The 1,153,433-nt window shown below is 44.5% G+C and overlaps 1 protein-coding gene across 1 annotated transcript; it reads right to left on the bottom strand.

Annotated features, from left to right (window-relative positions):
- Positions 1-241,055: 241,055 nt before the first annotated feature.
- On the bottom strand, positions 241,056-1,115,731 carry MYRFL (myelin regulatory factor like). The gene is made up of 25 exons (XM_078673905.1): positions 1,115,314-1,115,731; positions 1,005,967-1,006,057; positions 924,772-924,830; positions 879,500-879,731; positions 763,225-763,313; positions 686,335-686,482; positions 683,662-683,857; positions 640,187-640,263; positions 608,099-608,209; positions 605,813-605,903; positions 600,068-600,268; positions 563,873-563,981; positions 525,620-525,729; positions 516,088-516,246; positions 507,803-507,868; positions 448,506-448,585; positions 366,527-366,598; positions 366,372-366,433; positions 366,116-366,268; positions 287,092-287,154; positions 275,515-275,602; positions 268,748-268,822; positions 266,859-266,967; positions 243,885-243,959; positions 241,056-241,434 (listed from the first exon to the last, which is right to left on the bottom strand). Exons 1-25 carry the CDS (start codon positions 1,115,357-1,115,359, stop codon positions 241,348-241,350), a joined length of 2,649 nt encoding a protein of 882 aa, XP_078530031.1. The 5' UTR covers positions 1,115,360-1,115,731; the 3' UTR covers positions 241,056-241,347.
- Positions 1,115,732-1,153,433: the final 37,702 nt, after the last annotated feature.

Below are 1,153,433 nucleotides of genomic sequence, written 5' to 3'. Positions count from 1 at the left end.
CTCCAACAGAGGAGCACCCTGGACTCTCCTGGTCCACTCCAGTCGCCATTTTAAGTCCACCGCGTGGGCTTGCATTTGCCAAGACTTGTTGCCCCAATCCTGGGTCCAGCGACGTCGACAGCAGATATCTTCGTGGGACAGCTCGCACCTCCATCCTGGTCGCCGACAACGCCTCCTGGTCCGAGAGACAGCAGAGCCCAGCAGCGCCCACTCACCTGGCTGAGGTGACTTCGTCCGGTGCCACTCTGGTGCCCACCTAAATCACTGGCTAGTGATTCAGAACTTGGTCCCCTCTGCTTACAGGTCTTCCTCTTCCCGATCCAGGCTTGGATCCCCAAGAACTTCTTCACTGGTCGCCTGCCAGCAACTTCTTTCTTCAGGCTCCTGGTCCATCAACGACGACGACATTTGAACCCTATGCAGCCGCAGCCCCTGGGCTAGGTAAACCGAGTACTCCGGTGCTCCAGCGTAGACCAACTCTCTAAGTGTCTAGATCCACTTTCGTTTTTGACCTACCTAGTCGGGTTCGCCCAAAAACACTAACTTTGCTTTTACTAGCCTCCATAGACTTTTTCCCGCCTTACGCGTGAGAGTTCCCACTCTGCACACGACGTCCCTAGGCCTCCTGCTTGTAATCTAAAGGTTCAGTAGTCCAGTCCTAGCGATTCTAAAGCCTATGAGAATAGTTACTTACCTGCTAGTATTTCGCATTCCACTTGTATAGTATATGGTTTTTCGTGCCCCTCGGGCATTTGTATAAATTGTGCGACTTTAAGTATTTCTTTAAGAGTTTTGTTGTGTGCTTAGCTCCCTGTCTCATAAAGAGCCAGGGTAGTCTTGTTATAAATAAATATACTTTATTTTTCATAACAACTTGTGTGGTGTCCTTTCACTTGGTGTTCAAGGGGTATATGTGATGGTAAAACAGCTGGCTTAACACGCCCTCTAGAGTTTAGCCTAAAGACTGCACGTGTCCATGCTACTAGGATAGCTGGTCTATCAGGTTGACTTACAACCAAACATCAATAAGGGTTGTTTGGACTGATACATAGTGTTCACTAGAATAGTGAGCACTGCATATCAGGCCAACTTCTCACAGCGGTTTAATTCATGCACCCCAACTCAATGGCCTCACGACACTTGGGCTCGTGGTTGCGGGAGCATTTAAATGAGGAATAACTAAGTTTCTCACAAAAATCAAGAGGGTGAAGGGAACTATGGATGGTGCTCGGGTTGTGCTCAATCAGGGATTTTCGTGCCCTTCCTTTCCAACCCCCTCCCCTGTTGTCCCACTCACCGCGTCTGCCGCAACTCTCCAGAGTTGTGGCGGCCTTCCAGCGTCCTCCAGGGTCCTCCACCAGTCTTCGCACCAGCGGTCCCCGTCTTCTTCGCCTTGCACTCGGTCCTCGGTCCTCCTGCTTCCTGGAGACTCCCTTCGATACTCCGTCCTGTCCTCGTGGGTTTCGGCGTCTTCCGGGTTCCTCCTTCAGTCTCCATCTTCCTGTAGGACGGAGGGAGTTGGGGAAGTTAACTCTTTGCCTTCCACTCTCCCTCGACTGACGGGATCGGCGGAAAAAGGTAGGTTTAGTTCTTGCTCTCTATCTATTCCTTCACAACGAGCCTTAGAGTCATGACATAGATTGAATCCTTATGGCAGGTCATCTATAAGAATTGTACATAAACCTGAAGCAGGGCTACAATACAAGTTTCTGAAATAGCAGTGGAAAAATATTTGTCAGCTATAACAAATTCACCGTAGGATCTAACATTGATTTTATTAATAATGGGGATACTGAGTCCATAAATGTGGAGGGTGGTTAGCAGACACTCATTCATCACGTACAAGGTGCTGGTAATGAGTTTCAACCAATTTGAGTCTTTAACACATAGTGCTTTACTGTGGCAGTAATGCCAAGCTCTATAAAAGCAACATTTACAAGTCAAAAGACTGACAGGCTTTGATGACACAGATCTTAAGAATGATTAGGTGTACTGAAACAAATGCATGGCTTATTTTGTTCTTAACCATGTGCTGTGTTACGTAGATATTAAATCATACAGCGGTCACACACACTTGGTGCAATTGGAAATATCGGTACCAGCCTTTTGTCTGCAGGTAATATTTTTACATACAGTTCTATGTGGGAGTTTGGGCTTGAAACCTGGTAATAAATTAGCTGCCTTTTTAGGCGGCAGAGAGCCCGACTTCCAACGGTATATTTAGTCGCAAACACATTTTTATTCGTTTTTTTCACCTGCTGGTAACCCACAAAGAGATTCCTGGTTGGCGAAAAGCTTTTATGAGTGCAGACATCTCTGCTGTGAGTGGAGAGAAATAAAAAAATTCCACCCAATTTCTGAGAAGTAGGTGTTGCAAAGAGTGGTTTGCCTTGGAAGTTTGGGAACACCCACTAACACTGAGACAAACACAGTGGCACCAGAACACAGGGTTTAGGGGGCCTACTGCTCCCTAAATATGATTTTTTAATATTAACCAGTGGTTGGCGGCCCCCGTTAATTTTTTGCCTTTGTGAGTAAGATCTCCAGACTTATATAACGATTGACCCTCATCCATTTGAGGGTAGGTATGGGGTAATTCTAGTTCTGTATCTGGTTATTATCTTGCAAAACGAAAACAAGGACAAACTGAATCCACCCAATTTTAAAACTAGTACCCAAAATCAGCACGGGATCACAATGGAAACAGCTACTCTTTGATCAAGCTGCAAATCTTTGGGCTCACATTTGTAGATTTTCTCATCTTACAAATCAATATCCTTCTGTTCTTGAAACTTATTGTGATATTTTTGAGCGATAACAAGAGCTGATTATTTAATCTACCCTCCAACATACTGATGGCACCCACTGCGGCTGTCCGAGGCTCTTACTTGCTGATGCGCTGACTGATCGTTAAGTCACGCAAATTCATCCATCGGTCTCTGTTCTCCTCTTTTCTCAGCTCCTCTTGCTCCTTCCGGTGCTCTAATTCACTTTGTGTTCTTTCCCGAATTTCTTCTTCAAATCGAGCGAGCTGCATCAGAAACGGGACATAGGTTGAAACCAAGCTGAAAATTCGACTACATGTTTTGTAACATTAAAAAGAATGTAGAACCGGCGGTAGAGCAACATAATCTGAAAAAGTGGGAGAAAGAAGGCAAAACAGGGAACCCAAGCCAAGTCAAGGTAAAATGAGGGGTCAACCGCCACCAACCAAATTAATCAGAAGGAAGGATGAAGAGAGAGTGAGGCGACAAAGGGAGCAAGGACAGTAGCAAAGAACAGATGGAAAAGAAGGGTAGTATGTCAGAATATTGTTAGGGAAAATAGCAGGTGACCGAAATATTGTGCCCTAAATATCATTTAGAACAGCATCTTCACATTTGGTGTGAATTTATAATATGAACTCCTACAGAGTAATATTATTGTAAACAATATTTAGGACACACTACGTGATATTTTGGTTACAATATTCTGGACCCATACAAAATAAAAACTTCTAAAGAGATAACTTCATGACAGAGAGCAGCACAGGTGACAGTAGGATAACCAGAGTATAGAAGGCAAATGACTTGGTCATGGGATTCCTGGGCTACTTATATTATTTTAGTGTTTTCCTTCAGACATTAATTGCCAGGTAACAAAGGTTACAGCACCTGGCAGTGCAGTGCACATGTGGGTACACCTCTACAAGAGTGTCTATATTAAATGCCCTGAAAGCTCCCCACTAACCTCCAATAGAGGCCAGGATGAAATGTAAGGTTACTAGGACAGTTCTTATGGCCTGCTGTGACAAAGGCCCTGCCAATCCTTAAAGCCTAAACACTCAATATTACCCCTAAACAAAACCCATCCTGTACCCTAGAAACTCTTAGTGCCCATAAACACCACCTAACTCTGAACTCTAAAAACTCCTTACTGCCCCAATTGACTACTCATCACTGAAACCTAATAACTCATTACCACCCAGATACGCTACCCTTCACTGAACACTAAAAGTTCCTGACTACCCCAAAATGCTGCCCATACCTGAATCCTAACAAACCCTAAAATATTAAAATACTTATGAAGCGTAAACCAATAAACCCATATGTTAAAATATATTTTATAAAATATTAACATATATGCATATTTTACAAGCATTATGTTATTCCATTTTTACTGGTTTTGACAACTTTAGAACTGTAGTTAGGTTAAAAGTGTATTTTGTGTATTGAATTTGTCGTACTTTTTTGATGGTGTATGACTTGTGTTAGCATGTTGAATCCAAACCCCCCTTATATTTAAATAAATCCCTCTCATTTAGTAGTAAGTGTTCTCCATTTTCCATTTTTCCAGTTACTGCCCTTCCACATTTACTACAGAAAAATATACCTCGGTGTATAGAAATGTATTTATTTATTTATTTATTTTATGTTTTATAGAGCGCGAACCAGACCCATGAGGGTATCAGAGCGCTTTACAGTAGAATCAGGGGAATATATAACAAGGGGGAAGGGGAGTCCAGGGATAAAGGAACAAATAGAAACAGTATATGGTAAAATAAAACAATCATAATAATCAACTACTATAATGGATAGGAGCAAAAACGATGCAATAAACTAGAAAAGCAGTCTCATCACCCAGAGGGGTAGTTCAAAGTGCAGGGAGGGTAAAATAAAGAAGGCAGCCACAGTAAAGTGCAATGATGATAGGTAAAGTCAGGTTGATGGGGTGATTGTAGTGTGGGCTTTAGGAGAGGAATTTGCCCATTAGGAAAGATTTGGCTCTTTTTTGAAGTGGGCTACAGAAGGTATCCTTCTAATGGCGGGTGAGAGTGAGTTCCACATTCTTGGAGCGGCCCCAGAGAAAGCCCTAATGTATGTTCTTTTTTTCTTGAAGCGTGCGGGTTGGAGCAAAAGGGCACTGGCGGACCGGGCAGGTTCTGCTTCCTCCAGATAATACAAGTTTCTGTGCGAGAAAAGCAGGGGACTTGGAGTAGAGGGCCGTGTGGGTGATGCAAGTCAGTTTGAATTGGATTCTGGCCTCGAGAGGAAGCCAGTTTAGAGCTGTAAGGTGGGGCGAGATGTGGTCAAACTTCTAAGAGCCAGTTAGGAGTCTGGCAGCGGCGTTGAGGCAGGCTTTCAAGGGTGCAGAGAGGTTTTGGGTGGGCCTGCGAGAGTGGAGCAACCATATTCTAGTCGAGAGATGACTACGGCTTGGATAGGTGGGTTTCGAGTTTCGTAGGTAGTTTAGCTGAAATCTGGCGGTTTTGGCCATCGCGTTGATATGGCCCCGCATGTTAAGGTTGCCGTCTAAGGTAATTCCCAGGGATTTAGCAGAGTCAACGATGGTGGGAGAACAGTTTAGCGCTGTGATAGCCTTGGTCCAATCTTGAATGTCTGTATTGGCGTTAGGTGGCGAGATTAAGAGAAACTCTTTTTTTGGCGTTGAGTTTGAGCTGATTGGATGTGAGCCAGTGGACAGTTAGTTTTAGAGCCTCATTCAGGGAGCGGATATCCTCTGGAGAAGAGATATTGATGTAGAGCTGTGTGTCATCGACATACACGTGGTAGGATATATTGGCAGTGCACAGCACCTCGGAGAGCGGTTGGAGATACAGATTGAAAAGGGTAGGGGATAAGGTTGGTCCTTGGGGAACTCCAACTGTGATCGGAGATGGGGCGGATAGGTTGCCGTTGATCAGGATTCTCTGCGAGCGGTTCTGGAGGAAGGATTTTTATTTTTTTTATTTTTTTTATTTAGTGTCACTTGTAAAGCGCGCAGCTACCCCAACGGGGTGTCCCGGCACTAGGCCAGCACCGTGCCATCCAGACCCATCCTAAGATTGAGGCAATTTAGGACAATTTCGTGGTTAACCGTGTCAAAAGCCCAGGATAGGTCAAGGAGGATCAAGAGACAGGTTTTGCCGTGGTCAAGGGCTTGAAGGGCGTGATCGACAATGTGGAGGAGTGTGGTATCCCTGCTGTGCCCAGGTCTGAAACCAGATTGCGGGTCGTCTAGAAGGTGGAAGTTAGAGATGTGTTGGCTCAACTGTTGCTGAACACATTTTTCCAGCACTTTAGCTAGAAGAGGGATGTTAGAGATGGGTCTGTAATTGTCAGGAGAGGCAGGATCTAAAGTGGGTTTTTTAAGAATGGGGACCACCTAGCCGGCTTTGAGAGAGTCAGGAATAGATCCCTGTAGGAGAGAGGAGTTGATTATGGTCGTCCAGGATGGGATGATAGCCCGAGAGACAGAGGCAAGCCAATTTGAAGGGATGGGGCAGTTGAAGTGATTGTTGGGGCTTAGGGAGGAAAGAGTTTTAGAGATTGAGTGTTCATCATTGACTTTGAAGTTAGACCATGAGCTTGGTTTTTTGGGGAAGATTGCGGGGGCAGCACTGAGTGGGGATGTGGAACAGGCGGGGTTTGGGAATTGGTAGCAGATATGAGTTCCTTTCCTAGGGCAGAGATTTTATCACAGAAGAAGGAGGAGAATTGTTCGCATGAGATTGTAGAAATAGGGGTTTCTTTGGATGATTTAGCAAGTTTGTTTGATTGGTGTCTGACCAGCTTGAATAATTTGCGAGGTCTATTCTTAGCGTTATCCAGTTCAGCTCTGAAGAATTGTTTTTTAGAATTAATGACTTTTTTGTTGTACGCATTTTCTCCACATATGTAGTAGAGCTCTTCTCACAAACAATATGGAAGTGGTGGAGACAAAGGTTTGTGAAGTGCGTTTTGTAGTACTTTATGTAATGGATAAGGATAAGGAGTTTTCATAAAGTAGAACGTGTTAAACACACTATAGATAAAACATTAATTATAACACACCTACAATGAAATGGTGACACTTTGAATCCAACAAGCAGTGTAAAACACAGTTAAGAGAAAAAACACTACAACCTATATATTACTAGAATAAGACTGTCATTATACAATCCTGGTGTCAGTTGGGAGCTGCCTAGTTCTTTGAATGTGTTTAACTCTCCTCTCTGCAAACTCCATCGCACTTTTATGCCAGATTGATCAGTTCCTAACCCCCTGGAACTGTTGGGCATATGGAGAGCCTATCCGTGCTCCATGGTTTCCCCTCTTCCTGAACTACAATGCTCCCCTTGACCTTAGTTATTCTTAATGGTTTACCTTTGTGTGGAATGGGTAACTTAACTTCTACAAGGTCTCCTGTCACCCACTCTTGTTATTTCATTGCATGTTTCAGGTCATATCTCTTTTTATAATTTGATGAGGAATTACTCATTAATTCACTTTGTCTCTTTGTACTCAAATCGTTTCCTCTTCATTCAACTAACTGGGAGAGAGTTTTGTTCCTGGAGGTCTACCTTTGAGAGACATGAAAGGTAATGGTATACCATGCAGTGTGGTACGAGCATAAAATGCTCTGAAGTGATTTGTCCCCTGGTTCACCTGAAACACAAGAGAGTTGCATACATTCTTTGATCATCCTATTCACACGTTACGTTCCACAGCCCATTAGCTCTTCAAGAGTGCAATACTGTTCTCAAATGCTTTATTGACATCTTGTTTTGGAAATCTCTCCTCTCTTCAGAGGTGAATTGCCCTTTGTCAGTTACAGTAATACCTTCCACCATAAAGGTGTCAGTCAAAAATTATTTTAGGTCTTTAGTAGTGATGAGGTTTACTACTTTGGTCAGTATCCAATAACAGTGATAATCAACCAACTCTAGCTTATACTTGCCCACCCATTTAGAATGTCTGAATGGTCCTATTATATGCTTTGCAAATTTGTCCCATGGTTTACTAGGGACACTTATTGGAGACAGAGGGACTTTCCTTGTGGTTTTGGTTTCATCACTCAGAGAAAACGTCACACAATCTCTAACTCTGACCACCAGAATTGAATCCATACCGGGAGACCAATAATTTGTTCTTGCCCTACTCTTAGTGATGCTTCTGCCTAGGTGTCCCTCTTGAGCAAGATTAGCTATTCTACCCTACAATTCTTGGGTGACCCTAATTTTTGCCCCTCTCTTCATGAGATTGTCCTCAATAGTTCATGTCGCACATCCCAGACACCCGTAATCTCATCCCATAATTTACATGGTTTATCTGGCCAACTTTCAACTACTCACCCTTTCACAATTGCCAAAGTTTCATCATCTCATGTACATCTTTCCCATTCATCTTTAGTAATACCACCAATTGCAACAAATAGTATTTGTTCTTCAATATCACATTCTTCCTGCTTGTCACCTACAAAGGGCAATCTGGAATGGGATTCTGCCGCTATATTTCTCTAGCGTGGGAAATATTCGGCCCTATAATTGTATCCTTCCAGACTGAGTGCCTATCTGGGTTGTCATGCGGTCCATCCTTTTAGATGTAAAAATAAAAGTGAGTGGTTTGTGATCAATGTGTAATGTAAATGGTAATTCTCACAGGAAAAATGTAAAGTGATGTATGGACTAATAACAGGATCGAACTTCCCAATCTGTAACAGAATAGTTATGTTATGAATCTTTGAGAGCATGAGATGCAAATGCACTATTATCTTTCTGCCTTTACCATTTGCGAAAGTGTAGCCCCATTTCCTTTAGTGCTTGCATCAGTGGTCAGAAAGTTTTGCGGTGTGGGGGGCAGTCGGTGCAGATTGTTTAATTTTGTCAAATGTGTTTTGATTATGGTAATTCCAATGAAACTGAATACCTTTCTCCAAAAGGTCCCTCAATGGAAATTCTATATCAGCAAAATGTTTTAATGAATTTTGACATAGATTCAGCCAGGCCCAGGAAACATTTGAGTTCTTCCTTGGAAGTCAGCAGTGGAACCTCTTTTACTACCTCAGTCAAGTGAATCTTTAGTTTAACCCCATATTTGGATATGGTGTGGCCTAAAAAATCCACTGAACCCACCCAATTTAAAATGTTTCTAATTTGATAGTTTGATACTGTTTAAGTGTAGCGAAAACGTAACATAGAGTGTCATTGTGTTCTACCTCAGAGGTTCCATAGACTAGAGTGTGGTCCTGGAAACATTACACTTTGCTTAAATTTCCTATAATTTGCTGCATAATTCTTTGAAAGCGGAAGCGAGGCCAAAGGGCATCCTGCAAAACCTGTGAGCATCAAAAGGGATGATAAAAGATGTAAGGGACTTTGAATCTGGGTGGAGCTATACCTGGTGATAAGCAGACAATAGGTCAATAACACCAACATAATTAGCATCTCTGATAAGGCTCACCATTTTGAAAATCCTGTGCAACGGGAATCTGTCAACCCATATGTGTGCATTAAGAACTTTTAAGTCAACAAACAGATACATTCCTTATTTACCACCTTTTTTGCCACTCCTATGGGAGCAAGCCACTCTGAGCTCTCAATTGGTTTTATGACTCCCTGTGAAACCTATTGATTTCTTCCTTTAAAGCTTCTCTCATTAGATGGACAACAGGCCTGGCTTTATGCAGTACAGGTACAGCATTATTTTTCTATTTAATTTTCTGTTGAAATTAGACAAGGAGACTTAATCTGTCTTCAAATAACTCAGGGAATTCCTTACAAACTCCTTTACTTGTTATTGTCCTTTCTACCAGGAGAACTTGTTCTGTATTGTGGGGGTCCAATTTCATTCCAAGTTCCTTTTGGTGACTCAACCTCAGCAAATTGGGCCCATGCTCAGCAATGTATACTTTGTCTGCGATAGAACGACCCTTGAAGGAAATGTGCATAGGTAAAATGCCTGCCAGAAGAATAGGGTCTTTGTTATACCCCCTCAGGTTTACATTCACTTGCTGAGGAATGTACGCCCTTCACAGCAAACATTTCTAAGAATAGATTTTTATCCCTAAGGTTTAAAGGTGTACAAAAGGTGGTAAAGACTTTGAACACCACCTCATCAAGCATTAAGGGGCACATGCATCAACATAAGGAATTGCGATTCCTTAATAGCGATTTATTAGAAAACGCTATTTAGGAATCGCAATTCCTTATGCATGTAGGAATAGCAAAACAATTGTGATTCCTACATTTCCTTAATTGCGAATTGCAAATTGCGATTCGCAATTAAGGAATAGCTTCCCATTCATTCCTATGGGCCTACAGGCCTATAGGAATGAATTGGAATTGCATGCGCAATTTGCGAATACCAAATAGGTACTCGCAAATTGCACATGCAATTTCAAGGGTGCCAAAAGGACACTCTGATGCACCCTTGAAATTGCCATGTGACTACATGTTGTACACACACATGCCCCAAGGGCATGTGTGTGTGTAACATGGAACTTTGAAAAATGCACTTTAGTGCATTTTTCAAAGTTTTCGCAAATTACCATCAACTTTATATTGATGGTAATTTGCTATCCCTAATTGCGAAATCACAATTTAAAACTGCATCGTGCATTGCATTTTAGGGAATAGCAATTTGCGATTCCCTAAATGCATACGCAATTTAAGTAATCGCAAATTTTGCAATTACTTAAATTGCAAATTTGTATTTGGGTTGATGCATCCCAAATGCAAAAATACCGGTCACAAAGGGGCCGATTTGCAGAATCGTCCCGTTTGCGACTGGTATTTTCAATGATGCATGTGCCCCTCCTTCAACTGAATGCTGGTGTCAGATCCTTCCTTTAACTTCTCAATTGTTTTCGTCAACATTAAGAACAGTATGTACTTATTTGGGATCGACATTTTTGCAAACTTTAGCATAATGTCCTCTCTTTTTACATTTCCTGCATAAACTAGACTGGGCAGACCAGCTGGGGTTATTAGCCAAGTGGTTGCTATTCCTGCATCTGAAGTACTTGAATTTAGAATTGTCATATTTGCAATAGATTTGCCTTTTAGTTGTACTTTGTGAATTGCTGGATGTATCTTTCCAACTTTGCTGATGCTTCTTAGCTTGATGTACAACATCCGCTGACGTTGATTGTGTTATTTCTTTAATGCATTCAGTCTTTTGTTCAACACTCTAACAATCTCTATTGCCTTTCTGAGATCAGGATAACGGGCAAGAAGATTTCCTGAATCCTCAACTTTTTGTGCACCTTATAAGTTGGTCCCTGATTAACGAAAGACAAATTGTTCCAAATTTGCAAGTATTTGAAAGGCATCTTAAAACTATGATTTAACTGGTCACTTTTTCATTTTTTCCTTGCATCCTAATGAATTCTAGAACCACATTAATCTTTTGCCTGAAGTGCTCTTCCTATTCGTTATACGTAATCGGTGTGCGTTGACTTTTTCACTTTCGTATTCTATTGTAGGATCTATTAAGCTTTCAAAGACCTTCCTGCCCCATATGCCTAAATTATGCAACAGTATATGCTGTTTTCTAAGTGGAGAGCATTTGAGCCATATAGTAATCAGGTATGGCTCGAAGAGTTTTACCCATTCCTTCCATTGCAAAACAGGTCCCCCATGTCATTAAAAAATGGAGGGGGTTGAGTCATACTTAGTGCCGCCATGATGCCACAAGTGAATACACAGATTTGACTATAGTACTGTACCCTTTCTTAGATGCTTCACTCAGATAATAACTGGTTAATTGTAATTTTCACTTCTTACTCAAGGCCCTGCAATTTCAGACGTGGTTGCTGTGGTCCTCTTTTTATGTTCATTACGTTGTTTTTCATTTTTTATCCCTTGTTTTAGGATAGTCCTGTTTCAATGCCTCTTGATTCCTGTCAGGAGGAGGAGCTGTCAGGCAGTCACAAGGAGAGTGTGGAGTTAGAGGTGTTGTGTTGACCAAGTGCTGCAGGAAATTGTCGACCAATTGCTGTATGAAATCTTTAACCTCCCCTGACAAAAGCGCTTCTTATCTGGAGGCAGACTATAGATGCTGTGGCGAATCCTCACTAAACTCTTCTTGCCACGAGACCAACCCCCACTACGTGGAGGATCACAGCATACGCGCTCCTGAGAATTGCCTGCTGCAGCGCTGACGAGTGAGAATTCATGACGAGAGTAACCACCAATAATGCAGGATTCCCTCAATCTGTTCACCGCACAGAGCGGCTCTTGCACAGCAAGCATACAAAGAAGATCCTGGCAACTAGGCCACGGGTAAGGTGGCAGTAATGCTAACCAGAGACTCACATATTCAAGGGGATTTGGGATTTTCAAACAGAGTCCGAGCCGCCGACACTGCCGAACTCCACAGATTGTCTTGCACAACCCCTCAGCAGAGTGCTAACGATGTTGTCACACCACTCTAGAAACAATGTAGGATTAGGGATTTGCACTAGGAGTTTAGCCAGCTATGTCCTTTCCCACTCAGGAACATACAAAGTCACTTCACCAAATTGCAGCTCCATTCCTACGTTTCCCATGAACCATAGGGAAAAAAGTAGTCAAGAAACAATCATGATAACAACCAATCATAAACAGTATCAATGTCCAATCAGGGCCAGCCAGCCCAACATAGTCCTTTGCTAGTGTCCATTCTTCCTCTTTCTTCGCTGCTCCACAACAAGATAAGAACTCTCCAGTCTTTTGTGCTGTTTAGTGCTTAATGGTTTTATTGTCTACTCATTACTGTTTTCTCAATTCATGCTTAATGTATTATCACTGTGATGTTGATGCTGTTAACGCATATGTTTATGATTGACTTTAATGTTGTCAGCGCGTTTGCGCCTCTCTCGACAGCTTTGTGACGTGTCTTTCACCCGCTCTGTTAGGCTAAAATTCGCTTGCGGGTTTATTTCCCCCTAGGGGTTCGCGTTGACGGGCACCTACATGTGCATTTGTTTTCCTTTTCAGGGATGCCGCAGGGTTGAGGGTTTCCTCATCCCTACGCGGCGTGTGTGGCTGGCTTTGTCTCTGTGGACCTCCCGCCGCTAGAGGGCGCAGGAGGTCGTCGAAGGCGCGACGCGGTGTTTGATCTCTTCAGGGATTCAAACACCGCGTGTGTCTGTCACCAGAGACTCCGGTCTGAGGCAAACGCCCTTTTGGGTTGTAGCGGCCGAGGCAGATAAGAATTACAGCGTCTGCCGCATTGCTGTTTATTTACACTCCGCTGCCCCGCGATCTCTCACAGTAAGGGGTTGTGGAGTCGGTAGCTTTGTTGTACGCCTCGTGTGAGGTCCTGTATTTGCCTGTTCTAGGCTTTGAAGGGGACAAGGCCCAGACCGGTGAACGCCCCACTGGCACGGGGGTGTGATTTCTTGCATCATTTGATGCCAGCAGTTGTCCGCTGGGGCTTGAACCCCTACGATTGCAGTGCTGTTATACCGCCCATAAGCTCAGCTGTCACCCAGCCTATATATATTTACTTAAGGCCTTTCCACCGGCCTGTGTAGTTGCCATTCCTGCACCTTATAACCATATATTTTGGGTTCTTTTCTGTGAGGTCATGGAGTATTATTATGAGTATCCTGAGGAGGAGGGCCCCCTTGCAGATATGCCCTGGGGGGATGCCTTTTATGAGGCAGTAGATTCTTCTATTTATCAGGCCGTGGGCCAAGCTATATCCCCTCTGGAGGACAGACTTTCTCGCCAAATAAATGAGACATTCTCGCGATTGGAGCAGCGCATGGGGGCCCCCTCAACTTCTGTAGCCCTTCCAGATTCCGGCCCTGTTGGTTCCCTTCTGGCCAAGTGGCCCAGGGTTCGAGGGGTGGATTCAGATGCTTTTGAGTGTTTGAGGGCAGATGGCCACCGTCCTTCCTTGGAGGGAAAAGTAGACCTCACTCCAGATATTGACCGCAGAATGTATACTTTCCTCCAGAAATTTATCCGTGATCCAAAAAAAAGGATCGACAGCTCCTGGAGAGCTTGCCAGGACAAGCTCCTGGACACCCTCGGCCCAGCTACAAAGATTTTGGATATGGCCGAGGAGGCAAAGGAATCGGGCTCCATTATCTCTTCTGAAACCCTCTCCATCTGGGCTCAAAGGGTGGTAGTTTTCTTGGGTAATGCCAATTGTGCCCTCTCCACAGAGCGCCGCAGGTCACTCCTCATAAAGATCGACCCCAAGTTAGGTGACATGGCGGACTCTGAGGCTGGGGCAGTTGCTCATGGGGGTCTGTTTGGTGAGCCCTTCTTCAAGGAGCTCCGCAAATTTGTAAATACCCTCACATCCCTTGACAGGGCACAGTCTACAATCAGAAAAGTGTTTCCCATGTTTTTCGCGGGGCCGGCTGAGGCAGGGGCCACTCGGCCGGTCGAGGCCACCAGCAGGGTAGCCAGAGAGGCTCCGGTCAGTCTCAGGATCAGTTCCGCTTTGGGAACTTCTAACCCACGAGAGGACGCAGAGGCAAAGGAAGAGGATTCCGTGGAGGTGCCGCCAATGCAAACTCCGGTGAATGTTCACCTTTCTTCTCCATCAAGACTAGGGGGGAGGTTGGCAAGTTGTTACCAGGCTTGGTTGTCTCTCACGCACGATGCGTGGGTTCTCCAAACGGTGCAAGGGTTTCAAATAGAGTTCATTTGGTCCCCAGTGCAACGCACCCCTCCCCGTCCCATCCAGTTTTCTGTTTCGGATGCCGTCCTGGTGGACAAGGAGGTCGCCTCACTCCTTCACAAGGGCGCCATCTCCCTCACTGCTCGCCACCAAGGGGGGTTTGTGAGCAATATTTTCTTACTGGACAAAATAGACGGCGGCAAGAGGCCCGTCATAAATTTAAGCGAGTTCAACGAATGGCTAGTATACCGCCATTTCAAAATGGAAGGAATTCACCTCCTTCGGGATGTTTTGCGCCCCGGCGACTGGATGGTCCGCTTGGACCTAAAGTATGCCTATTTTGTGATTCAAATTTTTCCTCTACACAGGAGATTCCTGCAGTTCACATGGGGAGGCCGTGTTTACGAGTTTACTTCCCTCATATTCTGCCGCTCATCGGCACGTTGGTGCTTTACCAGGGTTCTCAAGCCAGTGGTAGAGTTTCTGAGGGCAAGAGGGGTCAGGATGATCGTTTATTTGGATGATCTCCTTTTGATGGCTTTGTGCCCGCTCCAACTGGAAGCTCAGCTTCAGATGGCGGTGGTCCTCCTTCAAGACCTCGTGATCAACAAGGACAAATCTCTCTTACAACCAACCCAGTCTCTTACCTTCTTGGGTTTCGTCATCGACTCGACGTCATCTACGCTCGGTCTTCCTGCCAAGAACATTTCCAAAATCCGACACGAGTTGCGTCGGGTTCTTGCCAAATAGCAGGTTTCCCTCCGCCAGCCGGCGTGGGTAGTGGGCCTCCTGTTGGCTTCCATTCAGGTCATCTTCCCAGGCCCTCCACATTACAGGGCTTTGCAACGCCTCAAAGCGTACTTCCTCCGGAAAAGGTTTCCTTACTCTCACAAGGTAGCCCTGACTCCCGAAGTGAGTGAGGAGATCCAATGGTGGTTTGACCAAATGGAGGCCTGTAATGGCCAAGCGATCTTCGGCTCTACTCCAGACCTGGTGATCGAGTCAGATGCCAGCAGACTCAGCTGGGGTGCGCATTGTGGGGATTTGTCCACAGGAGAATTGTGGTCTCCAGACAAACAGCAGTTACACATAAACTGTCTGGAGCTTTTGGCAGGTTTGTTTGCCGTACGGTGTTGGATGAAAGACTTATTGCAGTTGTGCGTCCTTCTGAAGATAGACAGCGTCTCGGCGGTCCGGTATGTAAATCACCTGGGAGGCACCAGGTCCAAAGCCCTCTCGGATCTGGCTGCAAGTTTTTGGCAATACTGCCTAGACAGCCAGATATCGGTCACAGCCGAGTACCTTCCGGGTCGGGACAATTTAGAGGCAGACTTCCAGACTCTCCACTTCTGGGATTCCAGCATGTGGATGCTGGACTGAGAAGTTTTTGCAGGTTTGAATGACCACTGGGGTCGTTCTCAATGGATCTATTTGCGTCCCGTTTGGACCATCAGACACCTCGGTTTTTCAGCTAGAGGCCGGACCCCTTGGTAGCGGCTAAGGATGCTTTTCTCTGGGATTGGAGCCTGGAACAGGGGTAAGCGTTTCCCCCATTTGCGATGATCACGCGCTCTTTGACTCAGATTCGCAAGCAGGGGGCAGATCTGGTGATGATCTCCCCCCTGTGGAGGTCGCAAGTTTGGTTTCCAGTTCTTCTGGAACTTTCTTGGGATTTTCCAATCCTACTCCCCTAGTATCCTTCTCTTCTCATGAATCCCGAAGGGAATCCTCACCCCCTTGTATTAGCGTTTCTCATGGCATGGCGCATTTCCGGGGCAGATGGGAAACCCTGGGTCTTTAGCGAGAGGCGGAGAACCTCATTTCCAAAGCTTGGGCGGACAGTATAGTCAAAAGATATAGGTCCGTGTGGGGCAGATGGTCCCGTTGGAGTCTGTGACGGAGTTACGATTCCTTGGTTGCCAACGTTTTTGCTGTGGTAAATTTTCTGGCACAGCTGGCTTCCAACGGGATTGCTTACCGGTCTATAAATACTTTTAGGTCAGCGATTTCGTCCGGTCATGTCCCGGTGAATGGAACCCCGGTAGGGGAGCATCCCCTTGTTTGCAAACTGCTGCGGGCGTGAGGCTTTCCCTGCCTCCAGAGCCTCGCTACTCCTCCCTTTGGCCGTCAATCAGATTCTTAACCTTTTTAGGTCGAGGACCATCGCACTGCATAGCAGTGGGCGGAGCCCAAGATTTAATGTTTCTTAGAGGGGGCTTGGGACCCGCCCCTCTTCTCCATTGACTGGCCTAGTAAATGCTGGCCAGCCATTGGAGGAGAGGGGCGTCCCTCCCTTTAAGCCCCGTCTTTTTTGGATTCGGGCGTGTTTTTTAGGTTCTTTCTATCTGTGACGTCACCCGTCACTCACCAAAAAAACACGCCCCGATTCCGAAAATTTCGGTGTTTTGCGGCAGCCATTTCTGCCCGACCACCTCTAAGCAGTGTGCCTGTTTGCTACCTTGTGCCTCGTCCTTTGGGGATTACTGCTAGACCACTCCTGTGTGTGCGGCTTCATCGGTAAGAACGGAGCGGTAAACGATGCATGAACCGGGGTCTCAGAGATAGCGCGCACGCTGAGCTGATGCTGCCCGCAGCTGGGTTCATAGCCCTGTGCTTACCTGGGGCAGTGGTTAGGTGTGATGGGGCTGCGGATGTCTTGGGTGAGACCTGGTACAGGGGGGGATGATACCCGAGCATCCAATGTCGTTCTGTGGCTTCTACGGCACCGGGTGAGACTTCCATTGCAGCTGCCTCGGATGCTGCTGCTTTTTGGACGGCCGTGGAGCTGGGGCTGTGGGCTTTGATTATTGCTACCTCAGACTAATATCGGCGCGAAGGGCTGAATGCATAGGTGAGATCTGCTTGTGTCTTGAGGTCAGACTTGGAGTGTGATGAGATCTGGCGCAGGCACTTTAGTTGCCCTTGGGTGAGACCTGGAGCGTGGACCGTAGGTGGCCTTGGTGAGACCTGCAGTTCGGCTGCGGGTGCCTCGTAGTGAGATCACGCCCTGCTGTTAGATCTGGATGATGCCTGGAGGATCGGCTTTTACTGTCCTGTAGAGAGACGAGGAGCACGGTCTGCTGCCCCCGGGGTCTGCCATGGAGGTGAACAGTGAAACAGGGCGGTGCTTGTTCCGACAGGGCATGTTCCTACCCTTCAAGACAGGAGCTACAGGCTGTGAATGCCCCCTATGTATGTGCCCCATCAGGAGTAGAACGCCTCCCACACGCAGCCCCATCCCTGCCTGTGCTCACAGCTCATTTCCTGAATATGCCCGGACCTCCTCCCGGGGTCGTCCGGGTGCTTCCTGCCCAAACCCCTCCCCCCCGCCCATCTCTCCTGGCTGGGGCGGGAGTGCGCACAAGACGTAAGAATTGCCTTTTGGGTCACCTCAGGGCTGTCGCGCAGCGAGGTTAGATACTCTTCAGTGGGAGGTAAACGGAACAATGAAACCAGTGCCAAAGTAAGAGGCCGTCTGGTGTAACGCTCGGCGCACAGGACAGTCTTTGTGAGGTGCGCCCCACTCTGGAGCAGGGACTGTGCTCTTCCTAGCCAAAGCCCCCTTTCACTGATGTGAAGCCAGACCTGGCGTCTTTTGGCTAATGCACCCACTGCAGGGGTCTGTTTTTTTTGTTCCTAGTTTGGAATCTCGTAGGGCACGTCCAGCTGGTCATCCTTCCGAAGTTAATAAAATGTATATTTGTATATGTGTTGGATTGTGCACTTTACAAAAGACACGTGTGGGTCACATATTCACATTTACAACCCCATAGTGCAGCGCACGTCCCTGCACCCGGAAGTTGAAGGGGGCCCGAGGACCGTGGCTGAAAGTCACTTAGGGCCAGATGTAGGTAATTCTAATTTACCGATTCTTAAATACCGAATTTTACCGATTTGGTATTTATGAATCGGTAAATTAGAAGGTGGGAGATGTAGGTAAATTTAAAAAATGATTTACCGAATCGGTAACAATCGGTATTTACCGATTCGGTAAATACCGAATCGGTATTGCCCATTGATTCCTATGGGCTGTGAAGCCCATAGGAATCAATGGGCAATACCGATTCGGTATTTACCGAATCGGTAAATACCGAATCCTGCAAGGGTGCAGGGGGTGTCACTTTGACACCCTCTAGCACCCCAAATACAGGCATGTGTGACATGTGGCACACAGACATGCCCTAAGGGCATGTCTGTGTGTCACATGGCACAGGTGTGCATGCACAGATGTGCATGCACACCTGAATTCGGTATTTTACCACCCAATAGGATTGGATGGTAAAATACCAACTCTTAAGGGCCTGTGGCACTCTTAGGAGTGTCACCTACATGTGGATTTACCGAATCGGTAAATTTACCGATTCGGTATTTTACAGAATCTGTAAATTTACCGATTCTGTAAAATGATGGCCCCTACATGCCGAATCCAATATACCGTTCGGTAACGGCCGAATTCGGCCGTTACCGACCGGTATTTGCTCTCCTACATCTGGCCCTTAGAGTCCAGCGAGGTCCCTCCCGTGTAAGTGGATTATAGCTTTCGCCTCACCCCTAGGAGCTGACTTTCATTAAGGTCTACTGGAGATACACCCCTTGCCTGCTTTTCTTGAAGCTGCCCTGGGGCTCTGTGTGTCTGCATTAATCCGCACAGCAGGCCCCGGCCCCCGTGAGGGCATCTGGCTTTAATAGGAAACATGGGCGGGGGCGCTTAACTCCCCGCATTCCAGCTCAGGGGCTTCTCGGCACCAAGCGGAGCATAAAAGTGCACGCTATTACCTCCCAGAATGTTCATTGTTTCAGTTTTAGTTGATGTAATCGTATATTGGTGGGGGTAGGGCCTGCAAAAGTCTCGAACCTTCCACCTGCATGCCTTAAGTCATTTCTTTATCCCCTTCTAGTGAAACCATGGTGCTTCATTAATTGTGATTTGTTTTTCGGTTCGGAAAGTTCCCACCGCTTTTAGTTTAACTTTTCATTAATTGCGCTGCGGGGGGGGCGCACTGTTACTCATTGTTTGCCTTTGTCCAGGAGATTAATTCTTGTATATTTAGCAGGTTAAAGTGTCTGGTGTTTGGGTGGCTCTGTGTGTGGGTGGCTGTGTGGGTGGCTCTGTGTGGGTGGCTCTGTGTGGGTGGCTCTGTGTGTGGGTGGCTCTGTGTGTGACGTGTGGGGGTGGCTGTGTGTGGGTGGCTGTGTGTGGGTGGCTCTGTGTGGGTGGCTCTGTGGGTGGCTCTGTATGTGTGTGTGGGTGGCTTTGTATGTGTGGCTCTGTGTGGGTGCAAATGCAATAGGTTTCGCATTCGCGAGCGATTAGGCTATTGGCATTGTAAATGACAATGCCATTTATTTATGTTTTAAAAACAAAAACATTAATAAAAATAATGTCATGTGCAATGCCAATACTTTATTACTCACTCTTTCACTCTTTAATACTCACTCTTTCACTTTTTACTACTCGCTCTCTAATACTCTCTTTACTAATCACTCTCTCCTACTCACTATCAACTACTCACTCTACTACTCTACTACTTTGTGTGTGGGTGCAAATGCAATAGGTCTCGCATTTGCGAGCGATTAAGCTATTGGCATTATAAATGACAATGCCATTTATTTATGATTTAAAAACAAAACAAAAAAATGTCTTAAGCAATGCCAATAGCTCTACCTTTAATAATATAAATGACAATGCCATTTTTTATGATTTAAAAACTAAAAAAATAAAAATGTCATGAGCAATGCCAATAGCTCTACCTTTAATAATGCCGAGACCATTGCATTGTAAATGCTTGTTCTTTCCTGGCAGCCTAACCGGTTTCTTTCGAGGAAGGAGCTTTCCGCAAAGTTGGCTATGCTCCTTTGCCTGATATCGTGTAGACGGGTCTCGGATGTCCGGGCTTTGGACATTTCCGGAAGGATGTTCTCTCCTGAGGGAGTAACCTTTACTCTTCTGCATCGCACTAAGTGCCATACTAGGGTTATTTCATACCCGGAATTTCCTGACTCGCCAAAGTTATGTGTTGTCAGACGTCTCAAGGCGTATGAAGAAATGACAGAGGAATTCCGTCCCCCTGGAGAGCGTCAACTTCTCATTTCGCTCCGGAAGCCCTTTAGAGCAGTTTCCTCACCCATGATCGCCAGATGGGTTCGCTGGGTGATGCAGGAGGCTGGCATAAGTCAGCGGGACTTCGGTGCACATGGAGCAATGGCCTCAAAGGCGTTTGGCTTGGGCGCACGCCTGGATGATATCCTTAATGCGGCAGATTGGTCTTCGGACTATACCTTTAAGAGATTCTACTTCAAACCAGATCTAAATATGGCTCAACTGGTTGTGGGCAAGATTTAAACAAGCATAATCCTCGCCTCCAGTCCTGACATAGAATGAAAAATTTCCTAGCTAACATAACGGAAAGTTTCAATTCTATTAAGGACTCGGAGGCGAGGATTATCCCGCCCGTTGCTCCAGGAGGAGACCCCTCCCCGTAAGTCAGTAAGTAGCTGTTTCTAGTTGCATTTGTCTATTGCCTGTATGATATAACTTGTTTGCTCTGTAGCAAGTTGGCTCTGTGTTCCCTGGGTAACGTGTCCCTGTCATTTACAGGTTCTGACGCCCAAAAACAGGATGTCTGAAGAGTGTGGAACAGCTGTTGTTGCGCTCAGAAAGAGGAAGAATGGACACTAGCAAAGGACTTTGTTGGGCTGGCTGGCCCTGATTGGACATTGATACTGTTTATGATTGGTTATTGTCATGATTGTTTCTTGACTACTTTTTTCCCTATGGTTCATGGGAAACGTAGTCTTCGTTTACCTTCGTGATGCAAATGGAAATAAAGTGAAGAAAGAAGGCATAATCCTCGCCTCCGAGTCCTTAATAGAATTGAAACTTTCCGTTACATTAGCTAGGACATTTTTCAATCATACATACACCTCAACAACCCGCGCAAACCTGCGCTGCATGTAAGTACTAATACATTCAACTTCCAGTGTGCAAGGTTTTAGACAGATCCACTGCATGTCTATCCCTATGTGCAACACATTGAATGTGTCTGACACACTGCCCTGATTTCAAGAGGGAGGAGCATTAGCAAGGGTAGAGGTGTCGCAAACTGTTCCCTTCAAAGCTGAGCAATCCCATCATCCTCGTCAGTGTTAAGATCAGTCTCGTCCCCATAAAATATGAAGTGTTTCTATATTCAGATTACATGTCACAAATGCGATCCTTCAACCTCACTCTCAGTCAGCATAATCCGATAACAAAGTTCTAACTGTCATTCCAGTGATTGAATGTACTAACTGAAGGATAACAGGAGCAAAGAGGGCGAAGGAGTTCACTAATAGGGAATGGAAAAGGTTTTCATAAAAGTAGAACATGTTGTTAAGCATATACCACAGATAAAAGATTAATTAGAACAACCATCAACAACTATCCATGAGTAAACGCTCTACTCCTATAACTACTTCTCATGAACTAGAGAAGTCAGGAAAATATAACTATGGACATATAAAAACACCTAGGCACTTTGTAAAGACACATTAGATAGTCACAGAGAAAACTGATACACATAAATACAACAGATTGGGCATCTCGAAGACCTGCTTTGTTGTTACAAAAATTCTTCCCCAAGCAGAAATTCAACTGCAAGAACAGAGTCTAGGAAAGGATGCATTATCGCTCTGATGTTCACTGAAAGGAGTTCGTTTTATGCTGGCTGCTTTTGTTGGTCTTAATATTCATGTCCTTTTTCAGCAACGAACACAGAATTTGAGTTACATCTGATGTGATCTAACACCTAGAAAGTAAGACTATAACTTATGGGTCGTACTGAATTCAAGTAATGATTTTCAGCCTGAGTTAAGTTAAAATATTGATTTGGCTTCTGCTTTAAATTTGAAACAAATGTTCTTGCTAGGCGAAATTTGCTTCACTTTTTATGTGAATCAAAAAACATTTAATGAGTCAAATCTAATACAACGTTCCAATGCGCCAATGTTTGTTCTTTGATTAGACCGTGTATCAGTATCGCCGTTGGCATTAGAAGGAACATTTATTTTGTATGATTAAGGGTATTTGATTGTTACTTAAATTATTTCATTCAAATGCCTATGCATACAACAGTTATACTTTTTTCAACACCAGATAAAGAATTGTTATTCCAGTCATGAGGGATTCCATAAGGTAGACAAAGTCATATTTTGGGGGCTCCTGTTTAGGGCAACTTTGAATTTAATTACCCATTTTCTGTTGATGCAAGCCTACATAATGCCAAAGAAACTTTCAGAAATGGGAACACAAAATTTAAATGTGTTTTTTTGAGGGACACAAAAATCCTAAAGATGACAATGGCCTAAGAGAGGCAGAGGTAGGCACAACGAGGTTGATATTAAGAAATAGACAAAGGCAAGAAAGGAGAAAGACAGATCACTTTCTAATGTGGCCCCTTTGAAGATGTGGGCCCTGCTCAATTGTTTCAAAATTAATATTAAAACTTAAAATAAAAACTATGTTCAAAGTGAATTTCACTTCTTATAATAAGTATGACTTTCAAGTCATAGAATTAGGTTCACTGAAAGGATCAGTTGTATGAAGAATGCAGGTACAGCTTAGGCTCAGTTAGGGATCACTCCAGACCTGCATGATTAATGTAAATCCATATTTAATCTTGCATTTCTACATTAACTATAGGCCAGTGAATGACCGATTCTGAATATGGCCGACCTCCTTCAAATCATAGATTTCACAGGCAACATAGGGGGATTAGGATCCTATTAATTTGCTATTACTCCCAAACACAAGCAGCAACATATTCTAGATCTTATCTTCTCACACAACGTAAACACAGTCCTGCTCCAAATTCACTCAAATCCAACAGAAAAGAAAGAAGGTGGACAGTGTGCTTGTTACAAACCAGTGATTAAAACCACTAACAAATGGCACAATCCTTAGTTGACCAGCATGGCCAACCTGAAAAGAAATACTTGTAATTTAGAATGTTCATTGAGTAAAACCATTCCAAGGAGGCTATTGACCTAAGCAAGATAGACCGGAAAAGATGCCATAAACCACACAGAGTGCAGAAATGGCACCATGACACTCTATCTTAATGAGGCAGTAGACTAATCAAACAATCTTTTCAAGATCAACTTTGAAATCTCCAACCTGGAGTAACAACCCTCTCTGCACCATATAACAGCATTGTATACCTTACTCTTATTTAATAAAATAGTAAGCAGGTTGAGAAGCTTGAAGTTGTTGGTAGAACCATATTTGAGATGAGGAACAACTTGTGAAATTGATCACAGCCTCTGATCTTCTAAGTTACTAAACCCTACACATGGAAAAATAAATGGAAGTACCTGAATCATCTTGAAATGGATCTAATACTTTTTCATGAGCAGGAGTCAAGAAAAAAGAAAATGGAGCCTTCCAAATGACTATGAAAAGGGTTCAAAGTGGTCAAACGGAGAGTTGCGGACATAACTCTACTTCTGTATGAAATGAAAGAAGGATAGGAATGGAGCTATAATAGAGGTATTGATGGTAGGCAGTGAAAACAAAAACACCCTACTCTTCACGTTGTTACTGCTCCTGGGAAAATTCTGGACCTTGTTATAAAAAGTACAAAAATACATTGACATCTTCAGTGATTTGAATCTATTCTTCTCCGCCCATATAGACCTTGTAGTCAAGTAAAAGAAAAAACCTTCCATATAACATATAAATGAAAGTAGTCCCAGAAGTCCATTTTAGTCATGTTGGACCAAGAGGTTCTGGTGATGCCATGCCTGAACAATTGCGAACTTAAAAACCCTGCACTCTACTAAACAGCAAGGATGCGCCTAAACCTCATATAACAGGAGCAGATGACGCGCACCTTAAATCATTTTGCTGAGACCTAGTGGAAGAAAGGATAAATCTCAAATATTGAGCAGCGTTTGGTACTTCCAGAAACTAGCATGTCACAGTGAAATCCCATATTAGCTACCCATCACTGAGCCTCTTCACAGGAAGAAGACACTACAGTGCTACGTCTCATACTGCATTGATTTCTTTTTTGCTTGATTTGTTTATTACGTTTTTTATGGCACAGTGCAATTGAATTGCCGGCACAATAAAAATACAAGAGTGATAATATCTGACTGAGTGTCAGGACATGAAACGACATGAAACATGTAGAAGAGCATGTTACAGCTGGTCTGGTACATGCATCCCTGCTGCTCCTGAAAATGCTGGTGTATACAGCACAACACAGAGACAAGAGGTGCCCCCCAAGGTAAATAGTCAGTGTGCGGTCATGGTGTCTGCGAGATTCCATGGCAATGATATCAAACATATTTAAACTACTGAACTGGGAGCAACCAGTGAGCTCGAAGAGAACATACATGAACATCTTGGGTAGGAGGGTGGGATAATGGGTTTGGGGACAAGGGGAGCAACCAGTTAGCTCGAAGAGAACAGACATGAACATCTTGGGTAGGAGGGTGGGATAATGGGTTTGGGGACAAGGGGAAAACAGGCAGGGTTCCCCAAGGGGAAAACAGGCAGCGTTCTCTGTCTCTCAATGCCGTTCCAAATTCGCCTTCGGCAAGTAACCATCTTCTCAATAAAAGTCCAGCATCATGTGGTACACATCTCATTATATATACAGTGGAATAGCATTGACAGTGTTATCATAGCCTGTGTGGATATATTTGTTCAGGAGTGATCTAAGTTACAGTGACTAAACCAACACCCTCCTCGGGACATAACGCAGTCTTGTGGCAGTCAGGATCGCCTCCCAGTTGGATGAGATGGGGTATTTGCGTATTCCTAGAGTGTCCTCTCTACAAAGATAAGCCCCTTCCACTGTAGCTCAGATGGAGTGTGACCAGGCCATTATAGATGGTGGTTCACTGGACTTCCAGTGCCTTGTAATGAGGCGCTTGGTTACTATAAAACCGAGGTCCAGAAGCGTGTCGTGGCGCTGTGCTTCTTATGTCCCTGGAGGATGCCCAGTATACAGCCCCCCCCCCCCAAGTACTGCCATAACAAAGGGCATGACCATAACATATGTAAAATATCTGTGTCAGGGTGACTGCAGCAGGGACAAGCCACATCTAGTCTATGAAAATAACGATTGATCATCTCGGGGGTAAGATACGCCCTATAATGTAGAATTGTATCAGCCAGAACCTGGCATTGTAAGGGACATATGTGGAACCTGCCAGAATCATGTTCCATTCCTCAGAGGTGCAAGGATGGGTCAGGTATGTCTCCCAGCGATGCCGCATTGAGGTCAATGTCGTGGCAGTTTACAGCCGAAGCGCGTCCGCCAGCCACCGGGTGAGATGCCGCCCCTCTCCCATGACGTGTAAATATTGAGGTGTGAGGTGAGCTGGTGGTTCCTCTGTAACATCCCCCCACTGGCGCTGTAGTGGGCCATACAAGAGGCAAGACTAATGAAATGTCCCGGGGGCAACCCCTCTTCCTGTGTTAGTGTCTCATGTGGTACGAGTATACCATCATGACACCTCTTACTGCTTTAATGCAGTGGTCTATTTCCCACTTGTGACCATCACAAGCCTCCTTCTAGCCTGAGCTCAGCCGCAGCTCTCCCTCTGCCCTGCTCCCCACCAGACTGACTCCTGCCAAGATACTGCAGTGCTGTCTTTCTCCAGAGGCCACACAAATGCATTTTTCTGACCCTCCATCAGCCAATTGCAATCTCTCGATTTCCCTGTTCATCTTATAGTCCTCTTTTGGCACAGCCTTTCCATGTTATTTTTTTCTTTTGCTCAATCCTCTTTTTTTCTTCCCTCTTCCCTTTCTCTGTAGATGTTAGAAGAAACTCTCCTCCCTTCTCTAACGGCACCCCCAGGATTCAGACGCATGCTCACGGTCAGCACCAGGCCACTCTCCTCTTACCGATCTCCGTGAGTGGGCAGTGGGCAGGAGGCTGTTGGCTGATGCCACCTGTCCCTCACGCCCAACTTACTGAAGGGATGATGTAAACCTCCCATTCTCATCATGCCGTGCCCTCTCCATGCCCAACACCATCCCGCCTCCCACTAGCTCCAAGATATCCCCATGTCCCAGCATGCTCGTCTTGACTGCATGCCTGGCCCAGCGTTGCTAGAGCAAATTCATTTTATTGAAATGGAGCTCTTAAGAGGGGAATCAGATTTTAATAGGATTACAATGATTCAAAATAAGAGACCAAAATCTCCCATTATAGAGAGTCTATGAAACAAAGCGATTGTCGGTCCTATGACAATGACTGAAGCCTCCTTCTAGAACACAGCCCAGTGGACGGAGCACAGATCAAGCAGACGAGGAGGCGGTTCAGGGGTGGAGCAGTGACACTGCTCATATTTATATAAATGTAAATGTGTGTATACTTGTAAAGCGCACTGCCGCCCCATCTCGGGGCATCCTGGCACTGTATACCACTGTGGAACCCATCCTGGCTTTCCCTGTGAGATGCCCCCTCCAGGGCACCCCCAAGGTGAAGCCAGGCATCCCAGCGCTGTTGGGGCCTTTATGGGGATTAAGCAAGCTATTGCCCAGAGCTGCAGAGTGGGACCCATGATTAGAGTAGGCACCGAGGCGAGAATTATCGAGTCCGCGGACATTGAGCCCAAGACCCTGCTGTGTCGGGAATTGAACCTGGTCCCGGGCCTGACCTCTGCTTCAAGGTCTGCTGCTTCTAACCAGTGAGCCACACTTCTTCACATCTCCATATCCGGTGACTGCTCACAGACCAGGAATAACTCCTTGGAAAGGAGCACGCAGTCACTTTTACATGTGTTTATAGCCTGAAAAAGTCCCTTTATCGGGAATTATTTCCACTAAATTACAAGCTGACATGTATGTTTACATGTGTGGAAGGTTCTTTTGACAGGATTTAACCATGAGAGAAATATGCTGATATACATGCATTTATATTTCGAGGGTGTTTTTCTTTCAGGAATTAATGGGACGGTGACACGGTGAGATGTTTATGCACGTTAATATCCAAGGAGCAGCCAAACTAATAAATGGCAGGGCATGCTTATTCTTTCACGTGTGCACATGCCCAAAAATTGACATTAATACAGAAACTATTATTAGGGGGATCCGTGCCCGGGCAAAAAGGAGAATAAGTGGTAGGCCACAACTTTATTTTTTCACTTATTTGTATGCTTGCCAAAAACTGCCTCTCGGCCTAGCAGAATGGCATAAACTGGTTACCGAGGACCTACCCGAACTTTCACACATTTCCTGAATACACTTCGGGCGTGACATGGGACAAGGAGGCAGAAGAGGGCTTTCCAGCACCAAGCACACTGTTAGCACAGCCACTGGAGGCGCGACCTACATCCCAGCAACAGACATGACCCTTTGGGCCTGATTACGAATCTGGTGGACTTTTTTTTTTTGTTTTTGACCTGTTCTTGTTGGCTACAATGTTCCAGTCGGGCACCCAGGTTTTAAAAGTCTTTATTTCGATATCAAAATCATAAAAGACAATATTTAAAACACATTTCATTATAATAACATTTTTCCTTTTAAAAATAGCGACACCATTATCATAAAAAGTTATTAAACATACAGAAATACAAAGACTAACCTGAACATAGCATGTTAAAAGTTATAAAACAAACAAAAGTATACAAGAAACATACCTCATACTATATACAATTTTTTTTTCCTGAATTTAGTTAGAAGAGGTATGGGCAAGCCTTTATGAGAGGATTAAGAGGCGCTGATGAAGGTTTTGTCTGCTTCTTGCCCTGATAGCCCAGGCCCACCCTAGGAATTTGGCTATACTCACCACAATCGTCTCTGAGGTATTGGTTTTTAAAACCTGAATAGCCTCCGAAGATCTTCTAAAAGGGAGGTGCTGGAACAAAGGTTTTAACCATTTTGTTCGAGGCACAGAGTAGATCGGGCAGGCAAACAGGAAATGACCCTCAGTTTCTTTATGACTTGTGCACCAACTGCAAAATTCAGTTACTCCATTAACCCATTTTTTTGTGAAGGAATTCAATGGCAGTGATCCTACCCGAAACTGATGGTAAAGTTTCTTGTCCAGCGGTTTGGTGATGATATCCCAGTAGGTCTCACGGGAGGGATCCAACTTAATGGTCAGAAACCTTCCCGTAAGACCAACAGAGCTGGAGGCCGTTATTAACAATGAACGGACCGAGGCCCAGTACAATGCCTTGAAGTCCTGTTTGGAAGGAAAAGCGTTGGTGCTTGGAGTTGTCCACAGATGTTCTAGTCCCATTTCAATCAGAATGGTTTTTTACACTTTTTAACCAAGAGATTCTCCCTGATCCCCCAATTGACCTAACTTCTGTCAATTCCTTAGCAAAAAGGGTAAGGACGGGGGATGTCCATATACGCCTCCAAAAGGCCACCAGTCTAAATCGTGCCATCTCATTGATTGGGTTGCATCCCATATCCAAACATAGGGGTATAGAAGGTGATGATTGGGGTAGCCCAATCAAGCTCCTTAAGAACTTACACTGAGTTCTGAATAGGCTGGAGAGGTCAGTGTATCCCCAGAGATCAGCCCCATATAAAATTGCGGTGTTGATCTTGGTGTCATAGATTTTTAGCGCTGGGGTAACCCGTTTAGTAATTGATCTCCTTTGCTCACTCAGAAGGCAACCAGTGAGTCGGGCAAGTTTAAGCTGTTGGGCACCAACCTGATCTTTCCATCCCAAGCGACGGTCCAAAGTGACCCCCAAGTACGTCATGGTTTCAACCTGTTCCAAGTTGACTCCACTCAAACTTACGGAGCTCCGGACAAGGTGCCTCCTATTGAGAACCATGAACTTGGTTTTACCAACGTTTACCTTAAGGTCGTTGATGGCACAGAACTCCTCAAAGCGGTCCAGCGCCCGCTGCAGACCACTGCGTGTTTTTGAGAGGAGTAGGGTGTCGTCAGCAAAGATAAGCATTGGAAACCTTGTCCCTGCCAACAAAGGGGCGTCAGTGGGGGTGTCTGCAAAGAATTTGACCACTTGATCAATGAATAGCAGGAAGAGTGTTGGGGCCAGGACACAACCCTGACGAACACCACGGGTCACGGGGAAGGATTTTGACACTTGTCCCTGACTTCCCCACCTCACCCTTGCGTAATTGTCCTCGTGCATTTTAACTATCAGATCAAGTAGTTCCCTAGGTAGACCTAAGTCCCTCAGGACGCACCACAATTTATCCCTCGGCACAAGATCGAAAGCAGACTTCAGATCAATAAATGCGGCAAAGATGGTACCACCGCCGAGCAGAACCACCTTCCAGTAGATCAGACAAAATCTGAACACCTGATCGATGGTGCTCGTTCCAGATCTGAAGCCTGCTTGCATGGGAGATAAAATATCCTCTTGTTCAATCCAGCCTTGAACTCTACTCAGAACCATGCGTGCAATACTTTTTTGGAGGGAGTCGATAAGGCTAATCGGGCGGTAGTTGCCCGGATTAGACCTATCGTCTTTTTTGTGGATTGGGAGTATCTCCGCACCCTTCCACGACCTAGGGATTCTTACCCCTTTAGCTATTGCATTAGCGATCTTTGTTATGTAGGGCACCCAAAGAGCGGGGTTGGCTTTAAACAGGTCAACAGGGATTAAGTTCATCCCTGGTGCTTTTCCCCGCTGGGTCAGGCCAAGTGCTAGCTCTACCTCAGTTTCCGAGAAGGTAAGTTTCTCCCCTCGGATGGATGGCAGAGGTACCTCGTCCAATTTGAAGGGGGGTTCAGATGTTTCAGCACTAAATTGAGCCGAATAATGGGTCACCCAAACTTCGGGAGATACATGGTTTGTAGGGGTACGTGAGTCAGGGTCCTTGCCCCATTTCACTAAATTCCAGAACTTGAGCTGGTTGTTTGAGGTGGAGGCGTCCAGAAGATCGGACCAATACATATCCTCCCACTCCTGTTTGGCTTCCCACTGAGCTTTCTTATATCGCACCCTTGCTGCCTTAACCACACTCATGTTCCGGGACTTAACCACATTAACAAGATGTCTGTGGGCCTCCCTGCACTTTTTGTTATACCATTTCTGACGGGTTGCATTCTGTTTAACAGTACCCTTCTGACCTGGTAGAGAGAGAAGGAGTTTGAGCTCATTAAAACAGCGCTCATGAAGGTCAATAACAATGTTTACAGAGCCCCCCCCCCCAGTAATTCCTCGCGCGTGATTTCGTTAAACATGTTAGAGACCACGATCTCAACGCTCTCCTGGAAGATCTCATCCCCCGCTAGCCTGGACCATTTTAACCTCCTGCGATCATTGGTCAGGAGAACGTCCCCTGTTCGGGGGGTATCAGGTTCTTTTAGTCTCTTCAAACCTGGTAACCTTAAATTAAGTGCCAGAGGGTTATGGTCGCTTTCTGGGCGAGGTACCACTTCCATATCTACCAGCAATGGCCAGTATTCCAGCTTTAACAAAAAGTAGTCAATCCGGATTTTCCTTAATCCGTTGTCAAAGGTGTAATTTGCACCCAAATCCGATCTTGACCGACCATTTATTGCCCTTAGCCCCTGGGTAAGACACAGAGCCATCCAGTTCAACGCGGCCTCAGTAGCTTTAACAGTTTTATTTAGCAACAAGTCAGGGATGTTCCAAGCTGCATCTTCTGCAGAGCCCCAGCTGTCTCCGGCTACATATAGCGGCTCAAAAGTGCAGTTTAAATCACCTGCCAGGAGGATAAGGTCTTCTCTGGCCTGTCCTATGAGAAGGTGGTCCAATACATCCAACACAACAGGGCAGCGACCCCCTGGGAGCCCTCGTGCATATACATTAATAACAATCAGGTCCCGATGGCCATCTTAGCTCAGTTTGATTACCAGGAGGTCCGGATTGTCTACAGGAATCTCAGATGGGTGGTATCCGGATGACTGCTTCACCCAAGTCAGCAGACCCCCTGAGGCTCGCCCTTTACCACCCCTTATAGCTGGTTTGAAAAAATTTACGAAACCTACTCTATGAACTGGGTCAGGTGCCCAAGTTTCCTGTAGCAGGATGATATCAAATGTGTCCACAAACTCCAACCAGTCTTCTGAATTCATGCTTCCCCTGACCCCTGCAACATTCCAGGACAGTATGTTAAATGTTTCCGATAAGGGAGTTGCTAGGGGGATTGTTAGTACTGGCACAACAGGGGGCGGTAATATACATCCCCTTAGCCCAGCTGTGTCACAGGAAACCACCTTGGGCGAATTCACTAAATCTCTAAAAGGTGTTACCTCTGATAAGCCTGCATCTTCAACCCTGGTCTCAATGAAGCCAATTACAGGTTTTGGGACAGATTGTGGGCCTTCTAAGGGTGTATCACTAACAACATATGTTTCAAGTGGATTAGAGACGGTGAGCCTAATTGCAGGACTTGGAACAGGACGTGCTCCTTCAATGGGAGCAACATTTTCTACACAAACTTCTAGAGGGGTAGAGGCAGAAAACACAGGGATAGGGATGGATTCAGGATTATAAGCTGGAACATTAGCCCTCCAGAGTCAATCGACCTCATCCAGACAACCAAACCTATTCGAAGTGGGAACCCCTTCCCACCAGCCATTTTGACCCTGCCAACCTTCCCTTCGTCCACCCTGCGTAGTATTATGGACTGTGGACCAGTTCCCTCCTGAGTTTATGTGTGGTCGTGGGGGGTAAAAGAAGGTAAGTGGTTTGACAATAATACCAGAGTTATCGCCACGTACATCCCATGAGCACAGATGGTGAGCTGTCCTTGGATCTGCAAAGGAAACAACAATGCAATCACCCGGGATAGACTTAGATGAAGGGCCTACCCAAGGTACCCTGCGGACCATTAAGATGTTACTTCTAAGGTGGTTCGGTAGTTGTCTATTTGCATTAAGCCAATAAATAACCTTGTTCTTTAGTGACCAATGATCCTCTTGAGACTGTGGCTCCAAAACAGGCACACCTGCCAACACTACAACATAAGGCCTGGCATCTGGTGGTAAGTCAATATAGCCCCCACGAAAGTTATGTCTGTTTCCATTTCTAGATCCCTGGGAGTATGTACGTGGGTTCCCACTCTTATTTGGTTGTTGGACAATAACCTGAGAACCCATTTTTATGGGTGCTTTAACTTGTGGAGGGCAGGGGATTGGGACAATAGATAGGGGCTTAATGACTAAAGGGTTACAATCCTTAGTGCGAGGTTTGGGTATAGGTTTAGGATTAGGCGGGGGCGGGGCCGATGTAAGTACAGCTGGAGCCTGTGGGATGCTCTCAACACCCTGTAGGGTATTTGCCTCCATCTGCTTTAGGCTAAGACTAGCTAGAGTGACAATTGTCTTATCCATTTCTAATAGATTATTTTCAATGCGTGAGAGTCGAAGTTCCAGGGGGGATAAAAGCCTCTTCAATGTGTCCCATACAATTTTGAGAAAATCTTCATCACCCCCCTGTAACTTACCAGACTCACCTAGCAATACCTCTGGGACTCCCTCAACAAGATTTGGGAGTGATTCCCCCGTTTTTGTATCTAAATCTATACTATCTATACTGATACCAATGTCCACACCAGTAAGGCGGGTATTGGCCAGCGGAACACTAGTACCTGCTCTATTTGAGGTCAGGAGACGACGATTATTGAAGAAATGTGCCCTCGCAATTTTGGCCTTTTTCCGGGCATAAGCTGATCTGGCAAGACGTTTTCTTATATGTGCAGCATCCCTTTTATTAACACTAGCTGGCTGCTTTAGCATGTCAAATTGTTTGGGGATGCCTAAGTTTGCGCCTTGGGTTTTAGACAACAAAATCTGGGTGGGCTTAGGAGATATCAACAGAGGAATAGATGATAACTCCGGTGGAGGGGTTGGTGAGGAATGATGGATATCCGCCTTTACTATCAAGGGCTGGGGGCCTGACAGGCGTTCAGGAGTTTTGGCCGAGGCAATGTTGCCTAAAGATGATTTTTTAGAAAATACTAAATCCTGAGATAGTCTTCGCGCTGCCTCTAACTCCAATGATACTCTATGTTGCATTTTAGAGATTTCATTGTCGATGGCCATATTAGTCTTGACAATGAAATCATCGAGTGTCCCATTAGGTTTTAGCCCTCCCTTAGCAGTCTTGCTACGAGTCCCCCGTGAGCACATGATAAATATCAGAATAAAATACAGTTAAAACCTGTACATGTGATAACAATTTAAACAAGGGGGGTGGCCCAGTCCAGTCCTCTCAGTCCTCGAACGGCCTCAAACGACCCACTCTTTGCCCGGTCTTCGCCCCGAGCTGCGTCCCGCGCTGCGGGAGGTTAGACCTGGGATATAGGGACCGTAGTGGGCGGGGTGCGGGACAACAGGGAGAGCGGACCGGAAGGTGTCACACGGTCACGCAGGGACTCCTGGGATATGGAGTCCCTGCAACGCTCGCAGCCCCGCTGTCAGCCTTAGCCCAGTGCCTGGACTACTTCCTCCCGGTCAAGCGTGAAGCCCCACTCGTTCCTGGCGCTGCGGCTCCCGCGAAGCGGGTGCGGCGAGGTTCAGGCTCCAAGGTCCGGTCTAAAAGCGGGCAGGTCCTCCACCATCCACAAAGCTCCTCACGGTAAGAGCTTCTTTAAAACAGTCCCACAGAAAGCAAGGGAGTAGGGGTTTAAAAGGTCTCCAGAGGGCGGGGGGCAGGACAACAGGGAGAGCGGACCGGAAGGTGTCACACGGTCACGCAGGGACTCCTGGGATTTGGAGTCCCTGCAACGCTCGCAGCCCCGCTGTCAGCATTAGCCCAGTGCCTGGACTACTTCCTCCCGGTCAAGCGTGAAGCCCCACTAGTTCCTGGCGCTGCGGCACCCGCGAAGCGGGTGCGGCGAGGTTCAGGCTCCAAGGTCCGGTCTAAAAGCGGGCAGGTCCTCCACCATCCACAAAGCTCCTCACGGTAAGAGCTTCTTTAAAACAGTCCCACAGAAAGCAAGGGAGTAGGGGTTTAAAAGGTCTCCAGAGGGCGGGGGGCGCGACAACAGGGAGAGCGGACCGGAAGGTGTCACACGGTCACGCAGGGACTCCTGGGATATGGAGTCCCTGCAACGCTCTCGCAGCCCCACTGTCAGCCTTAGCCCAGTGCCTGGACTACTTCCTCCCGGTCAAGCGTGAAGCCCCACTCGTTCCTGGCGCTGCGGCACCCGCGAAGCGGGTGCGGCGAGGTTCAGGCTCCAAGGTCCGGTCTAAAAGCGGGCAGGTCCTCCACCATCCACAAAGCTCCTCACGGTAAGAGCTTCTTTAAAACAGTCCCACAGAAAGCAAGGGAGTAGGGGTCTAAAAGGTCTCCAGAGGGCGGGGGGCGGCACAACAGGGAGAGCGGACCGGAAGGTGTCACACGGTCACGCAGGGACTCCTGGGATATGGAGTACCTGCAACGCTCGCAGCCCCGCTGTCAGCCTTAGCCCAGTGCCTGGACTACTTCCTCCCGGTCAAGCGTGAAGCCCCACTCGTTCCTGGCGCTGCGGAACCCACGAAGCGGGTGCGGCGAGGTTCAGGCTCCAAGGTCCGGTCTAAAAGCGGGCAGGTCCTCCACCATCCACAAAGCTCCTCACGGTAAGAGCTTCTTTAAAACAGTCCCACAGAAAGCAAGGGAGTAGGGGTTTAAAAGGTCTCCAGAGGGCGGGGGGTGGGACAACAGGGAGAGCGGACCGGAAGGTGTCACACGGTCACGCAGGGACTCCTGGGATATGGAGTCCCTGCAACGCTCGCAGCCCCGCTGTCAGCCTTAGCCCAGTGCCTGGACTACTTCCTCCCGGTCAAGCGTGAAGCCCCACTCGTTCCTGGCGCTGCGGCTCCCGCGAAGCGGGTGCGGCGAGGTTCAGGCTCCAAGGTCCGGTCTAAAAGCGGGCAGGTCCTCCACCATCCACAAAGCTCCTCACGGTAAGAGCTTCTTTAAAACAGTCCCACAGAAAGCAAGGGAGTAGGGGTTTAAAAGGTCTCCAGAGGGCGGGGGGCAGGACAACAGGGAGAGCGGACCGGAAGGTGTCACACGGTCACGCAGGGACTCCTGGGATTTGGAGTCCCTGAAACGCTCGCAGCCCCGCTGTCAGCATTAGCCCAGTGCCTGGACTACTTCCTCCCGGTCAAGCGTGAAGCCCCACTCGTTCCTGGCGCTGCGGCACCCGCGAAGCGGGTGCGGCGAGGTTCAGGCTCCAAGGTCCGGTCTAAAAGCGGGTAGGTCCTCCACCATCCACAAAGCTCCTCACGGTAAGAGCTTCTTTAAAACAGTCCCACAGAAAGCAAGGGAGTAGGGGTTTAAAAGGTCTCCAGAGGGCGGGGGGCGGGACAACAGGGAGAGCGGACCGGAAGGTGTCACACGGTCATGCAGGGACTCCTGGGATATGGAGTACCTGCAACGCTCGCAGCCCCGCTGTCAGCCTTAGCCCAGTGCCTGGACTACTTCCTCCCGGTCAAGCGTGAAGCCCCACTCGTTCCTGGCGCTGCGGAACCCACGAAGCGGGTGCGGCGAGGTTCAGGCTCCAAGGTCCGGTCTAAAAGCGGGCAGGTCCTCCACCATCCACAAAGCTCCTCACGGTAAGAGCTTCTTTAAAACAGTCCCACAGAAAGCAAGGGAGTAGGGGTTTAAAAGGTTTCCAGAGGGCGGGGGGGCGGGACAACAGGGAGAGCGGACCGGAAGGTGTCACACGGTCACGCAGGGACTCCTGGGATATGGAGTCCCTGCAACGCTTGCAGCCCCGCTGTCAGCCTTAGCCCAGTGCCTGGACTACTTCCTCCCGGTCAAGCGTGAAGCCCCACTCGTTCCTGGCGCTGCGGCACCCGCGAAGCGGGTGCCGCGAGGTTCAGGCTCCAAGGTCCGGTCTAAAAGCGGGCAGGTCCTCCACCATCCACAAAGCTCCTCACGGTAAGAGCTTCTTTAAAACAGTCGGGCACCCAACATGCAGTAGCTTTCTTCGAGAGGGGGATGGCTACGGAGTACCACGCCTCCGTGTAGCCTCCCGTGACTCGAGACCTGGGATCCCGCCCCTGGAAATGGCGGCGGTGAACGCTAGCCGCTAGCCGTCAGAACGCTGCTCAGGGCCGGATTCTGCTTCTACGGCGGACTTTATTTTTGCGGGCGTCTGCGGGGAGCCGTGGCCTGGCGTCTCGCGGATCGAGGGTGAAGCTGCGGGCACTTTAATTCTCCTCCAAAGCTGCTGCTGATTTTGAGAGACTCAGCTCCAGGGCTCCGGCGTCTCGTATTTTGAGACTTGACTCTGCTCCTGACGTCGGATTTCCGTGATTCGAATATGAAGCTGGGGGCATAAAGCTGCTGCTGATTTAAGAGACTCAGCTCAGCTCCCAGGACTTTATACAGCTTCTTCGAGGCTTGGTGCTCGCTGCCTCTGGCTTCTACGCTGTCCCTGAGGTCCCCCGAGGACACTGTATATGGGCTGGACCGCTTGAGGATGCGGTAGAAAACGCACAGAAGTTGCTGAAGCAGCCTGCTGTCTGAATTTTTGCCAAGGCCGGAGCCGAGGTGGGGGCTTGGTGATTCCTGCCGTAGTGGAGGGATAAGAAGTTCTGGAATTTTCCCACGCTGCATGTATCACTGTGAGTAACGGCTGGCAGAACTTTTTGTTTATAACATTAAGAAGTACCTATGGGAGGGTGTTCCCTGTCAGAGTTATACGCCATAATGGGCAAGCCTCAAAAGCAGGGAGAAGAGTCTATCAAGTCTAGCAAAGTCGAGCTGGCTGCCCACCAGAAAGTAAGGACTCGCTTAGCCTGGATGTATGACGTTACAACACATACTTTTACAACGCCTACCTTTACATCGCAAGTTTTACAACGCATACCATTACAACGCATAGTGCTTTTAGGCGCGGGATAGTGAATAGTTTAATTTACTATTCCAACTCCAGTCCCCGTGGATAGTAGGGAAGGTGTTGGATAGTACATTAAACCTATTCCCTATCCTAGAGCGCCCCCCAGCGCAATGCGTTGTAATGGTTTGCATTGTAAAAGTTGCGTCGTAAAGGCACTGCGTGGTAAAAGTTGCGTTGTAAAGGATGTTTACCGCTTAGCCTTAGCCAGAAAGGCCTTACGAAAAGTAGCCAAGGACAACGACAAAAATAAAGATAAAACTAGGGAAGAGAGCTCGGCTGAGGATACGATGCCCGAGTACTCAGAAGATGAATTACCTCTCGCTTCTACCTCTTTGCAAGTTACGGAGCCAAAGAAGGCAGTTATGGGTGGTCGAGGCATTTTTAATATAACAATGCAATCCGAAGTAGAATTAGAAGCAGAGGTGCCAACTTCTACCTTGGTACCAGCTTTGGAAACACCACCTCAGGCAGGAGAGGGTAAAAATAAAAGTGGTATTGGAGGAAAAGAGATAAAGGAGTATCCACTCTTTGTAAAGAAAACCACTCCAAAGACTCTCCCCGTACAATCTCCCACAACCTTAACTCTTGCTGCCTCACCAGCCTCACCAGCTAATATTGTACTTCCGGATGACTCTGGCCCGATAAAAATGTCAAAGACTCATTGCTATGACCAGGCACCTGAACCTCTCCTCCTACATATTCCGCAATCTCCCCGAATCTCTACAAAAGAGGTGATGAATGAGGGGGACTGTGTGCAAGACTCTTCTCCATTTCCAGACATACAAAGCGGAGAATCTGGGGCAGCACGAGCAGAGGGTGAAGAGGTACAGCCGGGCCTTAATGAGAGTAATACGAGTACTAACATAAATCTTTTGGCAGGAAAAGATAGCCTTCCAGGATCAGAGGTGAGATATCAGCTAGACACCCGCGAAATGCTGAATCTAATTCTGATGAGATCCGAGAAATAAAACACAACCAGCAAGTGGAGATAGCAGCCTTACATTTAAGAATGGACAAATTTGAGGAGTTAATCCTGGCGCTCCCGAATAGACTACCGGAGGCAGAGGCTAAGATCTCTGCCCTTGAAGATCAAATGAACCTGGTCTCGGGGGAAGCAAGGGAGGCAGCCAAGAAGAAAAACTTTCTTGAAAACAAGCTTGAGGAGCTTGAAAATCACTCCAGAAGATCAAATCTAAGGATTGTAGGGGTTCCGGAAGGAATAAAAGGCTCCAATACCATTCAGTGGGCCAATTATTTTATTCAGCATAACGTTCTACCTGAATTTGAGGGGGACTTGACTATAACAAGGGCCCATCGGGTCCCGGCTCAGCGCTTTCCAAATTCAACATTTCCAAGAATTATCCTATTGAATTTCGCTCATTACAGGATTAAGGAGAGGATTCTTTCTAGAGCCTTTCAACGTCAGTTTTCAGTATCAGAAACAACAAAATGTAGGATCTTTTCGGACATGACTGCAGTAGCTGCAAAAAGAAGAAAAGAATTTGTAAAAATTCTACATCTATTTAAAGCAAATGGCGCTCAAGCCTCGATTGCGCAGGAGTCAAAATTGAAGGTCCTGGTTAAGGGAAAATGTTACTTGTTTACTGACGTAGAAGAGGCACAATCTCTTCTTAAGGAGATCTATTCAGGAGCCAGATCCTGAAAAGGGGAAAATCTAACCTTTGGTTTTGTAATGTTCTACTTTTCCTGATTGTCTTCCTTCTTTCTTTCCACTTTGATTCTCCTTTGATTCTCCTTTTTGTCTAGCGTTGATCGTGAATAATAGTAGTATAGTATGGGGCGGTACCAGATCTACGGGTCACTTAGGGTGTAACAAAAGGACACCCAGAAGAGAAGAAGTGGGAGGAATGTGGCCAGCGTGGCAGGGAGGGGAGTTTCCACATTCCTGGGTAGGGTGGGGGAGGGGGGGGGTAAATGCAGTAAGAAGGAATAGGTGCAATAGGCATAGCATTTTCTCAATATTTATTGTTAGGTACTTAACAAGGAAAAGACCTTTTCTAGATGAAATTTAATACATGCAATATCGTGTCAATTTATGAAAATGGAATGTTAAATAAACAGAAGTATGGGGCTCTTGTGAAATGGGTAATATCTCTTAGATCCCAGGTGGTCTTTTTTCAGGAGACTCATTTGAAGTCTAATAGCCCAAAGCTGTTTATTCCGAGATACTTTTCTAATGGGTTTTTTTCATCAGCAGGGGTGGCCCAGAGAGGGGTTGCTATTTATTTCTCAAGGGATCTGGCCTGGGAGTTTTTACAGGTTCAAAGTGATGCCAAGGGTAAGTGGCTATGGGTGGTGGCAAAATTGCAAGATAAAATTATAAACTTTGTGAATTACTATGGCCCCATCCTTGATGATATTTCCGGGTTGACAGAAATTTATGAAGTTTTAAGGGGAGTCCCAGGACAGATAGTTCTAGGAGGAGATTTTAATTATATTCAAGGTTTGTTAAGAGATACTTCTAATAAAAAAAGAAACAGCTAAAACCTAAAACAAAATGTTTTTTGAAGCACTCTTACATGAGTATCAATTAAGGGATCCATGGCGTTGTAGGAATGTTGAAAAAGAATCTTTTACATGTTATTCCCACCGGTTTCAGACTGCATCCAGAATAGATTTCTTTTTAATATCTAGATATTTTCAGATCTTAAGAACTTTGATTGGATGCAATCCGTTCTCTGACCACGGCAGAATAGAACTAGAGCTAGCACTTGGAGGGGTGGATGGGGAGCGTCCCAGGTGGCAGCTGGATCGCACCCTGCTACAAAACCAGGATTGGGTTTCAGAATTCAGAGAATGGATTACACAATTCTTTGAAATGAATGATAATTAAGCTGAACCCTTCTCTGTTTGGGGCGGATTTAAAGCAGCAGCTCGTGCCCAGATCATCGCGTATACCAGTGCACAGGCGAATGAAAGAAAGCTAAAAATATCTAAGCTTCAGTCAGCCGTAGAGAGGGAATATGCTTTACAGCTCCAACAACATTCGAGCCAATTAGAGCAGGCTAAAGCTCTTCTACGGGATTTTTTATTGCGGAAGAGATAAATAGCTCGAAAGCCTTCCAACAAAAGGTCTACGAAGACAGCCAGTTGGTGGGAAAATTACTGGCTAACTCCACGAGAAAGAGGCAGGAGTTATCACTGATAGTGAAAATCCGAGACCCTCAGAGTGGACTGGAGGAGGTGGATAGCGATAAGATCTCTAGGATTTTCCTGGATCATTTTGAAAAAATCTACTCTACAGAATACCAGGTAGAGGAAGTAATAATCCAGGATTACTTTGCAAATATAGAAATCCCCAAAATCTCCGAAAATCGTGTTAATCATATTAGTCTTGAAATAAATACCTCTGAAATACAAGAATGTATAAAGGTAACTTCAGGGGCTAAGGCTTCCGGTCAGGACGGATACCCAATTGAATTTTATAAGTTTTTTTTTAAAGAACTAGTAGCTCCCTTGAAAAAGTTATATAATTATATTAGGTTAGGTGGGCACGTCCCTGTTGAATTTAAGGAATTTACAATCATATGTTTTGTTAAAAAAGACAAAAATCAAAACGACATCAATCCATAGAGGCCAATTAGCTTATTAAATTTGGATTATAAATTCTTCATGAAAATATGGGCGGAAAGATTTGTGCTCGCAGCCCAGGAGGTTATCCACCAAGATCAGACTGGGTTTATTGCAGGACGCTATATGGCAGCAAATACCTAGTTCTTAATTCAGGCATTGGACTATTTTAATATAAATTCGACTCCAGCCTGTATTTTAATGATGGACGCAGAAAAAGCATTTGACTTGGTCAACTGGGCAGCATTATTTTACTCTCTCGTTCAATTTGGATTCCCGACCTCAATTATTAAGATGCTACATAACATCTATGAGGGAGCATCGGCACAAATAATAATCAATGCAAAACAGGCTGGGAAGAATAAGGTAAATCGGGGTACAAGGCAGGGCTGCCCGTTGTCCCCGTTGCTCTTTACTTTCTTTATTGAGCCTTTAGTGGTAAAGATCAGGGACAATGAGGCCATTCAGCCCCCTATCATCGTTATGTCTAAATTAAAGTTGTTTGCCGATGACATTATACTTTATTTAATACCTAAAAAAGAAAACATCAAAAACCTAATGAGAGAGTTTAATAACTATGAAAAAATAGGGGGATATAAAGTAAATCCCATAAAAACTGAGGTCCTTGTTTTAAACACTGATCTACATTTTCTCCCTTTTTATTTGCAGGCCCAAGCTGCAAGAAGTGACCCAATTAGATACCTGGGCATTTTCGTGACTTGCGAATATGATAAGCTTTTTTCCATGAATTACACTAGAATGAAGAATAAAATTCGGAACCTTCTAGATCAATGGCTCCTGCTTCCATTATCAGTTATAGGCAGGGTATCATTGATTAAAATGTCAGTGCTGCCCTTGCTTATATTTTTGTTCAGCAACGTTCCCATTAAAATTAATTTAGGTTTCTTTAAAGAGCTGGAAACAATGCTGAGAGGTTTTATTTGGGGCAATAAAGCTTCAAGAGTTAAACTTCCAGTGTTACCAACATCCAGTTAATCAAGGAGGTTTAGCTTTACCCCATTTAAGGACCTACTATGAAGCTGCATTTTTTGATATATTGGCAGGATTATTGAGGATTAATCAGACAAGAGATAATTTTTTTCTTACTAAGATGTTACAAGAGGTAGGTTCTCAAATTCCAGTTTTTTTTAAAATTGCAAAGCTCCCAAAGAGGTCAAGATACAAGACGTTAAGAGAATATGCCGCAAGACTGTCGCTCCTTTTTAAAAAACATGGTACCGATAGCTCTCATTATTTAAGTTTAATTGAATGTACTCAAATAGGCCTCCCAGTAAGTTTGAATCATATTAAAAATTGGGAACTTTGCGGGCTCCGTGAGTTGAGACATCTGGTAGTCCAAAACAGGGTAATTAGTTGGCAGGAAGTAGTTGCTAGAACTAATAGTCCCTTGCGTCCGACCTTTTTTGAATATATGCAGATTGTCTACTTTATCAGAAATGAGATAAGTGGCCTGCTTAATTTTCCTAATGCTATACTAACAGCCCTGTATGGAGGAAAGAATAAAGGTATAGGATATTGGTACAAGATGCTTCATTGCTCTGGGCAAAATGTACTGGTAGACAGACATCTTGAGAAAATAAGTCTCTCAACTCAATGCAATTTTTCCTCGAAGGATTGGGAGGTCCTATGTCAGTTGGGAAATAAATCTTTACGTGCAGCCAATTATAAGAGGATGTCTTTTCTATCTCGCTGGTTAGCGTATTATACACCGGAGGCTCTGGAGAAGATGTATCCTGAAGTCGAGAATAAATGTTTCAGATGTATGGCTAGTGGCCAGGGAGGATGGCACCATATTTTCTTCGCCTGCCCGCAGTTAGAATCTTTCTGGAAGGGGATATTTGCTGATATCGAACAGGCCATTGGGAAATCTTTTCTGCCAGTAGCAGAAGTCGCCCTGTTCGGTATATGCAAGAACAGGAGTGGGCTTAATAAAGCTGAAGAAGTATTTATATTTATATCTTGCGCAGTTGCTCGTTCTTTAATACTTCAAAGCTGGAAATCCAGGGAGATCCCATCACACATAAAATGGTTTAATAAAATGAGGAGAACCTGTTTTTTCGAAAAGGCTTTTGCTGGCAGAGTGGGAGCCATTGGGAGATTTGAAAGGAATTGGAAATATTTTGGGAATCTAGAACAATTGAAGGGAGGATGATTCGTTTAGAAAATCGAGAGTAGACGATGTAAGTTTTTTCACTACTAACAGCCTTTTCATCTATGAATGTAATAGCTTTGTTTTTTTACGACATTTGCACTTTATTAGCACTTTTTTCTCACACTAGCTTGCACTAAGCAATTTTAAGATTGTACTTTCTTGTACTTTTTGCACTTTGCAGCAGCACTTTATTGCAGTTTTGCACTTCTTTGCAGACGCACTTTATAAATTGCAAATTTTGTACATAATGTCCTGAAAATTTTAATGATGTCTTTGGCTGTTCTTTCTATCTCGATGAATCTCGCTCCCTTTTATCTTTTTAGCTCTTGTCTGATATTTTAGAAATGTATTGGAAATGTATTGATATTGAAATTTAAAGTGAAACATGTTTTGTACCTTCGGTTACCTATTGCTCTATTCAATAAAAAAAAATAGAAAAAAAAAAGAGTCTGGCGGACTCGTTGGGGTGCACTAGTGGCGGTCTCCCCACCGCCCTATTATGAGTCGGGCGACTGACCACCACAGCCCTGATAGAGACACCAGGGAGTCGCCGTTCCCTGGCGGTGTTGGGGCTGTCAGGAGGTTGCCATATGCTTGTCCCCCCAAGCATACTGTATAAGGTATAACTAAGGAAAGACATAAATGCACACCTCTAATTTTTTCTGTATATCAGTAAACTTGGCCTAAAATATACATGTGTCAAGACTAACATACTCAATCATGTATACTGAGTGCTCGGTAGACGGAAACATGTTACCCAAGAGTCTCCACAGAGGGGCTTCCCCGGGCTTGGTAAGTTCCTGTTACGGACTTCAATTCAAATGCTTGCACCCCACAAAGAGTCTTAACTGTTTTAATTCCTATACAAGTTTAAACGCTTGCAGCTATCATAACTCGATTAAGTAAATCCTCAACTGTTAATAAAGTTTGAATCAAAAATCTTCGCACAAGCATGTATTCCTCCAAAATCCCCATACAGAAACAATGGTATACGTTTTCAGTGTTTTCTTTCTTGCAATGCCAACACGTTTCATCAATTGGGCCAGTTGTCCTATGAAATTCTCAGTGCCAGTAGTAGTATAATTGTGTTTCCCTCCTCTGTTAGATAGAATACAATAGTATGGTAGGCAGTTTTTACGTGGGATGTCATCATGGTTATTCCATTCATTGACAGTCCATGAAGACAGGTTGCTCTTGCACAAACAACCTCCTGATAAACACTAAATACTGAAAATGTTAACAGAGGAGGGAAAGCTACCAAAATTGAAGAAGGGCTCTCATAAAGTCCAAGTATAAATAAGAAAAAATCAAAAGCATAAAAAAACCAGAAGCTTGTCAAAATGGGTAGATCTTCAATCTGTTTTTAGAAATACGAGAGCTGTAAGGATGAGTCTTCAACAGATTTTATTCTTCAAGTACAAAACATCCTGCCCAGCCAACGCGTTCCGTCTTAGATAAGGACTTCTTCAGGGAAAAAAACGTGTTATTCCTGCCATCATTCTCAATGTACAACAATGTCTCAACAGGTATTATTTAGTTGACAATTATAAAGAATTATGCACATAACATGTTGCAAGGATGGGGGAGAAAAAGGCAAATGGAGACAAGAAACCAGGAAACAATGAATGCAAAAAAATATTTACCATATATTTGATCAAAAGGTAAGAGCAAAAGCACTACATTACATTAAAGGTCACAAAACTGTGCACAAGAGCTCGTGAAGAAAGTGAAAGGTTCAAGTGACAAGTGAAGAGATATATACCGGGGGAGACGGCGCAGAGAAAAACAATAATATATACAGTGCACTCTTATTGGTACCCATATATTAATACATTAATGAACAGAGATAGTTTTTTCTGAGGACCATGAGGATGGCCCTCAAATTACGCTACAAAGTTGACGCCGATTCGACCTTCAGATTTAAGGCCATCATCAGGACCAGGTTACTAAATTTACACAAATACTGTATAGAAAAAGGATATTTCAAATCAAGAGTAGATCGTGAAAATCAAGAAGATTAAATCTGAACAGGCCGAAACACCGTCGACTTTGCAATCATAGTGCTATTAGACCAGATGAAGTCCTAGAGCAACTGGCCTGAACATCATACTACTTTTAGCCCTGAAAAAGTTATTGGGCAACTGGACCATTGATGAAAGATGTTTGCCTGGCAAGAAGGAAACATACATGATTGTTTAGGACTTTAAATGAACACTCTCATTCTTCTGTGAAGATTTTGGTTTCAACACTTTATCAAGTAAATGATAATGGACCTATTTCAGATATGATAAGATTAATTGCTTGAAATCCTATAAGGAATGACATGGTTACTCTTCATGGTGTGCTAACTTACGGTTTAGAATGACAAATAGTTTATTGGTGAAATAAGTAATCAAAAGAATGTTTTATAACTTGAAGGTAATAACCCCTATTTTCAAAGACAAGTGCTTTTTCTGGCTTCCTATTCTTACATGCATTAATGGAGAAAGACACAGTGACCTGAACACATGAAATTTGCAGGAGTAAAAGCACAAAAATAGAAAGCAGGGCACGGATAAATGGAGGCTTTAGAACATGATGTAACTGAGCATTGTACCTCACAATGACCTGATTTTTATAATCTTGCAAAACATGTTCGTTCGAAAGAAGCTTTTCATTGCTGCTTTGTTGACTGTAATATCGGTGATTCTGTGGTCCACCTGACATTAGTTTACTAATAGCTTGTTGCTTTATCAAGCGGCACTGAATCTATTTCTTGATAGACAAAAACCTGTAGGCATTGTTTTATATTATACATTTTCCCTGGACAATAAGAGCCAATGCTTTTTGACGCATAGCACATGGTATCTCAACTAAATTTAGTCCAGATAGCAGTTTTGTTTCTGGTTTGTAATCACTCCAGGATGGTTTGCAATTGTATTTCACTTACTTTAGCTACTAATGTGTTCCTTTCCTTTAGCGTTAATTTTCCTTTTCATTGACTATGAAAAGACCTCATTTAGGGTATGGCAGAAGGAATTTTCCATCAAAATATGGTGGATATACTGGCTGCCATTTTAAAATTGCAATAGACTATTGCACTTGTAATACGGTTGTCCGGTATGGCGCTGGTAATACAGCGGCCGAGTTATCCACCATGTTTGTCTCGTATAATGCTGTCCACCAAATTCTAAATAAAGCCATAAGACTCATTATCCCGCTATAACCTTATATATTTAGAGGATTTGTCTTGTGGTCATACACCAGCAAGATGGCACTGTAACTTCCCTAAGACCATAGGCTGAGAAATGATAGAGGGTGTGGAAGATGGAGGTACAGGAGCCTGCACGATTACAGGTAATGTGATGTAAAAGGCATTTCTAAAGCGCAACTGCTACTCCGAAGCGTGTCCTGGCACTCTGCACTGTCAGTGGAAAAGCAGAGAGAAACCAGATCAATCGTTCAGGAGAAGCCAAGTTTTCAGCTTCTCCCAGAACTGGGAGGTGGAAGCGATGCATCTTACTTCCAGGGGAGCTTATTGCATAGAGAAGGTCCCAAAAAAAAAAAAGGACCTGCCCCCCATTCTGGACCTACAAATCACAGGAATTTTAGCCAAAAAGAGGTTGGCTGAGCGCAGACCTCTGGAGAGAGCATAAAAACAAATTTTCGCTCTCAGGTACCCTGCACCTGACTGATGTAAAGTTCTGTGGATTAACAACAAGGTCTTAAAGATAATCATCTTCCTGACAGCAAGCCAGTGCAGATCTCTCGGATATGTTGTCACTTGAATTCTCAGAGGCAAGCTGAGCATCGTTTAGACTGCTGTATTTTGTTGGACCACCTGCAGCCTACTGATGAAATGCTTAGGTAGGCCCAGGTATAGTGCATGACCATAGTCAAGTTTAGATGTTATCAGAGCTTGATCTAGCAGTTTCCTAGCCGAAAGAGACAGAAAATTGAGGAACTTCCTGAGCATTCGCAGCAGACCAACGCATGTCCCTACTACTTCATTGGCCTGTGCTACAAAGGCAAGCCCACCATCAAATTTGATGCCCAGATTTTTAACCAAGTTAGTGTGATTAAGAGGTGGGGGAACATCCTTCAGCCAAAAAGGACTGGCAGGGCTCTCCCGAGCCTAAACCGAAGAAAAGTAACTCTGTTTTGCCCGCATTACACTTGAGCTGATAATGAGATAGACATTGGAAAACTTCTGACAGAAAAGTTCAGATTTTTTCGTTGGGGAATGTTTCAACCCTGCCCCAGGAGAAAAGCAACTGGGTATCATCAGCATATGAGACTATTTTAGCACCCAGAGTCTTCGCCAAGCGTGCCAGGGGAGTGAGGTAGATATTGAAAATTATGGGGCTCAAAGTGAAGCCCTGCGTCACTCCCACCTGAAGATTCCAAGGCCCGGACGCAAATGGAGGACACCACACCTCTTGGCCTTTACCTTTAAGGAAAAAAGCTAGCCATTTCCAAGCCTTCCCCTGATCCCGAAAGACAGGAGGCGTGCCATGAGGGTGGAGTTGGGTATTGTACCGAATGCTGCTGACAAGTGCAACATGATCAGCATAGACCTGCTTCCAGCATTTAGGTTTCCCCTGATGTAATCAACCGACTCTACCAGCCTGGTGAACACAGATTGGTATTACATTTTTGGCGACAGTGTTCCAGAGAGCTTTTCACCCTAAAGTGCCACTGAACTCTATTCAAGCTGACTGAACTAGGCTTATGTTTGCATGAGAGGTCGAGGGCCTGTTCCAAAGTTGTGATTCTGATGCTTCACTTCTGATGGTTCATTTTTCATTTGTTCTTAAGTTAGTTTGGGCTGTGTACTTGGAAAGATAATTGATCCAAGTTTGAGGCTGTGAAAAGTGTGTGTTCTTTGGTGGGAAGCCACTGTAAAGATCTGAGGGCAAAATATATGTATTTGTTTGTTGCCATTTGAGGTTAGTGGTAGCAGCTGATTCTACAGATGGTTAATGGGTGACATAAGGAGACCATCATACAGATTGTTACAGTGGTACGGCCAGCCATGACAGCGAAGGTACCAGCAGTCATAATCTTTGTGTAGAAGCGGATGGGTAAGAATAGCTGAGGCAGCAACTCTGTTGACTTGAGTGCATAGGATTAGTTGCTCATGCTGTAAACAGGAAAGTGAATGTTTTGAGTTCTGCAAAGGGATTGGACAGAGATGTGTAATGTGACGTTGTACAGATGAAGTATTATCGTTTATTTGCATTGGGAGAAGATCATTATTTCTCCTCTAGCCATCGAGAGACCCCCATCACTAGTGTACTTAGACATAGTCAACATTCAATTGCCTTTTGAGTTGTAACCCCATGCTCAGAGAGACTAGGCTAGGTTTGAAGACCCCTGGGATGTGATAGACAGAAATAGAAGGAAAAACACCCCAGCTTTGCAGTAGACTGAAGAGTGCTGGTTGTCCCCTTCACTTCCGCTCGAATCCGAGCTGAGGCACCGACGGTTAGAGCGGGGCCTCAATTTCCCGAGCGGTTGCCGGTTAGGTGAGGTTCATTATCCACACAAAGCTGGGTTGAACATTTCTTTCCTGTCTGCAGAGGACACAGAGTTTCCAAGTCTGGGTGATACGTCTCCATTTATATAGTATTTTGATGCAACTTATGCTTCCTTATACTTGTACACCCTGTAGTCAATCTGGCAGTAGCGCACTTTATATAAGGTCCTGATGAAAGCTGGAGCACTACTCCTAACAGCTGAAACTAGTCGACCATTCTACACAGCGCCACAATGTAGCTTTACTCTCTCGCTACTAGGCGTGTTTTTAACTATGACACCTACACTTTTTGCAGTTAAGCTATCCCCGCAGTCTAGGTAGTCATTTTTAAGTATCACCTTTTTCACAGCACTGCTTTCCTTTATTACACACTTCATTTTGGGCACTACGTTGGCAGAATACGGTTGATTTCCCTGCCCGCACTGTTACATAGGCGGGTTATGGAATAACTGCCATCCCCAAATGATGATATACCGCCGAGAGGGTGGTCTGATGGGACTTTTTCAGCCCAGTGAAATCTAGCATATCCATCCACATGGCTGTCCGTGTGATTCCTACACACCTTATTGGACAGCACACCATACATTGACCTGGTCTTCTTTTTTCTGTGTTACATGTATGTTTGGGGCATAAGTTGACAGGTCATTAAATTATATCCCCTCTGACCCTCCTCATTGTTGTTTTTGTCCAAGTGATGGGCCATAGAAGTGAGTGCCAGAGGCTTTCTGAGCCTGCTCATGTTTTTAGTACTTCATTTTTACTCTCATACAAACAAATGCACTACACATACTATGCTCCTAGCTGCCCTATCCCACCCCTCTAACCGAAACTGTACTTTTTTCTAGACAGCAGTGCTCAACCCCTCAAAACCCAACCAACTCTTCACTCAACTAACACTACCGCCTACCAACAATGCTACCTATTCTAAGTATGTACATCTACTTACATTTGTGCACAGGGTGCCTTTTACGTCTCAGGGTGCTGGGCTTCAACGAAAGACAGGCTGCCATGTCAGACCTCCTAGAGGCCTACCAATAGAAAATTACTGTGAGAAGAGCAAGAGGGAAGAGGTTGAGTGAGAGAGTGTTTACTCATATTGCCATCCATTGGCAGGTGCTGTGTGTGGTTGCCAGGCATCAATCATTCAGTTCATTTTCTACAGTAGGGTCAGTTGACCATGCGTTTGTCTAGACATTTTCTGTGTGGACCGGTAGATCTGCCACTGCAACCTTCACTTTACTAGGGCTGTTTCAGGCCTCATCACCAGATCATGCTGTACTGCATGTCAATGTTTTTTTAACATAGTTTATTATTTTAAACATAGCTGATGGAGAACTTTTCTCAGTCATCATATACCACAATCCAGCCTGGTGGATTTTGCCTATCATTATAATCATTGTCATTACAAGTAGCAGTTATGTTGGCATATGATATGATACTTAGCATGCCTAATATTCATCAGGAAGTTCTGCTAATGCGTATGGGACACCCACAAAACAAACTTGCAAACTAATGATCAATACTTTGGTCAAGCTCACTCTAGGCAAGCTATATTCCTCTGTGGGGGTGGGTTATTCCATCCAGATGAAGGAAATCATTCCCAAGTCAATCCAAGGCAGGATGTTTGAGGAGATATTGTGGCAGGAGGCCGCAACCATCAACACTTTATTGGGGGTTTAATGTTTCTTTATTCATGCTATGGGGCAGTGTTAATTTGACTTTGTTACTGGCATTAAAACTATGTCCCATGCTCTGACCACGTCACTCTTAGCTGCCCTCTTAACATCTCTCTGCAGCATGGTATTTTTCACACTCTGCCCACTTAATAAACTCATCATACTACTTCAGTAACTAGGGCTTCTTTCCTCTTTCCAGGACATAGCAAATTGTTGTTTGTTGAGGACATAGGACAAGTCAGTGAATCTACTGGTCAGAATACTATGCTTCAGTTTTGGAACCAGTCCTAGGAGGCAAGTTTCAGGTATGTTGTCTATAGCTCTGTAGTTGCACAGCAGTCCTGCTCTAGGGGCATCCCCATACCGTCTGCTAAAAACTCATATATGTCCCAAGTACCTCCTTCTTATAAATCATTGACACTCTCCAGGCCAAGATCCACCCATTTAAAGGTGATGTGCCAAGTTCCTAAATGTGGAAGGGTCAATAGGCCGGCCAGGGGGAACTATGGGACATAAGAGGTTTGTGTGCATGTTCTCTGTAGTGTCCTTCCCCAGCTGTACCTCAATGCTCTCATGAACATATCAAACACATAATAGGTGATGGGAGGATTGCTTGTAATAAGTCTAACCTCCTGCAATCCTAGGGATAACATTCCAAGCCTTCACTCTTCTGACTAACATGCCACCTCATTTTAGAACCGGCCATATGCAAATTAGTCTTGACTCTGCTCCAAATCGAACAATCCAGCCCGAACTGCCAGACCATGCCCTCCCTGAACTGGAACACAAGTAACCCAGACTGGTTTTGCCCTGATTGAGGCTCTTCAGTTGGGTATAGCTTCGTTTCAGCGGCACAGTGAGCAAAGGGCCAGAACAGGGCATACCCTTGGCCAGTTGTGTGTATGCATCAAATACACCAAAGGTGATGGGAGTCATGATTGCAATAAGTCCAACCACTGGCAAATGCTTGATGCAGCATTACAGTCTATCATTCTTTTGCCCACCATACCTCCTCAGTTTGGACCCAAACATATGCAAATCAGTCTTGACTCTGCTTCATTAGGAACAGTACATCATGAACTACCATGTCAGGTCATACCTGAACCAGAACACAAGCAACCCAAGACTGTTTTCACCCTGATTGGGGCTTGTTAGTTGGTGTAGCTTGGTTCCAGTGGCAAAGGATTAGAGTATAATTCCCGCCACCCTTTTGCCCAACATGCCACTTTACATTGGATGCAGATATGTAAATCTGTCTTGATCCTTCTCCAATAGGAATGGCCCAAGCTGAACTACCAGGTCATATCCTACCTGAACTGGAATACAAGCCCCTCAGTCAGGTGTAGCCAGTGGCACAGTGAGCAAGGGACCCATGTTCGGGCATACGTTTGGACACTCAGGGCATATACATTAAACACACAAAAGCTGACGGGAGCAATGCTTGCAATAAGTCTAGCGACTAGCAATCTCTTGAGGTAGTATTCCAGCTCATCATTCTTATACCCACCATTCCACCTCATTGCGTACCCAGACATACGCGAATCAGTCTTGACCCTGCTCAAATTGGAATAGTCTAGCCCAAACTGCAGAGCTAAATATATATGTAAATCTGTCTTGTTTCTGCTCCAATAGGATCTGTACAAGCAGAACTGTCAGCCAATGTATCAAAGGGGTACCCCTGACAAGCTAATGTAGGTATAGAATCAGGGGAAAAGCCAAAATTCACACAAAAAACAATCTCTACCTATTTATTTCAATATGTACTATGTATCATATATTCAAATTATGACAATCTGACTGGACCATAGACAGAACAACTAAGATATCATGGAGAGTATATTCATTCTTTAATTGGTTATTTTATTTTCCATGTTTTTCTTAGACAAAACGAACAGTTTCTTAGGAACATGTACTAACAATTTATAGGTAGCAATACATTAAAATGGCAAAAAGTTCACTACAAATATAATCAAATCCAACAGATTAGATCCCATTACCGACCATTTATTCACAACACTCACTGAAACTCAAACCAATAACAGCACCACAGATACATAGGTCGCATTTATACCAGAGACAGACTAGATATGCATTGGGGCCCCATGCAGCCTGTAATCAATTTTCAGGGATCAGTTTGCAAATGCTCAAATTTATACATGATTATAGATATTCTGTTATAATTTCACAAATATATAATTCGAATAATGCAAAAAAGAAGGAGGGGGGCATCATTCGAAGCGCCGACGCGCTTTCCGATGAACAACCCCTCCATTAGGGTACCACCTTCTTCAGGGCGCAAGAAGAATATATCAACAGAAACTAAAGCAGAACTCTCAGGCCAGGTCCTTCCTGAACTAGAACACAAGCAACCCAGGACCGTTTTTGCCCTGTTTCAGACTCTTCAGTCAGGTGATTCCAGTGGCACAGTTAGCAAGGGATCCGTGTCTGGGCATAGGGCATACCTTTCACCACAAAAGGTGTGTACAGCAAACACACAAAGAATAATGGGAGGAATGCTTGCAATATGTCTGATCACTGGCAATTGTTTGGGTAGCATTCCGGCCCATCATTCTTTTGCCCTCCATGCCCCCTCAGTTTGGATATATGCAAATCTATCTTGACCCTGCTCCAGTAGGAACAGCCCAGCTTAACCTGCCAGGTCAGGTCCTCCCTGAACAAGAACACAGACAACAGAAGACTGGTTTCGCACCAATTGGGGCTATTTAGTTGGGTGTAGCTTTGTTCCAGTGGCACAGTGAGCATGGATCCAGCATCTCAGCATACACTTGGCCACTGAGGGAGTATATACCAAATACACAAAAGGTGATGTGAGGAATGCCTTCAATAACTCTAACCAGTGGCAATTGCTCGGGTAGAATTTCTGCCCATTATTCCTTTGCTGAACATTTCAACTCAGCTTGGATCCAGCCATATGCAAATCAGTCTTGACCTTGCTCCAATAGTAACAGTCCAACCCAAACTACCAGGCCAGGTACTCCCTGAACTGGCACACAAACAAGCCAGGACTAGTTTTGCCTTGATTGCCAGTGGCTGTGATTGATTCAAGCATTCCATTGATCCCTTTTATGTATACTTCACTGTGAAGCCCTAAGGTGGACAGGTATGCCCAGATGTGGATGCTGTGCACACTGTGCTACTGGAACCAAGGTATACCCGACTACCTTTCACACAGACACTATCACTAGCTTGACATTTCCATCCAGCAAGTATAACTCTGTTCTATAAGTGGAGACTCACAGGTATCTCTTGGTGGCCTTTCCCTTTCAGGTTTATGAATGACATGCAGGGTTACGGAATGCACTGGATTTTCTCCAGCTGAACATATGCCCCAACAATGCACCAAATTGCTCCAAGGCCTCTGTTGGACTTGTCCCTCTCTGCATGCTCCCCCCCAAACCTTTTGTCTTCACCCTTCCTATTTTTACAGAATTTGTTTTCGTTGGCCTCAGAGTGCAGTGCACTTTATCACATTTAACTAGTACTAACGTGCTTTTCTCTCTACTTTAAACATAGTAAAATTGGCTTAAACCCAGTTGGTTTATTTAATTTACTTGTAAGTCCCTGGTACCCTACTAAAGTGGTACTACATGTACCCAAGGCCTGTAAATTAATTGCTGCTAGTTGGTCTACACTACCTATTGTGCCACACACATAGTTTTAATCATGTCTCAGGCCTGCCACTGCAGCCTGTGCGTGCCGTATTAAACTGCCATTTCAACCTGCCAAAATAAACTTTTTTGCCAGGGCTAAACCTTCCACTTTATGACATATAAGACCCTTAGAGTACGCCCTAACAGCATTTAATACAGGGTGCAGTGTATTTAAAAAGTTGGACATGTCCTTTTAAGTTTTACATGTCCTAGTAGTGAAAAACTCCTAAATTTGTTTTTCAGTATTACAAGGCCTACCTCCCCCATATCATAACATTGAGTTACTTTTTTAACTAAATAAGTGATAACTTTTATTTGGGAGCAGGTAGGAAAGTTATGTTTGGTGTCTGAAGAATTATACATTTAAACCCCTCTTTTATGGTAAAGTTGGATTTTAAGTCACAATTCTGAAAATGTCACTTTTAGAAAGATAACATATAAGGGGGTTGGGCCCTTTTAGAAAGTTGGCATTTTCTTGTCCTAACCATTTAGTGACTGCAGCCTGTTCCTGGATCACATGACTAGGTATAGTTGACAGTTGGCCTTTGTGTATTCTTCCCTGACAGCAATACAATGGAGGGTCTGGGTGTTGGCAGTATGGGCCATCCTGGCTTAATGAGGGGTAGGGGGATGGAGCTATACCCTACCATACTTGCACTTAAAAAGCACTGGACCTGCTCACACACAAAGGCGTTAACATTGGCCTATTGTGCCCCCCATACAGACTGGAACCAGGGCAGGGAGGGAGGACATTTCAGACACCCCTGCAGGGAGAAATTACAAAAGCTTCTCCCAATTCAAAGAAGGCACCAAGTTTTAAAAGAGGACCCTCAGACCCACTCTTCAGTATACTCCTGGACCTATGGATACTAAAGAGGAAGGACGGCCTGCTTCGCTTCTGCTTTAGGCCTGGTCTGCTTGCTGAGAAGGAATATTGGGCCTTCACTCTACGGCCCAGGCTGAAGTGACTTCAAGGGTCAGTTGACTGGCCTCCTGTTAGGGTTACAAGTACATAACAAGCTCCAGAGGCCTCCCTGCATCTGCCCATCTGACTGCAGCAACTGGACCTGCCTGAGTCCTACTGGCCTCTACAAGAGAGAGTTCCTGATCCCTAAGATGTGCTCCTCTGGTCTTGGACCCTCAGTTGAACTCCTTGAAGAAAAGAAGAAATCCTGAAGTTTTGGGTTCCTTGCGACCGCATACGGACCTGTTCATGGCAAGACCTTGCCGCAAGTGCTGACCTCCACCGCGAAGATCGGGTGAGCCCGACTATTTGCCCTGCTGCGACCATCATCAATGACCAGTATCGGGAGATCTGAACTTCGTGCTACAGCATCAACAGCCTGCAGTGACTGCCAGCTACCAGAGCGCTAAGCACAAACTAGTTTAGTGACTTTTGTGCTTCACCCTGACAAGGATTGTGGCTGTTGCTTGAGAAGGGCTCATGCCCCCTCAAACAACAACCCAATTTCTCACAGCTTCCAAGGCACCTAACATGTCTGACTGATCTGCTGCATTTTGTCTGTATAGAGTGAAAAATTGTACATTATACCAACTGTCACGAGAACTTCCCCTACCATAAAGTTCTGGCTAGCTGCTCTATAAGTATAACAAACAGGATGGGGGGAAGTGGATAGCCCTGCTGTGTGCCTCTTTCTACATAGATTATCCTCCTTATTCTCATAATGTTGTTGCTGCTTCAAGATGTAGTGCAATGATGATCGAGCCTTCTGCCATTGAACTATGACTAAACCATGACTTTGAACCTCACTAAATCCCAGATGAAGAGTAGCAGGAATAGTTTTGGTGGATAAGCTGGTGGGTGTTGTGGTTGCAACACTAACAAGAACCGTAGTAGCTGAGGTGGTTGTAGCATTAGCAATGATGGGAATGGCCACTGTCACAGCTGTAGTGGGGGCAGTGGTGGCAGCAGGTGCAGGTATTTGTATCCTTGTGGTGGTGATAGTAAGCTGCACACGGTTCATTCATCTTGTCCGTGTCGGCAGTGGTGTATGGCAACTACATTTGTGCACGGGGACTGTGCACTGGGCAGTGTTCTCTGTACTAGTAGCAGGGGATAAGGTGAGTGATATAAGGTCAGGCATGTCACATGATTCTACTACTGGAATTACAAGTGACATTCTTCTTCTGTAGGACCCATGTAGAGAACAGTAGCTTGACAACATGTGTACAGGGCTCTCAAAGCGTTTCACTAAATGCCTCATTTTCCTCCCACAAATGCGAATGCCTTGTCCAGCACAATTAGCCTGGCAGGTGGAGTGCGTGCTGTATGGTACAATACATGATCACCCACATAAATGGGAATCTTTAGGAAAGGGGGTCATGCCAGCAGAATGCATACAATGCCCCTGTGTGGGACTCTGTGTGGACACGAGGACGTAGGCTGCACTAGACGTGTCAGTACCAATTCAGCAGTTCTGTACTCATTTCTGATGTATCCATCAGGGCCAGAATCATACGTTCATGCACTGCTCCGTGCAGCATCAGATACTTTAATATAGGTGACTTGGGGGCTTATACTGGTGATGAATTCTGGCAGCTCATCGTGAAGATCTGAGATGTAGATGCTGTAGTGATTTACCTGCTTCAAGTGGATGTCCAGTCACTACACTTCCAGCGATGCCTTTACTGCTGAAGAGTTTGATAATCTTATGCTCAGTCTCCCCCACAGCTGCTGGCTGAGCTCAGGCACAGAGCCAGCTCCTGTAGCTAACCTCTCCTTCTTGTGTTTAGACAGGAGCCCTTCCATCCATCTTTCTAAATTGTTAAATCGTTTTTTATTATCTGAGACGTTGTGTGGTGGGAGGAGATGCTGTTTACTATGGTGATCTCTTGTGAGAGGCATGAGGACACCTTAGTTGCCATCCATTAGTCTGCCCTCCTCTGCTTTTTCCACATACACAGCGGGCCCCAGTAGCTTTTGAGTAGAAAGGTTTTGCTTGTGCATTCTCTTGGCAACCACGGCGTGCAGATGTGGGGGTTCTGTACTCTTATGGCAGTCTGAAGCGCAATCATATGGATTGTTGAGGTGTTCTTTTCCAGGCTTCAGAATGCTCAAAATGGCTGCCCGTTGGAGTACTGTGAATCTTCTTTTTCAAGATGCTGTGTAATAGGGTAGTAAGTGGTGATTTGAGATACATTTCATGAGTATTGCGTATTTTTATGTCACAAGTTGCGTATGCACAGTAATATGGGATCGGCATTACTATAGTGGTCATACCACACTAGGTAATATTGCTTGCAGTAATACTGGGTGTAGATCCCTACCCGGAAATACTGATGCCTTCATGGCTTAACTCATAATCACATGACTCGGGCATGGGTTTCAGGCAGGTTATTTCCGTTTGTGGTATTACGGCATGCACTGGTAGAGAAACTCATGGGAACCTTAGAGACTAATCTAAAAATGTCAAGGCAAAGAGATGGATACCTTAAATTGTTTAAACACCTTATTGTTATATTGAATTTTTTATTATATGGGCATGCTTATAGACATGTGATAGACTTTTGATTTAGGCGATATTTTATATCGTATTTGGATGTTAAAACCGAGATTAAAACGACCTAGGCAAACTTCTATGAGTCCAAAATAAGTACCGCAGCGAATTCCCCTAAAGAGATCTTCCGAATAGCAAAGTCCCTTATCACCCCTCCACAAACTTCTTCCTCAAAGGAAGGGGCTCTTGAACGCTGTAATCAATTGGCGGTGTTCTTTAAAGAGAAAATACAATCTATATACACCGCTTTCCCTTCCAAGCAGGTTGACTTGGGGGACAATATCCCCACAGATCTAGCTCATGTATCAGTGCTCGATCAATTACATCTTCTGGATGCAGAGATGCTTGACACAATTGTCTGCAGAGTCACCTTGGGCTCTCCGCTGGACGTGACTCCGCCCCAACAGCTTAGGGCAGCTGTCAAGGCTGTTCCGTCCACCATTATAGAGGTCCTAAATCTCTCCATCTCCACGTGCACAGTCCCTCTTATGTGGAAATGCGCTATGGTTAAAGCATTAATAAAAAAACCTAGCTTAGATCCATCCATATTCTCGAACTACCGCCCAATTTCTCTCCTGCCATGGCTCAGTAAGCTGTTGGAGAAACACGTAAATAGTATTCTTGCCAACCACCTCGAATCCAACAAACTGCTGGACGACACTCAAACCGGTTTCCGTCCAAACCATGGAACAGAGACTGCTCTGTTGTTGGTAACCGAAGAGGCAAGGAGGCTGCTGGATGAGGGAGGAAGGGCTACCATCATTCTTCTAGATCTTAGTGCAGCATTCGACACGGTCAACCATTCCATCTTGATCAACCGACTCAAGAGTAACGGGGTGTCGGGCTCTGCACTGGATTGGCTCACCTCCTTCCTCAGCAACCGCCGTTTCCAAGTCTTCGAGGGAGATGTGGTCTCCTCCAGTCTGTCCTTGGAATGCGGAGTACCACAGTGCTCGGCCTTAAGTCCGACGCTCTTTAATGTATACATGAAGCCACTGGCAGCCGTCCTCCATCCATTTGGCATAAAGATCATCAGCTGTGCAGACGACACCCAGTTAGTGGTATCTCTGTGCCACGACAAGGGATCGTCTGGCATGCTGGCCCCCTGCCTTGAAGCAGTGGCCAGGTGGATGGAGGACTCCTATCTCCACCTCAATGGAGATAAGACGGAGATCATGTTACTGGGCAACTCTTCTCCCACACTCTCCATCCCCGCGTGGCCCTCATGCCTAGGCCCAGTGCCACCGCCTAAGCCACACATAAAAAGTTTGGGCATGTGGCTAGATGACACCCTTAACTTCGGTCACCAGGCTACAGTCCTATCATCAACCTGTTATGGGTTGCTGAGGATGTTACGCAAAGTCCTCCCTCTACTTCTATTCGATGCCCGCAGAATTATGGTCCAGGCCCTGATATTATCTCGGCTGGACTACGGAAATGTCCTGTACTTAGGAGCCCCACTGACCACAATAAACAAACTACAGGTGGTTCAGAATAGTGCAGCAAGACTGCTCCTACAGGTTCCTAGGAGACAATCTGCAAGGCCAGCGCTCTGTCAGCTGCACTGGCTACCTATGGCCGCCAGGATACAGTTCAAGGCGATGTGCATAGCCCATAAAGCTATGTGGAAATCTGGCCCAGCCATTCTTCACCCTATGCTGTCGCCCTATGTACCATCAAGATCTCTCCGCTCCAGTAACCATTTTCTGGCTACTACAAGGAAAATGAAGAAATCAAGATGGGTAGGTCGTTCTTTTTCATATACGGCGGCCAGATTATGGAACTAACTCCCTCAGTCAGTAAGAGAGATCCGTAGTCTGACGACTTTCCGCAAACTTTTGAAGACACATCTATTCGACGGGTAGTTTCGGTTGAGACTTTTGTCTGTGGCGTTATTGGTTCCTGAAGCGCTACGAGGCCTCCGGGTAGTGTCGGCGCTATATAAATATTTTTTAATAATATTTTTTTTAATAATGTTATAAAGTGTTCTACCACTTCAAGGCATCGTGATGCTAAATATAACAGACAACATTAAGAAGAGAGAGAGGAGTTTAGTTTATTATGATAAGCCAACTTTGTAAGGGCTTTAGGAAAGTGCTGTCAGCAAACTGTCCAATACCTGTGGGCAGATGCTACCGTTTTACAGCCACAGCCACTGAAAAGACTCACATTTTTCAACTTTTGTTTTAGGCATTCGCAGGCAACATTGGTGGGATGGTTTGAGGAAGCAGATAAGGTGGCAGCATCGAAATCGAAGCCAGATGTTCATGAAACATGACCTTATGGATAAGGCACACGGATTTCAACAAATGTCTCTGTTTAATGGGGAACCAGTATAGTGATGCTAATTCAGGTCTTATGTAGTTGTGGTTTGATAGTCCAAGGGACTTCTCTGCTGCATTCAACACCACCAGACTCCACAATGCCGGCATCTGCAGAAAGGCCCTCAATTGGATACATTCCATCCTCACCGTCAGAACTTAGTGGGTCAGACTCCCTCTCTGCCTCTCGGAACCAACAAAGACCAACTGTGGAGTGCCCCAGGTATACCTCCCTCAGCCCCACCCTCTTCGACATCTACATGGCCTCCCACGCAACCATCGTCAGGTAACCATGGGCTCAACATCGTCACTTACGCCAACGTCACCCAGCTGATCCTCTCCCTCACCAATGAACCCAACGCCACCAAACACAACTTCCAAGAAGGGATGATAGCTGTCGCCACCTGGGTGAAGAACAGCTGCCTGAAATTCAACTCAGAAAAGACAAAAATACTCATCCTTGGCTCCACCCCCTCCGAATAGAATGACTCATGGTGACCCTCCACCCTCAGAAATCCCCCCACTCCAATGGACCATACACGACACCTCAGGATAATACTAGACTCATTGCTCACAATGAACCGCCAGATCAACGCTGTATCCTCATCTTTCTTCAACACCCTCTGCATGCTCTGAAAGGCTTTCAGATGATCCCAACTGAATCCAGAAAAACCATCACACATGCACTCATCAGCAGCAGACTGGACTATGGCAACTCTCTCTATGCCGGAATCAATAAGAAACTCCCCCGCAAACTCGAGACTCTCCAGAATGCCACAATCAGACTGATACTCGACATGCCCCGCCGCAGTCACATCACCCAACACTTGCGCGATCTCCACTGGCTTCCAGTTAAAAGAAGAATATCCTTCAAACTCCTCACCCATGCATACAAGGCTCTTCACATCACCGGACCTGCATACCTGAACAGTCTCCTCTCCTTTCATGCACACAAAAGAAACCTCCGACCAGCCCAGATCTCTCTGGCCACCGTCTCTTATATCAACAAGACTAGAACAGGAGGAAAGTCCTTCTCCTACCTCTCAGCCAAAGCCTGAAACACCCTAGCCATCCGCCTCCAGCATTCTCCCACATTCCCCCTGTTCAGAAAGGACCTCATGACCTGGCTCTTTGGATGACCCCAGCACTCTACAGAGCCACCCCTCTTCGCCCCCCAGCGCCATGATACCCTCACAGGTCACTAGTGCGCTTCACCAACCTTGATAGATTGATTGATTGATTGATTGATTTTGGCTGCCGCATTCTGAATTAGATGGAATCCAAACCTACACGAAGATCCACATAAAGTGCATTACAGTAGTCAATGCACACTTAGACAATGGAAAGAGAAAAAGAAAAAAGATGAACATTTTTTCATAATGCACAAAGATGAAGAAAGAAAGCTCTGCAGTCACAGCTGCATTAATACAGGATCTAAGTTTGGTTTGACTCCCAGATTCTTCACTCAGGGGCCTGGTTTAGGAAATGTTCGTCTCTGGGGGTCAGAATGGATATTGCCAAAACGTTGTTGTAACAAAAGTAGTTAATATTTCGGTTTTATCCCCATATGGCTTTCCATGGTTACTGCTCATGCAGTAGAAGAACACTGGGAAAACATAAATGTGAAAGAGTATCATAGACAAATTCATCCCCTGGGGAAAACCATAAGTAATCTGCAATGACGTAGATATAAAAGGGGATGCAGCAACTTTATGAATATTAGATTTGAAACATTTCTAAACCCAAGCCACCACAGAGATCTGGGCATTGAGATCATTCGGCTGGGCAAGCAGAGTGTGGTCAAATGCTGCTGAGAGATCTAATAATATCAGACCTATAGCGCACCAGCATCTGACCTCAAGTGGAGTCCATCAAGTGCAGCTACCGCACCTGAGCTACATCCTGATCTAAGACTGGCCTGAAAAGGGTGGAAAAGAGAATTTGCCTCATATAATCCTGTTGCGAAATAGTTTTCTCTATAGGTTTTCATGTATATGGCACTTTGGATTGTTGTCGAGTACCGTAGTTTCTACCATGTTTTTTTTATACTAAGAGTACTAATTGGGGATTTAATTTCATTAGGCTCTTGCTCGATGTGTGATGACGCATTAGTCAACAATCATATATACTTATATATGTATAGACTTGTCCATTAATAAGAGTTCTTTATAAAACTTGGCCAGCAGTTCATCTTCTTGGAATCATGATGCTCTGCACGTACTAATTTTTGAAGCAGGATTTTCATTGTTAATTAAAGAGAACAGTGGTAAAAGGTGATATTTTCTCATCATATTTACTTCAGCGTTAAGTTACACTAAATATTATTGCTTTGTTCTCTTTTTTGATAATCACGTTTAATTAAACAGCTTTTTAAGCTGTTTTTTTCTGTAATGGTTGTTCTGATTTTTTTTTTTTGTATGGTTCTTTTTCCAGCATATCATTCAAGTTTGTTATGTTCTGTGGAAGGCTTCAAGTGTTAATCAACCTTCTTTGTTGGCTGTGTTTGGAGATTTAGGGATGGACCATCCCATTCTATATTCTGGCAGGGAACGAAGTCAGGGTTGAGTGATTCCAGAGGAAAGACTTAGCAAGAAGGCAAGGCAAGTTCATACCAGACTATTCAAACCATAACTGAGACCACTAAACAATGCAGGACAGGAGATAGACAAGAACAAAATATGATCAATTAGGGGGTGTACTGGTACATGAACATGAGATCTGTTTGCAGCCAAGATAAAGCCCTTTGGACTGTCACCAGCAGATTAATCATAACAACAGTCATACAGCAATATCATAGAGGGGCCTGCTGTATAGAGACTGCTGTACTCAGTACAAGGTGGACCAAGACAAACGATAACACAGAGACAGGTAAGACTCCAAATGAACAGAAGTCTTTCCTTACCTGATAAGAATGGAGACCAAGCCAGAGGTTACACTGTTAACGGATATGGTCTGCAAAAGACAGCAGACCGAATTTGGAGTGAAACAGAAAACCAGAGTGGACAGAATAACCAGAATACAGGACAGTAATGCCCCATTGGTTCAGGGAACTGGAACTAGGATTCAGAGCAAGGATCTGGAGGCTGTACCCAACAGGCGCAGAACAAGTAATGCCCTGCTCATACATGGAAACTGGAACTTGGATTCAGAACCAGGAATTCAAGAATATACTCAACAGGCACTGGAAAAAGTTATGCCGTGCTGGTACATGGTATAGACACAGAAATTCAGAACAAGGACAGAATAGTGGTTTTAAACAAGGAAATAAAGGGAACAGCTGCCAACTCAGCGAATATATGGTCAGAAGCCCAACATGAAAAATACAGAAATCAGGATATCAGGTTAGAAAGGAAGGTGAGACTGAGAAACAAGGGAAACACATAAGCACAATGATGCTCAGGGCAGCCACAGGAAAACTGGGCACTGCAAAACACACCAGGAGGAATCGGAAACTCCTTTCAAGGTTTCATGGCTTCAGCAGTGCATGCAACTGAAGAAGAAAGCAGGAGCTCCCAGCAACAGGAGTTGAAGCATGAGTTTTGAATGCAGAAGCCAGGCTTAAATCCCTCTTCCTAGCTCACAACCACACAGGGTGATTGGAATTTAGAACAGATGTGAGCAGACTGCAACACAGTGCAGGTGAGAGCAGCCAAAGTCCCTCCTCTAGCCCTACACCTGAAGGAGTGCACAGAGGTTCCATGAAGCAACCAGTAGGAAGAACAAAAATCCAGGTTGGAATATGGATTGAACCTAGTTTCGTAATGTGGCCAGAAGTTGTGCAATGGAACACATGGTCATGCTAGAAGAAGTAAGAAAAGTTCCAAGTATTAAATGATTCCCCAAAAGTCTCCTCTACAGCTCTCATGGTAAGGTAAGGCATACAAGTACCAGCATGCATTCCTGGTTGATAAATAAACCCTATAAAGGAATCTGGAGTGGGACTGATTTCCATGAGGGTTTGAATACTGGAGTTTAGCACAGGTTCCAAACTAGCATTCATGATGGCAGCAGACTTGCGGAAGGCCTTCGAGTAGCACCACCTTAAGGCAGGATAGCAGGATCCTGACATATTCTTTCTGATCCCCATGCTGTTAGTAATGGCTTCTTAGCTGTTGACCAGCCGCCCTCCATGCAGGTAACAGTGGTGGGGCCAGGTGGGGAGGATTTCGAGGGAAGATGCAGAGGGAACATTATTTAATTTTCCCTCTGCATCGTCCCTCGAAAGCTCCCCCACCCGGCCCCAGTGGACTGTACATAGGGTTTTTAAAAAATACCTCATTGTCGGATGGAGAGTCAGAGAGATTGCAGTATGGCAGTGGTTGAACTAGAACAAGGAGATCCCACTAGCATGTGGCAGATTAGTTTTAAATGTATTGCCCCAGGTGGTTTAAGGAAGATTACATTTATAGACTATTGCAGTAGTCTAGTTTGGATCCAAGAACCTCTGTAATTGCAAGATGCTTGCTTTGCAGCAATAGAAGAAGAAAAATGGTTCAGAGACGTTTCATACGAATAGTACAAAAAGAAATGACTGAGGCCACTGAGCAGTCCATTTGAGGTGTAGAATCCATTTTTAGACCTTAACTTTTAACATGTTGCAAGAGCCAACATTAGATGACTAAAAAGAAGATTACTAAGGCAACTAAACCAAGCCAGGTATAAAAATGTATGACTTGTCCGTATTCAATTTAAGGATTGAACTGCTCTAATGCAGTCCTGAAGAACAAGGGAATCTCTGGAAAGAGAACTCAGTTAAAATAATAATGGTGCATCATCTGCCTATGCACAAAGGTTCAAGACAAAAGATCTAATGAGGATTGTGTGAAATCTCATATAAATATTAAAAAGGTAAAAGGAAAGTGTCGTACCCTGAAGGACTCAGCAAGTGATACTGCTGATAGAAGAGAGGAAATGATTCATCATTACCAGTAGGCTCCTATCTGTAAGGAAGGAAATGAATCGATTCCATGCAGTACCATGGATTATTATATTCTGCAGCTGTCTTCTAAGAATTGCATGATCTACTATGTCCAACGCAGATGACAGATTAGGTAAAATTAGAGCGCTAGCACAGTTGCGTCAGCTGCTAGTCAGAAGTCATGGGAAACATCCTTTACAACGCAACTTTTACAACGCACTACCATTACGACGCAACTTTTACAATGCAAGTTATTACAATGAATTGCGCTGGGGGGCGCTCTAGGATAGGGATTAGTTTAATTACTATCCAACACCTTCCCTACAATCCACGGGGACTGGAGTTGGAATAGTAAATTAAACTATTCACTATCCAGCGCCCCCCAACACAAGTCGTTGTAACGACTTGCGTTGTAAAACCTGCATCATAATGGCATGCGTTGTAAAAGCATGCGTTGTAGTGACATACATCCGAAGTCATCAATCCTGGCCAAAGTGAGTTTGTGACTTTGATTATGATGCAAAACTACTTGTCGGTCATCCAGAATGTTGTTAAGTTCAAGAATACTTGGAAGTTGCAAGGCTGCAAGGGTTCCAGGATCTTGGTCACAGCAGGCAATACCATAGTTGGACTATAATTAGGAGGAGTAAGGGGGGCTGGGAGGTGGACTGAGCCACTGCATAAGGGAAAGCTAATAATGTCTAATAATGGCAGTAGTAGCAGAATAGTCTACTTTATGCAGAAAATCGAACAGGGATCAGTTTAGATGGGGAGGCAAATCGACATGGAGCGATAAGTAAAACAAATGTAGACCTGTCCAGTTAAAGTTAGATCAAGCTGTGGAAATATGAGGTCATAATCTATTATGCAGTGATCTCTAAGAATGTCCTTAGGGACAGAATCTTTAATTTTGTTGATTTTGATTCCAAACAAAATCCAGTAATTCCTTGCAAAAGAAAGAAGAATTAGTGTGTGAAACAAGAGGCAAGATATTAGGCATAAGGTCAGTGATGAGTCTAAAGACTTGTTTTTGCTTATTGGGCAACTTTAAGATTCTATCTGAGGAACAGGATGCGACGTTTTGATGGCAAGCTTGCATTTACAAAGGGAGGATATATAAGCATCCTTAAGAAAGGAATAATCTGTGCACTTCCATAATCATGCAGCCCAATTACTGGATTTCTTTAATGTCTGAAAATCATCATACAATGTTTCCTCTGGCTGCTGGGCTGAGGCAGCACCACAAGTCACACATTTGTGAAACTAAATCACTAAGTTCCTAAAAGAAATGACCATTTTGGTCCCTAGCCAGACAAAGCTCTCCTGAATGTCATTTTTGTGCTATCTATTCCACTCTGTTCCTTCTGTAAGAAACACTGGCAGGCAGCAATACCATCCTTCTAGGGGGAGATTGGTATATAATGCATTGACATCCACAGCAGCAAAGATTACTTGTAGTTGTTCTATTTCTTGTTGAAGTAAGTTATGGTTTTGGAAAAGCTTTTGTGTTTGTAAACTGTGATTTTAGAGCACTTTCTTCAAAGGCAGAATCAGTTCTATGAGAGTTTTATCAATTGGGGCAGCCTCCCAAGGATGATCATTTGATGACTTTTGCAGCAGTGGACATGTACTGAATTGTGATTGGCATAAGATATAGATGCTGGGGGATCTGAAATAGAATGTCTAGCATATGCATGGGTAACACATTCTCACTCGCCAGTTGTAACTACTAAGCACAACAAGGGGTCAGTGAGTCAGAAGCAGAGAAATGCAGCACAGACGAAGATAAGAGATCTAATCATGCCACCCTGACCTGTCTGATCACTCAGTCACCCCAAAAGAGGAGCACAAAAAATAGTTGGAACACTGGGAGCACATAGTCAACTATTTAGGATGTTAAGATAATGGGCCAGATGTATGACTGCTTTTTGCGGTTGCAAACGGGAAATTAGCCCTTTTGCGACTGCAAAAATGGTCTGCCCAAATTTGCAAGTCGTAACCTATTACCGACTCGCAAAATAGGGTTTGCGACTTGCTAATAGAAAGGGGTGTGCCAAGGGCATCCCTTCCTAATAGCGACTCACTTCAATTTATGATTGTTTTGCAACGACAATTGCAGTCGCTAAACACTTGCAGTTTACCACCTACTTCAAGTAGGTGGTAAGCCACTCGCAAATGGGAAAGGGTCCCCATGGGAACCCTTCGCCTTTGTGAATGGATGCAAAACAATTTTTTTAAGAGCAGGCAATTGTCCTGCATTTCGTTTTTCTGTTTTTTAAATGCAGCCCATTTTCTTTTAAGGAAACCGGGCTGCATTTAAGATAAATACCTGCTTTATTTAAATAGCAGTCACAGGCATGGTGGTCTGCTGACCCCAGCAGGTACCATCCCTGGGAGTGCTAGCCATTCCCAATGGGGTTGCAAATTGCACCTGCCTCATGAATATTAATGAAGCATGCAATCTGCAACCCCATTAGGAATCGCAAACACTGTCTGAGACACTTTTGTACATTACATGTTGCGAGTTGCAAAATGACGCATTTTGCGACTCACAAATTGTAGGGTCGTACATCTGGCCCAATGTGTGCTCTATGACAAACTTGCATTGAGTAGGAAGAAAGGTAGCAAAAATAGTACAATATATTTCTAGTTAAAACTCTCTTGACCAAGAGCTTATATTATTTTGTTATAAACTAATCTACCATTTACAGCTGAATTTGTGCTATACTACTACATAGTTTTATTCCCTTTACTAATGTGCACCTTTATTAAACTCCACCAGTATGATTTCAGAGTATAGTGCCCCTTCACCTTGTATTGTACTAAGTGTAATTTGAAAATAATTCATTGTGATAGCACCTCTTCCAGCAGCTTGAATTCTGTATCATGTCTTTCGCTCTCCACGTCCTTCAATACCAGCTCCTCCTCAGCCCTGTAAAAGATTAAATAATAGATCAATATACTTTTCATAAATGTATCTTTACTAAGCTGGCATTATTCAAATGCTCAAGTTAGCCTGGTAAGAACATTTATATTGTTCAGGATGTTGCCATTAATTATTATATACACAAGAGAATGTGTTTATGTCAATCGATGGGCATAGAGCATCATTATTGGTAAGTCCTCTACTCATGTGTAACATACATGCTGCTACTATCTTCTTCATCCACTTGCTGCTTAAATGGTGTCCACCCACAGAGCATGTACCAACCAGCATGCCAACCAAGCTGGGAAGAGAATCTAGGAAGGAATCAAGTGCCAATTGCCAGGCTCCCTTTCAATGTTAAAAAGGGACCGCTCATAGACAGTCTCCCTGTATGGTCATGCACCCCATATAGCAATTCTAAGTTCTTTGACACCACCTATTTGATGCCTGATTCTTTCTTAAAAAGCTATAATCGCCTTGTGATTTTATTGAATAGGACAGCATATCTCTTGTATTCTTTCTGCCTCAGTGTGCAACAGCCTTCCACATTCCCTCTGCAACAATTTTCATATTTTCAGAGATGTTTAAAAACATATTTTATCACCCAGTAATGCACAAGGTTCTCACAGAACCTTTTGTGTATATGGTGCCAAGGGAACGAGATTTTAGTGTCCAGGAAGTAGTGGCGGTCAGCTTATTCACGTAAATGTATGAAGGTAAATTACAGTGCGGTGCAACCTGGAAAGGGGAAACCCCAGTAACCCCTTGATTTGGACAGGGGGACCCTATCCCATGAAATATGAAGACAATCCCGAGCACACACACAAATTTGAAATTAGACAATGCAGTTAGTGGAAGGACAACAAAATTAGTGCAAATCCAATGATGGATTTGTGTTTTTCTTTTAATTGATAGTTCTACACAACGCAGCCAGTCGACACGTGTTTCATCAGAGAAACAATGATCTCTGAATCTTCAGGGCTGTGTGGCAAATTCCAAGCTCAGTGTAGTCCCACAGCCGGTGATAATTCCAACCCGGTGGGATATACGTGCATCAGAGGAACATATAATAAAACGTCATAGAATTGCCGTAAGCTGAATAGGGCCATTGATGGCCGGAAACGTGAAAACGGTGAAAGTTCACAACCGAATCACGGATGCTCACTTGTCTTGAAAGGTAAAGGCTACAGCAATCTAACGAGTATGCACATAAGTCAGTGTCCCGGCGGCTGCACCTCGATCCGTGGAGTCTCTGCGGATCGAGGTGGAGCCGTCGGGACACGATCGCCGCATACCTCAGACATTGATAGACACACTACCCGTGTCTCGCCCTGCAATTTTGCCGTACCATTTGGACGGAAACCCCAATATTAGAACCCATGTCATTTACGTGGACGTGTCATGCGGTTTGATCGTACTGGCATCACTGACTTATGTGCATCCTCGTTAGATTTCCGAAGCACGTATACCCCACCGGGTTGGAATTATCACTGGCTGTGGGACTACACTGAGCTTGGAATTTGACTTTTGTGTAGCTGGCACCAACAGACCATTCAAGTCAAGAATGGACATGATAGAACAATGAGAGCCAAATATGTGCCAGATGTTCAAGTTACAGACCGACTATGTCCACTAGTTCCGTTTAATTTCACTGCATTGTAGGGTATCTTATGTAACTGTCCTTACAGTCTAACAAAGATCCAGCCCTCCTGGACTTGTGTTGGAAATCTCTGAATTAAAGGGCAATGTAATCAGAGAAATCTTATTCTGTGATTCAGTGGAGTAAACTAACCTGACTAACTTTGTCTAATGCAAAGGAGGATATAGTAATTTTCAGCAACATGCTTCTAAACGTTATGTTGGGTACAATAATAAGAATAAACTGTAATCTAATGAATAGATAACTAATCATAGTAATCACTTGTATCTAATACAATATGTTCTGTATCCGATGCACAGTAAACTAAACAGCATAGTTAGTGTTACATATTTCCTCCTGTACAATAACACAACGTAACATAATTAGCTTGGTCTGCCAGTGTAATCCAATGTAAGGTTAACTAATGAGAGTCATTTTCTTCTTTAATGGAATATAAAATGATCGAAGTAATGACATTACGTGAGTTTAAAGGTGTTGGGGATTGCAAGCATATCAATGAAAGTAATCTCCCTCCTTAATCATGGATAGAGCAACGTTGTGAAAATATTCCCATTCTATGCAATGGTAAGTAAACAATGTTATCTGCAAATGCAATGTAAAGTAGTCAGAGTCATCTCATTGTTTAATCCAATACAGGGAAAAGGAATAAAGCAATCTGGTCCTGATATCTAACTGTAAGAAATTGGAGCATTAGTTGAAGGGGGTGAGACTAACTTCAAATAATAATCACAACCTTTGTCACGGTGAACCACTAAAAGTCACTAAATAAACCTGTGAGTGACCTAACTTGGCACAAAGCCGACAGGCTTATTTTGAGCAATGGGTAAAATGTTTATGTAGAATCCAAATGGTAATAACGGATGAACACAATACAAGAAAACAATTAAGAAAATATGCAATATTTTATTAAATAAAATTACAACAAAACAACAAAAAATCAATAAGTCTAACTAGAGGTAGGAATTTTTAAGTTTGACTTAGACAATAGGGCTAAAAAGCACAAAGCACTAACCACATTTATCTGATTGCAAAACTTAAGGCCAGCTGTGGTTGGATGCAGAGAACCAGGTCGTCTGGTGGAAAGTTTACCTGCAGACTTAGAAATGTTGGAGAACAAGTGGTAGTCGGCGACTCATCAACAGAACAAGCTGGATCTGACGTGGGGCTCGAAGACGGTGGGTTGCTGCAGAACTGTGTACTGTTGTAATCATCAACAAATGCTGGATCGATCCGAGCGGGTGAATTCCGAAGTCTTTGCCCACAAAGGCGTCAATTTTGACAGGTTGTTGCTCTGCATCAGTCTAGGACTTAGAACTTTCTGAAAGTTATATGTCCTTCAGCAGGGCAAACCAGCAAATTGAGACTGACTGGTGCATTTATGGCAATCCCGGTTCTCCAGGCAGAAAGTTGGCAAAGAGTTTCTAAGTCCCAACTTTTGCAGAGTGGACAGGAGGTGTACACTCAAGAACAAGTCAAGGGTCAAGGACCTGGGGTGCACTACATGGGGACTAGGTCTCACTCCAACAGATCTTAGAAGCAGTTGGAACTAGACATTTAGCAGTTGCAGGGAGAGAGGCTTCTGGAAGCTAGTTGTGTCGCTGTAGCTCAAACAGGAGGTTAGCCAACTGCTCCTTGAATTCACTTCTGGGGTCCTGCGTTCAAGGCAAGCAGTATTCCTTTAGCCGAAAGCACAATAATCACGTTTGGAATGGTAATGCAATGCAAATTAACCGAGTATTTCCTTTCTGAAACCTATTGGAGATTAAATAAATCTAAAACATTTTGTAATTCAGCAAAAAGATACAGTAACTAGAATAATCATATTATGTTATTCAATTAAGGTAATGCAAGGTACAGGAATAATCAGAGCAATCTGCCTCTTGAACTTACTAGACAGTAAAGTAATCAGAATAATCACCTCTGATCTAATGTAGGGCAAAGTGGTCAATGGAATGATATGTGATCTAATGTAGGGTAAAGTATAAGTAATCACAGTTATCTTCTTCTGTACTCCATGGCTGGGTATTGCAATTCGAAAAGGGTCCTTCTTTAATGTAATCCAGTTTAGAGTGACTTAAATCGCCTCCATCTGCAAGCTATATATTTGGGATTTTGGTACATCGCTATTAACTAACTTACACCAGCAGCATTGCATTCTGGAATAGGGATTAAATGCTAGAGGGTGGTGATTACAACAACGACAACCAGTTAATAGTTCTACTGAAGGACAGAATTTTCTGGTGGGAGCCCTCATATTAACAATAATGGACAGTAAAAAAATCAAAGTACTCTGCTTCTGAGCGCGATCTGTTTTATGTCTGAGAGAAGCTTGCACTGCAGCTTGCATGTTGTACCTCTTGTACCTCTTTTGTATTTTGATGGAAGATTGCACTATTGGCTGCTGCCTATGCTATGCCTATTCTGCAAGTCTCAGTGAAATTATGCAGAATCAAAACTTTCGACCATACAAATGTGTGTTCTATTTCAGCATTTGTTACACCTTAAAATCATCCTGTTTTCTGGAGAAGTTAAGCAAAGGAAATGGTGTTTTGAATACTTCTTTTTTCTACCTTCTAATATTGAATAAATAAATCATGGAGTATTACTATTACATAGGTGTTTTTGCACTGTTTACGTTTGAAATATTCACCGTATACATAATTTTCGAAGCAGTGCAGGGGATAATGCTATGAGGGCTTTATGGAAAGTGAACATAATTGTTGACAGATCGGTGAAGGGTCGAGCGTGGAGCTCCCAAAGTGACTGCTGTCTACCTGGAACTGACGATTTTTCATGGAAATATTGCACACTTCTCTGCAAAGTCTGCCTTGATTTTTCCGATCCGGGATTTGGCGTTTCCTGCGCAGTGCAGGGGATAATGCTATGAGGGCTTTATGGAAAGTGAACATAATTGTTGACAGATCGGTGAAGGGTCGAGCGTGGAGCTCCCAAAGTGACTGCTGTCTACCTGGAACTGACGATTTTTCATGGAAATATTGCACACTTCTCTGCAAAGTCTGCCTTGATTTTTCCGATCCGGGATTTGGCGTTTCCTGCGCGAGAGAACCCTGGAGAAGAATTGGAGAAAAGAACCTACCTCAGACAACATGACCTCCCTCAAGACAGCCACCCGCAAACACCACCAACTGATTCGATCCACCAAGAAATCAGCACTCAAGGACCGTCTCGACAACAATTCTCTTAACAGCAAGGAACTCTTCAATATCGTCAAAGAATTCACCAACCCTTCCGCAGCATCCAACGACATCACTAACTCCCAAGACCTCTGCGATGCGCTATCCTCCTTCTTCTACAACAAAATTGTCGACATCCACAACAGCCTCAATAATACTCCCAGTGACCAACCCGCCCCACCCCCCTCAGATCCCACCCCTCCAACTAACAACCTCAGCTCCTGGAACCCAATCACCATTGAAGACACCATTCGCCTAATGAACTCAATCCACTCTGGCTCGCCTTCTGACCCCTGTCCCCACTACATCTTCAACAAAGCTGACTCCATCATCGCTCCCCAACTCCGCGATGTCATCAACTGCTCTTTCAACTCTGCCACCTTTCCAGAAATCTGGAAACACGCCGAACTCAGCGCCCTTCTGAAAAAACCCACAGCAGACCCCTCAGAACTGAAAAACTACCGACCCATATCCCTCCTCCCTTTCCCGGCCAAAGTCATCGAGAAAGACGTCAACAGCCAACTCGCAGCCTTCCTTGAATCCAACAACTCCCTGGATCCCTCACAGAACGGCTTTCGAGCCAAACACAGCACCGAAACCGCCCTCATCGCAGCGCAGCGACCGACGACATCCGAGCACTCCTGGACAAAGGAGAAACAGTGGCCCTCATTCTACTAGACCTCTTCGCCGCCTTCGACACTGTCTGTCACAGCACCCTCATACAACGCCTCAACAACATCGGCATACAAGGAAAAGCCTTGGACTGGATCATCTCGTTCCTAGCTGGGAGAACCCAGAGAGTCCGACTCCCCCCATTCTACTCAGAGCCCACCGAAGTCATCTGCGGCGTACCTCAAGGTTCCTCACTCAGTCCCACCCTCTTCAACGTCTACATGAGTCCTCTCGCCTTCATCGCACGCCAACACAACCTCAACATCATCTCCTACGCCAACGACACCCAGCTAATCCTTTCCCTCACCAAAGACCCCAACACCGCCAAAACCAATCTTCACGAAGGTATGAAAGAAGTAGCCGAATGGATGAAACAGAGCCGCCTAAAACTCAACTCAGACAAAACGGAGGTGCTCATCCTAGGATCCTCCCCCTCAGCTTGGGACGACTCTTGGTGGCCTTCCGCTTTGGGATCAGCACCCACACCCACAGACCATGCACGTAACCTTGGCTTCATTCTAGACTCCTCTCTCTCAATGTCCAGACAAGTCAACGCCGTATCGTCCTCCTGCTTCAACGTCCTTCGCATTCTCAAAAAGATCTTCCGCTGGATCCCCCTCGAGACAAGAAAGACTGTCACCCATGCACTGGTCACGAGTCGACTGGACTATGGCAACACACTTTACGCCGGAATTACAACAAAATTGCAGAAAAAGCTCCAGCGCATCCAAAACGCCTCAGCGAGACTCATATTAGACATCCCGCGCCAAGAGCACATCTCCGGACACCTAAAAAACCTCCACTGGCTTCCCGTCAACAAAAGAATTACTTTCCGCCTTATTACCCACGCACACAAGGCCCTAGGTCCCGAATGCCTCAACACCCGACGGTCCTTCTACACTCCCACCCGCCAACTTAGATCATCCAATCAAGCCCTCGCCGCAGTCCCGCGCATCCGAAAAACCACCATGGGTGGCAGATCCTTCTCCTTCCTGGCTGCCAAGACCTGGAACTCACTCCCCACCCACCTCCGCCTTACTCAGAACCACATCTCCTTCAGAAAAGAACTGAAAACCTGGCTATTCGACAAACAGTGAACCCCTCCCTCTAGCGCCTTGAGACCCTCTGGGTGAGTAGTGCGCTATATAAATGACCGAACTTGAACTTGAACAGATGTAACTCTATTAATCACTTTTAATTTTGGACTTACTCAAATCAGAAATACACATGTGTTATACAGCAAATAAAACCAACAGAGCATAAAAATAGGCATCCCAGGTTGCTATATAGCAGAAACAACTCCTGAAACTTCGCATGCTGACCATTTCTCCAGCTTTTTGGAGCAGTCTAGAATGTTATAGACAGAATGCCGGGATCAAGTTAAACTGTTTTATGTCATAAAAGAGGCATCCCTCTCAACTATGGGCCTAATTACAATGTCGGTTGGAAAGCCTACAACTGTTGGTCAGAGGCTTTCTGACCGACATTGTAGATTTAAATCCAACCGTCGTATTATGATGATGGGGGATGGAGTTTGAACAGGCCGGGGAATCCGACGCGGTTCCGACGGGCTGAAGGAGCCCATCGGCGAGTCGGAAAGCCTTCATAATTCTTTGAGGATTGAGTTTCCGCTGTCAGGATTATGATGTTGGTTTCTGACAGCCAATTCATGTCAGCTTTTCCGACATGGATTGGCTGTCAGAAACTTACTTTAGGGGCCCCTGGCAGGGCCCTCTTCCCCCATGTCCCTCCACATTTGGCCCTGGGGGGCACCTATAGTGCGCCCATTAACATCCCTGCACCGTATGGCCTGCATCGAGAGGTGCCTGCCACACTGTACAGGGATGTTTACAAATTTCCATTTTTCAATGGGACCTTATGCATCAGGTGGTTTCAGCCAGCCACACAAGCGTCCATTGAAAAATGGAAGTTAGCGAGCGCACCATGTGGGCCTAAGTTGGGAGTGGTGTTTGAACAAAATATTGAATTAAAATATTGTGCTGCAAAAATATTGTGTAAAGAATATCGTGATGTCAAAAATATCATGGACTGTAATATCGAAGTTATGAATATTGTTTGGAGTGTTGTTTTGAATATCATTGTAGAAAATATTGTTGTCTTAAATATTGTTGTGAATATTATCATTTTATTGATCATTTTCTTAGTATTTAATTGGTGTTATATGTCAATTTGTGTGTTTATAATACATTTACAATTTGTTTTATGTAAATTATTATACATATTTATTAAAAAATGATTTAAATAAATGTATTATATTTTCTAGATTTTATTATTGTATAGGAGCGGAATGTTGGCCTTATATGAGTAAAGAGTGGGGAGATTTTTTTAAACCTTTGTATACATTTGCATACAAAGTTTGCTGCATAATATTAATATGATATGTTTTACATTTAAATGTATTTTTTTATTTTATGAACTGAGAATTTATTTATATTATGTGAATTTTTTGAAAACTTATTAGCTATATTAATTTGCTATTGAATTGTAATATTCAAATAATGGTCTTGATATTTTGGTAAATACGCTGTATCAAATATACAAGTAACATTTTGCTTATTTTTGTTGGAAGCATTTTAAATGTCTGTTTTGAATTAATATTGGTTAAAAATATTATATTAATCTTTATCAATTTTTACATTTATTTGGTCTAATTTTTAATATAAGTTTTAAAGTCAGAGAAAGTATTTTTAATTTATTTAATTTTCCATTTATACATGTTTTTCTAATATATTTTAATACAATTATGTTTGAAATATTATTTATTAAATAAAATAGTATACACTATATATATTTTAGGTGGATTGAATATAAAATATTTTATGTTATATTAATTTATAATTCATAGTATTTACATATTTTAAATGTGTTCATTTAATATTATTGAAATGTTATTATAAATATAATATTTTATATGTTTACTCGATTGATTTCATATCTAAGTATGTTGTAGGAAAATCCATTTTAAAAATGTGGCTATATTAGCGCACCCCCACTGTATTACCTGTGCTCGTATCCTCATCTAAGCGGGTAGACACCTCCGGGTATATACAGTGTTATACAAATTCTTCATTTCATTTCATTAATCAGGATCATCCTCATCCACAGTGACATCCCTTGCAGTCATTGCAAGGCGTGCAACAACAGCAGATTCCACAAACATGTGAGCCACAATGGAGTGAACAAAGAGATCACCCAACTTCTGACGTGCAGCTCCACATTTGTGATATATGCCATAAAATGCACTTGCAAACTATGGTAGTATATACTTCTTAGCCATGCAGGTCTTACTGACTATCAGTACGACCTGTGGCACGCCATTTTAGGGAAAAACATTTCTCTAACACCAGGAAGATGAGTTTCATCATTCTGGAACAAATAGACAAGAATCCCAGGGGTGGCAACAGGGTTCTTAGGCTCAGATACAAATTGATTTCCAGACAAAGACTAGGCGGAAGAACTGTCCGTACATTTGAAGATATAACTGCATACACTTACATCACTACTCCTGTCTGTCTTTTCATGACATATCGCTGTTCTTAGTCCTCTTTTAGCTCAGACATACATATTCCCTTCTTCAGTTATATTACTAGAGGATATTATGGATAGTTGATGCCTCTGTGTTAGTCCGTCTCTTCATCTTTACTCATCCCATAACCTAGAGTTGACTGTTAGACACCCTGAGAGTTGACACATCTCAGGACATGTGTTGATGTTATGTTACAAGATCCTGTGATCTTAATTTTAATCTTTGCTTTCTTTTTCTGTCTCTTTCTTACACAGGAAGGAAGGAAGGGGCCCATCTACCAGCATTCACCATCATGGGCTGCCTACCCTTTCTCTCTCTCCACGAGCACAGGAATTTTCTGGGTCACATCGGCAACCCTCAGTGGGATTTGGGCATTGTACAATTTGCTCGAATATCTTCTGTTGTCTCCTGTGCAGTAATCCGTACCGGATCACATTGCTTACCCACCACATTTGTTTTTGGCATCCACTACATGCTTCTGCATTCTGTGATGCATACCATGGCATGTCCGGTAAGAGATTTGGCACTTGCCAATACTGGTCTTGACAGCCTAGTTATTACGAGACACATGAGGGACTGTGGATGTCCGTTGTTTTCCCCTGCTTGCAGGACATTGATATCCAGCTTGGTTATCTCTATGAGAGACAACACACATTTTCACCACCATTATGGGGTATACACGGGGATAAAATAGGGTTACGGTCCTCACGGACAGCAACCCTACCGTCTCATATAAGAAACACAGGGGGTTAACTCGAGTTTGGCCGCACCGCACACTAATGCACACACGCAGCACCATTAATAACTTTGCAGCATGGGGGACTCCCTTGTAGGCGCACACCGAAGCTCGGAACACAGCGGGCTGGCATCTGGTTGGAAACTGCTTAGCATTGACATTCATGCTTGTTAGATCTGGGGGTCTCTAGTTGGCAATGGTTATCACCTTTGTCCAAATAGGGACCCTTACTTCTAAATCAGGACAAGGTGATTACTCTTGTTAATAACCCCTGCTCACCCCCTTGGTAGCTTGGCACGAGCAGACAGGCTTATCTCAGAGGCAGTGTGTTAAGCATTTGTGAATATACACAGTAATACAGTGATAGCACTACAGATGGACACAACACAGGTTTTATAAAAATAGGTATTCTTTATATAGACTTAAACACAAGACCTACAAACAACAGAAATCCACAATACTATACTAAAGGTTACTTAAAGGATGATAAAAGTCTCTTAGTTCAAGTTGTTGGTAAATGCGACAAAGTTCTCAACAAAGTTCTTGGATGCGGCACGCAAAATAAACAAAAGGCTCGCAGAAGGGGAGATGTGTCGGTTCCGTGACCTGGGGGAGCGGTTGCGTCCTTCCTCAATGCTTGCGCACAGTAGGGGACACGTCGTGAGCCTTACCGTGGCGGAGGTGTTGCGTAGATTCTCGACCTGTTGCGGTGCACAAGATGGCGCCTTGATGGGATGCCGATGCGATGATCCAGTTGCGATGCGAGAAGATGGCGCCCTTGTTGCGGCTGTGCGATGACGATGCGATGACGCCCTGGCAGCCTTGTGACGACTCTGTACTTTGGAGCCGCGACAGGCCCTGCGATGCACTTCTCCGGTGATGCGATGACAGCTCTCTCGATGCGTTGCGCTTCTCCGGCGATGCGACAGCAGGCCGCTTCGATGAACACACGCTTCCAGGGAGATGCGACGAACTCTTGCTTCTTCGGCCTTGCGATGATTTTGGCTGCGGCGGCGACACACTTCTTCTCGATGCACCGTGCTTGCAGCTCCCAGCGGCACGCAAGTGACTGGAGTCAGAATTCCCAGCAAGGAAATTCAGGAGGGAGCTGAGGGTGAAGTCTTTTGGCCCTGAGACTTCAGCGGGAGGCAAGCACAGTTCAAGCCCTTGGAGAATATTCTGTAGATGAAAGTCCTTACAAAGTTCCTTCTCCTTTCCCTTGGCAATGAAGTAACCACTGCATGCCAACCCAGCAAACAGCACACTGGCAGAGGGGCAGTCCAAACTCCTGCTGCTTCCTTGGTTCTTCTCCTTGGCAGAAAGGTTTCTTGTTCCAATATTTATACCCCAAAATCCTTTGTTCTCTGAAGGCAGAGAGGCCTCTGCCTAGTTCAAACCAGTTCCTGAGCACTGTGTTTACAAGACTCTTCTCTTCCTTTCACTGTGCAGGGCCGAAACATCAGACGCCCCACTGGAGGTGGAGCCAGCAAAGGGGAGGGAAGATGCAGCTCTGGAGCACTCTGTTGACAGGATTCCCCTTTTCCTTTCACTGTGCAGGGCAGAGATATCAGACAAGCCACAGGGGATGGAGCCAGCATTGTGGAGGGAAGGCCCAGCCCTATTCAGGTCCCAGGTGCACTCTCCCCCTCCCATCTGGAGGTAAATCTCCATATTCACCACTGGGCTGTCCCAGACTGTCTCCTGGAATTTCCCCAGCCCTGTCACACACAAAACCAGACAAGGAATACACAAGTCAGCAGAGGTGGGCTCAAATGGTTAGGCAAGCAAATACCTACTTTCTAAAAGTGGTATTTGCAAACACAGAATATTAAAATAAACTTTTATTATTCTGAGTTCAGGCATACTAAACTCACATTTCTACCATGTTCCCTGAGTCAGTTAGGATTGTAGGGATGTACAATCTTCACTGCCCATTCTAGTCTATGAGAACAGGTAGCCTTCAATAGTGAAAAACGAAAATGGCTGTAAATCACTACTAGAACATGCTACACACATCAGAGCATGTCCTACCTTATACTTACAATGCACCCTTCCCTTGGGCCTACCATATGGGTGTCTAATGTGAAGCAAAGTGAAGGTTTAGGGACTGGCAAGTGGGTGCACTTGGCCAAGTCGACATGGTAGTCACAGACTACACACAGGCCTTGCCATGGCAGGCCTGAGACGCACTTTACAAGCTACTTCTGTGGGTGGCACAACCAGTGCTGCAAGCCTACCAGCAGCATTTGCTCTGCAAGCCCTGGTCACACATGATGCACTGTACGAGGGGATGACAGTAGATCAAATAAGCCAATCATGGAATCCAATCAGTACATCAATTTAACATAGAGAGCACTTGCACTGTGGCACTGATTAGCAGTGGCACAGGGCCCAAAACATACAACCAGCAAAAATATGTCAAAACAGAGGAGGCAATCCGTCAAAAATGGAAGGGAGACTCACGCCAATGATGTCAGGTCTAACAATGCTTTATTACCTGTTATTGATATGGAGACAACTAGCGTGCGACAAATGAAATGAAGACCAACAGATATTCCGAGAGTGTGAAGCGCGCACGTAGTACCTGGATTTTCAGACATGTATGCCGTATTTTGTGTATCATGTTTATTTATGACTTTCTAGACATTTATGCAATACAGAGAATGTGTGCAGTATTTATGATATATGACTTCAACGTTTGTGATAACTTGTTTAACCATTGACCAGCATTTGAGCATTGACACGTGTTTACTACTATTCCAACATGTCAGCCAACTCGATACTTGTGAGTCCTCTTTCACTGTGCATTACCTCACCCACTATTTAGAATGCCGACATTGGTTGTACTTTTCACGTGAACAAGCCTTGTGTCAAGGCGAAACACGTTGTGAATAAACAACAGCAACCGCGACTGGCACTGTGTTTTCCTTCCTGAGAGTGCACTTCATGTGCAAGTGAAAGTTGGATATATAATCTCCCAAGTGCATTGGTACACACTCAGGAACATGGACGCTGTATATAGCTGATGCCAGATTGTATTTATTTTGCAGTGAATAAAAAACGGTGCTGTCTCAGACACATTTCGGACACTAGACGGTGCCCTTGATCATATATATTTATAATTATTTGTTAAATTATGTAATATATAAACCTATATATTATTTGTTCAATTATTATATAAATTAGTAACAATGTATGTTTTATTATTTAATTCATTTAATGATTTTATTTATGCACTATATATTATTATTTACTGATCATATGCAAAAACTTATTTTGAATTTATATGTAAAAGTTGTGTTGTTTTTAGAGTTAATTACATTGGCTTATATTGGAGTGGGAATAATAAGTATCCAACACGTTCCTCTGTATGATTTATATTGGAGTTAGATTCGTTATTGCCGTCTTTTTTTTGCCCAACACCATTGTTTAAATGTTATGTTATAACGTTTTCTAGAGCACACAGCTGCCCTGGGGAAGGGGCGTCCTGGTGCTAAGCAACAGAAATGAATGGCTGCTGAAAATTGGAAGACCTACGGGGAAGGAAAGAGATGGGTCTTGGTGGCCTTACAAAAAGCAAGGTAGTTGTTAATGCTGCGGATGGAAAGAGGCAGTGAATTCCAGAGTTTAGATGCCAGAACACGGAAGGAACGCCCACCAGTCTGCTCCCTCCTTACCCGGGGAACAACCACCAGATGGTGACCAGTCGAGCGGAGCTGGCGAGTGGGAAGATAAGATGACACCAGATTGGCCAAAATACCAGGGGACGAGAGATTCAGAATTTTAAAAGTGATGCTAAGGGCCTTGAACTCAACACGTCTAGCCACCGGCAACCAGTGTAGCCGACGGATAGCTTAGTGGTGGAAGAGATTCTAGGAAGGCCAAGAAGAATTCTGGCCGCTGCATTCTGGGCCCTCTGAAATTTCAGAATCCCAGATTTGTTAGTTCCCAGGTAGAGTGAGCTGGCATAATCCAGTCTTGATAGGACGTAGGCTTGAATGATGACCTGTATAATGGGCGGATCAAAAAAGCCTAACTGCGGTTTGAGACCCCGTAGTATGCCAAAGCATGCCCTTGCCACTTTTTTGGTCTGAACTTGAAAGCTTAGAGCCGGATCTACTCAGACTCTGAGTTTTATCACCACCTGTTTAGGGACAGGCGCACAACAAAGGGCAGCAGGTCACCAATGATCACTCCCCAGCTTGGGATTTTTTCCTACCAGCAAGACCTCGGACTTGCTTGCGTTGAGCTGGAGACAGTTGGCAGTCATCCACTCAGCGACGGTGGCGAGGCCACTTTGGAACTTTTGGGCATCCTGCACAGAGTCATCAGAGAGTGCCACTACCAGCTGTATATCATCTGCGTATGACACAACTATAAGCCCTCTGCTTCTGGACACTGCTGCCCGTGGTTGCACATAAAGATTAAAAAGTGTAGGGCTAACCTGTGGCACACCTCGATGGAATGGACTGTAGAGGTGAAAGGGTGGGCACTTACCTGGAAGGTCCTATCTGAAAGAAAGGTAGTAAACCAATCCAGTGCAGGGCCCACAATTCCTGCCTCCTCCAACCTTTGCAGCAGGATCTGGTGGGAAACTGTATCAAACGCGGCACTGAGATCCAGGAAGATCAGTGCTGAAGTTTTTCCCACATCCAATGCTGCCCTCAGATGTTCTGTCACAGCTAAAAGAGCAGACTCTGTGCTGGAAGCCATTCTGAGAAGGATCCAGTATATTATTCTCCTCTAAAAAACCTGTCGGGATGAAATTTATGTAGTCCTCAGAGATCTTAGAGGCCCAAGTCAAGAGAGAGATAGGTCAAAAGTTCTCAGGTTTAGCTGCGTTGAGGGTTGTTTTTTTAACAAACGAATAACCCTAGCTTGCTTTGAAGTCCTGGGAACGATAGCAGTAGACAGAGACATATTGATCAACTGACCCAGAGGTGTAAGAAGCGCGGGTAACAGTTTCATCAATTGTTCGGGCTCCATAGGGTCATCAGGAGAACACGATTTAACTTTGCTGCATAGAGCACGCAGCTCGTCCTGAGTGATCAGCGGGAACGTGGCCAGAGTGTGAGTAGATAGAGATCGACACGAGGGGGCAGGGCAGGTCGCGGCTTGAGGAAAGGTTTTTATAGATGTTTTCCACCTTGTTGACAAAAAAGGTGGTGTGAGCCTCACAGTGCTTATTCAACGTGATTGAGGGTGCTGCAGATACACCTGCTGATTTTAGATCTTTGGGTATAGAGAAAATACTCTTGGTGGTGTTCCTGCTGCTCCTAATCTGGTCAGAAAAGTAGCCTGCCCGTTCGGAATGAATAGCCCTGTGGTATTTTTTAATGGCTGCCTGATAGCAACCCTTCTGGATCGGATCGTAATCCTGCCTCCAATCCCGCTCCAGCCTCTTACATGCTTTACGCATGGTGGCAAGTTTGTCATTATACCAGGGACTGGATTTAGTGTTGCGACATTTAGACCATTTTGCAGGAATAAGTGCATCCAGTGAGCGAAGGAGTCAATCCAACAGTGTGTTATACGCAGTGTCTGGATCATCTGGCAGACTGGGCGTGCTCCTCATAAGGATGGCAAGAAGGTGATCGATGTCTAATTTATGCCAGGGTTTTAAAAAGAGAGGTTGTGGACCACCCTCCGTGGGGGTTCAACCCCGAGAATGTCATGGGGACCAAATAGTGGTCAGACCAGCTCATAGGGATGGGTGTAGCGACTGAGAGATGAGGAAGATTACAGAAGACCGGATCTAGCAAATGGCTGGCAGAGTGGGTAGGGCCATGAACCATTTGGAGCTGCTGACAAGTCACTAGATCAGTGGAAAAATTATTAGCTTCTGAATCGTGAAATTTCAAGGTGCAGGTTCAGGTCGCCAATAATGCTGAAATTGACAGATCTTATAGCTAGAGCACTTACTGTCTCAATTAATGCTGCCCTAAACTCCTTTGAGGGTCATGGTGGACGATAAACCAGGAGGCCGGACATGGTGAAGTTAGCGTTAAAAGAAATCCCAAAGCGCGCACATTTGCAGCCCATCAGTGATTCTTTAACCAAAGTGCAAGTGTAGTGGGATTTAAAAACAACTGCAATACCTCCCCCTCTAGCCGCTTTATTGAGAGTCACAATACTATAGCCTGGGGGGAGTGCCAGACCTGGCTCAGCCACCATGTCAGCTGACAACCATGTCTCAGTCAAAAAGAGTAAACAATAATGTATGCATGCACAACCTGTGTGATATCCAAGGTTTGTCGCGGTTATGTGTGCTCAATAGGGCGTGTACTCCGTGGTACACGTGTTACAAATAATTATAAGCGTGCCCCTGATTGCACCATTCTGGTATTTTCTTTGCTAGGGTGGTGGTAGTTTCAAAATATTCTACAAAAAGTAAAGCTTACCGCAACATCATAAAACGACATTGGTCAATATTAGCGCAGTAAAATGACTTTAACAACATCTTCAAAGAGGAACCAATCCTTGCATATCAGAGGGCCAGCAACTTGGGGGAAATTTTGAAATATCAAACCAATAAAACGGAAATAACACACAAAGGAACGGTACCATGCCATAATCGCAGTCATTGCAACAACGTCATGAAGGGATCCGTGATTACTCATCCACGGAAAGGGCATACCATAAAACTCAGAGTGACTGCCACATGTGACACCATAAATGTAGTCTGCTTACTTAAATGCCCCTGTGGCAAAGGGTATGTTGGGAAAACAGAACGGAAGATAAAAACCAGACTTAATGAGCACAAACCCAACATACGCAATAAACGACTTAAATCCACGGTAGCAAGTCACTTTATGGAGAAACAACATAACATCAGTCAACTCAAATTCACCATTTTGGAAATAGTTCCTAGAACAGAAGGAAAAGACAACAACAAGCAACTTTTGCAAAGAGAGAACTATTGGATCCATAGACTTGAAACTTTAAAACCGTTTGGCATGAATGATAGAGTGGAATACAGTTGTTACCTGTAATTTAGTACATTCGCATCTCTGATTTATCTCTTTAATATGAATAGGCGTTTATTATACTGTTTCTTACGAGGCATCATTTTCTTTCCCTTTTAGACTAATGTTGTCAGTTACCCCCTTCTCTTTTGTATTATGGAAATTTGACTGTGTTTAGTTGGCACGCTGAGCTCATTTGTGTTTACTTAAGACGTTAGTATTAATTGCATATTCCAACATGGCACCCGTGAATTTCTCATCACAGTCCTTCTACTATGTTTGTTAATCATGCCTGTATTTACTTCTGTAACCACACTGCTTACTTGCACCCTAGCCTCTAATCACGGCGATCAGTGAATGTACCACGGAGTAAACTCCAGTAAGTAATTCTTTAGCTTTATTTGTACCATTGAAGAAACACTGCTTCAGCCGCTTAGTGACTGCGCTCTGCAGCATTTTTCACCAAGTCCGTGCTAACCGCTTATTGCATGATACACACGAGGGCACCTTTAAACTTGTGGTAACCGCGATGATGCCGGTTAAGCGTTCTTTAGGCTTCAGCCACTAACTAGTTTAGTTTAGATTAGTTTTGAGCACTAGTTTTTTTCCACGTCACGATCCCCGGTGTATATTTGAGACCAGCCTGGTAACACCCTGCATGTTGGACTAAATCCACAGATCGGAATACATCACGGCGCACTTTGTTAACTACACACTGAGCACTAAGCACGCGGAAGTAAGAATCATCAAATCACAGCTCAGCAAGTAAACTGGATACCTCATTTCACCCTGCACATTAGGACATCATAACGGCTACTGTTTACAAAAAATCCATTTAGTTCCTCGTGTTTTAAAACTTGCTAATTTGCTCCTAGATTCATGTTCCCTGATGAAGGATATTCAAGCCGAAATGCATTGGACAGTAATTTAACATGTTTTTGGAGTGAAGAAAAACAATAATTGAACCGATAATAAATACTTTCATAAACTACTATAATGAAGTTGTGATCTTCCATTCGAACATTGAAGTTTAAGCAACAGTTAAACAAGATAAACCCCGGCTGGGGTCACCGTTGTGCCTAGGGGATGTTCCCCAATCAGGGGCACGCTTATAATTATCAATCAAAAAGAGAACATCGGGAGACGCATCCATTAACAAGTCGTAAACATGAGAAGAATGCTTGGCTAGGGAAGGACAGTTAAGTTTAAATAGTTTAATAGTCGGCCTAGCATAAGGAAGCAATATGGGAGGTGACGGAGTACTTGCGCAAGAGTTGAAACCACAGTTCCCGCAGCAGAACGGGCCATCCAGTGTGCTGCAAGGAGAGGAACTGCAGGGACTCACTGCCTCTTCAATGGCAAGAAGGTCATCACCAGAGTAGGCAAGTTTACCGCTATCCAATGCAGCAGCATGTCTGGCGTCCAGGTGCCCAGGCGCGGATGGGTGCAGACAGGCTTGCCTTAGGCGCGCCTTCAGCACGCCAGCAGCACGCCAGCAGCGTGCCCACTGTGCGCATCCACGTACCTGGCATGCCTAAATACAGAAGTGCCCTAGTGGCCTTCACACAAACGGCATATACAGCTGCGGTGGACCGGAGCGGTAAAGAAAGTAAGTGACAATGAGCAGTTTAAAAGAATAACAAAGTTTAAAGCAAAGTTAAAAGCAATTTCGTAGTGCCAGTAGAACATGTGCAGTGACACGCAGCCTCATCATCCATGTGCTGCGAGTCCGCATTCCCGGCATGCCTAAATGCAGGAGTGCCCAAGTGGTGCTGCCCCGACCGACCCCAAGAATTCGTCAGCCCAGCCCAGCCCAGCACTGAACAATCAAAGCAAATGACCGCCCTCCACACAAACAGCATATACAGCTTAGAATTGAGTGGACATGGTAATTTTGGTCTTTTTAGTGAAGAACATATAGACTAAAATGGTTTCATTAGAAGTGAGAGTATTCAATGCAATTGTTTTAGTGTATCAAATTTGCTTTGAAACATTTAAATTACAGAGTAAAAATTAGAAGTAAAAGTTTAAGTATTTAATGTTTTACATACACTATTAATATTGACCTTTTTTCTTTTTATATGGCACAGTTTAGGAAGTTTATCTATTTTTACATTTTAGTTAATGATATTTACATAAATCTGTGTTAGGCCTAGTTAGAGTTTGGTAGTAGTTTTGAGTTATTTAAGGTAATCTTATATTTTGTGTTTTTTATACTTGTAATGCAATGTTTGTTTTGTATTAGAAAGTAGTGTTTTTTTGTGGTTTGTCTTTCATATGTTTTATTTAAAAGGTATGCTATTGACGTGTGAATTTCGTGGTTTTTTTTTAAGGAAATTATTTTGTTTTCTAGCAAACTAATATTTTTATTTTTTATTTCCTTAGATTTTTTAGCTTTCCTAGAGTGTTTTTTGTTTTTTAATTTTCAGGTTTTATTTTTCCTTATGATGTTAGATTCCTTTATTGGATTTAATTTGGAACCATTTCCCTCTTCACATTTTTCTGGTCTTTTTTGGACTTAATGTTTCCGTTTTTGGTGGATTATATTTTGACAATATGGATATGGACAGAGATCTACAGCAACAGAACTATATGTTTTCCATAGATAATTGTCTTTATGTAAGAATGTTAAATGTTATCATGTATGTGTATTTGCTGTAATTGCAATGTCTTATTTTACTTTAAAGGGCCTATTACTATGTCAGGCAGACACCGCCTCAGAAACGGGACTGACCGACTTCCGATTGGTGGTCCCGACCACCCTTATTATGATGCGACTGATAACTGTTTGGCCGCATACTCCCATTCCTCTATGGGAGCTTGTGTTAGGGCCAAACACCAGCCGTAACACAAGTTTCCATAGAGGAATGGGAGGATGTGTTCAACCTTGCCCTGTGTGGCTGACACCTCAATGTGCCTTGCACGCGGTGCAGGGATGAACAGGGGGGTACCATAGGTGCACCCTTGGCCGCCATCCGGAGGCTGCAGAGGCAAGGGGGCCCCACTAGGGGCCCCCTTGCCTCACTCACCAGCAGGCTTTTTTTGTCGGAAAGCCCAACATAGAAAGCCTGTCAGAGACCGAGTAGTGTAATCCCAAGAGTGGAAGGACCACCCTTTGGGATTATGGGCCGGCCTCCGCCTGCCCGACGGGCACTTAAGCCCATCGGAAGCCAGCATGAATGACTGGTAAGTTTAATTTCTGACCATCAGCCTTGGCAGGCAGCGGTCAGAAATTAAACCAAGATGGGCCCGGAAAGGTTCCAATCTATGGTCGGAGCCTTTCCAGGCTGCATCGTAATCAGCCCCTAACTGTGTTGCATTTACTTGATTCAATTTGTATTTGTCACTCAATTGCACTCATATTCACGAGAGTCAACTTTCTCTTATTGCTGATATAAAATATTTCCTTATAAAAAGAAAAAAAGAGTAAAAACACTGATATCAAACTAACAACAAAGTGTTCTTGCTGTGTTCTATCATTTATTATTTAACATCGAGGATTAATTACTTGTTGAATTTGAAATTGATATATCTGTTGTACTGTAATAATTATCTAAAACTAAGCAATTGTGCCACTCAACAGAACCAACTGTAGATTATACTATCAAAACCCAGGTTCTGAGGGACACAGGGTTACCCCATTATCTTGAATGTCATTAAACTACAGCAAGCCCTTCCTGTGATTTTGAGTCTTCCTCAGAGGGAGGTTCTCCCTCCTCACCAGCTCATGTCGATCCAGATCCCCTGCACTTTCGCCTTCGACTCTTCCTGAGCTCTACAGTCTACACAACAATTTCTGCAATTGTGCCACCCACCCCGGAAGTGGCCTAACACACAGATGGCTTCCCACTTCAGTAGAACAGGAACAGGAGCCCATGAGCCGTCTCATGGAAACCAGGCCACACGGTGCGAAGAAGGTAGCGGTGTGTAGTTGCAGTAAATCGGGTGAGGCCATTTCCTGCCTTTTGTCCTCCACACTGTAAGTGGTCTGCTGTTTGTCCGCCCGACAGCATGAGGTAAGGGGATAACTGTGTGTGTCCATGAGCCAGGTAGGCACCCAAAGGGAGAAGGGGTGTGTGCCTGCGGGCATTGCAAGGCCAGGAGGATTCAATGTGCCTTGAGTGAGTGGTGGCAATTCCAGGTAAGGGGATTCCATATGGAGTGCAGGGACCACAAGGTGAGGTGGCACCTGCAGAAGCTGTGGGAGCCACAGCAGCAAACGGTAAGATGTGGGTGGATTCACGCAGCATGGTAATTAGTTGTTCCGTCCTTTCCATCTCAAGGCATGGTTTGCTTCCCAACCACCTCTTTCTTGAGCCACATTATTTGGCGTCAATGTTGTCATTGTGCATGCTGTCTGTCCGTGTAATTTTAATCTGATTCTGCTAGTATTAAATGCTCTCTGGTTGACCTACGGTGATTGAATGGCCATCTTTTATCTGACTAGACTCGCGCTGCCTCTTAGGGCATCATGCCTTGCCTTTATTAGCAGGTGGGTGGCAGGTAAAACTCTGCCACAAGGTGGAATCTGAGTTTTTTGCTGAACTTCGTGCTCCCAGTAAAACTCTGCAAACTCTGCTGGTGTAGCGGAGTTCACTGCCCACCGTTACTACTGGTTTGTTTGCTTATTTTAAGTTTAACTTGGGTTAGTGATTGCTCGAAGTTTGGTTGTTGGTTGCTTTGTTATTTTTGTAGGGCTTCTATGCATTTGTAAAATGTTGGTTGGATTTTCCCTAGTGTGGCTTGAAAAGGTTTGTGCTATCCTACTACCTTGTTGTTTGTTTTGGCTTCTTGAGCCAGGGTGCTGTCGTAGACATTCCACAGTATGTGGAGAATGGGTTGTGTCTGTGTCTGCAAAGGTGCAGTCTGCCAACCCAAGTGTCCACTAAGGGAGTTAATCAATCCATCAATCAATCATTTGTATAGCACAGTCCATGGATGTGTGGGGGCACCACATATGTGAGCCCCCTGGTCACTTAGCTGCGGCCCGCGGGACATGGTGGCCCTGCTTGGGGCCCCAAAGTCCATTTCCGTGAAAAGGCAGTCAAAAAAGGACATCCTAATCCCTATGCCAGCGCAGGCACTGCCTCAATTGTATGGATTAGAGTCCAACCACCGCCCCGAAGGGCTCGTTGAGCCTGTCAGAGACATCAATCTTCCCCCCGACATAATCGCTCTGACTGCCGGTATTGTAATCTGGTGGTCGGACCTATGGCCTGGATGTCGGGTGGACCACCACCGACGGCCTGTCACTGGCCATCCGTCCGACATCATAATGAGGGCTTTAGTGCAGTAGGTTAGAGCTGTCTCCAAATGCTTTGGTTAAAATGTAACAGTCCTGTATGGCTCTGTGTAGGTATAGTTTAAGTATTGTTAGTATCATGGCTTGTTTATTTTTATTATGTATGATGTATATCTGAGTGAATGGTTTAGGGCACATTTTTAATGTTCCATCCATCATCCATGTTTGATATTGGCATAGTCTTAATAAGTTATGTCTTGTAGAAAATATAATAATGTGTTTGTCATTATTAAGGTTATCATGTAGGAGGAAGAGTTCCTCATTATGTGTGGTGATTCAAGGGTTTCAATGCATTTGTTTCTTCTAGGGGCAGGTGGCATATCACTGGTGGCGTTTTTAGTTTGTGATATTGTTTCGAAGAGGGGATAGCTGATAACTAAACCTGTGATGTGTTCAGGTACTTTAGGGTGTATATCTTTTAGAATTTTAGTAGTGGGCTATTCTGGGAACTAGTGCTTGCCATGTTTAAATTTGTAGTACATGCCTTACTTTAGTTCAGGTGACATTTTGGGGATGGGTGTGTTCTATCACATTAAAAAACACATGTTTTTAGTAGCCCTCCCATAACAACTATTAGAATTTTATTTTGTACATTTCCATTTGAGATTTTCGGTAAGTGTAGCCCATGTGCACGAGTAACTGTTTTCCTTTCTGTGATGTGTGTATCTTGCTCTTTCTGTCATTATGTCTGAAAATATTTTAATAATATAACTAAATACCTAAAACTGCCAGATGATGTGGGAAATCTGGTTTATTTATTTGAAAAGTTTTATATAGCGCTGGCTACACCCAGATGTATCGGAGTGCTTTACATGAAGACAAGCACTTGTTTCAGATCATAGTTACCAGTTACATAGTTACAAGTTACACAGTTACAGAGCATAGTGACAAGTTTGTGGTGCATAGTTACAAGTGTTAAAAACATATACGTGAGGGAAAAAGCAGGCAAGGGGAGAGATTCAGGGGAACAGGCAAGGGATGAAAAGGGAGAGAGAGGTCGGGGGTGAAGAAAATGCAAGTGGGAGACGAGGAAAAACAGTGTCCAACGTCCGAAGTGCTGTGATCCCAGTGGAAATGGTGTCATTCCCATATCTTCACTGTGTGTTGCTCCCTTTACGCTGGTGACTCTCTCAGAGGGATCTCTGAGACTCCAGGGCAAAAATACTGGATCCTTCCCCAACAAGGGTAGAGGGAGTGTTTTGGCAAGGGCTGTCATTCAACACACCACCGTTGTGTGTGGCTCCCTTGACGCTGCGTACTCTCTTAGAGGGGTCTCTGAGACTCCAAGGAATAAATGCTGGAATCCCTCTCCAACAAGGGGAGAAAGGAGTGCTTTGGTAAAGGGCACACACCATGGTGTTAACTTTAGGGATAATGGTGAATTGCGTGGTAAAACAGTTTTAGACTGGAGGGGACAGTTCCAAAGTCTGCAGAATTGTGGGGAAACCCCTCGTTCCAGCCATTAGCCCTCTTGGCGGGAGTGAATCTGAAAAGGAGTCCATGGATAGTCGCCATCTTAAGGTCAGGCACGTCAGAAATAGTGTTTCCAAAAGATTGTCAGGACAAATCAAGCAGTTCATTCACAGAAAAATTTCACAAGTCGATTGATCATATGCAGTGTTTTATATACAGTTTTTAGAGGTAAAGGCTTCCTCTCTGGAGAGTGGCAAAAATGTGACAGCCAACACGTGTTTCGCCTCCTAAACGGCCATCCGGCCTGGGGCTTCCTCAGGGCTGTATATTTAGATGTGAAAAGGTATGAAATATTTACAGTGCAGTACGGTAAAGGAAACAAGTTGTGCAATTTGTACAAGGTTATGACATTTGTCATTGAAGGCATGCAATAACCATAAGAGAGAGTACAGCAACGTGCAGTTCAAAAGAGACATGCATATACATTGTAGTAGGACATACAATTTGAGAAAGGCGCATTATTAATGATCAAGTGGTGCATTAGACAGTAGGTCAAGAAGTATGGTTATGTGCATCCAACAAAAGGGGCGAGGGGGGCAGGCGTAAGTATCAGCTTGTACATGTACAAGGGAGAAAAATGTCAAGATAAAACAAACATAACATATGATCGATACTTATTTGGTAATTCACAGGGTATAGATTAACATTTTCCCTTTTCCCTGAATGAATCCAACCTATGGAATTCCCTGCCCTCTCCTCTCCTCTCCTCTGCGCTGCGAACCTAACATTCTGACTTTTCGCAGGCTCCTTAAGACTCACCTTTTCTGCATTCTCCCCTAAATCTCTCTGCCATCCTCATGCAATCCGCAAGCGCTACGATGCCTTAGGGTAGAATGCGCTGTACAAATACAATTTTCATTTAATTTCATTTCATGTGCCGAATGAACAGCAATAGGCCAGCAGAATGGTACATCAAAAAGTTGGCAATATGCATAAGAGCATGTGTATGAAAGGTGGAAATTGTTTATACATATATCCAAAAAGAATACAGGGTGAGGTATCATACACCATCAAGAATATGAAGGTATAAAGCATAGATACAATTTCCCGTTGTGGGTTGGATCCATCATTCAATATGTGATTGGGAAAAGTGAGGGGAAAAGAAAATAGAGATGAGAGAGGGTGTAGTATATCTGGGATAGGTGGTGGTGACAATAGGACTCCGCTATTAAGACTATATTGTAGCAAAAGTCATAGCCTGTAAGTCCCGTGGACTATGACATGGAGGGGCGTAAATTGAAAAATAGAGAAGGACGTCATCTTGAGTGTACACCAGAGCGCTAGGTGGTACTGAAGTTCTACAAATAATAATGTGAAGCGTTAGATAATCAGGGCTTGTGGCGTATATTGACGTGAGGGGAGGGGAAGCTCCGTGGTAGCGTGTAAGTCGGAGGCACGCTTACCATGAGTAATTGGGTTGGGTACACAATCTGTCCATTAAGGACGGTTCTTGGTCACGTCACCTGTGGGTAGGGAGAGTTAGGGTTAGTACGTATCGAGGTTGGGTTCTGAATGGTAGGCTGTAGGTGCCGCAAGTCGTTTCAGTAACGCTTACCTTGTAATAGATGGCAGAATGCCTCGTAGCACTAAATCTCAGCTGTCGGCGTACGCAGCCATGCCGGGGTGCTAGACCATCTGATATATTTGTCTAGGTTGAGTACTTCTGGATCAATGAGCAGAAGACAGATTCTAATCCGGTGCTATGGATCATGGTGGGCGCCATCTTGGAATGGAGTTCCTCCGTGACTATCATATGACCTGTTGGATGTGGGGATAGGCGTATAGGGTGCACGGAAGGGAAATACGAGGTGGTGTCCCATTCACCTTTTATATATTAATTGGTAGAAAGCAGTGTCCCATTGTGTGGAGTGGTGACTGACCGAAAGTATAGGGGGAGCATTATTAAAACCCAGAGGGGTATGGACTAGAAAGGTCATCAGTTGAAAAAGAGTACATGAGTTAGGAATCCGACATAAGTTTTAGAAGGGCAAAGGAGAAAGTTAGATGACACAATCATAAGTAAGATAACTGACAATCTGTCAGGCATGGTCAGGTAAAGCCTGGTGAGTTTTGTTAAGTTAAGCAATGTTTAATTGGAATGACTCGTTGACATCTCAGGTGCCAGTCACCCCACATTCAAGACGATGACCAGCAGGGCTGGCAGTTTGATGTAATCTGGTAGGGATTCCTTCAAGATCATTCATCGCCTAACCAGACATGCATTTCTGAGTCCTTGTTCAAGCCCAGTCTGACTGTGTTAAAATTAAGGATGAGTTCACTTTCCCTTCTCCTCAATTTAAGCTCACGGTTTCCCCCTAGTTTGGCTGGTCGAATCAGTTCTAGACCAAATAACAAAATGGAAATGTTCAGTCGGTGGATGGCATGTGTTGTACTTGTGGATGTTCCTCTAGTGTTCTTGGATGCGGGGTTGTAGTGGTCGGATGGTACTACCAATGGAAGGTCTATTGCAGGGACAAAAGATAACATATGAGACATATTTGCTGTTGCAGTCTATCCACTCTGTGATGGTGAAGTGTTTCCCTTGTGACATTGGTACATTAATGATTTTGTTTGTGCGAAGTTTGCATATACTGCAGTTACGGCAGATGAGGAAACCTGGTTGTCTGTCCAGAAATGTGGAGATTTGTGGTTTTTTTGTCGGTGAATTCAGAATGGCATAGCATTCTTTTCAGGTTAGGAGCTCTTCTTCTCATTTCTGGGTTGTCCTTGAGATGTTCATTTTTACTTGCAGTGTGTTGTAGGAGGTGCCAGTGACGTTTCAAAACTTTTCTTATGTGCTGATGTCAATTGTGGTAATTGGTAATGTCCCTATGTGTTCGTAGCAGTTTCCCTTTTGGGATGTTCCGCACATTGTGATAGGGATGGCAGCTGTTTGCTCTCAGGATTGAATTTGCAGTTGTTTCCTTCCAGTGAAGTTTGCTGTGTAGGGTATTTTCTTTTACGTACAGAGTGAGATACAAGACATTGATTTCCTTTTGTGAGCAATTTGAGGTGGTTCTGATTCCCCATGGGTTATTGTCAAGAGTTTTGAGAAATGTTTGTAGAAGTGGTATGTCTTTCTGCCAGATGCATAGAATTTTGTCTATGTATATTTGCCACGATATGATGTGGGTGGTGAAGTCTGAGAAAAGGGGATACAACAGCCAGTATCTCTCTACATGGCTCATCAGAATGCAGGCATACGGAGTAGTAAATTTAGCTCCCATCGCGGTTCTGCAAGTCTGTTTGTATAGTTGTCCATTGAAGCTTAAGACGTTGTTTTCCAGACAAATTGTTGGTCTCCAAGAAATGTGCTGGTTGTGTCCAGAGAGATTGTCGTGTTGCTCTTATACCGTCCAGGCGTTTGATCGAGGTGTATAAGCTGACAATGTCAATGTATACTAGTACAAAGTCAGGTTCCCATGTGATGCCCTGTAATTTAAGGAGAATATCCTTGGAATCCTGTATAAAAGATGGGATGTCTTTCATAATCACTTGCAATTGTTTATCAACAAATTCACCCAGTCTGGAACATGGTGAATTGATCCCTGCTATGATTGGTCTACCCGGGGAAAGTAGTGGATTAAGGCATTGGGTGTCTTTTTGGTGGCCATATTGAAGTCAGGCTGTTCCCCAGTAAAACTAATGAATCATAAGAAATAAGAAATTACCTGAAGGGTTCTGGAAAATCAACAACCCCCAGTGTGGTCAGGATTCACAAAAAAGTTACCTCCCCCACCTGGGACTTAGGTCTCACCGCTGCTGTAAGCGGAGTCTAGACAGCAGACAGCATGCAGTAGTCCAGTGCCTCGATAGCTGGGATGACTCTTCACTCTTCTCAGGCCACAAATGTCCACCGATCGTCAGGGTCTGTGCACAGCAGGGTCCCAACTTGTTGATCTGTCGCCGCTGGCGCACCTCCTGTGCTCACTGGACACCCTCAGGTCTTGGGCAGTGAAGGGCCGAACCATTGTCAGGGAGCCCGGGCCCGCTTTACCCCATCCATTATAAGGTCAGGCAAAGATTGCGTTATTCTTTAGGGGATCACTCCGAGCTGCCAAAATCCGTCACTCCCCCCTTCATTCGCCACCAGAAAAGTGTTATCCTTACTTGATTGCATGGTTCTGGGAACTCTTTGGGGATCAACTACAAGAAGGTCCCAGCCATCACGAGGACATCTGCCATTTTGAGGTCAGGCATCGATATGCCAGGCGCCCCAGGAGGAATATCACGTCCACCAGGTTATTTGGAGACTGAGGTGCTGCTAAACTCACGATTTACCCGCCCAGTCACTATTGACTCAGTCTGCCTTTTCCTCACTATCAGGTATGGGTTATGGCACTCAGGAGCCTCCGGGATCCCGTCAGCCACGGGGATCAAGGGTGTTAAAGCGCTGTTGTTCTGCACATTGGTCTGCTCTACAGGTTTTCCCGGGCAGTTGCAAGGGGGGGTTAGGAGCTCAAGGACATCTCAGCTCTTCCCAGTGAATTCTGGAGTCTGCATCTTCGCGACCCCGGTCTGTTCGGGGATGTCGCCATTTTGCAAGGCTCCAATGTCAATCCTCCGTGGCCTAAGACTGAGACTAAAACCTCAGCTTCTGAGAGGGGCTCAAGCGTGCCATCTCCGATTATAGGCCACTTAGTCTACATCAGGGAAATTCTGGAAAATTTTGGGCGATCTCTAAAGCTGGGATGAAAGTCCCTATCCAGGGAGCTCCTGTCAGGAGCTCCTCACATGTCAGCCATCTACGGCGTTGTTTTTGTGTTTGGTTAATTTATGTAATGTGTTAGATCATGCGAGGTGGTAAAGGCACCCGAAGAAGTAGTCTCTGTTAATGATGTCACATTTAAGGTCCCTGCTAATATAGTTCAGGAACGAGTGAAGCAGAAAAATGCTGCTATAAACTTCAAAATCTTTTCATGGAACATAGCAGGAATCCGTTCCAAACTGGGGAACGGGTATTGGTTAAGTGTCATCAAAAGCTTTTATCTTTTATGCGTACATGAAACCTGGTCTTTAGATTACATTTTTATTGATGGTTACCGCTTTTTCTCTGTTCCTGCAACTCCATCCCTATCAGGGAGAACTAATGGTGGTATTGTGGTGCCCAATGCGGTAAAATATAGACCTTTAGTAGCCAAATGTATAAGTGTATCACCTTGGTACCAATTGATAATGATCTTGGGTCTGGCTAAGGTTAAAATACTATCGGTAAATTGGTACCACAACATTTTTAACAAAGGAAACTGTCAAGTAATAGAGTCTCTGCAAATGGAAATTACCCAAGCCATTGTGAAGTGGTAACCACTATGTATTTTATGGGTTGGGGATTTTAATTGTACAGTCTGTAAGTTGCGCTCTCATCGGGTGTGCGGGCTGGAGGACAACGAGGGTCAGCTCCTGACTCATTTCATTCACTCTCCTCCTTTGAACTCTATTCTTGTGACAAACAATTTAAGTTTCTTAAACAATTATGATTGCAGTACCCAACATTTACTGGGGGTAGTAAGGCTAGCTCTATTGACTTCATGCCAATGACAAAGAATTTTACCACTCTTGTCCAGAATTTCAAGGTCAAACCAAATTGTGCAAGCAATCACTGCCACTTTTAACTTGAAACCAAAAATGGGGCATAGCGATGAATGCCCTATCTATTTTAACCCTAACAAGGGAATCAGACTGAATTGGGGACAGGTAAACCCGATAAAATTTTAGAAAAATATTATGATAAGCAACTATAACTTAATAGATGAATGTTTGAAGTCTGATTCCTGCTCAGTAGAACTGGTTTGTACATTCGAGCTTCAGTGTTGTGATGTAACCAAGAGGTTGACCAGGAAGGCTACCCAAAAGCAACCACCAGATGTGCAATGGTTCAATTTCAAATTCTCCAAAGTCTATAAGGAATTAAAAGGTGCTTTAAGGACTTCCCCGGTGATTCAGAGCTAATTAAAATCATGAAGAACAAATATAAAAAGGTGAATGAAGATAGAAAGAAGGATGTGAGGAGAAGGGCGTGGGAAGACATGGAAAAAGCAGGCTCTCTCAAAGATTCCCAAAAATTCTGGGAAATCATAAATCGCCCATTGTTTACTGCAAATGTGAGGCAGATGGACTCTTTTATCCTAGGTGAGATATGGGAAGGCCATGTTTCACGTATTTTTAATCCCTTACACAAGGTGCTAGAGGAGGAAACCGAGGTAATACCCTTTGATCTAACCTTAACCTCACAACTTAGTTTCAATCACAGTTGAGGAGATGTTATGTTAGCGGGTTCTTATATAGCGTGCGACTCACCTGGGGGCATCTCGGTGCTTATCTAGTAATAATAATAAGGCGTGCAGGATGGGAAGGTCATGTAGAGGAGAACGGATTAAAACAAAAAGGCCTTTAATTGTTTCCTGAAGACCAGATAAGAGGTGGATTTACGCAGGGCCTCTGGTAGCGAGTTCCAATACTTGGGGGCTACATAAGAGAAAGCTCTGCCTCCTGTACGTGTAAGACGAATGCGGGGGGTCTTCAGAAGAGCTAAGGAATTCGACCTTAGATTGCGGCCAGAGACCTGCTTACAAAGCTTCTTTTGCAGATAGGCAGGACCCGTTCCTTTCATTGCTCTAAAAGTAAGGCAGCAGATCTTGAAGAAAGATCTTTTTTCACTGGAAGTCAGTGAAGCTTTCTGAGCAGAGGAAGAGAGGGGGACCCAGGAGGGCGGTTTAATACCATCCTCGCTGCAGTGTTTTGAATTACTTGCAGCTTGGCTAGTAGGGTCTCACCTACTTCTGCCAGTAATGCATTCACGTAGTCGAGGCGACTCATAACCATCGCCTGGACCACCGTTCTGCGATGTTCTAGCGGCAGGTAGGGGAATATGCTGGGTAGGAGGCGAAGGCTGTAATAGCAAGAGCCTATAGTGTTTTTAATGTGGTCCTTCATTGTAAGCTTTTGATCCAATTGCAGACCAAGACTTTTTACTGACGAAGTAGGTCTGGGGGATTCTCCCAACTCCGATGGACACCAGTCAGCCGCCCAGATGTTAGAAGCTTTGCCCAAAAGCATGAGCTCAATTTTCCCGGGGTTAAGTTGGAGACAGCATTTTGTCATCCACTTTGAGATGGCAAGCATTCCCACAGAGAAAGGCAGTTTCTCATTTATAGGATTGGAACCAATTGGGGATAGTAGCTGAGTATCGTCAGCATACGATATTATCTCAAAACTGTATGGTTGAACAATCTTGGCCAGGGAAGCCATATACACGTTAAAAAGCGTGGGGCTAAGACATGAGCCCTGCGGTACTCCCTTGTCAACCAGGAATTTTTGGGACCTATAAGGACCCAGCGTTATGGTTTGCCATCTGTCTGACAGAAAGATGGAGGTGGCCTTAACACAGGGCATATGCCTGAAAGCCCCTGGCCCAAATGGGGTGCCTCTTGACCTTTTTAAAGGTAACCTTAAGATGTGGGCATCATTGCTAACAAATGTTTTTTAAGCAGCCATTATTGGCCCATTGCCAGCATCATGGAAGGAAGCAATTGTGGTCCCGGTCTTCAAAAAAGGCGATAGAAGTAACCCAGCATGCTATAGGCCCATCTCATTGATTGACACTACAGTAAAAGTTTTGAGTAAGGTCCTTCTATCACACCTGGAAGACTGGGCAACCACTAAGGGCATTATGTCAAATACACAATATGGTTTTAGGAGGGGGCAGGGTGCAACTGAACAGTGCCTTAACCTATCCTTAATCATTAATAAGCACATTAGGTCCATGAAGAGGTCTATTCATCTGGCCTTCATGGATCTATCTAGTGCCTTCAATACTGTCAACCGAGACAAACTATAGACTATGTTGGAAGGTATGGGTGCTGAAAAAGCCTTAGTAACCCTCCTCTGTAGGCTTCAATCGAGCACAACAGTGACCATAAGATTTGGTAGTAAAGGGGAGAAAACTCAACCAATCATTTCAAAGGAGGGAGTTAGGCAAGAATGAATTTTGGCCCCTTTTTTATTATTAATTTCACAAATAGGCTGGATGATTTCTTATTAAATAGGGTACTTGATTTCCTGAAAATAGGCAACACTACTGTTCCTCTTTCATCTTATGCAGTTGATACCGTTTTATTAGCAAAGACAGCCACGAGCTTGCAGAGATCTCTTGATGCTTTTGCAGATTTTATGATCTCTCTCCACTTAAAAGTTAATTTTATCAAATCGTACATAATGGTATGTGGTCCTAAAACCACTAAATCTAAAACTTTTAGTTTCCAGGGTAAGATAGACAAGGTGAGACAAGTAGGGCTGTAGATGCATCATTTTGTTTTTGTCCCAGCAAACTAGGGCACAAGCCTTTGAAAGAATTAATTACACTTTACAGAGCAAAATGTCTCCCTATTGCCACTTATGGGGTGGGGTGGGGGTTTGGGGCCATGATAAAAACCATCAACTTGTAGTAATTGAAAATAAATGTATTAAAAGATTATTGATTATACCCAAAAGTGGTCCTACCCTATTTTGCCATACGGAATTGGACTTAGAGTTCATTGAAGACCATATAGGCAGTGCCCCTTTGCTTTTATGGGTTAAGTTTTGGCTCTCAGATCATTTAGGGCCAGATGTAGGTCGCCAAATATCGGTCGATAACGGCCGATTTCGGCCGTTACCGACCGGTATTTGGCTTTTGAAATGTAGGTGGGTCTGAATTTACAGAATCTGTATATTTACCGATTCGGTAAATTTACCACTTTGGTATTTTACCGAATCGGTAAATATACCGATTCTGGAAATCCATATGTAGGTGACACTCCTAAGAGTGCCACAGGCCCTTAAGAGTCGGCATTTTACCACCCAATCCTATTGGGTGGTAAAATACCGAATTCAGGTGTGCATGCACATCTGTGCATGCACATATGTGCCATGTGACATACAGACATGCCCTTAGGGCATGTCTGTGTGCCACATGGCTCACATGCCTGTACTTGGGGTGCTAGAGGGTGTCAAAGTGACTACCCCTGCACCCTTGCAGGATTCAGTATTTACCGAATCTGTAAATACCGAATCGGTATTTCACATTGATTCCTATGGGCTTCAAGGCCCATAGGAATCAATGTGAAATACCGAATCAGTATTTACAGATTTGGTAAATACCGACTCTTACAGATTCGGTAATTTTTTACCTACATCTGCCTCCTTCCTATTTACCGACTCTTAAATACCGATTCGGTATGAGTCGGTATTTAGGAGTCGGTAAATAGGAATTACCTACATCTGGCCCTTAATGTTTTCAAGAGATGTCATCAAAGAATGCTTCAAATCAGATAATGTATTAATGATTCCCTGGTTACATTATCTGAGGAGAAAATATCAGGAGATAGGTTTTGCACTCTTTTTTGAAAACCCCGAAAGTTTTCCTCCGAATGCCAGGATCATTATTAAGGCGGCGGATAGCCCCAGGGGTAACATGCATAATTGTCAGGGGAATTTGGGAGAGCCTCGCCTGTTACCCACCCATCTACAATTTTATTTAACTTTTTCTATCAACTCTAAGTTTCGATTTTATTAACAAGGTTTCGTTTATGCACTGTGCACTTTCTGCTGGCATTTCCGTGTGATAATTTCTCAAGTCAAATTACTATGCACTTTGTATTATTTTGTACATTGTATAAATCGGTGAGAATTAGATTTTTATTGCCATTATTAGGGAACATTCGCCCTTATTTGTATATTGATGGTTTTCATTCATTACAGTCATAAGCAACCGCTGAAATATGCTCTGCAGTGCTTAGTTTTATAAGGGGTTCTATTGCGATTGTGACTATGACTAAAATTGTATGAAGACCATTAGGATAACAGTTTGCTCCTAAACTGACTTTTTATGAAAAGACTGACATGATATAGCTGTAATTTTATGATTAGTTTTAGATTTTATTGTGTTTTTTTGATGTATTGTATTTTTATCTTGTGAGGCTGTCAATCTTTTTAAGGTTCTTGCAACCGAAATAAAGTAATTTTGACTTGACAAACTAAATACCTTGTAATAATTATACATTAGATTCAACATGTACATAATACATTCTTGATGCTAATTGCAGTTCTGTTTTTCAGTTTTTATTTGAAGATGATTCAATGGAGATCATGATCCTTTTTTCTGTTGGGGTAAAAAGGTTGTTTTAGTTTTATTTTAAATGTTTGTTTGTTGGTAGCTTGTAGGGGTTGATCGCATTTATTTTTATTTTTTTAAGTTTAAGTTCTAGTTGATATTCAAAGTGCTTGAAATTTACTTACTTTTTATGTGCCTTTCTCCAGGTATTTGATTCCTGGATCTTATTGGTGGTTGTGTAGTATGTTGATGGTGCTGTAATTATTCTGTAGCTCCTAAACTTTGTTATATAATTGAAATAGAGGGATTTGTTAGTTATTTATGTATTTACTTTTCTAAATTAAGTTATTTTTAGGTATATTTCAATAAATGTTTTACTTACTTCTGTAAGCACTTGCATGTTATCTACCACTTTTGTTTTCTGGTTTTCTGTTGCCAGTCGAGCAGTCTTGTTGTTTTGCGGCTTTAGTCTTCTTCTTGTGGCAAGAATTTAAATTTAGAGCTTCTTTGATATTGCATTGTTAATTAATTGTATTCTTTTTAGTTAGTTTGCTTTACAGTTGTTTTTATTAGTTAGCATTCATTTTTTAACATTTTATTTAATAATGTATTGCCTTTTATGGTGGATGTAAATTAGTGCTTCTGTTTTAATGTTAAATAAATATTTATTTATTTTTAGTGTTATTTTGGGTGTAAGATTTATATTTTAATTTATTGTTGATTAATTTTTATATTACATTATGTAGAAAGTATTTTTAGTTTCTTATTTATTTGATGTGTTGAAGTGTATTTTATTTTTTGTGTTTAAAGTTTGTTTTAGTGTTAGAAATGTAATATAATGTTGTTAGATTATTTATTAATGTTTTTAGAGTTTAATTTTATTTTTTGTTTAAAGGTAAATAAAGATAATTTAATACTTTATAATATGTGGCTTAATTTGTTGCTATATTAATGTAGTTGATATTGTGTATTCAATATTTTTTACATATGATATATTTATTTAAAGGTAATGAGATTTTTTCCAACATTTATGTTATTGATATAAATAGAAATAGATATTTTAATGATGATATTTAGGTTATTGATATTTGTGTTTTTGTTAACTAAGTATAGGAAGCCGATATTTTTGTAAATTATATTTAATTTCCGATATTGTTGCAAATAGATATTATTTTCATGTATATGATGTCATTGATCCATCAGAAGTCTATTACCACTCTAAAGTCAGAGGAACAACAGAACAAAGGTAGTCAGTGATCATGAGTAGCACAACACAAAGAGAGCAGTCCCTCCAAGAACCAGCTCCATTAGTAATTAATGAAATCTGGAAGACATTGATATATTGTGAGAGCCAATAGTTTGGAAAAATTTGCCTTTTACTGTGTATTTCTTATTCTAATCAATGTTTCGGAGAACTTGTAGTTAGGTTTTCTGAGGACAATATCCCAGCCTCACGGGACAGCAATATCGCTTGTGAACAGTAGTAGGAGAGGAGGTATGGATCATCAATGAAGATATTCATCAGAAGTATTATGTCATAGGGGCAGATACTTTCTCTCACAGTTAAATTTAAAAGGTACTACTAAAGTCAGACAAGTTTACCAAATTGTGAACATTTTCTGGGTCAATAACATAGTTGGAGGTACTTTTTGGAGACCTATTGGCCGTTGATTAGAAAAAAGACCAATAGCACATGTTGATTAGGTGAATACGCAGTGCAGGGATGAATACAACCTCCCATTTCCCTATGGGAGCTTGTGCTATGGCCGGTTTATAGCTGTGTGGCAGGGTATGCTCAGACGTGAGTCCCTTGCTCACTTTGCCACTGGATTCAAGCAAGCTGGGCTGAAGACGGCTGTAATGCCAGAAACCGGTCCTCAGAAGCTTGTTTCCGGTCCAGGGAAGTCATGGCTTGGCAGTTCGGGCTGGACTGTTCCCATGAGGCACAGGGTCAGACTGATTTGCATATAGCCATGTCTGAACTGGGGTAACAGAGTGGGCTAAAGAACGGTGATGGATCAAACCCAAATCTTTTGATTGGGTGTGAGATTTTGATTGGTTATGATGCTTCGTCCATCACCACCCCCTTTTGTACCGCTTTGGCCGCCATAAGTGTGGCAGGGTATGTTCAGACATGAGTCCCTTGCGCACTTTGTCACTGGATTAAAGCAAGCCGGGCTGAAGACGGCTGTAATGCCAGAAACCGGTCCTCAGAAGCTTGTTTCCGGTCCAGGGAAGGCATGGCTTGGCAGTTCGGGCTGGACTGTTCCCATGAGGCACAGGATCAGACTGATTTGCATATAGCCATGTCTAAACTGGGGTGGCAGATGGGGCTAAAGAACGGTGATGGATCAAACCCAGATCTTTTGACTGGGTGTGAGTGATTGGTTCAGATGCTCCGTCCATCACCACCCCCTTTTGTATCATTTTATAGCTGTAGCATAAGCTCCAATAGGGTAATGTGAGTATGCATCTTAGACCAGAGGTCGGTCGGTCCCAATTTCGTGATGATGTCGGTCGGAGGCAACTCTGACCTGCATCATGATCGGTCCCTGAGTGTCTTCCATTTTAACTCCAAAAAGAAACTTTGCTGATATATGAAAAACGCCAAAACATAATTATGCCAAACTTCAATCCGGATGATTGCCTTTACTTGTTTTGGTGTAAATCAGTTCAGACATTTTTAAGATAGTAGCATTTAAGAAAGGCAGCAGGTTGCCATGAAGTGTTAGATTGCAGAACTATTATACCAGACTAGGAGGTGTGTATTGATTTACATATAATGTTTGCAATGTTTGATGAATTTGCACAAAATGTGGTAAACTCTTAGCATGTAGATTACTCGTATTATCTGTGATATCCTTTGGCAAATTCACATGAAATTTGCCAAACTTTGAGCATGTTTAATCTTCTGTAGGTATGGCAAGCTTCGCACAGTAACAGCAAGGGGTTCAGAATTAAAAGGGGGCAAAAAAAATTCACGGTAATAATTTTGGCACTGTTCATTAAATATACATGAACTTTGGGAAGCTTCTTTAACAATAGTTAAAAACACTTGACACCACATCTTTACATTTTAACAAACAGAGGTGATACTGCATTCATAGTTTTATTATTCATAATGGTAATGACAAATTAATACGTCATATCGCTAGTGACATCATTTATGTCATTTGTGAAGCTATGTGTTACATGAATTATGTGGTCTTGATTAATTTTGGTATGTGAGTTATGGTCTGCATGGAAGGTGTGTGAGCTATGGTTTGTAGAAGTAACCATAACTGGGAAATTTCAGTTTTTTGTGTGTTTGTTTTCATAAACATTACTGATCTTTACTGTGCATATATACATTTCTATATCCAAATATATATATAATAGAGATAAATACACGTGCATATACAAAGATATATATTCAGTGAAAAAAACTGTTAAACTTCAGTTATGTTTCTGATATGTTTTTACAGGCCCGTCTGTAAATACTCTCCAGTACATTCTCAGTGGTTCCTAAGCAAATACAGGTTGTAACCAATTTACCAGCTTGAAGGGGAGAACCGGACAGGCTGTACCTCACACATTTCCCATTAGTTTCCTGGAGATAATGCTTATTGGGTAACAATCAATCCTACCATAGACTGTCAGTAAAACATTGCAAGTAGATGTGGGTTACTGCAGTACCTTTTTCCCAGCTGCAGCCTGCACAGGTAAACACGGTGGGGCAGTGGGGCGGGGCAGAGGCGGGGCGGGGCGGGACAGAGGCGGGACAGGGTGGGAAGATGGTAAGTCGACAGGCAACAGAATAGGTATAATTAAATAAATAAATTACACCTACTCTGTCTGTCGTCTTCCCCCTGCAGCGCCCTGCCCCGCCACACCGCTCTTACCTGTGCTGTCCGCTGCTGCACACACACAAGAAATCCAGACTCTTATTTTAAAAGACTTTGTAAATCTGTTAAAAAACGGTTTTAGTGAAGAGGGTTTTAAAAGTGTAAATGCTGATATAAAAATCATGATAAGGAAAATAAAGACAAAATATGTAAATATATTGACAATTGCCAAAATAGTAGTGTAATAGAAGGCAATTTTTGGATGGAATCAACGATGGAATTCCTTCTTCTCTAGCCCTAACTAATGTTCCCAAGAGAACAAACATCTTATCAAAAGTAGGAGCTTCCTAATGAATCGCAGCATACACCTGCTCATATTTCAGTGTTTTCCAGTCTTCAGCCTGCTCAGAGAAGCAAGGCCATGCTTTATGTTATGTTGCTGCTCATCCTAGACGCAGATATCTTGTGCCAGAACACACCAGTGTACAACCTTGATGCAGACTGGTCGCTCGGACTTTATATGCTATTCCATAATATTATCATGAGAAAGATTTCCTTGAAGTTGGTGATGTGAGGTTAGAATAGAAACGTGTGAAATCCCTTGCACTTTTGCCTAAGACTTATGTATAACTCTCTAAACATCACAATATTTGGACTTTTGAATACACTAGTGACCATTAATAAAATATTGTTTTATTGCGAGCATGTTGTAAATGAAATAATAAACAAAACCATGCATTATAAAGTATACGTAAATGATAATAAGAACACACATAGACTTATGCTTTGAGGCAGCTCAAAAGAAGTAATGAGAAAAGGCACATGGCAGTTCAGCAAACACAAAACTAAAAATGTACCAGTTATAATCTGCAAAGGACAATGCATACCATAATGCATGCCCCCACTGTGTTTTGCTATTCGTGGAAATGTTTTTACATGCTTTCAGCTAATGGTTTTGCTAAATGTGACAGGAGACGTGTATTATGGTCTGCTTTGTGTGTTGCTTTCATACAGATACATTTCAGGGGTTTTGTTTTTGTTGAACCATAATTGATCTTTATTTGTTTTGTCCAGAATTCTGATGTACCTCACTCACCTGCCGTGTACCCATGCTGAGTTGAGACCACTTATAGACAAGTTCTATGCCCAACCCATTTTTGCTGAATGCAGTGGTGGTTGGTCGTAGGGCCTGTCTGCCCTTGCAGAGCTTGCTTTGCTATATGCCAGATGTCATGCAGATTCATCAAACAGCACCAACGTTATTTGCGAAGGAAACTTTAACTGCCCCCTATTTCTCTTTGGCCCCTTGATGGGCCTGCTCAAAATTTGCTATAGCAAAAAGTTAAACCTTATAAATGTTGTGTGGATTCATCAAACATTAGCACATTTATTAGCAAAGGAACAGTTCTTTGAACCTCCCTTAAAATATGAGCACCCACACACACACACCAAATATGCCTACATGAGAAAGCTAAGAGTAGGGGGTGCATGCTAAGTTACATTTCATGAAGATGCATCAAGCTGTGCCAAAAACAATATTATATCAAAAATGTTTTGGCCTTCCTTTTTTCTCCCCACATCCCTGTTGGATATGCACAAAACGTGAAATACCTGGACTGGGTGTAACTTGCTAACAACCTGCCACATTTAATACCGATTCATCAAAGAGCACCAAGGTTATAAGCAAATGGATATTTTATAGACCCCCCTTATATTTCACCCCTCCCTTGAGGGAATGGAACACAATTTGACATATCAATAGAAAACGAATTCTTTCAATCTTATTTCTAATTTTGTGCAGATTTATTACACAAAGCCAAACCTATTAGCTGATGAACATTTGTTTGCCCCCCCTTTTTTTAAGTGGGTCCCCCTTTATGGATCTGCACAAATTTGAAAATACCAACAGTAATGTCAACATTCCAAATGTTTTACAAATTTCATGCATATTCATCAAACCGTGTCATGGTTATAAGCAAATCAACCAATGGTTATTCAACTGACTAGGTATTGGAAAGTGTTAACCCTTTCAAGTCCCTGCAGCACCTTTTTTAAACGTTAATATTTCAAAAACAACTGCACGGAATGACACAAACATAAGCATACTTTCTGAGGAAAGTTACACACTCTTGTCAAGTTTGGTATACATCCATTTAGTGGTTTTGGCTGTAGGTGTGAGAAAATATTCTATGGCAAGTAAAATGGAACTGCACATCTTTTTTGACGCTCCTCTTAACTTTTTCCCAAACTGCACAATATTTGGCATGCTGGACCTTATCTGACCATGCTGAGTGAGTGACAAATATGCTCCAACTTCACTGGAGGGGGGCGAAAATTAGATGGAAATATTCCTTATTAGTCAAAAGTGCAGATAAACCATAATTACACAGTGGTGATTCCACACTGTAGTATATCACTATATATACATATATATGGCCTACCGTCAGGTTCCATGCTTAACCCCTCTGTAGGTGGCTAAATCTGGGGTGACCATGCAAAAAAGGCAGATTTCCTAAGCCAAATTTTCCAGAACATACACAGACTATCTATCCAGCTGTTGTTCACCTTTTTATCTATCAAACCCACCTGACACTTAGGGCTTCGTTATGATGTCAACACCATTGCAGTCTCTGGACTGACCTACCTCAGGTCAGCAGTTCAGACACCGCTATTACAATGCAAATACTCCCATTTCTCTATGGGAGCTTGTGCTGCGGCCATAAACCGGCCTCAGCACAAGCTCCCACAGAAAAATGGGAGTTTCTGTTAATCCCTGCATCGTGTGGCAGGCACCTCATGGAGGCCGCAGAGCGAAGGGGGCCCTGCTAGGGCCCCCCAAAGCCACTTTCTGACAGGCTTTCCACGTTGTAAAGCCCGACATCGAAAGCCTGTGGGAAACTGACATCGTAATCCTGACGGCTGAAACATTGTCTTTAAGGGATTATGTGGCAGTTCAGATCGGCCAACGGGCTCCTTGATCCTTGTGAAGCCAGCCAGAATGACCGGCCAGTTTAAATTCCGACCACTGTCAGTGTAATACGACGGTCGAAAGTGAAACCTATATCGCTGGACTGTCGGTCAGAAAGCCTCCGACCGACATCATAATAGAGCCCTTAATTGTAATGCTATTTTTTTAATGAAATTATTCCAACTCAAGCAAAGGCACTTCCTTGAGAAACGTTCTACATCCATGATGTAATTCTGTTATACCATTTTTTCTTTAGTAGAGAGGAAAGATTCCTCTGCAATTAAAAATTGGGAAAGCTGCTTTTTTTTACCCCTCCCTTTCTTTCACCCCTTAAGGATTTGCATGAAACCAACCATTCTGGACCCAAATCAGATAAATTGTTTTGGAAAGTTATGTAAACTGGTTCATTAAACTGCCGGTCCTATAGCGAATTATCATTATTATGTTATGTTATGTTATGTTATGTTAGGATCATTTATTACGCGCACAGATGCTCCAGCAAAGGAGCGTCCTGGCGCCTGACAAGGTAACAACACAACACGACTGTAAAGAATACAAAGAAGATTTAAGGGAACAGAAAAGTCTTGACAGCTCTACGGAAGGAGAACAAATCACCAAGGGCACGTATCTCTAGAGGAAGAGAATTCCACAGGACCGCGGCACGTACTTGAAATGAGTGGCCGCCAGCACGGCTACGCTTAAAACGGGGGATGACTGCAAGTTCAAGGTCCGATGATCTTAAAGAACGGACCGGGACATAAGGAGACAAGAGATTCGAAAGAATCAAAGCAGGAGAGCCCTTAAGAATCTTGTAGGCCACACAGAGTGCTTTGAACTGGATCCTTTGCGCAATCGGCAGCCAATGCAGAGAGCGCAGACTGTTAGTAGTAGAGCAGAATCTGGGTAAGCCCACAACTGCTCTAGCCGCTGCATTCTGTACGCGCTGAAGGTGGGTGATTTCGGCCCGATTCAGCCCTACCAAAAGGGAGCTGGCATAATCGAGTCGAGAGATCACCGTAGCCTGCACCACGAGTTGCCTGGTCATCTCATCAAAGAATTTTAGTACAGGACGAAGGCCACGCAGGATGCCAAAGCAGCAAGCCGCCGTACGCTTTGTATGGCAGACGAAGGTGAGAGTTGGGTCAAGCCACACCCCAAGATTTTTTAGCTCCGAAACCGGAGTTGGCATGGGACCCAGATCCGAAGGCCACCACCTGTCACCCCAGAGTTCCGTTTGCTTGCCAAAGATCATAATTTCCGTCTTTTTTGCGTTCAGCTGGAGGCAGTTGGAAGTCATCCAGCTGGCGACCGCCCGAAGTCCGTTCTGGAATCTAGGGGCATCCACGTCAGCGTCCCCGCTGAGCGTGACCGCTAACTGAGTGTCGTCAGCGTATGACACCATAGTCATACCCCAGCGCTTGACGACCTCAGCCAGCGGTCTCACGTAAAAGTTGAATAACGTGGGACTCAGCGAGGAACCCTGAGGGACTCCAAGATCCAGAGGATAGAATTTGGACTGATGAGGCGGAATGGCCACGCAAAAAGATCGGTTGGCAAGGAAAGAACGGAACCACTGGAGTGCGGGCCGGCAACGCCTGCTTCCTCCAGACGCTGCAGGAGGGTCTGGTGAGAGACGGTATCAAAGGCGGCGCTCAGATCTAATAACACCAGCGCCGCCGTTTGACCCGCATCAAGCACGGAGCGCAGATGTTCCACCATAAAGAGGAGGGCTGTCTCCGTGCTGTGTCCAGCTCGAAATCCATTCTGCGTGCTGTCTAAGATGTTTGCCCGTAAAAGATGGTCCGAGAGGGCTATATTGACATGCGCCTCCGCTACCTTAGCCAGCCACGGAAGGAGTGAAATTGGGCGATAGTTCTCAGGTTTGCTGGCGTCCAAAGTTGGTTTCTTTAGGATGGCCGTGACCACGCCTGTTTCCACTTAGCGGGGACCAGACCAGATGCTAATGAGGTATTAATCAAAGAGCAAACCGGCGAAAGACCATGGGATGCTAGGGGCCCCATTAGGATGTCGGGCGGATTGCCTTCGCCAGGGTGGCGGTGGCCACCGCCACCCTGGCAGAGGCAATCCGCCCGACAAGCACTCTCGTTTTCCCCTCCGCCAGATTAGGATGGCGGAGGGTACAGCGGCGGACGGAAAGACCGTCCGCCGCTTTAGCGCCGCGGTCGCAAGGCGACCGCGGCGGTAATGGATTAATATGGTGGCGGTGTCCAATAGACACCGCCAGCCATATTACAATGGCACAAAGTAGAGGCCTTTCCGCGGCGGCAATGCCGCCACGGAAAGGCAGGCGGGGATTGCTGCAGGGCCCCCAGGTTGACACCACTGTCAGGGGGCACATGGGGGGTACCTATGGTACCCCCCCACATTTGCATATGCAAAGCGGCAGGCACCGCGCGGTGCCTGCCGCTTTGCATATGCAAATGCAAAAAAGCATTTTTAGCATTGTGTCGGGCGGTGCAGAGTGCACCGCCCGCCACAATGCTAAAACTACAGGATGTGCCCGCCACTGTGGCGGGCACATCCTAATTCCCCCCACGGGACCCCCGCCCTTATGGCGGGCGGTCCCATTCCCCACTATGGTGACGGGCGGACAAAGTCCGCCCGTCATCATAATGACCCCCCTAGTCTTTAAACAAAGCTGGCCTTAGAGGGTCGGCCGGGGACCCAGTTTTGACCTGCTGAGCCAATTTCTCAAAGCTTTCCGGTGTTAAACTAGGAAAAGAATGTAGGACATCCTGCACTGGAAGCTTAGAAGGTCCACCAACAGGAGGTAAAACCGTAGGAAAGGCTCTGTAGATGACGCGGACTTTTTCCAAGAAAAAGGCCGCCAAGGTTTCACAGTGTGAAGTAGAACCGTATTCGTTCGCTAAAACCTTTTTTGCCACTAGATCTTTAGGAGCCTTAAAGATGGTTTTAGAGGGGTTGGTGCTATTGCGGAATTGAAGGGCGTAGAATGCCGCACAAGTTCTGCAGACAGCACGATGATAGGATTTTACAACGGCCAAATACAGAACTTTTTTGTTACTGTCATAAGTTTTACGCCATTCTCGCTCTGCACGTCTACAAGTGCTTTTAAGCGCCCGCAGAGGTTCATCATACCAGGGACTAGGGTCCTTTGACCCACGTTTGCACAAAGCTATCGGGATGAGGGAGTCAAGGGCCCTGGTAACCCATTCACAGAACCGATCGTAGCCCAAATCCACGGTTTCAGACAGACCCAACGGGTCGGCTGACAAAAGATGATAGAAGTCGTCAAGTTTGAGTTTAATCCAACACCGTCTAGGGATAGTACGAACCGTGGGTTTAAGGGGGGGCTCATTCATTGGGCACTGGATTCGCACCAAAAAATGATCCGTCCAGGCCAAGGGGGATGGAATAAAGGCACTAGCCTCCGCCAGAATTGTAAAAAAGGGGTCTAACATATGACCACCTACATGGGTGGGATGCGAGACCAACTGAACCAGCTGGAAAGCCTCATGGTCAGCCACAGAGCTATTCACCGCAGGTATGGTCAGGTTGTCATAATGAAGATTTAGATCCCCAAGAATGGAAAAGTTGGCACAGCCTACTGCCAGCGAGCTAATAGCGTCAGGGAGGGCCGCCCTGAAAGCCGCATCGCTACCAGGGGGGCGATAAATCAATAAGCCCGAGAAAGCAAAATGGGGCGTATTATTACTGTTATTATTATTATTATTATTATTATTTTTATTATTAATGTAATGTAATGGATGAAATGTTTGTCTAGGTGCATTTGGACTGTGGAGTCAGCAACATTTAAATGGAGTGAAATGTAACATTTGAAGGATGGTGTTGGACAATGTGTTTGGTTGGGGTCTACAGGCTAGCATATTACGTTAAATTAAAAACATCCTAAGTGAAATCTGTATATTAAAGCTTTGATTATATTCTACTGCAGGGAATATAGACTTTTTACATTCTGTTAACTTCAATATAATAGTGGGAAAAGTTGTCATGTTTATGGTGACAATAATGTAATAATGAATATACCCATCCTATTTTTTTAACAAGACTCTAAGGACTGATTACAAATTGCACTTTGTAGTACACACTACATTAGTGATACACACATACTACAAAATGCAATTAGCAAACCCACTCCCGCAGACCTCCCACTCTCCGATATTTTCAGTGTGGAGATCTCCGACATGGTGGCACACATCGTTTCACATTTTGGTGTATGTTCTAGAAGTAAATTGGAGAGGGAACAGGGGAGTAGTGGAAAATGGGAAATATTACTACTAAGGGGCCGATTCCGATGTCGGACGGACTAAGGTCTGTCTGACATCGGTCATGAGCCGTAACCGACCGACCTGCTGTCATCAGTTATGGCCCTGCAAGTACGATGCGACCGAACCCTGTTCGTCACATTCGTATGCTTCACAATGGAAGCATGCATTCCGAGCGGAACGCATGCCTGCATTGTGTAAAGCAGGGGTGCAGTTCATCTCTGGACCCTGTGGCCGGCACCTCAAGGTGCCTGCCACCGGGTGCAGAGATCAACAGAGGGGCACCATTTGGTGGCCTCGCACCCATGGGGGCCCTGCTGGGGGCCCCCGGGAGACAGTTTCCAACTGCCTTTTCGTGCCAGAAACACCGGCACAAAAAGGCAGTGAAAAACTGCCATCGATCTCCCTCGGTCGTAAAGGGGCAACCTGGGGAGTACTGAAGGATTTCCGGATGGCAGACGGGCTCTCCGAGCCCGTCGTAGGCCATCCGGAAATCTGAGTCGGATTTCATTCCGACCGAGCCCATCAGAGTGGCTCGGTCGCAAAGGAATCCGGCCAGCACATTCCAATGTGGTCAGAAGGGCTCCGAACATGTTCGGAGCCCTTCCAACCGGAATCGGAATCAGCCCCTTAATGGAAGAGATTTAGGGAAATTTGAGGAAGGGTTTAGAGATGGACAAGTGATTACAAACACACGCACACTAAAGATGAAAATCATTGCTATTCACAAACTACTTTCAAAAAGATAGTACAGCTCACACAGTGCCAAAACAAGTGTATATGTACTCCAGCTCAGCCTTTGGAGTAATTCAAGTACCGCACATGGCCAGCCACTGACAGTGCAACACACTCCCATAGAAATAAGGGAGTCAATGAAGTAAAATGACATCACAAATAGGAAATAATGTTAAAGAAAATAGTTTGATATTAAAATTGTATATATATATATATATATATATATATATATATGCATATATGTATATATATATATTTATATTTAAATCATTTACATATTTAATACAAATTAAAAGTTTAATTACATACCTATCATTCTCAATATACGTAAGTTTTAGAATTTAGAATTTTAGAATTTTAGAGTTTTAGAATTTAGAGTTTTAGAAGTTTTAGAAAAGGGGATGCCCTTGGGTCACCAGGCGCTTTAGAAATCGCTAAATAAATAAATAGAAGGCACATCTATTCCCTAAATAGAATCCCCCCTTAAATATCTCTCCCCTCGCCCTCCCCCTCATCAGGATCACAACCCTCACAGCGCGGGGATGCCCTTGGGTCACCAGGCGCTTTAGAAATCGCTAAATAATAAATAAATAAAAATTTATGTATTTTTTATTAATATGTATATATAACTACACATAAATTTTCATGTGTCTCTATACATTTATATATAGTTTAGTGATAACATAACCATATATAATTCTTGATTATTTTAGAATTTTAATGCATAATAACCCTAATTAAAAAATGCCATTAAAGTTTAATTATAAAACTATTTAAATGGATTTATAATTTATTACACATTTAAAATATTTGTGATTTTCTTTTTTCAAGGATAATAAACTGTAATAATTTCCCTTTTCTTTACCATACATTTCCTACTCCATGGTGGTGACCTGCACCAACAGGCAAACAGTTACTACTAGTAATTTTACACTCGTAAATACTGTTATGAGAAATTGAGATCTACATTTAGGTGTACATCTCCTCTCAGAAGTGGCCATAGCAAACAAGTAGATAATCACACCTAGATGTAGTAGTGGAAAAACACACGAGTTAATATACATTGGTGTATTTACCTTGGGGAATCGGTCACAGTGAACTTTCTTAATGATAGTGGGTGTCAAAGGTTTAGCTTCTTTTCTAAATATTCAATTACAGGAAACACCGCAAAGTCCCGAGACACAATCACATTGATATTGTTCTGTTTTGTACCTGGTTAATGTTGGCTGTTGAGTTCCCATCCCAGGATCTTCATTCATCTGATTCGGATGGTTTTCAGGTAATTCACGTTGATTCACATACGGAGATATCCTCTGACCCTTGTCACTCAGATTCTACAAAATATTTAATTTACTTCTTTAAAACTTTTTGAAAGAATATATTAAATGCAAGTAAAATGACATTAACGACACCCATACAAATGCAATATAAGTTCATCATGAAAGAGAACTCCACAGCTATACATTGCTTATCTTAGGAAAACCATAAATAAGAACAAAGGAACAAAGTTTCTGTGACCCTATAAACACATTATGCAAAGTATTGACACACTAGTTTCTTTTAGAAAATGGGGCTATCTTGTTTGCCATGCTGGGGTAAGAAGCAGTAAACAAAGAAGATGTGCTGTAACACAAAATATTGAAACACAAGTTCACCATTTATTTGGCATATAGTTATTTTTTTGTGGATGTTGGAATTGTCAGCCTTGGGTTGGTCCTCCCCTCCCCCCCTCCATTTTGCTAAACTTATTTTTGTTGGCCTTAGGACTATGTGCACTTTACCATTGCTAACCAGTGCGAAAGTACTTGTGCTCACTTCCCTAAAACATGATGAAATTGACTTATGCCCATTTGGCATTATTAATGTACCTGTAAGTCCCCAGCAGACTGGTATAGCATATACCCAGGGCCTTTAAATTAAATGGTACTAGTGGGCCTGCAGAACGTATTGTGCCACCCACCTAAAAATATGTCCCAGGCCTGCCATTTCAAACTGAGTGCTTTGTTAAACTGCCATGTTGACTTGGCATTTAAATCCCCTTGCCTAGCCTTAAACTTTGTTACATATAAGTCTGAAATCCCACTGCTGAAAGAGCCCCGGATGCAAATATCTTGAGCCCACGCATTGGCCACCAAGGAGGCAAGGGTTTATAGCCCCTGAACTGAGGGGTGGGGCAGCTTCACAACCCCCGGGTAGTGGAATTGCCTGAAACAGGAGAAAAATACCCGCTGTGGTGGCCGGCGAGCTGTAAAGCTGTTTGCGAGGCAGATGGCTCATCAGAACTCACAGGAGCCCTGAGCAGAGTGACTCGAGAGTGGGGCGACCACATGGCCTCCATGGCCCGGCTGAGCAGCAAAGTGCCTGACTGCAAGCGGAATCACCAGATGCGGCCGCACCGAGCGACATATCAAAATTGCAGTCAGAACAGGGATATTGCCAAGAGGAAGAAAAAGAGGGGAGAGGGCCTGTCCCACAATAAAACATCCTACTCCTCAAAACTCAGAATATTCGGGTGTCCCTACAAAGCCGGTGGACTACTTATGGGGGAGTGACAAGGCTCAGGAACTACTGGATACATTTTATTTGAAAATTACAAATTTAATCAAAAACCTTTTGGAGCCTATCGCTACTCGCCTTGGAATTATTGAGCAATTTACCAAAGGCAAAGGGGCTCGTTATGATGGCGGGACGATCGCTCCACCCACCCCCATATAAGGATGGCGGTGGGTATCGCGGCAGACGCAACGTCCAACCGCCGCTTTTCCACTGGTGGCAATCGTTACAATTGCCTACAGGGTGGAGCAGAGCCACTATTATGGTGGCAGTTCCTAGCAGGCACCATCCGCCATATTAGGATGTGGGAATAGACAGGCCCATCGCCGCCAAGGAAATGCAATTGGGGATTTGCTTTGGGGGCCTGTTGCGGGTCACCTCTGTGGGGGGAGTGGGGCGGGTGCACTGGGGGTACCAGTTACATGCCCCAAGTGGCAGGCACTACATGGTGCCTGCCAGGTGGTGCAGGGAAATACTGTGCATGCTCTTTTACCATTGAGGATGGCGCTGCAGGCATGACACAACAAATAGTTACTCTCAAGAAAACAGCAAGCCCTCACAAGTTGACACAAGTTCAAAAGGTTTCAAAGCTCTTAAACTTATCAGTTGTAACATTGCGGGTCTTGGAGCAAAAATTACTTGAATTGACTAAACTATGTGAAGCAGTATGGGGTGATTTGTCTGTAAGATATATGGGCCACCTCTAATTGCTTTATGGAGGGTTTCAAGTCATTCTTTACCCCTGCATGTGAATCAAGTTCAGGTGGGGCTAAGGGAGAATTGATTGTATTTGTGTGTCTTGCTATACAAAGTGATGTTGAGGTACTTCCTACAGGGGCTCCCACTTTACAAGCCTTATTACTTTCCTTTGTGGGTGCCCCAAAAATGTTGTTAACATTTTTACAATGATAACAAATCTCAACAAGACATGCATTGCCTATGCGATTTGGATAATTTCCTTAGCAAGCTGGATGGGACCAAATGGGAGGCACCACACATAATACTGGCAGGGGATTTTAATTGCTACTTTGCAAGACCTTCCCAACAAGCTTCAAAAATGTCTACTTCTGGATGGGTAACATATGGATCATACCACACAAGGGAACCTTCTAAACTCCATCCTAAATGAACATTATCTCACCTTCTCACTCAAAAAACTTGTCCACTCCAATTTGGGGGAGATCAATCTGACTTTTACAGGCATGGGGTTTGCCTCAATCAGAGATTTTGTTTTTGTTTCATCGCCCATCTAACTCAAGATTTCAGATGTTAAAATTGACTGCAGCCCTTTTACTGATCATAACCCCATTTGTATATCTTTCTGCTGAGGGTAGGTGGATAAGCTAAATATTCATAGGACCAGTAGTGCCTTGAACCAACCAGTCAGGTAAGAAGGCTCAAGTGGACTCAGGTATCTGCTGAGAGCCTCAAACAGAATTTGTTCACCAGTTGTCTGAATGAGCTCTCAACCTGCCTAGATAATCTTTCTAGACGCCAGGAGGTTTTGCGTGCTTTTTCAAATATTACCCGCACATTTCTAGAGTTTCTTAGTTGCCCTGTAGGTGCTAAACCCATAGCCAGTACTAAATGGTTCGATAGAGGGTGCTCACAAAAACGGGGCCTAAAAGCTAATGCTAGAGATCTCGCTAATAGGGTGGTATGTCATCGAAATTATAAGCTTGAAGTTAGCAGGCGAAAGAACACTATTAGTGGCATTGCCTGGGACAGCTTGCTTGACTCTAGTGGTTCAAAGAGCAGAGCTAAATTCTGGGGTATTATCAACCAACCATGCTTTGCACCAGACGATGCTCCCTCCTTACCGCTTCACACTGATGCTGAGTGCTGGGTTTCCCATTCCAAAGGGGTCTATAACAGTGGATCTGATATGGTAATCCCTAGGACTTGCCACCCCTGGTAGGGACTTTATTTCTGGTGTTCACCCTGGATGAAGTAAAGAAGGGAATACTAGGTCTTTCTAAAAACAAGGTCCCAGGCTGATAGGATCCCAGCTGATCTGTATCTGAGTGAAACTGACACTTGGGTTGCGGTTTTGAAGAACACACTAAATGCTGCATTTAGAGTGGGCCCCCTTGTCTTCTGGGTTACGTCCATCATCGTCCCAGTTTTTCAAAAAAAGGTGACAGGGATAACCCTCAGTGTTACAGACCAATCTCTCTGATCAACTTTGTCGTTAAGGTTGTAAGATGTGTCCTATTAGATATACGCCTTGGATTAGTTGTGCGCATTATAAATTGCCTATCATATCATATCATAATCATCCTGGGCTGCTGAACACAACTTGCCTTTATACAACTTACCTCGGCCTTTGATCGGTTAATCCATGACAAACTGTGATGGGTAGTTTTCGACATGGGGGTTGGCCGGTTTATAGTTTATTTCTTGAGAGATCTGCACTTTCACACTGTAGCAACCATAAGATACACAAATGAATCACACCGTGCACGTAGCTTCAAAACACGAACGGGAGTCAGACAGGGTTGCATCCTGGCCCCTTATATCAATAAGCTTGAACACGTTCTGGTGAATGCAGGGGCAGATTTCCTGCAGATAAGCGCTTGGCTGCTGCCAATCTTGCTTTACACTTATGATGCGTTGTTAATAGCAAAGACCGCCAGAATTCTCTAAGCCCTTCTTGTCTGTATGCTTTTGCAATCGTTTTGGAAGATCCAGATATAAGCATCAACATTGGCAAATCTCACATGACGGTGGTAGGACACAGCTCTACAAAAACGAAGATCTTTCGGGTGGGAACCAAGACCTTATCGAAGGGTTAAAGCTTTTTTGTACCTGAGTACCATGTTTAATGTCGAGCTGCGTTGGAGCCCCCTGCTAAATAGTAAAAAGTCTGATCTCATCAGGACCAATGCCACAGTTTGTAGGTGTGCTTTCAGACTGGGCAGGAGACCGATGAGGGCACTATTACAAGTCTATTTGGCAAAATGTATTTCAAAATCCCCCTACGGGAATGATATCTGGGGGTTCACTGATACAATATCGATAGTAAAAATATTGATAGTAAAAATATTGAAGTAAAAATATAAATAGTAGAAATATAGACTCCCTAGGCTGGGGTGGGTCGGGGCGGGGGAGATGGGGGAAGGTGGAGGGAGGGTTGGGGAAGAAAAGAAAAAAAATATTTTCAACCTGGTAGAAAAGCTTGATGAGAGTCTTTTGTTACTAAAATGTATTCTTTATTTTGAACTACATATAATAATGCTGAATATTGACAATATCCTCTTTATTAGAGATGCATAACATTAGATGCTTGGCTTGGAATGTTTCAGGGCTGAACAACAAACGCAAGAGACAGTTAGTGGCTGAAGAATTAAAGCTATATAATCCTCATTTAGTATTTCTGTCAGAAACTCACATCATAGACAAAGATAAGAAGCTGTTAAGTCAACTGGGTTTTGAGATGATAACTAGCTCTGCAGCCACGTCCTCTATTAGAGGGGTAGCAATTTTAAAAGACAAAAGGTTCAAGGCACAAATAACTAAAACACAGAGTGACAAATGGGGGAGATGGGCAATCGCCCAACTTTGCTTCGATAATTTGAAGTTAGTAGCGTGTGTTATATATGGACCGAACAAAGAAGATTCTAGAATATTTGAACAACTAAACATAGCGTTATTAGATTGGGAGGGAGAAGTAATAATTATGGGTGATTTTAATTGTATTCTGAACTGTCAGACGGATACTACACGCCCGGGCAATTATAAACGAATGCCTAAAAATAGAGCATCCATTTTAGATCTATGCAATCTACATAATGTTAAAGATGTATGGAGTTCGCTATACCCAAACTCTCCAGGCTATACATTTTATTCAGCTCCCCACAGGCTATGCTCACGCTTAGATATGGCCTTTATATCAGACACTCTGATGAGATCCACAAATATGGTAATATATCCACGTATTACATCCGACCATAATCCTATTATGATTGAATTTGTTCTGTCTCTGAAACATAAACCTCCAAGAGCCTTCACTTTTCCCAGGAACTTAGTATCAGATACGGACTTTATCTCACAATTAAAACAACACATCACAGAATTCTTGACTTTCAACAGAAATACAGCTTCATGTTTAACAGTGTGGGATACGTGTAAAGCCAGCATTCGAGGGTTTACACAAGCCTTTGTCTTAAAACAAAATTATGAAAGACGTAATCACAAATTAACCCTGACTTCCGATATTGTAGCTGAGGAGATAAAACTTGTAAAAGCTTTAAGAGACAATCTCCCAACCCTAGATATTAGTGCAAATCTCAGCCAGTTAAAATGTAAAACCAAAGAAACTCTTTTAAAAAAAAGAAGTGCACAAGTTCATAAATATAAATTTTCACAATATGAAGGCGGCGATAAAATTGGAAAAATCTTAGCGTTTAAAGTAGCAGAGGATAGAGCACAATCTATGATTTCCCAAATTATGGGGGTTGATAACAAGAGATATAATCAGCCAGATGATATAATTCAACAATTTGCCAAATACTATGAAATCTTATATACACCAGAGAATATACCTAACGATAAAATAATTGAAAACTATCTAAAAGAAAACTTAACAAATAAGTTAACAAGAAACGAAACAGAGGAACTGATCTTAGAAATAACTAATGAAGAATTAAAAGAGGCCATAAAATCAGTGCCATTAGGAGAATCTGCTGGTGAGGACACCATCCCGTTGGAAATCTACAAATTATGTTTGGACGAGCTAACACCTTTTCTTTTAGAAGTAATTAATTATATAGGAAGAACCGGGTCAGCTCCCCGCTCTTGGAACAAAGCAAAAATCATCTTTTTTCATAAAAAGGGTAAACCTAAAGAGGAGATGGGCTCATATAGGCCAATCTCCCTGATCAATGTTGATGCTAAGATTTTTGCAAAATGTTTGGCTAGAAGACTTGCACCACTAATGCCTAAAATTGTAAACACGCAACAACATGGGTTTATAACAGGGAGAGATACATCAGCCCATGTCAATACAGCAATAACTGCGTTTGATATAGCAGAAATAGAGGATACCCCCTTAGCTATGATAATGCTTGATGCCGAAAAGGCGTTTGATCGGGTGGGGTGGGACTATCTATGGCACGTAATGGGATCCATGGGGTTTGGTGGAAAATTTTTAAACGGGATTCGGGCACTCTACGACAATCCAATCGCATATACTAGCTATGGCGGTCTTACTTCACAATGCTTCTCAATCAAGAGGGGCACACGTCAAGGGTGTCCCTTATCACCTTTATTGTTTGCCCTTTCATTAGAACCGTTTCTAAAGGCTTTGGATGCTCAGGCAGGAATAATACCCTTCAAGACTGGCAGTCAAAACTTAAAAATTACTGCGTATGCGGACGACATCGCTATATACTCTATTGAAACAACTGAGTCTCTAAAAGCTATCAAATTTGAAGCATCAAAATTTGGCAATGTATCAGGTTATAAATTAAATGCTCATAAAACTCAAATAATAGCTAACTTTGCTCCCCCTCAACCAATACCTGAAATATGCAAGACCGCGACATATCTAGGAATTAAAATTACTTCAAACGTCAAAGAACTTAATAACATCAATTATAAAAACTTAATGAAATCTACCACTTCAAATTTAAAAAAATGGCATCGACTTCCATTAAATTTAATCGGTAGAATAAATCTGATAAAAATGAAAATAATACCAAAATACTTATATTTATTCAGATCAATTCCTTTGGCACAGAATAGACTTTTCTTCAAACAACTAGATAGGATCTTCTGTAATTTTATCTGGGGGTATAAGAAGGCTAGGAGATCGTTAAAAATGCTGAAAAATCAAATAGGATCTGGTGGGCTTAACTTTCCCGACGTGAGATTATACTTCTGGGCTTCTTTTATAAGACGTATTCGATCACTACTAAATGAAGAGGATCTATTTTTCTATCATTACTTATCATTAAAGGGAGATGCTGAACAATTTTTTCTCCGTATTACAGATCCAAACTTCTACAAAAGGGTTAAATTTAAGACCATACGAGATATAGTAAAGATATGGAAGGATATATCTATGTATTGTAAAACCACTATATTTCACTCACAATTAATCTTGTGGGATAATCCCGGACTGCCAAGTATATTTAGCGACGGGATATCCCGTGAATGGCAACGGAAAGGAATTATGGTTTTGGGCGATCTATATAACTCTCGAGGTATACTGAATTTTCTAACTTTAAAGCAATTATATGGCCTATCTGACACACATAGATTTAAATATATGCAAATATATGACTTTTTAATACGGAAGAACAGAATTAACACTTTGTCGAGTGGGGGTATATGGGACCTATTAAATTCTAAAAAAGAGAAATCAATAATCAGCTCGGCATATAAATTCTTTATAGGTCTAAGTCCCGACGATAATGATACGCTAGCAAATAAATGGAATTTAAAACTCTGAACTAATTTAACTGGAAAACAAATAAGCACATCTTACACTAACATTCATGACTATGTAAGATCATCCAGTTTACGTCTACAACAATATAGAACTATATATATGCTATATTATACCCCAGAAAGATTTTCCAAATGGTCCTCGAATAATATCACGAGAGAAAAAACTAAATGCCCGAAATGTGACGAGTACACGGCAGATCTTGTCCATATGCTGTTTTCATGTCCGAAGTTAGGGAAATTCTGGGAAGAAGTGGGAAAGATTCTAACCACAAAAAAAATTCTTAGTTCACCAATAACCGCATCTATGGTAATATTAGGCCCATATCTGATAAGTCAACCACATCATATACTACTATCAATTTTATTTTCCTGTGCCAAATTAACTTTAGCCAGGGCCTGGATCAACTCCAACCCACCCAACGCTTTGGAATGGTGGTACCTGGTTAATGAAATAACAATTATGTAATGCACATTGGCAGAACTCAGAGGTGTCGGATCGCTCCAAAAATTTGAGAAAATTTGGGGGTACCTAGAAATGAACTGATGTACTCAAGATAAGTATATTATATGCTCATTTATGTTTTTGATCTTATGTTAAGTTATTTTTGACAAAGTGAAAAGATTGATCAATCCATGTTTAATTTTGTATTTATCGGTTGAATGGCAACTCTGTCGAATGCTTTGTAATTTTATACCAGGTGAAAATAAAAATAAATAAATAAATAAATAAAAAAAAAAAAGAAATATAGACTCCCTATACTTAAACAGGTAAGGACAAAAATATTGGATCAAAAATATCGAAGTTAAAAATAAAGATGTAAAAAATATCGATGTAAAAATATAAATCAAAGAAAATAATATATATTAAAAATACAAAATGTTAATATTATCTTTAACAAAATTAATTATATTTTATATACATTTTAACTAAATATAAAAATAAACGTAATTTAAAAAAATAAAAACACACAAACATAATAATTTGTACATATACATATATTTACTTTAAAATATTGTATTAACTATTATCTTTATTTAATTTTTTACATTTTTAATTATATACATTTTACATTTTTAATTATATAAAAAGAATATATTTACATATATTAATAATTTAAAATTAAAAAAACATTGTATAATGAATTAATACTTTAAACTATTTTTTTTAAAAACGTATATTTCGCATAAAACAAAATACAACAGTAGGGAAATGTTGGATAGCGGCGGGTTAAAAATTACTATTCCCACTCCAGTGAGTGCAACAGTAAGGAAAGTGCTGGATAGTGAAGGGGTAAACATTACTATTCCCACTCCAGTGACTGCCACAGTAAGGAAAGTGCTGGATAGCGAAGGGGCAAACATTACTATTCCCACTCCAGTGAGTGAAACAGTAGGAAAAGCATTGAATAGCGGAGGAGTAAAAATTACTATTCCCACTCCAGTTAGTCCATCAGTAGGGAAAGTATTGGATAACAGAGGGGTAAAAATGGCTATTCCCACTCCAGTGAGTGCAACAGTAGGGAAAGTGCTGGATAGTGGAAGGGTGAAAACGACTATTCCCACTCCAGTGAGTGCAACAGTAGGGAAAGTGCTGGACAGCAGAAAGGTAAAAATTACTATTCCCACTTCAAAGAGTGCAACATTAGGGAATGTATTTGATAGCGGAGGGGTAAAACCTACCATTCCCACTCCAGTGAGTGCAACAGTAGGGATAAAATTGGATAGCGGAGGGGTAAAAACGTACTATTCCCACTCCAGTGAGTGAAACAGTAGGGAGAGTGCTGGATAGCGGAAGGGTAAAAAAAGTTATTCCGACTCCAGTGAGTGCAACAGTAGGGAAATTGCTGGATAGCGGAAGGGTAAAAATTACTATTCCCAATCCAGTGAGTGCAACAGTAGGGAAAGTATGGATAGCGGAGGGATACATATTACCATTCCCACTCCAGTGAGTGAAACAGTAGGGAAAGTGCTGGATAGCAGAGGGGTAAAAATTACTATTCCCACTCCTGTGAGTGCAACAGGAGTGAAAGTATTGCATTACAGAAAATCAAAAAATACTGATAACATTTCAAAAATTAAAAAAATATATATATATTCTTAAAAATAAATAAATAATATTTTAAAAATATACCATTGAACATATAAAAATAACACATATTATAATGTTAATTACAAATAATAAAAACCTACAAATATGATTTTTTAAAAATATCAATACATTCATAAACAAGATTTATTTAAAAGAAAAAATATTCAGAAACAAACAAATTATTTAAAAGTTAAATGTATTCATTTTATTACCTACCCTGTAACACCACACCAATAAAAAAAGACATCACTATTTTTTATTAAAATGTATTTCCATAATCAACATAATTGGTAATACATTTAAAATATATTATTATTAAAAAAAGATAATAAACATTCATTGATTGCACATTCTTTAACACTATAATATCCACAACACACCCCTAAAATAATTACACAATGACAATATTTAATTATTTAAATTAATTAACAACTAATTATCAAACAATTATTAATAAATTCATTTACACATTTGACACGCCAGTATTACAATTATACAAATATGAATGAATAACAATTATTCAATACATTTTATATAATTATATTACTTCCCACCTAATCCCCTATAAACCCACAACCCACTACAGATCTAAAAATACAATACAATTTTTGTATTAACTACTACAATTTTAAAACATATAACAAAAATACAAACAATTCTTATACAAAAAAACATCACACAAATATGAAATATATACTAAACAACATAACATTATTTTAAAAAATCGATATTTTTAACAACTACATTTTTACAAATGATATTTAACACTTCAACATTTTTTAAATCGATATTACTTACCTAAAATTGATATTCTTGACCACAATATTTTTTCTGTCGATATTTCTGACCCATGATATTTTTACCTCGATATTTGTGCAAATTGATATTTTTACATTGATATTTTGTCCCTGCACCATATCTGGGGATACACCAAGCATGATTCCTAGCAGGTGGTAGAAAACAGATTTTTAAGGTGTCTTCTTTGGGCCCCCCAATATATCAACTCCTGTATAATCCATGAAGAGCTAGGCGCTAACTATCTTACAGACACAATAGCCATTCGCCAACTTAAATGCTTAAATGTTGGGTTGATATCTGGACCAAAGGAGCTCAGCTACACAAAGAGGTCTTGCTTGATTGTCTTTCCCTTGTTCATGCACACTGCATCTTCTGGTTTAAATATATCAAGGTAACAGAGCAAACCCTAGGAATGGGTGACCTGTTTACTAATCCGAGGGGGATTGTTAAAGCCACCTGCAATTGGGCTAGTGATTTTTGTTTTAACAGAGACCATTAAAAAAAGAGAGCATGTGGCTCTTCAGAAGATGTGGGGACGAGGATATGTGTTGCTGAAATTTACATAATTCACAGAGCCTTTCCTCACCATCATAACCTCAAACTATGATCAATATCTGCGCACCAGGTTCAGGTTAAACCTATTGCTTCAGCTGCTAGCATCCCTACAGGGCTGGCAAGATGTATACTTTATTAGCACCCTGCGACCAGTTTTGTCCACAGGACACTATGGGGGTCATTAGGATGGCCTATCGTGAAATGGGATCGCCCGCCAAAAGGGCAGGGGTCCCGTGGGGGCCATTAGGATGCGTCCGCCACAGTGGCGGGCGCATCCTGCATTCCTGACATTGTGGTGGGCGGTGCTCTCAGCACCGCCCTCCACAATGCCAGGAAGGCATGGTGTGCACTTCCATGCACAACATGGCAGGCACCGCGCGGTGCCTGCCATGTTGTGCATGGAACTGCAGGCAGGGGGTACCATAGCTACCCCCCATGTGCACGCCCCACCCCCCAGAATGCCTGGGGCCCGCTACGGGCCCCCAATGGCAGAAACCACCTCGCCGCCATGGAAAGGCACATCCCCGCTTTCATTCTTATATGGATGGCGGTGTCTTCCAGACACCCCCACCATGTAAGCTGCTTTTCCGCCCGGTTGACTCTGCGACCGGGCGGAAAACCGGCGGATGGTCTTTACGTCCGACGGGGTCCCCCTGCCATGGTAATGTGGCGGGGGGAATTTGGGAGCAGGCGGTGGGTTTTAGCGGGCGGATCACCACCGCGGTACGGGCGGTGGCAATCCGCCCGCTATACAAATGAGCCCTTAAGCATTTTGTACTTTAGATACTATGAAATGCCCAAGAAAGCAAATTTTGTTCCCCTTTTGAAGACCTGTCAATTCAAACAAGCCTGACCTGCCTGTTTTATAAAAGCTGCTCTGAGATCAAAAGGTTCTAGGAAAACCAACATGGTTAAGAGATCATATTTTTTTAATCGCGGGTTTAATCATTTGTGTGTGTGTATGTATTTATTGAACCATTGTATATATTTTGATGCTTTTATGATAACTGACTAAATATATTATTGATTGATTGATTGACATATAATTCAGTCAATCAATACACCCCTAAAGTAGGCCATAGGTATCCCAGATGGCAGGGTGCTGTGTAATTAAAAGGTTGGAGATGTACTTTTAAGGCTTACATGTCCTGATAGTGAAAATCTTGTAAATTTGTTTTAGACTAATGTGAAGCCTACCCCTTCCATAGGATAACATTAGGGGTTCCTTATTATATTTATTACGCTGTAATTTCCAATTGGGAGGAGGTGGCTATATAATGATTGGTGTCTATGAAATTGTAAAGACAAACCCCCTGTAATGGTAAAGTCTGATGTTTTTATTACAATTTTTTAATTGCCACTTTCATAGTGTTGCCATTTTGCTGCCCCTAGCTCTTTTGAAACTGTACCCTGTCTTGAGTCACATGAGTGGGTGTCACTGACAGACATTGTGATTCCCTCCCAGACAGTCACACAATAGAGGGTTTGGTGTGGGAATGGGCCATCTGCTGGCAGGATGAGGAGGCGAAGCTGAACCCAGTCCCACTTGCAACTAAATAGGATGTGCTCTGCCTCCACACAATGGATCTAACAACTACACATTGTCACTGCAGCCAGCATGGGGCCAGGGGAGTCAGAAAATTCCAGGCACTTCAAGGCCACTGTCTAGAAGCTTCTCCCACCTTCTAGAACTAGGACACCCGGATATAAAAGTAGGAACTCAAACACCAACTCTACAGTTCACTACTGAACCTGTGGAAGGACTCTCAGTGGGCCGCCTGCTGCTGTTACCTGCTGTGCACTCTGCAAGACTGCTGCTGCGCCTGGAAGGACTACTTTGCTGTCTGGAGCCTGCCTTGAATCCTCAGAGGCATGCCCTGCTGTTGAGCTCTGCCTCTTCACTTGAACCCAGGACAACCAGAGAGACTACAAGTGCTAGTTTGATGGCCTTCTGTTTAGGGCCACATTGGTACAAAATGCTCCTGGTCCCAGCCTGAGTGAGTCTGAACCCACGAGATGCCCAGGTGGCCAAATCCCAAAACTAAGGACTTAGAAAAATGTTGGCCAAAAACTGCTCTGAGAACCAGGAGGAGGCCAATATCAACCTGCTTGCCTATCAGCCCAAGGTCCATCACCGGTAAGATTGACTTTGCTCCTGCTCCCACTGCGTTCTTCTCCACAACAACAAATCATTTTCAGCTGTCCTTCGCCAAAGGGGTATCTGGCCTTGTGGAACTTTCTTTGGCCACAACCCTCTGCCTCATCCCACTGAAGATTTTTATCTTCAATTTCAGAGACTAAGTCCAAATGTTGAAATCTTCAGCACGGCTTTAACACCGGCTATATGATGATGATGTTCCCTCTTCGGGCACCACCTGCAGCCATGCCCCACTGAACTTTACCCTCGCATACACTTTTTCTCAGAATTTCTTCTATGTCCGACAGTAAGCTCTGACCGGGCCCAATCCACCTCTTGTATCTGAACAGCGCTTCATCGGGGTCAGCCATAATTTTCGACTTTGACTCAGCCTCACATGAATAGATGCCTGCGGATGGTACTTTGAACTTCTAGGCACTAGTTTCCACTGGAAACTTCAAAAATTCAAAACTCTGGTTCAACTGATTGGATTTTTGTCATTTTGGTCTCAAATAATTTATTAAAATGTACGCTATTTTTCACAATTGGTTTGGATTTTTTTCTGTGTTGTGTTTTCACATTATTACTCTTTGTGTTCTGAGTAAATACTTCACACATTACCTCTAAGTTAAGCCTGGCTGATGTTTGTGCCAAGCTACCCAGGGTTAAGCACAGTTTAATTTAGTGACTTTCTGTGGTTCACCCTGCAAGGGATTGTGGCTGTTGCTTGACCAGGGCTCACACCCCAGTCAACCAACAACCTTGTTTCTCACATTGCCCATTAACCAAATATAGAAAACAGGCATATTTTTGATTTGTCTGTAATTGTTGCACTGACCCTATTGACCATCTGCTGAGATGTCATGTAATGGATACAGATGGTATCAGAAGAAAAGTGTATCAGAATGGAATAGGTGACATCTGAGGGCATAGACGTAACTAAGGAAATTCCCTACTGGAATACACATCACCGATGTGCAGAAGTCTTGGCAGGGTAACTTAGACGTAAATACTTTTGTATCTGCTTACACTATAGAGAAAAGATAGGCAGAATCAATAAATGAGACATTGGTGAGTAAAAATAGCCTGAGAAGCCAGACAATATATACTAAGTATATGTGCAAGTTTTGTAGGAATGCCAATCTACGAAGGGTCATCGTAAAAGAAGAATATTCCCTGAGTTTCTGCGAACTGGGCGGCAATAGATTGCAACTGACCGGCTGTGTCGAGGACACTTCTTATCAATGACCTACCACCAGGAGGCACACAAACCATCCTTCACTTTTCTGTTACAGAGACATTATACAGTTCTCCTTATCACATGTTCAGCTGGTCAGTCCAAACACTGGCCCTTGTCATCATGTTTTACTGGGGTAATTACTGGCGCCCTTATCAATGGCATGCCTGGGGTAGTTCATGGCACCCTATGGCCTATAATAGTGGCGTGCCAACCACAGAATAGGCTGACTCAGCCTGGAGCCTCCAACCCTGTCCCAAGCATTTGTCAGTCAGGGGAAAACACATGGGTGCGCAACTCCTCTCCACAACTCTTCCATTGCTTTTGAACATTCTCTAATTTGGCAGAATTAAGGCTCCCACCTTCATTCTTCCGTCCTGTCACCCTCATTCAACACAGACACACACTCTCACACTATCTCTAGCTCTCTCTCTGATCTCTCTCACACACACACCCAAAAGGAACCTCTGCTCAGCCGACCTCGCCCTAGCGGAAACACCACGCATCTGCAGAGCCAGAACGGGTGGAAGAGCCTTCTCCTACGTCACAGCAAGGACCTGAAATGAGCTCCCAGTCAACATCAGACGCTCCACCACTCTGCACACCTTCAGGAAGAGCCTCAAGACCTGGCTCTTCAACTGATCCAGAGCTGCACCTGCCCCACCCCAGTGCCTTGAGGCCCTCACAGGTGAGTAGCACGCTTTACAAACCCCTGATTGATTGATTGATTGAAACACACACTATCTCTCTCTCTCTGATCTCACACACAAACACGCACTATCTCTCTCTCTCTGATCTCACACACATACACTATCTATCTCTCTCTGATCTCTCTCTCACACACACACATGCACACACACACAAGCACACACAAACACACACTCTCTCTCTGATCACACACAAACACACACACACTATCAATCTCTCTGATAATACAGTACACCCAGGCAGTCACACCTGCTCCCTCCTAATGCTAGGGGATGCTTAATACACACCTTCTCCAACCTGGCAGTGCCATACTACCCTGAGACCTAGGGGGTTGACCAGAAGACAAACATATATGGCACAACTACCGTCGAGCCGACCTACACCTGTGGTTTCACACAGCTCGCCAGCCGCGGCTGGTAGTGGAAGTACCAGCCGGGCGTGATGTGGGGAGGGGGAGGGACAGGGTGGGTGTAGTAATGTATGGATTACGGACTTTAAAAGGTAAGTAAACATAAAAATAAATAAATCGAATTTCGTTGCGCGCACTGCATCGCATTTGGTGATGCAGTGTGTGCAAGGAAATTTGTTTTATTTTCTATTAAAGCAAAGCAATATGTCTCGATTGTGACTGACTGGAATTTGTGAGAATAAAACAAAGGATTTTAAAGTTGCCCACCACGAATGCATTCACACGCTCACACATACAGGCAGCCATTTAGACAAGGTAAAAAAAAATGAGGACGGCAACCCGCTAATAGCATTGCTGGTTGCTAAAAATTAGCATGAAGGCTGGTGAACAATAAGAGGCTGAGAGGGGGATCGGGCATGAGAAAAGGAAGGAAGGTTAAAAAATCGAAAGCGAGATAAAAGTAAGTGAAGAGGCAGCAGAGAGAGAGAGGGGGGAGTTAAAGCAGCTTTCCACGTGTACTGCAGGGTAGGTTTTGAAGTCAGAAGTGGGAAAATACATCAACCAAAACACTGTGACACCGAAATGCTCCAAGAATAGTCAAGATAGCCATTGAATCTGAAGCGGAGAAATGAGATTGACAATATCACCATCCAATCATGAGCAAGGAGCTGAACAAAGCTCACTCTATTGATATGTAATATACTGGAAACACTAGTAACCAAGAATTAAAATGAAAGGTTGCCCCCAAAATTAAGGTAAGTCTGAAAATATATTTATTAACAAAAGAAATAATATTAATACAACTAAAAAGAGCTGATGTATGAATTTAATAAATGAAACCATTTGCTATGGGTTTGGCATTAGCGCTAGGACGATAATAGTTCAAATTTAAATAATATGGATTGATGGTAAGGCATACTAAAGTGGTTACAGTAATTTGAAAACAAATTAAAACTAATTAAAATAAAAAGGGAAGGATTAAAGATAGAATAAAAGGAAAAAAGAATTAGCTTTAGGGTAAGTACAACATTAGGTATGAGGGTATTAAAAAAATACATTAGCAATAAAATGGTTACACTCAGAGTAAAGTAAGAAATAATTAACAAGGAAAGCTACGTGTGTCCCCCAAAGCACCCCCTTAATTCCCCTGTTCTGGGACCTTGGGAAAAGATCAGTCCAAGACCTGGCCATGCTGCGTCCATTATTGTATTGGCGCAGGCTGTGGACAACAGAGGAACTAGTTCACTATGCTCGGGGCTTTTTGGAAATCATTGAGAAAGATCGCTTTCACAAAAATATCTGGTTGAAAGCAATAAGATCTCTGCTAGGGAAATTGGGCTTGATTGCATTGTGGAACGACCCAAAAAACGCTGTATTCCCATCTAAGATGGAAATGAAGAAGCTATATTGGAATATGGTTAATGCAGAGAACTATTCAGTGAGTTCGTCTTCACATTTGACAGGGCGATTTTTTGAGTTTAAAACATATCCAGCGTTGGAACCCTACTGGGACGCAATCAAGAATCCACTGGACCGCAAACTTTATTTTCAATTTAGGGCAGGTACCCTCCCTATTAGATCTTTTACCGCAAGGTGGGCAGATAAGAATGATGACAAGTGCCCCAAATGTAGGGACAAAGAAGAATCGATAAGTCATTTTTTGTTCTTCTGTCCCTTATACAATGCTCCCCGGGCCAAATGGGTAAAACCAATATGCCGACTAATTGGCTCACGGAAATATGAAGAGACTTTGAGAATACTATGTACTGACCCCAGCATTCCTATTTCCATTGCTATGGCAAAATATTTAAAATGGGCATGGGTAATTCGCCTCAAACTGAATTGCTAACTTGAATGGGCAGACGTTAACAAATTGATGGTGGGATTGAGACTGAGTTTGTATTGAGTAAATGATAGGGCAAAAATATGATGCTAATATCCAGGTGGAGTAGTGTGGCTCACTGGTTAGAGGCGGCAGGCCTGAGAGCAGAAGTCAGCCCGGGACCAGGGTTCAATTCCCGACGGGTCGTGGACCTTGGTCAGCGGACTCGATAATTCTCGCTTCGGTGCTTACTATAATCAGGGGTTCCACTCGGCAACTCTGGGCATTAGCTTGCCTAATCTCCACAACGGCCCCACCAATTCCGGGGATGCCTGGCTCCACCTTGTGGACTCCCAGCAAGGGACCATCCCACAGGGAAAGCCATGACGGGTTCCCCAGAGTTATACAGCGCCGGGACGCCCCGTTGCTGGGGCAGCTGTGCGCTTTACAAGTATACTACATTTAAATGTATCTTATATTTCCTAATTTTAAATATTCGACATTAGTCTTGTCTAGTTTAATTAATTCTTAAGTTTTTTAAATATTTATTGTAATGATTTTTTTTAAAAAAAATGTTTTATTGCAAAACTATGTATTGTGATGCTTTTATGACTTAATTGTCGAATAAAGTTTTTGGAATGGAAATAATTAACATGATTAAAACAAAAGTTGAGGTAATTGTAGAGAGGAAGTGATGGAGGTTGAGGTATTAGTAATTTACAATACAAACTTGCTTAGTGATGCATGCCTCACATTGTAAAGTCCCACGATGTAGTGAAGTAATGTGTAGTAACAAACAGCTATACAAAAAGGTCTGTGAAGAGGAAGAAGGGGAGGAAGAGTCTGGGGGCTTAGGTACATGGTGAACTGGGGCGCAAAATCAATTTCCCTATCCTAATTGTGGGCGAAGAGGGTCATTTGAACACTGATGGGCCATACTCCATTCGCCCAGGACAGCGGAAGGATGTGCCTTGGTAGACTGCAGCCCTGCCTGGGGGACATCTCTTTGTCTTCAGAAGAGCACGTGTCATGGCGGCTCCTCTGACGGCACTGAAAGTTTGTTGAGTGCCTGCCATGTTTCATGATGTCACCCAGCAAACTGTTTTCTTTTACAAAAACAAACTCTCAAAGTGGGAGTTTGTTTTGGTGACGCACACATCTAGTGACACCTCTACCCTGTTAGTGGGGGTAACTCTTTATGTGTGTTTGGGACCTCCAAGATTTTCCTTGCTGTGTCAAACGAAAAAAAGTACATCAGAACGTCGGCTCTAAATAGGGTAGATAGTCTCAGGTCTCATGACTAACTCAAGTCCAATGGACTGTTGGGGGTACATTTTCGCTGGTGGAACTACCAGGAAGACTGCCGATGGAAACATGACAGTCTGCTTGACTATAAATAGAGTGGGTGGACTGTTTGTTTGGCGGACAAAGTACTCTGTCACTTTTGTGGTGGAGTAATCTGTCCGGCAAACTCTAAAGGAGGCCCTAAGTATCAATAATGATCATACTGTCATACCTGCCTTGTGTATATTGCCCATATCTGCTCCCCTCCCGTGCTTGCCAAACCCCACCCCAAGTAACCTTCCCAGTAGGATGCTAGGGATGAATGTGTAGCAGTTCTCACTCCAACACACAGCTATAGCTACACCTTAGAGGCATTCAAGTGACTACTTGGCAAATTGTAGTTTTTTTTCTAGCATCTATATACATCTTTTTCTAAAAACCTTGAGTGAGAGACTGCCATTGAAAACAAAAATGCTTGCGCCCATTCACAATTGAATCATCTAGCAGAAAGATGTATGCTTCGCAATAAAATGGCAAAACCTGTAAGTAATGAAAGTAATGGGATACAAATGTTTTAAATGAATATTATAGCAAACAAGGTACTCATGAAGAAATCCAATGAAGCCATTAATGAAATCGAATGGTGCACATAATCATTCTCCTTAAAATAGAAGTCACCCTCAACATTTGACCTTCTGAGGGCTCAGGGATATAATTTTGTTTACAGGGTGTCACTAAATCCAGCAAAAAGACTCTGGACAGGAGCGTTGGAGACAGCGTGCTGAGTAACCAAAAATAAAGGGGGCGACTGCATAGGGCCTGGGTACCAACAGCAGGGGGTAAATGGACAGAATGGGTTTCCTTCTGGCCTTTCTTCCACTCACTTTTTTGTTTCTCTATTTGATGCCTCATTGACGTACTGTGCACGAGACACAGAAGAAAACGAGACATTTCTCCTGTTCTCAAGCCTTACAGAGGTTTATATATTATATGCACCATCAAGCTACAGGACCAAGACACACCACATGTTAACTTAACACCGTAAAGGAGCATGGAACTAATAAGCGAGTCTCACCTCAGTGGAGATATTGGTGTAAATAACTTCAAGTCAAGGGACGGGACACGGGGTCAAGTTACAGCGCTGGCTCATCCAGAAAATAAGGTTAGATTTAATTACACCAGACAAAAGCTGCAAAGGCAATAGAGCCGCTGTTGGTGCTCTAAGTGCTAACTAGACCCGTGGTCCACTACATAAATAATGCATTTCACTGCTTACTGAGCAATAGGCAAATGTATACCTGAGCCCTGATCACCAGTGATTGGGAGCTGATTTTAAAATAAAAACATCCTAAATGTTTATATAGTTGTTAGGTTAACTCTGTACTGCTGAGGCAACGGGTTGGGGGTGGGGGGCATTTTCGCTGCCTGTGATACTCTTCGTGCCTCATGAGGAGCTTTTCTAACTAATACTAATACCAAAAGAAGAGACAGGGGCTTGGTAGGTCCAGCATACAGGCCACAGACAGCTATGAAAAAAGCAAGGGTATGCAGTTCCTAAGGGGAAGGGGAGAAGAGGGGGCAAGGGGGATTTATTGTTAATACCAGGTGTTTCTTAAGGAGAAGAAAAGGTGGAGATGGAATAGCTCCAATTAGGAGCAAAAGCCCTCACACACCCCGAAGGGTGTCATGCTTCATCATCGGACAGGTTCTTTTTGGGCCGGCGCTACAATGCCCAACGGACCCCGCAGGGTGGCTCTTTGCTAGAGGTCTTCTCTGTTTGCCGACGTGAAGCTAAAAAGTAGTGGTGGGGCCTATGTGTAGTTTGTGGAGATGGGAAAAGGTGAGTGTGGTTTAAAAATAGCTACCAGAATCACAGTGTTCTAATAAATGATGTCATTTGAAATGTCATGAGTATTGTTATGAATACTATGGGCCTCATTTGCGAGGCCCTAGGGACACTTTTGTGCTGCCGGATTGTCACTTTTTAAATACTCTGGTGGCGCAATGTTGCGCAGCATATTTACAAGGCTACACAAAGCCACTTTACGTGGCTTTTCATGGTCTTGCAAATATGTGCCCCTTTCACACAGAACACTGCTTGTGCTGACAAGTATCCAGCCTGTGCACTCTTTATGGCTTCCCTGTGCACTTACAATAACTCAGAATAGACTGAACCTTGTAGGGGCATATCTGGTCATGTGATATGCCGTCAGATAGGATATAGTGCACCCAGCCTTAGGGCTAATGGCCTGCAGTAGGGTTGACTTACCTATATCTTATGTAGTTTAGGGGGCACGGCACACACAGCTGTGTGTCATGTCGTCTCTTTGGATTTCTCTGCAACAAGACACACTGCCTGCGATGGCAGAGTGCATAGATTTGGTGAGGGGTCTCTGGGGTGGCACAATCAGTGTTGCAGTCCCAGAGGAGCTTCTTTATCACCCATGCCCTAGTTACCAGGGGTACCACTTACTAGAGTCTTACAGGGGTAACTGACGTTTTGCCACTCATGGTATAGTTTGTGGGAAAGAGATCTGGCATTGGGAGACTGGTTTACAGGGAATCCAGTGCAATTACAGTTTGAAATCACATCAGATATCTGGCAAAACGTGGGGTCTAAACATGTCAAAGGAGGCACTTTCCTACAGTTACTCACACATTGACTCACTCACCCATACAGTGACTCATGCACCACTTACTCACTCATACAACCACTCACACAGCCACTCAATCACCCCTACAGGTACTCATACACCCACTCACTCACCCAAAGAACCACTCATGTACCCACTCACACACCCTCAAAAAACACCAATTCACATATCCATAGAGGCACTCACACAACCACTCACTCACCCATAAAATATAAATCTTTATTGCTTGATTAATTAAAATAATTGCAATCAATCATCTTTATATTACACAATATCTAGAAACTGTACCACAAGTATCATTTAAAAATGACCAATACAATTATAACTATGTCACAAAACCAGACCAATTCGCCATACATTGTGCATTTAAAGATAGGATATAAAATCAATCAAACATGGGCTTAATTACATTGGTAGCACATATACAAAAATCAATAAATACTAATATTGCACATATTGTAGTTTAAAGTGCCAATGTGCAATAATTACTAAATACTAATTATAAAGACAGGGATAAAATGTGATAACAATATTTCATTAGTTACTATAACAAGATTTCGCTCACTATGAGGCATATTACGATGACGGGTGGACAAAGTCCGCCCGCCACCGTAACCGTGAACGGGACCCTCTGCCAGAGGTGCGGCAGTCCCGCTGTGGCCATCAGGAAGCCACCGCCACGGTGGCGGTGGCATCCCTCATCCACAACATTGTGCATTGGCATGCACAAAGTGACAGGCACTGCGCGGTGCCTGCCGCCTTGTCCATGCCAATGTCCCCCATGTGCACACCCCACACCCACAACACTCCGGGCACTCGCAACGGGCCCCCACGAGCAGACACCACATGTCTATCCATGGCAGCAACACCGCCATGGAAAGGCACATCTCCGCCTGCATGTTAATATGGATGGTGGTGTTTTGCCGCCATCATAATAGACCCCTATATGTACCAATGTCTCTTGTGCCAACCGCATAGTCTAAAAAATAAACAGTCAAACATGGTTGGGTGCGTAAAAATTGGTATGAGTTCATCACATACCATGCATAATTTTCCCCTACTAATGCATTATTATCCAATTTAAGGGATTCAGTTTTTATCAGTTTTTTTACATTAACTTATATAGTTGGACATTTTTAAGTGGTGTAGATCTACTTGCAGACCAATGTCCCTTAGGGAGGTTAAGATATGGGATCTACATTTGACAGCATAAGCAGACTTATCTATTTCTATCCAACAGTTGTTCCCTAAGGATGCAGGGCCTAATGAAAACATAGAGTACATACATTTAAAAAATGTGCCTTCTGATACCATGCACTGTCTCTGGAGTCCAAACTCTATTTTCATTCCTGCTTGGCCTACTGATCTGGGAATCCCAAAGGTTGCTTTGAATGCCTTAACTACCAATACATCTAGGACCTTTGCATCTTTCCCTCTGATAATGGGTGAGCCATATCGTAGGGTTGGCTGTAACTTGGCTTTCATGACTTTAAGAATATAGTCATATGATTGACAATCCTATGATTGTTTTAAGCATTTAAAAGCATGAATTAAAATCAAAGTTTTTGCCCTTAGGTCTTTAAAATGGCATTTAAAAAAAACTCTGTCATCAAACACCACCCCTAAATATGTATGAGTTTCAACAACTTCAATTGGGCCTGCTATGGCCCACCATATATTGAACTTCGGCTTTAAAGATCCAATTTTCATAATTTTAGTTTTTTTAACATTCAGTTCAAAGCCTTTTATTTGTGTGTAATCTTCAAAGGCATTTATACGTCTTTGGAGGCCAATTGGAGTACAGCTCAAGAGAAAAGTATCATCAGCATATTGAAGATAGCTGATTTGCAATCCTCCCAACCATGGGACATGAGCATTTAAAATCAAGATGTTGAGAAAGATCTGATCAAAATAAATTAAAAAGGCAAGGGGCAAAAACACAGCCTTGCTTTAGGCCATTATATGTTCTTATTTTCCTTGACAAGGAACTACCATCACTCAACCTGACTTGAACCCAGGTATCCGTATACAAACGGATGATATCCTCCAACAGTTACCCTGGGATGCATCAACCAAGCAATTTTTCCCATAGCAAATTTCGAGGCACGACTTATACATTCTAAATTTTCGTTCAAGTCAAGACTAGAATCACTAGGATTGGCTATGGTATTCATCCCATGGCACTCACCACTCTCCATATGGATGTATGACGTTACAACGCATGCTTTTACCACGCATGCTGTTACAACGCAGTTTTTACAACGCATACCATTACAACGCATAGCGCTTTGGGGTGCTGGATAGTGAATAGTTTAATTTGCTATTCCAACTCCAGTCCCCGTGGACACTAGGGAAGGTGTTGGATAGTAAATTAAATCTATTCCCTATCCTAGAGCGCCCCCCAGCGCAATGCGTTGTAATGGTTTTCGTTGTAATAGCACTGCGTGGTAAAAGTTGCATTGTAAAGGATGTTTCCCCTCCATATTAATAGTTGATATACTATTTTCCCCATAACCAAGGCACATAACTGGTTGATTTACAGCCTTATCCGCTGTACCATACCATTTGGTAATAAAACGTACCCAACTGGTTTCCGATATATTTACAAAAAATGCCCTGCAGCCTCCCCTTTCAAGCTTGTTGATTACTGCCCAGAATCTTTTTGCATTGTTTTGTTGGTAAGCAAATAATTAACTATTCCAAAGCCCTATTTGATAGTTAGATTTAGCCTTCCAGACTTCTTGTTTATAAACTTTTCTAAGTTCAATCAAATTTTCTTTATAAACAGAAAAGGACTGATGGAATCTATGAGTATACGCCTCACGAAAAGCTCTATTAAGTGATTTCTTTATCTTGAATAATTTTGAAGTAAACAATACGTTTGAAGATTTTAAAGGCTCACCCATACAGCCACTTATACAGATATTCACTCTCCAATACAGTCACACACCCACTCAGTTGACCACACCATCTCAAACAGCCACTCACTCACCCATACAGCAACTTACATAGCCACTAATTCACCCATACAGCCACTCACATACCCACTTATTCACCCATTCAGCCACTCACACACCCACTCACACACCTACTCATACACAGATACAGACAGTCACACAATCACTCATATGACAAATGTTATAAATAATATCAACAGTGGTACAGAAAGAATAGTAATTTAACTTATGCAGTAGCTTAGCATTTATTTCTCAGTCTCAGAAATGTTTACGAAACACTTACACTCACATCCACACAACCGTTCACATACCCATTCACACATCCATACAACCATTCACATGTCTACTCATTCACCCATATCGCCACTCAAACACCCCTCACTCACAAGAACAGCCACTCAAACACCTAGTCACTCACCCATACAGCTACAGATTCACACACTCACTCACCCATGCAGTTACTCAGACACCCACTCACTTACCTATACAACCACTCACGCAGCCACTCACTCACCATGCATACACTAACACACTCACTCACTCATTTACACGGTCTCTCACAGAGCCACTCACTCACCCATATCACCACTTATACACCCACTTGCTCACAACAGTCGCTCAGACACCTAGTCACACATGAATACACACAGTCGCACAGCCACTCACATGATATGTGTTAGAAATGGTATCACTGATTAATAGTACACTAGGGGGCATATTTACAAGCCCCTTGCACCACGTTTATGCCGCTGTTGCGTCACGCAAGGCAGCGTAAACGTGGCGCATCCCTGCGAGGCATTTACAACGTGACGCATCTATAGAGATGCGTCACGGTGTAAGGCCCTGCGCCACATGAAACCTGCGTCAGGTTTCATGTGGGCGTGTCCACACAGGGGGGGCGTTCCGTCGCAGGAACGCCCGTGAAAAGTGACTCGGTGAAATCTACAAGATTTCACTGAGTTACTTTCCCAACGCTGATGCGTCAAAACCCTGTGCCTGCTTGAAGCAGGCGTAAGGCTTGACGCACCACGTTAGAAATAGGGCAAGTTGGAACAGTGCTGGAGTTGCGTGATGCTCGCAACACAACTTCAGCACTGCGCCAACTTTACGCCTAAGATGCGACACGCATCTGTTTATTCCTGCGTCATGGTGAGCCGCATTGTAAATGCGGCGCATCATGGGTGGTGCAAGGATAAGCTTGCGTGTCGTATCTTTCCTGGCGCATCTCTGCTAATTTGCAGAGATGCGCCAGGCAACGTAAATATGCCCCAAAGTATCCAAATGTAATTTTTAAAGTACCTTAGAATATATGTTTAATGATTTTAAACTTTTAGAAAACACTCACAATCACTGGATGTTGTCATCAGTGATGCCATTTGAGATGTCATCAGTGATGTCACTGACCATGTCCTGAGTGAGGTAATATGTGAGGTCATAAGCAGTACATTACGGGGGCGTAAGTTATAATTATTTCAGTTAACTATAACTGCTGAAATTCACTGGTTTTGTACCAGTGAAATCTGAGCCTAACTATAAAGTCCCAGAAACCTTTGTTTTTTTACAGTGAAAATTTCTCGATATTTGATTTTCATTAATGTACTTTCTACTGCTATTTTTATTACTGTACTTTCTACTGCTATTTTAGCCACTCTGTCTCTGCTGCTTTTTAAAAAAAATATTAAGGCCATCTACCTTGTTGGAACTCCCTTGACTCTCTGGTCCACCGCTGGAATACCTCAGTTTGTGGGAGACAGCCAAGGGGAGGTTCCAGCCACCAGTGCCCACTCACTTCCGGTCCGGCCCCGATCTTGGAGGTTGGCGCTCCAGTCTTTCGAACTCAAAGCCAATAAATGACAAGGTGGGACCGGGGATGCAGCAGTTGCGCCGCTGCTGCACAAAAGGTGTGCTGAAGCCAAGCCCGTCTGCGCCCGTCCACGACAGTCCAGGGCCAGGGTCCAGAACCGCTGTCCATTTCAGGAACTATCAGTCCTTCAGGTATTTGGCAGAGCGCATAAAAGTATTGGAACCACCGCTCCCAAAATTATGCTACCACACTCTATCTACTGAGGCAGACACATTGCGGTGCACCCACTGCCTGTTTAAATCGACCGCACTGATGGTAAGTCCCAGGAAAGAGCATAAATTAAAGTTCCTACTCATTAACTGTAGGTCACTTAGTAAGCATAAGATTTAAATTCATGATTATATTGCACATAATCAACCTGATGCCATGTTCGTTACAGAAACATGGCTGAATGAGGCTTCCCCCACTGTGATACTACAGGCTCTTCCTATATTATGGTATCCTTAGAGAGGACCGCCCTATTAATGGCGGAGGAGGAATAGCCCTTATTTACCAACTATCCCTAAAATGTACTATGGAAAAAGCCAATATAGATAATAGTGAAGCGGTTTTCTTTACTATAACGTCGGCTAATGATCACGCGGTCAGTGGCTTTCTAATCTACCACCCCCAGGCCCAGCCACCAATTTTATTTCAAGCCTTGTGTAAACAGTGGTGCAACCGGCGCTACGTTATAACAATTTGATTGGTCTGGGCGATCTAAATTTACACTTTAACGATCACACTAATAGTGAAGCGCAATTCCTATGTCAAAAATGTTCTGCCCTTCAGTTAGAGCTTAAATCCACTCATTTGACACATCAATTGGGTCACGTAGTGGATCCTATCTACTCCAAGTGATTGGAGCTGGAGGCTGATGCCCTGATTGTAGTGCCTTGGTCTGATCGTCATCTTATGGCATTCTCTATTTCATTAGCCAAACCTCCACCGACAGCTAGAATAGGCTTAATTATTCCACCTACGAGATGGTCCAGATATAACGCTGAGAGTTTTATCCAAGCTTCTCAGCAGAGATGGCCACAATTGGGAGAATATATTAATGCTGCTAACTTAGAGTGAATAAGTGGATCACTAAAATATTGGATGTAGTTGCTCCATGGACCACCAATATCCCGCAGAGACGAACTAAATCATCAACATGGTTCAATGAGGATCTAAGGACAGCTAAAAAATCCTGCAAAGGCTTGGAGCGTCAATGGAGGAAAGATTTACTGATGGCAATGAGGCTGCTTATAAGTTAGGCCAACAAAAACTACCATTCCCTCATTAAGAAAACGTGCGCTGCTAATTATAATGACAGAATAGAGCAGGCAGACAATTGCTCTAGAGAACTATTTGCCATCCTGAAAAACGTATCCTCCCTCAAAAGAACGTTGGCTCCCACCATTAGCTCTCCTGAGTCGTGTAACAAGATTGACAGCTTTTCTGCTACAATGGTATCGAAAATATATGATTCCTTTCCTGAGGAGGCCCGTAATGAAAGTTTTTTGCAATCTGAGAGGATCCCTGTATTTGGGGCAACTTTCTCTTAGAGTTCTCGCCACCCTCGTTGGAAGAGCTAAATAGTATAGCTCTAAGTATCACATCAGACTCCCAATGGATCCAGACCCGCCCTATATTATGAGGGAAGGGCTAGATATAATATTACCTTATGTTCAGCAACTTTTGGAGCTATCCTTCCATTGTTGTGAGGTCCTGAGGAAGTGAAAGCAAGCAATAGTCCGCCCTTTAAAAAAAAAACATCAGATCTGGGTCTGTTAGATAACCTACGTCCTAATTCTCTTCTGCCTTACTTCTCTAAAATAGCAGAGAAGGTGGTAAACATTCAATTGGTTGCGCATATTAATCGGCACAACCTGCTTCATCCCATGCAATCAGGCTTCAGAGCCACCTACTCTACGGAGTCAGCGTTACTCCTTGCCACGGACACATTACGCAGGCGTGCGGATGATGGAAAGACTGTAGCCTTGGTCCTGCTAGACCTCCGTGCAGCCTTTGATATGGTATCCCACAAACTGCTTCTGCATCTACTCCGGTCAGGTGGACTAGAGGGAGTAGCTTTAAAGAGGTTAATTTACTTCCTTCAGGAACGCAGCTTTCAAGTTGCACAGTGTCCACATATGTCCAAAAGCATTCCACTCTCAAAAGGGGTCCTACAGGGCTCAAATTTGAGACCAACTCTTTTTAATCTTTACATTGGACCCCTGGTTGAGATCGTGGAAAAACACGATGTTACCATTGTGTCTTATGCAGATGACAAACAGCTTCTTGTCACTTTATCCCACAACTCAGAAGATGCAGCCATCCAGTTTTCCTCTTGTTTGAAGGACCTTGCCTCCTGGATGTCAAGCAACTGCCTTAAGCTGAATGGCAGTAAAACTGAGGTCTTGGTCGCACCCTGTGCATTTGCCAGAGGAGTATGCAGAGCAAAGGACCCAGTTATCATCATGATCTTCTAGTTCTCTATAAGCCATTGCGCCACCTGTGGCTTATTTGGTTAAAGTTCCAAAGTTCCAAAGAGCAAAAATGGGTGCACACTCATTTGGTTATTTGGCAGCCAAAAACTGGAATGCACTACCTCTTTTTCTTCGAGAACAGCCATCGGAGAATGTTTTCTGGAAAAGTTTGAAAACTTGGCTCTTCCAGCTCTGAGGGGCTTGTACTGCCCCTGTGCCTTCTTTCTTTTTCCCTCCCTCAGCCTTTATACATAGTGGCTCCTAGCGCGGGGACACACCAGTTGGTGTAACCAGGCCCTTTATAAATGGTTTTATTATTATTATTATTATTATTATTATTATTAATAGTACGGCACTACGTTTTCAATAATTTCTTTTGGAGTAGCATGGCACAGAGTGGTGTAGAGTGGCGTAGAGTGCAGTCGCATAGAGTAGAGTGGTGTGCAGAGCAGTGGTGGAGAATGCAGAGGCATACGGAGCAGTAGAGTGGTATAGAGTACAGTGGCGCAGAGTACAGTGACATAGAGTGTACTGGTGTAGAGGGCAGTGGCATAGAAGAGAGTGGCATCAAGAGAAGTGGGGTTGAATGAAGTGGCAAGGAGTGCAGTGGTATAGAGTGCAGATGTGTAGGGTAGAGGAGCGTAGAGTGCAGTGGCATGGAGAACAGGGTTGCACAGTAGAGCAGAGTGGCATTAGGGTGCAGTGGCATTGAGTACAGTGGTGTTGTGTGTTGTCACCTCGCTTGCCAGAGTAAATTAACTATAACTCACCCCTCTTCACTTCTGTTAGACGTGGCATCCTTGGAGTGTTTTTCCTCTAATTTATTGCCTTTAGACCTCCTGTTTTTGCTGACTTCGTTTTTGCAGGCCTTAGGACTCCGAACACTTTCCCACTTCTAACCAGTGCTAACGTGCTTGTGCTCTCTCCTTAAAACGTGTTAGATTGGCCGATACCCAATTGGTAATGTGGCACTACCTGTGCCCAGGATCTGTAAATTGAATGCTACTAGTGTGCCTGCCATTACATAGAAGGGTAAACCCAAAAGTACTGGGACCTGGGTATTCAATGTTACAGGGAAAGTGGTCCCAGTATACGCTTTTTTTAGAAAACAAACAATCCTTTGTACTTATTCAAAAGTTAAAACAATAACACAACTAATTGAAGAGGGATGTTATTTAATCACATTCTCATCAAAGCACTGTATGACAAAGAAACCTCTTGCAATAAATACCCTGTGTTTCAATCGCGGGTGAAGCTGCTGCCGCTGGAATGAATCACGCAATGTGGGGTGTGCCTATTCGAAATTGAGTTTCCAGACGACAGAGGATCGATTCTAACGTTTAAATAGTCATTACGAATACCTGACAACGAGGTGCTATCACATTCTCAGTTCTATTAGGAGCCAACCGGCCCACCTTCTCTCGCTGAATCTGCACCTCTAACCAGGTGGCTGTTTGGTGCCCTCACTCACCCACACCACCAATCCCAGTCCTGAGGAAGACCCCGTAGTAAGGTGGCAATCAACCTACATCTATTATGGGTAGAAGTATGAAAGATCGTATTGCAGAACACTTTCGAGCTTTTAAAAATATGGATCAGAGATACCCTATAGGATTACATGCAGCAAACTGCCCTAATAGAAGTTTCTCATTTCATGGAATAGAAAGTATTCCCCCGAGTGTGAGAGGAGGGAATAGAGAACTTAAAGTGAGACAAGCTGAAGTTCGCTGGATCATTAGATTACGGGCGGTAGAGCAGGGAATTAACATTGATGATGAGATGCAATACTTCCTTGGATGAAATGACATTTTACCTAACCTTATTAAAAATGTCCAGTGGATAACATGATAATATGTGTTTAAATTCCTTTTTCCATCTTCAGTATAGACACTCGTCATGTTATTGTACCAGGAATTTACAGGATTATGAAATCATTTGATTATTCCGACAATATCCTTTAATGATTAGAGGTGAAGTACACATAACTATAATATGATATTATGTGGGTTATCAGAGTCTTGCGAATAAGGAGAAATAACGGATTTTGATATTAGAATGTAACTAGTAAGAACTAGAGGTAATCAATGTCACAATACGTTTTTGGATAAATGGTAATTACTATAGGTAAACGCTAATACAATATGACATAATCTAACAGGCTGTTTGTTGGTGAAGGCAACAGGCACAATAAATAATTTACATGAAGGATCACCTTTCAAGATTTACTATGATTCAGTGTAGGTATATATGTCAGAATATTAAAGATTAAAAAGTTGATACAATTTCATATTATCTTAAAGATTAACAAATAGCTATATAAACATGCGTTAAGATGGCGCTTGCTCTCTCCTAAATAATTTATTTTAAACTCTACGAGAAAAATGCAATTGTAATAGGTTGGTAATTAAGACGCATTGTAGAAACTAAGACACGAATATAAATATAACATGAATGGTAGGATTTCTTCTGTAACCTTAGTCGGAAATTACTAGATATATATAAAGATTGTGAGTAATAAGAATATAGTCCCATTTCTATGTTTGAGTCTTCGTTAGTATAAATAACCCTAATCAAGATGGCGACGATGCTAGACGCCGCTACTTTAAAGACTCCCTTATGCCGAGGAATAACATCTTGCTACCGGTAAGAATCTTTAGTGGTATAACATAACTGTAATATAGGACATACGAGTAGACTGTGAACCTGAATATAATTTCTCTTTTTTAAATTGTTCTTTGGTTTTGTAGATATATGGATGAGCCGATATTGAGTTTTTAAGAAAACCTAGGGCCAGGAGGTACCGGCTTCGACGAAAATACATATAACGGAGGTACCTTAAGCTTTTTCAGATTTTTTAGATAGAGAATAGTTATAATTAATTTTCGAGCCTTATTAGTAATAATTTCCTTTTATTCACGTAAATGTGAGTTAGTTTGTCATATGTTTTGACAGGCACTAACGATCAACTCGAATATAAGTGATAGCTCTATTTAAGCTGAAATTTGAATCTATTGGAGGCCACTACCATAAAGACTTCTCCAAGTCAAGATACAATATCTTGCTACCGGTAAGAACTTCTCGAGGTATAAATGTAACTTAGAATTGCAATATACGATATAAGAGTAGCCCTTGGTTCTCAAATTTATCTTATAAGTTGCCATTGGTCGCTAATACCTCTGGTCAGTAGTGCACGTTTTCATATAAAAATATACTCAGTGAAGGTACCCTTTGCCTTTCCGATGATTCATACAGGGAACAGCTATTTAAAGAACGATATTAGGAAATTACCCTTTTTCATTCTTAAATATGAATACACGGAAGAGTTATTTTATAATTATTTTTTGAATTGACACTAGTGATTACCTTTAATAGAGCCGTATAGAGGGTTATTCAGTTGCATTTGGAGAATTAATGATATAATATGAGTTATAATCTGTCGTTTTAGAATATGAATATCACCACAAGAACTCTATTCTAACACCAGACGTTTTGAAAGACCCCACACTTGGAAGACTTAGGTAATGAGATATCACGTTTAGTTGTTTTTACTTATTTGATTTTCTTCTTTTAAATAGATCATACCCTGTAGGTTTTGGATGAGAGAACCGTATTTTTACCTTTAGGTAATTGCACTAAACATGAAAATAAATTAACCATATATAATCTGGTATAATTAAAAATAAACTGACATATATATCGTTTTAAAACCTCTAGACATCGATTGCCTTTTGGTTTCACCATTTCTCAGATATTAGATTCTCATTTAGTTTACTTTTAACGGTTAGACATACTATCCGATCCCACTAATGGACAGACAGAGAATATAAGCACTCAACTGTTTAGCCTTCCTCTAGCTTAATAAATAGTTGTCCTTTTTAAGAATGTATATTAGTTTACTCTTGTCAAATATGTCTCAGATCTTCCTAGCTTAATGAAGTTGAACACCATACATATATATTGTTCTATAGAATGTTTATATGATCTATGGAAATAGAAAGTATAGGAATGTTTAATCCTATATAGATTAACAATTTTGATCTTATGAAATGGTTTATTGTTATAAACTTCTTGGTGACTTACGATGTTATCAGTAACACTTATTAGACGAAATTGTTAAAGGTATGTATTGTGTTTTTTCGTATTAGATAAAGGCAAAGCAAAAGAATAAGAATAAATTATTATGAAAAACATAGAAGAAAGTACAGATTGACTGAAAGAAACAGATGAAATAAAGAAGACCCTTTGGGAATTTATGTATACTGTTTTTGACTGTTATTTGAATTGAAGTGTCTTTTTCTGATTGATTGATCTCTATACAACTCTCTAGTATTGCTCGGGAGGAGAAAGTATTTTTTATTATGGGTAGAAGTCGAAACGTCAACTATTACATCTTTACCTATCCATGAACAACAGACTATTTTTACTGTGTTTCAACATATGGCGTAGGTTCAACATTGTTTTCTTATGTGGCTTAGTAAATATGCCTTTGTGATGTCAATGATGTATCCTTTGACCTCACTGGATATTTAAAACCTTTCACGTAACCCCAATCCTCACCAAGAATCAGTTACCCACCCCACATCCATTTCTCTTCCTGGGCATATTGTATTTATTGCAAGAAGTTCCTTTGTCATACATTGCTTTGGTGAGGATGTGATTAAATAACATCCCTCTTCAACTAGTTGTGTTATTGTTTTTACTTTTGACTAAGTACAAAGGATTGTTTGTTTTCTAAAAAAATGTATACTCGGACCACTTTCCCTGTAACTAGTGTGCCTGCAGCTACTGATTGTGCCTCCCACTTTAATTAGCACTTTAAACTTGTCTCAAGCCTGCCACGGCAGTCTATCTGTGCAGTTTTAAATTTTGGCACAAGGAAATTGTTGGTAAAGTCTATGTAGCCAAGAGAGGTGTATATATAATCTTGAATGGTTATACCAGGGCACATTTTATTCAATACTTAGCCGTGGAACATAATTGATAAGAAATTGCCATAATTTGTGCAGAAAATATTGTGAGAAGGAATGCTCCTTGTCATAGTAATGAATCCTATTCTTAGAATGCACAGTGTTTATGATGTAGATATATAACACATTAAAGTGCAGAAGAAACACAGCAAAGTTTTTCCTAAATGTTAGGGAAAATCTGGGGGTGTATTGCAATCGAGAAAAAAGCGAGCCATGTTCCTGTGAAACACCAGTTAAGAAATGCACCTTTTTGTGTTTGAAGGAATCTCTTCATAATGCAGCAAGCCATGTATTTTGACAGAGCAATTGAACCCATAGAGTTGCTCCGTGGGTTTCACCACTAGTCATAGCAGAAACAAAGATAGTGAACTCTGTTTGTATAATTATGCTCAAGCCATCGAGGAAGCAATTTGGGTGGACAGCCATCCTTTATCCGGCATTGAAAACCTTGTTAATAAACAGACTTACACCCAAGTTTGAGCCAAATTAATTTTACTGCTTTCTTTATGCCTGATGGTTTTTTCACTTGTGCCATATGCCTTATTAGCATGCCTCTGCCACATCTGTTTACTAGTGCAGCTGAAGCATTCTGTTTAATGATCTTTACGGCATAAAAGTCTTTCAGGATGACTTCTATTGTAAAGGGCTGTGTTATAAATTGGGTTACTAATTGACTAGGGTATGAGCCCTAGTCAAGCAGCAACCACAATCCTAGGCAGGGTAAGAGGCAGACAACCCCTAATTTAACCTGCGCTCACCGTCTGGTAGCTTGGCACAGAACAGTCAGGGTAAACTTAGAGGTGGTGTGTAAACTATTTGTGCAACACTTCAAGCAGTAAAGACAGTGAAAACACCACACAAAAAGATTCCCACACCAGGTTAAAACAAGCATTGGTAAATGCATTAGGTTTCGCCTATGTGATCAATAATAAGTTGATTTTTGTTGTAAGTTGTAGCTTGTGCAATATAAGTTACTAAAAGTTTCTTTAAATGTTATGACTTTTTTTTTAGGAAAGGTAATATATTGTGTTGATATTGGTGTTATTTTAAAGTGGGAAGATTAGGTAAACGGGGTAGTATTATGATAACATTTTTTTACCTAAATGTAGGCTTGAAATTGGTGAAGCTGTAGAGAGGATAGGTAAAAGGTGGTTGAAAAACCAAACAAGGTCAGTGTAAGCACTTTTAAAATGAAACTGCGCACAGGACACCCATTTCCAAATAAAAATGAAATGGTCCAAGATAAAGCTAAAAGATACAACAAACAAACGCATAAAATAAATGCAGGGCATGACAATATTTCTAAAAATGCGCCTTCTAAACACGAAACAAATTCCAAAGACGTCAGAGCCAAAACTAAAAGAAAAAAAAAACATACAGCTGATATGCACAGTAGAAATGTCTGCTAACAGGATGCAATTATATTTATAAGTATGCTGTAAATGCATGTAGCCAGGCACTTTAAATGCAATTAAACCCGTGAAACAAAAGAGTAATCGGTAGCATAAGTAACACTGTAGAGGTTCTCTCAGCCTATAGTGATTTGGGGACACCCAATACCACACACGCACTCAGGGGCCTAGTACTGATATGCAAATGACAGACACTCAATGCTGGTCTGCTCGGCCGGAAGCCCCAAGCGACCTCGGCCCCTTTATTTATGCTCTCTGGCCACGCCTGGCCAGAGAGTGATACAACATGTGATAGTGCTTCCGGGGGTGGGCTATCCAAGGTGGGCGACTAGACCGCTACATCCCATCCCAACTTGGTTTATTAAACAGTCAATAAAAAACAAGTCTTTCAGCATACAAATTCAGCTAGGCTCTTGCTTGGTTGGGGATTCCTCCTGAGATTATAAGGATGCCATTTGGCCCCTTGTTCTTGTATGTATGTATGTATGTATTGCGACTTATATAGCGCACGTATCACCCGAAGGCATCAAGGCGCTTGCCTTGGGAACCCGTCCTGGCTTTTCCCTGTGAGATAACCCCTACTGGGTATCCCCAGGGTGAAAGCCAGGCATCCTGCAGCGGGTGGGCCGCCGTAGTGGAGATTAAGCAACTATTGCCCAGAGTTGCAGCGTGGGACCCCATGATTAGAATAGGCACCGAGGCGAGAATTATCGAGTCCGTGGACATTTTGGGCTCAGGACCCTGCGGCGTCGGGAATTGAACCCTGGTACCGGGCCAGACCTCTGCATCAGGGTCTGCCGCTCTAATCAGTGAGCCACACTCCTCCACCCCTCAGGCCTTGACCACTTACAGCGTCGTTGAAGCTCGAAGCTTCTGAAGATAATGACTCTGTCAAATTTTGAGGGAACTCTTCCTTAGAGTCGCTGTCAGCTATTGTTGGTTGTTCCTCAGTGGTTCTTGACAGATCTCCTCTCTGAGATGTGTTGACTGGAGGTGGTACTTCCTTGAACCATGAAATATTCCTTGTTATTGTTTCGCCCTCTCGCTCTACTGTGACGGCCGTTCCGTTGGTTGATTTAACTGTCCACAGTCCGGGCTCATAGGGAGTTTGGAATTTTCCTCCGCTCCACCGATTCCGTAGTAACACGGAGCACCCAGGCCTCATCACACGGATCCTTGCTCTTCGTCTATGACTTGCCTTGTCATTGTTTTTTTTCCTCTTGGCTTGGGCATTTGCCGGGTCATAAGGCGCTGGCATCCAGTTGTCGACCACGGGCAACCAGTCTCATCGAGTTCCTGTTAGCATGAGCGACCACGGAGAACGTTGCGTTGTGCAATGAGGAGTGCTGCGTTACTCTCTCAGGAACTGTTGCAGAGCGACTTCAGGATCCGTATTTTCGGCTACTGCTATGCGCAATATTTTGTTGGTGGTGCGCATGAACCGCTGGACCTCACCATTTGCTTGAGGCCACTGAGGGGTAATCCGGTGATGCTTGATTCCTAGGCGTGTCAGCCAGTCCTTGAATTCACTGCCTTGGAATGGAGGACCATTGTCGGTCTTGATGACATGTGGCAGGCCAAACAGGGCAAACGACTTCTCCAGGACAGGTTGCAGATTGGCGAATGCTGTGGACGGCAGAATTTCAACAATTGGATATTTGGTGTAACTGTCAATAAGAACAGCTGTGACTCTCCCGTCAGGGAAACTTCCAAAATCAAGGCTCAACCATGACCATGGCGATGGGGCGGGGTCTTCGGTAATCACGGATGCTGAGGCTTTGGCGTTGCTCGTGAGTTGACAGGCTGTGCAGTTGCGCACGACAGTGTCCACGCTGTCTTCAAGGTCTGGAAACCACACCTTCTCTCTCAGGATTGCATCCTCCCGATGCCTTGATGTCCCTCATGTGCAAGGGTCGTTGCTCGTTCTTGCAAGTTCTGCAGTATCACAATGCTTCTAGCCCGCAGTATAATTCCGTTTCCCACGGTGCTGAGTTCGTTTAGAATTTTCCCAAATTTTCTCAGGCGGGTCCAGTCGGGTTCATTCCATCCTTGGGTGTTTCTAAGGAACCCATTCCATGAGCCATTCTTCAGAGCGCCAACCACTCGTTGGAGGACTGTCTTTTCCCATGTGCTCCTTTATCTCTTCTATCGAGAGGGCCTGCGGGCACGACCACTGGGTGACCATGTTGACGAACTCCTCCGTTTTTGTCTCATGATCGCCGGCTTCGTCTATCGTCGGCGCTGGATGGCGAGACAAAAAGTCTGCCGGGTTCTTAGCGCCGGGCCGATATATCAGTTCCATCTGATAATGTTGTAATTGAATGGCCCACCTTTCAATCCTGGGAGGTGGATGAGGCGCCGTTCCTTTGAACAATGAAACAAGGGGTTGATGATCTGTTATTACCCGAAAAGGGTGTCCGCTGACATATAAGTGAAAGTGGTTGCATGCCCACTTGATCGCTTGTGCTTCCCGCTCTATTTGTGAGTAACGGGCCTCTGTAGCAGTTAGCGACTTGCTCGCAAACGCTAACGGGACCCAGGTTCCTGATTTAGTCTCTTGGGTCAGCAGAGCGCCAAGGCCCACCGGGCTGGCATCCACCAGCAACTCTGTGGTGCGCGTGGTATCAAAGTAGGCCATGGTCGTGCTGTTGAGCATAGCGGACTTTACTTGTTTGAAGGCTTTGTCTTCCTCCGGGGTCCACTTCCAGGGGACGTGTTTCTTGGTTAAGATTCCGTAGAGGTTCTGCGATAGTCGCTAGGCTTGGGATGAATCTCCCGCAATATGTCGCCATCCATAGAAAACTCCTTACTTCAGAAGCATTAGTTGGAGCTGGAGCGAGTTGAATGGCTTGGGATTTCCTGGGGTCTACCTTGACGCCTTCCGAACTGAATACATAGCCAAAGAAGTCAATTGTCTTGCGGAAGAATTGGCACTTCTCCTTGTGAAGAGTCACCCCATGTTCTGCTAGTCATTGGAGTGTGGCACGGAGTCGTCGATGGTGTTGCTCAAGGGTTTTGGAGTGAATAAGGATATCATCACTCATGTTTAGGACACCTTGGAGGCCTGACAGAACCTCTCTCACCGTGTTTTGAAAAATCTCTGCTGCTGAAGATATCCCAAAGTTTAATCTTTTGTATCGACGGAGCCCAAGGTGGGTTTAAAATGTGGTAATATACCTGCTCTCCTCCGCTGGCGTCAACTGGTGGTATCCAGCATTAAGATCTAATTTCGAAAAACATTACGAGCCATTGAGGTTGGATAGGATGTCGTCGACCCGTTGGTGTTAAGTGTCTCTCGCGTTTTATGGCCCGGTTGGGCATCCTCATGTAGATGCAGATTCGAATCTTCCCTGGCTGCCTCGGCTTCTTGGCAATTACCATGGGGGATACCCACGGAGTTGGCCCTTTTACCTTTTCAATTACTCCTTGTTGCTCCAGTTTCAGTAGTTCTTGTTCTACCAGTGACCGGAGGTGGAATGGGATCCGATGGTGTCTTAGCGCCACAGGTTGAACTGCTTGATCTATGTGTAGTTTTACTGGTGATCTCTTGATCTTCCCTAGCCCCTTGAATAGTTGTGGGAACATGGCCAGAATGTCATCGGTCTGGAGGAGCTACACTGCGTTTGCAAACGCAATCAGGTTGAGGACTCCGGCTGTGTGACTTCCAACAAGTATATCGACTTCTCTATCGACAACATGGAGTGTTGTTGTGACCTCTTGTGTCTCGGATTTCACTTGGACCTTCATTTTCCCTTTCAACGGAAATGGTGTCTGGCTTCCACACGTGAGGATTCTTATCTTGGAAGGGGTCAGCGTGGGCTTCGGGTTCAGCTGCTTATAGTGTTGCAACCCCATCACGTTACCAGTCGCCCCGGTGTCAATCAGGCCTGTTACTGGGGATGCATCAATTTCAATGTTGCATTTTGGTTGTGGATGCCGTCTCTTTTTGAGGTCACCTGCAAACGACACGAAATAGCACTCTTCATCGTCTTCTGTGGATGAGTCATCTAGGCGTGGGGCATGGCGAGACGAGGTTTTCGTTGACCGCGTGACGTTGTCGGTTCTTCTAGTGCTAGGTGCCTTACTGCTCCTGTCAGTGTCCTTCTCCCTGAGTTATTTCTGCCCCGCGAGCCTCCACGACATACACTCGCAAAGTGGTTGGGGATGCCACACTTGGAGCACGTCTTTCCCTTCGCCGGACAGCTCTCTGGAGGGTGTTCTTCTTTCCCACAGTAGCCACACTGTGACTGTCGCGGTGTTTGGGTGGGCCACCTTCCTCGCCCACCACGAGACGGTGTGCGTATTGCATCAGCTCGCTCTGTCTTGGCAGTCACTGATTGATCGGTTTGTTGGTTGAGCGCAGCTTCCATTGCGGTAGCTCTGATGTCTGAGAGTTCGTGTGAGCGAGCGAGGATTAGGATTTCTCCTAGAGTTATGCAGGGCTGCCGAAGTAAGAGTGTCCATAATGTCTTGTCGTGGCAGCCTTGGATGAGTTGTGCCGTTACCTCTTTTGTTTGATCGTACTCAGTGCAGGTACTTGCGAGTTCTCTGAGGCGCGCATGAAAAGTGTCCATTGATTCTCCTTCTCTTTGCCTGGCTTGTCTGAATTTGAACCGCTCGTAGTGAGGGTTGGGGGTCAAAGTGGGCGTCCAATGCCTGGACTACGGCGTCATAGTCAGTGGCTGCGCCGGTGTTTGGGAGGTGCGTAAACAGCTTGTATATTTTGTCACCTGCAAAGTGCAGTAACAGGGATCGTTTAACAGCTCCGTCGGTTTCCCTCGTGGCCACGAAGTAATTGTTGAGACGGCTGACCCACACTTTCCACGTCGGTGACGCAGTCGCCGGGTCAATCAGTTCACTGAACGGTGGAAGTGCGGTGATTTGGGTGTGCACGGGCTGTGGAGGCGCAGGTGGTGCTGCTTGCTGCTGAGCTGCTGGCGCTACAGGGTTTGACATAGTGCGCCCTCACTTGTCTGCCTCACGATGGTATTATCACGTGCCTGTCTCTCTTGCACCTTTGTGTCGTGCTCCGTTGTATTGGCCAGTGTCTGCTTCCTTTGATTTATCAGTTTGTGTTCCCCTTCTGTGAATTTATTTTTCCTTTTCTTTCTTAGGGATATCTTCTGTGTCCCCGCGTGATTTGGCCTCAGGCAGACTCTCCTTGGCACTGTTGCCTGTCCCTTTGTGGAACAACCTAGCGTTGCCTTTGCCAGTGCTTGTTTGTTGGGTTTCGTGTGGGGGGGTGCTCTGGCCTCACTCACGCGTGCTGGGCTGCTGGTGCGGTGCTTGATTTCACCCGCTAAACTTCCTGGTTCGTGCCTCTCCTGCGGCAGCCTTGCGTGTCCTTTTACACGCTGTTTGGGCCGTCGGCATCTTCTCTCCCGCCTCCACGCATGCGCGCAGCTGTTGGCAGGAGCGCTGGGGCTTCTGGTAGTGCTGCGGGCCGTCAGTACGCAGATGCAGTGTTTTCTGCAGTTGGGGGTGTTTAGGTGCCCCGGCTGGGCTCGTGTCCCGCTCACCTTGGTGTTTTCTGCCGACGACGGCACCCTCCGTCCACAGACGTCCTTGCAGCTGGGCTCGCACCAATTCAGCACTGCTCGTCGGCTCAGGTTTGTGTCACTCCTCTGGCGTGGGTGTCGGGAGCTTCCTCATCCCACCCTCATCGTCAGTGTAGGAGTTCTCTCAGCCTACAGAGATTTGGGGACACCCAATACCACACACCCACTCAGGGGCCTAGTACTGATATGCAAATGACAGACACTCAATGCTGGTCTGCTCGGCCGGAAGCCCCGACCGACCTCTGCCCCTTTATTTATGCTCTCTGGCCACGCCTGACAAGAGAGTGATACAACGCGTGATAGTGCTTTCGGGGGTGGGCTATCCAAGGTGGGTGACTAGACCGCTACAAACACCACACTAAACTAAACTAAAAGTGATTAGAGTAGACAAATGTCAAAATAAGAAACAGAAGCATTGAAAATAAAGCACAAATACTCTGCCAACGAATGCGTAAAATGCGTGCTGGTACGATAATATCTCTGAAAATGCGTTCTAAAAACAAGCCAATTAGTTCATAGCCCCCCAGAGGCAAAATATAAAAAAAGACTTACAGCTAACAACAACATTAAAAATAACATGCAATAGGACAAGAATTCATGTAAAAGCACGCTGTACCTCATTAGGAAAAGAAATTCTTTTTTTTTAGTGTCTGCTTTATAAACCATCAAGTGTGAGACACGAGAGCTTCCAAGCACACAGTACAAACTCATGTCTATTTTAAGCATAATATCATTAAAAAAAAAGCCACCAAAATGTAGAGTTGGCGCTCTAGCTGGAGCAAGCAGCGTGATGACGTGGCACACACGCGGCCATGTCTAGATGCGCGCGCAGACCTGCGAAAAGCGCGCGAGTGTCAGAGCCGGGTAGACCAGCGGCTCGGCGCTCTCTGATGCATGTACAGGAATAAACCACGTAAACATATAGCCACTCCTGTCATACTTGTGGGGATTAGCGACGACATTACAATGGCGACGAGGACGGGATCCGCAAGGAAATAAGAAAAAAAAAAGAAACAGCGGCTACACCGATCATTCAGTCCTGGGCAGGAACACTCAACGAACCCACCCACCAACCACAGAACAAGGACATCAGAGAGCGTGGCAGGGCCCACCCACGCACAAAGGAGCCACACCGCCCAAGGAAGGAGGTGAGAGTACACGGAAGGAGGGGGTAGACAACAAGGGACCCCACCAATCTCACACCACAAGGGCAGGAGAGCTGGCAGCCCAGGGGACAGGCGAAGGGGAAGACAATAAGAGCTCCCAGAGACAACCAAAGAAACAGGAGGAGGACGACTCACCAGGCAGCCCCAAGTACCACAGCGGGACGGGCACCCCAGAAAAGCGCGAAAGGATGTGTGCCCAAACATCCTCAGCCATGGCACCAGTACCATTCCTACCCAAACCAGGGGAACCCCTCATGCGGGGGGAAGATTGGAGAGAATATATAGACAACTTTATAGAAGTGCTAGAGGATGAGAATGAGGAGAAATTCACAAGCCAGAGGAAGAGACAAATATTACTACTTAACCTAGGCCCGGAGGGGCTCAGGTTCTTCAAGAACTTAGTCCCCAAGCAACGGGCAAGCACTGACGACGACGTCTAAGCCCACGCCATAGAGGAACTGAATGAACATTTTCGACCTGCGGTCTGCGTCTCAATCGACAGATACAATTTCCAACAAAGAAAACAAGAGATAGGAGAATCAGTTGAGGAATAAGTAGCGGCATTGAGGAAATTGGCCTTCACGTGCAGGTATGCTGCATTCCAAGATGAGTTCATCAAAGATCAGATCGTGATGCATACCACGAGCAAAGCTGTGCAGGAGAAGTTATGGGCGAGCGGAGACGCCACGCTGAAGGAAGTCATGGCGACAGTCAAGAAAGCGGAACTCGCGAAGCGGTGTGCCGAGGCAGCGAAAAAAGAGCCGGTGGCCAGACCAATGGTGAACAGGATAGAGGACAAGGGTCCCCGGAGAGAAGGCAAATACAAAGGCACTGCGCAGAAGACTCCGTACAGGGGACACAGCAATCCAGGACCCCCAGGAAGACAGGCGGGAAATAACAAGAGGTGTTGTTACAGATGCGGAAGCATGGCGCATGAGGCCCACGACAGGAAGTTTCCGGCGTTTCGCGCCAAATGCCTGTTCTGCGGGATCGTAGGTCACTATGAGAAGGTGTGCCGCAGGAAATCCGCCAGGACCATGGTGAAGTTCGTAGACCAGGAACAAGAAAACCAAGAGGAAGACAACTACGAAGAAGATGACACTGTGCTGTGCATCTACGACGAGATACTCTGTGTCGACACCAAGAGGTCAACCAAGCCAGTGTTGGATATGATGATAGGAGGAGTTCCAATAAGCATTGTAGCAGACACAGGCTCACCTTACACTATAGTCCAGAAGGCGGTATGGAACGAAACCTTCAAGCCGACACTGGGCCCGGAATTGGAGCGTCTGGACATTCGACCGGTCACATACAATGGAGACCGCATACCCATGGCGGGGTTCAGACCATTGAAGTTTGAATTCAGGGGACGTACCGCCATCTGCAAACTGTACGTCTCGGAGAAGGGACCCTCAGTCTTGGGTTGGCTAGACCAAGGGGACCTGGGCATCAAACTAGACCCGGGAGGAAAGGTCCAGATACTACTCACTGAACAAGACAGCTGGCCGGACTTGGACCAGTGGAAGAAGGAGTACCCTAAAGTGTTTGGAGGCAAGGTGGGAAAACTAGAGAAGTTTACACACAAGATCGTACTCAAGGAAGGAGCGGTACCTGTATCACACAAAGTGAGGAATGTACCGATGGCCCTAAGAGAGGCAGTGCAGGAAGAGCTACAAGACCTAGAGAACAAGGGCATAATCAAACCCATCACATGCGCGGAATGGTTGGCACCACTGGTGGTGGTAATGAAACCCAGTGGGAAGGTCAGGCTGTGTGTTGACCTCAGCGAGCTCAACAAAAACATTGTGGTGGAAAAGTTCCCCCTACCCCGCATCGAAGAGATGTTAGCAAAAACCAGGGGGATAAAGTGGTATTCCACGATAGACTTAACGTCTGCGTACCACCAGATTGCATTGCATCCTGAGAGCAAGAAATTGACATCCTTCATCACTCCCTTTGGGTGCTACCAGTTCTGCCGCATGCCGTTTGGACTGGCATCGGCTGCGGCGGTGTTTCAAAAATTGATGCACCAACTGTTCAAAAACATGGACGGCATCCAATACTTTCAGGATGATATCCTGGTGATGGGACGAGACAGAATAGACCACGATGCCAAGCTAACCAAGGTTCTGAGGGTGCTGGAGGAAAAGGGCCTGACGGCGGAATGGAAAAAGTGCCACCTGGGCATGGAGTCAGTAACCTACCTGGGGCACGAGATAGGGGTGCAAGGAATCAAACCAAAAATGGAGAATGTGAGAGCAATTTGCGATGCACCACCCCCCGCTAAGAGAGAGGACGTCAGATCCTTCCTAGGCATGGCGGAATACTATAGTAAATTCGTCCAACACTTTGCAACAAAGACCCACCACATGCGACAATTGCCAAGGGAGAAGACGCCATTCAGTTGGACGGAAGAGACACAGCAGGAATTTGAGAGTGTAAAGAAAGATGTGGTGAATGCAGTACCCCTGCAAGGGTACGATCCCCAAGGCCTAACAGTGCTCACGACAGACGCCAGCGACAAGGGACTTGGTGCAGTGTTAATGCAGGACAGAGGCCAAGGAGTGGTGGAGATGTTAAGTTTTGCATCACGCACACTGAGTGATACAGAGAAAAAATTCAGCGTCATAGAAAAAGAGATGCTAGTCGTAGTGTGGGCAATGGCAAGATTTCGACAATTTCTATGGGGCACACGGTTCCAGTTGAAAACAGATCACAAACCGTTAGTAAAAGTATTAACCTCAAGTGGACATGCCAGCGCCACGCCCAGGATAGCCAAGATGACGTTGAAGCTGCTGGAATACAGATACGACGTGGAGTATATCCCGGGCAGTCGAAATAAAGTTGCCGACTATTTGAGCAGAGCAGCAGCAATGGAGGCGGTAACGGAGGACGGAGAAGTCGGGGGAGAAATGGTGGCATTGACTGAGGACCAGGAAAGAGTCATCAGTAATCAAGAGTGGCATGAAGCCTATGGAAAAGATGGAGGGTTACTGAAGGTGAAGGAGTGCATAGTGAAGGGATGGCCGGAGAAAAAGCACATGGATGAAAACCTAAGGAAATATTACGAAATCAGGGAAGAACTGTTTGTTGGTGATAAGGGAGTGTTCGTATACAGAGGAGAGAAGGTCATCCCCCCAGCAGGAATCATCCCGAGGTTACTAGCGATACTCCATGAAGGGCATTTGGGGATCGGAAAGATGAAACTACGGACTAAGCAAGGATACTGGTGGCCGGGTTTGGATGTACAAGCCGAAAGGTACGTCAGGGAATGTGCACAGTGCCAAAAAGCGGACAAAACACTCAAGCCCTTAAGGCCAGCGCTGGGGAAGTTCGAGTCCCCAAGGAACCCGTGGGAAGAACTGTCCATTGACATTTTAGGCCCGATTTTGGATGGACAAGGTACCCAAAAGTACGTATGTGTCCTCATAGACAGGTACTCCAGGTGGCCAGAAATGAAGGTGGCGGAGGTGATGGACACAGAGACAGTTGTAAGATTCATGAATGACACATTTGTGAGAGAAGGTATACCCAAATCTATACTAAGTGATATTGGGCCTCAGTTTACCTCAGAGAAGTGGACTCATTTCATGACGAGAAATGGTATCCTGTCCAAACACACGTCGATTTACCACCCGGCCGGGAATGGCCTAGTAGAACGTTTCAACAGAGTGGGGATGGGGTCGGTGCAGGCGGCCATAACGAGCGGGAAAGACTGGGAGAAGGAAATATGGAAGATGATATGGGCCTACCGAATCACACCGACGGGGACAGGATATAGTCCCTTCCAGATATTGACGGGTCGCGACCCTTTCACGAGGGACAACAGGGTGTGGAAAGAAAAACTGTCACCAGCCAATGGTCCCCAGCTGTAGTCCATGCCAATCTGGAGAAAGCACAGGCAGCGTATGCCAAACACTACAATTTGCGCAGGAAGGTGAAAGACACTGGACTGGAAAAGGGCGAATGGGTGAGAGTCAAACTGGCGACATACAAAGGAAGGGGGACAGCAAGTACAGCAAACCACTCCAAGTTATGGAGGTGTACGACAGAGCGGCTTTATTGAGCGACGGGAATGTATGGTCCCAAGATAGGATGGCAAGGTGTAATAGAATAGTAAGATGGGACGCCGACGAACAGGAACAGAGAGAACCAGTGGAGTTTGAACAGGAACTTAAACTTTCCTGCTCGGGGGTGGACACTGATGCAGGAGGCAGGAGCGAGGAGCAAAGCAGCAGGGGTGACCACCACATGGAAGCAGAGAGGAGCATAAGGAGATCGACTGGTAGCCCAGCAACTGAGCCCTGGGGCAAGCAGTGGAGTGACTCAGGAGAGAGAGAACACTGCAACCCCGGTAAGACGCACCCGAGGGGGGAGAGCAGTGGTGAGACCATCCAGGTTCTAGGACTATGACATGGGTGATGAACAATAGTTCCTAGTTTTGTCATATGTGTAAAAAGGGGAGATATGTAGAGTTGGCGCTCTAGCTGGAGCAAGCAGCGTGATGACGTGGCACGCACGCGGCCATGTCTAGAAGCGCGCGCAGACCTGCGAAAAGCGCGCGAGTGTCGGAGCCGGGTAGACCAGCGGCTCGGCGCTCTCTGATGCATGTACAGGAATAAACCACGTAAACATATAGTGACTCCTGTCATACTTGTGGGGATTAGCGACGACATTACACAAAGCTGTGATTGCACTTGATTATTAACAAATGTTAACAATGCGGCGCTGCACGGTGATTATTCATATTGCATTAGTTGTTTTATATGTGTTTTTGTATGGTTAAAGGAAGCCAACGCTTTTGAGTATTCCTTTGCTGTATGCAACAACTATAGTATAAATATTTCACTATCCTAGAGAGATGTATACCTTTAAGTACACCCCACAAAATCAAGTTTTAAAACTTGTGATTTACATCCCAAACCTAAGCATCTAGGGAAGAAAGTTCCAGTCTCTGTAGAAAGCTTCACAGAGGGTGATCTTGGGAATTCGCGTCATGTTTGTGTGCCAACAACACACACATATTCTAAGTTTAACAGCAATAGTGATCTTAATAATGAGGCTAACAGCCTTTTATATAGCGTAGCTATCGCCTTTCTTAACCAAAATACCAACCATTGAATCTTCTTCCGGGACTGCAGACTCCTTGTCTCATCCTTTGTGTTTTGTAAAAAATGTAAGGTGTAAGGGGCATATTTACAAGTTCCTATCACCACAGGAAGGTCACTTTTAACGACATTCCTGTGCCGATAGGGGCTTCAACTTATTTACAAGGCGGCGTTAAGCCACTTAACGTGGCTTAATGCCACCTTGAAAATAAGGCACCCTTTCACGCTGCAACACCCATTTATTTTGGCACTGCCCCCTATTTACAAGGGTGGAATAAATAGGAGTAAGCGCCAAAATTAAGACAAGAGAAAACTTCGTCTTAACATGGAGAAACAAGGAGAAATGCTTTATTTCCCCTAATTTTTGCTCTTTCTATGTGTGCTGCACTAGGCTTGCCCCATGTGAAAGGGTTCATTGCTGGAGTTGCGTCACTTTTGTGGCGCACTCCAGCAATGCGCCACTTTTGAGCCATACAGATATGTCAGAAATACTGACGTATCTGTAACTCCTTCCACAATGATGCGTCATACTGTAAATATGACGCATCATTGGTGGTGCAAGGAGGGCGCAGTGAAAAGTGACGCATCGCTTTTTTCACTCAGCGATGCGTCACTTTTCATAAATGAAGCCCCATGAATCTAAAAGAAATGGCGATTTGCAACTTATATGTGTTATGTGTGCTGTGCAGCACGCATAGAAGGTTCACATCGCTTTTTGTGATTGTTTATGTGTACCTTGCCTGGTTCCTCTAAAAAGGTAAAACTTCTGTGAAAGTCTACCATTAATAAGAAGTTTAGCAGAAGAACTATAGTTGAGTGCTGAAATCATACGTATAAATAAGAAACCAAAATTGAATGCAAATAGGGAGTGAAAAAGGTATTGCCAATGAACATTATCAAAAAGCCTTTTCTGCATCTAATGCCAGAACTCCAGCAGGAAAAGGAAATAATTCTCCAGTTTCAATTGTGTGAAATAATTGTCTAATTATTTGATGAATGTCTCTTTTTCATAAAGCCAGACTGATCTATATGGCTAATAGAAGAAAGTATACAAGTTAACCTAGATGCAAGGATTTTAGCATACAGATTACAGTCTTGATTTATTTAAGATATAGGATGGTAGTTGGTAACCAATGAATGGTCTTTATCTGGTTACGGGAGGATAATAATCAGAGCTTCCACAAATGACCCGGACATAGACCCAGTATCGCTAAAGTATGAAAATAACGAAAGCAGATATGATGAGAGGAGAGATGAAAATTCTTTATAAAAATTTTCAGGAATACCATCCGGATCTGGAGATTTCTTTAACTTAAGTGATTTAATAGCCGAAAGTATTTCCTCAATTGTAATCGGGAGATCCAATTTAATTCTATCAGCTTGTGAAATTTTAGGTAACCCACAGCCTTCCCAAAAATTATCGATAAGAAACTCAGCCATCAGGATATCAAGACTCAGTTCCAAATGTGTGACCTCCTTGACCGTAGCCAGACTGGCAATGCCGGGCACCGGGCAATCCCCCGGTAGGCTGCCAGGGGTGGGGGCCGGTTTTATGGCCGGGGGCCGGTTTTGTTGCTGGGTGGGGTGGGGGCCGATTTTTTGCGCTGCACTCAGTACAGTAGTCACTTACTCACTACTGTACTGCTGCGTCTACTGATTCTCACTGTCTCCTCGCTCCTGGGGAAAAAAACACAATTGAATTAATCTCTGCTGGTCGGTGCTGGATAAATAATGCAGCAGCAGTAAGGGTCAATTCAGGAGTCGGTTCCGGTCGCGCGCATGCGTCGAGTCTGCACAGCCTGCTCAGTCTTCAGTTCACAGTTCGTTCACCCACCTTAGGGGGATGGGGCGGGCGCGGCTGTTGGTGGTGACACATGCGCATTGGGGCTCGCGCTATAAAAAGTGCGCGTGACCCCTGATTCCAGAACACAGAGACTGAGAGTGAGACCCAGACGACGAGAGGCCCTCTCACACGCCACCCCAGAATTTAATTATTTCTACCCGTAGTAGCCCCCCGTCCCATGCCCTGCCTGTCCCAGTGCAGTCCCACTGTCCCTGGCTGCGTCCGACAGTTTACCAGTGCCACCCGCCGCCAGGTGAGTGTTGTTTCCATTAATGCATTTACAATCAGATATTCTCGTATCTGCCCACTATGCATTATCTCAGATAATGCTATGTAAACAAACAAGGACCCCCTGATACGGATAATTATCCTGGGACAGGGTAAGCAATATGTATGAAATAACAATCCCAGGCATATAATAAAGCAACAACCAATAGATAGAGCAAACAAACTAGTGCAGTTTCAAAACATATACATTTTTAATTTGATAAAAAGGGATTAAATGTAAAACAGTGCATTGATCACAATTGATAAAAAGATCTAGAATGATACATTTGTATTCATAAAAAGTTTTTTTAGTTAAAAAAGAGGAGGTTAGGTGGCATCCGGTCGACGCGTTTCGGCATAAACTATGCCTTCATCGGGACTTTAACCATCCAATTTCGGAAGTTGTACCGTAGTACAAGGCCAGCGCTGTTCTCTAAAAATTTAGACTGCAGGACGGCTGTATTTAGACTGTATCCACAAATTTGGGGCAGGGAGCTTCAGTTAAAATATTCTTTTACTTATGATAGTCGTCGTTTGAAATTTCCTTCGCCTAAGTTTCTTGTTGGGATGTGGGCCTATCACACTATCCCTTGGAGGATTAATTTGTATCCTTTTACTTAGGTCTTTTTAACTCCTTATACGTTCTATTGCAAGGCCTCCGGTGCGTAGAAACAGGTCCAAAATATATATAGGTGATGTTGAAACGTGGCGCAAATTCAATAGCGTGTGTTGAGTGCGCAGCCTGTTAAAGGTACGAACATCCTGTGTTTTTGTGTGTTCTATTTAAAAAACGGTGCGGGCTCCTAAATTAGGGAGAGCCGCTAGATACTACGTCGTGCGTTATGCGTTGTTGCAGATTTAATTCAATCACGAGACTACAGCCGAAGCATCATGGTGTTCCGCTGCAAGAGGTATTAAAGTGCACGTGGCTCCTTAAGTATTGCACAGGGCGCCAACAATTTTGCAAATTTGTTTTAGAGAACAGCGCTGGCCTTGTACTACGGTACAACTTCCGAAATTGGATGGTTAAAGTCCCGATGAAGGCATAGTTTATGCCGAAACGCGTCGACCGGATGCCACCTAACCTCCTCTTTTTTAACTAAAAAAACTTTTTATGAATACAAATGTATCATTCTAGATCTTTTTATCAATTGTGATCAATGCACTGTTTTACATTTAATCCCTTTTTATCAAATTAAAAATGTATATGTTTTGAAACTGCACTAGTTTGTTTGCTCTATCTATTGGTTGTTGCTTTATTATATGCCTGGGATTGTTATTTCATACACTTATCTCAGATAATGCACAGTGCGCAGATACGAGATGTGATGTGAGATAATAAGAGGAGCACCTTACTGGGACACTTGGCGCACTGCTTCACAAGAAATGGAAACTGCTTGGTGAGGAATGCATATTGCGCAAAACAAAGTAAATTCGTCCAAGTGGCGCCTCGCTACTTTACCTTCCATGGGTGGAAACTGGCTGAGGCTCTTGCTTTCCGCAAATGTGCTTGTACTGAGGAGCACTTCTGCCAAGCTCTCGTTGGGTGTTGTGCTGGGACGTGGTGAACGTCGCTTCATCCTGCACGATTACCAATCAGGGGGCTGCTGAAAAATAGCCTCTTTTATGCCACCCATTGAAGGTGGAAACGAGTTCTACTTTCTGTACACAGCTGGTGTATAAATATTTAGCTACTTACCTAAAAAAAATACAAATTATACCATCATCGTAAAGACACTTTATTCGTCTCAAAATCGGGAGCAACTATCAACTGATGATTAGATAACCCTTCTATACAAGTGCCTGCCCCCCAGCCCCAACCTCCCCTTTCCGCACACCGAGTCATTGCACAGGCGCTAATGATATCTCTGAGATCAGCGCTACGCGCACCAGCTCCACTTACCTCGGCGATGGATGGGCTGGCCTTGATGGGCTCGTAGAACGGATGGCAGCCCTGGGTCTCCATAGCTGCCAAGCTTTCAGATCGCTATAAGTGACATTTTCATCATTTTTTCAGTGTAGTTATGAGTGCAGTGGTCGAAGTGGGCGGGATCTTTAATTTGATTGATTCTGTTCCCCAACTTTATTATTTTAAACACACGTCCCAAAGAAGGCAACGTCTCTTCTTTCCTCCTCAGAGAAGACAAGGTCAGTGTCGACCTCTGCTCTGCAGCTGATAGCTGTTCCTCTCTCTTTCTCACTCATCCTCCCTCTCCCTTTCTCACTCATCCTCCCTCTCTTTCTGTCTTGCTTTTCCTCACTTACTGGAAACCGTGACTTCAAGAAACGGGTTCTCACCCTCTCTATCCCACGTTCGTTTATTTGTGAAATGGTATTCAAAAACGAAAAACACTTTTGCTGGATATATCTTTTTGGACATTTTTCTATTCCAAAGTGCAGCTTTGGGACGTAGAAAAATAAATGGTTCAAAATGTGAAAAAATAACTAAACAAATATTGCTTTATTTGATAGGCGCTTCAAAGAGATCTTATAGACTCAGTTCACCTCTTGACGGAGTCGGGAGTTAAACAGGCCAGCTCCTTTCCACTTTCTCCTTGCACTATAGTTGCTACTCTCTGTTCAAGAGGTTCTCAGCGAGACCCTTAACATACACAGGTGAAACACTGGCTCAGTCAGAGATAAAAGTAAAAATAATAAGAATAGCAGCAAAAATTACAATAATGATTATGACTATAACAAAAAGGTCCAAGTGTGACCCTAAAGTGTGCTGATGAAATACATATGATTATTGTTGGGACGCTGCGAATGACGCTCTCTTCTCTGTGTGGCATATTACCTGATCTCCCAAACATGCATGCTTTCAGGATCGGAAGAAGATGGGGGAGTGGGTTCCACAGTGTGTCGGCACCACTTGAAGACAATGGCCATTACTTGTTGGCAGCCAGGAAATGTTTGTGAGAGATGGAACATAAATAAAAGGCATGTCACTCAGCCAAATATCATTCGGAACCCTACTCTCCGTATTAACATGCTTTCACACCCCTACCTACCTACACAGCCGCTTTACGCTTGAGTGACTCTCAACATCTCCGCCCTTACTCTGATTCCAGGGGCGATAATCGAGTTTACTCTGCAATTGCTAACCGTCTCCTCGTCCTCGAGCGCCAGCTGGAACTGCTTTTAAATTAGGTGTCGGTTATGTATTGGTAGGTGATGTCACCGTCGATAGGGGCCTGTGCTTTTCGCAATGCTTTTATCAGTGTGTCTCTGAAATCTGCAGGGTGTCAGAAGGGGCCAGTGTGCATTGGGAGGTCGTATGTTTTGCTGTTTGAGCATGATAAGCCTCTTATCTAGATCCGGGATTTAGGTGCGCAGGATGTTGACACCCCCATGGACCCTCACCCTCCTCGCCGCAGTTGGTGAATCTTAGGGTGGCACCGCAGGTATGCGTCAACCCTGGTATCAGTGCAAGACAGGAAAATACAGGAGGAATGCTTATGCTGGGAACGGTAGCCCTTTACTGCACACAGTTATGGCGGGAGTGGCTTAACTGCAGCATTCCATGGAGGTCTGTGTTGAGGAGGTGGGATTTACCTCATCAGTAATTTGGCGAGGACGAGGGCCTTAGAGGTAATGAATCAGACCCTTAAACTGTCACAACTCCCTCCAGTGATCACTCAACATGATGGATACATGCACCTGTGTATTCGCTCACATGACAGAACTTGCCACTTTACATCACACAGCTTTTTCCAATTGAACATCAAAGATGTAGTGAAAGCTTCAGCTTGTGATCCGGAAGCAGGGGTTTTAGGAGACAAGGGGCACCCCAAAGATGGCTGTATTTTTCTAACCACTTGGTGGCAGCTGGGGCCATTCTTTGCTTTCGGGCCCGGGAGCCTGAGGCCATTGCTACGCCGCTGCTTGTGGTACATCAAGGACTTGGACATTCTATTTTTAGCAGACTTTTTTGCCTAAACACTTAGGTGGGCGTGGGCTGGGAACAATGAAGGATTCACTTTCCTGTAACAAAAGACCGGATTAGTGACATGTGTGTTAACATCCCCCTTATGCTTTACAAGGCAAGATTATACATTCAGCATCAAGCATTATCTACGTCATAGGCTTTCAAAGAATGTTTAGAGCTTCCTTCCTTCACAAAAACAATAAGTGACCGCATTTACATTTGCTCTTTTCTTTTCATAATTGTCACACAGGAAGTGTATTCACTCGAAGTCGAAGGTTCGCCGTTTGCCCCATGTACCTGTTTCCATAATGCGTGCATGCCCACCTGTGAGTGTGGGACTCTCAATGCTGGGGACAGGAGTTGGGTGAGTGGAGCAGAGTGGTGCTCCAGATGTGTTTGGCGTCTCTGGTCGTTTCACTGGTTGAGAGACCTAGGACCGAGCTGGCCCCCGGATCTCTCATAATCTCGTTGGGCCTCTATGCACCATTATTGGGTGTGCTGCTGCGTGCAGGCGCATGTCAGGTGGTCAAGCTGCTCTGGGCTGCCCTCTAGTCTTTTATGCCTGTTGGAGCATTGCCCCGCATACCACAACTGCCCCCGGTTCAGACTCGGAGCACAGACGTGTGGATATCCCTGCACCTCACACGCACTACTTTGTATGGGCCTGGGCCCCTGTCTCGTGCCTCTGCAGCAAATCTTAGGCCTCGTCTAGCCCCGGCGTCCCATTCTGGCACCAACAATTGCCTTCAAAATCCTGGCACCCTCCACATCTGTACACGCTACAAGTAACTTGAGACCTTACCAGAGACTACTGCAAGGCCTTGCACACAAGCAGATTTACTCTGCTTATTGCACGGTATGACTTAATCCTCCCAGTGCCTCACATGTGCTCCACAGACTGTGGTACCAGCAATTAACTAGGGACGCCAGATGCTTGACTTCAACTGCTAAATCATTACAGCAGCCATTTAGCACCGTTGTGTAACGTTCTACCTGTCTGTTCCTCTTCAGAAGCCTGTAGGGTCCTTTTTACACCTATAGGTAAGATTCCAACATTGGCAAATGTATTTTTTTTTTTTTTGGGATCAAAAACTTTTATTGCATCTTACAATTACACTGCAGAATGCCTACAAACCGTTGGGCCGGCCGCTAACATTCAGTCATGGTGGTAGAGTTATGTTATACATTTTACAGAGAGACAGCCAACAAAATCAGTAGTTTGACAACCGTTACAGTCACAGGTCTTGGCATTTCGAGCGGTAAGCCAGTAAGTGATGGGCGTTGATTTCCCAGTTTTTTAACCAAACAAACAAACAAACAAATAACCTGTAGGAACAAGAGTGTGGTCAGGTTTAGTGCAACATTGATCATGTGGAAGTATCTCCCTGTGGTTTCCCATAACAGACCCTTCTAAGGTGGCAACCTATCCCGCAGTAGGGAAGCCTTCAGCTAATCCTGCGGGCCAGTAATGCATACGTCCATGTCCTCCCGGCCCTAGTTCTCTGTGGGGTGCTGGTACAGTTGTCTCCCCATCTAAATCCGTGCCTCTCAATCTCACACACCGCTTATCAATCTAATCCTCCTCCCCCTCGCCATCCGAGTCCTCAGGGTCATCCTCTGGCAAAGGGTCACAGATCTCCCCTCTATACGTATTCCACCTGGACCAGATTTTATTCCATTTCCCTGGGCAGGCGCGGCTAGAGTAGACTGCCCTTTCTGTCACCATTGTCTTGTCCATGTTCAGACACCATTGTGATTTGGACGGTGTTTCTGGAACCCCCCAGCGTTGCGCGACATCTCTCTTCGCTACTGCCAATCCCACCGTGACCCAGAGTCTACTGTGTCGTGTGAGGTCTGTAGGTTCCCATATATTGAGGAGGCACCTCCTCGGGTCGGGTAGTAGTGTCAATTCTAGTGTTTGCGAGATTGTCCGTAGTATCTGTCTCCAATATTCTTGAATTCGAGGGCAATCCCATATGGTGTGGAAGAATGAGCCCTCCTCCCCGCACCCACGAAGGCAGTAAGGGTGTTCTATCCTGTGAATATGATGTAGCATTGTTCTAGTGTAGTATACTCTATGTACTATCTTCAATTGCACTAATCGTAATCTCGATGAGATTCCGACCTCCTTAGGCGATGCCAGCGCCTCACTCCATTCATGCTCGTCCATCTCACCAATGTCCCCCTCCCACTTCGCCTTTAATTTTAGTGTCGGGTCCGGTGAATTATTAAGTAGTTTGCGGTAAACAAGGGACGTTGCGCGCTCCACCATGAATTCAGTAAGAAGACGGTCCTCTAGTGGGGCGGATTCTGGCAGTACGGTGTCTGCAGGCAGTATCGCCAGTAGTGCGTGTCTTATCTGGATGTACCTGTAGAGCTCCCTCTCACTGAGGTCATACAATTCCCTCAATCTACTGAAGGGCAGCACCCCGCCCGACTCCCAAAGATCTCCCACTGTGGAGATCCCTATCGTGTCCCAATGTGAAAACCCCTTACTGTTTCTCAAGTGACCGAGGACTCGGGAGTCCCACAGCGGGGTTAGGCAAATGTATTTTGTTGAACCGGATGCCACTACTTGTGATTCTTTTTCACACAACCTGTATCTCATAGCCTTCCAACTGAACAATGTTTTCTTCAAGTGTGTAAATCCTTAGCGCCTCGTCGATCTTCATAGGTAGCCCTCTGCTTTTAGTCTAGGGTGCCATATTGACTGTTTGTGTACCACCCCACTATTTAGGACCCTCTAAAAGAATGTCTATGGGTTCATATGACTGGGTGGATAACCTTGTGCTCTTTAAGGTCATCATCTACTATTTACTGTGCTTTGAAAGTTGATACAATTGAATATGTAATGAAAAATGTGCTGTAAAATTCACAATTTTGTTCTGTCGTTTTCCAAACCCCCCTAGTAGCAGTTGGGCTCGCTCTCTGCGCTCGCTACGTGCCGGACGGGGGCTGGTCTGCCAAAATTTGCCAGGGCTGCTTCCAGTTCCCAATCCGGCCCTGGCCGGTGGCAACGGTGGAGTACGTCAAGGAGATAGGAGTACTGCGGGCCTGTGTCGCAGAGGCGGTGATGGTCGGAGGAGGCTGCCAAGGTCACGGGTCTCGGGCTTGGGGCTTGCACCGGCACGTGGTGGGCCATCTTTGACACCCGCCGGTGTCGGCAGGTGAGCAGTGAGTCCTGGGTGTGCTGGGGCGGCCAAGATGGGTTCGGGAACCAGTGGCCCGGGTTGCAGCAGGTGCACAGGATCACAGGCAACACCGCTCTCGGCGTCGGTCTCGTGGCGGGGTGAGAGGCGCTGCCCTGGCAGACACGTTGGGCATTCCGAAAGAGAACCACACCCTGAGCTACGTGCATTTATTCACACCCCTACGCTGGCCTAGCGTACGCCGGGCAAGCCCACTCCGCTCACGCTTACAGGGGGGATGTAACAAGCTTCATTTCCGTGATCTGCCCCACTGGCTGGGGTGACATGGTTGCGTCCACTACACTCAAAACACCAGCAGTGTATGTCGACATGGATATGTCTGTGTGGTCTGCGTACTGCAGTCTGTCAAGCACATCCACACCACACTTGGCATTGTGTACATTCTCCTCTATGGGTCACTTGCCTCCATCGCACATACCTGGTTTCCACCGCTCCCCACATTCTGATATTGTGTGGCTGGGGTGCCATGCCGTTGTTGGCTCATGTACATGGCTAGCCCAGGTTACCACGTAATTTATGCTGTCGTATAAGGCGGTTGGGCATGTTGGTTGGCATGTTGTATGTGAGTTTGTAACGTCTACATTACCTGAGTTATAAGTTGCATGATTGTGGAGTTGGGGTGTCTGGTGTGTTCATTTGGTACTTACCAACAGGCAGAACATTTTCATAGGTGCCATCTTGGAAGCGCTGTTTGATGATGGGCTGTCAGAAGATGTAGGAATCATGCACACTGCCTGGGTAGTTGGAGACGACATTGGTGAAGAGTCCCCGGTGGTCCACTGTTGCCTGCACATTGATGGAATGTGTGTGCTTTCTGTAGTGGTAATTGCGTGCAGTGTTGGCAGGGTGCACAAGTAGGATATGTCTGCAGTCAATTGCCCCCAACAAGTGGGGGAAGCCAGCTATGGCGTAGAAGCCTTGCTTGGTCTCCAGCTGTTCCTGCACAGTGTGGGGCAAGGGAAGGTGCAGGGGTACCAAGCTGATGATGGCATCCAGAACAGTTGTGATGAACTTTGATAAGGCTGGCTGTGAGACACCTTCAACTCTGACAGTTGTTGGTTGGAAGGTACCAGAGGCCAACAGATGCAGCACAGCCAGCAGCTTTGTCTGCGGAGGGATGTTAGTTGTCTGCTGTGTGGGTACCGTCAACATGTGGGCACTGATGTTCAGGATGCGGAGGATGGTTGTACTTTTGAGCTGGTGTTGAGTCTGTGAGGCTGGTGCATTATCTGAAGGACCGCTGTCTTGGTCTGTGCTGCCTCTGTGGTAGTTCGGGGGTGGGGCTCAGGGGCGATCCAGAGGGGGTGGCGGCCCTGGGGGTTGTGGCGGTGGGTGTTGTTGCCCTCTTGGGGATCCGGGCTGCATGGTCAGTAGCTCCATGGCATCTGTTGTTCTTCAGGTGTGGCTCTGAGCTGGGCTCCCTTTGCTGGTGTAGGTTGTCGTCCGACTTTACACCAGGTCAGAGCAGGTGTTAAATTCCTGCTCCTAAGGCGCCTTATGGCCTGTTTTGTGATCTTATCGCCGATCTGGCAGATCGTTGAGAATGTTGTGGGATGCCTAAACTCCATCTCATTAGAGATAGTTGCAGGGGTCATCTGTGGCGATGTTTTTGGCGGCTGCTATCACAGGTAAACTGGTGATATCGGCTGTTAGCACCAGCCTGTGAATGGGGCGATAAATTTATCGCAACTTTGGCTGCGGTAAAGTGCCGATAACTCGGCGATAAATCCTTGAGAATATGCCCCATTGTCATTTACAATGCGAATAGCTCTAACTATCGCAAATGTGATACCTATTGCATTGCAAATGCTTGTTATTTTCCTCTCTTGTATGCAGTTTCATATAGCAAGAACAACCATGCATGAGCACAATAGTGATACGACATTGCATACAGTATGTAAATGATACTGCCAATCATTGCAGTTTATATTTTCACTAGCATTTACGGTGGCACTTACTCGAAAACATTGGTGCTACATATGAAGTAGCTCCAGCTTCAAAGCAAACAACATGGTTCTGATTGATGTGAGTGACCAATATGAATGAATTGTCATTAAGTGTATCTATTCATGTTCAATCTGTAGAAAATTGAACTCCTGTTTGTTGATGGCTAGGGCTTTGATCCAGATATTTGACTTGTACACACAAAGTCCAACAAGATGCTAATACTTTTATGTGAGGACTTTGAGACAATCAGGTAAAACTTGAAAACATCGATTTGATGAAGTTGAAATTTTTATGTTAGAATTTAAATTTGGTTTTGGGCATTGCCATTTGGGCAAATATGTGTCGACGGATCCCCCAGTACTTGTCATGCAACTCTCTATCACTCAATTGATTTATTTTAACCTTTGTAGCTTTTTGTGCGCTGTGTACTTGACATATTTTCTTTCTTTTAACATGTTGCACTTTTTTAAGTGACTTTCTGCTCCTCACACCCAACTGGGCGAATACATTAGTTTTGTTTTACACTGGCGTTGTCTATCTGCACCATTCTTAAGGCTAAATCTTGTTCGGTTGTTTTAAATTTCAAAATTATGACTTCTCTCTGTGCCTTTTTTAGGTCTCACCTACGCACGGGCATGCGTTGCATAGGAGAGAGATATCTTGAGATCGATGAAGCTTTCCAGGCAAAAACGTGCACGTGTTGCATTGCTTTCAATGCAGAGCGTGCACGTTTTGGCGATTTCCTCACGGGAGCCCGTAGCGCCATTCGGTTGCACGCGGCAGCAAGTGAAACACTGCCTGGTCTCGGCCGTACCCCCCCTCACGCGCCCCTGCGCGCAATCATTGTTTTTGTAAGCATTGGCCGAGCACGCACACAACTCCCGCTTCTCCCCCTCCTCGCGCACGGACAATGCTTGTTGAATTTGCACTGAACTACGTATTTACCGATGGTACACATTTTCCATAGTGTTGCAGAAAAGAGTTTATTTTCTTCACTTCTGTCACTTACCGCTATATGTATCAAGCTATTTAGCATTCGCAAAGGCCGAAATTCTGCGAATTTCGGCCTTTGCGAATGCTAATTAGACAAATGGAATGTATCAAACTAGTTTGATGCAAAATAAGGAATAGCAAAATTTGCTATTCCTTATTTTGCGATTGCACTTAAGGAATTGCAAATTTTGCGATTCCTTAAATGCAATGTATCAAACAAATAAAATGCAAAAAATGCCATTAAGGATTAGCAAATTACCACCAACTTCTAGTTGGTGGTAATTTGCGAATTCTTATCAAATATCTTTTTTGATAAAAACCAAAGGTGCCATATGACGCCCATACATGCCCTTAGGGCATGTATGTGCGCCATATGCCCCCAAATGTCTTTTTCAGGGGTGCAGCAGGGTGTTCTTGAGACACCCCTGCACCCTTGGAAACATCCCTAATTTGCGACAGCAAATTGCTAATTGCAAATTGCACTTTCATTCCTATGGGCCTCCTGGCCCATGGAAATGAAGGGGTAATTTGCGATTGACAATTTGCTAATCTCAAATTAAGGAATGCTAAGGAATCGCTATTGGAAAGCGATTTTGTACATACATACCGTTTTGCATTTCCTAAATAGCGATTCCTTAAAATTCGCTATTTAGGAAATGCAAAATGGTTTGTTGATACATATAGCGGTTAAAGATTTATTTTGCGAAAACGCCGTTCTGCCTTCATTTGTGATAGGGACTCTATGTTAAAACGGAAGCGTTCTATGGTAAGTGTTGTAGGGCCTTCCAACTGGTCATTGTGTCGCTTTAAAAAACAGCCCACGCTGTGTGTCCACCTTGGATTATGTAGTGGTTTTGACTTTCATATGTGGATGCCAAAATGAACCACTCAAAAGTCACGTCTTCCCTCCATATGCTGAATCCTGGCTACAATTCGAGGCGGAAAGGTCCATTGTGCTTCTGCGCTCTTTCCTGCACGCACATAGCACAACACAACAGCCGACGTGCCATGCTTCGTGTTTTGTTGTTAGGTGGAGCGTGCTCAGGGTGACAAAAAGGCACATTTATTTATGTTGTGTACATGCCGCCTACTAGTCAAGTAAGGAAACAACTGTAAAACACACACTAAACATTAATAAATATTGAATGTAGTCCTGCACATTAACATGTCAATTATTAAATGAAAAACTTTGTCTAATTGCTCCGTTCTGCACAGCTATACTTCTTTGCCTCTCCGTTCACACATGCTTAGTTCAACCACAAATATTTCTTTATGGCGCTTGTGCAGTTCAAACAAGCTTTGCACGGAATATATTTTTCTGATTACTATTTACGGTTCAATTAACTTGATGGAGACGCTAATTGAGAGTTATAATAATGAGAAAGAGAAATATCTTTCAATTCTTACTTTGCAAAAAATCTTATTTCTTCCGCCCACTCTAAGCTTTGGGACGCTGGTAAACAGTTGTCAGTGGTTTGCTGCCAGAGACTACCTTGTGCTCTTTACTATTCTAGAATATATCCCCGCTGGCAAACTGTCTTGCTCTCTTTTACTTTTGATTATTTTTGCATTGTTCCATTGTGTGCAAATTTATAGGAGTGGTTTCTCATTTGTTTTTTATTTGTCCTCTGTAGAACTTCAAAACTGTTTCTTTAATCAAATGCGGAGCATAATCATTGCTTCTGTTAATAAACTTTTCCCTATTTTTCCCTTTTAAGAATTTCTCTAGCTGTTTTGCCAGCTTCATGTTTAACCGCATGGGCGTTTTAAAAAAAGGCGCGTAACATGACGAGCTCAGCTCGTCATGAGCGTACGAGCGTCGTCGCTCATGACGAGCTGAGCTCGTCATGAGCGCGGAAGTGGTTAAAAAAATATATTAATAAATATATACATATATGATCAGTTGGTCAACACTCTTCATCCATTGGTCTGTTCAAATGTCATTCAGATTAGCTTTCCTCATCACACAAAGGGGTATTGGGTCAGCGCACTTCTACAGGTACACAACTGATTGAAAAAGAGTGCACTTCAGTGCCAGGGGCTGCGGTGTGACAAGTCACTTTTATATTTTAGTTTTTATGTTGCCAAGTTGATGTGCATATTGCACGTTTTTAAGAAAATGCACTCTTACCAAAACCAGACCTATTGGCTTTGCCAGTGCTGGTTCTATTATATCTAAAATTCCAAAGTGCACTCTTTGTCTAAAGAGTTTTAGTAGAGCTGCTCACATTGGGAAAACATACAAGGAGCTCTCAAGAATGCAAATGAAATTACGTTTTCCTTGTATTCAGATTGATTACTGACGAATGTATTACTGGAGTCTACTGGAGTCTACACTTCCCTGCCACTCACCCTTGACCCTCCTGGCACTAGCCCGATTCCCCCCCTCCCCCCCAAAAAAACAAGCATTGGCATAGCCAATAGGTCTCGCCTTTGGGACCTTATAAGTGTTTAGCCACGCATCAGTTGATGTTGTTGCACCAAGGATATTGTGCTCCATAACTAAATACTTAGAAGGTCCCAAAAGCGAGACCTATTGGCTATGCCAATGCTTGTTTCTCTGTCTATTTAATATGTTTCACCCTGCTGGATGGTGGTAACCATGAATGTTTTGATTAATGTTTCGACCATTATTTACACAACTGGGATAATACCGACATAGTTAAAGGTGAAGAAGGTGTGCACAGTGATGTCCTATTCCAAAAAACGGATGACATGAATCATTTGTGGTTTTGTCGCAGGTTTCCTACAGTCCCACCCGACGCACTCAACCTTACTGTCAACAATCTGCTCATCTAACCTCTAACTCAATGCACATTGAAGTGTGGGACAAGTGGCGCCTTCACGTGGCCTAGAAGTTCAGCAGTACAGAGGCGCCATCTCGTATCTTAAAGTCGATGTGAGGCCGGGTGGTCGCTGTGAGGCAGGGCGGTACACTGACTGCTAGTCTTGTTAGGGACAAAACTCAGCCATAAAACTAAGATAATGTGACCATGCTCCTACCCTGGATAAGCGACCTTTAAAAACACACACTGTGCTCATTTCCATTGACTCCCATGACCTCTACCATACACCGATTGCACGCTATATATGTAACAACTGTGTTCTTTGGTAATAATAATATATTTGAACTTGATTTCAAATGTAGGTTTATTTAGGAATCCGTTCCAGTAAACTTCCTAACTTTCAGTGTCCTTTTCGGCAGTACTACAGAAATCCAAGGACACCAGGGCATCTTAGTGCCTGCCTACTGTTCAGCTACAATATTCGCGGATAACTGTGAACAATATTTAATTTATACCTTGGAAACTTGGTGTCTGCGTGGTTCAACTTTACTGTCTTTAAAACGTTTTCATACAATACAATTATTGTGTGAGCAGTGAAAACAAAAGCAGGCATTCTTAAGTTTTATAGCAGTAACAGTTCTATTGTCATGAGGAAAAAGCAAGCCACAGAGTTCTTATAACAAACACAATATTCAACAATGCTTGATTAAAATTGCCCCTGCATGGTCAAGTGTTCTGCGGGTTCTTTAGGAGCAGACTGCCCGTGATGTAAGAGGTTATCACTCATAGAACACTTCTGCCAGGCAGCACAGCACTTACCTTATCCATCGCTGTTGCCTGCTCCTTCTCTACTCTTCGCAGTGTGATTTTCTTCCTCTGAGTCACAGACCTGCCTGTGCCTCCCTGCTGCTCCTCGTGTAACTCTTCACCTGCCTTTCTGCTGCTCTGGCCTCTTGCACGGCTCCATTGTTTCTGAATAATGCATTGGAGAGCAATCTACAGTTTCTACCGTCCCACCGGCTCTACAGGTGACCCACTTACTGGCCATTCTGTCACTGCCCTCATGAATTAGCATCCCACGGCTGAGCCCTCAGACAGCCGCCAGAACTGCTTTAAATTAGTCATGCCCGGAAGTGCACTGCTTATGTTTCCTCTTGAAATAAGCTGGGCAGTGCTCACTATTCAGAAAGATTGCTCCTGAACCACCAGGTAACCTCTGCTTAATCAACAATAATTTTTCCCTTTAAATTTATTGCTGCCCAATCATGACTGGTTAACGAAACAAAATACTATCATTGTTACTGTACCTGCAAGAAACAGTAAAACAACATAATAATCCTTCAGTGAATTGATGCCACAGAATGGTTGCATTGACGTGTGATACAACCTCTGTGGCAATATGTGTGTCGTTAGTTGATATTTCCAGAGCAAAGAAGACATAATCAACCCCTTTTCTTAAGGTTACAGTGTGGAAGGCCTCGGTATTGTGGCCTAGGCAGCGAGTACCTTTGCCACGTGCAGCTGATCAGCTTGCCAAGGCAAGTGGTGTGTCAGATAGCTTGGGCTCAAACTGTAGCACTGGAGAGTCATGTAGTCTGAAGTGATGAAAAATAGATGTCTTAGGGCAGCAGTTGGTGTAGAATAGGTATGCAAAGTCAGAAAGATGTGTTGGAACTTGGGCTCATTCAAACATTTATCTCCAGAAGTGTGAGCTTTCTAGCAGCATGAGAGGTAAAGGGAGAAAACTATCACTTTTAACATCTCAATGCAGTGCAACCAACCTGACCACACATTAATCCACTCAACATCTTAATCTGAGTTTAGTAGGATGTGCTTAACATTTTTTAAACAAATCAATGTAGACCAATCTCAATATAATCATTTAAAAGTACAGAAAGACCAAAATAAGTCCAAATCTCCGGAAGAGATTTACCCTATATAATAGAAAGCAGATGACTAACTCTAAGACGATGATGCAGACAATCAGGAAGAATAACTGAGCATTAAACTGCATCAGATAATTCTCCTTAATGAGCTTGAGCAAACTATCCTTCCCTACACTGCCTTAAAAGGGCCACCCTAATGCTAAGAAACACTTGTTCAGGATGAAATTAGAAAAGTGTCAACTGTCGGAGTCTTCAGTAGAAGGCAATCCAAACATGGATCAAGTAGCATAAAGCCGCAAAAAGCAGAAGCATAGGTCTGCTCTTGGTGAAAACCTAAGATTACTCTCCTGTCCCTCACTTTGTTCAGCATAAAATATCAATTACAGTCAGAGTAGATATTCCCACATTATCTTTGCCAGTGAATTTCCATAGCTGTGGCACAACTGGATACTTTCACCACCTTTCCCACATCGATAAGTTGCATCTTAGCTAGTCCTCTCCTCTCCCATGAGAACCCGCCTCCTTGCTCGTTACTGCACTTCTCCTTGTCAACTACGTCTTCTCATACCTTACTATTCTAGATAAACCAAACCCTCCTTTGCTAAATAATGAGGCTTTCTTTCTCTATAACTGCCGTGGAAACAAAATACAAGTATATACATTCTACATTGAACTGAAATGCAAATTACGTGTTACATTTTAAAGGTGAGCATGAAGCAAACTGTTTATCTCAGCCCTCCCTAGACAATTTTAGTAGTGCACAGGGTTACAGAATATTTGCACATTCCTACACACAATAAATGCAGCTTCTTAATACATGTATACATTGTATTGAATATCTATCAATTTTAATGCACCTGCATGAGAGGAATTCTTGTTACACGTATACAGGTTTAAAATGAATTGACACACATTCTAGTTTAATAACTTCACAGTGGGGTACATTTATGTTAACTTATCCTGTCACATTAATATGTAAATATTACATAAATCTTTATTAATCACATTATTTAACCAGGTATTTCATGTGGAATACTTTAAATATGCAATACTCCACTCTCTTTAGTAACGTTAATTATACAGAATGTACTCGAGTGCTGACTACCAATGAATATGATGCACTTCTACGATATCTCAGATCGGATCAAGATTACACTTCTACAGATGTCAATAATGCTTACCTTGAGAAGGATTTGCTTAATTATACTTGACGCGATTTTTTGTGGCATGAGTAGTACCGCCATTTCTAATGTCAAGTTGTGTGCTAAAGATGTATGCTTGGAAGAAATATTATACAATACTATTAGAGGTTGAATGACCATTCAAATAGGCGCTGTTTGCAATATTTTGAGTATGTGCCTCAAAGTAGTGGTGTAGTACAGAAGCATGCCCAGCAACAAGGAATGTACTATGGATATGCTCTGGACTCACAGTAGTCTGTGGGCATTTCCCGATCATATCCTTATATGTTGAGGAGAAGGCACAAAAGCAGGTGGATCAGTCAACACTGGCACAGGAAATTGATCTTTTTGCCATCTTTCTCCAAATTCAGTTTTTTTTTGCTGCCATCAACGAGGCCCTAATTGCGTTTTCCTTTTAACTCAAAAAGGCAACTATTTTGACTATTACATTATCAGAGAGATATTTTTTGAGGCAACCATATAGTGAGTTCAAATAGCGCACTTCACTTAAATAACAACTTTCAGCTGGGATCATGAGGCTAAAACATTTACGAATAGAGCAAGACCTTTCATATGGGCTGAGAAGCAGCCACGAGTTCTGTAGGCTAGGTCTCACTGTTGGAATCAAAACTGAAAATGTTTTTGTCATTGAAATAGTGAATTTGACATTGTGTCAGTTGGCTATCAGTATACCTTGCATAAAACAGTCATAGCTGTACAGAGCTTGAAATAAAAATGTAAGTTGTTGGACATTTATATTCAAAACAATATTAATTGAATTGGTATGTTACAAGTGTGGCTGAAGCTTACACATTGACAAACCTGCACATTTTCAAAAACCTATTTATTTTCAATATGGGACTGAAACGAGATAACAAAATATGTTCGCTGCACATAAGTAATTATGACTGAATGAAAAGGCATTTGTAAAGTGCATGCATACTCCAAGGAGTGTCCCGGTGCTTAATTGAAAGGTTGCCTGCCGAAGCTTTGTTGAACATCCTTTCAATCATATTGAAAGAGCCAGGTCTTTAACTTTTTCCTGAGGCCTGATAGCTTAGAGGTGGACTGAAGTTCTAAGGGAAGATTGTTCTATGCCATCGAGCCAAGGCAGGAATAGGATATGCCTCCAATTGTACTCCGGTGTATTTGGGGAAGTTTGGCTAAGGAGCCATAAGTTGACCGTAGGTTCCTGAGAGAATAAAAATCATTGATTAAAATGAACTTTGCTTGCATGTCACCAAAATGAATTTTATTATGCTGCTATTTTCTAAGGGTCAGATAAATCATGTAACTTATTTTCCTGTGAAATTTCACAAAGTACCCTAAAATGTTTTTGATTTGCTGATATAATGGGTGTGATTCTTTTCACACAAGCACACACTTTACATAAGTAAGTCTGATGAGATGCCCTGGAGACTGGTTCAAGCATAAGGTTTCTCTTTGTGAGATATTTTATGAACCAATGAATCTCGTGCATGCAGAAATGACCAATAATTGCATAGATTGTGAATGCAAAATTGGGAAATTGAGCAAATAATAAAAGGATCAATGACATTTATCGCAGACCTAATATTTTCCTGTCTCAATGAAAAGAGCTTAGCCTAGTGAGTAGAGCCTCCTGACCCTTGTTTAACCCCTGCAGTTCAATTGAAATGAGATTCTTTAATATCCACTTCCTTCTGGAAGAGGTGTATTTCAACCCTGCTGAATTTATGTTTTGCCAGTAAAAAAAAATCTTCCTACTCTTCAACCCCTGCTTTTTGGCAGCCATTTGTTGAAGGCTGTTTTCCTTTGATCAGTGCTCTGCTAAAAGAAAAGGGCAGGAATGACAAGATTTGCAGAGTGCATGGCTCCTCCAAGGAGCATTCCTGCGCTGAGGCCATATAGAAAAAGAACAGCTAACAATCCACTAAGTTAAAGTGTAAATAGGTGGGTTTTGAGGGCTTTACGAAAGGCTGATTCAGTGGAAATCTTGTCCAGTGCAAGTGCAGTCGATTCCAAGAAGCCCCGGCTGCTTGGAATCGACTGCCAGTATCTAGGGATATAGAGAAGAATAGCAGAAGTGGAGCAAAGATCTCTCACGGGCGCATAATGTTCAAATTGAGAGATGCAATATTTTGGGCCCTGATAGTGAAAAGCCCAACGAGGTGATTGTGAGGGCTTTGAAGAGAATCCTCTTCTTTAAAGCCAGTGAAATTTACAGAGATAATCAGAAATGTGATCTCTCCATGGAATGCCCAAGAACAAACGGGACGCAACGTTTTGTAAAACCTGTAATTATTTGATCAGCCTATCAGGTAGGCCAAGATGCAGTCCATTAGCGAAATCCAGTCTGGATGTAATTAGCGCATGTACTACAGTTTTTGGAGTGGATAGTGGTAAAAATATTGCGTCAAGATCTCAGGAGAGCAAAACAGGGTGATACTACTGAGAGGATTTGGGGAACAAAGGATAGCTTATCAATTTCACCCCAAAATCTCTTGCCAAAGAGGCAGGTTTCAGAGGAGGCAGTAGGCCCACAGGCCATACTTGAATACCCACTCCTCTTTTACATAACGAAACAAAAGGATCTCAGTTTTTCAGAATTGAAAAGCTGATGGTTAGTCGTCATTCAGTGCAAAGTGGCAGTGAAGCCCATTTTCAATTTCTCTTCAAAGAAAAAAAGTGAAGTGTCAACCAGTATCATCAGCATAAAAATAAGCGTAATAATAATAATGTTAAATAGCATGGGGTTGAGTGGGGAACCCTGGGGTACAGAATGCAGAGGAGAATTTGCAGGAATTCTGATTCACTTAGGGTTTTCAACGGATATATGATGTTAGCACGCATACTTTTAGCACGCAGACCATTACCACGCAATTTTTACAACGCATGACCCTTTACCACGAATACCTTTACAACGCAATACACTACAACGCAGGTACTATTACAACGCATACCATTACAACGTAAGTATAGGTAAGTAAATAATATGTTAAAATAATATAATTATTAGTAATATTTTTTTAATTAATACATTATTCTTTTAATATTAAATATTTTAATTAATTATATTACTTTTTATTTATTAATTTGTAAATATATATGTTAAAAATACCCCTGTACCCCAAAACCCAAACCCATCCCTAAAACCTAAAAATACCCCTGTACCCCAAAACCCAAACCCAGCCCTGAAACCTAAAAATACCCCTGTACCCCAAAACCCAAACCCAACCCTGAAACCTAAAAATACCCCTGTACCCCAAAACTCAAAACCAACCCTGAAACCTAAAAATACCCCTGTACCCCAAAACCCAAACCCAACCCTGAAACTTAAAAACACCCCTGTACCCCAAAACCCAAACCCAACCCTGAAACCTAAAAATACCCCTGTACCCCAAAACCCAAATCCAGCCCTGAAACCTAAAAATACCCCTGTATCCCAAAACCCAAACCCATCCCTGAAACCTAAAAATACCCCTGTACCCCAAAACCCAAACCCAACCCTGAAACCTAAAAATACCCCTGTACCCCAAAACTCTAACCCAGCCCTGAAACCTAAAAATACCCCTGTACCCCAAAACCCAAACCCAACCCTGAAACCTAAAAATACCCCTGTACCCCAAAACCCAAACCCAATACCCCTAATAAATGTTTTTAAAAAAAGAAAAACGTACCTATACTTACGTTGTAATGGTATGCGTTGTAATAGTAGCTGCGTTGTAGTGTAATGCGTTGTAAATACATGCGTTGTAAATACCCTGTTTCGTTGTAACAGTACTTCGTGGTAAAAGATGCGTGGTAACGGTTGTATACCGTTTTCAACCAATCCCTGGTGGCTTAACCTTATTTGAACCGCTACACAGTGCTGCTTCAAACCAAACATACACCGTAAAACTGCCTCCTTGAAAGAATATCTGTCTTCCAGGAGAAGAACTTAGAACTGTATGTCTCCTGCCTCCTCTTGCTATTTTGACTGAAAAGCTACTCTCAGAGTAAGGTAGAGTTGTTCTCATACAGACCCACAACAAGATGAACAGGATCTCTGGAAGATGACTTTTGTAGATCTACATTTCTGGGATTAGGTGTGTGGAATATCCAAGGAACAGACTCCATCACACGTACTGGAAGAAAAACAGCAAGATCAATTGCACCTGGACCATTCTCTACAGTCCTGATTGGAAGGTACAAATGTGTTTTCCCACTTGAACTGGATATCAGATGTCCAGGGAGTTCCTCCTGAAGGTTTATAAAAATGAGGAGCACCAGAAGAAAATTTATTGGAATGTTGCTACAAATCCTGAAGGTTTGGACATAGAAACCTTTTCACATCTGGAGGTCTGGGATATGATGCAAAGCTTCACCTATGACAAAGCAACCTCAATAGACACATGTTCCTGATTTGTCCAGATTCAATCTTTCTAGAGCAGATTCTAGTTTTTAGGAGGGCCTTGTGAACAAGGCATCCTACCCCATAGAGCCATACTCAGCTGCAATACTGAGCGATGTTGTCAGGATACATAATCTTTGCGATGTTACTGTGTAGGTCATCAGTAGACCCAGGGAAAGGGGAATGAGAGAAGAGAGAGAAACAGAGACACTGGGCATGGCACACTACCTGGTTGCATAGATGGTCTCAATCTGTACTGCAATAACATTGCTATCTGAAAATAAGAGAACACTTGTGCTATAGCTATAGTGTTGATATTGTATGGTAACCTCTTATATTGTGTATGAAATACCTCTTGACACTGAGTTTGCCACTCTCTATATGGAACTGAAGCTCACTATTTATTTTAAAGGTGTAATTAATCAATGAATCAATCAACGTGTATATGGTAACTGTAAGCAGATCTTTGAGTTACTATATATTGTCTGATTCAGGGCTACCTTCAATGTTATGTAAAGCATCTCTGGTGCTGCTTGTGTTCAATATAACAGATTGATGGATGTAATTTGAAAGGCATTCATCTGTGTTATATAGTTTTTCTATACAATTGGTAATTATATATTGCTATTATCAATGCCTTTATACCATTGTTGCCTAACAACAACAATTTGTGCCCACATAGTACTGCTCTACAAAAGAATTGTAGTAATTATCGTTTTTTAATCAAAATTGAAAACTTGTTGTAGAACTAAAATAGAGTGAAGCAGAGATTCTAATCCTTTTGGATGATATCTTGTGGAATGAACAACAGCGATAGGTTTGTAATCCTCATGAATGAGGCCTGCTGAAAATAAACAAGGTGGAAAGATAGAGGTTAAAATCTTAATGGATAACTGAGTGAAAGTCTATAACATTTGCAAGTATGGTGCCAGAATACGTCTCTGATTTAATAAGGTATTTATTTGATATCTCCAGAAAACAGGTCACAAAGATTATAACTCACAACAACAAGTTCTGACTGCACCAACCATGTATTATTATTTCCTGCAAGGATTCTATGGACCATGAGGAAGTGACGCTCAAGATGACCCCACCTTCAGCAAGTCTCCTGCGAGTCCTGTGGCTCCATGGGGTATGTAGTCCTTCGTGCCTTTACTCAGATTTTTAATGTAGAGCGTCTCTGTGAGACATCAAGGCCCTCATTTGCGGGGATTTGCTCTACACTAAAGTGAAACGGCAGGAATGCACTGTATCTATGTCCTTTCCACCTGTGCTGGTGCTGTTTAGGCAGCTTAGCACCAACGCCGGCACCCTTGCACCATGGTGCGAGTGTGCCTGTGCTGTGGGCAGGAATATTTTTGTGCAGGAAAGGACACATTCCTGCACAAAAACAATCCTAAGAGGAGTTTTCCTCTTTCTATGGGTGCTCAGAACAAACATTGGCAAATCCAATAGGTTTCGCCTCTTAAAAAGTTATTGGCTTTGCAAATGTCTTTTAGCCATGTTGTACAGCAGCTTTTGAATTGGAGTAGAGTAGAGTGAAATGGAGTGCCATGGTGATGAGCGGCTTAGAGTGGAGTGGAGTGGAGTCGAGTGGCCTGGAACGGCGTAGACTGAAGTGACATAAAGTGAAGTGGTGTAGAGTGGCGTGGCATTGAGTAGAGTGGCATAGAGTAGAATGGTGTAGAGCACTTTTTTCTGCGAGTAGCACGCTACTCGGACCCAAGATTAGTGGTTAGTGCAGTCTTTTATTCTTGTGCATTAGTTGTGTTAGGTTTGAGCTTTTGATTTCTTATGAGTTTGGAGCAGGGATAGAATGATAACAGCGTATTTTAAAAGGGAAGTTTGGATTAGGGATAGAATGGTGGGAATGGGTTTGAAATATATGCATTTTATGTGTTGAACCTTTAGTATGATGGGGTGGAATAAACATTTACAAGGAATGCTGATGCATGCTATGTAGATTGCTGGGTGGGTGGCTTTTACAATACAGCCAGGTAACCTTGCGCCTAGAACATGCAACAGAAGCGTGGCAGGCTGACCCCAGCCCAAGAGCCACAATGTTGACCACTTCTGTAGTGCAAGCCACACATACACACACGGCCCTCTCAGGACCTGATTTACGGGTGTTTCTTTCACAACTCAATGATGATTGCATAGGTGCCTATATATCGCTAACATGCCACATTCTGGCTTCTTGAGACATTCTGAGACACAGTCAGTAGACAGAAAGGCCAAACAAAGCTGTGTCCGCATAGGCGGGGTGAACAGAATGAGCATTGCCTATGCAAGGGTGTAAACTAAAGGATGGATCTCTCTCACTGGCGTAGGAAGTTCCTCTTGGTGCCCCTTGAAAGGCCCAATATTGCCAGCTTCTCTGCGTGACCTGTGTGGGACCAAGGGCACACTCGGTTGAGGGTAAGCCTCCGCCTGAGGGGCCTTTGAGTGCAGCAGACACCCTCTCCTGCAGTCTGCTCAGTGGAAGTTGAGGTGACTGTGGCCAACTATGGTGTGCGCTCATGTTCCCACTCCAATGTTTGAGGAATGTTCCCAGTACAAGTTTTTCCTTTGTATGCGGTACTAGTGGTACTGATTTGACAAAACAGGACTACAAATAACCTAATGTAAAGAAAGGGTGAGATACTCATCCACAGAATCAGGAAACTAGACAGTTTTGTCATCAGGGGTTTGATGGAGACTCATCTTCAGGACAACTTTCCTAAGATTTTTTAAACCAAGGCAATAAGGATTGTGATCTATTTGGATGGAGCTCTTGACTGGGTCCTTAGTGATACAATAAGGGATCCGCAGGGCTGGCCGCTGGATTTGGGTCAAGGCTGTGGTTAATGGCCTTCCTATCAACTTGGTAAATTGTTATGCCCTAGTGAGCGATGCCTCTGAACATTTGCAGCAGGAATATAAAATTGCATTGGGAGCAGTCAGGCTGATTTTAATTATTTTCAGGAGCCTGTTAATGACACCTCCAATAAAACAAAAAAAAATTAAAACCTCGAGCTAAAAAGGTAATTGCTATCCTGAAAAATGACTTTCATTTACTAGACCCAATTCAACTTTTTTTCAAACCGGTACCGTACTGTTTCTTGTATTGATTTCTTTTTACTCTCTCACACGATAACAAGGGCAGGGTGGATATTTGAGCCACTTCTTTCTGCGATCATTCCCTTACCTCAGTTACTATTGAGGTCGAGGTCATTCGGAACGATAGTCCCGGGTGACAGCTGGACCACTCGCTGTTAGCAGACGGTAGACCAACAATGGCTCAGTCATATGAGGGAATTCATTAAGGACATTTTTTAATCGAATCAGCCTACAGCTTCTGGGTTCTCCATATGGGAGGCATTCACAGCTACTGCCATGGGGTGGATTATTGCCTATAAGGCATATCAATATAGAGCACATCGACCAAAAAACAGCTCAGAGCAGGCATCACGAGTAAGTACACAATCATCTACTACGAAAAGGCCAAGCAGAATCTGAGGGACTTTTTGTGTTACAAGAAATTACTAGTTTAGAGCTTACCAACAGCATGACATGAAGAAAGTTAGCAGATCGGGAGCTATCTGCCCGTGCAAAACAAGAGTCTGCGTATGTCAGGAAACTGAAGAACCCTGCCTCGGGCGACCTGGTGGTAGATAAGGATCAAGTTTCTAAAGTCTTTTGTGAGCATTTTAAGTGCATATATGAAACCAGCTATTCTACTTCCCAGCTAGGTACAGCACAGTACTTTCAGGGTATTCGAATACAGACTATAGGGGACACCCAGGCTGACCAACTCATGTCTACAATTACACTTAAGGAATTGAAAGATGCTTTAGCCACAGTACCTAGCAGTAAGGCTGCGGGCAATGATGGCTTACAGCCGAATTTTATAGAACCTTTGCTGGCTAATGACTCCCTTTTTTGAAGGAATTAGTCATTTATTTTCCGGACAGGGGAGAAATGTAATCTTATTTCAGGGAAACAACTGAATTTAGGTGTTTTAAAAAAGGGCAAACAGGCTGAGGACGTTAATTCCTATGGGCACATTAGTCTGCTTAACGCTGACTATAAACTTTTTATTAAGTTATGGGCTATTTAGTCCGCCAGCCCAGGCTGTAATTCAAAGGAACCAAACAGGCTTTTGTCGCTGGATGGCTGCAAATACATGTTTCTCACTCCAGGCAATCGATGTCTTCCCAGTTAACCAGACGAAGGCTGTAGCTATTATGGTCAATGCAGAGAAGGCCTTCGATCTGGTTAACTGGGATGCGTTGTTTTTTGGCCTGGAAAGATGTGGGTTTCCTTCACAGTTTGTCAGTATGCTATCGAAAGTTTATCACTGGGCTAATTCTGACATTTGTGTTCATTCTCATCTGACATACACAGTTGCAAGAAAGAGGGGGACCCAACAAGGCTGTCAGATTTGGCCTATTTTATTTACATTCCTTATATAGCCTTTAGTTATTAGGATATCTGTATCTCAGGCTATAGAGGCGCCTTATCAGTTATTACCACGTTAAATGTGTTCGCAGGGGACATTATTCCTTATTTGAAACCAGAAATGGGTTATGTGCAGCAGATGCTAGACGAATTGAATCAGTTAAAGGATATTCGGGGTTATAAAATCAACCCAATAAAAACAGAAGTTCTGCTTTTTAACTCTCCTATTGAGGCCCTTCAGGTGCTTTTGCATTCTCAGAGTTGACAACAGACACCAATTCCTTATTTAGGAGCATATGCTACATAAGAATATTCTACGCTCTTTCAGCTAAACTATTTCCCAATGTTTTACAAGATAAAGGGGCTGCTCGATAATTGGACTTTGCTCCCCCTGACTTTGGTGGGCAGAATAGCTCTTGGTGTCTATTCTTCCCCTTTTATTGTTCCTCTTTGCGAATGTCCCCATTAAATTCAAGAATAGCTATTTTATAGATTTGGATGTGCTTCTTAGGCATTTAATTTGGAGAAACAAATCACCTAGGGTTAAATATTCTGCTCTTAAGTTGGACATCTTAGAGGGTGGCTTGGCTTTTCCCTATTATCATGGCAATTACAAAGCCACATTCTTGGATCTGTATGCTAGAGTTTTGGATGGCAGAGGTATAATGGACTCCTTCTTCCTGGATAGAATGATGCAGGGTTCTGGCACTCAAGTACCGGTTTTTTTTAAGGTTCCCAAATTTCCTCAAAAAACAGATACAGTGTTTTAGCTGATATAAGTGCTAGACTTCTGGGTATATATCGTTTCAATAAAGATTCTTCAGGCTGGGTGTTTCTTACCCTTCTGGAGATAATGCATCAGGCTTGATAATTGCTCCCGTCGCAGTTAGCTTTGGGGAACATGCCGGGTTCTGGGAGGTGGGTCACTTTCTTCTCCAGGGTAGATGGATGACTTTGGTCGAAATTTCTACCTAGAGTAGTGAACTAGGCTCACAGCTCTTTCTCAGCTATCATCAGATTTTATCTTTTTGCAAGGCCCAAAATTTCAATCTTAGTCGCAATAGCCATACTATATTTCAAGCCTAGTTCAGGTCAAGGATGGCCGGGAGAGGGAATTGGTGCCGGCTAATTTGTAATGCAGAGGTACATCCAAACGTTATTTAGAATATTTTAGATAAAATATGGTCGACAATATATTGCGATTTTTCAGTGAGATAGTGGAAGACTGTATTTCTCCTAGGCCATAAATCATTGAGAGCGGCAAATTTTAAAAGGGAAACCCAACGGTGTTAAATAAAATGTTTCAGGCACTTGACAATTGCAGTTTTTGTTGTAAACACCAGGGCGCTGTGGGGTGGCTACACAACTTTTATTCGTGCCCTAGGTTAAGCCCTTTTGGTTAAGTTAGCATCTGTCTTAAATTTGGCTATGGGGGTACCAGTCAATTTAGATCCAGCCCGGATACTCTTCGGTTTTCTACATAATGGGCAATCTTTAAGCATGCCAAAATCAGGACAGAGGTTGTTGGCAATTGTTTTTATTAGTGCTCGCTCTCTGATTTTGTTAATATGGGTTCCAGTTTATCAAGAATGGCTGAGTAAAGTTACTAGGATGAAGGAATTTGAGGAAGCCTATGCCAAAAGGGTTAGGTGTTTAAAGCAGTATTTGGACTTTATTATAAATCAGGGCTTCGGGGTCTAGCATAGTTCAGTCAGCTTTAGATCTTATTAGCTTTTTTGTTTTTGGGCCGGGGCTGCACTATTAATTACATTAGGAATCCCGAGGGAGTGTTCGTTAACATCATCATCGGTCCATTGTCCTGAAATATTTTCTATTTGGACCTGCTGAAGCACTTTACAATATTTGCAGATAATCATTGTAATGTAACTTATGTCATTTTCATGCACTTTATTATGATGCATGGCTAGTGTTGCATCGAAATTCCATCTTCTCAGTTTTTATTGATTTTGCACTGTATTGTAAGAAATGCTAGAAATGGAATGAATATGTTTCTACTTTGATTTATACTCACATTTTTACGGAATCTTAATAATGTATCCCGGGGTTTTAGTTATAACTAAAACTGCCCTATTTTGAATGTTAGTTAATTATGTATACCTATATAATCCACATTGTACATTCAAATGATTTTGATTCTTGATTGTAATATCTCGGATCTGCTCAAATAAAAAAAAAATGGGTAGTATTGGCACCTGTAAACTCAAATACAGAGGAATTGGTAAAACAATGGTATAAGCTCCACAAAAGTTATTATTTTCATTCATTATTATTACTGTTGGTAAATATTCTGCTGGGCACTGCAGAAAATTCAATTTTTGATTTATAAAGGGCTTTTGGTTCTTTCCATTTTGACATCTGAAGGAATACAGAAAACAGAGGTGATATGCTGGGTGTAAACACCGTCCGCTGTTCTTTGAAGCTTCTGTGGAAATTAGAAGCTAGACAACACAGCAACAGGGACCGATATGATGAACAGAAGGAGATTGAAATAGTATGGTCATCTTTTATTTTGAAAACAGACTCCCAAACATTGATTAAATTAGGAATTGACTGAAATAAAACAACAGTCAGCTTCTAGAACGTTCAAGGCTACGTGAAAGCAACCTGTGAAACATGGTTAGGATTCCTTGATGCCCAGGAGAACTTAAAACTGTTGCTGGGTAACGTAAAAGGAGGAGATTAAGGAGATTAGACGATGATGAGGAATAGTACTGTCTCAGTATCTCTTTCGCTCTCTCTCTCTCTCTCTCTCTCTCTCTCCAGTCGCAGTCAGCATGGCTCACAGGTGGGGGGGGCGGAGCAAGGGGGGGCGGAGGAGTCTTGCGGAGAGGGGAGGTCACACGGGGGGGGGGGTTTAATTTAATAATAATTAAAAAAAAGAAATTAAACTTCCCTTTCTGCTGGCTGGGTCCCGTGTCTTCTTTGCTCATGCTCACAGGAAGCAGAACCAGGCAGCCAGGCTCCCTTCCCTAAGCCAATCACAACAGCGTTGTCATTGATCGGGCGCTGCCCAGCCAGCGGCTTATGGGGAGGCCATGTTCTCCATGCAGGCTGCAATGCAGCCTGCATGGAGAAGGGCAGAGTGCACATTACTGGTTTGGGCGGTTCCAGGGGGCTGACCAAACAATCTTTCCGCACTCTGGTGTGGGCAGGCACACCACTCTTCCCCTGCCCTGCTCACAGAGCAGCCCCCTGCAACCAAACATAAAATGGTAATAACAGAAAGTTATTACAATTTTATGTTTCTGCTTCTCGCACTGTGAGAAAGCAGTGGGGCGACGCTTCTCTGCCCTAGTGGAGGAGCCGCCCCTAAATATATATATATATATATATATATATATATATATATATATATAAATCTTTCACACTTTCACGATAGAGGCAATCAAGTGCAGCTGTTCGTCCTTGCCTTAACACTGGTAGAACCCTGACCAGCCCTGGGTCCCATGCCCTCTCCTCATTGGCTGAACTTCCAAAAGACTCGGCCAGCAAGGTGAGGAGTCCATGACCACGGTGAGACAATGCACACGCATAAGTCATTGCTGTCTACACTGTCCAGACCCTTACTGATTGTTCCCCAGACAGCTACAAGTCAATCTCCTTGCTTCTGAATGCCAAGGCACTGGCACTTTGGCCTTCCCTCTGCAGCAGCTCATTGACTTGTTTTCTTTTCTTTCCCCAAAGGGCATGTAATGTACCTTGCTGACAAACTCATTCCCCGAGGCTCTTGGGTAAATCTCAGGGTCTCCCACCCACAAATTAAGCTAGCCTAACTGATGAGGGGTGTTACCTCAAAACAGGTCCCAGGAGAGGATCTGGCCTGGCATTTCGAGCTGGACTGTTCCCATGAAGGGCTGGGTCAAGACTTATCTGCATATGGCTTGGTAAACTGAATTGCATGGGGAGCAAAGAAAGATGGATTTAGGCCCAGATCTCTGACATGGGTGAATTTTTGACATTGTTCAACGTTCTGTCCGTTACTTGTTCTTTTTGTAGCTTGTTTTAGGTGCACCTTTTAAGTGTTCCTAAGGTGGGAAAGCCCTATTATTTGGATTACCTAGAATTGCTAACATCCTCACATTTACCAGTTTGTGGATGTTCCATGTATTTGCATAGCCACCATCTAATTTCCTTTGATAACCAAATGTACTAAATTAAAGTAAAACTCGTGTTCTTTCACAAAAATCATTAAAGTTCTCCTGTAATCTGCTAAAACTGTGTTTTCTTTTAGATTGAAAAGAAAGCCTGCATAGTTTGTAGTGCCACAAGGGACATTTAAGATCATAAGTCAAAGGAATCCTACATTCCTTAGCAGGTTATGCCTAGCCCAAGATAATGAGGGCTTCATTCATCAAGCTGTGCCCTTTGCTGCAAACACAAACGTTTGGACCAGAGCCTTGCAATAAATCAGCTGCTAATTAGGAAATCAAAAATGTGTGTTTAATTGGTAAGAAAATGTCTTTTGTTATACTAATATGTGAGCAAAAGGAAGGGCTGTGTCATTTAATATGACTTCAAAACGTTTTTAAGAACTGTGTTGTACCGTACCCTAGCCAAAGGTATTTCAAAGTTAATTATTGTTGTGGCAGTAGCAGTGATACATAATTATTTGAGACATAGAAGAGAGAATGTTGTTCCGATGAAAAGTGCTCTTTTTGCATATTCCTCTTTGAAGGTACACAGGCTTACCTGCAAGAGACAACACAGGGATGACTTGCACTCATTAATTCACTTAGAGGATACTCAGGACTGTTGGGCTCTCCTCCACACCAGGGGCCCGATTCACAGAATGAACTTAAGACTCAATCCTAAACTTACTACTATTTTGGTATTCACAGAATGCACTTACTACTTTTGGCATTCACAGAATGAACTTACTACTTTCAGTATTCACAGAATAGACTACTAACTTTACGTCCACACCCAGCCCGTAATTTCCGCCTCCGGGCCAGAATTAATGGCTCTGCGGCTGGATTTACGATTCCGGGCCGGAAATTCTGGCTCTACGTCAGAATTTCCGATTTTGGGCCGGAATTTCCGATTACGCGCCGGAAGATGCGAATTATGGCAGTTGATCATGTTAGCCAAGGGTAAACACCTGTCCAAGTGCCTACCATCCTCCACCATGGATCAGCTGACACACTGCAGCCAATCCTAGCCCTGCAGCATGTATAAATGCAGAGCAGACACAAACAATCCCTTTTAAGATGTCACTGAATGTGTTTGTAGCACAGCCCCTTGCCATGCGACAAAACTACTTGAGGAGGAGGAGTGCAGAGAGGATCTTCAGACAGAGGATCAACCTATTTGGAATGTCCAGCCAAGATGTAAGGGCCAGGTACTGTTTCCCTCCAGAAGTCATCTTGGATATGGTATGTGAGTGGGAGCAGGAACATGACTCTGTGACCTGCTGCTCACATGCAATACCAGCATATCTCAAGATTCTTTCTGCTCTCCATTTCTTTGCCACTGGGTCTTTCCAAAGGGTCTCTAATGCCCATGTGGGCATTTCCCAGGCGAGCCAGTCGTGGTGCCTGGACCAGGTACTGAGATGCATCACTGCTAGAGCCCCCAACCACATACAAATGCCACATACACTGGCCAGTAGACAAAGGGCAGCAAGAGATTTCTATCTCCTTGCACAATTCCCTCGTGTGCCATGTGGCCCTTCAGCCGCCACATTGCACACATATTCTGCAACAGACGGTATTCCATCAATGTGCAAGCTGTCTGTGATGCTAGTGGGAGGTTCATCAATGTGCATGCAGTGTTCCGAGGCAGTACCCATGACAGCTTCATATTCCGCATGTCACCTCTTGCCCGGCGGATGGCTGCTGGAGAATTTGGCAACATGTGACTACTGGGTAAGTACCAAGCACTAAAAATGAGTGATATTTGTCATTGAAATGCCCTCCAATATTAACCATTGTACAGTAAGAATCATGGCCCAACAGACACTGCATGTACTAATGTATAGATCATGTTCTGTGCAAGTCAAAGAGGAAAATGTAAACAACTGCCCTTTCTTCCCTCCTCAGGCGACACTGGGTATGCTCTATCCCCACATCTCCTCACCCCTTACAGGCGTGCAAACACTGTACCTCAGCGTAGATACAATAGGGCACACATACGGACTCGAGCCATCATAGAGCTCACTTTTGGTCTGTTGAAGCCGCGATTCAGATGTCTCGACCGTACAGGGGTGTGCTGCTGTACTCCCCAGAAGTCGTGTCAAAGATCATATTAGCCTGTTGTGTTTTGCACAACATTGCTTTAACGCATGGCTTACACATACCTCTAGAACCTCAGCTAGCTCTGAATCTGGGAAACCGGGCCATTGTACATAACCAACGTCAGGGCATGCAAGTCCGTGATCAGCTCGTTGTCACATTTTTCACGCGAGCAACCTGTAGTGTCATGGACAAAATGTGGTTTGCTGTCTGTCGTCAATGATGAAACTTGGATAGACACAACTGTATCAATAAATTCCACCCTGAGACGACTTTGCAAGCCACACTAACTGCATGTAAATCACAGCTGCTGACAGTAGTCAAAAGGTGGAGTGTGCCTCAGGTCATGTGCCCATGTCAGCAATCAGTGTAGTGGAAATCCCAAAAAACAACTATTCACGCTGATGAAAAACAATACATGTCCTGAGAGACATACCTGGACCTCATGAGGATGGGTCACTTAATCACAAAAGGCCATAACCCTTGCATACTCAGGCCTGTGACCTCAACAGATTTGACTCCCCTACAAATGATGGGTCCAGAATGTGAGTGATGATGTCATGGGTGAATCTGGCACCATGGGGCAGATTTACAATAACTGGTGCATCCCTGCATATCAGCAGGGAGGCGCCAGTTATTATGCATCACGGCAAACACCCCTTACACCATCATGGATGCACCGCATTTACAATACGGGGCACCATGGCGCAAGAATAATCAGATGCGTGACGCATCTGCTGCCATAAAGGTGACGCACTGCTGGAGTCGCTTCGTAAGCGCAACGCAGCTCAAGCAAGGCTCGGGGTGACCCTATGCCTAACATGCTGTGTCAATCCTTACGCCTGCCTCAAGCAGGCGCAGGGTTTTGACGGAGCATGGCCATAAAAGTGACTGAGTGAAATCTTGTAGATTTCACTCAGCCACGTTTAGGAGGCATTCCTGCGCCGGAATGCCCAACTGTGGCACAGGGATTTACAACGTGACACATCTCCCAGATGCGTCACGTTGAAAATACCCCGCAGCATGGTGCTTGCTTTGCGCTGCGCTGCGTCACAAAAGGGATGCAACCGTGGCGCAAATGTGGCATACAGGGCTTAAAATCTGCCCCATGTGTCTGCGATATATCCACACTGCTCCACCCCAATGTTACGTAACACATCACACAACTCTGATAATCAGCACTCAATATGGACTACATGTACCATAATGCAAAGTAGGAGAAAATGCAACTGGAGTTTGATGTTGTGTCAGCCCCCCGTCCGTGCAGAAATGTCATTAAATGGTCTGTTCGCCCTTTTGTTACATTCATGATTCTCACCTGCACTCTCATTTCAGTTTTTTCTACAACAGAACAGCAGGATGGCAGTGGATTTGATTACTGATTGTGGATGGATCAGGATGAATACAAAATGGCTGCCAACTACTTCCTGTGATGTATTTCCTGACTCCCACTTCCTGTATAACATTTCCTGTATGAAATGATGTGTTCGGGGTCATTTTCGGAGGTTACGGCCCAAAAACGTAATTTCCGGTTTTGCAGCGTAATGCGCGTGCGCGGAAACTACGTTTTCGGGCAGTAACATCCGAAAATAAACTGGAACACATCATTTCATACAGGCAATGTTATACAGGAAGTGGGAGACAGGAAATACATCAAAGGAAGTAGTTGGCAGCCATTTTGTGGTCATTCTGAGTCATCCTCTATCACTGATCGGATCCTCAGACATCCTGCTGCTCTCATCACACTTATTTCCCCCAAAATGGCTGAGGGGTATGAAGAGAGAGCACCCCCTTTCTCAGAAAGGGAATTGCACATCTTGGTAGATGGGGTGCTGGACAAATTTCCTTAGCTATATGTGGACCCTGAGTACCAGCTGAGCACTGCAGCCCGGGCCAGGCCATGGACCAACATCGGTGAGTGCTAGGGCATGCCGCAAGCGCTGGGAGGACCTAAAGCGCTGGTCCCGCCATAAGGCTACGGAGCAGGTGGGCCTGTCTTCCCAGCACTATGTGCATCATCTTCGCCTCTCCCCACTGTACAGGAGGGTCCTGCGAGCAGCTTGGCCGACCGTCCATGCTCAGCTGGAGAAGCATGAGCAGCAGGGACCTAGTAAATGCATCATATGCAATATGTGTCTGGGAGTATGATGTGAGTGACACAGTGCCGTACCATTGTGTGTCCCATGCCTCCATTCACCAATTCCGTGTCCATGCAGCAGTCACCAAGATTAAAAAGGCACACTGTGGCATATGGAATGTACAGGGCAGAGTGCATTTTGGGAGTTGTAGTTTCTTCATGACAACTGGGTAAATGCGCCACACTTGTGCATTCATATTGAATTCTGCTCTGCCAGCACCACTACCGTTGAACCAAGGAAAACATAACTGATGTGTGCATTGGATGAGCAATGGTACAGACACTTTCCAGTGTGTACATGGCAGGACACAGGGTATTGGATGCTGTGACTTGCAATGCATTTGTAGAGTTTGGGTTCCAATTGAGAGGGATCATCATGTGCCATGGAGTCGAGACAGACTTTGAGATCCTTGCATCACTCTTAAGTTTTCCTAAATGTGCAAGGTGTGTCCACTGACATACCTCTCACCCTGAGTGGCCTGTATGACATTTCACATGTACAGATAGCTGTCACAACCACCCACCACTGTTCACTGGTGTACTGCACTACCTTTTAAGTCAACAAAGCCAATATGTGGCACTGGATTGTCCGATGATGTGGGGGGATGGCAAAAGGCTAGACTCACAATGTAGCTAGAGAAGTAGCCCAGACCCTATGTAGATGTGTGACCAACATTCGGCATTCGTCTTGTCCCATACAATGCTACAAAGCAAATGACACTTGTCCAGACGTTAAATAGCTGCAACTACATATTTTTGGAACTGGCACATGTAGCAGATGACAAGAATGCCAAGGTTGAGGGTTAGCCAATACAGTTGCGTAAGCCACAATAATACGCATGAGATGTCCATGTCAGACTCAATGCAGTAAAGGACAGTCAACAGTAATGTAAGTTCATAAACACTGAGGGGCAGATTTACAAGGCCCTTGCGCCTCTTTTACACCGCCGTTGCATCACTTTTGTGATGCAGCGGCGGCGCAAACCAATCGCCATGCTGCGGGGTAATTACAACAAGACGCATCTCCCAGATGCATCACGTTGTACAGCCCTGCACCACATGTAGGCGTTCTGGCACTGGGTGGGACATTCTGGTGCAGGAATGCCTCCTAAAAGTGGCTGAGTAAAATCTACAAGATTTCACTCAGTCACTTTTAGGGCCATGCTGCGTCAAAACTCTGCGCCTGCTTGAAGCAGGCGTAAGGATTGACGCAGCATGTTAGAGATAGGGCACCCCCGAGCCTTGCTGGAGCGGCATCGTGCTTTCGACACAACTCCAGCAATGCGTCGCTTTTCCGCCGGGGATGCGTCACACATCTGCCCACCCAAGCGCCACGGTGTGCCGCATTGTAAATGCGGCGCATCAGTGGTGGCGCACGGGTGGGCAGATGCATCGCAGCTCTTCTGGCACATCACTGCTGATTAGCAGAGATGCGCCAGAAGTCGTAAATTGGCCCCTGACAAGTGTAGAGTGTGATCAGAGGAAAACAAATTCTGACGTTGGCTCATCTATGTATGTGTCTCGTCCTGCATGAAACAACCACCACATCAGGATTTTGTTTACATTTCAGCAGGCACAGCTGGTGAGACAGAAGAACTGCAGGAACAGGCCCGAGCAAGAGGACATCAGTTCGCCGGTGGCTACACCCTCTTTCCACCAGAGAGGAAGAAGAGGAGGAGGAGGGGACCTCAACATCAGGAGGCAAGGGGATTGTGCCCACCCAGGATGAGGAAGAACACGACTCTGGTGCTATGTTCCGGGTGGAGGCTGTGGACATTGAAGGTGGGGAGGAAGGACCCGACACCTCTGACCATGATATGGTAGGGAGCGACTCTCCCTCATGCTCTTCACAAGTGGGTCCTGAAGAGGTGTCCCCGGGGCAGGCCAACATTCAATCTGGGCCTGTCATCAGCCCCTCCCTACTTCTAGAGTCTCCCATGCCATCGGGGGCTCCAGCTCCATCCCCTGGAACCTGTCCCCCTCCTCGTAGCCGCCAAGCCGAACACATCTGCTCTGGAACTGAGGCACCACATCTCTCCTGTACCCCCAAACCACTCCAGGTGTTGTTCCTCCTGTGGCTGTGCCAGGGGACTTGAGTTGGATGGTTGAGGGTCAAACAGACATGTCCGCTCGCATCATGCTACAAGTGTGTCTAGAGATACGCACAATTTGAGCTGACATTGTCCAATCTCTGGACAACCTCGCCACCAACGTCCATTCCCTGACCACAGCCATGTCATCTGTTGTCTCCCAAATCCCTTCCCATACCACCGTCAATGTCTCCCCCTGTCCGTTGCCCCACACTGTTTCCCCCTGTACTCCTCATTTGTCACGATCCCATGTGGTGCCTGTTCCTGCACCAACCAGCCGTGTGCCTGCATTGGACACTGAGGGTCTGGACATTGTGGTCCTGGAGGATGACCAGAAGGACACTTGACTTTTTGACTAAGACGTTGTTGTGGACAAAGATTTCATTTTCCCCTTGTAAATAGACTGGTTTCCCTGACGCTCCCTGACGTATTATATTTTTTTGCCCCACCCCAATCCAAGTTCCCTTCTCCTTCTGCGCATTAAGATCATCATTTATTTTCCTTTCACCCTTCCAAACGGACGGTTATTTTTTGTTCCTACATAAATATCTTTGAGGAATTCTACTTAACTTGTTTGACTTCATTTTGAATGTCTGTTTCCAAATATGGGTTTAAACAATCAGATGACACCGTCACCTGACCCTACCCACACAGCTAATGGCAGTACTCCGTCTGCCTAAATTAAACCAACAGTTATCTGTGTTTACTCTTATCTCTTTTAATTTTCTCAATGTGTTATTTACAAGTTCACTTTTCATATATGTATATAAGAATTCATGTTTCACATAATTTTTAAAGCATTGTTGATAAAAATTCATCTTTTCCAATCCCGAAATGCATTGGGATTGGAAAAGATGAATTTCTATCAACAATGTTTTTTGTAAAATTGATGTTGTGTTTAGATAGAAAGTTATATGTCTAGTACAGGACACTTGAAAAAGTATGGTTGTTTTTGTTTAAAAATGATGTGAAACATGAATTCTTATATACATATATAAAATTTTTTACTTGTAAATAACACATTGAGAAAATTAAAAGAGATAAGAGTAAACACAGATAACTGTTGGTTTAATTTAAGCAGACGGAGTACTGCCATTAGCTGTGCGGGTAGGGTCAGGTGACGGTGTCATCTGATTGTTTAAATCTACTGTTGAATACGGAGGTTAGCATCCTCCTTCCCTCCAGCACGCCCCAAAAAAATCAGGTATTAATTTAAAAGTAGTGCAAATTGGTGTGCGCTGCACAACCCCTTCAATTTTTGTTTCCAAATATGGACTCATATTTTGTGAGTCATTTGCTATGCACATAATAATGTGTTGCAATGATGTGTTACACTTGTAACTGTGTCTCACTCACACACACACATGCTTACATCATTAGACAGGACAGGATACACAACATAATATTACTTTTGTAGATCTTTATTTTCACTATACACCTAAGGACCCCAAGACAGATTGACCACATGAATGTCACTGGCAATCGTGCTTGCGACTCCGCAATTTTGGGGGTGATGATCGCTGTGAGGGGTCAGGTTGAGCTTGTCGCCTACGTGTATATGGTACAGGGTGATCTACAAGTGCAGGTGCAGATGGTGTCTGCACATTTGGTGTCTGTGCCTAGACAAGGGCTGGTTGTGCAGGTGGTGGGAGTGACTGTACAGAGGTTGGTGGTGGTTGTGCAGAGGGTGGGAGTGACAGTACAGGAGTTAGTGGTGGTTGTGCAGGTGGTGGTGGTGGTGGGAGTGACACTACAGGGGTTGGTGGTGGTTGTGCAGGCGGTGGGGGTGGTGGGGGTGCCTGTTCAAGGTGCCAGTTTGTTTGTGTACCTTTGCTGTGGTGCTGTGCAGTTGGTGGTACAGGTGTTTGGATGTGCTGTCCTGCAGGCAGATATGATTGCTCCCCTCCCTGTGTTGGCCGTGAAGGCAGACTTTGGATCACCATGCCCTCCATCATCTTCATGGCCAAGGCATGGTGTCTTGCACTCTCTTCCCTTTGGATGGATATCAGGCCTGTCTATTCCTGGACATGTCCTGCCAAGTTCTATCCATCCTATCCAAAGCTTGGCTTACCCTGTCCACCACCTGAGGGCATTGGACCATGTCCTACAGGGACCCAGACATGTCTGACAGGGTATCCCCTATGGCACGAATGTCCTGCCTCACATCTGCCTGCTGTTGGAAGAAGTCCTGCTCCCACTGGCCACCATCGCCAAGTGCAGGCCCCTGTGCAGGTGTCTGCAGGGATGGGGTGAGCAGGTCCAACACCAGGGGGGGTGGCAGGTGGAAGACTGTGGGCAGGAGAATGGTGCCCAGGGGATACCTGCACCACAACTGGGCTGGTACTTCCCACAGATGGTAGAGAGAATGGCAGGGATTCACTGTGTAGGGAAGAGCGGGTAGGGGAACCACCATGTCGGTCCAGGACGTGAGGGCTATGAGGGAGTGACGTCTGTGATTGGATGTGTGGGAGTGGTGGCTGGCTTGATCTATGCTGAGGACATGGTATTGTTTATTTGGGAGGAGGCTGACAAACGTTGCTTGGCGGAGGATGTGATGCCGTGACATCAGAATCGTCATCCACGGAGTGAATAGATATGTGGTCATGATCATCCACAAAGTCAACGTCCTCATGATCTTCCTTCTCCTTCTATTGAGCATGACTTGCTGCCGACATTACTGCCTGGAGGATCAGGGGATTCTCCCCTCTGATTCCCCATTGGCCAGCACTGGTTGTAGGTCTGTCATCCTCTTCCTCAGCATCATCTGGAACACAGAGGTTGCAACCGTATTAGTGATTGACCTGGTATTACATGTAGTGCAACACCAGGGTTGTATTAACTGTACTTTATTTATTTATTTATTAACAGTTTTATATAGCGCGTACGTGACCCATGGGTATCAGAGCGCTTAACATCATGTGGTATAGATTACAAATGCAGTGTACAAAGAGCAGTAAAACATGCTGACTTAGTAATGTATCAGAGTGCTTAACATCATGTTGTATAGATTACAAATGCAGTGTACAAAGAGCAGTAAAACATGCTGACTTAGTAATGGCGATTTAGACATAGTAATTATAGGTCAATATCTTGATAAGCAACATGTAAGGTAGACCTGAGTTAATAAAGTTCTGAGGTAGTGTTTTTTTGAGGTTAAATCAGATCCTATGGTAATAAAATCCATGACAAGTCTTCGGTTTCGATTATCTTGTTTATGAGAGGAACTTGCTCATAAGAAAGTTCTTTATTTCTTTCTTGAATGTTGTCGTGTTTCTAATTTTTCTAATGTTTGCAGGGAGGGAGTTCCAAATCCTGGGAGCTACGCCTGAGAAAGTCATTTCATATGTTTTTTTCTTCTTAAAAATAGGAGGTTTCAGGAGCTGATAATTGGCATTCCTGACAAGTCTGTTTCTTCCTGTGATTTCTATTTTGTTGGCGAGATATTTAGGTGTGTTGTGATGAATCGCTTTATGGGTTATACAAGCCATTTTCATCTGTACTCTGGCTTCCTATGGTAACCAATTTAAGGCCTTCAAGTGAGGTTTTATGTGGTCAAATTTCCTCGACCCTGTAATAAGCCTTGCCGCTGCATTGAGGCAGGCTTTTAGGGGTGCAGTTGAAATTTTTGGTAGACCAGCCAGTGTAGTACAGCCGTATTCGATCCTGGAGATAACCAGCAAATGCACCGCTAGTTTCAGGTCTGTCTCCGTTAAAAAAGATTTCATCTTTCTCAGATAGTTCAAGTGGAAACAAGAGTATTTTGCCATTTCATATCCAGGTTTTCATCCAGAGTGATTCCGAGAGATTTCGCCGAGTCCACTAAGGTTGGGATGTAATTTAAAGCTGTAATCATTTTGGACCATTCTTTCACTAAGGATTGATTTTTATGTGGTGAGATGAGCAAGAATTCTGTTTTGTTAGCGTTAAGCTTGAGATGATTGTTCGTTAACCATTTCATCGATAGTTTGAGGGCATCGTTCATTGTGGTTATGTCTTCCAAGCTAGCAATCTTGATGTACAGTTGCGTGTCATCTGCATGCATGTGGTAGGATATTTTTTACTTCCGTAGAATTTCTGTAAGTGGTTCGATGTATAAATTAAACAGAGAAGGAGATATGGTGGATCCTTGCGGCACTCCGAGTGTGTTTGGGCATGAAGGCGATAGTGCTTGGTTTACTAGGAATCTCTGAGTTCTGTTCTTTAAAAATGATTCGAACCATTTCAGTACCGTGCCTGATATTCCCATCCTAACATGGAGTCTGTTCAATAATTTTTCGTGACTGACTGTGTCAAATGCTGCTGACAAGTCTAGGAGGATGAATAGACAAGATTGATTTCTATCTAGCGCTTGAAGTGCATCATCGACAATGTGAAGGATTGCTGTTTCCGTGCCGTGGTTAGCTCTGAATCCCGATTGGTAGTCATCTAGTAAGGAGTAGGTGTCGATATGTTTATTCAGCTGATTCTGTACACATTTCTCTATGAGTTTGGCGAGAAAAGGGATGTTGGTCACTGGGCGATAATTGTTTGGATCTGTTGGGACCACTGTGGGTTTTTTGATGATAGGGACTACTTGTCCCGTCTTCAGGCTTTCAGGCAGGCACCCCTGTGTGAGTGAGGCGTTTATGATGTCTGTCCATATTGGAATCATATTATAGCTAATTTCTTTCAGGCATTTCGATGGTAGTGGGTCGTTATAATGGTTGTTGGGTTTCGTGGTTGCAATTATTTTGGCAATTTCTTTCTGGTCTAATGGTTCGAAGGTGTTCCAGTGGGCATTGTTTTTAGTCGTCATGTTCTCAAAATTCGGAACAGAAGGTAATGCATTAGTGTTGTCTTTGATATTATCTGCGGCGGTCTTAAGCTCTTCTTCCAACTTATTGGCTTTGTTAATGAAGAAGGTAGAAAATTCATCGCAACATAGTTGTGTTTTAGTAACCTCATGGACAGATTTTGCCAGTTTGTTAGATTGTTGTTTTATGATTTCGAATAATTTACGTGGTCTATTTTTGGCGTTATCCAGTTCAGTTCTGATAAATTCCTTTTTAGTGTTAATAATCTTTTTGTTATATTCATTTCTGATTTTTCTGAGTGATTTTAGTGTAGAGGAGGAAGGGTGTTGTCTCTATATTCTTTCTGCTCGTCTCAAATTTCGTCTTTCTTCATTCAATAGTCCATTGAACCATGGATTTTTATTCTTTTCCGTTACTCTTTTTAATTTGAGTGGTATGGTGTCATTGACTATTTTTGTTACTGTGGAATTGTAATGGTTCGTTAGATCGTTCACATTTATCAAATTGTTGGGTGGGTACAAGTCTCTCTTGCAGCTTTCAGCTAGCAAATCCATATTAGCGTCTCTGGTATCTCGGATCCATTTTTTCATTTTGGTAGTTTGTGTCGTTTTTATTTTCTCCTGTGATGGTATTCGGAAGGTTATGACGTGGTGAACTGACCAGTCGCACTCGTCAATGGAGAGTATTGAGATGTCCTTGTTCTTCGAGATAATCCAGTCCAGTGTAGCTCCTTTTGAGTGCGTTGGTTGATGACAAGCTTGGTATAGTTTTAGGTCATTTAAAAATTCTTTAATGGCGTTGACCTGTTTGTCGTTGTTGTCGTTCCAATGAAGATTGAAATCACCTAAAAATATATTGTTGATGTCAGCGTTGTCGTTGGCAGTGATGATCTCCATCATTTGGTCAATGAAATTCATATTGTTTCCTGGTGGGTGGTATAGGGCGTGTAGGTTGCAGATATGTTTGTTAGCCGATCTTACGTTGAGCCCCAGGTATTCGCATGATTCTAGGAGATCTGATTGAAATTGGCCAACTTCAAAAGTCGATTTATGGATACATGCAATACCTCCCCCTGTCCTTATCTGCCTGTCTAGTCTTAATATGTTGTATTGCGGTGGTACCAGAAGGTCCATGACTGGGGATGAGGATTCAGATAACCAGGTTTCCGTCAGGATTGTTATGTCTATTTCTTGATTGATGAAAATGTCGGCTATTTCCGACGCATGTTTCGCCGCAGAACGACAGTTGAGCAGCAGACATTTTAGAGATTTCTCCGTTCTGTTTGTGGTCATGGTTAACGGATCTGTGGATATTTGGATTTGTTGTATGTTGTTGAAGTTTACTTTATTTTCCTACCTTGTAGATGTTCTGTTTATGTCTATCTATATGATTAGGTATCAAGGACCCCCTGAAGGAATGAATGAAACTAGTCCTAGGTCAGGGAAGAAATGAATGAAATAAAACAACCTAGGCATTAAGGAGTTGCATCTTGTCAAACCTAAAAACTAATAGAGAGGTTGGACTACACAGGAATCAGTTTCTGACATTTATTAGTCTTCACATTAAAAACAAACACAACATTATACAAAGTTACCTAGATTAAAACTTCAAAAAATGCATACCGGTACACAAGTTTTCAAACAAATGAATGAAAACTAAATCAATTAACAGTACATACAATATCAACAATACAAAAATAAAATACAAATTTAAAAAGTGGCACAAAATTGCTTCTCGACGCGCGTTTCGGCGACCAGCGCCTTCTTCTGGAGTAGCCACAGTTTATTTGAACAATCACTCGGATCAATGCCTTCAATTGATCAAAAATGAAATGGTTTTAGTGCAGAACTTTGTATTATAAAAGGTGATAATTGCCTGGTATAGTCACTGATAGTTCCGTTAAACATGTGAACCTCAGGGTAATAAGCGGAATGATAAATTCTTCGTGCCGTAAAATTACCAAATCCAACAGCGGTGACCAGGGCGTTTCGTTTAAATTCGAGAAGCAATTTTGTGCCACTTTTTAAATTTGTATTTTATTTTTGTATTGTTGATATTGTATGTACTGTTAATTGATTTAGTTTTCATTCATTTGTTTGAAAACTTGTGTACCGTTATGCATTTTTGGAAGTTTTAATCTAGGTAACTTTGTATAATGCTGTGTTTGTTTTTAATGTGAAGACTAATAAATGTCAGAAACTGATTCCTGTGTAGTCCAACCTCTCTATTAGTTTTAGGTCTGTTTATGTCTATCGCTACTCTTTTGATTTCCTGTGTAATCATGGGGTTTGATGATTCATATTCCTGGAGAAGTGATGTTATGTCTTCTTCGGTTAGATGATTTTGGTTCCTATCTGGTCTGTTTTTTCTGTCTGTCAGTGGAAGAGATCTCTTATTGTTTATCGCTCTGGAAGTATTTACTAGCTTTCCGATGAGTTCTACTTTATTCTGAGTCTTCTTTGTGATATCACATAGTTTTACAATCCCTTTCGTGGAGTTTTGTATATCTTGTGCTAAGTTGCTGGTTTGTGTTTGGATCTCGCGGATTTTTCTCATGACCTTGGGTGCCGTAGTGTGAATAATCCTCTGTAGGTTCCTATTTTCTTTATTTCTGTTCCTGATTTTTCGTTTAGAGTCGTGTATCATTGATTTCTTGCTCATTCCCTTCGGCCAATAGTTCTCTCTCTCCTTGATTTCTGGGTTAGCCGTTCTGTCAAGTATTGTTGTACCATTGCTATAATTGTTGTTCTGTGTATTTTGTCTTCTCTCTGAATTATTCTCGATTGATGAATTCCCAATTTTGTCTATGGCTCCAGGTTGAGGGCCTTGTTCCCGTGGGTTATTCGATGTGTTATTCTTTTGTACAGGTTCCTGTTGTTCTCTGGTTGGAGTAATATTTATCGTGTCGGATTCGGCTATGCTTATGTTGTCTGTTGGCGTGTCCTGTGGTTGTATTGGCCTGGTGCCTTCTCTTTGCCTAGCTTGATCCAGTTCTAGTCGGACTTTGGATGGGCCAGTATTTCTAGGGTTGTAGTCAGATGAGACTTGGTTGTCCGACGACAGCTTCTGGCATTGTGGTGGCCTAGTGGCTTTTATTTGTGTGGCTTGTTTCATTTCCTGGTGGTCTCTTACTGTAGAGCTACTAGTAGTGGAATTGTCTGGTGGCCTAGTGTCTTTTCTTTTTGTGGCTTGATTCAGTTCCTGGTGGTCTCTAGCTGTTGAGCTACCTGTAGTGGAATTGTCGGGTGGGCCGGGGTTGTCTTCTTCCGGGCTACTCTGGTGGGGGAATGGGCTCGATTACTCCACATTTCTTTTTAGGGTAGGGAAGATGTCGAATTTTTCCAGATCGTCGTTAGCGGCTTGGATCAACACTATTTCATTCTTAAAGATAGTTATGCAAATGTCCGCTCTGAGTTTAGAAGATGCTGTGGTCAAGAATTTTGTTCCATGTGGGATGTTGGTGGTGGCTTTAATATGCAACAGGTTTGTGAAGGTATTGTGCCATTTCGCCCTTCTTCTGGTGAAGAAAATCAAATCTTTCATGATGATCCCTTTATCCATACAAAAGGAAGTGTCAGAGATCAATGTGTCTGGGTTTCTCCTCATTATGTTATGCTTAAGTTTTTTGGCTGCATTTTTGGACAGATTTGTAGGATATTGTATATTGTAAACGTTCATTCCTATTCTTTCCAGGTAATTGTCTTCCATCTTGTGCTATGTGTTGGCATTGTAGACCGTGGATTCTTTCTTCAAGTGGAATTGTAATTCTCTTAACATCAATTACTGGCTAATAATTATCACAAATTATATCCAGTATTAAGATAATAGTATAATATAATTATATCAGGAGTTGTGAATAAATAGGATTATTTTAGTAATTGCGTTAATTGTTGTAATCCTTGGTATATTCTTGTTATAATTTCTTCTTCTCTGTAGTTTCTTCAGTATTCCACTAGCATGTGTTCTCACTATAAAGTTGAACAACTAGCTACATTTCAAGATGTCTGCCGTTTTGGTTATTTTTCTGTGATCTGCAACCTTTCTCTCTTTCTGCTTTTTGACTTTGTCCTCTTTTTCTTTTCATCAACTGTTGGGGTCAGGGGTTGTTTCCTTCCTTCCTACCCAGTAAATATGTTAGTCCTCTTTCACTTGCTCCTGCCTCTGTAATGGAGCCATTTTGAAGTGCTCTCTCTGTATGCAGTAGGGGCTATATTACCTTTCTTAAGGTGGATAGTCACTTCAAATTGTCCTAAGCGGCCGCCATTTTAAAGTCAGGCGCGCCGCTTCGAGAATTACCATCCAGATTCTTTCATGTAGTGTATTTATTTCAGACTCTGCCCGTGTTGCTTTCACGATCGTCGGGTCCCTTCAAATAACAAATGCCATTTGGTGAACTTACGTTCCGCTTCAGTTCCCGCCCGTAGTCTCGCCCTGGTGCCGCCTCTTAGCGTCTCCAGCGCTCACTTCGATCAACGACCCCCTTCCTCTTGATCAGCGCGCCTCTCCGCTCCCGCAGCAATACCTAATCCTGGACCCATGGACAGCGCGGAGGGCATCTCGTTGTCAGCGCGGCAGAATGTCAGTGACTGTAAATGAATGAACTCCTGGGGCATGCGGCATCAGCATCAGCAGATGAGGATCACGTGGCCTGGTTAGGGTACCACCACAAATGATCGCTCACACCATAGCACTGAGGTGTTACACGGAGATGTACATAATACTAGCAAACTCACCAGCTCCAGCCACACATTTCTGTCCCTTCGCGTTCCCCCTGGTGTATCCTGCTGAACCGGTCTCCTCATAGATGTTGTAGACATAGCTGTAGAGGGTAGAGACAACATTCTCAATGATCTGCATCACCAATTGACAGACAGGCACATGTGACACTCCTGATTTGTATTTCACTTTGTAAACAACAACTGTTGATTCCATGCAGAAGGGGATCTTGATCTCTGTCATGGCCTAGTAATCTAAGCAAGTGACACACCTCATGCCACATTTACTTGAAGGACAGGCCCGTGAGGGTTTCACTGCTGCAGGCAGGGTGTGATGCATCCCCCGGGACGTTGTCCACTGCAGTGGTTTCATCCTGTCAGCAGCTGTGATGAGACATACATGTACATATTTTAGTACAACAGATTGTAGCTATGAGCCAATATGTCATTCTCAATAACCATTTGCGGATAGTCCAAGACAATGTGCAGCATGTTTACCTCATGGACTTTACATGTGGGCACCTGCCTGCTCACATGCTGCATTTGCCAGCTGTTACCTCCATGCAGCACTGACATCAATAAAATGACACATCAAATGACAAACTTGTATGAGAAGCTTACTGATATAAGGGGATAAATGACCCGGACTCATCCGCATCACACTGATTTCACCTTTACCATTGAGACTAACATTTTTCATGAGTGTAATGTTGTCTAGTGACAAGTCAGAAAGGAGTTCATGTGTGAGATGTGCAGTAGTCAGGGACATGATGTTGCTGATTTGTGCTTCTCTACCCATGAGGTCACACAGCTAATTTTTGAATGAGAGAACACGGATTTCTTATGTTCATCCTTTGAGTGTCCTCTGTTCTCATACTCTATTTCCAACATCATGGTACTACTTAGCTGAAAACGGATGGTGTCTTGTGCAGCAGACATCCAAACGTCATATGTCAAACACTCACCTATACATTGTATTGTATTGTATTGTATTGTATTCGGTATTTGTAGAATGCGACTGTCGCTCCGGAAGGAGCATCCTGGCGCTGAAAAGGTGTGCAATACTTTTACAGATACTAAATTGCAGCCATTACATAGGCATCCGGCAGATTGAAGATCCAGGTCTTGAATTGCTTTCTGAAGACGCTATCTAGGTCCAGGAGGCTGAGATCTTTGGGCATGGCATTCCAAGCCTTAGAGGCCAAGACAGTCAGGGTCTTCCCCCCCTTTGTTTTGTAGTGGAATCTAGGGATGTTAATCAGGTTGCCATCAGATGACCTCAACTTTCTGAGAGGATTATAGTGAGTGTATCGCCTAGTGAGATACCTCGGACCTGTGTTGTTGTGAGCTCGAAAGGTAGTCACCAGGATTTTGAACAACATCCTCTTCAGCAAGGGTAGCCAATGCAGGTTTTTGAGGGCAACCGATGCAGAAGATTTCCTTGGTAGTTTCAATACCAATCTTGCAGCCGCGGGTTGTACATTCTGCAGTTTCTTTAACGTGGACTTTTTAGCCCCGGCCATCAGGCCGTTACAATAATCTAGACGGGAGAGTATAAGGGCCACTGCCACCGCCTTTCTTGAGTCAGTGGGGAGGAAGTCGAAACATTTCTTTAAAGATTTAAAAAAACTAAAACAGCTACCTGCCACATTCCTCATATGCTGGTCAAAGGAAAGCGCGCAGTCAAATACGACCCCCAGGTTTCTAGCTGATTTCACTGAATGGGGCGGAGCGGGAGAATCCTCTGGCCACCATTTACTCGGGCAAAAGTGGACATTTTCCCCCAAAGGCAAAATCTCCATCTTATTGCCGTTACATTTTAAATTGTTGTTTTCCATCCACAGGAAAACATCCGTCAGGCAGTTCTTTAAGTTCTGTTCTGCGTCAGTGGAGTTCCTGTCTAGAGGTACTATCAATTGGGTGTCATCAGCATACGATGTTACAAGTATGCAGTATGACTCTATTAAGGAAATGAGGGGAACCATGTAAATATTAAATAATAAAGGACTCAAAATAGAGCCCTGCGGAACTCCAGATAAAACCTTTTTTCCCTAGAAAGAAAGGAGCCCAGGGCGGTAGTTTGGGATCTGTCCGACAGGAAAGAATTTATCCAAGCCAGGGCCACATCTGTAATACCTATATCTCTCAGCCTGTTAATCAAAATTTTGTGGGAGATGGTGTCGAACGCCGCTGGTAGGTCCAACAAGATCAGAACGGCGTTTTTACCTTCATCCTGTAAAAATTTTATGGAGTCGGTAAGCTCAATGAGGGCCGTTTCCGTCGAGTGCCTTGAACGGAAGCCCGATTGCTGAGGATGAAGGATATTAGATGTTTCAACAAATTTTTTTAACTCTTGATGGACCATCTGTTCGGTTATCTTACCCAGAATTGGAAGGAGGGATATTGGTCGTAGATTGGAAAAGTCAGTAGTGGATTTATTAGGTTTTTTCATAAGTGGTTTGACTATTGCTTTTTTCCAGTCAGACGGGACCAGACCTGTGCTAAGTGAGGCGTTGACGATCCCGTTAATATTGGGATTGACTACGTCAATTGACTGGTGGAGTATCCGTGGGGGACAGGAATCAGAAGGAGCCCCGGATTTGCAAGCGAGGATAGCTTCACGAGTTTGAAGCAGAGAGACCGGTTTAAAGGCACTGAAAGTATGGGTCTTAGTCTCCAGCTTGTCAGGACGACCTGACGTGGGGGATGTAGGAGAGGCCGGAAAATCCCTCTGTAACAGTTTAATTTTCTCCTCGAAATGGTCCACGATTTGATTACAGAAGTCTAAAGACGGCGGAATTTCGGGTTGGAGGGCTTTGGGGTGTGTGAAAGCTTTAACAATGGAAAAAACAGTTTTTTTTTTTGCTGGGCTTCTTTAATGACTTTTATATAATAGTCCTTCTTAGCGATTTTAATGCTAGAGAGATATGATTTCCTTTGTTGAACCTAAAGGGTTTTGGCTGTGTGATCATATGTTTTTCGCCATTTACGTTCTCTTTTCCTACACAGTAGGTGTTTTTCGGCCAAAGCTTGTGAGAACCAGGGGGTATTTATCTTTCCTCTTGTCGCCTTTCCTGAGGGGCATTTGAGTGGGGCCCGTTCTTTAGTAACTTGATGCATCCAGGTACGAAAGAGTTTTGAATCATGTACCACTTCTCCGGACATGATGGGGACCTGTGACAGATGAATTAGTTTGAGCTTGATACTATCCTCCACCGCCCTCCAATTTATATTGATTGTGGGTTGTTGGCTAACCTTTACTGTTTTCGAGGCGCAGGGGACGTAGATATTAAAAGGGATAAGACTATGGTCTGTCCAAATTTGTGGGGTAGGTGCCTGGGTCACCAAAAAGGGAAAATTGGAACACACCCCATCAAGTGTGTGTCCGGCGCAATGAGTCGGCTGAGTCACATTTTGGTGTAGACCAAAAATCTCAAGTGTCTGATGGAAGTTAAGTGCTTGTGCGTCCTAAAGAGTCACACAGGGAGTCTAGAAACATGGTTGCGCTGCCTGGGGGGCGATTAACCAGGCCTCCCGAGAATAAGGAGGATGCGTTCAGCATGATGGAGAAGCCTATCCCTTCCGCACCTTTAAGGGAGCCTAAATTGAAAGTGTGACACTTCAGGGAGCTTCTGAGAACTACTGCCACCCCTCCTCCTCTTCCATTCGACCTGTCCTGCCTAAGGATGGTAAAACCGGAAGGGAGAGCGATCGCCAGATCTGGACTACTGGTGTCATTTAACCAAGTCTTGGTTATAAAAAGAAAGTCAAGATCAAGATCAAGGATTACATCCTTGATATCTTGGCTGTGGCGACACATAGAGTGCGCATTAATGAACCCCCCTTTGAAAATGGGATTTCCAGCAGGAATGGTGACTAAATGAGACGTCGGCTCAAGTAAGGACCATGGTGTGGTCCATTTACAAGCCCTGCATGAAAAGGGCCCCTTATCTGACCCGTGGAAATACCACAAGGACAGTTGTTTGAGTCATTAAGCCTAAGGAGATCACTTGCCTGATAGGTTTGTGTAGGGGGTGTGTTTCCAGTCTGGCCTGCGCCTGTCACGGCCTTGGCGCGGACCGGCGCAGGCGAGTTTGCCGTTGGCGCACCGGCGGACGGGAACAGGTGTTCATTTTATAATGGCGAAGGAGGGTGGGAGGCAGCCAACAGCTGGTGCGCTACCCTACTTTCCCACCTAAGATGGCGGCAAGCCCTGTCTCCAACCGCGTCAGAGCCTATTCGTCTGCGCGTGGAGCAGGGTTCGAGATGCGGCGAGGGACAAGAGTAAATAAAAATAAAAATCAGAAATAAGATTTTCCAATGTGCAAATTACATCACAAAGATTTTGTGAGTACGATAGAAGGGAGGCAAGCAGAAAACAACATTTGGTTATGATCACAAATTGCAGATGAGGTGAGAAGCTTTGAGACTTCCCGCCTGCACTGGATTATCGTGTTGCTCTTCAGGCAAGTTATTTTGCAGGTGTAACTGCATGAAGATTCACCTTAGCAGCCCCTACACCCATCTCAAAGGTACACAACTGGCATCAGTGTGTGCCTCAGCCATACCAATTTCATTTGATTTAACCAGTATATTTTGCTAGGGATTTATCCTATCATTGAATTGCAAGCCTATTGTGTTTTGGTCAGTTCATATGGCACATTGTTCTATTGTATGTCCATTCTGCACTCACTTGGCATACATTTTGTGTCAGCCTTTCATTTGCCACCAGGGTCTGATCTGCCATGTGTTCAAATGCCATATGTGAGCATATTGTGATGCAGGACAACAGTGTTGTACAACACATACAACATACGGTGGAGGTGAAAGGCCCAATTAATGAGCATTCAGCCAGATTTATTCTAGGGTTGACTTACCTTGGCCCAGCACCGGAGCAGGGTGTGGTCCCTGAACAGATGTCACGTCCAATCTTGTAGCAGAAGTCAGTGTGTGTCTTTGATTCTGGGAGTACCGCATTGTACCTACAATGATAAGTGTGTTTTGCAACTTTACATTTCTGCTGCCACATGTGATGCACTCAATTTCTGGCACAAAGGACGAGCACAAGCAGTTGTGGGCACCACCATTTCAGAAGTGTGTCATACATAATGTCATGAGTGATCCCACATATGACTTAGAATGGGGCCACTACCTAGATGCAACCTATATCACAATTACCTGCCTACAAATCCAGAGGTAAGGTCCACTATCGTGTTTTGTTGATGGCCAACAAATAATCCATCCAATGTAAGAAGTACATGACCAACTGTGTGGACTGTGCAATTTAATATATATTGGAAAGATTTGAAGTTGGACAGTGGTTGCATTGTCAATACTACTGAGACTGGTATCTCACTGCTTGTTCATCATCACCATATCTGTGTAAATAGAATTTCTTGGTTAGGTCTACAGACACTATTACAATATAGTGGGCACACCCTTTTGACTAGTTGTGGCACTCGATTACAGGATTAGATTCCCCGGTCTGGGACTGTTGGTGAAATACATGTTATGTACCACAATTACAAAGGTATGATGAGCCAATACATGTTATATTTTGTCTTTCGCTATTCACAAATGTCATATGGTAAAGGTAAATGTCCTTTGACAACTCCAATTGTAATGAAGCATTTTTTGCATCTCTGGTTGACTTTCATAGGTGGGCACTATTTGTCCCTCTGTCGTCTCCTGACAATGTTTGCATTTTGACCATCTCCTGGCCAGTTCGACTTACCAGTTATAGAGGCTGTAATGCCTTTCTCTGTACGTTGTCGATTCCTCCCAGTAGATGCCGTGTCCTCTGCTACTGCAGTTGTCTGTGCTCTGGCTGGATGTGTCAATGGGTGAGAAGAGAGAAAAGTAACCAAATAGGAAATGTGCTTTTGGAACTTTTCAGGGATTTCCCCATATCTTCTGCATGCCAACAGTGTTGTGAAGTACTGCCACAGATGGGGCAGGTAGGAGCAGTGGTGTGTTGGGGATGTAATGGCGTGGCAGAGTGGGAAATGAACAACAGAATATGTGTATGACATATTTGATCTGATGATTCTCTCACCTTCTGCTTTGTGATTTAGGCTGGCACAGGGTGATTTGCTTCTTGGATAATTTATGGCATGTTTACAAGCCCCTTGAAAAAGATTTACAATGCAGGTGTGTCACTTCTGTGACACAGTGGTGGCGTACAACAGACAGCACATTTTGAATTATTCGCAACGTGATGCATCTATGGTGAAGCGTCACGTTGTGAGGCCCTGCGCAACATTGAACCTGCATCAGCTTTGATGTAGGCAGGGTGGGCATTCCTTTGGGATATGCTGCGTAAAAGTGATGCAGTCAAATCTACAAGATTTCACAGAGACACTTTTCAGAGGCCGCTGCGACGCAAGCTTACGCCTGCTTGAAGCAGACGTAAGGAGTGGCGCAGCACGTTAGGTATGGGCGGTCCATGGACATTGTTGGAGTTGCATCGCACTTGCAACACGACTCCAGCAAAGCACCCCCCTAAACACCATCAGATGCAACACGCATCTGTCTATCCCTGCGCCACAGTGCACTGCAATGTAAATGCAATGCATTCGTGGTTGTGCAAGGGTTGAATTGCATGTCACATTGGTACTGGCGCTTCCCTGCTAATATTTGTCAATTGCTACTTAGCAGGGTTGTGTATGTACGGCAGCAGTACTGTGCCAATGCTTTAAGAAGGGGGGATTAGCCATTTCTAATGCAAAGGATTCTGGGACTTGTGGTGCTACATACAGAGGGTGACACATGAGTCTCTGACTGACTATATTTTTATACACACTTTGGACAAGTTCCTTACTCACATTGACAGTGTAACACAGACAATCTTTTCATGCACTTTTTCTTTTCATTCCATTTACCTGGTACCACGTAGCGGACGTCACTGACAGGCAGCCCATGGACCAAGTGGGGGGTGTATTGTGGTAAGGATATCCTCCTCCAGTGGGGTGAGACGGATGCAGGGTCCAGGGTAGGCAGCAAGGAGGATCCTGCTTAATTCGATCCTGGAGTACTTCTCCTTCACCCTCTGCCTTTCATCCTGCCACTTTTCTTGATGTCCTGTACTGTCTCCTCCCCCATTGCTGAGACAGCAGTGGCTAATTGCTGCCATAGTGCTGCCTTCTGTGTCCCACTGGTGCAGTAGGGTGGGAGTCCATATAGGCGTTTGTGGTGCCTGACTATGAACTCCACAAGCATGGTGGTCTCCTCTGCAGTGAAATTCCTCTTTCTCCTCATTAGTTCCATTTTTCTCTGGCAATGTCAGCGTTGTGTACACGAACTCTCTGTGGCCAAACCTGTTCCTTCAATGTGTGCTGCTTTTATGTGTTTTGTGGTGCTGGCCAATTAGTGTTAATTGGTTTCAACTGGAGCGTGGTGGGGGATGGTAGGCACTTGCAACATTCATCATGGCAAAATGGAGCTATTGGCTGCGGTTGGCTGCATTGTGCAGCAGATCATTGGTGGGGGATGGTAGGCACTTGGACAGGTGTTTACCCGTGGCTAACATGATCAACTGCCATAATTAATATCTTCCGGCCCGGAATCGGAAATTCTGGCCCAAAATCAGAAATTTCGACGTAGAGCCGTAAATTCCGGGCCGGATGCAGAAATTATGGCCCGGGTGCGGACGTAAAGTTAGGAGTCGTAAGTCTATTCTGCGAATACCAAAAGTAGTAAGTTCATTCTGTGAATACCGAAAGTAGTAAGTTCATTCTGTGAATGCCAAAAGTAGTAAGTGCATTCTGTGAATACCAAAATAGTAGTAAGTTTAGGATTGAGTCTTAAGTTCGTTCTCTGAATCGGGCCCCAGGTGCTTAACATGAGCATTTCTAGATATAACTTGTAAGTGGATAGTAGCTCGTCTATATCAAGTTTTGCTCGACGAGAGGGTTGTGGGAGGGTATCTTTAAAGTCAAATACCTACTAGAGAAGCATGACAAATCCAAAACGAACAAAACTTCACAAAACTGTGGCAAATATGTAAAAAAACACATAACAAAACCTTTATGATTAAGTGAGTTGAAATTCGGGAAACCATTAAGAATCTAAACTGTTTGCCCGAGTGACTGACATATGCTTTTGCCATAGACACGATAGCATGGGGAGCACCTGCCAACCAAAGGGTCAAAGTACTGTGGAATAGGGCAACCCAAAGCAAATCAATTTGGAATTTCATTAATAGTCCAGTGATCATGCTGTGCTAGCATGGTTATTGTTGAAAACCTGCATCATTAGTTCAAATTGTTGAAATTAGGTGAGTACTAAAACACCTACATTTGAACCACATCATCCACACATGCGGGTGTCACTCACCCATCTTTGCTGGAAGTAAGTGAAACGTGAGATGTGATGATAAATGTGTTCTAAAAATAACTTGCAGATCAGCAAGAATGTTAGTCCTCATTTAAACAACTGACGTTTGCTTGTCAGAAATTTCTAGCACTGTTGTGAACAATACTTTCACTGAAATTGTTATTGCTTGTGACAAATATAGCAAGCACTGGCAATGCCAATAGCTTTGAATGAATGAAAGTGCCTTTTATGTCCCTGTTGGGTTTAGACACTCAATAAGTCATTAAACATGTACTCTGTCTCTCACCTTTGCACTTTTGCATTAATTCTATCCACTGATTCATTCTTGTATTCACCCTCTAACACCACCGCAATAAAACACATACAAACGCAACAACATATGAATGATTAATTAAAAGAATACAAGTTGAAAAATGGAATTATTCTGCAGTCTGAATACGGTGGGCATAATCACACAACAAAATAAACTAAACATAGCAGCGGGTATTTGTCTTGCAGAGGTATTGTAAATAGTTGATTGTTGCTTAAAGGTTCCAGCATAGCTGCCACATTTAGAGCCAAGATGTTGGCCATCCTCTTGGAATGGTAAAACAATGATACACTATGCACAACAGTATTCTATAAAGGTCTCCTGGTTTAGAGGATGTAGCCATGTGGTATGCCGCACAATGCACATGAAATGAGAGGCAAGAAGGTGAACCATTAGCAATGCCTGGAGAGCTGGAGTACCATCTTAAGAAATATTAAAATTAAAATAGGAGAAGCAAAAAAAAAAAATGGAGCTATAAAAGTAGAAAAATTAAAACTAAAGGACTGGCCAACCAGCCCTTACACTGAAGCATACTCATTTTCAGGTGGATGTACACATGTGATCAGAAAATGCTGTAATTTACAGAACAAGACAGCCAACGATAGATGTGGACAGAAACATTACCCCATGCCGCCTGCTTTCATGGATGGAAGCAGATTGTAAATGATACTCAAACAGACCAATGGCAGAAGAAAGATGAACCAAAGACCCTCTATGTATCTATATGAATATACATTGATATATATATATATATATATATATATATATATGGGTAAATGTATTGTTTAATGATTTCTTTGTTTTAGCAAGAATTATTACAATGCACATCTTTTCCCACTATGGAAATATTTTCCTACATAGGTAATCTGTGACATTTTATTAGCACAATACCAATCTATACGCTTTAATACAGAGAAATACCAATCCACCCTTAAATACTATTGCCTTTAACATATGCTTTTGCAATCTATATGTCAGGCCTATTGCATTTATCATAACTTTTAATAGTAAACAGATCAGACCTATGCATTGGAAATATTTTTTCCTACTGATACAATCAGACCTCCAGCTGTTATCATTGGCTTGTGACCATAACCAACTCAGACCTACTATGTTGGAGATAAGACTTTCCACAAGGCAACCATCAGGTGTACCATAATAAAATTACACATTAGTACACAGTGCTGTTATGAAAACAATATAACATCCCTACTAATAGAGCATAATAAGGGTTGCTGCTTCAGGCCAGACTTGTTCCCCAGAGGACTGCCCTGCAGCTACCAGAAGAGTGCCCTGAAGCTTGAGGCTTGCCTTGTTCCCCATAGAACTGCCCTGCTGCTTGAGGGCTGCCTTGTTTGCCGGAGGGCTGCCCTACTGCTTGAGGTCTGATCTGCTCTCTGCGAAGGAAGACTAGACCTGCTCTCTTCATCAAAGGCTACCTGAGTGACTCTAAGAGTCAGTTGGCTGACTCCTGTTCTGAGCTACAGGGACACAACAAGCTCCAGAGGCCCTCCAGCAACTGCCCATCTAACCTGCTGTAACTGGTCCTGCAACTGGACCTGCCCGAAACCCTACTGGCCAATGCTGACATGAATTCCTAATTCCCTAAGAGGTGAATCCCCAGGTCCTGGACCCTTGGCTGGCATCAGTTGAGCTACTCCTGTGAAATCCTACATTTTTGTACTCTTTGCCCCGGACTCTTAGAAGGTGAATTTTTCAGCAGACCTAACCTGGTCTCTATATCAGGCTCGCTCTCCTTCGTGGCCGGCCTGAACTTGTGCTTTTAGACGCTATACTCACCTAAAATTTTGAATTTCAATATATCTGGTTCTTCTGATTGGATTTTTGTCATTCTGGTATAAAAAATATTTTTTTAATTTACTCCTTTTCGAAATTGGTGTGGCATTTTCTTGTATTTTCAGTTTATTACTGAATGTGTGCTGCATAAATTCTTGGCACATTGCCTCTAAATTAAGCCTTACTGATTTTGTTTTGAGGTTCACTCTTGACAAGGCTCTTGGTTGTCGCTTGTGAAAGGTTCTCACCCCCCTCAACTAATAAACCAATTTCTTACAGTTTGTGACTGCAAATAGTTTATTAAAATGTTAAAAGTGTAGTCATCATTTTTTTAAACTACAAACAGAAGTATACAGACATAGCTAGTGATCATAATTGTCAATATTGTTACATTATTACTTCCGGGAAATGTTGCTACTTTAGTTATTTGAATGATTTCTAGTATTTTATGCTTCACATATGTACATAATACATGTTTGGTGCTCAAAACCCCTATTGTACAGAAAACCATGATCTCTAGAACTTATTTCATAGTTCCATGTGATATATGGGTTTCCGTATCATAATGACAGCAATGAAACCACTCTGTAGAGCTTTACCATTGTCAGGGCTACTAGGATTAGGCAGCATGAAGGACCAAATTATGCAGCAAGGTTATCTGAATTATGTAGCAAAAGTGCAAATTATAGTGCACATTTTGTGACCGTGTTCTTTTTATCCATTTGACCTAGAAATGACAGTAGGAAATCTGTGAATTAGGTGGCAAATTTTGTGGAACGTTCAGTAAATCCACAATTATGCAGTAAATGCTGCAGCCATAGAATCGTAGTCTTCACCATTGCCCATTGTTTGTTTTATCATTTACTCATAAAATCAATCAATCAGAACATTTGTAAAGCGAGCTACTCACCCGTGGGGGTCTCAAGGCGTTGGGGCGGGGGGGATGCTGCTACTGCTCGAATAGCCAGGTCTTGAGTAGTCTTCCTAAGGTTAGCAGGACCTGGGTCTGCCGTAGGAGGATGGAGAGGGTGTTCCAGGTCTTGGCAGCGAGGTGGGAGAATGATCTGCTGCCGGAGGTCGCTCTTCGGATGCGGGGGACGGTGGCAAGGGAGAGGTCGGCGGAGCGGAGCTGGCGGTTGGGGGTGTAAAAGGTGAAACCTCTGTTGAGGTATGCTGATCCGGTGTCGTGGAGTGCCTTGTGTGCGTGGGCGAAGAGCTTGAAGGTGATCCTCTTGTTGACGGGGAACCAGTGCAGGTCTTTCAGGTGGGGTGCGATGTGGCTGCGGCTAGGGCTGTCGAGGACCAGGCGTGCAGAGGCATTCTGAATGCGTTGTTGTCGTTACAGGAGTTTGGCCAAGGCTCCTACGTGAACGGTGTCTCCGTAGTCCAACCTGCTGCTGATGAGGGCCTATGTGACGGTTCTTCTTGTCTCGGTGGGGATCCACCTGTAGATCTTGCGGAGCATGCGGAGGGTGTTGAAGCAGGAGGACGAGACTGCGTTGACCTGCTTTGTCATGGAGAGAGAAAAGTCAAGGATGAACCCCAGGTTGCGTGCGTGGTCGGTGGGTGTCGGTGCTGTTCCCGGTGTGGTTGCCACCAGGAGTTGTCCCAGGCCAAGGGGGTGTAGCCGAGGATGAGGACTTCTGTCTTGTCCTAGTTTAGCTTCAGGCAGCTGTTCTTCATCCACTCAGCAACGGCTTTCATTCCTTCGTGGAGGTTGGTTTTGGCAGTACACAGAACCATAATATTTTATTTGCAATTAGTGCCCATTGTTAGCTGCACTTTGAACAACTGTTTTTCAAGTTAACTAGCCCAAAATGAACATGTGCTATAAAAATACATAATGGGTAACATATAATATGGTCCTTATTACCATGTGTCCTGGTGACAGTTACAAAAAAACTCCTGCTTCAGCCTCTTGTTTAAGGATGTGACCAGAACCCCAAGATAGCTATATAGGACCATGTTACATATTCAAATATACAATACTTAATCAGACTGGGCATTCTATCTTTGTTGCAACTTCAATAACCTTTTCATATTGTATCTAGCAACAACCTACACAAGCTGTTCTTTGAGCAAGACATTGACTGGTCAAGTAAATTACCTGGAAAGTCCAGGAGATGTTTTGAGGCCAATTTCCACTTGAAGAACGAGTACCTAGTGTCCTGACTTGGAGGGAACCCTCTCAACCTCCTGTTTGATATTGCTAAGCATCAGGGGACTTGGGTAAAAGCCTCACACATGCATTACTGCACGGTTAGAGATGGTATGGAATGCCTTTCATTTATGTGTGCCTCGACTGCAAATTCTTTTTTTTTTTTTTTTTAACAAAACGATTTTGCTGAGTTAAAAAAAATCAGACAAGGCATTACATCAGCAATTATACCATCACATAATCCATGGTATCATTTATTCATGCTCTCTGTTCCTTTATTGCAGCACAATTCAGGTTCAGTTCCCCGGTGCTCCATTCATTCTCCTCAGACCATGGAGTGCTCATGTGGTCAGCCCAGGGTTCGGTATATCCGCATCGCTAATGACATGCATGGTCCGTCCCTTTCGCTACGACCTCTGTGACTGAAGGTGCGTCACTTCTCCATGCCATTGCAATATCATGCTTCTTCACTATAAACCTCAAGCTGAGCAGGGTCACTTTGCATCTATTTCTGTCTAGACCTCGGATGATTTGTATATGAATGAGCTTAGTGTCATACACAATTGCCAACTCATAATTCCTTAAAAAGGATTATATCCTGTCAGTACCCCTGGGTCTTGGTGCAATACCAGACTGTGTGCAGAAAGTTGCCCTCTGGCATCTGAGACAATTAGGGGAGTCCATCCTACTAAGTTGCTACAATTGCTGATGCATCATGTATATCAGGTGCAAAATCTTAACTTGGGATCAGTCCAAATTGTGTTGGTATAGCGACCACCATAAGTGCCATTTTGGCATCTTGCCATTCATTTTCAGGAATTCAATCCCTATCTCCCTCCTAGGACATTTTGTACTTTTCAAAGGTGTCTGATGTATTTAGCACTAAGGATTTATATAATTAAGATACGTTCTTCCCAGTTTAAATCCACTATCAGAAGTTTGGCTTCCAATGTGCTGTGGACCGGCAAATCTGTCGTATATTTTTCAAGGGAAGAGAGGGTGTGTCACACTGACTACAGATTTATAGGAGTTCTATATTACCATTGAAAATATTCTATTTAGTCTTGGACGGGATGTTCAGTTCAGACTGGGAGGAGATTCTAATCTGCCAGTCAGTTCTGTGGCTGACAGACAAGTGGTACCCACATTCAGGGTCTTGGACTTAAATGGGGCGATGGAAGATGTCTTCGGATATCTAGTTTTTGTTGACTCACATGCTTGTTTTTGCTAATGACCATTGCTTCTTGCTTTTTGTTCTGCGTGAAGTGCAAGATTACTTCTTTGAGATTGGAGGTTTCATTTAGCATTAGGTGGTCTCCAGTGTTTCAGAAAACGTTTCCATTTTACCTAAATTAGCCTAAATTCTTCACAATGCACAATTGACTAAGTGTAAACAGCACGATATAAGAGTGGACTCTGAGAAAACAGAGACTCTCGGTACTCAGAAGAGGACCTTGAGTGAAGTAACATAAATACACTGAGGGCAACTCACAAAGGCATTTAGGAGCATGTATTGTAGTTCTCCTGTAGTACTACTTCACATACTCATAAATACAATTCGTATAGGTACGGTATAGATCTAAGCCCATGCTATTTGTATCGTGTATGTGGGGAGTTCTTAGCCAAGAGTGCATCGAACGCCTCATATGTAGTCCTACATTTTAGGGCTAAATGGGGGAGTGGGAAGCAGGTGCTACTTGGAAAATGGTGGATATCTACTACAAGGTGGAGGAAGTAAGGGAAAATCAAGTAGGGGCACATGGAAATTAATGCATAGATGAATGAAATAGTGAATGAATGGATGAATGAATAAATCATTGAGCATAATTTGTAAAGCATTTAGCTGCTCGAAAAAGTGTCACAGCACTAAGTTCTGTGGGTACAACCCAAACAACAAGAAAAAGTAATCACAAGTCTACAGTTAAGCAACAGAGAAGAAACAAGTTTTCAGTCTTCTAACAAAGACAGCATCCGATGCCAGAGTCCGTAATTCCCGTGAAAGCTGATTCCATGCCCTAGTAGCCAGGAAAGTGAAGGAAAGCCTTCTTTCCTTATGTGCCGCCGGATTCGCTGCACTACCACCAAAGAGGCTGATGCAGAAAGCAGTGATATTACAGGACAATTAGGTAAAAATCCGTCACCGAGATAGCCAAAGGCGCTCTTTAATGACATGGGATTACTGTCCACGTCCTGCACTACCAGGGAGGATAATAAGGCTGAAAAAATGAGTCAGTTAAGCTGGAGCAAGACAAATAATGCATTTATGGGCGATGCACAGTGCTTTCAATTGGGGTCTCATTTTGATATGTAGTCTACGTAGAGATCTTGTAATCTGGGAGATGTGATCTTTACGTCTGAGATGCAGATTAGCTTTGCTGTTTGGTATTTAATTCTTTGAAGTTTGCTATTGGAGATGTAACTAACCTAGGACGTCTCCTTCCCCAATTTGACTTAATTTTCATGTTACTATCTAGCCATTTTCATCAAATCAGAATTATTTCCGTACACTCTTTATTTTTGTCCCCGACATTCAAATAATGTTTTTGTGGACTGTGTTACACGCTGGTACATATTTGTGATGCACAGAGGTACCGCAAATGGTATCTTTTAACTGAAATCACTAAAGAGCTGATTTGCTAAGAAGCTAGTGTTTGTGAGGTAGGCAGTCAGATATTGACTGTGTACTTTAACACAGGATCCCTTTTCAGTTTCAAAATTACATTCTCTAAATCCTACTTTTATATTCAGTTTTGAACATCTTTTTGACACTTGCCTTAGCCCTGACTTTGAATATGCATGGGAGTGTCCCATAATAACAGCTAAAAGTACCGTTTAATGGTGTACTTCTTGTTAATTTACATACTGCACATGTTTACCGTCTGTTAGTTGTCGCTTAGTAACAGTCTCAGCACTTGGTTGTAGGGTACACCCTGGTCCCCTGATGCGTACATAATGAACCATTTACATGAACTGGAGTGGCAGCCATGTTGATTCAATCCGAATCAAAAGAGCTTCCTTCACAGCTCACTCAGAAACCACACTCATACTATTAAGAAGCTATAAACAGGGGGCGTGGTTTGAGCTGCCACAATATGGCCACAACATCGTAGAGCTCTGCTTCGGCAGAGACCGTTTCCATGTCGGATCGGCTAAAAAGGGCTTTTGACCGCATGCCCTGAAGAATTATGAAGAGCTGACGCGGGTGCACAGGTAGTTGCTTCTACTTCAGTTTTCTGCTCCGTTTTTCACCTGTTTTCCCCCATATTGCGTTCCTGTCATGAACGCTGGTTCGATCCGCCATTTTCTTTGCAGCTGGAGTTGCTCGCTCCAGTCACCGGTATGTGGCAGCTTCTTCTTTGGCCATTTGTGATGCTTTGGCCTTGCACACACCTGCCTCCTTTCATTTTTTAGCACTCTCCTCCAGTTATCCCTGCTTTTCTGCGCAAGCTTGACTTCACATTCGTTTTTTATTTAGAGGTCCAGTTTTCTTTCGCTTGCCAGCATTTTCTGCACAGTAAGAGTTGCCGCTTCAGTCAGCGCTCCTATCTACATGTCCTCTTGCTCCTCAGCATACATTTGCCCTCTCTTATACTACATGGAGGTTTGAGTTTTGTGACTTTCTACAAGTTTGACTTGGCTGTACAAACCTTTGGCTCACCAACAATACCTGTGGTTTCGGGCAACGCAGCACCATTTTGTCTTGTTTTCTTGAAGGAATCTTTCCTTGTATCTTACCAAAGGGTATCGTTGCCACCATGGCTTCCCTTCGAAAGGACTCTCTTATTGCAGCCTCTAAGCGTCTCAAGAAAGACCCTAACTCACCTACAAGATCTCCTCTGCCCATCACGCTAGAGGACCTTATGGAGGAATTTAAGCTTATGAAGCCCTTTATTCTCGACACCAACGCCACTCTTCAGCGGCTTGATGAGAAATGGTCCAATCTAGAATTCAGAGTTTCTGTGGTGGAGCAGAGGATCAGTGACGGACAGGATGTCTTTCCAAGTAAACCCATCATTGTCAACAGTGCAAAATCCCTTGGTGTCATTCTAGACAAAAAACTCAATCTAACTCCCCACATCAATTCTATTGCAAAATCTGCTCGCTACCAACTGGGCCTTCTTTGGGGAATCCGTCGCTTCTTCCCGGAGCAGGACCTTATAACCCTGGTGCAATCGCTGGTCCTCTCTAGACTAGACTACTGCAATTCTCTTCTTACTGGCCTCCCCAAATCTCACCTGTCCCCACTTAAGTCTGTCTTCCATTCAGCAGCTCGTTTCAGTTATGGGGCCAAAAGAAGCGATCACATCACACCGATGTTATCCACCCTCCGCTGGCTTCCCTTCGAGGCTAGAGCTATCTGCAAGACTGCCTGCATTACCCACAAAGCCTTGCACTCCTCATCTCCCCGCTACCTAGCGAATAAACTGAAACTCTCTGGAGGCTCTAGACTTTCACGCAATGCGGAGAATCTACTGCTTGAACCTCCCACTTTCAAGAAGGAAAGAACAATGGCCCAATCCTTTTCAGGCAACGCAGTGAGAATCTGGAACTCCTTTCCACCTCAGCTCCGGACCACCGCCTCCTCCCAGGCCTTCAAAAGGGACCTCAAAGTTCTCCTCCTCCAGAGACACCTCCAAAAGTAATTCACGTCCTCTTGCTATTTGTGAGGAAGACTTCCCACTACTGATAATTTCTACTTTCCATGACCATGGAAGTGCCTTCCCAGTGTATGCCTGTGGTTGGAGGGTCTGCCTTTTTGCAGTATTTTCCATGTACTGGTGTTCGGTGCCCTTTTGTAACATGCACACACCACTCTGCCCTTGTAACACACGGTTGCTACCTCTCACATGTTTTTACCTTTGATACTTGCACAAGTGCCACCTTGCCCACGTAACGCTTGTTCTTGTGCCTGAGTGTCTAGCACTTATTGCAGTACTATACCTCAAATTATACTCTGTTTTCTCTTATAACTGCACACTTGTCACTTTCCTCTTGTGCACTTTTGACTACCTCATGTATTTTTGGTTGCTCACAATTTTTACTCAAGTATTTTGTTTGCTCACGATTGTCACTATTACCTTTACTACCTCATGTATTTTTGGTTGCTCACAGTTTTTACTACCTCATGTATTTTGTTTGCTCACAATTGTCACTATTACCTTATGTAAGTAACGTATGTTTTTGCAATCTGTTCTTTTGTAATGTTTCTCATTATGTTTCATTTCTGTTCCTAATGTGAAGCGCTCTGACGCCTTCGGGTAAAGTCCGCGCTATATAAAAATGCATAAATAAATAAATAAAAAGGGTTGAAGCTATGGCCAAGTAAATAGCACTCCTTAAACAGCAGATGGAGGACTTGGAAAACCGCAATTGATGCAATAATCTCAGGATTTATGGTATTGCTAAAGACGTGGAAGGCCCTGATATGCTCACCTTTCTCAAACTTCATTTACCTAAAATAGTTGGCCTCAAGGACGGTACCTCACTCAACCTGCAGAGAGTCCCAAGTTTGACGGATCTTCTTCCTCTGCATCGTCAACTATTCGTCCTAGAGGAATTATTGTCTTATTTGTGGAGTACACTGAGTTGCTAATGGTTCTGTCTGTGGCTAAGCGAAGGAAGCAGATGCTGTGGCCTGGCCCAAAAATCTTTCTCTCTCTCAGGATGTATCCCACGCCACTGCTGCTCGATGTAAAGAGTTCCTCCCATTTCGTCCTGGTCTCCGTTCTATGAACGCTCGATATGGCCTTGTTCATCCCTGTTTTTTTTAAAGTTACTCACAAAGAAAGGTCTTACTCTTTTGATCATCCTGGGGACAATTTATTCTTTGTCATAAGGGAGAAGAAATGGAACTTGGGAAAACATGACTTTCGACTGCTTCACCATGTGGTTCCTTTTGTTGTTCTATTCTATTTACTGTGTTTTAGCTCATTTTTGGTCTCCACTTTCTTATTTACTGGTCTTTAAAGACTTAAACCCCATTTTAGCTGTTAACTGTCTACCTGTAGTCCATCTGCTTTATATTAAATGTTTTCGTTGGTTAATGTTTGTCTTCTTAACTGAATGTTTGATGATAATGTCTGGTTTTCTTCTTTTACAGATATGTTTTGAATGATGCGGATATCCCTCCCTGCTGTTTTTTCACCTCACGGTGCCTTACCTCTCACTCCCATTGTTTATTATTCTTCCTATTTTGGTAAGTGTCTCCTTCTCTTTATTTGTCTGCGTAATTCTTATGTTGTTCACTTTGAGATTCCATGCTTCATGTTACTCTGTTATACCAAGCTGCTGTTCTTATGGTCGCTATATCTTTCTTCATTTGTGTTTTTTAGGTCTTTGCCGTTCCTCCTTGTCTTTGCCTTCTCTCGTCTGTCTTCCCTTCGCGGCTCCCTGCCTCTTCATGTTACTTATTTTATTTATTTATTTCATTTGTATAGCGCTACAGCTACCCAACAAAGGGTTTCCCGGCGCTGATGATCCAGTGCATTGAGTGATTCAGGCTCTAGATGTTAAACAGCCAGGTTTTTAAGGCCTTCCTGAATTTCATATGGTTGATTTCCTGCCTAAGTGTCAGCGGAAGAATATTCCAGAGTGAAGGTCCGAGATATGAAAAGGATTTGCCACCCATTCTCGCCAGTCTGATTTTAGGAATCACAAAGTGATTGGCTGTGGCTGAACGAAGAGTTCGGGATGGGCGGTAGGGATGTATTAGATTTTGTAAGTACTTGGGTGCCTTGTTGGTTGAGATCCTGTGCATAATACATAAAGATTTGAATTTCACCCGATTTTCGATTTTCAGCCAGTGCAATTCGCGGATGTACTTGGTGGTAGGTGTGGAGATGGGAATTTTCCACAGTAATCTTGCGGCGGCATTTTGCACTGTCTGTAATCGTCGGGTTGTGGCCTTATTGGCCCCCAAGTATAGCACGTTGGCATAGTCAAGCCTGGAAATTATTAGAGCGTTGATGACTGTTTTTTGGGTGTTTCTGGGCAGCATCCAACAGATTTTTTTTAACCACTTTAAAATCGCAAAGCATGTAGCTGACGTCTTCGCAGCTTGCTGATTGAGATTAAGCGATTCATCTATGATGACTCCAAGGTTGCGGGCTGATTTGACTGGAACCGGGGGGGTACCCATTACGTCTGGCCAGTGTTGAGGTCCCCAGAGCTCTTTGTTCTTACCCAGAACAAGTAGCTCTGTTTTCTCGCCATTGAGCTTGAGAAAGTTTTTTCTCATCCACTCTGCGATGTTGGTTAGACCGAGTTTTAATGACGAGATGTTGTTGGAGTCAGTGGATGATAGAGAGAAAATAAGCTGAGATGGGTAGTGATAAAATCAGTAAGGACTCTGTGAACGTGTTTTTCTAATATTTTCGCAAAGGTTGGTAACAGGGAGATAGGTCTAAAGTTGGATGGCAAATTGGGATCTGTTCCTGCTTTTTTCAGCAATGGATGAATCATCGCATGTTTCCACTCACTCGGTACAGTTTCTTCCTGTAAGGATTTATTAAGAAGATTGGTGATTGTTTCCAGGGCTCCGTTATTGAGTTTTTTCAGGACCGAGCATGGTAGTGGATCATTAGGTGAGCCTGATTTGATGGAATTTAATAGTTTGCGAACCAGGTCTAAGTCAAGCAGCGGCCAGTTGTTTAGAATAGCTGGAGGTGTTACAACATAGGGGGATGTGCAGGAGGACAAAGCAGTTTTCGTCGGAATAATGGGGGCTGCAGGATTAGTTTCAAAGCTAATGTCAGTAGAAGGCAGAGTCACCTTAGTCTTGGCTATGTCCTTTGTGATTTGTTCTATACCCTGATATATCTTATCCACTTTTTCTACAAAGAAGGCTGCAAGAGAGTCACATTGTGATTTATTTAGGTCTGGGGGAGATTGTAAGGTGAGGGAACCAGCTAGTTCTCTTACAGTTTTGAAAAGTGTTTTGGACTGGCATAGGGCTTCAGTGATTTTTGTACAGGCATGTTCAGCTTTGGCTTTGGCGCATAGTCGCTGGTAGTTTGAGAGTTTGTTTTTGTAGGCTATTTTGGCATCAGGGCAGTAGGTTTTCCTCCATTGACGTTCTGCAGTTTTGCAGGTGCTTTTTAACTGTTTCAAGGTCTCAGTGAACCAAGGGGCAGGGGGGCGATGGGAGTTTTGTTTTAATTTAGTTTTGGGCAGAACGGAATCAATAGCTTTTATAAGCCAAGTTTGGACTGATGTTGAGAAATCTTGTATTGTTGATTTTGTACAGGGGAGATGGCCTTCAAGAAAGGAATTGAGGTTATCTATATCAAGCTTTTTCCATTTCCTGACTAGTTGCGTAGGTACTGATGTTTTATCCCTGTTAGAGAATTTTACAAGAAGGGAAAATTTAATCAGGAAGTGGTCCGACCAGGGCACTGGAAGGGCCGTGTGTATAGCTATGTCATTTAAGTTGTCATTTAACTCTTTTTTTTCTGGCAATATGTTCTGTTTTTTTTGACTGAGGCTCTTTTACTTCTTGTCAACTTTCCTTCTTCTACCATTTCTCCTTTCTGGTCTCTTTTCTCCTCTCTCCTGCATTTCTTTTCTTCTTTCCTTTCCTTTTTCTGTCTCCTATTATTCTTCAGCACACCGTCTATGCCTAACTCTACCTCCTCTCTCTTTCTATCTTATCACTATTTTATTTTTCATTTTTCACTCTGGTTTCTACTACTCATTCTCTGGTTCACTGTATTGCACATTTTCATGTGTTTATTTTGTAGCTATATAACTTATAAATTGTTTAGGCTGTTGCTATGAGTTTTAACTTGCACATCTTGTTGATTAATGCTTTTTCTTCTCTCTTACCACGATATTGTTCCCATTGTTTAATGGAATGTTAATGGGCTATGCAATCCTGTCAAAAAACAGAGGGTTCTCACTCATTTGTCTAGGCTGCAATGTAAAATAGCAATGCTCCAGGAGGCTCATCTTAACGAGAGTGAGATTAATTCACTTAAAAAGCAATGGGTGGGCCATGTTTTTTGTTCCCCGTCTAATGATAGGAAAAAATTTGTGATTACTCTATTTCACAAATTTCTTTCTATTTATTTATTTTTATTTATTTTTAGTTTTATAGAGTGCAAACTTGACCCGTTAGGGTATAAGAGCGCTTTACAGGAATCGAAGCAGCATACAAAAGATGTGGAGGTGGGTGGGTGGGCTGGAACAAAGGGATAAAAAGGGACAAAGTACAATCACATTTACAGCTCCCGAGGAAACCAGGGTCCCAAAGTCAATGGTGGGAAGCCCATAGGTGCCAGGAGGATAGCGCCTGTGTACTCCCGGGGATGCATAGAAAGGAGATGGGGCAAGATCTCATCTCTGGGTGAAATAACAGGCAGAGTTTAGGCGAGGAATTTGCCCATTAGGAAGGGGTTGGCATTTTTTTTAAGCGAGCCATCGACGGGATTTTTCTAATGGTGGGTGGGAGTGAGTTCCATATTCTTGGTGCTGCCCCGGATAAGGCCTGATTGTAAGTTTTCTTTTTCCTAAAGCGTGCAGGTTGGAGCAGGAGGTCTTTGGAGGACCATGAGTTTCTGGTCCCTCCGGGTAACACGAGTTTCTGGGCAAGATATGCAGGGGAGTTTGTGTATAATGCTTTGTGTGTGATACATGCCATTTTGAATTCGATTCTGTCCTGTAGAGGAAGCCAGTTCAGTGCTTTCAGATGTGGTGAGATATGGTTGAACTTCCTTGAGCCAGTTAGAAGCCTGGCGACCGCATTCAAGCAGACTTTGAAAGGTGGCAGCGAGATCTTGGGTAAACCCGTGAGGGTAGAGCAGCCATACTCCAGTCTAGAGATGACTAGTGCCTGGACTGCCATTTTCAGGCCGGGAGTGCCGAGGAAGGGTTTCAGTTTCCTTAGATAGCTCAGGTGGAATCTAGCTGATTTAGCCATCGAGTTGATGTGGTCCCGCATGTTCAAGTTGATGTCTAGGGTTATTCTGAGGGATTTGGCCGAGTCCACGATGTTTGGTGGGTAGTTTAAGGCTGTTATGGCCTTGATCCATATCTGAGTCTCAGGGTTGGCTTTGGGTGGGGATATTAGAAGAAATTCTGTGTTCTTTGTGTTGAGTTTGAGTTGATTGGATGAGAGCCATTGGACAGTCAGTTTCAAGGCTTCATTCATGGAGAGAATTTCCTCGATGGAAGAGATCTTGATGTAGAGCTGGGTGTTGTCAGCATACATGTGGTACGAGATATTCGCGGTGTGTAGTACTTCAGCAAGCGGTTCTAGGTAAAAGTTGAAGACGGTGGGGGACAGGGTTGATCCTTGGGGGACTCCAACTGTGACCGGGAAAGGAGCAGACAAATTCCCGTTAATCAGGAATCTCTGCGATCGGTTATGGAGGAAGGACCACCCATTCCCATCCTGAGTTTGAGGCGTTCGAGAAGTTTCTCATGGCTGACCGTGTCGAAGGCCGAGGACAGATCTAGGAGGATTAGGAGACAGGTTTTGTCTTGGTCCAGGGCTTGGAGGGCATCATCCACAGTGTGGAGAATGGTGGTTTCCATGCTGTGCCCAGGCCTGAAACTGGATTGGTAGTCATCTAGTAGGTGGAAATTGGTGATGTGTTTGTTCAACTGCTGTTGCACACACTTCTCCAGAACTTTAGCTAAGAGTGGGATGTTAGAGATAGGTCTAAAGTTGTCGGGGGAGGCATGTCCAAGTGACGTTTTTTTTAAGATGGGGAGGACTTGGCCGGCTTTCAGCGAGTCGGGTATGGATCCCTGAAGAAGGGAGGCATTTATTATTGTAGTCCAGCTGAGAATGATGGACTGGACGGCTGCAGCTAGGCAATTAGCGGGGAGTGGGTCACTGAAGTGGTTGTTCGGGTTTAAGGTAGAAAGGATTTCCGAGACAGCATGTTTGTTATAGCTTTTGAAGTCGGTCCTCTGTGCTTGGTTCCTGTGTGAAGCCTGTGGAGGCTGCACGGAGGGGGGAGGCAGATCCGGAAGGGGTTGAGAGTAAGTGGCGGATCTAAGTTTGTTTCCTAAGGCTGTGATTTTGTCAGAAAAAAAGGAGGGGAATTCCTCAGAGGATATTAGTGACTTGGGGGTTTCTTTCAATGCTTATGGCCAGTTTGTTTAATTGGTGTTTGACCAGTTCGAATAGCTTGTGGGGTCTGTTCTTGGCATTCCCCAGTTCAGATCTGAAGAATTAATTTTTGAGTTGAAGATGTTTCTGTTGTAGGTATTTCTAGCCTGGCGGAGAAGTTTTAGATGTGCGGCAGAGGGGTGCTGTCTCCAGATTCTTTCTGACTGCCGGAGGGATCTCCTCCAGCTGTTGAGGGACCCATTGAACCAGGAGTTTCTGTCTTTGATTTGAGTTCTTTTTCATTTTAGCGGAGCAAGGTCATCAAGAATGTTAGTTATAGTTACCGAGTAATACTCATTAAGGTCACTGATCGATGTGATGTGGGAGGGGCAGGTCAGACTTGCATCGGCCAGTTCTTGGTGTCCCTAACCCAGCGTTTGGGGATCACCTGTTGTGGTGCTCTAGTTGTGCGGGCGCCAGGTAGTAGGAAGGAGATAGCGTGGTGGTCGGACCAGTCACAAGGGTCTATGGCAATAAGTTTGACTGTTGGTTCCTTAGCGGTGATCCAGTCTAAGGTGGGCCTTTCGAGTGTGTGAGGAGTGAGCAGACTTGGGTTAGGGCCTGTGCAGCTATGAAATCTTTCATAGTGTTGACATGCGGATCCTTGGGGTCAATCCAGTGCAGGTTGAAATCACCAAGGAAAATGTCTTTGGGGTTGGCGGAGACTTTGGCTGTGATGAGTTCCATGAGGTGGACGGTAAAGGCATTATTTGTGCCTGGGAGGTGGTAAAAGATGTTCAGATTGCACCATAACAAGGAGGTTAGAGCGATAAATGCATGCAGCGCCTCCCCCTTTTTTGCTAGATTGCCTATCCAGCCTTGCAATTTTGTAATTGGGAGGGACTAGGAGGTCCAGGCATGGAGATGAGGATTCGTTGAGCCACGATTTGGTCAGGATTGCTAAGTCCAGGTTTTGGCTCAGTATGAGATCTGCGATATCGGCGGCATGTTTAACTGCAGAGCGGCAGTTGATTAGGAGGCTAGACAGAGAGGGGTCAGAGAGAGTGATGTTCGATGGGGCAGACAGGAGTACAGGGGCAAGGTTGCTATCAACCAAAACTTCTGTTGCGGCGAGTAGCTGATCTGTTGGGGTTGATTGCGACCGTGCATATGGCTTGTTCGACCTCCATGACTAGTGGACATGGGGCTGCTGGGGCCGGGTTAGAGGAGAGAATTTCTACTTCAGTAAGGTCTGGCGGACTCGGGGTAGCAAGGGTGGAGTTGTAGGAGAAGAGGAGGGCTAGAGTATCCTTCTTGGAGAGGTGGCATGGTTGCTTGCGAGGGCGAAGGTGTCTTAAAGATAGCGTTAGAGGGTTAGTTGCGGGTTCTGTGGCAGGGAGGGGGTGGGGTTCCACGTAGGCTTGTGGTTAGTGAAGGCAAGTTCAGTGAGGTGAAGGAGGTTCTTTAGATCCAGAATGCGTTAATTTAGCTGCTCTGTAGTGCATGGTTTCGATATCCATATTGGTGGGAGGCGCTTGAAGGCCGAGGAACAGTCGTATGGTGGCAGTTCTATTTACATGCGTTGGTGGCAGGATAGAGGGGCTAGGTCGACTTGTGTCATAGGTCAATGGAGGAGTTTCAGACTCAAAGTCGGGGGGAGGAGCTGGCGGGGAGGAGACCAACAGTCTGGGGACGAGTCTGTTGCTAAGCCCCGGACAAACAGTGTTGAAGGCCAAAGGAAGAGATTCAGACTCAAAGTCGGAGGGAGGAGTTAGCGGGGAGGAGACAGAGGGTCTGGGAGCGATACTGTTGGTCGGCCCAGGTAGACTTGTTTCGTAGGTCAAAGGAAGAGTTTCAGACTCGAAGCCAGAGGAAGGGGCTGGCAGGGGGAGACTAAAGGTCTGGGAGCGGTTCTGGTTGTGAGCCCAGGTGGGGTGATAGAAAGGTTAGGTTGACCTGAGTTGTTGTAGGACAGAGGGTGAGTTTCAGACTCAAGGTCAGAGGGAGGAGCTGGCGGGGAGGAGACCAAGGGTATGGGAATGGTACTAGTTATGAGCCCAGGTGTGGCTGTAGAAGGGTTTGGTTGAGCTGAGTTGTCGTAGTCAGAGGGAGGAGCTGGCGGGGAGGAGACCAAGGGTCTGTTGGTAGGTGTCGATATGTGACAATATGTGTCGCAGGCCAATCGAAGGGTTTCAGACTCAAGGCCGGAGGGGGGAGCTGGCGGGGAGGAGGCTAAAGGTCTGGGAGCGGTTCTGGTTGTAGACCCAGGTGGGGTGATAGAGGGGTTAGGTTGAACTGAGTTGTGAGCACTTGGGGTGGTTTGTGGGTGGCTGGGCATGCTAGTCGGAGGAAGTGTTTGTTAACCTGCAAGTGTCGTGCACATGGTTTTTGAGAAGGGAGAAAAAGTCCACAAATTTATTGAGGTTTCTGGTAGTAGCTTGGATCAGGACAATGCCATTTTTGTAAAGGGTGATGATGAGGTTAGCTCGCAAGATTGCAGAGGGCACTATCGTGAGCTTGGTCCCGTACGGTATGGTCCTGGTACCATGTACATTGAGGAGATGTGCAATGGTTTTGCGCCAAGAGGCTGTTCTTCTGGAATAGAAGATGAGGTCATTTATGATTGTGCCCTTGTCAGCGCTGTATCGTTGATCCGAGATCAAGGTCTCTGGACGAGATTTCAGGGTGGAGTGCTTGAGAGATTTCACAGCAGTTTTGGAGAGGTTGGAAGGTACACAAGGGTATAATAATTTTCCCCAGTGGCAGTCAGGCTAGATCCTGCCATGCTGGCTAGGGTGGGGCATTATCGGGTCAAAGAAGGGTCAATAAGCGGCAGGAAGGTGACGCGGAATACCTCCAGAGAGGCACTCAACTCAACTGTCCACGCAGAGAATGTATCTCCGTTGTCGCTGGTATTGTCAAGACGGTCATCAAATTGGCTAAGCAACGAGTCTAGCAAAGTAGCTGCGTGCCACAGTTTCGGCTAAGGCACATAAGGAACCAGAGGATTGGACCTACGCTTAAGCACACAGTAGCTGCACGCAGGGGCCCCTCTGGCGGACTCAGAGACCAGCTGACTCGGGAGCGGTTGGGCAGTGGGCAGAGGATGACACTCACTGGGTACTGAGAGGTTGTATTCCACGAACGGCCGCTGCACCCCAGGCCAGTCTCAGGCAGCGCAGGACACCGGGAGAGGCTGTGTGGGGTGTCATGCTTGTAGGACCTCTACTGGTGTCAGGGGCTTTGAGACGCTCACAGCAGGTCGGCAGGCACTGGGTCATGATAGGCTCATATGAGGCAGCCGGCCTCCAGGCAGGTCGGGCCCTGCGGGCGAGAGCCTCAGGACACTCAGGGCAGCCGGTGCACCGGGTTGGGATAGGTCCCCAGTGTGCAACCTGCCTCTGGGCGGGGCGGGCACTGCAAGGGGAGAAACCTCAGAAAGGTGACGGATCTCAGTTGGCCGATTAGAAGGCGTTACCCTGCTGATCTTACAGCACACGCCAATCCTCCTGGAGCGGAGGGTGGGGGGCATGCCAGCCGAGTGCAGGCCTCTAGGCAGGTTCACCTGGCAGGGCGCTGCACCAAGAAGGGTCTCGGGACACTTAGTACAGGCCGGCAGGCACCAGATCAGTGGTTTCCCCTCAGCATAGGTCTGAAGGCTGCCAGGAGGAGAAACCCCAAAATGGCTACGGAGCCCAGATGGCTGCTGAGAACAAGCCACCCTGCTGGTCTTCAAGCGGGGCACCGATCCTCCCGGTGCGGAGGGGGAAGGACAGGCCAGCAAAGTGCAGGCCACAAGACGGGTCCTTGGACCGTCATCTCCTCGGCAGCCGGTCTCAATGTAGGTCTGGAGCTGCAAGGAGGAACAGCCACAAAATGGCTGCAGAGCCCAAATGGGCTCTGAGGAAGCCGACACCCAGCTGGTCTCAGAGCGAGACATCGATCCTCAGGGTGCGGAGGGGGAAGACCTTTTGGCCGAGTACAGGCCTCTAGATGGGTCCTCGGGACCAAGGATCATCATCAGACAAGCAGTACTCGTCGCGGGTCGTGTCAGCAAGCAAACAGAGAGACAACACAAAGGCGCCGGCAACCGAGGATTTCGTTCCTGGTAACAGGCGTGTACAATACGAGGAGAGTCCAGCAACAGACGGTTACATCGGCAGCTAGTAGCAGTGGATGTGCACCTTCTTACATCAGATTGGTTGGGGTGCGAGGGACCAGTGTGACGGTGCTAGATTTCGGGCAGTGATGGTATGGATCCATGTGGCTGCGGCGGTCGATCTAGCAGGTAAGTTGCCTGTTGCAGTCAGTCTCCGAAGTATTTCCCAAAGGGGTTGAACAATCTGGTCCTCGGGCAGGAGGGTTGAAAGCCGGTGTGGGCAGTTTTAACGGGGATAAACTACCCAAAGGTTATCCCCAAAAAGGAAGCTCTTCTAGAGGCTCCTACTCGGCGGCCAAATCTTGTTTTGGAGAAAGAAGAAAAAGATGTTGACGGAAGATGGCTTCTTCTACATCCTAATATAAATGGTTCCCCTATCTCCCTTCTCAACATCTATGGTCCTACTGGGGTTGATGCACAGTTCTGGAAGAATATGTCACACACTCTTCACTCATGTCCAGACATTAATTTATTGGTGGGCGGGGTTTGCAATCTAATGTAGTCAAAATTACTGATAACGGTGGTGTGGATCATTTTAAGGACGACTAAATATTAAATTGTTTTAAAGACTTTTATAAGACACTCTATACCCCAGAATCTTCTCCCTCCGACAAGGCATTGGATTCTTTTTTTCCAGCCCTCCCTCCATGCCCTTCTTCATCTCTTGACTGCTATTTATTAGATGATCTATCCCTTTCTGAACTTAAGTCCGCTCTAGCCCAACTACCAAAGGATAAGTCCCCTGGTCCAGACGGCTTCACTGCTGAGTTTTATTCTTGTTTCTCCCAGATTCTACTTCCACAATTTTTATCCTTATTCCAGCATTTCATGTCTCATAAAGAAGCTCGTGGCTCTTTTCTTAAAGCTATGATTTGTCTAATTCCTAAGAAGGGCAAGGATCCTTCTTCCTGCACTATCGCCCTATTTCTATAATTAATTTAGACTGTAAGATCTTTGCCAAAGCCCTTGCTCTTCGCATTGCCAAAGTGACCCCGATTTGGTTGGGTATGAGCAAACAGGATTTGTCAAGGGAAGGACGATTGCAGATAATTCCAGAACTTTAAAAAATAAATTACATCTTGCTTCCAAAAGCTCCTCCCCAGTTGCAGCCATCACCCTAGATGCGGAGAAAGCTTTTGACCGCATCCACTGGCTTTTTATGATGCGTGCTCTTAAGTGGCATGGCTTTGGTCCTGATATTTTATCTCTTATTAGTTTGTTGTATTCCTCCCTACCACTTCGGTCTTCATTAACGGTTTTCAATCCCCTTATTTTACTCTCCAACAATGCACCAGTCAAGGTTGCCCTTTGTCTCTGTTACTTTTTATTTTGTCTCTTGAACCTTTTCTTCACTCCCTTAGGAACTCTCCTGCTTTTCGGGGCTTTACTCATAAATCCATTGAAGTCAAATTCACTGCCTACGCGGATGATATTTTGTTATATATGTCTGATCCTTCTACCTCTTTACCCGCTTTTATCGACCTCTTGTCTTCTTATGCTGCCTTGTCAGGATACAAGTTAATTTTTTCAAATAAACACTGTCTTAGAAATGTGTTTGATGGGACGGACTTTAAATGGAATACTAATTGTATCACTTGTTTAGGGATAAAATATTCTTCTTCAATTGCCAAAACAGTTCAACGCAACTTGGATGATATTTTATTAAAGATTTCGGACATGTCTGAGAAGTGGTCTCCCTTATTTCTGTCTTGGTGGGGAAGGCTGGACACTTCTAAGATGATGATACTTCCAGTAATTAATTTCTACCTTTCCATGCTACCAGTACAACTTCCTTTAAAACTTTTTAAAGAATTTTAACAGTATCTTGAGTAAATTTCTTTGGAATAACCGAAAAGCTCGCATTTCTAAGTCGGCTTTGTCTGCCCCCAAAGATAGGGGATGGATCAATTTTCCCAATTTCCGTCAATACCACTCCTCCGTTTTAATTTGTCAAGCCCTGCCATATTTTTTTTTTCAGATGATCAGCCTATATCGGTATGGTATAAATTGGAGGACTCCGTTATTCACCCACTCCCTTTTTCCTCGTTAGCCAGCTTTTCTCACCCTCCTCATTCGTTCAAGTCCCCTACCATTCCACATCTTATATCGACCCTCCGTCCGATTCTTTCTAAATCACATTCACCTCTTCAGCTATTCCTGGATTTCTCTATTTGGCATAATAAGTCTATTAAAATTTCCAATCGAACCCTCTTCTGGAAAGATTGGATTGTTAAAGGGATAATACTGGTTAACACCTAATCCATAACAACCAGCTTTTATATTTCCAGGATCCCAATCCAAATTGGATGTACCTGTTACTGCCCTCTCTAAGTTTGACTCTTTGCGATTGATTTTAGATCAACAGCTTTCCCTTTTCTCTGAGACTTCCTCCTTTTCTTTCGATCCTCCTTCACAAGCATTACCTACTTCCTCTTCTATCCGGGCCTCTCACATATGCAAATTTCTCTATTTTTCTATCCCCATTCTTCCCAAAACAATAAATGAGCTTTTGTAGGAAACGGATTTACAACATACTCTCTCTATACATACATGGAATTCACTTTGAGCTCAGATACATCACACTTCATGCAATACCAGTACCACTCAAACTCTCTACAATTTTTATCAGAGATTATTTTTAACTTCATTAGCTGTCCCAAATTCAGTCCTGACTTATTTCCTAATTGTTGGTCCTGTAAGAACACTCCTGGCACATATATCCACTCCTTTTTTCTCTGCCCCAATATTTCTTTTTCTTGGACAAAAGTATGCAAGTCAACTACCTCTATTTGCTCCACAAATTTTCCCTTTGATCTTCACTTGATAATTTTAGGTAGTAATTCTATACGATGGTTGGGGTTCGTAAACTAGGCTCATTTGTAGATTCGTCCATTGCTATTGCTTTTCAGGTGATAACTTCTAATTGGAAAGATGCCTCCTAGGTGTCCTTTTCTGCCTGGTGGAACCTTTCATGTCATCATCACAGGCTTGATAGAGCTTCTATAACCCCCTCGCAGCAATTTATTCAAAAGGAATCCTTTTGGTCTCCTCTCACTAATTATATTTCTTCCTCTGCATCGCATGCCAAGGACAGTAACTATGGGGCATATTAGCAAGGGCAGTATCGCTGCTTTAGCGACACCGAGATCATCTGCGGCGTACCCCATGGCTCATCCCTCAGCCCAACCCTGTTTAACATCTACATGGCACCGCTCGCCCACGTCGACCGTCGGCACGACCTCAACATCCTCTCCTATGCCGATGACACCCAGCTGATACTCTCCCTCACCAAGGACCCCCACACCGACTGAAGCTGAACTCGGACAAGACGGAGGTCCTCATCCTCGGATCCAACTCTTCGGCTTGGGACGACTCCTGGTGGCCGACCGCACTGGGAACCGCTCCAACACCCACCGACCACGCACGCAACCTAGGGGTCATCCTCGACTCCACCCTTTCCATGACTAAACAGGTCAACGCCGTCTCCTCCTCCTGATTCTACACCCTGCGCATGCTCCGTAGGATCTACAAGTGGATCCCCACTGAAATGAGAAGGACAGTCACCCAGGCCCTTGTCAGCAGCAGGTTCGACTATGGAAATGCCCTCTATGCAGGAACCTCGGCCAAACTCCTGAGACGGCTCCAACGCATCCAGAACACCTCTGCACGCCTGATCCTCGACATCCCTCGCCGCAGCCACATCACACCCCACCTGAGAGACCTGCACTGGCTCCCGTTCAACAAGAGGATAACCTTTAAGCTCCTCACCCACGTACAAAAGGCACTCCACAACACCGGACCAACGTACCTCAACAGACGACTCAACTTCAACACCCCGACCCGCCAGCTCCGCTCCGCTGACCTCGCTACATTCCCCCGCTTCCGAAGAGCGAACTCAGTCAGCAGATTGTTCTCCCACCTCGCCGCCAAGAGCTGGAACACGCTCCCCATCCACCTACGGCAGACCCAAGACCTGCTGACCTTCAGAAAACTCCTCAAGACCTGGCTTTTCGAGCAGTAGCAGCATCCCCCACCCCAGCGCCTTGAGACCCTCACGGGTGAGTAGTGCGCTTTACAAATGATATGATTGATTGATTGATTGTTTTTTGCCACTAAAGCAGCGATATTTTTAATGCCCTATCAGCTAGCTGTCGCTAACAACTGTTAGCGACAGCTCTATGGCGAAAGCGACCCTTTTGGGTGCCGCTTTGCATGTCAGCTATATTTATCGCTAATGAAATGCAAAGGAGGCGTTCCCAACTTGAAAGCGACTGAAAGCAGTTGCAAATACACCTTCCGCCTATTACCAACACCAACAAAGCGATGAAAAAACACACGCTAATCGCATTTATCGCTGGATTTTAACACCTGCAACAATCCTGATTTAGCCATAGTGTTCTATGGGAGGTGGATTCTATGGCTGAATCCTCACCTGCCTATTAGCGACCTTTTCCTTAGTGATGGGAATTCATTGCTGGAATTCCTGCATTATTGCTGGAGAATCACTGCTGTCACTGGTTTATTATCGCCTTGGAGATAAACGTTGATAATAATGCATTATCTCTGCGATGTAAACCAGCGATAGCTGTCAATAAAAAATACAGCGCTAAGCGCCCTTTGTGATAATCATCGCAAGTCCTTGCTAATATGGCCCTATGTTTTTCAGCTGCTGTGAGTGCTGCGTTTATGCCTTTTTATACTGCTCAGGTTTTTAAAGATAGTTTATTGCAATTTTCGATTCTATATTATCTGTCATTGGAAGGTTGTATTGGTTTTATGATATGGTTGCTGATACCTTTTATATTTTATTTTCTTTCTTCCTTTCCTTTTTTCTTTTCTCCTCTTTTGTTCCCCTTCTCTTTTCTCTTTCTTTTTCCTTCTTTCTCCCCTTTTCTAATCTTCAAACCGCAAAATCAAAAAATGCTAATTTCTTATGGTACTCTTTGATTTTATTTCATTCTTGACATTGGTATTTGATCCTGACAATGTATGATGTATTCGATTTTTCATCCTTTTTTCCCATTGATATTCTTTTGCTACCCTCTGGATTTGTATTTTATGCTTTTTACTATATTTTTGTACCCTGTTTCTTTTACTTGTTTTAATAAAGCTTTCTAAACATGAAGAAGCTATAAACATCCCTTTTTATAAAATAACATGAAAGAATGATACAAGTGGGAGGGAGTCATAAAAAGGGTGCATATCTTGTGTCCATTCCATCACAGTCAATGTTTGCACCACCATGGATATTTCTGAAACATACCACAGTGGAATTCACTTAATTTAGTTACACAATTTACGTAAAGGACAAGAAATAGCTCCCTATTTTACAATTTATTTGAAATCGATGTCACAATTTTAATATTTACAATCGAAATGTTGGTTCTGTTTCAGAGAAAACTATCATTTTACAAGCATGACATATTCTATGCTTTGTCAAACAAACCAAGTTTGTTTATTTTTTTATATTTATATTAGACCCCAAGTCCTGGGACACTATAAAACAAGGAAAAACGCGTTGGGCCGTCAGTAAAGTTAAAATAAAGATAGCCGGTATCCGTGCTTGTCGAAATTCTACTTTCTGAGGAGTTCCATTGTTGGAAATATTTAATTGCATTGTCGATAAAAGTAGAAATAGTAATCTGTAAAAAATATCCCAGCGAAGTATGGATCTGTTGAGCAGTTTGCAAGGTCCTGTGGGCACATAATAAAACATATATTAATGGTAATCAGTCATTTGAAATAAAATAACCTGATATTCTCTGCACCTCAAATAGTAAGTCACTTCAATACTTATGCAAGTATCATGATTTAATATGGCAAGTCCATACCATTTACAGCGTTCTAAAGATCCCATGCAAGGGCATCCAAGTGCAGAAGAGCAATATGAATAATAATCATTTTTACTGTATTTTTTACACTTGCTAAGGTTGTCATAATTCTTTTCTCTGAGTAGTGTGCCAATTGTAGATAGTATAATTGTAGATAGTACATACTATTCTATAATTTACATACATTCACTGAGGCTTACTGCACTTAGGGGCTGATTAGGATGGTGCGGTAGCTGTCGTGGCGGTTTCCCCACCATACTAAGCAGCTTTCCCGCCTACTAGATTCTGATGGCGGGCAGTGTGCTGCGGGCGGAAAGGCCAACAGCCATGGATCTGACAATAGCAATCATTCCGATCGGACTGCTCCGCACCTCCAGATAACGATGTCCCTCCCCGCCAGCCGTTTCATGGTGGTTCACCCGCCATGAAAAGGCTGGCGGAAAGGGACATCGGGGGCCTGTAGTAGGCCTCCCTTCCGCCTCCCCCCCGACATGGATCTGGGGGGCACCTATGGTGTCCCTTACATATCGATGCACCACATGGTGCCTGTCATGTAGTGCAGGGATATGGAAAACATCCCTTTTTACCTTGCGGCGGGTGCTGCAGCTAGCAGCACCTGCCGCAATGTAAAACGTGGGCAATGCGACCGCTACAGTAGTGGTCGCATCCTAATTTGCCTTGTGGGACCGCTTACAGCATGTCGGGCGGTCCCCATCTCCGATAGGGGGCGTCTGCCCGCCATCCTAATCAGCCCCTTCGTTATCACCAAATAAATTTAAAAAAATAGTTAGCATCCAAATAAATCTTTTGTAAGTTATGTAGAAGGGTAAGTGAAGTGCCCAAGCCATACAAGTATGCCATATAATAGAAAAATGATATTTAATGATGAAATATATGTGGGATGTGAAAACATTTAAATTTGGTCTATGTTTGATTAATGTGTGAATAGAGAACACTGCACATTCTAAGTAGCAGGGCACTTGGAGTAAGTCAGCAGTGAACGTGGATAACATGTACTTGTTCATTATAGCTGATATCACTTGCATAATCATAACTGAGCAACACATTCTAATTTACACATGTGAGAAAAATAGTTCACATTATGCATTAGGCAAGTTACAATTTGTAACCTTAATTCTGTGAGTCAAGAACAGAATGTTTTTGCCTCTGAATAATGCACAACGGCATATTAATGTGAGGTAAACGAACATAGGGGGTCATTAGGATGGCGGGCGGACTTTGTCCGCCCGCCACCCTAACGGAGATCGGGAACGCCCGCCATAAGGGCGGGGGTCCCGTAGGGGGAATTAGGATGTGCCCGCCACAGTGGCGGGCACATCCTACATGTATATCATTGTGGCGGGAGGTGCACTCAGCACCGCCCGCCACAATGATAAACATATCAGCACGCATTTGCATATGCAAAGCGGCAGGCACCGTGCGGTGCCTGCCGCCTTACATATGCAAATGTGGGGGGTACCATAGGTACCCCCATATCCTCCTCCACCTCTGCCATCACCTCGGGGCGCCGCAGGGGGCTCCCCGCAGCAATCACCGCCTGCCTTTCCATGGCGGCATTGTCGGGGCGGAAAGGCCCCTACATTTTGCCATTGTAATATGGCTGGCGGTGTCCATTGGACAGCGCCACCATATTAATCTATCACCGCGGCGGTCGCAGGGCGACCGTGGCGGTAAAGCAGCGGACGGTCTTTCCGTCCGCCGCTGTCCCCTCCGCCATCCTAATCTGGCGGGGGGGAATCAGGACATGGACGTCGGGCGGATTGCCTCCGCCAGGGCGGCAGTGGCCACCGCCAGCCTGGCGGAGGCAATCCGCCCGACATCATAATGACCCCCATAGTTGTTTAGTTCTAAAAGAATTGTCCCATGTTCGTAAGAAATATATCCAGGAGCAGGCAAACTCTTCTGTCAGGTTGGTTCTGCAAATGTTTTTGAAGTGTGGAAATTAAAAATGAGCCCAAGTCATTTGACTAATCTAATTCTTTCCATGGTAAACAAATAAATGCAATTTTCATACAGCTATTGGAATTTTAAAATGAAGACACTAATTACAGCAAAAATACATACAAGTTAATTGCTTTAATTACAAGCAATAGCTTGTATTTTCTTTTTTATTTGTTGATTTTTGCTTGATTAGCACTTTTCTGTCTAATTATAAACATTCATACTATCTGTTTTCTAGCTTTTATTTTATCAGTATAAGATAATTTTGAATTACTATAAATGTGAAAGTAAATTAACTTTTGCAAAGTCATGTGCTGAAGTGGGTCTGGTTTGTATTTGAAAAGTACTTACTGGTGCTGCTACACGGAAATGGTATATACTCTCAGACAGCCAGGCGACTGGGAGAATCCAGTGATGCTGCAGCCCCTGGGCAAATACAAACATTACATGATGAGCTGCAAAAATATGGAGCTGACGTGCAGATTTTTCAATTAGATAGAAACTAGAGGTCTCATTTATGAAAAGTGCTGCATCGCTGGTTGAAAACAACACTTTTCAGTGCGCCCTCCTTGCAACACCATGGATGTGTCGTATTTACAGTATGGTGCTCCATGTCTCAAGGATTTACCAGATACTTCAGGAATCCTGACGTATCTGGTGGCGCAGTAATAACACACTGCTGGAGTGTGTCCCAAAACTGACGCAACTCCAACAATGTGTCATTACACATGGGCGAGTCCCATATGAAATGGCAGGCGTAAGGATTTAATGCGGTGAACTCGTAGAAGTAGCGCAGTGAAATCTCATAGATTTTACTGCGCCCCTTCTACGAGCTTTTTTTATAGGGGACCGCCCACCCTGAATACATTATACCTAACACAGGTATAATGTAGCGCAGGGGTTTACAAAGTTACACATCTGCCTAGAGGTGTCACTATGTAAATATTGCTCAGTGTGACGCAGAGCCACAAAAAAAATGATGCAATGGCGGCGTAGCGCCTCATAGATACGGCCCTAGCAAATGATGCTGGCATCGTATATATGAGCCAAGCAAAGGCCATTGGCAAGCCTTCCTTGCTAGATGGAGTCGGAAGGACATCAATGCTCGAAATATTGACGTATTGACTAATAGCATAATGGATGGAGATTTATACTTTGATCTCTCGAGAACAAGATCTTTCAGTTCTCTGTACACAGCCAAAAATATCTGACACATTTACTTCATGTGAATCAAACAGAGCACAAAAGGGGGCAAAGCAGTTACAATTTCGAACTGTTCTTAACTTATGATTTCCACGGGTCTGTCACTGCTATCGGCCCTTTTGGTTGAATTAAGTTAGTCACCCTGGTACATCTTCTTGTTTGAAATGACAATGTAGTAGACAGCCTTGTGTAGCACACATTAAATACTCCTCGAGAATCAATATTGAATGTTAGATTTGGTGAGGCAGAAGTAGCTGGGTGAACCTAGGAAGGGATAAGTGTATATTTTGCTAGTTCTGTTTTGAAGACAGCCAATGGTATTTAAATGAAGAAGGACCATGTTTACTTGCAGATGACTTGTGGGGGCTGTGTGATTATGACCTGGCTCCAGAATGAGCTCGGCAATCATCACTGAATGGGTTCATGTTTATCTACAGAGAATAACTAATACACAGATCTATCATAAGTAGCAAAAGTTCAGTTGTGCAACATTTGACATCTCATAATATCACGAAGTTGACCCATCTTCACAAGCGTAGCCCTTCAATAGACTCCCATTTGCTGCTGAGGTCCTAGATGGAGGTAAATCAGTGGAAACTGGAAAACAGGGAAAGGAATGTAAACATATTTCTTTACAGTCCTCTTTAGTTCCTCATCTTGCATCAATCTTCATGACCCACAGAGACGATGAGCCAGGACTGCCAAAGGGAAAGCCAAGAATAGTATGTGCTACACATCGTAACCTCTGTGGGCCCTATTACAAGTGGGGTCAGGAAGACCGCATTGGCATTCCAACTTTGCCCCCTGGGCAATGAAGAATTCATGCTGGGCTCGTGATTACTGTACCGACTACTATAGTTATTTAGCATTAGACGACCCATCAGTTTGGGAAGACTCAATGCAAAATAGAACTTCCGCTCACAAATGAATAGGGTGATCAATGAGAAGAAAGTATGAGATATTCATCAACACATCAATTAAATCACATGAAAGAATATCACACCATTTATGTACAATATTTCACAACACTAAACAGGCCAAACATAACAATGCCCGCGGTTTGCTACTAAACTCCGCCTCTTCCAGAGGATTCCCAATGGATGACCAGGAGCGACTCAACTACTGCCAATGAGGCCAACATATAAAGTACTGATTTATTTCTGATTTTCAGCAATTCTGTGATTCAAGTCGAAAAAGTACAGATGTGGCCCTTGATCCACAGTAGTCTTTCAAAAGCACCTCATGGGGAGTTTTGAAGCAAAGAGGGTGGGAGTAAAACTTGTACCTCAGAAGAGTGTTGAAGGTTAGTCTCTACTGGTAGCAAAGCTGGTGGTTCATTATTATTAGGCATTTGCCTGTTTCAAAGTCAGTGCTCCCTGAGAGCCATCTGCAGAGAGTGCCTTTCACAGGATTGTTTTCATCCCCACCTCGCTGTTGGAAGTTTTAACTTCTTGGGCCCTCATTCCAAGAGCCCTAGTAATTCCACTGGGACTGCAAACAGGCTCACATTAGAGATCTCATAAAAATATGTCACTGCACAAGGAACCTTACCAACCGACATTGATTTCACCCAAACACCGTACAGCCCCAAGTGCAAAGAGAGGTGATAAAGTGGGGTAGGAAGAAAAGAAGGGAGAGTGGCCAACATATAAATATGCAACAGCAGTTAGGGAAAAAAATAAAGGATAACTTAAAAAAAATTAGCACAACAAAGTCGATGTTTTGAAATCGATGTCTTCACATAAAGAACAAGCCCTGGAAAGCCAGTAAGTCTCTGCAGTGAAACATACACCAATGCTTTCTTTGGGAGAGATAGCCATCGCAGATAAAAGACAACCTATAGGACAATGTCTTATTTACTGCAGTGTGTGAAATTTCAAATGTTTTCTCTCATGAATTTACTACAATTAGTACCAATAGTTCGGGGACATTTCTACATGGGGATTTTCACTCTGAAAATTAGGACTGTCTCATTCCTTTTAATTTGTTTTTGAGTAATGAAAAAAATAAACAACATAAATGTAGATTCAAAGTCGTGTCGAAAACTGTTTAAAAGTTAAATCACAGGAAAACATACTTTCATTTTCAGTACCACTACTGTGACAAAATATTGCCAGTTTGCAGGGGAAAATCTATGCCAATGCCTAAATCTTTTCAAGCAGGAAATTATGCAAATAACACACAAGCCAATCTCTGGGAACTACATAAATTTAACTTGTAGTCTGTCTCTTTAATTACATTGCAGGTGACCGTACCGGGAAATGGGGGAAAGAAAGAATACAATTACTACCCCTGTCTGATCCCTCTTCCCTTCTTGCTTTGCAGTCCCTTTCAGTGCCTAAAACAAACCCCTAATCCTCAAGAAAATGTCATAATCTGTAGATTTTCAGCTCATACTTCAGTCTCTTATAATACTTGTGAACATGTTATTGTGGAATAGAGGTAAGTATTGGTCTACTGTTGCCTCAAATGGTCTAAGGTTAATTGACAGCTTAGATCCTATTTTTCCAAGAGAAATCATATCATGGGATTTAAACCTGTGAATTAAAGTTTGCACTAAATGTTTAGAGCAGGTCCTTAGTTCGATATCAGCTCGCGTCACTTCGCATACTTGTACCTGTTGTTTTTTCCCTTATTAAAAGAAAATCACAATTTTTTCAGCAGTCGACTTTTATGCCAGCAGGTCTGAGTAGCTGTTAGACATGGGGGTTTCTAGTTGGCAATGGTTTCACCTTTATCCAAATAGCGACCCTTCCTTCTAGTCAGGATAATGGAGATTCACAGATGAAATAACCCCTGCTCACTCCCTTGGTAATTTTGCAGGAGCAGTCAGGCTTATCTCAGAGGCAGTGTGTAAAGCATTTGCACATAATCAACAGTAATGCAGTGAAAGCATTACAAATGAACACCACACCAGTTTTAGAAAAATAACCAAAATGTATCTGTGCAGACAAGACCAGGAAGATAAAAGACCATCATACAGTAATCAAAAATATGCCCTTGGTAAGAACGACTTTAAAATGCAGTTCCTTGAAGCCTATAGCTCTGACTAGGGCTAATGCGGTGCTAAAACCAACAGAATCCAACAATTCCGGCCAACCGCATCGGTGCGGACTGGAGTTAGTGTCAAACAGTACCTTTGGTTCTGGCCGACCAGCTTGGTGCGGGCTGGTCGTGGCACCCATCGCAGTTGCAATGTAAAGCGGTGCCATCCAGTCGCGGTGCTGGCAACGGCTCGGTGACGGTCGTCCAGCAGCGTCGTTGAGACCAGGGCTGCGGTGCAGAGTGAGGCAGTGCTCGTGGCAGTGCTGACAGGTCACGGTGCAAGCAACAGTGCCAGTTGATGGGAGCTGGTATCGGTCAACCCGGAATGCAGTGTGGAACGGGGTGGTGCGTCGTGTGACTTACAAGCAGTGCCACTGAACCTCTGTGCAGTCACAGGTGTTGAGGTCAGCGCGCAGCGAAGCTGACGGTGAGACCAGGGCAGCACAGTGAAGCAAGGCAGTGCGCGGTGCGATGCCGACAGTTCCCGGTGCAAGCAGTGGCTCGGGGCGGCGGCGGTCATTAACAACTGCCGGTGAGACCAGGGTTGCAGTGCGAAGTGCAGCGGTACCTCTGCTGTGCCTTTAGGACACAGAGCCAGCAGCATTGGTGACTATTAGATCTGGGGGTCTTTAGTTGGCAATGGTTATCACCTTTGTCCAAATAGGGACCCATACTTCTAAGTCAGGATAGGGGATTACACTCCTTAATAACCCCTGCTCACCCCCTTGGTAGCTTGGCACGAGCAGACAGGCTTATCTCAGAGGCAGTGTGTTAAGCATTTGTGAATATACACAGTAATACAGTGATAACACTACAGATGGACACAACACAGGTTTTATAAAAATAAGTATTCTTTATATAGACTTAAACACAAGACCACATACGACAAAAATCCACAATACTACACTTAAGATTACTTAAAAGATGATTAAAGTCTTTTAGTTCCAGTTGATGGTAGATGCGACAAAGTTCTCAACAAAGTACCTGGATGCGTAACGCAAAGTAAATAAAAGGACGCGCAGAAGGGGAGATGCGTCGGTTCCGTGACCCTGGGGAACGGTTGCGTCCTTCCTCAATGCTTGCACAGAGTAGGGGACTCGTCGTGAGCCTTACCGGTGCGGAGGTGATGCGTAGATTTCTCGGCCTGCGGGCCCGTAGCGGCGCGCAAGATGGCGCCTAGATGCGATGACGATGCGATGATCCAGTTGCAATGCGAGAAGATGGCGCCCTTGATGCTGCGATGCGATGATGATGATGATGCGATGATGCCCTGGCAGGCTGCCTGCGGCGACTCTGTACTTTGGAGTCGCGACAGGCCCTGCGACGCGCTTCTCAGGCGATGCGATGGTGACTCTCTCGATGGCGTCATGCTTCTCCGGTGATGCGACAGCAGGCAGCTTCGATGAACCCAGGGAGATGCGAAGAAGGCTCGCTTCTCCGGTGTTGCGATGATTTCAGCTGCGGCGGCGACATGCTTCTTCTCGATGCGTCACGCTTCCAGCTCCCAGCGGCACGCAAGTGACTGGAGTCCGAATTCCCAGCAAGGAAATTCAGGAGGGAGCTGGAGGTGAAGTCTTTTGGCCCTGAGACTTCAGCAGGAGGCAAGCACAGTTCAAGCCCTTGGAGAATATTCTGTAGATGAAAGTCCTTACAAAGTTCCTTCTCCTTTCCCCTGGCAATGAAGCAACCACTGCAGGCCAACCCAGCAAACAGCACACTGGCAGAGGGGCAGTCCAAACTCCTGCAGCTTCCTTGGTTCTTCTCCTTGGCAGAAAGGTTTCTTGTTCCAGAAGTGATCTAAAGTCTGTGGGACAGGGTCCCAATATTTATACCCCAAAATCCTGTGTTCTCTGAAGGCAGAGAGGCCTCTGCCTAGTTCAAACTAGTTCCTGAGCACTTTGTTGACATGACTCTCCTCTTCCTTTCACTGTGCAGGGCAGAGACATCAGCCGCCCCACAGGAGGGGGAAGATACAGCTCTGGAGCACTCTGTTGACTAGATTCCTCTTCTCCTTTCACTGTGCAGGGCAGAGACATCAGACAAGCCACAGGGGGTGGAGCCAGCATTGTAGAGGGAAGGCCCAGCCCTATTCAGGTCCCAGGTGCACTCTCCCCCTCCCATCGGGATGTAAATCTCCCCATTCACCATGGGGCTGTCCCAGACTGTCTCCTGGAATTTCCCCAGCCCTGTCACACACAAACCCAGACAAGGAATACACAACTCAGCAGAGGCGGGCTCAAATGGTTAGGCAAGCAAATAACTACTTTCTAAAAGTGGTATTTGCAAACACAGAATATTAAAATAAACTTTACTGAAAGATGTATTTTATTATTCTGAGTTCAGGCATACTAAATTCGAATTTCTACCATGTTCCCTGAGTCAGTTAGGATTATAAGAATGTAATAATCTTCACTGCCCATTCTGGCCTATGAGAACAGGTAGCCTTCAATAGTGAAAAACGAAAATGGCTGTAATTCACTATTAGAACATGCTACACACATCAGAGCCTTATAGGTAAGGTAAGGTAAGAATACTTGTAAAGCGCACTGTTACTCCATCTCGGACTGTCCTGGCGCTGTATACCGCTGGGGAACCCGTCCTGGCTTTCCCTGTGAGATGGTCCCTCCTGGGCACCTCCAAGGTGAAGCCAGGCATCCCCGGCGTTGATGGGGCCGTAGTGGAGATTAAGCAAGCTATTGCCCAGAGTTGCAGAGTGGGACCCATGGTTAGCGTAGGCACCTCGGCGAGAATTACAATGCACCCTGCCCTTGGGCCTACCATAGGGGTGCCTAATATGAAGCAAAGGGAAGGTTTAGGGACTGGCAAGTGGGTGCACTTGGCCAAGTCGACATGGCAGTGCTAGACTGCACACAGGCCTTGCAATGGCAGGTCTGAGACACGCTTTACAGGCTGCTTCTGTGGGTGGCACAACCAGTGCTGCAAGCCCACCAGCAGCATTTGATCTACATGCCCTGGGCAAACATGGTGCACTGTACTAGAGGCTGACAGTAAATCAAATAACCCAATTGTGGAATAACCAATCAGTACATCAATTTTACATAGGGAGCACTTGCACTGTGGCACTGATTAGCAGTGGCACAGTGCCCAAAGCATAAATCCAGCAAAAACATATCAAAACAGAGGAGGCAATCCGTCAAAAATAGAAGGGAGACTAATGCCAATGATGTTAGGTCTAACAGTGACGATGTTGGCTGTTTTCCCCCTCTGTGGCAACTGAAACCCACGGTTCCAGAGGCGGTACCCAGAGGTAAGTGAAGTCTTTGCTGTGCGTGAGACTTCGTGAACAGGAGGCAAGCTATATTTGAAGCCCTTGGAGATACTCAAAAGCAAGTGAAGAAAGTTCAGTCCAGTCCATTCACTGCCCAAGGTAGAAGCCGCAACTGCAGGCCAGCCCTGAAAAGAAACAACACAGCAAAGGGGCAGTACTCCTTCTGGCGGTTCTTCCAGTTCTTCTTGGCAGGTTCCTTGATCGAAGTGAGTTCTAAAGTTCTGGGCCCCAATATTTATTCTAAGTTTCTCTTTGTTCTCTTGGGCAGAGAGTGTCTGTGCTCAGTCCAAGCCAGTTTGGTCCTCTCTGGCCCAGCTCCCCAGCAGGAGGCTTAGACAGCATTGTCCATGGCAGACCAGGCCCATTCAGGTTCAAGGAAATCTCCGCTCCCAACTCTAAATGCGGACCAGGTCTATTCAACCCAGACCTGACTCATGTAGGAAAGGCAGGACACATATCGACCCCCCCCAGTGGGTGTCTGAAGAAAATAAACATCCCCAGCCCCTGTCACTCCAAAGCCGACAGTCAATCCACAACCCAGCAGAGGTACACAGGATGGCTAAGCAAGAAAATACCTACTTCCTAAAATTGGTATTTTCAAACTCAAAACATAAAAATCATGTTTACTAAAAGATGCATTTCTATATTCTGAGTTCAGGCATACCAAACTCCATTACTCCATCTTGTCCCAATGGGAAGATATACTCGTAATATATTTACAAAGTATTCCTCATTCTATCCTATGGGACAGATAGCCTTTCAATAGTGAAAAACGAAATATACCTGCTTTACGATCGCAAACCAACACCTGGTCATCCATTCTTAGTCTCACAATTCGGGCTCGGTGATGGCAGTTCATCCCTTTATTGTGTTGCCTTTTTTTCCTAGCAGTTTGGAGGATCTGAGGCACATAGGAAGCAAAAAGGAAGAAACGGAACCACACAGCATGCAGTACGCACTATACACTTGTGACTGAGGGACTAACCAGTGGTGTTGTGGGGAGTCTGATGAGATTCTTTCTGTAACTAATACAATGCCCGAACCAAATGTTGGTGTTGTGCATAAGCAACGCCAATGGCTTTATGTTATGTTATGTTATATTTATTCTTATATAGCGCACGGCTACTCAAAAAGAGTGTCCCGGCGCTTTTGATAATGAGACCTACAGCAGAATAACACAACACAGTAATAAAACAGCTTAGTGGAGAGCAGAGCAGAAGAAAAGAACAGCCTAGAGGGCAAACAGCCAGGTTTTAAGGCCCTTCCTGAAGGCAAGTAAATTAGTAGCTCCGCGAAGTGTCAGCGGCAGAGTATTCCACAGCTGTGGCGCCAGCAATCCAAAGGAGCGGCCTCCAGTGCGGGCTCTCTTTACACGCGGCACAGCCGCCAGAAACAGAGATTCTGATCTGAGAGAGCGAGCCGGGTGGTAAAAGGCAAGTCTCTTTTGGAGATACTTAGCTCCCACAGCATGAAGAGCTTTATAGGCCAAAGTTAACGCCTTGAAGGCAATCCGTTTTCGGATAGGCAGCCAATGTAGGGTCTGCAAAAGGCCAGCAGCGCTGGCTCGCCTGTTTAGGCCGTAGATGGCTCTCGCGGCCGCATTCTGCACAACTTGAAGCCGCTGCAGCAGATACTCTGGCAGGCCCAAGTAGAGGACGTTGGAATAATCCAATCTTGAGCCGATCAGAGCCTGCACAGTCAACTTCCTATGTTCCTCAGACAGAAGAGGCAGAAACTTCCGGAGCATCTTGAGGAGGCCGAAACATGTACCCGTCACACCTAGGATCTGGGACCTTAGCGTTAGACCCTTATCCATCTTGACCCCCAAGTTCTTAGCTACATGGGATGCACAAGACGGAGGGAACATGTTGATGGGCCACCAAGCCTGCCAGTCCGGATCCGACGCACACCCGAAGAAGAGTACCTCAGACTTATCTGAGTTGCACTTGAGGCTGTTCAGCTGGAACCATTTAAAAACAGCCCCAAGGCAATCCCGGATACTCTTTAGAAAACAAACCATTCCGCCTCTCCATTTGCCTGTGGCTACCTTCACGTGATTCGCAAATATTTGATCCCCAATGACTGGAGATATTCACCCACTTCATGCCCATGATACAGGTGACCATTGTCTATACGTAGTTCTTGCATTAATCCATGGGATCCCAGGATTTTTTCCAACTTCGGGATGACGTCTTCAGATGCCGTACTCGAGATAATATCCACCTGTGGGTACTTTCAAAAACTGTCAGGTTTAGAAGCTGACTCTTGGAAGAGGGAAACAAGGGTTTTATTATCTGTATGGATGTGGAAGTGATGAGGAAAATGCTTACAGCCCCAGTGAACAGCCACAGCCTCTAGCTCAACCTGAAAATACTTCTGTTTTGGTGGCAGTGATGGCTCGACTGACATATTCAATCAAACCCACTCTCCATATGCATTCCATTGAGATAGCACCATCCCTAGACCCATGGGACTCGCATCCACCGCAATTTCAGTTTCCATAGTGGGGTCAAAATATACCAGTGTGGTGTTTGCAAACAAGTCATCTTTGGTATTTATCAATGCATCGTCCTGGGCTGCTCCACACAATATCACAAAGTTGAGGATTTAATCAGCTCTCACAAAGGGGCTGTGAGGCCATGCAAGTGTTTACCTACAGTACCTACAGTACCTACAGTAGTTCACCATCCCTAATAAACTCATCACTTCAGTAACAGAAAAAGGTGCACTGACAGCCGTTATATTCTTCACTGTTTGTGGATAGGGTAGCACACTCATCTGAGATGGGCAACACCTTGATCTGAGAACTGGAATCCTTAAAAGCTGAGAGCTCTTCTGAGGAAATCACATTTAGATCAGCAGAGGGTAAGGCCACTGCCCTGGCGCCTTTGCAACACTTTCTTAAACCTTGCATAATGCTCCTCCAGTAACGTGGCATATATCAAAATGTCATCACTCGTCCACATTCAGGCTGCCTTGTAGTCCGAACACTTCCCTGACCAAATTTTGGAAGACCTTTGCAGCGTGTGATATCCCAAAGTTTAGCCGGTTATAGTGGTGCATTCCCTGGTGAGTGGAGAAAGTGGTGATATATCTTATCTCTGGAACTAGCATGCTCTGATTAAATTCAGTCTTCGAAAACCATAGAGCCTCACGCAATTCAACCACAATATTTTTCATAGTGGGGATGATATGCCACTCCCTCTTGATTACAACATATTTGGGGCCACTTTCTGCCCCCTAACCACTGGCACAGCCAAAATTGCATTTGCAATGTATTTTTCTTCTCATATTCCTATTTTCCATTGTTCAAAACGTTGTCTCATTCCATTAGTGATCCATATTTTCTTTTTGAAATAATTTTAGTCTTCATGCAAGGAAAAGCCTTTTCCCAAGTTTCTTATGCTCCTGCTGGGCCACCCAAACCTCACTTCAAGAACACGACCAGGGCCGGCTCTAGGCTCACGGAGGCCCTGAGCAGGGAGTGTAGGTAGGGAGGCCCGAGGCCGCCAAATCCCTGCCAGGGGCCGCCACGCAAATATGTATCTAAGGATATATATTGGCGTGGCGGCCCCTGGGGTTTGGCGGCCCTGTGCAGGTGCACAGCTTGCACATGCCTTAGGCCGGCCCTGACACGACTAAAGTCACATTCGTCCGTAGCAGTTTATTAAAATCCAATACAATGCATTTCAGGCCTCTAGGGCCCTTCGTCAGGGAAAACTGAAAATAACAATTACACATGCTTTAATTTTCCATCACACAATATAAGCGAAACAAATGCAACAACATTCCGTGGTTGAAGTTGCCCTCTTTTCTTAGTCTCAGAAATTAATTCAGCTAAAATGCATTGTTTACATTCTCCCTAGTGTCTCTATCATATTTGAACTCCGCTTTTAGAAGTTAACATTAGCGGCTGCCTGTCAGTCGGTAGCTAATTACCATCCTTTAACCCCAACTTCTTTCGACCCCCATCTGCCCCTTCCCACATTCCTCATTTAAACGTGACCCTTCTAAGCCTCTCTTCTCTCCTTCCCACGTCATTATTCCCCTTTCACCCAACCTTCCAATGTAAACATCCTTTCCATATCTAAAACAGCATCTCTCATGTTTCCCTCCGTACTCATCTCCTACCTGCTAGGAAGCAATCATCCTCTTCACTCCATCCCGAATAAAGTTTCTCCTCTCCCTTTCACCCTCCTAACTTTAAACAACACTTTAGCCCCTCCTCGCAAGACGCCCTCCCCCTCATCTCCACGTCATTAGCACCTGTGTCACTCGAAAACTCCCGGGCTTCCCTGAGAGAAATACAATTCCCATAATGCATTACACACTGACAAATACTGAAATATTAAACATGTTAATGCAACTCCAAATGTTTTAAAACTTTGGCAATGTCTAATACTTATGTTTTGTCCCATGTTTAATTGCTGTAATGTTCGCATTCTTCTGACTCCAAAAATAAACTTGCTGCGTGAACTTCGATGTTCCACCTTGCATGAAGAAAGTAGCCTTGTTCCAAAAATGTGCTTTTTACGCTTTTCTTAGTGGGTGCAAACTCGGAAGGGCATTCTTGAATAAACATCATATTTGAACGAGTTGCACTCCTTGCTTTCGACAAATTTTTAAACTTCTACTTTTAACCGTTGCGTGCTCAGTGGCGTCGTGCCCAGCCCAAACAGCACTCCCTCTTGATTGCCATGTTCGGGAGCTGTTTATCAACACATATTTCTACATCCCCCAGCTGTTTGGGCTTCCAGGTGACCACAAGGGGAGAGACCTATGGGGTGAGTGCTACCATTATTCGATTATGTCGGCCTCTCCCAGTTTCTCTAGTTCTGGTTCTACTTTTGGGCATTCGTGAAAAGCCACAATCCAATGTTGTAAGGCTCCTGGCTGTACTGTAGAGTGTATGTGTAGCTGTAACTGTTTGCCTTTTAGTTACCTAATGCTCTGTAATAGGTTCTAACTGTCTTCTAACAAACCTTTAAGAATGGTTGTGTGACCTAAAATGCAAATGGGATGAACAGCATTTCTTGAGCTGTTTGGTAGCTCAGCAACATCCCTTGGTCTCCTTGAATGACATGCCGCCTGATTCATCAAGCTAAATTGCACTCGCAAAGGGCAAGATTCTCAGAATCTTGCCTTTTGCGAGTGCAATTTTTGCATTTGGGATTCATCATCCCAAATGCAAAATTCGCTATTTAAGAATTCGCACATTTGCAAAGAATTGAATTTAAGGAATATCTATTTGCGATTCCTTAAATGCAATTCATGAAGCATTTTAAAATTGCGAAAATGCAATTTTGGGCCGCTATTTACCCAGAGGTCAGACCTCTGGGTAAATAGCAAAAACTTAGAAAAATGCTTTTAAAAGCATTTTTCTAAGTTGCATGTTGCACACACACATGTCCTTTGGACATGTGTGTGCGCAACACCTGTTTCAATTTGCATTTAAGGGGTGCTACAGGGTGTCCTTTGGACACCCCTGGCACCCTTTAAATCGCTATCTTATTTGCGATTAGCTAATTGCTAATCGCAAATAAGGAATACTCCCCATTCATTCCTATGGGCCTTTTGGCCCATAGGAATGAATGGGGAGTTATTCCTTATTTGCGATTAGCAATTTGCTACTCGCAAATAAGGAATGTGTAGGAATCGCTATTTATTTAGCAATTCCTACATGAATCCCGTTTTGCGAGTCCTTAATCGCGATTCGCTATGAATCGCTATTAGGGGCTCGCAAAACGGCCCGTTGATGAATAAGGCTGATAGAGTTTTAGAGGTTCACGCTATTTTTTTGCGCCATGAATTCTTAATTTTCATCCCTAAATGTACAGGTGCTGGCCAGTTCTTTATAATGGGCATTCAATGAGTTTATAGACCCTCCTGGTCTTTCCTTGCTTGCTGCAATATGAAGCACTTGTAATCTGAATTTTCCATGGGTTCAAACTGCTTTTCGAACGTGGCTACAGTGGTGTCATACGTGTGAAGCAGAGCTGCCACAGGTAGCATATGTGACAGTTCATAAGTGTCTGAAAATGGCTAAATGGAGGAGTAGTGTGCAATTTCGGTCATCTTCAACAGCAGTTGCTGGAAAATACATGTTTAGGTGCTCCACTTAGAGTTCCCACTTATGCGCTTGTACCTTCAGGGGACCTGTGGTGATGAATGGTTCCAGGGCAAGGATGTTAGCCTTGGGTAGTCCTGAGCCAGGGGTTTTGGCTCTACTCCATTGCGTGTGTCTCTATGCAAGGCCCTGTACTCGGCCGCTGTCATTGGCATACTGCTCACCTTGGGCCCTGGAGTGATGGCATGTTTTCCTTTTTAAATTCACCATGCTCCTTATTTATTTTCTTCCTCCACTTTCTCACCCTTATCGCCTTCCTTTTTGTATTTCAGTAACTTTGGGCCAGGGGTGATGGCCTCTGCAGCACTTACGTTTACGCTGTGATTGGCAGATGCTTGCAGAAGGCCAATTCATGGTGCACTCACTGGGACACACAATGGTCTGTACCCTTTGGGGTCAGCTCTGTGCCATGCCGATGGCTTATGCACAGTTCTTCATCCTCTATTGGCCACTTTGGCCAGTTACTGACTGACACTACATAGTAGCTGTAGGGCTGCGCACCTATTGCACTGGGTGTGCCCCATCGCCGGCATCAGGCCGCCCATGCATCCCTCCTGGAGTAGGCCTTTGCAGGCCAGCTTCAGACGCTCCACCCAGGACTGTGGTGAACCCTTCTGATGGCATTGGCTGGCTGCAGTGCTTCCAAGGTAGGTGAGTCCCCTGTTATGCCCTTTCTGCAGGTTGAGGAGTGGGCATCTGTTCTTCGCCTCGTTGCCAATCTTTTAAGTAGGCAGCAAAGGAGTGCACATTGAATAACGACACTCACGACTACAGGGTCAGTGCTAACCTTGTTTTCTTTTTATTCACTTCGCCTCCACAGATCGCCATATGATTAACTAATCTGGCTTCGTGATCAAAATCAAACACCCATACCCCAAAATGTAGGGCCCCCTACAGCCCATATTTACCAAACCGTTCAACTCAACAACAAGCTGCTACCTCATGCTATTGAGATACTGGAGAGTTTTAACACAAAAGTACTTGAACAGTGACGGTTCGGAAATAGCCAATTATGAGGGCAGTACTCTCAAGTGGTCTAATAGCATGGGTGCTACTTGAAATAAATGTAGATGTTCGATATGAGCATCTTTTGGAACATTTGATGGGTACATTGTATATATATGCATAGACAAGAACATTTCGCTCTCTTTTTGCTCAGGATTAATTCCAATATATTAATAGCTGTCAAATAATTGATTTATTTTGAATAAGTCTAGGACCATTTTCATGTTTATCAGCAAGATGTGGAGCATGGATTCCCACCCAGAGAGAGGAGCAGGAAAGGCCAGGTAGCAGACGGTGGCATTCAGGTTGGGTCTCCTGCTTTCTCCTCTTCAGGATTCCTGAACTGCATGCCCTCTATTGCTCACAGGCATCTGTACACTGAACTGTAGTCAGGGCCAGACTGGGAACCAAAAGCTACCCTGGCATAGAAGCTCAAACTAGCCCACTCTCTTCGTTTCCAAATGAAATCTCTTTCCATCCATCCATTCTCTCTCCTTCTACCCTCCATCCTCTATGATCGCATTCTCTCAACTTTCACTTTCGCTCCATATCTTTCTCTCTCTGGAAGCCCCCCTGTGACTGCTACAGGTAACCTCGGGGAGCTGGAGAAAGTGTCAGAGGCACCGGGAGCGGCGCTGGGATTTCAAAACCAACTTGAAGGGCTCAGCCAGTGGGGAAATGCCCGGTGGAATAAAAGGCCTGTCCACATCTGCCTGTAGCACAGTTTCCTTGGCCCAGCAGAGCGTGGCTCCTGTGACAGCAAGTGCACAAGGTTCTAGCGCCCAGGACAAAGGGACCCAGGCAGAGGAACACCTGAACTGGATAGAAAAGGAAAATAAGGAAGAATAATAGAAAGAAATACTTACACACACACTGCCTCTAACCAGCTCAGTTAAAAGTGAAAGTGAAAACAAGGTATATGCAGTGCCAAAAAGAGAGCAAATAGCCAGCTTTTTTGTCACTATATCAACGAGAGCCTTATTAAGAAATATGCACATATTTTCCTATCACTCATTAAGGGGTATTTTCAATGCGACTTTCTGAAAAGCAGTGACTACAATACATTTTGCTCTTAGTTAAGACCATAATTTGGCCTAAAAGTTATGTGTGATTACACATACTAGAGCTTTACACAACTTTACAGCAGGATTCTGTAGCTATCATCCCTCAGAAATGCGACGCTGTCCAGCTTTCATGAGGGGGAAGCCTCATAGGATCTCTATGCCCCTCCCCCACCCTGACACTGCGACCGCCACCCGCAAACAGTGCTGGATATAATGTGAGCATGGTTTATTCTAGCTCCTGTGCATTCGTCATTCATGAATGTATACGTGTGCTGTGCCTCCTCATGTTAATGGTCACCTCGCCTGGAGGACACGAAAGCCACGCGAGGGACCCACAGTGAAGCAGCGCACACGTGTACCTCCACTGCATGCATCCTTACCCATTTCACATGGGCTGAAAGACATGCAAAGCATGGCAGGAATAAATCTTTTATGGTCCATTCCGAGGTTTCTAAACCCATATTGACAGACATTGAGGCCTGTTGCCTTAAGCCCGCAGGCCATCACCCGTGTACGTCGCAGTGCCGTGAAGCAGACATATTATACAGGGGCTGGCAAACATACTTGCCAGTATGCTCATTAGGGGCCAAGTTGTGCAATGATGAATAGCTGGTTCACTCACCCCTGACTTGTGCTTGAGAGACACAGTGTCTCATTTGTTTTGATGGGACTCTCTGGAGAGGGTATTTGTTCATGGAAGATTTGGTACAGACCATTGGACCAGGCGGATAACCCGTCCAAGAATGATCTGGAACTCTGATAAAATGTGTGTGGATACTCAGTTGTAAAACTTTAGGTAAGAGATTACAACTAGCAGCCCTAGCCACCAAAAGTAATCCTGTACTGAGTATCAGCTGCTACTAAGAGTTGGACTGAGCTCAGAGACTACACACACACATGTAGACTCCTAGCAATGAGATCCTGTCAAGAAGCCGTAAGGAAAAACTCCTGGACATTATGATTTTCCGATGAATGTCAGAAAAAGGAAAAAAGTGACACAATTTCATTGATGGAAAGTGTGTCAAACGATTGGTTCAAATGATCAGACGTGTATTCAAGTGATTTCTTAATACTATGTAACTTTCATAGAGGCTTCATGCTCGAAAGCAATATAGAACATTGAGTTCAAATTTTACTGTGGACAGCAACCTACCTAGAATTATTTCAGCTTCCATCAGTGGTGTACAGAGTTCTAGATCAGAATATCATGTATATAAATATTGGGCATTTCAACAGGAGGGGGTAGTGTTCCTAGAGACACAGAAAGAAAGCTATAGAAAACTAGGTTGGGGTCAGACAGCCTAAGAGAGATATAAAAAACTAGTTCTTGTTGTCCTCCCATGCCCCTAGGGATGTCATGCTTCAAGACTGGGCATTTGCTCCTTGTCAGGCTGGTACTGCAATGGCCAATGGGTCGCCCAAAGGGTCACTTTAGCAGATATCTTTTTGTGGCTTGACGCCTTATGATGAAGGGTGCACACAGGAGGGTCTCAGAAGTGTACGGTGATCATGAATATGAAAGTGAGTGAGTTAAAACTGTCTAGCAGATATCTTATCAACTTTTAATGTAACAATTATCCTGACAGGGTTAGAAATCATAACAGACAGTGGCTACCGTAGGGATATGATGTGCCATGGCAGCTCAGTATGTGTGAATAAAAAGTAATTGGTTGACATGTTTTGCGCCCTGTTGGTCTAATGACGATCCTTGGCACTTCTTCACGATCAGAAAAATAGGTAATGGGTCTAGCCCACACCTATTGTGAGATAAAGGTACTCCCTCTAAAAAGGAGTTTACCTACTTTCTAAATTTTTTTAAACGAATGATTGTCCAACCCCGTGAATCAATTGATTATGGTCTCATGGGTCGAGACTGAGTCTAGTGTTCAGCTGCTAGTTACCCTGTGTGCATCGATTGCAAACGGCCTAACTAATGCAGTATCTAGGTAAATATATGCTTATTATAATTTTTTTAATTCAGGCTCTATGGGGCTCATTTACAAGCCCCTTGCGCCAGTGGTGTGTCACTTTTCATTTAATAAAAATTGATGAACTGGCATCACAAGTGACTTGTAAATAAGCCCCTATATACCTATCTATACAGGGACTAGTTTCGTCCTGGAGGAAAGTTTACCTTCTGACTTAGAAACCTTTATGGAGAAAGGGTAGTTACTGAAAAGTGGTTGACAGGCCACGCGGCAAGATGGATCCAAAGCTGGGCTCGACAATGGTGGGTTGCTGAAGAGCTATGTCCTGGTATGGTCGACAAAAAGATGGAAAAGCTCAGTGTGAAGGAATACCTTGATGTCAAACTGATGCTGCTCAGTGTAAATCCTAGTGAAGCCCTCTACATTCGGACATAGAATCTTTTCTGGAATTGGCTCTCCTTCAGTGGAGAAAACCAGCGGGTTGCAGCTAGCCAGCGATTTGACGAGAACAGCCGTGGCTTTAGCACTGACCCAGGTCTCCATCGGTTCTCCAGGCAGAAAGTTGGCAAAAAGTTTCTAAGTCCCACTTTGTAAAGAAATTGGGTAATTAGTTGATAGGGGTGGAAGCCCAACTCAAATAATAAACACAATCCTTGTCAGGGTGAACCACAGAAGTCACTAAATAAATCTGTGCTTAACCCTCTGCTGGCTTGCCAAAAAAGTAGTCAGGCTTAACTTAGAGACAAAGTGGAAAGCATTTATGCAGTAGTCAAGAGTAACAATGTGAAAACACAAGAAGAATACCAAACCAATTTGGGAAAATAGAGTTAAATGTAATAAATAAATTGACACCAAACAACAAAATCCAGAAAGTAGAACCATAGTTATGAGTTTTTTTTAATTTTTAGGTGAAAACAGCGCCAAGAAGCACAAAGTACCACTCATGCCTATTTGGTCACGTTGGACTGGGGAAAAGTTACATGCTCAGGCCTACCATAATGAAGCGCAGGGCAGATACAGGGACATGGTTTGTTCTGCTGATGAGCTGAATTTCTCGAATCCAAGTCCACTCGAGCAGCTGCAGGTGAACGTTTGCATTGGTGGGAGCTGAGCGCACAAGGAGCAGGCCGAGGGTCGTGGACAGTTGTGGTGTATCAGTCCTCACCTGCATAGGGGCAAAGGGGAGCCCACGCTGAGTCTGTGTGGCCACCCCTGAGATCCCCGTGTGAAGCCCGAGTGCCAGACCCCATCAAAGCCATATCGGGTAAGGAAAGAGCATTTGGTTCCCAGGAGGTGTGCCTCCTGGAGGAGAAGTATATCAGGGGACTGACATTGGGCGCTTTTGAGGATAGCAGTGCATTTGATGCGGTCTCGTAACCCTTTAACGTTCCACAACAGGATGTGGAGGGGCCTACCTTGGACGGGCATCTAGGAAACGGATGACCAAGGGAGAAAAGAGCTGGAAAAGGCCCAGGCCTCGGGTGAGGTGGCATGTCTTGAATGCTAGAAAGGAATGAGGCTGTTGCTGGATGGCGTGACCCAGGTCGTTGAAGTGTGAATGTACGTGCATTGGGCTGTCTAAAAAACCAAAGAGTATCATTGCAAACAATATAAAAATTAAAAGATGCACAGCTGCATACGGTGACTCAAACGGAGCCGAAGGAAACAAAAGATGGAGGGCAACGCCCCCCCTCTAACCCCGCCCAACACCCCCCACCCTACACTTCCAAACCCGAAGCATCTGTCACCCCAAACGAAAACAAGAAGCTATCCTAAATCAGCTAGAAGGGCAGGTTGTGGCGACAGCAGTGGACCCCTCCATGCTAATCGGATAATGTGCTGTCAACATTTAAATAACATTGCCACAAGGCCCATGAGTTTCAAACCAACGTCGTTACCATAAGGCCCCAAATCAGAGTCCAGCATCATCTCCGGATTCCCGGAGCGCTTGGCTTTGAGAGTGATCTGAGTCAGAGAGAGCTGGGCACAGCGTCGAAGTGGGATCTTGGTCATGGGCTAGCCTCAACAGGGAACTGGCCCAGCTGCGATGTCCCAGGGCCGAAGGGACCTCAGTGAAGTTCAGCTGCTGTGATTCATTCCCAGGCAATCTAGAGTGGTCTCTGCACCATTCCACCTCCTGCATGAATGGTGGTGTCTTCGCTGTTGCTTGGGTGGAGAAGGAGGTGGCCGGGAAGGGCCTGACATGGGAGGCAGGATGGGCTCTCAAAGGCCGTTCTTCCATGAGCCATGTCCAGGCCACTTGGGGGGTATCAAAGAAGATTGCTTTGTCCTGGAAGACCACTCGGAGGCGGGCCGGGCAGAGGAGCCCATAACGCAGGCCCAGATTACGGAGTTTCTGCTTAACCTCTGTATAGGTACGACGTTGGGCCTGAACGTCCCTGGTGTAGTCTGGAAAGATCATTGTGGTATTGTTCTGAAATTTCAAGGGGCCATGGAGTTGAGCCTCTCTCAGGACAGCGTCCCTATCATGAAAATTAAGGATCCGGATGATAATAGGAGGGGGAGATGCCCCGGTGGGGGCTTTGGCCGCCAGAGATCGGTGTGCCCGCTCAATGGCAAAACGCGGCGAGAGGTCCTCTGCAGGTATCCAGGATTTAATCCAATTTTCGATGAAGGTGTCCGCATGTCCCTGCTCAACATTTTTAGGAAAGCCAATGAGGCGTAGGTTATTCCGCCTCAAGCGATTCTCTGCGTCCTCTGCTCGGCGGTACAGCTCCGAAGTCTGGGAGTGAAGGCGGGCCACGTGCATTTTGAACTGGTTCAAGTAACAACTTTTTCCATATGGTCTAGCAATGCCCAGATCTCGCCTCCTTCTGGGCGGGTGTAGAAACAGAACTCACATACACTTTGGGGTGGCAGGTCCCATATAATCCCATCCGGTGTTTTACGGCCTGGACGGTTCCAGAGCCGATAACTGTTTCTTGGGCACAGCATTAGCAGTGGCCAAACGAGACATAGTGGCGGCCTGGTTGTTGGTAGGGCCTCTCACTGTACGTAGGTGGTGCCGGGGAGAAGACTTGTGCGCGGCCCAAGAAGAACCTCTGTTTGAGGCCCGGGGCTGCCCTGAGAAGTTTGAGAAGGTATGGGGCAAATGGTTAAACATATTGGGTAGACCTCCATGTTGACTTACCACTTGCTTTGTTGTTTTATTCTTCATCCAGGAGGGCTATTACAAGGGCCTTGTATTTTGTATTTTTTATCCTATGATCTGCTGATGATGGATGCTGATGTATTGTGCAACGTCCCGCTTTCTTCTTGTTTTTGTTCTTATAAATGCTAATAAAATTGATTATCCCCAAAAATATATATTAATACCTGCATCCAAGCTATTGCTATAGCTATGGGGATCTTAAATATTCTGAATTGTCACCCTTATAGGAGTATTATGGTTTGTAGTTGTGCTTGTACTGTCATTGGCAGTGATGTCAGGAGCAATGGGTGGTGCAAGCTGCAGTGGCCTCCTGACGAGGGCCCTGGCACTTATATATATATTTTTAATTATGCACTGGCAACAGGACGCAGTTTTGATCATTTATAAATTAGCTGGTCACCCATAGATAATCTAGTGTAAATTTAGTTATTTTTTGATGGGCCTGTTTCAATGACATAGTAATGGAGTGCTGCCTGTTACCCTAGAGCGGCACAAACAAATGCGAGTGGTGAGATCGGTGTCGCCTCTAAGACTGACAAACAATTCGGCTAGTTAAGCTAGCCCAGAAGTAGCCACCTTTAAAAAAGTGGCATAATTTATGCACAAAAAGAAAATAAATTAAATATTGAATGTGTATGTTTATTTACAGTGATTATAATTGAAGCCTATAGAATGTGTATACCGTAGAAGTGGGGCTGTACCTCAGTATTAGATTTGAAAATAATTACCGTTCACTTCTTTTTTGTTTTATTCATCTTTGTCCTGCAAAGTTGGACTTCAGCATATGTCGACTCACTTTTCATTGTGTCAGTTGTACCTCTTGCTAATTCCTTTCCATTTCATTTTCTTTTATTTTAATGTATTTGCAAAGTCCTTAATCTCAAAGGATAGACAGAAATATAAAAGATATGTAGCAAATAACGAACTGGCAGTAGCTGGCATAATTAAGTCCAGTGAAGTTGCCTTAATCAGGAAAAAACTCCTCCTGCTAATTTAAATGCAAATCTTAAATAGAAGAGCTACTGCCAGCACCTCATATTTCGACCATACCTTTGTTCTCTCACAAGTCCTCCTGCACACAACCTTATCACTCAACAATGCACAGCCTTCTCTTTACCTTACCCCTCCTTCAACACGGCTGTGGTGACAGTGAAGTGGCCCAACACACCAGGCAGTGGGATGTAAAGATATTAGTGAGCTACACAGAGGCGTGAGTAGTAGGGATGCTTATCTGGGGGCCAAAGATGGTTGGGTTCTCACTGACAAGGCACTGGGAAGCCACAATAAATAGTGGGCATACCATCTGCGAATAGCCCCCTCGCCAATGAAGCTACCCCAACCCCATTTTCCCCTTCCTCAGGAAATACACCAAGCCTGTAGTTGGTCTTCACTGTGTACCTTTATTACTTCAGATACCGCAATTCTATTTTGTTGATTCACTGTCAACTCTTGACCAACTTTACTATTTTATTATAAACCAAGCACACACATTGCAAAACAGTAGGCTTATGAAATATACATTTTGAGCCATGGGTTGCATATTTGTATTTACATTCTTCGATCCCCAGAGGCACCATTGCCGCGTATTGTGCCAGCAGGCCACAACCAAATACCCTGCTCTCATTTGTGGTAACCGCAAAGTCGGCCACCAGAGCAGCAGGTATATTTCCAAACTGCTTACTACAAGCGCCGGCATCTCGGGTAGGGCCAGAGAGTCCAGGACCACCAGCAGGTTAGCCCCCTCTCCAGCCATCCCGGAGCCCCCAATTGACTGCCTGCCCTGTTCCAGGACCAAGCAGCCCCGCAAAAAAACGGTGTCCCTGCCATTTCTCTTGCCCAGGACCTCGCCATTTAGACCTCTACTTTTTAGGGATGGGAGGGTGGGTAACTTCGTGAAGCTCGGTCCGCCTTTCAGCCTGTGGTGAGACAACAAAAGAGGGTTTCCCCTTCCTGTTCCTGGCTTTTAAACCCCCCGTCACCTTGGTGATGCACTAAAGGGAATTCCGGCTATGCCCCCTCCCTCTCGCAGCACTGTAAGAGACCTTAACCTGGCTCCCGCCCAAAATGCCACTAAAGGTACAACACCCTTAGGTGTGGGTGGTGCCCATCAGGAACCAAAGTTAGGTCTAAGCCACGTCTGACCTTGCATGCTGGGGGGAAACAAAAGCTGGACTCTTGGCAGCATCAATTCGACCACCATGTGCATTCCCTTATTGTACATGAACATATCTATACAAAGTGGATTATACAGCCCTACATTATCTATGAAATCACAATAAAAGTATAATGCAACTTTGCATGATGTAAGAACCTATCCAGAAATGAGACAAGGGGAAATAAGGGAGTTATCGTAATATAGTTAGGTATTTAGGGCCAGGGGCACTTTGTCTCATTTTTGTACAGTAGCTGTGCATATTTTTAGAGAGGGCTATGCAAATATTTTCTTAGTGCCCGTGAATGATCCAAGTTAGTGACCTAGAGTAGGTTTTTACCTGTGTTGTCTCCATTGTAGCTTCCCTTTTCCGCCTGCTGTGTGTGCTGCGGTTACAGATGCTTCCCAGGGTGATCTCACATTGGTAGATAATTAATGGTTCAATTGTGCTTCAAAGAATAAAAAAGCAAGAGAGGCAGTCACTGACAGATCCGTTCATTACAACAGAAACGCACAGAAATCGGATCATCAGCGATGAAAATGTGAAAACAAAAAGCATCAATGAAAACACTATTTGTACTCTTCACCTTGAGCCAAAAAAACAGTTCAGCTGATTCCTGTTCTACCAAAACATTGGGACTGTTCCATGGCCCATATTCTGTGTCAGGTCCTATCAGCTGACAAGATGTGTTTTTTCTGTGTTGAGAGAACATCTGCCATTGGATACAGTGTGCCTAGTTCATGCAGTCTGATGGCGTGGCTGACATGTTGCGGATGGTGTAAATAAAAGAGGCGCTTGCAGACTATCGACAGGTTGCAAGGTAAGATCCACACTAACGTGAGTGGACAACATGGGGCAAAGAACATCCTCTCTCTAATCCAGCTGAAGCAGCACCAGATGAGACATTCAAGGCTATCGTTAACACGGCTGCAGGCGGCACCTCCCAGTGTACCGACCCAGGTATCATACCCAGGTGTGTACATTTATATCAGCTACATATTCGAAATCAAAATACTGTATGAAAGCTAACATGATCTCCTCTGGCCATTGAATCCACTCATACCTAGACCCATATATCGCTAAAGCTGGGATTTAATCCTGTTATTAGATACCAGGTTCAACACGTCTTGTAACTCGTTGACATCTGAGACGGCAGGCACACAGACTGCTGATCCTATTTGACTCAAATGAATAGCTGGCACTCATGTGGTTTTAAATCTGTCCTTTTAAAATTGTTTCAAATAAATGCTGTTTAGCCCTTTATATAGACAAGTGTGGAGCAATGATCCGGCAGGCATCTTACCTGTACGATAACAGCGTAAGTCCCCTGTAGGTCAGTTAATCATCAAACGGGGCACACTGCAAGCCTTAATTGAATACTGCCTCAAGAATAAATACATTGAAAGCTTCTCCATTCAACGAAGCCATGTGCCTGAGATTCTACATCAACCCCTGCTTCTGCTTCAAAAAGCAGGACATGACACAGAATTCCCAGGTAACTTTGTCTTAAATTAGCGTACCACGAAGGATCAAACCCAGCCTCCGAGATACACCTTCAGCTCCACAGGGAAAGCATTCATCCACTTGTAAATCGTCATTGGCAATGCTGTGCCAATGGCCCCCCACATACATCCTCCCCATCTGAAGGCTATCTATCCCCATTGCTGTTGCTCGTCCTATTCCAGGTCAATGCAAGTTCAATGATATCTACAAGCTCACACGAACCAGTGATTCACACTACCTGAAAAACATAATATTTGCCACCCACCCCAGTACCACACACGCATGAACTTGATGAAACTGGAGATCCTCAGGGCTATGAAGGAACATTAACAAGACCCAGACATCTTCATCACGTCCCCAGCCTCTCAAATGACCATCCACTTTATCTAAGACCATCCCTTGCTCTTAACCTTCAAGAAAGACCCCAAAACCCTCCTCTATCCCCTTCTCCTTCAGGGCATCTGCTGTGTCTGTTGCTTTTCTGTTGATCGTATTACTCCTGGGATCTCTTAAACACTCCTCTGTGCTTCTGTAACTCACACACACATTGAAACGTATCTCTTATTTCAGTAATGCTCTCCACTTCCTTACAGTGCTAAATCCACATTATATTATAGAACCCTGAGAAAAGGAATAAAAAACAGAACAGTCAGTGACGTCCTGAGACCCTGCAGCTGGTACTACAAGAGAAGGCATCAAAGCAAAAATAAACATTTTTAACATACTTGATTTCCAAAGTAATCTTCACGTTGGTGGGCGTGTATTTGTTAACTGGAATGCTATAGCTGTAATTTCCAGACCTAAAGGTTAAAAGCAGGAAATTAAACCAATTATGATCAATTGTGCATCTCGGGAACTATTTTGCTTTCCTAAAAAAAGCCAAGTAGACAAATGGACAAACGGACAGGAAGCCTGATAGCCTGATGAACGGATAAGCAGATACATAGAGGGACCCAATTATTAATACTGTATGTTACAAATATTTAGTCCAAACCCAGCTTAAACAAGAAACCTCAAAAACAACCTTCAATGAATGTTGACAATCATAACCATATATCAGTCCCTTGCTAATTGTCCTAAATTTGCGTGTGATTGGTTTGGCAAACGGCTGAAAGCAGGACTCGGAGATCCAACCCAACTTTCTGGAATGGGAGACAGGTACTCCCTGTCAATAGAAGTGAAGGTAATTGTTTCCTTTAGTTGCTTTACGTGTTGACTTACACTCGCAGCTCCATCCCAGGAGGGGATACTGCTCTCTGGGGCTCTGAGAGTGAGCTCCACCTGAGGATGCCAGGCAGCAGCGGCATAGAGATAGGTACTCACACTACCAGGTTCTCTATCACATGCTTTTCCCTCTAGGAGGCGATGATGCTCTCTACGGCTCCGAGAGTGAGCTTCGCCTGAGGATGCCAGGCAGCAGCGGCATAGGTATTCCCACCACCAGGTTCTCCATCACATGCTCTTGCCTCTAGGACACGATGCTGCTCTCTAGGGCTCCGAGAGTGAGCTTCACTTGAGGATGCGAGGCTGCAGCGGCATGGACATTGGTACTCACATTACCTGGTTCTCCAACACATGTTCTTGCCTCAAGTAGGCGATGATGCTTTCTAGGAAACTGAGAGTGAGCTTCACTTGAGGATGCCAGGTAGCAGCAGCATTGACATAGCTATTCACATCACCATGTTCTGCATCATATACTCTTGCCTCTAGAGGGCAAAGCAGCTCTCTAGGGTTCCGAGAGTTAACTTCACTTGAGGATGCCAGGCAGCATCGCCTTGGAGATTGGACTCACACCACTAGGTTCGCCATCACATGCTCTTGCCTCAAGTAAGCTATGATACTCTCTAGGAAATCGAGAGTGAACTTCACTTCAGTATGCCAAGCAGCAGCGACATGGACATAGGTATTGACATCACCAGGTTCCCCATCATATGCTCTTGCCTCTAGGAGGCGATACTGCTCTCTAGGGCAACGAGAGTGAGCTTCATCTGAGGATGCCAGGCAGCAGCGGCATAGGTATTCCCACCACCAGGTTCTCCATCACATGCTCTTGCCTCTAGGAGGCGATGCTGCTCTCTAGGGCAACGAGAGTGAGCTTCACTTGAGGATGCCAGACAGCAGCGGCATGGACATTGGTACTCACATCACCAGGTTCTTCATCACATGCTCCTCCCCGTAGGAGGTGATGCTGCTCTCTGGGGCTCTGAGAGTGAGCTTCACCTGAGGATGCCAGGCAGCAGCAGCATGGACATTGGTACTCACACCACCAGGTTCTCAATCACATGTTCTTGCCTCTAGTACTTGATGATGCCGGGTATGCGGGTTTAGGGAATCACTGCTGGTAGGGCTAGGCCAGAAGTGATGATCTTTAGTTTCTCTTAATAAATATTTACTGTTGCTGTGCTTTATGGTACTGCTATCTAATTGGTCAGTTCCTGCAGTGCACAGTGATTCCTTCTTATCCTGTACACCCCTTGCATTTTGTGTACGTGCTCTAGTTACATTCAACCCTGGGAAGCACACATGCCTGCGTGTTCATGAGTACGCCTAGTGGTGTCATTAACCCCCCCCCCCTACTTTAGCATCTTGGGGGAGGGGGTTTTCAAGGGGCAGATGGTCAAAATGAAATATTTATGTTGCTGTTTATGGCTCCTTTGACTCAGAATGGACACCCTGGTCTCCAAGAACATAGTAAATACGCCCTCTTGCAGTTGAAGGCTAAGAACAAGGGTTGGAAAGAAAGAGAGATGGTGAGAAGGACAGAGAATGACTGGACAGATTAATGCAGGGGTGGAAGGATGATGGCTGGATGGAAAGAAAGATGAATGGATGAAAGAAAAGAGGTTAAATGGGTGGAAGGAAGAAGAAAGGTAAAACGGATGAATGGCTGGTGAGAAAGATAGATGACAAGAAAGAAGGATGGGTGGTGAATGAATAGGCGAGGAAGAGAAAAAAGACAAATTAGACTGCAGAGAAGGAATTTTAAGAATTTCAGAATGCACTTAGGTGTGGCAATTTCCCAAACAACTGCTGGGTTTGCCTGCATCAACTGCTCGCTGATAGCTATTCGGGACATGGGGGTATTTTTTTCTGGCTACTCCCTTAAGTCTATCAATCAATCAATCAGGATTTATGAAGCGCAGCTAATCACTCGATAGGGTATGCAGGCGCTTGAAGCCCACTGAGGCTTATTCGAACAGCCAGGTCTTGAGGGCCATTGGGAAATCCGGAAATGGGGTTATGGCCCGGTGGTGCATGGGGAGGCTGATCCAGGTGTTTGCTGTGATGTGGGAGAAGGAGCTTCCTCCACTTCTGCTTTGTTAGATGTGAGGAGCATGGGCAAGTGAAAGGGAGGTGGATCGTAGGCTTCTCAATAGTGGTGGAAGCTCAGGCAGTGGTTAATGTAGGCGGGCCCTTAGTTGTGTAGAGCCTTGTGTGTGTGGGTCATCAGCCTGAATTGACATCTCTTCTGTATGGGGAGCCAGGGGAGTTTCCTGAGGGGTGTAAGGTGGGTCTGTCAGGAAGGCCAAGGTTGAGTCTGGCTGTGCCGTTCTGCATGGTCTGAAGTCTCTGAAGAAGGTGTGCAGCGATTCCTACCTGGAGGGCATTGCCGTAGTCCAGTCGGCTGATGATGAGGGCATGTGTCACGGTAGCCACTTGAAGATCTTACATAGCACGTGCAGAGAGAGGAAGCAGATGGCATTGATCTGTGATTTCATGGTGAGCTTGTTCTCAATGATGATTCCAAGGTTTCTGGAGTAGTTGTAGGGAGTGGGTGTGGGTCCTACGTCTTATAGCCACCAGGAGTCATTCCATGTGTTGCTGCTGTTGACAAAGTTAGTACTTCCGTCTTGTCTATGTTCAGCTGCAGGCAGTTCTTCATCCAGTCAGCAATGTTTGTCATCCATCCGTTGAAGTTGGTTCTGGTGGTAGTGGGTTTGTCATTAAGTGAGATGATGAGTTGGGTGTCCTTTGCATAGGAAAATATGTTGAGACCATGTGATCGGACGATGTTGGCCAGTAGGGTCATAAATGCGTTGAAGAGCGTGGGGCTAAAAAATTAGCCCTGGTGTACACCACAGGTTATCTCCTTGGGTTCAGTGGTGAAAGGTGGATCCTCTGCGTTCTTCCGGTGAGGAAGGACCTGATCCTTCTGAGCGCGTCCCCTTGGATGCCGATATGGTGGAGTTTTTCAATCAGTATGTGGTGAGATATGGTGCTGAAGTCTGCCGAGAGGTCATGGAGGATTAAAGCTGCTGTTTTTCCTCAGTCGAGGAGGGTTCGGATGTAGTCAGTGGATGCAATCAGGGCAGTTTTGGTGTTGTGATTGCTGCATAAGCTGGATTGGGAGGCTTGGAGTAGCTAGTTCTGCTCCAAGTCTGAATGTCAAAACTGGCCCGCTGAGTTCTCTGCTCGACGATGAGTGACTCTAACCTATTTATATTGCACTGTAACTGGTGTCTGAGAACCAGGGGCTTTATTCGTCAGTCTGGAACACAGGTACCTAAGGACCCTAGTGGACTAGCTCCTGCTATGTCATGCTCACTCACACGTTCAGTGTGCACAATAGGAATGATGTAAAGTTTGCAATTATCTGATTTATCAGAAAAATATAAAGTTAATGAGAACAGAGACTCTGCAAAGAGGGGGAAAGAATAGCAGACACATGCAGACTGTGTAACCTATGGAATGAAGTCTTGAAACATCTCATATGCTCCTGACCAGAACTGGCATGCTTGAACAAGATGTATCTGAAAACAAATCTTAAGTACAACAATTTGAAAACTTTTCAGGAGTCAAAGGAAACCCGTTTTCCAGGAGGAACTTGCTTAATTTCTGTAAAAGTGGTATGGTTGTTAGATTGTTTATCACATTTTAACTACTTTTAATTAAGGCTGTTAAATATTCGTTTTTTACTGTTGTGACTAATGTTCTACATTGGTATGGTCAGCATTTAAAAGTGTCATGTAGTGATGCCCTGTAGTCTTACCATTGCAACGAAGAGCATGAGAACTTTGTCTTGCAAGTGCCTCATGGAAAGGTATGTTGTAGCACTATGCCCCAGTGCAGGTGCCAAGATCATCATGCTCGACAAACAAGTATACAATTAACTGTTTTCATTTCAGGAAGATTTGGAACTGAGGGGCATTTCTAATAAAATCAAAGGTAATAGTAGGGAAAAGGTTAGGCCACCCAGAGAGAATGACTTGAGTTCAGGCCGCTTGCCCAGTGTGGGCGAAGCTTGCACCTCTTATGCTGTACATGGTCTGTGGGAGGAAAGCCTGTATTGCTGCTAAGCACAATGAACCGTGGTCCACTTCTCGGCCTTTGAGGGAAGCTTGCATTACTGCTCCTTGGTCTGCACCTATTTTGTGCATTTAATAAAGCCTACTTGCCAAGACTATTGGCATTGTTAATGTTTATTAAATACGATCATAGAACTCTGCTGTCTGTGGACCTCATTATATGTGCTCTGGAGTAGGCGTCGAGATACTGGGGACCTATATTCAGGGATTAAGAGTAATTTCACCCAGAATGAGGAATAACATGGAAACCCAAGCACACATGATCAGATTCTGCGTGTTTTTCAGCATTGGGGGAAATAATGGGTCTAAAGCTACATCCTTTCACCACCTGGAGGCAAGGGGCTATTTTGAGGGCCTTGTTGTGCCTGGCAAGTTGGGTTGTAGGCTGGCAGAAGAGTTTAGGAGTGAGTATGGGGTCCATGAGATAACGAAAACTGATGTCGGTCACCTGCAGACTGTGGTGAGAATGCCCTGAGACTCCCATATTTCAAAGATTTTCACAAAACTTAGACTGAACAGGGACCGCTGCAGAGTGGAGGCAGTGCTAAATTTGTAAAGGAATGAATGCAAGTGCCCAAAGCTCTGCTCAGCCTGCAGCTGGTGTTATTAAAGGTGTGTGTGTGGAATGCGTAGTCTTCAATCCACCTCATGCCTCCTTAATCCAGTATCACACGCACCCTGAATATCTCTCTCTTGCAGATTCCTGCTTTCTCCCTTTTTCACTGATTTACAGTCTTTCACTTCTTTCTTCTTCCTTCTTTGCCCTCTGTTTGTTTTTCTCTCTCTTGCTCTCAGTCATTGTCTGATGAGGAAAAATAAGTGCTGGTCCCCAAAAATAAGTGCCGGTGGGCCACACCGGCTCAAGTTAAGCACTGTGTCCAGGCCCCTGTGCACCAGTGGATGTAGGGACTTGCGTTACACAGCGCAATGCTCTAGGTCCACTATATTCAGGTCCAAATTACCAGGCCCCCAATTTGCGATACCGGTAATAATACCAGGCCCAGATAGATCAGGCAAGTTGGAATGGCCCCGCGTGGTATCCACGCCCGGCCACCTGCAACAGGAGCCTAAGTACATTTACTCCAGGGAACCATGCTAACAAACTGGAGACAAGCTGGGATAATCTCAGAAAACTCTGAGGTGGTTGGTCCTATTTTTAATGGATAAAAAGCAGACTCTGGGACCAGATACATTTATGTCGCTGACTGGCGCCCAGGTTCCAACTTTATAATGTATTTCTTCATTGTGGGGTTTTGTACATGAAACTTATGCTGAAATCTGCACACGGTAGCATTTAGAGAGGTAAAACCTGCAATAAACAGGTGTGCAAACTCTGTTACTACATATAATGTCCCCCTCCCCAACTCAGCGCCTTAAGACCCTCACATGTGAGATTACTGATTGATTGAGTCTGACCGCTCCAATTTAGATTTGGATGGTAATACCTAACCAGGGTAATACCTCACTCTGTGGCCTGTCTATTTCGCTTAGCATTTTTTGTGCACAAAATTATCGTGGTACTCGTAATGACGCTTTACCTTACCTGTTATTTATTTTTTAAATAATTCTTGGCGGCTGGCTCTTGGTAAACTGCAGATGACAGACAGATTAACTAATGCAAATCTGTGTATACTTAATACCGCATCTTCTGTCCATAAAATGTGCAAAGCTCAGACGTACCCGTGAGCTTTACATTTCGAACTCCATAGGCCCACCATGCAAGGCAGTGCCAGCTGCAAACAATGAAGTCCAGCACGAAACTGAAAGCCCTTCACACTGCTCGGCGGATGCGGCCTTGAGCAGCGCTGCTTCCGGTAACGGTATAAATAGACAGTGTTGCTAAAGAAGGCGACTCCCGTACTGCTCTGATCAAGAATGTTCCAGTCCCACCGGAGGGCAGATAGTGTGAAATGTTATCCAATCTAGGGTAGCTGTTTATAAAACATATCGAGGCAGCTATTTCTGCAAGTTTGTTTCTCTATCGTATGAATTCCAGTAAGAGGAATGTGTACAGAGAGACATAGTTTAGCTGTAAACAGAAAAGTTCACATGAGAATGCATGTTTTCAGTACGGTATTGCAATTGCAGTGCATGAATTAAGGAAGGCATGGGCACTGCTTGGAACACACTGCATGCACATGATACATGTAACAGTAAAAGCAATCTAAATGAACGAGTGAACTCACCCACACTGCATACTTCTGCTGCAGTAGCGACGGTCAATTCTTTGTTGATTTTCAAGTATCTGGATGGATCCAATCGATGTATCGATCCCTGTAAGGCCCAAAGGAGAGTCACTGAAACATGGGAAAGATGGGAAAGATCACAGCTTTTCAAAAGCACTGGATCTCCGTCTATCAGAGAAAAGACCAGGCAGAGAATGACTCTGAAGTAATTCAAGTTGTCTCTTTCTACGAGGGAGAAGTTGGAAAAGTGCTTAACAAACAAGCGATTGTCAAGGTTGGAACACATGAAGACTTGTTCTGCAAACAACAAACAGGACATGTGTTTGCGATCTTCGATCTCAAACAGCTCACGAAGCCACCATTAAAGTGAAGAAGCAACTTAGCAGACATGCAAAATCAGTGAAAGCGGAGGATGAAACTGCCAAACGCTCAGAATTCAAACAAGCAGATGCAAATGTAACCCCAGGCAAGCTTAATCGTGATAACGGGCGGCACACTGTGACTTATGACCTTGTAATAACCCAGGGCAAATACTTACTGGTAAATAAGTCTGACAAAACCTTGTGGGCAAATAGAAATCCCCTACAAGCCCCAAGGAAACTAAACACATGATAGGTTCAAAAGCTACCTGTGATAAGACAGCAGTTAGGCCAAAACCAGAAAGTAGAATGCAAACGCATCTTAAAAAAAAGGAGATTTCACCTTTATCGCCAAAACTATTAGCCAAGTGCTTTGGGCTACTCCAAACAATAACAGCGGGAGCAATAAAATATTGTTTTTACCCGAATTATATAAATCAAGAAGCAGATCTGAAATCCTTAAGAGGGGCAACATTGTAAAACGTCTGGCTGGACATCTGGAATTGAGTCACTTAAACTCTACACGTATCATTTTGATCCAATAGCATTCCCAGGTAGACACTCAGAGAAATGAGGTAACAGGGGTTACTTGATCAACCAAAGAAATTGCACAATACATATATGAACGAAGTAATTTATTTGAAAAGTTTAGTTTTTCAATGTCAATAATAATCCCAGAAAGCCAACCCTCATTGTTAGAGCATAGGAATGCACATAAGAGCTATGCACTTTTTATTCACCACACTTTTATTATGTGCATGTTAAAAATGAAACTTGCTCATAAAAACCTCTCTTACCTCAAAATAAGAAGTGCAGGTCAAAACTAATAACTGCAGTTGTTTCTGAGAAGAGTGCATAAAAATTAGATTTGGGCCTTGTACTAGTTCAGGAACATAAATAAGGTACAAATTGTGCTTAGCCTTACATATGCTTAGGAAAGACTGGGATTGGTGACCGCTGTGATCTCAATGAAAGCTTCTCAGTGAAAAGAAAGCTTCAGAATCTATGAGTCTGTCCACGTTGGGCAGAGGGGGGGCAGATTAGCGTCTTACAGGATTGAAGTGCTAACATTCTGGATTGAATCGGATGCCATGGGCCATTGATGAGTTCCTCAGCTGGGTAACGTACATTTAAGAACGCCAACAATGATCAGAGTTTGGCATGATTTGCTACCTATATTTCACCTTCTTGTGGTTTTGTCATTTAAAAATGGGAGGATGAACCATCATTTTTAGGTCGGGCTTCCATCAACCTGTTATATCTCTTCTGTGGGGTTTGGTAAACCCAGTTTGCCATTCGTTACTATCTGTGGCATTCAGAAATAATGTCTTGTTATTGGCGCATTTGTGTAAATGCCCTTCCTTTTCATGCTTAGTTCTGTCCCTGGTGATTTGCTTGGCCTTCACACTGTACAGTGTGTGATGGGCCCTCCTCCTTGTTTTTGGTTTTCTTTTCTTTGCTAGCTTCAGTTTGCTAGTGGCTCCAGACCGCTTTTGGTTTCACATCCGCTTGACTGTAACTTATTTTTCACTTACGTGAGTGACTGCCCCTCGTCTTACTTTGCATTCGATGTTGATTCTCTGAAGGATTGGCATTGCTGAAAACATGCTATATTTATTGCAGGAAGAGACATGCGCACAGTACAGTGGGCCGCCGATTAGCACCCCTGCCATGCCCGTCATTTCCTTCTGAACTAATATGGGAGTAAAAGTGGAAGTAACTGGGGTGACAAAGTAAGTGATTCCAGATGAAAAATAGACAGAGGAGGGATCGGATGCAGCCCGTCCTTAGTATGAATCTGGCAAACTGAGGAGTGTATTTAAACAGTTTATTTGTTGGCGTGAGCGGTGTGCAAGCCCCCTAGCTCTGCTTTTCCATATCGCTTCCCCCTCCCCCTCCGGTTCAGATGTGTGGCAGGCATGCAGCTCTGCACAGCCCGACAGCTGCGGGCTTGGCTGGGTGCTCGATGCCCACGACACTAGAACGCTGATTAGACGGTACTTGCAGAGCCCCCAGGAGTGAACATAGCTATGGAAACATTACATTTGTGGGCGGACCAAGCATGCTTAATGCAAAACATGCATATTTCAGAAAGGCAAAGCAAATTATGTTTAGGTATGTGGATTCAGATTTAGGAAACTAATGTTAGGCTGCTACCGGCTAAATCAAAGTGCCGAAGCACAAGGAATACCCGTATTAAGCGTGCCAGATAATTTTAAGGAGCGATTCCTCTCAATTTTGAGCTGTAAGTCAAGGAGCACGCAAGGGACTCATCTGAATGTTGAAGTGTTAGGTTTCTAAATGTACTACTTACAAATCTAACACTCGTGTCACCCCCTCATCTAGTCCAGACTAGCATTTCATGTTTGCATTGATTATGAAAGTATACACTTCTCGGATCTATTTGTCATGCATTCAGTATATCAATTTCACATGTATTCTTGCTCCCAGTCCTCCTCGACCATCACAGTCAGTGCACTTCTGCTTTCAGGGATGACTGCCTTTGTAACATCACCAGGGAATAACATGGAGCGGTGGTACCTTTGACTTTGACATGACCTGCCGCAGGTCCCGTTCTTCTCACCCAGGCTAGAGGGCAGCAGGCAGCAGGACAGCACAGGGGGGCAACAGTTCTTCAAAGCAGCAGTCCAGCAGAGTGACAGTCCTTTCAGCAGCACAGCAGTCCTTGTTCCTGGCAGAGTATCCACAGATCCACAAGTGTACTGAAGAGGTGGTGTCTGAGGTCCAATACTTATACCTGGTTCGCTTCCTCTGGAAGGTGGGAGAAGCTTCTAGGAAATTCCCTTTGAAGTCTACAGGCATCTTACCTTCCCTGTCCTGGTGCCAGACTAACTACAGGGGGTATGCAGCCCTTTGTGTGTAGCCAGGGTACCACCTAGTCTGCCTTCCTATCCAGCCAGTGATGGCCCATCCAGCACACCTAAGGTCTCTGTTGTGTGTGGCTGTCTAGGAGGCATACACAGAGTCCAACTGCCAATTCCACCCAGTCATGTGACCCAGAGACAGACAGCAGGCACCCAATGGCTAAGGCAGGAAAATGCCAGCCTTCTAAAAGTGCCATTTTGAAAATTGTAATATAAAATCCGACTTTACCATAAGAGAGGATTTTTCATTACAATTCCAAAGACACCAAACATGAACTGGTGACCAGCTCCCATTTGGAAATTACAGCTTATTAATATAATAAGGTAACACAATGTCATCCTATGGGAAGGTAGGCCTTGCAGTAGTGAAAATCAAATGTAAGAAATCTTTTCACAACCAGGACACGTAAAACCTAAAATTACATGGCCAACATTTTAAATACATTGCCTCCTGCACTGTGGGCTGTTTAGGGCTTACTGTAGGGGTGACTTATTTGTATTGAGAAGGAAGGTTTGGGCCTAGCAAAAGATTTATTTTGTCAGGCTGAAACAGCAGTTTAACTACTGTGCAAACAGGCTGTAATGGCAGGCATGAGACAGGTTTGAAAGGGCTACTTAAGTGCGTGGCACAACCAGTGCTGCAGGCCCACTAGTAGCATTTTAATTCACAGGCCCTGCGTACATGTAGTTTACTAGGTACTTATAAATGATATAAATATGCTGATTGGGTGTAAGACAATTCGACCAGCAGAATGATACTAATACCTCAGACCATACAGAACACCACAGCCATACTCATCCTCGCCCTTCCCAGATGAATCCACATCACACACCACATCAGGAAACTCCATTGGCTTCCGATAGAGATGAAATACCAATTTAAGCTGCTGACCCACACACACAAGTATCTACACATGCAAGGACAGGCCTACATTACATTAGTGGGTAAGACCATTGAGCACAATAGTCATAAAATGATAACTAAGAGTCTGAATAACTGCAGAAGTGCCAATGTTGTATATCTATTGTTATGCCCATGTGAATTGGGCTCTGTGGGTGAAACAAGTAGAGAATTAAGGTTGAGAATTCTTGAACATAGGTCAGCTATAAAAACTAATACATTAAATGTCCCACTTGTTGAACATTATGCCAGTTTAAAACATAAACATATGGACCTTCACTGGTTTATCAATGAGGAAATGACGGGGAACAAAAGAGGGGGGAACCTAGAACTAAAACGTAAAAACAGGGAAAAGTGGTATATTTCCAAATTTAACACTATCCAAAAGGGGTTAAACTCGAGAGAAGATTTGATGAAGCGAAGGTCTTAATGGTCCCTGGTACGCTTTCTGAAACTGTAACAATAACAGAGTGGGGTTAGATTATTCAAGGAAAGTGAAGTTGAAATTGCAAGAAATTCAGCACCACAATATGGATATATTTTTGTATTGATTAGTGTAAGTTCAAAAAAATTTTTTTAAATCCATTAGTTCGTTTTTCATCACACTCTGATTTCCTGATGATAGATACATCAGAACAGAGCTATTTGGGAAATTTGGTTTTAATTACAATAAGGAAATTGTGATCCAGTACACATTGACACCATTTAAATATGGCGCTCCCCATGAATTTTATAAACATGGGTTTTATGATGACATGAATCTCGTTGTGTACAAGATTACGTCACAAATTTAAGTAAGTCTTTAGTGGGATATTAAAAAAAAACAACAATATATTTTCTAGATAAAAGGCGATACTGCTAGATAGCTCGGTTAGCTCCTTTTATTAGTTAGTTTTCCATTATACTCTAAAGTTCTAATGAAAGATACTGCAGTACAGAGTTATTTGGGCAATTTAATTTTAATTACGATAAGTAATATGTGATTCATTTTCACATTGACACCATTTAAAAATGGCGCTCCCCACAAACATGGGTTTTACGGTGACATGAATCGCGCCATGGACGTGATTATGTTACTGTTAGAAATGGGGTTTCTGGTTGGCTAAGGTATGCACCCAAGCCAGGCAGAACCCACCACTCTAGTCAGGGCAAGGAAGTTACATGCTGAAGGTAACCCCTGCTCACCCCCTTGGTAGCTAGGCAGAGCAGTCAGGATAATGACATTACAGTTAGGATCGCCAGTACCTACAGGGAAGGTTGCACTTGGCACAACACACTATGTAAAACATAATCAGCCACAGGGCACCCTAATGATATCCAGCACCAACATCAGTCAGGCACCACAATCCACTTTCGCAGTGCACACATTTAGGCAAAAGCATTAGGGAAAGCAACCATAGCCACAGTGCACCATCCTAACTACTCAAGAGGTGAACACACTACTGCATGAGCATCACAATCAGTGTGACACCTGCGCTCTTCTTTAGGGTACCTGGTGTCCTTTGTATAGGCTTCTGGGTCACGTGCCCGCCTGCACCAGGAAATGCGGCAGTCCTAGTTCCAGGGGACCTCCATTGAGGTTTCATCCCATTCTCACTGGCACAGAATGTCCCCAGTGCCCAGTGCACCAAATCAGGGCGAGAAGGGGGGTGCAACACACACCCGATCTTTGCAGATTCCATCTCAGGGAACCATTAAAGCCATTCAAGGAAATGCCCCAGACATTCAGGAAAAGCGTAGCTGCCCCCAGCCATGTGGGGCAGCTGTATCAACATCGGGAATGCAGAGATCGTGTTGGGGCAGTGGAAGCACCACGGCGGGGTCTGCCAATGGTTCCTCGGGCCAGAAAACAACAGAGCGGCTCGCTCCCTGGAAAGGGCTCTCCTGAGACCTTGACTGGTCTCCTTCTGCCACGCCCCAGATAGCGCGGCTTGGGACAGAGGCACTCCAGTCCCAATGCACTCACCCGATTAGCACTCATGTGGGGAGCGGCCCGCCAACTAGCGGTGCCGTTCTTGAGCTCACCTCCTCCCTGCACTGAAGGACTCCGGTCGGGCCTCACCAGCCAATGGTTTCGCGCCTCTCCTGGCTTCTCTTTCTGGAATGCAGCCACGCCTACAACCAGGCTTGGCAAACACATGGGGCTCTCTTCTTCCTTACCGGAGCCACGCCCACAACCAGGCGTCCTCCGCCTGACTACCAAATCATGGCGCAGCTGCTCTCGCAGCGTTCACTGTAAGAACCCACTTCTCGGCTCAGAAAACAACTTATGAACTGCCCACAATGCGCTTCTGCTGCACTTTTCAGTATGCATAGAGGAAGCGCTCGCTACGCTTGACAAATGCGCACCTCCTCATGGGGGGGGGAGAAGAAGCACAGCGCTCACTCAGCACTACTTCAATCTCTTCCAAGGCCAGACACACAGCCTGGTAAATCACCAGAGACCTGTCTCAGGTAGGCAAGCACACCGGGTCTCCTCAGCATAGCAGCAGTCAGCGGGTCAGTCACCAGTGGCGGTTCCTCCTGGGACACTGCAGTCCATGCAGTGTGCACTCCTCAGTTCTCCCCGTTCCAGAAGTCCAAACAGTTAAACAGACATGTGGTCACAGCGCCATTACTTATAGTAGTAATGTCTTTGTTCTTCACCCTGGTACAGGGCTCCAAGCCCAGTCCAAACCAGTACTTGGCCCCAGACACACAACAAGGGAGCGGAGCATTGTGGAAGGTAGGCACAGCCCTATTAAGGTGCAGGTGCTACTCCTTCCACCACTACAAATGGAGACCAGGCCTATTCAACCTAGCGCTGAGTCACCCAGGCAGGGCAGGACACACCTCAGCCCCCCCCCCCTGGAACTGGCTGGAGGGAATGCATATCCCCTCTCCCCTTGTTAGTCAGACAGTCAATACATATCAGGCAGGCACGAAGACACATAGCACATAGAAATGCCTACTTCTAAAAGTGGCATTTCTAAAATTGTAATAATAAATCCACTATCATCATTATGAAACATTTATCACCACTATTCCGAACATACCAAACTTGATCACGCTACCCCTTTCATGTCAGGAATTACCACTGAGACGCTGAGACACTTAACTCGTTACCAGTGCCCCTCACCACCGGACTTATCCCGGTCCCTTGTCCTGGACTGCATCGATCGCGATCTACAGCTGGACCTCACTCCCATGAGCCTTCATACTTACACCTCAGAGCGCTGCCAAATCGTTTTCACGCCACAGTCCCCCGACACAAGAACCACTGTTAGCGAAAGCTCCCTGGAACCGGACGGCACTCTCCAGTGACGCCGCCTCACGTCTACCTACCAGCAAGCTCACGCTCTGGATACTTCCTCCCTCCCCTTATAGTCCCAACAGAGTACTTTTGAATCAAGTAACCATTCTCCTGATGATGACCTCAAGCTATAGAGGTTGAAACGCCGTCGACTCTACAGCGGCAATTGATGCAACCAAAGGGTCATTCACAAATAATGGAACTATGTTTGTGATTGTAAATACATCTGGTTGTTATGGTTACTGCATTTTAGTTGTATTCTGTGCTTCTATTTGCAAATAACAATACTTCCACCCCTCCTTGGTCTCCCTTGTCCCTTTCCTGTGCTGTATGATTAATACTTGGATTTATTTGTCCCCCTACATGATTGACCGGTTGAGACATTGTCGGTTTGTTGCTAGGAATTACCACTGAAGCACAAATCCGGGATTCCCCAATGCATCCCCATGAAAGGGCAGCCTCAAAGCAGTGAGAAACCAAATAGGATGTCTGTCACTACCAGGACATGCCACACAGTTAAGGCACATGTCCTAACTTTTACATACACTGCACCCTGCCCGTAGGGCTAGCTAGGGCCTTTCTTAGGGGTGACTGATATGTAGTAAAAGGGGAGTTGCAGACGTGGCATCCACTTTATGTGCCACGTCACAGCCGCAGTAAACTGTGTGCGCATTCCTTGCAGTGGCAGAGGTCTCAGGTTTGAAAGGATACTTTGGTGGGAGGCGCAAGCAGCACTGCAAACCCACCAGCAGCATTTAATTTACTGGCCCAGTGTATATAGGATACCACTGTACAAGGGACTGATAGGTAAATTAAATATGTCAAACAGGTATAGACCACTCTTACCAAGTTTACCATAGAGAGCATATGCACTTTAGCACTGAACAGCAGCGATAAAGTGCCCAGAGTCAGAAAACCACCAAAAACAGGTAAACAAAAATACAGGAGGAAGGCAAAAAGTTCTGGGATGACCCTGAAAAAAGAGCCAAGTCCAACACAACCCCGTTGCAGCCTAAAGCCAGGATAGACCAATCAATACCTTGATGGGCTTCTCTGCTTGGAGTGATAGAACATGGACGCAGGCCCGCAAATATTGAAGTAAGCCTTTATTAGCGAGACTCTCCCTTGACAATGGTTTACGCCACCATATTGGGCACCCGGTTAGATTTTAGAGGTCCCTCAATGATAAGCGAGATTCTATCCTGATGGTAAGATTTTCCAATTGAAACCGATGCGGTTAGAACTTTGTGCGAACAAGTTAGGATAAGTTCATAAAGTGTTTTGTTATCTATTCATTTTTTAGTCACAGGGATGGATGCAGGATTAGAATCCCCTGCTCAGCTCAAACGACAAAGGAAAGATATTTAACTCTCTTTACGGGGCTACATTCAAGGTCAACCAGTGCAGGTATTTTTATAATGAACAGTAGTAGCCAAATTACTGATAGATTTTAATTAACAAACAATGACTAATTCTGTTAAATAATGATAAACTCTTTTGTGAGTACAATCGTTAATTTTGTTAATTATGAGGATTCTTCTACGGATACTCTGCCCAGACACTTAGGTTGTTTTGGAGGAATGGTGGAGCATATCAAACCCACTTGTAAATTGAACTGAGTTACAGAAATAAATCTGTGAAATTAAAGCAACTTGATAGAAAAGGTTGACTACACAGAATAGGTATGTTCCTAACAAAAATAAATAGGGGATAATGTCACTATTCTGTGGGGACCATTGATAATGGATTTATGATTGTGTCCCACCTACCCTTCTATTTATTTGTTTATGTACAGTTCTCTGCCTTTACCACTGGCATTTATCCTAATAAAACGGCTTTCTAACAAAGTGCTCCTCACTGGTGAGTCATTCATACTTAGATGAATTGATCATTGTATGTTTTTTGAGTGAATACTATTAGTATGACTGATAGTGTTATGTTGTGAAACCCTTGTGTTGTGTCAGTCATATTGATATTCATAGTGATAGCTATTTGAATGTGGATGATAGGGTGATGCACAACAAAAAAACTCCAGTCTTGAGGGAAGTGTATTTGTTCGGTGATAGAGGAATACTTATCTTCATTATCTAAATCAATGTATGAATTATTGATATATGTATAAAAAAAATTGTATAATAATATGGATTATAAATGGCTTTTTCTTTTTTGTGTATTTATGTTTCACATTCAGGCTTTTGGGAAAGTGTAAGGAGAGGAATATATATGATCATGCCTGGAAGAAGGTGGATTTATTCATTTCAACCCACCAAAACATGTCAACGCTCTGTTGCTGTTAAATTTGTGTGACATTGATTCACATTTTGATAAGAAATTGTTTTCTGCAATGTGATGTCCTGATGTACTCTCACGAATTAACCTTTTTATGACAAATGCGATTGTCTTGGTGTTGTTTCTCCCATTTTTATATTGTACGTTTTTAAGATATTTCATGTACGGTTTTAAATATATTTCCTTATGAATTTATAAAGAATGTGCTGTATAACTGAATATATTTTTATTAAACTGCATTTATAAGTGTTTTGATACCCCGTAGAAATTCATAGCGCCGCTAAGACTGTGCTAGTGTATGTGTGTAGAGTACTTATGGAGTGGTTGATCTGAAAGATAAGAGAACCTAGAGGGAAATGATATACTTGACTATTAACTACATTAACCACCACCTGAACTTCCACCAACAATCGAGAACACTACACTCCACCTCTCTCCCATGCAAGTGGAGGACACTCCTGCTCCAAATTGCAGAAAACACCTGGAACAGCCTCCCCACGCACCTACGGACCATGAACTCACTTTCGGCCCTCAAGATCTGGCTGTTCAAATATGCCTCTTGGGGCTGCAAGCGCCTGGATAACCCTATTGGGTGATTAGCTGCTGACCAGATGACCGAGAGCTGCATTTTGTGCTCTTAGGTTACCTTAAATCTTTGAAATGGCATATCTCTGGTTCTACTGATTGTATATTTGTTGTGTTTGTGTATCTAATTCATTAAATGTTACTCTATTTTCCTAAATTGGTGTGGGATTTTTCTTGTGTTGTGTTTTCACTTTATTACTGTTTAAGTGCTGCATAAACACTTTATACATTGCCTCAAAGTTAAGCCCAACAGCTTTTATGTAAGCTACCAGGCGGTTAAGCACAGGTTAATTTAGTGGCTGTTGTGCTTCACCCCGATAAGGATTGTGGCTGTTATCTGTGAAGGGCTCACACCCCTCTCAAGCAACAACCCAATTCTCACCAATCCTCACCAACATTTATCTATGATTTCTTTAGTGTCTTCATTTTAAATTGGCTTTGAGGGTCAATAGTTGAGAGGACCTTTGGGTGGTAATGCAGATGTGGCATAATGGCTCCTCAACATAGTTTTGGGAACATACATCAGTTTCAAGAAGATTGGCTTTGGTATCAAAGAATATTTTGTGGATGAAACAGTATTGTATCTCTTGGTGGATTAGCTATGATGCAATGTACTTATCTTTGAATGTTTCCCTCTTTGCGAGGCCGTGGTAATCCGTATAATGGTGCAAACAGAGATTTACTTTTGATTTGGGATCAGAAGCTGTGCTGACACTTTGCAGAAACAGTTTTTTGTCTTTACCATTTCCAGGTAAACCTGGTAGAATTTGATCAGGGAAAAGCTTCATTATTTTGAGGTTTGTATCCCGGAATGAGGAAAAACATGCAGTATTACCACATTATCCTCCTTCCTTAGATGCGGTAAAAAACCTCGAGACACAGATAATTAATTCTGCGTCCAAAATGACCAAGTCATTTTACTGGAGTGCTCTGAACGAGCCCCTTCGCATGGGCCCATCAGTTCAGTTCTAGAATTACGCGTAAATATCACGAAATTATAATGAAAGATTTCGAGCCTACCTTTCCCATAACTGTTCGCGTTTTTCAAAAAAGAATAAAGTTGCAAGCATTTGTTGAATATCCATATGTTTTCAGAAAAGAAATGAATACATTCAGGTTTATTCTTTTGTCCTCAGAATACCTTCTTTAAATATAACGCAACACTCAGAATACAACTAGCATTCAAATTCAAGCAACAGGAATGATTAGGGCAAATTACACGCAATTGTTTTTGACAGGTGATTATTAAGAATGACTTCTACTCACAGTCAGTTCCATAGTCGGGTCTGTTCAGCCAGCTTCTTTTTGATACAACTTTGTTTATTTTTCCTGAAAGAAAAATGTTATTTGTTGAGATCCATTAAGTAGTTTAAACGGTATTTTCTTTTGGTTTTCTGGTCATGTTGCTTGCAGTAACGTATAAACAAGTGGGGGAAACGTGAATGTAAAGGAATCAAACAAGAGCTGAATGCTTACTGCAAAGGTATGTCTCTGTCACTTTGTATTTTTACCCTACAGAAAGTATGTGGTAAAAAAACAGTTGCAAAGAATGAAAAATTGTCATACATAGTCGTGGCCTTTCACTAGAGCAGAGATTATAGTACCGAGGGCTTGATTACGATGGTGGTCTTTTAGACCGCCATCATATCGGGCAGGTGACTGGTCCCACCTCCCCTATAACAACATGACTGCCAGCACAAGCCACAGTACAGAAAAGCACTATGTGCACATCCATGCACCGTGTGACAGGCACCATGTAGTGCCTGACACATAGTGCATGGAAGTGTGGGGGGCATTACATGTGCCCCCCTCGGCTACTCAGGAGTGGCTCACGATGGAAGGAAGCCCTGCTTGGGGAACCCAAAGTCCGTTTCAGTATGCCCTTTCATGGCAGTGGGACAGCCATTAAAAAAAGGCGGTCAGAAAGGGACATCCTAATCCACCCATCCCCCGACTGCCAACCCGACAGGATCCTTGAGCCTGTCTGTCGGAGGTAGCAGTCTTGCCCCACCCGACCTTTGCGCTCCGACTGCCCGTATTTTAATCTGGCGGTCAGACAGATGCCCTGGATGTCAGGCGGACTGCCACCAATGGCCTGTTGGTGGGGCTCCATCCGACATCGTAATGAGGGCCCTAGGCTGGTGTGCTCATACTGAAAAGGAAGAGCATGTAATAGGGCCTCTTGCAGCCCTCTTGACCTTTATGTATAGCCCCCTGGGCTGTTGTTTCATTGATTTAGCACTGACATTCAGCAAGCAGATGAATGGGCAAGTATTTATTTACAAATTACCACTTATCTTAAGAAACGCTTTCATTTTTAAAGATATTGTGCAGCAAACATGAGAATTTTTGATAAAGACTTTTCAAAATTGAAAAATATGTATTTTTCATTATAATGCAGAAGTGTTTCACGTTAGTGCATTAGATTATATCACTGCGTTGAAGGGCATTTATTAAAAACAATAGTTCTCAAACATGAACTTAGAAACATTGTGCCTTCTCGGTCCTGACAACAATGACATTATTGAACCAAGAGGCAAGTCAGTTGTCATGTATACCCTCGACATGGCCTAGGCTATTATTATACGTGGAACAACTTTATAGTTTGTGAAATCAAACACATGATTTTTTTTACAGCACACATCCTGAACTCATGTATTTCAAAATGTTCTTGTATGTGATAATGATGAAAAAGGAGGCAACATGAAATGAAACAATTTATTTATTTATTTATTTTATTCGATTTATATAGCGCATTATAACCCTGGGGTCTCTAAACAACTAGACAATTGCCTAGGATTATGCAATTTGATCAAGTGGGGAAGCCAGGATTGATCCCAGGTTTTTTGGTTTCACATTGTGAAATTCAGCCAGAAGATGGGTAGTTCTTTCACTCTCGTATTTTTACTTCAAAAGTTAATGCTATGTGTTGAATTCTTGGTGCATGAAGTTAGAATGTGGATGGCAGACAGAAGGCTACACATGTTGTAGGACTGAGGATCTAAGGGAACCGTGAGTGAACCAGACCCAGGAATCTGGCTTGAGCTTGGTTTGAGTCTTCAGTGGCTTTAGTGGCTCGCCCACCTATCTCACATAATGGCGGTAAAGGGGACAAAGGAATGTGAAGTATACAATTTGACCATCATTAAAAAACTTGGTGGAGCAGGAGTACCAATACCACAGTACAGAACTACTTGCTTCCAGACTCATAACGTTCTCACTACACCACATTTTAGGGAGTGGACTATAAAACTTGGCGTTCCCTCCCCCACAGATAAAATACTCTAATTATCCTGTTTTTTGTCACATTTGTACACCAAGTATTTTATTTGATTAACATTTTTCCTATCACTGTTAAAAAAAAACAAAAAATCAAAGTAGCAGAGAAATATGTTTCAAGTTCAAGTTCAAGTTCAGAGATTTGTATAGCGCACTATTCACCCAGAGGGTCTCAAGGCGCTTGAGGGAGGGGGGGGGGGAGAGCTTTACTTATCAAATATCCAAGTTTTTATTTGCTTTCTGAAGGAGATATGGTTCTGTGTAAGGCGGATGTGGGTGGGGAGAGAATTCCAGGTTTTGGCCGCTAAGTAGGAGAAGGATCTTCCCCCCATGGTGGATGTATGGATGCGCGGAATTGCGGCGAGGGCTTGATTGGACGATTGTAATTGGCGGGTGGGGGTGTAGAAGGACAGTCGCGTGTTGAGGCATTCGGGTCCTAGGTCGTAGAGGGCTTTGTGTGCGTGGGTGAGGAGACGGAACGTTATTCTCTTGTTGACGGGGAGCCAGTGGAGGTCTTTCAGGTGAGCGGAAATGTGAGCTTGACGGGGGATGTCCAGTATGAGTCTGGCTGAGGCGTTTTGGATGCGTTGGAGTTTTTTCTGTAATTTGGCTGTGGTTCCGGCGTAAAGGGTGTTTCCGTAATCCAGTCGGCTTGTGACCAGTGCGTGGGTGACTGTCTTTCTTGTTTCGGTGGGGATCTAACGGAAGATTTTTTTGAGCATGCGTAGGATGTTGAAGCATGATGATGAGACGGCGTTGACTTGTCTGGTCATCGAGAGGGAGGAGTCCAGGATGAAGCCCAGGTTACGTGCGTGATCCGTAGGTATGGGTGCGGTTCCCAGGGCCGGAGGCCACCATGAGTCGTCCCAGGCAGAGGGAGATGAACCTAAGATGAGGACTTCCGTTTTGTCCGAGTTTAGTTTTAAACGGCTGTTCTTCATCCACTCGGCTACTTATTTCATACCTTCGTGTAGGTTGGTTTTAGCGGTGTTTGGGTCTTTGGTGAGGGAGAGGATCAGCTGGGTGTCGTCTGCGTAGCAGATGATGTTGAGGTTGTGTTGGCGCGCGATGGCTGCGAGGGGACTCATGTATACGTTGAAGAGGGTGGGACTGAGTGACGATCCTTGAGGTACGCCGCAGATGACTTCGGAGGCTTCTGAACTAAAAGGGGGAAGGCGGACTCTCTGGGTTCTTCCGGCGAGGAACGAGATGATCCAGTCCAATGCTTTTCCTTGTATTCTGACGTTGCTGAGGCGTTGTATGAGGGTGCTATGACAGACTGTGTCGAAGGCTGCGGAGAGGTCAAGTAGGATGAGGGCGGTTGTTTCTTCGTTGTCCAGTAGTGTACGAATGTCGTCTGTTGCTGCGATGAGGGCGGTTTCGGTGCTGTGTTTGGCTCGGAATCCGGACTGGGAGGGGTCGAGGGATTTTTTGGATTCAAGGAAGGCGGCGAGCTGACTGTTGACGGCTTTCTCAATGACTTTGGCTGGGAATGGGAGGAGCGAGATGGGGCGGTAGTTCTTAAGTTCAGTGGGGTCTGCTATGGGCTTCTTCAGAAGGGCGCTGAGTTCGGCATGTTTCCAGCTTTCCGGGAAGGTGGCGGAGTTGAAGGAGCAGTTGATGACGTCGCGGAGATGGGGTGCAATTATGGAGTCTGCTTTGTTGAAGATCTGGTGGGGAAATGGGTCGGTTGGCGATCCTGAGTGGATGGAGTTCATCAGGTGGATGGTGTCTTCAGTGGTGATTGGGTTCCAGTCGCAAAGGTTGTTAGAGTGCGGTTTTGGTTCTGAGGTGGGAGGAGTGGACTGGTCTTCGGACTGGATTTTAAAGCTGTTATGTATGTCGCCGATTTTGTTGTGAAAGAAAGAGGACAGAGAGTCGCAGGTGGGGTTGGTAAATTCTTTGACGATGTTGAATAGTTCCTTGCTGTTTTGGGTGTTGTTGTCGAGGCGATCCTTGAATGCTGATTTCTTGGTGGAACGGATCAGTTGGTGGTGTTTGCGGATGGCGTTCTTGAAAGTTGTCAGGTTGTCAGTGGTTGGGTTTTTCTCCAGGCTTTCTCGAGGGTGCGACAGAACTTCTTGGATTTCTTAAGGTCATCGTTGAACCAGGGGGCTTTTTTGCTACCTTGCTTGATTAGATGGTTTTTCAAGGGTGCTAGTTCGTCGGCGCTGTGGGTGATCCATTGTGTGAGGTCGGTGGCTGCTTGGTTAGGGTCCGATGATTTAGCAGGAGGGTTCTGGTGAAGCGATGTGAAGAGCTGGTCGGTGGTAATTTTGTTCCAATTTCTTCGGGGAATTGGTAGTGGGTGGTTGTGGGTCGTAGTTTTTTTGTAGTTGAAGTGAACGCAGTTGTGGTCCGTCCAATGGAGAGCTGTGGTGTGATCGAAGGAGATGTGCTTGCTGGAGGTGAAGATTGGGTCGAGCGTGTGTCCGGCATAGTGGGTGGGGGTGTCAACAAGTTGTTCGAGTCCGAGGTTGGCCAGATTGTCCAGAAGGGTGGTGGTGTTGCTGTAGTTTTTCTTTTCCAGGTGGAAGTTGAGGTCTCCCAGTAGAATGTAGTCCTCGGAAGGGAGGGCGTGTGGGCTGATGAAGTCAGTGATGTCTTCGCTGAAATGTGTGCGGGGACTGGTGGCCTGTAGATGAGGGTGCCTCTGAGTGTGGTCTTGGGGTCGATGTGAATCTGGAAGTGAAGGTGTTCGGCGTTAGCGAGATTGTCGTCGGAACTGGTCGTGATGCAGATGGTGTTCTTGTGGACGATGGCGATGCCTCCTCCTGTTTGGTTGGTGCGGTCCTTTCGGATGATCTTGTAGGCGTCCGGAATGGCTATGGCGATGTCGGGCGCTGATGAAGCGTTCTTCCAGGTTTCTGTAAGGAAGGCGACGTCCGGCGATGTAGTGTCAAGTAGGTTCCAGAGTTCAATGGCGTGTCTGTGGACCGAGCGGGTGTTGAGTAGGATGCATTTTAGGTGGTTAGTGTCAGAGCTCAGGTCGGAGTTCGTGGGTTTGGTGTGGGGTCTGATGCAGTCGAACTTGCAGGAGAGGCATGTGAAGGGTCCATGGGTTTGTCCTGGGGCGGCTAGGTTACAGTTTTGGAGTCTGCCGGGATTAAATGCTGATAGGGTAGCGGCGTCGTATGTAATGCGGACGGAGTGGGGTTTGCGGGGGCCAGGGGGTCTGGTGCTGGGCGCGGTCCAGGCGCGGACGGGCGTAGACGGGCTTACCTTTGGCGCACCTTCGGTGCGCATGGGGCGCTTCTGCTGCGCGTGAACGCTGCGCGCAGAAGCAACTGTACATAAGTGGATGGTGGAGGGGGCGGGGGCGAGGGAGGATCAGCTGGGAGGCGGGGGCGTGGTGGATATCCTGCCAGGGGGACACAACAACAACAACAAAATGGCTGCAAGCCAAAACCGAAACAGGATTGGGGTACAGAACACAGTGGGCGCGATGCAAATGGCAGGCGCAATCAGTCACAAATGATTTCAACAGGCGGCACAACACAATTGAGAATATTGTTAAAGCGCTCTATGGCAATCTAGCGCTACGATATAAATCAGCTTGGCAAATATTAAACACACGGGTAGTCTAGGGCTGCAATATAACTCAGATTGGCAGATGTTAAACAAAACAGGCAATCTAGCGCTGCGATAAACTTCTAATGATCAGTCAGGCAATTGCAAGTCTGGCGGTGTAGCGCTACGATACCAGTCGGTAGGTAGAGCAGGGAGCAGCGTGAGGAGCGGCCGCTTCTGATGGTATCAGGGCGGTCACAGCTTCACACACGGGAGAGTGGCGCTTCCAATATCAGTGGGAGGGAGGATCAGCTGGGAGGCGGGGGCGTGGTGGATATCCGGCCAGGGGGACACAACAACAACAACAAAATGGCTGCAAGCCAAAACCGAAACAGGATTGGGGTACAGAACACAGTGGGTGCGATGCAAATGGCAGGCGCAATCAGTCACAAATGATTTCAACAGGCGGCACAACACAATTGAGAATATTGTTAAAGCGCTCTATGGCAATCTAGCGCTACGATATAAATCAGCTTGGCAAATATTAAACACACGGATAGTCTAGCGCTGCAATTTAACTCAGATTGGCAGATGTTAAACAAAACAGGCAATCTAGCGCTGCGATAAACTTCTAATGATCAGTCAGGCAATTGCAAGTCTGGCGGTGTAGCGCTACAATACCAGTCGGTAGGTAGAGCAGGGAGCAGCGTGAGGAGCGGCCGCTTGTGATTACCTAATATGCACAATCTGTCACAAAGGGAGGCAGAGATTAATAAAAAATATCCCTTCTGGTTTAGTAGTTTCTATCTTGCTCATTACACAAGCGCACAGGGTGAGCGATTCTGATTTTAGGGACTATTCTCACTAAAGATATGCCACTGTGCTATAGAACCTGCCCAGACTTTAAATACAAATTTCACATGCTGCATATTATGGTAAATCCAGGATTAAATGCCAAGCCTCATAGTGACATGGCTTAAACCTTCCCAGTGTCCTATATATAGTGATAGATGTTGGGTGTTTGGGTTTTCACAGTTCAATAAAAAACACCCGTTGAGGGGTCTTTGCCATGGAATTTTTACAGCACTTGCTACCTTAACAGAGCCTGTTTTCAGGACTTCTAATGTTCAAGAGTGACTAAAGGCATAAGGACATGGTTAGCTTCCCCTATGCCCTTATTACACCCGCCTCCCAAGCCCTCCACCCTGCAGGCATCATAGTGGCCCTCAGTCATAGCACAGACCATTCTTTTTGGCCCCTGGAAAATTACTTGTGAGTAGTCATGTAATAGGGGATTACCAGTCCCATTTGCAATGCAATAGGTCTCGCATTTCCGAGAGTTTGAACTATTGGCATTTTAAATGACAATGCCTTTTATTTATATGATTTTTAAAAGCAGATAAAGGGCAATGTCATTTACAATGCCAATAGCTTGAACTCACGCAAATGCGAGACCTTTTGCATTGCATATACGTTAGGAGAGAGCGGGTCCTGCCTTTTCCTGCCGGCAAGAGCAGTCAGGACAAAGCTCTTTGAGAAAATAGTGCTCGGAGGCTTTAATTAAAGCCTACTGAGCAACAACACAGGTAACAGGGAATTTCCTCATGGGAGGTTACAAAATGGGAAAAGGTGGTACTAAGGAGGGACTACTATGAATAGTGACTGAAGAAAAGCAACAGTTTACAATGCACAATGACACAAGCCAATAAAACCAGATCAAGTCTATTGCTGCTGAGGTTCGCCATCTTTAAACACTCTGCCTTTTCTGCCCCTTTTTTAACTCTCTTATAAATGCCATTAGGAAACAAATCGAACTGGCCTCGGCCCCCAGCAAGCTAAAGGCAGTTGTAAAAGACATGTCGGAGAATCAAACATCTGTACATTTAATAATTTTCTTTATCTTTCTTTGCATTTTGACTGATTTTAAAATTGAGCTGTGTTTTTATCTACAATGCATTCTGTAACGGGTTTAATTGACCATATACAATAAAGAATACTTAAGACTTGTGCACCAGTACATAAAGCATTATCATATAGAATGCTCTGAGTGAGAGAATTCATTAACACAGATAACCAACTAGTTGCAGAATGTGATAAGCCTCCCTGTTTTCCATTTGTACTTATTTTTATATATCAATACATTTCCTGCCTGCATTTATTTTTAGAAGTGGAAAAATACAGAAAATTGTGCCTCTTGTGAGGGACTCTGCATGCTATCCTTCATTAATTCTATTCCAACAGTTGAGCGGATAGATAGGATAGATTTCATGGAGAGTTAAAAAAAAACCTGCATTGAATTTCCTTTAACCCCGTGAGCGGAGCCGGAATTCCACGCTGGCGCAGATCGAACGGCTCCTGGCTGTCCGACGCACATGTCCACTGCGCCGCCAGACGGCCAGGGGCCGTCCGACGCATGCAAGGGGTTAATACAGGCATATGTTAACAAATATTTGTATACAATGCTAATATTTACCTGTGGGTGTAATGTTTTGTTATATTTGGCTGCTTAATTAGCTAAAGCGTGACAGGTACCATAGTATGACTGCATGTTTATCAGTTAAATAAATGAGGAAATATACCATTTTACATATTTATTGATGATCAAAAAACAAAATAAATATGGAAAATACAGAAATGTTAAAAAAATTAACATCCGAAAACCGGGAGCCCTAATCATAAGGCAAAGAAAATATGGGAATTGAAGAAATAGCAAAGCTAATTTAACAGTAGAGAAATAAATTAAATTTGCTTTAACGCAGAATACAACCAGCTTCAATCAGTGAGCAATGCAACTTGGATCACATAAATAATTAAACTCATACCCATATACAATATCCTAAACTGACCCTGGGCATAGTTCGCGTAGCACTACGAGTAGCTACGCAAGGGCACTTCGCACTACATGAGCTACGCGTAGCTACGTGAACTGCGTAGTGCACTGTGCAAATTTCTGTTCGCACTGATTGCACAGTGCCGGATGCTTGTCCTCACTGTGCAATCAGTGCAAACTACATCTTGCACAGTGCAAGCGGTCATTTTCTGCCGCTCGAATAGATTTCTACTCGAGCGGCAGCTTTCTCAACGTGGACTTGTAGTTTCTCATCGCGAGTATACGCGACCACTCGCAATTAGAAACCTGACCTCCCCGCGTTGAGAATCTCGCTGGGAGGTTTATTTTCCATGCTCGTGATCGGCAACTTGATGTTGCTGATTGCGAACGAGGAAAAGGTCTTGCCGGGATGTCATTTTGGTCACTCGTGGTCACCAACTTGCCGTTGAGGACCGCGAGTAAGGAAAAAATGACCGCGGCACTACGCTACACGTGTTTGCACTGTGCTACGTTCAATTCGCATAGTGCGAAGTAGTGCAAACTTCGCAAACTACGCAGGCGTGGCGTAGTGCTTCGCCCAGGGTCATCCTAAACACGAAACAAGGAGATATTACTACAGACATTTTTGCAAAAATCACAGACTTTCAAAACCTAATGAAAATTAAGTTGTGAATCCTAAAAGGTAAAAATTATGAAATGGCACTAAAAGCTAACGAAACTCTAGAAGTCTAGTCTAGTCTAGTCTAGTCTGGACACTTGTATTGCGCACATATCACGTCCAAGGGAGTCTCATGGCGCATGCAGACAGTCCTGAAAAAGGAGGTGGGCCAAGAATATATCTAACAAAAGAGCCAGGTTTTTAGTTTTTTTCGAAAGTTCATATGTTCTACAATTGTACGAAGGCTCAGAGGTAGTTTGTTCCAAAGGGATGGTGCCATAAAAGAAAAGGCACAACCACCATTTCTGGCAGTTTGAACTCTGAGAGGCGTAAGCAGTAACTTAGTGTTCGATCTTAGATGTCTGCCAGGCATATACCATGTAAGTTTTTGGGTCCAGTATTTTGGTCCCCGTCCGTACATGTATTTGTGAACCAGACAAAGGGTCTTGAAAATAGTTCTTTTTTTTACAGGGAGCCAATGTAGGATTTTCAGACACTGCAATGAGGGGGATCTTCTGGGTAGGCCTAAGATCAGACGAGCAGCCGTATTTTGTAAAACCTGCAGTTTCCTAATATGGCACTCGTTAATGGCAAGGAGAAGTGAATTGCCATAGTCTAGTCTATTTACAATTAGGCCCTGAACCAGAATTTTACGTGCTTCGGCCGGTATCCATTTAAAGACCCTGCGTAGACTCCGCATAATTCCGAAACAGGTGCCCACAGTATGGTTAACTTGGTCCCTCATGGATAGCTTGTTGTCCATGTGGAACCCTAAATTGTGGACTGATTCCTTTGGGACAGGACACTCCCCCAGCTCAGTAGGCCACCAGTCCTGGGTCCAGTACTCATTTGCTCTCCCAAATAACATGACCTCAGATTTAGTGCCATTAAGCTGAAGGTGGTTTTGGCCCATCCAGTTTTTTACCTCTACCATACAATTTCTGAAACGCCTTTTAGTCTCGTTAGCGTCAGGACCAAGTGTGACCAGTCAAAACCGCATGCCCTGATCACTTTGGCCAAGGGGGCCATGTAAAAATTAAAAAGCGAGGGGCTCAGAATAGAGCCCTGAGGCACACCTCTTGTAACGGGCCGGGTGCTGGCCAAGGTTTTATCTACTTGTACTGTAGTCGTCCGGTTCGTCAAATAACTGACAAACCATCTCAAAACCTGCCCTCTGACACCACACTCCCACAGCCTTCTAATCAAGATCTGGTGGGAGATGGTGTCAAAGGCGGCCGACAGATCTAAAAGGACAAGAATAGAAGATTGACGTTTGTCCAGGGCAAGCCTAATGTTGTCAGCAACCTCGATCAGTGCTGTTTCCGTGCTGTGGGCAGCGCGGAAACCTGATTGTGATGGATCGAGTAGGTCATTTGTCTCCAAGTAGTTAACCAGTTGTTCATTTAAGTTCAAGTAAGTGTTAAGCAACCATACACGCCAACAGCACTGATACATGGAAGAGACTCCCAATTTTTAAAGTTAAAAACTGACTGACTGACTATTTCAAAATGTTGGCATGAATGTACAACATATGTTATCTAAAATTCCAAGGAGAAAACACTTTCTACTACCAGACCACAGGAAGCATTACAATTATCGAGCTCACGAATAGCAGTTAGCTAAGTGCCCATCTCTGTAAAACCATTATAAAAGTCTGTACATAAAAACGTTTTAAACCAATTTGTGATGTGTTCAAAATCGTCAATAGTAATTCAGGGAATATATTTGCCAGATATTGGGATTACCACTATATTGTAATCATTGAAACATTGGCAAGACCTTTGTTTAGTGACCACACTGTCTGGTCAGCGCTAATTTTGAGCTCGAAAGCCACAGTAGATTTTCAGGAAGGCAATGTCATCCTCAAACTCCTAGACGCCAGTAACTCTGGCAACACAGCAGCTCGGCTGGGCATCACGTGATCTCATCGACCTGAGCTATGTAGGGCAGAGCACGTGCTCACTTGCTTGTGAGATGTGCGTGCTCCCGCTCAAGTTCAGCGAGAGCAGAGCGAGCGCTTCAACGAATCCCAGTGGGCGCAGGGAGCGAGCTTGGCTGTGACGCCACTTCCCTGGTGCGGCGGCGGTTAAGCAGAAGGTGCTCATTGTCCTGCAAAACGCCGCGAGCTGCGGGACAGTAGATGTGCACACGTACTGAGTGCACATCCCCTGTCCTTACGCGTGCACATCTCCTGTCCCTCTTCCCACGACAATAGGTCTCGACAAGGTGAGAACCGTGTGCGCTGCATCGCTAGGCGAGACCTAAAAAGGAGGATTCTATTGGTTAATAGATGGATTGCCTTTCTATGCATTGCCTATACAGCAGCTCATGGTCACTCAATCACCTGGAAGAGGTGCATTGGAAGGATGTAACCGACCTGAGGATAAACCTGTAATATTGGCAAATCTATGAATAAAGTGTGCCCACATACTCGTGATTGACTCAGTTAGATGCAAATCATGCACAGGGTACAAGGCAAGCACATCATTTGTATGTAGCTCATTTGCCTCAGTGTTGATTTTTAAATAATAGAGAATGGAGCAAACAGGATGTCTCCAATTTTAATATTTTGCATAAAAACGTGAAATAAATCAAACTGGGTTTCTATAATAAGAAATGGATAATGTATATGTTGTGCACTTTTCAAATAATGAAAACAGAACTTAAGCTGAGGTGAATGTATCTTTTTTGTTACATAAACAACAAAACAGTGAATAACAAGTACTGGCAAAGCCAACAGGTTTTGTCTTAGGCACAGAGGTGTTGGCTTTACCAATATTTGTTTTCTTTGCTATTTTTATAATTAGTTTATATTTCAAGGAAAGACGCCTGTGTATTATCTTGCAATGGTACACTGATGATAAAATACAAAAAACATTATAAGATGGCTGCCATGCAAAGCATATGCATCCAAATTAGCGCAGACGCATGAGAAGCCATTTTAGAATTCTTTTTGTTATGGTTTATGGCACAGGAAAAGGAACAAGCATGAGCAAAGCCAATAGCTCTCCAATCCAAGACAGGCCTGTTGACATTGCCGTGCTTGTTAAACTCTCATGTGAGCTGCAGATCTTGGCTTGTAACTTCAGTAATGCCAACTCATACATTTTTACCCGGAGGTCAACTGAGTGACGATCGTTAACCTGGGTAATAACCAACCCCATTAACATTCTTGGGAGCATTCGTTCTTTAAAAATAAAACAAAAGGAAGGGCTCAAAACCCCTCTAAGGAGACATTTACTGCAGTGTTTAATGTTTCGCTATCTCATTAGTTTTTGCGAAAATAAATTATAATATATATATATATATATATATATATATATATATATATATATATATATATATATATATATTACCTACTGGCGGTCGCCAGTAGGTATATATAGTTAGGATTTTTTCCCTATGGGATTTTTGAAAATTCTATGTCTAATAACTTTGGCGTTTGTGGACGGAATTGGCTGAAATTTTCAGGAAAATGGCACATTTTGTTTCTGAGCAGCCCTTGAAAATTTGGGGGGGGTTCGTCAAGGGGGGGCCGAGAAAAAAGGGGGTCCCAAAACGTGTTTTTAACATTGAGTTTTCCATAGGGCGGTTGGCCTCACTTTTAGCTCGAAGGGCTGAATGGATTTGCACGAAACTTGGCTAAATTGTAGGGACTGGTAGCCCGATGTGCCTTTTGTAGGTCTCAATATATGTGCTTCAGTGGATTTTTAGAAATTAACGTTCAAAAAAAGATATATATCTGTAACAGCGGACCGGGCAGCGCTCCAGTTCGCGTACTTTTCGCGCAATGGAGCTTTGTGAAGCGAAGCTGATTGGTTCTCCGGCGTCTGTAAACATTCCAAACAGTCCGTAGCGGCCGCCATCTTGTCTCTCGGTAGGATTGAGAGACAAGAGGAGGCCAAAGCGAAGGGGCAAATGACCATAAGGGGGCATAGTAGATTCTCGCTGACCCCCTAGGTTTGATGTGGAGGTTTTAAAAGGGCCCCGCGGGGCAAAAAAAATAAAAAAATAATAATAATCGAACGGCTGAATGGATTTGCACGAAACTTGGCAAAATTGTAGGGACTGGTAGCCCGATGTGCCTTTGCTTGGTCTCAATATATGTGCTCCAGTGGATTTTGAGAAATTAACGTTCAAAAAAAGATATATATCTGTAACAGCGCTCCGCTTCGCGTACTTTTCGCGTTACGGAGCTTTGCGAAGCTGATTGGTTCTTCGGCGTCTGTAAACATTCCAAACAGTCCGTAGCGGCCGCCATCTTGTCTCTCGGTAGGATCGAGAGACAAGAGGAGGCCAAAGCGAAGGGGCAAATGACCATAAGGGGGCATAGTAGATCCTCCCTGACCCCCTAGGTTTGATGTGGAGGCTTTAAAAGGGTCTCGCAGGGCAAAAAAAAAATATATCGTATTTTTAGTTTTTTTGCGTGGAGTGCGCCCGGTTCGCGAACCGGGAAGCGTTCTGGGGAGCGTACTTTCTTGAAAATTAGTGAAAAAAGTTAGAGTAAAATAATAATTGTGAGTGAATAGATGTAGGGTAGCTCTGAGAAGAGCTTTTGGGTTTATGGTACATTTAGGTACTTATAAGTAGGTACCAATGCACAGTCTTAAATTCAGAGTGAAAATTCTGTTGCCCTCATCTGAGAAGTGAACTCCATCTCCTCTGTAGATATCTTGCATGTAGTAACGCAAGTTATTGTTGTACAGGGAGCCCATTCCATGGTCTCTCATGTAAGCTGAAACAGATTTGTTTACATGCTTCCTCGATTTCTCAATTTGTGGACAAAATTGGTTCGACCACCTCCATTTTTGTCTTTGGCATATATTTGAATATACCAAGGCAGCCCGAGGAAAAAGTGCCATCAATTGCTCAAAGGTGTCCTTTAAAAGCATTTCCAGACCTACCCCAGTCAAAGTGCCCAAATCATTACCTCCACAGTGCACAATTAACAGGTCAGGTTTTGGCAAATGCATAAAGGTTTTCACCAATGGTATCAATTGGTGACATTTTAATCCTCTGTGGCCAAACCACTTAATTTCCACATCTTGTAAATTGAGGTTAGGTAAATTCCTGTTTTCAGCGTACCTCTGAGCCCAATAGATGTAACTATGTCCAACAATCCAGACAGAAAACATGGCGAGAGAAGGTTCTCCTGCAGTCAGATGAAGTGTGGCAATGAAATGGCAGTTGAAAAAATGAGAGTGTAAAATGAAAAAAACTGAGGAGTTTCTGTGTTAATGAAGCAGTAAGAGTGATTGGTGGATTTTGATTGCTGAAAACAGAAAGTTAGGGTGCATGGATGAGTTCGTTGAAAGATGTATTTTGAGTGGCGAAGAAAAAATCATTAAATGAAAGATTGCATTGGATATGCAGGTGCACTGAGAGTTCAGAGTTCAATTGCAACATTGTTGTGTGAACTTGGAAACACCAGAGGTCTTGCAAGAGGTGGTTGCTATGCAGAAAAAGCAGAGAGGGGGCAGAGGGGGGAAGGGTTTTGATTTGAAAAAAAGTGAGGGAAGAGTTTTGATTGGGTGACATGAGAGATATGTGTGAAGAATTACAGCATTTCTGTGCTTTTGATAGCTGCAGACTCTGGAGTGCATACCTTTTGCTCTGCTGAAGACAAATTGGTGTGTTTCTGAGACTGTTTTGAAACTCAAAGTATTTGCTAAGGTGAGAAAAGATTTCTTTAATTTAGATAGAAAATAGTGTGCTTTAAGGAGAAAATTATGAAGAAAGTTGTGTTTTTCAAATGTTGCTTTGTCTCAAGTGTTTTACAAATAGATTTTGTTTCTTTGAGAAATTGTAATTGGAGAAAATGTGAAGTATTAGTACTGACAGGGTTTTTATGTGCATAGGAGCTGTGGAGTGTTTTCAAATTATGACTTGTAAATCGTTTTTGAGAAAAAGCAATGGTTTTAATATTGATGACAAGGACATAATGGTGTCTGCTTCTTTATAAGGTAATTGAGAGTCTCTGATGTTATTTTTCCCATTTCAATGTAAGAAGTTTGTCTGTGGAGCAAATTGCTTGTAAATATGCTCCCACCTGTGCATGGCAAATTTAGATTTTGAATGTTTGCGTTACATAGGCATGTTAAAGGTGACTGAAACATGCTGCAAAGGCAATCAAAAAACGCTTTTATGTGTCTTAAGGACATTTTAAGTCATTTCCCCATGTGCAGTGTTTTCAAATTATGAGTTGAAAATCGTTTTTGAGGTAAAGGAATGTTTTCAAAATTTATGTGCGCCATATGCCCCCAAATTTCTTTTTCAGGGGTGCAGCAGGGTGTTCTTGAGACACCCCTGCACCCTCGGAAAAATTCGTAATTTGCGATGAGGTAATTGCTAATCGCAAATTGCACCTTCATTCCTATGGGCCTCCTGCTGCATGGAAATGAATGGGTAATTTGTAATTAGCAAATAGCTCATCGCAAACTAGGAATGGTAAAGAATCGCTATTTATTCCTTAAAGTTCGCTATTTAGGAAATGCAAAAAACTTTGATGATACATATGGCGGTTCATCTCTAACAAGATAAGAAGCATAGGGATAGATTTATGATGACTGGCGCATCACCAGGGATGTGTTAGTCATTCTGTGCCGCTGTTCCGTCACCTATGGTGTGCTGCATTTACAATGCGGCGCATCATGGGGCAAAAACAGCACAGATGCGTGACGTATCTGTGCCGTAAAGGTGGCGCATTGCTGGAGTTGTATCGCAAGTGTGATGAAGCTCCAGCAAGGCTCAGGGGTGCCCCTGTCGCAGGGTTTCTGTTCTCACACAGAACTGTGGACAGAGGATTGGAACCTCGGCGAATTAGGGTGCCCCAAAACTCACCTTAGTAATCAAAAACCCCTTAGCAAGCTAGGTACAGTGTCACATTGGATATAACAAACTCTCAATGTTTAGACAATCCAGAATATGAACTTATAGTACCTCAGGATACGTGGAACTCATGAAGAGTCGGTCGTTATATATTTCTTAGAAACCAGAACATGGAGTTAAGAAGAACACATGTGTATTTGAAATGTTTATTTACTAATGCCGTCTTCTCAGGCGTAGTATCTTAGATAATACAAGTACACATATTATCAGTAGCAAAATTACCAGCATAGTTACTAGTACATAAAAAGCGAATGGTGACAGTATGTTAACATGCTGTAAATGAATAAGAGTTAGCAACACTTATAAGCAGCCGCGGGCCGTGGAGGGAGTTACGGTGGGGCAGGGAGGCGGGGAGGGGGAGGGGCAGGGTGGAGAGGGCTCCACCCTGCCCCTCCCCCTCCCCGCCTCCCTGCCCCACCGTAACTCCCTCCACGGCCCGCGGCTGCTTATATCTGACCCTCCCTAATACACATATTATATTATTTGCTAAGAAGGTCTCTTTGTGTTGGTTTAGGGCGTGCCCATACTTTAGTGTCTTAGATTTGAAGGAATCACATCAGCATACACCAGCTCTCTCTTCATGTGAACCGCATCAAGTGTTGTGTATGTGTGTTCGGCAAAGCAATATAAAACCCGCCTTATGTCGTGGAGATCAGACCTCATAACAATTCTGTATCGTGTTGTTCTTGAAACTTCAGCAGTCGCTGTACAGATATAGTTTAACAAGCAAAGCAGATAGTAGAGCAATAACATATTATTCTCATGTAAACCACGATGAACTACTAGGTTGAAAGCTAAAGCAACAACTAAGTGTCGTGTGCAGAAGTTGCAAAAAAGGAAAAATGGCGTTTAAACCGGTAATGAGCCCATGCTAACTTAACACGGTGTAAAGATATCCAGGATCTAGATGACACCTCCCCATGATCCGGAAACGAACTGAATAAGATAATAGAAGTGGCATCTCATGAGAGCAGATTGCAACTTTATATGTGGACGGTCCGCAAGGTAAAACATTAAAAACTAGGAAAATGTAATGCTAAAGAAAAATAAAACAGCCAATTACTTTATCGAGGCTTAAGCCAATAGGCAAGCTAAATAATAAAAACTTGACAAATAAGTCAATGAATTGTCAATGAAATGCTAGTACTCAGCATATCAAACATGAAAAAGGTCTATGACATAACTGTGTATGCAAAATAAGCTGCAACAGCCTCCAATAGGAAGTCACCGTCTTCATCCGAAAAGAGTTCAGCCATCCAATTTAAAAGCGGAAAAGAACATACGTGCTCTCCCAGCACCGGATCCTCTATCACCATCAGAGGACAGCTCGGTGGGTTTTCAAGAAAGCTCTGTTCCAAGAAAGACTGTGTTGCCGCCAGTAAATTCCAGGGACAAATTAGTCCATGCATCAATGCCACAGCCATAATCCTTTCGCCAGGACAAACCAACTCGTGAGTAATGATAGGAGTCATCAGCTGATTAAAGTCGACGTCAGGAGAAACCGGTCCGCAGAGACACAAATCAATGGCCCAATCGAAATCACAGGTCAGGCAGTGAAATACAGGCTGGACACAGGTGAAGTAGGAGAATCGAAAAGATAATCCATATGCCGTGCTTAATATCGCCAACGGCATTGTGCCATAATATTCAAGCATGCGATTGCGGAACAGCGTCAGCAGCTGCAGGGCGGGAGCTTGCACAGGAGGGACATCCATATTTAAAAATGTAAAAAAGCACAAGAGCGTCCGCTGGTAATGCAAGTAAAAATGGGAATCCACCAAGCAGAGTGGAAAAAATAGAATGAAAGAAAGCAGGGATGACTCCAAAGATTTTCTCAAATGAAGTCACGAGACCACTGGTAACAACTTTAAAAAAGTGCGCCAGGCCCTTTGTGGAGGACGCGTTAAAGATAGTCCGAACCATCTTGCTGAAATGGAAAGGCAAATCTGTATTTAAAAGGGTCTGCACCTCTGTACGGGTGTTCGCTATGTGAAGCACGAAAGTTTCACGGGCCGAACTCAAGGCCACCTCTCTCTGAGACAAAAGAGCTCTTATTCTTGCCATGCCGTTGAAATCTGCTCCCAAGGTTGGTATTTGTGGCCAGATTGAAAACTCCCTATGTTCATGTGTGGGAGGAAATAGAACATTTCTGCAGCAAATAACCCGTTCACTTACTGTTACGATAAAAGGAATACTTTTAATTAACCCAGAACAATCTTCATTATTGAGCATCAAATAACTACCATTTTCCAACAACTTGAACGTGGGGATGATAGCAGGAACTGGCGTGCCTTGCAACACGCAAGCCATATTTGGTCGGTGTTTGTTGCATGAACCGTGTAACTGTATGTGCCTACACATTAGTGAATGATCTGGCGTCTCAGTGCATTCCTCTCCATTCAGATAAACTTCTTGATCATCTTTGAAACATCTGTATGTGTATGGAAGCGACCAGACCTCATGAAGAAAACCACTACCTAAAGGTGCATAACGACCTATTGGTATATATTTCATACAATTTGAAAACTTATATAAAGCAAAAGGCAGCGTTATTAAACCGTGGATAAGGCACGTTGCCAAAGCAGCCAACCTTTTGGATTTATACTGGAAATGTTAAAGGAAGAATTATGGAGCAGGGCCTGTAAATTTTTAATGGACAACCGAGTAAAATTACTCCAACCATCATATTCCTCTAACTCCGGGATAGTAGGGGTGTTTAATTTTTTAGAAGTAGCCAATCCAAAGCATTTGGTCTGGGAAATTGTTTCATTCACAAACAACATATGATTTGGGATGAGATATGCACGGTGCAAAGCCTCAGTGCCTTGTACCTGCCAGGTTCGTGAACCCCAAACTGATGTAGATCCTGGATATCTTTACACTGTGTTAAGTTAGCATGGGCTCATTACTGGTTTAAACGCCATTTTTCCTTTTTTGCAACTTCTGCACACGACACTTAGTTGTTGCTTTAGCTTTCAGCCTACCTGCGTCAAGATCTATGCCTGCTTCAAGCAGGCGCAGGGTTTTGATGCAGCTTTGTCCTATCTGATTGTAAATGCGGCAGACCGTGGGTGGCAGAGCAGCGGTGCACGTTAACTGGTGCATCTCTGGGGATGTGCTAGTTAATATAAATCTGCCCCTTTCCATACATACTGAGCATGTCATGAATGATGTAATCTGTGACATCATCAGCAGTGGATTACGGGTAATAGTATCTCTAGTTTACTCCCCTATAGCTGTCTTTCTTTTAACATAACTGTCTGTTTCCTTCCCTTATACTTACTGTTTTTTTGGTTCGCTTCCGGTTCGCGTACCGGCGAGCGAACTGGGAAGCGAACTAAGAGAAGTAGAGGTTGGCACAGTTCCAAATATTGTACCAATTTTTTAATACCGGGGAGGTAGTTCTGAAAAGAACTTTTTTTTTTATTGTTTTTGTTGTTTTATATTTTTTTTATTATTTTTCTGAACATTTTTTTACTTTTTTTGAATTTTTCTGAACAGTTTTATATTTTTTTGGGTTTTTTTTCGGAGGGGGCAACGAAAACGATTCATTGTAAAGGGCTCAACAGGAGCAACAAAAAAAAAAAAAGAATTTATTGTTTGGGGCGTTTCGGACAAACATGAGCATGATTGTCAATAGCTCTGTTGATCAGAGTGATGCTTCTTTCTCCGTAGCAAATGAATCCACTGCAATGTACGCAGACTTGTTTTACTTCACGAAATCTCGTTTGTATATTTGGCACCATCTCCCTGCCCTCTGGTCCCGTTACTTCCGGTACAACAGATCTTCTGGCCATAATAGGGAGATTATCTAGGTCGTTACGAAACTGTGCAGCACTGTAGTTGTTAGGATGCCACCTAGTCATATGGCGATGCATTGTGTAGTTTCCGAAACTGTATTTTTTCTCGGTCCCTCTGGACAGTCTATCTTGACATATAAGGCAAGTTACGTATCTTGCATTTACTTTTTTCTGACCTTTGGGAATTTAAAAAAATTGACAAATGAAGTTTTCTTTCCGGTGAGACGTCCTGGGCTCCTCAGGCAAAAAGTGCCTCTCTTCGTGCTCGTCGTCCTGTTCCTCTTCTTCCTCTTCTTGCTGAATTATAACTTCAGCAGGTGGTCCACTCTTCCTTGGATGTGGTGGAGGTGGTGGGGAAGCACCAGCTGAAGCTACTAAAGAAGCCATTGCTCACTGGTAACAAAGGGTCTTTCTCTCACAATGATGAAAGTCAGAGTGAGGAAAGAAGGAGGGATTTTCATCATTTGGGAAAAACAATAGTTCTCAACCAATGAAAAGTGTTCATTTTAGATTATATGACCTAGTCTTACATCATTAGGAAACCAAAAGTGAAATGAACCAATGAAAAGTGTTATTACCAAGTCACATGACCTGCTGTGTTTACGTTACGCGCTTTGCAGGGCCTCCCGGTTTGCTTCCAGAAACCTGTGCTTTGCGACTCGGTAAGCGTACCAGTTCGCTAACGTAGCACGTCATATGACGTATCATGCGACAACGCGAAACGTCATGTGGACGGGAGGCGTCACGATGTTGTTTTCTAACGCGGCAGTTGCGGTAAAGAAACGTTTACCGGCTCGCGGTCTATTTCGCGGCATCAAGGTCAGCTAACGGGAAGTTTCCCGATTCGCGAAGCGGGAACGAAGAAAAAAAAATATAAAAAAAAAAATTATTAATAAACATATAAAATATATTTTTGGATTTAAAGAAGAATACATTTTACAGCTACAGATATTAGCTGTTAAAAAACCAATGAAATTCACTGAAAAAACCATAGGTTATAGACCATATATAGTTAGGAATTAGCATTTACAAAACCTTGAAAATTCACTGAAAAAACCATAGGTTATAGACCATATATAGTTAGGAATTAGCATTTAGAAAACCTTATTTCACTCACACAAAACCATTGAAATTCCATATATAGTTAGTTGCACTAACTATATATCGCGCACCCGCAATCCACTGCTGATGATGTCACATATTACATCATTCATGACATGGTCAGTGACATCACTGATGACATCACTGATGACATCTCAAATGACATCACTGATGATATCTCTTTTGACATCAATGGTCACATCAATGATGATATCATTAATGTGACAATACAATGCATCTCCTCACACTTTAATATAACCTCTGTTACACCCAGTGTTAAATACAGAGTATAATTTTTGAAACCATTGACACACCAATACTAGTTACTACATACGCACTCACTGATTCCTACGTCTACACACACATTCACTCATTCACCCATACAATCATTCATACATACAATCACTCATCTTTACAACACTATCATATGCACTCATACACCTATACAGACACTCACACTCTGCCACTCATCCATGGAGTTACTCACACACCTAGTCAGTCCTGTAAAGAATCAATCACACTTCCATTTTCTAATCTACACAGTTAAACATAGAGTACCTTACATTTTCAAACATATACTAACACATACTTACTCTCTTATAGAATCACTGATACAAGTACACATTGATCTGCACAGAGTCACACACCTCCCAGCCAGCCATACACACACTCAGTCTCCCATACAAATACTTGTGCAACCAATCAATAACCCATATAGCTACTTGTATAGCTACTGATCAACACATGCAGCAGCTTGCACAACAACAGACATACTGATGCACACTTTCAGACAGTTTAGTCACTAACCCGTGCATTTAGTAAGACGCATTTAATCACTCACTCATACAGTCAATCACGCACCTACTAAAACCTTCATTCAGACACTTATACATCCACTCATTCTTCAATATGTAAAACATATTTAAACTTTACAGAAACACATAATCACTGGATGTTGTCATCAGTGATGTCATCAGTGATGTCACTGACCATGTCATGAATGATGTAATATGTGACATCATCAGCAGTGGATTGCGGGTGCGCGATATATAGTTAGTGCAACTAACTATATATGGAATTTCAATGGTTTTGTGTGAGTGAAATAAGGTTTTCTAAATGCTAATTCCTAACTATATATGGTCTATAACCTATGGTTTTTTCAGTGAATATATATATATATATATTATAATGGATATTAAAAAAGCTCCTGGGACGGTCATGCTTTAGCAAAACGCCGTAATCCAGTACGAAAACAGAAGGACAGCACACAGGAATCCTTAGACAAGCGGTTTATTTAGACTTCAACTGCTTCCATTGTTTTGTTATGCAATCAACACGCAAAGTGCATGTATATCCCAAGTCAGACCTACGCGTTTGGCCGTAGCCTTCTACTGGGTCATAAAGTTTCAGTGCAAAGTGTCATTTTTAAAGGGACAATTGCTCCCTTGCCCAGCACCACTTTAAAGCTTTGTGTGTGTCTCAAAGGGGAAGAACACATTTACAGCTATTTTCAGAGTAAAGTATATCCTGACTACAATAGTTGGTGAACAAAGTCGCTGTGAAGTACGCAATTGAAACACATAACTTGAATGTTTTAACCATCAAGCAGACCGATTTTTGCAACATATGGATCAGACAGACATGATGAACAACCAGATATATAAATCTACAATTCCTGGTAATCTGACATCATATTTCAGAGTTCGAGGTCACTTATAGTCTATAGGGCGAGACATGAAAGGAGATAAAGAGCAACGTGCATCCTCTATATTGTACATAAAGCGAATAGAAGTGCTATATTTTATCGCTATATTGCACACATATATTATTATTATTATTATTATATTTAAGTTTATAAAGCGCTCAGCTACCCGTAGGTTTCCCGGCGCTAAAACCAACAAAAGAGATGGGAAGTCAGAAGGAGGGAACTACATGTTAAATAGACAGTTTTTTACCTGTTTGCGAAATCTAAGATAATTGGGTTCTTTTCGTAGCTGGAGAGGAAGAGAATTCCAAAGTGAAGGGGCTAGCCAGGCAAATGAACGGCCTCCCATTCTGGCTTTCCTAATTCTAGGCACTGAAAAGAGATGTTGGCTAGATCAGCGCAGAGTGCGGGGGGGCAGTGGCGGTGAACCAGGGATGTGAGATATGGTGGGGCCAGACCAGTATTTATTTTGTGCATGATGCAGAGAGCCTTAAATTTCGTGCGGTTTTCTATGCGGAGCCAGTGTAGTGTGCGGAGGGAGTTAGAATTGGAGGAAGTGTTGGGTAATTTGCAAAGCAGTCGTGCCGCCATATTCTGGACTGTTTGCAATTTACGGATCACCTCTTTGCTGGCACCCAGGAGAAGAATATTGCTGTAGTCCAGTCTAGAAGTGATTAGAGCCTGGACTACAGTTTTCTGGGTGTCCACAGGCAGCATCCAGATAATCTTGCGCAACCACTTGATGATTGTGGTACAGGTGGAGGAGGTTTTGACCACATGGCTTTTCATTGATAGTCGGTCGTCGAAAATCACGCCTAAATTGCGTGCTGATTTAGAGGGAATGGGTGGGGGGCCCATATATATGAAGTGCTAGGTGCTTTCATCGTATTCTATGTTCGAATGTTGTCGCTCTGACATCCCAGAATTCATACCCATCTGCTGATAATAAAAAATGGGCAAAACAATGTAAAAATTTATTAAGAAGTAAGATGCATGGATGCAAAGCACACAAATTCAACACAAGTAAAAGAGCCCCGATAGCTTTAAAATACATTTGTAGGTTTAGAGATTAGTTACAATGTGCTACACCTGCAAAGTACAAGGGGTAAGAGGTGCTACGTAATGTTCCTATAGCAAAATACTAAAATACCAAATTCAAATATTGCACTCACTGATATAAAGTGCATAGTGCTATTCCTGTAAAGTACAAAGGAACCAAAAGTGCCACATGCTCCTCCTTTATAACCTCCTCTATTGCACTCATAGATGTAAAGTGCAAAATGATGTTTGTGTAAAGTACATGAAAAAGTGCCCTGTGCTTATCCCCAAAAGAATTACCAGAACAATTTAGGTAAGATTTCGTCCTCCAAATAAAAACAATGTCATCAATATCAATATTATCACAGTTTCCTCCATATGTGTCTGCAGGCATGCGTTTCTCCTATCCAATGAGCACAGAAACACTACAGTGCAGAACCACGGTTTGCTAACCTTCATATCTAAAATGAGCAAGTGCCTCTTGATATTCATCCCAGGACCTGATATGTAGACACAATACTTTTTCCCACACAATCATATTATATCTTAATTATATCTTAAACTGATTGCAACATAAAATGATATTATAAAACAGGATTAAAGAGGTGTCACAAATGTTCAAAGGCATACATGGGAAATACTATAAAATGTGTACAGTTCAGCATCTGCATTCAGGCCCCATGGGATCCCAGTTCCCAATGTGATTATCCACTTTGATTAGGCTCTTCTCAGGGCTGCTTCTCTGTCTCCTTCCCTCATCTTAAATGGAATATGTTCAATGCCGGACAAAGTAAAGTTGTTCTCCAACTGGCCTTCATGATCTTTCCAGATGTGTTTCGCCATTACGTATGTAAAGTCTTTGTTGATGGTAGCCCTTATATGTTGCAGAATGCGCACCTTAAGTTTATAAACAGTGCTGCCCACATATTGTATTGGACCACTTTTTCAGTCCTGAGTTAATCGTTTATTTTTTAGATTATTAAACCATATCACATTTTAGAAAAAAGATTCACACATTTTTGTACATTGCTTACATCAATCAACACTCACTCATATCTAAAATTATTCTTCAATCATACAATCAAGCATACACGCCGCAAAAAGGAAAATAAAAACATGCTATACATCAGTTGTTATAACACAATATTTACAACATTATATCACAAAACAGCACTGGGAAGATTTTTCAAATTAAAGATGTTTTGTATTTTCAGAACAGTACTCCTAATGCTATGTACAAGTGGGTCTACGCGTTTCGAAATCCCTGACTGTGAAGGGAAATCTCATCAGGACCACGTAGCTGTGAATGAAAAGACAGGCATGTGTCAGTCTGGAAGAGGACCAAACTATGTCACTTAACCACCAGGAGCCACAACTAGTTCCTACCTCTATATAGTGCTCAAAATTCTGTAGGTGTAGGCTCTGAAACAACATGTAAACAACTCGGTATCACCATCACCGTTATCTCCATTGGTTAGCCCACAAGCGAAACGCCCATTAGTTCAAAAACAATGTACTCACATCCAGCGTGTCTGTCTCAGGGAATGAATTCTGTGTGAAAAAGGCACATGTGAGTGTAACGTTCAGAGGCACAAATGAATTGAGAGAGAGAAGGAAAGTCGGAAAAAAACGTGTGCACTCTTAGTTTCAATGGCGTTTTTTTCTCCAAATCCTTGTTTCAGGAGGTTTGTATTGTCGGGGGTTTCGTTCCCTGTAAGGTGGACAAAGGCGACGCTTTTAGGGATCTGATCGGCGTAAAGCACATGATGATAGTTTCAATTGGGGGAGAATAAGCAATCACTACGGCTTACCCGCAAGGTTAGCTGAAGGCGTCCTAGTTACCGCTGCACAGATCCAGCTCCATGCGCCATTGCCCAAGACCGGCGATTGCTGCGTACGGAGCTAATTAACTACGTAACGCGTCTCTGTGTTTCCTGGTCGGGGGAATTATGGGGAATAGAGTCTGCGGTGGTTTTGCGTTAACCCTATATTTGCCATGCATGTGGGAATTGTGAAATCACAGGGCACATTACGGGGGATTTCAGGCCGGGTGACTCAATACATGTGTGTGGTAGTGAGGCTACAGTTTATATAATTCAGATAATTCATTCAAGCCATCCATGGCTGTATTGAACTTGATGATAAGCATGGCTTCGCTCCGAGATAGTTTTACATCAATATCCCTTCCTCTAGCATCTTTTTAAATTTTGGCAATTACGGTCCATTTCAAATCACTCAGATTGTGGTTGTTGTTTTTCCAGTGGGTGACCAGAGGGGCTGAAATGACATTATTTTTTATTCGAGATTTATGTTGCGTAATGCGACATCTCACCTCTTGGTTGGTCTTCCCGATGTATAATTTGCCACAAGGGCATTTTTACCATAAATCACAGAACGTGATTTACAATTTGAGAATTTGTCGTGTTTCCAAAACACTTGATTGTGATGGAAAAGTGAGCCCTCTTCAGTGCTCGAACAACATATGCACGATCCACACTTGTGGTGGCCTCGTACCGGCGGTAACCCGAGTAGCGAATTCACAGTTGGGGGTGTTTTCTTTACTTCAGCTCTTACTAGGTGGTTTGAAACATTTTGGTCTTTTTTGAAAGCAAAAAGCGGTTTTGTTTTAAGGGATTTAATCACATTTTCAATCAAGTGCCAGTTCTGCAAAATTGTTTTCTTGAATTGATTCGAATTTGGACAGAAAGTAGACACACAAACTATTCTGTCAACTGTAGGTTTTTTCTTTTTTTCCAAGATTGTGTCCCTAGGGACCCACCAAGCCCTCTTCATAGACCTCTTAAGAAGTTTCTTGGGGTAACCTCTGGCCTTCAGCTGCTCGTTCAGGTTGTTTGCGTGGAACATAAATTAATCTTTATAGTAGCAATTTCTTTTTATCCGGAGATATTGTCCAAAGGGCACATTTTCTCTTAAATTCCTTGGGTGGTTGCTCTGGAAATGGAGTGCTTTGTTACGATCAGTCTTTTTCTTGAAGAGCGTGGTCACTAGGCCTTCTTCAGTCGGGTATACTTCTACATCCAGAAATGCCATTTTTATTTTTATTTGGATAAAGTATATCCATATCTTCAACCGGAGTTCTATTCACGACCTGACTCTAGGAAATACTTAGTGGAATATCAAGGCCGATCTACCAACAAATTCATTTCTTTTTCCGACACCTCGTCATCCTCAAGTGGCAGTGAGGGTGAAGGGAGGGATAGGGGAAGGAATACAAATAAAAGAGGATCATTCCAACAGCAACCTATTCCGGCTTCTTCGCCTTTTTTAGGGAGAGGCCAACAACGGTCTCGAGGACGCCCCCGGTACAATCAACCATGGGAAATGTCTACCCGGAGGCAGAATTACAAAAATTGGTAGCATCACCCATTTTCAATTAATCAATAAAATCCTGACCCCTGCAGAAACTAGCATCTTGGAAAAAGGACTTACATTCGTACCCACAAGACATACCAACATTGTAAGATTAAAAACTGAGGCACTTGAATTTTGCAGAAAATTAAAATTAAAATCATTCTTGGCACAAAGCGTGTACAACCCACCGATTGAAGTCACAGGACTAAAAAACAAGTCAGGGTTCTGCCCACCAGTTAATAAAGTGGCAAAAGAAATGCTCACATTTGAGAAAACCATTTTATCAGCAATCACCCATATGGAAGAACAACGGAAAGGGACTACATTTAACATATCATTAGCTGAGAGAACTGCCCTGGATGACCTTAAAAAAGATCTGTCAATTACTATAAAACAGGCAGACAAGGGTGGATCAATCGTCATCTGGGACACGGTAAAATACACGACTGAAGTGATGAGCCAATTGAATAACATCAGATGCTATAGAAAAATCCCAAAAGGCCCTACCTTGGAATTACAACAACAACTGGCCCTAATCCTTGATCAAGGACTAGAAGATGGAATATTAGGGAAAAAGGAACATGAATATTTGAAGTGCAAAAACCCGAGAATACCATTATTCTATGTCCTTCAGAAAATCCATAAGGATCCAAACACACCCCCTGGTAGACCCATAGTATCGGGCTGTGGGTCCCTTCTTGAACCCACATCGAAATTCGTGGATTTCTTTCTCAAGCCATTCCTACTAGAAGTCAAATCCTTTTTGGGAGATACCTCTGATTTCATTAATAAGCTTCCTACCATCCCGTTTGAATGTGATCAAGACTTCCTCGTCACCCTAGATGTGACATCGTTATATACTCAAATACCTCAGGACGACGGACTTGATGCCATCCAATTCTTTTTGGAACAAAGAGAAAAACCAACTAGAGTCCCTACAGAATTTATAATTGAACTAGCCTCATTTGCTCTGAGAAAGAATTATTTTAACTTTAATGGTGAGTTCTTCTTTCAAATCAGCGGAGTAGCGATGGACTGCCCGTTTGCCCCAGAACTGGCAGTTCTATACATGTCGCTCTATGAGGACAGATTTATTTACCAAAACAATCCTTTTCTAGAGAATATCACAAAATGGAGTCGGTATATCGATGACGTCTTTCTGACCTGGAAGGGCAACGAGGATGAACTCAAAAGATTCCACATTTGGCTCAACTCCAGAACAGAGGAGATAAAATTCAGCCTAAACTATTCCAAAATAAAAAAGGCATTTCTGGATGAGGAAGTATACCCGACTGAAGAAGGCCTAGTGACCACGCTCTTCAAGAAAAAGACTGATCGTAACAAAGCACTCCATTTCCAGAGCAACCACCCAAGGAATTTAAGAGAAAATTTGCCCTTTGGACAATATCTCCGGATAAAAAGAAATTGCTACTACAAAGATGAATTTATGTTCCACGCAAACAACCTGACCGAGCAGCTGAAGGCCAGAGGTTACCCCAAGAAACTTCTTAAGAGGTCTATGAAGAGGGCATGGTGGGTCCCTAGGGACACAATCTTGGAAAAAAAGAAAAAACCTACAGTTGACAGAATAGTTTGTGTGTCTACTTTCTGTCCAAATTCGAATCAATTCAAGAAAACAATTTTGCAGAACTGGCACTTGATTGAAAATGTGGATAAATCCCTTAAAACAAAACCGCTTTTTGCTTTCAAAAAAGACCAAAATGTTTCAAACCACCTAGTAAGAGCTGAAGTAAAGAAAACACCCCCAACTGTGAATTCGCTGCTCGGGTTACCGCCGGTACGAGGCCACCACAAGTGTGGATTGTGCATATGTTGTTCGAGCACTGAAGAGGGCTCACTTTTCCATCACAATCAAGTGTTTTGGAAACACGACAAATTCTCAAATTGTAAATCACGTTATGTGATTTATGGTATAAAATGCCCTTGTGGCAAATTATACATCGGGAAGACCAACCAAGAGGTGAGATGTCCCATTACGCAACATAAATCTCGAATAAAAAATAATGTCATTTCAGCCCCTCTGGTCACCCACTGGAAAAACAACAACCACAATCTGAGTGATTTGAAATGGACCGTAATTGCCAAAATTTAAAAAGATGCTAGAGGAGGGGATATTGATGTAAAACTATCTCGGAGCGAAGCCATGCTTATCATCAAGTTCAATACAGCCATGGATGGCTTGAATGAATTATCTGAATTATATAAACTGTAGCCTCCCTACCACACACATGTATTGAGTCACCCGGCCTGAAATCCCCCGTAATGTGCCCTGTGATTTCACAATTCCCACATGCATGGCAAATATAGGGTTAACGCAAAACCACCGCAGACTCTATTCCCCATAAAATCCCCCGACCAGGAAACACACAGACGCGTTACGTAGTTAATTAGCTCCGTACGCAGCAATCGCCGGTCTCGGGCAATGGCGCATGGAGCTGGATCTGTGCAGCGGTAACTAGGACGCCTTCAGCTAACCTTGCGGGTAAGCCGTAGTGATTGCTTATTCTCCCCCAATTGACACTATCATCATGTGCTTTATGCCGATCAGATCCCTAAAAGCGTCGCCTTTGTCCACCTTACAGGGAACGAAACCCCCGACAATACAAACCTCCTGTAACAAGGATTTGGAGAAAAAACCGCCATTTAAAGTAAGAGTGCATGCGTTTTTTTCCGACTTTCCTTCTCTCTCTCAATTCATTTGTGCCTCTGAACGTTACACCCACACGTGCCTTTTTCACACAGAATTCATTCCCTGAGACAGACACGCTGGATGTGAGTACATTGTTTTTGAACTAATGGGCGTTTCGCTTGTGGGCTAACCAATGGAGATAACGGTGATGGTGATACCGAGTTGTTTACTTGTTGTTTCAGAGCCTACACCTACAGAATTTTGAGCACTATATAGAGGTAGGAACTAGTTGTGGCTCCTGGTGGTTAAGTGTCATAGTTTGGTCCTCTACCAGACTGACACATGCCTGTCTTTTCATACACAGCTACGTGGTCCTGATGAGATTTCCCTTCACAGTCATGGATTTCGAAACGCGTAGACCCACTTGTACATAGCATTAGGAGTACTGTTGTGAAAATACAAAACATCTTTAATTTGAAAAATCTTCCCAGTGCTGTTTTGTGATATAATGCTGTAAATATTGTGTTATAACAACTGATCTACAGCATGTTTTTCTTTTCCTTTTTGCGGCGTGTATGCTTGATTCTATGATTGAAGAATAATTTTAGATATGAGTGAGTGTTGATTGATGTAAGCAATGTACAAAAATTTGTGAATCTTTTTTCTAAAATGTGGTATGGTTTAATAATCTAAAAAATAAACGATTAACTCAGGACTGAAAAAGTGGTCCAATGACTTTCTGTTAAAATCAGGTAGTTGTTAGGTACAAATAGGTAACCCCCAATAAGTTGGCAACATTGGTGCTTGTTTTGGTTGTTCTATTAGAGGAGGCTTGTCCTTGTTGCCCGTGAGCCCAGACCTAGTTTTGGTTACGCCACATATTGTATGCAGCATCTGCATTCCAGGAGATAACCTATGTGAGTGGTCTTGCATGTTATCCTTTCTTTGATGGGATTCTTTGTGCCTTGTATGATTGTTATGTCCCCCTTGTTGCGGCCATAACAACATGCTTAACATTTTGGACACTTTGGCATGACTGACACACTATCTTACACCCCCACAGCCAATTCAAGTACTTCTCCCACCAACTTGCAGCAGGGGTGGAGAGGCTTACTGTGTAACGTGCGATCCCTTCCCAAGCACTCTGCCGAGGTTTGGGATCTCCTCTCCTCGGTGCAGCCTGACTTTGGGTTTTTAACCGAGACTTGGCTGAAACCCCATTCGGTCCCCTCCATAGCTCTTGCTGTGCCAGAGGGATACAGATTCACTCGCATGGACAGACATAATAAAATAGGTGATGGAATTGATATTGTGCATAGGGGCAATATCAAGATTACTGTACTGGAACAACACAGTGACCCGACTATGGAAGTGTTGGTCTTCCGCATCGACCTTTCGGCCCGTACAAGTTGGAAGGGAGCCCTGGTATATCGACCTCCATGTCCCTAAATAGCTTCCCTCTCCATCTTGTTGAGCTCATCGCTCCACATGTAATCGCGGGCAGCAATTGTTTGCTGCTAGGCGACACTAATATACACAGCGAGTGCAGCTCCAATGTGGAAGCAGGGATACTTGTAACAGAGCTAGCTACTCTTAGGTTAATCAAGCTTAATGAGGGCTCCACACACATAGTGGGTCATACCCTGGATATTGTTTTTTCCAACTCCCCAATGTCTCTTGTAATTTCCCTCAGTTCCTCCCTTGATATGACCATGCGTCAATTGAATTCTGTATTCAGGCCCCTAGGAAAAGGTCTCAAGCCACTGATGACTCCCCTGGCTTTTTCAGACAGTGGAAGAGAGTCACCTTGGAAGGCTTTAAAGCTACTTTCGCAGAGCCGCGGATATCAGAATCGGACAATATTGAAGAGGCACTAGCCAAGCATAACCTGGCTGTCTCTAGCGCAGTGGATCAATTAGCCCCCCTGAAATCCCTCCCTGGCACGCCCAGGCTCCCTCAGAATGCCTGGTACTCTCCCCTACTTCGCAACCAGAAACGAATCTGTAGGAAGTATGAAAAACGGTGGCGTCTTACTCATGAGGAGGAGGATAAAGTCCGGTTTCATGCGGCCCTGACTGAGTACAATAGGAAAATTAGGGCGGCACGTAAAGATCACATAGCCCTACAATTAGCCCAGGCCAATAACGACCCTAAGTTGCTATATCACATCCTTAAGTCCTTTACGGACCCCAAGGCATGCGAGAACCCGATAGTCCCTTCACAAGAACTATGCGATGATATTGGCACCTTTGTTTCGCAAAAAAATTGAGACTATCTGTGATAAAATCATGCAATCAGGAGAGCACTCCGCCACCATTACGATTCCCGTAGAATCTAGGCAGGTTGCTATTCAACTGCCAGGAAGCTTTCCCCTGGTGACACAAGGGGAGACTGAGGTATTGATCCATTCAGTAAAATCTGGATCACCTCGCGATCTTATGCCGGCAAAAATGACCAATTCTCTTGCCAGCCACCTGTCCCCCTCCATTGCACATCTCCTCAATCTCTCCCTGCAAGAAGGAATGGTCCCACTGGAATTGAAGGCAGCACAGGTTAGTCCTTTCCGCAAGAATTCCAAGGCCCCGTTAACTGAGTTCTCCAATCTCTGTCCTATTTCTCTCCTCCCTTTCTGGGCAAGCTTTTAGAGAAACATATACATACCCATCTCTCTAAACCATTTCGAACGGACGGGCAGCCTTGATTCATCTCAATCAGGCTTTTGCCCAAAACACAGCACGGAATCAGCCCTACAAGAGGTAACTGATAACATCAGGGTGACCCTAGATAGAGGCCACTCCACGATTCTGGTGCTGTTGGATCTGTCTGCTGCGTTCGAAACGGTTTCCCATAGATTCCTCCTCAGGAGATTGGAGGAGGTTGGCCCTCCAGTGGTTGACGAGTTTTCTTTCCTCTCGCTCCCAGGCAGTCAACCTTGGTCCATATCGTTCAGCCGCAACAGAACTGTCCAAGGGAGTTCCACAGGGCTCCTGCTAGAGCCCCATTTTGTTTAACATCTATGTGGCTCCCTTGGCCAATATTTTTGATGAAGAGTGGGTTTATCCCTGTTTCTTAAGCGGACGATACCCAACTGCTTTTTCCATTTGCAAAGTTTACTCCATCAGTGCAGGCCGCCTTCTTCCTGGGAATGAGAAATGTCTCTCAGTGGATAAGGAATAACTTCCTTCAGTGCAATGTGGGGAAGATGGAAATAATGCTTTTTGGGGAAGCTCAATTACTGTGGACCCCGAAAAGGTGGCCTTCAGACTTAGGTACCCCCCTACACCAAACACCTGTGGGAAAAACTTAGGTGTTCGCTTTGAACAGACCCTCACCACAAAAGAGCATGCTATTTAGATAGCTGGCTCATGCTTTCACGTGTTGGGCCTACTGCGCCGTATCCTTCCCCTGCTTCCTGACTCATCTAGGAAGACGCTAACCCAGGCATTTATATCAAGCCGCCTGGATTACTGCAATAGCCTTCTGCTATCCGCCAATGAGGCCGCCATTGACAGACTACAGGTTGTCCAGAACACGCCAGCTTGTCTGATTCTGAACACACCTCCAAGGACGGCCTCTTGGCCCCTGCTTTGCCTGCTCAATTGGCTCCCGATACGGAAGCGCGTACAGTTCAAGGTGTACTGTATCATTCACAATTTCTTGTCTAACTCCGGCCCTAGTTACCTGGCAGATACATGTATTCCCATCATCCCTCAGCAGTCCCTCCGCTCACAGTCTAAATACCTGCTCACAGTGCCTAGAATCAAACGGGCCAGGCAAGGTAGGAAAGTCCTGTCTTATTTGGGCCACTGCCACTGGAACAAGCTCCCTGTACAACTAAGACAATGCACGGAACATCTCCTTTTCAGGAAACAGCTTAAGACCTTTCTGTTTACCTCCGATCCTTAGTTGTGAGGTCCCCTCTCACTCGGCCCGTCTATAGCGCAGAGATAACCCTTTGGGGTAGATTCTGGCGCTTTATAAATAAAGAAATAAAAGAAAGAAATAAAGAAACCATTGCACATCAGCCAATTGCCCTTTTGTGGGTTTTTGTTGGTAAAATAACTCTGGGCTAGCAGGTTTCCAGGGACGGCACCTTTCTATATGTGATGTTAACATGTTCCGATAGGAGATGTTTAAGCTCATGGTCCTTTTTAAGTGTATTCCAATGACTACCTATAGCTTGTTTGACGGCTTTGTTAGATCTATTGAAGTCTGTGATGAACCTGATGACTTTGTTGTTCGGTTCAATCAGTATCTGCATTTTCTTGGGCATCAATAGATTTTCTCTCTTGTGTTTTTTAGCTCTCATTCGTGCATATTCCATATATATGACAGGGTGTTGTTATAGTAAGGATTCCCAGAGATAGGAATTACTCCAATTTTTGCTTGTTTATAACTCTGCCAACATTTGACAAACCTCCACAAAGTTTTACTGACCTATTCATTAAGGGGGTAGAAAGAAAAAAACAGGGTACCACTATTGGATTTTCCATGGACTTTTTAAACAGGAATAGCGGCAAAATGTGCAGTTCGATCACGTTTTGGTAGTAGATGTAATTTGGTGAAGTAGCTTTAAATTTATAAAGCACAAAATCTTAGTGATATATTGGGCCACAGTACTTTTGCGGTATGCTGTGGTACATGCTGATGACAAGGCAGTGGGATACAGCCTTTACCATGAAGGCTGAACAATGAACAGTCTTTACAATGAAGGCTGAAGTACGCAAGCCCTACCATGCATATTCCTTAACCACGCATGTGCGTGGTCAAGGCATTATGCGTGGTAGGGCTTGCAGACAAATGGCAGGAGGAAGAGACAACGGTGAGGTAAGTGGGGCTGGGGGTGTCAGGTTAATTTAAGTGGCGCTAGGGGGGTTGGGTTGTTTTGTGGGCTGAAGGTGGGTCAGGGTTGTTTTAAGTGAGGCTGGAGGTGAGTCGGGGTTATTTAAAGTTGGGCAGGGTCTGGGTACTTTTGTGGGTTGCGAAGGGCCAGGGTTGTTTTGTGGGCTGGGGGTGGGTCAGGAATGTTTTTTGGGCTGGGAGGTGGGTTGGGATAATTTTAATTGGGGCTGGCGGTGAGTCAGGTTGTTTTGTGGTCTGAGGGTGAGTTGGGGGTAGTTTTCTGGGCTGCGCTGTGGGTCAGGAGTAGTTTTTTGTGCTTGGGGCAGGTCGAAGATGTTTTCAGGGCTGGCGGGGAGTTTGGGGTAGTTTTTTAGGGCTGGGGTTCGGGATAGTTTTCAGGGCTGAAGGGGTTCAGGGTAGTATTCAGGGCGGGGTTAGTGTAGTTTTCAGGGCTTGTGGGCCATTTTAGGGCTCAAGGCGGGGGCTAGGGATCGTAATACTTCTTAGGACTTAGGGGGCAGGGTAGTTTTTAGGGCTTAGGGGGCATTTTTAGGGATATAGGGAGGGCAGGACAAAAAAGGTACTAGGGCTGGGGAGGGAGTGGGGTATTTTATGAACTCAGGCTGTGGTCAGGGGTCGGGGATTAAAACTTACCTGTAAAGTCTTAACCATGGATATGTTTTTACCTTATATGCCTTAACAACGCATGATTCGTTGTAAAGGCATGCATGGTAAAGGCATATTTGTGGTTAAGAATGTTGTTGTTCAGCCTGTGTGGAACCGGCATGCGTGGTAAACGCATGCGTGGTTCCATCATACAACCCAATGCAGTATATGATTGGCTAAGTAAAAGGCGGCGATGTTGTTTAGCCCATCTGTAGCCAGCTCTGTGGGTTAGAAATTCAAAAAAAGTATACTAGTGGTTTAACGTGTATGGGAAGGCTTGAGGCACTTTAGGTCAGCATGTAAAGGTAGAAAAAATTTTGTTTTTTTATTTATAAAGTTTTAAAAAAGTAACGGAGTTCCACCGAACTACCTAGACAACACAGTGGTACTTACAAAAATGTGAAAAAAACGAAATATGTAAATATATATATATATATATATATATATATATATATATATATATATATATATATATATACAGCAACTGTCCCTTTCGGGGGAGAAACAGATAGCTGGTGCCGGCCGCGAGGTAAGGACAACCTCGCAGAGATTTGTTACAGCACAGATTAACAAAAGACGCCGCTCTCTTCTTGGATGGTTCCAATTTGGTTTATTGACCCATTTTCTTCCTTTCACCATATATATATATATTCACTGAAAAAACCATAGGTTTTACACACGTTATAGTTAGGAAGTAGCATTTACAAAACCTATGAAATTCACTAAAAAAAACATAGGTTTTACACACGTTATAGTTAGGAAGTAGCATTTACAAAACCTATGAAATTCACTGAAAAAACCATAGGTTTGACACCAGTTATAGTTAGCTGGAAATTTTACTGATATAAAACCAATGAAATTCCACGTTATAGTTAGTTGGACTCACTATAACTTGCGCGTGTAATGCACTGCTGATGACATCACATATTACATCACTCATGACATCACTCATGACACCATCCAGTGAATGTGTGTCTTTCTGAAAAATAAATATTAGTGAGTAATGTTTAAATTTTTAAATATATGTATTAGTGTTTCACTTTGTGTATAAGTAGCTGCATGGGTTGGTGAGTAGGTACATGTGTATGTACATGGGTTATTAGATGTTTTATTAGTATCAGTATGAGTGTTTGTATTGTTTAGTGTGGGAATTACTTACAACATTGATGCATGAGTGACAGACTCTTTTTTTGTATGTATTTTGAAGACTACATATGTGCAGGACTGTATGTTTGAATAGTGTGTATATGTGTATGTTAGTGAGTAAATGACTGTCTCACTAGTGTTTTAAACAGTAACTACATATGTTTTAATCTAGAATATGTGAATATTGATGCATATAAGTGAGTGTATGTGAGAGTAAGAGATTGTAAGAGTTCCTGTTTACATAAGTATGTGTTTCGAAAAGTGATTGTTTAAGAGAATAAATATGTGTAATTTTCAATAGAAGTAAGGTGGTAGTGTATGTATTGCTCTGTATGCGAAAAAATGGATGTTCAATAGTTTATTTGCATGTGTGAGTATGTGTGTGAGTAACTTTTGGATGACTGTCGGTGTGTAACAGGAAGTATAGGTGTATCACTTCACATGATGAGTGAGTATATGTATGAGTGACTATATAGAACTGTTGGTGAATGAGTGGGTGTGTATATAGATGGTGGAATTACTGAATTGGTTGTAACTGGTATGGATATCTCTTTTTTTTGGAAAATGTTAGTTTCTTTTTTCTTTTTTTGAATGTTTTTCAAGGGTTACATTACACTGAAAGGAGATCTGTTACTCTGTCACAAGGATGGTGTCATCAATGATGTCATGTGTGATGTCACTGACCATGTCATGAGTGATGTAATATGTGATGTCATCAGCAGTGCATTACACGCGCAAGTTATAGTGAGTCCAACTAACTATAACGTGGAATTTCATTGGTTTTATATCAGTAAAATTTCCAGCTAACTATAACTGGTGTCAAACCTATGGTTTTTTCAGTGAATTTCATAGGTTTTGTAAATGCTACTTCCTAACTATAACGTGTGTAAAACCTATGTTTTTTTTAGTGAATTTCATAGGTTTTGTAAATGCTACTTCCTAACTATAACGTGTGTAAAACCTATGGTTTTTTCAGTGAATTTCATTGGTTTTTAAAATGCTAATTCAGAAATATCTCGTGTATGCAACCTATACTTTTGTCAATAAAGTTCTGGCAATATTTTTTTCGGAAACAAGCCGTTTTCTTCACTGTTCAAGTTGCATAGAGACTCCTTGTAAAGCGATACAGAATTAGAAAGTCTGTACCTTGCCTTTTTTTGAACGCATTAAAATTTGTCTGTAAATAAAAATAGACTTTCTAAACTTTCGTGCGCGACCCGGTGTGCGCACTCTCGGCAACAGTTCTCAATAAAATGGATAGCGCATTTCCAGGCTTTCGTGCGCGACCGAGTCCGCGCACCCGCCTATATATTTCGTGAAAACTTTGCAATTTGAACTTATTGAATTTCTTCATAGACCCATCAAAGAACTTATAGTACGTCAAAGAGACTAAACCTAGGCTTCTTTTTTATTATTATGAAAATTTTCATTAAATGGAGCCGAATGTCTTTTTAAACTTTCGTGCGTGACCGAATGTACACACCTTGGTATTTAAAAAAAATAAATAAAAGGTTTTATACTTTAACAATTGTATGCTTGAATCGAGCTCAGAAGATATATTAAATCCGGATGTGTTTGGATTTACTCCTTTTCACGTTTTGAAACTTCGCTGAATTAGACCGCTACTTCCAAATGACGTACGTGACCAGATACTGTCACCGCGTACACGTCCTGAGACGCGCATGTGAAGTCATGTGACTTGAAAACAACACTTCCAATTGGTTCTTAGTAGTTTCTATTCTGCAATTTACACGGAGCACTCCACCCACTTCCCTCACTATCTTTTGGACTCTCAAAAGAGAACAACGTTCAACATCTTTCGGACAACTTTGCTGAAATGGCTGCCGTTCCGCATTCATCTTCCGAATCTGAAGGAAATGAGCGACTACCTTTAAAAAGAAAAAAGGAATCTTTTATTTGGCAATTTTTCACTTATCCTGAAAAACAAAAGAAAGTGAATGCGCCAAAAGTTACCTGCACGATATGCAAATCGGTTCTCTCAAGAGGAAATCCAACAAAAAAATATTCCTTTTCCATACATACCATGGTGCGGCATGTCAAACAAGTGCACCCTGTGGAATTTGCACAGGCATCGACAAGAGCCCTGGCCACGCTATTACCATCAGAGGTGGCCAGCACATCTTCTGGTGGACGACCTGTATCTCCATCGAGTGCTGTGATGGACTTGAGACCATATCTTGCAAAGGTGCACATGAAATGCAACGAGTGTGGAGAAATTCTTCTGTACGGAGAGCAGAGCCTCATTCTTATTAAACTAAAAATTGAGAGTCATAAATGCCCCGAGAAAAGATAAATTTCTTCATTTCATTTTGATCCTGTGTCACACATGAAAATGTTGTTGCAAGTTTAAAAAATCAAAAACAACATAACACTTGTTTAAAAAAAAAAAAAGTTCTTTTCAGAACTAACTCATTGTACCAAAAAGAGCTCCAGTAGCATATTATAAAGGGGGTTTATCTCCACTTTTTTGGCTTTCGTTCGTGCGCAACCGTGTGCGCGCACCCGCCTATATATTTCGTGAAAACTTTGCAATTGCAACTTATTAAATTTCTTCATAGACCCATCAAAGAACTTATACTACGTCAAAGAGACTAAACCTAGGCTTCTTTTTTATTATTATGAAAATTTTCATTAAATGGAGCGGAATGTCTTTTTAAACTTTCGTGCGTGACCGAATGTACACACCTTGGTATTTTTAAAAAAAATATAAAAGGTTTTATACTTTAACAATTGTATGCTTGAATCGAGCTCAGAAGATATATTAAATCCGGATGTGTTTGGATTTACTCCTTTTCACGTTTTGAAACTTCGCTGAATTAGACCGCTACTTCCAAATGACGTACGTGACCAGATACTGTCACCGCGTACACGTCCTGAGACGCGCATGTGAAGTCATGTGACTTGAAAACAACACTTCCAATTGGTTCTTAGTAGTTTCTATTCTGCAATTTACACGGAGCACTCCACCCACTTCCCTCACTATGTTTTCTACTCTCAAAAGAGAACAACGTTCAACATCTTTCGGAAGACTTTCTTTTCACGCGATAATGTGAAATACTGAGATTGTTACAGGATTTTCTATCAGATATGTGTTCCCATTGCTGTTGAAGCACTAACACCGTGGAAAATTCCACCGATAGAAGTGATATTTTTAACGCCGAGCACCGGCGATTTTTATCGCTTAGAAGCCTTCCTATTATGAAGGTTTATCTCCTAAGTCTCTGATTCTCAAACTGTGCAACGCGGCTCCCCTGTGTGCCGTAATGAGGTGCTAGGGGCGCCGCGCACACTCTAGTGTGACTAACCATCCATAAATTCCACGGACATCTCTACCCTGTTATCTGCAATTGTGAGCATCAAAAGGAGCTGCGCTACGCCCCTGTGAGAGGCCTCACTCCCACTGCTGCAACGGCTTGGCAGTCCTCCAGATGCACAGGAACAGCCCCTCCGATCCATTGAAGTTCTGTGTCGGTCTCAATACCACTTACGAAATGAAAATAAGCACTGAAGAATATTCAAGTATGTAGTAGTCCTCCTGCTACAGCATACAGAATGCATTCTATTACCTATAAAAAAGTGAAACACCCGCGCTACAATCATATAGAACACTTCCTCTAAAGAAGCCTGTGAATAACTTTAAAACATCAGGTTAACCTTTTTTTACTCTCTCATCATTGTTAAAGATAAGTATTTACAATACTATATTAAACAATGCCATGGTTGTTGCTTTTTAATTTTAAAAATCTTGCAATCTTTCACAAACCCAATACTCATGGCTTCTTTTTCGTGACAAAAATCTTGCAATATTACATACCTACATAGAATAACAGAAAAAACATAACACTACAAAGGCCGAACACTCTACTAAACGCGGATTTGTAACCTATGGGGCAGATTTATGTTAACTACTTCATACCCAGATATGCACCAGTTAATGTGCACCACAGTATGCTAGTGCTCCGTTACCCATGGTGTGCCACATTTGAAATGTGGCGCACCATGGTACAAAAACACCATACATGCGTAACACATCTGTGCTGAAAAAGTAATACATTGCTAGAGTTGCATCGCAAGTGTGATGCAGCTCCAGCAAGGCTCACCAATGCACTATATTCACAATGCTGCGTCAATACCTACGCCTGCTTCAAGCACATGCACAGTTTTGAACAGCATGGGCCTGAAAGTCACTGAGTGAAATATCATGCATTATAGTCAGCCACTTTCAAGACGCATTCCTTCAGAGGAACACTTACCGTTTATTAGAGGTAGATCGTCCGACTCCACCGGAGGACACCCCTAATAAAAAGGACATATATATAAAATGCGGACTAGCCGCTGTATCGTGCTAGCAAACTTTAACTTAAAAATCGTTAGAAAAAACAAAAGGAATCGAGCAAAATCAGTAGGCCACTGATGGGATCTCTTTTTGACCTCGCTAAAATAGAAACATTAGGAACAACCCCTCATGAGAAATATGAAACTAGTGAGAGGAACCGAGCTCGACGCCATGATGGATGCAAGACAGCTCGGCTCCGCCACCCACCGCGCCCAAAATAACGACAAACCCTATGCAAATATTATAAATATATACAACACACCAGCAAAGTAACAGGGTAAAATGTTTTATTAAATAACTATTTACATGGCAGCCTGCTGCAACATCGATCCAAATGCATGACGCTGTTCCTGTCGAGGTAGCATAGCTGGCGGCCTAGGGGTTGAGGACCGTTGTGCAAATACCCCGGGGACGACACCATGTGCCAAGGCTCGTCCCCAGTACATCCAGAGGTGATGTCCGACAAGTTGTGTGGGGGGATGCCTTGCTGATGCCGCCACCCCCACCACCTTCTTGTTGCCTGATCCGGCCAGCTCAATCGATCGAGCATGAGACTCATGCACTCTGATCTCCTTGGCCTCAGTCAAGCATCAATAGTAAGATTTTCATAGGTGAGTGTAGGTTCATAGTTTTCCATCCACAGACTAAAAGCCTGGAGTGGGAGTGAAAAAACCATAACTAGGTAAGAAGGAAGGCAGAGACTGTAGGAAGGACTCTGGATATGCTTGGTCCCTGACATGCTTCGATGTCACTGCCTTGCACAAATGGCATAAGTCCTGGATGTTGGGTGCCATAGTTGAGGGTTTGACCTAAAGACACGTCCTGCGGTGCCCTGGTCCAACCATCACATATACCTGCGCCAGGAGACGGCGTGGGGTGCACTGGAAGGGAGAGGCGGCGCAAACGAGCCTCCCCCACCTCCCCAGGTGGAGGTTTCTCAGCTACACCCCAGCGCTTCACTCGCCAAGCTGAGTTGTGCCCGCTCCTGCGGCACATTGCCTCGCTCGGCCAGCTGAATTACGCCTGCTCTTGCTATTACAGCGTCTCACCCGCCATCCGGCTGAATTGCACCCACTCTTGCGATACAGCGACAGGCGCCTGCCACGGAGCTCAGGAAATGGCGGTCGGCTCAACAGACTTGGGCCTGGCCTGCAAGGATGGCTCTGGGCAACCCTGGAACTCGGACGCTTGACTGCTAGGGCATGGGCCCCATTCCCAAAAGCGTCCCCTCAGCCTTGAAGATTCTACAAGAGTCTCCAGGGCCCCCGACTCCCGCAGAGTTCCGGTGGGGAGCGACTGCCATGATTGCTCGCGGAATGGCCACGACGTAGCCACGGGGTGCTCTCATGCTGACGCCAGCTTCAGTCTGAAACATCCAGAAACACTGTAGACTACCAATTCGATCAGTTCCGGTGGAGCCCCAACGACGCATCGCGTTGTTGCATAATGCGTCATATGACACGCCGCGTTAGCGCACCCGGAAATGCTCCGGTGCGCGAGGCGCGAAGCGCAGCTTCCCGGAAGCAATCCGGGGCGCGGCGCGGAGCGCGTAACGTAAGCATAACAGGTCATGTGACTTGTTAATAAAACTTTTCATTGGTTCATTTCACTTTTGGGTTCCTAATGATGTAAGCTAGGTCATGTGACCTAAAAATAACACTTTTCATTGGTTTAGAACTATTTTTTGTCCCAAATGATGAAAACCCCTCCTTGTTTCCTCTTGGCTCCTGCCCCCTCCCCAAGTCTCGCTCGGCCAGCTGAGTTTCGCCCTCTCTTGCGGCCTACGACATGGATAGGCTGGGGCATTATGGATCAGTATGGGCAAATATACACTTGGGGATTCACAAGCAACAACAAGCCTTTGTATTTGGGGCTCTAAATCAACAACAGTGACAGAGAACAGAACCGAACTAAGCACTCAGGGGCTACGTTTAAACGTAACATCATCTCCCCAGAGGTACATCACCTTACACAGACATGCACTCTGATCTCCTTGGCCTCAGTCAAGCATCAATAGTAAGATTTTCATAGGTGAGTGTAGGTTCATGTTTTCCATCCACAGACTAAAAGCCTGGAGTGGGAGTGAAAAAACCATAACTAGGTAAGAAGGAAGGCAGAAACAGAATCTTCCTCTGCAACATCAGGCTCTGCATCGCTACTTACTTATAAATGCAGAAAAAACTCAATTAACACAAGGGCTCTTTTCAGAGCCACCTTATATCAAAGCACTCAAACTTCTGATTTATCTCCATTTTCACACTCTTGTAAATAGGTGTGCGCGCCAGAGTGCGCGCACCCCGCAAATAAAAAAAAAATATATATATATTTTTGCCTTTAAGGGCCTTACTGCACACCCTGAGAAAACCTACGCAGCAAAACAATCTCTACCTTCTCCCCTTTCCATATTCCAACGCTTTGAAATGAACAATATATTTACTCGCAGTGACAAAATGGCGGTCAACACTTCCTGATTTCCTTCGAATCGAACGTTAACAGACGTCACGCAGCAACAAAAAAATTCTGCTCGCGCGCAGCCGCTTGAATGCGCGCACCCGTCCGCGCGTATAGATATATAATTGAATTTAACTTTTTTTTTCTCAGCAACTACTGAACGGATTTACACCATTCCAAAAAAAGCGTAATCTGCGAGCCGGACTCTACAGTTTTGCCAAATTTCTTATAAATCCATTCAGCCGTTCGACCTGTAGCCGTGTCTAAACGTCCTATGGAAAATAACATGGAGAAAACACGTTTTGGGACCCCCCTTTTATCTCAGCCCCCACTTCAACAATCCCCCCCAAACTTTCAGGAAAGGAGCGCAGAGGACCGAGCCATCTTCTTTGAGAAATTCGCAAAGATTCATCCACCAGGGCCAAAGTTAATCCAAATAGAATGTTGAGGATTTCCTATGGAAACTAGGTCCTAACTATAACTACCTACTGGCGACCGCCAGTACATATACTGTACTACACCATATTTCACAAATATATTGTAGTACAGTGTATTTTACATATTTAATTTTTTGAAAAAAAAGTTTACACAGTACTAACTGGAAAGTACTGCAGTACTTACAAACATTAAAAAAAAAATTGAATTTGTAAAAAAATATATAAATACACTGGACTACACTATATTTCACAAATATACTGTAATATAGTGTATGTTTAAGATTTTACATATTTACGTTTTTTTCTGCAACTGCCGCAGTGCTTTCTAGGTACTATCGCAGTCATCTATGTTTAAATATATTAAGTAATTAAACTACTTTTCCTTAACTTTATATACGTACCTAAACTGTTTCATTCCTTCCTATGCACGTATAATACAGTAGCTGACTATATTTCCACTTAAAACCTAGAGCGCAGACTAACAGTGGCCTAAAGAATATGGCTACCTTTTAATTTTATAAGGGCTTTCATCACCTAATCTACTGTTATCTTATTACGAAGTACTACGGTATACCATCAAATTACCACTGTATATCACTGCCCAATATATAAATATGATTTTGCGCCTTATAACTTTAACACTACTGAACCAATTTAGGTCTACTACCAAAAGGGACTCTTTCGTCCTCATAATCTATATTCCTACAAAATTTCATACATATCCGTTCAGCCATTTTCTTTCTACGTCTCTTTAAATTACATTCTCCGGACATGAGACACCACACCACTCCACTCTATGACATGTTACTTCACTCTACGACACACCTAACAACTCTACTCTACGACACACCACTCGATCCTCTCTACACCGCTCCACTCTACCCTACTCAACTCTATACCACTCCACTCCACTCTATGCCAGTCCACGCTATGATGTTCCACTGTATGCCAAGCCACTCTACACCACACTACTCTATTTCACTCCACTCTATGCCACTAAAATATATGCTATTCCGCTCCATGCTACTCTACTTTACACTATTTCATTCTGCACCAATCCACTCTAAGCCACTCCACTCTATCCCACTCAACTCTACATCAATCCAGTCAACATCCCCTCCAGTTTATGCTATTCCACTGTACTCCACTCAACTCTAAGCTACTCCACTGTATTTCACTCTACTCTGTCACTCTACTCTACACCACTCCACTTTACTCCACTCCACTCTACTCTACACCACTCAACTCTACATTATTCCACTCTATGCCACTCCACTCTAAGTCACTCCACTCTACGCCACTCCACTCTACCTCACTCCAATCTACGCTAGCCAACTATATGCCATTCCACTTCATGCCATTCTACTGTACCCCACTCCACTGTACACAACTCCACTCTATGCCATTTCACTTTATAGTATTCTACTCTATGCCACTCCACTTTACCCCCCTACTGTGCACCACTGCACTTTATGCTGTTCGGCTCTACACCACTCTACTGTATGCCACTCCACTCTATGCTGTTCCATTATATGCCACTCTACTGTACGCTATGCCACTCTATGCCATACCACTCTATACTATTCCACTCTATGCCAATCCGCGCCACTCCACTCTATGCCACTCCACTGTATGCTATTTGACTCTAAGCCCCTCCACTTATGCCACTCCACTCTACACCACTCATCTCTACGTCACTCTACTGAACACTGCTCCACTCTACCCCACTCCACTCTATGCTATTTCACTGTATGCCACTCCAAACTGTGCTACTCCACTGAAACCCACTCCACGTCACTCCACTCTACACCATGCCACTGTAGTGTACGCCACTCCACTCTAAGCCAGTCCACTCTAAGCTATTCAACTCTAAGCCACTCCACGCTATACATTCTACAAAACTGTCCCTCACTGCACTCTATGACACACTACTTAATGCCACTCCACTCAACAACACTCCACTCAACTATTTGAAACACTTTTAAAAAAAAAATAAAAGCCATTAAAATTCAATCAAGAGCAAAGGTTAAACTTAGTTATAGTTAGCAAAACATTATTTATTCTGTCTTTGTAAACCAAACTTAACCTACATAAACATTAGAAATTATGAAGTTATAGTTACACCTTAAATTTATAATTTATACACCACCTTCAAATTACTATAACTTGTGCACCTCCCTACACAGTGTTGGTAACTCGCTAGCCACACTACGTAAACTATAACTCGCGTCTTTAAGATGCACTGCTTATTATAGCATGATAAATGATACCATTTCTAACAAGACTCATGACATCTCTAATAAAATCATTTATGCAAACACTGTGCATGGTAGAGTGGTGATTCATAGTTAATGCAGTGTGGCTAGCAAGTTGACAACACTGTGTATGTAGGTCCATGAGTTATAATAATTTAAAGGTGCAATGTAATTTATAAATTCATGGTATACCTATAACTTCAGAATTGTTGATGTTTGTGTAGTTTAAGTTTGGTTTGTATAGAAAAAATAAATAAAGTTTTCCGAAGGGAGAGAGAGAGAGAGAGAGAGAGAGAGAGAGAGAATGTGTGTGTGTCTGTGTGTGCGTGTGTGTGTGTGTGTGTGCTCATGCGTGTCTCTTTTAAGTGCACAAAAATAGCCAATTTCTCATTGAACTTTCATTATCCTTGTTTTCTGATTTGCAACAATAGGCCATGACCCTGCTCTTTGAGTTCTGGCATTGACCTTTTTCATCATACCAAAATTATATGTATAATAGACTTAGTTATAGTGTCATTCACATTTTTCTCATGCCCAGTACAGTATACAGCATGGGACAAGGGCTCAGCCAACTTCTGCCATAGGCTAACTGTACAGTGAGTGACAAGTGATAGTTCTCTTCCCTTCCACGAGAAGCACATCCACACACAAAGTACTTCCCATAAATGTCAGGGACTGTTACAGCAAAGTGTGCTTTTTGAGACCAAAAAATATGTTTTGCTTTTAAGCTATTTATATTTTAGATTGATGACTGCCTGGCAGCTTCCCCACTGTTAAAGTTGTGCAAAACCGATGACAAAAGAAAGCAAGTATTGATGAAGCCAAAAGCCAGGCAACTAAAGCCAGACCTATTGGGTTTGCCAACGCTTGTTTTCTATAGTTTCTTCACAGACACCACTACAAGGGGCCATATCTTGATTCTGCCCTCACACTTGGCACAGCTGGTGCCGTTTTTATGCAATAGCACCTTCTAAAGTCCATGCATTTAATTCAGAAATTCTTTGAATTAATGGTGTACACAGTATAGTTCAGAAACTAAAAGGAAACTGCTACTTACCAGTTGATGCCCTTGCAGGTAAGAGCGGTGCGGCATAGTGGGGGGAGAGGGGAGATTTCTACAGACGACTACAAGGGGAACAATTAAATAAATAATCAATTTTCCCAAGTTGTCGTCCGTCGAAATCCCCCCTGCCCGGCCCCACCGCCCCACAGCTCCTACATGCACGTTCCGCAGCTGCTACTTATTGTTTCTGAGCTGTGCTGTCTGTAGCACAAACACTAATTCTGAGAAGTTTTTGCAGTTTAGAAAGTGCATTTGCATTTAAAAGAGAGGCGCTCATGATAAGGTCCCATATCTCATGTTTGGTGTGCGCCTTCTTTATATGCATATGAATGTCATGGGCCAGACTCTCACGCAGCCGGGTACCAGGCTTATATTGCAGAGCTATTCATACATGCCAAGTGGCCACTTGTAACGGCTGGTTAAATGGAAGCTGTGTGGTTCTGTAGCACCCACAGATCACGATAAAAACAACACACGAGGGGAAAACTAAGTCGGTGTTCATCAATAGAACATGGAGGAGTCTGAGGGCCAGATGTTCAAAAAAGACATGCAACACAGCGCAGTACTCAAAGAGGCTGCGCTGCATCGTGTGACCGAAAGGGAGCAGGAGAGCGCCACATCTACAGAGATATGGCACTCTCCACCCCTCTCCCTAGCACTGGAGCTGATTTCAGCTGCCGGGCCCCAGGTACGAATGTATGACGTTACAATGCATACATTCACAACACGGTATTTTACATCGCGTTCTTTACAACGCAAGTCGTTACAACGACTTGCGCTGGATGGTGCTGGACTTAGAAATAGTATGATTTACTATTCCAATTCCAGCCTACGCAACAGTAGGAAAGGTGTTGGAATAGTAAATCATACTATTCCTTAGCTTAGAGCGTCATCCAGTAAACGACTTGCGCTGTGATGCCCGCGATGTAAACATACCACCGTATAACGACTGCGTTGTAAAGGCTCGTTCTCCCCCAGGTATACACCTTAGTGCCATTGCACTAGAGTGCGTGCCTGAGTCTACCATGAGATTTGCACAGGAAGGCTGCCCTTCTTGTACAAAATGCTATGCCTAGACAAGTTTAAACACTTTTCTCACTTTGTGTGCTACACAGTGCTGCACACATGTAAAGTTGGAAAAGAAAGGAGAAACAAAAACCTTTCACCTGGTTACACCTCCTTTGAAGTGGCTTTAACTTTTGGCGCTAAACCCTGGATTCAATTGTTTGTAGATAGGGTTTTGCGTCAATAGGCATGGGTGGTTGGATGAGAACCACCCAAGTAATGCCCCCTTGACGCTAAGTAACGCAAAGCAGTGCTTCGCGCTGCTTTGCGTAACTTTTAGGTTGGGGTAACATTTTGTGCTGGTTGGCGTCACTTTTGTGCTTCTAACCCAGCGCAAAATGTTTGTAAATCTACCCTGAGAGTGTAGTCTATAGTTGTAGGTTCTGTATTCTAGTTTACAAGGCACGTCCAAAAGCAAAGCAAACTTCTAGGAACGAAACGATTTCAAAATGAAGAGTTTTAAACTAATAAACACAGCTCAATTATATAAAACCCCTTTGCTGGGATTCGAAAACGCTAACAAGCTTACATTTCCTAATCATAGGAAACCCCCTGCGTTATAGCTGGTGCTTGCTTGCCATAAAGTAGTCACAACAATACCATCTATGAAAAGAGACAGCTGCTGCCTATAATCCAGGGAAGGGAACAGGGATCTGAAGCCAGCTGCCGGCAGCAGCACGCCGGGACCTGCAGCGCCTCACCCAAAAATAATTTATGTATAATGCGCGTCCAAAAGCACAGGACAGAAAACGAATGACTTGAAATTGAAAAACAGTTTTACGTAACAAAAATTGGTAGATCAATTATACGAAAACACCTCTGCAGGGAATCAAACGTGTAATGACAACAAGCAAATATTTCCAAGGCAAAAGAACAACTGACAAGCCACTGCCTCTACTTGCTTCAGTTGTTTCAACACTACTGTCTATGTAAAGACACAGCTGCTGTTTGACATAGACAAGGTGACAAAGGAATGCAGTTTGAAGCAAGCACCAGTAACGTGCTTGTCGGGGGCGCCGGACCTCACACCCACAAAAAACAAATACATTGACAAAGGCAAAGATAGTAAACAAAAATTAATGAAAGGAGTCATTAGCTCAGAAGCCCTGCCACTCAAATGCACTACCTAGCTCCCGAGTAGTCGCAAGTACAGAAGACAAATGCTGTCACTCACCGTGAGAAAAGCCAATTACTGAAGTGGGCTGACCCACTGCCCCTGATGTATGCTGTGGTGGGTGGAATTAAAATATGAATGACAGCTGAACAGAACAATGTTTAACAGCGCTGACCAGAAGCCTATTGATGTATGTATATACATGTATTTTTTATTTATTAATTTATCTGACAACAAATAAATCAGTCAAAACATCTGAAGCTGTCTAGGCCTTACCTAAAAAGGTTTATTCTTTTTATGTTGTTTATTTCATGATTCATATATTCTTTAAGTGATTTAATAATTGAGTTCCTTCATTATTTGGCAGGTGCAACTATTTTTTTAAATAAAGTTTGAAGCAAAAGATGTTTACGTAATAATAGAAGCAACAAAAAAACGGAGCAATATGGAATCGTTTTTATTCGCTTAAGTGGCAGGGTTACTTAATATTGACCAAAACCAATTAGCAAAATAGTACAAATTGAGGAACTAGGAGCCAGAGGCACTAACAATACGAACAGCGATTTCCAAATTGCGATTATTTCTGAATCACAATTAGAAAATTGCTATGTCTAATGTATGTAACATTCAGCCTGATTCATCAAGCCGAATTGCGCTCGCAAAGGGCCAGATTCTGAGAATCTGGCCCATTGCGAGCGCAATTATTGCATTTGGGATTCATCTTCCCAAATGCAAAATTCGGTAATTGCTAATTCGCTAAATTGCGAGGAATTACATTTAAGGAATCTCTATTTGAGATTCCTTAAATGCAATTCATCAACCATTTTTAAATTGCTAATTCGCAATTTCGGGCCGCTATTTACCGAGAGGTCAGACCTCTCGGTAAATAGCAAAAACTTAGAAAAATGCTTTTAAAAGCATTTTTCTAAGTTGCATGTTGCACACACACATGTCCTTTGGACATGTGTGTGCGCAACACCAGTTTCAATTTGCATTTAAGGGGTGCTACAGGGTGTCCTTTGGACACCCCTGGCACCCTTTAAATCGCTATCTTATTTGCGAGTAGCAAATTGCTAATCGCAAATAAGGAATACTCCCCATTCATTCCTATGGGCCTTTTGGCCCATAGGAATGAATGGGGAGTTATTCCTTATTTGCGATTAGCAATTTGCTACTCGCAAATAAGGAATGTGTAGGAATCGCTATCTATTTAGCAATTCCTACATGAATACCGTTTTGCAAGTCCTAATAGCGATTCGCTATGAATCGCTATTAGGGGCTCGCAAAACGGCCCGTTGATGAATAAGGCTGATTTTCTTTTAATTAGCGATTCCTAGTGGGTCGCAAATCGAACTATCTCATGAATATTAAAGAGGGGGTTTGCAATTTGGGACCCATTAGGAATGAAGGCCATCATAGGGAAGGTGGCCTGCTGGAGTCAGTTGACCACCTAGTCGCTGATAGCTATTTAATAGAACAATCTTTATTTTTTTTAAATGCAGACCATTTTCCTTAAAGGAAACCAGATGTGTTTAGAATAGGAAAATACAACGTTTAAGTTTTGTTTTTTATAAGTAGGCAGTGGCCCGTGGGACTACTGCCTCTTTTAATACATATATATATATATATATATTTTTTTTTTTTTACATACTTATAGGGGAAGGAGTCCCACTCGCAAATAAGAAGGGTTTGCTATGGGGTACTACCACTTTTGCTAATGGGTTACCACCACTTTTGAATTGGTGGTAAAGTATTACATGTTTGCGACCGGAATTGGGTCACAAAGCATTAATAAAGACTACTGCAAATACAAATTATGATTCTGTACCAAGTTACTGAATTGCAAATTGCAATGTGTGCATTAAAATATGTTTTGTTGCAGTTGCAAATTGCCTAGTTCTGGAAACTGTCAATTTGCGAACTCAAAAAACCTTTGTACATCTGACCCAAGAGGTGAATCCCTTAAAAAGACAGCTCTCCATCTAGCGGGTTACGTTATATTCATCATAAAAGTTCAAACATGGTACATGCTGCCTAAGATTATCTACTGACAGTGAGATTTTCGAAGCTGGTTACAACGCACGTTAACATTCACCCTAAGTAGGAGGTTTTGGTACCAAATTCCTATGTATTAGTGCCTACCGGAATGTTGTTTTCTGGGTAGTCTATTGTGGCTTATAGATGGTGTACTCGAAGGAGAAGAGAAGCAGTTTCATGTGTGCAAATGTGTGAGAATCCACTCCAAAATATTGTGATACAAAAATTTACCATTGCCCATGAGTGTTTGATAGTAATGCTTTACAGTGTAGTAATTGTAATCAGAATTTTTAGTAGTTCTCGAATGTTACAAAATGTGTTTTGTAGTTTGCAATTTGCACCTTTCATACTTAAGGTCTCATTTCTGAAAAGTGACGCATTGCTGCGTGAAAACAGAGATGCGTCACTTTTTATTGCGCCCTCCTTGCAACATGCTCAATGCGTCATATTTACAGTATGAAGCATCATGTTGCAAGGAGTTACAGATACATCAGTATTTCTGACGTATCTGTAGGAGCAAAAATGACGCATTGCTGGAGTGTGTCACGAAAGTGACGCACCTCCACAATGGGTCATTTCACATGGGCAAGTCCCATTTCAAATGTGCCTGCGTCAGTCTTACGCCTGCTGTGAGGCAGGCATAAGATATTGATGCATTTCCGTCCTAGACGTGACGGAGTGAAATCTCAAAGATTTCACTGCAATGCTTCTACGAGGCTTACTTGCGTCAAAACGCCCACCCTGCATACATTATACCTGGCACAGATATAATGTGGCGCATGGGTTTACAAAGTGAGGCATCGACCTAGATGCGTCACTTTGTAAATATGATGCAACATGGCAAATGTTTTACTCTGCTGGTGCGTCACAAAAAGTGACGCACTGGTGGCGCAAAAGTGACGCAAGGGCTAATAAACAAGTCCCTAAGTGTTTATTCTGTTTAATGTGACTGCATGTAGTCGTGCAGGTTTACAGTGTCTCTAACAATCGGAAGCTGCCATTAAGAAGCTTATCAGCACTACATAAAATTACAAATAACTAGTGGTTGATGGTAAACTTTGCTCCGCTGCTGGAGTTCCCAGAGTGCTGATACTCCACTTGCAGCGCGGTGTTAAGCAAAAACTCTAACGACCGCCAGGAAGCGGAATTTACCAGCACCGCAGCACCCACTCCTATTATTGCTGATCTAATCATTGCACTGTGAATGGGGCTGGTGATAGCGAGTATGTTGTTTTGTGCTATTTTATTGATTTGTGATTTAATTGCTATATTTTTGGCAGAGGAGTTTTTCAGGCATAAATTCTGTTGCATTTTATAGAGGCTGCCGGCTCCAAATTAATTACCAGACTCAATTCCGCAAGCAATGTTTAGCGCACATGGTAAATATCAACATTGATACTTCCCGCTTATGATACTAAACGCACGAGCTAAACAGCAACATCAATATTTGCTGAGCACAATAGTTAGCAAATAAACATTGCATGTGGTCTTTAACATGGAGTTCCCATTGTGTGCTATTTACTGAGCCATGCAGTAATTACATTACCTAATGATTCTGAATTGAGGCCTTAATCAATGCTGTTGCCTAATGGAACTGAATGTTTGGGAGACTCAAGGCACTCGTCTCACAAGTAAAGGTGGGTGTAGGTGGCGGAGTACAACTTCTTGGAAGTTCCATCTCATCCCAATTAATAAAACAGAACCCTCTCTTACCTTTGATAAAACAACAACTAACTCTATCTTTACATGCAAAAATGCATATAGTCATCTCACAAAAGTGAAATTGAAAATACAGCAAGCAGTGAGAGAGGTGATAATTTTAGGGTACTCCATAATCTAGGGGTAGAACCAAGCAGATGCCTTGAATACAAAGAGCACATCATGCGGAACGATTTGGTGGTGGTTCCATCCTTCTAGGACTACCCCAAGCACAGTTATGGGCAAAAATTCAATACCAACCAAAGGCCCTGCAAAGCATTATGGGACGCGATTCAAGAGTGCAGTGAATAATATAGTATCCAATATCAAAACATTCCTCAAGGGGCAGGCTCTCCCGGCTCAGCTGAGAGCTAATACTATAATATTCACTGCACTCTAGAATCTCGCCCCGTAATGCTTTTCTGGGCCTTTGGTTGGCATTTTATTTTTGCCCATAACTTTGCTTGGGGTGGTCCTAGGAGGACGGGGCCACCACCGAATCATTGACCATGATATGCTCTTTGTGTTCAAGGCATCTGATTGGTCATCCCCCTAGGTTAGGGGGGACCCCAAATCATCACCTCTCTCAATGCCTCTGAATACCCAGTGCCCCTAACTCTGTCCTTTTCCCAAAGGTCATACTGGAGGCTGTTCCTGCACTACTGTGGCCCCACTCAGAGAGAGGCAGAGCCCACTATCTGAAGGTGAGGTGCTGGCAAAGGTGGATGACATGCGCTTTCTTGCCTCTGTCCCCTGTGCCCTGCTCAGGCTCTTTGGCTGGAGATAAGAGAATTGATCAGGGACATGCCTTTGGTGTTCATTCTCCACAAGGAGCGGCACCACAAGGTAATAGCATATGTGGATGACCCTGGGGCCAGAGGCGAGGAACTCATTGTCAATACTCTGTCTGCTCACGGAACTATACAGAATTTGGCAGAGTTTTTCGGTAACTCTGCGGATATCCAAAAAGTTTAACTCAGCGAGCTCCACCCAGCCTACAAAAACAACATAACAAAACATACTAAACATATAAAGATACATTTTCTCCCATGCTCAATGTTATGCTAAATGGAAATGTGACACTATCCAACAACGCTAAAAAACACTTCACCAGCTATTCCAAAATAGCAATATAAAAACACTAGGGTCCTGATCACAAAACATTATTGAGTAGTGCTATATTACGTCCTTCGTCGTAAGTAAGGCAATGCTTGGAGTAAAAACCTTTTACCACCATATGGTGAAAGCAGAATTCTGGAGTTGGAAATGTGTGAAAGGAAGGTTTGTGCATATTTATTGTGTGTCATAATCTGGTGGTGTGTTGTTGTTTTTGTTCTGATGTGTTTTTTTTATTGCCATATGATGTTGTGTGGAATAGTGGTTACTGTGTTGAGTTCACAATTTGAGTGTTTTGTTGCACCTGTTGGAAATTATCATCTTTTGCTTGTACCGCACATTTTTGCCTTGACTGTTTGGCTATAGAACTCTGTGCACTTTACCCCCACTAACCAGTAGTAAAGTGCCTGTGCTCCCCCTAACAACATGATAAAATTGGCATGCCTCTAACTGTTGTATTTATCTTACCTATAAGTCCCTAGTATAAGGTACCAAGTATATCCAGGGCCTATAAGTTAAATGTTACCAATGGGCTGCAGCACCCATTCTATCACCTACTACAATGGTAATGCAAAATGACTACAAACTTACCCTTTGTAGCATTGCTATTCATTTTTAAAACTAAAACTTCATCCTGACAAAATAACCCTTAAACCTTTCTTTTCCATTTTAATAAGTCATGCCTGAGTAGGCCTTACTGCCAAGAAGGCATAGTACATGGTACTTATACGTTTTCACATGTAAACATTTAATTTTAAACATGTTTTTACAATGAAAAGGCCCTAAATGATATTTTCACAGTAGCAGAGTTGGCTGTTTCATAGCAAAATATTGGGATACACTATTACGTTTAAAATATATTAATATTTTCATTTTTGGACTTTTTAAAATATTTATTACAAGCCCAGTTCACCTGCAACGTCAAATTTGTAATAACTATTTTAGAAAAGGTGCTTTTAGAAAGTAATTTTTTCTGTGCCTACAGAAGCCTATTTGCATGAGCTTCAACTATTATCTCGAGCCCCCTTTATGAGGTGTGAGCTTACTAAGACAAGTGGCTTAGGTGTGGGTAGGTGTTCTGTTCCTCTGTCAGGATGACCATCTGGGCTGTGCCTAGGAGCTTCATTTAGGTAAACTGTGCTTACCCTTTCACAGGTCGATGCAGCTAAAACCTGGACCTGCATCTTACCTTTGACACCACCTTCCACCAGTGGAACAGGAGCTGCCCCCAGAATTACACAGGGGAGGGCTACTCATTTCTCTGCCTCACCTCTGAGTTGGGCACCTAGGCTCGGCACAAGAGGAGATGGCTTTCACCAACTTGGATCCATGCAAAGAGGGGCAATGTTTGATGGTTTGCAGTAGGACACACATGAAGTGCTGCAAAAGTGTGAAGGGTTGCCCCTTGGAAATGTTACCCTATTGATTAGGGAGAGGCCAGGAGGAGTTACCCTCAGCCACAAGCTGATGCCAGGAGTGAAGGTGGAACCCATAGTTCCCCTGTGGAAAAACAGAAGAGGATGAACCTGCTGTCTGCGACCTTAGAAGAGCCTAGATGACTGGACCTGTTCTTCCTCTTGTAAGGAGGACAAAGTGGTGGACTCCAAGGGTCATAAGGCTGACCGCCTGTTCAAGGTACAGTGATACAACAAGCTACAAGAGGCCTTTTCTACAACTGCCCAGCCAACCAGTTCCAACGGGATCTGCCCTGGGCCCTACTGCTGACTTCTGGTGGAGTAAATCTTGATGCCCAAGTGCTGTCCCCAAGGTCCAGGCCCATTGGCTGGTGTCAAAGTATATACCTCCTAACTTCTCCTGAAACCTGGGACACAGATTCAGGTTTCTTTCGCTCTGAGCTTTTCTGCTGCAGCAAATCTGACTCAGTATAATCTTGCCGAGAAGGTATCCAGACTCGTGGAACCCTCTTCAGTTACAGCTTGAAGGCCTGTCCTGTTGGAAGAATCAAAGTTCTAAAAAAGTTCAAAGTCAGAAGGTAGAAACCTCAGGCACGAAAAGTATTTGGGCAGTGAAGGACATTCTCTAGCTGCCAATTCTACTGTTAGGAGATTTCCACACTAAGGGCCCGATTACGATGCATCTCGGAGCCTGTTTGGAATAATTTCCAACTGACCCATTTTGATGGAGTCGGTCAGAAAGTATTCCAAACAGGAGTTCCGAATGGCTTACGATAGGCCCGGAGAGCCCGCCCGCCATTCGGAAGGCCTTCAGTAATCCCTCTGCTGGCTCTTTCCGGCCGAGGGATTACGATGGCAGCTTCCCATTACCTTTCTGTGCTGGCTTTTCCGACAAAGAAAGGCAGTGGGAAACTGGCTTTTGGGGCCCCCAGCAGGGCCTCCATGGCTAGAAGGCTTCCATTTGCAGCCCTGTTGATCCCTGCACCTTGTGGTAGGCACCTTGAGGTGCCTGCCATGGGGTACAGGGATGAACTCCACCGCTGCTCTTTGCAAAGAGAGCATGCATTCCGTTTGGAATGCATGCTCCCATTGTAAAGAATAAGATTGCAACTGAACAGGGTTCGGTCGCATCCTAATTCCTGGGCTGAAACCGACAACAGGAGGTGGTTTGGTTCCAGTTACAAACAGATGTCGAATGAACTCCATTCCGTCCGACATCGGAATCGGTCCCTAAAAGTCAATAGTTTCACCAAGAGTTCGTCCAGCTGCTATCTGACGATGTGAATCCTTCTTCAGCTACAGCCAGCTGCCTTGCCTTGTCGAGGAATAATTACTTCCATTTCAGATACCAAAGGTAAAACTTCAAACCGGTTGAACCTAGTTTTTCTATCCGACAACGCTCCATCATGGTCCATCTTAACCAGATGACTGCACTTGATTCTTAATAATTTTTTCCACAATTTCACATTTAAACTTTAAAATTCATAATTCTGATTTCTCTTATTGAATTTTGGTTGTTTTATAGTGAGTTTATTTATTAAATGTTACTCTATTTTTTTCTAAATTAGTTTGGATTTTTTCTTGTGTTGTCTTTTGACTGCTTTGGTACTTCATAAATAATTTACAAAGTGCCTCTAAATAAGCCTGCCCACTCTGTGCCTTGGCTACTAGGTGCTTGAGCTCTTGTGAAATTAGTGACATTATGTGTTCACTCTGACAAGGGTTGTGGTTATTTCTTGAGTTAGGTACTCACCCACAAAACTAATACCCCGATTTCTTAAATTAGCAGCATTGGTGGGATCCAAGAATTGTGTTTTGCAGTACCAATCAATGATTTAAAATAAAATCAAAACCCCTTTTTATAATCTGATATCAAAAGCAACTAGTAGTTTTTCAAATTGACTTTTGATTTTTAATTGCCCATTTTTCGATTTTTCCTAAATTTCAATCCTACCCTCCTATTTTGCACCTGTGATTTTTGAAAGGATGGATGGGGATCAAAGCAGCACTGGGAGCCTCAGTATGACAAAGCAAAGAAAGCTGTGTAAGTAGAGAGGGATGACATCAAATGGGCTAAAGAAGAAAGAGTATTATATAACCCTCAGTGCATGGGAGAAAGTCCACCTGCTACAGCCTATCAGACAGTAGTAAGAGGATGATGGGGCATAGGATGAAAATGTGGAGTAAGAGGGGTGTGGACCTGCAATGGACCCAGTGCCAGTGGAGCAGGAGGAGCCCATTGGATCCAGGTCACCTGCCTTACCCAGGGCACAGAGCAGTGTGTCCTGCAGCCTGGCAAAGTCAGAACTAGAGAATAGGCAAGCTGAAAGGGTCTTGAGACTGAAACTGGCTACCCTAACCTTTGAGAAAAAGAAGGCAGAAGCAGCACTGGCACTAGAGGAGAAAAGGTTAACCTTGGACTAAGAAGAGAAGACAGCCCTACTGGCCCATGAGATGAGCTAGAAAACACTGGGCCTGAAAGCAAAGAAGCTATCTGAGTTCAATGATGATGGAGGCAGTGACAGTGAAGTGCCTAGGGGAGATAAAAGAGTCCATATTCCCAAAGACCTGGTTCCTAGTTATGTGGTGGGGGATGACAAAGATAAGTGGTTTGTAGCATGGTCCTACGTATAGGCCCAGAGTCCCAGAGGTGGACTGAGGGGCCAGCCTGTTGAAGCACATACCAATTCCTGGGAGTGATATCCCACTGGCCGTGTAGGTAGCTGACCAGTTAAATTTGCCCCTATGAATAAAACCTGGATTTACCGGCCCATAAGCACCAGAGATACCTTTGGCTATGTGCACCGCCTTCCCGCATGAGGGGGATTGGGCTGCGCTGACTGAGTGGGAGACACTGGGGATTCAAGTAGTGGGGGACCTATATGAAGACGGCACCTTATTACCCTATCAGGCATTGCGGGACAGATATGGTGATTATTGTGGTAGAACGATTAGGGACTAACATTTACTGTACTAACATTCTCATTTCGAACAACGCTGAATACAATGTTGCACTGTATCCTATAGAGGGACCTTAGTCGGACACACCGGAGGATGTGGGTGGGCTGGTGGGTTGGTGGGATGTGGACTACCATATTTCTTTGTTATATAACTCAGTTAAGGTCGTAGTCACACCCCGGTTATTAACCAATGCTGAGCCCTTACTGGATCATATGTCATTAGGGCGGTTGGAATAAGTTAGAGAATACTTTTTAATTGTGTCTTGATGTTTTTTAACTTTTAAAGTGTTTATACTAGCGTCTTTGCACTTCTTGCATCTTTGCACTCCTTGCACTGCTCATTTATTTACCTGCTACTGTCAGCGTTTCTGGTCCGTCACGGCTTTCCTGTGCCGATTGCACAGACAAACGCATTAGGGCATACCTCCTACCCTCCCAGACCACGCGTAATACCGGCTGGTTGTCGGGCTGGTGGCGGGATATCAGAAGGGATAAAAACAGGAGGCACTGCTGCCGCGCTGCGGATCAAGGTCTGCTTGTCAGGGTTGGGCTACCTTTGAGAATACAACAAGAACAACATTTTTATTGTTTTCTTGAGAACACCGGAGGGGCTGTGAGCATATAATCAAAATGCACAGAATAGCAATCAATACAGTAGTTAAAAAGAAGCATAATTACTATAACTCTCCCACCACCCTGCCCCGTAGCAACTACCCCCTCCCGGATCCCGCCCTAGCCCCTTGCACGATGTCCTCACAGGTCCTAGAAAGAAAATCATTATGAAACTGGAAATGCATACTTTCCCTCACCCCGGTTCTCAAAGCATCTGTTCAGTATCTACATCCCGCTGTGCTGGCGGCTCCAGCCACAATCCCCTGTACTCCGCCCATCTCTTCCATATTTTATAGTGATTCCTGGGGCAACCTCGGGCCTCAAACACTGGACGCTCCAGTCCCATACAGTAATCTAATCCCTTTTTCCACACTCCCACCGGGGGGGCCCTAGGGTCCTTCCAGGCGCGGGCCACATCCCTCTTGGCTACAGTAAGTCCGAGGAGCAGTAAGTGTCGTTTATAAATGTTGCCACCCACTTGTTCCATTACATGGAGAAGGCCCAGCTGCGATGTACGGGGGAGCTTCCAGCCCAATACTTTATCTAAACAGTCCCAAACACTTGTCCAGAATCTCTCCAGTGCTCCACAAGACCATACCGTATGTAGGAAGGTGCCCACCTCCCGACCTCATCTCAGACAGTCGGGGGATGCAATCAAACCCGCTGGCCACAGTCTCTCTCTAGTATAGTAAGCTCTATGGAGATATTTAAATTGGATGAATCATAATCGTACAGCAACGGCCGCACCCCTAGGAGCAGCAAGAGCCTCCCTCCAATCTTCTTCTTCCAGCTCTCCCACATCTCCCTCCCATGTGGTCCGCAGTTTGTCAAGAGAGGAGGAACAATGTGTAACCAATGATTGATAGATGCAGGATATTTTCTAGTCCTCCATTTCTCCCATGAATACCTTAGCTTCCAGAGGGCTGAATTCAGGTAGGGAGTCTAGTCCCTCCAGGGCAGGGGAGATGGCATGTCGGAACTGCAAGTATTTAAAGAACTGGGTTTGGGGCATATTATATTTGTCCCTCAGCTCTTGGAAGGATTTTATGGTCGTGCCTTTCATTACATGACCCAACGCCAAGATCCCTATTGCGTCCCAGCCGCGGAACCCCTGCAAGGGCGCGAGAGCCAGTAAGCGACCATTCTGCCACAATGGGGTCTTCTCGGTCAGTCTGTTCCACCATCCCATGCGGTGAAGCGTCCGTCGCCAGATCTGAAAGACCACCTGTGTGACCACTGGGAGCCTCTTCCTCTTCTCAGCCGAGTACAATAATGTATGTAGGGTGTCCGGCTCCATCAGATACCTCTCCAAGGCGTAAGCCGGGTCGCCCCGATCCTCATACCACCACTCATTCAATACCAACAAGTGGGACGCCTGATAATAGGACAGGACATCCGAAGATGCTAAGCCGCCGCAATATGTGGAGAGGAAACAGGTATGGAGCGCCACTCTCACTGCACCCCTGGCCCAGAGGAACTGGCCTAGCGCCGAATTGACCTGGCGAAAGCACTGCGGCGATATAGGGTAGGGGTGGTTCTGTAGTTGATAGAGTAAACGTGGGAGGGCCACCATCTTGAAAATGGCCGAGCGGCCATAGAGATTCAAGGGCATACGGGACCATGTTTTCATGTCCGACCGGACCCGGTCCCAGACAGGAATGACATTGCGCTCCCACGAGACTCCAGGTATGTCCGTCAGGAACAACCCAAGATACTTAAGGCCTCCGGTCGCCCCCTGAAAAGCCGATGCCCAGGTACCCAGCTCCGTACCGTCCCCCAGAGTCCACAGTGTGGATTTCCGCACATTTAGATGGAGCCCCGATACCTCCCCAAACACCCGCGTAATTTCAAGGACCCACAGTCCTGACCTATTGAGGTCCGTGAGGAAGAAAAGCACGTCATCAGCGCAGAGCGCGATCCTGTCCGATGGCCCGGCCTCCCACTCGAAGCCCCTCATCTGCGCGTCTATGCGCACCCATGCCGCCAAAGGTTCCATGGCAAGGACGAACAGGTACGGCGAGAGGGGACAGCCCTGTCGGGTGCCCCATCCGATAGGAAAGGCACCGGATACAGCCCCAGCCACTCTCACCGACGCCGTCAAGTCAGTATACAGCAGCTGTATGTACAATAGAAACTGGGGTCCAAGATTCAGGCGAGGCAGGAGTGCATGTAAATAAACCCAACTCAACGAGTCAAAGGCTCTATCTATATCAGCCAGTAGAAGTGCCGCCTGGGTTCCCGTGGCCCGCATCATCTCCAATGCCACCTGAGCACGCCTAATGTTGTGTCTCGTTGCTCTATGCGGCATAAATCCTGCTTGGTCCGGGTGGACCAAGCTAGTGATTAACGGAAGGAGGCGATTGGGGAGGGCCTTAGCCAATTTCTTCGCCTCAACATTTAGAAGCGAAATGGGTCTATATGATTCATGACGTTCGGGTGGCCTCCCTGGTTTACACAAAACCACTATTCGGCATGCCTCCAATCCGCCGGTAGGCGGCCAGACTCCCTGGCCGCATCTAATGCTCTCTTATAATGCGCCCCTAATTGGAGGTGGTATTTCCTAAAGAACTCGCACGGGAACCCGTTGGGTCCTGGGGTTTTCCCTGCATTTAATTCTCCGAGGGCCTTTCCTAATTCTTCTGCGGACAACGGAAGCTCGAGGCGATTTCGCTCCTCTTCTGATATCGCCTGTGGTGGGAGATCCGCAGGAAATTTATCAACAGCGTCCGCTGGGAGGGATTCCCTAGGGGCATATTGTGCCGCATAGTAGCGCGCAAAGCTGTCTGCAATCTCTTCGGGGGCTGACAAAGGATCCCCGGCCTCGTTTCCAAGAGCCGGCAGTGTCTGTGCTTGGAAAGTGCCCTGGCAGAGCCTATACAGCATCGTGCTGGACTTATCTCCCCATTGGTAGATTCTGCTCTGCGTAGCAAGCCACACCTGATGTGACTCCTCAAGGTGTAGAGATGCAGAATCCTGCTGCGCCTGCAGCAGCCTTCGCACGTCTCCATCATCCCCGGTCGCGTGCACCGCTCTTCCAGGTCGCGGACCCGATCCGCCGCCCTCTCCAGGCCCTTCCTACGCGTCCTGCGGGCTGCCGCACACCAGGCTATATCTACTCCTTGGAGTGTGGGCTTCAGAGCCTCCCACAGGGTCACATCGTCCGTCCCCGATCCATCATTATCTTCCCAGTAGTGGGCTATGGCCTCTCGCATGTGAGACTGGTAGTCGTCTTGTTGCAGGTGCCAAGTGGAGAGGCGCCATCGAAATGGCTGCCGCCTCTTATCCAGAAGGATATTAATAGTAATGGGGGAATGATCAGAGAGACCGCGCGGCAGTATATCCGTCGAGTCCACCCTCCCAATCCGAGTGCAGGGGACAAACAGGTAATCTAATCTTGAGAAGGATTTATGTACTGCATGTGTATTCCCGACTATGTGTATGTTGATAGCGCCATGCATCTATCCAGCCCATTCCCCTCACCATGTCATTCAACCTAGTAGGGGCGCCCACCATCTGCCCACCACCGGGTCTGTAGCGATCCATCTGACCATTCATAACATCGTTCCAGTCACCCCCGATGACAGCCATCATGTCTGGAATCTCGGCCCAGATGGTAAACAGTTTCTCAACAAGCGACCATTGCAGCGGCGGAGGAGCATACACACTTCCAAAGACCACTGGTTCATCTCCAATCATTCCTTTGACAAATACGTATCTGCCCTGAGCATCCACCCACTGTGTCGAGTGGACGTAAGACACCCTGCGGTGAATCAATACCGCCACTCCCCGGGAGCCCCTAACAAAACCGGCGTGGAACACCTGTTGATATCCATAGCGCTGCAAACTAAGGGTTTTGGTGCCCAGGAGGTGTGTCTCCTGCAACAGTAGGACACCTGCCTTCTCTTTTTTCCCCTGTCGCAGCACAGTGACCCTCTTAATTTTATCCAGCATGCCCCTTACATTCCAGCTCACTAATCGTAGCGATGCCCTGGGGAGCTCTGGTTTGGGACCTCTAGCCGCCATCTATCGATTGAAACTCTAATTGCCCGGGTGTCGGGGATCGTAACTGCATACATGCCCACAATAGAACCTGGTGAACCATCGTGCTGTAAAGAACTGCCCCAACTCCCCTCCCCCCCAAGCTCTTGCCTCCCCCCGCCCCCCCAGCCCCCACCAATCCCCAACCCAACAACTCCTCAACTTCCAGCCTCCCACCACCCCTATACCTCAGCAACGTTGAAGTACCTGTCACGGTGTAGGAGCGCTCCGACCTCCAACGGGAGGCCGGAAGCCACCCACTCCAATAGATCCGGGACCTCCAGTTGCTCGCACTCCGCGATCTCCGGGAAGGCTGCCATGACGCCGCCGTCGAGGATGAATCCGAATCATGACCAGGTGGAGTGTGTGCTCGGACTCTAACAGTTTCGTCGGTCCAGTTAAACACCTCCTCTGGTGTGTTGAAGAAAAGGGTACGAGACCGATACACCACCCGTAAGCGGGCCGGGAAGAGCAAGGCATATTGAATCTTCAGGTCTCGCAGACGCGCCTTGGCCGCCGTAAAGGATTGCCGTTGCCGTTGCTGTTGTACTTGTTTAGTATAGTCCGGAAATATTAGGGTCTTCTGATTGTCATACATGAGGGGCTCTTTTGCACGTGCTTGTCACAGGATAGTGTCCCGGTCATGGTAGTTGAATAGCCGAGCTATCACAGGTCTTGGGCGGGCGCCCACCGGAGGCTTCTTGAGGAGCGCTCTATGTGCTCGCTCGACTATAAAGCAGCGGGAGAGGGAGTCCGTCGGCATCCACCCCTCCAACCACTGGGTCAGGAAGGCCTCCATGTTGTCTTTCTCGCAGCCTTCTGGAAAGCCAGCAAATCGCAAGTTGTTGCGCCGAGCCCGTCCTTCCGCATCTTTGGCTCGGAGCACCAGGCCCTTTTGAATCCCTTTCATATTGGCCACTTTTTTCTTTAAGGTCGCCATGCCATCTTCTACCTCCGAAAGTCTGGACTCGGCTTCAGTAATGCGGGTCACAGCATTCCGTAGGTCTTGGCGCAAGAGGGTGACGTCAGCCCCCACCGCCCCAATCTTTGCTTCCAGCATATCTCTGGATTGCGTGATCGCCGCCATAAGGGCCGCATTATCTGGCCCCGATGTCTGGGGGCCTCCGGAGGCTCCCGATCCCCCGCTCGGGCCCGCAAACTTATCAATGGGCCCCTGTTTCGAGGTCCCACCGCTATTTCCTCCTCTGGTCATGGCTGATCTCGGTCTCCCCGGGCGTGTCACTCGGCCATTGCTGTACCGCTGGAAGGGGGCCACGTCCCAGGATTATCGTGCTGTTCCTGTGCTCCAAGGGCGGCTGCAGTCCGACGTCCAAGTCACGCCCACGGCTCACTGCCTCTAAAAGTCCCTTGACAATGCCAGCCAGCCACTCTTTCAGTGCCACGCAATTACTCCGCAGCAGTCACAAAATGGCGTCGCGGTCACAAAATGTCATGCCAGTGCCAGCACGGCCAGTCTCCACTGATGTCAAGTGAGAAACTTATAATCCCTTACGGCTGTAGCTCACCCCCGGGTCCAGCGCTCTTCCGCTGTCAGCCGCCTCCACACTGTCCCAGCCGGCCAGTGGGGACCAGACCGCCCTTGCAGGAAAGAGGGACCCTGCTTGCTTTCAATTACCTCCGGGGCCAGATCCGGCCGCCGGGGGGGGGGAGGGGACTGTCAATACTCAGGACCCCCCTCCACTTGATCTTCCACAGTCTCTGCCAGGAAATGGCCGTCAACACCCGTGACTTGCAGGTCCGGCTCCACCAGGAGAAGACGCCAGTCCCCAAGATTGAGCCGCGAAGGGTGTTAGAGTCTGCACTCCCAGCTATGGGCCAACTGCACCACCGCGTAGAGGTCCCCGTTGCCGTCAATCTGATTGTGGCCGCCCAGCTCAATATCCAGCATGTGTGCCTGGAACCCACGCAGCACCTCAACCACCACGGCCAGGTACAGCCGCCGACCCTGGTGTGACTCCCTCCAATCTCCGGATGTCCCGCGGAAAACACAGTATACAGGGGTCAAGGGCCCCACAGATGTCCCACTCCCTCTGCCGCAGCCTGGAGCATGGCAATGGCGGTCCACAGTCTGGGAGGAACCACACGCCCCACCACCGGCAGATAGTTGCTCCCCACTCACCCCTCAGGCTGCCTGTCCCGCTGCGCCCAAGACACTGTGTCTCGTGGTGGCCCCACCGGAGAGGAGGAGAGGGGGGGGGAGGTGGGGGAAGAACGCCGCTCCGGGCCGATGCCCCGATTCATCCACGGGTGTGCACCACATCCGAGGCCTCGGTCCCCGGGCACCGAAAGGCCGCTTCATGGAGCCTCTCCCCACGATGACCCCGCAGATCGCCGAGAGCGGGCCAGGGGCTCTGCCCAAGTTCGCACCACAGTCCTGCCGCTCGCCTGCCGGATGATCTCTCCGTTCCTTGCGCCCAGGGGCCAGTACCTCCACAAGGCCTCACCCGGCCCTCAGGGTCACCAAAATCCAGGTCCCGGCTCCGGCAGTCGCACAGGCCTCACCGCCCAGAGCCCAGCACCTCCGGTCCACTCAGGGTCGCCGCGCTCAGCTGTTCAGTCGCGCGGCACAGCACCGGGCTCCCACACACCAGGTCCGCCTCTCGCCTGCCAGACGATCTCGCCGCTCTCGGGCCTGGGCCAGCACCTCCGCGGGGGCCCTCTCGGCTGCCGGGGTCGCCAAAATCTAGGTCCCGGCTCCCGATGATCACGCAGGCCGCACTGTTCGGAGCTCCGGATCTCCGCTCCCAGCGCTCGCCCGTCTCTCAGTCTCACCATGCAGCTCCGCGCTGGTCTCTCAATCAGGAGACCCGTAGTTGGGGCTTTTGGGGATGGGGGAAAGGAAGGATAAGTGCAGGATCTCTGATCGGCAGGACGGAGCTGTTCTAAGCCACGTCTGCCATGCTGTCGCGCTAAGCCACGCCCCTCTTTTGAGAATACTTTTTAATCGTGTCTCGATGTTTTTTAACTTTTAAAGTGTTTATACTACCGTCTTTGCACTCCTTGCGCTGCTCATTTATTTACCTGCTATTGTCAGCGTTTCTGGTCCATCACAGCTTTCCTGTGCCGATTGTACAGAGAAACGTGTTAGGGCACACCTCCTACCCTCCCAAACCACCCCTACTTCCGGCTGGTTGTCGGGCTGGTGGCGGGGTATCAAAAGGGATAAAAACAAGACGCCCTGGGGACGTGCGCAGAGAGCGCACCACCGGCGAGCCAAAGGTGTGCCAACGGCAAGCCCATCTGCGCCCGTCCGCGGACGAATTGGGCTTTGGCTCACCCCTTTTGCCCAATTTTTTCGCTACTCTTCCAACGTGTTGAAATTGTTGCAGGATAACCCTCAAACAATGTTAATACCAAAGTTAACCAAGACAAGGTGGAATCTTAACATATAGACATACCTTCCCCGAAATGTATCTAAAAATCCCTTCTTCCAACAATACGCCCTTCTCCACATCCGATACCCGCAAGGCTTAAGAGTTAATGGGACTCACAGTCTGTTATCTGAATACCAGCTCTATGGTGAAACACCAGCTTGAAATCTTCCTGCTCTTACAATCTGAAAACCCTGATATACTCCTTCTTACCGAAACGTGCCTTACTGAAGAATATGTCCCGAATATTTTAGTAGCAATTCCGGAAGGCTATTACATCCTTCAGGCTAATCGGTCCTCAGGGAAAGCAGGAGGCGGGGTTGCAGCTATTATCCGCAAGGAACATCAGTTTACTTCCCTAGGGGTCACTGGTATGCCCTCAGTTGATTACCTGGTCTTAAAAGTTGAGGTGATGCACCGTTACATCGCAACTTTTACAACGGGAGTCTTTTACAACGGAACTTTTACAACGCAGGATCCATTACATCGGATGCCATTACAACGCATGGCATTACATAGCAGATGCTATTACAACGCATGACATTACATCGTAAGTATAGGTAAGTATTTAATTTTTTTTAATTTTATTAATATTAATTATAATTAAATATATTTATTTATGTTTTTTAATATTATTAATTTATTATTTATTATATTAATTAAAGTAATTTTTAAAATAAGTACAGGTGTACAGGGGTGTTTTTAGGTTTCAGGGTAGGGTTTGGGTTTTGGGGTACAGGGGTGTTTTTAGGTTTCAGGGTAGGGTTTGGGTTTTTGGGGTACAGGGGTGTTTTTAGGTTTCAGGGTAGGGTTTGGGTTTTGGGGTACAGGGGTGTTTTTAGGTTTCAGGGTAGGGTTTGGGTTTTGGGGTACAGGGGTGTTTTTAGGTTTCAGGGTAGGGTTTGGGTTTGGTTTCAGGGCAGGGTTTGGGTTTTGGGGTACAGGGGTGTTTTTAGGTTTCAGGGTAGGGTTTGGGTTTTGGGGTACAGGGGTGTTTTTAGGTTAAATTAAATTAATTATATTATATTAATTACATTTCTTAATTAAAATAATTAAATTAAATAAATTATTTTAATTAATTTAATTTAATTACAATTAAAAAAATATTTAAATTAAATTAATTTCATTATATTAATTAAATAAAATTAATTACAATTTTTATTAAAATTAATTTAAATAAATAGATTTAAATTTATTAAATAAAATTAATTACTATTTTAAAATGTATTTTAATTCAATTAATTAAATTAAATTAATTAAATTAACTTAATTACATTTTTTATACTTACCTATACTTACGATGTAATGCCATGCGTTGTAATAGCATCTGCTATGTAATGCCATGCGTTGTAATGGCATCCGATGTAATGGATCCTGCGTTGTAAAAATTCCGATGTAACGGAATGCGTTGTAAAAAACCGCGATGTAGTGACACCAATCCAAAAGTTGAATATCCTCAGTTGTCGTTCATCTGCGCCCTCTTGTATAGACCTCCCAGTAACATGCCTACATTCCCCCAGGCATTGGGTGAGATGATATCCCACCTTGACATCAATCATGCAAGATTTCTTATTATTGGGGATTTGAATTAAGGGCTAGTGATGAATCGGAGAGCACTAGCTCTTGGAATTTGCTGCCCTTCTTTCTGGGATGAACTGAACCCTGCATGTGAGGGAAGCTACCCACATAAAAGGCACATTTTAGATCAAGTTTGGACATCAAACTTGTAGGTTTCCACTTCCCTGATAGCTCCATGTGCCTGGTTGGACCACTATTTGATTAGATTCACTCTCTCATGTGCTCCTTTTTCGAAATTCCAACTAACAAAGAATCAAATGACCAGAAATTGGAGACGTGCGGACATTGACCACTTCCGCTCACTTTTAACTAGCATGTCCCCCTCTATACTGGAAGCTTTCCAACCTCAGGCAGAGAGTATTAGGACATGGCTTGAATCGGCCAGCGACTGTGTCGCTCCACTCAAAAAAACAAAGCTCATGAGACCTCACGCCGCTCAACTGTGGTTCTCTGACGACTTAAAAACAAAGAAACTTGCATTAAGACAAGCAGAATGCCCATGGTGACGCCATTATCTCCCAGATGAAAAGGTCACTTATTTAACCTTGTTGAAAGAATATAAAAATGTGATTATTCAAACTAAGGCGATCTATTTCTCCCAAAAAATTATCAACTCATCAAATAAGTCTAAAGAGATCTTCTCTATAGTTGACAAACTCTCTACACCAGATAGAGTTATGTTGAAACCTGCTCCATCACAGTCTCTGTGTGATTCTCTTAGTTCATATTTCATTGAGAAAATAGTCGCCATTAAGGCTAGTATCCCTTCCCTTGCTTTCCTTATACAGAAGTCGAATATTGGTAAGAATCCACACTGTCTTGATCAAATTACTCCGATCCCTGAGGAGATCTTTCTGAATCTACTAAAAAAGGTTATCTCTAGTTCCCCCATTGATTGCTGTCCCCCTCACATACCCCGAGAAGCCTTCACTACTTGCCCAGACCTCCCCCTTTCATTTCTCCCCAACCCGCTTAAGCTTGGTATTGTCCCTGACTCATTTAAAAGGGCAGAAATTATTCCAATTCTGAGGAAACCGGGTGCAGACCACACCGGTGCTTAGTAATTACCACCCCATTTCTTCGCTGCCCTACCTGGGTAAAGTTTTGGAGGCCCATGCAGCAAATTGCCTCAGTTCCTTCGTTGAACACTCCCAGGTTTTGTAGTCCCATCAGGACGGTTTTAGACCCACACACTCCACGGAGTCTGTTATATTTACTGTCATGGAGGTACTCAGAGGGGTGGGGCAGGTAAGGGCATTACCCAGGCCCTGATTCTCCTGGATCTGTCAGCAGCATTTGACACGGTCGATCATGACATTTTGATAGACCGTGTCAGCAATGCTGGTATTCAGGGTGTGGCATTAAAGTGTCTCTCCTTCTTTCTTAGCAACCGGTCTCAAGCGGTGCGTCCTTCCAACTTTTCATACAACAAGAGAGAAATGACCTGTGGGGTTCCCCTGGGCACTTCTCTCTCTCTGCTTCTTTTTAACCTGTATCTTCTTCGTCTAATCCGTTCCCTGAGAGAAAGAAATGTTGGCATTTTTAACTATGCTGACGATCTTCAATTGGTGTTTGACATTAACTCATCAGCATCATCAGTGTCTAACTTCCAATCCGGTATGATTTTTATAAGTGACTGGATGAACAATAACCAATTGAAGCTAAATCCTGACAAAACTGAGCTGATTCTTACGGGTGGGTCAGCCAATCCATGGCACTCCAACTTTTGGCCTCCCCTACCGGGCAATCCCCCCATGCCAGCTGCTTCCTCCAAAAGCCTGGGGATAATTGTCAGTAATGATTTGTCCATGAAAGCCCATTTCAGTTCTGTTGTCTCTGCCGGCTTCTTTCAACTGCGGAGAATAAAGAAGATTAGTAGAATCTTGAGTAGGGAAGCCATGATCCTGGTCACTTTAGCTTTGGTAATCTCCTGACTGTACTATGCCAACTCACTGTATGTTGGCATCCCTGCGTACCAACTGAGACGCCTCCAATTGGTTTAGAACCAAGCTGCTAGGTTTATTTTTCATCAACCAAAGTGGCATCATGTTAGTCCACTTACGAAAAGCCTTCACTGGCTTCCAGTGATCAAGTGCTGTGCTTTAAAGCTGGAATGCACCATTTTTAAAGCCCTTCATGGCAATATTCCGGCTTTTATTTCAGCTAGACTTCAACGCTACACTCCTTCTCGAGACCTTAAGTCCTCCCACCTGAACCTGTTGGCAACTCCATCTTCTAAACGTAAGAATTATGGTGGTCTAAGTTTTGCAGTTTTGGCCCCACAATTCTGGAACTCCCTCCCGGTCGAGATGAGGTCTCTGACCTCTCTTGTACAGCTTAGAAAACAGCTTAAGACCTGGTTGTTTGCCCAAGCATATGATGACTAAGCTATTTCCCTGCCACCGCCTCGCCCATTACCATAGTGCCATGAAACCGTTTGGTGTATGCACGCTTAATAAAGCTTTTAATATAACATAACAGGAAGAGGCAACGCCCTACTGGTGGGCCTACCCCGGGTACTGTCAGTGTAGTGCTAGGGGGGCAGGTTCCCCCAGTTAGCATGGGGGCTAGTGTTGAGGTTACCCAGTGCCCCTAAGTGACAGAGATATGGTTCTAAGTGATTTCTGTGGCTAGACCTATTGAAGTGATTTTTGTGGTTAGACCTTTTGTGTGTGTTTTTGTAATGCTCTGAGTTGTCACTCTGCCAGTGGACCCAGGCTGCCGACTGACAAACCCCAATCAGCGCAAACCCGGTTTTGATTTGCTTGTGTTCCGGTTCACAGAGGAGCTGGCCTGGCAGTCTGGCTGCACATATCCATATGAGTCAGGGAGTTAGATTTGGGGGTCTCTAGTTGGCACAGGTAGGTACCGCTGACAAATAGGGACTCTTGCCTCTAGTCAGGAAAAGGGGATGATTACCCTCCTAAAATAACCCCTACTCACCCCCTTGGTAGCTTGGCACGAGCAGACAGGCTTATCTCAGAGGCAGTGTGTAAAGCATTTGTGACCACATACAGTAACCCAGTGACAACACTACAGATGGACACCACATAAGGTTTCATATAAAAAATAAGTATACTTTATATAGATTTACCACAAGACCATAAACAACTAAAATACACAATACTGTTACATTAAGATGGTAGTTTTAGCTTAGTTCATTTCAGTTCTTAAGATGCGACACTTTGCGCCAATGTACCTTACGATGCGTTGCGCTTCCACGACAAGCAATGTCGCAGCGAAGGAAATGCGGAAAAGTTCCGGTGCAAAGAAATAAAGACGTGAAGATCTTCCAGATGCGGCACGCTTCTCCAAAGATGCGAGAAGTTCTTGGTTCGATGCGTGGACTGCAGTGGCGACACCCTTGTTCAGAAGTGCGACGGCAACAGCTTCAGCTGCAACACTCTTCTCCCTTGTTTGCATGAAGCTTCCGCACGATGCAACAACTACAGCGGCAACATCCTTGTTCAGAAATGCGACGGCAGCAGTTCCGACGGCGGCGTGCTTCTTGGGGGATGCGAGGCGCTTTCCTCGATGCGGTGCAATGCGACAGTTCCAGCGGCGACACCCTTGTTCAGAAGTGCGACGGCAGCAACAGCGACGGCGATAAGCTTCTACCTCATTGCGAGGCGCTTCTCTCGATGTGGTGCAATGCGACAACTCCAGCTGCGACACCCTTGTTCAGAAGTGCGACGGCAGGCAGCAGCGACGGCGACACGCTCCCTCTTTGTTGCGAGACGCTTCACTCGATGCGGTGCAGTGCGACAACTCCAGGAGCAACACCCTTGTTCAGAAGTGCGGCAGCAGCAGCGACAGCGACACGCTTCGTTTTCGTTGAGTTGCGCTTCCAGCTCCTTGTGACAAGCAGTCCCTCAGAAAGCCCAAAACAGCAGCAGGCACTTCCAAAAGAACTCTGGGGAGCTGGGGGTTGAAGTCTGTTGTCCCTGAGACTTCAGCAGGAGGCAAGCTCTTTTCCAAGCCCTTGGAGATCCTTCACAAGTTGAAAGCAAAGTACACAAAATTCCTTTCTCCTTCCTTTGGCAGTAAGGCAACCACTTCAGGCCAATCCCCCAAGCAGCACTCCAGCTTGGGAATAGTCTCTCCTCAGTTTCTTCAGGTTCCTCTCCTCAGTAAAGGTTTCTTCTTGTAGTCCAAAAGTGATCTAATTTCATGGGATCAGGGTCCCAATATTTATACCCCAAAATCCTTTGTTCTCTGAGGGGAGAGGGGCCTTTGCCCAGTTCAAACAAGTTCTGAAGCACTCTGTTTACCAGACTTCTCCTTTCCTTTCACAGTGCAGGGCAGAAACATCAAACGCCCCACAAGAGGTGGGGCCAGCATTGTGTAAGGCAAGTACAGCCCTGGAGCACTTTGTTGACAGGACTCCTTCTCTTCTTTCAGTGTGCAGGGCAGAGACATCAGCCGCTCCCCAGGAGGTGGAGCCAGCATTGTGGAAGGCAGGCACAGCCGTAATCAAGGTTCAGGTGCAACTCCTCCCTCCCATCTAGATGCAGATCTCTCTATTCACCACTGGGCTGACTCATCCTATCTCTTGGAATCCCCCAGCCCTGTCACTCACAAAACCAGACAAAGGAATACACAACCTTGCAGAAGCAGGCTTTGGATAGTTAGACAAGAAAATACCTACTTTCTAAAAGTGGTATTTTCAAACACAGAATGTTAAAACCAACTTCACTAAAAGATGTATTTTATGATTCTGAGTCCAGGCATACTAAACTCGAATTTCTACCATGTTCTCTGAGTCAGTTTGGATTATAAACATGTAATAAGCTAACAGCCCATTCTGGCCTATGGAGAACAGGTAGCCTTGCAATAGTGAAAAACGAAAATGGCTGTAATTCACTATTAGGACATGCCACACACATCAGGGCTTGTCCTGCCTTATACTTACAATGCACCCTGCCCTTGGGCCTACTATAGGGGTGACTGATATGAAGAAAAGGGAAGGTTTAGGCACTGGCAAGTGGGTGCACTTGCCCAGTCAGCATGACAGTACCAGACTGCACACAGGCTCTGCATTGGCAGACCTTAGACACATTTTTACAAGGCTGCTTCTGTGGGTGGCACAATCAGTGCTGCAGGCCCACCAGCAGCATTTGGATTTACACACCCTGGACACACTCAGTGCACTGTACTAGGGTATGACAAGTAAACCAAATAGCCAAAAATGGAACCACTGATTAATATATCAATTTACAATAGGGAGCCCTTGCACTGTGGCACTGGATAGCAGTGGCACAGTGCCCAAAGCATCTAACACCAGCACAAATACATGAGGCAACAGCAAAAATGGAAGGGAGACCCACGCCAATGGTGCCAGGTCTAACACAGGGCAAGACTGATTTGCAAATGACTGGGTCTAAATTGAGGTCGCTTAGTAGGAAAAGCACAATGGGTTGGAATGCACCTACAAACAATTTACAGTGGTTAGATGTATTGCTAGCATTCCTTCCATCACCTTCTGTGCGCTTTATGTAACACCCTAAGTAGCTAGGGGTATGCCCAGACGTGGGGCCCTTGCTCAATGTTCCACTTGAGCGAAGCTGTACCTGACTGATGAGTCCCAATCAGAGTGAAACAAGTCTTTGGTTGCTTGTGTTCTGGTTCAGGAAGGACCTGGCCTGGCAATTGGAGTAGGACAGTTCTACTGGAGCAAGGTCAAGACAGGTTTGCATATGGTGGGCCCAGGCTGAGGTTGCATGGTGGGAAAAAGTACGATGGGTAGGAATGCTACCTCAAGCAATTGTAAGTGGTTAGACTTATTGTAAGCTTTCTTTCCATCGCCATTTGTGTGTGGGATGAAAATCAGTGCAAAAAAGAAAAATACCCTAAAACTTGTCCACGGGCTCTGACTGGAACTTACTCATCTCACAGGGCCAGACCCTGTGAGCATACGGTTGGATTGAAGATGGTAGTCATGCCATGTTGTTTTCCACCTTCATACTTATAAATGTATTTTGAGCCAAGAAAGTAAGTGGGACTTCACAGCAGGCTATATCTGGGTAATGCTCCTAGCACGTTGAGCATTGGTCATTGAATAGACAAATTCTCTGGGTGAAATAAGGAGTGTAAGTGAGGCAAATTGTCAAGCATTGACAGCCAGATTGGTTATAGTGATTTGTCCCAGTAAAGATTTTCATCTTCAGACTTAGTAGCTCATTGTTACTCGAGTCAGTGGTCCCCCTATACACTGAGCACACTATAGCCTTGCTTCCCCCATCCCAATGGTGAACTGTCTGCCACATATAGATGTCTATGCTACTTTAAAAAAAGGGAACCTTTTGCCAAAAATGCTTTTCAAACTCAGAAGGGGTCCTTTTGCTGAAAATGTCAAGCCAGCCAGCCCAGCACAAAGTTATGCTAGCAGGAAATATTTCTTTTCTCATTTTCTAACAAAAACTAGGGTTATGTCTGGAAAAAAAGAATTAGCTGCCCGGCAGGGTGGTTTCTCCCTGAACTCTGAGAAATGTTTTTCAGTTTCATGTTCACTACTACCATGATGTACGTGGTAGTTGTGAACTGGAAAAAAGAGTATTAGAAGCCCAGCCCTGAGTAGGACAGCCTTTTTATTGCCCTGTGGTGGATAAGCAACTGTCTAAAGCATTTAGAAGACAGAACTAGCTGAGGCTACTCAGGGGTTTCCTCATGTTTAAAGGAGGTGGAGAAACTGCAGAATTAGAGGTTCGGAAAGCAACTCATTTTTGGTGGATTTCCCACATCTACCAATCTTGAAATGCCTCCCTTGTTTACTCTTTTGTGCTTGAAAAGATCCAGAGAAACTAAGATAAACACCTCCTGTGCGTACCTTTTAGGCCGACGCCTACCAGACACCTTAGCTGTCTGGTTTGCTAAAGACTTCTTGGGGACATTCTGAAAGGTTCCCTGGGAATAAATCCCGTCCATTGCTTACATGGCATTATATTTTATAACTCACTGTTGCTTGCTATTCATGCTTTCTATTTGCTGGCTTTATTTGTTCTAGGCTGTCCAGCTTGAGTTAGTCCCTCCTGTGCAGAATAGCCTGTTCACCACCACTCCTTTTATTCTTCCATGAGTGCTCCTTTTCTGTAAACAGACCTTTATATTTTGTTCTTATATTGTCACATTTGTTGTGCATTCAAGACAGAGGTAAAATGTCAGGCTGACAAGATTGCTGGCTACTGAGGTTGTTGAAGGAAAGGCTTTTTGCTAGCACACAACAAAATGTAAAGATCTGTAAATGAACTGTGAAGATATTTCAGAATATAACAGAATTTGGAAAGCACAAATGAAGCACATTTTCTTGCAATTCTGAAGTGTGATGGAAAAAAACATTTTTATACAACCAAAACCAACCTATACACTAAGAGATGCCATCTCCACACATTTTCGTCTGTGCGCTATGTAGTTTTACCAGTAACACTGTATGTCTGTTCAAATGTAATGGCCATTTCAATTGAAAATGTGTCGTCTGTAATGTCAGTTTGCTACCACACCTTGTGGTAGCAAACTGTGGCACCATAAACCGCTATACGCATCTCCACTGTACAACATTCTACTACCTTCTATGCCACTCAATACCACTCTTCTCTCCAACACTCTACTGCATTGTATGCCACTCTGTACCTCTTCTCTCCCCTCTACTCTACGCCACTCTACGAAACTCCGCTCAATGACACTCCACTCTACGACACGTCACTCCACTCTACTCAATGACAGGCCACTGCACTCTAAGTCACTCCACACCACCGTACGCCCCCCTTCTCTATGACACTCCACTCTACTCTATGACATTCTACGTCACTCCATGCCCTCCACTCTATGCCACTCCACTCTACGACACAGCACTGTATGACACAACATCCTACACATTCCACATGACACTTTACTCTACTCTACACTACTCCACACTACTCTACTCTGCAGCATATTATGACCCACCATTCTGCAACATTCTACACCACTCTAAGCCACTCCACTTTGCAACACTCTATGACACTCTATGCAACTCCATGCCACTTCACTCCACTCCACTCCATAGACACTACTCTACTCACTCTATGCCACTCTACTCAATGACACTTTATGGCACTCCAACCTATGACATTCCACGCCACTCTCTGCCACTCTACTCTATGACATTACTCCTCCCTATGCCACTCCACCCTATGACATTCCACTCTACGACAATCTACCCCACTCTAGGCCACAATACTCTACAACATTACTCCACTCTATACCACTCCATTCTACGCCACACCATTCTACAACAATGTACCCCACTCTAGGCCACACTACTCTACAACACTATACTCTACTCTATGCAACTCCCTCAATACCCCTCCACTTTACTCCACTCTACTCCTTTCTAGGCCACTCCACTCTCTGACACTCTATGCCACTTCACTCTACGATCCTCTACTTCACTCCACTCCGCACCCCTCCACTCTATAAAACTCTACGTCCCTCCACTCCACACCCCTCCATTCCACTCTACGCCCCTCCACTCAATGCTGCCCTACTCTATGACACTCTACTCCCTCCATTACACTTCACAACAATCTACTCCACTCTATTCTACTGTATGCCACTCCTTCTATGCCACTCCACACCAATTTACTCCACTGTATGACACTCTACGACGCTCTACTTCCTCCACAACACTCCATGACACAATGCCAGTCCTCATCACTCCACTCTATACCACTCCACGACACTCTGCTCTACACCACTAACTATTAGCCATGCCATGCTGGTCTACACATTGGCAAAGCCAAAAGCCAAAAGCTCTTGCATAGGCAAGACCTATTGGCTTTGCCAATGCTTGTTTAATCTTGGAAACAGTGAGGAGGTTGGCATTGGCCGAGCACAACGTTCTCTGAGGAAGATAATGTTAATATACATGCTGGATAAAGAGCAGACCAACCTGATAGAAGGCTCTATGGGCTCTACAGAGAGATTTGAACAGGACTATATTTGGCAAGAAAAACCAGTGCAGGCAATCCAAGGCAGCTGATGACGACGAATAAGGCAGCAGAGAGAAAGGATATGTGCTTCTATGATGGGTTTTCAGTTGGATTCTTCTGGACGAGATAGAGGTGTGGCTACTTTATGGCTAAATGGGTTTCTTCACCTAAAACACATTGGGCCAGATGTAGGAAGCCTAATTCCGGTCGGTAATGGCCGAAATTACCGAATTTCGGACGTTACCGACCGTAATTACGCTTTTCAGATGTAGGTGGCCAAATTGTAGGATTCGGTAATTTACCGAATCTAGGGCCAGATGTAGGAGCTCTAATACCGGTCGGAAACGGCCGATTTCGGCCGTTTCCGACCGGTATTAGGGTTTTCTAATGTAGGAGCATGCTTTACAGAATCGGTATTTTACCGAATCTGTATTTACAGATTCGGTAAAATTACCGAATCGGTAAATACAGACTCGGTAAAAATACCGATTCTGTAAAAGCACATGTAGGTAGCACATCTTTGAGTGCCGCAGGCCTTTCAGATTCGGTATTTTACCACCCAATCCAATTGGGTGTTAAAATACCGAATTCAGGTGTGCATGCACATGTGTGCATGCACACCTAGCCATGTGACAGACAGACATGCCCTTAGGGCATGTCTGTGTGCCACATGGCGCACATGCCTATTTTTGGGGTGCCAGAGGGTGTCAAAGTGACACCCCCTGCACCCTTGCAAAATTCGGTATTTACCGATTCTGTAATTACAGAATCGGTATTGCCCATTGATTCCTATGGGCTTCAAGGCCCATAGGAATCAATGGGCAATACCGATTCGGTATTTACAGATTCGGTAAATACCGAATCTTAACGATTCGGTATTTACAGAATCTGTAATACCTACATCTCCCCCCTTCATATTTACCGACTCTTAAATACCGAATCGGTAAAATTCGGTATTTAAGAGTCGGTAAATATGAATTACCTACATCTGGCCCCAGTAACTTAAGGAATCAGTAAATTACCGAATTCTTAACATACCGATTCGGTAAATTACCAAATCCTTAATGTAGAGAGCACTCAAGTGAGTGCTTTTTACATTTAAGGATTCGTTATTTACCACCAACTACTAGTTGGTGGTAAATTCCGAATACCTTTCAAAAAGCTATTTTTTGCTTTTTATTCAGTGCCATGTGGCAGACATACATGTCCGTAGGGCATGTATGTCTGCCACATGTGCACTCATGCACTATACAGGGGTGCAACAGGGTGTCAATGTGACACCCTGCCACCCTTGTAGGTCTACCCCCTATTACCGATTCGGTATTTACCGAATCGTTAATTCTCATTCATTCTTATAGGCCTCGAGGCCCATAGGAATGAATGGGGAATACGGATTCGGTAAATACCGAATCGGTATTTACCGATTCGATAAAATTTACCGAATCATTAGCTACATATCATTTACCGATTCTAAAAATAGCGAATCAGTAAAATTCGGTATTTTAGAATAGATAAATGATATTTACCTACATCTGGCCCTATGTCTCCTAAAACCGTATTTCCCTCTTACTTGTAAAATTACTTAACTTTAAAAGCAAAGCAGCTTAAGGTAAAACGTTATTTATAAATTCTTATGTCAGGTAAATAAGTATATGGCACTGCCATGAATACCTCTAAATACCAAACTGGACTTTTATCACACATCAGGCCCGAGGTCTGACCATTTACCAAAGCCCAGTGTGAAAATATTAGTTTCCTAGAAATGTTTTGACATGTGAGCCTTCAAGCTTCATCTCACTACCGGGTTTCTAGTGACTGAATGAATACAAAACAATGGTGATTAATAACTGGATCAGTCTTATAGAAGAAAGTGATAGTCAACAGATTGAAAGTAACAAAAAAGATCAAAGGATTTAGCGAGAGGGGTAAGAGACTAATGGTGAACAGAAGGAAAAATAGTCTTACTTTGAAAGCAGACAAAATAAGAAATGACAAAATTGGTCACTATACAAAGAAAGCTAAGTAATAGACCCATGAAAGCATGGCCGGAAAAAAGACATAGGACTTTAGACATTATAGAATATTTTAGAGGTTAATAATTTAAGAATCAGAAACAAACAGAATACAATAGCATGGGCAAAATTAAAAAAAACATTAGAAACTCAAAAGATTAGTAGGTTGCCGTAAGTTACAATTATAGATCACATAAAGAAGCGGCTCAGAGACATCCAAATTTGCATATATTACTTACGTTCTTCCTTAATATTCAGACCGTTTATTGATCTTTTTTTTGGCAGAACAGGGCAGCAATAAATTTGCGTACAAGGCAAAATATCACAGAAATGTATTTCCATTGCCCTTACAACCGATGTTGTGGTAGTCAAAGAAGTGCTTTTGCTGAAGGCTGTGAAGAAAGACAAGATCTATAAGTAGCATTTGTTGGCAGTAATTATATACATGGACTCCATAATAGTTCAAAGTTAGTCAGCAAAACGTTTACCACCCACCTGGTGAAGTCGTTGTGTGTAGAACGTGTGTTGTTGGAATGTTGGTGCTTGTAGTGTTGGTGCTATTGAAGAAAAAATAGATCAATTAATCAGACCAAGTCATTCTGCACAGAAGCATCAGTTGCTAACAGACGGAAGGAAGATGAAGGACTTACACAAAGGAGGATTCCGGCTCAGTGATTTCCTCTTGCACGTACAGAAGGTAAAGGGTTGAAATGGTCACAGCACTGTAAAACACAGAAATGTTTAGAAGACTAGTGGGTCAGTAGACTAACTGCAATTTTTGGATACTGTTTGCAAGGTAATGCTATACTACTATAGTTCTACTACTACACATAGTATTAATGGTCTGCATCATGGTGAGCCTGCTGGCAAATTATGTGGGTTGTGTCAAATGTATGACATTGTGGGTCTTGTAAACGAAGGAAGGCCTTTGTAGGTAATTAGCCAAGTAGCCATTAGTGTAGATTACAAGAACAGGTTCATTCAGACTATGTTACAGTTACTGTTAAGATGGTAAGTATGCTGCACCAGGGGCAGCATCCTGCTACTCAGCCACACTCATTACAACTGACACTCATACTAACAATCCTCTTGTCAACATTCTATTTCACCACATACACACTGGCGGAGCACCAGGAAACTAGGAGATAACAGGATACAACAGTGGGCATCTTGCCATATGGTGTTGTGTGTGTGGACAAGTGGTGTTGATTGTGCTGGCATCTTATGGAGTTATGTTCTATGATGTTTTTGTGGAAATAAGATTGTGGGTGTGGAAAGGACTGGAAAGAGGAAGAGCATAGTAATTTTCAGGGTTTCTGGTGGGGCTGAGTAGTTAGGTTTTTAGAGTCTTTCAGAAGGCTAGAAAGTTTTAACTGAATCAGTTATTCTAGCAGGTGATACCACTTTTTAGGAGCTTAATAAGAGAAACCGTTGGGTGAACGCCGCGCTTTACAAATGTTTTTTAAATTAAATTAAATTAAATTTAGCTGAGAGTTTCTGATGTTTTGGTCAATGGAATGACCTGTCATTTCTCTATATATGACCTGTCATTTCTCTATATATGAAGGACAGTGGTTAGCACGGTTCTCATTCAAGGTTCAGTTATGTATAGACAGCTTTAAAAAATGAGCAAGCATAATACAGGTTCCAGTTCTAAAAAGTGCTTTATGAACAGCACAAATCACAGGGCTTTGTAGATATCATGCAGAAATAGGATTGACGGGACCCTCTTGCAAGACATCACACCCAACGCTCAGTGAAGCAATAGTGCAAGAAAATACAATAGTGTGTTAGTATGAAACAACTGCACAATTCCTTATCCATTGCAACAGGCCCACAGTCGCTTGCATATATGTGAATCACAGGATGACAACCAGATTGTTTGTATTATATGTCGACGATGTTTTGACCCCACATTAAATTCAATGGTCTCATCAGGACTTAAGTATACCTGAGGGACACATGCTGGAGCCCAGAGTGAAAAATACATTTCTCTGTCCTCCCCTGGTGTGGAGTGTGCGTCTTGGGTAGGTGGGCATAGCAAGGTGCAAGGCCATCTCTGCAAGATCTATTTTTAAAAATTGGTGTAGTGTGGACTGACTTTTTTGTTCCTTAGACACGACGTGCAGCAGCATATAAAGTGACTTTGAGAGATGCCAGGAAAGCTTTGGAGAACCTGTCTATGATAGCATTCCCACCATAAATGTGTGACAAACTAGGGCTTGTACCGCGGCTCTGAAGTCTGCAAGTGGTTTAATAGGCTTGAGTTTCTTGTGCTAGAATGTAGTGATATTGGGGCACTTTGGTATGAGGTAAGATCATTATTTTCTGATTGATAGTGCATGAGTGATCTTGTTGATAAAATCAACATGGGGAAGATGACTAGACATAGTAGTTCTCCAACCCATGTTTGTACTAGAGGAGGATGTTCTCTCAAACAGAGGAGTGGGAACTCTGGTTTAGCTTAAGGGAAAAGGCATTCACCCAGGTTGCTAGTCAGTTCAGGAAAGTAATCAGATTTGATGTTTGAGTGAATGGACATAATGTCTTGTAAGTTAGAGATGATGAGACCATTATGGTCCCTGGTGGACTCCGTAGAACAGTGACCTAAGTGCTTGCGTGCGGGGATAGAATTCATGTTGTAGACTGTTCAGTTTACGGTTACACCCAGGGGAATGAAGACATATAATAGCAAGCTCTGTGTTTGGTGTATTCGTTTACACATACCCAGGCTGGGGAACATGCTACAGCTGGTGACGTGATAGGAGATTTCGTAAATCCAGCAATACGATGAACCAAGAGTGCTCTCCTGGAGAGTTTGCTGTGGTTCAGCAAACTGCACGTGCATACCAGCTGTGTCTCAGTTGAAGGGAATTCAACAGTTGGCGTATGTGGATGTCAAAGCGCCGCTCCGGCCAGTGACAGACCGATGAAGAGAATATAGGCATTACAGAAAGTTTGCTTGCCGTCAGCTAGAAACTTGCTGGTAAAGTCGAGACAAGAGACAATGCGCCATAGAGCCATCATTCATACATATGAAAAGGCTATAGACAGCGACAATCAGGTGCAGAAAAGCGCCAAAGGCAGTGTTCACTGAATGCATGCAGGCACTAAAAGTGAGAAAAATATTTCTAATATAACAAAACGCTAAAGACAGTAGAAACCAGGTACAATGTAAAGAGGTGAGAGTGGTGAAGAATAGACCTTGTGCAAGAAACAAAAGCGCTAATAATCCCAAAGAAAAAGACAGTGCCTCACCATCAAGGAGTGGGCGCGACGACCCAAATGTTATCACACAGCTGGTGCTTAACAGAGGTGTTGGTACCAGTGGGCAGTCAATGCTGCATGAGCAGGCTCTGCTTTCGACAGAAATTTCCACAGGTTTTGATGCAGTTGCCTTCTTAAAACCATTGCCTCCTTTCAACACCCGCCAAAAAGAAGAATACTGGTAACAGATAGACCGCCTGGAACTAAACTTTCAATTATTTCATTGATTTGCTGGAAGAAGCAAATGACAAAAAGATCATTAAGTATCTGAAGAATTTGGCGGGTGAAGGAGTCAAAGGAGTGAAAAAGAAACTACCACACAATGATGAATTGACATACCGTCAAATCAAAGAAGCGTTAAACACCAAGTTCAATCCAATGCCAAATGTTGACTACAAAATGTAAATTTCTAGTCAGGAAAGGCAGAGACCTGGTGAAACGATGGATGAGTTTGTAAAAAGATTTGAGTCGCTCATCAAGCGTTGCAAGTTACATTTGTTCAATGATGAAGAGGCCATGCGTCTTAGAGTAATAGATGGTTATCTCTTATTCCTTCAAATGATGAATGCTGAAAGAGACACTCAGCTTGGAGCAAGTACTGATAGCTTCTAGAGAGGAAGAAAGAGCTGACAGACAAGCAGCTAACATGGAGACCGGAATGGCCCAAAATGAATCAGTTCGAAAAGCAAGCTGAAATACTAGGTTGAAGGCCATAGACCAATGTCTTCAAAGAAAAAGAAGTTGTGTTTTGATGTGGATTTAATTTTCCACATGAAGGTAAATGTCCTGCCATTGGTCAGATATGCAAAGGCTGCGGGAAAGAGAACCATTTTGTAATGGTTGGCAAACCGAGGGAAAGATCAAGTGTATCACGTTGAGGCAACAAAATGGATGCCAGAAAGTTCCAGAGACGTTCCAACCATGCAGGCAAGTAGAAACTGAACGAGGTCAATAGTTGCCAAATTCCTCATCAAATTGTCATCAAATTCCTCGTCTAACAGTTCATCACTGTCATTGTTAAGCCATATTGAGGACGGTGTGTGCGCGATGTCAATATTGACCACTGAATTGCGTGCACATGTAGGATTAGCTTCTTGCAAGGAAGAATGCAGGTCAAAGCTAGATTGACAAATTCAGGCGGGATATTTATTTGAACACTGTCCCAAAATCACATTGAAAGTAAATGGGTACTCCATACCCTTTATGATAGACAGTGAATGAATTAATAACAAGATTTCTTAAGTGCACGGCCACTCAAAAAGAGTGTCCCGGCACTAGACGGAGAGTAGGAAAACAAAAGGAGGAAAAAGGAAGCTAGTGTAAAGATCCACTTCTTGAGTTTCTGTCTGAAAAGAGTCTCATCTTCCATTTGCCTAAATTCTACTGTGAGCCTATTCCAGCTCTGAGGTCCCAGGAATGGGAAGATCTGGTAAGGCAGACCATAGGAATTGTGGCCAAGTGACCACGAGATAAGCAGAAAGTTCTCCCAGATAAGTAATGACGTATCCTGGATGACAAGTAGACTGGACCAGAGTGGTTCATTGCTCTGTGCATTAGAATAATTATCTTAAATGTGATCCGCTTGTTCACAGGGAGCCAATGCAGGTTTCCCAAATGCAACGAGACATGTGCTTTGCATAGTAAATGAAGCATCAAGTGTGCAGCTACATTTTGAACCTCTGCATTTTTTGTCAGCAAGTATTTTGGGAAACCTGCATAAAGGGCGTTAGCATAGTCAAGCCTGGACAGAATTAATGCCAGTACCACTGTTATTCTCAGTAGTACAGAAGGATGATGCAAAATGTATTTTGCAGAGAGCAAGAGTGCAAAGCACGTGCCTCCCACTGTACTGATTCGATTATGCATGGTCATCTGATTATTGAACTTGACTCCCAAGTTTTTTACCGAGTCCACTCGCAGGTTGGGCAGAGAAGCTTCTACTAGCCAGTGAACCTGCAGGTTGAAATTGAAATTGTGACCAAAGCTAAGAACCTCCATCTTGTTGGTGTTACATTTGAACTGTTTAATTTAAACCAAAGAATAACAGCCAAAAGGGTTTAGTCGCATCCGAGGTAATTATCTTACCTTTCGTGAAGAAGACCAATTGAGTGTCGTCTCCATATGATATAATCTCGCCCCCAAAGGATTCACCGAGTGCTGCCAACGGGGTCATGCAGATGTTATACATTGTCTGGTTAGCGCTGGACCCTGAGGCACACTAACAGGGACACTTCTGTTACCTGAGGAAAGTGGCTCATCGAAAAACATTATGCTAGTGAAAAAGTATAATGAACTGTCTCCAGTGTCCTGTTTAACCCCGTCAGAAACCAAAGCATATCCGTGGGATGCTCTGATACCACTGCAAATTCTAGGTTCATTTATATAGCAACTGTGAAACATAAAAAGATAAAAGTACAAGCACCAATTCATGCCCTGCTAGGCACTTCATAGAGTGCATGTTTACTCAGCTTCAGCACTGCTGCTGACATGAGCTGATTTTTGTAAACTACAACATCAATGCCTTTTATGAGATAGTGAATCAGTTTCCATTTTGTTTCATGGACTGGGAAAGCTCAAGACAAAAAAAGTGCAGCTTAAAAATGAATTAGGACATCCGTCCTATAGCTCAACAAAATTGTCAAATCACAATAATTGAAATATGACATAATTGAGTGATCCACTGGTCGGATGATATGGGTGTCTTGCATACTGGTAGTGCCAAAGAATAGTGGAGGCGCTGTTTACATCTGCGTTGATATGCGCAATGCAAAAAGGTGATTGAAAGAGAATGACATCCAAGTCGGCACATTGCTGACATGATTAAGAAGCTCAATGGAGCTAAAGTCTTTTCCCGCGTTGCTTTGAAGACAGGTTATCATCAACTCGAACTGAAAGAAAATTGCTGGCACATTACTACCTTTTCGACTCATGTTGGGTCTATTAGATACGTGAGACTACGTTTCGAAGTGTCTTCAGCTGCAGAACTGTTTCAGGATGTAATTAGTTCTGTAATACAGCGTGTCACCAATGCTTTCAATTACAGTGATGACATACTAGTTTTTGGGGCTACACAGAAAGAACATGATAAAGCTCTCAACGAAGTGTGTTGCATACTTGCTTATGCAGGTTTCACTTTAAATGCAGAAAAGTGTGAATTTCACAAAACATAGCTCAAGTTTTTCAGTCATATGTTTTCTGAAGGGGGAATAACTCTAGATCCAAGTAAAATAGAAAGCCCTTGTCATCCACTTCTGCCCCACAAGATGTAACTATACTTCAATACTTCCTTGGTATGGCCAGTTACAGTTCAAGGTATACACATGACTTTGCCACTTTGAGTGCCCTATTGGGAGACTTAACAAAATGAAATGTTCCATTTCGATGGTCATGTGACTGTGAACAAAACTTCAAGAAAATCAAACATACAATTGAGAACACCGCTGAAATGGCATACTTTGATCCAAAATTGTGAAAGACTGTGGTTGTTGTTCATGTGAGCCCAGTGGGCGTGGGTGCCTTCCTTGCCCAGCACACTGGACATCCCAATGCACCAAGACGTACTGTGGCCTATGCTTGCAGGAGTTTGCCATTGACAGAATATGCCTATTCACAACCTCACAGTGGTATGGGTTTGTGAACATTTTAATGTGTTCTTGTAAGGGAAGCATTTCACGGTTGTCACAGATCACCAAGCATTGCTCACCATTTTGGGTATTCCTAAAGCCAAGATGCCTCCTAGCATTGTGAGGTGGGGGTTGTGACTGCAGGGATATGATTATACAATTGTGCAGCATACAGGAAAAGATCAAAATCCTGCTGAATACTTCTCACAGGTTGCGTGAATCCCTCAACATACTTAATTTAACCCCAAATGTCTGTCTTCCAACCCATGAAAAAGGGCACACGCTGGACCAGATGTTCTCATCGAATCGGATCGAAATGGATGTCCCCCTTGCCTTTACCTGGTCGTACCACTGTTTGATAGGTTTTAAAGTGTGTAGGGAGCCAGATCAGCCCCAACCTCAGGCTAAAACCCACACTAGCGGTTTTAGGCCCTTCCATTTGATCTCGCCAGAGGCTATGCAGTGCGCTCTCAGACGCTTCGCTATTCCCCTCAGCAGTAATCTTGAGAGGGATGTGCACTCTCTAGAGCATTGGCTACAACTCCGGGCCCTTGAACTTGCCCCCCCCAGCCCCTCCCCGAGGGCAGCTAAATTAAACCGAGTTTCTGCCCCTTGTTTTACGGAAGCCCGAAGGAAAAGTTAAAGTGTGTGTAAACACCTTGAAAGTGTGCCGGAGGAATTACAGACCCACTTAGAAGTCCATTTATAAACAGGTGTTGAAAGACCATTATAGGAAAGTCCACGAGGGAAAGAAACTCTTTTTTTCCATAAATATTGATCAGGTGGGCAATAAAAGCAGAGAACTTTTTAATTTTGTAAAAAGCTTCTGCTCTCCCACGGCAATCAGTTGCCTGTTTGTTCCCATGAGCGTTTGGACCAGTCGTATGGCCTGTTTCTTCTCTGATAAAATTAAATCATCCACGATTCTTTCGAAGTTCAGTCATGAGCGCTAGAGGCAGCAATTAGTCTGCGCCCTGACGCTTGTTGTAATACTGATTTCTCCCTTGTGAAGTTTTTCCTGCTGTTACTTTGGAGCAATCCCTGGCACTCATGAAAACTCTTAAGTCCCGCTCACCATCTGATCCTTGTCCAGCAAAAGTACTGTCTTCCATTGCAGAAGTGATTAACCCTGTAGTAAACTTGATTTTGAACACCGCCCTGCGGGAGGTGCACATGCCGCAAACCTGGAAACACGTCAACATTCTCCTGCTCCTAAAGAAACTCACAGCAGACCCTTAGGACCCCGGTAACTAAAGGCCTATATCCCTCCTACCTTTCTTCTCCAAGGTCTTGGAGAAATATGTCAATACAGTCACCACGAATTACGTGGAAGACAACCATCTTCTGCACCCGAGCCAGTCGGGTTTCAGAGCTAATTTCAGCACGGAAACGGCAGTGCTAGAAGTTGCTGAAAGCCATGCTGGATAGAGGAGGCAATGCGGTTTAGGTGTTGTTGGACCTTTCCGCGGCCTTCGATACCATACCCCACATCAGATTATTGCAAAGACTCAAGGAGGGCGGTTTCGGAGGCACAGTATTGAGATGGTTCACCTCCTTCTTAAATAACCGTTCACAAATGATCTGGTCTCCGCCTTTCACCACCACAATCCCTCCCATGAATATTGGGGTTCCACAGGGCTCAATTTTGAGCCCAGCATTGTTCACCTTGTATATGGCCCGTCTTGCTCTCCTAGCCGAGAAATATGGTGCCAAAATAGTGTTGCATGCGGAAAACACTCAATTGTTGTTCATGTGCGAGAAGGGTGCCAAGTTCAAAGGCAATGTGATCAACACCTGCCTTTCAGAGGTTTTTTCTTGGCTTAGACAAAACCAACTGAAGTGTAACTCTGAAACGTCAGAGATCATTTTCTTTGGCTCACGTCCATGTGATGCATGGCACACTTGGTGGCCGCAGGACATGTCTCCCCCCTTGTCTTCAGTTACCACCGTGAAAAATCTGGGGGTCAAATTGGATGTTGCTCTCTCTATGAAGGCTCAAGTCCAATCGGTGGCAGGGCCCTGTTTTGGGGTGATGAGAATGCTGAGGAACTTTCTCCCCCTGCTCCCAGTCTCTTACAGGAAAACAGTCGTCCAGGCCCTCGTGGTTTTGAGACTGGACTATGTGAACTCCCTGTACTTGGACCTCCCTGATCATTTACTTGGCCAACTAGAAGGTGATCCAGAATGTGGCGGCCAGGGCCATCTTTTTGACAGGGCTCACATGACCCATTTTCTGTCTTCCCTACATTGGCTTCCGGTGCGGAATAGAATCCATTTCAAAGCGCTAGTCTTGGTCTTCAAAGCTTTTCATAAGATTGGAGCCCCCTACCTTAGGGAAAGATTTCAGCTCTATATATCTCAACGTACCTTGAGGTCCTCTGCTCAGCTCCTGACCTCTACTCTGAAGGTCCTTCTCTCCCGGGGGGGGGAAGATCCTTCCAAGTGGTGGCCTCTCGGCTATGGAATAGCCTACTTCTCCCTCTTAGACAGGCACCGGACCGCCTTACTTTCAGGAGGAATCTAAAAACATGACTTTTCCAACACTAGGATCTGACCGATTTCTGCTGTGGGGTGACGTACTGTTTGCAGTTATGTGGTCTTCTTTTGTTCTAGTGCAGGGACACTCTTGGGAGTAGCCACGCGCTTTATAAATACCAGATAACATAACATAACATGTAATAATACCGTGTCAGGGCACCACTTCTAAAGCGGCTGATGCTTATGTTAACTTCTTTGTGAAATCCAGTACACCTGCTGCCATATCGGTAGAACAAATCAGTGCTGCTATGAGAGCAGACCGAGAATTGCTAATGCTCAAAGACATTATTACACAGCAGTATTGAAGAAAACATATGTAACCTCTTATTGATGGCCTAGAATACCAGAAATTCAAAAATGTGCAGGAAGAACTTCCATTCACTTCAGAAGGCATCATCTTACGAGGAGCGAGAATTGTCATACCTGAGAGTCTGAGACAACAAGTCATTGAACTGGCACATGAATTGTTGCTACCAAATGAGCGCTGCGGGTCTGACTGTGAAAGAGTTGAAAAGGAATTAAGGGCCTGTCATTTGGGCAACTGCTTGTCATCCAAAACGACTCCAAATCTTTTAAACTTGTCTGATCTCCCAAAGCATGCATGGGAAAAGATGGCATTTGATTTCTTTGGGCCCATTAAAAATGGACATCATCTACTTGTCATTGTTGATGAATACTCCCATTTTACCCTCGTAGAGGATCTGTCATCAACTACTTGTGACAGAGTCACTAAAAGATTCAAAAGTATTTTTGCAACACAGAATGTTCCTTCGATTTTGTAAATCTGACAATGGCCCTCCTTTCAATAGTCGAAAATGTAAAGATTTCCTCACTCATCTGAATGTCAAGCATCAGAAAAGCACACCTCTATGGCCACAAGCCACAAGAATGGTGTTGTTGAGAGGTTCATGAGCACTCTCAAGAAGACTTTTCAGCATGCAGCACTAGAAAAGCTTGACTTCAAATCAGTTTTTCAGTCTACGCTTTTGGATACAGGCCAACTCCACTTTCTACCACGGGTGAAAGCCCTGCCACCCTAATGTGTGGGAGAGACGTAGGAACCAAGTTGCTAAAATGGACCGTTGAAACTTCTAGTGACATTGATAAACTTCATATTACTGAGCCATATCACAAATGAAAAATGAAAACATATGTGAATAGGTGTCGCTGTACTAGGAGCACTGGGTTCAAAAGAGGAGACCGTGTTATTGCCAGGCAGAAACCGAAATGCAAGTCTGATGCTTCTTTTGATGTTGACCCATTGAGGGCTGTAACTAGTAAAGAACACATGGTGACTGCTCACCATCCTGGAAAGTCTATTACGTGAGAGTCCTCGCATTTCAAGCACCTGCATCGACATTCGCCAACTCCAGATGTCAGAAGTGAGACTTATCCACCTGAGTATGTAGAGAGCTCAATGACTGTGTCACTGTCTCTGTCACCAGTGCCAGTCATTGACACTACTCCTGTATCTCTGCAGCCTTACAAGCACTAGATCTGGGCAAGTGATTCGAGCACCAAGACGACGTATTGAAGAGTTGTGATATATATATGTTTCTACTTTGTATTTAACAAAGGGGAAGATGTAATGTCTTGTGAGTCCCTGATGGACTCCATAGAACAGTGGCATAAGTGTGTAGTGGTTTTGTCCACCACGTGCCCTGTGCGCGTGGACTCTGTTCTCCCCTGCCTCGCGCTGCCCGTTGGCTCACGAGGGAACGTCACTTATGACAGTTAGGTCAGACGGTTTGCCGGCCATTATTACGCTGATCTGGCTTGCATGCCGGTCTGTCATGTGGGAACTAAATAAAGATTTCACTTAAACTCTTCTCCTGTCTGCGAGTTATTACACTCGATTATGGCGACGAGAGTTCGAGTTCCCACGAAGAACCCACAAAATAACATGGTAACAGGTTGCAGCTTAAAACCAATTGTCATCTGAAGAAACATACGAAACTCTGCGTACCTTGAGGCGGGTTGCTGTTTCCACTGGATAGCAAGGAGCTGTGTCCCAGCCTTGAAAACACATGACGTTTTGACGCGACGTTGCTGAGGGACGGAGCGGAGCTTCTGAAGTGAGGAGGTGGAGTCGTCGCACTCTGATTTCTGTGGTGGAAGCGCACGATGGTACTGCCTCTGTCAGTCTTCCTGTTTGCTCCTCCCTCTGTCTGACTGCAGTGCAAACCAAAGAGGTACAACTTATGTGGAAATGCTGTGGGTTTAGTTCCGAGTACAAGCGGAACGGAACGAGTGTGGAAAGCAAGGGAAAAAAAAGGTATTTTGAATTTTTCTTCTAATTGTGGCAGCAACATTATTGTTGGTCTTTAGTGGTGTTACCATCACCCTTTCATGAGCGTAAAACGTACAGCGTGCAACGTAACACAGTGGCACGCACACTTGTAAGAAAGGAAAATAAAAACATTCCTTTGGCCAGTTACAATGGAGAATAAAATAAACGAGGATGGTGACAGAATTTTTCTGTGTAGGGAGAAGAATAATTTTGAAGAAAAAAGGAATTTTTACATGTAATATTCTGGAGTGCAACAGTATTTTGCGAATTACAAACATTTAAAAAGGCAGTGTTCACTGTTGGCTTTTGGTATCTATCTTCAAAACATGCAAGCTGTCCATCCTCCACCACCGTTTCTTGATGCTCCTGGAGAACCACCAGTGGTGTGGAGAAAATGGTTCGATGCATTTGAAAATTATTTGAGGGCAATTGGGGTGCACAGATTCAGACCAGAACGGAAAAGGTTTTTATTGCTACACTCTTTAGGGTTTGAAGGTAGGGACACTCTCAAACATTTACCAGAGGCTGAAAATGAAGCAGGGGAGGAACCTGATGAATACCAAAGCACGGTAAGGAAACTGGCTAAAAGATACGATAAACAACCAAGTGCAGTAGTGTTGAGACATACATTTTTCAAAAGGGCGCACAAGATGGATGAGGATGTGGACACTTACATAACGGTTCTAAGAAAAATGGTCGCTGAATGTGAATTTGAGAATTTTAGCGAACAGCTGGTTCATGACCAATTTATTAGTAAATGTCTTGACAAAACTATTAGACAAAAACTACTCTCTTTAGAAAACCCGTCTCTTGATGAATCCATTCGCATTGCAAAAAGCATAGAAACTTCTCAAACATCTATTAAAGAACTTGAAAGTAAAAACACTGAATGGTCACTCCGGTACGCCTCACGAATTATTAAAAAAGAAAAGACCTTCAACAAAATCATTTTTTCAAGAGAACTGATATATGTTTTAAGTGTGGTTATCCTTTTCACACAAAAAATGGTAGACCATGTCCTGCGAAAAACGCAGTATGTCGCTCCTGTGGCAAGATTGGACACTTTGATAAAGTGTGTCAGACACACAAAAAAGGTAATGTTCGTGTAGGGTGTGTCAAAGACTCAAGTGACAGTGACAACAATGACACTCTTAGTGAACTAAAGGACGTGGTGCTTGTAGTGAATGACGGAGGTTTTTAAAGTGGAGATCCTAACGACTGTGTGGATCCATATGTTGTGATTGCGGTTGGTGACAAAAATTTGAGACTTCTAGTGGACTCTGGTGCGCGCATCACAATGATTACAGAATCTCTCTTCAGAGAAAAATGGGGGGAAAGACCTCTTCAACCACCTGATCCCGAACCAGTATCCTATGAAGGGCGCAAAATAGACCTCCTAGGTTATTTTGAGGATGTAATGATTTTCAAGAATAGGCATATACATGGGAAGATATATGTGGCTGTGCATGGTTTGAACATATTAGGATGGTTCCATCAAGGTTTGTTTAACATGATGTTATGCCCAGGTGCCAGAAAACAGGTGTTAGTGATCCGTGATCACGCACATGTTGAAGAGCTGCTCAACAAATATCCAAAAGTATTTTCTGGTGAGTTAGGAAGAATGAAAGGGTTCAGACATAAAATAAAGGTAAGAGATGATGTTGTGCCTGTGAAACATAAGATCAGAAGCATACCCTTCAGTATAAGAGAAGACCTGGAAAAATAACTTATGTCCATGCATAAAAGAGGTGTGATCGAACCCATTGAGTCCTCAGACTGGTCTTCGTCCTTAGTGATTGCACGGAAAAAAAATAATGAATTGAGAATTTGCATTGACTTACGCAGCCTAAATAAGGTGATTTGGGTGGATTCGCACCCCTTACCTAACATCACAGAAATGCTGGGAGGGGTAGCAGGGGCCAAAGTTTTCTCGAAACTAGACCTGGCCTCTGCATACCACCAGATAGAGCTTGATAAAGACTCACGCCATTACACTGCATTCAACTCCCCTTCAGGTATGTTCCAATTCTGACGCTAGCCGTTTGGCCTGGCTTCGGCAGCTTCTGTCTTCCAAAGAGTCATGGTCAACTTACTCAAAGGCATAAAAAACATAGCGATATTTCAGGATGATGTCCTTATATTTGCAAAAGATCAAACTGAACATGATATGACCCTGGACAAGATCCTCACCATTTTTCAAGAGCACGGTGTGGTTCTTAAACGCGACAAGTGTGTGTTCTCAAAAGACAAGGTGGAATATTTGGGTCACACCATCTCCAGTGCAGGGGTCACACCTAAGCCAAGTCTTGTCCAGGCCATTTTGGATGCTTCTGCTCCAAAAGACAAAGCGGGGGTTAAATCTCTGCTTGGTCTAACGGAGTTTTATGCACTTTTTATTCAGGATTATGCCACCAAAGTACGTCCCATTTCATGATTGTTGAAAGATAAAAATGAATTTGTGTGGGACGATGACTGCAAACAAGCATTTATGTGGCTCAAAGAACAACTAAGCACAGTCAGAGCTTTGAAACCGTTTGTACCAGATGTACCATGCACGTTGACTGTGGATGCCAGTAGCTACGGATTGGGAGCAATCTTGACACAGGATGTTGGTCTTCAGGAACATACAATTGGTTTTGCATCAAGGGTACTGAGGGATGCAGAAACACATTACTCTGTCATTGAAAAAGAACTTCTAGCATATTGGTGGGGCATTGAGAAATTCGAGAATTATCTATGGGGCAGGAAATTCACATTACAAACTGACCATAAACCTTTGGTTGTTATTTTAGGAAACACCAACAATCGCAACGCTACACCACGCATAGCTTGTCTTGCATCAAAGCTCTTACAATTTAACTTTGAGGTAACACACATCGCAGTGGGCAAAAATGTAAGGACTGATGCACTGTCACGCTTGCCTCCAGTTCCTAGTGATTCCATTCAGTGTGATGAAGACATTGATTATGATGAAAAAGAGGATTGTATAATAGCTAGTATTGAGTTAAGGAATGTGTGTTCAGTTGTGGAAGAAAGTTGGTATGCAGCTATGGCCAAGGATGAAGTCTTGAAAGATGTAAAGAAATACATAATCCAGGGGTGGCCAAAAGAAAGGAATGTGGATGTGGCCTTACAACCGTTTGTAAAAATCTGTGAAGAACTTTCTGTAGAGGATGGAATAGTGTTCAGACTAGATAAGCTAATACCTCCTGGAAGCATTAGAAATACCATCCTCAAAAAAGCACACGAGGGACATTTGGGAGCCACTCTCACAAAACGTAGGGTCCGAAAATACTTCTGGTGGCCACAGATGGATAGGGACATTGATGCTCTGGTGCAGGAGTGCACCATTTGTACCAGCAGCAATAAGAGTCTCCGCACATCTAATCCCCCCCTCACTCCTATACCACTCCCCGAAGCTCCGTGGGAGAAACTGGGCATTGATGTTTTAGGGCCTTTCCATTCTCTGCCTCATCAGTGTAAATTTGCCATTGTTATGATGGATTATTAACAAAGTGGCCAGAGGTTAGGTTTGTATCAAGAGCTGACTCAAGGGAGATACTTGACTTTCTGAAAGAGATCTTCATGAGAGAGGGATTCCCCAAATCCATTGTTTCCGATAACGGGGTGCAATTTGTGTCATCTGACGTGGAAGAATTTCTTAAAGAATCTTCTATCACACATCTTAGAAGCTCTCTATACCATCCTCAAACCAATGGATTGGTCGAGAGACCCAATAGAGTTATTGTAGATTGTGTCAAATGGGCCATTGAACACAACAAAGTTGTACCCCCTACGGTAAGAACAATGTTGCGGTTCTACAGGACCACCCCCCATTCATCTACGGGAGTATCTCCCTTTGAACTTCTTAGAAGCAGCAAACCATGTACGGAATTTAGACCTGCATGAATGACAGAATGGTTCAAATCCAACACTACACCACAAGAGCTAGAAAAAAGGGTCAGACGCAAGGTTGATGTGGTCCAATGCAAGCAAAAGGTATACTTTGATGACAGGAAGCGGGTCACAAGCAGGGAGATTGCTGTAGGCGACTGTGTGAAAATAAAGAAACAGGGTTTTGTAAAAAAAGGAGAGTCAAAGTTCAGTAAACCTGTTGTTGTGGACAAAGTGTGTGGCAGTGCTGTTCGTGTCAATGGACGCAACTGGTGGAATTTGAACAAGGTCGTAAAAGCTAAAGATGTGGACGGTGATATGTGCAATTCTATTGATGCATTAGATGTGTCACGCAACTCTGTTTCAGGTGACTGCAGTGTTCTTGATTCATGTAATCCTCCTACTGTTTTAAGGAGGAGCTCAAGAGTGGTCAGAATTCCGGTCAGGTACCGGCGTTAGTCCTTTTCTCCTTCCGCCTCCTGTTCTCTACCTTTCTTGTTTGCCTCTTCTTTTCCCCTTCCCTCTTCTTCCCTATTGTTTCTCTCTCTTCTCTGAGGAAAGGAGATATATGTAGTGGTTTCGTCCAACGCGCGCCCTGTGCGCGTGGACTCTGTTCTCCCCTGCCTCGCACTGCCCGTTGGCTCACGAGGGAACATCACTTATGACAGTTAGGTCGGACGGGTTGCCGGCCATTATTATGCTGAGCTGGCTTGCATGCCGCTCTGTCATGTGGGAACCAAATAAAGATTTCACTTAAACTCTTCTCCTGTCTGCGAGTTATTACAAAGTGCTTGGGTGTGGGGATTGAATTCATGCTGTAGAATGTTCCGTTTATAGCTACACGCGGAGGAATAAAGATGTGTAATACCAAGCTCTGTGTGTGATGTAATTATTTACATGTTCCAGGGAAGGACGCTACAGCATTTCCAAGCAAAGTTAGCTTTCATCTACATACTTATGTATGTTGATGCACTTTCCTGAATCATTTTGTCCAATGGTTCCATGTGTAGATTTAATAGGAAGATAATGTTGTACACTTGGTCTAGCAACATTTTTAGCAATATAGTAGGCAATCTAAAAGATTCCACTTGAACAAATTGGAAGGCAGAGAAGTATTTCAGCACTTGACCTTCCTCTCATATTTTGGTGTACAGTATGTTGAGCAGTGTTTCATGGTTTAAAGTGTTAAATGCAGCAGAACCAGGAGGAAAGAACTCTCTTCATTTAGTGCTACATTTTGGTTGGAACCAGAATTCATAAACAATTAAAAGACTGATTCTAGACATGTGTCCCAGGAGAGGTATTGAGGCTGCTTTTTGTATGATTTTACACAAGAAAGTAAGTTTGGAGACTGATTTGAAGTATTGGAAGTCCAGAGAGTCGAGGTTGGTTTCCTCAAGAAGGGGAATGATCTATCCCAATTTTAGCAATGAGGCAATGAGGGGGATGTTCTTCTCCAAAAGGTAAATTGACTATCTTGAGAATCAACGGGAGCACATACCTTTATCAAACTAGCTGGTTTGGGATAACCAACATAAGACAAAGGCTTTGAGGCTGTGGTGATTCAGAGTAGGGATTGGAGATCAAGGTGGTTGAAGGTTGACCATTTGGTGATAGATTTTGGTGTAAATATTATGCTTGAGGGTTGTGGGTCTTTTAGTTTTTGTGTGCATGTGAAGTTTTCTGGTCAAATGAATTGACAATCTTGGTGATGACAGTTGATTGCAGAGTGATGTTGCGTTTTTGACTAGAAGTGACACAATTGTTGACCATTAGGAATAGTAGTTTGGGTTGACAGCAGCATTACTAATCTGAAATATTTTGCTTTGGTCTGGAGTGTTAGGTCTTTGTGAGTCTTCATCTCTAGCTTAAGCCCTAGAATGATTCATATGGTCTCAATTTCAACAATGTTTTTTGCTTATTCTCGTAATTCATTTGCTGATGTTAACTTCACTAGTGTACCAGGTGCTGCAAGGTTTTTTCATTGGCAGATTTAAAAGTGGTACTGGCTTGTTCATATTGTTCATTGACAAAATCTTGTAGTAGTTAGACAGATTGTCAGTCGATTGGAAGGTATATATGTCTAATGTGAAGAGATTAGAAAGTTTTTAATGGACATATGATATATCATATAGAGATTGTCCCATGGTCTTCCTAGATTTAATTTGACTGCTTACCTGAAGATTTTAGGGGGAAGGTGGCCTGTACTCTAGCCTAATGAGTTTTATAAGGTTGATGGCATCATGAGGAAGAGCAATGTATCCAGCAAAGTTCCCCTGGTGATAAAGGGCATTGTATGTGGGTTGAAAATCAATAAAAAATATTTTAAAAAATGACATCTTGAGGAAAGATGGTCAGATTAAGGATATTTCCTTTGCTGTGAGTTGGTTGAGAAGTGAGTTGTTTGAAGTCATGGGGGAGAATATTTCCACTAACTTGGAAGTGATATGTTTTTGACAATGTTTAAGAAATGTTAATGTCTGCCAGGAAAATAGTGGTAGAGTAGTGCATTAACATGAAAGTGATAAGGTCATTAAATTGGTCAGGAAAGAAAGAGTTAAGACCTGGTGGATGGTAGACTGTTTCAATGTTCTGAGTAGGCTTTATAAATTATGATATCAGTTCTAAGGAGGATCATTCTGCTGTGCTACATACCTATTTATCCTTGTGAATGATAGCATACTCCCCTCTTGTTTTGGACAGTCTATCTTTGTTGTAAGGTGTCAAAGTCATTAGGTGTAGAAGAGTAAGAGAATCATATTTCTGTGGTGACCTATTTGCCAAGGTTGTCGGGCCTGATAAGTTCTGCAATCACAGAACCATGCAATATTAATTAGAGCTTACTTGGTAATGTTTGGGCACAGTATTTTGTTTAGAAATAGTAATGATTTGTATGAATTGCCTTGCCATGGTGAGGTTGATGCTGCTGGTGTCTATGCAAAGACGATACAATCAAATCTGACTTTTTCGAGAAACGCTGTGTGAGAAATCGAGATGATAGGCCAGTGGGAGGAACTGAGTCTAGTAGCACCTCAGACTGATAGGAAGCCTGTGGGGTCTCTGCTAACAAAGAGTCTAACCTTTTACACTAGTCTAGAGGAATCTATAATGTTGTCTATATATGTAGATGTTGTAGACAGTTAAAGAAAGAGTTACCGCAGTGACAAGTGTAGAAGTTAAGGAACTGGAAATGGTTGTGGTAGTGATTACTGTGGCCCTAGTAATCTTTGTTGAAGATGGCACCGGTGGGAATGGTGGCAGTGTTGGTGGCAATGGTAAAGGTGGTAGGGATGTATGTCAAAAAATAGAACAGAAATTGTCCAGTCAAAATATTATAGACTAAATATCGACTATCACAATATTGTGAAGGTAAGAATATATAGGCAAGCGTAGATTTACTATTCTTAACTCCACATCTGCATACTTGAAAATAAATATCATCAAGGCAAACATATGTAGAGTTAAGGATAGTAAATATCTACCTATATATGCTCACCTTCACAATATTATTTTTTTCAATATCTTGCTATGTTATTTTGGATAGATAATAATAAAAACTTGATATTCTGGTGAATGAAAGCACAATCCCCTCTTGTTTTGGCCAGTCTACTTTAATGGTAATAAAAAGCCCAGATGTGCCTCCAGCCTATGCCCTTTTTGCAAGCAGGGCACAGAGCTGGTGGCAACAGATCTGCTCTCTGTGACTCATAGCATTGTGCAGGCCACAGAGAAGCATATCATCTGGCACCTGCTCCTGCACCGTTTGTAATTGAGAATATGGTACTCCGTGTTTTGAAACAGAAATGCTACTGAATGAAAAGTAGTTTTAAGGGAAGCTACGGCAGTCATATATTCCCAAACTCCAGGTTATAATGAGTCTCACAGTGTTCATGAACATATCAGCCTCCATAAGCATAAGAAAAGGACTTGGAAACTGTGGAGACCCATAGCGCAAAAGAAGTCCTAGCAATGTTAGTGTCTTTCACATTCCAAGACAGTATCTCTTCCCATCAGAGAATACAAAGGCTTCCGACGCCAAGATGGCGGAGTAATACTAATGGGTCAAATGGGAAAGAGGCTGCATCATACTCAGCAAAGCTGAGCAACCTGATTGGCAAATGTACACTTTGCTGGGCTTCTTCTCTCTTGTACCAGTAAACACCTGGCCTTCCCTTAGCATGCACCATTATTGTTTTAGCTCCTCCCTTTGGTTGCCTTCTGATGACATCTGACTTGACTTTTGACCTTCATTGTTCCAGTCCTATACCGCTATGAACCAGTACCGGAGGTCCTTTTGCTCATGATGTGGTCAACACCTTACCCTCATCCTACAGTGGTGGTGGGCTACTATAGGACACAGGTAGTAGTCTTAAGCATCTGTGAGCCATTCTGGTGTTTATTCCTTCCCATATCCCTCTTCCCCAAAGTTTTATATGTAGTGCATGATCTTGAGTACTTGTAGTGAAACTGAGAGGGAGGGCGACGGGATCAGCACTGGCACCCATGCCACTGTAAACTGCCATCAAATGGTAGTTTTCAAATTTCTGTATGAAATACAAGTTTATAGTATGCAAAACTATTTCTGTATGTGTACTGTTAACTGTTTTCACAAGTGCATTTGGTGTTCAACCATTTTTCATTTTTTCCTCCACGTAGATTATTGTTTCCCCTTAAAGAAACATATACTTATACTCCACTGTCCAAACCTGGAGGCATCACCTGCCTTTTCACAACATAGATACTGATGCAACGCTTTCCTGACGGAGTACATGAGTGGCTATTTACAGAGTAGGAATCTGCGTTGTAAAAACCTGGTGTATATCCACAATCATGCAGAGGTTCCTCACATCTAAAATGGCATGCTATAGGTGCAACATTCCATGTGATCAACACTTTCCACCTGTGAATTTGTTATTACTAAATATAAACCTTACTTTGCCTTTTTAAAATAAATTATCAGAACAATTCAATATAATATAGGCGAGAAAATGGCTTGGGGAATTAGGCTCTTTCTTTTGAATTGTATTTAGCGTGGTAGTTGTAGTCCCAATATGCAGATCTGAATTACTAATTACCTACAGCATTATAGGGAATCAGTAATTTCTGTAACACTTAGTATATGCTCTCTTGAATGTCAATTTATAGTTTTGTTGTTGAGGACCTATGGGGCAAGTGCCTTCAATATTGGTGTAGTAGGGCAATAATGTTGTTAGAATATTCAACTCTCTAATGGTGGGATCTTCAAACTAAAGAGGGAGAAACAGAAAGTGATAATATGAAATTTTGGAGAAGTAATTTTCAGCCACCTTCTCCTCTAATCTATTCAATGGTCTTTGGAAGATACAAATGTGGCAATATAGCATAGCAGGCCATTGCTGAGAGCTATGCAAGTTGTTACAAGTCTGATGCCTGCGTTATAAGCCTGAAACAAGTTATAAGGGGCTATAGCTAGGGTAAGGCATTTAAAGATGGGTATATCCCAACGAAGGAATGTTATAATTACATTGGAATATTCTCCACATGAATGATATAATGTTCTTCATTGAAGTGGAAGAAACACAAAAATTGGGATATTGAAGTAAACTGCCTAATGGAGACTCTGTTGACTGCAGTGGGCCTTTCAAAATTCCTCAAATTTGAATCTTTTCTCTAGTCATCTAGACTTAACATTACATAAATCTCAATGTATACTCCTACATTTGTTTCTATCCTTACCTGTATACAAATGTGTAGACTACACTTTTATAGCGACATCTACTTCAAACAGTACCCAAAACATCATCCAACTGAGCACCTTTACAACTATTTCTATTTCTGCACTTACGTGTGCACCTCCCAATATCTATACAACTTATGTATCGCCTACATCTGACTATATCGGTCGGCGTGCTTATTTTTTGATTTCTAGAACAATGTCAATACATTTATTTGAACTGTATCTAGAACTGGGCAGGCATGTATCCATACCTATGCATGTGCCTCTCTCTCTAAAATAAACTTTTCTCCATGGTGTATTTGAATATGTCAATACACAAAATGGGATCCTTGGTTCTGAGTGAAGAAAATAGGAAAAGTATAGGTCTTACAGCATAGGCCTGATCTGCCCCTGAAGGGAGCTCTCACCCACCATAGGTGGCATGCTTCATCATTGGGATTCTCCTTGTGTTGGGGAAACCTAGTCCCTGTGAGAGGGAGGAGCTCAGGGATGTTTTGTTTCCTAGTTGGAGGATATTCTAAAGGACAAGGCTACCCTTACCAACAGAAAACATGCCTGGACGGTGCTAAATGGCTATAAAAAGAAGGAGATACAACAATATCTGAAAACTCCGGGACGGAAAAAAATAAGCAGGTGCTCATTAAAGCGAGATTTGGATCCATGCCAGGCCTATGTCATCTTCCGCCATGGGAGTTTCAAGAAACCCAAACGAAATGTAGACTATGTGACATGGGCGAAGAAGATATTCAACATCTTCTGTGTATCTGCCCTGCACTCATGCAAGAGAGAAAATCAATGCTCAAGTTTTCTCTAAAATCACGTGGCATACGAACATGCAGGCTGGCAGCAATTAAATGTATGGACTCAAATGACATTGCTCTAAACGCATCCTTCGTAAAGTTCCTGATGCTGGTCAAAAGGAAACTTGGAGACGTAACTACTGCAAAACTTAACTCTTCGTAAAGGTCCGGCAATGATAACTTTATGCGATTTTATGCTGTAATATATATTTTAAAAGTTTCTTTTATATGTGCTATGTTGTAAGATTTTAAATAATCATCACAATAAAATACTTTGTACTTTGTACTTTGTACTAGTTGGAGGATATGCTAAATCCAGCAAAGATGAGTTATAAACCAGGTTGGGTGAAGTGCGCAGCGCAAAAAGAATAATAAGTGAAAAGGATGAGTTAAAACTAGCTACCAAGTACACAGGATACCTTTATTGATGTGTCCTTGTGCAAGGATTAAAAACCAATGTATTTGAAAATTTACTTTTTTTTCCCCCAGAATTTTATATAGCGCGAACTTGACCCGAAGGTATGGGGTATCAGAGCGCTTTACATGAGCACCAGTTGCATTACATAAGAACACATTCATTTTTGTTAGGCACTGGGAGATTAAGCTTTCCCAGAATGACAGGATATTGAGCGTCGTTGCCAATACTCGAACCTGGTTCCCCACTTTTGAGGTCGACCACCCTAGCCGTTAGGCCACATCCTCTTTACATCCTATCTTGCAGTAGTTAAACAGATTGTCAGTGGATTGGAAGGTATATATGCCTAATGTGAAGAGATTAAACAGTGTTTAGGGGATATATCATAAATCATAATATCATATTACTAATAACCTACAGCATTATAGAGAATCAGTAATTGGTGTACTATTTAGTACATGCCTTCTTGAATGTCAATTTACTACTTTCTATGATTCACAAACAGCATTCTGAGGGATATGAGGGTTATGACTAGAAAGCTGCACTAGGAATGTGTAGGTTTCCATGCATATCCCTTGGAAGGGAATGTGACATTCCCAGTTGAATCATGCTGAGCAGAGTTCTCCATTGCTGAATAGGACTCCTATGAAATCACATTTTTGTTTTTTATCCTCCAAGGCAAATCTCTGGGTAATCCATTAATTTTCCCACCCCAGAAATGGGGGTCACACCTTTGGCTGAGTACTATTTTCATAGAGAAGAGTTTGTGAATGCAGAAAACAGCCATGTTTCTGAACATTCACAAACTTCCAATACACACCATGGCTTGTAATGCCCACAATCATCTCCCTGAGTGGGATTTACTGGTGCAGAGAACTTCAGACTTGTGGCATGATTTTATTGAAAATGGTTTTATTCTTCAACAGACTCAACATAAATTCAAATGTGAAAAAATATGAATAGAAGGTGGAAGTGCAGTAAATAAATTAATTAACACTTTAATGGAGGCAGTTGACTAATAATTCTGACAAGAAGCAGAGGTAAAACACAATTATAAACATAATTTCATCCACACCAATGTTGTCCTGTACTTTTGTCGAGGTAATGGAAAGTATTGGTAAAAATAGTGACAATGGTTTGATTTTGAAAAGTTGTGAAAATAACAGAGGTCTTTTATACATCTACTCTTTATGATCCCCATTTCCTTTTTTTGTGATTCTATAATGGAAATTGTACCCTTGTGGTCCAGCAGTAATTGATGCATTTTAGATAAGGTAAACACATGTTTCTGAAGATAAATAGATTTCAGTAATTATTTGAAATTAGAGTGACATGATTTAATTATGGTCCCTCTGTAGTAATTGCCAAGTATGTTAATTAATAGTAATACCAGTTCCATGTGTTGGCTCGTTCACTTTCAGTAAAGTATTTTTTGTGAACACCAGTTAGTATTAAGTGGCTATTTGTACATTAAACATAGAATGCCATTGATGAGAGGGAGTAAAACTTTAAAGTACATTATTTTAAATATAATAAGCCTGACTGACGTTTCAGAGTCCAAGGTATGGTATGGATATATTTCAGTTTTTGATCAATTTATTGATTGTGTGAATTGCCTATTTGTTACTGTCACACTCTGATTAGCTACAATATTTATGCAATTTGAGGTATGCACATTTCTTATTTTTTTTCTATCAAGTCTAGTGGTTATGGTCAATGTGTTTCAGTTGGTGTAGTTTGCTTACTTGGCTTTCATCAGGACTGTGGATGAGCAACTTTGATTGCAAGCATTTTTGTTATATGTCTGCAAGATAAAAAGGCATTCTTAAGAGGAGCTTAAAAAAAGATTATAAAGACCAGTAAATGAGGATTGTGTTAATATAGCATAAGCCTCTTGTTGAGGTGGCTGAAAAGTTATTTATAGAAAGGGTTTATTTAGATAACTGAATAATTAATTATTTTCTTCATATATTCCATTCGTACAGTCTATTTGCTTTAGTGTATCTTAATGCTGTTGTTTCAAACAATAATGCTCTTAATATAATGTGTAGTGGCCTCTTAAAGTTGATTGTAACAACCATGACTATGCTCTGCTTGTGAAAACTGATTTTGTAGGCATCTGAGTACCACTCAAAACCGACTTTCACCAATTGTATTTTAGTGAGGCATATCTCTATGCAGCTTGTAATTAAGCCAAGAAGGATCTTCCACCTTTCTGTGGTTTCAAATACAAAGTATTTCTGTTATTTGAGGGTCTTCATTTTTTGAATAATAAATGATGGCTAGTGCATAATTTGTTTGTGAAAGTATTGGGCATAAGGCTTGATCTGAAATAACAGTTTGAGGTCATAGTAATATTCTACTTTGTGTGGATTAGTCAACTGTTATTCAGAAAGATATTGAATATCTGGTGTTCAAGCGGCATATGCTGATTGCGAAGGTAAACTGCAAAGAAGGTGACCTAAATGTCTCTAAGTTCCGACATCATCTTAGTTCATGAAGACCGCCATCTTCCTTAACTTAGACAATGGAAGCCACCATATTCCTAAGTCCTGGTGAGTCGGATGAGGGATATGCTTGAGGTCTGACTATGTTCAATTTTGTCCAAGAATAGTAGCTCATCGTGGTAAAGGACCACTGGGGCGGTCATCTTGGGGTCAGGCAAGAGATTCTGCCCCTGCTGTTCCATTTGGTCGGCTTTTCTCACTTGTGGGCCGGCTTGTCCCCCCAGGCCACTGGGATTTGCTTCTTCAAAATATGATATCTCTGGTGGGTATCTGCATCTGCATCTTCCCGTGGCTATCAAAGCTGCATTGTTTTCAGTGTTTTATGTGTCATGCATTATGCCTCTGGTGACCATCTTAGGGTCAGGCACATTATAATTTCAGGGATTCCCCCCCTGAGCTTATTGAAATTGATCCCATCTTTGAGTAATTAAGGTCACCTAGGCCCCCGTATCTTCCTTGTATTAAGGTGCTCCTCCAATCACTTGTGCAGCCCTTCATAGGTAAAGGGCTTCCCACGGGTCGCCATTTTGAGGTCAGGCGTGCCCTGTCAAAGTTTCATTTTAATCAAAGAGACCCCCATGGCAGTCAAGGTGCCCTAGTGTCCCCCGGTCACCTTTCTCCGTGATCAGCCGCTTCAGTTCTTCACTCACCGGTTCAGGGCACGTTCAGGAGCTTTCAGAGCCACTGTACATTCCAAGGGCCTCCCCGCAAAGCTACTTTAACCCCCATGGGGCACTTCTCCACTCAGTGCCTTTGGTCACGTTCCGGCCGACCTCTGATGCTTCCTGCAGCTTACCCGCGAGGGGTCTGGGGTTGCCATTTGGAAGTTGGTAGGCCGCCTTGTCACTGGGATTTGAAATTGCAGACTCTCCGGGTGGGCTCCGGCACAGCCACACGTATCTCGGGCCTAGCCACAAAGCTACTTTGCCATATGGGTACTCCCTTGCCCTCAGGGCCTCCTTTTTGGGTTTCAGCGTCTTTGGGACCTTGTCTATATTAGGCTCGAGGGGCAGGCGCCACCATTTTGAGGTCAGGCAGGTCGTCTCTCCCCCGGAGTCTCACTCAGCTGTTTCTTCGCCGGTGTAGTGCGGCCACCTCCGGCTTCTCGATCCTGCTATGCAGGGGGCCTTCCGCCACTGATTTCCCCCGGGTTGAAGCCCGTTCTGCCAGTATTGTGATGGATTATGTTGCCTGCGGCAGGAGCTCCGAGTTGTTTCCAGTACAGTGAGGACCTGGCCGGGCAGTTCGGGCAGGTCTGTTCCCATTGGGAGCAGGGTCTATACTTATTTGCATATGGGTTGGTCCCAACTGGAATGTCGTGGTGAGCAAAAAAACAATGGATTTAGGCTCAGATCTCTATACTGGAGGTGGATGTTTGGCATTGTTCAGTATTCTGTCCATCAATTTTTGCATCTGTGTTACATAACAAAATATTTTGGGATTGATTAATGCTAGATCTCAATGTGATTGTTATTGTATGTTGTGCTAGCTATGGAAGCTTACATGGACACCTTAGAGGAGCTTATCAATAAGCAACTTCCACTAAACCTGAAAGATCAAAGTTAAAAAAAAATTTACTATTGTAACACCAGTTTCATCAAGTATTAGCTAGCATATGTCACTGCTATTAATAGAAAAGAAACTAGGGTCATATTTACAATATTTTGGCATAAGGCAGCTCAGCTAGAAGACTTGTGGCAAAGGAAGAGGGCAGGAATGTGCCGTAGCTACAAAATACGGCGTATTCCTGTCCTTCATGCCAGCGCTGGCGCACAAACTGCAGCCGAGCACCAACACAGACACCCTTGCACGGTGCAAGGGTGTCTGTGTTGTTGGCAAGATTGTTTCTGTGATGCACAAAACCAATCATAGGAGGCATTTTCCTCGATCTTTGTGTGTTGCAGAATTCAACACACGGGGAAAGAGGAAAAAAATGAGGAGAAATATACACATTTCCCCTCGTTACACATGCTTTGGGAAGGCGTTAGTTTCCCAAAATTCTGTGTATTCATGACAATTTCTCTCAGTAACTAAGCACATTTTCACAGCCAGTTGGTTGCTGACTTACACTGACATGAACACTGCATGTGAATGAGAGCGTAGGTGTGATTTAATGGGCCATTCTGGCAGGATGGGTGGCAGAAGCTGGGCACAGCCTTACTTACACCTGAATAGGTTGTGTTCTGTCCACACACAAAAGAATGTGCAACCCCCTGTAGTGAGTCTGGAACAAGGGTAGGAAGGGAAGACCTCTGCACACTTCAGAAACTTGTCTTTAAACTCTCCCTCACTTCAATACACCACTGGGTATTAGAACTAGTCCTCAGACCCCACCACTTCATTACACGTCTGTATCTGTGGATACTCTGCCAGGCAGAAGGACTTCTGTGCTGCTGAAGGACTGCCACTCTGCTGGAATGCTGCTCCGGAAAAACTACTGACCTGCTGCCCTCGTGGCTGGGTAAGAAGGACTTGACCTGCATCACTTGAACCCAGAACCCAGAGTGACTCTGAGGGCTAGTTGGCTGGCCTCCTGATCTGAAATTTCCATGACATAAAAGACTTCCAAGGACCTGGACTCTGCCATCTGTGAGTCTGCCCTGCCAAGTGGTGCCACCCCAGTGCTGGACCTTTGGAAGTGGGACTAAGGTGCTTGCTTTAGTAGAACCGACGCATCCTCTGTCAACCTGATGCATCGTAGCTGCTGCGTGGATCCAAACTGGCTCATGACCCCTGTTGAACAGATCAGAACCAGCGCATCACCTCTGCTGCCTGGATGGGCACCGACACGTTGCCGCTGCTGCCTTGATAGAACTGACGCATTACCTTCTGAGCCACCACTACGCGACGCCCATCTCGGCACAGAGTCCTCGCTTATCCACTGATGGCAGCCTTGACGACGACTACGAACCTCCATATCGCAGCACCTCGATCACTGGAGATGACGCATCGCCACTGCTGCATGGATCAGAACCAATGCATCACCGCCGCCATGTGGATCGGCACCAGCGCATTGCGTTGTCTGTACCATGCATCCTCAAAGTCAACGCAACTAAGAGTATGGTACTTTGGTTCAATGGGCCTCACTGGCTCCCTGTAGCTGGCCAGTGCTCCATCCAGGTTGGCCTGAACTTTAGACTTTGTCCCAGTTTGGCGCAACCAGATATCCCAGGTAAGTTCTTACTGATTCTAAGTGCTATTTTACAGTTTACTTTTACATATCAATATCTTGAGTTCTACTTGTTGGATTTTTATTCTTTTGGCCTTGTTTTATTTATTACAATATGCTCTATGTTTCTAAACTTTGTGTGGTGGTTGCACTGTTTTTACTGTTTGAAGTGTAGAAAAAAATACTTTACACATTGCCTTCAAGTTAAACCTGATTGCTCTGTGCAAAGCTATAATAGGGTGAGCACAGGTTATTTTGGGATTTGCTGCTGCCTTACCTTGACTAGGATTGTGCTTACTGCTTGACCAGGGCTCACACCTTAGTCAACCAGGAACCCAATTGCTAACAATAGCACAGGGTCTAAAGCGATTTTAAAGTCACAAAGGTCAAATTTGAGCTTTTGTGACCGCAAAATGGCTTTTTTTTAAATATACAAAACCCAACTGCAATTAGGAAACACGTAACAGAATCAGTGTTTGGATGAGATGTGTAAGGGTATCTCTTCCAAATATTGACTCCTTTCTGAAATTTGGTCGCAAAACATTCATATTTTACCATCAACTCTAAATTGTGGTAATCATTTTCAAACAGGAAAGAGTCTCAAGGGATCTCTTCCCCTTTGTGAATGTCGACAAAAACATTTTTAGGAGCAGGCAGTGATCCTTGGAAGAAATGCGTTACTTACCTGTAACTGCAGTTATCCAGTATTGGTGTCTTTCATAGATTCCCATGCCTGAATCATTCCCCGTCGTCGGAATGGGAGACGCCGGTCTATAAATAAAGTAATGTCCTATAGACATATAGATAAATAGGCCTAAAGGCCTCACATTAGTAACCTATCCCTGTCCTTTTGTAGAAAGGATCAAACTCTAGAAAAGAGCCAATCAGCTGTCACCTCCCTCTAGAACCCTCCTGGAAGGAGCCTCAGTCCCTCAGATTTTCGTACGCATAAAGCTAAGTAGGTGTATTACTGACAGAAGTAGGTCAGCCCTTCCAGGGGAGGCGGGAGGGTTGCATGTGAATCTATGAAAGACACCAATACTGGATAACTGCAGTTACAGGTAAGTAACACATTTCTCATCCTGTATTAGGGGTGTCTTTCATAGATTCACATGACTGAATCAGAGTAGCAAGCAATGAACAAAGCACATTTCGGATGATATAGGAAATACAAGTCATTAGATAACAACATATCAAACGACTAATAGAAACATGCATTCGCAAGCAAGAAATACCACCAAATTATACAATAGAGAAATGTGCATACATGAGACGGATGGAGGGATGAAAAGAAAGGCTCACCTCTACTGAAACAGATGACGAAGTACTGCTTGTCCCACCGCAGCATCCTTCATGAGTTCTGTATCCAGGCAGTAATGCTTAGTGAAGGTATGTGGCGACTTCCATGTTGCCGCTCTACAAATGTCCATAACCGGCACTCCTGCAAAAAGCGCCATGGATGTAGATATTGCCCTGGTAGAGTGGGCTCTCACTTTAGATTGTAGGGATTGCCCTGCTTGTTCATTACAAAACAAAATAGCTGCAGAAATCTAGCGGGAAATACTTTGTTTGGTGAGTGGAAGACCCCTCCTGGGCGTACTGTAAGCCACAAATAGCTGATGAGACTTCCTGAAGGTTTTTGTCTTTTCAAAATAAAATTTTAAGCAGCGCTTAAGATCCAGAGAGTGTAATGACCTTTCCGCTGCCATAGTAGGATTCGGGAAGAAAGAGCGTAAGACCACAGGTTAGTTGAGATGGAAGTCCGACGGGACTTTTGGAAGAAATTTAGTATTCGTCCGTAAAATTACTCTATCCTGCTTGAATTGTAGGAAAGGTTCCTGTATTGAGAAGCTTGGAGCTCGCTCACTCGTCTTACGGAGGTGAGTGCAAGTAGGAGGGCTGCCTTCCAAGAAAGGTACTTCAGGTCAGCCCTGTGAACTGGTTCAAAGGAATGTTTCATGAGCTGGTTAAGGACTGTGTTGAGATGCCAGGTAGGTGGCAAAATTCTCACAGGGGGAAACGTTCTGTAGAGTCCTTTTAAAAACTGTTTGATCAATCTGTGAGACCAAAGACAAGAGCCAGTATGAGATCTTCTGTAACGAGATATCGCCGCCAAGTGGACCCTGATGGAAGCATGAGCAAGGCCTGAGTTCGCCAAATGGAGAAGATAATGCAATATTTGTTCCGGAGAAGAAGAGAAAGGATGTATACCTTGAGCCTTACACCAGATGCAAAATCTCTTCCATTTTAAAGAGTATGTTTTGTTGGTGCTATCCACCCTTGCTCGAGCTAGGATGGCTCTACAGTCTGGCGGAATATTCAAATTCTGAAGTTCTCTGAATTTAGGAGCCAAGCCGCTAATTTGAGTGATGCTAGATTCGGATGTTGGACTTGTTGGTTGCTCATCGTGAGAAAAGACGGGAACTGTTTCAAGCTTGTCGGCGGCTCCAGAGATAGGCGGTGGAGCTCCGTGAACCAATGTTGGGGTGGCCAAGTTGGGGCTACCAAAATGAGTGTACAAGGCTCCGCTTTCAATTTTCTGAGGACCCTGGGAATCATAGGAAATGGTGGAAAGGCGTATGCAAAGACGTTGCACCATGCGATTGAAAATGCATTCCCTAGAAACCCTTTCTGGGGATGCCAACTTGCAAAGTGTGGGCATTTGGTGTTGGATCTTGTGGCGAACAGGTCGATTTGAGGAGTGCCCCATCGCGAGAAGATTTGGTTAAGGATTCCTAGATCCAGTTCCCAGTTGTGAGACGTTGTCCTCTGTCTGCTTAATGAGTCGGCGAGTATATTGTCCATGCCTGGGACTCATTAGAGAGTGTCAGAGAGCGAGTCCCTCCCTGTTTGTTGAGGTAGTGCATCGTCGTAGTGTTATCCGTACGGACAAGCACAAGGGAATTTTTGATTCTTGGAAGAAAGGCTTGAAGGGCGAAGAAGACCGCCCGCAGTTCCAGGAGATTGATATGGAGCCCTTTTTCTAAGGGGGACCACTTTCCGCTTATCTGTAGCTCTTGAAGAAAAGCTCCCCAACCTTCCAAGGAGGCGTCTGTTGTGATGGTAATATGCGGTGCAGCCGGAAGCAAGAATGGTAAGCACTGAGAAAGATTCCGAACTGACATCCACCATTGCAGGGTCTTGACCATTTGAGAAGTTACTTTTATGAGATCGTCGAACGACCCTGTGCATTGGATCCATTGTTTTGAGAGTGCCTCCTGGAGAGGGCACATCCGTAGATGGCAGTGAGGTATCAAGAGGATACATGATGATATCATTCCTAGTAAGGATTTGAAAAGGTGGTCCGTTAAGGTCCTCTTTGAAGCCACAAGAGTAGCCAGTTGTAAAAGCTTTGTCTTTCTCTCTTGAGATGGGAAGGCTTTCCTCAGTCGTGTGTCATGGGTTGCACCCAGGAAGTTGATGCGCTGAGAAGGTAGAAGGACTGATTTCTTCCGATTGAGCGTGAGTCCTAAATATTTGATAAGCTGCAGACAGGCGTTGGAAGATCTGGACGCGCCTTCCATGGATGGAGCCTTGATCAGCCAGTCGTCCAGATATGGAAAGACTTGATGATGGTGCTGCCTGAGATATGCAGCTACTGGGGAGAGACACTTTGGAAAGATGCGAGGTGCAGACTTGAGCCCGAAGGGGAGGACGCGAAATTGAAAGTGTCTGCCTGTCACCGCAAACCTTAAATATTAATTTGTGATTTCTGTGAATCGGGATATGGAAGTAAGCGTCCTGAAGGTCCAGGGACGTCATGTAATCTTCCCCTTCCAAGAGTTGTAAGACCTCCTGGATCGCTACCATGCGAAACGACTGCTTCTTCAGGAATTTGTTGAGGGCCCTGAGGTCCAAAATCGGTCTCCATTTTTTCTCTTTTTTCCGAATTAAAAAGAAGCGAGAATAAAATCCCTTCCCCCGTTGAGACAGAGGGACTTTCTCTATCGCCCCTTTCTGGATCATAAGAGAGAGTTCTCGGAGAAGCAGCCATAGATTTTTGTGAAGCATAGGGCGGGGAGGAGTTTGGGGAGGAATATGTATGAATTCTAAAGAATGGCCGAATTGGACTAATTGTAGAACCCAACGGTCCGTGGTAATCTTCTTCCAATTTTGTAAGAAATGTGAAATCTTTCCTCCAATTTTTGATGATGGAAATGAATCTGGGGCTGGCTGAAGAGAAAGGTCATTGTCTACGTCCGTTGTTTTTTCACTGGCCTTTACCACGAAAGGACGACTTGCCATAAGAAGATTGTTGGCTATGTTGCTGGCGCTGCTGGTACTGGGATCGACTCTGGCCTGAAGAATATGAAGACCAGTATTGGTAGTTCCCTCTATAAGAGGACTGTCCTCTACCTCTGGAACCATGAAAGGACTGGTTTTTATACTGGAGCGTGCCCAATGCTCTAGCAGTGTCCGTGTCCTTTTTTATATTCTACAGCGCCTCATCAATCTGTGAGCCAAAGAGAGACTGGCCATCATAGGGCATATCCAATACTTTTGTTTGTATCTCAGGACGAAAGGAAGTTGCCCTTAGCCAACCTTGTCGTCGCAAGACTGCCGCTCGAGCCAGCTGGCGAAATCCTGTTGTAGCGATATCCATCGCACAGTCTATTATTTCTGATGCCGAGGTCTTATCCTCTAGCAAAATCTTTTTTACCTCTTCTTTTGATTCGCTATTCAGTTCAGATAGATATGGGGCGATATCTGCCCATAGTTGTCTATTGTAGCGCCCCAAAAGCGCTAAAGCATTGGCTGCCTTCCCTGTCACTGCAGACATTGAAGAGAAACGCTTCCCAATGTTGTCTAACCTCCTGCCTTCCTTATCCGGTGGTGCTGATAACGGGGCAGAAGGATTCCTTGAGTTCCTCTGGGCTGCCTTTGTAACGACCGAATCTGGTTTGTGATGTCCTACCAAACAGGCCGGTGCAGTATCAGGTGCCCTATACTTTTTATCCAAACGAGGTACTACCGGAGGTACCGAGGAAGGGTTCTGCGTGACTTTAACACCCTTCTCCCACAGGTAATCAATAATGAGAATTGATCTTACTGATTTCCTGAGAGGCTCCTTAAACTCCTATAAGAAGCAGTCTTGCTCTTGAGAGACCATTGATATCTTGAAACGTCGAGCGACACTCTCAACTACATTATGGAACCCTCCAATGTCGGCTGGTGGTGAATCTGCAGGTGCAGGCACTGGAGACGCGGGAGAGGGAATAACACAGTCATCCCAGTCATCATGGATAGACTGAGTATCTTGCAGTTCTCCCTCTTCCTGCTGTTCTGCGTCTTCCTCTTCCTCATCAGTAGTAGGAGGATGTGGTAGATCAAACCGTTCCGGCTGTATGTTCAAAGGTGGAGGCCGAGGTCTTGGTGAAGGAGATACTGTGGGAGGTGGAGGAGCAGGAGACTCTGGAAACTTCTGTTTATAGTCCTGAATAAGGTATCGTAAGTCGGTAACTAAAGAGGCTGGAAGGCAAACTATAGGAGGAGGTGGCGGATGATATTCCTCCTCCTGATCCTCTTCTTCATCCGAAATCTGACATTTAACATGAAGCTCCGAAGGGCTTGTCGCCGTCTGAAACATGTCTCCTTCATCTGAATCCTCCTCCTGAAGAAGACATGCTGGAGGTAGTGGTTGGATTCTGCTTGGCGATGTTAATGCCGGTGTCAGAGATTTCTTTGTGATTTTCAGGCCCACACACATGTGGTTTGTGGTCCAGAATCTATCATCGTCAACGAGCCCGTCGACGGTGTGGTCGTCGATGGTGGAGTGTCGACGGGTGTCTTAGCCAGAGGAGTCATCGTCGACGGTGGAGACATCACTGAAGACTTCGTCGACGGCGTCTTCGTCGACGGTATCCTCGTCGACGGTGCTTTTGTCGGTGAAACCTTAATCGGCGATGTTTTCGTCGACGGTGGGGAAGTCGACGATGGTGACTTTGTTGTCAAGGTCGTTGACGATGCTGTCGACAGCGAGTCCAGCGTCGACGGGTTCTTCAACGTTGACGGTGCTTTCTTGATGGTTATCGTCGACGACACAGTCTTACCTGCCATCGACGATGGGGTCGTCGTCGTCGAAGACAATGATGACGATGCCTTAGACGTAGAAACTGTCGTCGTCGATACAGTAGACATAACTCTCCTCGACGATGAAGCCGTCGTCAACAATACCGTCATCGACGGTGTTGAAACAGGCTTTTTGAAGGTGTGAACTTCCTGAGAGGATACCTTCGCAGAAGTTGCCTTGGAGAGAGCCTCTGAAGACTTCTTTGATGTCTTCTTTTGAGGAGGAGCCGTACGGCTAGGGGAAGCCACCCTTGATCTCTTTAGAGAAGATTTTGAAGAGACTGAAGAACCTTCACTTTCCTCAGAAGATTGCAGGTGGTCCCTGTCTTTCAGCCTCTGGAGCCAAATTAATAGGCGTCCCTCACGATCTTTGAGGGTTTTAGTGGAAAAGGTACGACATACCTTACAGTCTTTGGCAGAATGGTCTGGATACAGGCAATATGGCAATCTTTATGCTGGTCATCAATATGCAGCCTCTTTTTCCCACATGAGGCACAGGATATAAAAAGACCCTTTTTTGGTGTTTCAGTCATAGTGATATCAACAATCACAGATGGATCAGAATAAAATATCCTAGAACACTGAAAACCAGTTGTGAAGAACAAACTGAGCAGAGCTCAGGGGAGACTCCCTTGGCACAACGTGCGGTAGAAAATCTGAGGGAGGGTTCTAGAGGGAGGTGACAGCTGATTGGCTCTTTTCTAGAGTTTTGTCCTTTCTACAAAAGGATAGGGATAGGTTCCTGAGGGGAGGTCTTTAGGCCTATTTATCTAAATGTCTATGGGACATTACTTTATTTATATACCGGGGACTCCTGTTCCAACGACGGGGAATGATTCAGTCATGTGAATCTATGAAAGACACCCCTAATACTGGATAACCACTGCTTATCCTTCAAAAACTTTGTAAAATTATTCATTTTGCTTTTAAACACATACTGTTTTTCTTTTAAGAAAACGAGCTGCATTTAAAAATAAACAATTGCTATATTTCAAAGCAACCACAGACAGCAGGCCCCATGTTTGTGTTCTAACCAATTGTAGTAGGTCTCAATTTGCAATCAACTTCATGCATATCAATGAGGTAGGTTGGTTTGTTACTCGCAACGAATTCGCAGTTTGTGAACCAACCTATTAATTAATAAGCTGGTTCACCAAATACCTAAGCATTTGGTAGAAGTTGGGGTGCAAATTGCACCCACTTCTACCAAATCCATTTTATTAGCATCCTAATAAGAAATTGCTAATCGCTATTAGATGCAATTTACAATTTCTTAGTAGGGAATCTTTGTACATCAGGCCCTATATGCCTGAATTTGCTTGGAATACGCTGTGGTCCTCGTGTGTATTAACTGGGTCTTGAGGTGTCCAACTGTGGGTTTCTGAGAGGAAAATAATAATATTTTCATGGGACTCAAGACACAGATTAAGAATCACTGGTTTATGTGCTGACATTCCCCATTGTTGCAAACTGGTGTCTGGCCTGCTAAAGCTGAACAAGGTTCAATGTATAGAGAACTATTTTTAGAGCAGTACTGCCACCATGCCTGTTGGTATAGATCCCTGGCTAAATGCAGCACTGTACCCCTGTTGGGGGGTGGGAGTGGAGTGGAAGAGTTAGATTTGGCCTCATGAGGAGAGAGGAGTCAGTTGAGAGAGTGAAAACAATGCTGCAGTTGGTTGCTGGGCTGTACTTCTTGTTGGACTGTCTGATTTTCTTCATCCCAGAATTGCTCCTGTACAGTTCTTCATCTCATGGATTTAGGGTGCTTAACTGTGTCCTTTAACAAACAGATGTATTGATTGCATGCCTGTTGCCAACATACAATTTCAAACAGCCAAGCAAACTGTTTTTCACTGCACATCAACTGTTTGTAGTGTGCTGCAAACTAACAGTGCACTACAATGTTAAGAGAAACCTACTACTGTCAAAATTCAATGTTAGAATGAACTTTTACGCGTAGATGATTGCTGAACCTCTAGACGTAGGCTTGCAAATGTATGGGTAGGCCCCAGTCTGAGCGCTGCCTATGCAATCACAGGTTAATGTGAGTGTCAACATATTAATAACAAATATATCACACCCAATATTCATTTCTGCCTTTTTTGTGGCTAGCGAAAATCACCTTCGCTGATTTATACACGAAGAAAGAGGTCAACAACAATTCAGGTGCATGACACCTGGAAAGACTGATATACTTACTACTAGATAGGCGCACATGTCTTGGTTAGTCAAGCAGTTGACAGAATGGTGTTTGGTTCAGGATCTGCAGTAACTCTTTACCAGACAACTGGGGGATGTTGGACGCGTGTTGGATTTGGTATGTTATGTGTTTTTTTATTGAAGTCCAAATATTACAGTACAATTAGCATAATACATCTATAAAAAGAGATTATCTTTAGGCAAAAATTAGAATTGCAAGAATAAATAAGTAGTATAGAAAGCACAAAAAAATCAGGGACAATAAAAAAACATACAGAATACTATTAGCTTTTAAACATGCATAAGGCAGTGACCCATCATGATCTTAATCAAAGTATGTAGCCCAGATTTTTACAAACTTCCTAAGCCCCCCAACAGGTAGGTGAGTTCACTCCTCTTGACCGCTTTCATCTTATGAACCCACTATAGGAAAGAGGGAATCAAATTGGTGCGCCACCTTTGCAACAAAAGTGATCCTGCTACTGCCATTGTAATGTACAGAAATGTAACCAATTGTTCCTGGAAGAAGATCTGGGTCAAAACCAAAAATGATTAACAAATCATTCACTCCTAATTGGAGACAGCATATCCTGCTAGAAACTCTGAATCTTAGGGCATTGCAACATAATATACGACCAATTAGCTGTAGGGTGGTTAATACAGCAAAAACAGTGCGCTGATTGATTGGCATACATTTTCGAAAGGGAAAAAGGGGTTCGGTGAAGTTGCCATTTACTAAAAAACAACATCCTACACTAATTCGCACCTCTTAATGTACTAAAATTAAGTTTATTAATAACTGACCACATGTTGGCAGAAAATCTTCATGATCAGACCATATTTTAATTGCCTCTGTCCAAGATCCGGGCCCCTTACTAGGGATAAATACTTCTTCTATGCCCCCGGTTTTCTGCCTGGCACATACTCTAAAAGATCATGGACTAGCTGGTGGTGTTCGGCGATTTGCGATACGTCTAGTTCAACAAGGAATTTATGAAAGACGTTATATGATCCCAAAAGAATAAAATCATTAACAATCAATTGCGACATTTCGGTCATAGTCAACCATTTTCCATTCCTCAGAAAATCTGAGACCTTACGAAATCCAGCCGAGGCCCACTTTAATCTAAGTTCTGAGCATTGTGCAATCCCTGCTAATGGTAAAATGCCAGATAGTAAAGTGGCTGAGTTAATTACAGGGATGGAATATCTTTTATAAAAGGCCTGTCGTTTTTTAAAAAGCCATTGAAGGCACTTATAACGGACCAGTTTAGGGGATTTGAAGATAGTCAAAGGGGAATGGATCTGACTTTCCTTACACATTAAATTTATAAAACTATTAATGAAGAGATGTGATTGCGGTTGAGACTTAAATCTAGTTAAAAATTGTGCAAAATATGCATAATAATAGTCCCTGAGATTCGGAAGAGCTAAGCCTCCCTATTTTAGTTCTTCATATAAAGTGCTAAGTGCAATTCGCAATAATTTGTGGCCTTGTCTAAAGGATTCCTGTATTGCCCCCCTACAACACAGAGTTAACTATACGAAGGGAAAAATCAACAACTGAACTATAAAAAACTTTGAAAAATTCAGATGGAAACCCATCCGGGCCAAATGCCTTGCCATTCGGCAGGTTCTTAATGACCTCCTCCAACTCTTCATTAGTGAAGGGGCTTGCCAGAGATAGTTTTTCTATTTCCGAAAGTGTCGGTAGACCGTTATGGAGCAATAATCTTTTCAGAGAGGTCATATCCCCCGACTGTTGTTGGCCATAAATAGACCCATAATGCTGTAGCATTATTTCACCGATTTTAACTGGGTCATCAGTGGAAGAGGCGGTTAAGGGGCATTTTAACAAGTTGATCTGATTTGAGGCAGCCTGCTCCCTAGCCTGCCAGGCCAAAAACCTACCCGTGAAATTACTCTCCTCATATGTTTTTTAACAGTATTGTTGTAAAAAGGTTTCACTTTGGGGGTAGTAATTTGAGCTGAGATCACTTTTAGCCTGATCCAGCTGACGCTGATTAAACACAGAGGGGTTGGTAAGGAATACAGAATATGACCCTTGGACCTTCTGCTTCAAGATTCTCTTATTTTCCCTAGCTTTTTTTTGCTTTTTCTGCATCTTTTCCAATGATTAACGATGAAGGCCTTAGGAGTGTTCCAAACCACACTCAGTGGCGCAGACCCACAATTTTGCGATACAAATTACTTGATCTTATGGGGAAGCTCAATGAAAAAGTCAAGCAGGTGGAAATAACAGCTACCAGTCTGGTGGGAGACGTTGCGCAGCTTCAGAGGGAGGTCCGTGAACTCCAGGACTTTCGTAACTCTGCAGACCTCAAGCTTGACAACTATGAAGGCAGACTTTGCCGCGAAAACTTGCGTATCCTAGGGGTTCTGGAGAAAGCGGAGGGGCAAACCCGGGATCTATTTGCTGAGGAACTCATTCTCAACATTTGAAACCCAAAGGTCACAGTACATTTTTTGTGATTGAGCGAGCACACAGGATCCCGGGAGGCCATTCCAAACCGGGTACTCCCCTACGCTATGAAATTGCGGACATCTCCTTCTTCCCGGACTTTACTCAAAGGGTACAGAGGCAAAGGAGGTTGTTTCTGTCGGAGAAGCGCGACCTGAGAGATGAAGGCCTAAAATATTCAATGTTATTCCCAGCAAGTCTCCGGGTTGAGGCTCATGGGAAAACATGGTTTTTCGACCAGCAGGAGGCAGTGGCGGAGTGGTTTGAGTATAGAGGTGCAAGGAGCCCAGCGGACCGTGGAACCGGGGACACAGCAGATGCTCAGCCGGTCTGATGATGGACCTTCCATGCAGGCAACTTTCTATAGAATACAATGACACAGTTGGGCGGGGCCCGGGGTCTTTCTCAAAGAAACTGGTAACTTTCTATTTTTTTCAGCTAATATCGTGATTGATGGTGTAACAAAGTGATTGTCTGGGGCGGGGACATGGAGCTCGCTACTCTTCCCCAATTTTTTACTTCTTTGACATTTGTTAGGGCGACAGGCACTCTGCAAGTTCCTCAATGGGCAGTTACAAGCCTAGAGTGCAGGGCAGCAGGGAGTGGTGAGGTTACGTAGTTTTCGACTCTGCTTCGTATTCAGCTGCCATTTTGTGCTTGGCTGCCATTTTATGTTGCCTCACTCAGGCAGCACGGCTAACGTGGTGAACGTGGTATTCTTGCCTTTTCAGCTGCTATGTGTCTTTCTGATTAAAAAGTAACTCTTGCCTATGTTTACGAAACCGATGTCAGGGTCTGGCCGAGTTCGTAAAGCCATGTCTAGACTGATTAATCCATGTCTTACTCCACTGTTTGTGTCCCACCATTCTTCTCGACTTTATCTTGTATAACTGGCCTTCACCATTCTCTTTGTGTGTTCTCTTGTTACATAGCCTATCCTTTGAAGCATTCTACACATGTTTTACCACCTGCAAATTGAATTACGGGCACTAGTGTTGATTAAACTTGAGGGGAGGTGAGCACACGGGGTCTGAAAGGAGGGTGTGTTTTAGACATCCGATAGCTTGTTTTCGAACTATTCCTATTTGTCAGTTTTGTGTGTTTTGGGAGTTGTCATTGTAAACTTGTTCTGTATAATAGACTGTACGCTACGGAATGAAGTAGCAGTCTCTAGAGAACTTACCTGTTTGGTACTTCTTAGACCACTGTGCTTAGCTGCAGCTAATAAACTTGTTATTCTACGCCTAACAGAGTGTCTCGTATCTCTGTCTGTCAAGGCAGGTGAACCCGGAGATATTAAGGCATGCCCTGCGCCGCTTGGCCCATAAGGTCAGGTTCTCCAGTGGGGTTGTTGGGTTGGGGAATCAAGTTGGTTAGTTTCATATTTTTTGTGAATAATCGGCACAGTATATGAGGGTAACGGTGGAAGATCGACTGCAAAAGTAATTGCAAAGCATTGTTGGCATGTCCATAGCCGTACCAAAGATGATGGGGGATAAGGATATAAAGGTTCTGAGCTGGAATGTGAATGGGTTAGGGGATAAAATCAAGCAGAGTGTCGTACTCCAATATATAATAAGAGACACGCGCCAGATGTAGTCATGCTATAGGAGACACACTTGGTCGGAAATCTATGTAAAGCAATGCACAGGGGGGGTATAAGATGATTGCACATGCAGGGTTCTTTTCGGGGTCCAGGGGAGTGAGCATCATGACAAGAAACGCATTCCCATTGTCAGTGAGTTCCACATGGTCTGATGATCGAGGCAGATATGTTGTGTGACGGGTATGTGAGAGGGCCGTTCTGTCACCTTCATGTCCATCTATGTTCCCCCGGGCCTGCAGGGAACTACATTTGCTGATTTAGGTGCAGTCCTGCTGGCGGTCCCAGATGGCTTCTGATACTGGGAGGCGACTTTAACACGGTCGTCTCTGGCACTTTAGATAGGTTCCCCCCGTGGGAGATGGGGTGGGCTACCCGCTGGCTGCCCGACTTCTAGGAAGCTATAGGCCTAGTCGTTGGCTGGAGGCTCTATTACCCAGACCTGATACAGCACACCTTTCATTCGGGGGCTCATCACAGTCTACCTCGACTAGATTACTGCCAGAGATATTTCTGATCACTCACCACTCTTGATTTGCCTACTTCTGGGCCGGGGAACAGCTGGGAGACTGGCCCCAATTAACCCCTCCTAGCTGCGTAACCCAAAAATCGGTAAGGATCTCATTAAGACTATAGATTAATATTTTACTAATAATGTGGGATCAGTATCCTCTTCCCGATCTTTGTGGGAAGCATTCAGAATGGTAGTCCGGGGACAGACCCTATCGTTAATTGCGGCCACTAAGAAAGACAAGCAAAAAGAGATTCTTGAGCTTGAGACCGAAATTTATAGACTAGAAGGTGACCTGGAGAAGGGGGTGACACCGGATGAGCTTCATCTACTGGGCCTAAAACAGCACGACTACAAAACACTAGTCAATGATAGGGCCAAGGCACTTAGCAGGGAGCAGCAGGGTAGGCTTTATGATCTGGGAGACAAGGCCGGGAAACTCATGCGTGTTTGGATCGAAAGGAGTGGGCAAGCCGACTGGTACCTGAGCTCAGGACACGAGGAGATGTCCTAATTACAGACCCGCAAGAAATTGTGGATAGCTTCGCTGAACACTTTCAAGCGGTCTATGCGACTAAGTCTTCCTCTTCGGAGGAGAATTCCCATGAACTGCTTCGCGAAATTAAACTTCCTTACCTCTCCTTGGAAGATCAGGGTTACGTGGATAGCCCTCTTACATCGGAGGAAATTGCCCAGGCTATTCACTCACTAAATTCAGGGAAAGCCTTGGGCCCAAATGGACTCCCCATCGAGCTTTACAAACTCAGGCCTGATAAACTCGTCCCCCACTTGAAGACAATGTATGAGGAAGCTACAGAAGCAGGGATACTCCCCTTAGAGCAAAGGGTGGCTACTATTGTCACTATTCACAAAGAGGGAAAAGACAAGACTGATTGTGCTTCCTACAGGCCTATCTTCCTTTTGAACGCGGAGCCCAAAATCTTGGCTAAGCTTTTAGCTAATGGCTTGATAAAAGTGATCACCGATCAATTTGGTTTTATGCCCCATAGAAATACGGCCCTTAATCCCTGTAGAGTGCATGGAGTTATCGACAGAGCACACACTCTTCGAGAATCAGCAGTGATTGTGTCCTTGGATGCAACAATGGCTTTTGACACGATTGAATGGCCCTAATTGTGGGCAGTTCTGGCTAAGTTTGGGTTTGATCCAGAGTTCATTCGGTGGGTAAGTCTACTATATGCGGCTCCCTTGGCACAAGTGGTAGTAAACAATAAGGTGTCTGCCTCATTCCAGCTTAGTTGTGGAACACTCCAGGAATGCCCATTGTCCCCCCTACTTTTTTCCCATGCCTTGGAACCCCTGGCTGCCTGGATTCTCTGGGATCCAATGATAAGGGGATTGAGATGGTCCCCTGGTTGGGAGGCCCGCATATATCTGTATGCAGACAACATCATGCTTTATATGGCCTCTCTCTAGAAGTCCCTCATAGTCGTTTTGGACATCCTCTCAGTTTTCGGAAAGGTTTTCGGGTCTCCCCATTAACTGGGGGAAATCCCTGGTGTTTGTATCGAGGGGAAGCCCTCCTACGCCTCCGAGAGATTGCCACATTCAAATTAATAACAATGGATTTAAGTACTTGTTTTTTTTTTATCTCCCTTGATCTTTCAGTTCGGTATGCCCAGAACCTTCGCCCCCCCCCTCCAGAAACTTAAAAGTGACATAAATAAATGGAAAAAGCTCCCTATCTCACTTCTGGGCTCTCTTTAAAATGATGGCCCTGCCAAGATTCCTCTATGTCCTGCAAAATACCTTAGATATAGTGCCAGCCTCCTACTTTAAGGAAATTGAGGGCCTGCAAAGAGAGCTTTTGTGGGATGGTAGACTCTGAATTGCTCTAAACAAACTAATTCTAAACTGGTACGACGGAGGCATCAGTCTTCCGGATATCAGGAAGAATTATTGGGCCTCCCAGCTTGGGGCTATCAACCATGGCACGTTCAGTCATGCAGAGGACCCGGGCTACGCCATGGGTCGATGGCTCCTTCCGGGTGGGAATTATAACAGGGCTCTTTACTCCAGACCTACTTGTTTTGCATTAACAGGCCCTACGAAGCATGCAGTACAGGTTTGGCACAATGCCACCAGATCTTTGGGTTGGAGACATACGTTAACACTAGCTACCTCCCTTTGGGACGCGCAGAACGTGGGTGACCTCAGGAAAACGAACGGCTTTGACAGATGGGATCTTATAGGAATTTCAGTTATTAAAGATATGTGGGGGAGGGGAGGGCTCAAGTCATTCAAGGAGCTTCAAACCAAATATGATGTGGCGGATTCAGAATACTTCCACTATTTGCAGGTCCGACACTAACTCCTGTCCTCGCTACCCATGGGAACTGAACCTCCTGAGGCCTCCCTACTAGAAGACAGAGTCTTAGATGGTCACCTCCCTGATCTCATTGATATATAAAAAGCTAATTAACCATATGACAGACCCTCTGCAGACATTGAGGGACAAATGGGTGCAAGATGGGATAGAATTGGACGATGAGGACTGGCAGTCAGCGGTTTCCTCCCCCAGGATTGTCGCTATTCCTGCTTGTTTAAGACTGGTGCAATTAAAAATCCTCCATAGAATTTACATGACCAGGCCCCCTTTGGTACGTATGTGGTGGGCCGATTCTGGAGAATGTAAAAGGCGTTGCAGCCTCTCCGGTACATTTATTCACACTTTCTGGGAGTGTCCACAAATCAGCTCTTACTGGCGCCAAATTCACGAGATCATCAGCAAGGTGTTAAGTATCACACTCCATCCAGAGGCAAGGAGATGCCTTCTAAACATATGGGAGCCCTCTGATTTGAATGCCTCACAGATACAATGGGCCACTTTGGGGTTCATGTTGGCTAAAAGAAATATAGTTCAATTATGGGGGGCTGTAGATCCCCTCACCCTGGATGCCTGGGAAGGTAATCTCGACTGGTGCATGTTCAGAGAGAAGACAGTGTATCTGGCAAGGGGGTTCCCCAGGAAATGGTTACGTGTCTGGGGCTTATAGTTACAGAGGTGACATCTGTACCCCACCCAGCAGCATTGAGCAGAATGACCCTAGCTCTACGTCATGTCCATCTCTTATGCAATTTGTGTATGTCCTTCCTGCCATATGTATTGTGATGTCAAATGTGTCCGATCCTCTGAACTGTGTAACTTTGCCGATGTGGGTTAATAAAAAAAAAATCCTTGATCTCTGCCCCAATGAAACCCACCCATTCCTCTTCATTAAAATATTGTCTGTTCAACGACCATCTTTTAAGGGTCCTGGCACAGTCTCCTACTTGTAGCTCAAGCACCAACATGGCATGATCAGAGAATTCATTCTGTAGGAAACTCTGCTGACTAAAACACAATCTCAGAGAAACCAAAAAAAAATCAATGTGAGACGAAGTACGGAATCTACCTGACCAACAAGTATATGCTATTTTAGTTGGAAAGGCCGCACGCTATGGATCCTGTAGGTCCAGGGTTGCTCCATAATGTTGCATAGTTCATAAGGTTTTAGTGTTTTTTAGCCCGTGCAGAGGAGTCGATCTTGGGATTCATTAAAACATTGAAATCCCCCACTAGAATCAGCTGACTGACTGACTGACTGAGTTATTTTTACAGCGCTCTTATGCCGAGGCATCTTGGCGCTGTGAGACAGAGAGATAGAGGTGGCAGAGTTAGGGTAGCCCAAAGAGCCAGGTTTTCAGCTCTTTCCTAAACTTGGCTAAGCTCTTTTCGGAACGGATTGAGGATGGTAGACTGTTCCAGAGCTTAGGGACTTGATGGGAAAAGGATCTGCCGCCCCAACGGACTCTCTTGATCCTGGAGGTGTGAAGTAGATTTTGGGAACTGGATCTAAGTGAGCGCTCAGGAACATATGGGGAGAGAAGGTTGGAGAGCTGTTTAGCGGTTTGTCCATATAGGGATTTGTGGGCCAAACACAAGACCTTGAATTGGATTCTTTTCCTAACTGGGAGCCAGTGTAGTTCGCTTATTGCTTTTGAGGTGGGGTGTCGTTTAGGAAGATCAAGCAGAACTCTGGCCGCCGCGTTTTGGATGGACTGGAGTGGGTTAAGTTGTTTTTCGCCGGCACCTATGTTTAGGGCATTGCAATAGTCTACCTTAGACATAATCAGAGCACCTACAACAGTTTTCCTCAGGGCGAATGGGATGTAAGGCAAGATTTTTCTAAGAACCTTTAGTGTGAAGAAGCAGGACAAACTGACCTGGTTAATTTGGGCTGTGCAAGAGAGGTCCTTGTCCATTATGAAACCAAGGTTTCTGACCTTGTTTGCCGGGGTGGGACAAACGCCGGCTTCTGGGGGCCACCAGAGATCGTTCCAAACGGAAGGTTTTTGGCCAAACTCAATCACCTCCATTTTTTCGGTGTTGAGTTTGAGGAAATGAGAGTTCATCCATGCCTTGACGTCTGACAGACAGTGTCTGAAACTGGTGGCAGTGGCTTCTACAGACTGAGCCATTAAGATCACCAGTTGCGTGTCATCAGCATACGAAACTAAATGTAGGCCATGGGATTTAATCAGTGCGGCTAGGGGTGTGACATACAGATTAAAAAGGGTTGGTGACAAAGCCGACCCCTGAGGAACTCCGCAGGGCCGGAGGAATTCCTCGGACAGAAATCCGTCCCAGTGGATTTGATGGATGCGTGCCTGCAATGAGGTCTGGAGCAGTTTTAGGGCGGTATGTGAGATGCCCAGCGTTATTAGTCTATTCAAAAGGACATCTTGGTTCACGGTGTCAAACGCCGCAGTCAAATCTAGTAAGATCAGAGCGGCTCTGCCTCCTTTATCCATGGATTGATGAATGTCATCAGATGCAATGATCAGGGCAGTTTCTGTTGAGTGACAGGCCCTGAAGCCATGCTGCGTGGGGTCTAATAGATGGTTGTCCTCAAGGTGTTTTGTTAGTTCCTGATTCATTGCATTTTCTAGAATTTTGGCAGGTAGGGGCAAGCATGATATAGGGTGGTAATTCTTGGGTTCCTTGGGGTCGAGGGACTCCTTTTTGAGTATAGGCCTGATGCACGCCTTCCTCCAGCTGCTGGGGAATTGTCCGGAGTATATTGCAGTGTTAAGAAGGGGGGTTAAGGCTTGACTAATGGTCTCAGGGACCATATGTAAGACATAAGGGGGGCATGGGTCCAGTGGCGAGCCAGACTTAGTTTGAAGAAGCAGCGTGGCAACATGGTCACAGCTGAGCTGGGAAAATCTGGGAAATTCCGGAATTGGTGTCTGTGGATCTGAATCATGGGGGACCGTTTCGCACGGGGGTAGTGATTGAAGGTCATTATACACTGAATGAACTGTCAGTTGAAAGAATTGGGCAATGTTTTCCACAAATTCTTGGTGAGGTTGGAATGTGATTTCTCTTGGACTTTTAGCTAAGTGAGTCACGGTTTTAAATAGTCCCTTTGAGGAGTTTGAGGACTCTTGGATTTTCTTAGTGAAGAAAATGGTCTTAGCTTGCTCTATAGCGAGCTTGTATTCATGTAAGGCAGCCGTGTACTCCTTTTTGGACTGAGGGTTGTAATCGTTTCGCCAAATACTCTCGGCCCTCCTGCATTTCAATTTTATCAATTTAACCTCTGGGGTGTACCATTGTGCGGTTGCGGAGCGGATCTTGGTTTTTTTTTATTCTTCCGGGGCTAACTTGTCCATTGCTTGTAAGAGCCAGGAGTTACATTTGTGGGCACCATCATTACTGTCAGAGCTGACGTTGATGGGTGCGTCCTTGCTAAGAAGTTTTGCTAATGAAATAGCTTCTAGTTTTTTCCATGGACGGAAGCTCACCTGATGCCTTAATTAGGGATTGAAACAAATCCTCGTAGACCTTGTAATTATCCTCAACTGCGGCGTATATGCTGACAAAAGTTATTGGTCTCTGTATGTTTTGTGTTGTGGAGTGGTATATAGTTTTGTGGGGAACAGGGTGCTGTTATGAACCAGATGTCATCCAGAGATATTTTCATCCTTAGTGACCAACATATTCTTTCACATCCCTATGTGTGTGTTCTACTCTAATGCCTCAGGACAAGTGGAGTCTCTCAACATTCTGTACTCTCTATCATACTACTGAACATCTTCACACGACGAGTGAGGTCGGTGAGCAGTCTACATGTCTCGTTGCCAACATGCTCTCAGGTCTTTCCCCCACACGAGATGATGCAACCATTAGTGCTTCTGGGGAAGAGCGCAGTCGGAGATCATTGAGGCTGTGGCACGGCAGGGGCTTGCTGTGGCTCTTTGTCCAGTGTCCATATTTTGCCTGGGGCCTTGGTGGCATGGAGTCTTTGTAGTACCCCCAGCATCTTTGTGAAGCGGGATGGATTCCTTTTGTGTTTTTTTTTGTTCTGTCAGGAATGCAGGGTGGAGAGCTGCTAGGCGCCTCGCGGAGGTAAGGGAGGCATTCTGTTTTGAGGAGTCAATGCAGTGTACCTGCCCTGCACAGATGTGGGTCCCAGGTCAGGTTTTTCTCCTTTCCCCTTCCACACCTGCAGGCTAATGGAGGAAAATCAAGGTGATTGAAAGCTGGACACACTACAAAAGATTTGTATTAAAGAAATAGGCTTTCGTCCCTGGGACTCTGGGATAGTAAAATTGCCCTGAAAGGATAGTATGCAGCAAATGCACTTGAGGAGAGCTGACGCTCCAGCCAGTGGTTCAACTCTACTTACGCAAAATTCAAATGGTGCGCTGCGCAGTCATGCTTTATTGCAGCCTGCAGAGAGAAGGAATCTTCAGACAGAGGCAATTTGCCTGTTAACAAAATGGACAATGTTGAATCACTCACAAGTGTGGTTTTGTGTTCAAGTATTATCTCTGGCAACGCAGAGACAGACAGTTTCCCCTGGGCAGAAGTAATAGAGGGAAGGGACACGAAGAGACATCATGCCAGCACAAGGGTATGAGAGATTGTCCAGGATTAACAGGAGACACGAAAAATGTAGATAAAGGATGTTTCTCAAAACTCGCACAGCTGTTATAAAGAGCATAGCCACAAGGCTTGTTGGGAAAGAAGGCAGTGATAGCTTTGACAAATCAATCTTAGAGCCTGTTTCAACTCATTCAGGTGAATCAGTCCAGAATTACATTCAGGCCTGCTTCATTTTATGGCACATCCAGAATAGGACGCACCGATATCAATGGCAAGACCCTCTGTGAAAACAATCTGCGAACATTTAGGGCAGAATGTGATGAGTATGTATGCATTACCGCAGATTGGAAGCGATTCAAACTCAACTCTAGCTCTGCTGTCCTCACAAGTCCCTGGTTCAGTTGACTTATGTCATTCTACAACCCACCAGTTTCAGTATCTTTTAGAGATCATCCTGGCTGAAATTAGAGACTTTAAGTTGTCACAGGCTCAAGAAATAGCTGCATTCCATCAGAGATTGGATAAAATAAGTGAGATAATGCAAGAATTTCTGGTACAAGTTAAGGAAGTTGAACAGAGAGTATCTGATTTAGAGGTTCACTCTCTAGTCTGGAACAAAGATATCAATACCATCTAAAAAAAGGTTGCAGGCTACTCAAAATAAGATTGATGAAATGGAAAACTATGCAAGAAGTTCAAATCTGCCTTTTGTGGGAATTCCTGAAGGCATAGAAGGAACTGAGGGCCGCAAGAGCTTACAAATGCAGACAAGGCGGTACTAAGGAGGTACTACTAAGCCTGTTCATGAATCAAAAGCAACGATTTTGAAAGGAGCCAATTGATAAGATGAGCAGAAAATAGGCGAAGCTTCTAGTCAATATCTGACTACAGCATGACTTGCAGAGCAGTGCATGCACTGCCCAGGCTCGACCTAAAAAATGAGCAGTTGCATAAACAAGAGGTTATTTGATTTTATTCTCTTAGAGACCTTGATGAACTTTATCTGTGCAGGTGATAAAGATAGGCGCCAAACCACAAGAGACTGGCTGCTATCAGGCAAAAAAAAACAGATTGCTTGCTTATGCATACCTTGATACAACAATTGATATTGTTACATACTGTTATATTGACCGTCCTGTGTCTCACAGAAGCGGTCGCTCCTGACGCTGCTCCCCGGTCTGCCTGGATCCTTTGGTATCGTAGCGCCAGTCTGCTGCTTGCTGCCTCGGTCACATAGCTGCCACTGTCTAATTTAACCATCAGGATTCAAGCAAGCCGGGCCGAAGACGGCTGTAATGCCAGAAACCGGTCCCCGGAAGCTTGTTTCCTTTCCAGTGAAGAATTGGCTTGGTAGTTTGGTCTGCCCTGCTCCCATGATGCACTGGGCCAGGGACAGACTAATTTGCATATAGCCAGGTTCTGAACTGGGATGGTGCAGTGAGCTAAAAAACGGTGATGGATCAAGCCCTGATCTCTTGACTGGGTAGGAGTGTTCTGATTAACTCAGATACTCTGTCTATCACCACCCCCTTTTTGAAATTATTTTGGCCACCATGAGTGTGGAAGGGTATGCTCAGACATGAGTCCCTTGCTCATTGCACCATCAGGATTCAAGCAAGCCGGGCCGAAGACGGCTGTAATGCCAGAAACCGGTCCCCTGAAGCTTGTTTCCTTTCCAGTGAAGAATTGGCTTGGTAGTTTGGTCTGCCCTGTTCCCATGATGCACTGGGCCAGGGACAGACTAATTTGCATATAGCCAGGTTCTGAACTGGGATGGTGCAGTGAGCCAGAAAACGGTGATGGATCAAGCCCTGATCTCTTGACTGGGTAGGAGTGTTCTGATTAACTAAGATACTCTGTCCATCACCACCCCCTTTTTGAAATTACTGTCTAATTTAACAGCGCATCTCAGTCGTAGCGCGACATTGCACATTCACCACTAATTTTATTTAATTTATTGACCATTTCGTATCGTAGCGCAAGATTGCCGCAGTGCTTATTCAATTATTAATTGACTGCTCGTTTTCGCATCAGGAGCGCTGGACTGCCCAAGTGCGCTTAAAGTAGATTCATTCATTACTGTGCCGCGCTGCCTGCGATATTGATTAGAACCCTGCTTCGCTCTTGGCTCTTTGCGTGCTGCCATTTTGTTTGTCCTCATCTCTGTTGTTGTTGTGCCTCCCGGACCGGATATCCACCCCGCTCCCCGCCTCCCAGCTGACCCTCCCTCGCCCCTCCCCCTCCACTACCCACATATGACAGATGTTTGGTCGCGCAGCGGTCACGCGCAGCGGTCGCGTCCCATGCACGCCGAAGGTGCGCCAAAGGTAAGCCCGTCTGCGCCCGTCCGCGCCTGGACCGCGCCCAGCGCTAGACCCCCTGGTCCACGCAACCCCCACTCCACCCACATAACGTACGACGCAGCCACCCTCCTAGCCCTCAACCCCGGACGCAAAACGCCATGCTACGAAGCGGCCCCAGGACGTACCCATGGTCCCTTCACTTGTCACTCCTGCAAATTCACCAGCATCAAGACCCACACCAATTCCGCGAACCCCAAAAACAGTTCCGACTCCAACCACCTAAAATGCATCCTGCTAAACACCCGCTCGGTCCACAGACACGCCTCTGAACTCTGGGATCTACTGGACACTACATCACCGGACGTCGCCTTCCTTACTGAAACATGGATGAACGCATCATCAACACCCGACATCGCCATAGCCATCCCGGACAACTACAAGATCATCCGAAGAGACCGCTTCGTCCAAACAGGAGGAGGCATCACCATCGTCCATAAAAACACCATCAAAATCACTACCAGATCCGACGATATACTTACAACCACCGAACACCTCCCCTTCCAGATCCACACCGACCCTAGAACCACACTCAGAGGCACCCTCATCTGTAGGCCTCCAGGAACCGGTAATCAATTCAGCGAAGAAATCACTGACTTCATCAGTCCACATGCCCTCGCCTCCGAGAACTACATTCTACTAGGAGACCTCAACTTCCACCTGGAAAAGAAAAACGACAGCAACACCACCACCCTTCTCGACAACCTGGCCAATCTCGGCCTCAAACAACTGGTTGACACCCCCACCCATGTAGCCGGACATACGCTCGACCCAATCTTCACTTCCAGCAATCACATCTCCTTCGATCACACCACTGCTCTCCATTGGACGGACCACAGTTGTGTTCACTTCAGCTACAAAACCACCTCGACCCACAACCCCCCTCAATCGATTCCCCGAAGAAAATGGAATAAAATCACCACCAACCAACTCCTCACATCGCTCTACCAAAACCCACCCGCCCTCTCTTCGGACCCTAACCAAGCGGCCATCGAATTCAAACAATGGATCACTCACAGCGCTGACGAATTAGCACCCTTGAAAAACCATCACACCAAACCAGACAGCAAAAAGGCCCCCTGGTTCAACGACGACCTTAAAAAAATCCAAGAAGCTATGCCGTACTCTCGAGAAAACATGGAGAATATACCCAACCACCGACAACATGTCCACCTTCAAGGCAGCCACCCGCAAACACCACCAGCTGATTCGATCAACCAAGAAATCAGCTTTCAAGAATCGACTCGACAACAACGCCCATAACAGCAAGGAACTATTCAACATCGTCAAAGAATTCACCAATCCCACCGCAGCCTCAAACGACATCACCCCCTCCCAAGACCTCTGCGATTCGTTATCCTCCTTCTTCTACAACAAAATGGCGGATATACATAACAGTTTCGAAATCTGCTCCAACGAACAATCTTCTCCACCCCCCTCTGAACCTAAACCGCCCTCTAACAACCTCAGCTCATGGAACCCAATCACCACTGAAGACACCATCCGCCTAATGAGCTCCATCCATTCCGGCTCGCCAACAGACCCATGCCCCCACCACATCTTCAACAAAGCTGACTCCATCATCGCACCCCATCTCCGTGATGTCATCAACTGCTCCTTCAACTCCGCTACCTTCCCAGAAAGCTGGAAACATGCCGAAGTCAGCGCCCTCCTGAAGAAACCCACCGCCGACCCCTCCGAACTTAAAAACTACCGCCCCATATCCCTCCTCCCATTCCCGGCCAAAGTCATTGAGAAAGCCGTCAATAACCAACTCGCCGCCTTCCTCGAATCCAACAACTCCCTCGATCCCTCACAGTCCGGTTTTCGAGCCAAACACAGTACCGAAACCGCCCTCATCGCAGCAACTGACGACATCCGAACACTACTAGACAACAGTGAAACAGTAGCCCTCATTCTTCTCGACCTCTCCGCCGCCTTCGACACTGTCTGTCACAGCACCCTCATACAACGCCTCAGCAACATTGGCATAGAAGGAAAAGCCTTGGACTGGATCACCTCGTTCCTTGCGGGGAGAACTCAGAGAGTCCGACTCCCCCCGTTTAAATCAGAGGCCACCGAAGTCATCTGCGGTGTACCACAAGGATCATCACTCAGTCCCACCCTCTTCAACGTTTACATGAGCCCACTCGCCTCCATCGCGCGTCAACACAACCTGAACATCATCTCCTACGCTGACGACACCCAGCTGATCCTCTCTGTTAGAACCTGGGATGTCAGGTCACCTAGGGTAGCCTGGCCTAGGGGTAAGACATGCAATTCTAGAGGCACAAGTGTGAAGGTTGCAGACCACCCAGCAGTAAATCCACACAATAACACTTAAAAAGGACGCTACACCAATTTGTTAGGAAAATAAGTACCTGTTTATAAAAATAATGTATTCTGTTCTCTTATACTTTAGGATTCACAGTTCAATACTTTACAATCAATCAGGTGAAATAACAATCCGCTAAAGTCTTGGGAGAGAAAACTACCACTCAATATAAGCAAATGCAGATGTCATAGAATTAATAGCAATCTTTGTAGCAGAGTAACTGGCATTAAGAATCCACATCAATAGTATCTTTCATTACATTTAGATGTCATGTACATCAGTAGTGCCACCTCCAGAGATGTTAACCTGCTTCAGTAATTATTATCAATAGAACATTGCATCAGTCACCAACATTTAATATTCTACATTCAATTCTGTAAATATTCCTGGTATGTATAATTGGACTCCAGCATTAATTAACTTTGGCTTCCATAAGGGGCCCTTAATCCTCCTCCCACAGTTCCTCTCACTCTCCTAACAACTCAGCAGTCACTGTGAGGGTTCAAAACCACAAGATTTTCATAAGGACATTAGCAGTCTCTAAGAGAAACTGTTTTCTTTATCTACTCAGCAGGCCCCACCTCTTCTCCACAGCTGAGGGCAATGACCAGAGTTGAAGTTACCCCCACGTTAGCTCTGATACACTCTTCCTCTGTTATTCAGAACTCCCCAGGGGCCCCTCTCCTCTACTCCTTACTGTAGCGTGGAGACGATGCTTTCCCAGTCTCCACGCGTCGCTGCTGCTCTGAGGCTCCACAATAGCCCGAATTACCAGGCTCGCTACTCCACGCCCAGCAAGCTGCTTCTCGGTGCTGGCGTGGGGAAAAACGTTAATTTCAACTGCCCCCTTCTTCAAAGGACGTCTCCGCTGCCGGCTTCTGGCCTCGGAACACACCCCTCGTGATAAACACGGCCAAGACTAAGCTGCGCAGGCAGGCGCTGCTTCCGCTCCAACCTCCTCAGGCGGCTCCGCCTCACAGAGCCCGGTGGCTCTACTGGGCATGCGCGGGAAGCGAGTGTCTCACTGACAGAGACCGCGCTACTCGCACTGCGCTGCCCTTCTTCTCCGCCCACCCGGAAGTCGCCGAGAGCTTCTCCCGGTCCGCTCCTCACCTCAGGGCTTGCAGCAGCAGGTCCAAATTGGCGCCGCTCGCCTTGCACCAATCAAAAGCAGAACGGCTCGTTGCTTCCCTGCCTCCACTACCTCAGCGCTCACTCGCCAGTTCAGAACCAGCACAGCTCGTTGACTCGCTGCCTCCGCTTCCCCCAGCCCTCGCTGCAACCGGTAAGAAGAGGGTCACGGTAGGGTTGAGGCACCAGCAGTCAGGCAGTGCCTATTTACTAGCTGGGCAAAAAGGGGGCACAAGAATTCGCCCCACTCCGTTTGGGTTTCGTACTGCAACAGTCTCATTAGGAACTTTATGCTGGGCAGAGGACTGCACTCTTCTAGGCTGCAGTCTCCTTCTCCTGTTCACTTCCCTGCTCTTCCAGTCAAGGGATTAGTCAGGCGCCCAGGGTCTCCAGTAACCCTCCACAGCGGGGTCAGGTCAAGTAACTCAAAAGGGGGGTAGTATGGTGGATCAGTAGGCAGCTTCCCAGTCCAGGAGGTCAACCCTATGTCTAGCCTCTTCCCACCCTTAGCTACAGCCTGTCCTCCAGCTGGCTCTCTCAGGTAGACAAAATGGCTGCCCCGCATTCCGCCTTATATAGGCTGCCCCTCAGTGGTCCAGAATGGACCAGAAGGTTCTGGAACGCCCTATACTGGTCTATGGGCAAGTTCTGGGTTTGGCAGTTAAGGCAGTTGGTAACCACCATTTTGTGTGGTTCCAACTTTTCCTGTCAAAACAGGCCTCTGGGCCTGAGGTGAAAGACTATGAGGGACAAAAGAACACCTATCCCCTTGGCCAACACCTATAAAAACTAGTAGACACAAAAATTATTAAGGGTATGAGGGGCAAAAAGGGGACAAAATAAATAATAAATTGGAGGGACTACGCAAAAAAAACAGACAGGTCTAACACGCGTCCCCCCCAGCTGAAAGTGGGGAGAACTACCCAACCCCTTGGGAGTCCTCATCACTAAGGCGGAAATACCTGGAGAGACCGTCTGCATTGGCGTGGTCCACTCCAGGCCAATGTTCCACCCGGAAGTCCATTCCCTGTAGGGAGATAGACCACCTCAACAGCTTGGGATTTTCCCCCTTCATTTGCATCAGCCAACGAAGGGGTCGGTGGTCAGTCTGAACCAGGAAGTGCGAGCCAAAGAGGTATGGCCGCAGCTTCTTCAGAGCCCACACCACCGCAAAAAAGCTTCCCTCTCAATTGCACTCCACTTCTGTTCCCGGGGAAGCAGTCTCCTGGATAAGAAGACCACAGGCTGATCCAGGCCCTCTTCATTTAGTTGCGATAACACTGCCCCAATGCCATGTTCTGATGCATCTGTTTGGACAATGAACTCCTTGGAGAAGTCGGGAGCCTTCAGGACCGGTGCTGCACACATGGCCTGCTTCAACTTTTCGAAGGCTTGCTGACAAGCCCTCGTCCAAACTACCCGTCGAGGTTGTTTCTTGGAGGTGAGCTCTGTGAGGGGCGCTACAATAGTGCCATACCCCTTCACAAAGCGACGGTAGTAACCTGTGAGGCCCAGGAAAGCTCGGACCTCAGTCTGTGTCTTGGGGGGTTCCCAGGCCATGATTGCCTCAATCTTCGCCTGCAGGGGCTGCACTGACCCCCTACCCACCAAGTGTCCAAGGTACACAACCGACCCCTGCCCAATCTGGCATTTGCTGGCCTTGATTGTCAATCCAGCCTTTTTCAGGGCCTGGAGAACTGCTTGCAAATGTTGCAAATGGTCCTCCCAACTGCTACTGAAGACAGCAATGTCATCCAGGTAGGCAGCAGAGAAACTCTCCATTCCAGAGAGGACCTGGTTCACCAGCCGCTGAAATGTGGCAGGGGCGTTCTTGAGCCCAAAGGGCATCACACAAAACTGGAAGTGTCCCTCAGGCGTGGAGAAGGCTTACCTTTCCTTTGCTCCATCTGTCAAGGAGATCTGCCAGTACCCTGAAGTGAGGTCAAAGGTACTTAGGTATTGGGCAGCTCCTAGCCGGTCAATTAACTCATCCGCCCTAGGGATCGGATGAGCATCAGTCTTTGTAACTGAGTTCAGTCCTCGGTAATCCACACAGAACCTCAGTTCTGGTGTGGTGCCTGGTGGGGCGGCTTTTGGCACTAGCACCACCGGACTGGACCAAGGGCTGTTGGAAGGTTCTATCACTCCTAGCTCTAGCATCTTGGCAACCTCTCCATGGATGCTAGCCTTCACCTTGTCTGACAGCCTGTAGGTCTTTGACTTCACTGGGGGGCTGTCTCCTGTGTCCACATCATGGGTACACAGGTGGGTTCTTCCCGGGACAAGGGAGAACAGCGAAGAGTACTGCTCCAATACCTGCCGGCAATCCTCTCGTTGCTCAGGAGTTAGGGATGGGGAGAGAATCACTCCCTCCACCGACCCATCCTTCTCTTGGCACGAAAAGAGATCCGGGAGAGGCTCGCTTTCTGCTTCCTCGGCACCATCGGTCACCAACATCAGGATGACCTCTGGCCTCTCATGGTGGGGTTTGAGGCGATTGGCATGCAGCACCCGTAGGGGCTGTCGCGGGGTCTTAAGATCCACCAAGTAAGTGGCCTTACCCTTCTTTTCCAACACCTCAAATGGGCCTGTCCAACGATCTTGAAGGGCACTTAGCTCTCCAGGTTCCATCACCCATACTTTTTGGCCAGGCTCCAACTCCACCGGGTGAGCATTTTGGTCGTACCATTCCTTCATTACTGCCTGGCTGGCCTCCAAGTTGTCAGAAGCCTGCTTCCACAACTTGGCCATCTGGCTTCTGAAGGCCAGCATGTAGCTCACCACATCCTGAGGAGGTTTTCTGGGAGACTTTTCCCATCCATCCTTCACCAGGCTGAGAGGCCCTCGCACAGGGTGCCCATACAACAATTCAAAAGGGCTGAAGCCCACTCCCTTCTGCGGCACCTCTCTGTAAGAGAACAGCAAGCAAGGTAGGAGGACGTCCCATTTCCTCCGTAAGCTCTCCGGCAGACTTCTTATCATGCCCTTCAGGGTCTTATTAAACCTCTCAACCAGTCCATTTGACTGGGGGTGATAAGGAGTGGTGAACCGATAGGTCACTCCACACTCCTTCCACATTGTCCGCATGTAAGCTGACAGGAAGTTGGTCCCCCTGTCGGACACAACTTCCTTGGGGAATCCTACACGGGCAAAGATTCCCATCAGGGCCCTAGCCACCACAGGTGCAGTAACAGTCCTCAGAGGGATGGCCTCTGGGTACCGTGTGGCATGATCCACCAGAACCAGGATAAACCTGTGACCAGCTGTTGTTGGTGGATCCAATGGCCCTACAATGTCGATGCCCACCCTTTCAAAGGGGGTGCTAACGACTGGAAGTGGTTCCAGGGGAGCCTTTAGCTTCACCCCTGTTTTCCCACTGGCCTGGCAGGATACACATGTCCGACAGTATGTGTTGGACGCCACTTTCATCTGAGGCCAGTAAAAGTGGAGGACAAGCCGTGCAAAGGTCTTGTCCTGGCCTAAGTGTCCTGCCAGTGGTATTGCATGAGCCAATTCCAGCAGAAAGGCTCGGTATTGCTGCGGGACCACCAAGGCCCTTGATGAGCCAGGTAGGGGTACCTTGGGTTCACTGTAGAGGAGTCCATCCTCCCAGTAAATATGGTGGTGTCCCGTAGCATCACCTGCTGCCTGGGCTTCAGCCTGACGCCTCAGTCCCTCAAGGGTAGGGCACTCCCTCTTCCCCTTACAGAATTCCTCTCTGGTAGGTCCTCCCTCCACATGCCACTCAGCAGGGATGGGTAAATCCTCCAGAGAGTCTGCTTCCCCCTCCATGGACTCCTGGCCTACCACCGCAGGTGGCCGATCTGTCACATGGGGCGTGGAAGCCGAAGCAGGCTCTTCCTGTCTCCGGGTCTGTCCCTTTTTGGCAGCGGGTTGGGCCATTGTTCCAGGCTCCAACCCAGGCGAACTCCCTCTCCGGGCAGTCGCAGACCGTGTGCTTACACAGGCCCAGTCAGGTGTACCCAGCATCGCAGAATGCGTCCGGTATTCCACCTCTCTCCAAGTGTTGTGCTCCATGTCATTCCCCAACAGACAATCAACTGGCACGGCAGGGCTTACGGCAACTCGAAGTGAACCTGCAACCCCTTCCCACTCAAAGGGAACCTCAGCCACTGGATAGTGGCCCATTCTGCCGTCAGCCATCGCGGCGGGGTGGAGTACATTAGGAACAACCTGCTCTGGAGACACCAGTTGACTTCTCACCATAGTCATACTGGCTCCTGTATCTCTCAGAGCCTCCCCTCTTTGGCCATTGATGGTAACCCATTGCCCATACTTTGTAGTATTTGGGGGCACCTGGATCTTTGGAACCATCTCCCGCTCTCCCAGGGACACTAAGGTGACACCCGCCCACTCACCCCCCTTATCTAAGGGCAACTCCTCCCCGAGCGCTACACTAGCTACTCCCGGTGACTTTCCTCCGGTGGGAGGGGGTGGTCTCTTTGGGCATCTGACATCTCCCTTATAATGTCCAACACCACCACATTCAAAACAGTGGAGAACCCTTGGCTGCTGGCTTTGGCCAGGATTAGGGTTTCTGGGCGGGTTTGCCCTAGGGGTGAAACCTGCTCCCTTACCTTGGAAATTATTTTGGGGACCTTTGGAGAACTCCTTCTTTTTATCTCCCCCCTCCTTCCTCTGGGGGGCGCCCTGTCCAGCTTTTTGAGAATCCCCTCCAGTCCCCTTTGAGGACACCCGGGTACTTGCCCAAGTGTCCGCCTCCTCTGCAAGCTTCCGGGGATTGGTCAGCTTGCTGTCCACCAGGTGTTGGCGCAACTCGGGAAAACATTTCTCGAGGAGGTGTTCTTTCAAAAATAGATTGTACAGCCCCTCATAATCTTTCACCTCGCTGCCCTTGACCCAACCCTCCAAAGCTTTCTTGGCGTAGTCTAAAAAGTCTACCCAATTCTGGGTACTCAGTTTGTGACTTCCCCTGAATTTCTGTCTGTATCTTTCAGGGGTAAGTCCAAACTTCTTCACCAGTGCCACCTTCATTGTAGGGTAGTGGGTTTGCTCATCCTGCTCCAGAGCCAACAAGGTGTCCCTGCCAGCAGGGGGCATGTATTTATACAGCCCACCTCCCCAGTGAGTTTCTAAGATCCCGTGAGCCCTTAGAGAAACTTCGTAGGCGGCCAGCCATTTGGCAATGTCATCGCCTGGGGTGTAACTAGCGAGGACATCTTTGGGTAAATAGGGTCTGGGTTCCCTGGTGTTCACCTTAGTTTCGCTGCCACCATTATCTGGATTGGGAGGCCTTTGTATTAAAGCTTGTAGGTCCATCTCTTTGATGGTTCGCTCATGGGCTAACCTCCTTTCCTCCCTTTCCATATCCATCCTAGCTAATTCCAACTTCATTCTCCTCTCCTCCCTCCTATCTTCTAGCTCGGCGTCAGTTAAACCCCTGTCTGAGACGCTGCTGCCCTCCCTCGAAGGTGTCCTGGGACCTGTCAGCAGATTCCCCCTTCCAGCTTGGTTCAACATTGCAGTCTCAAGGACAGTGTCCCCGTCACTCTCTTCGGTATCTGGTTCTTCCCTTAAATGAGCTTCCACCCATGCCCTTATGCTTGTCAGCAACTCGCCTTTCTTGGCACCTTTGTTAAAGAATACCCCTTGTTGCTGACACCATTCTCTGAGTTGGGCCACAGTATTGGATTCTAGCTCTTTAAAATTCAACTCCATCTTTCACATATGGAATAAAATTAACACACAGGAGAAAACCAAGAAGTGACCTGAGGTTAACCTCCACCCACCACCAGAAATAAATTTGGAAAAACAAAATTCAAATTAGGAGGGCCGCAAGGAGAAAACTCCTGGCGTAGGTCAGTGTATTGCGTTGAATTACTAATGAGTAGCTGCAACCAAGTCAGAATCCCACCGCTAGGCACCAAATGTTAGAACCTGGGATGTCAGGTCACCTAGGGTAGCCTGGCCTAGGGGTAAGACATGCAATTCTAGAGGCACAAGTGTGAAGGTTGCAGACCACCCAGCAGTAAATCCACACAATAACACTTAAAAAGGACGCTACACCAATTTGTTAGGAAAATAAGTACCTGTTTATAAAAATAATGTATTCTGTTCTCTTATACTTTAGGATTCACAGTTCAATACTTTACAATCATTCAGGTGAAATAACAATCCGCTAAAGTCTTGGGAGAGAAAACTACCACTCAATATAAGCAAATGCAGATGTCATAGAATTAATAGCAATCTTTGTAGCAGAGTAACTGGCATTAAGAATCCACATCAATAGTATCTTTCATTACATTTAGATGTCATGTACATCAGTAGTGCCACCTCCAGAGATGTTAACCTGCTTCAGTAATTATTATCAATAGAACATTGCATCAGTCACCAACATTTAATATTCTACATTCAATTCTGTAAATATTCCTGGTATGTATAATTGGACTCCAGCATTAATTAACTTTGGCTTCCATAAGGGGCCCTTAATCCTCCTCCCACAGTTCCTCTCACTCTCCTAACAACTCAGCAGTCACTGTGAGGGTTCAAAACCACAAGATTTTCATAAGGACATTAGCAGTCTCTAAGAGAAACTGTTTTCTTTATCTACTCAGCAGGCCCCACCTCTTCTCCACAGCTGAGGGCAATGACCAGAGTTGAAGTTACCCCCACGTTAGCTCTGATACATTCTTCCTCTGTTATTCAGAACTCCCCAGGGGCCCCTCTCCTCTACTCCTTACTGTAGCGTGGAGACGATGCTTTCCCAGTCTCCACGCGTCGCTGCTGCTCTGAGGCTCCACAATAGCCCGAATTACCAGGCTCGCTACTCCACGCCCAGCAAGCTGCTTCTCGGTGCTGGCGTGGGGAAAAACGTTAATTTCAACTGCCCCCTTCTTCAAAGGACGTCTCCGCTGCCGGCTTCTGGCCTCGGAACACACCCCTCGTGATAAACACGGCCAAGACTAAGCTGCGCAGGCAGGCGCTGCTTCCGCTCCAACCTCCTCAGGCGGCTCCGCCTCACAGAGCCCGGTGGCTCTACTGGGCATGCGCGGGAAGCGAGTGTCTCACTGACAGAGACCGCGCTACTCGCACTGCGCTGCCCTTCTTCTCCGCCCACCCGGAAGTCGCCGAGAGCTTCTCCCGGTCCGCTCCTCACCTCAGGGCTTGCAGCAGCAGGTCCAAATTGGCGCCGCTCGCCTTGCACCAATCAAAAGCAGAACGGCTCGTTGCTTCCCTGCCTCCACTACCTCAGCGCTCACTCGCCAGTTCAGAACCAGCACAGCTCGTTGACTCGCTGCCTCCGCTTCCCCCAGCCCTCGCTGCAACCGGTAAGAAGAGGGTCACGGTAGGGTTGAGGCACCAGCAGTCAGGCAGTGCCTATTTACTAGCTGGGCAAAAAGGGGGCACAAGAATTCGCCCCACTCCGTTTGGGTTTCGTACTGCAACAGTCTCATTAGGAACTTTATGCTGGGCAGAGGACTGCACTCTTCTAGGCTGCAGTCTCCTTCTCCTGTTCACTTCCCTGCTCTTCCAGTCAAGGGATTAGTCAGGCGCCCAGGGTCTCCAGTAACCCTCCACAGCGGGGTCAGGTCAAGTAACTCAAAAGGGGGGTAGTATGGTGGATCAGTAGGCAGCTTCCCAGTCCAGGAGGTCAACCCTATGTCTAGCCTCTTCCCACCCTTAGCTACAGCCTGTCCTCCAGCTGGCTCTCTCAGGTAGACAAAATGGCTGCCCCGCATTCCGCCTTATATAGGCTGCCCCTCAGTGGTCCAGAATGGACCAGAAGATTCTGGAACGCCCTATACTGGTCTATGGGCAAGTTCTGGGTTTGGCGGTTAAGGCAGTTGGTAACCACCATTTTGTGTGGTTCCAACTTTTCCTGTCAAAACAGGCCTCTGGGCCTGAGGTGAAAGACTATGAGGGACAAAAGAACACCTATCCCCTTGGCCAACACCTATAAAAACTAGTAGACACAAAAATTATTAAGGGTATGAGGGGCAAAAAGGGGACAAAATAAATAATAAATTGGAGGGACTACGCAAAAAAACCAGACAGGTCTAACACTCTCCCTCACCAATGACCCCAACACCGCCAAAACCAATCTTCACGAAGGCATGAAAGAAGTAGCCATATGGATGAAAAACAGCCGCCTGAAACTTAACTCAGACAAAACGGAAGTGCTCATCCTAGGATCATCCCCCTCTGCCTGGGACGACTCATGGTGGCCTTCGGATCTGGGCTCAGCTCCCACACCCACAGACCACGCACGTAACCTTGGCTTCATCTTAGACTCCTCACTCTCGATGACCAGACAAGTCAACGCCGTCTCATCCTCCTGCTTCAACGTACTTCGTATGCTCCAAAAAGTCTTCCATTGGATCCCCGCTGAAACAAGAAAGACTGTCACCCACGCATTGGTTACGAGCCGACTAGACTACGGAAACACCCTCTACGCCGGAATTACAGCCAAATTACAGAAAAAACTCCAACGTATACAAAACGCATCAGCAAGACTCATTTTGGACATCCCTCGCCAAGATCACATTACCAGCCACCTGAAAGACCTCCACTGGCTTCCCGTCAACAAGAGAATAACATTCCGTCTCCTCACCCACGCACACAAGGCCCTCTACAAAATAGGGCCCGAATGCCTCAACACTCGATTATCCTTCTACACACCCACACGCCAACTTAGATCCTCCAATCAAGGCCTCGCCGCTGTCCCGCGCATCCAAAGATCCACGATGGGAGGTAGATCCTTCTCCTACTTGGCTGCCAAAACCTGGAACTCACTCCCCACTCACATCCGCCTTACACAGAACCACATCTCCTTCAGAAAAGAACTTAAAACCTGGCTATTCGATAAATAATAATTCCCCCCCACAAGCGCCTTGAGACCCACTGGGTGAGTAGTGCGCTATATAAATTCCTGAACTTGAACTTGAACATGCAATGCTAGTGGCTTACTTAATAGGAATAAAGCTCATGCTATGATGAACTGGCTGTCTACATTAAAATAGGAAGTTATTTTTCACCTCAAAGACAACCTTCCCCAATCTTTCATCCCTACGAGATATTCTCATTCATTCTACGCCTCGTCAGGGGCTGCCATAAGAGGCGTAGCAGTTCTTCTAGCCAATGCAATAGATTGGCAAATTCGTGGTGTTTTTAGGGATGTTAAAGGGCATTGGAAAGGGGTCAAAGTGGCAGTCAAAGAAAATTCGTTAAATCTGGATAACTATTACGACCCCATCACTGATGATACCCAGCCATTAATTCAACGACATAATCTAGGAATGGCTGCTGTAGGTCCAACGATCGGGGGGGATTTTGAATTTTATACAAGATCATAGCCATGACACATCAAATAGAACAAAAAAAATAACTAAAGCCATGTACGATTAAAATTTGTACTGCATTAAGGGATGACTTTTTGTTAATAGATCCATGGCATGAAAAATATCTGCAAATCAAGGAGTATACGCGCTATTCAGTGGAATTTCCTCAGTATCCCGTATCAATTTCTTTCTTATTATCAGGTCAATTTAGTGCCGTTCAGCCAACATGCAGGCCAGTGATTTCTCTTGCCATTCGGCAATTTCGATCCAAATAGAGCTAAAAGCTGAGACAAAAGATCAAACCAGATGGCAATTCAGTCTTGCTTCACTTTCGTATAGCCTCAGGCTGGAAAAAACAAGCTCCTTTATCAATTAGTTTTTTAAGATTAATCTTGGCACTGCTGAAGATACAATGATGTGAGAGGCCTTTAAGGCCTCTTTTCACGCACACGTTGTAGCCTATTGGGCTCATAAAAAGAAAAAGCATAATGCCGGGTTTGCTCGTTACAGACGTATTACATAAAGCTGTCAATATAAAAATACCTATAGAAAATATAGAGGTGAGGACAAAAAAAATTTCCATAGCTAAACAAGCGATGCATGATTTCTTCTCAGTTGAAAAAATCAATAGCCACCAGGCCTATCAACAAAAAAAATTATGAAAAGAGCCAACACATCAGCAAGTTTCTTGCTTAGTCCACTAGGTTAATGAAGACAGAATTGAAAATCCAGAGACTCATTTATAAGTAGACGAAAGTAGCAAGATTGCTGAGGTTTTTGTTCAGCACTAACGTAATGTTAATGAGAAAGTGGAAGAGGTTCAATGACATAAATTAGAGCAGTTTTTCAAGACCTTTACACTGCCGAAAGTGGCAGGCGAACAAAGTATGGCAGTTTTGGAGGAAATACAGGTCTCTGAGGCTTCTTGTGCTCTCAAAAGTATGCCAAATGGCAAGGCCTGTGGGAGTGAAGACATTCCCACTGAAGTGATTAAGGTTTATCCTAAAGAATTTGTATCATTCCTAGTGAGTTTATTTAACCAGTTTAGATCTTGGAAAGCTTTTCACCAATCCTTCGAGGAGTCAATACTTGTTAGCTTCCTTAAGAAGGATAAGAGTGCCACCAATGTAAATTCCTTTGGGCCAATTAGCCTGATGAACTCTGATTATAAATTATTCACAGATATCTGGGCTTCAAGTATTATTACGCTACCCAACAGCTTAATACACAAGGATCAGTGTGGGTTTTCACCATGCAGACAAATATCAGCCAACACCGGTTTTTTAATCCAAGAAATTGACTTTTTTATAGTAATGAAGAGAAGGCTGCTATTTTAAAGATGGATCCGGAGAAAGCATTCAACATGGTTAATTGGGATGTACTGTTTTTATTCTGAGGGAATTTGGATTTCCAGATCAATTTTTAATAATTCTTTGGAGCTTACCAAGGGGCAACAGCTAAAGTGGTTATTAATATGAACGATGCAGGAATGATCAAAAACAGCGGGCATACACTTCAGGGTTGTCCCATGTCCCCAGTGTTCACCATTTTTATTGAACCACTAGCAATTAGGATCTGTAGTAATACTAAAATATTGCCATCATTAGTGGGGATGCCTAAAATCAGGCTTTTCGCTAATGAGATCATATTATAACTTAAACCTGATGCAGCAAACATCCAGAATAGGCCGGAGTAGTGGGGTACAAGGTCAATCAGACAAAGATTCTGTTGTTCTATACATCTCCTAAAGATCTTTCTTATGATCCTCATGATCAATATTCACTCCAACACTCTATCATTTATCTTGGCAAGTATGTAACACATGATTATTCCCAACAATGTGAATTAAACAATAAAGCGACTTTCTATAAAATGAAAACACTGCTGGATAGATGGAGTACTTATTGGTAGAGTGGCCGTGTTAAAGATGCCCATTTTTCCACTGGTGTTTTTCTTAAATTTACTATTCCTCTCATTATAATTAATAGATCGCATTTTAGAGAACTTGATCAACTACTTCAATAAATCATCCGGAATAACAAGCAACATAGAAGAGCAATATTCGAATTAGATACATCACAAGGGGGACTTGCTCTACCTCATTGTCAAACATATCACCACGCAGCTCTTTTAGATAGTGTAGCTCAAATCATGACACGCGCCTACCCATTAGACAATTTTATTCTGACCAAAGAGGCAGCAATTGAATTGATATCCTTTTTAAAAATAGCTACACTTCCAAAGAAAACTAGATTTAAGTCACTATGGGCCATATGTAGGTAGCTTAATACCGGTCGGTAACAGCCGAAAATCATTAAATTTCCCGTTACCGACCGGTATTTAGCTTTTTCTAATGTAGGTGGCTGGATTTAAGGATTCGGTAATTTACTGAATCGGTAATTTAAGGAATCGGTAAATTACCGAATCCTTAAAAAAACCGAATCGGTACATTACGGAATCCTTAAATCCTATGTAGGGAGCACTCAAGTGAGTGCATTTTCGATTTAAGGATTCGTTATTTACCACCAACTACAAGTTGGTGGTAAATATCGAATACCTTTAAAAAAGCAATTTTTAAAAGTGCCTAGTGGCCCTTAGGTCATGTATGTGCGCCACATGTGCACTCATGGACGATTCAGGGGTGCAACAGGGTGTCAATGTGACACCCTGCCACCCTTGAAAATGCTCCCCCTATTAACGAATCGGCAATAGTGAACGGCTTCCCATTCATTCCTATGGGCCTCCGATATTAACGAATTTTACCGAATCGGTAAAATTTACCGAATTTTTACCTACATTCAATTTATCGATTCCTAAATAACGAATCGGTAAAATTCGGTATTGAGGAATCGGGAAAATTAAATTACCTACATATGGCCCCAAATGCTTTGGAATATTGCATGAGGAATTTTTTTGAAGGTTCCGCGTCTTGAATTTCCATGCCTTCATTCTGTTAGAAGACTTTTTGGCATTGCCATCCCCAACGCTGTTTTGGAACATTGGAAGCAACAGAGAATCACCAAGCTAGTTGATTTTTACGATGGCATAGTACACTTTGCGTGGGACAAAATAACCTTGCACTTAATGGAGGAAGCCAGAGGTTAGATATTTAGTGGACAGCAGATAATTAGCCTACTCTCCTCATCCTATTCTACTATGAGCCCAGAAATGCATGTCTTGATGCGCCTTCTATATAAAAGCCAGTTAATGGGCTTAGGGAACTGGTACGGGGCTCTACGCAAAAACACAAAGAATGTTTTGGTTGATGAATTCCTGATCAAAATCAATCATACTACGGACTGCTCAACTACCAGAGAAAGGTGGACTTATGTCACAGAACTGGGATATAAGTCTTTGAGGGATGCACATTGTAAATGAATGGCTTTCTTGTCAAGGTGTGCTACACACCTTGCAGATTACCACAGTTCCTGATCAGTGTTTTCGATGTAAGTTGGATACTGCACGGGACTGGATATATATTTTTTTTACGTGCCCTAGTCTCTATGACGTTTGGGAGAGTGTTTCCCAGATGCTTACTGGGAAACACTCTTGCACTTTGCATTATCTCCGCAACCCACACTTACATTTTTGGGCTCCTCGCACACCACTCGAAAGGCCAATAAAAGTGTTCAGAGCTTGCTGTGTATTGGCATTGCTGTGGCACATAGCATTATATTGCAGAAGAGGAGAATGGTTAAGACCGCTTCCCTGGAACACTGGAGGCTAAAATGCAAAAAACTAAGGTATTTGAGGAGGCTTATGCCAGACGGGTGGGGTGCTCATCAGGGTTCTCTGCAACCTGGGCTACTTTGAAGTTTGAAAAAGCTTGAAATTGGTGGGAAAGGGTAACTATTGATGACACTAGTTGAATATCTATCAGACAGACTGAGCCGCGGATTTCAGCAGTAAACTAGTCAGGCATCTAGGGTGCGTGGAAGTATGAAGAAATGTTTTCCCTTCGTGTTTTAAGATGCGCCAATTGATTCCCTTATTCTGCACTAGACATTTACTTGGTTCATTATACATGTAGCAATCCAAAAATGATCTATCTTCAGGTGCTATACAATATGAATTCACCCTCTAAACAGCACTTGGCACTTTCACGATAGCCCTTTATATTGACTTTATGGAATATGTTATATGATCTGATGGGTATTTATTCATGCATTCTGTATAAGTATCTACATATTTGTTTTGGTTTGCTTTTATATCATGTCATGGCTATGACCTTCTCAATTAAAAATATTTAAAGAAAGAAAATCTCCACACATTGCCTGCATATCCTGCTAGTCAATGTAGAAAGTATTTTCCACACATATAGAAAATAGAGCTATTTTTAAAATTGTTTCAATTCGCAGCGAATCGGTCACAGAACTATAACACACTCAACAGTGAAAAAACATAAATGATTTGAGCGTGCTAAGAATAACACTATGGAAACCACAGGAGTACAATTTCACACCAAGTTCAACATGAAATACCAATAACATTTACCCTGGGCTCTCTAAATACGTGAAATTCTGCAAGAAACTATAAAGCGTACTACACAAGAGAATGAGCCATGATTGAAGACACTTAAAAAAAAGTTCAAACCATATTTGTAACTTATTTTTTGCAATAAACTGGCTTGTTGACGTCAACAACACTAAAGGTGGATGCCAGAGCTGACCCAGGCAACCCTATATTAGCCAAAGTTACCCACAGGTCAGAAATGCACTTGATAGGAGCGTCAAAGCTCAAATATAGTTTCAACATATACAATTCTAAATGAACTCACTCAAACCTACATTTTGGAAAAATTATCAACCATATACTCTATCACATAATCTTATGTCTGTCTCCCATGGTAAACATAAAGGAAGATATTATCTTACCTATGGACGATGCCACTTATTTATAGAGCAATTTGGACACTGATCCTTGGTTGAAGCATGTGATTGTCTATAAGGCACTGTAATAACAAGTGCATAATAATAATATGTGGCTATGTGATGTCAACAACTTGGGTCTTCAAAAACAAGACAGAGATGGCACTGGGTATCGGGACAAACAGCAGGGGGTATATAATCTGGGATCAGAAGTTCTCATTGTGTTGGACTATCCAGTTACCTGGTGTTCGACCTGTCAGCCTTAGGGTGGTCTTCCCTCTACTGACATTTTGCTTACCTCCCTCACTTTTTCTGACCTCATTTTTACTGGTATTAGGACACTGTGCACTCTACCACTGCAAACCAGTGCTAAAGTGATTGTACTCTCTCTAAATATTATATTAGTTTATCCCCAAATTACATATTCAATTTACTTATAAGTCCCTAGTAAAGTGCAGCACTGATTGTGCCACCTAGTTTAGTAGCCCTTTAAACATGTCTCGGGCCTGCCATTTCACTCCCATGACAGCCATTTTGACAGCTAAGTTTGGATTGACTCCTGAAAAGTACAGCCAAAGGTTCAAGGAAGTAAGAAGCTCCCAAACCAGTACTTGGGAGATTTTGTGGATTACTCCAGCAAGGCAGTGAATGGTTGGGTGTGGAGCAGTACAGTGAATTATTACAATGGGCTGTACAATCTGATTATAAGAGCACATGCTCAGTATTTGTTTTCCAGAGCTGCACCAGCAAGTTGACAGCAAGCTAATTGACCCAGGTAGTTTGCTGAGGAGGTGGATATCTGGGCTAGCACTAGACTGTCCAAAGAGGTACCTGGAGGTGACTCCCACAAGGGCAGTCAGGGGTCCCAACAGAAGAAAGAGGGGAGGGAGAACTAAAAAAATAAGGAGTTCATTCATGGCCCCAAACATAATTCCCAAGGAATAGTAGTAACGAGTTGCAGTCTGTGCTTTAAGAAGAAGGGTTGTTTTGATAAACAGTGAAGTTTGTACCCTAATGCACAGAGTGCTATAAGTATGATACTCCAAGAGCGACTCCATATGTTCCAAGAGAGCACAGACCCCTTACTTGTGGGCAGATACCTGGGTTGGCAAATGTAGCTCTCGGGGAGGAGACCCTAGTTTCCCGAGGGGATAAGGAGATGGTGCCAAAAGCTCATATGCCTGACAATACTTCCAAGTACAGACAGTGGGTCACCATCAATGGGCAATGGGTGGAGGCTCTGAGAGACATAGGAGCCTGCATGAGAACTGCAAAGTGTCTGCTGGTGTCCTCAGAGTAGGTCCTCCCTAACACATCTCACCAAGTAAGAGTCACAGACAATCATGAGAGTCGTCTACTGGTAGCCCTGTTTTTCTTTGAGTGGGGTGGGGTTCTCAGGGTCTCTAAAAGTAACTGTGAGCCCTGCCATGCCTGTAGATTGTCTATTGGGCAACACTATCTGGAGGGAGGTAGAGCTCAGGTCACAATTGGAGATGTTAAGATTGCCCACGTGGGTCTGTATAACCACACGGTCCATGGCTGCCCGAGAAGGGAGAAAAAGGCATCTGGCACCTGGAAAAATGGCCCAGACAGCTCCGAAAAAGATGAAGAGCATGGGGCATGGGAAAACTGCCCCTTAAGTTCCCATGGTCAAGGTTGATGAGGCATGTGAAGAGGATTCGAGCCAACCCGGGAGGACCTTGCCACCCTGGGTGACCTGCCTGACCTTGCTTGTTGGCAAGTTGAAGGTAGGCCCACCAGGGAGGAATTCTGCAAGGGGCAGAAAGAGTACCCCACTCTAGAGAGCTTGAAGTGGTAAACTGAGGCTCAGGTAGCAGGTGACCCCTCTGGAGATCTTTTGATCTTTTGGGAGAATGGCCTCCTATTTAGCGAGACTAAGGCTCCTGGATCTGGGGCAGCCTGTGTGCAGGTGGTCCCCCAGTGTAACAGGACCTTCCTACTGGGTTTGGCTTATGAAATACCCCTGGCAGGAAATCTTTGGTAAGACAAGAACTTTGCAAGGCTTGTTGCCCACTTCTATTCGCTCTGGATGAAGACAGCCACAGATGCATTCTGTAAGTCCTGTCCCACCTGCCATGCCAGTGGGATGTCGAAGAAAAAGCTCTTGGCTCCCATGACCCCATTACCTGTCATTGGCATCCCCTTTGAGAGAGTAGGCATCAACATTGTTGAACCCTTGGACAGCAAGACAGCTTTAGGCAATAGGTTTCTCCAGGTCTTGGTGGACAATGCTACTCGCTACCAAGATGCCATCCCTCTGAGGTTGGTGACTGTACCTGCGGTGGCCAGGGCCCTTATGGGGATTTTGACTCATATGGGGTTCCCGAAGAGGTAGTGTCTGATAAAGGCACTGACTTCATGTCAGCATACATGAAGTAGGAGAGTATGGTCTGCTTCCTATGGTCACCCCCACTTTTTGCTCTGATCCATTGGTTTTTTGACTCTAGTGTGGCTGTGGGCCTGCTAATCAGACCCACAGCCCAGCTGTTCTCTCTCCAAATTCATACCATGTACCTTAGGTACATATCCAATTGGGTATTGGGTCACCTTTGTGAGCCCCTGTATAGTGTACCATAGGTACCCAGGGCATAGGTGCATCCAAGGCCTACCAGGGGCTGCAGCATGTATTATGCCACCCCTGGCTGGCCATCCAAACTGACAAAAGTGCCTGATCACTCAGCTGGGGCAAGGTCGTGTAATCACACCTTGCTTAGGTATAGTATTCCTATACCTACCATTATATATAGACACATGTATACCTATAAGTCACTCCTATGGCAGGCCTTGACAATCCTGGAGGCAGAGTGCTTGGTTTTATGTGAGATGGTGCTCTAGCATGAGCTGAGCCTGTCTGCAGCTTTCGGAACCATGTTCTTATAGCTGTTCTATGATATAGCCATACCATATACTCTTAAGAGCATTATAATCCTCGCGGTTATTGCTAACTTTGGTTTGGCTTTATCAAAACATGTTGTGTAAGGTGTCATACGCTTTGGAATACCCCCCCCCCCCCGCCAGTTCTGGCGGCGGGGGTAGCATTCCACCCTTCTAGAGGGAGAAGACATGTAGTTGTGGCTTTACCCGGTTGAAGTTAAACAGAGCCTCATCATCACAAAATGGATGCTGCTGCCACAGACACGAGTCTGACCTCCTGCTGCTGGACGAAACTCTGGCAGGGGAGGCCTGGACAATAGGTTTCCCATCTTGGGAGGTGCTAGCACCTCCCCAGACAGCCTGTAGTGTATTGGGGCAGGGTGGGTTGAATGAAATGAGACACTGCCTGGGGCACACAAGGTGCTCCATGCATAGCCCGGTTCAAACCAGTTGCTGGGGCACTCCTGCCCCAGCTCTGGCGTGAAACTGGACAAAGGGAAAGGGGTGTAACCACCCCCTTCCCAGGTTCCACCCATAGGAGGGACCTAGCAGGTAATCCAGCCCCTTAGATTGGTATAAAGCTAGGAGCTGAGTCTAGAAACTTTAGATTATCCTGAACTGAAACTCTGAAACGAAACTCTGGACCTTCGACATTCTACCCCCTTAAACCCGAAACTACCGCCCCATTTCCTTGCTTCCTTGGGCTGCGAAAGTTGCCGAGGCCCATGTGAACGGAATTTTTTCTGAACATCTCACCAGGGCTAACATCCTCGATCCCACCCAGAATGGTTTCCGTGCGGGTCACAGCACGGAGACGGCCCTACTCTCCATGGTTGAACACCTGCGTTCTGTGCTTGATGCTGGTCGGACGGCGGCACTATTGCTATTAGATCTTAGTGCCGCGTTCGACACGATCTCGCACGGGATCTTGCTTCGGCGCCTAGAAGAAGTAGGTGTCACGGGTTCCGCCCTATGCTGGTTTCGTCCCACTCTATTCACCTTTACGTGAGGCCGCTGGCTGCGGTAGTCAAGCAATGGGGCTTGACGATGGTCTCATATGCAGACGACACGCAGCTGGCGGTCACGTTGAGTGGGGACTCTGACATGGAGGCTCCCAGGTTCCGTGACGGACTACGGGCAGTGGCTAACTGGATGAATTCCAACTGTCTCCAGTTAAATGCCAAAAAGACCGAGGTCATGGTGGTTGGCAAGCAGGCGGAGTTATGGGGTGACCAGTGGTGGCCTCCCGAATTGGGTGTGACCCCCTTTCCGGCATCGGAGATAAAAAATCTAGGGGTTTGGCTGGACCCGACTCTTAGTTTTATTTGCCACACTAAGAAGGTGGCGGCCACCTGTTATGGCATTATTAGAGGTCTAATACCTATTCTGAAATTTCTTGACGCACCCACCAGGCAACTAGTGGTTCAAGCGTCAGTGTTGTCCCGGCTGGATTATGCTAGCTCGCTTTTGGCGGGGATTAATCAGTCGGAACTCATCCGGCTGCAGCGAGTTCAAAATGCTGCAGCCAGAGTGGTGATCGGTCTGCCAAGGCAGTGCCCTGTCTCAAGCACACTGCGCGCACTCCATTGGCTCCCTGTGAACCAGAGGATCAAATTCAAGATATTATGCCTTGCTTTTAAAATCCTCAAGGGTTCATCTCCCCAAATATTGGCGAATTTGCTGGTACCATATGTACCCTCACGAACCCTTAGATCCCTGGGTCAAAACCTGGCAGCTGTTCCGCGTTTCAGGCTGAGCAGAGTCGGTGGTCGTTCTTTTCGGGTGTTAGCGGCGAAGCTGTGGAACGCTCTCCCCCCTCACACCCGGGCTCTTGAAGACCTTTTGCAGTTTAGACGCACCGTTAAGACTTTTTTATTTGAATAGCTGTTTTTAAATTCTATCACTGTTGTTCCCTCTTTCTGGCCTTTTAACCGAGATGTGTTTTGTGTACCTTGCAAAGCGCCGGGACGCCCCTTTGCTGGGGCAGCTGAGCGCGGTATAAATGTGAATAACATAACATAACATACTGCAACTAGAAGACTGAAGAATCTCCCTTGTGGTCAAGGAGTGACCACCCTGTGCAAACAGGCACCACCAGTAACTTGCCGGTTTCCTTTGACGACGCTCCAGCTGGATCTCGAACACCTTGCGACGCAGCCTCTGGAATTCCAGACTTCTCTGACTCCAATCCACATCCACAGCTAAGCTGAGACCCGTGGCGGACACGAGAGACGTGGGACCGGACATCCTGCACTACCTGCTTTTTGCTAATTGTGCAGCTTCTGAGATGTCCTCGAAGTTGTGCATTGGGGTTTGAGAAGCCCCAACCCCAGCAGTAAATGCACTGAAGCTGCTCAGCCCTCCACACTCCACTAGTGCTGCGTGGGGCCTGCGCCTGCATTTCTCCTCGACGCGTCTTTGCGGTTGCTAGCCCGTTGGCTAGTGGCCCACCTGAAGACATCACCTTGAATCAACACCGCTTGCCTGGTTGCTCGGGGCTTGCTCCTGCTTTCCTGTAAAGGGGAAGCTCCACAGACCTTGCTGGTCTGAACAGAAGCTGATCTTCCTTTCCTGTGTGGGTTGCCTTTGCCAAGGCTTGTTGACTCCAATCCGGAAGCCGACACTGCCAACAGCGAGATCCTTCATGCCTCCTGGTCCACATGGCTGCAGAGACAAGCTTCACATCCTCACCTGATTGCATCTCGACATCGCCTGGTTCCTTCCTGGTTCCTTCCCGGTCACTGGCTAGTGATCCAGACTCTGTCCCCTCTGCTTTCAGGTTCTTCTCGGCTCCCGGCCTCTCTGGGTGTGGTAACTCGAGTACTACGGTGCTCCCGTGGGTAACAACTATCTAAGTATCCTAGTTTAACTGGCTTTTCCGGTAGTCCACCCGGAAGTGTCCGAAATCAACTACTTTGTAAACTTTACGTTCCCATTGAAAGTCTATGGTAACTCACGTGTGTGTTTAGATACTGCACAAGCATCCTGTGGGTCTCCTACTTCCAGTCCTTTGGTTGATAAGCGTAGCCCTAGCGATTTCCTAGGCCCTAGGCCTATTCACCTTTCCTGAAGTGGTTCTTGTACCACTTCTTTTGTATATGGTTCGTGAGGCCCCTAGGGCAGAATTGTATTTGTGCAACTTATAGTATGCTTATTGAGCAACTTGTGCTGTATCTCGAACTCTGACCTCATAAAGAGTGCAGAGGGGTTGTGTTAGTAACAAATACATATATATTTGATATATACCTTGTGTGGTGTCCTTTCATTTGGTATTCAAGGGGTTATTAATGGTAAAACAATTGGCTTCAATGCTCTCTGAAGTGTTAGCCTAAGACTGCTTTGTCCATGCTACCACTAGGATAGCTGGACTATAAGGTTGACTTTACAACCATCACCATAAGGGTTATTTGGACTGGTGCAAGGTGCTCACTAGAATAGTGAACATCATATACCAGGCCAACTTCTCACAATGAGTGTGGGGTAACTTCAAATTCTCCACACCCTATCACCACCAAACCAACACTCTTGTAGAGAGATTGAACAAGACCTTGAAAGGCATAATAATGAGCCTACCTGAACCCATGAGGCATAAATGGGACATCCTTCTTCCATGCCGTCTCTTGCCTACCAGGAGATACCACAGAAGGGAGTAGCGTTTAGGCTATTCACCTCCTTTATGACTACGCCTCCTAGTCTTGTAAAAAAAGGGGTTGGAGCAAGCTTCCAAGAAGCCCCACAGGATGTAGTCAGCTACATGCTGGCCCTCTGTAACCAGATGCACCGCTTCTGGAAAATGGTAAAAAGCAATTTTGAGGCCAGTCAAAACGTTACAACATCCTGGTACTACCAGAAGGTACTCTGGTACAGTTTTAGCCTGGCCAGAAAGTGTGGGTTATGAAGTATGTGGAATACAGACCTCTCCAGGATCACAGTACTGGGCCATATGAGGTGCACAAGCAGAAGGGGAAGTCCACCTACCTTAAGGGCGCTCCACGTCAACCACCTTAAACCCCAGTTTGAGAGGTCCAAAGTGAGCATGCTTCTGGTGACAGGCGAGGGAGTGGAAGAGGAGAGTGAGCCTTCTCCCTGATTTCCTATCTGGCCAGGAACATGATAGGTCAGTGAAAGGTGCCAGCCTCTCCCCTACACTGGCCCCATAGCAGCCGAGTAACTGTTACCAGTTGCTGGGGGAGTTCGCTCAGCTGTTCTCCCTCATCCCTGGACTCACACACTTGTGCGTCAATGAAAAAGACAATGGAGAGAGTCCACCTCTGATGAACAACATTTACAGGCTGTCAGATAAGGTGAGGGAAGTATCAAGGAAGTAGTATGCAAGATGCTATGGTTAAGGGTGATATAGCCCTCCAGTAGCCTGTTTGGGACTCACATCTGGGTTAAGACAGACCATAGACTCATTAGGTGGTTCATACAAATGAGAGATGAAAATCCCAAACTGTTGTGCTGGTCCATCTCCCTACAGGGAATAGACTGCACGGTAGAACACCGTCCATGGTCAGACCACGCCAACGCTGATGCTCGGACCTGTTAATTCTCGCCTCGATGCCTATTCTAATCACGGGCCCCACGCTGCAACTCTGGGCAATAGCTTGCTTAGCCTCCACACCGGCCCCAACAGCGCTAAGGATGCCTGGCTTCACCCTGGGGGTGCCCAGGAGTGGACACTTCACAGGGAAAGCCAGGAGGGGTTCCACAGCGGTATGAGTATCAGCGCCAGGAAACCGCATAGGCGACACCGCAAGGTGACCGTCTGGTGACAGTGCGCTCTATAAGTACCATGACATTTACATTTACATTTACATTTACACACATGGTAAGATTGTTCTTCATGTTGGCAGGTATGCAGCAGTAATGATAGTGCTACCTACATTAGAAGCCCCATAAAAATGTTTCAGGCCGGCCTTTTCAGAGCCTGTAAGTGCCACTTAAACTGCTATTTTGGACTGGCAACATAAGCCTTTTGCCAGGCCCACACCTTCCTTCTAAATACATATAAGTCGCCGCTAAGGTAGGCCCATGACAGCCCAGAGGGCAGTGTGAAATGTATTTAAAAAGCAGGACATATACTTCTTAATTTTACATGTCCTGGTAATAGAAAACTCTTTAATTCGTTTTTCACTACGGCAAGGCCCAGATCTTTCATAGGATAACATTGGGACTACCTTATTATTTTTTATAAGTGTTATTTCCAAATGGGAAGATATGACTTGGTCAAGTTTGGTGTCTCTGGAATCCTAATTTAAAATCCTAGCTTATGGTAAAGTTGTATTTTTAATTACAATTCTGAATATGCCACTTTTTTAACTGTAACTCCTGGAATGTTGTATATGCAATCTGATGCCTCTGAAGGCTAAAATACATAGGGCAAGCCTCACAACCAGTCAAAACATGGATATGCCAGCACCAGAGTAGATTCAGGTGTGGAATGACCAACACTCCCTTGGTACCTCATCTATTGGATAATAACCATATGGTGAAAAGATGAGGTGGCAAGTTGACAGCGCAGTCACCCCAGTAAGAGGAGGAGAGCTTACGAATATGCTGCGCAAACTGGAGATCAAATGGATTGAGCGATGCAGCTCTATAAATCATGGACTGAATACAGCTGAAGAGTGGCGATCATTGTGACTGAACTCAAAGAATGATAACACATGTTGGGGACAGTAATTGAATCTGTAAATATATGATGGTACAGCTTGTTTTCTAATTATCACCTGACTTTCTGATTGTTAGACCTGGCACCTTGGCGTGAGTCTCCCTTCCACTTTTTGCTGATGTGCCTCAGATGTTTTGCTGGTATTCGCTGCTCAGGGCACCGCGCCACGGCCAATCCGTGCCGCAGTGCAAGTGCTCCCAATGTAAAGTGTATATGTAATTGATTTCCACGATTGACTTATTTGGTTTACTATCAGTCCCCAGTAACGTGCATGAGGAGTGCCGGGGCTTGTAGATACAAATGCCGCTAGTGGGCCTGCAGCGCTGGTTGCGCCACCCACAGAAGCGGCCTCATAACCTGTGTCTCGGGTCCGCCATTGCAGACCCGGCGTACGGTCTCGTACTGTCACGCTGACTGCGCAAGTGCCCACACTTGCCAGTCCCTGAACCTTCCCTAACCTTCATATCAGTCACCCCTATGGTAGGCCTGCGGGCAGGGTGCATTGTAAGCGTAAGGTAGGAAAAGCCTAGAGTGTGGCATGTCCTAGTAGTGAATTACCGCCCTTTTCGTTCTTCACTGTTGAAGGGCTACCTGTTCTCTTAGGCCAAGATGAGCTGCCGGAACTATTACACGCTATAGTCCCGCAAGGCTCAGGGAACATGGTAGCACGTCGAGTTTAGTATGCCTGAACTCAGAATAATAAAATACTTCCTATAGTAAGGTTTATTTTAATATCATGTGTTTGCAAATGCTACTTTTAGAAAGTTAGCCTTTGCTGGCCTAACTATTTCAGCCCGCCTCTGCCAGGATGTGTATCTGTTGTCTGGGTTTGTGTGAGTGACAGGGCTGGGGAATTCCTGGGGATAGTCGGGGGCTCCAGGTGGTGAATGGGGTGCTTACACCAGGATGGGTGGGCGGAGTAGTCCTTGACTCTGGATAGGGTTGTGCTCCACTACCACAATGCTGGCTCCACCTCCCTGCCCTGCACCCTGAAAGAAGACGGCAGCTTCCGGTAAACAGAGTACTCCAAAACCGGGTTGAACTAGGCAAAAGAATCTCAGTATAAATATAGGAGCTCCGCTTCTTACAAATCAGATCCAGTTTTGACCACGACAAACCTCTGCCTGACTAGAAGGACCAAGAGAAGCTGAAGGACGGAAACCAGTCTGTAAGACTGGCCTGCAGTGGTGCCTTGCTGAGAATGGAGAGGAAAGGACCAGAGAGGACTTTGTAGACTTGTGCCTGAAACGATCTCCAAGGGCTTGATTGCGAGCTTTCCCCCTCAACGGAACCCCAAGACCATTGGGTTCTATTCTGCTTGTGCCCGTCTGCTGTTGGGCCTTAGTTCTTATTCCCTCGCCGGAGTTGTGACTCGGGTGCCTTCGCCCCTCCCAAGGTCGTGACAGCTCGGAGCCTGGTCGCCCCCCATAGAGAGCCCCGCTCATCCCTGAGTCGCTCTCCGCTCCAGTGCTGGGCCGCCCGCTCTCCTGTCACCTCGCCGCTAACGGAGCGCGTTGTGCGCCTCTCATCCTCTCCAGCCGGAATCTGCACGGAGCGCATTCCCTAGCCTCGGACAGTCCGTACGTCGTAACGTACCCGACTGTCTCGCTTTGCCTCCTGCATACCAAGGCTCGTGCCGCACCTCAAGAAAGGCCTCCCCGTACGGTGGTACCGGAAGCCTGGTGCTGCACCCGTCTGCCCGAGAACGCGACGCCCCTAACAGATCCACGAGTACGACCTGGCGTGCTAAGAAGTAGTACGCCCCGCAGGCCTGAACGGCGCCTCGCCCCGTGAGCTGCATCGACCCCGGATCGCCGCAACCCTCCACAGTCCTGCTCCCACGCTTCGCTCCTCGAGGGGCAGCGAGCCGGAGAGACCCTCTGGAGAACCGTCGACCACGTCCCGGGTCCGCCCTCACCAGTAGCCGCGCCTGAAATGCCTCGGACTTCCACAAGCAAGGTACACGTGAACTCCGTCTCGAGTTCATGTCGGATCCAGGGTCCGCAACGTTCTTATTTCCCTGTCATCGTACCTTGCTGAACAACGAACATTTAAAGACTAATTGCCTATTGTAATCTGGTGGCCTCAAATCGCTAAACGTTATATGGTCTTGTGATAATCCTGCTTGAATCTATCTTTTATATAAAGTATACGTATTTTTGATACAACCATATGACTGGTGTCCATTTGTGGTGGGTCAGTGGGTTTACTGTGTGTGATCATAAATGCTTAACTTACTATCGCCCTGAGGATTAGCCTTGTCTGCTCGCGCCACACTACCTAGAGGGTGAGCAGGGGTTATTCGAAGGAGTAGTTCCCTTGCCCTGACTGGAAGTGAGGGTCCCTGCTTGTCACAAGTGCATACCAGTGCCAACCAGAGACCTCCGGTTCCAACACTGATAAAATGATTTATAAAGACATATATGTTCTTTAATTTGAAATGCTTGTAGACTTGCAATGCCATGAACTTATGATCTTATTGATTTGTAATGCCATGATCCTAATGGAATCTACATGTGATATGACCATAGTGATCAGTTATACATTTATGTAAATGCTGATTTTCAAGATGAATGTGGCTATCTGGGTGTGAATGTACACTTTTTATCAGTGTATGTATTTAAGTTCTGCTCGATTTGCATCTGCTTTTATCAATTTTTATAGTGCATGTATTATTTCTACATTGGCTTTTAAAAGTTTTTTTCCTGAGTGGATGTACCACATTTACACTTGTCTTGATTTATCCCGAGCACCTTCCCTGTACGAAGTAGCTTAGACTAACACCACCCCCTTTAGGCTACCATAGCGAGAACCCGCCTGGATCCAAGCCTCGTTTTGAAGTGCAAGATTGGGTTTTAAGGAATGTACCACCAGTCTCCGGTGGCATACTCTCAACGATGAGGAGAATCTAACCTTCGCTGACCGTTCGATTGTGGATATGGCTGTACTGTTCTTAACCGCTTCGACCACTGAGTATTAAATTGCCCTAAGAGGGATGGTGGCAGCATTCTCTCTACAGGCATTTATCAATGCAAAATGACAGGACTGTTTCACAGACGGATTGCTGTGACTTTGTTTGTCCTGGTGGCATGCGAATACCGTAGTATCATTTCTATGTTTCTCCTGCAAGGGGGTAAGTTGTTATCTAGTGTCTGGAATCTTAATTTCCTGCAAATTTCTGGGAACCTAGTGTGTTTTCTAAATGACTAAATGTCTTTTTCGTCTTTTCACGCTTTTCCCTGTTGGGTCCCTATGTTCATAATATAAATTTGGTCACTTTTCAGTGGTGGCACTTTTTGGATGGTGTATTTTTGTTTTATCAAGTAGGCCTATTCCTTTGCATTCAAGTATTCAACGGTCTGTATTATAAGACCCTGGTATTGAGCATCTGTCTGTATTCCTTTCCCAGGTGTCCCTCTTATTATATGGTCCTGATGGGACCCCATATTCTATAGTGGGTCAAAACGTCATCAACAACACTACCAAACTCTACATTCCAATCCTTTGAATGAAAAGGCTTGATCTAAAACTTTGTGTAAATCAAATATAGTGTTTGTCTTTGGTGCTGGAAACCCTTGTTATTATGTTTGTATGGTCACAATTCTTTTTGTATATATGTTTTCATGGGTTCTGTTTGACATGGTACATGTACCATTGTATGTATGGTTTTGTACAATATATACTAAACCTCATCGCAACTGTCTTTTGTGTTTCTACTATTATTTGCATGTGCTTCCAGTGTGGAATTTTCCCTAAGTACATCTCTAATATTTTGATTTATGCAATTGGGCTTTTTGTATTTCAGTATAATTATCATTTTTTTTCCAACAGGAACTGTATGTTTACAAATAATGATTTATAGCCCTGTTTCTTTTTCAGTAGGGTTGCCTTTGTGTTTTGATAATCTAACTTTTAGAAAGTTGGCATTTTCTTTCCTTAGCCATTTGATGCCTGCAGCCTATCTCCGGTAACATGATGGTGTAGTTGGCAGTTGGGGTTTGTGTACTCTATCTAGACAGCCGCACACAATGGGAGCTTAGGTGTGACTGAATGTGCCATCACTAGCAGGATGGGCGGGAGGAGCTGGACACGCCATCACTTACACTTGAATAGGCTGTGCCCTGTCCCCACACAAAAGGCTGCATACCCCATGTAGTTAGCTCGGAGCCAGGGCAGGGCATCTGTGCACTTAAAAAGCATATCTCTAGAAGAATTTCCCCAAATGCAAAGGAACAACTGTGTATAAAAGAAGAGCCTCATACACCACCACTTCAGTAAACTCCTGGGCCTGTGGATACTCTGACTCGAAAAAGGATTGCAGTGCTGCTGACGGACTGCCACTCTGCTGGACTACACTCTGTTGAACTCCTGCAATGCTGTGCTGATCTGCTGCCTTCTTCTGTCTTGCCTGGGTGAGAAGGACTGGAAGTGCGTCTCTTGAAACCAGACCCCAGAGTAAGTTCATGGGCTAGTTGGCTGGCCTCCTGATCTAAAGCATAACCGGCTTTCAACCACCTGCACCTGTAATCAGCCATCTGTGAGTCTAATCTTCCAAGTGGTGCCACCCCAGTCCTGGACCCTTGAGGTGGCCTTAAGTTCTTGCCAGCGGAATTGAAGCATCTTCTCTGCTGAGTGGTGCATTCCCAAGCAGAACCAATGCATCTCCCTCCTCCGCTGAGCGGCGCATCTCAGAGCAGAAGCGACGCATCACCGCTGCTGTGAAGATTGGATCCATCGCTAAAGACTCACATCGCTGCCGGAATGCACATCTTGGGGCCAACGCATCTCATACAGAACCACCACTGCACAATGCTTTCCCTGGCACGGTTCCCTCATTTCTCGTCAACCACAGCTACAGCATAGTCAGCAAAATTCCACATAACAGCTTTACCGCTTATCGGAATCGATGCATCATCTCAGCTGCGCACCACTTACCCAACACCAGACTTCACATTGCAAGTCCAGTCAATGGGATCCTCAACGTCAATGCAACAGAATCTCACACCACAGGCTTGACGCATCGTGGAATTAATGCATCGCATGAGCTGCGCGACGCATCTTCAATGTGGATCCAACAATCCTTGGCAACCAGGATTTAAGGTACTCTCTTCAGCGGGCCTAACTGAGCTCCTGTAGAGGGCCCATGCTCCATCATGGTCAGCCTGAACTTGTGACTTTGTCCTGGTCCGGTGCGACCAGATATCCTCAGTGCTATTTCTCACTGTAAACTTTAAACTTTAATATCCCCAGTTCTACTAATTTAATTTTTGCTGTTTTGGTATTGTTTTATTTTAAATTCATTTTGAATCCAGCAAAGAAAAGGCTGACCAACAGTCTACTGATTGTGCGAGCACATCAACATATTGTTTTTGTTACAGAATTGCTGAAAGACTAGATTATTACAGCAACTTCGGTTTGCTACCGTCCAACCAAACAAGATTGCTCTGGGCCCCAATCTCAGACTCTCCTTTGTAGCTAAGGTGGTTTGGTAATTTCATATAGTCTTATGGCCCACTGCAGGACACCGCCCACTGCAGGACACCTGCAGCTTTTTGCTGCAATTTTCTCTGTTTGCCCAACAGAGCACATCCTGTAAAATCTGAATTCACCAGGCAATTAGCTGCAGCGATTTGCATACAGACTAAAACTTCCACTTGCCCATCCCACTACAGCAGATGCATGATACATCATCCCCAGTTTAAGATAAAGGTATTCTGGCTGCTCTAAAAATGTGCTTTCAGGTATCTCTATTGCTGGTGGGTAATTGGAGACTCTGTGCCTAGTAGCAGTGCTTGGAATGCAGTGCTGCCTGGTATAGAAGCCACTTATCACATTACAAGCCTGGTAAAGGTGTGTTGTGGCCAAGATGTGTTCTGTGAAAACTTTCATGAATTGTTTGAGTGATTTTAGGATTGAATGAATAACAGAGAAAGTAAGGCCCGAACAATACAAAAGTAGGTGGAAAATACACATCTGTGCCCTCTGTGCTTTGTTAAGCTCCATCTCTGTATCTTCCTCATAATAGGAACAATATTTCTGTTAGAACTACATCTTATTTGTCTTACCAGAGTGTCATGACAGCTATCAGAGCAATGACAGTAGCCTGGAAAATCCTGTTTGAGCATGATTGTTGGGTCACTGGGATCTGGGAAAGAAGTTTCAAGAAATAAAACACATTTATTGATTTCTTGCAGCAAAATGATGTATTAAAATGCAGACAAGAATATATAGATTACTTGTAAACTGTTCTGTATACTTTGCATTGTCAAATCACCTAAAAGACAGCATTCATTGGAACTACAGAAATTCTGAAATTCAATGTTTTAGACAAAACATCAGCACTCTGAATCGGCTTTAAGGGCATATTGTACAACTTTATTAAAATTCTGTGAAAATTTAACAGCGAGAATCTTAGTTAAAATATTGTATATTCAAAATCTCATTAGGATCCAAAACCTGCATGGCAAATAATCTGGAAAGAAACATTGTTTCTTTAACAAAATCAGACACTTCTAAAATACCAATGCTATGGGAGCATGGAGTAAGACATATCTTGTCTTGGCTCGAAACCCCCGCCAGCATTCCAGTGCCATCTCAGCACCAGGGCTACGCTCAAACGGCCTAAAGCTTGCACACCTCTCCTGCACAGTGGGGGAGCGGGGGTATCAATCTCTGTGACAGCAACCCTGACAACAGCGCTCTACAAGCCACCTGACTCGAGGGTCGGGACCCGCCATCTGGAGCCCGGGAGCTGCAAACGACCAGCGTGACGACGGTGCTGGACAGGTCACCGAGCCCATATCCACCCTGCAATGGTGTCCATAGCTGCATAGTGGCCCTGCACCGAGACCTGTCACCGCAGCTACACTGACAGTTAGTCGCAACCGCCAACATTGGCCCATACCCTGCAAGCTTGCCAACTTGGTAGTGCCATTGGTGAGCCTCTCTGGTCCATATTCCTGATGTGGGAATGGAAAGAGGGGGCTTGGAGGGCAGAGGCAGGCCCCCGTCATCCGATCCAGCAAGAGACTGCTGTGTTGTGCCTCTGGGAGGAATTGTCATTTGCCAGTTAGGCTGGGAAAAGTCCTGGGGCCTGGCAAACTGCAGTGACGTGAACCGCACCACGAGGCCCACCGCCCTGTGTAGAGGGTGCCCCAAATGACTCAACAGAAGATGGAGCAGGGCAGGTCATCAGGACCAGGCCAGCCTTACAGATTGGGGACGTAATCAGCTACAAGGGATCACAGCAGACTATCCTGGGAGACCTAGTCTGCATCCATTCAGCAGACCAGCTTGGGGACGCCGGTGTGTGTTTTGAGCTGGAAGGATCAGGCAGGAGGTGGGGGACGATGGTCATCTAAAAGCCCTTCTGCTTGGGGCATCCAAGTACATTGGTCAGTGACTGAGCCCTGACACATGGTGGGGAGGGGCTTGCATGCTGGTGAGGGGCCTTGACACCCCCTGTGGGAACGCAAGGGCAGCAGAGACTTCCTGCGGCCCACAAACTGGCAGGCCTGGGCTCCCCTGGCTGCAGCTACATATGGGGCAAGGGGAAAGTGATATCTCTTGGCCCCCTGAATCTTTAGGCCCAGGAGCTCAGAGACTGGGGGAGTTGCATGTGCAGAGCAGGGGGAGGAAACGCAGTGCCTGTAGAGGGTGTATGGGACATGAGGGTCCCCTCTCCCTTTAAAACTCGCTCATCCGCTGCTACTGGGTGCTGAGAACATGTGACACAACTTCTTCTGGGGTGGCGGAGAAGTTTGGGATTTTGGAGGACCTCTGCTGACTGTGCACTCAAATCGGATGGGCCCCCTTGGCCCCTGCCTCAACTGCGGCCCCACTTGCTTGGTCTTCCTAGTGCCTCTGAGGAGTGATTGGGGGTTGGGGATTGCCCTGGAAGGCACGCTGTCCTCCACCTGATGGTCTCTATAATTGCTCTGTGAGATTCACGTTCCTTCAGGGACCAATCCCATTCATTACTGAGGAGGGGCCCCTGTTGCACCAGCCGGAGATTACCAGGTGCCCCCAAATTGTAGAGTAGTCCACCCCTGGGGACCCTGGGCATGAATCCGAAGATACACCACTGCTACCACTCTTGCTCATCACTTTGGCAACCACCATGCCTCACAACAAGTCTGCCAAGGACACACCAATTGTCTCTACCAAGAATAATCCAGTCACCTTGCTTTGAAATAAAGCTATCTCAGTGGAAACGTAGATGTGAAATCCTCCTCTGTCGGCGGGTGGCAATGTATCGGTGCCCAGAATTCAAGACTATGTGAAACGCTTCTTGCAGTAAATCTGCTCTGACATTAGCTCCAGGAGAAAAGATGGTACATCCTGCATCCAAGCCATTCGGTGTGATGTTCACGAGATTGGAGGCCCTGTGGATGCCCTAGAACATACTGTGGATGCCCGATTGGATGACCAAGAAATGCTCTGGCGCAGGATGACAACACTGGAAGAGAAACACATCGAACACCAAGCAAAGCAGGAGGACCTTGAGAATAGACATCAAAGGAACCGCATTCGCATCCGGGGGTGCCTAGAGGAGCAGAGGGCAGTGATATGGTGGCCTTCACAGAGGAACTCTTGCAGACAATATGTGGAGATGATGACACCCCCGCCCCGATACTTGACAGGGCACACTGAGTGGCACCCCCCCCCCAGGGTGACCTGACTCCATCCTGTACATTTTGATGCAGCTCCATTTTTTCATGGACAAGGAAGCTATCCTGAATGTGTCATGGAGAAAGGCCGACCTAGTCTTCTATGTGCATACTATCAAACTATTCCAGGACCTCTCCCCCATCGCATTGGTGAAGGGACTTCTGGCCAATTGCTGACAAACTTAGAAAACTCAACATTCGTTATCAGTGGGACACCTAATTACCATGATCTTCTCCTTGTCAGGAGCACAGCAGCTCCAAGGGTTCCCAACTGACCCGCAGCCTAGACCCTTGACCCCGCCTGGGTCACCCAAGTGGGAGACACTGCAACCCATCTGGTCCATGGTGCGGACTCGCCATCTGGATAAGCACCGCAAAGATGGAGCCTCCCAGGAAACTAAGAGCGATGTCATCTAGCACCTCTGCTCTGGAACATGGAAAGGGGCCCTTCCCTTGCCTCTTCTGCTCTGAGCTCCTTGCAACTTTGATACTCCTTCATATGTCATAATTTTCAGCGAAGTAAGCGGTAGCGACTTTGCAAATGAAATTACACTCGTCCCTCGACCTTGTCATTAAGCCTATCCTGGCCTTAGCCTTTCAGTAGGCCATGGGGAAAGCAGCCTTTCTCTCAGGGACCGACACAGAGCTCACTCTTAATGCCTCTCCCTGTTGACTCTACAATGATCGTTCTCCTTGGCTGCTCTCTTGACTGCATGGCATCTGAGCACCAGCTTGCTGTACTCCTGCTCCAATGGGGGGTTAGACCATATCCTCTGCCAGTGACAGGGGTCTGGGAGGCAAGAAAGACTTGATGACACACTGAACTGTAGATTAGTGTCTGGAATGTGACCTCACCCACTGGACGGGTGAGACCCTCTGACTCACAAACCCCCTTGAATCAACCTTCAGGAGAGTGGCATCTCTGCTGGGACTGGCACACTTCCACGCCACATGTCTCTGGACTTGAATGGAGCTGTTAGGGCCCATTGACCTATCGTCAGGTGTTTTTTATGTGCTTTTCGTCTATTCCAGGTCATAAATGCCCCAGGGGGAGATCACTCCACATTCCTCTGCCTTCTGCAGCCCATTCCCAGTAACCTACCTCCATGCCACCATTTTCCTGACACCCCCTCGCACCAGCCCTCCTGGCCACACTCCAGCACATGGGCCTCAAGAGAGTAGAGAGAATTTCCTGGCTGGGCCACCTGGGGTTTGTGCTCTGTGACATCCTCCAGTGAATGTCTTACATCACAGCAGACACTGTCACTCCCCCCCCCCCCCCGCCGCTTGGGCCTACACCCAATACACTAATCTGCTCTCTCTTAATGCCCGGGACCTGAACTCGCCGAATAAATGATAACAAATCTGGCACTACCTCCTCTTGAAAGATCCCGATGTCATCTTCCTTTAAGAGACTCATATTCTACGGGAGGACCCCACCGCATGGCCCACCCGAAATACCCCATATTTTTCTAGGCGCAGGCCTCTATTAAAACAGCGGGGGTGGAAACCATATGCAAAGTCCCTTGCGGGTGAGTAGTGCGCTATACAAGTATCAATTTACATTTAAAGTGGGCTTTTGCACTAAGGTACTGAGCATGGTGCGAGACAAGTAGGGCCTGTTATGTTATGTTAAAAGAGCTTATATAGCGCTCAGCTGCCCCAGCGAAGGGGTGTCCCGGTGCTTACAGCTACAGGTAAGGAAGCATAAACCACAGACAGAGGGGACGCCAGAGAAAAAACAGGGATTAGGCTAACGGAAAGAGGAAGGTCTTAATGGCTTTTCTAAAGGTAAGTAGACAGTCTATGCCTCCTGCTTACACGCCTCAATGTTTATGCCCCTAACCAGGTGCAAGATGTCTACTGTAAAAATCTCCTTTGAGAGCAGCTCCTGTGCGAGAAGGGGGACTTAGTGGTGGGAGGTGACTTTAATTGGTATGGGACCCTTAGCTCAATCGTAGTAGGTCTTCCTTCAAGGAGAATGAAGCAATGTAAGCTGCACTTAAACAGGGCCTCACAGATTTGGGGTTGGTAGATGGCACTACAGGCACCCTGACACGTGTGAGTATTCCTTTTACTTGCATGCCCATACCTAATACTCCTGCACAGAGTACCTTTTTCTCACTCACTCCCTGCTCCTGGAATCCGTGATCATCTCAGACATCTTTATATCTGACCATGCTCAAGGGGAACTAACATGGACCTGCAGTGGGGGCCCAGGAAGGGCCTGGCAGCGTTGGTGCTTCCCCTTGCACCTGCTCTCGGACTCAGTTGATGTGGTGGAGATTGAAAAAGGGATCACAGACAACTTCGAACTAAATGACCTCCCAGAAAACTTAGCACACGTGCTCTGGGATGGCTTCAAAGCCAACACCAGGGAGGGTCATGACATCCCTTACTATCACACATGTGAGAGAGGTCCGACTGGTAGTGACGGGATAGACTAGTGAGATCAAGAATACTGAGGGCCTCGATCAGTCCGCCCCCTAATGCAACACATAGCAATTGGCTTTGCTGCGGGGGACAGCAGCTGGCGCAATCTCACATAGCTAAGATCAGAATGGGGGACTCGACATGGGCTGTTACCAAGCAAGTGAACAGAAGATGTGCCATAGCTATTACCAGGCTTTCTACACCGGTAGGACACTCCCTGAGATCTCATAGATTCTAACCTTAGTACCTGTACATGGGACACACTAGGGCCAGAGCACACTGAACTCCTGGAAGCTCCTGTCACCCATGCTGAGTTACAGCAGGTTCACCAAGAGCTCCTTTTCGGCAAGACACCTGATACAGATGGACTTGGGTCTCCTTCTATAGGCATTCTTGCCCTCCCTTCAAGATCACCTTTTGAAATTATTCAATTCACTCACATTGGCTATGGGTCTTACCCCTACGATGGCAGCAGCTGAGATAGCCCTTATACCCAAGTCAGGCAAGCACCCCACCATGTGCACTTCTTACCGTCCGGTCGCTCTTTTGAACTCAGACACTAAGCTCTTCACCAAGGTTCTGGCAAAAAGGCTATAGCAGAATCTACCTTGTCTCACTAACACAGATCAGGTAGTATTCATCTAATTTATCACGGGCATGTCATGTGGAGGATCCCCTTACAAATGTAATTTCTTCATGGATGATCTCATGATTACCCTCGCCCAACCTACTACTTCCCTCCCCTAGTGGCACATGTCCTTACAGCCTTTAAACGCATCTCTGACTTTAAGGTCAGCATGATCAAATCCTACACCCTGAATCTCACAATACCTAACTGTGTCTTGGTTGGGTCGACTTAATGCAGTCAAAATGACAGTTCTACCAAAGATTCTCTCCCTATTCCAATCACATCCCATCCCATCCCATAGGATGACATACTGCATTTGCAGCAGGATATTAGCACTTTCAGTTGGGGAAGTAAATGTCCCTGGTTCTCCAAAACTGTGTTGATGCTGCCCAGGGACCTTCTTGAACACTATTGGGTGGCACACCTACATTATATTTAGGAATGGGTAGCCCGCGAAAGAGGGAAACATTGATTTCACATGGATCAGCTGTGGTCTGGTGACCCCTGGGGGATCTTGCCTGGCTCAGCAAGCACTCTAGACTACACATCACTCACATTGCCACCCCCACCAAGACTGTCCTGGAGACATGGGACAAGGTAGGAACTACAAGGGGACAGACCACATTCTCATCTCCAAACTCTCGCTTGTAACCCAGACTTTACGCCTGCCCTGGGGGCACACTCATATCTCAACTGGGGAGGATGAATGCCACACTTTACGTTACTTGTTTGATGGCGAGACCATCAAGACATTTAAACAATTCAAAATTGAAGTTCAGGTCCTCAAAATGGCACATTTACAATACTTCCAATTATGTTACTGGGTGCTTCACCCCTCCAATGTCCATAGAGCTACATGGCAATATACCCCATTTGAGGCACTGGTCAGAGCCTATGAGGGTTCCAGGTGCTCCAACATTGAGCGCAGGTCAAGAGGCACCCATATCAAATTCAGTGGCATTTTGACACTACTGAGGGCATCCCCCAGAAGAAATGGGAGCCACTCTGGAGGGACATCCCAAAACCTATAGATGCATACCATAGCATGAGACATCATACAAACTGATGACCTGATGGCACTACACGCCAACCTGTCTTCGTGCAATTTACCCTGCTACCTCTGGCTTTTGCTGGTGATGTGGCATGGCCATCCAGGGCTTCTCCTACATATGGTGGTCATGCTCCCTCATAACAACTTAATGAAATGAAGTCCTTGGCCACACTAAAAGCACACTAGGCTTCCCTCTCCCATCTTCCTACAACACAGCTCTTTAGAGTTAGGGGTGATGACTTACACTGACAGGTGCCTTGTAAGCTATATGTTAGGAGCCGCCAAGCAGCTCATAGCGCTTCATTGGAAAAAGCCCTCTTGCCCCCCCATAGCCCAGCAGTTCATGTGCATGTGGCATGTCATGGCCATGGAGTTTCTGTCCCACAAAATAGTGCATACTAACACTAAATCTGAGGCATCTGGCAACCCCTGCTTGATTACTTTACCAGCCCGGAGCACTCATGCTTTACACCTCCCAAGCTCACAGCGTATCAATTTTTTACCTAAGATAAGTGCTACAACATAGGGTGGTCACAGTAGCGATGCCTCCATATAACCCTTGCACCCTCCATGAGCTTCCCCATCTCCCCCACTGACCGCTGGATTCTATCCCACTACACAACCCCAGGCCACCCACACACTCAGGTGGTCTCAGGATGCCTTTATCTGACCTTTTCTGTCTTTCTGTTTCCTTATAACTTAGGTACTACTTTCTGGGTGACATATCAGTTGTCATTGCAATCGAAGCGCCTCCTCATTCAAACTGGTGTGTCTGGTCGGTGCTCATTGCACTGTGTTTACCCTGCCATAATGTCTCTTACTACTGTATTATTGCAACAATGGTGACATTGAGAACACAATGTGATGCTTCTAATGCCTTATGTTGTACCTTGTTTTGATTTGTGAAATTTTCAATAAGAAGATCTCTAAAAAAAAATGTACATGCCACACAGTCATTATATGACCTGAAATTCTAGAGAGCCCTGGTTATAGAATTGGCAAAAAAGTTTATCTTATTTTATTCATCCATAAACGCAGTAAAGGCGAGGAAAACTCCCCATTACAGTGCGACTGTGCCAGTAACATAGGAGAAACCCTGGTTCTAAGGCAAGTCTATAATGTGATGAACCTGTAGTTTCTATGTCAGGCCCTAATCAAAAGTGTAGTAAAGTACAATAACAAGCGACAAGTGCTAACAAACTTCTTACACAAAGTCCAGCTATAAAGAAGTACATATTTTTCCAAAAGCCTTGAGGTCAAAATCTTTTTTGAGAGAGTCCTATTGTATTTATAGGATTATATTAATTATTTATCATCGGACCTCTGCACCTTCAGTGTATCCTCAAGAGGACCATGCACATTTATTTGGGCCCACAGAGTATTTCCCAGCTCTCTGCTGGATCTGGTGTTTGGCTGGTGGGCAGGCTTTTTGAGCCACTGCAGCACCACTACAGGTGGAGCATTTTTTTAATGTAATTGGGTATTTGAACTCTTAAAAGTAAATATGGTATCTTATTTGTGGCTATGCTCAGTCGATGTTTATTAAAATGTTGCAATCTTGAGTTTCCTACAAAGAGTTTTAAAAGAATGATATCAATCAACAGTGTTGACATCATTGCACCTTTGTGCATCGGAGGTGTTGGTGCCGGATACAACAAAAACAATTTTAATTTTCATAGCATATAGAGGAACTGGGTAATAGAAATCTTTTGGAAATAATTTTAGATCACCTTTTCTTTCCAACGTACGGGTAGATAATGCAAAATCATATGCATACAACTACCCTCTAATTTATTTATTGATCTTGAAAATTACTTTCATAGCAATACACTTTTCACAGAATTCCAAGATCTATCTGAATAGATTTTTGTATTAGTTTTGGCAAATAAAAATTACATCAACAGCCAGTAATACATGCATGACAGCAGATATGTAGTTGTGCTACATTTCTTTTAATCAAAGTTTGTTCTTGACTACCTGCATACTTTGATGACATAGAAAATTTAAGGAGCTCTTTGCCTAATCAGCTTTCATACTTTGAAAGATGCACAGTAGGATGGTCTGATTAATAAAAAATCCTAACACCTAAGTCCAGTCTTAGGGTGTCATTTATCGTTGACCCGCAAAGCTGCTTTGTAATGGAGGCTATTCCCTCTACTCCCCGAATGGAGGACCACCAGCAGTGCTTAATTTGATTCAATGCTTGCCAATGGAGCTCATCAGCACTCATTTTTGGGCACCAGCACTTATTTTTCCTTATTGGATTTTGACCCAGAGCAAAAGAGAGAAAAGCACCAAAGGAAGAAAGAAAGAGGAAGAGAAAGACCTAAAACCAGAGACAAATGGAGAAAGTGTAGCATCCTACAGCCCAGTTACCAATAATCACGCCACACAAGGAGAGTAGTTTTGCACGTCTTAATTCTGCTGCGTGTACGTCAGAACTCAACATTCTAACCCTGCCTTCAACGCATTCCTCTAACGCTTATGTCACACACTTATGGTGGAGAGTAGAAACCAAACGAGTCCGAAAGGTTCTGGCAAAAAGGCTATAGCAGAATCTACCTTGTCTCACTAACACAGATCAGGTAGTATTCATCTAATTTATCACGGGCATGTCATGTGGAGGATCCCCTTACAAATGTAATTTCTTCATGGATGATCTCATGATTACCCTCGCCCAACCTACTACTTCCCTCCCCTAGTGGCACATGTCCTTACAGCCTTTAAACGCATCTCTGACTTTAAGGTCAGCATGATCAAATCCTACACCCTGAATCTCACAATACCTAACTGTGTCTTGGTTGGGTCGACTTAATGCAGTCAAAATGACAGTTCTACCAAAGATTCTCTCCCTATTCCAATCACATCCCATCCCATCCCATAGGATGACATACTGCATTTGCAGCAGGATATTAGCACTTTCAGTTGGGGAAGTAAATGTCCCTGGTTCTCCAAAACTGTGTTGATGCTGCCCAGGGACCTTCTTGAACACTATTGGGTGGCACACCTACATTATATTTAGGAATGGGTAGCCCGCGAAAGAGGGAAACATTGATTTCACATGGATCAGCTGTGGTCTGGTGACCCCTGGGGGATCTTGCCTGGCTCAGCAAGCACTCTAGACTACACATCACTCACATTGCCACCCCCACCAAGACTGTCCTGGAGACATGGGACAAGGTAGGAACTACAAGGGGACAGACCACATTCTCATCTCCAAACTCTCGCTTGTAACCCAGACTTTACGCCTGCCCTGGGGGCACACTCATATCTCAACTGGGGAGGATGAATGCCACACTTTACGTTACTTGTTTGATGGCGAGACCATCTAGACATTTAAACAATTCAAAATTGAAGTTCAGGTCCTCAAAATGGCACATTTACAATACTTCCAATTATGTTACTGGGTGCTTCACCCCTCCAATGTCCATAGAGCTACATGGCAATATACCCCATTTGAGGCACTGGTCAGAGCCTATGAGGGTTCCAGGTGCTCCAACATTGAGCGCAGGTCAAGAGGCACCCATATCAAATTCAGTGGCATTTCGACACTACTGAGGGCATCCCCCAGAAGAAATGGGAGCCACTCTGGAGGGACATCCCAAAACCTATAGATGCATACCATAGCATGAGACATCATACAAACTGATGACCTGATGGCACTACACGCCAACCCGTCTTCGTGCAATTTACCCTGCTACCTCTGGCCTTTGCTGGTGATGTGGCATAGCCATCCAGGGCTTCTCCTACATATGGTGGTCATGATCCCTCATAACAACTTAATGAAATGAAGTCCTTGGCCACACTAAAAGCACACTAGGCTTCCCTCTCCCATCTTCCTACAACACAGCTCTTTAGAGTTAGGGGTGATGACTTACACTGACAGGTGCCTTGTAAGCTATATGTTAGGAGCCGCCAAGCAGCTCATAGCGCTTCATTGGAAAAAGCCCTCTTGCCCCCCCATAGCCCAGCAGTTCATGTGCATGTGGCATGTCATGGCCATGGAGTTTCTGTCCCACAAAATAGTGCATACTAACACTAAATCTGAGGCATCTGGCAACCCCTGCTTGATCACTTTACCAGCCCGGAGCACTCATGCTTTACACCTCCCAAGCTCACAGCGTATCAATTTTTTACCTAAGATAAGTGCTACAACATAGGGTGGTCACAGTAGCGATGCCTCCATATAACCCTTGCACCCTCCATGAGCTTCCCCATCTCCCCCACTGACCGCTGGATTCTATCCCACTACACAACCCCAGGCCACCCACACACTCAGGTGGTCTCAGGATGCCTTTATCTGACCTTTTCTGTCTTGCTGTTTCCTTATAACTTAGGTACTACTTTCTGGGTGACATATCAGTTGTCATTACAATCGAAGCGCCTCCTCATTCAAACTGGTGTGTCTGGTCGGTGCTCATTGCACTGTGTTTACCCTGCCATAATGTCTCTTACTACTGTATTATTGCAACAATGGTGACATTGAGAACACAATGTGATGCTTCTAATGCCTTATGTTGTACCTTGTTTTGATTTGTGAAATGTTCAATAAGAAGATCTCTAAAAAAAAAATGTACATGCCACACAGTCATTATATGACCTGAAATTCTAGAGAGCCCTGGTTATAGAATTGGCAAAAAAGTTTATCTTATTTTATTCATCCATAAACGCAGTAAAGGCGAGGAAAACTCCCCATTACAGTGCGACTGTGCCAGTAACATAGGAGAAACCCTGGTTCTAAGGCAAGTCTATAATGTGATGAACCTGTAGTTTCTATGTCAGGCCCTAATCAAAAGTGTAGTAAAGTACAATAACAAGCGACAAGTGCTAACAAACTTCTTACACAAAGTCCAGCTATAAAGAAGTACATATTTTTCCAAAAGCCTTGAGGTCAAAATCTTTTTTGAGAGAGTCCTATTGTATTTATAGGATTATATTAATTATTTATCATCGGACCTCTGCACCTTCAGTGTATCCTCAAGAGGACCATGCACATTTATTTGGGCCCACAGAGTATTTCCCAGCTCTCTGCTGGATCTGGTGTTTGGCTGGTGGGCAGGCTTTTTGAGCCACTGCAGCACCACTACAGGTGGAGCATTTTTTTAATGTAATTGGGTATTTGAACTCTTAAAAGTAAATATGGTATCTTATTTGTGGCTATGCTCAGTCGATGTTTATTAAAATGTTGCAATCTTGAGTTTCCTACAAAGAGTTTTAAAAGAATGATATCAATCAACAGTGTTGACATCATTGCACCTTTGTGCATCGGAGGTGTTGGTGCCGGATACAACAAAAACAATTTTAATTTTCATAGCATATAGAGGAACTGGGTAATAGAAATCTTTTGGAAATAATTTTAGATCACCTTTTCTTTCCAACGTACGGGTAGATAATGCAAAATCATATGCATACAACTACCCTCTAATTTATTTATTGATCTTGAAAATTACTTTCATAGCAATACACTTTTCACAGAATTCCAAGATCTATCTGAATAGATTTTTGTATTAGTTTTGGCAAATAAAAATTACATCAACAGCCAGTAATACATGCATGACAGCAGATATGTAGTTGTGCTACATTTCTTTTAATCAAAGTTTGTTCTTGACTACCTGCATACTTTGATGACATAGAAAATTTAAGGAGCTCTTTGCCTAATCAGCTTTCATACTTTGAAAGATGCACAGTAGGATGGTCTGATTAATAAAAAATCCTAACACCTAAGTCCAGTCTTAGGGTGTCATTTATCGTTGACCCGCAAAGCTGCTTTGTAATGGAGGCTATTCCCTCTACTCCCCGAATGGAGGACCACCAGCAGTGCTTAATTTGATTCAATGCTTGCCAATGGAGCTCATCAGCACTCATTTTTGGGCACCAGCACTTATTTTTCCTTATTGGATTTTGACCCAGAGCAAAAGAGAGAAAAGCACCAAAGGAAGAAAGAAAGAGGAAGAGAAAGACCTAAAACCAGAGACAAATGGAGAAAGTGTAGCATCCTACAGCCCAGTTACCAATAACCACGCCACACAAGGAGAGTAGTTTTGCACGTCTTAATTCTGCTGCGTGTACGTCAGAACTCAACATTCTAACCCTGCCTTCAACGCATTCCTCTAACGCTTATGTCACACACTTATGGTGGAGAGTAGAAACCAAACGAGTCCGAAAGCTGCAGACAGGCTCAGCTCATGCTAGAGTCTCATCTCACATAAAACCAAGCACTCTGCCTTCAGGATTGTTAAGGCCTGCCATAGGAGTGACTTATAGGTATATATGTGTCTATATATAAGGGTAGGTATAGGAATACTATACCTAAGCAAGGGGTGATTACACAACCTTGCCCCAGCTGAGTGATCAGCCAGTTGTGTCAGTCTGGTTGGCCAGCCAGGGGTGGCATAAGATATGCTGCAGCCCCTGGTAGGCCTTGGGTGCACCTATGCCCTGGGTACCTATGGGACACTATACAGGGACTCACAAAGGTGACCCATTTCCAATCAGGTATGTACCTAAGGTACATGGAGTCCATTTTATAAAGAGAGCAGATAGCCTAGTGCCCTGAATAGCAGGATCCCAGACCAACTAAGTAAAAAACCAGCTAAACACTAGATAAAAAGTTGGGGGTAACCATAGTCAGATATCCACCTTCCTACAAGTAGGATGTGCTAATCTCCAGAAATCAACTAGCTTAGTAGTAGAGACAAATTATTTCAGAAGAAAAAAGAATGTATTAGGCCAAAATTTAAATGTAGAGGAACAGTCCAACAAAGGATCTCTAATTAGATTAAAATCACCACCCATAACAACGGGAGCGTTATCTAATTTTAGTGTTTCAGTAGTAACGTATGTCCAAAAAGAAGGATCATCTAATGTAAGGGCATATATATTAACAAAGGTAAGGATATGTTTATCAACTTTAACTTGAGCATAGACATACCTACCATCTGAGTCATGATGGTGAGTCAATAGTTGTATATGGATGTTGCTGGTGAAAAGTATATCTACACCATTTTTGCGTTTTGCAGCAGGAGATGAAACTGTATCCCCTACCCATTCCTTAGACATGGAATGTAACATTGTATCATCTATGAGCATTTCTTGTAAAAAAAAAAAACATCTGCATTAAACTTTTCTAAATACTCTAAAATTTTAGATCATTTAACAGGACACCTCAAACCTTACAATTTAAAGAAACAACAACCAACTTCTCTGGCGGAGCCATAGAATGTTCTGGAAAGACCGAAAATCTGGTAGAAAAGGAAAGGAAAGTAGCCCAAATAAAAAAGACAAAACATGACATACAACATATAAAGAGGTCAACCACCAAGTCCTCATATAAAAAAACAGTAGATATGGAGGTACAAAGCAAGAGAAGTCACCCTGGCTGCACCTGCTACAAAAACAAAATAATGTCAACTATGAATGGGAATAAACTTTAGTCAGTAGAGCCGGAAGGTTGAGAGTCCATGAGAATGGGATCATGTTGGTTCAAAAATCGTATCAGATCTGAAGGTGAAGAGAGACTTGGAAACATAATTCGTCCAAATCCACATAACAGAAGGGTAGAAGAGGCAATATTTATATACAGCTTCTCACCGCAGATCCGAAAATTGGCGTCATATTTGGGCTTTCTTTTTGGCAAAGTCCTGATGGATAAAGGCTTTATTTCCTTCTATCAAGAGAGATGGGTTCTCCCGCGCAGCCTTACTGATCAGAAGGAGATGTTGAATTCTCAAAATTTTAAATCTGCTTCTTCATGGTTTAGCTTTCTATAAGCTTTATCAATTTTAAACCACTCTGGAAATGTGATATTTAGAAGCTTTGGCAGCAGATTTTCTAAGAAAAGACGACAGCTATGTCCCTCTGCTCCCTGTGGGATATTAAAAATGCATACATTATACTGCCTAATTCTGTATTCAAAATGCAGTAGGGTCTTTTGAAGAGAAGCAACCCGAGGAACAAGAGAAAGTCACATTTGCAATGGTGTTGGTGTTATAATGGATTTTAATATCATTATCTGCTACTTTCATAGATAGGGATGCAATGTGTCTCTGAATATTTGTAATGTCTGAGCATATGATGTCTGTATTCATATGAATAGCTTGATTTTCCTCAAAAGATTTAGTCAGTTAGGAGGGGAGGGGAGTATATGTAAGAGGCATGGTTTTACGCCTCAGGGGAGGGGAAAGGGTAGTTTTAAGGGCAGGTTTAGGCCTCAGGGTGAGTCTATAGGCTTAGATTTCGTAGGTGGCGGTTAAACAGCTCGCTTCGGCTTATTTGAATGACTTGGAATCCATGTTGCAGTTAAAAAAGATAAATAATGGAAAATGAAAAACTGAAGAGAGGGCAAACAACAAAAACCTTGAAACAGGTTTTATTTGAATTAGTGACGATAGAATGGCTAAAGTTGCAGAAAAATAATCTTAATAGAGTGCTAATGACAGAAATACTGCAACAGAACACAGAAAAAGAAGAAAAAAAATCCCCTTTAAATTTCAGAATGTAAAAGTTCCAGGCATATCAGGCACCAGAAACTCCCTTTAATAATTCTCTTGTTGTTCATCAACAGCATTGCACTACAGATCGATGTCTCTATTTGGGTCGGTAGTCAGAACGGTGTTGTACATATTCATTACAGGAGTCAGGAGGATGATGGAAGGACTCAGGGCATGACCACCTCAACAACTGCCAAAAGTAGGAAGTAATCAACTTCAGGGAAACCAACAGGGTGATGACTCTAAGAGGCCTACTCAAATCTGTGGACTGGCGAGAGGTGCGCCGATTACTTGATTTGGGAAATGCAACTCTGCTGAGTGTGTGTTCTGGCTGGCTCAAATTTGAAACTATGTGGTTGGGTGGGGGAATGTTGTTGTAGGTAACTAAAGAGAGAAGTGTAATTATGTCACATCATCACATTATGCACACACTAGCCTAAATGTTATAATGATGATCATGAAAGTTTGATCAGCCCGGTACATGCAGCCACTTGTCTGTGATTGTTGGTTATTGTAATTGCTCTCATTTAATTGATCGCACATGAGTCATAAAATGAATGATTGCAAAGACTATGCTCTTACTCTGGTTGTATGACAGAGACAAGCATGTCTGAACCACGCGTGCTTCTACCACGAAGCCTGAATCACCAATGCATCTTAACCACGCATTCCTTTTCCACGCATGCCTTTACCACGCATTTCTGTTGTAAAGGCATGCATGGTAAGGGGGTGTGCATGATTAAGGTTTGCCACTACTCTGTCCCTGTCCCCCCACGCTAAGCCCTAAAATTCGAACCTCCCTACCTTGCCCCCTACCCGGAGGCCTAAACCTGCTCTTAAAACTACCCCTTCCCCTCCACTGAGGCGTAAAACCATGCCTCTTACCATATTCTACCCGCCCCTCCTCGCTTTCCTTAAACGTACTCCTGCCCCTGCCCTGAGCCCTAAAAATATCCCGTTTCCAAAACTACCTCAATTTCTTCCACTGCCCTGAGGCCTAAAACCCAGCCTCCAAATTAAAAAAGTACCCCGATCCCCACAGTCCTGAGCTCTAAAACCACCCACAATCATAAGAACTCCCCCAAAACCCAGTCCTTAAAACTACCCTGAACCCCTCCCTCCACTCTGAGCCCTAAAAACCTGTTCCCTTTCCAAAAGTACCCTGACCCCTAAAAGTGACCTTCACCCCTAATTAATAACCCCCCTAAACCCGGCGCCAGCCCCACTTACCTGTTCCATGTCCAAAGCTTCTTGTTCTGACACTTCCCCACCCACCCTGAACACTGGAGTGCTATCTAACTTGACCACACATATGCATGGGTAAGACAGATGTGTTGTTCATGCAAGTGTGGTTAAATTGCCGTGTTCTGGAACGTGGGGCTCTGCCCACATTGTTTCGGGCATTCCCATCTTTCTCTGCCTCTGCGTTTTCTTGGTGCACTCCTCATGAAGTTTTACTTCTGTCCTTCTACTTGACACTACCATGTCCTTTATGTTTTACAATCTGCAGACCTTCTCTTCTCCTGCACAAAAGGCAATAACACTCATGCTTACCTTACCGGACTACTTCAGCCAAGCAACCGAGATTGACATACAATCCAAGAAGAATGCAAATGCACTGCCCAATTTGGCAATACCATATCATCTTTCTTTAAAGAATAATTTTTTAGAATTGGATGGGTTCGCGTCACTCCTCCATAATTTTATTTACTATTTTTCAAACCTAGATGACAGAATTTATTTAAATAATTATATATTAACTTGGGTCTCTGGGCAGACAGTTTGAAATGCATTTAATTTAATTTTGTCATACTCATTTCTTCATTTTTTTCCACAAGAGAGTGATGATGGTTGGCTTCTCATCGCCCAGATGAATGTTGTCTTTGTGTAGTGTTTGTCTTGATCACACCTTTCTCCAAATCCCCTTTCCCATCCAATCACCAAACCTCTATCCTTCTTCCCCCAGGCTTTGTGATTTATTGAGGTGTGACTTAAATTTACACCATAAATTGATCAACTAACCCCTCCGATCCAGGTTTTACTTTTTCTCAAATCCACCCCAAACCCATATGAGGCTAGATTACTTTTTTACATTGGGACCAGCACCAATCCCCTGCCAGGAGGCGAGGAACCTAGGTGTGTGGTTCGATTCCAACCTAACTTTCAGACCCCAGGTCAATCGGGTAGTTGGTACCTGTTTCGGGATCCTCAAGACCCTCAGGAAGGTTCTGGAGCTCCTTCCTATCAAAGCCCGCCAAATACTAGTGCATGCACTAGTCACGTCCAAGATGGACTATGGCAACCTGCTCTACCTGGGGACTCTCGAGAAGAATCTGAGCCGCCTGCAGGTTTTACAAAATGCCGCAGCCCGGTTGGTTCTCAGACTGCCCAGAAGATCAGCTTCTAAAGCCGCGCTCCAGGCCCTGCACTGGCTTCCGGTGAGAAGCAGGGTGGAATTTAAAGCACTATGCACCTGTCATCGGATTGTCAACGGCAGGGCACCTCTTCCCCTACAGGGTCTCCTGACACAATACAAGCCTTCTCGTTCCCTCAGATCCTCTGGCTCGGGACGCCTGTCCATTCCTAAGGTGTCCAAAGCAAGGATGGGCGGCAGATCTTTCAGGTATCTGGCTGCATCTAGCTGGAAGAAACTTCCTGTGGCGTTGCGCCTGGAACCCTCAGAGCCCATTTTCAGAGCCAAGCTAAAAACATTTCTATATGCCCGGTAGTGGGTTTCCACCTTAGTACCTATCCTGCTAGCGCTCGCATCATAGCGCGGGGACACGTCGTTGTGCGTCACCAAGCACTTTACAAGACCCCCTATTATTATTATTATTATTATTAAAACTAAATGTAAAATAGAGAAACTTCTGCGAATCTTGTCAGATCACAACCCCCTAATATGCACTTTAGAATATGCCAACGAGAGACATACCCCAACACCTTGGACTTTTGAAAAATCTTTACTTCTCGATAAAGAGTATTGCAATCATATGAAGGAATGGATCCCGAATTTCCTAAATGATAACCTGGGGACAGCCTCAGAGGGAATGGTATGGATGCAATGAAAGCAGGGATACATGGGGAGACACTGCAATACTCCCTAAGGTTCAACAAATTGGCAAAACTAGAAATGGATCGGATGCAAGATAGTCTAAGGAAGGCAGAGGAGGGACTGGTGAGGGAGACAATGGGACATACACCAGGAAGGATTGGTAATATAGAGAAGTTGAAGAGCCAAGTGGCAACTGAGAAAGCAAAGATTACAGGATTCTTTACCGATAAGGCAGTTAGAAAAATGTACTCCCAAAAAGACGCAATCTATGAAGTGAGCGAACAAATAGGACACCATTTAGCTCTGCGTACCAGGCAACAGATAAACTCCAACCTAATCCGGGAAATTATCGATCCTCAGGGAAATCGCTTAATTGATCCAGCACAGATAACACATGCTTTCCAGAACTTTTATCAAGATCTGTACTCAGAAACTCAAGGCGGTCTAGCAAACCTTGATGAATATCTGGAAAGCGTCACCCTTGGAAAATTTGACATCGAAGACGCAAATGCTTTAGAACATCCCCCAACATTAGATGATCTTTTATCTACCATTAGAAACCTTCCAAAGGGGAAAGCAACGGGACTAGATGGAATCCCTTCTGAATACTATTTGGTCTTTCGTGATCAGATTAAAGATACCCTATTTAATCTTATTCTTCACATTTTCGAGGGACTAACACCTCCTGAATCATGGACCCGAGCAAAATTTGTGATCTTCCCTAAAAAAGGGAAACCTCCAAAACAACTTGGCTCTTACCGTCCTATCACACGTATAAACTCAGACTCAAAAATGTATTCTAAAATACTGGCAAATAAACTTGTACCAATCATACACAAAGTGGTAACACCGTGTCAACACAGATTTATTCCCTGTAGATCAACCGTTAATCATATTCAATGTGTGATAGCACTTTTTGACTCCACGGAAGTGTCAGGAGACCCTATGGCATTAGTATTGCTTGACGCTGAGAAAGCGTTTGATAGGGTCTCCTGGCTTTTCCTTTGGGCCACTATGGCAAAGCTAGGTATACGGGGATGGTTTTATTCAAGCAACCAAAAAATTGTATATGAACCCTAGGGCTTCAGTTATGGTAAACGGTAACCTAACTAAGGAATTGAACATCTCACGGGGAACTCAGCAAGGTTGCCCTTGTTCACCGCTGCTTTTTGCCATTTATATTGACCCTAGAATGAAATGGAATCTCTCGAAATTTTGTCACAAAAGCATTGGCTTATGCAGATGACATAGCAATTGTAACAAATGAACCAAAAAATGCCATGAGAGTCATTGAGGAAGTGGCGTGCCTGTTTGGTCTAGTATCTGGGTATGCCCTTAACCAGGGGAAAACGCAGATTGTCCTAAACAAAAAATGCACATTGGGGGATCCCAGAGTTACTGATCAAGCTACCTATCTGGGAATTAATATTAACGCAGAATTGGTTGATATAAATCTGAAACCCCTGATACCAATTATGAAAAAGGATTTGCAACGATTAGATAACCAACATCTTTCTCTTATTGGAAGATCTAATGTTATTAAAATGATTTTCTTTCCTAAAATCTTATATTTGTTTAGGACAATTTGCTTAGAATTGTCACCGGCTTGGCTTAAAACTCTAGAACAAATCTTTTTAAATATTGTTTGGGCCTATTCACAACCCAGGCGGGCAGCAACATTTCTTACATTACCTAAGGATAGAGGAGGACTCTCCCTCCCAAACCTGAAAACATATTATTGGGCAACAGTACTACTATATAGCAGCGAATTGCTACAGAACACTTGAGAACCCGAGGAAACACGGCACCGCATGCCTTCTATCTTTCAATTACTCATCGGGTATGGAAACAGAGGGTACCTTTGGAAGCATCAATCCGAAAGCTACCACAAGAAAGAAAAGTTCTAAACCTTCCTTAACAGCTTTAAAGTTTGTAAATTGGTTAAAAAACTAATTTGTCTAGTAAGATGGTCCTTCTACACTCCCTTAGGTAATAATCCAAGCCTTCCGGAAATATTTAGGGATAACTACATGAATAGATGGTTGGAGGCAGGGGTTATTCAAATTGGGTGTCCAATCTCTCCTGCTGGGTTCCTGTCCTTGGAAGCGGTAAAAAATAAATTTGGTTTAGCCTGGCAAGATTTTTTTTAAAACTTGCAAATGAGAGATTTTCTGATACATAAAGCGGGGGGACGGGGGGACCTTGGAAGCAATGCACTAGTAGAGACCTTGATTCACGAAAAGGGGGGAAAGAAAGACAAGATTGGAGGGATCTATGCACAAATAATAGATTACCTTCCAGATGATATGACTAAAGCGTCACTGAAATGGCAAGAGAAAGTGGGGATTACAGATGCTCAATTTAACTACACCTTTTCTTTATCACACACAATTCTCATGTCCACCAAATTGCAAGCGCAATTTTATAAAACGTGTTTTGGACTATATTACACACCGGATAGAATGGTTAAATTGACGAGTGGAACGAGCACACAGTGTCCTAGATGTGGCTTACATTGTGCTGACGCCATCCATATCTTCTCGACCTGTATAGGTCTAAATCTCCTTAAAAAGGTAGTTGAGAAATTCTTAACAACAGTGGTAAAAACTCCGGTATTCCTCACTCGCGATATAATCCTACTTGGAGCCGCTGATCCCAATAAACCCAGGTGGGCCACAAACTTATATTTATAGCAATGGCAGTGTTCAGACTATGTATTGCCTCTGCATGGCTAGACTCCATAGCCCCCTCCTACAACCAATGGCTGGCTAGATTCCTGGCCATCTCAAATATTGAGACTTCCATATACAGACGGAAGGGTAGGAGGCGTAGGAAAATTGGTTTGGAGATCTGGTCTCCCTTCCTAGAATGGTGCCAGCAGCAAAATTAATGAAAAGGGAGAAAATATATAAAGAGTAAAAGTAAGAGGAAAAATCCGTAACATAGATATACATTGTATGCTGTCATTTGTTTACCGTTACTATAAGTAGCATTTTCGCATGAAATGTATTTTCGTTTTTGTTCTGTCTGATCTGGGTGGCAGGGGGCAGTGGTTGGAGGTGGGAAACAATGGTTGGAAAATTGTGAATAAAGATGTTTAAAAAAAAAAATTTGATCACACATTTGGTGGAGTAGACATGGTGAAAGCAACACCAATTCAGTGCAGGATCTTCAGTGTTATTACCTAAACAATAGCCCACACTAGCCCCATTTACTCATCCATGCAGAAAAAGTGATCTATATATAGAAGAACATAATTCGTTAGAATCATCATTCAGGCATTGGGTTGCGTAAACTCTTAACCTTGTTCACTCCAGACTTTGAGTTCACTTCACGAATCGAGCATTTTTTAAACTTTAGTTTTAATTAAAATACTAGCTTACTATTGTTCAGAGGAAGTTACTATTGCTATTTCTTGTTATATTTTCACAATCAGGTATTCTTAATTGTGTAGTAGGCTGGTCTCAATTCTTTCTGAAGCTATGCTATAATATATAACCCACTAACTGAGTTTTTTTTTTTTAATTTAGTTGCCTGTGATGAATAATCCTCCGACTAATCCTACAGTTGGAGTTCTCGTAGGTGGGAGTGGGACCTCGCTTCTGATTCCTTCACTGTTAGTGCGCTAGCCTTCTACTACCACCACCATAAGATGGCACCTTAAGAATTCATGCAGTATGATGAGTGGGAAAGATAACAGCCCTCGCTTCATCTATTCGGGTAAGAGAATTATGGAGCTTTGTAGTAGGTAATATAGGCAATGGCAATCCCCCGCAGTGGTCAATATAGTTGCATACTGCAGAGTCAAGAGATTTGTAGGACAAGGGTACAGCATAAATAATTGTTATATACTATTTTAAGCAGATTTTAAAAACAGTCTGTGCTAAAAGGCAGCAGTGCAATGTAAAACACCCCCAAAAAAGATTAGAGGCATAAATAAAGTAAAATAAATATTTATTTCCGTTTTTAACAATATAAAAACCATCCCTTCCACCCACAACTCTCCCACCCCTCCCCCAAACAAATCTACCCGTCCCCAACAATGTCAAAAATGGCTAACAAAAAACTAAAGTCCAAACAACAGTCCCAACTCCCTTTATTCCTACCCTCTCCTTCCACGTCTCAACTACAAAAACACATATTAAAAAATGATGTAAAGAAGAGGGTAAGAGTCACAGGCCAGAATCTTTTTCAATCTATCAATCAGCATTTGTAGAGTGCAACACTGTCAAGCCTAGGGGTATTTGGGTGCTGTGTTTCAGTTGAAGAGCCAGGTATTGAGTCTCTTTCTGAAGCCTGCCACTGACGGGGCTGTACGGAGCTGGAGGGAAAGGTTGGCAATGATGTAGGAGAAGGAGTGCCCACGGCTGTGGCTGTGATGGATGCAGGGGCTATGTACGAGGGTCAGTGAATAGGAGCGCAGGTCTCTAGGGGATTGGTGGAAGTTCAGTTCATGGTTGATGTAGGCAGATTGGTATACAGCAGGAATATCGACGTGGAAATATCGACAAGCAGAAATATCGAGGTGAGAATATCGACTTTGTCAAATATCGACGAATTAAATTTCGATGTTGTAAATATTGTTTTTTAGAATAGCAGAAATATCGACATATTTAAATATCGTTGTAGTTAATATAGTTGATATAAATATCGATGTAAATAATATCGATATTATATTTTTAGTGGTATATTTTGTATATTTTTTAATAGTTCTGTTAATTCTTTTTTGAATTTTAATGTTTTTATGTGAGTAATAAATGTAAATTTGTAATATTTTTAAATCATTTTTAGTAAATATTTTAGGAGCGGGTTATTGGTTTTATAGGGGATAAGGGTGGGTAGTAATTTAAAAATTGTGTGTTAAAATTGTTTTTTAAATTTACAAATGTAATGAAAATAAATTTAAATTTCGAAATTTGAAATTTGAAAATTGAAATTAATAATATATTTAATATTTTTTATATTCAATAAAATGTGTGAATGTTTTAGGAGTAATGAAAAAAAATTTAAAAATAGAATTTTTAAAATTGAAAGTCGTAATTAATTAATATATTAATTTTTTTATATTAAATACTATGTGTGAATATTTTATGAGTGGGTGAAAAAAAATTTACATTTCGAAAATTGAAATTTTCAAATCTAAATTAATTAATATATTTAACATTTTTATATTAAATAAAATGTGTGAATGTTTTAGGAGTGGGTTATTGGTTATCTAGGGGATAAGGGTGGGTAGTAATTTAAAAATTGTGTTTTCAAATTTTATTTGTAAATTTACAATTGTAATGAAATACATTTTAAAAATCGAATTGAGAAAATTGAAACTCGAAATTAATTAACATATTAACATTTTTTATATTAAATACTATGTGTGAATATTTTATGAGTGGGTGAAAAAAAATTTACATTTCGAAAATTGAAATTTTAAAATCGAAATTAATTAATATATTTAAAAATGTTATATTAAATTAAATGTGTGAATGTTTTAGGAGCGGGTTATTGGTTATCTAGGGGATAAGGGTGGGTAGTAATTTAAAAATTGTGTTTTCAAATTTTATTTGTAAATTTACAATTGTAATGAAATACATTTTAAAAATCGAATTTAGAAAATTGAAACTCGAAATTAATTAATATATTAATTTTTTTTATATTAAATACTATGGGGTCCATTATGATGTCGGGCGGATTTCCACCGCCAGGCTGGCGTTGGCTACCGCCAGCCTGGCGGAGGAAATCCGCCCGACACCATCAGCACAATTCCCCTCCGCCATATTAGGATGGCGGTGGTGACCGTGGCGGTGCGAAACACCGCCCGCCTGTTTTCCGCCCCGGTCGCCTAGCGGCCGGGGCGGAAAACCTGTAACATGGTGGCGGTGTCTTGTAGACACCGCCCGCTATATTACAATGTGCTTTTCACTATGCATTTCCGTGGCGGCAATGCCGCCACGGAAAGGCATGCGGAGACTCCCTGCGGGGGCCCGTTGCGGGCCCCCTGGGAGTTCGTGGCTTGGGGGTTGCACATGGGGGGTACCTATGGGGGGGGTACCCCCCCCGCATTTCAAAGTGCAACATGGCAGGCACCGCGCGGTGCCTGTCATGTTGCACTTTGAAAAGCAAAATGTGCACTTTTCACATAGCAGCGGGCGGAGATTTCTGCTCCGCCCGCCGCAATTGCAACCATACAGGATGCGCCCGCCTGTGTGGCGGGCACATCCTAATACCCAGATCGGGACCCCGTCCCGGGTCCCGATGTGATGGCGGGCGGACTAAGTCCGCCCGTCATCATAATGGACCACTATGTGTGAATATTTTATGAGTGGGTGAAAAAAAAAAAATTCAAAAATTGGAATTTTAAAATCGAAATTAATTAATATATTTAAAAATGTTATATTAAATAAAATGTTTGAATGTTTTAGGAGTGGGTTGTTTGTTCTATAGGGGATAAGGGTGGGTAGTAATTTAAAAATTGAGTATTAAAAATCTATTTGTAAATTAAAAATTTTATTTAAAATTATTTTTAAAATCTATTTTTGAAATTTGAAAGTCGAAATTAATTCATATATTTGAAATGTTTATATTAAATACTATGGGGCCCATTAGGATGTCGGGCGGATTGCCTCCGCCAGGGTGGCGGTGGCCACCGCCACCCTGGCGGAGGCAATCCGCCCGACATCCATGCCTGCATTCCCACCCGCCAGATTAGGATGGCGGTGGGGACAGTGGCGGACGGAAAGACCATCTGCCGCTTTACCACCGCGGTCACCTTGCGACCGCGGCGGTAATAAAATAATATGGTGGCGGTGTCCTATGGACACCGCCACCCATATTACAATGTCCACATGAAGGGGCCTTTCCGCGGCGGCAATGCCGCCACAGAAAGGCAGGCGGTGTTTGCTGCGGGGGCCCCCTGTGGGCCCCCAGGTGATGCCAGCTTAGGGGGAGGACAGGGGGGGTGCCTATGGTACCCCTCCACATTTGCATATGCAGAGCGGCAGGCACCGCACGGTGCCTTCCGCTTTGCATATGCAAATGCGTTCTCTTATGTTTTGCATTGTGGCGGGTGGTGCAGAGAGCACCGCCCGCCACAATGCAAAACATGTAGGATGTGCCCGCCACTGTGGCGGGACATCCTAATTCCCCCTACAGGACCCCCGCCCTTATGGCGGGCGGTCCCGTTCTCCGTTAGGGTCCGCCCGCTATCCTAATGAGCCCCTAAGTGTGAATATTTTATGAGTGGGTTGTTTGTTATATAGGGGATAAGGGTGGGTAGTAAAAAAAATATATTGTGTTAAAAATTTGAATTTTTTTACAATTAATTATAAAAAAAGGAAAAATTCGAAATTTTAGATTTGAAAGTAGAAATAAAACAATATAATAGTATTTTTAAACTATTATAAAATGTGTACATATTTTAGGAGTGTTTTGTTTGTTTTATAGGGGATCAGGGTGGGTAGTAATTATAAAATGTGTGTGAATATTTTATAAATTTACCATTTTGTAAGGCAAATATTGTTTAAAATCGATTTTTTTAATTTGAAATTAGAAATTATTTAATATATTTACAAATTTATATATCATAAAATTCGTAAATATTGTAGGAGTTGGTTTTTGTGTTTATAGGGGATAAGTGTGTGTATTAATTTATTAAATATGTTTGATAATGTATTAAAACATTTTAAAAAAAGGAAAAATAATATGTAATGTAAAATTTAAAATGAGCATGTATTTTTTTTAATAAAAATTTTAATAATTGAATATTTCAAAATGTGTAAATATTTTAGGTGAGGATTTTTGAGATTGTAGGGGATAAGAGTTGTTAGTAATAGCCCAAATGTGTGTTGACATTTTTAAATTTTTAAAAAATTGAAGGAAATAAATTATTTTATTTCGAAAGTTTAAACATTCATTTATAAATGTAAAAACTTAAGAAAGCAATATTTGTACTGTCCAGCATTTTATTTTATTTATGTTGGTCTTGGAGTTACAATAGTAATTGTTTATGCTTTACTGTGTAGCACTTTCACTGAGTTATGTTAAATTTGGAGTTAGAATAGTAAATTATTATGGTTTACTGTCCAGCACCTTCCTGAGTTATGTTAGATTTGGAGTTAGAATAGTAAATTATTATTGTTTACTGTCCAGCACTTTCCCAGAGTTATGTTAGATTTGGAGTTATAACAGTAAATTATTATGGTTTACTGTCTAGCACTTTCAATGAGTTATGTTATATTTGGAGTTAGAATAGTAAATATTATGGTTTACTGTCCAGCACTTTCCCTGAGTTATGTTGGATTTGGAGTTAGAATAGTAAATTATTATGCTTTACTGTTCAGCACTTTCCCTGAGTTATGTTGGATTTGGAGTTAGAATAGTAAATTATTATGGTTTACTGTCCAGCACTTTCCCTGAATTATGTTAGATTTGGAGTTAGAATATTAAATTATTATGGTTTACTGTCCAGCACTTTCCCTGAGTTATGTTAGATTTGGAGTTAGAATAGTAAATTATTATGGTTACTGTCAAGCACTTTCCCTGAGTTATGTTAGTAAGTAAGTAAGTACATTTTTATTTGCATAGTTAATTAAAACCATTGCAATCCCTCATTTAAATCATTTTCTACATACAGTACATTTTTCACCGCAACCATAAAATTACATCTATTTAAAATCTTAGAGTTAATATATTTTATAAAATTTGTTAAATAAGATTCAATTTGGTTTTAATGTCCTCTGAGGGCTTAGCGAGGGTTCGAGTTCCAACTTTCTCATTTCCACCACCTTCAAAAATGTAATACTTTTTAAAGCAACGTTAATAGTTCAGCTGAGTTTAATAAACTCTAAAAGCATAATGAAGGGTCAAGTTTCTGCATTCTTTTTTCTACCTCCTTCATAAACTTCACCAAGCTACAGTTCAACTGCGGGTCGTTTGGTGCAAAACAGGCAAGGACTGCATGTCTTCGTGAGCGTATTCCTCGCTGGGTAAATTGGAATTTCAGCAACCGTTTCCTCTTATCCACCAATTTGTCGCAAGAGCACAACAGGGGGGGCATGTCCTCAGGCGCCATGCCACATAACCGACAAAGGGATCCGCCCTTATACCTAAGCCAGTGAGGGAGATGACATATGCAAGGTAACAGGCCCAATCTATACTTTAAAAACTTCAATTTTGTGATTCTTGAGTACCCGAGGTCAAGGTAGCTCTGAAGACCTTCTTTAGAGTAGGAGTTTAGGATTATCCACCCATGTGACCTTTTAGTAACACACACTTTATCTTCAATCCATGAGAGGTATTTTATTGTTTTCTTTACCAATCTTTTGATCGTGATAGGATTGGTAGGGGTATTCCACAGCTCCTGTAGCCCTAGATTCGCCAGGCTGTTTTTCAAATACTTAGCGGATGGCGAGGCTGGGTTTCGCTCTAGTTCTGACCATAAGTAGCTGTTTAAGGTGCCCTTTTCCCCCTTCCGGACTTTGTCCCACGTATTTAGAAAGGCCCCCTGTCTTGCTAGAGACTGCTTCTGGCCGCCAAACTCTAGCCTAATTTGAGCCGGGGAAGTTGTTTTTGGCAAACTGAAGATAATCCTATATGCGGCTGCTACAGTTTTATCCAGAATCGCTGCATCTCTTCCTCTCTGTACTTCACTCCCATAAGTAATTGTGGGCAGTAGTTTAGCTCTTATATCTTGTACCAGGGGCAGAAGATATGGGCTGGAAAGCTTGCTATTCAGTTTTTTTAGAGAAATTGCTATTGCAATGCCTTTTCCTCTGATGCTGGCTTTTTGAGTGGTAAACTGTCCACTATTGTCAATTTTAACTCCAAGATACTTGTACACATTTGTGTCTTCTATTCGGACGTTGTTCCAAAACCAGTTATGCGGATTTTTCCCTTTTTTGTTAATTGACATTGTTTGTGTCTTCTCCAGGTTTATCGTCAATTGGTTTCCGGCTGAGTACCTCTGTGTGGCATTCACAAGATTTTGTAGCCCTATTTTAGTATGACTGATTAGAACTATATCATCCGCACAGAGTAATGTTGGCAGTATTTGACCTCCTAGTTTTGGTGCATGAGAGTTGCACTTATTGAGAATCGGAATTAGGTCTCCTAGGAACAAGTTAAAAAGCGTTGGGGCCAAAACACAACCCTGTTTGAGCCCCTTGTTGCTTGGAATGCGTCTAGACAGGCGAGACCCATAGTCCAGCTTCACCTGTATCCATGTATCACTGTGCAGGTTGATCAATAGGTCTAGCAGTGGCCCTGGTATCCCCCACTTCTTCAGTTTTGACCATAGGAGATTCCGATTAATATGGTCGAAAGCTGCCTTGTAGTCAATAAAACACAGGTGGAGTGGCATTTTGGCAAGTTTGGCTTTATCAATTAGCAGACCCATAGACAAGATGTTCGTTATTGTCCCAACTGATTTAGCAAAACCCGTCTGATTGAAAGGAATTAAGGAGTTTTCTGTAGCCCAGGCCTGCAGTTCTTCCAATAGGATCCCGGCAAAGTACGTTGCCTCATTATCCATAAGGGTGACCAGTCTATAATTACTTGGTTGAGATTTATCCCCTGACTTGAATATAGGGGAAATAATAGAACCCTTCCAGGAACCAGGTAATACGTTAAGCTGTTTGATTTCCAAAAATAGTGGTTCGAGTGCTAAGGCCCATTTGCTTTTGTTCTGTTTAAAAAGAATGGGAGGGATACCATTCGGGCCTGGCGCCCCCTCTCTTTTTCCTTTTTTAATTTGGCGTGTAATTATCTTTTGCAGGTTTATTTCTCCTATATTCATGATTGTGGTACCACCCTCTCGTTTGTAGTGAGTTTCGTGCGGTGGCTTTGGTTTGTTGTCCTCTTTTTTTCCTTCTGAGTCAGATTCAGCATGTTGTGTGAAGTGATCTTTAAGGTAGTTTGCCCATGTTTCTTCGGTAATACTTGATGACACTCCTTCATGCCCGGGGTTTATGAAGGAGTTGATAATTTTCCAGAATTTTGCCCCGTCGTTCTGCTTTGTATTTGCATGAAGCTTGGCCCACAAGCTGTCCTACTTTTCTCTGTTTACTTCCCATTTTGTTTTTTTCAAAGATGCCTTCAATTCTCGTAGGAAGTCATATTTCGCCGTGTCTCCTGGGGAATGTCTAAGTTGGCGCATTGTTTGAAAGATACATTTTTTGATGAGTTATATCTTTGCTACATGTTCCTTTGAGAAAGAAGTCATTTTGTTGTCAGTCTGTCCCTTTTGAAGTTTTGGAGTTGTGGAGTAGCCTGCCATTGTTGTTGTAAAACTCTCCCATTTCTCAACTTCACTTACTCCAATTCTTCCATCAAAGTGAATTAGTGCCATTTCTTGCAGGCATCCCTCATTCACTACTGAATACTTTATCCTTTTATAAATAACGGTGTAAATTGAATCTTTAGGTTCCACAGACTGCTCATATCTCGGCTTACTGATATTCAATGTGATTTCCTGAGGGCAGTGGTCACTATCGACTTTTTCCCTATTTGAAATGAGGCAACATAATGAAATAAGGATAATGACATAAAAGTATAATCCAATATTTTACTGAGCCTTGTTGAATGAAACGTGCATGCCGGTGGAGTATCTCCGATGAATCTCCCATTTAGTGCTCTGATGTTATAGGACTCTAGGTTCTCCAATGCCTGCTTATCTAACTTGGAGTATTTTGTTATTTCTGAAATTATTTGATGCGGTATGTTCCAGGCTGCATTTTGAAAAAGGTTCTCATCTTCTGTCGAGGTTCCCATCAAGTTAAGATTGAAATCCCCCATGATCAGAACATCCATTGTCGGTGTTTCATTTAAAATTTCCTCCAGGTGATTGCATAATTCTTTTACTACCTTTCCCCTCCTTTTTGGATGAATATAGGCATTGATTAAGATTAGATTTGAACCCTTTTCTCCTGACTTCGAGGTAAGCAGGTTTATTATCTTTAAGTTTGGAGTAATTGGTCCAAGTTCCTTGATCTCATAAGCACTTGTGGCCGAGACATAAGTCGCTAATCCCCCTTGAAGGTGACCATATTTTGCTGTCCTCACCGCGCTTGCGAAAAACCGTAAAAAGCCATGTAAATGCGGGGGCTCTAATTGCCATGTTTCTTGAAAGATGACAATATCAAATGTTCTTATATAACTGACAAATTCTGGGTTGGCCATTTTAGAGGCGAGACCGTTGATATTCCATGAACATATTTTGAATTGTTTAGGCCTGCTTAATTTAGGGAGGTTACTTATTGGTCAATTTGCGTGGTTATTTATTGTTCTGGCAATCCATCTCAGATCAATTCTTCCCAGTGGATCTCCATCTTGATCCCTGACATTAAGATAGTCCGCAGTTCTTGCCCTATTTCCCCTAATGCCCCTCGGAGTACAGGTACTCCACATCTGTTGCCAGGGTTGTGTTCTTCTTCTGTTACTGCTGGTGTTAATAGATCGGGATATTTTGGTTTTACATAAGGGGCAATTGTTATTCCCCAATTTTTAAAGATTTGAGATTCTTCCAGTATTTTCTGCGCAACTATAGGTGTAATCCATGTTGCTTTCGTTTTTTCCGTCTTCTGCTACGAATTCAATAGAGACCAGGTCCCGAGTTGCCACATCAGCCAGAGATGGAATATGAGTTAACAGCCTTAAAATGTTGCCTCTGTTCAGTATGTCATGTCTTCCTTTCGAGATGTAATCCGGTTTGAACCATACAATATTTGTTGTTAAACTTCTTGTGTCTTCTAGACTCCTATTATTTTTGTTTTCAACATTACTACCTTGTCTAATTTCATGTTCATACGGTGTTCTTATTAGTACTTGATGTGTGGAAGATTCTACCTCGCTGCTCCCTTCATGGCGTAGTTTTCGATAACATCCTTTGGTTGATTTTTGGTACACGTCTCCCTGGCCAAGGACAGCTCGTTCTGTTCCCTCGCCCATTATATGTACCTGGATAGCATCTCTCTGATTTATCCTTGAATGTGTAGCTAGAGGTGTTTGTCCACTAGCAGTCAGTTCGATGTCAACTGACTCTCTCAAGTCCCCCCTCGTTGTTCTAGATAAGGGATGCTGAACTCTTCTCTCACGAGCTTTGCTCTATTTGTTTCGGTCGGATTCCATGTGGAGATGGTGATCGAGTGGTTCTTGGAGTTCTGGTTTACTTGCTGGGTATGTACTGGATCTTTCGAGTTTTTATTTTCCAATAATCTTAGTGGAGAGAGTCCACTAGTCTCTTCTTGATGTAAAATTACTCCTCCTTCAGTCTTATTGATGTCCTTTTTTAACTCTCCTCCTTCATCATTATTGGTGGTGTTTGAGGGTTCAGATTCACCTTGGTCAGCCTGTAACGTTGAACCAAAGAGACGCTTGAATCCGTCTCGGGCTGTTTGTTTTTTGATTTCTGCCTTTACGTTTTTTTGCCCGCCTTTGTTTTGCGTTCGTTTGTTTGACAGCCTTTTCTTCCATTGAAACTACTGGCATTTTATCATCCACTATTTTGTTCTCTTCTGCTTCTTTTTTGTTCTTACAGATCTGTATGTCCTTTACCTCAAGGTATATGTTTTTATTAATTGTGGGTATTCCCATGCCTGTCATTTTATTGGTTTTATTCTTAGTGCTGCTTTCACAGGAATGATTGTCTATTTCAGCATCTATTTGTCCCTCATACGAGTGGCATTCTTTTCCTTGTAGGGGCTGTTTTACTAATGTGCATAAATCGTTTCGTTTCATTTCTTTATTTCGATCAATTGTAGATCATAAAAGATATGAAAAACACATTCAGTTAAGACAGCAAGGCGGTCAGACCAAGATCACACAACATTTAAGAAAATATTACATTTACATAAAATCAGAACATTTCATTTATGCCAGCTCTTGCTCAATTTTTAAAAATCGATTACGGATGTGCCACATAGCAGTTAAAAATGTTGCCACCCCAAATACAATAATAGGTGAAAGGTCCGTTTTTAAAATCCTGTAAGCTGGGAAGTATCTTGTAAAGCCCAATTTTTTGAGGAGGGGGACAAGCCAGTATTTCCTTGGTCTTCGATAGGCCTTACAGAAGAATATGATATGCAGATCATCTTCCCGATGGTACGAACAAGCCGGGCAATGTTCACTCAATGCAGTCTGGGCCCAGTGTTTTGTAACTGCCCTTGTAGGGAGTGTGCCGTATCGCCATTGCAAGAAGATTCTCCTTGTAAGGACCGGGGAAATGTCGTCTAGCACACATTCGAACAAATACACTTCCTTAGACTTAAGAAACAATTCCGTCAAGGACCCCTCCCGTGATTTTCCCAATGTAACAGTAAGCCTCATCTTGCGAAAATCATTCGCTATGAGGTTGCGTGTGATCCTCGTGCAAGTGTTAGCTGGATCTAGCCATAACTCTGGTCTACCTATTTTTTCACATGTTTGTTTGATGTAACTCAACCATGGAATTTGTTTTGATTTAGGTAGACAGAGGATCTCTTGGAGCTCACTTCTATAGCTCACAAGTTCCGGTGTGCTCCAGATGCGGCGCCAGAAGATGATTGGTCTTAGTCCCAATTCCTCCACAATGGGCCTCAGACCTAAGTCGAGTCTCAGCGGGAGGAGGGGGGTACTACAGGAAGGGCCGCCATCTGCCTAATAAAATGATTTTCAGTTATTTGTAGTTTTTGACCCGGAGAGTGACCCCACAATTCGCCACCATGTAAGACTGCCCCTCTGGCCTGCATTTTGTAAATTTCAATGGCAGCACTAAAGGGTTTATAGGTCGATCTACTTATCATCCTAGAAATACCTCCGGATAATTGGACCAATTTCATATGGGCCTTTGCCCGATGTGGGTCCCACGTCATGTCCTGGTTGATAGTTACACCCAGGTATTCGAAGGTAAAAACCCTCTCTAATCTTGTTGAGCCAATCGTGGGGTTAGGGCGTGTTAGTGGGGGGGGGTTGAGAATCATGAATTTGGTTTTTAACGCATTGATCTCAAGCCCCCGCTCCGCACAGAACGCTGAAAACCCATCCAGGACTCTTTGTATACCCATTGGTGATTTGGACAGCAGCAGGGTGTCGTCCGCAAACATAATTGCGGGCACCCTGCTGCCGTTCAATTTAGGGGTATCGATGTCTTTGATCCTGGTCAGGTGGCCAATTACCCCGTTGACAAAGAGGCAGAACAGGGTCGGTGCAAGCACACAGCCCTGTCTCACCCCCCTGTCAACGGGGAACCTGTCGGAGAGTGCCCCATTTCTGCCACACCTGACTCGTGCAAAATTTCCCTGGTGTAGCCTTTTCAAGATAGTCAGTATGTCCCCTGGGATACCCAACTTGAACAATACAGTCCAAAGTCTGTCTCTAGGTACTAAATCGAAGGCGGCACGCAAGTCCACGAAGACCGTGTACAAGCTGCCGCCCTCGAGTACCGCAGTCTTCCAAAAGAGGAGGTTCAGGCGGAATATCTGATCCTTAGTGGGGACCCCTCTTCTGAATCCCGCCTGATAGGGACTAAGAATGGAATTTTCCTCCATCCAGTTTTGGAGGCGATCTAATATCAGCCTGCCAAATAACTTCTGGGGAACGTCGATAAGGCTAATAGGCCTGTAGTTGGCTGGGAGCAGAGGCGACCCCTTTTTAAATATGGGGACAATTTCTGCTCCCAGCCAAGTACTGGGAACCTCCATACCCCCCAAGACAGCATTAAATATCACAACCAAGGATGGTGCCCACACATCAGGCTCATGCTTAAATAAATCGCCCGGGAGGCCATCCAGTCCTGGCGCTTTGCCTGTTGCCAGCCCTGTGATGGCTGCACGTACTTCCACCTCTGTGAAGGGTTCACCCTCAGTTGTTGTATCAGTAATCGGTGGTGTATCGGCAATAGCGTCATCAGGGGCTTTATATAACGAATAAAAGTGGTCCTGCCACATCCTGGCTGAAATGTTGGGTTCGATTGCCGGTGCTAGCTCCGCGAAACCACGTGTTAACTATACGCCAGAATTTGCGAGAGTCTCTAGTAACTAGTGTTCTTACGAGGTTTTCCCACTTTTCATGCTCCCATGCGCCTTTGGCATTAGTGATAAGATGTTTATAGTCCCTTCTTCTTGCCTGGACCACTGACCTATTGGCACCCTCCTTAATAGATGTCAGCAGGTCCAGTTTAGCCTTCCGGCAAGCCTGGTTATACCAGTTGGGTCGATCAAAATGCCGCCTCTTTCCTGAGGTAAAGAGAACCTCGGCCACAGACTCAATGAGATTCTCGTGTGCCCTCCCTAGCTCCTTGTGTATGTCTTGGGACATAGGGAGCTCCATTATCGTGCACAACTCATCAAGCGTCGGTATAAGGCGGGAGTAGAGTTCACCAAGCTTCTCCGTATTAGAAGCCAGCTTCTCCCACCTCACTCGCCGTCTGTTATTAGTCAGTGTAAGCCCTATGGCAACATCATCTAATTTGCCCCCTCTATCCTCCAGGTCGCGAACCGCATAGACCAGTTCTAGGGGATTGTGATCACTGTCTTCCCTAGATGTTACCCGAAAGTCAATAATATCCGGCCACATGGAGAGATGGACCATGATGTAGTCCAATCTGGACTCCCTGCCCTCTCTGTGGTAAGTGCTTTTTGGTGGAATGTCTGAACCCACACGTCCATTACATGCCCGAATGCCCCACCTTAAGGTAAGGGCTGTAATTTGAAGAGCTAAAGGTGTCCAGGCTCTAGGTGGGGGGCTGCTGAGGGGGGCACTAACCATACTGCGTCCTCCTCCCGTGATAAACCATCCAATAAGAGAGTTGATCAATGGTGTCTGACTCAGTTGTGATGTTTACTGGTCTAGAATAGATATTTACCACGATCAACTTGTTCATATTTGGCCACTCCAGCAGGACCCCCAGAATGTCATTGGAGCCTGAGGGAATCGGAGAAGCCTTGCATCCCAGGTCAGCAGCTACCCAAGTTGCAAGGCCTCCCGAAGGGCGACCCTTCCCACCCCATTTCACCGGGATCGAGAAAGCAGCGAAGCCTGTTCTGGTTACTGCTTCTCTGGACCAAGTTTCCTGGAATAGCCATATGTCCTTGCCCTCAATGAATAAACTCCAGTCAGGACAGATCAATTTATTTCCCAAACCCGCCACATTCCACGACAGAATATTAAGAGAAGATGATCCGTGGTGCGGAGTTGGTAATTTAGATGTGGGTGGGGCCCTCCTGCAAGGCTGGGATAGCACACTCAGGGACTGATCCCGTACCTCCATTATAGAATCCCGTATGTTAGATGGTGCGGTGATCTTGTTCTCTACCTCATCACAGTAATTGGTTTCCAGAGGACTAACGGGAGTTCTAGTCGGGAGGACAATGTTTTCTTCAGTATAAGTGCCCCTAATATCGTCCACCTCCCCTCTCCCGCTCCATTTAAGTCAGTCCACCATGTCCAGACAACTATATCTATTGAAGGTCAAAAAGTGGTCTGGCTGGTGCAGTTGGTATTGTCTGGGGTAATGGAAATTGCTCCTAACTCTATTGTCCCTACCTCCCCCTCTCCTAGAAATAGTATGCCAACCCTCGGCTTCATATGGGTTGTGCACTGGTGGATAAAAGAAGGAAAGGGGTAGCGATTGAATAGATGTCCCCTGTTCGAGGTGTGACCAGCTACAGATGTGGGAGACGGTCCTAGGATCCCTGAAATTAGCTATAACACAGTCACCTTCTATCGATTTATCTGTGTGGCCCAACCATGGGACTCTCCTGACAGTGAGCACCTCACTAGTAATTCCATATGGCAAAGGTCTATTCATAGAAAGCCAATTGGTGACCTTGTTCTTTAGAGCCGATGCTGATTCTTTCGAATCTAGCCTCAGCTCTGGAACCCCTGCCAAGATGACTGTGTAAGGACTGGCCTCTGGTGGCAAGTCCACACGCCTAATTCTTTTTGTGATAGCATTAGCATCTTGTTTAGGGGGAATTTCTTTAAGTGGACGATTGGGCCTTGGGTTACCATCAGGCTTCTGAGCTGCAGCAGTGTATACTGGCTGAGATAGTGTTTGCGGGGCATGATCGACAGCTGGAGTCGTGACTATGTTTGCTAATGGAGTAGCTGTTTGTGCTGTTCCTGGAGCTCTCACAAGTTCATTATTCGGGGGCTTGACTAAGGGGCTTAAGAGTGTTTTAAAGAGGGCTTCCATTCTGGCTAAAATCCAGTCATGTGCTTCTAGAGTTACAGACGGGGGTGAGATTATCACACTTGACGTATGAGATAGCGGAAAGTCAATAGTAGTAGCGGGTGGGGCTTTATCAGCTAAAGTGGGCCCCTTTTTGCTTTGTCCCACTTTACTACCCTCTGGGATTTCATTGTGTTTGGGGATTTTTGCTTTGAGCCCTTGACTGTTTTGTGCCCCTCTCTTCCTTTTAGGTAGGGCACCTTCCCTTTCCCCCTGTGTAAGGCAGTCTGTAGTTTCAGTGATCACATCTATATTAGGTGTAGTATTAATGGGGGAAAGAGGGGTCTGCTGTACATGAGTGTGTGGTATCGGTAGGAGTAGAAGGCTATAATCATCTGGAGCACTCGTTTCGTTATCAATGTTGTGCACAGTAGAATTATTTAAGTTAGATAAGGCTAGCACCCCACCCAATACATTTTCCCCATTTTCTGGAACAACAAAGCTGAGTCTATTTTCCGGGGTCTTTGCAAGCGCTAAGGGCCCTATAGAAGATCTCCGAACCCAATCTATCTCCTATGATATGCGCCTTTCCAGTAATGTAATTTCGTCGATAAGGAGAGACACTGCTTTGACAAATTAATTGTCTGTAGTACCTTTTGCTGCTCCGGCAGCCAGCACGCTCTTGCTCCTGGTTTCTCTGGTCGCCATAGTTCGTTATCAGAGAGGGCGGAGGGGTCGTGAAATAATAACAGAAGCAAAGGGGGTGGCCCAGTCCCGGTCTCGACTGTTCTCGAATGGCCTCAAACGGCCCGCCCTTTGCCCGGGCTTCGCCCCGTGTTCCGTCCCGCGCGCGTCCCACGTGCGCGGCTATGGGCACTCTTATATGCAGAGAGGGAGGGGGCGGGAAGAGTCGCAGGTGCGCCGGGTGGATTCGGCGCTCCGCCTGCTGGGACTCGCAGTCCCGCGCCCGCTGGTCAGTGGTTTGCAGAGTCAGTTGGTCCCCAAGTAGATGTGCCCAATGAATATCGTAATCCTCAAGGGCTCAAAAGGAAGGGTTCTCCTCTTCGGTATCGGCAAAGTGTCTCACCACAGGACGGCTGCGAGCGGCTCCCGCGAAGCGGGGGCCGCGAGCCGTTTTCAGCTGCAGAGAGGGAGGGGGCGGGAAGAGTCGCAGGTGCGCCGGGTGGATTCGGCGCTCCACCTGCTGGGACTCGCAGTCCCGCGCCCGCTGGTCAGCGGTTTGCAGAGTCAGTTGGTCCCCAATTAGATGTGCCCAATGAATATCGTAATCCTCACGGGCTCAAAAGGAAGGGTTCTCCTTTTCGGTATCGGCAAAGTGTCTCACCACAGGACGGCTGCGAGCGGCTCCCGCGAAGCGGGGGCCGCGAGCCTTTTCAGCTGCCGAGAGGGAGGGGGCGGGAAGAGTCGCCGGGTGGATTCGGCACTCCGCCTGCTGGGACTCGCAGTCCCGCGCCCGCTGGTCAGTGGTTTGCAGAGTCAGTTGGTCCCCAAGTAGATGTGCCCAATGAATATCGTAATCCTCACGGGCTCAAAAGGAAGGGTTCTCCTCTTCGGTATCGGCAAAGTGTCTCACCACAGGACGGCTGCAAGCGGCGCCCGCGAAGCGGGGGCCGCGAGCCGTTTTCAGCTGCAGAGAGGGAGGGGGCGGGAAGAGTCACAGGTGCGCCGGGTGGATTCGGCGTGGTTTGCAGAGTCAGTTGGTCCCCAAGTAGATGTGCCCAATGAATATCGTAATCCTCACGGGCTCAAAAGGAAGGGTTCTCCTCTTCGGTATCGGCAAAGTGTCTCACCACAGGATGGCTGCGAGCGGCTCCCGCGAAGCGGGGGCCGCGAGCTGTTTTCAGCTGCAGAGAGGGAGGGGGCGGGAAGAGTCGCAGGTGCGCCGGGTGGATTCGGCGCTCCGCCTGCTGGGACTCGCAGTCCCGCGCCCGCTGGTCAGTGATTTGCAGAGTCAGTTGGTCCCCAAGTAGATGTGCCCAATGAATATCGTAATCCTCACGGGCTCAAAAGGAAGGGTTCTCCTCTTCGGTATCGGCAAAGTGTCTCACCACAGGACGGCTACGAGCGGCATAAATCATTCAACATTGAACATTGAAGTTAATGTGGCCAGTTTATCAATTATTGGGCCACATCCACAATCCAGCGTCCTATTTTGAACCTGGTCCTGTTTGTTTTGTAATAGTAAGTTTAGTGTACCCAGCTTCTCATCAATTGCAACCACAAAGACAGCCAGCGTATCTAAAAGCGTCAATTGGGTGTCCATCTTATCTGACCGGTAGTGGAGAGCATCTACCAGTAGTTGAACTGTTTTTAGCAGGCTGGGCCATGCCGTTGCCTGTGTACTGTTTTTTTGTGATTCCTCCACACCAGCTGGATTTGTTGACTCATTTTGATCCTTAATTATTTTTCCTTCCTCATGTGATTCCTGATTATTTTCAGTTATATTATCATCTGTTTTAATATTGGACCCACTCAAGTATTTGTCTTGGGTATAAGCAGCCATAAGTCCTTTCCATTCCTCTGTTCCAAGATATGAGGAAATCTCTATGTCCTCTGGATTTTCATCTGAATTAGACGCTAGGGTCAGCTCTTTGTTTCTCTCCCTGCCGCTGTTTGGCTCCAATTGATGAACTGATGTTATATTAATTGGAAATAAAGTATTTGGAGCCTTATTGAGACCTGTTTCTTCCTGTGCTACCTCTTTTCTCTCTTGGTTGGAGATTTTTTCCTGCGGGCTATTTAAACTATGAATCGTTGGTATACTAATTTTAGCGCAGTTTCCAATTCTATTTTTGCTATACAGTAGTCCGTTGGTTCCATTCGTATCAAAGTTGATTTCTTGATTAACTCTTTGAACGTCAATTGACGTATTGTTTGCTTCAGTTTGCCTATGCACTCGAGCTACCGTGACCTCTCCTGTCCCTAATTTGCCTGTAGTTTTAATACTCATCGGTGTTTTGTTATTTTTAGGAGTTGATGTTATTTGCAGGGAGCTAGTAACTGCTGTACTAGTTTTTCTTTTTATGCCCGGACTTTCCCTTGTGTGCAATGATTTCTGCTCTTCTGTAGTTTGTGAAGAATGATTTAGTTGTACAGGCTGAAGAGGAGATTGAAGACCTGGGACATCTCTTGTGTTTGAAAGTAGAGCGTCCCCCGCGTTTTTTAAAAAGCAAAATTTTGTAAAAATTTTTGGTTGATCAGAGAACTGCCTTTTTATTGTTTTGTTGCTTGTCTCCAAATTTGGTGTTTGCCCCTTCTTTCCTAGTCCAGAGATGTTTCCGTCTACTGATATTTCTATGAGGGAACAGTCCTTCTGGGTCGCCAGACCTGTTTCTGATAGTGATTTGGTCCTTTCCTCTTCAAGCATCTTAGATTTTCGCTTCCGTTTTTTTGTCTCCCTTTTGGCAATTGTATTGCCCCAGACGCGACCTGACCTCATTCTACCCTCTGCTTGATTCAGCTTTCTTGTCACTTGTTTTTTTTTCAGTTTTTTCAGTTTTTTCCGCACGCAACTTGCCGTGATAATTTTGCTTAGAATTTTTTAAAGCAAGATCAATATCCAGTATCCAGTATCCTCTCAAGTGCGCCAATCGTGCCTCCCCTGCAACCCCCAATCCACTATTTTCACCCTCATGTAGCTTGCTTTAGGTGTTTAATTGTGTTTAATTGTTTTAGAATTTGACCCCTCGCCAGCAGTTCTGCTCAACCAGCCCCACCAGGCCCAACCCCACCAGGCCCGCCACTCCCCCAGGTGGAAATGTCCAATATAATAAGGCCCGGCACGGGACTTATTCCCTCGTCCAGTACTGCAATAGCTTGATAACTTGGTGACCCCACACAAAGTCACAAAGCCCCTTGGTGTCACAATCACTTTTGATAGCCTCCTCACAAAGTCACAGAGCCGCATGCAGTGGGTTCGGTACCCCTCCACCTTGCCCAAACCAGCACCAAAAAAATGGGCTCTGTATCCACCACAACAGACTGGATTTCCTCAGTAATATAGAGCAGTATAGAAGTATATAAGTTCAGGGTTAGTTATGGGTGATAAATCCTCACCCCACCCAGCTGCTGTTATTCCTTTGCTCCTTTTGCCCCCTTCGGAGGATGTATTCCCCCTTCACCTCACCTCCGCCTTAGCTCCGCCGTCTCCGCAACGACATCTTGCCTCCCAGCCTGTCTGCTCAGCTCCCAAGATCACCGCAAGAGCCGTGGAGCCGTGGAGCCCGCCAAACCCGCCAAATCTGCCGCCAACCGCAGCACAGGTGATACTGCAGCGCTACGGTGATGCGGCAGGGGGTGGTCCGCCGAACAGCAGCCGTCAGGGGAGGCAGCCGTCCCGGCAACAAGTTATGAGAAGGCAGCGGTACCGGCACTGGCAGCGGGAGGCCCGAGTGGTCAGAGGGGATCTGTGGAGTCCGTGAGCCGATGGAATGATAGTCCGATGGCAGACTCGGCTTCCAGCACGGCTCGCAGCATCTCGCTCACAGCTCGCAGGTACGTAACTCCTCCCATTCGAGAGAAGTCTCCTTTCACTCACGAAGGAAGGAACTCCGTGCACTTGCTCCACGCACTGTGAAGATCTGAGTTATGTTGGATTTGGAGTCAGAATAGTAAATTATTATGGTTTAATGTCCATAACTTTCCCTGAGTTATGTTAGATTTGGAGTTAGAATAGTAAATTAATATGGTTATTGTCCAGCACTTTCCCTCAGTTATGTTAGATTTGGAGTTAGAATAGTAAATTATTATGGTTTACTGTCCAGCACTTTCCCTGAGTTATGTTGGATTTGGATTTAGAATAGTAAATTATTATGGTTTACTGTCCAGCACTTTCCCTGAGTTATGTTAGATTTGGAGTTAGAATAGTAAATTATTATGGTTTACTGTCCAGCACCTTCCTGAGTTATGTAAGATTTGGAGTTAGAATAGTAAATTATTATGGTTTATTGTCCAGCATTCTTAGTGATTTATATACAGTTTGGAATTAGATTAGTTAATTTTTTTATTTACTATATAGTGTTTTATTTATTTTAATAGTATTTGGAATTATAATAAAAAAATTGTTTTTTTTGGTTTATTTATTTTATACAATATAAAAAAAAATGAACTTTTTATTATTATTTATATTTTTTAAATATTCTGTAATGTATTTTGAAGTATTTAAGATTATATTTAATAACATATGTATACAAATGAATTACACATTTTTTAACCGTTTATTATTTATATCACATGCTTGTAAAATTATAACGTACCATAGTAATAATTTCTTGTACAATAAACAGTCTTTATTGTGTTAGTTCTGTTTGTAGTTGGAAACATTTATACTTTTAAAAAAAATAACATTTGTATTTACTGATGTATAACATTGCAGTAATTCTAATATATACATTGTACATTTTAAAAAAAATGTTTTATTAATTAGCATGTTAAATTTTATTTTATTTTAATAACATTTAATGTGTTAATTAATTTACAAATATTTTGAATTTACAAAAAAATAACATTTGTATTTACTGATGTATTACATTGCAGTAATTCTAATATATACATTGTACATTTAAAAAAAAATGTTTTATTAATTAGCATCTTAAATTTTATTTTATTTTAATAAAATTTAATATGTTAATTAATTTACAAATATTTAGCATTTACAAAAGTATATACATTAAATTGTTAACATTTGTCTATTATAACTAAACAAAGAGTTAATTTTATAAACATATTTTTAATATACATTATTATTTTTGTTATATATATTTTAACATAAAATAAGTAATGTATATTTTACAATATTCATATGTTTATTTTAAACATTTTAAAAATCATAATTTTTTTTATTTGAATATTTTTTGTTTTGTTTTTATTCATTTTTATGGGGATTAAGTCCTGTTTTTGTTTTAATTATGCTGCCATTTTGTTTTCTTTAGTTCACTTTTTCGACTATCTACATCGTTGTTTGGGTAATTTGTGAAGACGGAACCTCGCGGTTGGGAGCTGCTTCGTGTTTGTGAATGTAAGTTTAATTTTTATTACTTTTAAGTTACTTTTAAGGAATTTTTTAGTTACTAGTAGTGTATATAGCGTACTTTGTTTACTATCTAATATGAATGTAATGTTAATGTTTTGCATTTAAGTATTACTGTATGTATTTTAATATGTTTTATATGTTGTTTATTCGCTTTGTGGGTTTATTATTGTTTTGGGTGGGTTCTGTATGTATGTACTTTATTTACAGGTGCGGGTTTTGGTGAACGGATGGAGTTGCTATCGTTTTTAAAAAAAAAAAATAAAGGAAAATGTTGTTACTAGTGTATTTTACTAGTTTATATACATTTCCTTTGTTTTCGGGATTTTGGTGCATTTTTTATCGTGAAATATTTTCGGGTTTTTATGGTTCCGTTTTCGAGAGGATTGCTACATTGGAATCTTTTTATACAGTTGTATTTTTTCATTTTTTGGGGTTTGTTTTAACTATGTGGATTGTTTTTTGCTTGGATTGTTTTTTAAAGCATCTATTTCGGAAAGATTCTACAGCTACAGAACCGTAAGTAATTATTTATTAATTTTTTGGGGTGGGTTATGTTTATTGGTGAGTTTGTATTTTAATTAGTTATATTATGTCTTGTGATATTAATTTCAAATTTATATTACATGACATAATTTAAGTAATATTAAAAAAAGGTGTGTGTTATATATGTTTTAATGGTTTGCTATTTGCATTTTTTAAAGGATGAATTTTGCTATTAGATCTATGTATTCTAGACCTTGGATACTTGGGTACATTCTTGTTTTTGGTTGGAGGTATTCGTACATATTTTAGTGTTTGTTTGCTTAGTTTTGGTCCTATTTTTGTTAGAGATTGTTCAATTCCTAGGGGCCCATTATGATGGCGGGCGGATTGCCCCCGCCAGTCTGGCGGTGGCCACCGCCAGCCTGGCGGGGGCGATCCGCCCGCCATCAACTCTCGTTTTCCCTCGGCGGACGGAATAATCTGTCCACCGCTTTTCCGCCCCGGTCGCCTTGCGGCAGGGGCGGTAAAGGAATAATATGGTGGCGGTGTCTATCAGACACCGCCAGCCATATTATAATAGGCATTTCACAAGGCATGCGGACTTCACTCTGGGGGCCCCCTGTGGGCCCCCAGAGTGAAGGACAGTAGGGGGTGCACACGGGGGGGTACCCATTTGCATTTACAGAGCGGCAGGCATCGCGTGGTGCCTGCCGCTTTGTAAATGCAAATGCTGGAAAGCATTTTTAGCATTGTGGCGGGCGGTGCAGAGAGCACTGCCCGCCACAATGCTAAAAATACAGGATGTGCCCGCCACTGTGGCGGGCACATCTTAATACAACCCCCGGGACCCCCGCCCTTATGGCGGGCGGTCCCAAACCCCGCTAGGATGACGGATGGACAAAGTCCGCCCGTCATCCTAATGAACCCCTTAGTTCTTGGTAGCTTTGTTCTTTTTTGATGCATTGGATTAGGTTGTGAAGTGTTGGTTGTGCTCTTCCTATTGTGGCTTGGAAGGCATTATGCCATCCTTCTACCGCGTTGTTTGTTTTGGCTTTTTGTGCTATAGTGCTAGTGTAGACATTCCACCAGGGAATTTGGAATTTAGGTTGTCTGCGATGACCTGTACGATGTAATCTTCCTACCCAGGTGTCTTCGAAATAGTCTAAGGAGGGAGTTACGTTTTTTTTCATTACTGCGGTAGAAAGGACTGTCAATTAATAAATTGTAGTAATTTGCGACTTCTGTTGTTGGGACGTATGCTAGTGCTATTAACTTTTTGATCTGGTAAGCAAAGTTGCTGTTTGTAGAGCATTCTATACTTAAGGTAGATTTTTGTAAGTGTCTCCATATACTTTGATTGTAGTGATAATAACACCCTTGTATTGCAGTGTGTGCGTATATTTTTAGTATAGCTTGTATCATAGCTATTTCAAAGTCTACTATGATTCTTTGCGGATAGTAATTATCTGTTAAATCTTTGATTGTTGTTAAGATTTCTATGTAGGTTGCATTTGTTTTATTTGGCAGCAATGTATAAATTAAGGGGATATTAGTTTCCTGGTATTTACCGTGGATGGTATAAAGTTGATAAAAAGGTTTTGGACACACTTTAAAAGTTCCATCCATCATCCATGTTTCACAATTTTTTTGTTTTTGCAAGTTGTTATTTGTTGCAAAAAGTAGAATTCTTTTATCATGGCTTTGGTTATCATACATCAAGAATTTGTCTTCTTTATGGGTAATAGTATATTCAGGATATATTTTAATTTCTTGAAAAGTTTGAGGTGGAGGTGGAGTTGGATTAGATGCTCTTTTAGTTTTGGCTATTAATCGTTTGAAGTTGGGGATTGAGGGTAACTGTCCTGTTACGTGTTCTGGGACTTTGGTCAATACATTTTTCAAAATTGTAGTGCTTGTTTGTTGGGAGCCTGTACTTGCTTCTCTAAGTGTTTCTAATACTTCTCTTACTTCTACTTCGGTCACATTGGGTGGGTGGTTATGCTCTCGTACATTTATAACATTGTTATCTACCATTGTAGCTCTACCATAGCATGCAGTTGAATAGTATTTGCTACATTTCCAATGTGTTTTGTTATCTTTGACTTTTTCTTGGGTGTAGGTATAACCCATGTAGCTGAGCATTATTTTTCCTTTTTGAGATGTTATAAAAGTAGCTCCTTCTGCCATTTCTAGGGTAGATCTGTGAAAACATATATATGTGTTTTTACTAAATATGTAATACATTTATTTCAATGTCTAGGTTTAATTAGTAAATTTACAATTATACTTACAATGTTGATGTTTTTAGTTTTTCTGATGTCTTTATTTCTTTTTATTGGAGTTTCACTGTTGTAATTTCTGTAGTTGTGGTACAGAACAGTTGTAATTTATAATATTGTTTGATACTTAGTTGTTTCTCTTTTGTTATTATTTATTTAAACTGTGAGTATACTTACTTAATTTTGTAGAAGCTGTTGTTTGCGTAGATGTAGTTTGGTAGATGAAGTTTGTTGAAGCTGAAAAAATAAGTATTTGTATTAGTTGTGAATTATATTTGTATTTATTTATAGCTCAGACAATGTAATTTCCTTTAAAACTTTAGTTAGCTATATGCTTATTTATTAGTTACATTTCTATGTAGGCATTGATAAGGCTGCTCATTATTTAGTACATTTATTCATTGTGGCTGTTGTTGGTATGTATTGTTTAAAAAAAAAAGAGAGCATTTATTTAGTTTAGGGAGTTTAGCTAAGTTTCTTGAGGCTTTAATAGTATATATAATGGGAGTTTACTTACTTGTGTTGTAGTATAATCTGTTGTAGTAGTTGTTCTAGGTGAGTATTCTTTTCTCTTCAGCAAAGTAACCGTTTTTCTTCGAGTTTGTTCCAAAAATGGTAATTTTAGTTAATTATGTAATTGTTTTTATAGTAGTTAGTTAAGTATTTCTGCATTTTGATTGGTTTGACGGCATTTATTTTAAATCCATTGGTTGAGAAGTTTAATTTGAAATTGGTATCCGTTATTTTTTAATGAGGCAGTTTTATTTGTTATTTAGTAGTAGTATATAAATAAAGATGTTTTGTATGTGTTTTATATTTATTATTATTCTTTGTAAAAATGTTTATATATGTAATGTGTTTTTAGGAAATTTATAAATTGAGTATATTTGAATTATTAAGTTTGTTTATATTTATTAGTGTATTAATAAATAATTTATACATATTTCAAGTATATAGTATATTTATATGTGTTTATTAAGTATTTATTTAAAAGGTAATAATAATTAAAATTTTATTTTTTTGAGAGAATTGTGTATTTAATATTAAAGAAATATGTCGATATTTTTTGTATTTGTAAAGAGGCTGTATGTAAGTCGATAATAGTGGTGTCGATATTTCTGTAGTGTCTCATAATATTTTAAATATTTTCGATAATTTTGTAGTCGATATTTTAGTAGTCGATATAATTAAAAACAATATTTTTTTAGTCAATAATAAAATATCGATATTTGTGTAAATCTTTGTATAAGTATATGGTGACGATATATTTGTTAACGATATTATTGCGCCGATATTTTTGTAGGTCGGTGATTTTGTTATCGATATTTGATCAGGGATCCGGCAGATTCTAGGTTGTGGAGGGCTTTGTAGGCGTGTGCGAGGATCTTGAACTGGTATCTCTCCCGAATGGGGAGCCAGTGGAGGGCGATGTGAGTTTGTTTGGGGAGGTCCATGATAGGTCTGGCTGCAGCATTCTCTATGGTCTGGAGACTTCTGCGGAGCAGGGTGGAGGTGCTGGTGTAGAGGGCGTTAACATAGTTGAGGTGGCTGGTGACGAGGGCCTACGTGAAGGTCTTTCTAGTGTTGGTTGGGATCCACCTTAAGATTTTGCAGAGCATACAAAGTGTGTGGAAGCAGGAAGAGGTGACTGTGTTGACTTGTCATTTCATGGTCAGTTGGATATCGAGAATGATGTTGAGGTTGCATGCATGATAGGTTTGGTGTGGGTCCAAGTTCTGGAGACCGCCAGCTGTGGTCCCATGCGGAGGTGTTCTTCCTGAAGACTAGTACTTCAGTTTTTTCTGAGTTGAGTTGGAGGCAGTTGTCTCTCATCCATTTGGCTACTTTGGTCATGGCGCTTCAGAAGTTGGTTTTGGTGTTGGAGCGGTCCTAGATGGGTGAGAGGATCATTTGAGTGTCATCTGTGTAGGAGATTATGCTGAGTTTCTGAGATCTGATGACAGAGGGGGTCATGTGGATGTTGAACAGGATGGGGCTGAGAGATGATCCTTGTGGTATGCCACATATGATATCTTTGGGGGGGTGAAGAGATGCAGTAGGATGCTCTGTGTGCATCCTGTAAAGAAGGAGGCGATCCACTTGAGAGCATCTTGCTGAATGCCTATGTTGTAGAGTCTGTTGATGAGGGCGTACGGAGTAGACTGTGTCAAACATCGCGGAGAGGTCAAAGAGGATCAGGGCCACACTTTCTCCACGGTCAAGCAATGTTCAAATGTCGTCTGTAGGGGCAATCAGTGAGGTCTCAGTGCTGTGGTTGGCACGGAATCCTGATTGTGAGGTGTTCAATCAGTGGTTTTGTTGCAGGGATTTGGGGAGCTTCTTGTTGATGGCTTTCTCTGGTATTTTGTCTGGGTAGGGGAACAGGGCTGATGTTGGCGTAGGCTTTCTTTAGGAGGGGTCTGACGTCTGCATGTTTTCATCTGTCCGGGATGGCTGTTGTGGAGATGGAGGTGTTTAGGATAATGGTGAGTTATGTGCTGATTGGGTTTATTGCATGGTTGTAGAGGTGCCCCTCCATCTGTACCTGTCTGTCACAGATGGAGGGGCAATGACAGCACAGGGGGAGCAGCAGTGGTGGTACGAAGGGTGGCTGCCAGCAGACTGCTGTGCTGGCATTGTTGATGAGAGGCTGCAGGCACTGGCGGTTGGCTGGGGCCCTTTTCAGCTGCCTCCTCCTCCTGGGCCATCAGCTGCTGGTACTCTGTTCGCATGGCCTCCAGCTTCTGCCCTTGCAGCCTGGCTGCTATAGATTGTCTAGAAGGATGACCAGCAGATTGTACCTATTTCTATAAAGAAAAATGACAAATTATAAACAATGCTCTGTGCAAAGCACTTGTGTAAAATTATGTAGTGGCACAGTAGCAGTACTTTGCTGGTCTCCTAGGGCCATTTGATTTTGATGTGGTAAGAGTCACAGCCATTACCCACACATGCCTCACATAAAAGTAAAGGTGAATGGCAAATGCACAAACTGGCTGAAAGGAATTAAGGCAGAATAAAAGCACTCTATTCTTTTAAAGGATGTCCTAGTAAAAACTAAACAGGCACTCTGTGTGGTAAAATAAATGAGGCAGTATTCACTATGGAGTACAAAAATTCTCTTGATGTGCAAAATAAATGGAGGCATGCTAGCTGGCACTCTAGTTGTACTCTTTAGTCGTTCTTTGCTACTCTCTGCAGACTGCAGCTGGGGCACCTGTAATGGACAATTTTGTTATTCCAATGGCCCTGCCTTTCTCCAAAATGACTTTCAATTTTACCGTTACCACAAGGCAGATGAATAATAATGAATGATACACGTCACATATGAAATCATGCGGCCATCCTGTCTACTGTAAGTAGACGTGGGAAAAGCAATGCACTGTAGTACAGGAAAAGGATTAAGGAACGGGATATAGATTGTATTTGGTATGTTCGTCACAGACTATCCCAACCCGTAAAAGTCAAGGCACTTACTTAGTCCCACTTTACTTCCTGGCCACATCCTACACCACAATTTATAATTAATTTTTTCCAACAAATACATTCACTTGCCAATAAAGAGAGGAAACTTCTTATGGTACTTATCGTAAGTTAGAGGGATTAGGCCAGGTAAGTAGACATTTTACTACAGAATAGTGGGGTGTCACTGATCATCATCATGTGCCTACGCTTTGACTAGTGAGTCACTGTGTTTGACAAATGTTGAAAGTGAAAAATTTGAGCAGATGGTAATCTGTTACGAAAGCCATGATGAAATACATCACTTGGCCAGATAAATGTGGCACATGCCAAGAATGGATTTTTCAAATTTTTGGAATGCCTGGGACAGCATTTAGGAAAGAATAAAGGAGTGAAGTACGAGAAAGTGGGCACTGGGAGGGAAGAGAAACATACCTTGTTTTTGCATTGACATGCATTGAAAACTTTGTAAATGCCGCATTAACTGAAGCAGGTGCACATTGCACAGACAGCCAACACGGCAGTGGCAAACTGAACCATGCAGCAGTTAGGTAATCATGGGTGGTACTAACAAAATTCAATGGGTAGGGAGGGAGGTGATGATTGATGATGGGGGGATATATTATATCTGCGTTGCTTAAAACATCCTGGGAATCAAAGGAGTAGACAGAAATTCCACTCCAACCCTTTGAATCAAAGCTTTGATAAAACCATTCCAAAGAAGCTAAGTAGGTGAGCCACTACTTGAATAAATAAGCAAGCTCTTCTTCATCCAAGCAATTGTCCATTCATCATTTCAATCATTGTTCTGGTATTCTTCACCTTTGGCTTTGATACACAACGTCTAAGCCTTGCATTTTATCATCCAGTCTTCACCATTGAAAACTATCCATCCATATATATCCATCCATCCTTCCAACATGACTCTCAACTAACCTTTCACCAACATCCATTTACCTACCCACACATACTTTCACCCATCCTGCTTTAACACACCTGGTATTCCTTTCACCCATCCAGGCATGCATCCTTTTAATCATATACCTTTTCACCCACCCAGACAGGCATCCTTTAACCCACATACACTTTCATCCATCCATGATCCACCGATGCATCCTATCACCCACCTATATGCATCCTCTCACCCACGCATCCTTTCACTTGTATTACATTTCCCCTTCTTTTCTCCTTCTATCCCTTTTTCCCTTTTTCATCAACCGATCATTGTTAAAGTTCATTATGAACCTTTGTCTGCTGAGTTACAAATAGAAGAGACCATTAACTACTCAACCCTCGCTGTATCTGCTAAAGCAGGGTGTTCATGAGTCAAGAACCTTGCAGTCAGTATTTTGCTAATTGTCAATAGGCAAGCAATGTGACTTACCACCGCCTGTCCCTGCCGCATTTGGGACTTCCCGGCCCCAGTACTGGTGGCTAGTACGGCTAGAAAACATTACACAATTTAGATGCCAGATTTGCCTCCCCCAATTGTTTTTATTAACAAAATACAACTACAAAAAATCACTACCGTTCAGTTGCAGTATCTTCTATCAAAATATCATGTAGGCCATTTTGTTAGCTGGCAATGTTGGAAAAGCCAGGTAGTCAAGTCAACCAAAACAAAACCTTTTTGTAATGAAGGGACAGAGCTATGATGAATCTGAGTCATTGAAGAACAATTTCGGGGTGGAATAATTGGTTATGGTTGGCAAATGCAATGGGGCTGTTCTCATACTTCCACCAATGCTGCACTGTCATGAACTGCTGGTATACTATGGTAATAATACATACACCAGATTGGGGAGGGACCCCCATGACTATGGCTACTCTCTCGTGTTACTGTTTGAGCATGATTAAAAAAAAGAAAGTCTTCTCAACAAACATGAGTAGAATACCTTACTTTGGGCATGCAATCTACAAAGTAGAGTACCTGACCTAAAATGGGTTTCTGAGTCTTCCAGTACTAGCCCACAAGATATATAAGGGGAAAGAGAAAGCTTATTGTCAAAGCAGAAGAAATGAAGCTATAGATAGATTTGTACAGATAGTTTGAAACCTAGTACATAAACATTAAATATAGAAAATAAGTGAATAGGATAATGCAGGAATAAGAATAATTTAGCTAACATTGGACAGAACAAAGAGAAAACAAATTAGGAGACAGGCACAGTAAAAAAAAAAGGAAAACAATTCTACATGTGGAGCTGTAAAAGTTAGGGAGGACTTACTGGGGCCAGCAGACCCATCTGAAACTTGTAGAGGCACCTCTGGCACCCTCACACGCCTCTGTCATTCTGGCCCTCTTCTTGCCCCTGTATGCTGATGTAAGAAATAAAGAAAAGAAAATAAAAAAGACTAGTTGACAGTTAATAATCTCCCAAAAAATATTTAGACAGGCAAAGGCAAACGCAGTAACTTTGAACTTTTCTAAATCCGATCACCTATAGTACTAGTACCGTGGACCTATTCCTGATGTCCTTGACTTAACCCTATTCCAAATTTCCTAAGCTACATTTTGGATCTCCTAATAAATTGCATTGAATGCTCTTTGCTTCTTATCTCTCAACATCTCAACCCCCTTTGAAGGGCCAACTCAGTTTGCATTTTCAAAACATAGATGCATGCATACTACACATCACTGGGAGATTGCCTGGGATGGTACGAGCTACAAAAAGAAAGGCACAGAGAAGTGAGAGAACGCTAGCTCACTAATACTATTAAATACCACTATCTTAGTGACAGGACAGAGGAGCCTCTGCATGACTTCTTAAATATTCAGCCCAAGCGAGCGCCAACAAATAGGATTAGGTAGCGTTGAGCACCTGTTTAGATGATTATCACATAATATTTGTAACGTAAACTTAACTTACCTCCGAATGTGAGTAGCATGCTTGCTATTCGGAAAAAAGATATTAGCATAGAACACAACAAATAAATAATTTTTACTCACCAAGCCTCACAACCTCAATGCCCAGCAGGTTGAGCAGGTACTGTTCCCTATCATGTCTGCCCACCGGTGCGTCAGCTGTTGTTGAGTGCACCGGACCCCAGTGCTGCGGATCACACACTGGGACACCCTCTCTCATTGCTATGAATGCTCCTGGAGGCCATAAATACTGCCAGGCCTGCCACCATCTGCCAGGGTGGATAGTGATGGTGCTGCCCGTAAATAACTAGCACAGAAAAATGGAAAAAATGGCACAGGGCTGCACCCGTTTGCAGTGCCACTGAACGTAGGTAGGTGGCTGGTGTTATGTTATGTTATGTTATGTTAATTATTTATTTCTATAGCGCGCGGCTACTCAAAGAGAGTGTCCCGGCGCTTTATTGGAGAAAGAGACAAAACTGCAACATACTAACATAACACCAGATAAAAAACTAACAGAAGAGTGGGCCAAAGATTCACGGAAGACCGGCTACTGAGTGAACAGCCAAGTTTTAAGGCCTTTCCTAAAAGCCAGTAGACTGGTGGCTCCCCGCAGGGCCAGTGGTAAAGAGTTCCACAACTGAGATGCCAACAGTCCAAAAGAGCGGCCTCCGAGGCGCGCTTTCTTTACCCGGGGGACAACAGCAAGGTACAGGGCTTCCGACCTCAGAGACCTGGTCGGATGATAAAAGACCAGCCTCTTTTGGAGGTACTTGGCTCCCTCCTTGTGAAGAGCTTTGTAGGTGCTGCGGGAAGTTTGGGGGGTGGCCTGGCACTGCCGCTTTCCTGCTCTGCCATGGCGCTGGTTGTGGAGAAGATGAGCACTAGGAAAAGGTAGGAAGGAAGGCAGTAAAAAAAAATGAGGAAGTAAAGGGAAAATTGAAAAAAGTATAAAAATGATGAAAAAACACAAAAACAATTACAAAAAATGTAAAATACACAAACACAAAGACACACACTAATATAATAAACAAAAATGAGGGGTAAATAAGTTTGATAGGGGGAGAATTAAAGAGATTAAAGAAGGATTGAAAAAATAGGCCCAGCACTATAAACAGAGCAACAAACAAGATGGTCGCGCCCATGTGAACTGTGTTTTGCCATCCGCGCATGATTTCCAGTGCGAGGATGCAATTTGTGCCAAAGAAAACATAATACATCACACAAATGAGAGTGCTGAGTTGTTTTGCCCGCTTTAGGAAGTCCGTGTAGTGCAGGGGAGTTTTTGGGCCAATTCGCAGAGTTCAACGTAGCACAACTCTGGGAACTCTGCCTAGGCCTTGTATTAAGTTGTTAGTGACATGGATCATGGATGTATCGAACAAATTCAAGTTTGACAACCTTATATGTAGATCTCAAAGGGCCAGATTCAAATATTTATTTAAGTGTAAGGAACATATGTAGATGATTCGTTTAAGAGTGCAGCTTCGCTTTTCGGCTCATAAAATTTGTATCTAAACCCAATAAGTTGCTCATAATATCACACCAGGTTGGTGTAATATTATGTTGTAGTAAATCTTCCCCTTGGCATCGGAAGTAGGCAGTCTAGTGATGTGATGTATTCCTGTAGATTCTGTATCGATCCCCCTATTCCTGACCCTATTCTGGTTAACAAACTAACAAGTTAACTAGCAGCCATCCCATGAGGCAGAAAACCCCCATGATGCAGGAACCGTTATCTGATAAAGCCACACTACGGCACAGGAACGTGTTATCTGATTAGGTCATAACGCTTGCCATCTAATTAGACAAGCGATATTCCTCCAGCCCCTGATAAGGCATACGGAGTTCTCAAAACAAATCAAACCTATGACAACCTGGGAAAAACCCTACGGCCATTGTTTTGATTTCACCGAGAACTTCAGCAAAAGAATGTGCTAACGACCAGGTCGTATGACATCCTTATTGACGTATCTATGTCCATCCTTACGTCAATCTCGGCACCTTAAAGGTATAAATATTACCGATATTGCCCTATGCAAACACACGCGGTGGTGACGAGATCGGAGCAGCCAGACTTGCCGAAGCCCAGAGCAGAGCAGACCCCGCTGGCGCAGCCCCGCCTTCCTGACGCGCTGAGAACGAGAAGCCGTTTTTCTCCTGCCGAGAAATCCAGCTCCGGCGCTTCCGGGTAGCCCTCGCAGGCAGCCTGGAATATCGAGACCAGAGACGAGAGATACCATCCCTCATCCATCCTAGATTCCAGGTACAGAACTGAATAACCCCTCACAGAGAATTCTTTAGTCAGTCACTTGGCAAAAACAAACTTAACTTAAACTGTAACTTTCTATTCCCGCCCACGCATTAGACTTAGGTCAGGTACACGGGGTAGGCGTAGTTAGAAACACCAGTTGAGTACGAGTAGTCAAATGTATATGTGTATGTAATATATTTTATTCATTTTAAACCTTCATATGGCTTAGAAACCATATCAATGTTTTTACAGTATTATTTTATACTTCTGCTCTTAATGTATGCACTTTACTTAACCATAAGTATTGCAATAATATCAATCCATTTCTCTTGTATGAGAAAAGAGACTGATCAATAAATAACATCTTTTATTGAACACGCCCGTCTCTTCCTTTTCTCTACAATCTGATGAGACTAAGAATGCACGTACTGACTGAGTAAAATAAATTGCCTTTTGTTCACACGACTCTCGAGATACACTCTTGATTAGGGGAGAGCAAAGTTGTCATGTTCTATGGTTGTCAGAAACTAAATCCCTTCTTGTCTATCCAGCGAGGTTCAACTCCTCCTTGCCTATTCGAGAAAGTTTCTAGTGAACTCTGAGCTAGCTGGCAAACCCAAAACTTTAAGTCTAATATCGACAGTAGTAGACCTAGTTAACGTCTGGTCTAGGCCTATACTATTGAAGGTATTATTCCAATGCGCAGAGCCTATTGGGATAATAGGAACTACACTACAGTGAGACAATGCATTGAAACGTGTATGCACACACAAACAACGTTAGAGTTTGTACGTATTCATAACCTATCTCCCAACCCATTTTCATTTCAGAATTATTTACAGATTTATTCCTGTCTTGGGAAGTGGTAAAACAGTTTCTGGGATGAGAAGTGAGAAGAAATCATAGGCAAAATTATGGGTGTTGTAGGGGAAAGTCTTTCTAAATGGTGTAAAATATTTTCCGTGGTGAGAAAAAAGCAATGCAAATTATACACTACTAGCAGCCCGTCCCGACGTTGTCCGTGTATGAATTGCTGCCGGCCAGTAGTATATTGTTTTGTAGAATTTCGTTTTGATAGCATTTCTTCTCTGTGACAGGCCTGTGAAACACTCCGATTCACAGTGCACTGCTGATGTACTTAAGAGTGCGCGTTCAGTAGTGTGTGAACTCGAATTTCCCTACTTTATTTTTCCTTGTAATATTATATAGCGCGAACTCGACAACATGGCATGAGCACAATTTACATTACAGAAGAACACATTCATTTGTGGTAGGCACAGTGAGACAAAGCGATTTGCCTGGAATCACAGGATGTTGAGCTGATGCCGAGATTCGAACGTAGCTCCTCAGCTCTAAAGTTTGCAATTCCAGAACTTGTGGCGGGAGGTGTGTCTATAAATGTATGTCGGTGCTGGCCATCAATGAGAGAGACCTGTGCATTTTTCAAATGGGTGGTGAAAAAATATGAGTATGTTGCTGGAGATGTGGGCCGCCGTGCCACCAATGTACTTACCGGGGGAGGGTACACACCCATTATTCCGCAACTTTCTTTCCGCATACCATCACTCCGCATACTTTCATTACGAAAGTACCATGACTCCGCAATGCCATTATAACGGATCTATGATGTTACAACGCGTTATTTTACAACGCAGACCGTTACATCGCAATTTTTACAATGCAGGATCCATTACAACGCATGGCATTACAACGCATGGCATTACATCGCAGATGCTATTACAACGCATGGCATTACATCGTAAGTATAGGTAAGTATACCTTTTTAAAAAAAATGTAATTATTTTAATTTAATTAAATTATTTTAATTAAAATAATAGTAATTATTTATTTAAATTAATTTTAATAAAAAATGTAATTAATTTTATTTAATTAATATAATTAAATTAGTTTAATTTAAATATTTTTTTGATTGTAATTAAAATAAATTATTTAAAATAATGTATTTAATTTAATTATTTTAATTAAGAAATGTAATTAATATAATATAATTAATTTTATTTAACTTAAAAACACCCCTGTACCCCAAAACCCAAACCCTGCCCTGAAACCTAAAAACACCCCTGTACCCCAAAACCCAAACCCTACCCTGAAACCTAAAAACACCCCTGTACCCCAAAACCCAAACCTTGCCCTGAAACCTAAAAACACCCCTGTACCCCAAAACCCAAACCCTGCCCTGAAACCTAAAAACACCCCTGTACCCCAAAACCCAAACCCTACCCTGAAACCTAAAAACACCCCTTTACCCCAAAACCCAAACCCTACCCTGAAACCTAAAAACACCCCTGTACCCCAAAACCCAAACCCTGCCCTGAAACCTAAAAACACCCCTGTACCCCAAAAACCAAACCCTGCCCTGAAACCTAAAAACACCCCTGTACCCCAAAAACCAAACCCTACCCTGAAACCTAAAAACACCCCTGTACCCCAAAACCCAAACCCTACCCTGAAACCTAAAAACACCCCTGTACCCCAAAACCCAAACCCTACCCTGAAACCTAAAAACACCCCTGTACCCCAAAACCCAAACCCTACCCTGAAACCTAAAAACACCCCTGTACCCCAAAACCCAAACCCTACCCTGAAACCTAAAAACACCCCTGTACCCCAAAACCCAAACCCTGCCCTGAAACCTAAAAACACCCCTGTACCCCAAAACCTAAACCCTACCCTGAAACCTAAAAACACCCCTGTACAAAATTACTTAAATTAATAAATTTAATTTATAATATTTAAAAACATAAATAAATATTTTTATTTATTTTTATTTATAATTAATATTAATTAAATCATTTATATAATATTAAATAAAATTAAAATAAATTATATACTTACCAATACTTACGATGTAATGGTATGCGTTGTAATAGCATCTGCGATGTAATGCCATGCGTTGTAATGCCATGCGTTGTAATGGATCCTGCGTTGTAATAGCTGCGTTGTAACAGCATTACGACGTAAAAGTTGCGTTGTAAGTGATACACACCCATTATAACGCATGGCATTACATTTTATATGCTTTTACCATGCATACATTTACAACGAAATTCGTAAAAGCATGTTTTTTTTTAATGTTTGGATAAGGTAAGTATGGGTATAGGGGTATATGTTTTGGGGTACTGAGGTATATGTTTTGGGGTGTTTGGGTATTTTAAGGGTTCAGATATAGTTTTGGGTTTGGGTTATGGGGTACAGGGGTAGTTTTAGGGTTTAGGGATAGGTATGGGTTTTGGGGTAGAGGGTTTTTTTTAGGGTTCAGTGCTAGGTTTGGGTTTTGGGGTATAGGGGTATTTTTAGGGTTCAGGGGTAGGTTTGGGTTTTGGGGTAAAAGGGTATTTTAAGGGTTCAGGGCTAGGTTTGGGTTTTGAGGTACAGGGGTATTTTTAGGGTTCAGGGCTAGGTTTGGGTTTTGGGGTACAGGGGTATTTTAGGGTTCAGGGCTAGGTTTGGGTTTTGGGGTACAGGGTTATTTTTAGGGTTCAGGGCTAGGTTTGGGTTTTGGGGTACATGGGTATTTTTATGGTTCAGGGGTAGGTTTTGGTTTTGGGGTACAGGGGTATTTTAAGGGTTCAGGGCTAGGTTTGGGTTTTGGGGTACAGTGGTATTTTAGGGTTCAGGGGTGGTTTTGGGGTACAGTGGTATTTTTAGGGTTCAGGACTAGGTTTGGGTCTTGGGGTACAGGGGTATTTTTAGGGTTCAGGGGTAGGTTTGGGTTTTGAGGTACAGGGGTATTTATAGGGTTCAGGGCTAGGTTTGGGTTTTGGGGTACAGGGGTATTTTTAGGGTTTAGGGATAGGTTTGGGTTTTGGGGTACAGGGTATATTTAAAGGGTTAAGATGGGTTAGTGTTTAAGGGTGTTGGGGTATTTTAAGGAGTAAGGGTGGGTTATGATTATGGGGTGCAGGTGTATTTAAAGGGAGCAGGGTGGGATTTGCACACGATATGAGACATGGCATGAAGGGCGGAGCAAACCACACGCCCCCAGCGTTTGTCACGCCCCCAGCACACACCCACAGCACAACGCAGACACGCCCACAAGGGACTACTTTGCTGGCACGGTTCTTTTACCTTTTAAATGTATATGGTGGGTGTCTGTATAGCCTATGTCCTTCTGCTGCAACTGCCCTTTCCAACGCTGTATTGGGTGTTCTGATTGGTGCTGTGGTTCCTGAGATTACCCGCCTCAAAGGTTTGGGCTCTCTCTTTATTATATTAGTATAGATGTGCAATTGTGCAATAGCTTATAATTGTGGGTTCCCAAGTACTGATAAAACCCTTCGAGAATATAAATAATGTGTAAATCTAGCCTAAAATGTAGAAGTAAATCAACAGGTATATGGACAATTGCTTGAAAAGGCTTGGGCACTAATTTTGAGTTTGGTGGACAGTACAATCTACTAAAATGATGGTCTGCCCACTCCATTTATAGTCAGGCATACCATCATGTTTCTGCCCCAGCTGACTCTGCTGAAGTTCCAACTGAATTAGGAATTTGACCACCTGATGATATACACAGTCACACATAGATCTTGCTGATATCATCCACTCTCTGTTTGTTTTTTAATCATACCCCAGGATATCACGAATAAAAGTAAAAGGTAGTAATCTGGAGGTATTTTTAATTGTTAATTCACGCACTTAGTCACACATCACATCACCTCAAAAGAACCAGCTCCACTGCAACCAGGTGTTGAAGTACAGCCAGGTGGCATTCGGCCGCCTGGCTGGGACCCGATGATGAAGCATAACACCAACCAGGTTGGTGTGTGAGGGTTTTTATTAATAACCTTTAGAGGTGCTATCACTTCACATACGTCAGACAACTTCAGTTCCTGGCCGTTCTATTTTGTTTATCAATATATTACTTGGGGCATGGACGGCTGTCTGATAGTCCTTACTCTCTACCTTGTTTTCAAAAACCAACAGAATTAGGGCCATCAATGTAAGTGCAACAGAACAACTGCCTTATTTAGAGCAGGCAGTCTGATGCACATATTTTTCGTTTTGGAACTTCCAGGAATAGCCTGTAAATCCGTATGAGAAAAAGAAAAAGGGCCCCACACCTTGGGAGAAACTTCCAGGGTGTTTTCAAGTATTTTGTTTTTATTTTACAAAAACAAACAAAACCCCTAGTTTTAATTTTAAAACAAAAACGCTTGCTGAGCAGCTGTATAAAACATTAACAGCTGATCAGCAAACTTTGAATGACTTAAGAGAAGCCACTTTTTTGCAGCTCCTCGGAAGGCATAAATATGCCAGTAAGGCACATGGAGAACTCTAAATGTGGCAGCTTATACAGCAGTAGTTATTACGCCTGCTACCATGGCAGATGGTGGGCCGCTCACTGAAGCTCGAATAAGGCAGGCTAGCACGGCTCAATGCTCAGCTTCTGAGTGATAGTCTGTCAATCTGCACTCAAGTGTGTATAGGAGTCACAGAACAAGACACAGAAAAGGTGTATAATGCTTTTTGTATTCAACAAACCTTTTTCCATTTCACTGGAACTCTGTATCCTTGGTGTGAGGCTCTTCCAACTGCATTACTTCTTCTGTAAGGAAAAGTATCATAAATCACATACAGTTGGCATAGACAGTGCACAGGCCTGCAGCGCTTGTTTAGATTCATATATTTATTATGCATTTATTGCCAAATAACAGAGGACAAGTGCTGCAAAGGTTACATAGTGTGCCGCAGGCAAAATGGAGGTGAAAATACATGAACAATCCAAGAGAAACTCCAGTAAACGTAGGCAATGAGAACAAGTGGAAAAAGTGATGATGGTAGCAAGTGATAGTTAAGAAGAAAGTCTTTTAATTCTCATTTAAGAGCAAAGATGATAAGAAGGTGAGAGTGTGAATAGAAGATGAAATAGATGTCCATACTTTGGATGCAGAACCGGAGAAAGCCTGTTTAATGGTTCATTTTGTACTGAAGACACATGTTTCAAGTAAAAGTGTGTTAACAATGAATAGTTGGTGAGTGCAGGAACTTAGCCTGTTCTCTGTGGTACACCAAAGTTGTCACCTTTTGCTGAACCCTATATTTTTGCTGGCTTTAGAACTCTGTGTACTGTACCCCTACTAACCAGTAGTAAAGTGCCTGTACTCCCCTTCTAATCATGGCCTTCTTATTCCTGATTGACATTTGACTAGCCTGTATGTTCCTCGTATATGGTATAAAAAAAGTGCACCCAGGGCCTGTAAGTTAAATGCCAGTTGCAAACATGGCTTCAGGCCTACTCTGAATAGCCTGACTGATGGATTGTAGACACGTGACCTGTCAAAATAAACCCTTTTGACAGGTACAACCCTTTATTTTAAATATTAGTAAGTCACTATTATTTGAGTCTTGTGACCCAAAAGTTAAGGTGCATGGTATTTAAAATGGTACATTAGTCTTGAATACACCTCATGCTTCTTTCATCCATTAAATCCAATTTAATGGTGACGTCAGATGTTTAGTAATCATTAAGGAAAAATAACTTTTAAAGAGTTTAAATTTTCCCTGTCTGAACTTCCTGGAGGCTATGGATTCAGCAGAATTTGCGAGGTGTAGTTTGTGGGTCTCCCTTTGACAGCACAGTGTCAAATCCTAGCTTATTAGTCTGTTGAGCAACACGTACCACTTGTGACATACTTGAAAGAGAGGGGACACAATGCTAAGACAATTCTTGTGGCTCCAGTTAGGTTGCTGGAGTACCCTGCTTTTGCCCTACCAGTCTTCTGTCTTTGGGTTTATATATACCACAAGGGAAAGAATAAATTACCAAGACAACACTTGTGTTTCAACTGTCTGGATGCTGAAGGCCCAGCTTTTTTCCTATCAGACTCATTTCCCTGGGTTTATTTTGGGTACAGTACATACTCCAAAATAGATTTTAGCCTCTATGGTGTGCATGGAAGACCAGGGCGAGGGCCCAGGTCAAACCGCTGCAGGTGCAGATCTTGGTGGTAGTAGCAAATATTCAACGAGAACTTTAAAGGCCGAAGTAGAAAAGGGGTTCCATATGAACAGCAGTTGAACATGGGTGAGTTGGACCTACGAGATGAGTGAGCGCCATTCAGAAGGGACGAGTGATGGCCTCCGTTGCCCCTGGCTTATAGGAAGTAGACATCTAAAGTGACCCCGAACAAATCTGAATGGTTGGAGTCTGTAATGTACATTTTAAAAATGGATATGAATACTACTTGCGCAAGTAGACCCAGTATCTGTTCATCGATGGTGACGTGAAAGGGGTGGATTTAAGGAGGAAGTGCATGAAGAGAATGGAGGCTGTGGGAAAGAAGTGTGAAAAACTACTCCTGTGGTCCCATGATTACACCTGACTCAAAACTTGGTAACCCTGCAGAGCATGGGGTAGATTGGAAAGAGTCGCTAATAATCTTCCCAAGCTTGACAAACTTATAACTCCCTAAGCAAGATAAGAGGGCAGAAAAAAACACAAGATCTGAGATTGACAGCTGGAGGTGTAATAGGTGAATGAGAACAAATGTAATTTTGTTTTAAAAGAATACATTTTTTGAGTTAGATGTGGTAGGATACTAGGATTGCCATAGAACACTCCCAATACCCAACCCCAGTCCTGAGTGTCCATGTTTAGTGTGGCCGAAGACATTTGTGACCCTTTGTCCCAAATGACAAGCCAAGGTAGCAGGTTCTAGGGTTCACTTCACTATGATCAGTTTGTGAACAGACCAACCGGCATAACTCGCAGCCCGCATACTCAGGTGTTCAACTAGAACTTTGCTACCATGTACCCAAATCAACTACATAATGTTGGTCAGGAAAGTGACTGATCGTATGTCCTTTTCCTCATCATATGCTACCAATTACTCTTTGATCCACAATCAAACCTACCATCTGAATTGATCAGATCCTTTGAAACATTTCTTCAGGATTCTTAGAAAGTAGCCTAGGAACCTCTGGCTAGTGATGTGTACCTAATATGACTCTGAGGCTTTTGATATCTGCCTAATATGACCCTAAGGCTCTCCCATCAATCCTCAACCCTAATGCTGAGATCATCCAGTGTAGGGCGTAAATAAAACTCAGCTAGAAGGAGCAACAAGGGATTTAACAAGGAACCATTACTATGGAAAATATTTCACATTACCTTAAAGGACAGAGGCAAGGGAATGACAATTATGCATATAAGCTGCATTTCAAATTCCACATGCAATACAAAAAAGTAAACCTCCAGCAAGAGACGCTGTTCTATTATAATGGACTAATTAGGCACTTAAATAGATTTGAAAAATCTTTAATAATGTGAAAAAAACAACCGCAACTAAACTCCATAAAAATTCAAGTCTTACTCAAGAATTAACGTAGCACTAGGTGACATCTTCAAATTTAAAATGTACCAGATCAGAGACAATGTCACTTTGCATGAGAAAGATCTGACAGAAGCCTCAACCACACCATTTACATTGATGTTATAATGTAAAAATATCCTGAAACATACCTGAGTGGACAGAGTGTGCATGGATCTATAACCTTTGTGCCATTTCCATGTCTCTCTGTGACCTTTTTTGGGCCATCTCTCTTGCTCTCTTTGAGACTTCTGTGTCACTTTTTTCTTGCCCTCTTTGTGTCATCTTTCCCCCTCTGTCTTCAACCTTTTTTGTCACTCTTTTGTGACCTCTCTTCTGCTTTTCTTACTCTTTATGACCTTTGTGTTCTTTTTGTGTCCTTTGTGCCATTTGTCTCTATCTCCTTGAGACCTCTCTGTATGTGCCCACTTTCTCTGCTTCTGAGTGCCCTTTCTCGCACCCCTTTTCTGCCCTCACTGTGCCCCTCACTCCTTTCCCCGCTCCTTATTCGATCCTCGTGCCTCTTGTTTTTCTGCTCTCCTGCCGACAGCACTCCTTCTCAGTTCCACCCACTGCCGCTGAGCTTCTCCCTACTTCTAGGACCAATTTAATGGTGGCCGAAGCACTGATCAGCCATTAAGCAGGTGCATATGCCTAGCTACTCCCGAACTTATCTGCGACAAGTCCCCTGACCGGTCGAAGCACTTGCTGAACCGGGTCCAGAGTCTTGAGGAGCCTGCCTCGATTCTCTCCCTGTCACTCTCTCGTTCACCTTCTTCTTTCTCTCTCTCTCTCTCTCTCTCTCTCCCTCTCTCTCGCTCTGTAACCTTTCTGTTTAATATTTCTTGCTCTCTTTATTACCTTTATGCATCTTTTCTATCTCATTCTGTATTTTGTACCATTTTTCTCAATCTCTTGGTGACCTTTATGCCATCTTTCCCCTTCTCTATGTGGCCTTTTATGTCATTTTTCTCACTCTTTTGTGACCTCTGTGCCACTTTTCTTGCTGTCTTTGTGCTCTTATTGAGTACTTTGTACCATTTTGCCCTATCTCTTTGTGACCTGTCTGTGTGTGCCCACTTCTCTGCCTCTGTGTGCCACTTCCTGCACACCTTTCCTGTCCTCTCTGCCCCCCTTTCTCCTTTACCCACTCCTTACATGAACCTCATGACTCTCTCTTTTCCGCTCTACTGCCAACTGCTCTCTTCATCAGCCCCTTCCACTGCCCCTGAGCTTCTCTCCCCTCCCAGGACCTATTTAATTGCAGACGTAGTGCCATCATGCAAGTAGCGCTCAAATTTGTCTGTGTCTGGACTGTGTCCAGCGACGAGCCCCCTGGTCCTTCTGCGACCCACAGCTACCATACCACTCTCTTCCATGCACTGAATCGTGGATGCCTTGCGACTTTCTGCATGCGTGCCACACCACACAAAACAGAGCTTTTGCCTGCCCCTACTGCCACTTCACCTGATTCACAACACCTGCAACTCCAACATCCACCAAGAAGAACAAGTTACTTACCTTTGGTAATGATGTATTTGTAAGAGACATATGTAGTTATAGATTCCTTACTTCTAGAATTACCTCCAGGCGTGGATCCGGGGAATTATTTTGTAGCAGTACCCCTGCATGTTGGTCGACTCCACATCCGTCGTCAGTGTCGTGGTCGCCACGATGACGTTGCGGTGTCTTCTTAGACGCCACCCCTGAGTTCTGACGTCAGGTTTGACACAACTTTCCACTCCAGAAGCACAGCACCATGGAAGACACTGATCTTTGGTGCACATAACTAGGGCCCTAGAAGGGAGTCCCTATCCCTAGAAGTCGGGTTCCGCCCAGGACATGGGACGGAGACTGCTTTGGTCACTGTGTTGGACGATCTTCGAATGCGAGCAGACAGGGGACAATAAGCTATATTGATCTTGCTGGACCTTTCTGCCTCATTCGACCCGGTCAACCACAAAGTCCTTCTGTCAAGGTTGGAAGGAGCTGGGGTGGTGGGTGTGGCGTTGAAGTGGTTTCAATCCTATCTGTCCGACAGACGTCAGGCAGTAGCCCTATCCCCTTTCAATCAAAGTTCGCCGAGATTCGACATGGAGTCCCTCAGGGATCTGCGATCAGCCCTATATTATTCAATGCATTGCGTACCCTGTTGGCCGTCATTAAGTCCCACGATATAGGCTTGGTGAATTATGCTGACAATACTCAGCTTATTCTATCCCTGGAGGGGGGTCAGTCAACCACTTTAGGTAATTTCCATGCCTGTATGCAGGACGTGGTACACTGGGTGAAAAATAACTCTCTGCAATTTAATGTAGAGATGGTATGTTTGTACACGGCCCAACCTTTCTTGGCACCCATATAACTCACAAAGAGTTGATCGTTCCCCCAGAAAACTTTAGTGCAGTCAAGGTAGAAGGGCAGCACACGTTTTGGGTACAAAAGGTGAAGTCTTTCTTCCTCTTTGGAAGGGTGTGGAAACAGGAAGAAGGTGGGCAAAGTGATGGTCTGACCCTTGTGAAAAGAGGTAACCACTTTGGGCACAAAACAACGCCTAGTGCGAAGGACCACTTTTGTCTGGATGAACAGCAAGAAAAGGAGGCTTGGAGGATAGAGCCTGAAGCTCACTCACCCTGTGGCCAGAGGTAATGGTGAGCAGGAAAGCAGTCTTTAAAGTAAGAAGATGAAGAGGACAATTATATAGTTGGTCAAAGGGAGCACACATAGGATAAATAAGGACAAGATTCAAGTCCCATTGGGGCATTACGAAAGGAGAAGGAGGAAAGAGCTGAGTAATGCCCTTTAGGAATCTATTTTCAATAGGGGACTTGAAAAGAGAAGGCTGATTCAGAAGGTGAACAAAGGCTCAAATGGCCGAAAGATAGCCTTTAAGGGTGCCCAGACCAGAGCCCTGCAGGGCCAAAGATAGAATGAACAGGAGAGCCTCTGACAGGGAGGCAGAAAGGGAATCCACAGCTTTTGCTGTGCACCATACTACACATTCTTTTCATCTACAGGCGTATACCATTTCAGTGGAGGGACGCCTGGCTGCCAAGATGATGTTACAGATTTTGGGAGGAGGATCGAAAACTGTCAACTGTCGCCGCTCAATCTCCACGCAAGGAGGTGGAGATAGGGGAAGGCTAGAACCCCTGATCTGCACAGATGAGCTGCGACCACAGCCATCCTTTTCGTGAACACCCGAGTGGCGCTTGTAAGGCCAAAGGGGAGCAAGGTAAATTGAAAATGCTTGTGGCCTACCGTGTACCGTAGGGAATGCCTGTGGGCTGGCAGGACGGAGATGTGGAAATAGGCATCCTGCAAGTCCAACGCTACCATCCAGTCTCCGGGATCGAGGACAGAGAGGACCTGATCCAACTTGTGAATTGTATATGTCTCCTTCCGGAGGAAGCGGTTGAGGGTCCTGAGATCTAAGATAGGACACAGGCCTTTGTCCTCTTAGGTACCAGAAAGTAGTGGGAAAAGCAACCACGACCTACTTCTGGCACAGGGACCCGTTTGATAGCTCCCTTGGCCAAGAGAGCCGTAACTTCCTCGCGGAGAAGGGCCAAGTGATCCTCCGACAAGCAATATGGAGTGCTGGTGGCATGGAGGGAGGAGTAGTCTCAAAGGGGATGGAGTAGACCCTTCTGACTATCTGCAAAACCCACCTGTTGTGTCAGTGGGAGAGGTGAAGATGAATCATGCTGCCCACTGGCCTCTGGTAGCCCTGAAAGGTCAGACTAGGAAGGTTTGGAGGCTGCTGCAGGGGTGGTATGGGTGGACTGGCCTGCCCGCTGGCCCCCAGACCCGCGTTGCAGGGTCCAAGGTCCATGGCCACGTATAGAAGAGTTAGCTTGCGTGGCCCTGTGGCTCGATTGGGTGGAACATGGTGGGTCAACCCTTCCATAGCCACGAATGGAGCGAAAGGAAGACTGCATGGGGCAAGAGGTTGCTGTGAGGCCCAAGGATCCGGCCGTAGCCGCCCTAGAATCCTTGAGGCACTCTAGCGCTGAGTCCGCCTTGTTACCAAACAAGCGATGGCCATCAAAGGGCATGTCCAAAAGGGTGGATTGGACATCCCCCGAAAAACCAGACGTCCTATTCCAGGTGTTGCGCCTCAGGGCTACCGACGTTGAAACCGTTCTGCCCAGAGAGTAGGCGGTATCCAGCCCACACCTGATGGTGAGCTTAGCTGCATCTCGACCCTCAGCAACTGTGCGGGTGAGCATGGCCCGGGCCTCCTCTAGGCACTGTGGCAGAACTTGCGCAACCATATCCTACACTGTATGGGTTTAACGGCCCAAGAGGCATGCAGTGTTCACCGACTGCAGTCCTAAGCTGTTGGAAGAAAACATCTTCTTTCCAAGATGGTCCAGCTTCTTGGATTCCCTATCTGGCGGAGCAGTAGGGAAGGCGCCTTTTGAGGATGAGGCTTGGACCACAAACATCTCAGGAGTAGGGTGTTGGGAGATGAAAAGTGGGTCGACCTGGGCTGGGCGGTGGCATCAGGCAATCATCCTGTCCACAGGAGACCCTGTGCTGGGCTTTGACCAAGTGCCCAGCAGGATGTCTGTGAGGGCTTCATTTAAAGGCAGCCAGGACTACGAACAGGCCACTGCCAGCTGAAGCACCTCTGTCAGGAGGTTAGTCCTGACTGCCAACGTAGGAAGCTCGAGGCTCAAGGCCTCAGCCACCCTATGCAACACCAATGCATAGTAAGCTCCCTCCTCCATAATCCTGGTATTGGGGAAGAGCATGCCAGGGTTTAGGAAGGTATCCAAACCACTGGCATCACCCAAAACCTCTCACCAGTCTGGCTCGTCAAGCTGGTCAGCTAAAGGGTCAATAGATCCTCCCAGTCCTCCTCACCCTTCTCTGGCTGCCATTCAGGGAGATAGGGAACGCCATGGATGAACAGTGGTACAAAAGTACCCTCTGGCGTCAGTACTGACGTCGGGCAATGTTGGCCCGGCATCTGATCCAAGTTGGGGGTGAGGTCAGGGTCGATATCGGTTATGGGCACAACCGGCGTCGGGGGCACCGTCACTAGAATCAGCACCGGGGAAGGTACCGTGAGGTCGACCGGCGTCGATACGGTTCCAGGCCTGGATCCTCGGGGACCTTCCGGCACCGGGGGCGGAGTCGCCAGCATCGAAGCGCTCTGTAGGGAGTGAGCCTTACAGCCACATGGGGAACGGCACATGTCGATGGGCAACTGAGGGAGAAGGATCAGTGAGATGGGACACTGCAGCCAAGCACGGTATGAATGGAATTAAAAAGCACAAACCACTTCATCCCTACATGTTATCTGTTCTGCATTAAAATCTTACCAATAAAACAGATAACACAAAGATACAACAATATAACAAAAAAATAATGACAGTTACATTGGAAAACATATCAGAGTACAATGTCATGCATGCAGCAAAGAGGAAGAAAGCAGAAAACTTAACTTGGTAAATTCCTCTCAGTCGCTGGTTGTGGGATACCCTTTCGCTTAAGACTTTCAAGTTTTTTGTTCCACACTTCCAATTCTTCTATTCTGGTTTCGAGATTATTAGTTAGTTTACACAGCTGTTTCACTGCGCCCACATTCTCCATAAAAATTTGATCCTAAGGAAGAAACATAGAAGTCCATTAACAAAGGGTTAAAATGAAAGAATATTTAGCCATGTTTATGAGTAGGCACTGAATTTGTCACAGGCTCCTTCCCAGCGGCTGAATACGGAGTTTTATTCACACATTTCATTGAAATGATTATTTTTGACATTATTATATTCTAGCTATCAAACACTGGTATGACTGACAAGTACATCTGTCAAAGTTGTCCATAAATTTGGCATCTGTCAGCTGAATATATCTAAAAATTCCTAACCCTTGAGACTGAAACACACGCAACAGTGGTAAGCCTGGCTACTAAGGCAGCAGCAGGCGCTGTTCCTGGTACTCTTGTCAGCCTGAATAACTCTCACAGTAAGGAGAAGTGCAAGACAGGGGAAAAGATGGACATATAGATCAGCAAATGTACGACACATGCATTTTCTTCCATTTTGCCTGATCTTCACCTTTATGTGGTAGTTTTCGTCAATCAATGTGCATTGATGAACTGCGTCTTGTAAAGGAATTTTCCTCTATAAACAAATTAATTTCTAAAGCATGTGAAATATAGAGAACTGTCAGCATGTACAACTCGCGCCCTTAACAAATTTACAAACTTTAATTAACAGACATTAATAAAAAAGTATATAATAATTAAATATAGCTCATTATATATTTCTGATAAGACTAGGAATGCAAGTGAATTTTCCAAAATATACTCTCAATGAATCCCGATTTCCTTTTATTCAGATGTTTATTTGATAAGACACAATCCCGTCATTCCTTTCAAACACTGTTGGAGTGGGGAATGCTTGCAAAACGTTGCACCGTAATCTGCCGGGAAACGTCCTTTACACTGCATTGTACCATGTATATTATTTAAACTTTCAATCACACCTTACGTGTTGTACAATAGACTACAGGAACTATATGCTACTTTATATTGCAGAATGTATTTGTGAATTGGGCTAGTAGTCTGCTGTTCTCTCAGTAGTTTTTTCTCATTCATGCTGCTAGCAACTGACATTCCACTTTGCATTTCTTTAGTTTCTGAAGCCCGCACATACCCCCAAGTTTCCTTCCTTCCTCATCCTATTTACCTTTATTACTGGGACTCAAAAAGATTTCGTCTCTCTTTAAAAGACTCCATCTACCAGTGTGTCTTGCCACTTGATGACAGCCCCTCCCATGAAAAAAGAAGATACAAGGTCTAATTCAGAATGTTACTTAATACCAAAGTTCAACTTTAGTAAACAAAAAACTGCAAGTGCAAAATCTGCTTTCAATCAATCAATCAAATCATTTGTAAAGTGCACTACTTACCCGTGAGGGTTTCAAGGCACAGAGGGGGATGGGGGCGGGGGTTGGGGGACTGGGGGGTGCTGCTGCTACTGGTCAAAGAGCCAGGTCTTGAGTCGTCTTCTGAAGGTTCAGCAGGTTTTCGGTTTGTCGTAGGTCGAGGGGGAGGGTGTTCCAGGTCTTGGCGGCGCGGTGAGAGAAGGACCTGCCTCCGGATGTTGTTCTGCGGATGCGCGGGACCGTTGCCAGGGCATGGTGAGCGGAGCGGGGTTTCCTGTTGGGTACGTAGAAGGAGAGTCGCTGTTGAGGTTTTGTGGGGTGCCTTGTGTGCGTGGACCAGGAGCTTGAAGGAGATTCTTCTGTCGACTGGGAGCCAGTGCAGGTTCCTCATGTGGGGGGTGATGTGGTCGCGGCGTGGGATGTCGAGGATAAGGCGTGCAGATGCGTTCTGGATTCTCTGCAGTCTGTTGATGAGCTTGGACGAGGTTCCGGCGTAGAGGGCGTTTCCGTAGTTGAGTCTGCTGCTGACTAGGGCCTGGGTGACTGTTTTCCTTGTGTTTGTCGGGATCCATCTGTAGATCTTGCGGAGCATGCATAGGGTGTTGAAGCAGGAGGAGGAGACTGCATTGACTTGTTTGGTCATGGTGAGTTTTGAGTCGAGGATGACTCCCAGGTTGCGTGCGTGGTTGGTAGGGGCCGGGGGTGTCCCCAGTGATGCGGGCCACCAGGAGTCGTCCCACACTTAGGGGTTGGGCCCGAGGATGAGGATCTCCGTCTTGTCTGAGTTCAGCTTAAGATGGCTTTCCTTCATCCAGTAGGCGCCGGCCTTCATTCCCTGGTGGAGGTTGGATTAAGCAGTGAGAGAGTCCTTGGTGAGGGAGAGGATCAGCTGCGTGTCGTCGGCGTAGGAGATTATGTTGAGGTTGTGCTGTCGGACGATGCGTGCTAGTGATGCCATGTAGACGTTGAACAGCGTCGGGTTGAGGGAGGATCATTGTGGGACACCGCAGATGATCTCGGAGGCTTTGGATCGGAACGGGGAGAGGCGGACTTTCTGAGTTCTGCCGGTGAGGAAGAAGGTGGTCTAGTCCAGGGCCTTGTCATGGATCCCTGCGTCGTGGAGGCACGTGCGTAGTGTGCAGTGGCAGACGGTGTCGAAGGCAGCGGAGAGGTCCAGGAGGATGAGGGCCGCCGTCTCGCCGTTGGTTAGTAGGATCCTGATGTCTTCTGTGTCGGCGATGAGGGCGGTCTCAGTGCTGTGGTTGCTGCGGAATCCTGATTGGGAGGGGTCCAGGATGCTGTTGTCTTCGAGGTGACGGGAGAGCTGTATGTTAACTATCTTCTTGATGACCTTTGCTGGAAACGGAAGCAGGGAGATGGGGCGGAAGTTCCTGAGGTCGCTCGGATCCGCCTTCGGTTTCTTCAGTAGAGCGTTGATCTCTGCGTGCTTTCAGTTCTCAGGGAAGGTAGCGGTCTCGAAGGAGAGGTTGATGATGTTGCGCAGGTGGGGTGCGATGGACCTGCCGGCTTTGTTGAAGATGTGGTGTGGGAGAGGGTCAGAGGGGGATCTGGAGTGGATTGTGCCCATGGTCTTGATTGTGTCTTCGATGCTCACGTTGGCCCAGGTTGTCAGGGAGTTGTGGTTGGTGGGGTGCAGTGGGTCCGGCGTGTCGAGGTCTGTAGGGGTTGTCCGGGGTTTGAAGCTGTCATGGATGTCGGTGATCTTGCGGTGAAAGAAGGTGGCGAGGGAGTCGCACAGGGCTTGCGATGGCGGGATGTTGTTGGCGCTGGAGCTGGGGTTGGAGAGTTCCTTCACGATGTTGAAGAGCTCCTTGCTGTTGTTTGCGTTGTTGTCAAGGCGGTCGAGAAGGAGGTCCTTTTGGCGTTCCTGATGAGGTGGTGGTGGTTGCGGATGGTGTCTTTGTGGGCAGTGCGGCTGTCCGGCATCTTGTTGCTGTGCAATATGTTCTCCAATTTTTGGCAGGTGCGCTTTGAGGTGAGCAGTTCTGGGGTGAACCAGCTGCCTCTTTTTCTGGTGTCTCTGTTGGTGGGCATTTTCAGCGGGGCTAAGGTTTTGGTGCAGTCGTTCATCCAGCATCCGAGGGTGAGTGCACCATCGTCGGGGTTGGTGGGGTTGGTCGGTGGGTTGAGTGTGAGGCTTATCTGTAGTTGTTCTTCAGTGACTTTGCCCCAGCAGCGGCAGGGGATCTGTAGGGTGTCGTGATGTGTGAGGGGTTTTCGGAAGGAGAAGTGGATGCAGTGGTGGTCTGTCCAGGTGAGTTCGGAAGCGTGGCTGAAGGTGACGTGGGGGCTTGAGGAGAAGATGGCATCAAGCGTGTGACCGGCGACGTGGGTTGGTGTTGTGACGATCTGTTTTAGCCCGAGGTTGGCGAGGTTGTCGATCAGGGTGGAGGAGTTGTTGTCGTTGTTGTTCTCCAGATGATAGTTCAGGTCTCGGAGGAGGATGTAGTCTATGGAGGTCAGCGCGTGCGTGCTGATGAGGTCGGCGATGGAGTCGCAGAATTGTGGCCGGGGTCCTGGCGGTCTGTAGACGAGGGTGCCTCTTAGGGTGGTCTTGGGGTCCATGTGGATCTTGAAGTGCATGTGTTCGGCAGTGCTGAGAATGTCGTTGGTAGTTGTTGAGACCCTGATGGTGTTTTTGTGGATGATGGCGATTCCTCATCCGGCTCCGTTGGTGCGGTCTTTGCGGGTGATCTTGTACCCATCGGGGATGGCTATGGCAATGTCCGGAGAGGAGGCTTCGTTCATCCAGGTCTCGGTCAAGAAGGCGACATCCGGGGATGGGGTGTCGAGTAGGTCCCAGAGCTTGACTGCGTGTTTGCGTGCGGAGCGGGTGTTGATCAGGATGCATCTGAGCTGGTTGGGATCCGTTGTTGCGGGTGTCTCTGCGCCTTCGAGGCAGGAGAAGCTGACGTTCCGGCAGGCAAAGGGACCGTGGGTGCGCTCGGGCGGCCTTGCAGCAGGTGTGGGTTCTGCCTGGATTGAGAGCGACGAGGGTGTTGGCACAGTAGCGGATGCGGTCTTCCTGGCTGGTGTGGGGGCAGGGGTTCTGGCGCTGGGCGCGGGCCAGGTGCGGACGGGTGCAGATGGGCTTGCCTTAGGTGCGCCTTTGCGCGGCCGCAGCTCGGCCGCACAGCGGCCGCCATATATGGGAAGGAGGGGAGGGAGGAGCAGCTGGTAGGCGGGAGGCTGTGTCGGGGCAGCGAATGGGCATTTAGGGGGCGGGGCCGCAGGGGAAGCAGCGGCGGGGACGGGGGAAGGAGACAGGCGAGGGGCACGGACTCAAGAAGGGGGAACAGAAGACATCGCTGTATTTTTCCTTATAAAATGGGATTTGCTCATCTTGAAATTCCACCATTATTGCCCAACACCATTCTCCTTCTCAATGTATACTGGTTCCCTTTCTCCAAAACTTTTTATCTCTTTCACTCTTACCTTCTACAAAATACACAGATGATGCGCTTATTATTCTTAATCTGGAAATCCCTTGTACTTGGACACCTCAGGCCTTGACCAATTCCTTCAAGCAATATACCATTTGGTCCTACAGTATCATCTGATGCACGACCCATATCCTTGCAATCGCATCGGAACCAATGCTCCGCGATGCATCCCAGGCTCAGGACCTTGCATCCAGCCTGCGGCTTCCTTGAATGCGCTGCTGTGTGCCGAATCCTCCACACAGACCATTGCATTGCAAGCCCTTCATCGACTTCATCCTCAACGATGACGCAGGACTATGCATCACAGTACGCAACTTCTTCAGAACCACCACTGTGCGACGCACAGTCGACGCCGGAATACCCATCACAGCATCCTCGGCAATGATGCAGGACTCCTATTCGCAGCACAGCAGCTCCTCTGAACTACTGATGCACAATGCATTGTCAATGAAGGGTCTCTCAATGCTCAGCAACCAGGATTTAAGCACGACAGCACCTGGAACAGAAACCAGCCCTGGCAATTCCACTTGACCAGCCCAGGGGGGAGGGCTACTGAGGAGGGCCGGCAAATAGGGTGGTGCTAGTGTAAAGCACTACTGCCACTTTTGTTACAGGGGCCAATAAACAGCACTGCAAAACCGGCTCCCAGTAACAAAACCAGACCCCACAGGCCAAAAACAGTCCCCCACCCTTCTGGTCAACCAAGAAAACGCCCTGTGCCCACAACGGGCAGTCTGGCCCTGGATTTAAGGTACTTTGTTCAGTGTGCCTTACTTGACCCCTGTAGCTGGCCCACGTTCCAATATGGTACGCCTTTGTGGCTTTGTCCCGGTTCGACATGACAACATAACCACAGTTGGTATTTTGTACTTTTAGGCACTTGTTTTACTTACAACTTTACAGTGGCCTATCTCTAATTCTACTAATTGGATCTTTGTCATTTTGGTGTTAAATAGTTTATTAAAATCAACTCTAATTTTCTAAACTGGTGTGGGATTTTTCTTGTGTTTTCACTGGATTACTTTTTGAAGTGTTACGTAAATACTTTTCACATTGTTTCTAAGTTAAGCCTAACTGATTTGTGCCAAGGTACCAGAGGCTTCAGCACAAGTTAATTTAGGGTTTGCTTGTGACTTCACCCTACTAGAAATGTTGGCTGCTACCTAAGGAGGGTTTCACCCCCTCAACGAGTAATCACATTTCCTACAGTATACTATAATGAATTTGAAATGCTGTCGTCAGACAAGTTATAAACCAATGCAAGTGCAGCCATATTTCGCCAACCCTTCTTGCCCTGCACTGAATATCAGTTCCAAGGCTAATGCCCTTCAAGGCACTCTACATGGTTCACTGGCAATTCATGAGACTGGGCCAATCTTCCTTCTTTCAAAACTCAGATATACTGCCAAAGGAGGAACCTAAGGATTCAGAATAGACCTCTTTGATTATCCACTCATTCAAGCATTCTGCAGTTGTAGGTGGTCTTTCTTTGAACCAACAACAAAGAGATGGAATATTCCAAAGGCACGAATAAAGATAATCAGCAGCCATATAGCAGGTTGCGTCCCATTTGTATTTGTTACTATTTATCATTTATAAAACGTATTTTCTGTAATAAATGCTGTCCGGCTGGACAAAGAACATATTGTCTATTTAGCATATGTTTATAAGTTGTTCCTCTACTTGACATAGCCTAGGGTCCATTGTCTTTAGCAACAAATTGTCTCACCCAAGGTCCCTAGTAATATTACCTTTGGGTTCCCTTGTTCCTTCAAATAGTATATAGAATTTCAATGGCATTAAAGACTTTGCTGTTCTATAAAACATGATGCATTAGTCATAGATACAAGATGTACTGGAATCCATGCAAACTGAGAAACTATCACTCGTCTTTTTTTCGTTTGCATGCGCACATAATTACTACTACAAACAAGCTCCTGTGACATTATTCGATCACACCTCGAAGAATGGCATGAAGCACACTACTCCCAGGCTATACCATAAACCAGCACAATACCAGACATGCATCACACACAAAGTAACTACTTACTCGACCACCCACATGTAGCCTTGTGGCCTCGTTATGGGTAGGGAAGCCCTGTAGACATGCTAATACGATAAAATGACGGCATTGCCGTTTAAGTAAATCGACTGCAAGGGAAAACCTTGCAGGCATTATTACTGGGTGAGCTTACTAGCAAAACTTGGAACTTGAACGTTTGTTGGTAGTTTCCAGCCACAAACACACTCACAGGTTTACTCCTATCAATGGCAGGCATGAAGGTGTGCTGGTAATCAGGAGAAAGCAAGCCACTAAAAGTTATGGATATTTAGAGAAAGAAGTTTCTAAAAGGGAAAAAAATAGTTCTTAAATTTAAATTCATTTTGCGCCATTTTTTATAAAGTGGAAATGTCTACTTTCTACATTTCTGTATGTTGAAATATTTGTCGAGTGATAGACAGTCATAGATTCCCACGAGCACTCCTTAAATGTGTTCTGATTTTCAAAATAGTCAGAGTGAGAATTCGGGACTGTCTGGACATGGTCTTCGGCTGGTTCCAGCAGAATAGTCTGAAGGCCAACTCCAGTAAGTCGGAGGTTTTATTCTTCGGCTGTGTCATCGATCCCGAGTGGCGGCAGTGGTGGCCGGCTGCCATGTGCCCTCCAGCACAATCTTCCTTGGTGGCCAAGAACCTTGGTGTTAAGCTTGATAACAAGCTCTCTTTGAGAGCGCACGTTCTTGGTCTGTTTTGGCATTTTGAAAATGCTCCGCAAGTTTCTCCCTTTACTATCTGAGGAGCACAGACGGATCACGGTGCAGGCGCTTATCGGATCTAGGCTAGATTATGCCAATGCCCTTTTTTTAGGCCTTCCGGATGACTTGGTTCAGCGTCTGCAGGTGGCTCAGAACTCTGCAGCCCGCGCGATCTTTGGCTTGCATAGATGAGCACGGGCCTCTGGGCTGCTGCAGATGCTACATTGGCTGCCGATCCGGAAGCGGATTATGTTTAAATCCCTGACGTTGGTGCACAAAGCCCTGTTTGGTTCAGGCGCAGGATATCTGCAGAAGAGATTGGCTTTCTATCGCCCCGCTCGCTCACTGCGTTCGGAATCCCTTTTTACTGTTATAGTTCCACGCGTGAGGAAGGCCCGCATTGGGGGGCGCTCTTTTAGCCTCAAGGCCTCCCAGCCTGTGGAACTCGCTCCCATTGGTACTCCGCAGTACTCCCAATTTGCTTCAATTCAGGAAGAATTTGAAGACTTGGCTTTTAAATCTCTCTGTTTAGGTGGGTTTCTCTTTTTTTTCTTTTGGGGTTCTGTTTTTCTTGTTATGTTATTATACACTGTAGCTGCCTGTGGAAAGCGCCGGGATACTCTTTTGGAGTAGCCGAGCGCTATATAAACGCTTTTTAACATAACATAACATAACATAACAAATGTGCTCCACACTTATGCGTAAACCAGCAACAAATGTGTAAATCTGAACTAGTAACACATACTAAACTTGAATATTCTGCGTGTCTCTCTTGCAGAGGTTCCCACTGAAGCATGAGTCAGACAGGTCTCTTTGGAAAGAGTGTGAAAACATAACTGAGAAACCCAAATACAAATAGGCATCGATCTAATAATTGCCCTCCACCCCCCCTCCAACACCCCCCCACTCGTCTTCCATGCTGCTTCTAGTAATGCATTTTAGGAATTTGAGTACACAGATGAATTAGCGCAAATAATCTTCACTATTATGATGTGAGGACATACATATATATTTTTATACATGGAAGTGTAAAAGTCCATATATGATGATAACTGATATCAGCATAAAATGAAAATAAATGTGTGTACCGTAAACAAAAATTGCCTCAAAGGATTTTACAATAATGTTATACTCTCACACGAACTTGTTTTGACAAGTTTCTTTTCCATACTCCTTTATTCAAAATGTTTCAAGCGTGTTAAAGTCTAGTTTAAAATTTTCATTTGTATTTTAAAAAACTTAAAACACTACACCCATATATCAGCCCCATCTCTATTATTACGGCTTCCCTGCTGCGCCCAAGCCCTTACTCACATTCCTTACTGCCCGCTCCTGGTCAGCCCTTCCCATCAGCCCCTGCAGGTCCCGCACTCGCCATGGCACCCGCACAGCTGCTGCCTGCACAACCTGGTTAAAATGAGAATTTTAAACTGGACTCCGTGTGAGAGTATACAATTATTGCAACCCCCTCTGGGACTACTTGAATCTAACTAAGCACCTCAGGGGCAGGTGCTGGAGGTAAAGGCGCAGGGCATTATTTCCTGATTTCCCCTATTCCAGTGGCAATTTATATAAACACTGCCAGCAAGACATAAATAATGGTGTTACTGCCCAGTGGAAATGTTTCCTCTCTGGGAGAACACATAAAGGTGGACAACCTGCTGCGGACTGCTGGGAAGAGCACTCATGTCACATTTCCCCGGCCCGACGCCCTTCTATGCTGGAGACCCTTCTATGCTGGAGACTGTATAGATTGCCTGAGGTAGCATAGTGTCAGAGAAGGAAGAATTGTGCAATCAAATGAATATCTACAAACATTAAATTGTAATCACATGAATATTCACAATTATGAAGCTGCATGCAAAATACCTTATCAACCATGAGGAAGTTTTCAATTGTTTCACCATTTCCACAGACAAGATCTCCAGTATCTCGCACGGCTTGAGGCAACAGTTTCTTCACTTCTTGTGCTATTATGCCTGTTTTCAATTAAATACAAGCTAGTGTTATTACATTTCCATACTATTTGTACTGTCACTGTTTTTACAGTGAGTAAGGAATGGCCAGTGATTCTACGAGCTGGGCGAACAATTGTGGAACTTTCAGGTGGTTGTATATCAAAGATTTAATGTCAATAATATCAAGCTGCGCATATTATCAACTCAAGAATATTTACTACCGGGTTGATAGAGAAGCAATGCCACGTAACAGTTATGAAGCCATATTGTACAATTGAAAGATGAAAAAGGCACTGCCCTTCCATACGCCCACAGTGGTATGGTGTTGGTCAGAAGCTGAGACCCATTTGGGAAGCCGAGATGAACTGACAGCTAAGACCCCCCCTCTGGCGTAGTGATAGACTGAGGGACTTCTCTAAATGGGCAAGAATCGGCATTGAGCATTTGGGAAATGTGTGGCACAGTGTGGCCCTTCTTCAGTACTGCCCTTCTTCCCTTTGAGTCACTAAAGCAAGAATTCAATCTAGCAACGTCCCAGATACTGCAATACTGTAGACTGGGCCATGCGCTCTGTGTACATATTCAAGATGGAAGTAACATCCCTGACTACTCCCCCCTGGAAGAGCAGGTGTTGGTAGACCCAATTCTCTGTGATCTATAAAAAATTGCTTCACCCCCTTGGTCCCCTGAAGGCGAAATGGACAGATGACATAGGGGACATCACAGATGAGGCATGGGTGGATGCCCTTCAAGGTCCCAGGACAATAGCGATCCGTTCCTGATTCAGATTAGTACAACTCAAGATTCTGCACAGGGCATACTACTCACGCAGTCTAATATTCAAAAGGGGAAAGGCGAGAGACCCGTTGTGTTTGAGGGACTGTGGCCAGGCGGGTTAATTTTTTCACATCCTCTGGGAATGTCCACGGATCCGTGCATACTGGGAGGCGGTAACTGCCACGTCACGGGTGCTCTTGGTGGAGGTCCCGCTATAGGGGAAGGGGTTGTTGCTGATGATCCAAGGGGAGGAGGATTGGCCCAGGCATATGAGAATATGGTTGACGCTTGCGGCGGGGTATCCAAAAGGAACATTGCCCGGGGGTTGGGGATCAAGGAATGGGCCATCGGTAGCTGATTGGAAGAGGGACCTTGATTGGTGCCAATAGACAGAGGAAGTGATATATTGCAGCGTGGGCTATAGTCAAAAGTGGGCAAAAATATGGAGCCGTTGGCAGACATACAGGGCACTGAATCTAGAATAAGGAAAACCGCATGAAAAGTATTGCCTGTTATCATTTTTATACCGAAGTACAGATAATAAATGTGTGGGCCATTCGCTACCCAATCTCGGAATTGCAAATGATTCACCTGACTACACTGTAATGTTGAAAATTGGTTGAGCACTGATAACATTATGTGATTACCTCTGTAACTGTTACCAACTGTTTACTCTACTGATGTGGGATGAGCAGATGTAATAAATAAAAGAGTTTAAAAAAAAAGAATATTTACTACCAAAATATTGTCACGGTAAGCATATACAGTAAAATAAAAATACAATATTCTCAATGCTACATGTGCTCACTGTAGTGATATGTTTCAGTCTATTTAATGGTGTTCATATAAATACAGGTTGATATTAAAAACTCAATATTTTAGTAGCAGACTCTTACCGCCAGGGTAACATTTCTATTCTTACAATGAAAGAATTAGCCCTCCAATACTCTGCAGGTTGTCATTATAATTATAAATTGTACTTATAAATCCCTTGCTGCCCCAATGAGGTGAGTAGAACGCTAGGCCCGAGGTAACAGGCTAGTATATTTGTATGATGTATGTTTTTTTGTTTTCTTTGAATTAGTTGTGGTAAGTGTGTTAGCGTAGTACTCATTGAGATCTCATGCATGCATTGTATTGTTTTAAAAAGGATGAATTATTAGAAGTGGATTAAAAATGATAAGATGTGAGCTGTGTTTGGGAGTGGTAGACTTGATGTGCGCCTGTCAGGCAGATGACTTGGAAAATAGTCAAAGAGTTTTAGAATGAATCAAAGATTTGAGGTATGGGCAGAGGTTGAAATAGATTTATTTTTAATTTGTATTTCCTTCCACAAGCAATAATTAATATATAAATATACAGAAACACACAAATCTAAATATATAGCGATATATGTACATACAGACATAAACACATTATAATAAAGCAATGTTATGTATGAGGCACACATCCTACTATATAAACACTCATATGTATATATTTGAATTAAACTATGCATGCTGTTAATAAATTATTACTTACACATCTCTTCGCTGTAATCATATTTTCATACTGTGATATATATGTATTGTCATAGACAAAAACACAAACCCCTAAGTAGAGTCATCAACGTATACGTTATCTGTATAAAAAGCCATTGATATAAATGTTAAGTAAAAACATATATTTACTGAATTTAACTTTTTCATATTTTTTTTAATAAACATAAAGTAATATATGCAAGTGTACAGACAAACCCACAAATATATAATCATTCTCCTGGACTTTTTTGTTGCAGTAAAGCATTATTATTTGGTCACGGTTGTACTGCTCACTTATCCAACCAAACTCACATGTTATTGCAAAATGACCAGGCACCCCCTGCAAATAGCAGAGGGGCGCCATTAGTTGCTCCACGAGCAGGAGCCAGGGTGGAGAGTCCTTCCTCTGCTTCACCACAAAGAGGATCTTGGTGACGTCATCGGGAGGCGACTGGGACTGGAGCCTTTAAAACATTGAGAGGCAATGGTTTGGCATCTTTTTCCCTCCACTGTGCTCCAGCATCCAGAGTTCAGGAGCAGATACCCACCCACCCACTCCTGCAAGGCGGAATTCGAAATTGCTAGCAGCAGAAAAAGGGTGGTTACCCGAAAAAAGTTGGACTGATTTTCTGTGAGGACCCTGTGGAAGGGTGTTGATTGGTGTGGGCACTGGGCTGGTAGTAGGGGGACTGACCTGCTAGTGGTCCAGGACCTTCCAGCTCTACCCAGGGATGCCTAGAGTTGAATCTTTTGGTCAATTTGCCTGGGAAAGGATACCCCGGCAGGGACGGAGCACTAGTTGGTGCCTGTGTTGGCATGGAACTGTGGGTATTAACCATTCCTCTTTAAGACAGAGTGGAAGTTGCCACTAAGGTTTGTTTGCCAATAATCCCCGCAATGACCATGGTTGAGGGCAGGGGAGATGGATACATTTTAATTTTAATTTTATTTTAGTAGTTTTGTATAGCGCTAGCTGGACCAAAGGCTATCAGAGCGCTTCACAGCATATACAATAATGAACAGACATGTGATACAGGAGAGTGGGGGAACATGGGGTTTAGGGCAGGCGAGGGACTGGCATATGGCCGCAGGGTAGACGAGCAGAGGGTAGGATCTGATATTCATCCATACATAATCAGTAATCGAAAAGTTTATACACAGAAGGATTTCTTGAACTGCGTCAGAAGGTAGGATCAGATAATCTGATAATCAAAAAGTTTATACACAAAAGGATTTCTTGAACTGCGTCAGAAGGTAGGATTTGATAATCAACCATACATAATCGGCAATCAAAATGTTTATACCCTGAAGGATTTTTTGAGCTGCGACCATGTTGTCATCTCGAGTATTAGTAAAGATGGAGTGTCGGTTGGGGGACTATCCAGGGTCTGTCAGTACCCTCGAGAGGGGTCGAGGAAGAGGGCTTTGAGTAGGCTCTTGAATTTTGGAAACAAGGGGATTGTTCTGATGGGGGTGGTATGGAGTTCCAGATTTTAGGTGCGTTTCCAGCAAACAATTTGGCTGTGGTTCTGTGCTTGTGAATTTTTGGCGGGATGAGCAGTAGAGAGCTGATGCTCCTGAGGTTTCTGGACTGGCCTGCCCTTTTGAGTTTGGCAGCCAGATATTATGGTTTACCTATATGCAGGGATTTGTGCATGATACAGGCTGTTCTAAAGCTAGCTCACAACTCCACTGAGAGCCATCTGAGTTCTCTGAGGGCTGGAGAGATGTGCTTGAATTTCTTTGTTCCGGTGACCATTCTTGCTGCTGCGTTGAGTGTACTTTTCAAGGGGGCAAGGTTGGTTTTTGCTGTCCCCATCACGGTAGCGATCCCGTAGTCTATTCTGGAGAGGACCAATGCTTGGGTGGCTTGTTGGAGGTCCTTGGGTGGGAGGAAGGGTTTTATTTTGTATAGTAATTTTAGGTTGAGAAAGGCACTTTATGCGAATCTTGCGATGTGTTTCTTCATGTCCAGTTTTGGGTCTAGGGTGATCCCTAGAGATTTCACCAAGTCTGCCAAGGAGAGGTTACCATTGAGGGCATCAATGGCTTTGAGCCATTCTTCGATTTGTGGGTTTTCATCCTTGTTGGAAATGAGTAGTATTTCTGTTTTTTCTTGGTTCAGTTTCAAGTGATTGGTTGTGAGCCAGTGTTGGACCTCCTTGAGCGTGTTGTTTAGTCTCTGGATCTCATCAATTGAGGTGGTTTCCAGATAGAGCTGGTTGTCGTCAGCATATAGATAAAAGGGGATGTTGGATTTTCTGAGTAGAGAAGTGAGGGGTTCAATGTATATGTTGAAGAGCTGGGGGAGAGTACAGACCCTTGTGGAACACCTCTGATGACAGGGTGGAGGTCGGATTCGAAGTTTTTGATTTTTATTCTTTGTGATCGGTTGTGAAGAAAGGAGGAGAACCAGTGAAGGACCGTTTCTTGTAGACCAGCCCTTTCTTGAAGAACTCTTAAGAGCAGATTGTTGTTTACTGTATCGAATGCAGCCGATAAGTCTAGGAGGATGAGAAGGCAGCATTGATCCGAGTCGAGTGACTTGAGTAGGTCGTCTATGAGATTGAGGATTGCTGTTTCAGTGTGCTGGATCCCTTTCTGAAGCCCGATTGGTGGGGATCTAGTAGTTTGATGTTTTCTAGGTGTTGGGTTAGATGTGGGAGTACACATCTTTCCATGATTTTGGACAAAAAAGGAAGGTTCGAGACAGGTCTGAAATTGTTCAGATCTTCAGTGTCTAGCCCTGGTTTCTTTAATAGTGGGGTGACTTGCCCTACCTTGAGGCAGTCTGGTACGATTCCAGAGCTCAATGAGCTGTTGATGATCTTGCACCATATTGGCGATAGGATTAGCATCAGGTCTTTGGCCAGGTGAGGCGGTAGCTGGTCCAGGGTGTGAATTGAGGGCTTTGCATTGGAGATTAGAATGACTATCTCTGCTTCCTGTATGGGAATGAATGAGGATCACTGTTTTGGAGATTTCACGGAAGCGTTAACAAGGGTTTGGGAAATTTTTATCTCACTGAAGGAGATGGGATTTAAGCCAAGTGCGAGGTTGATCTTGGCAACTTTATCGTTTAAAAAGGTTGCGTAGCTGTCGCATCGAGATTTGGATGCCTGAGTTGAGGGAGGAATGGGTTTGGAGGTTTGATTCCTTGTGATATTGAAAAGTTCTTTGGGTTGTTTTTTTGCGTTATCTAATGCCGAGCAGAAGAAAGCTGACTTTTTGTTTTAATGTGATTTTTGTACATCCTGCGTGCTGCTTGGAGTTGATCATGGTGGAGGGCTGAGGGATTATTCCTCCAGGTTCTTTCTGCGGCTCTAAGTTGTCTTGTATCATCGTTGATGTCAGTGGTGAACCATGTACTAGAGGGGAGGTTCCTAGATTTCTTTAGTTTCAAGGGAGCAATTAGATCCAGGGTAAGCGCCATATTGGCGTTGTAAAGAGAAGTGAGATTGTTGGTTGAGAGGTGGTCAGTGGAGATGGGTAGCAGCAAGCTGATTCTTTCTTCTAGGTCCACTCGTGGTATTTGGGCTGTGTTTCTGACCCGTTTTGGGGGGTCTAGCTTGGGAATTGGATTAGTCAAGATCGACTGGTTGATGTGAAAGAGGACTATGTGATGGTCGGACCAGTCAACAGGGAGGATGTGGTCGATGGAGATAGCCTTGCTTTCGGCTATAATAGCGTCAAGGATAGCTCCTCTGTGATGAGTTTCTTCTGAGCAGTGTTGGATCAGATTGTTAGCTAGAAGTAGGTTATTTAAGGTTTGAATGAGCGGGTTCTTTGTTTCGTTCCACCTTAGATTGAGGTCACCCAGAATGATCTTGTTAGAGTTGCCTAGTGCGCAATGGGCAATCAAATCGGAAAGGTGAACCCCGAATTCTGAAGTGTTGCCTGGGGGTGGTATAGAAGATGGCAGAGTGTGGGTCTGGTATCCTGAGTTTTGATGTTGACAGAGAGGCATTCAAAGGAGCTGTAAACACAAGAGCAAATTTCCGTGATGGAGATGTTGTTCTTGTGGATGATTGCTATGCCCTCGCCTCTTTTCACTTGCCTGTCTTTGTGGATCATTGTGAATCCAGGAGGTACTAGCATATCCATATTAGGGTAGGAGAGGTTGTTGAGCCAGGTTTCTGTTATGAATGCTATGTCTATGTCATGGGAGAGTATGGTTTCCGCTAGTTCTGATGTATGTTTAGAGGCTGATCTGCAGTTTATAAGCATGCAGTTGATGGGGGGTTGTTCTATGAATTCGTTCAGTTGGACTTTTGGAAGGAGGCCAAGATGGGAAGGAGGTCTGGGGGCTCTCGAAGGGGGTGTTTGCTTCTGAATCCTGTGATTACTTGGACAGTGGATTTAGGGGAGGAATTCAACAGAGAGTCGTAGGGTGCCGCTGTGTGTAAAATTCCCTGCGGGGAAAGTGAGGTGGTAGCTCTTCTAGGTCGTTCCAAGGAGCTGCTCTTCCCTTTACTGGGGGACCCGGGTTTAGGTCCTGGGGGGGACGTGAGGCTCAGTGGGGGGTGTTACCTTACCTAGGCTGGGTTGGATGAGACTAACTAGCTCTAAGGGTGGCTGGGAGGACTTTCGGGTCAGGGAAAGGATGAATAGAGTTTCATTCAAGCCTCAAATCAGGATTTCCAACTGTGTTTCTAGTAAGGAGAGGCATTGCGTCATGTCTATGGAGGGAGGATGGGTGTCTGTAGCAAGATTGTTCTTGGGTGAGGGAGGAGGGACCAGAGGGTATGGAAGGGTGTCAGGGGTCACATTTTCCTTGACGAAGGGGGATGGGTCCCTGACTTGATGGTAGTTTGAGGAGGGAAGAGCGTCCTGATTGAGATGATTCTTGTGGAAGGGGCTGCCTGGGTAGTTTTTAGTGGGGTTCAAGGGTGTAGGGAATGATGCCTCATGGCAGGAAACGGGTCCCGAGTGACGAGGGGATGGAGGGCTGTGAGTGGGCTGAGCTGGAAGGTGATGTTCCCACCTGGGAGTTAAGAGAGGAGGGCAGGAGGGGCATGGATGGACGGGCTGTCTGATAGCCGGTAATGCTCCCTAATGGCAGGTGACGGATCCCGAGTGACGCGGGGACGGAGGGCTGTGATAAGGCTGAGCTGGAGGGTGATGTTCCATCCTGGGAGTTAAGAGAGGAGGTGAAGAGGGGCCTGGGTGAACGTGTTGCCTGATTGTCGGGGGGTAAGTGGTGAAAGGAAGGATAGAGTTACGATGGGGGCCTCAGGGTGACGGCTGTCTGATAGTTGGGGAGTGGGTGGAGAAAGGAGGGATGAAGTTGCAGTGGGGGCCTCGGGTTGATGGCGAGGGGGATATCAGGGCAGCTAAGAGATGGGTCCGTAGCCTCTCCTGTCGTGGGTGTCTCTCTGAGTGGGAGGCTGGGGTAGATCCAAATCTTGAGGTGATCACAGGGCTTTTTTTAGAGAGGGGAAGAGAGAATCAAAGCTCCCAAGATGCACGTTTTTGGCCTGTATTAGGACTGTGCTGTTTGTGAAGATGGTTGTGTAGATATATCTGCTCTTCAACTGGAGATTCGGGAGGGAGGTCGTTAATTTGCGTCTGAGGGTGGTGGTGGTGGTTTTGGAGATGTTGAGATGTGTGTTGAGAGTCGAGTGCCAGAAGTCAGGTCTGTCCGTGTGAAAGATGAGGTCCATTTTGATCTGCCCTCTGGAGAGGCAGTGATAGGTGTCTGCGAATAGACTCTCTGGATGTTGTCTGAGAAGTCTATGTTTGAAGAGTTTCTTCGCTTTGCTGGGGAGTTTGAGGGGGAAAACGATTGCAAAGGAATTCGGACCATGGGGAATCAGGGGGTTTGGAGTTAGCAGGGTGGCAGCAGGACGCGAGCTCGGTGGCATTTTTCTGTATTGTGAGGGAGTCAGGTATTCTCCAGAGGGTGATGGGGCGGGATGTTGTTGAGACGTGGGAGTGAATTCTAGGCAGGTGGGGGGGTGTGAGGAGGGGAGTTGCTTCTCGAGGGGGGAAGTGGGATTGTCTCTCGTGGGGGTTGTCTCACGTGGGTGAGGGGCCTTCTGGCACAGTGCATTCTGAAGTGTTGCACTCTAATGGAAAGCGGCGACAGTTATTGTGTTGCTTGTAATTATTGCTTGTACATTCTTTGTTTCTTTCTGTTTAGCGGATATTATGCACTGCATTCTCATATCCATAATGTCTGCTTAACTATGGTTGTCTTTCTCACTGATGCTGGGTGACTAAAGGTAAAGGGCTACACCTTGGCTAAACCATAATCAATCAAAGTTGTCGCTCTCCTTGGGAGTCTTCTCAGTGGGGTGGAGACTTACACATTGTGAGCGCACTAATAAGTAGGCCGATACGTAAGTCCCGATGGGCTCATTCAACAGTCTCAGCAAAGGTATCATATTCCTCTGGTGGAATTCTTGTGGCGGTGTAGTAAGTGGTAGATAAGGAAATATTTCATGTACTTCTGTGCCAATCAAGTTAAATTAAAGCTATGTTTCCTGTAAGCAATTAAATTATCTCCATCTATAGCTATAATATGATAGTTAGACAGACCCAGCAATTAAGATCATTTCCAGTCATCTACTTCCTGTAGCAAAGCTGGAGGACGATTTACACAATTCTGAACATGTTGAACAGACGGAAACATGCACTGTAGGAATCATCGCATGCGCTCACTAAGGAGCAATGGATGAATGCAGCAACGTTTTCTCTATCTTCTCAGGCTTCTGACAGGTACTTGCCTCACTACTATTTAGTTACGTTCAGAATTCTGTAGGAATTCCTTGGGGGACATGTCCTGATGTTCCAAAACCAAAACTGCAATAAAAAATATAATTTATTTTTCACTGATGACACACTGATCCTATCAGGGATGCACAATGAAATGCTTAGGTTGCTAGATAAATTCAAGAGGTATTGTGGAAATAAGGACCTCCAAGACAAAGATCATGGCCATGTCACTCTCGCCTCCCTGTAAGAGGAGTCCTGAGAGCATATCAACACATGATTACTTGAGTATACGCTTTAACTACAAAGTGAGCTGTTTGAACCGGATGGACCAGGCATCAGCAATCCTTCAAAGCACAACAAGTGCCACGCTGCATCTAAGAGATAAGCTTGGCAGCCAGTCCCTAAGTGTTATATTGTAAATATACAGGCTGAAAGGAGTTGCATCTGCAACCTGGGGTTACGGCAATGCGAAATAACTTCAAATAATAGAGAAAAATGTTCTAAGGGTGTTGTTAAAACTGGGTTCTGGAACACCACTTGTTCCTCGGTTAGGCACAAGACATATGACAGACGTCACTGCTGAATACCAAGTAATATACTGGGTACAACTGAATAGGAGCCAATATTCGGCAATTTATTAAACATCTATAATCGAAGTCTGCCAGGATGCTAAGCTCCCCAGTAATGCATGGGCACTTCACATTAGAAGAACATTAACATGTCTTGGGTATAATAACCTATGGCTCGTCAACTCAAGTTACACAACTACTACTGTAGTCAAAATCTCCCTCTTGACAGTCAGGAACCGCTGCGTAAAACTTCTTTTAAGGTCAGAGACTTAGCTCGACTATATTTTACCTGACAAAAACTTAAGGTGCAACCATGTATTCCTGAGAACTTAGGGCCATATGTATCAAAAAAAGAGGTTTGCGATTCTCAAATTGCGATTTTTAGCAAATCGCAATTATAGAATTGCAAAATGCAATGTATGTAGGATTTGCTAAAAATTAATAAGGAATACCTTCCCATTCATTCCTATGGGCTAGGAGGCCCATGGGAATGAATGGGAAGACATTCTCAATTAGCGATTACCAATTAGAGAATATCAAATTGAGAATGCAATTTCAAGCTTGTAAGGGTGCCAAAAGGACACCCTGTTGCACCCCTGAAATATGCATGTGTGCCAATTTTGTGCACATACATGCCCTCAGGGCATGTATGTGCGACATATGGCACTTCTAAAAATTGCTTTTTTAAAGAAAATTGCAAATTACCACCAACGTGAAATTGGGGGGTAATTTGCAATTCCATAAGGCCAAATAGCAAATTTCTGGTGCTTCCAGAATTGCATTTAAGGAATCGCAATATGCAATTCCTTAATTGCATTCGCAAAATAGAGAATCGCAATGTTAGATCTGGGGGTCTCTAGTTGACAATTGTATTCACCTTTGTCCAAATAGGGACCCTAACTTCTAAGTCAGGATAAGGGGATTACACTCCTTAATAACACCTGCTCACCCCCTTGGTAGCTTGGCACGAGCAGACAGGCTTATCTCAGAGGCAGTGTGTTAAGTATTTGTGAATATACACAGTAATACAGTGAAAACACTACAGATAGACACAACACAGGTTTTATAAAAATACGTATTCTTTATATAGACCTAACATAAGACTACAAACAACAAAAATCCACAATACTACACTTAAGGTTGCTTTAAAGATGATACAAGTTACTTAATTCAAGTTGTTTATAAATGCGACACAGTTCTCAACAAAGTACCTGGATGCGTAATTACCAGTAAGGAAATTCACAGGGGGAGCTGGAGATTAAGTCTTTTGTCCCCGAGACTTCAGCAGGAGGCAAGCACAGTTCAAGCCCTTGGAGAATATTCTGTAGATGACGAAAGTCCTTAAAAAGTTCCTTCTCCTTTCCTTGGCAATGAAGCAACCACTGCAGGCCAACCCAGCAAACAGCACACTGGCAGAGGGGCAGTAAAACTCCAGCAGCTTCCTTGGTTGTTCTCCTTGGCAAAAGGTTTCTTTTTCCAGAAGTGATCTAATTTCTAGGGATCAGGGTCCCAATATTTATACCCCAAAATCCTTTGTTCTCTGAAGGCAGAGAGGCCTCTGCCTAGTCTAAACCAGTTCCTGAGCACTTTGTTTACATCCCTCCTTCCTTTCACTGTGCAGGGCAGAGACATCGGCCGCCCCACAGGAGGTAGAGCCAGCACAGGGGAGAAAAGGCACAGCTCTGGAGCACTTTGTTGACAAGATTCCTTCTCTCCTTTCACAGTGCAGGGCAGAGACATTAGACAAGCCACAGAAGGTGGAGCCAGCATTGTAGAGGGAAGGCCCAGCCCTATTCAGGTCCCAGGTGTAACTCCTCCCTCAAATCTAGAAGCAGATCTCTCTATTCACCACTGGGCTGCCCCAGCCTGTCTCCTGGAATCCCCCAGCCCTGTCACTCACAAACCCCGACAAGGAATACACAACCTAGCAGAGGCAAGCCTGGACAATTAGGCAAGAAAATACCTACTTTCTAAAAGTGGTATTTTCAAACACAGAATATTAAAAACAACTTTACTAAAAGATGTATTTTATCATTCTGAGTTCAGGCATATTAAATTCGAATTTCTACCATGTTCCCTGAGTCAGTTAGAATTATAAGAATGTAATAATCTAACTGCCCAATCTAGCCTATGGAGCACAGGTAGCCTTGCAATAGTGAAAAACGGAAATGGCTGTAGTTCACTATTAGGACATGCTACACACATCAAAGCATGTCCTACCTTATACTTACAATGCACCCTGCCCTTGGGCCTACCATAGGGGTGTCTGATATGAAGCAACGGGAAGGTTTAGGGACTGGCAAGTGATTGTACTTGCCAAGTCGACCTGGCAGCACTAGACTTCACACAGGCCGTGCAATGGCAGGCCTGAGACACACTTTACAAGCTGCTTCTGTGGGTGGCACAACCAGTGCTGCAAGCCCACCAGCAGCATCTGATTTACAAGCCCTGGGCACACATGGTGCACTGTACTAGGGTCTGACAAGTAAATCAAATAGAGAACAAATTCTTACGGCGCATAATTGGTGCTCCTCAGAGTACTCCCTCGACCCCACTCCATTACGATCTTGGGAGGAAAAGGGTCGAGGATATGGTCAGACTGCGTCCCCTTCTGTATTGGAGGCGCATAAAAACTACTCCTGAGTTGAGCCATTACGCAGCTGCCCTCTTGGATGTTGATAATTCTGATACCTTTCACAAAGTACTTTGGCTTAAAGAAGTGAGGACATTACTTCAAAAGTTGCACCTTGAACACTTATGGTCTGCAGTAGACCCAGACGATTTTCCGTCTAAGATTATGTTGAAAAAATTGTACTGGGACATGATAAACAATGCTGCATTGACCTCTGATCAATCATCTGCCTTGACATCCCAGTTCTTGGAAGTTAAAACAATCCCGAAATTTGAACAGTTTTGGGATTTGATCTCCAAGCCCCTAGATAGGAAACTGTATTTCCAGTTTAGAATTGGCTCTTTACCCTTAAATGCTTTCACAGCCAATTGGTGTCCGGATAATGTAAATACTTGTTTTTACTGTAAAATTCATGTAGAAGATATCCCACATTTTCTATTTGTATGCCCCTTATATGCTGCCCCAAGGAATAGATGGTTGAAGCCTGCTTGCAGAAATTTGGGCACTAGGAAATGTTTGGACGCCTTAAGGATTTTAAGATCAAACTGTGCCCCTAATCTTGCAATTGCAGTGGGTAAATACATGGGGTGGGCATGGATAATACGCACGCGCACTTTAAAACTCCTATGAACTAATGAATTACTAGACCCTGTGATTCAAACTTTGTGCTGTGTCTCTATTTTAAAAATGATTTTTTTTTGTCTTATTCGCCAACAAAGTATAAACTGCTTAGAATTTAATACTTTTTTATTTTAGACTAGTATTTATATTTGTATAGCTTAGGGATATGCTTTTATGACAATGTTGTCGAATAAAGTATTTAAACTTCAACTTGTAAATCAAATAACCCAATCATGGAATAACCAATTAGTACATCAATTTAACATAGGGGGCACTTGCACTGTGGCACTGAATAGCAGTGGCACAGTGCCCAAAGCATATAACCAGCAAAAACATATCAAAACAGAGGAGGCAATCAGTCAAAATGGAAGGGAGACTCACGCCAATGATGCCAGGTCTAACACACAAATTTCGCAATTCTCTATTTTGCAATGGCCTTTTGGGATGAAACATCAGAAAAGGCTTTTTCCCATTCGCAAACAGGAAAAAGACTTGATACATATGGCCCTTAGTTATAAGACTTAAATTAAAACAAGCATTTGCAATGCAATAGGTCTCGCATTAGGAAAGTTTGAGCTAATGGTCTTGTAAATGACAATTTTTTTATTTATGTGTTGGTTTTGAAAATAGTGAAATTAATAGCTTTGTCATCTACAATGCCAATACTTTTAACTTTTGCAAATGTGGCACCTAAAGCATTTGTAATGCAATATGTTTTGTATTTACGTGACTTAGATGTATTGATATTACAAATAACAATGGCTTTTAATTTTTTTAAATAATTATTACTTAAACAAAAGTTATTGTAATTTATAATGGCAATAGCTTAAACTTTTGTAAATAACTTTTGTGAAGATTATGTTCAGTGTATTTTATTGTGACGAAAATCCAAGAACAGAAGTGAAATATTAAATTTTTTTTGTAACATTTGTAATAAAGCTTGAAACATTGAGAGAACATATTTGAACCAGTTGTTGTTGAATGGCGCTGAGTGATGTTGTGGTGGTGACGAGTGATGCTGTGGCGTTCAGTGATGCTGTGGTAGCGCATAGTGATGTTGTGGTGCCCCTGAGTGATGCTGTGGTGCCCCTGAGTGATGCTGTGGTGGTGCGATAGATAGATAGAGTGAAGGTGATAGATCAATAGATAAATAGAGTGAGGGAGATAGATAGATAGACAGAGTGAGGGCGATCGATAGATAGATAGAGTGATGGCGATAGATAGAGTGAGTGCGAAAGATAGACAGATAGAGTGAGGGCGATAGATAGACAGTTAGATAGAGTGAGGGCGATCGATAGATAGATAGATAGATAGATAAATAGATAGATAGATAGAGTGAGGGTGATAGATAGATAGCTAGAGGGCAATAGATAGATAGATAGAGGGCGATAGATAGAGTGAGGGAGATAGATAGATAGATAGATAGATAGATAGATAGATAGATAGATAGATAGATAGATAGATAGATAGATAGATAGATAGATAGATAGATAGATAGATAGATAAATAGATAGATAGATAGAGTGAGGGCGATAGATAGATAGATAGATAGATAAATAGATAGATAGATAGATAGATAGATAGATAGATAGATAGATAGATAGATAGATAGATAGATAGATAGATAGATAGATAGATAGAGTGAGAGCGATAGATAGATAGAGGGCGATAGATAGATAGAGTGAGGGAGATAGACAGATAGACAGATAGATAGATAGATAGATAGATAGATAGATAGATACATAGATAGATAGATAGATAGATAGATAGATAGATAGATAGATAGATAGATAGATAGATAGATAGATAGATAGATAGATAGATAGATAGATAGATAGATAGAGTGAGGGCGATAGATAGAGTGAGGGCGTTAGATAGATAGATAGATAGATAGATAGATAGATAGATAGATAGATAGATAGATAGATAGATAGATAGATAGATAGATACATAGATAGATACATAGATAGATACATAGATATATAAGATGTAGATAGAGTGAGTGAGGCCGATAGATAGATTGATAGATAGAGAGTGAGGGCGATAGATAGATAGATAGAGTGAGGGCAATAGATAGATAGAGTGAGGGTGATAGATAGGGTGAGGGCGATAGATAGATAGATAGAGTGAGGGCAATAGATAGATAGATGTGTGTGGTTGTGTATGTGGTTGTGAGTATGTGTGTGGTTGTGTGTGGTGTTGTGTGTGTGGTTGTATGTGTGTGTGGTTGGATGTGGTTGGGTGTGATTGTGTGTGTGGTTGTGTGTGTAGTTGTGTGTGGTTGTGTGTGTGTATGGTTGTGTGTGTGTGTTTGTATGTGTGGCTGTGGTTGTGAGTGTGGTTGTGTGATGTTGTGTGTGTGTGTGTGGTTGGGTGTTTGGTTGTGTGTTTGGTTGTGTGTGGTTATGTGTGTGGTTGTGGTTGTGTGTGGTTGTGTGTGTGTGGTTGTGTGTGGCTGTGTGTGGTTGTGTGTGTAGTTGTGTGTGGTTGTGTGTGTGTATGGTTGTGTGTGTGTGTGTTTGTATGTGTGGCTGTGTCTGTGGTTGTGAGTGTGGTTGTGTGATGTTGTGTGTGTGTGTGTGGTTGGGTGTTTGGTTGTGTGTTTGGTTGTGTGTGGTTGTGTGTGTGGTTGTGGTTGTGTGTGGTTGTGTGTGTGTGTGGTTGTGTGTGGCTGTGTGTGGTTGTGTGTGTGTTGTGTTTGTGGTTTTGTGTGTGGTTGTGTGTGTGTTTGTTGTTGTATGTGTGGTTGTGTGTGTGGTCATGTGTGTGTGTGTGTGTGTGTGGTTGGGTGTAATTGTGTGTGTGTGGTTGTATGTGTGGTTGTGTGTGTGGTTGGGTGTGGTTGTGTGTGGTTGTGTGTGTGGTTGTGTGTGAGATTGTGTGTGTGCCGTGGTTGTGTGTGTTTGTGTGGTTGTGTGTGTGTAGTTGTATGTGTGTGTGTGCATGGTTGTATGTATGTGTGTGCGCGGTTAGAGAAGGATGTATGTGGAAGAGAGCAGCAGATCAGCACAGCAGAAGAGAACAGGGAGTTAGAGAAAGAGGTGGGTGGAAGAGACCAACAGATCAGCACGGGAGAAGAAAACAGGGAGTTAGAGAAGGAGGCGGTGGAAGGGAACAGCAGATCAGCACGGGAGAAGAGAACAGGGAGTTAAAGAAGGAGGCGGGTGGAAGAGTGCAGCAGATCAACACAGGAGAAGAGAAGAGAACAGGGAGTTAAAGAAGGAGGTGGGGTGGAAGAGAGCAGCAGATCAGCACAGGAGAAGAAAACAGGGAGTTAAAGAAGGAAGCGGGTGGAAGAGAACAGCAAATCACCACGGGAGAAAAGAACAGGGAGTTAACGAAGGAGGCGGGGTGGAAGAGAGCAGCAGATCGATACTTTTCACATTGTCTCTGGGTTCCTTTTCACATTGCCTCTGGGTTAAGCATGACTGCTCTGTGCCAAGCTACCAAGTGGGTTAGCACATGTTAATTTGGGATTTGCTTGTGCCTTAAACTAACAAAGATTGTGGTTACTGATTGACCAGGGTCAAACCCCAGAAAACCAATAACCCTGTGCTCTTGCATGGATTAATCATGAGTGATACTGCACCTGGAATTTCATCCCCTGATTTTCCTGCCAGGAAATACAGGGTGTGGTTTTACCAGCCGGTAAATCCAGGCATGCACAGAAAAGCACTTAATGACTCTATTCTAACATTTAAAAAAATTTACAGCTTTAGAAAATTATATATCCTCTGAGGTACAGCAAGGCCTCTTCTTAATGCAAATACATATGTTCACATTTGGGGAGGGGGAGGTTAGAGGTTGGGTCGCGAACCTTCAGCTGAAAAGTTTTTATTAAACATCTTTCTCTTTTAATGTAAAAGGCTCAGCGCTAAGTGAACATAAAAGAAAGAAGGATCGTTACATTTCAAGTTGTTCTCTTCTGCCGTCCTAAGACCAGATACTCACAGATACCCACAGGGACCAATTTGCCCACATAAAGTTTTGCCCACATAAAGTTTTGCGGAGCAGAAGGAGAAGTGATGAATGTGAAGTTGCACACCTCCAAAACCTTTGAGCTGAAGTTTCAATTGCTAATAGCAGCACTAGGTAGCTGCCCCAGCATGGTAATTTTCTAGTAGGCAGCATAATTAGGAATTATATTGAGAGAAAGCCCAACCCCCTCCCCCACCCCGTTCACTAAGGAGACAAAACTCGGAGTGCACACTGTAGTATAGAGTAGTTCTAGTCAGGAAGATAAGTCGTGTTTTTGTTGCTTGGCGTGAATACAAATTTCTTCACAGAACACTTCGTTTTCCGCAGCACGGGGGCATGTAATGTATTGAATTGCATATAAGACGTCTTTTGTTGTGAACGAGAAAGCCCCGCATGCACACGAGCTATATTTTGCCCAGCCTCCTTTTCAAAAGCAAGACTGGAAGCTACCTGATTGATGGATAACTTTTTTTATTCTCATCAGACAGATCTAATTAAAAAAAGTACAGAGCACCGACAGCCCCCAGTGAAATCATAACAGCCATAGCTACTTGGAAAGCTGGTGTTTGTACTGCAGCACAGCTATTTTTAATGGATTCGGAGAAAATGCGATCTTATTGGAATCTTAATAGATGTGTGTTTTGGGGGGATAGATAGTAAGACAGATGCAGCTTTAAAGTAAAGCAGAGACGGATTTGCATATTTAGTTCTGGCTTGTAGCATTCTTTAGAGAGTGGAATTAATTACCGGACATGTTATTATCACTACTGCGTCTCTCCGGCTCCAGAATATACGTAGTTAGTACCTTGTTCCGACTCTGTCTAAAGTTCAGTTGAAGGGCAAAAAAACACAAGCACCGCGGCAGAAAGTCATGTGCCTCTCATACGGGTTACTGTGTCACTGAACAGCCCTTATCTGATACCCGTGTGCCTAACCCAGCGCTGACAGCATGGAACAGGTTACAGAAGCCGTGTGAGGATTATTTAGGGCACCAGTGAGTACAAGACGTAACTGATATTAATCCGGCCTTTCAGAGATATCTCTGCGTCCATCAGAGGCGCCGCTTGACGAGGGCAGGGCAGAGAGGAGGGGGGAGGGGAGAGACAACATGGCTGACATCGAACGCTCGCCTTTATTTTGTTTTTCGCTAGCACATTTTTTGTTGCCAAAATAACACTGGGAATGCCTTACATGCTGTCCCACATAACAAATAATGAAACGCCGCAGCCCGGCTTCAACAGGAAGCCAGGCAACCTTTGTTGGGACAGGGGCGGGGCCAGACAAATACAGGAAGCAGACGGGAGTCTACCCCGCGCTCCTGTGCCCGCCGGAAGATTTGCGTGACTGCGCCTCAGCGCGGCACCCGCCTGTTGCCCAGAATGACCGGATGGCTGCCGAGGGACACGAACGAAGAACCTGGTGAGTGGGGCGGGTCTGGTGGGGCGGCGGGGGTCTTGGTGCGCTTGTGTGTGTGTGTGTGTGTGCGTGCGCATGTGTGTATGCGACGGCAGGGGTGGGTTCTCTGTATGTATGGGTGCGTGCGTGCATGGGCGCTTGTGTGTGTGTCTCTGTGTATGCGTGTGTGTATGCAGTGTGTGTGTGTATGCGACGGCGGGGATCGGTTCTCTGTATGTATGGGTGCGTGCATGGGCGCTTGTGTGTATGCGCATGCGTGTGTGGTGTTGAAGCTTCCGAGGCAGGAGATGGGCACGGCGCCGTGCGCGCCCACGAGGTGCAATCTGCGCTCGTGCACCCTCTCTTGTCCACATTCCCAAATACAGGCCACAATAGGTCTAGAAGCAGACAGCAATCAAAGCTTCGCTTTGAATGCAGGTCTGCTCGACCTAAAAATTACAATGGCTCTCTTGGAGAAATCATATCAGCATATGCCTTCTAGTCAATGTGTAAAGAAAAAAAATACATACACTTTATAGTATTTTTGAAAATGTATGTTCATTATTTTCACTTAAGTAATAAGATAAGAAATAATACAAGAGAAACTGTGTCTAGAACAAGGTAGGTGCCCCCAGGAACAGCGCACTACACATGAAATATAGAGTAATGTGATTATTGGTGCACTTTGAGACATGTAAACCAGCAAATAATATACTGCTGACCTATTGCCATACACTGATATGCTTTCTGCGATGGAACCATTGTAAATTCTTTATTTATATTTTACCTGAGGCATTTTGCACCTTATATATTAAATTAAGATTGGGTGTTTTTCTTGCTGGAGTGTATCTTTCATAGTTCAATAGCTTTCAAGCAGCAAGTGAGCTATTGTGACTGTGAATACGCGGGTTATGATACAATATTGTACCTTTTACTATTTTCCACTATATTCCAAAGCCCACATTAGAAGTTGCAAGTGCCTCTATTTACGTTTTTTCCACTATCTATTTGTAGCAATGCACTTGCACTTTGTTATAGAACAGACAACCCCCTTATCAATATGACTGTTTAGGCAGCACACAAGCAGTAGATAAATAAAAACACAAAACAATAAAAATCCCAAACCAATTTAGAAAAATAGAGTACATTTTAATCAATAAAATGATACTAGAACAACAAAAATCTAATTAGTTGAATCGAAGATATTCAGGTTAAAGGTTTAGGTACACTAGTGCCTAGAAGCACAAAGCGTCACTCTTGGTCACCTGGTCATGCTATACTGAGGGAAAGTCACAAGTTCAGACTGACTGCAATGGAGCATGGGACAGGTAGAGGGACTAGGTTCAAGCCGAACTTTGAGGAAGTCTTTCACTCAGGTCACCCTGGGATGAAAATCAGTCCTCATTCTCAGACAGCACAGCAATCATCAAGTAGCAGGGCTGTCCTCTGGAAGCAGGGAAATCCTTCTTCTGTAATGTCCACACGTTCATGAGTGTTCTGGAAAGTGGCTCTGGAGGTCCAATATATATATATATATATATATATATATATATATATATATATATATATATATATATATATATATATATATATATATATATATATATATATATATACACCTGTTGCCAGCCTTTGACTTGGGAAAACAGACTGTCCTACTGCCACATCTGGTTCTGGAAAGTTCTTCTCTTCCCCTGTCAAGGCATCCAATAATTCTGGGGTGACAAAAGGCTGGTGTTAAGTTCCTTTGTGTGTGCTGGAGGCAAGCCCTTTGAAGTGCATGTGGGGCAGGGCACAGTTCTGGCCGCAGCCATCCTGGCAGTATGGCCCATCCTGCCCACACCTTGTTCCCTTTGTGTCACTATCTAGGAGGAATACACAAATTCCAGCAGCAGAGCCATTCCTAGCATGTGACCCAGGACACTGGCAGAAGGCACAAATGGTTAGGACAAGAAAATTCCAATTTTCTAAAAGTGACTTTTTTAGAATTGTGACTTAAATCTGATTTTAGCATTATAGAGGATTTTAAATTTCATTTTTACAATATATTTGAGTCTAAACAGCATATCCCTATCTGCTCCCAATCCAAAGTTAGTACTTATTAAATGTAATAGGGTAGCCCCATGTTAGTAAATGAGAGAGATAGGTCTACAACAGGGAAAAATGACTTCAGGAGTTTTTCACTGCCAGGACATACAAAACGTAAGTACACTTTTTAAATAAAGACACACCCTATGAGTCTTTACAGACTAACTTAGAGGTCACTTATATGTATTAATGAAGAAGGTTAATTTAACTAGTTCAGAATGTCAGTTTAAAACTGCACTGCAGGCTGCAGTGCTAGGCCAGACAAATGTTGTAAAAGGCTATTTCAGTGGTTGGCACAATGAGTGCTGGAAGCTCGCTAGTAGCGTTAAACTTACAGCCCCTGGGTACATGTAGTAAAGTTTCCTAGGGACTTAAAAGTAAATTAAATGTGCCAATTAAGTGTAAGGCAATTTTACCATGTTTGAAGAAGAGGGCACAAGCACTTAGCACAAGCACTTAGCACTGATTAGCAATGGTAAAGTGCAAAGAGTCCTAATGCCAACAAAAAACAAATTCAGAAACACAGGAAGAGTTAAGGCAAAATGTTTGGGGGAATACCACACCAAGGATGTCAGATCTAACAATATGTCTTAATGTTGAAGACAATAAAGTTGAAGACAATGGAAATGTAAAATTATTTACTTGCTGATATAGGAACTGTAAAAACACGGGGGGATATTCCCGAGAACGGGTGATAATTACCGCAAAATTAGCTAAACGCAACTCTTGATATCGCGTGAAAATAACGCTGTGTTAACTAAGTATACACAACACGGCGGCACCATGCAATAGGCGCACGACATTGCGTCAAATGTCCGCAAGAAAGCCAACGCAACGCCACAAAATTGCGAAACACGAATGCAAAAAAAGTTGCGATGAGGCCAATCGCAATACAAAAAGCAGCGAAAACCAGCCACTGGCATGCAAATCCCACGCGTCATGTGGGAAAATACACTATAAAACCTAATAAAAGAATACACCACAAACAATCCAAAGTGCGTAGCACCATGGATGCACCTGGACCAAATGCAGAGGCCAATGCGAACCCCACAAGCCCGACAAACCACCAGCAAGGAACAACGAGGTCAGGGAAGGCCAAGGAGACGAGAGAGAGGAAGACGGGGTGCAGTCTGCAGGAAAACCATCTCAGCATCACGGAGGTGGCAGAACACTACCATCAACTGACCCACAATCAGACTAAAGTGAATGCAGTCGGAGTATCGAGGAGGTCAATGTGGGAGGCCAAGAGGCGCAGGCATGATGTGAAAGCAAAACCAAGCACAAACCTGCTGCCAACAGGAAGGCAGCAACGGAAATAGGAAGTGGGAGTCCTGCGCCACAGAAGGAGCTGGAGGAAATGGTGGCCACAGTCATCAGTGTGGAGACAGTGCAAGGAATTGGGAGTCCAGACACAGCCCGAGAGGACCTGACACAATATCAACAGGGTGAGTAATGAACAGGGATCGGGGGGCCAGGGAAGATGGGCACAAAGGCACACATGCACAATGATGTGTAGCACACTGCACACCCACCATGACCCTGGATCATGTCCCTGATCCCTGTGGCACACTGCAGCACACACACATAGCAATTACAGCACATCCACATTGCCGACAATGTGCAACCCGACACAGCAGAACAGAGGAAACAACTGACTCCGCACATGCGCAGGAACAGGCCAACTACATCTAACAGAGCAGAAACTGTGAGATGGAAATGTAGGTGTACAACCTCACATCCGTCATGTAGTCCAAATGTCCACATCCCGCAACAAAATCCAGCACCTCCCAAACAGTCACAATGTCCATTGTCATACAGTCTGCATGTAAACAAGAACAATGCACCAACATACATGTCAACACAATGTCAACATGCATCTGCCCTTCACATTGCAGAGGGACAAACAACACCACCAGCAGAGCAGACCAGACAATTCCTCAGTGATGCTGGAGAGGACCACCACACCTTCAACACCGACGCCCTACAACAGCTCATGTATGTCTTAGGCAACCCACCCCCAGGAGCAGGGCAGCCAAGCTACATAGAGGAGACCCCAGACTTTGCACAGACCACACAGCAGGAAGCACCCGTCAGTACAGCAGTTCACTGAACCCCACTTGGCATTCCAATGCCAGGTGTCAGAATGCCAAAAGGAGGTGGCCGAACAGGTGCGGGTGGGGTCCGAACCCATGGAAGCCGAACTAGATCACATACGTGGGTGTCTAATTCCCTTCAGGGACCCCCTACACGCCACAAAGGAGACCCACACTGCGACAGAGACACATGCTTTTGCACATTTCCAGTACTGAACCACGCCCAGAGGCACGCAATTATCATTCACACACCCACACTGGACCTGCCTACGACAGCCCAGTCCACTCTTACGTATTGAGTGGGTGACGACAAAGCTACATGTCCAAGGTCTAACCCACTGCCTGCGGTGACAAGTGTGCGTCCACAGTACAGAGCACAATGTAATGTTGTAGGTCCTCATGCATATATTATGACCACACGGACACACTTAGATAGTTTGTGAAACTGGCTACGGGCACATGCCCCTTTAATGGTAGGGCCACATGTCCAGTGATGCCTGTGCTGGATGTGTGTGTGGTGAGTGTAAGCCAGCCCTCACAGAGTGGTTGGTGCTGGCAACAACTTGAACAGTGAACACCATTAAAATGGAAACTACTGAAAACACCAGCATAACAGAGAAAACTACCGAGCATCGTGGAGGTAGCCAGAGCAAGTACAGAGGTCACCCAAAATGCAAACAGAAGTGTCTGTGAGTTGCAGTGCACTGAGTTTGGAGAACTTGAGCTGAGCGTGCTCATGTGAAGAAATTGTCTAGGATTGTGTCCCTTCGGGATATACCTGTTGCAGTAGCAGTGGGGTGTGTTACACCTGCATCATCTACATCATCCCAGGTCTTCCACACTGCCTGAAGTGACACTGCTGCGTAAGCTCCCAACAGCACAAAACTCAATCAGTAATGGTCCATGGGTTGCGGTGCACTGAATTAGTGGCACCTGGAGTGCTGAGCAGAGTATCAGGAAGATGTTGGCATCCATGACAGGTGTGAGCAGCTCCGTTAGGCTGCCAGTACGACTGTTTCGACTCTGGCAGTTGGCTGTTGGCGGTGGTCCTGGCGGTGTTGGCGTATGCCTCCTGCAGTGATGTGACGCCCAGGCCGGTCAGGACTCGGGTTTGATGTGTGAGCCCTGGTGGACCGCAGTTGAGGCCGGAGGCAGCGGACAGCGCAGGGCCACATACACATGGCATCGATGTCCCCAAGGCCATCATCTCAGAGGTCATCCAATACCTCAGAAGACCGGGTCCGTGACTTGAGCTGCACAGAGTTAGTGGCCTAGGATGCACAGCGGACGGCACAGGCACACCGCCACAGGACAGTGACCTGCGGTGCACTGAGGTGGGGCCACGCGGACTGAGCAAGTCCTCGTCAATGTCCAAGGGGAATGTGGCAGAGGGCTGCGGGGAACAGTGGAATGTGTCCTCCAGGGAATGATGCAGAGGGCAGAAGCCATCCAGCAAATTGAGGAGTAGAATGCTAAAGCCTCATCATTACCAGCACGTCGGTATCAGCTGCAAGAGGATGAAGGCTAACCCCAGTCCATAGACTCAGATGCCACCAAAGTTCAACCAGAGAGTGTCCATGAATGTTGGGGTACAGACTAAGTGCACCGGAGCTAAGAGAGGATGCAGTCTGCGATGATGCCGGTACAATGATATGAACTCGGCCATTGCTGAATCAAGACCCAGTCCCAAATGTGTGACCGACTCGACCACAGGCCGGAGGCAGCGTTTAGCAGTAGCCCACAGCCACATGTCGTTGGCTCGCGATGCAGAGTTAGTGACACCTGGGCAGTTGTTGGTAGTGTTTGATCACCTCCGTAACAATGATCCTTTTTTCCTCCTGACTGAAACGTGTCATCCTCTTACACCTCTCCTTGCGTGCAATGATATGTACTCTGCCATTGAAAAATCAAGGCTCAGTTCCAAATGTGTGACCTACTCGCGCTCAGTGTGGCCCAAGGGCAGTAGTCCGCTTGGGCCCACACACACGTGTGGTCGGAATGCTATTCACAGACTTGGTGGCACCACATCGAAGGGAGTATCGTGACATAACCTTTGCCATAAAAAATGTACTCTGCCATAGTGTATTCAAGTCTCAGTTCCAAATGTGTGACCCACTAGTCAGCTGTGTATGCCGGGGGAGTACGTCAACGAGAAAGAAGTGCTGCGGGCCTGTGTCGCAGAGGCCGTGATGGTCTGAGCAGGCTGCCAGGGACGCTGCACTAGGGCTTGGAGTTTGCACCGGCACGCTGTGGGCCCTCTTCGACACACACCGGTGTCGGCAGGTGAGCAGTGAGGCCTGGGTGTGCAGGGGCGGGCAAGACGGGTTTGGCGCCCAGCAGCCCGCCGTGCAGCAGGCACACAGGATCGCAGGCAACACCGCTCACGGTGTCGGCCTTGTGGCGGGCTGAGGGGTGCCACCCTGGTAGAGACGTTGGGCATTCTAGAAGAGAACCACGCCCAGAGCTACGTGCTTTTTCTTCACACCCCTACGCTGGCCTGGCGTAGGCCGGGCCAGCCCAATCCGCTCACGCTTACGGGTAGACGTAACAGGCTGCATTTCCGCGAGCTTCCCCACTGGCTGGAGCGACATGGTTGCATTCACTGTCCACCACACTCCAAACACCAGCGGTGCATGTCAACATGGATATGTGTGTGGTCTGCATACTGCAGTCTGGCCAGCACATTCACGCCACACTTGGCATTGAGTACCTTCTCATTCATGGGTCACTTGGCTCCTTCGCACATGCCTGGTTCTCACCTCTAACTACATTCTGCTATTGTGTGGCTGAGGTGCCATGCCGTTGATGGCTTATGTGCATGGTTGGCCCAGGTTCCCACAGTAAGTTGTGCTGTCGTGCCTGGTGGGTGGGCATGTTGTTTGGTATGTTGTATGTGAGTTTGCACATAAGCCATATGCATTCCCAGTGTTGTGAGTTGCATGATTGTGAAGTTGAGGTGTGTGGTGTGTTCATTTAGTAGTTAGCAACGAACATTGCATTTCCGTAGGTGCCATCCTGGTAGCGCTGGTTGAGGATGGACTGTCGGAAGACATAGGAATGTTAATGTTAATGTTAGTCAGCATTTATTGAGCGCTCGTACGCCCGAGGGCTTCATGGCACTATAGGAAAGAACCAGGCGCGACAGTCAGTTAGTGGAGCTGGAGTAGCTCAGTAGTGTGCTTGAGAAAAAAGCCAGGTTTTCAGAGAGTGTCTAAAGCTGAGGATGCTATCATTCAGCTTTAGATGAAGGGGAAAAGAGTTCCAGAGGACAGCTGCAAGATGGTCAAAGCAGCTGCCTCCGAGACGCTTCTTTTTGTACGGAGGTACAGTCAGAAGTGATTTGTAGGCAGACCGGAGATGGCGGGAAGGACTGTATCTTTTAAATAAGTCTCTAATGAATAACGGGCCAGTATCATTCAGAGACCTAAACAGAATGGACCCGGCTTTAAAAGCCACACGTTGCTCGACCGGCAACCAGTGTAGCTGCTATCATGCTAACTGCCTGGGTGGTTGGCGTCGACGTTGGTGATGATTCCCCGGTGGTCCACTATTGCCTGCACATTGATGGAATGCGTGTGCTTTCTGTTGCAGTTATTGTGTGCACTGTTGCCAGGGGGCACAATTAGGACATGTGTGCAGTCAATTGCCCCCTAACATGTGCGGGAAGCCAGCTATGGCGTAGACGCCTTGCTTGGTCTCCAGCTGCTCCTGCGCACTGTGGGGGAAGAATAGATAGTGGGGTACAAAGCTGATGATGTCATCCACGATCGTTATGAGGAACTTGGATAGGGCTGGCTGTGAGACTCCTACGACTCTGGCAGTTGTTGTTTGGAAGGTACTAGAGGCCAACACATGCAGCACGCCCAGCAGCTTTGTATGGGTATGGGTACTCCGCCTGACCCAAAGAAGGAGATTAAGAGCCTGGGGGTCTGGCTGGAGCCTGATCTGTCCTTTAGGACACACGCCAAGAAGATCGCTGGCGTGTGTTATGGACTGCTCCGATCGGCCCGTAAGGTCCTCCCCCTCTTACCTGAATTCTCCCGGAAGCTGTTAGTCCAAGGTCTGGTCATCACACGCCTGGACTACAGTAATGCACTCTTTCTTGGAGCACCGGAAGCAACGTTCAAAATCCTGCAACAAGTGCAGAACGCGGCAGCCAGGCTGCTGCGGAACGTTCCGGCCAGGCAATCAGCCAGGCCCGCTCTAAAGGCACTCCATTGGCTCCCGGTCAAAGAGAGAGTGACCTTCAAGGCCCTCTGTATTGCTCACAAGAGCATTCAGGGGAAAGGACCTGCTATTCTGAAGGACATGATTCGGCCCTATAAGCCCACTAGAGCCTTACGCTCCGATAATAAACACCTCCTTCAGATAAAGAGAATTAGGAGAGCCCGTTCAGGTGGCAGGAGCTTTTCTGTTCATACGGCACACGCCTGGAACTCCCTCCCACTCTCACTACGCTCTGAACCAAACCTGCTCAGGTTTCGGAAACATCTTAAAACTTATCTATTTCCAGAATAATTCCAGATCTGTTCTGCTCCACACAGGTAGCTTGTTCTGATTCTCTATAAGCGCTGGGATGCCTCTGGGTAACCGTGCGCGGTACAAAATTCGTTAATAATGATGTTGGTTGTAAGCTATGTTGGTACCATCAGCCTCTGGGCAATGGTGGTCAGGATGTGGAGGATGGTTGTCCCTTTGAGCATGTGGTGGGCAATGACATTCTCTGGTATTGGGTCTGTGAGGTTAGTACATTTTCTGAAGGTTGCTTTCTTTGTCTGCGCTGCCTCGGTGTTGGTCCAGGGGTGGGGGGGTCCTGGGGGTGGTGGCAGTGGGTGTTGTGGCCCTCTTAGTTGTCCGGCCTGCATGATCAGTGGCTCAATGGCATCTGTTGTTCTTCATGTGTGGCTCTGGGTTGGACTTCCTTTTCTGGTGCAGGCTGTCGTCCGACTTTACACCAGGTCAGAGCAGGTGTTAATTTCCTGCTACTAACACCCTTATCGCCTGTTATGGGTTCCTATGGCCGATCTGGCTGGTTGTAGACAATGTTGCGGAGTGGTGTTGTCATCGCTTTTTGCACGGGAAAGCCTACTCTGCATCTCATTAGCAATAGTTGCTGGGGTCATCTGTGGCAATGTTTTTTGCGGCTGCTGTCGCAAGATAAACTCGTGATATGGGCCATTAGCACCTGCTTGTGAATGGGGAGATGAATTTACTGTGACTTTGGCTGCGATAAAGTGCTGTTAACTCAGAGATACCTCCTTGATAATATGCCCCACAGTTTGTTTAAAATGTATGTTGCTAGTGAAATTTGTGAATGCATAATAAATATAAGAATCAGCAGAGTAAAAAGTCAAAAAGGATAGTGTAAGAAATGGGGTCATTATGGATGTGACTCCTGCACAGGTAATACGTCCACAACTGTCATTTTACTGGGAACCAAGTACCCCGCTGTAGCACTTGACGGTCTTAGAGTAGCGAAGAAGAGCAGTCCAAGACTGAGTCAGTAGAGTTGGCAGGGGCTAGTAACCTCAATGATGGCATGCATCACCACACTCAATAAATTATTGTCGAGTCCTCGCTTTTTCTGGAAAATAACTTTTATTACACACACTGCATATCAAATTACAAATGTATACTTCAGGTAGAAGAAAATACCTTTGGTAACACCATCATATCATATTATATTATACCCCAGTGGGTTCTGAACCCATAATCACATTGCCCCTTCCCTATACCAGATGAAATATAATCCATCTAAGGGGGTGTTATTATACAAAAGGTAGGCCTATTAGCTTTCTCATTGACAAAATAGCTGAATGTTATGTTTCACCATTATATCACAATTGAAACCTAGAAGGGATTACAAACATATTTAAAAGCATTCATTATAGCATTACAGTGGCATCTATAAGATAATCAACAAAACAAAATATAGTCATTGGCTCAACCACAATTAGTTACCTAACTTCAGAGTATGAGAGCAAAGATCCAGCTTTGAGAGTGCATAAAATGAAGTAAAACCTCTACTGAGGTGTCTTATAAAACCTCAAGAGGCCTAGGGTAATGTTTTTAAAGAAAACATTCCTGGGGCTGCCACACCTTGTGTAGAACCCCACAAAACTTTGGAGGAATGTTAGTGATGCCCTTTCTCAATTAGGGGCCAAACCAGTAAAATAAATCATGTAGATGAGCCCTCACAGGGCTTGAATAATTGATAAGCAGTTTTGTGTACTGTAGTTGTAGCATGTTTTGGACCCTGGAATAATATTGGGTGAGACTTTCAAAACCTAATTGTAGTAAACTAATGTATTATATTTAGTGTATTAGGTTTCGGGGGTACCAAGGTTTAGTGAGTAGAATGTTGTGGGGAGGTGTAGAATGTGGAACTCTGGTAGAGGTTGGAATGATAAGGATTCAGTTGACCTCCTGTGTTTCAGGAGGCTGGGACGTTTCCCCTATCTTGTGTGTTTTTAATTACGGTACCTCTTGCTCAACTTCCTATGTGGCTGGATGTAATTTACTACATTTGCCGATGCTTTGAACCCTGAGACAACTGACTTTGTGTGTTCACAGCATCTTCTACAGACTCGGAGAAACTGCATCAAATTCCTTACATGTTTATTTGGGGTGAGATCAAGCAATGGTGAGAGACTTCAGACTGTGAGAAACGTCCCATGATCACTTTCAAGGTACTGTGTTTGCTTTACTTTGAGGCGCTGCTTTCTGACATATGTTCCGGGCAAGTGACAGGTACCTGTTGGCCCGCATGCCTCTAAAGACTCCCGTTGTTGTACCATGCACACAGTGATCCTGCATATGTAACGCCGCGTAGCGCATGCCTCTAAAGGCAACTATAATTGTATCTTGCACACCATTCTTCCATGCGGCCAGCCTTAATTTCAGAGCTCCCGCACGATGTGAGATCTGCCTCGTGGTTTGGTTGCATGTCATTGCATGACATCTGCAAGTTAAGCCCTAATTCCTTCAGAAACAGATGCAGACTGCACGGTGGTATGGGAGTTGCTACTTCGGAATAGTATTTCCGAAAATTTACCATGTAAAAAGAATCACTGGAAGCAATGAAAACACCAATGAACTAACACAAAGTAAGAGAGCTAGTTTTTCGGAAATAATCGATGACTTATTCAGTGCATTGATACCTGCAGTGGGAGTCATTCTAAATTCACATAGAATCTGTCAGTTATCAACTGTAGTTGATCGTCTTTCGACAGATACTGTTGGAGGTTTCTTGATGATTAATACAGAAATGGTTGCAATCAGATCTATGGTTTTGCGAAATCGTCTTGCGCTTGATATATTATTGGCAAAAGAAGGAGGAGTTTGTAAAATGTTGAAAGTGCAACATTATTGCACTTCATACCAGATAAAAGAAATTAGAGGATATATTAACTTAATGACAAAGAGTATCCCCTCAATAGGCACTTGGTTTACTAATTTTGGAAATTTTTCTTAGGCCAAGTCATTCTACCGTTAGTTGGTATAACTATAATAGTCTTAACAATAGTAATATGGTGTAAGTGTTGTACTAATAAACTGAGAAGACGAAGATATGAAATAAATACAAAAGGGACAAAATGAAAGTATGAGGAGATACAATTAGAAGAAATGAAGGGAAAACTATACGATCAAATGAACGATCCAAAGAACAAAGATAAGAACAAGAATGAAAAAAAGGGAAAGAAAATGAGATGTGCTAAAGTTGGCATCTGATTGGGATGGGTGATTTTGTGATGGCTCAAAAATGCCATCAGAGAGGGAATTGATGGAGCAAGGAATCATAGAAAAGAGACTTGCTCGGAAATAATCCTCTCGTTTAACTTCTAATATTGTATTAACCGTATATTGTGTAAATCAATATGCACAACATTATACATACAAGAAAGAGAAGCTTACCTATGAGTATTACTAATAAGTAACTCGAGTAAATTTCTAAAATGGTCACTAATGTGAAAACTGCGCATGTGTCCGCTGCATCTACGCAGTATCTACGCAGTATGACGATCTGTCTCTTGGAGGGAATTTCTTGCGCTTGCGCAAATGCTATTAACATGGCTGCCTGGAAACTCACATGCTCAGCATCTGCTTAGACGAAACTAAAACATGCTATTTTACTAACGCTAATGCAGGGAAAGTATAAATAAATACATGGGATTAGAGTAGAGACAGGTGGTATACAGTGAAACCATTTATGCTCATATGAGTCTAAGGTCTGTTTGCCACCCGATTTCCACACAGGCGTGATGTGAACAAGCTGAAAGAAGTGATGAGACTCTTGAACGCAGCTCAAGGTCAAAACAGATACATCTTGGGAACCTCTAAGATGAATGGGAGCGGATGAACATTTATACTTTTGTTTCTAATATGATGTGAACACGGATGGGATTTACATTTTATGAATAAAAATTAAGGGGTGGTATCTTTAAACAATGGACTGAAAGACTAAATGAGAAAATAAGCATGGTATGATGATCATCCCCCTTGCCAGTCCAATCAGACTTAGGAGTTTCATGATACTGAAACATTATTGGGAGGTAAATGAATAATGTAGGGTATAATTGAGGTAGATCTTAGTTAGTTAGAGAGGTTGAGACCGGAATGCTACCCAAGAGTGACGTTGATGCTAAATGCTGTCAGAGTGACGAGAGAAGCTGAAGAAGAATCGAATGTAGAACCGTCCTGAAGCCTTTATCACCTGATATTTCCTGGGGGAACCTTCCCAGCTCCTTGGCCAGGGGGGCTGGGTTTCACACCATTCTTGGTAACTCTATTTTTGTGCTGGTGCAGATGTGCTTTTCTCTCTATCCTCTCCTTTCAGAGCAACATCATTGCAGAGAATGATATATATATATTGTTTGACTGATTGATTAATTGAATCTTCCTTCCTATAAGTGACGGAGACTGTACTGTACTTTGTAAGTGGTTCACATGAAATTAATTTAGATAAAGATTCAAAACATTTCCTGAGTCTGTGGTTATTTCATAAAATGTAAGTAGATTATATTTATGTCATTTCTCCATCAACTAGTTCAACTAATTTGGTCCATTAACCAGAGGAAATTACTTTTTTTCATCAGTGAAAGATTAGTTGAGAATAAAAAGAGACTAATCTAGAAATGATAGAATGTACAACCAATTGACCCCAGCAGTGTATTACCAGGTAGTGTGTATGCGTGTTTATGGGCCCAGGTGAGTATATGGTATTAGAGTACCTGTTGCTGGTAACCCGCTGGATCAAGATCTGCCTCGTAGTTTGGTTGCATGTCATTGCGTTACATCTTCAAGTTAAGCCCTAATTCCTTCAGAAACAGATGCAGAGTGACAGCCAGCAGTCATTTTAACTGGTTGGGATGCATTTAATTAATCCCAATAGTATGTGAGATATTATCATGGCCATTTATTATAACACATATATGTGTGAAGTTTCACCGATGTGAAGACCTAAATACTTATAAGGAGAGCAGTTCGGTGACAGGCGCACCTCTTGTAAGTAGTTTCTATCTAGTGCAGTAAGTGTCAGCAATTTGGAAAGTCGTGTGCGTAATTTCATCGTTATCCATCACGTAATCTCATCACTTTCATCACGGTGATAGGCACACCTTATTGGAAGTGGCTATCTCTGCTTATCCTACATCAGTTTGATGCCTTATGTGATGGATGAAGGTACTCTGTGATGGGCAAACTTTGTCTTCATAGTGTACGGTTTTTGTCACAGTGAAGGGCACATATTAATTTAAAGCTATCTACCAACATAGTATCTTACAGTGTGTTCATTAGTATATTCACAAAGAAGGAACTGTATAAGTGGTGACTGTATATATTTTATTCATACTCTTTATTAATTAAATCTGTGTTGTCAGTATGCAAAATATAACATCACCCCCTTCATTTTATCCTCCCCAGGGGGACCTCCAATTTGGTGGTCACAGTAGAAAAAGTGTTTTCCAATTATGTTTGTGTCTGTGGTGCCAAAAGGAAAGCTTCTTTACTATTACATTGTTTAGGCTCAGAAAGCCAAGAAGTATTTGAATACCTCCTGGATATTGAAACCTTTGAGGCAGAAGAGTTAAATGAGTTAGGTTTCTGCAATAAGAAACTTGATAAGCATTACCTTCCAAAACTGAGTACTATTCTGAGATAACATTTTGAAAAGTGAATAATAAAATCCCAGGAGTATGCAGAAAGTGACATCAGAAGTTTACGAAAGTTAGTAGCCAGTTGCAAGTTTGAGGGAAAGTTGAAAGAGCATATCCGTGACGAATTCATGCTTGGTTGCAATATTGAGAAAGTATGAGACCAATTGTGGCAAAAAGATGATCCTAGAGTTGATGAAGTACTTATGATCACCAAGAAAATCTAGCATCCACTGGCTTGCGTAGATATCATTATAAAGGAGCATAATCCTCAGATAGAAAAAATTATTGTAGTACATAATTCTAGGTCTAAAAATGATGAATCCACTTCTTCAATAAAAAATTGCTGGGGCAAAATGTTTTAGGTGTGGTGCTCTTGGTTACTTATTTGGCCAATGACAAGAATTGCCCTACATTATTGCCTTCTCTTTCTGATAAACCCTTTAGTGGGAAGTGTTTCAGATGCAATGCTTTCAGTCAATTGGCCAATAATAAAAATTGCCATGTGCTTTTTGTTAAGTGTTGTTTATGGGCCAAGGTTAGACACTTTGCTAAATGTTGCAGGTCACAAAATAAGGTTAAGACCAAGAAAGTAAAAGAAGTATTGATTTGTGATGACGATCATGAGGATGAGGAGGGTTACGATGATGTACACTTCTGGGAGGTTGTTCTCTAGGTTGGGCAATGGGGCACAAAAGGTCCTGTTGACAAAGTAAATATTAATAGGGAATGTATTGATATGCTGTTTAAACCAGGTGCTAAGATTGTTATAATACCTTTCTGGGAAAGGTAAACTTTACAAACCAGATATACGTCAGTTGGCTTATGGTGGGCAACCTATTAAGTTACTAGGTTAATTCAATTCAATGGAGATTTGGAATACAAAGGGCATCTCAATGCTGGGAAGATGTATGTATCATGCAGAGGAGACAGCATTATCAGTTGGTACTACTAGAAAGCCTTAAGAGTTATGTTAGATCAAATAGTGAACCAAGGATATTTTTTAAACAACTGCCAGATGTGGTAGATGGAGTCAAATTAATGAGATTAGTGTACAATCAGAACTTCAACATGAATTAAAAAAAGGTTTTGAGGAGAAGTTGGGAGGTTTAATCAATTACGCACATAAGATTGTTCTGAAGAATGGTGTTTCCCCGTGGCATTTAACGTGCTTAGCATACCTTTAGCTTTGAAACAGAGCCTGATTGAAGAACTTGATAAATTGAAAAAGAGGGGATAATTGTTAAGGCTACGGAATGGGCTGCACCTGTGGTTCTAGCACGCAAGGCCTCGGGTGGAATACGCTTATTTGTTGATATGAGGGCTCCTAATAGGGCTGTGGTAGTGGATAAGTACTTGCTCCCAAATATATTGGAGTTCATTATGCAATTGGAAGGGGCTAGTATTGTCTCAACTTTATACTTCAAGTTGGCGTATCACCAAATTAAGTTGGATGGTGATTCAATGAATTTGACCACATTCATTACACCTTTTGAACGGTTCAAATTTACAAGATTGTTGTTGCCCTCAATTCTGTTGCAGCAGTTTTTCAGAGAGCCATTGAGGAGTTGTTAGATGGGGTTCCTGGGGTGAATATCTATCAGGATGATGTACTGATTTATGGTTCCAACCAAGAGGAACACAATCTTAGGCTACAGTTAGTTTTAGAAAGATTTAGGTTGAGAGACCTAACTTTACAGGAGAGTAAATGTAAATTTAATCAGAGCAAAATCAACTACCTGGGGCATAAGTTCACAGGAGAGGGGGTCAGACCCAAAGAACAATTGGTTAAAATGTTTGCTAATCTTTCTGATCCTGAAGATAAGGAGGAACTATTAACTTTTCTTGGCATGGCCAAATACTACAACACGTTTGTGACTTCTTTTGACAGCCACACACAAAACATGAGGTTGTTGTTAAATAAAGGTGTCAGGTTCAATTGGTCCTCCTTATGCGAAAAAGAGTTTTGGAATGTTAAGTCACACTTATTAGGGCCTCTCAAAGAGATATTTTATAAGAAGAAGTTGGATCTGATCTCAGGTAACATTTGTAAATGGGTGGTGGCTTTAAAAGATTACAATTTCAAGCTAGTGTATATCCTTGGAGTAGAGAACAGGGTTGCAGATTGCCTGTCACGATTGAGTCCAAAACTAAAAGACTTTGATCATGATGTAGTTGATACATTTTGGGACCTTGATGAATGCATAAGTTGCTGATGCTGTAGTCAGCGAAGATGAGTGGAGGTGTTGCTTGAAAGAGGATGGAGTCTTGAAGGAAAAAAAGGATTGGTCAGGAAATGATGGAACTCGAAAAAGGAACGAGCGAGGAGGGTTTGAGATTTTGGATGGTGAAGGATGAATTATCTGTGATTCATTTTTTATTGTAGAGAGGTACTAAATTGGTGTCTCCCGGTCAAGTCTGGGAGAAATTCATACAGTTGAGTCACAGTGGCTATTTTGGGATTTCAAAAGCGAACGAGAGACCCGGTTTGCATTTCTGGCAGCTTGGAATGAGGAAGCAAGTTGAGAGTGTGTCTAGAGTGTTTGGAGTGTTGCTATAGTAATAAAAAATATAAAACAAGAGTGCAGCCTATGGTGGTGAGGGACGTCCCCGTGAGAGTGTGGCAGGAAGTAGCTCTTGATATTCAGGTACCAGTTACGAGCAAAGCTGGTCAGTATAACATGTTGGTACTAATGGATATATTCTTGCGGTGACCTGATATTTTCATTACTCAAAGTGTGTAAACTAGTCAGTAGTTGCATTTCTTATGGATGTTTTCAGCAGAGAAGGGTTTCTAGATTATATTTTGATGAACAAGGGTGTGCAGTTTGTGTCCAGGGACATGGAATAGTTTGTATCTTTGAGGGGAATAAAGCATAAAACATGTTCTTTCATCCCAAGTTTAAGGGGATGGTAGAAAGATGTAACAGAGTGTTAAAGGAGTCTATCCAGATCTGCAAGGCACACAAAAAAGACTGAAAAGAAGTGTTGATGGAAAGGGTTGAAGTTGTATCACCTTACACCACACTCTGTTACTGGTAAGGAGCCTTTTGAGTTGTTTCGAGGTAGGAGACCCAACACTATAGTGACTCCGCCGTGGATGAGATGTGACAAACTTGAGGGTGTAGGATGTAAGGAAAGTGAGTGTAAGGACAGTGGTTGGGAGAAGTCTCAATATGTGAAAGTATGAAAGAGTAAACATAGTTTGATGAGCGCAAAGTGGTGTGTTCTACTGTGGTGGGTTTTGGAGATGTGGTGAAGGCGAGACTTCCACAGAAAAGTGGAACCTTATAATTCTCGTCACCTTGCTGGGTCGTCGACGTAGTTCCAAATTCAGTTAAACTGTGTGACAACCGCATTTGGAATTTAAAAACAATTGTGGTGATACATACAAATCTTCAAGATAAATGTGTTACCGCTGAGAGTAGTAAAGACAATGAGCCAAGACATAGTCAGGGTAATATAGTTACTCCCAAATTCTTGAAGGATTATGAACATGCATGCAAAAGAGAAAATATTTTTGATGTGTAATTCATTTTGTATATTATAGTTTTATAATGTGTAGAGTTTTGTGGTATACTTGCAGATTTGTATTTCTTTTTGTTATTTGTCAATTTTATTTGCTATAGGAAGTAGGTGTGTAGTAACCTAATGTATTATATTTAGTGTATTATGTTCTGGGGCGTACCAAGACTTAGTGAGTAGAATGTTTTGGGGAAGTGCCAAATGTGGAGCTCTGGTTGAGGGTTGAATGATAAGGATTCAGTTGACCACTAAGGACAGCCAACCCCCTTGTTGCCCAGCCAAATGCCATGCACAGCTGAGCCTGGCTGAAGCACTTGGCACCCAAACCACCTTGGTAGGCCAAACCTGACGCGCATGGCAGAAGGTAATTTTAAGCGTTGGTTGGATAAGGCCAGATGTAGTGCACCAAATTCTTTTTGACAAATTTCTATTCAGTATTCGCACATCATGTGTTCGATTTGCAAATCCTTAAACCCTCAAATTGGGCAGCAGGAGCTAGTGTGTGTCTAGGGTTCCTGAATCCAGCACAAGATTGAGAAATTCCTCTCTAAAAATATTTTTTTGTATCATATCCAATGCCAGGTTTTTTTTGTATCATATTCAATGCCAGGGGATGTCTTTTTGGGCCCATCCACCCCCAACTGGATGACCCTTTTGCTTTGATTTTTCCCTAGACAGTGCTCAGTGCACCATTCTAAGTAATGGCGGCCACTACAGAAAATTTTCTTTGACAGCCACCAAGTCAGAACATGATGATTTTGAGAACCTGTATCCAGATTCATAAATCTGAAATGAAAGATGGGAGGAAAAAATCCCTAGTCCAATGGTGTTCCTTTATTTTTTAATGGGGTTCACAAAACTAGATGGATTTGCGGGTTTGTTCAGGATCCGTGGATTAAGTGTTCCAATAACTCTAAAATGTAACCTCTTCCTGCCCAGAATAGAGCACTACTTAAATGCTAATTTCTTGAAAACTACTGAATAGTTTTACAACAAAGATACACTCTGAGTAAAGTTCTACATGCATACCAAGTTTGGTGAAATTGCATTTAACAACTTATTCTATACCGAAGAGCAAATGTTCCTATGGGAGTTCAAATGGGAAATGTAACATTTGGCCTTCCCCCAATATTCCTTCCCTGCCACCCCATACCACCGTTTTTGGTCCCCAGTTGACACCTCTGCACACAACCTTCCATGAAGACCCAAAGTTGATGAACTTTTTTGGGAAAGTTTCATAAGGATTGATTGAATGTCACCTAAGTTAACAGCAAAAGAAAAAATGCCTTTTCAATGGAAAGGCTAAAATCTGAGATACAGTTTGGTCTTACACTGGTAGCTCCCTTGTGTCTGGACAAAGATATATTTTTCTAACGAGCTCTAACAAGTTTAAGACATGTGTCAATGGTTGCTTTTATTCATTCCACATTGGTTTGGATGGTATTTTACCAATCCAAATGTGTAATACTGTGCCTGGAATGGTAAACGGCTGTTGTCATTTTTCAGCTCAGCGTGAATGGCACCTGCTAATCCTACTCTTAAAGACTTTGCTTTCTTGCTTGATGTGGATGGCACTGTCCTCAATCTATTCTTAACAAATAGAAAAACAGACATTTGAGGTGAGTAGATTTGAAGTGTCATGGTGTTGTTGGGTGTTCCATACCAAGCAGTTTCTCGCCACCTAAAACTCAGGAGCTACCTAGAGTTCTCTGCTTTTTTGCCCATAATTGATGTAGCACTCTAAGCCTTAAAGGGCATTGTTTAGATATTATGTGTGTGGGTGTGTGTATAAAACCTGTGATGTTTCAAAGTAATCATAATCTCAATGCAATTGCTGCAAATTAGTGACCATCAGTTAACATATTACAGTGGCATTGCTCATTTTGTGTTGCAATGTCACAATAGATAAGTAAATAATGAGTTTTAAAATGCCATCCTACCATAATGCTGATATTCTAAGGGGTAGAAATAATGCCGGCAAAGAGATCTGAGAGAGTGAGGCATAATAAGTTACAGTAGCACAGGACACCTACATCATGCATTGAAACTAATAATACAATAGCAAGAAAAATGTAGAACATTCTACTTATTCTGATACCTGTTTCATGGGTGTTGTTAATTCCCATCACAGATGCAAATTCAGGCTTGTAGTCATACTCAACCAGTCGCATTTGGGCAATCCTTTTCAGCTGTTCATTTGTGTCAACCTAAACACACAAAAACTAGAATTATTATAGGGTGATGTTCTGAGTCATGAGTGATGTCAAAGGCTGATAGTCTCAACAGACATCCTGCTGTTCCATGTGTGATTAATACTTTGCGACTGTTGAGTGACCGTGTTCTTAGCTCCACTATATACATGTATCCAAGGCATTTATATTGATTGGAAACTTTGAAACAGAAACATACACAGACCACAAAACGCATGAGTGTGGAATGATATCTGACTGGGAAAGTCAGCCATTTTTTTACCAATATTTACTGGTGTCTGATGACCTGGCCTCCGGCCTCTGCACTCTACTTATATGTTGCAAAATATCATCTTAAGCACAGCCCGACTGCTGATTGACAGCATAGACTTCGTATCGGAAACAAAGCAGACATTGTAGGAGTAAAGTAATACCTACTTGTCAGAAACTGGTTTATTGATTTGAAAGGGAGTGACCTGTACTAACTTAATAAATATAATATGTTTAGGTCAAAACACAGTTCTGAGTAAACCTTAGCTCAACCCTTGGTGGCTATTAGACAGGGGGCAGACAATCCTCAGAGAAATGTACTCTAAATTGAAGCAGTACCAACATTCTTTAAGTAAAGAAAACAACACAACAAAAATCTCTAAGCAAATTTAGAAAAATAAAGAAAAATGTATTAAGAAAGATGCCAAAATCCTCTAACCCTTTTTAAGTTTCAAGTAAAAAAGCAAATAAAAAAAGTAAAGCACTATTGAAAAACACCAGTTTATGGTTAAGTGAGATCGAGGCACGATTTCAGCTCAACCATTTCAGGTTAACCACGGTGGAGGAGAGGTCAGATACATCATGCAGTTCATCCAAGTCTATGTTTCTTACCTTCTGACCTAGTCTCCGGAATGAAAATCAAAATCTTCTAGCAGTGCAAGGATGAAAGTTTAGGGGGTGCAGGAGTCGCCTAAAGTACATTTTTCTAAAGGTACTTTTCCACTCAAGTTATCAAAAATCTGATTAAGCCGTTACAGCAGACTTTGAAAATAAAGTAGCAAATAATTTCCCTACTTTGTTAGCAACCGCGATGAACATATAGAATTAAATATTTTATTCAGACCTAGACCTTTTTCATAGAAAATGTAGCACATGCTGCCCAGTGAAATATTTTTTAGGCCTCCAGCTGAAGTGAGGATAAGCGTTTCAAATATATATTGCATTAACTTTTTTAAGGTGCCCCACTCTGTGGGATTAAAAAGTTAGGAGTGATATATTAACATATAAAAATAGGTTTCCCTGCAAAATTAATCTCAGCCATTGATAATTACCCGGGATGCATCCTAGTCCTTCATTATTTTGTGCACCATGCCACCTAAGTTTGGAACCAGATATATGTATATTAGTCTTGACCCCATTCCAATGGAAACAGTCCAGCCCAAACTGGGCGAGAAATGATGCATTGGAATGTGGCTCGAGTGACTGCCATTGGCTGAGATTAATTCAAGCATTCCATTCATAAACTTGTTGCACAGTATACAGTTTTAATAGTAGCAGAAAAAGGGCCAAAAAAAGGTCAAATAGTTGGGGTGACTGTTAGAACGTGGATCATTAGTTCGGGTGGATGACAGCCACCACAAGTAATAATGGCACTCTTCCTGGCAGGTCGAGTAAAGGATTCAGTAATTTAAACCTGAAATCAACCCCTTGATAGCTGTGTCACAGAGCAGACAGCCTTAACTTAAAATAATGTGTAAAGCATTTAGAAGTACCAAAACAGTTAAAAAGTCATGAATACAACCCTGGCAGAGAGGAAACAAAGGGGATCCTTGGTGACTCGGCACAATGTGGATGCACACAGGGGGGCACATCATGTGCCCCCATATGTGCATGCATACTAGTTCCTGCATGGCATGGACTTTTCAGTACATGCTGTAGAACTGTTTTTTCAGGTTCCCATTGCGGTGCCCATTTTTAGAGGCACTGCCGTGGGAACGCCAAAACAAAAAGCCTGCCAGCAAGGAGAAAATTCCGAATCTAGCGGGCGACCTGACCATAGGGGATGTAGGGGAAAAAACGGAATGTGTGGGCTTGCAAAATTGAGTGGGTCTTATGTTTTTTTCTCACTCTCTTTTTCATACGAAGATGTGAATGCATTGTTTATTAATATTGAATAATATTTGACTTAATAGTGTTTTAGATAGCATAAATAGGCTTCAGATGACATGTCTGCATCCTAGTCAGATTGACATTAATTTTATAGTGATAGAAAGTATTGTGTTTTTAAAATTACATGAACAAGCTTCCTAGGTTCATGTTTCTGTTCTGTGTCTTTCCATTTTAGAAAATAAGGGAACTACAAATCAATTCCCAGTGCTGTTTACATTTTGAGCTTATATGCATTGATTTGTGTTCTTTGAAGTTGCATTTGCAACAACTTCAAAGTCTGCTCTTGGAATAGTTCATTAATTCATGTTAATGCCTTATCCTAATTATGCATTTTGGAAGGTGGTTTATTAGTAGGTGCAGGTAGGTACATACAACTAGTAATAACACCACAATCACAAATAAGGTCCAGTCAAGTCTCAATAAATGAATCCTGGCTCGAACCTTGGTAGCTTTGCTGCAAGCAGTCAGGCTTAACTTAGGAGCCAGGTGTGTAAATCAATTATCACCAAAACAGTAAATAAATAAGACACACTACACAATAAAATTCCAAAACCAATTTATGAAAACTGAGAATATTTTTATCTTTAGAATGACACCAAAATGGCAGAAATCTAATTTAGGAAACCGGAGATATGAATTTTTAAAGATTAAATGCAAAAACGTGCTTTCTAGCTCCAACCGCGGCTCTCTGGTCGCGCTTGACCGGGACAAAGTTAAGGTTCTAGGCTGATCACGATGGAGCACAGGTCAACTACAATGAGCAGTAGGCCCCCGTCCGAGACAGCCCTACTCACCACCTTAGTAGCTTTATCTCCAAGGCACGAGTGTTCAGTATGTGCAACCACGCCCACAGCAACTCCAATGATGTCACCACAAATGGACTTTTATATAAAAAGATATATAAAATGACCACACAATACAACTTCCACACATATACAATGGGTAATATTGTTTCCGGTGGGTTGGGCGGTTCTAATCCCCAACCACCGCTTCTAGCCAACAGTTATGCTGACTTTTAACCGTTCTCAACAGGTTAAGTACGTCGTATCACTAGATTCACACAAGTTGTAAAATACAAGGAATACTGCACTACTTAACAATGGGTTCCTGTACAGTGCCACAGTGAAACAATGCAATGCATAGCATCACGATCATGTACTGAGTCAACACAAGATAATGCAACTCAGATCGCTACCAGCATGCCCGGTTCAAGGAAGGAATACAGCAATGCGTCACGCTGCAATTACGTACAGTGAGACAGGAAAACAATCCAATGCGTATCACCACCGGCAGGCCCTGGGCAAGGAAGGAAAAAGGTAATGCGTCACAGTGCAATTCAGTACAGTGCAGTAATCAATCAATGCAGTGCGCTACGATCTGATCCTGTATCCTGCAAGAGCAACATAACGCAGTGCATAGCGCACTAACCCCCTGAGTTCGTTAAGCACCTCTAGTGTCAGACGGTGTTCAATAGTTCGATAGTTCGTTAGCAGCAAATATGCAAAGTGTTATATGACTGTTTTTAGAAGTGTGCGACCGGTTGCCCCCAACACAGACCAACGATGACACCCAAGTTCCACTCCGGGTCCTGGCCCCTGTACTGCCTCGTCCGGGACCAGCATGGACCGAAATCTGGGCCAGAGCAACAGGCGCACACAGCTGCCAGCAGCGAGAGGCCGAGAGAGTGTCCCTCTGGGCCCGCACCCCGCCCCAGGTGATGATCCACTTTACCTGGTGGGGCGTGACCCCACTCTCCTCTCCTGCCACAGAGGCTCGGCCTCACTCCAGAACCTTGTCTCCACAGGCAAGGCATGCTAGGGCCGGTAGTTCAGCTCCTGCGGGGCTGCCGGTCGGGGCCACCAACGTTCAACACAAACTCCTTCCACGAAGCCTTCCACCCGGCGCTGGTGCTACCTCACGTTGCCTTTGAGGGCCCAATCACTTGGCCCTCCTCTCCTGCATTGTTAGGATTTGCTCCCTGGTGCTCACCGCTACCCGGTACTTCTCACCAGCACCTCCGGTGGCACCTTCGACACACAACCCCGGTGCGTCCGAGACTCGCTCTATCTCCTGGTGCACACAACCTTCCGGTGCTCTCCACTAATGCCCAGATCGCACCACGACACGCACACTGCACGTCTGAGTCTCACCTCTCCACCATATGCCGATCCGCATGTCGGAGACTCACTCCTTCTAAGTGCCTACAATGTTCTGACACTCTCCACTAGTGCTTGGACTGCACTGTGACATGCCCCCTTGCGCGTACTGAATCTCGGCTCCCTTCCACGCTGCCCACAATCCACAGGCGCTCCAACACCTGTAGCCGCACCAAGACACGCACCCAGAGTCTTCATTTGTTTCCGGTGCCCACGATCACGTTAGGCACCCCTTCAGAGGTCTCAGGCTCCCACGACACAGTCCCACCACCACGCCACTTGAGACTTCCTGGAAACTTTTATGTTCTTGTGTTTACAAACAGGGAGCCAGCACACCTCAGGCCCTTGGGGTAAAGGACACAGCAAAGTCCTGCTCAGGAAGAAGGGGGGGATATGACCCACTGCAGTGCCCCTTCAGTCTCTACTCAGTCAATAGTTACAAACTGCCCACGAGCCCCAGATCATGAAATAAGGGTCAAGCGTCTCCGGCAGCCTATTCAGCAACTCTTCCTGAGGCAGAGGTTTTCTTCCCGATCGAAGACAGGTCAAAGCCACCAAAAGGCTTGACCAGTCCACGGTGTCTTCAAAGCGATCCCAGCACTTCTCTGAAGAATATAGAGATCGTTCTCGGCAACATTGTCCACATGACAAAACATAAGCAAAGTCTTGGGGGTCCAGTTCTTCCAGTTATACCCCTCATCGTCTTTGAAGTTTCCTTGTGCTCAGGGGTCCCTGACCCCTCCCTAAATCAGTCTTGCGTATCTCCCCCCCAGTGTCATCGTCCTCTCTTTGATACTGGGGGCCTGGATCTTCAATCACTCAGAGGGAGATGGGTCTATTGTTTTATGGCTCTGAACCAGGCTTCTTCACCTCGCAAAGCCTCTCTTTCGCCTCGCTCCAGGTGAAGGGTATCCTGGCACCGTCTCCACCCCTCCCCTGGGTCACGACCTCCCTCAGCCTTTCTCACCTCTCCCAGATCCAGGCAGGCAATTCACATTCTGCTGAGACATGCACATAGGTCTAAAGCACAAACCGCACCATTTTCTCAAACAGCGCTTTCTGGACACACAGCGACAAAACCATCGATCCAAAAAGATGCATTACGACATTGTGAGTTCAGACATACCAAACTTCATTGTTCCATCTCAAATTCTTGGGAAACTAGGCTAACAATACTTTACCCAGCCTCCCCCATTCTGTCCTATGGGCAGGATGGCCTTTCATCAGGGAAAATGAAATGGAGCATTTTCCACTGTCAGGGCCTAGCACCCACACTGGCACAGGTTCTGCCTTTTATCGACACTGCACCCTGCCTAGGGGTGACGAAGGACGTCCTACAGGGGTGCCCCATGTGTATGCAAAAGGGAAAGTAAGGCCTGACAAGTGGTAGCACTTGTCAGGACAACATGCTAATTTAGCATAATGACCGCAGGCCCTACGCTGAAGACCTGTGTTCCCTCTGCGCATTTCCTTTGTACTAGCTCTGGCACACTCAGTGCGCATCACTTAGGGATCTTGCTAGTACAGCAAACATACCAATCATAGACAACCAAACAACTCTACAATTTATACAGGGAACATCTGTACTTCCACACTGATTAGCAGTGGCAAGTACCTACAGCATCTAACTCCGCAACTTTCTGTCAGGAAAACGGTCTAGGGGAAAAGCAAAAAGTTTAAGTGAACTTTACCCAACAAGGCCCAGTCCAAAAGACCCAATCAAGTCTTCTTTGGGAGCGTTTTATCTTGACATTGAGGGTTTGGTTTCATCAATCGGATTTAAGTTCGTCAAGGAGTCATGGAGGTCTTTGTTTTCGCCATCAACGTCAAAGAGCTCTCGAGCTTTCAGGAAGGCAAACCTGCATGGTCAGGCCGAGTTGTGGTTCAACGTCTCCGGCTTGACTTTCGTCATAGAGTTCGGTGGACTTATGGAGCTTTTCCCAAAAAGTTGTCCAAAAGTCCCCATACATTAATTACTTTTTCCGAAAAGTCCTTTGACAGCTTTTGAGGGTCTTCAATGCCAACCAAGTGTCCAGAAGCTCTGGTTTGCCTCTTGGGAGTTTGGGCCTACAGTTCCCACAATGCACCAGGGCAAATCCAGTTAGGTCTAGGTGAAGATGGTCAGCTGGACTTGTCTTTATTGGAGGTCATGTAGGTGACTTCTTCCAGCACTTTTCTTCCTATTGCTGATCAGGGAGTTCACTCCTTGATCTTTGGAGCCAGAAAAAGTCCTATCTTTTTGAAGCCTTGGGAGAGCAGTCCTCTGTTGTGCAGTCCAACGGTTCAGCAGGGCAGTCCTTCTTTATTTATTTATTTATTTTTAAAGTTTTGTATAGCGCGAACATGACCTAAGCGGGTATCAGAGCGCTTTACATACAAGGTGTGGAAGACATAGCTGTGGGAGAAAAATAATAAAAATATACATCAGGAAAACATTGACTTATTAGTGGGTGACACTGAGGCCGTGGCAAATGCCAGGTAGCACATTAGACGGCAAAACAAGATAGGAGACAAAAGGAGAGAAACTTCTAGTTCAGCGAAGTGTTCAACAGTAAGGCTTTCACTTCCCTTTTGAAGGCACATGTTGAGGGAATCAGTCTTGTTTCCACAGGTAGGGAGTTCCATATTCTCTGGGCATTTCCTGAGAATGTGCAATTGTAGGTTATAATTGTTTTAAATTTCTTCGGTTTGAGTGGAAGTGTGCTGGTGCTCCTAGAGGACCGGGAGGTTCCCGATAGTGTGAGCTTATTTGCCATGTAAGGGGGAATGTTGAAGTGTAGAGCTCTGTGAGTCGTACATGCAATTTGTAACTGGATCCTTGATTCAAACGGAAGCCAGTTGAGCGATTTCAGGTCCAGGGAGATGTGGTTGGTTTTCTTAGAACCAGTGATGAGTCTAGTCGCAGCATTCGACGTGCTTTAAGAGGGGGCTAAACTGAGTTTCAGAAGCCCGCATAGAGTGGCACTGCTGTATTCTAGTCTCTCGATCATAGTAAGTAAGAGATGGAAGATATTGTGCTTCAACTATGTTAAACAAGCACTTGCAATGCAATCAGTGTCGCCTTTGGAACCTTATATGTATTTAGCAATGCAGCATATTAGCCTGGGTGCTGAAACATCTACTGTTCTTTAATCTGGAAGGAAAGTGAGCTCTTAACTGTGTGACACTCCAGGTATGGGAACACATGTATAGAAATATTGCCTTTTAGCGGGAAATGGTACAGTCCAAAGCTGTGTTTTTAATATAGAATCAGGACCTTCATGGTCACATCCCTCAAAATACAAGATTTGAAAAAAATATTATTTACAGGTGCGCGTGGAAGACAATTTCTATGGACCAATCTCTGTGTAGGCAAAAGGACATGGAGGAGGTAGGTAGGTGGACTTACACAGGTTAGCAACAAAAATACATATGATGATGTACCAACGCAAAAAGCATTCAGCAAATTTCTGTAAAACGTAACTGAAAATAAAACATAATCATTTGGACAATATACATTAAACATGCAAATTAACACAATGATTTTAACAAAGTGCTTCATAGTGTGAAAAAGTTAGAAGAGGCACACCACTCCCCTCAATGTCACCCACTTGTGTGGGACTCTCTGCCTCTCTTGCTCCGCCAGTAGACAGACCCTTAGCATACTAATTAACCTCAACGGTACTGTAGCTTGTAGGCACTCTTACCTTTAGTGCTTTGGTCACACTGTTCTCCTTGCAGATTCTGTTTCTTGAAGAGGGCGCTGCTGATTACAACCGCAAGAGCTTGTGCCGGAGGAAAGCTAAATAAATGCTTCGACAATTGCGTGGGAGGCGCCGCCATTTTCGTCGCCCGGCCATTTTTGGTCAAGCCAGGGCCGGAAAGCATTGCCATGGCGACATTGACTATGTAAGCGATACTCGATAACATGCCTGTCTGGGGGTCAGAGTTTCAAACATGCTGATTTAGTACCACGCTGTAACTGATTGGGCCCCAATATCCCCGCACATTGCCGTGAAAAGGGAACCTTAACATCTGTTCCATATCCGGCAGCATTCGGGAACGTGCATTACTCCCTGCTTACGACCCAAGCTCAGTAATCCCCGAGATTTGGGTGTACCGGGAGAGCAACGTAATACAACATTGTCGTCACAAAACAGCAGGCCCCCACTGTGCCGCCAAAGGCCCTCCATTACTAATACAAGCAAACTATATATACACTGCACAAACGTGTACAACAATGCCCAGAGATTTGAGGGTGCATCGGGAGAGCAACTTAAGGTGTGTGCAAGCCCCTGCCCCAATGGTCAACCACACAGCGTCCTCCATGGGACCAGAGCGCCCCCATGCCTGCACCAAACAGCCGGGGCACTGTCTGACCCTCGGCAGGCTGTCAGGGCAGTCCACAGGAAGAACCTGGTTCCAAGTGGGCTCGCGGCACCAAGAGCAATTCACGCAGCATCGCCAGCTCCAATCGTAGTACCAGAGGCGGCTCAGACTCAGACTGAAAAAGGGGCAGCCACTCATGACGAGTCTCTACGTCTGGTCCAAGACATCCGAGGACAGAGCCTGTGATGCCCATGTCAACAAGTTTGGAAAGTAGAACAGAGTGATCAACAAAGCCCAATCGCTCAGGTCTCCGACCAAAGCAATGAGCCGCTTCGCTCTCCCCACAACAATCTCCGCTTGTTAAGCTACCCACAAGGCTGGGAACCGGGGCAACGCTGATCTGCCAGGACGGAGAAAACGTGCCATGCTGCCAGCGAGGAACGAGCAGTGAAATTCGACACCCTGCACCAATCACGCTAAACACCAGGACTGTGCCTGAAAGCAGCAGCCCATGTGCAGAGCCTATCCCCGCTCGCAGGCCAACACCTCACGAACATCACCGAGGCAATGAGCCCGCGATCCACTGTGCAATTCAGGGCCGAGCGCCCCGGGTGGGTAGGCACGCACCACGAGCATGACTACACCCACCGCCCGACACCGCAACACATGCCCCCACGGTGGGTGACCACACACCAGGAGCCCTGCACCTCCCCCCTTGCCAGCCCCTAACCCAGGCAATGGCTGGTTGACGGTCGAACTCAATTCGAAGAAGGGGGTGGGGGTAAGGTGGTGGAATGGAAAGCACTCACTGCAGCAAAGGGCTCCCGGACCTCACCAAACCTCATCAAGGCTAGTGCGTGAATTGGGAAAATGCCACTGTTTTGTCACGCAAGCGTATGATGTAAGTCATCGCGTGCATGCGAGACAAAGAATGCGAATTCACCCACCAATCACATGACAAACAAGCACTGAAAATGCATTAGGACTCGTAATTACCCGACACCTATTGCATTTTAAACGGTAGTGCGGGCAATTTAGAAGGTATGAACGGGAGGGGGTGATTGTGGTCCAAGAAGTTACGGGCTGCAGGAGGGAACAGGGAGAGGCAGGGAAACAAAACGGTGTTTCAAGTAAAGGGGCTGATAGCCTCGGAAGAACAGAAATGACTACATGGCTGTCAGGAGGCGGGATTAACAAGCCAAAACCAACCAAAATGAAGAATTTATCATTGAAGCCAACCAAAGTTATGGCCAGGAAAGTGGGCGGAGCTTCCCCCTTCTATAGTGTATACTGCATGCTTCACAAAGCGAGCACCGTGTTGAGCTGCAAAGCTATGCGAGACCTAAAAATGGGATGAGAGATAACCTTGACAGAGTTTTAAGTACAGCAGATAAAGTAAAGCATTAGGAATCAACTTTGAGTTCCTATTTAGAAAGAGGATACTTGTGTAACCAAATGCCGAGGTATTTTAATGATGCAGCCCTTTTCACATCTTTGCTATCCAAGAACCACCTCTCAGATTTGGTTTATTTTCCTGCTAAAATTACTGAAGTGATCTTATCTACATTGATCTACATTGATAAAGAGCTTATCATCCTCATATTGGACACGGCGAGTGTGAGTGCTACCCAGAATTCTACTTCACTAACCCCCAAAACGCACAAAGACAACCAGCAGACACCGGGGGTAGATAAAAAAAATAGACAACCAGTGTCTTTTTCCGATTCCTCTGCGTACTCAGATTCATCTGACCCAGGTGCAGGCCCTAGTACCTCTTCCAACAACCCCGTGTTTTTTTAGGCAGAGGCCAGCAATTTCAAACGGAGAGAGGCAGGGTGTAGAAGAGATACAACTTTCCACCGGGCGAACGCCAAACGAGGAGCAAATTCTATCAACCGGGTCACCAGTATTAAATACCATGCCTTTGGATAACCCTACCTCTACCCTAGAACAAATAACCATATTCAACCTGTCAGACCATCAATTGGCCTCCACTGAGATCTCCCTATTAAGTAGAGGACTCTCATATGTTGGGACTGAGAAGCCTGACTGGTTCACCATTCAGACTGAAAATTTTCAATTTTTTCTGAATAGAGAGACTTTACCTAATACTGACACCACAGGACTACGTCCTAAGTCAACTTTCAACCCGCCTACCGGGTCTCTACCCCCTGAGACTACTTTCTACAACCAAAACTCCCTCATTACATTGAATTATTCGGAGTTTTGTTTAATGTTGACAATGTGATGTATATTTAAATGTCACCAACCACTCACTTCACGCACCTTAACTAATTTGTGTGAGCACAGGAACCAGGAGCCCTGCTAATAAGTGACACTCCATTTATGCTGTTAATAAATATGAGATCACTTTAACCTTGTATCCCGTCATATACTGCACAGCGAGGACGTATTTATTATTTATGCTGTTCCCTTGGCCTATGCGTATTTAAGTAATTGTAGCCTAGGCTACCCGAGGACCAAAGTGGTCTCTTTAGTACCATTGTTATCTTTACTAGAAAGATTACCCCTGGTCTGACTATTGGGGTCCCCTTGTTTTTGTTTAAATACTCTACGTGCAGTGGTTACATTGCAAGGGTTACCACCCAGAGTGGTTCTTTCATGTATATTACTTGGTGCACTACTAGAGTTTTGCCTCTTTCCTACTATTGATCTATCTCTACGCAGCCAATTTGGCATACACCGCTATATCTTTCTTTCTTTCTCATATTATGTCAATACCAGTTATTCCAACCTACACAGATGATTATATTGGCAAACTTATAAGTGGACCCTCTCTGTTTCAAACACCACTACCTTCAGCAACAACCACTAATGTTGCAACTGACAAACTGACACCTGAAAAAGAAGCATGTTCGCACGGAGCTGCATGCCCTAATGTTCACAGAGTACTTAAAAGCGGATATAATACCACTAGGCCTCCAGGTTCGCAAAACCCCAGCGATCTTCAGACTGGGCCCCAAATTCAAAAACTGCTTTGCACATATTGGCACAATGTGCTCACACCACTGGATGGTCTTGGGTATTAACACAGCGCTTGAACATAGCAAAAAGGAATTGGAAGAAATGTTAGAACTGGAGAAGACAATGCTAGAATTAGACAGTTTAGCAGAGGCAAAAGCTGTGCTTGAAAAACTAGACAGAACCATTCCTGACTTCCACAAACTTGAACATCACAAAAAAGCTACCATAGTGCCAAAGGATATAAGAAACTATAAAAAATAGAACACATACCCATACCTTTTGGACGACTACTTCACTAGCCCCCAAAATGCACAAAGACAACCAGCAGGCACCTGGGGTAGATTCAAAAATAGACAACCAGTGTCTTTTTTACGATTCCTCTGTGGACTCAGATTCATCTGACCCAGGTGCAGGCCCTAGTACCTCTTCCAAAAACCCCCTTTTTTAGGCAGAGGCCAGCCATTTCAAACGGAGAAAGGCAGGGTGAAGAAGAGATACAACTTTCCACCAGGCGAACGCCAAACGAGGTGCAAATTCTATCAATTGGGTCACCAGTATTAAATACCATGCCTTTGGATAACCTTACCTCCACCCTAGAACAAATACCCATATTCAACCTGTCAGACCATCAATTGGCCTCCACTGAGATCCCTATTAAGTAGAGGACTCTCATATGTTTTGACTGAGAAGCCTGACTGATTCACCATTCAGACTGAAATCTTTAATTTTTTTCTGAATTGAGAGACTGTACCCAATACTGACACTACAGAACTATGTCCTAAGTCAAGTTTCAACCCGCCTACCGGGTCTCTATCCCCTGAGACTTCTTTCTACAACCGAAACTCCCTCATTACATTGAATTAATTGGAGTTTTGTTTAATGTTGTTAATGTGATGTATTTTTAAATGTCACCAACCCCTCACTTCACGCACCTTAACTAATTTGTATGAGCACCGGTACTACACCCTGTTAATAAGTGACACTCCATTTATGCTGTTAATAAATGTGAGATCACTTCAACCATGTGTCCCTTCATATACTGCGCAGCGAGGACTTATTTATTATTTTTGCTGTTTCTTTGACCTATGCGAATTTAAGTAATTGTAGCCTAGGCTACCCGAGGACAAAAGTGGCCTCTTTAGTACCATTGTTATCTTTACTAGATAGATTACCCCTGGTCTGACTATTGCGGTCCCCATATTTTCGTTTAAATACCTGGAATAGGAGGGCCAGAGAGTGAGTCTGTCATGCTTCACTCACCCCTGCTTTATATTTTTTGAAAAAGCACTGAGGTGCTGCAAAATTTATCCTGAACCAACATTTTGTCATACAACTGACAAATGGCTTGCAAAAGGATTGGGTTAATTCCCCATCTCAGTAATTTTAACCCAAAAGGGCCCTGCCAATGCAGTTACAATGTGCTCTAAGGTCCATAAATCCTGTACAAAAGGATTTACCAGAATGGATGTGTTTATTAATATACATAGAGCAATACTATCATCAGTGGTTGCAGAGTTGGATCTAAAGTCAGTCTCAGTCTGAAAACAGATTTACACTCATTGGCCCAGATTGTTGAATCAACCCAAAGAATGTTGGCAATATATTTCTTCCTCGTTATCTTCTGTATCTATATCATGCACACAGGTGGGTGTCAACTCTGGAGTCACTAAAAAGAGATCACAAAATCTACCCAGCACTTATCTACACTATCTCTGCTGCTTAAGGGTTAACCCCGGGGCCTACTCAAAGACCCTTTCTTTACATGATTCGGGACAAGGAAGCACAGGTAGGACACCAGCTGGTGCACAATTGTAAATAGGTGCTGGACTCATTGGTATCTCAAAGGGGCTGATATCTCTATATATATGTGTCTATCGGCTGTTACACGAGTCATCAAATTGAGGGGAGAGTCACTTTTCATGACACATATAGTATTGAGTGTAATAAGCATCATCACATCACTAGAGATTTAGGCATTGACCAGAAATATTAGGGTTTGATCAGAAGGTCCTGAAGAAACGTCACTTGAGCATGGGGAGGTAGTAGGGTACACACATATAGACCACTGAATTGGGACCACAGAACAACTTAGGTTCAACTGATCCTCAGAGTATTACAATTGACATAAATCACTGTTTTTGTTAAAATAAAAGTCATATCCTTATGGGATCTATAGACAATTTGAATCTTCTTTTACTAGTCACAACACCCACTATTATCACTAATTCACCAGCACTTACCACAGGTAGGGAAAAGATCTTGAACAAAGAGCCCCTTGTGAGGGCCCTGGTAGCTCGCCTAGCGTGGGATCGAATCCTAAGATGGAGCATGCCAACTTGGTAGGTGAGGATAGTTTGTTCCTGAATAAATTGATTCAGTGCAACTCTGTTGGGGCAACAATAATGTAAAAAGAACTATACAAATTGTGACTACCAAATTAGTATATTCCTTTTGTTTCTCACATTCTTTTAAATCTTCATCCTTCAATTAATCATTTAGTATGGTTATGTTATAGAATTTATATAGTACACTTCCACTAAAGTATCTTCTTGGCATTAAGAAAGGCATTATGGCAAACTGAGCTGTAAAAGGGAGGACTGAGGAAGAAGTGAAATTGATGTGCTGGTTAAACAGAAATGCTCTCAACTCAGGCAATGAGTACACCATGTCCGCCCCATAGGCAGCAGCCGTTGGCATTGTCACCTTGAAGAATCCTCTTGAGTTTCAGGTACTTCCTCTCAACTGTAGTCCTGTAAGCTCTTTTATCCTTTTATCCTTAAAGCTCTATTATGATTATGGAGCTTTCCAACACAAAATACATTTTATTTGGATGGATTTGCTTAAGAGGATATGGGACACTTTCCCAAATGCCAATTGCTGCTAGATTGAGTTCAACAGGGTCCTCCTCATTCATTCATAGTCAACATTCTTGCTATGATGGGTGCATCTGGTACAGGAGCTTTCACCTCAAAGTCCCTTTTTAATGCCCCTCTTTGTGACATCTGTTGTAAATGTTTATCTCCCCTTTTCTGTAACCCTTCCTTTGTGTCTTTCGCTTACGCCGTTCTAGAGCCTCATGTGGTTCCAAGAAAAATGAGGTAAGTAACAACTGCAGGAAACCAGCAATGTGTTGATGTCTATATAAGAAGTTTATTGAGGAAGAATGGTAAGAGCAAACCACCTCTCAGCTGACCCAGCTCGCAAGAGGCTTCACTTGAAGAACAAGATGATGTTGCTATTGCTTTTGTGCAAGATATTTTGGCTTTAGGTCTTGGTACCTTTGATCAAGCTGAGTGGTCTTCTGCTATGTCTCAAGATTGTGTTCTGAAGAGTGTGGTCGATATGGTGAGGTTAGGTGCTCGACGTGAGAATTGTGTTCAACCATCTGTTCGTCCATATGTTAAAGTCCTTGATGAGTTATCTGTTTCAGGTGATGACATCCTTATGAGAGGGGATAAATTCATTCCTCCTTTTTCTTTGAGATCTAAGTTGGTTGGTTTGGCTCATGAGGGACATCTTGGGCAAACCTTCACACAACGTAGGGTCAAAACAGATTTTTGGTGGCTAGCCTTATATGCTCAAGTTCCCTCTTGGGTTCAGAATTGTTCTATTTGTAAGAATAGTGAAAAGATGCTCAAGTTAGCATCTCATCACACCAACAGTCATATTTTTGTTCCACAGCAACCGTGGCATAGTGTATGTCTTGATTTTATTGGCCCCATGGCTGAATTACCTTGTGATCAACGTTTTGCCATAGTTGTAGTGGATTTATTCTCTAAATGGCTGACAGTAAAGTTTGTTAAAGACATCACAACTGAATCTACGATTAAGTTTCTTACTGACTTACTTCATGAGGAGGGATGCCCATTCATTTTGATTAATGATAATGGAACTCAACTCACTTCTCATGACATTCGTAACTTTTTGGTGAGTTGTGGGGTTACACACCACCGCACTTCTCTGTATAATCCCCAGGCTAATGGTGTTTGTGAGAGGGCCAAGAGAGTTGTTAAAGGCATCATACAGATGTCTTGTGCTTCTGGTGGTTTTGCTCATGAGATGGTCCGAGACATGGTTAGGGCTTACCGAACCCCTCCACATGATTCCTATGGCAAATCTCCTTTTGAGTTGATGAGGGGTAGACATCCTGGAACCAAATTGAATCCTTCGTGGTTGAAAAATAAAATTGTTAAGGTTCCAGGTATTAATGAGCCTGTTTTTCTTGAGAATAACATTTCTCCTGGTGACTTGGCAAAGGTTAAATCTGGAAGAGTTACCAAGGGCTCAATAAATTTAGAGGTCCTTATAAAGTAAGACAATCTTTTCCCAATTATGTTGTTTAGGAAAATGGGGAAACGTGGAACCTTCACAGGGTAGCTGTGTTTCAGAGATCTGGTTCTTCTTCTTTCCCTAATCAGGCTGAACCTGAATCTGGTTCCACTTCAGGTTACATGTTGTCCACTTCTGTGGAGACCATTCCTTCTTCTTCCATGAGTGCTCGCAGGGAGGAAGGTGGTGGTGATGCTTTCCTGAATGAGAATTCTCAAACTTGTTCTTCATCTGTTCAAACATCTCCTGTGTTTAGAACTGTTAGAACTCGCAGACCTCCAATCTATTTAAATGATTATTTATGTTAGCAATCTCAAATGTATTTTTGGAATGATTGTTCATGTTGGTATTACTTCATTTTTGTATTATTATCATGTTGGTGTTTTTGTATTGTTAAAGAGGCAAGATGTGTTGTAAATGTTTATCTCCCCTTTTCTGTAACCCTTCCTTTGTGTCTTTCGCTTATGCCATTCTAGAGCCTCATTTGGTTCCAAGGAGGTCTTGACCTAGTTAGATTCCACTCTTGGCAGTTGCAAGTTGGGTCAGCTGAGAGGTGGTTTGCTCTTACCTTTCTTCCTCAATAAACTTCTTATATGGACATCAAAACATCGCTGGCTTCCTGCAGTTGTTACTTACCTCCACATCCAAACCAAATAATCAATTCTAGCTTGGATGAACATTTGTGCCCTTCCTTCTCCTTGTATTCCTGCACCCTCCTCCAGGGGCAGATTCTCCATTAGGGCTGTGGGGCTGTTGCCTTCAGAAATTCCTACACATTTACAAAACAACATATTAAATAGATCGTAGACGTACTGAACTCTGGGCTGGGCTGTGTGTTTCAGGCTGCCAGCACGCCTCGCTCTGAAGCAGAAGACAGAAGCCAGGCAGTATATCAACTTTTGGAACTGTGATGCAGGATGGAAGACTTTCTGTTTTAAAGCCCTAAATTGCCATTGGGTTTATGGTTGCATGCACTCTGCAGGCCAGTGACGCAAATAGCATCATGGTTTTGGGCGTGGAAGACTTCATCTGTGCGTGACTTCAGACGACTATCTTTCAAAGGCATAAATCCCGCCCTTTTGTCAACTGAGAGTGGATGCAAGTACGTCTGATCCAGTGCCTTGTTCTAGGTAATGGTAAGTGTTTGCAAGCTAAAGTTATGTTATGTATATTGTGTTGAGACCCCTCATCACGCTAACCTCCCCCCCTGTGACATCCCAGGCCCAGCATTTGTTCTACCACGAAATGGATCCAAATAATGAGCAGGGTTTGTTTTTGTTCCCTAGTGAAGATGATCCAAATATCCGAGTCAAGCAAGGCGAGAAATATGTGTTTACAGTGGATAGTTCTCTGATGTGTGACATTAAAACTGTCTGTGGCTTCATGCCCCTTAGTTAACACTGAAGCCAAAAACATGCAGTGACTTGCAAACAATGAATGTTAAAAACATTGAGGCAATACATTTCAGAGATTTAGTTCCTCTCTTATTTCTCATACTTTACTTAATCTTGCATTCCCCAAGAGTTTGCTATTTTATTATGTTGTTGTTTATCTGTATTTTGTTCTTTGCATACTTTGAGGCTTGAGCCATGCCAGGTGTTTAGGAGGGGCTTTAATTGAGCGCTTAGGTGCTAAGGCTGAAGCAGGGCATATAGAACAATGTTTTTGTTTATGTATCCCATTTGCAACTGAAATTCTGTGGATGTGTGTGTAAAGGGGTACACAGATGTCAAAATATTTGCAAGGCAAAGTAAGAGAATATAAAGTGCTTACATTTGGGGAGTGCAGGGTATACTTGGGGTCAGTGAAGTGACAGCGATGCAAGGAACATATTTAGGGAAGAGTGAAAAGAGGATGTAGAAGAGGAAAGAGAGGGGGTTGGAGATGTGCAGATGGACAAGATATGCAGAGAAAAAGAGGATACATAGCTAACATAAAGCACACATAACTGAAGGCTAAAACTCCTTCCACAAGCCTCAATGCTATTTAATTCACAGGCTCACTATTTCAGATTTGAAACACTTCCAATGTTAATCATTTATAACAAATCATTGTTCTTGATCATTTATTTTAAACAGCTAACACCCATTAACAAAGCCAATCGTGGTGAAAGGTTTTAGGTGTAGATCATTTGTTATGTAATTTATCTGGATACAATTACATCTCATAGAGAAACCAGTAAACCATACTACTGGTTGGTTGGCACACTATGGGACTCACAGAAATGTATTATACATGTTCCTTTATAGAGTGCCCCAACTTTTTTCATCCCACTTAAAGATCTGTCTGCACATATTTCTATATGACTGGTTGCAGCCAGCAGCTCTGGGTGCTTTCGAAAGACTGGTGGTTAGAGTTTTTTTCCCCCAAAGTTAATGCTGCATGCAGTGCAAGACAGTGGACAAGCATACATTTTAAAGTGCATAAATTGTCACACTGTATCTTTTACACATTACATTAACTGCTCAACATATTAATACAGTAAGATATGGGACAATTTTAATGTGTTTAATATTTCAAAACAATACTTTCCCACTGCTTTATAAGCCTTGCTTTACCGCTACATTCATTTGCTCTGAAATGTAGCATTTCGCAATCTTTTTTTCATTTCTTTCTCGGGAGAGGGGCCTACCCTGGATCCCAAGTTTGTCCAAGTTTGCTCGCTATATAAAAGTCATGCCGAATGTTTACACCTCACCACTTTCAGATGTTACCACCTGCCACTACCCTCCCCTTAGGAACCAGTCTGATACGAGCCATGCTGCTCTAGCCTTTTGTTAAGTTTGCAAGCAAGCCAATTGTACCAAACACTGCAAGCTTCTTTGGGTCCCTTTCAATAAAGTATTACAGGTATTGCCTAGGTGTACTAGAGCACTCTTCCTTGAGTTACTCTGTCACCATTACCTGGTTATTGGTATGCCAATCCTTGGCCTCCATAATTCTCATCCACTCATTCCAATAATGCATTACACCATGAATTCAAGTCTCAAATTGAACACCATCCACTCTCTTGTTTTATTTTGAATATCAGCAGGTGTTGAACTTGTTTCAGTCCAAACCGGATTATCAGAGCTTCCTTCATTCACTCATGGTTTATTTTATCAGCCACAGACATCTTCCCAGTGCCTGCTGTTCCTTCTATGGGAAAGCGACTCATTAAAGTAGCTGTGCTGCCTTAGACACATGATTCAACGCATGCACTCAAAATGCTACTTCAAAGCTCACAAAGCATTCCATAATATCCGGTCTTCTACACACATGAGCGCAAGCTATTTCTGGGCCCTTGAAGGTACACCACCTGCAGGGTTGGAGGGGAAATTTCCTTTACAGATATAGCTGCTTCTGCTTCCATCTTGAGATTTTCCTTCATTAAGGCTATCCTCTTTCTTGCTAAGGCTAATCCAATTCCTTCCAATTGTCTCTCCTCTTTTTCCTGCCTTTATTTCACCCTTTTCTCTTTCCTTCTCCTTTTGCTCCCTATTTCTTTCCTAGCGATACCAAAGGGGATGATGGACGGAGTGCTTGAGCAACACTCAACCCCAGCCAACTGATCTGGGTTTAATCCTCCATCATTCTTTAGCTCACTCCACCACCCCAGTTCAGACATGACCATATGCAAATCAGTCTGACCCTGTGCCTCATGGGAACAGCCCAGCCTGAACTACCAAGCCATGTCTTCCCTGGACCGGAAACAAGCATCCTGGGACCGGTTTTGGGTTCATAACCCTCATCAGCCAGGCTATCTTGAATCCAGTGGCAAAGTGAGCAAGGGACCCATGTCTGGACATACCCTGCAAACTTAGGGCGAACAAAGCGATATCAAAGGGGATGATGGACGGAGCGCTTGAGCAAATCAAACACTCACCCCCAGTCAACTGATCTGGGTTTAATCCATCATCATTCTTTAGCTCAGTCCACCACCCCAGTTCAGACATGACCATATGCAAATCAGTCTGACCATGTGCCTCATGGGAACAGCCCAGCCTGAACTACCAAGCCATGTCTTCCCTGAACTGGAAACAAGCATCCTGGGTTTTGGGTTCATAAACCTCATCAGCCAGGCTATCTTGAATCCAGTGGCAAAGTGAGCAAGGGGCCCATGTCTGGACATACCCTGCAAACTTAGGGCGAACAAAGCAATACCAAAGGGGATGATGGACGGAGCGCTTGAGCAAATCAAACACTCACCCCCAGTCAACTGATCTGGGTTTAATCCATCATCATTCTTTATCTCAATCCACCACCCCAGTTCAGACTTGACCATATGCAAATCAGTCTGACCCTGTGCCTCATGGGAACAGTCCAGCCCGAACTACCAAGCCATGTCTTCCCTGGCCCGGAAACAAGCATCCTGGGACTGGTTTCGAGTTCATAACCCTCATCAGCCAGGCTATCTTGAATCCAGTGGCAAAGTGAGCAAGGGACCCACGTCTGGGCATACCCTGCCAATTTAGGGCGAACAAAGCGATACCAAAGGGGATAATGGACAGAGCGCTTGAGCAAATCAAACACTCACCCCCAGTCAACTGATCTGGGTTTAATCCATCATCATTCTTTAGCTCACTCCACCGCCCCAGTTCAGACATGACCATATGCAAATCAGTCTTACCCTGTGCCTCATGGGAACAGTCCAGCTCGAACTACCAAGGCCAAGCCATGTCTTCCCTGGACCGGAAACAAGCATCCTGGGACCGGTTTCAGGTTCATAACCCTCATTAGCCAGGCTATCTTGACTCCAGTGGCAAAGTGAGCAAGGGACCCACGTCTGGGCATACCCTGCCAACTTAGGGCGAACAAAGCGATGTCAAAGGGGATGATGGATGGAGCGCTTGAGCAAATAAACACCCACCCCCAGTCAACTGATCTGGGTGTAATCCATCATCATTCTTTAGCTCACTACAGCACCCCAGTTCAGACATGACCAAGTGCAAATCAGTCTGACCCTGTGCCTCATGGGAACAGTCCAGCCCGAACTACCAAGCCATGTCTTCCCTAGACTGGAAACAAGCATCCTGGGAATGGTTTCGGGTTCATAACCCTCATCGGCGAGGCTATCTTGAATCCAGTGACAAAGTGAAGTCAACTGATCTGGGTTTAACTCATCATCATTCTTTAGCTCACTCCACCTCCCCAGTTTAGACATGACCATATGCAAATCTGTCTGACCCTGTGCCTCATGGGAACAGTCCAGCCTGGACCAGGAACAAGTATCCTGGGACCGGTTTTGGGTTCATAACCCTCATCGGCGAGGCTATCTTGAATCCAGTGACAAAGTGAGTAAGGGACCCACGTCTGGGCATACCCTGCCAACTTAGGGCAATCAAAGCGATACCAAAGGGGATGATGGACGGAGCGCTTGAGCAAATCAAACACTCACCCTCAGTCAACTGATCTGATTGAGCTAAAGAATGATAATGGACTAAACTCAGATCAGTTGACTGGAGGTGAGTGTTTGATTTGCTCAAGTGCTCCGTCCATCATCCCTTTTGGTATAGCCCTATTTCTTTCTTAACAAGTCCATTTATTCCTGTCTTCTTTCCTAATGTTCCTGCTGAGCTATTCTCATCTTCTGTCTCTTGGCCTGGCATTTTCCACTTACTCTTCTTTAGTGTTCTGAAGTGCCACCTACAAGTTCGGTGCCTCAGTTAGACTTACTCCACCTAAGGGTATTACCCCTGGAGCTGGCCACAGATTTACCCTTTAATTTGGCGAGGAAACAGTGTATACCATATTTGAAGACACTCTGGAGTGCCTAGGAAAAACAATTGCTAAGGGGTTCACGAAAGCCTGACTCCACAGCAATTCCTCCCTGAGTTCCTAACATGATACTCGGCCATTACAGTTCCCTCACTACTTTTCAGTTTCTTTACCTGGTCCTTAAAACAACCAACATGGATCTCCCTCTCCTTGTTTCTGGGAGCTCTGCACCCTCTCGTCAAACACATATCCGTCAACTGCTCTAAGAACAGGGTGTCAAGGTCTACTTCTACCAACCTTATATCTGCAAGCAAGTACTGTCATAACAGATAACTAAATAGTACATAAGTACAATAATAGTAAGCAACTACAGGGCTGCTGTGTTTCTGATTGCTTTCTACTGAAGACACTACACCCTTCTGCTCTAATATCTTTTCCTCCCTAGGAACTACTGTTCCCATATTTGTTGGCACAGAGATGAATTTGGCACAGGTTCAGTTTATCATTGTTAGCAACATGGTGTTTAGAGCATCACTCATTTATTTGTTCATACTCTTGGTTTATTTTGGGCAGAAATCGTCAGGTCTCCATGCTCATTTGCTTTGGAGCGCATCTTAGTCCTTATTCTCTTGTTGTGGTGAGGCCATGCAATGCTTGCCGCAGTAAACATTCTCTGTCTTCACTATAGCCTTTCTTTGGTACTGAAATCAATGGGTGAAGGCAGCATATCTGGCCTACAACCAGCAGTTGTCGCCTCCCCAGTCAATCAGGCTCACAATGGCAATGTGGAGTCACACCGACCCAGGCTGACCACGTTATCGATGGTGAGGTGTAGTTGCAGCCTCCAAGGACAATCGGGTTCACAGCAGCAAGGTGCAGTGGCAGTCGCTCAGGCCAATTAGGCTCAGATAGGCGAGTTGCTTTCTGATCTTCTTTCATCATCTGCGGCAAAGCTAGCCCACAACCCGTAGTAACTTGGCTGATGGCCATGCTTGATGTGTGCAGTTTTTGGGAAGGCCTTAGGTAGGAACCATAAAGGGAGAGCACAGAGGCAACCCACTCAAGATATGGGCCACTCCTGGCTTTACTGTCTGATACCATCTGCTATCCCTGGGTGCTGTGTTCATTGCGAACTCCCTGGTACAGAGGTACACTCTTTTACTCTCTGAGCAGGCAGGCTTCTAGGCAACAGACAAGTGTCAGCTTCTCTGTCATAAACTGTCACCTTCAGAAGATAGCAGCTCTGGTTACACAGCAGCTTTTTTGGTACTTTGCAGAGCACTCCCTTCCTCTGTCAAGAAGAACTTGAGACTAGAAATGAGGTGGTTGAATCCCACTCTCATGTGGCTTCACTGTCTCAAACTTCAGAATCTGTTTGGTTAGTACTCCTATCAGGTTGCGCTGCGGCTGTCTTCAAGCAGGAGCCCCTTCTCAGATTGACACAATGAATGTGAGTTCTCGGTACCTGGCTGTCATTGGTTTTCTAGAGCAGTCATCAGGGGAATTAACAAGCATTTGTAATGCATCACTCTCGCCTATGTAATGAATAAAGAGCTGTTTTCATCAATCATCGTCCAAGAGAAGGAAAGAGCTTCTTGACAGATAACACAGAAGTGGATAGAATGTGGTGCAATGGCCAGCGCTGCTGACACGAGAGCTGGGGACCCTGGTTTGAGTCTCAGCGATGATGCGCAACATCCTGTGATTCTATGCAAGTCACTTAATCTCTCCGGCTGATAAATTGTTATATAAATATGCTGCAATACTAAAAGACAAAACTTTATAAAAATATGGTTCCACCAAAGCGGATGTTAACAGTATTTTGGCAGCTGGAAACTGATAAGAGAAGCAGACGAGGAACAAGCATTGGTAAATGCAGAAAGTATGCTACAGCTAATAGAAATGGAGGAAATGGTAAGTGGCACACACAGGAACCAATCAGAAGCCAGGAAAGGGAGGAGGCGGGATGTAAGTCCCTTTTAAGTTTATATTAAAAACAATAGATTTATCAAGCACAGCGCTAGCGCTGTGCAGGCAAAACCTAAAAAGGGCAGGCCTGGCCTAGACAACTCCTAACCTTTATCAACAGACACTCTAATTCCACCCTTCACAGCTACCATCTACCAAGTGGCAGTACTAAGGAAGAACTATTTCGCATCCCCTTGCTAAGAAAGTCTTCTTAGAATTTCTAAAGGAATCTCTTTTCCAATCCTCCTAACTTCAGTGTCTTGACCTCCCCCCTACAGCCACAGGATTGCAAGCAATACACCTCCACTATCTGGAGACGCAAGCCTCACACTCCATCTTGTGCCATGCTAGGTTAGGAGATTCCAAAATAGATCCCTCAGGCATATGTATTCAGATTCATACATGCATTGAGCTTTAGTACCACACGTGCACTACAAAGACTATACAACACTTGACATACATATGGCATGTCAGTGCCAGGTTGTGAGAACAGGCTACACTAGAACTTACACAAGACCAGTTAGGAGATGACACACATTGACACAGACAAAAAGGTCTGGTAATACTGGTAATACTGAGGATTTACAAAATGCTTATGCTGCCACCTTTCCTTTATGTGCTACACCCAGGACAGATATAACTGTCCAGGTCACTATACAGGTACTAGACCTTGCGTTGTCAGGGACAGGCCTAGGTGTCTGTGCACATGCTAGATTAGGGTGATGCCGGGGTAAAATAAAGTGAGGATACCAGGTTCACAAGCAATTGGGCACTCATGGCAAAGGAAAATTCCATTATACAAGGCAGGGAATATTCCCACTCAAACACTTGCCAAGCTGCATCACCATGTCTTCTGAGAAAAATGGTAACTCACCATGTTGGGTGGGCCTAACGCATATGACTGACCAAAACTGTAGCCATGTGAAGAGTAAGACCAAAGTGACATTATATTTTCTAAACATGATTTAAGGTTCTTCCAAATAACGGAGAGACCGGCTCCACACGCTGCAGTGATTTTTCTCCTGGAACTTCAAAATACGAAGCTGGGGTGACGGCATTAATACTTATTACCCGCGTGAGGAATAATTGAAACCAATACCATTGACGAATTGGATCCATACTTATTGATCCTGGTCGCATCACGGGCTGTATAACTGCATTACCAATTTAAAGCGTGAATATAAGGACAGACCCGTGTTTTGAAAGATCATCAACCCAGCCGTGTGAGGCTGGGTCGAAATTATAACCAGCCAGAAGGCATACAGCTTACCATCGATTGAGTATCAGCCCTGATGAAGTCGTGGGTACCTGCCCATACGACGAAACACGTTGTGGCTGGACTTGGAGAAAGCCTTGTGGATTAAAAGAACTATATATTCATTCAACCTGATTTTGACCTTGTGGATTTAACTTATGACATTGTGTTCTTGTTGAATATTTTAAGTTGGTGTGATAGGTGTTTCAGAAATGATTTAAGTTTTGACCTGTTCCTGCCTTATACAATACCGTTTTGACCAGTTCCTGTACTGTGGTGTACCGTTTTTAACAGAAGTGTGGCAATACAGAATAGTAAAGCATTTGTCCTTATCTATTGAATTTCTGTCCAATTTCGGCCTCCAAATGTAAGTCAGTGTGCAAGAAAGAACTCTGTTTCCAAAATGCCATCTGAATTACATGATATTGTGGGTAACCCCAAATTTAGAGGTTTACGAATAACCACTATTTCCAAACTCATATTCTTGGGCATATTTAATAAATGCATGGCTTTCATTCACACCCATTTGTCATGCAATAGATTTTACCTCATGGATTGATGTATGGTTGGAACACAATAACAAGCATTTGCAATGCAATCGGTCTCACCTTTGGGATCTTAAATGTATTTAGCTATGCAGCACATTGGCCTGGGTGCCAAAACATCTACTGGTCTTTAACATGGAGGGAAAGTAAGCACAAAACGGAGGAATACACCAGGTATTGGAACACATAGAGAGGAATGCTGCCTTGTGCAAAGCTCTGTATTTAATATAAAATCATGTCCTTCGGTGGTCATATCACTGAAAATACAAGATTTAAAAATAAAATTATTGTCTATAGGTGCTCGTGGAAGATAGGTTTCTATAGCCTAGAATCTAGGGAATGCTAAAGTGATTCTGGCATTTTACTGATCTCTGCAGATCATTTTCTATCAAGAAAGCTAAATAGAGGCAGTGGCAATAAAAATGAAAAAGAAAATGACTAAGCAGAAAGCAATTCTGGTATTATACTGACCTCTAATGGTTGTTTTCTATCAAGACAGTTAATTAGAGGCAGTTGAACAAGCAGAAAACAAGTCTGGTATTTTACTGACCTCTACTGGTCATTTTCAATCAAAACAGTTAAATAGAGGCAGTTGAACAGAAAATAGTCCCTAAGCAAAGGAAGGAAGCAGACACGTCCTAGGGCTGATCTCCAGATCCTACAAAGTACATACAACAGATCTAGACAGCGCAAGCACTGTCTAAGCTCGACCTAAAAAATCATTATAAGCTACACCTTGCTTGATGGCTATGGGTAGCTCATGCTTTTGGACAACCAACAGTCACTATATATTACTGCATCTGTAAGAGGCTGAAGGACATAATGGTATAATTATTTTGTAGATCGGCCACCAGGTCAAAAAACGTACAGAAAAGTGTCACCTATTTCTGCTTCATACTGGCATTAGATGTTCAATTTAACAATACGTTTATTGGGGAAAAACAGGAGGGATCTATATCAATGATACATGGCTGGATTCAAATGTGGTCATTCTTTCAGAAATATAGATCTTTCTGGATTTGACCATGAGTTTCATACCTCTTTCTCCCACAAACTGCAAGTAAGTAGAAACTGCAAAAAGAGGCAAAAATGAACTGCTACTTCAAAGATTACAAAGACAGGTCATATAATATTTTTACAATAGTTCCTGAAAACTGGGAAAAGCTGCAACCAGGGTAATCTTAGCACAGCAAACATTTAGTTGATGCATTTTTTTAACAGCCACAGACAGCTCTTTCTTGCACACATTTTCCCACAAAGAATTGTTTTTGACATTTTGCCTATTTTCTCATGTCATGCAGGAGAGTTTAAAAACCCTGGGTACCGTTACAGTCCCCAGCATGTGTGGGAAAAGGATGCAAATTTGGTCTGGATAATTTTTGTAGAAAAAGTTCCTGAGGCTTAAGCACAAACTGACCCAAATATCAAAAAAGTCTCAGCAAATTAGGGGTTAATCTTAACAGGAATTGGTCAAAGACCTTGAAAAGAAGAAGCATTCAGTCTGAGTTAAAAGGAATATTTTTCTGTGAAAGAACAAAAAATGGCCCTGATGTGCTGGGAGTTTTCGCCTACATTAATTTTTTATCGTGCCCGGGCCCTGCCATGGCTTGCTAGGGGGACCTGCATAGGGAAACAAAAGATTCAAAGCCCCCTCTCAAATAGGTTCTACCGACTTTTAGATGCAGCTGGAAAAGTGTTTCTCACAGAGGGGCCTGTTGAGGCTTCGCCTTCAGGAACCCAATGGCCCTCATCTCTACATGAGGCTGCGTAACCGTGGGTTTGAGGTCTCTAAATGAGGCTGCGTAACCATGGGTTAGAGGTCTCTAAATGGGGCAGCGTAACTGTGGGTTAGAGGTCTCTAAATGAGGCAGCCTAATCACGGGTTAGAGGTCTCTAAATGAGGCAGCGTGACCGTGGGTTAGAGGTCTCTAAAAGAGTCTGCGTAACCGTGGTTTAGAGGTCTCTAAATGAGGCAATGTGACCGTGGGTCAGAGGTCTATAAATGAGTCTGCGTAACCGTGGGTTAGAGGTCTCTAAATGAGGCAGCCTGACCGTGGGTTAAGGTCTCTAAATGAGGCTGCGTAACCGTGGGTTAGAGGTCTCTAAATGAGGCAGCCTAACCATAGGTTAGAGGTCTCTAAATGAGGCTGCGTAACCATGGGTTAGAGGTCTCTAAATGAGGCAGCGTAACCGTGGGTTAGAGGTTTCTAAAGGAGTCTGCGTAGCCGTGGGTTAGAGGTCTCTAAATGAAGCAGTCTAACCGTGGGTTAGAGGTCTCTAAATGAGGCTGCGCAACCGTGGGTTAGAGGTTTCTAAATGAGTCTGCGTAACCGTGGGTTAGAGGTCTCTAAATGAGGCAACCTAACCGTGTGTTAGAGGTCTCTAAATGAGGCTGCGTAACCAGGGGTTAGAGGTCTCTAAATGAGGCAGCCTAACCATGGGTTAGAGGTCTCTAAATGAGGCTGCTTAACCGTGGGTTAGAGGTCTCTAAATGAGGCAGTGTAACCGTGGGTTAGTAGTCTCTAAATGAGTCTGTGTAACCGTGGGTTAGAGGTCTCTAAAGGAGGCAGTGTGACCGTGGGTTAGAGGTGTCTAAATGAGGCTGCGTAACCGTGGGTTAGAGATCTCTAAATGAGGCAGCGTGACCATGGGTTAAAGGTCTCTAAATGAGGCAGCGTAACCGTGGCTTAGAGGTCTCTAAATGAGGCTGTGTAACCGTGGGTTAGAGGTCTCTAAATGAGTCTGTGTAACCGTGGGTTAGAGGTCTCTAAATGAGGCTGCGTCACCGTGGGTTAGAGGTCTCTAAATGAGTCTGTGTAACCGTGGGTTAGAGGTCTCTAAATGAGGCTGCGTGACCGTGTGCTAGAGGTCTCTAAATGAGGCAGCGTAACTGTGGGTTAGAGGTCTCTAAATGAGGCTGCGTACCATGGGTTAGAGGTCTCTAAATGAGGCTGCATAACCAGGGGTTAGAGGTCTCTAAATGAGGCAGTCTAACCGTGGGTTAGAGGTCTCTAAATGAGGCTGCGTAACCGCGGGTTAGAGGTTTCTAAATGAGTCTGCGTAACCGTGGGTTAGAGGTCTCTAAATGAGGCAACCTAACCGTGTGTTGGAGGTCTCTAAATGAGGCTGCGTAACCAGGGGTTAGAGGTCTGTAAATGAGGCAGCCTAACCGTGGGTTAGAGGTCTCTAAATGAGGCAGCGTAACCGTGGGTTAGTAGTCTCTAAATGAGTCTGTGTAACCGTGGGTTAGAGGTCTCTAAATGAGGCAGTGTGACCGTGGGTTAGAGGTGTCTAAATGAGGCTGCGTAACCGTGGGTTAGAGATCTCTAAATGAGGCAGCGTGACCGTGGGTTAAAGGTCTCTAAATGAGGCAGCGTAACCGTGGCTTAGAGGTCTCTAAATGAGGCAGCGTGACCGTGGGTTAGAGGTCTCTAAATGAGGCTGCTTAACCGTGGGTTAGAGGTCTCTAAATGAGGCAGTGTAACCGTGGGTTAGTAGTCTCTAAATGAGTCTGTGTAACCGTGGGTTAGAGGTCTCTAAATGAGGCAGTGTGACCGTGGGTTAGAGGTGTCTAAATGAGGCTGCGTAACCGTGGGTTAGAGATCTCTAAATGAGGCAGCGTGACCATGGGTTAAAGGTCTCTAAATGAGGCAGCGTAACCGTGGCTTAGAGGTCTCTAAATGAGGCTGTGTAACCGTGGGTTAGAGGTCTCTAAATGAGTCTGTGTAACCGTGGGTTAGAGGTCTCTAAATGAGGCTGCGTCACCGTGGGTTAGAGGTCTCTAAATGAGTCTGTGTAACCGTGGGTTAGAGGTCTCTAAATGAGGCTGCGTGACCGTGTGCTAGAGGTCTCTAAATGAGGCAGCGTAACTGTGGGTTAGAGGTCTCTAAATGAGGCTGCGTACCATGGGTTAGAGGTCTCTAAATGAGGCTGCATAACCAGGGGTTAGAGGTCTCTAAATGAGGCAGTCTAACCGTGGGTTAGAGGTCTCTAAATGAGGCTGCGTAACCGCGGGTTAGAGGTTTCTAAATGAGTCTGCGTAACCGTGGGTTAGAGGTCTCTAAATGAGGCAACCTAACCGTGTGTTAGAGGTCTCTAAATGAGGCTGCGTAACCAGGGGTTAGAGGTCTGTAAATGAGGCAGCCTAACCGTGGGTTAGAGGTCTCTAAATGAGGCAGCGTAACCGTGGGTTAGTAGTCTCTAAATGAGTCTGTGTAACCGTGGGTTAGAGGTCTCTAAATGAGGCAGTGTGACCGTGGGTTAGAGGTGTCTAAATGAGGCTGCGTAACCGTGGGTTAGAGATCTCTAAATGAGGCAGCGTGACCGTGGGTTAAAGGTCTCTAAATGAGGCAGCGTAACCGTGGCTTAGAGGTCTCTAAATGAGGCAGCGTGACCGTGGGTTAGAGGTCTCTAAATGAGGCTGCGTCACCGTGGGTTAGAGGTCTCTAAATGAGTCTGTGTAACTGTGGGTTAGAGGTCTCTAAATGAGGCTGCGTGACCGTGCGTTAGAGGTCTCTAAATGAGGCAGCGTAACTGTGGGTTAGAGGTCTCTAAATGAGGCTGCGTGACCGTGGGTTAGAGGTCTCTAAATGAGGCTGTGTAACCGTGGGTTAGAGGTCTCTAAATGAGTCTGTGTAACCGTGGGTTAGAGGTCTCTAAATGAGGCTGCGTCACCGTGGGTTAGAGGTCTCTAAATGAGGCTGCGTGACCGTGTGTTAGAGGTCTCTAAATGAGGCTGCGTACCGTGGGTTAGAGGTCTCTAAATGAGGCAGCGTAACTGTGGGTTAGAGGTCTCTAAATGAGGCTGCGTACCGTGGGTTAGAGGTCTCTAAATGAGTCTGTGTAACCGTGGGTTAGAGGTCTCTAAATGAGGCTGCGTGACCGTGTGTTAGACGTCTCTAAATGAGGCTGCGTGACCGTGTGTTAGAGGTCTCTAAATGAGGCTGCGTACCGTGGGTTAGAGGTCTCTAAATGAGGCAGCGTAACTGTGGGTTAGAGGTCTCTAAATGAGGCTGTGTACCGTGGGTTAGAGGTCTCTAAATGAGTCTGTGTAACCGTGGGTTAGAGGTCTCTAAATGAGGCTGCGTGACCGTGTGTTAGAGGTCTCTAAATGAGGCAGCGTAACTGTGGGTTAGAGGTCTCTAAATGAGGCTGCGTACCGTGGGTTAGAGGTCTCTAAATGAGTCTGTGTAACCGTGGGATAGAGGTCTCTAAATGAGGCTGCGTAACCGTGGGTTAGAGATCTCTAAATGAGGCAGCGTGACCATGGGTTAAAGGTCTCTAAATGAGGCAGCGTAACCGTGGCTTAGAGGTCTCTAAATGAGGCTGCGTAACCGTGGGTTAGAGGTCTCTAAATGAGTCTGTGTAACCGTGGGTTAGAGGTCTCTAAATGAGGCTGCGTACCGTGGGTTAGAGGTCTCTAAATGAGGCAGCGTACCGTGGGTTAGAGGTCTCTAAATGAGGCTGCGTACCGTGGGTTAGAGGTCTCTAAATGAGTCTGTGTAACCGTGGGTTAGAGGTCTCTAAATGAGGCTGCGTGACCGTGTGTTAGAGGTCTCTAAATGAGGCAGCGTAACTGTGGGTTAGAGGTCTCTAAATGAGGCTGCGTACCGTGGGTTAGAGGTCTCTAAATGAGTCTGTGTAACCGTGGGATAGAGGTCTCTAAATGAGGCTGCGTAACCGTGGGTTAGAGATCTCTAAATGAGGCAGCGTGACCATGGGTTAAAGGTCTCTAAATGAGGCAGCGTAACCGTGGCTTAGAGGTCTTTAAATGAGGCTGCGTAACCGTGGGTTAGAGGTCTCTAAATGAGTCTGTGTAACCGTGGGTTGGAGGTCTCTAAATGAGGCTGCGTCACCGTGGGTTAGAGGTGTCTAACCCAGTGTGTGTAACCGTGGGTTAGAGGTCTCTAAATGAGGCTGCGTAACCGTGGGTTAGAGATCTCTAAATGAGGCAGCGTGACCATGGGTTAAAGGTCTCTAAATGAGGCAGCGTAACCGTGGCTTAGAGGTCTCTAAATGAGGCTGCGTAACCGTGGGTTAGAGGTCTCTAAATGAGTCTGTGTAACCGTGGGTTGGAGGTCTCTAAATGAGGCTGCGTCACCGTGGGTTAGAGGTGTCTAAATGAGTGTGTGTAACCGTGGGTTAGAGGTCTCTAAATGAGGCTGCGTGACCGTGTGTTAGAGGTCTCTAAATGAGGCAGCGTAACTGTGGGTTAGAGGTCTCTAAATGAGGCTGCGTACCATGGGTTAGAGGTCTCTATATGAGGCTGCGTAACCAGGGGTTAGAGGTCTCTAAATGAGGCAGTCTAACCGTGGGTTAGAGGTCTCTAAATGAGGCTACGTAACCGTGGGTTAGAGGTTTCTAAATGAGTCTGCGTAACCGTGGGTTAGAGGTCTCTAAATGAGGCAACCTAACCGTGTGTTAGAGGTCTCTAAATGAGGCTGCGTAACCAGGGGTTAGAGGTCTGTAAATGAGGCAGCCTAACCGTGGGTTAGAGGTCTCTAAATGAGGCTGCTTAACCGTGGGTTAGAGGTCTCTAAATGAGGCAGCGTAACCGTGGGTTAGTAGTCTCTAAATGAGTCTGTGTAACCGTGGGTTAGAGGTCTCTAAATGAGGCAGTGTGACCGTGGGTTAGAGGTGTCTAAATGAGGCTGCGTAACCGTGGGTTAGAGATCTCTAAATGAGGCAGCGTGACCGTGGGTTAAAGGTCTCTAAATGAGGCAGCGTAACCGTGGCTTAGAGGTCTCTAAATGAGGCAGCGTGACCGTGGGTTAGAGGTCTCTAAATGAGGCTGCGTCACCGTGGGTTAGAGGTCTCTAAATGAGTCTGTGTAACCGTGGGCTAGAGGTCTCTAAATGAGGCTGCGTGACCGTGTGTTAGAGGTCTCTAAATGAGGCAGCGTAACTGTGGGTTAGAGGTCTCTAAATGAGGCTGCGTGACCGTGGGTTAGAGGTCTCTAAATGAGGCTGTGTAACCGTGGGTTAGAGGTCTCTAAATGAGTCTGTGTAACCGTGGGTTAGAGGTCTCTAAATGAGGCTGCGTCACCGTGGGTTAGAGGTCTCTAAATGAGGCTGCGTGACCGTGTGTTAGAGGTCTCTAAATGAGGCTGCGTACCGTGGGTTAGAGGTCTCTAAATGAGGCAGCGTAACTGTGGGTTAGAGGTCTCTAAATGAGGCTGCGTACCGTGGGTTAGAGGTCTCTAAATGAGTCTGTGTAACCATGGGTTAGAGGTCTCTAAATGAGGCTGCGTGACCGTGTGTTAGAGGTCTCTAAATGAGGCAGCGTAACTGTGGGTTAGAGGTCTCTAAATGAGGCTGCGTGACCGTGTGTTAGAGGTCTCTAAATGAGGCTGCGTACCGTGGGTTAGAGGTCTCTAAATGAGGCAGCGTAACTGTGGGTTAGAGGTCTCTAAATTAGGCTGCGTACCGTGGGTTAGAGGTCTCTAAATGAGTCTGTGTAACCGTGGGTTAGAGGTCTCTAAATGAGGCTACGTGACCGTGTGTTAGAGGTCTCTAAATGAGGCAGCGTAACTGTGGGTTAGAGGTCTCTAAATGAGGCTGCGTACCGTGGGTTAGAAGTCTTTAAATGAGTCTGTGTAACCGTGGGATAGAGGTCTCTAAATGAGGCTTCGTACCGTGGGTTAGAGGTCTCTAAATGAGGCTGCGTGACCGTGTGTTAGAGGTCTCTAAATGAGGCAGCGTAACTGTGGGTTAGAGGTCTCTAAATGAGGCTGCGTACCGTGAGTTAGAGGTCTCTAAATGAGTCTGTGTAACCGTGGGATAGAGGTCTCTAAATGAGGCTTCGTACCGTGGGTTAGAGGTCTCTAAATGAGTCTGTGTAACCGTGGGTTAGAGGTCTCTAAATGAGGCAGCGTAACCGTTGGTTAGAGGTCTCTAAATGAGTCTGTGTAACCGTGGGTTAGAGGTCTCTAAAAGTCTCCGAAAAAGGCAACAGAGCACTTACCTTTACAGGAAGACAAATCCGAGACTTCAGTAGTCATAGGGCAACGGTCATTAAAATTTGGTGATGTCACTTTGCTGTAGAGGTGCGTGTAGTTCATTACAGAGACAACCTACTATTGGTTTAGTTTAGGCACGAGAAAGGCTGAAATCCGATATGTAGTGTCTGCTGAGTCCACTGACATTATAGCGGTGTGAGTGAAAGGTTGTCATGGTTCCCGGGGCCAAAGCACTTGATTGGCCAACTGCGCCCAAATGATGGCTGATTTATTTCTGCACCCATCTGGGGGGGCAGAGAGTCCATTATGCCCACTTGCTTTAAGTCCCATGGCAGCCTTGCTACGCCCTTCGCTAGAAGAGTTGGAACAGCCTGCCGCAAAACTTTCCTTTGCTATTGCTTTTCCACAACTTTTTTTGAATAGCAGGTGATGAATGTATCTTTGTGTTTTTTAAACTTGGATTACAACTTTTCTAATGTATTCTGCAGCTAAATTACATTTTGAAGTGTTCTATCCCTGTCGTACCAACTGTTTTGAGTGTCAGCCTTCATTTAGTCTTGGCCCAGGGGTCTAAAGGTCACATGTGGCTACTTAGAGGTTTCTTTAACTTGCCTCTGAAGACTGTCCTAGACTAGTAAGATTTATGGCCTCTCTACATCAAGAGCTGTGCGGGTTACCAACGAGGGCAGGTGTACGTCCCTCTTTAAATCCCTGAAGGGGGTGAGGCAGGGATGTATTCTGGCCCCCCTGCTGTTCACCATTTACATCAACGGGTTGGGTGCATACTTGGAGGAGACGGAAGCCGACGTCCCTCGTGCAGGAGCAGTTAAGATCCCAGCGCTCCTGTACGCGGATGACGCCGTGCTAATTGCGCGCACGGTTGTCGGCCTTCAACGCCTCTTAAATGCTTTTGGCGCATTCATGGAACAGCTTGACCTAAAAATAAACGCTAGTAAGTCGCACACCATGGTGGTGGGAAGAGAAAGCAGCAAGAGGAGATCTAAAACCTTCACGTGTAGAGGGGATATGGTTTCTAGAGTCCCCACTTTCCCCTATTTAGGGGTTTTGTTTGACCAAAAAGGAACTTGTCTTCCTCAAGTGAGGGCGAAGAGGTTAGCGGTTATTAGATCATCAGCTGCGCTCATTGGCTTTGCGGGTAGGTTGGGTGCTAGGCCAATGGAAGCTCTACTAAAAATGTACAAGAGCAAACCGGTCGCCATCGCATCATATGGTTCACCACTTTGGGGCTATGTTAATGTGGAACCAATTCAGAGAGCGGAGAACAGATTTATACGAACACTTCTCTCTCTGCCGCAGTCAACACCAACTTACTCTATACATATGGAGGTGGGTTTAGATTTTCTCTCGGATGGGTTGAATATGGCTCCACTGATCTTTTGGTTAAAGACGTGGCTCAATGAAGATCTACCATTGAACCATAAGATTATGTCTGACGTCTTATCCTTAGACCACTTCAAAAAGATCCCTTGGCTGGCTTATCTGGCAAAGGCATTCCCAGACCTGGGGAGACGTGAGCTATTCACTGCCCCCCAAGATATCAAAGCACGAGATATTGAACTGGTCAAAAAGCACTTTTTGGAGAGGGCGAGAGCATCACGTGAGGAAAGGGAGCTCGTGAAACCCTCAGTTAGGGGTCATTATTTGCTTGTTAACTCATTCTCCTTAGCACCATACCTTGGTTTTGTTACAATTCCATTCCACAGGTTTCTTTTAACTAAGTTTAGATTTAATTTGCTACATTTTTATTTAGGTTCTTTTAAAACATGGGAAAAACCGGAACTTGCCCCACCCTGCAGCTGTGACCATTTCTCATCCCAAGACACTATGCATTTTGTTATGTTTTGTGGGTTTTATTTAGAGCCGAGGAAAAAATACCTGGTTCCAGTTATGAAGGAGGCGGGTTTCACACAGGTGAGACCGGCCCTGCTCTATCTGCAATTATTGGTTAACCCACGCATTACCTTTTGTATGGCGAACTTTTTGGTTGCTGCAGCTAGGATAAAAAAAGCACACTCATTAGTCCCATTGTTACCCTTTTTTTAACTTTCGTAGGCCTAGTTTTGTGTTAATGTATTAATGTATTAATGTAACTGACGGGATGGTTATATTTTATTGTGTATGAAATGTTCCACAATTCCCTGTATGAAATGTTTTTAATTTCTTTGTATGACTTTTAATTAAGTCGAATAAAGATAATTTGACCTTGACTGTCCTTGGTTGGATTTTTAACACGGTTCAGAAGTAGCATCTTTAAACGTCTTTTCCCAACTTCTTTCTCCTCAGCCTCTCTCGGACATTGTATGACTGTAATAAATAAAAAACGACCTGGCCCTGCTAATCACCGCTCTAGATAACCGCCAACCTGTACGGTTACCGCTATTTCCAAGTAACTATAAAAATATTCTACTTTTCGTTAAAGAAATGCATTTCCGTTTAAAAATGAAAAAGGTGCGTGCTCTTCTGTATTTAAACAAGATCAGTGAGCTGCTCTGTATCTTTTTGCGTGCATTTAAAAGTTTTGCTATCAAACTTTCACGCCCCAGGGGAAGCAAAGCCTAACATGAGGGCTGATATGCCCCAAGAGGGAGGGACGAACCTAGTCATTCCTCAGGCCAGTGTGTAAGTGCATTCGGTGCACGCGGGCGACTTCTAGCGCGTCAGCTTCATGAAGCGCGCGGGCTGAGGATCGCATCTGAATGCCGGCTGCTGTCTTTACAACTCACCTCTTGGATATTCTGCTTGGCTCGTCTGTCAGACGGGTGCATGACCGTCCCCATCACTTTCACATTGCCACAGACCACCAACGCTTCATCCGGAGTCTCCGTGTTGATCCCTATGCGCCCGTGACAAACGACCGTCTCTGGAACATGCCCTCGCTGCCACAGCGCATCACTGTCACTCTCGAACTGCCCAGGGTTAGAGGCCTGCAAAATATCACAGACAGGGAGTCAGTGGCGCGAAGTCAGCTCTCGTTACTGCATCCCTCAGAGCACGCGGGCGCCCGGAGAGCAGGCGGCAGTGTACCACCACGCCTGGGCGCCAGTGCTTGTTTATTGAGACACTTGAAAGAAAAGTACCAAGGCAAATTACACATGACAAGGACTGCATATCAAGGAAACGCTTTTCAATGACTCTTGACTACTGCAGAGGTTTACTGGTCTCTTCCCTGAAGGACATATGTATTGGACCTCTGAGCTCAGAAGGGCTAGCCATGACCTTTTGAACCTAATCAATCAACGTATGCTTTGGGCTCTTCAAATACATTTGCCACACACTAATAAGTACATGATAAGCATGCCAAGTTCTAGCCTACAGTTATATTTTAGTATATTTTTCTATAATATAATATAATTTATTATAGATTATATTCACAAATTATATGACATTAGACCAAATTATTTCATATTACATTGTATTAAATTATATTGTATTATTTTCTGAAATCTAAAATTAATATATAGTATGTCGTGCCATATATATGGTAGTTAATTTTTTTTCAAATGTATAAATACATTAATTAAAAAGAAAAAGTGTTGTGTATTCACGTACACTGCTTTGTTTACAATAATAACAAGTTAAAAATGGTTGTCCATGAAAATTGAATCTAGAAGGATGTGTTTGGTCAATCAGAAACCATTTTCGCACATTTTGGTAAATAAAAAAAAAAAGTCTTTGGGCCTCATTATGATGTTGGCCGGTGAGCCTCCAACCGTTCGTCGGAGGCTTACCAACCGACATCGTATGTTTACATTCAGACTGCCGAATTATAATGGGAGTTGGAGTGTAAACCAGCCTGTCAAACCGACTGTGTTCCGACGGGATCAAGGAGCCCATCGGCCAGTTGGAAGCTGCCCATAATCTCTAGCAGACCGTGTTTCCGCCGTCTGGATTATTACATCGTTTTTTGACAGGATTTCCATGTCGGGGTTTCCGACATGAAAGGCCTGTCAGGAAGCGACTTTGAGGACCCCTAGCAGGGCCTCCTTCCCTTTGCGGCGGACGGTTGTGGGCCTGTGCCCCTCTGAAAATCCCTGCACCGTGTGGCAGGCACCATAATGTGCCTATAGCACGGTGCAGGGATTTACACAATCTGCCCGCCACACAAGCTCCCATAGGGAAATGAGAGTTTGCGATCGCATCATGTGCGGTCACATCGTAATACGGTGTTCGGAAACGCTGACCTATGGTCGGTCAGTTCCCACACATAGGCAGACCGACTGACCGTAGTAGGGCCCTCTGTGTGGTTTAATTTTAATTAAATTACACTTGTTGTTCCTTGGGGGCTACGGTGAAATCACAGCTTTTCACTGCACATGAAAACATAAACACTAGTCGTTATCACTGTTTCTTCTTGCTTTACAGTACATTGATTGTATAAAATCGGATGGACTAGCAGGACCCAGGCCCAGCTCTTCCTGGGATGCATTGCTCTTGCTCCTGCCTTCTCCCTACTTTCTCCTAATTTTCACTGCTTTCTCCTTGCTTTCCCCCCCATTTTTTTTTGAGTGCCTTCTCCTTGCTTGCCCCTCGTTTTTGCTGCTTTTCTCTCTGTTTTTTGAGTGCCTTTTCCTTGCTTTTCTCTTGTTATCACTTTGTTCGTCTTGCTTTTTCCCATTTATTGAATACCTTCTCCTTGTTTTTCCCTCGTTTACACTGCTTTCTCCTCACTTTCCCCCCTGCTTTTTGAGTGCCTTCTCTATCCAAAGGTCCTCTAGACCTGGCTGTTCAAATGAGCCTCGGGGACCTGCAATCGACTGAATACCCTGTTGGGTGATTAGCCATGCTTTACAAATCCTGATTGATTGCCTACCATACATCCACTCCACACTCCTTGTTCTTTAACATTACTTTCATAGGCTGGTGAGTGAGTGAATGAGAGAATGAGTGAACACATCAATATAGCATCCCTACCAACTCTATCACTTTGCAGCAGTAACTTAAGCTAAAACATTTAGGGAAGCTGAATTGTTTTAATGTACACTATAAAATGGGATTTGAACAAAAGTTACAAATGGTAGTGAATTATCTGCTATATAAGTCTAGGTATGATGAGGTGGTTATTAATTTTTATACAACTGTTCCACTGCTATTATGCTTGCTCCTATTTTAATGACATATCAATTTTGGCAGGATGTATGACTGTACGACGCGGGCTATTACCACGCGTACCGTTACAACGAGTGTTTTACAACGCAAGTCGTTACCACGACTTGCGCTGTAGGGTGCGGACTTAGGAATAGTTTAATTTACTATTCCAACACCAGTCCCCGTGGATAGTAGGGAAGGTGTTGGAATAGTAAATTAACTATTCCTTGTCCTTGAGCGCCCTCCAGCGCAAGTCGTGGTTACGACTTGCGTTGTAAGAGACGCATCGTAATGGTAGCGCGGGGTAACATCCGCGCCGTAAAGGATGTTACCCACTTTGGCATAAGGCACATGCAGTCTGAAACAAGCTTGAAGTGCCCACGGTAGGAGTAGACACATAACTTGCACATTTAGCACTGTAGAACACAATTTAGCATTAGTAATTGCATGAGAGTCAGTATAAGAAAAAGCAGCATAAATCTAGAAACAAGTTTCACTATGCATCATATTAGGGGGTGTACCAAATCACAGGTAAATGTGGATGAATATATATCCAAAGAAGAATGGATGGAATGCTATAAAAACTTAATTTCCAGTCAAAGCTACATTGAGACTTTAATGGCCATCAGAATCCAACAGAGGAATCAGTACAAAATGATATAGGGAAGCTGAAGGGTTAGATGGGGCAGCAGCTCTTCTGCATTCTTGGAAGCAAAATGATGGAATGGCCTGTCCTTGGCTCTTCGCTCTGTCTCAGTTCGATTCATCTTTCTTAAAGTCCTTAAGACCTGGCTCTTCAGGTAGGCTTTTAATTAGTTAGACTTGTGGCCCTATTAGGATTTTCTATAACTTGATTCTGGTAATGGAGGTTTTAATCGAGTAACAGTGCCTAGAAGCTTTTCCTTGAACGCTTTATCAGTCGCATTTTTTATTTAGTTGATAGATAACGACAAAACGGTCTTCACAAAAACCCTGTTGCCCCTTATCCAAGAATGTTCTGAAGAAAATACTATTTATCAAATTCAATCAGAATTCATAATGAAAGGTTCAAATACATATCACATATGTGTTTAGAGTTGCATTCTAAAAAGGACTGCGAAAGAAAAGTACAGTACTATATATTAGGCATTTTTAGAGTTCACTGCCACAGTTGACAGAGTGGAAAGAAGGCTTTGGGAAAAACGGCATGGGATTAGTATGAATCTATAGATAATCAAAATATTCTAAGATCTTAATGAGAACTCATCTGAAGAAGTGATATATAGTGTGAGAGAAGAATAACCTTGGTTAACTCCAATATTCACCAATAACTCATCTTTATTGGCAGTCATTGGTGTTAACTAAGGTTGCGTTCTCTCCCCGATTCTAGTTATAAACTGATTTATCGGATTGCAGAATAACTAAGAAAAACAGAGCTTTAAATACCTTGTTTATTGCACATCTAAGAGTGGTTTTGGCAAGGTTAGGAAACTTCTTGTAGATGCTAGAGAAAGAACGTCTGAGTACTGCATAGAACTCAATATTTCATGCTATTGTAACTAGTGTAAATCGTTTTTTTTTACAGCAACCACATCAAATCAATATCAATCATCCAAATCCTAAAATAGAAGAAACACCAGGAGAAACATGCACAGACAATGGGCATAGACTGGAGAGAGAAAAGAGAAAACTTGATTATTTGTTATGGCCAGGATGAAATGTCTTGAGATTTGAATACTCTTGCAAAAATAAAGAAATAGCAAATACCTTGTGGCAAGTGTGGTCTTGAAATGGTAAGCATTCTGCCACACGTGTTCATGAGCTACCCAACCAAATGAAACTAAAGAACACATATCTACTGAAACCTATGTAGGAATTAGGAATCAGATGAAACAAGGATATATTTTTATCTACCGAGTGTCTAAGACCTAAAAATGACCTGAGCTGTGGTGGGAATTCTCTGAACCTAAACAGTGAACTGAATGGGTCAAGCAGATGAGGGGCATCTCCCTCAAAAGGACCTGAGAATGGAAACTGAGTATAGATTGTACTGTTTTATGTCTGGTTTTCTCCTCGCCCCTTTTTTTAGCTTTTGATTTCCTGTATGGATACATTCCAACCTTTGTACGCCTTTTGTCAAATGTGATTATACAAAAAATATGCAGTGTGCATTATGACCTGTGATTAGATATCTCACATAAAGATTCATGCTCCAACTGAGATTGCTGTTTATTCACCGATGTTTGTTCGAGCACAATGTCCCTTCTTAATCGAGTGCATTAGAAAGGAAGGGCGGCTTGCTGCTCTTTGACAGCTGTAGGACATAACTTATTGTAAGGTCAATATGAGGCCTGTGTCAATAATGCATCCGAGGCGTATGTGAATGATACTTAATAAACAAATATATTAAATACATTTGAGGGTGCATTGCTCACTCCAATACACTAGACATTATCCTAGATTATTTAAGCAAAGGTGGCTGGCAGTTGTGTTCAATAATTTACAGAAGGCATGTAGTGGAATCTGGCAGGTAGAGGTGGACATGAGTATGGTGGTCTGCACCATCATTCTCATGCCTCTGTTTCCCCTAGAGGCCTGCAGGGTTGTCTGGTAATATTTAGAGCTGCTGCACACCAATGCTGGGACTACCAGCATCAAGAAGACCTGGCGAATAGCCTAAATCCCACCTCACATTTGCACACCTGTGCATGCATGGAAATGCAGGGAGGAATCCAGGCATTCCATAGTGTAGAGAATTATGAAAATCTCTAGGACTATCTTCACTGTGGTGAAACATCCTCCAGCTAAGAGGACTGTCCAGGATTTACTCTTTGCCAAGGCACAGTGCTTGTGTACATCAGGGAAGGGATTAAAGAGGAGTCACAGAGTGTGGGATTAAAGAGATCATTATGCCCTTCCTTAGAGCACAAGGACTCCCTGGGTTTCGCCCAGCCTGCTGCATAAGTGCTGAAAGCCAATGGGAATCCCCACCTTAACTATTGAGATAGGATAGAGTAGTCTACTGCCAGCTAGAGCCGACTAGCAGTATCACAACCCCAGCACTGTTCTGGAAGAGGAGAAGGTGGGTACTACTAGGCACCCTTGCCTCTACACTGCCTTCTAATTTATGGTCTGAGAGCGGGTGGTGGTACCTTGGTAAGTGGAGAATACTGAATCCCTCAGCAAAGGTCTGAAAAGGGTCCTACAAGCTGATGCATACAATGTCATCCACCTAACTCAAACTATCACCTTTTTTCCTTCCCGATCAACTTTACAAAGTATTAATCACATGTTCTATGATGGAAGGGTAGCTTTTGTACAAATGTTGCCCATAGAAATATTTGTCGAACTTATCTTGTAAAATACATAGGCCTATAAAACAAATAGCGTTTTGAGATACATACCCGCACTATGATTCTGTCGGAGACACAAGCTGCCAGTAAATATGAATGGTCCTGAGTGGCAGCATACAGGCCAACCACCAACTTGAAGTACCTGGAATAAATTAAAGTAAAACACTGTAACCACATCATATTTATTTCTTAAACAGTGCAAGGTATTTATCAGTGTTTGCTAATTCAGCTATGTTTTAAAATAGCATGTTTTCAGATTAATCTGCTAGTTTTGCTTCACTGAATAATACCCCATGCTGAATATTCCTGGCTGAGAAATTATTAATAATTTTAAATGTTTGCCAGTACCTTGCCTGTTAATATCTTGTTCTGGTTCCGAATAGTGCAATTTGTGAACACTTTCAAAGAGACTTCATGTCATTCTGTAGACCCGCAGAAATTCGAAAGATTTCGTGTCTGAACACCCTATGCAACCAAGTACTACTAATATAGGGGAAAGTTCCTCCACCGGATCATGCACCTTTAAGGAAAAACTGTTCTGTGACCATGAACTGTCCTGCAGTAGACAGACTGTCTTCAGCCGATGTAGAAATTAATGAGCTAATGGCAGAAGCTTCTCCTCACGAGTAATCCAAGAAGCTAGATTGAAGGGTTCAGTCAGGGCCACTTTGAGGAACATCTTTTCCAGGGTCACTCTTTAATTGATTAATAATGCAGGACTAACGACACAGCGCATTAGACTGCTACATAGAAACTGACAGTATACACAGATTACCACGTCACACCATTTTGGGGATTTGCTAGCCAATGTAATATTTTACATATTCCTCAGTCTCCCTCTTTCCTCTCTGCTGAAATATGCTTGTCTCATTTACTACGTTCTTTCTCAGGAGGTACTTCAATGTCTCTATGACACCGCCCATAGTCGCTGCGCCACGCGCTATCTTCATTCTGTCTTCTGTGGATACGGCCTTTGAGCTGCACAGGGTACCTGAGGGGAGACCTCATTGATGGTTTACACATATAACACTGTGTCCTGGTTCTGCTGCTTCACCCTATCTCTGTTAAGGCCGGTGCTCTCCCTGCAGCTTCTCACACTGGTCCTTAACGCTGAAATTATCAAATGCGGCAATAAATGAATTTTTAACATACTTCATCCCCTATTTCTGATGGTGCACAATATCATAAATCCCATTTTACACTGCAACCAATTTTTCTCCGGTACAAACGCCGGAATTTATATGCGGATGCACTTACCCGAGTTACATTATCTTTGTTTATTCTCTTTAATTTAATGTATGTCATAAATGTTGATACTAGATGAACAAACCATGGCCACAGATGGTGTATCATGATTGGTCGTAAAATAGGCCACAGTCTATTTAATGTGATATACATTAGAACGGCAGATTGTGCACTTGGAATTACATATAATTCAACCTCTGTGTAATAAATGCTGCACTTGAACCAAAGTATGAAAACTGTAAGGAAATGTTTTCGTAAATGTTTTTTTTTTTTGCCTAGAGGGACATCATAGATTAACATTCTTGCTCTTTACTGTAACACGCACAATGTATGACTGTTTTGAAGAGCAATATGCCATCTGTCGGTCACGCTGGGTGTGATTATTCATTGTCCCACCTACGACTTCTTAATGTGGTCTAGAGGGATCTCAATAGGATAGAGGTATTCTGATGGTGAATGTTTGCGGGGAGGACACCTTAGGTTGGAGAAACAGAATACATTATACAGTGTTGTACTAGAAGGTTGCATGATGCACACATAACTCACAGTACCCGAGGAATTCCACGAGGATCTTATATTCTGTCTGACACCTCACTGCTTTCAGACTTGTCTCTAATCCAATGCAAGATAAATCAGATGCAAACCATTGTGAATGGATGAATGAATAAGATACTGAGTCCCAGACAATGAATAGGAGAAATACAAACCTATCACTTAATATAAGTAAGATGCTGCCATTTTCCTAGGACCTTACATTTCCAGATTTTCATTTCAATTCAGGGATCGCAGCTGACTATGCTCTATACTTGAGGTGCGCTCTACAGCTTGTGCCCAAGATTGAGCACACCCCGCCACTGAAAGGATATCAGTGCGGACACAGTGATTCACGTTATTAACACGAGCATTTGTCTTCCCTTTTGAGTCTATAATTTCAACAAGGATCGAAGAACCCCAGATATACCCACTATAAATCGTTTACTGCTTGCTTTCAGCCAAAATACCTACCTTCACATCATTTCTGCTAAAAAAAGAAAGCAACAGAAAAAAACAACCCCTATTCCAATCTGGTTCTGAGTGCAAACTAGCAGTTACCTTTGGTCCGGGTTTGGTTTGCCCTTCTTGCGCATGTTATTAGCCGTAGTCTCACTAAAATGCAACCGTCCCAGTGTTACTTTTGTAACTTGGTCTCCTGGTAAATCAACTCTGCAAAACAAGTAAACAAATGGGTTTGTGGAGGAAACATTCTTTTTCATTCTCAATCAATGATGTTTCTAATCATCAAATGACATGGTAATTGAAATAAGCGTACTCTCAATCCGCATGCAACACTGCAGCCAACAAAGGTATCACACAACATTACAACCATAGTTTGCATATAGGAAACTTGACTATTTTGGAAAAAACCCTGAATTAGAAGTCAAACTTCATCTACAGAAACGGAAGAAAATTCCTCAGGGAACCCACAAATTAGGAGAGGGGGTAAGGAAGAACGAGCAGGAACGACACATGATGGATGGATTAACAGCCTATAGACTTCCAGTACCTATGCAATTTTTGACACGTCTGCCACCCACTAAAAAGACATAGAGAAAGGCTGTAGTAAACATGCTCTAGGCTACTTTTATAGACTTGCATATGACAGATGGTATGACTGTTCAACAAAGCCAAACGGCACATTTTCCCACAGTTCCTATGGTACCCTCACAGGGACTGAGATGGGTGCATAACATATTTAACTTGCCAGTACTAGTCGGCAATATCCACTCATTGACCTTATTTTCTATTTGTCAGTTACGAATGCGCCACCAATACTTTCTTATTTTCTATTTGTCAGTTACGAATGCGCCACCAATACTTTCGATGAGCATGGCTCTTGTTGATAGTTCAACCAAAATGGCACTTACATCCATGTACAATCCTCCACTCAAATATTCTGGTGGTCCCCCTTTAAATCCAAGCAAGATCCTTCAAACTGTAATCAGTTATAGGTGTGCTATGAAAGTTTAACCACAGACATACGGATACTATCACGTTCAAAACACGCTACCTTTGGGGGCGTGGCTATCGCCCGTGGAAAATGGCCGCCTAGACCCGGAGCTCCGGAGCAGTACCGGGCCTAAACCTTAAATCCGATCACTAATCCGTATCAAAAGAGTCCGTCGAAGGATTCCCCCGACAGTAGAACTCTCCAGGCAACCATCGGTTTTATCCGGAACTGTGTCCGACGCCGGTGACGAAAGTTATCGCCGCGTGTTCAAGCTCGGCCTAGCTGGGCCGGGAAGACCGGGGACTCGAGTGGCGGTGACGACCGTCTGCGAGCTGACTGCAAGGCCGGGAGTGATGACGCCCGCGAAGCCGGCACTGCGCCTTCCCTATGGTTTCTAATTCTGCCGGTCGGGAGCGAGATACATCATTTGGAGCGCCAAGCGACCCTCCTGCTGTGTGCTGCCGTAGATTCGGTCGGGGTCTAGGGGGCGGCAGAGGCGACCATCGGATCTCGGTGAGTTTCCATCGCAGCTTTGCCTTGCTGGCCCTCACGCCTTTCCCCTTGTGATCGGAGGCCGCCGGGTGGTTCCCTGGAAGCGCAATCTATCTGCCCTGGCTGTCGCAGGTGAGGGACGCTCTAGATCCACGTGAGACCGGGTGGATCCAGGGAGTATTGTGGTACAGGCCTTCCATTCCGGCCTCTGACTGCAAGGGGACCCTGGCTGGATTATTAGTGGAATCCTGGCCTACCAATGACTTTGAACTCTCTTCCTGGATTGCCGAGGGTCCCTCCGACTGCGGGGAAAGTTATCCTGTGATCTGCGCTGGGTGCGACAACCTCCGCGAACTACTATCCACGGAGCTGCAGTGGTGCTAATAATTCCATCGTTTATCCGGCCTCACATACCGGCCCTTCCCCTGCCCACTGACCCACGTCGCTGCGGACCCTATTGCACTGTTTCGGCTGCGGACTTTTGGATTTGGGTCACTGAGGGAGAACCAATTTGGGCACATAACACCACAATATCGGTTTGCTTGGCCCCGCTTGTATTTTCAGTGTGTTGGACACTCTACCTCGTGATGTCGAGCAGAGGGCCTAGAAATCAGTCTGTCCAGGCCAAGTTGGATAAATTCGCCTTTGAGAAGGGATCCAACACAACATCGCCTCACAGCAAAGCGCAAGAGGGCGACGGCGGGAAGAAGGTAACGCTGGAAAATATCATGAGGGCGCTTGCAAGTGTCCAGACTACAGTGGGAACGATATCCACGGACGTGTCCCTGCTGCGGGCGGAACACCATAAGATCGCGGACAGAGTTAAGGACGTCGAAGTTGTGACAAAATCCTTGGTGCAGGACACGTCTGACTTTCAGCTCTCGGTGAACCGCCTGGAAAAGGACAATAGAATGTTAATTGACCGGCTGGACGACCAAGAAGGGCGCGCATGACGGAATAACATCAGAATTATAGGTATTCCAGAATCGGAAGGCGCCCAGGCAATGGGCCTGTATGTTGAGGAACTGATAAACACCAGACTGCAGCCCAAGGGACTTTCACATTTCTTCTCAGTTGAACGCGCTCATCGAGTGACTGGCGGCAAAGCAAAGCCTGGGGCGCCTCCGAGACCAGTCCTTGCGCGCCTATTTAATTTTGGAGATCGGGACGCAATTCTACAAGCAGCACGGATCTCCCCTCCTATCCGGATCTTAAACTCCACTATACTCTTCTTCCCAGATTACACGGCAGCTGTTGCGAGGAGACATCACAGTTTTTTTTAAGTTAAAAAATTGCTCAGAGCACAGGAGCTGCCATATTCCATGCTTTTCCCCGTGAAGCTGAGAGTGGTGGCTGAGGGGAAGACTTGGTTCTTTGACTCTCCGGAGGCGGTGCACGAGTGGCTGGAGGGATGGCGACCAGTGAACAGAACAGACCGAACTCGAGGACCACGTAATCGTCGACTTTAGTAGCTCTCCCCGGGAGGTACGGACTCTGGCAGTCAAGAACCACACCACAACATACCTCCTGAAGAAGAATAGGGCTGGATTTGGAATGTACGATCCTCTGTAACTGCTGATGCGTCACTGGAGATGTTCCAAAGAGACTGAACAAAAACATGGACCAGGGGGGCCTACAGGACTCTAAAAGGCGGCTGCCTCGTAAGACTCCCCCCCGAAACGCAAGTATTGCAGCACAGGGTGGGAAATTAAAGCGCTCTGCTGAGTTGGGGTGGCGGGCAGTTCTAGGTTCGCCGAGCAGGGAGGCAGGGTGGGTGGGTGGGACTTGGGAAGGGAAGGTACCTGAAGAGTTTAATTTTGTTGATTATATTGCATGTCTGATTTTGCTTTCTTGTTTTGTTGAATGCACACTGGTTATGACGGCACTGTGTGATCCTATTTTAGCTTTGCGGGCTGAATGCAATTCCAGATGTTTGCAACGCCTCACGATGTATTGCGGCTGACACTATCTCACTGGGGCTGAAGACCCCAAGCACCTCACTCACCTTACTTACTTGGAATGTTCTGGGATTGGGAGACAAAGTTAAGAGAGGCCTGGTGTTGCAGCACTTGAAGCGCTATGACCCTGCGGTGGTCTTTTTGCAGGAAACACATTTGGTCGGCACAACTGTTCGAGCCTTGGACAGATGGGGATTCCGGATGATAGCTCATGCGGATTTCTCCTCGGGCTCCAGGGGCACGGGGATTCTTATTAGGAACTTCCCACTGGTGATACTTCAAACCCGAGTTGACGACCAGGGCTGCTTTGCGGCATTGACCTGCCAATGGGAAGGACGAGTATTTAATTTGGTCTCTGTCTATATACCACCGGCGCTTCATACACGGGCCCATTCCGATTTAACTACATTCCTGCTGACACTACCGGAGGCAACAGTCTTAATGGGGGGAGACTTTAATGAGATCATTGATAGCACATTAGATAGGTTTCCTGTTGGATTGACAGCACAGGGAGGGCGCTGGCTGCTTGGTTTTATAGATGCTCTGGGACTAACGGACAGCTGGAGATTTAAGCATGCAAATGACTCTAGGTTCACCTTCTACTCACTAGTCTAAACATTGGCGGACGCCCTTCAGGGTATAGAGGAGGTTACTATCTGTCCCAGGGGCATATCTGACCACTCCCCGATACTCTTTAAATATACCCTTCAACAGGCCTGTAGAGGGGCATGTTCCTGGTGCACGCTGGATTCCTGCAGATGGCACCGATTACAAAGGACCTCACACGTACTACCGAGCAATACTTCCAAGAAAACCAGGGCTCGGTTGACTCGCCCGGGGTGTTATGGGAGGCATATAAGGTGGTGCTCCAGGGTCAGGCAATGGCCTCTATCCTGGGTCACAAACGGGAGAGACGGGCAGAGTTGGGCAGTCTTGAGGTTGATTTGGCCGCGGCCATCGAGGAGCAGGAGGCCCACCCTTTGCAGGGAAATGCTCGTAAGGTCCGTCTGAAACAAACGGAAGTTGTAACCCGTGAAAGAGAAATGGCACACCTCAAATTACAGGCCACCAGGCACAAGGTGTATGAATTGGGAGACAAGGCAGGAAGAATGCTTGCCTGGCTAGATAAGAAGGAAAGGGCAAATAAAGTCATTGCACAACTGACATCCCCTGAGGGATCACTGGTCTATGACCCTGAAGATATAGTGAATCTTCTAGCTGACCACTATGAACGGATATATGCTCCCCAGGCAACCTATACAGTTGCAGAGGCGTATGACTATATCAAGGATCTATCAATACCTAAGCTCTCCCCGGAGGCAGCACTGCTTATGGAGGCCGACATTACCACTGATGAGATCCAGGCAGCCACCTACGCGCTGGCATCTGGCAAGGCACTGGGGCCAAACGGGTTCCCGGTTTCACTCCATAAGAGAACGGTACAAACGACAGCCCCCTTTTTCTTAAATATGTTATCCCATAGCCTTGAAATGGGGGAGCACCCGCGGGATCAGCGGCTGGCCACAAATGTTGCGATACAAAAGCCTGGTAGACCCCAAACGAGTTGTTCCTCCTACCGTCCAATTTCACTCATCAACGCGGAACCCAAAATACTAGCCAAACTGCCGGCGCTCCGCCTTACTCCTCATCTAACGTCGTTGGTACACCCAGACCAATCTGGCTTTATGCCACATCGGAGCACAGCCCTTAACCTTCGACGGCTACATGCAGTCCTGGCGCGAGCACCACACCTTAAAGAACCAGCTGTAATCCTTTCACTTGACGCTACTATGGCGTTTGATACAGTCGAATGGCCCTATTTATTTGCTGTGCTCCAACATATGGGATTTGGTCCCAAATTCTGCGGCTGGATTTGTCTACTATATACTAAGCCCTTAGCGCATGTAGTCGCAAACGGGCACATCTCACGCGACTTCTCGCTTGGCCGAGGCACACGACAGGGCTGCCCTTTATTCCCATTACTCTTCGCGTTGATCTTAGAGCCTCTAGCGATTTGGATCAGGTGGGAACCTTCCATCAAAGGGATCCGCTGGTCCGATGTGTGGGAGGATCGTATATCCCTCTACGCGGACGATATCCTTCCATATCTCACCTCCCCTAAAAAATCTATCCTGGAAATATTAAATGTTTGTGAGAAGTTTGGTAGGTAGTCCGGATATAAGATTAACTGGAGTAAATCAATCCTCTTTGTCCTGGCAGGTCCCCCGCCTGTTTTGCCTCTTAGCTGCCCCCTGGTCACTGCCACAACGTCTTTCAGGTATCTGGGTATAGTTGTCACATTAGATCTAGACGAATTTTATGACCTGAACCTTCGCCGCCTCCTGGAGAGGTTTCAACGTGACGTTAAAGTATGGCAGACTCTTCCTCTTACACTTCTGGGTAGAGCCGCCTCATATAAAATGGTAGCGCTTCCTCGCTTCCTATATGTGCTAGAAAATACACCATCGGATATCCCTCCACAATACTTTAAAACGATCGCCGCAACAGTGTCTAACCTACTTTGGGGTGGAAAGCCGCCTCGAATCGTGCAGCATAAGTTAATCAGGGACTGGTATGATGGGGGAATAGCGCTTCCAAATATTGAACTATATTATTGGGTGACACACCTAAAACAGATCAACATCTGGCTGCATGCCCCACAAACTGAGCCGGCATATCTGGCAGACAGACATTCCCATTGAAGACAGGGGACTACTACGTACTCTATATGGCCCTCGTCCACCTTTAGATCTGATAGGCCCGACACAACACTCAATCCAGTTGTGGTACATGGCTAACAGGCGTCTTAAATGCTTGGGAACTATCACCCAGATGACACCGCTGTGGGACTCCAGCAAATTAGGCTCCCTCCGTAATAGTAAGGGATTCCGAGCCTGGGATACCATTGGTATATCTGTAGTGGGCGATCTCTGGAGGAAGGGAGGGGTGGTGGACTTTGCCCATCTTCAAAAGTATTACGAGTTGTCACACACGGAAATGTATAGATACCTGCAAATAAAGCATGCGCTACAATCAGCCATACCGAAGGGCACTGTCCTACAGGACTCCTCGCCTCTTGAAGACAGACTCTTAACAGAACACATGCAGGAGAGAGCAACCTCCCTCACGTATCGGAAACTCATAAACAACCTCAAAGACGTGACTATGACGCTACAACAACACTGGTCGGAGGAGGTGGGCCCCTTCAATGAAACTGAATGGCGGGAGGCCCTTGCCTCACCCAGGGAGACCGCTACACCCTCTAGATTGAAGCTGATACAACTTAAAATATTACACTGCACATACTACACCAGAACGATTTTATATAGAATAGGAAGAGCCACACATAAATTCTGTTTACGTGAATGTGGGGAGGAGGGAATATTTTTCCACACCATATGGGAATGCAGGTACATGATGATTTACTGGAGGGCGGTGATGCGCACGATCTCCCAGACCTTAGACGTCTCCTTGCTTCCTGAGCCCCGTCGCTGCCTGTTAAATGTATGGGAACCAAATGATTTGAATCATAGCCAACAGGGCTGGGTAATGCTTGGTATGTTAATAGCAAAACGTAATATAGCGAGGCTCTGGGGCTCGGCAACATCACTGACGCTTCGAGATTGGTCTAGGGATGTAGATGAGGCGATGGTGGCAGAAAAGGCAGTTTACATCCACCGTGGCTGTCCAGGAAAGTGGGGCAGAATATGGGGGGCATGGAATGCATTCAGAGGTAATATTTGTGAACCACCAAGAGTCACTGAGGAAGGTGAAGACTCGGACTAAAGGAACTAGGTCGAGACATACGAAGTGAGGTGATAATGTGATAAGGATATTATGTTCGAGATTTAAGAAACGTAACTGGATTTAATTGTGTCGTACCCGCTAACAATATCTATGTATCTGAGGTAACAAATTCATGCAAAGCTGTCATGTTTAACAATGTTAACTGAAAATAAAAACATTTTTTTTTAAAAACACGCTACCTTTAATGTATAGGAAGTCCATGCCAGTATGAACCAATAGAGGCAGTAGCCATTACAATTCTGAAACTCTTCGTTCAGGACTACATCAAGAAATTATGCCAGAATATCCTTCTTGAGTGTGGTTACTCTTAAAATGCATCTTTCATTTGTTACACGTTTCTGAGAATACAATCGTCAATTTCTACTTTTTTGCACAAACTCCACATTATAATCTCTGCTGTTTCGCGTATTTTCATTGGAAATCCAATTGCATATGATCTTTGTTTTTTTAACACTGCCCTATTCATTTCGGACTCTCCATGGTACTTCATCAGGGGAACACAATCAAGGTTCATGAAAGCAGCGAAACTGACGACAAAAAATATATTTATTTAAAATTCACATTTAAACTACCAGAGGATCCTCATGTGATACCAAAGAAACCACATGTACTGGTAACGCACTAGGGATGATATGCAATGTACGGAATTGAAAGAGATGCGAGAGCTTCAGCGCAGGACCACATTCCAAACATGTGCCATCAGGTGTTGTGACCCATGTAAGTCTTCTAATCATGTGCCATCTTGGGTACCAAAATTATAAGTTAGGGGGCAAGTTCCCTTCATTTATGTCTGGAACCAAAAGAGGTAGCACAATGTGGCATCAATGGTCTCTTCTGAACCAATTTAGCATGACCCAATGAACAGCTATGCATAACTGTAACCTGGTTTATTATGCATAATTAAACATAATGTGGTGGATTAAGTGTAAAATTATCAAAGAGTCTGCAAGTAATGACGTGATGTTATTAGTATCTTTATTTCTCCACCTGGTTTACTAATAAATAGTAACTAAAAAGCACGAGCTTCATGCCATGTAGAGATTCCTAAATCTGTACTTGGTTTAATGTTAAATAGTATATAATAGATTAAAAGCGAAGGCGTCCTACTAATCCAACTCAGACAGTAAAAGTATAAGGTCGGATAATTTAAAAATGTAGCATACCAAGAGTTTAGATAAACGGCTAAGGCTTGTGGGAACATATGTTACATCAAGTGTAAAAGTCAATTCATGGATACAATATGCTGGAGATTCACACTGAGGGCATGGATAAACCTAGAGTACAAACTCAAAACATTTAAAGCCGGCAGTCAAAGAAAACCATTAGAGAAAACAACACATCTCAGCTGTTTTGATCGAATGCCGTCGAAACTTTTCATCCAGATAAACTTCTCGGATAGAATCTTCTTCCAATCAAATTCTGCCTTAGGTTTCACAACTACAAATATCTGAACGTTCAATTGACTTATATTATGACTTATGGCTTCAAAATGCATGGCAAAAAGTTGTTTTATGATTCTTAGTTCCTATAACATTCTTGAGATCTGACTTTTATTATTCATTCCATTTTGCTCACGAACAGTAACCTGCGAGGGCACATAAGGGCATATATACAGTTCCTATCTTTACAGGTTGTCTATTCCTTTAGTATTCCTTCAGTTGGAATTTCTTTCCAGTATAATAATGCCTGATGTAATCACCTAGAATGACATACTCTGTTTTTAATAAATATATATGGTGTACATACTTAAAGAGTCTTTGAGTCAGCACTCAAGCCATCAGTATATTCTAGTGTCATTCACATATAGCTTCTGCCCATCATAGCATATAGCATGGACAGGGTCAGCCCACTTCAGCCACTGATTTACCTGACTGACAGTGATTGCACTCTGCTGTGGCACATTGAGTCCACTTCTGTGCCAGGGATTATTGATGAAAAGTGTGCTTTTACATATGTTATGTAAACTTACCTGACTGACAGTAATGGTACAGTTGGCGTTTTCTTCAACATCATTTATTAAATATGGGGAGGGAGCTGGAGATACCCTTTCCCAAGCCAGCTTTCCCCCAGAGCCCCCAGCATAGTAGTTTGTGGCTGTCCCGGGTAGGCACCAGGGAGTCCACTAGAGTCCCTGAGGGAAGGGTCCATGGGACCATAAAAGCTCAGAGAGGAGGGCCATGCACCCTCCTCTCCTTATTTCAATAAAAAAGGAACCGGAGGATAGGATCCCCGGGGCCACTTGTAGCTCGGGAACTGGGCTGTACACCCCCTTCTCTAATTAAAAAACTAGGGTAACGAGAGATGCTCACTGCTCCTTTGAAGGTGTGTCCCCCTAATGCCCTGCAAGCAGCCGAGGCCGGTAGTGGGAGTACCGGACCAGGAGTTGACGTGGGGAGGGGGAAGGGCAGGGTGGGGGGTAGTAATGTATGGATTACGGACTTTAACAGGTAAGTAAACATAAAAATAAATAAAACAAATTTCTTTGCGCGCACTGCATCGCACCCACTACCGGCCGTGGCTGCCTGCAAGGGCTTTATGTTTAATATTTGGCAATACCCCTAGAATAAGGAGGGGCACCAACAAGCCTCTTTAGGTCGAGCATTCAAGACCTCTTGTATATTCTTTAGTATATACTTAAATGTTGAAGGAGCAAGGTTTCGCCCGTAGAGGGACTTGTTTGTACTCAGCCCTCTCGAAATAAACTGTAATACACTAATAAACATGTTTTGTCTTATTAACAATACACCACATGACATTTCGATTATCTAGGGGAAGCTTTTCAATGTGCTTTCTACTAACCGTAACTCGAGTGTCTTAAAATGGCCACCGCAATGTGGGAACTTTTCTGCGCATGCGTCTGTCACACTCACGAAACATGACGTAGTCTCTGCTGTGGTGGCAAATCTTTGCTTCTGCGCACTAGAACTAACGATGGCTGCTCTATGTTTTCATGTGCTAACGCTTCCATTGATGCTTTTACTAAATTGTTCCTTCTGCTTAATTCCTAACGCTGTAGTTAAAATAAAATAATGGGAATAGAGTAGAGATAAGTGGTATACAGTGCCTTCATTTATTCTTTGTTCTAAAACTGTTCTTCTTTGACTTTGCTATTAGCCCGTGTTTGGACCAATCAAGTACAATGTTGCTCCATCTTGGGTCCAGCGACTGCGCATATGCTGCGTTCTCAAGAGTCCACAAGTCTTGGCATTGAATCCATGCCAACAACAGTTTTGCCTGAAGATGCGTCTGGGAAACTCACCCCGCGACCTCTCTAGAGGAAGAAACTTTGATAAATTGTTTAACATTCTATTTACTATTGGAACATTCATTGTTGGGTAGAATAAAATGCATGGGAAAATTAAAGTTAAAATTAAAGTAATGGGCGGGAAGATAATTTACATTTTTAAATCAAGTAACCTCATAACTGGTATGGTGTGATGACCTCTCCTCGTCTTTTGACCAATCAAATTGAGGGAATACACGCATTTGCAACATTGGGGGTGGTACACTGCCCTGGAAAATAGTACAACTAAGATAGGCTTAGCTAGTTAGTTTGTCTGACTTGTTCGAATAGCTGAACTGTCACTGACACAACACACTCAATAGGTGATCGAGAGCAGAGGTGCTGGCGGATCACTCTGTCAGAAGAATCGATAACCTAATCGGGGTTCTGGGGAGAGGTTTCGCTAACCCAATCGGGGTCCAACTGTTAGCCGCAGTGAGGGGTGTACCGCTAGCGTTGCACTTAGCTGAGGGTACCTAGTTCCAACCTGAATCCATCCTAATTTGGTCATCACTGGTCCTGATCTACACCTGTGCTGTCTTATTGGCACCTGAACTGCAAGAAGTCCTGTCTTTTATCCCAGCCCGTGTCTGGGGGTTGGTCTTCACACCATACTAGGTAAATATAAAATTCATGTGGGTATGTCATTGTACTGTTTCCTTTTTCTTACCCTTCCTGTTTCAATGCTTAAAGAAAGTCTCATATTATTTTTGCTTCATCTTGCTTTGATTATATTCTTCCTAATTGAACAAGCTGTGACTTATTTAGTATGGACTCTGACATTTAAGAATGTACTTAGATAAAGTGTTCAAATCTTTCTTGAGTCTGTGGTTATTTTAATAAGTGCAAATGTTTATATGCTGCCTATTATTCTAACTCCCTTGATCCCTTAGGACTCTAGGTACCAGTGACAAGGATTGGTAAGTCAAATGGTGTAGGTCCTAAATGGTTAAAATAATATTCTGATTTTTGCGTAGGTTTACCTGTTCAAAGTGTGCATGTTTTATGGGCCCAGGTGAGTATGGTAAAATATCGAGCAGGTGAGCCCGCGCTCTATCAATGTGCATGTATTTTTTGGACTCTGGAGATCAGCCCTAGGACTTGTCTGCTTCTGCTTCTGCTTAGGGAATTTTATTTCTGTTCAACTGCCTCTATTTAACTGTATTGATAGAAAACGACCAGCAGAGGTCAGTAAAATACCAGAATCACTTTAGCCTTCTCTAGATTCCAGTCCATAGAAATTGTCTTCCAGGACAACCCGTAGACAATAATATTTTATTAAAATCCTGTCTTTATATGTGACCACAGAAGGCCCTGCTTTTATATTAAAAACAACAGAGCTTTAGACAACACCATTTCCCACTGAAAGGCAATATTTCTCCATGTGTTCCCATACCTGGGGTGTCACACAGTTTGGTGCTTAGTTTCCCTCCATGTTAAAGAAAAGTAGGTGTTTCAGCACCCAGGCTAATGTGCTGCATAGTTAAATACATATAAGGTCCCGAAGGTGAGACCGATTGCATTGCAAATGCTTGTTTTAATGTCGTTGGGGCAACAGGTAGTCCAGCAGACCCCCAGCTCTATTACTGAAAAAACAGTAAATCTCCTGGGTCATCAAATCAATGACCTCAAGAGAACTTAACATATGTTTTAAAAGCACTCTTAACTGGAGCTCTATGATCTTCAGCAGAAGTCCAAGGCCCTCTTGTGGTTATTCATATGATTGCATTTTCTGGGCAGAAAAATGTTAAATGAAAAACTGAGAGACATGTTTGTTTGTTTAAAAAAAAAATCAGAATATCCCAGACTATTTATTTTGAAAAGACAGTGTCACAGACATTTTTTTAATTAAAACTCTGTTAAAATGTCTTTAAATAACCAATATTAATAAGCGTTGCATTGTGTGAATTATTGAAGTATAGATAGATTTGATTCGAAGTATTGATGATTTTTGAAGAAAGATGATAGATCTGCTTTATATATATGGATATTCTCACCCCTTGATAAACCCAATAGGCTCATGTTTTATATTTTAGGGGGCTGCCTTCAGGGTAGCTGGCTGAAGGACATGTGCAACGAAGGGTTAGCTTTCTGTAGTAATATAATATTTCTTAACGTTAAGAAAATAGAAATTCACTGAGATTAAAGTGACATTAGAATTTGGTGAAAAGTAACTATAACTCAAGACCTCGTTATATTACATCACTCATCTCGTTCTATGACATCATTTATAACATGACTGCCACAACTGAAATGACATAATTAATGAGAAGACAGTGTATGGTGGGGGCGCAAGCTTTAGTTACCTTATGGCTTGAGTTATAGTTACTAAGGATAACTCTAACTGATGAATTACAGTGCAGTTGGGGCAAGTTTAATTCCCCATAAACTTGCACCAACTGCACCATTTGTCCTGACTGGGCGTGGTTCCTATATTCCTATATATTTTGTTAGTAAGTGAATTCCTGGTCAGCGGAGGTATGCACCCAGGCCAGGCAGAAATCACTACTCTAGTCATGATAAGCTAATTACACACTAAAATATAGCCTATACTCGCCCTCTAGTAGCTTACCACAGAGCAGTCAGGCTTATCTAAAGAAGCAATGTGTACAGGATTTGTGCAACACACACAAAGAGTAACACAATGAATGTAACACAAAAATAGTCTACATAGGTTATATTTCTATGAATAAAACAAGACCAAAACTACAAACGTCCAATAAGTAGAACTGGTGATATGATTTTTTTTAAATACACCCAAAACAGTATTTAGAAGTCAATAGGGCTAAAATGTTACTTGAGTTCACGCTAGACCAGGGTAAATCCAAAGTTCGGCTCGACTGCGATGAATCGTGGGTTGGATACAGTTCTAAACAGGTCCCACTGAAGTTTTACCTTCTCAAGTTGTGCCAAGAGTCCCGATCGTGGGGGAAGACTGTCGTCAGGAGCAAGTAGAATGGCACTATCAATGGTCCTGCGGGCGCAAAGAGTCAGCCAGGCGTCACAGAGGGCAGATGGGGCCTCACAGTCATACACAACGATATTTGCTGTGCGACTAGATGATGTTACAGCTGTGTGCACTTATCCTTCGAATGAACAGTTCAGTTCCAGAGTAAACGGGCCCGTTCTTGGTCGTGAAGAGCCCAAAAGCTTAATCTTAAGGGTCCAAAAACCACTTGCAGGAGCCCAGGACTGCAGAGGCACCTCTTGGGGGTCAGGAGTGAGTTAAAAACGAACCCGGGAGGTGTGGGTGATGATTTGAAGTCTTTTGTATCCCTTCAGTAGAACAGGAGGCAAGCCAGCAAACCCTTGGAGAAGACTTGGGTGCAGGCAGAGTCCAACTCTCATTCAGCTGAGTCAGACAGCAGCAGATAGCAGGGTAACAAACAGAAAAGCAGGCTTTCCAGATCAGCAGTCCAGTTGACTCCTTTAAGCAGCACAACAGTTCCTCTGGCAGATCTAAGTTCCAGATCCAAAGTGTCTGATTTTAGGGGGTCAGAGATCCAGTACTTATACCCAAAGGTGTCTTTGATATTGGGAGACTTCAAAGCAAGTCTCTGACGTGCACAAAGATCCCTTTCAACACAGTCCTGTCTGCCAGGCTATCTGTTGGGGGTAATCCATCCTTTGTGTGGGGATAGGACATAGCCTATTCAAGTGAAGTGTTAGCCTCTCCCCTCCATCCTGCCCAGACTGGACCATAAGAATGCAGATGTATTTAGATGGATGCTCAGACACACCTAGCCTTCTTGTGTTTGTGGCTATCAGAAGGAAATGCACAAAATGTAGCTATTACCCAGTCCAGACGTGTATTGGAGACAGACGCAAGGCACACAGAGCAGTAAGTGGAAAAAAATGTCACTTTCTAAAAAAGGCATTATTAAAACAGTAACATCAAATCTAACTTTACCAGTAAGGATGATTTATCAGTACCATTCCAGATATGTGAAACATGAAAATGCTACTCCACTCTGATCAGGAATTACAGCTTAACAGTGTTTTAAGGAATTTGCAATGGTAACCTATGAGAGGAATCGGCCTCATAGTAGTGAAAGGCAAAATCGGCTGTTTATCACTACCAGGACATGCAAAACATAAAAGCACATGTCCTATCTTTTACTTACGTAGCACACTGCCCTTAGGGCTAACTAGGGCCTATATTAGGGGTGACCTATATGTAATACAAGGTGAGTTTAAGGCTTGGCAAGTAGTTTTACATGCTAAGTCAAAGTGGCAATAACCTGTAGACTCAGGCACTGCAGTGGAAGGCCTGAGGCAGGTTTGAAAGGCTTCTTTCGTGGATGGCACAATTAGTGCTGCTGCCACTACTAGCATTTAATTTACAGGCCTTGGGTATATGGTATACCACCTTACAAGGAACTTACAATTAAATTAATTATGTTAATCAGGCATACATCAATTACATGTGACACAGTAACCCTAGGGAGTACTAGAGGAGGGAACTAGAGGCAAGGGGCATTCAGGGTGAGCTGGCCCCCATCCTAACATGAATACACAAAAGAAGCTGCCCTGAGTATAAATAACTGAGACTTAGAAAATGCTAAGTAAAGTGCCTGGCATCTCACATAAAAGTGAAGGACTGTCCTCACACACCACCAGGTGTCATGCTTCATCATTAGCTCTCTAACAACTTGGTTTGATAGAGAGCGGGCCTACACCTGGAGACAGGGAGGTACTTCTAAAACTAAGTGGGGGCCCATGATAGTGAGTGACTATCTAAAAATCAGTTTAATTGTCAAATTACATTTATTCTACTAGGCAATTATATGATATTAAAAATGAAGAATGGTGGTATAGGGGAATTATTACCCCATCACCTAAGCGATTAAAGTTGTTGACATGTTTCTGCCCTTATGGCCCAAAGGGTCCGCGGCATTCATCAGAACGGAAAAAGAAAGAGATGTGGGCTACTATCCTACTAAAGCATTGGTACATAATTACCACTAGGTAGGTTGACCTGTGTCACACTCTACCTAAGAGGGTTTCCTGAAACCTGTAAACATAAGAAAAGGAGATTGCCATCAAAGACATTTGGTCGAAGAAAGGTAAAAAATGCAGGGAAAATTGCCCCACATGCATCACTTTTACACATAGTGGCTGTGCACTTTATTTTGCACATAAGTGTGAGACCAGCTCACAGTATTACCCTAATTAAGCTTCCTACACACCCCATGGGAGGAGGGTGAACGAGAGACCCCTATAGTCAAACTCTGGAAGAGAAATATAGAAACACACTTCAAGTTGGTTTATGTGAACCAAAGATTTCCTCATGGGAAATTGTACGAGCATGTATCCACACCACCATTCATACCCTTACTACAGGGGAATCATAGATGTTCCGCCGACGGGCTGCAATTAGGACTTCCCACTGCTTCTCTCCATTTCCTCATTATCGCTTCTGACGCGAAGATCGGGTACACGATCGCTAACATACAGGAGGTTTTCCAGACACCGGAAACCTTTTTTTAAGGGAAATTACGATCACATGTGCTACCAATTTACTCATTATACTCATTAAGGGTACTACTTAAAGCTAGAATTTCATGCTCTTCATTCCGCAACGTGGAAGAGGAGCGAACACAACTAGGATCACAGAGAGAGTCACACCTTGATGTAGTAAGAGTATGAATGGTGTTGTGGATACGTACTCTTACCATTTCCCATAAGGAAATCTTTGGTTCACATAAACTGACTTGAAGTGTGTTTCTATATGTTACCAGATATAGAAATAATACTGGGAGAGCAGAGAGGGCATTCAGAGGTATGTTAATTAGGTTGTAGTATATTAAAATATATTTAGAGAGAATGTATGCACACTGAAAGAAACTGTGCACCTCCTAGACACTGTAGTCAAAGGGGAATAGCAGGGATCTTAGATGAGAATATTAAGTTAAAAAAAAAGTGAGCAGGAAAGGAGAAAGATAAATTGGTATACTGAAAAAATTGTAATTTTCATAAGCCAGTATGAATGAATGTTTTGGAAATTTGATTTTGGTGTTTGCTTATAGTACGCAATTTGCACACGTTCAAAAAGTCAGGCAGGCACTTATATATCCATTTACCCTCCCACAAAAGTACTTATGTACCCACCTCTCATATAGCCAGACAGTGACTGCAACACACAGTCACACAATCATAAAACCATTCATACACCCATTTACTCACCTATACATCCAAGTTTGTATACTAGTTCACCCTTAAAGTCTGAGAGAACATGCACAGAATGCAATCTGCACCACAACAAGAGTTTGAAGATCACTACTTCAGCACTCTTGAAAAGGCAGAACCCTGATTGTAGTTGAGCTCAGAATCAGGGCCCAAAAGGGTAATGGGTTTCAGAAGGAGGGGGAAGAGTGGGGAATTGAGTGGGTAAAGTCTCCAGAGGAGAGAGGGGATCCCCCCCGAGAGAGACTCTCTGTTGGATGAGGTGTGAGAAGTACTGTCTCCTCCAAAACTCAGTCCCCTGAGGGCCAAAAGGACAGGCAAGCTCAGTGGGAGATGAGGATGCAACTGGTCCAGCTGGGTGCAGAGGAAAGAAGAGGTGAGGATAAAAGTGTCTTGATGACTGTAGTATCATGAAGGCTAAATAGTTCTTAGAGTCTAGCAAAAAGATGTGAGCCCCACTAGTGTGTCTAGTGCAGAAGAAAGACTTGGTGGCTGACTTTAAGGGGGGGGCTTGATATGGCCAGGTAATTTCTGTCATAAGAAGTATCTGTAGTGGTACAAAGGATCTCGTAGGAGGATTGTAGAGGTGGCTTTGGAGACATATTTGTGGTGATGGGAGGGACAACATAGTTGTTCTAAAGAAGGGTTTGAGGTTGAGTTATCCCACTATAAAGGATGTCCTTGTCTGTAAGTACAAACTAACCCCAGAGAGGTGGATGTTGAAATTCAGTGTTAGCCAGAAACTGTGTCATTAGCACTGGGAGGATTTTGAGGGGTGGTTTAGAAATGCTTGTTAAAACTACTGTTGTTTTTTTAAGAAGGTGTTTCCAACAGTTTTATACTTTTTCTGTTTGTTCAAATAGGAATGAGAAGAAGCAACTTGAGAAACCTTTTCCTCAGACAGTTATTGGAGTTTTTTAGCTTGTTTATCTGATACAGATTAATGACATCCCCATAATCTCTTTTGAACATAGTAGATTCATACATGAACCCTGTAAGGTTCATGTATTTCTTCGTATCTACTTCTATCCACTTTTTCAAACTGTCCACTTGTAGGCAGTATTTCTTCCATCATGCAACTTCCATGTCAGAGAACATCTACATCTTTTTAGTTCACATTCTTGTCTTTTAGATATAATGTAGCTTTCTTCACCTTATTGGCATCCACTAGTTCCCGACAGACTTTTTTGTTTTTCATGGGCACACCATTTACTAGAATAACAAGTGGTTCTTCCAATTCTCTCTCTAACCCACAGTTTCAATATATAAAGGAAAATACATAACGGTACCTTTAATTCCTTTCAGAAGCTCAGTGGATGATGCATTTGATACATGTAATGTTAGAGTTTGCAAGTGATCCCATGGATATTCTGCACAACTCAGGGTTAGAAACCAAGCTAGTGTTCCTAAATTTCACATGTAGTTAAGCTAAACATCACGATGATTCCAGTACTCATTTGTCACAATATTTGCAGAGGTAAAGCAAATAGACAACAGCCCTGCAAAGTACATGGGTGGGGTCCTACTGTAACAATTTAATCCTGGAAAATCCTAGAAATACTACTACACTCTCATTTATACACAGGAGCATGTATACACCTACCTTGTACCTCTTCATCTATTTCTTCTTCTACATTTCTAGGAATCATCTCTTCTCTTCCTATGGTGCTACTTCTTTTTCTTAAAGTTCAAGTTTCAGTGTGTTACTGTATTTGTAAATAGTTAAATAGGTTATGTTATGTTTGTTTGTTAATTGTTTGGTTTAAATTGTATTGCAATATGTTAAAACAATGTGTTAAGTGATAAATGATTATTATTAAGTTAATGTAAGGGTCACAAACACACCAAACAGGTATTCATACATGTACTCACACACTTATACAGTCATTCACACAGGTACACTAGCAGGGATAACTGAGCAACATAAGACAATTTAAAAGCAACAAACATGGCATTTTGCACAGTGAGTAATCATTTTGTTAATATCTTCATAGGCTGCTGGTATTCTGATGACCATAGCTGATGAACGTTCTCCTGAGGGTGCTGTAGTGGTGGAATATTCTGATGCACTGAGTTTCTTGTGAATGATTCATCTTTACACCCGTTCATGAATTGGTTTCAAGTGCTTACAATTGGGACTTGTCCCATGTGAAAACTTATTGGCAGTGCTGCTGGATGAGTGTATGTTGTAAATATTACACTGCACATATTTACTGTTACCTTCTTATACCCTATCAAATCAAGAGGAGGGAGAAGGAAGAAGTTGTGATCCATTCAGCTTCCTTGTTTCAATCGTCAAGAAATCAGAGGGGGAACGATCACTTGTCCTGAGTCACAAGGGTTTAGTAGTTTTTCACCCTATTTCTTTTTAATAAACAAAAATACAGGACTTTTTTTCGAACAAACCGCCCAAAAAAACGTACATCTATTTTCATGTGATGTATGGACATAGTCTTTTCTCTATTGCAATCGACCTCAGGTCAAAAGAACAGGAAGAAGCCCCCTACTAGCACCGGGGACCGAGAGGCAGAAACAGCACAAGTTGCGCAACTCCTGCACAAGAGGTAAACTCGACAACATCGTTAAGCCACGGCGACGTAACCGTAACGTATTCTCTCACCCCGCTTGCAATTTGCTATATATGTTTGTTGTTTCCTCAGCAGGAACCAACCTGCCCGGTGCACCTGATGATGCCGGAATCTTGGCACTAACAAGGTATGCACAGATGGGGCATGGCGGGCGCTATACTGACTCTAATGTTGACCGCCATCTTGACTTTCACTAATCGTGAACTTCTACTATTTAAACAAACCAATACCGCATTCTCATATACGTAGTTCCAGTGGGGGAAGTCTATTCTCACTCGCATTTTAATTTTCGATCTCTAACACGAGGGTTACCAATCTCCTGCTCTCAGTAACTCCTACGAGCTTAACCTCATTCCAATCCAATGCCCACACTACGCTCCCTTCTAATAATAGGGCCCGTTTATAAACGATGCACTACTCAAAACTACCTTGTCTGTCTCCATACTTTCAGTATTAGGGACTGACCCGACACACCAAGATAGTGTATTACTCAAATGACATCAATACCACAGGCTCCCGATTGTGGATAAGCATACCTATCTTAAATGATTGTGTACACTAAAAATAATTACATTGAGTTACCTTACGAACCCAGAAGCAACCACACAGACTTTCCTACATAGTTGAACCAGGACATTTTATGAAACCAGATCAGTGGGAATTCACCTTGGTATTGAACAATGAGAGATTTTTGACACAGGGAATGAGTGAATAGTTTGTGATTTGTACAAGAAAAGAATAGCCATTTTCTAGTTCTTTTAATTTCTTCCAAATAATGGTTCCAATAATGGTACAAGCACCGCAATTTACCATTGATACAGCGCCACTGACGCCATCTATATATGTTTGTTTGTCTTGTCTTCCTCTTTACTTACAGGTACTACCAGACCGTATCAAAGTCAGCTTAATACACCTAGACTCATCTAAGACCCTCTAAATATAGGGCTCCATCACTATTTCACTAGTTTGCACTAGGTCCTGAAGAAAGCCTACTTGACCCCTTCTGGGCAATTATAAGGCTGAAACATGTCGACCTTTTTATGGACAAAGAATAGTGCAGAAGATTCTTAACTCCTCTTCCTACGCACACCAAAGTTTTTAAACAAGCCTGACCCCAGACTTAATACATTTTTCTCTTAATCTGGCCACTCAAGCTATTTTATCACGTTATCTTTTCACTCACGTTGCTATTCACTATCACTGATCACTACTGTACCAACCAGTGGTTTACCTCCGGGTGGAGGAAGCATGCAAAACTAACCCAATGATGATGCTGCCACATACCTAATTGAGAGACGGAGAACCAAGATATACCGCCACCCGAGCCTTGGCACGTGATTGAGGGTTTTTTATCGGTAACACAAAACAAAAAACTACTAAACCCTGGTGACTCAGGACAAGTGATCCATTCCCCCTCTGATTTATTGACCTTCCTATACCCAGCAGGTATAGTACAGTAGTTCCAAACATCACTTTCTTTTGTGGTGTTGTAGATATATATGTATATATGCAGAAAAGATTGAGTAGAAAACATTATCTGTAAATAGTTAATACTGGTTAATAATAGTTAAATAACATACACTAAAACAGCCAAAGGACATACCAATGCAAACACTAACAAATCAAGACGTACAGCAAAGCAGACACTGACACATCTAGCTAAAGAGTAATGCATGTACTAGCATAACCAGGCACACACTGACACACCCAGGGGCTTTCCAATGTGCACACTAACACACCCAAGTATACTGTAATGCAGACACTGACATCCCCAGCCAAACATTAATTCCTCAAATAACAAACCAAGGCATACACTGACGTATACACTGACACACCAAGGTACATAGCAATACCTCTAGACACACTAACAAACCCAGGCAGACAGCAATGAGACACTGACACACCCAGCCAAACAGTAATGCTTTAAGTAACACACTGATGCATATGCTAACACACCCATGCACATAATGATGCATACACTAAGATACCCAGAGACTCATTCATGCATGCATACACTAACACAGCTACGCATAACACTCATACTGATACATCCACAGTCACACCAATACTCTCACTGACACATTAAAAACACAGTGTTAGCTCTTTGTTTGAGTCGATTATGGTTCTAACAAGAAACTTTTTTTTCTAGAACGGCTTTTTAACAGTTTTTAATTGTTATTCTTCTTATTTTGTTTTTGAACAAAAACTAAAAAAAACAGTGAAAAGGGTAAGGAGGGGGGGAAATGCAAAAAATCAGCGGGCTTCACTCTTCAGCAAACATTTTGTTGTCTTTGAATGCAAAGAAAAAAAACTAACAGCAATGCTTCTTCACTGTATTCAATACTGCACCAGTTTGAAAAGATAAATATTCTTGGACAGCAAATATCCAGCTTTTCTACACACTTATATAAAAGCAATGACAACATACCACTCCACCAGTCTCAAAAGAGAAAACCAAAGCAAATGCATATACAATCCAAGTTTAATTTTACATAAAAAACAAATCCATAGGTATATATACAAAGTCACATATAAAAAGCATTCAAAACTTGCAATTACCAAATAGGTCATTGCAAATTGTGAATGCAATTGCAAGGGTTCTAGGGGACCTAAGCCCCCCCTGATGCAACCCAGGAAAAGGTAAGTGTGCACATGTGGTGTACACACATGCCCCACGGGCGTTCAAATGCATCACATGGCACTTAGAAAAGTGCAATTCTGTGCATTTTACTAAGGATTTGCAAATTAAATTAATTTGCGATTTCTTAATGCAAAGTCACTTTTGAAAATGCTTCTTGCATTGCATTTAGAGAATTTCAAATTGCAATTCCCTAACTGCATTAGCAAAATAGGTAATCGCAAAAATTGTGATTACCTATTTTGCGAATGCATTTTGGGTTGATGCATTGCAAATGGCTCTTTACCCGTCCCAAATGGGCTTATTCTGCGAATCGGCCTATTTGCGATGAGTAAATAGCTTGATGCATGCGCCCCTTAGTATTAAAAATAAACCCTACAAATTAACTAAAAGAATAAACATTAGAAGGAGATAATATATTACAAATGTAATTTGACAAACTTTAAAAAATCACTAAAAAAAGGTTACAGGGATTTTATACTTAGGAAATGGCGGTTACAGGGCTGTTATATTTAGGAAATAGAATAAACAAAACCTCAGCGATTCAGTGAAAAAAACAGGTTACAGGGATGTTATAGTTAGTCTCACATTTCACTCGTACAAAACCATAGAAATTCAGCAGTTATAGTTACTGAGCTAACTATAACTTACGCCCCTGCAATGCACTGCTTATGATCTCACATATTCCATCACTCATGACATGGTAAGTGACATCCCTGATAACATCGCTGCTGACTTCTCAAATTACATCATTCACAGAACCACTCACAGACTCACTCACACACCTATATAACCTCTTATATACCTACACCAATACAACCCCTCACATACCCATTCACAGATCCATACAGATACTCACACAACCACTCATTCATCCATAGAGCCACTCACATACCCACTCACCCACTCAATCACCCACTCATACAACCAATCACTCACCCATACAGCTACTCATACAACCAGTCACTCACCCATGCAGCCTCTCACACAGCCACATACTCACCCATACAGCTACATAGATACTCACTTATTCACCTATACAGCCCTCACACACTCACTTACTCACCCATACAGACTTTCAACATAACCACTCACTCAACCATAAAAACAATCACATACTCACTTCGACACCCACTTACATACCCATGCACACAGTCATACAAGCACACCCACATCCGCTCGCTCACCCATACAGCCATTCATAGAGACTCTCACTCTCCAATACAGTCATTCACACACCAACTCACTTAACCAAACACCCACTCACTTGCCCATACAGCCACTTACATATCCAGTCACTCACTCATACAGCCATTTTGACACCTACTCACCCACCCATGAGCCATTCACAAAGCCACTAATTCACACATACAGCCACTGACACACCCAATCACTCACTAATACAGCCATTCACTGACCCACACAGATACTAACACACCCACCAGGTTACAGGGATGTTATAGTTAGTCTCACATTTCACTCATATAAAACCATAGAAATTCAGCAGTTATAGTTACTGAGCTAACTATAACTTACGCCCCTGCAATGCACTGCTTATGATCTCACATATTCCATCACTCATGACATGGTATGTGACATCCCTAATAACATCGCTGCTGACTTCTCAAATTACATCATTCACAGAACCACTCACAGACTCACTCCCACCCCTATATAACCTCTTATATACCTACACCAATACAACCCCTTACATACCCATTCACAGATCCATACAGATACTCACACAAACACTCATTCATCTATAGAGCCACTCACATACCCACTCACTCACTCAATCACCCACTCACACAACCAATCACTCACCCATACAGCTACTCATACAACCAGTCATTCACCCATGCAGCCTCTCACACAGCCACATACTCACCCATACAGCTACATATATACTTACTTATTCACCTATACAGCCCTCACACACTCACTTACTCACCCATACAGACTTTCAACATAACCACTCACTCAACCATAAAAACAATCACATACTCACTCCCACACCGACTTACATACCCATGCACACAGTCATACAAGCACACCCACATCCGCTCACTCACCCATACAGCCATTCATAGAGACTCTCACTCTCCAATACAGTCATTCACACACCAACTCACTTAACCAAACACCCACTCACTTGCCCATACACCCACTCACTTGCCCATATCCAGTCACTCACTCATACAGCCATTTTGACACCTACTCACCCACCCATGAGCCATTCACAAAGCTACCCATTCACACATACAGCCACTGACACACCCAATCACTCACTAATACAGCCATTCACTGACCCACACAGATACTAACACACCCACTTATACACCCATACAGCCAATCACATACCCACTCACATACCAATACAGCCACACAGACACCCACTCACACATGAGAACACACAGTGACACAGCTACTCACATAATATATGTTTGAAATAGTATCACTCATTAGTAGTACATAAAGTATACTAATTTAACTTTGATGGTACCTTAGAAATATGTTTAGCACTCATAAACTTTTAGAAAACACTCACAATCCCTGGATGATTTCATCAGTGATGTAATTTGAGATGTCATCAGTGATGTCACTGATCATGTCATGAGTGATGTAATATGTGAGGTCATTAGCAGTGCATTGCGGGGCGTAAGTTATAGATCGCTCTTGTAACTATAACTGCAGCATTTCTATGATTTTGTGTGAGTTAAATATGAGCCTAACTATAACCTCCCTGTAACCTTTGTTTTTTTCAGTGAATATATATATATATATGTACACGCAAACACACACACACACACACACATAGGATTTTGCACAATGCATCCATTCATACAATGCATCCATAATTAAAAAATGATTGACAAAACACAATAAGTATTAACAAAGCCAAACGTTCTGCAGCCAATGCCAGACATGTTGGACACAAATGTAATATGATCTGGTTCCTTTGTTTTGCTTAATGCCATTAATTCATGCATCGATTTTATTGTGATGTGATCTCTGGTTTCGTAGATATAATCTTTCACTGAACCATTCACAGAATACTTGTTCTTGCTGTCCATAGACCTTTTCCTTGGATGTTACTGGATGTTATTCTGCCATCTTACTCAACACATCAGGTAGATTTCCTCCTAAAACTTGGTTATGTGATCAGTCCTTAATGATAAAGCTACACCACACAATTAGAACTTGAAGTGCATGGGTGCTTATCAGCATCCCACATATTCCAGTTCTTTCATAGAGTAGTTACCATAATCTACGCTAATCATCCTAGCAGCAAATTCTACCATCCGTTTTCACCTCACCATCTAATATCTATAATATACTAGTACTAGTGCTGCTTCAAATACAAAAATACAGACATCTTTGATTAAGAAAGTAATTTTAGCAATGGTAAGCCTACTCAATGTAAGTGTTAAACTAAGCTCTCAGTTGATAAAAGAATAAAGTTGAGTGCACAAAGTGGGAGGCATAATGGGGCAGAGGCCCAAAATACTTGTGGAAATTGAGAAACAACTACATAATCAACAGAAACATGCACTCAACTGACAAGCCTTAGGCCACATTAAACTTTCAGATGGAATAACCTACAGAACTAACAGAACCCAAGCACAGGGTCGAACCAAACTGCCATCTTGCCAGGAAACGCCTGAAATCTGGACTGTCCCAGCATGCATTGGATTAAACTCCACATCCCAGGAGCAGCTTGTGAAGAATATATACTGGGACCCTTCTGTCATTTATTGGATTCTAATTCTCCACTATCTGTAACTCTTATTTCTATGTTCTACCTTGTACTCAAAAGTAACTAGTGTGAGATACACAACACTCAATAAAAACTGTAAATAATTAAAATGTTTCAAATAGCATCTTAACCTCAACTGAGCTAATATAGCTCACTCTTTTTTTATCTGGGCCCTCATAGTTTCACCTTATCTAAAACGTCGTCAACTAATTAAGAACAATTTTTGTTTGATCAAAGAGGATCTCAACTCCTGTTTAGCTGGTTCATGAGTCTTCTCTACTTCACCTACTAAAGTAATTTCTGATTTCAGAGCATCTTTAAAAATTGGATTTTACCTGGAGTTGGCATTTCTCTTTTTTTGCTTTTTGACCACTTTCATTACGTTTCACTAGCACTTTTCTCCACATTAAGTTATGTTTATACATACACTTACCATATACAAATATATCAGTTTCAAAGTAGGAAACATTTCTAATTTATTTACCATAGGGATCTTAGCATAAAAGTGGCCACAGATAGTATCCTGAACTGTGTTCTATATCAGGTACATATATGCCCTGGTCAAACCTTCTGAAATCTACTAAGGAAAAAGCGCATGGTCAATACCATAAACTTTTGGTGTGGTATGCAACAAAGTCAGTATTCTATTACCCATTGACGAGGTGGGAAACTCATGTATTTATCACACCTGATAAATTTAGACACCTGTAGAGTCAAATGTTATAAGGTGAAAAAATATCACTTCAAATACTGGGCCAAAGACTTCCTAAAATCCATTTTAGTCTTGTCTCTATGGTTTTGCTTGACTTTTCTGAAGATTCAGACTATATTTTCCTCCATTGCCCTGAGACTGGACTTCAGAGTATACACTCCACCCTCCTTTCTACCTCTGTAGTGTTCATTGATCCCTCTCATTCAAGCAAAGATTTCTCAACGAGCTATACTGCATAAAAATCAGGAGCATCAAAATCAGACCCTAGGACATATTATTGAAGTCTTACAAGCCTCCTACGGAGGAAAATGTTCCTGTGTCGGCGCCGTCACATGCATCTCTACATTACTCTGCAGAACCCACTCAGGAGCCACTTATACAAGATTACACAATGTGTATTGGTCCATACGGATTTTTAATAGCTATACAAGATTTCACAAACCCGGATGAAGTCCTTGTTAGGACAAAGCGCATTGGCTGGGCTGGAGTGCGATGTTCAATGAAAATAAAAATACTATTTTGGATACCAAATTGTGGCTCCCGCTACCTGATGGTCTGAAAAGAAGGTTAAGTGGTATTGCTTAATATAAAATAAATACATCCGTATTTATAAAGCGCGAACTACTCACCCTTACAGGTCTCAAGGCGCTGGGGGCCATTGAGAAAATTAAGTGAGCTATTGCCCAGAGTCAGATGGTGCTGAGATAAGCTGTCGCCAGAGCCGGGGATCAAACCGTGAGCCCTGTGCTCCGAAGTCAGCTGCCCTGGCCGCTGCACCACACCTCTCCACACCTCTAAGTATTAACATCAGTGTGGTTGTCTAGGCCAAGACTGCTCTTGTGTCTGTGAATACTCCTATAGGACTGTCTTTAATAATCCCAGCATAGATTTATCCTACTGTTCAATTTTGAATTTACATAATCTCCATATAAAATGCTTTAAACATCTATAACTGTTATATAAGAATAAAATATACAGATATTTGTACTTTACACTATACAAAGTAATACTTTGCAGAGTTTACAAATGAGATAAACTACCAGTAGAATACATATATGTTCGATAATGCATACCTAAACAACGAACATTAACCTAAGATGCTTCGCTGCATTTCTAGAAATATATGTGAGTTACATTTCCAACATAATTAAGAAAACCTACCTACTGAAGATGAATGGAAAGTAATCAAAGCTCATGGTGTGGCTGTGCAATGATTGTTATGCACTCATACATCAGTTCTGAGGTATGCTTTTTTACAAACTCAGTCTCTTTACTCAGGATGAAAATGAGAACAAGAAAATATCTTCCAGCTAATAAAAAGCATTTCAGAGGAGAGAAATCATAAATTGTATTTGCTTTAAAATAGCCCTGGGGTACTCACGCACCGCACCTATTACAGGAGGCCAAACACACACAATTATAGATGGATAGTAGTCAATAATGGTACTGTTTTCCTCCTAAAAGTTCAAGATGTTATTTTAAGAACTGTGGGTGTGAGATGAGGTTAGGCATGGGCGACATGTCAGGGTGAGTGGGGATGGTGATAATAGAGGGTGAAGGTGACGAAAATCCATCTGATCATACTGTATTTGAATTACATTTTAAGAGATGTTTTCATATGCAGATGATACCCAACCTATCTTTTCTTTTTCCACTGACTTCCTTAAAGGATATGACTAAATTTCAGAAATGTATGTTGTCAGTGGCTCGTTGAAAGGATGACAATTGTCTACAATTAAATCAGTAGATCTTACTGTGTGGTTAACACACTCAGTCTTGGGGAAATCTTTGGTGGCCGCACAGCCTAGCCTCCCCTGCACTCAAATCTTCTGTGAAAAATGTTGGCATATGGTTGCACGCCTCCCTTAGTCTCGAGAAACAAGTAAACACTCTGGCAGGTACTTGTTTTGGTCTTCTGAGGGAACTTAAACCTATGATAGCCCTATTTCAACTGCGCTTCGTCAGATGATTATTCAGTCTCTCGTGCTATCCCACCAAGACTACTGCAACATCCTCTATCTAGGTTGCATTAAATCTATCCTAAAGAGATAACAGTCGGTCCAAAAAGCAGCAGCCAGATTGCTGTTTTTCCTCTTGTAGTTTTGCTCCACTTCAATAATTCTTCACAAGCTCCTCCTTTTGCCGTTGGGGAGGCAAATTCAATTTAAAGCCCTTAACATGGCATAAAGGACCTTGAAAGCTCAAGGTGCTCCCATACTGTCTGATCTAATGTGACATTGTTTCCCAACCAGAGCTCTTCTCTCAACCAAGCTAAATCTGGTGGTGACTCCCCAGTTCTGCAAGAAACGTGCAAGTGCCTGCTCTTTTTCAGCTTTGGCTCCGGCCCTTTGGAACAGTTTGTCTCTCAAGCTAAGAAATAGCAGGAATCATTCTGATTTCAGTAAAAAAAGCTTAAAACCTGGCATTTCATTCATTAGAGGTCCTGATCCCCTTTGCTGTTCCTTTAGCTATGGTACATTGGTCCGGTGGTCAGCACTGAGAAGCCCTGTTGCTGGGACAGCTATGCACTTTATAAATTTAATTTGCATAACATACCATGAATTAAAAATACCAGCGCCTTAAATATATATATATATATATATATATATATATATATATATATATATATATATATATATATATATATATATATATAAATATGTATAAGCAAAAGCCCTTAAGCTATGGCAAGGCACACGGCTCTCTCCCCCACCATCCGGTGCTGTAACCTTGCTGGCGCTCGCATTTCAACCTCTTATCTGTTATTATCCCAGTCCGCGTTTCAAGGCTATTCCGCCTCTTCCTCATGGACCTTGCATAGCGGAAAGAAAGACTCACCATGGCTTGCATTCTCGACCTTTTATTGACGAAAAAGAACCGCCAGCAGTGGGCGTGGCACATTAGTTAGACGACCAACAGCATGCTGGTAATTGGAGTCCTTGGCAATGGTGAGTACAATTAGAAACCTTGAGTAGGCTTTGTTCCGCTATCAGTCTGCAATGTTACATTCCTTAAGTAGGATAAAGAGTTCGTTTCTGCGAGCGTGTGTTCGCCTGGGGAAAGTGCGCTCACATGATGTGAAGTGTTTCCTTTCATAAGCCTTTCCAGAGATCTACTTCGTACAGCTGAATCCTGTCGGACTTGGATAATAACAGAAAAGAGGTTGAAATGCGAGCAAGGTTACAGCACCGGATGGTGGGGGAGAGAGCCGTGTGCCTTGCCATAGCTTAAGGGCTTTTGCTTAAACATATAAATATATATATATATATATATATATATATATATATATATACATATATATATATATATATTGTTAGACCTGGCATCTTTGGTGTGGTTTCCCCCTATCTTTTTGCCTCTACCTCCTATATTTTTGATGCTGTGCTGGATTTCGTTTTTGTTGGTTTAGATGCTTTGGACACTCTGCCACTGCTGATCAGTGCAAGAGTGTAAGTGCTCCCTATGTAAATTGTTATTCTGATTGGATATACATGTTTGGCATATTTGTATCACCATGAAGTCCCTAGTAAAGTGCATTGGGTGTGCCAGGGCTGGTGATGGCAAATGCTACTAGTGCGCTTGCAGCACTGATTGTGCCACCCACAGGAGTAGCCCTAAAATGATGTCTCAGGCCTGACACTGCAGTGCCTGTGTGCAGTTTAGAAACTGCCATGTCCTCCTGGTCAGGGTCTCCACTGACCAGGCCTAACCCTTCCCTTTTTGTGCGCATCAGTCACTCCTATGGAAGGCCCAAGGTACCCCCCTGGGCAGGGTGCAGTGTATGTAAAAGGTAGAGCATGTACTAGTGCAGGTGACATGCTCTGATAGTGAATGGCAGCCATTTTCGTTTTTAACTATTGTAAGGCTATCTTGCTCGATAGATTAACATGGGGGATGCTGGTTACAGTGGCTTCCAGCATTTCTTCCCATAGGAACAAGATAGGACATAAGTATCTAGTATCCCTGAACTTAGAATTTAATAACACATCTTTTAGGAAAGGTTGTTTTTAAATCCTGTGTTTGAGAACAGCACTTTTAGAAAGTTGCTGTTCTCTTCTCTGACCCTTCTGTGTGCCTTGGCCTGTTTGTGTATTGACTGTCTGGTTTGAGAGTGACAGGGGCTGGGGATTCCCCAGGAGGCTGGCTGAGTCAGCCCTAGGCTGAAGGACTGCATTTGCAACTTGAGTGGTGGGAGGAGTTAGCACCTGGGCCTGAATAGGGCTGTGCCTGTCTTCCACAATGCTGGCTCCACCACCTGCTGGGCGGCTGACGACCCTGCCCCTCACTCTGAAAGGAAAGAAGAAGCCAGCAAAACAAAGTACTCAGGCAACACCCAAAACTGGTTCAGACCGGGCTCAGGGCCCACATGCACAGAGAGAACAAAGACTTTAGGGGTATAACTAAAGGACCCCTGACAACAGAAAATTAGATCATCCTGGAATCAAGAAGGAACCTCTGCCATGGAGAAAGCTGACTCTGAAGAAGGAAGACTGTCCTGCTGTTGCTCTGCTGGACTGACCTGATGTTGCTTTGCTGCCAAGGAGAGGGGAAGGACTTTGCTGTGTGCTGTGTCCCCTTGCTTGAAGGAATCTCCAAGGGCCTGAGAAGAGCTGGCTCCCTGTTCTGAAGTCCCAGGAACAAAAGGACTTCACCCCCAGCTTCCCTGAACTCTGCTGAGAGAGCTCTGTCCTTCCTAGAGTGCTTGATCCAGTTGTGGGGCCTCTGGAAGTTGTACCTGTACTCGGAAGCTTGAAACTAAGCTTGAGAGACTTTTGAAACTGAAAAGTGTTGCATCGCTCGCTTTCGGAGCGCATCCCCTACAGTGCGAGAAGTTTCCCACCGCTACGAAGGTCGAGATCGTCGCAGCGCCTGACGCCGCTGCCAGAGCCGTTGCATCCTTCGTTTGCGGGACGCACCAGACCGGTGCGGGAAAGTCGAACATCGCTGCGAGTGTCGTCGCAGAGCCTGTCGTCACTGGGTGAGATCGCCGCACCACTTGCTTGCGGACTGCATCCCGCCGCTGCGAGCATCGTCGCAGAATCATCGCATCGAGGAGTTGCGAGAGAGAGGATCACCGCTGGACCGCGCATCATCGCCCCGGAGATCGTCACATCATACCTTTGCGAGAACAAACTTCCCACGGAACCTACGCACCGGCATCCATACAAGTGGCCTTCCTCCCCATACAGACCGGATTCATCGCAACACGCCCGCTGCTGCAGCGGGGCTGTCGCAAACGCCTCCCCAGGGTCTCAGGAGCAACGCATCGCTTGTTTTCCACCGCACCAGTTTCTGCTTTTGGAACTTTGTTGCAACTAAAAGGTACCGTGAGTAAACGTGACGCAACTGTGAACTTTGCACGCATCTGTAGAGAATTCTATCGCAACCTAAAGAATTTTAACGCAACTTTAAGAACTCTCTTGAAACCATATTCTTGAACTGTGTATGTTGGATTTTTGTCGTTTTGGTCTTGTGTAGTTTAGATTAAATACCTTTATTTTTCTAAACTGTTGTGGAGTCAGTTTGTGGTGTTTTCACTGTGTTACTGTGAGTGTTGGTACAAATACTTTACGCATTGCCTCTGGTTAGTCTAGACTGCTCGTGCCAAGCTACCTAGAGGGTGAGCAGGGGTTATCTCAGAGGGTTATCTCCTTGCCCTGACTAGAAGCAAGGGTCCCTATTTGGACAGTGGTACCTACCTCTGCCAACTAGAGACCCCCAGTTCTAACATATATAGATATATATCTCTGGAAAATCCACAAGGAAACTTACATTACAGGATTGAACGTTTTCTTACTCCGGTCTGACTGAGACTGCTCAATTGTGATGACTTGGTTGACAGCTTCCACCTATTATTTTAAGCAAAGGATAACATGTATTCATTAAAACATCAGCAGGCCAAGAAGTGAAATTTTAAAACAATTGGCATATACATTTGAAAAATGCAATCATTTTTGCATCCATCCAAAATTCAGGAATATGCTATAGCTAAATAGAAACACATGTTTTTAAGTAACACTAAATCTTACAGAGTGTTTGAAGGATTTTTAAGAAACTAGAATAAATATTCAGTAATAGAGGGCCATCTATCTTGCAGCCTATTGTTGATTGTGACTAATATTAGTAATAAACCTTAGATTACCAAAACAGATTCCGTTAATAAACCTTAGATTACAAAAACTATGCACATTTCTCTTCTACAAAATGTTAAATCCGAAAATGAAGTCGTTTTAATAAAACAACGATTTAAGTATTTAAGGCCTTCACATAATATAAGTGAGACAAAACTTGGGATTTTCAAAACCTAATAGATTTAAACAAGAATGCTGTGCCTTAAAATATGTCTTTTAAAGAAATCATTTAATTATAATTAGGGCTCCCGGTTTTCCGTTTTTACGGATTTTTACATATAAATACAGAAGGAAAACAAGTTTTCCCTTATCTGTATTTATATATAAAAAACGGGAAAATACTAGTATATTTTGCTGTGCTGCCGTCTGGTATCTCACCTTCCTTAGAGGGTTAAGAGGTGACCGCTTCCCCAGCTTCCCGTGTGCACACCGAGCTGCCAGCCGCATCCCAAGTACTTCACAGGTCTTTGAAAGACCATTTATTTATTAATGAGGCTGCTTTGTTATTTCACCCCTTTTAGAACCCCTGCCAGAGTCAGATTAGGACGGACTCATTGCTGCCAAGGTTTCAGATTGCTATGTAAATAAGAGTGACATTTCAACTACCATGAGTGATACTTTCACAAGCAAAATAAAGCAATGCATAATAGGGAGACAGGATATAAGTATCAGAATTTACATCCATTTAAGCAACTAGAAAAAGAAGATTTTAAAACGGCAGCAGAGGACCAGAAATTGAATGGCACTTCCCTTGTAACCTTACAGTACTGTTAAGGTCGGCGGGACGGCCCGGTTCCTCTAGAAATACTGCTGTATAGACCAGCACAGAGCACTATAATTGCAAGCAGCATTCGCCAACGAGCAAGGCTCCTCATTACACCTCCCTCTCAGTTAAACTACAGTAATATCCGCTAGTGAGTCATTCCTCAAGCAGAGACAGACAGCTTGACTGCACAATTGCTTGAGTATAGGGGCGAGTATAGGAGCAAGAACAGCAGCTCAGAATGAAGCCATTTTTATACCAGTTGAGTGCAACTAGATAGCAGGCAGGCACAGGACGTGAGAAAGCTATCCGTGCTGAACTAACTATAAAGGTCTGCACTGAGTGGTGTATTAGCCTGCTCTGGGCTCCATCACAGCGCTGCGGTCCTGGGAGTACAGGCCTCAATCATCACAGGATCACAATGTAAGATCTATTTTACATTTGTTGCAGCTTCCTGATCGTGCGCGGTCATTCAATAGGTTAACTTAAGCTTACAGAAGCTGGTACTTACTTGGGCCGGAAGCAGAGTCCCAACTTGGAGTGTGGCGAGGACGGCTCCATTAATTACTAAAGCAGCGTCTCTCTGCAAGGCAGTGGCTGCAGGCTCATGAATTCAGCCGCGAGCCACCGCAGGCTACTATAATTCGGGGGTTTGTCAAGGTGTATCTGTGATAGGATCCCTCTAGGCTTGCGGCCGTCCAGTGACACACAGACCCAGGGCTAATGAACGCGCGCTGGGTCTGCATCTGCTCAGTGCTGCACTGACGGCCATGATTGGCAGAGAGCTGCCGTCCAGGATCCAACGCCGGGTAATATGCGCAGGCGGAGCGCACTTAGAGTTTAGCCGCAGATGCTAAGAGGGATACGGTGGACAGAACAACTCCAGTCAAAGCTCCCGCCGCTTCTGACCGACCTCACTTCCTTCCTGTTCCAGGACATGAGGTCACAACATGCCCCCGCCCTGGGTAGGTATTGGGCAGTGAAGTGACGAGTCACTAATGTGACAGCACACCATGCCATTTTATTTTTTAAACGCTTTCATAATATCTTAAAATGTTTTTTGCATTTAAACAGGCAGGCTGCATGAAGCGAAATTAAATGTTTCATTAAACAACACAGAGTGCATGTACATTAAATACTTACAAATTACGTGCACTGTGTGCGTCAACCTGCAGTGCCAGGAGTGTATTAAACAAAAACCTAATTATCACACTGAACACAGCTCTGCACGTTTGTATCATGGGAATTAAAGCCAATTGGCTTAAATCTTTTAAACAGGAACAAAGAGTGGGGGTTAAGTTCTACCCAACAGCAATCTTCCTTTCTCTCCAAGCAGGAATCTAATGACCCAACATGACCTGTGTCCTGCCTGCCTCCAGGCCTTCGACAGAGATCACAGATTGGGGCGTATTTACAAGCTCCTCGCGTTGCATTGTCAATTTAAATAAATGTGGAAAAATACAAGCTGTAGCGTCATCTTTTGCTTGTGGCAAAAATAAATGTGGATAAATACAGACAAAATGCCCGAAAAATAAATATGGATAAATACAGACGGAAATGTCAAAAAATAAATACCATAAAACCGGGAGCCCTAATTATAATGGGAGCCCTTATGTTGTGCATATTAAAATATACTTCTCCTATTCCTTTTGATATCTAGAGATATTAGTTTGCTGAGATTAGTAAAGTAAAACCATTATTTGCATTGAAATACAACATTTGAGTTGCTATTTGTATCAAAATGGTGAGAGTATTCACCATTTAATCACTAATTGTCACACATATTTCGGATTGGGTAATGGGAATGGTCGCTGAAAAAATAGTTTAATTGTGGCACTGGCCTGGATCCGTAGTCACCCTTGAGAAAACCTGGAGAAACTCAATCCAGGGCCTTTGGCAAAGAGGTCCCAAAATTCAAAAATATTACAAATATATACACATATTAACAAACAGGGAGTGGGACCCCACAACAGATGGAGAACTGAAGAAATATTTTCCCAGTTGTCCTTGTTTCTTTGAAAATCTATGGATTATTTTAGAAGAACTGTCGAGCCCTCGAGAAAGCCTGGAGAAGGGAACCAACTACGGACAACATGACCACCCTCAAGCTCGCCACCCGGAAACACCACCAACTGATCCGCGCCACCAAGAAAAATACATACAAGGATCGACTGGACAACAACGCACACAACTGCAAGGAACTCTTCAACATCGTGAAAGAGCTCTCCAACCCCAACGCCGGAAACAATGACATCACCCCGTCGCAAGACCTCTGCAACTCCCTCGCGTCCTACTTCCACAACAAGATCACGGACATACACAACAGCTTCAACAACCAACCAACGCAAGCCACAACCGCAACAACGCCACCCACCACCACCCTCCGCACCTGGACTCCGATCAGCACCGAAGACACCATCCGCACAATGAACTCCATCCATTCCGGATCTCCGACTGACCCCTGCCCTCACCACGTCTTCAACAAGGCCGACGCTGTCATCGCACCCCACCTGCGGGACATCATCAACACCTCCTTCGACACTGCCACCTTCCCTGAGAGATGGAAGCACGCCGAACTCAGCGCTCTTCTCAAAAAACCCACAGCAGACCCCACCGACCTCAAGAACTACCGTCCCATCTCGCTCCTCCCGTTCCCGGCCAAAGTCATCAAGAAGACCGTCAACAAACAGCTGGCCGCCTTCCTCGAGACGAATGGATCCCTCGACCCCTCACAGTCGGGCTTCCGAGCGAACCACAGCACCGAGACCGCCCTCATCGCTGCCACCGATGACCTTCGAACCCTGATGGACAACGGAGAAACAGCGGCCCTCATCCTCCTGGACCTCTCCGCGGCTTTTTCGACACTGTCTGCCACCGCACCCTAGTACAGCGCCTCGGCAACATCGGAATCTAGGACAAGGCACTGGAATGGATCACCTCCTTCCTCGACGGAAGAACACAGAGAGTCCGCCTACCACCGTACAAGTCAGAGGCCACCAAAGTCATCTGCGGCGTCCCTCAAGGATCCTCACTGAGCCCCACCCTCTTCAACGTCTACATGAGCCCCCTCGCGGCCATCGCACGCCAACACAACCTCAACATAATCTCCTACGCCGACGACACCCAGCTGATCCTCTCCCTGACCAACGACCCCGCCACCGCCAGAGCCAACCTGCACGAAGGGATGAGAAATGTAGCCGAATGGATGACGACCAGCCGCCTGAAACTGAACTCGGACAAGACGGAGGTCCTCATCCTGGGCTCCTCGCCATCCGCCTGGGACGACTCCTGGTGGCCCCCCGCCCTGGGCACCGCACCCAAACCGACGGACCACGCACGCAACCTGGGCTTCATCCTGGACTCCTCCCTCTCCATGACCAGACAAGTAAACGCCGTCTCCTCGTCTTGCTTCAACATCCTGCGCATGCTACGTAAGATCTTCCGGTGGATCCCCACCGAGACGAGGCAGACGGTCACCCAGGCCCTTGTCACCAGCCGACTGGACTACGGCAACGCCCTCTACGCTGGAACCACCGCCAAGCTCCAGAAGAGACTCCAGCGGATCCAGAACGCCTCGGCCAGACTCATCCTCGACATCCCCCGACGCAGCCACATCTCCGGACACCTGAGAGATCTGCACTGGCTCCCGGTCAACAAGAGAATCACCTTCCGTCTCCTCACCCACGCGCACAAAGCCCTACACGACCAAGGCCCGAGCTACCTCAACAACCGGATCAACTTCTACACTCCCAAGCGCCTCCTCAGATCAACCAACCACGCCCTCGCCGCCGTCCCCCGCATCCGAAGAGCGACAACAGGAGGAAGGTTCTTCTCCTACCTGGCCGCCAAGACCTGGAACTCACTCCCGACCGACCTGCGCCTGACCCAAGACCACCTCTCCTTCAGGAAGAAGCTCAAGACCTGGCTGTTCGAGCAGTAACGGCACCCCCCCCCCTACCCAGCGCCTTGAGACCCTACGGGTGAGTAGTGCGCTCTATAAATGACCTGATTGATTGATTGATTGATATGTTCTGATTCATTACTCAGCTGCCTAGAAAGTTAAAAATCTCATTATGGTGGGTTACTATTAGGTTTAGAGCGCATTCCTAACTTTCTTGCACTTCTTAACGAATCCTAGGCTTTGTCCTGAAAAAGGATTCAAATGTACCGCCCTTAAGGTATATTGGAATGTACCAAATCTACATTTCATTTTTGCAAATATACATGCAACATATATTCGCCATGTGTAATTTGGAGAAACACTTTCACCCACTCATAAATTGTGTGATTCAGCTGCCAAACTGCCCAGTTGTGAGATCGTTGATGATTTAACATCAATGTAGCTGGGGAACAAAGCAAAGGAACAATAAAACAGCTAGACAAAGATTAATTGAAATTAAGAGACTGCAGCAGAACAGCAAAGAAGTGCAATGTACAGTAGGTCTGGGATGTTTTAAGGATTCATCTTATCAGATTTAAACAGCATTTTGGCACACATCCAAAGGTTTTGTAGTGCAATATAATAAATATGGGTGTCCTTTGCAAAATGCTTTGACCCATGATATTTTACCAAAATGTCTGAGACCTGGGGACATACTGCAAGAGATCCCAGACATAGGGTATCAACTTTATGTTTACGGAATACAACCACCATCCAGTGATGTACATGATACAGTTAAAATCCATTCTGGATATGGAAACTAGAAAGCTACCAGAGGTGAATGATGCTACACTGGGGAGCAGTATGCAGTTGAGTTGCGTCTGTGGCTGGGTTTTGGTTGGTGTGGTGGTGCCTGACCTGGGGAGGCTTGCGTCGCATTGGCAGTGGGTGCAGGTGAACGTTCTTTCAGTAGTGTGCTGTGATGCATGGCAGCAGTTGTTGCACGTAATATTCAAGGCTTGGAGTTCGGTGGAGGAGTAGCTTTGACGTTCCGGGGAGCCTGGGCTCCTGGCTCTGGGCGCAGTCGGATGCAGATGGGCACAGACGGGCTTGCCTTTGACACACCGGTAGTGCAGCCGCACTGCAGATTCCAAGGGAGGTGGGAGGGGCAGTGGGGCAGTGCAGGGAGACCAGTAAGGACCAGCCTTTAGAACGCAGGAAGGAGAGAGCAGCAGGAAAACAAAACACAGGCGAGTCAATGGTCAAACAAAATGTCTCAAAATAACCCAGGTGAATACAACCGACGCCAACAGAATTAAAATAAAATAAAATTAAAAGTGCAACAGAACAAATTGTAGTAGAAAGAATAAAAATGTCAGTAAAATAAAACTTAACACGATGCCACTATGCAGGAGTCTGAGCTGCAGAGCACTGATGCGGCAGGAGGAGGAGCGGGGCCTCGAACCAGGGCTGGCCTGGCCTGGATTAGCACCTTAGGCTGTGGGGGGCAGTGGCTGGGAGCGGTGACCTAGCACCAGGGAAAGGGCTGCTAAATGGAGCTGCACAGCAGCATCCATTAAGTGGCCCTTGGAGGTGGGAGGGACAGTGGGCGGCGCAAGGAGACCAGTAAGGAATGGTATTCAGGAAGTGAGAAGGAGCGGGGCAGCAGGAAAACAAAACACAGGGGAATCAATGGTCAAACAAAATGTCTAAAAATAACCCAAGCAAACACAACCGAGGCCAACAGAATTAAAATTAAATTGAATTAAAAATGTAGCAGAACAAATTGTAGCAGAATGAATAAAATCATAGTAAAATAAAACTTGACACTATGTCAGTAAACAGGAGTCTGAGCAGAAGAGTGCTGATACAGCAGGGGGGAGAGCAGGGCTTCGAAACAGGCCTGTCTAGCCTGAGATGCCATGAAACGGCTCCTTAGTCTGTGGCGGCGGCTAGGAGCAGTGACCTAGCACCAGAGAAAGGGGCTTCCTTTCTTTCTTTCTTTTTCTCTTTCTCCTTCTTTGCCTTACTTTTTTTCTTGCCTTCTTTCAATCTTTCTTTCATTAGTTCTTTCCTTCTTTTTTCCTGCCTTACTTCTTTCCCTTTCACTTTCACTTTCCTTCATTCTTTCTTTCTTTTTCCGTCTATCTTGCCTTTTTCGTCTAGCCTCTTTCTTTCCTTCTTTCAAAGGCAAAAGACTGATTGGCAATTTTTAGGTCTGTGTTAGCCAAGACCTTTTGATTTTACTAAAATTACATGTACAACATGTTAACTTATAGGGGTTTCAGCCAGACGTCATCCATTAGTCTGTGGTTGATGTCATTCACATTTTTATTCCACCCACTCCAGAATGCATTTTGGGGCAATGTATCAGCCCGCTTCACTATGAATTATGGCATGCAGCCGTATCACAAGGAACACTTCTGCACATGAAGAAATTCCCTTCAGTGCCAGAGAGTACTAGGGTAATATGTGTTTTTTGTGAAAAGAAACTTTTTTGCCTGTAGGAAACTATTTTCTTTTTTTAGGTTGACGAGAGCATATATCCAAACAATAAAGATTTGCAAAAACCATGAAGAAACAAAACAAGTATTGCCAGAATGCTGGCAGCCAATACCAGACCTATTGGCTTTGCAAATGTTGTTGCTGTATGGCCTCCATAGAGATGGCAAGGAGAAATCAGTCATGTTTTAAGCTGTTAGGGTTTCACCAAGGAGCGGCTGGGGGCATTCAGCACGACAGGGCATTATGCACCTAGCCCTGGTGCATGCTCTGAGGTATCCACACAAAGCAGCAGAGGAGTAACCCAAAGAAGTGCACTGCAAATGCATTTTGTGTATAGGGGCGGCAGAGGGACAACTCGTCGCAATTGGCATTATGCGACCAGCAATAGAGATTGCGGAGGAGTCTACCCAGGAGCATGAAGAAGCAGCCCATAAGAATGCTCACTACCAGCCGGTCCATAGAGAGGGGCGGTACACAGCAGGCCACGGCGTGTGCTGATGATGTCTGTAATGGTAGGGTCAAGTCTATTAATAATGTAGTATTACAAAGGGCTTTGATGTGGTAGTGTATCCTATACGCAGGCACATGCACTGCATTTGTGTGCCATTTGCTAATAGAACAGTCCAATGATTCCGCAGCTTTGGTCCCATCCATGCCAGTTTATTGGGTGCAGTCTAGATTATATTCTGCCACTTACATTTTACATAAATCTTGAGGCCAGCTTCTTTTTCAAGCGACCTAAATACATCATGAATTCGGTGTGTGTACAAGTAGTCAACAAACAACTTGTTTGTTGCTAAATTGAATGTGCGGGTGCCACTGGTGGGAAGCAGTTCAAATCTTTTCTTTTACATTCAAAGCCATTTCTATCCTCACAGCTATTTAAAGAAACCAACAACATCTTCTGGACCTACTCCTAGTATCCCATGGTCCCTTTGGCTTGAAAGGGGGGTTTTGTGTTGTGCGAGCCTCATTTTCTCACATTTCTTTTATATATAACTGAAGGAGAGTCGCCAGATGAGGACGTGTGGGCAGTGTTTACATCTTCAGCACTGTGTAAAACTCTCAGGGGTGTTTTTTTTACAAGCCCCTTGCGTCGCCGGCGCGTCACTTTTAATATGGGAAAATGTGACGGATCGGCTGCGAGGGTCTTGTAAATCCGCCCCTTAACGAGGTAAAGGATGGTGCGGCCGCACACTGGCAGCAAGTGCAGCCCCTGTAGTCCACGTGCTGCTTTCAAGGCCCACAGTGGATTGGTCCATGTGGAATAAATATTCGGCCTCTAAAAATGTTCTCTGCGGTTTCACTGTGCAGAGTTATGAAGGTGAAGCGATAACACTGACCAAGAACCTTTCACTTTCGACGAGGTTTCCCCAGTCTAACAGGTTCCAGTAACAACCTCCAAATTATTGCATTCATGAAGTAACACAGGAAAAAACTGCAAAAGGTGCACCTCCCAGGTGGCTCCCAGATCAAAGTGAACTCTGCTCTGCTGGGACTCTGAAGGTGAGGGGTGGGGGGCGGGGGAGTGGCACTAGGATTACATCAATTTGACACTCAGACGGATACAACTCAGACAGCTTTGAACGTTGTAAAGGTGCACACATTTCAATCAAATGCAAACAGTGCTGAATTGGACAGAAGTATGTAAGTTATGTGATTTGAAAACTTACCCGGTGAGTGCCTCGGCCTCTGCCAGAAATGTAACATTGTGCCAGCAACAAAAATGGCACGTCTGCCTCATTAGTTACAATGTCCGATAGTTCTAGTTTCAGGGAATAGCTTGATAGAACTAGAGCCTCAGGGAGGAAAATAGATTCCCAGCCAAGGCCCGTGCACACAGCAGCAGAGGGGGCAGAACTATACTCAGAGTGTGGGGGAAGGGCTAACAGGTCCAACAGTGGAGCCAGAGACAGCATCATAAGAACTGAATCAAAAGTAGTTGTGGGGGCTCCCTAGCTGTTTTGGCGCAATGCATAAAACACAGAGTCAGTCTTCCAGGCTACAAGTGGAAAACAGTACATCTTAAAGCACACAAGGTCAAGAACATTGTTTTTTGTTTGAATATGTTTATTGCATTTTTGTTTTATCAGTTCTTACATCACAGTACAGTATACAGATCGAAGAAATGATAATCGACTAGTAATGCTTGATTATAATCAACAGAGCAATAGCTTCTACAGTCAATCACGTAGAGTGTATAGTATGGCCGTGTGGGCCAGCTCATAATCAGGGTAGCAAAGTAGCATGTCAATTTCACGAATAATCAGCATATGAACAGTAGGTAAGAGGTAACATGGGTGGTAGTAGAGCAAACGTTACGCCTCGGCATCCATTCAGATTATTATTCAGTTCGGAACATAGGATGTATAACGATAATAGCCCAAGGCAGGGTGGGCTCGTCCGGTATGCAATAGACATTCAAAACTTTAGTACTAAACAGGTAAACATAAGGAACAATCTGAAAAGGTAGGTGGTAGAACCAGAAATTGGGTGGGTGTTTATTATTGTGTGTGCAGGTCTACATGAAGTGTGCAGGCCAGGCAAGTGGATGCGGGCACTCGCACCGCTCCAGTGGCAGCGGGGATTGGAAGATACTGTCCGTCGTGTGCTCAGCGGGGCGGGGAAGGGGGAGGCGGGGGGAGGCAGGGATGGCAGGGGAAAATCGAGCAGGGTGGGAGAAGGGAAAAGGGGAAAAGACAGTAACAGGGACACGCAGGGGCAGGCAGCAGGTTCTAAACAATGCCACTACGTAAGCACTCTCGATGAAAGGCCGCTAGAAGGCCATCCCAGTCTTGCGCTATGGGATACTTGCGGAGCCCCGCAGTTTCTTCTCTGTGCAGCGCTGTGCTTTCCGCACGTGCCCAGTTGTCAAAGAACGTACGCCAGTGTAGTGTTTGAGGGGGAGTGTCGCTTTTCCAACGTCTAGTGATGAGGCGTTTTGCCGTTACCAGTCCCAGATCCCAAAATCGTTCTTGGACCTTTGTCTGTTTCGTCCTTTTGAACAAACCTAATAAGCCCGCTTCCCATGTATGCGGCAAACGTCCTTCCGTCGCTTTTGACAGGGCGTCCATCACTGCCCGCCTGTAGGCGTTCAGGGAGGGGCATGTCCAGAGGGCATGGAGGAATGGAGCGTCTACTAGTTTGCATCTGGGGCACGCTGATGTGGTCAGTCCAAAGTATCTATTTATTTTATCAGGCGACAAATAGGCACGATGGATAATATAGTATTGTATAATTCTAAAACGGGCATTGCGAGGCACGTGCAGCATCCCAGCCAGTATCCGTGTCCATTCCTTATCGGTCCAGTTCCGGCCCCGATCGGCTGCCTATTTGTCATGCAGCCGTTGCAATGGGAACTGCGTGTGGAAGTGTAACGCCTGAGCAAGCCAGTGTATCACGTCGGAGCCGTTCCCCATCACATGCAGGTATTGGATCAACAGGTGAGGAGGGTGCTCCTCCGTCAGTGGTCCCCAAGCTTGCGTGAGAATGTGTAGGAGTGTCGCGTGTGTCAAGAACTGGCCAGCTGGTAGGCCCGCGTCTCTCACTATAGCCGCGAAGGGAAGGAGGGCTCCATCTTCAAACAGATCGCCTAGGCTCTCCAGATCAGATGCCGTCCAGGCACTCAACACCGGTCCCGTGAGGGTTCCAGCAGTCCAAGGCGTTCCTAGTAGTGGCAGGTTGGGCGCATATGGTCTGGTGGTGCTCGTGAGTTTCAGGGGCCTGACATAGCACTTTCTGGCCACCGCGAGGTGCAGCTGGTCAGGACAGCGGGACTTAGACAGGGGGTGAAATAGAGCGTGGATTTGTGCGGTAGTCATGATCTCATCCAGGGTAGCAGTATCGCCCAAATTCTTGCCGGGCAGCCAATATGTGACCCATTGGAGCTGCGCCGCCAGGTAATAGAGCTCGTGGTTAGGGACCGACAACCCTCCGCTCTCCGTTGCAGCGTACATAGTTTTTAATGCCACTCTGGGGCGCTCCTTGTTCCAGATCAGACGCCTGATCAGAACTTCCAGGTCTCGGAAAATACGAGTAGGGACGTATACAGGTAAGTTCGTATAGAAATACAGCAGCCGAGGTAGGGCAATCATCTTTGCTAGTGTAATGCGACTTGGGACGCTCAACGGCAGGGAGGTCCAAAAGGACACCTGGGCTGTGAGCGACGAGATTGTCCTTGTGATGTTGCCGTCCAACAGATCAGCAGGATCGCGATAGACCCGAATGCCTAGGTATCTGAAGACGGTCGGATACCAAATTAGTCGCTCCCCTGCCACTGTGATGTCACACTCCGGGGTGTCCGCAGCGAAGGAATACACCCCCGACTTCGCCCAGTTGACTCGTAGCCCCGATACGTCGCCAAAGGTGTTGAAGATGGCAGTGAGCGCGCGAGGAAAACAGGTCAGATCTCTGACATAGATCAGCAGATCGTCCGCGTACAAGGACACAGAGTGTAGCCCGTCAGCTAGGGTGATACCCCAATCCACTCCAGAAGCACGTAACTGCGCAGCCAAGGGTTCCATCAGGAGCGCAAAAATCAGAGGGGAGAGGGGGCATCCCTGTCTGGTGCCTCTACGCACTCGGATCAGATCTGAAAAGAGTCTACCAGTGCGTACTCGCGCTACTGGGCAAGAGTAAAGGAGTTCCACTATTCGGATGTAATCGGCACCGAGGTCATATTTTTCCAGAACTTGTATAAGGAAGGGCCACTCCACCAAATCGAACGCCTTTTCAAGATCCAGTATGACACAACCCGAACGTGGCCAGCGGGACACAGCCAGGCTCTGCACACGGAATAGTCGCCTGATGTTATAGGACGTGCTGCGTGTAGGCACAAAGCCGTTTTGGTCCGCGTGCACCAGTGCGGGAACCAGAGGCGCCAGTCTCTGAGCCAGGGCGGACGCCAAGATCTTATAGTCCATGTTGAGGAGGGCTAGCGGTCTATAGGAGCCCAGATTAAGCCCGTCTCTACCAGGTTTCAGAAGGGAGATTACATTCACCTCGTTAAGGGTGGAAGGGAGAATAGCATCGGTCACCGCCGCTCGATACATCCGTAGGAGCTCAGGAATGAGGATCGTTGAGTAGGCCTTGTAAAACTCCGCCGGCAAGCCGTCGGGGCCTGGGGTTTTACCGTTCGACAAGGAGAATATAACTGTCCGGAGTTCTTCCGCCGAGAGGGGCGCACCTAGCTCGTCGCGTTGGGTTGCAGTGGCCGTCGGCAATGGGAGGTCCGACAGGTACTCCACGATGTCGTCCCTGGTGGCCCGGAGTCGGGAGCGGTACAGGTCTGAATAGTGAGTACTAAAAGCGTCATGTATGGCCCCCTGCATGTACACCACTGTCCCCTGTGTAGTGCGGATCGACATTATCGGCAGTGACTGAGCGTCTTGCCTAATCAGCCAGGACAAAAGTTTGCCTGGTTTGTCGCCAGCATGGTGAGTGCATGCCGAGTGTGCGGCAAAATTCAGATTTTTGAGCCTATCCATGAGCTGGGTATGTTGCACACGCGTGGCTACGAGCCTCATGTCGTCACCCTGCGCAGCCTCCTGTTCGCATTCCAACAGTGTAGACTCCACCCTCGTCAGTTCCCTATCTACCTGGCGCCTCTGCCCCGCCTGTGTGCCCAAACAACAACCCTGTGCGACTACTTTGAATGCGTCCCACTCGACCTGCGGGGAGGACGCTGTGTCCGTGTTATCATCAAAATACTGTAGGATGTGAGACGAGAGTGCTTCACGGAATGGGGCATCTAGTAATACGTCCGGTTGCAGTCTCCATGTGGGGATCGGAAGATGTGGGCGTTCCCAGGCCAAGTCAAGCGTGTGAGGGTTGTGGTCGGAGTGTGTGCGGCCTAGGTAACAGGTGTCAGTGACATGAGGCAAGAGATCTCTAGTTAGCATATATCTGTCTAGTCTGACGTGCAGTGCGTGCGCACCCGAATAATATGATCCCACTGAACCGCCCAGTCAGCGAATGTGCGCGAGGTACCAACCACCGGTGCGCTCGCCAGTGGAGGGAATGAGCGGTCAAGGTGGACGTCCAGTACGCAATTGTAGTCGCCCCCGAGTAGAAGTGGAACACCCGGCCATGTCGCCAGCACTGCCGATAACTGTGTCAAAAAGTGTCCCTGCTCAGTGTTGGGGGCGTACACAGAGGCTATGATTATCTGCTGACCATCCAGCCTACCCTGCAATATTACATATCTGCCTTCAGGGTCCAGCGTGCTATGAGTAAGAGCAAAGGGGACTCCCGGTCGAACCCACACCAAAGTCCCACGCGCATAGGCCGAGTAATCAGTGGCATGTAGTTGTCCCCTCCACCTGATGTCGCTTGAGATATGAATATACCTGGTAACGTCGCGAGGGGGTATGCATGCCACGCACGTTCCAGGTGCAAAATCTAACAGGAGACATCACAGCGACAGCGACATACCCCTCCCCCCCGTCCCCACCACCCGTCCCCACCACCCGCCCCCACCACCCCACCCACCCGCACAACAGATCAATGTGTCATACCATAGCTCCCACAGCACCCGCACCGCCCCGTCACCCCGCCCGCACACAGCAATAGGGAAGGGAAAAAGCACCAATTTCAGTAACTTGAAAAACATTAACTGAATACCAAATGGACAACAGTCGAACATGCCGCCGTCCAAACGCTCTAGTGAGCACTAACAGTTTGTATCTTCAGGGGGGAGGGTAATGAGGTTGCAGTAGGAAGTGTACTAAGGAGTCATACAAACAGGGTGAGGGTGTAGACTCCCCAACACAGGCAGTTAGTGTTTCAATGCCCACAAACAATAATGGTCAGCAACACATGGTGGAGGAAGTTCAAATGGGCCGGGCATCAGGGAGGCGACAGTGGGAGCCGGTGGGGCACACTCAGGCACTCACCTCTGGGGAGGTACACCCCCCGTCATGTAGTCCCAGGATGTGCCATTGTTCGGGGCCGACAAGGAGTTCCAGCAGTGCGTGCGATCTCGTTCAGGCACCCGGGAAGCAGCCCCAGATCAGACACCATCTCCAGAGGGACATCAGCTTGACCAGTATCTTGTGGGTCAGCCTCTGGAAAAATGATATCCCCCTTTCCGTGGAGGTCGACCAGTGGGAAAAGATTATCAGTGCAGCAAATCAGCAGTTTGCGGTGTAACGTCAGGAAGGTCTCCCGACACCTGGGAGTCTGACAGCCCGTATAAATACTCATCATCACTCGGCTGATGTCCGGGGCTGGCTCCCAGGGCAGGGTCTCCTAGTAGCGATCCGCTGATTTCCGCAACCATGCAGAGAGCCTCCTGTTGCTCAGTCTGTTGATGTTCAGGGGTAGGGCCCACTTTTGTGTCCGTGTGTGTCGAGGCCGTCACCGATGGTCTCCTGAGTCGGCGTCATCGGAGACCTCTGTCTCGACGCATCCTCGGGGGCATCCCGCCAGGGTCGGTATCAACACCTGAGTCGAGCCAAGTCTCAACCTCCTCAGGGGTATTGAAAAAGTGCGTCTTGTCCTGAGCCACGACTCGTAGGCGAGCAGGGAACAGTAAAGAATATTTGAGAGCCAGGCGGCGGAGGCGCTGTTTCACTCCCAGGAATGAGTGTCGTTGACGCTGCACTTGTATCGTGTAATCTGGGAAGAACATGATTTTCGCGTTCTCGACTCTGACCTCGGCGAGCTTCCTTACTTCACGGAGGATAGCGTCGCGATCACAAAAGTTCAGGACACGGATCAGTAGTGGCCTCGGATTGGACCCTTCAGGGGGAGGTCGGGACGGCACGCAATGAGCACGTTCCACAACAAAGTGCTGTGAGAGGGTACCGTCCGGGAGAATGGTTCTCAGCCAGCGTTCTACGTGTTCGGGCGCCGCTCTAGGTTCCCACCGCTCCGGAAGACCCACTATGCGAATATTGTTCCTTCGGGCCCGTCCTTCCGCGTCCTCCGCGTGGTCCTCCAAGAATTCCACCCTATTGAGAAGGTCGCGAACATGCGTATCCTGTTGGGTTACCTTAGGTGTCAGTTCTGTCACCGCGGATTCCAGGGTAGTTGTGCGCTCAGCAAGTTTCTTATGGTCAGCGCGGAGGTGGGTCAAATCTATGGCCACACTGTCAATTTTGGTTTCCAGCGAGGTGCGGGTCAGCTGCAGTGACTCCTCCAAGCGCTACATTGCCGCCAACATGGTGTCCAGCTTGGAGGCCGTGTGATCCTGTTCAGATGGCTTCATCGTCTTGCCTCGCACCTGTACGCCACTGGCCACGGCTCTCGTTTTGGGTCCAGTAGACATGGAAGGTGTCGCTCCATGGAACTAATCAACCGGAAGAAGTGCGTGAGTAGAAATGTCTGGGATCAGCGCTCAGTAGGAGGGTAACGTCGTACGGTCTCAAGGAGAAGGGAACACCAGCGTCTGCACCGCTAACCGGGCCACTGAAGGAGCAGGGACTGCTGTGAAATGGCGCAGGTTCCAGGTAAATGTGCCACAATCCTGGTGAGTGCAGGGTCGAAGAGGCACGGGTGGAAGGAGGGGGCTCCACCTCTCAAGCGCCCACCCGTCTGTCCACGAGGGCGGCAGCAGTCATGAACAAAGCCGTGAGCCCCCGCAAGCCTCTTCGTGTCGCCGGGTGGATACCAGTCTCCTCGTGCGTCTCAGCTACTCACCCCCGCACAGCGCATCAGCGTCTCGGCGGGAAGCACAGCGTGAGTGGGCGCGCAGCAGGACAGTTCCAAGGTGCGGCTGCAGTACCCCACTCCAGAGCAGGGGGGGCGAAGGGTATCGCATGCAGAGTAGGGCCACAGCAATGTTCAGGGCCGGCGTGGAGCGAGGCAGCAACCAGGACCCCCGCACCAGTTCCTTAATGGCGTCCACCACCGCGCCAGCGCTCAGGGGGAAGCTGCTCTCGAGCTGCAGCTGGGGGGGAGGGGGGTCACCAGGCGTAACTCACCACCTTCCCCGTCGTCTCTCAGTCAAGCGCCGGGGGATTACAAGTTGCAGCTGGGCGGTGAATGCAGTTCCAAACAGGAGCCCCGTCAAAGGCGCCACAGTCCCCCGCCGACGCCCCTCAGCGCGGTAGCGGTAGGGAGACCGAGCACATCTCCCAGGTCCCGGTAGCCGCAGGTGTCGGGCAGAAAGAATCGCAGCCAAGGGCCCCGTGCAAAGTTACCAGGCTGTAGGGTGCAGGGAAGAGCAAGTGCGGCCCCCGGCAAACAGGGGAGGTCCACCGCCAGGTCCTCCGCGGCAGTCCATAGGCTAAAGTAGTCCCGGCGGCAGGGGGCCTCGCGACTCCAGCACCCCCCTACTGCAGCACAATGGGCAGGGGCGATCCCGCCTTGCCGCTGGTGGTCCTCCGCTCACCCACTCCCCCGAGTCCCGTGGATAGCGCTGTCGAGCGTCGCCGTCTCCCTGCGTGAGGCCCAAGCAGTCAGGCGGATCCCAGTCCTCGAGTGTTGCACCATACCGAGCGGGGTTGCTCGCAGGGAGGGCGGGCAGTAGTCACCTCCGTCGGAGCAGTTCCGCGGGGGCCAGCAGCCCCACACTTTGCCAGGGGATAGAAGGGTATTCAATGCAAACTCGCTGCCAGTTATCGGGCAAAGCGTGAAGTATTTCCGGAGAAATGGCCTGTGGTAGGGGAGCCTCTCACGGAGCTCTACCCAGGCACGTCGTCCACCATTGCGCGCTCAGCCACGCCCTCAAGGTCAAGAACATTGTTCTCAGCATAACAGCGTTTTGGGGGTTTCCCTCAAGGAATTTTAGCAAATGAACGACAAATGTTCTATTTTAATACACAACAGGCCACTAGACCTGGTACAACGTGAAACACCAGGCTTCACTTTAAAGAGCAACCTATGGCAAAGGGCACACTTCAAACACACTGGGCCATGTTGCATCAAACTAATGCGCCGTAAAAACTTTCACATGATATTTGACCATCCTTCCCCAAAGGAAAGTTTGGAAAGTTAGAATCAAATAGTGAAATTGTAGTACATTTATTTAGATATTGTTCTGTTCATGTTTCGTTTATCTACATGCAATTAATGTATGTTATTTGCAGAATATGATTTTTGTATGGTAGGCAACTATGTTGCTCTCTGAGGAAGAATGCCTCATGTCCAAGCCCTATAACTCATCGAATACTGAATATGTATTCTTTGATATATTGTGGCACACCTCCCATCAAATTGTCTTGATATCGAAAGGCTTTGGTAGCCATTTACCAAGAAATGCAATCTATGTTTGGAAAGATTTGCTCTAATAACATGCATTGATGATTGAAACTGAGCACACAATTGTGACTGTGTATGCTATCCACACATCAGACATGAGTGCCTTTTAGGGGTTACCAAGGATAGAAGCTGTTACCAGTAGTTTTCCTTTTGGTAACCATGTCACTGCCCTAGGTACACCTTATCTTCGGGGACATGACAGCAGAGGCAGGATTAGAAAGTGAACAAAGCTTTAAAAGACCAGTTTATTCCCCTTAGATTACACTCCAACTAGCTATTGGACAGCAGATAGGTGGCTTTTAAAGAACTATGCGTGGGTCGAAATCATTCAACCTGTGATGCCACTTCGACTACTTCTGAATTTTTGTGAATGAAATTTCAGCTCAACTCAAGGCCAATATCCAAAAGTCCAACATACCCCTGAACACTAGGAGGAGTAGACTATTAAATAGTAATACGATTCATGAAAATATTTAGCAAACGTGCATGAAAAATAACAATGTTTTACTAATAACACAGTCTGTGTATTATCACTGAATTCGTTAGTGAAGCAAAGTGAGCATGAACGAAGACTTTGTGGGGTGGATGTTCAGTTGTAGCATGACAAAGTCATCCCAGAGAGAAAGACGAATGAATGACATTGGCTTTTAACATGTGTGATGGAGCTAAATTCAAACAATTCAAAAAAGGATTTGGATAAACAGGAGTAATAACAGTGCACACAAAAGACTGGGTTGCAAATAACTTGTATCTACTGTGTTGTGGCAGGCAGGAAAGTAGGCACAATAGATGGGGCCTGCAAACCTAATCTCAATGTTACCTTGTTTTCAGAGGTCAAGTACTAGCTGATCTGAGCAGGTAGCTTTTACGCCAAAGACAGAAAAAACCTGCAATCACCCATGTTAAACACTGCCCCTAGCATACCCTTCCACCCTCATAAACCAGTGTTGATGATCAGGTATCTGTGACCTCGCTGGCCTCAGTCCTCAAAGAAGCCCATCCCTCCTCCCACGTTCTCTGCTGCAGGCTCCTCAGCTAAGTGTAACTTATACATGCACTACTAAGCGGGTGGGCAGTTCCTGCTTCCCAGGGGCTTATCTTAGTCTGCCCTTCTATCTCTTGAACAGCCCACTCACATTTCTAACTCTATTCCATGACCATTCTTCTCACTGTCATCTTTCACTCTAAAAATATACCTTGTTCTCTCTCCTGATCCCTCGCTCCTCATTAATTCTGATCTTTCCTTTGCTCTCTAACGATTGGCAAGATGCCTGTGGGAGGCAACACATGAGGTACCATTGACTGGCCTGGAGAGATACCGATGTACTGGGGATGTCTCACTGAAATCCACAAAGCTCCCTCGTCATTCTCTCAGTCTTGTGTTCTACTTTCATTCTTCCATGTCTCTCTCTTTCTTGTTTCCCCTCCCTCAGCGCTTTGAGGCATATTTATGGTGGTACAAAGAGGTGTACAGATAAAATAATGTATATATAAAGTCCCTCTGCACAATTGTGGTAGCATTTTCTTTACTTCAAAGAAGTACGGGAATCGTCTTCTCTCCCTATCTTTTCTTTTTCCTTATATGTATCACTCTTTCTATCAACCTTTTTCTTTCACTCGCTGTCTCAGCCTTTTCCTGGATCCCTCTCGCTCGCTCTTTCTCTCCTATCAGGCCCATGTTGGCATGTACACAGCTGCAGGGTTAAAAACTAAAAGGTCATTCGGAGGAGAAACTGAGGAGGAGCATGCAATCTTTATTGCATTTATTCAACTAACTTTCCCATTATCCTCTATCACACAGAAATGATAGTTTGTGTGAAAAGGTCTGTTTATGAAATACATTTTCAACACTATCATAACATGTTTTTATAAAAACAATAACTTATAGATTTCTCAAAACTGCATCAAAATTCACCTAACTTAAAAATATATATATAATCTAACTGCATTTCATAACATGGAGTTAACATAGAAGCAACATATGTCCAGCGCCAGTAGCACTCTATTTGGCACTGGTAAATTAATGCAAAATTAAAAAATGTATTCGAGGTGCTCTAAGATAGGATTTACAAATCAGCAACTAAGAGGCATATTTACAAATAATTAGTGTAGGGCAGCACTAAAAGTCTTTTTGCTGCACCACCCTTCGCCAATTTGAAATGTAAATGTAAATGTAGTTGAGCTTATATAGCGCACAGCTACCCGCAGTGGGTTTCCCGGCGCTTGCTTAGGGAACCCTTCCTGGTATTCCCCTGTGAGATAGCAGGGTATCCACAAGGTGAAAGTCAGGCATCCCGCCGCGAGGGGCCGTTGTGGAGATTAAGCAAGCTATTGCCCAGAGTCGCAGAGTGTGAACCCGTGTGTCGAGGAGGCACCGGGGCGAGAATTATCGAGTCCGTGGATTTTTTTTTTTTTTTAGCCCAAGACCCCGCCGAGGCGGGGAATTGAACCCTGGTCCAGGACCAATCTCAGCTTCCGGGTCTGCTGCCTCTAACCCCTGAGCCACACTTCTCCACTCCACCTCCACAAAGGGCAGGAATGCACTGTATTTATGAGATACGGTGCATTCCTGCCCTTTCACCCAGAACAGGCACACAATTTGGTGACTAGCGCCAACGCAGGCACCCTTGCACTGCAATGTTGGCTTGATTGATTTTGTGCAGGAAGGGGCACCTTCCTGTACGAAAACAATCCAGAGAGGTATTTGCCTTGTTATATGTGTGCTACAGAATGCAACACACATGGAAAGAGTAATAACAAGGAAAAATGAAAACATTTCTCTTCATTCCGTGTACTCTGGGGAGGCGTAAGGTTTTGGCGCTGCCCCAGGTTTATGCGATTTTGTGAATCTTGGGCAGCGTCAAAATCCATGGGTGTTGCATGGGAGAACCCACTGCAGCACCCCTGGAATGCCGCCTTAAGGCAGAGTTGTGCTGCCTTGCTTTACTCCATATCTATGAGGTCATGCAAGCCGCGCAGGGTGGCTTTGCGTTGCCTCATAGATATGATTGAGAGGTCGAAGTGTATTTTGGAGTCTGGATTTATTATTTCAGGTTCAAAGTAGGATATACCCACAATGATTACAAAATCGTAACGTTAACCCCTTCGCTGCGGCCGCGATTTCTCCCGTGTGCTGTAAACAAACGAACAGGGCAGGGCTGTGACGAACCCCAGCCGTCATCAGCACACGCCCACCGCGGGGCGTGACGGCTGGTGTTCGTCACCAGCATGGGAGGGGTTAAACAAGGCACAATTATTGGATTAGCAACACAGTGAATCTATAGTGGTAGATGCTTCAGCCAACGCATGTGTCCCATCCTCTGTTGCTTTTCCAAGGCTAACTGTTGAACAACAATGTTCTAAGTAGTCCCAGTTAAAGGCTCTCATGTCAATAGTCATTAGGGCTAATTAGTAATGATTCGCATTGTCGCAGGGTTTCCGTTCTCCCACAGAACTGTGCATAGAGATTTGGAACCTCAGTGAATTAGGTTGACCCAAAACTCACCTCAGTACCCAAAACCCCTTACCAGGCTAGCTACAGTGTCTCATTGGTCATAACAAACTCCCAATGTTTAGACAAACCAGAACATGAACTTACAATACCTCAGGTCATGTGGAACACATGAGCACTCTTTCGTTATACAATCATTTCAAACCAGAACGTGGAGTAAATGAGGACACGTGCACATTTGAAATATTTATTTACTAATGCCGTTTTCTCAAACGCAGTATCGTAGCTAATACAAAGAAACATATTATCAGAAGCAAAGTTATCAGCATAGTTACTAGTCCATAGAAAGCAAAAGGTGACAGCATGTTAACATGCTGTAACGAATAAGGGTTAACAACACCTATTTCTCACCCTCCCTAACTAGCATATTATATTAATATCTAAGAAGGTCTCTTTGGGTTTTAGCAGGGCGGGCCCATACCTCAAGATCCTAGTATGAAGAGATCACATCTGCTTCCACCAGCTCTCTCTGCATGCGAACCGCATCAAGTGTGTATGTGGGCTCTAAGCAAAGCAATATAAAACCCGCCTAAAGCCAGGATTTGGCAGGAGCTGCACTTATGTTATGTCTATGAAGGTGCGGAGATCAGACTTCACAACAATTGTGTCGAGTTATCTTCTAGGCTTCAGCACTCACTGTACAGACATAGTTTACTAAGCAAAGCTGATATCAGAGCAATAACATATTATTCTCATGTAAATCACAACGCTCTTGTAGGTTGAAAGCTAAATCAACAAGTAAGTGTCGTGTGCAGAAGCAGCAAAAGGAAAAATGGCGTTTTAACATTTAATAAGCTCACGCTAACTTAACACAATATATAGATAAGCAGTAACTATATGACACCCCCCATGATCCGAGCATGGATAAGATAAGATAAGATAAGGGCCTCTTCATGAAAACAGAGTTCAAGAACGATGAGCAATGTTATAATTTAAAAAGTGACGGAAAAAAAATTCCATGAACCAATTCAAAATGTCAATACTGTGTTCATCAGCACTCAAGTCAATAGGTCTGGGAGGTGAAAAAATGCAAAGTAAAAGGTGACCTGATCAGAAATCAAGAAAGTTTTTATGGTAAGACCGAATATGCAAAATATGCAGCAACAGCCTCCAACATGAAATCACCGTCTTCATCCGAAAACAGTTCAGCCATCCAATTTAAAAGTGGGAAAGAACATACATGCTCGTCCAGTACCGGAGCCTCTATCACCATCAGAGGACAACTCAGTGGGTCCTCAATAAAGCTCTGTGCCAAGAAATCCTGCGCTGCTGCGAGTATGTTCCAGGGACCCATTAGTCCATGCATCAATGCCAAGGCCATAATCCTATCGCCAGAACAAACCAACTCGTGAGCCACGACGGGACACATCAGCTGATTAAAATCGACGTCAGGAGAAACCGTCTTGGAGAGACAAAAATCAATGGCCCAGTCAAAGTCACAGCTCAGGCAATGAAATACAGGCTGAACACAGGTGAAATAGGAAAATCGAAACGATAATCCAAACGCTGTGCTTAAAGTCGCAAGCGGCAGTGTGCCATAATATTCAAGCATCCTGTTGCGAAACAGTGCCAGGAGGGGCTGCGCGACTTCTTGCACATGAAGGGCATCCATATTTAAAGAAACAAAAAATCACCAGAACGCCTGCCGCTAGTGCCAGCAAAACCGGGAATCCACCAAACAGACTCGAAAAAATGGAATGGAAGAAAGCAGGAATGACTCCAAATATTTTCTCAAATGAAGTCACAAGACCACTGCTAACTATTTTAAAAAAGTGCGCCAGCCCCGTCGTCGAGGAAGCGTTAAAGATAGAATGAACCAGTTCGCTGAAATGCAACGGTAAATCAGTATTTAAAAGGGCTTGAACCTCTGTTCGGGTGTTAGCTATGTGAAGCACGAATGTTTCCCTAGCCGAACTCAAGGCCACTTCTTTTTGGGACAATAGAGCTCTTATTCTGCTCATGCCATTGAACTCCGCTTTCAAGGTTGGGATGCGCGGCCAGATGGAAACATCCCCGTTCCCATGCGTGGGTGGGTACAGCACATTTTTGCAGCAAACGACACGCTCAGTTACCGTTACCACATGAGCCACACCTTTAATTAATCCGCAACAATCTTCATTATTTAAAAGTAAATAACTTCCGTTTCCCAGCAAGGTAAAAGTCGGGGTGATTGTAGGAACTGGAGTCCCTTTTAAAACACAGTCTAAGTTTGGCCGGTCCTGGTTACAAGAACCGTGCAATTGTATGTGCCTACACATTAACGAGTGATCAGGTGTTTCTGTACACTCCTCCCCATTCAGATAAACTTCCTGTCCGTCTTTCAAACATCTATAAGTGAAAGGAAGGGACCAGACTTCATGGAGAAACGCACTACCTAAGGGCTCATAGTGACCTATGGCAACATATCTCATACAATTTGTAAATTTATACAAAGCAAAAGGTAATGTTATTAAACCGTGGATAAGCCACGTTGCAGCGGTGGCCTCTGCCACAGAAAAAGGCAAGGACTCTAATCTCTCAATATGTAACATAGAAAAGGAAGCATCTCGCATGGAAAGCAAGCGCTGCTTGTCAGTTAAATTAAAGGGGGCAAAGAGAGAAGAAACATTCATGTAGGTCCATGGCACCTTGCCAGATTTAAGTGTTTGAAGGGTCCATGCTAATTGCATGATAGAACGCAATTGATTTTGACCATGGTACAACACAGACACTTCATCCTGCACAATATCTACCACAGAAGACACAATATTATCTAACGTGTAAATGCGGGAAGAAAGCATGTTAATACTACTGTCTACTACTGCAAGCACTTTTTCCAGATTAGCTTGATCTATAGCTCTTAGGCGTGTCGCCGCTTCAATCTGTGATGTCTTCCAGATTTCATTGTAAACAGCATATATCCACCTTTTTGAGCTACCACTAGCCGGGCCTTTAATGAAATCATTTAAATCTACATCATCATTTAGCTTTGCAAGATGTAGTTTAACTGCAGACAATTTAGAATGTGTCAGCCAATTTTGACATAATTTGCCCACTGAGTAAGTCGTGACAGAATGTTCAGAGTCAAAATGTGGATCAGGTCTGACCTGTGTAAAGCCATCAGACAAACCCAGAAAACGGTGCTGGCATGAATCAGCACTTCTGTGCCACATCAGCCAACATTTTGAAATTTCAGCAATAGGGTCTGTAAGTCCCTAATCGAAAACTGAGTGTAATTACTCCAGCCAGAATATTCTTCTAACTCTGGGATGGTTGGAGAATTTAATTTTTTAGAAGTAGCCAATCCAAAGCATGTTGTCTGTGAAATAGAGGAATTAAAAAACAACATTTGATTCGGGATCAGACAAGCACGGTGCAAAGACTCAGTGCCTTGTACCTGCCAGCTTTTAGAACCCCAAACTGATTTTAGGTCAATAGTTTCCTTCCACAATTCATAGCCGCCAACAGCCAGCTGAGCAAGAAAGGACTTCAAGTACAATAATTTGGTATCGGTAAGTCTAACCTTGGACATTGGCTTCTGTGTCATTTTGAAATAAAAGGATTCGGGATTAGACTGATTGAAGTCAGTAAAATAAGTGTACTTTTTCAAAAAAGTACTTGAACTGCCTTGTTTACGTGCTGGGCAATGCTCCCATTGTGTATAATTTACAGTATTCCTTCTGGAAGTCGTTTTATGTAAGAAGTGATTGCCAAAATGTTGAAAGCAAAACAAATCACCATAATTAGCAGATTCCAAGTACAAATCTTCCGCATCAAAGGCAGCATAGTATTTCAAATCAGAAAACAAAGACTCTACGGCCTGAACATCCCAATCATCAGAACGTATGTTTTGTTTCACCACATCCCCCATATTAACTCTAAGTACATTAGGGACATTAACAACCTCAGTAGGGCCATGAATTTGAAATCTAACGGCATCCCACACTATCCCATCAAGGACAGGCCAAGCAGTGATGTTAACAAAAGTCAAGTCTCTTTTCAGTTTGCGTGCAGAATGCGAAGAGGAAAGGGGGGCCAAAGTTCCATTGAGATGCCGAATGCATGTTCTTTCCTCGACATAGTGTCCATTTATAATTCGGAAAAAATAAAACACAAACCCAATTGACATAAAAAGGTAAATTGAAAAAAGCACCAGCCAAATATATGTCCAAGGGGGAATCAAAAAATGTTTTTTAAACAAGCTGGCATAAACTGCAAAACGTGAGGGTCTTTTCGAGGCATTGGAAACAGTGTCAAATGAAAATCTGGATTCTATGGCCAAACGTGCTTGCAGGTCAGGCATGGATAAGTCAGTGGGGTAAGTATAGTCTACTTCATCATGGTCAGTACCGGGCAAAGTACTTAATAAAGGACTGGAAAGTGCAGGCAATTCGATGGCCACTTCAGGGTCAGGATTAGAAGCAGTGGCCACAACTGAATTTCTCACAATGGAAGGACAGGAAACTGCCGGTGTCATGCTAAGAAGAATCGGCCACTCTGTGTATCTTGACATTGTCAATTGAGATAAACCTGTTTTCCTTACGACCAGGAAGTGGTGGTAAAATGACTGTTCTTGTGCCCTTCACGCCAAGCACTGGAACCGGAGCTCGATAGGAAGGACCAAATTCTTTCTTGTTATCGATCTTCTCTCGAACCAGTTCTCCAACTTGGGGTAGCCAGCCGACTACCGGGATCTGCAACGCAACATCCGATGTGGAGGGCAAATGTTCCTTCGCAAGACTGTCTCTGGTCTTTCGTAGATCCTGTAAAAGATTGCAATGTTCATCTACGTCAAAGGGTGTGGCGCGAGCCACGCAGTCTAGACCGTCAAGGTCAGGGACGTACATCTTGATGCCAAAGAGCATTTCGTATGGGGTCCGCCCACCCAGAGACCTTCTAGGGAGATTATTAAGAGCACGCTGCACGCCATTGAGGTGGGCCAGCCAGTTTCTGCCAGTGCCTATAACTCGAGCTGTCAAAGATTGCTTTAAATCATGGTTCATTCTCTCCACTACACTATTACCCTCAGGTCTGTAGGGAGACGAAAACTTGACTTGGACCCCCATTGAAGTCATGGCATCCTTATATGCCTTAGAGGCGAAAGCCGGACCCTGATCCGAATGGAAGGTACCACAGGCAAAAATCCCTACAAAGATACGCAAATCTCTAATGACAGTCCGTGAATCAGCGCTGCGATGGGGCCAGACCCACACAAAGGGTGTGCATGAATCAACTGCTACTAAGATGTACTTATACGCAGTATCAGGGGAAAAAGGACCGCAGTGATCTAAATAAACACAACCTAGTGGTTTATTAGAAATGTACAACTGTGTCTGTGGCGGACGCGCAGCAGTTGAAGGTTTAATCTGCTGGCAAATGTCACATTGAAGGACATAATCAGGCGTCTGTTTGTACAGTCCCCGCCACCAGAAACGTTGTTGTAGTTGAGTTACAGTGTCCGAGACGCCCGTATGCACAGACGCCACACCTTCATGTGCTGCTGTAATCAAGTCAGCCCTGCGATCCGAGTTGGGAATCAAACGTTCTCCAACATCAGGAATTTTCACAAAAGGAACCTTTTCGGGACTTAAGTGGTAAGTGTACTTCGAAGGGAACCCCGTAGGATCTTTACCTCCCTTCTCAGTGGCAGCAACAGCCGCCAAGATGTCACCATCAATTTTAGTTTTGGACCTAGTAACTGCTGCAACTAAGTATGTAGAAACCGCTGATTTCGCTGCTTCATCAGCAAGCGAGTTACCGACAGCGTGGACTCCAACACGCTGATGGCCGAGAGTATGAATCACAAAAACGAGTGGCAACGTAGCCTTAAGCTCCGCCACTCGAACCCAGATCATCTTGTGTTTTATTGTGCTACCCTTTGAATCACGAAAATCATTCTGAATCCAAAAGAACAAGTTTTCATTGTAAGACTGTACACAGTAGTAAGAATCACTCACAATAAGAGTTGTCACACCAGGATCAGCGTACTCCAACGCTAGTAAGAGAGCACGAAGCTCTGCCAATTGTGCGGTGCAGTCCCCTAGAGGCTGCGTGTGTACTGCCTTGGACTGGAACTCACTGTTCACCATGGTACCGACCACAATGGCGCACGCAGAAACGTAGGCGTGTTTAGAGCCATGCGCAACCTGCGCCGAACCATCAGTGTAAATGATGCAATGGAAGTCCTCCAAAGGTCGCATTGCTAGAGGAGCAGGATGAACGAATTCATACTGCAAGTACTCTTGCGACCGTAACGAGGCATCAAAAATAAACGTGACATCCGTGGACGTCAAGGACGCATCCCATTGAATCCACCGAGGGTGCAAAGCTTTAGAATTCGGTACACTGGCTTTCGTGACTGCCTCTAAATGAGGACAGGGTGTAACAACCAACATGCGTTTCCCCTGTGACAGAGCTCGTTCCTTAAGAATCGCCATCTGCACAGCTGTTAAAACCTTTTCCACAGTGGGAAACCGCATTTCAGCCGAAGTGTACAAGGGTGACTTGTAAGCAATAGGTACTGTGTCTCCTTCATTAAAAGTGAGGTACGTGAACCCCACTGTCCCTGGAATTATTCTTATCACCAGGTTGGTGTGGTTATCACGAGTCAGTAAGAATTTAGAAGCGAGCAGATCAGCCTGCAAAGATTGCAAGATGGCTGAGTGCTCAGGCAGCCAGCATGATTTGGAAAAAGATGGTTGTATCAAGGCATACAAAGGCTTGATACGCTGGGCGTATTCCGGAATGTATGTCCTCCCGAATTTACACAACACAGATGCTCCCAAATTTCGTCGTCTGTGAGATATATGTCATCCACATACGAGCAAGCATCTGGGTTGATCCTCTCCAAAAGAGAGACAATGCGGGCGGTAAATATACCAGGACTATCCTTATAGCCCATTGGGAGACGCCGAAATTGTTTTTGGACCCCAGCGCATGTAAAACTGGTCCATTGGGAGCTAAAGCTGTCCAATCTGTGGGCATAGAAACCATTGGAAATGTCAAGCGTTGTTTTAAAACGCATACGCACTAGACTATCCACTAGGGCAGAGCCGTGAGTATTCTGTACTGCACAGTTACGGCAATGCGAGTTCAAATGCCGGTAATCCAATACCAAACGATACGATCCGTCAGGCTTGGTCACAGTAAAAAGAGGGTTATTCATCGGTGACACACATGTTTCAATAACTCCCTGATATTCCAATTGTTCAAGGATTTCTGCGACGGAAGCCTTGGCTTCACGTCAGATGGGATATTGAGGTTGAGGCTGTGGCTGAGACCGCAAGGGAATTTCGTGGCACGGGGATAATTTATCCCAACCACATTGGTTACGGTACAGAGCCGGTGCAAGAGCTCAAGCCCACTCTTCTGCAAAATGCTGCGCATGCTCTTTCGAGACAGTGTTCGCGAAACTGGGGAGGATCACCTCCTCCCCTCGCGGCGCCGCAAGCACAAAAGGTGGGGGCCAGTCAGCCTCCGAAAGTAAAATGTCATACGTAGATGAAAGATTCTCCCAAAATACCCCTTTGATGGTACGTTGTATGTCACCTTCTATCAACAGGACAATTTCATAAAGTCTATCAGGGAGAGCAAGTCTTGTATCGGCTGTTTCTATTACAACGTAGACATCAGTCGCTGTCACCCTCAGTAGTGGAGGCAGGGCCTCTCTAACTATGGTAATCTCCGCCGCGCTGTCCAGCAAGGTCAGAGCCCACGTCATATTCCGAAGCCGCGTTCTCACTATCTGTGGCATATCGATGCGCTGTTAATGCTGCGACTTTCTTTATCGCAAACTGCGGTCTCTTTGGCGTAGAGTCCTCCTGCTTCCCTGCGCCGTCTGTCTGGCGGGACTGGCCACGTCCTTGTTGGCCACCACGTCCCCTTCCGCTCCTCCTCCACCGGTCTTCGGGGCCGATGAGTCCTGAAAGGAACGAGGAGAGCGTTGATCAGAAACCTGAAATCGATCAGGTGATTTAATCATCGCGTGATCGCGCAAGTCATAAACTCTCTCTGTCGGCGCAGTAACTTGTGGCGCAGGATAAGAATCCTGAGTCTGCTGTTGTTGCTTCCCCTGTTTCTGTTTTTTAGGCCAATTTTGTTTTTTGGACTTGGGCTGGACATCTGCCTCAGCAGATTGCCCTTGTGGCTGTTTTTTCTCCTTGACAGCAAAATACTTCAGACCTTTACTCGTGCGACCTATAGTTTTATATGCGGCCACAACTATCTTCGCCAACTGTCGGGGCCTTTCGGCATCAGGTAGAGCCGCTAAAGCATTAGACACCTGAAAGTTCACTGCATCCCCCTTAATATTTGAGAGAATGAGATCGCTAACAATCTCAAAAGAACCACACAGGCGCATACCCAATTCAACCGTACCGGTCCGTGATCATCCTGAACACGTTTAACGATCGTAGGCAGTACAGACATAGACGGGGTGCCGAAACACCTCGCATAAACAGCCGCAAATTTTTTCCCCCAACTTTCACAGTCAACGAGTTCAGGAGTTAAATCCTTAGGTAAAGTAATCGTCAACATTCTATGTTTGTCAGCAGGAGTTGAATTCGGAAACACGGCTTCCAGTTGGTCAAACTTCTCGGCAAGCCAGAAAGGAAACTCATCCTTGTCATCGGGGCGCTTACCAAAAATTGCATTGACCATAACCGGATTGAGCCTTAAACCGCCATGTTCCGTCTGAACAGCCGGACCCCCCGGGGGACCACCCGGGAGATGACGACCAATGTATTGCACTAATGCACGAATCACGGCAATCAAAACAACATGTAGTCTGCGAATATCGGCTAGGGGACATGCGCCGTGATTCGGGTGCGGGGTAAATCCAGCCAACGCAGGCCAATTTGTGCCTGGAATGGACAAAGGACCTAACCTCGCAGCGGACAAAGAGTGGGGTAGGACGCCACCAAACCAAACGCGATGCTGCCAATGATCAATAGGTATTTCCAGTGCCCTGTACGGTGTATATTCAGCCGGTACAGGCGAGGGGGTGTAGGTGTGGAACACACCAGAATTTGCGTCCACTGCCGGAAACATCACCCACAAATAAAACAGTTCGTAAGGGTACGCCGGTTCTGCACACACCACCAAAATCACCGCCAAGCCATCCACTGGGACTTGAAAAGTCTGTAAATGGTTGCGCACCGCAATGCGACTATGCTGCGGGATGTCCACAGCCTGGGCCATGATTACACCGGAACGTAGAAAAACAAAGCGAACTTTGTAGCACAACTGGGTCGTAATTCAAGGAAACCGTTTTTAGAAAGATTCAAGCTTGAAAAGACCTATTTCAAAATAGGTAGGTTTGACAGACACCACCGTTTTCCGGAAACGACAGTGAAGGGGTTAAGGATTGAATGATATACTACTCGAGTGCCATAATATAAGACCACCAACGGTTGGGAGCCATGTCGCAGGGTTTCCGTTCTCCCACAGAACTGTGCATAGAGATTTTGAACCTCTCAATGTTTAGACAAACCAGAACATGAACTTACAATACCTCAGGTCACGTGGAACACATGAGCACTCTTTCGTTATACAATCATTTCAAACCAGAACGTGGAGTAAATGAGGACACGTGCACATTTGACATATTTATTTACTAATGCCGTTTTCTCAAACGCAGTATCTTAGATAATACAAGGAAACATATTATCAGAAGCAAAGTTATCAGCATAGTTACTATTCCATAGAAAGCAAAAGGTGACAGCATGTTAACATGCTGTAACGAATAAGGGTTAACAACACCTATTTCTCACCCTCCCTAACTAGCATATTATATTAATATCTAAGAAGGTCTCTTTGGGTTTTAGCAGGGCGGGCCCATACCTCAAGATCCTAGTATGAAGAGATCACATCTGCTTCCACCAGCTCTCTCTGCATGCGAACCGCATCAAGTGTGTATGTGGGCTCTAAGCAAAGCAATATAAAACCCGCCTAAAGCCAGGATTTGGCAGGAACTGCACTTATGTTATGTCTATGAAGGTGCGCAGATCAGACTTCACAACAATTGTGTCGAGTTATCTTCTAGGCTTCAGCACTCACTGTACAGACATAGTTTACTAAGCAAAGCTGATATCAGAGCAATAACATATTATTCTCATGTAAATCACAACGCTCTTGTAGGTTGAAAGCTAAATCAACAAGTAAGTGTCGTGTGCAGAAGCAGCAAAAGGAAAAATGGCGTTTAAACATTTAATAAGCTCACGCTAACTTAACACAATATATAGATAAGCAGTAACTATATGACAGCGTAAGCAATATAAATACAAATTTAAACAGATTCTATTGGATTTTCTGACGAAAACAAAGCAAGAAAGCAAGGAAAAGGGTACATAGACAACGTGGCATTTAAGTACAATCCGAACCCAGAGTTAGGAATGCCAGATACTTTGTTGTAGTATATGTGGTAGCAGAAATCCTTTTACATATAGATGAAGACATCATGTAATACAGTGTTAGAAAAATCTGGTACGGCGCTGCCGATAGATAAATCAACAGTGCAGTAATCATATAAAGTGCGTAACTATTGCAGCGGTATATCAACAAACACCCCCCCGCACCAGCCAACAGGTGCACTCCCAGTAGCAGACAGTAAAGAAAGAGAAACGAGGGGCGAATTCCTATCTAGTCTACATCATGCATCAATGGCAGATGTTATGGCATGCAAACCCTAGTGCGCGATGTCTGGGAGATAGGCAGGTATGATTGGGAAACTGTTATCTCCTCGCAGCCCTAGTCCCGTAGTTTACCCGGGGCGTGGCTCTGTACGTGGCTTGGGCAAACATTAACACCCAGGCGTGTCTCCATGTGGGTCATCCATGTGCGGGTGGAATGAGTCTGTGTCTAGTGCTTTGAAAGACTGTAATAGAAGATTCCAGGACATAGCAATGGGCATCTTCCACAGTGCGTGGTGTTCCTCCCTGCATAATGTCCCGCTTTCATCGAGTCACCATCACTTCATCCCCTCCCTCCAATGCAGGTGAAGTGCCCCAGCTCCTAGTTATAAGGCGTTTTGCCAGTATAATCGCCAGATCATCAAATTCGCCTGCACCCTGTTACCCTTTGGACGTGGATAAATGCCCAGCAGGCAACTTTCTAGCGTGGTCCAGGAGCGTCCCCCCAACCACCTCCCGCAACGTGCCCACTATCTGTGTCTAGTAGGTGGAGAGGGTAGGGCATGACTATAACGAGAGAGGTCAGCGTCTAGTTCAGTGCTTTTGGTCACTCTGCTGCCACTGCCGGGAACATTCTGTGTAGTCGTAATGTGGTGTAAGATATGCTCTTTGAGATATCATACATTGTACGAATTTGAGCCGGGAGTTGTGGGAGACTACCCTCGGATAAGCAAGCAGGGGGGGCCCATTCTTTGTCAGTCAGAATCCTGCTCATGTTCGTGTCCCACTTAGCCCGCAAATGAGATAGGGTTGAGGGTATATGTGCTGGTATGCCTCAGACAAACCACCCCATCAGGTGTCTACGAGGGCCCATCAGGTGTATCAAGTGCACGCGTTCATGTGTAAGTGATTTAGCCCCATCAAGAGCCCAGTCCTGCTTGATATATCTTATTAGACTAGCATGTTGTAAAAATGTGTTAGGGAGCCCCTGCTTGTGCACAAAATCAGCATGGGTATTGTTGGAAACGGGATTCCCTGGCTGGCCAGGGCTTTCGCCAAAGTCAGTCAGAGACCACCACTCCCAAGTCAGGGCAAGGGAGTTACACGCCAAGATAACCCCTGCTCACCCTCTAGGTAACGTGGCGCGAGCAGCAAGGCTAAACTTGGAGGCGATGTAAGTTAAGTATTTGCGCACGCACCCCAGCAACAACACCCAAAGGCCCACCACAAAGGAAACTCCACACAAGGTTATATAAAAATAGCCTTTGTATTATAATAAATATACATCAGATAAAACACACATATTGTTACACTGTGCCAACAGGCACGGGCGGAATTTACAAGGGATATTGTACAGGACAGGGCCACTTGGACCACTGTCAGGGGTATCAGCACTTTTAGAACTTTGTAGAAAGTAAAATCAGTGTAGCACACAATATAAAAATAGAGCACACCACCAGTAATCACTGGTAACAGGACCTCACTAGCACCACCTGTACTAGGGCGAAAACAACCACCTACACTTCACAATACCTGTAGGGGTGTAAGAACAGAACACATGATGCAATGCATAACATTCATTCAGAGGTGTATGAAGGGAAAACACATGATGGATCACAATACATTCAGAGGTGTAAAATCAATAACAATTGCGCCAAACTCACAAGTCACCACCTGTGACTGTCCCTGTGTCCCAATGTCAGGGCCTAAACGTAGCAGTTGCCCACAAAGTGCTGGGCAACTGGTGCAGGGAAAGTTTAGAACAACGTTGGAGCCTCTCAGGGCTCCTGGACAAGAAATGGGGCCCCAGAGCCTCTCAGGGCTCTCAAACAAGGGGGGCGCTCGAGCCTCTCTCAGGGCTCGCCAAGCAAAAGGGCTGGAGCCTCACTGGGCACCAGAATGAGGGAATGGCACCCTCAGAGCCTCTCTGGGCTCGCAGAACAACGAAATGCCGCCTGGATGGGGGGAGTCCCTCTCTGGGGACTCTAAGCAAAAATATGCCCAGTGGAGCCTCGTGGGCTCTGTTTCACAAATGTCCCCCCAAGAGCCTCGCAGGCTCTAAAGAGAAATGCGGCCGTCGTTGGAGCCTTCCAGGCTCAGAACAAATAAATGCCCGGGCCCCCACAGGGCCTTTAAAGAACAATGGTGCCCCCTTCGTTGGAGTCCCCCCTCTGGGGACTCGAAAACAACTGGCACCTCGAGCCCCTCAGGACTCTATACACAGAAATGCCCTCAAGAGCCTCTCGTGGCTCTGACAAATGTGGCGCCGTGAGCCTCGCACTGGAGGGGAGGGGCGGGCATCGTCAATGTGCCCCGACGCCCCCCTCTCCCTGAGCAGTCACTCACCGGCTTCTGTCGGTGCTCCCTCGGTCTGGGGAGTAGCGCGTCTCCTCTTGGGCGGCGGGGCTTTCCTCACGGCAATGGAGCCCCGCCTGCACCTTTTCGCCGCCTCTCCTCGCTGGGCTCCGGGGCTCTCCCTCGTCCTCGGGAGCCCCGGGGGCGGGACGCAGGCTGCAAGGCGGGACTTCCGGTCGGCCTCTCCTGGGCCGCGCTGGGATTGGTCGGACCCCCAACCACTTCCGGGTCGCCGCGGGCAGCGCGGCGGCTCGCTTCTTAGGCAGGCAGGCGGGCTCCCATGATCCGAGGAGTGGGCTCCCTCGTGGATCAAATCACAAACAGTCAAAACAAAGCGGCAATGAGCGGGGTGGCACCCGCGCCGCCAAATCGCCACACGGGGCAGTCAGATGCCAGGTGGGCACCGGCTGTGCACACCCAGCGCTAGCAGCGCTAGAAACGAAGGGTAGGCGCTCCCAAGCGCCTACAGGACAAAACACAGCGCTCACAGCGCTATGGCCAAAATCAAGCGCTTTCAAGCGCTAGGCAGGCGATTTCAGCGCTCTCCAGCCCTGAAGGGCAGAGAGCAGCGCTCTCAGGCTGCAGGCAAAGAATCCTCAGTGCTCCCCAGCACTGGAGGACAGGACAAGGCTCCAGCAGGGGCTGGAGGCAGGCAGGGGGGCAAGGCTGGGCCAGAGCCAGCACACTGGGTCTCCAGGCAGGGACACAGTCCAAGTGGCGGTCCTCCTGGCCCCAGCAGCAGCAACAGCCCCCTCTGGCAGGATCCAAAAGCAGAACATTTTCCAAGGGGACACAGCCCCTTCTTATACTAACAAATCCTTTGTTTCAAGGTGCAGGGCGGGGGGAAAACCAGTTGCAGCTGGCTCTGGAGCACTCTTGATGGCCCAACCACCCATTTCTTTCACTGGGGAGGCTAGGGTCGTTAGACACACCACAGGGGGGCGGAGCCAGCATTGTGTGGGGAAAACCCAGCCCATCCAGGACACAGGTACACTCCTCCCACACATCACTCATGCTAATCTCCCACTCACCACCGGGCAGACCCATCCAGACTTCCTGGAGCCTGGCATGCCAGCCAGCTCCAGCCAATCACTCTCCAGCACCCTCACAGCACACGCACATCAATGTCCAGAAGTAGCACTTCCCTTCTAGACACATACATGCCGCAGACACCATCTCGCAGCATTCACTCTCACGAGTTTACACATACTAAACTCGAGCCTGCACTCCCCACGCATCAGGAACTACCAGGGACACACACATTCCCCATGCATTCCTATGGGAGGGCAGGCCAGCCATACTACACGCACGCACTTTCACTCTGGTACCCAGGGAAAAGTGCGCAGAGACCCAAAAATCACTGACACAGGGTCACAAATAACAGCAAAAAGTTTAGGGGTGAACCTGCCCTGCGGGCCAAGTCCAACAGGTATGTAGAGTGCCATCTCCGAATAGTGCACCGACATTGGACACCCCAGCTGGCTCCCACCTGGAGAGTCGCCGAAGAGTCAGTATCCTGATAGAAGTGGGGAGTCCCAGAAGCAGAATGTTGGGTGCATATAGTGTGGTGGGTGCAGTGTATTTCAGGGCTTGCCTCCAGTATGTCAGTGCCACTTTTAATAGTGGTGGGTTTGTGATTGGATCATTTCCAGAGGGGCACAGCAGCTTATGTAGTGCACCTCATGCGACCATACCAGGAGTGTTTGCTATCTCCTGTAGGCTACGGCCCGCTAGCCAGTAAGAGAGCCACTGCAGTTGGCTCGCCATGCAGTAGTTCCTGATGTCTGGAGCTCCCATGCCACCAGCATCGGTGACAGTTGTAATTTTGCCAGACTGGCTCGGCACCAATCCGCGCCCCATATTAAGTGAGCCAATAGCTTATTCAGTGTTTTGAAAGTAGCAGATGGGATCACTATCAGTAAATTGGTGAAAAAGTATAGCATGCACGGCAACATGACCAGTTTTACAATGGCTAAACACACTGCCACCAATAAGGGGAGTGTTGTCCAAAAAGTGAATTGGGATCACAAGGGGGTGATAGTTTTCTATATGTTCCCATCAAGTATGTCCCATTGGGTTCTTTAGTCTCAAACTCCCAGGTATTTGTAAGTGATGGGAGCAACTATCATCTCAGCCTCCCCAAAGGGGATCACCCGTTGTGAGAAATCCTACTCAACAGAGTACCTGACTAATTTATCCAAGTTAATGGCAAGCCCTGAGATTGAATGAAACTGGGATAATAACTGGGCCACAGTCTGAACACTGCTCCGAAGGTCATTGGTGTATAATATATCATCGGTATATAGGGAAAGCACATGAGGCCTCTGCCCTATCGGGATACCCCAATTTCCCACATAGCAAAGCAGCTTATGAGCAAGGGGCCCTAAAGCCAGTACGAAAAGGATAGGGGTTAGTGGGCACCACTGTCGAGTTCCCCGCTGAATCTTGTACGGACCTGAGATGTTTGCTCCCATGCAAGCCTGTGCCATTGGGAAAGTATATAATAGTTTACCACATCGGAGAAATCCTTGGGGATCCCGTATCTTGCGAGGGCTCCTGTCATGTCTTCCCAGCTAAGGGAATAGAAAGCTTGGCTTAGGTCTAAGGAGAGGCATCCTGCCTTCAGGAGATGATCCGGGAGCGCCCACATTACTTGGTATGGTCTACGGAGGTTTAAAGATGTAATCCGGCTGGGCACAAATCCATATTGAATTACATGTATGAGTTTTGAGAAAAAGGGGAGGAGGCGGCTAGCCAGAACTTTGCTTAATATTTTAAATTCTGTGTTTAGGAGCGACAAGGGTCTATATGCCATGATGTCTGTATGGTCTCTGCCTGGTTTCAGCAGCGATATTAATAGAGTTTGTACTGTAGTTGGGGGAGGGTGACCCTCTCTAGTGAGGCGCGGTGCAGTAACTCTAACCGGGGCTCCAGGTAAGTGGCATAGGCTGCATAAAACTCCACAAGAAGGACATCTAACCATGTTTTTTTTGACAGAGAACGTCCTTAATTGCCTCCCGGATCTCTGTTGCCGAGATCAGTACTTCAAGTGGCGCTCCTTCCACCACGGATAACTGAGGCAACTGCATCATATGTAAGAAATAAATGAGTGCTTGTGTGTCCGCCACCATCGGGCCTTGTATAAATATAAATTTCAAGTATGGGCGATGTTGAGGGAATCCTTGATCATTCGGGCAAGAAGTGATCCTGCTCTTTCTGAGTCCATATGAACCTTTTGTGTGCATGCACAATAGTCCACCTGTCGGAGATGCTCCGGCAGGTCCGCCTATTCAAGGTGCGAATCCTGTAGGCTCTTCAAGCCTGCCAGGGAAGCCGTAGCATCCTGCTCCAGAGTGACCGGGTTTGCCTCCACTCTATTCAAATCACACAGGATAGTATGTTGTGCACCAACATAGAACCAATCACGGTCCCCCTCCTTACCACTTTGAATGTCTCCCATTCTATCAGTGGTGTGGAGGCTGTACTAGCATTGTTCAAAAAATAGGTCTCCATAGTGGTGGCCATATGTGACCAGAAGAAGCAGTTTTACAGTAGATGGGGAATAAATGTCCAGGTCAGGACAGGACATAGGGAGTTCTAATGAGTTATGGTCTCATAGCCTTTTCCCGAGATAGGTAGTGCGAGTTATGTGTGGCAATAATGTGGGGAGCATAAGACTTAGCTTATGTGGGTATGCAGTGTGTGTGTGTTGTTGAGTAGAAAGATTATTCACGCATTCCAGCATTTCTACTACGCCATGCATCCACCAATGAGTAACCTTGTACCCACGTTAACATGGCTTGGCTTGCTAGACCGTTGCATGTCCCGGAAGCAGCTGATGTGAACGGTATAGTTTTATGTCTAACACTGCGTTATAGTCTCCACCTAGTATGCGTAGATACATTGTTCAGTCCCCTAGCACTATACTGACTCATGCCAGAAAGGCATCTTGTTCAGTATTCGGGTCATAAATGCCGCCCAGTACCACATGTGCACCATTTAGCTTGCCCAGGATCAATGCGTATCTACCATCAGTGTCTATATGTTTGTATAGGACCGCACAGGGACCACCCGCCCTTGTCCACACTGCTGCACAACTCACAAACACAGAGTATTTAGTAAAGTATAATTGTCCTCTCCATTTCTTGCAGAGTTTATAAGACTCCGAAGAATTTAGGCTGTTTCTTGTAAAAAAAAATACTATCTGGGACTTAGGCCTGCAAAGCTGGGCGTATATTCGGTGCCGCTTCACATTCCAGGTTGCAAAGTTATAGTGGTGTAGCATAGCCATGTGTGTCAGAGTAGATGCAGATAGTGCTGCCCCTCTATGGCAGCAGCCCGAAGGGGTTGAGATAGTGTAAACTGCGAAGGTTCACCCACTGTGGCTCCATCATTACGAACAATGAAATCCCCAATACCCGATCCAACCTAAAAACTGTGTTCGACCAAACATAAGCCTTAGAAGGCAACCGTTGTGACAAGTTGTATGAATTCGCCTGGGGGGTTAAATTAAATGCATTGGCTATCCGCATCTGCCAGTAAGTCCTTAGGATGTGTCCTATACTGATGGGCTCCTGGGCCGATGATCCAAACAGCCAAGCCCCCATAAAAACTGGTTGGCATAGAGATTCAAATCTGTCCATCCGTGCCAGTGATGCATAAGACTAGAGTTATTGTCCCCTGCCACATACAGTTACCGGAGCATGCAAACAGTCCATGAGTATAGGGATTGCATCCAGGATGCTTCATGTATTCATGGGTCTCGGGGAGCGGCAAGGGCAATACAGGCATCCATGCATCAGTTCACCCAATCTGTGGTGAAGGGACTGTGTCAGCTCAACATTTATTTAAACCTTTGCATGGTTATCAATGAGAAGAATGCAAGGCTGCTGTCAGGGTATGTGTGTGCCGTGCCATCTGATGATGTCCCATCCTCACCCGGAGATCTGGGGTCCCGCAGCGCAGCCGCTGTGTGGAACGTCACTCATCTGCCCTCTAGCATCTGTTCTGGGGTGGGCAGGGACATGCCATTGCGGCGAGATTGCATTGTGCAGCGTTGATCAACTAGTTCACACCGTGGGTTGCACGTAGGCTCTACCAGTATTGTGAGATCTGGGAAATTGGCATCAATCCAGGACCATGCTGCCTCGGGGTCCTCAAAGAACTGGCTTGTATGGTCATGGATGATTTTGAGGTGAGCCGAGAATAGGAGGGCATATTTTAGATTGAGATGCTGTAGGTGTTTCTTGACCCCTAGGTAAGAGGTCCTTTGGCGTTGAACGTGTATAGCATAATCTGGGAACAAAGAGATTCTGGCATTCTCGAATAGTATAGGTGCATGGCCTTGGCGTTACGGAGAAAAGTGTCTCTGTCCTTATAATTGAGGATCTGAGCCACGATTGGCCTGAGTGGGGCTGCCTGGGAAAGACTCCCAGTGGGGACCCTGTGCGCCCTTTCAATGCTAAACATTACAGCAAGACCGTCAGGGACCACCACAGTGCGCAACCAGTGTTCGATAATTTGTGTGGGGTTATTGCCTTTGCTGTTTTCGGGCAGGCCAATTATTCTTATGTTGTTTTTTCATGAGCGCCCTTCAGCGTCCTCTGCCAGGTGCCGGTGTTCTTCAACCTGGTGTTGAAGCCGAGCAACCACCTCAGATTGTTCCTTGTGCCATGGGGCCATGTTGGAGAGTGTCGTTGAACTGAGTCGAACCTTCTCAGTTGACTGCTTGTGATCGGCCCTAAGGAGGCTGAAATCGGTAATGAGAGTTCCCACTTGTTGCTCCAGTACCACCCGGTTCTCCCTGAGTTCCTTGAGGGTGACATCTAGCTTGTTAGAGGTGAGATCCAATGTAGGGGGTACAACATAATCTGCGGTTGTGGAAGATGAACCATCATTAAACTAGTGTGTGCCCCATCCGAGAGTCCATGATCCAACTGTTTCCCCTTGGTGCGGCCTATTCTTCGACGGTAGGTTGTTTAGGTTAGGCCCTCCACTGCACACCGAGAGGCTGCACCCAAAAGCTGGAGGGATTAAAAGGGCTACCATGGTATTCCCCCATCCCGGAGTACTCACAGTAGCAATACTCCATGTCAGGGCAGCTAGTTTCAAGGGTCCGGTCTTCTCGCAGGTGAAGAGGCACGGGGCTAGGATCTGGACGGTCCCACCTCGGGCACCCCTGAAAATCTCTCCCTGCTCAAGGCCGTCGTAATCAGAGAGCTGTCTCTTGGGTACTACAACAGTCTCCACCTGTGAGATCACAGTACCCCTAGAGGAGTGGTGCAGACCTCACAGCTCACCTCTGCCTGTACTGCAGTTCCCAGTGGAGGACTGCAGCTAATGTTGGTGCTTGTTAGGTGCACGCAGGCCTCAGTGCGATCGTCCAATAGGCCTTGTGTGGCACTAAAGCTCCTCATGACAGGAAGATAGTGCCTAGTCTCTCTTCAGGATAGGCCAGAACTCAATGCAGGCCACATCGTTCCTCTGCCCGGGCCCTCAAACCATCTAGGGAGCAGCGCAGCAGCGCCTCATCCCCAGCAGGGGGAGGGCTTTAGGGGCTCCAGGGGAGGAGGAACCACACAGGACTCCAGGGTCCAGGGATGTGCAGTCCAGCAGAGGTAGCCACCCAACAGCGAACAAGCCTGGAGTCCCACAGCATTGCAGAGCACAGTCAGGAACCAGGGGGCAGTCTGCCACCCGCACCGGATGCCAAAAACTGCTTGTCGTGTGTCCAGTGCTCAGGCCCAGACATCCACAGCCCCTTCGGCACGTCAGATACAGCAGGCCTCTGCCGGATCAAGCAGCGGACTCAGGGGACCGGCAGCCTCATGCAGCCCAAGCCTGAGACTGCCAGAACAGGCCCCTGGGCACTCCCAGACTGGCCCAGAGTGGGGACCACACCTCCACAGACACGGGCCGGCCAGCTCACCGACTGGCCCGCTCGCCCAGCTGAAGCTGCCAGCTGAGTCCCGATTACACTGTCCCCAAGTGCAGGAGCCCGACAGGCAGCAGAAGTCAGCTCTAAGGGTTTGCAGCACAGCCAGTGGCAGACGGCTCAATCTGGGCACTGTTTAGTCCTGGAGAGCCCAGAAGATCAACTTGCAGCCGTGTCAGCAAGGCACCAGCAGCAGCTCCAACCGTGTAGGCCGACCGACTACCAGTGCAGTCCAATTTGCAGCAGCGCTGCCGGTCAGGCACCGGAGGCGGCCAGTAGGGGTCTGCGGCCCGTCTGAAGGTGCAATCTGAGGTACGGGGCAAGGTGGATGGCTGGGAATATCGGGGGATTCAGCACGGATATCAGGCCCAGGCCCGGGAACTACTTTCCTAGATTTACACTATCATCAGTGGTTGGCCACGCCCCTAGGTCCTCATTATTTCAGTGTCATAAAAGTCATCTTTAAGGAATCACTAGAGAAGCAATTGGTGAACTAAATAGTTTAGTAAGTTCATATACAATACTTAGCACCTTGTTCAGAGGGAACAATTTAATTAAAAAGTTGGGAATATAATTTTGATAATGTTTGTCAACATTTGCATAGCTGCATTTTTTCAGTCACTGTAACGGTTATTACCAGAAATTCAGAAGGCACAGAAACGTAGAAATTCGACATCTGCCAGCAGGGGGAAAATAAATAGACTTCATGTCCCAGCCGTCAAGTAAGACTGGCATCTAATCAGGCCAAACGATTTCAATGGCAACTAGTCATCTCTCATCGACCTGTGTCCGGTTCATAAAACCTGCCTGGTGCAGGGCCTCATCACACAAACAGGAGCAAGTAATTGTGCGTGGCTCTATCATTTTAGTGTGGAGAAGCCCCAATAAAATGCATAAATCACACATAATTGGTACCAGCACTAACCCGTGATGCTTGATACTTGGCAGGACTGCTGCTTCCTGCACCTGTGTTGAAGAGTTAGCACAAGTGTGGCGCTGAACGCAGCTTAATGCCTCAGGCAACATGTACTCCAAAACTTCTTGTCCCTGTGTTACGTCTCCAAGACGTGAACAGACATGCTCCAGAGTACCGGGTGGCCTCATAGGTACCCCGAGAGGACAGATTCTCCTGTAAATGTGTAAGAGATTAAGGCTCACATGTACGAAACATTTTTGTTGTTGCAAACGGCCCGATTCTCAGAATCTGGACATTTGAGATCGCAAAAATGCTTTTTGGCATGTACAAAGCCCAAATAGTGACTCAGTAACTTGTTACCAAATCGCAATTTGGGTTTTGCGATTTGGTATTTGGAAGGGGCTTGTTTAGGGCGCGCCTTCCTAATAGCGAATCGCAGTGGTATGTGTGAATGTTTTGCAACCACAATGCGTCACAAACCATTTGCAAATTACGGCCTCAAGAGACAGCGTCCCCTTTGAGAATGGTCGGTAAAACATTTTTAAGAGCAGACCAGCAACTGCCTGCTCTTAAAAAATGAAAAGAACACTTTTAATTTATATTTTTTTAAACGCATCCCTTTGAGGTAAACGGGCCGCATTAAAAAAAAAATGGTTGCTTTATTTAAAAACAATCACAGATATGGTGGTCTGCTGACCCCAGCAGACCATCAGCCCTGTGATGAGTGTGATTACTAATGGGTCGCAAATTGCGGCCTACCTGATTGATATTCATGAGGCAGAACAATTTGCAACCCATTTGGAATCCCTAGTAAAATGTAAGTTTTCTTTCATTATGAATTGCTATTTCCTAATTGTGATTCGCTAAGAATAGCTATTAGGAAATTGCAGTTCTGAAGTTTTGCACATGTGGCCCTAAAACTGAGTTGGAGGTGAGGGTCATTCAATTGCACATGTGCTAAATTCACACTACTCCTGTTGTTTCCTAGAGATAGAATAGACAACTCAGAACCATGTGGAGAGCATGTGTGGGCCGCGAGTGAGCCTGATGGGCACAGTGCCTACCAAAGCAGCACCCAGGAAGGCTGTTATGATTTTGTTACTAGTAGTCTGTAGTATTGTATATACGAAGAACTTTCTTTCTTGAAAAGATCAGCACTGGTCGGGGCATTCATCTTATTGGGTTGCTAAGCTCTGAGCTCAAACACCCTCACACTAGTTCCCTGAGAAGCCTGTGACTACTCACCCTCGCTAGTCTGAGAGTCATGTGCGGAAAGAGTTGAACTTGGCCCAGTTTGCTGAGCCTTAGTAAGAATGTCCCTGGAATATCAGGGGAATATTACCTCAAACCCTATGACCTGTCCATGTAGCTGAGCTATAGTCTGACGACCTTAAATGACTGCAAAGGGCACTGTGAAGAAACAAACTGCATAAAAGCCGTACCTTAAATCCATAGACTTTCATGTAAAACTTCTCAAGGGCGTTGAGGCCTAGCTGTGTTTTTACATATTTTGGACTTCCAATCATCCTGACATGTACCGTGATCTGGAAATGATTCTTTTTCTGGCAGACAAACGCATCATCAAGTGTAGAAAAATTAAAGCCTTTATCTGTAACAACCTGGTAACCCACAGTTGGCCTGCAGAACGAGAAGAGAGAATATGGTGAACATATGGAGATCACTATTTGCATTTCACCTCACATGTTTTAAAACAATTAGATGTTTTGTATTAATTTAATTAAAATTGACAACTGTTCCTTTTATGTAGAATCATACATTTATGTAGGCTTCATCAATGACTTCTATGTGAATTAATCAGTATTTCTTTTACTGACCTATTTCTTGACCTGATCATTAAAAAACAACAGCGCCTGCACTCCATACTCTATGTAGACTCTCTCAACCTCATGTGCTTTCACGCTTATGGAGTGCCACTTTCATGTGCACTTTGCGAATTTTCATATTTTAAAGTTTTAGTGGGATTCATTTCTTCGACTGCGTATTCACTTTGGAGGAAATTTCCCTCTATGCTGGATTAGACTTGGCTTCTACAAAGGTATCTTATTTAATTTCTAACATTGATCACGAGTTAGAAGAGAGTGTTAATAAGTGTTGGTTGTAAGGAATAGCAAACTCTCAGGAATTCAATCTCATATTCAATCTCATATGAAAGACAACTCAACTACTGTCATGTTCAAGACACCACTATCACACAAATGCTTCAGTATTACAACTACATATATATGCGACAGACACGATTTCATATTTACTTATGTTTTATATAATTTTGGAAATCATTACATTACACCACATAAAGTAGTTTAGTTAGGTAGGCGTGGGTGACTTCGCTTTTGTGGCCAGTATGCATGTTTTCCTCTGTTTTGCATCTGCAAAATCAAAAATGTCTAGCAAAATATTTAGTGGTACCCAAAATTTAGTGACCAGCTCACCAATTCTCTGTGTTTCACAGTTCGCTCTGTAATTTGTCAAAACACCCCAGGGGCCATATGTTATTCCTGCAGCTCTTTTTAAAACTAATACTCCTCTTGGGGAAACTTGGTTTAACCATTTACTTTGATCCATTTTTAAACACTTCCATGATCCCGACACCTGGAAAGGGTCAATCTTACATCTTTTATACAATCAGAGGGATCCCTCTAAATTATCAATTTACTGTCTAATCACTTTGTTGGTGATGGTGTTATGTAAGTATCATTGATGTAAAAAAATCAACAACAAAAATCAAGAACAAGCAGGATGAGTATACAGCAAGCTATGACATCACATGGGGTGTCAAAAGATTGAATGGGGAGAGCGGTCAAATGGTTAAGATAAAAAACTCAACTCAGCTATCAAAGGAAATTTCTTGTGATTCAGAACCAGTGAAGGTCTTTTAGGTGTGAAGAAACTTAGGCCTGAATTAGAGCTTAGCAGACAGGTCTCACAAACATGACAGATATCCTATCTGCCTTATATACAAGTGCATAATATGGTAATGCACTTGTAATAAGGCGGAGGGATATCCATCATGTTTATGATGCAGTAGTAGCTGCTAAACTCTAAATCAGGCCGTCTGTAACTATCAATGAAGCATCAGATATGATATGAAGTGTGTACCCGGGTGATACCTGTAAATTCTGAAGAGAGGAGCCGATGCCCACCTACAAATATGAAGCCAGTGAGCTGCAATGAGTAAGCATTCTAGAAGAAACAAAACTGAATCTAATAGCTTGAACGATTATGTATGGTAACTCGTACCCTTGGTGTTTTGTTTAGGTATTAACACCTGAATAAATGTATGTGATTTTGTTTTATTGTATATAATAATGCTGCAACAGGTTGCAGCTTATCAATGACATGTTGATACAGTAATAGAATAAAAATATTTCTTTGGTGAGAATATTTAGTATGCTCATGTTTCTATCTCACCATCATTTGTAGCGCCTGCTTACATGACAGCCTGCTAAATGTTCAGTGGGCTGTGAAATGAAATGAGGATGCTGAGCTGATGACTGCACTGCTGGGGACCATTCCACTAAAGACTTGAAGCATCAACTCTCCTTGTTACGGATTCTTCTTTAAATGATGGATTACAATAATCTTCTTTCTCTTCATTCTGAATACTGTTATGCCCTCACAGGGACACATTCAGCTAATAATGACTTGGCTTACTGTTAAAATGTTTTTCTAATGAATGTAATTTTTGTTCATGTTTTACGGAGACTCAGTTTGAAATTATTTAGTAGCAGGGACTGTAGACGTCTTCCATTGACATTGGCTTTATATGAATGAATATCTTAATTCTGCGAATTAAAAAAATACCGGGAGGAATCTGTGCCTTTCGACATATTTCCAAACAGCAGAATGAATGTAATGGAAAAAAAACACCCTTGCTCTCAGAGCTCTTCCAAAACAGATATTGTATGCAATATTTAAACCTTTCTTTTAACTTTCTTTATTCGATAATAAGCCCAAGATTACAAGCCCTCACTCTTGATTACATATTCCAACGTTTTCAGTGTATCTCTGGCTTAACCTAGTTCTGTTTCTTAATTATTAGTCAACATAAACAAAATAACTGACTCTAAAATACATGAAAGGTCATTTGCACTTACAGTTTCTCATAATTACTGTTAAATATACTGTTCCAATGTGCAGCTTGGTATGTCTGCCAGGTTATTGACTGATAGCATTTGTCCATATAGGTAGCACTCTGTCCATCACTGTCATATCCATGTGTATCTGCAGCACAGTCTTGGCTCACTGCAACAGAACAAGAGCCAAATAAACGGAAAACCATTCACATTATTAACCACCTTACAAATTTTAAACTTTCAAATCCTAGCACACAATTTCTGTAGGTCCAAACACAGCATAACATCTTAGTAAATCTCCCCATAATCTTGACAAAGTTTGAAGAATCAGCAAAATGATGTATAAAGAAGAGACACAGGTAAAAGAAGCAACCCACTTTGAAGCTTGAAAAATGTATCAACAAGCTGTAGCTGCAGATCCACGAATCGAATTTGCTGCTGGTCTTCCAGTGAAGTAGACCATGCAAAACCACCATATCACATTATCTCCAGCCCTACTATAATATCTGGCATTCTCCTCTTTCTTTTGTATCGTTGTTTTTAGTTCATGATCTAGCTTTTTTTTTCAGTTTAATTAAATGTAGTACTTTTTTAACCACAGCCACAAATGCTTCTAGCCACACTCTATGCATAGAGAGAATGTCTCTGACCTCAAGCCATTGAGAGTGTCAATTGTAGTGATGAAACACATAGAAGACAAGCTGTAGTGTTGCCTAATTTTATGAGGCCTCACCCAAGATGTCCACTAGTGTTCATGGAAGTGATGTCAAAAAACGCATTGAAGTCAACTCGGGTGAAAAAGTGAGTACTGCAGGAAGTTATCTTTTCAATTTCAGGCTTGAGGGACAGATAAGTACCAAGCATGTGGGCAGTGGTGGCTGGCAGAAAACGGGGTTGGGGTGCAGGGGGGAACAGGCGGGGAAGGAGAACAAAGGGGCATATTATCAAGCAGGGCGTTAAAAATTATCGCCGTTTTAGGGACAGATAAATGACGCTAAAGCATCGATAATGGGCTTGATAATATGGCCTTGTGAATTCCAATAGAAAACCCATGTTCTGGTGTGAACAAGGGCCTCTATTGGAATCCTCCAGGGCATAATATCAAGCCCATTATCGCCGCTTTAGCAGCAGTTTTCTGCTGCTGAAACGGCGATAATTTTAATGCCCTGCTTGATAATATGCCCCTCAATATTTAAAAACAAAAAAGAAAGCACTTACCTCCTCGTGCCATGGCCGCCTCTGTCTCTTCTCCCTAGTTGCAGAAGAGTCCAGAAGTACACAGGCATCTATGAGCCAATCACAACTGGGGGTGAGTGTTTGATTTGCTCAAACGCTCCGTCCATCATCCCCTTTTGTATCGCTTCGCAATACCAATCACAACACTGCATTGCAGCGTTGTGACTGGTCTGAACACAGTAGTTCAGCGCTCAGACTAGGACAGGGAGCCCGTGCATGTTCCCCACCCAGGCTGTATTTGGGGAACATGCAAAATGCGCAGGACTGTTTGGTCGGCCATGCACACAGTCCTGTGCACCTAGTGTGCACTGTCCACTCCTCCTTCCTGAGCCACCAGCCCAGCCCTGTCCCGCCGCGCCCGAAAACAAGCCCTGCAGAAATGAAAATAAAATGATAATAACGTTGTTATTATCATTTTATTTTTACCTTTTCCACTGCTCTGAGAGCAATGGGCGACGCTCCTCCTCCTTAGCGAAGGCGCCGTCCCTACATGTGGGGAAGGTAAGCATGTGTGGCAGTGTCCAAATGTGAAAAGAAAAGATTAGGGGAAAGCTCTCAAAGTAAACACAGACAAGAATTCACAGAAGACCTTGAAGCCTAGCTACAGAAAGAGGGGCCGGAATGTTACAAAAGGCAGCTAAGATACGCACGAAGAGAGAATCTAAGAAGATTGAAGCAGTTCGAAAAGGCAACATTTTATGCACAGATAAGGGTATTTAAAACTACAAAGGCCCTGATAGGCAGTTACGGAAAAGAAGAAGCAGGATTCATCAACAAGAACTATTATTCTAAAAAGTTTACACGTGATAAAAGCTATTACAAGTAATCAGAATAAAAATATAAAAAACTAAGAAAGCGTTACTTGCAGCAAAAAATAATTCAGATTTTTGGAGGACATTCTAGTTATTTTGTCACTGTTGTCAAAGTCTTGTGACAATAGCAGATAATGCTTACAATATGTATATCTTGTCATAAAATGTGAACATTAAGAGTGGTAACATTAATAATAGCAGAGATATACTTGAGATAAAGGCGAGTGATAAGGAAGCAGATATTAAAAATATATGAGATGGGGGGCGTGACCAAGATGGCGTCGGAGTAGGACGCTCTTCCCTGCCTCTCCGGCGCCGATCCAGCAAAGCTGCTGATAGCGCGGCACCTGGTATCCAGCTCGGCCCCTACTCGGTGGCGGAGGTCGCCGGTACCCTGCGGTGGAGAGCGGTGCCGTCGGCGAGGTGAGGGATCGCCCGGAGAGGCTGCGGGACCGGCGGAGCTCTGCGGCCTGTGGATCCCCGGGCTAGATTAGCGGAGGCCGGCCCGGCGAGTCGCGGGGCCCGCCGCGACGGAGGAGATCCTTTCCTGCGCCCCGGCCCGCCCTGGGTCATTCTGCATCGGTCCGCCTGGGCTGCGGGCTGTCGGCGGAGGCGGCGAAGGGCGGCTGCAATCACCGGTGGGGCCTGGGGGTGCCGGCGAGTGGCGACCCGGAGAGCAGAGAGGTTCCGGAGACCTCGGTGAGGGGCGGCGCCACTGTGCCCCGCCGGGGTCCGGAGGAGCGCCTGTAGTGCGGCGAGGACCGGGCTCCGCGAGGGCCCCAGGAAGCCTCGTCCTGGTGAGTGACCCCCCGCCCTGGACGGGGGAGGTGCGGAGGGAGCCCGACCAGCTGCGGGGCCCGTCGAGGGACGTATTGGTGGTGCTGCCGGCACCTGGAGTAGCGGCGACCTCGTGACTGCTCCTGGGGTGGTACATGCCCCGGGCCCTTCTGTGGACTGGCACAGCGCCGCTGGTGCTGTGGGGGGTACCCACACGGCGGAAGGTCCTGATCTGCGAGGAGTGTGGGGGCCCGGGGGCACCGGCCAGGAGGTGTAGTAGAGGCCCCGGGCGCTTCCCAGAGGCCGCATTTACCCGGTCTGAGGCTGCTGGGCTCGACGCGTGGAGACAGGCGCCGGCCCTGTGGGGGTGCTAACAGTGGACGACGACTCCAGCAGGACGGGAGCGATCGAGGCTGGCGCGGCCTCCCACGCTGTTGGAGGGATTTGAAGGCTGCGTTTGGTGCCAGGATGGGTGGTGTGTGAGCCGGGGGGACTGCGGCTGCCCATTGCCTGTGCCCGGACTTCCAGAGGGGGCTCCGGTCCTACGCTGCGAGCTGGTGCGGGCTAGGGGTGCTGTTGGGGGTGCGTACCTGGAGGCCCGGAGGTGCTCTGGTTGAGGAGCGTGGCGCCGCCATTTTGCCTGGCTCAACCGACTGTTTGAGTGCGTAGCGCTCGCTCCTGGACTTCTGCTGTCTGGATTGCCTTCGTGCACCGCCTATCCAGGGCTTGTCGTAGCTGACTGGGGGCCCCTTGCCTTCTGGGCTTTGCGCACTCCTATCTCCTGGTGTCTGGGCGCCGGAGATTCGCTGGGAGCCTCTGGCCAGGAGCTGTGTGGCGGACACAGAGTGGGGCTGCCCGCCGGGGCCAACTACTGCGCCTGCAGGCCCAGCTCTGGGTACTGCTTGGTTCTGGTGGTGATTGGTGGAGCGTTCGCCCTGGTGCAAGGCGCCCGACATTATGGCTAACCAGGCCCGCAAGGGACGCGTTCTGAAGGACGGCGCAGCTAGATCGTCACAGCAGCCGGCGTCCCCCGGTGCAAGTGGGTCGCCCAGGATGTCCGATGACGAGGCACCGGCCACTAAGGCTTTTATGACCGAACTTTTTGCTTCCATCAAGGAGGACATCTCCGAGCTGCGGACGCAGCTGGCCTCTGATCTCCGGGAAGTACGGCGAGATGTTGATGGGATTGGAGAAAGGGTGGCGACTCTTGAGGATCATGATTTGAGCACGGCCAATGATGTCCACTTACTCCAGCAAGACGTCATTCGCCTCACGGAGCAGAACTTGGACCTGCAGGCACACATGGAAGATCTTGAGAACCGCTCCCGGCAGAATAACATTCGCATTAAAGCGGTACCGTGGGATGGTGAGTCGGGAGACCTGCGAGGCTATGTGCAGGAGCTGTTGCTGCAGATCCTGGATGAGGACGATGTGAAGGATATCCAGATGGATAGGGTTCATCGCGTTGGTTTGCCCAGGAGAGGGGGGGGGCCGCCCCCTGACATCCTTGTCTGTGTTCATGACTTTCAATTGAAGGAGCGCATCCTCCGGAAGGCTCGGGCCATCGATTCGCTGCAATTTCGTGGCCATCATCCTCAGCTTTTCCAGGACCTAGCAGCGTCTACACTTCAAAAACGGAGGGATTTCCGGCCGGTGACTTCCTTTCTGCGGGAACGCAACATCGCCTACTCTTGGGGGCACCCGTTCCGGATCATCTTCAGATGGCAGAATCGACTGATGCAGATGCGCTCCCTGCGGGAGGCGAGGGAGCTCTTGGGTTTGGAGGAGGTTGCACCGTCCCAGGGGTCGAATGCATCCCCATCTCGGAGGCGACGTCGGACCTCCTCGTGGCATAGAGTGGGGTCCTCTCCGGCGCGGGGGCGCCCGGACCGCGATGCCAGCCAGCAGGAGAGGGGAAATGCAGTGGCATCAGTAGTTTCAGCGACGGTGCCGGCGTCACAGGCCAGCTCTGGAGCGGCGTGACGGTGACTTGATACTGCGGATCGGCGCTGGAGGGGCATGGACCCCCCCGGTCTGGGTGAATGGATGTACTTTCGGAGAAGACTCCCCAGACCGTGACCTTGGGAGGAACCAAGATGGTCTTCCTGACCGGTCCCCGGAGGGGTCGATGTTTCGTGACCTGTGGACCACTGGGACTGATGAGTATTTTCTGCACTGTTTTTGTTTTGTTTACACTTTCACTGTCCCCTTTTCCTTCGGCCTACAGGGGACTTCGGCTGTTGTCTCCTCGCCAGCCCTGGGAGGACTTTTGGGTACTTTGGATGGGTTGTTTGGGGGTTTCCGGGGGGGGGGAGGGTCTTGGGGGGGCTGTTTGGGGTGTTGGGGTTGGGGGTGTGGGGGGGTTCTGGTGGTGACGCGGACGTGTTGTGGATTGTGTCATGTGGTGGTGAGAGGGTAGGTGGGAGGCGCTGTTGGTATGTGAGCTGCGGGGTGATTTGGCACGGGGCTCAAGGTTGGGATTGTGGGGAGAAGGGTTGGCGGGAGTCTGCTTTTCATATGTGTTGTGACCAGGGTTCCTTCTGGCGGGGGTGGTGGGCATGTTCCAGAGTCATAGAGGATTCTAGTTTTTTTGTCTCACGATGCCTGTTAGCTTAGGGACATGGAATGTTAAGGGACTGAACTCTCCGCAGAAAAGGCAAAAGGTGTGGAAATATATAACGGACCACCAATTGGATATAGTGGGACTTCAGGAGACTCACCTTGCACGCAAAGATGAGCTGCGTCTTAAGCATAAGGCATATCCCCTAATATACAGATCCTCTGCGTCCACGAAGCATAAGGGGGTGGCCCTCCTCTTCCATACTTCGCTGCTTTTTCAGCCTGTGGCGGTGCGCACGGATAGGGAGGGCCGTTGGTTGATGGTGAAAGGGCTGGTGCAGGGGAGGCTTTGTACTTTTGTTGTGATGTATGTTCCTAATACTGGCCAGAATAAGTTCTTGCAAGGCTTGCTGCATAAAGTGGGTGATTTTGTTGAAGGGCGGTTGTTCCTCATGGGGGACTGTAATTTGGTGTGGGACAGGGCGCTGGACTGTTCAGGCGCTCGCAGGGCGGATACTGGTGTGTTCTCTGAGCTGTCACGGCAAAAGGTTGCGGACATGGGGTTGGTTGATGGGTGGCGGTTTATGCATCCAACGTCCAGAGATTACACGTTTCATTCTCATGTACACCACTCATATTCACGATTGGATCATGTATTCCTCAGCCAGGCTCTTAGAGGAGATGTCCTTGACTCCACCATACTGCCCATCTCGGTCTCGGACCACAGCATGCTGGTGCTTACTCTGCGCTGGTCGTCGGCAGACACCGGGCAACGGAAATGGTATTTCCCGGCTTCGGTACTTCGGGACGAGGCTTCTAACAAGGCGCTGCGGGTGGCCATTAGGGAGTTCTTTACCTTCAATCCGCCGTCCGATACCTCTGTATCCAACACGTGGGATGCCTTTAAGGCGTCCGTCAGGGGCACATGCTTGGGCCTTAATGCACAACTCAATAGGTTGCGACGCAAGGACCGGGAGGCCCTGGAGGCTGAATTGGCTTCTCTCGAGCGGGCGCATAAACTCAACCCCTCGAGGGTGACCCTTCGGCCTCTTACGGCGGTACGGGGGAAATTGAGGGCACATTACAATAACAGGGCGGAGTTCACACTTCTGAGATTGGGCCGACAGTCCTACTCTTGTGGTAACAAGGTGGGGAGGCACTTGGCCCGACAGCTTCGTGACAGGCGGGAACGTGAGTACATTGGGGGGATCCGCGATTCTGTGGGTCAGTTGCAGCACCGGGACGAAACAAAGGCGGCCGTCTTCGGACGCTTTTACTCGGATCTATACGAGGGGGAGAGGCTGGGAGCAGCTGCCCAGAGGGAGTACCTGGGGCGTCTGCATCTTCCGCAGGTGTCCAGGGAATGGAACGAGCTCTTAGGGGCCCCGATTACCAGGGAGGAGGTGCTAGAAGCTATTGCGAACTTGAAGCTTCACAAGGCGCCTGGCCCGGACGGTTACACCGCTGTGTTTTATAAATCTTACGCTTCCGAGATCTGCGATTTCTTGGTCACCCTTTTTAATGACATGGCCACCTCCGGTTCCTCTACTGGCTCCTTGGCGGAGGCGATGATTACGGTCTTGCCGAAGCCGGGGAAAGATCCAGCGCAATGCGCCTCCTTTCGCCCGATAGCGCTTCTTAATTTGGACGCCAAACTATACTCGGCGATCCTGGCACGTAGGCTACAAGATCTTATGCCGGCGCTAATCCATCCGGACCAGTCTGGCTTCATCAAGGGGCGCCAGACGCATGATAACACTCGTCGGGTGGTGCATTTAATAGAAAAGGCAGAAAGATTTCGTATTCCGGCGGTCCTAGTGGGCCTGGATGCCGAGAAGGCCTTCGATAGGGTGGACTGGGGGTTTCTGTTCAATACCATGACTGCCTTTGGTTTTTCGGAGGCTTTCATCACTATGGTGAAGGCTAATTTCTGCTGCCCCCGTTCCCGGGTGGCGGTGAATGGTCATATGTCAGCGTTCTTTACTCACACTCGGGGAACTAGACAGGGTTGTCCTTTGTCTCCCCTGCTGTTCGCGCTGAGCATCGAGCCGCTAGCGGTAGCGGTGCGGGAGCACGTCGGGATCCGAGGTCTGCCGTTTGCGGGGGAACAGCACAAGATTTCGCTTTTCGCGGACGACGTCTTGTTCTCTATTACTGATCCGGAAAACTCGCTGCAGTACATTAGGGAGGTCTTATTGGAGTTTGAGGCCGTGGCCGGTTTTAAGGTCAACTATAGCAAGTCCTACATCCTGAATCTTACCCTTTCGCAGGTCGAGAGGGATCGGGTACGGCCGCTGACTCCGCTGGCCTGGGCCACGGGTTCGATTGTCTACCTGGGGGTCCATCTGACTCCGACGGTGGGCGGGCTGTTCCAGGCCAATTTCCCATCTTTGTTGGCGAAGTCCCGGACGGAATTGGATAGGTGGAAACCAAAATTTCTATCATGGCTGGGCAGAATTCATGCCGTGAAGATGGTTCTCCTCCCTAAATTCTTATATTTGTTCCAGGCATTGCCTATCCCCATAGACAGCGATTTTTTTCGGCGGCTCAAGACCCATGTATTGCGTTTCGTTTGGCAAGGGGGTCAAGCACGGGTCTCCTATGCGGTTCTCCGTCGGCTGAGATCTGAGGGTGGAGTGGGGCTCGCTGACCTGCAGTTATATTACAAAGCCGCGCAACTGCGAGTGTTGGTGGAGTGGTCGCAACAAACCTCCGAGAAACATTGGCTCCATATGGACCGATGCGTTGCCGGCAGGTCGATCTGGGACTTAGCCTGGAAACCGAAGAAGGACCGCCCTCTCAATGCATATATAAGCACTCCTACGAGCACAGTGTTGAAGGTGTGGGACTCGCTAGCGGCGGACGACCGCTGGACCACGTTCCCTTCGCCATTTACGCCCTTGCATTGCAACCCGGCTTTCCCTCCGGCGCTTCGTGAAGGGCCGTTTGCGGTGTGGAGGGAGGGGGGGTGTCGGGCGTTGACCCATTTGTTCCACGGCCTGGACACCCTCACTTTCGCTAATTGTATGAGAGATTATGGGGTCCCCCAGACTGAACAATTCCGGCATGTCCAGCTGCTTCACTGGGCTACGTCACCTGGGGTGGTGGAAGCGGCTACGAGACCGCCGACGCCGTTTGATGCCTTTATATTACGAACATCCACCATGAAGGGGGCCATTTCCTTCATATACCGGTTGTTGCTTCAATCGTCGGTAGCTCCCCGACCTCGTTATATGGGGCAATGGGAAGAAATGCTGGGGCGAGACATCTCGGATGTGGAATGCTCGGCGCTTTGGCGGGACCTGACGACCTTTAACCATTCCTTGCACCTGAGGGAAGCCCACCTCAAAACGGTCATGCAATGGTATATGTGCCCGACTAGGCTTCACCGCATTTTCCCGGCGACCTCGGATAAGTGCTGGAGGGGCTGCGGACTTCTAGGAGACTTCCGCCACATCTGGTGGGACTGTCCGGTGATCCGTCCGTACTGGGAGGAAATCCTCTCACATATAAAGGAAGTGCTGACTTATCCCATTGATGAGTCTATGGCTTGTGTCCTGCTAGGGCTGCGTGACCCTGGCCTTGTTTATCAGACCAGGGCCGATAAAAAGATTTTGTGGCTATGCCTCGGCGCTGCGAAGCTCACGCTGGCTGCGGCCTGGAAAAAGAAGGATGCCCCGGCAGTATCACTGTGGCATGCACGACTTTGGAGGTTGCTCAGTTTGGAAAGAGTGGCGGACATCTTCCTTGGCCAGTATAAGAATTTCCGATATCAGTGGGGTCCCCTGGTTGACTTTCTCTCTAAGGGGTTACCCTCGGCGGTATGTCCGGCTTCATTGAGGTCGATGCACCTCTTTCAAGTGTAATATGGTTGTGGACTGAGTGTTGAGTGAATGGCGTCACCATCAGGGGGGAGGGTGGGGGTGGGATGGGGCAGTTGGTTGTCATGGTTTATGGGCTGTGGAGGGTCCACGGACTGCTTCTCTACACCGCTTGTGTGGACCTTGGAGGATTGGGGCCCAGCTTATTGCAGCACTGGTTATCCTGGATGGCCTGGCCTAATGATAGGCTTATAGGCCGCTTGGTACTGTGGTCCTAGTTGCTAAGTTGTCTCGCTCCTGGCCTGGATTTGCCTGTAATATAATTTGGGACACTGCTGATGCGTGCAATATGATTTGCCCTGATATGGAGTAATGTGCGGTTCCTCCGCAGCCCTTTGTTTATCTGTTTATTCTTTCTGCAAATCAAAATAAAAATTTTACAAAAAAAAAAAAATATATGAGATGTCTAATTAAATGTTAGTTACAGTTTGGCCCCAGGATAAACACAGTTCAGGAGAGTGTAGCAATTTTGTTAATGAACAGGGGGCCAGATGTGTGAAGGTTTTTTGTGGGCGCAAATGGGTTTTAGACCCGTTTGCGCATGCAAAAAACCTGTGGCCCATGTACTAATTCTATTTTGTGAGTCGCAAATTGATTTGCGACTTGCAAAATAGAATTAGCGACTCGCTATTAGGAAAGTGCGTTCCAAAGGCGTCCCTTCCTAATAGCTACTCCAAAAGGTATATATGAATGTTTTGGGACCACAATTGTGGTGGCAAAACGTAGTTTACCATCCTTTCAGATGCGTGGTAGAGCACTTGCTAAAGGGAACGGGTCCCCAAGGGACCCCTTCCCTTTTGTGAATGCATGCACAAATATTTTTTAAGGGCAGGCAGTCGTCTCAGGGACCATTGCCTGCCCTTAAAAAATAAAACTGAAAAGTTTCATTTTTATTTTTTAAATGCATCCCATTTTCCCTTAACCCGTTCGGTGCGTCGGACGGCCCCCGGCCATCCGACGTCACAATGGGCGTGTGCGGAGGACAGCCGGGGGCCATCCGAAACATGCCCACTCATTAAATCACCCGCACCGCAGTCAATGGGTTAAAGAAAACGGGCGGCATTTAAAAAAAAAATGCTTTATATAAAAGTAGTCCCAGACATGGAAGCCACCATCCCTGGGAGTGCCAGTCATTCCCAATGGGGTTGCAAATTGCGACAGCCTAATTAATATGCATGAGGCATGTAATTTGCGACCCCATTGGTAATCACAAACAGTGTCTCAGACTTTGTTGTGCAACCCAATTAGCGAGTCATAAATTGCGAGTCACAAATGCAACGCAATTTGCGACTCGCTATTTGGCGAGTCGTACATCTGGCCCAAAATGCCCTAAACAAAAAGCAATATGTTAATTTGCTGCTCTGATTGGCCCACCATTCACCCGCGATTTTAGAGGGTTGATGGATATGCTGATTTGTGATCAACTTGTCTACTGTGCCAATAAAAACATGATACAATAAATTATCGGTGAAGCTAGAGACGTGGTACACAATGGTGAGTGTTAGGAACCCGCTTGCTGTCTCTGATAGAATACTACGCAACGCTCAGGAAACCAGCAGAGATCCCTGTGGTTAGCAGCTGTATACACTGTTTGGCAAAAAAAGCCACAACCTGGTCTGGCCAGGAAGGCTCAAGAAAATCATCCTGCTTCAGAAGCAAATTTGTTCCGGTTCCCATAAATCTGCATGCATGAAGAGGAGCTGAAAACAATTATTATATTGTGGAACACAAACCTCGAAAGGGCTATTGGACCTGGAGCCGTTTTACATTCTGCTTGTTGTGCTCACGGCTCAGAAACCTTTGGTTTCTGGATTCAACAGCTATGTGTTCACCAACTTTGTGGGCAGACTTCACTGAACTGCACAATGTTTAGCCTACTGTTTATCAAGGATGACAGTGAGGTTTATAGAAAATGTTAAAGAACAGTATGCAATGTCAGTCTGTCAATCAAGGCAACACCATTATTGAACATAAACTGAAAGTGGCTATGCAAGATGATAAGGAAATGCATACAACTATACAGTACAGGGTGAAGAGTTGGCCAAACAAGGACAACCAACACCAATTAGGGATTAAAGAAAGTGGGGAGTAATTGAGTGTTAATATACTGTAAATTGCACAGGTGCATCAGAGTGATTCCACCCAAGAGTAAAAGAAACAGTTTTTGAAAATGGATCACAATTAGCACATAGAGTCAATAAAGGGTTCTTCAAGCGTCTTGGGGGCACATGCATCAAGATATGCTTTTGCGAGTCCTTAATTATGATTAATAAGGAAACTCAATTAAGGACTTGCAAAACCCTATGCATGTAGGAATTGCTATAAATATAGCTATACCTAAACATTCCTTAATTGCTACTCATAAATTGCGAGTCGCAATTAAGGAATGGATTCCCATTCATTCCTAAGGGAATGATTGGGAATTTGCATGCGCAATTTGAGCACGCAATTCCAAGGGTGCAAGGGTGTCAAAAGGACACCCTGTTGCACCCCTGAAATTGCGGTGGGCATGTGTGTTTGTAACGTGAAACTTTGAAAAATACAATTTATTGCATTTTTCAAAGTTTCCGCTAAATACCTTCAGGTTGCAACTACCTGTATTTAGCGGTCTATAATAGCGAAATCGCTAGTGTAAATGCAATCTTGCATTGCATTTAAGGCATTGCAATTTGCGATTCCTTAAATACGATCACAAATTGCGATTTTTGCATTTGGGATTGATGCATACCAAATGCAAAAATTGCAGTCGCAAAGTGGCATCTGCCCCTTTGCGACCACAATTTAGCTTGATGCATGTGCCTGTTCGTCCTTTCATAGGGATACAATTTTGGAGGCGGCAATAAAGGGTTGAGCAACATGATGCAAAGTTACCCCAGCCTACCTTTGCCCTATGCAGGAATCCATTGGAGAAACTGGTTTTAAACTTTATGAGTGCTGAGGACGTTTTTGGTGTGTGGGGAAATATTCATTTTGTGCTGACAGACAATCATTCCAAATGGATACTACCAGCTACGGTTAATAAAGAGTTTATTAGGAAGGCATTCCTAGAGTAGGTTGAGGTTTTAGAAATTAGGACAATACAGCTCATTTGTTCTCAAAAGCTATACAGACATTTTCCGAATGTAAATACCAGGCCTTGCATTTGTCAAATTACAAATATACATTAGTATTATTTGTATAACTTTGTTTTTTCCTTGATTTAATTGGTCTATTTGACACAAAGAATAATGTTTATCAATTGTGGTCCCTGCCCTGACTAAAAATGTATTGAGATTTCAACAAAATTGATGAAAGAATTGTAATTAATAAATACAAGGGGCAAGAGAATTGATTTAATGGTCCTGTTTTCAAAAGTATTTGAAAGTTTAAATAGACAGCTAGAACATTCTGTTGATGAATATATAGAGGAGCCTATTCCAGCTGGTAATAAGCCCCAACCCCTCAAACACGCAATACCTTTCTAAAAGTGGCATTTTCAGGCTTGCAATTCATAATCTGACTTCACCATAAATTAGGGTTTTAAATTCCAATTCTAGAGCCACTAAACATGAAGGTGTTGTTATTTGGAAATTACACTTATGAATTGTAATAAGGTAACTTCAATGTTAGTCTATAGGAGAGGTAGGTCTTGCAGCAGTGAACTTTTTTTTTTTTTTAAGAGTTTCTCACTACTAGAACATGCAAAACGTAAAAGTACATGTCCCACTTTTTAAATGCATTGCACTCAGCCCTCTGGGCTCTCCATAGCCTACTCTTGGGGTGGCTTATATGTATATATGTATTAAAAAGGAAGGTGTGGGGGCGTGGCTTGCGCGCCGCTGCATGATGGCGAGTCGCGCTTGAGCTCCACGGCGATTGAGGTCCGTTGGGAGCTTTTATCTGCATTCCGAGAGCCCCTCTTCAGCGGGACACCTCTCCTTGACGGCGGAATATGCAGGGAGCAGTTTAACTTTATTTTCGGCGGATTTCAGCTGCAACTGAGTACTTTCCTGACAGGCTGAAGTGACGCTCGGTCTTTTGACGGGCGGCCGCCATTTTACCCGCCTGTGACGGAGATCGACATTTCTTCTCAGAAGCGGCACACTGATACATTCTTGCCGGTTCAGCAGGAAAGCTGGGACAATTCACCTCCAGTATCTGTATTTGGTAACTTTTTGCTTTTTTCTTCTTCTTTTTTCTTGTTTTTTGTGCTTTTTGGCTGGTTATTTTGTTGCTGACGCTTTGGCTACCTCAGTGCAGTGTTCTGAAGTCTGCGCTGCATTTTCCTTACGCTGAGTGACTCTGCTTTGGCCTTTTGTTATATACAAGGCTCTTTTATGTCCTTCCTGGGAGCATATTACATATAACTCCGCTTCTGCTGCTTATTTAGCTTTGTTGCGCTCAAGCCACCTTCTTCCTTGCTTTTTGGTGTGGAATACGCACTTTTTTCTTCATCAAGTGGTGGTTTATTTTTCCTTGTGGCTGTTGCTTCATGGCTGCAACTATGGGTCGTTCCTCAACGACTAAAGACCCGAAAGATGCTGGTGCCTCTCTTAAACATCTTAAACAATTGTCTCCTACGCCTGAGTCTTCTCAGTCTGACACCAATTCCACTCTTGATGCAATATTAACGCGCCTTAATGAGGTTCATGATATTGCGCAGTTAACAAAGACTAACACAGATTTACTGCAAGTGGAGGTTTCCGCTATCAGAAACGACTTTAAGGCCCTCTCTATTCGTGTTTCAGCCACGGAGACCCGTATCAGTGGTGCAGAGGATACCATGCAGAAACAATCCAGGTCTCTCATCCACTTAGAGCGCTCAATGGCGGCATTGCGAAAGGATCTCACTGAGCAGGAGAACCGGAATCGTAGATCTAATCTCCGCATTTTTGGTTTGCCGGAGGATGCGGAGAAATCATCTTCTTCTATGATTGATTTCTTATATCAATGGATCCCTTCTACTCTACAAATTTCATTCCAAAAAGACTTTGAAATAGAAAGGGCACATCGTGTCCCCACTTTTCGCTCTAAATCTGCAACACAGCCAAGAGCGATTATTTTTAAGCCACTGCGTCATCAACATACGGAGCAAATTCTTGCTCACATGCAGAAGGTTAAGTCTGTCTCCTGGGAGGGCCATCAAATTTCAATTTCTCAGGACTTTGCCAGAGACACAGTTATAAGAAGGAAGGGCTTCCTCAATCTTCGAAAACGTCTCTCTGAGATGAACATTCCCTTTTCCTTCTCTGGTCCTTCGAAATTTCGCATTACCTTCAAGGGTCGTTCCAGAATTTTTGATGAACCGGCAGATCTCGCCTCCTTTTTGGACAATCAGATGGAAATACAGATGGAGATTCAACGGGCGACTACAATGGATCCTGGTGCTTCGGGCACTTGAAGTGTGGACCTATGTCTCCTTTGTTCTCTCCTCTTTTTCGGATGGCTTGACTCCATTTTGCCTTGATTTTTAGTAGTGGTTTTATCTTCCTTGTTTGTTGATATATTAGTGTTGTTTGTTCTTTTGGCTCTACTAATGATATTTTTTGTTCTCGCTTACCTATCTCTTTCTCTGACTGATGTTTTTTTCTTTTTTTTCTCCCTCTCCTTATATAAAATAGTGGTTTTTGTTGTGTGTAGTCCTACGTTTTGTTTTCTTTTTCTTCTCTCTTTTGGTTACTAGTAGCTTGACTGTTGGTTGTCATTTCCTGTTAATATTTCATTGATTGTTTACTCTTTTTTACCATTTTAGAGTGTCTACGTTTCAATTCCCAGTTTTTGCCTTATTTGAAGTGTATTCCCTCTTTTTTACACTGCATGCCTTTAGATAGTTTTTTCCCTAAGCTGGTATTTACGATCTATTTAGGATGCTTCTTTTTAAGGTTTATCTCTTTTCTAGTTGATTCACTCCCTTTTCTAGTTGTTCCATAGCTTTATGGCCTACACCGCTTTCTGGTTCTTACATGTATATGTTGATTACGTTATGCGCTCTGCCTATATAACATTTTATTTTCTCCTTGATGGATCATCCTCTCCTTTGTTATTCGACGCTAGCCTTACAACATGCCTTACTATCATACGGTTATGTTGTCTATTCACTCTTTGTCTTTATGTTTTCCTGATTCTCTATTGCATGCTACCAGGTTTATGTACTTTAAGGAATGCTGATATTTGGATTCCTGTGCGCTGTGTTTTTGCCTCTGAACTGTATTCCTGTTTGGAGTAGTTATTAGTACTGATGATTTCAAGTTCTTCTTTCTTTAGAACTCTTTTCCATGCTTTTTCTACCAGATATCTGCTTTCTTTCTATTTAATCTCTCTTACACTTTCACAAGTTTATGCTTTTATATAATGTTTATATTATTGATGATTCTTCCATGTATTTTTTCTCTTTAATATCTGTTTCATGAACTGTTTTTTCATTGGGGCTGATTATATTGCATTTTATTCTCCTTATGACGGTTTCCTTGATCCCCCTTTTTCACGTTCCCCCGAGTATGAATTTGGTCTTTTTCAGACCTCCCCTCTTTGCTTTTCTCCCCCTTCTTCTCTCTTTTTCTCGCTATCTCTTTGCTTTTCTTGCTCCTTGGGCTTCCTCATTGGCCTTCCTGTTTTCATTGTTTTTGTGCGGTGTTTGGAGGTTTGTCACTAATATGTTTGCTCCTATATTATCGTCTATGTCTTTCTTTTTTGTTCTTCTACATGGATCATGCCTAGTTTAAATGTATTATCCCTAAATGTTAAGGGTTTAAATCACCCAGTTAAGAGGTCGAAAATTTTGGACCACTGCAAATCTCTCGCTTCAGAACTTGTGCTTTTACAGGAGACAAAGGTCTCGGGTAGGGAGGCCCTATTCTTGAAGAAGGAGTGGGTTTCGGATGTTGCCTGTTCTGATGCAAGTGGTAAAAGGAATGGGGTTATTACGCTGATTTCTAAGAAATCTGGTTTGTCTCTTATTTCTTTCGAACAGGACACAGAGGGTCGTTGGCTATTGTCTAAGTTGTCTGATGGTAATGTTGATATCTTTGTCATGAATATTTATGCCCCTAATAAAGATGACCCGATGTTTTGGAAATTAGTAACCAAAAAATTACATGACACTCCTCACTCTGGTAATCTTACTGTGGGTGGAGATTTTAATTTACCAATGGATCCACTTCTCGATAGGAATTCTGCCTTTCATTTTCGTCCCCCGAAGGCGCATAAACAAATGACTAATATGTGTTCTCTCCTTCATCTTCAAGATGTATGGCATTTGTTTAATCCCACTGGCAGTGATTTTTCCTTTTTCTCCTCCCCTCATTCTACTTTCTCCCGTATTGACTATCTTTTGGTACACTCCTCTCTTCTTCAATCCTCCTCCTCTCCTCTTATTCATCCTATTTTAATTTCCGATCATGCAGCAATTTCTTTCACGTTGTCGTCCTTTGCTCCCATGACGAGGTCACGCTCCTGGAGACTGAATACAGAAATTCTGTATGATGAATCCCAGGTGTCTGAGTTTTCTGAGGAAATTCAGAATTTTTTTCTTGAAAATGAAGGATCAGTAAAGTCCCCGGTGGTGCTCTGGGATTCTTTTAAATGTACGTTTCGCGGACACGTCATTAAATGTATGTCAAGGAGGAATGCTGTTATTAAGAAAGAACTCACAGATTTAGCTAGTGAGATTAAAACACAAGAATCTCTTTTTCGTCATTCCAAAGATAAATCCTGTCTACAGTCCATTAAACAATTGAAATATAAATATAATTCTATTGTCACCAAAAGAGCTCATATTGGCCTCCAAGCTCAAAAATCTAAGGCGCTCTTATTAAAAAATCGGGCTGGTAAGATTCTTGCGGCCACATTAAAATTTCAAGAATCTTCTTGTATGTCTTCGCGGATTTCTTCTATTAATGATCATACGGGGTCTAGGAAATTCCAGACTGAGGAGATTCTTGAAGTATTCCGTGATTTTTATAAGAACTTATATACTCCCTCTGATCAGGCCTCCTTTGAGCAATGTCAAGACTTTTTGCAAACCATTCCCATAAAATCAGTATCTGTGGAAGACAGTTCCTCTTTGAATGGTCCAATTACCTCTGACGAAATTACCGCTGCTATTAAAGATACCCGTTCTGGGAAAGCACCAGGTCCTGATGGATACCCTATTCTGTTTTACAAAACCTTTCTTCCGATACTTGTCCCCAAATTACAATCTGTTTTTGATGCGTTCATTAAGGATGGTTCTGTTTCTGGTTCTTCCGCCGACGCTACAATTGTAGTGATTCCAAAAGAGGGAAAAGACCATTCTGACCCCAAAAATGTTCGCCCTATTTCGTTGCTCAATATGGAAGCTAAGATCTTTGCGAAGATCTTAGCTAAACGTCTTAAATCCTTTATTCCTCATCTGATCCATCCCTCGCAAACAGGTTTTGTTAAGGGGCGTCTGGCGCGTGACAATATTCGAACGTTCTGCCATATTCTTGGATCTGCAAAGCGCTCTCAACTTCCGGCCGCAGCCTTGGCACTTGATGCTGAAAAGGCCTTTGATAAGGTTTCTTGGCCTTTCCTGCGTGCTGTTTTATGTGCTCATAACCTTGGAGACACATTCATTCAAATGGTTATGTCTCTCTACTCTTCACCTAGAGCTAATATACGGGTTAATGGGGCTACTTCATCCTTTTTTAATCTTCGCCAAGGGACTAGGCAGGGCTGTCCTCTATCCCCCCTTTTATTCTTGCTATCCATTGATCCTCTTCTCAGGATGATTGATCTTCACCCTGATATTAAAGGTTTTTCTTTTGGTCCTCATTGTATTAAATTATGCGGATGATGTTCTTATTTTTTCTGACGATATTACACTAGCCATTCCTGCTATTTCTGACACAATTTCTCTCTTTTCCAAGGTCTCTGGCTACACCCTAAATAGGGATAAAACTGAGATGTTCCCTTTGAATGCGTACTGTTTCTCTCACCATATGGGTTCTGCGGGCTTCAAATGGCAATCTAAACAATTAAAATATTTGGGTATTTATTTTTGTTCTTCCCTTTCTGCTACCGCCTCCTACAATGAGTCTCAAACCATTCTTAAAGTACGGCATCTGTTGGAAACCTGGTCTCCAAAGCACATTTCTTGGTGGGGCCGTCTGCAAACGCTTAAAATGATGATTACCCCTATCATTAACTTTGTCTCCTCTATGCTCCCGGTTAATCTTTCTGCATCCTTCTTTCATGAAATTGATGTTATTACGTCTAAATTCTTATGGAATGGTAAAAGGGCTCGACTTGCCTATACATTTTTACGTCAACCCTGTGACATGGGGGGCTGTAACCTTCCTAACTGGGAAAAATACCAAATTGCTTTTTTGGCATCTCAGGGCGCCTTATGGTTCTCTTCTCCTTCTGTTCATGTGCCCTCTTGGCTGTTAATAGAACAATCTTTGGCCTCTCCTCTGCCGACTGCTTCTTTTATGACTATGAATACCCTTTCTATCCAGTTCTCCCAATCCATTATTCTGGACACTATCGCGGCGGTCCGGAAGATTGATAAGAAGGTGGCGGTTCCACTTCATAAAACCAGATGGTCGTCTATTTGGCGAAATTCTAGAATCAAGATCAATATTGATCCTGCTATGGTGACTTATTGGGCTGGTAAAGGTTTATCGCTTGTTAAACAGCTCTATGATGCTCAAGATCAACCTCTTCCTTTTTCCTCCTTAGCGAGCCAATTTGCGTTATCTAACTTGGACTTTTATACTTTCCTTAAAATTAAGGTGGCTATTGCTAAGCTGCGTTTACATCCCTCCTCTCTCACAGTTACCCTCTTCGAAATGTGGGTTCGGTCTGGTCATGTGGCCTCCAAAATTTATAAATTCTTGTCATCTTCTGTACTGCCTACTTCGACTGTCGCTCAGCGTAAATGGTTCCGTCATTTTGATCATACTCTCACTGATCATATCTCTGCCGACACCTGGCAGCTTATTGGTAAGCTTTCTCTATGTAATAAAATTGCCCCCTCACTACTACAGTCCAAATTCTTCTCTTTGAATCTCCTTCATTGGACTCCTAGTCGTTTGCATTCGCTCAATCTTAAAGAAGATGATTTGTGTTGGAGTTGTGGGTTGCTACCTGGTGATTTCCAACATATGTTCTTTGGCTGTTCCCTTCTCCGACCCTTTTGGGACCTCATTCATAAACACCTTATGCTCATATTTGGTATTCAGTTCCAACTTTCATTTCCATTGATTCTCTTAGGTCCGTTAGCCTCCCCGGTCCCTCTTCCTTTGGATCCCATGGAGTTGCAATTGATGGACCTGTTGTTGACTATTGCTGTGAAAGTTATTCTCATGGAATGGAAGTCTTTTTCTTCAATTTCATATCATACTTGGTGGGCTTGGGTTTCCTTTTTACGCAGTGCTCATACTTCTGTTGATCGTGCTCATCTTACTCCTTCCATATCGGCGGGTGTGTGGTATGCTTTAGACTCCTACATGGATTCAGCCTCGCAAGGGTTGGTTGCACAATTTCCCTTTGATATGCCTGATTAATTTTTGTTTTTTCTGTTTCGGAAGGCACTACGGAAGTCCTTTTTCTCCTGCTCTCCTTTCTGTCTTACCTTCTCTATCCTTTTCTTCTTTTTCTCTGTTCTCTTTCTTTTCTATCTTCTCATATCCTTCCCTTCTTTTTCCCACAAATATAACCTGATAGTGTTACCATAATTATTTAGGTCTACTGATTTTTTATTTCTATTCCTTAATTTACTTTTTATCTGATTTTAGTAGACCTCATATATTGATGTTTGCTTCGCATTATTTGTTTTTTGATATTCATATGATGCTTGTAGTTTTCTGATTACAATGGTATCACTACTGTTTGTATCTTATTTCCTTATGTACTCCTTAAAATAATAAATATTTTGAAATGAAAAAAAAAAAGGAAGGTGTGGGCCTGGTAAAAGGTTTATTTGGCCAGGTCAAAATAGCAGTTTAAAACTGCACACACACAGGCTGTAATGGCAGGCCTGGGACATGTTATAAGGACAACATAAGTAGGTTGCGCAATCAGTGCTGCAGCGCCAAGTAGCATTCAATTTACAGGCCATGGGCACATGTAGTGCCACTTTAGTAGGGACTTACAAGTAAATTAAATATGCCAATTGGGTATAAACCAATTCTACCATGTTTTAAGGAGAGTGCACAAGCACTTTAGCACTCGCTATCAGTGGTAAAGTGTTATGTCAAGGAACCAACCGTGTGTGCCTGGCTCACTTGAAATCAGTGGTAAAGTGCTTTAAGTCCTAAGGCGAGCAAATACGAATTCAGCAAAAATATGGAGGGTAAATGCAGAACTTTTGGGGGTGGCCCTGTAGACAGGGCCAGGTCCAACACATACAATTTATGTCCTCTGCTTCCAAGGTCTGCAAGATCTTACCTTACAGTAAATACATTCTGTTAATAATCTGGGTTTAATCCCTGGACCTCCCTTGCTTTTTTTTACATTTCTATGTCTGGGATATAGTAAAATAAACCATTTGCAACCTTTGATATTTTTTTAACTCAGATCTACAGTTAATTTGTCAGCTTAGTCACAATCCTCCCACAGCACCACAGTGCTGCCGGATTTTCAAATGCTCCCAAGTGCTGGAGGGCAATGTCTGTTTCAGGAATGAGGTTCATTACAAAGGTAAACAGGGCTGAAGTCAACAGTTCTCAGTTTCATAAAAAGTTATCACCACCCAATTCATAGGATTGGTCTAATTATGTGTTTAAACAAAATCTGATATGGCTTCTGATGCTCACGGGCACCATGCCAATCTTTTGAGGTTCAGATGAAAACAGAACCGCACTATACATTCAGAGCCGCATGCAGATCGGTCTGCGGAGCACAAATATTTATGTGGCACTGAGAAGTTTGCTTAACATCAAATGTCATAAAATAATGTTTGGATGCCAGATTGCTTTTTAGTTCTAGCTTGAAAATGCAGTTGTTGCCTGACCTAATGTGATCAATCCAAAAATAGCTTTAGGAAGCACACTCAGAGAGGGGTTTTTGCTGCATCCACCTGTTGATCCTCTTCCTTACTGTATATGATTGGGCTGGAGTTGCACTATTCAGCTCAAAAAGAGTGATTGCATTGCACAGATTATGATCAATACAGTAGAAATGGTTTAATTACGGTGAAAAGCCATTGATCAAGGCTGAAGGCAGATGTGTTAATCGGAAAATGGCACATCAAGTGCTATAGGTCTGATTGGTTTATTATGAAAAGACATGACAGTGCTGTAGGCCTCAATTATTGACTGTGAAAAACATATGTTAAACCCAAGAGGTCTTTATGGAACTGCTTGTCAAAAATATATGAACTGGCTTTGCAATGTGAACTCTCTGACAAATACAACAGGACGGGGATTTGCATTGTGCTCGCATGTGCCAAATATCACAGTCAAGAGCTTTACATTGACAGATGAAATAGAAAAGGATTTTACAATTTGAACTCTCCGACACATGCAATAGGAACGACAATTGATTTAGTACAAATCATTGTTCACTTTGCGAAGTATTTTAATGTATATTTAACTTCTTTCATTTTCTTTAGTTTGATTACCAATAACCTTTTGAAGTTGAATGCAGAAAAAAATGAAATGATGGTTCTAGGGCATCATCCTTATGTATATGTATGTGGTACGAATATATATGGTATTTCCATAGCGCAAACCCTGGCAAAAGGCATCCTTAGACCTGGACCTTTCTGTCGTGGTCATTGGCTCTCAGCCTACCCCCAGCCCTATGACCAAAACTGTTGGTCAGTGGCGTCACTAGGGGGGTGCGGGGGGTGCGGACAGCACCGGGTGTCACCCGTTTTGGGGTGACACCAATCTCTGGTTAGTTACGCTGTCGCTGGGGCTGGCTCACTCTGCAGTGCAGCGCCCTGAGCCTTGGCTCAGCCTCGCCCTCACGCCTCACCTCGGTGCTGCCAGTGCTGCTTTAGTGCGTGTTAGTGCAACAAGCCGCAAACGCACGCCACCACAGACGAGACCGACGGCAGCGCAGGGGATTGCGTGCTAGTGCTACTAGAATAAATAATTATAATACCGACATCACGACGACACCACCATCTTGATATCGCGAGCGCCGTCGTCACATCGTGGTTGGTGGTCTCCCCTTCAAATTTGGGACTGACTTCTTGGGTCCAGACTCGGAGGCAGTCGGTGTGGTGAGAGATAAATCATATAATTTATTTATAAATGAATATGAATCATGATGAAGTAAGTTAGAAATGTGGCAGTGCAGTGCCAAACAAATGAATAAGTTCAGTACAAATGCTTTTTTCATGGGCGCACATTCACACAAACGAAAACACGGCCCTCTTCGGGCGGGTCTAGTGCACCAGGTTAAAGCTTTCTTCCTCGGGCAGTCAGTCAGGATAGGCCTGGGGACGGCGGTAATGGCATTTTGTTTGCTTTTTGATACTTGCACAAGTGCCACCATTGCCTACGTAACGTTTGTTCTTGTGCTTGAGTGTCTACCATATATTGCAGTAGTATACCTCTAATTGTACTGTACTTTGTTTTCTCTTGTAACCTGCACACATGTCACTTTTTCCTCCTGTAATGCACCGTTTGCAACCTCATGTATTTTGTTTGCGCACAATTTTCACTTTTGCCTCATGTAACTCAACGTTTGCTTTTGTAATTTGTTCACTTGTAATTTTCTCCTCATGTTTCATTACTGTTCCTATTGTGAAGCGCTCTGACGCCTTTGGGTAAAGTCTGCGCTATATAAAAACGCATAAATAAATAGAAGACCCTGTCCGGCCTCGCCCTTCCAGCCTCCTAGGCTAGTCCTGACCCGGGCGGTACATTGTGCTTGCAGTTGCACACGGCCGGCCCCGCCCTTCCAGCCTCCTAGGCTAGTCCTGACCTGGGCGGTGCATTGTGCTTGCAGTTGCAAACGGCCGGCCGGCATGATTCATTGCTCAAGGCAGGGAGCAGGCCTTTCCTTGAACTCATCACTTCACTTGCTGGTGGTTCACTTCACAGTTCACTTCATACGTATACTATGAAGTGAACTCCTTTGGCTGAAATATGCCTGCTTTGCTGGACGGTCTTCATCCTGCTGCCTTATTGTCCATCCTGGCAGCTTTTATGTCCCTGTGCTTTTGGCTGTGGATTTGTGTTTCTGCTGACTTGTGATGTGTTATTTTGGTCATTCCCTCGGTTGGGGCCCTGCTTCTCTGGGTACACTGGCTGTGCCATTTCTCTTTTGGGTTTTTGGTCTGTTGGAGGTAAAATCGGGGTTATAGGGTTACCACTTAGAAAATAGAGCATTCATGCTGCGCCTTTCAAGTGCCCACAAGGAGAAGAGAGGAACCAAATTTTAAAGTGAAAAAGACAGTCTTTTACCTCCGACCTTGTTGAATTAAAATGTTCTTCTATGGCCTTTGTAAATATAGGAACTAAATTTACAAACGTTACTAAGGATTCTGTATGGTCCCGTTATTTGCCATCTGTGTCCACTGGCGGACCCGGAGCGGAGGAGGTCCATGCGGTAAGTCATGAGGGGGTGACACCATGAGTTACCCGCACCGGGTGACACCAACCCTAGTGACGCCACTGCTGTTGGTGGTACAATCAGTGCTGATAGTACTCTCTGCACCATAACAGGAAGATCTCTGGTATATGTTGCTTACTTTTGAAGAACTTTTTTTGAAAAATTCTTCCATGCCTCTTAGTTTGGATTATAGGAATGCAGATCGCTTGTTTTAACTAAACATATTTTTGCTCACCTTCAGACTGGGCAAAATGTAGCTGCTATGACTGTTACTTAATTTATCTTGGCACACTTCTGGTGCGGTTGATGCTGCTCCACAAGTTACCAATGAGCGCCCTCAGTAGCTCAGGTCTCTGCTTCAGCCCTATATTCCCTTCTCGTGCACTCTTGGTTATGCTCATTTTCCATCACACCAGAGCAGGCAAACACTCTTTCTTGGTTTCCAGTACACCAGAAATAAAAAAAACTCTGTGTATGCCTGTGAGCTTGCAGGATGCAGCAAATTAAAACCAGACGTATCGGCATTGTCAATGCTTGTTGAAATATGTGGCTGTGGTGGAATATGTCTGGGTAGATAAAGGCTGTTTTTACAGGGAATGCATTCTGTGTGAGGGAGAGAATGGCGCCTGCTTGACAAATCCATTAGCTCTTGCAAATATATATTATAATTGCAAATGGCTGGGTGCAAGGCGTGCATATGTGCAAGGCACTCACAAAAGGTGACCTTATAGTTGTGAATTCTTTTACTACTGTGTAATATTATCCCAAGCTCGCATAACATTTGTCTGGACTAAATCCCATGGACCAGGTTGGAAGTAGGCATTTCAAATTATGGGATGCCTTAAAAGCTAGTGACCACCGACAAACATGCATGTTTGCGCCTTTTTACAAACCTCCCTCCAACCTTTCCCCATCCTGGATATGGTTGGAGATTTGTTCCTGATAAAGGCCGGAGTAAAGCCATTGCCATGGTGGGAGGAGGCAAATGACCACCCCAAACATCATTGCCTAGTGCAGCTTTTCAGGTTTACTGGTATAAGGTAGTGTGATCTGGCAAAAGTTGTAAATCTGCAGCCATTAGTAGGAGTACTTCTATGAGAGAATATATAAAACTAAATTTGTGAATCAGGCCATTCATTTTTAACTAATTGCAAGAAGGACTGGTGGATCACACAATCATATGCAGGAAAATGTATTCTTGATTGAAATAGTAAGATCTGTAGGTAGCAAAATGAGCTCAGTGATCGAGATGGAACATGTTTACAAAACAGCTGTGGCACAATGGAGTGGACGGAGGTGTGGAGCTAAGACCAGGTACGTACCTCACACTTGGAAACGGCTGCCGCAGCTTGAAATCTGAAAACTAGATAAAATAACATAACTATATTGTAACAGGGCACGTATACCCAACTGTGGTATGAGGGTGAACTGAAATTGTGATGGATATGTGGTTTCAACAAATGTCACAAATACTGCATGCTCAGTGGGGCTGTGGGTTTAAAAAACTGAACCAAAGGCCAGATGTACTAAGACTCCATTTGCAAAAACTGGTCACAAATTGCATGCCAAATTTTCGTGAATGGACACTGATTTTACAAACATGACCTATGTACTAATAGGCCGTGTTAAAACATCACCATTTGTAGGAGCAGTAGCGGTCGGCAGTAGGTGTTTCTGTCGGGCGGTGACGTGGGCAGGGGGAGGGGCAGGGTGGGGGGTAGTAATGTATGGATTACGGAGTTTTACAGGTAAGTAAACATTTAAATAAATAAAATGAATTTCGTTGCGCGCACTGCATCACATTTGGTAATGCAGTGCGCGCAATGAAATTCGTTTTATTTATGGATTTCCAAATGGAAAACTGTTTTTTTCAGTAGCTAATGCTACTTCATAGAAACCAGTGTTGCTTTAAAAAAACAAAAAAAAACTTCCATTTGGAGAAACAAATTCAGAGGGAGCAGACACTGATCTCCAGGAATGACCACCGCATATAATCCCCAAGGCTGCCAACATGATTCCCAAAAAGGAAGGATCCCTTTCCAATTTAAGAATCAGTTAATACCTTCTTTGAGGTTTCAGTAACTGAGCAATGGTTTGGACCACAAAAGCAGTCGCAAACCACTGACAGTGCATACCGAATCATAATTTGAAAGGTACACTCATTTTGCACCCCTTCCAAATTGTGATCAGATGTAGCCAAAAGCCCTATTTTACAAATCGGAAAAACATTTCTGACTCATTAAATGGGTGTTGCAGGCTTGAACTAGGCTTTTTTGGAGCAAGACCTTTGACCTCCTGATCAGGGAACTCTGCTCTCCCCTCACGCACCTCCAGCACCTCTCTGGTTGCAGGTAGGTGTTCAAGTCCCTCCTCCACCCTCAGGCTCCTGCCTGCGCCTCATCCCTGGTGGTCCAGTGGGAGACCCTTGCTCTTCTGCTAGTCTGCTCTGCCATCCTTGTCTGCCTGCCTTTTATCTGTCTGCCTTTGTCAGTTTTTCCACTCCATTTGTGCACTTTCTGCCTTATTTTGTGCCGTTTTGTCTTTTTGTACTCTTATGCCTTTCATGCCTGTTCCCTCTCCCATCTCCCAGCTGCTCCCTCCCCGTCCCCTACTTAATGGCAGCTGCGGCGTGCAGCTGACGCGCCAACGGCAAGCCTGTCTGCTCCCATCCGCGACCCGACCGTGACCAGCACCAGAGACCATGGTTCTCCGACCTCACTCCGCTATGACTCAGCTGCCCTACACACACTCAACCCTGAAAGAAACAACTGCCAGCTGGCAACGCTGAACATACCCACGGCCAGTTCTCCTGCCGCCACAGCCGCCCCACCTTTACTCACCTCCGGATCCCCATGTCTACTGCCCATCCACCGTAAACCATATCACCCAAACCCCTGAGCTGCATCCTCCTTAACGTACGCTCCTTGCACAGACAAGCAGTAGAAATCGGTGACCTCCTCGACACCCTGTCTCCAGATTTCACCTTCCTCACAGAAACCTGGGCCAACACAGCCTCCGCCCCGACATCGCTACTGCCATTAATTGGTTTGGTCTTTTTTGGTCCCCACCCGAGTGGTTTTGTGAAGATCAGAGTTTGCAAATTCAAAATACCTCCTTGCATCTACCCCAAATAACATATGTGAGTGCATACGTTATTCCATACACCTAGGGAATGACAAATGCTAGAACTGGCACATATATTTAGATACTACCAGAACCTTAATACAGTAGACACATGTTTATAGATTCAGGTACCTGCATTCAGTAGGCTCCACCCGAGCGCCGTATATCTCCTGGGCCACTAACAATAAATCCCTGACCGACAAAACAGACTGCCACAGTCTGTGGTTCCTGGATGAGTATTATCAGCTTCTTGAACCACTAATCCAAGATGTACTGGATTCACAGGAAAAAGGCTGACATTTCTTGGGTCTGGTTGGGGCCATGGAGCAGCTAACCAATGCAAAACATAAATGAACCAAGAATGGGCCCTTTGGTGCATATGCATCTGCTCTCTGTGCACTAACGGAGGCTTGGGTGTAACAGGCATTCCTTAACCTGTGCACACAAGACCCTCAATACTGATGATGTCCTTAAAATGCCTGTCCTTGTGATTTCTGAGAAATAGGAAATATTTACGAATACACCTTGGACCCGATTCACAGAATGAACTTAAGACTCAATCCTAAACTTACTACTATTTTGGTATTCACAAAATGCACTTACTACTTTTGGCATTCACAGAATGAATTTACTACTTTTGGTATTCACAGAAGTTAGGATTTTGTCTTAAGTTTGTCTTAAGACAAACTTAAGACAGACTTAAGACAGACTTAAGACAGACTTAAGACAAAATCCTAACTTCTGTGAATACCAAAAGTAGTAAGTTCATTCTGTGAATGCCAAAAGTAGTAAGTGCATTATGTGAATACCAAAATAGTTGTAAGTTTAGGATTGAGTCTTAAGTTCATTCTGTGAATCGGGCCCCTTGTTTGTGAATTAAATACGTCCTGTGGAGTTCTCTCAGAGCTGACAGTGCTCAGGACTGACCTCTGTTTGGTGTGTTTTCGCGTGCACCAACCATGAGCTCATACAAGTGAATAGACATGAGGGATGCCCATTGCGATGTATAAAGAGATGAGTGAAAACATTTTGAGCCCGATTCACAAAGGTAAATTTAGCTGTAAAACTAAGTGTATAGCCTAATTGTACTTTAAAATGCCTTCCTGATATTGACACAGGGATACCTGGCTGCTGCAAGCCCATTTATGGAGGCAGAGATATCCACCATAAGTGCAGAGATCTTCACAACTGTAAAGCAACTCAATGGGTGGGAAAATTGAAGTTTCAAAAAACACCCACAAACATGGAAGTTTCGTGTCATTGCCAAACAAGGATCCAACTCATTTCCACACTGGAAATGGCTAATCTACTGCAACACAGGGATCTTAAAACTCTTCTTCCAAGGTGGAAAGAAGAACAGATAACCTCCTACTGTGGGTATTATCATCCCGACAGTAGGAGAAGGGCTTTAGCCATAGGGAACATTTTTCCCCTACAGAGATTTTTTATTTTAAAGTGCATTTGTCGGAGGGAATCGATTCCTCCATAAGGAATTCTCCACCACTGAGAACTCCCTGCAGAGGGAATGGACCAAAAGATTGGAATCACAGGATGGGGCTGTCTGGGCCTGTACTTAACTGGTTCTCTTTGTTCCTTCAGAACAGATCCCAAAGCTTAAGGGTAAACCAATCCCTTTCCCATCCTGCACCGGTCACGCTGCGGGTTCCCCAAATTTCAGCACTTTCTCCCACGCTCATTAAGCAGTTCATGGAGCCTCTGACAGAAATTCTGAAATCAACCAGTATTCACTATCTCAATCCTGCTGGAAACACAAAGCTGGCTGACACTTAACCACCTGAAACTAAATGCTCTAAAAACAGAATTCCTCCTAATCTCACCCCACAAACAATCTCCGTTCATGGAACAATGGTTGATCAGCTTACTGCTCTTAACTGCAGACCTCACCTTGTGTATTCGCCATCCTCTCTGGCTTTCATATTAGACAAATGTCTGAACATGCAGAAGCACATTAGCTCCCTCACCAAAGGGGCGAACTTCCAACTCAGCATCCTAAGGAAACTCAAACCCTAGCATTAGTGATATCAAAGCTGGACTAGGGTAGCGCTGGACTATGGTAACGCTTTGCGGCTTTCCCAGAGTAAAGACTGCTCCTCTGAGGGCTACCCTGCTGGCACACACAAATTCAACCATATTTCTTCAGACTTGTTGGCCCTGAACTGGCTTCCATATGAAGCTCGGATGTAGTTAGAAATTGCATGCATGGCACACAAAACCATCCAGTTCAAGACCCCGCTGTACCCTGATCAGAACCTGGAGCTCTCATGTGGTTTGACAACCTCGAGAAGTGCCAGCACTCTTTTGCTCAAACCACAAGAATTCAAGAAAAAAAAACCCTACAATCGAGCCTTCACAGGTTTGGTTCCGAGGAACTGGAACTCCCTTCCCCCCGAAGTAAGGGTGACCCCTTCCACGGTCCTCTTCAAAAAAGAAGTCAAAGGGCTCCTGATGAAGACATGTCTGCCTCAGTCTGGCCTCTCCATCTGATTCTGGGCCCATTGATTGGCTCATGAGAATATCAGACATTTTAAGACTGTGAATTTGTTGTTTTGTTGATTCTTTTTTGTTTGCTTGTACTCTGCTTGATGCATAAACTGTAAAGCGCTCTCATACCCTCGGTGGTCATGTTCGCACTATATAAAACTTTATAAATAAGATATGCAATAGAATCCACGTAGAAACCTGAGCCAGACCCTGCTTTGCATGCTTATTCCAATAGTAATTAGTGATTTACAAAAAGGAGTAAATTTGCATCTGCAAGTAGGAGTAAATCTTTTGTTTTTAATATGATCCAAAGAGTAAAACCTATTCCACACAGCATATGATTGACAAATTCGACACTTAGGGGCCGATTCCGATCTGGGTCGAAAAGCTCTCCGACCAAGCCGGATCCGGAGTGTTTTCTGACCGAGCCGAAGTCCTGCAGTCCGAGCGAGCGAGTACGATGCGGCCGCATGCTGCCGGACTCGGTTCGGTCGGACTCCCATAGAAGTCAATGGGAGCCTTTCATACGACGCGTACATGGGCTCCCATTGACTGAATGGGTACGTCTTGCACAAGGGCGCCCCCTACAGTGGGTACACGTCGGTGCCATCCGCATTGTACATGCCTGTGTTTGTGAGACCCTTGAGTCTCCCACTGTGTCCGAGTCATAAGGCTGCGGATGACAGGGGGTCCGATGGGGACCTCTAAAGGCAACGTCCCAAATGTTTTGCGAGCAGGAAACTTCGGCTCGCACCGGCTGTCAGACGCGTGCATCGTACTGGCTCGGTCGTAAATCGCATCCATTGCACGGCAAGGTTTGCTTATGGACGAGTTGTTCGAGCGGTTCGGACCCGGAAATTACTCGATTGGTGAATTTCGCGTTGCTCGCATCATACTTGCTTGCTCGTACAGCTGTACGAGTCGGGCGGAAAACACATTTACGGCTCGTACTTTTTCCAGCCGGATCGCGTTCGGTGCCCTTCTGAGCAAGATCGGAATCGGCCCCTAAGTGGTTATAGGGGATGCCACCGTAATAAAAAGAATTTGACTACAGCTTCAGCCAATAGAAAGGACTGTACTAGATCCAATCGGTGATTAAGAAGACAACCACTTTCTTAGGAAGAGTAGCAATTGAGATAGTGCTTGGTGCTAGGCAGAGGCCAAGTTAAACCTAAATACTGAAGGCAAGGTCAAATTATCAAATCATAGCCTTCTTACACGGGTTACTATTTCTATAGCAGAAAGAATACTGGAGTGAAACGACATCTTGAACGAACAAAGAGAGCCTCAGTTGGGTGTGGTATAAGCCCATTTTGGCAGAAGAAATAACTCCAAGCATCCAGATGAGGATGAGCGGTTAGCAAAGGGCTGGTAGCACCGACAATGCGGTGAAATAGACACCCGTTAACATGGTTCTGCAAAAATCAATCTGCGCAATGGCAGGGGCAGTAGGTTGGGAGGCAGAGAGATAGAATGAAGTAAGTATGACAGACCTAGATACTCCTCTTTACACAACAAATCAGTGCCAACAAGTAGCTCCAAGAGATTGTCGGTGAGGAGGTTGAATACTGAGTTGGTGCTGGTTATAATGCGTGAGGGAAGGGATCGAGGGAAGGAGGTAATGGAATTAATGGAGGATTGGCTAAACCAGGACTCTCAGCCGGATCTGGCACAGGCTATCATTCCGGGATACCAGATAGCGCGGGCTGACCGACCGCAGGGCAGAGGTGGTGGCCTTGCAATCATTCACAAAGAGAGCTATGTCTGCCACTGCTTGACGGAGAGAATTGAGGATTGCGAAAGTCTCCCCTTTGTGATCGAGTTCTCTGCTAATTCCAGCTTCTCTGGCACTCTCATTTATCGCCCTCCGGGACCCATCGGACAATTTGATACCTCTCTTCTGTCGATGGTCTCTCAATCGGTTATCTCCCCCTCAAATTTTACTCTACTTGGAGATTTTAATGTCCACTTCGACTGCTTGTCAGAACACATGGCACGAGAGATGTTGTCAAGTTTAGCCGCCATCCAGTTAGAACAACTAGTCCCCTCTCCCACGCATGAAAAAGGTCACCTCCTAGATCCCATCTTTAGTAATTGCAACCAACTTAAAGTGGGCACCATTAGCAGCCTACCATGGTCAGATCACTTCTCAATAGCTTTCACCTGGACCACAAGCAAACCCCCTCCATCTCTATTCACATCTCGAAAAACTCGCAACTGGTCCAAAATCTCCGTAGATGATTGGACCAAGGCTCTAAACACCACTCGTCCTTCACTCTTCCAGGACCCAATGGCAAACAATTAGAAATATAACGACTGGATCACGGCCTCCCTCGATCAAGTCCTTCCCTCTTATCCATCTGGGTCAAAGAGACAAACCAAATCTGCACCTTGGTACACAGAAGACCTTAGAGAGAGAAAACGCTTCTGCAAGAGACTAGAAAGGCGCATGACGTATAACCCTACTGACAAAACCATCTACTGGGACGCGATCAGGGACTACAAATTAGCAATAAAAACCTCACAAGCAGCATACTACAATGACAAAATCACAAAGGCAAAATCCAAACCGAAAGAAATATACCAGATAGTGAGCTCCCTGATAAAACCACCCCCGCCCGCCGTAGAGAATAGCAGCTCCCCCTCTAAATGCAATGAGTTGGCTGACTTCTTTTTTAACAAAGTTAATAAAATCTACCTCTCCTTCCCTGATCCAGCTACTGAACCATCCACCCGACACTCCGACTCAGCCTTGGATATGGTAACTCTCTCTCATAATAAGCTAGAGTCCTTTCCACTGTTGAACCTGGAAACGCTGGAATCTTTAGCACAGCAAATCAAGTCCGGCTCACCATGTGACCCGACCCCCCGGGGCTCGTTGAGGCTGGCTGGCAAGACCATCTCTCCTACTTTGATGGAGTTGCTGAACTCCTCCATCCTCAGTGGGACGGTACCAATGACATGGAAGCAGGCGATGGTACGGGCCTTGCTAAAAAAACCTGCCCTTGACCCAGCCAACCCCAGCAACTACCGCCCGATCTCTCTGCTCCCATGGGCGTCAAAAATCCTGGAGAAACACGTTAACACCATCTTAACAAAGTTTCTTGAGGAAAACCACCTCCTCGACGTTTCCCAGACGGGTTTCCGCCCAAAACACGGGACGGAGACTGCTCTACTGGCCGTGACCGAGGAAGCAGGACGGATCTTGGATCGAGGGGGATCAGTGGCAGTGATCCTCCTCGATCTGAGTGCCGCCTTTGACACGGTACATCATACTATTCTGATGAACCGTCTCGCCGACCTAGGAGTGTCCGGAGAAGCCCTGGCTTGGTTCAAATCTTTTCTATCAGATAGAACCTTCCAGGTCTTTGACGGCACTTCCGTCTCATCGAGCAGGCCTCTGGGATGTGGAGTCCCTCAGGGCTCTTCACTGAGCCCCACGCTCTTCAATGTGTACATGAGGCCGCTGGCTGGGATTGTTCGTCCGCATGGTATTGACATCATTTCCTATGCGGACGACACCCAGCTGGTGGTCTCCCTTGTGCAGAAGAGCGGCCTCCAATCGCCGCCCAATCTATCGGCGTGCCTGGAGGAAGTGAGGAGCTGGATGATGGACTCATGCTTGAAGCTCAACGACGACAAAACCAAGCTCATGCTCCTAGGCCCGGCGGCCCCCTCCACTCTAGAGCTACTATGGCCAGTGAGCATGGGGGCGGCCCCTGCCCCCAGCGACAACATCAAAAGTCTGGGGGTATGGCTAGATAAGTCGTTGAGCTTCAATACCCAGGCCACGAAGGTGGCGGCCACCTGTTTTGGCCTCCTCAGGGTAATCAAAAAAATCCTCCCCCTTCTCCCGTTTGAGGCCAGGCAGATAATTATACAGGGCCTCGTCCAATCCCGCCTGGATTTTAATAACGCACTGTATCTTGGAGCACCGGACTACACCCTACAGAAACTTCAGCGCGCCCAAAATTGTGCTGCACGTGCGCCCTTGGAGTCCCACGTAGGACCTCAATAACTGCTGGCCTAAGAGCGCTGCACTGGCTGCCTGTTAGGAGCAGAGTTAAGTTCAAAGCCCTGTGCATTGCTCACCAGGCTTTCTGGAAAATGGGCCCAGAAATAAACTCCTCCCTCATTTCCCCCTACCTGCCCAACAAGGCGCTTTGATCCTCCTCTGCTTTTCTGGCCAAAGTCCCTAAAATTTCTAGAGCCAGAGCAGGGGGACGCTCCTTCTCCTTCAATGTGTCTAAACTGTGGAACTCCCTCCCCCTCCACATGAGAAGCAATCCAAACCTAACGTGGTTCCGAAAACAACTCAAAACCTTTTTCTTTCAGTAACCTAAAGCTTCCTGTCCTCTTGAGGGCATCTCTGAGAGTCATAGCGCCTGGACGCCTGAGGGCAACTGTAGCGCTCTATAAATTTTATTTTCATTTCATTTAATTTAATTTCATTGGGTGATCTGGCGAGGGAAGAGGATTCAAAGCCATTCTATGTAATTTTTATTTGCAAATAGTACTAATGCAGAGATCTTTGGTGCTGAGAAGGAAAACATAATAAAGAGTGCTGTCATGAACCCCCAACATTAGCTGCTTAAGTGTTGGTTAATGCCACTGGACAGTGTTTGTAACATAAAACCTTTTCAATAAAATGTAAGGCTCTGGTAAATTTGATCGGAGACGCTGGTCTCTAAACAGAAGCTCAAGCATACCGCTGCAATTAAATGGTTTGCTGCAGAGAGAAGGATCAATGGAATAATAGATGAAGAGAAGTAAGAATTGATGGATGGATTGATTGAGAGGAATGGAATGGATGGGTGAATGAAGAGAAAGACGGATGGATGGGGAGAAGGACGAATGGAGAAATATGGATGACCAAATTCATTTTAGGTGTATAAGACATAATTGGCATCGTTGTTTCAGGATTTTCTTTTGGGAGCAGCTAAATGAGAGGTGAACTTGTTCATCCTTCTCGTTCACTCACAGACACTTGGGGTATGTTTGGAAGTAGGGGATTTTTCATTTTTCTGGCTACTCCTTAGATAAGCCTATGGACCTGAGAGAAATTAAAAGGAGAAGTAATTAATTATTTAAAAGCCAAGGATTATTCACTTTTGTAAAGGTGGTTAATTTGGGTTCTGTGCAGTTGGCTGCAGGAAGGGAATTCCATATTTTAGTGCTGCAGAGAAGATCCAATCTCAAAGGTGTCTCTTTTGAGCATTGGGTGTGTGGTTCACCTAGTCCAGACAAACTTGATGCATAATATTGCACGTAAGGTAGAGAGAAAGATCAATTCAGAGCTAGAGGTTCAGTGATAGTCAGTGACAGCTCCTCCAAGGTGACTGGAGCACATGGGGCTTGGTGATGCTCAGGTGCAGAACACCTCAAACTTTAGATATCTGCTATTTGATTCCAATCTTGGGCAATCGCAGAGGCACCATTCCTGGACCCTCTCCAGGAGGTCATCAGAGATACCCACTCAAGCAAAGAAGCGGCTCAACGGATTCACAATTATGTTTAAAAAGCTGGTTGGGTGCATTGTGGGTGGAAGGTGTAGAGCATGTACTGGAATTTATTGTATTTTTCTTTGGCAGGAAAATGCGATACTTGTCAAATATTGCAATATTACACAAAAGGTGGTAAAATAATGTGAATTGCTGCTTAAAACCTCAAGGCAACACTTTCACAAATTATTGAGTGTAGAAATACTATTTAACATGTCAAATTTAGAGATGTCCCTACACAAAATGTGTACACTTGTTGTGTGAGAAATAATTTTATTTTCTGACACCTCAATCCTTTATTTTCTGTACATGTGCTAACAGTAAGTAGGCTAAAAACAAAATATATCAGCTTAGAAAGCATTCCGAAAAATTCCTCAACACAGGAGTAATCCCCTGGCTGGTAACTAGTCATAATATAAAAAAATATATATTGAATGGACAAAATATCGAGTTTTTAATATCAGGATATCAACTTGCAAAAATATAGTGGTTAAAAATATCGACATTTAGGTAAGAAATATCGATTTTAATATTATCGAAGTTAGTAATATCAATTGTCAAAATATCGTTGTTAATGATATTAATTTTTTTTGTGTTTTGTATGGTAGTATTTGTGTCAAAAGTATGTATATATTTTGTAATGTTTGTTTGAATTTTTTTAAAGTAATGAATTTTATGTTAATTAATTTTTGGGTAATTTAATTCCATAGCGGGTTGTGGGTTTATAGGAGAATAGGGTGGGAAGTAATTTAATTATAGCATATTTTTAAGGAATTATTTTGAAATAATTAATTATATGTTAATTATTTTCTGCGTAATTTAATTCTGTAGTAGGTTGTGGGTTTATAGGGGAATAGGGTGGGAAGTAATTTAAATGAAATTAATAAATTAATTATTTTATTAAGAAATAATTTAGTATTTAATCATTTATATTGTTAAGTAAGTTAATTCATTTATTATTAATGAATTAAAAATGGATCAATAACAGTTAATAATTAATTGGTAATTATGCTAATTGTTTTAATGTTTTTTTATTAATTAGTAATTAATGAGATATTATTTATGAATAATGTGTAAATATGTTAATTGTGTACGTTTTTTATGAGTGGGTTGAGGGTTGATAGGGGAGTAGGATGGGAAGTAATTAAATTGTAATGTAATTTTTATAATTTTTTATATAATATTTATTAAAACGTATTTTATAGTGTTAATTGTGTGAATTAATTTAGATTTGATGGTTATTCATTTTATTAATTATTATTAGTTAATTATTTAATTGCTAAATAAATATGTTAATTTTTAATATTTTACAATATTGTAGGTGATGTTTATAGGGGGAAATGGTGGGAGGTAAATTAATTTTGAGAAAGTCCCACCCGCTATCCAACAATTTTCCTACTGTTGCACTCACTGGAGTGGGAATAGTAATTTATACCCTCCCGCTATCCAACACTTTCCCTACTGTTGCACTAGCTGGAGTGGGAATAGTAATTTTTATCCACCTGCTATCGAACCCTTTCCCTACTTTTGCACTTGCTGGAGTAGGACTAGTAATTTGTACCCTCCCGCTATCCAACACTTTCCCTACTGTTGCACTCACTGGAGTAGGAATAGTCATTTTTACCCCTATGCTATCGAACACTTTCCGTACTGTTGCACTCACTGGAGTGGGAATAGTAATTTTTACCCCTAAGCTATCCAACACGTTCCCTACTGCTGCACTCACTGGAGTGGGAATAGTAATTTTTTACCCACCCGCTATCCAGCACTTTCCCTACTGTTGCACTCGCTGGAGTTGGAATAGTAATTTCTACCCACCTGCTATCCAACATTTACCCTACTGTTCCACTTGCTGGAGTGGGAATAGTAATTTTTATCCACCCGCTATCCAACACTTTCCCTACTGTACCACTCGCTGGAGTGGGAATAGTAATTTTATCCCCTACGCTATGCAACGTTTTCAGTATTGTTATATTTAATGTAGTGTAAAATATTATTATTTTTTTAAATATTTAATTTAATGTTTTTACTTATAATGTAGAATTTATTTTTATATTTATATTATAGGTTTATTTACATACATATATATATATATATATATATATATATATATATATATATATATATATATATATATGTAATTATATTTTAAATTATGTTTTCAATATTTTATAATTAAAATATTGATTATTTAATATTATTAAGTTAATATATGAAAAAATGCATGTTTATTTTTTTACATTACATTTGTTATTTATTAATGTTAATATGTTTTGATTATGTGTAAGTATGTTTTACTTCATTATATTAATTATTTCATTCATTTTAAATTACTTTTACTACATTTTAAAAAGTCAATATTTTAGCAAACTATATTATTAAAAACGATATTTAGGATTCAATATTTTTTTACTTACCTGTTTGTAGATAGTAAGTCGATATTCTGTCAATCGATATTTTCACCTTGATATTGTGGTAGGTCGATATTCTTCACCTTGATATTCTGTCAGTGATCCCCCGGCTGCATTAGACCCCTATCTGTTGACTCGCTTTCATGCCATTCATGAGGACATCCGGATTTTATAGAAGAAGCATAAAACAATCCATTTTATTCCAGTCTCACAGCAGCTATCCTACCCTACTACTGACGACCTCCTTAAATCTGTTGAACTACATGGACTATGACAGTTTAAATTAACAATGAACAGATGGGCCCAAATTCACAAACAATAGTCTCAAATCTACTCCCCTACAAGTATTCCTGTACACAGGTGGAGGTGTGGAAATGCACATAGATTCCCAGTAGTACATTTCGAAAGCTGCACCAATCACAGTTTTCTATGCGTGCTATTAAGAATGTAATTTGAGTAAATCGTTGCACTGGGAAAAAAAGTCTATTGTGCAAATTCTTTTTCTCTGCAGAGAAAACGTTTTTGCTTGTGGAGAATCTCCTTTTCCCTAAAAACCCAACAAAGTTTGAAGGTGTTCCATTTTCCTTTTTTCTTCTATCGTTCAAGGGATTTACTACACACCTTTGCTGGACTCCAACTATTTCTAGGGTGGGAAAGGGTTGGAGAGGAGTTTGTGAATGGCCACAAATTCACACATTTGTGTAGTATCACAAACTTCCAAGGACTCAGTGCTTAATTTGTACCGGTGATTCACAGAAGGTCGCCACCTGCACTTATTTCACACACCCATAACACTTGGCCAGCTCAAGCACTGTCCTAGCTGTGGCTTGTAGATTCTTTAACATTCAGGGCAGCTGGAAACAGCAGATTACTTCTTCTATATCCACAACATTGGAAACAGGACAGTCATTACATTGATCATTTACCATTCAATGTAGTGCCCGCCGTTCTTCTTGCAGAACCAAAAAAAGAAATAAAACAAGGAGTCCTGCTTGTTTCCCGGGGGAGTTACCTGCTGCTCAGCGGCCCAGCAGGCTGATGGTACACTTAACAGGTGGGCCTGTCTGACAGAAGTGGTAGAAGGTTACAGGCTGAATGGCACTAATGCCTGCCTCTCTGGCTTGCACCACCTCATCAGACAAGTGCCTCTCTGGCTTGTACCACCTCATCAGACAAGGTTTGCAGACCGCCACCTATAATTTTACAAAGTAAGCACTCCTTAAATTAAACCACACCTTGTCCTGCTCACTCCCCACAACTCACCTGGGGCTTACTACTCTGTAATTCAATGTAGTTGTGCATACAATTACACAATAGTAAAAGCCTTTACACCTTCTACAGTACATGATGGAACCATCACATCAGGCAGGCCATTGTTATCTGTAAATTTAACAATTAACGGGGGAAATGGCTTTGTGAATGGGACCCATGGTTTTCACTTTTAGTTTGTCCTTATTTATTTATTTTATTTGAAAGGTTTTATATAGCGCTGGCTAGACCCGGGGGTATCAGAGCGCTTTACATGATCAGAAGCATTACAAGACAAAAACAGTTGTTCATCGAGTAAACACACACATGAAAAATAATAACTTAATTAAGTTAAAAAGGGGCAGAGTGAAAACACTATACATGAGTAGAGGTTGCCAAGAAGAGAGAATTTACACAGTAACCAAATAAATGCAGTTACAGGTAACAAATTAGGTAAAAGGGGGGGGGAGACAAAAAATTCTGGGCAGAGTAACAGGTAAAGCACAATTAATTGAAAATGAGTGGGTGACAACAAATTAGGGCAGTGAAGAGAGTATAGACGGAGAGATATTATAGCAAGAGTTGGGTGGTATGGGTAGAAGAACGGGGGTTGGGGAAAAAGGAGGGGGAAAGTTAAGAGAAAAGAGTGTGATATGTAACAGATCGGGGGGGAGAGGTGAGAGCCAGGAAGTAAGTAAAGGAAAATCAAAGTAAGGTCAGAAGGGGGGTAAGGACCCCAGTAGGTGTTGAGAAGGTGATGTTTTATGTCTTTTTTAAAGGTGAGGTAGGAGGGGTTACAGCGCAGGTCCGTAGGGAGAGCATTCCAGATGTTCAGAGCGTTCCTGGAGAAGGAGCGAGATTGGGTGTTTTTCTTTTTTAGCAGTGGGGGGACGAGGAGGAGAGCATTAGTGCTTCTTGTCGTTCGGGAGCAGCCCGCTTTATTGAGTTTGTTTGTAAGGTACAACAGTGTTTGTTGGTGTAGAGCTTTATACGTAATGCATACAGTATTGTAGAAACATCTTCCTTCAATAGGTACCAATTAAGGGCTTTCAGGGTTGGGTAGACGTGGTCAAATCGCTCATAGTCAGTGATGAGCCTGGCAGCTAGGTGGAGCACAGATCTAAGGGGGACTAGGTGTACTTTGGGGGTTCTGGTGAGGATAGCATTACCATAGTCAATTTTTGAGAGGATAAGTGATTGGACATCCCATTTGAAGTCGTCAGATGTAATAAAGGGTTTGATTTTCTTGAGATGTCGGAAAAGGGCTCCTTTAGCCAAGTTTTTTAAGTGGTCATTCAGAGTTAAATTTTTATCAATAGGGAAACCAAGTGATTTCACAGAGTTGGATAAGGAGAGGGAATAATTGAGGGCATTAAGGTCCAAGATCCAGCCTTGGATGGGGAGGCGACTGTTTTTTGGAAAGAAGAGAATGATTTCAGTTATTTGGGGGTTCAGTTTGCGATGGTTGGACTGAAACCAGGATTGGATCTTACTCAAGGTATTGTTAAGATGAAGTACATCAGAGTGGGATCTGATCTTATAGTAAAGTTGGCTGTCATCATCGTAGGGATGATAATTGATACCAGCTTGCTTCAGCATGAGGGTAAGGGGTTCCATAAATAGGTTGAAGAGAGAGAATAGAGCCCTGAGGGACACCCAAAAGAACAGGTATAGGATTAGAGAGGCAGTCTTTGATATTGATTTGTTGAGTTATGTGTTGGAGGAAAGAGGCAAACCAATTGAGGACTGTGCCATTAAGGCCAAAGTGAGCTTTAAGCAAATTAAGTAAGGAAGAATGGTTAACAGTATCAAAGGCAGCAGAGAGGTTGAGGAATATAAGTTGGCAGGTCTCACCATTGTGGAGGGACCTGTGGATATCATCCACTATGTTAAGTATGGCGGTTTCTGTACTGCAGTCTTTCCTGAAGCCGGATTGCAAGGAGTCAAGTAAGTTGAAATTACATATGTGATTGTTCAATTGAAACAGTGCACATTTTTCGAGGGCTTTAGAAAGAAGTGGGAGGTTAGAGATATGGCGGCGATTGTTAAGGTCATTGGGATCAGGAGTGAGTTTTCTTACAATGGGAGTGAATTGTCTGAGTCGGGGACACATGCCATGGTATGGGAGGTATTAATGATAGTAGTCCAGTAAGGGGCAATGATGTGGTTTAGATCTTGGACAAGGTTAGAAGGGAGAGGGTCTTTGGTGTGTTAAGTCAGCTGTAGTTTAGCAATGATGTAAAAGACTTTGAGTTCAGTCATCGGATGGAAATAGTGCCATGAGGCATTATTTTTCAGCTGTAAGTTTGAAAGGATGTCATCAGGGGAAGTTGGAAAGGGTAGGGGAGTGGAATGATTAGGTGGTAGTGGTGATGTCGACAGGGGAGGTAAGTCTATGGCAGCGTCTACGGCATGTTGGGGATTGGGCGGGACCTGAATTAGATGGAAGGATTGATACATTTTGGCAATTTTATCCGAGAGGAAGTTAGCAATTTCCTCGCATCTCTTGGTTGAAGCCGTCAGCTCTGGGTGGGTATAAGACGATTGTTTCCTGACAATGTTGAACAATTCTCTGGGCCTATTTTTGGCACGATTAAGTTGAGCTGGAAAGAAGGTTGCCTTTTCATTGAAAATGTGTTTCTTATAGGTTGATCTTGCGGATTTGAGGAGGGCGAGATGAGAAGGAGAGGGGTGTTGTCTCCGTGTTCTTTCAGCCAGTCTAAGTGAACGCTGTTTGTTTTTGAGATCTAGATTGAACCAAGATTTGGATGGAAATTTTCTTTGTTGTTTCAGTTTAAGAGGGGCTATTTGGTCCAGGACATCCTTAACAGTCTTATTGTAGTGTTCAGTTAGCTCATTAGTGTTTTGGGTGAGAGGGGGTGAAAAGAAGTTGAGCTTGGAGTTTAGACTCAAGTTCACCCTAACAGACATACTGTGAAACTGTAACACTTTAAGATAAATTTTGCCGTCCGACTTAGGTATGAATACATTTCAAGCGCTATAAGACTTGCGGTAACTTTCAAAGCACTGTAAATTTGATTATGAGGTGAAGCACACCATTAATACAGGCATCTCCGCAACAGGCTCAGAATATATGTGTATGAATACCAAAATTGCTCATTAAACTGTTTCTCCAATCAAAAAGGTGTTAATCTGGCTCCCTGAAGATATATGAGGCGAGCTGCGCGATATCTATATTATTTGGTGTTTAGTGCTTTGAGGACCTAGCTTCAAGGTGTAACAGAGGACTCTGCTGACAGCACTGTTGAGTGTATAAGGAACCAGTCAAGACGCTGTGCTTTGAATGTTTTGATGTGTGGGGTCCGGTTGATGTGTATTACAGAAACGTGAGAGAGAGAGGAGCGCAAATAGCACACTTCAGTTGGATTTTTAAGTAACATGTGTTTATGTTACATTACATATATTTACAATTTTCATGCATAGGGAAACGTGGTGTTTTGTTCACAACCACAGAATTTATGGTTCAGTGCCAAAGCCTAGATCAGGACAGAAGGCTGATGTTTGTAGGGCCATGGTCTGGAACTGATCCTCATTTCTCTCGAAGGAGGATTGCACACAGGCCCCTTCTGCTACATGCAATATGTATACGTCAAGGAGGAACCCCTGATTGTCAGGTGAGTGTTTCTATAAATGCATGGTTGCATCCCCACAAGAAGGCAACATTTTACAGTGGTAGAGAGCAGGTTCTGATGGGCAAGCATGAAATGAGCTTATCCTAAAATGTTAGTCTTATGGGGCTTTAGGAGGGGGAGAGAAGGATCATTTGACTCTTCACCCCCCTTCCCACAGGCTGTTACATTCATGGAATCGAAACCACATTCCTAAACCAAATACTGATTTTCTGGCACAGAGGACGCATTATTATGAGCTGCCCTGATGTCAGGGCGGTGGTGGCTCGGCCATTAGAGTAGAGGAGTGTCGCCCTGCCTGCTGCGAGACCATCAGGCAAACACACAAAAATAAAATGGCATAATAATGCCATTTTATCTGTTCACCAGCTTGCACTGTGTACAGCTCGAGTGTGAGGAAATGGGTAGGGCTGAATCCTGGTATTGCAGGATTACTCATGCCCCTTTCAGTGCGCATGTTGCGTTGGGCGGCTGGCTACCTATGGACAGCCCAACATGCGCACTGTAGACCCAGCAATCCCCGGCCCGAGCCTCAAAATGAGAACTGGGTTAGCTTTCTCCCACCAGTCCTTGAGCTGCTCTCACACTGATGAGAGCAGCTCAAGGATTGGTTGGATTCACGTTCCACTGAGCAGGAAGGAAGTCCTTCAATTCCTGCTCATGGAAACACATGGAGAAGTGCGGCATATCTGTTATTTTTGGCACAATCGCGACCCACAATATTTTCTAAACAGTAGCTGCCACTGTCAGGGCAGGAAATACTGGCTACAAATGTATCAATTGTTTGCAAAGTAACTAAAGGAGATATGTTCAAATTAGCTGAATTTGTTGTTTTGTATCAACCTAATGCCACTCCTTCGGAAAACTGGGAGTGCAGGTTTGGTGAATGCAGTATGCAGACGGTCAAACCTTGCAGCATTTCCATTCTTATGCAGGATTGCACAACTGAAACCCTTTTTCATTATTTCTTGGAGTCTACTGTAAAATAACAATCAATTATCCAAATGAAATTGACCATTTTAATTAAACTTCATCACATCTCTAGTCAGGTGTGCCCAGTGTTAATGAAATAGCAGGAACCATACAGGAATCTTTATCCTTCAATAATTCCACTGCCGCATGAGCTTCACTGCACTGCATACGAACTATTAAAAAGCGCATTCTTCAGTAATATTAGATTTGCACACATATGACAAGATGTGTAAGCACAAGAACAATCAATTATATGCATCAACTTGCCATCACAGCCTCTTTTATATCATGCCCCTCAGAGTCACCTCATAATGCATTCAATTGTGTGCTTTCTTTCTCAGTCAGCAGCATGATTAAACAAGCATTTCCAATTGAATCGGTCTCGCATTTGTGAAAGTTAGAGGTATTGGCGCTGAAAAGGACAATGTTTTTTATGTGTGTTTTTGTATGCCGTGGAGTGAGCATCTAGAAAACGAGAGTCAGAGCTATTGGCGTTGTTAATGTAAATAGTTTTTACTTATATTTTGTGCAGTAGATGCATTTAGCATATTCGAATTATGTGGAGTGGGATTGTGTGTTATGGAGAGTAATTATGTGGTATGGTATTTTGTACTGTGGAGTGTTATGTAGTGGAATTTAATTACGTTGTGTGCTGTTGAATTTCGTGGTGTGATGTAGAATTACGTGGTGTGGATTGTATGTATACGGTGCATTATGTAATTGTATTGTTGATTTGGATTATGTGGTTTCTTGTTGAATTGTGTGGTGTGGAATGAAAAATTGTTACATTGTTTTGTGTGGCGTTGAACTGTGTGGCACTGAATGAAATTATGCTGATTGGAATTATATAGCATGGTGTGGAGTGTCTTTATGTAAATTGATGCTATGTGGAATAGATTAGTTCTATGTGGAGTCTATTTACGTGGTAGTGATTAGAGTGTTATTATGTGGAGTTAAATTACATTATGCTGAATGTCATTATGTGTAGTCTAATTATGGTGGATGGGTTTGAATTGTGTGCTGGTGAACTGTGTGGTGTGGAATTGTGTGGTGGTGTTTGTCACAGTAAACAGCAAGTAATAATGAAGGAAGGGTGGATTTGAAGGAAGAATATAGGGAGGAAGGGTGGAAGAGATGTCGGAAGTGAACGTAAAAGAAAGTAGGATGTTAGAGTGGATTTGAGAGAAGGAGGTAGGGTGGAAGAGATGAAAAGGGAGGAAAGAAGGAAAGAAGGGAGGAAGGGAGAGTGGAGGTTTAAGGAAAGAAAGGAAATTAAAGGACTTTGTCAGAGAAAAGAAGTAATTAGTGAATGCGAAGCAGAGGGATCATGAGGTGAAGAGAGTGAAGTAGGAATGAGGAGAAGAGAAGGGAAGGAGATAAGGAAAAGTGAAAGGAGTGAAGGAAGTGAAGGAGAGAGGAATGAAGAGATTGTAAGGAAGAAGTACCAGATGGAAGGAGGGACATAAGGCGGTATAGTGTGAATTCAGTGGAGAAAAAGTAAAGTGAAAAGAAGACTAGAGGATTGAATGAAAGAAAGGCAGAAAGGGAGTAGAGGCAGAAAGAGACCAGTAATGTTGTGGTCATTGGCAAGATATCTGCTGTTCAGGCCTGTGGTAGAATGAGTTAGTCTTTGTTAGCTTCAAAATGGCAACAATTTAATATGTATAGAATTACATGTCTGTCAGCACAGTCTGCTCCCTCTGCATAGTCAAAAGTATTGTTTTGTTATTGGAAGCTTCCTAGCTATGAGAGACTGTGGAAGCTAACTTCTCCCATGTTGTGCGTAACCCGCCTGAATGTAGGATGTGACTGGTAGCTTGGAAACTGTATACTCAACCAGGCTAAGGTAAAGGGTCTGACTGTCTGTCACCTGCTATCCATGATGAAGGAGAATAAATAGAGTATTATTGAAGGAAGTTTGCTGGATAGCCTATAGACATGTATGTAAAAAGTGGATTGTCATGGCTATATCATTGACATCACCATCAGGGGGTGGACTATGTGCAGCAATAATTCCAGTTCATATAGCTTGCACTGATGTTGGTGCAACCTTAAATCAACATTGGCGACACCTGAGAAGAGGAAAAAGTTACATTTGCACTAACTGAGCAATTAAAAACTGACATTTTCTACAGTAAATTAGTCTAGTTGTGAAAGCAAAAACTACAACGGTGCTAGTGCGTGGTATTTATTCTGGAAATGCAAATGACCTATGTAATTTGTCTCCTGGAGATCACAGCAATCAGCACCCAATATTATTCGAAACACGAGGCAACCCAAATGTGTACAGTCCCTTTGCACACAGAACAAGCTCATATGAGATCTACTTAATGGTATCAGGCGCAGCATAGAAAATTCACTTTAGTTCGGGTCTATTTGTCCTTGCTTCTGTAACAATGTTTGTTTTTCATAATGGGACCAAAATTGGAATTCATTGCCAGGGACAACAGCCAGACCACACACTGCTGAGAGAGTCCGAAACACAGACAGCTCAGCACTGCAATTCAACCATACCCAACTATAATGGAGAGAACTTGGTACAGCTAAGTAGGCCATGAGGGAAGCTAGATGGTCCCTAATAAAAAAGAATAGCGATTTTGCACACCGTCATGCGACATGAGTATTAATATGACACAAGAGTGCGCTGAAGACACTTGCATGCTTGTTAATCACAATAACATAACACCCAGAGCTGCCGACTTTGGAACTGGGTAACCAGGTTTGAGTCTTGGCCTTGCATTTCCTACGCCTACAAAATAAATAAGCAACAAACGACCAAGGTAGGTGATGATGGGAGAGGTGCACGGGTAGATAGATCTAACAGTAGTCAAAAGATGCAATTGGAACAAACAAAACTAAACACAGAAAAAAAATTACAAATGCAGCACCACCCGTAGTCAGTTAATTTCTGCCTGCCTGCTGTGAAGAGATGACTAGAATTCTCTTAAGACAATGTTCCTGTTCAGAGCAAGGAGATACAAGGTACAAGTACTTAACAAGCAGTGATGGGCGGAAAGTAACAATAAAAAAGAAGAGTTCTCCCACACAACAGCTAAAGAAGGAAAGCATACGGAAACTGTACTTTGGCGGTGCTCCTCACCCTTGAATGGAAGTGAGGTATCGGCTGCACAAACGAGTTAGGACGCAGGAAAGAAGAGCGACACTGGAATGAACCTATGGTAAGCAGCAGGCGGGATCAAAGTAGTTTTTAGAATTATAGCAGGTCTATGGCGTATAGCAGGTCTTGCAAGAGCGCTGTCTAGGGTCGACCTAAATAAAATGGCACAAATAACTACATTAGCTTATGTGACTTTTCAGGGTGATGTACTTTCTTTTTGAAAAGCACGCAACATCATACCTGCTGTGTGGTTGATTTACTATGGAATACAATTAGTGCAAAATGGTAACTTGATATTTGCATGTGATACTTCATTTACCTGCAAGTAATTTCATCACTCCTCATTCCAGTCATTACTCAACGAGTAGTCCATCTTCTCAGTCAGACATCATGTTGTGCTACTTCTCGTTGCTAAAAATACAAAACTAAAACGTCCCTTTCTATTCATAAAAGGACCACCCACCTACAAACCTACTTGTAATATCCCAAGTTCCCTCCAGATGTGGCACACACTTGCTTAATCACATGGTGTGGACACTGGGTCCTAGACTAGCATGACGAAGAAGAGAATTTCTGGTAAGTAATTGAAAGTTACCCCTTCATCCACTTTATCATTCCAGGAATACCAAAGCAACATGAAGCAATTCAGGTCACAGAACACATGATGTACAATAAACAAATGAAACTTTCATCGCTGTAACACCAGTGAAAGCTTTAGTCAGTAAATGAGAAAAATAAGCCATTCTATGTCACCAGAGAAAGATTTCTGGATACTGCATCATAATTTCCATAATGTAACCAGCCAGGACCTTCACGCAGGATGCCAACATCCCCTTGGCAAACCTAACACAGATTCCTTCAGAATAAGGCAAGTGATTATACTCCTACACTGTAGTAATTAAACCAACATTTGCAAAGGAAGGAAGTCACCCACTCTAGGTAAATCAAAAGAGTTCTTCTCACATCTAGACAGTGCAAAGTCTTCGTTCTACAGATGAAGTGGTAGGCATAAAATCACCTCTGACTGAGATGGGAAGAAAATATATCTTGGTAATAAAAGAAGCCCTAGTCTTAACACCAACCCATCAGGAATAACTCTTATGAAAAAGAGATCTACAAGAAAAGGAACCCCAATTCTCTAAACCTCTTGGGAGAAGTTACGGCCATTAGCAAACATTTGTCCATGTTAAAAAGTAAGGAGAACCCGAATCCAAATGTTCAGAAGTATGTACTTGAAGAGCTGACAAAAACAACTACAAATCCCAGTTATGAACCATGTTCCTTACTCTGGAATAAGAGCATGAAAAACTCTGATGTAACCTAAGAACATAAAGCAGCCAAGGACCCACCCATCACATGGGTCCTCTAAAGGGTCCTCTAAATGCCTTAATGGCAGCCTGTTGAAGTCTGAGGTACCAACTGTCAAAGCCAATGCAAACCCCTCTTTTTGTTGGTTTTGTCTTGCTGCAATTAACTTTGATCCCCGGACTTAGGTTGACCCGGCTAGTGACAACTGTTGCATTGGCTTCCAATCATGTTGGTTGTTGGCTTAGGTTCACAGCAGGAGGAAATCCTGAAGTTGGGGAGGAAAAACTTTTGTACTATCTAGATCGCTGCAGATTTATTGGTATCTGGTAATGGTAATTATATTCATGTTTTATTCACTTAGTGTGCACCTAGCCTGCTTGAGAACACCAGACTGTGACAAAACTATTGTGGAAAAACTGGCAGAACCGCATTCTCTGGAGTGGGGCTGATTACCATCAGTCTTGACAGGGAGCATTTGCAAATCTTGACAAACATTTACCATACATGGTGAATATCTTAATCTGCGGTAATTTATATCTCCCAACTTCTAATGAGGGCATATGGGTTTTTTGTGTTTAACGAAGACGGGTTCAAAATGAGGTACTGTATTTTATATTAATAAAATAGATCTTTCTACTGGAAAGTGTACAGTAATTCCAAACATGGATCAACCTCTAACAAAACTTAAGGAACTTATATTTAATTAACACTAAGAAGTGGTTTTGTCCAATCTGCAATTCACAAAAGCATTACTGATACTGCAAGCTCTAATCAATGTGGGTCTAATTATCATTGTTCAATCATGTAAGACAAAGTGTTACCAGTTGAGGGGGTGAAACCCTTCTCAAAGAGCAACCACAATTCTTCTGCGGGTGAAGTCCCAAGCAACCCTAAATTAATTTATGCTCACTAGGGTAACGCAGTATAAAGCATCCAGGCTTAAATCAGAGGCAATGTGTAAAGCATTTGTGCAAGACTTCAAACAGTAGCCCACTGAAAACACACCACAAAAGGAGCCCACAACAGATTTAGAAACATATAGCTTTTTAAAATAAATAACAAAGTCCAAATCAACAAAAATGTAATCAGTAGAACCGGAGATATGCAGGTTTAACCCCTTCCATGCGCACGACGTCCGGAAGCAGTCGTGCGCAACTGTGCTCGTGTGCATACCACGGCTCCCGGCCGTCATGACACATAGCCCCGGAAATCCCTATGGTGCAGGCACCAGAGGGATTTCTTTTTCTCCCCTGTAGCCTCAGGAGCTGGAGAAGAGCTTCCCCAGCTCCCGAGGGCCCCCCTCCATTTCAGTGAAATGACGATCAGCACGCACGTCGCGCTTACATCATTTCACTGAACCCGAAACTGAAATGAGTCTTTAGGCTCATTTCAGTTTCACTTTCTATGTGCTCAGGGGGCTAACTCAGCCCACTGAGCACGTAGAAAGACGTGAGAGGTATCATTGGGAAGGGGAGAAATAATTGGCATTATTCAGTCTTCCTCCCCCCCCCCGGGGGGGGCAGATGGGGGGGGTCAGAAAGCCCACTAAACGCCAGTGATTTTTTTAAAAAGATTTCTTTTTAGGGTGGGGGCTGCCCGAAGTGGGCATGCCAATGCCCCCCTGCCACCATTACAGCCTATCTGCCCTCCCCTGGGGGGCAGATGGGGCAGTAGCCCCCAATCTGCCAGCCACCCGGGAGGGCAGAAAGTCCACTAGATTCCAGGGATTTTTCATTGCCATTTATAATTTGGGTGGGGGCTGCCCAAAATGGCCATGCCAATGCTCCCACCCCAGCCACTATTTCAGCCTTTCTCCCCCCCCTCGGGGGGCAGAAGTCCCCAATCTGCACCCCCAGGGGAGCAGAAAGCCCACTAAACAGCAGGGGCTTTTTTGTGAATTTGTTTTTAGGGTGGGGGCTGCCCGAAATGGGCATGCCAATGCCCCCACCCCCTCGGCCAACATTACAGCTTTTCTGCCCTCTGGGGGCCAGATGGGAACAGTAGTCCCCAGTCAGCCGCTTCCCAGAGGGGCAGAAAGCCCACTCGACACCAGGGATATTTTGTTGCCATTTATAATTTGGGTGGGGGCTGCCCAAAATGGTCATATAAATGCCCCCACCCCCGCCACCATTACAGCCTTTCACCCCCCCGGGGGCAGATGGGGGCAGTAGTCCCCAATCTGCCCCCGGGGGGGGCAGAAAGTCCACTAAACACCAGGGATTTTTTTATGTGCATTTGTTTTTAGGGTGGGGGCTGCCCAAAATGGGCATGCCAATGCCCCCACCCCAGCCACCATTACAGCCTTTCTCCGCCCCGGGGGGCAGAAAGCCCACTAAACGGCAGGGATTTTTTTTGTGCATTTATTTTTAGGGTGGGGCCTGCCCGAAATGGGCATGCCAATGTCCCCACCCCCTCGGCCAACATTACAGCTTTTCTGCCCTCTGGGGGCCAGATGGGAGCAGTAGCCCCCAATCTGCCACCCCCAGAGGGGCAGAAAGCCCACTCGACGCCAGGGATTTTTCGTTGCCATTTATAATTTGTGTGGGGGATGCCACTCCCGCCACCATTACAGCTTTTCTCCCCCCTGGGGGGCAGATGGGGGCAGTAGTCCCTTGTCTACTGTGTGGGTTAGCCTAGTGCCCACGACAGGAAACGGCCCAAAATGCAACATGGACACACCACATTTTATAGTGAAAGCTGACACTTTTTTGCAAAGTGCCTAGCTGTGGATTTTAAACCCTAGCTCTACCGGCACCTAGGGAAACCTAGCAAACCTATACATTTTTTTAAACTACAAAACCAGGGAAATCCAGGATGGGGTGACTTGTCTGGCTCTCACCAGGTTCTATTACCCAGAATCCATTGCAAACCTCCAAATTTGAAGAAAAAAACACATTTTCCTCATATTTCTGTGGTGTAAAGTTCTGGAATCTACCAGGATCCCCAGAATTGCACCCACCCCCCCATTGCCCAAAGTCTTCTGAGAAAAATGGTACCTCACTTGTGTGGGTTGGCCAAGTGCCCCAGACAGGAAACGGCCCAAAACGCAACGTGGACACACCACGTTTTCACAGTGAAAACGGACCCTTTTTTTGCAAAGTGCCTAGCTGTAGATTTTGAACCCTAGCTCTGCCGGCACCTAAGGAAACCTAGCAAACGTATGCATTTTTGAAAACTATACACCCAGGGAAATCCAGGATGGGGTGACTTGTCTAGCTCTCACCAGTTTCTTTTATCCAGAATCCCTTGCAAACCTGAACATTTGTCCAAAAAAACACATTTTCCTCACATTTATGAGGGGAAAGTTCTGGAATGTGTGTGGTTCTACAAAATTCCACCCACCCCGCATTCCCTAAAGTCAAGTACCGGTGACAGGCAAGCCCCCAAAACATATTGAGGCGATATCAAAACTACCTATCACAAAACAACCTGATTTTGCAAGAGGGGTCCCATGAGTTTTTGGCCCCGCGCTCGGCGGCCATCTAGGGAAACCTACCAAACCCACATATTTCTGAAAACTAGGCACCTGGAGGAGTCCAGCAAGGTATGGCTTGTATGGGTCCCCAAACATTTCCCTACCCAGAATCCCCTGTAAACATCAAATTTTGCTGGAAAAAAATAACTTTTTTCTCAAATTTTGGTGTGGGAAAGTTCTGGAATCTGCGTAGATCTACACATTTCCTTCTACATAGCATTTACCTAGGTCTCCCGATAAAAATGATACCTCAATTGTGTGGGTGGGTCAAGTACCCGCAACAGGCAAGGACCCAAAACTTATTGAGGAGACATCAAAATGACCCATCATAAAACAACCTGTTTTTACAAGGGGGTTCACCTGGGTTTTTGGCCCTGGGCTCGGCGGCCATCTAGGGAAACCTACCAAACCCATACATTTCTGAAAACTAGACACCCGGGGAGTCCAGCAAGGTATGGCTACAGCTAGGCACTTTGCAAAAAAAGAGTAATTTTTCATTGTGAAAATTTGGTGTGTCCACGATGCGTTTTGAGCTGTTTCCTATCGTGGGAACTAGGCCTACCCACACAAGTACCATTTTTATCAAGAGACTTATAGTAACACAGAATTGTAGAGCAACTTTTATTACCTATTGACTTTTGTTGCATTTCTGTCTACCAAATGAAAGACAATGTGTGAAAAATAAGTAATTTTGAAAAATGACCTAGAATTCTCATGCTTGTATGGGTATTCCCAATTTTGGAAATGTGTAAATATCTACTGTTTCTAAACTCTATGGTTTGTTCCCATTTCAGAAATATATAGGTGTCTTTCATACCGCTTTTTCCATGTATACATTTTCCCAGAATAATTGCTATATACCCGGTACATAATAAAAAAACATTGCAAGTCGCTGCTCAGTTATTGGCTCTGGGTTCGTCGGGCTCTTGATGAAACTACAAGTCCTATACATCCCCACAACCAGAAAGGTCCAGCGGATGTAACGGTACATTGCTTTCAAACAGCTGTCAGAATTAGAAGAAGTTACAGGTGAAAACGTTGATAAAAATTGCTGTTTTTTTCCACAAACCCTGGGTGCCTTTAGAATTCCCATGATGTTGAAAAAAAAAGGATGCAAATTTGGCGTGGATACCTTATGTGGTCAAAATGTAAAGGGGCCTAAGTGCAAACTATCCCAAATCGCCAAAAAAAGGCTTAGCACAGGGGGGAAAGGCTTAGCAGGGAATGGGTTAAGGTTTTAATACAAATAGCTCAAAAAAGGCCCAAGCGCCAACTGTGGATATCTGGTGCCACTGGACTTGGACAAAGTCGCAAGTTCAGGCCTACCGTGATTGAGCGTGGGACGGCTACAGGTACTCAGTTAGAATGCAAAAACAATTTCACAACCTGAGCAATGCTAGTAGATATAAATGTTCATATCAATAACATCCTATTCAAAAATGTATGGTTTTCCGTGTCCTCTTTATTGGTCCAAATTCATATATTTTCCATAATGTATCTTTTATAGTTCAGTCCAACCACAGGGTACAAACCATAAGGAATTCTTCAGCATTCAAAAATCCAACAGATTTTGCCAACGCGTGTTTCGTCTGGCTCATATGCCAATGACTTTGTCAGGGCAATGAATGTATTCCAACAATGGTAACACAAGTAAAGCGAAAATTTTCAAAGGGCAACTAACCACATCAATTCATACACCTAGACAATGATTTTTATCTTTAATCGTCGTTCGTGATCAATTGCGATCTGCCAGCAGTTCAATAAATATCCAAACTTCGAATCTCAGATTGAAGATTTCGTGTCGCGTTTAGTTAAATGGTTAGTTGGTCTTCGTAGCTCGAAAATCTCATGAGCTCGAACCGGCGATCAGAGTCTCTATTTCGTAATAAGGCACATGTTATTCTCGGCGTCTAGTTTGAAATATAAAGAGAATAATATAAAATATATACTATTTTGCGCAATTATCCCCTACTGCCAATTTGTTGTGAAATGAGGTACCCAATTAGGCCTGCTGAATAAAGTACCTTCAATCCTGGTTTGCAGAGCTTTGTGAGTTTCCACATTTGAGATTCGTCACGCAGCTGAAGCGATGCTTCCGTTTCAAGATTCGGTGAGGTTGCAATGCGAAGTCCTGCATTGTCATCAAGGATCCAATCGACAACGGTTTGCAATGCGAAGTCCGGAGTTGAAACAATGTGGGGACAATGCATTGGTTCCAATGAGCTGTGAGGCTGCAAGGCTGCGAAGCAGAGCCTGTCGGCGAGGCTGCTGTCGATGAGGGAGCTGAGGGCCTGCAACGAGGATGTGTCATGCAGTGGCAGTGGCAGTGGCAGTTCCAATGGATCCAGAGATACTGGCAGACCACTGTAGGCCCACTTCTAAGGGTCCAGGACTGGGGTAGCATGACTTAGCACTGTAGACTCACAGATGGAGAGTCCAGGTGTTGGTTTTAAGGTTGTTGGAGCATTCTGTCCCTGAGGTTCTAGTCAGGTGGCCAGACCTTGGAGTCACTTTGTCATGTTGTGTAGCATTTTAGAATCCAAGCGTAATTTACCAATTCATGCTCTTATATAGGTATAATTCACACTGCCCTTATATAGGCATAGAAATCATACCCATATTTAGACATAACCCATCCAGTCCAAACACAGGCATGGCTACTTCCACTTGTTCCAAAAAGCTACAACGATTTCTTGGAAAACTCGGCTTCAGCAGTCAGGGACATCCCCTTGCTTGAATATTGATTTGTCCTAGAAATCATGGAGTTTTCAAAAAACTACCATTACCTTGGGGTCCTTTGATGACGTTAATATGTCCGACTTTATGCCAAACTAGGCTCCTTCAAGATATAAATATGCCTACACTTGCCCTAGCAAACACACAGTGGTTTGGAGTAGCTCGACTATCTACTTGCCCGACGCAGCTCGCTACAGAAAGTGCCGAAGAAAGCCGACCCTCCAGCTGATGCACTGATCGGGAAGCTGTCCTTTCTCTCGCTGAGAATCCAGCTCCAGTGTTTCCTAGCTCCCCTCACGGGGTGTTGGGAAATCGAGTCCCGAGACAGAGATACCAGACCTCCTTCATTCTAAAACCAAGGTACAGAGCTGGTTAGACCCTAAGAGAAATCTTGGTTAGATTCTTGGCAAAGAAAACTAAACCTATGCTACACCTCACTTACTTCTTCCCTACTAGACTTGGGTTAGGTACATTGGGGTAGGCTTATTTTAGAATAACCAGTTGAGTACTTTTAGCCTTTGTTATTTATGTATGTATTTATCTATGGTCTATCTATGGTCTAGAAACCATACAATGCTTTTACAGTATTATTTTATAATACTCTTCTTAGTGTACGCATTATACTTTACAACCAGTATTACGATTGTAGCAGTTCACTTTACTTGCTTGAGAAAGAAGACTGTTCAATAAAACCCTTTTATTGAAAACACCTGTCTCTCTATTTCTCTGCACCTCTGATGAAGCGAACCATGCACGATTGACTGAGTAAAATATATATCTATTGTTTCCATGACTCTGAAGATCAGTTTTATTCTTGGGGAAACAAAGTTGTCATGTTTATGCAGTTGTCAGAAACTAATCCCTTCTTGTGTATTCGAGAAAATTTCTAGTGACCTCTGAGCTAGCTGGCACTCACAATTAAGTCTAAAATATTTAAGACCTAGTCGACCTAAGTCCTACGTCATATCTATAGGATATATTAATGCAATGTGCAGAGCCTATTGGGAATATAGGAACTACCCTACAGTGGTCCAGGGTTCAATAAATGCAGGTCCAGTCCTTCTCACGCAGGCAAAAAAGCAGGTGGCAGCAGGGCAGCAGTCCTCCAGAACAGTAGTCCAGTAGAGTGACAGTCCTTTCACCAGCATATCACTTCTTTCTGGCTTAGTATCCACAGGCCCAGAACTGTACTGAAGCATTGATGTCTGAGGTCCAGTATTTATACCCAGTTGTGCCTTTGAGGTGGAGGGGAGAAGCTATCAGCAGTTCCCCCTAGAAGTCATCCTGCCTTCCCCACCCTGGCTCCAGACTAACTACAGCCGGTAAACCGCCCTCTCTGTGGTGGCAAGTTACAGTCTATTCAAGCGTAAGTAGGGTTGTGCTCAGCTCCACCTCCACCCTCACATCCTGCCAGTGGTGGCCCATCCAGGCACATCTAAGCTCTCTATTGTGTTTGGCTGAGTAGGAAGAAACACAAAGCCCACTGTCAGCTACACCCAGTCGTGTGACCCAGAGACATGCTACAGACATTAAATGGCTAAGGCAGGAAAATGCCACCTTTCTAAAAGTGGCATTTTCAAAATTGTCATTCTCAAATCTGACTACACCATAAGTTAGGATTTATCATTAAAATTCCAAAGACACCAAACATGAACTGGTTACCTGCTCCCATTTGGAAATTGCAGCTTATTAAATGCAATACAGTAACTCAAATGTTATCCTATGGGTCAGGTAGCCATTGCAGTAGTGAAACATGAATTTAGGAGTTTTTAACTACCAGGACATATAAAAACATAAAAGTATATATCCTGCAATTCAAATACACTGCATCCCTTACAGTATTGCATACTGGGCTGTCCAGGGCATACCCTGGGGGTGACTTATACATACTAAAAATGAATGTTTAGGGCCTGTCAAAATGTTTATCTAGCACTGGTTAGGAGGGGTAAAGTGTGCAGAGTCCCGATGCCAGCAAAAATGGATAAGGAAGGCAAAACGTTTGGGGGAATCTCACCCTAAGGCTGATAGGTGTAACAAATCATATTGGAAGAATGAAAACACAGCCTTCCCAAATCCATGTTTTACATAACATAGCTCAATTAGGTATACATTTATTTTGCTTTTAGATTTTGAAGTGAAACATTTTATCCAAACTAAAGAAATGGATAAAGAAAAATACAGAATTTCCGAAAATCAGTCTCTCTTTCGAAAAACTGGAGGATGTGACCTAATGCCCAGTTCTGCTGTCATTGGAACTGAAGAACCAGGTTTGAGTCTGGGCATTGGCTCAAAATTCTGTCATTCTGGCCAAATCACTTAATCTCCCCAAGCATAAAAAATAAATCAATAATGAATGTGTCCTTGTGTAATGCAACTGGTGCTCATATAAAGCACTCCAATAACGTTGGCTCGAGTTCCAGTTATATAAAACTGTAACAACAACAAATAAGCTGAAAATATTTTTGATAGTATCTGAATGCTGGCTATTTTAATACGATAGGCAATGTTGAACGTATCTGTAAGTCTTCTCTGTTGCTTTTTATATCGAAGCACGGCATTTATCAAGTTGATCGTAATCGACAATTGTTGTGGAATGGAATGCAGAAATGAGTAGAGATCACTGTTCTCACCTATGAACCTGCATTTGGAAACCTGGGCCAAGTAAGGTTGAAAAACAAGGGTGCGTTTTAACTTCAATTTCCGTCAACCCTTAAATATCACATCTGCAACAAGCGCATAAAAGGTCCTATTTCTATCTCTTAAAAGTAGGCGCGTTGTCCATCAGTGTCCAGCACTATGCAGACAACATCTTTCTACTTTTTAGAAATCCTATCTAATGACAGTGTCTGATGAATACAATGAAAAATTATATTAAGTGAATAGTCTTAGATTACATACATGTGAAACTAATGTGGTGGTTACTAAAAAAAGAAGTACCATTATACTCTATTTTTTAGTTTGTTCAAAACTTTGTAAAGAACTGGCTGCACCGGTAACATGTGGATCGGAGACATTTGACTAGGTTAAGTTGGGGAGCTCAGTACTTATGGTCTTGAAAGTGTATAAACCTACAGTTATGATTTTATATGGCACTCCATCCCAGGACATTACACTTAGCAGCAAGTTATATGTCATTGGTAAAGGATTTCCTTGGGGCAGGAAAGCCTCCCCATTCTGGGTTATTACAGGCACTGTCTCCCGTCCTGACCTTCTCACCTACAAATAATTGATTTCGAGCATGTTAGTCTAATTAGTTCAATGGAAGGAAAACAAGACTACAACACCCAGAATGCATTACAGTATCACACAAAAATTCGGGGCTAGAAGCAGTGTTAGTAATGACATGGAGGGAGTTGATCCCTCTACTCAGGGCCTTTCACGTTTATGAAATTCCACTGCACAGCTGGAAGCTGAGAAGATAAGAGCAAGCATACTGGCTGATTAATCATTTGAGAAAGACTGGAAACCAAAACTACATTCACACCCAGAGGTACACTTAATTATTTATTCTTTGTGGACGTCAAGTGCAAGATGTAGAGGAGTTGTGTTCTGAAGTAATGAAGTTAACAAAACAGTAGTCATGGTGGGAGGAGAAACAGAAACAAATAGCAATCTGGCTTTTTTCTGATGAAAAATCTGAAATTCGGGAAATAAAAACTATGGAGAGGGATCAATGTTTAAAAAAAGGGGATGGTAAACTGAAGCGAAGAAATCAGGATGGCTGGATGCGATGAATCACCAAATCAGAGGCATCCAGCATGAGAAATGAAATGACACACTTATTGCCTAGATTAGACTCCTTCAATATTCTTGAGAATGGTTACCTGAAACTAATGATGATGCCAAAACAAGAAATACTTCTCTACCATCTTGCAAAGGTTACATCTTTAGACGAGAATTGGAAGAGGAAAACATTTTCTAAAGTTATTCGTGGAACTGGGCTCTTAGCTGGCTCAATGCTTTATCAGACAAAACCTCACCACCAACTGAAGAAGAGTTCCAATTCCCCATCCAACCATCATTCCTCCTTTCCCTGAGACAGCCACACATATGATACCAGCATTCTCCCTAGTGTCATCTGAAGAAACCATGCCACTTCTGGATTCAGCATCTCTCATGCTTATAGAACTGCAGAGATTCCACCGCACTGCTAAAGACGGATTTGATCTTGTTACTTCTAAGAAGAGTATCAACGAGTAATAACCTAATTGCTAAACACAATGAAGGGGTGATTTAGGAAATAAAAATCTATTTAATGTAAGCTTTAATACTAGACATATTGATATTGTAAGTGCGTATTGCACAATGCACAACTAAATGTATGTTAATTGATTTTGTATTAGGAATATTTACAAAACAACAGGACTAGAAACCCACAGAGTGACATCATATGTAACACAATATCAACTGTATTCACACTGTCTCCTGGAGAAGAGTCAGTATCACATGTTGAGCCTAAAGCGAGCTAGAAACCTCCCTACAGAGTGGGTGACCAGCTCTTCCATGGAAGCTCCGAGTTCCCGAGGACCATTCTTGGTTTCTCAGCCTTCACGGGAAATAAGCAGCAGTGTTGAAAGCCTTGTAGGTGGGGAGGGTCGGATTGTCTCCTGAAGGTGTGCTGGGCCTTTGCCTTACTCCCAGTAACACATCCACCATGGCTGGAAAAGTAGGGATGGGCTCACAGCCCCACATCCTCTCCAGACTTCTCCACTCCTCCTCTCACACGGTAAAACTATTTCCAGGATTGAAATATTTGTGTCTTTTATATGACATTGTTTGCCAAGATTGACTCTGGTAAGAACTTGGGCCTTCATGTACAAAGCAATGTTATTTAGGTTCACAAAGGCCTCAAATCAGAAAATCCGAGTCTTTGTGCCCGCAAAATGAATTGTTTTTATTCACAAAACCCAAATTGAGAGTCAGTAACACTTTACTAAGCCACAATTTGCGCTGGAGAATACATACCGAATCAGTATTTGAAAGGGGCATATTTATGGCGTCTCTAATACTAGACCTAAAAAGATATGCTGGAGTGAGAGAGGCGGACCAGACCATAAGCTGCTCATTTCAGTGTGGGAAACAATACAGAGCATGGCGTGCATCAGCAACCTTCATCCAGTGAGACAGACCTAGAACATTACAGAACCAAAACCATAAAGGAAGCGTTTCTGCTTTGTCTACCTGCTAATTTTTTATAAAGCATGCTGTTGCATAGCACTGGTTTTCAATTATGAATGTCCTGGTATTAATAACATATTAATTATTGCAATGTCTCTATTTTTTATGTTTAAATAATGAATGTGAATAATAATGATATACAGCCCTTCTGATTTTACTAAAATTATATGTATAGTACACCTACGTATTTGCAGGTCCACTGTAATTATGAAATTCTGCAGCTGCAGTGTTTTTCACATAATTATGGGTTTGCCACATTGCCACAAAATTGATCATCTGATGCACAATTTGCAGATTTTAACAAAACATTTTGTTTCTAGATCCAACAGATCAAAAGTTACTAAAAATGCAGCAACATGTGTTGCTGCGCAGTGGAAGACCCTTCCTGAAGGTTGACTGGTCATCATTCACTAGCTGGATTTGAGTGTCAATCGGGCACTTAAGAGGTGAATCATTTGCTTAGACATCATAAACATGGGTGGAAATGGCAACACATTATTCAGTAACTTATTGTAATCATCATTACTCAGAGTCATAGTCTTCCTCGCCACAGTCCTGAAATGAGAGTTTCACCCATATACATAAAACACATTTTAAGCCTCCCCTTCCAAGTGCACAGGAAGTACACTATCATCTGACTATAAAGGTGGGGCTTACCCAGAACAGTTCCTGTAAATGACAAGTCTGATCAAAAGAAAAAGAAAGCAAAAAAAGAGGCATTATTTTCCACTCACCAGGGAGGGCAGGCAGGGAAGGCAGGACTGTGACTCGGAGTAATGAAGATTATCGGTTAGTAATCGGGTCATTACCTTCCTCATCTGCCTCCTTCGCCACAGTCCTAACACGATGATTGTATACCAAAGCTTATATAAAGAGAAGGAAAGCGATGGCAGTAGCCAGGAAATACTGCAAGTGGTTTATCGAGAATATACAAGGTGAATATTTGTTAACCAACAGCTGAAAGGACTGCAGAATGAAGGCTGTTGAAAATATCTTGTGAAGCCTCCTTGAAAAAAATTTCATGAGGAGGAAATCACTTTAGTGGTGCAACCTTGGCTCACTAAGTGTAGGAGAACTTCTGCATTCTGGAAGGCCAAAATAATAACTGTCTTCACCCATCTACTCAAGGTAAGCACTGTAGGACATGGATCTCCAATGCCCAACCCAAAAGAAATGAAGAGAACGTCCACTTTCCAAAGAGAAAAGATTCTATCCAAATAAATAGTCAAGGCTCTGACCAGATCCAGTGCATGCCACAGAACCTAATGTTCTGAAGAAGGAGAGGGTAAAAGAATGTAACACAGTATCTTGAGAAAGATGGAAAGAAGAGAGAAATATTGGAAAGACAAGAAGGATCTGGGCGAAGAACAACAAAAATCTTTAGAAATGGTTTGTGATACAGAAGAGCACCTATTTTCTTCAGTCTTTGACTTAAGGAAATAGCCATGAGGAAAAATTCTTCAACGTCAGAAATTGTAGAGGTACCGTAGGTAGGGACTCAAAGGGAGGACCCTGAAGTAAGGAAAGAAACAAGGGAAGATCCCAAGGAGGAATAGGCATGTGAACCACTAGTCTCCACAAATTAAAACTCTGCAGAAGTCTAGAGGTTCACACTGAGAAACAGATTGGGCCGTTTTTACCATAAGGCAGGACTAGGCAGCCGCCTAGGGCGGCAAAAGGGGGAGGGCGGAAAAAACATGAGTTTGTGCTGACCCTATCCCACATTTCACAAGGTGGTTCATTTGTAACCAACCACTCGTGTAGCCTGTGCTCGGTAGAGAAAGTGCGTCTGAAAAACATAACGCAGGCACCAAAACGCTGCACGGTCATTTGTGTGCCTTTTAAAAAGAAGTTTGCCTTTTATATGCAGAGAAGAACCTTATTAAAAGTCATGTGCTCATGAGCGAGAAAAGACACGAGGTTTGATAACTATTGAAAGTTCAATTTAGATGTACTTACTGATTTTCCGAGTAGTATGGTTATGTGGATATACTGGTTGCTGTTTTGTTTTGTACAATGGAAAGTTTTATCTATGATTTAAGAACATTTTGTACACTGCTTACAGGTGCCGAGATGTTGTATTCCAAGATAAGCCCTTTCTTTCGAAGCATGTAGGCCATCTGTCGCAGCTGGGAGTCCTATGGGCTAGATTTCCAACTAAGTCACACCGAATGAAGCGTTTCCTTCAAATTCGGGAGCAAAGACAAGTTTTACATTAACCAACAGGCTACTTTGCCTGATGCTACAACAGGAATTGTTGTCACGAGTACAAACATGCCGAAGTGGAAGATTACGAGACGTTAGTGCACACTAGAAATGTAATGCATTACACATCAGCAAAATAGGCTTTTTTATCTGTTTACAGTCTTTGGCGAGGCCCAGTAAACTATGGCATTGTGCATGCTGATTGCGCAGGAGAGATTCATGTATAGGAAACAGGTTTAAGTGAAATATAAACAGAACCACGTGAGATGACAACAAGAAATTCTAAACCCATAGATGAGATCTGGGGTGGTGTCATGAAGGCGTGCGTTCCCGCAGGGCACTGATGTCTTCCAGTTTATGCGAGGCACTTTCTAAAGTGCATACAGTAAACTCTGGTTATTTTCAGGGTTAGAACATGTGCTGCAGAGAGCACCACTTGATAACAGCGGGAGGTGACTGCCTGTCATTCTAGTTATGCTGCTTGCTGCACATCCACCGAGAAATTCAGAGTTAAGTGTTTATACTTTTTTTTGCAGTTTATATACCGCGAACTCGACCGGAAGGTATCAGTGCACTTTACAGGAGCAACCGTTGCATTACAGAATTACAGACAGACACATTAATTTTTGTTCTTTTCTAGACACGGGGAGATTATGTAATTTCCCAGAATCACAGGATGATTGAGCCTCCCGCTAGGCTCCAACCTGGTCCCCAGCTTAAAAGTCACAATAAATTCACCTAAAAACAAACACACATCTGTGCCCTGCATGAACACGCACCCACGTCATAGGCCCCTGTATTTGTAGTTCAATGATTGCCCATTCAATAAAATAAAGTGCATTCCAGTTATAATGGGTGAATTCGGTACACTCTGAGGTTCCGTGATTTTTGAGACCAGGCTCCATTTTGTTTGAGTTGTTCGTGACGCCATTTTGTGTTGCCCTCACGTAGGCCGTGGAGGTAACCGAACGAACAAAGTTGCATGGGCTTCGTTGTTCATGTACGTATTAACTAGGCCTTTTCTGACTTGTGAGTGAACTGCAGGACGCTGACCCCGTCACCTGAAACTGACCCTTTTGCAAAGCCAATTTCTCTAGCTGATCGTTGTCTGAGATTGCCAATCAATGTTTAGGAGATCGTTAACTTTAGTTTCTTTGCACATATCTTATCCTATTCAGCATCTGAATTGTTTGTTTTCTTACGACTTTTCATTACATGGGTAGTGCTTTCAATTATGGGTTTGTCCGGCTTGTGGAAATTGAATTTGGGACATTCCTAATAATTAACTTGTGGGTTGGTACAATGTAAAACGAGGTTTTTGCAATGTGATAATGTGTGGGAAAATGTATTTCATTAGTCAGTATTTGTCGCAGTGGGTGTGCATTTATAATGGGTAAAATATGTATTAAAAGTGATGTTTTGCTCTACGAATTTGAGCAGTTTCCTGAGTTGTACACCATGTTGTATTGCTGGGATTACTGTTACTAGTTGCAGCTAATAAATTTGATCTCTGACGCCACCTAGAAGTATTCTGTGTCTCTGTATACCAAGACAGGTGAATCCGAAGACTTTGGGCGTGCCCCTGGCGCCGTTGGGTTCTAAAACCCGGTTCTTCAGTTGGCGCCCACATGGGGCGACTTCAGCGGTACCGGTCCAAGCCCGAGGATCGTGAGGAGCCACGTGAGGAAATTCTGGAGGAAGGCAGCCACTACATTGACCCCTGCATGTCGACGTGGACCGAAGGTCTTTTCTGCGAGGCTTCCCGCTTTCCAACGGCTACGAAGGACGCTGCCCTGACTGTCGCCCTGTCTTGGACCCTTGATTGATCCTTTGTAAAGCGAGACGATAGACGGTCTTCTGGTGGCGTGACAGATATTTTGGTTAAGTATAAGTGGGTCGCTCCCACAACTTTGTTTTGTTTCTTGGTTTTGATTCGGTCGTTGCAACAATCCAAGCCGAGGGGCTCGTATATTTACGAGTGTATCGATAGTTGATAACCCCTTGAAGTTTGAAGCTAGATTAGTGAGCTATAAGATGCCTGGTCTTAGCAAAATTAGGAAATGGTTTAGTTGTGGTTGCAACAGGGATTCCCGATTGGAGGATTCGTGTCCGATACCTCCGGTCGGAACTCCGACTTATGAGCTCTATTCAAAATACGGAGTGGGTCCAATCACCTATAATGAAATATGGGTCCGCTATACAAGGAAAGATGGTGTTTTACGATGGCCCCAATATGGTAGTTTCGAATTAAATATTTTAGATAATTTGGAAGTTGTGCTATTTAGGAAGACAGCCCGGCCGGCGATGTTTGACTCTTTTCGCCTTTGGCGTAAGGAAGCCAAACAGCGAGAAATTAAGCAAGCAAAGAGAGATAGGAAAGATAAGAATATGTCACTACTACAAGCTGCTAGGCAGTTTAAGGAAGATGGAGAAGAGCGTGCGAGTGAAGTCTCAGATAGACAGCGTTGCATGGCCATCGATAAATGTTATCCGGCCTTGCCACCTTCTCCTCCAAAAGTGATTGAAGATCCTGAAAAAGATCCTTTGATGTCTCATTTACTGAGATTGCCACCCCCTTATGTGCAGGGTGCTACTGCACCTCCATTACCCCCGGTTGTTGCACCTTTTATTGTTCAGCCTCCTGCTGTTGTTCAGCCACCCATTGCTTCCCAGAATGTTCTCCCTCCTATGGTGCAGCCCCCTCTAGGGGCGCCAGCTTTGTTACCAGCCTTGCCTCAAACTCCTTTGCCTTCCATTTCTGTATCTCCGACTCCTGCTACTTTTGTCCCTACACCTCTCTTGCCTCAAAACATTCATTCTCCTGTCTTTATGTCCACTTCTTCTCCTTCTGCTCGAAAACGAATGACTGAGACTGTTGCTAATCTTTTGTCTCCACTGTTTGGGTCACTGAATATGACCCCTGTTTCGGAACGTAAGCAGAGTCGTAGTCAGCTTCCTAGTTCGGAAGAGCGGACAGTGTTGGATCTACTGGCTCGTAGATGGATTTTAAATGCTTCTAGGTATGATTTGCAAGCGGTTATGGATGTTTTCTTTCAGTGGGATCCGCCTAAGCAAAGGTATGTTTTTGATGTAATGTGTACTTTTCTTCGTCGGGAATGGGAAGATAACGAGTTGGGTCCGATTCCGCAGGAAGTGCTTGATGTCCAGTCAGAATTTGCTAAAGGGACGATAGTGGAGTCTGATGTTGCAGACGCCGTAGAGATAATACTTGCTTTCAGATCTAGGCTTCCGCCTCAGACACTGTATGAACCTGATTCCTTTGTTAGGAGGAAAGTGAAGCAGTATCCTATGAGAGTGGCTCCTCCTGTATGGAGAGAGGAAGTTGTTGCTAATCCTAATCAGGGTATTGTGGCCGTACCGGCACATTTTCAGCGAGTGTGGGTACATGTCCCTTGGAAAAGAGCAGAGGTCTTGGCTCTTAAGCAGACCTTACCTGATCCCCGTAAAAATCCTGCTGGTTATTACAAGGAGTTGTCTCAGACAGTTGATGCGTGTATTATGAATTTAACTGACATAGATATGTTGATGGGTAATGTAGTTCCTCAACCTTTGTGGGCGAAGATCCGCCATGAGGATCATGCGCCAGAGTTAGGAGATACGTGGGTTAATATTGCTGCTGCGGATGGTCGGCAGGTAGGAGGTGCCAAACCTGAACCCTTAGTTGCAGAATTACCTGGTAGGATTATTAATTTAATGAAAACTATGATGCCTCCTTTACGAGTGAATTGGGATAAGTTAGCAGCATGCAAACAGAAGAAAGATGAGAGTGTGTCTGATTTCTTTACTAGGTTTGAGGAAACGTTTATCGATCATAGTGGTCAGGATATGAGCACTGAAGGTGGTCAAAGGTTGTTTGTGGACAAATTTGTCTTTAATTTGCTTCCCGAACTTTCTAATAAGTTAAAGGACTCTGAGAGTTCATGGGCTGTTTCCTCGTCAGCCCAGATATTGGCTACTGCACAATATTACGAGAATAGGGATGAAGATGAGAAGGATAAAGTAGAGAAGAAAACTAGAGACCTAAAGTTCTTTTACAGCAAGCTTATCCGCCTCGTCCGAACCAGCCTCAGTTTCAGCAACCCCCACAGTTTCAGAGATTGTTACAGAAGCCCGAGTTTTTCGCTCCGCGATTCTTGCCAGGCCTTAATCAGTGTGCTTACTACAGAGAGGAAGGTCATTTCAAGAACAGTTGTCCGATTTTGTTACAGCGTGCGAATGGTGTACCTGGTCAAAGAGGTCGTGGTGGTTTCCAACAAGCTCCTAGGTGTAGGGGACGTGGTGTGATTCCCCAGAATGAGCGTTCCTTTCCCCCTCAGAATTCTGCGAATTATTTTGACAGACAGAATGTTCCGACCGTTCAGTCTGCCCAGTACTACGCTGAGGACTATTGTGTTGAGAGTGAGAGTACTGATTATAATGATAGTTAGGACAGCCATGGACAAAGTGAGGGAGTAGTGTCAGTTCCAGTAGACCAGAGTGGACCTTATGTTGAAGTGATTACATCAGGTGTGGCAGAATCTTTTCTTTTGGATACTGGTGCGACGAAGAGTTCTATTATGCACTCTAAACTTCCTGGCGCACCTTTGTCTGGCTTGACCAATGTTTCAGTAGGATTTTCTGGCGCCCCAGTTCGTAATCCGGTTTCTAGTCCTTTGCCCCTTTCTATTGGTCCTTGTGAATTGGAAGCTCCCCTTATTCTAACGACTGGTTGTGGTGAGAATCTGTTGGGTTTGGACTTGCTGAAAAGATTGTATGCGACATTGCATTGCTTTCCTTCGGGAGTACATCTTACAGTGGGTAAGAAAGTGATTTCTCCGATGTATTTGTCTAAAGATTGCCTTCCACTGGAATTGCGTTCCCTTCCTGATACACTTTGGGCTACAGGTCCCAATGATGTTGGTCTTTTGCAGATTCCACCCTATGTTGTTACCCTTAAGTCGAATGCTAGGCTACCTCGTATTCCGCAATATAAAATATCTAGTGATGGCGAGAGAGCTCTTCTAGCGATTATCTATGATTTGGTTGAGAAGGGTGTAGTTGAAGAAACGAGGGGTAATGTGTGTAACACTCCTGTTCTGCCTGTCCTTAAGCGTACCGATGCTTCCCAGCCACCTGTGTATCGGTTTGTGATCGATCTTCGAGAGGTTAATAAGATTGTCGTGCCACAGTTTCCTGTTGTCCCTGACATCACTGCTTTGTTGACTCTGATCCCTGCTTCGGCTGCTTGGTTTTCAGTTATCGACTTGAAGAATGCTTTCTTCAGTATTCCGATTGCTGAGGAAAGTAGAGATATTTTCAGCTTCTCTTTAGGAGGTCGAAGCTTCCGGTTTAAGCGTGCTCCTCAAGGTTATTGTGAAAGTCCCTCCATCTATAGTCAGGCGTTGCAAACTCAGCTTGATGATTTTGTATTGCTTTCTGGTGCTACTCTTATCCAATATGTTGATGATCTGCTGGTTGCTGCTGATGACGAAGAGATTTGCAAAGAAGCTACTCTTTCTTTGTTACGACATTTGTCTGACCTTCATCATATAGTGTCATCTTCAAAGTTACAGTATTGCCGCCAAGAAGTAACCTACTTAGGTCATCTCTTGTCGAAGGAGGGAAGGCGATTGACCCCAGAACGAATTCAAGCGATTGCCTAAATGAGTGTGCCATCCACACAGAGAGTAGTGCGTGCTTTTCTAGGTATCACTTCGTATTGTAGACAGTGGATTACAAATGTTTCCTTATTAGCAAAGTCTCTGTTGGCTTTGACTCTTAAAGATACTCCGCATCCTCTCCCTTGGTCTGACGAATGTCAGAAAAGTTTTTCTGAATTACGTGATGCATTGTGTTTTGCTCCGATGTTGGGTACCCCGGACTACAGTAAGCCTTTTACTTTGTATGTACACGAGAGAGAAGGTTGTGGATTGTCAGTGTTGACGCAACAATTTGGAGTCAAGCAGCGTCCATGCGCGTATTTTTTCAGCTACGTTAGATCCGGTAGCTAGGGCGTTACCAAGTTGTTTGAGAGCTACAGCGGCAGCGGCTGTTTCTATCCGACAGTCTGCTGGTTTGGTATTGGATAATACGCTGATTGTGATGGTCCTACATGCAGTGGATACTTTATTGAATAGGACTAAGACACAGCACCTTACTAGTGCGCGTTTGTCAGGTTATGAGTTGACACTTTTGGCTAGCCATGTGCACATCAAAAGGTGCAATGTGTTGAATCCAGCTACGTTGTTGCCGATTTCTGTAGAGACAGATGTTCAGGAACAGCATGATTGTCTTCTCCGGACAGAGGAGGAAATAAAGGCTAGAGTTGATTTAAAAGATACTCCTCTTCCGAATGTTGATGGTACTCTATGGGTAGATGGTTCGTGTTTCAAGCTTCCGAATGGAGAGACGACTGCAGCATATGCTGTCACAACTTTACATACAGTTGTTGAAACAGCACGTATAGCACAGAATTCAGCACAAGCGGCAGAGTTGATTGCATTAACTAGAGCGTGTGTGTTTTCAGAAGGAAAGCGAGTGAATGTTTATACTGATAGCCAGTATGCGTTTGGTGTGGCCCACAGTTTTGGGCGTTTGTGGAGAGAGAGAGGATTTCTTACTTCCCATGGTACAAAAATTCAGCATGGGCAATTAGTGAATGAGCTTCTTGAATCACTTACTCTCCCAAAGCAGATTGCAATTGTGAAGTGTAGTGCCCATAAGAAGGTTGTGGATGATGTGGGCCGAGGAAATGCGTTTGCGGATGAAGTTGCGAAGGAAACGGCGAAGGATATGATGAGTCGAATGTATGTTGCTGGTCCTGCTAACTGGGTTATGACAGGTGGAATGTGTGAAGACACAATAGAAAGTGTGAAGTCGATTCAGGCTGAAGCTACGGAAAAGGAAGTGAGTACGTGGAGAGAAAGTACGGGTATGTTGGTTTCGACAGGTTGTTGGGTTGGGTTGTCGGAGCACCAGCGATGGTTGTTGCCTGATGCATATGTGCTCCCAGTGGTTACTATGGCTCATGGAATGGCTCACATTAGTTCGAAAGGGATATGCAAGTTGTTCGCTCCGGTATGGCAGAATGCTGGAATTCGTAAATGTGCTGAGAATCTGGTGAAGCATTGTATGATTTGTCTGATGTATAATCCTGGAAAGGGAACTCCAACTCCAGCTGGTCATTTTGCTCCTCCAACGTATCCGTTTGAAGTGATACAGTTATATTACATTCACATGGAAAGATGTAACAACCTGAAGTATGTCCTTGTGGTTGTTTGTGCCTTTTCCAGATGAATAGAGGCCTACCCCCTAAAGGATAATACTGCCTTGTCTACAGCCAAGGTTTTGCTCAAAGAGTACTTCCCTAGATATGGTTTGCCGAGAATTGTATGGAGTGACAATGGAAGTGAATTCTTGGGTCGAATCATGAAGAAAGTGTGTGCGGTTTTGGGTATCAATCAGAAATGCCATGCTGCGAATCACCCCCAGTCTGCTGGACTTGTCGAGTGCTATAATGGCACTCTGAAATTGAAGTTGGCTAAAATACAAGCGAGCTCTGGTCTTACATGGCCAGATGCCTTGCCGTTGGCTCTTTTGTCAACAAGGACGACAGTACATTCTCGTGTGGGACTTAGCCCATATGAAATTGTTTTTGGTCGTTCGGCCAATGTTTGGGGTGTGCCGAGGCCTAAAAAGTCCAGTGACATTGAGTACCCTATGTTGGTGGATTACTTACATGACTTGACTGCTAAATAAAGTGTTCTCCACCAACAGGTCTATGACAGTTTGCCGACAGTGACTGCAGATCCAGGCCACACGATTCAACCTGGTGACTACTTGCTCACCAAGAACTTTCAACGAACTAAGAACTTGGAGCCAAGGTGGTCTGGACCACGTTTAGTTTTGTTAGTCACTCGAACTGCTGTTAGAGTAGCTGGTAAAAAGAATTGGGTACATGCTACCCATTGTAAAAAGGTTCTGTTGCCCTTACCGTATGACAAGTGGGTGAGGGGAGGTATAGCAGATTCTGAATGTGAGAGAATTCCTAGAGTTGTACCTTTTAGTGATGCACAATTGGTATGGACTCAGTCAGAACGTGCAGATGATGAAATCTTGCAAGCTGCTGTGCCCTCTCATCCAAGACTGGATACGACGGACCCGGAAACACTTTTTCAAGAGCAAACTGTGCCTGGCAAAGACCGAGAAAGTATAAATCAATGGACAAATAAAACTTGAATTTTTTGTTGTGAATTACACCTTTTCAGATTAAGAGACTTTTTTTTTTTCCTTTTTCTTTTTTGAGTCACCATCTGGACTCCGCTGCAGGGTCGCGGTACAGTCTTAAGGGGTGAGCCGCGAATTGACGAAAGGTCTGTGGTTCCTGGTCGTTAGTACGATCTTGACGCACACTTAAGTGAAGAAGGTAATAGCCGTGAGCAGCACGTTAGAGGATGGAGTCTTTTGAATCTGATAAGGGTGTTGAGAGAATTGATTCTAAAATGAGAATGTGTACATTGGTCCGTAGCAAATGTTTTTTGATATTGTGTTTTTTAATGCTTTTGAATATTATGTTGGCTTGTGTGGGTTGGATTGTCTATGTTACACAACAGACGCTTGCATCTATGTCCCAACCTACTCTTTCTTTTTCTACTGTTTCCCCACATGAATTTCACCCGTTGCCTGAACATGAACAGACACGAAGATCAGAATTTGTTAACAATTCATTTATACAAATGTTGCATCAGCATCAGTTAGTAGTAAATACTACGAATTGCTGGGTATGTGGTCTAATGCCGCATACGACAGATAAGGGAATGCCATATTTAGTTTTGCCTTTTTCGCCTAATGGGTCAGTATGGGCACTCCAAGCAATGTTTATCTATGCGAATGAAACATCTCCTATACGTTCCGTCAAAGATAATGCGAGTAATAATGCCTTGATACAGGGAATAGTAGATACGATCAGAGATATTGATGCGTATAATGCTGTTGGAACAAGACTGGATATAGCATTAGCCTGACAGAGAAGGAGAGACGAAAAAGGTCTCCCCCTATTTGGATTGTACCCCATCGAGGTCATTTTTGTCTGCAAGGTAATGGTCAGAATCCGAGAGCTCAGCTTGGTAAGAGTGTGTGGTAAGAGTGTGTGTGTTCCCACCTATGTCTATACATCCCAGAAATCTCCACCGTTCGTTCCAGCCAAAGGCACGTATTTTGTTTGTTACGACAGAGCATATACATGGTTGCCTCCTGATTTTTCAGGCACATGTTATGTGTCATTTTTGCTTCCCCCTACATACACTGCTGTTTTCAATTACCATAAGACAAAATATGGTAGAGGTGTCATTGATGCGAGAGACACTGTTGCACAAGAAGTTGGAGACTTCTTTAAGGGTTTCGTGCCCTTTTGGGGTTCTATGGCTAATAGTAGGAATATTCATCAGCTTACGAGAGTGGTTGAGGCCACTATAAATGAAACTGCAGGTGCCCTTAGCAATATTACAGCTGAGCTTCAAGCGGATCGTCTTATGACATTACAAAACCGTATAGTTTTAGATATTATACTCGCAGATAGAGGTGGAGTATGTAAATTGATCGGGTCTAGTTGCTGTGATTTCATACCAGATAATGCCCCGACAGAGTAGCAAGCCATCTTGAAGTTACATAAGTTTGCTGAGTCTATACATGTAGACGAAGGGAACTGGTCATTGATAGGATGGTTTTTGGGACTGTTGTTCAGATGGGGATGGAAGATTCTGAAGCTCCTTGGTATGGCTTTAGCTATTCTTTTCTCGTGTTGTTTATGCATTCAGTGTGGTCCCGCCATTTGTAGTCTTTGTGCTACAATCTGTGTGAGAAGACCTATCTCGAGAGAAGCCAAGGATAATAAGATGATGCTACAGCAACACCTTGATGACCTGATGAGAATAGATATAGACCTGGATTCAGATTGACATGAGTTTAGGTTATTGCCTACGTAAGGGCAAAAGGAGGGTCTGAGGTTCCGTGATTTTTGGGAACAGACTCCATTTTGTTTGAGTTGTTCGTAACGCCATTTTGTGTTGCCCTCACGTAGGCCGTGGAGGTAACCGAACGAACAAAGTTGCATGGGCTTCGTTGTTCATGTCCGTATTACCTAGGCCTTTTCTGACTTGTGAGTGAACTGCAGGACGCTGACCCCGTCACCTAAAACTGACCCTTTTGCAAAGCCAATTTCTCTAGCTGATTGTTGTCTTAGATTGCCAATCAATGTTTAGGAGATCGTTAACTTTAGTTTCCTTGCACATATCTTATCCTCTTCAGCATCTGAATTGTTTCTTTTCTTACGACTTTTCATTACATGGGTAGTGCTTTCAATATGGGTTTGTCCGGCTTGTGGAAATTTAATTTGGGACATTCCTAATAATTAACTTGTGGGTTGGTACAATGTAAATCGAACTTTTTGCAATGTGATAATGTGTGGGAAAATGTATTTCATTCATCAGTATTTGTCGCAGTGGGTGTGCATTTATAATGGGTAAAATATGTATAAAAAGTGATGTTTTGCTCTACGAATTTGAGCAGTTTCCTGAGTTGTACACCGTGTTGTATTGCTGGGATTACTATTACTAGCTGCAGCTAATACATTTGATCTCTGACGCCACCTAGAAGTATTCCGTGCCTCTGTAAACCAAGACAGGTGAATCCGAAGACTTTGGGCGTGCCCCTGGCGCCGCTGGGTTCTAAAACCTGGTTTTTCAACTATATCTGGGCTGCGTCACCTGCTTATCAGCATGCAAAGAACCGAAGTGATGTTCCTTGGCACTCACGAGCCTCACCTGTCAATTAATTTTTCTAGCCTGGATCACAGGGGGAGAGAGTGATGGTAGTAAAAGGGAGGGGGCGGCATTTTTCAATTCTTGCCTAGGGTGGCAAAACACCTAGAAACGGCCCTGGAAACAGAAGACCATCTAATAGACTTAGCCCATTGGCTTCTCAAGGTTGACCTGGATAATCCTAGAAGCAATCAATCTCTGCAAAATTCCAAAATGCTCTGGTGAAACATTACTTAGAGAAATTACGCCAAAGACTTTGATAGACTTTCAGAGTACTGGTTTTCAGTGAATTCCGTATAGAAAGAGCAATCTCAGGAGAACATCCTAACAATTTCAATCTCCTTCTTTGAATCTCCCATCCCCCAGAGGCAGACGACAAAGAGATACCACTGAGAGGGTTGGGAAACATAGAAGAGACGGACACAGAGGAAACAACCTGGGAGGGTGAATGAACAGTTGAAGAAGTGGAAATCAACGTCGCCTTTTCCAACTTGGCACCATCAGCAACACTTCAACCCTCTCCTAAATTTTGGCAAGAACCCTGCTGATCAAGGAAAATGGGGGAAAAGGCAAAAAGAAGACCCTGAGACTAAAGACAGCTCATTGCATCCACACTCCAGGCAAGGAGAGCAAACATTGGGGAGAATGGCATTCTTGCAAAATGTGAACAGGTCCTGCCATGGAGGTCTGAACTGATCCATGTCTCCCTGGAATATCTGATGAGAGAGACACAGGGAAATCGAGGAGGGAAATATCTGATTCAAACACTTGGTAAGTCCATTCTCCCTCCCCGGAAGATAGATGACCTTCAAAGACATCAGACTCACCTCTGCCCATGACCTAATCTCCTCTGCCAGAGAGGCCAACTGACTCAAACTGGAGCCCCCTCAGCTCTAAAGATTGCTGCCAGTTCCCCCCAATTGGACGATTGACCGGCCTCTGTCATGGGCCACAGACCCTAAGCACAAGAGCATTCCAAGGTTGCTCCCCAACTGCAGCTGCTGGCATCTTCCCTATTAAGATCTTGGAGAAATCTGTCACTAAATCTCTGTCCAGCTTTTTGGAGACTAATGTCTGCTTGGATGTGGCTCAGTTCGGCTTCTGGCCAGCTCATGGCACGGAATCCGCGCTGGTGGTTGTCCTGGATGACCTTCGTTCGCGGGTCGACATTGGCCGGGCAGCTTTTTTAGTGCTGCTCGACATGTCGGCCGCGTTCGATACGGTCAACCACGCCACTCTAATTAGCAGATTGGAAGAGATCGGGGTAGCTGGTGTGGCCCGGGACTGGCTAGTCTCCTATCTTCATAACAGGCATCAGGTGGTGGCTTTGCCGCCGTTTAGATCTGGCATCAGAGAGGTGGGGCAAGGGGTGTCTCAGGGATCGGCAATCAGCCCCATTTTATTTAATCTGAACCTCTGTCCTCTGATCAGGCTGATCAAGTCCTTTGGCATTTCTGTAATCAACTATGCCGTCGATACGCAGCTTATATTCTCCTTTGAAGGTAGAGACGCTGTCTCTAAGGAGACTTTCCATCGATGCATGACAGCCACTGCGGACTGGCTGCGCCACAACTCTCTCCAGTTTAATGGATCTAAAACTGAGGTGCTGCACTGCTCATTGGATAGAACCTCTCGCCCTCTGCCTGTGGATTTCTGACCTGCTTCTACCTTGGGCTCAGTCGCAGCAGCGGATGATGCTCGCAACCTGGGCGTCATGTTTGGCCCAAATCTACAGCTGGATACCTTTGTAAATAAGACAACTGCTACATGTATGATGCTGCTTCAAACACTGCGCAAGATCTTTCCTATGTTACCTGCATCGGCAAGACCTGAAGTAGTGCGCAGCATCATACTTAGCAGACTTGATTATTGTAACGCTCTGCTTCTGGGCGCTCCTAGCACCCTGATCAGCAAACTGCAGCGTATACAGAATATGGCAGCCAAGCTGGCCCTTTCTCGGATGCGCTCAGCTTCTTCCTCTTTGGCACTCAAGGACCTTCACTGGTTGCCTGTCCATCAATGCATCTGTTTTAAGGCTTCTTGTATAGTCTTCAGGGCTCTTCACGGACAGGGGCCTGTCTTGTTGCAAGAGCTCTTTTCATGGTACTCAGCAGCCAGACCTTTACGGTCCTCCTAAGCACACTTGGTGGTAGTTCCTAGAATCCAAAGGTCTCGGATGGGCGGCCGCTCCTTTGGTTTCACTGCTGCCAAGCTCTGGAACTCTTTGCCACTCTCTTTGAGGAGCTTGAAGGAAGTTTCTTCCTTCAAAAAAGGGCTGAAGTCTTATCTCTTTCCTAGGGCAGCGTAATTGGTGCTTTGTGTGAGGGTAGTAGAGTTAAAGCGCCAGGATACCCTCTGGGTGACAGTTCGCGCTATAAAAGTATGCATTACATTACATACATTACATTACATCTGTCACAATCAGCTGAGCAATTGGGGGATAGAGGAGAGCCCACTTGCTCAAGTTCTGAAACTCCAAACACCACTGCAGTTTGTGAGAAAAATCTGGAGTCTCTCTGGAGTCAGGAGGAAAACCATGACTCTTGGGGCAATTGTATGCCCGCTGGACTGCTTGACTGTCCTAAGAAAAAAGAAGCCAATCATCCAATCCAGCCGTGCGAAGCGAAGCATTTTTCACGATCCGGTACAAGAGTCTAGCAGCAGCATTCTGCACTACCTGTAAACGACGATGGAGGCCTTGACTTTTACTAAATACAGAATATTGCCATAGTCTATTCGTAAGAGTATTAGAGCTTGGATCACTGCTCTTTCTGCCAAACTGGGAATCACCCAAATAACATTTCTCGCCCACTGCAGCACAGCAAAGCAAGTGGAGTGCACCTTGCCCACCTGAGGTTTCATGGAAAGGTTTTTAACCAACCAAAAGCCCAGGTCTTTTACTTACAGTGACAAAGTTGGGGACCCCAAAGCTGTGGGTTTTTGCAAAACACCATAAGCTCGGTCTTATCATCATTAACTTTGAGCGAGCTGTTTATTCATCCAAGTGGATGTAGATCAGTTTTTGCATTGTGATGGATCCGCCATCTCCATTTGCAGCACAAGCATTGCTCAAATCCCTCACAACACAAAAGTCCTTTTTGCAAAGAGTCATAACACACCTCAGCTCATAACAATAAAATAAAAAATGGGATGCAGGGCTGCATGAGACAGCAGACCTAATTCTAGCATATGACTTTAGAATGAATGTGCCTGCATTTCAAATCATGGGACTCAAAGTATTGGGAACCACAATGGCACATTATGAATGTGACATCAGGGAGTGCCTGCAGTGGCCCCTGGGACCACTGTCTGAAACTCTTGATGTTTGCACTCTGCACGAGCAGAGTACAAGCAGACAAATGTTGGCAGTTTTCATTTTGTGACTTGTCACCACCTGCTCTCAGCAGGCACAAACTATTCCGTGGCAGGAGAATACAAAAACGGTCATGAAGTATTGCATTTGCAAATCGATGACCTTTGAAATACTGTGAAATTTGACATGGGAAAATATATGTTTATTTAAATTATTTAACATTCGACAAATGCTCTTTTAGTGTGTCTGTTTAAACGAGATGGTCATATGAATAGAGGAAAACTGCAGTAGCGGCTGCCTCAGAATGGGTGTGGTGGGCGGGGAGGAGGAATGGATAAAAAAACCAATTACATGAACTTACCTGCCCTTTGCCCGCAGCTGCCGGCGAACGCCTCTCCTTTGTCTACTTGGCTGTTGGCAGCACCGGAAGCAGACTCTACCAGCCAATCACGACGCTGCATGATTGGTCTGAGCACCCTGTTTGGCTGCTCATGCAGAGCCTGGGAGCCCAGGCATGTTTTCCATCGGGCTGTGCAACACAGCCAGATGGAGAACATGCTAAGTACGCATGAATGTTTGGCAGGCCCTGGAGGGAGGCCACACATTCATGCGCACTAAGGGAGTGAGAACTACTCAGCACTTTGTTCAGCCCCACCCCGCCCTGACCCGGCTGGCGCAAGTCCCTCACTGAAAAATAAAATTATATTAGAACATTGGAATGTGGAACACTCTTTTGAATACAATGGAGTGCTCGGAGCTTCTAAGGGCCGGTAAAAGCCCACAAAGCAACATTCCAATGTTGTTTCAGAAAGACCACTCAGGGTCCGATGGGATTTGAACCCCCTCGGGCTCTGAGAGGCCTTTGTTTTATTTGTTAGAACGTTCTGCCCTCTAGTGGCAGAATGTCCGAATAGCCTTATAGCCCTTCATAGCTGGGCTATACCGGCTCTTAAAGTCCCGCTCCCTTGTTAAAGTCCCGAGCAAGAGGCTCGGGCCTTTAACACTGGAGCCGGCCTTTATTAGTCGGTATAGCCCACTAAGGCGGGCTATAAGGCTATAATAATATCTTGTTATTATAATTTATTTTTCTTTTTGCACTGCTCAAAACTGTCCCATATAACTTGAGTTAGGAAAGATAAAGGAAGAGGATGAAGTAGGAAAGGTGACACAGTAAACATAATAACCAAGAGGCCTGAAAGGGGTAAGTGATCAGTGAATTTGTGAGAGCAGAGAAGGAGAAAGTAACTTTAACTCTACCAGTTAAGTCTGAGCCGAGGGGCAGTTAAGAAAAGAAGATGATTTAGGAGGGATAAATACGTCTCATGGTGAAATTATCAAACAAAAAGATTGACGTTTACTACAACTGAGTGGTCTGCTTATGGCTGATTAAGTATTGAACAATCAGTTCAGATACAAACAGACTTAAAAAAGGTATGACCCAGCCATTTCAGAGCACTGACTAAACCAGCACACACGAGAGAAAGAAATGACAGACAAGTGTACGTTTACCATTTGAGATAATCATTTTTTTTAATGTGCATAATAACAATTGGAAATGTTCCATCTCAGCTTCCTTACCTCCCCTGGAGCTGTTGGCCCACAGTTGCCAATCAGGTGTGTCTTCCAAGTCAGAACGCTTCCTCTTTTTTGTTGGTGTTGACAGAGGGCTATAAAAAGGAAACGTGAATATGTAACTCTCAAATATGCACAAAACCTGCTCTTACATCAGGTTTGACTATATACATGGCTCAGAGAAGCACTCATTCTGGCCCCTGCTTATGTTTTGTGATGCAAGTCAAATTATTTGTGTTGCTGAGGCAATCTAATGCAGAAGGGCCTGTTTTTAACATAGTTATGGGTCCTAATATTTCACTAAAACAGTCGTAATTCAGTATACAATTTGAAATTTGCATGACAAAAGTTGACCAGACTGCCCGCAACATTTTGTACAGTAAAACAATTTCTGTAACACCCAGTGAATGCTCCCTTTGGTTTCAAACTTGACCAAACACTACCAGTCATGCAATTCCAATCTTAGTCCCACTTCATATTTTTATCTAAACCCCACTTACAATTATAGTGCCATGGAACAAGCAAATACTTAACATCAAAATATTCTGTATTTATTAAAACTGATGTGACCCACACTGTTTCTTCGCAATGCTAAAAATCATCATAAAATGTCAATAACATCCTATAACATGATCAACTGCATTCCATAAGTATAATACACCACTGTAATATACGGAAAACAAATCATCAGATAATTATTTCAACATTTATATTATATTCACAATATGAGAACACTATGAATTCATTGGAAAAGAAAAATCGAGGAGAGAAAGAGAGATGAAGCACATACGACAATACACTTATTTTTTGTTTGTTAGCTAATCGGTATGAATAATCATAACAGGCATCTGATTAATGTGAAATTTCCATCAAGCATGCCAGTATATCCACCAGATTTCGTTTATTTGATGCAGTGACGCGTTTTGGTGGTATTAACCAGATATAGGCGACCTTTAACAAGACCCAACTTGTTTCTCCCTTTTAAAAAGTGTTGTAAGTGATACCAATTGGATTCATAAGTTATTCTCCATGTTCTATCAAATATATGCTCTCTAAAATGCCCGCATGAGACTTTACTTGTTCATCCACACACACGAAGAATATACTGTTGTTAAATCTTTTTGTTTAAATGTAGTCCCTGCTTCACAATTACGTAGGGATTCCTTCTTAAAGGGGAGATAAATCCTCGTTCTTTATTACTCGGGAAAAGGAAATGGCATCCCCTCCGCCTCTATGGGTCCGTTTTCTATTCTCTAATTTTGTATATGGCGTCCGTGTGCAGGGCCGGCTTTAGGGCAGTGCGACTGGTGCGGCCACACTGGGCGCTGACCTGTGGAGGGGGGAGCTGTGACCTCAGGGGTTGGGGGGGGGGCGGTTTTTAGCAATATCTTATCTTAGGAGAGATGAGGGGCACTTTTGTAGGTGGTAGTGAGAGAATCCAAGGAGACAGTCATGGGATGTGGGGGCGCCAAAAGTGATTGTCGCACCGGGCGCCACCAGCGCTAAAGTCCGTTTGAATTGCTTTTTCCATTTATGTAAAAGAATTTCCTCCACTCAAAGGTAAAAAGGCCCTGTTTTAATGACACATACAAGCCCTACACATTTTATAACCACTTGAATGACAATTGAATGGCAGTGGCGGCTGGTGGCATTTGAAAGTGGTGTGGCGTAAATACTGCACTGTGGGGAACGAGAGTCTATTTTCATTTTTCTTGACAGATAATAGTATATCTGACTTGGTAAAAGCCTCTAGGAAGCAGAGATTTGTAGGTAGGCGAGAGGCGGTCCAGCCACAAGGGAAAGGACTAAAGAAAGAGGGTGAGGTGAAAGGTCATACGTCCAGTGCCTGGGATTGGGGGGGGGGATCCATGGTCAGAACTCTCTACCCGTCTGTCTCTCTCTGTCTCTCTGTATCTTTCTTTCTCTCTCTCTGGTGTTCTGTTTGTCTAAATGTATCTCACTTTTTCTCTCTGTTGTCTGTATCTCTTTTGCTCTCCTTTTCTCTCTGTCTCTCTCTCTCTCTGCCTGTTTCTCTTTCTTTCTCTCTCTCCATATTTCTCTTTCTCTGTATCTTTCTCTTTCTCTCTCTGTATCTTTCTCTTTCTCGCTCTCTGTATCTTTCTTTCTCTCTCTCTCTTTCTGTTTATGGCCCTCTCTCGCTCTCTTCCCTATGTTGACCTCTCTCTCCTCTGTTACTTTCTCTACCTCCACCTTTCTCTACCTACCCCCTTCTCTACCTCTCGCTACCTGTCCCCGAAGCTCCACTCTCTACCTTTCTACTGACCTCTCTTTCTGTTCCACACTCATTGCTGGTTCTTTCATCTCTCTCTCCATACATTACTGTCTACCTCCCTTCAAGTTACTTTTATGTCCTGATGTCTTCTGTCTGTTTCTTCTCTTTCAACCTCACCTTTGTCCACTTCGTCTCTCTCTATCTCCACATTGTAGAATGTCATCTCTCTCTGCCTCATGCCCAGCTTCGGCCCCTCGTTACCTCAACTCACCAATCACAAGGGCTTGGATAAGTTAAAGATAAGTAACACATGTGATGATGTTTTGAACAGGGAACCATATGCCCTGCCCAGGGCTTCATAAAACCTGAAGACACCGGCAAATAGTACAAAGGACCAGTCGTGGCCGGCATTACGGGCAGTACCAGTCGCGGCCGGCATTACGGGCGGGTGGGATGGGGGATGGAAATGGGGTTGTCGTGCCGCGGAGAGGATGGGGGGGGGGTGGGAGGCGGGATACATAAAATAAAAGTAAAACGTACCTTCCCGCTTTTCTTAAGTCCCGAGACTCCAGACTCCCCACTCCCACCTTACTGCGTTTCAAATTCCTAGTGTGCTCGTCATGAGGAAGGCTGCAGTCAGCCTCCCTGTTTGGACGGCCTCAGGCTGCCCAAACAGTCAGTATGAACAACAGTGGGCAAGCCACTCCCCCCTGCCCTCGAGCAGGACCGCCCACCCCCAACCAGGAACTTCAGCTTTCTCGCCGTGCGAGAAGGCAGAAACAAATGGTAGTTGTTACCATTTATGTTTCTGCTTTCTCGCACTGCAAGAAAGCAGGGGGCAGTGCCCAAACGCCCCTATAGAGGAGCCGCCACTGTTGAATGGGCTAAAACATGTATTTTGAATAACGTGTTTTCTTGTGTTTTTTTTTTTACTCATATCTTTTATCACGTTATTACAAATCAACAAAACCACCTAACATTTCTGAGGAGAAGGAAAGAGAAGAAAACACGCTTAACCATGCCAGTGACAGTCAATGGGAATAACTATCAGCCTAGACGCCAATGGAACGCAATCATGTCAAGGAGAACAAGCATTTGCAATGCAATAGGTCTCGCATTTACGTGAATTTGAGCTATTGACATTGCAAATAGTTCAGGTTTGCATAGAAACAGCAGCATAGGCTTTCAGTGTGGACTCTGCAGAGCTTTCTGAGCTTTTCCAGGAATGTTTGAACAGCTTTTTGTGCAACCATCTCTCACTAGCAAGCATGGCCATTTCAGAGTAGGTGAAATCAGGCATCTTGGCAACTCTCACGCAGAGCCCTGTTGCCCTACTTCCAGACAGTGAATAGTTGGTCAAGGGGCCTGAAGCTGGTGTGATCCTCTCGGTCTATGCCTGTGTTTCAGTTGCATAAGCTTCTGCTTTCGTTATCTGCTGTTATGTGGCTCCTCTTTGGGTACTTTTGTTTGATATACTCCCCTCCCAGGTCTCCCGGTGGTTGGCTGAGGGATGTTATGGACTTCTATGTGCACTGTGGGACAAACTCGAAAAAGAGTCAGAATTCTGCAACTTCAGGGTTTGATCTTGTGTGGATGTAAATTTCTTTCTGCATTTACAAAGGTTTCATAACTGTAACAGTTGCATGTTTCGGGCATAACCCTGGAAAGCTTTTGTAATTTCCCATTTTTGCTTTCATCGTCAATGTCCTTGCCCTATGAAATTCAAAATATAATGCTTTCATAAGACCTTATGTTTTTTTAAATCCTGACTTCTCTTCTTTTTACCGTAAAATTTCTACTGTTTGTTCCGTCATCAACTTAAGATTTCCATTGCTTTTTTTGTCTTGAGTAGCCCTTTCTAAGATTCACACTCAATAATTTGATTTGATTTAGGCCATAGTTCTTCTGTCTCCCTATCAATCACGTTCTGCATTTAAAACCCTCTCAAAACAAAGCTTTAAGTTGGCCATGCAAGCCCTATTTTTCGCTAATATAGACTATGGAAATGCGCTGCGGACCATGCTGCTTAAATGCTTTCTAGATCCGGTCAAAGCAGTTCTCCAGTTGGCAGTCCATACGGTCTCTACTGAAAAAAGATCTTAGTGAATCACACAAGTCCTTTCCTCACTAACAAAGCAATTCCTACAGTTGCTCTACCTAAAAACATCGCATACACAGAGATTCATTTGAGCGAACCTGAATACTTATCTCAAAGTCTTTAGCCTCTCTTAATTTAAACAGAGAACTACTTTGAGATGTCAGGCTCGCCTCAAGATCTACATCCCAGATTCAAAAAGTCTCTTCCATTCTGAAAATAATCAGAGTCTGGAAATGCTCCAAGTATTTGGAATGCTGTACCAAGACATATTTGACAGGCACATCATTCATAGTTCTCATGCATAAAGTATACGCTGGACAACAAAGCCATGGCCAAGACAGACCACAGCGAGACTGGCCTCAAACTGATAAAGGAGTTAAAGAATGCTTCTTCTTTCACCCTACTTGTTTAACTTGTATGCACAATACGCAATGAGAGAAGCTAGTCTGAATGATAAGGGTGGATTCACAATATGCATAAGAAAGATCACCAGTCTTAAGCATTGTGATGACACATCTCTCATCTCCGAAAGTCAAAAAGACCGGAGAATTGTATAATGAAAGTCAAAGAGCATACTGAGAGACATCAAAACTGATGATAACTGGTGCAGCAAGCAATGTTAAAGTTGATGGCAAAGACTAAGAAAACACAATAAGTTGATGCACAGAGAGCTGACACTTTCAGACACACGCCCCAGTCACTATTAGATCTGGGTTGAATCCATCATTGTTTTTTAGCTCACTTTGCCACCCCAGTTCAGACCCAGCCATATGTAAATTAGTCTTGACCCAGTTTGTCAAGGGAACAGTCCAGCCCAAACTGTCAAGCCAAGTCTCCCCTGGACCAGAAATAAGCATCCTGGGACCAGTTTCGGGGTAACACCCCTCATCAGCCAGGGTAGCTTGAATTAAATGGAAAAGGGAGCAAGGGACACACGTCTGAGCATGCCCTGCCAACTTAGGGCAAACAAACAAACACAATAACATGAAGGATGGAGCGCTGAACCTTTTTAGGCACTCACCCCCAGTCACTATTAGATCTGGGTTGAATTCATCATTGCTTTTCTGCTTACTTCCCCCCCCCAGTTCAGACCCAGCCATATGTAAATCAGTCTTGACCCTATTCCTCATGGGTAAAGACTAAGGGCCTGATTATGAGTTCCTTGCAATTTGGCCATCCATGCGAAATCTCCTGAAGGTATTTAATACATCTAATAGTTATCGGATGCATTAAATAACTCAAACGTCATTATATTTTGGCAGGTTATACCTGCCAGAATTTAACAGGGGAAAACATACGGTATTTATTGTATCATGCATATTTTGGTGCATTAAACACCAAAACCCGCATGTTTTCCCCATGAACTCGTAATAGGTCTTATTTATTGCACCTGATAAATAACATACCCCGTGGTATCGTTATATAGCAGGGGCAATAAATAACGCCTTAGCTCATATTCAGGCCTTCAGAAGTGTTGGACAGCATCTGTCTTCAGGGATCAACCATCAATAATAAAGGTTACAGCTGCGATGATATAGTGACAGATTTGCACAGGACAGATCTGTGATAAAAGATTTGTATATGATTTTCAAATGCAATGATGAATCTGCAAGAGCAAGGGTTCGAATTTCGCAAGCAATGGTAATGACATGCATGGGTATGATTGTTGGACAGTGGAGAAACAGGACAGGAAGAACGTAGATGTTTTCGGATTGTGGTGGTGAATGAGATATTTAATAATATCATGGGTAGCCATTAAAACAAACACAGGTATCCTTGCTCATAACAAGCCATAACCTTCATTCGAAGTACAGCAGATCAGGGGAAGACTGTAGTGCTCACAAAATTGAAGAAAAAAGAGGGTGATGAGGACTATCAACATGATGGATTAACTCAATCAGGAAATTAATGAACCAGGGACGTAATACAGGTCCGCGGCCCCCGCGGTGTGGGTAGAGGGCAGGTGCACTCACTCTGGAGGGGGGGGGGAGCTCATCCACTTTTGAAGCTTTCTCACAAAGGCTGCAGGACAAAACACAGTAGCTGCTCCCTGACTGAAGCCTGCAGTACGATGTGGGATATCCCAGCCCAATGAAACACTCACAACAAACTAGCAAAATAAATCACTGTTGCTGGTAGAGAAGTTTCTTGATGTCAGTAAGAAAGAAAACTACAGGAGAGGGTCATAGAGGGGAAAATAACACAGGGAAGGAGAACGGCAACGGAGAGAAAGCAGACACTAAAGAGTCGTAGGTGAGAGGGGTAATGAGGCAGGAGAGAAGTGTGAGAATTGAGGTGCCAAAGAACAAGTTACAGAGAGAAGTGGAGATATGTGAGAGACGTGAGAAAAAGGCAGATGAGAGAGGAGACAGGTGTGAGACAGGAAAAGGCAAGAGATAGCTGCCAGAGACTGAGAATAGAGGTGATAAAGAAGCAGGCAAGATTTAAAGGAAAGGATAGAGAGACAGAGAAGAGACTGGTGTGTGAAGAATAGACAGGTGAAACACCACAGAGAGAGATAGAAGGGGAGGCCAGTGAAAGTGGTAAAAAAGTGACTGAGAGGAGAAAAAGAAATAGCTAAGGGTGAGAGACACAGAGAGTGAGATGGGGGTTGGTAACGAGATAGCCACGTTATAAAGAACAACTGAGGATGATACTATGGAGGAGGCAGATGTGAGAGAAGTAGGCAGAAAGACAACTATAGATAGAAGGGAAGAGGAATGATAGCATTAGAAGAGAGAGATAAGTTAAACACAGCTGAGATATCTACAAGGAAACATTTGTGTGAGAGAGGTGATAAAGACTTAGAGGCTGGTGGGAAAGAGGCAGTTAAAAGAAGGACACAAGTAGGGGAGCGTGGGAGAAGGCCTGGGAGGGGGCACAGGCAAGTGAGAGAAAGTGGGGGATGAAGAGAGAAAAGTGAAAGAGGAGATAGGCATTTGAGAGAGAGGTGAAAGACAGCTGAGAAAGCTAAAAAGGGCACCAGATGAAAATGGTGATGAAGAGACAGCTGAGAAAGCAATAGCCATGAGAAAGCATAAGCTGTAACAAAAAAGAGAGATGAGAAAGAGACATACAGGTCAGAGAGAGAGGTGAGAAAGCAACAAGCTAAGATTATTAAGCAAAAGACAAGTGAGAATGAAGCAGCAGAGAGAGAGAGAGAGAGAGAGAAAGAGGGGAGAAGTTATATACATTTTAAACAGACAGATGGCAAAGAGACAAAGGGGGAGAGAGAGTGAGGTAAATCAAGTAAAAGATGCTGATGAGAAAGAGGTCAGAGAGAGGCAGAGAGAGTGGGAGATAGGAAAGAGCATGGTGATACAGAGACAGGTTAGAAAGAGAGCAGAAAGGATGGGTAGACATAGCAAATCGGTAAAGAGACAGACATGATATAAACAGACGGAAAAGGGGAAGAGGTAGAAGAATAGGTAATAAAGACATAATCATGTGAGAAAGATAGCTGAAGGGTGAATTAAGTAATATTGATACAGGTATGTAATAAAGAAACAATTGATGGAGAAAGGGAGCAGTGGTGAGGTAGAAACAGATGAGAAAGAGAGAGAGAGAGGTGAGAGAGGATAACGGATGACACAGAGATGAGTAATACGGAAGGAGGAAAATATAGACAAACCAGTGGAGGAGAGATGAGAAAACAATAGAATGGAAGAGAGGGTCCAGGAGAGGGGAGAGATAAAAGACAGTGGAAGGGAGAGGAGAAGCACAGGACAGGGAAGATGTGAAGGACAGAGTAAATAGAGAGGGCCTCATGAGGTAGAATGTTGGTAGGAGAAGAAATAGCTGGGCAGAATAGCTACATGACGGGAAAAAATGCAGAGGAGTGCAATACAGAAGAGAAAAGTAAGCAAGTTCTATTACAAATGTAGATATTCATTCTGGTGTTATGTTATGAAGAAGGCATATTTATGTTGGCCACTGTACAAAGCACAGCATCGCCCATTAGAGATATGACTTATTCTTAGCTATGTATTTTCTTGAAATGGCTGGTTTTTAAAGCTTTCCAGTTTCTTAGATATCCAAAGGCAATATGTACCATGGGGGAACCACACAAATGGCAAAGAAGGTTCTACTGGAATTACTTTTCAGGTAGCTCAGAGAGATAAGTCTCACTGGAGCTGAATATCTCAAATGTCTTTTGGGGCAGTATCTACGAAAAACTTATAAAGGCACAAATGGCCTTTATAATAAACAGATGTATGGACCAGGCATAGTACCTTTAATTCTATGAAGCACAACATAATGAGAAATGGTAATTAGCAATAGAGTTGCATGTGTTTATGGCTTAATAAAAGCCTCTAGGTTTGTCTCTACCATGTCCCCAAATCCTGAAAGAAAGTATTGATCCTATCAGAGCTTAGTTGTTTTTATTTTGGTGGTTTGCGCTACGCATGTCTCCTGTTTGATTGATTTTCGTTTTTGTAGGAAGTTGTCTACATTCCTGCTTTGCCATTTCTCACTTAAATAAAATATCTTTTTAGATCTTGTGATTTCATCTCTGCCATGACAAGCATTGCATACACTAATAAGAACAATTGTAATGTGTTTAAGATACCTCACATTCTTGTATCTGTGACAGACCTACTCCCCAGTTACCACCCAGTCAATGCCATTTAGTGTGTGCAGCCTATGAGCCTTTTTGTCACATGAGGGACAGCACATTAGTCTCAATCCAGAGCCTGAAGATTTGTGTAATCTGGGAATAGCTCTGTGGCAAGTGTCTGTATGTTGTGCTGCTCTGAGAGTTCTTCTGGGGGTGATAGGTGAGGGACATAGACTGCATGTAGGTGAGGAGGGCCCCTTTATCGCACTTTGCAGGGAGGACCCCTAAGGTTTTGTTACCCTACTTCAATAAACACACCATTGAGAAGGCTCAAGACCCTAATTAAGAGCAAGACAATCTGGAGACAGTCTACCCACATGGGCTCCAGGAGTTATCATGGGCTTGATAGCACCTCCAAAAATGGAAGTTCATCAACATAAGCACAGAGGACGAACCTCTCGTGAATTTTTTATGACGTATACTCCTCTACTTTAATGTTTAGCATCATGATTATGGCACCTTTTGCATTACTTGATTTGGTGGCTGCGAAGACTTCTGAAACGCTTTGGCGGAGATTTCCAGGGTGTTGTAAAAAAGGTTCACGAAACCATTTCCCTCACTCTGTACTTATTCCCTGTTTTACATGAGCCGGGACCCTTGGGGACACTTCCCGTTGTGATGGGTGGTTTTGATACGAGATACCTACGGACTGAAGTTCTCACAAATGCAAAGTTATCAGAAATCACAGGGGACCTGGGAATCCAGTAATTATGGGTCTGGCCAACAAGGCAGTTTTAGTGGTCTTACCTGAGATGATGTTTGTCATCCAGTTTTAGGGCACCACTCCAATCATATACAATCAGTTCAAATTTCTCAGAGTCCAAATCCAAATTCAGAAGTCTCAATATTTTCTCAGTTCATTTTAACGCGTATCGTTCTGACCACCAGAACTTCTTCAGGGCGTGTATGATTGTAGAAAACACCAACAGTGAGTACCACTGATAAGTATAGGATCCTTCCAAACAACAAAATTAATCCAATTTGGATATCTGGATGGGTTTAACTGACTGGCTTATTCTTCACACAGCAGTTAGTAGCAGCTGTTGGTCAACAATTGTTATAGTTCGAACGTTAGACCTGATAATCTCAGCAGAAAGCCAGTCAGTTAAACCCATCCAGATATCCAAAGTGGATTAATTTTGTTGTTTTGAGCGTTTTAGGGAGAGTCACAAAGTGGAAAGGGGTCCCCAATTGCGACTCCATTACCACCCTCTTAAAGAGGGTGGTAATTTGTGAGTGTTATATGGGTTAGAGAGTTGGTATTTGGGAGGGAACGCCCCTTCCAAATAGTGAGTCTCTAAACACTTTTTTGCGACTTGCAATTCATTTGCGACTCGCAAAATTGTGTTGGTACATGGCCAAACCAATTTTGGCATTCTCAAACGGGTCGCTAACCCGTTTGCGCATGCTAAAATTGGTCTTACATCTGGCCCTTAATGCTGTGCAACGTTCCCATTCCCACTGAAATCTGCAACAGCCTCCTGCTTAACCCCTTAGCTTTCTACATCGGGGCTGATGGTACTTAAAAACAAAATCACACAGTAAATACATGTTTTTCTGTTACTGTAGCATAATGTATGCATTCCCGTACAATATACAATAGATGTTATTTTGCAGAATTTGCGTCAGGTTATTTCAGGTCTCTATCTTGCCATAAATTTAATAGAATGAATAGATTTAGCAGCATTAAGAATTCATTCTTCAGATGGCAAATAAAAACAAATCATAACTCCAGAAATGTAATCTATTTGGTCAGGCATGATCAGATTATAAAACTGTCCCTTTATTCAGCTCAGGGTGAATTTTGACAGCAGTAATGCAATGCTGCTCCCTCCTGTAAGCAGAGGATTACAACAGCAGCAAAGCAAAGGAAAGGCGCCGAGTGGCAATCCTTTCTTGATTAACATTAAGTCTTGCTCAGCAGATATTAGGTCGGATCACAAATCATTTTTGACTGGCGCTATTTAATGTCCTTGGTGGTAGATTAAGGCAGTGCCTGCTCCAAACACCTTCTACGAAAGGCATCAACAAACAGGATTCTGGTGGTAAGAATGTGTGTGTGTGTATGTTTTGTGGGATATTTGTTGTGCTGGTTATGTGTTCTATTGATTTTTGGGCTGATGTGTATTTGTGCTGCATTACGGCATTGTGATTTAATGCATTATACTGAACTTGTGTTGTTTTTATTTTGACTGTTTTGTTGTTAATTGTATTATGTGGCGTTGTGTACGTTATTGTGCAATGCTATGGTATATTGTTTTTTTTTTTTTTTAAAAGCTTTATTCTGTGCATACAAAAATTACCATAAAAGAACATGAGAGACACATAGAATAACAAGTATTGCAGAATTTAACAAAATACACATACATAAAAGCTAAAACAACATACTTTTTCTGGCATAAATTGATTGGTTTAAAAATGTAGCAGTAAAAAAGCATATATCCACAGATTGCATGCTAAAAATTAATTTCATTGCATCATTGATAGATCGAGAACCATATTTGATAAACAGAGGTTTTAAATAGGCAATAGGAAAACTCATGTTTAGTTTACATATCAAAAGAAAGTGCAAGGTGCTCTGCTTGGATAGACCATCACATGGACAGGGTCCGGTCGGATAATTTTTAAGGTGGGGAAATGCCACCAGATGGTGTACCAACCCAAACCTAAGTCTAATGAGAACAAATCTATGGGAAGGTCTGGTCACCTCGGATAAATACAGGAGAAAATCTTCGTTGACAGTGTGGCTATTGTAAAACAGGGTGGAAGACAATAACCCATTCTTTATTGATCGCCTCCCTATTCTATGCAATAAAAATGTTGACTTCAACTCACTTTCGGTTATTGCGGCAGCAGCACAAGGGTTGGCCTTTATATTTATATCAAAAATTTCCCGAAAACATTCGACAATATATTTTAACCAGGGAATTTTTAGATAATTATCTAAAGCGAGACAGTCTTCTATAACCGATCTATTAAAAGCTGTCTCATCCTTTAACCAGATGGATCGCCAAACCATAAGGGGCCTTAGCAATAGCAAATCAATCAAATAATTGATCCCCAATTCTCTGTGGATCAGCTCAGTTGGGGCGGAAGTAGGCAAACATAAAAGCTTTTTGAGGATAGAATTTTCCTCCGTCTGTAAACTATTATCACAGTGGTATCCCCAAACTCCGGCCCCATATAGAGCAATTGTCACACATCTGGCTTGGTAGATCTGAAGCATATCCCTGATACGTCTGTCTCCAATCTTAGCCGCAAATCTGAAAACCCGATGAGCAATGTTAGCCATCTTATTGCGAACATTAATAAATTCATTAGACCATGTTCTATCATTAGAGAAGGTTATTCCCAGATAACAGAATTTATCTACATGTAGCACTTTTTGTCCGTCTATGAAAAATGCATTGGACGACTTTCTTTTGGGCCCACAGGTCATGGTATGTGTTTTCCCTTTGTTGATGACCAGTTTCCTGTCTTTGATAAAAACAGTAAAACTGTCAATCAAACGTTGTAAACCAATGGGGGTACTTGATAAAAGCACGGCATCGTCCGCGTATAACAACACCGGCACTACGTCCCCGTTGACCTGGGGGGCATCAGTATTAATAGTTTTTAAAACTGCATCAATTTCATTAATAAACAAAGTAAAAAGCAAGGGGGCAAGAACACAGCCTTGTCTGATACCTCTATTTACACTAAATTTCGGGGTACACTCTCCTTTGACGCCATAGCGCACACTAGTTTGTAATTTTTCGTAGAGCCTGGCCAGGAAGAAAATTATGCCCTCCTCTGCCCCAAGGTGTAACAAGGTTGGCCACAGGAGGGAATGGTCCACCAAATCAAAAGCGCTGCTTAGATCTGCAAAGCAGAGATAAAGTGAACCTTGTTTGGCCTGGGTATACTTCCTGATCAATAGATCTAAATTTATACATTGATCGAGTGTGCCCCGTCCTTTCCGGAAGCCATACTGGCTATTGGCCAAAATCCCCTTGGTCTCAACCCACTCTTCCAGCCTGACCAACAATACTCTACTCATGATCTTAACTGAGGAGTCTAAAAGAGAGATAGGGAGGTAGTTTTTGGCATCTGACCTCTCGCCCTTCTTATATATCGGGATTATAATAGATTCCCCCCAGGTCATGGGAGCCTCGTTACATACGGCTGCATTAAAAACAATAGTTAAAATTGGGCTCCACATCGCCGGAGCGGCTTTATAGACGTCAATGGGGACCCCGTCTGGCCCCTGGGCCTTCCCCCCTTTGCTAGCACGAATGCCTAATTCCACCTCGGAAACAGTAATATCCAGAGGCACAATAGGCCAGTTACTATGGTTGGTTTCATAACAATTATCGGATTTAAAAATCATAGAAAAATGGGATACCCACCACTCACTAGAGACATTCGAGTTAAGCTCAGGGATAGAGTGCTCCTTAAGGAACCGTAGTCCAAAATAGGGCACAATTAGACAATTCCGCGGCTTGGTTTAAGGTATCCCAGGCCTGTTGTTGCAGCTCTCCTTTCCTATGTTTCAGGGCGGTTTTATAGTTAAGAGTGTGGTACAGGTATGATCAACTCAATCCATGAACAGGATAAACCCGCTCTAGTGTGCACTGTGCCTGTTGAACTATAAGTTCACAATTTTCAATTAGTTCCAACCAATAAACATGATACCACAATGTTGGTATATTACATGTCACTATTTACTCAATTTTTATCTTTACACAAATTGTTTACTTTCTCATATTCCTAAAAAATATTCAATTCTCAAATTTCAACGATGTTTCCATAATTGCTACTGAACCAAATGTAATCTCTGGACCAATGCATTTCGGAACGCTTGTTCCTTCCTCAGGGGCAGTGTTCGCCGTTGCAGTGAACCTGTCTCTTCGCCGTTAGCGTATTAATATAAGTTGGACGAATCAGTTGTCCTATGGTATCTGAAACGATCGTCAATATGAACAGTGAGACATCCTATAAGGGATCATGTACTCGGGATAGGAGGCTTTTATTCTGTATCCTCCGGTGTTATGCGTTGCGTGACCCTTCTCGGTATGTGCTCAGCCTTGAGATCAAGTACTCGGGATGTTAGGCTTTTATTCTGTGTTGTCCGGTGCTTTTCAATGTTGCGTGACCCTTCTCAGTCTCTGCTCAGCCTTGAGACCAATGCTGCTGGTTCCCCGCTATCCTCGTACTCTAAACCGGAGGATACAGAATAAAAGCCTCATATCCCGAGTACATGATCCCTTATAGGATGAATATGAATATTTTTTATGAATCGTAATGTGATTAAGTATTTCTGAACAAGTTGTATTGTTACCATATGAGATGAAATAACATATAAACGGAATATGAATATGAGAAAGTAAACAATTTGTGTAAAGATAAAAATTGAGTAAATAGTGACATGTAATATACCAACATTGTGGTATCATGTTTATTGTTTGGAACTAATTGAAAATTGTGAACTTATAGTTCAACAGGCACAGTGCACACTAGAGCGGGTTTGTCCTGTTCATGGATTGAGTAGTAGTATTAATGTGGAGCCAACACATGATTATAGTGTAGCACCCTTGTACAAGTAGAGGTAGGAGTGAGAACATTGTGAGTGCGCCTCTCACCCAGTTGTGGGTATTTAATCACAGGTATGATCAAACCAACCCAGTTTATGATTGGATTTCCCTCTGGCAGGCCTAGTGAACATAGCATCTATGCATTTCTTAATGCCATTAAAAATGTCTAAAACCCGACCTGCTTCATTATTATTATTTAAGATGAGGGTAATTTCAGCAAAGCACCCTTTAAAGATGGAGCTCAATAGTTCATCTGATCTTTCCCCATTCCATCTCAATCTAACACCATTAGGCCTATGTGGTTCAATATTCATTACTCTTCTCCCCGGGTGAACTGTCCTGCCTCCCCAGATTGTGGTTTCTAGCATAATACAGTTATGATCACTCAAAGAGGAAACTTCTATCCTACGGGCCAGGCAGTAGGGGACACTATTAGAAGAAACAAATACATGGTCTATATTAGAACTAGTGTTCTGTCTCTTAAACGTAGGGACAGTCTGACCATTTTCATCTTTTGAGTAATTTAGAATTTCCAAATCATGGTCACCCATGAATTTGTTAAGTATTTCTCCATAGCTATTATGGCGGAAATGGAGATCGTCCAGTTTTGACCCCACAGACCTTTTGGGTAGACATTTCACAGATCGGTATGCTAAAATCACCCACCCAAATTAAATTAAAAAAAACATTTGAATCTGCAATCAAATTATCAATAACAACGGCCAAATCCTTTACAACTTGCATCCGAGTATTATCAAAGATATTATTATAGAAGTTAAGGAGGAGTACATTGCGGCCATGTCTCTCATGCAACCAAAGGATCTGTACATGAGCACCCACAGTCAGCTACCTTTTTACAATTATAGACCGATTAATGGAGACTAAAATCAAAAGGCAACCTTTGGCTCTTCCTGATACAGAACCCTGTGCTAATAAATGATATGAAACATAGCCCTCATAATTAACAAAATCCGTGCACCACGTTTCTTGGAAACAAACTATGTCATGTGAATTAATTAAATTCATCCAGCCCAAAATATCGCCCTTAGAGTTCAACCCGGCGATATTCCAGCTAACGACAGATATTCCATTTTTACCATAGATCCCAGTCCTAACTAGGGTGGGCACTTCTTGTTGTACAGTTCCATCATCGTGATCACCGTTTTGCGTATCCCTATCGTCTGCTTCCAAGCTCGGATTGACCATATGTGATGGTCTGGGATCTACTAGTTGTTCCCTTTCTCCATCAACCTGACAAACTGGGATCACCTCAGTGTTGGTACAACAATCTTGGTTGAGTCAGTCGTTAGCATCTATGGTACTGAGGGCTTGGTAACGATTTAACACTGGTACCTCAAACAAAGGACATAAGTTAGTGCGATTACTAGGGGCAGAAAAGCCTCTTTTGTCTTTTCCAATGGGTTCACTATTAAAGTGGCTATAAAAGAAACCCAGTGGTCGTAGACTAATGCCCTTATCAAAATATGGTAGCGAGGCCGCTCTTAACAGGGTGGTTGCAGCATGTTGGGGATATTTAAAATTAACAATAACACAGTCGCCTTCACTTCTCTTTGGGGAGTTGCCAATCCAATTAACCCTTCTGGTGCTCAGAATCTGATTCTAATAATTCATGGGGAACCCACATTGTTTATGGAGCCTGAACACTGTTTTATTTTTAAGAGAATCATGCGATTCCTGTAGGTTCTGGTTCAACTGCTGTTCACAGGGTGGCACATTTGTTAGGACAACCACATATGGGGCACAGTCAGGGGGTAGATTAATAGTGTAGCTTCGCTTAACTTCTTTCGGCAACGGGCCACTCTCAGGTTCTACTGCTATCAGGTTCTTCTCACCTCCTGTCAGTTGGGGGTTAGACTTGTCTGTTACTGTCTTGTGCATCTCCCCGCTACATTCGGTCACTACATTAGTTATACCTGGGGCGACATTACTGGCCCTATGTCCTTCCACTTTGTCCCTGGGTCTTTTTACCAGTTCGATAAAGGCAGATAATTGGTCACCTAACCTAGAGACCTCTCTGGAGATAAAGTCTAACTTTTCAGTTAAAGGTTTAATAAAATTTTCTATTTTGGCACCCATGATGTTAACTAACTGGTCAAGCTGACCCGCGTTCAATTTTACTATGCTAGAGTTCTCCATTGACTCTACTCCACCTAATGTGCCTGTTGGCGGTGTTTTAGCTCCTTTTTTATTACAATTTCCTCCTCGTTTCATTTGGGCTTTTCTACAGCCCCTTCTAGTTTTAGGGACCGGGGACCTCTGGATTGAAGTATTTGAAATATCAATTAGTGTAGTAGGTGTGATTGGTATTTGAGTTAAAGCATCAGGGGTTATACTAACTAAATTCCTAGATCCCCTACTTACTAAAGATGGAGCTGCCAGAGGTATCGAGGGCGTTGCTGGCATACTGCCTAGGCCCAGTGAGAGTCGCCGTTCTGTTTTATCAATTTCATTGTTAATTTTATTGACTGCTTTCACCAGATAGTTGTCGAGCGTAGTGCTAGCCAACTCAAGAGGGGTCTTGTTTCCTTTTCGCATCGCCATATTTGCAATAGGTAACTGAGTACAGATTATATCAAATATACAAAAAACTATTATGAATGACAAACTGGGTCAGCTATAATCCAGAATTCCTCATTGAGGTAATATTAAAATGCAATAGTAAGAACACTACAGAAGGTCATCGTCCCCTTACACAACCATTAATGGCACTTGTGAGTCTTTCTTCGTTGCTGTATGGGGTCCCAATTTTAGTAACCCAAGGGGTCACGCCCAGCCCAGCCAGTTCCAGCCTCGGACGGCCTCAGACGGCCCGCCCATTGCCCGGGCTTAGCCCGGCGCCGCCCGCGCGCGTCCCGCAATGCATGGGGGCGGGCGTGCTTTGAGGGCTGGGGCTGGCGCTGGAGTCACGTGTTTCCCCTGGTGGCTGCTGGGGGATGTAGGCAAAAGTGCCCACGAAGCCGTTCCCCTCACGGCGCTGGTCTCATGTACAAAGCCGTTTCCCTCACGGCGCGAGCAGAGAACCCCAAGGACAGCCGTTCCCCTCTTGGCGTCTGTAAAGGATCGGTAAGCGCGTCCCGCGATGCGTGGGTGGAGGCGCACTTTGAGGGCTGGGGCTGGGGCTGGCGCTGGAGTCACGTGTTTCCCCTGGTGGCTGCTGGGGGATGTAGGCAAAAGTGCCAACAAAGCCGTTCCCCTTACGGCGCTGGTCTCATGTACAAAGCCGTTTCCCTCACGGCATGAGCAGAGAACCCCAAGGACAGCCGTTCCCCTCACGGCGTCTGCAAAGGATCGGTAAGCGCGTCCAACGATGCTTGGGGGTGGGCGCGCTTTGAGGGCTGGGGCAGGTGCTTGTGTCATGTGATTCCCCTGGTGGCTGCTGGGGGATGTAGGCAAAAGTGCCCACGAAGCCGTTCCCCTCACAGCGCTGGTCTCATGTACAAAGCCGTTCCCATCACGGCGCTGGTCTTGTGGGCAAAACCGTTTCCCTCACGGCGCTGGTCTTGTGGGCAAAGCTGTTTCCCTCACGGCACGAGCAGAGAACCCCAAGGACAGCCGTTCCCCTCACGGTGTCTGCAAAGGATCGGTAAGCGCGTCCCACGATGCGTGGGGGCGGGCGCGCTTTGAGGGCTGGGGCTGGCGCTGGAGTCATGTGTTTCCCCTGGTGGCTGCTGGGGGATGTAGGCAAAAGTGCCCACGAAGCCGTTCCCCTCACGGCGCTGGTCTCATGTACAAAGCCGTTCCCCTAATGGCGCTGGTCTTGTGGGCAAAGCCGTTTCCCTCATGGCGCTGGTCTTGTGGGCAAAGCCGTTTCCCTCACGGCGCGAGCAGAGAACCCCAAGGACAGCTGTTCCCCTCACGGCGTCTACAAAGGATCGGTAAGCGAGTCCTCTGTCTACAAATACTGCTACATTTCCAGTCAAAAGAACCACATGCCTTGACAATTCCCATGGAAAGCAACCATGCTGCCAACTCCACCACTCCCCAAAACTAACAATGAAGAATGCCACATAAACCAAATATGGCAGTTTACTTCAAACTTCAACCAAGCCCCATGGACTTGGAAGAAAGACAACATCAGGTATGTTTTTACAGTCAGTGCACTGCACCCAGCTCTATAGGGATGATCTGTATTTCAAGATATGCTGTCTGATAAACTGACACAAAACAGGATGTGCTGTGGCTAGTTGGTTCTGTATTACAGCCCATGTGACCAGGGCAGATTATTCTCTTTAGCTTGGAGTTATTTTTGTTGAAGATGCCTAGCCGAAGGAGGTGGGCACAACTCCTGGGTAATGAAGCAAATGAGGATGGGGACAAAGAGGTAATGACAGTGTGCTTGGAGGCTACAATCTTTTTAAGACACATTCCTCTTGTTTAACCTACCATTTGTACTTTTCGCTTCTTCTGTTTTCTATGCAAATTATATAATCATTTTGTTCACTAGCAGCTGCCCTCCTGCCTGAAACTTACAAAGTGTCTTCCTGTTGTTTTTGTCATATGCACTCAATACATTGTTTTTTCCTGATTTTACTATCTCTAAACCATCCTCTCTTTACAGAGTTTAATGCAGTGTGTGGCTATATAAACAGAAATATTCTTCGCCACAAAGTGTCTGTCTGAGGTGTGTTGCACCTCTTGCAATAGAGTGCATTGCAATGTGAAATTGACTACAATAGGAAGGGAAGTAAATCAGGAATGCATTTATTCCACTGTCTATTTTAATCCAAATACCTTATCCTCATCCCTGCTGAGGGCTATAGCAAGTCTTTGAAAAGTTGGCAAGAAAGCACCCTTGCCCTCTCTACACGGATGACCCAGTGCTACATGACCATATGGAAATTAGTGTGCAAATAGCATATAGGTGTTCTTAGGTCTGTGGTGAAGAAACTACAATTAACAAAAGAAAAACCAAAGTTATTTTCCTTTTGATGAAAAAAGAGTGCAACACTGCGGTGGATCGGGAAACAAACTGGAATTGCTATATTTGTCCCGGGATCGCTATAATTGTCCCAGAATTACAATTTATAACATTCTCTTGTCCTGAAAATATAATGGTAAGTTATTTATTTTTATTTTTTGTAGCAACGACAAGTCCCAGAAGAGCTTCAGAGTGCATACACAAAAGTTAATTGGAGATTAACAGTTTATCAACAATGCTCGAAGTAGTTGTATAAGATATGCAGTATTATATGCTTTTCGTCGTTGACAACATTTTCACATCAATATAACCAGATTGTAAGTTCCTAAAGTATACCTATAAATATTGTAGATATTGGGTTAAGTAGTTGTCAGACTAGGGTATCAGAGTTATTACAACATAATATATTTCAATATTAACAAGTACACTTACAATACATACAATTAACAAGGTCCGTAGATGTTTGATAATTAGAATTGTTTTTTACAATTGGCAAATGATTGTTTGACGATTTGTTTAGGATGATATTAAAGAACAAGAGATTAATTTGAATAAGTCTTTACAGTTAAGCGGCTACATCATTTCTTTATTAAAAAGTGACTGGGTGTGTCCCACATCTCCAATTATCAAGATGTTAGAGACTGGCGTTTAAACAAGGATTGCAGAAATATATGTACTATAAGATACAAGTGACAACTGAAGTGCTCATCAGCTTCCTTCCCTATTGGCAAAAACACTACCTATAACAGTATGAGCTCAAATACTGATTAGCTTATACTCTATCTTTCAAATGTGTGATGATATTCCTCATGCATTTATCACACATGCCTTGTGAACACCGTCATTAGAATGAACGCATCTTTAGCACACATTCGTTCTACACGCAAGTCGTTAAAATGACTTGCCTTAGGGGGTGCTGGATTCTGGAATAGTTTAATTTACTAGTCCCACTCCAGTCAGGGCATCAGCAGGGAAGGTGTTGGACTTTAATTTCAACACCATTCCACCAAGGCGCCCCGCCTAAAGCAAGCCGCTGCAACGACTTGCGTGCAGGACGAATGCATGCTAAAGACGACTTTGTTCTGTTGCAGGTGCTGTGAAGGCACAGCATGATTGGGGCTTCGTCCTATAGGATGTTTCCCCTATCTTTCATTAACTGTGATGCCTATGCTTAACCACACATGTATAACGTTCGGTCAGGTTGCACTAATCCTGTGCCTAGTATCCAAAGGAAGAGATGGTCTTTTCCATCTCACACAAACTAAACCTCTGACCACATGCAAAAGAATAGGGCTGCCGGTGGTAGGAGTCAGAAAGGAGGAATGTGTAAGATCGAACATAGAGATAGATGTTTGTAGTTTCTCTGGTTATGAACGTGTAAGCATTTTCCATATAATTGCAGGCTAAACCTTGTGAGATTCCTGCATGGCTATCTGTTACACATCTTTGGCGTGAAAGCATGGAAGAAACAAATACTGTACCTATGTCAGAAGGTTTTATAACTACTATCAATGTAAATGCTTTGCACTGTATTATACAATGCTCCCACTGAAAAACTCTTTAAACAATTTTTGTTAGGAAAAGAGAGAAGACAGAGAGACAGGATTCCACCACTCTCCTTGTATTGCGACTTATATAGCGCACGTATCACCCGAAGGTATCAAGGCGCTTGCTTAGGGAACCCGTCCTGGTATTCCCCTGTGAGATACCCCGGCAGGGTATCCACAAGGTGAAAGCCAGGCATCCCGCCGCGAGGGGCCGTAGTGGAGATTAAGCAAGCTATTGCCCAGAGTCGCAGAGTGTGACCCCGTGAGTTGAGTAGGCACCGGAGCGAGAATTGTCGAGTCCGTGGAATTCTTTAGCCCGAGACCCACCGAGGTGGGGAATCGAACCCTGGTCCACGGCCGATCTCAGCTTCCGGGTCTGCCGCCTCTAACCACTGAGCCACGCTTCTCCACTCATTACCTTGGCTGGTCAATGAGATCTGTGGGATGTAATGTATCACTACAAGACAAAGAGATATCTTAAGTGATTTGTCATTTAGAACTCTAAGCTCAACTGTAATTGTGACAGGATACATCTGCACAAACTCACTGTACTTCAATATGAGACTGGTAATTCCTGAAAACAAAAAATAAGTATGCTAAATATTTTTGGAAAACGAGGCATTATTTGTGAGGCCTGCACAAACAATATGTCTACATTTGTCCTACACTGGGGACCAAACACCCCATTGTAGCTCTTGACTCTCAGAGGGTAGCATTGCAGAGCAGTCTTAGGCTTATTCAAGGGAGGTGGCATGGGCTAGTAATCACCATTTGCAGGTACACAGAAATAACACTCAATGATGGATTGTCCAGTCTATACTTTTTTTTATAAAAAAGGAAGAGTATATTTACTACACACACACACACTACTGAATACTATGCATCAATTTACAAATATACATAAGCTGTTGGAAATTCTTCATAACTTATAACATTTTCACCCCTCCCGCAGGAGGGTTCTAGTACCACCACTCCCATGTATGCACATCATCTTGCCCCAAAATGCAGTGAGATAACCATAACCAGGCGTGAGGGCCTTTCCCGCTGGCACCATCCAAGTAGCGGCCCACCTCATTATCTCAATAAACAAGCCTTTATAATGGGAACATCTGCAATAGTGACACATAACTTTGACTGAGCATCTCATACTGACCATACAGTATACACCCCTAAATCACAGTGGCTGACAGTCTAGGTTGTTCTTCAACTAACGCAGTAGCAAGAATACATGTTTAGGCATCACTTAGAATGACAGTATTTATCATATCTGCTAACAGTTATAATGCAATGCAATTAAAGAGCTGAAAAGGCATCACAGTTATAATCACAGGTTTCAGCATTTACAACCAGGCACACTAGCAGGAATGCCTAGCAGCATAACCCAAAATGACTTAGCATTTCTCATATTACAGGTGACTTACAGTCCGCAGAAGAAACAACACCATGTAAATGCACTTGTGCAATTGCACCTTTTTACCTCTAAGGGATGTCGTTCCAAGGCATCCCCAATTCAGCCCTTCACACCTTGATGCAGTCCCAAACACCCACACCCAGCTGCAGAACAAACGTACCAGCCAAAGGTTGGTGTTGAAGAATTGCTGAGCCCTTAAGAGGTTGTTTCCTTTAAGTCCCCAGAGACTTAGGGGGGACTTTCCTCTCGGCAGTCTGCGTTGCTCCTGCAGCTCTCCCTGCACCCCGTCTTCCTGGGGCCACCACACGCAGAAAACAAGCTGGTTTTCTCTGCCGGCATTTCCAGGCCCGGCAAAGCTTTATGGGGCGCGCTTTCTCTAGCGCTTGACTATTAGAGCAGCGGCTCTCCCACTGCTCAGGGGAGAGCCGCGCTGCCTTTGTTGGCGGCCCCACGCCGCGTTCTTACTTCGTTTCCACCCGGGTCCCTCCCATGCAAGTATGTTGGATGTTGAAGAGCAGCTCTAGGAGCCCACCCCCGGCTGCTCTCGCCGGCTCCCCGACTGGCCAGCACCCTCGTGTGCTACCGTGGGAGCCAGCTCTTCATTCTGGCCTGTCAGCTCCTGTGGGCAGACACGGATGATGCCCCTGGTCGGGTGGGGCATCGGGGGAGTGTGGCGGTACTCCTCCCTCCTTCAACCTTTCTTCTGCTGCGGGGGAGTGCGGCAGCACTCCCCCCGCTTCTCCCCTCATGCCAGGGCCTGGAGTTGGGGATCCCAGGCCCCTCAGGGAAATCTTCACAGAAAGCACGATGGCGCTCCCAGACTTCCACTTTTCTTTGAGGCCTGAGTTGGGATCCCAGGCCCCAGGGCATTCTTCGTGGGGATCGTGACGGCACTCCCCGGTTTCCACTTTCGTCGGGGCGTAGTTGATCGTCGCAGGCCCCAGGACTATTTTTATGGGGAGAGCGACGGTGCTCCCCGGCGCCCTCTTCACGGGGGTGCGACGGCACTCCCTGACTTTTGCGGGCCCTGAGTTGGGGGTCCTGGGCCCCTCGCACCATTTCAGGGGGGGGTGCAACAGCACTCCTCTACCTCTGTTTTTGTCGAGGGCCAGTGTGGGCTCCTGGCTCCCTCTTTCTTCTGGGGCATCCCACCCCGGGGACACATCCAAGACCGGCGGCAGAGCCCCACATGCTTTGTCCTCCATCAGGGTAGAGGTCAAAGGTTGTCTACCTTCTGGGGGGCATACCTCAGCCCACAGGGTAACTGCCCACTTTTCACCACCCTCCTCGACTCCAAGAGGGTGATTCTACAAGGAGCTGTCTTCAGTGGCTCTCTGCACCAGCCATTCACCTGGCTCTCATTCTGGCCCTCTCTTTTCCTTACGCAGAGACTCATGCTCCTCCTCACTGGCCCTGGACTCCCTCTAAGACACAGTCCAGGGTCCTGGTACAGTCAAGGGGTTCCTCCTTCCAACTGCCCATGGCGCCAGGCTCCAACACCAGTCTTCCTCAGCAAGACCACACCCCAGAGAGAGCTCCTCTTCCTGTGCAAGACCTTTTAAAAAGAAAATGGAGAGGGTGGCAGGAAGGCACTTCTGCCCTATCCTGCAGCTACACATCACCTCTCTGCCCCGGCTCCTTCGTTCCTGCACAGGCCTCTGGGATACTTCAAAATGATGCTGTCCAGGGGTATCATGCCACATGGTCTCTGAAAAGCCCCCTTGCTGACTTCATGGCCTGGCCCCGGAGCAGGCCTGGTGCCTGGTACCTGGTGACAGCTGCTGATGGATAACCTGCAGCTTCACCCCCATCTCTCAGTCTTGGAGAGAAGACCTTTCACCCTTGGAATGCTTGCAGTGAAGGGCAAGGCCTCTGATTCTACAGCTTGGGCAGGAAGGTAATTAATCCAGCCTGGCAGGGTCACATCCGGCCAGGCTCTGGTCATGATGTGAGTCAGAGGATTATGACATTTCTGGATGACCCATAAGCAGTACAGATATGGTTTTGGACACAGCAGAATACTTCTTTTTACACATCTTACAGTGTACTTTTGTGCATATCTGGAATTTGTAGGCCCTAGGGAAGTGAAACTAACCCATTTGGTCTCTGTCTTCGGAGGAGAGTAAGGGAGTGTTCCTACAGTGAAACAGTAAAGCACCTTGACTTTCCCTTACATGTGTATCCCCACATTATAAAGCCTATTCCATGTCACCACCTAACTCTGCATAATTCCTGCCACACCATTCTATCTGTATTTTCTCCTAGGCTGCGCACAACAAGAATCTCCCCTGCGCAGCCCATACGCGGGTGCACCTGCATGTGCACACGTGTCTACATGTAACTAGCCTGGTGCCCCTAACACTGGCTGCAGCGCAGCAGCATTGTCTCACAAGGTGGACACCGGTGAAATCCACATGCAGACTATTTCATCATGAGTTCACTGTGGGTGAGTCCCAGTTTATGAGGCTCTCCCACAGTAAAAGCTAAAAAATTAAGTGTTCTAAAAGTGAACAATTCGGGCGACTCAGATGGTCAGAACCACCTTCTAACAATTATATACATGTGCATTGGTATTTCTCCCTATGCTTCGGACAGCAACCTCAATCTTAAACAATACACTCTCTCTTGTGAAATATGAGCTATAGTTTCTGTTTGACTTTTTTTTTTTACAACTTTTTTAAAAAGTTTATTGTGGATGGGGTATGCACACAAAGAAGACACAATTACTTGCTATGGGCATTTTACAGGTACAAGAAAATAAACTAATTGGTAAGAAAAAAAGAAAGACATATTTCAGCTAGCATTAAGTGGGAAAACAATTTTCCTAATGTGGTGGCCATAAGATATAATCTCTGCTCTCCAGAATCTCCTACAAGAATAAGGAGTGGGTCAGGGCTAAGGTGACATTTGTTATAGCTCGTATTTTTATGAGAATCTCATTCCACAAGGTCTGGTTTAGAGGGCATGACAACCAGGTGTGCAGCAGAGTTGCCACAACCCTTCCAACATAGGTTAGGGCTGCCAAACATCTTATGCAGCCAAATTGAGTTCTTAGAAAAAATAACAGTCTGTATGAGGACCTTGCTGCAACATTCTAACACAATTGCTTAACAACGGACACCATTAAATATGAGTAGAGTTGAACACAATAATCCAAGATACCCATCATTACCCTAGAACAGTGGTTCTTAACCGTTTGACGTCTCTGGACCCCTGCTTGATCATTACTGCAATCTCAGAACCGCCACTGAATCATGTGACTGTACCGCACCCAGTGCTAGGAACCCTAGCCGTCAAGCCATCCAGCGATACACTGCCGTAGAGCTACGGGTCCTGGACCCCAGATGCCACAACAACAACTGCTGCATTGCATCTCCACGGTCAACGGTTGGACATGTCGACTGTATCAAACCAAGCACCAATCACAGCAAAGGAACTTTTCCACATCATTAGAGAGTTCTCCTGCCCATCTGCCACCGAGAACTCGGTCCCGCCCCTTCCCAACAACTCTGTGATATACTGGCAAACTACTTCCACAACAAGACATCTACTATCTACAAGAACTTTGAATCCTAACTCACAAACCTCTACAACCTTGATACACCACAGCAGCCCTGATCCTCCTCGACCTCTCAGCAGCCTTCAACACTGTGTCCCACCACACTCTCATCAAGAGGCTCCTCCACATCAGGATCCCAGGAGATGCCCTCAAGTGGATCACATCCTGCCTCACAGTATGCACCTAGAAAATCTGTCTACCACCTTTCATGTCGGAGCCCAAGAATATCACGTGCATGGCATCCCTCAAGGTTCATTCCTCAGCCCCACCCTATTCAACACCTACATGACACCCCGAGCTGGCAACGTCAGAACCCATGGCCTCAGCATCATATCCTACACAGATGACACCCAGCTCATCTTCTCGCTCATGGAAGGCACCTCCAAACCTAGAACCAACTTCCACAACGCCATGATGTATGTCATCGACTGGATGGAGACCAATTGCCTGAAGTTCAACACGGACAAGGCAGAAGTGCTTATTTTTTGGAACAACACTCCCCTGTGGAACCTTCCTGGTGGCATGCCAAACTCAGACCCACTCCCTCTCCTACAGACCATGCCTGCAACCTTGGAAAACTCACCATGAAATGCCAGATCAACGCCATCTCACCCACCGGCTTCCACACTGTCCGCATGCTCCATAAGATTTTCAGATGGATCCCCATCAGCACCAGGAAAACCATCACTCAAGCCCTTGTCACCAGCTGCCTGGATTACAGAAATGCACTCTATACTGGAATCACCTCCCAACTCTTGAAGAGACGGTAGACAATACAGAACTCCGTGCCAGACTCATCCTCGATCTCTCCAAGTGGACCAACATCACCACCCACCTCAGGAACCTCCACTGGCTCCCCATCCAGAAAAGATGCAGGTAGAAGGTGCTGACACAAGCCTACAAAGCCCTCCACAACCAGGAACCAGCATACATCAAAAACCACAGAAACTTCCAAAAACCTTCAAGACACCCGTGCTCTTCCTCCCTCGCCCTGGAACACATGCCCCACATTCGCTGAAGCCACAGTGGAGGCCGTTCCTACTCCTATCTCGCCACCAAAGCCTTCCCCTTTGAACTATACCTACTCAGAAAGATTTCAGAAATGAACTCAAGACCTGGTTTTTCAAATGAGCCTTGCGGGACCTCTGTGCCTGGATAGTCTCAAAGGTGAGTAGTTGCACTTTAGAAACTCATTGTACTGTGTCCAACCTCCTAGAGAAACAATCAGGGACACAAATACATAGCAAATAGGTAATTAGTGTGAGAAAAAAATCTGTGAATAAAATGTGTTGAGATGCATCATGTCCTTTCAAGCATCTCCTTGTTCATAATTGTAACAGGAACTGATGTCATAGAGAGAAATTCAGCAACATATTGTATTGGGATACTCCAATAGCTTCCAATTGTCTGACCATCATGCTGGGAAAGGTATTTGATGTAGCTTAGTTTTGCCCTTCTTTGAAAGTTCATGGTGTTAACGTCCAGTGCACCAAGCAGCATTTTTAAAACCCATGGCGATAATTAGCACCCGAGTGCCACTTTTTTTGAGCCATGATGATGCTTGCTCTGTAAACAGACTGCTACACACTCAGAATTAGAGTATTAATCGTGTGATAGAGTGTTGAGTGAGATGTGTTTCACTAGACTGCTAAGTGATGTGATTACCACATTAGCAGGAAGTGATTAATTAGAATGAGAGCTAATTCAGAAATTGCAGCTAAGCTTTATTGATTTTCAGTGCATTGCTTGGACTAATGCTGAAGAATGACGCATTGTACGTCTCTCCTCCTTTCTGGGCTGAAAAGGCTTGCTTGGTGCTTTGGCAGAAAGCCAAGGTTGTTTGACTGTTATTTGAACAATGTCACGGATGCCTGCTTGGGACCAGAGCATGTGCTGGAAGCATCTCCAGTACAAGAAGCACCTATAATCTGATTTGCTCAGATGTTAAGGTGAGATCATTTTAAATGGATCTGTCATTGTCCAAAAATTATATTTTTCATATTATTTGCTCTGATATTGATTAGTATTCTTTTAATGTTTATTATTATTCTAATTAATAGGTTGATGCTACGTGTAGGGCCTAATGTTCCTATTAAACCTTGATAATAATTGCCATTTATAACATTATTGGAGTTTTCATGTACTTTCCACATCATTGTTTCTGAGGTTCTTTGCTTACTTACTCATCTGCAGTCTCATCCGTGTTTAAATGTCTTGTTCAAACCTACTGACATCCCTAAAAGTGGAGGTATGACACGAAACACCTGTGAGCATCCTTTTCTCACTTGCCAGAGGGGTTGTCATAAATTATAAACCTGATCCACTACTCTTGTGGGCTACGGATTTAATCTCTGGTGTGCCTAGCTTCCTTCTGGAGGGGTAATTAGGGTGAAGGGTCATAAAACCCCGTAACCACCACCCACACTCTGCACTACCTACAATCAACAGTAAACCCGTCTTGTTAACCACAATAGTGCAAGTCGTGAGCAATCCCAGCAGTGAGCAAGCTTCACATCTGACTACACCTTGTGTTCTGTAATGCGCTGTTGTGAAGCACATTAGGGATTTCTTCTCTTCCTCTTCTATACAACGGAAGGGAAGTCCTTGTTACTGTCTTCTTCACAAATGTAATAAACAAGTAGGAGGTTCCCCTGTAATTTATAGCAGGGAGGGGGATCTTGACCACAGAAAAAGTAAGGTGCCCCTGACTTTTTAGATTTGGCAAATTTTGAAATAGCCAGCTAAATATTTAAGGACAAAGGTCTAGCTTTAGCGAGATAAAACTCTATTTCTACATACGAGTTGTGACCATCTCTCACTCGGCAAAGTAGACTTACTGGACTACAACTTGATTCAATTAACCACACAACTGAATATGGAACACAAACAATTTTAGTCATGAATAAAAAACATAAAATTTATTATTACCCTCCCAATTGGGTTACAATCTAAATGATAAAAAACACCACCTAGCGTGATGATGCAATGAAATTATTTAAAAACAGTCAAAGTTACAACAACAGTCAACGCAGCGTTTCGGTGCTTTGTTTTCTTTTTGACACCTTCTTCAGGACTTTAAAACATTTGACTCCAAAAATCTCTGTGTTCTTTACGGTAGTCTTATTTCAATTAATCGCTACACGCATTCTGGGACGCTCAGGTCTTTCATGTATCCTTGAGCTCTCGTAAACAAGCAAATGTCTTATAGTTGCACGGAGGGGCCACCGTTGGTGGGGAAAAGACTTCTTAAAATCGTACTTCCTGTTTTTTGAATTTTTGGCCAGTTCACGAATGGACACTGTTCATTTTAGTCTGGTCTCTTCTTATAGTTTGTCCAGACACAGGAAGACGACAGCACGGAGGAGCAGGGAGGCCGAATTTTAAACATAAGCGATAAATCCTAATCAGGAGAACGGTGTCTGGACAAACTATAAGAAGAGACCAGACTAAAATGAACAGTGTCCATTCGTGAACTGGCCAAAAATTCAAAAAACAGGAAGTACGATTTTAAGAAGTCTTTTCCCCACCAACGGTGGCCCCTCCGTGCAACTATAAGACATTTGCTTGTTTACGAGAGCTCAAGGATACATGAAAGACCTGAGCGTCCCAGAATGCGTGTAGCGATTAATTGAAATAAGACTACCGTAAAGAACACAGAGATTTTTGGAGTCAAATGTTTTAAAGTCCTGAAGAAGGTGTCAAAAAGAAAACAAAGCACCGAAACGCTGCGTCGACTGTTGTTGTAACTTTGACTGTTTTTAAATAATTTCATTGCATCATCACGCTAGGTGGTGTTTTTTATCATTTAGATTGTAACCCAATTGGGAGGGTAATAATAAATGTTATGTTTTTTATTCATGACTAAAATTGTTTGTGTTCCATATTCAGTTGTGTGGTTAATTGAATCAAGTTGTAGTCCAGTAAGTCTACTTTGCCGAGTGAGAGATGGTCACAACTCGTATGTAGAAATAGAGTTTTATCTCGCTAAAGCTAGACCTTTGTCCTTAAATATTTAGCTGGCTATTTCAAAATTTGCCAAATCTAAAAAGTCAGGGGCACCTTACTTTTTCTGTTCTTCACAAATGTAACAGCAGTTTCAAAGCTGTATCCTATTCTGAGGCTTGGCATTAGGTAATCCAGGACTGGTATTATTTACAAACTGGTTAAGTAAATTTTTAATACAACTCCTAAGATTGTGTCCTACAAAAAGACCAGCTACCGGACATCGTTTGCTGGGATCAAAAACAGAGCAGTGTGTTTAGGTCTCGCCTATGCAACGCACATGCACTGCCTAAGCAAAAAGACCTTTAGCAATCGCTAAGGCTTTTCAGCCAAAAACGTGCAAGCGTTCCATTGCCTTCAATGGCAACGCGTGCACGTTTGGCGATTTACCTGCGGGAGCGCGAGGCGCCATATGGTAGCAATTATCGCTCCTGGCGCTGCTCGCTCTCGCAAGTGAAACACTTTCACGTTTTTTATTTACTTTAAGCGTGTGTGCTTGTTTGTGGTTGTTTACGCTGTCCTGTTGGTGCTTTAGGGGATGTTGACATTTACATGTCCTTTACTGCTTTTGATCTGCGTTCAAGTACCGTAACCCCCACAATAATTAATGTTTTTAAAATGTGAAGACGCTGGTGGGATTACATTAATTCTGTATGTACTCCTTTTACATAACAATGTGGAGAATATCTATCTGGTGCTTGCTTGCCTTACATTTAGTGACATTTCCATTTGGGTTCTCCTTTCTACTCACGGGCACTGGGTTTTTCTCAACATTATTACACTTGTAATCCTAGTTTTTATCCATCTGGACTTTTGTTTCCAGATTTTCGCTAAGGTACATACAACATCTTAGCCCTATCATTTAAAATAGTTTTTTTATTTCTACAGTCACTATTAAAATAAATATTGCTGCCCATTTCCCCATAAAAATGCATCTGCATCACGATCCGCACTGCTTGCAGAGACTATTTCCTCATTAATTTTGCTCAGAGGACATAATAATATCTTGCACTTTCCTACTGTGCTATTGTCATCCTTAATTAAATATTTCATTGTAACGCACAAAAAAGGTTGTAACTTATCAGTCTTGGGCTTGCAAGATTTAAAAAATGGCCTTTAAGATAAAAGGGCACCTGAAACAAAGCTTGCAACAAACACAACTATAACATGTAGCACAGTATGCAGGACAACGGCTGCAGAGCAATGCAAACATAACAATGACTCATGAAAACAAGCAAGGTCACACCGCTGCTCCCACCCCACACAACGTCATCACACTCACCAAAAGCTTCTAAAAAGGGAAAGGAAAGAGCATGAACACCAGTCTGAATTGATTGCCCTTAAAATAAGAGCTGCCAGAACTGTCGGTCAATTATTCACGTTTGAAGCACTTGTGCAAGTAATTGGCACTGGCAGATGTAAAAGGTGGTTTATCTTAACCTTGTGAAAAATTTAGCAAAACAAATAAAAACACAGCATAGCTTCGCTGCCATTTTGTTAAGCAGCTCATAACAGTGACTATAAAATGATAATGTCCCACCATATGTGCAACCAGGGAAAGGAAACCAGATAATCACTGGTCAGTCTCAGCGATCAAACTCAAGCCTCACAAGCCCTCTAGTGGCCACTCTTGAAAAATAAACACTTTGGCTTGCATTTCAGGTGACCAGTTACATGGTGATGTATTTCCAGTCTCCTTTGATCTGGATTAATAATGTAAATATCCTCAGGCCTTGCAGGCTCAAAAGATAAGGAGCTCCGATCAGTAATGACGAGATGGGTTTTAGTTAGTTGGGCTCCAAAGTGCAATTATGAACATATTTACAATGTTACAACTATATGCCTGGCGGCTTACCTTGTGGATATGTTTACGCTCAGTTCAGTGGCCTGAGTTGGTTATGGTGACGAGGAAATGATAAAGGTCATTGATGCGACCTGAATGGTTCTTTGGGAAACATTCTGTCAGGTGCCATAGGTCTAATCTGTTTATAATGAGGTGTTCTTGTTGCCTTCATAAACAAGCATTGGCAAAGCCAATAGGTCTCGCCTTTGAGACCTTATAAGTATTTAGTTATGCAGCACAATATCATTGGTACAACAGCACCAACTGTTGCATGGCTAAACACTTATAAGGTCCCAAAGGCGAGACCTATTGGCTATGCCATTGCTTGTTTTTGTACCTTTTGCTTCTTTTTAGGAAGCCCATTTTCTGCCAGTTTATGTGGCAGTCAGTGAAGGTTCCAGAGGGAAGAGGGAAATATATTGTATTAATCCAGTACGGAGCAAAGTGGATGCAAAGTTCATTGCCCAAGATAATGGCTGGAGGTTTTGAGATTAACAAGCATGTCTATGAGTTCAGTCAGTTAAATGTCTATAGACAGTGGCTAAATGTTATGTGATTTTCTGATCATAAAAGTGGAAGGGGGCTTTTGGGAAAAAGTGATTAATATTTTGATGATTTGTTGAAAAGAATGTATATTGGGATACCTTGTGATGAAGATTTGTTTTTATAAAAAAAAGTGTTAAAATAAATGGTGATTACATCAATTTGGTTGTGGGATCACGGATTAAGGTAATATTCATGAGTAATTGTCAGTATTGGAAGCTGTATTGTTGTGCATATATATCAGTGGCCCAGCCTTACTGACTAAGGGCTCGACCCCTATAATTTGTTTTTACTAATAGAAAGATGGCATTTTTCTGCTCTTAAAGCATTGTGTGCCTGCAGCCTGTCTCCAATACACGTTTGGGGTGGGTGACAGCTTGACTTTGTACATTCCCTCTCGACATACAAAGGAAGGTTAGGTGTGTCCCAGTGCCAATCTGCATCCTGATGGCTTATCCTGTGTAGGATGGGAGGGAGGAGCTGACACTTACACGTAAGAAGGGCAATGTCCTGTCCCCACACAAAGTGCTGATTACCCTCCGTAGTGAGTCGGGAGCCAGGGCTAGGAAGAAAGGGCCTATGTACTCCAAAGACCCTTTTTTGTAGTCACCCCCACTTCAAAGGCACAACTAGTTCTAAGTACTGGGTCTCTGATCCCACCAAATCAGACACTTCTGGACCTGTAATGAAACTCTGTCAGGAAGAAGGACTACTGTGCTGCTCAAGGACTGTCACACCGCTCTACTGGTGCTCTGGAAGAACTGCGTTTCTGCTGTGCTGCCCTGCTGCCTGCTACCCTCTGCCCCTGCTGAGGACGAAATGGGCTCTGCTTGAACCCAGAGTGATCTCTAAGGGCTTGTTGTCTTGCCTCCTGTTTCTGAGTCTCAGAAATATCAAAGTCTCACCACTAGCTCCTGTGCCTGGTCCTTTGGAAGTGGACCCAGGTGCTTGCTCCAGGAGAACCAACACATCCCCTTTCTGCGGGAAGCAATACCGATGTATTTTAGCTGTTGCTGGAGCAGAATAGGTGCATCATACTCAGGACCAACGCTTCACCTGAAGAACCGATGCATCAGAACCGCAGCATTGCCACCACTGCAGTGTTGTAAGATTGGTGTATTCCATCAACTACGTTGAGAAACCTGGTGCATCGTATATGGAACCAACGCCTCTCATCTTGACACATTGTCTTCAACTGCAGGATCGACATCGACATGGGGAGAGGAGTTGGCCTAACGGCTAAGGCGCTCGACCTCGGACCTGGGGATCTGGGTTCGAGTCTCGGTAACGATGCCAAAAACTCCTGTGATTCTGGGCAAATCACTTAATCTCCCCGTGCCTAAAATGAAAGTGTGTCCTCATGTAACGTAACTGGTGCTATGTAAAGCGCTCTGATACCTGATTCGGTTCGGGTCTAGTTCGCGCTAAAAAAAAAAAAGAAAAAAAACTCTGACACTTCGCTCGGCTACACCCCTTATCTTGCTGTTGTGACCAGGATCTATTTACTTTGTTTAGCTGCCCTTGCATGGCTCCTGTATCCGGCTTATGCTTCATCGTGGTCAGCCTGAACCCTTGACTTTGTCAGCGTCCAGCGTGACCAGATAACCCACATATGCACTTATTGCTTCTAAGCACTATTTTTACATTTAATCTTTAAAAATTCAGATTTCGACTTCTACTTATTGGATGTTTGTCATTTTAATCTTGTTTTATTTATAAAAATCATAATCTATTTTCCTAAACTGGTGTGGAGTCTTTTTGTAGTGTTTTCTTTGTGTTACTGTTTGAACTGTTGCACAAATACTTTACACTTTGCCTCTTAAGTTAAGCCTGCCTGCTCTGTGCCAAGCTACCTGAGGGTTAGCACAAGTTAATTTAAAATGCATATTTGACTTGTCCTGACTAATTGTGGTTCATGCTTGGACAGGGTGCATAACTCTGCCAACCAGAAACCCAATTTCAAACAATGTCCATCGCCATTTCTTGCAGGCTATCCTCTATTTCTAGTCTTGCTTTTATTACACTCACTACAAAAGTCTTTAGGTCCTCTTCTGTCTCTTCTGGTACATTAAGGATTCTCAGGTTATTATGCCTAGAGTTATTTTTAACTATCTCCAGCTTTTCTGACATCTCCTGGTTGTCAGAATTCAAAAGTTGAATCTCCTCCTTATTTGACTCTACAGAATCCCTCGGTTCCTTCACATTTTCCTCTAGCACATGCACCCTGGCTGCCAGGGCATCAAGCTTCTTCTCTAGACTCTCACACACCCCTTGTATCCCCGCTCTGGTCTGTCTCTGAGGTGGCACAACTATTTCTCATTTATGTTGCCAGCACTATAATCACGAACTCTACTAAAGTACTCTTCAAGGATGTTATGCCTTTGAGCCCCTAGTCTCCTGTCTGCCCTACATTATGTGCAGAGATGTGCTCTGGTAATGCACCTGCACCTACAACCACTGACTGAGACAGTTGCTCACATATTGGCATCCCCTCGTCACCAAAACATTCTAGAGGCTGGTTGCTCTTGGGTCCTTGTTTTGTTATCACCCCTTCACAAATAGGAGATCTTGCCTTATCACTGAGTCACATATCGAGGAATTGTGTGTCTACCAATGTCTCTGAGACCCTTGGAGTAGCCTTGGGTAAGACTTTGAAAACTTTTCTTAATGAGGGGTGATTTTAACTCTCTACTGGATGCCAAATGGTCCCCTATTTGTCTGAGTGGTATCCTTCACTGGATATGCCTTGTAGGCTCGTCTTTGTATAGGATCTTGTAAAGGTGAGAAGGTGGACTGATGTTCCTCACTAACTAAACCCTTAGCCCTCCCCTTAAGGATGCTCCTCAGCGTGCATATGTTTCTTTTGACCAAGGTTTTTAAGCAGTTTACTAGGAACTTGAAATGTGTCCACCTCAGTCTCAGTGCCCTCCAGCACGACCTGCTTTCTTACCGCAGATGTGACATCTCTGCCGATCCCAGAAATTCACCGCAACAGTCTCCACTTGCCGAGACTCCAAGCTCCAATCCTCATATTTACTGGGGCCTGTGCACTTCGTTTTTTGGCCAGCAGGGGGAGTAAAGCTTTATTCAAACAGTATTGTTAGATTTCGAGTTAGTGAAGCCTTTACCTGCTGAAGTCCAAAGTTGTGGATTGAGCCTGTCTGTCTCCTAGGAGATTCTGAACAGGAGCAAGCAGCTGCCCAAACCCCACCCCCAGGCCAGCAGACCATTGGCTATTCAGCTACCAGGCAAGTCTGAGCCCTCCTCTCACACCTGCCCAGGCCCCTGAAGGCCTTGCTGGGTGCATCCCAAATCATTCTCCTCCATCTTGTGAGTTGCAGCCCACATGTGCCCCAGATTGCTTTGAGCAAAGTCCAGGAAGTGGTAAGGAGACAGACTAGTGCTGTCTCTTCCCAAGACAAAAAGTTGTTTAAAAAACGATTTTCACTTTCTCTGTTTACTGTCTATGCCTGTGGTTGTTACAGTTAAAAATTGTAGTTTTAGCCTGCCTGTAATTTGCATATTTTATCACCTGTGTTGTGTTTTAAATGTGTGGTTTTCCCTGCCCATGATTGCCTTCATTTTGTGTGTTGAATTGTGGGATTTGCAGTCCAACCTCTGTAGTTTGTCCCTCTAATTTCTTGGTGACAAATCTGTTTTCCCTCCAAATTTCTCCTTTGCTCTGTGCTTAGACCTGTGTGCTCAAACAGTGCACCCCCAGCCACCATTTTGTGTTCACAAGCCAGTGAGGCCAGCCCCCCTGCCCCCTCCCCCCTAGCAACAGGGATTTTCTACATCAGAGGGTGCTTCTGTGAGCTGTATTTACTGGGGCCTGTGCACTTCGTTTTTTGGCCAGCAGGGGGAGTAAAGCTTTATTTAAACAGTATTGTTAGATTTCGAGTTAGTGAAGCCTTTACCTGCTGAAGTCCAAAGTTGTGGATTGAGCCTGTCTGTCTCCTAGGAGATTCTGAACAGGAGCAAGCAGCTTCCAACTCCCTGGCCAGCAAACCTTGTCTGAGGTTGCTGGGACCTTATATGGTGCGCTGGTGGTTGGCACATGTGTTCACTGATTGGTGGTTGTATCTGGTGTATCCTCATTGGTTGGGTATTTGAGAGTTCTGACTGGTTTCTCGGTCTGTGATTCAATCATTGCAGGGTTGGGACTAGGGCTAGGGTTCGGATTTCTATTGGGAAGTAGGGACTAGGGCTTCCTATGTTATTGGTTGTTGAGAGTAGGGTGGGACTAGGGCTAGGGTTAGAACTTCAATTGGAAGTAGCTATTTAGTGCTTCTGGTGTGATTGGTTGTTGGACCAGGTGTGGGACTAAGAGTAGGGTTAGGCTTGCTATTGGAAGTAGGGACTAGGGCTACCTGTACCATTGGCTGCTTGGACTTGGATTGGGACTAGTGGTAGGGCTAGGGCCTTTACTGGACGTAGAGATCAGGGTTTTTGAACTGATTGGGTGCTTGGACTAGGGTTAAGATTGGCTGCAAGGTCCTGGTCTCCTATTGGTTCTAGAAGTTAGGGCTAATGTTGTGATTGGATAATGTTAGGGCTAGGGTTCCCATTGGCTGAAGGGGTCACCTGATTACTAGGGCTACAAGAAAGGCCAGGCTTAGGGCGTCTCTGCCCGGGCGTCGAGGCTAAGGGTGGAGAGGACAAGGGTAGTTGCCTGTTTGGGCCTGTTCGAGACTGATCGGGACTAGGGACAGAAATGCTGCCCTTTTTCTCATAAAAAAAAAAACCTTCACTCTTTCATCCCTCCACTATCCTTTTTTCTATAAAAATTAACAGCCTAACATGTTCACTTCTCAAATTCCATGTTCCATATTCAACTATACTAATATACTGCCCAAATAACTGAATAACATATCTACTACTCAAATTACTTCATATTTATACTATACTAATTTTCAACACTAATCCTTTATGGGTTCCGGAGTGGCGTGCTACTCGCCAAAAAGCGCTTCAACACCCATCAGGGGTAACAAGTGCTATATGAATGCAAATCTTTCTTCTCCTTTTATCCATCCGCTATCCTTCTCACTCCAAGTAACAGACTAATATACACCACTGAAATTACCTCATATTTCATCTATCCTTCTGCTATAATTCCAAATCCAAATAACTGACTAACCTATCCACCACTTAAAATGTACTTGCATGTTTCACTATACTAATTCAACACTAATCCTCTGTGGGTCCCGGAGTAGCGCGCTACCCGCCGAAAAAGCGCTTCGACGCCTCGTCAGGGGTAGTAAGCGCTATATAAATGCAATTACAATACAATACAATACAATATTCCATTTTGCCAGAAATCCACCCATGTTGGTTTATACAGCCCTGCCAATTTCTTGATAGTGCAGCATAGAGGCATGTACCTAGAGTATTCAGAAATAATCCTGCTGTGGAAACACTAAACGTCCTTGTGGTGCTGGCACCTGGACTCCACCAAGCCCCTACTTCATAATAAACAACACTGTGTAACAAAAAATCTTAAATTGTCTCATGCCAAGTGTACTACTCTCACGCTAACCTCTTTTGGTATTGCATTCTGGTACTTATAGTCCCAGATATATACACAGTGGTATTAGACTATAACTCACTCTTGTCAATATGCTTCCATGAGTACTGAAAAGAGAAGACAATAACTGGAGCTGCAACTAGAGTTATAGGATTGTAGGCATCATAAATACTAAAAAGTCAACGGAAAATGGGAACTTTTCAAGTATATAGTTCTGGCACAGAGTGGGAACCCACCAGTGGCGACTGGCATCTATGGAGAGAGGAGGGGGTAGAGGGCAGGTGCGCACGTGAATAAAATGTAAAAAATATACACTTATTACTCCAGACCTCTTCTTTCGTTGACTGCAGGCACCAGCAAACTCCCCCGTCCATCATGGCGCTGCTCACATGCTATTAACCAGCATGACAGTTTGCGCCCTTATTGGAGGGAGCGGCCTCTCTCTGCGCTCCCCAGCACCCTGGAGGCCTGCATTCGCTTTCAACTCAGCTGCTTAAGACAGCTGGGCTGAGAGATTTAAAGTGTGCATGTCTGGCTGGCTGGCACAAGACAGCTGGACAAAGGGACATGCATACTTTAAACAGTGAACAGGCAGCCCTCTTCTCACCACTCCTCCCTGCTGACACTCGGCAGGCCCCGCCCCATCCTGATACTCAGTTCAGGACAGGATGATGAAAAATAAAATGGTAATAAATTAACATTTTATTTTCAATCTCTGGGGCTTCGGTGGGCATTTAAGTGCTGTGACGCTCCTCCATTCCAGCCGAGGAGCGGCCCCTGGAGCCAACCGGATTATGCTATCTATTGTGTGTCGGAACTGAGTTTTCACCCAGACAGCTCATATTTTCTCGATTGTGTCCCTTATCAGTGCGCCAACACCAGGATATACACAAGCAGGCTCCCATACATTCATTATGTGCTGTGAGTAGCAGCAGCCTGGAAGGAGAGGACTGGAGTGTGTGTCCTCAGGGCACAGCTTCAAAATCTCACTTAAAGGACAACAAATAATTCCTTTTCTTTGAGTTGTCAATCAATCAATCAGGGATTTGTGAAGTGCGCTACTCACCCATTGTTAAAATCTGGATTGTGGCGTAAACATTATCGGCGCCATCTTGTCCTTTTCAGATCCATACGTGCGCGTAAGCAGCAACCATTTTGATTGCCATGGCCTCTCTGCCCACTCCCGATGGCCAGCGTCTCTCTCTCCCCCTCACTCCCCAGTCTCGCAAGCATCCCCGACAGCCCCCGGTCTCTCCTGCTTGGGTCATAAACGCACCTCCAGCGCGACCCTGTCTCCGAGCCACATCCCGTGCTGAACCCCCTCACTCTGTCATCTCATTCATAGAACAGGCCCTTTTGATAACCTCTTCCTCCCTGCCCGATTGTCCGGCCTGACCCCAGGCCATCACTTAGCTCAACAGATGCAGTTTATTGCCCCCTACAGTAGGACCTCGCCCCACATCAAAGGAGCGGGGATTAATCAATGCCTTCACACCCCTAGATCCGACCGATCGCCCACATTCCTGTTCCCAGCGGAATGTCCAGCTGCGCAATAGCCATCATGCTGAGATTTGGGTGGGGACCTCTACTGTAGATATGTGCGGGAACGGGCCCGAACCGGGGATTCCAAAGATGCCTTTTTGAACTTCAAAGCAATACCACGGATGTCATAAATGTAATAAAGCCATAAACCTGTGTATAAGAGGCCAGGCCTCAGAGATGCGGTTAGAGCACCTCGAGAAGATACCCTGTTGTCTGATTTGACGTGTTCTGCTCCGTCGGAATAAACTCCTGTTTCCTGCCTTCCAGTCTCCAGCGCCTGCCTCTTTATTTGGTAACCGTGAGTTGGGTGAGAGGCGGCTAACGCCGGGCAAACCTTGAAAAGGGGTAATCAACCTGATCTGCCTGACCCTTTTTCCTCAATTGGCGTCCCAAACGTGGGGCCCATCAGCGACACGTGGATCCAGTGGGAGAGGTCCTGACGACGGAGTGAACGACTGCAACGATCGGGAAGTGCACCTGCCCGATAGACCCTTCTGGCAGCCGATCATCCGAACTTCACTGGTTCCGAACAGACCTCTCTCTCGAGTGATCTACGGTCCTGACTGGGAACCATCAGGAGTGCCACGACAGAAGATAGAGGACGATCAGGCACTGGAATCGGAAGACAGGAAACTGTCCATGCGGTCCGGGTAAGGTCGTGTAACACGACAAACTGTGAAATATTTGATTGATTGATTGGAAAATACTAGTATTACTCTCCGAATTGTTGGTTCTCTTGGAGATTCTCTGTCTGCAAACGGAGATGAATAGAAAGTATTCTCTCTTCCTTTGCAGGTAGTGAAGGGTAGGTAACGCAGGCCTTTGCCCCCGTTGTAATCTGTCGTGCCTATCATTCTCCCCCACTGCTTGATTGTTTGCCCGAACATTGTTTGTTCGAGGATTGTTTTCTCGAGAATTCTCTGTCTACAAACGGGGAAGGATAAAAGTATTCTGTCCTCCTTTGCAGATAGTGAAGAATAGGTACGCAGGCCTTTGCCCCCGTTGTAACCCGTCGTGCCTATTTCTTTCTCGCCACTGATTGTTTGATTGAATGGACATTAATTGTTCGATATTGGTTCCTTGGAGGTATTCTCTGCTTACAAATAACGTGGAATAGAGATATTCTGTCTAGTCTTTGTAAGCAGTGAAAGGATAGGTAGTGCAGACTTTTGTCCCCATTGTAACCCGTCATGCCTATCTTCTCCCCATTGTTCAGTAGTTGGTTCAGCCCGGACCGCTTATTAAAGGTGGATCATCCGGCTCCTCTGGAGGGCACCCCTAATAAGGATATTTTTTTAAAGTATGGACTAGTCGCCGTAGCTTATAGTAAGTTATGGCATAAATATACTAAAAAGGATCAGGAAAGTCAGTGGCCACTGATAGGATCCTTCGATGACGCAAAAATAAGCGTGCTGGAAACAGCCCTTTGTAACAATAAAACAACGCCCACTATGCTTGATAGTTTCGGCATGTGGCGCAAGGAGACGGAACAACGAAAGAAAAGAAACGAAGTCAGACTAGAGAAAGAATTGCGAAAAGCAGCTCATTTAGCCGCGAGCAAGTTGAAAGAAGAGATAAAGGAAAGAGAGGGAGCTAGACTGAAGCAAGAATTCGAGACATCGAGTCAATGTCCCGTTAGAACACCCTCTACGCTTTACCCTGAGCTACCTTCGAAGCAGCGAGCGAACGATGATCTACTGCTAGGTCCCCCGATCATCTACATGCCCCCTCCATACGCCCCTTCCCAACCTCTAGTGCAACGCACGCAACCCCCTAGCACAGATGAGAGCAGTGCCAGAGCCTTGGTCCTCACGGCCACCGTGCCGGCCGAGCCCCTTGTACTCAGCGCAGCGCAAGCAGCAACATTAGATGAGCCCGAAACTGAGAAAAAAGACTCTGCTAGGCTCCATCGATTGAGTAAGGATGAACGAGCAGGGATTGATAAGATTGTAAAGACGCTAGTAGAACGGAAAGAAAACGAAGATTACGTGACAGATATATGCAATACATATGCTGATAACCACAAAGGACACTTTGTTGCACGTTTCTGTTACCACACCCTTAACGCCTATGAAGACCGGTATCGTAACAAAGGTCCTGAAAGCCTAACGACTCTGTATAGAAAAGTCGACATTGGAGAGCAGGGCGAGGGTGATGTGACGGACCTCTTCTCGCGCACGCTTGAAGTCTTCCGCCACCTCACTGAACAAAGATTAGAAGCCGACACCACGACCCCTGTAGCGACTGAACCTCAAACCGAGAGAACTGACACCATGATGCCAATAAGAGAATCGGCACCTTATTGGGTCCCCTCACGAGGACAGGGAACACACGACGATATTAACCACCAAGATGCGAGAGGGAGGGTAGTGTACAAGTGGGTCTACCAACCCTGGGATCGGCAAGACATCCTGACTTTCCGAAAGTCCTTGCCCGATCTACGAAAGAACCCCACTGCCTTCTACACAGAATTAGGTACCGCCTTGGGTTCGACGATTATGACCCTAGCTGACATCGACTTGTTTTTCGGGCTATGTCTGCCAGCTGATGTGTGGAAGCAAATCCGGAAAGTCGACCACCTTGAGCTGTTCGGACATACCTGGTCACAACTCGATGGCATAGACAAACAGCGAGAGCCCGGACAGAAACCCTTGAAATCGATTCTAGACCTGCCAGACAAAATAGTACTAAAACTGAAAACCATAGTACCAGAAAAGAAGGTAGACTGGTCAATAGTAACGGCTTGCTGCCAGAAACCACAGGAAGACGCCTCAGACTATTTCTCCCGGTTCGAAACGGTGTTCTCCGATTACAGTGGCCAGGACATGACCTCTGCGACCGGACATCACTTGTTCGTCCAGAACTTTGTAAAAGGCCTGACACCAGAAGTCTCGCAAAAACTGCAGACTAGTGAAAGTAGTTGGGCTGCCTCCAAACCCGCGGCTATCCTTCAGATGGCTCAATACTACGAACGGCAAAAGAACGAGAACGATAGGGCGACTGAGAAAAAGAAAAAGGACTTGAAAGAACGAGTGATGATTGCTCAATTGCAAGGAGTGACGACAGGAAGGGAACAGTATAGAGGAAACTACCAGTCGAATGCTCCTAGAAATCCACCCCCTAGAGACCGCACACCCACACCCGGCGCTCCACGAACAGACCTCGATGAGAACCAGTGTGCGTTTTGCAAAGGATATGGGCATTGGAAGTCTTGGACTGGGTAAGAGTGGTCTGCTTAATTCAGACACTCTGTTCATCACCACCCCCTTTTCTGAATCGTTTTTGGCCACTATAGGTGTGGCAGGGTATACTCAGACATGAGTCCCTTGCTCACTGCTCCATCAGGATTCAAGCAAGCCGGGCCGACGAGGCTGAAATGCCAGAAACCGGTCCCCGGTAGCTTGTCTCCTTTCTGGTGAAGAATTGGCTTGGTAGTTTGGTCTGCCCTGTTCCCATGATGCACTGGGCCAGGGACAGACTAATTTGCATATAGCCAGGTTCTGAGCTGGGATGGGGCAGTGAGCTAAATAACGGTGATGGATCAAGCCCTGATCTTTGGACTGGGTAAGAGTGGTCTGCTTAATTCAGACACTCTGTTCATCACCACCCCCTTTTCTGAATCGTTTTTGGCCACTATAGGTGTGGCAGGGTATACTCAGACATGAGTCCCTTGCTCACTGCTCCATCAGGATTCAAGCAAGCCGGGCCGACGAGGCTGAAATGCCAGAAACCGGTCCCCGGTAGCTTGTCTCCTTTCTGGTGAAGAATTGGCTTGGTAGTTTGGTCTGCCCTGTTCCCATGATGCACTGGGCCAGGGACAGACTAATTTGCATATAGCCAGGTTCTGAGCTGGGATGGGGCAGTGAGCTAAATAACGGTGATGGATCAAGCCCTGATCTTTGGACTGGGTAAGAGTGGTCTGCTTAATTCAGACACTCTGTTCATCACCACCCCCTTTTCTGAATCGTTTTTGGCCACTATAGGTGTGGCAGGGTATACTCAGACATGAGTCCCTTGCTCACTGCTCCATCAGGATTCAAGCAAGCCGGGCCGACGAGGCTGAAATGCCAGAAACCGGTCCCCGGTAGCTTGTCTCCTTTCTGGTGAAGAATTGGCTTGGTAGTTTGGTCTGCCCTGTTCCCATGATGCACTGGGCCAGGGACAGATTAATTTGCATATAGCCAGGTTCTGAGCTGGGATGGGGCAGTGAGCTAAATAACGGTGATGGATCAAGCCCTGATCTTTGGACTGGGTAAGAGTGGTCTGCTTAATTCAGACACTCTGTTCATCGCCACCCCCTTTTCTGAATCGCCTCCGATTACAGTGGCCAGGACATGACCTCTGCGACCGGACATCACTTGTTCGTCCAGAACTTTGTAAAAGGCCTGACACCAGAAGTCTCGCAAAAACTGCAGACTAGTGAAAGTAGTTGGGCTGCCTCCAAACCCGCGGCTATCCTTCAGATGGCTCAATACTACGAACGGCAAAAGAACGAGAACGATAGGGCGACTGAGAAAAAGAAAAAGGACTTGAAAGAACGAGTGATGATTGCTCAATTGCAAGGAGTGACGACAGGAAGGGAACAGTATAGAGGAAACTACCAGTCGAATGCTCCTAGAAATCCACCCCCTAGAGACCGCACACCCGCACCCGGCGCTCCACGAACAGACCTCGATGAGAACCAGTGTGCGTTTTGCAAAGGATATGGGCATTGGAAGTCCCAGTGCCCGGTCCTGCTAGAAATGTACAAAAATAGGGACGCAAAAGACGTAGCGGGTGGGCCGAAAAATAGAGGACAGGGACGAGGGCACGCAAACGACGCCAGCAATAACAGATCAGGCAGACCGAACACTTTTGACCACCCCCGACAGAACCAATGCCAGCAGACTGACTGTGACGATGCCCTCGACTTTGCATAGGACTGCCTAGGACAAGGGAGGGATCCAGTCGAGCTCTATGTTGACCAGCAAGGTCCTTATGTCACCGCTAAGGTCCTAGGTACGAAGTCTCCATTTCTGGTAGACACTGGCGCGACACGTAGTGCGTTATCTAAACGACTGATTCCAAGGGCACCCTTGTCTGGCTCACACATAACATCAATAGGCTTTGATGGAACGCCCTCCACTAACCCCTTATCCGCACCGGTTTCCTTCGACTTGGACAGTAACCCCACTGACACGACGTTTCTGCTTTCCTCCAACACCCCCGATGCCATTATAGGACTTGACTTACTGAAGCATTTCCGAGCTACTATCAGGTGTTCACAGGACGGAGTTCGAGTCATTCTGTACGATAACCCGACTTTGCTCAGACCTCATCCCGCACGACACATGTTCTCCATCTCTGACGCTGACGCATCCTTACTTGACTCGCTACCTCTGTATCTGTGGGCTAAAACTGACGCTGACGTAGGACGAATGATGATCGACCCCGTACACATAACTGTTCGCCAAGATGCGATACTCCCAAAACTCCCACAGTATCGGATATCGCCCGAAGGTGAGAAGGCATTGGTAATGATAATCCAGTCCCTGGTAGAGGCAGGAGTGGTAGAGGAAGCAGTCAGCAATATTTGCAATAGCCCTATCCTACCCATTGTGAAGAAGCAGGGCGAGGGAGATGAGAAAGCGTACCGCTTCATCATCGACCTTCGAGAGGTCAACAAGGTAGTTGTACCTCAGTACCCCGTAGTCTCAGATATCGCCACCATTCTGACCCTGATTCCTCCCACAGCCACCACCTTCACTGTAATAGACCTCAAGAACGCTTTCTTCTCCATCCCCATCCACCCAGACAGCCGCTACCTTTTCGGCTTCACGTTAAAATTCCGCTCATATAGATTTTGTAGAGCTCCCCAAGGTTACACAGAAAGTCCCAGCATCTATAGCCAGGCCCTCAAGAGACAGCTGGACGCCGTTCAGCTACCGGAGGGAGTGGTGTTGATACAGTACGTCGATGACATCCTTTTGGCGGCCGACCCCACCCCACTTGCAGTCACAGCCACCATCCAACTCTTGCACTTCCTTGCGGAAAATGGCCACAAGGTCTCCAAGAGAAAGTTGCAATTCTGCCAACCCCAGGTCACCTACCTAGGCCACCTCTTGTCCAAAGACGGGAGAAAGCTTACACCCGATCGAATTCAGGCCATTCTAGAAACCCCTGTCCCAAAGACCCAGAAACAAGTCCGCTCCCTGGTAGGCCTCACCTCCTTCTGCCGGCAGTGGTTGCCAAATTTCAGCCTCATTGTAAAGCCACTACTTTCCCTACTGGCCAAAGATGTCCCCTTCCCACCCCTTGGACACCCGAATGCCAATCTTCCTTCAAAGAACTTCGAGACACCCTTTGTTCTGCACCAGTCCTAGGAACCCCCGATTACACCAAGCCCTTCTCTCTCTACTCTCACGAAAGGGAGGGGTGCGCCTTGTCTGTCCTGACTCAAACTATTGGCCCCAAGCAACAACCATGTGCCTATTTCTCTGCCACCCTTGACCCCGTAGCGAGAGCCTTGCCTGCCTGCCTTCGAGCCGTAGCTGCCGCTGCTGTCTCTATCCGACAAAGTGAGGGGATCGTACTATCGAATTCCCTCACGGTATTAGTGCCCCATGCTGTTGACACCCTCCTGAACCAGACTAAGACGCAACACCTGACTAGCGCACGACTGACTGGATACGAACTGACTCTGCTTGCACCTCACATCACGCTGAAAAGATGCACCACACTGAACCCAGCCACCTTGTTGCCTCTGCCCGAAAACGACCCAAATGTCCCCCTATACATGACTGTGTGACCCTCACAGACGAACAGACTAGGAGTAGAGTTGACCTCCGAGACACCGCCTTCACAGACCCTGACGGAGAGCTATGGGTAGACGGCTCTTGCATCAAACTCTCCGACGGCACCACCTCAGCTGCCTATGCAGTAACGACAGCCCGAACAGTAATTGAGACAGCCCGCATCACACAACGATCCGCACAGGCGGCAGAACTGATTGCCCTCACACGAGCATGTATTATAGCGACAGGGACCACGGCAAACATTTACACGGACAGCCAGTACGCCTTTGGAGTGGTTCACCATTTTGGACTCTTGTGGAGAGAAAGGGGATTCCTGACGTCCCACGGCACGCCCATCCTCCACGGAGATCTAGTCTCCGCCCTGATTGAAGCAGTTCTCCTCCCCAAACGATTAGCCGTAATCAAATGCCAAGCACACAGAAAGGTGACGGACATCATAGGACAGGGAAACGCACTGGCCGACATCACTGCCCGAACGACAGCTGAGAATAGGACGACGACACGCATGTATGTGACCAGGTCACAAGCAGAAAAATGGACTGACGCTAGGGAAACGATTAGGGACATCCAGATGGCCAGCTCACCACACAAATTGACTGAATGGGCACGGGTGGGATTGAAAGACGATGAAGACTGCTGGCGGACAAAAGACACAAACAAATGGTTGCTGCCTGACTCGTACCTGATTCCCATACTGACTATGGCACACTCCCCCGCACACATAGGATCTGCCCCCATGATCGAACTCATCTCCAAGGTCTGGCACAACGACAAAATCCCCGACTCAGCCAGACGCCTGGTCCAGCAATGCCTTATCTGCCTGCAACACAACCCTGGGAAAGGAACTGTGGTACCCTGGGGAGGGTTTGGGGTCCCCGACCATCCCTTTGAGGTCCTCCAGATGGACTACATCCAACTAGAAAGATGCCAAAGCCTGAAGTATGTATTAGTCATTGTGTGTGCCTTCAGCAAATGGGTAGAAGCCTATCCAACCCGTGATAACACTGCCATGACCACTGCCAAGGTACTACTGAAAGAGTTTTTCCCTCGCTACGGCCTTTGTCGAATCCTATGGAGCGACAACGGCCCCCAGTGCCCACTTCATAGCTGAAGTTATCCAACTAATCTTGAAAGGGTTGGGTGTAAAACAGAGGTTTCATGCAGTCTTTCACCCCCAATCTGCTGGCTTAGTTGAGCGACACAACGCCACTCTAAAACTAAAACTGTCGAAGATAGTGGCCACCACAGGACTTAAATGGCCAGATGCCCTCCCACTGGCATTGCTATCGATGCGCTCCACTCCCGCTAAGCACCATTTGACCCCCTACGAGGTTGTATTTGGGCGACCGATGAACCTTTGGACCGCCCCTAAACCGACCTCCATTCACGACGTCCCGGATGTCCTACTGTCTGATTACTTGTGCAAATTGACTAAAACGTTGTCTGTCATTCATCAGCAGGTGCAGCAGGCCATCCCTGATGCTTCCAGGGGTCCGGGTCATGATATCCAACCGGGGGATTATGTGCTGATCCGAAATTTCCAACGGGCAAAGAGTCTGGAACCCCGGTGGACGGGCCCCTGGCAAGTACTGATCACCACCCGGACGGCTCTTCGAGTGGAGGGGAAACGACACTGGCTGCACGCACACCACTGTAAGAAGGTCTCCTCGACCCTGGCCATGACAGAAAACGTCAGTACCCAAGAAGAGCTCCTGAACAAAGACCGGCCATCAGTGAACTGTTATCCTGATACCGAGGCACTCGAACTTGCAAAATTCTCTGATCCCACTGTGCCATCCAGGGAAGGGTATTTCCTGCGTCGAAAGGAGGGAGCTTCGGCTAAGTAGACCACGGACTAAGTTGAATCTCAGAACGGTAGCCTAAACACAACCAAGGGTTACCCGGAGAGAAGCTAAACGAAGTCTGCGGTTCTGCCCACTACCGAGCACCTCGAAGATGATGGAAGCGCCAGATAAGAAGATGATGGAAGCAACCGGAAATACCCACTACAGGAACCCAAAGACTGACAGTATGCACAAATCAAAGACAATTGCCCTTTTCATTGTCCTCCTCTTTTGCCTCCTCCTCATGACTTCCTTCTGGATCGTGGAAGAGAGCGCACACGCTCATCAGATATTGCTGACCACTGCACAGCCAACCACTATGAAAGAGCATCACCTGATCTCTCTTTCGCCTCAGCTCCGAGAAAGGCGTAAGGAGTTCTGGAACAATTCCTTCGTGCAACTGTTGCACCAACACAACCTTGCCGCCAACGCCACAAACTGCTGGATCTGCGGGTTGCTCCCGCATGCCACCGGACACTCCATCCCTTTCATCCCTTCCCCTTTCTCAGTTCATGGCTCCTGCCTTGCCTGGTTGATCCTTTTGCAAGAGAGCTACAAGGACAACGCCACTTCTGGTCAAACAGTGTCACACTTCTACCATGGGTTCTGGCTGAACAAAACCGGGAGGACATCTGCTCCCTTTTGTCCTTTGACCTCTGGTTCCTCCTTCCATATGGACATCCCTGCCAAGGAACGAGTTGTAATGCAGGTGTTCCATAATCCAGCCAGACCCACCTTCTCCTACCTACGGAAACGAACTGCCGCCACTCTGACTGTGGCTCTGTCAGTTATCAATGTCACGAGCCTCGTGTGCCTTGAAGGCCTGGGAACACAGCTGGTGGGTCGCAGTTCCTGCCACATCACCAGAACATTGGACTCAATTGATCCCCCCTCCTTTGTTGCTTCTCCGAATATGTACTTTGTTTGTGGCACCAAAGCTTACACTTGGCTTCCAAAAAGTTGGGGGGGTACTTGCTACATCGCCTTCATTCTCCCTCCAACGTACGTGGCCCCAGCAAACCATCACCGGCAGAAGCGCGCAAGAGACATTGAACAAGCCGACTCCACCGGAGCACAGTTCCTGGATGCAGTGAAGGGACTTGTTCCTCTGTGGGGCCCAATGGCAAACAGCCGCGCCATCCGACACCTGACCCAGGCAGTAGAAACGACCATGAACATCACGGCTGGCATCCTCACTAACAATACGGCCGAGCTTCAGGCAGTCCGCCTGGTGGCTCTTCAGAACCGCCTTGTTCTAGATGTGGTTCTAGCTAACCGTGGAGGAGCATGCCGCATCATCGGATCCAGCTGTTGCACCTACGTGCCAGATAACTCGCCCTCAGTCTACAAAGCAATCGAGCACCTCCACAGACTTTCCTCAGAGGTTCACCAGGAGCAAGAAGGATGGTCGCTTGGGAGCTGGTTTTGGGGTACTTTGAAGGACTGTGGATGGAGGTTGTTTACATTTATATTGATACCGGTCGTGGTACTGTGTGGGTGTTGCCTAGGTATTCAATGCTTGCCACCCTTGTGTTCACTCATTGCTAACTGCATGTGCCCTAAGACTCCGAATTTCGAAGCTGAACGTATGAAAGCTTTGTATGATATCGAAATACGTAATATAATGGGGATAGACATAAATTGACAAGCTGGCTAGATATGTTGAAAAGGGAGGACTGGTAAAATCTGGATTGTGGCGTAAACATTATCGGCGCCATCTTGTCCTTTTCAGATCCATACGTGCGCGTAATCAGCAACCATTTTGATTGCCATGGCCTCTCTGCCCACTCCCGATGGCCAGCGTCTCTCTCTCCCCCTCACTCCCCAGCCTCGCAAGCGTCCCCGACAGTCCCCGGTCTCTCCTGCTTGGGTCATAAACGCACCTCCAGCGCGACCCTGTCTCCGAGCCACATCCCGTGCTGAACCCCCTCACTCTTTCATCTCATTCATAGAACAGGCCCTTTTGATAACCTCTTCCTCCCTGCCCGATTGTCCGGCCTGACCCCAGGCCATCACTTAGCTCAACAGATGCAGTTTATTGCCCCCTACAGTAGGACCTCGCCCCACATCAAAGGAGCGGGGATTAATCAATGCCTTCACACCCCTAGATCCGACCGATCGCCCACATTCCTGTTCCCAGCGGAATGTCCAGCTGCGCGATAGCCATCATGCTGAGATTTGGGTGGGGACCTCTACTGTAGATATGTGTGGGAACGGGCCCGAACCGGGGATTCCAAAGATGCCTTTTTGAACTTCAAAGCAATACCACGGATGTCATAAATGTAATAAAGCCATAAACCTGTGTATGAGGCCAGGCCTCAGAGATGCGGTTAGAGCACCTCGAGAAGATACCCTGTTGTCTGATTTGACATGTTCTGCTCCGTCGGAATAAACTCCTGTTTCCTGCCTTCCAGTCTCCAGCGCCTGCCTCTTTATTTGGTAACCGTGAGTTGGGTGAGAGGCGGCTAACGCCGGGCAAACCTTGAAAAGGGGTAATCAACCTGATCTGCCTGACCCTTTTTCCTCACCCATAAGGGTCTCAAGGTGCTGGGGCGGAGCCGGTTGATTCGTGCAGCAACGTCTTACTCAAAGACTCAGGTCTTGAGGCTCTTCCTGGCATGCAGAGTGGGGGAACGTCTGATGCTGAGTAGGAGTTTGTTCCATGTCTTAGCCCCGATGTACGAATAGGCTCCTCCAACCGTTCTTGCTCTGCAGATGAGAGGAGTTTCTGCCAGGGCGACGTCGGCAGAGCGGAGGCTTCTCTTGGGTGCGTAGAAGGCGACTCTTTCGTTGAAGTTACGGGGTCCGGTGTTGTGGAAGGATTTGTAGGACTAAAATGTCTACTTACATAGAACACCAGGTAAAGTGGGTTGTGTTTTAATTACAACCTAGTAATCAGGTCAGGGTATTCAACTCTAGCACACTATCAACCTTAGAAAATATTAAGTTAAAACATGTAAACATTCAATATATGATGTGCAAATAACTGCAGGTTTCTGCAACAGATGCATAACTCACTGATTGACCAACACCTTACACAATGATCTCTGCAACAACAGTGCTGCCCTAATTGGCTATCCTTCTAAAATAGAAACCCCTGACCTCCAGTTTACACACAATGATTTGCTGGAGGCAAATTAAGTATTTTAAACATCTGAACTGTTCTAAATTGATTTAAAAAGGTGACCGGAGATTACCTATAGCTCACTACAGCAAGTGCGCTTGCTGAAAGAGCTATCTTATCTGTAGTATAGGCAGGCCACAGGAATTATACGATCAATCAATCAGGATTTATAAAGCGCGGCTAATCACCCGATAAGGTATGCAGGCACTTGCAGGTCCCGGAGGCTTATTCGAACAGCCAGATTTTGAGGGCCATTCAGAATTCCGGAAGTGAGGTGATGGTCCAGAGTTGCATGGGGAGGCTGTTTTAGGTCTGCAGCAATGCTGGAGACGGAGCATCCTCCATTTCTGCTTCGGTAGATGGGAGTAGTATTAGTAAGTGAGAGGGAGGCGGAGCATAGTCTTCTTGGCGGTTGTTGGAAGTTCAAGCAGTGGTTAATGTAGGCAGGTCATTGGTTCTGTAGAGCCTTTTGTGCGTGGGTTAGCAGGTTGAATTGACATCTCTTGTATACAGGGAGCCAGTGGAGTTACCTGAGGTGGAGTGTGTTGTGGATTTGTCGAAGAAGGCAGCGGATGAGTGTGGCTGCGGCATTCTGTATGGTCTGAAGTCTCTGTAGGAGGTGTACAGTGATTCCTACGTAGAGGGCATTGTCCTAGTTCAATGGACTGTGCCACAGTGTACCTTGTGTGTAGGGGTAGCCACTTGAAGATCTTACAAAGCATGCGCAGAGAGAGGTTGCAGGTGGATGGGATGGCCTTGATCTGTGATTTTATGGTGAGCTTGTGGTCAATGATGATTCTGAGTTTTCTGGTGTGGTCGAAAGGAGTGGGTACAGGTCCTGGGTCTGATGGCCACCAGGAAGTGTTCCATGTGTTGCTTCTGTTGTCGAAGATCAATACTCCCATCTTATCTGTGTCCAGCTGCAGGCAGTTGTTCTTCATCCAGTCGGCAACGCTTGTCATGCATTTGTGAAAGTTGGTTCTGGTGGTGATGGGGTCATCAGTGAGTGAGAGGATGAGCTGGGTGTCTTCTGTGTCAGAAATTATGTTGAGACTGTGGGATATAACGATGTTCGCCAGCAGGGTCATAAATGCATTGAAGAGTGTGGGCCTCAGGGATGACCCCTAGGTGACTCTACAGGTGATCTCCATGGGTTTTGAGGTGAAAGATCTGAGGTGGATCCTCTGGGTTCTTCCAGTGAGGAAGGAGGTGATCGATCTGAGTGAGTTCCCTTGGATACTGATGTGGTGGAGTCTTTCCTTCGGTATGTGGAAGAGAACATAGAGGGGGCTCTTCCGGAGGAGAATTCTATTGCGAATTATACCTCTTGGGCCAGTAGGTATCAATTATACCTTCCTGGTAACCTGTAGGAGTCCCACGGGGGTCACCCGTGCCCAGTATTATTAACAAATAGAGGGACTGGTAGGGCTGTTGTTTCACGGGGTCCAGTGCATGCGCCCTAGTAGCACAGTATCAAAAAGAGAATGCACAGTTCCCCTGAATTCAAAAACGTGGAAGAGACAGTTGACAAATAAAAAAGTGAGTGAAGGCACACTGGAGGGGGATCCTCCTTTTCGGAATTCAAGGCCTCACACAACCAGCAAGCTAGGTGTCATGCTTCATCATATGGCCTTGCCCCTCGTTGGGTCGGCGGTGCAATACCTTACGGGAACCCATAAAGCATTCAAACGCACTGCTAATCTAAAGGACACCCTAGTCCACACCCGACCGAAGACGAGAGAGACGAATGATCAAAGAACACTCTGGGATCTACCCCCAGTGGTCGGCCACTATCCATGTGTGGGATGCTCAGTGTGTGCCCAGACCAACACATACAAGGAGATCCAGCTAACAGAATCCTTTAGATGGAAAATGAAAAGACATACGAACTGTAATTCCACAAAGTGTATCTACCTTCTCATATGTCCGTGTGACTTGATGTATGTCGGCATGACTATGAGACAAGTGAAACTGAGAATTACTGAACACAAGAGCAATGTCAGATGCTTGAAAACCACGACAAAGCTTTATACACACTGCTGTGATTCTAAACATAAAGCCGACAGCGTTAGGTGGCTGGTACTTGAGGCACACAATAACATTACCCAGAACGCATTGTTTAGGATTGAACAGCGCTGGGTTCATCGTCTCAGCTCAGACATTACCGGACTCAATGATAAAATACCATGGGCCGCACTCAGCAATCCCCAGGGTCTTGACCCCTGTATGCCACCCAAATGGCAAATCACCCTGTTAGCCAGATGTGAGAAGGACCACATTATGACCCACCTTAGGGGCATTGATGGTATACAAGTCTGACTTGCCATGGGATTCATATCTGGGCTTAGTAATGATCGGGCTGTCTATTTACCTGGGTGTTGTCAGCTGCACACCCACCCTCTGCACCCCTGTACCTACACTACCATTGGGGACCTGCGTCATGACAAACATCATCTTTACTGATGAGTATGGCTTTCCCTATTGACACGTTCCTAGTCTCCACCTATTACAGACACCTAGGAATTAAACAACACTCCCGGGTACCTGTGCTACTTACCCATTGTCACCCGCGTGGCACAGGGCCAGCTTATACACTAGGGTCCGTAAATCGAGTGCTAGAGCGCTTCCAATTCAAGTCAACACTGACCACACGAGGGTGCCACCGTTAACAGGGTTACCAACCTACCTGGGTTCCATATAGCCCGTGGAGGACTCCATGATGCCCGACGATCTGTCCAGTAACTGGGACTCTCCATGGACATCAACATGTTAACCGGCACCCGTTCGCCATGGGTTTACATCCACGAGGGGTTAGAATTTCATTAAACATATACAAGCCTTCACCACGCTTTTTGATTTCAAAATTATTTTGAAATTTTAATTGTAAAACACATCACTTCACTGGAGATACTATGGGTCTTTGGTCTCTACACCACTATAAGTTGGCCGCCGTACATTCCTTGACTAATGACGTGCAGAGGACACGACGGAGACCGCCGCGTCTACTGACACGTCAGGAGCCCACGTGACCGGACCCAAAATGCCACGCCCCGCTTGAAAAAGAATGGTGTCAGCCATCACTACACGCTGCACCGAATCCCCGGCGGAAGCACGACTAGGACGTTGGCGCGGCTCAGGTAGCAATAAGGTAAGCGGTATGGTTTTGTTTCCGATTGTGTCCCGGCACCTTTTTGAGGATGGGCATACCTTGGCCTCCCCCACCTATATAACAAGTTACAATCTGGGACTCAGGTGTATGTTACTTACGCCCCGCTAAGACTAGGGGCAGGCTGGTGACATGCGCTGAATGTTTGAAACTATTTTCTTCACCACGGCCGGTTGTCAATGTTTTGTGGAGTCTGGCGCGTCCGTGAGCCTGGGTGTGTGCAGTCATCATGTTGACTGTGACGGCTCGTGGTCGGGACGCATCCGACCCATAATTCTGGGTGAATCGACCTATGCATCACTTTGGCGTCATGGCAGAGGCCCCGGACCACTGGGCGGGCTGTATTGATAACACACTGGCCCCCGAAATTCCCTGTGGTAACCCATGCCCATAAGCAATGGCATCTCTGACTATGCGCAACAGTATTTAGTCACGGTATTACTCACCACCCATAGGGGGCTTGTCACCCCATTCTTTCACCCTTATACAGGATATCAGGAACATGGTGTCTTATCGCCGAGGACAATGGTGACAGGGCTCGCTCCAAGTTTAGGCGGGTGAGTCTAAATACACATGCTTAATCATTGCTGCACATTGTTTTAACTATTCCCACAGTTAGATACCAGTCATCATGACTTTTTAAAATCTTTTTAACCTTCTTAACATGACTATTACAGCTCTTTTTATGAGTTGTATTCCTGGAATGGTATTCCCATTCATTTCACTTGGCCATTAGACAGTTGACCCTCATAAGTGAGCTCTTTGTGGATGAAATTGTGTAAATTTCTCCTTTATGTCATCCTCTCCAGGTTTCTACATGGCGGAACTAGGCCCATATCTGACTAGATTAACTTGTGGACATCTAGCAGTGTAGATAGTTTCCCCATCTTTGGTTCTGAGGAATTGCTGAGTATTATTTGAACTCAAAGAGCATGAAACATGTCGACCATTCAGTAGAGTAGGTCCTTGCTTCAACGGACACTAGAGCCGTGTTTAGCAACAACTCTCTTTCTTTGTTTTTACCCAGGTGGGTTACCACTTCATTAAAGGTTTTTTGTGGACTACCCAACCTGTTGTAACATCACTTTAGCACGTCTACACCACTCACTTCCACCCCCTAGGGCCCTCACCCCTACTACACCATACGGCAGGAACAAAAGATCCCCGTTAAAGAGCCCCTTTATGGGTGTCCGTAGGGTATTGCACCGCCGACCCAACGAGGGGCAAGGCCATATGATGAAGCATGACACCTAGCTTGCTGGGTGTGTGAGGCCTTTAATACCGAAAAGGAGGATCCCCCTCCGGTGTGCCTTCACTCATTTTTTTATTTGTCAACTGTCTCTTCCAAGTTTTTGAATTCAGGGGATATGTGCATTCTCTTTTTGATACTCTGCACCAGGTGTGCCATGAGTTACTTGCAGAGGATCTGTTCCTGTACCTGTGCTGTGAATGGGAGCAGAGAGATTGACCGATAATTTTTGAGTATGCTGGGGTCGGTGTAGGGTTTTTTGATTAAGGACTTCAGTGTGTTTCCAGGCATCGGGAAATGTTGCATTGGTGATAGAGGTGTTGAGCAGCGAGGGGAGTTCCTGGCCAATCCTTTCTTTTCTGAGGTTGAAGATGTTGTGCAGGCATAGGTCTGTGGCAGCTCCTGAGTGGATGGATTTTATGGTGGAGGTGGCATCCTGGGTGGAGAGGAGGTTCCAAGTGGTCAGTCTGTTGGTTGCAGTGGTTGCATATCTGTCAAGGAAGTCTGTAGGTGTGGGTTGAGGTTCGAAGTTTCTGTATATGGTTGTGAACTTGTTATGGAAGAAGTCGGCAAGGTTGTCACACAGCTCCTGTGATGGTGTGATGTTGTTTTCGTTGGCAGATGGGTTGGAGAATTCCTGAACGTCATTGAAAAGTTCCTTGGTGTTGGAACTGGTTTCGTTGCATGCAGGTAGGGCTATCTTCTTTGTTGCCCTCATCAGTCGGTGGTAGAGGTTGAGGGAGGTCTTGAAGGCTGCCCTGTCAGAGATGTCCTTGCTGGCAAGCCATCCCCTCTCCAGCTGTTTGCTGTCTAGTTTCACTGTTTTGAGTTCTTGTGTGTACCAGCTGAACTTTTTGGAGGATTTTCTCTGGATGGTCCTCTTGATGGGGACATTGCTGTTGGCACAATTGGCAATCCAGATATTGAAGTTCTTCACTTCCTGCTCGACGTTGGTGGTGGTAGCGGGCTTGGAGGTGTTGAGGGCGTTCTTCCAGCTGGTCTCTGAGATTTTGTCCCACCACCAGTGGGGGCACTGGTCAGCTTAGGGCTGGCGGTGTGGGGGCTAGAGATTCTGTGGAGGATGATGGAGTGATCAGTCCATGTGAGTTCTGTGATGTGGCTCTATTTGACGTGGTTGCAGTAGGTGAACATGGGTTCCAGCATGTATCCTGTGGTGTGTGTAGGATCGTGGATGATCAGGGTCAATCTGAGAGTGGTCATACTGTCGATGAGGTGTGAGGTGTTGTCATTGGAGTCTCTGATGTGGAAATGTAGGTCACAAGGAAGATGTAGTCCTTGAAGTCTAAGGATAGGTGTGCAATGCTGTCTGTGATGGTGTTGCAGACGGGGGAGCATGGGCCTGTAGGGTCGGTATACGAGGGTGCCTCTGATGGCTGTATTTTCATCTGTGTGGACCTTGAAGTTGAAATGTTCCATGGAGGTGGTGATGTTGGTGAAGCACTGTATAGTCTCTTTGTGTATGATGGCTGTTCCTCTTCCCGGCTTGTTGGTGCGGTCCTAGTGAGTGATTTTATATCCGTTGGGGATAGCTGAGGCAATGTCTGGGGCAGATGTGGGGTTGAGCCGGGTCTTGGTGAGGAAAATGATGCTGGGTGCGAGGGTGGCGATGAGGTCCCATAATTTGTTGGAATGCTTCCATAGTGAGCATGGGTTGAGAAGGGTACATGTGAGTTGGTGTTTTTGTTGAGGTGGTGCCTGTGGTGTGTTCGGGGTGGGCTGCTCGGTGGGCTGGTGTGTTGAATGGCAGGTGAAGTAGCAGTGGGGGCAGGTGAAAGGTTCTACTGTGGAGCATGGGTTGGCGCATGGCAGTGTTTGTTGCAGCATCCTGGGTCGAGGGTGTAAAGCTCAGCGATGGTGTATCTTCAGGGGGCGGGAGGGCCAGAGATCATGGTGCAGGGCATGGTCCAGGCATAGATGGATGCATTCAGGATTGCCTGTGGCATGCCAGTTACGTGCCCTTTATGTGGGCGCGCTGCGGTCTGCATTAGATAGGTCCTGAGGTGGGTAGGACTTCTGTAGGGAAGAGCGGTGAGTGGGAAAACCCAAGTGGAAAAACATGAGCAGTGGCAGTGTTACTGGATCAGTCTGGAACGCAGGCTACAGGCAAGTGGAAGGCTAGGTGTTCATGTGCCTACTGATCCTGCAGCTGTGGTGTTTTCTGCATTGTTATAGATTTGCCAGAGTTACCACATAATCTAAATTTTTCTGCATAATTCACAGATTCTCAGAAAATTAATTTGTTTCTAGCTCAAATGGATCAAAGGTTACTATTTAATACATTGTTTATAGAGCGCAACACATAAACCTAGGAATGTATCCTGACACTGCCTCATAATTTGCCTTTTCTTGCAGCATCATTTAGTGAATACTGCTGCATAAATACACCGTAACATTTGCGGGACACCCATTGATGCCTGCAGTAGGCGTCTTAACCCCATGTAATGCACTAAAATTCAATTGGTTTGGGGGCTACTAAATTAGCTCAGAACACCTTTATTACCACATTTTACCGCTCTTTTGCTTTGCTTCATGTAGCTCCACCCATCAAGACTTCGCCATTATGGACTTTCTGCTGGCACCATGAACCCCCAAAATACGGTTGCTAGAGTAAATGTTTTCTATATCAATCCCCGACATTCTGCTCTGCTGATCAGGTAAAATAGATAGCTAATGAAAATCATCTCTACAGAAAAGAAATGTACCTACAGGGCATATTTTCCCCCAATCTATTACTGCCTAAATAGTCACATCAATTACAGCTGCAAGCTTATTGATGCTATAGTTGCAGTGTCCTGGCTTAGGTGTCAATAGATTCTTGTCTCGTTATCTTTATATTGTTGCTCCTCGACTTTGCTCCTCCTTTCCAGCCAAGGAAAGGTAAGAGCATTGCAGCAGCTATTAAAAGAACCTGCTCAAATCCTAAAAACATTTTTTTATATTTTCAGCTATTCACAGAGCTCAGACAACCTGCAGTCGATTATCTTTCTGACCTTTCTTTGAACCACCCTACTTACCACTTTTAATCAGATCCTTTTATCTTCAGAATGAGCTCTCTGATCTAAGCCTGATTTATAATGCAGAAGAGTTTGAGCCACGGTTCTTTAATTATCAAGGTAATGACTGCCCCCCAGCGGAGAAATTCACAGAGAGGCACACTATTCGTAAAGGTGAGCTGTGGTGCTGGGCCATGCGTTTCAGTTTCGAAACTACAGTTTACCGTTTAAACCTTGATTAGAAATAACTTTTTCATTTAGCATTCAAGGAATATATGGAGTACAAATGACTACATTATGGCACTAAAGGGTAATTCCTTCAGAACTGAAAAGAGCATGCCTATTAACGATTTATTTAAAACCGTGTAGGATGCGCTCTAGTCTATGAGCGTGAACGCGATGACGCGTCACGCCATAGACGGGAGCGCGAAGGGCGCGCATGCGCAGTAGGCGCGGGATTGAAGGCGCGAAAGCGAGGAGAAGAGAGCTGGCGACCGGAGCAGTCGTGTGAGATGCTCGGCGCCCTCTAGCTCGTGATATTACAGTATAATTGCAATAAATACAAGTAATTTCATCTACCTGGATCCTGTGTATATGTGGGGAACAAGGCAACTCTACATTGGCGACGAGGCTGGGACCACGAACACCAGGCACTTCAGGGTCAGGAGCAGACCCCCCAAAACAGCCCCATATTTACAGCAGTAAGACTCAGCATCAGAAAATCCAGGAACAAACGAGCAGGGGGCGTGGCAGCAGCTGAAACAACCACGAGAATCCACCTGAGCCGGCTATAACAACCAGGTCAGTGCTGGGCTAGGAAAAGGGAGCATAGCCAGCACCCTGGCAGCCAAGGGCATTGACCCCAAGTCAGAGGTAGGGGCGCAAGCGGACGACCCCACACAGACCAGAAGGGATAGCACGCCTGGCAGTCCCAGAGGGCAAGGGAACACGGCAGAGAGTGCGGGAGCATCCGGTGGACTCAGTCAACACAGTGCCCAGGGGGTAGACCCCAGAGGTGAAGCCAAAATGGCAAATCAAGCGTCGGCTCTGATGGCTCCAGTCCCATTCCTGCCTAGACCGGGCGAACCGCAGTTAAAATGGGAGGACTGGAAGGATTATTTTCAGAACTATATTGAGGCACTCGAAGATGAGAATGAAGGGGAATTCACCTCGGAAAGGAAGAAGAGACTATTGCTCCACAACTTGGGCCCGGAAGGGGTGAGAGTGTTCAAGAATCTGGTGCCCAAGGAGAGGGGAGTGAATGAGACAGATGTCTTCAAAAACGCCCTGGATGACCTGGACAGCCACTACCGCCCAGCAGTTTGTGTCTCCATAGACAGGTATAATTTCCAGCAGCGGAAGCAGGAGGCTGGTGAGTCGATTGATGATTACGTGGCAGCGCTCCGACGCCTGGCTATCACGTGCCAGTATGGAGGGCTTCAGGAAGAATATATAAAAGACCAAATTGTTATGCACACCACGTGCAGGTCGGTCCAGGACAAACTGTGGGCGCAGAGTGAGACGTCCCTTAAAGAAGTGGTGGCGATGGTCAAAAAGGCTGAAATGTCACGACGCGGTGCGGAGGCAGCAAAACGGGAGAACGCGCCGAGGCAAATGGTGAACAAGATAGAAGAGGCACCCCAGCCTGGGAGAGCCAAGGGAGGATATGGAGAACAGAGGAAGGACTTGAGATGGACAGGGAGGCAGGCAGGCCGCCCTAGTACAGACAACAAGTTTGCGTGTTATAGATGTGGCAGCACGGCACATTCGGCGCAGGATAAACGCTGTCCCGCGTTTCGCGCCAGATGCTCATTTTGCGGCCTGGTCGGCCATTTTGAGAAAGTCTGCCGCAAAAAGGGGAAGAAATCCACGGTCAAGTGCGTCGACGCGGCCGCAGCCGACGTCAGCGAGGAGGACGATTTGGATGACGACGACTTGGTGTTGTGCATCGAGGACCAGGTACTTGAGGTGACGGGGAAGCGCAGAGACAAGCCTCGCACGGACATGCTGATCGGGGGAGTGAAGGTACACGTGGCCGTCGACTCAGGATCTCCTTGGACCATCGTGCAAAGGTCCATATGGGAGGAAGACTTTGTGCCTGTGGTGGGGCCAGACCTATGGCCGCCGGACATCAGACCCATCTCGTACACGGAAAATGCCATTCCTTTGGTGGGGTGTCGAGACTTCGACTTCGAATTTAGAGGGAGGTCAGCCACGTGCACCCTGTACATAGCGGAGAGAGGACCTTCAGTGCTGGGGTGGAGAGATGCAGGTGATCTGGGGATCATACTCAACCCGGGAGGTAAAGAACAGATTCTCTTGACAGACGAGTGGCCCCTCACGAGAGAGGAAGATTGGAAGTCGGCATACCCCAAAGTTTTTGACGGATCAGTGGGAAAGCTGGACAAGTTCGTTCACAAAATGGTCCTCAAGGAGGGTGCAGTACCGGTGGTGCATAAAGTCAGGAACATTCCCATATCTACCAGCGGAGCAGTACAACAGGAACTCCGGAGGCTAGAAGAGCAAGGTGTCATAGAGCCGGTGGATAGTGCAGAGTGGCTATCCCCCTTGGTCGTGGTCAAGAAGCCAAATGGGCAGGTACGGCTCTGCGTTGACCTCCGCGAGCTCAACAAAAGTCTCATCGTGGAAAAGTTTCCCCTTCCCAGAATCGAGGAGATGCTCGCCAAGACTAAAGGTGTGACTCACTTTTCCACTATCGATCTCACGTCTGCGTACTACCAGATAGAGCTACATCCATCGAGCAGGAAGTACACCGCTTTCATCACTCCATTTGGGTGCTACCAGTTCCGGAGGATGCCCTTTGGCCTGGCATCCGCAGCGGCTGTTTTTCAGAAGCTGATGCACCGCTTGTTCAAGGACATTCCTGGAGTACAATACTTTCAGGATGACATTTTGGTGATGGGCTCGTCAAAAGGTGATCATGACAGGAAGTTGCGGAGTGTGCTGGAAGTGTTGCAGAACAAAGGGCTAACGGCGGAATGGAGTAAGTGCAAGATAGGGACCCATTCGGTGACATACTTGGGGCATGAGATCAGCACGAGCGGAATTTCACCCAAAGAACGAAATGTGACGGCCATAAAGGAGGCGAAGGCACCCAGCTCCAAGGAGGAGGTGAGGTCATTCCTGGGAATGGCCGAGTATTATAGTAAATTCGTGAGACACTTCGCCACCCGGACATACCGAATGCGACAACTCATCAGAGACAAGACCAAGTTTGAGTGGGACGCAGAGGCGCAAGAGGAGTTTGACACCATCAAGACTTGCATTAGTCAAGCTATTCCGTTGCAAGGGTTCGTTCCATCGGGCCAAACTGTGGTAACCACCGATGCCAGTGACAAGGGCTTAGGGGCGGTCCTGGCTCAAGTGAGAGATGATGGGGCCACTGAGACGATCTGCTTTGCGTCCCGTGCGCTGTCTCCGACGGAGCAGCGATACAGCGTGATTGAAAAAGAGATGTTGGCAGTCACCTGGGCTTTAGGCAGATTCAGACAGTTCGTTTGGGGTACGAGATTCAAACTGCAAACGGACCATAAACCCCTCATCAAGGTCTTGACTTCCTCGGGGCACGAGACGGCGACCCCGAGAATAGCCAAAATGACTCTAAAGCTACTCGATTACACCTACGATGTTGAATATCTGCCGGGAACACAGAACAGGGTAGCGGATTATCTCAGCAGGGCTGCCGCGATGGAAGTGGCGCCAGAGGAAGCCCTGGATAAGGAAGAGATGGTGGCAAGCATGGAGGACTATGAGAGTTCGATAAGTGCCCAAGAATGGGAGTCCGCCTATGATGAGGACATGGAAAAAGGGGAGATTAAGAGATACTTAACATCAGGCTGGCCTGACAAAAGGAAGCTCACTGATGGAGTACGAAGGTTCTATGAAATTAGGGAAGAACTGTCCCTGAGTGACTCTGGGGTGTTTATCTACCGGGGTGAAAGAGTTGTGCCGCCGGATTCACTGATACCCCGATTACTAACTCTACTACATGAGGGCCACCTAGGTATTGTAAAGACCAAGGCACGCGTCAAGCAGATGTATTGGTGGCCAGGCATGGACGTGCACATTGAAAGGCAAGTGAGGGAGTGTGGCCAATGCCAGGGCGCGGACAAAGTGTTGAGGCCTCTCCGACCGGCCATGGGGAAGTTTGACACGCCACAGGGACCTTGGGAGAATGTGGCGATTGACATATTGGGACCGGTCCTGGATAGCAAAGGTGTGAACAAGTACTTGTGTGTAGTGATGGATAAGTACTCAAAATGGCCTGAGGTGGACATTCAAGAATCCATGGACACTGACACGATTTTGAGATTTCTGACTTCAGTTTTCTTAAGGGAAGGCATCCCCAAAACCATCCTTAGTGACAATGGCCCGCAGTTTGTCTCGGACAAATGGACTAGGTTCATGAGGAGGAATGGTATCGAATCCAAACACACGGCAGTATATCATCCCGCATGCAACGGCCAGGTGGAGCGGTTCAACCGTGTGCTGATGGGCTCCATACAGGCGGCCATCATGCAGGGAAAGGATTGGGAGATGGAGGTAATGAGCATGCTGTGGTCGTACAGGATCACCCCCACGGCTGTGGGGTACAGTCCCTTTCAAGTGTTGAGGGGACGGCATCCGTTCACACGAGACAATGTTGTGTGGCGGGAGAAGACCATTACCAGTAAATGGTCCCCTGCGGTGGTCCAACACAACTTGGAAAAAGCCCAAAAGATTTATGCTGCGAATTACGACAAACGTCGGAGTGTGAAAGGAACAGAGCTGGAGGAAGGAGAATGGGTTAGGGTTAAACTCCCTACCCTTCAAAAGAAAGGCGACAGCAAATATAGTCAGCCTCTACAAGTCAAGGAGGTGAGAGGTAGAGCAGCCCTCCTCAGCGATGGCAGAGTGTGGTCCCAAGACCGCATGGCTAGAGTAAACAGGATTGTTGTGTGGCCCAAGCTGGAGGAGACAGAGGCGCAGAAGGACGTCCACGAGAGCACGCCTCGACTGGAGCAAGATGATGAAGTGTTGGCCGAGGAAACAGGAGACAACAGTGAGATGGACATTCCCGGCGCAGGGCGCGCAGTCAGAGATGTCGCTCCGGCTGGAGTAACTCAGAGTGGAGATCGGAGAGAGGGTGCGAGACCAGGCGGAGACAGAGAGGTGGAAGAGAGCATGCCGGTAAGACACACCCGTAGTGGCCGGGCAGTCACAGTGCCCTCGAGATATAGAGACTATGAAATGGGTGGACTTTAATGTTAGTGGCAACCTGGCTGCCAGCCAGAGAACATTGGGACACTTCGCGCAACTTGGTGGAGGTGTAATAGTTAATTTTGTTTACTGTTAAAAAGGGGAGATATGTAGGATGCGCTCTAGTCTATGAGCGTGAACGCGATGACGCGTCACGCCATAGACGGGAGCGCGAAGGGCGCGCATGCGCAGTAGGCGCGGGATTGAAGGCGCGAAAGCGAGGAGAAGAGAGCTGGCGACCGGAGCAGTCGTGTGAGATGCTCGGCGCCCTCTAGCTCGTGATATTACAGTATAATTGCAATAAATACAAGTAATTTCATCTACCTGGATCCTGTGTATATGTGGGGAACAAGGCAACTCTACAAACCGGAAGCTTGGAAAGCAGTTCCGGCACAGCATGGAAAAAATATTTTATTTCAGCCCCAAGCGATGCGTCTTCAGCCTTTCACCCCTTCAAGGTCGACACACAAAGACTGTTGAGTAAAGGAGTCATAACATCTGATAGGGCAAAGATATAACTCTTGCACAGCCTGCCCTAGAAGAAGAAGACAAAAGCTATCCAGCTACCAATTCATACCTGGGACATGTAGTCCTTTTTTTTGTTGTTTTTGGGTTAAACAACAAGAAGTCACAGAATTATAAGAAGAAGAAAAAATGGAACGTGCCCAACTAGCCATGCATGGACTTGGGAAACTTGGCACCTATATAGCTGTTGAATGTAACCAATTCCATTTGTGACGTGTTCAACCCGCCTTTGTTTCCATTGCAACGTTATGTGCTGGTGTTTGTAGTTTCTGTACCCTGTTAAAAATGCAGATCCTTTCTAATCTTACATTCAAAGTATGGTTGACAAAAAGAAACAGACCGGACAGAAGCTGTGGCATGTGACTCCTGATTACTTGGAAGCTGTGATAGCGAATCTGCAATGAGGGCGTTTGTAAATTGCGTTGTTTTAGGTGAGGTAGCAAATATTGCTTCAGAGTGCTCAAGTTCCCCCAGTCCACGACTAAGTAGCTCACCCAGTCTTTTACTTTGCATTCTGGGACTTGCAGTCTTGATTGTATAATGAAATAATGCCGCTGACCGCGCGACACGCAGGGGAGCATGGGCGGGCAGCGCCCTAGTCCCACTCGATGGGCGAGCAGAGCCCTCAGAGCGGCACCCCTCACCCTGAGCGACATCCCTAATCAAGCGGCCAATAGGGAGGGCTCACCTGGGAGAGGGGGCGTGCCTCCAGGTATATAGCGGCGCAGCAAATTTGCTCGGCCTCTCTTTCCCGCCAGGCGTTCCCTCGGCTCTGCGCTGTTACTTCGTCGGATTCTAAGGTACGTGGCTTCCATTTTGCCTCCCCCCGGCCCGGTCCCTGGACATGACCAGGTTGACGGGGCCCTGTGGTATCGACCACGGGGGGGGGGGCTGGTGGTTGCTGGTCACGGGATAGGCGGAGCGCTCTACCCGAAGGGGTCAGAGCGCTCCATAATAAAAGCGAGCAGAATACAAGGGCAAACGTTAGCGGGGTCGGGATCGTCAGCCGGGTGAAGATCGGGTTTCAGAAACGGCCTCCAGCAAAACCGTTTGGTTTAGAGGCCAGTGCGAGCGAGCACTGAGATTTTATGCGTGGTTTCAGTTACGGGGGACCCCGGGACAATGGCAGGAAGCGAGCATGTATTTACTTAGTAATTTGTGCATTTTATATAGCATGGACTCTACCCGAAGGGGCCAGAGCGCTCCACAATCAAAGCGAGCAAAATACAAGGGCAAAGTTATTTTAAATGAGGCACAAATGCTGTAGAACTGCGCGCTGGGGCTTCGCCTTTATTCCACTCGGACGTGGGTGACCGCGGGTAAGAAATGTACAGCCAGAATGGTACCCAGGCGAACGAGCACTGAGGTTATGTGCGTGGCTTCAGTTACGAGGATCGCGGGTAAGAAATGTACAGCCAGACATGTACCCAGGCGAGCGAGCACTGAGGTTAGGTGCGTGGCTCCAGTTATGAGGGGGAGCCCTGGGACAATGGCGGAGCTCCGTGTAATAAGAGAGGGGGCGCAGCGAGATAATGTGCAGACTTTGATTTCTGATAGCAGGAAGAGAGCATGTGTGTATTTAATTAGTCAGGTATTTGGTATAAGGGGTCAGAGCGCTTTATAATAGGAGCAAACATGATACATTATATGGAGAGTGCACATCACATGTGTTCCTCTCAATCCTTGGGAAGAAACGCAAGATTAGCATGTCCGGGTCACCAACATGTAAGCGGAGGGTAACAACGGTCAGCGGAAACGTGCACTCTCGGGCGCTTGGGCCTAGACCGAAAGGCTGGGAACAGGTGGGGTCCGCATTTGTCCAGATGCACTAGACAACCAAGTACGCGAGGCCGGTCGGGGTTGGGGCCGGATCCCGCCGCGCCCCTTCTCGCAAATGAGGAGACAGTCGAGGTTGTGATAGCAGGGTATAATACGAAGTACGCGAGGCCGGTCGGGGTTGGGGCCGGATACCGCCGCCATTGCTGGCCACGCGTTGGCTATATCAGGCCGCCATTGCCGGCCAAGCGTTCGCCATATCCGGCCGCCATTGCTGGCCACGCGGCAGTACCGGGTCGTGGTTATTCGGCGGGCCTTAATCTATACGTGCAAAAGCGCTCCTTCACTCGTGCGGGCCTTAATTGATACGATCGGAAGCGCTCCTTCACTCGAGCGGGCCTTAATTTATACGATCGGAAGCGCTCCTGCTCGCAAATGAGGAGACAGTCGAGGGTTATAGCAGGGTATAATACGATATTTAATAGAGTGCGAACATTACCCGAAGGTGTCAGGGCGCTTTACAAAAGAACCAGTGGCAATGCATAAGGTTCTAGGTTGACATTAGTGCTGCGCCTATCCATTGGAACTCGCGCGCCCCTCGGGAGCAAGGCAGGGCTATGGACCTAGTTTCTTCCTCATTTATATAGATTCTCGTATGCAAGGGTAGAAATAGTGGCTACAAGATTAGGAGAACTCGGCGGGCTCGTAAAGCGCTCTTTCAGTCAAAAGAGGAGACAGTCGAGGATGTTCGGCGGGCTCATAGGTCAATAAACGCGCCATACATTACGTGGCTTTTCTTGAAGGGAGCCACAAAACTTCTTCAGAGCGCTCGGCAGGCTTTGTGACTCGTGCGTTCCTTAAGCGATACGTTTGTAAAGCGCGCTTTCACTCAACAGAGGAGACAGACGAGGATGTTTAGCAGACTATGATACAATGCAGGTTTCTATACTAAGTATTTAATGCGATTTTATATAGCGCGAACATGAGCCGAGGGGGGTTGAGCGCTTTGCAATAAATAAGGATTTAGGTTTGGATATTAATCTATGTAAAGCAATTTTAGTATAGCGCGAACATTACCCGTAGGTGTCAGAGCGCCTTACAAAGGAACCATTGTAATACATAAGGATTTAGGTTTCGATATTAATCTATGGAGTACGATTTTAGTATAGCGCGAACGGTACCCGAAGGTGTCAGAGCGCTTTACAAAAGAACCACTACAATACAGAAGGATTTAGGACTTGATATTCATTTATAGAATGCGATTTGCAGGAGAAAGGGCGCTTTACAAAAGAACCGCTACAATACATAAAGATTGAGGACTTGATATTCATTTATCAAATGCGATTTGCATGAGAAACGATAGTAATGCTAACGCGTCGCTCTTTGTGCGCCTGGGTAATATGCACGAAGGCAAACCAAGCGGATAACGCCGCAGCAACATTAGCGGTTTGGTTGCCCAGGTCAGCGCGCCCCCCTTTCACGCAGTAGGGGACAGGTAGCCCGGGAACATCTGTAGTAAGTATAAATACAAGACAGGATGGATGGTTGTTATTATATTAGTTTGTATACAGATACGTAGGCTAACTCTTAAGAAATCGAATGTGAGGTTGACTTTTAAGGAAATCAAATTTTAGGAATGAAACAACATGGGCAGTTTGAGTAAAAGTGCGAGGCAGTTGGAACACAAGCTAAAGTGTACGCAACTATTAAAATGTACGTTGTTCTTTCAGATCGCGCTTGGAACACATCGCAGGGACTAGCAGCTACAAAGGATTAAGGAGTAGATCAGCAGGTAATTCAAGGGTGCGAGTACTAGTAGGCAACACGAACCGACCCGGGTACCAGTGGATCCAGTAGGAATGGGATCATTCAGGGGTCTGCGACAGCAGTTTGATCATGAGATGCAACTTGCATCATTGAACGACGCGGTGTCAGGAAATGCAGTTTGCACATAGAGTAACGCGGTGTTGTTTTACAGATTACGATCATGGACGTACCAACGGCCAAACCACTCCCCCCCCCACAACCCAAAGAGCGGAGGGAGCACGACAATAGTTTACCCTCACAGCATCAGAAACGGACGGAGCACACCAAGAAGTCAGGGGATAGCAAAGGCCCATCTCCCATAGTGTTGCAGAATAATTTACCATTACTCAGATTGTATCCATTTATAAGGGAGCGCACGCTGATGGTTGATGGTTTTGTGGACGGCTTTAGGATACCTTACAGAGGCCCCCTGGGCTCAAGGGACGCTTTGAATCTCAAATCGGCTAGGGACTTACCACAGGTTGTCAGTGACAAAATCAGGACGGAGGTTGATCTGGGGAGGGTGGCGGGGCCATTTCCTTCACCCCCTTTAGAGAATTTTCTAGTTTCTCCACTAGGAGTGGTCCCAAAGAAACAGCCCGGGGCATACCGCTTGATCCATCACCTATCCTACCCAGAGGGCAATTCGGTCAATCATTGGCTGGAAGAAGGGGCGTGTGCGGTTTCCTATTGCTCACTGGACATGGCCATAGACATGATTAGGAGGACGGGGAAGGGGGCGTGGTTGGCCAAGGCCGACGTCGAATCAGCATTCCGCCTCCTACCTGTTCATCCAGACAGTCAGCACTTGTTAGGCTTCAAGTGGGAAGGGGCATTCTTTTTGATCGCTGCATGCCCATGGGCTGCGCAGTCTCGTGCGCATACTTCGAGGCATTCAGTTCATTCCTCCAGTGCGCTCTCACGACCAGGCATGGCGTGTCCCAAGTCACACACTACCCAGACGATTTTCTGTTCTTTGGCAAGGATGGTTCCCAGAAATGCGCAGAATCTTTGCAAGCCTTTGAAGAGCTGACGGAGCATTTAGGTGTTCCTTTAGCGCCGGGAAAAACCGAAGGGCCTTCACAGACATTGATTTTTTCTGGGCATAGAACTAGATACTATTAAAGGTGAATCCAGACTCCCAGCTGACAAAGTTCGTGACCTGAGGCAAGATATTAGTTCTATGGTGGGGAGGAGTAAGGCATCACTCGAGGCGGTCCAGAGTCTGTTGGGCACACTAAACTTTGCAGCTCGTGTCATACCGGCAGGTAAGGTGTTCTCCCGCAGGCTGGCGAAGGCTACGGCCAACATGAAAAAGAAACACCACCTAGTGCGCTTGGGTCCGGGGTTGAAAGCAGACCTGCAGATCTGGGAAGAATTTCTGAAGAACTTTAATGGTACTGTGATTTGGAGGGCCCCCTGGGAAAGCAGCCAAGGCCTTTGTCTGTTTTCAGACGCGTCAGGTAGAGAAGGTTTTGGGGTGATATTTGGGCAGGAGTGGTGTGCCATGGAGTGGCCTAGCGCTTGGCGAAAGAAAGGAGTGACTGCAAACATAACAGTCCTGGAGCTGTTCCCCATTGTGGTTGCACTGCATTTATGGCCAGAGGGATTGGGCAACAAGAAAGTCGTGTTTTGGTCAGACAACTTGGCCGTGGTCCAAGCCATCAACGGTCTGACCGCCAACTGCTCATTGGTCTTAAGCTTGCTCAGGGAATTAGTCAGGGCCGGTCTACGGAATAACATCGAGTTCAGGGCTAGGCATATTGAAGGTGTTAAGAATGTGGCTGCTGACGCTCTCTCTCGCTTTCAGTGGCCACGATTCCGAGAGGCCTGGCCGCAGGCGAGGGAGGAGATGACACCATTCCCGGAAACATTATGGCGACTCCTTCAGTGGGGGAGCGGTTGAAGAGGATGGGACAACGTTCCTTGGCTCAGGCCACCAGAAGAAGATACGCGTCCCAGCTGACCACGTTCCGTGCACTAACCCAGTCCTTGGGAGCATCGGCCCTAAGTCCCTTAGAACAGGTTGAGACTTCGTAGTATGGGCAAAAGAGACTGGCAAAGCACATTCATGGGTATGCGGCCACTTGGCGGCGCTCAAACACGAGATCAGATTAAATGGAGAGGAGGATCCTACGTGTTCATTTCAGATTAGGGCAGCATTGAAGGGATGGGCTAGGGACGAAGTCAGGCTCCCCGACAGAAGGGCAGGAATTGAATTTTCCGCGCTACAGCGCATGATGGACGTGGTGCCATCGGTTACAAATTCAGCGTTCGAAGCGCAGCTTTTCTCCACAGCCTTCTGCTTGGCGTTCTTTGGCGCCTTTAGGGCTAGTGAGCTGGTGGCCAAATCAAAATCAGATAGATCAGGGAGAGCCTTGGACATGTTGGACGTTTGTGCCAGGGACCCCCTAGTACTTTGGATACGTAAATCCAAGACGGACCAGGCGGGGAGGGGAGTGTCCATCACGTTACAGGCGCTGGAGGACTCCAGGTATTGTCCGGTCGCCACGGTTAGGGCTTACCTGAAGATCAGGCCGCTGCTGGCAGGTCACTTCCTAATACATGCTGACGGCTCACCACTTACTAAATTCCAGCTGGAGCGGGTAATGGCCACAGTCTTGGCGAAAGCAGGTTTGTCAGCTGCAGGGCAGAAATTCTCTAGTCATTCATTCAGGATAGGTGCAGCTACCGCCGCATTCAGGGCAGGGCTAGGTGAGGAGGGTGTCCAGAGGGTAGGGAGGTGGTCATCCTCTTGCTATCAGCGATAAATCCGCCCGTGAAGATTTCTGGCCGCATGTTGGCCTTGTGTTTGGTCATGTATCATATGCAAAAGAGTACATGTGGAAAAATGTTAGAGTACAAAGCATGTAGAATCACGTTTTCGAGTGGAGTGCAGTGTTCACTAATAAACTAAGCATGAATATACAGTTTTTGGTCTTCTCTTTTGGTGAGTGTGACTTCAACGCGGTCTTGTTTCTTGCAGCTGATTGTTGCCTGTGGGTGACGGTCCATTCTTACATTCCCAGGCTAGAGCGATGGGCGATATCCAGGAGCTGGGATCGGGTCCTAGCAAAGACACAAATACTGTGGTTGGGTTTTCCTGGAATGAGATGGGGCCAACTACGGCGCAAACTTGAACAATGTCTGGCAGCACGGGGTGGTCCTCCCAAACATCCTCATTATCCACCTGGGGGGGAATGACCTGGTCACAGTGGGGAGGAGGGCCCTAATCGAGACTATGCAGAAGGATGTGACGGCTATAACCAATCAATTAGGAGCCACTGAATTGATGTGGTCAGAAATTGTCCCTCGCAAAGCCTGGCGGGGTGCACGATCATTGGGTGCAATAGAACAGTCCCGCAAGAGGGTCAACAGGTCCATGCAGAAGTTTATGGTGAAGAGGGGCCTGGGGTTCATCAGGCATGCACTGATACAAGAAAGAACTGAAGGATATTACCAGAGCGACGGGGTGCACTTGTCTGGGTTGGGTATGGATGTCTTTCTCCTAGACGTGCACGAGGCTCTGTCAGCGGCAGGTTGCAAGTAACTAGGAGGGTGGGGGGCTCTGTCATCGACGTGGGCCTCCTCCAGAGCTGTGGCGGAGTACAGGGCGATCTGGAAGCAGATGGACAGTAAGGGTACCTCTGCGGCAGAAGGATACAGTCAAGATACCTCTGCCTGGTACAGTAAGGGTGCCTGAGCCAAGCACCTGGAGCCGAAGGAGGTTCCAGGAAACAGCGTCGGCGCCCCGTTAGTCCTTCGGGCGGTCGGGGGGCCTGAACCGACCGGGGGTGTGCCTCATCGCTCCGCCCTGACAGGGGGGGTGGGAGTATAACGAAATGGTAATATGAAGCACCGTTAGAGCATCGTCTCGCTGTGCAAGATGGCTCCTTAGGCATGCGGGCCAGCGAGGGGCTGCCGCTTTGGATCGCCTGTAAGATGACCCACCTTAACGCTATACCTGTGCTGTACGAAATAAACCTTCAGCAGTTCTTTCCCACAAATATGTCTCATGAGTTTCCTTGGTATGTAAGTGGAATTGGCATGCGGGGCGAGCGTTGGCGGTGTGGGCACTATGCCGCTGACCGCGCGACACGCAGGGGAGCATGGGCGGGCAGCGCCCTAGTCCCACTCGACGGGCTTGCAGAGCCCTCAGAGCGGCACCCCTCCCCCTGAGCGACATGCCTAATCAAGCGGCCAATAGGGAGGGCTCACCTGGGAGAGGGGGCGTGCCTCCAGGTATTTAGCGGCGCAGCAAATTAGGTCGGCCTCTCTTTCCCGCCAGGCGTTCCCTCGGCTCTGCGCTGTTCCCACCCTGAACCCTTACCCAGCTGCAGAGCAGCGGTGTATAAGTTGTGAACTTTGTAATAGTCATGTTTTGTGTTGCAGGCGGAGTCACAGGGCGATCTGGAAGCAGATGGACAGTAAGGGTACCTCTGCGGCAGAAGGATACAGTCAAGATGCCTCTGCCTGGCACAGTAAGGGTGCCTGAGCCAAGCACCTGGAGCCGAAGGAGGTTCCAGGAAACAGCGTCGTCGCCCCGTTAGTCCTTCGGGCGGTCGGGGGGCCTGAACCGACCGGGGGTGTGCCTCATCGCTCCGCCCTGACAGGTGGGGGCGGGAGTATAACGAAACGGTAATATGAAGCACCGTTAGAGCATCGTCTCGCCGTGCAAGATGGCTCCTTAGGCATGCGGGCCAGCGAGGGGCTGCCGCTTTGGATCGCCTGTAAGATGACCCACCTTAACGCTATACCTGTGCTGTACGAAATAAACCTGCAGCAGTTCTTTCCCACAAATATGTCTCATGAGTTTCCTTGGTATGTAAGTGGAATTGGCATGCAGGGCGAGCTCTGGCGGTGTGGGCACTAAGAGAACAACAGGCCTCAGAAGGCAAAGAGTAAACCTAGACTGTATGAGTTACTTGCACACTGACCTAGGAATAATGAGCGCTCTGTGACTTCCTTTGGCTTAGGGAGAAGTACATACCTTGACTTGCCATATATTACATTTCTTTTGCGCACTGTATATAGGCGGCATTAATTAGTTACTAAAATATATCTCTGAGCACTACAGTAAATCTGTTATTACCTCCATGTCCCTCTACCAAGTCATCACCTCCGCGCTCACAGAGGGATCGGCGCCGGAGCTTCATTCTCAGAGAAGGCGCAGTGTCACCCTCTTATATTTGAACCGAGAGCTCCACTTTGTGCGCCACGAACGAGAAGGTGTTCTTGGTCTGATCCATGATGGCGGAGGGAGCAGTCACATCGAAGCGAGCTCTGTCCTGGAGCCACAATAATCCTGTACAGGATTTGAGAACCTTCCCTCCGCTGCTAATACAAAGAGGTGCAACCTCCAAGTCACTGCTTCCTTTTAGCGCTCAGCTTGAGCCCCATGACACTGTGGTGAGGAGCTTTACAGGCTGCGCTGCAGATCACGACAACCACTGCCCTGCAGCCTGCAAACTAGCCAGAGGTACTTCACCACATTGACGGGAGCAGACCAACCTGAAAAGCATATGTGAACCGAGGAAGCGGGGCAAATACTTAAACTTAGTTGCTGCCGGGAGGAGGGCATGGAACAGAGCAACGAGTCCAAGTAAAGAGGATGACGGTGCCCGCAAGTCGAGTGCGAGTCAAGCACTCCGAGGGTTTGTTCCAATCCTGCTGGCTGCTGGCTGCTGGCTGCTGGCTGCTGGCTGCTGGCTACTGGCTGCTGGCTGCTGACGTGTTACCAATGTGATAACTTGTGCAGCGCACCACCTCCAGGTACCCTATTTCAGCAAGACAATCACTGGTCCAATCTGTCACCAATTTTGATCATGGAGCCCGGTTTTTCATGGCTGCCTGACTTCAAAATGGCGGTGCCATGCCAGAAAGGAGTGGTGTTGCTCTAAAGTGACAGCCGTTGCATCGATGAGTGGCAAGCAAAAAAGCGGAGGTCGGCCAACGTGATGTTCAGATAGCAGCCCCAGGAAGTGGAAAGCATGGAGCCCGGTCAGTCACGGCTGCCTGTCTTTAAGACACCAGCGCCTTAGGAATAGCATGCTGCTCTGCGGCAGGCAGAGGGTCCTCCTCTGATGGGCATTGAATTTACCCTCATATGAAAAGCGACGGTTGCCGTAGTTGGGGGCTTTGCCCAGATCCTGGCCTGTCGGGGAGGGGGTGATCTGGCCTGCAGAATACTCTGCTCCCCTCCCTTCCTGCCTGGTCCAGCAACACCCGCTGGCCTTGGGCCTCTCTCTTGTAGCTCCAGTTCTAGCTGCTGCCGCCATCTTGGTTGTCCTGGTGACCCAGCCTTTGGTTGGCGTTCCTGGTTGAGCCCTGTGAAGACCGACTGCGAGTCTCCTCCTGCTCCCTCACACCCCCTCGGACAGCACCCTTAGACCCTAATTCTCTCCTGCAGCTCTAGCTCTTATTGGGGCCACCATCGTGGTGGCTCATGTGCAACAAATGATGGTCTGTGATCCGAGATGCGGCATGGCTGAGGTCCTATGCTCCCTTGGCAAGTCTTCCCTGCCTCCCCTTTGGTCTGGCAGTACCTTTAGAGCTTTGGTCTCTCATGCAGCCCTTGCCCGTTTATGGCAGCCTACTTACTTGCTCACATGCTTGATCCGGTCATTGGTGAATCTGAGTCAGGCGTGGCGGAGGTCCTGGTTACCCAATGCAAGCCCCCCTTACTTTCCTCTGCCCATTCTGGCAGCAGCACCCTTTGTCCCTAGGTCTCTCCTGCACCCCCTGATCCAAAAGGGGCTGCCATCCGATGTGCCTTTGTGTCCAAACCTGTACTGGTGAACCTGGATCAGATGAGGCGAAGGTCCTGGGCCTCGTTGCGGGCATCCTTTGTGCCCCATAGCTTCTCCCATTGCTCCCGCCCACTTCTCCCTGGACTAGCATTATCCTCAAACAACACTTGTTCTCTCTCATGACATAAAGAGCCTTACCAGTGGCCAGCGCGCAACTTGTAGCAGGGGACCTCCTACATGGTTGTATCTTATTGATGTATTTATGTACTCATCGTTGTCTCTGTTAGAAGCGGCTGTCTCTAGTTGGCAGAGGTATGTACTTCTGACAAATAGGGACACACCTTTTCTAGTCAGGGCAAGGGGATCACACACTTAGATAACCCCTGCTCACCCCCTTGGTAGCTTGGCAAAGCAGACAGGCTTATCTCAGAGGCAGTGCGTTAAGCATTTATGACCACATACAGTAATAAAGTGAATACACTACAGATGGACACGACACAGTAGTATTATAAAAATAAGAATGTTTATATAAGGCTTAGCACAAGACCAAATAACGACAAAAATATACCACAATCTTAATAAATACTCTTGGAAGGAAAAATAATAATTCAAGCACGGTTTCTTCTTAGCACAAAGTCTTTAGTATCAAAAGCAACTCTTCTTCTTTATAACACAGTTCTTGGCAACAATGTAACCCACACGGGAGTCACACGATGTCGAGGCAAAGTTAATCCAAAGGTTCGGCGTCGACCGCGAGGAGCGCTACGTCGAGCCCGGAGTCGCACAGACCCCAACAACACAGTACCTTGGAAAAGTGAAGCACTCGATGATCAGCGGCGTCGAGATGTCCGGCGTCGCGTCTTCGGCGTCGATCGGGCCTCGGAGTCGGGGCGATCTGCAGCGGCGTCGACCGGAGTCAGGCGGGAGCAGCGCTCACGAGATGAAGCAGGATACGGCGTCGTCGATGTCGATGTTGCAAGAGTGAGCAGCGCTCACGGCGTCGAGAGGGCTCAAAGTCGATGCGATCAGCAGCGGTGCAGACACGAGGTCACTTGGAGCTGGAGCCGAACTCACTACTCACTGGCGTTGTTGCTGGCGTCGATCGGGCCCGGCGGCCGGCGTCGAGGAAGCGGGACACTGGAGCCGTTACTCACGATGTTGAGCTGGATTCGGCGGCGTCCGTCGGCGTAGAGATTGCTGGATTCTTTCAGAGGTGCTGGATTCACAATTTCCAGCAAACAGCACTTTAAGCAGATGAAGTCCTTTAGCCCTGTGACTTCAACAGGAGACTGGCACTCTTCCAGCCCTTGGAGATTTTCTTAGCAAAGATTGAGAGTACACACACAGTTCCTCTCTCCTGGTTCCTTGGCAAAAATAAAGAAGCAATGCAGGATTCCCCCAACAAACAGCACTCTGGCAGAAGGGGTAGGCAGTCCTTAGATCAGCAGCCTTCTTGTCCTTGGTTCAGGTTTCCTTGTCAGAAGTGATCTAAATTCTTGGTTCAGGGGTCCTTCTCTTATACCCCTTTTTGGCTTTGATCCCTTTGTCCATGCAGGGGAATTTCCCCCCATCTTGGGTTTGTTGTGGGTGTTGCCAGGCCGAAGCACCTGGCCTATTCACTGTGCAGGGCAGAGTCTTCAGCCGCCCAGCAGGAGCGGAGCCAGCATTGTCACTGGCAGGGGCAGGGCCATCGGTTGCCCGGCAGGAGGTGGGCCAGGAAAGTCCCAGGCAGGCACAGAGTCATCAGCCGCCCGGCAGGGGGGCGGAGCCAGCATTGTATCAGGCAGGGCAGGCTATCAGGAGCTACTCTTCCCCTACTCTCAATGCAAATGCCCCACTCATCCCACACTGACTCATTCAGACCTCTGGAGCCACCCAGCTCCTGTCACACGCACACCAGAACCAGCAGAGACCGGTAGACAGTTAGACAAGAAAATAGCTACTTTCTAAAAGTGCTATTTTCAAACACAGAGTCCAAAAACCATCCACACAAACGGATGCGTTATTAAACCCTGAGTTCAGGGATACCAAACTCGACATTGCACCATGCTCCCCGAGCCCGCTAGGATTATAGCATTAATAATCCTGGCAGCCCATTCTAACTGATGGAGAGCAGGTTACCTTACAATACTTACAATAATGAAAAACGAATATGGCTGTAATTCACTATTAGGACATGCCAACCTTGTCAGGCTTGTCCTTCCTTATGCTTACAATGCACCCTGCCCGTGGGCCTACCATAGGGGTGACTAACATGAAGTTAAGGGAAGGTTTAGGGACTGGCAAGTAGGTGTATTTGCACAGTCTGCGTGACAGTACCAGACTGCACGTGGTCTAGCAATGGTAGACCTTCAGACATACTTTTACTAGGCCGCTCTTGTGGGTGGCACAACACGTGCTGCAGGCCCACTAGCAGCATTTGTATTTACAAGCCCTGGCACTCCAGGTGCACTCTACTAGGGACTGACAGTAAACCAAATAAGCCAAACATGGAATTCAATCAATACAGCAATTTCACATAGGGAGCACTTGCACTGTGGCACTGATCAGCAGTGGCACAGTGCCCAAAGCATTTACCAGCAAAAACATCGTAAACAGAGGAGGCAAACAGAAAAAATGGAGGAGAGACTCATGCCAATGATGCCAGGTCTAACACGTGTCCCCTCCAGCTGAAATGTGGGGAGAACTACCCTTACCCCAGGGAGTCCTCATCACTAAGGCGGAAAAATCTGGACAGACCATCAGCATTGGCGTGATCTGTGCCAGGGCGGTGTTCCACCGTGAAGTCCATTACCTGTAGGGAAATGGACCACCTCAACAGCTTTGGATTCTCACCCCTCATCTGCATCAACCATCTGAGGGGCCTGTGGTCCGTCTGAACCCGGAAGTGAGTCCCAAACAGGTAGGGTCTTAGCTTCTTCAGCGCCCAGACCACAGCAAATGCTTCTCTCTCTATCGCACTCCACCTCTGTTCCCTGGGAAGTAACCTCCTACTTATGAAGGCTACAGGTAAGTCTCGGCCCTCTTCATTCACCTGAGCTAGAACAGCCCCCACGCCATGCTCTGAAGCGTCCGTCTGGACAACAAATTCTTTAGAAAAGTCGGGTGCCTGGAGTATGGGTGCTGTGCACATTGCAGTTTTCAGGGTGTCAAAGGCCGTCTGACAGGCGTCAGTCCAGATCACAAGTCGTGGCTGCTTCCTGGAAGTCAGCGAAGTCAAGGGGTGCACAATGTTACCGTAATCCTTGACGAACCTCCTGTAATAACCCGTGAGACCCAAGAAGGCTCTCACCTGAGTCTGGGTTTTGGGCGGTGCCGATGCCAGGATGGTATCAATCTTGGGTTGCAGGGGGGCCACCTTGCTGCTCCCTACTTGGTGCCCCAAGTACACCACTGAACCCTGCCCAATCTGGCACTTACTGGCTTTGATTGTGAGGCCTGCTCTGCGCAGGGCCAACCACACTTCCTGGAGGTGGTGCAAGTGTTCCTCCCAGCTGGCGCTGAACACTGCGATGTCGTCCAGGTAGGCGGCACTGAAATCCTCCAGTCCAGCCAAGACCTGGTTGACCAACCTCTGGAAGGTGGCAGGGGCATTCTTCATCCCAAAGGGCATCACCCGGAACTGGTAGTGCCCATCTGGTGTAAAGAATGCTGACCTCTCTTTTGCCCCATCAGTCAAGGCGATCTGCCAGTACCCAGACGTTAGATCAAACGTACTGAGGTACCGGGCAGCCCCCAACCGATCTATGAGCTCATCAGCTCTGGGGATGGGGTGCGCGTCAGTCTTGGTGACTGAATTGAGTCCTCGGTAATCCACACAGAACCGAAGTTCTGGTGAAGCACCAGGCGCTGCAGCCTTTGGGACCAAGACCACTGGGCTGGCCCAAGGACTGCTAGAGGACTCAACCACCCCTAAGGCAAACATTTTGGAGACCTCCTCCTTGATGTATGCTCTGACCTTGTCAGTCACTCTGTAAGCCTTGTGCTTCACAGGAGTGCTGTCCCCGGTGTCCACATCATGGACACACCACTGAGTGACACCAGGAATCAAGGAAAACAGATCAGGGAATTGTCCCAACAATTGGCGACAATCCTGCTGCTGTTCAGGGGTCAGTGTGTCAGAGAGGACAACACCATCCACTGACCCATCTTGCTCTTTTGCAGACAGGAGGTCAGGAAGAGGCTCACTCTCCTCCTCCATTCCAGCATCTGTAGCTAGGAGCATGCCCACTTCGGACCTTTCTAAGTGGGGCTTCAAACGGTTGACATGCAGGACCCGCAAGAGGTTTCTGGGGGACTTCAAGTCCACCATGTAGGTGACATCGCTCTTTTTCTCCACAACCTCAAATGGTCCAGTCCACCTGTCCTTGAGCGCACAAGGTTCCACAGGGAACATAACCCAAACTTTCTGTCCAGGCTGAAGCTCTACCAGAGTGGCCTTCTGGTCGTACCACCGCTTCATCTCCTCCTGGCTGGCCTCCAGATTTGCCTGAGCAAGATCTCTGAAGCGCCTAGTCTGGTTCCTAAAGGCCAGCATGTAACTGTATACATCCTGGGGAGGTTTCCTGGGAGATTGCTCCCAGCCTTCTTTGACCAGACTCAAAGGTCCTCTTACCGGGTGACCATATAAAAGCTCAAAGGGGCTGAACCCTAGAGACTTCTGTGGCACCTCACGGTAAGCAAACAACAGGCATGGCAAGAGGACGTCCCATTTACGCCTCATTGGTTCTTCAAGACCCATAATCATGCCTTTAAGGGTACGGTTGAATCTTTCAACCAACCCATTACCTTGAGGGTGGTAAGGAGTGGTGAACTTGTAAGTTATAAAGATTTAAACACAAGAACACCTAGGGGTCTAGAGTAAGGTACCTTTTATACCCTTAAACCGCAGCGCAAGCTTGCTGGAAATCTCTGGTAGGGGTAGGAAAGAGATGAAACTGAAGTCGAAAGAAGTGTAAGTGATTGTAACAGATCAATCAATCAATCAATCAAGACATTTATAGAGCGCACTACTCACCCGTAGGGTCTCAAGGCGCTGGGAGGGGGGGGTGCCGTTACTGCTCGAATAGCCAGCTCTTGAGCTTCTTCCTGAAGGAGAGGTGGTCTTGGGTCAGGCAGAGAAACCCGCTCGGTTTTAAGGATTCCCATCAACCACTTGTATGATCAAATTCTATCATTTGGTCATCCTCAGGGATCTGGTGTCTCTAGATCATTGAGACCCATATGGCCCCTGTAGTTGAGCGGGGTCAATGACCACAAGCACTCAGTAACCAGTGATAGACTGAAGATGGGTATAGGTGCAGTGCAAAAAACAAAACTGGTGAATTTAAAATAGAATAGAGGGCAAAACAGTGGATTTATTAAGAAGCTGTCCTCTTCCTAATTAAAATCAACATGAACAGTGCAAGGATGCAGTATGGAAGCAAATTACTGCATTTAAGGCCAACATGTTTCAACCTCATAGGGAAGGACCCAAGGTTTTCGTCAGGGCCCTGTTCACAACGTTGCTACTGCGTAGTGACAAACTAAATAATCCCTATGGGCGTGTCCCGGTGTCGGCTTTTAATGACCGACACTTCTCCCCCTCGTTGCCTCCCCCTTACTCAGTTTTCGACTGGGGCAACGACGGAGAGGTAAGGCTTTGCACTAACGTACTGGTGTGAATGCGAGCATGGTTGTCTGGCATGCCGTTTCTGTGAAGCACTGAGACCTCATCACCTAGCAGTGTATAACGAGAGGTACATGGAAGTACTTATGACTATAGTTTTTTGGCCACTAGTTAGGTCTGAAACTATTAGTTGAGAGTATTGTTATGAGGTAGAGCTAGTTTTTCTCGAGTAAGTTGTGAAAAGAAGTATATTTAGAAAGAGAGGCATGACACATCTTGTGGAGGCAGAATTTGACAAGCAGGGTTAGTATACCCTTGCACTGTTTTCTATTCCTGATGCCTCGCATTTCTTTTTAGAGCGTGGCCTCCTTTTCTTCCTGAGTTAGAGTCCAGGTGAGGTGAGGTCTACTCCCCGGCAGAACAGGGTGAGTGGTACTTTTTTGACCTTTATTAACACTGGAGGTTGTAGGAATTAAATGTTATATGTTCTGATACTTGGGGTGTTTGTGTTGTTTCCTGTAGATCACTGATTGGAACCTTCTGTACGGCGGAGTTCTGATCCCAAACGCTGTATCCTTTGTTGGTTATTACACTGGATCTGTTATAGTTGTAATTATTTAGTTTGTCACTACGCAGTAGCAACGTTGTGAACAGGGCCCTGACGAAAACCTTGGGTCCTTCCCTATGAGGTTGAAACATGTTGGCCTTAAATGCAGTAATTTGCTTCCATACTGCATCCTTGCACTGTTCATGTTGATTTTAATTAGGAAGAGGACAGCTTCTTAATGAATCCACTGTTCTGCCCTCTATTCTATTTTAAATTCACCACTTTTTGTTTTTTGCACTGCACCTATACCCATCTTCAGTCTATCACTGGTTACTGAGTGCTTGTGGGCATTGACCCCGCTCAACTACAGGGGACATATGGGTCTCAATGATCTAGAGACACCAGATCCCTGAGGATGACCAAATGATAGAATTTGATCATACAAGTGTTTGATGGGAATCCTTAAAACCGAGCGGGTTTCTCTGTTACAATCACTTACACCTCTTTCGACTTCAGTTTCATCTCTTTCCTACCCCTACCAGAGATTTCCAGCAAGCTTGCGCTGCGGTTTAAGGGTATAAAAGGTACCTTACTCTAGACCCCTAGGTGTTCTTGTGTTTAAATCATTGTGATGGGGGTTCAACCTAGGCATGGTCTCTAAACTCCCCTTAGACCCTGTTTTCCTTGTTTTGTAGAACTTGTAAGTTACCCCACATTCCTTCCACAGAGACTTCATATAGTTGGAAATGAAGTTGGTGCCCCGGTCTGACACCACCTCTCTGGGGAACCCCATTCGGGAGAAAACACCCATCAGTGCCCGTCTCACCACGGGGGCCGTCACTGTTCTGAGAGGGATGGCTTCCGGGTACCGTGTGACATGGTCCACCAAGACCAGGATGAACCTGTTGCCTAGGGCTGTCTTGGGGTCCAGGGGCCCAACAATGTCAATCCCCACCCGGTCAAAGGGGGTACTGACCACGGGAAAAGGTTGGAGGGGAGCCTTCTGCTTCCGCCCGCTTTTCCCACTTGCCTGGCAAGTTTGACAGGTCTTGCAATGGATATCTGTATCCCTTCTCATCTGAGGCCAATAAAAATGGGTGACAAGCCTGTCATAGGTCTTGTCCTGCCCCAGATGTCCAGCTAAAGGAACGTCATGAGCCAAACCCAGTAGGAAGGCTCTGAAGCGCTGGGGTACCACCAGCACACGGGCTGACCCAGGCTCAGCAGCCTTAGGCTCGCTATACAGGAGGTCGTTCTCCCAGTAAACAAAATGTGACCCTGACTGATCACCTGAGGTTTGGGCTGAGGCCTGCTGCCTCATACCCACAAGAGAATGGCACACTTTCTGTTCTGCACAGAATTCCTCCCTGGAGGGACCACCATCCTGCTGCCAGTGGGTCAGCTCGGGCAGGTCTCCCAGTTCAGCAACTTGTTCACCTGTGGGTTCCAGGGCATACCCCTCAAGGTCTGCCTCCTCCTGGACCACGGGAACTACGGGGGACGGTTTCCCGCGCCCCCTGCCTCTTCTCTTCACAGCCGGGTCCTGGGCCATACTTTCAGGCCCCAGAACCCCATCAACACCCTTACTTGCTGTCATGAATCGAGTGGTTGCACACACCCACTCTGGCACACCCAACATTTTCAAATGTGTCTCCCTCTCCACCTTAGCCCAAGGGGAGTCTTCTAAATCATTGCCCAGGAGACAATCAACAGGCATGGCGGGCCTTACAGCAACTTGAAGAGTACCTGAAACTCCCCCCCATTTAAAGGAAACTTGAGCTACCTCACACTCTCTCTGGGAGTTGTCAGCAGCTATCACAGGGTAGAATGCGTGGGGAACAACCTGCTCTCTGGACACCAAGTGACGCTTGACAGCTGTCACACTCGCTCCGGTGTCTCTGAGGGCTTCCACTCTATGGCCATTAATGGTCACCCACTGCCTATATTTCTTAGTGTTACTAGGCAGAGGGGGTGGAGGGACCAATTCCATGTCTCCTAGAGAGACCAGGGACATCTCTGCGGGACCCTCCCCACCATGGGCAACCATCTCCTCCCCTCCCAGGGCTACACTCGCCAACTGACGGGGAGCTGCACGTGGTGGTGCAGTAGAGTTCTTCAAGGGACACTGAGGATCATAAAAACGGTGTCCCACCTGCTTACAAGCGAAGCAGGTCATTGGGCCCCTACGAACAGGTCTACCTGTCGGGGCCTCTGATTTCTTCTCTGGGGGAGGCTGGGAACCCTTCCCTTGGTTCCCTTGGGGATTACTTTGGGGCCCTTTCTGGAACTCCTTCTGTTTACCCTTGTCCCCCCCACTCTTCTGCTGGGGACCCTGCCCACCTTTGGCTGAGTCTCCCACTGGACCCTTGTGGACCCTGGTACTGACCAAGCGGTCCGCCTCCTCAGCAAGTTTTCTAGGGTTAGATATCTTGCTATCAATAAGGTGCTGGCGCAGCTCTGGAAAACAGTTATTAGACAAGTGCTCCCAAGCAAACAAATCATAAAGAGCATCATAACTTTCCACTTTGCTGCCCTTTACCCAACCATCCATGGCTCTGCAAAAATATGACACATATTCCACCCACGTCGTACCAGGCAATTTCTTACATTCTCTAAAGGCCTGTCTGTACTTTTCTGGGGTTAGGCCATACCTTAACATTAAAGCATCTTTCATATGAGCATAAGACATCCTATCCTCAACAGGCATGTCTAACAGGGTATCTCTTCCCTCATTCACAAAGCGACCCCACAACCCCGCTCCCCAATCCTTCTCAGGGACCCAGTGGGCCAACAAGGCTAACTCATATGCTTTAAACCATTGACCAATATCTTCATTCTTCTGAAAATCTTTGATCACATCTTTAGGAAAATAAAACCTACTTTCTGCAGGCACAGATGGGATGCTGCCACCAGAGGGATTCAATTCTAACTCTTTAGCTTTGAGTTCCAACTCCCTCATCCTGGTATCACGCTCAAAAGCTAACTTCTCTCTTTCAAACTCTAACCTTTTGATCTCCATATCAGCTTCTCTCCTGCCTCTTGCATTCTCTATTTCCAACTGCCCATTTATCTTAAGTTTTGCCATTTCCATGTTGTAAGCTCGCTCTTTCTCCCTTTCTTCTCTTTCTTCAGGAGAAAGACCCTTGGAGGAAACACTGCTGCCAGGAGAGGACACATGACCATTCACTGGTACTTCCTCTTCCCCTTCCCCTGGCGGTACCACCACCGCATCAGAGGGATCTCTGGCCTCTAACCAGGCCTCCAATGCTTTGAGATAATTTTCTTTAACTTTGAGGCCTGTTGTAGGAACTTTAAATTGCTTACAATAGGATTTCAGATCCTGTAACTTGTAATCCTTTATCTTGCTCCTATCAAACTCCTCCACAACAACAACAGGGGCAGTGACTCCGGCATCACTCATGGTCAAAACTGGCAGTTTCAAAAATCAAGCTCCAGGAAAGCGTAGAACAAAAATAGAATCTCCAACCAAGTAGATTGTGGCTGCGCTATGGTCTGCTTTCACTATGTAGCGCACACTAATCACTGCACATGGGTCATAAATGCAAAGTTCAAATCCTCACCGCTGACCCACCAATGTTAGAAGCGGCTGTCTCTAGTTGGCAGAGGTATATACTTCTGACAAATAGGGACACACCTTTTCTAGTCAGGGCAAGGGGATCACACACTTAGATAACCCCTGCTCACCCCCTTGGTAGCTTGGCAAAGCAGACAGGCTTATCTCAGAGGCAGTGCGTTAAGCATTTATGACCACATACAGTAAAAAAGTGAATACACTACAGATGGACACGACACAGTAGTATTATAAAAATAAGAATGTTTATATAAGGCTTAGCACAAGACCAAATAACGACAAAAATATACCACAATCTTAATAAATACTCGTGGAAGGAAAAATAATAATTCAAGCACGGTTTCTTCTTAGCACAAAGTCTTTAGTATCAAAAGCAACTCTTCTTCTTTATAACACAGTTCTTGGCAACAATGTAACCCACACGGGAGTCACACGACGTCGAGGCAAAGTTAATCCAAAGGTTCGGCGTCGACCGCGAGGAGCGCTACGTCGAGCCCGGAGTCGCACAGACCCCAACAACACAGTACCTTGGAAAAGTGAAGCACTCGATGATCAGCGGCGTCAAGATGTCCGGCGTCGCGTCTTCGGCGTCGATCGGGCCTCGGAGTCGGGGCGATCTGCAGCGGCGTCGACCGGAGTCAGGCGGGAGCAGCGCTCACGAGATGAAGCAGGATACGGCGTCGTCGATGTCGATGTTGCAAGAGTGAGCAGCGCTCACGGCGTCGAGAGGGCTCAAAGTCGATGCGATCAGCAGCGGTGCAGACACGAGGTCACTTGGAGCTGGAGCCGAACTCACTACTCACTGGCGTTGTTGCTGGCGTCGATCGGGCCCGGCGGCCGGCGTCGAGGAAGCGGGACACTGGAGCCGTTACTCACGATGTCGAGCTGGATTCGGCGGCGTCCGTCGGCGTCGAGATTGCTGGATTCTTTCAGAGGTGCTGGATTCACAATTTCCAGCAAACAGCACTTTAAGCAGATGAAGTCCTTTAGCCCTGTGACTTCAACAGGAGACTGGCACTCTTCCAGCCCTTGGAGATTTTCTTAGCAAAGATTGAGAGTACACACACAGTTCCTCTCTCCTGGTTCCTTGGCAAAAATAAAGAAGCAATGCAGGATTCCCCCAACAAACAGCACTCTGGCAGAAGGGGTAGGCAGTCCTTAGATCAGCAGCCTTCTTGTCCTTGGTTCAGGTTTCCTTGTCAGAAGTGATCTAAATTCTTGGTTCAGGGGTCCTTCTCTTATACCCCTTTTTGGCTTTGATCCCTTTGTCCATGCAGGGGAATTTCCCCCCATCTTGGGTTTGTTGTGGGTGTTGCCAGTGTGGAAAAGTAAATTTTGCCATGTTCTGTGTCCCTACGCCTCATCCATCATATGTTATGTGTGCATGACCAATATGCATCTGTTATTCCCCATGTCTGATAAAGACGCAATTATAGTTGTGTCCACCTCTAGTATGCTATTTTCCAGTCCTCGTGAATACTACGAATATTAGGCCTAGGTAAAGTTATGTTGCCACGTTCCTCAGTGTGCACGTTATTCCATTATAAAGTCCCCGTTTCCAGGCCTCAAAAGGGCCCGGACATCAGATTCAGCTCCTGTCTCCTGAAAGCCTCGCTGAGGAGCGATACAGCCCCCACCTGTATCCTCGACCCTTCACTTACTTCCTGCCTCGCAGTGCCCGGTGCAGCTTGGCTCTGCCTCTGAGTCTGCCAAAAGTATGTTATAGTTCCAGTTATCAGTTCAGTCCTCCTTCTCTGCATTCCTAAGCTACTGAACTGCATCAATAGTTTCCGTCATTGTCTAGCCTATTCGGCTCCACGTTAGAGAAAATACTGTATTAATGGTCATTTAATATTCTTCATCACGCACTACATGTAGAATAATGCATGGTCCAGTCTTAGAATCAAGTTAGCTTTTCCCCCCATGACTTATAGTTTATATCAACATGTTCCCTAAACATCAGATACCAGATAGGGTTTAGGTACATGTCGCTCCGACCCTCCAGACTCTAGTCTCTGCTCCTAGCACAGAGTTCGTAGCCCCCAGCTTCTCCTAGTGATACGTCATTGCCAGTTTACGCGCACCATTAGATTAGAGGTCCCGGCTCCTTAGGTAGCCCCCTCCAATGTTTCCGCCCCATTCATGACATATTCTGTTACGTTTGCATCACATGTCTATGTATACTCCCAGTTACACCTATTTTTACTGTTATCTCTCGCGACTGCTACACGTCACGCCTTCTGCTCCACCCACTGCTACGCCTACTGCAATGTAATGCTATGTGTTTGCGCTATGTATATAAGTCCATGTATTGTTATTAAAAGTTAGCGCGCTCATTCCTGACCCAGCCCCGGCAGCTGCCGGGCCCTGTTACCCCCGTTCTATGCAGGTTGTCCTGATCCTGTCCTTATGCTGTAATAAACCTGCAGAAACTCCTACTACCTCGAATCTTGACTCTTATTTTATTGAGCTATCTGTTATTCATTCATACATTCAAAAATAGATCCGGTATTATTTATTTATATACCACATAATGGCGCCCGAACAGGGACTTGCCCTTTCCCCACGCGTCGGTGAAGCCACGCCGACCCCCTGACCCTCTGCAGTCGTGACGGAACCATACCGTGCACTGGCAGATATTTCTGCTCCAAGTATCCCTCAGGCCCACGGAGGAGACGGAGGAGGCGGTCCAGCATCCAAACGAGACGGTGGAGGAACGCGGCGAGTCCCGACCAGAGCCCAAGCCGAGAGTCCAAGGTCCGAGGTATCCGGAGGCCCACCTGTAACTGAAGTCCGAAGTTCGTCGTCCGCAGTCCAGTCCAGTCCGAGGCCTTCCGTTCTGTGCTGCCCGGTGAGTACCATTGCTGGGGTAGTATCTAGACAGGACCAATCTAAATTGACTCCTGGTCCGTGGGTTGGTGGTGCCCAGACTCACAAACGAAGTGTTCACCTAGGTGGATACGGGTCTTGATGCGTCCCTTTATGGGACCGGTATGTTCCGTACTGTTACAGCAGTGCATCCAGTAATTCTAGTCTGTTCCGTTCTCGAGAAATTCTGTTCTGTTTCTGTTCTCAGTATTTCAGGTAATATTCTGTTCGAACTGTTATTTATAATGTTCTTTATGTATTTTAATGTTGTGGTATGAGTGTGATGTGATTTTGTGTTTTCATTGTGTATTGTATTGTGTCCAGATTACAGTTCAGTCATGCCGCTCTTTTCCAAGTTACGTCAGATAAAAACTAGAAAGGGTCTGTTAGAGGAAGCGGTTCCTGTCCCGCCCAGGGACAGTCCAGGTCACTTTATGTATCAGAAACATGGCATAAGCGCCATAATGTATCTAGATTTATGGGTAGAGTATACCAAACAGTTAGAAGAAAAGTATAGATGGCCCGTATCGGGTACATGGGATGCCGAATGTATCATGCGAGTAGAAGAAGCATTATGGAAAAAGAAAGCCAGACAGTCACAGAAAGATGCCATCGAGTTATGGCGTAAAGAAGCGCATAGAAGAACGGAAAAGGAAGTCAGAAAGTCAGAGTTAAGTAGAGAATCCCAGGAACGAGCCCAAGAAAGAGAATTAATCGAGATAGGTGAACGAGTCAAAACCGAACAGTCAGACAGACAGAGGCATGCCCTTATTAAGGGTATGTATCCTCTCCTTGCCGAAGGTTTGCCAAAAGCGACCCCAGAGGCATCCAGTAATTTCCCGCCACCATTAGTTCCGACCAAGCTACGTCATAAACCGACCGCAGCTGATATTTTTATTTCGTCTTACTTGGACGACACAGTCCCAGAATATGCAAATCCTGTTCGCGCTCCGCCAGTCCCTGTAAATCAGGCACTTCCCGCTCCTCCAGACACCGGGGTGCCCTTAACAGCTCCCCCGGTCCAGTCCGCCAAACAAGTCCAGCCCACGTTACAACTACCGACCCTGTCAGCACGAAGAATGTCAATCGACGATTCTAGTCTAGGGGCCGTAGGAGGAGGTCTTCCTCAAACCCCGCCGCCACACAAGCGTTTAACATTACTCGAATTACATGCTCAAGCGTTACAGCGCACGCCCAAACATCAGTCTGTTACAGAAATCAGGCAAACCCTTAACGAATGTGTCTATGATCCAGTTCCAGGCGAATATAATATGGTTTTATATTCCTTACGTGTAAGGAGAGTGACCGAGTATCTAGTCACCTTGCCGAATATGAAAGAAGATCTAGACAGAATATATCGTTTCATCCGTACAGGGGATGATCCAGAAAGTATTGGCGAGATTATGTCTCAAAGGAAAGCCGAGATTCAGCTCATGATATTAAAGTTCCTGATCAATTGTCTAATAAGAGAACAAGATTACCCGTCTAAAGATCCCGCCGAAATGAGAATCCTGACAAGGTGGAGTGATAATATAGCCGAGGGTAAGCACAAGACCGTCGGTGCTATGGAGAGTATGTACAAGAAAATCCGTAAAGAGATAGTAAAGATACACGAACAGCGTAAAGCAGTACAAGTAAGCGAGAAAGAAAGTATCTCTGATCCTGAAGAGGAAGACGAGAATTCCGCCAGAATAGCGTATGTAGGAAAATCTAGATTTCCAGATCGTCATTTACGTCTAGAACACAAGTCTGTTTTTCATCATCCAGCACCAGAACTAGGTTCTCTAGAACAAGTATTTCAAGCTACCGAACACATTCTGAAATCACGAGTCGGTTACAGTGAATTAAGTACCATGCATGAACAAGAACTAGCCCGATCAGCAGTCCGATGGATTACTGATTCTACCACTTTTCCAGACGAAATAGTGGCACAAATGTTTCTGAAACTGCCCCCAGCCGAGCAACGACTGGTGGGTATGTATATGATCCAGCACCTCATCACTCTGTATGAGGGTCAACATTCTGATCCAGGTCCGTTGCATGATATTCTGAACGAGTTACTTCAGTATAGATGGAGAGGTCTAGGTACCGATTTAATTAGTGTCATTCTAGAACAGCGCCACAAATATAGAACGTTCCTGAACCCGCATTTTGTTCATGTCTCACCCCCAGAAAGTAAATCATTCTACATAGACAGACAGAATCCGTTACGAGAAGTCCACCCAGTCCAAGGGGCGGGTGGCGTAATGCAACGAGTGTTTGTATACACTCCGATTTCAAAGATGGAACTTCTTGAAATGAAGAAATTAATTCCCTGTCATGACAAAGATCCAGCAGGGTTCCATAGAGAATTAAAAGACATGCTCCGTATGGGAGAATACACTTACCCAGACATCATTAAAATGTTAAAGGTCCTGTTACCCGCAGGGGTGTATGAAAAGCTAAAGGAAAAAGAATGGGAGGTGGGAGAGAAAAAGATCGATTGGGCAGCTCTAGAAGCTGAAGACAAGGCACGAGTACCAGGTACCGGTCTTGGAGATAAATGTAAAGAATTACCAGAATTACTGATTCAAGTTTCACCCAGATTATTGACAACTAGGAAGGAAGACTGGGATGCAATCTCAGCCTGTAAACAGAAACAAGATGAAGATATTAGTGATTTTTATTCTAGATTTGAAAAATGTTTTAGTATTAACAGTGGTCTCAAGACAAGTAGTGAGTCATACCCTCACCTTTTCGTTACCAAATTAGTCGAGAATTCAAGTCCACAAATTAAAAACCGAGTTTTGAAAGTCGAAAGCACCTGGCAAGCAAATACTCCGTCCCAGATGCTCCAGATGCTCCAGTATCACCAGAATAGAATCAGGGAAGAGCAAGAACACGAGAGAAAACGTATGAAAGACACGAAAATGAAAGTGCTAGTTGCACAAACTGTTCCTCAAGACAGTCAGAAGAGGGGTCCGAATCAAGCCAGTCATCCTGCAGCTCCCGTTAAAGGGAACTGCAATTATTGTAAACAGCCAGGTCATTTTATAAATGAGTGTGCAGTTCTGAAACATAACATAGCTACTGGTAAGACTAAAGAAAGACCACGTCCGCCTAGACAAGAACAAGTCTCACAGACTCCTCAGCCACAGAATGCACAACAAACAGTTCCCGCACCACAGCCTATTGCTGCAACACAGCACGTTACATCACAGATGTACCAGTATGCTCAGACAGAGTATCCAGAGTATCAGCCATATTCATGAAACAGCCTAGAGAGGGAGGTAGGCTTGCCTCTCATCGAGATACCTGTAGATCAAGAAGGTCCCTATGTTCATAGTCAAGTATTAGGGAAAGACAGAAAGTTTTTGATCGATACAGGGGCAAGTAGGACCACAATTAGTCACGCCGAAGTTCCAGGGGCTCCGCTCTCAGGCTCAAGAAATGTTTCCCTTGGATTTTCAGGAAAGCCAATAGTTAATGAGATATCTAAGCCAGTTACTCTAGAAGTAGGTCCATTGTCCCGTACTACTGATCTGTTACTTACTAAGTCATGTCCAGAAAACCTATTATTTACAAACAATAAGAGAGAGAGGGAGAGTCGTGAACACTCTTAGTCCCCAAATTATAATATGTAACAACAACAAAAGAGTGTTCCTGTTCTGGTTCAGGTGGAAAAAGGGCACAGAGCACAAGGAAACAACAAAGCCCAATAGGTTTGTTAGGAAAGCCCTCACTCACCGACCTGGTCGGTGACTTGCTTCATCATCGGGCCCCACCGGGTGTGACCGAATGTCACCCCGGTGTGCTTCGACGCCAGAGTTACTGCGGAGCTGGTTTTCGTGATGGGAGGGCTATGTGGAAAATTACGTGAATAGTGTCAAGTGGTGAGATTAAAATTGCCTTGTATGTGTCAAAAATTTAATTTTAATCAAAGACCATCAAGGGCAAGGTTAAAAAATGTGTAGGTGAGTAGAGCCAACTAATTGGATGGTCTTACTCCCTCTAGCATTAAGTGAATATGTGAATGGTCGACATGGACATGTTTCAGCCGGTGTGGTATCATTAACCTGGCATTCGTCAGGACCTATGGTGTTAAACCTCGGCGGTATGGGCACTCTAAGGCCCACCCTACCAGAGGGCTTGAAAGTTAAAAGATCTGTGAAGTGCACAAAAACACAGAGGCGGGCTTCACCACCCGAAGGTAGGACGCACACACCTCCAGCCTCTAAAATTTAGAGACTAAAAATAAAAAGGCACTTCACCAGGGATGAAAATCCACCCCATAGACCGCGGGAGGGAGGGGACGGCGCATTTGGCACATCGCCCACGGCGTCCGTCTCCTGCAGATAAGCCTACACGCCCTCAGGACCGGGTCTCGTCGACGAGACCCGGTCCTGAGGGCGTGTAGGCTTATCTGCAGGAGACGGACGCCGTGGGCGATGTGCCAAATGCGCCGTCCCCTCCCTCCCGCGGTCTATGGGGTGGATTTTCATCCCTGGTGAAGTGCCTTTTTATTTTTAGTCTCTAAATTTTAGAGGCTGGAGGTGTGTGCGTCCTACCTTCGGGTGGTGAAGCCCGCCTCTGTGTTTTTGTGCACTTCACAGATCTTTTAACTTTCAAGCCCTCTGGTAGGGTGGGCCTTAGAGTGCCCATACCGCCGAGGTTTAACACCATAGGTCCTGACGAATGCCAGGTTAATGATACCACACCGGCTGAAACATGTCCATGTCGACCATTCACATATTCACTTAATGCTAGAGGGAGTAAGACCATCCAATTAGTTGGCTCTACTCACCTACACATTTTTTAACCTTGCCCTTGATGGTCTTTGATTAAAATTAAATTTTTGACACATACAAGGCAATTTTAATCTCACCACTTGACACTATTCACGTAATTTTCCACATAGCCCTCCCATCACGAAAACCAGCTCCGCAGTAACTCTGGCGTCGAAGCACACCGGGGTGACATTCGGTCACACCCGGTGGGGCCCGATGATGAAGCAAGTCACCGACCAGGTCGGTGAGTGAGGGCTTTCCTAACAAACCTATTGGGCTTTGTTGTTTCCTTGTGCTCTGTGCCCTTTTTCCACCTGAACCAGAACAGGAACACTCTTTTGTTGTTGTTACAGAAAACCTATTAGGCATAAAGACACTGAAAGAATTAGGTGCAGTCATATGCTGTTCCCCAGAGGGAATACGTCTGTTCCTACGTGACTTTAAGGGTCACTATGTATTACGAGATTTTGATTCAAGATTGTCTAAAGTTCCACAGCACTTATGGGCGCAAGGTCCAACTGATGTAGGTTACATGCAAATCACACCCCATCGTGTGACTCTCAAACCAGGCGTAGTGTTACCCCGAATCAGACAGTACAGATTGCCACCTGAGGCTGTAGCAGCCTTATCCAAAATTATTGACGAGCTCATGGCTCAAGGAGTAGTTGTAGAAACTGACTCCAATGTATGCAATTCTCCGATCATTCCAGTCATGAAACGTACTGATCCGAATGCACCCCCAGTATATCGATTAGTGATTGATTTACGAGAGCTTAATAAATGTATTATTCCTCAGTACCCAGTTGTCCCAGACATCTCTTCCCTGTTAACAGCCATTGATTCCGAAGCCATGTTCTTCACTGTCATAGACCTCAAGAATGCATTTTTCAGTGTTCCGATTCATCCAGACAGCCAGTTTCTTTTCGGATTTTGTTTAAATGGAAGGAGCTATATGTTCACACGCGCTCCTCAAGGTTTTACAGAAAGCCCTAGTATTTACAGTCAAGCACTCAAGAGACAACTAGACAACATTCACATGCCAACTGACACTGCCCTGCTCCAGTATGTCGATGATCTACTGATCACAGCCCGTTCTGAACGTGACTGCGAGCGAGCATCCCTTACAGTCTTGTATTTTCTAGCCGAGATGGGGCACAAGGTGTCACCTTCGAAGCTTCAATTCTGTGTTCAGCAAGTGGTATACTTAGGACACTTGCTGTCCAAGAGGGGTAGGCAGTTGACACCCGACCGTATCCAGTTAATAGCGAGTCTTCCCCAGCCCAGAACCCAGAAGGAGGTACGTGCCTTTATCGGCCTTACTTCTTATTGTAGACAATGGATTCCCCAGTATGCATTTCTAGCCAAGCCACTGATACAGTTAACGACACAGGAGGCAGCCGTATCGACTGTCCTCCCTTGGACATCTGACCATACACTTAGTTTCAACGAGTTAAAGAAAGCTTTATGTCAAGCTCCAGTTCTAGCTACACCGAACTACAGTAAGCCTTTTACACTTTTTGTTACTGAACGCGAAGGTACAGCATTATCTGTTCTCACACAAGATCAAGCAGGACAATACAAGCCCTGTGCTTATTTTTCGAGCACATTAGATCCAGTCGCCCAGGCGTTGCCTGCGTGCCTCAAGTCAGTTGCAGCCACAGCACTATTGTTCGAGCACATTAGATCCAGTCGCCCAGGCGTTGCCTGCGTGCCTCAAGTCAGTTGCAGCCACAGCACTAGCTATCAGACAAAGTGATTCCATAGTTTTAGGACATTCCCTGACAGTACAAGTTCCACACGCAGTGGAAGTTCTTTTAAACCGAACACAAACTCAGCACTTGACAATTGCACGTTTAACAGGTTATGAATTGACACTGTTCCAGCCACACATAGAAATTAGACGCTGCAACGTCCTGAATCCTGCTACACTGTTACCATCAGTTAATTCAAATCCAGACCCACACGACTGTGTGGAAGTAGTCAACATTACGACAAAGCCAAGACAAGACCTGACAGACATTCCGTTACCAGATCCCGACCTGACACTTTATGTGGATGGTTCATGTATGAGAACTAGTACAGGAGAACTAGTCGCCGCGTATGCAGTGACTACCGACACCGAAGTTATTGAAACACACCGTATTGACACCCTGTCTGCTCAAGCAGCAGAGCTAGTCGCTCTGACACAAGCCTGTATACACGCCAAGAACTTGAAAGTTAATGTTTACACAGATTCACGTTACGCATTCGGAGTTGTACACGACTTCGGAGTGCTCTGGCAGGAGAGAGGTTTTATGACTTCTCATGGAACCAAGATTCAGCATGGTCTCCTTATTCAAGCCCTGTTAGATGCCATACATTTACCGACATCCATTGCTATCATGAAGTGCAAAGCACATACGAAAGTTACAGACATTATTTCCCAAGGTAATGATCTAGCAGATCGCACAGCCAAGTTTACAGCACAGACTCCAGACATTCCAGTTAACATGACACATACTCCAGATCCGATTACATGCATGACAGTTAAGGACCCTACACAAGACGTCATAGATATACAGTTACATGCTACCCCCGATGAAATCAAGAAATGGTCTGAACAAGGAGGGGTCCAGACAGATCAAGGATGGTTAACGAAGGGTAGAGCCACATGGTTTCTCCCCGATTCTATGGTTCAAGTCATTATCAATACCGCATATAGTCCAGCACATTTAGGAGAAAAAGCTATGTTAGACAGTATCCAGAGCATATGGTTCAACAAGCATTTACGAGCTGCAGCCAAGCAGAAAGTCCGTACCTGTATGATATGTTGTCAGTTTAATCCAGGTAAAAGTGTCCCGGTGGAACAAGGTGGTTTCCAGCCCCCCGACCACCCTTTTGAGGTCCTCCAGATGGATTATATTCAGATGGAGCGATGTCGAGGTTTCAAGTATGTCCTTGTAGTTGTATGCGCTTTGTCCAGGTGGACAGAAGCATATCCAGTCCCAGATTACACAGCCGCGACCACTGCCAAGCAGTTGGTTCGTGAATTTTTCCCTAGATATGGACTCCCTAGAGTCGTATATTCTGATAACGGTCAGCCATTCTCATCTGAACTCATGAAGCACGTTTCCCTTTTGTTAGGGTACCAGTGGAAGTTCCATTGTGTACGCCATCCTGAAGCAGCCGGTCTAGTCGAAAGACATAATCAGACCCTGAAAATCCGTATTGCCAAAGTCTGTAAAGAAAAAGGTGTGGACTGGCTAGTAGCTCTGCCAGTCGCTTTGTTTTATATGCGCATGGTCGCACATTCCAGATCAGGTCTGTCCCCGTATGAGGTCGTATTCGGCCGCCCCCCTAACATGTGGGGTACTCCTAGACCCCGAAGTATTACCGATGTTTCATGTAATATGCTGACAGATTACCTAGCTTCCTTGATGTCTGCCCTCAACTCATGTCGTTCACAGGTTGCTGCCGCCTTTCCAGACAATACCGAGGTGGCACCACATGAAATCGTTCCAGGCTCCCTAGTGATGGTCCGGAATTTCGACAGATCAAGTCCGCTGGAACCACGTTGGAAGGAGCCACGTCAGGTCCTCCTCACCACCCGTACAGCCGTGAAGTTGGAAGGCAGAAAAGGATGGATCCACCTGTCTCATGTTAAACTTTTTAAAGGACTGAAATCCGTTTCTAAAAACATTTCCCAGGATTTGAAGGACTGCCAGAATATTGCTCTTAAGGACTGTCCCGCACAAGACATTATTACAACCCCTCCCTTGTTAGAGAAAACTCCGCAACAGGAGTATAAGTTAAAGCTCAGGTCTAGTAAAATAAGTCAGTCAGTTTGATTGTATAAGTCCTCCCCTAGGTGAAACGGTTAGACTGTTTCTGACATGTATAAAATAGACCCCCATAGTGAGAGAGTTAGTCGAAGTTCAATTCAATGTATCGTTTTTCTGAGTTTCATATTATTCATCAGCATTTTGATTTCCTGCACCAGCTATGCATTCTATCTGTATTTTCCAGTTTCTCATGCTAATATGTCTACTAATACTACAGTAGAGCACACGTTTAGTGATCTACCTCCTCACGAATATTCTTACCGCCTCGCTATGCGCAACAACACATTTATCCGTATGTTACATTATTCACACCAGACCAGCAATGCCACTAATTGTTGGGTGTGTGGTCGACTCCCCCCTTTCCAGATACCGAAGGGAGTTCTGCCACTGTTTCCTTATCCATTCTCACATAATGGTTCGTGTGGAGCATGGTCCACGTTAACGTCATCCTCAACAGATATGTCTTTTCTTAACAGTACATGTTTCTCAGACAAGCAAGGTTTCCCCCACAGAACAGGTTTAGATCTAGAAAATGAAGTATATAATTTAGGTAATTATTCGTCGAATTTCATGGTCCTGAATGTTCAGTCTGATACTACTCCAGACTTACCTGCTATTTCAGTACTACCTGTCAAAGGCGAATTATGTGTCCGTAGTTATGGTTCCATACATGTAGGTCATAGTGAATGTACTACTGTTATCCAGTATAGTGACAGTGGGAAATCTGTTTTTAAAGCTTCACGTCATTCTTATTTTATTTGTGGTCAGACCGCATATGTCCGTCTGCCCCTCGATTGGGAGGGAACCTGTTACATTGCCTTCCTACTGCCACCTGTTTTTCTAGCCCCATCTGATTATCACAGAAACACACATCTAGTACACATTAGACATAGAAGGGAGTCCCCAATTGTCGATTATACTGAAACTACTCTAGAACAGTATACAGATTTCAATAAAGGTTTCTTCTTTTTTGTAGGACCTGTCCAGAATAGTAAACTGATCCGTAGGTTAACAAGAACCCTTGAAGCTGTAGTAAATGAGACTGCCTCTGCTCTAGGTAACCTAACCGAAGAACAATCTGCTATGAGATTTGTCGTTTTGCAGAATCGTCTCGTCCTTGACGTCATACTGGCCGATAGGGGCGGGGCCTGTAGAGTCATCGGATCTAGTTGCTGCATTTTCATTCCAAATAACGCGCCGTCTGTTTATTCAGCTATAACCAGACTCCATAAAATTGCCCATCTGTTACACCAAGATCCAGGCACCTGGACATGGTCCGGTTGGTTCTGGAATATAATTTCCGCCTGGGGATGGAAAGTCCTGTCCTTTTTAGGTATTGCAGTAGCGATCATATTTAGCTGCTGCCTCTGTATACAATGTGGCCCTGCGATTTGCAGCATGTGTGCTACCTCTTGTATTCCTAGTCCCAAGCCCCGTTCTAAATCCCGTTCCAAGACAATTCGAGACGAGCAAATGGTACTGTATGAAATGATAGATGGTATCATGAAAATTGATGTTTCCTGATGGAAACGTAGTGACAAGGAGGGAATGTGGAAAAGTAAATTTTGCCATGTTCTGTGTCTCTACGCCTCATCCATCATATGTTATGTGTGCATGACCAATATGCATCTGTTATTCCCCATGTCTGATAAAGACGCAATTATAGTTGTGTCCACCTCTAGTATGCTATTTTCCAGTCCTCGTGAATACTACGAATATTAGGCCTAGGTAAAGTTATGTTGCCACGTTCCTCAGTGTGCACGTTATTCCATTATAAAGTCCCCGTTTCCAGGCCTCAAAAGGGCCCGGACATCAGATTCAGCTCCTGTCTCCTGAAAGCCTCGCTGAGGAGCGATACAGCCCCCACCTGTATCCTCGACCCTTCACTTACTTCCTGCCTCGCAGTGCCCGGTGCAGCTTGGCTCTGCCTCTGAGTCTGCCAAAAGTATGTTATAGTTCCAGTTATCAGTTCAGTCCTCCTTCTCTGCATTCCTAAGCTACTGAACTGCATCAATAGTTTCCGTCATTGTCTAGCCTATTCGGCTCCACGTTAGAGAAAATACTGTATTAATGGTCATTTAATATTCTTCATCACGCACTACATGTAGAATAATGCATGGTCCAGTCTTAGAATCAAGTTAGCTTTTCCCCCCATGACTTATAGTTTATATCAACATGTTCCCTAAACATCAGATACCAGATAGGGTTTAGGTACATGTCGCTCCGACCCTCCAGACTCTAGTCTCTGCTCCTAGCACAGAGTTCGTAGCCCCCAGCTTCTCCTAGTGATACGTCATTGCCAGTTTACGCGCACCATTAGATTAGAGGTCCCGGCTCCTTAGGTAGCCCCCTCCAATGTTTCCGCCCCATTCATGACATATTCTGTTACGTTTGCATCACATGTCTATGTATACTCCCAGTTACACCTATTTTTACTGTTATCTCTCGCGACTGCTACACGTCACGCCTTCTGCTCCACCCACTGCTACGCCTACTGCAATGTAATGCTATGTGTTTGCGCTATGTATATAAGTCCATGTATTGTTATTAAAAGTTAGCGCGCTCATTCCTGACCCAGCCCCGGCAGCTGCCGGGCCCTGTTACCCCCGTTCTATGCAGGTTGTCCTGATCCTGTCCTTATGCTGTAATAAACCTGCAGAAACTCCTACTACCTCGAATCTTGACTCTTATTTTATTGAGCTATCTGTTATTCATTCATACATTCAAAAATAGATCCGGTATTATTTATTTATATACCACACCAGGCCGAAGCACCTGGCCTATTCACTGTGCAGGGCAGAGTCTTCAGCCGCCCAGCAGGAGCGGAGCCAGCATTGTCACTGGCAGGGGCAGGGCCATCGGTTGCCCGGCAGGAGGTGGGCCAGGAAAGTCCCAGGCAGGCACAGAGTCATCAGCCGCCCGGCAGGGGGGCGGAGCCAGCATTGTATCAGGCAGGGCAGGCTATCAGGAGCTACTCTTCCCCTACTCTCAATGCAAATGCCCCACTCATCCCACACTGACTCATTCAGACCTCTGGAGCCACCCAGCTCCTGTCACACGCACACCAGAACCAGCAGAGACCGGTAGACAGTTAGACAAGAAAATAGCTACTTTCTAAAAGTGCTATTTTCAAACACAGAGTCCAAAAACCATCCACACAAACGGATGCGTTATTAAACCCTGAGTTCAGGGATACCAAACTCGACATTGCACCATGCTCCCCGAGCCCGCTAGGATTATAGCATTAATAATCCTGGCAGCCCATTCTAACTGATGGAGAGCAGGTTACCTTACAATAGTGAAAAACGAATATGGCTGTAATTCACTATTAGGACATGCCAACCTTGTCAGGCTTGTCCTTCCTTATGCTTACAATGCACCCTGCCCGTGGGCCTACCATAGGGGTGACTAACATGAAGTTAAGGGAAGGTTTAGGGACTGGCAAGTAGGTGTATTTGCACAGTCTGCGTGACAGTACCAGACTGCATGTGGTCTAGCAATGGTAGACCTTCAGACATACTTTTACTAGGCCGCTCTTGTGGGTGGCACAACACGTGCTGCAGGCCCACTAGCAGCATTTGTATTTACAAGCCCTGGCACTCCTGGTGCACTCTACTAGGGACTGACAGTAAACCAAATAAGCCAAACATGGAATTCAATCAATACAGCAATTTCACATAGGGAGCACTTGCACTGTGGCACTGATCAGCAGTGGCACAGTGCCCAAAGCATTTACCAGCAAAAACATCGTAAACAGAGGAGGCAAACAGAAAAAATGGAGGAGAGACTCATGCCAATGATGCCAGGTCTAACAGTCTCCTATTTATCTTATGTCTCATGTGATTCACCCCTGATGTTGTGACTTCCTACTTGGTCACATTAAATGTGCAGTACTGACCTAAGTGTCATGATAACCTCCAAAGTTTCTCCCTGTGACCCCTCTTCCTTCACTGCAGATGGTCAGATGCAGCACAATCCCCACCAGCGACTCTTACTCACGGTGATACAGCTGCATCTTATCTATTCTTTGCTCTCATTTTTCATGCATCCCTGGCCTATGCTAATACAACAAAAAGAGCTGGGAGTGCAATATTTATGTCAGAAACAATTTAAGTATTTAATGAAAAACATATAAATCAATTAATGCGAAAATACAGTCAAAATTCTTCTTTTTCTTGTTTTTCCGCAGCCGACGCGTTTCGTCCTAGAGGCAGGACGTCATCAGGGCTGCAATAATAAACACACAATACAAATACATCATTATATGTATACAATATCACTCAATAGCCTTAGTAACCTGTGAAATGAAACAACATGTCCACAGGTAACATATCATCATCCAATGTCTCCCTTCCTTTACACATTACCGAAAATCCACAAGGACAGAGCCAATCCACCAGGGAGGCCCATAGTCTCCAGCATTGGCAGTGTTACAGAACACATGTCTGAGTTTGTTGATGGCTTTATTAAGCCGTTAGTGGTGAACTTACCTTCATATGTGAGGGACACCACTGACATTCTTAATAAATTGCAGGATTTTAAGTGGGAAGATGGGATGATCTTGGCAACATTAGACGTAGTGGGTCTGTATACCTGCATCGAGATGGACAAAGGTATTCAAGCACTAGAGTACTTTTTGGGCAGCAGAAGTGCGAGCTTAAGACACCACTCTAAAATGTTAATTCAAATGAGTCAGCTAATCTTGAAAAATAATTACTTCCTATTTGAGGATGAATGGTTTCACCAGATCAGGGGCACGGCGATGGGATCCAGGTTTGCTCCCTCTTATGCCAATCTATTTATGGGCTGGTATGAGAGGGAGCACGCCTGGAGCCGCAGAGCTGGAGAGTGGATGGATCTGGTGGTATTTTGGGCCAGATTCATCGACGACATCCTAATAATATGGAGGGGCACTTCCGATGAGCTTGGAAAGTATTTGCACTACTTGAATCATAATGATTTCAATGTGAAACTGACAATGAATCACAGTACATCCAGTATAGAATACTTAGATGTGACACTGACAGCAGTTGGAGACAAAATCAGCAGCAGTCTATTTAGAAAAGCAACGGCCACCAACTCGATCCTAAGAGCAGACAGTTTTCACCCAGGATCTGTGATTGGGGGAATACCTTACGGTGAAATGGTCAGAACCCGCAGAAATTGTAGTGGGGATGAAGACTACACTCATAAACTCAATCAATTGAAACTGAGACTAAGTAAGAGAGGCTATGCCAAAAAAGATCTTGCAAGGGCTAGTGAGAAAGTATCTAAAATTGACAGAGCAACCACTTTACTTCCAAAAAAGAGAGAAGTAGGTAAGCGTAAACTTTCCTTTGTCACAGCATATTGTGTCCAAAAGGAAAAAATCAGAAAAGCACTAAGTAGAAATTGGACCCTATTGAGAGGTGTCCCGGGTCTATCCACAATACTGGATGATAGACCCGCAATCACGTTCAAAAAATGCCCGACGATTAGGGATAAAGTTTCGACGAATTATATTCGTCCAACAAAGAAGCCAACGACAGATTGGTTATCCACCCAGCCTAGAGGCTTTTACACCTGTGGATCCTGTGTCATATGCTCGCATGGCATTAACAAAACAAAAACTTTCAGATTCAATGGATCCAAGCAATTTTACATTAATGATTTCATCAATTGCAACAGTGTAGGAATAATCTATGTTATCATCTGTAGCTGCAACAAAGTATATATAGGCAGCACTAAAAGACCCTTGAAAATAAGAATGCAGGAGCATAGACGAGCAGTAATCAATCGTGACACTAGATCCCCACTCTACGTGCATATGGAAAAGGAACATGGTGCCAACTTGGGATTCAAATTCCATGGTATACAAAAGGTGCCGCAGCATGTTAGGGGGGGAAATTGGGAACTACGAATTCGCCAAACAGAGGCACGTTGGATAATCAAATGTCGCAGTATGACTCATGGCTTAAATATTGATTCCGAACTACACCATTTTTTGGCATAAGATCTTTAACAATTATTGTTTTCTTTATGGATTCTTCCTTATTAAGTGCAGATTTAATGTGTCCATTGTACACATCCTGAGATGTTGAGCAGGCAAACTGTTGGTCGCTTTACTTTTCATGGGATACCTTCTTATCGAGTGTATGCATATATAATCTATTACTAGACCTATCAGTTGGTAATCTTTCCGAGATAATATGGAAACACTAAATTAACAAGCCCCTGTGCAACAATCATCAATATGAAGACACACTCACAAATTATTGATTAAAAAAAAGGGGGATACACAAGCTTAGCAACAATAAGAAGGGGTAGAGGTCGCAACGGTAATTTTTGGTTATGAGTGGGCGGACGTACGGAGGTATTGGATAGTGACACTTTTCTGTTGATGAGTGTTGGCTAATGGGTTTTGGTGATTTGAAACGAACGTGTTATCAAATATATAAAGATGTAATCTCGTGCTAACAAGAGTAACATATAAGCATAGCAAGAATAAGAAGAGGTAGAGGTTGCTATGTTTGTTATAAGTGCGCTGGCACATGGTGTTAGTGGATAGATATATTTCTCTGCCGACGAGAACTTGGTAAATGGTTTTGGGATATTCAAAACGAATGAGTGAGCAAATACATAAAGAAGTATGCTCGCACGAAATGGACAATGGTATACGTGTATATATAATGGAGCACGTGTAGACGGTTTTTGTATAACTGTAGATGAGCGCGCATATGCGCATTATTAGAGGTAATCACGATGCAGAGATTACAGGAACTATCCAGGGAAAACCTCCGTTTAGTATATATCAAAAGTTTTTTGACATATGCGGACCTAACTGGAAACTTATGCCCATCCAATGCGCATGTCAGGAAATACTATGGGGAACCAATTGAGTTGATTGCGCATGACCGGATATACTATCGGGATAAGAACAGAGACAGCGATCCTACCTCGCATCAGCGTAGTGCGCAGGACCTAACTGGAAACTTATGCCCACCCAATGCGCATGTCAGGAAATACTATGGTGAACCAATTGAGTTGATTGCGCATGACCGGATATACTATCGAGAAAAGAACAGAGACAGCGATCCAAGATAGCGGACCTGAATGGGAACTCTCATTCATTAACAGGTGAACGGTATAATAATGCGCGCGCGATTTTTGAGAGTCCTGATTGGCTATAGGAATCTTTTTAACCAAGGGAGATCGGAGTAACCGCACTTCCGGGATTTATCGCACCCGGTTGGCGTGGTCATAGGCTTCACGAGGCGAGTTTACGAAGGTAAGCGAGATACTGAGGTAGTGAGGAATACAAGAAAGAACTTCCAGTATAAGATATGCCTAATTTACAGCATCTGTCCTTTTTTGTCATCAATATTTTTTAGAATAAGCAGTTGATGAATATATGGACATTGTGACGGCAGACTTAGAAGTTGTTTTCCCGCTTGGCTGCACTATATTGGAAAGCGGTGAGTGAATAGGGTAACACCCTGGGCTTACATCAAAGAGGATGAATATAGAATTCTAGATGATATTAGTGTGTTCTGGATGTTTTGTAGGTGCGGGAAGCTGTTGATGATTATATGGACATTGTGACGGCAGACTTAGAAGTTGTTTTCCCGCTTGGCTGCACTATATTGGAAAGCGGTGAGTGAATAGGGCAATACCCTGGGCTGACATCAAAGAGGATTAATATAGAATTCTAGATGATATTAGTGTGTTCTGGATGTTTTGTAGGTGCGAGAAGCCACGGGTGGATCGTTTTTAAGAGACTCTCGATTTAAAATATGGTTGAATCGATATAGAGAGAAGACGAAACGTTGAGTTTGAAAAGGTATGGATACTATCATGGTTTGGCATATGGAGGCAGTACAGGATGATAAGAAAACCTGAGTAGTGAAGGTTAATTGGGTGGATATTCAGAAACTGACTGGGTAACTCATTGGTTTTTCCGTTTTTCTGCCTCACCTCAGTTTGACAATATTACTAGAGTGCACATGAAGAATCGGCCTCTTGAAGTAACTGTTACCTAGACCACTGGTTTAAAATTAGGAGCCATAACAAAAGAAGATTCACATTTCAACAAATATTAGGTGAGCGGTCTACTATCCATGAATGATTATTTTTCAACACTTGTACAACAGTTTGCTAGCACTTCATTACAGGATGTAGATTGAACATGTTAGTGTGTAAATTCAGGAACAACAATATGTTGAGAAATCTGCACTGGATCGAACCAATTGTATAAATTTGAGGAATGTATTCCCGCTTATCAGCAGAACTGTTATATTAATTAATGTTCAGACAGTATCATTCGGCACCAGGAGCTGTATTGGATTGAATATGTTACCTGTGGACATGTTGTTTCATTTCACAGGTTACTAAGGCTATTGAGTGATATTGTATACATATAATGATGTATTTGTATTGTGTGTTTATTATTGCAGCCCTGATGACGTCCTGCCTCTAGGACGAAACGCGTCGGCTGCGGAAAAACAAGAAAAAGAAGAATTTTGACTGTATTTTCGCATTAATTGATTTATATGTTTTTCATTAAATACTTAAATTGTTTCTGACATAAATATTGCACTCCCAGCTCTTTTTGTTGTATTAGCTCAGTTTCATCCGGGGTGGGACGGTGCCCCGGTAGTTGGTGGAGTGTCCACAAGTGTGATTTTTTGTGTACTATCCCTAGTGCACCATAGTAAACCCAACGTCGTCCCAAAATCTTGTTTATAAAATCCCTGGCCTATGTTGCACCCCTGACGTTGTGACCTCCCACCTGCATCTTATCTATTTATTTTTGCTCTCATCTTTATGCATCTCTGGCTTGTGATTCACCTCTGACATTGTGACCTCCTACCTGGGCACATCGCGTGGTACCGTCACAAGTGACAATGGTCTTTACCTAAGACTCTCCTGTGCCCCAACTTCCTACTCTGCAGAAGACCAGCTGAAGCAATGTACCCCAACTTTTACGTTTCTTGCCCTGGAGGCTCAGCTACATCATCTTGCCCTTATCTTCACTGAGTTCTACTGCTCGCATTTCCCCTCTGATCACCTTTCTTCTTAATTCTTCCCAAATAATGTGCAATTTTTCCTTCTGCTTCTACTCGCCTTCACGTCACTCGTGGCATTCTCTTCTTCCTCTACATCTCCTTCACTTCACCCTCTCCATCTTACAAATATGTCGTCCAAACGAGTGAAGGCTGGAGCCAACTGTTTCAAGATCATTTACCCCCCCAATTTGTTTAAAGCATCAGCAAAAAGATTCAAACACAACAACCTTGAACAATTTCCTGATTCCCTTTTCATTGACCAATACCATAGTGGTCGTTATGGGAGGCTCAAAACCGACCTCATGTTCTTCACCGCAACACCTCATCCTGGACCACCATTTTCAATAACTCCCTCAACTTTACTTCCTCATCCTCAATTCCACACGGGCTCCAACTAAAAATCTCCCCTTCAGCTTGATTTGATGGCTCACTCACCATCTCAATTTACAACAATAACAAAGTCCTGATCCAAGCCAAAGACACGTATCTATCTCTCTTCAACCACATATTTCCATCCCTGCTTTCCAACGCTGGCATTCCGATCCCTCCAGACTCCTCATCTAACTCCTCCCTCAATTCTCTCTCCCTCCCCTTATCCACCGAAACACTATTTCACAGCCCTCATCTTACTCCTCCCTCAATTCTCCCTGGCCTCTCCTTACCCTCCAGGACACCAGTCTGCAGCCCTCCATTGGGGCACAGCCATATCCCCTGGCAGTACGGTTACCCTCCTTCACCCCTGCTTCCTCTTCTCCAATCCCACCTTCCCCATCTGGGATGCTACTCTCAACACTCCTTCCCTGCCAATGGCCTGCTCTCTCATCTACACCCCTATATCAGCCTGGAATTCTGCAGAAACCTCTCCACCTCAACCTCCACCTATCCAATCCATCCTTCCAACATCCTGACTTCCCTCACCGTGACCTTTCCACCTTAAGCTCTCCCTTCTTATTCTCTCCTCCCTTCTTCCCCCTCCCCCCCTCCCTTTTTTTAAAATCCTGGGAAAATTTCTTTCATTTATCTCCACCCCCAACACTCCAGAACCAGCTGCTTGAACCACTATCACCTTACGGCAAGCTCCTCCCTCCCCCTTTTCCCTTAACCTAGCAGAACTATACACTTTCTATACCTACCAACCTAGGGTACCATCCTTTTCATGCTACTTTCCAGCCCCCATACACTCATTATGCCCAGCCTGCGCACCTTCTCCACCTCTCCCTCTTCTCTCCTCCCGACTTTCTGCCTTCCTATGACCCACTTCTATCCTCAACCCCGCTGTCCTCTCACTACATACCTCACCTTTCTCAGCTCGAAGTAAATACTCCTATTTTATTCAATGCATCCCCAGATAATTCTCCCTCCTCCTCAGTTGCACTGACAATTACTTCCAATCAACATCTCTTGACGAGTCTCACTCCCTTCTATATGCCTACATCCACCCCCTCTTCATGCACTCCCTCTCAAGTTGAACCCCCCCCCCGCCTGCCGAACCCATTGAAACAACCTAACATCCCGTTTCCAGTTCTGCTCTTCCTAGAAAATAACTTATGACTTCTCATCTCTTTGATCTCACAGCTTGAAACTACCATCTCCCAACTATGTACTAAAATGTCCACTCTTTCCAACTCCCTTCTTCCCTTGGTGAGCACTCACATCCCCAATATTATGAGGAGTACCCTGCTCCCATGCCCCAAAAAAGCCTCACACAATTTGTCACCAACTGACATTTACAACTTATTGGCTAGCTACAATTCTTCCAACTCCAACCCCCACACCTTCTCCTCTCTAGCTAACACTAATCACTGCAAATACCAACCATCTCCCTCACCCGCACCAAACATCAACCATCTTCAATCCAGTCATGTATTCTCAGGAACATTATCCCTATCACCTCTAAAAGCCCTGACTCCCCCTTCACCAAAACAGTCACCTCAGAGGCTCGTTGTCTGCTACACAACTGCAGATCGCGAACAAACACAAGTTGGAAATTTCAGACATCATTAATCTTTACAGCCTTGATATACTTTTCCTCACTGAGACCTGGCTCAACGACACTTCTCATACTTCTTTCGATCTTCTGCTCCCCACTGAACATTCTATTCTCAGGAATGATTGAGGAGATAAAGTTAGGGGAGGTGTAGATTTTATCTTCAGGAACTCCCTGCATCTCATAGCTTGTCCCAGAAGCTCTTTCCGCTCCTTCAAATGCCTTTCTCTAGTGCTTCAAATACAGCAAAACTCCTCTGTCAAGTTTCATACCATCAATCACCCACCTGGTGACTGCTCCGCCTTCACAGAGGGATTCACTGACTTTGCGGGAGAGCAATACTTGCAAAGCGACAATCAGATTTTTATTGAAGACTTTAATCTTCACTGGGGCAATCTGGAAGAATCAACAGGCTTGCCACTTTTCTCTTAGGAAATGATCTTGTTCAACATAACACAAAACCGACTCACTCTAAGGGCTCCATTCTTGCCCTCGTTATCTCCAAAGCAGATATGCTAACAGCTATTGATCCTATACCAGTAGACTGGTCTGACCACTTCCTCATCCCCTTCTCTTTGCACCTATCTCATTCTGTTACTCTTGGCCAACCTAAAAGAACTACTACCTTGTTCCGCAACACCAAAAACATCGACCTTGACATTTTGTGCAACACAGCTATGAGCTCACTACTAACCTTAGACCCCTACTCTGATGTCAACGACCTGACCACCCAATGTCTTACCAGTCTATCAGCTGTAATTGATAATGTTGCCCAAATGCAAAGTAAAAAGAAAAGACCCACTTCTTCTGCTCCCTGGTTCAATAAATCCCTCTACGAAAAAGAAAACAATGGAGGAACCTTGAGAAACTCCTTCCACCACCAATCTAACCAATCTCCGCCTCGCAGGATCTTGTTACCACAAACACATCTTCCGTGAAAAAGCAATACACTTTAGAACCCTCCACAGGCTGAGTGCGGCGAACAGCCCGGCAGCCAGTGGCGGCTCCTCTATGGGGGCGTTTGGGCGCCGCTCCCCTGCTTTCTCGCCGTGCGAGAAGGCAGAAACAAATGGTAGTTATTACCGTAATAATCAAGTTCCTGGTTGAGAGTGGGCGGTGTTACTCAAGGGCAGGGGGGAGTGGCTTGCCCACTGTTGTTAATACTGTCTGTTTGGGCCGCCCAAACAGACAGTATTAACAACAGTGGGCAAGCCACTCCCCCCTGCCGTCGAGTAACACCGCCCACTCTCCTTGTTCTCTCTGTATGCTGCAGCATACAGAGAGAAAATGAAGCGGGTGGGGCAGCGGCCTCACCAATCAAAAACGCTGTGGTGGAGGGGAGGGAGGCTGCCTGCAGCCTTCCTGATGACGAGCACACTGGGAATTCGAAACGCAGGATGGCGGGAGTCGGGAGTCTGGAGTCTCGGAACTTAAGAAAGGGGGAAGGTAAGTTTTACTTTTATTATTTATCCCGCCTCCTTCCCATCCCCTCCACAGCGCGACAACCCCATTTCCACCCCCCCCCCACCCGCTCGTAATGCCGGTCGTGACTGCCCTTCAGTGCAAATGAGACGGAAGGTGAGTGTACCTGCTGCCTCTCATTTTTGTTTGAAAAAGTGTTTTCTTGGTGCCTCAGTCTGTGTTTCTTCGTCCCTGGACCCATGTTTTTCCATAGCAGTATAGGCCTTTTGCCTCTGCCATGCTTAAACACACTGACAATAAAGGAGGAATGTCTTACTGCTCTGGAATGTGAGAAAGCTATAGGGACCTTCCAAGTCCAGGGATTTACAATGCTCAGGCTGCAGAAAGTCTGATTAAATAATTCACTTCACACAATGGCACCACTTGAAGCGAAGCCCTGGTTGGCACATGCTACTTAATTTATACTGAGCGGCGACATGCTTCTTTTCTCAGTAAAATGACTCAAGTGTGATTAACTTCCCTGTGGACCTCTGGGAGGGGGGATTGAGTCAGCGTGACAAGGGGGAAATAAATGCTTTCAGCCTATCCACTTAATTAGCCAGAAGCCAAAACTGATTTAACAATATGCAAATTATTTTTGTCAGTAAGATCTTCGAGCGGGAGAGGGGAGCAGTTTTAATGGTGCTCCTTAGACTCACATCTCAGATGTGTAAACACTTAGATAATATAGAAATGTGTGTGCATGTGTGCACTAATATGTCTCATGTAAGCTTGGTCATGGACAACAGCCCTCCATGTACATTTGGACCTGTAAATGTACGTATCTCTCTGCATCTTACCTACAGTTAATTGAACGTATTTGACTTTAGCAGGCTTGGATGCACTGCGAGCCCCCTCTTATTAGTGAAATAGACAGAAATACTTATATATTGTAATGTGATATACCTCATACTAACCCTAGACAGCCGTTGAAGCACGTTGTTGCTTCTGGCCAGAGGACTGTGTTATTATCCAGTGTTATCCAGTCTCCAGGGTACGTTACAAATGTATACTGAATAAGTTGGTAACTATGTCATTATCATATGAAATATCGTAATTTTTTTTTTGCAGAGTTTTATATAGAGCGAACTACACCCGAACCGAATCGGGTATCAGAGCACTTTACATAGCACCAGTTATGGTACATGAAGACACACATTCATTTTTAGGCACGGGGAGATTAAGTGATTTGCCCAGAATCACAGGAGGAGGTTTTGGCGTCGTTACTGAGACTCGAACCTATTCCCCAGGTCCGAGGTCGAGCGCCCTAGCCGTTAGCAATTTCGCTATTGCATTATTCACCTTCTTGCTTTATCAAATTGGCTTGAAAATGCTCCATTTGCCCACTCTTTTTGCAATATTTTCCTGGTTGAGGACCCCTCCAAACCCCTCTCATGATGGTTGAGCTCACCCCCTAACCTTGCTTGCAAGAGGGCACTCATCTAGAACATTTACGCCTCACCATTTTCACTGATCACCAGCCGCCACTGCCGGCAGCCCTTAAACGTCATGGTCACCGTCCCGGAGATCCAGCCATCACTGAACAACTGACTCACATCGGGGCACTTTCAGCCTTAAAATCCCGTCCCTATGTCGCACATTTTAAATAAAATAAGATCAAAAAAACCAACAAAAAAAACCTGACTTTAAGAATGTCCTGCACATATATTTTATTTTTCGACCTTCAAAAGTTTTTAACGTGGTATTTTGTAATAGTTTTACGTAACCACACAAATAAAAGAATTCCTCCTACTCCTCACTTAACTAACCCCACCCACCCATCAGTTAGCGCTATAAGAAAGATCATAGTCCCACCTGAGCACTTCCTGTTTTGTTTTCTGTTTCAACAGTTATTGAGAACGAGGGATGCTGAGATATCTGTCAGACTTTTGTTTCCATTGACATCTGGTGGAGTCTTCCCCTGCTGGGCTTAGGGAGATCTCTACCCGCGATGTGGGACCCGCTTTTTCTCTCTCTCTGTATTGTACAGTACCCTCTGCTTCTGCAAAGGCGAGTGCATGCTCTTTGGGTTAGTTATGCTTCCAAATTTGCGCATTCGCTATTATTTCAGCCTGTGGAGGACAGACTTTGCTGTCATCATGGAAGTGGTTTCAAGTGGATTTTACCAGCACGATCACCCTGAGTATTTCAGTGAATTTTAGCAGGAAATGGTGCAGTCATGCGTTTGTTTGACTAGCATGCAGATTGCGATTATGAGAAAGCATTAGTTGAAGAGGAGAGATTGTTCTCCCTCATCCTCTTCAGATCGGTCCTTTTTCACCTTCTCCCCCACTCCAGAAGTCTTGTTCTGGATATGATGAGGCCAGAATGAAACAATTGATTTTGGAGACTCTTACCTCGCTGAAGAAGAAGGGTGTCTCCCACTCTACTGCTGCCGGTTAGAGTATTTATTCTGATATGTCTGACTCTAAGGATTCTGATGTCACAGGTGGCATGGGAGCATAAAGGCAACTATGTTCTAAGAGACATGATTCCTGAAATGTTATCTCATGTCAGAGATAATATAGGATTTCCTCAGGAAGAGGCTTCTTCTTCTTTGTAGAAGGATACTGTGGTAAATGAATGTTGTCAAGTCCACTTAGTAGTTAAGATCCTTTATTCAGGTTACCTGGAAGGAACCTGAATAGTTCCTTCCAGGTACAGTGAAGATATTGTTTACTACAGATACGGTGTTGCCTGAATTCAAGAAGCCTCCCAGCCCCTTATTGCCCATCCATCAGTTTGTACAAGATGTAGTTCTGAATGAATGGAAAGACCTGGAGTGAATTTCTGTCCCACACTTTATGGCAAAGCTGTATTCATGGGAGAATAAGGAGGGCATGATGCCTGATGTGAAGCATGTGGATTTGGTGGTGGCAAGTTTGGTTGGACGCTCTTCCTTGTCTGAGGAAAATATGTTAAGAGAAGCTGCAGACAAGAAGGTTGATATCACTCTTAAGAAGGAAAATTCCGGATCACATCTGGCTTTAAGGGCTGGTATGTATGGGGCTCATGTGACTGAGTCACTCCTCACAGATTTTAAGGAACTGTTCAGGACCAAGCAGGTGGAGAGTCAATGCACTGAATTCCTTGAATCTACGGAGAAGCAGGCAGAGTTTTTGTCTGACTTTACTCTGATTCTGTTTGAGCTTCTGCCTTATCATGTGGAGTGCCCAGTGCGGGTTGCTTAAATCTATATTTAAAAGGATGGAATTTGGATTCTGCCTAGCGTACAGTAGCCCTCGAATGACCATTTATGGTTCAACGTCTTTATTGCAAAGAACTGGAGGACAAACGTCATAGAATTTATAAAGAACAGAAACATTCCTTTTCAATCTGAAAGCAACAGCAGCAACAGAATAAAAGTTCCTTCTCTTTTGTCTAAATTATTTTGGCAACCATCCCAAAGAAAGCAGAATTCTGATGGGGGTCGGAAGTTCCAAGACAAGTCTTTCCATTCCAAATACCAGAAGAAACAGAGACAGGAGTTGAACAAGTCAAATTAGCACTCCTGACTATGCCAAGTACCAAGGGAGAAGTAGCTTACTGCCAGAGGTTGGTGGCAGGCTTCAGAGCTTTAGGTCATCTTGGCAGCGGATGACAATGGACAAATGAGTCCTAGGGATCATCCAGATGGGGTATCAGATAGAGGTTGCAACCCTTCCAGTGTTCTCAGGGACCATCTCCACACCTATTCTGAGGGACCGAGCCAAACGTATGGCACACCTGGAGGGTATTCAGTCTCTCCTGTCGAAAAAGGCAATTGTTCCAGTACCTCCCGACCAATGGGGAAAGAAGTGTATTTAAGTATTTTCTTGGTACCGAAGGTTAAGGAAGAATTTCATATTGTGATCAATCTGAAATCGCAGAACAAGTATGTGTGCAAAATTCCCTACAAGATGGAGACGTTACAGCACATCATTCCATTGATTCAGTCTCAGTGTGAGATGACAACACTGGATCTCATGGACGCCTACCTGCACATACTGATGGAGCACCAATCCCAGCAGTAGCTCAAGTTTTGTGTACAGGGCCAGCATTGGCAGTATTGCGTTCTCCCATTTGACATTCGCTCCTCACCATGAGTTTTCACCAAAGTGGTGGCCCCACTGGTAGCTCGCTTTCATCTTCAGGGAATTTCCCTCCTTCCCTAACTGGACGATAGGTTGAGCTAGGCCCCATCTGTAAAGATTATGGAGCAGTATTTATTTTGAACCATGTCTATGCTCATCAACCACGGCTTTCTGCTCAACTTGCCAAAGTGTCAATTGCAAGCTTCCACTAAGATCCAATTCATAGCGGGGCTCTTCGATTCCATAGAGGGCAAGGTCTTTCTCCCATTGAACAGAATACTCCAGCTTTAGCTCCTTTTGCAGAATTTCCTAGCTCAGTCATCAGCCAGTCTGCATGAATGGATGGAAGTTCAGGGTAATATGGCTGCTACTGTGTTAACAGTTCCTTGGGCGAAGTTGCATTTGTGTCCATTACTGTGGCATCTGCACAAGTTTGTCACCGTTCCAATTTGCAGCTTGGAGATACCTGTACTAGTCTCTCAGACATCCATCCAGGATCTGCAGTGGTGGGTCCATACTACCAATCTTCTGAAGGGTATTGTTATGCCGCCTTCTACTCCCAACAGCCTGATGACAGATTCAAGTTCTCTGTGTTGAGTGCTACATAGGACGACTTTGCTGTACAGGCCCGTTGGACGGCACTGGAAGCGAACAGGCCATCCTATTGGAGGGAGCTATCTGCAGCGGAGAGTGTGCTGTGCTACTTCCAGCCCCATGTGGAAAGGTTCAATGTCATGGTAGGCTCAGACAGTACTGTGACTGTTGTGCACATCAATCATCAGGGAAGTGCACGCAGCCAGTCTATAAATCTGGAGCATTGTTCATTGGCTCAGTGGGCAGAAATCCATCCCCTCTCTCTATCAGCGATCCACCTCAGAGACTTGGATAACACGACTGTGGATGTGCTCAGTCACAAGTTTCCCTCTTCTCTCACTTTGCAATTGGCCAAGAGGACCCTTCAGATGATCATTCATCCAGCTGTGGATTTCTTCAAGATACACTGTTCCAGTGGTTTTGTTTGAAAGTGAGCAAAATGGGGCTTGGGGGCATTGATGCCTTGATTCTGCCATGGCCCACTCTGCTTCTGTATGCTTTTCCTCCCATTCCTCTTATCCAGAGGTTTCTGGGGAAGATCAGGCAGGAGATGGTGCAGGTGGTGGCAGTTCTTCCCTTTTGGACCCAAAGGTCTTGATTTCGTCCGTTGAAGAGTCTGGTGGTGTTGCCTCCATGGATTCAGCCCCATATTCCTTCTTTGAGGCAGTTTCTGGACCTTCCTTTTCCTGTTCCTTTAACCCTTGCAGTTTGGAGGTTGCACAGAGAGCTTTAGAGAAGCAAGGCCTTTTCTCTTCTGTGGTACAGGGTCCAGGAGGGGTTCTACGCTCCCATCCTATTCTGAGCATTGGACTAATTTTGATAAGTGGTGCAATTCTCATAGTCTGTCTTCTATCACTTGCCCTACTTTTGTTTTTCTACAGTCCGTTTTGGATGGTTCTGAGAAAGGTTGCTCTCTTTCCCTTTTGAAAGGTGAACAATGGTCGGCAAGTAAAGCTTTCCGAGATTCTGTCAGTCTGTCTGCTGATGGAAATCTTTTGGTGTCCCTGATGTTTTGGAGTCTTTCTCTTTCTTAGCTGCCTGTGCCTCCTCCTATTCCATCATGGGATCTTCCTTTGATTCTCAAGTCTCTTCAATCTCCACCTTTTTAACCTTTGGAAACCATGGATCTTAATCGTTTGTCTTTTCAAGTTGCCTTTTTGGTGGCATTTACTTCAGCCAGGTGCCTAGGCGAACCTTCTACCTTACTCTGTTCTCCTCCTTTCCTTCTCTTTGTAGAGGTCCCTGTTGTTTTACAATTGTATTACATTTTCCTTCCTAAAGTGCAATCAAAATTCCACTCTTCTCAGGAATTGACTCTTCCTACTTTCTGTCCTTCTATTTCTTCCGAGGAAGATTGTTTATTACACTCTCTTGATGTTAAGAGTGCCCTATCTGTTTATATCAACAGATCTGCTACTTTCTGGACTTCAGATTCCTTGTTTGTGACTTTCGGTTTGTCTGGATATGGCAAGAAGGCAGCTAAGGTTACCATCAGTCGGTGGATCAAAGATACTATGAAACTGGCTTATCAGGGTGCTGCTCTCCCTGTTCCTGCCACTGTGCAAATTTCCTCCACCGGAGGGTTTCTGCTTCATGGGTAATGCTCAAGGGGGTCCCTTTGGAAGAGATCTGCCAGGCTGGCACTTGGACTACTTAGTGCATGTTCATCAGACATTATCAGTTGATTTGTGTTCAAGATGCATGTAAATAAACTGGTTCTGTTGTGTTTCAGGCGCTGGTTCCAGTTAACTGTTTACATTTCTTCCTGTATTTCTAATATAGTATTAAAATCACTTGGGTGTGCATTTCCTTGCTGTGTAAGCTTTCTTTGTTCAGACGTGGGTTGTGACAAAAGCCTTCATCTGGATATATGTTTGCTTTGGTACACCTCATTAGTGATGACTGGATCAAGGACGAGGGACATGGAGGTAATGCCCTGATTGCTTACCAGCAATCCTCATTATTCCTAGTCAAACAAGTCCTCGACCCAGTCATACTTCCCACCACCCTCTCAGTATCAGGCATTTGTGGTGCTTGGTATTAGAGGAAGCCTTCAGGTGAGGCTATGTTCTTACAGCCTTACCTGGTGGATGGATGGGGTTAGTTAAGCATTTGTTGTTTTGCTTCCTGTTTCTGATTGGTGACAATCCTCATTAGTGATGACTGGGTAGGGGACAAGTTGGACTAAGAGTAATGAGGATTACCAGTAAGTAATCAGGGCAATATGCCACACATCATACCAGTTATCTTTTAGTATGTGCTATTGTTTTCAGTCAACAACGCAGAAAATGCTGAGAAATGTAGTCTCGTGGTTAAGAAGGAATTTAGGCCAGATGTAGGTAGGCTATTACCGGTCGGTAACGGCCGAAATCGGCCGTTACCGACCGGTAATTGACTTTTGAGATGTAGGTGGTATATTTACCGATTCGGTAAATAACGAATCGGTATTTACCGATTCGGTATTTGCCAAATCTTCATTTACCGATTCGGTATTTACCGAATTGGTAAATGAGATGTAGGAAGCACTGCAAACAGTGCATCTGGGCTTTAAGGATTCGTTATTTTTACCACCAACTATTAGTTGGTGGTAAATAACGAATTCCTATGTAAATGCAAATATGTGCATTTACACCTGTGCCATGTGACAGACATACATGCCCTTAGGGCATGTATGTGGGCCACATGTGCACACAAGCACTAATCAGGGGTGCAACAGGGTGTCAAAGTGACACCCTGCCACCCTTGACTTTTTACAAATTTTACCGAATCGGTACCGATTCGGTAATTGACAATCATTCCTATGGGCCTCAAGGCCCATAGGAATGAATGACAAATACTGAATCAGTAATTACTGATTCGGTAAATACCGAATCAGTAATTACCGGTTCGGTAAATACCGAATCTTAACGGTTCGGTATTTTTACCGACTTTTTACCTACATTGCATTTACCGATTCGAAAATACCGAATCGGTAAAATTCGGTATTTTCGAATCGGTAAAACACAATTACCTACATCTAGCCCTTGTAAATCACAAGTCCCCTTGTTTTTATTACTGCTGGTTGAAAAACTTGAATTGGGTTAAAACACCACAATGATTTGCATGAAAGCAACTGAATGAACTAAATACTAGAAGCAGTTACGTTACAATCCCTCAAGACATGTGACTGGATTGTACTTTACCCAGTAGCCTGCTGATTGCAGGAGTAGTTTAAGTCCAGGCACGCAGTGGGGACAGACGTGTTCCAAGGAGTTATGCAGCTGTGCGCCTTCAAACAGTTCTCTTGGATATTGGTGGAGTGATGCAGTGCGGAAGTCTTCACGAAGGTGCTCTCTGGGTACCTGCATGACCCCGGAGGATGAGTAGAGGCCAAGGGGCGGAGCCCACCAGGCCAAGTGGGGCCATGAGCGAGTCCTGCAAGACAAATAATTCAAGAGTTGTCAGCCCATGCGAAAAACACTAAAAAATCTCCTCAGACTTGTACAATCATCTTGAAAGGCCTGCGCTCCCAATTACTGCACAAAATAGACCAGTTAATCATTTTTGATGTAAAAACACGTCTTTATTATGTGTGCTTAAATGTGAACGGTATGCTTTTATGTCCACCATTCACTCTGTTAATTAGTTCGCAAGTTCACTGTGTGGTGTTATCTATGTGCCTTTTGACTCCACTTGCACAACGTCTGAATTTTTGTATTTTAGCGGTCCAGAGAAATTATCCAAGGACACTTGAGGAGTTTGGGGCAAAACCGGCTTTAATCACTTGCAGGAGAAAAGTCAAGGCATTGATCCCGAATGATGGGAGGATGACAGATGTGGCAATAAAGGCTGCATGTTTATTTACTTCATGTTTGCTTACAAATAAGTAATGAGGAAAAAAGACTCTGCTGCAGTTGATGGTAAAATAACCACAACTGGCTGCTTACCTAAAAAAAAGATAGAGTTTGATATGGCAGTTAACAGTCGTTCATCCTAAAAAGCTTTTGACAGAATGATTGCAGCAGAGACGAAGCTGTACACAAACATCCAACCCCTGCAGGCACCACGCCCATGCACGTCCAAACTCCTCACCACACACCATGTCTTGGAAAACGAGGCAGTATCTGTGAGGCTTGCACAAATAACATGTCTACATTTGTCCTTCACTGGGAGCCAAACACCCCATTGTAGCGCCTGACTCTCAGAGGGCAGCGTTGCAGAGCAGTCTAAGGCTCACTCAAGGGAGGTGGTGTGGCCTAGTAATCGCCATTTGCAGGTACGGAGAACACTCAATAATTGATTGTACAGTCTGTACTTTGCTTTATATTTATTAAACACACACACTACTCATTACCATGCAACAATTTACAAATATACATAAGCTGTTGGAATTACTTTGTGACATTGCATAACATTCCCATCCCTCCCCAAGGGGTGGTGGGGCCTAGTACCACCATTCCCATGTATGCACATCATCTTTCCCCCTAATGCAGTGGGTTGACCATAACTTGGAGTGAGGGCCCTGCCCACTGGCACCATCCCAGTGGCAACCCACCCCAGTATCTTCACAAGCATTACAAATGGGAACTCCTGCCATTCAGACACATAACCCTGACTGAGCATCTCATACAGACCATACAGTATACACCTCTACATCTTAGTGGCTAACAGTCTAGGTTGTTCTTCACCGAACACAGTAGCAAGAATACATGTTTAGGGAGGGTACTCAACATATCTGATAACAGTTATAATGCATTGCAAGTAAAGTCCCTAAAAGGTTTCACAATGATAATCACAGGATTAAGCATGTATAGCCGGACACCTTAGCAGGAATGTCCAGCAACATAACCCCACTTTGCTTATGATTTCACAATACACCTCTGGTTTCCAGTCCCCGAAAGAAACAACACCATGCAAATGCACCACTTGTGCAATTACACCTTTCCACCTCTAGGAGTATCATATCAGTGACAATCCATGTTTGACCCTGCACACTTCAGTGCAGCCCTAAGCTTCCACTCAGGATTGTAGAATAAAAGTTCCAGCATGAGGTAGTCTTGAAAAACCATGGCTAACCTTTGAGGGGTTCTTTCTTTTAAGTCCCCCAGAGACTGAGGCTAGGGACTTCAAATCTTCCAGTTGGGGGGAGTTTGCATGCTCCTGCAGCTTGCCCTACACCTCCTCCAGCACTTGGTGGTGACCTCCTCCTCCGGGGGCCACCAGACGCCAAAACGAGTAGATTTCCAGATGCTTGCAAGGCATTATGGGGCACTTTGGGGCACTTCATGCTCTACGCGTGCATATCAGAGCAGTGGCTCTCCCGCTGCTCCGGGGAGAGCCACACTGCCACTTCTGGTGGCCACACACCGCAACATCTCTGCCATTGGGGGCCCGGTCCCACCTGGACCCGTTACATGGCAGGTGAGTGAAGCGCAGCTTGGGGAGCCCACTCCCGGCCGCTCCTGCTGGCTCCCCGTCTGGCCAGCCACCTCATGTGCCCGCAGCTGTGGGGGAGTGCGATGGCACACCCCCCTTCTTGCCTTGGACTCTGGGGCCCGGAGTTAGTTGGCCCGGGCCCCCTGGAGCTCTTCACGGGGAGCACAATGGCACTCCCCAGCTTCATCTTCTTCCACCGGGGGCGGACTGCGATGGCACTTTCCTCCTCTTTACCCCAGCCACCGGGGCACAGATTTGGGAATCCCGGGCCCCCGAGATCTTCACGGGGAGCACAACGGTACTGCCCGGCATCAGCTTTGGTGGGGCTCAGAGTTGGGGGTCTGGGCCCCAGGAACCTCTTTGCGGGGATGCGATGGTGCTCCCTGCCACCCAGTTTCATCGGGGGCCAGGGTGGGCTCCTGGCACCCCCTGGGGGCACCTTCACTGGAGTGGGACAGGGCTCCCTGACTTTACTTCGTGGGGGGGGCTCAAGGGAAGCCTGTGCCCCGTGGTCACATTTCTGGGGGCGTGACAGCGCTCCCTGGAATTTCCATCTTCTGGGGACAGCTCCTGATACCTGACCCACCCCTGGGGCACATCTAAGACCAGCGGCGGTGCCACATGTTGCTTCGTCATTGGTCATCTCGACGTCAAAGGTTGCCTACCTTCTAGGGGGCATATCCCAGCCCCCAGGCAGACGATTTTCACAATTTTGGCCTCTTCTTGCTCCTGGTGGCCAGCCCTAGCTACCTGGATCACTTTTTGCCACCGTCCTGGTCTCCAGGAGGGCGAACTCAGCAGGGAGCTGTCTTCACTGGCTCCATGCGCCTGCCTTTCACCTGGTTCTCCTTCGGGGCCTCTCTTCTTGTGCAGAGGCCCAGGCTTCTCCTCAGTAGCCCTGGACTCCCTCCAAGGCGCAGCAGTCTTCTCTCACAATGGGGACACCGGTGCAATCCACATGCAGTCTATTCCATCATGAGTTCACTGTGGGTGAGTCCCAGCTTATCAGGCTCTCCCACAGTAAAAGATCAAAAATTAGGAGTTCAAAAAGCAAAAAATCCAGGCGCCTCAGATAGTCAGAACCACCTTATAACACCATGGATATATATAGCCAACCAGGATAACACCTACCCAGTGGCTTGACATTTTAGGGAGGCCCACCATAGCAACAACAGTGGTCTCAAATATTTTGTCATCGATGCAGTTACATCCAGCAGGAGGGGCGGTGACAGAGAATCTAAACTCCGGAGGTTAGAGACACAGTATATTCTCCACTAGATTCGAAGACCCCTGGTGGCCTCAACATCACTGAAGATCTGCACACTTTCCTGGGTTAAGGTATCGTTCCCTGATTACGCCATGATAACATCGGGGTGTAGAATTAAGTCAGTGTACGTTCTACCACTGAAGATCTGCACACTTTCCTGGGTAAGCTACCGTTCCCTGATTACGCCATGATAACATCGGGTTGTAGAATTAAGTCAGTGTACGTCCTACCACTAGGGATTAATGCCCGGGTTTACAACAAGATTTGATCACTGTTAAATTTGGGGGTCTCTAGTTGGCACAGGTAGGTACTTGTGACAAATAGGGACCCTTGCCTCTAGTCAGGATAAGGGGATAACACTCCTAAATAACCCCTGCTCACCCCCTTGATAGCTTGGTATGAGAAGACAGGCTTATCTCAGAGGCAGTGTGTAAAGAATTTGTGACCACATACAGTAACCCAGCGACAACATTACAGATGGACACCACACAAGATTTTATATAAAAAATAAGTATACTTATATAGAGTTATCACAAGACCATAAACAACAAAAATACACAATACTGTTACTTTAAGATGGTAGTTTTAGCTTAGTTAAGTTCAGTTCTTAAGATGTGACACTTTGCGTCAATGTACCTTACGATGCGTTGCCCTTTCACGACAAGCAATGTCGCAGTGAGGGAAATGCGGCAAAGTTCTGGTGCAAAGAAATAAAGACGTGAAGATCTTCCAGATGCGGCACGCTTCTCCGGGGATGCGAGAAGTTCTCGGTTCGATGCGTGGACTGCAGTGGCGAAACCCTTATTCAGAAGTGTGACGGCAACAGCTTCAGCTGCGACACTCTTCTCCCACGTTTGCGTAAAACTTATGCACAATGCGACAACTACAGCTGCGACATCCTTGTTCAGAAATGCGACGGCAGCAGCTCCGATGGCGGTGCGCTTCTTGGGGGATGCGAGGCGCTTTCCTCGATGCGGTGCAATATGACAGTTCCAGCAGCGACACCCTTGTTCAGAAGTGCGGCGGCAGAAACAGCGATGGCGACGCACTTCTTCCTCATTGCAAGACTCTTCTCTCGATGAGGTGCAATACGACAGCTCCAGCGGCAACACCCTTGTTCAGAAGTGCGACGGCAGGCAGCAGTGATGGCGACACGCTTCTTCTTCATTGCGAGATGCTTCTCTCGATGCGGTGCAGTGCGACAACTCCAGCGGGGACACCCTTGTTCAGAAGTGCGACGGCAGCAGCAGCGACGGCGACACGCTTCCTCTTCGTTACGTCGTGCTTCCAGCTCCTTGCGACACACAGTTCCTCAGAAGGCCCAAAACAGCAGCAGGCACTTCCAAAAGAACTCTGGGGAGCTGGGGGTTGAAGTCTGTTGTCCCTGAGACTTCAGCAGGAGGCAAGCTCTTTTCCAAGCCCTTGGAGATCCTTCACAAGTTGAAAGCAAAGTACACAAAGTTCCTTTCTCCTCTCTTTGGCAGTAAGGCAACCACTGCAGGCCAATCCCTAAGCCGCACTTCAGCTTAGGAATAGTCTCTCCTCAGTTTCTTCAGGTTCCTCTTCTCAGCAGAGGTTTCTTCTTGTTTGTCCAAAAGTGATCTAATTTCTTGCGATCAGGGTCCCAATATTTATACCCCAAAATCCTTTGTTCTCTGTGGGGAAAGGGGCCTTTGCCCAGTCCAAACCAGTTCCGAAGCACTCTGTTTACCAGACTTCTCCTTTCCTTTCACAGTGCAGGGCAGAAACATCAGACGCCCCACAGGAGGTGGAGCCAGCATTCTCCTATCTAGATGCAGGTCTCTCTATTCACCACTGGGCTGACTCATCCTGTCTCTTGGAATCCCCCAGCCCTGTCACTCACAAACTCCAGACAAGGAATACACAACCTAGCAGAAGCAGGCTTGAAAGGTTAGACAAGGAAATACCTACTTTCTAAAAGTGGTATTTTCAAACACAGAATGTTAAAATCAACTTTACTAAAAGATGTGTTTTATCATTCCAGGCATACTAAACTCGAATTTCTACCATGTTCTCTGAGTCAGTTAGGATTATAAAATGTAATATTTCTACCAGCCCATTCTGGCCTATGGAGAACAGGTAGCCTTGCAATAGTGAAAAACAAAAATGGCTGTAATTCACTATTAGGACATGCCACACACCCCAGGGCCTGTCTTACCTTATTCTTACAATGCACCCTGCCCTTGGGCCTACTATAGGGGTTACTGATATGAAGAAAAGGGAAGGTTTAGGGAGTGGCAAGTGGGTGCACTTGCCCAGTCAGTGTGACAGTACCAGACAGCACACAGGCTTACAAGGCTGCTTCTGTGGGTGGCACAACTAGTGCTGCAAGCCCACCAGCAGCATTTGGATGTACACGCCCTGGGCACACTCAGTGCACTGTACTAGGGTCTGACAAGTAAACCAAATAGCCAAACATGGATTCACCAATTAATACATTCATTTTACAGTAGGGAGCACTAGCACTGTTGCACTGGATAGCAGTGGCACAGTGCCCAACGCATCTAACACCAGCAAAAATACATGAGGCAACAGCAAAAATGGAAGGGAGACCCATGGCAATGGTGCCAGGTCTAACAATCACAAATAAGCTGCTATTTTGCCCTGGCTGGTACTGGTTTTTTAGATATTTATAGATGAAATGAAAAATATTTGTATAGTATTTATTTATCTATTTATTTGTCTATATATTTGTTGTATTTATACACATTTACATATATTTATATATTTATATATTTATATATTAACCAACCACTACCGCAACCTGGAAAGTCTCCGCTTGAGGGTTGTTTTCTTTCCTGATGCATTACAAGGCATTTAAGCTAGGCATTCTATGGGTGTTAACTTGCAGCTATTAACTGACATAAGTGTCCTATGTAGTCTTTTGAGTGGGGTGAATCATACATACAAGTCATCCAGGTGCTATGCAAGTCAACATATATGATACCTTTGTGAATTAAACACCTTGCCTTAATGAATATGTGTGACAACAATTTTTTGTTTATCTATATCCTAACTGTGTACTTTTGAGAAATGGCACAAGATCGCAGTGAGATAAGTCTAACTGTGCCATCTGGAACCACCATCTATCAGCGAATATTTGATTTTTAACAGTCACTATTTTTTCTCCACTACACCACTTGCACATGGGCACTAGGGGCGGGTACATAGATTGTATCGACGGCAATGACCAACAGGGAATGATGTACATAGGGATTTATCCCACTATTCATAAAATTCAAATCTAATTTTACTGTGGAGAATGGACTGTTTACCAAATGACGATATTTTAAGCCATCACATGCATTGATGCAGAGTTTATGGTAGACAACAGCGTATTTTGCACATTCATACTAACGTGTACGCTATCAGCATATTTGCACATTTATTTACACCGGTACAAGAAGTGTAATGCCTGAAAACAGCAACGCTTTTAACATTTGTTTCAAATCTCTTTTGTTTTCCATAATGATAGTTAAGTTGTTTTCATATTATTGACTTTGATTATTCATTTGCATAACCTAATGTGATGTACCAATGATTGCCGAAATAACTTTTCTATGTCTATTGCCAGTTCTACCACGTGGTTGAATTTGAAAAATGCACTGTCACTTTAAATTCACAAGCTTTACAATGTTACTTTGTCATGTGAACAAATACACATATTATATGTATTCACTGAAAAAAGAAAAGGTTGCAGAGACATTATAGTTAGGTTCAAGTTTCACTCGTTCAAAACCTGTGAAATTCAGCAGTTATAGTTAGCTGAATGTCTGTAACACTCTGTGTCTAAATGGCTGTGTGGGTTGGTGAGGTACATGAATGGTTGTATGGCGTACTCATTGGTTGTCTGAGTACCTGTTTGGGGGCTGAGGGGGTGAATAAGTGGGTGTATGGGTTACTGAGTGTGTCTGTGAGGAGCAATATGGGCAATGGAGTCTGTGTATGGCTGTGTTGGTGAGTGAATGGATGTGTCTGTGGTATATGGGTGAGTAAGTGCATATGTGAAAGGCAGTCTAGGTGAGAGTTGGAGTATATGAGTTACTGTATGGGTGAGTGAGTGAATGTGAGAGTGGCTGAATTGGTGAGTGTGTGCTTGTGTCACTGACAGTATGGGTGAGTGAGTATATATTAGTATCTATATGAATAAGTGAGTGGGTGTGTGGATAACTGTTTAGGTGAGTAAGTGGCTGTGTGATTGACTCTATTGGTGAGTGAGTAGGTGTGTGAGAAGCTCTATGGGTGACTGACAGTGTGTGAGTGGCTGAATGGGTGTATGAGTGGATATATCAGTGGCTGTATTAGTGAGTGAGTTGGTGTATGAGTAGCTGTATGCGTGTATGAGTGGAAGTGTGTGTAGACCTATGAATCAGTGAGTGGGTGTGTAAGTACTGGTATGGGTGTGTCAATGGTTTTGAGAATGGTAGTGTGGAAGTTGGAGTCGGTGTATGAAAAGTTATATTGGGGTGTGAGTGGGTGCATCAGAGATTCTGGGGATGATGTCATCAGTGATGGAATTTGAGATGTCATCAGTGATGTCACTGACCCAGGCATGAGTGATTTAATATGTGAGGTCAATAGCAGTGCATTTGGGGCACGAGTTATAGTTAGCTCAGCTAACTAAAACTGCCGAATTTCACTGTTTTTGTACGAGTGAAACTTGAGACTAACTATAACATCTCTCTAACCCTTGGTTTTTTCAGTGAATTTCTATGTTTTTTAAAATTCTGTTTCCTAACTACAACGTTCCAGTAACCTTTGTTTTTTTCAGTGAATTTTTTAAGCTATTTTAACTTTTATTTCCTAACTAGAATCTGTAAACTTTGAAAATGTGGGTGTGAGAGTGGCTGTATAGGTCAGTGGCTGGGTGTGTGAGTGGCTGTATGGGTCTGTGAGTGAGTGTATAATATCTGGGTTATTACGTAAGGGCATGAGTAGTGCCTGGGTGATTGTATGATTGCATAGGTAGTGCCTGTGTGATTCTATGAGTGCAATTGCCAAGGACACACTGTGTCCGACAGGTCAACGCGTCACCTCCAGCTGCTTCAACACCCTCTGCATCCTCCGCAAGACCTTCAAGAGGATCCCCCCTGAGTCAAGGAAGACAGTCACCCACGCACTCATAACCAGCAGACTGGACTATGAAAACACACTCTACGCCGGCATCAACAAGTCCACACTCCGCAAACTCCAGACAATAAAGAACACCACCACCAGACTGGTCCTCGGCGTCCCCCGACATGAACAAATCAGCCAACACCTACGAAGTCTCCACTGGCTCTCCATGGAGCAAAGAGTCACTTTCAAAATCCTCACTCACGCCTACAAATGCCTACACAACAACAGACCCAAATACTTGAATGACAGAATCAACTTCCACGTACCCTAAAGAAACCTCCGATCTTCCAACCTCGCACAGGCCGAAACCCCGCACATCCAGAGCAGAGCAGGCGGAAGATCCTTCTCTCAAATTGCAGCCGAAACCTGGAACGAGCTACCAACAGACATCAGAAGAGCCCCCTCCCTGAACACCTTCAGGAAGACCCTCAAGACCTGGTTCTTCGGCTAAACAGATCTGCGCAACCCCCTCGGACCCCCCTCCCATCCATCCCAGCGCCTTGAGACCCTCACGTGTGAGTAGTGTGCTTACAATTTCCTGATTGATTGAGTGATTGAATACTGGGTGTGTTTGACAAAGTGGAAAACACATATATAGACATATTTTTTACATAAAGTTTCAGTGTAGCTATTTAGTAATATACTAATTTAACTTTCCCCTTTGTATTCATTTGTCGAAATAAGTACATCAAAAATGCATTTTCCTTCTTCACAGCAACACCGGAGGTCGCAATGATGTCACTAGTCAGGAATAACAATGACCAAGTGTAAAACAGATACATAGACATATTATACAGAAAGTCTGAGTCTAGCTGTTTACAAAATGGTTTAACTTTATTTTAACAACACATTTGTAAAAAAAAATTAGTTTAAAAAAATAACTTTCAACATCAGAACTCACGAATACGACATAACTCCTAAACAAAGAAATTTCATTGGTTTACACAGTGTTACAGCTAAATTTGCACAAGCACAATATGTGACAAAACATTGTCATGGGGTACAAATAAAAAATACTCTTGCTGGACTACATCCATGCTTTACCATATAAAAACATATCATGGCAATTGTCTAAAAGCACCAAGAAGGCAACACAAGGCTGAAGGACCCTCTACTTCAATAGCAGCTGCAACAACACAGGGACAGACAGTCCATTCAGAGGTCTAATCTCAACTTCAAGATTTGGCTTCAGAGTTTTCCTGGATGGCATCATAGTGCATGGATGGTGGTGTTGTAGTGAGTGCTGAAAAGAATCATAAATGTTGATTTTTTAAAAATGTTTGGCACTTCATAGTTGTTCTACATTAGCAAGCATTTCATTATCTTCTAATTTATTGTAACAGTACTTACATGTAACTTGCCGTGTGGACAAGTGAAAACATTTCTCTACAAATAAATACACAGCTAACTTTTGTCAGTTATCATTATTTTCTTTTTAAACACAAGTCAACAGTCCATATTTGAATCTTGTAGTGAGTGCGTCGACAACATATACAAACATACTCTGGTTTTTCGGGTCACACTTTGTTAATCTCTTTTTCAAAACTATCATCTGTAATACCAGTGTCCTGTTCTGCAACTCATCCTCTTAACTCATTTTCTCTAGGATCCTGCTCAGGACCAAAGAAACAAAACTATACATCTTCACAAACCTTTTCAAACCTTTTCTACATCTGCCATAGTACCATTCAAAAGTGCTCTATTAGTTTCTCCTAAACATAAAAGAGGAGTTTCACATAATACAGCCTCCTAACTAAAGTTTGCATTGTTGAGTGATGTATAGCTATCATCCTGGAATAATTAAAGGTGCGTTGACACATTTTCTTTAAAATCCAAGCCAGTGAGTGTCTCTGCAAATGTGCATTTTTTCCAATCTAGCAAGGATTCAATCCTTGTAAAGGACTTATTTTGTGTTTTAAACTTTGCCGTGAAAATATACGTAGGAATTTCCTTAATATGTCAATAGATTGCTGTCACATACTGCAAACACTACTACACTGCCATTTGTATACAGACGCCTGACTATGCCTTTCTTGTACCTCTTCTCCAATAACTATTTCTACATTTGTAGGTACCATCACCTCTTTTGCTATATGAGTGCCATTCTTCATTTCATAACATCATCCTCTGTAATTAATAGCATGAACTAATTTATTATCCTGGAGATAGCTTTCTTGATTAAAGAAAGTCTCCTGTACTAGAAGTATGTATGTATTCAGCACTAAAAACTGTACAAAAGTTACTTCTATTCACTAATGATTTTTGGGGGTTTTATCTCCTCATGCACAACACCATTTTGTAAAGAGTTTTCATTCTATTTATAATCAAAATGAAAAGCTTCCTCTTTAAAGCAAAGGACTTATCAACTACTCTCCTAACTTATTCTTCCTGTTTCATTGCCTCTCTCCTTCTTCTATACTTTTTCATAGTTCTCAGTAGACTTATAACTGCTCTACTATGAAACATCCTGGCACTGATTTCCTTAAACTGCATCTGTCCCCCGTTCAATGTTACATTCTTCCCTGTTCTTTTTATATAGATTTTGTCCACTGTTATTCTTTCTCATAGTTTGAATTTTATTTTCATTGTTTTGTAATCTTTGGAAATGTCCACAGATATTTAAAAAAAAATGATTTTGTCCCTTTTCTCTCATCATGTTTTCTTCCTTTGTGTCTCAGTACTGCATAGACACTGTAGTTGCTTCAGTTCCTTTTTCCTCAAAGCTTTTGTAGGCATTCTGTGTGTAGTTATGCAGATATTGTTCTGTAAAAAAAAAAGTGTATTTGAATTTTTATTCTAGCCAATGTACCAACTACTTTACTACTGGCTTGCACATAATACAAAAACAGTTTTTATATTATGTTGCAGTTTTAAATCTACAGATGAACCTAGCTACATAACTACAAGCACTTACTTCAATGTACCAAACCCATACAAAACACAAAACTTAATTTATTAGTTACCTTTATTTATATTATAGCACCCTCTGCTACAACACAGCTGTACCATATCTCAGTTCTCACCTATGCACACTAAAAGACCACTTACCCCTTTTGCACTATATTTTAAAATATACATTAACCCAAGTGTAAAAGTACATACAGTGTCTCAATAATGTACATCTGAAAACACAACATAAGAGCTATTTCTGTGGCTCTGTATCACTGGTAGATTTTATGTTTCAGTAGTTTTCTACTGAGATGTGTCAGATGTAAATTTTGAGAAACACTGCATATACAAATCTGCACATTAATCTGTATCACAGCATATAGCTAAATAATTCCTCCAGGTACATACAAACAATGTTTGACAGGTTACATATATAATTCACCAGATGGTTCTAAAACAGTACATATTCCTCACTAGAACTTATAAATAAATGTATTTCTGGTTGAGTACAACAATACTCCCTGAATGATTGGATAAGTGTATAGATAGTGCCTAGGTGATTCCCTCAGAATATACGTAGTGCCTGCATGATTCCCTGAGTATGTATAAACTACATCAGTGGTTCCATATCTGCATAGTAAGTGCCTGTGCATTCACATGACTATATTGCTACTATCTAGGTGATTGTATGAATGCATGGGTGTTTCCTGCATAGTTCAATGAGCACGTAGTTAGTGCCTCCTTGATTGGAAGAGTGCATGTGTAGTGCCTGGGTGATGGAATAACTGTGTAACTAGTGTGTGCGTGATTCGATAACTGCCTGAGTAGTGACTGAGTGCCTGGGTAATGCTTGGTAGACTGTAAAGTATCTCTATTTCCTGTTAGATACATAACAGTTGCGACTATATCTGTAACTCATTGTTTAACTCCTGTCAGTATCAAACTATCTGTTTTAGTGTATCTATCCTATGTCAGAAAAGTCTAGATATCACACTTTATATATAATTGGATACATGCCTCTCTACAAGCATACTTTGCTCTATTACTCAGCATGCACATGCATCAGCAAGTGTCTAAAACTGAAAACAATGAATCTCACTTTTTCAAAGCATAAAACCTTTTCTTAATGGCATACCTAAATCATTTCTCTAATTTTTCTTGTGTGTTTAAAACATATATTCAGCATTTCTCAAAGAAAAGTTTGGCGCACAAGAACTCTCAACATACATTCTGCACCATAAACTCTCCTCAATTTTAAACAGAGCATGTTTAATATACCGCCCTCACCACATTTATGACATTTCCATTATCTTTAAAGCACATAATCGCTATGTGAATATATGTGATTCCATAATAGATATACACCTTCAAGCCATCTTTCCAAAACTATATAGTTCTCTGCATCTTTAAATAAACTTAAGAGTCCCACCGTACATATAACTAACTGCAACCACAAACAAAAATTTCACCATCTAAGCATAGGCAAACTGGACATATAAGTAAAAAACACATTGATGATCACTTCCTAATACATACCTAACAAGTATTGCTACTTTATAATACATATACAAGCGCAAAACATTTTCTTATCTTTTATTTGTGACTACACTACTCCTGTTTAATATTGTGACTAAAAGTACTACAACTCCCAGAAAGCAAATGAAATAGACATATCTATTCTGCATATGATGCTTAGACATTTAAAACATGCTTACCTTTATATACATTCCTCATTGTAACTTTCAAAAATACTATCCTGCTACTTTTTTTATAAACCGCACATTGGAATAAAGAGCCACTAATTAATTTTCCTCTTAATTCTCAAAACATTTGGTACTAACATCTTAAACACATACCCTCTGATAGATACAGTTCATTTCATATATTTTTTTCATATCACTGTGCTACTCTTTTTTAACAAACTCCCATATATATATATCTTCATTTCTAATGTAAATGTTTTAAATAACTAAAAAGTTATATACATACCAGTTAATTGAGTTCATAGATTATATTGTTGTTTTAGCTCTTTCTGGATAGCTTTGACACTGGTAAAATTTGTAAAAACTAAGCACAAGAATAGTAGACCACGCTCATGGAAAGCAACTATAAAATAGCAGCCTCCTCAACTTTCCACTCTATGATCATTTTATACTATTCTATCACCACTTGTGAATGATTAGCATCTGTTAACCCTTTCACTCTCTTTCAAATGAGGTTTCTGTCTCTGCGTGTTCGCGATTTGTTCGCGATGATTGCGAAGTAATCGCGGAAAAAAACAGGAATCCAAACCTATATTTAGCTTCTGTTTTGTTTTTATTTAGATACTGCACAACAGTTTATTACATAGTCCTCAATTAGAAATTAAACTTTATCATTACTTAAATTATGTCATAACTTTTTTTTAAATGTTGTGACTCTTGAACCACCTTTCCCCCTATACACTCTTAGCTCACTGTATCTAGCAACAAAGTGGAACCAGTAGGTCACAAGTACACAGCACATTCTAGAAGGAACATGTTACTTCCAAATGAGAAACAGCTGGTGTGATTTACTGCACAGTTTCAAAAGCATATCTATGTCTGTATTACATATCTTTTTTTAAATAAACAACAGCCAATAATAGGACTTCTTACTAATGCATCCAACATACTAGCTAATTTTATTCACTTACTTACTGACAGCATCCAATGAAATATATATATATTAAAAAAAAGAATACACCTCCATTTTACCTGCTTTTCATTTGGAAATGTACGTCATTCCGCTCCAATCTTCTCAGGCTCTTCAAGCAGACATGGTATAATCCTAAGTTCAGGGTCATTGCAGAGAGCCTTTGCCAGACATGCATTATATGTCAGCAGCTAAATCCAGGAAGAAAGACAGTTGTAAGTTGGGGATGAATTGGGAGAGCAGGAGGTCCATTTACCCGACTTAAGCTTGATTTTATCGAGCTTCCACTTTGCAATGGGCTGAAATATGTTTTGGTCATTGTTTGCATATTCTCTCGCTGGGTGGCAGCCTACCCTACAAGAAGAAATGACAGCCTCACAGTAGCCAAATTAATATTGAGAGAACTGATTCCAAGATTTTGAATTCCAGTTACTTTGGAGACAGATAAAGGAACACATTTTAATAATGAGGTAATTCGGCTGATTTGGGCAGCATTTAAAATTGAACAGAAGCTGCATTGTGCCTATCAACCTGAAGCATCTGGAGTAGTCAAGCAAATCAATGGCACTATAAAGTCCAGATTAGAAAAGGTGTGTGCATCCACATCACTGAAATGGCCTGATGCTTTATCCCATGTACTGATGAGTTTGAAAAGCATTCCTGATAAAAAGACAGGATTGAGTCCACATGAAATCCTCATGGGAAGAGCAATGAGACAGGCATATGTACCAGTGAACAAACTGATAAATATATAGATGATCAGGTGCTTGACTATTGCAGAGGATTGGCTGAACTGGTGCATTCTGTGTCTCACCGGGTTGGGGAAGAAGCCACAACAATCCATCAAAATCAAGCTCATGTTTCGAGTCCTGGTAAGTGGGTCTACGTCAAGAAACACACAAGAAAAAGTTACTTAGACCCCAAGTGGCACGGACCTCATCAAATCATCCTGGTGACAATGGCAGTAAAGTGTGCTGGCATACCAAATTGGATATATGCAAGCCACACCAAACAAACCCTAGATCCACTTGAAAGACCGAAAGAGCCACCGCTGGTGAACCAAAAACAAAGGTCAGTGGCTGAAGTGTGTAAAGCTGATGAATCTAGAGTGATAGATTCTGACAAACTAACAGATGGTGAACAGCCAAGCACAAGTCGAGCAGAGTGAACAAGAAACTCTAGGGTTCCAGAGAGTGTTGATAAGCCAGAAAGAAGTGAGTTCACTGATGATCCAGAAGAAAGTGAATTTCCAACCGAACCAGAAACAGGTGAAACTGTATTCAAACCAGAAGGAAGTGAGTTCACAGTTGAAAGATAAGTTATTGTAGAAACAGAAGAACCTGAAGAAACTGAAAATCAAGAAAAAAGTCAGCCAGAAGAAAGGGCAAATAGGAAAAGACCAGAACAAAGTAATGAGTTAAAAAAAATCAAGAAGAGTCAGGGACAGAATTGGTGCGGAAAACATAAAGAGTAAAAATTCCAAGTAGAAAATAAAGAGCACCTGAGTGGACGTATGTAATACTAGAAGAAATTGAAAGCTCAGATCCAAGTGAAGAAAAAGAAAATTCTGACACAGAGCAAGTTGATGAAAGCAAATTAAGACCTCCTTAAAGAACTGTGACAATTTAAAGGGCAACCTTGGTGATTCAAAGAAAAAGGAATTAAGAATTCAAGCAGGGGGGCTAGAGAGCCCGGAGCAAGATGGCTGCACTTTAGTGCTGCTCTGCTGGCCGGTACTCCAGTCCGCCTATTATCCTGCCTAATCCTTGACATCCAAGGCGCTACTGCACAGATTTGTACCCCTCACTGCCTGCGGATCACTTTGCTGTGCTTTACCTGGTGTATACTGCCCTGTGATTGCATATATGCACCCCATCTGTCTGCAGTGACTCTCTGGTGGCGCCTGCACTTCCTGAGTACACGTGGCAGCTCTCCTGACCAACCATGGGGCGTACGGATAAGCAACAAGGCAAACTAAATTTTTACGGCAAGAAAAACCCTAAATCTCACACCCCTAATGCATCGGACACTGATACAGACCTTGATCAGGGTTCTGGTGCTAAGCTGGAGCGCTTGATGATGTCCATGCAGCGAAGTCTCCACACTATTGATAATTTGAACCTGCGTATGGATACAATGGCATCTAAATTGGATAAACACGGCGCACAGCTGGCTGAGGCTGAACAACACATCTCCACTGCTGAAGATCGGGTAGAGGCAGTCAGTACCTCCCGTGCCAGCATGGAAAAGCTGTCAGATGTCATCAGGGCTAAGAACGAGGATATTGAGGCACGGTCCCGAAGGAACAATCTTCGAATAACTGGCATTTCGGAGTCGACCAACACTGGGCCCATGGAGTAATACGTGGAGACACTTCTCACCTCCCTGTTAGGTGCGGAACACTTTTCGAAAGTGCTCATTGTTGAAAGAGCTCATCGCTTCTTAGCTGCCCGGCCTGTTCCAGGGGAGCCACCCGACCTATAATAGCCCAACTACTGAATTATCGTGATCGGGGCACTGCGCTACATCTGGCAAGGGAGAAGGGCAGCCTGAATTATCAGGGAATGAAGGTGGAGTTGTTCCCCGATTTTACAGTGGCAGTACAGCAGGCGCGCAGGGAATTTCATGCTGTGAAGAAAAAACTGCAATCGCTGCACATCGATTATGCAATGCTCTACCCTGCCCGCCTGCATATTTAGCATGATGGAAAGTCCCGCATCTTCGCAACACCTAAGGAGGCACTGCAATACATTCGGCAGCTCGAAAGGCGCTCTCCGAGATGAGAAAAAGTGGGAGACTCTGACTCTGATCGCTGATCTGCTAAGCTCAATATCTTTTTGTATTGGTTACTGTACATCTGCTGCAACTGTTATTGGCTTGGCTGCCTCTACATGTTAGCTTGGGACGTCTTCAATATTCTGATCCGCAATTTATCTATGTCACTGTGTCCTATTGTAAATGCCCTTGTTTCTCTTAATTAATACTGCCTTTGTTTATTGTAATGGTATGATTGATGGGACAATTGCCAGAGGCTTGAGGGCCTTCTTTATTGTTCTAATGTAAGGAGCCGCCTTATTGCTGAAGTGGTATAATTTGAATGGCTTATCACTTTAAGTCTCGGCCCACCCTGTTCCCCACAGGATGCCAGTGGCCGCTAGCGCTTCTCTAAATGGGAAATCTCCACAAAGTTATTACCTCTGTTATGGCACATTTCTGTGTCTGGGTTGCAATGTTTTATGACTGGAGATCCTCCTTGTATGCTCTGTTAGTTCTGCAACGAGTCCTGTGGCTCTTAGTTTTCTGTTCTACATGGGAGTGTCACAGCAGGCTTCTTCTGCTGAAGTGGGTGGGGTGGGTTGTTGGGAATCACTCTGTTGGATTGTACATTGGCAGTCCACTGTGGTTATGGTATGGTAAGGAGGGTGGCACTTTACAGACATAATGACAGGTATATGCACTTTACGGACGGGGTATGACTGACTCCAGTGACATGGTGTTATCTTGGCTTAGCTGGAATGTACGGGGCTCAATAGTCCGAAAAAAGTGCGCCAGGTTCTTTCTTATCTGGATCGTCACCAGATCCGAATAGCTCTCCTACACGAGACGCATCTCACCAAGCAGGCGGCTTCTAAAGTTGCTACGAGATGGGCCGGGGTAAAGCTGGCGGCCTCCTACTCCTCTTATGCGCGAGGGGTGATGATTCTGATTAAAAAAGGTACCCCCTTTGTGCCACTCGTTGTGGAAGAGGACGATGATGGGAGGTATATAATAGTTCAGGGGATGCTAAATGGTAAATTGTTGGTGTTAGTTAATAATTATGGTCCTAATATTGATCACCCCACCTTTTACGACACCCTATGGGGGAAGCTTTATAAGTTACCCCCTTCTACAGTTATTTGCGGGGGTGATTTCAACATGACTCTGGACCCCTCCTTGGACAGAGTGTCTATGACAGACTCGCCTCCCAAGAGGGCAGCATCTACGCTGCAGGACGGTATGCTGACACTGGGACTTGTGGATGCCTGGCGACTGCGCCATCCTTGTAATAAGGAGGGTACCTGTCACTCGTATGCCCGGCATGCCTGGTCCCATGTAGATTTATGGTTGCTAACCCGTGACGCAAATGACTGGATAGTACGGATTGAACACCTGCCCAGAACACTGTCGGATCACTCCCCTGTACATCTTCGTATGGCCCTGCCGGCTCACATTTCCCCCCATTTCAGTGGCGGCTCCAGCCCTCCTCCCTGCTGGATTTGGTGTTTTGTGAGGGCGTTCGGGAGGCCATTACTGATTACTTCACACACAATAATGGGTTGGTTGACACTGTGGGGGTGCTATGGGAAGCCTTTAAGGTGACTATACACGGGGTCTGTATTGGTCTCCAAGCGGGGGTTCTTAGATCACTCAGGGGCACCATGGCTACACTAGAGCATGAATTGAAGGGTTTGGAACAGCAGTATGACAATTTGCCTGACCCATCTGTGCTTGCACTTATTAAAGAAAACGTTGTATAATATAATGAAAGTGGCTGACCAAGAGATGCATCATATGTCCCGGAGAAGCAAGACCAGATATTATGGAAAGGGTGGTAGACCCGGCAGAGCACTAGCTGCCTGTATTATGGAACCTAGAGGTGGAGCATACACGGTCAGCTCCATCACAGTTGATGATGTCACTTACCATGACACCTCCAATATCCTACAGGCATTCGCCAATTACTACACAGACATGTGTGCTTATTGCCCAGCTGCGGATGAATCTGAGCTGCAACAATACTTTGATGATACAGCACTAGTATGGCTCTCTCGGGGACAACAGGAATTCTTAATGCACCCATCACCTTAGATGAAATAAGAGACGCTATTGCATCCCTTCCCAATGGTCAATCAGCGGGCACTGATAGTTTGCCAGCGGAATTCTATAAAACTTACATCGACATACTTCCCCCTTGTTTACACCAGGTTTATGAGGAAGCCTACGAGACTCAATGCCTACCTCCAACGTTACGGGAGGCGCTGGTGGTTACGCTTCTCAAGCCTGGCAAGCCGTCGGATCGGTGTGACTCCTACAGACCGCTGTCTTTAATCAATACAGATGTTAAAATTTTAGCTAAAGTTCTGGCGACCAGATTGCAGCTACTGCTCATTGTTATGGTATTGCCGGATCAGTCTTGTTTTGTGCCCGCCCACTCCACCTCTCATAATCTGCGGGCGCTCTTTGCGGTATTGCATGTCCTAGAACCAATGTAATCGGCAGTGGCAGTACTTCTTGACGCCGCCAAGACTTTTGATTCGATCTCCTGGTCCTATATGCTTGCAATTTTACACCGTATGGGGGGTGCCCTTCATCTTCACCAACTGGATAAAGCTGCTCTATACACGCCCTACCGTGTGAGTGAGGGATAACGGCGACTTATCTAATGTCCGCTATCCCCATTACTGTTTACACTTATTCTCAAAACTCTAGCTTGTATCTTGCGGCAGCGTTTTTCCCAAGCAGCCTTGCGGTTCCTTTAGCATCCATAGGGAGTCTCCATGTTTGCTGACGACATGGTGCTGTATGTGCGAGAGCCTGCGCTCCATTCGGTTCCCTCCTCCGGGAAAACATCCACTTCAAGTGGCTCTCCGGACTGGGAATCAATTGGTCCAAATCTATGATACTGCCCCTGACAGATTGTACATCTCCTATGGACCTAGAATTTCCCTTGGTATGGTGTACCGATACAGTTAAATATTTGGGTATATGGCTGCATCGAGACCCCCAGGTGGTAGTGCGAACCAATTACGGTACGCCATTACGCGACTTGAGGAACAAGTCACTCGCTGGATAAAACTGCCCCTTTCCTTTACTGACAGTATAGCTTTAATGAAAATGGTAATACTCCCTCGCTTTTTGTATTTCTTTTTAAATATTCCAGTGCATTTAACGTGTCACTTTTTAACACCCTTTGCTCGCTTTAAATCACGCTAGCATGGGGGAAGAAGCCCCGCCTTAAGTGGGAAACACTTACGCTTCCTTACGAGCAGGGGGGTTTTACAGCACCCGACTTCCAGTTATATTATTTGTGTGCGCAAGCCCATTTCGCATACTACTGGCAGCATGACCCTGCTTATATTCCCCATGTAGCGGTCGAGGCTGAGGCAGTACATCCCCTACCACTCAAGGCTATGCTTGTTAACACCCATACAGTGTTTGAGAGGGGGAAGTTTGATACAGTTGAAACCACAGTTAAGGCATGGCAGGAACTGGGTAGGCGGGCACAAAAAATGCCTCTATATGCGCCTAGTATGCCGCTACTTCATCATACAGGTCTCTCGGTTACCACTGAGGTGGGTGACCTGCGGCCCCTTAAAGATATGAATATGCTGACCATGGAGGATGTGTATCCTGGTGGCCAATTCATCACTTCAGCGTCCCTGGTTTCTGGCCGCCCTATCACTGCTATGCATCTTTTTATTTACACCAGGCTTAGGTCAACCATGCGTGTGCTGTACTCACAATTACCTGTTGAACCGCTCACACTAGAAGCACTGCAACTTTTATATACTACTCCCTCTAGGGTGAAACTGGTCACTAGACCATATCGGATATCACAGAGAGAGGTGGCTGTCTCTGATGTAGCAGCTTTGAATAAATGGAATGCGGTTTTGCCACACGCTCTCACTGAGGATGAGTGGGCGGACCGTTGCCGCTTGACAGCTAATGGAAATCTTCGAATGGTTCACTTTAAATATGTACATCAGCTATACTATACGCCTGCCCAATTGTACAAAAACGGTCTGCGAGACTCTGCCGCTTGTTGATGCTGTGGGCCCCTGATGCTGACTTTTATCACCTTTGAAACCAAAGGAAGGGTTTGGGCTCAATGCAGTAAGGTCAAGCCTCACTTAGCTATATCACAAAACAATTACCAGTACTGCAGTTTTAATCTAGGGCAACTAAAATAACATAGTGTTCGCGTCCTCTGCTTTCCAGTTATCTCGCTAGTTATCAGCGAGATAACTGGAAACCAGAGGACGCGAACGCTGAATTAAATGATATAAAGCCCAAAGACTGAAGTAAAGATATACAGCAAAAGCCTGACAAAGAATATAAAAATTTTCGGCACGCTACAAGTTAAAAAAATAACATATCCTACCACAGGAAGTACACACCAACTTATAGTAGTCCCTTTCCCTCGATTGACACAGGGCAGAGATATGTGGTCCTGATGAGAACACCCCCTAATAAGGGTGCTCGAAACGCGTAGACCAGCCCTCTATGCAGCCTTGGGAACCTCCATAAAGTGTTAAACGTTCTAAAGTTAAAAAACTATCCCAAGGTTGCTTTTTAGTTCAAAGCAAATTTGGTTGTATAAATGAAGAAAAATTTATATTGTGTAAATAGGAAGTGTGAGAGACTCTAGTGAGTCTGGATGAATGTTTGTTTGATTGGTGTGAAAGGAGAGAATAAATGTTAGTTCTTGATTTTTTGTAGGTTGTGTTGACATAGTAAATATCAATAAATGTATATAAATGTGGTGATGTTATAAAAATAATGAAAATGTGTTTTTGAAAAATAAAAAACAAAAATATAAAGATTTATATCAGATAGAAAAAGAAGTCTTGAAAATATGGTGTTTTGTTTCACTATGTTAATTTAGTTGCCCTAGATTAAAACTGCAGTACTGGTAATTGTTTTGTAATATAGACTTTTATCACCTGGCGTGGGTTTGTCCCAAGGTGTTCGCATATTGGGAATCAGTTATAAAGATTATACACCTGATGGTTGAGCTTCCTCTGGATTGTACCCCTCAACTATGTCTCCTGGGTCTTGTTGCCTGTATTCAGGCCTACCGCAGAATGTTTGTGGCTATTGCATTGTTGATGGACAAGAGGAGGGTCTCTATGTGTTGGGAGAGTAGACTGGCGCCTACCACCAAACTATGGCTGCAGGATCTAACTTATTGCCGGGACCAGTTGGTCTGTTATGCTGAAGAGCTGCCCAAGCCATCCAGGGCAAGGGACATTTGGTCACCCCTTACATCCTATTTTCTGTCTGTGCTCTCTATTTAGTGGCCTGTTACCTATGTTAATGTGATGAATATGCTTACTACATGACGGTCTTGCACTGCACTATCCTGCCCCGGTCCGTTCGCCTTATTTCCTGAATGAAATGTCTTGTATAAGATTGTATGTGTAGCCCTGACTTACCTCCAATGGATGCTTTATCCTTGTGTATTGTAAAGATACCGACCTGTATGCCATGTACTGTACATCTTTGCGGTGTTTGTTTTTTCTCATCTATTGAGAAATGATCAATAAAAAGAATTTAAAAACAAAAGAATTCAAGCAAAGCAAAGAAAAAGAAAAGGAAAAAGAAGGGGTGTAAAGAAGAAAGCCTTCAAGTGTAGGGTCACACTATTTTTTTACGTATTTTTTTAGAATTTAGAAGTATAGACATATTTTTTATTTTTTATATAGAAATGAAAATGGCTGAAACAGAAGTGACTGAAATTCCAAAACAGAGTCTAAAAAGTAGGTGTATTAAAGCTTGCTTGTCTAGTGTCTAGTTATTAACATTTATGTGTATATTATTAACTGTCCTTATACCTAATCTAATTGTAACAAAAGTTATACCTATGATATAACAGGTGAAAGAATGGATGATGTCACTAATGAAACCCAAGTTACTAAAATAGTATCCTTTGATGGGAGCATTCTCCATCATGATTAATTTATTAGTGATTTCTCGTTAAATGTCTTTACTAAGTTACTTTATGAATACGTGGAAACTATGAATGTGAGTCACTGTTATGTGTGCATGCAATTATCTTCGTCTGTTTCTGAAGGGGTGACTTATAGATTGCCTGCCCAATGGTACGGAAGTTGTTATTTTGACTTCGTTTTCGAAGCAATCATAAACTAAATGAAATAAAGCAAGTACTAACCTGTAACAAAAGAGCAAGTTTCTCAGAAATAGTAGGGGCTCCATTAGGATATCGGGCGGATTGCCTCCGCCAGGGTGGCGGTGGCCACCGCCACCCTGGCGGAGGCAATCCGCCCGACAACCACTCTCGTTTTCCCTTCCGCCTGATTAGGATGGCGGAGGGGACAATGGCGGACGGAAAGACCGTCCGCCGCTTTACCGCCGCGGTCGCCCTGCGACCGCGGCGGTAATAGATTAATATGGTGGCGGTGTCCAATGGACACCGCCAGCCATATTACGATGGCTTACATTAGGGGCCTTTCCGCGGCGGCAATGCCGCCACGGAAAGGCATGCGGCAATTGCTGCGGGGGCCCCCTGCAGGGCCCCCAGGTTGGCGCCACTGTCAGGGGGGCTCATGGGGGGTACCTCTGATACCCCCCCACATTTGCATATGCAAATGCGAAAAAGCATTTTTTGCATTGTGGCGGGCGGTGCAGAGTGCACCTCCCGCCACAATGCTAAAACTACAGGATGTGCCCGCCACTGTGGCGGGCAAATCCTAATTCCCCCCACGGGACCCCCGCCCTTATGGCGGGCGGTTCGGTTCTCCGATAGGGTGGCGGGCGGACAATGTCCGCCCGTCATGCTAATGGGGCCCTAGGTGTGGTGCACTAATATGCCTCAGTTGGAGTGGTTCTAAATTCACACAGTAATTGATCGATTATCTACAGATACGGCTGGTGGATTTTTGATGAATGACACAGAAATGGTTGCAATACGATCAATGGTTTTACAAAATCGACTTGCCCTTGATATCTTATTGGCAAAAGAGGGTGGATCTGTGGAATGTTGAAAGTTCAACATTGCTGCACTTATATCCCGGATAGGAGTAAAGGAATTGAGGGATATATAAAGAATATTATGAAATTACATGAAGATTTAACCCAACTGGAGGTTGACGGTGTCTGGGAGAGACTTGCTAATGGTCTCTCCTCAATAGGCAATTGGTTATCTACCTTTGGAAGTAGTCTATTAGGGAAAATAATAATGCCAATATTTTCTATAGCAATAATAGCTTTAGTAATAATAGTATTTAAATGTTGTAAATGGAAGGATGAAAAGAAAGAAATAACGGAGTTAAAGAAAAAAGAGAAGAGCAAGAAACAGAAAAAGAAAAAGAGAAGGAACATAGTCAGAAGAGATGAAAGGAGAATAATATGACTTCATAAAAGAATTAGATGAGGGTGCCATAAAAAGAGAAAAGAGTACAGAGTTTTAAATTGAATAAAGATGGCACTTGGTATGGTAGGTATTTTATGATGGCTCTAAAAGCCATCAGAGGGGTAAATTGATGGAGCAGGGTTTTGCAAAAATTGAAACCTGCTCAAATTGAGTACCCCATAATACGTACTAACTATAAGTAGAAGTAGTACACTAATGTGCACCACACACACACACGAGGGAATTTGCTTTACGCATGTCTGCACTAATGTAGAATAATAAACTAAAGAACTAAACCTTTATTTGTAGTGTGCTTTAAAAGAAACAAGAGATACTGCACGAATAGGTTGCATGTGCACCAGTAGTTGCATGTTGCATCTTGTTTTGAAATAATAAATAATGCTGCTTTTTCTCAAATCTTATGCTAGGTAACACTAATGGGGAATCATACACAGGTGGGTGGTAAACAGTGAGGGATGCAGTGTCATATAATTAATGAATGTCTATATTTCATTTGTTTTAGTGGAGTGGATGAAGAATGATCTTTCCTTAAGTTAGCAATTGTAAAGGGAGGGCCCTGAATGGGAGCAAGACGGCCATGACAAAGCAGCCAGAAGCCCTGATCACAGCAGAAGAAGCCTAAAAAGGTCGTGATGCTGACTGCCTGCCAAGGGCTGTGATCGACCGTGTGAAAGGCGACAACTTTCGTGGATGCTGTCTAATTTGAATAAAAGAATGTTTATTTGTAACTTTTGTAAATTTAATGTGAAAGAACTGAGAGTTAGACTATGGAAAAGGAAGTGGAACAATAGAATAGTCAAAATGTAAACATAACCACGGTGGCGTGACATCCCGCTCCCCAAAACAAACCAATCCCTTGTCAAGATTCATAAAATTAGCAACTAATGTGGGACGGACATGTAGGTTATTGAACTATAATTAGGGTACCTATAGGGGTGTGGTTAGAAGCTTAGGCTGACAGGAGAGAAGAGGGGAGATTTGTCGCTTTCCGTCGGTTTGCTGAGAGGCCTAGCTGTTTCCTATCCTATCCTGTTCCTGTTAGAGATCTTGCGTTTCCAGTATACCTTGGGAAACCCCCATCATTACCTGGGTCCAGGGTTGGTTCATCCTATAGTTCGTTAGGTTTGTATTTAGCTAATGACGTTACCAGATATCAGTTTAATATGTTATCTCTGAATTCTTTTGTCTCTCCACCTATCCACTCCGTCAACAAATTATTGATATGTATTATTTTGGATTAACCTATTGTCTCTTCATCTATCCCTCCGTTAGGTATAATATTGATTGGCATAATTATTTTGCTGAACCTTTGTCTCCGACTCTGTCCCCTGCTTCATTGCATAATGTCATTGCATAGTGAATCAATATCCATTGTAAAATATTACCTGTCATGAGATTTCGATGTTTTGATTAGGACCAAATTGCAACTGAGCATTTTACCTTTAATTGATATAAAATAATTTGTTAAGCTCACTGAGTCTGTTATTAATTTTGACTAAATGATTGATAAATTAGTAGTACCATTACCATCAACTATTCAACTAATTGGTCCATCTACCAAATAGAGGAAGAGTTGATATCAAGATTAGATATAAGACAGATGTCTCGGAAAACAACATTAAAAAAATGTAAAAGAACATTTTATGTAAAGGAAACAAACTGACGCAGGTGCCTCAGGGATACTGAGTGATTGTGCATGGGCCATTATATTATGTTGATGAGTATCAATCCCTGACCAATTATTGGTATAGGCGCTGGATCAGTATCAGCTTACCCTGACTAGAGTGCTGATTCCTGCCTGGCCTGGGGAATATCTCAGCCAACCAAAGATCCCATTTCTGATAAGGAGATACTGGAATTTCAACGAGGGAGGGTGGCTGACTTTCCCACCACCGTACGTTAGTTGCTATCTGGTTTGAAAGCACAGGATACCCAATACCCATGGAGGCAAGTAGAGTCAGGCATCACTAAACTTTATCCAATCAGGGGAGAAGAAAGTCCCTGCATCACAATGCCTCCTGCCCCTGGTCAGCTATTAGTAGGAAGGCAGGCAGTGTGATGTGGTGATACACCTGAAAAATACCTGTCTCTCTTGGTGCAGAAAAGAGGTTGAAGAATTGCCCCTCGTAGGCTGCCTGCAGTTTGCCTTGAGAATTCTCAACTCAGCAACAGTTAAAATGAAAAGCAAAACAGTGAACCACAAGGAGAGCACAGCCAGCACTTGAAGGGTAAGGCGGTGCTGATTCCGCAAAAGCTTCAATGGAAATGAGGTGAGTTGAGCTAGTCAGTTGTGTGAACTGTTTGTCATATTCTGCCATAGTGATCTAAAGAACTTTAAATATGCCAGTGGCTAAAAAGCAACTCATTAAAGGGCTGTTGGGGAGTTCTAAACTTAAATAATCTTCAGTATACACTAAGAGGAGATGCCGTAAAACAAATTGAAAAACGTTGGAAGCCTTTCAAATATAATTCTTGCTTATGCCCCAGAAAACTCAGTAGGAACATTTGAAACCTATGTCGCTGAGCATTTCAAAAGCAGATGGTCCGCAGACAAACAACAGACTTCTGAAATTGTTGGGAGAGGAATCTTGGAACCTCCACCTCAGCCCCCCTCCTAATATCTCTGAGCTTTCTTGTTCTCAGGTGTCATAGGGTATTGTAGATTTCTTGGAATCACAACTGTGGAACTTTAAATCAATCCCCAAATTTTAGGATGGATCCCGGAAGTGTTCAGAATTAAAAAAGTTAACAAAAAAACTACTAATTAAACAAAAATGAACTAGAATGGATTAGATATGAAGTGTAAAGCACATACTTCACCCAACCCACGAAATTAACAATCACTTCAGTCCCATCAGTTTTACAAATGAAGACTAAAACCTGTAAATCAAGTAATCATCCCAGACGAAAGAGACAAGGATAGAACACAGCTGTACATAAGGACCAGCCACAAGATATATGCTGATTCTCACTGACGTAAGTAATCTTCCAAATTCAAAAGATAAACTAGAAAGAAAAAATAGATTAAGGATTAATACACCTGCATTAAAGCGGGATTTGTAAGAAACATGTAGAAAAAGGAGGTTACTAAGCAGTTGTTTATTCTTATCTGACTAGGAAACTTATCTTGTGTGGGCATAAATACCTTATGAATCAAGGAATTCAAATTGTTCCAGAACAGGAACTAGAAGTCATCAAACTAAAAGCAAAATTATTCCTAACTAAGCATCCCGGGTTACATTTGGATCAAGTTTGATTCCCTTGGATACAACATTTTCGAATCTTGGAAGTATGGCCTAAACAAAGTATTAAAAATAATGTTTATTGAAGTAGTGTTGAATCAAAATAATATCATTTGTTTACAGGAGATGTGGTTGCACAAAGATGAGCTAAATGTTAGAAGGCTTTGTCCAAATTATATCTCAAGCAATCACTAATACTATGGGTCCTGCATCAGGAGGCTTGTTAAACTTAATTTTGAAAAGGTTTGCAACAATTGTGACACAAATTGTAGCTAAATGTGAAAAGCTATTGGGTTATAATATAATATTATACCCTAATATATCAAATATAGAAGTACTCATTCAGATAAATGTACAAGGCAAGGTAGCAGACACTTCTAACAATAGCCAGTTTGGGAAATTAGAAGAGGATTTAAGGGGCAGATGTATTAACATTGTATTTTGTGAGTTCCTAATAGCGAATTTTACCAAACGGACACCCTGTTGCACCCCTGAAATATGCATGTGTGCACATGTGGTGCGCATACATGCCCTAATGTCATGTATGTGTGCCACAAGGCACTTAGAAAAATGCTAAAATTTGCATTTTTCTAAGGATTTACCACCAACTTTTAGTTGGTGGTAAATTGCGATTCCTTAAAGCAGGGTCGCAATTTGAATAGCTCTTCCTGCATTGCATTTAGAGATTCGTAAATTGCAATTCTCTAAATGCATTTCAAAATAGATAATGGCAACAATTGTGATTCCCTATTTTGCGTATGCCTTTTGGGATGATATATCCCAAAAGGCTTTTTCCCGTTCGCAAACGGGCTGATCCTGCTAATCGGCCCTTCTGTGAACGGAAAAACACTTGATACATCTGGCCCTAAGTATCATATCTAGCACTTTCTACAGCAGTTTGATTGTTATCATGTGTTATTTGAACCTCTGCCTCAACCCAACCAATGAGGTTATAAGACATGGAGCATTGTTATCGGTCAATAAAATTCCAGCAGCTGTCTCCCCAAAAGGCCTATCTCTACAATGTCACAAGATCTACTAAATGATTTTTCCTGTTTTGGTATGATAGGTTTAAATGGACACATATTCCAGCAGTCCAAACCTTTTGTTATGGGAGACAGAGGTGCCGATTTAACTTCACTGTTGTATAGTCCTGTTTTTTTTATTTGACTTTTAATTTTAATGTTCTTCAGTTGGATGGCAATGGTCACTGGCTCCTAAGTGACATGCTGCAATTGGCAGAGTCCAGCTATCATGAAAATGTTCTGCCTTTCAAAATGGAGTTTTTCCAGCACCTCCCCTATAATTTAAATTAAAACACACTTAGTACACGTTTAGAATTTCAGAATAATTCTGCAATTTATATTCTATGGGAGTTAGACAGCAGTTCAGTTTTCTGGTATGAGAAGGTCATCAAGGAAGCCGTCAATTGCCTGAAAGTGGAACAGAGGAAAGCATTTAAAAAAGATAAGTCTAGAATGAGAGGTTCGATAAAAGAAGCTGCAGGGTTTGATACTGTCTGCCAAATTCAATGGTCGCAGAACAAAGTTTTGTTAAATAGAGATTGGACTGAAGATTTCAACCTAATACAAGTAGAACAGGAAGATTTAAGTATGCAATTCCATGCTTGATCACTGTTTTAGTATGTGGTCAAGAGCCTGGAAATCGTTTGAACAGCGAGGTAATTCATTTTTCTGTTATGTCAATTTCTGCGAAGCAATTGACCGGGTAAGCAGAAAATTAGTGGGAAAGGTTTATTGTAATGGATATGCCTAAAGGCTTTTGTCAATCCTGAGAAAAATACATAGGTTTGACTGAGCAAGGGTAGAAATAGATCTGAGGGCACTTTGTCGAGAAAAATCCCAGTATACAATGACCTTGGACAAGGTTGTGTATTGGTAACCGCTTTGTTTGCCCTTTTCTTAGCAGACTTACCTCAGACTTTACTACATACCACCTCATTTTTTCTGAGGATGGTGGGTGTCCATGTCCCACGTCCAGTGGCTTCACTAGGTGGGTGCGGGGGGGTGCGGACCGCACCGGGTGACACCATCACATGGGATGACACCAAAGCAAGCAGACACAGTGACTGTTCCACAGGCCCACACTAGGAGACACTCGCAGACAGACACACAGGCAGTGGAAGGGTCACAGAGATGCGGACAGGGTCACAGACAATCTGCTTCCAAGTTCCCAGAAAGACGGGGTGACAGAAAAGCAGTCAGGCAGAGACTCTTGATGCTGAATCACCAGACAGGGTGAATGACAGGCAGACACCCAACAGAGGTGCAATGAAACACATACTCATGCACAAAGCGAGCCAAACCCAGTGGGGGGGCCAGCATTGCCTCAGTGTTTACTTGTCTTTCCGGTTCCGGTTCATTTGCCTCATCGCACATCGGTAAAGACATGATCCATACCAGGCGACCCGAGTTCTGTGTCCCTGTGTCTACAGCCACGGCTCACCCTAGAGGTGCCGGCGGTCTCTGACTGCCAACTACTAGGTGATCTTCCACTGTGGAAGTCAGAGGACCTGGGAGATCCGACAAGGTGCAGAGAGCCGAGTGCCTCGCCATCAGAAATTGTGCGCGCGGCAAGGCAGGCATGGAAGTTGGCAGGGGAGGGCCCGTGCTCTCTCTGCCGGTGCAGAATCAGCCGGTGCTAGACCGGTGCAGCTTGGGCCGACAGGGGGGCAACAGCCACTGCGAGCTGAGCCGGCAGCTCCGCACCAGTAGGGCCCAAGGCTATGTCAGCCTAGACATGGGCTTTGCTCTGAGCTCTGCACGGCGATCAGCAGGAACTAGGAGTGGCAAACTGAGGCCAACTGACCTGAAAGAAGGAGAAGGGAGGAGGAGGCCTGGATAAGAGCAGACATCAAGCAGACATCAAGGAACAAGGTTCCAGATCAGGTAAGGAGCCTGGGAGAAACGGTTCACAGTAAGGTGCAGTAGCATCACTAGGGGAGTGCGGGGGTGCGGACCGCACGTCGCCATGAGTTACCGCACTGGGTGACACCAACCCTAGTGACGCCGCTGGCAATTTGGGGATAATGGACTCCATCCAAATTAGTTTTAGGGCAAACTACAGGTTTCCCATAAATGTTGTGAGTCTAATTCACCAATAATAAATATGGAAGCAAGGCAAAGCCAACACGGTCAATTAGAGACGTTCAAGCGGAGCTCCTGTGCCAATGACAAAATCCACAATGATCCAGAGGTGATAGGGGCAGGATCCAGCCTCTGGCTGTCCACCTGGTGGCAGTGGTACACCGCGGAACAGAACACTGTGAGTCTGGCATGTTTGACTCCGGCAGACTGGGCCTGTTTAACACCTGATGGCACGGCTGGCTGGCTTCTACTGGCCACTGTACAATGTTCCTGACCATTTTCTTATACTGATTAGCCACTCTCATTGTTGAGAATTACATTTCATAGTATTATTAAAAGGTGAGCACATCCTATCTGCGTAACAACTTTCTCTATACTGATACTAATTCCCATTACACTCCTATGTAAATAGCATTTAAGTTGCCCGTCATGTCACCCTGCCGATTCAAACACCAGAATGTCACACTTTTAGCAACCTTTCTAGAACAACTACAGAACTACTGTTTTGGACTCATGGACTCCCGAATGCATCAGGGGAGACTGGTTCAATGCTATCATCAATGTACTGCTTCCTACTGAGATTTACTGAACCAACTGTTTCAGCCACATAGCACATACACCAGACTTTCCAGACTTGGAGAGGAGGTGAATACACTAATACAAAATAGCATACATCCCAGTATGACCATTATGGTTGTTGCTGACATTTAGCATGCAGGCTCAACAAATAGATGCACAGACAAGGGAAAGGGCTGGCGTGGCTTACATGGGAGACCTCAGTGAGGACGGGAAATGGTTTATATTAGGCTCTGCGCATTGGAATAATATACACTATAGTTTTGACATAGGACTGAGGACAGTATGTCTCTATCGAGTATATTAAACTTAATTACTTGTGTGTGCCAGCTAGCTCAGAGGTCACTAGAAATTTCTCAAATGAACCAGAAGGGATTAGTCACTGACAATCGCATAAACATGACAACTTTGTTTCCATTCGAATCGGAACAGTTCTCAGAATTGTGGAAACAATAGATAACAGCTTCACTCAGTCAATCGTGCATGCTTAGTTTCTACAGAGTTACACAGAAATAGGTGGACGGGTGTTTCAATAAAAAAGGTTTATTAAACAGTCTTATTTCTCATGCAAAAGATATAAACTGCTACAATCGTAAGACAGAATGTGAAGTATAATACGTACAGCGTTAGCAGTAAGATAAAATAATAATGCAATAGCATGGTTTGTAACTCTGACATATATTCATAAAATACATACATAAATAACACAGGCTAAAATGTGTATACTCATCTGGTGCTTCTAAATAGTTCTACGCCAGTGTTCCTAACCTAAGTGTAGTACGAGGTAAGAAGTAGGTGGTGTTTTTTACAGTATACATTAGCTATAGTTAGTATTTGCCAGAAGTCCCTCTAGGTTCTAGTCTGCTCCATACCTTAGAATGAGAGAGGTTGGAATCTCTTTCCGGGTCTCGATCTCTAACACCCCGCGAAGGGAGTCAGAAACACTGGAGCTGGATTCTCTGTGAGGAGGATGACAGCATCTGGTCAGTGCGTCAAGCAGGGACTTGAATTCCTTCCGAACTTGCCGTGGCAAGCCGTATCGAGCTGTGCAGCCGAGCCGTGGTTTGCCATGGCAAGTGAAGGTATATTTATACCTTGAAGGTGTTTAGCAACGCCAGTATTGACGTAAAAGTCGGCCAGAGGAACGTCATGAATGAACCCCTAAGGAATAGATAAATTAGTTATTGGAGAAATCAATAATCCAAGCAGGGGGAGTCCTAAAGGCTTAAGAGTCTGGTTTTCCAAGAACTCATTGTGACGTGGGATGGACGGATGTAGGTGACCAGGCCCGTATTTGGTTTGCATGGCTGATGCCTAAATAAGGGCTGGAATCCTATGCCTAAATAAGGGCAATGAGAGTTGTGCCTATATAAGGACATGATTCAGGGAACCTATATACGGGTATTTTAAATCGAAACACAACAACGACATGGTCAATTCCTGATTAACAACGTAAAAGTTGGGATGGTTCTCGAGATTTGGCGAATGTACCTAGTGGCCCCAGAAATGCACGTAGTATTATCTGCCATATTAAAAATTGGCAGTTGTAAAAGAGTTGTGAAACACATTGATTACCAAAATAAAGATGTTATCGTCGAAGCTCAGAGAATTGTAGGACCACAACATGGAAGTACTTACTGGATAATGGATGGAAGTGTGTTGCGTTATCCTAAATCGGTATCTAGAAATGTGAGGTTCCAATACAGAATGTTTCAAGTAGCATCAGATAGGTGTCCCCGATGCACCGCTAAGAATGCCAATCTTCTACATATGTTTTGGTCTTGCCCAATATTAGCCCCTTACTGGGGACATTTTCTAAAACAAGCAAATCATATAACAAGGCTAAAAATCAAGCAGGAACCCCGGGCCTTTTTGTTAGGATTTATGCCAAGGCCTAACAAACACAAAGAAGTAGGCAAATGCACTGGTCTAGCTTTGATACTGGTAAAGTGATGGATTGCATTTCTATGGGAAGCGATTACACACCCACTATTAAAGAAATGGAGAGATGAGGTTGTGAAGTGGACTGAGGCAAAGGCAGCGACCATTACTGAGTTGAGCAGGGCAAGTGGGTCAACTTCATGAATCACACCACGGTATGCATCTATGTCTAAGATAACTAAAGACGATATGAGATCACCATGAAAAATCAGCATAGTGCAGAAACGGAGACGGCACCAGAGTGGTAAGCACAGAGGACACATGGAACATATGACATTGAGTGTGAAGTGGATTGTAATTGTGTTCATGAAAAAACAGAGCCCAATGATTCACTGACTCGAAATTTTGGATGGGAAAAAAACAAGAAAAGGGGAGCATTTTGGCATTTGAAGCATACTGCAAAGGTTCTAGGCCCCTCTCAATGTCACAATTTTGTAACGCACTCTAACCCAAATCATATCTGTTTGTTGTTAGTTGGCTATGTGAATGTGCATGTTCTGCACAAAGACAGTGCTCATTGGAAATGTTACACGCACGTGTTTTGCTTATTAGGAACTAGGAAAGAAATCATACAAAATAATAATGATAAATATGGAAAAATGAAAATCGAAATCATTTTCATAATACATTGGTAAATCAAAAGTTGACAAAGTGGCTAATTACAAATATTAAGGGCCTTATTATGAGTTGGCAGTCAGGGAGCAGGACCGCCCCACTCTCGCACCACCAAAACCGTGTAGGTACTGCCCGTCAGATCAGGAGTTTTCTCCTGGTCTGTCAGGCAGTTCTTTGGCGTTCCCAGGGCGGTGCTATGAAATAGGCACCGCAATGGGAACATCAAATCCAGTACTGGCACGGCATGGACTGCTGCAGTCCATGTCATGCAGGTACTGGTGTGCATGCACACAGGGGACACATGTTGTGTCCAGCTGTGTACATTCACATGGTGTGAGGCACCAGAGGGCCCCGTAGGGCTGTCACACTGCCATGAAAAGTGTGGCGTGAGGAAACTCGTAATATGCTTGGTGGGGCTGCAGCAAATGTAAATTGTAAATGTAAATGTAAATGTATGTGTCTTGTAAAGCACACTGCTGCCCTGAGGCGTCGTGGCGCTGTAGACCGCTGGGGAACCCGTCCTGGCTATCCCTGTGAGATGGTCCCTACTGGGTATCTCCAAGGTGAAAACAGGCATCCCTGGCGAATGTGGGGGTCCGTTGTAGAGATGAGGCAAGCTAATGCCCAGAGTTGCCGAGTGTGATCCCTGGTTAGAGTAGGCACCGAGGCAAGAATTATCGAGTCCGCTGACCCTTGTCCACGACCCTGCCGCGTCGGGAATTGAACCCTGGTCCCGAGCCGTTCTCTGCTTCCGGGTCTGCCGCCTCTAACCAGTGAGCCACACCACTCCACTGCAGCAGCCCAGCCAAGCATATTGCTGCCTCAGGACCACCGCACAACGGCCAGGGAATGGGGATTCCCTCTTGGTTGCTGTGGTCCTAGGGCAGCCTGAATACCCTAGTCACAATAGGGCAGATAGGAGACCATCACTGTGAGTCTGGCGGTCCGTGATAATAAGGAGCTTAAGGATGAACTTCTCTGCTATAGATCAAAACAGTGTATAAAGAGCTGGTCCAGATATACCCATTCTTTGTCTTGATATAAAAAAAAAACACATGGGATCAATTGGAGACATTTCGTCTTTAATATTTAATAGCCTTTCCGAAACCCTCAATGATGCAAGCGATATGGCTAGAAATAAGTTTACATTTTGGCAATATATAACTATACTCCAACCAGGCCTCCCACCTGTCACAATTAAAAGTTGTGAGCTATTGCATCAAAGAAGCACAAAATATTAAAAGTTGTGAGCTATTGCATCAAAGAAGCACAAAATAACAAACTTAATATTAGGAATTGTTGTTGTGTTTAAGATGCAAAATAATCTAATACATGCATTTTGTTCGAGTGCATGGTTTCATGGGATTTAAAATGTAGCTTTTTTAGAATTGGTTTTTATTTCGTATGGAATTATATCATGGGTGGCAGATATGCACTTTTAAGATGCAGTACATGCGACAAAATGTTTTTTAAAAAAGGTTTTTAATATAATGTATTTATCCTTTTGTGTGCTTTTTATGAGTCATTATTTTAATTTTGTTGCAAGTATGTTCAGTATGTTTGACAGACTAATGGTCTAAATAAACTAATTTGAAATCTGAAATCACACCATGTGCCTAAAGAACTTTTTAATATTGTTAAAGATCTTCAGGAGCCCAGAGACTGTCAATCTAAGATAATATTATCCACTGAGTTATGCAACAACAGCCTTCAAACCTCTTTACTGAAAAGACTTAAATCAGTTGCGATACTGAATCTGAAATAATTACCTCTCCACCTTTCATTGATCCTCTTTTCTTGGCTCAAGCACCCACGTCCTCACTAAACAGTTTTAGTTTTAATTCCTAAATCAGTTTTTAGAAGAAATACATCAAAGTCTCCCTTCTGGATTTCTTATTGACCCCTGTCAGAAAAATACATGCAGAAACTTGCGAAAATTCTACGTAAAGAAATTCTACCAATTTTCAACCATTTTTAGATATTGTCTGGTACCTGACATGTGGAAAGAAGTAGTGATAAAACCAATTTTAAAAAACCCTCCTTGGACTCATCAGATGCCAGTAATATTTGCCCATTTTATCTCCTTTGTTACCTTTCAAAAGCCCTTAAAAAACGAGTATTCTTGAAATAACAGGAGTACGTGGAAGTGTATGATTTACTTGATTCTCATCAAGGTGGCTTTCGGCCAGGCTGCAGTACAGAATTGGTTCTGGCAACACTTATAGACGATCTACGTAAATGGACCTTTTAGCAGCATTCAACACAATAGTCGACAAAATCTTGAATTCTAGACAGACTGAAATTGATATTCATGGAACAGTCCTCTCCTGGCTAAAATCTTTTGTCAGCAATAGGAATCAAACTGTTTTCTAAGCACAGTACTCCTCGGTTCAAAAACCGAAAAAGTATGGAGTCCTAGAGGTATCAATCTTGTCTGCTCTTCTGCCAGGTCTGGTGGCTTAGTGGATTAATGCATTCACTGCAAGGGCCTGTGTTCGACCTAATGGTCAAAGGTACAAATCTCGTCGGATCCACTCAGCCTTTCATCCATCTGAGATCGATAAAGTGAGTACCATTGAGATGGGTAACAATATACATTTGTTATTCAGCGCCTTGAGACCCATGGGTGACATACATTAGTTATGTTATGTTTAATATTTACATGCCTCCCCTAGTGCATCTTGAACATCAGTTAGGAAGCAAATATTTCATGTATGCTAACAACATCAAACTAATATTTGGGTAATCACCAAAGACAAACACGGTGAATCTGAACCTCCTTTAGCTGACAGCCTTGCTGTAACCAGAAGGTGGAAGTCGGTATACAGTCAAAATATCGAGTAAAAAATATAGAATGGGCAAAATATCGAGTAAAAAATATAGAATGGTCAAAATATCAAATGGACAGAATATAGACCACAAAGATATCGAATTGAATAGCAGTAATATCGAATTCAAAATATAGAATGGACAAAATATCGATGGACAGAGTATAGACAACAAAAATATCGAATTTTAGGTAAGTAAGTTAATATTTATTTTTTAATAATATCTAAGTTTTTTTATGTTAGTATATGTGTTAAAAGTGTATTTTTATTTTATAATGTATTTTAAGTAATTCATTTTACGGTATTTAATTTTTGCGTAATATAATTCTGTAGCGGGTTGTGGGTTTTTAGGGGAATTGGGTGGGAAGTAATTTAATTATAATTATTTTAATGTATTCATTGGTATTTATTTTGAATTTATTGTTAATTAATTGTTAATTAATTAAAATATAATTGGTGATTAATTTTAATTGATTGATTAATTGATAATTATGTTAATTTTATGAATTTATTTTCTGGAGCGGGTTGTGGGTTTATAGGGGAATAGGGTGGGAAGTAATTTATTTATAGTTAATAAAAGAAAATTAATTTATTTATTGGTATTTATTTTGAATTAATTGTTAATTAATTGTTAATTGGTAATTCATTAAAATATAATTGGTAATTAATTTTAATGAATTGATTAATTGATCATTATGTTAATTTTATTAATTTATTTTCTGTAGCGGATTGTGGGTTTATAGGGGAATAGGGTGGGAAGTAATTTAATTATAAATAATTTAATTTTTTTAATTTATTTATTGGTATTTATTTTGAATTAATTGTTATTTAAATTTTTAATTGGTAATTAATTAACATATGATTGGTAATTAATTTTAATTATTGATTAATTGATAATTATGTTAATTTTATTAATTTGTTTTCAGTTGTGGGTTGTGTGTTTATAGGGGAATAGGGTGGGAAGTAATTTAATTGTAATTAAATATTTTAATTTATTTATTGTTTTTGTTGTACTTTAATTATTTTTAATTGTTAATTAATTAATTGGTAATTGGTAAATAATTTGTATTAATAGGTAATAATTGTTAATAATTAATTTGTATTTGTATTTTTAATTGATTAATTATTATATTATATAAAATTGTTAATTACTTTTAATTAATTTGTAATTGGTATTAATATTTAATTTATTTGTATTTATATATGAAGTATTTACTTTCCCTAATTTTTACCCCTACGCTATCCAACGCTTTCCCTACTGTTGCACTCTCTAGAGTAGGAATAGTAATTTTTACCCCTACGCTACCCAACGCTTTCCCTACTGTTGCTCTCACTGGAGTGGTAATAGTAAATTTTACCCTTTCTGCTATCTTAAGGTAAAAATATTGTAATTTTGTTATTAATATTAAGTTTATATATATATATATATGTATTAACAAATCAATTTGTATGGTTTTTTTACTTACATTAATTATTTATTAATTTTAAGGTTATTTAAGTATTTTAAGTATGTTTAAGTTAATTATATTTATTATTTCATTAATTTTTAATTAATTTAAAGCATTTAAAAAAAACGATATTTTGACTAACTATACTTTTTTACATCGATATTTTTGATTCGATATTTTTGTACTTACCTGTTTGGAGATAGGAGGTCGAAATGTTGGTATTCTATATTTTTACCTCGATATTTTGGTAGGTCGATATTTTGGTGTTCTATATTATGTCAGTGATCCGTGGAAGTCATTCACTTATTTAAAGTTGAAACCCAACAAGACGGAATTGCTACTCACCTCTCCGGAAATCAGGGTCAATGACCTCAGTTGCTCATCCGTAATTGGTCCCCCTCCTTCTTCTCAAAATATAGGTACTCTAGGCATCTATCACAATTCCAACTTAGGTCTCACTACTTAAGTAGACAAATGCTTAAACCCTGATTTTTCCATTTTAAATTGACTCAACACATTTTTGTTGTTGTTGGATAAAGATATCCCATTATAAATGCTTTATTTTACAAAGCATTAACTTTGGTATTTCTTTATTTTGTCTGTTCCTAAAAACACATTACTAGTCTTCGTTGGATGGCAAATACTATAACTGGACTGCATTTTGACGTAAGAAAACAGAAACTCATCACTTAGGTGAGAAAGACTTCAATGGCAACTGATCTATAATAGAATTGTGTTCAAGACCTTAACTATAATCCCCAATGCCATTTACATTAATATTCTGGGTTTCGTGCCCATGAAACTCTCTTGACACAACAGGAAGATTACGATCCTTTAATATGTTCTTGCTACAAGTCCCCAAAGTGCCCACTACTACAAAAGGGGATACAGCTTTTTTCTAGGCCTGGGCAGTAAATTCCGTTCCGCTTGTGGAATTTGAGTAATTTCGCGTTCCGCGGAAAACGCAAAATTGCTCAAAATTCTGCTTTCCGCAACATCGCAAAATTTTTGCTTGTTTGCGTTCTCAAAATGCGTGTTCGCAAGATATTTTCCCCTGAGCACGCAAACAGCAATTGCGAACAGGAAAAAAGCATCGCGAACAAGCAATTCCGCGCGTTTGTGGAATTTCTGCTTGTTCGTGGAGATTTTCTGCCGTTTCGTGGAGATTTGCGTAACGCGATTCCGCAAATTCCGCCCACCCCTACTTTTTTCTGTAGCAGCCACTAAATATTGTAAAGCACTTTCCCTCAGAAAAAAATCTACTTTACTCTTTCAGAAAATCTCTGACACCTTTATCTAATGAAGAACTCACTAATTAGCAAAAAATCTGCAAAGAATGCAGTCAGTGCCAAGATTGTGGTGTATGTGTGCTGATTTTTTTTTAACAATATCTGAATCCTGTGTTCTGCACCTGGATACGTTAACTGTTGAACTGTTGCAAGGCTTAGCATTTACTGATTATAAATATATGTGTATTTCTATATTTACTGCACTGTTCTGAATAAAAAAATATAAGTGCGTAATTATTTACATTTGGTTACATATTTTGATAGGTTGTATATATGTTTGCTAATTTTCACTACATTTTACTGTTAATAATTAAGATTACATTTATTTTTAAGAATTTTTTATTTATTGCTGTTGTATGTTTTAAGCGCATATTATATATACACACATTTACTTTAAACAATATATCTCTATATGTCATTAAATGAATGATTAAAACAATTTTGCATTCAATTATTTTTATTTAATGAACTATTTTAAATAATTTACTTTAAAGTCGATATTTATTTACTTAAAAATGATATTGTTACCTGTTTCTGGTCGATATTCTGTTCCACGATATTTTGGAGATTATATTTTGGCTGTCCCTATTAGAATTCGCTCTTAGAAGTTTAGGAACAGAATATGTTTTGTACACAATATTTTTACTATGATATGTTTGACTCCCGATATGTTTGACAAAATTATTCTGTCAGGCAACTGGCATTCAGGCTTATTTATTTATTTATTTTATTTCAAAGGTTTTATATAGCGCTTCTGGACCCAAGAGTATCAGAGCGCTTTACAGGGAAGGTAAAACATAATAATAGAAAATAACAAACAATTAACAATGTGCAGCGAAATTCCAAGGGATGTAGCAATGTATTTAGAAGAGCAATGAGAGCAAAGAAAACAAAGATAAAAATTAAAGGGGAAGATGGAGTTTTAAAGATCGGAGAAAGAAGGGGGTGCAGTGGAAGGGAGGGAGAATGAAAGGGGGAGAGGGTGTGGGGAAGAGTAAAGAGTGAGCAAGTTCAGGACCAAATGCATTAGGTACACAATAGGCTTCTTTTGTGCTACATTTTGGCTCTTGCCTTTGTGCATTGTTCTGGGAGCAGTTAAAAGTCAGCCGCTTAATTCACAGGCAGACGGAGAGGGAATCTGTCTGGTCTGATAAAAACATAAAGCATGGCTTCTCATCAATGTCACTAGGTCGAGCCTAAGCAAGACCTGTTGTATCCTCTTCTGGGGGCTTTTGGCACACCCACTGATTGCCATGGATTGCTATCCGTGGCATTCAGAAATGCTGGCTTGTTATTGTGTTTGGCCGTGTTAGTGCCTCCTTTCTGTGTCTGTTCATGCTCCATATGGATTTCACTAATGGTTTCTTTTTGTCGGCCGGCTACAACATACTTCAATACACCCGATTGCCTATCCTCCTGTCGTATAGGCATGCTACAGTTGTCTTCCTGTTTGCCATTGTTTTGTTTTGTTAACACATAATCATCATGTATTTAATGTTTTTAATTAGGCAGGGACGCTGAGCCTAGAATCCGGTTCCCCAGCTCCAAAGTCGGCAGCTTAGGATGTTATGCCACGTCCTCTCTCCAAACTTTGCTGGTTTTTAATGGCAGTGATCACCACTAGGTGGGGGTAATACCAGTCCAAAATGACCTGATGAAAGAGAATGCCTTCTGCAGTGCAACGGTCTTAAACTTTTTAATGGCAGCTCACCCCCATTTTGTGATTATTGCTGAATTATACTGTAAGTCTTCAGCATTGAAACGTGGCACCGTGCAATCAGATCACAAGGAGTGAGATAGCTGTCTGGCTCATACCCTGCCTTAGAATGTCTACTCAGCTTGTAGTGTACTTACGTCACACACTATGATGGTATGGGGTTAGCATTTATATATAGTGTTTATTACCTCCGGTGAATGGTTCTATTACCGTCACGCTGGCATTTTGAAGGGTGCCCAAGAGCGTGCACTGCTCGGATGTTTGATTGGGTATTTTATTTTACTGTGTTGTTGTCAGCCATCTCTCAATGACGTTTAACAATCACAAACACCTTCCACTTACTTGGATGATTCCGCCAGCTGGTCAGTGGACAGTAAACAATGTAAAATCAAAAGGCTTGTGTGCTATCTACACCCAAAATGAAAACGTGAATAAATTAAAGGAAGACAAAAAGAGATAGTGGGCAGAAATTTTCCAATTGTCCATTGTTTTATTTTAACATCATGTATTTAATTTTTTGTATCTAAGCAGGGAGTCTGAGACTCGAACCCGGTTCCCCAGATCCAAAATCAGCAGCTTTGGATGTTACACCACGTCCTCTCTCTAAACATTGCTGGATGTTAATGGCAGAGATCTCCACTAGGTGGGGTCAATACCAGTCCATAATGTCCTTATAAAATAAAATGCCTTCTGTAGTGCCATGGTCTTAAACTTAATCCCGGCCCAGGCATTTTTTAATGGCAGCTCTCCCCATTTGGTGATTATTGCTGAATTATACTGTTACCCTCGTTCTGGGGCATGCAGATTGTCCACACGAGAGAGTGCACTGCGCGGGTTTTTGATTTTAGCTTCTAGTGAACTGTATTTTTACATTATGGAACGTTGTTCTCTTTCCTGCACTTTAGGGCCTGGCAACATCTGTACGAGACGGCGCATGTCTCGGATCTCAGATTTGGGGTGCAGATCAAGGATTACCACTTTTTACTTTTTACTTTAGTGTGTACCAAGCAAAACATTAACGCACAGTTACAGTCGAAAAACATTGTGTCTTTGATTTACCATGTTGTTGTCAGCCTAAGACAGCCATCTCTCGAGGACGTTTAACAATCACAAACTCCTTCCACTTGCTTGGATGGATTTCGTCAGTTGGTCAGTGGACAGTAAACAATTGTAAAATGCCAAAGGATTGTGTTCTACACCCAATATGAAAACCTGAATAAATTAAAGGAAGTAAAAAAGAGATAGTGGGCAGAAAGTTGTATTTGAAAAAGAAACTGCAACAAATTATTGTTGCAGTTTTTTTTTTCAAATATAGCGCAAGCTTGCCCCAAGGTTTTTGGAGTGTTATTTATGCGCCCCAGTTGCGTTACACAAGGTCACCTTTATTTTGTTTGGGAGATTAAGTGATTTATCCACAATTACAGGATGAGGAGTCAGTGGTACTGCACCCTTTCCCTGCTTCGTGCACATTAGAACAGTGAATGTTGCTGTACCCACAATAATGTGCTGCATAGGTAAATACATATAAGGTGCCAAAGGTGAGACTGATTGTATTGCAAATGCTTGCTTTTAGCTTGTTGCTTCAGCCAATAGTCAGCATAAAAAAGCCTATTTCGTATGTATCCTTTATAAGTGATACATCTATCATAACATGCTTTATAAAGCATGTGGCATTAACAAAATGCAAACAAATATTTCAGACAAGTCCTACAATAATGTGACTGTTTCGGAATCAAAGACTATCATTTTAAATTTCTCTTGAAAGAAGTGCAATGACGTCAGTTTGGGGATTCGTACAATGAGTCCTAGTTAGCTGAGATTGTGCCCATTGCTTTAGCTTTTTGTCTTTTTAGTTTGTTAAACATGCGTCAGACAGAAGCTGGAGATTAACGTTAGTACCACTATGTACATTCGGTCATCCATGTTAAACTAGTGGTGTGCAAAATCTGCATCATTTTCTTTTGGGTAATTATGTGAAACTTCGTGGAAAAAACATTGAAATTTAAATTCTGCACTAAGGGGCTCATTAGGATGGCGGACGGACCTGCGTCCGTCTGCCACCCTTGAGGGGGAGGGACCGTCCGCAGGGGCAGTGGCGGTCCCTCCAGTGCAATTAGGATGTGACCGCCAGCCTGGCGGTCACATCCTCAATATTTAACATTGCGGCGGGTGCTTCTTGAAGCAGGACCCACTGCAAGGTTAAATATGCATGCTTAGCATTTGCACGCACAAAGCGGCAGGCACCGCGTGGTGCCTGCCGCTTCACGCATGCAAATGCAGGGGGGTACCATAGGTACCCCCCATGTGCACCCCCCACTCTCCCTGGGGGCCTGCAACGGCCCCCAAAGTATTCACCATATGCCTTTCCAAGGCGGAGAATCTGCCGCGGAAAGGCATCTGTTTTCCGCCATCCTAATATGGCTGGCGGTGTCTGATAGACATCGCCAGCCATGTTAGAGCTTTTCCGCCGCGGTCGGAAGGCGACCGCGGCGGAAAAGCTGCGGACCGATTTTGAGACCCACCGCCATCCTAATTTGGCGGTGGGTCTTTTGTGGCTCCACAGCGGTTTTCCCGCATCCTCCGGGCCGGCGGTGGCTTCCGCCGGCCCGGAGGATGCATGAAAACCGCGATCCTAATGGGCCCCTTAGTGCTAGCTTTTAGTATGAAATGCTTTCTCATGTTCCTTTTGAACGTAAGAACACGTTTAGTGCGAAACATTTTTTTTAAATTGTGCAAACAACAAGTGCCTCAAACATAACACCTGCTCACATTCCGGCCATTCACTTTTTTTTTCCATGGTGATGCAATAGGATTTCTGGATTTTTTCCAAAACGGTCTTTAATTAATTACGCGATCAGGCGTAATGGTGACATTTCCGAATTTTTGCAAGATGCAAAATGAAGGCAATCACACGAGATTGCACTGAAATAATAAATATTTTGCCATTGCCTATTTTGAACACGGTATTATCGCAACACCCAACCAAGCAAACAGACTCATTTAAGAGAAGGGTGGAATGTGTACTGTAATAAACTATTCAGCCAGTCCTCAGACTGCGACGAGGACGAGGTCTACAATTTTTCCCTTAGTACACTTGTGTGCACACAAAGTGTATAAAGTTCGCTCCCCGTGGAAACAAATTCTTGTTTGTACTCAGCGTACAGGTTCAGGCCTCCCTTAAGGCCAGAGCCGCTGCATCAGCTTAATGTTTCTTGATGTTACACGGCTCCAAGTCGTCTTTGACTTCCAGCTATAGCAGCAAATTAAATATTTACTAACTCTCTCTCCAACATCATGAGAGCCCCTCCGGGATTTGTGGAAGTTGGACACACAATATTACCAAATACGGCCAGTTTAGCTGTAGATTCAATGCTCCTTTTAAGGCAAAACACTATCAGCCTGATTCATCAAGCTTAATTGCGCTCGCAAAGGGCCAGATTCTGAGAATCTGGCCCTTTGCAAGTGCAATTTTTGCATTTGGGATTCATCATCCCAAATGCAAAATTCGCTATTAAAGAATTCGCATATTTTCGAGGAATTGCATTTAAGGAATCTCTATTTGAGATTCCTTAAATGCAATTCATGAACCATTTTAAAATACCGAAATCGCAATTTTGGGCCGCTATTTACCGCGAGGTCAAACCTCGTGGAAAATAGCGAAAACTTAGAAAAATGCATTTAAATGCATTTTTCTAAGTTGCATGTTACACACACACATGTCCTTTGGACATGTGTGTGCGCAACACCAAGGTAGATTACATTTCAGGGGTGCTACAGGGTGTCCTTTGGACACCCCTGGCACCCTTGAAATCGCTATCTTATTTGCGATTAGCAAATTGCTATTCGCAAATAAGGAATAACTCCCCATTCATTCCTATGAGCCTTTAGGCCCATAGGAATGAATGGGGAGTTATTCCTTATTTGCTATTAGCAATTTGCTAATCGCAAATAAGGAATGTGTAGGAATCGCATTTCTTTATGCAATTTCTACATGAATCCCGTTTTGCAAGTCCTTAATAGCGATTCCTTATGAATCGCTATTAGGGGCTCGCAAAACGGGAGAATGATGAATCAGGCTGTATCTTCTTTAAATTAATAAAAGTTTGCAGAGTTCCAAACTACTACAGAAATTAATGAAACAGACGAATAACCCACCTTTTATTTGGGGAGGCGAGCAAGGCTCCGATCCAGAATCTGGTGGGGAATCTGGCAATCTAGTGTTCGGTAAAAAGAACAGAAAAATATATATGTATTTATTTAAGCACTACTACGACTTAAAATATTGCAAACATCCAATATATTACATAAGATCAGTACTGCCGTTGTTCACAAATCACAACTATTGTTAACATAATCATTATTACGAATCAAGTTGGATATTTTTCAGGTTGTGGCTTAAGTGCTAGAGTTTGTCACATGCTGTTTCATGGCACTTTATGGAGACAGAGCAACACAGTAAAAATTCAAGCATAGAGTCTTAAGAGCTTATTTATGGTTTGGCAGACAGTACCCACATCACCTGGATAAGGATGGGCCTGGTCTGTCGGCCCACCAACCAACTGTATTTTTGGTGGCACAATTTTCCAAAAAGTGCTGCACTGAAGGGGAATTATTTTGGTTTTTGAGAAAAAAAAAACACTTTTGGAGGGACTTCTCTTCCTGCACATCTAGGACAGTTCTTCTTTCCCTCTTTGCGGCCACCATGGTTGTTACCTGAACAGGAAAAAAACATCACCTGAAGGCCTGCCTTATGTAGGGTGGGACCTTCGAAGCTGAGATACCAGCGGCCCTGTGGTGGGCCACACTTCCAATAGCAGAGCCACCTCAGAAATAAGCCAGAAACAAGGTGGGTCACCAACTCTGAATGAGGCATGGAACCCGCATGGTTGGTTGATGGAACCTGCTACATTTTTTGGTGGATTCTAAAGAATTTTCTTACAACAACTTCAGTTTACAGAGACACAGCATGGCTCTTGCCTCTAATGCCAGAGTCCATTTACATCGTTCATTCGGACTTATGTAATCCCATAGCTTTCTTTCACTTTCAGGACTGCGCTTTATCACTTTTTTCACAGCTGTAAAATAAGTCTTTTGTGATGTATGCATATTAGAAATGGGTTTCTGGGTGGATAAGGCATACCCCTAAGTCAGGCATAAACCATCACTCTAATCAGGGCAAGGGAGGTACACGCTGAAGATAACACCTGCTCACCCCCTCGGTAGCTTGGCAGAGCAGTCAGGCTTATCCCAGAGGCAATGTATAAAGCATTTACGCAACACACTCACACAGCAGTGACACACTAGGCACACCACATAAGAAACTTCACATAAGGATATATAAAAATAGCCTTTGTATTATCCATAAAAGCACATTAGAACATAACCAAATACCCGGGCCCCTCCTGGCCATGTTGGTATTCACCCATGGGGGTGGTGGTGATCCCTTTGACCCCCCCCACGAACACGAGGCCTCAAATTAGCCGCTAACATTCGGTAAGGGTGCAGCCACCCGCGACCATGCGGCACAGTTGCAACAAGGTCAAACAGATGATGCTGAGCCCTTCGTTACCGCAAGCAAGGGGGCCAGGGTGCAACTCACCGTCTCCTTCAGTGGAGAATGCCCCCGATGTGGTAGATAGGAACGCCGCTGCGCGCAACCATGCGGCGCAGCGGTGACAAGGCTAGGCAGGTAAATATTGCTCCTCGCAGGCCCTACTCCTCGGTCCTCTCCCCTCTGGCCGCTTACTTTTTGGGATGCGGTCCTCTCAAGCCACGCGCACAACCAGGCTTGGCCACCCGGCCTTGCACTGCCTGGCTTCTGGTGGCTCACCTTGCCCCACCCGGGTCAACTGCAACAGCTCCCTGCAAGGCGGGAGCAGGACCGGAGCAAAGTCTCCAGCAGCTTTGCTGTACTCCGGCGGTCCTTTCACAGTGGCTGGCCCCGCCCCCAACAACGACGGCGTTTCCTCAGTGGTGCAGAGGATTTCCCGGCCCAGGAATCCTCTTCCTTTTTCCGCCACTGGGCAACTTGGGGCCTCTTAGCAGAGCCCCGGCTGCACTGCTGCACAGAGCACTATTGCAGGCAGGCTTAACACCGCACGGGCCACACCGATAGAGCCCCTTGCGGTATCCCAGACAATACACGGGACTCAGTGCTAGAAATGGCCAAGAGGTGGACACCACAGTGCTCACCACACACTGTCACAAATCTTAAGGAGACCCGCGTCTTGGCAACCACGGCGTTTTTCCTCTCTTTCTGATCTGACCCTCCGGGTGGTGCCGGTCCTCGACTGAGATCTCTTCTGTTGATTCGCCGTGCAGTGACCATTTGGTCGATTTGAGAACGAAATTACACCGGCTGCCAGTGCGGAAGCGGATGTCTTCTAAGGCCTTGTGTTTGGTTTTTAAGGCCCTCCAAGGCTCTGGACCGGCCTGTCTGAAAGATCATTTTCAATGGTATAACCCTCTCAGACAGTTAAGATCATCGAGTTCGCGACTGGTCATAGTCCCTCGCATAAGGAAAGTGCGATGGGTGGGGGTAGGAGTTTTGTGTTGGGGGCCACAAAGGCTTGGAACGCCTTGCCCTTAGCCTTAAGAAACACCACTGATCTTATGACCTTCAGGAAAGGCATTAAGACTTGGTTGTTTACACAGTAATCCCGTTGGTTCATTCCCTTTTGGAGCATTTCATTAGCGGCAGGACACCTCCACCTCCGGGTAACAGTGCGCTCATGAATGTCAAAATAAATAAATAAACTTGGCAGTTGGAATCTGGACACCAAGTGATTGGTAAGAGTTGTTATGCAGCACTTGCTGTTGGTTTTTGATGCCTGGGATTGGTAAGGTAGTTTATTAACGCTTACTGTGGCTTTGGAATTTTGGAATTTGTGTTGGCCAAATTTGGATTTGTATGGGATTGATATATGAATTGCAATTTATATATGCAGGTAATGAGGAGAATTGTCTCTGTTTTTGAATTGATTTGAACGGCACAACGTACTACAGTACCTTAAGTGCTACTTTGGTTATAATTCTGCATATTCTGCACTATTTTTGGCATGCCTGTTTCTAGCACACTTCGTAGGATGTGTTGCTTTTGTAGTGGTACCAATTTGAGACTCGATGAAGCACAACCGGCCTCCCCGGAGAGGACGCCTAATAGGGACATGTATATTAAATATGGTATTTCTTCTAAAATGTACAGCACATTATAGAATAAATATACTCGTAAGGATCCTGAGTTGTGTTGGCCTATGCATGGGCCATTTGATTTGCGAAAGATTCAGTATGTGGAACAACAAATGTTTAAGCGAAAGGCTAGACAAGACATGTTTGACTGTGTACGAATGTGGGAGAAAGAAGTGTGGGAGCGAATGAAGCGTGAGCAAGCCTTGATTGAAAAAGAACAGCTTAAGAGCATTCATGCGAAAGCATTGGAAATGAAAAATAAAGAAATGAAAGAACTTAAAGAGAGAGAAGATAGGGAGCGTCATTTACAAGTAAATGGCCAATACGCTGTTCGTAGACCTCTTTATCCTATTCTTAATAAACCCCAAGATGATTCTCTCTTGTTAGATCGTTCTCCACCTCCGTATACTCTTCCTTATGCTCCTTATGACTCAGATGAGGACTCTCCTGCAGACCAGGAGAAAGCGCAGGAAACTCGTTCTATGTTGTCCGCTGAGCGTGCATCTCAGCTTAGATCTGCTGCTCTTAAAGCCGCACGTAATATTGCTCCTGCTTCTGAACTTTTAGATGACATGAAGGATTGGCAGGAAAGGGAGCAAGTATATTTCACAGAGGTGTTTGCCGCAGAAGTTGTTGAACGGTTTAGGAAACATTCTGACGATTTGGAGCCTGTTCATATAGCAAATGATTGTAAGCAAATGTGTGATGGTCTTTTTGTCTTTTCTCAGGTGGCTGACTCAATCAGTCGTTTGGTTAAATTACGTGTTGAGACAGTCCGTTTGCGTGAAGAGAAAAAGGCAGCAGACGCAGCTGCACAAACATCTCAGACCAGCGTGGCCCAAGCTTCTATCTTCGGAACGAATAAGACTAAGATAGTTCATGCAAAACCTACGCGGGAAGCCGCACCTTTGTATGTTCCTCCTAAAGGAGAGGGTACAAGTGATGATAAAGCTTCCTCTGATGCAAAGGGTTATTTTATTTATAATTGGGTTTACACTCCTTGGAATAGAGCGTATGTTATGGCTCTTAAAACTGCATTACCTGATCCACAAAAAAATCCAGCAGCCTTTTATGAGGAAGTTGAGGGTGCTATTAGCTCTTGTACTATGACTTTACCCGATATTGACCTGTTTTTGATTTGATATTACCCCCTGATATGTGGAGAACTCTACGTAAGGTTGTTGATCGTGCGACTTTTGGGGCATCATGGAAAGATTTAGAACAATTAGATGAAGAAAGAGAACCTGCACAGAAACCATGTCAGTTAATATTAGATCTTCCAGCAGCTATTATAGTAAAGTTAAAAATGATTATTCCCCCTAAAAAGATAGATTGGACTGTATTAGCATCTTGTAAGCAAAAGACAGATGAATCGGTTTCAGACTTCTTCACGTGCTTTGAAGAGGCATTCCACGATTTTAGTGGCCAGTCATTGACCGATGACACGGGCAGGTATCTGTTCGTCAATAAATATGTCGCAAACCTGTTGCCAGGAATAGCTAGTCGCCTAAAGGCCAGCGAGAGTTCATGGACTACCTCTTCTCCGGTTTCTCTTTTAACTATGGCTCAGTATTACGAACGACAGGAATTAGAAGCGACAGGCAATGAGGATAAAAAGACTAAAGAATTAAAAACGAAGGTTATGTTGGCTCAGGCTTACGGTCCGACTTCTAGAGGCAATGATAGAGGTGGACGTGGATCTTATGGTTCGTCCTTTTCTTCTTTTGATTGCTCGAATTTGTCTGTTGACCAGTATGTATATTGTAAGAAATTTGGACATTGGGCTTCTGATTGTCCGGCACTACGTGCTCAGCAGAATCCACGTGGTCGGGGACAAATGAGAAATTGTTCAGGATATTCAGGGCCTAGAGGAGGCACGGATGATCGTGCTAGGTTTGATGCTAATACACGTGGACAGGATGGGCTTAACACTTTTGATAGACAAAATCAATATCAAATGTCTGATTATGTGCCGTCTGATTTGAAAGATTCTGTTTATGCATAGGATTGCCTAGGATGGGGTAAGGAATCAGTTGAAGTTCCAGTAGATCAGAAGGGTCCCTATGTTACAGCACATGTTTCGGGTTCTACTGATCAATTTTTGGTTGATACAGGAGCTACTCGTAGCACCTTATCTAAACACTTAGGGCCAGATGTAGGAAGCCCTTTACCGGTCGGTAACGGCCGAAAATCGGTATTTTCGGCCGTTATCGACCGGTATTGAGCTTTCGGGATGTAGGAGACCGAAAATTGTCCGATTCGGTAAGTTTACCGAATCGGTAAAGTTACTGATTCGGTAAAATACCGAATCGGAAATAATACCGAATCGGTAAATTTACCGAATCGCAACGGTTTGCGATTCGGTAAATTTACTGAATCGGTAAATTTACCGATTCGGTAAAGTTACCGATTCGGTAAAATACCGAATCGGTAAATAAGAAGTGGGAAAAATGGATATTGAGATGTAGGGAAGCTCTGAAATAGCGAATTTGCTTGAAATTCGGTATTTAAGAGTCGGTATTTACCATGGATTGGAATCAGGTGGTAACCAGGTGCAACCTATAAAAATGGACCCAAAACGCAATTCTGTTTCCACAATGGCGGCATTTTATGTCATTGCAAGACGGCTACGGCTACAGGAGGAAGGAGAGAGGGAATGGCAGAGAGAGGAGCAGGTCTAAAAGCAGAGGGTCACCTTGTTCATGCTCACAGAGGCAGAGATACTGCAGAGGTACAGGTTGGCCCCAGACACCATCTTGGAGCTCATCAGGGACCTCCAACCACTGTTGCAGCACACTACCCCAAGGGCACATGCAATTCCACCACATGTGCAGGTGCTGTGCAGCCTCCACCTGCTTGCGTCTGGGAGCTACCAGAGCGTGGTTGCTGCGGTAGGTGGGGTGACACAGAGCAGCCTGTCAAGGTTTTTCCACAAATTCCTTGACGCCATGTTACACAGGATGGAGCAATTCATATCTTTTCCTGCTACACATGCTGAACTGGTGCAAACAAAATCTGACTTTTACCAGATGGCTCGATTTCCCAATATAATTGGCTGCATAGATGGCACACACATTCCCATTTGTCCCCCTGCTGCCACAGAATATATCTACAGGAATAGGAAGTCAACCCACACCATCAATGTGCAGGTGATTTGCAATGCAAAGTGCGCCATCACTGACATTGTGGCAAAATTCCCTGGGAGTACCCACGACTCCTATATTTTTCAAAACAGCGGCATCTATGCACGGCTGACTGTAGGGGAATTTGGTGAAGGATACCTCCTAGGTAAGACACAGTGTCTGACCCCCATAATACCTATTGCAGTAAGAAGTACATGTATGCATGTGAGTAATGTATTCCCTTTTCCTTTTAGGACACAGTGCATATGCCCTCCGCTCATTTATACTCAACACCTACCTCAACCCCTCAACACCCAGCCAAAGGAGATATAACTGGGCCCACAAAAGCACACGGAATGTTGTTGAACGGACCTTTGGTATCTGGAAAAGCAGTATCAGATGCTTGCACAAGAGAGGAGGTGCAAGGCAGTATACCCCCATCACCTGCTGTAAGATAATTGCTGCCTGTGCCATGTTGCACAACCTTGCTGTTAAGAAGGGTACTGAGGTGGAGTTGTCTGACTACGAGGATCATTACGACGACATTGCTGTGCCTGAAACACAACCTGCTGGAGTGACAACACCAAGTGATGGCAGATACAGACGTGAGGAGATTACACACAACTATTTCTGAGTAAGTAATGAGACACAGACAGGTTGTGAATGAGAAGAACGTAATTTAATGTTGCCACAACGTTCATGCACTGAAGTGCAACAAATTAAACATAATAAACGTGGGGACTGCATGTCCCGGGTTACTTCACCCACACCGGCAATGTCACTTGCAACCGCGCTTCCCAGAGCCACTGGGATGTTGGTCACTGCTTTCCGCATGGCCTGCAGCCTCAGCTGGGCGCCTGCTGCTCCTACGTGTCTCAACTACAGCGCTTGCCAAGCTGCTGCGGCTACTGCTGTCGTCTCCCTCTGCCACATCCAGGGCAGGATTCAATGCAGTGTGTGATATGATCATAGCCTCTAGGGCACTAGTGATCCTGGCCATGCCCCTGGTGACCTCGGCCGTGTTCTGTGTGAGGCTCTCCTGCATATTAATGCCTCTACGGCATAGCTGGGATGTGGCAGTGGCCAGACGATTCATGGCCCTATTGTGGACACGGGCGTCCCTGCGCCTTGTGTGTTCTAGGCTGTCCAGTTTTGAGCAGAGCTGGGTGATGGAATTGCTCATTTGCTGCATTCCTGCTGCAAGGTCAGCATTTGTTTTTGCTACCTCCCTATTAGTTTCTACAATGTCTCTGATCCCCTTCCCCATGTCTCCTATTTGTTCATTTAGGACCCGAAATTGGCGGTGGCAGGCCTGTATGGATTTTCCCTGCATCCGTTGTATGCGCACCATGCTCCCCTCCAGCCCACAGAACACAGTGCCATCTCCAGGTCCACCTGCACTGCTGGGCCTGCGTTGCCGTCTGCGCGAGGTGAAAGACTCATTGGTGGGCTGCAGTGCAGCAGGACTCACAGGTACAGTGGCTTGAGCCACACCCTCTGCTGCTTCCATCACTGGCAGTGGGGCCACGACTCGCCTCCTGGCTGGTGAGGTTGCAGGTGCAGACAGGAACAGTGATGGGGAGGTTTCTGGAGAGAAAACCAATGGAGGGGATTGTGAGAGGTGTGGGGAGTGGGGAAACTCGGGGGTCTGTACTGTCTCATCTTCCTGGGAGATGGCAGTCGTGTCTTCTTCCTCCTGCGAGGCTTGTACATGGCTTGGCCCTGCCTTGTCACTCTCCTCCCTCGCTGGTGCAGTCCCTTCTGTTGCTGTGGCTCGACTGCCTGATGTTGCCCTTAGGTATAAATAAGCGTATGTCAACTGAGTGCTACTGTGTCACAGTCACTACAATAAATGCTTTACACATTTAACTTTCATTTTTCTCATTACTTTCAGTGCCTTGCTGATGTCTGTGCAGTTACACATGGTATTACATTAGCTGACTACATTTCCCATAATGCATTGCTCCTGTATAGTGCTAGCAGTACTGGACTGGGGTTGGCCTGTCCACAAAGGGTAAAGGGAAGCAGGTTGGTATGGGGTGTCATGCTGCACATGTGTCTTACCTTTTCCTGTAGCTCTGGCTGAGCTGTCCACATCTCCAAGTCCCACAACACTGTCTGGCTCGATGGTTGAGGCCACCAACTCCTCCAGGTCAGTCAGGGGGGGCGCTGGGTTCCTGCCTCCACCGGTGAGACCAGCCTGCTTATGTAATTCCGACATCTTCTTTTTTGTGAGGCTCCTGATGTCATAGAAGCGTTTCTTCATATCCTCAATGCTCCTGCTTGTGACTCCCACTGCATTGACCTTTTCTCCAATTGCAAGCCACATCTTACGTTTTTCAGACTCAGGTACAGTGAGGGAGTGCCTGCCAAACAGTTGCTTGTGGACTCTCACCACCTCCTCCACCAGTACTTGCAGCTCCATGCTGCTGAACTTAATTTTCCTTTTCCTCTCTGCCTTCTGACTCTCACTGCTGCTTGCCATTTTCCCTGTGGTAAACTCCCAAAAATCACTCCCTGCTGCTCTGTGTCTCTGCTCAGCTTTGACTGCCTCTCCAGAACCTTCTAATGAGTTGCAGCTGCCTGGGTAGCCACTTCCTGGTAGGTAGGGGGAGGGTGGTAGCACCTGATTGGCTGTTTTCATTAGTTTCACTTTTGCTTGCTTTCCGAATCGGAATTTACCGATTCGGTATTTACCGATTCGGTATTTACCGAATCGGTATTTCCAATGCATTCCTATGGGCCTTTTGGCCCATAGGGATGAATGGGAAATACCGAATCGGTAAATACCGAATCGGTAAATACCGAATCGGTAAATTCCGAAAGTCCGATACCGAATTTTACCGATTCGGTAAAAAATACAGATTTTTTTCCCTACATCTCATTTACCGATTTTTTTGTACCGAATCGGTAAAATTCGGTATTTAAGAATCGGTAAATTCAGATTACCTACATCTGGCCCTTAGTTCCAAGGGCTCCCCTGTCTGGCTTAACTATTACATCAATAGGTTTCGATGGAACACCTTCCCTTAGCCCATTATCACAACCGCTTGCATTTCATGTTGATAAATTTACTACTCCATGTCCATTTTTGCTTTCTCCGAATACACCAGATAATATTGTGGGACTTGATATGCTCAAGCATTTCAGGGCTACTATACGATGTTCTCCAGAAGGAGTACGGGTTATTTTGAATGTCAACTATCCTGTAATGGAAATATCCTGCATTGTAAAAGAGGACAATGCTTTAGCTTCACTCCCTAGTACTTTGTGGGCTACTTCAGGCACTGATGTAGGGCAAATGGTTATTTCACCAGTGCATATTAGTGTCAAGGAGGGTGCTTTATTGCCATGATTGCCTCAATATAAAATTTCTCAAAACGGTAAAGAAGCACTTATACGAATTGTTCATGATTTGATTAAAGTGGGGGTTGTGGAGGATGTTCCTTACAATGTTTGCAACAGTCCTATTCTTCCTATCTTGAAAAAAGATACTGACACTAGGATTGACAGATTCATCATTGATTTGCTAGAAGTCAACAAGATTGTAGTACCGCAGTACCCTGTGGTTTTGGACATAACGAAATTGCTTGCATTGCATTGCATTCTTCCTCCAACAGCAACTACATTTTCTGCGATTGACTTGAAGAATGCTTTCTTCTCGATTCCTATTCATCCTGATAGCCGATATTTGTTCGATTTCACTTTGAATAATAAATCGTACAGATTTTGCAGAATTCCTCAAGGGTACACTGAGAGTCCGAGCATTTATAGTCAAGCGTTGAAACAACAACTTGATTCCTTTACTTTGTCTGAAGGAGTGTCTCTCATACAATATGTCGATGACATCTTGTTGGTAGCAGTGGGAAAAATGTTCCTTGTCTCTACTTTCTTTTCTTGCTACACACAATCACAAAGTGTCACGGAAGAAATTGCAATATTGTAGACCAAAGGTAACCTATTTAAGTCACCTTCTGTCTAAGGAGGGCCGTGCACTTACACCAGATCGCATTCAAGCAATTTTAGATACACCAGTACCTTATACTCAGAAAGATGTCCGTGCATTCATTGGTTTGACTTCGTTCTGCAGGCAATGGATATTAGGATTTTCACACATTGTTAAACCCCTGCTAGCGCTTTTGACTAAAGACACTTCAATGCCCCTTCCATGGACAGATGAATGCCAGGATGCTTTTCGTCAGTTACCACAAGCTCTTTGTTCAGCACCAGTGTTAGGCACTCCAGATTACACAAAGGATTTTACACTCTATGTACATGAGAAAGATGGGTGTGCATTGTCAGTTTTAGTACAGGCACACGGTGACAAGCAGAGTCTGTTTGCATATTTTTCAGCAGTTCTTGATCCTGTTGCTCGAGCATTGCCTGGGTGCTTCCGTTCAGTTGCAGCAACACCTGTGTCCATACGTCAGAGTGAAGGGATAGTTTTGTCACATAAACTGTTGGTGCTAGTACCCCATGCAGTAGATGCGCTTTTGAATTAGACCAAGACGCAACACTTGACTAGTGCTCGTTTAACAGGATACGAGTTGACACTGTTGGCCCCTCATATTACTTTAAAGAGATGTGCGACACTGAACCCAGCTACTTTGTTGCCATTTCCAGCAACTCAGGCTGAGTCACAAGAATCTCACGATTGTATCTTCCTTACTGAGGAACAGACAAAGGGTCGCGTCGACTTGCAAGATACACCCCTTTAAGATGTAGATGGGGAACTGTGGGTTGATGGGTCCTGTTTGAAGTTACCAGATGGTACGAACTCAGCTGCATATGCAATTACGACACGTAAGACAGTAGTGGAGACAGCTCGCATACCACAGAAGTTGGCTCAAACAGCAGAGCTAATAGCTTTAACACGAGCGTGTGAACTTAGCACTGACTTGTGTGTGAACCTCTATACAAACAGCCGCTATGCTTTTGGAGTGGCCCATGATTTTGGCCTACTCTGGAAGGAAAGAGGCTTTCTTACATTCCACGGGATGCAGATAATGCACGGAGAACTAGTGCATAATCTTTTGACTGCACTTATATTTCCAAAGAAAATTGTTGTTATTAAGTGTAGCGCGCACAAGAAAGTCATTGATAAGATAGGTTAAGGCAACGCCTTTGCAGATCGCGTAGCTCGTGAGACTGCGATGCAACGAAGCACTACATTCATGTACGTAGTGAAATCACGAGCTGAATGCTGGCATGATGCTAGAGAAGAAGTATTAGATATACAGAGCTCTGCCTCTGTGAAAGAGCTGGAGCAATGGTCTAAAGAAGGAATGTTAGACAATGAGGGCTGTTGGCGTAACAAAGAAATGGATAAGTGGAAATTGCCTGGCGCTTATTTACAGCCTATGGTTCAAATGGCACATGGGCCGGCACATGTAGGAGCTCTAGCAATAACGAAATTGCTCACACAAGTCTGGGAGCATCCAGAGATTGCTGGTACAGCTAAAAGAATAGTACAGTCCTGTTTGATCTGTTGGCAGTATAATCCTGGTAAAGGGACACAAACTCCTACAGGAGGGTTTGCTACACTTACTGCACCTTTTGAAGTTTTGCAGATGGATTACATCCAACTTGAACGCTGCAATAACTTAAAGTATGTCCTAGTGGTGGTATGTGCCTTCAGTAAATGGATAGAGGCATACCCTACAAAGGATAATACAGCTCTCACTACAGCGAGGTGACTACCATGTGATGGTCAATGTCTTCGAGCGGTCGAACAGTTTGGAGCTGAGGTGGCGAGGACCAGAGCAAGTGCTCCTTGCGACTAGGACAGCAGTTCGAGTGAAGAACAGGAAGAACTGGGTCCATAGCACTCAGTATAGGTGAGTGTCGCCTGCCTTAGTGTAACCTGCTGTGCTGACTGATCATTGAGAGATCTTGGAAACGGAGAAGGGACACGCTATCTCACCTGAAGAATCTGAGGGAGTCTTCCCGGACCACATGATTTCTAGAGCATCGCGATACCAACTGAGACCAAGGAAAAACCCTGCATTGTCGAAAAGGACTGGTTGAGCTACCGCCCTGGGTTGGTGAAACGGAGTGCCGATGTGGCAAAGGGGGGATCAGTTTTGCGAAGTGACAACTGTCTTGACCCTCAGTGAAGAAATCAATAGCTGCCCAGGGATAAGTGCTCCAACGAATTTTTTTTTACAACAAAATAAGCATGTCTGCTGACAGAGCAAAAGTTGCTAAGATCTGAAATAAGAAAATCATTTGTGCTATTGGGTTTGTTGTTGCTATGGTGGCTATGGCAGCAATGACTTGGTTTGTTGGGAAAGTGGCTCCTGCTCGACAATTGCTGATTACCACTACTTCTGCACCAGTTGAGCATCACTATTTCATGCTTCACTATCATGAACAGAAGCATCGACAATCCTACCTAAACAATACATTCATCCAGATGTTGCATCATACACATAATCCCACGAATACTACCGACTGTTGGGTGTGTGGGATGATACCTGCGCACCAAAAGAAAGGAGGAACACCTTTTATTCCTCTTCCGTTCTCTCATAACGGTTCTTGTCAAGCCTGGGTTGCGCTTTTCTTTGCCTCTGAAAGGGTCAACATTACAGAGATGACAGTAGAACAGATCAATTATCACCTTAATAAAGAATGTTATCCTGATGAGAATGGTTACCCTCAAGCTAGAGGAACAAAATGTGAATGGGAGGAGTACCAACCTAACAATATTTCTATGCCACATGTCTTCACAAATACAAGGACTATGAAGAACAATGGACCTTTTGTGATTTCTGTGACAAGAGCTAATGCAGACATGTATTAGTAGTGTTGGGATAGTTCCAGTGGGGAGAAGTGAATGTACTGTAATTCTGACAATTGAAGGTACAAATAACAGCAGTTTTAAGTCTTTGCATAATACATACTTCGTTTGTGGTAATAAGGGTTACTACCAACTACCTGTGGGGTGGTCTGGGGTCTGCTACGTGTCCTTTCTGTTGCCCCCTGTGTTTCTGGCACCTGCATAGTATCATCTCAACTTCAAGTTATACAATGACATTTCCAAGAACAGAAATAAGAGGACAATAAGTATGGATGAAGTTGACCAAACTGACACTGCTTTGCAACAATATGTCGACTTTAACTTGGGTTAATTTTTTTATGTGGGTGCTACAATGAACAGCAGAAAGATAAGGCGATTGACTCGTAACTCGTGTTGTGGAAGCTGTTACCAATCAGAAAGCAATGGCACTTGGGAACATTACAGAAGAGCTACAAATTACGAGGATTGTAGCAATCCAGAATCGTATGGTACTTGATGTGATTTTGGCTGATAGAGGTGGTGCATGTCGTATCATCGGCAGCAGCTGCTGTGTTTTCATTCCGGATCACTCGCCTTCAGTATATGCTACATAAGATTGCTGTGGAGATTCACCCAGAGGCTGGTACATGGACGTTTTAGAACTGGTTTTAGACACTCTTTATTACTTAGTGCTGGAAGCTACTGACTATGCTATGTATACTATTGGTGATGCTATTTACATGCTGTATTTGCGTACAATGTGGTCCCATGCTTTGCTCTATTTGCATCACTGCTTGTACACCTGCTAAAAGAAATGTTGCAGAAATGAAAGCACAACAAATGCTAAAAAAAAAGAGGTCTCAGAACTGATGAGCATCGATGTACAGGATGCATATCTAGATTACCCCAGATGAACAAATGTCTTCAGCTAATGCTAAGAGGGTGGTCTGTTGTAATTTGGCAGCGATTGGGTTAGCATTAGCAGAAGCCATCCTGTATTTAGAGGCTATCTTGTCCATTTTGTGGAATCCATTTCATATTTCTGGCAGCCATTTTGTTTTCCATGTGCTACCACGTGTATGCCATGTGCTCTGTCCTACTTTGCTGTTGTCTGCTCTTGAAATCTGCCTAGAGACAGGTTATATTTAGCCTCTTCCACTTTGCACATGCTCAGTTGAGCTTGCAGCTGTCCATGCAGCTGCTGTTAGTCTGTAAATGTCAGGATGTGTTCACCAGAATTAGCAACTGTTAGCTCCTCCCACTTTTTAACTCTGCATTTTCTGTATGACCTTATATGTGCCTAAAAACCTACTTCTTGTACTTGTACTGCCTTCTTTTGAGCCCCTGTGTGGGTATAAAAGGACCAAGCTCCTTCCATTCAGTGTGCTACTTCATACATTGCTGAAGGGTGTTGTGTGAATGTAGTTCCACCTCATGAGGTTAATAAACTTTGTATTTTCTATTCCAGTTTCTGTGCCAACTTCTATCCTATTAGTCTGAGGACTTGTGCAGAGAAGGGCGAACCCCTTGCACTGATAGGCCTTGCTGAGGCTCACCACCACACCATGTCTTTGTTCTCCCCCTGGCACAATCTCAGAGCCCAGTCCAAACAGCTCTGGGGGGCACTATGCAAGTGTAGAACAACCTCCATTATCAGTTTAAGCCCTGGCCCCAGACACACCACAGGGAGGCGGAGCCATCATTAGGAAGGCAGGCACAGCTCTACTCAGGTGCAGGTGCTACTCCTCCCACCACTCCACATGCACACCAGGCCTATTCAACCTAGCGCTGACTCATCCAGACTCTTTAGAGCCACTGCACCTCCCCAGCCCCTGTCACTCCAAAGCCAAACAGTCAATACACATCCTAGCAGAGGCCCAAAGACACATAGCACACAGAAATGCCTACTTCTAAAAGTAAAAGACAGAAGACACACGGAATGCAGAACAAATCTAAACATTCACCTCCAGTCAAGAGATCTGGGTTAAATCCATCATTCCTTTGCTCACCATGCCACCCCAGTTTAGACCTGGCCATATGCAAATCAGTCTTGACCCTGTGCCTCATGGGAAAAGTCCAGCCGAACTTCCAAGCCAGGTCTGCCCTGGACCAGAAACAAGCATCCTAGGACCGGTTTTGGGGTTTCACCCCTCATCAGCCAGGATAGCTTGAATCCAGTGAGCCCGGGACCCACGTCTGGGCATACCTGGCGCACTTAGGTCGAGGAAGCAAAAGACACACAATTGATGTACGGAATGCAGAACAAATCTAAACATTCACAGTTCAGGCTGGACTGTTCCTATTGGGCGCAGGGTCAAGACTGATATGCTTATGGCTGGGTTCAAACTGGAATGGCATGGGGAGCAAAAAAACGATGGATTTAGGCGCAGGTCTCTGTACTGGGATGAATGTATGACATTGTTCTGCATTCTGTCCATCCATTGTTGTTTTTGCATTTTGCAACCAGAGTGGGATGGGTATGCCCAGACGTGGATCCTGTGCTCTCTTCATGCCACTGGAGTCAAGCTATCCTCACTGATGAGGGGTGAAACCCCGAAACCTGTCCTAGGATGCTTGTTTCCAGTCCAGGGAGGACCTGGCCTGGCAGTTCGGGCTGGACTGTTCCCATTGGACGCAGGGTCAAGACTGATTTGCATATGGCTGGGTTCAAACTGGAATGCCATGGGGAGCAAAGAAACAATGGATTTAGGCCCAGCTCTCTGTACTGGGGTGAATGTTGACATTGTTATGCCTTCTGTGCATCAATTGTTGTTTTTATTTCTAAAAGTGGCATTTCTAAAATAGTAATAATAAATCCGGTAAAACCAATAATCAGGATTTATCACTACTATTCCAAACATACCAAACTTGATCACACTACCCCTCTCATGTCAGGAATTACCACTGAAGCACATTTCAGGGAATCCCCAATGCATCCCTAAGAGAGGGAAGCCTCACAGCAGCGAGAAACTAAATAGGCAGTTTGTCACTACCAGGACAGGCCACACAGTTAAGGCACATGTCCTACCTTTCACCTACACAGCACCCTGACCATAGGGCTAGTTAGAGCCTACTTTAGGGGTGACTGATATGAAGTAAAAGAGGAGTCACAGACGAGGAAAACATTTTATGTGCCACGTCACAGCGGCAGTAAACTGCGCGAGCAGGCCCTGCTGTGACAGAGGCCTGAGACAGGTTTGAAAGGCTACTTTGGTGGGTGGCGCAAGCGGCCCTGCAAGCCCACCAGTAGCATTTAATTTACTGGCCCTGGGTATATGAGATACCACTGTGGAAGGGATTGACAGGTAAATTAAATATGCCAAACAGGTGTAGACTAATTTTATCAAGTTTACCATAGAGGGCATATGCACTTTAGCACTGAATAGCAGTGATAAAGTGCCCTGAGTCATAAAACCACCAACAACAGGTGAGAAAAAATACAGAAGGAATGCAAAAAGTTCTGGGATAACCCTGCAAAAAGGACAAATCCAACAATGCAAATAAACATTAAGCAAGGCATGGTATTCATTGCAAGACTGTGGATGACATATTAAATAATATATAATATCTGCTAGGCTGGTGAAGGGTGCAGTTTAGGATGACGCTCAAATGAGAAATAGGTTAACATAAATAAGTAATAGAATCTATCCTTAGGACTTCTTGGTATTTTGAAAAACATAGTAAATATTTATATTGATACTGAAAACAAATGCACAGAACTATCTCCAACAGAGCTCAAAGTGAAAGGAAACGACAGCAAAGGATGGGGACAACACACGTCATCCCTGATTGAAAAGAAGCCTTGGAATATTCCACATTATGGTTCTCTGCTAAATTTTGTTTAAATACAAGTTTGTCATCCTAACAGGTTGTTTTAAAAACAGAAATACTTCATGTCTTAAAATGTTTCGTTCCAATTGTATAATTGGTAAGATTTTTTACAATAGCATGACAGTGGGCTGCATTAACAGTATTAAACTTTGACTAATTTGTTTTAACATACATGTATCAAATGGGTTCCACCGATTTAATCCCTCTGGATTTTTTGATTTCTGACTACACAGTTTTAGACCTTTACTGTGAGTGAGTCTCACTACCTGTGTCTTACTTATGGCAAATTCACAGTAAATGGACTGAAAGTGTTAACCGCCAATGTGTGCCTTTTAAGATGAAGGTGCAGTTGAGCAGCTAGGGTGAAAGGCTCTGACCTGTTTACACATGAACACATGAGCACAAACCTGTGTCAATATGAGCAGACTTCACGTGAGAGCACAGTCTTGCTCAGCCCATTATCTGCGCACAGGTAGCGCATCCCAGAAGCCACCCTTCAAGAATTGGTACTGCAGAAGGTCTTATAATATAAGTGGAAATTCATAGCATAGGTCTGTAGTGCATATCAAAAATCTCTGGTGCTTAACTTAATGACACTTTATGGGGAAAATACAAACCAAAGTACAGTTTTGTCTACTCAGCCCTACAGGGTCCAGTGAGGGATTAATTTTAGGATAAACATCCATTGCAGAGAGTGTTCAATACATCATATCTCCACAATTCAAGGCCCTTTATGAATTGTTACATTTCTTTGGCTTAGTTCATAATCAGACTCCAGGCCTCTGTCTTCCTTCTGGGACAAGTTAATTCCTCTGCTGGCCAGCAGATATATCAAAGGCCTTCTCACACAATAGAGACATTAACAGTGCTTCATTCAGTTCCTGGGAAAGGAGAGGATGGGAAGGAAATGTGCAACTGTTTATTAGCTTGTAACACTGTACCTGTGCTGGTACATAGGAAGGCCAGATCTCTGAAGCCAAGAACAGGGTGAGCTACTCTTTGAAGTTTTGGTGTCTAGGGGATAGCCAGCTCTGTGAGCTGGGGGATGAGCTGAGGCTCACAGGGAAGGTCTTTTATAGACAACTTAAATCTGACATGTTAAAATGTCGACTTGGGGCCTGATTCGACTTTGACAGGTTACTCCATCACAAATGTGACAGATATCCAATGGCATCTGTAATACGGCGGACAGGATATCTGTCACGTTTGTGACATAGTAACCCATCCGCCAAACTTTAAATCAGGCCCTTGGTTTCTTAGTACCAGAATGCAGTTACTTCTACAATTTCTGACTTGTGTACAGTGATTTAATTATCTATTTTGATAAGGCTTATCCTTACTTCTGAGTCCTGAGCATTTAAGTTCTGAGCATTTAAGATCAGTGTTACCTGTCTGATTTTGGATCCTCTAAGGTTTCTGTAAATTGAGCACTAAATATTAGATTGTAAGATTAATCTACTCTGATGTCTTTGACTTCTGATTGGGAGAATTGTTGATTGTTTGATTTTTCCAACATGATCCTTCCAAGTAAATTGCCAGTTCTAAATGTTTGACTGGAACCTACTTAGAAGGCGCAAGATATGATTTGAACTGGAATGTAGAGGGGAAGAAAGATGGTACATACATTTTGAAAAATAGGGACTATGATGCCAAAAGTATTTGGCCGACGAGGGACATTCCTTGGAAGCAAATTTTAAAGTCCTCCTTCTTGGAGCTTTCCCACGAGAAGTCAATGGATTTCCTGTGACTTTATCCAACAGCTATCCAGTCTCATGTGGGAGCCTTCTCTCGGCCACAGCATGTGGACTTGCCCTGCTGGGATTTTCGACTTCCCTTCCACAGACTAAGTCAGAAGGTAAAACCTTCCAATGGACTAAACCTGGTTCCTGTATATGACCCATTCACCATTGCGGTCAGCTTTAACGTTTGACTTTAAGCTGGTCTAGCATAACCAGACATCAGCAGTTGGGGCTTCGCGCTTTTGGGTACTAGAAACATCTAACATTTTGAACAAACACATCTCTGGCTCCATGCATTACATTTTTGTGATTTTGGTGTCTATTTGCTCTTTAAAGTTTCTCTACTTTTATACATTGGTGTGGGATTTTCATTGTGTTGTGTTAACTATGTTATAACTGTGTTGGTTCTGATAAATTATTTACACATTGTTCCTAAGTCTGTCTGGTTAGTGCTACTGCTACCAGGGTTGAGATCAGGAATAAATTATTGAGACCTAACTGGACCTAGTAAGAAAAAGTGCCAATATTATTTGACGAGGATGACAATTCACTTCAACTAAGAATCCACTTTCTCAAAGGAATGAGTTGGTGTTAGAAGCTGTGTGTGAGGAAGATGAGTTTGATATCTGTTTTTCTCTGAAGGGTGGAGAGTACAAAGTGACATGAATGGCTATGCAAGAGCTAGTAGCAGGAGATGTGTGTTGAGATTTTACCTGGTTTTACGCTGGGGTTTTCTGAAAAAGGCAGGTAATATTGCAGATTGGGTGCTTGGTGATAAAGACATTTGGGATTTAGTTCTGCCTCTAGAAAAACATTTGCCACCTGTATCCAGGCAACTTCTCCTTCACCTGCCTCCTCTCATCATCCCACTTTTTCTTGAAGTCACACACAGTCCGTGCCTTCACCACCAATGCACTGACATAGTCTGTCATCTCCAGCCACACTATCAATCTCTCCCTTCCACTGAGGGTGTATGGAGGCATATTATATAATGTAATGATCAACAAAAAAGTTAGCTAATAAGGTCTGTCTCCTCTCCAGTGAATTTCATCTTCTCTTAAGTGGGGCTAGCTGCATCGTGGAATCTGCAGGTTTTGTGTGGCCTCCTGTTAATGAGGCAATCAAATGGAAGATGGCTGAGTCTAGGATGTGGAGTGTATTATTTTTTTTGCAGGGTACTGTATTATGTGTTTGAGATTTGGGTTATTCATGAATATGGTGTTTCCCTATTCCCTTCCATTTGCAATTCTCCGCCATGGGGGATGGAGTTCTCCACCTTTGGAGCAGAGAACCTCATCAATAGGTGTATAGTAGAAAACCAACCCTAAAATTAATGGCAGTAACTTTTTAGTCATAATTTCTGGCTTTTACCTAAAATTGCCTCTGTTAATTGGATTCATAGTGGTCCAAAATACAAAAAGATATTTATGAATACATATATAAATATATCTCTAATTGATAAAACATGCATTTATTAAAATATATATATATCATTTTTAAAAGTGGTTGTCTATAAAAACATGACCATAATACAGTTGTACTATTTGGAACTATAAAAAATTAAAATAAATGTTTCATACTTAAGAAGAAGAATTAAAAAGGAACGTAATTTAGAATAAAATGTATATTTATTTTTATAACAAGTTTATTTGATCTTAAAAGATAAATAAAAAAAATTAAAAAATTACATAATTATAAAATTGAAAAACAACATTAAATTAATGCAGAATCAATACATTGTAAATACCTAATCATTAACAATTATATTATTTCAACATAAAAATATTTTTAAAATACATACATTCAAATGCTGTAAATAATACCTAGCCTTTTATAAAATATTACAATTCAAAGAATAATTAGAAATGTGAAAGAAAATACTAAAGACAATGTAAAATACAATGTATTAATTACAATCCTACAAATATTGTGTGTCTCTCTCTCTCTTTCTGATTCTCTCTCTCGCTCTCTGCATATATATCTGTGTGTTTGTGTGTGTGTGTATATATATATATATATATATATATATATATATATATATATATATATATATATATATATATATATATATATATATATATATATATCAAGTCAATACCCTTTCAGGCTTAGAGTGCTGCTAAATTATGTAAATTATGCCAAAAAGGAAGCAGGGAACACTGCGTAGATACCACGTTTAGGAGAGCATCTCCTTAATTTGGAGCACTCTGCAATCCCATGACACTCTGAATTTTCTCACCCCAAATCTCTGTTATTCTAACTGAGTTTTTAAGCATAGGATTTTCATAGGAATATAAAGATATAAAGGCACTGATATATATATATATATATATATATATATATATATATATTTATTTATTTATTTTTGCCACCACACACTGGAAGGTGTATATATTTGTGGGTGGAGTCACATTTACGATTCTAACTCTAGCCCAAGATAAATGTGAAAGTGTTTATAAATGAGTGGGGTTCAGATTTACTGTTCTAATATTGGTCAGAGTGACATCCGGGAAAGTGTAGTATTAGGGTGGGGGAGGTAAGATGTACTAACGCCAATCCCAAAACCTTTGAGAAAGTGCATGGGGACAAATTTTCCATGGTAACTTCAACATTTACAACAAATCTTGGGGAAGGTGAATATGTGTGGCGTGGGGGGTTGAAATTCAATATTATAAATCAGTACCACATATATTGGGAGGAGTGCTTATATCTTGTCAATGCTGCAGGATCTTGCATGCTTGCATATGTACCGAATGGACAAAAGAGTGGGCAACTATCCATACATGAACCATGAGTCCTTGTAAAGCTCAGAGAAGGAGATGCAGAATTGGAAGTCTTCAAAATCAAGCATTCATTTGAATAGGCAAAAAGGTAACTGCTTAACATTAATTACATTGCGATTGGCTGCTGTCGGTGAAGTAGGAAAAAGATTAGATTAGAAGTAAAATGACTGATAACCTATAGATTGGGCAGTGCCTTGCAGAAAAACTGCTTCAAATTCTCAGCTTTGCAAGCGGACAACATTCAATGCAAAGCATGGCCCCTGCAGTAGTTGTTTTAGGCACATAAAGTGATACCAAGGATTGCAAATGGCTTTAAAGTTACATTTTCTGGAAGAACAGATGAACATTTGAACTGAATAAAAACTGAGAACATGTACTGATCTAGTAATCCTAGAAGCTGGTGCACAGACAAGAGGGGCTTTTTATTATTGGACAAATATATTAAGGCTATGCCAAGTCCAACCAATGCCTTTGTTTTCCACAAATAATTCAACAAAGTTTAACTCTAATAAGAAATTACAGCGTGACCTTGGAGACTCATTTCAGGGTAGCATGCCATAATAAGGTTTTCAAAGGAGTATTCCCAAGATTTTCTACAAAGTTTTAGGCAATGTGTAATTTGAGAACTACTTATGTTTTGTGATTGATTTTAATACATTACTATCTGAAATACATTATGTATTGTTAAGGATCTTTAGGTGACAAGTTAATGAGAAAGTTAAAGAGGAAAAGTAATTGAAGGGAAACTGAATGATTAATTTTCATACTAAAAACTGTTGGCCCCATGCCCAACCCCCCACAAGTGTCCTACCTCCTGCACAGCAGTACTTGTGGCATGTGCAGTGTGCGGTTGATCTGCACTCAGACAGACTTACTGACTTTGTCAAAGAGTCACAACATCAAAATATAAAAAGTTGGCTCATTACCTTTATCAAATAGATATCAAGCAGATCTAGCATCTTTGTCCAAAAATCACCCATATTTTTAATAAAATATATATTTCAATGCAATGTTTAATAATAGTGATTTTTGTAAAAAGGTTTCATAGAGTTGTAATAAAACTGAAAAAAATGTTAAAAGAAGGACTCAACGGCAGGTTGTTAGAAATGGGATTTCTGGTTGGCTAAGGCTTGCGCCAAAGCTAGGCAGAAACCACTACTCTAGTCAGGGCAAGGGAGTTACACGCTGAAGATAACCTCTGCTCACCCCCTTGGTAGCTTGGCACGACACTGGAGGCAATGTGTATAGCGCTTGCACAACACACATACAGCAGCAACACACTAGGCACACCACAAAAGGAACGCCACACGAGGTTATATGAAAAATAGCCTTTGTATTGTCATAAACACATTAGACACATTTACACTGTGCGAACTAGCACGGGCAATATTCACAGGGGATTATATACAGGACCAGGCCAATCGGGCCACAGTCATAACCACCAGAACAGGTAAGTAAATGCAAATCTAAAACACAACCAGTAACTACTGGTACCATAATGACCTAAGCATTATCACATTAGCATTAGACATAAACCCACATTCGTCCCAAACCTCATTAGCATAAACACATTACGCAATGGGCCTCACCAGCATAAACACATTACGCCAATAGGTGCTACCTCAAAACATCACAACAAGACATTGGGCATCACAAGCATAAAGACATTATGCAATAATCACATTACACAATAGGCCTCACTAGCTCAGATAAAGTGCACACAGCACCTTACCAACTAATCTCAGGCCAACAGGCCTCTCACAGGGGGCCCCAATGCCCTTTGTCCACAATGTCAGGGTTTCTCCAGGGGTATCTATCCCCTTAGCCCTCTGGCTGCTAATGCAGCAACATCATAAAGTGTGCCCTTGCACAGACCTAAACGTGGAAACTGCCCACTAATTGCTGGGCAGCTGTGCAAATGAGCTCTGGCACCAGTGTGCCTCCTGAGCCCCTCTAATCATGCCAACACGTTGCAGCTGCCCCCTGACAGGAAGGGCAGCTGTGAGTAACCACAGAACAGACATGGGCACCTCTGTGCCTTATGGACCCCTAGCACAAATTATGCCTCTGTTGCAGCTGCCCGCTACGGTGGTGCAGCTGTGATAATATCCCAGCAGAAATGAGGCACTGGGGCCCCAAAACTATTGTGCCCCTCGTTGGAGCGGCCCGCAATGGCTGGACCACTCAGACCAACCTGCATGACTGCCCCGGTGCCTAAGGAGCATCCATGATGAAAAAAAACGGGACCGGCCTCGGCCCCACTCGCTGGGGTCTCGTGGGCAACTACGGTCTCCGCTTCTGTTGGGGCCGGTGCACAGGGCCTCCCCTCCTCCACACGGGGAGGTCCCGCCTGTACTCAGCATGCGGGGCTCTCTCCAGTCATGGGAGCCGTGCCTTGGTGCAGGTATCTTCTTTTCCGGCCGTCTTCTTCTTCTGGCACCGGGGCGACCAATAGCTCACAGAAGCCCCGCTCGGGCTGGATGGTGACTTCCGGTTGGCCCGGCTGCCTCTTCTTCTCCAGCTGCACTACCATTGGCGGCCGCGGTACTTCGCCTTTCCCACAACCAGGCCGGCTGCCGGGCTTCCTGTTGTGTGTGTCTCCTCGCGCTGCGGCGTTAATGTGGGGTGGGCACCCGCCGAACACGGCCGAACTTTTGAAAGATGCATAACGCGGAGTAGATCCCACGCAGGACAAAATAAATACTAAGCATCAAGCCACCATAAAAATAAGCGGGTGGGCGCCCGCCTTGGAATCAAAGAATAAGTGGCCATGACGCGGGGTGGGCACCCGCTACAAAGTCTGCAAAAGTGGGGGAATCCCTACGCTGGGGATTCCCTCCCAAAACGATCGCAGACCAGCCCTGCAAAGCAGAAAATAGACATGCTCCTCCTTAGCTGCAGGGAGACAGGGCTTTTAGGAAGTAAAATAAAGCGCTCACAAGGCGCTAGATGCCACAAGCTTCCTGGAAGTCCTTGAGGATGATCAGAACAAAAAGGTCCAATATAACAGGTCTTCCAGGTTCAGGGGCAAGGCAGGGCTCAGGAAGGCAAGCCCTCATGGAAGCCCCCGCTGGGCCCCAGCAGCAGCATGCTCCAGCAGGAACAGCACACCAAGACTGAACAACAACATGGGGTCACAACCCTTTCTCTTATACACCCTTTCTCTTTTGTCTGCGCCAGCACAGGGCTTGGGGAACCAGCAGAAACTTGTTCAGGGGGACATTGGAGCACTCTGTTGACAGGGCTCCTCTTCCCGGATGTATGACGTTACAACGCATACTTTTACTCCGCGTACCATTACAACGCGGTATTTACAACGAATACCGTTACAACGCATAGCGCTTTGGGGTGCTGGATAGTGGTAAGTATAATTTACTATTCTAACTCCAGTCCCCGTGGACCCTAGGGAAGGTGTTGGATAGTAAATTAAACTTACCTCTTATCCTAGAGCGCCCCCCAGCGCAATGCGTTGTAATGTCATGCGTTGTAATGCCCGCGTTGTAATGGTAGTGCGGAGTAAAAGTTGCGTCGTAACGGGTGTATACCCTCTTCCCCATTGATAGGTGGGGGCTCGCCATCAGAAACACCACAGGGGGATGGAGCCAGCATTCACTAGTGAAGACACCAGCCTATTCAGAGTCAGGGGATTATCCCTCCCACCACTCTTCCTCCAAGTGTCCCATTCAGCTCAAGGCTGACTCACCCTGCCCCTCCGGGAGCCATCCACACCTCTAAGCTCCTGTCATTCACAAGGCACACATGCAATTCACATCAGGCAGGCAGACACATAGCACACAGAAATGCCAACTTCTAAAAGTAGCATTTCTCCACCTGACACCATAAATCTGCGCACACCATTGCGCAGCATTTATCTTCACGAGTTCATACATACTAAACTCGCCCCTCCCGCTCCCCTCATACCAGGAGTTACCACGGACACACTCATCCTCAATGCATTCCTCTGGGAGGGCTGGCCAATCTCACCACACATACACAGAGAGCGCACGCACTTTACACTGGACCACAGTGCTAAAGTTCTCAGAGGCCTAAAATCACCAATGCCAGGTTACAGAAAAAGGCTAGTTTCAGGGTGAACCTGCCAAAAGTGCCAAGTCCAACACAGGTTAAAAAAAAAGGCAACACATCTCTGAGCCTTTTCTTTAACATTTTTCAGCACACAAAATGCAATCATTAAAATAATCACACAAGGCTATTGCACTGAAGCTGAAGAGCATAGTTCTCCAGCTAGGAGTGTTTTTGAAAAATATGTTAAGTTCTCCTAAGGTCATGGATTTAATGACCCAAGAGACTTACAGTTTTTTTCTTTTTTTATCTTGCTGGAGGGCTACTGCCCCCCACAAAATTAAGAATATTCCTGGTGCCATGTTCCTTCTAGCAGCAGGGTGTTGGGTGCAAGGCCTGCGAGGGGAACTGCTTATGACCTCACATAATATACCATTCATGACATGTCCTGTTCTATGACATCATAGATAAAACTACTGCAGCCTCTGAAATGACATAATTGATGACAACACTTAGAAATATGGTCCAGCGAGTTATAGCTACTTTAGGACATATGTTATAGATATGTTGAATAACTCTAACTGGTGAATTATTTTAATGGCTTTTTTTGTTTGAATCGATAAATACTCACTGAAATTTTCACCTGATGATTTTCACCTTGTTTTTTTCAGTGAATACATATATATGGTGGTCACCACTGGGTAGTTATAGTTAGTATGATGTTTCTCTAAGAAAAGCATTGCTTATAACTATGACCCCGTTTGACAATTCTTAACAAAACCTTCCTCTAGTGGAACGTTCCATAAAGTATGATACAGGTGTGTGTTCTGAATATATTTTGATAAATATAGCCTGGTTTATGACAGCGGAAGTGGTAGTGCATCAATACACCTAATAGTTCTTTATGTTTCAGTTTACAGTAGATGTGTCATAGCTCTGCTTGCATACAGAGGTATTTGGAGCCTAGGCTGGACCAGGTGGCAAGGCACGGCAGTGTCTGCTCTCTTTTCTTTTGGCTCCTCCGTTCCCCATTCCCTTTTGAGAAAACCTACTGGGACTCCTGTTACTCACAGCAGTGCCGGAGGGTGTCTTAGAAAGTAGGAGGTTTGTTCATCGCCCCTGCAGACGTCCTGACCTTCAGGTGAGTGGTCCTGACACAGTGGCCTAATCAACTATTGTTGTTAATGTTGTAAGGGGTTGTAGAGAGTGAAGCAGCCCCCACAACATTAAACAAATAAACCAGTAAGAATCCTGAGCAAAACCATCCATGGCCCAGGAGAGCTTACCATGTCTTTTAAAGCACTTCAATCTGGAGCGCTATGCTTTTCAGCTGGAATACAGGGTCCCGTTGACGTGGTTTCTATGACCTGAAAAATCTTGTACAAAAAACTCACAGACATTTTAATATATTTTTACTGAAGTTTCATTACAAATCTTTTTAGGGGGCATGGCCTGACTAGGAATGGAGTGGAATGCTGTCCGCCCAATCTCTTCATTCCTGTGGGCCTCAAAGCTTGCTACACTGGTGGCTCCATCGGTGTCCAAGTGAGCGGCCCTCAAGCTAGAGGGGACCTGCACTGCAGATTACCAGCGATTTTGGCTGAATGGCCTCTCAGCGGAGACGGTGTTGACAAATTGGCTCCTGAACCTGTGCGCTTGGGAGCCAACGCCATCTTTGCAAGGAAGCCGCGGCAGGCCTGGCTAGACCCTGTACAGAATAAAGAGAGCCAGGGGGCCCACAGTGATACCCAAGTGATGGTGGGCCCCCAATCAGAAGAGGCGTGTGTTCGGCATGGGCAGCACTACTAATATTGCCCCTGGGCCCATAAGCCTAGGGGCTGACGACACCAAGAGGGAGGAGTTGAGGCGGACCCAAAGCAGCCCAACTGCTGCAAGTGGTTGCGCCTAGGGGGGCCCAGGACATATACCAGTGGAAGTTTTGTTGGGGAGGGCCCCAGGATTGAAGTGGCACACAGCATCAAGGGCCCCCCGGTGGAGGACCAGAGGTTTCAGTCACCATCCAAGCGGCCACCGCTTCAGCAACCACAGCTGGCCTGGAGTGAGACCCAAGCACTGAAGACGGGCTAACCTGTCACCTTGTGCTTACCCCAAGTGAGCCAGTGGGCACCTGTGAGCAGGAGGGGGCAGCGCCACTAAGCTTGCCCCCGGGCCTGTGCACAGGGGGTTTATGCCTCCGCGAGGGAGGTGCTGAGGCAGGCTCAGAGTGGCCATACTGCTGCAATCCCTTACATCCTGGAATACCCCAGGGCATATACCAGCGGTGGCTCTGCTATTTCGGGCCCACTGGATTGAGGAGGCATTCAATGCTGAGGGGCCCTTGGCATAGGATTGTAGGATCTGGCTGCCATTTTGACACCTTGGTGCTTTAGCGACCAGGGCTGGCCTGGAGGGTGGCCTAGTTACTGAGGGTCAGTGTGACTTCACTGGCAGCCGACAACCCTACTTTGTGAAGCAGCAGGCACGTTTGCGCAGGAGGCACCTATGATTCACCCGGAAGGGGCTCGAGCGGCAGGTGAGGGGAAGTGAGTGGCTACCTTCGTGTGGAGGGCTGACTCCAGTGGCAGCGGTACTCTGGAGATGGTACAGTGTGGAGTTTACCAGGAGACTTGGTGGGGTCCCACCCAGAATCCTGGATTTATGCCCTGGGGGGCCCTGAAGAAAGACTGATTGGATCTGGCATGGGGTGTGTCCTTCTGAAAATGCTTCTCCTGCCCGTCCCCAGATAGTGTCTTTGGGTGAGGGGCTGTTACCCTTCTGGCCCTGTGCCACCTGGAGATTCTCCCGCTCATCTGCCCATGCGACCGGACAGTGCCTGGGGTCTCAGAGGGGCCCTTACTTTGAGCCCTAGCCTAGTGATCCAGAGGGGCCCCACAGAAAGACTGTGCTTGCCTGGCTGTGGGTGCTCCTCTGGCAGTGTTTTTGTATGCTTCCCCACGGACTCAGCATTGGGGTGAGGGGTCTGGGGTTCTTCTTACCTGGTGCCTTTCTACTTCTCCCCATCCCTCCTGCCCATGTGAAAGTGGCCCGGGGTCTCGCAGCTGCAGAGACCTGGCACCCATGCACCCTCTGGTGCCAGCGGCACATGGACTGTGCTATCCCCTGGGCCCTGATCTACGGACCATTGAAGCTTTCAGCGGGGGCCTACCAGGAACACCTCGACTGCTTCTATAGTTGACATACAGGAACTGTTGTCCTCCTGCCGCTGTGACACCCTAGCTTGGCTGCCTCTCCACCACGACTGAGGCAGTGACTCACTGAGCGGGCTTAGGACATTAACCTGTATCAGTGGTGATCAGTGGCGGTTTACCCACCTCCAACAATAAGAGTTTGACTTGCTTCGGCACCTTCTCCCTTGCTATGTCAAGGAGCATGGCTACCAGAGACAGCTCTGTTGTCTCCCTCTAGTCCAAATCCTCCTCTGTGGACATGAGCGACAAGGGCGAGTCATCCTCGCAGACCCCAGGGGTACCACCGCCCTCCCTATCACACAAGGGTACATGGAGAAATTCCTAAATTACATCCGGCCCCATAAAAGGCTGGTCATATTGCTTGGTGAGGCCAGACGTCTGCTGAGTCTGCCAGATGGGTCATCCGTCCGGGAGCCCTTTCTGCCCCTGCCCCAAAGGCCAGAGAGTTGGTGTCATGCTTGAAAAAGGTCCGAGGCTGCGATCTGGATCGCAACTCCAAAGTGAAACCCCTACATACCTCCAAGGAGGACATCATATCACACCTGCACAACATGATAAAGGAACACCCGCAGGTCTCCAACAACAACATAGGTTTTATGTATTCATTTAGAGTGTTTTATAAAGTGTGCACATGACCCCAGGGTATCAGAGCGCTGTACATAGGGTTGGTTGAACAAAAAGATAGGCATAGACAGATACATCAAAAGTAAAAAGACACAATAGACTGTTGCAACAGATATCACAATAAACGACTGTCCTTCCATTAATATTCCATTAATGATCTAGCATCTTCATGGTGGGTATTTTGCTGCTGCTCTGAAACTATTCAGATCCAGGCACCTGGGGGAATAATGTTTTAGAGGGATCTCCTGTAAACTATGTGTTTCTGACCAATCTAGAAATTGCTGACATTGTGACATCCCTTGCGCCATGGGGATGGGCTCTCCGAGATTTTATGGAAGGAATCTATTCATTACGATCTTTTTCACCTCTTTTTTGAAGATTCAATGCCAAACTCTACTGACATGAGACAACGCAGCACTCACAGATGTGACTGCATGTTAACCTTGCTCCCTTTATTGTTGTAGGGCCCTCGGACTTGCGGCTGGACCGTTTCTCACCCTTATTGCTCTATTGTACTGTTATTGCATATTGTTATTACACACCATTAAATCCTACTACACAGATATCTCCCTTTGAGCTGCTGTCCCGGTCACACCCTCTCCTATTTGTACTAGGCTTCACTCCTTCAACGGTGATGCCTCTGTAAGGACGGACGAGTTTTGTTACTCCTCTACTGATGGAGAAGTCCACTACATTGGGCCCTGTTGGCCCATTTGGTATACTCTGGTTTAGATCCTTTTTTACCCCTCCTCCTATCTCTGCACTCCCTTGGACTTGAGGGGGAGGGGTTGTGAACCCCGCAGACCTGTTGCCGGGCTCAGTGGGGACTCACACTGCCCCTATGCTGCACTGCCCAACTTCTGTAAGCCACAGAGTCCCTGGCCAATGTTAGGCTCTTGTCCTTCAATGTCAGAGGGCACAATTCCACCAGCAAGCGCAAACAATTCCCCCAGCAAGATTCTGTTATTATTTTCCTGCAGGAAAAGCATCTGATCAGCGTAGATTGTCAATGCATGTCCCACCCACGATTTCCTTGCCAGCAATGGGCATACACCCTTTCTAAAACATTGGGTTTGACATCTTCTTTAAGAAAGGCTTTTATCCAAGCTCCTGAAGACTTCCAGGCACCCAGGGGAGTGGTTTTAAAGTCCATTTTGACCATCCTCAACCTATATGCCCTGAATTAAGAGCAAGACACATTCCTACGAGGGGTGCTCAGGGGCCAGCTGGGCTCTGCTAGAGGAAACCTCATTGTGGGGGGGGACTTCAATCTGGTCTGGAATAGTGAATTAGATAGGAACACAAAATACTTCCAGGGCTTGGGAGCCATGTCTGGCAGCTCCAAAGGGAGCTTGAAGACACAGACTTGGTTGACGCAGGGTGATACTTGCATCCAGATGTGAGGGACTACTCCTATTCACACATACATCTGTCCTACTCCGGCATTGACTACATCTTCCTCACACAATCCCTCCTGAGGGGCCTTGAGTTGGCCCAACTGTCAGACATCTCTATCTCAGGTCATGCCCATGTCGAACTTACATGGACTACACGCAATGCCCTTACACGGAGTCCCACCGCTGGCGTTTGCATGCCCAGATTTTGCACAATCTAGAAGAAACAGCTTCTATTAGGTTGGCAATCACTGAATACTTTGAGCTCACTGCCCTACCAGACACTCCCCTCTAGGACTGTTTTAAGGCGACTATCAGGGGTGTCATATCCTCCATATCTATAGCTAGAACAAATGGTGGCCCACCTGTTTGAAACTAACCCCACTGAGGAGATCTGCTTGTTCGAGTACTCTGATAAATAGCACCCCACGGTGCATGCTAAACAGGCGCCGTCAGTGCTCAGGCCAGCTGAGGGTGCAATGGGTCAGCATGACAGAAAGGTCCCTTTTGGCATGCAAGCAAAAAATTACAAGGTGGAAACCCTCTTGGTCCATAGATTATGACATCAAATGCCTGCTCTCACATCTCTACGCTGCAGACAAGTAACTCCACTTGGGCCATCAGGGAGCCAGACAAGCAGGAGGCCTTTCGGGCCTTTTACCAGAGTGAAGGGTAGGATCCAGTCACCATTGACTCTTATCTTTGCAACAGCCCCTCACCCCCCTTAAACTCCTGGGCTGCCTAGGATCTCATGGCCCTTTTCACAGCAGCAGAGTTGAGTAAAGCCCTTAAGGGGTTCTCGGTAGGGAAACCTCCCAGCTCAGAAGGCTTGCTGATCTCCTTTTACAAGCGTATTCCCCCCACCTGAAAGACCACCCGCTCGGGCTATATAACTAATTCACACATGCTACCGGCGTTAGGTGGATGATGTCTGTGGTTGAGATTACACTTATTCATAAACCAGGCAAGGACCCCACCCTTCACGCTTCATACCAGGTAATTGCATTGCTGAACACAGATGCCAAGATCTACACTAAAATGTTGGCTAACTAACTCAATACCCTTCTTGCGTGATTTTTAGACCTGAGCAAGTCAACTTCATCAAACAGAGAAAGGGCTCCAACAACACTAGATGACTTGCCCACATGGTTGAAAAAGTTTGGATGCACTGCCTCCTATGTTGAAATCATGGCAAACATCCAGATAAATGGCCAGGCCACCCAATCTTTCACTCTTCAAAGAGATACCCTGTAGGGTTGTCCCCTAAACCCTTTGCTTTTCGCACTTGTGGTGGAACCCTTGGCCATCCGCCTATGGCAAGGATGGGCTATGGAGGAGATTCCCTTTGTGAGGGCAGCAACACTAGGTCTTGCTTTTCACTGACGATTTGATGCTAGTTTTGACAGAGCCAGAAGCCTCTCTCCCCGCAGTGGCCGAGAGCCAGCACACCTTTGAAACAGTCTCTGGCTAGAACATTAACATGGCTACATTCCAAATATAACACAAGGTGGGGGAGGTGGAGGAGTCAAGACTAGGTCATCCTCCTAACATATACAATCAAAGAAAACCCAAAGTATTGGGTTTAGAGACCTAGTCCACAGAATGATGGCTTCTAACTCCTGTGGTCAGAAAAAAGCCTAGAAGAAAGAAAAAATGTTTTTCTTCCTTGAGTCCCCTCACTCACCAGGGTTTCCCCACGGTGACATGCTTCATCATTGGGGCCATCCCAGTCCTCTACAAACTGGGGCGTGCTACGACTTGCGGAGTTACGTAGGAGCACTTTAATGAAGACTATGTGTAGTGCAGTATGTGGTGGAGTGGTTGGAAAGTGATTTAAAAATACCTTGCTACACATAGTCTACCTTGCTACCTTGCTACACATTGCTACACAATGCTACACATAGTCTTCCTTAAAGTGCTCCTACGTAACTCCGCAAGTCGTAGCATGCCCCAGTTCCTAGAGGACTGGGATGGTCCCAATGATGAAGCATGTCACCGTCGGGAAACCCTGGTGAGTGAGGGGACTCAAGAAAGAAAATACATGTTTCTTTTTTCCAGGCTTTCTTCTGACCACACGAGTTAGAAGCCATCATTCTGTGGACTAGGTCTCTAAACCCAATACTTTGGGTTTTCTTTGATTGTACATCCCAAATACTCAACTTGACCATCCCACAGCAACGGATCCCATGCATGCCATAGTTAGTCTTCTTCCAGTGGACGACCCGCTCCATGTAATACCTCGCCCTCACCATTACCTCTTCCCTGCAAACTTGGTTCCTATGGAGCAAATGCCACATAAGATATTGTTCTCCGAAAAGAAATGCACTCGCCTCTGGCAGCCTTTGATCGATTATATGTTTCAAATTATTTGTATGGCCACCTAAACTCCGAGCCCTTCACTTGTTTGACTAACAACTTCATGTGGCAGCACGGTGCTGCCCCCAACACTGATGGGCAGCAGCGGGAGGGGGGGTTCTCCCCCTCTCATGTTTCCCGTGCCCTATTCGCTCTCCACCCTGCAGGTATTTAATACCTGCTGGCTTTGTACTTCTTGACACTCAGCTGGAGGTTCTCTTTTCCTTGGTTTTAGTTTTTCCTTTTACTTTGATGGCCCTTTGGTCCCTTGTCAAGGTCCTGCCGGGAGTGCCTGATCGCCCTATCTCAGTCACTTCCTCACAGCTATAGATGTGTAAGTTTATGAAATACACATTTGAATACATTTATAGATTGATTTTTAACCAAAATAAAAGCCCTGCTTTATATATGTTGATGTTCAGACCCTTTGATAAAGCCTAATAGCCCCATTTTTTACCTTTTGATGTTCAGCCACTTTGACAAAGTATGTATGCCTTCTTTAAAATGACACCCTCCATACTACTAAAACACATGGTCAGCCATGCACAACTGCGGGGGTTCAGCACATGGCCTGGCCAGAGGCCAAGCCCTACTCCCTACTACAGGCTCTGCAAGGCCAAGGGCTGTGTGTGGCAGGGAGTTGGGCTCCTGCAGGGCGATTGAGTGCAGGGCCTAGCACATACGTATTGTAAACATTTACACCCATTAGCGGAACTCAGGCTGTACACAAGTAGGTAGAAAAGTAATATGGTAGTTGTCCTCCACTATGTGAACTATAAAACAAACAACACACTCATTAGATGATGTCATCAAAATTATCATCAAAGATGTTATTTGAGATGTCATCAGTGATCTGATGAATGATGTTACATCACGTCATTGTGAGGTCATAAGCAGTGCTTCGCAGGGGTGCAAGTTATAGTTAGCTCTGCTTACTATTACTGATGAATTTCTGTGGGTATATTTTTAGTTCAAAATGTTAATGTTGTCACTGACATATTTACATAACATTACTTTTAAGGGTTTAAAAAAAAAAAGATCTTTTATCACACCTATGTTTTTCAGTGCATTTCTAAGGGTTTTTAAGAAACACAAATACAGATCTTTTTATCACACCTTACTATAATGTTACTTTTACCTTTATTTTTTTAGTGAATTTCATGGGGGGTTTTAACGTAAAGTAATAGTTTATTACCATATGTAAGCCAACCTGCAACCAGGACCTGTGTCTGTTTTTATAACTCAAAGTTTGGCCGGAGCTGCAGACAGGAAAGCTCAGAAACAGGGTGAGGAAATCACTGCTCACTGTTTTGAAACTGTTCTGCCTACAGACATTTCAAGTTATATTCTGAGTTAAATGTATGTGCTTTAGACACTGCAATTGCATAAATACAGGTAAAGAACATTGCTTTCAAAGCAGTAGTAAGGGAGGTCAGCTGACCCGCCTACTGGGAGGGAAGGGAGGTACTTATGCTAGACAAACAAAGTAAAATGATACATTCTCCCAGAGCTCAAGTTACAAAATCAATACAGGTATCCCTCTGCCTGAAAACATTAAGGTGCGCTTCTCGAATATACACAACCTCTGCATGAGATGGGAAAGACTCTAGTAGTGGCATTCTTCATCATCGGGTTCAACCTGACCCCTTAAAGCCAGGGTGGACTCAATCGTATTATTAAGTGGGAAGGATGGGCATAAATAAAAAGAATTCATATATGAGGGGCATACAGGATATAAATGCACAACAAGGTTCATAGGACCATTATATTCTGCATGTCCATCATATACTAATTATTTTCAATCATTGCCCACCAACCCTACTAATAAAGGGAGTGGATGCGGTATTTTTATTTACACATAGCTTTCCCCAGACACCATAGTATACAAAAAGCATCCTGGAAGACAGTTGAGTCAACCCTGGTGTTTAGGGGTCAGGGTGAATCCAATGATTGCATGCCACTACTAGTGCGTGTGCAATGATGTTCCCTCACCTTTGGGAGACTGTCTGTCAGGCAGACACAGTCCCTTGCTATGCATCAGCTCTTCGAGTTCTCACCAGAGCACTCCTTTCCTTGATGAAGAAGAATGTGGGACTGGAACAAAGTAGGGTGGTCTGGATTCCACTTTTGTTGACAATTTTCAGACATGGTATGTAGATCCACTGCTTCATGCATCAGAACCTGTTAGGGGTGGTTCCCTTTCAAATGTCAGTTCCAGCTGCTCTCCAGACACAGCCTCTGTGTAAAGTAGTGCTTCTCATAGCAGGTAGAACTGGGGCAGGCTTCAATCAAGAGTACCCACGACAGGGGCCCATGTGAGAGATATCTGCAACTGACTGTCATCGTGTTTTCTAAAGCAGTAATCAGGGAAAGACAAAAGGGCAGTCCTAGCCTAGAAACGTTCTCAACTTGAACAAGAGCTCTGGTCCCACCCTTCACTCCTACAGTCTACCAAATGGCAGTGTTCAGGGAGAACAAACTCCTTCTTAACAAAGTCTTCAAGGTATTTCTACAAACAGCCTTGTCTCCAACCTCCTCACTCCAGTGTCTGGGCCTCCAACCACAGGAATAATTGCAATATACTTCCTATGTGTGTGGAAGCTATTCCTGCCCTGCATCTTGTGCCGTACTACAACCAGGTGCATCCAAAATGGATCCGGGGGGAGTCGCACCATAAGTAGAATGACTGGCATTTGAATGAACTCCACAAAGAATAAACTCTAATTCCTCATACCACAGCACTTAAGTCTGCAAAACGTATCCATTTTCTGTAGTACTGTGGAAGCGAAGTGATCGCTCATGCCATATGTCGAAATAATAAGAAACAGGAGAAATGGAAAATCTATGCTGAAACAGGTAGTGCTGTGAAAGGTCTGATATTGAATTCCACTACCTAATAAACACACTATATCCTAGTAGCAGCAGCCCTGACCTGAAGGACAGACACCGCAGACTTGCAGAAGCAGTTTGTGATGAGGAGTAGGAGGTGCTTTTTCTGCTGGCTAATGTATCACTGTTTTTCTGCCTTCTGTGCAAAACTCGATAGGGCAAGTGACCACCGACAGAGACGGCGGAGGCTCTGCGTCAGTCAGGAGGGGAACTTAGACCAAGGCAGGAATTGCAAGTTAGAGAGGAGCAAGCAGATACCAGCATCAGAAGGAGGAAAGCTTCCCTCAAACAACTGATCAGCACCATTTTGGATAGCAAAGAAACCGTCTGATGGTGTCACTGCCCTGTCTGTAAGCAGTCATCATTCTACAAACATAAACATTAATCCAGCCTGAGCCTCCTCTGTTAGTCAATGTGCAGTACGGCACTACACGATGAAATAGACTCCGATTGAACTTAGGGGTGCCGCTCGCAGCAGACTTTTCCCATTACCTTGCTGCCTTCGTCTGACCCTTGGCGGTCCTGCTACTCTGCCCGCAGCATCTATTGGATTTTCGGCGTGTTTGGGACCCTGATTGGAGGGACGCCTACTGCGGGAGACCGGGACTGCGAGGACCAGCATTCTTTGCAAGACCTACAGCTGGTGTCTCTTCCCGTGCTCTCCCCGCCTTCTTTTGTGTATTTAATCACGCCACCATCATGCACCGCGGGACGTGCTTGGGACCAGCCGGGCTAAGCCCGGGCAAAGGTCTGAGGCCGTCCGAGGACGATCGAGGCCGGGCTGGGCCATTCCATTTGACTCCAGGTTTCATTCCTACACTGTGTTACTATATTTTATATATATTGAGAGTTTTTGGCCATTACAAGTGTTCATTGACAACTGTTGACCTGTTATTATGGCCTTACGATCAGGAAAAAGCAGATTGGTTACTCTGAATACAAATGCAGGAATGGTTACGGGCACAATGGATCAGTTTTTTCAACGGGCTACCGGAATTTTAGAGAAGGAAATAGCTTTTGCAGAAAAGCGCTTGTCGATTGACATTCTAATGGGCAAGCGGTCTTCTTTGGGTGTGATCGGCTCTGCTGTAACACCGGCCCATTGTAATGACCCGGTCCTTCTGGTAGACACTAGCCCAATCCCTTGCTCTTTGGAGGAGGGTCCAGGTGGTTCAGCTACTGGCTCTATGTTGAGTTCAACCTCACTTCGGCCTAGATGTAGGTAATTCCCATTTACAGACTCTTAAATACCGAATTTTACCGATTCAGTATTTAAGAGTCTGTAAATGGGAGGGGGCAGATTTAGGTAATTCCGAATTCAGGAATACCGAATCTGTAAGATTCGGTATTTACCGATTCGGTAAATACCGAATCGGTATTGCCCATTGATTCCTATGGGCCTTGAAGCCCATAGGAATCAATGGGCAATACCGATTCGGTATTTACCGAATCGGTAAATACCGAATCCGGCAAGGGTGCAGGGGGTGTCACTTTGACACCCTCTAGCACCCCAAGTACAGGCTTGTGTGACATGTGGCACACATACATGCCCTAAGGGCATGTCTGTGTGTCACATGGCACAGGTGTGCATGCACAGATGTGCATGCACACCTGAATTCAGTATTTTATCACATAATAGGATTGTGTGGTAAAATACCTACTCTTAAGGGCCTGTGGCACTCTTAGGAGTGTCAGCTACATATGGATTTACCGATTCGGTAAATATACTGATTCGGTATTTTACTGAATCGGTATATTTACCGAATCGGTAAAATTACCGATTCTTAAAATAACATGCCCCTACATCTGAAAACCCTAATACCGGTCGGAAACGGCCGAAATCGGCCATTTCCGACCGGTATTAGGGCACCTACATCTGGCCCTTAGTCCTCTTTCCAGTGTCTTGAGTCACAGAACCTCCACACCAATGCCTCCACCTCCTGTCCCCCGGACAGAACAAGTCCAGGTGTCGAGGGGAGTAAACAAGAATTGTATTGTAACTTCTAAGTATGGGAAAAATAAGAGAGGGGGAGGCAAGAGGAAGGGCGGTGGCACGAGACTGACAAAAACTCAAAATCCTAGTGATGTTCCACAGGTTGTAGTCCAGTCTCCTATCTCAAATCATGCACTAACTAATACCGTTCTACCTCTGATTCAACAGAATCCTAATGAGGATCTTCTTGCTAAAATGGAAACACTAGTAAGGTCACTAATATTGCCCCTGATCAATCGAACGAAATTAATTAAAGAAAAATTAGATCAGTTAGAGCTAATGACAAAAGGGAACACTTCAAAACTCGATGCACTAATCAAGAGTACAAAAAAGCAAAGATGTCAGAGCCCCTTCCACCATATCTTCAGGAAACGTTAAGCCTCCTAAAGCTGCTCATTTTGTGACTAATGAAACTCCTGCGGCTCAGAAAACTCAATTAGCCACAGGAGAAAAAGGTATAGCAAGTAGAAAGGCCCAATGCACTGAGGTAGACATGGCGGTTGCCTCTAAACAGGTTCCAAATCTAAACCGAGTGGTCAAACAATCTTTGAGTAATGCACCCCAGGGCAAAGAAGTGCCAAGAAAGAGGTTCCCGTGTGTAAATCTCCCCCCGGAATCTATGCCCCTCACTATTATCTTAACAGGGGTACCAGAAATTAACCCGGAATCCCAAGAATCAGATAGGGAACTTAAGAACAAAGTTATTTTTTGGCTTAGCAAGTATAGGAGATTACCCCCGGGCTCAAATTCGGAGATATTAGGTGTGAGGCGAGTGGCATGGTTTGGCCATAGCACTAAGGATCTCGAGGGAGATTGTATAATCGTTAATCTTAGAGACCCATGGGTTGTAGACTACATACGTAGGGAACCAAGGTTTGGCAGATCAGGTGACATTCAATCACTAGGCCTAGATTATTTCTACCCCCATGTGATTCCTGGTTTGCCACGTCTATCACAGAACATTGGATGGGGTAGACCTTTTGGTGACAACAGATTGGATTGGGTAGCACAGTATCTACCACTAAGAAATAGGTTTGACCCACTCATGGGACTGGAGGGGGTGGATTGACTCCAGAACGCCTGCATCTCTAATAGTGGGGTTGAAGATACGGATAGGGATAGGGCTGTCAGCCCAATGAGGCAAAACTCAGATGAAGTAGTTGGAACTTGGGTGGAGACGGTTAGTAATATATATCTAAGTTCTAATCCGTTGATTGTTCCCATAGTAGCGGCCAAGGGAGGGAGAGATGAGGCCGAACAAATAGCAATGGTACCTTTGGACTTAGAAAATACTTATATAGCAGTAAATCAGGGTGGGAGAGTTAACACCAGAGAGGAAGAATTGGCACCCTTGGTTGCAGATATTAGTCCTGTAGTAGTAATTCAGGGTGAGAGTGATGCGACCCAGCCGAAAGTAACAATATCCCTGGGGGAAGTAGATAGTCTGGCTGAGGGTTGCCCTTTCCGCCTGATCTCATGGAACATAGCTGGTTTTTCCCGGAGGCTAGAGGATCCGGTATGGTTAAAATTCGTTGAATCCTTTGATATAATTTGCCTACAAGAGACCTGGAGTAGAGGGGACCATAGCTTGGATGGATATCAAATGTTTAATGTTCACGCTGAGCCCTTATACGCTAGAAGAGCTAAGGGTGGTCTTATGACAGCCATCACTGTGAAGTATAACATGATAAAAACTGTCACATTGGTGGAATCCCCCTGGTACCAAATGCTTATGATCAAGGACTTATTTACAGAGAATGAAGATTGCATACGTACTCAAGTCTGTTTATGCTCATTCTCTGTTCCTCCCACTGAAACACTGGCCAAAATGTGTAAGAGCATTAAATCTGGCTCTCCTCGAGACCCTGCGCCTCCTAAAATCTTGGCTGAGACTATCTCGGTGTTAGAGCCCCATTTTAGACACATGCTTCAAGTATCTTTCTCCACTGCCTGCCTACCAACGGAATGGAAACAAGCCATAGTACTTCCAATAAAAAAAAAGCCTAATATGAGTCAGGACACATTGGAGAACTTACGCCCAATCTCCCTGCTACCCTATTTAGCAAAACTAGCAGAGAAAGTAGCCAATGTCCAGCTTATGGCCCATCTTGAAGCCCAGAGCGCTTTTCATATATCGCAGTCAGGCTTCAGATCGAGCTTCTCTACTGAGACAGCCCTTCTGAGAGCAACCGAAACCTTACGGGAAGGAGCAGATGAGGGCAAGACCATGGCTCTCATCATGCTGGACCTCAGTGCCGCATTTGACACTGTAGCGCATGCCATCTTGCTACAGTGTCTAAACAGAGCGGGGGTCACCAAAGAGGCGCTGGGCTGGCTGAAGGCCTTTCTCACCAACAGGAGCTTTCAGGTCCAAAGAGGGACTTTCCTCTCGGACAGTATGGCGCTAGAACAGGGGGTACCTCAGGGCTCTGCCCTGAGTCCCACCCTGTTTAACTTATACATGGCACCTCTGGCAGAAGTAGTACAATCGTTCGGCGTAGAGCTTGTCTCTTACGCCGACGACACTCAACTTCTAATCTCCCTGTCCCAAGCTCCCTCCTCTGAGGCCAATAATTTCAGATCCTGCATGTGCAAGCTTGCCGCATGGATGACTGAACATTGCCTTAAATTAAATGGCACTAAAACGGAGGTACTAATAATAGGTGGAAAGGACACAAAATGGATGAAAGAGTGGTGGCCCACTTGTCTGGGTCCCTTACCGACTCCCAACCAGGAAGCAAAAAACTTAGGTGTCTGGATAGACAACAAGCTTTCCTTTGACAGTCATGTCAAAAAAACAGTAGGTAAGTGCTTCGGAGTCATGAAAACCCTCAATCGTACCCTGGATTTGCTCCCACTAAATTCCAGGCGTACCATGACTCAGGCACTTATCACCTCCCGTATAGATTATGGAAACGTGCTGCTGCTGGGCACGTCCATAAAAAACATCAGAAGATTACAAGTCTTGCAGAACTCAGCAGCTCGCCTAGTACTAAGACTTCCTCGTAGAGCTCCCTCCAAACCTTCCCTGACTACCCTCCACTGGCTGCCCATTAGCAAGAGGATACTATTTAAGGCACTCCTCTGGTGCCACAGAATCATTCACCAAAAAGCCCCCTCCTACCTATCCGATCTGGCATTACTGTATGAGCCCAACAGATCTCTTAGATCGAAAGGAATGGGCTTGCTCAAAACATCGCTCCCAAAAAAAGCTAGAATGGGAGGTAAGTCCTTCCGCACTCTGGCAGCTAAGGAGTGGAATATCCTCCCTACGAACATCAGATTAGAAACGAATGAGGCAGCTTTTAGAAAATTGCTGAAAACCCGTTTATTTACTCTCTAGTGGTATCTATCTCTGCCTCTCCCTCCATAACTCTCTCTCCACAGCACGGGGACACGCCGGGAGGCGTCACCAGGTGCTTTACAAACCCCTTTAATAATAATAATTTCCAGTGCCTTTGCTTTTAATTAATTGGTACTACAATATATTTGATGCTCATGCAACATCGGTAATTGAAAAATTACAGGATGAGATTGTTAAAGTGACTAATATTGTATTTCCTCTTTTTATCATGTGGGCAGGTGATTTTAATTGTACTTTGTGCAAATGTAGCGAAACCAGAGTCTGTGGCTTGGTAGACCTAAGTGACCAGCCATTGGCACATTTTAAGCACTCAAAACAAGGGGATGCTTTGAATAATATCATTACGATAATGAACTTTGTGTCCTGGACATGTCTAGTTTCTCTAGACCTTTGGGTATACCCACCTTTCAAGGCACAGGGGGCCAGATGAGCGTAATTGATTTTGCTATGGTCTCTAGCAGGTACACTCATCTTGTCAATGATTTTCAGATTGAAGGGAATCCTGCTAGCGACAATAACCCCTTAGTTTTAAGTTTGAGTCCTGTTCTTGAAACAGTTCAGACCCCGGAACAGCCAATAAAATATAGCCAGAATCAAGGGGTCACCTTAAAGTGGGATAAGGTAGACGCAAGGCAACTGGAGGTGGAGATTTTCAAAGCAAACAAAGTAAGGATAGATGTCTGCTTTACCCCCACCACTGACCCAGATGTAATAATTAAGAACTTTGAGGCTCTTCTAGGCAATGTGGCATCTCACCTTTTAAAAACTGTGGGTGGGAAAAAAGAAAATGGATGCAAATGGTTTGATGCTGAATGTTTCACAGCACAAACTAGATTAACGAAGGCACTACAGCAAGTACCACGGGATAGGGACCTGGTTAGAAAGTCAAGGAAAACGTACAGAGATGCTATCAATAGGCGAAAAATAGACTTAAGGAAAAAGGCATGGGATGATTTAGGAAAAGCTTCAGAACTTAGGGATTGTAGGCTTTTTTGGGAGGTAATAAACCGCCCATTCCTAAAGAGTGAAGAAAAGGGCAACATGTTGGTGCATATACCAGGGGATACCTGGGAAGCACATTATGGAAGAATTTTTAATCCAAAAGGGGTGATGCTGTCAACTGCTAATGAGGGGGCTAGTGATTTCCATTTGGAGTCAGCCCTAACGCTTAGCCTTTCACTCACTCTCCCAGAGGTAGAGGCCGCTTTAAGGAAGGGCACTACACTAAAGGCCCCAGGGCCTGATTCAGTCCCTTTGGATCTTTTCAAATACAACGTTGAGGTGTGGGCACCACTTTTATTAAATCTTTTTAGAGCAGTTGTGGTAGGGCGTGTCCCGACTTCCTGGCAAGAGGCGGTAGTGGTACCGATATTTAAAAAGGGTGACAAAGGTGATCCGTGCTGCTACAGACCGATATCGTTAATAGATGCGTCTTGTAAGTTGATGGGAAGGGTGATACTGGCACGCCTGGAAACCTGGGCCGAGTCATCAGGTATTATCGTGGATTTCCAGTATGGGTTTAGGAAGGGTAAAGGAACCACAGAGTAGTGCCTTAATTTGGCTTTAATTATGGGTAAGTACATGAGGGCCAAGCGTGGTTGTGTTCACTTGGCCTTCATGGACTTATCCAGTGCCTTTGACACTGTTTGTAGAGGCAAATTGTGGCAAATGATGGAGACCATGGGGTTTGAAGAACAGTTGGTCACCCTCCTCCGCAGACTGCACGCCGCCACAACAGTGAGGATCAGATTTGGCCGAGGTGGGGAGAAGACAAAACCCATTCCATCTACTGAAGGCGTGCGCCAGGGATGCATTTCGGCTCCTTTTTTGTTTCTGGTGTATACCAACGGTTTGGAAAGTTTTTTGTTGGATAGTTGTGCAGACTTCCCCCAGGTTAATGGTAAACGGATACATATGTTATCCTATTCAGATGACACGGTGTTAATGACCCTAACCGCTAATAGCATGCAAACTTGTTTGAATGCTTTTGATGCTTTTATGCAAGGATTAGATCTAAGGGTCAACTTCACAAAGTCTTTTGCCATGGTCTGTGGTCCCAAAGGGGTAAAATCTCGCAGGTTTATGGTGAAAGACTCAATTATTGCAAAAGTCGATAATTTTAATTATCTGGGGAATTTATTCAACAAAACTTTGAGTTGGGATCCTCTAATATCAGCTCGCGTTCAAAAGGCTACGCAATCTATAGAGGCCCTTTTCCGTTTTTCAAGTAAATTGGGTCAAAAGCCGGTTGCAGAACTAAAAACTTTATATAAAGCAAAATGCCTCCCTGTTGCAACATATGGCGCGGGAGTGTGGGGGATACACAATTGTAATAAAATCCAAGTTATGGAAAATAAATTTATAAAGCGCCTTTTATCTGTCCCATCTGGTACTTCAAACAGTTTCTGTCATACTGAGGTGGGTCTTGAATTCGTGAGTGACATTATCCATGTCTCTCCCTTGCTGCTATGGAGCAAGGTTTGGAGGTCTGAAGAACTGAAACTCACAAAGGAAATTTTGCAAGACTGCCTTAAGCTTGATTATTGTATGGAGATCCCATGGCTGCTATATGTAAGGGAAACCTTTCACGAGATTGGATTGGGACATATATATCTAAATCCCGAAATTGTTGGTAGGGAGACCAAATTGACAATGAGAGAAGCCTATCGTACCAGGTTAGGTATGTTAAGAAATAGTGAGCACGTAGTATATAATACGGGTAAGCTGCAGCAGCAGCTTTACCTATCATATATTATACATGCCCAATGGCGTTTTTACTTGACAAGGTTTCGTCTTAGTACACTGCACTTTCTTTTTGCTTTTACAAAGCAAGGGGGGTAGTGTGAGAGACTACCCCCATTGCCCCTGTAATGATAAAGTTTCACAAAATACTGTGCACCTTATTCTTTTTTGTACCCTGTATAAAGATCCAAGAAATCAGTTCATTAGCCTGTCTTGTTAACTCTTGGACCCCGTTATTACAAAGAGGGCTATGAGTACTTATTGTCCTTATCAACTCCAGCCATATGTAGTGCTGTGCTTAGCTTTATTAGACTGGCGCTCACTATTAGAAATCGATATTGAACAGCATTATTGGAAACCTATGATTATTATTTGACATACATGTAGTAGATCATTGTATAGATTGGTATCCATATGGAACGCATAAGCACTTTACAATATTCTTTGTTCATACACTTGACCCTTTTATCCTAAATGTATTGCAAATTTAATCCGGATAAATAATATGTATTATGGATGTCAATATAATTGTATGGTCTTTTTTTTTTCTTATTATTTGTGTAATGCTCTTTTTTAACTTGTTTATACTTTTATGATTCTATGTATGAATCGAAATAAAGTTCATTGAATCGAATCGATTGTACTTAGGCTTCACTTCTAAAACAAATGAGAGGTCGTAATAAAGGTGAAGGAAACAAGGAAATCCTACCACTGCTATATGGAAAGCAAAAAAAAAAAGCAATAACAATAATAATACTGATCAAAAATCTAAGACCTAAAAATGGATATTTTCTCCATGGGACAATAAAGGCACAGATTGAGTGAGTCTATTTTTGGGAGATATTTGCATCAATGCACTATAAATCTTATTAAAAAAATTATAACCTAGGTCTGTGGTTCTGCAGACTTCCTGGAGAGTATTTTTCCAGTACCTATTGTTTCCATCATTCGTCATGTGCCTATATGCCGCTTATTGAGTTTCGGCCACTTGGTACTATAAAATCAATAACATTTGTTGTTAAAAAAATATATATATAACTACCAAATTAGGGAACAAAATCTCTTGGCAGCTGCTTTTCTCTGAAGCTCTAACCAATTAAAACCAACTACCAAAAGAAACTACATCAACAATGACTACAGTGACTTTGGCTTTGATTATGACAGAAATGAAAAGCATCAAAACATCGAGAATAACAGTTGAACTTCCCACCAGTGGCGGCTGGTGGATTTTATAAGTGGTAGGGCGGTAATCTTTGACCAGAGTGTAATTTGCGAGAGAGAAAAGCACACATGCCCAAAATTATTAAGGGGAATGTGTGTAGTGTTGTGGAAAATGACTAAAATTAGGTATCTATAAGCGGCGTTCATTCATGTCCATCATGCTCGTAAGTGGCAGCCATTTTGTGTGTCGAGGCCTCTCTGCCCACTGCCAAAAGCCTGCGCTTCTCTCCCCCTCACTCCCCGGTCTCGCAAGCATTCCCCCGCGCCCCGACAGCCCCCGGCCTCTCCTGCTTGGGCCATAAGCACACCTCTAACGCGACCCTGTCTCCGAGCCACATCCCGTGCTGAACCCCCTCACTCTTTCATCTCATTCAAAGAACAGGCCTTTTGATAAACTCTTCCTCCCTGCCCGATTGTCCGGCCTGATCCCAGGCCATCACCTAGCCCAACAGATGCAGTTTATTGCCCCCTACAGTAGGACCTCGCCTCACATCAAAGGAGCGGGGATTAATCAATGCTTCCGCACCCCGAAGATCCGACTGATCACACACATCCCCGTTCCCAGCGGAATTTCCAGCTGCGCGATAACCACCACATGCTGAGATCGGTGTGGGAACTCTATTGTAGATGTGTGTGGGAACGGGCCTGGCCCGGGGATTCCGAGGATGTCTTTTCTGTCCTTCAAAGAAACATTACGGATGCAGTGTATGTAATAAAGCCATAAACCTGTGTATAAGAGGCCAGACCTCAGAGATGCGGTTAGAGCACCTCGAGAAGATACCCTGTTGTCTGATTTGACGTGTTCTGCTCCGTCGGAATAAACTCCTGTTTCCTGCCTTCCGTCTACAGCGCCTGCCTTTTTGTTTGGTAATCTCGAATGGTATTAGAGGCGGCTAACGCCGGGCAAATACTGAAGGGTTCTTGGTCGAATTCGGCCCTACCTTTTTACAATTGGCATCCCAAACGTGGGGCCCATCAGCGACACGTGGATCCAGTGGGAGAGGTCCCAATGACAGAGTGAACGACTGCAACGATCGGGAAGTGCACCTGCCCGATAGACCCTCGTCTGGCAGCCGATCATCCGAACTTCACTGGTTCCGAGCAGACCTCTCTCGAGTGATCTACGGTCCTGACTGGGAACCTTCAGGAGTGCCACAGCAATTACGGAGAATAGAGGACGATCAGGCGCTGGAAGCGGAAGACGAGAAACTGTCCATGCGGTCCGGGTAAGGTCGTGTAACACGACAAATTGCGAACTGATTGTTTGATTGTTTGAAAATACTAGTATTACTCATTTGATTGTTTCTGAGAGATTCTCTATTTGCAAACAAGCACAGAGTCGCAATACTCTGTTTAGTCTTTGCAGATAGTGAAGGGTAGGTAACGCAGGCCTTTGCCCCCATTGTAATCCGTCGTGCCTGCTTCCCTCTCCATTTGATTGATTGTTATCCAAGCATTTACTGTTTTGGAATTGGTTCTCTTTGGATCATTCTCTATTTGCAAACAAGCACAGAGTCGCAATACTCTGTTTAGTCTTTGCAGATAGTGAAGGATAGGTAACGCAGGCTTTTGCCCCCATTGTAATCCGTCGTGCCTATTTTTATCCCTCATTTGATTGATTGTTTATCCGAACATTGATTGTTCGGAATTGGTTCTCTTTGGGTTATTCTCTATTCACAAATAAGCACAGGGTTGCAATACTCTGTTTAGTCTTTGCGGATAGTGAAGGATAGGTAGTGCAGACTTTTGTCCCCTTTGTAACCCGTCATGCCTATCTTCGCCCCGTTTTGTTGGTAGTTGGTTCAGCCCGGACCGCTTATTAGGGGTAGATCATCCGGCTCCACCGGAGGACACCCCTAATAAAAAGGACATATATATAAAAATGCGGATTAGCCGCTGTATCATGCTAGCAAACTATAACATAAAAATCGTTAGGGAAAACAAAAGGAATCGAACAAAATCAGTAGGCCACTGATGGGATCTTTTTGACCCCGCTAAAATAGAAACATTAGGAACAACCCCTCATGAGAAATATGAAACTAGTGAGAAGAACCGAGCTCGACACCATGATGGCCGCAAGACAGCTCGGCTCCGTCGCCCACCCCGCCCAAATAACGACAAAACCCTATGCAAATATTATAAATATATACAACACTCCAGCAAAGTAACATGTTAAAACGTTTTATTATATAACTATTTACATGGCAGCCGGCTGCAACAACAAACCCAAATGCATTTGCCGTCTGCTTGACGCTGTTCCTGTTGGGCTACTTTGAGCTACTTTTTAGTAGGCTTTGGGCTATAAGAAAGTCTACAAAAGCCATCAGCCGGCGAGGTAGCATCGGTGGCGGACCGTTGTGCGAATAGGCCGGAGGCTACCCCACGCGCCGAGGCCCGTCCCCGGATCATCCAGAGGTGATGTCCAGCAAGTTGTGTGCGGGGGATGCCTTGCTGATGGCTCCCCCCTTTTGTTGCCTGGTCCAGCCATCTCGTATATCTACGCCAGGAGATGGCGTGGGGCGCCCGCGGAGAGGCAGCACGGACGGCCCCCTCTCCCCCGCACCCCCCCAGGTGGAGGTTCCTCTCCTGCACCAAGACTGCCATTAGCGTTCCACTCGCGGACCCCCCCCACGGCTGGCTGACCTGGAGGGGTCGCTCCGGTGGCCATGGTGAAGGGCAGCTGCTGGGGGCTCTCAAGATGGCGGCCGACTCCCCGGATTTGGGTCTGGTCCACTAGGATGGCTCTGGGCTACCATGAAACTCGGATGCTTGCCTGCTCGGGCATGAGCCCCACTCTTGAAGACGTCCTCTCAGTTTTAAAGATTCTACGAGAGTCGTTGGCCCTCGACTCCCGCGGGCTTCTGGTGGGGGCAACCACCACTGTTGCTCGACTATCCCCCATGGATATGCCGCTGCCCCGGGTGACCGCCGCCTTATCCACATCTGGTGCCGAAGGAAAGACTGATTCAACGCATCTGTGAAGGGATACGCCTGCTGTCCCGCTCTCCGGAGTGGCCACAACGTTGTCACAAGATGGTGGCGCTCTCATGCTAACACCAGCCTTTGTCCGAATTACTAAGAGACACTGTAGACTGCCAACTCGATCAGTTCCGGTGGGACCTCAGTGTGACCCGGTAGGGAAGATTTTGCCTTCCTCGCCTTTAAGTCGCGGTTCATGCCGCCTGTCCCTTCTGCTGGCGTTAACGGAATTTTTTGAACTGCCGAAAGGGATTCTGGTCCGGCCGCTAGTTATTGGAGGCATTTGAACTATACTCTGGACCCGCCTAGCCTCGACCAAAATGGTGCCAGTATGGGCGGGACTTGCAACTCCTTATGACGATTCTAGTTACTTAGCCTTGATGTTATGGGGGATGTATGCGGTCTTTGTGCACATGGCGGGCGGGGAAGTGTACTGACTGGGCATGCGGACAACCCTATTGACGTCGGTTTTTTACTATTGATTATTGTATTATTATTAAAGCTCCGAAGTAATGTCACTCATGATACTCGCCCATGGTATGCGTATGAACGATTTTATTGTAACTGATCCTGTTATACTTTCAATTATAAAATCAACCTTCACTGATCCTGCAACCTTTTGTAACGTTTAGTTTTTTCAATTAACATGGCTCGCTCGTTACGTACTCCTGTACTACAGTGTAATATCTCCTTACCTCATGCGTTTCCCGTCTGCCCCGTGGCCGGCCTGTATGGTTGGAGGCCCGTATTTGAATGCTGAAATTTTTACAATCAAGGTTTTAAAAGAAAAATATATATGGAACTAGCATCATAACAGTCATTTAAATTGATAGGGTTGTTTTTTTAAAAATACCATGCTCTGCGAAACAGGAATGACCCTATACCACCGTAAACCATTTCTTTTCCTCGAATGAAAACATGAATCCGTCACCCCCCCACCTTATACTGAATACCCCTGGCTTTTGACCCTGCCCTACACGCGGTCTGTACTACCGCCCTCGGGCGATCTGTGTAATGAGCAGACTACCCTTGGTTATCTTTGCCGCACTACCAGTTCCTCTGGGCTTCAATGCCGAGACATAAGGGACTGCGTCCCAGAGAGATAAGTCAAGTACATGGTAGGTAAAAACATTTTCGTGTTTATGCGCGCTGATGTGCTTTGAACGCTGCCCCCCCCTTTTTTTCTTTTTGCAGGTTACATCGGAATTTCAGCTGAAGTATGGAGAAGACCTAAAACCGCACCGTGTTCCACGCGAGGAAAATAGGCTAGCTCTGTGAGACGGTACATTATATGTAGGAGCTATCTCTGGGAGCATGAAAAATTGTATGGTATGAATGTGCGCATGGGCCCTGATGTGTACGGTATGAATGTGTATGTGTGGCGCACGTCTGGGTCAATAAAAGAATGCTTTTTGTATGATTGAGGCGTTGATCGAACGGTTAATGGGATAGGAAAATTAAGCCCGAACATGGTACCTGCATGTGAAAGACGAATAAAAATATAGCACTTTCCTTACTTAGGAACGACTCTCTCTGGAGCTAGCGAATGGGAGAGTGGCCTACACCAGAAACTTGAAGGCTTATTTCAGTACGACGAACCCAACCCCAACCGATATCCCAAATGTACACCCAAAATAATGCGCACCAGTGAGTCAATTTATGTGCTGACTAAATAAGAAAAGTTAAGAGTACCCCGGGTTGGGGTTCATCCAAAATCCCCCTCAGCCCAGATATGAGGGATATTGTTATTTTTTTTAGATTTACCCCTTCTCCTTCCACCCTCATAGAAAAGTCAGAATTGTACCATCGCACGTCCGACTGACACCCCTCCTTTACCTCAGCTTGGATCATCATTTGCTAGATGTTGGAAGACCCCACCGTGAGTATAAGCGCGACTGGACTAGTGTCCGACCAATTAAAAAGGAGTAAGTATTTTTGAAGCGAGGTTACCAACAAAAATTGTCTACTATTAGGAAGGAAGGAGAACAAAGAGCTCGACCCCCAAAATGAATTAAAGGGAATACTGAGAATATGCAACATACATGACAAAGTCCTTTTGCCCAAAATAGCTCTGTGTTCTGTCTTAGGTTTCCGTACTTGATGTATGTACTGTCGCACCCTATCTGGTATTTGTGTGTACGTAAACTATGAATTTATGTTTTCCCTCAGCTTGTGTTTTATACGTGAAACCGACCTGTACTGTTCTATATGTGTGTGCACTGAATAACCTATTATTATACACGTTTCTCTCTCTCTCTCTCTTTATGTTGTACGTGTGTTAATAGCCTATTTTGTGCACACGACGCTCTCTCTCTCTCTGAGGGCTCCCTTGCTCCCTTTTGAATAAATGACGACACTGTACCTCGCCGGTACAGGTATAATTGGCTTTAGACATGACAGTGTTTGGACAAATTGACAGAAGCAAAACGATCGTACTTTGCCATATTACTACCTCTCCTTTCTGTAAAATGATGGAACTTAATTGGCCGAGAAAGAAAGGACAGGTAAGACGACTAATGTCCCCTAATCTGACCCTTAAAAGGGAACTATATGTCAGTGGCTTTTGTTTTAGTGCTTTAGTAACACCACCCTCATCATTCGGATTACCACCGCCCATTGCACAAAAGTAGAATGTCCGAAACGTCCCCGTTTTTCCAGAATGGTCCCAGTTCTGTAACCAGCCGTCCCAAAAAATCTTAAAGACTGTCGCTGATGACCTTGTTTTTAAAGATAAATCGTCCAAAAACTGATAAAAGTTAGCCGTTGCTGTCAGAAAAGAAAAAAAAATTGCTTAACGTATGTCCTTCCCTGGAAAAAGTAGATGTAAGCCCATGATAATAAGCACTTCACACTTTTTATGAATTAGCAGACCTTGAAGAAAGATATAGCTCAACAGGATTTGTTTTAGAAAAACACAAGCCTTTACTGGAGGAACCGGTTTGAATTCGATGAACCATGTAATTGTTGGATATCAGACTTCCTGCCACGCTTGCGAATATGACAGGAATAGACACCAGACAGACATGATGTTTGAAAATAGAAAGATACTTGCCGACCTGCACCACAGTCATGATGCATGAGTTAACAGCATACACCGATGTAAGGGTTACTAAGCATCCACCCTATCGTGACCAATAAACGTTTCCCCAACTACTTGGGGTTGGGAGAGAAATTAAAGTGTGTAAACATTTTCCCCTGCCAGTTCTTTAAGACTTGTTTTTTTTTTACTCATTTAAAGATAACGTGCGGTCGTCGGAGGAGAGGGGTCGGATGTGACGCACAGCCTGGCTGCAGATCAGGGAATATCTATGACCTCGACCAAGGTGGAGCCACAGAGCAAAGAGTTGCGGGACAAGGCACCATTCTCAACGTGGGAAGTGAAGGAAAGAAGGGCTGTCCAGAAGCCCCTGAATGTTGATGAGCTCGTGCCGAAAGTCCCAGCCCATTGTGCCCGATCGATGGGCCCACTTGCTTGAAATTTCTGCCCTCCTTGGTCCGTTTCAGACCCGATCCCACTCCACCCTCTTTTTCCTCGGCCTCCCAAAGCACGCCCCATCACCCCCTTTTTTCCATATGGAGTTTTTGAACTTGACTTAAAGAAGAAACACAACACAAAAGATAGAATAGAGTTTGTCCCAAAAGAAGAACGGAATACGGGTACCCCGACTAAAGTACCTGTGGTAGATTAGTTAGGTAACAGGACAAACAGGACTGTGGTCCGAGAGCAAAGAGTGGCCACACCCTGCAACGCGAAATCTGAATCCGAGCTGGACGCATAGCTCCACCGCCGGTGCTCAACAGTGCCAACGAAAGAGGAAAAACAATGAGAGCCTACCAGTGATGGCTCGCTGTAATAAGACACTGGAAAGACAAACCTTTTTTTTTTACATTGCCACCCCTTGACTGCCCCTTGTATTAAGTTGAATTCCTCTCCCAACCGCTTTGTATTTGATTACCACCCAATTGAGCTTTCGAAACCTTACATCGGTCACTTCCAACTGTACATGGATAACTAAGAAGGCGTTAACTCTGTATCTTGATGATTGTAGTACACCAGTTATGCACATGAACATGCTGTCTAGTTTTGACCCCCATGGAGTCCAGACCTCAAGTGATAATAGCCCTTATCCTGCCAGAACATTTTTTTGTATGACATCATGTTTGTATTAGAACGAATCTCCTACATCGTCTAATGTAATGTCCCCGCCCCCAAGGTCTAACGTATGACGCAGCTAAATGTAATTTTGTATGCACTGTCTCCCCACCCGTCACATTGACTACATATGGTTATGTACGATTCTGTCTGCATTGATAGCAGAATTATTTCCATCTGCCTGTAATGCATATGGGCTACCAAAGCGAATTGTATAACTAATGTACATCCTCACCTATGACATAAACAGGAATGAACTAACTTATGATAAAAACTGGGGACTGTGGAAAATGACTAAAATTAGGTATCTATAAGCGGCGTTCATTCATGTCCATCATGCTCGTAAGTGGCAGCCATTTTGTGTGTCGAGGCCTCTCTGCCCACTGCCAAAAGCCTGCGCGTCTCTCCCCCTCACTCCCCGGCCTCGCAAGCATTCCCCCGCGCCCCGACAGCCCCTGGCCTCTCCTGCTTGGGCCATAAGCACACCTCTAACGCGACCCTGTCTCCGAGCCACATCCCGTGCTGAACCCCCTCACTCTTTCATCTCATTCAAAGAACAGGCCTTTTGATAAACTCTTCCTCCCTGCCCGATTGTCCGGCCTGATCCCAGGCCATCACCTAGCCCAACAGATGCAGTTTATTGCCCCCTACAGTAGGACCTCGCCTCACATCAAAGGAGCGGGGATTAATCAATGCTTCCGCACCCCGAAGATCCAACTGATCACACACATCCCCGTTCCCAGCGGAATGTCCAGCTGCGCAATAACCACCACATGCTGAGATCGGGGTGGGAACTCTACTGTAGATGTGTGTGGGAACGGGCCTGGCCCGGGGATTCCGAGGATGTCTTTTCTGTCCTTCAAAGAAACATTACGGATGCAGTGTATGTAATAAAGCCATAAACCTGTGTATAAGAGGCCAGGCCTCAGAGATGCGGTTAGAGCACCTCGAGAAGATACCCTGTTGTCTGATTTGACGTGTTCTGCTCCGTCGGAATAAACTCCTGTTTCCTGCCTTCCGTCTCCAGCGCCTGCCTTTTTGTTTGGTAATCTCGAATGGTATGAGAGGCGGCTAACGCCGGGCAAATACTGAAGGGTTCTTGGTCGAATTCGGCCCTACCTTTTTACAGTGTCGGAGAGGTTCTTCCTATTAAGATTTGTGTTTTTTATGGATTTAAGTGGGTGGGTTTTACATCATACATATGCTTCAAAGGAACATGTGCCAAGAAACATTAGAAGCGTGCCAAAAAATACCCCAAGCATAAAATCCGTCTGTTAGCAAAATACTCTACAACCCCCAAGACAAGCACAACCACCCACCCCCAAAAATAGGAACCCCAAGCGTTTCATATCAGTAAAGCTAATAATCCCCTTGGCATTTATTTGAACTAGAAAATAAAGCAATAATCATGGTATAGTGGACCTTCGGGTCTCTGGGCCCTGGTGCCACTGTACCTGCTGCACCAATGGGCCTCTTGGTATCATAGAAGATGCCATTGTATTGATAGCAGCAGAAGTCCTCAATCGTGTTTCCGGCAGGTAGATGTTGCCGCAGTTTATATGTTGCCTGCTGGAACATATATTTGTATATTTGGACTTTTAATTGCAGAACTGCAATTACAAGTATAGAACTGTGCAACAAAACACCAAAACATGGCGAGCTGCTCAAGCATGAGTTTTAAGAGCCTGGGAGTTATCTGCTGTGCAGGGTACAGTGCCAGGGCATGTTTCTTATATAATAAGGGAAATTTGTAGAGCGCCTGGTTACGCGCAACGGCGTGTCCCCGCGCTGTAGTGAGTGGAATCAACAGAGTCACAGCCACCGAAGTCGGCCCGGCTTACTGCGTGTAAAGGTGAGTTTTTAACTTCTTCCTGAAGCCCAGTTCAGAAGGCTCTAGGAGAAGTTCCAGTGGCAGGGCATTCCAGCTTTTCGCGGCCAAATATCTAAAGGACCTACCCCAATGCGTGCCTTTTTTATCCTGGGGACCTTCAATAGCCCTGTACAGGAGGAACACAGAGCGCGCACAGGCGCGTACCGGGTGACCAGGCCCTGGAGCGGAGCCGGTGCCTTACCGCACAAAATGCGGTGGCACGTACAGAGAGCCTTAAACTCAACCCTGCTCCTTACTGGGAGCCAGTGAAGGGCCTGGAGAGCTGCCTTTGACGCCGATCTTTTAGGAAGCTTCAAGACCAAGCATGCCGCAGCATTTTTCAGCACCTGGAGGCGGTTGATGACCTTTCCAGTGGCCCCCAGATAAAGCAAGTTGCCATAATCCAGGCGCGATGTGACAAGGGCATGCACCAGGGTCCTTCGGGCTGCTGTTGGAAGAAGATTGAGAACTTTCCGCAAGCTTTTCAGGACGCTGAAGCATACCCCCACCACACGGCCTATCTGAGGTCCAAAAGACAGATCGGCGTCAAGCCACACCCCAAGATTTTTCGCTTCCTGACAGGGTGTGGGAGCATCCCCCAGACAGGGTGGCCACCATGCCGATGACCAGACGGGCCCCCTCCCACCACGAGCACCTCAGTCTTGCTGCTGTTTAACTTCAGGCAATTGGCGGAAATCCAGGTAGCCAGCTCCTGCATGCAGGCTCTGAATCTGTCCGCCGCATAGGGAGATGACCAGCTGCGTGTCATCGGCATAGGACACTATGTGCTGGCCGTGGCTTTCGACAATGGACGCCGTTGGGCTCAGGGACGAGCCCTGAGGCAGGCCCTAGCCCTAACCAATCTCCCTTGCGTAGCAGTCTCCCTGTCGAACCTGAAAGCCTCTCCCTGTCAAAAAAGACTGGATCCATTCGAGCGCAGCCCCTGATATCCCTTCATCATTCAGACACTGTAGCAAGGTGGTATGAGCTACAGTGTCGAATGCTGCACTTAGGTCCAAAAGGATGAGAGCCATAGTCTGGCCCTCATCCACCCCCTGGCGTATGGTCTCCACCGCCATCAATAGCGCCGATTCAGTAGAGTGGCGGGGACGAAAACCAAACTGGGTTTTGTGCAGGAGGGTCGCCTCTTCCACGAAATCCATCAATTGGGTATTAACCGTTTTCTCCGCCACCTTAGCCATGTAGGGTAAGAGGGAAATTGGCCGGAGGTTCTCCAGTTTATCGAAGCTGATGTTAGGCTTCTTTTGGAGAGGAAGCACCACCGCCTGTTTCCAGTCTCTGGGCACAGTCTTGGTCCTGAAGGAGACGTCCAAAAGATGTCTAATGTAAGGCTCCAGAGCCGGCAGGCTGCCGACTAGCCGTTTTGGCATTGTCGGATACCGAGGGGAGCCTGACTTTACTGACCCACAGATCTGCATGAGAATCTCCGGGGAAGGAGTAACAAAACTGGTCAGCATGTATTGGTTCCCCCTTTCCCTAGGAGATTCTACAAACTCAGACCCTGTTGTAGGATGGCTAGGGAAGGCAGAGTATATTTTTGCTACTTTTTCGGCAAAGAAGTCCGCAATCCGATTGCAAGACTCCACTGAGCAGTCATCTGACACAGTGGAAGACTTCCCACCCGAAAGAGTTTTGTATATTAAAAAGAATTATTTCATAGAATTCTCTGCCTCCCTGATCCTGTTGGCATAATATGCCGTCTTGGCCTTCCTAATTAACCCATGATAAGCCCGCCTCCCAGTAAAATATTCCTCCTTGGCTTGCGTGGCAAATGCCACCCGCCACTGCCTTTCGGCGCGCTTAAGTATGGCTTTAGCCACCCGAAGCTCATCACTATACCACGGGGCCGTTTTTTGAGTCCGGCGACCCTATTTTGCCAGGGAGAGTGGGGCGGTACAGTCTAGCGCCTCGGTAATGCGCTTGCATACATTAGTGTTAGCTGTTTCCACATCATCCCTCCCTGGACTCCCCCCTCTAATAAGTGCCGCACTGAACTTAGCTTGGGAGAAAGTGGCCCATCTCCACCTCGGGTGGCTCAAAGGAGCTGGCTCCGGTAATCTAACCCCTGGGATCCGTATAGTAAAAGGTACCAGATGATGATCCGACCAGGGAATAGGAATAGGAGTCAGGGCGTCTATTTCCCCCCAGTTGGCAAATATGGGGTCCAGTATATGGTTGCATCAGTGCAGGCAGTTTTTATGTATATATATTTATCGGAAACTCAAAGCGCTTTACATGGGCACCCTGGCAGTAAAAAGGTTGAATATGTTTCTTTTGGGGGGTGGGGTGGATACAGGAGATTAAGTGATTTGCCCAGAATCACAAGAGGTTGAGCAGTCGCTGGGACTCGAACCTAGTTGACGGCAGATGTGGCCTAAAGTTACACTGTCTTCCATTTGGCATTTGGTGTTTAAATGGGAGATGAGGACTTCCAAATATTAACGTGAAATAACACAAACACTTATTCCATATTGCGAATACTGAAAGGTCAGAGTCCAAATTGATCCCCTGCTCTTCCCCCAAACAACGTTTGGCAGCAGCAGTAGCATGACCTAAATCCGACCTTGCTTGACAATACACATGATTTGAGGCAGGGCAGGGGTTTAGCTTGCTGGATGCTACAGGGAAGTCTAGTGGGCCTCTAGGGAGCAGACAGACAACTGGCTCCCGAAGCAGCCTTCCTATACTACTTCAGAACCGCCTCACGGTCATAAACTAGCGGTAAAGGCGGCGTTATCAAAACAATGACCTGAAGCAGGCCCGGACTGGCCGTAGCGGGCACCGGGCAATCCCCCGGTGCGCCGAACGGGTGGGGGACGATTTTGTTACAGGGCCGTTTTTGCAGCATAGCAAAATCAGCCGAAAACCGGCCCTGGCAAAGAGCTCGGCGGCACCCCCAACCCCCGGGGGGGAGTGAGGGGTGGGGGCCGGCCGATCTCTTTGCCAGGGCCGGTTTTGGTTCCCAGTCCGGCCCTGACCTGAAGGTTTCCAAAACACTGCAAATCACAAAATACAAAGCAGTGCTTTAGGCAAACCTCAGAACATGTTTTTTCAAGCCAGTAGCATAACAAGGGTATAGTATCGTGGGCCCTGGCGTAAGCAAAAGAAATGAGGCTATGGTGGTTTCTTTTCCAGTGAAAGTTAATAGAACATTTTAAGCATGAATACTGATACCCCAAACACCATGTCCATTCAGGGAACTGTCGAGTGCAGCATGCACTAGGCCTGAACTCGGAGACATGACTGCCGTGAAAAGTACCTGCATTATTCACTAAATCAATCCTCCTGGCAGCACTTGGTTATGACTCTGAGACAGCACGTGAGATAGGGGAGTCACTTCCCCGGATGGCTGCAGTCTACAATTGCCTGTGGTTTTTGGGGGTGCCGTGAGCTCGATTATGTGTCAGGCAGCACTGTAGGAGGGACAGACAGGGGACTCGGCAGGGTGCTTCCTGGGCACACAGCTCTCCAGTGCAGCAGAGAATCTGATAGAGCAGACTGCAGACTTGGTGTTCGGGCCTTGTACACTGGTCGTCGCGCCCGGAGGGGTGAGGGGGGAGGCGGGAGGGGTTTAAGGGAAAAAAACAGATATAAAATAAAGTAAACTTACCGTCCCTGAGACTCCCGACGTCCTGGTTTTGAATTCCTAGGGTGCACGTCATCAGAAAGGCTGCAGGCAGCCTCCCTCCCCTCCACCGCAGTGTTTTTGATTGGTGAGGCCGCTGCCCTACCCGCGTCATTTTCTCTCTGTATGCTGCAGCATACAGAGAGAACAGGGAGAGTGGGCGGTGTTGCTCGAGGGCAGGGGGGAGTGGCTTGTCCACTGTTGTTCATACTGACTGTTTGGGCGGGCTCAGGCTGCCCAAACAGTCAGGACGCACAACAGTGGACAAGCCCCTCCCCCCTGCCCTCGAGCAGGACCGCCCACCCCCAACCAGGAACTTCTGCTTTCTCGCCAGGCGAGAAGGCAGAAACAAATGGTAGTTATTACGGTAATAACTACCATTTGTTTCTGCCTTCTCGCACAGCGAGAAAGCAGGGGGGCGGTGCCCAAACGCCCCTATAGAGGGGCCGCCACTGCTTCTCACTACAGAAATGAAGCAAGAACTGAACTCAGCACATTTTGGCCACACACAGGTGACTGATGGAAAATCAGTCAAACAACTGGATGCCTTGGAAACTAAGGTCTTAGAGAAATCAGATGGGGGCACTCAAATATGGAATCTACAGAAAAAATGATAGACATTGAAGTCACATGTAGTAGAGATAACATTTTAATTTTTGGTGTCTCTGAAATAGAAGTGGGAAATGGTATAATGCAATTTCTCTTTACATTCATACCAAAACTATTAGACTTAGAATTCTCTCCACAATAATATTTCAAAGAGTTTACAGAATTCTATCAAGAGGACGTGCGCTGACGTCAGCTTAACCTTGTCTTTTTAGTTGCTTCAAACTCTAAACTGTTTCAGTTAAAATAGAAAGGAATGTTGTCTTTCTTTTGTGAAATAATGTAGATGCTTGACATTAATTACTACATGTAACTTTGAACTTGACCTCTTCTTCTTTTCACATACTTTCCTTACTGATAACATGTAGAAAATGTTTTCTTTAGGCATATTTTATTTCGATCAAAAGCTGGTAATTGTTACCTTTCAGACAGAAAACCATTCATAATTTGACCTAAGCTTTGTTTTACTTGCTGAGCAAAGGGAAAACACACAGATTAAAAAGGTGCATTGCTCAAGTCATGACTTTTTCTTTTAACATTTTGTGTTTCTAATGTATGAGTTTCCAGCTTAATAATCTCTTTTCTTGCAGCTGATGTAATGTTTTTACACCGATTATTGTTTAGTTAAAATTCACTTAGCCTTATTAAAAGGTTCAGAAATGTAGTGAAATCATGTAAAACGAAGACTTGAAGTAGAAGTATGCCATGTTAAGTTCAGTTTATTAATAAAAGTGCAAACGTGGATATAAAGCCTGCATGGACAACCGAAGATGTGTGAGAACTGGAGAGAGATATATGCTCCCAGGAGAATACTGAATTCTCATTGGCTGAAGACGAGAGAATAAGGCAACATGGATTTATACTGTCTTATGAAGTGTGTGTTCCTAGTACAGTTGGGGAGAACCCGTTTACCACTCTAACAACAATACTCTAGGCTTTACCTCTTGGTTATTTGCATTTGCCAATGCTTATTTACCCTATGTTGCCAAAAGATTGCAGTGAATCCTTTGAACCACTCTTTATAGAAATGTCTGCAATTACTGATTTTGAGCTTCATGCTCTATTCTCACTCTTGCCTTTCACTTTTGAACTCTTCATGGGTTCTTATTGACACAATTTTCGCCCCATTCTTAGAGTAGGCATTCTTTCTTTTATGGAATGCGCCGAATGCATTATTTTAAAATGATCTGCTCTAACAGTAATTTTTATTATCAATTTTGTAATCTGATTTATATCTGACTAATGAATAAAGAATCTGAATATACTAAACTTTTAATTTGAAAATACAACCCTTCATAACTACGTAGAACTCTCATTATTGACTGAAATTTTGAATTCCATTTAAGATTTGAGTGTGATGATAAATTAGTTCTTTTGATCATAATACTGTGACAAAGATCCATCACCTGAGTGAAGAAATTGTGCAAGAATGGGTCCTGATCCTGATCCTGTGAGTGAGGGTCACTGAAATGTTGCACCATATTTATTAAAATTTGACCCAACTCTGCGCTATCAATTCGAAAATAAATGAATTCTATGATCCTGAAGAACTGGAGAGAGTGATGGAGCACCTGGAGAGAATGCTGATGAAGACAGAATCAATGCCACAGAGGGACTTCAGTACAGTCACCAAATCAAAAACCTACACTGAAGCTAGCACAAATGGAAAACAAGAACCCCAGCTAAGATGTTAACACAATGAAAGAGATCACACTAAAGGAAAACAACAGAGTTATAGGGATAGATACAGATCCCTCTTGAAAGCATAATACTTTATTATCATTTAGCCAAAAGATTCCTTATGGAAACAGAAGAAAAGTAACAAAAATAATTTCACCCAAAACACCCTGCACCGCAATGCTTCACAAGACACACTTGAATGCAGAAGTGTACAAGTTGTCAGTGAAACAACTAAATGCCTACCTACGGTTTTCACACGACCTCCCTTTTACGGGATTTGAATTATTAAAATAGTGCTATCACAAATTGCTTTCTCCCAGACACCGAGAAAAATTAGAAGTAGATTCTACCACGGTGACCACCAACAACACTTAAGGAATTAAAGATTAGTGTTGATATAAAATTGGGGGGGTAAACAAAAAAGGAATAATACAGCCCTCTAACCTGCAGTATCACTCACTTTCACGTACATATGCCTTTCATATAAATACTATTATTTTAATCATTTACAGGAGCAACTCTAGCATACCCTTCTGACATGTCTATTCACCACTCCAGAGACCTTACAATATGGTCTCTCAATGTCAATTGACTTTCTGATTACATCAAATAGAAGAAAGTCTTGTCATACCAAGCAACTAAAAACCTATATTGTCCTACTAGCGGACACTCACCTGTCTAAAACGTAGTCTGAAAAACTGAAGAAAAGGAAATGCGGTCTCCTCCTCAGGTTCTACATCAAGATAATGCTTCCCCAGCACACACAGTAAATTATAGCAATTGTGGAGTGACTTTCCTGGCTCAGAGAAAACATGTGTAGTCCCAGAAGGTCAATAAGTGTTTACTAAAACAGCAGTGAAATATAACCCCTTGAACGTGAGCTCCATCTATGCCTTTAATGGCCTAAAATAAGAATTTGTTGCTGGTCTAAATATGCTACTCACATAATTTGGATACTTGAAGATTATTATAGGTGGTCATTGGAATATAACCATACACCCAATAATTAATAAATCTGGCTGCCCAGATCCTCAAAATGACTAAACTCTTCTAAGAGATCTGATGGAGGGCCATACCAAATAAAGGCACAGATAGAAGTGAGTGTATTGCTGAAAGATAGTTACATTAACATACTATAATTCATATTAAAAAAACTACTACAGCCACCACATCTGTGAACAAAACCCATGGACAGCAATTATTCTCCGAAGCTTTAGGAAAGGAGGGAGATGACAAAATCATTTTTTCTTGACATTTATACCAAACTATTAGACATAGAATTCCATTCCCATAGAATTTCAAAGAATTCAAATCAATTGGACCAAGATGTGAAAGGAATGAACAACTCTTGCCATGGGAAAACTGATGGTGGAAAAGAAAGAAGCCACTACATGCAATGACTGGATGAAATCACTAAAAATGATGCCATCACATGAACAATTATTATAAAAGATTAATTGGCACAATTCAGATATCTGGGTATACAGGTGGCCCATAAGGAGACGCAGCAACTCTGACTCATTATGGACAGGGTCCTAGATGCCTTATGGAAGTTAGTGGCCTTCTGGAATACTTTGCCACTTTCATTGATGGGCAGACTGGCTATATCCAAAATGGTGTTGTTGCCATGACGCTTGTTTACATTGCAGTTTCGCTCTGTCCCATACCCAAGAAGGTCTTTAAGGAGCTGAATTCTGTACTTGCATCATTATTGAGGGCGGGTCGCCATAGTATGATAAACTTGAGCACGTTGACCCGATTGTACAAGGAAGGGGGCCTGGACGTGCCACGGCTTGATCAGTACTATTACGCTGCACATTTGCAGCATGCGGCTAGATGACTAGACGAGGGAGACAACTAGGAGAAGCACCTACTGGCAGGGTCGGTAACTGCGGACCACCACCCCATTCCACTAATGGAGGGGGTAGGAATTGCTAGGGATCTTCCGTATGTTGTTCGTCAGACGGTGCACATATGGCAACGCTACATATAAGTGGTAATGAGCCACTTCCCCTCTCACCGGAATTCCTTTTTTGAATACTGGCGCCAGTCCAGTAAATGATGAACAACATGTCCTTTCAGGTTTGGAGGGACGGTGGTTGTGCCCTGTTGGGGGACCTGTATCCAAGTGAGCTTTTCATTTCCTTCAACCAAGCCTGCGAATATTTTACACTAGGGTCAGGACATTTCCTAAACCATGCTGGACTGACGGAGGTGGCTAAAGTGACCTGACCACATTCCCCACAACACCTTAGCCTGCGTGTATGTTGCATGTTTAACAGTACTGCGGCGCAAGTCCACATTTGATCATGCTACTATATAGGGCACAGCTGTGCTGTGTGGAATGCGGACCTGGAAACCCCGATTAATTACAGAGCGTGGTCGAATATTTGTGAACTCCCACACACTGTGTCATGCAATGCCTGCTTTAGGCTAGTGCACTACAACTTTCTTCAGAGACCTACATGACCCCTACGAGTCCTACTGCATCTCTTGCACCCGGCCGGACCATTGTCCATGCTGCAATTTCAGCGGGGTGAACTTCATGCACCTGGCATGGAGGTGCCAATCGGTGCAAGACTTCTGGGAACAAGTGGTGGTAGACATCCAGCGGGCACACACCTGCGAATCAACTGTATACCACTACACTGTGTGTTGGGTCATGTTAAGAGGCCGAAGGGTCATAAGATGATATACAAATTCCTGGAACTGGCGCTAGTCCTGGCCAGACATAGAGCAGCCATCACTTGGATGGGTCAGTGTGTCTCCACAGTCAAACAATGTTAAAGGGGTTTCCAGGAGTGGGCATTGGCAGAGGAGGTGCACCTGAAGCTGAATCGGCATGATGAAAAACTGGAGTCCGACCTCCAGGTATGGAGGGATGTGTGTGACACATTTCTAGACCTGCGTGCAGACACAGAGTCTGCTGATGTCAATGACACGGGTGCAAGTGCAGACGAGACCCCGACTTCCGAAAGGGGGAGGTTTGACCACAGCGATGTTAGGGTGATTAAGCTGCAAGTTTGGTGTGTAGCCAGACAGCATGTAAGGACTGAAAAGGACAGCCTTAGAGTTTGTTACTTGTCTGATAGTGCTTCCCATCTAAATCTGCCATGTAAAGCATATAATGGTGCACATAATGTGCATGACACATGTCTAAGCCACAGAGTGCTGGACAGTGTAGACAAAGCCCCAACTCTAGCAGCTAGAGAGAACAGTGGCAGGGTGGGGTGTAGCGCCTTACTTTTAACTGCAACTTAGATTGCAACCCTGCATCATATTGTGTCTCCTACCCCGTCCCCCACCTCTTCCCTCTTTCATTCTTTGTCTACCTCCCCTATTCCTTTCCTCTCTCCCCTGAATTTCTCTTCCCCCTGCCTGACTTGTTTATCCTTATGCCTATGCTAGGTTTTTATAACTCATGTAACTACGCTCCGGCAACTGATGTCACTGTGTAACTATTCTCTGAAACAATGTTCTTCCTCCTGTAAAGCGCTCTGATACCTCCGGGTCTATTCAGCGCTATATAAAACTTTTCAAATAAATAAATACTGTTGTCTGTTGTTGTTTTTAATAAAACTGAAAAATACATTTTATAAAAAAATATATAAAAGATTAATGACCAACTATAATTATTTAACAATATTTGGGGAACCTTATTTTCTACTTAGAGAACTTCTCATGACTCGTGACTCGCTCCTCTCCCTTGGGCTGAGTGGTCGCTCCCCAGTGTCCTCCTGTGTCACTCGGTATCGTTGCTGCACTGCTTTGCTGATATCTGCCTAATTATTGCTGCCTGCTGTGTGCCTGGTTGCCGCTCTGATTATTTAGCACTTTAGTTTTAAAAATCGCCGCTTTTTCTGTCTCTGCGCGTTTCCGCTGTGTATCGTTGCTGCACTGCTTTGTTAATATCTGCCTAATTATTGCTGCCTGCTGTGTGCCTGGTTGCCGCTCTGATTATTTAGCACTTTTGTTTTAAAAATCGCCGCTTTTTCTGTTTCTGCGCGTTTCCGCTGTGCTCCCCCCTCCGCCTCCATTTTGTGTGTGTTGTTGTTGTGGTCATCTGTAGCCCGCCCCGCCTCCCAGCTGAGACGCCCTCCCACTGACCAGAACAGCGCTCCAGCACCGGAAATCGCCGTGACTCGCTCCTCTCCCTTGGGCTGAGTGGTCGCTCCCCAGTGTCCTCCTGTGTCACTCGGTATCGTTGCTGCACTGCTTTGCTGATATCTGCCTAATTATTGCTGCCTGCTGTGTGCCTGGTTGCCGCTCTGATTATTTAGCACTTTAGTTTTAAAAATCGCCGCTTTTTCTGTCTCTGCGCGTTTCCGCTGTGTATCGTTGCTGCACTGCTTTGTTAATATCTGCCTAATTATTGCTGCCTGCTGTGTGCCTGGTTGCCGCTCTGATTATTTAGCACTTTTGTTTTAAAAATCGCCGCTTTTTCTGTTTCTGCGCGTTTCCGCTGTGCTCCCCCCTCCGCCTCCATTTTGTGTGTGTTGTTGTTGTGGTCATCTGTAGCCCGCCCCGCCTCCCAGCTGAGACGCCCTCGCCCCTCCCCTTCCACCATCCATATATGACAGTTCTTCCCGCGCGCAGCGTTCACGCGCAGCGACCGCGCCCCATTCGCGCCGAAGGTGCGCCAAAGGTAAGCCCGTCTACGCCCGTCCGCGCCTGGACCGCGCCCAGCGCCAGACCCCCTGCCCCTCGCACTGCCCAGCCCTCCCGCATTACCTACGATGCCGCCACCCTCCTAGCCCTTAACCCCGGTCGCGCCCCCAACTGCGTCCAAGCCGCTCCTGGACACACCCATGGACCTTTCTCTTGCTACTCCTGCAAATTCATCGGCACCGACAACTTCTCCGCTACGACCACACCACTGATTCCCGACCCCAACCACCTACAATGCATCCTTCTCAACACCCGATCGGTCCACAGACACGCCATTGACCTCTGGAATCTACTAGACACCATCTCTCCAGACATCGCCTTCCTAACAGAAACATGGATGAACGCTTCCTCCGCCCCAGACATCACCATTGCCATCCCTGAAGATTATAAGATCACACGCAAGGACCGTACCAGCCACACAGGAGGAGGAATCGCTATCGTCCATAAGAAATCCATCCACATCTCAACCAGCTCAGACGTCAATCTCGCCAACTCTGAACACCTTCACTTCCAGATCCACATCGACCCAAAGACCACACTCAGAGGCACCCTCCTCTACAGACCACCTGGACCCCGCGCAAAATTCAGTGAAGACATCACGGACTTCATCACTCCACACGCGCTCCCATCCAAAGATTACATCCTTCTGGGAGACCTCAACTTTCACCTTGAAAAGAACAACGACCGCAACACCACCACCCTCTTGGACAACCTCGCCAACCTCGGACTTAAACAACTGGTCACTTCCCCCACCCACATCGCAGGTCACACACTCGACCCCATCTTCACCTCCAGCAATCATGTCTCCTTCAGCCACACTACGGATCTCCTCTGGACTGACCACAGCTGCGTTCACTTCACCTTCAACAAGCCTAAACCCATCAACCACCTCCAACCAACTCTGCAAAGAAACTGGAACAAAATCACCATCGACCAGATCTCCTCATCGCTCCTTCTAAACACCCCAGCCCACTCTTCTAACCCAGACCAAGCCGCCGCCAACTTCACCTTATGGTTATCCAACACCGCCGACACCCTAGCACCACTGAAAAAACGTCAAAGCAAACCTGGCAGCAAGAAGGCCTCATGGTTCAACGATGATATTAAGAAGTCCAAGAAACTCTGCCGCTCCCTGGAAAAGGCCTGGAAAAAAGACCCAACCACTACCACCAAGGACGCCTTCAAAAACGCCACCCGCACACACCACCAACTAATCCGGAAGGCCAAGAAAACAGCATTCAAGGATCGACTAGACAACAACGCCCACAACAGCAAGGAACTTTTCAACATCGTCAAGGAATTTACCAATCCCTCAGCCAACTCCAACGACATCACCCCCTCTCAAGCCCTCTGCGACTCCCTGGCTTTATTCTTCCACAACAAAATTGCAGACATCCACAACAGCTTCGACAACCAACCCGGAGACCAACCCACCCAACCATATGCTGAACATTCTTCCCCCTTAAACACCCTTAACGACTGGAACCCATTCTCCACTGAGGACACCATCCGCCTGATGAACTCCATCCACTCAGGATCCCCCACAGACCCTTGTCCTCACCACATCTTCAACAAAGCAGACTCCATCATAGCACCGCACCTCCGAGACGTCATCAACTGCTCCTTCAACTCCGCCACCTTCCCGGAAAGCTGGAAACACGCTGAACTCACCGCCCTTCTGAAAAAACCCACAGCAGACCCCACCGAACTCAAAAATTACCGCCCCATATCGCTCCTTCCTTTCCCGGCCAAAGTCATCGAAAAAGCTGTCAACAACCAGCTCGCCGCCTTCCTCGAAGCCAACAAATCCCTCGACTCCTCACAATCTGGCTTCCGAGCAAAACACAGCACTGAGACCGCCCTCATCGCAGCAACAGACGACATTCGAACTCTACTGGATAATGGAGACACAGTCGCCCTCATCCTCCTCGACCTCTCTGCAGCCTTCGACACAGTCTGCCACAGCACCCTCTTACAACGCCTCAGAAACATCGGAATACAAGGAAAAGCTCTTGAATGGATCACCTCGTTCCTCACCGGAAGAACCCAGAGAGTCCGCCTTCCACCATTCAAGTCCGAGGCCACTGAAGTCATCTGCGGCGTACCACAAGGATCCTCACTCAGTCCCACCCTCTTCAACGTATACATGAGCCCCCTCGCGGCCATCGCTCGCCAACACAACCTCAACATCATCTCTTACGCGGATGACACTCAACTGATCCTTTCTCTCACCAATGACCCCAGCACCGCCAAAACTAACCTACATGAAGGAATGAAAGAAGTTGCCGAATGGATGAAACACAGCCGTCTGAAACTCAACTCAGATAAAACAGAAGTCCTCATCTTAGGTACATCCCCCTCGGCATGGGACGACTCTTGGTGGCCGGAAGCCCTTGGAAAAGCACCCATCCCGACAGACCACGCACGGAACCTAGGCGTCATCCTGGATTCTTCACTTTCTATGAACAGACAAGTCAGCGCCGTATCCTCATCCTGCTTCAACATTCTTCGCATGCTCAAAAAAACATTTCGCTGGATCCCCACCGAAACCAGAAAAACAGTCACCCATGCTCTGGTCACGAGCCGACTGGACTACGGAAACACCCTCTACGCAGGTACTACTGCTAAACTCCAGAAGAAACTCCAACGAATCCAAAACGCCTCAGCCAGGATCATATTAGACATCCCGCGTAACGAACACATCTCTGATCACCTGAAAGACCTCCACTGGCTACCCGTCAATAAAAGGATCACTTTCCGACTGCTAACCCACGCACACAAATCACTCTACGACATCGGACCAGAATGCCTCAACTCACGTCTGTCCTTCTACACCCCCTCCCGCCAACTACGTTCTTCCAGCCAAGCCCTCGCCACCGTACCTCGCATCAACAAGACCACCATGGGAGGCAGATCCTTCTCATACCTGGCAGCTAAAACATGGAACTCACTCCCCACTTACCTTCGCCTTACCCAGAACCACCTAGCATTCAGAAAGCAACTTAAAACGTGGATATTTGACAAGTAATCCTTCTCCCCTCCCTCAGCGCCTTGAGACCCTCTGGGTATGTAGTGCGCTATATAAATTCTTTGACTTGACTTGACTTGACTCATATTGATTCTTACAGATATGCAAATGCAGGACATGCACTGTAGAATCCCTCTTTCAAATGGATATTTACTCCTTTTATTTTCTGTTAAATTTGTGTCACCTACTTTCTAATTTCCATAACATACTTCTTGTTACACAACATATTATAGCTATCCATCTGAAGATTGATCCACTCAAGCTCTATGCCTTTTTGTTAAAATGAAAAGACAATAAACATATTTAAACAAAATGGATCCCACTGGCTTCAGTGGTAGGACTGTGTATGTGAGACTCAGACATACACAGTCCTACCACCATTCGTGTCTCAAGCACTTACTCACTCATGAGCTTGACATGCACATGGGACATCAACACCAGGTTTTGGGCCTCACAGAACAGTGGAACTTTACACAAGAGGGGTCTGGAGACTGTGCTCTCTCTCTGACCCAACGTTCACACTATAATCATAGGAAATGGTATGCTGCCACCACTGTTTTGCATGAGGCACCAAGGTCAGGGATAGCAGTCCACTGCCTTCTATGAGGGCACATTGGGTGCACCCCTCCAGGTCACTGGACAGATATTCAATAGTCAAAAACATGCCTAGCCTTCTGTGCAGGACCAAAAGAAGAGTCAGGGTATCAGTTTCACAAGCAGTCGGACACTCTGGGCCAGAGAACATGCCTGAATACTACAGAGGGGATAGTCCCATCCCAACAGTCCATCTTTCAATTCCTACATATAGAAATTCACAACCACATATGCCAGCTCTGCAGACTGTCAATGGCAACATGCAACTCTTTCAAGTCTCTGCATCTTCTACTAAGCCATTCACATCATGAAGCCTATCGTCCACAACATGACAGCCTTAGTCAAAATAGGATACTCCAATCCAGGCTGTCTCTAGTCCTTTCATAAAATTGCATGTTAAGGGTACCCCTTTCTCTGTACAGATGACAAGCATTAAAGCACTGTCCCTGCCATTATAAAGAGAATCCACAACAACTTTGAATTTAGCAGGGGAGTAAAGACCTGGCTGTTCCCACATAGATAATCATACACAAGTCAGATTAGAGAATAATGGTGTATATCTAAAAGTCTGACTCCATCTATTTTGCAGTGTTTAATCACACTCCATGGTTGGTATAGAAAAACAGCAGTTCACTGCAACATATGTAAAACATAATTTCAACAATATGTGGATGAAAAATTCACCGAACATGAAGAACAAATCCAAAGAACACAATGTCCAACCAACCAGAAACAAATTGTAAAAATACGTTTGTTAGCATGTATACTATGTATTGGCCATTCAAGTGGTTTGAAAAGTGATTACATATATTGTGAGTATACAAAGAAAGAAACAGATAATTCTTTGTAGTCAATGGCATTATATATTATTTGAATTTATATAGCGCAACAGCTGCCAGCAAAGGGATTCCCGGCGCAGACAGAAAAGCCATGACAAGCAAAGCCTGGGAATCTTATTTGTCGAACAGCCAGGTTTTCAGCAGCTTACAGAAATTGGAGTAGCTTGTTTCATTTCGGAGTGTGACTGGGAGGGAATTCCAATAAGACGGCCCTAAATATGTGAAGGATTTTCCTCCCATCCGAGTTAGTTTGAATTTCGGGACGACAAATCTTCCTTGGGAGGCTGATCTTAAATTTCTGGACGGGGCATAGGGTTTGGCCAAAGTACAAAGGTAGTTCGGGGCCAATCCAGATGTAATTTTATGCATGTAAGTGAGTGTTTTAAATTTCACGCTGTTTTCAATATTCAGCCAATGTAGTTTACGTCGGTGCGATGAGATTGATTCTGTCTTAGGGACTCTGCATAGACGTCTGACTGCAGCGTTTTGGGCCATCTGTAGTGTGGATTATATGTTTGTTTGAACCCACATAAAGAACATTTCCATAGTCAAGCCGGGAAGTGATTAAGGCATTGATTACGGTTTTTCTTGTTCTTTCTAGTAGCATCCAGCAGATTTTTCGCAGCCATTTGATGATGGTAAAACATGTGGCTGCGAGTTTTATGATTGGGAGTGCATACTCAAAGTCTCATCAAGAAGTACGCCTAGATTTCATACTTGTAATCAAGGGGTAGGGAGAGTACCCATTTTGTTTGGCCAATGTTGTAGGCTCCAAAGATCTTTCTGCTTTCCCAGTATCAGTATCTCTGTATTCTCTCCGTTCAATTTTAGAAAGTTTGATTGCATCCAGGCTGCTATATTAGTTAGTACTGTCTTAAGTGTAGAGGTGGTACTGGGGTTTTGTGCAGACAGTGAAAACATGATATGTGAGTCGTCTGCGTAGGAGTAGATTGACAACCCGGATTTTTCAGCCAGCTCAGCTAAAGGTTTTACATAGAGATTTAACGGTAGCGGGCTTAAAATGGATCCCTGCGGTACACCATGTGCAAAAGAGTATGTTTTAGAGCAAGCATTCTGAGAGAAAACTTGAAAAGTTCTATCTGAAAGGAAAGCCCTAATCCAGTTTAGAGCTATTCCGCCTATTTCTATTTGGCTCAGTTTGTTTATGAGCACAGTGTGTGATATGGTGTCAAATGAGGCGCTCAAATCTAACAGAATGAGCGCCACCATTTCTCCTCTGTCTAGATGATGGAGGATTCCCTCCGTGACTCCTTGGAGAGTGGTTTCTGTAGAGAAACCAGCTCTGAAGCCTAACTGTGAAGGGTGGAGTAAATGGTGTGTTGTAACATACTGCGTCGGGTGTATATGGATGTGTTTTTCAAAAATGTTTGACAGAATAGGAAGCAATGATATGGGACGATAGTTTTTAGTTTCAGCAGGATAAGCATTAGGCTCTTTTAGTAATGGGTGAATCATGGCGTGTTTCCATGTGGGGGGAATCGCTAACTCTTCGATCGATGTATTTAGAAGATGCGTTATCACTGATAGCGCAGAGTGATTTAGTTGTTTAAGAATGGTGGCTGGTTACGGATCTTTCGGTGATCCTGACTTAATGGACTTCAGAAGTGAAACCACATTTTCCATTGTGAGGTGGGGCCAGTCAGGTAGAATGCTGTCTACATCATTATGACTGATTGCTTGCATAGTGGGGGGATGTGGCATCATTGACATAGGTGTATTAGAGCCCTTTGAGATATCATGTACTTTATCTTGAGACAATTTCTTGGTATATTCCTTCAACTTTGTTAATAAAGAAGGCTGCCAATTCCTCACACTTGGTTTGAGTCAAAGTCGGTGGTTTGGCTGATGTTTCCAAGTCTGCGAGTTCTTTTACTGTGTTAAACAGTGTTTTTGCACTGTTAGACGCCTTTGAAATGGTTGAATTCACAAACATGGCGCAAGCTTGTTTACATTGTTTGTGATATTTAATCAGTGCCATTTTATAGGCCTGTTTGGATGATTGGGCATAATCCCTCCTCCACTTTTTTTCAAGGATCTTGCAGTTAGTTTTTATTGTTTTTAAAGATTCATTATACCATGGCGCAGGTGGACGATGGGTGTTTCTTTTTTTGCTTTATAATGGGGAGGCAGGTGTAAATGGCTTCTAAAGCCAGCTTTGCACTGTAGCGGCAAGGGGACCCACGTTTTGCTCTAAAGATGGCTTATGGGCATCAAGACATTCATTTAATTTCTTAATGTGTAACTTTTTCCAGTTTCTCTGTGCTTCCCCTGTCCCTTTAGAGTTACTTAAGGTACTCTTGTCTGGTGGTGTGGTCAGTGTGAAATTTATATGATAATAGTCAGACCAGCTGGTTGGAAAAGCTGGGGTGCAGGTGATAGTATTTAGATTGGAGAAAACGGGGTCTAAAAAATTGCCCGGCTGTATGTGTTGGACCAGAATTAAGTAGCTCGAGATTTAGGGAAGCCATATCAGAAATGAATCTGGTACTGTTTTTGCAGGCAGAGTCTTCCAGATGTAGATTAATGTCTCCTAGTACTGTAAAATTTGCTGTGTTAGTAACATAAGGAGCAATAGCTTCCACAAAAGTGGGAGTCCAATTTGCAAGGTGTTCAGGGGGTCGATATACTAGAACTCCCAAGTATGTGAATTTGGGGGAAAGAGTGAGTTTGAATAGAGCCGCTTCACATGCGGGAATGGGCAGGTGTTCCAGAATGCAGCTGAAGATTTTTTTTTAAATGACCGCAATTCCACCTCCCATTTTGTTGTTCGGTCCATTCTTGCTATAGCATAATTGGAGGGTAAGGCTACTACGATATCTGGGCCTGAGCTCTCATGGAGCCAGGTTTCTGTGAGGAAAACCGCATCCAGTTGATCATTAAAAAGTAGGTCAAAAATATCTACTTTGTGTTTGAGAAACGAGCGGCAGTTTATACTTGTCATAGTGTATAATTTAATTTGGGGAATTACTTGCTTTTCGGCAAGCAGTGTATTAATATCCAGAGATTCTTGATAAGGGGTGAAATGAAATCCGCAGTGCGTGCAGGTTATGAACTCCGTGATAGCGAGAGCTCTAGAGCAATTGGGCATTTGAGATGTATTAAGGACCTTCAGAAAGTCGGAATTATAGTTGTAATCCCCTGTCTTACTCATCTGTTGTTTCGTTGATGAATTGGTTGTTTTTTTAGTCATAGTGCCAGGGGTCCTGGCCCTAGGCCCAAGCGAGGCGCGGACGGGCGCGGACGGGTGCAGACGGGCGCAGACGGGCTTGCCCTTGGTGCGCCAGGGGCGCGCCCGCTGCGCGTACACTCTGGGGCGTCCATTTTATCCCTCACTGTGCACACAACAGCTAGCCCGCTGCCCGCTCCGTTACCCACATGATGGCGGCGGTTATCGGCGGCAGTCTCTGGTGTTGCCCAGCGTCCCCTGATCAGCTCCTAATCGTCTGTACAGGTAGGCTGAGAGCAACGTGAAAGTTAAAAAATGAGTTAGTGAAGTTTAAAATGATAGCAAGTTCGAGCAAGTTAGCTAAAGCATAGACTCCCGGCTTCCACCTCAGGAGTTACAAGTAAATGGCTATTGGGTGCGAATGCAGTGCAGAGCGTCTTTTATCTCTCACTGTGCGCACAACAGCTAGCCCGCTGCCAGCTCCGTTACCCCCAAGATGGCGGCAGTTATCGGCGGCAATCTCTGGTGTTGCCCAGCGTCCCCTGACCAGCTCCTAATTGTCTGTACAGGTAGGCTGAGAGCAACGTGAAAGTTAAAAAATGAGTGAGTGAAGTTTAAAATGATAGCAAGTTCGAGCAAGTTAGCTAAAGCATAGACTCCCGGCTTCCGCCTCAGGAGTTACAATTAAAAGGCAATTGGGTGCGAATGCAGTGCAGGGCGTCTTTCATCCCTCACTGTGCGCACAACAGCTAGCCCGCTGCCAGCTCCGTTACCCCCAAGATGGCGGCGGTTATCGGCGGCAGTCTCTGGTGTTGCCCAGCGTCCCCTGATCAGCTCCTAATCGTCTGTACAGGTAGGCTGAGAGCAACGTGAAAGTTAAAAAATGAGTTAGTGAAGTTTAAAATGATAGCAAGTTCGAGCAAGTTAGCTAAAGCATAGACTCCCGGCTTCCACCTCAGGAGTTACAAGTAAATGGCTATTGGGTGCGAATGCAGTGCAGAGCGTCTTTTATCTCTCACTGTGCGCACAACAGCTAGCCCGCTGCCAGCTCCGTTACCCCCAAGATGGCGGCAGTTATCGGCGGCAATCTCTGGTGTTGCCCAGCGTCCCCTGACCAGCTCCTAATTGTCTGTACAGGTAGGCTGAGAGCAACGTGAAAGTTAAAAAATGAGTGAGTGAAGTTTAAAATGATAGCAAGTTCGAGCAAGTTAGCTAAAGCATAGACTCCCGGCTTCCGCCTCAGGAGTTACAATTAAAAGGCAATTGGGTGCGAATGCAGTGCAGGGCGTCTTTCATCCCTCACTGTGCGCACAACAGCTAGCCCGCTGCCCGCTCCGTTACCCCCAAGAAGGCGGCGGTTATCGGTGGCAGTCTCTGGTGTTGCCCAGCGTCCCCTGATCAGTTCCTAATCATCTGTACAGGTAGGCTGAGAGCAACGTGAAAGTTAAAAAATGAGTGAGTAAAGTTTAAAATGATAGCAAGTTCGAGCAAGTTAGCTAAAGCATAGACTCCCGGCTTCCGCCTCAGGAGTTACAAGTAAATGGGGATTGGGTGCAAACACTTAAATTTCACGCTGTTTTCAATATTCAGCCAATGTAGTTTACGTCGGTGCGATGAGATTGATTCTGTCTTAGGGACTCTGCATAGACGTCTGACTGCAGCGTTTTGGGCCATCTGTAGTGTGGATTATATGTTTGTTTGAACCCACATAAAGAACATTTCCATAGTCAAGCCGGGAAGTGATTAAGGCATTGATTACGGTTTTTCTTGTTCTTTCTAGTAGCATCCAGCAGATTTTTCGCAGCCATTTGATGATGGTAAAACATGTGGCTGCGAGTTTTATGATTGGGAGTGCATACTCAAAGTCTCATCAAGAAGTACGCCTAGATTTCATACTTGTAATCAAGGGGTAGGGAGAGTACCCATTTTGTTTGGCCAATGTTGTAGGCTCCAAAGATCTTTCTGCTTTCCCAGTATCAGTATCTCTGTATTCTCTCCGTTCAATTTTAGAAAGTTTGATTGCATCCAGGCTGCTATATTAGTTAGTACTGTCTTAAGTGTAGAGGTGGTACTGGGGTTTTGTGCAGACAGTGAAAACATGATATGTGAGTCGTCTGCGTAGGAGTAGATTGACAACCCGGATTTTTCAGCCAGCTCAGCTAAAGGTTTTACATAGAGATTTAACGGTAGCGGGCTTAAAATGGATCCCTGCGGTACACCATGTGCAAAAGAGTATGTTTTAGAGCAAGCATTCTGAGAGAAAACTTGAAAAGTTCTATCTGAAAGGAAAGCCCTAATCCAGTTTAGAGCTATTCCGCCTATTTCTATTTGGCTCAGTTTGTTTATGAGCACAGTGTGTGATATGGTGTCAAATGAGGCGCTCAAATCTAACAGAATGAGCGCCACCATTTCTCCTCTGTCTAGATGATGGAGGATTCCCTCCGTGACTCCTTGGAGAGTGGTTTCTGTAGAGAAACCAGCTCTGAAGCCTAACTGTGAAGGGTGGAGTAAATGGTGTGTTGTAACATACTGCGTCGGGTGTATATGGATGTGTTTTTCAAAAATGTTTGACAGAATAGGAAGCAATGATATGGGACGATAGTTTTTAGTTTCAGCAGGATAAGCATTAGGCTCTTTTAGTAATGGGTGAATCATGGCGTGTTTCCATGTGGGGGGAATCGCTAACTCTTCGATCGATGTATTTAGAAGATGCGTTATCACTGATAGCGCAGAGTGATTTAGTTGTTTAAGAATGGTGGCTGGTTACGGATCTTTCGGTGATCCTGACTTAATGGACTTCAGAAGTGAAACCACATTTTCCATTGTGAGGTGGGGCCAGTCAGGTAGAATGCTGTCTACATCATTATGACTGATTGCTTGCATAGTGGGGGGATGTGGCATCATTGACATAGGTGTATTAGAGCCCTTTGAGATATCATGTACTTTATCTTGAGACAATTTCTTGGTATATTCCTTCAACTTTGTTAATAAAGAAGGCTGCCAATTCCTCACACTTGGTTTGAGTCAAAGTCGGTGGTTTGGCTGATGTTTCCAAGTCTGCGAGTTCTTTTACTGTGTTAAACAGTGTTTTTGCACTGTTAGACGCCTTTGAAATGGTTGAATTCACAAACATGGCGCAAGCTTGTTTACATTGTTTGTGATATTTAATCAGTGCCATTTTATAGGCCTGTTTGGATGATTGGGCATAATCCCTCCTCCACTTTTTTTCAAGGATCTTGCAGTTAGTTTTTATTGTTTTTAAAGATTCATAATACCATGGCGCAGGTGGACGATGGGTGTTTCTTTTTTTGCTTTATAATGGGGAGGCAGGTGTAAATGGCTTCTAAAGCCAGCTTTGCACTGTAGCGGCAAGGGGACCCACGTTTTGCTCTAAAGATGGCTTATGGGCATCAAGACATTCATTTAATTTCTTAATGTGTAACTTTTTCCAGTTTCTCTGTGCTTCCCCTGTCCCTTTAGAGTTACTTAAGGTACTCTTGTCTGGTGGTGTGGTCAGTGTGAAATTTATATGATAATAGTCAGACCAGCTGGTTGGAAAAGCTGGGGTGCAGGTGATAGTATTTAGATTGGAGAAAACGGGGTCTAAAAAATTGCCCGGCTGTATGTGTTGGACCAGAATTAAGTAGCTCGAGATTTAGGGAAGCCATATCAGAAATGAATCTGGTACTGTTTTTGCAGGCAGAGTCTTCCAGATGTAGATTAATGTCTCCTAGTACTGTAAAATTTGCTGTGTTAGTAACATAAGGAGCAATAGCTTCCACAAAAGTGGGAGTCCAATTTGCAAGGTGTTCAGGGGGTCGATATACTAGAACTCCCAAGTATGTGAATTTGGGGGAAAGAGTGAGTTTGAATAGAGCCGCTTCACATGCGGGAATGGGCAGGTGTTCCAGAATGCAGCTGAAGATTTTTTTTTAAATGACCGCAATTCCACCTCCCATTTTGTTGTTCGGTCCATTCTTGCTATAGCATAATTGGAGGGTAAGGCTACTACGATATCTGGGCCTGAGCTCTCATGGAGCCAGGTTTCTGTGAGGAAAACCGCATCCAGTTGATCATTAAAAAGTAGGTCAAAAATATCTACTTTGTGTTTGAGAAACGAGCGGCAGTTTATACTTGTCATAGTGTATAATTTAATTTGGGGAATTACTTGCTTTTCGGCAAGCAGTGTATTAATATCCAGAGATTCTTGATAAGGGGTGAAATGAAATCCGCAGTGCGTGCAGGTTATGAACTCCGTGATAGCGAGAGCTCTAGAGCAATTGGGCATTTGAGATGTATTAAGGACCTTCAGAAAGTCGGAATTATAGTTGTAATCCCCTGTCTTACTCATCTGTTGTTTCGTTGATGAATTGGTTGTTTTTTTAGTCATAGTGCCAGGGGTCCTGGCCCTAGGCCCAAGCGAGGCGCGGACGGGCGCGGACGGGTGCAGACGGGCGCAGACGGGCTTGCCCTTGGTGCGCCAGGGGCGCGCCCGCTGCGCGTACACTCTGGGGCGTCCATTTTATCCCTCACTGTGCACACAACAGCTAGCCCGCTGCCCGCTCCGTTACCCACATGATGGCGGCGGTTATCGGCGGCAGTCTCTGGTGTTGCCCAGCGTCCCCTGATCAGCTCCTAATCGTCTGTACAGGTAGGCTGAGAGCAACGTGAAAGTTAAAAAATGAGTTAGTGAAGTTTAAAATGATAGCAAGTTCGAGCAAGTTAGCTAAAGCATAGACTCCCGGCTTCCACCTCAGGAGTTACAAGTAAATGGCTATTGGGTGCGAATGCAGTGCAGAGCGTCTTTTATCTCTCACTGTGCGCACAACAGCTAGCCCGCTGCCAGCTCCGTTACCCCCAAGATGGCGGCAGTTATCGGCGGCAATCTCTGGTGTTGCCCAGCGTCCCCTGACCAGCTCCTAATTGTCTGTACAGGTAGGCTGAGAGCAACGTGAAAGTTAAAAAATGAGTGAGTGAAGTTTAAAATGATAGCAAGTTCGAGCAAGTTAGCTAAAGCATAGACTCCCGGCTTCCGCCTCAGGAGTTACAATTAAAAGGCAATTGGGTGCGAATGCAGTGCAGGGCGTCTTTCATCCCTCACTGTGCGCACAACAGCTAGCCCGCTGCCAGCTCCGTTACCCCCAAGATGGCGGCGGTTATCGGCGGCAGTCTCTGGTGTTGCCCAGCGTCCCCTGATCAGCTCCTAATCGTCTGTACAGGTAGGCTGAGAGCAACGTGAAAGTTAAAAAATGAGTTAGTGAAGTTTAAAATGATAGCAAGTTCGAGCAAGTTAGCTAAAGCATAGACTCCCGGCTTCCACCTCAGGAGTTACAAGTAAATGGCTATTGGGTGCGAATGCAGTGCAGAGCGTCTTTTATCTCTCACTGTGCGCACAACAGCTAGCCCGCTGCCAGCTCCGTTACCCCCAAGATGGCGGCAGTTATCGGCGGCAATCTCTGGTGTTGCCCAGCGTCCCCTGACCAGCTCCTAATTGTCTGTACAGGTAGGCTGAGAGCAACGTGAAAGTTAAAAAATGAGTGAGTGAAGTTTAAAATGATAGCAAGTTCGAGCAAGTTAGCTAAAGCATAGACTCCCGGCTTCCGCCTCAGGAGTTACAATTAAAAGGCAATTGGGTGCGAATGCAGTGCAGGGCGTCTTTCATCCCTCACTGTGCGCACAACAGCTAGCCCGCTGCCCGCTCCGTTACCCCCAAGAAGGCGGCGGTTATCGGTGGCAGTCTCTGGTGTTGCCCAGCGTCCCCTGATCAGTTCCTAATCATCTGTACAGGTAGGCTGAGAGCAACGTGAAAGTTAAAAAATGAGTGAGTAAAGTTTAAAATGATAGCAAGTTCGAGCAAGTTAGCTAAAGCATAGACTCCCGGCTTCCGCCTCAGGAGTTACAAGTAAATGGGGATTGGGTGCAAATGCAGTGCAAGGCGTCTTTCATCCCTCACTGTGCGCACAACAGCTAGCCCGTTGCCCGCTCCGTTACCCCCAAGATGGCGGCGGTTATCGGCGGGAGTCTCTGGTGTTGCCCAGTATCCCCTGATCAGCTCCGAATCGTCTGCACAGGTAGGCTGAGAGCAACGTGAAAGTTAAAAATTGAGTGAGTGAAGTTTAAAATGATAGCATGTTCGAGCAAGTTAGCTAAAGCATAGACTCCCGGCTTACGCCTCAGGAGTTGGCATTTCAACCTCTATGATGAATGGGTGATCATCATCAGGACTGAGGAATGGTGCATAGAACTGAAGTCTGAAAAATTAATCAGGGAAAGAGTCAGCCATTGTCACAATTAGGCAATAGGCAGTATGCATGTGGAATGCGGTGGGACTACATCTCCCAGAAAACCTATAATGTGTCCTGTCCTACCTCTATTTCCTTCCCCTATCTAAACACCTCCCTCCCACTTCCTGGTGCTTGTTACCTGGGTTTCGATCTATCGTTCCTGAGGAAGAGAAGTTTCCTTCGTGTTTATATTCCTGGACACTGCATTTTTGGAAACTGAAGGAGAACTCGCCGCCAAGACTGGAACTGTTTACGAGTTCGCGCCGGAGCACGACCGCGTCAAATTCTGCCTTTTTTGTTTTGTTTCCTTGTTTACAATGAAAACAGCCGTGCTGGTTGTTTTCGTGACATTTGCTGAGTTTCGGGGAGAAGCTCTAGAGGGCAGAAGCTTGCCCGTGCTGGAGCGTGCTCGACTGAAGCCGCTCCCTGAGGACCATGACATGCCGGCAGTCAACGCGCTGGAGCGCAGGGCATTTATTTTTCATTGCCGAACAATTTGTGAGCCGTTGAGAGGCTCGGAGGTGCAATTGCCTTAGAGGGTATTTCTGGTCAGGCTCAGTACCTGTTGGGGACGCATTCTTGACAACAGACTTTGCTGAGAACTTCTACTTAGAGAGAAGTACATTAACCCTTGGTTCCTTTATTTTTTCTTAACCAGGAGGGTTGGGCCATCAATTCATGCTTGATCTCAGATTTTTGGTGAAGCAAAGACTTTATTATTTCTTTATTTCATTTTTGCCTTTAGTGCCTTTTTTCCTTGGAGCGCTTGTGGCAGCATACACCTGTAAGTTTAGCATTTAGGTTATAATCAGTATATATGCATGAGGGAGGGTGAGGGTGTTGTGTTGTGTCTTATCTGCAGGAAAAACGGGCAATTGTAGGAGTGAAGACTACAACTCCATGGTGCATGCTGTTGAGTGATCTTGCTGCAACAACTTTATTGTTTCGTTTATCCCTTTTTCCCCTTTCCCCTGCTGTGGCATAGTCTGTGGAGTGTTGTATATATATACTCGCAGGTGGTGCCAGAAACTGGGAAAATGTTACTTAGCTTCAGTCATCGCTCCTGCTGTATCCGGCTTCGAGGTTAGTTAACCGTCTGTTGTGTGACAGCCATGGTTGGACCAAAAGGTAATGGTGGGTGTAGGGCTAGTGTTAAGGCACTGAGTCTCTCCAACCCTTCATTAGGGTATTCATTACCCTTGTTGTCCCTCTCGCTTATATTCTTTGCAGAGTCTACAATTATTTGTGGGAAAGCACATTTGTGATTTAAACTGACCGTTAAGTCTTAATATATAACTTAGTGGTAGTTATGTGAATGAGTGCACTCTTAGAATAGCCGTGCTAACCACTAGGCGTTTGAAGTTTAATTTTGGCACTGTGATTACCTTAGATGGGAAAAATGTACATGATGATTTCTTGTTGTGTTTTCCCACCAATGATGATTCCTTAGAAATAGATGATGTTGATTTTGAAGGCTGCATTATTGCTGTCTTAGATGTTAAGCGCCAGGAGGCTCCTTTGGGAGCGACAGTTTGCGCTTTACAAAAGTTTCATTTCATTTCATTAAGGAGTTAAGTTCATTTTCAGAGAAAGAGTGGCGAAAGGCACTGCAAGATGATGAATTTCTAAAGGACGTAATGTCTTTCATCGAAAGTGTCTACCATAAAGAGCAAGTTGATGTGTGTCTTCAGCCATCTGTAAAACTTTCAGATGAATTGAAAGATTGAAAGATGGCCTTGTGATAAGAAATGACAGGCTTGTTTATCCGGAAGGTTTGAAACCAGCTTTGATGGCCAGTTCATATGAGGGACATGTGTGGTGTACAATGACCAAACGCTGTGTCATATCAATCTTCTGGTGACCTGTCATGAATAGGGAGACTGAATTAGTGATCAATTAATGGGTGATACATGTCAGTTGTGATAAAAGACTGAAGTAGTTTTGTCTCCTCTTCAAGTTATACAACTCCTGTCCAAGCATTGGGAGATAGTGGAAACTGACCTAGTTGAACCATTCAATGTATTACCAGTTCACTCTCATTTTGTTATAGTTCTAGTAGACGACTACAGTAAATGGCTGGAGGTAAGAGTCATCGGTGAAGTGACTGCCATGGTGGGTGTAGATTTTATTAAAGGTGTCTTTAGTGCGAAGGTCTTCCTGGGAGCTTAGTTTTGGAAAATGGAGGCATTTCTATGGAAGTATATGGACTTCCTTTAGTTGAGTAGGGTGAATCATCTCAGAAGCTCATTATATTATCCTCAGAGGACTAGCCACATAGATCGAATGAATAGGGTGCTGGTGGGGTGCAAACAGTGAGTTTGGGCCAACAACTGTGTAGTTACAAATGTGGTGAGATCAATGCTCTCGTTTTGTCATATGAGGCTGCAGGTTGGTGCAGTAATACCACAAGCTAACAATAATATTGGGTGCGTTATTACCATGCCTTGAACTAGGCACCTCTTGATTGGTCACATAGTGGTGTATGATGATATAGACAGGCATTAGCAGAAAGACAGTCAGCAACCTAAAGGCATCAGTCAAGATCAAACCTGAATACTTACAAAGCTCCAAAGGCATAGTCATTACTTATATAGTCTTCAAGCATACTTGTGTCCACAACAGGATTCTCCAAAGCTCCATGCACGTCATGCCCTGCAAGTGTAAAAACCAAGAGTGGACAATTAGACATTGCTGGCATCCTCCTAATCATAGGTATATGCTGCAATAGAATATGGAATCAAAGACTTATATTAACATGCTGAACCTATTGCAGCCACCAGAAGTGGTGATAAGCATGTGTGGCCAGGTATATTAAACAAGGTGCCTTGTTACCTCTTGCATATTACGGCATTTGTAAAATTGTACTGTATGTGTTGTTTGGCATTGTTTCTCCTCAGCAGAAGTGATAATCAGTGGCTGTATTACTTGAAAGTTAAATATCTGAGTTGAATCAGATATCAGAATTGGCCAGTTGGTCTTGGGACAGTCGAATAGAGAATGTAACGTGCTAATGTATAGCGAAGCAGTGTCCAAAAATGGTACACAATGGCTACATTCAAACCAAATTATCAGGAGTACCGGCCTGGGTTTTCTGGCTCATCGTATTCCAACATAAGCCCCACCCACCCCAGGACCTACTTAATACAGGCCACAGTGCAACTGCATATTATTAAGCACCTGGGCACCCAGCTTGCCACTTGACAGTGGCCTCCAGTTCATGCTTGTTCCAGCCTGATGCAGCTGCTACCTTTTGACAAAGTGACACCGCCGCTGCCCTGGTTTTCCTGCTCACTGTTACTCCTGTTAACAAAAGCCCTGCCCACCTCAGGACCTACTTAATGCAAGCCGCGGTGCTACTGCATTAGTAGGCACCTGGGAACACAGCTTCCCACTTGACAGTGGCCTCCAGTTCCCGCTTGCTCGAGCCCGATCCAGGTGCCACCTTTTGACCAAGTGACATGGTCTCTGCTTAACTTTTCCCATCCGGATTTTCCTGGTCACCATTCTTCCCACTAACAGAAGTCCCGCCCACCCCAGGAAATACTTAATGCAGCCCTCAGCTTACCGCACAGTGGCAAGCGCAGTGGCCGTGCTGCTGGTGCACCAAATGTAAGCCTGTCTGCGCCAAGCACCAGTAACCCTCACCTCCCCCGACTGCCCAACGCAACTCCACAGCCGCAACCACCACCGGAGCCAACAAATACCACCACTATTCCTCCCCCATCCCCTGCGACCTCAACAACACACACTAGCAAACACGCTGCTGTTGCGCATCCCCCAGCACCAGAGTAGGACCTTTCTTCTCCACCCATTGTGATTTCACCGCAACAACTCAGAACCCCCACTACCACCTCCAAACAACTGAAACACGCCACCACCCCCACACAAATGACTTCAGGTAGCCCAAGCAACAACTTGAAAGAAAATAGAGACTGACAAAAACACCACCACAAGATCCAACGCAACTCCGCAGCCACCACTGGAGCCAACAAATGCTACCATTATTCCTCCATGGTCCAACGACCTCAATACCCACTGGCAGACATGCTGCTGTCACGCATCCCCCAGCACCACAGTAGGACCTTTCTCCTGCACCCGTTGTGATTTCAGAACAACACCTTAGACGCCTACACCACCACCTCCAAACAACCAAAGGATGACACCACTCCGCACCAACTGTCCGTAATGCTCCTCAATACCCGATTCCTCAGGAAACACTCCACTGAAATCTGGGACCTCCTCAACAGACACACACCCAATCTTCTCATCCTAACAGAAACATGGCTTAACCCAGCCTCCAACCAGGACATCGCGACAGCCATCTCGCCCACCAATAAAATCATGCATCAGGACCGAACCCACAGACCAGGTGGAGGACTCACGATCATCTACAAAAACATGATTGACTACACACATCCACGGACTGGGATATCAACCTCATGGAACACCTCCAATTCAAAATACAAATAGGCTACAACGCCACTCTTAAGTGAACCCTTGCCTACCATCCCCTGGGACCTCAAGCAGAATTGTCAAGCACATCATAGACTTCATCCCGCCCCTCTCCATCAGATCAATCAACTAGATCCTCCTCAGGTACCTCAATTTCAATCTGAATGATACCACAGACCCTAGCTCCACGGCCCTTTTCGACAGCATCAGCAACCTCGGACGCACCCAGTCCATTCAAGGATTAACCCACACAGCAGAGCATACCCGTAACCCTATTTTCTCCTCCGAAAACAGGATCACCACCACCCAAATGACCCCACTCACATGGTCTGTCCACTACATCTAACATTTTAAAATGCTCGCCCACCAAGCCGCCACACAGAAAAACCCAAAGCACCATAAAACACCGGGGAAAGATATCAAAAGAAGACTGGACATAGACTCTACAGGAACTTTGTCCTCGACACCAAGCTCTTCCATAAATGGCTCACTGACTGCACCACCCCCACCGCTCCCACCAGAAACAAGACCTACATAAACAACAAACAACGAAGCTGGTACACAAACGACCTCATGGAGTCCAAGCACCACTGTAAACAACTTGAGAGAAAATGGAGACTCGACAAAAACTACCACCAACAACTACGAGACACAATAAAAGGACCGAGGCCAGCTCCAATAATAGCAAAGAATTCTTCACCATCATCAAGAAATTCTCTAATACCGCAGCTGCCACCATCATCCCATCCCAGGCACTCTACAATGTCCTCTCAAACAACAGAAACTCACTTTCCTAGAAACTGTATCTTATTTGCCTTAGCTCCTATTGGAAATCATTTGTGGTTTAAATGTTATTAAAATGAATCATCCATCTATCTGATGCTGTTTGGCAGACTGTGCTGTCCATGCTACATATCCATTTCCGCATGGCTGCAATTTTTATTCAGACAGTGTACGTCACCTACAAAGGTGCAATATTGCTTGTTAAACATTTCCCCACCTTTTCACTTCTTGCTCTCGGCAGTGTGAATTGAACATTGGTAGCCCCAGGCGCAGAACAATGATCAATAATAGAGCATTAACAAAAAATATCTTAGTGAGGGGTAGATCAGCAGCTCGCGCTGAAAAGAGGAGACTGGGAAAGAAGAGAAGAAAGGGAGTTTCCGTGCATAGTTCTCTCTTGATGTCCTCACAACTTATTTTCGATTTACTATTTTTAATATATTCATTTGTCAGTATTCTTTTCTTTGATCAATTTGTGTGGCCTGACTTCTACCTCGAATAGAGAGGAGGCAGTGAACCACTTCCTGATGAGTTACAAAAGGCCTTGAAAGGTGGCCGCAGCACGATCTTTAAATTAACCTGGGATTGCGTCACTTAACAGATGCTAAGGCGTGGAGCGTAATACTCCTTTGGTCAACCTACCCGTTTTTCGTTCCTTTATGCCCTCAGTGGGCCGGGGTATTCCTGGACTCTGCAAGTCCTCATGTTTTATTTTAATTCAGTTTACTTCCCTTGTAGCTTACATGCAGGTTGCTTGGCCTACCTCTTAACGTATTTTCATGTTAATATTTTAAATATTTTATTAGTCAGTATCCTTTTCTTTCCTAATTTGAGACCAGAGTGGGGAAGAATCAGTGAAAGTTTTCCTAATTTCTTCCCGGCTAGCCGAAGGCCTTAAATGGCAGCTGTGGCACAGCAGCGCCACTGGTGTGCCAAAGGCAAGCCCGTCTTTGCCATGCCACGGCCAGGGGCCAGCCACACTGCACCTCAGCCACGAGGAAACCAAGCACTGGCAAAGCCAATATGTCTGCCATCACCTGCCGCCGTTTGACAATTTTCTTTGTTTTGTCATGGTTTTGCAAAATGTTATCGTTCTGGAAGCTGCCGGTTTGTCAAGCTAAAAAAACATTGACTTAAGGCAAAAATGTTTTTGGGACTCAACAAACACACTTTATCATAGTACTCCCTAGCACTTAAGGGACTTACTTTGTGTGTGGATGTGGTCATCAGGGCCAAACTGGCCATAGCAGGCACCGGGCATTTCCCCGGTTGGCCGCCTGGGTTAGGGGCTAGTATTGGCCCCCTGGGGGCCGATTTTGTTACAGGGCCGCTGTAACAAAATCAGCCAAAACTGTCCATGGCAAACAGCTTGGCCGCACCCCCAAACCGCCCCCCCCCCCCTTCCACCCTCCCGGGGTCCCGCTGAGCACTTTATCAGGGCCGGTTTCGGTTCCCAGTCCGGCCCTGGTGGTCATTGTGAAAGGGAGCATACCTAACTCATAGTGAAATCAGCAAATACCCCTTGATGCATGCTTGAGTAGAATGGAGAAAAATGTGAATGACACAACCACAATTGAATCAACTGTGACTGAAAGCCCATATACGAAACTGTGCCATACACATAATTGTCAAAAAACAATTCGTTTTTGGCTAACATAGACCTTAAAAGGGTAATCTTTCTGCCTTTGGCTACCAGTATTTTGTCTTAAAGAAAGAAAGAAAGGAAGAAAGAAAGAAAGAAAGAAAGTAAAATAGAAAGAAAGAAAGACAAACAAACAAAGGAAGAAGAAAATACATTAAAAAAAGTTTTACAAGTGCTTCAAGTTGCACACGATTAAGGCTGATTTTCTTCCTGGAAAGCATTAGTGAAATCGAGTCCAGTGTTCTGAAGCAGTGGCGTCACTAGGGTTGGTGTCACCCAATGCGGTAGCTCATGGTGTCACCCCCTCACGACTGGTGTGCAGAGTGCCAGCCCAGGGACAGCTTTATGTGACATGCACAGTTCCAATTTGTGCCCTTCCTTTCAGCTGCCGGAGTACAGAAACATAGCACCCAAGAATTAATAAACGCTCTTTGGGAATGGAAGATTAAGTGTTGTATTGTAATTGCATTTATATAGCCCTTACTAGTTACTACTACCCCTGACGAGGCGTCGAAGCGCTTTTTCGGCAAGTAGCATGCTACTCTGGGACCAGTAAAACACGTGCAATATAAACAGAAGCTAAATCACAGATTTGAAATTCATCCATTGGTCAGAAATTGAGCAGTGCTTTTGACGGTAAAATTAGGGAAATGATTATTAGGCCCATAAGTGACACCAGTTGCAATGCTAACTTTTAATTACAACATGGTCTGAGACCCGGAGGGACCACCCACTTAAACCATTGCTTTAGCAGTCTTGGGCTTGTTTACAAGCCCCTTGCACCATTGGTACGTCGAATTTTCCCATATTAAAAATGGTGCGGCGCAAGGGGCTTGTAAATAAGCAACAACAACAAGGAGCAAAGAGGGATTACAGGACCTAGGTCGCCCCCCACTCATCAAGTTTCAAATCCAATATTGACCTAGATCACAGGCACTATCCTCTTATATTATGTAGTGATATCTCTCATTTTGCATTAAATTTACAATTACCTCCCCTCTTTCAAAGATTATGGGGTAGGGGATATATCACTCACGTGCCCAACTTAAAAAGCCCGTCCCTCTAAACAGATACTTGTGAAACCAAACAAAAACTGTGAAAAAATGTGTGAGAGCGAGATGGCACCTCACGGGCGCACCACCAATGGGGAACCTGGTAGGTACTCACCAGGATAGCCCTGTGCTCATCATTGGTGCCATCAAGCTTAAAGAAAGGTGTCCAAGTGAAAACAAATATGTGTTTGTAAAAGAAGAGTGCAGTGGAAAAAAAAAAAAAACGAACGAACAAAACACACAATAGTGTCACACAACATAAATAAAGCCCCATTGGAGTCTTGCTCCCACCAAAATCACCGGAGTCATATTTATGACACTCCACACAGAGGCCAAAGATTGAATGAACATACATACAGCCTGATCTAAATGCATACCTGCTTAAGTATGTTGACCCCAACTGCCCCCTGAGCACTAACTCCAACACATTCCCTTTCACAGGCGCTAAATTCAGGGCCCGAGCGAGATCAGTTTGCTCGCAGAATGCACTGTAAAAAAAAGACTCGCCCCTTAAAATATACACTCGACCCTGTCATTGATTAGAAATATGCAATCTTTTAGGAACAGGCAGCTAGTGTTTATTTAGTCCTGCTGCTTAGTAGCACGATTGCATCTTGAAGGCTAATAAATATACAGTCTGTACTTTAGCATTAGATAACTAAACGTAAAGCTGTAGAGCATAATACTTCATGCCGAATCTTAAAACAAACCTAATGTCACGAATCATGATAGTTATAAAACAGCATGAGCGTCGGTGTTTACCTTGATGCTGAGTGCGTTGAGAGACACCGCCTTTTCATTATCTCGAGAATCGCTGCTCAGGCTCTTCCAGCAGGGTCTCTGCTGTTGGGGAGCTCCTCAGAATGTGTTTTCTCGCAGACGATCTCGGTTTCATGCTCCAACTTGTCAGTTGTCACCTGTGCCCCTCCCCCGCGGCTGCCCACACAGCGCTACCTCCGCAAGAGTCATATTCTTCGAAAGGAAACAGTTCCCACCCTCTGTTAGGCTCCCACTCCCGGCCACCATTTTGTCATTGGTGACCTGGTGGCTGGGAGTGTAGCGGAGTTAGTTTTGTCCCCTTCCTCCCTCCCTCGTTTTTCCCGTTTGGGTTATTTTCCCCTCCTGCGGGGTGGGGTTTTGCCCTGGGTCCCTGTGGGGAGTTTTGTTTCCTCCAGGGATTGTCGTTTGTGCCCCCTCCTTCGGGGGCCGTTTTTGTTGGTTCTGGTGCACAGCGGGGGTTTTCTGTCTTGTCGCTGGGAGCAGGTGCCTCGTGTTGGGTATGCGGAGTTTGGCGGAGGTTTGGCCAGGGTTGGCAAAGAGTTTGATGGGATGGTTAGCAGGGGGTCTTTGACAGGGATTCTTGAGCGTTTTTTTGGTGACCTGGTGGCTGGGAGTGTAGCGGAGTTAGTTTTTGCAGGTAGTTTAGGCCGTTTATCAGTTAGGCAGCGCTTTTGTAGTGTCAGGGCAGGTGTTTTGCCGCGGCACTCGGGTAGATTGTGCAGGTGTTGTGACAGCGGCGTGTGTGGGATAATGTCGGAGGACGACGTGAGGGTCCTTGAGGTGATTCGCCTGCTCAGCGAGGCGGGCAGGCTGGACCTAGTGCTGGGGGACTTGCCCAGGCCATCGCGCCCGGCACGACAAGCATCGGCCGGAGTAGCCGCTGCAGTGGCGGCTTGTATGTCGCCGAAGCAACCGAAGCTGGTGTCGGCGGTGGAGCGGGGCCGCCCGCGTGGGCGGATTACGGCCCCCCTGCGGTGTGGGGCTGCGAGTCGTGGTGCGGCGTTCCCATCGTTGTCTTTTGTCGAGGTGAGTCGGGGGGAAGGGGTTGGTGGGCGTGAGAAGGGGGGGTGGCTGCTTGAAACGGCAGACTTGGCGCCCGGCGAGCGGTGGGCGGACTCCGGGCCTGGTGACCGGCGAGCCGTTTCAGCGCCGGGGGAGGTGGGGAAGGCGGGCGGGCCCCGGGGAGGGAAGCGATCGGCTCCGGTGGCGCTGTCGTCGGCCTCGGGAGGCCAGGGCGGGGTGCGGGGGGGAGGGCCTGGGTTGCTGTCAGGGGCCTCGGACTGTGAGGCAGAGGGTTGGCAGGAGCGGCAGGGGGAGGAGAGACCATTCCCAGTGGCGGTTCAAGTGCTGAGCGAGGCGCAGGGGGGTCCAGTTTTGGTGGCAGAGGCCCCAGCGTTGGAGGGCGTGGGATGGCAGGGGGGGAGGCGCCGGGGGCGGTAATCACGGAGGAGGACAGGGAGGCAATTCGGCAAGTGGGCACGCGTGCGAGTGGGCCTCTGGAGGCACAGGGGGTGGACTTGGGAGGGGGGGGCTGAAGAGTGGGCAGGGGATGTCGGTGCTTTCCTGGAGGGAGGGGGAGGTCTCTGGTCCAGGCGGAGGGGGCGAGAGCAGACAGGCTGGTTGAGGAGGCTTTGGAGGGGAGGGGGGGTCGGTTAGCCCCCTGGGGGTTTCAGTCCCCGGTGAGGGTGCAGGGCCAGGGTGTGTGCGTTTTGCCTGAGGGGGAGCTGGATCCGGCGGGGGTGGACAGGCATGGGAGGGCTTGGATGTGTTCCGGGCATGGGCAGAGGGGGTGCGGGCGGTGGGGGGGAGGGGGTGGGGAGGGCAGATGGGGGGTGCGGGGGGCGCGGCTCCGAGTTGGGGGGATGGGGGTGCGCCAGGTTGCGGGAGGGGGGTCTGGAGAGGGGCGGGGTGCGGGGGAGGCGGGGGGAGGTAGGGTGGGGCGGTTTGCGGTCCTCTATGGGCAGGAGGGCGATGAGGATGAGCAGGGAGGGGTCCCCCCTCCATTCCCACCGCAGGGGCGTGTGGTGCATTTTGGGGGGGAAGGAGGGCCAAGGGGGTCGGGATAGGGGGGTTGCAGGGTGTTAAGGGCAGCAGGTCAGCTAGCGGTGGTAGTACTCCCAGCACTCCAGTCCAATGTTTTTCCTTTCAGGATAGGGTACGTAGTGCATCAGCAGACTCGGTATGGCGGTGTACGGCCCAACAGCGCCGAGGAGAAGGGAGGGCGGAGCCTGGTGCGGCGCGACCCGTACCGGCAGGGGTTCCCGACGCGGCCAGTGCACGAAAGTCCGGCGCGACTTCACTGGCCCCAACAACCGGCACAGTCCGACGGGCGGCTGGCACCGTGGATGTTTCTTTTCTCTCAGGCAGCGCGAAGGGGAGTATCAGCGGGCACAGCTGGCTCCCCCAGTGGCAGGGTTTTCTGCTGGTTGTAGCAATGCTGGGTTGAGTAAGGCCCGGAATGTGAATTATGTGCAGGAGCCTCTGGAGTTGGAGGAAGTGGTGGTGCTGGATTACGATGAGGACAGCCCCGAGGAAGGGGAGTGGAGGGGGGATGAGGAGGGGGGGGGGACTTCTCATCTATCTTCTAATGTGTTACAGGCCACGCAGGTTGGTCAGCCGGCGGAGGCGTTGGGCTCCTGGAGAGAATACGGCCCCGCAGCAGAAGTACGTCAAGGACCAGGCAGTGGGGACGGGGGGTCAGACATTGCCGGGATCAAAAGTGGAAACCGGGGTGAATACGGATCCGGAGGTGGCAGGCAAAGAGCCGGTGCCGAGTAAGGAGCTGAAGTTTAAAAGGCTTCCGTATATGGGGGTGACAAAACCGCTGGGGGCTCACCTAATGCTGGCTACGAAGGAGAGGATTTGGAAGGGGGAGTATGTGGAGATCTTAAAGTTGTTGCACAGGGAGGTATGGTCCAATCAGGGGTCAAAGGAGGAAGAGTACGAACTGGCAAAAAGACCAAAAGTGCCGCTTACTATTGAGAACTGGACGGCAGCCTTCTTAATATATGCTAGTGTGTATTGCGAGAAAGTTTCCCGAGCGTAGTGTGTCCATATTTAAATATATGGACGTAATCAGGAAAGCGCAGATCACAGGGGGAGGGTATGCCTGGGCCCAGTATGACGAGGCGTTTAGGGCCAGGATGGCTTGGGACAAAGAAGCAAAGTGGGGTGAGCTGGATGCGGATTTGTGGCAGCATACCATGGGGGCGTCTGCGGGGGGTAAGACGTTATTCACAGCCAGTGGCTTGCTCTTAGTCTATCTGCCATTTCCAGGGAAGCCCACCCGGGGAGGGGTGGGTGTCTGCTGCTGCCATGCCGGGGGGATCAGGTCCTTGCTGGGAGTTCAATAAGGGAGTGTGCACAGAAGAGTATTGTAGATTCAGGCATGAATGCTCGCAGTGTGGGAGGAAGCACCCTCTGCTTAGGTGTTGGGGACTCAGGCCGCAGGGAGGCCAGCAGTGGCACCCGGCGGGTGGTAATGCAGCAGGAGCCCCTCAGCAGGTACAGGGACATAGGGGGGGTAAGGGACCTCAAGGGGCTGGGCCAAAAGGCTCCTACGCCGGTTAATCTGGCATCTTTGAGGGCTGCTTTGCGGGACTATGACGATCTGGAAGCGAAGCAGGTATTGTTGGAGGGGTTTGCAGAAGGTTTCTATTTGGGGTATGAGGGGCCTAGGGAGAGGAGATGCGCCAAAACTTTGAAGTCAGCATTTGAGCACACGACAGTGGTACAGGACAAGTTGGATAGAGAAGTTCGTGAAGGCAGGATGGCGGGCCCATTCCAGGATTGGCCGTTGCAGGACTTGATTGTCTCGCCAATTGGGGTGGTGCCCAAGAAGGAGGTTGGTCAGTACAGGCTCATTCAGCACCTATCGTGGCCTGAGGGGTTTTCTGTCAATGATTTTATTGATGGGGAAGCAGCCTCAGTGTCTTATTCCTCAGTTGACGTTGAAATGTCACTAGTGGTGACTGCGGGCGCAACTGCGGAAATGGCGTTATGCGACATTAAATCTGCATTTCGCTTGCTTCCCGTACATCCGGACGACTGGAGTCTGTTAGGCATACAGTTTGAGGGGCAATGGTACGTGGACAAGGCTTTACTGATGGGCTGTTTGATGTCTTGTGCGTTGTTTGAGTGTTTCAGCACCTTTTTACAGTGGTATTTTACACATCAGACTGGTTTGGGGCTGATTACACACTACTTGGACGACTTCTTTTTTGTGGGTTCACCGGGCACGGTGGAATGTCAGTGGGCCTTGGACAAATTTCAGGCATTGATGAAGGAGTTGGGGGTGCCTTTAGCTCCGGAGAAGACGATGGGGCCTTGTACTACAATGTCATTCCTGCGCATTGAGCTTGACTCTGTCAGGATGCATGCGCGCTTGCCGCCGGAGAAGAAAGAGGCCATGCTGCTGTTGCTGGGGGTCATGCTGTCTAAGGACAAGGTGACGGTGAGGGATATCCAGGTCTTGGTAGGGCATCTCAATTTTGCTTGCCGGGTGGTTAGAGCAGGAAGGACTTTTTGCAGACGTCTGGGGAGGGCGCTGTCAGGTCACCATTTGCCTCATGCCCATGTGCGTTTGTCGGTGGGTGTGAAGGAAGACATGCGAATGTGGAGCACATTTTTGCGCTCGTTCAATGGTATTCCACTGGTCAGGGAGGAGGAGTTGCCATGGGATGTTCAGATTTTCTCGGATGCGGCAGGCAGCGATGGTTTTGGAGTCTATTGGCAGAGGAAGTGGTGAGTGCAGAGCTGGCTGGAGCAATGGAAGAATGGTGGTCGGAGCATCGCCTTTTTGGAGTTGTTTACAGTTTTGGTGGCTTTGACTTTGTGGGGTGAGGATCTGGCACATAAGAGAGTGTTGTTTCGGATTGATAACATGGCGGTGGTGCAAATCATCAACAGGCAGTCGGCGAGGGACCAACAGGTGCTGAAGCTGCTGCGGGTGTTTGTGCTTGGATGTTTGAGGCATGACGTTGCTTTTAAGGCCCTGCATATTCCTGGTGTGGACGATGACATTGCGGATGCCTTGTCTCGTTCACAGTGGGAGAGATTCCGTGGGCTGGCCAAGGAGGCGGACAAGGCACCAACACCAATGCCGGAACATCTGTTGTATGTAGGCAATGTAGGGTTGTACAACTGGTGGTAGGTTTGTTGGCTGCTTCTACTCGCGAAGCGTATGCTTTGGCGTGGGGGGACTTTTTGGCGTCAGGTGCGTGCAGGAGGGTAGAGGAGTGGAGACGCTCGGAGGATGTGGTGCAGTTTTTGCTGGCATTGATGGACACGGGCCTTTCAAAGGTGACGATTGCAGGGAAGTTAGCGGGTATTGCCTTCATGGGTAAGTTGTGGTGGGGTTATGCCCCGTCGGCGGGAGAATTGGGAAGAAGGATGTTGGAAGGTTGGGACAGGGAACGGGGCAAGGCGGCCCTGGTGCGCAGGTCGGTGTCGTGGCAGTTGTTGGCACGGTTGCTTGCGGTTCTTCCGGAGGTGGGCAAGGACGGTTTCGAAGTTTGTCTGTTTTCCACACATATGGTTTGGATGTTTTTTGGGGCATTCAGGGTGTCGGAGTTGTTGGGTGCCAGATCCAAGGCGGGTTTGTTGTGGCAGGATGTTTTCTTAGCGGATCAGGGGGTTCACATATGGCTGACAGGTGCAAAAACCGATCAGGGGCAAAGGGGTTTGGTTGGAGGCAGTTTATGCGGGATGCACATGCCCGTTATGGTGGGCAAGGCGTTGGAGGAGTGTATCTGGGGGGTACAGGGTGTGTGCGGGTGTTTTTGCACGCGGATGGGAGTAGGGTGACGGATTACCAGCTTCTGATGGTTATGCGGAAGGCATTACGGGAGTTGGGTTTGGATGGGGACAAGTTTGGGACTCATTCGTTCAGGATTGGGGCGGCGACGGAAGCAAGTAACCGAGGGTGGTCCAGGGGGGAGATTATGCGGCTGGGGCGATGGTCTTCTAACTGTTTCCAGCGCTACATTCGGAGCACTGCCGATGACGCGCTGGCGACCTCCTCCTCATCAGGATGTTCATATTGTTTTTCTTGTTTCAGGTTCGGTTGCGGGCCCCCTTTCCCCGGCGTTGAACATATGGATTGTTGGGCATTCTTTTGTGAAATGGGCTCAGGTGCAAGCTCGGGAGTGCTATTTCGGACAGATGCTGGATTTCAATGCTCGCTTTTTTAACATTGTGTGGAGAGGGAAGGGGGGCATGTTGTGGAGGGACCTGATTCAGTCCTTGAATTCCTGGTTGGTTGGGAGGGCAATGCCCGGATGTCTTGCTATTACTATTACACCTGGGCGAGAATGACCTGTGTGGGGTGAGGGGGGTGGTGATGCTGAGAGCCATTAAGAGGGACCTGGCTATGTTGAAGGAGCAGTGGGCGGGTTGCCATGTCTTCTGGACGGAATTTGTGCCCCGGTGAGTTTGGAGGGGGCGCGCAATCCTAGAGCGATTGATCGGGCGCGCAAGAAGGTCAACCTGGAGGTTTCTCGTTGTTGCAGGGAGCTGGGTTTTGGTAGGGTTTGTCACAGGGACATCAAATTTGAGGCGGTGGAATTCTTCAGGGGTGATGAGGTTCATCTGTCCCGGTTGGGGATGGAGCTTTACTTGCTCGAGCTGAGAGAGGTGCTGTCACGGTGCTTGGTGGTGCAGGATCACCACAGGGTGGCCTGAGGTGGGGGTATGGTCTGGGTTGCCCTCTTGTTAGGCTCTTAAGGTTGTTTCCGGTTTTGGGAGGCAGAAAGAGGGGGTACGTTACCTCCCCCCGGTCTTTCTGGGTGGCGGAGTTTGGCGGAAGTTTGGCCAGGGTTGGCAAAGAGTTTGATGGGATGGTTAGCAGGGGGTCATTGACAGGGATTATTGAGCGGTTTTATGGTTGGGCCATTTACAGTGTTTGGGGGTTAGTAAATGATGAAAAGGCAGGCAGGGGTGTTTGCGTTAATAAAGATGTTGGTTTTATAAGCATATGTATTGTGTTGAATATGATATTGTATGTTATTAATGTTGTAATGCTGGGGCGGGGGCGGGGCTCAAATGACCAGTTAGGGGCGGGGGAGGGGGGGCGGGGTTAGTACATTAAAGTTAGTGAGGTTTAGTTTTGTAAGGCATTGCCGAGGTTTATTTTATTGTAATGTGCACCTGTTCCGAATAAAGCGGGCTTTTTCACACCTAGAAGTCGTCTGTGGTCTTCTTCCCTCCCACCCCTCCCTCCCAAGGGGGGCTTGTGGGGGGCGGCTGACCACCGGGAGGCTCCCCACCCGGGCTGTTTGGGAGGGGCGGGGGGGTGGAGATTAGGGACCACGTCGGCCATTTTAAGATTTGGGCTGTTTTTCGGTATAGCCCAAAAGCAGCCCACAGGCAGCCCAGCGCTTAAATGCGCTGGGCGCCCACTCCCGGCCACCATTTTGTCATTGGTGACCTGGTGGCTGGGAGTGTAGCGGAGTTAGTTTTGTCCCCTCCCTCCCTCCCTCGTTTTTTCCGTTTGGGTTATTTTCCCCTCCTGCGGGGTGGGGTTTTGCCCTGGGTCCCTGTGGGGGGTTTTGTTTCCTCCAGGGATTGTGGTTTGTGCCCCCTCCTTCGGGGGCCGTTTTTGTTGGTTCTGATGCACAGCGGGGGTTTTCTGTCTTGTCGCTGGGAGCAGGTGCCTCGTGTTGGGTATGCGGAGTTTGGTGGAAGTTTGGCCAGGGTTGGCAAAGAGTTTGATGGGATGGTTAGCAGGGGGTCTTTGACAGGGATTCTTGAGCGGTTTTTTGGTGACCTGGTGGCTGGGAGTGTAGCGGAGTTAGTTTTGGCAGGTAGTTTAGGCCGTTTATCAGTTAGGCAGCGCTTTTGTAGTGTCAGGGCAGGTGTTTTGCCGCGGCACTCGGGTAGATTATGCAGGTGTTGTGACAGCGGCGTGTGTGGGATAATGTCGGAGGACGACGTGAGGGTCCTTGAGGCGATTCGCCTGCTCAGTGAGGCGGGCAGGCTGGACCTAGTGCTGGGGGACTTGCCCAGGCCATCGCGCCCGGCACGACAAGCATCGGCCGGAGTAGCCGCTGCAGTGGCGGCTTGTATGTCGCCGAAGCAACCGAAGCTGGTGTCGGCGGTGGAGCGGGGCCGCCCGCGTGGGCGGATGACGGCCCCCCTGCGGCGTGGGGCTGCGATTCGTGGTGCGGCGTTCCCATCGTTGTCTTTTGTCGAGGTGAGTCGGGGGGAAGGGGTTGGTGGGCGTGAGAAGGGGGGGGTGGCTGCTTGAAACGGCAGACTTGGTGCCTGGCGAGCGGCGGGCGGACTCCGGGCCTGGTGAGCGGCGAGCCGTTTCAGCGCCGGGGGAGGTGGGGAAGGCGGGCGGGCCCCGGGGAGGGAAGCGATCGGCTCCGGTGGCGCTGTCGTCGGCCTCGGGAGGCCAGGGCAGGGTGCGGGGGGAGGGCCTGGGTTGCTGTCAGGGGCCTCGGACTGTGAGGCAGAGGGTTGGCAGGAGCGGCAGGGGAAGGAGAGGCCATTCCCAGTGGCGGTTCAAGTGCTGAGCGAGGCGCAGGGGGGGTCCAGTTTTGGTGGCAGAGGCCGCAGCGTTGGAGGGCGTGGGATGGCAGGGGGGGGAGGCGCCGGGGGCGGTAATCACGGAGGAGGACAGGGAGGCAATTCGGCAAGTGGGCACGCGTGCGAGTGGGCCTCTGGAGGCACAGGGGGTGGACTTGGGAGGGGGGGCTGAAGAGTGGACAGGGGATGTCGGTGCTTTCCTGAAGGGAGGGGGAGGTCTCTGGTCCAGGCGGAGGGGGCGAGAGCGGACAGGCTGGTTGAGGAGGCTTTGGAGTGGAGGGGGGGGTCGGTTAGCCCCCTGTTGTTTTCTTCGCTATCCCCGCACAGGCAGCAGTGGGGGTCCTTGGGGGGCAGTTCCCTGGGGGAAGGGGAGTGGGCGCAGATGGGGGGGTGGGGGGGTTTCAGTCCCCGGTGAGGGTGCAGGGCCAGGGTGTGTGCGTTTTGCCTGAGGGGGAGCTGGATCCGGCGGGGGTGGACAGGCATGGGAGGGCTTGGATGTGTTCCTGGCGTGGGCAGAGGGGGTGCGGGCGGTGGGGGGGAGGGGGTGGGGAGGGCAGATGGGGGGTGCGGGGGGCGCAGCTCCGAGTTGGGGGGATGGGGGTGCACCAGGTTGCGGGAGGGGGGTCTGGAGAGAGGCGGGGTGCGGGGGAGGAGGGGGGAGGTAGGATGGGGCGGTTTGCGGTTGGTTTTATAAGCATATGTATTGTGTTGAATATGATATTGTATGTTATTAATGTTGTAATGCTGGGGCGGGGGCGGGGCTCAAATGACCCGTTAGGGGCGGGGGAGGGGGGGGCGGGGTTAGTACATTAAATTTAGTGAGGTTTAGTTTTGTAAGGCATTGCAGAGGATTATTTTATTGTAATGTGCAACTGGTCCAAATAAAGCGGCCTTTTTCACACCTAGAAGTCGTCTGTGGTCTTCTTCCCCCCCCACCCCTCCCTCCCAACAACAGGTTGCATCGTCAGCAGGGCTCCCTGTAACTTTAGAGGCACTCACTTTGAGGATGCACGTGGCAATTCGAAAGGTCTGTCTCGTGCTGCAATTACTCCCTCAGCAAATGCAGTCCTGGAACCATGAGGCGCAGCAGGTGCACAGATCGTGTCCGTGCCAGTGGCAGTCGAGTCCTACCCCAGCTCCGGCCCGCCGCTTCTGACTGACGCAAGGTCACAATGCAGCACCCAGGATAGTGTGCTGCATGGATAAATACGTGTAAGGTCCCAAAGGCGACGAAACAGATTGCATTGCAAATGCTTGCTTCTTTTGAATTCCTGTTCACCGGTGTTCCAATCTGTTTCCGTAGGTTTTTGCCCTAAACTGACAGTTGAAACGTCAGTACAAATGTTCATGGGACTTGTGCAAAAACAAGGAAGCTGGTCCTATTCATAGTGCCACTCACCCAACTAGTTCACACCTGATGTGGAGCAGCTCGCGGGTGGCGTGAGCAAGGTGACTACCTTCAGTAGGCCGGGCTCCCATAAACAATAGATTTCCACATTGTGTGCTTTCGAGCTCTGCTCTTATGTTCCGTCTTGACAGCATATATATTTGAACTTCACACACCAATAAAGCAGGTATGCACTCGGTTCACGAAAAATAGCAAACCTGCGGCTCCTGCAAAGGATAGTGTTTAAGCTCAATGCTACTCTCACAGAAAGAGATGAAATGCACGGCAAATTCGTTAAGTAAATCTCCTTTGCGTCCTGCCTCCACTTCAAAGGGAAAATTATCTCGGTTTTAAACTATTTGAAATAGGTGCAATGATTTATATCTGCTGTGTATGCAAAATACTCTCCAGTGAAAGTGGAACAGGGCTGGCGTCACATCCCCCCACCAGGGCGCCACAGAGCCTGCAACGCAACGAGCAGAGGGCAGGCCCCGGCCCCCGCCTGAGAGTCTCCAGGCAGCAGAGGACAGATAAGTTTGTAGCACGGCACAGAGAGATTTTTAACTGTTATCGAGCGTGCGCTGGCAAAGTGAAGCTTGCCGGTGTACTATCGAGCTCTGTACCCCATCGAGTGCTGTACCCCCCCTCGTTGTGCGCATGCGCAACATTCCTGCGCATGCGCAGATTATGCCCCTATGGCGTAGTATGACGTTTCGTGACGTGGGTCATCATTTGCTGTACCCCCTTTCGTCTTTCGTCTCTGACCAATCAAAGTCTCTCTCTTTTTCTCATCCAATCACAAGTCACAGTTTTTTTCTCATCCAATAGATCGCTTCCAAACTGTTAGCTTTAACCAATCATCGCATTTCTATGTATTTATTAATCGCCAACCTTCTGTAACTTTTCCCACAGCCCTGCTGAACTTAGTAGTGTGCAGTTCCGTGTGTTGCAGTGTGTACTACATCCTTTGCCTCGTCTACTTGCAACCCTTGTATCGATTGTGCTTCACTCTGTTGCTTTCAGTCGGTGAGTAGTGTAGCTATGTGCGTTTTTTGGTGTTTCAAACCAGCATTGTGCGTCCCAATTTGCCTCGACACGCCCATGAACTTCAATCTTATGTTGTATGTGAATTAATATTTCTGATACCCACTAATGTGCCTTTTTTTTGATAATGCCTTTGTTCGACGTTTAAATCCAGACATGTGCGTTACCAATTTGCCTCGACGATTAAAGGCAGACGGCTACGCCCATGTGCTTTAATGTTATGTCGTATGTAAATTAATATTTCTGACACCCAACAATGTGCCTTTTTTCTCCGAATGCCTTTGTTCGACGTTGAAAGCCAGACATGAGCGTTACCAATTTGCCTCGACGAGTAAAGGCAGACGGCCACACCCATGAACTTCAATCTTATGTCGTATGTGAATTAATATTTCGGATACCCACTAATGTGCCTTTTTTTTTATAATGCCTTTGTTCGACGTTGAAATCCAGACATGTGCGTTACCAATTTGCCTCGACGATTAAAGGCAGATGGCTACGCCCATGTGCTTTAATGTTATGTCGTATGTGAATTAATACTTCTGATACCCACTAATGTGCCTTATTTTTGCGAATGCCTTTGTTCAACATTGAAAGCCAGACATGAGCGTTACCAATTTGCCTCGACGAGTAAAGGCAGACGGCCACGCCCATGAACTTCAATCTTATGTCGTATGTGAATTAATATTTCTGATACGAACTAATGTGCCTTTTTTTGATAATGCCTTTGTTCGACGTTGAATGCCAGACATGTGCGTTACCAATTTGCCTCGATGATTAAAGCCAGACGGCTACGCCCATGTGCTTTAATGTTATGTCGTATGTAAATTAATATTTCTGACACCCAACAATGTGCCTTTTTTCTCCGAATGCCTTTGTTGGACATTGAAAGCCAGACATGTGCGTTACCAAATTGCCTCTACGTTTAAAGTTAGACGGCTACGCCCATGAACTTCAATCTTATGTCGTATGTAAATTAATATTTCTGACACCCAACAATGTGCCTTTTTTCTCCGAATGCCTTTGTTGGACATTGAAAGCCAGACATGTGTGTCACCAAATTGCCTCTACGTTTAAAGTCAGACGGCTACGCCCATGAACTTCAATCTTATGTCGTATGTAAATTAATATTTCTGACACCGAACAATGTGCCTTTTTTCTCCGAATGCCTTTGTTCGACATTGAAAGCCAGACATGTGCATTACCAAATTGCCTCGACGTTTAAAGTCAGACGGCTACGCCCATGAACTTCAATCTTATGTCGTATGTAAATTAATATTTCTGACACACAACAATGTGCCTTTTATCTCCGAATGCCTTTGTTCGACGTTGAAAGCCAGACATGTGCGTTAACAATTTGCCTCGACGATTAAAGGCACACGGCCACGCCCATAAACTTCAATCTTATGTCGTATGTGAATTAATATTTCTGATACCCACTAATGTGCCTTTTTTGTGGGTGGGCAGTCATAATATCGAGTCTTTTATTTCGACTGGACAGAATATCGAGTAAAAAATATAGAATGGACATAATATCGACTAGACATAATATAGACAACAAAAATATCGACTAGAGAAAATTAATATCGAATAGAATGGACATAATATCGAATCAAAAATATAGAATGGACATAATATCGACTAGACATAATATAGCCAACAAAAATATCGAATTTAAGGTAAGTTAATAATAATTTTCATTTTTTGTGTAATATAAGTCTGTAGCGGGTTGTGGGTTTATAGGGGAATAGGGTGGGAAGTAATTTAATTCTAATTAATTAAATATGTTAATTTATTTATTGATATTTATTTAGAATTAATTGTTAATTAATTATTAATTGGCAATTAATTAAAATATAATTGGTAATTAATTATAATTGATTAATTGATAAATATTTTAATTTTAGTAATTTATTTTCTGTAGCGGGTTGTGGGTTTATAGGGGAATAGGGTGGGAAGTAATTTAATTATAATTAATTAAATATGTTAATTTATTTATTGATATTTATTTAGAATTAATTGTTAATTCATTATTAATTGGTAATTAATTAAAATATAATTGGTAATTAATTATAATTGATTAATTGATAAATATTTTCATTTTAGTAATTTATTTTCTGTAGCGGGTTGTGGGTTTATAGGGGAATAGGGTGGGAAGTAATTTAATTATAATTAATTTGATTTTTTTAATTATTTATTGATATTTATTTATAATTAATTATGAATTATTTATTAATTGGTAATTAATTAAAATATAATTGGTAATTAATTATAATTGATTAATTGATAAATATTAAAATTTTAGTAATTTATTTTCTGTAGCGGGTTGTGGGTTTATAGGGGAATAGGGTGGGAAGTAATTTAATTATAATTAATTTAATTTTTTTAATTATTTATTGATATTTATTTATAATTAATTGTTAATTATGTATTAATTGGTAATTAATTAAAATATAAATGGTAATTAATTATAATTGATTAATTGATAAATATGTTAATTTTATTACAATATTTTCTGTAGCGGGTTGTGGGTTTATAGGGGAATAGGGTGGGAAGTAATTTAATTATAATTATTTAAATATGTTAATTTATTTATTCTTAATTATTTGGAATACATTGTTAATTAAATAATAATTGGTAATTAATAAAAATATGATTGGTAAATCATTTTAATTGATTAATTGATAAATATGTTAATTTCATTCATTTATTGTCTGTAGCGGGTTGTGGGTTTATAGGGGAATAGGGTGGGAAATAATTTAATTCTCATTAATTAAATATGTCATTTAAATTATTGGTATTTATTTTGAATTAATTGTTAATTAATTTTTAATGGGTAATTAATTCAAATATAATTGGTAATTAAAATTAATTTATTAATTTTGAAATTGTAAATTAATTTATTGTTAATAGGTAATTAATTAGTATGAGTAGGCAATTTTTATAATTAAATAATTTTATTTTGTATTTTTTAAATAAATATTTAATATTTTTTATACACAAGTACAATATTTTAATTATTTGTAATTGGTATTACTATTTATGTTATTTATATCTATTTGTGAAGTATTTACTTTCCCTATTATTGCACTCTCTGAAGTTGGAATAGTAATTTTAACCCCTACGCTATACAACACTTTCCCTACTGTTGCACCCACTAGAGTGGGTATGCAACGTTTACAATGCAACTTTTACTATGCACTACCATTACAACGAAACTTTTACAACGCAAAAACTTTTACAACGCATACATTTACAAAGCATGTTTTTACAACGCAGATACCTTTACAACGCATACCATTAGAACGTAAGTATTGCTAAGTATATAATTTTTTTTAAAATGTTATATGTTTGGGTTTTTGGGTAAAGGGGTATTTTTAGGGTTCATGGTCAGTTTTCAGTTTTTGGGTAAAGGGGTATTTTTAGGGTTCAGGGTCAGTTTTAAGTTTTTGGGTAAAGCGGTATTTTTAGAGTTCATGGTCAGTTTTCAGTTTTTGGGTAAAGGGGTACTTTTTAGGGTTCAGGGTCAGTTTTCAGTTTCTGGGGTAAAGGGGTATTTTTAGGGTTCAGGGTCAGTTTTAAGTTTTTGGGTAAAGGGGTATTTTTAGGGTTCAGGGTCAGTTTTAAGTTTTTGGGTAAAGCGGTATTTTTAGAGTTCATGGTCAGTTTTCAGTTTTTGGGTAATGGGGTATTTTTAGGGTTCAGGGTCAGTTTTCAGTTTCTGGGGTAAAGGGGTATTTTTAGGGTTCAGGGTCAGTTTTCAGTTTTTGGGTAAAGGGGTATTTTTAGGGTTCAGGGTCAGTTTTCAGTTTTTGGGTTAAGGGGTATTTTATTTTTAGGGTTCAGGGTCAGTTTTCAGTTTCTGGGGTAAAGGGGTATTTTTAGGGTTCAGGGTCAGTTTTCAGTTTTTGGGTAAAGGGGTATTTGTAGGGTTCAGGGTCAGTTTAGGGTTTTTGGGGTACAGGGGTACTTTGTAAAAATAAAGTAAAATTACATTTAAATTACATTAATTAAATACAATTAAATAAAATTAAATTATATTATAATATTTTAAATTAATTTATATTAAAAAAAATATTATATACTTACCAATACTTACGTTGTAATGGTATGCGTTGTAAAGGTATATGCGTTGTAAAATCTTGCGTTGTAAATGTATGAGTTGTAAAAGTTTTTGTGTTGTAAAAGTTTTGATGTAATGGTAGGTGTTGTAAAAGTATGCGTTGTAACGTCATACATCCCTGGAGTGGGAATAGTAATTTTAACCCCTACGCTATCCAGCGCTTTCCCTACTGTTGCACCCACTGGAGTGGGAATAGTAAATTTTACCTCTACGCTATCCAACACTTTTGCTAATGTTGAACTCACTATAGTTGTTACAATAAATTTTAACCATTTTCTATGCTACGCTAAAAATGTTATATATGTTTATTTAATAATATGTTTATATATATATATATATATATATATATATATATATATATATATATATATATATATATATATATATATATATATATATATGTATTATTTTTGGTGATATAATTTTTTTAATTATAGAAATTATTTATTAAAATTACATTTTTTAAATTATTATTTCTAAGTTTATATTAAATATATTTATTAGTATATTAGTTTTAACTTAATTTTAAGACATTTAAAAAAATCGATATTTTGACAGTCTATATTTTTGTAAGTCGATATTTTGGAGTCGATATTTTGGTACTTACCTGTTTGTAGATAGGGAGTCGATATTTTGTCACGCGATATTTTTCACTCGATATTTGTGTATCTCGATATTTGTGACGTCGATATTATGTCAGTGATCCTTTTTTGTGATAATGCCTTTGTTCGACGTTGAAATCCAGACATATGCGTTACCAATTTGCCTCGACGAGTAAAGGCAGACGGCCACGCCCATGAACTTCAATCTTATGTCGTATGTGAATTAATATTTCTGATACCAACTAATGTGCCTTTTTTTTGATAATGCCTTTGTTCGACGTTGAAAGCCAGACATGTGCGTTACCAATTTGCCTCAACGATTAAAGCCAGACGGCTACGCCCATGTGCTTTAATGTTATGTCGTATGTAAATTAATATTTCTGATACCCACTAATGTGCCTTATTTTTGCGAATGCCTTTGTTCGACGTTGAAAGCCAGACATGTGCCTTAACAATTTGCCTCGATGAGTAAAGGCAGACGGCCACGCCCATGAACTTCAATCTTATGTCGTATGTGAATTAATATTTCTGATACCAACTAATGTGCCTTTTTTTTATAATGCCTTTGTTCGACGTTGAAAGCCAGACATGTGCGTTACCAATTTGCCTCGACGATTAAAGCCAGACGGCTACGCCCATGTGCTTTAATGTTATGTTGTATGTAAATTAATATTTCTGATACCCACTAATGTGCCTTATTTTTGCGAATGCCTTTGTTCGACGTTGAAAGCCAGACATTTGCCTTAACAATTTGCCTCGACGAGTAAAGGCAGACGGCCACGCCCATGAACTTCAATCTTATGTCGTATGTGAATTAGTATTTCTGATACCAACTAATGTGGCTTTTTTTTTATAATGCCTTTGTTCGACGTTGAAAGCCAGACATGTGCGTTACCAATTTGCCTCGACGATTAAAGCCAGACGGCTAGGCCCATGTGCTTTAATGTTATGTCGTATGTAAATTAATATTTCTGACACCCAACAATGTGCCTTATTTTTGCGAATGCCTTAGTTCGACGTTGAAAGCCAGACATGTGCCTTAACAATTTGCCTCGACGAGTAAAGGCAGACGGCCACACCCATGAACTTCAATGTTATGTCGTATGTGAATTAATATTTCTGATACCAACTAATGTGCCTTTTTTTTGATAATGCCTTTGTTCGATGTTGAAAGCCAGACATTTGCCTTAACAATTTGCCTCAATGAGTAAAGGCAGACGGCCACGCCCATGAACTTCAATGATATGTCGTATGTGAATTAATGTCTCTGATAACCAACAATGTGCTTTTTTTTTGATAATGCCTTTGATCCGACGTTGAAAGCCTGACATGTGCGTTACCAATTTGCCTCGATGATTAAAGGCAACCGGCTACGTCCATGTGCTACGAACTCTGGCCTTCTTCCAAATGCGTTGCTCCCTTGGGCTTCATAAGCCTTGGGCAACGGTATGCTGAAAGATATCCTTTTGGTTTATTGCTGTACATTGTTTTCCCTTATGCCTACGCTGTGTGCCAAGTTCCAATGTAATGTATCTGAAAACCAGCCATGTGCGTTAGCAAACACGTGCGCCGACGCCCTCAGGCCTGCCATGTGCTACGAACTCGGGCCAAATGCGTAGTGTTCTTGATAAGGGCTATATGTATAGTTATGGTGTATATTTACACCTTCGTTAAGTATTGGTCTTTGTACTTATTTGAATGACACCATGTAAAATGGCATAATGGCATATATGACTGATTGTAATTCTTTAAACTTTCTCTATTTATAGTAATGGATGCATAAAGTACAATGAGCTTGTGGATTATGTGAGCCGTAATGTTTATCCAGATGGTTTTACAAAAGTTCAGAAGCATGGATTACGCCGCATGTCGAAAAGTTACACCGTTGATGGTAGTGTATTTCATTATTTATTTGTAAGTGGCATGTGTTAACGGTTTATGTGTTATTGCATGTTTTTTGTTAATGTTTTCACTTTTGTCTTGCATAGTTTGCGTAAGTGTTCATTTTGTTTCTCTTTTGGATAATAGGTGGGTGCTTGTTCTATACTGCTAAAGCTAAGAAGATTAAAGTGGTCTTTGGTGCTGAATCTGCTTATAAAATATTTCAAGAATTTCATTCCTCTACTCTTGGTGGCCATTCCGGTATTAATAAAACTCTGAAAAGCATTTCCTCCCGTTATTTTTGGCCAAATATGTCAGTTCAAATTGATGAATGGGTGAGTTTCCATTTGTTCTGTTTTTATAAAAACTTATTACATATGTTTTAGCCTTAGCGACTGTTCTTTTAATACAAAAAAGTTGAACCCGTATATTTGTTTTATTTCACTCTCTCTCCACTATGGTAAGTACAGTTTTTTAATGAAGTACTCTATGGCAATGTTTCCCAAACTGTGGTCCGCGGACCCCCAGGGGTCCTTGACACATTCCCAGGGGGTCCGCAGGAAGCAGTTTTAAAAGCACTGCAAAGTTTTCTGTATCATTAGCAGTTTTCGGACAACAATAAAAGTGCCAAGATAACACCAGTGATTAATGTACCTGCAGGAGAGAGATGAGAGTTTTGTCCAGTGGCAGCTTTAATTTATCTAATGTAGCACAGAGGGTTAATATGCCTACTGCAAAGAACGTGTACCATGCATTTAAAAAAATAATATTTGATGTGCATAGGTCAGTGAGTTACTGCTTTTGTCAGTAACTTAATTTTCTTCCCAGATTTTTGTACCCTGGTGCATAGTAAGGTTTTCATTTCCTATTCTTTAAAAGCTAATCAAATTCAATACCTAATGATAAATGTGTTGTAGACTGCACCATTGTTTCCCAAAATCTTTTGGGGGAGAGCCTTACAAAGCTCCCTCTGTAGGGGCCAGGCTCACTCACTGCACTAGGTATGCACCGTATGGGGACTGGTCTGAAAACATTTTCTATGGCTGCTTTTGGTTTCCAGTCTGGCCCTGGCAGGAGCAGGAGCCTCATACAGCAAAATAAAACCAGCCATTTAAAAGTTAGTCACTGGGATGCAGCACCAATCTTCCGATTAAATTATTTTGTTTTTGCAAATTCTTTCAATATAAAATACTAAGAGGGATATTTACAACAGAAGTGGAGGAGCGTGTCGTTAGCGTCCTAGGCTTGACACGCTCCTTCATTTCTGAAATGCAGGCCTGCACCATATTTACAAGAATATGTTGCAGCTCTGCGTTTCCCCCTGCGCTGGTGCTACATTTAGCAGCGTAGCGCCAATGCAGACACCCTTGCCCCATAGTGCAAGGGCATCTATGCGCAGGGGAAGAAAGTTTATGTACAGGTAAGGTCCTCCTTCTTGCACATAAACAATCTTAAAATGCCAATTTGTCATTTCTATGTGTGCTGCCTAATGCAGCACACATGGAAGTTACAAAATGTAATTTTTTTTAAAGATTGTTTATGTGCAGGAAGGGTCGCCTTTCTGAACATAAACAAACCAAGGCGTTTAGCTTTTTCCATGTGTACTGTATAAGGCAACACAATTGGAAAAAGCAAAATCGAGCAGAAATAAAGCATTTCTCCTCATTTCGCCAAGTTAAGACCAGGTGTTTCCTGGTTTTAATTTTGGCGCAGTCTCCTATTTACGCTGCCCTTGTAAATAGGAGGCAGCATAAACATCAATGGGTGTTGCAGTGGAACGCCCACCGCAACACCCACTGCCCACCTCTTTCACGCTAAGTATTGCATGAAAGGGGGCGTTATTTGCAAGGCAGCATTAAGCAATGGTAAGTGCCTAGGCGCTGCCTTGTAAATAAGGCGAAGCCCCTATCACCATGGGAACATCGCAATAAGTGACATTCCCTTGGGGATAGGGGCTTGTAAATATGTGTGCACATGTGTGTTTATTTTGTTCGAATTAATGTTTGAAATTTAAATCCTACACATTGCTTGGGGGTCCCCGGCTTCCAGTGGTGACTTAATGGGGGTCCTCAGGGGTCAAAAGTTTGGGAACCACTGCTCTATGGGGTATGTTTTGTTCCTGTTCTCTCTTAGCACTGTAGATGTAAGGCGTCAAGTTTTTTAGATTGTGCACTCTGTGACATGGTTATTAGTTGTACTTGTCAGATTTGAAATTTTTTTGACTTGCAGATCAAACAGTGTGATGTTTGTCAAAAGGAACAACCAGCCCTCAAGATTTGCCCAGAATTGAAACCAATCAAAGTATGTTTTTCATTCGTTGACTCTACTGTTACAAACTTTCTGTCCATTACCTGTTTTTGATCTTAGTATTGCGTTTTTTCTGCCTTCAATTTTTGTACCTGTGATTGTGTTTATTAACAGGTGGAAGAAGTTTGGGAACTTATTGGATTGGATTTGATGGGACCTTTACCTACCACTCCTACAGGATACAGATATGTTCTGACAGCCACAGATTATTTTTCGAAATGGGTTGAGGCATTCCCTTTACAATCAAAGACTGGAGTTGAGATGGCTTCAAGATTGGTGCAAATGTACCTCCGCCATGGTACTCCAAAAAGGATCCTAACCGATCAAGGTCGTGAATTTGTGAATGAAGTGAGTGAGCCATTTTGCCGTAACTTATGTCTATTGTGATCTTTGTGTTCTTTTTTTTATTGATTAACAGTTCTAAAGTTTATTACACCCACATGTCCCAATATGGTGATGTTTTTTTTTTCAGGTTAATATGGAGTTATGTAGGCTCTTACAAATAGAACGTTCTGTAAGTGCAGCCTATCATCCACAGACAAATGGGTTAGATGAGCGTACAAATGCTAACATTAAAAGGTAATGCAAGTTTGTCATTGACTTTGTTAGTTACTTGTGAGTTACCTGTCATGGTGATGTTTTTGCACTTTACTATTTTACTACTTTCTCTAATGTGTTCTGACAGGTTTGTTTTCCTGCAGTGCAATCGTAACTGGAAAGTAATGTGTCTATTGATCTGACAGTATTATGTATGCTTCCGGTTAATTGTTTTTATTATTACAGCACGTTGTCCAAGTACGTCAATGAGCATCAGACTGATTGGGATGTTTATTTGGACCAAGCATTGTTTGCTTTACGATCGAAGCCGCATACCACCACAAACGTTTCCCCTTTTCTACTTATGTATGGCCGAGAAGCAAGATTTCCTAGTGAGGTCATGGATGGACCGGTATGATCTTTAGAGTATTCCAATGTATATTTTAAACTGGCAGTTGCTGTACTTTGACATACATGTTTGCCGTGTTTTTATTGCAATGGAAACAAAGTTTGTTTATCATATTTTTGCAAAATAGCTGTCTATTAAATCGCTCCATTTAAAATCGGTAAAAAGCATTTTTTATTTTTGTTTCCTTCATTAGCTTCTGTTTAAACTACCAACAGAAAGCGAGTATGCACCACTTGTTGCAGAAAAGAACATTAGAGCAGCAGAGTTGCAGAAGCAGACAAAGCAGAATATAGAGGTTGCTCAGGAAAAGCAAAAAGAAAAGTTTAAAAAAGGAGTTTGTAAGAAATATAAGCCTTACTTGTTCAGCGAAGGAGAGTTAGTCCTTGCTAAAAATTGTAGGCGATTGGCAAGGAAAGGCGGCATTTTGGAGCATAATTTCGCAGGACCCTACCATATACATGAGATTAAAGGGAAGCGTGTAAAATTACTCAATAGTAGCAACGTGGTCTTACGTAGAACTTATAATCTGGACATGTTGAGGCCTTATCACTTGAGTGCGACAGGTAATTTTGTTAGGGCTAACTTTTTTTAAGTAATGGCCTAATTTTATGTTTTTTATTATGGTGATCACTGTGCCTGTGTAAATGTCTCTTTAATATGGACAAAGTTATTTGTTATGAAAATGTTGTTGTGTAAAGAACACTACTTTACATTTGGGATTAATGAATATGTACTCTTGTTTCAGTATTGTTTGCGGTTGCATGTTTTAGTAGTCTGTTTAAATTATTAACAACCACTTCAAAAAATCTTTTTCAGGAAACATGACCAGTGACCGATGGCCATCCGTGCTCCCATCATCTGCCGCACCACCTGCATCATCTGCCACCACGGCTGCATCATCTCCCGCCATGCCTGCATCATCTCCCGCCACGCCTGCATCTTCTGCCGCCACGCCTGCAGCTTCTGCAACGCCCGCTTCATCTCCCACAAAGTCTGCATCCCCCTTAGGTCCTACTACCAAATTGTTTAAAAAACTTCTTTGATTGTCTAATTCACAAAGTACAGGCCCCTCCTGGGCCTGTACTTTTATTGTCTAATTCCCAAAGTGCAGGCCCCTCCTGGGCCTGTACTTTTATTGTCGAATGTCTAAAGTACAGGCCCCTCCTGGGCCTGTACTTTTATTGTCTAATTCCCAACGTACAGGCCCCTCCTGGGCCTGTACTTTTTTTGTCGAATGTCTAAAGTACAGGCCCCTCCTGGGCCTGTACTTTTATTGTCGAATTCCTAAAGTACAGGACCCTCCTGGGCCTGTACTTTTATTGTCTAATTCCCAACTTTTATTGTCTAATTCCCAAAGTACAGGCCCCTCCTGGGCCTGTACTTTTATTGTCGAATGTCTAAAGTACAGGCCCCTTCTGGGCATGTACTTTTATTCTTGATGTTCTTCTGCTGTTCCATTGTCTTTAAATCAGGCAATATGTCACTTTGCTCTTCTTTGTGGAGTTGGATAATGTCATCCAGCATGTTGATGCCTGGTACTTTATCCGTTCCTGGAGAGCAGGATACAAAAAATACATATGAAATAATAAAAAGAACGAAATGTTGGCTCCAAGCTACAGCTAGCCCGAATCTGAGATTTCAAAGCTCTTCTCATACAGCCTACACCTTGCACACTTTGTCGAAACTTGTTTTCCTGATTCACAAACGTATACAGCTTGATGTTCTTCTGCTGTTCCATTGTCTTTTAATCAGGCAATATGTCACTGTGCTCTTCTTTGTGGAGTTGGATAATGTCATCCAGCATGTTGATTCATGGTACTTTAATTTTATCTGGAAGTGAGATTTGAAACCTCTTTTCAGACGGCCAACTCCTTGCAAACTTGGTTGAATTTCCAAAGTACAGGCTCCTTCTGGGCCTGTACTTTTATTGTCGAATTGCCAAAGTACAGGCCCCTCCTGGGCCTGTACTTTTATTGTTGAATTCCCAAAGTACAGGCCCAGGAGGGGCCTTTACTTTTAATGTCTAATTCCCAAAGTACAGGCCCCTCCTGGGCCTGTACTTTTATTGTCGAATGTCTAAAGTACAGGCCCCTACTGGGCCTGTACTTTTATTGTCTAATTTCCAAAGTACAGGCCCCTTCTGGGTCTGTACTTTTATTGTCGAATGTCTAAAGTACAGGCCCCTCCTGGGCCTGTACTTTTATTGTCGAATTCCTAAAGTACAGGCCCCTCCTGGGCCTTATTGTCTAATTCCCAAAGTACAGGCCCCTCCTGGGCCTGTACTTTTATTCTTGATGTTCTTCTGCTGTTCCATTGGTTTTTTTTTTTGGGCGTCGATTTCTTTGACTGGCGGAAGGGGTGGTTATAATTAGTCATTCGCTAGCTGTAGTAGTCCATTTTTTGGAGAAATGGATCAAACACCACAGACTCAAGTAATGCAGTGCAGATTGTAGGTACACATGTTCTTCCACATGCACTTGTGTTGATGTCAGCAGATATTATCCTCTTCTGCTTCCATGTATTCGCACTGGACACAATAACACCAATTGGGGGTCTCTTCTTGATCCGAGCGTGAGTCTTTGCGTTCATTGGACTCTCCTTATTGACCCCAGTCTGAGTCTGACCAGTCTCCCATTGCAGCACCTCGGTTGCATCTGTCTGGTCTCTGCTCTTCCGTTTGCAATGTCTTCACTGTGCTTCATAAAGGTCCGTCTGTCCCCCGGGGAAATAGTGTCACTTGCACTCCCATGATGCTATCTGAACTAACCGGGCCATGTGTATGGAATGTTTGTTTTTTAGTTTCATTCTTTTACACCTTAGTCTTTATTGTTTTCTGCAACGGTAATTTCCTCTATAGTCTTGGACACTAGGACGGCTTTCCTAACCAGGCTCTTGGCCGCATCTAAGCCTCGTTTTCAAGGCAGATCGCAGTATTTTGTGACAGTGGTTTGACTGTGACTTCTTCGCGGCTGCCAGGGAAACTGCATTCATGTCGGCCGAGGACGTTATGACTTTCAAGATCAGATCTGACAGGCCGCCCTTAGCCTGCCTTATAAGTTGTGTGTGAAAGGCTATTCACCAAGCTGTGCTCATCCTCCCTCTTTGTTCAGAGATTGTTGTGGTGTTGTTAAATGCTGCGCGCTTGAACTCCAGTCAGCCGCACCTGGCTATCTGGTTCCGTTCGATGTGGCTCGTGTGTTAACTTATTTTCAAAACTGCATAACATTTTTTACTTTTGACAATAAACTTATTCAGCATCCACAGAATCCAACACATCAATTTGTACGCCATTGAACGGCAGAGTTGACGGGTCCATTAATGACTGAATGAGGCAACTCCATGGCAGATCGTGTGCATTCAAACGATCCCCTGACTGTGACCCAACACTCCGATCAGTTTGGCGCAAGTATTTAGTCTTAGTTGGAGTTTGCTGAACTACTCAAAGCCACATATCTGTTTATGGAGGTTAAAAACCAAACAGGACACACTATGTCTTCATTTTTTCCACAGGTGTCAGTACTCGATGTGCTCATACTCAATTGGTCGCCGCCTTGTATTTCAAGCAATGGCTTGTTAATGATGGATTTTATTTGAAAGTGTGCCATAGTGCACAGAGTCATCTATCTGTGTAATTTATTTGGACGCTGAACATCATTATATAATTAAATTTTCTACAACCTTCACAATGATTGAGCTGTCCATAAGACCCTAAAGTTAGTATTGGTTTTGCGGATGTTCAATTGTCCTCCTCGGCTTCCAAGTCTTTTTTATTCTGCTTGTTCTGCCGCCAAGAGTCAGTGTTTTTTTATGGCTTGGTACGGTCATAAGTCGCTTTGACATCGTTGTGTGTCAACGGGATCACGTTCGACGGGGTTTCCGTCGAGGTGTGTCCCGTTCCCTCGCCCGGGACCCTTTTTTGGGCTCCTGGGCGGGGGGCAGCTACTTTGCCTACATGTCCAATTGTCCGCCATCTTGGCATCCAGCTCTTTGTTGTTCATCTTCTTCTGCCGCCAAGAGTCAGTGTTCTTTTTTGGCTTGGTACGGTCATAAGACGCTTCGACATCGTTGTGTGTCAACGGGATCACGTTCGACAGGGTCTCCGTCGAGGTGTGTCCCGTTCCCTCGCCCGGGACCCTTTTTTGGGCTCCTGGGCGGGGGGGCAGCTACTTTGCCTACATGTCCAATTGTCCGCCATCTTTGCTTCCAGCTCTTTTTTGTTCACCTTTATCTTCTTCCGCCAAGGGTATCAAGTGTTGCAGTATTCTTCCATTTTGTCAAAGTCAATAGAAGGAGATCAAACTATTCGATCCACGAGACAGACTAAGTTCAGTTTACAGCAGCCACAGACAATACTGCTCAAAAAAATGAAATTTTAGCAGCCAATTAACTTTTGCAAAAAAGTATTGAAGGCTCTTCTGCATATTCAATGGTCCCACTCATTGAAGTGCCACATAAACAACCTGTTCTTGGCCGAATACTCGAATGTTTCATTGTTCAGAGGACACACCAAGACCAGCTTTGCCACTCTGGTCTACACGACTCCCTTCATTGGTAAATACCTCTGCCCGCACCAGATACCTTTCAACTGACCAGCCTCACAGCAGGGGCAGTGTGGAAGCTGCACGTTGAGGCTCGTCAGCTTTTTAAATGTAAACCTGTTGTGAGCTGTATTTCAGGGCTCCTTGTGAACATCCAGGACATGTGACTGTGTGAGCTGCAGATCAGTGCTTTTTGTCACCAAACTGACGCATATCTGTATAGTGAGGTGGGAATCCAAAACATCCAGCCTTTACCATTGCGCATGTCTTTCCATGGGCACTGAAATGGCGCAACATTCTTGTGTTTTCTATTTTATTATTTATTTATCTTTGCATTGCGCTTCAAAAAAATAGGTTATGTCTGCGAGGACAGATGCGCCTCTGGGACAGACGTACTTCTGATTGAGGCTGAATCTTGACCACACGGATGGCACTGGATGCTTCCACAGTTTCCGGATAGGCCAAGGTCTCCCGTCCAGGCTAATGCTCTTTTTGAAATGTAAGAGAAAAGATTGGCTGACATCGTCCCAGCTGCGCATCTTGTCCGTCCTTTGCCAGAGGGCTGTTGTCCACTTTGCATTGCATCATGAAGGCCATTCTTCTAAGGACGTGTCACCAGCTCTTTTGTAATCCTTGAATGGTCACCTCCGATCTTGTTACAGTTGTATCGACAATACCTACCTTGCTCCATTCATAAAGGAGATTCTCCTCCAGGGAAGCCAAAATTGCAGTAGGCGCACTGGTCATTTTATGGTATGCATGCTGAAGTCCCATCTGCACGCTTCAAGACACCATATATAAGAAAAACTTAAATATGCATTAATTGATAGCACTCCAGTGAGTGTATGCACATATTTACACTTCTTCCAATACAATTAACCCAAAAAAACAAGGATACACGTTTTAACAGTGCTCTGTGGTCTGTATGGCCACTGCTTTGCTACATCTAGAGCATACGAGTTGCTTGCTTTGTTTCAGGAGGTGTTCATTTTGCCTTAGATTTCTTCTATGGATAGCTCCACCGCCGTTTCTTCTTGGCCTCAGCGTTGCTCTTGGTGATCATCGCCTTCAAGTACAGCTGAAGCGGTCAGCAACTTCAAGATCAGTTTGGACAAGATGAGTGGAGTCGGCTTCTTGACTTATTCACTGTCCACACAATGCAACACCCCAATTTCAAAGTACAGTCATTATAATTCTTAAAATTCAAAGGACAGGCCCTTTCAGAGCTGTGTTTGACTATTCTTTTAATTCAAACTACAGGCCCTTCCTGTACAGTGTTTGTTCATTATTCTTTTAATTTAAACTACAGGCCCATTCTGTGCTCTGTTTGTCTATTATTTATGTCACTTAAAGTAGTGGCCACTTATTGAGCCTGTGTTGAAATTACAAAGTACAGGCCCCTCCTGGGCCTGTACTTTTATTCTTCATGTTCATCTGCTGTTCCATCGTCTTTAAATCAAGCAATGTGTCACTTTGCTCTTCTTTGTGGAGTTAGATAATGTCATCCAGGTTGTTAATGCCTGGTACTTTAACTTTATCTGGAAGTGAGATTTGAAACCTCTTTTCAGATGGCCACCTCCTTGCAAACGTGGTCGAATTTCCAAAGTACAGGCCCTTTCTGGGCGGGTACTTTGATTGTTGAAAATACAAAGTACAGGCCCCTTCTGTGCCTGTACTTTGATTGTTGATGTTCATCTGCTGTTCCATTGTCTTCATAGTACACTTGTGTAAGGGCTCAAAGGGAGCACCCATCAAGTATGTTAAGACAAGATTTAAGTCCCATTGAGGCACAAGAAATGTAGTAGTAGTAAAAGAGTTGTCTTCCCCAACTCAACTGAAACGCGTCCCCCAAGGCTCCTTGCATCGGATACTGGAGACTGCAGAATGACAGGCATTCAGCGTTCACGTGAGTAGAGAACTGGTCCACCTGAGGAGTACCCCACGTCCGGAAGACGTGACAAACTACCTCTGGATGAAGGCTCCACTCGTGGTTGGCCGAAAACTGCCGACTGAGACTGTCTGCACGCACCTTCAGAACTCCGGCCAGATGATTCGCCATCAGACAAATCGGATGGTCCTGAACCCAGGACCAGAGACGCAGAGCATCTCTCCTGAGACACTGCGACCCCACTCCTCCCTGCTTGTTGATCTACCACATCGCAGTCGTGTTGTCCGTCAAGACTTGGACCGACCGACCGCGAAGGGAAGGTAGGAAGGCCTTGAGCGCCAAACGTATCGCCCGCAATTCTAGAAGGTTGATATGAAGCAACCTTTCCTCTGGAGACCAAAGACCCTTGAACTCCAGGTCCCCCAGATGAGCACCCCACCCTAGAGTGGATGCATCCGTTATTACTGTAGCCACTGGAGGAGGCAGTTGAGAATGCTTCCCCTGACACAGGTTGTGTTCCACCCCCCAAGACAAATCCGCCGCAGCTTCTCTGGAGATCCTCACTGACTCCATGAAATCCCCGTTGTGTTGATACCACTGCCTGTGGAGGCACCACTGGAGCGCCCTCATGTGCCAGCGTGCAGGTTGACCAACAGAATGCAGGAAGCCATCAGACCGAGCAGACTGAATGTCCTTCAGAAGTGGAAAAACCTCTCCATTGTGAAATAAAGGAATCATTTCCTGTATGTCACTAATCCTTTGAGGAGGAGGGATTGCACGACATACAGTTGTCTCCAGTACAGCACCTATGAACAGGATACGCTGTGAGGGCACCCGGTGAGACTTGGGTACATTTTTCGAAAAACCCAACCTGTACAACAGCTGGGTTTTGTCTTGCAGATGTTGGAGCACTCTCTCTAACGACTCTGCTTTGATCAGCCAGTCGTCCAAATAGGGGAATGCAAGAATCCCCAACCTTCGGAGATACGCTCCCACCAACGCCATCACCTTGGTAAAGACTCAAGACGCAGTAGTAATTCCAAATGGGAGGACCGCAAACTGATAGTGTTGCGAAGCCACCGTAAAAAAGAATTACTTCCTGTGCGAGTTCAGGATTGGGATGTGGAAGTACGCATCCTTTAAGTCGAGCGACACCATCCAGTCTTGCATTGTACTTTATCCGTTTCTGGAATTGAGATTTGGAAACTCTTCTCAGACGGCCAACTCCTTGCAATCTTGGTTGAAACTTGTTTTCCTGATTCCAAAACTTATACAACTTGATTTTCGTCTGCTGTTCCGTTGATTTTAAATCAGGCAATGTGTCACTTTGTTCTTCTTTGTGGAGTTGAAAAACGTCATCCAGCTTGGTAATACATGGCTGACATAGATGTGCAATGTCTGTACAAATCGAAACCGCCTTAGATGGGCAGACCAGAAAGGCAGGCTCTGCACTGTGTAATATTTGCATATCATATAGTCAAGACAAGCAAGGTGACCTGTAAGGGTGTACAGAATAGTTGGTTGAAGCTTGTGCAGTCAAGGTCAGATCGGAAGCCATTTTTAGCTCCAAGCCTCATGTTAATGTGATGTTACCTAATCATGAACTCTTTGGAAGTACATGCAAACGAATTTATATGGATATTCGTATATATATTTTAGAACAATCCCCCCTTTTTGGATATACCTATCCAACATTACTGTGAAACTAAAAAATAAATATGTCTATATATGTATGAAATATTACATACATATCTTTGAATGGCATTACACAGTCTTTGCATAAGTCTTCTGGGCCTGTACTTTAATTGTCTAAATTGCTTCCTTAGATATGGTACCCGTTGCTCAGGCTCCCACTGCGGAATCAGACTCCCAATCCGTGTAATGGACAGGAAATCCAAAAAGCTCTGTTATTCAATGCTTGCTGAGGGCAGCAGTTATCTGGGCCTGTACTTTTATTGTTGAAATTCCACAGTACAGGCCCTTTCTCAGCTGTCTTTTCACTGTAATTCAAAATACAGGCACTTTCTGCGATCTGTCTTTTTTGCCGGTGCTTTTTGACTGCACACTGCATCTCACGGCAGTTCGCAGTATTTTGTGAGTCCATTCATCTATTCCATAAGTTTCACGAAACTTGGATTGACTGTTGGAGGAGATGTAGCAGGATCCGACAATGTTTGCGCCCTTCAAGATGAGATCGGACCCAGTGGGACCAGAATTTTGCGAACTAGAACCTCAAAACACTCGGAGAATTCGCTGGTACACTAAAGCAGATTTAAATGTGCTGGAAGCTTTCATGTCAAATTTGGCTTGCGACTCGGACCAACCAAAATATATGTATGTCTAGGTATGTATAAAACATTATTTAAATATCTTTGAATGGCATTGCACAGTCTTTGCATAAAATGCATAAAATGCATAAAATGTCACATTGATACAATGTGTTTCACTTTCTTCTTCTTTGTGGAGTTGTATAATGTCATCCAGCTTGTTAAAGCATGGTACTTTATCTTTATTTGGAAGTGAGATTTGAAACCTCTTCTCAGACGGCCAACTCCTTGCAAAATTGGTTGAATTTCCAAAGTACAGGCCCCTCCCCTGGCCTGTACTTTTATTGTCGAATGTCTAAAGTACAGGCCCCTTCTGGGCCTGTACTTTTATTGTGGAATTTCCAAGGTACAGGCCCCCTCTTGGCCTGTACTTCTAATGTCGAATGTCTAAAGTACAGGCTCCTTCTGTGCCTGTACTTTTATTGTCGATTTTCCAAAGTACAGGCCCCTTCTGGGCCTGTACTTTTATTGTCGAATTTCCAAAGTACAGGCCCCTTCTGGGCCTGTACTTTTAATGTCGAATGTCTAAAGTACAGGCCCCCTCTGGGCCTGTACTTTTAATGTCGAATGTCTAAAGTACAGGCCCCTTCTGGGCCTGTATTTTTATTGTCGAAATTTCAGAGTACAGGCCCCTTCTGGGCCTGTACTTTTATTGTCGAATTTCCAAAGTACAGGCCCCTTCTGGGCCTGTACTGTTATTGTTGACCTTCCCAAATACAGCTGAAGTGGTCACCAACTTCAAGATCAGTTTGGACAAGATGAGTCCAGTCGGCTTCTGGACTTATTCAGCGTCCACACAATGCAACACACTAATTTCAAAGTACAATGACTATAATTCTTTACATTCAAAGTACAGGCCCTTTCAGGGTTGTGTTTGTCTATTCTTTTAATTAAAACTACAGACCCTTCCTGTGCAGTGTTTATTATTCTTGTAATTCAAAGTACAGGCCCTTTCTGGGCTCTGTTTGTATATTGTTACTGTAACTTAAAGTACTGGACACTTATTGAGCCTGTGTTGAAATTACAAAGTACAGGCCCCTTCCGGGCCTGTACTTTTATGCTTGATGTTCTTCTGCTGTTCCATTGATTTTTTGGGGGCGTCGATTTCTTTGATTGGAGGAAGGGGTGGTTATAATTGGTCATTCGCTAGCTGTAGTAGTCCATTTTTTGGAGAAATGGATCAAACACCACAGACTCAAGTAATGCAGTGCAGATTGTAGGTACACATGTTCTTCCACATGCACTTATGTTGATGTCAGCAGATATTATCCTCTTCTGCTTACATGTATTCACACTGGACACAATAACACCAATTGGGGGTCTCTTCTTGATCCGAGCTGGAGTCTTTGCGTTCATTGGGCTCTCCTTGTTGACCCCAGTCTGAGTCTGACCAGTCTCCCATCGCAGCACCTCGGTTGTATCTGTCTGGTCTCTGGTCTTACGTCTGCAATGTCTTCACTGTGTTTCATAAAGGTCCGTCCGTCCCCCGGGGAAATAGTGTCACTTGCACTCCCATGATGCTATCTGAACAAACCGGGCCATGTGTATGGAATGTTTGTTTTTTAGTTTCATTCATTTTCACCTTAGTCTTTATTGTTTTCTGCAACGGTAATTTCCTCTATAGTCTTGGACACTAGGACGGCTTTCCTAACCAGGCTCTTGGACGCATCTAAGCCTCTTTTTCAAGGCACATCGCAGTATTTTGTGACAGTGGTTTGACTGTGACTTCTTCGCGGCCGCTAGTGAAACTGCATTCATCTCGGTCGAGGAGGTCATTACTTTCAAGATCAGATCTGACAGGCCGCCCTTAGCCTGCCTTATAAGTTGTGTGTGAAAGGTTATTCACCGAGCTGTGCTCATACTCCCTCTTTGTTCAGAGATTGTTGTGTTGTTGTTAAATGCTGCGTGCTTGCACTCCAGTCAGCCGCACCTGGCTATCTGGTTCCGTTCGATGTGGCTCGTGTGTTATCTTCTTTTCAAAACTGCATAAAATCTTGGACTGTGGACAATAACATTATTCAGCATCCACAAAATGCAACACATCAATTTGTACGCCATTGTACGGCAGAGTTGACGGGTCTATTAATGACTGTATGAGGCAACTCCATAGCAGATCGTGTGCATTGAAACGATCCCCTGACTGGGACCCAACACTCCTATCAGTTTGGCACAAGTATTTAGTCTTAGTTGGAGTTTGCTGTACTGCTCAAAGCAACATATCTGTTTATGGAGGTTAAAAATCAAACAGGACACACTATATCTTCATTTTGTTTGCCAGGTGTCAGTACTCAATGAGCTGATACTCAATTGGTCGCCAGCTTGTATTTCAAGCAATGGTTTGTTAATGATGGATTTTAGTTGAAATTGTGCCATAGTGCACAGAGTCATCTATCTGTGTAATTTATTTGGACGCTGAACATCATTATATAATTTCATTTTCAACAACCTTCACAATGATTGTGCTGTCCATAAGACCCTAAAGTTAGTATTGGTTTTGCGGATGTTCGATTGTCCTCCTTGGCTTCCAAGTCTTTTTTATTCTGCTTGTTCTGCCGCCAAGAGTCAGTGTTCTTTTATGGCTTGGTATGGTCATAAGACGCTTCGACATCGTTGTGTGTCAACGGGATCACGTTTACGTGTGTCCCGTTCCCTCGCCTGAACCCTTTATGGGCTTCTGGGCGGGGGGCAGCAATTTAGTCAAAACTTGTGAGCCTTCTAGGCTTCTACCTCTTTTTGGGTCATCTTTTGCCGCCATCTGCCTTCTAGGCTTCATACTCTTTTTTTGTTTTCTTCTGTCTCGTCAATTAAGAGACATTATGTTGTGAAACGCTGTCCCTGCTTGTCATTCAGTATTCACATGTAGATTGAAAAGTCCAAATGCTTCGACACTGGTGTGTGTCAACGGGATCACGGATGACTGGCTCGCCGTCGACGTGTGTCCCGTTCCCTCGCCTGGAACCCTTTATGGGCTTCTGGGCGGGGGGCAGCCATTTAGTCAAAACTTGTGAGCCTTCTAGGCTTCTACCTCTTTTTGGGTCATCTTTTGCCGCCATCTGCCTTCTAGGCTTCATACTCTTTTTTGTTTTCTTCTGTCTCGTCAATTCAGAGACATTATGTTGTGAAACGCTGTCCCTGCTTGTCATTCAGTATTCACATGTAGATTGAAAAGTCCAAATGCTTCGACACTGGTGTGTGTCAACGGGATCACGGACGACTGGCTCGCCGTTGACGTGTGTCCCGTTCCCTCGCCTGGATTTTCAACTGCCAGCCTTCTTTGCTTCCAGCTCTTTTTTGTTCACCTTTATCTTCTTCCGCCAAGGGCATCAAGCGTTGCAGAACTCTTCCATTTTGTCAAAGTCAATAGAAGGAGATCAAACTATTCGATCCACGAGACAGACTAAGTCCAGTTTACTGTAGCCACAGACAATACTGCTGTAAAAAATGGAATCTCACTCCCAGTGAACAAAATCATTGAACACTTAACCCACACTCCTCACAAGTACTGACCTGTGCATAACATAATGATATTGTTTGCTTTCAGGCTAATTAAAAGTAATCTAGGCTGATCGGTTGGTGATCCTTGTCGGACAGCCTGTCAGATGTTCCCCTTCCGCTTGAACGATCCGATAGGCAAAAGTACTCGATCTGTATAACATGTTTTTTCAAATTTGTTTTACTTGCACCTTCAGTGTTTATGGTTTTCTGCAAAACTGGCTTGCTCTATATATACAAGGACACTTATCGTACCAGTTTTCCGGGTAAATATTTGAAATGTTTTATTGTACTGTCTGTCTGTATTATTTTTTTTATGATCCCTGTCACATGTTCCGCTTTTTGGCGAAGGGGTCACCTTCCTTGGCCACTGGATTCTTGGTCTAGGCAGCTGCCTTAATACCTGCGTAAAAATACAGTACTATTAATGAACATGCATTATGTATCAGGTGCATCAAGCGAATCATTCAACATGTAATTGAAACATTTGCGGATGACCGGCTATTGGCCGACCCTGAACTTTAACAATTTCCATTCCACTTGCCAAAGAAGGTGAAACAGGTGGACGGGATCGCCGTCCGTGTGTGTTGAAGGGACAGCTGTAGACTGGCCGGCATTGTATCCACTGTTGATCAGCGCCTTCCTCTTGACCCCTGCATGCACCTTTTTGTGCTTCTTGGCGGCAGGGAGACAACTTTCTTGGCCGACGGTTGATTGGTCTTGGCGACTATCTTTTTGGCCGCCTTCTTGCCCACAAGGTGTTTCTGGTTCACCTTAGAATGACAACAGTACTGCCCATCTATGTGTAGATGATGTGAAGAAATTATATATTTTTTGAACAAATCCCAAAAAGTTTACTGCATGTAAACAACAGTCAACTGCTGCTCTACCAACAAGATTCAGGCAATCAGCAGCTCAGTAAAATATTCCAGACAGATTGAACATGTGCCCTCTTCCTGGAGGCTCCTGAGCTGCCCTGCTGCTCTACCAACAAGATTCAGGCAATCAGCAGCTCAGTAAAATATTCCAGACAGATTGAACATGTGGCCTCTTCCTTGAGGCTCCTGAGCTGCCCTGCTGCTCCACCAACAAGATTCAGGCAATCAGCAGCTCAGTAAAATATTCCAGACAGATTAAACATGTGCCCTCTTCTTTGAGGCTCCTGAGCTGCCACCATGCCGGTGGTTAAGTATGCATGTCCCTTTGTGCTGGAGTGATTTCATCCTCGGCGTCTGAGTGTAGGTGGAACACTGGAACGCTACATCATTCACCGTTTGGGTATCTTTTTGATTTTTAAGATAGTCATTATGTTCAAGTATTTTTAGAAAACACACAGGCTATAACTTTTCTTCACAATTCAAACATTCATTACAATCGAACTTCCAAGAACAACGTACATTTAACTCCATTAATGTTAACATATTTGAATCGGAGCTGCTACATAAAACACATTTAAATGTCATCTTTTAATGAAAGCAAACTAAAAAATTACAATTAGATATTTATTTTTTGAAATTTGACGTTTCTCATGTAACAAGTTACTGTCGCCATGACGTCTATTTTTCTTTTCTTGACGGCGACATCTTCTAATTTATACTTCTCAACGTCAATCTACTAGACGTCGAATGTCTTCTCCTTGACATCTATGTCAATCTCTTTTAAGTTGATCTTGCCACTAACCACCGCCTGGTTCCTCCCTGTTTGTTCAGAGATTGTTGTGCTATTGTCTGATGCTAGCTGCTCCATCATTTTAAGCGTACTCAAGAGAGTATACCCATTGGAAGGCAGATTCTTAATCTTCCTTTGATAATCTTGTATTGTAATACAGGTTTCAGACCAGTGTGGCGCACCTGCCCAGTCTCGGCGGGCAGACGGGTTGTTGACACCCTCTTTTGTTGTAATCCAAGTCATTTTCATTCTGCATCTTGAACATCTCGCAGGATTCACTAGCAAACCCACCCACCTCCGTAATAAAGATGAGGCTGGAGAAGCTGTTGCAAATACGTGGGCAATACTGAAAAAAGACACGTTGACGAACTAGGTGTGTAAAATACTTCCTTTAATATTGCAAAGGAATCTGAAACAAAGATCAAAAAGGGGAAAAAAAGAATCGCAAAATAGCGCCCAATGGTGGGAGCGTCCAAAGGAAGAGTGCCGATGTCACGTGAAGGACACAAAAAGGTGTGACGTCGACGCCCACATCTGGTACGAGGAAAAAACAAAGATTAGGCTATGATTCCACAGCCAACCACTAGACCCCGTGGTAATGCACAGCATAGTGAATCTATTAAAAGTCATGCTGCAAAACTGTAGTTAGTGCTATAGTTGAGACGTTGTTGGCAATGGAGTCCAGACGTCTACCACTCCTGCTAGGTATATCGGTTACTGGTGAAGAGGGATTCTGGACCATCTGGGTGACGAGTAAATCAGTCTTTGATTGGCTGATAAGGCATGCAGGTGAGGTGTGTGCCGGATTAAATTTTTGGTGTACGTGAGGCAATACTCCAGGCATACAATTTGTTATAGACAAGGTAAGATCTTCAGCCCCTCTTTCCACATGAGTTCTATTATAGGAATAATATGTAAAATGTGATGGTATTCAGCTATCCTTTACACTTTCATTCGCAATGAAGTGGTGGCCAATGTTGCCTTGCAGTGATAGGCTGCATTTTTTGTCTTGAATTTCCTCTTAAGTGACAATCTTGAACTGCAGAGAAGACAGCTTATGAGAATATTTTTGATTGCTCCGGGGAGATTACAGTATGACTAGACAGACATCCACTAATTCAGAAGTAATGCTACATATGTGTGCTCTTAACACATTGCAAAAGAAAATGATTTAGAGTAAACGAGAATTTTAATAATTAAGCACTTATATCCAATGAACGCCAGTATTTGTCAGACAAACAACAGTTTCCAATTTCTTATAAGGTGCGTGTATAGTATAAAAGGAGGATCAGGAACACAAGAATCATTTCTTTAAAAATAGGTACCCTTGAGTAGATTAACGTTCATGCTCGAGTCATAAGGCATAAACATGTTGAGCAAGCAAATTGAGAGAGATAGCAAACAGTATGAAACTGCATAACACATTAGAAAAGCACATGGCTACCTCTTTAGACGCCATTTGGGATTGAAAGTGCACTTGATTTTTGTATTACAGCATGGCTCTTCGCACCAGGGTCCGATTGTATTCCTACATGGGTCATGGAACACTTTCGGCATCAGTGTTTTAGGGCTAGATGGGTGCTTTCAGAGAACACTTGACATACAGGACAAATGTATCAAATTCAAGAACATTAGGGTTGAAAACATGTTCAGTTTTTAAAAGTATTCCAAACATCAATCTAACTCAACTTTACACTCCAACATAAATGTAATGAATTATTAATGTATAATATGGTGTGAAACTAGTAACTGAGACACGTCACATACAACATCTGAATAGTTACTCAAAAAGCAGAAGAACAATAATTGCCCAGAAATATAGAGGACAACACTTGCATATATTGCTTAACAGTAAAGGTCATCGATTTATTTACACGCATTAATGATTAATTATGGCTAATTATAAAATGTAATTGATAAAAATATACGTGATAAAGTGTGCACATACATATTTTTTAAAAGTACGCTTCAATGTCGTAGTAATTTATAAGTGTTAAATATAATGTCGTCTGTCACTACTATGTCAGGCCTGCACTGTATAGTTAGGGAAGAGGTGTGGCGCCACGGCTAGGGTGTCTGACTCCGGAATCTGGGGATCACGGTTCGATCCCTGGCACCTGCAGCAGATTAGCCCAGCACCATGTGACTCTGGGCAATAGCTTGCTTAATCTTCCCAACGGCCCCCAGAGCCCATTACGGGTGATTGTGCACTTTACAAATGTGGATTATTATAGTTAGCAAGTTTACCTGTTGCGTTTACTAACATATACATAGAAGTATATTATAGCTTTCATAATTCCATTGTCACCATCTTAATACAATGATGCTAACAAGAGAGTCGAGGCCCTGGCACAATATCATCAGAAGGAGACAGCGTTACCCGTGACTAGATAGAGTTCTTCAAAACAATTTGAAACCATCTACAAAAAGACGGCAGGATTAGGGCAACCATGTTAATGTACAGTAGAACATGCCAAACACTTACTGTGTAAGTGACATTTACCATATCTAAGATATGTCAGTAGTAAAGAAACATGTTGTCAGTAAATTGAAATGAGTTATTCAGAAACATTGAAAGTATTTTCAAAAGTTCTGTACTGTTAAATCAGTGTTTGAGGTCATCATGTTTTGAATTTAGAGCTACACTGGATCAGTACAGACTGTTTAAAAATAGTAATATTGGCATTTGTGGGCCCACAAATTTTACAGTGATGTATAGAATTTTTTTTAAATGTTAATGTTGGAAGTGCAAAGATTAAAACAATTGTGATTTTTGATACATTCTTAACATTTCTTTACTGTCATATTGGCATTTGTGATGTAGAATGTAAAATGTATTTCATATTTATTATGCTATTAAAAGGAACTTAGTTTGTACTTGTGGAAATTAATGTAAAAAAAATGAAATAAAGAATTAACTAAAATAAATAGTGTCACTGCATTGTGTCAAGTGCTTTATTATACAATATGCATGGAGATGGTGCTTTCAATTGTTGTGAAGTGCACCAACACACAAGAATAGACTGTGCAACCGAAGCACATTACAGAAAGAATGCAAAAGCATTTAGTTTAATGATTTGGATATTAAGATGGCATGCAGAGCTCGGATATAAAGTTGTTTCACAGCCTTCATTGTTTTCATCTTGAATGGTTAATAAGGGCTTTCAAAATCAATTGAACAGAGAAGGTGGGAGGTTATATATTGTACTGCAAGAATCCATGAAAAGGTTGGAAGAAAGTCGGCATGTACAATGGCCAGTGTAACCATTTTCAGGGTGGGTACGTACAAGGTGGTGTCTAATGATGAATATCAAGTGGTTCATCCAACATGCACTGAGAGGGCAACGGCAGGTGAATTGTACAGGCTTGGAGTATGAGGAAAAAACAATGGACGAGTAAGAGGTTAAGTCAACAGATTTGATGGGGTGCTTTCTTAGCAGTCACTAAAGTTCTGTACTGCGGGTATCTCTGTTATAGTCAAGCAGCAACCCACTAACCCCGAAAGAAAAAATGATAATGTACTGTATGCTACAGCCCATGCTTTATACACCTTCAAAAAGAACAAAGTTAAACAAGTTTGGCTGTGCATACTGGGATACCAAGGATCTCTGGAAAGTTGCTAAAGGGAACCGTATTACTATTCAAGACACATGATAGCTATATAGGGAACTTGTCTGTCCTACCCTTACTATTTGTGAATTTAAGGATTTTGGTGAAGAGAATTTTCGGTATGGGTGAATTTTTAAATTATGTGTAAAATGAGATTTTACTTTAGCTATCCTTTTCACTTGAAGTGAAAGTAATGGCCAGTGTTGCTTTGTATTTATAGGCTACAATATTTGTCTTCAATATTCGCTTACCTCTATGTATGACTGCAATCAAGACAGCTTAACAAAGCAATTTACTTTACGCAAGGGTCCACACACATGGGCGGCAATATTCATTAGATTACGAGTACAACAGAGATATCCCTGGTACAGAACTGTAATTACAGATAAGAAAATAGTCCATAAGGCATTGCAAAAGAGGCGGAAACAACGGGCTGGAAGGTCCATGGGTGGTGGAGGCTCAGTCTGTTAATCTGTGTCCTACCTACTATGTTGCAAACTTAAGACACAGTTGCAACCAAAGACCGTTACTTTATGTGACACAAATAATTTGTAAATTAGGGTGGAAGGAGTGAATGTAAAGGGGTAAAATACATGTGTACACATATACTGATGCGGTCAGAACACTGGATAGAGCACCGAAGAGCCAATGCCATATATAAAAAAGAAGACAAAGCAACGCTGCATGAAAAGGAAAGCATATCTTCTACACAAAGTGAAAAATCAGCAAGAGAACAAGTCTCCAAAAGTACAATGATCACACAATGTGGAACAGATTACAATGAGAGGTGCAAAGGAAGTATGAAAAAGCGGTGTTAAAAAAAAAAAGGTAAAACATCATACATGATGCCAAGCACAGTGGGGGGTAACACTGTTGTACAACACAGAAAAGTAAGTGCAAAAAGTATATGTCCCAATGTTTCAAAAGCAGCAAAGGAGGTGCACAAACAAAATTAACGTACACTAGTCAACGCACAGTGTCAAACTAGAAGAGGGCAGTATAAGCTCCCTTTATGACTTAGGGGGTACACAATAACCACGGTGAGCATAACTACTACCCGCTCGCCATCAACACCAGCCAAACCTTAGTCCACGCACACTGGCAAAGTAGAAAAGGCATGTATAAGCTCCCTTTATGACTTAGGGGGTTCACAATAACCACGGTGAGCATAAATACTACCCGCTCGCCATCAACACCAGCCAAACCCAAGTCCACGCACAGTGGCAAAGTAGAAAAGGCCTGTATAAGCTCCCTTTATGACTTAGGGGGTACACAATAACCACGGTGAGCATAAATACTACCCGCTCGCCATCAACACCACCCAAACCCTAGTCCACGCACAGTGGCAAAGTAGAAAAGGCCTGTATAAGCTCCCTTTATGACTTAGGGGGTTCACAATAACCACGGTGAGCATAAATACTACCCGCTCGCCATCAACACCAGCCAAACCCTAGTCCACGCACAGTGGCAAAGTAGAAAAGGCCTGTATAAGCTCCCTTTATGACTTAGGGGGTTCACAATAACCACGGTGAGCATAAATACTACCCGCTCGCCATCAGCACCAGCCAAACCCTAGTCCACGCACACTGGCAAAGTAGAAAAGGCCAGTATAAGCTCCCTTTATGACTTAGGGGGTTCACAATAACCACGGTGAGCATAAATACTACCCGCTCGCCATCAACACCAGCCAAACCCTAGTCCACGCACAGTGGCAAAGTAGAAAAGGCCTGTATAAGCTCCCTTTTTGAGTTAGGGGGCTCACAATAACCACGGTGAGCATAAATACTACCCGCTCGCCATCAACACCAGCCAAACCCTAGTCCACGCACACTGGCAAAGTAGAAAAGGCATGTATAAGCTCCCTTTATGACTTAGGGGGTTCACAATAACCACGGTGAGCATAAATACTACCCGCTCGCCATCAACACCAGCCAAACCCTAGTCCACGCACAGAGGCAAAGTAGAAAAGGCCTGTATAAGCTCCCTTTATGACTTAGGGGGTTCACAATAACCACGGTGAGCATAAATACTACCCGCTCCCCATCAACACCAGCCAAACCCCAGTCCACGCACAGTGGCAAAGTAGAAAAGGCATGTATAAGCTCCCTTTATGACTTAGGGGGTTCACAATAACCACGGTGAGCATAAATACTACCCGCTCGCCATCAACACCACCCAAACCCTAGTCCACGCACAGTGGCAAAGTAGAAAAGGCCTGTATAAACTCCCTTTATGACTTAGGGGGTTCACAATAACCACGGTGAGCATAAATACTACCCGCTCGCCATCAACACCAGCCAAACCCTAGTCCACGCACACTGGCAAAGTAGAAAAGGCCTGTATAAGCTCCCTTTATGACTTAGGGGGTACACAATAACCACGGTGAGCATAAATACTACCCGCTCACCATCAACACCAGCCAAACCCTAGTCCACGCACAGTGGCAAAGTAGAAAAGGCCTGTATAAGCTCCCTTTATGACTTAGGGGGTACACAATAACCACGGTGAGCATAAATACTACCCGCTCGCCATCAACACCAGCCAAACCCTAGTCCACGCACAGTGGCAAAGTAGAAAAGGCCTGTATAAGCTCCCTTTATGACTTAGGGGGTTCACAATAACCACGGTGAGCATAAATACTACCCGCTCGCCATCAACACCAGCCAAACCCTAGTCCACGCACAGTGGCAAAGTAGAAAAGGCCAGTATAAGCTCCCTTTATGACTTAGGGGGTTCACAATAACCATGGTGAGCATAAATACTACCCGCTCGCCATCAACACCAGGCAAACCCTAGTCCACGCACACTGGCAAAGTAGAAAAGGCCAGTATAAGCTCCCTTTATGACTTAGGGGGTACACAATAACCACAGTGAGCATAAATACTACCCGCTCGCCATCAGCTCCAGCCAAACCCTAGTCCACGCACACAAAAAACCTAGAACAGGTATGTATTTAAGCTCCTTTTATGACTTAGGGGGTAGACAAAACCACGGTGAGCATAAATACTAGCTGCTGACAATGAACGCCAGCCGATCCCTAGTGAACACACACTAAAAACCATGAACAGGCCTGTATAAACTCCCTTTTGACATAGGGGGTACAGAAAACCACAGTAAGCATAAATACTAGCTGCTCACAATTAACGCCAGCCAAACCTTAGCAAACGCACACTAAAAGCATAGATCAGGACTGTTTAAGGTCCCTTTTCACCAAAGGGGTATACAAAAGCACAGGGAGCACAAATACTACGTGCTCCGCAACAACGTGAGACAAAGCCTAGTAAGCCCACACAGGCAAACTACAATCGGCCGATATAAGCACCCTTTTGAAAAAAAATTAGAAATCATAAATATTATATTATTAAGAATTAAGTACTATTAATAAAAATAATTAATTCTTCATAATTATTATATCATGATATATTATAATATTTATTATATATTGCATAAGAAATTAAAAGATAAATATAATATTTTAAATTATATATTAAAAAATCGTTTGTGAAAAAAAATGTTTGTCAAACTTCACAGAATTCAAAAGAACGGTTAGAACGTGAAAAAAAACTTCCTTTAAACATGCAAATAACATGTTACAAAAATTATTTCCATCAATTTGAAAGAATTGCTCGCGTAATTCCACTTTTAGAAAATAATGGCGGGCGACGATAAACACAGCGACCGTTAAATTATTTCCATCAATTGGAAAAAATTGCTCGCGTAATTCCTCTTTTAGAAAATAATGGCGGGCGACGATAAACACAGCGACCGTCTCCCAGAAGCTACAACGAACAATGAACAATTCCTCCCACGTGGCGTAGGGGGTACAAAGCTCGATGGGGGAACGACGGCCAATAGCTTGGTTCTCAAAATGGCTGCACCCCCTGTGACGTGGTCTGACGTAGGGGGTACAGCGCTCGATAAGGGTACGCTGCTCATTAGAACACCGGCCCGGGCGCATGCACAGGTGTCAGATGTGCTAGAAATGCGTTAGCGGCTGCGTCACGTACTATGTGATACTTGACAGGCCTGCACGGTGTCACCCCATGTGAGGGTGTCACCCGGTGCGGTCCGCACCCCCCGCACCCTCCTAGTGACGCCACTGTTCTGAAGAATTGTCAAGTGGTCGCAATCTGTGAAATACAAGCAGTCAGATAAACAGAGGACACTTCAGAAGGAATTTACAACAACAAAGGCAGGAGACAAGTAATAATAAAGCGTAATATGGGGCCTGTGTTCACATCTTGAAGAAAAGGGTCCTGTTTTCACCTCAAGCACTTATATAGGAAAACAAAAACCCTAGCGCTGAATGAAAATATTTTGAGTGTGGATGTGCTCATTGTGAAAGAGCAAAATACAGTCACTCAAAGTGAAGTTAGCCAGTGGCAGGCATGGGCTGACCTGTTGCCGCTTGCTGTATGCTGTAGTGGGCGAAAGTAAAATATGAATGACACAAGAAGAGATCAATGGATGAAGAGAAGTGTCTAAAAAGCCCCTTTAAGTAAGTATATATTATACATGTCATTTTAGTTAAATCAAAGGGTCTTGCCTAACCCCAGGCCTAAAAAGGATTGACATATTCAGACAAGTTTCAGTATCCCTTTTCTCCTCAACCTACACCCTCAACACATAGGCTAAACATGCCATCCTCTAATACAGACATTAGCATCATAATGAAAGTAAGATTGTGTAACACCTGCTCGGCGGTTAAAAGTGTTTTCAAATACATTTTTCATTCACTAACAACTCCAAATACATCTCCCAAGCAGACCTGGCTCTTTTAGGACTGTCATTTTATATTAAAGGATATGGTCCCCCAAATTATATATTTATTCGCTGCAAGTGCCTGGATGGGTGAGAAGAAGGGTACAGCAATGATACTTATACAACAAAGAGGGGGACAGGGACCAGTTTTCCACTTCGTAAAGAGTGGGGGGTCCAGCACAAAATCGGCCTCAATCAATGTCTACAAAAAAGGGGGATTGTGCTGTTCCTCTAGAGAAAATACTGGAGGAGTCACGAGTAACTAGGTCCCACTATATCGAGGAATGATATAGGTGGGGATCCATATGTTGGATCTTAATGCCCTCACACACCCTTTCAGGTGTCATGCTTCATCATATGGGCTGCTCCTCGTTGGATCGGCGGTGCAATACCCAACGGGCTCCCTAAAATAGGGGCACTTTATCGGAGATCTTCAATCCAACTGCTGTTTGGTGAAGTGCGGGTGTCGGGCCAGAACTGTTTAGATGTGATGGAGTGAATTAATATAGGATTTGGAGTACCTAGAAGGACAACTGTATTCTTGGGGTCTCCTATCCTAGCTAAAAACAGTGTACAAGGCACACACGCCGAGGTTGATGGCTCGTGTGGTGGTGTCCTTGTTAAAGTTTGTTGGTCAACATGTTTCTCACTTTCCTGTTCATTGAACTAGCGATTCTTCAGGGCCTAATTAAGTGTAATCTACATCTAGTGAACGCGGCGTACAGAATCGCGCGCGCAAGGAATGTCAATTAGACACAAGTACCTTAATACAACCTGGAACTACCCAAATCATGTGGTCCCCAGGCTTCAACAGTGCCCGGTAGATTCACGCAAAAGGCTTGTCTCCTGTGTGTGACGAAGGTTGGCTCGCTTGGCTTGTGCCCCTTGACCTGCCCAATCCACCCGGTCCAGGAGCAATGATACATCATAAAACCCTGACACGCATAAATAAAAAAATGCTCTCAGTTGAAGGGTACTGAGACTCGACTACTCAGCACTGAGAGTACAATGTACTCACCTCTAAGTTGTATTTTGGCATACCACCCTCTACAAATCACGAATGCCTAATTTGTATGGCTAGAAGTTCTCCACACCCAATCTCTAGTCCTTTCCCTGAAGTTACAGTTTTAGGAGATTTTCCTACTTGGGTGGAAAATAAAGAGAAAGTGACTAGATCTAGTGTTGTTAAATTAATTGCCTAGCCCGGGCTTTAACAAATTACTAGCAGGCCCACACACAAAGCAGATCACATATAAGATCAAATCTTCAGCTCGTCTAATGATATTACATTTACTGAAACCACTTAATGGCTTTGGACTGATCATTTGTTGATCCTATATAATATGACCAAGTTATCAACAAAAGAGGAGTCTCAAAATTCCACCTCCCCCTGAATTAATTAAGCACCATAACTGGACCATAGTAATGGAGACATCATGGATAAGGAAATTTGAAGAGTTTAAGGCTCAATGTGAACATCCTGAATATCTCTAAGATTAATTCAATTGTCAAAAAGATCAGCAAGAGAACAAGTCTCCAAAAGTACAATGATCACACAATGTGGAACAGATTACAATGAGAGGTGCAAAGGAAGTATGAAAAAGCGGTGTTAAAAAAAAAAAGGTAAAACATCATACATGATGCCAAGCACAGTGGGGGGTAACACTGTTGTACAACACAGAAAAGTAAGTGCAAAAAGTATATGTCCCAATGTTTCAAAAGCAGCAAAGGAGGTGCACAAACAAAATTAACGTACACTAGTCAACGCACAGTGTCAAACTAGAAGAGGGCAGTATAAGCTCCCTTTATGACTTAGGGGGTACACAATAACCACGGTGAGCATAACTACTACCCGCTCGCCATCAACACCAGCCAAACCTTAGTCCACGCACACTGGCAAAGTAGAAAAGGCATGTATAAGCTCCCTTTATGACTTAGGGGGTTCACAATAACCACGGTGAGCATAAATACTACCCGCTCGCCATCAACACCAGCCAAACCCAAGTCCACGCACAGTGGCAAAGTAGAAAAGGCCTGTATAAGCTCCCTTTATGACTTAGGGGGTACACAATAACCACGGTGAGCATAAATACTACCCGCTCGCCATCAACACCACCCAAACCCTAGTCCACGCACAGTGGCAAAGTAGAAAAGGCCTGTATAAGCTCCCTTTATGACTTAGGGGGTTCACAATAACCACGGTGAGCATAAATACTACCCGCTCGCCATCAACACCAGCCAAACCCTAGTCCACGCACAGTGGCAAAGTAGAAAAGGCCTGTATAAGCTCCCTTTATGACTTAGGGGGTTCACAATAACCACGGTGAGCATAAATACTACCCGCTCGCCATCAGCACCAGCCAAACCCTAGTCCACGCACACTGGCAAAGTAGAAAAGGCCAGTATAAGCTCCCTTTATGACTTAGGGGGTTCACAATAACCACGGTGAGCATAAATACTACCCGCTCACCATCAACACCAGCCAAACCCTAGTCCACGCACAGTGGCAAAGTAGAAAAGGCCTGTATAAGCTCCCTTTATGACTTAGGGGGTACACAATAACCACGGTGAGCATAAATACTACCCGCTCGCCATCAACACCAGCCAAACCCTAGTCCACGCACAGTGGCAAAGTAGAAAAGGCCTGTATAAGCTCCCTTTATGACTTAGGGGGTTCACAATAACCACGGTGAGCATAAATACTACCCGCTCGCCATCAACACCAGCCAAACCCTAGTCCACGCACAGTGGCAAAGTAGAAAAGGCCAGTATAAGCTCCCTTTATGACTTAGGGGGTTCACAATAACCATGGTGAGCATAAATACTACCCGCTCGCCATCAACACCAGGCAAACCCTAGTCCACGCACACTGGCAAAGTAGAAAAGGCCAGTATAAGCTCCCTTTATGACTTAGGGGGTACACAATAACCACAGTGAGCATAAATACTACCCGCTCGCCATCAGCTCCAGCCAAACCCTAGTCCACGCACACAAAAAACCTAGAACAGGTATGTATTTAAGCTCCTTTTATGACTTAGGGGGTAGACAAAACCACGGTGAGCATAAATACTAGCTGCTGACAATGAACGCCAGCCGATCCCTAGTGAACACACACTAAAAACCATGAACAGGCCTGTATAAACTCCCTTTTGACATAGGGGGTACAGAAAACCACAGTAAGCATAAATACTAGCTGCTCACAATTAACGCCAGCCAAACCTTAGCAAACGCACACTAAAAGCATAGATCAGGACTGTTTAAGGTCCCTTTTCACCAAAGGGGTATACAAAAGCACAGGGAGCACAAATACTACGTGCTCCGCAACAACGTGAGACAAAGCCTAGTAAGCCCACACAGGCAAACTACAATCGGCCGATATAAGCACCCTTTTGAAAAAAAATTAGAAATCATAAATATTATATTATTAAGAATTAAGTACTATTAATAAAAATAATTAATTCTTCATAATTATTATATCATGATATATTATAATATTTATTATATATTGCATAAGAAATTAAAAGATAAATATAATATTTTAAATTATATATTAAAAAATCGTTTGTGAAAAAAAATGTTTGTCAAACTTCACAGAATTCAAAAGAACGGTTAGAACGTGAAAAAAAACTTCCTTTAAACATGCAAATAACATGTTACAAAAATTATTTCCATCAATTTGAAAGAATTGCTCGCGTAATTCCACTTTTAGAAAATAATGGCGGGCGACGATAAACACAGCGACCGTTAAATTATTTCCATCAATTGGAAAAAATTGCTCGCGTAATTCCTCTTTTAGAAAATAATGGCGGGCGACGATAAACACAGCGACCGTCTCCCAGAAGCTACAACGAACAATGAACAATTCCTCCCACGTGGCGTAGGGGGTACAAAGCTCGATGGGGGAACGACGGCCAATAGCTTGGTTCTCAAAATGGCTGCACCCCCTGTGACGTGGTCTGACGTAGGGGGTACAGCGCTCGATAAGGGTACGCTGCTCATTAGAACACCGGCCCGGGCGCATGCACAGGTGTCAGATGTGCTAGAAATGCGTTAGCGGCTGCGTCACGTACTATGTGATACTTGACAGGCCTGCACGGTGTCACCCCATGTGAGGGTGTCACCCGGTGCGGTCCGCACCCCCCGCACCCTCCTAGTGACGCCACTGTTCTGAAGAATTGTCAAGTGGTCGCAATCTGTGAAATACAAGCAGTCAGATAAACAGAGGACACTTCAGAAGGAATTTACAACAACAAAGGCAGGAGACAAGTAATAATAAAGCGTAATATGGGGCCTGTGTTCACATCTTGAAGAAAAGGGTCCTGTTTTCACCTCAAGCACTTATATAGGAAAACAAAAACCCTAGCGCTGAATGAAAATATTTTGAGTGTGGATGTGCTCATTGTGAAAGAGCAAAATACAGTCACTCAAAGTGAAGTTAGCCAGTGGCAGGCATGGGCTGACCTGTTGCCGCTTGCTGTATGCTGTAGTGGGCGAAAGTAAAATATGAATGACACAAGAAGAGATCAATGGATGAAGAGAAGTGTCTAAAAAGCCCCTTTAAGTAAGTATATATTATACATGTCATTTTAGTTAAATCAAAGGGTCTTGCCTAACCCCAGGCCTAAAAAGGATTGACATATTCAGACAAGTTTCAGTATCCCTTTTCTCCTCAACCTACACCCTCAACACATAGGCTAAACATGCCATCCTCTAATACAGACATTAGCATCATAATGAAAGTAAGATTGTGTAACACCTGCTCGGCGGTTAAAAGTGTTTTCAAATACATTTTTCATTCACTAACAACTCCAAATACATCTCCCAAGCAGACCTGGCTCTTTTAGGACTGTCATTTTATATTAAAGGATATGGTCCCCCAAATTATATATTTATTCGCTGCAAGTGCCTGGATGGGTGAGAAGAAGGGTACAGCAATGATACTTATACAACAAAGAGGGGGACAGGGACCAGTTTTCCACTTCGTAAAGAGTGGGGGGTCCAGCACAAAATCGGCCTCAATCAATGTCTACAAAAAAGGGGGATTGTGCTGTTCCTCTAGAGAAAATACTGGAGGAGTCACGAGTAACTAGGTCCCACTATATCGAGGAATGATATAGGTGGGGATCCATATGTTGGATCTTAATGCCCTCACACACCCTTTCAGGTGTCATGCTTCATCATATGGGCTGCTCCTCGTTGGATCGGCGGTGCAATACCCAACGGGCTCCCTAAAATAGGGGCACTTTATCGGAGATCTTCAATCCAACTGCTGTTTGGTGAAGTGCGGGTGTCGGGCCAGAACTGTTTAGATGTGATGGAGTGAATTAATATAGGATTTGGAGTACCTAGAAGGACAACTGTATTCTTGGGGTCTCCTATCCTAGCTAAAAACAGTGTACAAGGCACACACGCCGAGGTTGATGGCTCGTGTGGTGGTGTCCTTGTTAAAGTTTGTTGGTCAACATGTTTCTCACTTTCCTGTTCATTGAACTAGCGATTCTTCAGGGCCTAATTAAGTGTAATCTACATCTAGTGAACGCGGCGTACAGAATCGCGCGCGCAAGGAATGTCAATTAGACACAAGTACCTTAATACAACCTGGAACTACCCAAATCATGTGGTCCCCAGGCTTCAACAGTGCCCGGTAGATTCACGCAAAAGGCTTGTCTCCTGTGTGTGACGAAGGTTGGCTCGCTTGGCTTGTGCCCCTTGACCTGCCCAATCCACCCGGTCCAGGAGCAATGATACATCATAAAACCCTGACACGCATAAATAAAAAAATGCTCTCAGTTGAAGGGTACTGAGACTCGACTACTCAGCACTGAGAGTACAATGTACTCACCTCTAAGTTGTATTTTGGCATACCACCCTCTACAAATCACGAATGCCTAATTTGTATGGCTAGAAGTTCTCCACACCCAATCTCTAGTCCTTTCCCTGAAGTTACAGTTTTAGGAGATTTTCCTACTTGGGTGGAAAATAAAGAGAAAGTGACTAGATCTAGTGTTGTTAAATTAATTGCCTAGCCCGGGCTTTAACAAATTACTAGCAGGCCCACACACAAAGCAGATCACATATAAGATCAAATCTTCAGCTCGTCTAATGATATTACATTTACTGAAACCACTTAATGGCTTTGGACTGATCATTTGTTGATCCTATATAATATGACCAAGTTATCAACAAAAGAGGAGTCTCAAAATTCCACCTCCCCCTGAATTAATTAAGCACCATAACTGGACCATAGTAATGGAGACATCATGGATAAGGAAATTTGAAGAGTTTAAGGCTCAATGTGAACATCCTGAATATCTCTAAGATTAATTCAATTGTCAAAAAGATCAACACAACCCTCACTCGAACCCTAAATTACATTGCCTCACTAGAGACTAAAAATATTAAAGCCAACTATAAGCATGATGGTGGTTCTCCCATTACCTGAGGAAAAGAAAATAACTAATTAACCTAAAAAACTGGTGAAAAGGAAATGGTGCAAGTCGTGTAACCCATCTGATAAGATACACTACAGGATACAAATGTGTAAATGCAATCACCTTGTTAAGAACACTAAAAAATGTCTATGCTCCAAAAATATTACCAGCGAAAACTACTTCTCAAGAACTTTTACAAAATAGAAGATCCAATAATGAATAGAAAATTTACACACAATTTTCTTACAAAGTACACAAATTCCCATACAAAAACTAGTTGAGAGGGTAGTGACAATGCAAACACAAGCATACGTCGACGAGAGTAGCCTACTGACAATAACCAAGCTGAATTCAGACCAAGGTTTACTACTGAATTGGTAAAAACTTCAGTCATGGTGTAAGAATGAGGGCGGACAATAGGAGATTCAGGAGTAGTACTCTTCGATCTTTCCTCCACATTTGAAACCATTGAACATATTATGCTTGTAGTGCCACCACAACATTTATATTTCAAAGACATTGAGCTAAAATGGCTAAAATCCTTCATTTCCAACCCATACCAAAAAGTTGAATTAGAACCTTTTTCATCAGCAGCCAAACTATCAGACTGGGACGTTTCAGAGGGCTCAGCCCTTTCTCTCTTCTTTGTCACTATATATATCCAGCCACTAGCCAACATTTTAAAGTTTAACATGATAACCTATATTGTTCTATATGGCCACTACAATGGACACATGCACAAAACCAGTCACAACAGTCAGGGAGCTCAGCATGATACTTGTTTCCGAGTTAAACATGGGCACCCACATTACCCAAATCAGCCAACTCTGCTCTCTCTGGAGAATAGTTCCATGTTGATTCTTCCTGCATAAAGCGATTGTGGCAAATTCCTTTGTTCAATCTCAAATTGACTATGGCAACTCTGCCTACCAGGGTCTACCTAAAATAAGGATTTTATAGCTACAAAACATTCTGACTACCCTAGTGAATTGTAACTTTATCTTGATAAAATTCAACTCAGTCTCCAACTGTCTGCACCACCTTCATCGGCTCCTGGTGAATTAGAGGAATCTGTTCACAACTGCTTGTCTTTCTCACAAAATTTACAGTAAAACAGGACCCACATTTCTTGTTGATAAATTCAAGAAGTACATGCCCACTGGAATCCTAAGATTACAAGCCAATGCATCGTTTCTAATTCTAAAAGTAAAATATGCCAAACGGGGGCGATGCAGTGCTTAATTTGAGCTGGTGGTTTCTGGTGCTCGGCACTGGCACTTACTTGTAAACCAAGGTGTGGCTGCCTGGCTAACTTCGTGATGACCACAACAGCAGTCAATTATTAATTGCTTATACATTAAATACATTAAAAATCACTATTTCCATTCTTATCGCTTTGGTGGATTGGAGTAGTAGAATTGTCACACTTGTAGGAGTGTGATGGTTAGTAGCTGTTGTTTTACTATCATTGGCAGTGCTGGTAGGGGCAATGGCCTCCTGAAGAGGGCCATGACATGCTTTTAAAGCACTGGGGCGATGCGTTTTTGAGTACCAGGCGCTCAACTATGGAACTCTGAAATGAGACTTGAAACAGCCTTACATACATTTTTGAAAGCCCTGAAAACCTGTCTCTACACTTATGTAGTGCAGAGATAGTGTGATCGTAATTATACTCCTGCCTAAGTGGTCTATGCTCCAACGCCAAGGGACTCTTTCAGAGTGAATGCTGGGCTTTCAAGAATCACCTTAAATCAATAAATAAATACAACTAATAACTAACTAAATAAATAAATAGCACGCTGAGTGTCCTGTCCAAACGCAGCAGGCGTAGACCAGCTTGAGGTACTTATTGCTACGTTTATTTATAATACACTAAACTTTACTCTTCTAAATTATTCTTTAAGAGAATCCTTCCACGCTGTATTTTTTTAAGTCAGAAGAGGAAGACACTATCTCCGAAAGAAACATTTAGTGGTGAAAGGAGACCCCGTTTTTTTTATTAAATTGACTATTTTTTATTCAAATGTCAGTCACTAGGACGCTTCTGTACTTTTCAGGTTCGCGGGGCTGTCATGGCCTGGTGCGTTTGCTCGCTGCCTAAGCACTCCTACAGCAGCTTCCCTTGTGGCGTTTGGGATTTGTTTTCTCAGTCTGCTTTTGCTATTTGTTTATCGGGCGGATGCCTTCATGTGCTCAAAGTGTAATCTAATAAATGTATTTGTAGATGTACATCCATTTTGTGATTTCGACAAATAGAACTGCGCATAGACGTGCCTGCTGAGGCGCTATTTGAAAATCATATGGCAGTCATATTTCCCAAAACTGCCTGTTAACTTGGAAAGCGTTGCATCACTGAACAGACAGAAACTGTTTTTACTGTTGTCACTGGAATATTATTTTGTGTTGATAGCACAAAAGCTGGTGCATAAAGAATAACATTTTCGTTCCCTACTTTTTCCTGTTAATCAATACATTTCTTAAGGGCTGTGCTTTTAATTATTCACAGAAAGGCCCCTGCCGCGTAGTAGTACTTTCTGAATACTTTTTTTATTTACTGGGTACCTGCTTGCCCATTGTTTTATATGTTGCTTCATATGCACTTGTTGAGGGGTTCACTATGTCCTTCATTGCAAGTATTTTCTCAGTTTGAGTTTAACACAACGCACAATGTGCCTTTTCATTCCAACTTGGCGCGGTATTTGCTTAATGACCGCAGTGCAGGCGATGCTTTATTCCTCCCTAATGTTTGCTTTTGAAGTGCCCTAGCCATACCACGCTGCATGTGAAATTAATTCATATTTGCCTGTTTAATCATTCACAAATATTAGACACATCTCCATGGACACGTTTACTGCATGAGATAGTTCTAGTTTTCCGGTCCTATCCTACCAGTCAGCTCAGCTCTCTGGTTTGCAAAAGACATCTTGGAGCAGGGGCGGCTGGTGACATTTGAAAGTGGTGAGGCGTAAACTAATTTGCATATTGCACCGCAGCGAGCGCAGCGAGCGAGCGCAGCGAGCGAGCCCGAACCACCTTGCATCCATCCATACATCATTCATGCATCCACCCATCCATCCATCCATCCACCCACCCACCCATCCACCAATTCTGCATCCATCCTGCATCCATCATTCATTCATGCATCCACCCATCCATCCAGCATCCATCATTCATTCATGCATCCACCCATCCATCCATCCCCCCATCCATCCTGCATCCATCATTCATTCATGCATCCACCCACCCATCCATCCACCCATCCATCCTGCATCCATCCATCCATCATTCATCCATCCTTCATTCATCCATCCACCCACCCATCCACCCATCCATCCACCCATCCACCCATCCATCATCCATCCTGCATCCATTCCTGCATCCATTCATGTGTCCACCCATCCATCCACCCATCCTGCATCCATCATTCATTCATGCACCCATCCATCCACCCTGCATCCATCATTCATTCATCCACCCATGCATCCACCCATCCATCATCCATTCCTGCATCCATTCCTGCATCCATTCCTGCATCCACCCATCCATCCTGCATCCATCATTCATTCATGCACCCATCCATCCACCCTGCATCCATCCACCCTGCATCCATCCTGCATCCATCATTCATTCATCCACCCATCCTGCATCCATCATTCATTCATGCATCCACCCATCCACCCATCATTCATCCTGCATCCATTCATGTGTCCACCCATCCACCCACCCATCCTGCATCCATCATTCATTCATGCACCCATCCACCCTGCATCCATCATTCATTCATGCACCCATCCATTCACCCATCCATCCTGCATCCATCATTCATTCATCCACCCATCCTGCATCCATCATTCATTCATGCATCCACCCATCCATTCATCCACCCATCATTCATCCTGCATCCATTTGTGTCCACCCATCCACCCATCCATCCTGCATCCATCATTCATTCATGCACCCATCCATCCTGCATCCATCATTCATTCATGCACCCATCCATCCACCCATCCATCCTGCATCCATCATTCATTCACCCATCCATCCACCCACCCATCCACCCAGCCACCCATCCAGCATCCATCATTCATTCCTGCATCCACCCATCCATCCATCCATCATTCATTCATTCATGCACCCATCCATCCACCCTGCATCCATCCTGCATCCATCATTCATTCATCCACCCATCCTGTATCCATCCTGCATCCATCACCCATCCATTCATCCACCCATCCATTTATCCACCCATCCATTCATCCACCCATCCATTCATCCACCCATCATTCATCCATCATCCATCCACCCATCCTGCATCCATCATTCATTCATGCACCCATCCATCCACACTGCATCCATCCTGCATCCATCATTCATTCATCTACCCATCCACCCATCCTGCATCCATCATTCATTCATGCATCCACCCATCCATTCATCCACCCATCATTCATCCTGCATCCATTCATGCATCCACCCATCCTGCATCCATCATTCATGTATTTTTATGACCATATAACTTGCACACAGCTTGTCAGTGTTTAATACCAGTCTCGAACCTTGTACTCCAGCACCAATGATACATGATTAATATTAATTGTTTTTAAAAACATGTATTTATTCGACACCGATTTCACACCTTAGTCGGAACATCATTTTTATTTGTTTTTTAAAATATCTATTTATTTAACACCAAAGTAAGTCATGTATACATTTTTATGGTTCGATAAGAGGCTCGAACCTGGTTTCTCAGCACCAAAGTCGGCCGTGCTATCCGTCAGGGGTTATGTAACCCGGCTATGTATTGACCAGCCAATCCTGCGCCAGGATTGGCTGGGGGGGCACCATGACTCCTCGCCCAGTCGCCCTGTGTAACCCCGGGGGCTGCGGCCCGCCCCCTGGTCCTCTCTCTAAGGGGGAATTCACAAGAAAACGATCTGCGCATGCGCGGGCATGTTTGTGCCCAAAAATACACTTGCGCAGCTGCAGCAGCCCGATCCTTCTCCCCCCCCCCCCTTGCGCACTCCGGGAAGGTCGGGTGTCTCCCGGTTTCCCGGCCGGCAGATAGCGCGATTTTTTAAAATAATTGTGTTTGGCTTCTAGTGACGACGTGGTGGGTCCATGGGGCTTAGTGGGGCTTCGCCCCTACGCCCCAATGGACGCACCGCGCCTGTCTTGGGGACATTAAGAAAGCTTCCATGGAGATGCATTCTACCCCTTGCTTACGATTGGCTTGGCGTTGTGGTTTGTAATTGACATTTTCTGGCTCTCTGTTTGCTAGCTTTATTTGTTTTAGTCTGTGCAACATGAATTCCTCCCTCCCATGGAGCAATGCCTCTTCACATCAACTTCACTTGTATTCTTCCACAAGTACTCCTTTCAATAAACAGGCCTGTAAATCTTGATCTTATCTTGTCAAATTAGCTGTGCATTCAAAGACCGAGGTCCAATGTCAGGCTTTGACTTCTGAGGATGCTTAGTGTTTCCCTTTCTTTCTCTGAGTTCAAAGTAAGAGAATTTATGTGACAATGTTGCTGGATGCTGGGGGTAGAAAGTTTTTTTTCCTAGCACACAACATTTAAATTAACTGTGCAGGTATTTCAGAATTTATCAGAAATAGTAACACAAATAAAGCACATTTTTGTTCATTCTGAAGTGTGTTAGCAACAAATACTATAATATAATCAAAACAAATCATAACACTAGGTGACAACAATTCCACACATTACCGTGGGTGCGCATGTAGTTTTAGTAGTAAATCAGTATGTCTGTGTAAATGTAACAGTCATTTCAATTGAAAATGTGTTGTCTGTAATGGCCATTCCACTCTGCACGACTCAACACCACTGCATTCTACTCTGCACCACTGAACTTTACACAACTCCACGCCACTGCACTCTAATCCACTCAGCACCATTACCCTCTGCAAGTCTCTATTCTGTACCCATCTACTTACGCACCCTCGCCACTCTACACCAATGCACTCTAGACCACTCCAGTATAGGCCACTTCAGTCTATTCTGCATAACTCCACTCTATAACACTCAACTCTATTCCCCAGCACTCTACGCTAATCCACTGTATGCCACTCTAATTTACTCTACAACACTGAACTCTTCCCCACTTTACTCTACATCATTACACTATATGCCACTCTACTCTATGCCACTGCACTTTATCCTGCACCACTCCACTCTAAGCCACTTTACTCTACTTAGAAACAATCTAATCTTCACCACTTGACTTCACTCTGTGCCACTTCACTCTACGGCACTGCACTCTAAGCCACTCTATTCGAAACCACTGCACTCTACACCAAGATACTCTACACAGCTGGACTCTACATCACTGCACTCTACTCTGCAGCACTGTAGGCTATACCACTGCTGTCTTCGCCACTCTACTATATTGCCACTGCACTCTACAACATTGAACTCTCCATCACTGAACTCTACGCCACTCTACTCTGCACTACCGGACTCTGTGCCAATGCACTCCATGCCACTCTAGGCTGCACCACTTTCAGCCCACTGCGCTCTCTGCCACTCTACGCTACTCCACTTCACTTTACATAACTGTACTCTACACCACTGTACTGTATGCCACTTTATTCCGCTCCACTCTGCTCCACTCCACTCTGTACAACTGCACTCTATTATGTACCACTCTAATCTACATCACTGAATTATACGACGCTGCATTGTACGCTCCTGAATTATATGACGCTGCGCTCTATGTCACTATACTCTGCAACACTCTACACCAATGCACTGTACACTGGTTCACTCTACTCTACACCACTCCGTGCCAGAGCATTTTACTCTACAGCGCTCTACACCACTGCACTCTATGCCACTCTACACCAACGCACCATGTGACATTGTACTTTACAGCACTGCACTTTAGGTCACTGAACTCTACTCAACTAAAGTCTGCAGCACTTTACTCCATGCTACTGAACTCTATGCCACTGCATTCTACGGCACTATATTCTACTCTGCATCAGTCTACGTCACTCTTCCTATGCCATTTTATGCCACTGCACTCTGTGGCACTCTACTCTACACCACTGCATTCAACACCACAGTACTCTGCACCACTCCACTCTGCATCAATGCATTCTATACCACTGCACTCTACTATGAAATACTAACTCTAATCCACTTCATTCTATGACGCTGCATTGTATACTGATGACTTCTATGCTGCTGCACTGTACGTACGCCAATGCACTCTACTCTGTCACTCCATTGTACACCTCTTGACGTGACTTCACTCTATTCCACTCCAATATATGACACACTCTACAACACTACTCCACCCTTCGCCATTCTACTCTACCACACTCCACACCACATTCCCCAACACCAGTAACTTTTTTTAGCCAATGCTGCACAGCAGCCACGCTGTGTGTAGCATGGCTAAAACACATTAGCAAAGCCAACAGCTGATGCATAGGTGAGACCTAATGGCTTTGCCAATTAAATGTATTTCCAGTTTCCATTCTTTTTGTATCAAATCCATTCTCCTGTTTTATGGGTCTCAGCTATGTTTTACATACCTGGCACCTGTTATGCTTAGGAAAAACATATTTAAGAATACATACTGTACTTTGGAAGTGTGGCACGTGAATTATATATCACAGACCCTGGGTATGCATTCAGTAGGTTATACAGTGAGCATCGGTCAAGTAAGGAACTAGTGCTGTATTTTATTTTATCTTTCAGTTAATGAATGCATTTCAACACTTGCGAGTCCTGTAGCAATGTCCAATTGTTTTTTCGAAGTACACTGCACACTACATTTACAGTATTTGCCTGCAACATTCACGTTTCGTCTCATAAACAAATCTAAATGCACAGTCTAAGCAAGACAGTTTGGCTTTACCAATGCCTGTTTAGAAGTTTCTATTGGTTATATCGGCAGATTTAAAGCCAATGCATTTTACGGATGGTTACATGGGGGTTTAATAAGTCCCTGTCACAAACTCTCCAATAAGCTGCTGTAGTTTCCAGCATGAAACAAAATAAAGTTGTCTTCAGCAAAATAAAATACTCATCTATCTTGTTCAACTTTATCCCTTCCAAATACAAGCTCGGGATGGAGGTATTCAGGAGCGTGAGAAGTTACACATAGTAATAATAGCAATGCCCATACTGGAAACTGACGTGTGCTGGTGTTTTAATGATAGGTATTGAACGAATAAAGATGAAAGGCTGAGCTACTCAGGCCATATTTAGAACATGGCACCTGCAAGTAACTCGTAGCTCTTTGTCTCTGCTGTTTACAAACTGCTATAAAGTTGAGTAATAGCTTAGGTCTTTGGAAGTCACCAGGAGTGCTTGGTGTATGGAGCACGTGGCTCTCACCTCACTCCTCTGTACCTAGACTTTGGCATGGCGAGGCTGCCTGCAGCCGTGGGCCAGGCCCAGTGTCAGTGCAGGTGAATGCACGGAGTTCCTTTGCCTCGGTGCCCTCTCCACGCCTGCTTCTGAGGTCTGTACTATCAATAAGATGTGCATAGGAGGGAGGGCCAGGCCTTCCAGAGCCGTGGGGTAAAATGCTGTGGCAGCTGGTGACATCTGAAAGTGGTGTGGCATACGAATTCGGGATGAGTGCCCTGTGGTGAGTGAGCGTGCGAGCGAGCATGATCATCATAGGGGAATTTGGGGGGGGGGGGGTTCTCTCCCGAGAATAGTTTGATAAAGAAGTGGGCAAATTGTACGTTTCCATGCAAATATGAGAAAGCAAGAAGATTTATAAAGCAATTGTGAAAGTGTAGACCTAAAATATTGAAACATAAACATTTTCCATATCTACTAAATTCAATTTTTCAATAGTGTCATTAAATAATTGTACAGTGTGAGAAGGGATGTAAGTGCCCACTCTCAGCAGTTTTATTCAGACTGAATCCCTTGGTCAGGACATAAACATAGACCTATAAACTGCTTTGGTGAAGGAAAGCCCAGACACCCTGCCTTTGATGCCACATCACACAGACAATCTACCATGGTTAAGCACATACATTGACACAATATCAATAACAACATTGTTTATTTTCTCAATCCGTAGCAGGCAGCACTTCATTCCCGGCTCTTATGATTGCCTAAATTGCCTTGCCTAGTGTGACTATGGCTTTAAATTCAGGGGCAAGCCTGAACTGAGGGTCACGTAATTCAACACTACTAAAAGCACATACTGCTAGTTTTTAAAAGCTGTTTCACTGCAGTTATTTTTACAACAATCCATAACCTGATACCTAATAATTGTTTTACACTGCTGCCTTTTGGACAAACACAGAAAGAACACTTGGGGCACTGCAGTGCAGTAGTGGCTAACGTATGCAAGGAAAAGAAACATCCTTATCCCTGGTATTTGAATTTTTTTTTATTTCAGTAAATTTTATTGAAAATTATATTTACATGGTGCAGAGGATATACAGGATATACATGGGAGATAACTGAAGACAAGGGAAAAAGGACCCGGAAGAGGCGCCCCGGGGGGGGGGCAGTTAGGCAGTGACTTGCAGCCGTTTGTCCATTTTATTCTTGCTTCTTCTTCTTCCGTTTCTTTCGGCATTCCCCATTTCCTCTTGCAGACTGTCAGATTGTCTTTTCGTTCCCGTGGTGGCGCGGAGAGAGAGGTATAGAGATAAAGAGAGTAAAGAGAGTAGAGAGGCGCAGCTAGTTGACAGAGTAGGCGATCTAAGTAGTCTATTCAATGGTGTCTTATCTTGCTTGGGGCTTCTTTCCCGGTTGTCCCCCTAGCGTTCAGGGTGGCTTGTGTGAGGACAGGTAGTTGTCCAGCGAGAGCCACATTTCGCTTTTCTTCCCTGCGTTATTATTCGTGAGACGGCAGTGTGCAGCCCTGCTTTGCTGCAATTTTGTAACTTGTCGTGTGATGCAGTAAGCAGTAAAGCTGTTGTGCACTTTTTATACGGGCATTGGGGGAGTCAGCAGCGCGCGAACCAAGATGGCCGCCGCGCCTTGAGCTCCGATCTTACCGGCATCAATAACGTTTTTCGGACGATGATAGAGGCTTCATTAAGACTTCAGTCCATGTGCTCCTTGTGGCTTGCGGAGACGGTAGGCTGATTTTCAGAGGTCTGGTGCTTTCGAGAAAAGAGTGGTAGGCGTTTTGCTTTCCTCCTCAGAGAGGGCTCTTCTTTTCCCTCAGCTTTCTCTGTGAGCTTCATACATAGAGGAGGCGCGCATAACTTTCTGGGCACTTCCTCTCTCCAGAAGCCTTTCCATTCTTAAATGTTTTTTTCCTGCCTTTTGCTGGATACAACTTTTGTTTCTGCACAGGATAAGAGGGATTTTGTCCTTTTTTTATTCCTCATTAAGCTTTATTGAAACGCTGATTTAAGACTGTCTGGAGCTGTTTTTTGCCATATTAATTATATTGTCCTGTCAAAGGACCATATTTTACTTCAAAATCTTTGCTATTTGTGGCATAATTTATTTATTATTACTTGCCTGCTCTTTGTTGAACAGTGTAGAGTCCAAAACAGTGTCAAATAAACGTAAACAAGCTGTTTCACTTCCTCCTACCAAATCCAAAGCCATTGACTCACAAGATAATTCATTGGCAAACATTTTGGAGGAAATTCAAGCTATTCATGTGAATACTGACACAATTTCTTCAGATATCAAAAATATTCAGAGAGATATGGATTCATTATCGATGAGAGTTGCAGATAATGAGATTAAAATTCATGATAATATTAAAGCCATCACAACTATGCCTCCACTTATTCCTCAGGTTGCTTCTCTCCAATGTTTCTTACTTGATTTGAAAAATAGAAATAGACAATACAACTGACACATATTTAATGTCCCGGAGGGAGTTGAGGGTCAGAGTTGCCATCTTTTCTTGGAAAACCTTCTACCTAAATTATCAAATATCAAATTTCCAGAACGTTTTGAGATTGATAAAGCTCATAGGATACCCTCGATTTGTACACCTCATCAAGTCAAACCAAGGCAAATCATATTTAAAGTTCTGAGGCACCATCACCTCCTTCTCCTACGAAAGGCTGCCCGAGAAATACCTTCTCTCCTAATTGAAGGAAATAAAATCTTTATTCATCAGGAGTTTTCCAAGGAGGCAGTTCAAATCCGACGACAATTTTCAGAATTGAGACCTCGTTTGCCAGAAGCTGGTTACATATATGGCGTTTTTGACCCAGCGGTTATGCGCATCTTGAAAAATTAGGTCTACAAGTTTCAAAGTTTCAAAGTTTATTTATTTATGTTTTGGCTCTCACAGAGGGCCACATAAAAGATAAAAGAAAACACATACAACATGTTCAAGAGTAACTACAAATTCAAACAAAATATTCCACAAACATATGTTATAAAAGTCCGTGATTCATCCATTAGCAAGAGTACCATCAAAAGGCCGACAAGATTTTTATAGCATATTAATAAATATCTAAAAATCCTTTAAAAAATTTAAAAATGTAGAAGCAGAACATTTCATTTATAGGTGAGTACAAAACTTGTAGGAAAATATTTACATTGGAAATACCCAAGCGAATGCAAATTGGTTTTAGCCATTTAAGGCGCAAAGTACGAAGTGCCGGACAAATTAATAGAACATGCATACGATCCTGTACACTTAGGTTACAAAAGTTACACATTTTCGATGTTCCATACCATTTGGCTAAGAGGATATTCAAAGGCAATAGGTCATGACGAATAAGGAACCACAACCTTCTAATGCCATGAGGTATATTCCATAATACGTAGGCTTGGGCTTTCTTGGCAACATATGAGTTAATAAGGAGATCACCACCACCTTTTCTTTGTATCTCGTTCTTGTCTAGTTGAAAGCCTAGTTCCCAGGAAGCATGTTTTAGCAACATTTTTAGTTGTGCTCGAGAGTGGAGGAACAGAGTACTTTCATCTAGTTTCAAGAGCGTCACCGCTTTTCTGAAGTTCTTTATAAGTTGTGAAAACTCTTTAAAGTTACCTAATAATTCGCTTTTAAGTAGAGCTCTCATCGTCCCCGGTTCTGCTCTGGCAAGCGAGGCCACCCAACGTACCAGTGCACATACTCCCTGTACCCAACTGCTCCTTAGGCCGAACTCAAGTCTGCACGCTGCCAAAGAGCAGTTGGTATTTAGTGAAGTCAAGGATCTTAGTAGTTTCCCTTCAGTTTTATGGCAGAAATCCCAGAGTTTTAACTACAAGTCTTTTTCAACTACTGCAGATTTAATCAGATTCTTTGATCAGCATAATCCTATTCTCATGGACTCTCAGCCTTCTAGTTCTGCGGTCTAACATTCTATAGTCCTTACTGTAGGTTGTTATTCTCTCAATGCAGGCGCATATAATGCTGTTTTTCTTGCTTTGTACCTCCGTCTCCAATGTTCTATTGGTATAAGGTCTTGGAGACTGACCTCTCTTTATGTTGTTTGTCTTGTTTTGTCTTTTTATAAGGCCCACTGTCCTTCTTTTATTCTCTTCTATTACTTATACGACAATATGTCTAGGCCACAAAAGTTAGTTCTTGCTTCATTAAATGTGAAGGGTCCGAGACACCCAGTTAAAAGACGTAAAATTTTAGAATACCTCAAAAAATCTAATGTACATATCTATTTTGTACAAGAAACCCATGTGGATGATAAGATATTGCATACCATGTCTAAAGGTTCGGGAGGGCTTATAGTTTCATCTCCTGCTGCAAAACGTAAAAATGGTGTAGCTATATTTCTTTCACACAAAGCTCAGGTACAACTCTTGTCTCATCATCATGACGCAGATGGTAGATTTGTTTATGCTCAAATTAAAATTGACAAACTCATACATTTGATCAATATATATGCTCCTACAACTGATGATCCTACCTTCTGGTCTTATGTCTCTGCTGAAATACTCAAAATTGGTAATATATCTCTTATAGTAGGTGGTGATTTTAATCTTATCAGAGACCCCTTGTTGGGCCGGTCTTCTGCTTTTAAATTCCGGCCTACCAAAGCATTTTTTGCTTAGAAATCCTTCCTTTCTGTTACCAAATTGGTTAAATTTTGGAGATTGGAACAACCTACAGACAAAGAATTTACCTTTTATTCTAATGCTCACTCCTCTTTTTCTAGAAATGACTACTTATTGACTTCACGTAATCTATGTCGCATGATTAATGAGGTGGTTATACACCCTATTACGGTTTCAGACCATGCTTTAATTTCCTTTTCTCTATGTATTTCTGACCTCCAAACTCCTAATAAAAGATGGAGAATGAACTCGGACATAGTTCTTAATCCAACCAATTCTAAAAAAATGGCCTCAGCTATTAGTGATTATATTTTGAATAATAACCAATGTGACACTTCCAAAAGTATACATTGGGATACTTTTAAAGCTTACATTCGTTGAGTTTCAATTTCTATTATGGCGCATGAAAATACATTTTTTTACTCCCAGCTCACCAACTTTGAGAAACAGATTGCATCTGTGGAAAGACTTTTTATTACATCTAGAGATCCACAATATATATCCCAACTTCAGAAATATATATATGAATATATTTGTATGCTTAGAAAAAGAGCAGGTTTACTTATCTCAAAAGATAAATCCAATTTTCATTTTAATTCCAACAAATCTGGTCAACTACTAGCTAATTATAAACGCCTCAAGCAGGACAGGATTCAAATTCCAGCCATCAAAACAAATAATGGTACATTAGTGACAGATGTTGAAGATATACTGAAAGAGTTCCTTTCCTTTTACTCTTCCTTATATCACAAACCTCTCGCACCTCATAACAATGTTATCAGTGATTTCCTTAAATCTTGTTGATTGCCTCAGATTTCTGCTACTGATAGATTGACCTTAGATAATCCCATTGACGCTAAAGACATTTTTGCAGCAATTAATACATGAAATTCCCAATAGACTCCTGGCCCAGATGGTATTCCAGCTGAATTCTATAAATGTTATCAAGACCAATTATCCCCTTTTTAACTTTCCCTTTTTACATAATTTCAGCGCACTTCCATGATGGAGGGATCTTTTAATGAAGCCACTATACTTGTTCTTCCCAAACCTAATAAAGACCATACCCTAGTATCACATCTTCGTCCCATCTCTTTAATTAATCAGGACTGTAAAATATATGCCAACATTTTAGCAAATAGATTAGCACTCTTACTATCCAATATTATACAACCTGCTCAAACTGGGTTTATGAAAGTAGACTATACTCTCATAATACCCGATTTCTCTCCTATATATTATCCCTTACCAAAGACTCCAGCTGTCCAATTGGTGTAATGGACTTAGATGCAGAAAAGGCATTTGATAAGGTTAACTGGCTATTTTTATTTAAAACTCTAGAAGTATTCCATTTTGGCCCTATTTTTATTAATATGAGTAAAGCATTGTATTCAGCCCCCCTAGCTTCCATTCTTGTCAATGGTGTATGCTCTTACTCATTTTGTTTATATAGAGGCACTCTATTTCCTTCACTTTTTATTCTTGCAATTGAACCCCTCTTATGTTCTCTCCGTATTAGTGATAAATATACAGGTGTTGTTCTGAAAAATACTAACATTAAAATGTCTGCATATACTGATGATGTGTTATTATATGTTAATGATCCCCTTACCTCTGTACCTATTATTCTCGACATTATTCATAAGTATGCTGATGTTTCTGGTTACTCCCTGAATACTAAGAAGACAGAATTTTTCCATTAAATGTTTTATTCTACAATGTTGGCAAATACTGATATAATTTAGTCTCCAAAAAAACTCAAATAGTTGGGAATAACTTTTACTGATTCGGTTGAAGATACAGTTAAAACCAATTGTTCTACAATTTTACCTAATACCAAAGAGAAACTAGATAGATGGTCTAATCTTCATCTAAATTGGTGGGGACGTATTGAAGCAATTAAAATGTCTGTAACTCCATAAATTCTATGTCTATGATACCCTTCTCTTTCCCGTCCACTTTTAATGTTCAATTATATGTTATTTACTAAATTCATCTTGAATAATAAACCCGCACGAATCAGTCTTAAGACTTTACAGCGGCCCAAGTGTGAAGTTGGGGTTGGTCTTCCAGATTAAACAAAAATATATTTTTGCATTTCTTGTGGCGCAATGCTCCATATTATTCCCCCCTTTAATGCACCTAAATGGCTTGTCCTGGAGAAAAATATGTTGGCTCCATATCCATTAACTGCCTTTCCTACCATGGCAAATGGTTCTTTTGGTAAACGTTCCCCCATTATTGCCAACTCTGTAATTTCCCTTTTATCATATGATAGTATCTTTTCCATTACTTTGTCTTCCACTTAAAAAGCTTCTCTTTGGTTCAAACCTAAACTCCAATATCATACGCATATTTCTTTCTGGAACTTATGGATTACTGGTGGTATTTTCTTTGTTGCTCACATATGTCAATATGATATGTTTTACACATTTGATGTTATTCAAGCTAAAAACAACTTACCCTTGTTTGAATTGCCCAAATATACATTAGTATGTAATACTGTTCTTACTGCGTATCAGCAACTACTTTCAATGTCTCAGTCCTCAGTATTTCTGTGTTCAGCCTCTCAGGACATATAGTCTCTAAAGTACATTAAAAACGTATGACTTCTAATTCCTCCTTCACACATCCTAATCAAAAATGGTCACCACACATAAATCTTCACTCCCCCAACGTATCTTGGAACGATATTTAGAAATCCAACACAGCTAATTATATTCTGGCTACTCTTATACATACTAATGTTTATCTACTTTAACAATGCTTCTGGACTTCAGACAAATTATTTAAAGCTAAACTTCTAGATACTCCACATTGTTGGCATTGTCAGTCTACAACTGGTGACCTGCAACATTTATTTTTCAATTGTTCTATTATTCATCAGTTTTTATCAGACATATGGAAAATTATAACCCGGATCCTTAAGATCCAAACAACTCTATCTTTTCATATTCTAATCCACAAATCTTCTCTTTTTAAATCTACATTATCCCCTATGGATTGTAAATTATTTGATTTCCTTATTTCAACTACAATCAAATCTATTACTTGTAATTGGAAAAACGCTACATTACTCTCAGTTAATGTATGGTGGGAAGGGATTATTTTCTTATACGTGGGCAATGCTCTTTTCCACGCTCTCCTAATGATTCTTCTTCTTCTAGGTCTAATATGTGGCCCAGTCTGGATTCCTATATCATTGCATGTTCTTCAATTTAAAATACTTATTTGAATTTATATCAGTCAATCTTTGTTCAATGTAGCCCTTTTTTGTTTATATTATAATTTATGTCTATTATGTATTTATTAATACTGGTATAAGTATTCTATTTCATTATTAATGCTTGTTAATATCTCTTATGTGGTAATATGTACCTATAGTCTAATGTTCAGTATTATTCTCTGTATTGTGTTTAATATTTATGAAAAATTCATTTAAGAAAACATTTTAAACATTAAGAAAAAAACAGGCACATGAAAAGCTTCAGGGATCTCACACAATAAACATACTACATCCCCACAATATATATGGCCACATTGCTATGCACACTCTGATCAAACTCAACAATGTGACTTGCAGGGCCTGAAGATATCAATGATATTTTATTTATGCACTAAGTGCTGGCTTCCAACAGGGTCACAGAAAGGTTGAGTGACTCAAAGTGCCTCCCAGCTGATTGTTTTAATACATGTGGTGTGCAGCGCTGAACTTCAGAGTCGCCTGGCTTCCCAGTGTGAGTATGACATTGCAGTGCCATTGGCTTTTTTTACATTCAGGGCCTAAGCAATGAACCCCACACGTCATCTCAGACAACGACAAATTAAATTTGACATTGACAGAAACGTGTTAATGTGCTGAGATGTATTTAGCAGTTGGTCTATTTCCCACAAAAAAAGATACAGGTTATTATTGTGTTTTAACAACATTATGACAAAGGCGAGTCTGAACTATGAACACACGCCTTTACTTTCCGAAAATCTGACTTCATCTTTAAAATAGTAATATACATGCAAAAAACATTTCCATCTTTTAAGATCCACAAGCAGCCTCAGCCAAGTATACCTTAAATTATCTCCTCTATTTTTTACAGCGTGGTAGTGGGCGTTCCACGCCATCTAAGGGAGCTGCCTTTGGTCAGGATGGAACTTGGCTGGAACCACCACGACTCGTCTCCACCTCTCCCTCTTGTGAATGGCGTTAGCAGTGCTGTACAAGGAAAGGGGGAGAGAAGAGCAGGGGAAAGAATGGCTAATCACTTCATGGCTTCACAATAAAGCCATGCAGTGATTGGCTATGTGTTCCAAGGACCTCCACTCTCCACTCCCCACCCCCATGTGCAGGACCAGGCCTAACCGCGCGTCCAGGCCAATCCAGGCACTGCTCCCTTAGTGAGAGCAGCACCAGGATTGGATCAGGCAGGTGCTTATTCTGAGTGCAGGGGGCTGTGCCTGGGACAACCTCCTCCCCCACTCACTACGCACAAATGGTGAGAGGACTCTAGTGCGCATGTCGGCTTGTCACAGACAGAAAGCTGGCTAACCTGACATGTGCACTTTGATGTGTGAGTATGTGTCAACAACCAGGTGGTGAGCATTTATATTATTTTTAAGCCCCAACCACTCATCATGATGCAGGAACTAAGCAAACCGACCCATGGCTGATTAAAACAAAATGCCGAGCGCTCATCAATTTTTTTTAACTGTAGATTTATTTACAATAAATTTGGGGTTTGGGAGGGGAAATAAAGGGGGCAATGCACTGATGCCATTATAAAGGAGCTGCCATTGGCAAAATTAACTGCGTATAAGTACAGGGTGATTACTGCAGACGTGTGTCTGGAGTAGAGAAAAATCACAACTGTGCATTTTGTAAAGACATTTTTGTGCACGTGGATATGCAATACCCGAAGAGTTACTGAATTGGGTAGTAACACTCATTATTCCAACCCTCTTTTGTGAGGTATGAAAATGGACGGTCAGCCATCTCATTCCATAATTGTGTGTCCTACTGGGAGCATGGCCATCTATTAACATTTGCAGGTCAGAGTTCATAACATGATGGCACATGTATCTAGCAACATTTTATTGAAATGGCCATGTAAGGGCACATTTTTGAAAAACGAAATGTGGGTATAACAATAAAAGCCTCTTTTTGTGCTTAGTTGTTTATACATTGGTATACTGCAAAGCTTTGCTGAAGCAAGGGGTGCTACTGCTCGTAAGCCTCAAGCTTATTGCTGTGATACCTTACGGGTAACTGCATGTGGTTCTTGTTGCAGGCTACCTACTTCCTTTTCTCTGAAATATATATGAATTGGGAAGATCGCTACTGCTTCATTAGTGTTGGTGTTTGCCAGTGCTCAGGACCGACATTAAGGGCCTCATTATGATGGCGGTCGGACTTTCCTCCGTCTGCCATCCTGTCGAGAATGGGACCGCCCGACAAGCTGTCAGCAGTCTCATCAGCGGTATTAGGATGCAACTACCTTCAAGGTGGTCGCAAAAGTGTATCTTTTGTATTGTAGCGTGTGCTGCAGCACACGCCGCAATACAAAAAACACATTATAAACATCCCTGCACTATCTGGCAGGCATGTTGCGATATTTAAGGGGACACCAGGGCCCATGGCAGAGGTCCAGGGGGGATGGGGGGGCCCACTATGGACCCCCAAGTTACTTTCCGCCTGCCTTTTCAGGGTAGGTTAACCGCCAACGGAAACAAATTGTAATCCCAATGGTAGTGCATGAACAGGCACCACCACCATTGTAGGGATTAGTGTCAGACGGTCTCTCCGCCCGCCGCCCATCAGCCTGCCATCATGGGTGTGCTTGCATGGTCCAATGGTGATGGGACCGCCACTGAGGGCCTGATGGTGGCAGTCCCACCAACATCGTAATGAGGCCCCTAATTATTAACACTAGTATTTTCTTATGACATGCCTCATATGGTGGTGCTGGTTGATTATTTTCAGCAGAGTACATCAGTTTAGCAATTCAATATACACAAAAAATAATAGCAGCGCCTCCAGGCCATTGGTACTGGCAGTTTGTAGCACTGGAAGATGCACTGGGTGGTGCAAGCTGTAGCTACATTTCAAGAGACATCTTGGACCCTTGTTTATTCATTCAAAATCACTTCTTCACCCCTAATGTCTGGCTTCCCAACAGCTTCAGCCTACAGATCCAATGTTCATGTTATCGTTTGTTTGTATAAATAACTGATTTTTATATCCTGTGTCCCACAAACAATGGAGGATTAGTATATGGTGAAGTAATTACACGTTCTCATATAGTGTCTTAAAGTCACACAGTAGTGTCATTGGAGTACCTGGCCCCTCAGAGCATTTTATAAATATCATTATAGATGTAGTATTGAGCACTTATAAATTTTCAGATTGTTGCCATTCCAGCGACTCCATTTAGACACTGCATATGGAAAATTACTCAAGGGCATAGTTAAAATATGACATCTGTTGTTTCATCCTTGGCTAATATTTTAATACCTTACCTCTTTCAGGACAACTCTTTTTTCCAATCTATAGGTCTCACCTACAGAGATAGCTACAGATGTGTGTTGGAGACCTTATCTTTCAAGGTACATGTACAGACATATATACATATATTCAAACAGAGAGTGGGCTTTTAGTCAGTCTCCTTCAACAATTGGCTTTTGCCATTTATTTACAAATTTCCATTGGCTGAATAGGCTGTCCTTAATGTCCTGGTATTTCATAGAAGGTTAGGTAATACCCAGTGGTAATATCTCCACTGTTCTGCCCAACCCATACCTCATTACAAGATGAGACTTTGCCACCATCCACTGCCTCTACTATCCGCCAGCTGCTTGCTCATGCTTTAAGCTTTGCCAGTGCTTGCTGAAATGCTACATAAGCACCGGCAAAGCCAAACCATTCAAAAATTAAATGGAGTTTCTTATGGTTTTTTAACATACATTACAAGACTGTCACTGAGCATGCACGTGTATGTATAGCAACCATTTCTGAATTGGTTGGCTTTGCCAATACTTGAAAAGCAATTTTAAAGCGCTGGTAAAGCTAAATGTTAAAGCATACCAGCAACAGAGAGGCGACATGCATGACAGCATCTGGGGGAGGGGAGAAGGGTTGAAGCAAAGAGGTCAGTGTCCAGTAGCAAAGTCAAAACCTATTGGCCTTGCCAATGCCTGTTTTACAAATTATTTTCATTCTTTTTTTGAATGATTATAACTTGGCCAAACCTCAATATTAATTTCACCCTTAAGCTCTGTGCCCCTAAACCCTTCACACCAAACCCCTTCAATCTCATCCTTAAACACATCACCCCTTCTCCCTTAAACTATTAACCTTTAAACCATTCAGCCTTCACAATTAAACTATTCAGCGATAAATCCTTCACCATTTACCCTTAACCTTGTAGACATTCACCCTTAAACCTTTCACCTATTACTGCTAAAACCTTCTCTCGTACACCTTTCCCCCTAACCCTACTTCATTCACCCTTTAAACCTTCAGCCAGAAGTCTAAACTCTTCACTGTTTACCCTTAAACGATTCACCCTTAAAATCTTGACTTTCCATTTCTGAGCTCTTTACTCTTACCCCTTTGCACCTAATCCCTACCACTTTAAACTCTTCACAATTTGCCACTAAAACATTTAGCACTAAACGCTTCCCTAATCTCCCTTACATAGTTCAACCTTACAGCCTATACCCCTAACTCTTCATCTCTAAGCCCTTCATCCGAAAAACCTTCATCCTTCCCCTTTAAACCCATCACCCATTAGCCCATCACTAATACCTGGCAATTGTCACCTTTAGTCGTAAAAGCTTAATCCTTCCTCATTCACACTTAAACTTTTCATTCTTTAACCATCACTCTTAAGCCCTTTACACTTCTTTTCTAAAACCTTCACCCTTAAACCCTCCATCAATAAGACCTTCACCGTAACCCCTTCATTATTAAATCCTTCCCTGTGAAACTCGCTCTGCATTACCCTAATCCCTTACCCTAGTCCCGGTGTAAAATATTATCTATATATTACTTGAATATGTTTCATTATATTACTGACAATGAAATGACAAAAAACAAGATTGTTGTAGTCCACGAGGAAATGCCTTGGCAATGAAATGGATGCAACCATATGTGGGTTCCGGTATAGAATAGCCATTGAATGTCACCTACAATTTGCTATGAAGGCATTGATGTTAGCTTGCCTCCCTGTCCAAAGTGGAAGGGCAATACTTCATCCTTCTTACTGAAGCAGCTATAAACATGACAGACTAAGTAGAGAGAGTGCTACACAAAATGGTGTTTTTTTTTTGGGTGTCAGCTTTCTGTCGACACTTTGAAATGGGGGGCTCTGCGTGTAGCCTCTTCCAGATCTTCTACATCTGCTTGAAGGCTTATGGACGTATTACGAGTTTGGCGGTCCGAACACTGCATCTGCGGCAGCCAGTAGCCCCCAGTGTTGGCGGTCTTCCGACTGCCATATTACGAGTTGATCGTGGGGCCCCGCGGTGTGGCTGTGGCAGTCTTTTGGCGGTGGACAATGTATTTCCATATAAATCCTCTGGAGACGTCTAGATTGTACACATATTCATGATACATGTGGAAAAATACCACCTACCCATTGCCAAAGTCCGACCCATATTTGGGCCATCCTGGCAATGGGTATATGGTATAAAGAGCACCTACCTGTGTATCGCCGCAGACAGGGTCGTAGTCCTCGAGGTTTAGATGCTCCTATGTAGGAGGTGCCTGGAGAAAGGGATCCACATCGACTTCTGCTGGGAAGCACAGGAAAGGGGTGAATATGCACCCCAAATCCTTCGTTTCTACCGAAGTTTAAGTGGTGGTCCGACCGCTGTGGTCTGCTTGTCGGAAAGCCAACTAATAACTAATACCTAATATGTATTAAACTAAACTTAATACGGATGGCGGAGTTCCTCCTCTGTATCAAGCCTAAGGAGGCTGCCTTCACCCGACAGCGGTCCCGGCTGTGGTCCACAGACGGCAAAAATCGTAATAAGGTCCTTTGTGCCCATAGTCAATAAAGAGGGAGTATTTAATGGAGGATAGTGCTAACTGAAATAACATTTATGCCCTAATTTTGAAGCAACTCACCTGTTTCCCCAATGGCCAAAGCCTAAGGGAGCATTAGCAAGTTCAGAGTACCTCTTAGATGCAGTTGCTCATGCTTTCTAGTACTCATACTGGTAAAGATCCAAAGAAATGAGGTGAGGGTCGCAATTGTTTGACAATGACCAGAGGAGAAGTTATATGAGTAATACTCTTGTGAACGGATAGGCAATCAGTCCCCATGAATCTGGAGCAACCCACTTGGCCTTCAGCTTGACAGTCAATTCATCAAGAAATGTTGGTGGGGTGACATCATGTCAGTGAGACCTGTGCCTTGATATGTACAGGAAAAAACATGCATCTCAATGTCCAGCTGTTCCTGACCCAATGGGCTGGAAATTGTATACCTATCTACGGTAGTTCCTCATTTCTAGAAACAAGGATAGATTAAGGGGATCTCTTATACAACAGAGTCCGAAGGAAATGACCTACAGGTGCTGGCTGTAAACACAAAGAAACAAAGGACTAAACTAGGAACTCTGGTGTGAGCTGCTCTCCATCAAGAATCCTATGTTGGAGTGACGAGAGGAGTGTCATGTTGGTAATGAGTTGCTCCAGTACTAGCACTAACTATGAACAAAATTTCTCAGAGAAATTAACAAAATGGGAAGATTTGACAGAGACTAGCGCAGTTTGATGTCAACCCTTAATTGTAGTGCCTCTGGGGAGGGAGGAGCCATTTCACACTTGTTTACACATGTACACTGGGGGAGATGCCTATTTCACTTCCTCTTGCAACAAGTCCTTTCATTCACTGACAAGACGCCCTTTCCCTCTCAACAACCTCTTGCACGAAAATTAGCATAAGGCTCCACTGATGGAGAGGAGACGGCATCATGATCTGGATGGGCTTTTGTAGGACATTGTCTTCAAGAGTGAGCACCAAAGGAGGAGCTAGTCTGCGCTCTCTAGAGCAAGATCACAGGCTCGCCTCGCCATCTCATGGAGTTAGGTGTGCTCAGTCTCTGGGTGCAATTATTTAGTAGCACAACTCCCAGAAAGAAGCAAAGACTCATGTGGTCAGGACCTTTACAATATGACTGGGATTTGTACTTGTCAGACCCTGCTCACCCAGCTACAGAGCAGTCAGGGACTACTGGGTACAAACGTCGGGGTTGAGGTCATTTGCCACTACAGTCATGGGGTCTGCCCAGCTATGGCCCTTCAAACTGGACCAAGTACACTCCTTCCACACTTGACTCTCAGGGTGGGAATGTTAGAGATTTTTGAGCATTTACGGTTTTGTGCTTTATTAATAACGTGCAGAATGTGGTTTTCTGCATCAAGTATACATGTACACACTGGAATAGTAAACACAAGAAAAAAGGTCAAGGCACTCTAGACCTGCACTGGTTTGACTAATGTTCTAGAAGATGTAAGCAAAAAGACGGCAGTGCGCGAACTGGGAAACTGACCTCCCTAGCTCCCGCTATATTTTGGAAAACCAAAATCAATTCCGTAAACAATGAATTGTTCAGCACATACCAAGGTGTTTAAGAGAATTAATGAATATAGTAATCAAATGTAAAAAGAATACTCAATTATCAAAATTCAAGCATATTAAGTAAACTCCCAGAACCCAATAACTTTGCTGGAGACTTTGTTTAATCCAAAATTATTTTTGTCTTCTTTCTTTATTTGATAGATGAAATTTTCATTCAATCATTAGAGGAAAATACATGATCATAGCCGACGTAGCGCGTTTCGTCTCCATGAGACTTCTTCAAGGCTATAAAAACATACAGATACGAAAAAAAACTATGAAAAAAAACTGTAAGATATTATCAACAATAATTTCTAAAAAAGTATAAAAGGTCTCCCCACGATGTCGCTATCTCCCCATAGCTCCCAATTGCTTTGCTGTTGTAAATATTTGTTACTCAAATTTGATTACTCACCTGTTAGTGTTAAAGGTTTTTTAAATGTCATATCTATATTCTGTTTTAAAAAATCAGTGTCTATTATCAGTTTTAATATTGTATGTTTCTATATCCTTGAAGAAGTCTCATGGAGACGAAATGCACCGCGTCAGCTATGATCATGTATTTTGCTCCAATGATTGAATGAAAATTTCATCTATCAAATAAAGAAAGAAGACACAAATGATTTTGGATTAAACAAAGTCTCCAGCAAAGTTATTGGTTTCTGGGAGTTTACTTAATATGATTGAATTTTGATAATTGAGTATTCTTTTTACATTTGAATACTAAATTCATTAATTCTCTTAAACACCTTGGTATGTGCTGAAAAATTCATTGTCTACACTGGAATAGTACTATTATTATTTTTTTTATTTGCATAATACGTGGCAGTGTGTTTTCCTGACCCTTGTTAACTACGCGTCAATTTAGGCCAGCAGCCATCTTTTTCAAAATGGATGTTACTCATCTTCCCCCTGCACATTTCACTGTTTTATATTTCTGCAGCACACATTCAAGCAGAATCATGTTTGCTTCTATCCATTGTCATTGTTCATGCTGTTCTTGATGAATCTTTGCCCAGCCCAGTCACCAAACTGCAACTATTACTTCAAGATCCTTCAGCTAGCTCATCGTATACTTATAATCCTGAGCTTTGAAACAAGGCCCGAGGTATCCAAATGGGCGACACAGACAGCCCGGGGCCTGCGGAAGGTTCTAGTTGTTTCAGGACATCCAATCACGAAGACCCAGATGCCGCAACAAAAAGGAGAAGGCAGAGCAAAGCGGAGGATGTAGAGCAGACCACCGAGGAAGGCTGAGAGGAACAGCGGATAGTGAGCGAGGTGCCTGGAGGACCCTTTTACTCAAAGGAGAAAGGCACTGAAGACCCTACTGCCCTGAGCCAGGGCCTCGGGCAAGGACAGTGCCTGTACTTACCTCATTGGCTACTGAGCTGGAAGCAGCTAATTCAACAGCGAAAGCAGTGGGCTCTCACAAGGATGAGTGAGGATGTCAATAAGAGGGTGGCTACTGTACAAGACCAAAAGAAATACAAATGGTACACCTGGGTTCATGAGCATGAGGTTGTGGATGACACAGAGTTGTGGCATACATGGGTGAACAGAAAGTGAACAAAGAACCAAACTAACAGTTGTATCATAGGGGTCTCCAGAGGGCCAGCATCAAGCCAAGAGTCAAATCTATTAGAAAACCTGAAAGACTAGGAAGACAGGAAAAGGTAAGGAGAGATGAATTAAGACTTTATTTTTCCGGAGTATTCGGTTTTTCTTTTACTACTTATAGCATTGTTTCTCTATATATAAAACAACGTTACCTAGTGATTCAGGAATGAGGTCATTTCTGACAAAACCTATTCCAATCCTATTAATTCATAATAGTTTTCTGTATTTTATGCTTCTAGTTTATTCTACCATCTCGGTATGGTATTAGCATAGAGGGGGCAGAATCAAAATTCACATACTGGGTTTGCGCTTAGGTGTTAGCACAATATGAACTTTAATGAGACTGTGCTCTAATTTCCTGAGAATGTAACACATTTGATCATACCATGCAGAATCTGCAGTTTTAGCAATTTCCTGTGCGAAAATAATGCATGACAACCCTTGATTTTGGGAGTCAACCGGTGCTTTTTTTTTAAGCTTTCCTGAATCCTGCTTAGTTTGCTGTCTGTTTCTCTCTTGAGTTTGGTACCCATTTGCGAATATTTTTGACTATGTACATCGCTAAAACTCTATTTACTGAGAGCCTTCATGGCAATTAATGTACACTGCACTTTTAAAATGTTTTTAATAACTCCTTTCAACTATTCCACTGATTTAGAACTCAATGATTGTGTGAGCCCTTACTTAATTGTTTGTATTTCTGATATTGTTGATGTGTTGGGAGGAGCCTTACCACGGGGACACATTATTTCATGAAACTGATGTTTAACACCATCTCCGATTCATCAAATTGTGGGTGTTCTGTTGAGTTAAAGTTATGGGGTGTTAAAATTGGGTGGTCACCCTCGCCCACAAATTTGTGATAGCCACGGATGGTTACAAGTTAAAAGCACCTAATTTCTGCTTTTTAGATTTCCCTCTTTTTGTCCTTGGGATGGAGCATTCCGTTATTCCTAGTTTGGGGGATGTTCTGGTGTGGATTTTAATGGTGGATTTAGCACACTGGACAGCACTGCTCTTGTTCCTGAACAAATTGGATTGTAAGCATGAAAAGGTCGTATTGATTTGTGACTTGTGCTGCATGATGTATTGTTATGCTGTATGTGGATATACAATGATGATTCAGGGATGGGGCAATCAGTTATTCCTAGTTTCCTGGATTATCTGGTGTGGATTTCCCTGTTGAATTTAGCCACCCTGGACAGCACTGTTCTTTTCATGAACAAATTGGATTGTAAGTAAGCAAATGTTGTAATGATTTGTGACTTGTGCTGCATGATGTATTGTTATGCTGTGTGTGTATATACAATGGTGATTTTGGGTTCAATTGGTAGTTTGATCGTTATAATTTTAATGTACTGTTCTTAATTGTGAAGAAGTTTTTGTTGTTATTGTTGTGTGGTCTGGTTATTGGATTTGTCGAAATCCAAGAGCTTGAGATACTATTGTTGAACTCGTCTACACAAAGGTAGTGTGTTTTGCAAGGCGCAGCAAACACACAGTTAAGTATTTTTAAGAATGAATGAGGTTTTTTTCTAGGAACTTATGTGCAATCTAGTTGATGTCTTTTGCTCCAGGGTGTACAGCGCAAATACACTCGCTGAAGGTGGATGGGAGCCTACTTAAGTGCAAATTGAGTTTGACTAGTGCCGCATAAGTGCTAGTCTTGTTTGTACTGTTTGCAAGATTTATTATATTCTAACCTGCTGATTCTCTCCTATTTAGGCTAAGCAGACAGGATTTATTTTGGTTTATTAGTGTGTGTACATTGAGAAATGCAATTGTTTTCTTATTCACAGAGAAGTGGGGCCGCAATTAGTTAGTCACCCGAGGAGCAGCGCTGGGATTGGTGAGAAATTACAACATAGTTGTGTTGTCCTTGTTTGGTTGCCCTCAAACCTGCACTATTATTGGTTGAACTTTGGCATAGCCACCATGGGATAGGCTGTTGCTCAATGATGATGTCATTGTATTGAAGAAACCTAAAGCTCTTAGCGTACCTGCTACAGAAGGACAGAAAATACCAGCAGATTGTTCACCTCAAACAAAATGATAAATACTTTATTTTATACATGTACCTGGGTTCACGACTAACATGAATACACTTCTTCCGACAAGCACTTGTAGTTTCCTTTAGAAGGTTCCTATAACATTAGAAAGCTAGATTTTTTTTTAGGCAGACCATCAGTGATAGAAAGTTGTTCCCAAGACCAATGTCGTTTGAGGCACTGAATACATGGGATCAAATGGTCACAGAAAAGAAGAGAAAGAAAATTAAGATGCAGTTGAAGGGTTCATTTAGACAGTGGCTGGAGGGCAAGTGGGATCATCAGGAGAGATGCTGGAGGGAGGATATGATAGAGGCAGGAAGAGTTTTCTATGTGATAACCGGCAAAAAGAAAGGCCATGAAGGAGACAAAGAGAAACATAATATAGAACAATATTCAGATGAGGGGAATAACATTTTAAATAATGTTTTGAATTTCAGACCTCTCCCCTACACCTTTGGATCCAGAGACAGAGGCAAAGTTTTGTGATCCCTGATACGGGTGCAGCAGGAGATGGTACAAGTGTACAAGCACAAGGATTGACTTTACTTGCGAGTGCCCCAGCTGAGAATGCATTGACAGTTTTGCCGAGTGCTAGCTGAGACAGTACTTTTATCTTTTCAGTTTCAAGTGACATATCTACAGCTGCTACTACGGAGTCTCCTAAAGAGAGGCACATCAATGTTAGGCATTTGAAAATGTAATTTGTAAAACCTTTGCGGGGGACAATTGTCATAAACAGATTAATGACATACAATTTGGAAGAAATGATATACTTGATCAGAGAACCACAGAGGCGTGTGAACGAGGCACATGATAAGCTTGAGGAACTGGCTGACGAGTGTGAGGTGATGTAACTAGAATTAAAAATGTACAGAGAAATTACACAACGGATTTGCCAATGATGAAATAAAAGAGTTGAGTTTTAATATCTTTACGAACTTACATTAAGGATCTGGTTGGAAAGGTAAAGGGCGAGAGGCATTTGAAGAAGTACACAGAGAAAGATGGAAGAAGAGGGTTACTACTAAAAAGAAATTTCCAATGCAGAAAGGCGAGAGAAGGGAACTGTTTGTGATTCTGATTTATAGGCAGAATTTGAATTTCTCAACATTTACACACAAAAAATCAAAATGCCAAGGGGAGCCAGCGAAATGGTACAAGGAGGCTCACAGATTACCAACGATTTCGAAAATGCTTTGACTGTTTTGGATGCACTGTTTGAGATTGTTTTTCCCAGTGATTTGTGGTCTAAGTGTAAGGTTGGTGTTGCTTTGACAATAGAGGAACCAGCTAGAGTTGCACCTAATAATGCGGAGTCAAAGATGATGAGAAAGATGGTGCCAGCGTTTTTGTAATAGATTCCTTAATGGGTTTGCAACCTTACCTTAGTTCTCATATTAAACAGACTGTAACGTGATGGGAAATTAAGGGCATCAATAACATCTTTAAATATGCCATATACAATATTTACTGGTATGTTGCAAAACAGAAAATGATCAAGGAGAAGCTAATGGTTACCCAGACAATGAATCAGATGATGGCTGTGATTTAGGTTTTGTATTACCTAACAATTCGGGAATGCATCGAGCACATTTAATGCAAGGTGTGAAAATTGGAAAGAGATGGTGCCGATGTAAGGTCGTAAAAGAGGAGCTGTGAATATAATTGGAATGAGTGCACATATTAATTTGCTGAAGAAGAGCACTGCTCGTCATTTATATGGTAACATCTGATGCTGGAAGTGGGAATGTAGACAGAATCCAGATCGAATTCAAAATTATTTGGTTCCCCAGATGCAGCGGAATGTTAATCAAGTGCAGACACAGTTAGTAGCCCCAGCCCAACCATCTTCTGTGCAAAATGTGTATAAACAAGGCAGTTACAAATGTATATGTTCCCAGCTCCAGTGTTGCAGCAAAACATAAGAAACAAGATGTCTTACATCCCAGGGTTCCAGCAGAATCCATTGATTCTGAATAATGATTTCCCTCAGTTTTCCCCAGTACCTAATTCCCAGTGACAATGCCTGAGAGGAGAGGAGGATTGCTTACTTGGAGTTGTCCTAGAGGTAGACCAAAGTGGCCCTTATGTAGAGGGTAAGGTGAATGGCCACCCGTGACTTTCTTGATAGATATGGGGGCTACCACGTCTACAGTTCATTCTGTGGATGTTATAAGTCTTCTCCATCAGAAAGAGAAATCCAAGTTGTTGGCACTAGCTATAAAAAGAAAATTAACCAGGTTGCAGCAGATGCTCCTGTTAAAATGGGACTTATAAACAACAATGATCAGTTTATATTATGTGATTTGAGTACTGTTAATTTGTTGTGCAGGGACTTACTTTGCAAGACAAACTGTGTGATTTATTGTACACCGGATGGTGTTCCAATTGAGACTCAAGATGAAGATTTACAGTGTTAAATTAAAACACATGATTCAAGAGTTCGGTTGATCCATTACTAAAGATTATTAGCCACTGAATTTAAGACCTGTCACTGAAAAGGAATGGGATTTTACAGGAAAAGAAACCAAATGCAGTTTTCCTAGAATTAGATCATACAAACTTTTAAAAAAAGCTGGAGAAGGAATAAAGCTCATCATCATTGACCACAGAATTCCGAGGGAAGTGCTTGGAACCCATTGCATTTTCTCCTGTGATAAGTATTAAAAAAACAAATGGTAAATGGCGAGTCATAAGGACCACAGATGAAAAAACCGAATTGAAGCAATTGTGTCCGGTAGTACAGAATCCTGCAGAAATTCTGTTCCAGATTCCAACAGATACATAGTGGTATACAATGATTGACTGATGCCAAGCGTTCTTCTCCATTCCTCTACATAAGGATAGTCAATTTCCTTTTGCTTTGCAATTCCAAAATAAAGTTCTTGTTTGATGTCGAATCGCACAGGGGTATACTGAAAGTTCTGCCATTCTTTAGTCAGATCATAAAGAGAGTTTGTAGATGCCATTTAACAGTCCAAGTGCAATACATAGATAGCCTTTTGGTGGCATCCAAGACAAAAGAAGCTTATAAACATGATGCAATTGCACTGTTGAAGAATTTAGCTGACAAAAGTCACAAGGGTTCCTCCACAAAGAATCAATACTGTAAGAAAGAATTGATTTATCTTCATCATCACATTGAGAAAGGGGCAAGGAAAGTGTCAAAAAAACATGTTTATGCAATTATGAAGATAAATCCTCCTACGACCCATAGGGAGGTGAGGATGTTCCTGGGAATTTTTGGCTACTGTCGTCAGTGGAGTCCAAACTTTTCCTTGATTGCAACGCCTTTAGAAAAGCTGACCCACACTGATATCAGACACCTGGTACCACTTGATGATGAATGTTTGGAGGACTTCGGGGAATTGAGGGAACAAATGTGTAATTCACCCACTCAGAGAGGGTTCTTCCTTCAGGGTGGAGGAGCATCGTTCTTGCATGCTGCGAGAGCGCAGCAGAAAACATAAATGTAATAGTCAAAGTCACTACTATTTTACTTTAAAGTGCCACTAGTCCAGCCCGAGCGCGAGGGTGGGCGTGTCCAATCCTTCTGGTTGGCAGCAGGGATGACTCGCCTAAAGCTTAAAGTGCACATGTTGAATTGGGCAGCTGTCTTGCGACAGCCAGCCCAGCATTTGCACTTCAGACCTCACCAATCCAAGCTATCTAAGCAGCCGGTCAGATTGCAGACACTGGCACCTAAAAGGAGCGCTGGGTTACCTCACTTCAATCAATCCTGTCGCTGCCCTCATGCTGATTACTATTTACTATTATAAACAGCTTGAGAACATCTCCAAGATTGGTTGATCTAAGGAAAGTCAACCACCTATGAAACTGGATCAGGCTCTTGGCTCAGAAGTTGGCTGCTCTTGGAACACTTGATCAAAATGAGACACCAGATGGGACCGGTGGCAAATAGTATCAATAACTAACCCAGTAAGAGCTGTAGCAGGGAGTCTCCTTCAAGGCATAGTCATTTGGAAAGAGAGAGGGAACCGCCACTCCAAAGCTGCCGACACTAGAACTGGGGAATTTACTTGGGAGTTTTGTCAGAGGATGCTCATACCCTGTGCAGTTAGCCACCCTAATCCACTGTGAGTCACATTCCATCTGACAGATGGACTCCAGCAAGGTCTCGCCTTTCCATTTAATGAAGGGCTCTGGGGCACTATTGGCCAGGGAGGGTGTGTGAGACGAGGCAGGGAAATGCCGCTGCCCATGGCTCACGCAGTGGGCCACCTAAAAGGGATGCACCTTAGTGCCACTTAGGCACACCAACATCCCTCTAGTCTTGGGACCCTGGGGAGGAGTCCCAAAGCCCGACACGCGGGCTGTGTCATTTCCGGCGCATAGAGGAATGGGGGAAGATACTTATACCTGCTCCTGCCTTTGGGTGCCCTCTTTTCTGCCAGACACGCCGTTCTCCAGCCCCACCTCATACGCGGCGTGTTGGCTGGGGAGCATGGTTAGATAGGACTATTTAATGATTTTGTTTGTGTCGGAGTTGCAGGGCGATCCGGAGGCGGGAGGGTACAGAAGGGTACCTCTTCAGGAGCACAATAGGGGTGCCAGTGCCAAGTCCCAGGAGTCTTTATGGCAGGTCCCTGGAAGAAAATCGTTGGCGCCCCATTTGTCCTAAGGACGATTGTAAGCCTGAACAACCGGGGACTGGCCTTGCAATGCTCCACCCCAAAAAGGGGCGTGAGTAAGATGGACCAGCTGTCCGCGGGATCCAAGGGAGGGGGATCCCATCATAATTGGTAGCACAGATTGGGTTGGCCACAGTGCAATTTGGCTCATCAGGCGGGCAGGGCAGCGTAGGTCAGTCACCGCTGCCTACCCTTGGATCGCCCGTAAGATAACCCATGTTGCACACTGTTGTATGGAATAAACCTGCAGCAATCTTTTCCCACATAAAATTGTGTTGAGTAATTATTTATACCATTGTGCCTGCTAACTTTGAAAAGGGTGGGGAGTGTTGCCTATATTGGTACTATGGCCTGTATACATATGTGGAGACACGGAAATGAGCCCTTCGTTCCTCCTTGAGCCGGGGCACAAATGACCTTGTCATGAGAAAGAAATTCTGGCAGTGGACCCTAAACCAGGTTAGAGTCACGGCGTTGGCTCAACATACCGTGATCCTGGGCAAAAATTATTTAATCTCCCCTTTCCTAGGCCATGAATGCACAATAAAATGGCTCTTAATAGATACACACCACTGATCGCTCTCATCGTTTCCCTGTAAAAACGCCTGTTTAAGTTCAAGTACTCATGAGTTGTGTATGATAATCGCATACAGTTTTTACAACAAAACTGCATGCATTTAAGGCGTTTCGGTTATGTTTAATCATGCACAAATTACGACTACATAACCACAGAGTACGAATTTTCTCAGAGGTGAAGAGTGCGCCTGAACAAAGGTGCCGTGAATTGGTGCCTGCATTTTCCCCTGGCGCTTTGCCAGTAGTTGTAGTTTTCTTTAATAAAGGGGCTTGGCTAACATTTCGCACTGGCCCACTCATTATCTAATTAATGTGCTCAAATACTACAGTGGCAGCATAGGTCTGTTAACTTTCTACATGCACACTGTTCAAAAGCAAACAGTAAAAGAGACGGTGCCAGCTTCATTACATGATTTGTGTTGTTGGTGCTTCCCTTGGACTACAGAATTGATATTGCAGATTTGTTCAGATGTGTTACCAACAAAAAACAAGCATTTACAATGCAATAGGTCGCGCAGCATTAAAGTTTGAGTTACTGTCATTGTAAATGGCAATGCTTTGCATTAAATGTTTTTTTTATTTGCAATTGGTATATAAACATTGTTTGTGAATGGTTAGCTGTTGCTTATGCTAAACTAAGTTGGCAGTAATATAGAGTGCTAGTCTTGCTTGTTATAAGCATGCTGATTTAAAGCGCTCCAATACCTGCGGGTAAAGTTTGCGCTATATAAAAAGTGAAAACTAATAAATAAAATTTAAAAAGCCTACCTGTACCACGTCCGTTCTTATTCTGCGATGCCACATATCTTTGGGTCCCTGTATTTATTAACTGCACCCGGCTGTGGGAAACCTCCATGGCAGGAACAACGTGTTGCGGGGCAGACACGGGCAATGTAGTCACTGTCCTGTATATTACCGAGCCAGCATCGGCTGAAGGATGAATGTTGCTCAACTAAAGTGCTGCTGTGATGGAGTTTTGATCTTAGCTGAGAGTCACAAATAATCCTTTGCTTTACTCTCTGCACTACAATGGTTACTGCAGGTTACGTGTAGCTGGGAACCCTCAAACAAGTTGCTGAATGGTCAATGTTCAGCCTGGCGGCTCCTTCTCAGTGGCAGTGACTTGCATCAAGAGCCCTGAAATCCTAACCAGGGAGAAGGATTACTTCTCTGTCGCCGGAAGTCTGCCACTATTAACACCATCCATAATTTCGGTCTTCAGAAGCAAGCAGATGGCCAGATGAAGAGGCAGGAGGTCGGTCTTAGATTTACCTTCAATGCTATACTCTGGGGGGGGAGGAGGATGTATGCCTTAGTGTCTCATGTGCTCTACATGGCTGTTATCAGTACCACCTGCCTTTAAGTTAAACAATATTTCAATATTAACTAGGAATGTTACAAGGACACAATCGTATATTACGCAGGACATATGGAGTGGCATTGATAAAATCGAAAGGTATTAGAATGGCAAAAATCTTGTTTAGCTTGGCACTACTGTGGGCTAACATTCAGAGAATTTGGCATTAATGCGGCCCAAAGTTTAACAAGATGGATGAAATACACTGCATAACTTTTTAAAGTCAGTGAATAATGGTGTGGTTACGTTTTAGTGTGGTGGGAAGCATTAGGATGTTCAAGTTTTCTGATGGCTAGGCAATTACCCAAAAGATGTAAGTGCAAAGTGGTGGTAGCTAATAATAACATTTACCAAAAACATGTCATTTTTTAAATACTGCATGCAAAGTTTTAGTTGCGACAAAACAGTATAGAGGTGCAGATATCAAGCACGACTGGGATCCTACCTTTCAAGAGTCCTCAAATAACCTTCTGATGAAACACACACCCTCCAGGGAGGTATACACAGTGCGGAAGCAGAGTGCTGTGCTAAAGTCGCTGCCTGAAATTAAGCTCTTGACATGGCAGTGTTCCAAAAAGTATGGAGATGTGACAAATATAAGTGTAATGGAACACCAGGATGCCTGCACTGGGACAAAGAAGGGCCATGCACCGCGAGGAGACCTTTTCATACTGATGAAAGGGTGAGAATCCCACCATGAAGCCACAGCTACAAACCCAACACTAGAGTCAAGCTCTTTGCTGTTGTTCAGAAACACTGAGTAGCTTCCGAACCAGGAAGATGTCGCCTCCAGTACCTTCAACTGAACACTTTGTTCTCACACGAATAAAAAGGCACCTCCTAGAGTTATTCTCTTAAGTGAAATAAATATCTATGACAAAAATACAGGTTCATCTTCTGTTGCACCAAAAAACAAATAAACAAGTGAGTGAGTGAAAGAACACCATTTAGAATGCTGGTAACTCATCAGATTTTGCAGCGATTGGGTGTGTGATACAGACTAGCAAGACGTGTATTTTGTTTAGCCTCATTGTACAAATGTATAGCTCACATCTAAAGTTCAGAGAGAAAATACTATTTTGGCCTTAAATCTGTCCAGCATCATCCCACGTGACTGGCAGTAGTGGTACCCTATCTCAGAAGGAAAGGGATCTGAAGCCAACCTCAGATGGAAAACTGGTGGTTAAAAACTACCGAGACAAAGTTCATCTGCCTCTTGACACAGAAGTATAAACCAAGCAAGGTCCCCACATCAACCGCTTCTATGCTGCACAAGATTCACAGGAAAGACGATTTTTCCGTCATATGAAATATAACGGCCATTACACGAAGCTGTACCCAAAAGCTTACCTGATCTCATCCACACTTGGATTGGTGACTTTTTTTTCATACTCATGGCCAATAATAAGATCACTGCAGGAGTGCAAAGGGGACCAACAGAGTCCATAGTCTTGGAGACAGAAATAACAAGATGTGCGCGCGCACTGACCAAAACGAAACCTATCGTGGGGTGGGACTTCCGTCTTGTGAAGCCCGCGCCCACGGAGTGCCTGGCCAGAGGAGCAGCGGTGATGCGGGGCTCCCATGCACGAGGGAGTGCCCCGTGGACGCTGCAGAAGTCCGGAGTGCCGGTGAGTGGGGCTTAGTTGCAGGGGGGAGGGGGTGCGGCGGGGGGGTCTTGGTGCACTCGTGTGTGTGTGTGTGCGCGCGCGTGTGTGTGCGGCAGGGGGGGCGTGTGTATGCGTGGCGGCGGCGAGGGGTTGGGGGGGTTCTCTATGTGTGTGTGTGTGTGTGTGCGTGGCGGGGGGTGGGGGCGTTCTCTATGTGTGTGTGTGCGTGTGTGTATACGTGGCGGTGGGGGGGCTGGGGGGTTCTGTATGTGTGTGCGCGGCGGCAGGGGGAGGGGAGGGGGTTCTGTATGTGTGTGTGTGTGCGTGATTGTGTGTCTGCTTACAAGGAGCCATGGGAGACAGGAAGTGCGCGCGACCTGATCCGTTTACGCGCGCGTGCACATCACTTGTCTCCCTTGGCTCCCTTGGCTCCTTGAAAGCAGAAATTATCACAATAGAGTCTTGCAGCGACGATCGCTTCGCGATCGATTCGCAGTGCGAGACCTAACTATTCACTTGGGGAAATTAAAACTACGTCGAACTTCTGTGCAACAGCAAAGAAAGAGAGAGTAAAGAAACATACATAAACTGGTGCTGTTAGATTTCGTAGCAGTTCTTTAACCTGGATTCGGTGAGGGAATCTCCCTCAGGAGGGAAGTGGTGTATTTTCAGATGATTAGGGTCATCTTGTGGATTATCTTTTAATTAGGAATGGGTGATTTGTGGTCACTCTGCTGCAGCAAATGCTCAGCTCCAGTAAATGTTCAGCTCCTAACGACGTCTAAACAAACTCACTTTATTTAATTATAGGAAATCACGTGATGAAATGTGGAAACGAATACTGAATGTGTTCTTGTGTAATGCAACTGGTGTTAATAGAAAGCGCTGCAATAGATTGGTAAGATTTAAAGGTGAAATGTGGCATACAGTCGCCTTATAAATCATTTCACTCATGATTCCTCAACACATCGAAGCAGGTTCTCATTCCTGATCACCCATCCTTTGAACCGGGTTGCACCAATAGCGCTACATGTTTATGTCGCAACTGAGAGCTTTGGAGGTGAGGCTGAATGCATTGTAAGTTTCTCACACTGCCTGCCAGTCCGTCAAAAATGTGTTCAGAATACATGGACATTCAATCCTTGGCCTCTCTGCAGAGAGCACTGGGCAGAGTTCACGTATTCCTGTGTGTGATGTGACTCCGTTTATGGGCCTACACTGTCTTTAGAAAAATAACAAGGCGAAAATAAATGAAAATGCAGTGCTCGTTCGCTACATAAATGTAATCCCTAACTTTTATGCTTCACCACTTTCAAATGTTACTAGCCGCCACTACACTCACCGCTGGAATGCCTAATTACAGATTGGAGTTTTTCCTTTACTTTTGTGCGAGAGGTGGGTTTAGTTCTTTAGTCCATACTCAAACATGGTGGAGTCATGAACCCACTGGCCTACCTGTCAGCTTTGTTAGATCCAGAAGCTGTAAGTCTTCCTAGTTATCTGAAAGCAGTTGCAGATTTTTACATTACAATTGAGCAAAGAGAAGGAATTGTGAAGGGACATACATTAATTGAGTTTGTTCCTCATTGAGTTGAGACTCTGCTGACAGTACACAGATGAACAGTCGTCTGACCAGATATGAACAAGTCATACTGGCAGCTGAGAATATCTCGATTAGAAGATATAATTTCCTAAATCTGCAACACCGATTCCTTTTTCAGACAATGATGAAGATAAAGACAGGAGTCATAATGTTGATGATGAAGATGATAAACCAGAGCATGACTCCATCAGTGTCACAGAGGTATTTACCAAACCAAAACCAGATATTAAAAGAAATTCCCCTTGAATTGGCTGAGCTAATTCTGTTTGCGGGTGGTTTTGTCTGACACACCATTGCGGAGCACTGAAGGCTGCTTACGCAGTTTGTTCCATTTCTGAAGTTCTTGAAGCATCATACATGCGGAATGCAATTTCAGCTGAAGTGGCAGAGTTGATTGCACTGACAAGAGCTTGTTGCCCTGCAGAAGATTTGAATGCAATCATCTATACAGACAGCAAGTATGGTTGTGTAGTGGTCCATGACTTTGGACAGGTAAAGTCACAATGAGGTTATATGACATCCTCGGGGACTCCCATAAGAAATAGTTCCTATATACTTAATTTGTTGGACAAAATACAACAGCCAAAAGAAGCTGCAGAGGCTGTGTGCTGCCTCTAAGACTGGAAGAGGTATTGTCCACCTGAGAATAAAACTGTGAAATCAAATGAGCAAATAACAATTCAAGAGCCTGAACAAAATGAATCAAATGAGATTCCTGCAGAAGGTGTAGAAAATGTAATATTTCTTGTTGATTAAAATACAGACTTCTCTGAGTGAACTGAGGGGCTGCCAGGAGGAAGACCAAGAGAGGATGCAAAAAAAGATGGGAAATGGTTCCAAAAATATTTGTCAATGTATCTGGATCACTCAGGAGTATAAATATAAATTCAATGTTCAATGATTCTATGTTAAATTCCATAGCTAGGGATTTGCATAATAAGTCACATGCAGGGAGAGAATCCATGATCCGATCATTCAATAAGTACTGTTCAAATTCTAAATTCAGAAGTATTGCTGAGGATTTGTGTCAGATGTGTTTAGTTTGTCAGAGAAATTATGAGGGGAAAAAAAGACGACTGTCCTTATGAACCATTCTAGCAAATCAGAGGACCCATTCACGAGACTTTAAGCAGACTTTATTGAGATGCCAGTTTACAATGACCTGAAGTACATTACCATGATTGATTGATTGATTATTCTTTAAATAGGTTGAGGCCTACACCACTTGGAGATCAGCTAGCATGACAGTTGCCAAGCTTTTGATGAGAGAATTAATACCCTGTTTTGACCTGCCGGCCTCCATTGAGACAAATTGTGGCTCCCATTTTAACACAGAAATGTTGAAGTTGATTTGTAAAGCTCTCCAGATTGGTGAGAGGTTCAATTGTTATTATTTTCCTCAATCATCTGTTATTGTGGAGAGGATGAATAGGAATATTGAAAACAAACTGCCCAAAGTATGCACATCCACTTGTTTGGCCTGACATACTTCCTCTTGTCTCGATGAGTATTAGAAGCACCCCAGATGAAAAGACTGGTCTCTCGCCCCAAGAAGTGATAATGGGCAAGGAAATGAGATTGTCTTATCTTCCTTCACCAACATGCGATTTAATAACTGATTGCATCATTCTAGGCTACTGCAAACATGTGGTTGGTATGATGAAATCTGTTTCTCATCAGGTGATTTGGCAACGCCATTGACAAATGAAATACCCCCTGTGAGCCCTGCAGATTGGGTTCTTATAAAAAAGCAAGACCCCAAGAATTGTTTAGAAGAGCGCTTGAGAGGCCAATTTAAAGTCATACTTGTGACTAACACTGCTGTGAAGTGTGCCGGAGTCCAGCAGTGGATCCACGCTGCTCACATGAGAAGAGTGTAAGCTATGAGTAAAGAAGTGGTGACAACAACCACTGATTCACACAGTGACGTTTGAGTTTGCAGTGTGGATCAAGAGGGTGATGAAGATATTTTTTAAACTGGTGAAGTTGGAGAAGTTCCAGCTGAAGAGAGTGAAGATCTAGATGAAGGCACCAGTAGCAGTAGCAAGTTTCAAATCGAGTGTTAGGGCAAGGAGTTGTTGCAAAGTTAGTAGCAAGAAGAAATAGTCTTCGATCCAACCAGTGAAAGACTCCAGTTGCAAATTTGAGTCTCAAGAACCCCCAAAGTGAGAAAGCAGATCACAGTGACACAAGTAGCTGATGATGACCAAACTAGAAGTTCATCAGTGAGTGGAGAAGATTAAGCAGTAGTCACAAGTAAAGATGCAAGAGTCGAGACATCAAAGACAGTAAAGAGAACCTGTAAAAAAAAGCACTGGCAGAAGACTAAAATCAAAGAAGATCCTAAATTGATTGGAATTGATTCAGATAACAGTGAAAGTGAGCCACCAGCTACTAAAAGACCAGCAAGATGAGAATTCCAAGCAGGAAGGATGCTTCACCTGAATGGGTTTATCTAGCGTATGTGTCTGAAGAAGAAATAGAATCAGATACAGAGATCTGCAGTCCAATGAACAGTTGGAAATTCATTTCTGAAAACGAACTAGAAGAAGAGCCACCTAGAACATTGAGCGAAAAGACTGACAGTGGTTAAATCAGTTTTAACTTTCCAAAAGAATCCAAATGAAGAAAAGAGTTTCGAGAATATGAACTGCATCAACTAAACCAAGAGAGCTGCTAAAAAAAAAATAATAACAAAAAAACTTTTAAAAGTCTATTTTGTTTTTGAATTTTTGACTATTACTTTTAAAGGAAGGAGGAAGAAAAGTTATATTACCTTTGGCATGTAGCAAATGCTGCAGAATTATTGCTCTACTCTTTTAAGTAATGATACTAGTAGTCTTAGTTAGTTTATTGTTGTGCCACTTTTCTCTGGTGAGATACGCCTCCACAGAAGTTAAATTAACTACAGTATCATGATGTTGGATCTAACACTATAATAAATATGAAGAGCTTAATTCATTTTTTTACGATAAAATCTATACTAAAATGGTGGGCGAGTGTGAGGATATTATGGGGTCAAGGATTGCTTTTGTGTATACTTTTCTCCCTTCTTCTGCTGGTGAAGGAGCACACTACCAACAACTTCCAATTCCCTGTGTTTAGCTTGTATTGTGTTTGCAGTATTTCCAAAAAACATGAGTTTTAATCACCTTATCTGTCGAGTTCAACCTTCCTGTTTCCGAAGAGGTTACAGATGATACAAATTGGAAATTTCTGAATACAGTTGCACAAATTAACCATTATACTAATAAAACTAAACAGGAGTATGTGTACATTTTTAGTGAAGAAGAGCATGAGTTTGGTAAGGAATATAATGAGAGGAGAGTGAAAATTGTGAGAGAGAACAAGTTAGTGCTGAGAAATAATTTAGATTTTTGAATTCGCATTTAAGATTGAGAATAGGAGCATGAGAAAAAGAGTGACCCGTGTATTGGGCCTTATGAGCCTACAGGAGTTTGGTCAATTGAATATGAGGGTGAAAGTGAATGTGAAAGAAGGTATGTTGTTAGTGGTGATTTCTTGGTTGGTGAAGGACCAATTCTGAGAGGGATGTATGTGTGTGGTAAGACTCCTTATTTAAACCTGCCTGGTATTTGGGTTGGTTCTTGCTATCTTGCTTTCGTGTTTCCTAGAGTTTACCATGGGCATGGAATGAATGATGCCGTTGGTTTGAAAAAGTGAAACCTGTTTTTGAGCAGATATTATGAAATATATTAGGAGCTATGATATGAGCTATAGGTGTGGTTATGAATGATGTGAAAATTAGACTGTTGTCTACGCTATGGATCAGCTTGCTTCTAACATAGCCAGTGCCTTAACACAGATTAATTCTGAACTAAATGCAATGTTGGCAATGATAACATGAAAACGTTTGGCGTTAAGATATTCCTCTCATGAAGGAGGACAGTGTTTTTCAGAGTTTTGAAAATTAACCTGTGTTGCACCTATATACCCAATAACAGGAAGATCATTAATGCATTAATTTTAACATAACTAATATTTCTTGTGAAGTCCGAGCTTTAGAGGAACATGGCTTTTGGGAAGCAGTAGGTCCCTGTGATAGCGAGATAGGAAAGAGGTTTATCAAGGTAGGTGAATATTTGATAGCTTGGCAGGGAGCATGTTTAAGTTGTTCTTAAATCCTGTAGTCATTGTGATGATTTGTGCAATTGCTTTGTTTCTCTTATTCAAACTTTCTGAGCATTTGTTTCTAAAATGTGGATGTAAAATAAAAGAGGATTGTTAAAGTTAAAAATTGAAGAATTCGAGATGGAGGATGCCAGAGATCCTTTTTACAATCAGCTGAAAATGATGAATGAATGAAACGGAAAGAAGAAAGTGCTGAAGACAGTTTTATCATTACTGACTAATTTGGTTAATTGTGGGTTTTTAGCGATTATAGAATAATCAGAGGGGGAATTTGTAGGAAGTTTTTGTGCACTATTATTAATGTGAAGAATGTGGTTATGCACTGGAATATACATATGCACACTGGTATAGTACTATTCTTTTAACAACAAATTTGACGTGTAGAAGTGTGTTTGTCTGACTCTGGTTAAATAGGCCTCAATTTGGACCTAGCAGCCATATTTTCAAAATGGATGTTACCCTGTCTTCCCCCTTCACATATCAGTGTTTATTTCTGCAGCACACAGTCGTGCAAAATCATGTTTATTTATTTCCATTGTCATTGTTCATGCTGTGATGAATATTTCCTGGCCCAGTCACGAACTGCAACTATTACTTCAAAGTCCTTCTGGTAGCTCACTGTACCCTATTCATTCATAATAGCTTTCTGTTGTTCATGTGTCTAGTTTGTTCCACCATCTACGAATAGAATTAGTATAGAGTGGGCAGAAATCAATATTCATATAGGATAGTGCTTAGCTGTTAAGGCTATATGACGCTTAATGAGACTGTGCTATGATTTGCTGAGATTGTAACACATTTGATCATGCAATGATGATTCTGTAGTTTAAATGATTTTTTGAATAAGCCAGCACTTTTCCCAGCTTGCCTCAATGCTGCTAGGGATGCTGTTAGTTTCTTTCTTGATTTTGCTGGCCACTTGAGACTTAGAATATTTTTGATTTTGCACTTGTCCGTAATATTCTATTTACCGACAGCCATCATGGCAATAATTATTATATACACACTTTTTTAATTTTTGTATTTCACACTTTTTTAATTTTTGTATTAAATCTTTTAAAGTATTCCACTGATCTAGAACTCAGCTATTGATTAGGCTCTTTACTTAATAGACTGTAATCCTGATATTTTTGTTGGGTTGGGAGGTGCATTACCTCAGGGACAAATTGCCTTATGAAACTGAGGTTTAACACAATAACAGATTCATCGAATTGAGGGTGTTCTGTTAGGCAGATTTACTAATAGGCACTAGACAGACCTTTACTTTCTCCAGCATGGTTCACAGATTTCAGATGGTGTTCCCTTATATCTGAGAGATTGACTGTCATGCACAGAGCAGCCCTGGTCACACTTTAGCCCCACAAGCACTCTATGGAATACTCTCTTCCTTTGCTGAGAAGAACTTGGAATTGAAACAATGTGGTAGTGAGAGAATTTGAGTTCAATTGTTATACTCATTTCACCATCATTGTGCCAGTCCCCATTCAAGGTGCTCAAAGGGCAAGCAGATTCAATAAGAATGTCCTTCCCACTGCTTACCTTATCAAGAAACAAAACACTGTATATACACAATGGTACTCAATACTACAAACTATTGGTGACAAATTAGTGTCAGAGGTGCACTAGCAGCCAGTTGTGTAGTACTTCTCGCCCCAGGTGCTGGGCCACATTTGGTGGTATGCCCATGCTGATTCTTCAGTGTGGGTGCAGAAAGCAGCAGTCCTGACATGGTATGGTGTGATTCAATCAAATGGTAAGCATCATCCCTTGGGCCTCAGACATTCATGGTTGAAGGCCACATTTGGGACGGTTGGACCCTCTGATTAAACCTTTCGACACATTGCAGTTGCAGCCCCCCAAGGATTGATCACAGCTTCAGCAGTTGCAGCCCGCATGGGTTGATTTCAATTTCACCAGTTGCAGCCTACACAAGCCAGTTACAGCTATGGCAGTTGCAGTCCAACACAGGTCGATCACAGCTTTGGCATTTGCTGCCCCGCACAGACTGATCACAACTTTGCCAGTTCAAGCCCTGCATGGGCCGATTGCAACTTCAATAGTTAGTGACCCACAGAGGCAAATCACAAAATGCAGTCACTGGCGTGACCAAGCCCCTGTGATCCAGACATAGCAGGGTTGTGGTACCCAACTGAAATCCTTATTACAGTCTAGGGGGGCCTCTGGCATTCATCCTCTTGGATTGCTCTCCAACAGATTGCTCTTCTCGGTGCCCTACATCCACTGGGGATGTGCTGCACATCACTCTTCCTGGCCCATCTCTCCTCCTGCAGAATAGGAAGACACCTTCCTTCCCTCAGCAGGCAGTAAGGTTTCTAGGCACTTTAGGACAGGTACACAGATTCTCCAGCAAGAGACACAGACTTCAGGTGATCTCACCTCAGCTCTGGGAGATTGGCTTTCAGACAGATAACAACCTTGGTAACACAGCAGCCGCCTGAGTATTCTCTGGGGCACTCCCTACCTTGGCTATACAGTACTTGGAACTGGAACCGCAAGGTATGGTAATGACTTCCAAGTTTCTACACTGGCAGACAGTGGATGTAGATTTACTTCCAAAACTAAAGAACAAATATTGAGTGGTTTCCTTTTCTAGTGTCTTAACCAGGCTGTTCTCCAGGTACATCTTTTGAGTGAAGTGAGGTTCTGCTCTTTACAGCAGGGTTGTTTCCATTCTGAAGCATCCACAACAGAGGAACAAATAGGTGTGAGGCTTCCGCATTTGGCTGTCAACAGCCAAACTGAAGACGCAAACAGGGGAAAACAAAAGGGCACTCCTCACCTAAAGGTTTTCACACTTTTCACAACAGAGTCTGTAGCCTTACCCTTCATCCCTCCATCACGTTGATGCTCAGGAAGATTATTCAGCAGCACTTTGCTAACCAAAATCCTTCATAAGAGTATCTAAAGGAGTTCTGTCTGCTCTCCACTCACTTCAGTGTCTAAGTCTCCTCTCTCAAGATTCAGGTATGTGACCAATCAACCAGTCCCTGCCTTCATCTTGAATTCCATGGGCCCCCATTACTCCAGCTCACACACATATACCAGGTATTTACCACACAGGCTGCCTCCCAGAGGTGAGGGGACATCATCTGCAGTCTATATCTCTCGACACACACTCATGATAGGTTGTTGTCTGCACTGAAATCAAGAGTTGCAGATATAGGGGGCAACATCACCTTAAGTCTCAATCTTTTGACACACACTCATGATGTTAGTGCAAAGGACTGGGTAAGAACATTGAAACAGAACTTTATATGAGAAGTCCAGAAGGCCAGTGACTCAGATAAAAATGTTTGATCAGACTATGGATTCTCAAAACATGGTAAGTTATGTTAAACCCATAACAGGGATAATAGTCCACTATACACACAAGAGGGCATTCCTGGTGTGCCACCTTCTGGTCATAGGACTAGCCCAGGAACAACTGATAATCCATGACAGACCTAGGCTTGTGCACACACACTCTAGAGGCGTATGCCGCCACGGCCAAAAATCAAAAGTCAATATACCAGATACACACAGTTTTGAACTCGGGCAGGGAAATACCATGCAGAGGATATTCCCGTCCCAAAATAGGGGATGCTGATCCAATGTCTAAGGTTTTAGAACCAGTAGAGATTAATCCTTTCAAATATAATGTTCTTGCTGTAATACAGACAAAGCTGTTGTGCAAAGTGAGGACTCCAATAGCAGGTACTGATGAGGATGGTTCAATGCAGGAGTGCCCAAAACAATGGTACAATGAGCTGTCATCAGTCGTTCTGTAGCAGCAAACAGAGAAAGAGAAAAAGACAGGTCCTGACTAGAAACTTCCAAACCTTTAACTACAGCAAACTGTCCACCTACCTCTTACCCCTATCATCCACCAGATGGCATTGCTCAGTAAGCACTAATTAACAATCACTTGGTAAAAGGATCACATTGGATTTCTAATAGTAGCCCTGTCTTCATCCTACCTCACGTCAATGTCTGGGTCCCCATCCGTCAGCCACTGGAATGCAGTCAATACACTTAAACTGTCGGGGAAATATGCCTCCACCCTCAGCCATGCCAAATCAGGGACCATCAGACTCTCACTATAAACCCAATCTAGTTACCATGCATGTGCTACACATTACACCTGCATACACACAATCAGCGCATGCACACAGAATGTTAGCACATGGGTCAGGGGAAATGTTCATGGGAAAGCAGATATTTACTGGATTATCATTTGAGGTGGTGAATCCTCAAAATTACCAAATTAACGTGAGCTCAACCTCTTTAGTGCATTGTGATGCAATGTGTAAAGTAATTATGCAGTACCAAAACAACAACGTTGAAATGTAAAACAATAACAATCCCAGAATAGAGTAATCTTTAATAAACAAAATCACACCAAAATAACACAAATCCAATAAGGAGAACCAGAGATATTGTTTCTAATCTTTAAGTAGGAAAAGCACCAAGTGCCAATGATAGCCAATGGGCTTACATCAAACAGGGGCAACCCTATTCCCCAAACCTGAACAATATTACAGCTACAATGGCCCGAGAAAATTGTTAACAATAAGCTATTAAAAATTCCTAGACTCGAAAACACAAAGAAATATCTAGACAAGAAATCTTAAAGAAGTGTCCAACACAAAAACAATAATTAATACAAAAGCATATTTTTTACTAAAATAGCAGATATAGAAAAACAATTACAAAACAGTTGAAGAATACATAAAAGGTGCTCACATAGTTACACAAGAGACATCTCTAAAAGCATGATTTACAGTGTAAACAAGAGAACAATGGCAAAAGGAGACAAAATTATAAAACAAAATAAGTCCAACAAATAACAAGAACAAAAAATGCAATCAATGCTTCCTCATATGTATATACCAAACCAGTCTGAATATAGCTCCTGTCATCCGCATTGACGGGGAGTGATATGCAGACTGGTCTGACTAGTCCGGCTGATGCTGTTACTATGAGGTTCCTGTGCATATTTTGGGAGCATGTTTGACATGTTATGTTATGTTATGTTATGTTATGTTATGTTATGTTATGTTACTGGAATTTTTAAAGAGCTCTGTTACCCTAGTGTGTCCTGGCGCTGATTACACACATTAGTTTGATTGGATGCTCTATGAATATTTCCCCTGTCCTGATGATGATCTTGAAAACATTATTTGTAGAAACGCCATCAACGCCTATCTTTGGCATATACTTATGAGGAAGCATTGATTGCATGTTTTGTTCTTACAAACAACAGTACACTTGTGAAGCTGCCTAGGACTCCAGGGGAGGCATTTAGAGACTTTAGGATATCAGGAAGAGGCCAAACACAGGGTCCAATTCAGGTCCATTTACCACTGCTCAACTGGGTATTTTTAGGAATAGGCTTCTTGTAGCCTGTGATATTCCTGTAAGTTCAACTGAAGGTCAGCCTTATGACCCCAGGAGTTCTTTTATTTGGCCTAGGTACAAGAGAAAACAGGTCCAATTCCTTTGGGCTCTTCTCAAATCAGCAGGCCAAGTCCTCTTCTCTGCTTTCTCAGGTCCAGGAGTGTTCTGAAGTGGATGCCGGAGATGCCACATTAATCCCTGGTCAACAGACAGAGTGCATGAAAAGGGCTCCTGGGCATGCCCTAACCAATGGGGTCAAAGGTCCCGAGGCCAACCCTACCCACTTTGGCCATTTTCAAGATGGGAAAAATCTTTGACCACACTGAACTTAGTCTCTGAGGGCTGGATGTGAGTGTGTGTGGGGGGTGTAATATGGTAATCCTAGTATCCTCCTACATCTAACACTAAACTCCAGTTTGAGGCAGCCGCTTTACCCACAATAAACCATGAGACACTAGTCTGGTTGAATAAAGGTAGGGAGTACCATCAACCATACAATGGACAGACAATAATTGTTTTGGCATCCTGTTTTCCTTCCTTTCAAATGTACCCTAAATGTTATATGTAAACTCAGCCAACCTGTCAAGCAGGATTTAACACTGCAACGTCAAAAAGGATGCTCACAGCCCCACCCTGCATACTCTGGGAGGCTCAGAGGAATCACCTCTGCCCATTCAGGTCAGCCTTTTGTTTGTTCTTGGGAGGCCTGCCACACCTTTCTCACATCTATTCAAATGCTGGCTGTGAGAACGTTGAGAGCAAATGAAAATGAATCTCTAGGAATTCTAGGCAGGCCAATGGTAACTTTCTAAAGGTCATTCTTCCTTAATGGTTATTACAAATCTGACTTCACCACTGAATTGGACGTTGATAACTATTAAAAATAGTTGTTTAATTAATTTCTAGCTAGTCCAACTCCTGAAATACTGTATTAGGATTTTAATGTGCACTCAGGTTTTCACTATGGGCCAGCCAGCCTTCCAACAGTGAAAAATACCTTTTGGGTGCTAGTCCCAGTAAGGACATGTTAATATTACATTTCTACATGCCCTACTTTTAATTGCCAAGCACCCTACCATGTGGACAACAAGGCCTACATATGGGCGAGATTAATATTTAAAAGGAATATTTGTATCTGTCAAAAGGGTTTATTTTGACAGGTTAAATTGCAGCTTTTACACTGCTACAGTCAGGCGAGATAGGGTAGGCCTAAAGCCATGTTTGCACTGCTACTGCAAGTGATGGCACAATAGGTGCACAATAGGTGCACCAATCCACAAGTGGCATTTAGTATTCAAGCCCTAGGTAGATTTTGTACCATATACCAAGCGCTTATAAGCAAGTTAAATATACCAATTAGAAATATGCCAATTGAACCATGCCGAAAGGGGGACCACAGAAGTACACAAAGTTCTAAAACCAGCAAAAATATAGGGACCAGCAAGAAGTGAAAAATCTGGGGTGATGACACAATAAAGATAGACTTTCTACAGTAGCTTCGTGCGATCATTCCAGGACAAGGACAGTAGCCCCATTGTGGTTATGAGGGCACACTAAATGTGTGGCTCCTGGTCATAGAAAACGTTGTGTAACTTGGAATTATCATGGGCAGGCCTAGGTCACAGTGTAAATGCAAGATTAGTATGTTGGCCTGGCCAATAAAAAGTAGGGACACCAGTTTTATATGCAGCTTGATCAGTCACGGCAGGAGTAAAAGCCAATCAATTATAAAAGGAACATTCACATCCCAGATGTAAGAACTGTGTTTTAAAGGAACACTTGAGCTAAAGGGTATAGCGTGACTGCAGATAGCATTTGCATTTTAGCACTAACCCAGGATGAGGACCTCAGGGTGTCTACATTGGTCGGAGGGGAGTTGTCAGGCTCGATCATGTGTTCTCCTTCTAGGCATTTGGCATCAAAGGCTAAAATCGTCAATCTGTCACGGAGATAAGTTTCATGCAAAATGACATGATAATTGTTTATGTTTAATGAGTGAACCAGATAATTACAGGTCATTGAATGAAATAAGGTGGTACGGTAGGGATCAGTCTTCGGATCTTTAATTAAAATGAGCTACTTTTATGTTGAAAATCAAATTATTGGTTTGAATATTGTATGTCGTGAGAACCATGTGTGCAGACTAAGCTTAAATCTTCCACACTCTTCTCTCTTTTTAACCCACTAGTTCTTTTTCTTCTCGCGCTGGACCCTTATCACCATTAAAAGCTTCAATTAAAACTTAGCACTTAAAATCATTGCTTATGGAAAATGTATGAGCACTAGTGAAGGCAGTACTTTTAAAAACCAGCAAAAATATGCTTGTGATGGGTATAAAAGCAACTTGTGTTCTATTTGCTCACATAGGTCCCAGAATAAGATTTTTACCTAAACTACTTCTCAATTATGCAGGCAGGCGTAATGTTGTAATCTTGCAAATTTTGCATGAAAATCATAATGCAAAATGCCATAAATTACACAAGATTACAAAGGCATGAATGAAATTTGATCCAGGCTTAATAAATATCAGAATAGAAAGGGTCAGAATGACTCACCAGAATAAATAACAAGCATTGGCATTGCTAATGGATCTGGCTTATAAGTGCTATTTCAGGAGCTGGTGAGTTAAGTCACAGAATAGCTCATCATATGTGTAATCTGTCACTCATCCGTGCACTCATGAGTCTATTCACCCACCCACTGATTCAGACGTGCATTCACTCACTCACTTATTATCAAGGAAAATTACACAAACTTAAGCAGCGTTGGCAAGATAAATTAAGAGAATAAAAGTAGAAAATAGGAAAATGCTGAAGCCTAATTGTAGCAGGCATTTGCTTGCAAAATAAAACAATTAAAAATGTTGTCAGACAGCCATCTTTCAATGGTGATGTGCATGGTTTATTACTGTTTAAAAGTTCCAACATGGCCACAATGAATAAAAAACTGTGGGGCTTTTTTGAAATGCTAAAATAACGATACCCTATGCACAATATAATTCCAAGATGACTGCTAGGTAAAAAAACACTATGGGCGGCCATCTTAGAATGGTACTGCGAACAGTATATCATTGTAGTACATATCCAAGATGGCTAACATGTTCCTTCTAAATGTGGTGCCCATCTTGGAAATGTAGAACAATGGTAAACTAAGGGCAGTACCATTCTAAGATGACAACCAAGATGCTGTGTTCCCTTGGAATGCAGCTCACTGCACATAAAATGAGCGTCAAATAAGGTGTTGGTCGCACCATCTGGGAAGCTGATGGATGCTCTGAAAACTAACAAAACGAAAAAGGAGAAAATGGAAACGTAAAAGACTGGCTCACCACTCCAAGTACTGAATCACATTAATTTCCAGGCACATATGCAAATATGATCAGTCAATATGCTTTCGCTCACATAGCAATAGTGCCAAAGACTAAAGTGGGCTGCCCCACTACCCCATGCAGAAGTAGAATGTGAAGGACACTTAAACAGATAAATATTTGAAGTGGGCTGACACAAAGGTCCTCTATATGTATATTTGCATATATGTATGTTTTGATTCTTTTTTCTTTTGCTTATAAGAGCGTGCCAGACACTAAAGCTGTAAGGCCAGACAGTTTAATACACAAAGAGCAAAATACTATGCATACAATAACAAACATATACAAAATTACAGCTGGCAACATAATGTACAACCTCTCTTAAGTAGGTCTAGCGAGATTTCATGCAGTGAAAATTGTCTACCCCTTGGAATAGGTGATAACCAAAACGAAATCCATTGCCTTATTTGCTAATCTGAGAGATTACATGTGAGAAGATAGCAGTCTACAAGGTTCCATAAAGTCTACAGGATTGAACCCAGTGTAATAAGAATCCTCTTTAAAGGTCTATTGGATTTAACATTGTTTTTCACAAAATGAAATTCAGGTCTAGTGCAGTTGCTGTAACTTTTAAAGAGCAAACACAAAGAGATGATGTACGAATCGCTGAAACTTGAGACACCCCCAGTCACAGATCTGGGTTGAATCCATCGTTCTTTGGCTCACTTCGCCACCCTAGTTCAAACCCAGCCATTTGCAAAACTGTCTTGACCGTGTTCCTGATGGGAACAGTCCAGCCGAACCTCCAAGTCAAGTCTTCTCTGGACCCAAAACAGGCCTTGGGGCCACTTTCAGGGTAACACGCCTCATCAGCCAGGCTAGCTTGAATCCTGTGGCAAAGTGAGCAAGGGACCCATGTCTGGGCATACCCTGACAACTTAGGGGGAACAAAGCAGACACAAGGAGAAGATGGATGGAGCGCTAAAACTTCACCCCCAATCACAGATCTGGGTTGAATCCATCATCGTTCTTTAGCTCACTTCACCTCCCCAGTTCAGACCCAGCCGTATGCAAATCAATCTTGACCATGTTCCTGATGGGAACAGTCCAGCCCGAACTGCCAAGAAAGGTCTTTCCTGGACCGGAAACAAGCATCCTGAGACCGGAATTGGGGTAACACCCCATATCAGCCAGGCTGGCTTGAATCCAGTGGCAAAGTGAGCAAGGGACCCACGTCTGGGCATGCCCTGCCAACTTAGGGCGCACAAAGCAAATACAAGGAGATGATGGACGGAGCGCTGAAATTTTTCAGACACTCACCCTCAGTCACAGATCTGGGTTGAATCCATCTTCGTTCTTTATCTCACTTCGCCACCCTAGTTTAGACTTAGCCATATGCAAATCAGTGTTTTCCACCAAAAGCCAGTTAGGCTTACTGTTCTGAGCATACGCTTTCCCACAACGTGCAACAAATACTTGATTGGAATGGGAGCATATACCTTCTGCCCAATCCAAAGATAGTAAACAAGAAGAGAAGTATGTGGGTGAAGAGAAAACCCATCTCTCAGTGCTGCTTCTTAAAGCTCTTTTTCTGGAAATCAGAAAAGGTCTAAGGACAGCTGTGCTGTGAAGTCATCCCTAAAAATAGAGGACAGTCTACATTTAGGCATGGGTACTATTTCCTCACATCCGGCTATCAGTGATAGTCAAAAACTTCACCTTGGATTTCCCTATTTCTGCCTTATTTTCCAGCTTGCAGTGTAAACATGCAAATATTAGAAAACAGATGCAATTGGAAAACACGAGTATGAGAAAACACAGCAACACAACAGAGAGATAGAGTGTGTCTGTCTACAGACCTCGTCTTGGATGAGAGTGTTTTGTTTATGGATATGACGAGGATTACTGCCCACCAACAAGGATCTCATTCCCTACACCTGGTCAGTTCATCTTGCAATAATACACAGATGACTAAGCCTGGGTGGTGAACTCTACTCCGTTCGCCGAGTTTGCAGAGTTATTCGCACTCCGCGGAGTTTGCGGAGTATGAAAAACACAGAGCAGAGTTTTTTCTGTGAGCACGCGCCAACGGTAAGTTGCCGAGCACGAGCGAGGAAAATCCAGTGCTAGACCACTTCCCATCGAGATTTCTCAAGGCGGGCGGTCACAGATGGTCACTACCGCATGCGTTGAGAAACCTTTTGTTAACGCCGAGGAAGCTGCTGCTCGAGTCGAACTTCTACTCAAGTGGCAGACAGAAGCAGCGCCCTCTTGCACTGTGTCTGATGGCGTTCACGCTGATTTTACAGTGAAGGACAAACACCCAGCACAAAACATCAGTGCGAACGACGCGTGGTAACCCACTCTGCCACTCACAAAACCCCGAATAGGTTGGCAGAGGTTTTTTGTCACTACGTGGAACTCCGCGAAATCAACCCAGGTTTTGTGATGACTACAGAGCACACTGAGGTGACGAATGTTGGCCTTAAACACTGTCAGGTACAACGAGCTGTTACGTGAAGTTACTATGGTTAGTTTAGAGTAGCATGGTATTTTCCAACTATTCTTTTTTAAGGAATCTACTCAAAGGTTCTTTATGCTCAACCCTGTATCACAGAGCCAAACCAACCACGCTTAAGAAAAAGTCTCAGCCCTTTTCCCACAAAACATTTTTGGGGGGATATTCTTCTAGTTTCTTAATAATCTGCATGACTATTTGGTCATGTGTGCTCTATCACATAGTGGTTTTGGTGACAGTGACTAGTGGTGTTTATTGTCTATGGACTATTAGAAGACCGGGGTTCCAATCTTGGCTTCACCAACACAAAACTCAGTGCTTCTGGGCAAACCACATTTATCTCAGCATCTTGGTTTCAATATATAACAAACGTAGGAGTGACTACAAATCCGTTGCATGTCATTGTCAAAACATATTCGTTAATATGTATATGCAAATTACATATTTAAGGTGGAAAAAGCTCCTGCAATTGTGATATGGTTGGAAGGTTTAATCTGCTGATATCTCAAAACCTGGCAGCAATCTGCCAGCTAACCCCCATACAGACCAGAATCAAGATGAAGTACAGGTCAGGGAGGGTAATTTTGCTAATTAATGTATTAAATAATGTTTGTTTTCTTTTTTTTAAATAAAATGTGAACCGGACACACAAAGTGCAACAGAGTGCTGATACCTTACCTCTTCATTCCAAACATGTTATGTTATGGGTGTGCACAAATGGCCTCCTTTCAACTGGTTTGACATCATCTTGCTTGACTGATACTCGGAGTACATAGTGTCATGTACTCTGGACTGTTTTGAAAGCGTGTCACCCCCAGAGTGTCTGAGTGTGCACTGCTGCATCGTTCAAGACCAATGAAGATGGCGCAGCGCGGCTCATTGGTGTGTTGGTGTGTTGGAGTGTAGGAAACATTGCCGCGCGAGGGAAACTATGCAGGGGGTCATACAACCATATAATAAACCATGAGAAAGTAAACCCCTTAAAATACCACCAACAGATTGAGATGTACGCGACTGACAGGAAATTAAACGTGCCCTTACAAGCCTCTCTGTTCCGATGGCAAGTGTGACAATGTGCTGGTACTGTAGGTGCTAATAGGTGGCTAGTTATGCATAATACATCACTAACACTGGTCGCATTTTTGTAGAATGTGCGCCTTTCACTTGTTGTTCACCCCCCCCCCCCCTAAAACTGTCAAATCTTACCTTCGAAGAACTGCTGCAAGGCCTCATTTTCGCCCACCACATCCATGCTTATCCCGTCGGCTCACAGGCGCTGCGAGGCCGGTCGAGTTTGGTCGAGCTGTTCCCAGTGCCTGGCTGTCAGTCGGAGCGCGGCCCATCTTGTCCACGCTGCGCCATGCCGTGAAAGTTGCTGACCACTCACCCACGCTCTGACGACAGTTCCGCTCAGCTCATCGTTCTACTGAAAAAGAGCCCGCGTCCCTCACAGGCCAGCTACACCGACGCAAAGAAATGTCTAAAAAGGCAAAAACTAGTAACTTTGTTCGTTTTCCGAAAGTGCGAGTGCAAACAGATGCTCTTTGACGTAGAGGAGCAGGAAGGTGGTGGCTCTTCCTTGTTGCCGAAAAGACCTTTGTTCTCAGTGATTAATACACGAGACATGCGCAGACAGCAGCCCATATAATCATTAGCGCTTATCTTGATTTTGTTCTGCTGTGGAGATAGCCTGCATGGCATTTCTGCAATGCCACAAGCTGCACCAGTGCAATTTGCACATCAGTTCAGACCCCTTTAGCACAGCAGACACACTTAGCCAAGTAACAATTGTTGTCTCTGTGAGTAATGCCCAAAGAGTGCTTACAAATACTGTGCTCTCAGATCCCAGAACTCCAGGTGAAAGGAGTATTCAGCCACTACAAGTACAAATACTCACAACTGTGGGTAAGTGGACCACACACCCTGCAGCTCTAGTATTAATTGCAAAGTCTGAGTACGGATCACCATCACATTAATGTGGGGCACCGCTATCACCCTTGAGACTGTTTACACAAGACCATTATTGTTACTCTGCGACGGTCTTGTGGTGTCCATCAGACGTATTGTCACAGGTCTTCACAGTGATCATATCTACCATGGCCTTGTAAAAACACGGAGTTTCCTCTTTAGAACACCATCAAACGCATTATCAAGACTACAGTCTGTGCCCTGACGAAGTCTGGTGGACGAAACCAGTATTGGCAGACAAACAAGGGGGCATATTAACAAGCCACAATCGTCATCAAGGCGTCACTCCGGTGGCATAACGCCATTTCCCATATTTACAAAGTGGCGCTAAGCCAATTTACGTGGCTTAACGCCAGTTTGTAAATATACCCCTTTATGCTGGAGTTCTCTGCCGGCAAAGGGGCGTGCAATGGGTGTTGCTGTGCGCGTTCAACCGCAACACCCATTGGTTTTTGATGCTGCCCCACATTTACAAGACTGAGGCAGTGCCAAAAACAGCGCCATTCTAACAGCATGTATTAGCAGGTGTTAAAGTGGCAATATGAGGAGAAATAAGTTCTTTCTCCTCGTTTTTGCTCTTTTCATGTGTGGAAAAAAGCAAATCGCCATGAATGGTTGTTTAAGTGCAGGAAGGTGTCCCTTCCTGCTTATAAAGAATAGCCCGTGCAGCACAGGCACTTTTGCAACATGGCGGCAGGGTGCCTGGCCTGACACTTGTCCATTTTTTTTGCACCTGTTCTAAGAGGAACAAAGTGGTGCACCTTATTCCTGTGATTACGGTGCATCCCTGCGTTTTCAAAATGTCAATGCGTGGCGCTGCTGATTTTTGATTTTTTTGTAAATATGCCCCAATGACTCTTTTAAAAACAAACCATGTATTGCTGGATTCAGAATGCAGGATAATGTGGTGATACTAATGAGACGTGGAATCTACAATCAGCACTAATCTATGTAGATAAACTGTAAGGATTCTTTTGAGCACATTAAAAGGATTCTCCCATATCTCTTAAAAAAAGAGCCCGTAAACGTGTATTTATTCAGCTGCGCAATCCTTTATGACAAATTAGTTCTCACAACTGTCCTCTGATTTCTGCTACACGTCTTTTCAAGCGTTGCCACTCCGTAAAAAAGATGCCATGGCTACTAATGATGCAAAATGTTGATCATTAACAGGGAACTCGTCATGGTCTGAGTCATGGTTTTTGCCAAGTTACTAGGCTGCCTTTGCCACTAGACCTGCGCCATAAAAATGGATCAAGACTTATATAACAGAAACTGTTTAAGTAATGTCCATTTCTACACATATGTAATACTTAAAGTCTGCATTTATTGAAAGAACGCTTGAGGTACTGTTGTGAAATGTTGTGGAGCTGGGCCTAATGGGCACTGAATACTCTAGGTCAGTGGTTCTTAACCTGTGGTCAGCTGACCCATGGGGGTCCACATCTACTTAGGGGGTCTCAAACTCTAACTCAAACTCTTTTGAAAGTGATATATTATTAGTAGATTAGTAAACTATGTGTACCTACAAAAAAAAGAACATTTTTAAAACTTAACACACTCTGAAAATGTGAAGGAGTTTGTAGTTTGAGGTTTAAAATTAAATTGACATCCTTAACTTAATTTGAGGGAGCAGAGCAAATACAGCAGAAAAAATCTAGTATGAGCAATTGCTGTCCTCAATTGAAGTACTGGCATGTGCAGAGAAAAACAGAGCATGCAATAGGAGCAAAATAGACAGTGATGTGTTGCAGTCTAGCATATTGCTTCATCTTTTACAAATAAAACCAACATTTGAAAAGCTTCAATCTTCTCATTAAAATGTAAATTCTGCTTTTTGTATATTTTGTTTGTGAATTAAATATTTCCTGATTTGTGTATGTGTTTGATGTATATTTGTTTCTCTATTTTTGTGTATTGTTTTGAGTTTCAAACTATAGAAACTGATTAGTATGGGGGTCTTTGGCTTTCAGAAGTGATACACTGGTGGTTCACAGGAGTCAAAAGGTTAAAAGCCACTGCTCTAGGATGCTTTATAGATATACTGAAGCTAAGAAACTGAAGGTGGCTAGTGTGAGTGATAAGGAGGTAGACAGGCAAAACATTGAAAGAGTGGTGCTTGGTGATGTGCTACCAGGGCATTGAGGTGGCGTGCTCGAGAGTATAGTGGGAAAGATACTGAAGGAGTTGGATGTGAATGATGGGGGGGGTTGGACAGGAAAGAGGAGAAGGGCAGGACTGCAGTGACTAATGGTGAGCATTGCAAGCTTCTAATACTAAGACACACAAAGAAATGGCCAGGAGGCAAAAGAATCAAAAGTTCATAAGATGTTCCTGTATCATGATGTGCATCCACAATTGGATGCTTCAGAAATATTGAAATGATCCCAAACGTGTACAAAAACAACAAAACCCTTCTTTACCTGTTGTAGGTACCACAATAAAACACTTGATATGAAATAAATTATCAAACAGTTTATATCACACAAAAACAATCTTAATTTTAAATGCCCTCCTAAAATAAACCAACCCCATGAAAGTCTTACTTGTTCCACCTGAATGTTTTCATAAATCTAGCCACTTGGTCTAAAAGTAATCCCTATGCATCTGTTACATTTATATTTTAAGAATAATATACAATAGTCTGTGTCAATCTAGTTTCGACTATCAGCGAACAGGTTTCTATTTGAAATATGTTTTTACGCCAAACCGTGTACTTAAGCAAACTAGCTAGCTGCTTGTTTTCAATTATAAGGAAGGGAGTCGATTGACTTAGGATAAGATGATAAGGCAGAGAGATAACAATGATAAATTACAGAGTAATGGCACACCCTTATAGAAGACCATGATTCACCGTTAACCTGGCTGTTCTTATCTCCTTATACGTAGCAAGTGTATGTATAAAACAGTATTATGGCTGTCATTGCCCTTAAAGCAATGTTCAGAAGTGATATGTTACTTTATAGTTGTGTGCACACCAGCCAGCTGAATGGGGTAAATCTTTATATGCCACCTAGTGACGGAATGTTTTCTACCTTCATGCTTTAATCACATTTCATTTTAACAGTCAATCTTTTTAGATTATTTAATACAGATTACAGAATTTTTAAAGGGCTGGTCGGAGAAAGGCAAATACTACAAAGAAATGTTTCTACACATACCTTAGGAAACATTTAAAAGGATCTTGGTAGCTTTACAGTAAAAGTGGATGTGTAACATTTCCAAAAATAGTTTTCAGACAAAGCATGTTGATGAAATCCTATTGACTGTGATACAGTATTTTGAAGATTTTTTCGCGTATCATTAAGATGTTACATGCATAAATGTGATTTTATATCTACAGACTGATATGGTGTAATTGCCTTTCAAAGAAATTTCTTATGAGGTTCAGAAGTGTGTTTAATAATATGTATTCGTTAGGGCATATTTGTGTGTAAAACACCATCTTGGACAGGTTGGATGCCATTCTCTATCACTCACTCCGGCTTCCCCTCCAGCACATATTCTTCCCCCAAAGGCTGTGCAGTACCCAGTCAAGCTGAGGTCATATTAGTTTACTTTCGTTGCTGTATTGTTTTGCTCATGGTGCGGATTGTTTTTCCATTGCACAGATGTAAATTTGTTACTTGTAACCATATATTCAATTTCTACACTGGACCTGTGCACTGGAAGAAAGTCTTCTTGTCAATGTTTCATATTTTGTTCCAACACCTCTAGATTACATTAGCATAGAGGGTGTTGATAACTATTTTTAAATGGGATAGTGCTTAGGTGCTAAGGCAATATGATGTTTATTTTGTATGTGCTCTGATTTTCTGAAGAAATTATTCATTTGCTCACACCACGAAAAAAATGCAGAATTGTTTATTTAATGCAAACATTGTGTACATAATCCCCTTTTTTTCGGGTGAGCCAGACCTTAGAAAAGCCTTTCCTGATCTACTTAGAATAGTTTCACATTTTTACATACTCTGTTTAACTTTGCATCTGAGAGCCTTCATGGTGTTTACTCAGTATCGTACAATTTAGAATTTTTGGAAATAAACCCATACATTTTCATTGATTTAGAACTCAGCTAATGAGTGGGGTCCATGCAATTAATTTAATTCATTATTTAATTAATTATTATTCTGCTAAATTGATGTTTGGAGAAGTACCTTGACATGGGGAGACAGTGCCTCAGGAAGTTGAGGTTTAACACCTTCACTGATCTAGTAGATGTGCGAGGTTTGATTCAAGTAAATGTTTTGGGTGTCTGAGTTTTGGGATACCGTTTTGCAACCATAAATCTTGGTAGCAGAGGATAGTTGCACGTAAAGGACCACCTTCTTTTGCTGGAAGACTCCCATAGCTTCCCTTGTAGTCCCCTATCTTTATTTTGCTCAGGTCGCCAAGATAGTGGATTTTTCATGAGGAGTTTATCCATCCTGGGACTTTGCTGAGAAACCTTAATTGCAATGCTGCTCCTCAGTGATTTGGAGTTTAGGTATGAATAGGACAGAATGATTTTGATGACTGACAGTGATTCTAATATGTTTGTGGTGTGTTGCTGAAGTCCGTGTTGTGGAATGGAGCGTCATGCTCTACGTGAGGCGTTTGGCTATGTAATGCTGATTTTGGGGTCAATTGGTGGTTTGAGCAATGTTGTTCTGATGGAGTATTCCTATTTGCAAATTTTGCTTACAAAGGTTTCGTTTTATTCTTGATTGGTATCAGATTAATTGAAATCCAAGATCTCAAGATATTGTGGTTACCTCTCTGCCTGAGGTTGCGTGTAGTGCGAGTCGTTGCATGCACACAGATAGTGGTTTCTGAATTAACCCATAATGAAATAAAAGAATTGGATTTAATGACTTTGAGACCACACATTAAGGATTTAATTGAGAAAACAAAGGAATGGGGTGACTTGAGAAAGAGAAAATATAAAGAAAGATGGAAGAAAGGGACAGCAAGTGAAAAGAAAGTTATGGAGACAGGAAGCAGTGTGAAGGGTTCTGTTAGTGATCTAGAAGCAGGAATGATTTCGAAGTTTCCATTAAGAGAAGTCAATTGAAGGAAGTTAGTGCATGTGCCTTGAATCTTTATGCCTTTACTACAAATTTTCCAAAATTTCCAGAGGAGCCTGAAAGATGGTACAAGGAAATTCATAAGTTGACTACAGTTTTGCAAATGTTGTGGAATGACTTACATTTTTTGTTTGAAATTGTAGTTCCTAGTGACTTGTGGTCTGAATGTAAGGTTGCTTGGATAACTGAAGAACCAGCAAGGATTGCACCAAATAATGCTCCTTTCTAGGAGGTAACTAACAAATGTATACAAGTGATTGAGAATTTGAAAAAGAAGGTGTCTTCAAAAGAATGTTAATTGGGTAAAGATTTTGAGAACTTCACATGAGCCGAAAGAGTGAGTGCATGTTTATTATGAGAGGTTTATGCTTATTTCCAAGAGTGGAGTAGAAGATTCTGAAAAAGATGGTGTTAGTTGTTTTGTCTCTACTTTTGTTATGGGTTTGCGTCCGGAGCTTAGAAACGCAAAGTGAAATGTGGTGGCAGACAAAGGATATAGACTAGTTTTTAAAGACTGCCAAATACAATAGTGGTTGGTTTGATGCGAAATAGAAGAGAATAAAGGAGAAGTTTATTGTTGCCCAGCCAAAGCAATTTTAGAGGAGTGTCCAGAATGAATAGTTTAGATGGTTTAGATTTTTGTCATGTGCAATCTGGAAATGCTGGATTGATTGGGATGTCTACAATGTAAGGTGTCAGAGTGAGAAATGGCTGGGTCGATGAAAATGCAAGGTTCTGAGGCGGCGTGGCTTCGAGGTCGATCATTGCGGCTACTCTGTAGAAGAGCTCTGCCCTGCCACATCAATAATCAAACTTTCTTCTTGCTTTTCCCAGGGACCTCTAATTGGCATACTTCTCCCTTTTACATGTTCGCTGTGACCGTGAGTGAGATCCGTCGTTACCTTGATTTCTGTCACATATATCGTTTTTAAGGGAAATGCTCAATATCAATAGCATCTTTTAAATTCAGGTTGCAGGCTAACAGCTTTTCCTATATAAGAGGATATTGGTAGAAACTAACCAATCATCTCTGATTAAAGAATCATAAAGTGTCCTAACATAACAAGTGTTGGACAACCCCTCAAGACAGCAATGTAACTCGATGCTCTTTCATTCTAGCATTGAACTCTACTAAAAAAAAAAAGCTAGTGTCTTTTGAGCACAACATTAACTTTTTCCCTGAAATGTCCTTCAAATTCCTAGCAAGCCACTTGGCATACATTAATTGATGCCTCCGTCGCCTCCCCTTGTTCACTGTGGACACCTTCACAATCATACATTGAGTATCTAAATTATGTAAAAGCGCATGCCACTTGCGTAAGGGTGAAAAGGTTTCCTCCCTACTGAGACTAAGTAAGACTAAAAATGTTTGACCCATTCCTTCCTTATAGGAATGGGTTCTCCTGTGTCATTTAAAAACGGTGAAGGAAGCACCATACTGGCAGCAGCCATATGTTAAATATGACACGATTCTGTGAAAATAAGGTAACGCAGGGATGAAGGTACCTGTAAGCCAGGAAGGACAAATATGCTGCCCTTAAACATAAAATCCTTCTTAATAGTAGGGTGAATAAGCCTATAAGAGTTACATTACCATTCAATGTAACATGCAAGTCTTAAGTATTCAACCAATAGAAACATGAGCTAAGACAAAATACCCTAAAACAGACTGCAACCGTTCTTGGCTTGGAAGCTGTTTAAGTGATCAAGCAGCATATAATAAATAAACTGTAATTTACTATAACAAGCGAGCATCAAGAATTCAATATTGAAAGAAACAAACCGACATAGAAAGATTTCTCCATGCAGTCCTCTTTATATTGTCCTGTCACGGGCAACAAATGAAGAAGCAGAGCATTGTTCTCTTCGTCGTCACCATCCCCACACTTGGGCAGGCGCAGGTGAAGAAAAACAACAAGCTGATGAAGTTAGAGACCAAAAAAGACCACCACGCTGGGGAAGGGCATTAAATGCCCCTGCTTTTAGGACAGGTGGGTGGGGAGGCTTTAATACAGTCCCCACACAAGGAAGTAAAGACTTACACATGCCAACTCCAAAACTTGCCACTCAGGGGTATTGAAAAGATATATCTAACGAAGGTGACAAAGATTCCACTCACTCCACTGATAAAAGTGGGAGGGTTAAGGCTAGCTGCCCACTACCCTCTGTGTAATAGCAAGCCAGTGTCTTGGCAGCTATCGGCTGCCCAGTCCTCCTTTGGCCTCACTATTGTATCCCTCAACGAAGCTCAGGGCTAGTGGGTACTCTTTATGTAATTTTGACCAGGACACCATGTAAGGTGCCCGGGCTTAACTCACTCTAAAGCCAATTAGCGAGAAGGTACCGGGACTGCTGAAGCACCAACCTCTTCGTCCACATCATTAGGAGAGCTTTAGAGCCACAAAACTACAACATCCACTGAACTTCCCCGAGGGAGATGTACTGGTGGCAACAGCACAAAACCTCAAAAGACAATAAATGAATCAGTTATGTTAAAAAAGAAATGAAAAGGTATGATAATACCTTCCAATCCTGCCGCCCTGCCTTAACCTTAACTCACACAGCCATAATAGTAAAAAGATATTAATTTGCATTCTTTTTCAGTCTCTCATCTGCATCTCTCAAAAGCGATGATGAGGGCTGGCGTTAAAGTAAAATCTTAACACTAGCTGCAACCCTGCCATTCTCATTAACACTAAATCACACCACCAAAATTGTGTTTTAATATATTAATTATGTAATGCAGTTTTTGTATATGTGGAAATATGTTTGATGACCATTTTACAGTTAGCACCTATGGTATGATAATACTTTAATTGAACTGTGAAAACAGGTCATACAAGTTCATAAAACATACACAATTCATCAATTCTTCGATTAGAGATCAGGTTTAAACAGAGATAAAAGCACTAAAAGAAGTTCGTTATTCATGCAGGGGGATTGTACAAGCTTCTGGACTTTGGGAAGTGGCACAAGAGAGATACGATACAATAACACATATTAGTCAAAAGTACACGATTCCACAATTATTCAATAAAAGATGATATTAAATACAATTATAAGAGCAATAAGAGAAATCCATTATTCATTCAGGGGGATTTTACAGTTGTCTAGACTTTAGGGTGAGGCATAAGAAAGATGCGACACAGTGACAAACATAATAGTCAGGCAGCATTTCTTTTTAAAAAGAATCTAAACCTCAACAATATGAATCAGTGGCGTGGATTTGTCACGGCCGTCAGTAAAAAGCGTGTCCCTCGATTGTTGGTGGACTTTCGAGAGAAGCTCTCACCATGTTTTTAGAACCATTAAGTAGATTCCTTTCTTCGGCTATAAAATTAGAAAAGCAAACTATGATTGCTTTTTTTGTAATATTACGACAGGTGCTTGTTGTTTCAAAAATAGTTTCTAGGCCTAGGACTTTCAAGTTATTTTAACATAAGATAGCAATTATAATTGGGACAGCTTTGTGGGAAACCCATGAATTTCTTCCAGAATGTATCTTCTATAGATTGTAATGTGGCATGGTTGGTGTGACCCCATACACCAGCTCCGCAAGTGGCTACTGAAGTAGACTTAGCTGAGTATATCTTTTTAACGGCATCTAGGAGATTTGAGCCTAACTTATTGGTAAAGGAGTTTAGGGCACCTATACTTTTTTCTAGTATTAGTCTAACCATGCTAGACCATGATAGAGCTCTATCGAATGTCACCCCTAAGTAGGAAAATGTATCTGTCTGGACCACTCTCCGTCCTGCTATATAAAACGATGTGCTTTCTTCGCCTCAGGCCCGGTCACTAAAATAAAATATTTTGTCTCGTTGGTCTGTAAGTCTAGATTGTGCATACCATTAACATAGGTATCTGAAAGCTTCTGAAGTGCCAGACCAGTACGTGCTATTAGAACCGCATCATATGCGTAGAGGTGTATAGGGATACGGACTCCATTCATCTTAGGGACGTCAGGGGTTGAGTCCAGCAGGGGGGCCTCTACTTCATTGGTGTATAAAGAAGGAAGGGGGCTAGAACGCAGCCCTGGCGAACACCCCTGTTAATGGGGAACCACCTGGTGCACTCACCCTGCCACACAAAGCGAACACAAGCTGCATCCCTTAAGTATAGCTGTCTAATAAAGAAGATAATAGTCTCCTCGATCCCCATGTCCCTTATTATTCTCTACAGATGATGATGAGCAAAACAATAGAAGGCTGTAGAAAGGTCCATAAAGGCTGCATAAAGCTTTCTTTGATTTGCTTGTTAAAACTCAGCAAAGAGCAGGCTCAGGTTTAAAGCTTGATTCTGGGTGTCTTTTTCCTTCTTAACCCCATACTGGGTTGGGATCTTGACAATTACAAAAAACACTCTTTCCAGACCAAGATCTAGCTTTCTGTCAAATTTGGTATATTTCTAGTCAGTGGTTCGGGCTGTAGTTGCGTCTACAATCTCTATGGGAAATTTCATGGGGGAAACGTGCTTTGGGACCCTCACTATCTCAGACCCAGCTTGACGAATCACCCTGAAACTTTCCAGAAAGCAGCTGAAGTGATTAGTAAACTAGTTTTGCAAATTTTGAGTACGACTATCCTGACCCTCTAGCTCTAGTGATATAACAATGGGGCACTCTAGAAGCTATATATTGAATCTATTCATGAACACCGCCTTGGTATACAACTAAAGTAATGCATTATATTTGACTTTAATGTGAATGTGTAGTTCTTGAATCCTTGAGGGCCTTATATGATATTTATGTTGTTAATACACTATATTCAGATACAATGATTCATCTATGTTCCTACCTATACAGTATTGACATATACAATTGTTGAAAATGCTTTCTTTTGTTTTTCTCTTACCGTATCTCATATTTCTTTTCTAAATATCTTAGCCGTTACTCCTCCTTTTCTTTTCCAATGTGTGATCAATCTTTGGATCTGATGATGATCCTTTTTTGAAAGCTATGTAGTTTAATATGTGACTATATATATATATATATATCTCCAAAACCAAAGGTGCCTGGTGTAGAGAAAGCCCACGACAGGTAAGTTTGTTTGCCAAAATTCTTTACTTGGAGGGAACAACAAGGATGACTACTCGCCAGCACAGCAAAATTGTCCAAAATGTCTGACGCGTTTCGTGTGCAACCACTTTTTCAAAGGCAATGGGTTCCTGGACTGTAAGGCACGGCGATTTCAATCGCTTGCTTGCTGTTAACTTCATACTCCGCCTATGTAGGCGTGGCCGGCCCTGTGGCCTGATGGTACTTGCAGTGCTATGTATTTCTCCAGTGAGCTGCTGTTACCTTTGTAGTCCAAATATATAAAATTAAAATCACTGTGGGTAGTGCTGCAGAGCTTACATCATTGCTGACACTCAGTATCTCCAAACAAAAGGGGCCCGTCCCTTAAGCAGTGGTGTCGTTTGGCGTCGCAGCCGAAGTGCTTTGAAAACACTGGGGCTTTCTCCGCGGCTCAGGCGGGCCGCTTTAACATCCAAAACCAAAGGTGCCTGGTGTAGAGAAAGCCCACGACAGGTAAGTTTGTTTGCCAAAATTCTTTACTTGGAGGGAACAACAAGGATGACTGCTCGTCAGCACAGCAAAATTGTCCAAAATGCCTGACGCGTTTCATGGGCAAACACTTTTTCAAAGGCAATGGGTTCCTGGACTGTAAGGCACGGCGATTTCAAACACTTGCTTGCTGTTAACTTCATATTCCGCCTATGTAGGCGTGGCCAGCCACTGGAGAAATACATAGCACTGCAAGTACCATCAGGCCACAGGGCTGGCCATGCCTACATAGGCGGAGTATGAAGTTAACAGCAAGCAAGTGTTTGAAATCGCCCTCCCTACACGTCTAAATAGACTAGTTCTCATTGATCAATTATTGTATGCGAGACATGTTGTGCCAAATGTATATGTGTGAGTTCCTGGGATAAAAGTCTCAAATTCCAAATGTGTCATGGGTTTTTTAGTCTGTATTTATTTTTAGCCAAAAGAAAAATAAACCGAGAACAGCCGACATGTATTTTGCCCATATGACTGGCACCCTAAGGCTTCTTCAAGGCTGATTAGAACATAATTGGCAACGGTCACACACAACATATATATATATATATATGTATATATATATATATATATATATATATATATATATATATATATATACACACACACACATATATATATATATATATATATATATATATATATATATATATATAGTCACAATCATACACCCTTGTGACTCCCTACACGTTTAAATAGACTAGTTCTCATTGATCAAAACAGATTAACATAGGGGATCAGGACTAGTCCTTAATTTCGCTCTCTCCTTTTGATAAATAATAATCACATACAATAAAGACACGCACACATGGAGGCACCTGCGAACCCACTCAGACACTCTCACAATCACTCTTAGACCCACTCAGACACTGATGCATGAACTCAGACACCCACTCAGACCCTTGTACACCCACCCACAGACCCAACCAGACACCGACGCACCCACTCACACACCTAGTGAGACACTTATGCATCCAATCCCAGGCCCACTGACACACTAACACACTCACTCACACACCAACTGAGACATGCACTCACTCACACACCTACTGAGACACTCATGCACTCACTCACTCTTAAAGTTTACAGTTAGGAAATAACATTTAAAAACCGTAGAAATTCACTGGAAAAACAACAGGTTTCAGGGACGGTATAGTTAGGAAATATAGTTTTTAAAACAAATATACACATATGAATTTAAAAAACCTTACAACTTCACTGAAAAAACAAAAGTTACATGGACGACGGTTTACTTAGGTTCAGATTTCACTCTTACAAAAACCATAGAAATTCAGCAGTTATAGTTACCTGAACTAACGATAACGTACACCCCACATTTCACTGCTTATGACCATCACACTGTAATGCCTGACTTACAGAGGTAGCCCCACATCTCTGCACCATACATGGCAGAGGTCACAGATCTAGCCTTATACATGGCTAACAATACCTTAATTGGGCAATTGCCTAATTTTGTCACAAATCAAAAAAGTTGGCAGGGTTTTCCCGGACGTGGGTCTCTTGCTCACTTTGCCACTGATTTCAAGCTAGCCTGGCTGATGAAGAGTGTTACCCAGAAACCAGTTCCAGGATGCTTGTTTCGGGTTCAGGGAAGACATGGCTTGGCAGTTTGGGCTGGACTGTTCCCATGAGGCACAGGGTCAAGACTGCTTTGAATATAGCTGGGTCTGAACTAAGATGGCAAAGTGAGCTAAAGAATGATGATGGATTCAACCCAGATCTGTGGCTGGGGGAGAGTGTCTGAAAAGTTTCAGCGCTCCGTCCATCATCTCCTAGTGGTTGCAAATAAAAAAAAAATGTACACTCGTGTTCATTTTGGATCAAACATTGGCTATTTCATATGACCAATTCCCATTACCTCAAAAAAATACTCCCAGGTAGCAAAATGTATCGACAGCATCCACAGGCGTATTATCAATGTATAAAGTTTTGCATTTCTTTAATTAGGGCCTGCATAGCATATAACTTTGTATTACTGATTACCAATTTTCTTGCAGTAATAAAATCCCCAAAGCTGTTGATTAATCGCTGTAGGCCCACGGGGTCCAAAATAGTAATACAGCATTGTCTGCATAGGACAGCACTGGGTTAGGGCTCCCAGAGATTTGCAGGGTAGCAGCTTATACCATTTGCAGGACCTTGTCCACCTTGTTAGTAAACAATGAAAAGCCCTGGCGAATGCCTCGTTTTACTTCAAGGATTGACGCACATTCACCCTCTAGCCCATATCGCACTGTACTTGATAGCATCTTATAAAGCCTTGCAAAAACATATACTTGGTCTAGATGCACCAAGGCTAAGCAAAGTCGGCCAAAGAATTGAGTGGTTGACAAGGTTGAATGCACTACTAAGATCTGTAAAGATACTAACAATTGGTGCACAAAACTAGGGCCCTAAAAGGGATGACCTGAACCCTAGTAATCAGTTCACAGAACGGGGAGGATGGGTGGGTCGGTAAGGAATCTGTCACTAACTAATGTCTCTTACAGATATATTGTTACACAAGTAGTAACTTGTGCATCTGAAAGAGACACGTTAGTGATCTATTCCTTACCTTAGAAAAGATACCCTAGCAGTACCAACCCCAGTGGTAGGTCTGCGAACAAGATTACACCAGAAAGTCACGGAGCACCGAACGGCCAAAGAAGCCGTCCCTCCGGACTTGACTGTCAAGGCAGTAGTGCTTGGTAAACGTGAGCAGCGAGGCCCACGTAGCTGCCTTACAAATGTCCTGCAAGGGAACGCTGCGTCCCAAGGCAATAGTGTCTGCCGTTGCCCTGGTGGAATGGGCACGCAGCCCCACAGGAGGCTCCTTCTTAGCCAAGGAGGAACATGCTTTGATGCACAGAATGACCCACCGGGAGATGGTCCGCTTGTGCACGGCACAACCTTTTTTGGCGCCCATGTATCCAACAAAGAGCTGGTCATCTACCCGGAACTGTTGAGTACACTGCAAATAGAATGCGAGCGCCCGTTTTGGGTCCAGACGGTGGAGCCTCTCCTCCTCCCTTGAGGGATGCGGAGGCGGAAAGTAAGTGGGCAAAGTGATGGTCTGCCCGATGTGGAAGGGCGTAACAACCTTCGTCAAGAAAGAAGGACAGGTCCTTAAAACCACCTTGTCCGGATGAACAGAAAGGAAAGGAGGTTTGGAAGAAAGAGCCTGGAGCTCAGTCACTCTTCTGGCAGAAGTGATAGCAACCAGGAAAGCAGTGTTTAAGGTGAGAAGACGTAAAGGACAGTTGTGAAGCGGCTCAAAGGGAGCACACATCAAGTAAGTCAACACAAGATTCAAGTCCCACTGAGGCATTATAAATGGAACCAGAGGGAACGTGTGTGTAATGCCTTTTAGGAATCGTTTAACAATCAGGGACTTAAAAAGAGAAGGCTGATCTGGAAGCTGTAGAAAGGCAGAGATGGCCGAAAGATAACCTTTGATAGTGCCCAGAGCAGAGCCCTGCTGGGCCAAAGAAAGAAGGAACAGAAGGCCCTCAGAAAGAGGGGCAGAAAGGGGATCCACAGCCTTTGCTGTGCACCATGCCACAAATTTGTTCCACCTGCAGGCATATACCGTCTTAGTGGAGGGACACCTAGCTGCCAGAATGACATCACAGCCTTCGGGAGGAAGATCGAAAGCTGTCAACTGTCGCAGCTCAATCTCCACACATGGAGGTGGAGGCTGGACAGGTCCGGGTGAAGGACCATCCCTCTGCTGCGACAGAAGATCCTCCCTAAGAGGCAGTCGGATCGGGTGATCGATTGCCTTGCTGAGTAGCTCGGGATACCAGTATCTTCGTGTCCAATCCGGAGCCACAAGGATGACTTGGGCCCGGTCTCGCCGAATCTTCTTCAGCACTCTGGGCAGAAGTGGTATAGGTGGAAAAGCGTACAACAGACCGCAACTCCACTCGCGACGAAAAGCATCGCCAAGAGAGAGCCGCCTTGGAAATTTCAACGCGCAGAACTGAATACTTGTGGGACACCCCCGCGCCGCACGGCCGCCAGCTGCTGCGTGTGCCACCCCGCTTTGCCCTCTGCCTCGCTGCCTGCCTCGTGGCCGGCTGACGCCGCTGCCGTCTGTTTTGCTTGTTTTGTCTAACTATTGTGCTTGTATTTTTTCCCTGCCTCGTGGCCGGCTGACGCCGCTGCCGTCTGTTTTGCTTGTTTTGTCTAACTATTGTGCTTGTATTTTTACCTGCCTCGTGGCCGGCTGACGCCGCTGCCGTCTGTTTTGCTTGTTTTGTCTAACTATTGTGCTTGTATTTTTCCCTGCCTCGTGGCCGGCTAACGCCGCTGCCGTCTGTCCTGCTCTTGTATATCATTTTATGCCTGTTCACTTCCTGTATTAGCGTCCTGTTCTTGCACCTGTGCCTCTTGTTCTAGTCACGTTTGCCCGTTTTTCGCGCTCTCCTTCCTGTCTGCCCGCCTTCCCTCCCCGCTCCCCGCTTCCCGCCACCACCGCTGACCACGCCCCTTTTCCTCCGCTCCCGCCTCCCAGCTGCCCCGCCCACCCGCGCACTTCGCCTTAAATGGCGACCGTGCGAACGCGCAGCGGTCACGCGCAGCGGGTGCGCCGATTGTGCGCCGAAGGCGCGCCAAAGGTAAGCCCGTCTGCGCCCGTCCGCGACCGGATCGCGACCAGCGCCAGGACCCCTGGCCCCCGAAGACCCCGACCGACCCGCCTGACGTACTCCGCCGCCACCCTCATCGCTCTAAACTCCGGCCGACTCCCAGAATGCCATCAAGCCACACCACGACACACCCACGGACCTTTCAGCTGCCACACCTGCAAGTTCTCCTGCACCCGGACCTGCCTCGCACCAGCACCCGCCAAGTCGAACTCCAGCAGCACCCACCTCAAGTGCATCCTGCTCAACACCCGCTCCGTCCACAGACACGCCATCGAACTCTGGAACCTCCTAGACGCCACAGCCCCTGACGTCGCCTTCCTCACGGAGACCTGGATGAACGCCTCTTCAGCCCCCGACATCGCCATCGCTATCCCGGAGGGCTACAAGATCGTCCGGAGGGACCGAAACGCCAACCAGATGGGAGGAGGCATCGCCATCATCCACAGGAACACCATCCGTCTCACGACCAGCACCGACAACACCCTGACCAGCGCCGAACACCTGCATTTCCAGATCCACACCAACCCGAACACCACCCTCAGAGGCACCCTGATCTACCGTCCCCCTGGACCACGCACGCAATTCAGCAAGGACATCGCCGACTTCGTCAGCCCGCATGCCCTCCCCTCCGCTGACTACATCCTCCTGGGGGACCTGAACTTCCACCTGGAGAACAACAACGACCACAACACCAGCACCCTGCTCGACAACCTCGCCAACCTGGGACTCAAGCAACTGGTGTCCACCCCCACCCACCTCGCCGGACACACACTCGACGCCGTCTTCACATCCAGCACAGACATCGACTTCAGCCACGCCACAGAGCTTCAATGGACGGACCACAGCTGCGTCCACTTCACCTTCAAGAGAACGACGACCCACCACCACCAGCAACAGGCCGCCCGCAGAAGCTGGAACAAGATCACAGCAGACCAGCTCGTCACCTCCCTGAGCCAACACCCTCCTGCCAGCTCAGCAAACCCCAGCCAGGCCGCCGATAACATCACTAAGTGGATCAGCAACTGCGCGGACGAACTCGCCCCGCTGAGGACCCCGCCCAGCAGACCCGGCAGCAAGAAGGCCCCATGGTTCACCGACGAACTCAAGAGCTCCAAGAAGGACTGCCGAGCCCTCGAGAAAGCCTGGAAAAGGGACCCGACACCGGACAACAGGACCTCCTACAAACTGGCCACCCGGAAACACCACCAGCTGATCCGAGCCGCCAAGAAAACAGCATTCAAGGACCGGTTGGACAACAACGCACACAACAGCAAGGAACTCTTCAACATCGTGAAAGAGCTCTCCAACCCCAGCGCAGGAAACAACGACATCACCCCATCGCAAGACCTCTGCAACTCCCTCGCCTCATACTTCCACAACAAGATCACGGACATACACAGCAGTTTCAACAACCAACCAACGCACACCACGACCGACCAGCCACCCCCCCCCACCACCACCCTCCACGCCTGGACCCCGATCAGCACAGAAGACACCATCCGCACGATGAACTCCATCCACTCCGGATCACCAACCGACCCCTGCCCTCACCACGTCTTCAACAAGGCCGACGCTGTCATCGCACCCCACCTGCGAGACATCATCAACACATCCTTCGACACCGCCATCTTCCCCGAAAGCTGGAAACACGCCGAACTCAGCGCTCTACTCAAGAAACCAACAGCAGACCCCGTCGACCTCAAGAACTACCGCCCCATCTCGCTTCTCCCGTTTCCAGCCAAAGTCATCGAGAAGACCGTCAACAAGCAGATGGCCGCCTTCCTCGAGACGAACGGATCCCTCGACCCCTCACAGTCCGGCTTCAGAGCCAAACACAGCACCGAGACCGCCCTCATCGCCGCCACCGATGACATCCGAGCCCTGATGGACAATGGAGAAACAGCGGCCCTCATCCTCCTAGACCTCTCCGCGGCATTCGACACGGTCTGCCACCGCACCCTAATACGGCGCCTCAGCAACATCGGAATTCAGGACAAGGCGCTGGAATGGATCATCTCCTTCCTCGACGGAAGAACACAGCGAGTCCGCCTACCACCGTACAAATCAGAGGCCTCCGAAGTCATCTGCGGCGTCCCCCAAGGATCATCACTGAGCCCCACCCTCTTCAACGTCTACATGAGCCCCCTCGCGGCCATCGTACGCAAACACCACCTCAGCATCATCTCCTACGCCGACGACACCCATCTGATCCTCTCCCTGACCAACAACCCCGCCGCCGCCAGAGCCAACCTGCACGAAGGGATGAAAGAGGTAGCCGAGTGGATGACGACCAGCCGCCTGAAACTGAACTCGGACAAGACGGAGGTCCTCATCCTGGGCTCTTCACCCTCCGCCTGGGACGACTCCTGGTGGCCTCCCGCCCTGGGCACCGCACCCAAACCGACAGACCATGCACGAAACCTGGGCTTCGTCCTGGACTCCTCCCTCTCCATGACCAGGCAAGTCAACAGCGTCTCCTCGGCGTGCTTCAACATCCTACGCATGCTACGGAAGATCTTCTGGTGGATCCCCACAGAGACCAGGAAGACCGTCACCCAGGCCCTCGTCACCAGCCGACTGGACTACGGCAACGCCCTCTACGCCGGGACCACCGCCACGCTCCAGAAGAGACTCCAGCGGATCCAAAACGCCTCGGCCAGACTCGTCCTCGACATCCCACGATCCAGCCACATCTCCGGTCATCTGAGAGACCTTCACTGGCTCCCCATCAACAAGAGAATCACCTTCCGCCTCCTCACCCACGCACACAAAGCCCTACACGACCAAGGCCCGAGCTACCTCAACAGCCGAGTCAACTTCTACGCTCCCAAACGCCACCTCCGATCAGCCAACCACGCCCTCGCCGCCGTTCCCCGCATCCGAAGAGCGACTACAGGAGGAAGGTCCTTCTCCTACCTGGCCGCCAAGACCTGGAACTCCCTCCCGTTCGACCTGCGCCTGACCCAAGACCACCTCTCCTTCAGGAAGAAGCTGAAGACCTGGCTGTTCGAGCAGCAGCGGCACCCCCCCTCCCCAGCGCCTTGAGACCCTACGGGTATGTAGCGCGCTTTATAAGTGTCACTGATTGATTGATTGAATACATTGCGTCTTCTCTTCGGTGGCAAATAGATCTAACCAAGGCTCTTCCCTTTCCTGAAAGAGACCTTGCGCCACATCCGAGTTCAGATACCATTTGTGCTCCATCACCAGTGGCTGAATTCGACCGCCCTGGCGTTCAGAGAACCTGCCAGGTGTTGAACCACCAAGGTAATGCCTTGACGTTCCAGCCATGTCCCGCGGCTCGGAGCCTCCTGACATAGGGTCCAGTTCCCCACCCCGCCCTGTTTGTTGCAATACCACATGGCGGTGGTGTTGTCTGAACACCTGCACCACACTTCCCCGGACAGAGGGAAGGAATGCCTTCCCTGCAAGTTGGATCACCCGCAGCTCCAAAAGGTTGATATGGAGCTGGGACTCCGCCGGAGACCAGAGGCCTCTGATCTCCGCCTCTCCCAATTGTTGTGCAGTGCTCTTCGAGATCTAGACATGATCGGACAGGTTGCCCTGATGCTGAACCCACTGGAACTTCAGGTCCCACTGCAGAGCCCGCTGGTAAGGCCGAAGGGGAGCGCGGCAAATTGCAAATGGTCCTGGCCTACCATGAACCGCAGGTTACGCTGGTGGGCCGGCAGGACAGGGATGTGAAAATAAGCGTCCTCAAAGTCCAACGCAACCAACCAGTCTCCAGGGTCCAGAGCAGCCAGGACCTGAGCCAGAGTCAGCATCTTGAACTTGACGCCCTGGAGGTCCAAGATGGGGCACAGGCCCCCCTTGTCCTCCTTGGTGACCAGAAAGTAGTGGGAAGAACAACCACTCCCTACTTCCTGCCCGGGTAACGCACTTGATGAAGAGGGCCGTAACTTCCTGTTGGAGTAGAGTCAAATGATCCCACGACAGGCGGTGGGACTGAGGTGGCATAGCGGGAGGGGAGAATTGAAAGGGAAAGGAATAACCCTTGCAGATTATCTGCAGCACCCACTGGACTTGCCTGATGTAATGTCGCGCCAGTGGGGGGGGAGGGGGTGGTGGCAGAGCCAGCCACCCACCCACCGGCGTTGGGTGCTCCACAAAGCTCGGACTAAGAAGGTTTGGAGATAGGAGCAGCGGGGGTGGAGGTGGACTGACCCGCACGCTGATTCCTCGCCCCTTCGGAAGCTGCAACCACAGCCGCTTTGAGGCTGGTTTTGCACAGGCTTGTTTGAGGAACGGGCCTGGGTTCTGCTGCCCTGGCCACGAAAGGAACGAAAACCAGGAGTGGCTGGGTTCTTTGCAGAAAGACGCAAGGACTTGGCCCTGGCCCGCAAGTCCTTAAAACGCTCCAAGGCACTGTCGTCTAGGGCTCGCTCATGGATATGCCATCGAAGGGCATATCCATGAGCGAGCCCTGGACACCGGGCGAGAACCAAATTGACCGCAACCAGGCGTGGCGTCGCAACGCCACCGCTGTAGAAATTGCCCTGCCCAATGAGTCTGCGGGGGTCCAAACCACACCGAATGGTGAACTTAGCCGCATCCTTTCCTTCAGCAATCGCCTGAGAAAGGACAGCCTGGACCTCCTCAGGACACTGCGGCAATACCTGAGCAATGGTATCTCAAACTGCGTGAGAGTAGCAGCCCAACAAGCAGGCGGTGTTCACCGACCCAAGCTGGCTGAAGAGAACAACCGTTTACCAAACTGTTCTAGTTTCTTAGAGTCCTTGTCCGGCGGAGCCGAAGGAAAGGCACTCTGCGACGTCGAGGCCTGGATGACCAGCCTCTCCGGTGTGGGATGGGCAGAGTACGTCCGGGTCGCCAGGCGCCGGGCGGTGGCGACGTTTTTATCCACAGGGGCCCCCGTGGCCGGCCGCGCCCAAGTGCCCAAGAGGACTTCGGTTAAGGACTTCATTGAAGGGAAGCAACGGCTCCGACTAGATAGACGCCGTCTGGAGCACCTCGGTGAGGCGGTTAGTTTTGAGGGCCACCTTGGGGAGGTCGAGGGCCTTGGCAGCCCGACGGAGCACCATTGTGTTGGAAGCTCCCTCCTCCATCGTTGGTGGGGGAGAGGCAAACCCCGGGTCAGAAGAGACATTGAGGTCGCCGGTGTCCCACCCAATCCTGCTCGGAGTCACACTGCCGGGCAAGAGGGTCCTTGGATCCTTCCCAGTCCTCCTCTGCCTCCGGAGGGGCCAGTCGATGCGGCAGGGCCGGAGCCGGAGAAGGGACAAACAGCGTCACAAACGGCACAGAGAATGGCGCTGCCTCCCAATGCGGATCCCAGGTCAAAACAAAATGGTCCTGGAACCGGGGCAGGATAAACAGCACCCAGTGCGGCGCCGAGGGAGGCGCTGGGGCAGGAACCGGCAACGCTGCACCTCGTGGCGCCGGAGCCAGTGGCATAGGATCTGGAGGCGCAAGGGCTGGAGCTGCTGGCGGAGTTGTCGCGCCAACAGGATCTGGACAGGCAGTAGAGGCAAACATCGTGGGGGTCCGCCACCGACATATTACGGCGACAGGCCCCACAAGACTTGTCCATCAATTGTTGTTTTTGCATTTGTCAACCCGAGTGGGATGGGTATGCTCAGACGTGAGTCCCATGCTCTCCACACCACTGGAGTCAAGCTATCCAGGCTGATGAAGGCTGATAGCCAGAAACCGGTCCTTGGATGCTTGATTCCGGTCCAGGAAAGACATGGCTTGGCAGTTCGGGCTGGACTGTTCCCATGAGGCACAGGGTCAAGGCTGATTTGCATATAGCCATGTCTGACCTGGGGTGGTGTGGAGTGCAAAAAAACGATGGATTTAGGCCCAGATCTCTGTACTGGGGTGAATGTATGACATTGTTCTGCATTCTGTCCATCAATTGTACTGGGGTGAATGTATGACATTGTTCTGCATTCTGTCCATCAATTGTTGTTTTTGCATTTGTCACCCAGAGTGGGATGGGTATGCTCAGACGTGAGTCCCATGCTCTCCACACCACTGGAGTCAAGCTATCCAGGCTGATGAAGGCTGATAGCCAGAAACCGGTCCTTGGATGCTTGATTCCGCCGGTCCAGGAAGGACATGGCTTGGCAGTTCGGGCTGGACTGTTCCCATGAGGCACAGGGTCAAGGCTGATTTGCATATAGCCATGTCTGACCTGGGGTGGTGTGGAGTGCAAAAAAACGATGGATTTAGGCCCAGATCTCTGTACTGGGGTGAATGTATTGTTCTGCATTCTGTCCATCAATTGTTGTTTTTGCATTTCCCACAAGGCTTAAAGCCAGGCATCCCTACGTGCACCAGGAGAAAAAAGGGGGAGACAAAAGTCTCAAAATGGTAGCCAAAAAGTGACTAAGGTACGTGCTCAATCTGGATCTGCGCTTGCTGGAGTGGAAAAAGAAAGAACTGTCAGTGCGCATGGGTGGCGCCTAAGTACTCTTGGTGATGCCATCTCGGCGCTTACGACACCAGTGACGGACGGGGAGATGCAGGCCGCCACCTACTGACACGCAGGGGTACTGCTAAGCAAAACTTTCTGGACCCAGTCTGTCGCCTGGGGATATTCTGGGGTAAGAAATCTATCACGAACGTGTCTCTTTCAGATCAGAAATGTAATATGCAGGTGTGAAGTGAAGACATCTAGGGATGTAAATTCTGACTTACTCACCCTCTTTATAGTGTTTGCCTATTAGCAGTTGCACAGCACAGATTCTGCTCAACATAGTATCTTACATGGTATCTGCAACTTTATTTTGGCAACAGACTCTCAAACAATCTATCTCTGGGCATCAGAAGGTAATTATGTTTCTTCCACTTGAAGTCTGCTGTTACCAGAGGTATGGTGTGCCACAGCTTAATGACACAATTGTACTACTCAGCTCAGCGGGCAGAGATCACTTTGTAGTGTTGTTGAGGGACTCATATGTACCTCACTCTATTTTCTCTGTAATGAAGATGGGGGATGGACAAGGACTGCATAAAAAAAAACATTTTAATGAGGTCTTGCACTTTCAAGGCCCAAATAAGAAAACAAGTTACTTACCTGTAACTTTGGTTCCCCAGTATTGGTAACTTTCATAGATTCCCATGCTTTGTATCATTCCCCGTCGTCGGAATGGGAGCCTCGGTAGTATAAAAACCATAGAAACAAAAGAGAAACCTAGGCCTAGGCCTCATCTCATTTTGTATCCTATCACCCTCTTTTTGTAAAAAGAGACCAAACTTTTGCCAGGACCAATCAGAGCAGCCTCACCCTCTAGAACCTTCCTGAGAGAGCTCAGAGCCTCAGATTTTCGTAGCCGTTGTGCAAACCGCCACTAACTCTGTAAAAAGACCGAGCTTTCCCAGGGGAGGCGGGCGGGCGCATGGGAATCTATGAAAGTTACCAATACTGGGGAACCAAAGTTACAGGTAAGTAACTTGTTTTCTTGCCCCAGTATTGGAACTTTCATAGATTCCCATGCTTTGTATCAGAATAGCTAGCAGTAAAGTACCAAGAACACATTTTGTAAATACATGGCATCACATAACCATATCAGCAATACATATAGCATAGCAAAACAAACAAAATGTGCTCACCCGGATGGAGGGATCATAGGGAAAGCTCACCTCTCAATGAAAAAGATTCCGCAGGACTGCTTGACCAACAGCCGCGTTGTCTCGACCTGCAGACTCCAGGCAGTAGTGTTTCGTGAAGGTATGAGTACTGCTCCACGTTGCTGCCCTGCATATGTCCTTAATGGCAACTCCCGAAAAGAGAGCCACAGATGATGCCACCGACCTTGTGGAATGTGCACGGACTCTTCCGTCCAGCGGCTTGCCTGCTTCCTGATGACAGAATTGAATCGTAACAGAGATCCAGCGGGAAATGCCACTCTTTGTCAAAGGCAATCCCTTTCGTGGTGCGCTGTAGGACACAAACAACTGAGTTGACTTCCGAAAGGGACGTGTGCGCTCCAAGTAAAACTTCAAGCATCGCTGAACGCCCAAAGAATGTAGTGTGCGTTCCGCAGGTGTAGAAGGGTGCGGAAAGAAAGATTTCAGAATCAAGGGTTCATTCAAGTGGAACTCAGATGGCACCTTTGGTATGAATTTTGGATTTGTCCGGAGGACAAGACCGTCTCTTTTAAATTGCAGGAATGGATGCACTATGGAGAGTGCTTGAAGCTCACTCACTCGTCTTGCTGACGTTAAAGCCACAAGGAGGGCTAGTTTCCAAGATAGGAACTTTAAGTCCGCTTTGTGCACAGGCTCAAACGGAGCCTTCATGAGTTGCGCCAAGACAAGGTTGAGCTGCCACACTGGTGGAGGAGGACGGACTGGCGGATACATCCGGAATAATCCCTTCAAGAATTGCTTAACAACCCTAGAGGACCATAAGGAAGGACCTGAAGAACTGCGTCGATACCTTGAGATGGCCGCCAGATGTACCTTGACCGATGAATGTGCCAAGCCAGATTTGGCCAGAGACAGTAAATATGGCAACAATTGATGCGGTTGGGAAGTGTAAGGATGGAGACCTTCCCGTTGACACCACAAGCAGAATCTCTTCCATTTCGCCATGTAAGTCTTATTGGTACTTGGTGCTCGGGCTTGAGCCAAGACCTCTCTGCATTCCTGAGATAGTGTCATATGACTGAATTCTCTGTGTTCAGGAGCCACGCCGTCAAGTGGAGCGATCTCGGGTCCGGATGGTAAACCTGCCCCTGACTCCTGGACAAAAGGGACGGAATGGGTTTCAACTGAATTGGAGGAGCCTGGGAGAGCCTCAGAAGCTCTGTGTACCAGAATTGTCTGGGCCATGCTGGAGCAATTAGAATCATTTTGCAGGGTTCTGCCTTCATTTTCTTGAGAACTCGAGGAATGAGGGGAATTGGAGGAAAAGCGTAAAAGAATGCGCTGTACCAAGCCATCGAAAGAGCGTTCCCCAGGGACCCCTGATGGTGAACTTTGCTTGCGTAGAACCGGCATTTGGCGTTCTCCGGTGAAGCAAAGAGGTCGATGGCTGGCGTCCCCCAAACCGAGAACACCTTGTCTAGAATTGATTGATTCAACTCCCACTCGTGAGTCACTTCTGTCTGTCGACTCAAGGCATCCGCCTTGACATTGAGAGTTCCCGCCAGGTGCTCGGCTCTCAGAGTGATGTTGTTTAGAATTGCAAAATCCCAAGTCCGTTGAGCTTCTGTGGACAGAGTCTGTGATTTGGTACCCCCTTGTTTGTTGACATAGTGCATGGCCGTCGTATTGTCCGTCCGGACCAGCACTGAATGGTTGCGAACTCTGGGCAGAAAAGCTTGCAAGGCCAACCGAATGGCCGTCAGTTCCAGGAAATTGATATGGCACTGGCGCTGTCCTGGACTCCAGTGGCCACTGACTTGAAGTTCTCGGAGAACTGCACCCCAACCCTCCAGTGAAGCGTCTGTGGTCACTACCATGGGTGAAGGTGAACTCCTGAATGTCAGACCTTGGGCGATATTGCTCTTTAGAAGCCACCATTCGCTCGCCTTTCTCATCGCTGCTGTCATCACCACCTTGTCGTTGAACGACCCCTCTGCCTGGCGCCATTGCTTGTCCAGCTCCTCCTGCAGAGGACGCATTCGCAGCCTGCAATGTGGTACCAATGGTATGCAGGATGACATCGACCCGAGAAGGGATTTGTATTGGCGGACCGATAGGAATCGTTTGCGGCAGAGTAGTCGAGCAGAAACCATCAACTTTTGCTGTCGCTCCTCCGGGGGACGAGCAGTACATTTCGTGGTGTCCAACACGGATCCCAGGAATCTGGCCGTTCTGGAGGGCAGCAGGACTGACTTGCGTTCGTTCAACTGAAGACCCAGGCAACGGAACAAATGGATGCAAGTAGAAACTGCCTGAGAGGTTTCCTGGAAGGATGGCGCCTTGACGAGCCAGTCGTCCAAGTAAGGTAAAACCTCTAGAGATCGTCGTCGAAGAAAAGCTGCCACCGGTGCCAACACCTTGGTGAACACTCTTGGTGCCGACCGAAGGCCGAACGGAAGCACTTTGAACTGGAAATGGCTCATTCCCACTGTAAAGCGAAGGTATTGTCTGTGAGCTGGGTGTATCGGAATATGGAAATACGCGTCTTCTAAATCCAGCGACGCCAAGTAGTCGCCCGGATTCAAGAGAGGAAGAATTTCCTGGAGAGTGACCATCCTGAACGAGAGCTTTACGAGATAGGTGTTGAGCTCCCAAAGGTCTAGAATGGGACGCCAAGTTTCTGCAGTCTTCGGCACCAGGAAGAATCTCAAATAGAATCCCCGGCCCCTCTGAGAGAGAGGAACCGGTTCTATCGCTCCTTTGAGGAACAATTGATGGGCTTCTAGACGGAGTAATCCTAGATGTCCCGTGCGGCTGGCGTCCGGAGCTCGTGTTGGAGGAAGGTTGTGGAACTCCAACGTATGGCCACTCTCTACGATATTGAGGACCCACTGGTTCGATGTTATTGACTTCCAACTGTCCAGACAAAGGGATATCCTGCCCCCCACCGATGTGATTGGGAGGGGAGGAGCAGTAGGTAGAGCCGGGAGGCCGCTATTGTCGTTTGGCGTTGTCACGGCCTTGGCGATGTTGATGGCCCCGCGGAGGGTGGCGAGAGAAAGACGCCGATTGCCCCTGTCGCTGATTTGAGTATTGGGGTTTATAGGACTGGGAAGACTGTGAGGAATATCTTTGCTGGTTTCCTCTGTAAGATGCAAATCCTCTACCTCGTGCGCCCCTAAAGGGGACCTTGCGATAGGTGAGTGACCCCAAGGACTTCGCCGTGTCCGTGTCTTTCTTTATATTCTGCAGGGTATCGTCCACATGTTTCCCGAACAGCATCTCCCCATCAAATGGGAGATCTAGGATTCTGTTCTGAACCTCTTGACGAAACCAGGTGGCCTTCAACCAACCCTGGCGCCGTAGCACAGCGGAGCCTGCCAAGGCTCGAAACGCCGTGGAAGCAATGTCCATTGCACAATCAATCACTTCTGCAGAAGACTTCTGCCCTTCTGTAAGCACCTTCTTGGCTTCTTCCCTTGTGGGATCTGGTAATAGGTCCACGAAGGGTTCCATGTCGCACCACATCTGGCGGTCGTAACGGCCTAAGATGGCAAGAGCATTCGCCGCTCTAACTAGCAAGCTGGCCATGGAGGAAAACCGTTTTCCAACGTTATCTAGACGTCTGCCGTCCTTGTCCGGGGGTGTAGTCAACGGTGTGGACGGGTTCTTCGACTTGCTTTGGGCCGCCTGAGAGATGACTGAGTCAGGCTTCGGCTGACCAAGAAGGCAAGCTGGACTGCCATCCGGAGCCCTATATTTCTTTTCCAGCCTGGGGAGCACTGGAATCACCGTGGCTGGACTCTGCATGATCTTCATGCCCTCCTCCCATACATGCTCAATGATGGGAATAGACTTGACAGACCTCCGGTATTGTTCCTCTCTTGAAATAGGTAAGCCAAACCTTTTTGCTGCCCGCTCCATGAGATGGTGAAAACCCCCGATATCCACCGGGGGGGGGAGACGGACGTGTCACGACCTGAGGCGTCCGGATCTTGTGGTCCACTGTCCCCCTGATCCAAGTCTGGGTCCTGTAACGGATCAACTAAAGGATCCACCTGCATCACTTTTTCATCCGAAGAGGTATCTTGATGGACCGACTGAACTGGTAAGGGGTCTGGTGTACGGACCCGCACCAAAGGTGCCACCGGCGGTGGTGAAGAGGACACCACTGGAACAGTAATAGTCGGCTGCACTTGTGGCTGGATTTGGGGTGGAGGAAATGCAGACTGTCCAGGCATTTCCGATGGAAACCGTTGACGATAATCCTGAAGCATCATCTGCAAGTCCGAAATAAGCGAAGAGGGCATGGCCACCATGCCCTGTCCCAAGACCGGTGTGCGTCGCTCATCCTGGACATATGGATGTAACTGCTGGCCACCTGCCTGCTCACAATACTCTTCCGTGTCCGTCTCCTGCATCTTGACATGCAATTCCGAAGGACTATAGGCCGGACCATAATTATCATAATCATCATCCCCCGCGTCCTCCTCGTCCGATTCATCATCCAGCAGCATATTCGGTGGATGGGAAGAAACTCGTCGCGGAGAAGTCATCTCCGGCGTAATTTTCATCTTCTGAATTGGAAAAACTAACTTTTGACCCGTCGACGGTCTCGTCGACGGTGTCGTTGTCGCCAGAGCAGCCGTCGTCGACGGAGCCGTCAGCGGAATCGTCGACGGTACCATCGCCTTCGTCGACCCAATCTTCGTCGTCGACCCCATCGTCGACGGTCTCGTAGACGAACTCGTCGTCATTATCATCATCGTCGACGTTGAAGTGGTGGTCGTCGTCGACGTAGTCCTCGTCGTCGACGTAGTCCTCGTCGTCGACGCGGCCGTCGACAGTAGTTTGCTCGTCGTCGACGTGGAAGACGTCAGCGTCGACGAACTCGGGACCTTGAACGTCGACGAAGTCGTCGTCGAAGAAGCTGCCGCCGACGATCCCGTCGACGGCGGAACAGAAACAGCGGGAACTTTGACAGAAGTAACCGTCGTCGACGTACCTGGTGTTTTCGTCGTCGACGGACGCTGTTTTCTGTCCTGTCCAGATCCTGAAGTGACAGCAGAGTGTTTGTCACTGGATTTACTCTTTTTGGACAGAGGAGAAGGGAGAACACCCTCCTTTTTGTCCTTTAAGGCTGTAACACCTCCAGCAGCCTGTCCCTGCCTCTCCTTTTCACTTCCGTGAGGAGATTGAAGGGGACCAGCCTTCTCAGACCTATCAGAGATCTTGTGAGAGGCTTGAAGAGGGGGCTCAGATGTAGAAGCAGCAGGGGGAGACCTACCCCTCTTCCTTGATCTGTGAGAAGAAGCAAAAGATGTGGAATCCTCCTCATCCGAAGAGATCACCTCCTTGCGAGTCTTCATTTTCTGTAGCCAGGTTAACAGGCGACCTTCCCTGTCACGAAGGGTCTTGTTCGAGAAGGTCCTGCAGATCTTGCACTCTGTGGCCTTGTGGTCTGGATATAAGCAATAAATACAATTCTCATGCTTATCTTCCACAAACAGGCGTTTTTTCCCACAAGAGGCACAGGGCCTGAACAAGGCCTTCATCTCCTTATCAGACATCTCGATGTTGTGAAGAAAAATTGAAGAAATAACCAGAAAGTAGTTGAAAACTGAGCAGAGCTCAGTGGAGACTCCCTAGCACAACGTGCGGTAGAAAAATCTGAGGCTCTGAGCTCTCTCAGGAAGGTTCTAGAGGGTGAGGCTGCTCTGATTGGTCCTGGCAAAAGTTTGGTCTCTTTTTACAAAAAGAGGGTGATAGGATACAAAATGAGATGAGGCCTAGGCCTAGGTTTCTCTTTTGTTTCTATGGTTTTTATACTACCGAGGCTCCCATTCCGACGACGGGGAATGATACAAAGCATGGGAATCTATGAAAGTTCCAATAGTGGGGCAACGGACTGTGATGGGTGTCACAGTAGTGGGATTCGCTGTTGATGAGATGGATCTATATCATCACCATGACAACACTTCTGACATTCCTGGTCTTTGATATAACACATCATTAGAATTGTGTATCTACAACAAAACCAAAGTGCATTGACCAGGTGAAAGAAAACCTTGAACTGTTACATTTTATCTCAAGTGTCATGGATTAATTTGGTCTACCATGTAAAACTGGCTATTTTTTATATGGCATGGAAGTGTATCCTGGGAGTTAGTTAGTATGTACTATCTGATTAGGATTAAAGTGGGTGCATTTTAGAGTGGGACGAGTAGCTTGATAGTTGCTGATACAAAGAGGAGGTTGTCAGTTGTTAAAAGGTGATGTTATACAGGCGGGAGTGGTGGCAAAATCACCAAGAGGCAAAAGGGCACTTAAAGTGTGTCAGTGCTTGTCTCTCAGTGAAATACCAGCAAATAATCATGATTCATGGAGGCCTTTTGGCCCAAAATACGGCAACAGGTTACTGCTGGCCTGACGGATGGATTAATTCCACAATGACTGAGAACTGACTGTCCGTCTGCCAAACTCTATCACTGTCCCATTGTTTGAGAGCTATGCACCCATAGAGGATGGTGTTTTAGGACATGCTGTGACAGAAAGCATGACTGCTCACTAAAATGCAATGTTGTGATGTTCATTAGGACTGTTTCCCACATGATCATATCTTGGTTGTAAAGAGAGAATAGGCAAATGAGGCCTTCAGAAACAATATCCCCCTTAATTATCACAGGCAACCTCTATCTGGTCCACAGTATGGAGGCCAGATACATCAGGTCCACTATCGGTCATAAACCGAAAGTGAAGGACATAGGTATCTGGATTGATGTAATGCCAACATTTGACAGCCAGTTGGCCAGCCTAGCTGGGAAGTGTTTTGGCATCCTCAAAACACTGAACAAGATCATAGACCTACTCCCTGAAGATGCTAGGAAAATAGTCCAGGCTTTGGTCATGTCCAGGGTGGACTATTGTAATGTATTGTATCTTGGCGCTACACAAGGCAGGCTGAAACAACTTCAGAGGGTGCAGAACGCAGCTGCACTTTTATTGCTGAACCTCCTGAGGCACTCTTCCCTCTGGCCTGCTCTTGCCAAGCTACTTTGGCTCCCATTGAGTAAAGGAATATCTTTTAAAGCCATGTGTCTGTGACACAAAGTCCTGAATAGTAAAGGACCTTGCTATTTACTCACTTTGGTGAAGCCTTATCAGCCTAGTAGAAGGCATGGGTCTGTTGGAACCATGCGCACTGTGGTCCTTATTGTGAAGAGAGAACATATGGATGGCTGTTTCCTAGCTTCTAAAATGTGGAGCACCCTGACCCCATATCTGAGACAAGAAAATCCAGAGGCAGCATTCCAAACAAAACACTCAAGACATGGCTGTTTAGACAGATGTATGATTTGGCAGGTAGTGGTCTGCTCCTTTCTCTTATTTGAGTATGAAATTCCAGCCGGGGATGCTCCAGATGGAGTAACCATACGCTTTATAAATTTCCTAATATTATTACTACAGGCAGAGAGCACCTTATCTAGAGCAAGGATATTACCAGACTGAACGAAAAATGCAGGGAAGAAAAAACAAGGCGGCAAGACTTCTTCATCTATGCTCCCAGAATGCACACCAGCATCCCTTAAAGCCATTAGAACTAGTTCATTCCTCCTGAAATTTAGAAAGAAGCTAAAAGTGAAAGTTACATACCTGTGGTAAAAATCTTTCTGGTGGATATTCTAGCTACCTGCAGATTCCTCACCCATAGAACAATCTCAGCAACAGGCTGGATTCAGAAACTTCAACACTCTCACGTCGCCAGGTAGGGAGATGCTTGTTTTGGCTGGCGCCGGAAGTGACTTCAGATTTGCAACATCATCAGTTTCCATCCTTTTTTCCAAGCCTTTGAGGAGAGCTGACAGACTGACATCAACAGATTAGTGCAGTACCAAAAGATAAATTGGGATCTTATGAACTTTCCCTAGAACGCATCCACCAAAGGAAGAGGTGGGCAGCTTGGTGAGACATCTGCAAGACAATAGAGTATTCACCAGAAAGATCATTACCGCAGGTAAGTAACTTTTTCTTCTCAGAGTTTTATTTAGCGCAAACTTGACCCGAAGGTATCAGAGGACTTTACATGAGCACCAGTTGCGTTAAATAAGGTCACTTTCATTATTGTTAGGCATGGGGAGATTAAGTGATTTGCCCAGGATCACAGGATGTTGAGCGTCGTTGCAGAAACTCAAACCCGGTTCCCCAGATTTTAGGTCGATCGCCCTAGCCGTTAGGCCAATCCTCTCCCCAATGGTGGATGGATAACTCTGATGGATACTTCTGCCTGTAGATTTCTCACGAGAAGAACAGACATCAGAGGAAAAACCCACCAATGGAGGAGGGTTGATAGATGGTTAGATGTGGAAATCCCGCAGAACTGATCTGGCAAAGTGTCCATCCTACACACATTTAAATACAGGCAATAGTGCGAGGACACCAACGTCGTGGTTTGAAGATCTCTGCGATGGGAATCCCTCTGGAAAGGGTAGTAGTCATAGACTGGGCTCTGGTGGAATGAGCCCTTATACCTTCTGGAGGGCCTTTCTTAGTCAAAGCATAGCAGGTTGTGATGCAAAGGATGGCCCATCTTGGGAGAATACTTTTCTACGTTGTTTTACCCTTCTTAGCATCACAGTTTCCAATGAACAGCTGGCCATCTATTTGTATGCCCTTGGTGCAGTCCAGGTGAAAGCTTGGATCCAATGAATGCAAACGCTTCTCCTTTTTGAGGTATGGGGAGGGGGTAAAAGGTTGGGAGGGTGATGGGCGATCCCAGGAGAAAGAATTCACCACTTTGGTAGTAAAGCAGCCTTGGTTTACAACAACCATTTGTCAGGATAGAAAGAGGTAAAAGGAGGATGGGAACTGAGAGCTTCTAAGTTGCTCAGGAGAACACAGTTTTGAGAATTAACATTCTCAAGGGACAACTATATAGGGGCTCTAATGGAGTGTCCATATGAAAAGTCAAGACTAAATGTAGGTTCCACTAGGGCACAACAAAGCGGGTTGGAGAATACATATTCATCAATCCCTTCAGAAAAAGCATTACAATGGATGGGAGACTTGAAAATGGATGGCTGGTCCAAAAGACAGAGGAACACATACAAGGCAGACAAGACATTTCCTATCGCACAACCTCTCTGAGCGAGAGAAATTGCATATTGCAGGTACTGAGACAGCTTGGCCTTCAAAGGGTCCACGTTAGTGTCAGTACACCATGCAACACAGTTGTTCCTTCTGCCTGAGTCAACAGACTTGGTGGAGGGGCAAAACGCCGACAAAATGCCATCTGCCACCTTTAGTGGCAGCAGAAATTAGGCCAGATGTCTTGGCTCCATCTCCAAGCATGTAGGTAGAGGCCTCAGAGATTGGGGTGGAGAACCATTCCTCTCTAATGGGAGAGTTGCTTTGGCCTGAAGGGAAGACAAAGTATGGCACATGTGGAGAATTGCTGAAGGTCTGCATACCACACCAAACCCATGGTGATGAGAATGACTTGGACCCGGTCTTGGCGAATCTTCCTCAGTGCTTAAGGAATCTAGGATATGGGGCAAAGCATGTAATGAAGTTGAAAGTTCCAACTCAACTGAACCACTTCCCTCAACAGATACTGAAAGATGCAGAACTGTTGGCATCCAGCATTTTCTGAGAAGACACACAAGTCCACCTGAGGAGTGCCCCGCTAGGAGAAGATGTCCTGGACTACCTGCATTAAAAGACATCACTTGTGATCAGCAAGAGAATGCAGACTCAAGACTTTCAACTCTGACATTCAGAGACCCCGCTAGGTGATTGGTGATGAGCCAGATCCTTTGATGGTGTGCCCAAGACCACAGTCTCAATGCTTCTAGGCAAAATAACTTGTTGACATACCACATCGCTGCTGAGATGTCCGTCTTGATCTAGACGGACCGACTTGAATGGAAGGCCTTGAACACCAGCTGAATTGCCCACAGTTCCAACAGGGTGAAGTGAAGGGACAGCTCTTCCGGAGACTAGAGGCCTCTGATCTCTAGATGAGCTCCCCACCCTAGGGTGGAAGCATCCATAACTCCCTCAGTCACGGTTGGAGAAGTGAAGGCCTTCCCCACAGCTCAGCTTTGTCTTGTTCCCCCATCAAGCCACTTCCGCCGCAGCGCTGGGTGAGATCATTATTGAGTCCGACAGGTCTCCGACATACTGTGGCTACTGGGTGTGAAGGCACCACTGCAACCTGCAGACCTAGGAGTCTTAAGACTCTCAGGATTGGGACTCAAAAGCCTTGCTGAAAGTAAGGGACCATTTCCTGGATATTGGTGATCCTCTAAGCTGGAGAAAGAGCGGAAAATGGCATGGTCCTATGAACTGGAGTTGTTGGGAGAGCCATTGACTTGGGTAGCAATAAACATCTGTTATTCAGCGCCAAGATAGCCTTTGTGGTGAACATGTGGTTTACCAATAAACATGTTATGTTAGGTGAGGGTTGGTTTTGTTGATGGATAAGCCTAGGTCGAACAGCAGAGATGTTGTAGATGGCACAACACCAACTATGGAGAACTGGTTTTCCGTTAGCCAGTAGTCCAGGTATGGGAAGATGGGGATGCCCACCTTTATAGATGGGCTGCAACAACTGCCATCACCTTCGTGAAGATTTGAGGCACTTATGTCAAGGCAAAGGGAAGTACTGCAAATTGGTTGTGTGTAGAAACCACCACAGAGCATAAGTACTTCTGGTGTGACAGCAGGTCAGTGATGTTCAAGTCACAACCCGCAGGTCGAGTGACACCCTCCAGTCTCCAATGCCAATAGTACTAAAGCTGATGTCCGCATCTTGAACTTTTCATGTATGAAAAAGTTCAGTTCCTTGAGGCCTAGGTTTGGACCTAGACCACGCCGTTCCCTTCATTAGGAGTGCTGCTACCTGCTGCTGCAGAGTGACCATGTAGTCCGGGACAGCAGGGGATGGGAGTGTAAGTTGGGGGAAGAATAGTTGTTGGAACCTGAAGGAAGGGAAAGGCGTAATCTCTATCCGCAATCTGAATGATCCAGTGGTCCGAAGTAAAGTCCGGCAGTCAGGATGACCCCCCCCCCCCCCCCCCCACACACAGGCTCCAGGTGTGTGTAGGGACAAGAACCAGGCCTGCTTCCGGGTTTGAGGGGGACAGGCTGAGGAAGATGAGAAGGCTTGCTGGAGTAATCCATGGCCTCTACCTTTGCCTCTGCTCCCGTTTTGGAGGACCAAAGGGTTTCTGGGGTGATAGTGCTTGTGGCTCTTAGGGCTGCCGCTGACTTAAGAAAAACCCTTTGGCAAAGCACATAAATTGTGCAACTGATGGTAGTGTGTTTAAGGCTGGTTTTTTGGAGGCCTAATGAGTGTACCCTGGCTTTAAACCTTTTGAGTGCTGTGCCTGCTTTCTCGCCAAAAAACTTTGTGCCATTGAACGGAAGATCCATTAAGTTTGCCTGCACATCTGACAAGAAGCTTGAGGTCAAAATCCAGGCATGTTATCTGATGGCAACCAAAGTGCCCCTGGAGTGGGTTAAAGACTGTGACGTATGAAAACCTGACTTCATCATATGTTAAGCTTCATTCTGGCCATCTGTAAGGATTGCCTGGAAGTGATCTTGCAGAGTCCCTGGAACATGAGGAACAACTGCCTATAAATATCTTCCAAATGGACTATGGACAATCGCACTCTTAGGTGATTCTGTGATGATATTGTTTGTAACTTATAACTAAGCCAAAATGTATGTATTTTTAGCTGGTGCTGGTTGGTGAATCCTCCTAAGTTTGAGGATAATATAATTGTATGAACAAGCACTGTCCCCGAACGGGGGAGCATCTCCAAGTCGCACTCTGTATTGAATGTTGAATAAAATGTATACGAACAGTTTAATAAAGTTTTGATTTTTTTATTGATCTTGGTTCTTGTTATTCTTTCAATTTCATCTTCTGTTCCATATTCATGCAATATTACTTTCTGGATATTATTGAAGAAAGTAATATGGAACCGTATATGTGAATATCCGTGAATATGGAACAGAAGATGACATTGAAAGAATAACAAGAACCAAGATCAATAAAAAACTTCAAAACTTTATTAAACTGCTCGTATCAATTTTATTCAACATTCAAAACAGAGTGCGGCTTGGAGAAGATCCCCCCCGTTGGGGGACAGCGCTTGTTCGAACAACTTTCTATGCATTCCGAACAAGGCGTGGACATCACGCACCAACGGACAGTTGTCATTCAGCAATTTCAAGGCCATGCTGCTGGCGGTGAAGCCCTTCATTCTCCATGCTTCCAACTGCTTGGGTTACCTATCTGGGTAGTAGGGAAAGTTCCATGTGGTGTCATGGGCAAGAACCTGATCTCTTCTTGTGTTTTTTATGTTTCTACCTTCTTGTCGGAAGAGGAAAGTGATCTCAAGCAGGGTCGAGAGTGACGACTCCTCCTGTCTAACGGGCTCTGGCCATGAACAGCGTGGTCATCCGCTGCTGGATGGCCTTTGGGTTCACACGGAGATAGGAGTTGCAGCAACAAAAATCATGCACAGAACCAAAGCAACAAGGGCATGGGGCCAGTTATGGAATATGTCTCTTGCAGTCCCCACAGGGCTTGAAGCCCAAATGCCTGAGTAGAGACGTGGAACTCCAAAGGAAAATACATTTGTGCAGGGAAAAACTCAAATCTCTCTGGAGAGAGCGATCTCAGGATCCAGGTTGAAGGCACGGAAAAAAGGGAACGGACGCAGTTGTGACAGGTGGGCAATGTATGACTTAGGGGTTGACATCACTTCCTAGGTTGTCCAAAGCCAGCGCCCACTACCTGCTGCATGAGAACTTTGTGGATCCAGTTTGATGTCTGGGATTGGGAACGGTGAGGAATCTGCAGGTAGAAGTAACCATCAGAAATGTATCTCTGAAGTAGCACCAACTGTCAAAGTCCTGTTAACTGCCTCTCTGTAAACAACCTTGAGTAATACCTATGATCTCCTGCCCATTCTTCTGTGCTCCACTTTAGTCCATAGAAGAGTTGCAAGTTGCTCAGAATCTGTGAAACAAAGACCCAATAATCTATATCGAGGTGCTGATGGCATATCCTTATTAGGTCATGTTTTGCAGTGCATAAGGGAATCTGCTGGTGTGGCTTCTTCTGACTTTCTAGTGTGTTGCTCTTTTATTCTGCATTGGTCTGAAAGATAATAGTTTGCAGAGCTGGGTCGACTGTTTTAGGATGGCATTGAAGATGTGTGCTCCACAGTAGGAGAGCATGTTGGAGGGCCACAACAAGACATTGCTGTATTACATGTGATGGAAGGGGCAACACTCTAAGAGGGGATGGTGAAAAGTGCCTAGTTAGAGAGGGGTTGCTGTAAGAGTTATTGGTGAGTGCTTAAAGGCAGTGACAGGTTAGCCTGCTTTAGAAACGTAAATACTCTCCCTGAGTGTATCTCCTCCTGGTACCATAGTTGACAGTACTGCAGGGCCCAGTCTAAAGAGGAATGGGTAGCTATGAGATACTCTTTAACAGTTAGAGGTGGGAATAATACTGCATGGTTGGGGATGAATGACTTTGTGAATGAGGAGATTAGACAGTTGTGGAAGAGTATGGCTGCATGGATAAGTGTATTTAGAAGAGGATAAGTCAGTCTGCTAAATGCCTGTAGAGTACGCAGCTTGGGAGGTAAACCACTGCAGTTGGAATGTTCCTTTGAGAATGCTATCTAGGAAGGGGCCATAGATGATGGGACAGGCTCCCTGAGCAATCATGAAATATATTGGGGGCACTACGCATTTCTTAACAGTCTCTAGGACATTTTTGCCTGTCCCAATCAAAGATGGACCTCGGTCTGATTGTAAAATTGAGTGGACCCCACTAACCCTTGCTAACAGACCATTTCCAAAGAACCTCACCTAGTAAAATTACTTAATTACAAGGTAAAAGTCTACAAAGAATTTAATTAATTATATGGCATTAAACAGTTTGAGTTCTGCTCTGGCTCTGATAGAGTCATAAAAACTGCTGTGGGCAAAGTTAGAGAAGAGTTATTGAACTTCTACGATGACACAACTGGTAAATAGGATACGGCCTGCATTTCTGCAAATGAATGAGGGATAGGATAAAGTTGACTAGGAATCTATACATCTTAATATGGAATAACTGCAAAACATGCATTCCCATTTATCAGTCTTTTTGACCTCCTAAACTTAAAACCCTTTTTACCAACTTCTGAAGTTTGTAATATTGGAGCGACATTCTGTCCTTACCAATCTTTCATTCTCAAATCATCAAAAAGGTGACATATCCGGTAAAACTCAAACATATGCCCTTACTTCCATGACAACATAAAGCAAATCATGTTCCATCAGTTATATTTTCAAGAATAGATTACTGTAAAGTTATTTATCTAAGCCTTCTGCAAAAATGTATCAACGAATTTCCAAGTTTGCAAATTAAATGAGCCAGGTTCTTTTTTCACATTTACTGGTATTCCTCATCTCTGCTGCCCTTCTACATCT

This window comes from Lissotriton helveticus, chromosome 1_1, assembly GCF_964261635.1.
Source record: "Lissotriton helveticus chromosome 1_1, aLisHel1.1, whole genome shotgun sequence".
In the NCBI taxonomy this organism is placed as follows: Eukaryota; Metazoa; Chordata; class Amphibia; order Caudata; family Salamandridae; genus Lissotriton; species Lissotriton helveticus.
The sequence above is the reverse complement of the archived record's forward strand: the minus strand, read 5'-3'. Positions and strand labels throughout refer to the sequence as shown.

Coding starts and splice junctions, on each gene's coding strand:
- MYRFL (XM_078673905.1), bottom strand. CDS start 1,115,359: ATGGATGTGGTGGGCGAAAATGAGGCCTTGCAGCAGTTCTTCGAAG. Junction 268,823..275,514: donor AGCAGAAGTATGCAGTGTGG/GTGAGTTCACTC, acceptor TTTAACCTTTAG/GTCTGGAAATTACAGCTATA. Junction 241,435..243,884: donor ATTTCCGTGTAGCAGCACCA/GTAAGTACTTTT, acceptor ATGTGCCCACAG/GACCTTGCAAACTGCTCAAC.